This window comes from Anomaloglossus baeobatrachus, chromosome 8 (assembly GCF_048569485.1).
Source record: "Anomaloglossus baeobatrachus isolate aAnoBae1 chromosome 8, aAnoBae1.hap1, whole genome shotgun sequence".
Taxonomy (NCBI): domain Eukaryota; kingdom Metazoa; phylum Chordata; class Amphibia; order Anura; family Aromobatidae; genus Anomaloglossus; species Anomaloglossus baeobatrachus.
In genome coordinates this window covers 150912601-151899011 of record NC_134360.1, presented here as the reverse complement: position 1 = coordinate 151899011, position 986411 = coordinate 150912601, and the positions used below count along the sequence as shown (strand labels likewise).

At 47.4% G+C, this 986411-nt stretch overlaps 2 protein-coding genes across 2 annotated transcripts; both read right to left on the bottom strand.

The window, feature by feature from the left end:
* Positions 1-43218: 43218 nt before the first annotated feature.
* Positions 43219-129765, bottom strand: LOC142250052 (coagulation factor XIII B chain-like). The gene is made up of 5 exons (XM_075322114.1): positions 129753-129765; positions 129436-129618; positions 84958-85155; positions 43305-43484; positions 43219-43259 (listed from the first exon to the last, which is right to left on the bottom strand). The coding sequence occupies exons 1-5, from the start codon at positions 129763-129765 to the stop codon at positions 43219-43221; spliced, it is 615 nt and encodes a 204-aa protein (XP_075178229.1).
* A 201211-nt stretch (positions 129766-330976) lies between these two features.
* Positions 330977-936742, bottom strand: LOC142250051 (complement factor H-related protein 4-like). Its single transcript, XM_075322112.1, has 13 exons — positions 936667-936742; positions 855637-855819; positions 817472-817651; positions 701595-701783; positions 642113-642295; positions 619084-619257; positions 498567-498749; positions 444118-444315; positions 393447-393626; positions 377072-377239; positions 376781-376975; positions 332790-332978; positions 330977-331126 (listed from the first exon to the last, which is right to left on the bottom strand). Exons 1-13 carry the CDS (start codon positions 936737-936739, stop codon positions 331119-331121), a joined length of 2103 nt encoding a protein of 700 aa, XP_075178227.1. The 5' UTR covers positions 936740-936742; the 3' UTR covers positions 330977-331118.
* Between the last annotated feature and the right edge of the window lie 49669 nt (positions 936743-986411).

Below are 986411 nucleotides of genomic sequence, written 5' to 3'. Positions count from 1 at the left end.
AATCCCAAGTGGGAACCCTGAGAGGAAGCTCACTCCGTTAGACATACGGGTGAGCGGGACATGACTAGTTCCAAACTACAGGGTCCAAATAGTGAAGAAGGTGCCACGGAAAAGGTCGCAGGCTAACAAGCAACACCAAGGGGCACGGATCCACGCGTTCTCCCTCCCTGCTGCAGCGGTACTCAGAATTCTGGTTTACAAGGTGTCAGTGTCAGTATTCTTGGACTGAGTGATCTTACCACTAGAGATGAGCGAACCGGTTCCGGGTCGGCTCGAGGTCAAGTCGCCGAACGGAGGTCCCGTTCGAGTTCGGCTCGTCGAACGTTCGACGAACCGAACTCGAACTGCATAGGAAACAATGGCAGGCAATCACAAACACAGAAAAACACCTAGAAAACACCCTCAAAGGTGTCCAAAAGGTGACAAACAACTCAAACACATGGGAAAGTGACAAGGACATATACTCATGCGAAAACAAAACAGCTGGACAAGGAAAAAGAGGAGGACACACAGATATATGAGTATATGCAAGGAAACATCGATTCCATTATTGTGCAACTTGAGCCCTGCTCATTTTAGGCTTCCAATCTTGATAAATTGCCTGAGCTCGCCACGTACGCCTTGGGGATCTTGTCGTGTCCTGCAGCCAGCGTTCTCTCGGAACCTGTCTTCAGTGCTGCTGGGGGTCTGCTGGCAGATAAGCACACGTGTCTGTCCACTGACAATGTGGACATGGCTCTCAGAGGACTTTTCTTCCCCTGTGTCAGCCAGGGGACGGGAAAGGCACGCGTATTTTTGAGAGTGCTTTATGCAAAGCATCTTTTTCTTTTTCAAAAGGGGGCTCAACCGATGCCAGGCAAGTGGGGTGTGTGTGGCCCAGTTAGTGGAAACGAGGGAGACTGTGGTTGGAGTCCCCGCGCTGTGTTTCTAAAAGAACCAAGATGAACAAGTCATGGCTCTCAGAGGACTTTTCTTCCCCTGTGTCAGCCAGGGGACGGGAAAGGCACGCGTATTTTTGAGAGTGCTTCATGCAAAGCATCTTTTTCTTTTTCAAAAGGGGGCTCAACCGATGCCAGGCAAGTGGGGTGTGTGTGGCCCAGTTAGTGGAAACGAGGGAGACTGTGGTTGGAGTCCCCTCGCTGTGTTTCTAAAAGAACCAAGATGAACAAGTCATGGCTCTCAGAGGACTTTTCTTCCCCTGGGTCAGCCAGGGGACGGGAAAGGCACGCGTATTTTTGAGAGTGCTTCATGCAAAGCATCTTTTTCTTTTTCAAAAGGGGGCTCAACCGATGCCAGTCAAGTGGGGTGTGTGTGGCCCAGTTAGTGGAAACAAGGGAGACTGTGGTTGGAGTCCCCTCGCTGTGTTTCTAAAAGAACCAAGATGAACAAGTCATGGCTCTCAGAGGACTTTTCTTCCCCTGGGTCAGCCAGGGGACGAGAAAGGCACACGTATTTTTGAGAGCGCTTCATGCAAAGCATCTTTTTCTTTTTCAAAAGGGGGCTCAACCGATCCCAGGCAAGTGGGGTGTGTGTGGCCCAGTTAGTGGAAACGAGGGAGACTGTGGTTGGAGTCCCCTCGCTGTGTTTCTAAAAGAACCAAGATGAACAAGTCATGGCTCTCAGAGGACTTTTCTTCCCCTGGGTCAGCCAGGGGACGGGAAAGGCACGCGTATTTTTGAGAGTGCTTCATGCAAAGCATCTTTTTCTTTTTCAAAAGGGGGCTCAACCGATGCCAGGCAAGTGGGGTGTGTGTGGCCCAGTTAGTGGAAACGAGGGAGACTGTGGTTGGAGTCCCCGCGCTGTGTTTCTAAAAGAACCAAGATGAACAAGTCATGGCTCTCAGAGGACTTTTCTTCCCCTGTGTCAGCCAGGGGACGGGAAAGGCACGCGTATTTTTGAGAGTGCTTCATGCAAAGCATCTTTTTCTTTTTCAAAAGGGGGCTCAACCGATCCCAGGCAAGTGGGGTGTGTGTGGCCCAGTTAGTGGAAACGAGGGAGACTGTGGTTGGAGTACCCTCGCTGTGTTTCTAAAAGAACCAAGATGAACAAGTCATGGCTCTCAGAGGACTTTTCTTCCCCTGGGTCAGCCAGAGGACGGGAAAGGCACGCGTATTTTTGAGAGTGCTTCATGCAAAGCATCTTTTTCTTTTTCAAAAGGGGGCACAACCGATGCCAGGCAAGTGGGGTGTGTGTGGCCCAGTTAGTGGAAACGAGGGAGACTGTGGTTGGAGTCCCCGCGCTGTGTTTCTAAAAGAACCAAGATGAACAAGTCATGGCTCTCAGAGGACTTTTCTTCCCCTGTGTCAGCCAGGGGACGGGAAAGGCACGCGTATTTTTGAGAGTGCTTCATGCAAAGCATCTTTTTCTTTTTCAAAAGGGGGCTCAACCGATGCCAGGCAAGTGGGGTGTGTGTGGCCCAGTTAGTGGAAACGAGGGAGACTGTGGTTGGAGTCCCCTCGCTGTGTTTCTAAAAGAACCAAGATGAACAAGTCATGGCTCTCAGAGGACTTTTCTTCCCCTGGGTCAGCCAGGGGACGGGAAAGGCACGCGTATTTTTGAGAGTGCTTCATGCAAAGCATCCTTTTCTTTTTCAAAAGGGGGCTCAACCGATGCCAGGCAAGTGGGGTGTGTGTGGCCCAGTTAGTGGAAACGAGGGAGACTGTGGTTGGAGTCCCCTCGCTGTGTTTCTAAAAGAACCAAGATGAACAAGTCATGGCTCTCAGAGGACTTTTCTTCCCCTGGGTCAGCCAGGGGACGGGAAAGGCACGCGTATTTTTGAGAGTGCTTCATGCAAAGCATCTTTTTCTTTTTCAAAAGGGAAGGTCAACTGATGCCAGTCAAGTGGGGTGTGTGTGGCCCAATTAGTGGCAACGAGGGAGACTGTGGTTGGAGTCCCCTTACTGTGTTTTACATGCTTTTAGAAGGGCATGACATGGCTTAGAGGTTGACTTTCAGCATCTGGAAACTGTTGGCTACCAAAATGCTGCCTTTCCAACCTTTTTAACCGAGGATTTTCGAGACCTTATGCCCATCGCAGTGCCCCAAGAGCCGATGCCCAGGCGCCACTCCTTCTCCAACAAAGGCGTGCACGCGCTACACCAGCATGTCGCGCTAAACATCACTGATTCCTTGAGAAACTCTGTGTGACAGGGTGCATTTCACCACAGATAATTGGCCCAGTAAGCATGGACAGGGGCGTTACATGTCGCTGACTGGGCAATGGGTTACTGTGGGGAGAGATGGAGAATGGTCTGCTGTACAAGTCTTGCCGTCCCCACGAGTTGTTTCAATCCTTCTTCTGTATGTAGAAGTTAATACACTGCTTCTGCCTCTTCAACCTCGTGTGGGTCCTCCACCTTGGCGCAAACCCTGTGTGGTCAGGCCACCCTTCCTTGTAACTGCGCACAAGGACTACCACACACCTCCTTACTATGCTGGCAGCAGAGCTCAATGCCATCAGGCGGTCAAAGGTTTACTTTGAAATGTATGGGAAATGTGAGTCACACCACTGAGAAGTTGTGGACGGTTAGCTCTGGAGACCGAGTTACATCAATGGTTGTCTCCACTCAACCAGCAGCCAGGGAAGGCCGGGTGCGACAATGATGCAAACATGGGTGCGGCCCTTCGCTGTGACAATGTGACACACGTGCCTTGTGTGGTTCACGTGTTGAACCTGGTTGTCCAGCAATTTTTAAAGCACTATCCTGGTCCACATGGCCTTCTGCAGAGAGCACGGTGTAACGCCTTCCTTGATCCACACACTCAGATGGGCTGTAAATGATAGGCTAGAGGGAAGCCACTCACCAAGCAGGACCCCTAGAACCCTGAAACCCTTTAACCCCTATACAGGGATTAGGAATTACACAGGGCCCAAGGTGATTAATACCTGTGGAAGGCTGCAGTTCCAGAGAATAGTAGTCAGTCAGGGTCAAAACATTAATTGAGGAACAGGAACAGAATGGGACTGCCAGGACTTAATCAGAAAACAAGCAGAGGTGAAATGCGGATCGGCCAACAAGGTACATAAACAGCAAGCAGGAAAAGTAGTCAGGTAACAAGCACACAAAATCATAAAACTGAACTGGGGGTAAAAGCAGAGCTATGTCTGGCAGTTGTCTGCAGACAGGATGGGCATAAAAAAGGGTGTGGTGTCTTCCCATTGGTTGTAGCTGAATGATGGTATTTCATCTGTGAGATACCCACCAGCTACATTCAGCCAGAGATTCTGCATCTGTCAAGGTAATGGAGCCCAGTGGGTGAGCATAACCTGCGTCCACCTGCGCCGCTGGCATCGACTCCTCTCCCATCATCAGCACTATGCATGAAAGGAACACGTTGTCACCTGGCGACCGGAGTACAAATTGACGGAGCGTACTCCGTTGGTGACTTAACAGCCGTGTGCGGCAATGATGCAAACCTGGCTGCGGGCCATCGTCAGGGCAATGTGACACACGTGCCTTGTATGGCTCACGTGTTGAACCTAATTCTCCAGCAATTTTTAAAACACCATCACGGCCTACATGGCCTTGTGCAGCGGGCACGCTCGCTATGTGCTCACTTCCATCGTGCACACACAGCAGCTCAACAACTTTCGTTGCTACAGAAGTCTTTAGGTCTGGTGGTTAAACGCCTGAAATGCGATGTGCCCACACGCAGGAATTTGAATCTGCACATGTTGCAGCGTTTGTGGCAGCACCGCCGAACCCTGCTGCAATACATTATGACATATAGCCTGGGATAACTTGATCCAGAGGTGGTGCAGATCACGCTGCTGGAGTGGTGTCAGATCAAGGACCTATGCACCCTGCTACACAGTTTACAAATGTCGACGAAGATGTTTAGCACTGGCAATGTCATTCTCAGCGTGACAATTCTGGTCATCTACATGATGGAGCACACTGTAATTATTATTCAGAGTCAGGTGTTGGGACAAGAGGAAGGGGAGGAAGTACAGGAGGAGTCATATGCGGAAGGGATAACAAGATCTACGAGGTCCAGATGGTCAGCGGCACCTATGCGGCAGTCATGGTGAGGGAGAGGGATTAACAAGGGCGCATAGTATCAGCAAAAAGTGTTGAGGAAGGTGCAGGAGCCCATGAAGAAATGGAGGACGAACTGGCGATGGGCATGGAAGACTCAGCACATGAGTGAGAGCTTGCTCACATTTCGGTTGTGCGAGGTTGTGGGGAGAGGGCAGAGGAAGAAGGCACGATTCTCACCTCTCTGCCACCAACACACCAAGGACTTGGTCCTCCTGGATGCACAAGACACATGAGCGCCTTCTTGCTGCACTACCTACAACATGACCCTTGGATTGTACGAATTCAAAGTAATCCAGAATACTGGGTTGCCACACTGTTAGATCCCCGGTACAAGACAAAATTTGGCGAAATAATTCCTGCCATAGAAATGGACGCACGTATACAGGAGTATCTGCAGAATGTGGTACGCAATCTTAGATCTGCTTTTCCACTAAACACCAGTGCTGCACAGAGTGAATCTCAACGCTTTGTCATGGATAGGAGGAAATGGTCTTTTACTTGTCCACATCTGAGGGACCGAGGGCTGGCTGCTGTGCTGAGATGGCGTTGAGTACGGTGTCCCTGCAGAGTTGCACTTTTGGTCATATACCAAATCTCAAGAGATTGGATGTTATCTGTTTCTTTGGTGGTCCTGATGAAGGGGGCAGATGCCCCAGAAACGCGTTGACCTGGAAAACAATAAAGTAACACTGGTCTGAACATCATCTGAAGTGATCTATTGGCGCGGCATTAAAACACCACTCTCTTGTGCTCTCTAATAAGAAAAGAAAGAGAAAGGTATATATCCCCATCAGCAGTCAGTGTCCACCGTGCTCCCAGTTGGAAAAGGGGAGGTTGGCAACTGGAAGGTTTGGTGGAGGATACAGAGCTGTGTGGCTATGAAACTAATAGTAGCCTGAACCGAGTTAGACGCCATTCGGATCTGGAGACTGGGAGCCCTGTTAGCGTCACAGGGTCCACATGCCCACCCAGCCCAGGAACTCCCTGTTAACAACACAGGGGCCATTGAGTACGCTGACCGTGTGCGTAGGGGCACACCTGTGGACAGCAGGCGCATCAGCAGCAGCAGGCCTGTTAATGCCACTGGGCTGCACAAGCAGGACTGGTAGGACAGGAGCTGGTCTTAACCGTTCTGCGTTACCAACTGTGGTGGTGGCCTGCATCGACACCCTATCCCTGCCTACCTCTGGCCTAAAGCCGCAATGGGTTCAACACATGGAGGTGTGCTCTTTCAGAGCATAATAGAAGACTGCGCACCTCCTTGTTGGCTCCAGCCCCTTTTATAACCTGGGTCCGCTCCAAACCAGGGTAAACCACAATGCACCTCCTGGAGACAAAAGTAGAGTGACACGTCATGAGTGGCATAACTAGCGTCCTATTTGGAACCGCAACTTCAATGATGACCTCATGGCTGCCATGACCCAAACACCTCACCAGTCATTGTCTGACCATCAATAATGCGGTGACAAGTCATAGGGGTGGGCCTCTGCAAGCCATTTGGGAGGACACCTGATGCCCTGTGGTCTATATGGGACCCCCACATCAGGGGCAGGGCCAAAGAGTTCATTACCGGACCTAGTCTCTGATGCAGTAAGTGCCTGAGCATGCTCAGTAGCATGAAATACAGTCTCTGAAAAAAGACTATCAGCTTTAGCATGGTGTCTAGGCACAAAACAGGACTTAGACCCGGCACGGAATGCAAGTACCTGTGCAAAGAGGCTTTTCACACTTAGTGTGGGAGCATGCGCTGTATCCCGAAATTAAGACTTAGCATCAGGAATGGCACAGTCAGGCTGAGCATACTCACTAGGCGAAACACTGTAATTAGGCTGCAGCTGGGGTAAATCGGCACACGCATGCGCACTAGGTGCCTCTCCACACTTAGACGTGGAGGAGAAATTGCTCTTGGAGATGCTGTCTATGAACAGAAGGAAAAGCTAAAGGAAGCCTGACTTTCTATCCCTCCGAATTATCAAATGCAGCAATGAATTCCCTGAGTTTGCTATAACATTAGCGTAGCAAAATGTGCATGAGGGTGTCATGTAGAGGTGCTATAAATAGCTTGGCACCAGTGGGGCACTAATGGAATACAACAGCCAGTTCTATGATGCCACTAAATGGCAGTATTTTTTGCTATCATTATAGCTCATTAAAAACAGAGCAGGAGGGTGTCACGCAGAGGTGCTGCATATAGATTTGCACCAGTGGGGCACTAATGGAGTACAACAGCCACTTCTTGTATGCCACTAGGTACACTGAGTGTTTGCTAGTTTAATGGCTTAGTAACAATGAGTTTGAGTGTGCAATGCAGGCAGAGGTGCTGCAAATATCTGTGCACTAGTGGGAATATACAGAAGTCCAATAGCCACGTTTAGGATGCCACTAAGTTCACTGAGTGTTTGCTAGTATAATGGCTTAGTAACAATGAGTTTGAGTGTGCAATGCAGGCAGACGTGCTGCAAATATCTTTGCACTAGTTTGACTACACAAAAGTACAATAGCCACGTTTAGAATGCCACTAGGTACACTGACTGTTTGCTAGTATAATGGCTTAGTTAAAAAGAGTTGGAGTGTGCAATGCAGGCAGACATGCTGCAAATATCTTTCCACTAGTTTGACTACACAAAAGTACAATAGCCACGTTTAGGATGCCACTAGGTACACTGACTGTTTGCTAGTATAATGGCTTAGTTAAAAAGAGTTGGAGTGTGCAATGCAGGCAGACATGCTGCAAATATCTTTCCACTAGTTTGACTACACAAAAGTACAATAGCCACGTTTAGGATGCCACTAGGTACACTGACTGTTTGCTAGTATAATGGCTTAGTTAAAAAGAGTTGGAGTGTGCAATGCAGGCACACGTGCTGCAAATGTCTTTGCACTAGTGTGACTAGACAAAAGTACAATAGCCACGTTTAGGATGCCACTAGGTACACTGACTGCTAGTATAATGGCTTAGTTAAAAAGAGTTGGAGTGTGCAATGCAGGCAGACGTGCTGCAAATGTCTTTGCACTAGTGTGACTAGACAAAAGTCCAATAGCCACGTTTAGGATGCCACTAGGTACACTGACTGTTTGCTAGTATAATGGCTTAGTTAAAAAGAGTTGGAGTGTGCAGAGGACAGGAGGGTACAGTGCCAGGATTGTGGGGCTCTGGGTAGAGGAATGGAAGCCTGCCTTTCTATTCCCTCCTAATGGTGAAATGCAGCGACGAAATCCCTGACCTTGGCTACACAGACGCTGTCTCTGTTTTCAGGACCTGTCACCTATGGCTCTGACCCTACCGGTTTGAGCCCTTAAAAGGACTGATAGAAAGTGCTCTCCCTAAGCTGTCTAACGCTGTGTATGGAGCGCATACAGCTGTATCGGCGATAGGACAAAGGACGGAGCTGCGACAGTGATGTCTGACACCAAAGACGAAGAAGAGATAATGGCGTCCTGGAGGAAAATGTCCGGTTTTATAATGCAGGGACATGTGACATGGACATCCTATCACACATGCCGTTGCTTCTCTGGCTAAAAGTCCACTTAGCTGTGTGTGTGTCTGGGATTGGCTGACATGCTGGCCCGCCCCACTACACGCGCGCGCTTAGGGAAGGAAGACAAGGAAAAAAAAAAAAAAAATGGCGATCGCCATTATACAAACAGCAGTGATCTGAAGGCGCTGTTCCCGCACACTATACACTGAAATGTCATAATAGTGTGATTCACAGAGTGACTTACACTATTACAGCGGAAACCAAGCTAGGAATTAGCTGTTTTTTTGCTGCTAGAACCGTTCTCGAACGTTTCTAGAACTATCGAGCTTTTGCAAAAAGCTCGAGTTCTAGTTCGATCTAGAACAGGCCCCAAAATCACTCGAGCCTAGAACTGGAGAACCTCGAACCGCGAACCGCGCTCAACTCTACTTACCACGCACCGTGAGTGGCGTCACGAACTTCTAACTGCCCTATACATACCCCCCCTTTTAAATTCGAGTGTCCACACGACCCCCCATTACCCGGGTTCGGAGACCCCTCACGCCACCGTGGTTCCGCATCCGAGCGGCTCAGCCGCTGACACGGGGGCTGTATGTATGCAGTGTGAACGATAAACATGTTACAAACTAAATATCCATTTTTCACTGATCTCGGTATTTCAGACTGTGTACACCACTTTTTGTGTTTCAAAAGTCTTTAAAATATTTTTGAATAAACTTTTTGGTTTAAACATATGCAGACATTTAGTACTAGTATTTCTGCGGTTCCAGTGCAATTTAAGGCACATTGTTATGTTTGTTTTGGATCATCAATTCTAAATGTAATCTAGTACTGTCGACCTTGTCCTTTCCTGATAAAATGTACCTTGACAGCTATCTTCCAATCAGGGGTGGGTGCTGGCTTTAAAGAACCCTAGTCAGAAACTGTTTATTTTGTGATTACAAAAGAAAAATTCTATTGCAACCAAAAACAGGTCAAGTGACACCTGAACCTACATTGTGATTACTGTAGGCTTTCCACAGATTAACCAGACAATCCTGCATAACAACCCTAGTCAGACAGTGTTTGTTTTGGGAGAAAACTAAATTGACTTCACAGCAAAACAATTTATGGCACAATTTGTTTCTGAACATTTTTTTTCATTGTTTATCAAAAAATTGTTTGAGTTTAAACAATCATTACAAAAATAACCGTGATTTTTGGGTTGTTTGTGACATAAAGCAGCATATTTATTTTCACATGATGTTCATGTTTAAAGAATATTTAAATAAAGTGATTTGAAGCGATGTTGTGTCTATGCCTCCCCACCAAAAAACCTAATGGTTGACCAACCGAATTATTGAATAGAACCCTTGAAGTCACTGTCGCTACACCCATGCGGGTGACATGGGGTGTCGCCAGGATGTCATCCTTGGATATTCCAATGGCCTACTGACATCACTGCACACCACACACTGCTGGATACTTATCTGTCCCCTGCGATGCTCTCCCCGGTGCTGCTGCATCTTCCAGGTCCTTGATGCAGTGCATTTGCAATGAGCAGAATAAACGGGGGGGCAGAAGCAAGTGACATCAGCGACGAATACAGCAGCACTTGATACAGGCGAGGGGTCTCCGTGTGTATGTGTGCGCAGGGCCACATGGTGTAAAAATACGGATGTGTGAGTATCACCACAGAATAACGTATACATCTGGCATCCGGATGTCACATGTATTTTAAATACGGACATCTGAAAGGGGCCTCTTTCTTTCCCTTTGTACGCCACATAAAAATGGCTATACTCACCTGTTGTGCAGTTACAGTTCTAGCAATGTCTGAAAGTGTTACGGGGGGCTGTCTGATAATAACTGAAAGGAGTATCAGACAGTCAGGGTCCACCGTGCAAAGACTTTGCTGCAGACTATGGCAGAGTGCAATACCTCTGTTAACTCACAGAAGGATATAATAAGTAAGTAAAGTAATTCCTCCCTTACTTGGAGGGTGTGTGGAATGATCTCTGTTAATAATCACAGAGACAAAGGCAATGTGTGCGAAATGGCACCTACCTAGGTCCGCTCTTCTAGTGGTGCAAAAGAGACGAACAGCAGCGTAAGCCGCACAAAGCTCCTACCTGCGTTCGCTCCACTAGTGTGCGAGGACACGAACCACTAGATATGGCACCTGCCTAGATCCGCTCTTCTAGTGGTGCAAAAGAGACGAACAGCAGCGTAAGCCGCACAAAGCTCCTACCTCTGTTCGCTCCCCTAGTGTGCGAGGATACGAACAACTGCCAGACGCAGTATAAGGAACGTTACCCTAGCGGCAACGTCCACCTACGAGTAGAATCACAAGGCCCAGCCAGACCATGTGCCTCAGGCACCTGCCTATGTCCGCTCCCCTAAGAGGTAAGGATACGGACAGCAGCCGAAGCTGTAAGGTATAAGAACGCTACCCTGCCGGTAGCGCTCACCTAGCATAGACAGAGGAATGCCTAGAGGAACACGCACAGAGCGTCTACTCATATGCATGAACCAAGAGGACTGAGCACCATGCGGCGTGTGTCAGGGTCTTATATAGACTCTGTGCCTCATCCAAGATGGAGGACACCAGAGCCAATCTGCTGCCAGAACGACAGGAGTGACGTCATGCTGGCCTATCACCGAGCAAGACGTCACAAACACATGACCAGCGACCAATCGGCATAGAAGGTGTCAGAGACATGTGACCTCGTGTCAGCGATGATGTCACCCGCACATGTGCAATGGCTCCAAGATTGGACTTAGTCTCCGGCGCTCGCACATGTGCAGTAGCAAGAAATCTGGACTTAGTCTCCAGCGCTCGCACATGTGCAGTAGCAAGAAATCTGGACTTAGTCTCCAGCGCTCGCACATGTGCAGTAGCAAGAAATCTGGACTTAGTCTCCAGTGCTCGCACATGTGCAGTAGCAAGAAATCTGGACTTAGTCTCCAGTGCTCGCAACAACCGTAACAGTACCTCCCCCTCAAGGGCCCCCCTCCCGGCGACGCAGGTAATCGGCAACTAAGTCGGGAGCATGGACAGCCTCCTCAGGCTCCCAAGAGCGATGTTCCGGACCATAGCCCTCCCAATCTATCAAGAAGAACCTGCGCCCTCTAACCATCTTAGAACCAACTATGGCTCGTACCTCATAGCTAGAGCGAGAGGAATCAGAGGCAGGAGAGTGCACTTCACGAGCGTGAGGTAAAATAGCCGGCTTTAGCAGTGAGACATGGAATTTGTCATGAATCCTAAGATGGACAGGTAACTTCAATTGATAGACTACAGGATTTACCTGTCGAAGAACCTCATAAGGACCCAGGAAGCGAGGAGCAAATTTGACAGAGCTCACTCTAAGTCTCACGTGTTTTGCAGAGAGCCACACAAAGTCCCCTGGAGAAAAGACAGGAGCCGGGCGACGAAACCGATCGGACACCGTCTTCATACGGTCCTTAGCTGCTTGGATCGACTCTTGAGTCCGATCCCAAACCTCTCTGGCATTAGTTGCCCAGTCGGCCACAAGAGGAGGAGGTGCAGCAGCGGGAAACGGTACTGGTACCCTAGGGTGTTGCCCATTATTGAGTACGAACGGTGTCTGCCCAGTGGCCTCAGCCAGCGAATTGTTAAGGGCAAATTCTGCCCAGGGTAGGAGGGAGGACCAGTTATCGTGGTTCTCAGCAACAAAGTGTCGAAGGTATATAATCATAGATTGATTGGTACGTTCAACCAAACCATTAGTCTCCGGATGGTATGCCGAAGAGAGATTCAACTCAATTTGCAGAAGGCTACAAAGATCTCGCCAGAAACGGGAAGTAAATTGCGGGCCTCTATCACAAATGATACGATCTGGCATCCCGTGAAGCCTAAAGACATGCTTGAGGAATAGTTTGGCTAGTACCCTGGAAGATGGGATTCTCGATAACGGTACGAGATGAACCATCCGGGAGAAATGGTCCGTAATGACCCACACAAATCTATGTCCCTGTGAACATGGAAGATCACCCACAAAGTCCATGCCTACCACCTCCCATGGTCTATCTGGCACTGGTAAAGGATGCAAGAGCCCAGCCGGTCTCTGCCGTAATGGACAGTTGCGAGCACACGAGTAGCAGGAACCGACATATCTCTTGACGTGGCTGGCTAAGTGTGGCCACCAATACCACCTCTCCAGTAACTCTCGTGTCCGCCTAATACCAAAATGCCCACCCACCTTTGAGGTGTGGGCCCATGACAGTATATCATTCTGTCGATCAGGCGGAACAAAGGTCTTGCCCGGTGGGATTTGGTCTAACGTCACAGGGGAGAGCGTATGAAAAACCCTGGAGGGAAGGATAAGACGAGGTTCGTCAATCTCTTCCTGGGTAGAAAGCATAGAGCGAGACAGGGCGTCTGCCTTGTTATTCTTACTCCCAGACAGATAGTTGATGGAGAAGTGAAAGCGGGAGAAAAACAAGGACCAGCGGGCTTGGCGAGGATTCAGACGCTGAGCGGTTTGTAAGTACGTCAGATTCTTATGGTCTGTATAGACCTGGAAAGGATGTTTCGCTCCTTCCAGCAAGTGACGCCACTCCTCCAAGGCTAATCTCAAGGCGAGCAGTTCCCTATCCCCAATGGTATAGTTTCTCTCTGCCGGTGAAAAGGTTTTAGCAAAGAAGAAACACGGCCTTTTTCTACCTGCACCGTTCTTTTGATACAAGACCGCACCAGCACCCACTGAAGAGGCATCAACCTCTAAGAGGAAGGGCTTATTCTCATCGGGTCTTTGAAGAACGGGAGCAGTTGAAAAGTGTCTTTTTACTGCCTCAAAAGCCTGAGATGTCTCAGTAGACCAGGCTTTGGGATTAGCACCTTTCTTAGTCAAGGCCACCAAAGGGGCCACCAAAGTAGAAAAATGGGGTATGAACTGCCTGTAATAATTTATGAATCCTAAGAAGCGTTGCACCGCCTTCAAGGAATGAGGTTCGGACCATTGCAGGACAGCAGAGAGCTTCGCAGGATCCATAGCCAGACCCTCTTGTGAGATAATGTAACCCAAAAAAGGCAATGAGGACTGCTCGAATACACATTTCTCGAGTTTAGCAAACAATGAGTGCTCCCTTAAACGGGAAAGGACACGAACGACATCCTGACGATGAGTCTCCAGATCAGGAGTAAAAATCAGGATGTCGTCCAGATACACCACTACTGAGGATAACAGTAAATCCCTGAACACATCGTTTACGAAGTCCTGAAATACTGCGGGTGCATTACATAACCCAAAAGGCATGACGAGGTATTCATAGTGACCGTCTCGGGTGTTAAAAGCGGTCTTCCATTCGTCACCCTTTCGAATTCGTACCAAGTTATACGCACCCCGCAGATCCAACTTCGTAAAAACTTGAGCTCCTCTCAGTCTGTCAAAGAGCTCCGAAATTAAAGGTAATGGGTATTTGTTCTTTATTGTGATTGCGTTGAGACCCCTGTAATCTATGCAGGGACGCAAATCACCCTCTTTCTTCCGAACAAAGAAAAACCCAGCTCCCGCGGGAGAGACAGACTTACGAATGAACCCCTTCTCTAAACTCTCTCTTATATAGGTCGACATGGCCTCCGACTCAGGTATCGACAGGGGGTAAACCCTGCCTTTAGGTGGAACCGAACCTGGGATAAGGTCTATGGCACAGTCATACGGCCTATGGGGTGGAAGAACCTCAGCACCCTGTTTGGAGAACACGTCAGCGAAATCCAAATAGGGTGTAGGTATGGGAGAGAGATCAGTTGATGCAACCGCAACGACCTTAGGTGGTAAGGGAAGACATCGGGACTGACATTTCGAACCCCAACTAATAATTCTGTCAGACTCCCAGTCAATGTGAGGAGCATGAGTCCGAAGCCATGGAAGACCCAGAAGGACGTCGTCTATACCCTCAGGCAAAACAAGAAAAGAAATCTCCTCTATGTGACCCTGAGACAGGGAAAGGCGCAAGGGAACTGTCCTCAATGTAATGGAGTCAGACAACATAGTTCCATTAACAACACGGACAGGAATAGGCGCCTCTAACATGATAGAGGGAATATTGTGTCCCTTTACAAATCCTGAGGACACAAAAATCCCGTCAGCTCCGGAATCCACAAAAGCCATAATAGGCCATGTATTCTCAGATAACGAGAGCTGACCTGGGATACAACACTTAGAGGGTGCAGAAGACGTCTCTAGTAACCCCCCTCTAATGGTTACTAGGCCAGGGAGTTTCCCTGACGACTAGGACACTTGTTGGCATAGTGCCCAGCCTGACGACATACGTAACATATAGGAGGACCAGACTTGCGTAGTCTGGAGGACGTATGACCTAACTCCATAGGAGTGGGAGATGTTTCAGATGCTGAGGAAGATGGTAGTGGACCCTCAACAACTGGAATAGCCCGATGCTTAGGGCGTGAGGAAGAGACCTCGAGTCTACGTTCCTTATGGCGTACATCGATCCTCGTTGCTACTGTGATCAAGTCCTCCAGAGAAGCAGGGACCTCACGAGTAGCAAGGGCATCCTTGACATAGCCTGCCAACCCTCTCCAGAAGATAGGAATCAACACCTTCTCTGGCCAATCTAGTTCTGCCACCAGAGTTCTAAAAGCAATGGCATAAGAACTAGTGGATAACGAACCCTGAGATAGATCTAACAGTCTCAGGGCCGCATCATGGGTAACCTGCGGACCCATGAATACCGCCTTAAGAGCATCAAGAAAGTCTTGATGTCTCAGAGTAACCACATCAGAGCGCTCCCATAGGGGAGTCGCCCATTCTAAGGCTTTGTCCTGAAGTAAGGAGATGATAAAGCCTACTCTGGACCTCTCCGTAGAGAAGCGAGAAGAGTTGACCTCTAGGTGTATCTGACACTGACTAATGAAACCACGACATGATCTGGCATCGCCAGAATATCTGTTTGGCAGAGCAAGTCGAGGATCATGTGCAGATGTCACCATGGTCTGAGGTTTATCCTCTATACTCTTGAGCCGTGACTCAAGTACTTGTATGTAACGGTGTAACTGCTGATATTCTGCCATAACTGCCAGACCCTTGGCTCAGTCCTAATGTTACGGGGGGCTGTCTGATAATAACTGAAAGGAGTATCAGACAGTCAGGGTCCACCGTGCAAAGACTTTGCTGCAGACTATGGCAGAGTGCAATACCTCTGTTAACTCACAGAAGGATATAATAAGTAAGTAAAGTAATTCCTCCCTTACTTGGAGGGTGTGTGGAATGATCTCTGTTAATAATCACAGAGACAAAGGCAATGTGTGCGAAATGGCACCTACCTAGGTCCGCTCTTCTAGTGGTGCAAAAGAGACGAACAGCAGCGTAAGCCGCACAAAGCTCCTACCTGCGTTCGCTCCACTAGTGTGCGAGGACACGAACCACTAGATATGGCACCTGCCTAGATCCGCTCTTCTAGTGGTGCAAAAGAGACGAACAGCAGCGTAAGCCGCACAAAGCTCCTACCTCTGTTCGCTCCCCTAGTGTGCGAGGATACGAACAACTGCCAGACGCAGTATAAGGAACGTTACCCTAGCGGCAACGTCCACCTACGAGTAGAATCACAAGGCCCAGCCAGACCATGTGCCTCAGGCACCTGCCTATGTCCGCTCCCCTAAGAGGTAAGGATACGGACAGCAGCCGAAGCTGTAAGGTATAAGAACGCTACCCTGCCGGTAGCGCTCACCTAGCATAGACAGAGGAATGCCTAGAGGAACACGCACAGAGCGTCTACTCATATGCATGAACCAAGAGGACTGAGCACCATGCGGCGTGTGTCAGGGTCTTATATAGACTCTGTGCCTCATCCAAGATGGAGGACACCAGAGCCAATCTGCTGCCAGAACGACAGGAGTGACGTCATGCTGGCCTATCACCGAGCAAGACGTCACAAACACATGACCAGCGACCAATCGGCATAGAAGGTGTCAGAGACATGTGACCTCGTGTCAGCGATGATGTCACCCGCACATGTGCAATGGCTCCAAGATTGGACTTAGTCTCCGGCGCTCGCACATGTGCAGTAGCAAGAAATCTGGACTTAGTCTCCAGCGCTCGCACATGTGCAGTAGCAAGAAATCTGGACTTAGTCTCCAGCGCTCGCACATGTGCAGTAGCAAGAAATCTGGACTTAGTCTCCAGTGCTCGCACATGTGCAGTAGCAAGAAATCTGGACTTAGTCTCCAGTGCTCGCAACAACCGTAACAGAAAGCATGATGTGAGCGCTGCACCAAATTCCTGCTCAAATATCCAATTCTGGGAAGACAGACACACACCTGGCACGCAGGACATGGGTGTAATGTCATGTTGATACAAGTAACGTCAGACATTGCTACAATTGTGAATGCATCGGAGGTGAGTATAGGCGAATGAGGGGAATGAGCAAGCATTGTCCCACTAGTGGACAATCCCTTTAAATGACCATTCAGCCAAAAAATTATTTTTGTTTTTTCATTTTATTAGCTTGAACATAAAAGAATCAGAGACAAATATAGTCAAACCCACCAAATGGTATTGCAGCCCTGAAATACCTAAAGGTTTTCCAGCCATGGAATCCGACCTTGTTCACTCACAAAATACTGTGGAAATTGCTCACGAATTTGCATAATGGCAGTAGTAGCTGTTATTGATCTAGATTCTATGTTAGTCAGATGAGATTCACAGTCATTCTGATCGACAAGGAGGGGTTCATGTCGAGCCACAAAATTATGCAGTATGACACAAGCCTTTACCACACTGTCCACATTTTCAGGTTTCAGTTGTATTGCAGTTAAAAGAACACGCCATTTTGAGGTCATTAGTCCAAAGGTGCATTCTACATAACGCCTTGCTCTTCTACTCAACCGATAATTGAAGATCCTATGGCTGGAGTTAAGATTCTGACAGGAGTATGGCTTCATAAGGTTTGCCCCAAGTTGGAAACCCTCATCCCCAACTTAAACCAGTGGCAAGCTTGGACCTTCTGTTCCTGGCAGTGGTCGTGACGGAGGGATGTTGAAACTACTGCTATACAGGCATTTACCCTTGTTGCTTTCTTTAAAAATGCTTGAATCATTTGTACGCCCATATGCAAAAATATCAACAGTGATAAAATGGTATCTTGCATCTGCAATAGCTATGAGAACAATGGAGAAATTTTTTTTATAATTGTAATATAGGGATCCACTATGGACATGTTTCTGAATGATGATATGTTTCCCATTCAAAGCTTCAATACAATTGGGGAAATTAGCCACTTCATTGAACTTTTCCGCAATTTCAAGCCACTGAGCAGAAGTTGGTTGTGGTAAAACAAGTGGCTGCAACTACTTCCAAATAACCTCACACGTTTCACGAACCAATTCACAAACTGTAGAAATTCCTAAACGAAATTGATAATGTAGTGAGGTGAAGCTTTCTCCGGTAGACAGGTATCTCTGGAAAAAACATCAAAATGAATTTACAGAAGAAAATAGAAACAATAAAATGGTTGTCAAGGTAATGTACGGAACTTCATTCAATTGCTTGAATTCATATTAAATTTAAACAAAATTGAAATTAATAAAAAATATATTACCTCAATGTCACAACTAAACTTTGCTCTGGACAAATGCTTCTTCTGAACGATGTGTCCTGACGCTGAATGTCTTCTTGTATATGGGATAGGAGAATGTCAAAGCTTTCAATGGACATTCGAAGATAGTTTTAAAATTTGTCCGGAAAAGATCGAAGTTGATAGTAAAGGGTGTGGAAAGCACCATATGTTTCATGAACATAGTTAACTTCATGTACCCAAAATCTCCTTCGTCTTCTCTGCCTCTGGCGCAATAGCATTAAGCAATATTTCACAAGCAAAGACACAATCATCTTGCTGATTCTCCTTCGAAAATGTACTGTGAAGAACACACATACACTGGATACACCCAAAAAAAAAAAAATTAACCTAAGAAAACTTTAGAGTACTAAAAAAGGACAAATATGACTAAATTGCACAGTCCGTTAAATGTATATGTTTACCGTATACATCAGACGGACTGAAGAAACGCAATGTAAAAGGGGCCTTATACAAGAAAAAGCAACAGTCAATGCTATGGCTGTTTCTGATTTGCCTCGTGTTAATTCTTCTAACTCAATATCACAGTATACTGTTCAAGGAGGTATAAGAAATAAGACTCAAGCTAGTAAAGATGACAAAGGATATCCGCCAAAATACGACTTACATCGCTCTTCCTCACTCAGATCACTGAGATCCTTATCGCCTACAGAATTTTATAAGGAGAAATATCCTGAAATAAATAATACAGAAGCTGACTTCTTCAATCTTTCTCAGGTTAAAAGTGGCAAAAGAAAGGACATGGAGAACGATAATGTTTCTTCCAAGGGTGCAGCAACAACTTTTGATTCAGATTCAGAGGACATAGCTTTAGACTATTCCCCAAATATTACTCCAGGTAAACAACGTCGTAGACTTGATACAGGTTCTCCTCAACATGCTCAAATCTACAACAAACATCTTAGCCAAATCCCTCCAATGTTGAATTCACCAACTAAGAAATTAACAATATCTGAAAAACCTATCAAGGAATGGATTACGGATTCTGTAAGCAAAGTAGAAAGGAATCTCAGCAAAAAAATCGATTACCTGATTTCATCATTTGAGACAATGTTTACTAAAGTAACAGAAACAGATAAGAAAGTAGAGGAAGTGTCGCAGAAACATGACATATTGGAAAAATGTCATGATTCTCTGAAAGAAGAAGTTAAATTGCTTAAAAATAAATTGACAGACATTGAAGACCGGAACCGGCGCAATAACATCAAATTCAGAGGCATCCCAGAGAAGATAACACAAAACCAACTAACCACATTTATTCAAAACTTAATTCGGAAGACCCTTCCATCATTAAGCGATAGGGCCCACAGACTACCAAACCCCAAGTTTATTCATGAAGTCATTTCCAGAGAAGTCATAGCAAGATTCTATTTTTATCACACAAAGGGTCATCTAATTGGATATTTGAGGAAAAACTCCAACCTCCCTACTCCTTTTGAAAACATCAAAATTTTCACCGATCTTTCTAAAGAGACGCTGAGGATCAAGAAATCTCTCTCAGGGATTACAAATATTCTTCGCCCTAAGAATATACTCTACAAGTGGGGATTCCCTATTAAATTAATAATATTTTACAAAGGCAACGTTGTTATAATCCACGATGCTGAGGAAGGTCAAAGATTTCTTTCTCAAAATGGGTTGACAGCTCAAGAAGATGGTACACCTTTGAACAAGGAAAAAGATGGAAAAACTTGAATTCACAACTATATGTCATTGTATTTCACCACTTATTTCTTCTTTCAAGGCAAGTTGAATATATTCAAATTTCCACTGTATTTGTTATAGCTCATTTTTATGTCAGCCGGTGACATTTGGCAGAACTTTTTTTGCCCAAGTAAAGACTTTTAGTCTTTACCCAGGTCATCTGAGATGGCTCATGTGTATCTTTTTTCTTTTTAGGTTTTGCACTCTGTTTCTTTTTGTATTTTATACTATAATGTTTTTCTATATCAGTGATTTCAATGTATACATCTGTAATTTCATAACAATGATGTTTTTTATTACAGCAATCTATGGTTTCTGATTTAAACAAATATTCTCTTTTCTTCACGCCCTATGTCAGTCAAAATAATGTCTATGAATGTTAAGGGACTTAACAGCCCTATCAAGAGGCATCTTATTTGGAAAGACATTAAAAAGTCTAATTTATATATTCAGGAAACCAAATTTTCTAATGTCAATCCTCCTAATTTCTCCCCAAAAAAATTCCATTATATATATGTCATCTTCAGAAAAGAAAAAGGCAGATGTTTTTACAGCCATTTGAGACTCCATAGCCTTTCAATTTTTATCAGAAGATAAAGACAAGGATGGACGTGATCACATTCTCATAAGTAAAATAAATAATTGTACTTATACTATAGTCAATCTTTATTCTCTCAACCAGGGTAAGATAACCATTCTAAATAAGTTTGTTGGAAAACTTAAAAATCTTCAAGTTGGAAATTTGGTCATCTTAGGTGACTTCAACATCATCCCTGAACAAACTTTAAATACTACAGCTTCAACCAGACAGAAAAAAATTACTCTAAAGAATTGGATAGATCAAGAAAGTCTTTTTGATGTATTTAAATGTTTTAATTCCTCATCTAGGGAGTACACTTTTTACTCAAAATAAGCATCACAGGATCTAGGATCGATTATGTCCTAACAAATATTCATTCCCTATCCAAATTTAAAGAAATAAATATAGGCAATATCACGTGGTCAGACCACTCTCTAGTTTGTTTTACGATTTTAACATCCAAAACACAAAATAACACCATATTATTACGATGTAATACATTCTTTCTTAATCATCCATCTTTTAAAGAGAAAATAGAACATTCAATTCAAAATTATTTTAAAGAAAATACATCTCAAGTATTATCTCCCATAACAATTTGGAATGCACATAAAGCAGTAATTAGAGGAAGTCTCATACAAATTAATTCTCAGTATAAAAAACAAACAAAGGAGAAAATACATAAAGTCATAAATAAAATTGCAGAGGAAGAGAAACTCCAGCAAGATAACCCCTCTCATGCTCAGCATTCGAAAATTCTGAAATTAAGGGCTGAGCTTAAGTCCTATTAGTTGCAGACTACGACAAAATAGTTTAGTCAGTAAAATCTAAACATTATTTAAATTATAATAAAATGTTGACATTTATGGCAAAAAACTATAAACAACGTAAAAAGAAAACTAAAATTTCTTATATCCACAAATCTAACAAGATTATTTCCCACTCAGTAGATATTGCTGAGGCATTTGTTAATTACTACCATTCGTTATATAATCTTAAAGATGATAAAGACTAGAGTTGAGCGCGGTTCGTGGTTCGTGGTTCTCCAGTTCGCGGTTCGCGAGATTTTGGGGGCTGTTCTTGATCGAACTAGAACTTGAGCTTTTTGCTAAAGCTTGATAGTTCTAGTTACGTTCGAGAACGGTTCTAGCAGCAAAAATCCAAGCTAATTACTAGCTGTCTTTCCGCTGTAATAGTGTAAGTCACTCTGTGACTCACACTATTATGAAATTTCAGCGTATAGTGTGCGGGAACAGGGCATTCAGATCACTGCTGCTGGGATAATGGGATATTTTTTTTTTTTTCCTTGTCTTCCTTCCCTAAGCACGCGTGTAGTGTCATGCCAATCCCAGACACACACACAGTTAAGTGGACTTTTAGCCAGAGAAGCAACGGCATGTATGATAGGATGTCCATGTCACATGTCTCTGAATTATAAAAACGGGCATCTGCCCGTCAGGACGCCATTATCTGCCTTCTGCGTCTGGGTGTCAGTCACCGCTGGCGTAGCTCCTGTCTCCAATACTGCTGTTGTACTCCATTTGTGCCCCACTGGTGCCAAGCTATTTCTAGCACCTCTGCATTACACCCTCCTGCTCTGTTTTTAATAAGCTATAATAATAGCAAAAAATGCTGCCAGTTAGTGGCATCTAAAAAGTAGCTGTTGTACTCCATTTGCGCCCCACTGGTGCCAAGCTATTTCTAGCACCTCTGCATTACACCCTCCTGCTCTGTTTTTAATAAGCTATAATAATAGCAAAAAATGCTGCCACTTAGTGGCATCCAAAAAGTGGCTATTGTACTCCATTTGTGCCCCACTGGTGCCAAGCTATTTCTAGCACCTCTGCATTACACTCTCCTGTTCTGTTTTTAATAAGCTATAATAATAGCAAAAAATGCTTCCACTTAGTGGCATCCAAAAAGTGGCTGTTGCACTCCATTTGCGCCCCACTGGTGCCAAGCTATTTCTAGCACCTCTGCATTACACCCTCCTGCTCTGTTTTTAATAAGCTATAATAATAGCAAAAAATGCTGCAACTTAGTGGCATCCAAAAACTGGCTATTGTACTCCATTTGTGCCCCACTGGTGCCAAGCTATTTCTAGCACCTCTGCATTACACCCCCCTGCTCTGTTTTAATAAGCTATAATATTAGCAAAAAATGCTGCCACTTAGTGGCATCCAAAAAGTGGCTGTTGTACTCCATTTGCGCCCCACTGGTGCCAAGCTATTTCTAGCACCTCTGCATTACACCCTCCTGCTCATTTAGCTACGCTATTTTTATAGCAAACTCATGGAATTCCTTGCTGGAATTTCATCATTAGGAGGGATAGAAAGTGAGGCTTTCTTTACTGTCCTGGTACCCACAGAACACGTCCACTGTACCCACCTGCCCACTTTTTCCACGCTATTTTATTTGCCCAAAGAGCTGACTCTTTTTCTGCCATCATAAAATTGTTTGGAATACTAAGTTATTGTTCCTTTGCTGCTAAGCAAGGTGCAACAAATGTGTATTCTACACTCCTTTTTATTTGTGGAATGCAATAATTAACTGCAGGTAGTCCAGCCAATCTTTCACGAAGGTGCAGGCGTGGATATAATGTTTCCTTCATCCAATGGTGGTTCTCTCGATGTCTGACAGCTCAACAATACCATCTGTTTGCACTTAAAAAACAAGTGACGACTAGAGTTGAGCGCGGTTTGTGGTTCGAGGTTCTCCAGTTCGCTGCTCGAGTGATTTTGGGGGCTGTTCTAGATCGAACTAGAACTCAAGGTTTTTGCTAAAGCTCGATAGTTCTAGATATGTTCGAGAATGGTTCTAGCAGCAAAAAGACAAGCTAATTACTAGCTGGCTTTCCGCTGTAATAGTGTAATAGGGTAAGTCACTCTGTGACTCACACTATTATGAAATTTCAGCGTATAGTGTGCGGGAACAGCGCATTCAGATCACTGCTGTTTGGATAATTTTTTTCCTTGTCTTCCTTCCCTAAGCGCGCGCGTGTAGTGGGGCGGGCCAGCATGTCAGCCAATCCCAGACACACACACAGCTAAGTGGACTTTTAGCCAGAAAAGCAACGGCATGTGTGATAGGATGTCCATGTCACATGTCCCTGCATTATAAAAACGGACATTTTCCTCCAGCACGCCATTATCTGCCTTCTGCGTCTTGGTGTCAGTCATCGCTGGCGCAGCTCCTGTCTCCGATACTGCTGTGTACACTCTATACACAGCGCTATACAGAATAGGGATAGAAGTTTCTATTAGTCCTTGTAAGGGCTAATACCGGCAGGATCAGAGCCATAGGTGACAGTCAGGTCCGTGAAAACAGATTTTAACAGCTACACAAGATGACAGCGTCTGTGTAGCTAAGGTCAGGGATTTCCTCGCTGCATTTCCCCATTAGGAGGGATAGAAAGGGAGGCTTCCTTTCCTCTACCCAGACCCACAACCCTGCCACTGTACCCTCCTGCCCTTTGCACACTCAAACTCATTGTTACTAAGCTATTATACTAGCAAACACTGAGGCAACTTAGTGGCATCCTAAAAGTAGCTGTTGGACTTCCATTAGTGTCCCACTGGTGCAAACCTATGTGCAGCACCTCTGCATTGCACACTCAAACTCATTGTTACTAAGCCATTATACTAGCAAACACTGAGTAAACTTAGTGGCATCCTAAAAGTGGCTGTTGGACTTCCATTAGTGTCCCACTGGTGCAAACCTATGTGCAGCACCTCTGCATTGCACACTCAAACTCATTGTTACTAAGCCATTTTACTAGCAAACACTGAGTAAACTTAGTGGCATACTAAAAGTGGCTGTTAGACTTCCATTAGTGTCCCACTGGTGCAAACCTATGTGCAGCACCTCTGCATTGCACACTCAAACTCATTGTTACTAAGCCATTATACTAGCAAACTATGCTGCCAGTTTAAGGGCCGTAGTTACATTGTCAGGGATAGTTATTGTTGTTTATTCTGCTGTTAATAAAGATAGACCACCGCTGCAATCTACACCACCTCTCAATTTTTACTACCACATTTTAAGTGCACAATCTTGTCGCAATTAAAATGAGTGGCAAAATGACAGATGCTGGTGGAAAGGGGAAGAGGCGTGTTGGAAAAGGAAAAAAAGGGTTTGTCCGTGGGGAAGGTGGCAAAGCTCCATTAACAACTGCTGAAGATAGACCATCTTCCAGCAAAAGTAAAATGTCTACTACTTACCGTGGACAATCCGATGTGCTCCCTTTTTTACGGACACGAACAACTGGAACAAAGGTTGTTAGGTTGACCTAACGGTCACAGCTGTTGCCAGCGATGTCCGAATGCAGAGAAGGTACCGGTGACCCCCCCTCTGCTACTCCGTCTCAATGAAAACAAGCGAACGCCGTTATACACATAAGACTGGAGATGTGCGGCTCCGAATAGAAAGTGTATTGGTATTGTTTACATTACAAAGTTATACAAAGTTGATTAGGGCGTAACTATGCAACATACATATTCATTAAAGGCGTGAATTACATATTCCCAGCAAGAGAAATTAATATAATGACTTATACTCCAATAACAAGATGTTTTTCAGTCGTCTCTAAGTCAAAACATTCTGCGTCCTTGAAGTTGGTCTCACAGTTTATTACGCAAATAAGTCTGGTTTGGTCTTGCCAGGGAGAATGAATTTCTATTATTTTTCTAAGTCAGTGAAAAAGGTTAACTCTTTCCTCACAATCCCCCCTATTGGCGTGATTGATGGACAGGGGGCCATCGAGAAGCTTTGGACTATAGAGAAAGCAGGCTAGCCTCCAGATACTTTCTGAGCCGCGGGTGTGCTCAGGGAGTGTCGTCTCACATCCGTCACCCAGGACTGCCTGCATGCCTCTCGATAGGAGTCTCATCATGATACGCCAAGGTGATTTCTAGAGGAAAGAGTAGAGAAGAGAAAAAAGGCATATTAGTGATTTCTTACGGGTGCTGAATAATCATTGTATCTACATTGCTTCAAGCAGCGGGAAAACAAAGCCATTAGCAACTTGAACACTACATAAGCAACTAGTAAACAGAGTAACACTTGGAACACTGATAGTCTGTTGTAACAGCCTCCCCATTGAAACACTTTGTTTATTGGGACTGGTATGGCTAAGTATGGCATGGAAGAGGCTGTCACAAGTGCGTGTGTACATATCCAGCAGTCTGTGATCTCAAGTTTTTCAGCTAACACTTCATGATGGGTCTCAAATGAATTCTGCCGTGGTGTAGAAGGCCCCAAAAAGGGAGTACACATAGAAATACTTATCAGCAGTATTAGGCCTTCTTGCAGTGGCTGGCATGGACCCATGTCGATCTCCCCTCAAGTTTGACGGAGGTTGGAGTGGTCAGCTGGACAGTCAAAGGCCCATCGAATCGTGGCTCAAGGGTCTTTCTCACGTGCTTCTTTAGGTAGACCCAGTCACCAGGCTTTAGAGAGTGGGTTCCTGGAACAGCATCAGGATCAGGTAGAGAAGAGTAGACCCTTTGGTGGGTTTCAGTTAGTCTCTTCTGCAGGAAAACAACATAAGACGTTAGGCTATCACATTGCAGGTGTAACTCCTGCGGGAAGTAGCATCCTAATCTGGGTGCACTACCAAAGAGTATTTCAAATGGTGAGAGCCTGTGCTTTCCCTGCGGGGTAGTCCTTATAGAGTAAAGAGCTATGGGGAGACATTCTGTCCATGGTCTACCAGTCTCCTCCACTGCCTTGGCTAGTTTGAGCTTTAGAGTGCCATTTAACCTTTCCACTTTCCCTGATGATTGTGGGTGGTAAGGCGTGTGTAAGGCTGACTGCATGCCTAACAGGGCACAGGTGTTCTGAAAAACTTGTCCAGTGAAATGAGTACCTCGGTCTGACTCTATGACTTCAGGGAGTCCAAACCGAGGCACCAGCTCACAGGCCAATTTCTTTGCTGTAATTCGGGCTGTGGCTGAACTGACAGGGTAGGCCTCTGGCCATCCTGAGAAGAGGTCTACACAGACAAGTACAAACTCGTAGATGCCATGTTTTGGCAACTGTATATAGTCTATTTATACTCTTTGAAATGGGGCAAACGTCTTTGGCATGCGTCTTTGCAGGGATTTAGTTAGCTGGCCTGGATTGTGTTGTTGACAGATGTGACAATCCTTTATTCTCTGGGAGGCGTATTGTCTGAAGCCGGGGGCTATCCAATATGGTTGCATCTGGTTCATGATTGAGTTTGTGCTACCGTGTGTGGGATAGTGGAGTACTTGGAAAATGGCAGGGAACCAACTGCGTGGCAGGACGGGAAGTCCGTTTAAGCGCCAAATCCCCTCCACCTTTTCTGCCCCCTTGGCCCGCCATCCGGCCTTTTCTTCCTCAGAGGCGTTTTCTTGTGTCTCAAAGAGGTTCTGCATTTCTTCCTCCGTCGTTGACACTGTTTCCGTCTCCTTCAAAGGGAGTAAGGCTGCTTGTTTTGCTGTTTGGTCGGCCAAGCGATTTCCCCTTGCCTCGGGTGTTTGAGCCTTGGTGTGGGCAGCAACCTTTATGATTGCTAGCTGTTTTGGTATCAAGGCTACTTCCATTAGTTTCTTCACTGAAGCTCCATGCCTGATGGGATTTCCTGTTGCTGTCAGGAATCCTCTTGTCTGCCAGATAGTGCCAAAATCGTGCACAATGCCGTGTGCATAGGCTGAGTCCGTGTAGATGTTCGCTGTTCGTTCTTCCAGAAACTCAATTGCCCAGATGAGGGCAAGAAGTTCTGCTTCTTGAGCAGATATGCGTGGAGGTAGCGGTTGTTTGGCTAAGACTGCATATAGAGTCACTACTGCAAATCCGGTGTGGAACTTGCCTGCTTCATCAGCGTATCTGCTACCATCCACAAAAAGTTCAAAGTCTGGATTTGTAAGCGGTGTTGCCTGTATATTGTGCAGGGGCTTTGCCTCATGTTCAATGAGTTCCTGACAATCATGATCAAATGGTGCACTGGTACGTTTGTCACTCTCTTCTGTCCTCTCTTCTGTCCCCCCTTCTAAACTTGTAAAGATCAGCAGATCAGCAAGGTTTAGACTTGTAACTCGAGCAAATGAGATGTTTGGGGGTAGCAACAGCGTGCACTGGAGTCTGACTTGTCTTGCCATGGAAAGATGTTTCAACTGCACTTGATTGAGAACAGCATAGATGTCATGGCTGGTAAGGATGGTAGTCGGGAAATCGAGTGAGATTTCAGATGCTTTCTGCAGTATATTTGAAACTGCTGTAACGGCACGGACACAGGTTGGTGCTGCTTTTGTGACGTCGTCAAGTTGAGAGGAGTAGTACCCGATTATGTGATGTTTGTCCGTCTTCTGGGTGAGTACTCCTACGGCAAATCCTTGAAGCTCTGCTACGAACAGATTAAAGGTGAGATCATAGTTTGGTAGTGCCAGAGCAGATGCATCAATCACTAGTTCCTTGAGCTTTTGAAAGTTTTGTCAAGCTTCTTCTGTAAGGGAAAAAGGAACATTCTTTGTGCAATCATACAGCGGTTGCATGAGTAGTGACGCATTGGGAATCCACCGTCTGCATTTATCTCTGCTTGCTTTGCATCCTACTTCTGCCAGAAAGGTAAGCATTTCTCTTCACTAGGGAAGCACAGTAGTAAATCATCCACGTACTGGTAGATGTACTGCAAGAGGTAGCGGGAGGGGGGATTGTCTCAGCTGCGGTGGCGTAATTCCAGGCTTGACTGAAACTTTTACTGTGGGCACGGGTAGTGTGCCGAGGTCAGTTTTTTATGTGGACCAGAGTTTTGCAGGAACTTGTAGAAGTATTGGATCCGTGTTTACTTCACGTGTAACATCAGATTCTGGTTGATCTTCTATCATCTGGAGAGTGCACAGGACTTCTTCTGGGATATCTTTTGGAATTTGCAGGATAGCAGATCCATCTTCATTGTAGACAATCTGAGCTTGTAGTCTTGATAGTAGATCGGCTCCCACTAGGGCATCTCCACCCAGGGGGGACACTAAGAATTTAGACACGAACATGTGTGGTCCCAGTTTCACCTTCAGTGGATGTGTTATTGGGATTATCTGGGCTTGTCCATCAAATCCGGATACTACAGTAGCTTCAGATGAGATGGATCCTTCAGGCACTAGGTTCCTGGGGTTCAGGAGCGTGAGGCTCCTGAGTCCACCAAAGCTCTTATTTCCTTGTTGCCAATGTGAAGGGGGACATGTATAAATGGACCTCTGGCATCCCTATCCCGTGCTGCCGCAAGTCAGGCAGTCTTCTCCTCCTGACTCTCGGGTCGGTTTTGAGTGTCCCTCTTCTTCTTTCTACAGTCTCTGATCACGTCCTCTGACTCCACAATAGTAGCAGGTCGGAGCCTTCTTTCTTGTACCTTCTGGCTGGCCGTCCACTGCTGCTATGACAACTTTCTTGTTGCTCCTTTTATCCTTTGCGTCGGTTTCTAAGCCACTTGCTTTGTTGACTAGAAGATCTATGTCTTCCATGTTCCTCCATTCTGGGCAGCACGCTTTCAATCTTTCTGCCAGAGGTGCATTTATTCCATCCATGAAGGATCTTACCATCAGGCGACGTATTGCACCCGCTTGTAAGTCCAGCCCTTCATTTGCGAATGACTGCATCAATCTGTAGTAAAATAAGCTGACATTCTGCACAGGACCTTGATGCACTGGTCCCATTGTGCCCTTAGTTCTTTGCTCCTGGGCGCAGAAGAGATTGAGTCTTATCATGAAGTCTTGGCCCGATTCCACATTACGGGTATCGTCCGGAGCATGTCCTGCCAGGTGGGCAGTGAGTTTGGCATACAGTTCGGGAGACATTTTAACTCTACACAAACCTTCCATGTCCAACCAAGTGCTTCTGTAGGAGACCTGTATTTGGTTCAGGTAACGTGAAAAACTGACTGGGTTTCTAGTCGGGTCTGGAGCATTTTGCTCTTCTTTCCACTACGGGATAAAGAGGCACTGGTGCTGTGGCTTGTGGCTTGTAGCTTGTGCTGTGGGGCTGCACAGGCTAGGCATGTTTCACTCCAGTCCGGATTTTGTTGGCTACAGTTTGTGCAGGTCCATTCCGGGGATCCTGCTATTTTTGGAGCTGTTCCAGGAGTAGCTGACAGGTACGGAGGAGGCTGCTGATTCTTATTAGCCTTCTTCGCAGCTTCTTCCCATGTGTCTGATTCTTCATGGTATATCCAACCTTGATCGTGGGCTGTTTTTGCCATGTCAGAAAGAGTTCTGACTAGTTCAGTCCATGATTTATCTGCTATCACTCCTGCTCTAGTAGCTGTTATTGTATCCCATTTGTTGGGGTCCAATTGATCCTTCCCCTTCAATCCAAATGTCTTGAAAACTTCCTTGGACTGACTGGCTGTTCTTTTGCCATGATAACACGTAATGAGATGTTGCAGGGTGCATCCAGCTCTTCTGTCTTTTGATATTCGTTGCCCATTCTTCTTCTTCTATCTTCTTCAGCTTTTAGACCCTTGAACGTCCTTTGGACTAAACCTACCTATCCTGGAGATACTCAGAGACTAACTCCTTTTGTATTCCTACCTAAGGTGAGGTCTAGAACCACCTTTCCTGGAAGTACCCAAAGACTGATTCTTGATGTGTATTCCTACTGAAAGGTGGTGTCCTAACTTCAGAGGGGGCTGAGAATGTTGAATGGCGCTGGGTTACCCTTCTTGTAACAGAGATACACTCTATATCCGATAGCAATGGCAAACAGGGCTATTCCCACTAACACTAGGGCAGTGAATATCACATCCATTGGACAGAGCAGGTACACTATTCCCTTTCAACACTCACTGATGTATGGGATCTATGACAACCAACAAGGACAACAGCACAGAAGTAAAGCGCAGGAGAGCAGACACACGGAGAGGCAGAGAAACACAGAGAAACAAACAAACAAGGCACAGAAAACATCAGCTGGCAAGGCTCTCTCAGAGTTCAGTGGAAACCCGCCAATAACCCAGTTTCTACTCACAGTGTACCATTTTGCGCGTTGAGGAGAGGGGAGATCAGATGTGGGGAGCATAAAGAGAAGAATAAGGTTCAACTCTTACCTGGCCAGGTGTTTCTGGTCCCCACGTCTGGTCCACTCCTCCTCTGAATGGCAAGATAGTCCACTGCGTCCTGGGATTAGAAACACGGGTCCCTGCTTTTCGGGCGCCAGATAATGTTAGGTTGACCTAACGGTCACAGCTGTTGCCAGCGATGTCCGAATGCAGAGAAGGTACCGGTGACCCCCCCTCTGCTACTCCGTCTCAATGAAAACAAGCGAACGCCGTTATACACATAAGACTGGAGATGTGCGGCTCCGAATAGAAAGTGTATTGGTATTGTTTACATTACAAAGTTATACAAAGTTGATTAGGGCGTAACTATGCAACATACATATTCATTAAAGGCGTGAATTACATATTCCCAGCAAGAGAAATTAATATAATGACTTATACTCCAATAACAAGATGTTTTTCAGTCGTCTCTAAGTCAAAACATTCTGCGTCCTTGAAGTTGGTCTCACAGTTTATTACGCAAATAAGTCTGGTTTGGTCTTGCCAGGGAGAATGAATTTCTATTATTTTTCTAAGTCAGTGAAAAAGGTTAACTCTTTCCTCACAAGGTAGATGGTGGCCAAAATAAGAAAATGCTTTAATGGATCTCAAGTGGTCCAACAAGTGCCCTCTCCTCCAACTCAACTACCGCATCCAAAAAACACCAGTCCTTTGAGTTGTCATCCCAATCACACTTGCTTTCTCCCAGCTCTGAAGTCTCCATTCGCCCTGCACAGTATGGTGGAACTGAGATGGCTGAGTCTGCAGAGCTGTTCAGTCACACTATAGCCTGGGAATCAGAGGTCTGCTCCCAAGCTAGAGTGAGTACAGACCAGGAAATGGTCTGCAGTGATGCCCAGAACCTTTGTGACTCAGGTTCAGGCCGTGAGGACCAAGTTTCTGAGCATAATGTTGACCCTTATTCACAAACTGAAACACCTGTTGTAATAGACAATGAGGAACATACTGATGACGATGAGACGCAGATACCAGATTGGGATGAGAACTTAAATATTCGGTCAGGGCAAGAAGAGGCTCGGTCTGAGGGTGAGGGGAGTGCAAACACAACAATTGATGAGGAAGTTCTAGATCCCACCTACTGTCAACCCACAGTCAGGCCCTCGAGGAGGTCAACAGAGATGGTGGAGGAGGATGCAACTGACGACGAAGTTACCTTGCGCCTTCCTGGACAGAGTCGGAGTACTGGTAGCACGTCTACAACTGCATCCTTAGCCACCACTGTGCCTCTGAGCACTAGTCGGGGTGGTTCAGCAGGTCGCATGCCCTCTAAGCCTTGCCTAGCCTGGTCCTTTTTTGACATAGCAAAAGATCGCCCAAATTATGTGATCTGTAAAATTTTCCGTGATTCTGTTAGTAGAGGGCAAAACCTCAGCAGTTTGACAACTTCTTCCATGAATCGTCACATGAATAAATATCATATGTCCCAGTGGGAAGCTCCCCGTGCTGCAATGCGGCCTAGCGGAGCGAACCATCCACCGCGTGCCCCTTCCAGTGCATCCGCGCACTCTTCATCTTCTAGGACTGTGGGGACAGCTGTCAAACCTGGTTTTCCACGCACAACTTCCACCACTGTAACCGCAACAGGCAGTTTGCTTGGTAGGTCGTCAGTTGGTTTGGAAGGGGAAACAAGTGCGTGTGTACAGCTCTCTCAGACATCGATAGCACCAACGTTGGATGAAGGCAACATCATGTCTACGCCTGCACTTTCCTCACAAACCTGCATTTTTCCAGGGACACCCTACTCAACACCATCTACACACAGCAGCCAGATCTCTGTCCTTCAGATGTCGACAAATAAAAGGCCAATTCCTGCGACCCATGACAATGCTAAGAGGTTGACTTTATCCCTCTGTAAGCTCTTGGCTACCGAAATGCTGCCTTTCCGCCTGGTGGACACACAGGATTTTAGAGACCTTATGTCTGTCGCTGTGCCCCAGTACCAGATGCCCAGTCGCCACTACTTCTCTAAGAAAGGTGTGCCCGCGCTACACCAGCATGTCGCACACAACATCACCGCTTCCTTGAGAAACTCTGTGTGTGAACAGGTGCATTTTACCACCGATAGTTGGACCAGTAAGTATGGACAGGGATGTTACATGTCGCTGACTGGGCACTGGGTAACTATGGTGATAGATGGTGAAGGGTCTGCTGCACAAGTCTTGCAGAAAGAGGTTGGGGGGAGATGTCAGAGGAAGAAAGAACGGTTAGCACCTCTATGCCACAAACACAGCGTGGACTTGGTCCGCATGGCTGCGCAAGACACATGAGTGCCTTCTTGCTGCACTACCTCCAACATGACCCTCGTATTGTGAAAATTAGAATTGATGATGACTACTGGCTTGCCACACTATTAGATCCCCGGTACAAGTCTAAATTTTGTGACATAATTCCAGCCATTGAAAAGGGACGCACGTATGCAGGAGTATCAGCAGAAGCTGTTACTCGATCATTAGCTCGGCTTTTCCACCAAACAACCGTGCAGGTGCAGGGAGTGAATCTCCCAGTTGTAACTTGACAAACATGGGACGGTCTCGTCATCTTCAACAGTCTACCCGTACCAGTAGCACCGTATCTGGTGCTGGTAACAGCAATTTTATTGAATCTTTTCATAATTTTTTTAGACCCTCCTTTGCAAGGCCACCAGAGACAACAAGTCTGACACATAGTCAACAGCTGTAGAGGATGATACAGGAGTATCTCCAAATGAACATCGATGCCATTACTTTGCAAATGGAGCCTTGCTCATTTTGGGCTTCAAATCTTGAAAAATGGCCAGAGCTCTCCACTTACGCCTTGGAGATTTTGTCATGTCCAGCTGCCAGCGTTGTCTCTGAACGTGTGTTCAGTGCTGCTGGGTGTGTGCTGACAGATAAGCGCACGCGTCTGTCCAGTGACAATGTGGACAGACTAACGTTCATCAAAATGAACAAGTCATGGATCCACAAGGAATTTACTACCCCTGTGTCATCCTGGGGAGAGTAAATGCTTGTGTATTTTGAATGTGCTTGATGCAAATCTAGCTGTGAAGTGTACAACTAGGGCACAAGTGCTGCCACTGATGGGGTGTGTGTGTGGCCCAATTTTTGGAAAAAAGGGAGACTCCGCTTGGAGTAACCCTTGCTTACATTGTTTTTAAAAATGATCCAAGATAAACAGAGCTGGGATCAGGAAAGACTTTGCTACCTACTCGGTGTCATCCTGGGGATGGTTAAGTATGGCGTATTTTTGAATGTGCTTGATGCAAATCTAGCTGTGAAGTGTACAACTGGGGCACAAGTGCTGCCACTGAATGGGTGGGTGTGTGTGTGGCCCAATTTTTGGAAAAAAGGGAGACTCCGCTTGGAGTCACCTTGCGGTGTTTTACATGATTTTAGAAGGGCGTGCCATGCCTATATTAGTGTCTCCTTCTCTTTTTCCTTGTCCTGCTATTTTGTTTTCGCATGAGTATATGTCCTTGTCTCTTTCCTATGTGTTTGTGTTTGTGTTGTGAGTTGTTTGTCACCTTTTGGACACCTTTGAGGGTGTTTTTATGTGTTTGTGATTGCCTGCCATTGTTTCCTATGCGGTTCGAGTGGTTCGTCGAACGTTCGCCGAACCGAACTCTGACGAGACCTCCGTTCGGCGAGCCGAACCGCGACCGCTTCGCTCATCTCTAGTGACGACCTGCCAATCACACTCCTGCTTACGGGTAACGGGGTGGAAGTTCAGTGTGAAAAAGCATGTGTGACTGCTGCCCCACAGTCACAGAGGATGAAGAGCACGCAGATGCACGTGATGGGGCAGGCGGTGGTTTCACAGCCCCGCTAGGCTGCATTGTAGCACAGTGAAATTCCCTTTGCGACTTATGCTTCATTTTAAGTCTTGTATTTGGTGGGATCCACAGTATGCAGCAAAACCACGCACAGTATGCAGCAAAAGCACTGTTTGCAGTTGGGTTCATAAATGATTGTTTCACTTTCCCCAAACAAACAATAAGAACCATGCATAAAATTGAAATAATAGAACAATCTATTCAGTTGCCTACTGCTTGCTAAGCCCTCTGCATAGCAGCAGTAATTGTGTGTGTGTGTGTGTGTGTGTGTGTGTAGACAACTTACTAGTGGCGCATCACAAGAGCTTCCCAGTTATCTACCTAAACATAGACAAAACACATTACCCACCCTGAAAACCCTTGTTAGCTGAAGCCTCACAGATAAGGCAGATGATAACAGTGTGAATGCAAACCACAGTTTTGAAACACAGTCATGTAAATCTTGAAAAGCAACATTCAATGCAAACATGTGTCGCTGTCCCTCTATGATTTAAACTGTATGTGACAATTTGACAGTGCAGAGGCAGCAAGTGTGATTGTCTATATCAGTGATGGTGAACCTATGGCACGCGTGCCACCAGGGGCACGCAGAGCCCATTCTGCTGGCACGCGTGCTGTCGCCTGATCCTGCAGCTTTGATCTGCTAGTGCAGTCACGCCGGCAGATCAAAACTGTGTTGGAGCGGAGGAGACATTTCTCCTCGCTCTGACACTCCTCCCCCAGGCTGAAGGTGTGTTGCCTAGGAGACGGAGGAGCGTCAGTGAGCAGCGCTGGCGTAATGACGTCTTCTGGACGCGTGGGAACTGAGGACCCAGCGGCGCGCAGCGGGGGAGCGTGTGCAGGAAGATGAGTTGTGTGTTGTTTTTTATAACTCGTGTGTGGCTGTGCCAAGGTGGGGGTGGGGGAACGCACATGCCGGGGTGGGGGAACGCACATGCCGGGGTTGGGGAACGCACATGCCAGCGTGGGGTGAGTGAACGCACATGCCAGCGTGGGTGGGGGTGGGGGAACGCACATGCCAGCGTGGGGTGGGGGTGGGGAACGCACATGCCAGCGTGTGGTGGGGGTGGGGGATTTCACATGTGGGGGTGCGGGAACGCACATGCCAGCGTGGGGTGGGGGTGGGGGAACGCAGATATGGGGGTGGGGGAACGCACATGCCAGCGTGGGGTGGGGGAACGCACATACCGGGGTGGGGGAACGCACATGCCGGGGTGGGAGTGGGGGAACGCACATGATGGGGTGGGGGAATGTACATGCCAGTGTGGGGTGGAGGTGGGGGAACGCACATGCCAGCGTGGGGTGGGGGAGGGGGAACTAACATGCCAGCATGGGGTGGGGGAACACGCATGCCAGCATGGGGGGGATGACATGCATGCCAGGATGTGGAAACATGCATGCCAGGATGGGGAAAACATACATGGCAGGATGGGGAAACATGCATGCCAGGATGGGGAAAACATACATGGCAGGATGGGGAAAACATACATGGCAGGATGGGGAAACATGCATGCCAGGATGGGGAAAACATACATGGCAGGATGGGGAAACATGCATGCCAGGATGGGGATTCATGCATGCCAGGATATGGAAACATGCATGCCAGGATGGGGAAACATGCATGTCAGGATGGGGAAAACATACATGGCAGGATGGGGAAACATGCATGCCAGGATGGGGAAACATGCATGCCAGGATGGGGAAAACATACATGGCAGGATGGGGAAACATGCATGCCAGGATGGGGAAACATGCATGGCAGGATGGGGAAAACATGCATGCCAGGATGGGAAAAACATGCATGCCAGGATGGGGAAAGCATACATGCCAGGATGGGGGAAACATGCATGCCAGGATGGAGGAAACATGCATGCCAGGATGGAGGAAACATACATTCCAGGATGGAGGAAACATGCATGCCAGGAGGGAGGAAACAAGCATGCCAGGATGGGGAAAGCATACATGCCTGGATGGAGGAAACATGCATGCCAGGATGGAGGAAACATATGCATGCCAGGATGGAGGAAACATATGCCAGGATGGAGGAAACATGCATGCCAGGATGGGGAAAGCATACATGCCAGGATGGGGAAAGCATACATGCCAGGATGGGGGAAACATGCATGCCAGGATGGAGGAAACATGCATGCCAGAATGGAGGAAACATGCATGCCAGGATGGGGAAAGCATACATGCCAGGATGGGGAAAGCATACATGCCAGGATGGAGGAAACATGCATGCCAGGATGGGGTAAACATGCCACGATAGGGTACATTTACCAGGAAGGGGTACATGCTAGGAAGGGGGACATTTACCTGGATGGGGGTAAATTAACCAGGATTGGGAACATTTACCAGGATGGAGGACATTTACCAGGAATGGGGTACATGCCACGATGGGGGAACATTTACAAGGATGGGCAATATGTCAGGATGGGGTACATTTACCAGGATGGAGAACATTTACCAGGAATGGGGTACATTTACCAGGATGGGGCCATAATGGGGACAAATATACCAGAATGTAGGAAATATATATCTGGATGGGAGACATGTTTACCAGGAAGTGGCCCAGGAAGGGTGACATAACTACATAATAAAGGGGAGGGGAGCAACTCGTACGTCTTTATGGGATTTCAGGATGTTCAGACTTTGAAATGTAGATGTGGATTACAGGGTGACATCTGATTGCGTTCCATGCTAAAATCTCTGTCTAATATGCTGCAATTTTTTTCCAGAAAGATCAATCCAACTGCTGTGTCTGGAAAGGGCTGGGGCTCAGCTTCAATGTGTGGTAAGCAGGCATGAGCGTGATGCCCTTAGCTGAAGAGAAGACGGCAAAGGTAAGATTAAAATCAATTATTTACATAATGTCACGCTTCCCGGTTCCCGTGCCCCGCTCTCCGGTCCCTGTGGCCTGCTTCCTGGTTCCCGTGCCCCGCTCTCCGGTTCCCGACGGCGTCCCCTGCTCACCACTCCGGTCCCGGCTTCCTCTCCCTCGCCTGCACCCCCCATGTGTCCTGCTCCCCGTTCCCGGCGCTCCTCTGCGACGCAGGACTCACAGCCGGGCACTCCTGCTTCTTCTGCACCGCTTCCTGTACTGGCTTCTGGCACACGGGCCTCGCGCATGCGCATTAGGGTGCGCGCGCGGTCATTGACCCTCTCTTAAAGGGCCAGCACCTAGAAACAGGATATTGCATAGACAGGTACAGGGTATATTAGGATTCTCTTTCCTGGTGGGCGGGGCCTGTTCTACGTGTTTAGTAAGCTAGGAGTTCAGGTCCCCGTATTGCTTTGCCCAGTATTAACCCCTGTCTGTCTCGCAGAGCCTGTCCTGCCACGCCAGCCGGTCCTGACCACGTCCGTTCCAGTCCTCCTGACGGTGACTTTGGCTGATGTTCCACCACCTCTTCAGCTCCGCCAGTCTCCGGTCCCTGGCTCTGTTTGGTGACCTGTCCTCTCGCTCAGCTGGTTCCGGATTCCGCCTGACCCTACAACCCGGCCTCGGACCCTGAGCCTCGTCACCCGGACTACTGTCTAGGACTCCGTGTTCCCAGGGACATCTACTTTCCAGCTCTCATATGGACTGTCTTGCTACCAGTAGTGCTTCGGCTGCCGTGCATCAAGGCCCTCTGGCGGGGTGACCGGCCTGGCTGCCTCACCAGGGGAATCCGGTGTACGGTCCAGTGTTTCCACCACCCGGACGTAACAGCTAGAACAGGCCATGGATCCCGCCGACGCACTAGCAACCCAGCTGGCTGGATTGCAGCAGGAACTCGGACGACAACGTGAGACCCAATCCCGTATGTTGGCCTTCATGACATCCGTGAACACCCGCCTGAATACGCTGCAAGCAACTGCCACGTCTCTGGCGACTCAATCCACGTCCGCAGCTCCCGTGGCAGCCTCCTCGGATACCTCCAAACTCCGTTTGGCCTCACCACCCCGGTACGCCGGAGATCCCAAGACCTGCAGGGGATTCATAAATCAGTGCTCCCTCCATTTCAAGCTGCTGCCGCACCTTTTTGCCTCTGATCAAGCCAAGGTCGCGTTTGTGATGTCCCACCTAGAGGGAGAGGCACTGGCCTGGATGAACCCCTTGTGGGAGAAGGAGGATCCGGTAACCACCAACATCCAGGAAATCCTGCAGGCTTTTCGTATTACCTTTGACGAGCCCGGACGCGCCTCCGCGTCCGCCTTATCGCTCCTCAGGTTACGTCAGGGGATTTTGACGGTGGGCCAGTATGCCATCCGCTTCCGCACCTTGGCCTCAGAATTAGGGTGGAACAATGAGGCCCTAACCACCGCCTTCTGGGAGGAACTTTCGGGCCGTATTAAGGATGAGCTGGCTGGTCGTGACGTGCCTTCCACCCTGGATGCTCTGATCGCCCTAGCGACCCGAGTGGATCTTCGCTTTCAGGAATGCTCCAAAGAGGTGTCCCGCGAGAGGCGTCCGATACGGCACTCCTCCCCACCACTGAAGTCCACCACTCCCCAGTCGGCGTCATCTGGCGCTTCTGCCCACGAGCCCATGCAGATCGACCGCCTGAGGCAGTCTGAGCAACGCCGAGCAGAACGACTAGCAAAGGGTCTCTGCTTCTACTGCGGAGATGGCACACACCTGCTACGCTCCTGTCCCAAGAAGGCGGGAAACTCCAAAGCCTAGGCTTGGTAGGAGAGGCCACCCTAGGTTCTGGGAGTCTCTCAGACTCCGTTACATGGACTGTTCAAGTGACTACAGAAGAGACCCGGTTCACGGCAGAGGCGTATCTCGATTCCGGAGCAGCAGGCAACTTCATCCAGCAGGCTCCGGTGGATAAGTACCAGGTGCCTGTTCTCCCACTAGAAAAACCGCTGGTGATCGCCTCAGTAGATGGGAGACCCCTCTCTGACACCGTCTCGTTGATCACCAAGCCTGTGGAATTACGGATCGGTGCCCTGCACACCGAGAAAATCACCTTTTACGTCCTCCCGCGCATGTCTCATCAGATCCTGCTGGGACTCCCATGGTTACGGGCACACGAACCGTCGGTCAGCTGGAGTACAGGTGAAATTACCCGATGGGGTTCCTCGTGTCACGAGAGATGCCTGAAATCCATACAGCCCATCCGACGACCTCCGGTTCCAGAGTCTCTACCAGGACTGCCTTCTGCCTACTGGCCCTTCACGGACGTTTTTGATAAAAAGGAGTCAGAGGTACTACCGCCTCATTGTCCCGACGACTGTGCCATCGACTTACTGCCGGGAACTACACCTCCTAGAGGAAGGATATACCCCTTGTCCCCTGCTGAAACACGGGAAACAGGGGGGTGGCCATCATGAAGCATGGGACGTCCCCGGTCACTGAAGCCAGCCACCTGGGGGGCGGGTTCCACTTCGGGAAGAAGTAGGAACAACTCACACAATCTTCAGTCAGCCTACTCGGGACTTCAGTTCTGGAGACAAGACATCATCATCACCTTCTTCCTTTTCTTCTTTCAAGGGGCCTGTGGCTTGGAGCGAAACGCTGAGCCCGGGCTCCTCACTACTGGAGGGGCAACTCTTAGAAAGGACAATTTCCAAACACCGGTGGCTTCTTGAAACTTATCCGATGTCAATGGGGCCTATCACAGCGGGTGACCGGTACTACCCTGGCAAGCACCATAAACTGTGTGTAAAACAACTTGGAACCGCAGCAACCGACTCGGACTCTAATTACCGGCACCGACGCCCTGCGCCTCGATGCCAACGGCCCCAGTCACCCCTACTATGACCCTGATCATCATCTCTAGGGCCCGCTCCACCTGTGGGGAGCAGAAACACCTTAGCTGCTACTGCCATCTGCCACAGAGGACAGCGACAGCAGTAGCGGCTAATCCCCTGGCCGCATTCCACAGGTGGCATCACGACAACAACCTCCACCATCACCCTTATCCTCTATTACTCCTCCGTGTACACCTCGGGGTCATGAAACCATGCAGGGCCACCCGTAACATCCCCTCATCCTCACCTCCCAACCCCCTGGGGTGCCACATGTCCTTTATGTAAACTGTCACTAATGTATGTTTTCATAGCGGCCCGTTCTGGACCAGATAGATTGTGTTTTGGACAATGTGACATTAGGAACAAGATATATGGCACAATCATATAGACGGTGGGGAGGTAAAACCTCTGCCTCCTTCTCTGAGAATACATCCCTGAAGTCCTTAAGGTATTCCATAAGACCCTCAGGACTTGCGGAGAAAACTTGAGCAGATTTAAGACAAACCTTAAAACAATCAGGACCTCATTTAACAATATCTCAAAGACCCCAATCAATAATAGACTTGTGCAACTGTAACCACGGAATCCACAACACCAGTCCTGCAGGGAGATTATTCATAACATAACAAGAGATTATTTCCAAATAGAGGGATCCCACCTTGAGTGTGAAATCCTCCGTGACAAACAGATTTTGAGGCAACGGAGTCTTATCAATGGAAATAATTTGAATAGGTCCCTAACTCTAATTTCAGAACCATTTTAGAGTCAATAATATTCATAGTGGATACACAATCAATGAAGACAAGAGAAGACATAACCTGGTCCTTGAACAGCAGATCAACATTAAGCAAAACCTTATTGGAGGAGATAAAGGGTACCTGAAAGTCTGGGTGACTTCCTTGATTATCACCCAGACTTCGGCGTTTCCCGACGGCTTGCTAGCTGGGGGGCATGCCAAATAATCCTTCCTCCATGGTCCTGCACGACCACAGTAGAAACAAAGCATAAGGTCTCAGTGTCGTCTCCTCTCTTTTGCTCCAGAACTGGCTGCCTTGACGTCCATGGGCTCCGTAGCAGGTGGAAGATTAGTACTGAGGACAGAACGAAGTCTCTTGCTGGGTCACCCGTCTCTCCCGAAGCCTACGATCCATGTAGATGGTATGAGTCATGGCCTCCTCCAGAGAGCAAGGAAGAGTATGGCGAGCCAGAGCGCCCTTTAGGGTATCAAAGAGGTGCGTCATTCGACTGTTCTTCAGCCGTCCACTGTCTGAACTCTATACTATAGAATTCAAAAGTGCGGTTTCCCTGCGACAGATTCATGATCTTGTCAGCTACCTGGACATAATCAGGTACATTATATATCAACCCTAGTGAGTCAAACAACCTGTCCACGGAAGACCGCTCGGGGTCTGAGGGAGGCAAAGAAAAAGCCAATATCTAAGGACTCCCCTAAGCACAGACATAATGATTCCCACATGTTGAGACTCACTCCCAGATAATCGGGGTCTTAAAGTAAAAAGCAGTTTCTAACTCTCCTTAAAGGTCCTGAACTAATCCTTCTCTCCAGTGAATTTTTCAGGAAGCATAACTGCAGGTTTAGGGACTCTAACTAACACATCCATAGGGTTAATCAGTCTACCCACTGTTTGAGCTGATGGATTCTGAAAAGTCTCAAATGCAGAGGAGAGCTGACCCTTTAGCCGGTTATGAGAGGACGCCAGCTTCTAGTGCTCAACAGTCAGATCTTGCTCCATCTGAGTCAGGTATGACACCTGTTCACAGAGAGTACGATAATGTGGAGGAAAAAAAAAAGTTTAGGTCAGTGATAATGTGTCGCTAACCACCAGGGGTCGCAAGTGCACTGGATTGATTTCCAACACCTAGGTGTAGTGAGGCGCTAACAGGCTAGGGGTCGCCAGTACCCTAGTGGAGAATGTCTCCAGAGTAGTCGACTAAGCAAAGTTTCAGTAGCCAGGAGGTCACGTTAGTAAAGGGGGAGAAAGGGAAGTTGGAGTCATGTGCGAGCTGAGGGTCGGTTAACCAGGAAGTGGCGTCTGATACAGAAGGGAAGCAGGGTCGTGGTCAGAAAACTCGCCGGGGTTGGGAACTGAGAGGACTCCTCAGTACCGAGGAGAGCGGAGCCGAGGTCAATAAGCAAGCCAGAGGTCAAGGAGACTGAAAGATAAGATAAGCCAAGGGATGAGAGGGAAATGGGGAATGGGACACTAGGTAGCAGGACAAGATCAGAATAGCAATTCACAGGAACCAGAAACGTACACAGCAGGCTGTAACTATAACTGGCAGCGTTCCAGGTGAAACAGCTCCAAGATAAGGCAGAGCGATCACCTGGAATGAGGCACCCCCGAATAGGCCCCTCCCACTGGGCCTCGACCCAGAACATACAGACAGCACGAAAACACATACTGGCTCTGCAAGAGAGCAGAGCTACAAGTGAATCATGACACCATGAACTAGTGCTGGTGATATTCAATTCATTCAAGCTCTGGATGCAAGGCAAGTAAGCGCCTTGCACTCATCTGTGATATTGTTGCTGAAACTTTGCTGAACTTCTACCTGAGTCATCTGTGGATAATTAGTTCATGCACCTTTCTCCTGTGCATCCTCCTTGTGCCTTCTTTAGTGTTTAGTAGGGCGAAGAGCTCATCCCGCCTGTTCCCTATTTAGGGCCCAGCACTAGGGATACCTTGGATCAGGTATCCGGCTCTGCGCATAGGTGCGGAACCTATCTAGGATAGTGAGGGGCCCTAGGGATCAATGGTAGGTTTGGTCAGGGGTCAGCATCTCCCCCTTCCCTAGACACTTTGATTTCCTTCCCTTATCTTTCTCCGTTTACTTGATGATTCGCAGTACTGAGAGTGAGAAGTACTGGCTGCATGTATAACACCATAGAAGGCATATATGCTAGATACTGCAGCCTTTCTACTCTTCTCCAAGCATCACAATGTAATCTGAAGGGTCTCTTCTAGCGCTGCTGCATGAAAAAATTCAAGCAGGTCTGATGTCAAAGTTCAGTAATTTAATTAGGTATCAGAATTGCCAACATTTTATTAGATAGTGTATTATGCTGATGATGAGACATACCGTATTAGTTTCATAATGCACTGATAATTCTTGCATCCACAAAAGTCGGTCTGACGTCTTAAATGTGTTTGGACTTTGCTTTCGTTCTTTGTTTATGCTGTTAGTGCAAGATTATTCACAGACAGTTCGGTTTCTAAAATATTTTGGTGGATATAGAGTGCAAATATAGAAGACTTACCTGAAGCAGTGCATTTTGGGTATTCTAACTTTCCTGATGAACATGTGGCTTCCAGACCCTTTTCTGGTGTCATTTCTTCATTACATTGAAATCTGATTGTTTGTCCGTTGTCCAGTACTGTGCTTTCAACGTAATGAACATTATTGGCAAACATTGTGGATTGTTCTAACACACAATAACCTGGAAAAGAAATAATTATTAAAATGGTTAGTAATGTGTTATTGAGTACAAAGCACAGCCCAGAAAGTGTGAAAAACAGATTGTTACTATTAATCTGCCATAAATTACTTCACTTTAGGCCTGCAACACACATCCGTTTAAAACGTGCGTGTTTGGTCCGTTTCCATACATATCGGAGATACGACCAAACGTGCACATATGTTTTTTTATGTTTAAAGGCACACGTGCGTGTTATTTGATCTTCCGTGTGTTCGTGTGCGTCCCACGTTTTTTGCTCCGTTTGGCACGGAAGCATGTTCGTTTTTGGGACGGAGCACACACACACGGACATAATATTAGCCTATGGGAATCCAAATAAAACGTTCCTTGCACGGATGTGTGGTTATGTTGTCCGTGAGAAATGTCTGTGTGTGATGCAAAATGTCGTTACTACATGTCGGAAGACAGAGTAGCGGGATGAGAATGAACTCGGGTGAACTTCACCCGACTTCATTGTCATGTCGCGGCTCTGTCTGTGTGCCGTGTACTAATTAGCGGTCACCTGTGAAGGATTCACCGGTGACCGCTAATCCCCCGAGTGACTGAAGTGTCCCCCCCGCTCTCATACTCACCGATCCCCGATCACCGGTGCTGCACGGCGTTCACACTGCTCCGGCGGCTTTTTCTAATTTGAAAAAGCCGGCCGATTATTAAACAATCTCGTATACCCTGCTTTCCCCGCCCACCGGCGCCTATGATTGGTTGCAGTGAGACACGCCCCCACGCTGAGTGACAGGTGTCTCACTGCACCCAATCACAGCAGCCGGTGGGCGTGTCACTATGGAGTATAGAAATAAATAAATAAATAATTAAAAAAAACGGCGTGCGGTTCCCCCCAAATTTAATACCAGCCAGATAAAGCCATACGGCTGAAGGCTTGTATTCTCAGGATGGGGAGCCCCACGTTATGGGGAGCCCCCCAGCCTAACAATATATGTCAGCAGCCGCCCAGAATGGCTGCATACATTAGATGCGACTGTTCTGGGACAGTACCCGGCTCTTCCCGATTTGCCTTAGTGCGTTGGCAAATCGGGGGTAATAAGGATTTATTGGCAGCCCATAGCTGCCACTAAATCCTAGATTAATCATGTCAGGCGTCTCCCGGAGATACCTTCCATGCTTAATCTGTAAATTACAGTAAATAAACACACACACCTGAAAAATCCTTTATTAGAAATAAAAAACACAAACACTTTCCCTGGTTCACCAATTTAATCAGCCCCAAAAAGCCCTCCATGTCCGGCGTAATCCAGGATGGTCCAGCGTCGCTGCCAGCTATGCTGCATGAAGGTGACCGGAGCTGCAGAAGACACCGCTGCTCCTGTCACCCCCACGCAGCAAATGAAGAGAGCCGCGTGATTGGCTGAGCTGTCACTGAGGTTACCTGGATCCAGCGGTGGATGCAGCGGTGGCCGCGGGTAACCTCAGTGACAGCTCAGCTGATCGCGCTACTCACCGCCGCTCCTGTCAGCTCCACGCAGCTACTGAAGGCAAAAGCGCGATCAGCTGAGCTGTCACTGAGGTTACCCGCGGCCAACGCTGAATACAGCTGATCGCGCTATTCACTTCATGAGCTGCGTGGAGCTGACAGGAGTGGCGGTGTCTTCTGCTGCTCCGGTCACCTTCATGCAGCAGAGCTGGAAGCGATGCTGGACCATCCTGAATTACACCGGACATGGAGGGCTTTTTGGGGCTGATTAAATTGGTGAACCAGGGAATGTGTTTGTGTTTTTTATTTCTAATAAAGGATTTTTCAGGTGTGTGTGTTTATTTACTGTAACTTACAGATTAATCATGGAAGGTATCTCCGGGAGACGCCTTACATGATTAATCTAGGATTTAGTGGCAGCTATGGGCTGCCAATAACTTCTTATTACCCCGATTTGCCAACGCACCAGGGCAAATCGGGAAGAGCCGGGTACAGTCCCAGAACAGTCACATATAATGTATGCAGCCATTCTGGGCGGCTGCTGACTGATATTGTAAGGCTGGGGGGCTCCCCATAATGTGGGGCTCCCCATCCTGAGAATACCAGCCTTCAGCTGTATGGCTTTATTTGGCTGGTATAAAATTTGGGGGGGACCGCACGCCGTTTTTTTAAATTATTTATTTATTTATTTCTATACTCCATAGTGACACGCCCACCGGCTGCTGTGCTTGGGTGCAGTGAGACACCTGTCACTCAGCGTGGAGGCGTGTCTCACTGCAACCAATCATAGGCGCCGTGTGGGCGGGGAAAGCAGGGTATACGAGATTGTTTAATGAGCGGCCGGCTTTTTCAAATAAGAAAAAGCCGCCGGAGCAGTGTGAACGCCGTGCAGCGCCGGTGATCGGGGATCGGTGAGTATGAGAGAGGGGCGGACACTTCAGTCACTCTGGGGATTAGCGGTCACCGGTGAATCCTTCACAGGTGACCGCTAATCAGTACACGGCACACAGATAGAGCCGCGGCATGACAATGAAGTCGGGTGAAGTTCACCCGAGTTCATTCTCATCCCGCTACTCTGTCTTCTGACATGTAGTAACGACATTTTGCATCACACACGGACATTCCACACGGACAACACAAACACATGTCAGTTAAGTTTCACACGCACATTTCACACGCACATACGGCTAGCATACGGGATACATACGCAGGCCACACATACCATAAAAACAGACCTAAAAAACAGAAAACGGACCCGAAAAACGGCCCATTTTACACGGACGTGCTTTTTACGGATGTGTGTTTTAGGCCTTACCTTAAGGGCACTTTACACGCAGCGACATCGCTAGCGATGTCGCTCGTGAAAGCACCAGCCCCCATCGTTTGTGCGTCACGGGCAAATCGCTGCCCGTGGCGCACAACATTGCTAGCACCAGTCACACATACAGTCATATGAAAAATGTTGGCACCCCTATTAATGTTAACCTTTTTTCTTTATAACAATTTGGGTTTTTGCAACAGCTATTTCAGTTTCATATATCTAATAACTGATGGACTGAGTAATATTTCTGGATGGAAATGAGGTTTATTGTACTAACAGAAAATGTGCAATCTGCATTTAAACAAAATTTGACCGATGCAAAAGTATGGGCACCCTTCTCAATTTCTTGATTTGAACACTCCCAATTACTTTTTACTGACTTACTAAAGCACTAAATTGGTTTTGTAACCTCATTGAGCTTTGAACTTCATAGGCAGGTGTATCCAATCATGAGAAAAGGTTTTTAAGGTGGCCACTTGCAAGTTGTTCTCCTATTTGAATCTCCTATGAAGAGTGGCATCATGGGCTCCTCAAAACAACTCTCAAATGATCTGAAAACAAAGATTATTCAACATAGTTGTTCAGAGGAAGGATACAAAAAGTTGGCTCAGAAATTTAAACTGTCAGTTTCCACTGTGAGGAACATAGTAAGGAAATGGAAGAACACAGGTACAGTTCTTGTTAAGCCCAGAAGTGGCAGGCCAAGAAAAATATTAGAAAGGCAGAGAAGAAGAATGGTGAGAACAGTCAAGGACAATCCACAGACCACCTCCAAAGACCTGCAGCATCATCTTGCTGCAGATGGTGTCAATGTGCATCGGTCAACAATACAGCACACTTTGCACAAGGAGAAGCTGTATGGGAGAGTGATGCGAAAGAAGCCGTTTCTGCAAGCACGCCACAAAGAGAGTCGCCAGAGGTATGCAAAAGCACATTTGGACAAGCCAGTTACATTTTGGAAGAAGGTCCTGTGGACTGATGAAACAAAGATTGAGTTGTTTGGTCATACAAAAAGGTGTTATGCATGGAGGCAAAAAAACACGGCATTCCAAGAAAAGCAGTAAAATTTGGTGGAGGTTCCATCATGCTTTGGGGCTTTGTGGCCAATGCCGGCACTGGGAATCTTGTTAAAGTTGAGGGTTGCATGGATTCAACTCAGTATCAGCAGGTTCTTGACAATAATGTGCAAGAATCAGTGACGAAGTTGAAGTTACGCAGGGGATGGATATTTCAGCAAGACAATGGTCCAAAACACCGCTCCAAATCTACTCAGGCATTCATGCAGAGGAACAATTAGGCTATGTGCGCACGTTGCGTACTTACATGCAGTTACGCTGCGATCTGCACCGCAGCGTAACTGCATGCGTCCTGCGTCCCCAGCATAATCTATGAAGATTATGCAGGAGACGTGCGCACGTGGCCTCTTAGAGCGCAGCGTTTCGGCTGCTGCCTGAAGCGCGCGTTCTAAGAAGTGACATGTTACTTCTTTCCTGCGCTTTGCCTGCAGTCCCCGCTCTGTCTATGGGAGGGGCTGCAGTCAGAGCGCATGGAATCGGATTTTTTTTTTTCATTACGGACTGTTTCTGTGGCGATTTGAAGGGCACGTGTGCTGTTCAAATCGCTGCAGAGATTTCTGCAGTGACAGTATGCAACGTGCACACATAGCTTTACAATGTTCTGGAATGGCAATCACAGTTCCCAGACCTGAATATCATTGAACATCTGTGGGATGATTTGAAATGTGCTGTCCATGCTCGGCGACCATCAAACTTAACTGAACTGGAATTGTTTTGTAAACAGGAATGGTCAAATATACCTTCATCCAGGATCCAAGAACTCATTAAAAGCAACAGGAAGCGACTAGAGGCTGTTATTTTTGCAAAAGGAGGATCTACAAAATATTAATGTCACTTTTATGTTGAGGTGCCCATACTTTTTCACCGGTCAAATTTTGTTTAAATGCAGATTGCACATTTTCTATTAGTACAATAAACCTCATTTCAATCCAGAAATATTACTGAGTCCATCAGTTATTAGATATATGAAACTGAAATAGCTGTTGCAAAAACCCAAATTGTTATAAAGAAAAAAGGTTAACATTAATAGGGGTGCCCAAACTTTTTCATATGACTGTACTTACCTTCCTAGCGACGTCGCTGTGGCCGGCGAACAGCCTCTTTTCTAAGGGGGTGGTTCGTGTGGCGTCACAGCGACGTCACACGGCAGGCATCCAATAGAAGTGGAGGGGCGGAGAGCAGCCGCATGAAAAAAGTCACGCCCACCTTGTTGCCGCAGGACGCAGGTACGGTGTTGCTTGTCGTTCCTGGGGTGTCACAAGTAGTGATGTGTGCTGCCTCAGGAATGACGAACAACCTGCGTCCAAAAGCAGCAATGATATTTTGGAAATGGACGGCGTGTCAACAATCAACGATTTGGTAAGTATTTTGCATCGTTAGCGGTCGCTCGTACGTTTCACACGCAACGACGAATTCCGTGACTCCAACGACATCTCGTTAGCGATGTCTTTGCATGTAACGGGGCCTTTAGTTCACCAGTTTGAAAAGAAATATAGAATAAAAAGTAAAGATTAAATCAGCGGCTTACACATAACTTTAGCAGTATCAGCTTTCAATGTTCCTCTACAAGACTTGAAATTCTAAAGATTACTGAAATTTACAGTCATTGTGGTGGGAAGTGTGCAAAGCTGAGCTGTGTTATTACACACATCACACTCTTATACATACATACACACATGCATACATAAACAAACACATACTGTACATGCATATACACACACACACACACACACACACATGCACACACACTGAAAACTACTCGTAGGGCTGCAAGCAAATATAGTGACTTGAGAAGCTGGCTGGAAAGAAACAATGTAAGGCCATGTGCGCACAGTGCATTTTTCATGGCGTTTTTGCGCGTTTTCGGGTGCGTTTTGGGCTCAAAACTGCATGACTTTGCTTCCCCAGCAAAGCCTATGAGTTTTAATTTTTGCTGTCCGCACACAACTTTTTTTTTGCTAGATTTTTGATCATGTCAATTCTTTTCTGCATTTTACTGCGTTCTCCAACCTTGCAATGAATTGGAAAAATGCAGCAAAACGCAGTGATCAAAAACGCAGCAAAACGCAGTCAAAAATGCATCGAATTGCGGCAAAAACATGTATTTTTACCGATGCGTTTTTGCCGCTGGTGCGTTTTTTTGCAGCAAAAAACACACAAAAATGCAGCGTCAAAAAACGCAATGTGCGCACATAGCCTAAAGGTGGCTTTACACACTGCAACATCGCAAACGACATCGCTGTAACGTCACCGGTTTTGTGACGTTATAGCGACCTCCCCAGCGACATTGCAGTGTGTGAAACACATCTGGCCCCTGCTGTGAAGTTGTGATCGCTACAAATCGTTCAGGACCATTCTTTGGTCCTTTGTTTCCCGCTGTGCAGCAAAGTTTTAGTGTGTAAAGGGGACATTACAGCGACTTCGTTAGCGACTTCCCTTTCAAAAAGCTGCTTTACAACGTCCCCAATGACTAGCTAGGTCGTTCTGCAAGTCCGGATCGCTGTTGCGTCGTTGGCCAGGTTTGCCTGTTTGACAGCTCACCAGAGACTTTGTAGCGATCCCGGCCAGGTTGGGATCGCTGGTGGGATCGCTAGAATGTTTCAGTGTGTAAAGGGGCCTTAACAGTCAAAAAGCAACATTGCTTTATCTGACTATTTGGTTTATAAACCTATTAGGATTATGTGACGCCCTGGGCAAGCCAGGGGTCACAGGTCATAACACCACCACACCCTACACCCTAGTTAGGAACACCAAGGCTAACCTAAAATCCTTGTTGCCTTCCTCCAGGGGCTGATGTCCACACCAGGGGGTGGGCCAGGCGGTTGGCTCCGCCCACCGAGGAGTTCACAGCCCTGGAGGTGGGAGAACCAGGCAGATCAGTTTAGGAGGAGGAAGTAGAAGGAAGTGGTAAAGGAGGACAGTGAGAGTAGTGACAGAAAAAGTGACAGTTTTGAAAAGCCTGAAGCTGGTCCGGGTGTGTGCCCCGGACTGAGAGACAGCAAGGTCAGCAGACGGCGGTGACTGTCTGCAGGGGTGGCTGTTTGGAGGTTGCCGAAAGGACCGCGGACGGGTGGTGGCCCGGCGGTACCGGAGCGGTATACGAAGAACAGTCAGCACCAGTGGCAGGGGCCTTTCGGATCCCGGTAAGGCTAGGAGTCGCCGTGAATTTGCCAAATCCGTTAGTGAAGGGGACCTCTGGATCTCCCAACAAGCAAGTCCCGATTGAAGGCAACAGTCCAACCATTACAGAGAGACACCGCCACCGCCAGGGCACCAGTTTCTCAGGGCCAGCGCCTGCGGGCAAAGTAGGGCTCCTCCGGCCCATATCCAAGCCGGGGAGCGGGTTACCGGTGGGAACCCATCGAAACCATCATCATCTTAGGTGCAGGAAAAGGGACCGTCACCGTCAACTACTGGGGAAAAGCAAGTGCAGCCGTCCGTGGGAACCGTCTTTCCAGCCGTGTGTTTTACCAAGAACTGTGTCATCGTCTCAGGCTGAGTGAGTACCACAGTGCCGCAAGGCACAGCGCTGCCCCGGCGTCCCTGCACCCCACCAAGCCCTGCATCACCCACCTCATCACTGGGCCCCGGGACAACTACCCCCCTACCCACGGAGGGGAGGACTAACATCTAGCTGCTCCATACCATCACTCCCGGGATCCCCATACAGAGCAGCGGTGGTGTCAACAAATCACCACAACCGTGGGTGGTGTCATGGACAATAAACTATCCCAAAACACCAATCCCCTTTTCACTCACGGGCGAGGAGCGCCGCTCGAGTCCCCAGGACCCGGCCCATCGCTCGAGCCACCGAGCAGAAGCAGCAGGCCGCAGCAGCCGCAGCGGCAGCCGGACCCCAGCAGTGGGAGAGCGCGGCGTCCCCTCCTCCACCCGCGACAACTTGGCATCACGAACAGGATCTTACCACTCTGCCGTTGGGTAGAGGTGCGCCTTGTGACCGCCGGAGGTGTCCGGCCGGAAAATTTCAGAAGCCGCCATCTTTGGCGCGAAAAGTTCCCGCTCGAGTGTCTTCTCGTAGCGGAGGCGCGAAGGCCAAAACCCCGCCCCTATAGAGGAGGGGCCGGAAAGAGGCTAAGGGAGACGGAATGGCGGCTAGCTGCATGTGAGCGCGGCTATAAAAGCAGGGACGCCAGGACCCTGCAGACATCTTGTTCCTGGGAGAAGCCGCCAGCAACATGTGGATGCCGTCCCGCAGCACCGTAGCCCCCGCGCCTGGAACCGCGGCGTGGGTGGAGATCCGGACCGCGCAGCTCTACCAAAGGCTGCAGGTCAAGATGCAGCTCCTCATGGAGGAGTGGGAGACCAACATGGCGGACGTCATAGCAACCGTGCGGAGACGCGAGGAGGAAGCGGAGGAAGGGAGGGTGAGTGACCCACGCCCCGATGCCCTTGAAGGGCCGGTCATCGTGGCTGCGGGACCCGGTCCAAACCCTCTCCCCCTGCTGCCTCCCTCGCCACCCGTCTCGGAAGCCGTGACCCTGCCACTAGGCCCGCTACCACCGCAACCGGTAGCGATACCCAGCATGCCCGCCCAGGCGGGCCAACCTGTAGCCGGAGCCCGTAGTCGACCGGAGGTGCTGCCCTGGAAAGACCCGAAAATCGAGCCGGAGGCGTCCCCCGAGAGAGTCCCCGAGCCGGAGCCGATGACCCGCTCCATGCCGAATGCCCAACCGCAGAAAGCCCCTGTGCCCATCCCCCACACCTCGGCTGAGGTTGCGCCGGGTTGCCGATGCAAGGCAGCATCTAAGTCCAAGTCACCGCAGGACCTGTCGCCCAGAGTACCAGCAGTGGGCAACGTCCAGCAGGTCTTGCGGGGCCCGACCCGTGCGCCGGAGCTCGCAGCAGCACCGTACTGGGACAGGGAGCCGGTACCGTTGGGCCTGGAAATCGGTGAACAAGAAAGGAAGAAGGCGGAGTTGGTGGCCCGTGCAATCCGGGAAAAAGAGAACCTCCGTCAGGCAACTTTCCGTGTCCGGGGCCCGCTGTATGAAGGGCAGGTGAGGCGGTTTGATGTCCGCTGGGGCTATGGATTTATATATGAACCGGGCCTGGAGGCCGAAGTGTTTATAGCCCGGCGGGATGTGAATGCTCACCTGCCAGAGGAGCATCCCAGTCGTAACCTGATGCCGGGCGACATAGTGCAGTACACCCGGCACTGTGGGGAGAGGGGGTGGTTCGCGCTGGATGCTAAGTTAAGGGCCAGTCAGGAGTCCCGTGTGAGCGCCGCGCCCCCTCCCTCAGGTGATGCCGAGGACTCCGAGTAATGGCAGCGGAGCACTGTTGCACCGTCCCCGTTGGGACCACAAGTCTGATTGTGTTTGAAAGTTTTAAAAAGTTGTGCAAAAATGAAAAATTGATTAACGAACAGTAACCTGATTATCTACTGTGATTGGAAACCGGCCGTTGCCGGCACCGTTGTCTCCGTGGGGACCGCTTGAAAAGTTGTTTGCATAGAAACTTCTATGAACAGGCCCGAGAACTCGCAGGGCAACCACAAACGTTAAGTGGCTTGTAAATAAAATGTTGTGTTGCAGCTGATCGTTACCGCCTCCGGAGAGGCAGGTTGGAGGGAGGGCCCGCAGTGGAGCAGGCTGGGGCCCAGCCACCACAGGAACCGGTGGCTACCCTCTGGAGGGGAAGGACAGATCCCGCTCGGGTAACTTGTGCTGGACTGGGGTCAAGGGGTGCTGCCTGGGTTTTAGGGGCAGCATCAGGGCCAGGTTACTTGGGTGGGAGAGAGCGGCAGCCGCAACCGTTTTAATGTTTAGTAACGTTTAAGTACCGAACCTCCAGATGTGGGATGATGTTTTTCTACATGTTCATGTTTTATATATTTTTCAGAAAATAAAACCGGTGTTGGACGGGCAGCCCGCGGACGGTCTGCATTTTGCTAAGGGGGAATGTGACGCCCTGGGCAAGCCAGGGGTCACAGGTCATAACACCACCACACCCTACACCCCAGTTAGGAACACCAAGGCTAACCTAAAATCCTTGTTGCCTTCCTCCAGGGGCTGATGTCCACACCAGGGGGTGGGCCAGGCGGTTGGCTCCGCCCACCAAGGAGTTCACAGCCCTGGAGGCGGGAGAACCAGGCTGATCAGTTTAGGAGGAGGAAGTAGAAGGAAGTGGTAAAGGAGGACAGTGAGAGTAGTGACAGAAAAAGTGACAGTTTTGAAAAGCCTGAAGCTGGTCCGGGTGTGTGCCCCGGACTGAGAGACAGCAAGGTCAGCAGATGGCGGTGACTGTCTGCAGGGGTGGCTGTTTGGAGGTTGCCGAAAAGACCGCGGACGGGTGGTGGCCTGGCGGTACCGGAGCGGTATACGAAGAACAGTCAGCACCAGTGGCAGGGGCCTTTCGGATCCCGGCAAGGCTAGGAGTCGCCGTGAATTTGCCAAATCCATTAGTGAAAGGGACCTCTGGGTCTCCCAACAAGCAAGTCCCGATTGAAGGCAACAGTTCAACCGTTACAGAGAGACACCGCCACCGCCAGGGCACCAGTTTCTCAGGGCCAGCGCCTGCGGGCAAAGTAGGGCTCCTCCGGCCCATATCCAAGCCGGGGAGCGGGTTACCGGTGGGAACCCATCGAAACCATCATCATCTTAGGTGCAGGAAAAGGGACCGTCACCGTCAACTACTGGGGAAAAGCAAGTGCAGCCGTCCGTGGGAACCGTCTTTCCAGCCGTGTGTTTTACCGAGAACTGTGTCATTGTCTCAGGCTGAGTGAGTACCACAGTGCCGCAAGGCACAGCGCTGCCCCCATGTCCCTGCACCCCACCAAGCCCTGCATCACCCACCTCATCACTGGGCCCCGGGACAACTACCCCCCTACCCACGGAGGGGAGGACTAACATCTAGCTGCTCCATACTATCACTCCCGGGATCCCCATACAGAGCAGCGGTGGTATCAACAAATCACCACAACCGTGGGTGGCGTCACGGACAATAAACTATCCCAAAACACCAATCCCCTTTTCACTCACGGGCGAGGAGCGCCACTCGAGTCCCCAGGATCCGGCCCATCGCTCGAGCCACCGAGCAGCAGCAGCAGGCCGCAGCGGCAGCCGGACCCGAGCAGTGGGAGAGCGCGGCGTCCCCTCCTCCGCCCGCGACAATTACACTAGAACACTAATGTACTTCTCTGTCATTAGGATAAATTGGGTAATTCAAAAGAGTATTCAAAGAAGTGGGTCAGAAGATAGAAAGAACAATGTAATATAGTATACCAGGTGGTATAAAGACTCAATGGCTGACAAAGAGCTATAACTAATGGAGCATTAAACAGAGCAATCGTCTAGATAACTGGTAGCTGAACCAACTCTGATTCAATAAGAAGCTTCTTATTTGGCCATCAGTAGAGTATTTAAATTGGCTGGGTAATCAGGCCAACCAAATATCTATATGTCAGGCACTGACTAGACCATAAAGAGACCAGTGGATCCCTGGTGGGCTTCAACCCCAACCATCTCTCCTGTCTACAATACATAAAGCATACTGGAGATTGTCAGTTCCAGAAGTAAAATGACAAACAATAGTGTTGCCCTGGACTTCTTTTGGGGCTGCAAGTATTCACAAAATAGGCCATGTGTAATAGCCCATTGGCAAGACAACATCATGCTTGTAGCATGATTACTCAGGTTTTCCAGGACGCCACATGACAGCACAGCAGGAGTTGCACCTTTGACCTCTACAGGGACAGGAACGCAAGAGGTTAAAAGCCCCTCCTCTCCCCATCTCCTCAGTGTTTTTCCTGTCCCTGTACAAGACGGTCGCAATCTTACCGTCGGGATGTACGGGGTCCAGGTGGATCTGGGGGGCTCGATCTCTCCTTCCGTCCTGTCAAGCAGCCCCAGGCCGACACCTCTCAAGGAGAGGTCCCTGAGCCAGCCGGTGGAGCAGGAGTTCCCGGCACCAGCCGCTTCCCTCAGGTTAGGGCTCTCGGTTTCCCGCTGTCTGCCTCTTGCAGGAGGCACTTCAGGGTTTGCGCATAGCGTGCGTTCCAGGCTGGCACGCACGCTGACACATGCGCAGTAGGACGGACTTCCGCATTTCCGGGTAAGAAACATGGCGACTCCGCAGGAGGCGGCGTGCGCTCCAGAATGGACCTCAGGAGGTGGGAATGGGACCTGGCGTCACCCACACAGGTAAATAAAACCTCCGGGTTCTCCACATAATAATTGTATCACGAGTTTTGCTGTGGAGTTTTCATGATGGACGAGGGTGACAGGTCAGAAGCCAAATCCCCTGAGAGGTCCCAGGATCATGTGAGTGCCAGTCCATAGGGGCTCCCCAATAGTGGAAGTAGTGGGGTCAGCTCTTGTCTGTACCTTCTGGTTTTCAGGATTCTTCCACTGCACGCACTGGCAACATCCCTCTAAGAGCTGTTCGGAAATCAATCAAAATTAGAAAGTGCGCAGTTTGCAATTTAAGGCTTTCAGACTCCTGCACTAAACAACTCTGCGACTCCTGTATTGCTAAGTTGGTTTCGGATGAGGAAAAATCCCTCCTGACTGATATGAGGGTGATGATCCGGGAAGAAGTGCAGTCTGTTATTGCCGGTACTTCGTCCCAGCTGGCCTGTAGGGACGCACCCTGTAAGAGACAGAGACCTGACATGGAGGTCTCTTCGGAGGAGGAGCTTTCCTATGACTCTGACTCCCAGATGGAAGATGAGGCAATAGGCCCGGCTCCGGAGGAGGGACGGTGTTTCCTCTTTTCCTCCGGTGATACAGATGACCTCCTTAGGGCGGTCAGGAAAACTATGATGGTGGAGGAGCAGGAACAACCTCGATCAGTCCAGGACGAGATGTTTGGGGGGCTCTGGTCACAACGCCATAGGGTGTTCCCGGTAAATCAGCATATCAAGGCGATGATCATGGAGGAATGGCAGGAGTCTGAAAGGAAGTTGGTGATTCCCAGGGACTTCCGTAATCGCCTTCCCTTCTAACCGGATGATATTAAGGAACGAGAGGATGTCCTGAAAATAGATGTCCCGGTGGCTAAAGTGGCTAGGAAATCTGCTATCCCATTTGAGGACTCTTCTGGGCTTAAGGACCCAATGGACAGAAAAGCTGACGGCCTCCTAAAGAAGGCGTGGGAAGCTTCAGCAACCACGATTAAGACTAATACTGCGGCAACCTCAGTGGCCAGGTCCATGTCCAGATGGCTGGATGACCTGGACGCTCTGGTTCAGGAGAGGACACCCAGGGATACTGTCCTGGAATCCATAGCCCTCCTGAAACTGGCCACAGGATTCATGGCAGATGCCTCGGCAGTGTCTATTAGGTTTTCTGCACATAATGAGACGTTGACTAATTCTGCTCGTCGCGCCATCTGGTTAAAAACTTGGGCAGGGGATAGCACCTCTAAAAACAAATTGTGTTCCATTCCATTCTCTGGCATTAGAGTTTTTGGTCCTGCATTAGATGACATCCTTGAGAAGGCATCGAATAAGAAAGGGGGATTTCCCGACGATAGACTTCGTCGGGGGCCCCCCTCCCGTCACTTTCGGTCCTTTCGGGGATCTGACTACAAAGGCAAGGGTAAATCAGGTAGATGGAGCTATTACAAGGGAGGTAAAGATAGGAACCCCCCCTTTGACTCCAGAAAAAAACTGGATCGATCTTAATGCCAGAACAGTTGATGGCCGTCTGGTGAGGTTCCAGGAGGAGTGGAAAAACATCACGTCCAATCCTTGGGTCCTCCAGGTGGTTTCACAGGGGCTCCAGATAGAATTTGCTCGGGTCCCTCCCGACCGCTTTCTTCTCACGAAATTTCGGTCTCCCACTTTGTCCAACCATCTCTGGTCCGAGGTCGACGCCTTGTTACTCGCTCAGGCCATATGTCCTGTTCCGCTCCAGGACTAGTTTCGGGGTTACTATTCCAGTCTCTTTACGGTCCTAAAACCGTCTGGCGCGGTTCGCACTATTATCAATCTAAAGCCTCTAAAACAGCTTTTTCTGCTACAAAAGATTCCGTATGGAATCCATCAAATCGACCATTCTTCTCATAAATCACCACTCCGTTATGACCATGATAGATTTAACAAACGCTTACTATCACATAGCCATTCATCACAACTGCCAGAAATTTCTACGCTTTGCCATAGAGAGACGAGGGAAATTCTATCATTACCAGTTCCGGTGCCTTCCCTTTGGCCTTTCCTCCGCTCCCAAAGCCTTTACAAAAATAATGATGGAAGTGGTCGCCCACCTCAGGCCGCAAGACGTCAGCATTGTTCCCTACTTGGACGACCTGCTCTTGATCGCGGACACGCCGGCAGAGTTGTCTCGGAAGGTGACAATCGTTCTAGCCCAACTCCAACAAGTAGGCTGGTTGGTAAATGCTCCCAAGTCCAACTTGCTGGCAGAATCCAAAAAGGTCTTCCTTGGGATCCTTCTGGACTCAGATGCAAGGATGTCTTTCTTGCCAGCTCAGAAGGTGGAATCTCTTCAGGCCAGAATTAGGTCCTTCATCCATCAGCGGACATGCACGGTTCGGAAGGCCATGGGGATGTTAGGATTGATGACATCGTGTATTCCATGCATCCGATGGAGCCAATTTCATTCCAGGCACCTTCAGAGTCTGATACTTTCCATTCCGGTAGGACGTTGCTGTTCCATAACCAACAGGTCCACTTTAAACAGCAAAATGTCTCTGCCACTTCGCCTCCTGCGTTCTCTGACATGGTGGACGGATCTCGAACACCTCTCGCAGGGTGTTCATTGGGACTTCTTGCCCTCTGTTACGCTCATCACAGATGCCAGCCAAACCGGTTGGGGGGCGCACATGGGCTCCCATTACTTCCAGGGCACTTGGCAAGGCCAGATGGCAACACAGTCCTCCAACTTCAGAGAGTTGAACGTGGTCTGGCAGGTCCTCCGCCAACAACAGCACTTGTTCCTGCATCGTCACTTCCGCATGCTCTCGGACAACATCACAACGGTGGCCTTCCTCAGACACCAAGGGGGGCCCAGACATCCGCAGCTACAGGCGTTATCACAGACTATCTTTCACTGGGCCGAAGTCTCAGTGCTATCGGTCTCGGCGATCCATCTGAAGAGCTCGGACAACACCCTAGCGGATTATCTCAGCAGACACAGGGTAGATCTGGCGGGTTGGGTTTTGAACAACTCAGTGTTCCGGTCTCTGGTCGCCAGGTAAGGGACTCCTCGGTGGGATTTGTTCGCCTCCAGGAGGAGCAACGCAAAGGCCGAGAAGTTCTTCCCCCTCGACCCAAGAGACAGCCCGACTGCGGTGGATGCGATGTCACAAGCCTGGGACATTGATCTGGCATATGCGTTTCCTCCTCTTCCCTTGCTTCCCAGGGTTTTTTGGAAGATCCAGCAGGACGGAACCAGAGTCATCTTGATTGTCCCGTACTGGCCGAAGAGGAGCTGGTTTTCTCTCCTTCAGACTCTTGCAGTGGATGCACCCGTGTTCCTTCCACTACGGGAGGATCTCCTCAGCCAGGGCCCGGTATTCCACCATGATCTCTTCCATCTTCATCTGTCGGCTTGGATCCCGAAGGGAGGTTCCTGAAAAAGAAGGGTTTATCGATGGCGGTTATTTCTACTCTGCAAGCCAGCAGAAAACCTGTGACCCAGTCCATCTACAGGCGAATATGGACGAGGTTTTGTACTTTCCTTGGGGAAGAACCAGTGGATAGTGTTCATACTGATATCCCTCGCATCCTTGAATTTTTGCAGTCAGGGTTTTACCAGGGTCTGAAGCCCAGTACGCTGAGGGTCCAAATCTCGGCACTCAGTGTTTTTTTTGCCTCCAATCCATGGATCATACGTTTTGTCAAGGGCGTCCAGAGGCTCCGACCCACCATTCGCTCCACGGTACCTCCTTGGGATCTGGAACTGGTTCTCAATGCTCTATGTGATGCGCCCTTTGAACCGCTGGCGGCGTTGCCTATTCCGCTGTTGTCCTTCAAGACGGCCTTTCTGGTGGCCATTACTACGGCTAAGCGAATTGGCGAAATGCAAGCATAGTCCCTTCGCCCTCCGTATCTTCAGGTCCTGAATGACAGAATCATTTTGAAGCTCGATCCCACATTCCAGCCCAAGGTGGTCTCCTCAACCAATTTGCCCCAGGAGGTGGTGCACACATCGTTCTGTTCCAACCATTCCAACCAGACCGAAGAACGCCTTCACTCCTTGGATGTACGATGAGCTGTCTTGGCTTATCTGGAGGCTACTCGGAGCTGGCGGATAGAGTCTACCCTGTTTGTGCAGTTTGCGGGCCGGAACCGGGGGAAGGCGGTGTCTAAGTCAACACTGTCTCGGTAGGTTAGGTCTGCTATCACCTCTGCTTACCAGTCTGCCGGTAGCGATCCTCCGACACACATTTAGGCTCACTCCACCAGGGCGTTGTCCACTTCCTGGGCTGAAAGGGCGGGGGCTTCCCTGGAGCAGATATGCCGTACTGCGACTTGGTATGGTCCCCATACGTTTTGTAGACACTATAAGCTTGACATCCTCGCCGATCAGCAAACTTCATTTGGTCGGAGGGTTTTGCAAGCTGTTGTCCCCCCCTAATATGGATTACTTTGGCATTCTCCTGCTGTGCTGTCATGTGGAGTCCTGGAAAATAGGAATTACTACTTACCGGTAATGATGTTTCCAGGAGCCATCATGACAGCACTATTATTTCCCTCCCTTCCATGCTTGTGGTTCCAATTTTTTGAATGCCTTGCAGTCTAAATAAACATGTTGTTGTTCCCATCCTGGTGTGGTACTTGAAAAAGTCACTGAGGAGATGGAAAGAGGAGGGGCTTTTAACCTCTTGCGTTCCTGTCCCTGTAGAGGTCAAAAGGTGCAACTCCTGCTGTGCTGTCATGATGGCTCCTGGAAACATCATTACCGGTAAGTAGTAATTCCTATTTTCTCAGTGCAGCTATGACAGCTGTGGTGTTCTGCAGTGATTGAGAACTGCAGAACATTGCAGTTGCAGTCAGAATCCTATACGGTAATGTCCAATAAAAGGACTAAGTGAAAAAGTGAAAAAAAAAAAGTAAAATATAAAAAAATCAGAAAATAAAAAAAAATATCCCAATAAATAGTTATATTTGTGTAAAAAACAAAACAAAACTACTACACATATTTGGCATAGCTGCATCTGTAACAACTCGACCTATAAAACTATCACACTAGTTAACCCCTTCAGTTAATAACATAAAAAATAAATTAAAAGCATAGCAAAAACTATGTCTTTTGATCATACAGTTGACAAAAAAAGTGGAAAAAAACGCGATCAAAAATCTATATATGAATAAAAATGGAACATTGAAAATGTCATCCCACAAAAAAACAAGCTGCCATACAGCTCAATCAGCAAAAAAATCTACAGCTCTAAAGGCTGCTTTTCACGCTGCGACATTGCTAGCATTTGCTGGCGATGTCGAGCACGATAGCACCCGCCCCGTCGTACAGCCAATATGTGATGATCGCTGCCGTAGCGAACATTATCGCTACGGCAGCGCCACACGCACATACCTGCTCTGCGACGTCGCTGTGACCGGCGAACCGCCTCCTTTCGAAGGGGGAGCTTCATTCAGCGTCACAGCTATGTCATAGCAGCATCACTGAACCGCCGCCCAATAGAAGTGGAGGGGCGGAGATGAGCGGAATGTAACATCCCACCCACCTTCTTCCTTCCGCATTGCCGGTGCAGGCAGGTAAGGAGATGTTCATCGTTCCTGCGGTGTCATACATAGCAATGTGTGCTGCCGCAGGAATGACGAACAACATCGTACATGCAGCAGCAACGATAATTGAGAATAGGGGGGCATGTCAAAGATTAGCGATTTTGAACGTTTTTTGCGAAGATTCAAAATTTCTCATAGGTGTCACATGCAATGACATCGCTAACGCAGCCGGATGTGCTTCACAAATTCCTTGACCCCATCAACATCGCTTTACCGATGTCGTAGCGTGTAAAGCGGCCTTAAGAATAAGGCAATGCAAAAAATTGTTTTTTTCCTATAAAATAGTTTTCATGTTGTAAAAGCGGCAAAACAATAAACCTACATAAATGTGGTATTGCTGTAATCATAGTGACCCAAAGAATAAACTGTATAATTGCATTTACGAAACAGTGAACAGCATGAAAAAAAAAACAACTATTACTGAGTTGCTCTTTCTTTTTGATTCTGACTAACAAAATGTGAAATATAAAGCATTCCAAAAACTAATATGTGGCCCAAAATGGCACCAATAAAACTCCAACTCATCCTGCAAAAAACAAGCCTTCACATGACTGTCAGCAGAAAAATGAAAAACTATAGCCTTCAAAGTCCTGTGATGCAAAAAAACCTTCATTTTGACAAAAGCATTTTTAGTACGATAGTCGCCAAACCTAAAAAAACTATATAAATCTGATATCCCTGTAATCGTACTGAGCTAAGGAATAAAGCCGCCTAATCACTTATATGGCAAGGTGAGCAACATAATAAATAATTAAATTAAGCAAATACTTCATCTGCTAGTGATTTGTTCATTCTGCATGTTCCAGGACGCAGTTTGTGCGGATTGTGGGCACGTACACTTAATCTCTAAAAAACATGATTCAGACATAATTCCCAATGGAAAAATTCACTGCAATGAGGTAGAGGGAGCCACTTTGACCTCATGTCTGGCCTGTGGTACGGCAATGTCCATTTTTTATGCCTCTTTGATGGCATGCACAAAAGTCTGGTCATCAACAGTTTTGTTCACCTTTGAAAAGATGGACACTGCTGAAAAGAGGCCAAACAGAGTCCGGAGTAACTCTGCTGCCTCATAACCGAATGGATTCATTGTGGGTTTCATCAGAATCATGTATTTCATAGCTATGGATTGAAAACTTGATGTAAGTACTCAGCATAGAGCACAAGATAAATAGGAACTGATCCAAAATGTTCTGTACCAAAATCGCCCCCAAACAGCATTCAACTCGAACCCACAAAAAGACAAGTTCCCACTCATGTCCATGATCGGTTAATGGAAATTTAGGGGGCTTCCAAATTACTGGTAGCTGACACTGTCAAAAAAGAAATCCAGCAAAATCTGCACTCCCAAATCCAAATGCCCCCCTCTCATTTGAACTCCATAATGTGCATAAACCACAGTAAGCATCCACATGTATGATACTGTTGTAGTGAGGCGAGCCCTCTTAAATGTACAGGGTGCAGGTTTCCAGAAGCATGAGCTGAGCACACTGTGCGGGCACTACAATGTAGTGGGCACAACAAGGACTTACTTGCAATTAATAATTCTGCAACATTCACTGTGTTTGACACCATGAGTATTTTCTAGAGACTAAATCACCACTAAACCTATAGATGAATTCCTAGAGGGGTGTAATCTTAAAAATGTGGTCATTTGAGGAGGATTTCTTCTGTTCTGGCACTTATGGGCTCCGCAAATAGAATCCGCAAACTATTCTAGGAAAATCTGTGCTCCAAAAATGAAATGGCGCTCCTTCCCTCCCAAACCCTGTTATACAGCCCAACAGTACTATACAGTCACATGTGCAATATTGCCACATTCAGAAGACATTGTGTAACAAATGATGAGGCCTTTCTTACCTATTCTCCTTGTGAAAATTGGAAATCTGGGGTTAACCCCTTCACCCCCAAGCCTGTTTACATCTTAATGACCAGGCAATTTTTTACAAATCTTACCAGTGTCACTTTGACAGGTTATAACTCTAGAATGCTTCAACGGATCCCGGTAATTCTGACAAGGTTATTTCGTGACATACCATACTTCATGACAGTTGTCAGTTTAGGCTGATATTTTTTGCAAGAAAACCTACATGAAAACCCGATACAAAGAGGGGCTCTTACTCAAACACTGAGAAAAGACCTATTTGATGAAACGAGTAAATCGAGCCAGAGAATAAATTCCATATATAAAATTTAGAAATCTTTATTGAAAAAAGTTAAAATTATTTCCTAAAAAAAGAGGACACTGACAAAGGTTCACGGTTACCAAAATGCTAATGTACATACAAGTGGACATGCATAAATACAATTTATTACTTGATGAGACACACAATAATCACTACAAGTGCTGCCAGGTAGATGTAGAGAAAACAAATCTCCTCAAAGATACAAAAAATGGACCCCGCCAGACTAAGGCTATTTGCTTTAATAAATTTCCATGGGGATACCCCTAAGGAGGAGGGGAGAAAAGAGCTCCAATCACTACATATAAGAATATTATCCGATCACAATAATCGCCATACTCATATCATCAAGCATATTCACCATGTTCATATCTCAACCTTGATGGCATATAATAAAGGGAACAAATCCACAGATAAATGGGAGAAATGCGGTGAGAAAAAGATCTACTAAGAGCAAGGGGCAGGAGCGAGTGATGATAGAAACTGCGCAAGTAGCTCTATCAGAGGAGGTACAATGTAAAGGACCCCAAAGATAAGACACTTGCTGCCATACCATGAAGTTTATACATAAAGACAACAGCCGAATAATGGCAAATGGTAAGAATGGCAGACAGCTATATAGGTGGTTAAGAGATGAATAAAACCCGAAGTGGGACAACAGCAAGGAAGTATAGAAACAATCCAAGAGGCAGCGGAAAGGTTACCTAAAATAAGCGTGTGCTCAGAATATGGCAGCCGAGAACCATAAGGAATGCCCCTACGCGCGCGTTTCGCGTCTAGCTTCTTCCACCCCCTGGAAGAAGCTAGACGCGAAACGCGCGCGTAGGGGCATTCCTTATGGTTCTCGGCTGCCATATTCTGAGCACACGCTTATTTTAGGTAACCTTTCCGCTGCCTCTTGGATTGTTTCTATACTTCCTTGCTGTTGTCCCACTTCGGGTTTTATTCATCTCTTAACCACCTATATAGCTGTCTGCCATTCTTACCATTTGCCATTATTCGGCTGTTGTCTTTATGTATAAACTTCATGGTATGGCAGCAAGTGTCTTATCTTTGGGGTCCTTTACATTGTACCTCCTCTGATAGAGCTACTTGGCAAGTTTCTATCATCGCTCGCTCCTGCCCCTTGCTCTTAGTAGGAGATCTTTTTCTCACCGCATTTCTCCCATTTATCTGTGGATTTGTTCCCTTTATTATATGCCATCAAGGCTGAGATATGAACATGGTGAATATGCTTGATGATATGAGTATGGCGATTATTGTGATCGGATAATATTCTTATATGTAGTGATTGGAGCTCTTTTCTCCCCTCCTCCTTAGGGGTATCCCCATGGAAATTTATTAAAGCAAATAGCCTTAGTCTGGCGGGGTCCATTTTTTGTATCTTTGAGGAGATTTGTTTTCTCTACATCTACCTGGCAGCACTTGTAGTGATTATTGTGTGTCTCATCAAGTAATAAATTGTATTTATGCATGTCCACTTGTATGTACATTAGCATTTTGGTAACCGTGAACCTTTGTCAGTGTCCTCTTTTTTTAGGAAATAATTTTAACTTTTTTCAATAAAGATTTCTAAATTTTATATATGGAATTTATTCTCTGGCTCGATTTACTCGTTTCATCAAATAGGTCTTTTTGATATTTTTTGCATTTACTTGTAAAAATATTTAAAATTTAGAAAAAAAATTGAAAATTTTGCAATTTTCAAACTTTTAACTTTTATGCCCATAACTCTGAGAGCTACGTCACACAAAGTAATTACTAATTAACATTTACCACATGTCTACTTTACATCAATGTAAATTCTTAATTTTTGTTAGGAAGTTAGAAGGGTTCAGAATTCATCAGCAATTTCTCATTTTTCCAACAAAATTTACAAAACTATATTTTTTAAGTGACCACATCACATATGTGATAGAAATCAACTGTTTGGGTGCAAAGCAGGGCTCAGAAGGGAAATAGCGCCATTTAAACTGTAGAAAGCAAAATGAGCTGGAATCATTAGCAGAAGTCATGTTGCAATTGGAGACCGCCTGAAGTGCCTAAGTAGTGGAGCTCCCCCACAAGGGACCCCATTGTGGAAACTATTCTCCTCAATGAATTTATCTCTCTGTTTGGTGAGCACCTTGAACCCCCGGAGGGCTTCCCAGTATTTTTGTTCACAAGGGTATCATGAAAAAATACACCATAAAATGTATTGTGCAATTTCTCCTGAGAACACTAATACCTCATGTGTGGTGGAAATCAACTGTTTGGATGCAGGGCATGGTAGGGAAGGAGCGCCATATGTCTGCAAAATTAGCTGGAATCATTAGTGAATGCCATATTGGAAAGTCCATGATTTGCCCAAACATTAGAGCTCCCCCACAAGTGACCCCATTTTGGAAACTAGACCCCTCAGGGAATTTATCTAGCTGTTTGGTGAGCATCTGAAACCCCGGGGGTCTTCACAGAATTTTAGAACGTTGAGCTGTGAAAATTAAAAACATAAAATTTTAGCCTAAAAAATGTTGCATCAACACCAATTTTTTCAAATTCACTAGGGTAACAGGAGTTAATGAACCATACAATTTGATGGGCAATTTCTGAGTATGCCAGTAACCCATATGTGGTTGAAAACTATTTTTGAGACACAGTACAAAGTGAAGAAGGGAAGGAACACCATTTTGGAGTGCCTTGTCATACTGGCAGAGCCCCTGAGGAGCCAGAACAGAAGAAATCCCACACAAGTGACCCCATTTTACAAACTGAGACCCTCAATGAATTCATCCAAGGGTGCAGTAAGCATGTTGACTAGAGATGAGCGAACCGGTCCCGGTTCGGCTCGAGGTCGGTTCGCCGAACGGAGGTCCCGTTCGAGTTCGGCTCGTCGAACGTTCGACGAACCGAACTCGAACTGCATAGGAAACAATGGCAGGCAATCACAAACACAGAAAAACACCTAGAAAACACCCTCAAAGGTGTCCAGAAGGTGACAAACAACTCAAACATATGGGAAAGTGACAAGGACATATACTCATGCGAAAACAAAACAGCTGGACAAGGAAAAAGAGGAGGACACACAGATATAGGCATGGCACGCCCTTCTAAAATCATGTAAAACATCGCAAGGTGACTCCAAGCGGAGTCTCCCTTTTTTTCCAAAAATTGGGGGCCCCACACACACCCACCCATTCAGTGGCAGCAGTTGTGCCCCAGTTGTACAATTCACAGCTAGATTTGCATCAAGCACATTCAAAAAAACCAAATTAACCGTTCCCAGGATGACACCAGGGTAGGTAGCAAAGTCTTTCCTGATCCCAGCTCTGTTCATCTTGGCTTCTTTTTAAAACAATGTAAGCAAGGGTTACTCCAAGCGGAGTCTCCCTTTTTTCCAAAAAATTGGGCCACACAGACACCCACCCCATCAGTGGCAGCACTTGGGCCCTAGTTGCAAACAGGATGTTTTGATTTGCATCAAGCACATTCAAAAATACGCCATAATTAACCGTCCCCAGCATGACACCGGGGTAGGTAGATAAAGTCTTTGCTGAACCATGACTTGTTCATCTTGGCTTCTTTTAAAAACAATGTAAGCAAGGGTTACTCCAAGCGGAGTCTCCCTTTTTTTCCAAAAATTGTGCCCCACACACACCCACCCATTCAGTGGCAGCACTTGTGCCCTAGTTGGACACTTCACAGCTAGATTTGCATCAAGCACATTCAAAAATACGCCATAATTAACCGTCCCCAGGATGACACCAGGGTAGGTAGCAAAGTCTTTCCTGATCCCAGCTCTGTTCATCTTGGCTTCTTTTAAAAACAATGTAAGCAAGGGTTACTCCAAGCGGAGTCTCCCTTTTTTCCAAAAATTGGGCCACACAGACACCCACCCCATCAGTGGCAGCACTTGGGCCCTAGTTGCAAACAGGATGTTTTGATTTGCATCAAGCACATTCAAAAATACGCCATAATTAACCGTCCCCAGCATGACACCGGGGTAGGTAGATAAAGTCTTTGCTGAACCATTACTTGTTCATCTTGGCTTCTTTTAAAAACAATGTAAGCAAGGGTTACTCCAAGCGGAGTGTCCCTTTTTTCCAAAAATTGTGCCCCACACACACCCACCCATTCAGTGGCAGCACTTGTGCCCTAGTTGGACACTTCACAGCTAGATTTGCATCAAGCACATTCAAAATCCACGCCATAATTAACCGTCCCCAGCATGACACCGGGGTAGGTAGATAAAGTCTTTGCTGAACCATGATTTGTTCATCTTGGCTTCTTTTAAAAACAATGTAAGCAAGGGTCACTCCAAGCGGAGTCTCCCTTTTTTTCCAAAAATTGTGCCCCACACACACCCACCCATTCAGTGGCAGCACTTGTGCCCTAGTTGGACACTTCACAGCTAGATTTGCATCAAGCACATTCCAAATCCACAAGCATTTACTCTCCCCAGGATGACACAGGGGTTGTAAATTCCTTCTGGATCCATGACTTGTTCATTTTGATGAACGTCAGTCTGTCCACATTGTCACTGGACAGACGCGTGCGCTTATCTGTCAGCACACACCCAGCAGCACTGAAGACACGTTCAGAGACAACGCTGGCAGCTGGACACGACAAAATCTCCAAGGCGTAAGTTGCGAGCTCTGGCCATTTTTCTAGGTTTGAAGCCCAAAAGGAGCAAGGCTCCAGTTGCACAGTCATGGCATCGATGTTCATTTGGAGATACTCCTGTATCATCCTCTCCAGCCGTTGACTATGTGTCAGACTTGTTGTCTCTGGTGGCCTTGCAAAGGAGGGTCTAAAAAAATTATGAAAAGATTCCATAAAATTGCTGTTACCAGCACCAGATACGGTCCTACTGGTACGTGTAGACTGTTGAAGATGACGAGACCGTCCCATGTTTGTCAAGTTACAACTGGGAGATTCACTCCCTGCACCTGCACGGTTGTTTGGTGGAAAAGCAGATCTAAGATCGAGTAACAGCTTCTGCTGATACTCCTGCATACGTGCGTCCCTTTCTATGGCTGGAATTATGTCACAAAATTTGGACTTGTACCGGGGATCTAATAGTGTGGCAAGCCAGTAGTCATCATCACTTCTAATTTTGACAATACGAGGGTCATGTTGGAGGTAGTGCAACAAGAAGGCACTCATGTGTCTTGCGCAGCCATGCGGACCAAGTCCACGCTGTGTTTGTGGCATAGAGGTGCTAACCGTTCTTTCTTCCTCTGACATCTCCCCCCAACCTCTTTCAACTGAAATTTGACCAAGGTCTCCCTCATCTGCTGAGTCTTCCATGTCCATGGACAGTTCGTCCTCCATTTCTTCATGTACTCCTGCACCTTCCTCAACATCTCGCCTGCTACCATGCGCCCTTGTTGATCCCTGTCCCCCATGCTCTCATGCCTGGCGCCTTGGTGATGATGAACGTCTGGACCTTGGTGATGTTGTTGTGTCTTGCGCATATGAATCCTCCTGTAGTTCATCCCCTTCCTGGTGTCCCACCCCCTGACTCCGAATAGTGTTTAGCGTGTGTTCCAGCATGTAAATGACTGGAATCGTCATGCTGATAATGGCATTGTCAGCGCTAAACATATTCGTCGCCATGTCGAAACTGTGCAGAAGGGTGCATAGGTCCTTGATCTGAGACCACTCCATCAGGGTGATCTGCCCCACCTCTGCATCTCGTTGGCCCAGGCTATACGTCATGACGTATTGCACCAGGGCACGGCGGTGCTGCCACAGTCGCTGTAACATGTGGAGAGTTGAATTCCAGCGTGTCGCCACATCGCATTTCAGGCGATGAACCGGCAGGCCGAAAGACTTCTGGAGCGATGCAAGTCGCTCAGCTGCGGCGCTTGAACGGCGGAAGTGAGCAGACAGTTTCCGTGCCCTGTTCAGAAGGCCATCTAGGCCGGGATACTGTGTTAAAAATTGCTGCACGACAAGGTTCAACACGTGAGCCATACAAGGTACGTGTGTCACCTTGCCCAGGCGAAGGGCCGCACCCAGGTTTGCAGCATTGTCGCACACGGCCTTACCAGGCTGCAGGTTGAGTGGAGACAACCATTTATTAAACTCGGACCGCAGAGCTGACCACAACTCCTCAGCTGTGTGACTCTTATTCCCAAGACATGTCAAGCTAAAGACCGCCTGATGCCGTTGCGCTCTGCTGCCAGCATAGTAATGAGGGGTGCGTGATTCCTTCTGCGCAGTGAGAACGCTGGTGGCCTGACCAGGCAGGCTTGGGGCGGAGGTGGAGGACCCAGATGAGGTGGAGGATGCAGAAGCAGTGGCGGAACTTGGACAGACAGAGGATTGACACACAAGTCGTGGGGACGGCAAGACTTGTGCAGCAGACACTTCACCATCTATCACCATAGTTACCCAGTGCCCAGTCAGCGACATGTAACGTCCCTGTCCATGCTTACTGGTCCAAGTATCGGTGGTGAAGTGCACCCGTTCACACACAGAGTTTCTCAAGGAAGCGGTGATGTTGTGTGCGACATGCTGGTGTAGCGCGGGCACACCTTTCTTAGAGAAGTAGTGGCGACTAGGCATCTGGTACTGGGGCACAGCGACAGAGATAAGGTCTCTAAAATCCTGTGTGTCCACTAGGCGGAAAGGCAGCATTTCTGTAGCCAACAGCTTACAGAGGGATAGAGTCAACCTCTTAGCTTTGTCATGGGTCGCAGGAAATGGCCTTTTATTTGTCCACATCTGAGGGACAGAGATCTGGCTGCTGTGTGTAGACGGTGTTGAGTAGGGTGTCCCTGGAAAAATGCAGGTTTGTGAGGAAAGTGCAGGCGGAGACATGCCTTCATCCAAAGTTGGTGCTATCGATGTCTGAGACAGCTGTACACACTCACTTGTTTCCCCTTCCAAAACAACTGACGACCTACAAAGCAAACTGCCTGTTGCGGTTACAGTGGTGGAAGTTGTGGGTGGAAAAACAGGTGTGACAGCTGTCCCCACAGTCCTAGAAGACGACGAGCGCGCGGATGCACTGGAAGGGGCAGGCGGTGGATGGTTCGCTCCGCTAGGCCGCATTGCAGCACGGTGAGCTTCCCACCGGGCAATATGATATTTATTCATGTGACGATTCATGGAAGAAGTTGTCAAACTGCTGAGGTTTTGACCTCTACTAAGAGAACCATGACAAATTTTACAGATCACATAATTTGGGCGATCTTTTTCTATGTCAAAAAAGGACCAGGCTAGGCAAGGCTTAGAGGCCATGCGACCTGATGATCCACCCCGAATAATGCTCAGAGGCAGAGTGGTGGCTGAGGATGCAGTTGTAGACGTGCTACCAGTACTCCCACTCTGTCCAGGAAGGCGCAAGGTAACTCGTCATCAGTTGCATCCTCCTCCACCACCTCTGTTGACCTCCTCGAGTGCCTGACATTGGGTTGACAGTAGGTGGGATCTAGAACTTCATCATCAATTGTTGTGTTTGCACTCCCCTCCCCCTCAGACCGAGCCTCTTCTTGCCCTGACCGAATATTTAAGTTGTCATCCCAATCGGGTATCTGAGTCTCATCTTCATCAGTATGTTCCTCATTGTCTATAACCACAGGTGTTACAGTTTGTGACAAAGGGTCAACATTATGCTCCGAAACTTTGTCCTCACGGCCTGAATCAGAGTCACAAAGGTTCTGGGCATCACTGCAGACCATTTCCTGTTCTGTACTCACTGTAGCTTGGGAGCAGACCTCTGATTCCCAGGCTATAGTGTGACTGAACAGCTCTGCAGACTCAGCCATCTCAGTTCCACCATACTGTGCAGGGCTGATGGAGACTTCAGAGCTGGGAGAAATCAAGTTTGATTGGGATGACAACTCAGAGGACTGGTGTTTTTTGGATGCGGTACTTGAAGTGGCTGAGAGGGCACTTGTTGGACCACTTGAGATCCATTCAAGCATTTTCCTTTTTTGGCCATCATCTACCTTTGTTCCTGTTGTTCGTGTCCGTAAAAAAGGGAGCACATCGGATTGTCCACGGTAAGTAGTAGACATCTTACTTTTGCTGGTAGATGGTCTATCTTCAGCAGATGATAATGGAGCTTTGCCACCTTCCCCACGGACAAAACCTTTTTTGCCTTTTCCACCACGCCTCTTCCCCTTTCCACCAGCATCTGTCATTTTGCCACTCATGTTGATTGCGACAAGATTGTGGACTGAAAATGTGGTAGTAAAAATTGAGAGGTGGTGTAGATTGCAGTGGTGGTCTAGCTTTATTAACAGCAGAATAATAAAGAATAAATATCCCTCACAATTCAACTACGGCCCTTAAACTGGCAGCAAAAATTGCTAGTATAATGGCTTAGTTATAATGAGTTGGAGTGTGCAATGCAGGCAGACGTGCTCTGCAAATGTCTTTGCACTAGTGTGACTATAGCAAAGTCCAATAGCCACGTTTAGGATGCCACTAGGTACACTGAGTGTTTGCTAGTATAATGGCTTAGTTATAATGAGTTGGAGTGTGCAATGCAGGCAGACGTGCTCTGCAAATGTCTTTGCACTAGTGTGACTATAGCAAAGTCTAATAGCCACGTTTAGGATGCCACTAGGTACACTGAGTGTTTGCTAGTATAATGGCTTAGTTATAATGAGTTGGAGTGTGCAATGCAGGCAGACGTGCTCTGCAAATGTCTTTGCACTAGTGTGACTATAGCAAAGTCCAATAGCCACGTTTAGGATGCCACTAGGTACACTGAGTGTTTGCTAGTATAATGGCTTAGTTATAATGAGTTGGAGTGTGCAATGCAGGCAGACGTGCTCTGCAAATGTCTTTGCACTAGTGTGACTATAGCAAAGTCCAATAGCCACGTTTAGGATGCCACTAGGTACACTGAGTGTTTGCTAGTATAATGGCTTAGTTATAATGAGATGGAGTGTGCAATGCAGGCAGAGGTGCTCTGCAAATGTCTTTGCACTAGTGTGACTAGACAACAGTCCAGTAGCCACGTTTAGGATGCCACTAGGTACACTGAGTGTTTGCTAGTATAATGGCTTAGTTATAATGAGTTGGAGTGTGCAATGCAGGCAGACGTGCTCTGCAAATGTCTTTGCACTAGTGTGACTATAGCAAAGTCCAATAGCCACGTTTAGGATGCCACTAGGTACACTGAGTGTTTGCTAGTATAATGGCTTAGTTATAATGAGTTGGAGTGTGCAATGCAGGCAGACGTGCTCTGCAAATGTCTTTGCACTAGTGTGACTAGACAACAGTCCAATAGCCACGTTTAGGATGCCACTAGGTACACTGAGTGTTTGCTAGTATAATGGCTTAGTTATAATGAGATGGAGTGTGCAATGCAGGCAGAGGTGCTCTGCAAATGTCTTTGCACTAGTGTGACTAGACAACAGTCCAATAGCCACGTTTAGGATGCCACTAGGTACACTGAGTGTTTGCTAGTATAATGGCTTAGTTATAATGAGTTGGAGTGTGCAATGCAGGCAGACGTGCTCTGCAAATGTCTTTGCACTAGTGTGACTATAGCAAAGTCCAATAGCCACGTTTAGGATGCCACTAGGTACACTGAGTGTTTGCTAGTATAATGGCTTAGTTATAATGAGTTGGAGTGTGCAATGCAGGCAGACGTGCTCTGCAAATGTCTTTGCACTAGTGTGACTAGACAACAGTCCAATAGCCACGTTTAGGATGCCACTAGGTACACTGAGTGTTTGCTAGTATAATGGCTTAGTTATAATGAGATGGAGTGTGCAATGCAGGCAGACGTGCTCTGCAAATGTCTTTGCACTAGTGTGACTAGACAACAGTCCAATAGCCACGTTTAGGATGCCACTAGGTACACTGAGTGTTTGCTAGTATAATGGCTTAGTTATAATGAGATGGAGTGTGCAATGCAGGCAGACGTGCTCTGCAAATGTCTTTGCACTAGTGTGACTAGACAACAGTCCAATAGCCACGTTTAGGATGCCACTAGGTACACTGAGTGTTTGCTAGTATAATGGCTTAGTTATAATGAGATGGAGTGTGCAATGAAGGCATAGGTGCTCTGCAAATGTCTTTGCACTAGTGTGACTAGACAACAGTCCAATAGCCACGTTTAGGATGCCACTAGGTACACTGAGTGTTTGCTAGTATAATGGCTTAGTTATAATGAGTTGGAGTGTGCAATGCAGGCAGACGTGCTCTGCAAATGTCTTTGCACTAGTGTGACTATAGCAAAGTCCAATAGCCACGTTTAGGATGCCACTAGGTATACTGAGTGTTTGCTAGTATAATGGCTTAGTTATAATGAGTTGGAGTGTGCAATGCAGGCAGACGTGCTCTGCAAATGTCTTTGCACTAGTGTGACTATAGCAAAGTCCAATAGCCACGTTTAGGATGCCACTAGGTACACTGAGTGTTTGCTAGTATAATGGCTTAGTTATAATGAGTTGGAGTGTGCAATGCAGGCAGACGTGCTCTGCAAATGTCTTTGCACTAGTGTGACTAGACAACAGTCCAATAGCCACGTTTAGGATGCCACTAGGTACACTGAGTGTTTGCTAGTATAATGGCTTAGTTATAATGAGATGGAGTGTGCAATGCAGGCAGACGTGCTCTGCAAATGTCTTTGCACTAGTGTGACTAGACAACAGTCCAATAGCCACGTTTAGGATGCAACTAGGTACACTGAGTGTTTGCTAGTATAATGGCTTAGTTATAATGAGATGGAGTGTGCAATGCAGGCAGACGTGCTCTGCAAATGTCTTTGCACTAGTGTGACTAGACAACAGTCCAATAGCCACGTTTAGGATGCCACTAGGTACACTGAGTGTTTGCTAGTATAATGGCTTAGTTATAATGAGTTGGAGTGTGCAATGCAGGCAGACGTGCTCTGCAAATGTCTTTGCACTAGTGTGACTAGACAACAGTCCAATAGCCACGTTTAGGATGCCACTAGGTACACTGAGTGTTTGCTAGTATAATGGCTTAGTTATAATGAGATGGAGTGTGCAATGCAGGCAGACGTGCTCTGCAAATGTCTTTGCACTAGTGTGACTAGACAACAGTCCAATAGCCACGTTTAGGATGCCACTAGGTACACTGAGTGTTTGCTAGTATAATGGCTTAGTTATAATGAGATGGAGTGTGCAATGCAGGCAGACGTGCTCTGCAAATGTCTTTGCACTAGTGTGACTAGACAACAGTCCAATAGCCACGTTTAGGATGCCACTAGGTACACTGAGTGTTTGCTAGTATAATGGCTTAGTTATAATGAGATGGAGTGTGCAATGCAGGCAGAGGTGCTCTGCAAATGTCTTTGCACTAGTGTGACTAGACAACAGTCCAATAGCCACGTTTAGGATGCCACTAGGTACACTGAGTGTTTGCTAGTATAATGGCTTAGTTATAATGAGTTGGAGTGTGCAATGCAGGCAGACGTGCTCTGCAAATGTCTTTGCACTAGTGTGACTATAGCAAAGTCCAATAGCCACGTTTAGGATGCCACTAGGTACACTGAGTGTTTGCTAGTATAATGGCTTAGTTATAATGAGTTGGAGTGTGCAATGCAGGCAGACGTGCTCTGCAAATGTCTTTGCACTAGTGTGACTATAGCAAAGTCCAATAGCCACGTTTAGGATGCCACTAGGTACACTGAGTGTTTGCTAGTAAAATGGCTTAGTTATAATGAGTTGGAGTGTGCAGAGGACAGGAGGGTACAGTGCCAGGATTGTGGGGCTCTGGGTAGAGGAATGGAAGCCTGCCTTTCTATTCCCTCCGAATAGGGAAATGCAGGGAGGAAATCCCTGACCTTGGCTACACAGACGCTGTCGCTGTTTTCAGGACCTGTCACCTATGGCTCTGACCCTAACGGTTTGAGCCCTTAAAAGGACTGATAGAAAGTGCTCTCCCTAAGCTGTCCAGCGCTGTGTATGGAGCGCATACAGCTGTATCAGCGATAGGACTCAGGAGGACGGAGCTGCGACAGTGATGTCTGACACCAAAGACGCAGAAGAGATAATGGCGTCCTGGAGGAAAATGTCCGGTTTTATAATGCAGGGACATGTGACATGGACATCCTATCACACATGCCGTTGCTTCTCTGGCTAAAAGTCCACTTAGCTGTGTGTGTGTCTGGGATTGGCTGACATGCTGGCTCGCCCCACTACACGCGCGCGCTTAGGGAAGGAAGACAAGGAAAAAAAAAAAAAAATGGCGATCGCCATTATAGAAACAGCAGTGATCTGAAGGCGCTGTTCACGCACACTATACACTGAAATGTCATAATAGTGTGATTCTTAGAGTGACTTACACTATTACAGCGGAAACCAAGCTAGGAATTAGCTGTTTTTTTTGCTGCTAGAACCGTTCTCGAACGTTTCTAGAACTATCGAGCTTTTGCAAAAAGCTCGAGTTCTAGTTCGATCTAGAACAGGCCCCAAAATCACTCGAGCCTAGAACTGGAGAACCTCGAACCACGAACCGCGCTCAACTCTAATGTTGACACTACAGGTGTATCACAAAATTTTATATGTTTTTATATGTTTAGTTGGTGAGCAAACAATAACTACATTTTTACGACTAAAATGTTGTTTTAACCCAAGATTTCTAATTGGCACTGAGGAAATAGGTAAAAGAGGCCCCATAGTATGTTACACAATTTCTCCTCAACATGGCAATACCCCACAGATGACTATACAGTACTGTTTGGTTGCACCACAGGGCTCAGGAGGAAAGGAGTGTTATTTGATTTTTGGAACACAAATTTTCCTAGAATAGTTTGCAGACTCCATTTGCAGAGCCCCTACATGCCAGAACAGAAGAAATCCCCCTCAAGTGACCAAATTTTGAAAATTTACACCCCTCTGGGAATTCATCTGTGGGTGTAGTAACAATTTAGTCTCTGGAAAACACACATGGTTTCAAACACAGTGAATGTTGCAGAATTAAATAAGTCCTTGTTGTACCCAGTACATTGTAGTGCATGTACATTGTGCCCAGCTCGTGCTTCTGGAACCTTCACCCCGTACATTTAAGCAGGTTCTCCTCACTAAAACAGTGCCAAACATGCGGATGCTAACGGGCTAGGCACATTGTGGGGTTCAGAAGAGAGGAGTGCATTTTGAATTTGGAGCGCAGAGTTTGCTGGATTTCTTCTATTGAGAGGGAGAGCCATAGCATTTTTTGAGAGCCTTTGTGCTATGAGTAATGTTGATGTCCCCTATAGTTCTGTTAGCTGATGATGGGCCTGATTGAGGACTTGTCTTTTTGTGGGTTCAGTTGAATGCTATTTCATGGCGACTTTGGAACTGAACATTTTGGATCAGTTTCCATTGATCTTGTGTTCTATGCTGAGCAATTAAATAGGGGTTTCCATCTACATATCCAAATATATGACTCAGGTGAAACCCGCAATGAATCCTTTCACTAATGAGGCAGCGGTATTACTGTGGACTCCGCTTAACAGAGGCCAAACAGTGTCCGTCTTTTCAAAGGTGAACAAAACTGTTGATGATCTCAGTTTTGTGAACACCTAAAAAAAAGGCATAAAAAGATGGACACAGCCATACCACAGGCTGGACGTGTGATCAAAGTGACTCCCTCTGCCTCATTACAGTGAATTTTCCATTGGACATTTTGTCTTAATCACGTTTTTTAGAGATTTAGAGTATGTGCCAATAATCCGCACATGCGTCCTAGACAGAGTGTGTCTTCCCCTGCGGAGATGCAAGTGTTCTCTGCAGAATACCACAGCTTCCCGGGCCCACTATCAGAGTTTGAGGCACCGTGGACTTTCGCTCTGTTTTCCCAGCTGATCACACTCGCATCTCTGTAGCATAAATTGAACTTCTGCATCTGGGAAAGCCGCACCACAAGTCAGTTTATGCTGCAGTGAAAACAAGCACAGTGAGAATGGGATTTCTATAAATCCATCCACTGTGTTTATAATACACAATGCAGCATGTTGGATGTAGCGAAAACATGCTGTGTCCAAAACATTAGTATTACTGATTGTGTGCATGTATCCTAACATGTAATCCTGGTGCAAGCACTCAGCGTAGAGCGCAGGATAAATAAGAGCCGTGCTGTAACTCGATCTTTTAGAGGTAGAATGATCAAATCAGGAGCGCTTGAAGTATTGGCTTTATTGATTTATTTTTATGCCCTTTACTGTGTGGTATAAATGATTAGCCAGTTTTATTCCTCCGGTCAGTACAATTACAGTGATACCAGATTTTGGCTACTAGAACACTAAACACTTTTTACAAAATAAAAGTTTTTTGCATCACTAGATTTTGAAGGCTATAATTTTTTTTCTGCTGACAGTCATGTGAGGCCTTGTTTTGTGGGGCATGGGCTAGAGTTTTTATTGGTACCACGTTTGGTCACATAATATTTTTGCTCATTTAGGCAAAATAAAAAAGCAACAGCAACTGAGTAATAGGTTTTTTCTTATTACACAGTTCACCATGCTGTAAAAGTGATACGACAAAGATATCTCATTTATATATATATTTTTTTTTAAGTTTTGATGCTTTTACCCCATAAAAACTATTTTATAGGAAAAAAAATAGTTTTTACATTGCTGTATTTTGAGAACTATATGTTTTTTATTTTTCCGCTGATGGAGCTGTATGGTGGCTTGTATTTTGTGGAACAAGATAACATTGTCAGCTGTACCATTTTCATTTATATATCACTTTTTGATCGTGTTTTATTCCCCTTTTTTGTCAACTGTATGTTGAAATACAGCTTTTGCTACTTTTTTTAGTGTTCAGTAAAAGGGTTAACTAGTGTGACTGTTTAATAGGTCGGGTTGAAACGTATGTGGCGATACCAAATATGTGCAGTTTGTTTGGGTTTTTTTTACACAAATGTAACTATTTATTGGAATCATTTTTTTAATTATTTTTCTATTCTTTATTTTCTGATTTTTTAAAAAAATATTTTTACATTTTTTTTTACTTTTTTTTACTTTTTCACTTAGTCCCTTTATGGGACATCACCCCACAGTGGTCTGATCGCAGCTGAAATGTTCTGCAGTGCTCGATCACATTGCATCAGTCAGAGCTTCACAGTGAAAGCCTGTGTGATCATGCTGCAGGCATAATCATAGAGACTTTCTGTAGTCAGGTGACCCAAAGGTCTTCATGTCGACTTCGGGTAACCATGACAACGCTCTGGGCCTTGAGATTATGTCGCGGGCGGGGAGGAGGATGATAACGCTGCGCTCACCCACTGCTCGGGTCCGGCTACTGCTGCTGCTGCTGCTCGGCGGTGGCTCGAGCGGTGGGCCGGATCCTGGGGTCTCGAGCTGCGCTCCTCGCCCAACGAGTGAAAATGGGGGGTTTGATTTGGGGATATTGTCCGTGACGCCACCCACGGTTGTGGTGGGATTGGGACACCACTGCTGCTCTGGACGGGGATCCCGGGAGTGATGACAGGGAGCAGCGTAGTTGTTATTTCCCCTCCGTGGGTAGGGGGGTTGGTGATCCCGGGGCCCGGTGAGGGTTGGAGATGGATGGCGGGTTACGGGGCCTGGTGAGGTGCAGGGTCGCGGGGGCAGCACTGTGCCGCACGGCACGGTGGTACTTACTCAGCCAAAGATGATAACACAGTTCTCGGTAAAACACACGGCTGGATGGACGGGTCCCACAGACGGCTGCGGTTGTTCTATCCCCGGCAGGTTGATGGTGACTGCCTTTCCCTGCACCTTTGTAGTTTGAATGGTCCCAATGGGTTCCCACCGGTAACCCGCTCCCCAGCTTGATGGGAGCTGAAGGAGCCCCTTTTGCCTGCAGGCGCTGGCCCTGGGAGCGGTAGCCTTGGCTGTGGCTGTGCTCCCCTTCACGGTTGGACTGTTGCCTTTGTCGGGACTTGACTGCTGGCAAACCCAGGAGGTTCCCTTCGCTAACGGATTTGACCAACTGTCGGCGACTCCAAGCCTGGTCGGGGTCCGAAAAGCCCTGCCGAATGGTGCTGGCTTCTCTTTGCGTACCGGTCCGGTACCGCCGGGCCACCGCCCATCCACGGTCCTTACGGCTGGCTCCAATCGGCCTCTCCTGCAGACGGTCACCACCGTCTGCCAACCTTGCTGCTCCATCCGGGCCACACACCCGGACCAACCTCAGAGTGTTCTACTACCACTTTACTTCCTTTCCCTTTCTCCTCCAAACTCTATCTGCTTTGTTTTCCCGCCTCCAGGACTGTGAACTCCTCGGTGGGCGGAGACCAACCGCCTGGCTCCACCCCCTGGTGTGGACATCAGCCCCTGGAGGAAGGCAACAAGGGTTTGTGTCTGGCTTAGGTGTGCCTGACCGGGGTGTAGGGTGTGGTGGTGTTGTTACCTGTGGCCCCTGGCTTGTCCAGGGCGCCACAATTACATGATGGGGGTCTCAATCAGAGGAGAGAGGGAGCGTGATCCCTCTCTTAATCTTCTAAGTGCTGCGATTAGTATTAATCAATAACAAAAAATACCGTAAATAGGAAAGCAATGAAAAGGCTCTCTGTTGGCCGTAATGGCACGTCCTAAAAATCTGAGAAAAACAAAAGACGAGAATAGGACTTTGTGTGCCTAACCCAGACTGATGCATATTAAATCGGATCCCACACATATTTAATGCATATAAAATATTTTATTATAGTGAAATTTCATAAATACAAAAAACATCAGGGACATCATAGCTATTAGATAGAAAAAGGTTAAAGGATAGGATAAACATCTGGACAAGGAGAAAATGGATATAGTCACTCCCAAGATGGTAAAACAGTATGAAAGGAAATACATAAAAATCCCACCATGAGATGTTAATACTATGCATTTGTATAAAAAAGATTGTGGTAGCTTTTTTCATACATATGCATACTTTTAATATCCCATGGTGGGTTTTTTATGTATTTTTACATGTATAAAATTGATTGATTTTTGCTCCACCTTTCATACTTTTACCATCTTGGGAGTGATTCTATCCATTCTCTCCTTGTCCTCATTTTTATCCTATCCTTTAGCCCTCATAAGGTATCTTATACATTCGCACTGTCAGACTTATCCGAGTAGGCCACTCTACACAGGTTTACTGGACTAGTATATTACCTTATATGACAGCCTATGACCCCAGTGGTACTGCAGTCTCTATATAACCTCCAAGGTTTTTCTTAAACCTGTATGCTGTACCATTTCATAAATTATTTGGTTATATTTGTATTTTGTATAGCGGGCTGTACCACTTATATAGCCAGTCACACTGTCTATGCTTACTGTTGTATCCCGCATGTACACTATAACACACTAGCCCTGACAAGGGTGTGTACTCCTTGGCTCTGTCTGTATTATTGGCTCCCTTGGAGTGTCCCATACATCTGTGTTATCTGTTAGACTAATGGGCACAGGCACTGATCCTATGATATCAGTGGTATTACGGTCTCTCTTACTATTCCATGTACCATTTCATATTATATATATATATATATATATATATATATATATATATATAGTTATCTCTGTATTCTGTATGTGGACTCTACCACTTCTATAGCTAGTCATACTGTTTATACCTACTGTCACATCCCACGTGTACACTGCAACACGCTAGCCCTGACAAGTGTATGTATTTTTTGGCCTTGTCTGTATTGGTTCTCCAAGAGTTTTATACATCTATGTTTTCTGTTAGACTAATGTGTACAGGCTATTCTGAATGAGCTCACCCGATTACCCAAGTGGTACCACAGTCTCCCTTGTTGCATCATCTATCATCTAAGGTTCTGCCCAAACTTGTACACCATACTGTACTTTAATTGTATTATGAGGATATTTTTGCATGCTGTATAGCAGACCGTATTATCTCTTTATGCAGCATCTGTGAGAGGGGTATTAAGAAATAGTTCTCCTGACTTACCTTCGTATTTATTACTAACTAGAAGGTGGCCCGATTCTACGCATCGGGTATTCTAGAATTTACGTATTGTGTAGTTAATGTATTATTTTTGTTATATATATATATATATATATATATATATATATATATATAGATGTTGTTGTCTGTAGTTACCAAGTGTTTGTGTAGGGGCTGTACATGTTCTGGGTGTTGTCTGGGTGTGGCGGGGGGTGAAAGCGGTGTTGTTTGTGTGTTGCGTTGTGTGTCGTTATTTGTGGAGCGCTGTGTGTCTGTATCATTGTGTGTGTGTGTTGCGTGGTTTGTGTGGGTGTGGGGTGTGTGTGTGTGTTTTGGGGGAGGTATGTTTTGTGCCGCTGTGTGTTGGGTGTTGTTTGTGTGCAGCGTTGTCTGTGGGTGTCTGTGTAGGGCAGTGTTTGTGGTTCCCAGTGTGTGTGTGGTGTGTTGTGCAGTGCGTTTGTGGCAGTGTGTGTGTGTGTGTTTTGGGGGGAGGTGTGCACCCCCCATCGTGCTCAATCCCCCATGCTACGCACCCCCCATCATGCTCCATCCCCCATGCAGCACCAGCATCAGCCTCTCTGCCCCCAGCATCAGCCTCTCTCCTCCCAGCATCAGCCTCTCTCCTCCCAGCATCAGCCTCTCTGTCCCCAGCATCAGCCTCTCTCCTCCCAGCCTACCCCAGCCTCAGCCTCCCCCAGCATCAGCCTCTCTTCTCTCAGCCTCCCCCCTCCCAGCCTCCCCCAGCATCAGCCTCCCCCTCCCAGCCTCCCCTAGCATCAGCCTCCCCCTCCCAGCCTCCCCCAGCATCAGCCTCTCTCCTCCCAGCCTCCCCCCAGCATCAGCCTCCCCCTCCCAGCCTTCCCCAGGATGAGCCTATCTCCTCCCAGCCTCCCCCAGCATCAGCCTCTCCTTCCCAGCCTCCCCCAGCTTCAGCCTCCCCCAGCATCAGCCTCTCTCCTCCCAGCCTCCCCCAGCATCAGCCTCTCTCCTCTCAGCCTCCCCCAGCATCAGCCTACACCCTCCCAGCCTCCCCCAGCATCAGCCTCCCCCAGCATCAGCCTCTCCCAGCATCAGCCTCTCTCCTCCCAGCATCAGCCTCCCCCTCCCAGCCTTCCCCAGGATCAGCCTCTCTCCTCCCAGCCTCCCCCAGCACGCCGTGCTCCTCTGCTGACACCCACAGATCCGATCGCATACACTCACACACACACACTCACACATCAGAACACACTCACACACACCCGATCGCATACACTCACACACACCCGATCACATACACTCACACACTCACACATCAGAACACACTCAAACACACCCGATCGCATACACTCACACACACCCGATCGCATACACTCTCACACACACACTCACACATCAGAACACACTCACACAAACCTGATCGCATACACTCACACACACCCGATCGCATACACTCACACACACCCGATCGCATACACTCACACACATCCGATCGCATACACACACACACAGACACTGACGATCCGCAAGCCGGGATAAGGTAGTGTTTCCACTTTTTCCTGGCGGTGTTCGGGGGCTCTGTGTGGATTCTATCAATGCGTGCAGGGGGGCGAGTGTCTAATGCGTGAGGGTGAGGGGGCGGGTCCAGGGCGAGCGGCGGGTCCAGGGCGATTGGCTAATCCGTGGGGGGGCGGGGCAATGGCGAGCCCATCGGCCAATCTGCTGTTTGGGGAGAGTGATAGGGCGTGTCCATGCCGAGCGGCAAATCCATGTGGGGGGCGGGTCCTGGCGCAGTGGCCAATCCGTGTGGGGAGCGGGGCCAGGCCGAGCCCAGCAGCCTAACCGGCTCTGACACACGTGTGCCGCGAGCCGGGATAAGGTAGTGTTTCAACTTTGTCCTGGCGGTGTTTGGGGGCTCTGTGTGGGTTCTATGAATGTGTGCAGGGGGGCGAGCGTCTAATGCGTGAGGGTGAGGGGGCGGGTCCAGGGCAAGCGGCGGGTCCAGGGCGATCGGCTAATCCGTGTGAGGGGGTGGGTCCAGGGCGAGCGGCGGGTCCAGGGCGAGCGGCTAATCCGTATGGGGGGGCGGAGCAATGGTGATCCCATCGTCCAATCTGCTGTTTGGGGCGAGTGATGGGGCATGTCCATGGCGAGCGACCAATCCATGTGAGTTCTAAGAATGCGTGCCGAGCGGCCACTCTGTGCGGGTGGGCGGTGCCATGGCGAGCAAAGCGGCCAATCCGTGCGGGTGGGTGGGGCCATGGTGAGCCAAGCGGCCAATCCAGTGTTTGTCACCGAAATGACATGGCCAATCCGTGCGGGGGGGGCGGACCCGAGGCGAGTGGCAAATCCGTCCGGGGGGAGGAGCCGAGGCGAGGCGAGCGGCCAATCCGTGCGGGGCCATGGCAAGGCCAACGGCCAATCCGTTGTTTGTCACCGTAAGGACATGTCACAGTAAGGACACAATTTTGGAGCAAGACAGACAGACAGACAGAATAAGGCAATTATATATATAGATGGTTTTTGGCTTGGGGATACATGTATGTTTTTAAGTGTTTTTAATTGTCATTTTGTGTGCCTTGACTCCCAGTGAGGAGATCTGTGTATTCTCTCTCTTTTTTGTAATAAAGATTTCACTTTTCTATGATATAATCTCTTGGTGATCCCTTAATAGGTATACTCTCGTTTCTTTCTTGAGGTAAGGAGATGTTCCTTGCTCCTGCGGTGTCACACACAGCGATGTGTGCTGCCGCAGGAACGAGGAACAACATCGCTAATGAGAGGTAAACGATTTTTTGTTTTAGGACGACCTCTCCGCGGCAAATGATTTTTGCCGCTTTTGCGATCGTTTTAGGTCGCACATAACTGTTACACACTACGGTATCATTAATGACGCCGGATGTGCGTCACAAACAACGTGACCCCGACGATAATTCATTAACATTATCGTAGCTTGTAAAGTCCGCTTTTGGTTTACCCATTGTTGGTGTCAAAATTTCTGGACTGTGTGAGTACGTTGTACCCCTCTCCTCCTGATGGGTCCCCATCCTTCCACTAGTGAGCCCCGGGACACATTCCCCCTGCCCACGGAGGGGTTAACATCACAAGCTGCCATCCCATCGGTCCCGGGCAGTCCACGCAGCGGCGGTGGTATCCCACATTACCACAACCCGTGGGTGGTGTCAGAAACTTTATTTTTCACCCCTTGTAAATACCGACCTTTTTCATTTGAGTGGCCACGCGACCCCGCCTCGGGTCCGGAGACCCCTCAAGCCACTGCGGATCCAAGGAGCCCGTCGGCTGTCGCGAGGGCGGCACACATGCGACTGCAGCAAACAATTGACATGCTGCGGTCTGGAAACACGCTCTGCAGGTCAGTATTTGCTGCAGAAAAAACAAGCACAGTGGGCACAGGATTTCTAAAAATCCAGCCACTATGCTTGTACTGTACAACACAGTATTTTGGACACAGCAAAAACATGCTACATCCAAGATGCTGCAAACACTGATCATGTTCATGCAGCCTTAAACAATGTGAACAGCAGTGCTGAATAGGATTGTATGTGGGTGTGACAGATTGTGAAATGGTTGTGGTTAGGGACGTGGCCTAAAATTGCCGCGACATGCTACGCACGCCGCAGACTTTGTCCCTCTTTCTCATCTTTAAAAGTTGTAAGGTATGGCATTGGTGCAACTGTGAACAGTTCTTAAATAAATCTGGAAGTTGCCGATATTTAAGAAAAGTGCTCGGTTGTCCGGACATGAATCCGAATGGGCAAAGCTAATGCCAAATTTGAAATTGGCAAACCTTTTCCATGCAAGTTTGCTTATCTCCAATGAAAAATCACTATCTGCATATTCCTGTTTCAAAACTTACCTTTTCTGAAGCATTTAGGATAACCCAGCTTTCCATTGTCACAAGTAAATCTCATCTGTGTGTTAGGAGGAGCTTCAAATCCAGGTTTACAAGCAAAATCTAACGTGTCACCATGTGTACTGTATAATTTTTTATCACTCCTATGCCTTAGCTGTATATTATTGTCATCCATGTTCTTTTCCTTTGCAGTACACGGCTCTGAAACATAAAATGGACATTTCAACTGTGTTATTTTCATTTGTTTTAGATAAGGCAAATGCTCAGACTTTACACACTATAACATTTTACATGGTTATATACTGTAATTAGTATGAACTGAAAACTGAAGGTAGGCACACACGTCAGATATCTGTTTGGCCAAACAAACTGTCTCCATTAACACAAGAATGCTTGCCAACAATGAACATGTTTTTTAGCCCCTTAAGAATCGGCGTTTTTGTTTTTTTCCAATTTCATTTTTTCCTCCGCTTATTCCCAGAGCCATACCTTTTCTATTTCTCTATCTTATATAGAAGTGTGAGAGCTTGTTTTTTTGTGACATGAGTTGTACTTTTGAAGTTTACCATATGATGTAATGGTAAGTCGGAAAAAAATTCTAATTGTGGCAAAATAGCAAAAAAAAAGGGAATATTCCAACTTTTTTTTTTATTTACAGCATTCATTTTTATCATAAAACTGACTTGGCAATATGATTTTCCAGCTCAATACGATTATGTAGATTCCAAACGTACAGTTTTTGTTTTATTTAACTGGAAAAAAAAATTCATACATTTAGAAATAAAAATCTTGCTTGTGTCACGACTATCTGAGAGTTGCATCGTTTTCAATTTTTGGAAAATGGCTGATGTTTTTATTGACACTATTTTGGGGTATACACTGTGCAGACTTATTAGGCAAATGAGTATTTTGATCACATGATACTTTTTTATACATGTTGTCCTACTCCAAGATGTATAGGCTTGAGAGCCAGCTACCAATTAAGTAAATAAGGTGATGTGCATCTCTGTAATGAGGAGGGGTGTGGTGTGATGACATCAACATCCTTTATAAGGGGTGCACACGAATTAGGCAACTTCTTTTCCTTTTGCAAAATGGGTCAGAAGAGATATTTGACGAGCTCTGAAAAATCCAAAATTGTGAGATGTCTTGCAGAGGGATGCAGTAGTCTTGAAATTGCCAAACATTTGAAGCATGATCACCGAAAATCAAGAATTTCATGGAAAATAGCCAACAGGGTCACAAGAAGTGTGTTGGGCAAAAAAGGCGCCAAATAACTGCCCATGAATTGAAGAAAATCAAGCGTGAAGCTGCCAAGATGCCATTTGCCAACAGTTTGGCCATATTTCAGAGCTGCAACGTTACTGGAGTATCAAAAAGCACAAGGTGGGCCATACTCAGGGACATGGGCAAGGTAAGGAAGGCTGAAAAATGACCACCTTTGAACAAGAAACATAAGATAAAACGTCAACACTGGGCCAAGAAATATCTTAAGACTGATTTTTCAAAGGTTTTATGGACTGATGAAATGAGAGTGACTCTTGATGAGCCAGATGGATGGGCCAGAGGCTGATCAGTAAAGGGCAGAGCGCTCCACTCCGACTCAGACGCCAGCAAGGTGGAGGTGGGGTACTGGTATGGGCTGGTATCATCAAAGATGAACTTGTGGGACCTTTTCGGGTTGAGTATGGAGTGAAGCTCCACCCCCAGACCTACTGCCAGTTTCTGGAAGACAACTTCTTCAAGCAGTGGTACAGGAAGAAGTCGGTATCATAAAAAAACCCATGATTTTCATGCAGGACAATGCTCCATCACATGCATCCAACTACTCCACAGCGTGGCTGGCCAGTAAAGGTCTAAAAGATGAAAACATAATGACATGGCCCCCTTGTTCATCTGACCTGAACCCCATAGAGAACCTGTGGTCCCTCATAAAATGTAAGATCTACAGGGAGGGAAAACAGTACACCTCTTATAACAGTGTCTGGGAGGCTGTGGTGGCTGCTGCACGCAATGTTGATCGTAAACAGATCAAGCAACTGACAAAATCTATGGATGGTAGGCTATGAGTGTCATCATATAGAAAGGTGGCTATATTGGTCACTAATTTTTTGGGAGTTTGTTTTTGCATGCCAGAAATGTTTATTTCTAAATGTTGTGCGGTTATCTTGGTTTACCTGGTGAAAATAAACAAGTGAGATGGGAATATATTTTGTTTTTATAAAGTTGCCTAATAATTCTACACAGTAATAGTTACCTGCACAAACATATCCTCCTAAAATAGTGAAATCTAAAAAAAAAAAAACACTCCAACTTCCAAAAATATTAGGGCTGCTTCTCACTTGCGAGTTTCTTGCAGTAGAGCAATGCGAGAAAAACTCGCATTGGAATCGGACACATGTTAGTCAATGATTCAGCTCACATTTGCGATTTTTTTCTCAGTCCAAATCGGACTGAGAAAAAAAAAATCGCAGCATGCTGCTTTTTTGCGAGTTTCTACTGCGAGTCTCTCCAATGCAAGTCTATGGGAGCGTGGAAAAAATCGGATGTCACGGGACGGCACTCACACCATCCTAGTGACATCCGATTTTCTAAATACATTTCTCGCATGTTTCCTAAAACACTGGAAATGAGTGATGTCTCACAATGTCTGTCAATCACTGTTCTCTGTCAGTTGGTCTCTCCCTCTCGGTCTCTATTCTCTCTCTGTCGATCCGTCACTATCTCTCTCCCTCTCTCACAGTCTGTTGGTCATTTTCCCCTCCTCTCTCATACTTACCGTTCCCCGATCCCCGGCGCGGCGCTGCACGGCATTCACACTGCTTCGGCGGCTTTTACTATTTTGAAAAAGCTGGTCGCTCATTAAACAATCTCGTATTCCCTGCTTTCCCCGCCCACAGGCACCTATGATTGATTGCAGTGAGACACGCCCCCACTCTGAGTGACAGGTGTCTCACTGCACCCAATCACAGCAGCCGGTGGTCGTGTCTATACTGTGCAGTGAAATAAATAATTAAATAATTAAAAAAAACGGCTTGCGGTTCCCCCCAATTTTAATACCAGCCAGATAAAGCCATACGGCTGAAGGCTGGTATTCTCAGGATGGGGAGCTCCACGTTATGGGGAGCCCTCCAGCCTAACAATATCAGTCAGCAGCCGCCCAGAATTGCCGCATACATTAGATGCGACAGTTCTAGGACTGTACCCGGCTCTTCCCGATTTGCCCTGGTGCGTTGGTAAATCGGGGTAATAAGGAGTTAATGGCAGCCCATAGCTGCCACTAAATCCTAGATTATTCATGTCAGGCGTCTCCACGAGATACCTTCCATGATTATTCTGTAACTTACAGTAAATAAACACACACACCTGAAAAAATCATTTATTAGAAATAAAAAACACTAACAAATTCCCTTATCACCCATGTAATAAGCCCCAAAAAGCCGTCCATTTCCGGCGTAATCAAGGATGGTCCAGCGTCGCTTCCAGCTCTGCTGCATGAAGGTGACAGGAGCTGCAGCAGACACCGCCGCTCCTGTCAGCTCCATACAGCAACTGAGGTGAGTAGCGCGATCAGCTGAGCTGTCACTGAGGTTACCCGATGTCACTGTATCCAGCGGTGGCCGCGGTTAACCTCAGTGACAGCTCAGCTGATCGCGCTACTCACCTCATTTGCTGCGTGGAGTTGACAGGAGCGGCGGTGTATTCTGCTACTCCTGTCACCTTCATGCAGCAGAGCTGGATGCGATGCTGGACCATCCTGGATTACGCCGGACATGGAGGGCTTTTTGGGGCATATTAAATTGGCGATGAGGGGATTTGTTAGTGTTTTTATTTCTAATAAAGGATTTTTTCAGGTGTGTGTGTTTATTTACTGTAAGTTACAGATTAATCATGGAAGGTATCTCGTGGAGACGCCTGACATGATTAATCTAGGATTTAGTGGCAGCTATGAGCTGCCATTAACTCCTTATTACCCCGATTTGCCAAGGCACCAGGGAAAATCGGGAAGAGCCGGGTATAGTCCCAGAACTGTCGCATCTAATGTATGTGGCAATTCTGGGCGGCTGCTGACTGATATTGTTAGGCTGGGGGGCTCCCCATTACGTGGAGCTCCCCATCCTGAGAATACCAGCCTTCAGCCGTATGGCTTTATCTGGCTGGTATTAAAATTGGGGGGACCGGCCGCCGTTTTTTTATTATTTAATTGTTTATATCACTGCACAGTATAGACCCGCCCACCGGCTGCTGTGATTGGGTGCAGTGAGACACCTGTCACTCAGCGTGGGGGCATGTCTCACTGCATCCAATCATAGGTACCTGTGGGTGGGGAAAGCAGGGAATACGAGATTGTTTATTGAGCAGCCGGCTTTTTCAAAATAGTAAAAGCCGCCGCAGCAGTGTGAACGCCGTGCAGCGCCGCACCAGGGATCGGTGAGTATGAGAGAGGGCTGCTAACTTCAGTCACTCAGGGGATTAGCGGTCACCGGTGAGCCCTTCACAGGTGACCACTAATCAGGACGCGGCACAGACAGAGCCGCAGCATGACAATGATGTCGGGTGAAGTTCACCCGAGTTCATTCTGATCGTGCGGCTATGTCTGTGTCTGCTGTCATCTGCCATTCAGCTCTGCTACATGGCTGTCTGTGTCTGCTGTCAGCGGCCATGTTCCAGAGCTGAATGGCAGATGACATAGTAAAAAATATGCATTACACACGCATTACACACGCATTACACACGCTAGTAAAATCATGAATTTATTCAGAAAAAGCATCGCACTTGCGTTGCACTCGGACCTAACGTGAACTAAAATCAACCGAGTTTTTTTCAGCCCAGTCGGACCGATTTTACTCGCATAGATGTGTTTCCAGCCTTTAGCTTTAACATTTATGAGTCTTTTGGGTTGATTGAGAACATAGTTGTTGATCAATAATAAAAAAAATCCTCTAAAATACAACTTGCCTAATAAGTCTGCACGCATTGTATACAATGTTTTGATCACCTGTTATTAAATTTTTTTCTGTTGTTGCAGCGACCAAAAAACTGCAATTCTGGTGTTTTGATTTTTTTCTTGTTATGCTCTTTACCCTTCTGATTAATTTATTTTATCAATATGTGAAAACTACTGTGATCACTAGATGGGAGGGGTTTGCGGGAAAAGTCGTTATACCTCTGTAAAGATGTGTGGATGTAGAGATAAATGAAACACCTGAGAATTAAGAATGATATATACCGTATATATTTTTATTAAATAATACATTTCAATATAAATGTCACAGGTTGATACAGGTTGATCCCAATTAACCAATTTATGACTAATGACATACTATGTCCATCATTAGTCATTTTACAGCCTTTGATGTGGGCTCACACAGAGCCAGCAAATTTCCATGCAGATGAAGTCGTCTAACACCAGTGGTTGCAGCATCAATTTCTCACAGAAGCCTTTAACACATACATGGGGGGTGCGCTGCTTTGATCCTTCATTGGCACTCCCACAATCATGTTGATGAGTTGTCATGACAGCCGGGCTCTGTTAATGAACTCTGTGTCTGTTATCATCACAGTACTGTTGTGTGAAAGCCAGCTTGTAGCCGGGTGTTCATTGGAGACCGATTTTGTTCTACATACAGCAATGCGGTGGCATTGCTGTACATAAAACAAGTGATCAGACTATTGCAGGTTCAAGTCTTCTAAGGGGACTAATAAACACAGTTTTATCACATTAAAAAATAAAAATACACATATATCGTATTTCTGCATTGATAAAAGTCCAATCTATCAAAATATAAAATAAATTCATATATAAAGGATGGACACTAGCACTCAAAAATGGGGGGGAGGTTGGTAGTAGGATTACTGGATCTAAAAGGAGCTGCAGGTAGTTGGCAGGGTCTGCGTAAGCCTGTCAGGGTTAATATCAACAATATGTGAAAACTAAAGCGTTGACTAGATGGGAGTGGGGTGCAGGAAAAGTGGTTATACCTGGGTAAAGATGTGTGGATGCAGAGATAAATGGAACAACCGAGAATTAAGAATGATACACTTATATATACAGTATGTATCTTATTAAATAATACATTTGAATAAAAATGTCTCAGGGTGATAAACTGAGTCGGGTACTCCGATAGGTGATGGAAAACCAGCATGATAGGCGTAAGACCTGTCAAAATTTAAAAAATAAATAAACCAGAGTAAAGCGGGCTTTACACGCTACGATTTTGCTGCAGTGATCTCGTTGGGGTCACGGAATTTGTGACGCACATTCGGCCGCTGTAGCAATCTTGTAGTTTGTGACTCCAAGGAGCGATTTTGGATCGTTGCAAAAACGTCCAAAAATCGCTCCTCGTTGACATGGGGGTCCTCTCCCAATTATCGATACTATCGCTTTGCCGTTGTTATTCCTCGTTCCAGCGGCAGTGCACATCGCTGTGTGTGACCCCCTAGGAACGAGGAACATCTCCTTACCTGCCACCGGCCACAATGCGGAAGGAAGGAGATGGGCGGGATGTTCGTCCCGCTCATCTCCGCCCCTCCGCTTTCATTGGGCGGCCGCTTAGTGACGTCGCTGTGACGCCGAACGTACCGCCCAATTAGAAAGGAGGCGGTACGCCGGTCACAGCGACGTTGCTATGCAGGTAAGTATGTGTGACGGGGGTGCGCGATTTTGTGCGCGAAAGGCAGCGATATGCCCGTTTCGCACAAACGAAGGGGGCGGGTCGCATGCTAGCGATATCGGGACAAATATCGAAACGTGTAAAGCCACCCTTAGTATACCTGTACCTGTGCTGATAAGTGTTACAGGGTCTGCATAGAAATGGAGTTACCTGAAGGTAGCCCGGCTGTCATGACAACTCATCAACATGATCGTGGGAGTGCCAATGAAAGACCAAAGCAGCATACCCCCCATGTATGTGTTAAAGGCTGCTGTCAGAAATTGATGCTCCAGCCACTGGTGTTAGAGGACTTCATCTGCATGGAAATTTGCTGGCTCTGTGTGTGAGCCCACATCAAAGGCTGTAAAATGACTAATGATGGACATAGTATGTCATTAGTCATAAATTGGTTAATGGCGAAATTGAGTAAATTCTAGGGTGGCCTAGGAGCTTGAGATTACACACAAACCACTCAAGCTCTCTCTCCATTGACATAATCTCTTAGGTGATGGGACATAAAATTTGGGAATCCCCCATGCACAATAGATGGTCACACAGTCTCCATTTGATTTAAGGGATCACCATCGTTAATAATACCTGAAGGTAGTCTAAATAATACTTGCACTGTAGATTTTATTAAATGCATTTATATTGAAAACAAAACAACAGTTATTTTAAATGTGTAAATCAGGGGGCTTTGGTGTACTCTTTTCATGGCCAAGGACACAATGCAGCTTCCAGTCCATTCAGTTTACAATACTCGCCACTTAAGACTTGCATAAAGAGTTATTACTAGGGATGATCGAATACCCTATTATTTGCTTTGCCGAATATCTGGCGAATACCTCGCCACTATTCGAGTATTCGTGAATATTCAACGCCCAATGTAAGTCTATGGAAAACCAGAATAATTTTACGTCGGACCTAACGGTGACCTGTGGTGACTGAGGAAGAGGCTGAAATTGTTGGGAAAAAACTGAAACAGTATGGGCACAGCCTGTAGAAGGTGCCTCACTGCATTTCTGGTGTCTTTGAATAAAGTGCAGCATGCAGCGTTTACGTAGTCGCCAGAACAGCTCTCAAACCAAAGTAAAAGAGGGGAAATTGCTAAGAAACAGTTTCTAGTGCCTAACCACTGTAATAAAACGTCAAATCAATCCCCGACCTCCCAAAAAAACCACTTTAGCATATGTTCACACGTTTCGTTTTTTATATTTTTCCTTCTTTTTCGATTAGAAAGGGCTGTAATTTATACATTATATTGGTATCTGTCTTGCACATCCTTTTTTGGGACATATTTGACAGAACTTTAAAAGGTCCGCTGCAAAGTGCCTGTTGGGATGTTGACCTTGCCCTCCTCCTCCTCCACCAGCACCACTGGCTCCAGAGGCACTGCATTCAAATGTAGAAAGGGTCACTCGCTGTCCTCAAATCTCAGACTTCTGAGGGCTCTCAGGTGGGCCCTGTAACATACATTGGGGAGGGATGGCAGTCAATTGTAGTTTTCTGCGTCCCCTATATCATTAGAGTGAAAGTTGGAATACGTACTATTATATAATACAGTGCTATTGCCAATGTGGCCATTTGGGTGTTGGCATTGCCCTCCTCTTCTTCCTCCTCCACCAACACCACCAGCTAAAGTGGCCCTCTATTCAAATTCTATTAAAATGATTCAGTGATGTATGTTTTATGGACAAGTGAAAACCACGCTAGGACATTGAAGCTGATGTCGTTGATGATTGCATCTGACCAAAAGCAGTTTAAGAGCAGGAGGCATCATCGCCTGCTTCTTAGACCGCAGTTTGTGAAGCATGCAGCACTGTGGAAGTGGCAGTTGTTTCACTCTGTACCCTCAGGCTTTATTCCACTAGCTAACACCGAGGATTTAAACAAATTCAGTTTCCCCAGGAGGGAATGGTTCAAACACCATGGAGCACTGCATCAGTACGTACACCCAACAGCTTTTTTTAAAAAAAAATTGGTAGGTTTTGCAACAAGGCATAACATGCCAAGGAGTTTAATAAATTCAGTTTCCCCAGGGGCTAATGGTTTAGACACCAAGGAGCACTCCATCAGTAGGTACTCCCAACAGCTTTTTTTTATAAATATTGGTAGGATTTGCAACAGAGCATAACCTGCCAAGGAGTGTAGGGCTACATGCGCATGCTGCTTTTTTTCCTGCTTTTTTGCTGCTTTTTTGGCTGCAGTTTTGTCAGCTGAACTTTCTGACATCTGACTTCCCAGCAAAGTCTATGAGAAGTCAGATTTGTCATGCGCACATTGCAGTTTATTTGTCAGCGTTTTTTTTGTCAAAAGTTTGTGACAAAAAAAATGCAGCATGTTCATTCTTCCTGCATTTTTGTCAACATTTGTCACCCATTGAAATCAATGAGGGCATCAAAAACGCAGGAAAAATGCATGCTAATCACAAGTGGTGCATTTTACCTGCCTTTTACCTGCGTTTTTGCTAGCAAAAACGCAGGTGATTTGTCAGGAAGTGAGGTCAGGCAAGTGGTCCCGTCCCGTCCTCCACGTGTTCCCCGAAGTACCGCTGTCCCCAGGGGAGATGATGTGGAGGACGGGACTATCAGCGGCGGCAGCGAGAGGGGGATGGACATTGGCAGCTGAAAACATTGATTTTTCCCTCTCGCTGCCGCCGCTGATAGTCCCGTCCTCCACGTGTTCCCCGAAGTACCACTGTCCCCAGCGTGCACGCACAGGGGAGATGATGTGGAGGACGGGACTATCAGCAGCGGCGGCAGCGAGAGGGAAAAATCAATGTTTTCAGCTGCCAACGTCCATCCCCCTCTCGCTGCCGCCGCCGCTGATAGTCCCGTCCTCCACGTGTTCCCTGAAGTACCGCTGTCCCCAGCGTGCACGCACAGGGGAGATGATGGACCCCTCTCACTGCCACCGCCGCCGCCGCTGAAAGTCCCGTCCTCCACGCTCCTGCCGGCTCCACGCTCCTGCCGGCTCCACGCTCCTGCCGGCTCCACGCTCCTGCCGGCTCCACGCAGTAGCGCGATCAGCTGAGCTGTCACTGAGGTTACTCGCGGCCACCGCTGGATTCAGCGGTGGCCGCGGGTAACCTCGGTGACAGCTCAGCTGATCGCGCGGCTGTCTTCATTAGCTGCATGGAGGTGACCGGAGCGGCGGTGTCTGCTGCTTCTCCGGTCACCTCCATGCAGCAGCGCTGGATGCGACGCTGGAGCATGCTGGATTACGCCGGACATGGAGGGTTTGTCGGGGTTAATAAATTGGTAATGAGGGAATGTGTTTGTGTTTTTTATTTCTAATAAAGGATTTTTCGGGTGTGTGTGTTTATTTACTGTAATTTACAGATTAATCATGGAGGGTGTCTCATAGACGCCTGACATGATTAATCTAGGACTTATTGGCAGCTATGGGCTGCCATTAACTCCTTATTACCCCGATTTGCCAACGCACCAGGGCAAATCGGGAAGAGCCGGGTACAGTCCCAGAACTGTCGCATCTAATGGATGCGGCCATTCTGGGCGGCTGCTGACTGATATTGTTAGGCTGGGGGGGCTCCCCATAACGTGGAGCTCCCCATCCTGAGAATACCAGCCTTCAGTCGTATGGCTTTATCTGGCTGGCATTAAAATTGGGGGGGACCGCACGCCAGTTTTTTTTAATTATTTATTTATTTCTAATTTTTTTTTTTTCAATTCAACAAGCTTTATGGGCTTGTTTGAACTGAAAAATACATGAAACAATTGTTGACAAAACTGCAGCCAAAAATGCACCAAAAAAGCACCTACATTTTTTGTGACATTTCCAGGCTCTCTCTGACAAGGTGCAGTTTTGGCTGCAGTTTTGGCTGCAGTTTTGGCTGCAGTTTGTGAACACGAAAAAGAAGCAGCGTGCGCATGTAGCCTAATACATTCACTTCCTCCAGTGAATAATGGTTCAGACACCATGGAGCACAGCATCAAAAGGTACTTCCAAAAGCTCCCAACAGCTTTTTTTTTTTTAATATTGGTAGGATTTGCAGCAGAGCATGACATGCCAAGGAGTTTAATACATTCAGTTTCCCCAGGGAATAATGGTTCAGACACCATGGAGCACAGCATCCGAAGGTACTCCCAACAGCTCCCAACAGCTTTTTTTTTTTTTAAATATTGGTAGGATAGAATAACATGCCAAGGAGTTTAATAAATTATGATTTAGCACGGGAGCCATGTGTAACACATCGTGGAGCATAGCATCAATAAAGAACACAAATAGAGACTGTTGTTAATGTTAGTTATGTTTTGGCTGCTGGGAGGCTCCCTCTGGTGGCCAGGAATGGTTTGGACTTGGACCAGGTGTGTTGTGCAATGGGCGTTTCCTTTGCTAACTCTCTGCTTATTTAAATCCTGGTCTGATAGCAGGCTATGCCGGATGTCAGTTGTTCTTTGTATCACCAGCCTGCTTCATTCTGCTCCACACCACATGTACCCCAGATAAGTGCTTGCTCTTTATTTATTATTTGGTTCTTTTGCTCTTATCTGGGTTTGTCATTTGCTGTGGCTGTTTTCAGTTTATTTGCATGCAGAGATTTTCCCCCTCAGTCGCTTGGCTGGGGAACTCCCTGCAGTTCTGTTTGGAGTATAGCTCCTTTGGGTCCATGTATTTGTGGCTTGTTGAATTTGTTATGATTCTTGTTTTCTCTTCATTGGTATGACAGGAGCACCTGGTATGGGACGGAGTTCAGATCGTGCGATCTGAGGGCCTTTTTGTACTATCAGGAATTTGGAATTTTGCAGGGTTTTTCTCTGGCCACCATCAGCCCCTTTCCTGTCCTTTCCTATTTTAGTCAGTGGGGGCCTCACCTTTTGCTAATCCTGTCATCTATCTGTGTATTGTGTTTTTCCTATATCACCGCAGTCTTTGAATGTGGGGGGCTTGCAATTCTTGTCTATTTTCTGAGGCAGAGAGTTATTCATCTTTCCTTCCTTTAGGATAGTTAGTTCTCCGGCTGGGTTCGCGGTGCACAGGATGTTAGTTCAGCCTTCGGCTACTTCTAATATTGATGGTTAGTAAGGGGATGGCGGCCAGATTAGTTGCCAATGCTCTTGTCACCTTTTACCAATGATTTGTGGTGGTCTTCCATGGTTCCGGATCATAACAAGAGACTGCCTGACCAATTGTTCTAGTCAGTGTAGCCTCGACAGTTATTGTTCCAGTGCATAATGTACAAAGGCTTAAAAAATATTGCCCTGGGTGATTGGGCCAAACAAATACATCACAGCAGCATAGCAAGTTAGATTAGTCATGCGGTCTCATTAGACGATACAAGACAAAATAGTCTTGAATGAGAAACAATGGAACTTATTTGAACTTCAGAAATATAAAATATAGCAGATTCTCTGGGGCAATCCATCTATGGTTCATTATGATCATCGTCAAACTGTCTGCACTTTCCGTGGATAGTCGTGTGCGACTGTTATTATTGACCTCACTGAGCTGAAAACACTCTCAGAAAACACACTCCCAGCAGGGCAAGCTAGCGCTAACAAAGCGTATAAGGCGAGGTCTGGCCAAGTGTTGAGCTTGGAAACCCAATAGTTAAAGGGAATAGTAGTCTCTGAAAGCACGCTGATAAGGTCACCTACATAGTCCCTCACCATCTTATTTAACTGATCCCTCCTTGTCATCATTCCCCCAACCGTTATCTGATTCGCAGTTGACGGTTTGTGGAAAATGGACCAGTTTTGGCACATTAGTCCCCCGCCTGTGTTGCTCCTAATAAGAGTAGCCCTCTCTTGTAATCCTGTTGCATGAAATGACACGCTACCTCTGATGCCAGCATGATCTGAGGGTAATTGTTTCATTAACTGCTCCACTACAGCCCTCTTGAATGTTTCCGTAGTACAATCCTTATTTGCCTCGACAAGTAGCGAAGCGAATTTGTCTTTTTAACGTTTGTCAAGGAAGGTACAAAACCAGTAGAGATGAGCGGTGTTCGAAGCGAACCGTTTGCCAATTTCAAATTCGAGTTGTTTTTGGCGATGTTCGAGTCGTTTGACGAACTCGAATGATTTGCTTCACGTTCGACAGTTCGAGTTAACGTTCGATAACGGTTCGATCACCAAAAGCGTGGCTTTTCACAGTAAGGCTATTTGCGCACATTGCACATTTGCATGCGTCCAGTGTCCCCAGCTCAATCCCTCTCTCTTTCCTACTCACCGATCAGCTGCACGGCTGTCACAAAGCTCCGGCGGCTTTTCCTCTTTTGAAAATGGCTGCCGCTCATTATTCAATCTGGTATTCCCTGCTTTCCCCGCCCACCGGTGCCTATGATTGGTTGCAGTCAGACACGCCCACACGCTTAGTGACAGCTGTCTCACTGCAAAGAATCACAGCCGCCGGCGGACAGGTCTATATCGTGCAGTAAAATAAATAAATAAATTAAAAAAAAAAATCCTGCGGTCCCCCCAATTTTGCTACCAGTCAAGATAAAGCCACACGGCTGGAGGCTGGTTTTGTCAGGATGGGGAGCTCCAGGTTATGGAGAGCCCACCAACCTAACAATATCAGCCAGCAGCTGCCCAGAATTGCTGCATCCATTAGATGCGACAGTCCCAGGACTCTACCTGGCTCATCCCGAATTGCCCTGGTGCAGTGGCAATCGGGTGTTATGATCCGGAACCATGGAAGACCACCATAAATCATTGGTAAAGATGACAAGAGCATTGACAACTAATCTGTCCGCCATCCCCTTACTAACCATCACAACTAGAAGTAGCCGAGGAGTGAACTAACATCCTATGCACCGCAAACCCAGACGGAGAACTAGCTATCCTAAAGGAAGGAAAGATGAATAACTCTTTGCCTCAGAAAATAGATAAAGAATAGCAAGCCCCCCACATTTAAAGACTGCGGTGATATACGAAAACACAATACACAGATAGATGATAGGATTAACAAAGGTGATGCCCCCACTGACTAAAATAGGAAAGGATAGTAAAGGGGCTGATGGTGGCCAGAGAAAAACCCTACAAAATTCCAAATTCCCGATAGTACAAAAAAGCCCTCAGATCGCTAGATCTGAATTCCGTCCTATACCAGGTGCTCTTGTCATACCAATGAACAGAAAGCAGGAACCATTACAAATCCAAGAAGCCACAAACACATGGACTAATAGGAGCAATACTCCAAACATAGCTGCAGGGAGTTTCCCAATTAAGCAACTGAGAGGGAAAATCCCTGCATGCAAATAAACTGAAAACAACCACAGTAAATGATGAACTCAGATAAGAGTAAAATAACCAAACAACAAATAAAGAGCAAAGCACTTATCTGGGGTAGATGGTGTCTGGAGCAGGATTAAGCAGGCTGGTGAACAAAGAACAACTGACATCCGGCATAGCCTGCTATCAGACCAGGGTTTAAATAAGCAGAGAGTTAGCAATGGAAACCCCCATTGCTCAACACACCTGGTCTCTGTCCAAACCATTCTTGGCCACAAGAGGGAGCCTCCCAGCAGTCAAAGCATAACTGACATTCACAACAGTACCCCCCCTTGAGGAGGGGTCACCGAACCCTCACCAATGCCACCGAATCCACCCCTGGACAGTCAGACGCCTCAAGCTGCCCCGAGAGGAACCTGGGGTGATACCCAAAATTGCAGAAAAAGGGGGACACCAATGTGGTAGAGCTAGCTTTATTGTTAAGGGCAAATTCAGCCAAAGGCAAAAACGAAACCCAGTCATCCTGATCCGCAGAAACAAAACACCGTAAATAGGTCTCCAGGGTCTGGTTAGCCCTTTCAGTCTGACTGTTGGTCTGAGGATGAAATGCCGAGGAGAAAGACAGCTGAACACCCAATTTGGAACAAAAAACCCTCCAAAACCCGGATACAAACTGCACCCCTCTGTCAGAAACAATGTTTTCGGGAATACCATGCAAACGAACAACATGTTGGAAAAAAAAAGGCACCGACTCTGATGAAGACGGCAACGTAGATAGGGGAACCAAGTGGACCATCTTGGAGAATTTATCACAGATCGAAGAAGCCACAAAAACATGGACTTATAGGAGCAATACTCCAAACATAGCTGCAGGGAGTTTCTCAGCTAAGCAACTGAGAGGGAAGATCCCTGCATGCAAATAAACTGAAAACAACCACAGTAAATGATAAACTCAGATAAGAATAAAAGAACCAAACAACAAATAAAGAGCAAAGCACTTATCTGGGGTAGATGTGGTCTGGAGCAGGATGAAGCAGGCTGGTGAACAAAGAACAACTGACATCCGGCATAGCCTGCTATCAGACCAGGGTTTAAATAAGCAGAGAGTTAGCAATGGAAACACCCATTGCTCAACACACCTGGTCTCTGTCCAAACCATTCCTGGCCACAAGAAGGAGCCTCCCAGCAGCCAAAGCATAACTAACATTCACAACATTTGGGGTAATAAGGAGTTAAATATCAGCTTATAGCTGCCACAAAGTCCTATGTTAATCATGGCAGGGGTTTCCCCAAGATACCTTCCATGATTAACCTGTAAGTGAAAGTAAATAAACACACACAACGAAAAATCCTTTATATGGAATAAAAGACAACCCCTCCCTCAATTACCACTTTATTAATCCCCAAATACCCCTCCAGGTCCAAAGTAATCCACACAACGCTTTCAGCTCTGCTACATGAAGCTGACAGGGAGCGCCGTAGAACACGACCGCTCTGTGTCAGCTCCATGCAGCAACTGAAGCCGCGCTGTCACCGGAGACTTCAGGTAGTGCCTGCGTGTGTGCAGGATAGATGATGAGTGCGGTAGTGCTTGTGTGTGCGGTGATGATGATGGGGGTGTTAGTGCTTACGTTGTTATGGACAAGATTATGAATTATTATGAGTATATCGTTGTTACATGGAGATATCCATAAAGAACAGGATTTAAGATGGTGTTTGAACTGTACCCCACATATCTCTTGGCATAAGACTCAGACAGACAGTCTGGGCTATTCTTGTGACCAGTGAATCATGCTGACATTGCTTAATATAAATGAGGAACCAAGCACATTACAGTAAATTGTATATCACAGAATAAGCTGTTCTACTTTATCCAATAGGAGACGTGTTACGTATTCTTGGCACCTAGCCAATAAGCCGGTTATATATACCTGTACAAACTTCCGGAATAAAGGAGTCTTACTTTCTATTCATATCTGAGTATGTCTCTGGTGTGGGTGAAAGATAGTGGTTATGCATGCTACCACGAGTGACTCATAATTTGGACTGCAGACAGTTTAAGAGGGATGCAAGACTGAATGGCATCAACCTAAATTAAGGCCTTATCATTTGGCGCCCAACGAACCTTAGGACGGAGCTCTGGATGGCGGACGGCCGTGCTGAAACCTTCAGTCAAAAGGCAACTACGCGAGAGGTGGAGAATTGCGCACTCCAGCTGCAGGTGAGAACATTTGTATAATCTCACCTTGCAACCTCATGCGTGTACTTGCATTTCGAAGGGGGGGGGTTGGGCTGTCCCAGTCTAGACACCTAATGACCGCCATCTCGCATGAGATAAGCCGTCCTAAGAGATATCACACCAAGGTGGTCAGGTTCACCTTAAGCTGTCTGTAATGTAATTGTAATTCACATGAAATGTAATGTGGTTTGAGGTTTTTTTGTCTGCTCTAGGAGAAAAGCAGAAGTTCTATGTTTTATTTTTCTCTGATTTAACTGCAGGGGAAAATGAGGAAGTTGTTATATACGCTGGATATATGAATATATATGGTTATATCTGCAGGTGAGATCAGCCACCTGGATGGTGTATATAGTGTCCTTATTGTTATGTCACTGTGTTGACCTGTGTCTACCTGTTGAAATGTCTGTCTATTTGCAGCAGGTGGAGTACTTGCTGGTATCGCTCTAATCACTGTGTTTGCAGCAAGGCTGGCTGCAAAAAGAGGAAGTTCTATGTGCTTTGTTCGTACTTGCTGGTTTATGCAAAAAGAGGAAGTTGTGTCACGGGAACGGGTACTTTGATATATTGAAGCTGTTTCTTCTATGAGTGGAGAAAAAAAAACTCTGAAGCTGTACTTTGAAGTATGCTGTTTATGTATATAGTGTATACACTGGTGTGTAACGTGTCCGGTTGATAGTCAGTAATTGATAAGACTGAAGGCTAGGTACCGAGTTACGGTAAGCGCCATGACTGTATCCTAGTGCCTCTTCCACAGAGAGGAGACGATAGGGGGATTGGTTTTGGCCGGTACAGCGTCATGGTAAGACCCTGACTGTATCCGGTGGAATTTGATGTTCTCCGCGATCCTAGGTAGGAGTAACATTGGCAGAATCCCTTGACTTTGGTTTTAAACAGTATTATTGATGTTCTGGACGGACCGTTCAAACAAGGTGTATGTAGTGTGAACAGAGGTTACTAGTACATGAAGTCAGAGATAGTGAGGGTGAATTTAGTTTCTATCACCCACGTGACACTTCTTCCTGGTAGGACAACCCGTTTGTGTTGTGGTTTGTGGACTGAGGTAGAAATTCTGTGTATTCTGTGGATGTGTATAGTCGCTGGTCTAGGAGAGAAAGTGGCTAGCTCATTTGGTAGAGCATCAGATATCCAGGTTGACGTGTTAGTTTAGGGAGTTTACCCTTTGAATATGGGGTCTAATCAGTCCACACCTGTCAAGTTAACAGCAGAAGAATTAGTAAGCGAGCAAAAAGGTAAAAAGTATATTAAAAACATGAAGTCGCTCCTTCAGTGATCACTGCAAAGAGAGGGAGATTAGAGGAGCAAGAATGGAAAGATGTTTTGTTAAATAAGCAAGGGATTTTGAAAGATAAAATTGGCATAGTAGATATTTCTATATTGCACCAGCTCAGAAAATGGCACCTCAGGAAGTGGCCAATTCCATTAGGAAGCAACGCCCCCCCTCCTTATAAGTCGTCCCCAGAGGGTTGGACTTGTGTAGTTGTCCCCCTGCCCACCAAACACCCTCCCTAGCCTGCCCAGACATCATTTCAGGTCGGGCCGCACCTAGTTCCCTTTTCCAGCCATCTTCAGTCCCAAGGCCACTGGCCTATTTGTTGCTGGAGCAACAGAAGCCACCGAGGGGAGGCAGGAAGATGACAATGATTTAACAATGATCCACCCCACCACCAACACTGTCCCTAGTAGAGGTAAACCACAGTTGCTGTCCTTATTCGAGGACGTCAGGCCACACATGGCATCGCACCATTATTCCGATAGTCCCAGAACCAACGCCCTAAATATGTGACATGGAAGCCTCAAGAGGCTGCAGTCCTTGTGAAGGAACACTGAGATATATACACCTATGAGTGACGTGTCATCAATAATTGATGTTTGATACCTTGGACCTGATCTTCGGGGATAGAAGATTTGAAAGGGGGGGTTGTCTATGTACAGGTGCAGTGTTAAGGAAAAAGTGGGTGAAAGAGCCCTGACTGTTAGACTGTTACCTGGTACGGTTTTCCTGCTAAGCAGTGAGTTGAACATTGTATGCGTACTCACTGGTCTTGTTTTAGTGGATGTCAATGTATTCTTACCTAGAATTGAATACATTGGGGAAGACCCCTAAACTTTGGTCTTAAATCGGAATTATTGAGTAGTCGATAGACCGTTCTCATGGAGGTGTATGTATATCGTGAATTCTCTCCCTGACATAATATCTCATATATAGTTTTTCCTGGAAGATGTTTTCACCCAAATTAAAGCTGGGGATTCTTTCTGGCCAGTAATGGAGCCAGGTTTGCGGGTTTACAGTGAGGGTGCATGTACCTTATCACCCAAGTGACACTGGAAGATGTTTATGTATAATGTACGCAGTTTTTGGTGTATAACACCGTAGGGTTGAAATTGGAAGAAAGGAAAAAAAAAAAAAAAAGAAGGAAGTGTTAGTTTCTATTTCAGTCCTGTGAATGAAGTTCTGTGAAGTTTAATTGGAAATGACACACGTATGATTGAAATGGAGAATTCTCCCAAGGGGGTAGGTTAGATGAGAATTGATGAGTAATTCTGAATCTAGCAACTACACTATGTGTATTTTACCTGTCTGTGAAAATAAGAAACATAAGCTGATATATAGGGTAGACTTGTGTGCTGTCTGTGGAGCACTGTGTCCACGTAAGCCCACCCCATTATTTCCTGTTCTAAATGTAGATTTCTTTCTGTCACTCTGTGTTTTGCCCAGTGGGGTATGGTATGGGGATATTATTGCAGGGGCTGACAGGAGATAGGGATACGCTGGAGGCTCGGCCCTGACCACCATCAGGTCTACCGTCGAGATGAGGGCAAGCACAGGGTCCCTAGTTACAGGGTTAGCCCAGAGGTCCCTATATAATCCATATTCCCAGTGACAGATTGAATACCTCCTGAATGTAGATGTCACAATACATGTCACTCCCTCCCAGGACTCTTCAGACGCCATTTTTGGCCAACACCTACTTCCTCTTTTAGCGGCTGTTTCTTATCGGTAATTATTTTCAGTGGACGTTTTAACTCAGACACTACATAGTTCATCTTTTGACGCCATTTTAGTCCAGCCGACACCCAGTTCCCAATTTTTGTTTCAGCAGCTACAGCCACTGCTCTGTTTATTGCTGACATAGCAGGGACTGCAGAGGGGGGATATAGGGACCTGAAACACACACTCCGTTTTTTGGTCATATATGCAGTTGTTCCCCATTGTGTTCCCACTCATGAACCTTAGCAGAGGTTATTGCTGATAGTCCTGTGGAAACTTTTCCCTTCACTTTTGCATGTTTGTTTTTGCTGTACCTAGTATACAGTTTAGTAGACCATATAGACTGCTCACTATTAGTCCTGGTGGACAGTGAATATTTTTCTGCCTATGGCAGTTGATGGTTAGCCTGGTTTGAGATATTCTCACTTGTATGTTATCCTACCTGGTATCTTGCACAAGAGTTCCCTGATAGAGAGGGTGGAGGTTCATGTGGTCCCAAGGGGACATTGATCATCAGGAGTTGGCATATATTTGGGTTTTCGTTGGCAGCACCCAGTAATCCTTTGTGTCTTAGTTTGCAGGGTCTGACAGGAGAGAGGGATACGCTGGAGGCTCGACCCTGACCACCATCAGGTCTACCGTCGGGATGAGGGAGAGTGCAGGGCCCCCAGTTACAGGGTCAGCACAGGAGAGGTAGAGTAGATACGCTCCACTGCTTTTTCCTAGTTGTGTAGATGTAGTCAGGGGGTGCTGCTGGTAGTTTCCAAACCCTCTTGTGCTCTTTTCTCTTTCCCCGGGGTTTTAGGGAGTCTTAGTTTTTGAATTTCAGTGTTCTCCTGACCCCAAAGTTACACCCATTGCTCTTTCTTACAAACCTGGGTATAGTCCTTTGTATCAGGTCTCCGAGAGCCCATAATCAAACAACTACAGCTGGTAAGGACCAAGACACCCTCCTTCAAATGGCAAGACGTATGGAGATGAATCTAGCAGCTTACATGATCACTAGAGATGAGCGAACCGGTCCCGGTTCGGCTCGAGGTCGGTTCGCCGAACGGAGGTCCCGAACTCGAACTGCATAGGAAACAATGGCAGGCAATCACAAACACATAAAAACACCTAGAAAACACCCTCAAAGGTGTCCAAAAGGTGACAAACAACTCAAACACATGGGAAAGTGACAAGGACATATACTCATGCGAAAACAAAAGAGCTGGACAAGGAAAAAGAGGAGGACACACAGATATATGAGTATACGCAAGGAAACATCGATTCCATTATTGTGCAACTTGAGCCCTGCTCATTTTAGGCTTCCAATCTGGATAAATTGCCTGAGCTCGCCACGTACGCCTTGGGGATCTTGTCGTGTCCTGCAGCCAGCGTTCTCTCGGAACCTGTCTTCAGTGCTGCTGGGGGTCTGCTGGCAGATAAGCACACGTGTCTGTCCACTGACAATGTGGACATGGCTCTCAGAGGACTTTTCTTCCCCTGGGTCAGCCAGGGGAGGCGAAAGGCACGCGTATTTTTGAGAGTGCTTCATGCAAAGCATCTGTTTCATTTTGAAAAGGGGGATCAAGTGATGCCAGTCAAGTGGGGTGTGTGTGGCCCAATTAGTGGAAACGAGGGAGACTGTGGTTGGAGTCCCCTCGCTTTTCAAAAAAGAACCAAGATGAACAAGTCATGGCTCTCAGAGGACTTTTCTTCCCCTGGGTCATCCAGGGGAGGCGAAAGGCACGCGTATTTTTGAGAGTGCTTCATGCAAAGCATCTGTTTCATTTTGAAAAAGGGGATCAAGTGATGCCAGTCAAGTGGGGTGTGTGTGGCCCAATTAGTGGAAACGAGGGAGACTGTGGTTGGAGTCCCCTCGCTTTTGAAAAAAGAACCAAGATGAACAAGTCATGGCTCTCAGAGGACTTTTCTTCCCCTGGGTCAGCCAGGGGACGGGAAAGGCACGCGTATTTTTGAGAGTGCTTCATACAAAGCATCTTTTTCTTTTTCAAAAGGGGGGTCAACCGATGCCAGTCAAGTGGGGTGTGTGTGGCCCAGTTAGTGGCAACGAGGGAGACTGTGGTTGGAGTCCCCTCGCTGTGTTTCTAAAAGAACCAAGATGAACAAGTCATGGCTTCTCAGAGGACTTTTCTTCCCCTGGGTCAGCCAGGGGACGGGAAAGGCACGCGTATTTTTGAGAGTGCTTCATGCAAAGCATCTTTTTCTTTTTCAAAAGGGGGGTCAACCGATGCCAGTCAAGTGGGGTGTGTGTGGCCCAGTTAGTGGCAACGAGGGAGACTGTGGTTGGAGTCCCCTCGCTGTGTTTCTAAAAGAACCAAGATGAACAAGTCATGGCTCTCAGAGGACTTTTCTTCCCCTGGGTCAGCCAGGGGACGGGAAAGGCACGCGTATTTTTGAGAGTGCTTCATGCAAAGCATCTTTTTCTTTTTCAAAAAGGGGGGTCAACCGATGCCAGTCAAGTGGGGTGTGTGTGGCCCAGTTAGTGGCAACGAGGGAGACTGTGGTTGGAGTCCCCTCGCTGTGTTTCTAAAAAAACCAAGATGAACAAGTCATGGCTCTCAGAGGACTTTTCTTCCCCTGGGTCAGCCAGGGGACGGGAAAGGCACGTGTATTTTTGAGAGTGCTTCATGCAAAGCATCTTTTTCTTTTTCAAAAGGGGGGTCAACCGATGCCAGTCAAGTGGGGTGTGTGTGGCCCAGTTAGTGGCAACGAGGGAGACTGTGGTTGGAGTCCCCTCGCTGTGTTTCTAAAAGAACCAAGATGAACAAGTCATGGCTCTCAGAGGACTTTTCTTCCCCTGGGTCAGCCAGGGGACGGGAAAGGCACGCGTATTTTTGAGAGTGCTTCATGCAAAGCATCTTTTTCTTTTTCAAAAGGGGGGGTCAACCGATGCCAGTCAAGTGGGGTGTGTGTGGCCCAGTTAGTGGCAACGAGGGAGACTGTGGTTGGAGTCCCCTCGCTGTGTTTCTAAAAGAACCAAGATAAACAAGTCATGGCTCTCAGAGGACTTTTCTTCCCCTGGGTCAGCCAGGGGATGGGAAAGGCACGCGTATTTTTGAGAGTGCTTCATGCAAAGCATCTTTTTCTTTTTCAAAAGGGGGGGTCAACCGATGCCAGTCAAGTGGGGTGTGTGTGGCCCAGTTAGTGGCAACGAGGGAGACTGTGGTTGGAGTCCCCTCGCTATGTTTTACATGATTTTCGAAGGGCATGACATGCCTAAGAGGTTGAGTTTCACCATCTGCAACTTGTTGGCAACAGAAAGGCTGCCTTTACACCCTTTTGAGACCGAGGATTTTCGAGACCTTATGCCCATTGCAGTGCCCCAAGAGCCGATGGCCAGTCGTCACTCCTCCAAGAAAGGCGTGCCCGCGCCACCACAGTAGGTCGCACACAACCTCACCGATTCCTTGAGAAACTCTGTGTGTGACAGGGTGCATTTCAACACAGATACTTGGACCAGTAAGCATGGACAGGGGAGTTACATGTTGCTGACTGGGCACTGGGTAACTATGGTGAGGGATGGAGAAGGGTTTGCTGTACAAGTCTTGCCGTCCCCACGACTTGTGTGTCAATCCTTCCTCTGTATGTACAAGTTCCTCCACTGCTTCTGCCTCCTCAACCTCGTGTGGGTCCTCCACCTCGGCCCAAACCCTGTGTGGTCAGGCCACCCTTCCTTGTAACTGCGCCCAAGGAATCCCACACACCTCCTTACTATGCTGGCAGCAGAGCTCAAGGCCATCAGGCGGTCAAATGTTTACTTTGAAATGTAGGGGAAATGTGAGACACCGCTGAGGAATTGTGGACGGTTAGCTCTGGAGAGTGAGACCGAGTTTCATCAATGGTTGTCTACAGTCAACCAGCAGTCAGGGAAGGTCGGGTGCGACAATGATGCAAACCAGTCTGCGACCCTTCTTCAGGGCAATGTGACACACGTGCCTTGTATGGCTCACGTGTTGAACCTGGTTGTCCAGCAATTTTTAAAACACTATCCCTGCCTACATGGCCTTCTGCAGAGGGCACGGTGTAACGCCTGCCTGGATCGACACACTCAGATGGGCTGTAAAGGATAGGCTAGAGGCAAGCCACTCACCAAGCTGGACACCCAGAACCCTGAAACCCTTTAACCCCTATAAAGTGATTTGGAATTACACAGGGCCCAAGTTGATCAATACCTGTGGAAGGCTGCAGTTCCAGAGAATAGTAGTCATGCAGGGTCAAAAACATTAATTGAGGAAGAGGAACAGAATGGGATGGCCAGGACTTAATCAGAAAACAAGCAGAGGTGAAGTGCGGATCGGCCAACGAGGTACATAAACAGCAAGCAGGAAACGTAGTCAGGTAACAAGCACACAAACTCATAAAACTGAACTGGGGGTAACAGTAACAAGAGGTTCATAGCTTTTTCTAGCAGTGGTCTGCAGACAGGAGGGGCCTAAAAAAGGAGTACAAATTGATTGAGTGGACTACGTTGGTGACTTAACAGCCGTGTGCGGCAATGATGCAAACCTGTCTGCGGCCCTTCGTCAGGGCAATGTGACACACGGGCCTTGTATGGCTCACGTGTTGAATCTGATTCTCCAGCAATTTTTAAAATACCATCCCGGCCTACATGGCCTTGTGCAGCGGGCACGCTGCTATGTGCTCACTTTCATCCTTCGCACCCAGCAGCTCAACAACTTTCATCGCTCCGGAAGTCTTAGGGTCTGGCGGTTAAACGCCGGAAATGCGATGTTCCGACATGCAGGAATTGGAATCTGCACATGTTGCAGCGTGTGTGGCAGCACCGCAGTGCCCTGCTGAAATACGGTATGATGTATACCCTGGGCTAACTTTATCCAGAGGTGGTGCAGATCACGCTGCTGGAGTGGTGTCAGATCAAGGACCTATGCACCCTTCTACACAGTTTCCAAATGTCGACGAAGATGTTTAGCACTGGCAATGCCATTCTCAGCGTGACAATTCTGGTCATCTACATGATGGAGCACACTGTAAGCATTATTCGGAGTCAGGTATTGGTCCAAGAGGAAGGTGAGGAAGTACAGGAGGAGTCATATGCAGAAGGCATAATAAGATCTACAAGGTCCATACGGTAAGCGGCACCTAGGCAGCAGTTATGGTGGGGGATAGGGATTAACAAGGGCGCATAGTATCAGCAAAAATTGTTGAGGAAGGTGCAGGAGCCATGAAGAAATGGAGGACGAACTTGCGATGGGCATGGATGACTCAGCAGATGAGTGAGAGCTTGCTCACATTTCGGTTGTGTGAGGTTAGGGGGAGATGGCAGAGGAAGGAGGCACGATTCTCACCTCTCTGCCACCAACACACCAAGGACTTGGTCCTCCTGGATGCACAAGACACATGAGCGTCTTCTTGCTGCACTACCTACAACATGACCCTCGGATTGTACGAATTCGAAGTAATGCTAACTACTGGGTTGCCACACTGTTAGATCCCCGGTACAAGACAAAATTTGGCGAAAAAATTCATGCCATATAAAGGGACGCACGTGTACAGGAGTATCTTCAGAAGGTGTTACGCAATCTTCGATCTGCTTTTCCACTAAACACCAGTGCTGCACAGAGTGAATCTCAACGGTTTGTCATGGATAGGAGGAAATAGTCTTTTACTTGTCCACATCTGAGGGACCGTGGGCTGACTGTTGTGCTGAGATGCTATTGAGTACGGTGTCCCTGCAGAGTTGCACTTTTGGTCATATACAAAATGAGTTGAAAAAGGACAGATGCGGGTGAAAAGGGGAACAGGTGTGTTGGAAAGGGGAAAAAAGTTTTGGTCCGTGGGTTTGGTGGTTAAGCAAAAGTAACATTTGATGAAGAAACACCATCTGTTACGGTGGGACTGGCAGATTTGGATAAGGTGGTATATACTATGTTACCGCTATATAACGAAAATTAATAAGAAAAGAAAGAGAAAGGTATATATCCCCATCAGCAGTCAGTGTCCACCGTGCTCCCAGATGGAAAAGGAGAGGTTGGCAACTGGAAGGTTAGGTGGAGGATACAGAGCTGTGTGGCTATGAAACTAATAGTAGCCTGAACCAAGTTAGACGCCACTCGGATCTTGAGACTGGGAGCCCTGTTAGCGTAACAGGGTCCACACGACCACCCAGCCCAGGAACTCCCTGTTAACATCACAGGGGCCATTCAGTACGCTGACCGTGTGCATTGGGGCCACACCTGTGAACAGCAGGCGCATCAGCAGCAGCAGGCCTGTTAATGCCACTGGGCTGCACAAGCAGGACTTGTAGGACAGGAGCTGGTCTTAACTGTTCTGCGTTACCAACTGTGGTGGTGGCCTGCATCGACGCCCTATCCCTGCCTACCTCTGGCCTAAAGCCGCAATGGGTTCAACACATGGAGGTGTGCTCTTTCGGAGCATAATAGAAGACTGCGCACCTCCTTGTTGTCTCTAGCCCCTTCTATAACCTGGGTCCGCCCCAAACCAGGGTGGACCACAATGCACCTCCTGGAGACAAAAGCAGAGTGATACGTCATGAGTGGCATAACTAGCGTCCTATTTGGAACCGCAACTTAAATGATGACCTCATGGCTGTCATGACACAAACACCTCACCAGTCATCGTCTGACCATCAATAATGAGGTGACAAGTCATAGGGGCGGGCCTCTGCAAGCCATTTGGGAGTGGCCTGGCCACATCGTCAGGACACCTGATGCCCTGTGGTCTAAATGGGCCCCCCACATCAGGGGCAGGGCCAAAGAGTTCATTACCGGACCTAGTTTCTGATGCAGTAAGTGCCTGACCATGGTCAGTTGCATGAAATACAGTCTCTGAAAAAAGACTATCAGCTTTAGCATGGTGTCTATGCACAACACAGGACTTAGACCCGGCACGGAGTGCAAGTACCTGTGCAAAGAGGCTTTTCACACTAAGTGTGGGAGCATGCGCTGTAGCCCGAAATGAAGACTTAGCCTCAGGAATGGCACAGTCAGGCTGAGCATACTCACTAGGCGAAACACTGGAGTTAGGCTGCGGCTGGGGTAAATCGGCACACGCATGCGCACTAGCTGCCTCTCCACACTTAGACGTGGAGGAGAAAGCAGCCAGCTGGACAACCCGAGGCACATGCCTAAATGGCAGCTGATGCCTGGGCGCAACTGAAACCACAGCAGGCTGCTTGCGTTTAAGGCGTCACCGTTTTGTAACAACAAATAACATCAAAAAGAACAGGTGTACTTCTTCCCATGGATAATCTGATATGATCCCTTTTTTCCTGGACACGACCATCGCTAACAAATGTAGATGAGGCCAAATCAGCAGCTGCTTCAATGGATCTGAATTGCTCCATAAAGTGGCTTCTCCTCCACCCCAATTTCAAGATCCCAAATACTCCATTCCTCTGTGGTGTCAATCCAATCGCACTTGCTTCCTAACAGCTCTCAAGTTTCCACCAGCCCTGCTGAGTATGGGGTGACAGAGATGGTTGAGTTTGCATAGCTGTTCAGTCGCACTATAGCCTGGGAATCAGAGGTCTTCTCCAAAGCTGCAATGAGTACAGACAAGGAAGTTATTATTATTTTTATTATTATTGATTTATAGAGCACCATTGATTCCATGGTGCTGTACATGAGAAGGGGGTTACATACAGAATACATATACAAGTAACTATAGACAGACTGGTACAGAGGGAAGAGGGCCCTGCCCTTGCAGGATTACATTCTAAAGGATTTTTGAGAGGAGACAGTAGGAGTTGTTTAGGTTGAGCGTCAAGTACGTATGGTGGTGGTGTCATTGAAGGTTATAGTCATTTCTGAACAGATGAGTTTTAAGATTCAGTTTAAAGCTTGCGTGTGTAGCAGATAATCTAACGTGTTGAGGTAGCGAGTTCCATGAGACAGGGGAAATGATCTGCGCAGATAGCCTGAAGCTTTGTGACTGGGATCCAGGCCCTGATGAAGAAGGTGCTGAGCCTAATCTACACCCTCATTTCCAAAAAGTAAATCCTCCTGGTGGAGACAATGGGGAACATGATGAGGAGCACAGATACCTGATTGGAAGGACAACTTTACTATTCGGTCAGGGCAGGAAGAGGTTGTCTCGGAGGACTCAGGACGAGGGGAATGAAAACACACAGGGTTATTGATGAGGTTGGAGACAACACTTAGGGGCACTTTGCACACTGCGACATCGCAGCCCGATGCTGCGATGCCGAGTGTGATAGTCCCCGCCCCCGTCGCAGCAGCGATATGTGGTGATAGCTGGCGTAGCGAAAGTTATCGCTACGCCAGCTTCACACACACACTCACCTGCCGTGCGACGTCCCTGTGGCCGGCGACCCGCCTCCTTGTTAAGGGGGCGGGTCGTGCGGCGTCACTGCGACGTCACACGCCAGGCGGCCAATCAGAGCGGAGGGGCGGAGATGAGCAGGATGTCAACATCCTGCCCACCTCCTTCCTTCCGCATATCCTACGGAAGCCGCAGTGAGGCCGGTAGGAGACGTTCCTCGCTCCTGCGACTTCACACACAGCGATGTGTGCAGCCGCAGGAGCGAGGAACAACATCGGACCGTCGCGTCAGCGTAATCATGGATTACGCCGACGCTGCACCGATGATACGATTACGACGCTTTTGCGCTCGTTAATCGTATCATCCAGCCTTTACACACTGCGATGTCGCATGCAATGCCGGAAGTGCGTCATTTTCAATTTGACCCCACCGACATCGCACCTGCGATGTCGCAGTGTGCAAAGTGCCCCTTAGTGTCAAACCAAAGTCAGCCAGTCGATGAGGTCAGCAGAGGAAGTGGAGGAGGATGCTACTGACGACGAGGTTACGTTGCGTCTTCCTGGCCAGAGACAAAGTACTGGAGCACGTCAACAACTGAATCCTGGACCACAACTTTGACTCTGAGCAGATGTCGTGTTGGCTATGCAGGTCGCATGGGCTGTAAGCCTTTCCTAGCCTGTGAATTTTTGGACATCGCAAAGGATCACCAAAGTCATGGAATCTGTAAGATTTGTCAACAATCTGTAAGTAGAAGGCAAAAACTCACACTTTTGAGTACTTCCTCCATGAAGTATCACATGGATATGAATTGACAGCGTGAAGGTGTATTGCTCAGCTTTAGCAACTGTCAACACAATATGCTTATTTGCCGTTCATTGCATGCATTGTTGCAGACTACACACAAGGGGCTGCTGTTTTTTTGGATCTGCCTTTGGTCACTATAGCAATAGAAAATTGCTCTTCGGGGGTGGACTTGGAGATGCTGTCTATGAACAGAAGGAAAAGCTAAAGGTGTGTGTTACAGCAAGGAGCCACCGCGGAAACACTTCGTTCAATTGTGAGGGGAGTTGTGTTGTACTTTGATGATGAGCACTGTAACGTGAGTGAGCAGCATCCTGTGCCACAGACCAACATTCTTACGGTGCTGTCTATACTGTTCACCGTGAGAGGAGCGTAAAGTCTGTATTTCTGGCAACTGGACATCACAGTACCCGGGTACGGTAGACTATGCCCAGACAATAATGCGGGCACGCAACACTTTGTTTTATTAGCAAAACACATATCTGTTCTGGGTAGGTCGACTATATAGACAATAAGACTTGCTGCCTCTGCACTGTCAAATTGTCACGTACAGTTTAAATCATAGAGGGACAGCAACACATGTTTGCATTGAATGTTGCTTTTCAAGATTTCCATGACTGTGTTGCAGAGCTGTGTGGTTTGCATTCACACTGTTATCATCTGCATTATCTGTGAGGCTTCAGCTAACAAGGGTATTCAGGGGGGTCATGTGTTTTGTCTATGTTTAGGTAGATAACTTGGAAGCTCTTGTGATGCGCCACTGGTAGGTCGTGTTCGCACACACACACACACACACACGCACAAACACACAATTACTGCTACACAGAGGGATTAGCAGGTAGTAGGCAACAGAATAGATTGTTCAATTATTTTAATTGTATGCAGGGTTCTTATTGTTTGTTTTGGTAAAGTTAAACAATCATTTATCAACCCAACTGCCTAGAGTCCTTTTCCTTTTGCCTGGTTTTGCTGCATACTGGGGAGCCCACCCTGTACACGACTTAAAATGAAACATAAGTCGCAATGTGAATTTCACTGTGCTACAATGCGGCCTAGCGTGCCTGTGCAACCACCGCCTGCCCCATCAAGTGCATCTGCGTGCTCTTCATCCTCTGTGACTGTGGGGACAGCAGTCACACATGGTTTTTCACACTGAACTTCCACTCCTTAACCCGCAACAGGGAGTGTGATTGGCAGGTCATCACTTGTTTTGGAAGTGGAAACAGAAGGTATTGTTGAGCTGTCAGGCATCGAGAGAACCATCATTGGATGCAGGCTACATTATATCCACGCCTGCACCTTCGTCACAGATTGCCTGGACTACCTGCAGTTAATAATTGCATTCCAGAAATGGAAAGGAGTGTAGAATGCACATGTGTTGTACCTTGCTTGGCAGCAAAGGAACACTAACTTAGAATTCCAGACAATTTTAGGAAGGCAGAAAAAGAGTCAGCTCTTTGTGCAAATTAAATAGCGTGGCAAAAGTGGACAGATGGGTACAGTGGCCGTGTTCTGTGGGTACCAGGACAGTAAAAGAAGCTTCACTTTCTATCCCTCCTAATGATCAAATGCAGCAAGGAATTCCCTGAGTTTGCTATAAAATTAGCATAGCTAAATGTGCATGAGGGTAGAATGCAGAGGTGCTTGAGATTGCTTGGCACAAGTGGCACAATAAAGGAGTCCTACAGGCATTTTTTGTATACCACTAAGTTGCAGTATTTTTTGCTATCATTATAGCTTATTAAAAACAGAGCAGGAGGGTGTCATGCAGAGGTGCTAGAAATAGCTTGGCACCAGTGGGGCACTAATGGAATACAACAGCCAGTTCTATGATGCCACTAAATGGCAGTATTTTTTGCTATCATTAAAGCTTATTAAAAACAGAGCAGGAGGGTGTCATGCAGAGGTGCTGCACATAGATTTGCACCAGTGGGGCACTAATAGAGTACAACAGCCACTTCTTGTATGCCACTAGGTATACTGAGTGTTTGCTAGTATAATGGCTTAGTTAAAAAGAGTTTGAGTGTGCAATGTAGGCAGACGTGCTGCAAATATCTTTCCATTAGTGTGACTACACAAAAGTACAATAGCCACGTTTAGGATGCCACTAGGTACACTGACTGTTTGCTAGTATAATGGCTTAGTTAAAAAGAGTTTGAGTGTGCAATGCAGGCAGACGTGCTGCAAATATCTTTCCACTAGTGTGACTACACAAAAGTCCAATAGCCACGTTTAGGATGCCACACTAGGTACAATGACTATTTGCTAGTATAATGGCTTAGTTAAAAAGAGTTTGAGTGTGCAATGCAGGCAGACGTGCTGCAAATATCTTTGCAATAGTGTGACTAGACAAAAGTCCAATAGCCACTTTTAGGATGCCACTAGGTACACTGAGTGTTTGCTAGTATAATGGCTTAGTTATAATGAGTTGGAGTGTGCAATGCAGGCAGAGGTGCTGCAAATGTGTTTGCACTAGTGTGACTAGACAACAGTCCAATAGCCACGTTTAGGATGCCACTAGGTACACTGAGTGTTTGCTAGTATAATGGCTTAGTTATAATGAGTTGGAGTGTGCAATGCAGGCAGAGGTGCTGCAAATGTCTTTGCACTAGTGGGACTATAGCAAAGTCCAATGCCACGTTTAGGATGCCACTATGTACACTGAGTGTTTGCTAGTATAATGGCTTAGTTATAATGAGTTGGAGTGTGCAATGCAGGCAGAGGTGCTGCAAATGTCTTTGCACTAGTGTGACTAGACAACAGTCCAATAGCCACGTTTAGGATGCCACTAGGTACACTGAGTGTTTGCTAGTATAATGGCTTAGTTATAATGAGTTGGAGTGTGCAATGCAGGCAGAGGTGCTGCAAATGTCTTTGCACTAGTGGGACTATAGCAAAGTCCAATAGCCACGTTTAGGATGCCACTAGGTACACTGAGTGTTTGCTAGTATAATGGCTTAGTTATAATGAGTTGGAGTGTGCAGAGGACAGGAGGGTACAGTGCCAGGATTGTGGGGCTCTGGGTAGAGGAAAGGAAGCCTGCCTTTCTATTCCCTCCTAATGGGGAAATGCAGCGACGAAATCCCTGACCTTTGCTACACAGACGCTGTCGCTGTTTTCAGGACCTGTCACCTTAACTCTGACCCTGCCCGTACGAGCCCTTAAAAGGACTGATGGAAAGTGCTATCCCTATGCTGTCCAGCGCTGTGTATGGAGCGCATACAACTGTATCAGCGATAGTACTCAGGACGGAGCTGCGCCAGTGATGTCTGACACCAAGGACGCAGAAGAGATAATGGCGTCCTGGAGGAAAATGTCCGGTTTTATAATGCAGGGACATGTGACATGGACATCCTATCACACATGCCGTTGCTTCTCTGGCTAAACGTCCACTTAGCTGTGTGTGAGTCTGGGATTGTCTGACATGCTGGCCCGCCCCACAAGACGCGCGCGCTTAGGGAAGGAAGACAAGGAAAAAAAAAAAAAAAAATGGCGATCGCCATTATACAAACAGCAGTGATCTGAAGGCGCTGTTCACGCACACTATACACTGAAATGTCATAATAGTGTGAGTCACAGAGTGACTTACACTATTACAGCGGAAAGCCAGCTAGGAATTAGCTGTTTTTTTGCTGCTAGAACCGTTCTCGAACTTTTCTAGAACTATCGAGCTTTTGCAAAAAGCTCGAGTTCTAGTTCGATCTAGAACAGGCCCCAAAATCACTCGAGCCTAGAACTGGAGAACCTCGAACCGCGAACCGCGCTCAACTCTAAAGATCACCCCACATACAGATGTGCAGCAGTCACAGTCACCTGAGTTACAGTCACAGTCACCTGAAGAGTATCATCACGTCATCTCCAGCCCAGAAGTCATTCTACATGTTTGCCATGGAAGAAGATAGCAGCCCTTTGAACACTACTCAGCCAGATTGAACACCTACCGAAAGCACCAGTTGAAGATCAGTGCCCGTATGACATCACTGCTCCCTGACAAAGTCACCATCTCCCGGTGTGCAGTCCTTAATCCTGCTGAACTTCTCCCTCTTCCAAGGAGGGAGTGTCCCACCTCTGACACCTTGGTGGAAGAGGTAGTCGACTCTGGCATAGCTGAAACTCTGGATTCGATACAGTGACGGATACACCTTTGGACCCTGACTTAACTTCTTTGCGGATGGATCAAGATGTGCATCAAGAAGACGGTTCCACATGGGTATGGTTCTGGTAGCAGAAGACGCTGTGCTGATAGAGCAGTCGCTACCCGCATGCCTTTCTGTGAAGAAGCAGATGTATGTGCTCTCGCTGAAGCCTGCAAGATGGCAGCCAGCATCTACTCTGTATGGAAGACAAGAGACTTGATCACTGCCAATGGAACTGTACATCGCCATGAGGCCATAGAAGAACGGATGGAAGCTTTGCTATTGCCAGACAGAGTCGCGGTGAGCAGGGTTCAGGCCTACATTGGAGGAGTCAAGGGAAGCAGTATGAAGTGCCCTCACTGACAGAACATCCAAAGAAGCCCCAAGACCACTCACCAAAGAAACAGTCAGTCAATCTGTGCTTTTAAATGACCCCGATGTGAAGAAGAAAGGAAAGATGGAAAGTCTGGAGAAAACATTATCCTGACCCTAGAAGAGCAAGTCTCAGAAGAAGAAGAGGACTGATATAGGGTACAGCTGTGGGCTCCCGGAGACCATGGAAAGTGGCTAGTGACCTGCTTTCACTGCCAGCCAGAGATATGGCAGGCCTTAGACACAGAACTGACTTTACACACCCCATACCAGCCACAGAATAGAAGGAAGGTTGGGAAGATGGGGCAGTGTAGAAGGCAAGGGCATGAGAGTCTTCCCCTTGAATTGTTCAGTGTCAGACACACCCCAGCAGGGACCACTAGGTTGAGACCCTATGAAATCCTGTTTAGAAGTAGCGCCAAATACTTCAACTAAGCTTGTTGTTTGTTTAAACATTTGCCTAATATACATTTTTGAGTTTTCTCCTCCAGATCCAACCAGATCTAGATTTTCCTCTCTTTTCTTTTTCTCTCTCTCCTCTTTTCCCCTCTCTTTTCTCAATCTTTCTCTCTCTTCCTCTCTTCTCAATCTTTCTCTCTCTCTCTCTCTTCCTCTCTCTTCTCTCACTCTTTTTCTTTCGGACGAAGATCCATGCATTCCACTACAAAGAGATGTCGGACCTGCCTGAGACCAGGAGATGGCTGTCTTCCCTCTTCTATCCGATACTTTGTGCCAGGACGATGATATCTAAGCATGTGGACCAGAAGACGACTGTGCATCCCACCTTTGATGATGTCCCACCATTACCGCCTGAGGACTGAAAAGCTTGAGACTCTGAGAGAAACCAACCCTGATAAATATTAGCCCATTAGAGGACTACTGCCACGTTCCCCCTTCCTGAATAACGTGTGCCAGCGGAATATAGCCATGAGGACAGTCTAGAGAATACGGTCAGGATCTGGCTTCCTATGCATAGTCTGTTGGGTGGGAAGATTCATCCACAAGGGATGGGGTATCTCGTATGTGAGCGAGGTAACCATCGGCATTAGGACAGATCAATAGACTCGGGAAAAGTAAGGAAAGACTTTTTGGCTATCTCCAAAGGGGGGACTGTTATGGACAAGATTATGAATTATTATGAGTATATCATTGTTACATGGAGATATCCATAAAGAACAGGATTTAAGATGGTGTTTGAACTGTACCCCACATATCTCTTGGCATAAGACTCAGACAGACAGTCTGGGCTATTCTTGTGACCAGTGAATCATGCTGACATTGCTTAATATAAATGAGGAACCAAGCACATTACAGTAAATTGTATATCACAGAATTAGCTGTTCTACTTTATCCAATAGGAGACGTGTTACGTATTCTTGGCACCTAGCCAATAAGCCGGTTATATATACCTGTACAAACTTCCGGAATAAAGGAGTCTTACTTTCTATTCATATCTGAGTATGTCTCTGGTGTGGGTGAAAGATAGTGGTTATGCATGCTACCACGAGTGACTCATAATTTGGACTGCAGACAGTTTAAGAGGGATGCAAGACTGAATGGCATCAACCTAAATTAAGGCCTTATCAACGTGTGTGCGGTGATAATGATTGGGGCGGTAGTGACGGGGTGTGCGGAGATGATGATGGGAGCGGTAGTGCCTACGTGTGTGCGGTGATGATGATGGAGGTGATAGTGCCGAGGTGTGTGTGGGGATGATGATGAGTGCGGTAGTGCTTGCGTTTGTGCGGGGATGATGATGTGTCGGGTAGTGCCGGGGTGTGCGGGGAAGATAAGGAGTGTGGTAGTGCCTGCGTGTGTGCGGGGATGATAATGGGGGCAGTAGTGCCTGTGTGTGTGTCTCTCTCTCGCTCTCTCTCTCTTTCTCTCAGTTTCTCTCTCTCTCTTTCCCTCTCTCTCTTTCTCTCTTTTTTTTTTTTGCACTTATGCATCAGCTGATTGTATAAAAGCCGTTTATAAAATCAGCTGATGTTTCATGTGATTCAGGTCCTTGAACGCCTGACACATCATCTGATCGCTTTGCCTTTCAGCAAACCAATCAGATGATATTGGATCCGGATTGGACTGGATTGGACAACCCAGGAGTACAGCGGAGTGGGGGGGTTCTTTAGTTCAATAAAGATGGAGTCACTATTTGTGTCGTGTTTTATTTCTAATAAAAATATTTTTCTATGTGTTGTTTTTTTTTATTTTTACTAGAAATCCATGGTGGCCATGTCTATTTTGGCGTGAAACCATGAATTTCGGGCTTAGTACCATCTCAGAAAACAAAGCTGGTATTACCCCCTTTATTACCCAGTGAGCCACTGCCATCACGGCCGCTGGACGAGCCGGATATAGTGCCTGGAAATGGTGCTAAGAAACAACGCGTCATTTCCAGAGGTTGCTGTGGGCTGCCAAGAATCCCATCCACCAGCTGCCTGGCTTTACCTGACGGGCAATAAAAATACAGCGGGAGCCCATGCAATTTTTTTTTAACAATTTTTTTAAATAAAAAAAATGTAATGGGCTTACCTGTATTTTGATTGCCAGCCAAGGTAATTCCAGGCAGATGGGGGCAGCAACCCGTAGCTGTCTGCTTTATCTGCGCTGAGAATCAAAAATACCGCAGAGCGCTGCATCATTTTTTTTAATGATTTATTTTTACAGTACTGTGATGTTAGGCAATCAAAATACAAGGAAGCCCATTTTTTTTAGTTATTTAAATAATTAATTAAAAAAAAAATACGTGGGCTCCCACTGCATTTTTTGTATTGGTAGCTAAGGGTAATCCAAGCATCTATTGGCTGCTAACCCCCACTGCTTGGTGTTACCTTCACTGGCAATGGAAAATCCAGGGAAGTATTTTTTATTTATTTTTTTTATTTTTTTGCCAAAAAACTAAAAAAAAAAAAATGACATGAGCTTCGCCATATTTTTGTATGCTAGCCAGGTACAGCAGGCAAGTACGGCTGCCCCCAACCCACAGCTGCCTATTTGTACCCGGCAGTAAACTAAAAATATAGGGAAGCCCTTTTTTTAATTATTTCATGAATTTCATGAAATATTTAAAAAAAAAAAAACATTGGCTTCGCCCCATTTTTGTGTCCATCCTGGTACAACTAGGCAGCTGGGGATTGGAATCCACAGCACAGGTTGCCCCAAGCTTTCTGGGCCCCTCTGCTGTGAATTGCAGTTCACAGCCGCCCCAGAAAATGGCGCTTTCATAGAAGCGCCATCATCTGGTGCTGTATCCAACTCTTCCAGCAGCCCTGTTGCCGGGTGGCTCACTGGGTAATAAAGGGTTAATACTAGCTTTGTTTATTAGCTAGTATTAAGCCAGAGATTCTTACGGGATGATATATTGTGTGATCGCATGAGCGATCGCACCCACCCCCATCGTTTGTGCGTCATGGGCAATTTGTTACCCGTTTCGCACAAAATCATTAACCTCCGTCACACGTACTTACCTCTAGAATGACCTTGCTGTGGGAGGCAAACATCCTCTTCCTGAAGGGGGAGGGACGTTCGGTGTAACAGCGATGTCACTAAGTGGCCGCCCAATAGAAGTGGAGGGGGCGGAGATGAGCGGGACGAACATCCCACCCACCTCCTTCCTTCCGCATTGCTGGCGGGACACAGGTAAGCTGTGTTCGTCGTTCCCGGGGTGTCACACATAGCGATGTGTGCTGCCTCGGGAACGACGAACAACCAGCGCGCAAAAGGAGGAACGACTTTATGAAAATGGATGACGTGTCAACGAGCAACGATAAGGTGAGTATTTTTGCTTGTTCACAGTTGATCGTAGCTCTCACACGCTACGATATCTGAAACGATGCCGGATGTGCGTCACGGAATCCGTGACCCCGACGACATATCGCCTGATATATCGTAGCTTGTGACGCCGCCCGTAATGTCAGGCAAGTTTGACCAGGCCATTAAGAATCTCCATTAAAGGGTTAAAAAAAAGACACCACACAGACAAAAATTACTTTAATAGAAATAAATACACAGACACACTGAGAGACTCCATGTTTATTACTCCCTCTGTCACCCCTCCACGATCCTGGCTGTCTTCTTTCTCCTTCAACTCATGCAGCTCTGCTACATCAGACAGCACTGCATGGGAGAAAGAACGCTGTTTCTTCCCCGTGCAGTCTAATCACTCAGTGAGTGAGCAGAGGCTGCGGGTTGTAAGCGGTGACATCACCGCTGCCACCGTTGCAATAGTAACCTGACAGGCGGGTTACTATAGCAACGGTGATCTCCGATCGCCTGATTCCTGGCGCCGCTATTCACCGGCTGTGGCATCCAGTCCCTGCATGTGGGCTGACTCTGGAAAGAGCGCCGACATGCAGGAACGGGGAGCCAATCACGTGCCCAAGCATCTCGCTGGTACACAGAGATGCTCAAACGAGCACCTCGTACCGGAGAGATGCACTAATAGGACCTAGCATGACGTCATAGCCATGTGACCAGTCTGTAGCCAATGAGATAATACACACGTGGCTGGTCACATGCTATGATGTCACGGAAGGTCCTATCATCAGTGCTGGTTACTGGGACGGCACAGCGATGATGGGAAGGAGAAGCGGCGGAAGACAGTCTGCAGAATGCGTCACGGGACCTGTAAGTATAATGGCAATGTTTAGTAACTGTTTGTGTATATGTATAATGTGTTTGTATGCGTTTGTGTTTGCCTGCCATTGTTTTCAATGGGGTTCGAAGGTGTTCATCGAACGTTCGTCGAACGTTCGACGAACACACCCGCCGTTCGACAAACCAAACTCGAACATTAGGGGGGTGGATCATCTCTAATAACCAGTATTTGTTGTCTGCCAAAATGTGGCTAGCCAACAGTCATGAGAAAGGCAGTGTGACATGATCTATGCCATGTGTCCCAGACTCCGAACTGGAAACCTTTGTGTGTATCTGCTAAGAATACATTGTCTCCCTAAACCTCCTCTCCTCTTCAGGCTCTCTCTCCTCCTCCTGAGGCCATCCAAGCTGGACAGCCCTGAAGCTTGAGTTGTCAATACCTTGGTTACCAACTTCAAAGCATTCCTGTTCTTCATAATCCTCCTCATCCTCATGATGCTGAGCAAAGGTGGCCTGAGCTTGCTGGCCGAGGTTGTGCGGATTACTAGCAACCATTGTGAAGTCTGGATCCACAGACAACTCGGGTGCATGAACACTTTGGTCAGTCAGACCATCCAGAGAGTGTTTCAATAAACAAATTAGTGGAATGGTAATGCTGATAACAGCATCATCACTGCTCACAATGTTGGTACAGTAATCAAAGTTCTCCAAGACCTGACAAATGGCTGCAATCCACACCCACTCGGCAGTGCTTATATCTGGCAGCTGTGTCTGATTGGCATGTTCCAGCTGGAATTGGGATACTGCCCTCTGCTGCTCATGGATCCTGGGCAACATATGATAGGTTGAATTCCATCTCGTAGGGAGGTGACATATTAGGCTGTGACGAGGCAAGTGGAAGCGCTGCTGCAGCACTAGCAGGCCAGCAAAAGAGGGAGATGACTTGGGGAAATAGGGGCTAATACGTCGTACCTTGGTAAGTAGGTCTGGTATCCCAGGGTATTTCTTCAGAAAGTGCTGAACTACTAAATTTACAATGTGGGCCATACAAGGAACGTGTACAAGTTTTCCAAGCTTTAAAGCCGCCACTAGATTACGACCATTATCGCACACTACCATGCCTGGACGGAGGTCCAATGTCGCAAGCCACTTATCTGTCTGCTCAGTTAGTGCTTTTAAAAGCTCAGGTGCCGTGTGCGATTTGTCACTGATGCAGATGAGCTTCAGTAGAGTGTGTTACCGCTTAGCCGACAGTGATGCAGAGATCCCAGCTGGGGAATGAGGTAGACAATTGGACACCATTATATGTTGAGGAGGATGCACAGGAGCCAGATAAAAAGTAGGATGAGGAGGGAGTTGTTGCTGTGTTGGAGGCTACTGAAACTGTGATTGAAGTGGGCCCCGCTATTCTAGGTGTGAGAGCTATATGGGATGTTGCCGGCTCAGACTCTGTACCAGCCGCCACCAGGTTCACCCAGTGTACAGTCAGTGAGATGTCGCGTCCCTGTCCACTTTTACTTGTCCACGTGTCTGTGGTTAAGTGGACCTTCCCTGTTATGGCGTCGGTGAGAGCCCGTTTGATGTTTACGGACGCGTGATTGTGGAGCGCGGGGACGGAACAACGTGAAAAATAGTAGCGGCTAGGCACAGAGTACCGATGTTCTAACACCACCAAAAGGACGCGGAAAACCTCTGTTCCCACAAGCCGATACGGCTACATCTCAATGGCTATCAATCATGCAATGTGTGCAGTTATGGTTTCTGCCCTTGGGTGCGTAACGGGGTATGTTCGCTTCTTTTCCAATGTCTGAGGTAGGGACAACTGAACGGAACGCTGGCACAATAAAGTGGATGTGGTCATTGATGATTGAGTTTGGCCAACATCAGGTTGGGAGAAGGAGGCATCAGCGCCACTTTCTTGCACACCAGTTTGTGAAGCAGGCAACCCAGGGGAAGTGGCAGAGTTTTGAGTCTGGAAATCGTGTTTTTCACCTAGAGCTGTCAAGCACCTAGTGGTGTGCTTGGCTAACATATGGTTTCTCATGCTGGAGGTGCCCAAGCTGGAAGTATTTCTGCCTCTGCTAAGCTTAGTCTGACAGATTTGACAAATGGCAACCGTTTGGTCCGAAGGACTCTTGGAAAAAACTCCCACACAATCGCACCACGGACCCTTGGACTTTGAGATGGCTGAGGTGGTGCACGGACCCTTGGACTCAGATACCTCAGGTGGTGGTGTCATGTGCACAGTTGATTGACCTCTGGCAGTGGTCAAAACCCTATGTCATATAGCCTTTTTGCGGACTATGGGCACATGCTCCTCTGCACTGCTGCTCTTGCAATCCATGCCACCCATTCATGTTGGATCAGTCACCTCATCATCGACCAGGTCGTCTTCAAATTCCTGAAGGTCAACATCTTCGGGAATGGAGGTTTCAGGCTAACCTGAGGGCAACTGTGTTTCTTCATCCTCCAACACTTCCACCTGATTGCCCAGCATGTCACGGCCAACCACATGGCTTTCTTCAGGCCTTGGGTGCATCACTGCACACCATGGCCTCACCTGCGTTGGTGGTGTTGTGTGGTGAGAGGCAAGAAAGGTCAAAGGGTCCCGCAAACAGTTCTTCAGAGTAACCTGCTTTGGTGTCATAGGTTTCCTTAGAATACTGATGTTGTGAGGAAGGAGGCCCAGGCTGAGGATTCGATGGGCCAGTCTCTGGGCTACTCATGTCTGTCTGTATGGACCCTTGGGATTTGCTACTCGACAAGTAACTGGAGGCATTTTCTGCTAGCCAACTCGTTACCTGTTCGCACTGTTCAGGGCACAAGAGTGCTTTCCCATGTGGACAAGAAAATTGGGATATGAAGGCAGAGGTAGATAAAGCAGGAACCTTTTTCTTTGGCTTGATCACACTGCTTGGGCGACCACCACTGTCACTACCACCTCGTCCACCGCCCCTAGCCCATCTTTTTGGTTTGAATATTTGAAGGTGAATACTGTAACGTGACCTTTTGTACAGGCAGTGGAACGACACTGATGCCGGGTTGTTAAGCTTGTGTTAATAGTTTCCCACGTTTGCTGTTTCTGTAAGTCTAAAAACCGCAAGGTACCTTTATTGGACAAACTACCACTTGGAGGAGTCGACAAAGATGTTGTGAATGTCTTTGAGCCCCAAATGAAAACAGGGTTTGACAACATTTTTATTTTAGTATTGGGTTTTGGCACTTAGACTGTGTTTTAGTAGGAGCAGAACACTATGTAGGTTCTGTAAGATATGAAGTCCTCAAAATTGAGCTAGGTTGCTGATAGGAAGGTACTGGCCTTCAGGCAGAAGTAGTGCCACTGACACCAAGTATTAATAATTGTTTGTTAACACTGAGACTATGTTTTAATATGAGGAAGCCACTATCTAAGGAGAGAGAGAAAAAAAAAAGAGAGAGAGAAAAAAAAAAAAGAGAGAGAAAAAAAAAGAGAGAAAAAAGAGAGAGACTGAGAACCAGGCTGGTTTCTGGCCAATCAGGATCCTATTTATCAGCATACCACCGTTCACATGCGTTTGCGTGCTGTTTAGTCAGGATCCAGCGACTTGCAGTATTTGGTCTCAGCTCAAAAACGCTACAAGTGGTGTTTTTGAAAAAAGTAAAAAAACTGAAAGTCGCTGGATCCTGACTAAACCACACGCAAACGCATGTTGACGCGGGTCCATTGCAAATGCATTGAAATGAAAACGCATTTGCACTGGATCAGTTTTTGCGTTAAAACAACGTTTAGCACGCCTGTTAAAAAAATGTAGTGTGAAAGCAGCCTAACAGATGAGCAAATTTAGTTACATCACGTATTGTATTAAATAGATTGAAGTTTTGGCTGAGCACACAATTTTGTCCTTCGCCAAAACTTCAATCTGTGCAGAGAACAAAATCAAAGGAGTCAAAATCAAAATACTGCTAAGATGCAAATCTAATGGTAAGAAAGTCCCTTTCTCTTCCTGTAAGGCCCCCTTCACACGCACGTATCTCCGGTATGTGCTAGGTCTGTTTCCGCATGTACCGGAGACACGGGCACACGTATACCCATTAAAATCAATGGGTTTATGTGCATGCATGTGTCCAGCCATTGGCCCGTGCCTCCGTGTGGAGCAGACGTGAGCGAGTGTGCTCCTTATGGAGGCATGTCCATTTTTCTCCGGCAGCACTGGTGTCATGCGGCCCGCACACGTACCACACGGATGTAGTGTGGATGCGGTCCCACGTGACACGGTCCGGAGAAACACACGTGTCATTGTAAATATAAAAAAAGAAACATACTCACCTCCACCAGCCCTGCAGTCTCTGCTGCGGCTGTAACCTGCATCCAACCACCAGTGAATTTGAACAACGCATCTTCTTCACTGGTGGCCGGAAACAGCGTCAGCGGGGCGTGGCCTGTGCCGGACACTGTCATTCAGCACCACAGACAGCTCCGGAAGAATCAGGTAAAGCGGGGTTTTCCGTTCTCCGTGTGTTATTACGTATAACACACGGAGAATACGCATGTGCCACAAACATGGCACACGGGGATAAACCACCCCTTTAATACGTCCGTGAAAAAACGGTACGTTTTTTTCATGTGCGTGTGAAGGGGGCGAAGGAAAATGCCTTTTTCACGGTTATTTGCTATTTTTTATGTTCTATACATAAAAGGAGATTTAATGTATTTGTTTTTCATGTTATGAATAAGGGAATGTGTTGTCAGAAACACAAAAGTTTTTTAGCTATAGATTTTCTCTCTGTTTTTAAAGTGTTTTCCAATAAAAATAAATATTATATTACTACCTAGCAACCAAAGGAAAACCAACAGGAAGAAGTATGGGATCAATGGCCCGAGTGTATACAGACTTATATAAGTGCATCAAAGTTATACCAACAATAGCATAAAGTGATGGCTGCAGTAAAATTATGGGAATGACCAAAGTAAAAAAAAGTCAAAGAATGAGCGCAATGGCATTGTAGCAATGCCATTATAGCATTTAGCAATGACCCTTTGTGGCTTACCCTCCTTGAGGAATGCGTCAATGATTTCCTTCTGGACATCTGTCAAGTCAGCTGTTTTCCCCATAATTGAGTAGCTTACTGAACCAAACTAAAGGACCATTTTAAACGCTTATGGAGCCTTTGTATGTGTTTTGTGGTAATTATTCTATTTTTTTTAGATAACTTTGACTTGTCATTGGCTGTAAGCCATTATCATCAACATTAACAGAAATAAACACTTGAAAAAGATCACTCTGTTTGTAATGACTATATAATATATGTGTTTCACTTTTTGTATTGAATAACTGAAAAAAATTAACTTTTTAATGAGATTCTATTTTATTGATAAGCACTTGTATGTCACCATCCTGAGCTGCTTTATGGTAAATATGTCTACCATCCTGGTATATATGTCACCGCCTCCTGCCCCCCTTTCTGGTAAATATATCCCCAATCCTGATATTTATATCTCCCTTCCTTTGCACCATCCTGGTAGATATGTCCCCCATTCTGGTATATATGTCTCCCATCCTTGTATATATGTCTCCCATCCTGGTAAATGTGTCCCCATCCTGATAAATTTTCTTCTCACCTTCCCCAGCTTCCACATCACACAGCGTTCCACTCTGTAGCCAGCGCAGTGGCCGGCTGCTGACATGAGTGTGCCTGCTATAGCGACGCATGGCATCACTGCCATGTCCCGCAAATGCCTGACAATGACATTGGCTGCCGGACTCTGTTTAGCCAGCAGCATGTACTACACTGCAAGGACCTAACAGGTTTTTAGGCTTCAATACATTTCAACAATGCATTCCAGCAGAAATACAATGTATTAAAGCTGGAAGTGTGTCCTCGGATACACTTCAAGCTGAGGTAGGCACTAGGGTCGGCAGCCCCCCTCCACCTTTCAAACCCAGTTGCCTTAACAACCTTTGTGACAACGATTGTTATGCCCCTGATAGTAGAAGCTGTGGAAGAAGGGAGCAAAACACCCATGCTCTACTTCTATCACCACCACTGCATCTTCTAACTGTAAAACAAGTTTTTACAGGGGCAAAGGTAGAAGTGTTAAGGAGAATTCCACAGTTTTGGGAAAGATATCTCCTTCTTAACAGTGAATTTCTGCTAAATCTCAGATTGAAGGTCACTGAGTGCCAGTGGTGAAATTCAGACCACACAGATTAGCTGGTAAAAATTCCTTCTCAGTGAAAGTGCACGTGACGTGCTTTTATTATCACAAGCCTTTTTATACAGCAATAATGGGTTAATCTTTTAGTAAAATTCCTAAGTATACCATTGGTTATATTAAAAGCATATGCAAAAACCCTGTGACGTTTATCCATTTTTTGGTAGTTCCCCTCCAGCCCCTCCTGTGTCCCAACTCCATAACTTGCAGAGTTTTTATCACGTAGCACTTTAGCCATGGATCCAAACTTTGTAGCCAGTCATCATCATTATCAGTCTGTTCCTTCTGTTCCCTTGTTTCACAATATCAGCTCCTGACCTTGGTGTAGAAATGCTTACAGTCTCTTGTTACTTATATAGAAAAGAAAGCTTGGTTATAGAAAAGGCATATAGAAAAAAATATATTGGATTTTCACAGTAGAAAAGCACATAGAAAAATATATATTTTATTCTCACAGTAAAATGGCACATAGAAAAATATATTGTATTCTTACAGAAGCACGGAGTGACATTGGCACCCCAAAGCTTCTAGTATTATCACGGGATTACAAATCACCATTAGGGGGCGGCACTTGTGTCACTCACTACTTCTATCACTCTTCACTAATAACAATTGATTTGCAGACTTGTGAATCCTCACATCATTTTCACTGTGCGCTTTGGAAATTCTCTGTTGCAGGTGACAGGAGCAGGCAGTCTCCTGACAGCAAGTATGCTATTTGCATGCTTTCAACCACAGTCTGACTAGGCAGCATCGGCCTCACCAAATATACTTGCATTTATTGAGGCCGCTCCCATCTAGTTGGCACGTGACCACATCTAAGCAAATCACATATTTTCTGTCAGAAATTATATATATATATATATAGATATACACACACACATATACATACACATATATATTCTCTGTGCACATGTGCTACTAACATTATTACAACCTTAACAGTTGTATGATTTCAGTGCCTTCATGATGTTATGATGTTTCTGTACACAGTGTAATAAATGATAATCAACATACCTAGACAAGCTGGTGCTTCTCCCCAGACACCGTTCAAACACCTCACAATCTTCTCTCCTTTAAGAAGGTAAAAATTTGGGCATTTATATTCCACATATTCATTAGATTGATAGCTAGTTTTTCTAATACCAATGGTGTCTCCAAATTGTACAGCTGGTGGTGCACCACACTGCTCCCTGATTCCTGGAAAAGAAGAAAAATTAAGCAAATTAATTAAATGAATATAACAATGGTAAACCAAAGTGCAGAATGTTATTGTTTTCTCTTTAATGCCACATAATTGAACTCAGCCTAACAGAACATAACATCCCATGTACCATGATAGACCATTGTTTCTATTAAATTCTTCCAGAGTAAATGAGGGACTTACAGTAATACGGAGTGTCAAGATGGAAAGCTTGAACATGGGATTCTTGCTCAATACAAAGAACACTACTGCCAAGTCCAACACATTTGAGATGGATGGCGTTAAACTGGAAGTTGTTAAGGATCACTCAAGATGTAGAGATGACACCATAAGTAAATAAGAGACTAGCTATGGGAAAATCAACAATGAAGTCACTGGATAAGATCTTCAAATCGAGTAACATTTCACTGGTGATGAAGACAAAGCTCGCGCATACTCTGGTCTTTTCTGTGATAACATGGATACGAAACCTGGACGACAAAGGAACAAATCAAAAGAAGAACCATCGCCTTTGAAATGTGGTGCTGGAGAAAGATGTTATTAATACCATGGATGGCAAGAAGAAAAACAAATCAATTTTGGAAATAAATCAAGCCAGACATGGCACTCAAATCAATGATCACCAAGCTACAACTTGCTTACTTTGGACACATCATACAAAGAAAGCAATTACAGGAGAATGACATTATGGTAGGAAGAATATATGGAATAAGGGGTGCTTCACACACAGCGAGCTCGCTGCCGAGATCGCTGCTGAGTCACGCTTTTTGTGACGCAGCAGTGACCTCATTAGCGATCTCGCTGTGTGTGACAATGAGCAGCGATCTGGCCCCTGCTGCGAGATCGCTGCTCGTTACACACAGCCCTGGTTCGTTTTCTTCAAAGCCGCTCTCCTGCTGTGACACACAGATCGCTGTGTGTGACAGCAAGAGAGCGACAAATGAAGCGAGCAGGGAGCAGGAGCCGGCGTCTGACAGCTGAGGTAAGCTGTATCCAAGATAAACATCGGGTAACCAAGGTGGTTACCCGATATTTACCTTAGTTACCAGCCTCTGCAGCTCTCACGCTGCCAGTGCCGGCTCCGGCTCTCTGCACATGTAGCTGCTGTACACATCGGGTTAATTAACCCGATGTGTACAGCAGCTAGGAGAGCAAGGAGCCAGCGCTAAGCAGTGTGCGCGGCTCCCTGCTCTCTGCACATGTAGCTGCATTACACATCGGGTTAATTAACCCGATGTGTACTGTAGCTAGGAGAGCAAGGAGCCAGCGCTCAGTGTGCGCGGCTCCCTGCTCCCTGCTCACACTGGTAACTAATGTAAACATCGGGTAACCATACCCGATGTTTACCTTAGTTACCAGTCTCCGCAGCTTCCAGACGGCGGCTCCGTGCAAGCGCAGCGTCGCTTGCACGTCGCTGCTGGCTGGGGGCTGTTCACTGGTCGCTGGTGAGATCTGCCTGTTTGACAGCTCACCAGCGACCATGTAGCGATGCAGCAGCGATCCTGACCAGGTCAGATCGCTGGTCGGATCGCTGCTGCATCGCTAAGTGTGAAGGTACCCTTAGGCAAAAAGGAAGACTAGCAACCAAAGGCTTGATGCTATAAAAAAAAACGGCAGAGAAGACCTTAGTAGACCTATCTAAGTATGCACAAGATCGATCTTCCTACAGAACCATCCAACAAGTTAAATAAAAATAATAAAATAAGTACAGTCGAACCGTGGTTTAAGAGTAACTTGGTTTGAGAACGTCTTACAAGACAAGCAAAGCTTTTTAAAAATGTGTAACTTTGTTTAAGAGAAATGCTTTGCAATAAGAGCAAATTCCCACCATGTATATGACCCGCCCCAGGGCCGTGGGGTACTCGGTTCCGGGTGTTGGTTAATGGGATTATGTCACGGGGGCCTGTGCCCGGTTCCATGGCCCTGGTGGTCGCTGAAAGTCAATAAATAATAAAAAAAAATAAAAAAAAATAATAAAGAAAATAAATAAATAAATAAAAGTATTTCGTGACGCCACCTACGGTTCCAGTATGGTTACTGGGGCTGCAGGTCAGACCTCTGGGGTGATGTTTACGCTTCCCGAAGGTGAAGCAGGGTCCCAGGGCAGTTTTAGTAGTACACAGATATGGTGGTTTTTCCTCACAGCCTTTTCAACTGTCACTTTAGTGCAGCAGCCTATGGCTTCTCATATGAAAGAAATAAAGTGCATCACACCAATTCATTAACTCTGACCAGGTTTTTCTTGCAGGTGTTATTAAGAAAAATATCAGAAAGGCAGAGAAGAAGAATGGTGAGAACAGTAAAGGACAATCCACAGACCACCTCCAAAGACCTGCAGCATCATCTTGCTGCAGATGGTGTCAATGTGCATCGGTCAACAATACAGCGCACTTTGCACAAGGAGAAGCTGTATGGGAGAGTGATGCAAAAGAAGCCATTTCCGCAAGTACGCCACAAACAGAGTCGCCTGAGGTATGCAAAAGCACATTTGGGCAAGCCAGTTACATCTTAGAAGAAGGTCCTGTGGACTGATGAAACAAAGATTTAGTTGTTTGGTCATACAAAAAGACATTATGCATGGAGGCAAAAAAACACGGCATTCCAAGAAAAGCACTTGCTACCCACAGTAAAATTTGGTGGAGGTTCCATCATGCTTTTTGGCTGTGTGGCCAATGCCAGCACCGGGAATCTTGTTAAAGTTGAAGGTCGCATGGATTCAACTCAGTATCAGCAGATTCTTGACAATAATGTGCAAGAATCAGTGGCGAAGTTGAAGTTACGCAGGGGATGGATATTTCAGCAAAACAATGATCCAAAACACCGCTCCAAATCTACTCAGGATTTCATGCAGAGGAACAATTACAATGTTCTGGAATGGCCATCCCAGTCCCCAGACCTGAATATCATTGAACATCTGTGGGATGATTTGAAGCGGGCTGTCCATGCTCGGCGACCATCAAACTTAACTGAACTGGAATTGTTTTGTAAACAGGAATGGTCAAATATACCTTCATCCAGGATCCAGGAACTCAGTAAAAGCTACAGGAAGCGACTAGAGGCTGTGATTTTTGCAAAAGGAGGATCTACAAAATATTAATGTCACTTTTACGTTGTGCCCATACTTTTGCACCGGTCAAATTTTGTTTAAATGCGGATTGCACATTTTCTGTTAGAACAATAAACCTCATTTCAATCCAGAAATATTACTGAGTCCATCAGTTATTAGATATATGAAACTGAAATAGCTGTTGCAAAAGCCCAAATTGTTATAAAGAAAAAAGGTTAACATTAACAGGGGTGCCCAAACTTTTTCATATGACTGTATATACCTTAGGTTGAAACACAGTTATTAAATGAAACAGAAAAATCTATTAGGAGTCTTAAGTGCGCTTTGCACGCAGCGACATCGCTAGCGATGTCGCTCGTGAAAGCACCCTCCCCCGTCGTTTGTGCGTCATGGGCAAATCGCTGCCCGTGGCGCACAATATCGCTAGTACCCGTCACACATACTTACCTTCCTAGCAATGTTGCTGTGGGCGGCGAACACCTCTTTTCTAAGGGGGCGGTTCATGCGGCGTCATAGCGACGTCACACGGCAGGCGTCCAATAGAAGTGGAGGGGCAGAGAGCAGCTGCATGAAAGTCACGCCCACGTCATTGCCGGAGGATGCAGGTACGGTGTTGTTCGTCATTCCTGGGGTGTCACACGTAGAGATGTGTGCTGCCTCAGGAACAATGAACAACCTGCGTCTAGGACCAGCAACAATATTTGGGAAATGGACGACGTGTCAACAATCAACGATTTGGTAAGTATTTTGCATCGTTAGCGGTCGCTCATTCGTGTCACACGCAACGAAGTCGCTAACGAGGCCGGATGTGCGTCACGAATTCCATGACCCCAATAATATCTCGTTAGCAAGGTCGTTGCGTGTAACGGGGCCTTTAAAGTTGGGCAAGGAACAATGAAACTGCTACGTTGGTAAGGATGTGGAAGACTATTTCATGTCAAAGGTCCAAAACCATGGGAAGACTGAGCTTTCCAACAATACAAAAGGTACAGTAAATGAGAATAAATGAGGTTTTTCCCATGGAAAGATAAATTAGCAGACTGGGGTGTCAATAATAATTATTTTGTAGAAGCACCTATCAATAGAAAAACAAAAATTACTATTAAAATATAACGTTTATTGAATAGGCATTCAAATTCCACAATGCTAAAATAAAATAGGGGGGGTCTATCCCTTGGTGTGGACAAAGGTGAGTGGGTTGACTAATGTATGAAAGCAGTACAGTGGCAAGTATATATGTATATATATAATATACTAGAAGGTGGCCCGATTCTACGCATCGGGTATTCTAGAATTTACGTATTGTGTAGTTCATGTATGATTTTTGTTATATATATATATATATATATATATATATAGATGTTGTTGTGTGTAGTTACCAAGTGTTTGTGTAGGGCGCTGTACATGTTCTGGGTGTGACGGGGGGTGAGAGCGGTGTTGTATGTGTGTTGCGTGTGTTGCGTTGTTTGTGGAGCGCTGTGTGTCTGTAGCGTTGTGTGTGTGTGTGTTGCGCGGTTTGTGTGTGTGTGGTGTGTTTTGGGGGAGGTATGTTTTGTGCAATGTGTGTGTTGTGCGGTATGTGCGTATATTTGTCTGTGCCGCGGTGTTTGGGTGTTGTGTGTGTGCAGCGTTGTCTGTGTGTGTGGGTGTCTGTGTAGGGCAGATGTTTGTGGTTCCCAGTGTGTGTGTGTGGTGTGTTGTGCAGTGTGCGCGCGTGTGTGTGTGTTGGGGGTAGGTGTGCACTTCCCATCGTGCTCCATCCCCTATGCAGCGCACTCCCCATCGTGCTCCATCCCCCATGCAGCGCACTCCCCATCGTGCTCCATCCCCTATGCTGCGCACCCCCCATCGTGCTCCATCTCCCATGCTGCGTACTCCCAAACGTGCTCCATCCGCCATGCTGCACACTCCCAAACGTGCTCCATCCGCCATACTCCGCAGTCCCCATCGTGCTCCATCCGCCATGCTGCGCACTCCCAAACGTGCTCCATCCGTCATGCTGCGCACTCCCAAACGTGCTCCATCCGCCATGCTGCGCACTCCCAAACGTGCTCCATCCGCCATGCTGCGCACTCCCAAACGTGGTCCATCCGCCATGCTGCACACTCCCAGACGTGCTCCCTCCGCCATACTCCGCACTCCCAAACGTGCTCCATCCGCCATGCTGCGCACTCCCAAACGTGCTCCATCTGCCATGCTGCGCACTCCCAAACGTGCTCCATCCGCCATGCTGCGCACTCCCAAATGTGCTCCATCCGCCATGCTGCGCACTCCCAAACGTGCTCCATCGGCCATGCTGCGCACTCCCAAACGTGGTCCATCCGCCATGCTGCGCACTCCCAAACGTGCTCCATCCGCCATGCTGCGCACTCCCAAACGTGCTCCATCCGCCATGCTGCGCACTCCCAAACGTGCTCCATCCGCCATGCTGCGCACTCCCAAACATGGTCCATCCGCCATGCTGCGCACTCCCAAACGTGCTCCATCCGTCATACTCCGCACTCCCAAACGTGCTCCATCCGCCATGCTGCGCACTCCCAAACGTGCTCCATCCGCCATGCTGCGCACTCCCAAACGTGCTCCATCCGCCATGCTGCGCACTCCCAAACGTGGTCCATCCGCCATGCTGCGCACTCCCAAACGTGGTCCATCCGCCATGCTGCGCACTCCCAAACGTGCTCCATCCGCCATGCTGCGCACTCCCAAACGTGCTCCATCCGCCATGCTGCTCACTCCCAAACATGGTCCATCCGCCATGCTGCGCACTCCCAAACGTGCTCCATCCGCCATGCTGCGCACTCCCAAACGTGCTCCATCCGCCATGCTGCGCACCCCCCATCGTGCTCCATCCCCCATGCTGCATCAGCCTCTCTACCCGCAGCATCAGCCTCTCTGCCCGCAGCATCAGCCTCTCTCCTCCCAACATCAGCCTCTCTACCCGCAGCATCAGCCTCTCTCCTCCCAGCATCAGCCTCTCTGTCCCCAGAATCAGCCTCTCTGTCCCCAGCATCAGCCTCTGTCATCCCAGCATCAGCCTCTCTCATCCCAGCATCAGCCTTTTCTGTCCCCAGCATCAGCCTCTCTCCTCCCAGCATCAGCCTTTTCTGTCCCTAGCATCAGCCTCTCTCCTCCCAGCATCAGCCTCTCTCCTCCCAGCCTACCCCAGCCTCAGCCTCTCTCCTCCCAGCATCAGCCTCTCTCCTCCCAGCATCAGCCTCTCTCTTCCCAGCATCAGCCTCTCTCCTCCCAGCCTACCCCAGCCTCAGCCTCCCCCAGCATCAGCCTCTCTCCTCCCAGCATCAGCCTTTTCTGTCCCCAGCATCAGCCTCTCTCGTCCCAGCCTACCCCAGCCTCAGCCTCCCCCAGCATCCGCCTCCCCCAGCATCAGCCTCTCTCCTCCCAGCATCAGCATCTCTCTTCCCAGCATCAGCCTCTCTCCTCCCAGCCTACCCCAGCCTCAGCCTTCCCCAGGATCAGCCTCTCTCCTCCCAGCCTCCTCCAGAACGCCGTGCTCCTCTGCCGACACTCACAGATCCGATCGCATACACTCACACACACCCGATCGCATACACTCACGCACACACACATTGACGATATTGCACATACGCGCTCATACTCACAACATCCGGAGATACCACATGCTTCTGGCCATGTGATCCTCCGGCAGGTCCTGGAAGCTCACAGCACAGTATCGCCGCCGAGAAGCAAGCGATATCCCAGGATGTTGTGAGTGTGTGGATGCGATGTGATGTATGTGTGAGGTGTGTGTGAGAGTGAGTGTGATCTGATGTGTGTGTGTGTATGTGTGTGTGTGTGCTGTTATGTGTGTGCGTGTGTGTATGTTCCGCCGCTGCAGGACCTTGATGCGCTGGTAACTATGGTACCATGGTTACCAGCGTATCTCGTCCCCCGCTCGCACGGGAGCCCACACCAGCATACGCCGGCCAGCCCCAGCAATGCGAAGGTATGTGTCAGCTGGTTTGGTGGCGTACGCTGATGTGGGCTCCCGGGGGTACAGTACTCACCTGGTAGTCGTGGCTCCGTGACCGTGTCAGTTCGGGGAATGCGTAGGGGGCGGGGCCAGAGCTAGCGTGCATTGCATGAGTGGGGCGGGGCGTGGCCGAGTTGCCAATGCCTGCAGGGTGCCGGGGCGAGAGGCCAATCTGTGGGGGGGCGGAGCCTGGGTGAGCGGCCGGCCAATCCGTGTGGGGGCGCAGCCTGGGCGAGCGGCCAATCCGTGCGGGGGGGGCGGGGCCATGGCGAGCCTAGCGGCCAATCAGCTTTGTGTCACCGTAAGGACACAATTTTGGAGCAAGACAGACAGACAGACAGACAGACAGACAGACAGAATAAGGCAATTATATATATAGATAAAGCGGAATGTGTATGTATGTATGTATGTATGTATGTCCGGGATTGGCATCTGCACCGTCGCATCTACAGCAACAAAATCTTGAACACTCACACGTCTGGACCCCGAGAGCGTTATAGGCTATGTTGTGAAGCAAAATTTTAACCACGCACATTCCAATTTACCAATCAATTTTGCCCCATCTACATAATGGGGAAAAAGTGAAACGAAAAGAGTATCCACACCGTCGCATTTAAAATCACGAAATTTTGCACAGACCCCTTGTGTGACCCAGGGAACGTCGTAGACTATGTTTTGACAGGAAAATTTAACACCATGCTTTACAGTTACTCTCCAAAAAACATGCCTGCATTAAAGTAAATAGAGCCTGGAACTACAGGTTATTAGTAGGAGCTGTAATTGGTTGCTATAGGAACAAAAGACATTCATAGTATAAGAAGCTTATATGTTAGGTAATAAGATGTCGGTGGGGAGATGGATAGAGGGAGACAGAGAGAGACAGACAGAGAGACAGACAGAGAGACAGACCGAGAAAGAAAGGGAAAGAGACAGAGATAGAGACTTACAGGGAAAGAGACAGACAGAGAAAAAACAGACCTGGAAAGAGACAGATGGGGAAAGAGACAGGCAGACAGGAAAGGAGGAGACAGCCAGAGAGACAGACAAAGATAGATGGGGAAAGACACAGACCTTGATATAGACAGATGGGGAAAGAGACAGAGAAATAGAGACAGACAAGGAAAGACACAGACAGAGACAGGCAGACAGGGAAAGAGACAGACAGGAAGAAACACAGACAAGAGACGGGGAAAGAGACAGACCTGGAAAGAGACAGACCTGGAAAGAGACAGATGGGGAAAGAGACAGAGAGATAGAGAGATACAAAGAAAGAGACAGACAGACATGCAGATGGAAAAAGAGACAGACGGGGAAAGAGACAGACGGAGCACAATACTTGGCCAATTTAGTTAAATCTGTGTGGAATATCTGTGGTGTTGAAATATATGTTGTGAAATGCTTCTATTAGCTTAGTTTTTGCCTTTTAATAATTACATTTCTATGTATTTGTTTTGTGTGCACAATACATTTTTGTTAATACTAGAGATGAGCAATGTTCGAGGTTTGAGGTTCGCCAATTTTGGGGGGTGTTTGAGTGATTTGACAAACTCGATTGATTTGCTAAAAGTTCGGCAGTTCGAGTTATGTTCGAGAACGGATTAATCACCAAAAGCATGGCTTTTTACAGCTACGTGTGCAGGGAGCCATCGCTGGCAGTCTGCGGTAAGCTGGTAACCAGGGTAAATATCGGGTATCCAAGCAAAGCGCTTTGCTTAGTAACCCAATGTTTACCCTGGCTATGTGTGGAAACATCCCCGAAAGCCATACAGAAGCACTTCCGTGAGACTTCCATCGGATGCCGCTACAGTCTGTGTCCTACTCCAGCTCCAGCCTCGCAGCTGCCTGCTCAGCAGTGTCCGCAGCTGCCCACATTTTATGGTGTCCGCAGCTGCCCACACTTCAGTGACAGCAGCTGCAGGGATAACAAGAGCTGCCATCAGGAGGTTAGTGAAGTTCCTTACCTGCGCTGATGAAGTCCTGCCCTCCCGACGTCAGCGCTGTCACTGTCCTCCATGGCCGCCGCTTGTCACATTTCCTCTCGCTGCCAACCCGAGACTGTCACTAGCGGTGACGTCACAAGCACTCGCGATACTTGGTTGTGAAGGCGGCGGTCATTGAACTCTGTGACAGCTCTGCTATCAGGAGTGGAGTGATCACCGCAGGTAATGTACCTCGCTAACCTCCTGACAGCAGCGCTCGTCATGCCCTGCAGTGACCTGGGCTGAGCTATCGATGTTAGCTCAGGTCACTGCATTGCTCTCCCAGCCAATATGGAACATTCTGTTCTTCATTGACTGGGACATTGACTATGGTATGGATCGTCATGGGACCCCTTGGATTACACCAGACCTGGATTTGTTTTTCTTTCTAATAAATTGGTGAAAGAGGGAATGTTCTGGGGAGTGTTTTTTCAAATAAAAATGTGTTTGTCGTCTATTTTTTTTTTATTACTGACTGGGTTGGTGATGTCGGGTATCTGATAGACGCCTGACATCACAAACCCCAGGGCTTGATGCCAGGTGACATTAGACATCTGGTATTAACCCCATATATTACCCCGTTTGACACCGCACCAGGGCAACAGGATGAGCTGGAGCGAAGCACCAGGATTGGCGCATCTAATTAATGCGCCACTTCTGGGGCGGCTGCGGCCTGCTATTTTTAGGCTGGGGAGAGTCCAATAACCATGGACCTCCCTAGTCTGAGAATATCAGACCCAGCTGTCCGTTTTACCTTGGCTGGTGATCCAATTTTGGGGGGACCCCCACATGTTTGTTTTTTTTAATTATTTAATTTAAAATAACAGCGTGGGGTGCCCTCAGTTTTGGATTACCAGCCAAGGTGAAGCTGCCAGCTGTGGTCTGCAGGCTGTAGCCGTCTGCTTTACCCTAGCTGGTTATCAAAAATAGGGGGAAACCCACGTCATTTTTTTTTAATTTATTTATTTTTTTTGCTAAATACAAGGCTAAGCACCCCTTAGTGCCACATGCAAGGCACCAAAGGGTGCAAAATTACAAAATGCAGGAGAGTGGGACATTATGTGTCTTTCTGCCATTATAATGACAGAAAAGACTGATATGAAGTGTACAAGCACAAGAAAATCACCAGAGCGCTCTACGCTGTGAAAAGCAGTAGAAAATGGCACTGGAGTGAACTTGTGACCGCCTCATGTAGGTTGAAGCTATGGATCCTGGGTAAATTTAGTATTTTCCCTCCTTCAGTTTTTTTGCAGTACGCAAAAAAATGGAGGGCACACGGATGACAAACAGATGACATACGGACCGTATACGTAACGGAAACGGATGCCACATGGATGCATCTGTGAAAAAAGCGGACCGTTTTTTGCGAACTGCAAAAATGGATCGGTCGTGTGAATGTAGCCTTATTCTGATCTGCCGTTTATAAACAGCAGGCAGAAATAAGTGAATAGCGCCCCCCAGTGTCAGAAAATCTCCATGGTTTCAGGGGGTAGCTGAGACCATGGAGATCATGATTCAGACCGGTTTTTCCGGTCCCCACTCACGTGATCACAGGTATACACCGTATATCGATGATCACGTTACAATAAATGACAGCGCCAGTAAAAAATTATTTATCTCCCATTTGGCATGAACAAACATGTCAAATGGGAGATAAATCTCCTCCCCGGTCCCCTCCGGTACCCCGGTGTCGCCAAAGTGCCCCCTGGACCCTCTCTGGAAATCCAAGATGGCTGTGTGCACAGCAGCACGACGGCCGCATTTACCCTACTCCTTTGATTTCTGTCGCATGTGCCATGACACATGCGACAGAAAACTCCTCCCAAGGTCCTGCCAGGTCACCCCCTATAACCCCACCAGTGTTCCCCGGTGTCCCACGGTACCTGTGCAGCGTTTATTCCCTGCGGCCCCCTCCTTCACAATAGACGCTTTTGCATGCACAGAGCGGCTGTCAGCTCAGCTTCCTGTGTTCAGACTCAGTGAGTGGTGGTAACCATGCATCTGTAAGCTACTGCAATGCCCTGCTCATGAGGTAAGGAACATAGTTGATCAGGAGAGCTATACTACATTTCCAAATGGAGGTATTTGATTTTATAGTTGCCCTGCTGAACGACTACCAAACATGAGAGTCCATTATACCCCACAAGAAAACATGTCTAAATGGCGAGCTCTGTTTAGTATTCATTCAGCAGGATAACTGGACTTAAAGGGGTATTCCATCTCCAAGATCCTATCCCCAATATATAGTAGGTGGAATAGCAATAATATCAGCAAATACCAATATTTGGAAATGTAGAATAGTTCTCCTGATTAGGCATGCCCTTACCTCATGAGCAGGGCATTGCAGCTTTGGTAGCAACAGTTACGACATGGAGTCTGCTGCTGTGGACCCAGGGAGAATGGGTGCAGATTCATTGCACCCACACTCCTCACATGGAGGGTCTGCACTCCTAGAAAATGGGGGATACGTTCCCTGAGCATGTCCCCCCATATTCTAGACGGTCCAGAGTCGTCGTGGGACCCCCTTATTTTTTTTCCTTACAATAAATTGGTGAAAGAAGGAATGTTTTGGGGAGTGTTTTTTCAAATACTTTTTTTTGTTGTCTATTTTTTTTGTTAGTACTGACAGTTTGTGATGTCGGGTATCTGATAGACACCATGACATCACAAACTGCTATACTTGACCAGGTGACCCTACAGCTAGTATCAACCCCATTTATTACCCCATTTGCCACTGCACCAGGGCACGGGATGAGCTGGGGTGAAGCACCAGGATTGGCGCATCTAGTGGATGCGCCACTTCTGGGGTGCCTGCAGCCTGCTATTTTTAGGCTATGAAGGGCCAATAACTATGGACCTTCCCACCCTGGGAATACCAGAACACAGCTGTCCGCTTTACCTTGGCTGGTGATCCAATTTGGGGGGGACCCTACTTTTTTTTCTTTAATTATTATTATTTATAAAATAATTATAAAACAAGAGCCTGAGGTGACCTCCACATTGGATCAACAACCACGGTAAAGCTGCCAGCTATGGTTTTCAGGCTACAGCCGTCTGCTTTACCCTAGCTGGCTATCAAAAATGGGGGCACTCTACGTCATTTTTTTTTTTAAAGTATTTTTTTTAAATAAAAAAAAAATAATGGGCTTCCCTGTATTTTGATTGCCAGCCAATGTAATGCCAGACAGATGGGGGTGGCAACCCGTAGCTGTCTGCTTTATCTGCGCTGAGAATCAAAAATATCGCGGAGCGCTACGTCATTTTTTTTAATGATTTATTTTTACAGTAGTGTGATGTCAGGCAATCAAAATACAGGGAAGCCCATTTTTTTTTTAGTTATTTAAATAAATAATTAAAAAAAAAATATATGGGCTCCCGCTGCATTTTTTGTATTGCTAGCTAAGGGTAATCCAAGCAGCTACTGGCTGCTAACCCCCACTGCTTGGTGCTTGGTGTTACCTTCACTGGCAATAGAAAATCCAGGGAAGAATTTTTATTTTTTTTTTGCCAAAAAACTACAAAAAAAAAACCAAAAAACGTGAACTTCGCCATATTTTTGTATGCTATCCAGGTACAGCAGGCAGGTACGGGCTGCCCCCAACCCCCCGGCTGCCTATTTGTACCCGGCTGAGAACTAAAAATATAGGGAAGCCCTTTTTTAATTATTTCATGAATTTCATGAAATAATTAAAAAAAATGACGTGGGCTTCGCCCCATTTTTGTGTCCAGCCAGGTACAATTGGGCAGATGGGGATTGGAATCAGCAGCACAGGTTAGCCCAAGCTTTCTGGGCCCCTCTGCTGCGAATTGCAGTCCGCAGCCGCCCCAGAAAATGGTGCTTTCATAGAAGCGCCATCATCTGGCGCTGTATCCAACTCCTCCAGCAGCCCTGAAGCCGGGTGGCTTGCTGGGTAATAATGGGTTAGTACTAGCTTTGTTTTTCTAGCTAGTATTAAGCCAGAGATTTTTAATGTTAGGCAAGTTTGACCCGGCCATTAAGAATCTCCAATAAATGGTTAAAAAAAAAAAAAAAAAAGACACCACACAGAAAAAATACTTTAATAGAAATAAATACACAGACACACTTAGAGACTCCGTATTTATTACTCCCTGTCATCCCTCCACGATCTTGGTCTTCTGTCTTCTTTCTCCTTCAACCCATGCAGCTCTGCTACATCAGACAGCACTGCATGAGGGGAAGACGCTGCTGCTTCCCGTGCAGTCTAATCACTCAGTGAGTGAGCAGAGGCTGCGGGCTGTAAGCGGTGATGCCACCGCTGACAGGCGGGCTACCATAGCAACGGTGCTCCGATCTGGTGCCGCTATTTACCATCTGTGACAGCTAGTCCCTGCATGTGGGCTGACTCTGTCAAGAGCGCCCACATGCAGGAACGGGAAGTCGACCATGTGCCAGAGCATTTCACCGGTACACAGATATGCTTGAACGATCACCGCGTACCGGAGAGATGCACTGACAGGACCTAGCAATGACATCTAGCCATGTGACCAGTCTGTAGCCATGAGATAGCATGTGACCAGTCACATGTATACTATTTTGACGTCACGATAGGTCCTATCATCAGTGCTGGTTACCGGTAGGACGCAGCGATTATCGAAAGGAAAAGTGGCAGGAGACACAGTGCAGGACGCATCGCGGGGACCTGTAAGTGTTATGGCAATGTTTATTAACTGTATGTGTACATGTATAATGTGTTTTTATGTGTTTGTGTTTGCCTCCCATTGTTTTCAATGGGGTTCGAGTGGTTCGTCGAACGGTTCATTTAACGTTCGTCGAACAGAGCCTCCATTCGGCAAACCAAACCGAACTCGAACGCTAGGGGGGTGGCTCATCTCTAGTTAATACATTCTATTTTGTTAACAGCAGGTATTAACCCGGGCGAAGCCGGGTAGTACAGCTAGTATATAATAACTGGGAAATGTAGTTAATGTGCTGGCCCTACAGACTAGCCCTACCTTCCCACGGTGGTCAGCACCCTATAAGCACAAATGGCGCTCCCGCCCACCGTCGACTTTCCCTCCTGCTTCCTAAGAGGTCCTCACATTAACAAAGTGACTGTGCAAAAAAAGGTAAAAAATACCACAACAAGGATATGCACAATCCAACATTCAATTTCAAAAGTTAGCACAGGTATATATTTTGATATTAAATTGAAGAAATCCTTGCTCACCCGAATACCAGGATACACTGGGACACCAGACCAGACAGTTGGTTACTGACAAAATTATGTAGAGGAAAAAAGGAAAATTGTCCGTAGTCCCAACTGTGCTGCAAAATTTTTCTTGCTTTATTTCCCAAACATGGACATAGACAGATTAAAAGCAAACTGTCGACCACACAGGGTCCCGCCGAACATGATTCGAGTTCTAAAGGCCGCTTTACACGCTACGACATCGCTCAAGCGATCTCATTGGGGTCACGGAATTTGACGCACATCCGGCCGCTTTAGCGATGTGGTTGCGTGTGACACCTATGAGCGATTTTGCATCATCTCAAAATTGTGCAAAATCGCTAATCGGTGACATGCCCCCCTATTCCCAATTATTGTTGCTGCCGCAGGTACGATGTTGTTCGTCGTTTCTGCGGCAGCACACATTGCTTTGTGTGACACCGCAGGAACGAGGAACCTCATTTTACCTGCGGCCGCCGGCAATGAGGAAGGAAGGAGGTGGGCGGGATGTTACATCTCATCTCCGCCCCTCTTTTATTGGGTGCCCGCTTAGTGATGTCGCTGTGACGCCAAACGAACCGCCCCCTTTGAAAAGAGGAGGTTTGCCGGTCACAGTGACGTTGCTAGGCAGGTAAGTAGTGTGACGGGTATGAGCGATGTTGTGCACCACGGGCAGCGATTTGCCCGTGTTGCACAACTGATGGGGGCGGGTACGCACACTAGCGATATCGGTAACGATATCGCAGCGTGTAAAGTGGCCTTACCACTCTTAGTCATTGACATAAAATAGCTCACAAAACAACCTATATAAAATAGAAACACATACCCACCCAATAAAGCAATAATTACTAGTTATCCACACAGTTAACCCTTCACAATACATTGAATGCTACATTTTACAAATGCCCAGGGTATAGTCACTCAAATTTAAAGAAATTTCCCAAAACTTCCATAATTTACCCTGTCATATATTTAATAAAAGGCATATAATACATGAAAACCATACTGTATATACATAAGGCACAAATTCTCTACAAGTAGTTCTGAGATATATATATATATACGGAGGAGGAGAGGAGGAGAAAAAAAAAATACACCTCTTTTGTTTTTCTCCCCTTTCCTCTCCTCTTCCCCTATTCTCACCTCTCCTTAATAGAAATACCGTATTTTTCGGACTATAAGATGCATCGGACCATAAGACGCACCCTGGTTTTAGAGGAGGAAAATAGGAAAATAAAATTTTAATCAAAAAATATGGTCATAACCCACTTATAGGTCGAGAATCTGCTGCTGACACTGTTATGGGGGTAATGTCCCCAAATTCTCCACTAAGTTACCCCATCCTGGTAATGATCCACCTGCTTTGTATATGATCCCCATCCTTGTATATATGTCCCCCAAACTGGTATATATTCCTATCCTGCTATGTATTCCCATCCTGCTATATACCATATCATGGTATAGCCCCCATGCTGCTACATAGTGACATCCTGGTATATGCCCTTATCCTGCAATATGCCCTTATCCTGCTATATACTCCCATCATGCTATATACCCCCATCCATCCTGATATATGTGACGCCCTGAACTAGCCAGATAGTCACATACATAACATACACACACCCCTACCCTAGACAGTAACAACAGTCAACCAAAAATCCTTGTTTCCTCCCTTCAGGGTCTGATGTCCACACCAGGTGGGGCGGAGCCAGGCAGTTGGCCCCACCCACTGAGGAGTTCACAGGCCTGGAGGCGGGAAAAGTGTCAGATTAGTCTTGGAGGTGAAAGTGAGAGGAGCAAACACTTGAAGTGTCTGGGTCGGAGCCCAGGCACTGACAGCAAGGTTGGCAGACGGTGGTGGCCGTCTGCAGGAGTTGGTGGAACTCTGCAAAACCGTAAGGACCGGGGTCGGGCGACGGCCCGCCGGTACTGGACCGGGGAGCGGAGTGAAGCTAAGCACACAGGCAAGGCCATCGGACCCCGACCAGGCTTGGAGCCACCGTCAATAGTCAATTCCGAATGTGACAGGAACCCCAGGGGTTTCTCAACAACCAAGTCCCGATAGAAGGCAACAGTCCACACCGTGAGGATATACAGCTACCGCCACAGGCTAGAGATCCAAGGGCCAGCGCCTGCGGGCAAAACGGGCTCCTACGGCAGCTATACGCTGGGGAGCGGACTACCAGTGGGCAACCACAGGAGTCAAGAACTTTCTAACAGGTGCAGGGAAAGATAGCCACCATCAGCTGTCCGGGGAGAGCACAACAACAACACTGCAGCCGGCTGCGGGACCCGTCCATCCGGCCGTTTTGGTTTACCAGCGACTCTGTCAGTGATTGTCTGAGTGAGTACACCAGTGCTGTCCGGCACCGCGCCGCGCTGCCCCTGCAACTCTGCATCTCAGCCATCCAGCCTCCCCGTTACACCACCGGGCCCCAGGATCACCAACCCCCCTACCCACGGAGGGGACAACATCCTAGCTGCACCCTACCATCTCTCCCGGGATCCCCGTTATCAGCAGCGGTGGTGCCCTTATCACCACATCCCGTGGGTGGCATCACGAACAATCTTCCTAACCAAACCACCCCTTTTCACTCACGGGTGAGGAGCGCCGCTCGAGTCCCCGGGTCCGGCCCACCGCTCGAGCCACCCAGCAGTAGCAGCACCGGACCCGAGCGTGGCGAGCGCGTCCCCTCCACCCACGACAACTTGGCTTCACGAACAGGATAGAACCGATCTACTTACCAGTAGAAGTGCGCCTTGCAGTCCCCGCCGGCGGCATCCGGCCGAAAAATTTGGAGCGCCGCCATCTTTGGCGCAAAGATTTCCCGCTCGAGCGTCTTCCCCGAGCAGGGAAGGCGCGAAAGTGAAGCCCCGCCCCCAACAAGTGGGAGTGCTAGAAAGAACCAAGGGGGGACGGGAGAAAGATGTCTGCGCCCGACGGAGCCGTTGGAGGAGTGGCGGTCGCAGCCGCAGCAGCGCCCGCAGATGGAAACGGGGTAGCCCGTGCTCCAGCCGCAAGAGCGGGGGAGGCCGCGGGTCCAGCGGTCGCCCAGCTAATGCCGTTCTCCCTGTCCTATGTGCCTGGTGCTACCTGGCTGCCGCAGTACGATGGGAAGTGTGGCGCACTGGACAAGCCAGGTCGTCACAGGTACTGCAACAACACACCCCACACCCCGGCTAGGCACACCGAAGTCAGACAAAAATCCTTGTTGCCACCCTCCAGGGGCTGATGTCCACACCAGGGGGTGGAGCCAGGTGGTTGGCCCCACCCACAGAGGAGTTCACAGCCCTGGAGGCGGGAAAACAGTGCAGTTAGAGAGTTGAAGTGGAAGTGGAGGGAGAGTGAAGTAGCTGAGAAGCAGACTGACCGTGTCCGGGTGCGTGGCCCGGGCACATACAGCAAGGTTGGCAGACGGTGGTGACCGTCTGCAGGAGAGGCCGATTGACGCACAACCGTAAGGACTGGGGTCGGGCGGTGGCCCGCCGGTACCGGACCGGGGAGCGAAGAGAAGCCAGCACCATTTGGCAGGGCCTACAAACCCCGACCAGGCTTGGAGTCGCTGTAAAACCGGTTAAATCCGTTAGCAAAGGGAACCTCCGGGGTTTCCCAGCAGCCAAGACCCGATTGAAGGCAACCGCTCAAACCGTGAAGGGAAATACAGCCACCGCCAAGGCTACAGTTTCCAGGACCAGAGCCTGCGGGCAAAAGGGGCTCCCTCAGCATCCATCCAAGCTGGGGAGCGGGTTACCGGTGGGAAGCCATCAGAACCAGAAACACACTACAGGTGCAGGGAAAGGCAGTCACCGCCAACCTACCGGGAGAAAAACCACCGCAGTCGTCAGTGGGACCCGTCCATCCAGCCGTCTGTTTTACCGGAGACTTTGCATTCATCATTGGCTGAGTGAGTACCACTGTGCCGTGCGGCACCCCGCTGCCCCCGCGACCCTGCACCTCACCAGGTCCCATAACCCACTTGCCATTCCTCCCTCACCGGGCCCCGGGACAACCAACCCCCTACCCACGGAGGGGAAAAACAACAACTAAGCTGCTCCCTGTCATCGCTCCTGGGATCCCCGTCCAGAGCAGCGGTGGTGTCACAACCTCACCACAACTGTGGGTGGCGTCACGGACAATAAATCCCCAAACCCATCCCCCTTTTCACTCACGGGCGAGGAGTGCCGCTCGAGTCCCCGGATCCGGCCCACCGCTCGAGCCACCGAGCAGCAAGCGAAGCAGCAGCAGTACCGGACCCGAGCATGGTGAGCGCAGCGTCCTCCTCCCCGCCCGCGACAGAAGCCTGACGCTTTGCAGGACTTCGGAAAAAGATTAGCCCGGTCCTCGATTTATATTCCTTGACTGATAGGCAACGGGCAGCGGTAGTGCTAGGGCAGCTCACCGGCGCGGCTGAGCAGGAGACGGAGACCTGGACCGACGCGGACCGGGCCTCAGTGACTACCATTTTTGAGAAACTCCAAATCGCTTTTGAGACCTGCACGGAAGCGGAATTGCGGATGCAGTTTTATCAGTGTCGACAGCGGCCTGCGGATAATATAGGAGACTATGCCCTGCGCTTGCAAACAGCCCTCCGTACGCTGAAGCGGGTGGACACTATTAACGATGCAGACAGCAATAAGATGCTGGTGGAGCAATTCCTGCAAGGGCTGGAATCCATGGAAGACCACAAGCAGCTACGGCTGTGGGCCCTGGAACACCCCAATCTGGACTTTGCCGTATTGAAGGAGCGGGCCATCAAGGCCCTGCAGGCCCCAACGCCAGACGCTCCTGAGGCGGCCCCGTGGCCGGCTGAAACCGCTCCCATCACGGTGGCACCTCCTCTCCCGGCTCTACCGGCCCCTGCAGCGCCCGTCAGGATGATGGAGGAGCTAGCTGCCCAGGTCCGCCGTATGGATGGAGACCTAGCCAAGATCCTCGCCGCACTCCAGCTTCCAACAAGAGTCAAGCCCCCAGGGAGGATCCAGCTCGCCGACAGCCCGGAGGACGTCCCCTGGATGCAGCAGAGAAGGACCAATGACTCACGGTATGGGCCTCCTATTTGTTACAGGTGCAGCAAGCCTGGCCACTACTCTAGGCGATGCCCGTTAAACGAGCAACCCCTGGGGCCAAGGGCTAATCCTCGGGAGTAGACACCAATGGCCCCCCCGACTGGCGAGACCGGTATGTCGGAGCTCGCCCCATCATCCCTCTGGCAGTGGACGGCATCCCGCTCATGGCTCTCTTGGACACCGGATCACAGGTAACCACCTATACCATATACTTTGCACCAGCAGTATTGGGGCACTGATGAACTTGCCCCCTCCGATGATAGCTTCACCCTTATCACAGCCAATGGACTCCCTCTAACCCAAGTGGGATACAAACAAGTGACCCTGACCGTGGGACGTGCGGAGTTAAAAAATGAAGGGATGATTGTGGTGATGAATGAACCCAGTGATCATACCCCGAAAGTAATCTTAGGGACCAATGTGATGGAGCATTGTATGAGTGAGGTGCTGAGTCTGTTGCAGCAGTTGGCCACCACAGCAGGAGGAGGTCGGCAGACGGCTGTGCAGCGTGAGATCCGGACCCTTCTATATCGGCAGCAAGTGAACTCAACTGGTGGAGAGATTGGTGGAGTAAGGGTGATGGATGTGGCCCCCTTGGTAGTACCACCCCGAAATGAGATGATGATTTGGTGCAGGGCAGCAGTAGGCCCCCAGGGGCGCGACTACCCGGCGATGGTGGAACCCACGCCTTCTGAACACTGGCCCACGGTGATGACAGCCAGAGGGGTGGTTGACGTTAAAAAGGGAAGAGTGCCTGTAAGAGTGCTGAATTGTGGGGATTAGGAAGTTAGGCTTCCCCATTACGCTACCCTTGCCAAGTTGCTTACCCTAGACCCTCACACCATTCACGAAGCCGTCCCTCCTACCTCAGCATCCCCTGCCAGTAACCATATGCCCCCTGAACAGTTAGAGGAGTGGAGCCAGGAACTACATGTAGGCACTGATGCCACACCCACGCATCACAAAGAGGGGGTATACAGGGTGGTGCAAGAGTATGAACAAGTTTTCAGCAAGCACCCATTAAAAGGCATATAATACATGAAAACCATATATACATGAGGCACAAATTCTCTACAAGTAGTTCTGATAGTAGATATTATATATATATATATATATATATATATATATATATATATATATATATATATATATATATATATATAAATATAAATATCTACTATCTGTAGTACCCGGGATAGTAACTTTCTCTCTGTCTCTCTCCCAGTCTCTGTCTGTGTGTCGCTGTCTGTCTGTCTCTCTGTCTGTCTCTTTCCTTGTCTGTAAGTGTCTATGTCTCTGTCTGTCTGTTTCTATCTCTCTGTCGGTATTTGTATCAGTCTGTCTCCATCTCTGTATACGTCTGTCTCGCTCTAGCTCTGTGTCTGTCTCTATGTGTGTGTCTTTCTGTATCTCTCTTTCCCCGTCTGTCTCTTTCCCCGTCTGTCTCTTTCCAGGGCTGTCTCTTTCCAGGGCTGTCTCTTTGCCCATCTTTCTCTTTCCAGGGCTGTCTCTTTCTAGGTCTGTCTCTTTGCCCGTCTGTCTCTTTGCCCGTCTGTCTCTTTGTCCGTCTGTCTCTTTGTCCGTCTGTCTCTTTGTCCGTCTGTCTCTTTCCAGGGCTGTCTCTTTCCAGGGCTGTCTCATTGCTCATCTGTCTCTTTGCCCATCTTTTTCTTTCCAGGGCTGTCTCTTTTCTTGTCTGTCTCTTTGCCCATCTGTCTCTTTCTAGGGCTGTCTCTTTCTAGGTCTGTCTCTTTGCTTGCCTGTCTCTTTCCAGGGCTGTCTCTAGGTCTGTCTCTTTCCCAGTCTGTGTCTCTCTCTCTCTCTCTAATATTATATATATATATATATATATATATATATATATATATATATATATATATAATATTTATATATATATATATATATATATATATATATATATAATATTTATCTATATATATAATTGCCTTATTCTGTCTGTCTGTCTGTCTATCTGTCTGTCTATCTGTCTGTCTGTCTGTCTGTCTGTCATGCTCCGAAATTGTGTCCTTACGGTGACACAAAGCTGATTGGCCGCTGGGCTCGCCATGGCCCCGCCCCCCCACACGGATTGGCCTCTCGCCCCGGCTCTCTGCAGGCCCCGCCCCCTCACGCAATGCACGCTCGCTGTGGCCCAACTGACACGGGGCTCCGATTCCCAGGTGAGTACACACACATCAGATCACACACACCTCACACACACCTCACACATCACATCCACACATCACATCCACACATCACAACATGCTGGGATATCGCTTGCTTCTACACCGGCTCCGTCAGGATCCCGGCAGCGCCAGACATAACCTTGCGATGCTGGGATCTTAACGGAGGCCGTGAAAGCTGGTAACCATTATACACATCGGGTAACTAAGGTCCCTTAGTTACCCGATGTGTATCATAGTTACCAGTGTACACCGGCTCACACTCACACACACATCACATCGCATCCACACATCAAGGTCCTGCAGCTGCAGAACATACATAACATAACAGCACACACACACACACACACACACACAAATCAGATCACACTCACTCACATACACACATCACATCGCATCCACATACTCACAACATCCTGGGATATCGCTTGCTTCTCGGCGGCGATATTGTGCTGTGAGCTTCCAGGACCTGCGGGAGGATCACATGGCCAGAAGCATGTGATATCCCCGGATGTTGTGAGTATCAGCGCGTATGTGCAATATCGTCAGTGTCTGTGTGTGTGAGTGTATGCGATCGGGTGTGTGTGAGTGTATGCGATCGGGTGTGTGTGTGAGTGTATGCGATCGGGTGTGTGTGTGAGTGTATGCGATCGGGTGTGTGTGTGAGTGGATGCGATCGGTTGTGTGTGTGAGTGGATGCGATCGGTTGTGTGTGTGAGTGGATGCGATCGGTTGTGTGGGTGAGTGGATGCGATCGGTTGTGTGGGTGAGTGGATGCGATCGGGTGTGGGTGAGTGTCGGCAGAGGAGCACGGCGTGCTGGAGGAGGCTGGGAGCAGAGAGGCTGATCTTGGGGAAGGCTGGGAGGGGGGGGCTGATGCTGAGGGAGGCTGGAAGGAGAGAGGCTGAGCAAACGTGCTCCATCCGCCATACTGCGCACTCCCCATCGTGCTGCATCCCCCATGCTGCGCACTCCCAAACGTGGTCCATCCGCCATGCTGCGCACTCCCAAACGTGGTCCATCCGCCATGCTGCGCACTCCCAAACGTGGTCCATCCGCCATGCTGCGCACTCCCAAACGTGCTCCATCCGCCATGCTGCGCACTCCCAAACGTGCTCCATCCGCCATACTGCGCACTCCTAAGCGGATGGAGCATGATGGGGGGTGCGCAGCATGGCGGATGGAGCACGTTTGGGAGTGCGCAGCATGGCGGATGGAGCACGTTTGGGAGTGCGCAGCATGACGGATGGAGCACGTTTGGGAGTGCGCAGCATGACGGATGGAGCATGTTTGGGAGTGCGCAGCATGCCGGATGGTGCACGATAGGGAGTGCGCAGTATGGCGGATGGAGCACGTTTGGGAGTGCGCAGTATGGCGGATGGAGCACGTTTCGGAGTGCGCAGCATGGCGGATGGAGCACGTTTGGGAGTGCGCAGCATGGCGGATGGACCACGTTTGGGAGCGCGCAGCATGGCGGATGGAGCACGTTTGGGAGTGCGCAGCATGGCGGATGGAGCACGTTTGGGAGTGCGCAGCATGGCGGATGGAGCACGTTTGGGAGTGCGCAGCATGGCGGATGGAGCACGTTTGGGAGTGCGCAGCATGCCGGATGGTGCACGATGGGGAGTGCGCAGTATGGCGGATGGAGCACGTTTGGGAGTGCGCAGCATGGCGGATGGAGCACGTTTGGGAGTGCGCAGCATGGCGGATGGACCACGTTTGGGAGTGCGCAGCATGGCGGATGGAGCACGTTTGGGAGTGCGCAGCATGGCGGATGGAGCACGTTTGGGAGTGCGCAGCATGGCGGGTGGAGCACGTTTGGGAGTGCGCAGCATGGCGGATGGAGCATGATAGGGGGTGCGCAGCATGGCGGATGGAGCACGTTTGGGAGTGCGCAGCATGGCGGATGGAGCACGTTTGGGAGTGTGCAGCATGGCGGATAGAGCACGATGGGGAGTGCGCAGCATGGCGGATGGAGCACGTTTGGGAGTGCGCAGCATGGGGGATGCAGCACGATGGGGAGTGCGCAGTATGGCGGATGGAGCACGTTTGGGAGTGCGCAGCATGGCGGATGGACCACGTTTGGGAGTGCGCAGCATGGCGGATGGAGCACGTTTGGGAGTGCGCAGCATGGGGGATGCAGCACGATGGGGGGTGCGCAGCATGGGGGATGGAGCACGATGGGAGGTGCACACCTCCCCCCAACACACACACACACGCGCACTGCACAACACACACACACTAGGAATCACAAACAACGCCCTACACAGACACCCACACACACAGACAACGCTGCACACACAAATATACGCACATACTGCACAACACACACATTGCTCAAAACATACCTCCCCCCAAAACACACCACACCCACACAAACCGCACAACACACACACACACACAACGCTACAGACACACAGCGCTCCACAAACAACGCAACACACGCAACACACATACAACACCGCTCTCACCCCCCGCGACACTCAGAACATGTACAGCGCCCTACACAAACACTTGGTAACTACACACAACAACATCTATATATATAACAAAAATCATACATGAACTACACAATACGTAAATTCTAGAATACCCGATGCGTAGAATCGGGCCACCTTCTAGTATATATATATATATATATATATGTATATATATATATATATATATATATATATATAATCTCTGGGATTCTCTCTGGAATCAAGGCCTGAAACCTTGTCTCGCTGGTCAATTAACAAGGGGCTTGAAGCTTGCCTCTTCCTAGGGTCCAGGTACCCCGCCTGTGCACGGTGTCTCTGGATCGGATTCCCGTTGTCGGTACCGGCGGGCAACAACCCTGCCCCGGTCCACTTCAGGTCTCCCGTGACCGGATCTCCGCCGCCTGCAGCCCCACTCTGCCGTCTGCCACCTAGTCGGCTCTCCTGTGATCCAAGGGCTCAAACCCTGACCACGCTGCACTTCAGCTCCACTCAACTCCAACTGTTAGCAGTGGGTTAATCAGCGTGATGTCCACAGAGAGCAACAGAGAATTTTCATTTATTGAGAATTAAGAACATCCAGCTTACAACATGAGAATAGGATCAGTCTGGTTTCTGGGAGAGAGAGAGAGAAATCTGCTGTGACCTTCAGCTTTCAGCTCCACACTAGTATGAACACACTGGGAGAAGAAGGAGGAACATACTATCTGTGAATGAGGACCTTTTTTTTTTTAACTTTGTTAACATCTGAACAATATGCATGCAGACATAAAATCACATCATATTAAACAAACAATAGTTGTTGCAATAGATACAGATCAATATGCATTAGGCCAACACCCCCACTCAACAACTACTTATTCTGTTAGTCCCATAGTGGTTCTCAATCCTTGGAACCTAGGTCGTGGCAATGGCTTGGTCAAAATGTCAGCTATCATTTTATCAGTCTCACAATAAACAAACTGAATTATACCACGATCTATCAAATCACGTAGATGATGATATCTGACGTCGATGTGCTTAGTTCTAGCACTGATCTTTTCACTGCATGCAAGTTTAATGCATCCTTGGTAGTCCTCATATATCACCGTTGGCTGAGTTAACGGTTTACCAAGATCATCCATCAGTTGTCTTAGCCAAATGATCTCCTGACTTGCATAGGCTGCGGACACATACTCAGCTTCTGTAGATGACAAAGCAACAGATACTTGTTTTCTACTAGACCAGGAGATTTAACTTTCTCCAAGTTTAAATACGTATCCGCTTGTGGATTTACGATCATGCGAATCACCAGCCCAATCTGTGTCAGCATAGCCAGTGAGTTTTAGATTTCCTGCTGCAGATAATTTTAAATTTACACCTTGTGTCGCTTTTAAATATCGGAGAACTCTTTTAACGGCATTCCAGTCCTTTTGGCGCGGATTCTCCACATATCTGCACAATATTCCAACTGCTTTAGTAATATCTGGTCGAGCCATAGTCGATATGTATAGGAGTGCCCCCACTGCTTGTCAATATTTCTCATTGTTAGGGAACAGGTCATCTTCTTCCAGTTTCAGGTAGGATGATTCCATTGGCGTTGATACACCTTTGGTTTCTTTCATTCCAAACTGATTCAAAATTGAATTAATTTTTGCACTTTGATTTAGAAGAAAACTTCCATCTCTGGATATGGATTCCTAGATAATATGTCACATTTCCAAGGTCTTTTGTTTCAAAATGCTGGTTCAAAATTTCAGTAATTTTCCCAATTTCAGCTTCTTCTTGATGAACTACAATTACATCGTCCACATATAAGAGAATATACATCCACTTTCCATCTGTATATCTCGTATATAAGCATGGATCCGCTTGACCTCTTAAATCCTTCTTCTAACAAGACTTTGTTCATTTTAGTGTTCCATGCTCTTGCCAATTGCTTAAGACCATAAAGAGATTTTTGTAGTTTGCAAACAAGATTCTATTCACCTTCCTTTATATAACCTTCAGGTTGAGTCATGTATAAGTCCTCCTCAATGTCACCATTTAAAAATGCAGTTTTGATATCCAAATGTCTGACAAACATCTTTTGTACAGCAGCTACGGCCATCAAGGCTCTAAATGTTGTCTGCTTGGTGACTGGGGAAAAAGTAGCATCATAGTCTTCGCCATACTTTTGAGAATATCCTTTTGCGACCAACCTCGCTTTAAATCTGTGGACTTTACCTTCAGAGTCATATTTGGTTTTAAATACCCACTTGCACTTGATTGCCTTTTTACCTTGTGGTAACTCAGTGAGTTTCCAAGTTTGAAGTTGATGAAGCGAGTTCATTTCTTCATTAGCGGTATTGATCCACTTTGTTCTTTCATGGGCAGGTAGTTTTTGCATTTCATCCCATGACTGTGGCTCTGACTCAGGTAGTGTCTTGACAATGTAGGATAGACATTTAGCTGGTATTCCTTTGTTTGATCTTGACGATCGTCTGATTTCAGGTTCACTTAGGCTTTTGTTGTTCCTTCAGTGGTTGAAGAATCTAGCCAGACTTCTACATTCTCCCTTTCGTTGTCTTGTAATTGTGACTGAGATTGTTGTTGTTGCTTCATCTGGACTACTGGCATAATGTCATAAAACTTGGGTGACACGAAGTTTTCATCAATCACTACATCTTTGCTTATTGTGACCTTGTTTGTCTCTGGGTGTAGAATTCTATAACCTTTCTGGGCTTCACTGTAGCCTACCAGGATGCCTTCCTTAGCGTGAGAGTCCCACTTAGTTCATTTTTCTTTGGGAATGTGTGCAAATGCTTTACTTCCGAAAATCCTTGTGTTGTAGTTTTGGCTTTGTACTATTCCATTGCTCAAATGGAGTTTTCTCTGTTGCTTTACCTGGTAGTCTGTTCTGAAGATAGCAAGCCATCATAATAGCTTTGCCCCAATATACTGTAGGCAGATTTGCATCAAATAGCATACTCCTTCCGCTTTCACAGAGTGTTCGGTTCCTTCTTTCTGCTACACCATTTTGCTCGGGGTTATATGGTACAGTAGTCTGAAATATGATTCCATTTTTCTTTAAAATGCTCTGTGTCTCACTACTTATATATTCAGTCCCATTATCTGCACGTAGAATTTTTGGCATTCTCCCAAACTTCTTATATACTTCAGCTAGATATATTTCAAGTTTCTCTGGAACTTCATTTTTGCTGTGAAGTAGATAGACAACTGTATATCTTGAATTGTCATCAATAAATGTAAGAAAATATCTCTTCTTTCCAGGGGTCTGAGTACGCATTGGACCACAGATATCCGTGTGTATTAAATCTAGTGGTTGCTCTGTTCTTGTAGTACTTTTCTTAGGAAAGGCCTTTCTGGACATTTTCCCTTTGATACAGCTGGTACACCTCATTGCCTGGTTACATGGATCAATTGTAATATCATCAGCTAATTGTTCTTGGAATAACTTTCTTATTGCCTCTGGGTCTCTATGCGCAAGCCGCCTGTGCCATACATGAATACAGTTCTTTGTAGTTCTTGCTTAGCTGTGTATACACACTCTTTACATTTCAACTGATACAGTTCATCTCTGATTTTTCCTTTTGCTAGTGGGTAACCCTCCTTTGAGATGATGCAGCTATCGTCCTTAAATGTAACTTCATTCCCTTGTTTTGTGAGCTTTTTCACAGATAATAGATTACTTTCAAGACTAGGCACATATAGCACATCTTTTACATGGATCCTTCTGCTTTGTGTTGCAGAGATTTTACAATCAATATAACCATCTCCTATGCCTTCTGAGTTCATACACTGACCATTCGCCATTATCACTTTCTCTGACTTGCTTTGGTTAAGCTTAGTAAAGATGTCTCTGTCATTGGTCATGTGACTGGTTGCACCAGAATCTATACACCACGCATGCTTTGATTTAAATGCATTGACTGATGTGAATGCAGCCTCAGTATTTACAGGATCATTATTTTCAGATACAGCGTTTTTAACTATTTGTTGACTGCTTTGCTTCTTCAGCTGATTCATTTTAGCTTTCCAGACTCTGCATTCAGCTTTTAAATGACCTGGCTTCTTGCATACAAAACATGCACGTGTTTCTTTAGGGTGGTTTCTGCTGGTGGGCACACTCTGTGTTTGTAAAGCAGTTTCCTTGTTGCATATCTTCCGCTCACACTTTCTGCCTTTCTCATATTCATCAACAAGCTTTCCTCTGACGTACTCCAATGTAAGCTAATCATCTTGGTGTTCATCTAGCGCAGTTACAAGCGTGTCATAGCTTTCTGGGAGACCACTAAGTAGTAGTGCTGCTACATGGAAGTCCTTCATATCTTCCCCAATGCCCCGCAGGCGCTCTACGGTCTCTAGAGTGTTTCTAATGTAGTCCTGCATGTCCTGGTCATTGTGCAGCTTAGACTGATACAGCTTTTGACTCGCCCACCCCAGGGCTATGGGACACCCGGTGCCGGGCCGGACTAGTCCGGTGGTAGTCAGTGGTGGCTGGGCCCGGCTCCGTGGCCCTGGTGGGTGTCAGTTGACTATGTGGCTTAAGTTAAAGTTTGTGTTCGTGACGCCACCTGTGGTATGCGGCTAATAAGCCGCCGCTGCTGTGTGAGGCCTCCGGGATGATGTTATGGCAGCAATGGTAGTACTGCTCCCCACAGGTGGAGCAATCCCCGGGGCACAGTTGGTGCTTGTAAATGTCTATGCAGATGAAATAACTGAGGCAACTTCAGAAGTGCAGTTCAAGTTCTTTACTCACAGTTCTTGTCAGGGCAGGCAGGACCCTTGGACTGCTGGCACCGCTGTCAGGGACCTCCGTCTTCTGGGTGATTCCGAGTGTGAAATCCGGTACCCTCTCTCTTAGTGTCCCTTTCTTCTGCTGTCTTCACTAGCCTTGCCTGAGTTTGGATGACCCTGGCTTGGCCTCCACTACAGCCTCCAGGCTGGGGGGTCACCTGTCGGCTGATTACCCCTTTTCTGAAGGTCTGCTATGGGTTCTGGCCCTGGGAGTTTACAACGTTCCCTGGGCCTCGGTTTTTACTGTTTGGAGATTGTCTTTGCACTCCTCCAGTCTCTAGGGACCGTCCCCTGTCGCAGCTAATCACTCCACCGATGTCACTGTGGATCAGGCCACCGCAGCCTGCAGCTACTCGTAGCGCCTCTGGGCCCTCGGCTTCGGTACCCAACAAGGACTGCTCGTGGTACCTACAGGACTACCCGCGGCCCTGCGACTCCTTCTGTTCCTACGTGGTGTCACCTGGACCTATGGGTCCCAGGGTCTTCACCAGGAAGCGTCTCTTTCAGTTCCTCTGCTCCTGTCTGACTTGGAGCTTTCTTTCCTTCTTTCTTTCTTTCTTTCTTTCTTTTCTTTCTCCTCCTTGCCTGCCTCCAGCAGGCCTCCTCCTCCCTCCTTTCTCTCGTTCTTCTCCTCCAACTACATGCTGCTTCTCTCACTCCCTGAGGTAAACTGAAACTAACTTGACCTTCCTTTCTCTATCTGCTCTCTGGTGGCTCCTCCCACCTCCCCAGTTGCTAAGCTACCACCCTATGGGAGCAGGGATGGGTCTTACAGCCCCTCTCAGCATGCAGCATGGGAGGGTTGCCTGCCACTTTCCCTGGTCCTGTGTGTCCCTAGCAATGGGTGTAGTGTGGATTTACCAGGGGACCGGAGTTCACTCTCTTCCTCTCCCAGAATGGGGCATCACACCGCTGATGGGGTGCAATGACCTGTGGCGACGGAAGCCTCAGGGGCGCCACACTTTCTCATTAGATAGAGTTTATTACTTAGATTTATCCTCTCATGTACTTTCTGCAGCTTCTCCCACATTTCCTTTGCAGATTCATACTTACACACATGCACAATCTGATCATCCTCTATGCTGAGTGATATGGTGCTCTGTGCTTTCTGATCCATCTCTAGCCATTCCTGTGGTACTGGGTCAGGCTTAGGCTCCTGAGTATATTTCCACGTACCTTCTCTTATCAGCAGCATCTTCACCTTGAATTTCCAGGATTGGTAGTTCTGGTTATTGAGGCTTGGCAATGTAAACTTTGCTGAATTGCTGCTGGTGGCCATCTTTACTTTTTCTCAGTTCGCTGTTGTCTTTTTATCTCTGTGCTCTGGAGGTCTGGGACTTCTGTGACTCTGGGCCCATAACCTGTTAGCAGCGGGTTAATCAGCGTGATGTCCACAGAGTGCAACAGAAAATGTTCATTTATTGAGAATTAAGAACATCCAGCTTACAACATGAGAATAGGATCAGTCTGGTTTCTGGAAGAGAGAGAGATAAATCTGCTGTGACCTTCAGCTTCCAGCTCCACACTAGAATGAACACACTGGGAAAAGAAGGAGGAACATCCTGTCTGTGAATGAGGACCTTTTTTTTTTTTGTAACTTTGTTAACATCTGAACAATATGCATGCAGACATAAAATCACATCATATTAAACAAACAATAGTTGTTGCAATACATACAGATCAATATGCATTAGGCCAACACCAACTCAAAATTACACTGCACTCTGGTTCCCACCGCTTGTCATCCCAAGACCCCTAGGTGGGCATTCCCATTTGCCTGGTCCCGCCCACTGGTGTGTCCCGGCTGTCATAGAGGGGGCGACTAGGCTTTAAAGCTTTTGCTCCTGTGTGTGAAAGTGGTGTTAATTCCTAAGGAGGAGGCGATTCCTGTACCCTTGGTGGGGGGTACAGTCATCTGTGACTACCTGGTTTTGCCAGGGCATCACATTTCCAATGCAGCTTTGGAGGAATAGTTGTGCACAGAGTGCTGGACTCAGAGCGCAGCGCCGGCAAAACATTCATCTGACATAAAGCGCAGACAGAGGCTGCGGCCCCTGCAACGGCTGCGATAGTCACTGGGGGCCACGGGCTGCGTGTTTGAGACCTCTGGTGTAGACTATCAGGAGATAATCGAGATATTGCATCATAATTTGCCCATTCTACACCAGAGTAATACCCTACATAAAATTCTGAATGAGGGAGTAAGATCTGTTGCCCGGAGAGCTAAAAGTATAGGAAACATGCTATCCCCTAGTCTTTTTACTAGTAACTATAATCAACCTACTTGGTTGAAACATAGGGGAAACGTAAAATGTGGTGGAAAACACTATGGAATCTGCAAATATATGTTAAAAAGTAATTCATTTAAAAATAATATCACTGGAAAGAAGTCTGAAATAACATCATGTATAAACTGTAATTCCTATGTTATATATTTGGTGACATGTATCTGTGGAGAGGAAAGCACTGCCCAGACACAGAATAGGTCCCAGCAAACCTCCTCCCTCCCTCAGAGGTAAACAGAGCACTCTCCTGACCCCTCTCCTCTCCCAGAACTGCCTGGGAGTCAGTCACTGTCTCAGGAATTTCTGCGACACTGTGAAGCAGAGGCCTGGTGAGAGCAAGGCTGCAGCAGACAGGGCCTTGTCACCTGTGGTGACTTTATCTACCGTATGTGATTAGGTCCTGGAGAAGGTGTCTGGAAGCAGGGGAAGCATAAGATATTAGAAGAGGAGGCTCAAAGCACAGAGCTCTCCTTCAGCACCATTGTTTGAGACAGGCAGTTAGGTGCATAGGTGGTAGAGGAAGTGAGGAGAGGGCTGTGGTGTGCCTCAGGCTAGAGGGACACTGAAAATTAACAGGGTCAGACATAAGAGCCACTTTTGAGTAGAGATGAGCCACCACCCTAGGGTTCGAGTTCGATTCGGTTCGTCGAACAGCAAGTGTGTTCGCTGAATGTTGACGAATGTTCGTCGAACACCGTCAAACCCCATTGAAAACAATGGCAGGCAAACACAAACACATACAAACACATAGAAAACACCTTCTAAGGTGTCCAAAAGGTGAAAAACAACTCAGAAGACACCACAAACACATGGAAAAGTGACAAGTACATATACTCATGCTGAAAGAAAAGAGCTGGATGAGAAAAAGGAGGAGGAGACACAGATGTAGTAGTATCTCCAAATGAACATCGATGCCATTACTGTGCAACTAGAGCCTTGCTCATTTTGGGCTTCCAATCTGGAAAAATGGCCTGAGCTTGCCACTTACTCTTGGAGATCTTGTCGCATCCCGCAGCCAGCGTTCCCTTGGAACGTGTGTTCAGTGCTGCTGGGGGTGTGCTGACAGATAAGTGTGACGCCCTGGACACCCCAGGGGTCACAGGTCATTACACACACCACATACACCCCGACCCCAGTAAGGTACTATCAGTCAACCAAAAGACCTGATTGCCTCCCTCAGAGTCAGACAGGCACACCAGGTGGGCGGAGTCAGGTGGAAAGACACACCCTCCAAGGAGTCTGCTGGCATGAGGCAGGAAAAACAAAACAGAGATAGAGTTTTGAAAGGTTGGAGAGAGGAGTGAGTTCTGCTTGGGGCCTGGGTTGGAGCCTAGGACCCCAGATCAGTCAGGCAGGCAGACGGTAGTGGCCGCCTGCAGGAGACCGGGAATACGACCAGCGGAACCATAAGGGACCGGGACAGGGTAGTGGCCCGCCGGAACCGAACCAGAGAGCTAACTTGATACCAGAGCACCAGGCAGGGTACTCAGACCCCGAACTAGGCTATAAGCCACCACCATAGTCAAATCAACTGATTGCGGTCTGGACCTCAGGGGTTCATTCCCACCTAAGTCCCGATTGAAGGCAACAGCCCAACCCGTCCGGATAGTAGCCACAGCGAGAGGCCAGAGATCCAAGGGCCAGCGTCTGTAGGCAAATGGGCTCCTACGACACATACACGCCAGGGAGCGGGCTACCAGTGCCCAGGCACAGTAGTCAAGATCACATACAGGTGCAGGAGAAAGGCGGACATTACCAACCGATCTGGAGAAACTGCAGCCGGCTGCGTTCCCCGTTCGTCACCCCATTTGGTTCACCAGTGACTCTGTGTGGTTTAATCGTGAGTACACCAGTGCCATCAGGCACCGCACCGCAACACTGCCCCTGCACCTCGGCCTTCACTACCAGGCCCGGGGACCAACATCCCCTACCCACGGAGAGGTCAACACCTAGCTGCGCCCCTACACCGCTCCCGGGATTCCCCGTACCTTTACCGCAGCGGTGGTGTCCACCATCACCACAACCCGTGGGTGGCGTCACGAACTTTCCCAAAACAACCACCCCACAACCCCTGCGTGCACCACCACTACACCCTTCCAGAGCGACGTGACCCCCGGGTCCAGAGGCACTCGAGCCTCCGACACACGCGAGCTCGGACCAGAGCGGCTCGGCGGTCGCAGCCGAGGCCACGAGGTGGTACATAAGCACACGCGTCTGTCCAGTGACAATGTGGACAGGCTAATGTTCATCAAGATGAACAAATCATGGATCCGCAAGGACTTTTCTACCCCTGTGTCATCTTGGGGAGAGTAAAGGCTTGTGTATTTTTGATTGTGCTTCATGCAAATCAACATTTTAGGTTTGCAACTGTGGGACAATTGATGCCACTTAAAGGGGTTATCCAGCTTATTTTGACTTTTTTTTTATTATTAACCTATTGGGCTACATTGGGGCAGGTAAGTAGATAGTGACCTCTTATCTGCCCTGCTGTCAGCCCCTCTCCCCCGGCTCAGAGTGGTCATGTGACCGCTCCTGCCACGATTTTGCTGCTTCCGGTCATTTCATGTCAACGTGGGCAGGACCATGTTGACATGCAAATCTGGGAACAGCATGTTGCCACCCTGCTGGGCGGGTACAATGCATGAGTCCCCGCCCCCCTTCCCTGCACTCTCCCACACATTCCCCCGCACCCGTACTCTCCCCGCAACCTCCGCGGCACTGTTGTGGGGTCTGTGACCTAGGGGAGGGGCCTGGCGGCGGCTGTCCATGATGTCACCGCCAGCACCAGGTTCCCTGCTCAGGATCGCAGGAGTGCCCGTGCAGACTGTGTCCCGCTCCATCCCCACGGCTGCCCGCACTCCCTTATCAGCAGTGCAGGCAGCCGTGGGGATGACGATCGCTGCTGTCAGGAGGTTAGATGAGATCATTATCTGGTGTGATGATCTCCTGCCCTCCTGACGTCAGCGCTGTCACCGCCTTCTATGCCCGCCACGTTCTCACATCAAGTCTCGCGGGTGGCCCGAAACTGTCACTAGCGATGACGTCCTGCGCTCCCGCGTATCGCTGAGAAGTCAGTGACAGCGCTGATGTCAGGAGGGCAGGAGACCGCCACAGCAGGTAATGTACCTCGCTATCCTCCTGACAGCAGCGCTTGTCATCCCCTGCAGTGACCTGGGCTGACCCATTGATGTTAGCTCAGGTCACTGCATTGCTCTCCCAGCCAATGGGGAATGTTCTGTTCTTCATTGACTGGGACAGTGACTATGGTATGGATCATCGTGGGACACCCTTATTGGATTATGCCGCACCCGGATTTGATTGTTCTTTTCAATAAATTGGTGAAAGAGGGAATGTTTTGGGGAGTGTTTTCTCAAATAAAATTTTTTTTGTTGTATATTTTTTTTTTTAATTACTGACTGGGTTGGTGATGTCGGGTATCTGATAGACGCCTGGCATCACTAACCCCAGGGCTTGATGCCAAGTGACATTACACATCTGGCATCAACCCCATATATTACCCCGTTTGCCACCGCACCAGGGCACAGGATGAGCTGGTGCGAAGCGCCATGATTGGCGCATCTAATTGACGCGCCACTTCTGGGGCGGCTGTAGCCTCTATTTTAGGCTGGGGAGTGTCCAATAATGGTGGATCTCCCTAGTCTGAGAATACCAGACCACAGCTGTCTGCTTTACCTTGGCTGGTGATCCAATTTGGGGGGGACCCCATAATTTTTGTTTTAAATTATTTATTTAATTTAAAATAACAGCGTGGGGTGCCCTCTGTTTTGGATTACCAGCCAAGGTGAAGCTGCCAGCTGTGGTTTGCAGGCTGCAGCCGTTTGCTTTACCCTAGCTGGCTACAAAAGATAGGGGGGACCCCACATCATTTTTTTTTAATTATTTATTTATTTGTTGGCTAAATACAAGGCTAAGCATCCTTTAGTGCCACATGAAAGTCACTAAAGGGTGCCAGCTTAGAATATGCAGGGAGATGGGTCATTATATAGGTCTTTCTCATTTATCTATCTATCTATCCATCTATCTCTCTGTCTCTATATCTACTCATCTATTTATCTTTCTTGCTGCTGCTTCCGTTTTTTGCGGTCCGCAAAAAAAACGGAAGGCACACGGATGACACACGGATGCATCTGTGAAAAATATGGACCGTTTTTTGCGGAACGCAAAAACGGAATGGTCATGTGAATGTAGCCTACATGTGTTCCCTATGGGGGTAGGGTTCAGTACAGAAGGATGGTGGGAGGGGTCGGTGCAGAGCCGCTGTGTGTGGGGGGAGGGTTGCAGAGCCTTATGTGGTGCAGAGCCCGATGTGTGTGTGGTGTGCAGAGCCCGGTGTGCGTGGGGGGCGCAGAGCCCGATGTGGTGTGGGATGCAGAGCCCTATGTGTGTGTGTGGGGCGCAGAGCCCGATGTGGTGTGGGGCGCAGAGCCTGATGTGGTGTGGGGCGCAGAGCCCGATGTGGTGTGGGGCGCAGAGCTCGATGTGGTGTGGGCCACAGAGCTCGATGTGGTGTGGGCCGCAGAGCCCTATGTGGTGTGGGCCGCAGAGCCCTACGTGGTGTGGGGCACAGAGCCCTATGTGGTGTGGGGCACAGAGCCCTACGTGGTGTGGGGCACAGAGCCCTACGTGGTGTGGGGCACAGAGCCCTACGTGGTGTGGGGCACAGAGCCCTACGTGGTGTGGGGCACAGAGCCCTACATGGTGTGGGGCACAGAGCCCTACGTGGTGTGGGGCGCAGACACCGATGTGGTGTGGGGCGCAGACACCGATGTGGTGTGGGGCGCAGACACCGATGTGGTGTGGGGCGCAGACACCGTTGTGGTGTGGGGCGCAGACACCGATGTGGTGTGGGGCGCAGACACCGATGTGGTGTGGGGCGCAGAGCCTGGCGTGTGTGTGTGGGGCGCAGAGCCCAATGTGGTGTAGGGTGCAGACACCGATGTGGTGTGGGGCGCAGAGCCCGATGGGGTGTGGGGCGCAGAGCCTGATGTAGTGTGGGGCGCAGAGCCCGATGTGGTGGGGGATGCAGAGCCCTATGTGTGTGTGTGGGGCGCAGAGCCCTTTGTGTGTGGAATGCAGAGCCCTATGTGTGTGTGGGGCGCAGAACCCTATGTGTGGTTGGGGCACAGAGCCCGATGTGTGCATGTGGGGTGCAGAGTCTGATGTGGTGTGGGGCGCAGAGCCCGATGTGTGTGTGTGGGGTGCAGAGCCCGATGTGTGTGTGTGGGGTGCAGAGCCCGATGGGGTGGTGGGTGCAGAGCCCAATGTGGTGGGGGGTGCAGAGCCCGATGTGGTGGGGGGTGCAGAGCCCGATGTGGTGGGGGGTGCAGAGCCCGATGTGGTGGGGGGTGCAGAGCCCGATGTGGTGGGGGGTGCAGAGCCCGATGTGGTCGAGGGTGCAGAGCCCGATGTGGTCGAGGGTGCAGAGCCCGATGTGGTCGAGGGTGCGGAGCCCGATGTGGTGGGGGGTGCAGAGCCCGATGTGGTGGGGGGGTGCAGAGCCCGATGTGGGGCTGTTATTTCCAATGCTGTAGTGATAACAGGTCAGGTACTGAGGCAGAATACTGACAGGGAATGTGTGTGCAGGGGGCGAGCAGGGGGTGAGGCTGGACACTGAGGTGGGGCTGGACAGTGAGGCCGGGCGGTGCTAGCTCTGACTGGAAGGTTTAGCACAGGAAGTTATCATGTTTGCTGGAGCTGAATGTAAATAAAGAGCTGCAGAGAATAAAGGGATAATTCAAGAGGAACACAAGTTAGAAAACAAAAAATAACAATGTAGGGGTGTTTTACATGACAATACAGGACAGAAACTCAAAAATGTTTGGTAAGCTAATGTCGGACAACTCCTTTAAGTGGTGTCTGGCCAAATTTTTAGAAAACATGGAGACTCTTGTTGGAGTCCCCTTGCTGTGTTTTACATGATTTTAGAAGGGCATTACATGCCTAAGAGGTTGACTTTCAGCATCTGCAACCTGTTGGCTACAGAAATGCTGCCTTTCCACCTGGTGGACACAGGATTTTCGGGACCTTATGCCCGTCGCAGTGCCCCAGTACCAGATGACCAGTCGCCACTACTTCTCCAAGAAAGGTGTGCCTGCGCTGTGTTAGAGGGGAAACCGAGGGCCACTGTAGTCATGGCAGATACTGCCCTCTGGCTGTTGCACAGCCCGGTATTCTTCCTCTCCGTTCCAACTGCCACTCCAGCGCAATTCAGTATTAAGGGAATTTTCTCTTCAGGCGTCACAGACACAGACACGGTCACAGGATCCTTTAACTAAATTACTTTACTTGTCAACTTATATACATTCCTTTTTCTCGCCATAGGCGGGCACATTGCTTGAACGTTACAGGGAATATCTTTTTCTTTCCCACAAAATTTTCATTTTTCTTTACATATCTGTGGCACCCTGGCCTAGCCAGGTGGGGGGTGCAGAGCCCGATGTGGTGGAGGTGCAGAGCACGATGTGGTGGGGGGTGCAGAGCCCGATGTGGTCGAGTGGAGCCAAGTGGTTGGCTCCACCCACCGAGGAGTTCACAGGCCTGGAGGCTGGAAAAGTGACAGTTTAGAGTGAGAGTTTGAAGTGAGAGGAGCAAACACTTGGGTGTCTGGGTAGTGGCCCAGGCACTGACAGCAAGGTTGGCAGATGGTGGTGGCCGTCTGCAGGAGTGGTGAAGCAATGCGGGACCGTAGGACCAGGGTCAGGCGTTGGCCCGCCGGTACCGACCGGGGAGCGAAGTGAAGCCAGCACACACAGGCAGGGCCATCGGACCCCGACAAGGCTTGGAGCCGCCAACAATAGTCAGATCCGAATGTGACTGGAACCCCAGGGGTTTCCTAACAGCAAAGTCCCGATTGAAGGCAACTGCCCACACCGTGAGGGTATACAGATACCACCTAAGGCTAGAGACCCAAGGGCCAGCGCCTTCGGGCAAACGGGCTCCTCCGGTACCCATACACCGGGGAGCGGACTACCGTTGGGAATCCATTGTAGTCAACAAGTACATCAAGGTGCAGGGAAAGACAACTGCCATCACCTGTCCGGGGAGAGAGACACTGCAGTCGGCTGCGGGACCCGTCCATCCAGCTGTTTGGTTTACCGAGGACTTTGAAACTTTCTTGCGGAGTGAGTAAACCTGTGCCATCCGGCACCGCGCAGCGCTGTCCCTGCAACCCTGCACCTCACCAACCCAGCCTCCCCGTCTCATCATCGGGCCCCGGGACCACCGACCCCTACCCACGGAGGGGGAAAACAACATCCCAGCTGCTCCCTACCATCACTCCCGGGATCCCCGTTACCAGCAGCGGTGGTGCCTATCTTCACCACAACCCGTGGGTGGCGTCACGGATTAAATCCCCAAACCAACCATTCCTTTCAATCACAGGCAAGGAGCGCCGCTCGAGTCCCCGGATCCGGCCCACCGCTCGAGCCACCGAGCAGCCGCAGCAGCACCGGACCCGAGCGCTAGCGAGAGCGCAGCAGTGAGCGCGTCCTACCCGCCCGCGACATATCATCCGGCTGACTATTCCTCTGGTGTTCGGGCTCACATTGGGGTACCCAATTACACTTGCCACGGTAGACTCAACCGTCATTTCAGTCAGTCAGGACCACTCTTCCCTCTAGAGGCCCACTGACTCTTTTCTCACTTAAGGATTTGTAAGATCTCACCAAGAAATAGCCACCCTTTTTCCGGACCGCTTTTTGTGCCCGAAAAAAATTACCAGATTCAGCCCAGAAGGCCACACCAAATTAATTTTACAGGGCTTTTTCCTCACTACGCCTCTCACAGACGCAGTGTACTTTTCCTCAGGGACCTTCCTCACCAACTGATTTCTAACCGCTCTTTTTCAAACTAGACTCCTCCCCCTCACTGTTCAGGATCACCAGGGAAACAGCCCACACACTGTGGCCGCCTAGTGGCGATTTGAATACATTACATTACACTATAACATGGACTTTAGATATTACATTACACTATAACATAGACTTTGCATATTATTTTACACTATAACATAGACTTTATATATAACATTACACTATAACATGGACTTTACATATTACACATTTTACATATACATCATACACACAGGTTCGGGGTGACCGAGCCTTACACCCCCTTACAGTCGCACACAACATCACTACTTCCTTGAGAAACTCTGTGTGTGACATTGTGCATTTCACCACAGATACTTTGACCAGTAAGCATGGACAGGAGCATTACATGTCGCTGACTGGGCACTGGGTAACTATGGTGAGAGATTGAGAAGGGTCTGCTGTACAAATCTTGCCGTCCCCACGAGTTGTGCGTAAATCCTCTGTATGTAGAAGTTCCTCCACTGCTTGTGCCTACTCAACCTCGTCTTGGTCCTCCACCTCCGCCAAAGCCTGTCTGGTAAGGCCACCTGTGTTGTAACTGCACACAAGGAATCACGCACACCTCCTTACTATGCTGGCAGCAGAGCTCAACGGCATCAGGAGGTCGACTCTTTACTTTGAAATGTATGGGAAATGTGAGTCACACCGCAGAGGAGTTGTGGACGATCAGCTCTGGAGACAGAGTTTCATCAATGGTTGTCTCCACTAAACCTGCAGCCAGGGAAGGCTGTGTGTGACAATGCTGCAAACCTGGGTGCGGCTCTTCACCAGGGCAATGTGACACACATCCCTTGTATGGCTCACGTGTTGAACCTGGTTGTCCAGCAATTTTTAAACCACTATCCCAGCCTACATGGGCTTCTGCCGAGGGCATGTTCGCTATGTGCTCACTTCCGCCGTTTACACCTCACAGCTCAACGACTTGCATCGCTCCAGAAGTCTTTTGGCCTGCCGATTCACCAGCTTAAATGTGGTGTGCCGACATGCAGGAATTCGACTCTGCACATGTTGCAGCGACTGTGGCAGCACCGACGAGCCCTGCTACAATACGTTATGACGTATAGCCTGGGCCAACGAGATCCAGAGGTTGGGCAGCCCACGCTGCTGGAGTGGTCTCAGATCAAGGACCTATGCACCCTTCTGCACAGTTTCGAAATGGCGACGAAGATGTTTAGCCCTGATGATGCCATTATCAGCATAACAATTCCGGTCATCTACATGCTGGAGCACACTATAAACAGTATTCAGAGTCAGGTGGTGGGACAAGAGGAAGGGGAGGAAGTACAGGAGGAGTGATATGCGGAAGGGATAATAAGATCTCCAAGGTCCAGACGGTCAGCAGCTCCAAGGCGTCAGGCATGCGACGGTGGGGGAGAGGGATTAACAAGGGTGCCTGGTAACAGCCAAACTGTTGAGGCATGTGCAGGAGCCCAGGAAGAAATGGATGGCGAACTGACGATGGGCATGGAAGACTCAGCAGATGAGGGACACCTTGATCACATTTCTGTTGTGCGAGGTTGGGGGGGGAGAGGGCAGAGGAAGGAAGCATGATTCTCATCTCGCCGCTAACAACACAGCAAGGACTTGTTCCTCCTGGATGCACAAGACACATGAGCGTCTTTTTGCTGCACTAACTACAACATGACCCTCGGATTGTCAGAATTCGAAGTAATGCTGACGACTGGGTTGCCACACTCTTAGATCCCCAGTACAAGACAAAATTTGGCGACATAACCCCTGCCATAGAAAAAGACGCACATATGCAGGAGTATCAGCAGAAGCGCCTCTTACACAATCTTAGATCGGGTTTTCCAATAAACACCAGTGGTGCACAAAATTAATCTCACAGCTTTGTCATGGCTAGGAGGAAATGGTCTTTTACTTGTCCACATCTGAGGGACTAAGGGCTGGCTGCTGTGCTGAGACGGCGTTGAGTAGGGTGTCCCTGCAGAGTTGCAAATTTGGTCATCTACAAAATGAGTGGAAAAAGGCCAGATGCTGGTGGAAAGGGGAACAGGCGTGTTGGAAAGGGAAGAAAAGTTTGTGTTCGTGGGGTAGGTGGTAAAGCAATAGTAACATCTGCTTAAGAAAGACCATCTTCCAGCCAAAGTAAGATGTCTACTTCTTTCCGTGGATAATCTGATATGAGCCCTTTCTTATGGACACCACCATCACTACCAAATGTAGATGAGGCACCAAAACAGCAGGTGCTTGAATGGATCTCAAGTGTTCCATAGAGTGGCCTCTCCTCCACTGAACTTCAATATCCCAAATACTCCATTCCTCTGTGGTGTCACTCCAATCGCACTTGCTTCCTACCAGATCTCAAGTCTCCACCCACCCTGCTGAGTATGGGGTAACAGAGATGGTTGAGTCTGCAGAGCTGTTCAGTCACACTATAGCCTGAGAATCAGAGGTCTGCTCCAAAGCTGCAGTGAGTCCATACAAGGAAATTATGTGCACTGATGCCCAGAAGCTTTGTGAGTCGGATTCAGGCCCAGATGAAGACGGTTCTGAGCATAATGTAGACCCTCATTCCCAAACTGTAACTTCTCTTGGTGGAGACAAGGAACATGCTACATAGTTACATTGTTAGTTACATAGGTTGAAAAAAGACCTTGGTCCATCTAGTTCTGATGAGACTCAGATACCTGATTGGAACGACAACTTTACTATTCGGTCAGGGCAGGAAGAGTTTGGCTCTGAGGACAAGGGGAGTGAGAACACACAGGGTGATGATGAGGTTGGACATCCCACTGTCAACCCACAGTCAGCCAGTCAATGAGGTCAGCAGAGGAGGGGGAGGAGGATTCTACTGACGACGAGGTTAGGTTGCGCCTTCCTGGACTGAGACGGAGTACTGGAAGCATGTCAACAACTGCATCCTCAGCCACAACTCTGCCTCTGAGCAGAAGTCATGGTGGCTCTGCAGGTCACATGGGCTCTAAGCCTTGCCTAGCCTGGACCTTTTTTGACATCGCAAATGATCACCAAACTCCTGTGACATCAACTGTAAGATTTGTCACCAATCTCTAAGTAGAGGCCACTAGTAGTAGAGGTCACTAGTTTGAGTACTTCGTCCATGAACCGTCACATGGTTATGATGTGATAGGGTGAGGGTGCATTGATGACCTTTATCCACTGTGAATGCAAGATGCTTATTTGCCGTTCATTGTATGCATTGTTATTCACATGTAAAAGGGTAAGAGTGTATAAATGATCTTTATTCACTCTAAATGCAAAAGGCTTATTTACTGTCTATTGTATGCATTGTTGCTGACCACCCACAAGGGGCCGCTGTTTTGCATCTGCCTTTGACTGTTTGGTCACTATAGCAACAGCAAAAGGTCTTCGGTTGTGGACTGGGAGACCGGAGGAGATGCTGTATGTGAGCTGAAGGAAAAGCAAAAGGTGTGCGTAACAAAAAGGAGCCGCCGCAGAAACGCTTAGGTGGATTGTGAGGAGACTCATGTTATGGTGAGGAGGACCGTAACACGTGTGAGCAGCATCCTGTGCCAGAGACCGCCATTCTTCAGTTGCTGGCTATACTGATCACCATGAGAGGATCTTCAAGTCTCTATTTATGGCAGCTGGACACCACAGTACCCGGGTACGGTAGGCTGGGCCCAGGAGTGCGTGCACGCAACACTTTGTTTTGGTAACAAAACACATATCTGTTCTGCTTAGGCCGAAAATATAGACAATAAGACTTGCTGGCTCTGTTCTGTCAGTTTGTGAGTTACAGTTAAAATCTTAAAGGGACAGCGCCACATGTTTGCATTGAATGTTGCTGTAGAAGATTTTCCAAGACTGTGTTGCTGAGCTGTGTAGTTTTCCATCCCACTGTTATCATCTGCCTTATCTGTGAGGCTTCAGCAAATAAGGGTATTCAGGGGGGGTTAATGGGTTTTGTCTATGTTTAGGTAGATATGTTGTAAGCTCTTGTGCTGCTCCACTGGTAGGTCGTGTTCACACACACACACACACACACACACACACACACACACTTACTCCTGCTACCCAGAGTGATTAACAGGTATTAGGGGACTGTTTAGACAATCCCTTGGTAAGGCAAAGGTTGGTGAGAAGGCGGTATAAATCCCGATTACGAGTGGCCCAGCATAGGGGTATAGGCTTTTGGCCTTGTGAATAGATTGTTTTATTCTTTCTGTTTTATGCATGTATTTTTTTTGTTTTGATAAAGTAAAGCAATCATTTATCGACCCAACTGCCTAGTGTCCTTTTCCTGGTGCGTGGTTTAGCTGTATAATGGGGAGCCCACCCTGTACACGACTTTCAATGAAGCATAAGTCGCAGTGGGAAGCTCACTGTGCTACAATGCGGCCTAGCGGGGCAGGCCAACTACCGTCTGCCACATAAAGTGAATCTGCGTGCTCTTCATCCTCTGTGACTGTGGGAAGAGCAATCACACATGCTTTTGGACGCAGACCTTCCACCTCTTTACTCGCAACAGGCAGTGTGATTAGCAGGTCGTCAGTTGTTTTGGAAGTGGAAACAGCTGCTGTTTTTGTGCTCTCTCAGACATCGGGAGCACCACCTTTGGATGAAGGCAACATTATATCTCCACCTGCACCTTCCTCTCAGATTGCCTGGGCTAGCTGCAGTTAAAAATTGGCTAATAGAGATGGAGACAGGTGGTGTATCTTACTTTACAAGACTGCTACACTGCTGACTATCACACACTGATACTATGCCCAAAGGAATTGCCTGGACTTTTTGCAGTTAAAAATTGGCTACTACAGATGGAGAGGTGGAGTAGCTTTCTTGACAGCAGTGGTACGCCACTGACTATCACACACTGATACTATGCCTAAAGGAATTGCCTGGACTTTTTGCAGTTAAAAATTGGCTACTACAGATGGAGAGGTGGGGTAGCTTTCTTGACAGCAGTGCTACGCCACTATCACACACTGATACTATGCCCAAAGGAATTGCCTGAGCTGATTTGGACAGATGCTGTGAAAAACACTTGCACAGCGCTGGCATAGATCTGCCCAGCAAAAATTGCTATGAACTGCTCTAATCTAGCCCTGAAAAGGGCTGAAATTACAACTAGTCCCTACTCCCTAAACTGATGTCTCGATTGCACTTTATAGCGCCCACAGCAGCAGAAGCAGCAGTGGGAGCGGCGACTGACACACAACCGCAGCACTGAGATAATGGCAGCAATGGGGGAAATGGCCAGGTCTTATAGGGCAAGGACATGTGACATACACGGTCAATGACACATGCCCTTGCTTGTCTGCCAAAAATGCACTTTGCTGTGTGTGTGTCTGTGATTGGCTGACAGCCTGGCCTGCCCCACTGGACGCGCGGTTAGGAAAAAGAAAAATGGCGATCGCCATTCTTTCAGCATTCAGCAAGTCTGTTCTAAACCCCGTCCCACCCGCACACTATGCGCGGAATTTGGATAATATTATTAACATTAAATGACAGTATTACTGTGAAATGCCAGCTAGTAATTAGCTACGCATTTGGTGATCGAACCGTTATCGAACGTTAACTTGAACTGTTGAACGTGAAGATAATCGTTCGAGTTCGTCGAACGACTCGAACATCGCCAAAAACAGGTCGAACTTGAGATTGGCGAACAGTTCGATTAGAACACAGCTCATCTCTACTTTCGAGTCAGGGGGTGAAGACCTGCAGCAACTGCATAAAGGGAACTAGGGTTACAGACATACACCTCCCCCCTCTTCCACCTGGCAGCAGCTTAAACAAATATTAACCAGATGAGGTCCAGTACTCAGTGACTCTTAAAGGGGACACACCTGATTATATCGTGAAGGGGAAACGATCTACATCCTAGCAACTGGTCATAAAAGATATCCCCTTACATAGATCTCTTTACTGCTTGTCTCAGGAAGCCTGGTCACTGAACATACCCCCTGGGACATAAAGGTCATACATACACCAGAACCAAGCACCTAACTTAAACAGACAAGCAGGTACTGGGTCTTAGACAAATGCAATAAATCAATCTCTCTGGTACCTGGGAGAACCCCAGCTCAACCTACAGACGAACAGGATAAAACATGTTAAAGTTCGGCCAGAAATCTGCATCAACAGAGGTATACCACGCATCCAAGAAACAGATAGACAAATTTGTTAACAAGCAACAGAAAAATAAACAACATACAGAGCAGAGCAAAGGACGACAACATACACCTGACCACAATTCAGATGTCTCTGACACAGAAGTGGAACTGCTTGATAGCCCAAACAAACCAATCTCCAGGGCATTTACAGTCAGGGCCAGAAATATTTAGACAGTGACACAAGTTTTGTTATTTTAGCTGTTTACAAAAACATGTTCAGAAATACAATTATATATATAATATGGGCTGAAAGTGCACACTCCCAGCTGCAATATGAGAGTTTTCACATCCAAATCGGAGAAAGGGTTTAGGAATCATAGCTCTGTAATGCATAGCCTCCTCTTTTTCAAGGGACCAAAAGTAATTGGACAATGGACTCTAAGGGCTGCAATTAACTCTGAAGGCGTCTCCCTCATTAACCTGTAATCAATGAAGTAGTTAAAAGGGCTGGGGTTGATTACAGGTGTGTGGTTTTGCATTTGGAAGCTATTGCTGTGACCAGACAACATGCGGTCTAAGGAACTCTCAATTGAGGTGAAGCAGAACATCCTGAGGCTGAAAAAAAAGAAAAAATCCATCAGAGAGATAGCAGACATGCTTGGAGTAGCAAAATCAACAGTCGGGTACATTCTGAGAAAAAAGGAATTGACTGGTGAGCTTGGCAACTCAAAAAGGCCTGGGCGTCCACGGATGACAACAGTGGTGGATGATCGCCGCATACTTTCTTTGGTGAAGAAGAACCTGTTCACAACATCAACTGAAGTCCAGAACACTCTCAGTGAAGTAGGTGTATCTGTCTCTAAGTCAACAGTAAAGAGAAGACTCCATGAAAGTAAATACAAAGGGTTCACATCTAGATGCAAACCATTCATCAATTCCAAAAATAGACAGGCCAGAGTTAAATTTGCTGAAAAACACCTCATGAAGCCAGCTCAGTTCTGGAAAACTATTCTATGGACAGATGAGACAAAGATCAACCTGTACCAGAATGATGGGAAGAAAAAAGTTTGGAGAAGAAAGGGAACGGCACATGATCCAAGGCACACCACATCCTCTGTAAAACATGGTGGAGGCAACGTGATGGCATGAGCATGCATGGCTTTCAATGGCACTGGGTCACTTGTGTTTATTGATGACATAACAGCAGACAAGAGTAGCCGGATGAATTCTGAAGTGTACCGGGATATACTTTCAGCCCAGATTCAGCCAAATGCCGCAGAGTTGATCGGACGGCGCTTCATAGTACAGATGGACAATGACCCCAAGCATACAGCCAAAGCTACCCAGGAGTTCATGAGTGCAAAAAAGTGGAACATTCTGCAATGGCCAAGTCAATCACCAGACTTAAGACGGAAAGACCCACAAACAAGCAAGACCTGAAGGCTGCGGCTGTAAAGGCCTGGCAAAGCATTAAGAAGGAGGAAACCCAGCGTTTGGTGATGTCCATGGGTTACAGACTTAAGGCAGTGATTGCCTCCAAAGGATTCGCAACAAAATATTGAAAATAAAAATATTTTGTTTGGGTTTGGTTTATTTGTCCAATTACTTTTGACCTCCTAAAATGTGGAGTGTTTGTAAAGAAATGTGTACAATTCCTACAATTTCTATCAGATATTTTTGTTCAAACCTTCAAATTAAACGTTACAATCTGCACTTGAATTCTGTTGTAGAGGTTTCATTTCAAATCCAATGTGGTGGCATGCAGAGCCCAATTCGCGAAAATTGTGTCACTGTCCAAATATTTCTGGACCTAACTGTATTACCAGAATACTCAAAACAGCCTTAGCACCTCTGGCAAAAGATCTGACATTAAAAGAGATATTCACCAACTGGGCCTCAGTGTGGAGGACCTGGAGCAGTCTCAGATGGCCATCATATCGCATGCCCAAGAGCTGGAATCCAACCGTCAGATACATGCTGATCACATCTACAAAATATATGCCGCAATGGAGGACCTGGAAAACCGGAATAGACGCAACAATCTCCGCATACGGGGTCTTCCGGAAATGGTAATCACAGAGGACATCTCTAAAACATCAACTACCCTCTTCTCAAACTATTTGGATGCTGAAGAAAAACACTAGTTAATCATAGCGAGGGCCCACAGAGCACTACGCCCAAAACCCAATCCCAACAATCCTCCAAGAGATGTTAACTGACGAATTCTAGATTTCCACCTTAAGGACAAAATCTTCCAAAAAGCCAGATCAGACCCTAACATCCAACATGAAGGATCTAACATTGCAATCTTCCAAGACATAGCCCCTTCCACATTAGCCAAGAGGCTCCTCCTTAAACCTCTCACAGATAAATTGAGGGAACAACAATTCCAATTCCGTTGGCTGTTCCCCTTTGGTATTTTAGTCTCGGCCAAGGGGAAGAAGTTCACCGCAAGATCTCCTAAGTACTTCTCCAAGCTTTGCGTGGAACTTGACATCCCGCCAGGATCGACTCCAGATCTGAATCTTCTCCAACCTGCTCTACATCTTCCACCACTCCCCACGCAGCAGCCATGGGAAACCGTGGAATCTCCAAAAAGTCAATGCCCCTGACGAAGACCTACCAGGCCGCCTCTGTCTGAAGCCAGACATGAGGCTGTTTGATGGAAGGTGCCTGCTCCATCTGAATAAAGACTGCATATGTGATGATTATACCTCTGACAAATTTGAATATTTGACCTGTTGTCTCTTGTTCTCTCTCTCTTATCATCCTACAGATTTAAAATGTTTTTCTTTTAGGTTGAACTTTTGCATATATTGTTATGTTTAATTATAGGGATCTCCCTGGCAGACAAAAATTGTCTGATTATTTTACTGAACCCCAAGAAATCCCCCATGGTTACGGTTCAAAAGAACAAGACTGCTATACACACCATCACCTTCACATTGGCTAGGGATACAAGGTAGGAGTGGGTTGAGCTGGGCATCCACACAGTTTAACTATGGCTAAAGAACACACCCTGCTGACACTCGCCTCTTACAATGTAAGAGGTCTTCACTCTCCCGTCAAGCGCTCACAAATTGTAGCCCACCTTAAAAAATAAAAGATAGACATACTTCTGCTACAACAAACGCACTTAATGCTAGAGAAATCAGCGAACTTTGATAAAGCATTTTACAACGCATGGTTCCACTCATACTCAACTACGAAAAAAGCCAGGGGAGTAGCCATTGCCTTCTCAAAACACACACCCTTTCAATTGCTGGATACCTTTTCGGACAATATGGGCCGATTTGCATTTATCAAAGGGAAAATAGCACATACACTAGTAACAATAGGAAATATCTACACACCGAACACTAAGCAGGATGTCTGGATATCGAAGGTTTTGAAGGAAGCTAAACATTTTATTAAGGGTACACTCATCCTGGGAGGTGATATAAATGTGGTCCTCTATCCAGAACTTGATTCCTCCACAAACAGATCCTCTCTTCCTAAAAAAGCGCTGACGCATATACATAAATCCTTGCATTCGGCCCAACTGGTCGATGCCTGGAGAGTGACACCTCCACCCAACAGAAAGAGAATACTCTCATTACGCACCTGCACAAAATTCATACGGTCGAATTGACTACATATTTGTACCTTTCTTAGCTCTTTCCATGATACAACATGCCAAACTTGGTACTAGCGTCCACTTAGACCATTCTATCTTAAAACTGGGAATCACACTTGGGGAAAGGGTCCGGAACAGGACATGGAGATTGAATGAATCTCTCATCTGAATCTCAGTATAAGACACGTGTTACGAAAGCCCTGAATAATTACTTTGATATCAACACTCAAGATACAGTCCCTTTTCCTACAGTGTGGGAAGCGCACAAGGCAGTAATACGTGGACAGTTTATCTCCATATCCTCATTCTTAAATAAATCCAGAAAAGATAAGGTGGCATCATTGTATTCAGAGATACAAAAAATGGAACTGCAACATAAAACCTCTCAGTCACCAAACATCCTCAGTCCCTTAACACAATTATGCCAAAGGCTCAGAGATATCTTAAACAAACAGTCCACAAAGTTCTACATGAACTAGAGGAATCGCCTCTTTGTACATGGAGACAAAATATCTAAGCTTATGGTTTCCTTGATAAAAAAAAAGGAAAGCACGTACGTACATTTATTCTTTAAAAGATTCAAATAACAAAACTTGCAGACACTGAAGCTATTGCTGATACCTTTAGCAAATATTTCTCCTCCTTGTATCACATCTGAGAGCATAAGACACCAGAACAAGCAGATAAAAGACAGCGGGACATAATCTATTTTCTGTCAGAACTACGACATAGGCTAAGTTCACACACTGCGTTTTTTTGACGCTGCATTTTTGTGCGTTTTTGGCCGCTAAAAACACACCCGCGTCGAAATAACACGTCAAAAAACGCATGCGTTTTTACCGCGATTTGGTGCGTTTTTGGCTGCATTTTGCTGTGTTTTTTATCTCTGCGTTTTGATGCGTTTTTCCAATGCATTGCATGGGCGGAAAACGCAGAAAAACGCAGGAAAGAATTGACATGTCCATTTTTTTTTCAAGCTCAAAAACGCAGCTTAAAAAAAAAGTTGTGTGTGGACAGCAAAAATGAAAACTCATAGACTTTGCTGGGGAAGCAAAGTCATGCAGTTTTGAGGCCAAAAACGCACCCGAAAAACGTGCAAAAACGCCGCAAAAAACGCACTGTGCGCACATAGCCTTAAGACGCTCAACACAACCCATATAACAAATCTGAACAGGCCATTTTCTATTGAGGAGCTCCAGTCGATCATGTCAAAGTGCCCCACAGGAAAAAGCCCTGGTCCAGATGGCCTCCTGATCTCTTATTGCAAGACTTTTAAAGAAACTCTACTCCCTCATCTCCTTCACCTCTTTAATGCTGTGCTACAGAGCTCCCCTTTTCCAAAACAGTCATTATAAGCACATATTACCCTCATACATAAGGAGGGAAAAGATCCTGAAATCTGTAGCAACTACAGACCGATTTCACTGTTGAATAATGATTTGTAATTATTTGCGAGCCTTGTAGCACACCGTTTGAGTATCAGTCTACCTACACTTATCTCGCCCGAACAAGTGGGTTTTGTGAAGGGAAGAAAGGGAAGAGATAACTCCATACGCATACTCCATATAATGCAGCATGCTCTTATTCACCGCAGACCTTTAGTGCTATTAGGCACTGATGCGGAGAAGGCTTTTGACAGGATCGATTGGATATTCATGAGAGAAACACTACAGTGCTTCAGCTTTCCTACCTCATTCATAGGCAATTTTTCAGATGTATACACACCCGACAGCATGTATTAGGATAAATGGGGATCTTTCTAGCCCATTCAAAATTAACAATGGAAATCGGCAGGGCTTCCCGCTTTCTCCATCTCTGTTCATCTTAGTGATGGAGACCCTCATTCAACGAATCCGACAGCGCCCGGACATAAAAGGGGCTTCCACAGCTGGAACTACACATAAAGTGTAACCTCTCAAAGAATTTCTGGCTATCTTGGATATCTGTGAACATTTTGGCTCACTGTTAAATTTCAAAATTAATTTGGACAAATCGGAGGCTTTGGGTATACAGCTCCCTCAAGCAACAATGGATACCCTAAGAAATAAATACCCCTATAAGTGGCCCCCCAAGTTTATTCCCTACATGGGAATAAAGATATGCTCACATTATCCTTCTTTAGTCTCTTTAAACTTTTTCCCGTTATTAAAATCTTCGTTAAAAGTAATAGCCTCATGGTCAGCCCCATTTGTCTCATGGATGGGATGTAAAAACCTATTAAAAAGCTTTGTGTTACCAAAATTTAGTTATATATCACAGATGTTACCAATCCAGGTACCACAGACCTTTTTCCATAAAGCTAGAACCCTCTTCATCAACTATATGTGGAAAGGTGGCGCCCGAGGTTGAATTATAATACTCTAGTACTGCTTAGGTCCAGAGGCGGGATGGGGACACCAGACCCACAAAAATATCACATAGCAGCAATACTATCAATGATAATAGATTGGACTAGCAAATCTCCAAACAAACTTTGGACCTTGATCGCAGACTATCACTCCGATGAACTTCAGACCCATCCTTCACTCGGCAAAACATTTTCTCCAAGACCCGACGATGGGCAACTTAATCTTTAAGAATGCACTTCAAACTTGGACAAAACATGCAGATTATCTTATTCCCCCACCTTCCCCGATAATCCGAATAATATATTTGCCGGGGCTGTACTCAGATAGTGTGACGCCCTGGCAAAACCAAGTAGTAACACATTAGGCCCCCGCATAACACCTTCCTTCACCTAGGTTACATACAGCTGACCTGAAACCCTAGTCACCCCCTCAGGGCAAGACAGGCAAAACAGTGGGCGTGACCAGGCGGTTATGGAACGCCCACCTAGGGGTCTAGACAGCCCGAGGTGGGAAAACAGAGAGATTGAGTTGAAGTTCAAGTGGAGAGGAGTGGAGGCTGGGTGCTAGGTGTAGCTCCAGCAGAGGAGAAGCTCAAGTTGAACGGTGCCAGGGTTGGAGCCCTGGTACCTTGGCTAGGTGGAAGATGGTGGTCTCCGTCGGCAGGCGACGGGAAGATGGCAGCCAGAGATCCGAGGTGGACTGGGATAGGGTTGGAGCTCGCCGGTACCCACACCAGAGACCCAACCCAGAAACCGTGCACAGAGGGGGGTACTCGGACCCTGAAGCCAGGACCGGAACCAACGGCCTAGCTAATCAACCTGTCCTAACCAAAGTCCCAACCAAAGTCCCAAAAGCAGACAACCACCCACAGAGAGGGATAGGGTAACCGCCAGGGCCCATAAATCCCACTGGTCAGCATCAGCGGGCACAGCTCCTTAGGTACACAAAAAGCCGGGAGCGGACTCCCGTGTTCCATACCGGGAAGTCTAAACAAACAACAGAATTAGTGCAGAGGAAAAGATGGCGACCACCAGCCCGGGTGGGGGACCAGAGTACAACCAGCCATGGCAGCTGGCCACCAGCACCTTGGTTTACCAAAAGACTCGTGTGATTCATTTAATTGTGAGTAACCAAACATCCCCTGGTATGTCCCGGCGCGCAATCCCCTGTCATCGCCATACCCTGTACAGAGACACTGGGTCCCGGGGAAACCATCCCTACCCACGAAGGAGTTAATATCCAGCTGCCACTACATCTCCCCCGGGTATCCCACAACAACAGCGGTGATGTCCCACTTTACCACACACCGTGGGTGGCATCACAAACTGAATACGACCAGGCCGTATAACTACATCCCCCTTTTCATTTGGCGTGTCTGCATGACCCCCGGGTCCGGAGGATCCCTTGAGCCACACAGCAGGTCCAGATCCGAGCAGCCCGGCTGCTACAGGCGTGGGGGCGGCACAATAGCACACAATCATGCACTCCTGAACAGCTACATACACTCACTATGCCAGTGGAACTAGTGTTAGAGGATGGAACATTAACACCCCTGACTCAGCTTAATAAGATCATAGCCCCAAACTCACTCAACTTCCTTTAATATGAAAGACTAAAGTTAGCGGTACTGGATCACTTACGAAATGGGCTGCCCCGAAGGGACCTTTCCACTTTTGAATCTACTGTATGATTGCGCAAACAAAATGCCCTCAGAAAGTCCTGTCTAAGTCTACTTTTACACTTGCGTTGAACGGCATCCGTTGCATTGCGTTGTGTGACCTATGCAATGGATGCGTTGCATATAATGGCACAACGAATGCAACGGATCGTACAAAACAACGGAAAGCTTTTTTTTTTTTTTTTTTTCTTCTTTACAGTTTTACAGGCAGCAGACTATTGTGAGCGATCAGCTGATCACTCTCAATAGCCGGCTGCCGGGCGCTCAGCTGAGTGCTTTCAATAGCCGGCGGTCGGGGGCGCTCAGCTGAGAGCTCTCACATGCCGGCAGCCGGAGGCACTTAGCTGAACGTTCGGCCACCAAGAAACAAAATAAAGTTTCTGTGATTTAAAAAAAAAAAAAAATGGAGCATGCACAGTGAAACATAAAGATTTCCGCCGCTCAAGAAAACGTTACATGCTGCGTTTATTCCGCCCGACGCAGCGTCAAAATAACAACGCTGTGTCATCCAGCGGATGCAACGCTGACACTTGTGTTACAGTGCGTCGTCCATACAAGTCTATGGAGAATAGGGCAGTGCATTAATGGACTGCGTTATTCTCCATACTTACGGACTGCGCTGAACGCAATTGGGAAAATACCCTTAATTATATCAAATATTGGTCTTAAATAAACTCCCGCAGAAATGGGCATTCATATCATTATGGGAAAAAGATCTGGGCAGGAATTTTAGAGAAGGAGATTTGATCCAAATTTATAAGAGATCCTTTGGCTCATCACATTGTGTGAAGGTACAGGAAAAGTCATACAAATTAGTTACCAGATGTTATGTATCACCTTCTCAAACAAGCACATGGTTCCCTTCCTCTTCAGAGTCATGTTGGAGGTGCAATAGAGAGCGAGGTACATACTTCCACATTTGGTGGCAGTGCGATCAGTTCCAGCCCTTCTGGGAAAACGTGATTATCTAAACCAAGCGGATCTTTAAACTGTCCTTTAATCCCCAACTCAGCCTAATCTTCCTGAACTTGGCCAGCAACCCACAAAAAAACTCTCCTCCTATTCCTACCAACAGCGTCCAAACTGCTCATCCCCCCCTTTGGCGCTCGACAAATATACAGTCATATGAAAACGTTTGGGCACCCCTATTAATGTTGGTTTTGTAACCTCATTGAGCTTTGAACTTCATAGGCAGGTGTATTCAATCATGAGCAAAGGTATTTAAGATGGCCACTTGCAAGTTGTTCTCCTATTTGAATCTCCTATGAAGAGTGGCATCATGGGCTCCTCAAAACAACTCTCAAATAATCTGAAAACAAAGATTATTCAACATAGTTGTATCAGAGATTTAAACTGTCAGTTTCCACTGTGAGGAGCATAGTAAGGAAATGGAAGAACACAGGTACAGTTCTTGTTAAGCCCAGAAGTGGCAGGCCAAGAAAAATATCAGAAAGGCAGAGAAGAAGAATGGTGGGAACAGTCAAGGACAATCCACAGACCACCTGCAAAGACCTGCAACATCATCTTGCTGCAGATGGTGTCACTGTGCATCGGTCAACAATACAGCGCACTTTGCACAAGGAGAAGCTGTATGGGAGAGCGATGTGAAAGAAGCCGTTTCTGCAAGCACGCCACAAACAGAGTCGCCTGAGGTATGCAAAGCACATTTGGACAAGCCAGTTACATTTTGGAAGAAGGTCCTGTGAACTGATGAAACAAAGATTGAGTTGTTTGATCATACAAAAAGGTGTTATGCATGGAGGCAAAAAAACATGGCATTCCAAGAAAAGCACTTGCTACCCACAGTAAAATTTAGTGGAGGTTCCATCATGCTTTGGGGCTGTGTGGCCAATGCCGGCACCGGGAATCTTGTTAAAGTTGAGGGTCGCATGGATTCAACTCAGTATCAGCAGGTTCTTGACAATAATGTGCAAGAATCAGTGACGAAGTTGAAGTTACGCAGGGGATGGATATTTCAGCAAGACAATGATCCAAAACACCGCTCCAAATCTACTCAGGCATTCATGCAGAGGAACAATTACAATGTTCTGGAATGGCCATCCCAGTCCCCAGACGTAAATATCATTGAAAATCGGTGGGATGATTTGAAGCGGGCTGTCCATGCTCGGCGACCATCAAACTTAACTGAACTGGAATTGTTTTGTAAACAGGAATGGTCAAAAACACCTTCATCCAGGATCCAGGAACTCATTAAAAGCTACAGGAAGCGACTAGAGGCTGTGATTTTTGCAAAAGGAGGATCTACAAAATATTAATGTCACTTTTTTGTTGAGGTGCCCATACTTATGCACCTATCAAATTTTGTTTAAATGCAGATTGCACATTTTCTGTTGGTACAATAAACCTCATTTCAATCCATAAATATTACTGAGTCCATCAGTTATTAGATATATGAAACTGAAATAGCTGTTGCAAAAACCCAAATTGTTATAAAGAAAAAAGGTTAACATTAATAGGGGTGCCCACATTTTTTCATATGACTGTACCTACTATCCAAACTTGGATGCTCAACATCGACCAGTTATATCATATTGAAGAGCTGGCAGCTTTAGCTTATCACTCTCAAGAGAAATTTAGACTCATCTGGGCCCCCTGGTTGAAGTTCCAAGAATCCTCCAAGTATTTTGAATTGGTGGCGTCTTGACCTGCTCCCACCCCCCTCCCCTGACCCAGCCATGATATATTTCTTATCTAGATTAATCCCCACTCACACCTCTTGTTTTTCACTATCTTTTTGAAACCATACTTACCTTTCTTTACACCCCCCATCCTACGATTAACATGTTTTACATATGTTGCTTTCACTAATGTTGAATATTCACAAATGTTTATTGTTGATTTCACATGGACTGCAATGGTAAACACACCTAACTGAGGTACTTCCGACAAGGGAAGAAAGATTAGCTTTAACTATCGACAGAACTTTGGATCTAAATCCTTCCCTCCAGGATTCGAGTGCCTTTTATTTTCTCACATATATTCATTGTTTTATGTTACGTTATATCAATTTTTTGCTCTGAACAATACTTGGATGGTGTGCATTGTGTTTCATATGCTATTTTTCACTATAATGAAAAGAATATTGAAAAGAAAAAGACACGTATATGTGGAGAATATTACGTTTGATGTACAGCTAGACCATTGACAAAACAGATTGCGGAACATTTATCTCAGCAGATCCAGGAGCCTGCTCTGTAGGGAAATCACTGTCAGGTATATCTCGCCATTTGAGAGAAAAACATGGAGGTTGTATGGAAGGACTGACAGTAATGGTAATTGAAAAAAATGAGGAGACCCCATTCGTGGTGGAATGTGGGAGCGATTATTACATAATCATGAATCTTACTGGATTCTAGCTTTAAATGCTTGGTAACTGGAAGGCTTAAACTACAGAACAGATCTTATGTATTTCTGTTAAGGAGAGGTGAGAATGTGGGGAAAGAGGAGAGGAAAGTGGAGAAAAAACAAGTGTTTTTTGTTTTATTTTTTTCTCCTCCTCTCCTCTTCTCCTCCTAGAGAATTTATGCCTCATGTATGAATGGTTTTCATGTGTTATATGTTATATGCCTTTTCTTAAATATATCTGGCACACTAATAAAGAATGTTCACAAAAGAGTTCTTTTGAGGATTTTATTGACTTGTATTATTCTTGTGAGGATAACAAAATAAGCATATGTTCAAAGTCCAACGTGTCGACCATAATCTCTGGTCTTTCTCAAGGACTCAATGAGTTGTAGGATAACGTGTATCACATGAGGTGAACGTGTCGACCATAATCTCTGGTCTTTCTCAAGGACTCAATGAGTTGTAGGATAACGTGTATCACACGAGGCGAATTGTTGTGATAGCACAACAATTCGCCTCGTGTGATACACATTATCCTACAACCCATTGAGTCCTTGAGAAAGACCAGAGATTATGGTCGACACGTTGGACTTTGAACATATGCTTATTTTGATATCCTCACAAGAATAATACAAGTCAATAAAATCCTCAAAAGAACTCTTTTGTGAACATTCTTTATTAGTGTGCCGGATTCTTTTCTATTACTGGACATTATTTCTCCGAGCACCTAAACTTACATTTATAGTTGAGCCAGGCCTTACTGCTTTATTTTCTTAAATATATGTCAGAGTAAATTATGGAGGTTTTGGTAAATTTCTTTAAATTTGAGTGAATATACCCTGGACATTTGTAATATGTGTGGACAACTAGTAATTATTGCCTTATTGGGTGGGTATGTGTTTCTATTTTATATGGGTTGTTTTGTGAGCTATTCTATGTTTATGACTAGAGTTGAGCGCGGTTCGTGGTTCGAGGTTCTCCAGTTCGAGGTTCGAGTGATTTTGGGCCATGTTCTAGATCGAACTAGAACTCGAGCTTTTTTCAAAAGCTCGATAGTTCTAGAAACGTTCGAGAACGGTTCTAGCAGCAAAAAGCAGGGCTTTTTACAGCTACAGTGTGCAGGAGCCATCGCTGGCAGCCTGCCAGAAGCTGGTAACCAAGATAAACATCGGGTATCCAAGCAAAGCGCTTTGGTTAGTAACCCGATGTTTATCCTAGTTACGTGCAGGAAGCCGACACTTCCCCGCTCAGCTCGCTCCGCCCCCTCCTGCCCGCGGCATGTACACATACATACATACACACACACACACACACACACACACACACACACACACACACACACACACACACACACACACACACACACACACACACACGGTCCCACTCGGCTTACCTGCGGTCGGTCCGGAGGCAGCAGTCCTTGGCACTGGAAACTGTGGCTGCCGGCCCTTTAAGGGTGTGTTCTCCTTCATTGAGCATCATCTGTGGGCGGAGCTACCGCCCGGCGTCCTGCTCGGTCGCACAGATGAAGGAGTCACAGTGCCAGCCAGCGACCCCCAGCACATCGCTTCCCTCCGGCGCTGTGTGGGCCCCATCTGCACCGTGACCTGATCAGTATGTGGGACATCACTCCCTCCCCGCCCCTCCCTGTCCCCCCGTGCGTGTGTGGGCCCCGCAGAGCCGTGTGTGTGGGCCCCGCAGAGCCGCGTGTGTGGGCCCCGCAGAGCCGTGTGTGTGGCCCCCGGTGCCGCGTGTGTGGGCCCCACAGAGCCGTGTGTGTGGCCCCCGGAGCCGCGTGTGTGGGCCCCGCAGAGCCGTGTGTGTGACCCCCGGAGCCGCGTGTGTGGGCCCCGCAGAGCCGTGTGTGTGGCCCCCGGAGCCGCGTGTGTGGGACGCGCAGAGCCGTGTGTGTGGCCCCCGGAGCCGCGTGTGTGGGCCCCGCAGAGCCGTGTGTGTGACCCCCGGAGCCGCGTGTGTGGGCCCCGCAGAGCAAGGTGTGTGTTTGTATGTATGTATATATGCAGCAGAGCAGTATGCGTGTCTATATGTATGTATATATGCAGCAGAGCAGTATGCGTGTCTATATGTATGTATATATGCAGCAGAGCAGTATGCGTGACTATATGTATGTATATATGCAGCAGAGCAGTATGCGTGACTATATGTATGTATATATGCAGCAGAGCAGTATGCGTGTCTATATGTATGTATATATGCAGCAGAGCAGTATGCGTGTCTATATGTATGTATATATGCAGCAGAGCAGTATGCGTGACTATATGTATGTATATATGCAGCAGAGCAGTATGCGTGTCTATATGTATGTATATATGCAGCAGAGCAGTATGCGTGACTATATGTATGTATATATGCAGCAGAGCAGTATGCGTGTCTATATGTATGTATATATGCAGCAGAGCAGTATGCGTGTCTATATGTATGTATATATGCAGCAGAGCAGTATGCGTGTCTATATGTATGTATATATGCAGCAGAGCAGTATGCGTGTCTATATGTATGTATATATGCAGCAGAGCAGTATGCGTGTCTATATGTATGTATATATGCAGCAGAGCAGTATGCGTGTCTATATGTATGTATATATGCAGCAGAGCAGTATGCGTGTATGTATGTATGTATATATGCAGCAGAGCAGTATGCGTCTCTATATGTATGTATATATGCAGCAGAGCAGTATGCGTGTCTATATGTATGTATATATGCAGCAGAGCAGTATGCGTGTCTATATGTATGTATATATGCAGCAGAGCAGTATGCGTGACTATATGTATGTATATATGCAGCAGAGCAGTATGCGTGTCTATATGTATGTATATATGCAGCAGAGCAGTATGCGTGTCTATATGTATGTATATATGCAGCAGAGCAGTATGCGTGTCTGTATGTATGCATGTATATATGCAGCAGAGCAGTATGCGTGTCTGTATGTATGTATATATATATGCAGCAGAGCAATATGCGTGTCTGTCTGTATGTATGCATGTATGTATGCAGCAGAGCAGTATACGTGTCTGTATGTATGCATGTATGTATGCAGCAGAGCAGTATACGTGTCTGTATGTATGCATGTATGTATGCAGCAGAGCAGTATGCGTGTCTGTATGTATGCATGTATGTATGCAGCAGAGCAGTATGCGTGTATGTATGTATGCATGTATGTATGCAGCAGAGCAGTATGCGTGTCTGTATTTATATATATATATATATATGCAGCAGAGCAATATGCGTGTCTGTCTGTATGTATGCATGTATGTATGCAGCAGAGCAGTATACGTGTCTGTATGTATGCATGTATGTATGCAGCAGAGCAGTATGCGTGTCTGTATGTATGCATGTATGTATGCAGCAGAGCAGTATGCGTGTCTGTATGTATGTATGTATATATGTAGCAGAGTAGTATGCGTGTCTGTATGTATATATATATATGCAGCAGAGCAATATGCGTGTCTGTCTGTATGTATGCAGCAGAGCAGTATGCGTGTCTGTATGTATGTATGTATGTATGCAGCAGAGCAGTATGCGTGTCTGTATGTATGTATGTATATATGTAGCAGAGTAGTATGCGTGTCTGTATGTATGTATATATATATATGCAGCAGAGCAATATGCGTGTCTGTCTGTATGTATGCATGTATGTATGCAGCAGAGCAGTATGCGTGTCTGTATGTATGCAGCAGAGCAGTATGCGTGTATGTATGTATGCATGTATGTATGCAGCAGAGCAGTATGCGTGTCTGTCTGTATGTATGTATGCAGCAGAGCAGTGTGTGTGTGTGTCTGTCTGTATGTATGCAGCAGAGCAGTATGTGTGTGTCTGTATGTATGTATGTAGCAGAGCAGTGTGTGTGTCTGTCTATATGTATGTATGCAGCAGAGCAGTATGTGTGTGTCTGTCTGTATGTATGTATGTATGCAGCATAGCAGTGTGTGTCTCTGTATGTATGCATGTATGATGTGTATCTATGTATGTCAGTGTATATGACTGTATAGATTTGTCTGTTTATATGTATTTTTGTGAGTTTGTCTTTAAATATGTATATGTACGTGTATGTATCTGTGTATGTGTGTGTGTCTCCGTGTTTATGGGGCCCACTGGGACTCTTCCGCCCGGGGCCCACAAAAACCTGGAGCCGGCCCTGCCTGCGGTGATGAAGTCCCGCCATCCCGACCTCAGCGCTGTCACTGTCCTCCATGGCCGCCGCTTGTCACATCACCTCTCGCTTCCGACCCGAGACTGACTAGCGGTGACGTCACGGGCCTCTCGCGAGACTTGGTGTGAAGGCGGCGGTCATTGACCTCAGTGACAGGGGCTGTCAGTGTGCTGGAGATCAGCGCAGGTAATGTACCTCGCTGACAGCAGCACTTGTCATGCCCTGCAGTGACCTGGGCTGACCCATTGATGTTAGCTCAGGTCACTGCACTGCTCTCCCAGCCAATGGGGAACATCCTGCTCTTCATTGACTGGGACAGTGTGGATCGTCATGGCAACCCCTTGGATTACAGCAGACCTGGATTTGTTTTTCATTCTAATAAATTGGTTAAAGAGGGAATGTTTTGGGGAGTGTTTTTTCAAATAAAAATGTGTTTGTCGTCTATTTTTTTTTATTACTGACTGGGTTGGTGATGTCGGGTATCTGATAGACGCCTGACCTCACCAACCCCAGGGCTTGATGCCAGGTGACATTACACATCTGGTATTAACCCCATATATTACCCCGTTTGCCACCGCACCAGGGCGCGGGATGAGCTGGGGCGAAGCACCAGGATTGGCGCATCTAATGGATGCGCCACTTCTGGGGCGGCTGCGGCCTGCTATTTTTAGGCTGGGGAGAGTCCAATAACCATGGACCTCCCTAGTCTGAGAATATCAGGCCCCAGCTGTCTGCTTTACCTTGGCTGGTGATCCAATTTTGGGGGACCCCTACGTGTTTTTTTTTTTAATTATTTATTTAATTTAAAATAACAGCGTGGGGTGCCCTCAGTTTTGGATTACCAGCCAAGATGAGGTTGCCAGCTGTGGGCTGCAGGCTGCAGCCGTCTGCTTTACCCTAGCTGACTACAAAACTAGGGGGAACCCTATGTCATTTTTTTTTTTCATTTTCTGGCTAAATACAAAGCTAAGCACCCCTTAGTGCCACATGAAAGGCACCAAAGGGTGCTCCACTTTTTCTCCACTTTTTCTCCATTTTTTCTCCACTTTTTCTCCATTTTTTTCTCCACTTATTCTCCATTTTTTCTCCACTTATTCTCCACTTATTCTCCACTTATTCTCCACTTTTTCTCCACTTTTACTCCACTTATTCTCCACTTTTTCTCCACTTTTTCTCCATTTTTTTCTCCACTTTTTCTCCACTTATTCTCCACTTATTCTCCACTTTTTCTCCACTTTTTCTCCACTTTTTTCTCCACTTTTTCTCCACTTTTTCTCCACTTTTTCTCCACTTTTTCTCCACTTATTCTCCACTTATTCTCCACTTTTTCTCCAATTTTTCCTCCACTTTTTCTCCACTTTTTTCTCCACTTTTTCTCCAATTTTTCCTCCACTTATTCTCCACTTATTCTCCACTTTTTCTCCACTTTTACTCCACTTATTCTCCACTTTTTCTCCATTTTTTTCTCCACTTTTTCTCCACTTATTCTCCACTTATTCTCCACTTTTTCTCCACTTTTTCTCCACTTTTTCTCCACTTTTTCTCCACTTTTTTCTCCACTTTTTCTCCAATTTTTCCTCCACTTATTCTCCACTTATTCTCCACTTTTTCTCCACTTTTACTCCACTTTTACTCCACTTATTCTCCACTTTTTCTCCATTTTTTTCTCCACTTTTTCTCCACTTATTCTCCACTTATTCTCCACTTTTTCTCCACTTTTTCTCCACTTTTTCTCCACTTTTTCTCCACTTTTTCTCCACTTATTCTCCACTTTTTCTCCACTTTTTCTCCAATTTTTCCTCCACTTTTTCTCCACTTTTTTCTCCACTTTTCCTCCACTTTTTCTCCACTTTTTTCTCCACTTTTTCTCCACTTTTTCTCCACTTTTTCTCCACTTTTTCTCCACTTATTCTCCACTTATTCTCCACTTTTTCTCCACTTTTTCTCCACTTTTTCTCCACTTTTTCTCCACTTTTTTCTCCACTTTTTCTCCACTTTTTCTCCACTTTTTTCTCCACTTTTTCTCCACTTTTTCTCCACTTTTTCTCCACTTTTTTTCTCCACTTTTTCTCCACTTTTTCTCCACTTTTTTCTCCACTTTTCCTCCATTTTTTCTCCACTTTTTTCTCCACTTTTTCTCCACTTTTTCTCCACTTTTTCTCCACTTTTTCTCCACTTTTTCTCCACTTTTTCTCCACTTATTCTCCACTTTTTCTCCACTTTTTTCTCCACTTATTCTCCACTTATTCTCCACTTTTTCTCCAATTTTTCCTCCACTTTTTCTCCACTTTTTTCTCCACTTTTTCTCCAATTTTTCCTCCACTTTTTCTCCACTTTTTTCTCCACTTTTTCTCCACTTTTTCTCCACTTTTTCTCCACTTTTTTCTCCATTTTTCCTCCATTTTTTCTCCACTTTTTTCTCCACTTTTTCTCCACTTTTTCTCCACTTTTTCTCCACTTTTTCTCCACTTTTTCTCCACTTTTTCTCCACTTATTCTCCACTTTTTCTCCACTTTTTCTCCACTTATTCTCCACTTTTTCTCCACTTTTTCTCCAATTTTTCCTCCACTTTTTCTCCACTTTTTTCTCCACTTTTTCTCCAATTTTTCCTCCACTTTTTCTCCACTTTTTTCTCCACTTTTTCTCCACTTATTCTCCACTTTTTCTCCACTTTTTCTCCACTTTTTCTCCACTTTTTCTCCACTTTTTTCTCCACTTTTTCTCCATTTTTTCTCCACTTTTTCTCCACTTTTTCTCCACTTTTTCTCCAATTTTTCCTCCACTTTTTCTCCACTTTTTCTCCATTTTTTCTCCACTTTTTCTCCGTTCTTTTTCTATGGTCGGTCTACCCATTAGCTCTGCCATGCATACTGTAGCTCTACACCTACTGCACATGTTACTTTATGATTGACATCTCTTTCGTACCAGAGCTGTCTAAGCCTACTCTGACCCCATATTTGTCATTACTATATTGTCCTTGTACTGTATTATGACATTTGTATCATGTGTTTCATTTCTTGCTGTGTTGCAATTTTTTTGCTGCATCCCAATTGTACCTCTACATTGTTCGAGTTTATGTTATTGTTCTCTCACTCTTATGTGATACTGATTATTGTCATTTTTCATGATTACATGCAGATAAGTCCAATCTGACGAAGGCTCAGGCCGAAACGTCATTTGTAACTTGTTTTGGACAAAAACATATATGCTTATGAAAAAAAAATTTTTCTTAATACGGACCAATAAAGAGTGATTTTGCATTACTATCCGTTGTGACTTACTGACTTAGTCTGGGAGATTTAGAGTGCCGAGGTTACTCACTAATTTTATCTATTATTACCTCTGAGCATCTATATACCAGTGAGCAGAGCTTCCTCTACAGTAGTTCTCCTGATTAGGCATGCCCTTACCTCATGAGCAGGGCATTGCAGCTTTGGTAGCAACTATTACGACATGGACTCTGCTGCTGTGGACCCGGGGAGAGTGAGTGCAGATTCATTGCACCCACACTCCTCACATGAAGGGTCCGCACTCCTAGAAAATGGGGGATACGTTCCCTGAGTGTCTCCCCCCCATATTCTAGACGGTCCAGAGTCGTCGTGGGACCCCTTTATTTTTTTTCTTACAATAAATTGGTGAAAGAGGAAATGTTTTGGGGACTGTTTTTTCAAATAAATTTCTTTTGTCGATTTTTTTTTTTTTTGTTAGTACTGACAGTTTATGATGTTGGGTATCTAATAGACGCCATGACATCACAAACTGCTGGGCTTGATCTCAGGTGACTTTACAGCTAGTATCAACCCGATTTATTACCCCGTTTGCCACTGCACCAGGGCACGGGATGAGCTGGGGTGAAGCGCCAGGATTGGCGCATCTAGTGGATGCGCCACGTCTGGGGTGCCTGCGGCCTGCTATTTTTAGGCTGTGAAGGCCCAATAACTATGGACCTTCCCACCCTGAGAATACCAGACCACAGCTGTCCGCTTTACCTTGGCTGGTGATCCAATTTGGGGGAGACCCTACTTTTATTGTGTAATTATTAATATTTATAAAATAATTATAAAAAAGAGCCTGAGGGGACCTCCACATTGGATCCCCAACCACGGTAAAGCTGCCAGCTGTGGTTTTCAGGCTACAGCCGTCTGCTTTACCCTAGCTGGCTATCAAAAATGGGGGGACCCAATGTCATTTTTTTTTTAACTATTTTTTAAATAGAAAAAATTAATGGGCTTCCCTGTATTTTGATTGCCAACCAAGGTATCGGCAGGCAGACTGGGGTGGCAACCCATAGCTGTCTGCTTTATCTGCGCTGAGAATCAAAAATACCGCGGAGCGCTACGTCATTTTTTTAAAGATTTATTTTTCCAGCACTGTGATGTCCAGCAATCAAAATACAGGGAAGCCCATTTTATTTTTAGTTATTTAAATAAATAATTAAAAAAAATATATATGGGCTCCCGCTGCATTTTTTGTATTGCTAGGTAAGGGTAATCCAAGCAGCTACTGGCTGCTAACCCCCACTGCTTGATGTTACCTTCACTGGCAATGGAAAATCCAGGGAAGCATTTTTTATTTTTTTTGCCAAAAAACTACAAAAAAAAGGACGTGAGCTTCGCCATATTTTTGTATGCTAGCCAGGTATAGCAGGCAGGTGCTGGAAGAGTTGGATACAGCGCCAGAAGATGGCGCTTCTATGAAAATGCCATTTTCTGAGGCGGCTGCAGACTGCAATTCGCAGCAGTGGTGCCCAGAAATCTCAGGCCAACCTGTGCTGCGGATTCCAATCCCCAGCTGCCTAGTTGTACCTGGCTGGACACAAAAATGGGGCGAAGCCTACGTCATTTGTTTTCTAATTATTTCATGAAATTCATGAAATAATAAAAAAAGGGCTTCCCTTTATTTTTGGTTCCCAGCCGGGTACAAATAGGCAACTGGGGGTTGGGGGCAGCCGTACCTGCCTGCTGTACCTGGCTAGCATACAAAAATATGGCGAAGCCCACATAATTTTTTCAGGGGGCAAAAAACTTCTGCATACAGTCCTGGATGGAGTATGCTGAGCCTTGTAGTTCTGCAGCTGCTGTCTGTCTGTATGGAGAAGAGCAGACAGCATCTGCAGAATTACAAGGCTCAGCATACTCCATCCAGGACTGTATGCAGAATTTTTTTTCCCACCAAAAAAATGACGTGGGCTTCGCCATATTTTTGTATGCTAGCCAGGTACAGCAGGCAGCCACGGGCTGCCTCCAACCCCCAGTTGCCTATTTGTACCCGGCTGGGAACCAAAAATATAGGGAAGCCCGTTTTTTTTTAATTATTTCACTTATTTCATGAAATAATTAAAAAACAAATGACGTGGGCTTCGCCCCATTTTTGTGTCCAGCCAGGTACAACTAGGCAGCTGGGGATTGGAATCCGCAGCACAGGTTAGCCCGAGGTTTCTGGGCGCCTCTGCTGCGAATTTCAGTCCGCAGCTGTCCCAGAAAATGGCGCTCTCATAGAAGCGCCATCATCTGGCGCTGTATCCAACTCTTCCAACAGCCCTGGAGCCGGGTGGCTTGTTGGGTAATCATGAGTTAATACTGGCTTTGTTTTACTAGCCAGTATTAAGCCAGAGATTCTTAATGTCAGGCACGTTTGACTCGGCCATTAAGAATCTCCAATAAAGGGTTAAAAAAAAACACCACACAGAGAAAAAATACTTTAATAGAAATAAATACACAGACACATTAGAGACTCCATCTTTATTACCCCCTGTCAGCCCTCCACGATCCTGCTCTTCTGTCTTCTTTCTTTCTAGTGTAGTAGTAGTGACGATTGTAGTGAGGATGAGTTTACCAGCTCATCACTTGGGGCTGGGGAACCTCATCCTCACTACAATCATCACTACAAACGGGAAGCAGCGTGCAGCGTGCAGATCAGTGCTGGCTGTCAGCGGTAACAGCGGTAAAGGCCCCGTCACACTCTAAGGCTAAGTTCACATTTCCGTTGATTTGTATCAGTCACATGCGTCGCTTGACGCATGTGACTGATGCGCTGTTCAACGCTGTACAACGGATGACAAAGAACAGAATTCTTTGTCGGATTCCGTTGTGTGCGGGGGGCGGAGTTCGGGGGGGAGGGGAGGAGCCGAGCGGGGCCGTGGCACTGAGGACGTCAGTGCCGCAGTGACTGCAGGACAGGTGAGTGTGTGTGTGTGTGAGTGTGTGAGTGTGTGTGTGTATACACATGCTGAATGCGGGAGGGGGCGGAGCCGAGCGGGGGGCGGGGCCAGGCGCTGAGGATGTCAGTGGAAGTGCTGCGGTCTGCATGGCTGGGGACAGGTGAGTGTATCTGTGAGTGAGTGAGTGTGTGTATGTGCATGTATGTATGTATGTGTGTGCACATGCAAAGTGCGGGAGGGGGCGGAGCCGAGCGGGGGGCGGGGCCAGACGCTGAGGATGTCAGTAGAAGTGCTGCGGTCTGCATGGCTGGGGACAGGTGAGTGTATGTGTGAGTGAGTGTGTGTATGTGCATGTATGTATGTATGTGTGTGCACATGCAAAGTGCGGGAGGGGGCGGAGCCGAGCGGGGGGCGGGGCCAGGCGCTGAGGATGTCAGTGGAAGTGCTGCGGTCTGCATGGCTGGGGACAGGTGAGTGTATCTGTGAGTGAGTGTGTGTATGTGCATGTATGTATGTATGTGTGTGTGTGTGCACATGCAAAGTGCGGGAGGGGGCGGAGCCGAGCGGGGGGCGGGGCCAGGCGCTGAGGATGTCAGTGGAAGTGCTGCGGTCTGCATGGCTGGGGACAGGTGAGTGTATCTGTGAGTGAGTGAGTGTGTGTATGTGCATGTATGTATGTATGTGTGTGCACATGCAAAGTGCGGGAGGGGGCGGAGCCGAGCGGGGGGCGGGGCCAGACGCTGAGGATGTCAGTAGAAGTGCTGCGGTCTGCATGGCTGGGGACAGGTGAGTGTATCTGTGAATGAGTGTGTGTATGTGCATGTATGTATGTATGTATGTGTGTGTGTGCACATGCAAAGTGCGGGAGGGGGCGGAGCCGAGCGGGGGGCGGGGCCAGGCGCTGAGGATGTCAGTAGAAGTGCTGCGGTCTGCATGGCTGGGGACAGGTGAGTGTATGTGTGAGTGAGTGTGTGTATGTGCATGTATGTATGTATGTGCATGTATGTATGTATGTGTGTGCACATGCAAAGTGCGGGAGGGGGCGGAGCCGAGCAGGGGGCGGGGCCAGACGAGGGTGTCAGTGGCAGTGCTTGTCTGCATGGCTGGGGACAGGTGTGTGTGTGTGTACATACATGTGCGGAGTGCGGGAGGGGGCGGGGCCGAGCGGGGAAGTGTCGGCCTCCCTGCACACGTAACCAGCCTAAATATCGGGTAACAGCAAAGCACCCGATGTTTACCTTGGTTACCCGATATTTACCTTGGTTACGGGCCTACACCGCTTAGCGCTGGCTCCTTGCACCGTAACCAGGGTAAATATCGGGTAACCAACCAAAGCTGGTGACGTGTGCAGGGAGCCAGAGAGCATGCGCAGCGAAATCCGACGGATCTCGCTGCTCAAAAAACGTTACATGCTGCGTTCCTCCCGCCCGGCGGTCAGTCGTTCCACGACTGATCAGTCGGGCGGAGGGTGCAACGCAGCATCATCAGTCACAATCCGCTGCTCATACAAGTCTATGGGAGCAGCGGAATCCGCTGTTTACAAGAGCAGCGGATTGTGACTGATACATTTTAGCGGAAATGTGAACTTAGCAACTTACCAGCGATCCCAGCAACGATAGGGATCGCTGGTAAGTTGCTAGGAGGTTGCTGGTGAGATGTCACACTAGCGACGCTCCAGCGATCCCACCAGCAACCTGACCTGGCAGGGATCGCTGGAGCGTGGCTACACGAGTTGCTGGTGAGCTCACCAGCAACCAGTGACCAGCCCCCAGCGCCGCGTGGAAGATGCTGCGCTTGGTAACTAAGGTAAATATCGGGTAACCAACCCGATATTTACCTTGGTTACCAGCGCACGCAGCTACACGTGCAGAGAGCAGGGAGCAGCGCACACTGAGCGCTGGCTCCCTGCTCTCCTAGTTACAGCACACATCGGGTTAATTACCCGATATGTGCTGCAGCTACATGTGCACAGAGCAGGGAGCAGCGCACACCGCTTAGCGCTGGCTCCCTGCTCTCAGACGCTGACAGACGCGTTACCATAGCAACGGTGCTCTCGGAGCCGCGGTTAGCGGTGACGTCACCGCTAACTGCGTTGCTATGGCAACCTCCGTTAATGACCGGCTGTGTCAGCCGGTCCCTAACGGAACGGGGAGTCGACCGTGTGGTAGAGCATGTCGCCGGTACACGGCGATACACATATGTGCACCGTGTACCGGAGAGATGCACTCGCAGGTCCTACATGACTCGTCATAGTCATGTGACCAGTCTGTAGCCAATGAGATAATAGCCACGTGACTGGTCACATGGCTATTTTGACGTCACGATAGGTCCTGCATCACTGCTGCAGTGCCAGTCACCGGGAGGATTCAGCGATCATCGGATGGAATAGCGGCAGGAGACAGAGTGCAGAAGGGATCGCGGGGACCGGTAAGTGTTATGGCAATGTTTATTAACTGTTTGTGTACATTTATAATGCATTTTTATGTGTTTGTGATTGCCTCCCATTATAGCCTATTGGTTCGAGTTCGGTTCGTCGAACGTTCGACGAACCGAACTCGAACGGGACCCCCGTTCGGCGAACCGACCTCGAGCCGAACCGCGACCGGTTCGCTCATCTCTATTTATGACTTAGGGGCACTTTGCACACTACGACATCGCAGGTGGGATGTCGGTGGGGTCAAATTGAAAGTGACGCATATCCGGCATCGCAGGCGATATCGTAGTGTGTAAATCCTAGATGATACGATTAACGAGCGCAAAAGCGTTGTAATCGTATCATCGGTGTAGCGTCGGCGTAATCCATAATTACGCTGACGCGACAGTCCGATGTTGTTCCTCGCTCTTGCGGCAGCACACATCGCTGTGTGTGAAGTCGCAGGAGCGAGGAACATCTCCTACCGTCGTCACCGCGGCTCACGCCAGCTATGCGGAAGGAAGGAGGTGGGCGGGATGTTTACATCCCACTCATCTCCGCCCCTCCGCTCCGATTGGCCGCCTGCCGTATGACGTCGCAGTGACGCCACACGACCCGCCCCCTTAACAAGGAGGCGGGTTGCCGGCCAGAGCGACGGTCGCAGGGCAGGTGAGTGCATGTGAAGCTGGCGTAGCGATAATTTTCACTACGCCAGCTATCACAAGATATCGTACCTGCGACGGGGGCGGGGACTATCGCGTGGGACATCGCAGCATCGGCTTGTGATGTCGCAACGTGCAAAGCTCGCCTAAGGGTGGTGTCACACACAGCAACGACGACAACGACGTCGCTGCTACGTCACCATTTTCTGTGACATTGCAGCGACGTTCCGTCGCTGTCGCTGTGTGTGACATCCAGCAACGACCTAGCCTCTGCTGTGAGGTCGCCGGTCGTTGCTGAATGTCCAGCTTCATTTTTTGGTCGTCGCTCTCCCGCTGTAACGCACACATCGCTGTGTGTGACAGCGAGAGAGCGACAAAATGAAGCGAGCAGGGACCAGGAGCCGGCATCTGGCAGCTGCGGTAAGCTGTAACCAGGGTAAACATCGGGTAACCAAGGGAAGACCTTTCCCTGGTTACCCGATATTTACCTTCGTTACCAGCATCCGCCGCTCTCGCTGCCAGTGCCGGCTCCCTGCTCTCTGCACATGTAGCTGCAGTACACATCGGGTAATTAACCTGATGTGTACTGTAGCTAGGAGTGCAGGGAGCCAGCGCTAAGCAGTGTGCGCAGATCCCTGCTCTCTGCACATGTAGCTGCAGTACACATCGGGTAATTAACCCGATGTGTACTGTAGCTAAGAGTGTAAGGAGCTAGCGCTAAGAGCGGCTCCCTGCTCTCTGCACATGTAGCACAGCGACGTGTGTCGTTATGATCGCTGCTGCGTCTGCTGTGTTTGACAGCTAAGCAGCGATCATAAGAGCGACTTACGAGGATGCTGTTGCGTCACAGAAAATGGTGACGTAACAGCGACGTTGTTGTCGCTATGTGTGAACCCAGCTTTAGGGAGTTAGAACCCGAGACATGTTAGGCGGGACCCTGTGTGATCTGAAAGCTTGCTTTTAATCTGTCTATGTCCATGTTTGTGAAATAAAGCAAGAAGAATTTTGCAGCACAGTTGGGACTACGAACAATTTCCTTTTTCCCTCTACATATATTATGATATACATATTTTGATGCCCCAAAAAGGATGATCATGAGTAAGGCACAGTGTATGTAATGAATGATAATAACTATACTGGGCACTATACCAAAACACTAATTATTGGCAAAAAAAGTCACCAAATATCGTGTATATACATATAACCTTGTGCCAAATTATGATGTATGAAGATATAATGAATGGCTACTTCCCTAGATATTGAAGAGCCATTGAAAAGTCTCTATGCATTTGTTCTGGACTGCATGTTCATCAGGAGGCCATCGTTGGGATTGATGTCCCATGATGGTGTGGATGTTACACAGTGTTTGCACTGGCTTGTATATAAAGGACCTGATTATTGGATCATAGGTGAAAATGGCGCTTCACTACCCATTATGAAGATTCTCTTCAAAGGGCTCACTTCATATTTCAGAGTGAGATTGCTGCAGAAGTATACATTAGTTGAGGTTTTGTGTATATTCAAATGGAGCTATCAATGAGGTAATGCCTTAATTGTCTAGGGTTATTTCCCTTGTTTAATATGTCTGACACATAGGGTCATTGCCTTTATTTGGTCACAGGGAAAAAAAAGGAAAAAATGCACGGTTTCGCTGCGCTGCTCAGAAAGGTAGTGATGAGGTTATTTGGGATGTAGATTTATTATTTACATGCCACTACGCATTTCGGGGGTACAACCTCCCCCTTCCTCAGGTAGCAGTAAAATGCAGGAAAATCAGATCTTAAATACACAAACTGGATAAAGAGAAAAAAAAAAAAAAAGAGAATCCTTATTCCCTTAATCAGATTAAATCCCCATCAGGGTGGGATCATTCAGACAATTAGTTGATTAGGAAGGCTCTCCCCTAGAAGATACCGATCTTATGCATTCATAAAAAAACAATGGTATATATGGGTTTACAAAAAACACCAATACATAATGAATTAAAATGTGCATTAAAAACATTGATAATAGACAATAAATGTGTATTTTGCCTCCATTTGGTGCAATGCATGTGTGATGCCATATTGGCAATGTGGGGAGTGACTAAAAAACAGGAAGGTTACTGTTAGTTAAAAAGTGATGATATAAAATCAATATAGAGACCCAACTGATTTTCCATGTGAATTTTCATAAAAAAAGACTGTTTTGGATAAAAAATTCTTTCGGAAAGATTAAAAAGCTATATATGTAAAAATAAATTGGAAAGGAACTTTTGATAAAAATGTTGTTCCCCATCGGAGACTAAATTAAATTATTTGGCTGGAGCTGACATACCAATATATGTTAAAAATAGGATAAATTCATATGGAGAAAATTATATGGAGAAAATTATAATTAGTTAGTATAAGAATATGAAAGGGGTAAAATGGAGGATTGGAGAAGGGAGGAAAAATGAAACCAAAAAGGGGAAAAAAAAAAAAATGAAACCAAAAGAGAGAGAAAAAAAAAAAAGGTATAATAAATAGTTCATTCCCTATACAACAATGTGGGGATTGGGTGGTTAAATATTGAATTAATGATTTTCAAATATGAGTTTTCAAATTAAGGTTTTTTCTGTAATGGTATTCTGATCCCTCTTATTCAGACCTATTTTACTCGCTCCGTCATTATATTTAGACCTTCAGGATGTAGGGTGGCTAGTTTGAATATCCAAAAGGATTCCCGCTCCACTAGCTTCCAGTATCTGTCCATATTATCTGTCATGATTTCTTCAATGATTACTGTTTTAAAGGTGTCACTGTCCTTATTGTGTTCACACAGAAAATGTTTTGATAGGCTGTGTGTAAGTAGACCATGGTGGATGTTGTATCTGTGACCATTTAGCCTGTTGTGTAACATTTGTGTTGTACGACCTACGTATTGTAGGCCGCAGGGACATTCCAACAGATAGATCACATAGGAGGTGGTACAGGTAAGATGTTGCTTTATAGAAAATTCTTCCCCCGTGATGTTGGACTTGAATAAATCTGTACCTTGTTTCAGTGTTTTACAACATAGGCACCTTGGTTGGCCACAGCAGAAATTCCCTACTGGTTTTTTGATGTCTGACTCCTTCAGCGACACGGTAGATTTCTCATAAATATTTTACTAGGGGCAATCATGCTTTTTAAATTTCTGTTTCTACGGAACACTACCTTCGGTTTATTGGGTAGGATCCCCGAGAGAATTTTGTCATTTTTCAGGATATACCAATATCTGCCTACCAGCTCCTTTACCTTTCTGTATGAATCAGTGTAAGTGGTTACCAGGCAGCTCTTGTAACCAGTGTTTGCCCTACTCTCCTCCAGGTCCCTTTCCTCAATCTTGGACAGGCACTTGTCCTGATCCAATTTCGAACTTTTTTGAAAGGCATCAGCCAATATTTTACTAGGATAGCCTTTGCTCCTAAATCTGGTCCGTAATATTTTGGCTTCGGCTCTAAAGGATTCCACATTCGTATAGTTCTTCCTAATACGCCAGTATTGGCCGTACAGAATATTCCTGATCCAGGTGGGAAGGTGACTGCTGGAAAACTCTAGATAACTGTTGACATCCACCTTTTTAAAGAAAGTTGAAGTTTCAATGGTGGATGTTTCATTGAATTGGATATTTAGATCCAAGAATTGGATAGAGTCTCGGGAGATGGTGGCTGTAAAACTTAGTCCCCACTCATTCTGGTTTAGTGAGTTGATGAAGGTTACCGTACTCTCCTCGGACCCTGACCAAATAAAAAACAGGTCATCTATGAACCTGCGATAGAAGGTTATGTTCCCCATGGCTAGAGGGGACCGTGCGATGTGGAGGGACTCGAAACACCCCATGTATAAATTAGCATAACTCGGGGTGAATCTCGTCCCCATCGCACAGCCCCTCAACTGACGGTAAATATTGCCCTCAAAAGTAAAAATGTTATGGTTTAGTATGAACTCAATAGATTGTAGGATTATTCATTCGCGCCCTCTCTCTCTTTATTCTTTATTTGGTCACATGACTTATGAGGGCGGAACACTGAGGAGGGATGGTTAGCCTCCCCATGATGTAAGATATGAGCGGGCTGTGGCCTAATAAAACAGAACCTATGTCTTCCAGTGTATAATGTTCAATGTCCATGAGAAGAGCCACAGTAAAGGTCTCACCCAGCTGCTCCACACCTGTGTTACACCTCGTGGCTCTCCTGTGGCAAGGAATGAGACAGTCTCCTTGCCTGCCACGAGCGCTCCTGCTCCGCAGCGCCGAAGGTCTGCCAGACTGCGCAGAGTGCAGGAGAAACCTCCTCAGAGAGGCAGCACAAGGGTGACACCTAGTGGTACTCCTGTTGCAAGAAATGAGGCGGTCTCCCATTCCTTGCCTGCCACAGCTCCTCCTGCTCAGCAGCCTTGAAGGTCTGTGAGGTTGCGCAATGTGCAGAGATTTGCTGCTCAGGGAAGCAGTGAGACTCCTGTTATCTCTACACATTGTGAGACCGAGGATCCCGCCTCTATTTCCCAGAGGCAGGAGGGTGAGCATGTGCTATGCTTGGTGGATCCTGATTCGCCCACTGACGTCACACGGCTTGATGACAAGGCTGGTGACGTGGTGAATCCTGACTGGCCAGGCTGGGATGTCGTGGATCCTGATTGGGTCACGTCCGTCATCTCCGCCTCGCGCCCGCCCTTGGCTGGAGCTACACCTCCTTAAAAGCTCCTCCTGCCATCATGGCGGCGCGCGACCGTCCTTCTATGTTTGGATGTCTGGCAGCGTGCTGCCACGCCACTGCTCAGGCATTATCTTCTTCTGTGGGCTTGGCCCTTGCTGCTTAGGCAGCACCTGGTTTGCAGGCCATGTCCCTGCCTTGCTGCTCCGGCAGTAGCTCCTTCTACAGGCCGTGTTCCTGTCCCAGGTGAGCTCCTCGAGTCTCCACTGGACTCACCTGGTTATTGAAAGCACACGTGCGTGGGCACCTCTGTGCTACCCTCGTGCCATATTCTCGTGACTTCCACTGGCACACATGCGTGGGCACCTCTGTGCTTCCCCGTGCAACAGGTACACCGAGCCGTGTGATCCCTGCCATACAACCCACACGGGTTAGGGCAGACCGGTGTACATAGATCGTCTGTGACATTCCAGACGATCGCTAGCAGCAACCCGCTCACTCTTCACCCACCATAGCAGCGGTCCCTTACACCGCACAGTGGACCTTGACCGGCGGAAGCTGTCCATTCCCCATCTTGGCACGCTTCCCCGGGTCCCCCTCGTAACATTACGGTCGCGCCAAAGGTCTGGCTATGGCTGAAGAGCAGCAGCAGTTGCTGCGTTATGTGCAGCAGTTGGAATCACGTTTGGCAGCAGTGGAGCAGTCTTCCTCCGACAAGACTGCTCTGACGACAGTCGCCACCCAGGCGGCTACCCAGGCTGTGCTATTGGGCGGAAGGTCTCCTCGCCTTGCGCTTCCAGAGCACTTTAGCGGGGACAGCTCCGAGTGCCGTGGGTTTATAAACCAAGTTACCACCTACTTAGAGCTGTCCGCGACTCTTTACGCTACCGAGAAGGCGAAGGTAGCCTTCGTCCAGTCCCTGCTCACAGGGAGAGCGCTGAAGTGGTCCACGCCGTTGTGGGAGCGCGGAGATCGGGTGGTGAATAACTTAACATCTTATCTTGGGGCCATGAGAATGGTGTTCCTCGAGCCTCAAGTCACCCACGACTCCGCGCTGCGCCTCCTACGACTTCGGCAAGGGTCCGCTTCAGTCGGGGACTTTGCCGTACACTTTAGGACACTTGCCGCAGAGCTGGACTGGCCCGATAAGGTCCTTGTCCCTGTGTTCTGGGAGGGCCTGGCAGGGTTCGTCAAAGACGCACTGGCCACGCGTGAGGTGCCTGCTACTTTAGAGTCCTTGATTGTGGTTGCCTCTCGCATAGACATCCGCCAGGCGGAGCGGAGGCTCGAGGTCTCTTCAGCACCCACGTCCTCACGGCCTAAAAAGCGTCTGGCTCCCGTATTCCACCAGACAGGTCTTCCAGCCAGCTCTGTAGGCGACTCCGTGGAGTCAATGGAGGTGTCCAAAGCGGTCTCCTCTACCCCAGGTTCTCGGTCTGGTGTCATCTGCTTTTCCTGTGGGCAGAGGGGACACATAGCTACCCGATGTCCGAAACCGTCGGGAAAAGACAGCGTCTAGTTTCCATCAGAGGGGGGTTACTAGACGCTGCTTCTCCCTCTAGGTTGACTATCAGCGCCCAGTTGCAGTTTGGCACTACTCTCTTCTCTGCTCTGGCCTGCCTGGACTCAGGCACTGATGGCAATTTCATTTCGACCTCCCTGGCAACCCGATACTCAGTTCCCCTGGTTCTCTTACCCAAGCCACTCAGGGTTCGGGTAGTCAACGGGTCCCTACTAGTCGATCCCATCACCCAGATCACCATCCCTCTCAGGATGGAAGTACCACCAGGACACCATGAGCAGGTGTCCTTCCTGGTGCTTCCAGGGGGGACGGATGAGATCCTACTGGGCCTCCCCTGGTTGAGACAGCATGCTCCTATACTCAACTGGGCAACAGGGGAGATCTCATCATGGGCAGGATCCTGTAGGGAGCACCTCGTGACTACCGAACCACCCGCTACCATTAGGTCGGTTGGGTCCTCAGGGAATACAGGGGAGCCAGGTTTACCGACACCTTATGAGGCCTACAGGGACGTCTTCTCCAAGAGGGCCGCAGATACCCTTCCTCCCCACCGGCCATACGATTGCCGAATAGACCTGAAGCCAGGCTCCGAGCCCCCTAGGGGCAGAGTGTATCCCCTCTCTGCTCCAGAGACGGAGGCTATGTCCAAATATATTCAGGACAGCCTGGCAAAAGGGTTCATTCGCAAGTCTATTTCACCGGCCGGTGCGGGGTTCTTCTTCGTGCAAAAGAAGGAAGGGGATCTACGCCCCTGTATCGATTACAGGGGATTAAATGCAATCACGATCAAAAACAAATACCCTTTGCCCCTCATTACGGAGTTATTTGATCGATTCCGTGGGGCAAAGATCTTCACGAAGCTGGATCTACGCGGGGCGTATAATCTAGTGCGAGTCCGAGAGGGCGATGAGTGGAAGACCGCCTTCAACACCAGGGACGGTCACTACGAGTATCTCGTAATGCCCTTCGGACTCTGCAATGCCCCCGCCGTATTTCAAGACTTTGTGAATGATGTTTTCCGGGATTTGTATCTTTCCGTGGTTGCATACCTGGATGATATCCTTATCTTCTCCCCCGATCTTGCCACCCATCGGAGGGATGTCATCTGAGTACTTAAGAGGCTCCGCACTCATTCGTTATATGCTAAGCTAGAAAAGTGCGTTTTTGAACGTGAATCCTTGCCGTTCCTGGGGTATATCGTGTCCAGTCAGGGGTTAGCAATGGATCCGGGGAAGTTGGAGACAGTGATGAAATGGCCTGAGCCCCGCTCGCTGAAAGCGATCCAGCGATTCTTGGGGTTTATCAATTATTATCGCCAGTTCATTCCCAACTTCTCGACGGTGGCAGCACCCATCATTGCCCTTACCCGCAAGGGCGCTAATCCCAAAGCATGGACACGGGAAATGGTAGAGGCATTTCACACCCTCAAAACTTACTTCTCCAGAGCTCCCATCCTTCATCGTCCAGACATCTCCAAACCCTTTCTACTAGAGGTAGACGCCTCTTTGGTCGGTGCTGGTGCAGTCCTGTACCAGAAAGACGAACGAGGAAGGAAGCATCCTTGTTTCTTTTTCTCCAAGACCTTTTCTCCGGCCGAGAGGAACTACTCCATAGGGGATAGGGAGTTACTGGCGATGAAACTAGCATTCCAGGAATGGCGGCATCTCCTGGAGGGTGCGAAGCATCCATTTGAAGTATTTTCCGACCATAAAAATCTCACATACCTCCAGACAGCACAACGCCTGAACCCAAGGCAGGCCCGTTGGTCCTTGTTCTTCTCCCGGTTCCGCTTTATTATCCGCCACCTGGCCGGTGAGAAGAACGTACGGGCCGATGCCTTGTCACGTTGTATGGTTATGTTGGAGGAGGACGAGGAGGAGCCTCGTCTTATACTACCCCCGGACAGCTTGAGGATGGTCACTCCCACTTCTTTGGACCAGGTGCCACCTGGCAAGACCCTCGTTCCCCCTGAACTACGGAATGAGGTGCTATCGTGGGCCCATGCCTCCAAGGTCGGGGGTCACTTTGGGGTCAAAAGGACCAGAGACCTTGTGACTAGGCACTATTGGTGGCCGAGACTACCCCAGGACATACAGGAGTATGTGGGAGCCTGTATGTCGTGTGCACGGAATAAGCCGTCCCGGCAGAGACCGGCAGGTCTTCTTCACCCACTGCCAGTGCTGGATCGTCCCTGGGAAGTGGTGGGAATGGACTTCCTGGGAGATCTGCCCAAGTCAGCAGGTCACAAGGTCGTATGGGTCATCACGGATCACTTCTCTAAAATGGTCCACTTGGTGCCTCTCCCACGACTCCCGACGTCACGTGCTCTCACCACCTTATTCATTAGGCATGTATTTAGGCTGCATGGCATGCCTGACAAGGTGGTGAGCGACCGGGGTCCCCAGTTCGCGTCTCGCTTCTGGAGAGAGCTCTGTAAGCTCCTGCAGATAGAGCTGAACATCTCCTCCGCATACCATCCTGAAACCAATGGACTGGTAGAGAGGACCAATCAGACCTTGGTAACTTACCTCCGCCATTTTATCTCCGCGCACCACGACAACTGGGCTAACCTCCTTCCTTGGGCCGAATTTGCCATTAATAATTCGGTCCATGAATCCTCTGGTCAGACTCCGTTCCTGCTCAATAACGGACAACATCCCAGAATCCCGGTTCCGATGCCCATTACGTCACCCGATCCTAGAGTGGAGGATTGGGCGACCGAGGCCCGGGAGATCTGGGATAACACCCAAGAGGCCCTTAAGAGGGCTAAAGACCGGATGGTGACAACGGCTGATGAGCGCCGCCGCCCTGCACCATCCTTCGCCCCTGGTGACCTAGTGTGGCTGTCCTCTAAGAATGTTAACCTACGGGTACAGGCAGCCAAGTTCGCCCCTAGGTACCTGGGTCCGTTTAAAGTGCTAGAGCAGGTGAACCCAGTGGCATACCGACTCCAGCTCCCTCCACGCTGGGCTATAGCCAACACCTTTCACGTGTCCCTCCTGAAACCCGTACGACTTAATAAGTTCTCGGGGTCCCTGACGCCTCAAACTGACTCCCCGCCCGACGACTCTGAGGTGGCGAAGCTTGTGGAGACAAAAGTTATACGGGGCAGGAGGTACTACCTCGTGGAGTGGGTCGGCCGTGGTCCGGAGCATAGATCCTGGGAATTGGAGGATCATATCCACGCCCCGGGTTTGATAGCGGCCTTCGAGCATGGGCAGGGGGGGGGGCCTAGACGGGGGGGTAATGTTACACCTCGTGGCTCTCCTGTGGCAAGGAATGAGACAGTCTCCTTGCCTGCCACGAGCACTCCTGCTCCGCAGCGCCGAAGGTCTGCCAGACTGCGCAGAGTGCAGGAGAAACCTCCTCAGAGAGGCAGCACAAGGGTGACACCTAGTGGTACTCCTGTTGCAAGAAATGAGGCGGTCTCCCATTCCTTGCCTGCCACAGCTCCTCCTGCTCAGCAGCCTCGAAGGTCTGTGAGGTTGCGCAATGTGCAGAGATTTTCTGCTCAGGGAAGCAGTGAGACTCCTGTTATCTCTACACATTGTGAGACCGAGGATCCCGCCTCTATTTCCCAGAGGCAGGAGGGTGAGCATGTGCTATGCTTGGTGGATCCTGATTCGCCCACTGACGTCACACGGCTTGATGACAAGGCTGGTGACGTGGTGAATCCTGACTGGCCAGGCTGGGATGTCGTGGATCCTGATTGGGTCACGTCCGTCATCTCCGCCTCGCGCCCACCCTTGGCTGGAGCTACACCTCCTTAAAAGCTCCTCCTGCCATCATGGCGGCGCGCGACCGTCCTTCTATGTTTGGATGTCTGGCAGCGTGCTGCCACGCCACTGCTCAGGCATTATCTTCTTCTGTGGGCTTGGCCCTTGCTGCTTAGGCAGCACCTGGTTTGCAGGCCGTGTCCCTGCCTTGCTGCTCCGGCAGTAGCTCCTTCTACAGGCCGTGTTCCTGTCCCAGGTGAGCTCCTCGAGTCTCCACTGGACTCACCTGGTTATTGAAAGCACACGTGCGTGGGCACCTCTGTGCTACCCTCGTGCCATATTCTCGTGACTTCCACTGGCACACGTGCGTGGGCACCTCTGTGCTTCCCCGTGCAACAGGTACACCGAGCCGTGTGATCCCTGCCATACAACCCACACGGGTTAGGGCAGACCGGTGTACATAGATCGTCTGTGACATTCCAGACGATCGCTATCAGCAACCCGCTCACTCTTCACCCACCATAGCAGCGGTCCCTTACACCGCACAGTGGACCTTGACCGGCGGAAGCTGTCCATTCCCCATCTTGGCACGCTTCCCCGGGTCCCCCTCGTAACACACCTGCCCACATCCAATGCTCCTGCTTTGCACCAGATGGCCATATCCTGTGCAAGCAAAAACACCGTGCATCCAGCAACCTGGCACTGCGATCTTTATGCATGCATGTGCCTAAACAATGTGCAGGACAGCTGAGTCTAACCTGGGTACGGTTACTGTGCATGCATGTGTCGCGAGCGGAGGGGACGCGCTCGCTAATGCTCGGGTCCGGCGCTGCGGCTGCTGCTGCTCAGTGGCTCGAGCGGTGGGCCGGATCCGGCGACTCGAGCGGCGCTCCTCGACTGTGAGTGAAAGGGGAGGTGATATGGTTTGGGGATTTAGTCCGTGACACCACCCACGGGTTGTGGTGAAGATGGACATCACCGCTGCTGGTGACAGGGATCCCAGGAGTGATGGTAGGGAGCAGCTGGGATGTTGTTTTCCCCCTCCATGGGTAAGGGTTGGTGGTCCCGGGGCCCGGTGATGTGACAAGAAGGCAGGGTCGGTGAGGTGCAGGGTTGCACGGACAGTGCGGCGCAGTGCCGGATGGCACGGGTGTAATCACTCAGCAATTGAGGCACAAAGTCTCCGGTAAACCAAATGGCTGGATGGACGGGTCCCGCAGCCGGCTGCTGTATCTCTCCCTAGACAGGTGATGGTGGCTGTCTCTCCCTGCACATTTGTGTTCTGTTTTGACTACTGTGGCTTCCCAGCGGTAGTCCGCTCTCCGGTGTATGGGTGCCAGAGGAGCCCGTTGTGCCCACAGGCACTGGCCCTTGGGTCTCTAGCCGTTGGCAGTGGCTGTATACCCTCACGGTGCGGACGGTTGCCTTCAAACGGGACTTTTGCTGTTAGGAGACCCCTGGGGTTCCAGTCACATTCGGATTTGACTGTTGTCGGCGGCTTCAAGCCTGGTCGGGGTCCGATGGCCCTGCCTGTGTGTGCTGGCTTCACTTCGCTCCCCGGTCGGTACCGGCGGGCCAATGCCCGACTCCGGTCCTACGGTTCTGCGTTGCTCCACCACTACTGCAGACAGCCACCACCGTCTGCCAACCTTGCTGTCAGTGCCTGGGCCACGAACCCAGACACCCAAGTGTTTACTCTTCAACCTCCAAAACTCATCTCCCACTTTTCCCGCCTCCAGGCCTGTGAACTCCTCGGTGGGTGGGGCCAACAGCCCTGGCTCCGCCCCACCTAGTGTGGACATCAGACTCTGGAGAGAGGCAACAAGGGTTTTGTGTCTGACTAATGTTACTGTCCTAATGGTGGGGGTGTTTGCGTGTTATCTGTGACTGCCTGGCTAGTCCAGGGCGCCACACATGCACCCCGGCATAGTGATCACTTTGTATGTGTGTGCCTGGACACAGTGCACAGAGCATCACGACCACTGTGCATGCGTTGTTAAGACCCCAGACACAGAGCAGGTCCGTAATAGCTACTGGCCAGTGCAGCATGTACGTTATTCCCATATAATGCAGGAGATAGGCTTGCCAATAGCAACCAATGTAATATTCTGCATGTACAGGGCGATAATTAACAAGTAGACCAGTGATGTGCTAGCAATAAAGATGCTAGTCAGGACCTTAATAGTAAATTACATCTAGACAAGTGATGTGCTAGCCCAAAATATGCTAGCCCAGTATTAGTAATGCTCAAAGGAGTTATATATTAAAAGGGTAATAGTAATATGATATATATATATATATATATATATATATATATATATATATATATATATATATATATATATATATATATATGAAAAAAATGGGGATAGAGACAACTCCATGTTACTGTAGTAAATTTGGGTAAGCCTAATTTAAATCCCATATCTGGTCTTAGGTCACAAAAGGGACAGAGCAAAATAATTATGTTTCTATGATATTGAACAAAATAGTCCAAATGTGATATTTTCAAAATGATGGGTATCACCTGATTGATATTAAATGTAAGAATACTTGGAGGAACCATGTAATACTAATGGAACATAAGCACAGAAGGAAGAACTGATGTAGGACACTAAATATAATAGAGAAATAATGTGTGCCATCTACCTCTACAATTCACAGAAAGGGTGAGTAATTTAACTGTTCATTCAGACCATGGATCTGTTGTTAAAAACTGAGGGCATTGTTTTGTATCAAAACACCTTACTAGCATTAGTGGATGTCGAGGCACTGTACAGCAGCATCCCCCATGACAGAGAGGTTGGAATTCTATCACAATTACTCCTTTTTAAGGTAGGAGAATCTGTCTTCCCACGCCGATTATAGCCTTGCTGTGTTGATCTGTGTGCTGTTGTGTCCCAATCCTGCTGGTGATTATATTGCATGGTGCTTCGAGTTGTTGTGTAATTATCTCATCATCTTGTTGTTTCCTCCCTGCTCCCATTTCCCTCCTTACCTCTTATCGTCTTTGTGTGAGCTTGTTGTGAGATAGAGTTTTGGTTCCACTGTTTGTTTATCTCTGCTGGTTTTATCACTCACCAATCCTAGCTCTCCCCTGGGGTAGGGAGGGTGGGGGGTATAAGATCAGGGCTGGTCAGTAGCAGGGTCAAGTTGGAGGCTCAGACATTCTCACCTTCACAGTTAACTCTGAGATAAGGAATAGCTGGGGCACCCTTAGTCTGAAGGCCAAACTAGGAGCCCCAGTCCCCTGCTCTGCTCTCCATATCCATCATGACACTGACACGTCAAGCAGTGCTATTAACTTAAAAACTGGCAGTAACTATTGGGATCCAGCTACACCCATCTACTGTATGGAGAAGTCTGGCCAGAAATAGTTTTCATGGAAGACTTGCTGCCAAAAAGTGATAACTTTGATATGGAAACAAGCATCTCAACTATGCATGAAAACATAGGAAATGATGTGTAGAGAAAAGGTGTCAACTAGATAACAAGATACCACTGTACATGGAATAAAGATTCCTGACACAACAAAAGTTGGTATAACACAATAGCAAATAGGTGTATAATCCATCCTCCGCTCGGCTGTCTGCTAAACATTATAACCTTTCTTCCATCCAAAGCAGGTGATGCCTTTTCTCAATAGCAAATAAGTGTATAATACAGAAAAAAGACTTAAAATATAACTTTTAATAGATTTATGTAAAATGGCCTAGGTCCATTCTCTAAAAAGACACACTAAACGAACATGAAGCATTACACAATGGACCACCGAGCTCAAATGAGTCCAAGTGTATGCTGTAGCACAATAAAAGGGGACTGACCTGTCACATTGGGTGTGGGGAGAGACAAGCAGCAAGTGGACTCCACAGAATAAGGGAGGCTGTAACACAAAGAGGGGGGGGAAACCAAGGGCTCCTGCGCTGACCCTAAAACTGGGGGGCCCTGCGCTTACCCTCAAACCACAGGTACCTATAATGGTTAGGAAGTGTGGCCCACCAACGTGCCCCTGTCTCCTAGCCAGACCCTAGAACTAAATCCCACCACCCACCAATCCACGGGGGAAAAAACAAACACAAAAATAACCAGCAAAAGGGGAAAAAGGAAAAAAACAACAACTTATCTTAGAGAGAGAATCTTCAGAAAATACAGCTACAGTAGTCTGAAGCAACATGCACACCAGAGCAAGCAACTTCTCCAAGTGAAGAGTATAACCTAACCCACACTGGAGGAATGAGAGGCCAAACCTTATAAAGGCCGTTAATTACCAGCTGGATGAAAGGCTCCTCCAACCTGGCAAGGAACAGAAAAAAAAGCTAAATCCAACCCTCAAAGGGACAGCGTCCATTAATGTCTGAACGATAACAGGGCGCTTCTGCACCTGGTCCCAGTAGCAGTACCTGAAGGTCCAGACACATCCGTGACATGACCTCAAACTATGTACTAGACCCGCTATACAGTTGTCCTGTTAAAGGACCAACAGTTGTCTCATTCTAGGACCAAAAAACCTCAATTAATCTAAGTAAGACACTGAGGAGAGCTGCCTTCATGAAAATGTGCTGGGAACTTCCAACAGTCCTCAGTTCATCTGTGGTGTGCCACACCACAGATGAACTGAGGACTGTTGGAAGTGCCCAGCAAGTGGTGACCATGTTATATGGCTGATTGTGATGCAATTTAAGCGCATAAGGGTTTTACTCCCCTGATGAATCTGCCCAGAAGAAATGCGTCTGGAGCGTTTACACAATCCGATTCTATGAATGTGGAAAATCCTGCTGGGATTACAGCTATACACATGGGTGAGAGTGTTCCTTTATTATATAATGTAGTCAGTGATTGATAAGTATCATCTTCATGAAGGCAGCTATCCTCAGTGTGTTACTTATATGCACTGGCCCTGTATCTAGTTATGCATTCACCTGATGGGCGGCTCCTGTAGGTCTATGAAACTTTATGTCTCTTTATTGTGAGTTGGAGATTAATTGAGGTCTTTTGGTCCTAGAATAGGACAACTATTGGTCCTTTAATAGGACAACTGTACAGCGGGCCTAGTACATAGTTTGGGGTAAAGGTACCATTACACTAAGCGACGCTCCAGCGATCCCACCAGCAACCTGACCTGGCAGGGATCGCTGGAGCGTCGCTACTCAGGTTGCTGGTGAGCTGTCAAACAGGCAGATCTCACCAGCAACCAGTGACCAGGCCCCAGCCAGCAGCGACGCGTGGAAGCAATGCTGCGCTTGGTAACTAAGGTAAATATCGGGTAACCAACCCGATATTTACCTTGGTTACCAGCGCACACCGCTTAGTGCTGGCTCCCTGCACTCCTAGCCAGAGTACACATCGGGTTAATTACCCGATGTGTAGTCTGGCTATGTGTGCAGGGAGTATGCCACCTTGGCTAGCCAGGTAGTCACAGATATAACACCATACACACCCCCTTCCCTAGACAGTAACATCAGTTGAACAAAAACCCTTGTTGCCTCCCTCCAGGGTCTGATGTCCACACCAGGTGGGGTGGAGCCAGGTGGTTGGCCCCACCCACCGAGGAGTTCACAGGTCTGGAGGCGGGAAAAGAGACAGATTCGTTTTTGAGGTGAAAGTGAGAAGTCAGAAACTGTCGGTGTCTGGGTAGGGGCTCAGACACAAAGAGCAAGGTTGGCAGACGGTGGTGGCCGTCTGCAGGAGTTAGTGAATCTCTTCAGAGCTGTACGACAGGGGTCGGGCGTTGGCCCACCGTACTGAACCGGGGAGCGGAGTGAAGCTAAGCACACAGGCAGGGCCATCGGACACCGACTAGGCTTGGAGCCGCCGACAACGGTCAAATCCGATTGTGACCGGGACCCCAGGGGTTTCCTAACAACCAAGACCCGACAGAAGGCAACAGTCCACACCGTGAGGATATACAGCCACCGCCATTGGCTAGAGATCCAAGGGCCAGAGCCTGCAAGCAAAACGGGCTCCTCTGGCACCCATACGCCGGGGAGCGGACTACCGGTGGGCAACCACAGTGGTCAGAATAGTCTACAAGGTGCAGGGAAAGACAGCCACATCACCCTGTCTGGGAAGAGCACAAACACTGCAGCCGGCTGGGGGACCCGTCCATCTAGCCGTTTGGTTTACCAGAGACTTTGTCATTGATTATCTGAGTGAGTACACCAGTGCCATCCGCCACTGTGCCGTGCTGCCCCTGCAACCCTGCATCCCAGCCATCCAGCCTCCCCGCTACACCATCGGGCCCCGGGATCACCAACCCCTCCCCACGGAGGGGACAACATCCTAGCTGCACCTTACCATCTCTCCCGGGATCCCCGTCACCAGCAGCAGTGGTGCCCTTATCACCACGACCCATGGGTGGCGTCACGAACAATCTCCCTAAACAAACCACCCCCTTTTCACTCGTGGACGAGGAGCACTGCTCGAGTCCCTGGGTCCGGTCCACCGCTCGAGCCACCGAGCAGCAGCAGAAGCCCCGGACCCGAGCGTGGTGAGCGCGTCCCCTCCGCTCACGACAGGAGCAGGGAGCCGGCACTGACAGCGTGAGAGCGGCGGACGCTGGTAACGAAGGTAAATATCGGGTAACCAAGGAAAGGGCTTCTTGGTTACCCGATATTTACCTTTGTTACCAGCGTCCTCAGAAGCCGGCTCCCTGCTCACTGCACATTCAGTTGTTGCTCTTTCGCTGTCACACACAGCGATGTGTGCTTCACAGCGGGAGAGCAACAACTAAAAAATGATAAAGGACGTTCAGCAACAACCGGTGACCTCACAGCAGGGGCCAGGTTGTTGCTGGATGTCACACACAACAACATCGCTAGCAACATCGCTGTTGCGTCACAAAAGTCGTGCCTCAGCAGCGATGTTGCTAGCGATGTTGCTTAGTGAGACGTAGCCTTAAGTCCCCTTTTATTGTGCCACAGCTTACACTTGGACCCATTTGAGCTTGGTTTTCCATTGTGTAATGCTTCATGTTCATTTAGTGTGTCTTTTTAGAGAATGGACCTAGGTCATTTTACATAAATCTATTAAAAGTTATATTTTAAGTATTTTTTTCTGTATTATACACCTATTTGCTATTGAGAAAAGGCATCACCTGCTTTGGATGGAAGAAAGGTTATAATGTTTAGCAGACAGCCGAGCAGAGGATGGGTTTAATGTGACGTTGTAAGTGGTTAATGTTGAGACATGTTAGATGAGCTGCCTTTTGAAATATTTGGTTGCAATAGAAGACAGTTGGTTCACTGAAGCCCTTGAGAGGGGTACAATAATCAGGCTCTGCAGCTAATAGTGAAGCATTCAGAATTAATGGTAATTAAAATGTTACCAGGGAGTCCACCTTAGGATATCTTTAGGGTGCTCTTTCTTGTATTACTTCCATTGTCCCCCCTATGTAATTGATCATTGTGAGTCATTGTTTGTAATTAGCAATTCATGTTTGCTTTTAACTAAGCAGTGACATGGAACTGGTGTTCCTTTTAGGCCTCTTTCACACGTCAGTGAGTCTGGTACGTATGTGCTAGTTTTTATACGTACCAGAATCACTGAAATACGCAGACCCATTAAAAATAATTGGGTCGGCGCACACATCAGAGATTTGTCACTGATGTGTTTCCATGTGGTGTGTCCGCGTGCTATGCACGGAGACATGTCCGTATTTTTTAGCATCACTGATGTCCCACAGACCACACTATGGTGTGATCCATGAAACACATACCAGAAAAACATGAACATTGAAAATAAAAAGAATTTTTAATTCACCTTCTCCAGCACTGCTTGTCTCCGGCCTCTGCTGTCTGCTGCTTCAGAGCTAGCTAATTACTGGCATGCATATTCATGAATGCAGGCACAGCTGACCCAGAAGTACAGTAGCTGCAGCGTTTCCGGAAACACAGCAGAGCTGAAAAGTTCAGCACCACGGACAGCAGGAGCGGGTACAGGTGAGTATACGTCCATGTGCAATCATGTATCACGGAGTACGGATAATGGATTGCACATGGACAACCCACATATGCTGGGAATCACAGCACATGGAGGGACATATGAGTTTTTAACACATCAGTGAAAACGTCTGTGTTTTTCAATGACGTGTGAAACAGGTCTTAGGGGGAGGGCTCCACTTCCTATGGACCCATAGAAGCACTTGACAGTGCGAAGTGGCTGTTGTCCTGGGGAGCCTGCACACGGCTTTGCCGCTGCTTTTTTTAATACACACTTTTTCATAAAATAAAGTCGAGGTTTTTTATGCACACAGGAGTGGAGCCGCTCATTTTTCTCTTCTTCAAATGTGAATTTGCCTTGCGTACGAGCTACCTTCGGAGCATGCACCTCCTCAGACTTGGCGCTATACGATGAAATGGAGCAACCTTTCCATTGCCACCGGAATCCTAAAGGTAACCCTAAAGGCCACTTTACATGCAACGACATCGCTAACGAGATATCGTTGGGGTCACGGAAGTCGTGACGCACACCCGGCCTCGTTAGCGACGTTGTTGCGTGTGAAACGCACGAACGACCGTTAACGATCAAAATTACTTACCTTATCGTTGATCACTGATGCGTCGTTCTACAGTATTCCCAATTATTGTTGGTCTTGCAGGACGCAGGTTGTTCGTCATTCATGCGGCAGCACACATTGCTGTGTGACACCGCAGGAACGAGGAACATCACCGTGCCTGCGGCCGCTGGCAATGAGGGAGGAAGGAGGTGGGTGGGATGTTCCACCCGCTCATCTCCGCCCCTCCACTTCTATTAGGCAGTCGCTTAGTGACATCGCTGTGACGCCGCATGAACCGCCCCCTTAGAAAGTAGGCGGTTCGCCGGCCACAGCGCCGTCGCTAGGCAGATAAGTGCGTGTGACCGTTACTAGAGATGTTGTGCACCACGGGCAGCAATTTGCCCGTGATGCACAACCAACAGGGGCGGGTACGTTCACCAGCGACATCGCTAGAGATCGCTAGTGATGTCGCTGTGTGTAAAGTGCCCTTAAGCTGTGCGAGATCAACCTATGTTATATAGTATACTAGTTGTAGTACCCGGGCGTCGACCGGGATAGTAACTGTCTCTCTGTCTCTCTCCCAATCTCTGTATGTGTGTCGCTGTCTGTCTGTCTCTCTGTCTGTCTATTTTGTTGTCTGTTTGTGTCTATGTCTCTGTCTGTCTGTTTCTATCTCTCTGTCTGTATTTGTATCGGTCTATCTGTCTCCATCTCTGTTTGTCTGTCTCTATCTCTGTGTTTGTCTCTATTTGTGTATCTCTCTGTCTTTCTCGTTCCCCGTCTGTCTCTTTACCCATCTGTCTCTTTGCCCATCTGTCTCTTTCCAGGGCTGTCTCTTTCCAGGACTGTCTCTTTGCCTAACTGTCTCTTTGCCTGACTGTCTCTTTGCCCGGCTGTCTCTTTCTCCGGCTGTCTTTTTGCCCAGCTGTTTTTTTGCCCGGCAGTCTCTTTTGCCCGGCTGTCTCTTTCCAGAGCTGTCTCTTTCCAGGCTGTCTCTTTCCAGGTTCCAGGTCTGTCTCTTTTCAGGTCTGTTTCTTTCCAGGGCTGTAACTTTCCAGGTCTGTCAATTTTCCCATCTGTCTCTTTCCCCGTCTGTCTCTTCCCCATCTGTCTCTTCCATCATCTGTCTCTTTCCCTGTCTGTCTCTTTCCTCATCTGTCTCTTTCCTCATCTGTCTCTTTCCTCATCTGTCTCTATCCCGGTCTGTCTCTTTCCCAGTCTGTCTTTTTCCCGGTCTGTCTCTTTCCAGGTCTGTCTATTTCCAGGTCTAACTTTTTGCCCGTCTGTCTCTTTGCCCTTCTGTCTCTTTCCAGGGCTGTCTCTTTCCAGGTCTGTCTCTTTTCAGGGCTGTCTCTTTCCAGGTCTGTCTCTTTCTTTGTCTGTTTCTTTCCAAGTCTGTCTCTTTCCAGGTCTGTCTCTTTCCAGGTCTGTCTCTTTCCCCGTCTGTCTTTTTCCCTGTCTGTCTCTTTCCAGGACTATCTCTTTCCAGGTCTGTCTCTTTGCCCGTCTGTCTCTTTGCCCGTCTGTCTCTTTCCATGTCTGTCTATTTGCCCGTCTGTCTCTTTCCAGTGCTGTCTCTTTCCAGTGCTGTCTCTTTCCAGGTCTGTCTCTTTCCAGGGCTGTCTCTTTCCAGGGCTGTCTCTTTCCTTGCCTGTTTCTTTCCAGGTCTATCTCTTTCCAGGTCTGTCTCTTTCCAGGTCAGTCTCTTTCCAGGTCTGTCTCTTTCCCCGTCTATCTCTTTCCCTGTCTGTCTCTTTCCCCGTCTGTCTCTTATCAGGTCTGCCTCTTTGCCCGTCTGTCTATTTGACCATCTGTCTCTTTGCTCGTCTGTCTCTTTCCTCATCTGTCTCTTTCCCGGTCTGTCTCTTTCCCGGTCTGTCTCTTTCCAGGGCTGTCTCTTTCCAGGGCTGTCTCTTTCCTTGTCTGTTTCTATCCAGGTCTGTCTCTTTCAGGTCTGTCTGTTTCCCCATCTGTCTCTTTCCCCATTTGTCTCTTTCCTCGTCTGTCTCTTTCCAGGTCTGTCTCTTTCCAGGGCTGTCTCTTTCCTTGTCTGTTTCTTTCCAGGTCTGTCTCTTTCCCCGTCTGTCTCTTTCCACGTCTGTCTCTTTCCAGGTCTGTCTCTTTCCAGGTCTGTCTCTTTGCCCGTCTGTCTCTTTGCCCATCTGTCTCTTTGCTCGTCTGTCTCTTTCCTCGTCTGTCTCTTTCCCAGTATGTCTCTTTCCCGGTCTGTCTCTTTCCAGGTCTGTCTATTTCCAGGTCTAACTCTTTGCCCGTCTGTCTTTTTGCCCGTCTGTCCCTTTCCAGGTCTGTCTCTTTACCCATCTGTCTCTTTCCAGGGCTGTCTCTTTCCAGGGCTGTCTTTTTGCCTGGCTGTCTCTTTGCAGGGCTGTCTCTTTTCCTGGCTGTCTCTTTGCCCGGCTGTCTCTTTGCCCGGCTGTCTCTTTCTCCAGCTGTCTCTTTCCAGGTCTGTCTCTTTCCAGGGCTGTCTCTTTCCCCATCTGTCTCTTTCAAGGTTCCAGGTCTGTCTCTTTTCAGGTCTGTTTCTTTCCAGGGCTGTAACTTTCCAGGTCTGTCAATTTTCCCATCTGTCTCTTTCCCCGTCTGTCTCTTTCCCCATCTGTCTCTTTCCCCATCTGTCTCTTTCCCCATCTGTCTCTTTCCCTGTCTGTCTCTTTCCCTGTCTGTCTCTTTCCCCGTCTGTCTCTTCCCCATCTGTCTCTTTCCCCATCTGTCTCTTTCCCCATCTGTCTCTTTCCCTGTCTGTCTCTTTCCCTGTCTGTCTCTTTCCCGGTCTGTCTCTTTCCAGGTCTGTCTCTTTCCTTGTATGTTTCTTTCCAGGTCTGTCTCTTTCCAGGTCTCTCTCTTTCCAGGTCTGTCTCTTTCCAGGTCTGTCTCTTTCCTCGTCTGTCTCTTTCTCAGTATGTCTCTTTCCCGGTTTGTCTCTTTCCAGGACTGTCTCTTTCCTTGTCTGTTTCTTTCCAGGTCTGTCTCTTTCTAGGTCTGTCAATTTTCCCATCTGTCTCTTTCCCTGTCTGTCTCTTTCCCGGTCTGTCTCTTTCCCGGTCTGTCTCTTTCCAGGGCTGTCTCTTTCCAGGGCTGTCTCTTTCCTTGTCTGTTTCTATCCAGGTCTGTCTCTTTCAGGTCTGTCTGTTTCCCCATCTGTCTCTTTCCCCATTTGTCTCTTTCCTCGTCTGTCTCTTTCCAGGTTTGTCTCTTTCCAGGGCTGTCTCTTTCCAGGGCTGTCTCTTTCCTTGTCTGTTTCTTTCCAGGTCTGTCTCTTTCCAGGTCTGTCTCTTTCCCCGTCTGTCTCTTTCCACGTCTGTCTCTTTCCAGGTCTGTCTCTTTCCAGGTCTGTCTCTTTGCCCATCTGTCTCTTTGCTCGTCTGTCTCTTTCCTCGTCTGTCTCTTTCCTCGTCTGTCTCTTTCCCAGTATGTCTCTTTCCCGGTCTGTCTCTTTCCAGGTCTGTCTATTTCCAGGTCTAACTCTTTGCCCGTCTGTCTTTTTGCCCGTCTGTCCCTTTCCAGGTCTGTCTCTTTACCCATCTGTCTCTTTCCAGGGCTGTCTCTTTCCAGGGCTGTCTTTTTGCCTGGCTGTTTCTTTGCCTGGCTGTCTCTTTTCCTGGCTGTCTCTTTGCCCGGCTGTCTCTTTCTCCGGCTGCCTTTTTGCCTGCCTGTCTTTTTGCCCGACAGTCTCTTTGCCCAGCTGTCTCTTTCCAGGTCTGTCTCTTTCCAGGGCTGTCTCTTTCCCCATCTGTCTCTTTCAAGGTTCCAGGTCTGTCTCTTTTCAGGTCTGTTTCTTTCCAGGGCTGTAACTTTCCAGGTCTGTCAATTTTCCCATCTGTCTCTTTCCCCGTCTGTCTCTTCCCCATCTGTTTCTTTCCCCATCTGTCTCTTTCCCCATCTGTCTCTTTCCCCGTCTGTCTCTTTCCCCATCTGTCTCTTTCCCTGTCTGTCTCTTTCCCTGTCTGTCTCTTTCCTTGTCTGTCTCTTTCCTCATCTGTCTCTTTCCCAGTATGTCTCTTTCCCGCTTGTCTCTTATCCGGTCTGTATCTTTCCAGGTCTGTCTCTTTCATTGTCTCTTTATTTCCAGGTCTGTCTCTTTCCCTGTCTGTCTCTTTCCCTGTCTGTCTCTTTCCCGGTCTGTCTCTTTCCAGGTCTGTCTCTTTCCTTGTATGTTTCTTTCCAGGTCTGTCTCTTTCCAGGTCTGTCTCTTTCCAGGTCTGTCTCTTTCCTCGTCTGTCTCTTTCCCAGTATGTCTCTTTCCCGGTTTGTCTCTTTCCAGGACTGTCTCTTTCCTTGTCTGTTTCTTTCCAGGTCTGTCTGTTTCTAGTTATATATAGGGACTGACCAAGTCAAAAAGATATATATATATATGCATATTGAATAAAGGAGCATCCCCCAAATTTATGCAAAAATACAAAAATAGTTTATTTCAGTTAATAAGTGGCCGCAACACATGAGGACATACACAAAAGGGTGAGTTAAAATCAACACAAAAGAGCGGTGTGGTACAAGTGGGGACCCACTTAGTGTGGATATAATGTATCATATATAAATATACAGGGGCTCTTCGGAAAACAAGGTTTACATGCTCAGAACAAATTTCAGATAATAGGTTGATAATATGTAGCACAGTATATGAAAGAGCACCTGCAGTAATAACAAGATTAGCCTATAGTGGCATAACATCTACATGAAAGATCATTTGTGTAAATTATTACAGTCTGTCAAAGATAAGACATAAATATTCAACCAGCACAAAACGATCCAAGGTGGATATAGGTGTTAATATACAGGGGACAATACCCATATACACATAAAGTTATAACTTGTCAGATGAAAAAACACGTGTTATAAAGGGCACCAGCTGATCAAAGGAATAATGTAAATTACACTGCAGGTGTAAACCCATGCTGATAAAGAAAGCATTGTAGTCAAAGCAGCGACTAATCAAAAGGCAAACATGCCATGAATACTGCAGTTCTGTATACTGCTGTAATGGCAATCAATGGCCGCAGCAGAGCTGCTAATGCTATGAATGAGCAAAAAAGTGAACCGGAGAGACCCAGGGATGTTACCAGTCAAAATGGATGGCCCACAGGAACACACCGCCCCCACCTCGACGCGCGTTTCGCAACTGCTTCGTCGGGACCTCTTTCTAGGTCTGTCAATTTTCCCATCTGTCTCTTTCCCTGTCTGTCTCTTTCCCTGTCTGTCTCTTTCCTTGTCTGTCTCTTTCCTCATCTGTGTCTTTCTCGGTTTGTCTCTTTCCCGGTTTGTCTCTTTCCCGGTCTGTCTCTTTCCAGGTCTGTCTCTTTCCTTGTATGTTTCTTTCCAGGTCTGTCTCTTTCCAGGTCTGTCTCTTTCCCGGTCTGTCTCTTTCCAGGTCTGTCTATTTCCAGGTCTGTCTATTTCCAGGTCTATCTCTTTGCTCCTCTGTCTTTTTGCCTGTCTGTCTCTTTCCAGGTCTGTCTCTTTGCCCGTCTGTCTCTTTCCAGGGCTGTCTCTTTCCAGGGCGGGCTCTTTGCCTGGCTGTCTCTTTGCCTGGCTGTGTCTTTGCCTGGCTGTCTCTTTGTCCGGCTGTCTCTTTCTCCAGCTGCCTCTTTGCCTGGCTGTCTCTTTCCAGGGCTGTCTCTTTCCCCATCTGTCTCTTTCAAGGTTCCAGATCTCTCTCTTTTCAGGTCTGTTTCTTTCCAGGGCTGTAACTTTCCAGGTCTGTCAATTTTCCCATCTGTCTCTTTCCCCGTCCGTCTCTTCCCCATCTGTCTCTTTCCCCATCTGTCTCTTTTCCTGTCTGTCTCTTTCCCCATCTGTCTCTTTCCCCATCTGTCTCTTTCCCTGTCTGTCTCTTTACCTGTCTGTCTCTTTCCTTGTCTGTCTCTTTCCTCATCTGTGTCTTTCCCAGTATGTCTCTTTCCCGGTTTGTCTCTTTCCCGGTCTGTCTCTTTCCAGGTCTGTCTCTTTCCTTGTATGTTTCTTTCCAGGTCTGTCTCTTTCCAGGTCTGTCTCTTTCCAGGTCTGTCTCTTTCCTCGTCTATCTCTTTCCAGGTCTGTCTCTTTCCAGGGCTGTCTCTTTCCCCGTCTGTCTCTTTCCCAGTCTGTCTCTTTCCAGGTCTATCTCTTCCAGGTCTGTCTCATTGCTCATCTGTCTCTTTGCCCATCTGTCTATTTGCTCGTCTGTCTCTTTCCTCATCTGTCTCTTTCCTCGTCTGTCTCTTTCCCAGTATATCTCTTTCCTGGTCTGTCTCTTTCCAGGTCTGTCTATTTCCAGGTCTATCTCTTTGCTCGTCTGTCTTTTTGTCCATCTGTCTCTTTCCAGGTCAGTCTCTTTGCCCGTCTGTCTCTTTCCAGGGCGGGCTCTTTGCAGGATTGTCTCTTTGCTGGCTGTCTCTTTGCTCGGCTGTGTCTTTCTCCAGCTGCCTTTTTGCCCGGCTGTCTTTTTGCCCGGCAGTCTCTTTGCCCGGCTGTCTCTTTCCAGGGCTGTCTCTTTCCAGGGCTGTCTCTTTCCCCATCTGTCTCTGTCCAGGTTCCAGGTCTGTCTCTTTTCAGCTTTAAACCTTATCTCATGATTTTACTCAAGAGATACCCAGAGTATATTGATGCATAATAGAAAAAATCAATAAGCTTTTTTTGGAAAAAACCCAAAACTTTATTAAACAATCAAATGTATAAACATTAAAATAGACAGGAGGACACACCTTATTGAAGGACGGAAAATATGCCTCTAATTCAAACACACATCGGTATTATTGTCAGATAAGGTACTAGTATCAAAGGTCTTTAATCTCTATACATGTGTCAAACTATTGTATATCGCAAGAATATAAATATCAATGCCGAAATTATCAACAGTGAACAGCACAGGCGGCAGTGCAGCCTCTATTTAATAATATATAGGCATAATAAACCAATATTAATATGTGTGCATCGCCACCAGTATTCACCAACTGTGTGCACTTAAGGCTCTAATATGCCATTATTAATTTTGAACACACATGATTCACAACATGGATGTGGGTCGCCAGCTGTCACTACTAAAGTTGAGCGCGGTTTGAGGTTCGAGGTTCTAAAGTTCTAGGCTCGAGTGATTTTGGGGCCTGTTCTAGATCGAACTAGAACTCGAGCTTTTTGCAAAAGCTCGATAGTTCTAGAAACGTTCGAGAACGGTTCTAGAAGCAAAAAAACAGCTAATTCCTAGCTGGCTTTCCGCTGTAATAGTGTAAGTCACTCTGTGACTCACACTATTATGAAATTTCAGTGTATAGTGTGCGTGAACAGCGCCTTCAGATCACTCCTGTTTGTATAATGGCGATCGCCATTTTTTTTTTTTTTTTTCCTTTTCTTCCTTCCCTAAGCGCGCGCGTGTAGTGGGGAGGGCCAGCATGTCAGCCAATCCCAGACACACACACAGCTAAGTGGACTTTTAGCCAGAGAAGCAACGGCATGTGTGATAGGATGTCCATGTCACATGTCCCTGCATTATAAAAACGAGTATCTGGCCGTCCGGACGCCATTATCTCTTCTGCGTCCTTGGTGTCAGACATCACTGGCGCAGCTCCGTCCTTTGTCCTATCGCCGATACTGCTGTATGCGCTCCATACACAGCGCTGGACAGCATAGGGATAGCACTTTCCATCAGTCCTTTTAAGGGATCGTACCGGCAGGGTCAGAGCCATAGGTGACAGGTCCTGAAAACAGAGACAGCGTCTGTGTGGCTAAGGTCAGGGATTTCGTCGCTGCATTTCCCCATTAGGAAGGAATAGAAAGGCAGGCTTCCATTCCTCTACCCAGAGCCCCACAATCCTGGCACTGTACCTTCCTGTCCTCTGCACACTCCAACTCATTATAACTAAGCCATTATACTAGCAAACACTCAGTGTACCTAGTGGCATCCTAAACGTGGCTATTGGACTTTGCTATAGTCCCACTAGTGCAAAGATATTTGCTGCACCTCTGCCTGCATTGCACACTCCAACTCATTATAACTAAGCCATTATACTAGCAAACACTCAGTGTACCTAGTGGCATCCTAAACGTGGCTATTGGACTTTTGTCTAGTCACACTAGTGCAAAGACATTTGCAGCACCTCTACCTGCATTGCACACTCCAACTCAATATAACTAAGCCATTATACTAGCAAACACTCAGTGTACCTAGTGGCATCCTAAACGTGGCTATTGGACTTTTGTCTAGTCACACTAGTGCAAAGACATTTGCAGCACCTCTACCTGCATTGCACACTCCAACTCATTATAACTAAGCCATTATACTAGCAAACACTCAGTGTACCTAGTGGCATCCTAAACGTGGCTATTGGACCTTGCTATAGTCCCACTAGTGCAAAGATATTTGCAGCACCTCTGCCTGCATTGCACACTCCAACTCATTATAACTAAGCCATTATACTAGCAAACACTCAGTGTACCTAGTGGCATCCTAAACGTGGCTATTGGACCTTGCTATAGTCCCACTAGTGCAAAGATATTTGCAGCACCTTTGCCTGCATTGCACACTCCAACTCATTATAACTAAGCCATTATACTAGCAAATACTCAGTGTACCTAGTGGCATCCTAAACGTGGCTATTGGACTTTGCTATAGTCCCACTAGTGCAAAGATATTTGCAGCACCTCTGCCTGCATTGCACACTCCAACTCATTATAGCTAAGCCATTATACTAGCAAACACTCAGTGTACCTAGTGGCATCCTAAACGTGGCTATTGGACTTTTGTCTAGTCACACTAGTGCAAAGACATTTGCAGCACCTCTACCTGCATTGCACACTCCAACTCATTATAACTAAGCCATTATACTAGCAAACACTCAGTGTACCTAGTGGCATCCTAAACGTGGCTATTGGACTTTTGTCTAGTCACACTAGTGCAAAGACATTTGCAGCACCTCTACCTGCATTGCACACTCCAACTCATTATAACTAAGCCATTATACTAACAAACACTCAGTGTACCTAGTGGCATCCTAAACGTGGCTATTGGACTTTGCTATAGTCCCACTAGTGCAAAGATATTTGCAGCACCTCTGCCTGCATTGCACACTCCAACTCATTATAACTAAGCCATAATACTAGCAAACACTCAGTGTACCTAGTGGCATCCTAAACGTGGCTATTGAACTTTTGTCTAGTCACACTAGTGCAAAGACATTTGCAGCACCTCTACCTGCATTGCACACTCCAACTCATTATAACTAAGCCATTATACTAGCAAACACTCAGTGTACCTAGTGGCATCCTAAACGTGGCTATTGGACTTTGCTATAGTCCCACTAGTGCAAAGATATTTGCAGCACCTCTGCCTGCATTGCACACTCCAACTCATTATAACTAAGCCATTATACTAGCAAACACTCAGTGTACCTAGTGGCATCCTGAACGTGGCTATTGGACTTTGCTATAGTCCCACTAGTGCAAAGATATTTGCAGCACCTCTGCCTGCATTGCACACTCCAACTCATTATAACTAAGCCATTATACTAGCAAACACTCAGTGTACCTAGTGGCATCCTAAACGTGGCTATTGGACTTTTGTCTAGTCACACTAGTGCAAAGACATTTGCAGCACCTCTACCTGCATTGCACACTCCAACTCATTATAACTAAGCCATTATACTAGCAAACACTCAGTGTACCTAGTGGCATCCTAAACGTGGCTATTGGACTTTGCTATAGTCCCACTAGTGCAAAGATATTTGCAGCACCTCTGCCTGCATTGCACACTCCAACTCATTATAACTAAGCCATTATACTAGCAAACACTCAGTGTACCTAGTGGCATCCTAAACGTGGCTATTGGACTTTTGTCTAGTCACACTAGTGCAAAGACATTTGCAGCACCTCTGCCTGCATTGCACACTCCAACTCATTATAACTAAGCCATTATACTAGCAAACACTCAGTGTACCTAGTGGCATCTTAAACGTGGCTATTGGACTTTGCTAGAGTCCCACTAGTGCAAAGATATTTGCAGCACCTCTGCCTGCATTGCACACTCCAACTCATTATAACTAAGCCATTATACTAGCAAACACTCAATGTACCTAGTGGCATCCTAAACGTGGCTATTGGACTTTTCTATAGTCCCACTAGTGCAAAGATATTTGCAGCACCTCTGCCTGCATTGCACACTCCAACTCATTATAACTAAGCCATTATACTAGCAATTGATGCTGCCAGTTTAAGGGCCGTAGTTGCATTGTCAGGGATATTTATTCTTTATTATTCTGCTGTTAATAAAGCTAGACCACCGCTGCAATCTACACCACCTCTCAAATTTTACTACCACATTTTAAGTGCACAATCTTGTCGCAATCAACATGAGTGGCAAAATGACAGATGCTGGTGGAAAGGGGAAGAGGCGTGGTGGAAAAGGAAAAAAAAGGGTTTGTCCGTGGGGAAGGTGGCAAAGCTCCATTATCATCTGCTGAAGAGAGACCATCTACCAGCAAAAGTAAGATGTCTACTACTTACCGTGGACAATCCGATGTGCTCCCTTTTTTACGTACAGGAACAACAGGAACAAAGGTAGATGATGGCCAAAAAAGGAAAATGCTTGAATGGATCTCAAGTGGTCCAACAAGTGCCCTCTCAGCCACTTCAAGTAGCGCATCCAAAAAACACCAGTCCTCTGAGTTGTCATCCCAATCAAACTTGCTTTCTCCCAGCTCTGAAGTCCCCATCAGCCCTGCACAGTATGGTGGAACTGAGATGGCTGAGTCTGCATAGCTGTTCAATCACACTATAGCCTGGGAATCAGAGGTCTGCTCCCAAGCTACTATGAGTACAGAACAGGAAATAGTCTGCAGTGATGCCCAGAACCTTTCTGACTCTGATTCAGGCCGTGAGGACCAAGTTTCTGAGCATAATGTTGACCCTTTGTCACACACTGTAACACCTGTGGTTATAGACAATGAGGAACATACTGATGAAGATGAGACGCAGATACCCGATTGGGATGACAACTTAAATATTCGGTCAGGGCAAAAAGAGGCTCGGTCTGAGGGGGAGGGGAGTGCAAACACAACAATTGATGATGAAGTTCTAGATCCCACCTACTGTCAACCCACAGTCAGGCACTCGAGGAGGTCAACAGAGGTGGTGGAGGAGGATGCAACTGATGACGAAGTTACCTTGCGCCTTCCTGGACACAGTCGGAGTACTGGTAGCACGTCTACAACTGCATCCTCAGCCACCACTCTGCCTCTGAGCATTATTCGGGGTGGATCAACAGGTCGCATGGCCTCTAAGCCTTGCCTAGCCTGGTCCTTTTTTGACATAGAAAAAGATCGCCCAAATTATGTGATCTGTAAAATTTGTCATGGTTCTCTTAGTAGAGGTCAAAACCTCAGCAGTTTGACAACTTCTTCCATGAATCGTCACATGAATAAATATCATATGTCCCGGTGGGAAGCTCACCGTGCTGCAATGCGGCCTAGCGGAGCGAACCATCCACCGCCTGCCCCTTCCAGTGCATCCGCGCGCTCTTCATCTTCTAGGACTGTGGGGACAGCTGTCACACCTGTTTTTCCACCCACAACTTCCACCACTGTAACCGCAACAGGCAGTTTGCTTGGTAGGTCGTCAGTTGGTTTGGAAGGGGAAACAAGTGAGTGTGTACAGCTCTCTCAGACATCGATAGCACCAACGTTGGATGAAGGCAACATCATGTCTCCGCCTGCACTTTCCTCACAAACCTGCATTTTTCCAGGGACACCCTACTCAACACCGTCTACACACAGCAGCCAGATCTCTGTCCCTCAGATGTGGTCAAATAAAAGGCCACTTCCTGCGACCCATGACAAAGCTAAGAGGTTGACTCTATCCCTCTGTAAGCTGTTGGCTACCGAAATGCTGCCTTTCCGCCTAGTGGACACACAGGATTTTAGAGACCTTATGTCTGTCGCTGTGCCCCAGTACCAGATGCCTAGTCGCCACTACTTCTCTAAGAAAGGTGCTACACCAGCATTTCGCACACAACATCACCGCTTCCTTGAGAAACTCTGTGTGTCAATGGGTGCATTTCACCACCGATACTTGGACCAGTAAGCATGGACAGGGACGTTACATGTCGCTGACTGGGCACTGGGTAACTATGGTGATAGATGGTGAAGGGTCTGCTGCACAAGTCTTGCCGTCCCCACGACTTGTGTGTCAATCCTCTGTCTGTCCAAGTTCCGCCACTGCTTCTGCATCCTCCACCTCATCTGGGTCCTCCACCTCCGCCCCAAGCCTGCCTGGTCAGGCCACCAGCGTTCTCACTGCGCAGAAGGAATCACGCACCCCTCATTACTATGCTGGCAGCAGAGCGCAACGGCATCAGGCGGTCTTTAGCTTGACATGTCTTGGGAATAAGAGTCACACAGCTGAGGAGTTGTGGTCAGCTCTGCGGTCCGAGTTTAATAAATGGTTGTCTCCACTCAACCTGCAGCCTGGTAAGGCCGTGTGCGACAATGCTGCAAACCTGGGTGCGGCCCTTTGCCTGGGCAAGGTGACACACGTACCTTGTATGGCTCACGTGTTGAACCTTGTTGTCCAGCCATTTTTAACACACTATCCCGGCCTAGATGGCCTTCTGAACAGGGCACGAAAACTGTCTGCTCACTTCCGCCGTTCAAGCGCCGCAGCTGAGCGACTTGCATCGCTCCAGAAGTCTTTCGGCCTGCCGGTTCATCGCCTGAAATGCGATGTGGCGACACGCTGGAATTCAACTCTCCACATGTTACAGCGACTGTGGCAGCACCGCCGAGCCCTGGAGCAATACGTCATGACGTATTGCCTGGGCCAACGAGATGCAGAGGTGGGTCAGATCACCGTGATGGAGTGGTCTCAGATCAAGGACCTATGCACCCTTCTGCACAGTTTCGACATGGCGACGAATATGTTTAGCGCTGACAATGCCATTATCAGCATGACGATTCCAGTCATTTACATGCTGGAGCACACGCTAAACACTATTCGGAGTCAGGGGGTGGGACAACAGGAAGGGGAGGAACTACAGGAGGATTCATATGCGCAAGACACAACAACATCACCAAGGTCCAGACGTTCATCATCACCAAGGCACCAGGCATTGGACCATGGGGGACAGGGATCAACAAGGGCGCATGGTAGCAGGCGAGATGTTGAGGAAGGTGCAGGAGAACATGAAGAAATGGAGGACGAACTGTCCATGGACATGGAAGACTCAGCAGATGAGGGAGACCTTGGTCAAATTTCAGTTGAAAGAGGTTGGGGGGAGATGTCAGAGGAAGAAAGAACGGTTAGCACCTCTATGCCACAAACACAGCGTGGACTTGGTCTGCATGGCTGCGCAAGACACATGAGTGCCTTCTTGTTGCACTACCTCCAACATGACCCTCGTATTGTCAAAATTAGAAGTGATGATGACTACTGGCTTGCCACACTATTAGATCCCCGGTACAAGTCCAAATTTTGTGACATAATTCCAGCCATAGAAAGGGACGCACGTATGCAGGAGTATCAGCAGAAGCTGTTACTCGATCTTAGCTCGGCTTTTCCACCAAACAACCATGCAGGTGCAGGGAGTGAATCTCCCAGTTGTAACTTGACAAATATGGGACGGTCTCGTCATCTTCAACAGTCTACCCGTACCAGTAGGACCGTATCTGGTGCTGGTAACAGCAATTTTATGGAATCTTTTCATAATTTTTTTAGACCCTCTTTTGCAAGGCCACCAGAGACAACAAGTCTGACACATAGTCAACGGCTGGAGAGGATGATACAGGAGTATCTCCAAATGAACATCGATGCCATGACTTTGCAAATGGAGCCTTGCTCCTTTTGGGCTTCAAATCTAGAAAAATGGCCAGAGCTCTCCAGTTACGCCTTGGAGATTTTGTCGTGTCCAGCTGCCAGCGTTGTCTCTGAACGTGTCTTCAGTGCTGCTGGGTGTGTGCTGACAGATAAGCGCACGCGTCTGTCCAGTGACAATGTGGACAGACTGACGTTCATCAAAATGAACAAGTCATGGATCCAGAAGGAATTTACTACCCCTGTATCATCCTGGGGAGAGTAAATGCTTGTGGATTTGGAATGTGCTTAATGCAAATCAAAACATCCTGTTTGCAACTAGGGCACAAGTGCTGCCACTGATGGGGTGTCTGTGTGGCCCAATTTTTGGAAAAAAGGGAGACTCCGCTTGGAGTAACCCTTGCTTGCTGTGTTTTTTAAAAGGAGCCAAGATGAACAGAGCTGGGATCAGGAAAGACTTTGCTACCTACCCTGGTGTCATCCTGGGGACGGTTAATTATGGCGTATTTTTGAATGTGCTTGATGCAAACCTAGCTGTGAATTGTACAACTGGGGCACAACTGCTGCCACTGAAGGTGTGGGTGTGTGTGGGGCCCAATTTTTGGAAAAAAGGGAGACTCCGCTTGGAGTAACCCTTGCTTGCTGTGTTTTTTAAAAGGAGCCAAGATGAACAGAGCTGGGATCAGCAAAGACTTTGCTACCTATCCTGGTGTCATCCTGGGGATGGTTAATTATGGCGTATTTTTGATTGTGCTTGATGCAAATCTACCTGTGAAGTGTACAACTGGGGCACAACTGCTGCCACTGAAGGGGTGGGTGTGTGTGGGGCCCAATTTTTGGAAAAAAGGGAGACTCCGCTTGGAGTAACCCTTGCTTGCTGTGTTTTTTAAAAGGAGCCAAGATGAACAGAGCTGGGATCAGGAAAGACTTTGCTACCTACCCTGGTGTCATCCTGGGGACGGTTAATTATGGCGTATTTTTGAATGTGCTTGATGCAAACCTAGCTGTGAATTGTACAACTGGGGCACAACTGCTGCCACTGAATGGGTGGGTGTGTGTGTGGCCCAATTTTTGGAAAAAAGGAAGACTCCGCTTGGAGTCACCTTGCGGTGTTTTACATGATTTTAGAAGGGCGTGCCATGCCTATATCTGTGTCTCCTCCTCTTTTTCCTTGTCCTGCTCTTTTGTTTTCACATGAGTATATGTCCTTGTCACTTTCTCATGTGTTTGTGTTGTGTTGTGAGTTGTTTGTCACCTTTTGGACATCTTTGAGAGTGTTTTCTATGTGTTTTTATGTGTTTGTGAATGCCTGCCATTGTTTCCTATGCGGTTCGAGTTCGGTTCGTCGAACGTTCGACGAACCGAACTCGAACGGGACCTCCGTTCGGCGAAGTGACCTCGAGCCGAACCGGGACCGGTTCGCTCATCTCTAGTCACTACATGAATATACCGATGTACATGCAACAATCATGAAAATAATTATATTAGCGTTTTTACTAAGGTTTAAAGCTCTTTAAGTGGAGTGATGCTCCTTGATTTAAAGTTGGGACAATTTTGCTAACTAACTGTCTCTTTTCAGGTCTGTTTCTTTCCAGGGCTGTAACTTTCCAGGTCTGTCAATTTTCCCATCTATCTCTTTCCCTGTCTGTCTCTTCCCCATCTGTTTCTTTCCCCATCTGTCTCTTTCCTCATCTGTCTCTATCCTCGTCTGTCTCTATCCCGGTCTGTCTCTTTCCCGATCTGTCTCTTTCCACGGCTGTCTCTTAACAGGTCTGTCTCTTTCCAGGGCTGTCTCTTTCCAGGTCTGTCTCTTTCCAGGTCTGTCTCTTTCCTTGTCTGTTTCTTTACAGGTCTGTCTCTTTCTAGGTCTGTCTCTTTCCAGGTCTGTCTTTTTCCCAGTCTGTCTCTTTCCAGGTCTGTCTCTTTCCAGGTCTGTCTCTTTGCCTGTCTGTCTCTTTCCAGGTCTGTCTCTTTCCAGGTCTGTCTCTTTCCAGGTCTGTCTCTTTCCCTGTCTGTCTCTTTCCCTGTCTGTCTCTTTCCCCGTCTGTCTCTTTGCCCGTCTGTCTCTTTGCCCGTCTGTTTCTTTGCCCATCTGTCTCTTTGTTCGTCTGTCTCTTTCCTCGTCTGTCTCTTTCCTCATCTGTCTCTTTCCCAGTATGTCTCTTTCCCCGTCTGTCTCTTTCAAGGTCTGTCTCTTTGCCCGTTTGTCTCTTTGCCCATTTGTCTCTTTGCCCATCTGTCTCTTTGTTCGTCTGTCTCTTTCCTCGTCTGTCTCTTTCCTCGTCTGTCTCTTTCCCAGTATGTCCCTTTCCCGGTCTTTCTGTTTCCCCGTCTGTCTCTTTCCAGGTCTGTCTCTTTCCAGGGCTGTCTCTTTCCAGGTCTGTCTCTTTCCTGGTCTGTCTTTTTCCAGGTCTGTCTCTTTCCAGGTCTGTCTCTTTCCCCATCTGTCTCTTTCCCCGTCTGTCTCTTTCCCCATCTGTCTCTTTCCACGGCTGTCTCTTTCCAGGTCTGTCTCTTTCCAGGGCTGTCTCTTTCCCGGTCTGTCTCTTTCCAGGTCTGTATATTTCCAGGTCTATCTTTTAGCCCGTCTGTCTCTTTGCCATCTGTCTCTTTCTTCGTCTGTGTATTTGCCCGTCTGTCTCTTTCCAAGTATGTCTCTTTCCAGGGCTGTCTCTTTACACGTCTATCTCTTTCCTTGTTTGTTTCTTTCCAGGTCTGTCTCTTTCCTTGTCTGTTTCTTTCCAAGTCTGTCTCTTTCCAGGTCTGTCTCTTTCCCCGTCTGTCTCTTTCCAGGTCTGTCTCTTTGCCCATTTGTCTCTTTGCCCATCTTTCTCTTTGCTCGTCTGTCTCTTTCCTCATCTCTCTCTTTCCTCGTCTGTCTCTTTCCCAGTATGTCTCTTTCCCGGTCTGTCTCCTTCCCTGTCTGTCTCTTTCCAGGTCTATCTCTTTGCTCATCTTTCTTTTTGCCCGTCTGTCTCTTTCCAGGTCTGTCTCTTTGCCCGTCTGTCTCTTTCCAGGGCTGTCTCTTTGCCCGGCTGTCACTTGCTCCAGCTACCTTTTTGCCCAGCTGTCTTTTTGCCTGGCAGTCTCTTTGCCCAGCTATCTCTTTCCAGGGCTGTCTACTTCCAGGGCTGTCTCTTTCCCCATCTGTCTCTTTCCAGGTTCCAGTTCTATCTCTTTTCAGGTCTGTTTCTTTCCAGGGCTGTAACTTTCCAGGTCTGTCAATTTTCCCATCTGTCTCTTTCCCTGTCTGTCTCTTCTCCATCTGTCTCTTTCCCCATCTGTCTCTATCCTCATTTGTCTCTTTCCTCGTCTGTCTCTATCCTGGTCTGTCTCTTTCCTGATCTGTCTCTTTCCAGGTCTGTCTATTTCAAGGTCTATCTGTTTGCCCGTCTGTCTCTTTGCAGGTCTGTCTCTTTCCAGGTCTGTGTATTTGCCCATCTGTCTCTTTCCAGGGCTGTCTCTTTCCAGGTCTGTCTCTTTCCTTGTCTGTTTCTTTACAGGTCTGTCTCTTTCTAGGTCTGTCTCTTTCCAGGTCTGTCTCTTTCCCCATCTGTCTCTTTCCCTGTCTGTCTCTTTCCAGGTCTATCTCTTTGCAGGTCTGTCTCTTTGCCCATCTGTCTCTTCGCCCGTCTGTCTCTTTCCAGGTCTGTCTCTTTCCAGGTCTGATTCTTTTCCCGTCTGTCTTTTTCCCAGTATATCTCTTTCCTGGTCTGTCCCTTCCAGGTCTGACTCTTTCCAGGTCTGTCTCTTTCCCTATCTGTCTCTTTCCCCATCTGTCTCTTTCCTCGTCTGTCTCTTTCCAGGTCTGTCTCTTTCCAGCTCTGCCTCTTTCCCTGTCTGTCTCTTTCTCTGTCTGTCTCTTTAGCCGTCTGTCTCTTTCCCCGTCTGTCTCTTTCCAGGTCTGTCTCTTTGCCCGTTTGTCTCTTTGACCATCTGTCTCTTTGTTCGTCTGTCTCTTTCCTCGTCTGTCTCTTTCCTCATCTGTCTCTTTCCCAGTATATCTCTTTCCCAGTATATCTCTTTCCTGGTCTGTCCCTTCCAGGTCTGACTCTTTCCAGGTCTGTCTCTTTCCCTATCTGTCTCTTTCCCCATCTGTCTCTTTCCTCGTCTGTCTCTTTCCAGGTCTGTCTATTTCCAGGTCTGTTTCTTTCCAGGGCTGTCTCTTTCCAGGTCTGTCTCTTTCCAGGTCTGTCTCTTTCCCCGTCTGTCTCTTTCCTTGTCTGTCTCTTTCCAGGTCTATCTCTTTGCCCGTTTGTCTCTTTGCCCATCTGTCTCTTTGCTCGTCTGTCTCTTTCCTCGTCTGTCTCTTTTCTCGTCTGTCTCTTTTCTCGTCTGTCTCTTTCCCAGTATGTCTCTTTCCCGGTCTATCTCTTTCCAGGTCTGTCTATTTTCAGGTCTATCTCTTTGCCCGTCTGTCTTTTTGCCCGTCTGTCTCTTTCCAGGGCTGTCTCTTTCCAAGGCTGTCTCTTTCCAGGGCTGTCTCTTTGCCTGGCTGTCTCTTTTCTAGGCTGTCTCTTTGCCCGGCTGTCTCTTTCTCTGGCTGCCTTTTTTCCCGGCTGTCTTTTTGCCCGGCTGTCTCTTTGCCCAGATGTGTCTTTCCAGGGCTGTCTCTTTCCTCATTTGTCTCTTTCAAGGTTCCAGGTCTGTATCTTTTCAGGTCTGTTTCTTTCCAGGGCTGCAACTTTCCAGGTCTGTCAATGTTCCCATCTGTCTCTTTCCCCGTCTGTCTCTTCCCCATCTGTCTCTTTCCCCATCTGTCTCTTTCCCCATCTGTCTCTTTCCCCATCTGTCTCTTTCCCTGTCTGTCTCTTTCCCTGTCTGTCTCTTTCCCCATCTGTCTCTTTCCCGGTCTGTCTCTTTCCCGGTCTGTCTCTTTCCCGGTCTGTCTCTTTCCAGGTCTGTCTCTTTCTAGGTCTGTCTCTTTCCAGGTCTGTCTCTTTCCCCGTCTGTCTCTTTTCTCGTCTGTCTCTTTCCAGGTCTGTCTATTTCCAGGGCTGTCTCTTTCCAGGTCTGTCTCTTTCTTTGTCTGTTTCTTTCCAGGTCTGTCTCTTTCAAGGTCTGTCTCTTTCCCCGTCTGTCTCTTTCCCCGTCTTTCTCTTTCCAGGTCTGTCTCTTTGCCCGTCTGTCTCTTTGCCCATCTGACTCTTTGCTCGTCTGTCTCTTTCCTCATCTGTATCTTTCCTCGTCTGTCTCTTTCCCAGTATGTCTCTTTCCCGGTCTGTCTCTTTCCAGGGCTGTCTCTTTCCAGGGCTGTTTCTTTCCCCATCTGTCTCTTTCCAGGTTCCAGGTCTGTCTTTTTTTAGGTCTGTTTCTTTCCAGGGCTGTAACTTTCCAGGTCTGTCAATTTTCCCATCTGTTTCTTTCCCTGTCTGTCTCTTCCCCATCTGTCTATTTCCCTGTCTGTCTCTTTCCACATCTGTCTCTTTCTTCGTTTGTCTCTTTCCTCGTCTTTCTCTATCCCGGTCTGTCTCTTTCCCGGTCTGTCTCTTTCTAGGTCTGTCTATTTCCAGGTTTATCATTTAGCCCGTCTGTCTCTTTGCCATCTGTCTCTTTCTTCGTCTGTGTATTTGCCCGTCTGTCTCTTTCCCCGTATGTCTCTTTCCAGGGTTGTCTCTTTACAGGTCTGTCTCTTTACTTGTTTGTTTCTTTCCAGGTCTGTCTCTTTCTAGTTCTGTCTCTTTCCATGTCTGTCTCTTTCCCCGTCTGTCTCTTTCCCCGTCTGTCTCTTTCCAGGGCTATCTCTTTCCAGGTCTGTCTCTTTGCCCGTCTGTCTCTTTGCCCGTCTGTCTCTTTCCAGGTCTGTCTCTTTGCCCGTCTGTCGCTTTCCAGGGCTGTCTCTTTCCAGGTCGGGCTCTTTGCCTGGCTTTCTCTTTGCCTGGCTGTCTCTTTGCCCGGCTGTCTCTTTCTCTGGCTGCCTTTTTGCCCGGCTGTCTTTTTGCCCGGCAGTCTCTTTGCCCAGCTGTCTCTTTCCAGGGCTGTCTCTTTCCAGGGCTGTCTCTTTCCCCATCTGTCTCTTTCCAGGTTCCAGGTCTGTCTTTTTTCAGGTCTGTTTCTTTCCAGGGCTGTAAGTTTCCAGGTCTGTCAATTTTCCCATCTGTTTCTTTCCCTGTCTGTCTCTTCCCCATCTGTCTCTTTCCCCATCTGTCTCTTTCCCTGTCTGTCTCTTCCCACATCTGTCACTTTCCTCGTCTGTCTCTATCCTGGTCTGTCTCTTTCCCGGTCTGTCTCTTTCCAGGTCTGTCTCTTTCCAGGTCTCTCTTTTAGCCCGTCTGTCTCTTTGCCATCTGTCTCTTTCCAGGGCTGTCTCTTTACAGGTCTGTCTCTTTCCTTGTCTGTTTCTTTCTAGGTCTGTCTCTTTCTAGGTCTGTCTCTTTCCAGGTCTGTCTCTTTCCCCGTCTGTCTCTTTCCCCGTCTGTCTCTTTCCCCATCTGTCTCTTTCCAGGGCTATCTCTTTCCAGGTCTGTCTCTTTGCCAGTCTGTCTCTTTCCAGGTCTGTCTCTTACCAGGTCTGTCTCTTTCCAGGTCTGTCTCTTTGCCCGTCTGTCTCTTTCCAGGTCTGTCTCTTTCCAGGTCTGTCTCTTTCCAGGGCTGTCTCTTTCCAGGGCTGTCTTTTTACTTGTCTGTTTCTTTCCAGGACTGTCTGTTTCCAGGTCTGTCTCTTTCCAGGTCTATCTGTTTCCATGTCTGTCTCTTTGCCCGTCTGTCTTTTTGCCCGTCTGTCTTTTTGCCCATCTGTCTCTTTGCTTGTCTGTCTCTTTGTTCATCTGTCTCTTTGCTCGTCTGTCTCTTTGCTCGTCTGTCTCTTTCTCAGTATGTCTCTTTCCTGGTCTGTCTCTTTCCAGGTTTGTCTATTTCCAGGTCTATCTCTTTGCCCATATGTCTTTTTGCCCGTCTGTCTCTTTCCAGGTCTGTCTCTTTCCAGGTCTGTCTCTTTCCAGGTCTGTCTCTTTCCAGGGCTGTCTCTTTCCAGGGCTGTCTCTTTCCAGGTCTGTCTCTTTCCAGGTCTGTCTTTTTCCCCGTCTGTCTCTTTGCCCATCTGTCTCTTTCCCCAAGACAGTAAAAGAAATAGACAGAAAGACAGACAAAGGGAGACAGGAAAATAGAGGTAAAGAAACAGACACGGAAAGAGAGAGGCAGATAAAGGCAAACAGGGAAAGAGAATTAAACAAGCAGATATATCCATAAGAGCTGGTAAGATACACTCAAGTCACTGTACATGACAGGTGCTGAAAGCACTAAAGAATTAAAGGGAATCCTGTTACCCTTCAGGGGGGATTCCAGAGCTTCTGGTCATGCACTATTGGCAATTTAACACTTGGTGACACCTGGTACTGAGATCTTTGTTTACTGGTATGTAATCTACTGTACTTTTCACTATTTGGATAACTTTCTATGCTGCTGTGCATTTTCACTTTATAATTTGTGATCACCTTTAGACTACCAGTTCTATACCTGTATAATTGCGTGCTAAAATCTCTTTCACCTTTGTACGTAATTGTCTTTGAATCTTGTCTTTGATGTTTTTTTTTTACCTATGATTCAATAAATTCTTTATACAATTTTTTGCAACAAATCCACTATTGTTCTCCTGTTTGTAAAGACAGGGGAAGAGGCAGACAGGGAAAGAGGCAGACATGGAAAGAGACAGACAGTTAAAGAGACAGACAGAAACAGGGAAAGAGACAGATAGGGAAAGAGACAGACAGTTAAAGAGACAGACAGAAACAGGGAAAGATAGACAAACGTAGACTAGGAAAGAGACAGGCAGACAGGGAAAGAGATAGAAAGGGAAAAATACAGACAAGAAAAGAGGCAGACAGGGAAAGAGACAGAGACAGACAGGGAAAGAGACAAACAGACAGGGAAAGAGACAGACAGGTAAAGAGACAGATAGAGAAAGACACAGACAGAGAAAAAGACAGAAAGGGAAAGATACAGACAGATACAGACAGAGGCAGATAGAGAAAGAAAAGAGGCAGGCAGACAGGGAAAGAGGCAGACAAAGGAAGACAGACAAAGAGAAATACAGAGGAAGACAGACAGAGGCAAACAGGGAAAGAGACAGACAGGGAAAGATACCGACAAAGGCAGACAGGGAAAGAGACAGACAGGAAAAGATACAGACAGACAGAGGCAGAGAGGGAAAGAGGCAGACAGGCAGGGAAAGAGACAGACAGACAAAAAGACAGACAGAGGAAGACAGGAAGAGGCAAACAGGGAAAGAGAAAGACAGGGAAAGAGACAGACAGACAGACAAATAGACAGGGAAAGAGACAGACAGGGAAAGACACAGAGAGACAGATGCAGACAGACAAACTGAGACAAACAGAGAGATAGAGAAATAGATTGAAAGGGAAAAAGACAGACAGACACACAGAGACAGACACACAGAGACAGACACACAGAGACAAACAGACAAAAAGACACAGACAGACAAAGAGACAGACAGACATAGAGAGAGACAGACAGAGAGACTAATACAGAGACACAGACAGATACAGACATGGATAGAGAGAGAGACAGACACAGACAGACAGACACACAGAGAAAGACAGACACAGACAAATACACAGACAAAAACAGACAGAGAAAGAAGCAGACAGAGACAGAAAGACAGACAGAGAGAGAGAGAGAGACTGACAAAGACAGATAGACAAAGAGATACAGAAACAGACATGGAAAGAGACAGACAGACAAAGAGACAGACAAAGGCAGACAGGCCAAGACACAGACAGACAGAGAGAGAGACAGACAGACAAAGAGATACAGAGACAGACAGGGAAAGTGACAAACACACAGACAGACACGGAAGGAGACAAACACACAGATAGACAGACAGACAGAGACAGACAGGGAAAGAGACAAACAGACAGAGACAGACACACAGAGACAGATAGACAGAAAGAGACAGACAAACACAGAGATAAAGACAGACAGAGACTGGGAGAGAGGGAGAGAGACAGAGAGACAGATACTATCCCGGGCAACATTGGGCCCTACAGCTAGTTTGGAAGAGAATACAAAAAAACTCTTTTTCACCGTTTTATTAACGCAGAAAACACCCCTGCAGATCCAACGTAATCCACACAAGGTCCGAGGCCCCATGACAATTCAGCTCTGCTACATCTGAAATTACCTTCAGTGCTAGAAAGGAGAAGCAGCTTTAATGCCGCACTGTCACCAAAAAGGAGTAAAAATGTTCATTTATTCAATAAAAGTACTTTATTTCATAGGTCTATGCATTTCAGAGATTGAGTCTTCTTTGTTATGAAATGGTAACCATGGACAATCACAAAAAATCCCATTAATCAGGAAAAAACAAAAACCACAAGAGTAGTTTGAAACTAAGCTGACCGCCATCCCCTATCTATTGGACAACACTAGAAGTAGCAGTGGGATGTTCCAAACACACCTAGACACCTTGTCACTGCCGGAGAAACTTGATACACCTCAAAGATAGAAATGAAGAATCCTAACTTGCCTCGGAGCAGTCCCCAAAGGAAAAGCAAGCCCCCAACATGTAACAACGGTGATGTAAGAAAACACAATACACTGATAGAAGATATAGATTACCAAAGGTGAGACCAGACTTACTAGATACAACAGGACAGGAAAGATAACCGATTGAGGCCAGCAAAAAACCCTGCAAAAATACCAAACTCCTGATAGAATAAAGGCCCTAAGACCACACGGTCTTCCTCTGCTTTATTAGGTACTCTTGAGCTAGACACTTTGAACAGAACTGCAGATATAATGGGAAGAAACAAAATCACAGAACAAATACATTTCTAAAGTGCATATTATCCAAATCAGAACAGGGAGAAACTCCCTTTCTTGCTGAAGGAAGTGCCCTCTAAAAATAGCAGAGAGCCAGATCCTCACACACAAGAAAACAGACACAAAACAAAATGGAGAAAAAAAACCCCACAAACACCAGTAGGTGCAAAACCAGCAATTAAACAAAGAAAACCTGCAGACTTATCTGGAGTGAATTCTGGTGAGGGTAAATTGAGGAAACTGAAGGAAAAACTCCAAGCCATCTTCAGAGGCAGAAGAAAACATTTATCACCGGCAGCAGATAAGCAAAAACTGCTCTCCTACATACACCAGGCTGGTCAGCAATAGGACTTCCTGGATTCCCAATTAATACCAACACCTGTTTGAGTCACAGATTACGAATCAGCTTCATTACCATTCCTAGCCACCAGAGGGAGCTCCAAGCCAGCACCCACTCGGGTGTCATTCACAACAGTGCCCCCCCTTGAGGAGGGGTCACTGAACCCTTACCAGAGCCACGAAGTCTGTCAGGGTGGGCATGATGGAAGGTATGAACCATTCTGTCAGCGTGAATGTCAGAAACAAAAACCCAAGAATTGTCCTCCTGACCATAACCCTTCAACTTAACAAGGTACTGAAGCTTTTTTCTATTAAGATGGGAATCCAAAATTTTCTCTACTTCATACTCTAGATCCCCTTCTACCAACACAGAATCAGGAAATGTCACCGTGGGAACTGCTGGTTCCACATGTTTCTTTAACAAAGACTTATTAAAAACATTGTGAATTTTTAAAGACTCAGGAAGAGCCAAGCAAAAAGATACCGGGTGAATGATCTCCAAAATCCTATCAGGCCCAATAAATCTTGGCCTAAATTTAGGAGAGGAAACTCTCATAGGAATAATTTTGGAGGACAACCAAACCATGTCCCACACTTTAAACCAAGGAACAACAGTCCTACGCCGGTTAGCAAACCTTTGGGCATTCTCCTGGGACTGAAACAATTTATCCACTACATGTTCCTAAATTTTCTGCATTCTCTCCACCACAGAATCAACACCCAGGCAGGCCGAAACCTCAACCTGCCCTGAAGAAAACCTGTGAAGAAACCCAAAATTGCAGAAAAACGGAGACATCAAAGTAGCAGAGCTAGCCCTATTATTGAGAGCAAACTCTGCCAATGGCAAAAATGAAACCCAGTCATCCTGATCCGCAGATAAAAAACACCTCAAATAGGTTTCCAAGGTCTAGTTTGCTCTCTCAGTCTGACCATTGGTCTGAGGAAGAAACACAAGAATAAGACATCCCAATTCCTAATTTAGAGCAAAATTCTCTCCAAAATCTGGACACGAACTGAACTCCTCTGTCTGACACAATATTCTCAGGAATACCATGTAAACGAACCACCTGTTGAAAAAACAAGGGCACCAACTCTGATGAAGACGGGAACTTAGGCAATGGTACAAAATGGACCATCTTAGAAAATCTATTACAAATAACCCAAATAACAGTCATCCTCTGACAGACAGGAACATCCGAAATAAAATCCATAGCGATATGAGTCCAAGGTCTCTTAGGTACAGGCAATGGCAATCACAACCCACTAGATCGGGAACAACAAGGCTTGGATCTAGAACAAACCCCACAAAATTGCACAAAACTCCTGACATCCCGAGATAAAGAAGGCCACCAAAAAGACCTACTCACTAGATCCCTAGTACCAAAAATCCCAGGATGACCAGCCAAGACGGAACAATGAATCTTTGACATTACTCTACTCCTCCATTGATCAGGAACATACAGTTTCCCCACAGGGCATCTCTTAGGTTTGTCCCTCTAAAATCTCTCAAGTGCTAACCTCAAATCAGGAGAAATGGCAGAAAGGACCACACCTTCATTCAGCATGGTAGATGGCTGAGCAACATCAAGAGAATCAGCAAAGAAACTTCTAGAGAGGGAATCTGCTTTAATATTCTTGGTGCCTGGTAGAAAAGAGACCACAAAATCAAAACGCATAAAATATAGAGCCTATCTAGCCTGCCTAGGATTCAGTCTCTTGGCAGATTTAAGGTAGATTAGATTCTGATGATCAGTGAGCACCATAATTTGATGTCTAGCCCCCTCCAACCAATGTCTCCATTCTTCAAAAGCCCACTTCATAGCCAATAATTCCCAATAACCCAAATCACAGTTTCGTTCAGATGGAGAACATTTCTGATAGAAGAAGGCACAAGGCTTTGGTTTGGAAGTTATAGGAAACAAAACAGCTCCTGCTCCAATCTCTGAGGCATCTATCCCCACTTGAAACGGAAGAGAAACATCAGGTTGCTGCAGGAATGGGGCAGAAGTAAATGTCTTTTTAAGCTCCTGAAAGGCCATAATGGCCTCTGGGGTCCAATTCTCAACATCAGCTCCCTTTTTGGTTAAATCCATCAAAGACTTAACAATACTAGAGAAATTGCCTATAAATTTACCGTAAAAATTTGTCATACCAAAACATTTCTGAAGGGATTTCAAAGAGGTAGGCTGAATCCAGTCATGAATGGCCTGAACTTTGACCGGATCCATTTCAATTGAAGACGGAGACAAAATAAATCCCAAAAAGACATTTTTTTGTACGCCAAAGAGACATTTTGACCCCTTAACGTACAATGCATTGTTCTTAAGTACCTGAAAAACAGTCTGAACTTGCTCAACATGACAGTCCCATTCATCAGAAAAAATCAAAATATCATCCAAATAGACGATCAGAAATTTACCAATTAGTTCCTGGAAAATATCATTCATGAATGACTGGAAGATGGAGTGGGCACTAGTGAGCCCAAAGGTACTCAAAATGCCTCTCAGGGGTTATAAAAGCCATCTTCCATTCATCACCCTCCTTAATTCGAATGAGATTGTACGCCCCCTTAAGATCAAGATTAGAAAACCATTAAGCCCCCTTAACTCTGGAAAACAGATCTGACATCAGGTTCAAAGGATACTGATGTTTAACAGTGATTTTATTAAGGAGTCGATAGTCAATACAAGGTCTCAATGACCCATCTTTCTTGGACAGAAAGAAAAAAACGGCACCCAGGGGTGAAAATGACGGTCTAATGTCATATTAGACCGTCATTTTCACCCCTGGGTGCCGTTTTTTCCAATGACTCCTTAATATAAATTCACATAGCATCATGTTCGGGCACATACAAAATGAAAATACGTCCCTTAGGAAATTTGCAACCTGGCACTAATTCAATGGCACAATCACACTCCCTCTAGGGAGGCAAGGAATCAGATCCAGTCTCATTAAACACATCCAGGAAGTCCGACAAATATTCAGGTACATCATGTGTCTGAGCAGAAATAGACAACACAGAAAGATTATTATGCACACATTGAGAACCCCAACTAACCACAGACAATAAATTCCAATCTAGAACTGGATTATGGGTCTGCAGCCAAGGGAATCCCAGTATCAAAATATCATGCAAGTTGTGTAGTACCAAAAATTTACAATTCTCCTGATTAGCTGGTGCAACCCTCAAAGTCACCTGGGTCCAAAATTGGGGTTTCTCAGCTAAGGGAGAAGCATCAATGCCCCTTAAAGGAATAGGAGTTTGCAAAAGTACCATGGGAATACCACAACTTTTAGCAAACCCAAAATCCATTAAGTTCATGGTGCTCCTGAATCAAGAAAGGCCATAGCAAAAAACGAGGATAACGAGCAAATTAAAGAGACTGACGAAAGAAATTTAGGTTGCACAGTACCCACAGTAAATGAACCAGCAAATCTCTTTTCTCATTTAGGGCAGACAGAGATAGTGTGGGAAGTAGAGATGAGCGATGTTCGAGGTTCGCCAATTTCATGTTCGAGTGATTTTGGGGAGTGTTCGAGATCGAACTCAAACTCAAGCTTTTTGCTAAAAGCTCGACAGGTCGAGTTACATTTGAGAACGGTTCGATCACCATAAACATGGCTTTTCACAGTAAGGCTATGTGCACATGTTGCTATCTGCATGCGTCCTGCATTCCCAGCACAATCCCTCTCCCTTTCCTACTCACCGATCACGGGCGTCTTGCTCCACGTCTGTCACAAATCTGTGTCTTTTCCTCTTTAGAAAATGACTGCCGCTTCATTAGTCAATTAGTTATTCCGTGCTTTCCCCGCCTAACGGCGCCTATGATTGGTTGCAGTCAGACACGTCCCCAAGCTAAGTGACAGCTTTGTCATTGCAACCAATCACAGCCTCCGGCGGGTGGGTCTATATCATGCAGTAAAATAAATAAATAATAAAACAAAAAAATGCAGTTTCCCCCATATTTGATACCAGCCAGGATAAAGCCACACGGCTGGAGGCAGGTATTGTCAGGATTGAGAGCGCCACGGTATGTGGAGCCCTCCAGCCTAACAATATCACCCAGCAGCCAGCCGGAATAGCCGCATCCATTAGATGCGACTGTCCCGGGGGACTCTACCCAGCTCATCCCGAATTGCCCTGGTGCAGTGGCAATCGGGTTAATAATGAGTATATTCATGCCAGGCGTCTCCCCGAGATACCGTCCATGATTAAACTTAAAGTGAAAGTAAAGAAACACACACACCGAAAAATCCTTTATTTGGAATAAAAGACAAAAAATCACCCTCTTTCACCCCTTTATTAACCCACAAATACCCCTCCAGGTCCGACGTAATCCACACGACACTGTCAGCTCGGCTCCCTGAAGATGTAGCAGCACCATAGAACACCGTAGCAATGAAGTGAATCGCGCTGTCAAAAGAGACTTCAGCAATGCAGACGTCAAGATTACCAAATATGCCTTTCTTTATCATTAGAAGCAATAGACTAGTGGATAGAACACTTGCATAAGATTGTGAGTTCTAGTCCTGGTGAAGAATTTTTTTTTTATTTTTAAATTATAATTATTATCTATTTATAAAGTGAAAGTAAATAAACACACACTGCGAAAAATCCTTTATTTGGAATAAAAGACAAAAAAACACCCTGTTTCAGCATTTTATTAAAATCGTCAAATACCCCTCCAGGTCCGACGTAATCCACACGACACTGTCAGCTCTGCTACAGAACACGAGTGCTCTATCAGCTCCACGTAGCAATCAAGTGAATCGCGTGGTCAGCAATCCAGACTTCAAGATTACCAAATTACTGCCTGTCTTTATTATAAGAGGCAGTAGCTGAGTGGATAGAGTGCTCGCCTATGAAGCATAAGATTGTGAGTTCTAGTCCTGGGAAAGATTTTAACTATATTTATAATTATAATTTAATTATGCACAGAGGGGAGGAGCCGGACATCAGCTGTGAGCTCTCTCTCTCTCTCTCTCGCTCCCCTTTTGCTCTCTCTCTCTCTCTCCTTTCTCTCTCCTTTCTTTCTCTTGCTCTCTTTCTCTCCTTTCTCTCTCTCCTTTCCTCTTCTTTCGCTTTTTTCTCTTCTTTCTCTCTCTCTTCTTTTTCTCTTTCTCTCTCTCTCTTCTTTCTCTCTTTCTCTCTCTCTCTTCTTTCTCTCTGTCTTCTTTCTCTCTTTCTCTCTCTCTTCTTTCTCTCTTTCTCTCTCTCCTTTCTCTCTTTCTCTCTCTCTCCTTTCTCTCTCTCTCTCTCCTTTCTCTCTCCTTTCTTTCTCTCTCTCCTTTCTCTCTCTCTCCTTTATTTCTCTCCTTTCTCTCTCCTTTCTTTCTCTCCTTTCTCTCTCTCGCCTTTCTTTCTCTCTCTCTCTTTCTCTCTCTCCTTTCTTTCTCTCTCTCTCTTTCTCTCTCTCTCCTTTCTCTCTCTCCTTTTTCTCTCTCTCTCCTTTCTCTGTTTTTCTTTCTCTCTTTCTCTCTCTTCTTTCTCTCTCTCTCTTCTTTCTCTCCTTCTCTCTCATCTTTGTCTCTTTCTCTCTCTCTTCTTTCTCTCTTTCTCTCTCTTCTTTCTCTCTTTCTCTCTCTATTTTCTCTCACACTCTCTCTCTTTTTCTCTCTCGCTCTCTTTCTCAGACCTGGCGATCATCAGCTGATGCGGTCACCTGATGGAATCAGCTGACACTATAAGCCGAGCAGTGTGGCCAGCTTTTTACTGCCCGGCCGGCTAAACTATCAGCTGATGCCGTCGGACAGGAGTCTGCACTAAAGTGTGTAGTTTGTTTTTTGTTTTTTTTTTGCACTGATGCTTCAGCTGATTGTATAAAAGCCGTTTATACAATCAGCTGCTGTGTCATGTGATTCAGGCCCTTGAACCTGAGACATCATCTGATCGCTTTGCCTTCCAGCAAACCAATCAGATGATATTGGATCCGGATTGGATGGCTCGGGACCCTTGACCCAGGATTACTGAGGAGGGTGTTCTTTATTTCAATAAATATGGAGTCACTAATTGTGTTGTGTTTTATTTATAATAAAAATATTTTTCTGTGTGTTGTGTTTTTTTTTATCGGTACTAGAATTTCATGGTGGCCATGTCTAATATTGGCGTGACACCATAAATTTCGGGCTTAGGGCCAGTTGATAATATACAGCTATCCCCAACCCCATTATTACCCAGCGAGCCACCCGTCACCAGGGCAGCTGGAAGAGTTGGATACAGCGCCAGAAGATGGCACTTCTATGAAAGCGCCATTTTCTGGGGCTGCTGTGGACTTCAATTCGCAGCAGAGGGACCCAGAAAGCTCAGGCCAACCTGTGCTGTGGATTCCAACCCCCAGTTGCCTAGTTGCAGGAGCTTCGCCCCATTTTTGTGTCCAGCCAGGTACAACTAGGCAGCTGGGGATTGTAATCCGCAGCACAGGTTAGCCCGAGATTTCTGGGCCCCTCTGCTCCGAACTGCAATCCGCAGCCGCCCCAGAAAATGGCGCTTTCATAGAAGCGCCATCATCTGGCCCTGTATCCAACTCTTCCAACAGCCCTGGAGCCAGGTGGCTTGCTGGGTAATTATGAGCTAATACTAGCTTTGTTTTACTAGCTAGTATTAAGTCAGAGATTATTAATGTCAGGCAAGTTTGACCCAGCCATTAAGAATCTCCAATAAAAAGAGGAATAAAAAAGACACCACACAGAGAAAAAATACTTTAATAGAAATAAATACATAGACACACTTAGAGACTCCATGTTTATTACTCCCTCTTATCCCTCCACAATCCTGCTCTTCTGTCTTCTTTCTCCTTCAACCCATGCAGCTCTGCTACATCAGCAGTGCTGCATGGGAGGAAGACGCTGCTGTTCCCATGCAGTCTTTTCCCTCCGTGAGTGACCAGAAGCTGCTGCCTGTAAGCGGTGACGTCACCGCTGACAGGCGCGTTGTTATAGCAACGGTGATCACCGTTGTTGACCGGCTGTGGCAGCCGGTGAATAACGGAATGGGGAAGCAGAATGGGGAGTCGACCATGTGCCAGAGCATGTCGCCAGTACACGGAGATACACAAACCATCACTGTGTACTGGAGAGATGCACTGACAGGTCCTAGCATGACGTCAAAGCCATGTGACCAGTCTGTAGCCAATGAGATAATAGACACGTGACTGGTCACATAGCTATTTTGATGTCACAATAGGTCCTATGCTGGTGCTGGTTACCGTGAGGACGCAGCGTTTATCGGATTGAAAAGCGGCGGGAGACAGAGTGCAAGACGCATCGCGGGGACAGGTAAGTGTTATGGCAATGTTTATTAACTGTATGTGTACATTTATAATGTGTTTTTATGTGTTTGTGTTTGCCTCCCATTGGTTTCAATGGGGTTCGAGATGTTCGCCGAACGGCTCGCCGAACCAAACTCGAACACGACCTCCGTTCAACGAACCGAGTCGAACTCGAGCCTCTAGAGGTTCGCTCATCTCTAGTGAGAAGCGTCTCCACAATAGAAACACAACTTGTTTCTCCATCTAAAACCCTGCCGCTAAGCATTAGAGAGAACCCTATCACACTGCATAGGCTCTGAAGACTGTTCCACAAACAATACATCAGCATATATTGTTTTGCGCTCTCATAAACGTCTGAAAATCTGAATGGCTAAAGTCTTAGAGGCATCGAGACCAGAAGGGATAGTAAATCTCACCATAACATCTTTCACAGTATCCGCAAGACCTTTCCGAAAAAGTGCTGCAAGGGCATCATCATTCCATTTGGTAAGGAGCACCCACTTTCTGAATCTCTGGCAAAAAATTTCAGCGCGGAATCCTGACCCTGGATCAATGCCATCAAGGCCTTCTCAGCTTGATCCACAACATTAGGTTCGTCATACAACAATCCCAGGGCCTGAAAAAAGGAATCCACATTAGCAAGAATCGGTTCACCAGGAATCAAGGAAAAGGCCCAGTCCTGAGGATCACCGTGCAACAAGGAGATGAAAATCCCAACCTGCTGCACGGGACTCCCTGGGGACCTAAGTCTTAAGGCAAAAAATAATTTACAATTACTTTTAAAGTTAAAAAATTTAGACCTATCCCTCGAGTACAGATCAGGAACGGGAATTTTAGGTTCTACAACAGGAGTCTGTCTAAGACAAGCCTATATGTACCGCCCCTTGCTTGGCTGCAGCCGAGCTGCTCGAATCCGGGCTCGCTGGTGGGTGGCTCGAGCGTCTCCGATCTGAAAGGGGCTGGCGGTTTAGAGGACATAGGTGTATGGCCGGAGCCGTGGTTAAGTTCGTGACGCCACCCACGGGATGTGGTGAAGGTGGACACCACCGCTGCAGTTATGGGGCACCCGGAGGAGATGTTATGCAGCAAGTTGTTAACCCCTCCGTGGGCAGGGATGGTGGCCCCGAGACCCATTGGGAGTGTTTGGCGGTGGAGGGAGATGGGCGGCCAGAGGGCACTGGTGTACTCACGATTAGAAACACACACAAGGCTCTGGTAAACCAAGGTGATGGTGGTCGGCGCCCGCAGCCGGCTGCAGTCTGGTCCCCCACCCGGTTGGTGGTCTCTGCCTTTCTCCTGCACCTGTTTGTGTGATGGTGGACTACCTGCGCCTGCAGCGTCAGGAGTCCGCTCCCTGGCTTGTGGATGTCAGAAGAGCCCTTTGCCCGCAGACGCTGGTCCATGGACTCTCTCTGCCATGGCGGTGGCTTTCTATCCCCCTCGTTGGGCTGTTGTCTTCAGTCGGGACTTTGGTTGGGACAGAACCTATAGTTCTGGCTGCAATCAGTGAATTAGCTAGCCCCCAGTAGCTTCTGGACCAAGCTTCAGGGTCTGAGTACCCCCCTTTGTGCTCCGGTTTCCAGTCGGTTCCCCAGGTCGGTACCAGCGAGCCACTACCCTGTCCCGGTCCACCACAGTTCCACTGAGCTTTCTTCCCAGCTCCTGCAGGCAGAGGCCTCCGTATGCCTCCTAGCCAAAGGTGCCCAGGCTCCATCCCTGGCACCTGTCAGTTAGTTGCAGACCTGACACACAGGCCTGCTTCCACTTTATTTCACCTCCTAAACTCATCTAACTACTTTTCCCGCCGCAGGCTCTCTGAACAACTCGGTGGGCATGGCCAACCGCCTGGCTCCGCCCCCTGGTGTGTCCATCAAGCACTGACGGGGGTGACTAGGGTTTTAGTGTTTGGCTGATGACACCTTGTTAGGGGACTGGTGTAGTGCGGGGCCCCATCTGTGACTACCTGGCTCGGCCAGGGCGTCACATATATACCCTGAACCTCAGAAGCAAGATGCTCAACATGATCAGACAACTGGTTAATATCCATGCCAGCAAAACATCTTCCACGGAACCCAAAAAATAAGAGGAAAAATATACAGAGTAAAAAAAAAAATTTCCTTCGTTTGAGTAACTTTTTTTTTGTGTGACCAATGATACTGTTATGAACTGTTAACCGTGGATAATCACAAAATATCCCATTAATCAGGAAAAAACAAAAACCACAAGAGTAGTTGGAAACTAAGCTGACCGCAATATCCTATCTATCGGGCAATACTAGAAGTAGCAGTGGGATGTTCGTAACACACCTAGACACCTCGTCACTGCCGGAGAAACTTGCTACACCTCAAAGATAGAAATGAGAAATCCTAAGTTGCCTCGGAGCAGTCCCCAAAGGAATAGTAAGCCCCCAACATGTAACAATGGTGATGTAAGAAAACACAATACTCAGAAAATATAGATTAGGAAAGGTGAGGCCCGACTTACTAGATACAACAGGACAGGAAAGATAACTGATTGCGGCCAGCAAAAAACCCTGCAAAAACCACCAAACTCCTAGTAGAATAAAGGCCCTAAAATCACACGGTCTTGCTCCGCTATATAAGGTACTCTTGTGCCAGACACTTTGAACAGAACTGCAGATATAATGGGAAGAAACAAAATCACAGAACAAATACATTTCTAAAGTGCAAATAATCCAAATCAGAACAGGGAGAAACTCCCTTTCTTGCTAAAGGAAGTGCCCTCCCAAAATAGCAGAGAGCCAGATGCTCACATACAAGAAAACAGACACAGAACAAAATGGAGAAAAAAACCCACAAACACCCGCAGGTGCAAAACCAGCAATTAAGCAATGAAAACCTGCAGACTTATCTGGAGTGAATTCTGGTGCAGGATAAATTGAGGAAACTGAAGGACAAACTCCAAGCCATCTTTAGAGGCAGAAGAAAACATTTATCACGGGCAGCAGCTAAGCAAAAACTGCTCTCCTACATACATCAGGCTAGTCAGCAATAGGACTTCCTGGATTCCCAATTAATACCAACACCTGTTTGAGTCACAGATTCAGAATCAGCTTCATTACCATTCCTGGCCACCAAAGAGAGCTCCAAGCCAGCACCCAATTGGAGGACATTCACAAAACTCTGTCTTCAGGACAAAAAAAGTACAAATCAACAATATTGTAGATTTTTCCTTTTTGGTCCTGAAGAATGGACTTGATCCCTGAAATGCATAGACCTTTGAGATAAAATACCTTTATTGAATAAATCAAAATTTTTACTCCTTTTTGGCAACAGCATGGCATTAACCCTGGTTCTCCTCTCCAGCACTGACGATCTCTCCACGTGGAGCTACGGCAGCTGCCATTATCTTAATGCCCACATAGGGGTTGTTACTTTCACAACCCTAAATGGTGAGTGTAATCTTCTGCACACTGCACGTTTAATATCTGGTAAGACCCTATTTTGCTCTCTTTGTCCTCAGCTTTTACATTTGCAATTACAGCGTGCAATCATGGAACATGTCCGCACACTGTAACTGCAGGCAGAGAATGAATGAGCCGCAAACATCGGTGACGCCACTCAGATTAATTGTGGAAACAGCAGAAAATTTCCCACAGTCCATCCACCTGTAACCGCAGCTAACCTGACCTCAGGTGTGGTCACTGATTTTAATGAAGTAAATTGAGGTCATGTTACCTGGAGGGGGTTAATAAAATGGTGAAAGAGGTTTTTTTTTATATATATATATATATATATATATATATATTTTAATCCAACTAAAGGATTTTTGTCCGTGTTTATGTACTTTCACTTACAGATTAGTGATGGGAGGGTCTCATAGATGCCTCCCATTACTAATCTAGAGCTTAGTGTCAGCTGTAGGCTGCCATTAACCGCTTCTATTACCCCAATTGCCACCGCACCAGCGAAAACGGAAAGAGCCGGGTAAAACACCGGACTTGTCGCATCTAATGGATTTGACAATCCCGGGCGGCTGCAGGCTGCTACTTTTATTCTAGGTGGCAGCCCAATAAGTATGGACTTCCCCTGTCTGAGAATACCAGCCCCTGGCTGTCGAACTTTTTCTTGGATGGGTATCAAAATTGGAGGTACCGAATGCCAGATTTTAAAATTATTTATATAAATAATAAAAAAAAACCAAAAAAAAAACGCATGCTGTTTCTGTTATTTTGATACACATCCATGATAAGCGCACAACTGGGGGTTGCAGCCTGTAGCTTTATCTGTGCTGGATACCCTAATATGGGGGGCCCTATGCCAAATGTTTTATCTATTTATTTATTTGTATACCAAGATAGACACGTGCATAGCGTCTGTAAGTGGAAGCTGTCAGCTGACATGCTACCACTCAGTGTGGGGGCGTAATCAATCATAGGCGCATGTGGGCAGGGAAAGCAGTGCAAATACAATTGTGGCGTCCCTGAGTGTCAGGTGCCACAGGGTACTTGTCACGCTCCCCGGGTCCCCTGCCCTGCTTCCCGGCTCCCCTGCCTCGCTCCCCGGCTCACCTGCCACGCTCCCCGGCTCCTCTGTTAGGCGTCCCCCGCTCCACAGCCTCCAGCCCCCATCACCTGCGGTCCCCAGGCGGCCCGGTCCCCGCTCCCGGCGCCCGTCGGCAGCTCTGCTCCAGGCCGGCTCCCCTGCTTCCTATTCACCGCTCCCTGCCCTGGCTTCTGGCACCCGGGCCTCGCGCATGCGCATTAGGGCGCGCGCGCGGTCATTGACCCTCTCTTAAAGGGCCAGCGTCCACTGACAGGATATTGAACACACAGGTACAGGGTATAAAGGGGTTTAGTGTCCAAGTGGGTGGGGCCTGTTCTTCGTGTTTTCCTAAGCTAGGAGTCAGGTCTCCTTGTGTCTTCTGGTATACTTACCTATCTCTCTTCTAGAGCCGCTCCTGCCTCGCCATCCGGTCCTGACGATTCCCGAACCCCGAACGGTGACTGTCTGCCATCCCGTCAGTCCGTACCATCTCTGATCCCTGTGGTGACCCGTCCTCTCGCTCCATCGGTTCCGGAATCTGCCTGACAACATCTCGGCCTCCGAACCTGAGCTCAGTCACCCGGACTACCATCAGTGACTCCGTGGTCCCAGGGACTTCTCCACTCCACTCTTTTGAACGGACTGTCCTGCTACCTGTTGTGCTCCGGCTACCGGACCCCTTGCCTTCAGTAAGGTGTTCAGCCCAGTGGATCCACCTCCTGGGTCTGCCCGTCCACCTGGCCCTAACAGTAAGAACAGGCCATGGATCCCGCCGAAGCACTAGCGGCCTTGCAGCAGGAACTCACACGCCAGCGTGAGACCCAGACCCGCATGCTGAACTTCATGACTTCTGTGGATACCCGCCTGAATGCGCTACAAGCAGCGGCCACATCCTCGGCATCTCGGGTTTCCACTGTACAATCCACGGCCACTGCTCCCGTGGCAGCCTCTTCGGATGCTTCCAGTCTTCGTTTGGCCTCACCACCCCGGTACGCCGGAGATCCCAAGACCTGCAGGGGATTCATCAATCAATGCTCTCTCCATTTCAAGCTGCTGCCGCACTTGTTTGCCTCCGACCAAGCCAAGGTCGCGTTCATGATGTCCCATCTGGAGGGAGAGGCACTGGCCTGGATGAACCCCTTGTGGGAGAAGGAGGATCCGGTGACCACCAACATCCAGGAATTCCTGCAGGCATTTCGTGGCACCTTTGACGAGCCCGGACGCGCCTCCGCGTCTGCCTCATCTCTCCTCCGGCTACGTCAGGGGACTCTGACGGTGGGCCAATATGCCATCCGTTTTCGCACCTTGGCTTCGAAACTCGGGTGGAACAATGAGGCTCTAACCGCCGCCTTCTGGGAAGGACTCTCGGGTCGAATTAAAGATGAGCTGGCTGGTCGTGACGTGCCGTCCACCCTGGATGCCCTGATTGCCCTAGCGACTCGAGTGGATCTTCGCTTTCAGGAACAATCCAAAGAGGTGTCACGTGAGAGACGTCCGATACGGCATTCCTCTCCTTCGCAGAAGCCCACCGTACTTCAGTCAACGTCGTCTGGTGTCTCCGTCCACGAGCCCATGCAGATCGACCGTTTGCGGCAGTCCGAACAACGCCGAGCAGAACGGCTCGCCAAGGGTCTCTGCTTCTACTGCGGAGAGGGTACACACCTTCTACACTCCTGTCCAGAGAAGCCGGGAAACTCCAAAGCCTGGGGTTGGTAGGAGAGGCCACCCTAGGTGCTGGGACTCTCTCAGACCCGGTTACGTGGACTGTTCAAGTGACAACGGGAGAGACGCGGTTCACGGCCGAGGCGTACCTCGATTCTGGGGCAGCAGGCAATTTCATCCAGCAGGCCACGGTGGACAAGTACCAGGTGCCTGTTACTCCACTCGACAAACCCCTCGTGATTGCCTCAGTAGATGGGAGACCCCTCTCTGACACCATCTCGTGGATCACCAAGCCGGTGGAACTACGTATCGGTGCCCTGCACACCAAGAACATCGCTCTCTACGTCCTCCCACACATGTCCCATCAAATCCTGCTGGGACTCCCCTGGTTACGGACACACGAACCGTCAGTCAGCTGGGGTACTGGTGAAATCACCCGATGGGGCTCCTCTTGCCACGAGAACTGTCTGAAGACTATACAGCCCATCCGACGACCTCCGGTTCCAGAGTCCCTACCGGGACTGCCCTTGGCCTATTGGTCCTTCGCGGACGTCTTTGATAAAAAGGAGTCAGAGGTACTGCCGCCACATCGTCCTTACGATTGTGCCATCGACCTGCTCCCGGGAACTACACCACCTCGAGGACGGATATATCCGCTGTCTCCTGCCGAAACAAGGGCCATGTCTACCTACATCACAGGGAACCTGGCAAGGGGATTTATTCGGAGATCCTCCTCTCCTGCTGGAGCAGGCTTCTTCTTCGTTAAGAAGAAAGAGGGCGACCTACACCCATGCATTGACTACCGGGGATTGAACCAAATCACCGTGAAAAATAAATACCCTCTGCCGCTCATCCCCGAATTGTTTGATCGGCTTAGAGGAGCTCGTGTGTTCACCAAGTTGGATCTTCGGGGTGCCTACAACCTGGTCCGCATCCGCTCTGGGGATGAATGGAAGACCGCGTTCAATACTCGCGATGGGCACTATGAATACTGTGTGATGCCCTTCGGCCTGTGTAACGCACCAGCAGTCTTTCAGGAATTGGTGAACGACGTGTTCCGGGACCTTCTCTACGTCTGCGTGGTGGTGTATCTTGATGATATCCTGGTCTTTTCTCCGGACCTCCAGACCCACAGAGAGAACATGCAGCTGGTACTACAAAGACTGAGGGAGAATCGTCTGTACGCCAAGTACGAGAAGTGTGTCTTCGAGCAGTCTTCTCTTCCCTTCCTGGGTTACGTAATCTCCGATACCGGCCTGCAGATGGATCCGGAGAAGGTCTCTTCCATTCTCAACTGGCCCCCTCCTTCTGGACTGAAGGCAATCCAACGCTTTCTGGGATTCGCAAACTATTACCGTCAGTTCATCCCTCACTTCTCTGCTCTGACTGCACCTCTCTCCGCCTTGACCAAGAAGGGGGCTAATCCAAAGGACTGGTCACCTGCGGCTGACGCCGCGTTTGGCTCCCTGAAGCGGGCATTTGCTTCCTCCCCTGTGCTCCACCGTCTGGAGTTAAACCGACAGTTCACCTTGGAGGTGGATGCTTCCTCCTCGGGAGCCGGAGCAGTGCTCATGCAGAAGTCCTCCTCCGGGAAGATGATTACTTGCGGTTTCTTCTCCAAGAGCTTCTCAGCACCTGAACGCAACTACACCATCGTTGACCGAGAGCTATTGGCTGTCAAACTGGCTCTGGAGGAATGGCGCTACCTTCTGGAGGGAGCAGTGTACCCCGTGATCATTTACACGGACCACAAGAACCTGGAATACCTGCGGTCCGCTCAGCGACTGAACCCACGGCAAGCCAGGTGGTCCTTGTTCTTTGCCAGGTTCGATTTCCAGCTCCATTTCCGACCCGCGGACAAGAATGTACGCGCAGATGCTTTGTCCAGGTCATTCATGCCCATGGAGCAGGAGGAGGAGACATCCTAGCCCATCATCTGCCCTAGTAAAATCATTCCGGTGGCCCCTGTCACCCTGGCCCAGATACCGCCCGGGAAGACCTATGTCTCTGAGACTGACAGGCAAAAAGTGTTGCACTGGGGCCATGCCTCGAAAACAGCCGGCCATGCTGGTCAGAAGAGAACATGGAGTACAATTGTACGTCACTACTGGTGGCCATCCCTTCGCACGGACGTCGCTTCTTTTGTCTCAGCCTGCTCCTCTTGTGCCAGGAACAAGACGCCCAAACATCTGCCATATGGCCGTCTTCTGCCTCTGCCTATACCCTCCGTTCCGTGGCAACACATTGCAATGGACTTTATTACGGACTTGCCCCTGTCCTCCGGACACACAGTCATATGGGTCGTGGTGGATCGGTTCTCCAAAATGGCTCATTTCGTCCCTATGGCTGGACTGCCCTCAGCCCAGGAACTTGCTGACGCTTACATACAGCACATCTTCCGGTTGCATGGCTTTCCATCTCACATTGTGTCCGACAGAGGAACTCAGTTTACCTCCCGCTTCTGGAGGGCTCTCTGCAAACATCTGGGAGTGACTCTGGACTTTTCTTCAGCCTACCATCCTCAGTCGAATGGCCAAGTGGAACGAGTCAATCAGATCTTGACCTCCTTCTTACGTCACTACGTCAACGCCCATCACGACGACTGGTCCACGCTTCTTCCTTGGGCTGAATTCTCCCATAACCACCACATCAGTGAGTCCTCCTCCAGCTCTCCCTTCCATGTCGTTTACGGACTTCAGCCTTCCGTCCTGTTACCTGTATTCTCTTCCTCGGATGTCCCTGCTGCTGATGCTGTAGCCCGTGACTTTGCAACAATTTGGGACTCTGTCAAGGCGTCCCTTGGACGTGCTTCCCTGCGGATGAAGAGACACGCAGACAAGAGGCGTCTGGATCCTCCGCGTTTCTCTCCAGGAGATCTGGTCTGGCTTGCTTCCAAGTACGTCCGATTGAAGCTACCATCATACAAGCTGGGTCCTCGCTACATCGGGCCGTTTAAAGTCCTCAGCAAAATAAATGAGGTCTCCTACAAGCTGCAGCTCCCGGCCACGATGAGGATACCGAACTGCTTCCACGTCTCCCTGCTCAAGCCGGTTGTCCTTGGTCCCTTCTCCGCTGCTGCCAGTTCGGCTCCTCCTCCTATTGCTGATGATGACATCTATGCGGTAAGGGATATCGTGGCCATGAAAACAGTACGGGGCCGGCAGTTCTTCTTGGTAGACTGGGCAGGGTATGGTCCTGAGGATAGGTCCTGGGAACCCCGGGAGAATGTGGGTACTCCTCTGATACGTGCCTTCCTGTCCCGGTTGCGGGGAGGGGGGCGTGGGGGGGGGTACTGTCACGCTCCCCGGGTCCCCTGCCCTGCTTCCCGGCTCCCCTGCCTCGCTCCCCGGCTCACCTGCCACGCTCCCCGGCTCCTCTGTTAGGCGTCCCCCGCTCCACAGCCTCCAGCCCCCATCACCTGCGGTCCCCAGGCGGCCCGGTCCCCTCTCCCGGCGCCCGTCGGCAGCTCTGCTCCAGGCCGGCTCCCCTGCTTCCTATTCACCACTCCCTGCCCTGGCTTCTGGCACCCGGGCCTCGCGCATGCGCATTAGGGCGCGCGCGCGGTCATTGACCCTCTCTTAAAGGGCCAGCGTCCACTGACAGGATATTGAACACACAGGTACAGGGTATAAAGGGGTTTAGTGTCCAAGTGGGCGGGGCCTGTTCTTCGTGTTTTCCTAAGCTAGGAGTCAGGTCTCCTTGTGTCTTCTGGTATACTTACCTATCTCTCTTCTAGAGCCGCTCCTGCCTCGCCATCCGGTCCTGACGATTCCCGAACCCCGAACGGTGACTGTCTGCCATCCCGTCAGTCCGTACCATCTCTGATCCCTGTGGTGACCCGTCCTCTCGCTCCATCGGTTCCGGAATCTGCCTGACAACATCTCTGCCTCCGAACCTGAGCTCCGTCACCCGGACTACCATCAGTGACTCCGTGGTCCCATGGACTTCTCCACTCCACTCTTTTGAACGGACTGTCCTGCTACCCGTTGTGCTCCGGCTACCGGACCCCTTGCCTTCAGTAAGGTGTTCAGCCCAGTGGATCCACCTCCTGGGTCTGCCCATCCACCTGGCCCTAACAGTACTACATCTAACCCCCGGATTCCTGGAAGACCAATGTCGGTAAACACCACAACACACACAAATTCACGCCCTTTTTCCCAGACTGGGTAACAGGCTAGAGATGCAACTGATAAATGGCCACCTATTGGTTGGGATTAATTCAATCCACTAGTCAGAAACCTGGGAGGAGGAGGGGCTAGTCAGTTTAGTGATGGGAGATGGACATCTTGTTAGACAGAAGTCAGTTAGACGTTCAGTAAGTAACACGTTAAGTCAGAAGTCAGTACACAGATGGAGAGTGTGTAGTGACTGATTGAGTAAAAGGAGTACGGTTGCCAGGGAGAGTACGGTGTGAGTACTCACTGGACTGAGCACTGGTGGGGTGCAAAGCCCTAGTTCAGGAGGAGGCTACAAGCTCACCTAATAAAATCTGCCATTGAAGGAACCATCCATGACCTCACCAATGTTAATGTCTGGGGCACAGCAGCAAAGAGGGAACCTGGGAATGGGGACAGAGGTCCGACCCAAGAGAGGTTCAAGCTGCCTGCCATATGGGCAAGGATTGTGACAACAGGAGGGGACCCCAAAATGCTTCAGGCCACGGGGACCTACCAACTATAGATGGGTGCAGGAAAGTAAAGCTCACCAGGTCACTACACCGGCACTAGAACAAAGGGAATACCGGATTGGTAGAGACCAGCACCAGCCGGGTTGCAGCCACTCCAAACCAGTGAGTAAAGCACAAGTTAAACCGCAGACCCTGTGTTGTCTAACTTCTTCCTAAATGTCTGCATCACCATACTACAACCACCATCATCCTCCCCTGGGGCCTAGCTCTACTTGCAGAGAGCCATAATATCCAAGCTGCCTAATACCACCAGCCCCAGCAATGAGGGACTTTGCAGCGGCGGTGTAGCGCCCCTGAACCCATCAGGGCACTACAAGGTACTGGATCCTGTCAAAGATGCAGGGCCTACCCCCAGGGACCTGGAAGACCAGTGTCGGTAATATCAAAACACATAGACATCCCCAGCTTCCCTCTCCCAATCATTGGTGACTGACTAGTTAGGGACCCAATGGATGGCCACCCAGGGGTGGAGCCGATCCAGTCCACTAGACAACAACCAGGGTGGGTGGAATGAGACAGTACTGGTGTACTTCAGTCTGTAGTGATAGTTGTAGGAGACGGACGTGTTTTCAGATGGGGTCGTGTAGCAGTGACCTTGGTGGTGAAGGAGAGTGGTTGCCAGGAGGGTATGACGAGGTACCCCTGGAACCATAGCACCGATGGGGCACAGGGCCCTAGGTCAGGTGAACACTTCAGGTTACCTGACAAATACCTGCAGTGAGGGGACCATCCAGGACCTCACTGACCCAAGAATCCGGGGGCATCAGCAGTAAGGAGAGAGCCAGGGACCGGAACAAAACGATGACCCTACAGAGTTCACACTGCCCACCGTACAGACCAGAAACTGATGACAAACAGGAGGGGACCCCCAGATGCTCCAAGCCACGGAGTCCCTCCAACCAGTGAGAGCTGCAGGGGAAAGAAGCCACCAGGTTACCACACCGTCACAGGGACAAAAGGGACCAGGGTCGAAACGAGCCGTCCTCAGTGAACCAGCATTACCACCGCTGTGAGTAAACACCAGTTGCACTGCATTCCCATTGTGGGGTCTCCCCTCTTTCCATGCCAAACTACACCAATCACCCCCTGGGGCTCGGCCCTACTTGCGGAGGGCCCATCATCCAAGCTGCCATCACCACCAGCCCCAGTGGCAATAGACTGTGCAGCGGCAGCTCCATCTACCTTGCCGCAACCCGCAAGTTGTGTCACGACATAAACTCTCTAATCTCCCCTGTAAATAACCCCTTTTCAAGCGACCCCAGGGTCACGGAACTGGGCATCGGCCATTACACACCCGTGACACAGCATCCCCGTACATATACGGTCCGGGACCGAGTACCCCATAGCCCTGGGGCGGGTCAGTGGCTTTACCCATATAGCCACATACCGTAAGTGGTATCACGAAAAACATTTTATTTTTCTTTTTCTCTTGTACAATCCCCTTTTTAAGCGACCCCCAGGGTCATGGAACCGGGCAACGGCCACCCGTGATATGTCCCAGTGAATACAAGACCCAGGACCGAGTACCCCAAAGCCCTGGGATGCATCACAATGAGCCTAATGCGTGGCCCCAGAAGTGAATGGATGCAATGTACAGTCACACCAGAGCCTTTGTAAGTACAGCGCGCTTGCTCCTATCCCCCTATCCCTTCTCCCAACATTTTTAATCACTGGGTTCTGATCCAGATAGACTTATATGGGGACTAGAATCCAGCCCAGAATCGGATTTTAAAACCAGATAACACAATTTGTCTGCAACAAATTTCTGCATCTCCTGGCAGAAATCCGCAAGTTTGAAGACATTTCTGCAACAAATCTGCACCTCCTCCCAGAAAGACGTGTTTTGATGCAGTAATGTCTGCAACATATTTCTGCTCCATATCTGATTCTCCTAGCAGAAAAATGCACAAAAAACGCATGTGTTTATCATGCAGTTTTGGTGCGTTTTTACCAGGAGATGCAGATTTGGTGCAGAAATTTCTGCTATAAACTTGAGGTAAAAAATATCCAGCTGTTAGGTGAAAAACACTATATGATCCTTCTTTGAGAAACTTTTGGAGATTTTTATTTCCTAAAGTGGCTTTGAAGAGTCTTTGAAGGATGTTTGAAGTATTTCCCCTGAAGCATTTTTTAATGCTTTTTCAGGCTCTGCCTAATTAGGAGCAGATTCCATCACGAGATTCTTCAAAGGGCTCGGTTCCACTTGTGATTTTCACGGACGAGTGCAATCCAATAAAACATTGGATTGCACTCTCACCAGTGTTAGGCTATGTGCGCACGTGTGCGTTTTGCATGCATTTACGTTGCGTATTGCACTGCAGCATAAATGCTAGCGTCCTGCGTCCCCTGCACAATCTATGAAGATTGTGCATGATACGTGCGTACAATGCTTTTTTAAACGCAGCATTTTGAAAGTCAAAAATTTGACAAAATCTCTGCGTTTAAAAATGCAGCATGTCACTTCTTTCGTGTACTTTGGATGCTGCTCCCACTCTGTCTATGGGAGAGACAGCATCCCGAGCGCATGAAATCGGCATCTATGATGCAAACACACTGCACCCATTATGCAGGGTTTCTGCAGCGATTTGAAGTGCACATGGGCTGTCAAATCGCTGCAGAAATTTCAGCATGTACGTGCGCACATAGCTTTCATCAATCAGGCAGTGTCCATCTGCTATTTTTTTCTTCAGCTCTAATCGTGCTGAGGATCAAATTGCAGCATGCTGCATATGGTTGCGTAGATCGCACCAGACTTGCTAATGCAAGTCTATGGGTGCGAGAACAATATTGAATGGCATTACATACGCATGTCATACAGATGTTGTACGCATGTTACATGGATGCTAGGCAAGAAAAACCTACATACTCGCATACCAATCACATAAGGATGCTAGGCGAGAAAAAATGTGCATTCGCATGACATACGCAAGACCATATGCATGACACTTGTCCCACATTTCGGGACGAGTATCGAAGTGATTACTTGTACTTAAGTGGAACTGAGTCTAAGGCCTCTTTCACACGCCCATGAAAATCATGGACGTGTTTCACGGACGAGTCAAAGATGCATATTGCCCTCGGTGTGCTGTGTGTATGGCACACGTGTGTTCTCCGTGTGTTATCTGTGATAACACACGGAGAACGGGAACTTTCTGCTCACTTGTCCCTGGTGTCGCTGTCCATGGTGCTGATCGTTGGTCTCTGGTCCTGCCGACTTCCCGCTGCTGCTCCTTCCGGCCGCAGTGAAGTGAATATGCAATGAGCATAATGAGCGGCGGTCGGCAGCAAGTGACAGTAGCGGCAGAGACAGGAGGGCTGGAGAAGGTGAGTAAAGGTTTCGGTTTTTTTAATAGACACATGTTTTTTCTCCGGTGCGTGTCACACGGAACACATCCGTGTGGTCCGTGTGTGTTACGTGTGACAGGTTTGCGTTCCGTGTGACACCCGTGATGCCGGAGAAAAACGGACATGTCGGCGTGTGGAGCACACGGGCAAATGTAAGTACGGAATGGACACACGTTCCGTGCAAAAATACTTATGTGTGCCCGAAACTATAGGAAAACATAAATCAACGTGTGCCCGTGTCTCCGGTACGTGAGAAAACTGTCCATACATGTACCGGAGGTACGGAAGTGTGAAAGAGGCCTAAAGGAGGAACATTCCCTTTCCTTTTTCCCACCAGGCATGTTTTAAAATCCAGAAAGAAATCGCTTAATACACTGAACTGAACACAAGCAAAACTATTTAAAGCAAATATTTTTGATTTTTTTAAGCAGATCTGCCCCAAAAAGTGAATCAAAAGCTTCTTAAGAAATTCTGCCTTTCACGCATCCTAAAGAAAACAAAGGTATAAATAACAGTCTTAGGTGTGGTTCACATTTACATTTTGGAAACAGTGCGTCAGATTTTTAGACAATTTTTGAGTAAAGACAGAATTGTATGTAAAAGTCGTGTAGAAATGAAATAATGTGGAAATATTCTTCCCAATCCCGCTGGATCTATTTCTGAATTCAGCTAAAAAAACTGAAGTGACATTCTCCAAATAATGCTTAATTGAAAAACAACCCTTATAGCTGAATTGTACCTTGTCTTCATGAAAAACAAAAAGCTAATGTAAAGTGAGCTGATGACTTACCTCTCTCCGGCATTATAGCTGCACAACAAAATGCTGCGCACAAAAGCAGAATGAAGAATTGTAGCACAGACATCCTGAGGTTCCCAGCACAGTTGTGTCTCCAGCTTACTGCCTTTCTCTCCACGGCTCAATGAATGCAGCAGTGAGATGAGATGAAATATTCTTGTTTTTTATTGCAATTGTTGAAACTAACCATTTACTGATGCTGCAAGAGCAAACAGTACATAGGTTACCTAACATGTCTGCAGAAATTATTTGACCAATGTGAAAACATTTACTGCTTAAACAAAGGTCACATTTATTTGCACTCTGGAAGTGGACATTTGCACCAAAAAGACAAGACTAAAGGGATGGAAATTTGCTAAACCGTGACATAATTCTGAATAGATTTATTCACTAATCATTATGTGTTTTCCATTTTCAGTAAAACCCCATGTTATAGTTTATTTTAAATAGAACCTGTCAGCAGCATTTTACTAAGTACAGACAGGGCCTTATTGGTGCTTTTGTGCCGCCCTCACGCCAGCAGCCGTGCTGCTTGGATCCAGATCTGCGGTATGGCTCGAGGGACTCTACCGGACCCGGGGGTCACGCAGACACTTCAAATGAAAAGGGTACGTATTTGTACAGGTGTTGTTGGAAACTGTCTGTGACGCCACCCACAGTGTGTGGTGAGATGTAGCACTACCGGTGTTGCTGTGGGGCTGCCGGGGACGATGGGCTGGCAGCTGGATGTTAATCCCTCCGTGTATCTGGTCCCACACCCGGGCCGGTGGTCAATGACCCTTTCCTCTGCACTTTGTGTTTTCTGTGTTAGACTTCCCGGTGTGTAACGCAGGAGTCCGCTCCCGGTCCTTTGGTTGGGAGCCGTGCCCGTCAGACGCTGACCTGTGGGATCTACCGGGCCCTGGCGGATGCCCTATCCCTCTCTGTGGGTTGTTGTCTACTTGTCGGGACTTAGGTTGGGACAGGATCTGGAATCCTACCCTCAATCGGTTAATTAGCTAGGCCGTCGGTGCCGGTCCTGGATTCAGGGTCCGAGTACACCCTTGTGTGCACAGTTTCTGGGTCGGTTATCCGGTGTCGGTACCGGTGGGCTACAATCCTGCCCCGGTCCACTTCTGATCTCCAGCAGCCGTCTCTCCGTCTCCTGCTGGCACTGCCCACTGTCTGCCACCTAGCCAAAGCCTGAGGGCTCCGACCCTGGAACTTGTCAGCTTGAACTTCAGGCCTTTACTGCCTGAGCTCGACTCCTCCACTCCTCTCTTAGGCTAATTTCACACATCCGGTTTGAGCAGTGCAGCTCAATCCGGCTGTGAAACTTATGCAACGGATGCGGCGAAAACATTGCATCCTTTGCATAAGTTTTTACATGCGGCCCATCCGTTTTTTTCCAGTTGCGGCACGCTACTGAGCATGAGCAGTGGAAGTAACCGCATGCGGCGGCCGGATGCGGTTTTTGCCGCATCGCGCCGCATCCGGCATCCATGGGGATGCATTGAAAAATGCGCCGCAGCGGCCGGATGCAGCGCAATGCGTTTTTTTTTTTTTGACGGAGCAAAAAACGTGCCGGGGAACGTTCCATCCGGCCGCCGCATCGGCTAAATCTGCCGCATGCGTCAAAAAACAGACGGAACGCACAATGCAGCGCCACTGCAAGTCAATGTTGGAAAAAATGAAACCGGCGGCAAAAAAAAACGGTTTCGAATTGTGCCACACTGCTACAGCCAGATGTGTGAAAGTAGCCTTAACCTGACTCCAGACTTAACTTCTGTGATGCCCTGGCAAAACCAGGTAGTCACAAATAGGCCCCTGCATAACACCTTCACTCACTAGCAAACACACAGCCAACCAGTAAACCCTAGTCACCCCCCCTTAGGGACAGACAGACACACCAGTGGGCATGACCAGGCGGTTGGGACACGCCCACCTAGGGGTTTAGACAGTGAGTTAAGCTTCAGAGTTCAGTTTGGAGAGGAGTGTGGGCTGGAGCTAGGGGTAGCTCCAGCAGTCAAGTCCAAATTGAACGGTGCCAGGGTAGGAGCCCTGGTGCCTTGGCTAGGAGGCAGATGGTGGTCTCCGTCAGCAGGAGACGGAAAGACGGCTCAGTGTAACCGGGGTGGACCGGGCCAGGGATGGAGCCCGCCGGTACCGACACGGGGAACCGACCCAGAAAACGTAGCACAAAGGGGGGTACTCGGACCCTGAAGCCAGGAGCCAGAAACAAGTGGAACTGGTTAATTAACCGATTGAGGCCAGGACTAGAGATCCTGTCCCACCCAAAGGCCCTCATAGAAGGCAACAGCCCACTGATTAGGGATAATAGGTCACCGCCAAGGCCCATAGATTCCACGGGCCAGCATCTGCGGTCACGGCTCCTTAGGCCACATCCAGCCGAGAGCAGACTCCTACGTTTCAAACTGGGAAGTCTTTTCTACTTAAACAGTGGAGGAAAAGGCTAGAGACCACCAGCCGGGTGGGGGATCCTGAACACAACTGGCCATGGCACCGGCCGCAACCACCTTGGTTTACCAGAGACTTGTGTGGTTTACTAACAGTGAGTACACCAGCACCCCCTGCGGTCGTCATTCCCCCTGCACCAGAGCCATTTGGTCCCAAAGCCAACATCCCTGCCCATGGAGGGGTTAACAACTTGCTGCGCAACATCTCCCCCAGGTGCCCCGTAACAGCAGCGGTTGTGTCCTACCTCACCACACACTGTGGGTGGCGTCACGAACCTATTACGGCCTAGCCCATACATCTACGTCCCCCATTTTATTTGGCGTGTCCGTGAGACCCCCGGGTCCGGAGACCTTCGAGCCACCACCCCCTGAAGGTCCGGATCCGAGCAGCGTTGGCTGCTGGCATGGGGGTGGCACACCCCACTCCTCTGTTTTTCCGGCTCTCCAGACCCCTAGGTTGGCGTTTCCTTTCCACCTGGTCCCGCCCACTGGTGTGTCTGTCCTTCCCTGAGGGGGTGAATAGGATTTTGTCGGCTGGTTTAACCCTGTGTGGGAGCGGTGTTATGCGGGGGCCTAATCTCTGTGACTGCCTTGTTTTGCCAGGGCGTCACGCTATCATTCTAATTAAAATGATACCTGAAGTGAAGAAATCTCTCCATCATTTCTCGCTGCTGCCGTCTTAGTGCAGATTGATCTCTTATTAGTATTCAGGAAAATTGCGCTGGATGCTGCGCATGCGCAGATTGTTCAGAGCCACCAGCTCCACTTTACTGAAGTCCACCATGAGATAAATCTGCACAAGTGCCAGCGCAAAGGTTAAATAGGCTGGTTTAACCCTGTGTGGGAGCAGTGTTATGTGGGGGCCTAATCTGTGTGACTACCTGGTTTTGCCAGGGCGCCACATTCCCCCTTGGTTTAATACAGACAGTCCTGCCCTCCCGACCTCAGCGCTGTAACTGTCCTCCATGGCCGCCGCTTCACATTTCCTCTCGCTGTCGACCCAAGACTGTGACTAGCGGTGACGTCACAGGCTCCCGCGATACTTGGCTGTGAAGGCAGCGGTCATTAAAGTCAGTGACAGCTCTGCTATCAGCAGTGCAGGAGATCATCACCGCAGGTAATGTACCTCGCTCCTGACAGCAGCACTTGTCATGCCCTGCAGTGACCTGGGCTGACCTATTGATGTTAGCTCAGGTCACTGCATTGCTCTCCCACCCAATGGGGAACATTCTGTTCTTCATTGACTGGGACAGTGACTATGGTATGGATCGTCATGGGAACCCCTTGGATTACAGCAGACCTGGATTTGTTTTTCTTTCTAATAAATTGGTGAAAGAGGGAATGTTTTGGGCAGTGTTTTTTCAAATAAAAATGTGTTTGTCGTCTATTTTCTTTTATTACTGACTGGGTTGGTGATGTCGGGTATCTGATAGACGCCTGACCTCACGAACCCCAGGGCTTGATGCCAGGTGACATTAGACATCTGGTATTAACCCCATATATTACCCCGTTTGCCACCACACCAGGGCACGGGATGATCTGGGGCAAAGCACCAGGATTGGCACGTCTAATGTATGCGCCACTTCTGGGGTGGCTGCGGCCTGCTATTTTTAGGCTGTGAAGAGTCCAATAGCCATGGACCTCCCTAGTCTGAGCATATTTATTTCATTTAAAATAACAGCGTGCGGTGCCCTCAGTTTTAGATTACCAGCCAAGGTGAAGCTGCTGTGGTCTGCAGGCTGCAGCTGTCTGCTTTACCGTAGCTGGCTACAAAAATAGGGGGAACCCCACGTCATTTTTTTTTTTTAAATGTATTTATTTTTGGTAAATACAAGGCTAAGCACTCCTTAGTGCCACATGAAATGCACCAAAGGGTGCAAAATTACAAAATGCAGGAGTGTGGGACATTATGTGTCTTTCTTCCATTATAATGACAGAAAAGACTGATATAAAGTGTACAAGCACAAGAAAATCACCAGAGCGCTCTGCGCTGTGAAAAGCAGTAGAAAATGGCACTGGAGTGAACATATGACCGTCTCATGTAGGTTGAAGCTATGGATCCTGGGAAAATGTATGTATTTTCCCTCCTTCAGTTTTTTTGCAGTACGCAAAAAAAACGGAAGGAACACGGATGACAAACGGATGACATATGGACCGTATACAGAACGGAAACGGATGCCACACAGATGCACCCATGAAAAAAAGGACCGTTTTTTGTGGACCGCAAAAACGGATTGGTCGTGTGAAGGTAGCCTTATTCTGATCTGTCGTTTATAAACAGCAGGCAGAAGTAAGTGAATAGCGCCCCCCAGCGTCAGAAAATCTCCAGGGTTTCAGGGGTAGCTGAGACCCTGGAGATCATGATTCAGGTCGTTTTTTCCGGTCCCCGCTCACGTGATTACAGCTATACACCGTATACCGATGATCACGTTACAGTAAATGACAGCGCCGGTAAAAAATTATTTATCTCCCAACTGGCATAAACAAATATGTCAGATGAGAGATAAATCTCCTCCCCGGTCCCCTCCGGTCCCCCGCTGTCGCCAAAGTGCCCCCCCCGACCCCCTCCCGGAAATCCAAGATATCCACGCGCACAGCAGCGCGCCGGCCGCATTTACCCTACTCTTCTGATTTCTGTCGCATGTGCCATGACACATGCGACAGAAAACTCCTCTCCAAGGCCTGCCAGGTCACCCCTATAACCCCACCGGTGTTCCCTGGTGACCCCCGTACCTGTGCAGCATTTATCCCCCGTGGCCCCTCCTTCACAATAGACGATGCCGCATGCACAGATCGGCTGTCAGCTCAGCTTCCTGTGTTCAGACACAGTGAGTGGCGGTAACCATGCATCTGTAAGCAACTGCAATGCCCTGCTCATGAGGTAAGGAACATAGTTGATCAGGAGAGCTATACTATATTTCCAAATGGAGGTATTTGATTTTATAGTTGCCCTGCTGAACGACTACCAAACATGAGAGTCCGTTATACGCCACAAGAAAACATGTCTAAATAGCAAGCTCTGTTGTTTAGTATTCATTCAGCTGGATAACTGGACTTAAAGGGGTATTCCATCTCTAAGATCCTATCCCCAATATATAGTAGGTGGAATAGCAATAATATCAGCAAATACCAATATTTGGAAATGTAGAATAGTTCTCCTGATTAGGCATGCCCTTGCCTCAGGAGCAGGGCATTGCAGCTTTGGTAGCAACAGTTACGACATGGACTCTGCTGCTGTGGACCCGGGGAGAGTGGGAGCAGATTCATTTCACCTCCTCACATGGAGGGTCTGCACTCCTAGAAAATGGGGGATACGTTCCCTGAGCATGCCCCGCCATATTCTAGACGGTCCAGAGTCATCGTGGGACCCCTTATTTTTTTTCCTTACAATAAACTGGTGAAAGAGGGAATGTTTTGGGGAGTGTTTTTTCAAATACATGTTTTTTTGTCTATTTTTTTGTTAGTACAGACAGTTTGTGATGTCGGTTATGTGATAGACGCCATGACATCACAAACTGCTGGGCTTGATGTCAGGTGACCTTACAGCTAGTATCAACCCCATTTATTACCCCGTTTGCCACTATACCAGGGCACGGGATGAGCCGGGGTGAAGCGCCAGGATTGGCGCATCTAGTGGATGCGCCACTTCTGGGGCGCCTGCGGCCTGCTATTTTTAGTCAGTGAAGGGCCAATAACTATGGAACTTCCCACCCTGAGAATACCAGACCACAGCTGTCCGCTTTACCTTAGCTGGTGATCCAATTTGGGGGGGACCCTACTTTTTTTTGTAATTATTATTATTTATAAAATAATTATAAAAAAGAGCCTGGGGTGACCTTCACATTGGATCCCCAACCACGGTAAAGCTGCCAGCTGTGGTTTTCAGGCTACAGCCGTCTGCTTTACCCTAGCTGGCTATCAAAAATGGGGGGACCCCACGTCATTTTTATTTTTAACTATTTTTTTAAATAAAAAAAATTAATGGGCTTCCCTGTATTTTGATTGCCAGCCAAGGTAACGCCAGGCAGATGGGGGTGGCAACCCGTAGCTGTCTGCTTTATCTGCGCTGAGAATCAAAATACCGTGGGGCGCTACGCTATTTTTTTCAATGATTTATTTTTACAGCACTGTCATGTCAGGCAATCAAAATACAGGGAAGCCCATTTTTGTTTAGTTATTTAAATAAATAATGAAAAAAACATATATGGGCTCCCACTGCATTTTTTGTATTACTAGATAAGGGTAATCCAAGCAGCTACTGGCTGCTAACCCCCACTGCTTGGTGTTACCTTCACTGGCAATGGAACATCCAGGGAAGCATTTTTTATTTTTTTTTCCCAAAAAACTAAAAAAAAAAAAATGACGTGAGCTTCGCCATATTTTTGTATGCTAGCCAGGTACAGCAGGCAGGTACGGGCTGCCCCCAACCCCCAGCTGCCTATTTGTACCCGGCTGGGAACTAAAAATATAGGGAAGCCCTTTTTTTAATTATTTCATGAATTTCATGAAATGATTAAAAAAAAAAAAAACCACGTGGGCTTCGCCCCATTTTTGTGTCCAGCCGGGTACAGCTAGGCAGCTGGGGATTGGAATCCGCAGCACAGGTTAGCCCAAGGTTTCTTGGCCCCTCTGCTGCGAATTGCAGTCCGCAGCCACCCCAGAAAATGACGCTCTCATAGAAGCGCCATCATCTGGCGCTGTATCCAACTCTTCCAGTAGCCCTGAAGCCGGTTTGGCTTGCTGGGTAATAATGAGTTAATACTAGCTTTGTTTTACTAGCTTGTATTAAGTCAGAGATTCATAATCTCAGCCAAGTTTGACCCGGCCATTAAGAATCTCCAATAAAGGGTTAAAAAAAAGACACCACACAGAGAAAAAATACTTTAATAGAATAAATACACAGACACACTTAGAGACTCCATGTGTATTACTCCCTCTTATCCCTCCACGATCCATGGTCTTTGGTCTTCTTTCTCCTTCAACACATGCAGCTCTGCTCCATCAGCAGCACTGCATGGGAGAAAGACGCTGCTCCCCGTGCAGACTTTTCACTATGTGACTGATCAGTGATGCTGGCTGTTAACGGTACCGTCACTGCTGACAGACGGGTTGCCATAGCAACGCTGCTCCGATCACGTGATTCCCGGTGCCGCTGCTAGCGGTGACGTCACCGCTAACAGGTGCGTTGCTATGGCAACAATGATCTCTGTGTCAGCCGGTCAATAATGGAACGGGGAAGCAGAACGGGGAGTCGACCGTGTGCCAGAGCATGTCGCTGGTACACGGCGATAAACAAACGTGCACCGTGTACCAGAGAGTGCAATGACAGGACCTAGCATGATGTCAAAGCCATGTGACCAGTCTGTAGCCAATGAGATAATAGACACGTGACTGGTCACATGGCTATTTTGAAATCACGATAGGTCCTGCATCACTGCTGGTTACCGGGAGGACGCAGCGATTACCGATGAGAAAGCGGAGGGAGACAGAGTGCAGGACGGGTCGGGGGCAACGTAAGTGTTATGGCAACGTTTATTAACTGTATGTGTACATTTATAATGTGTTTTTATGTGTTTGTGATTGCTTCCCATTGTTTTCAATGGGGTTCGAGAGGTTCGTCGAACGGCTCGTCGAACGGCTTGTAGAATGGGGCACTGTTCGACGAAAAGAACCAAACTCGAACTCCAGGGGTGTGGCTCATCTCTATTTACAAAGCCCAAAAGTTTTTGGGTTGGCTTTCCAGTCCAAAGCCATGGTCCATGTAAAAACTGAAGAACTCCAACGGAGTTTAACTGGGGTGGCCGGGAACCGCTACCTTAATCATCATCTGTTAATCAGGTGCAATATTCGGTTGATTGGTATTCATTTACACACATATTTACACAACAAGCAGACACCACTCACTAGATTGCAGTTTCCCTATACCTGAGTGGTGGCTGACCTAAGTTAGGGTGTGTGGACCTTCTGAGCCCTCTGTCTTCACTTAGGACTAGTGAGGGAGAGTGAATTACGGGTTCTGCTTCCCTAATGTCAGGTATAGCCGGTAAGGACCTACGGGGGCGTGGTGTAGGTACATCCCTGGGCGCTGGTGTTGGCATGCTGCTGCTAGACCTTTCTGGCTCTGCATTTTCCATGGGTTGTGGGAACATTATAACGGGAACAATCACTGCTCCATTCTGCATAGGCCAATCAGCTGTAAAATCCCCCATAATAGTGTGGATCACCTCTTTCTTCTTCTCCTCGTCCGGCGTGGGAGCGGGAACCTTCTCCACCATCTTCAGGGGCTCTGGACACTTCTTCAGATGGTCCCTGGAAACAGTGGTCGTAGTCTTCCCTTGGTCACGACTGACAAGGTACGTCTTCTGATTTTCCCGACCAGTGGGTTGGATAATGTACGGGGTCCTCTCCCACTGGTCATCCAATTTGTGCAGTCTTCTCTTCCTCTTCAATACTACATCTCCAGGTCCAAAGGGGGCAGCCTGGCCTCGTCTATTGAAACGCTGCTCTTGTCTCTCTCTGCTCTGGCGCAAGATCTCCTTCACATATTCTTGGATCTGTCGGTACTGCCTCTGACGCTTGGCGTCCCAAGCCTGCAGTTGACGGGAGGGCCTCAGGCGCTTCTATGACCAACTCCAGATCCACTGGCAGTCTTCCGGGCGTTGCCCTCATTAGATATGCGGGTGTGCATTTAGTGGAGCTGCTGGGGATGTTATTATACAAGTCCACCAGATCAGGTAGTTTCTCAGGCCACTGGTTCCGCTCTTCGAGAGGTAATGTCTTAAGGAGATTGAGGAACAGGTGATTCATCTTCTCACACATCCCGTTGGTCTGGGCGTGATATGGGGTTGTACGGATCTTCTTGCACCCGTACAAATTGCAAAACTCCTGAAAGATTTTTGCTTCAAAGGCAGGGCCTTGGTCAGTGAGCATCCTCTCCGGGTAACCATGTGGCCGGCAGAAGTATGCTTGGAAGACCCTGGCTGCAGTGCGAGCTGTTAGATCCTTGACGGGTACACCACCATGAACCAGGAGTAGTGATCTACGATGTTGAGGGCGTAGGTGTAGCCGCCCTGGCTTGGTGTAAGCTTGACGTGGTCCAAAGCGACAAATTCCAGTGGCTGGTGGGTGATAATTGGCTGCAACGGGGCTTTTTGGCTGGTTCCATTCCTTCTTCTTAGCACACAGGGACCACAATCCCTACACCATGCCTCGATAGACTCTCTCATTCCGATCCAGTAGAAGTGTTCTCTCAGCAGCATCTCTAACTTCTTCCAGCCGAAGTGCCCTGCTCCATCATGGTAAGCTTTCAAAACCACGGACACATATGCTTGCGGCACCACAATCTGAAAGACCTTCTCATGTGTCTTAGGATTAATCAGCCCTCTGTACAATTTGCCCTGGCGCAGGTACAAACGGTCCCTTTCTCTCCACAGCCACTGTGCTTCTGCGGAGGCATTGGGCTCCATCCTGGAATGGGCCTGGGAGATTAGCGTCTTGACTAGCCGAACTGCAGGGTCTTCATCTTGGGCTCCTATGGTGGGGCAAGGGGTTGAAGGCTGCCTCTTGCTGGCCACTGTATGGCCTGGAGTCTTTCACACTGTCAGGTTGATGGAATGCAGGCCGCTCGAGTTCTTCAAACTCGTCTTCATCCAGCCCTTCATCAGGTATGTGCGGCATCCGAGACAACGCATCTGCATTGGTGTTCTTACGGCCGGCCCTGTACTTGATGGTAAAGTCATAATTTCCCAACCGAGCCATCCACCACTGTTCCAGGGCTCCAAGCTTCGCCGTTTCCAAGTGAGTTAGAGGGTTATTATCTGTGTAGGCAGTAAACTTTGCGGAAGCCAGGTCATGCTTGAACCTTTCGGTTATCGTCCAGACGAGGGCCAGGAATTCCAATTTGAAAGAGCTATAATTCTCGGTATTCCTCTCCGTTGGCCGGAGTTTCCTGCTTGCATAAGCAATCACCTTCTCTTTGCCATTCTGCTTCTGGGACAGGACAGCTCCCAGGCCTTCATTACTGGCATCTGTGTATAGAATGAACGGGAGGCCATAGCGGGGTAGGCTAGGATTTCTTCTCCAGTCAAAACAGACTTCAGCAGCTGAAAGGACTTTTCCTGTTCTTCACCCCAGGTAAACGGGGGGCCAGGAGTCTTGCCATTCCTGGTTTGCCCCACCATGAGGTCCTGCATGGGGGCGACCATCTTAGTGTAGCCCTTGATGAAACGACAGTAATAACCCACCAGTCCCAGGAACTGTCTCAGTTCCTTGGTTGTGGTGGGCCCTGGCCAGCCCTAGATGGCCGTAATTTTCTCCGGATCTGACGCCACACCTTCGGCACTCACCACATGCCCGAGGTACTGTACTTTAGGCTTCAGCAAATGGCACTTGGAGGGCTTCAGTTTCATCCCGTACTTGGAGAGAGCTTCGAACACCTCGGCATGGTGCTCTAGATGTGCCTCGTACGTCTTGGAATAGACAATGACATCATCCAAATATAGCAGGACGGTTTCGAAATTGCGGTGTCCCAAACAGCATTCCATTAGCCGCTGGAAGGTTCCCAGGGCATTACACAACTCAAAAGGCATGCTGTTCAACTCGCAGAGACCCATCGGGGTGGTAAAAGCAGTTTTCTCCCAGTCTTCTTCCGCGACCGACACCTGCCAGTAGCCACTAGTAAGGTCAAGCATAGAGAAATAGCTTGCTGTTTTCAGTGCAGCCAACGATTCTTCAATACGGGGGAGAGGATTATAGTCCTTGTGCGTTTTCTGGTTAATCTTCCGGTAATCCACACACATCCTCATGGTGCCGTCTTTCTTCTTTACCAGAACCAAATGAGCTGCCCAGGGACTACAACTATCACGGATGACCCCTGCCTCCTTCATGTTCCTCAACATGTTTTTGGCACACTGGTAATGTGCAGGTGGAATCAGCCTATACCTCTCTTTGATGGGTGGATGTGTACCGGTAGGGATGTGGTGTTGGACCCCCTTAATTCTTCCGAAATCTAACTGGTGTTTGCTGAATACCTGCTCGTACTCCTGCATTACCCTGTAAACCCCTCCCTTGTGATGTGTGGGCGTGGAGTCAGTGCCCACGTGTAACTCTTGACACCACTCCTCTAACTGCTTCTAGGGACTGTCGCTATCTGACTGATACGATGACTGTGGAGGTTGCTACCTGGATGGCATCCTTGTTTAATGTAAAGAGTTTGGCAATGGTGGCATAGAGGGGTAGCCTAACTTCTTCCTCTCCGCAATTCATCACTCTCACGGGCACTCTTCCCTTCCAGACATCAATCACCACTCTGGCTGCCATTACTGTGGGCCAGTGCTCCGAAGGCAGAGGCTCTACCACTGCCAGGTCAACCTGTCCCCTAGGACCTACTGCTGCCCTGCACCAGATCATCATTTCACTCCGCAGAAGCACCACTAGAGGGGCTACATCCATCACCCGCACACTGCCAATCTCCCCACCTGACATGTTCCCCTGTTGCCGCTGCAGGAGGGCCCGAATCTTCCGTTGCAGAGCCTTCTGCCGGCCCACTCCTGCCGTGGCAGACAGTTGTTGTAACAAATGCAGTACTTCTCCCATGCAGTTCTCAATTACATTTGTCCCTAGGACCATTTTCGTGTTGCGATCACTAGGGTCATTCTGCACCACAATAAGTCCTTGATGCTTCAGATCCACTCGCCCCACCTTTAAAGATACTTCCTTAAACCCGACTTGGGTCATAGGGAGTCCGTTAGCTGCAATGATGGTCAAGCTGGCATCACTGTCAGACCAGTAACGTTTGTATAATACATAAGGCATAGTCGTTACCTGCGAGCTGGTGTCCAGGAGGGCGAATGTAGGGATACCGTCCACACCAAGGGAGATAATAGGGCGACCTCCAACATACCGATCCCGCCAATCAGCTGGGCCTTGAGAATCTATTCCTGAGGATTGGCTCTTGGCCTCAGGGGTTGCTCGTTTAAAGGACACCGGCAGGCCTTGGCCTCAGGGGTTGCTCGTTTAAAGGACACCGGCAGGAATAATGACCAGTCTTGTTGCACTTGTAGCAAACGGGCTGTCCATACTGGTTGTTGTTGTTGCTGTTCCTTCTCCTTTGCATCCAGGGGACGTCCTTGGGGCTGTCGGTGAGCTGGATGTTCTCTGCTGGCTTGGCTTTTGGCGGAAGCTGGAGGGTTGCAAGGATCCTGGCGACATCCTGGCTCAGGCGCTGTACTTGTGATGATAGGTCCTCAGGAGTCCCGAGCGTTACTGGAGGTGCCGGTAGAGCTAATAAGGGGGGCGCCACTGAGACTGGAGCAGTGTCAGCTGGCCAGGGTGGCGGTTCGGGGTCACCAGCTTCAGATATGTGTAAGGCCTTAATCGCCCAGTCCTTTTGGACCGCAAAGTCCAAGTCCGGATGTTCCAGGGCCCACAGCCGCAGCTGTTTGCGGTCTTCAGTGGACCCCAACCCCTGCAAGAACTGCTCCACCAGCATCTTATTGCTCTCAATTTCAGTGATGGAGTCCGTCTGTCTCAGTGTATGCAAAACGGTCTGCAGCCTTAAGGCGTAGTCCCGGATGCTGTCCTGAGGACGCTGTTGGCAATGGTAAAACTGCATCTGCAACTCCGCTTCTGTGCGTGCTTCGAAAGCGACTTGCAATTTGTCAAAAATGGCAGTTACCAAGGCCCTGTCGGTGTCGGCCCAAGTCTCTACCTCCTGCTCAGCGGCGTCGGTCAGCTGCGCCAACACCACCGATGCGCGCTCTTGCCGGTCATGGCATACATATCAAGAACAGTGCATATTTTCTTCTTGAATACCTGCAGGGCATCGGGTCGTCCATCCTACTGCGGCAACCAGGCAGCGCCGGGCACGTAAGGTAAGGTGATTGGCATAACTTGGGTGACTGCCGGAACCACAGGCCCCACCGCTCCTGCGACCGGAGCGGGAGCCGCAGCTTCTTTGCCGACCGCCATCATGATTGGGCGTGGACAGCTTCCTGCTGCTCCCCCTTGGTTTCTCAGGAGCAGTCTCTTGATGTGGCTTGCTAGTCTCGTTTTCAGCCTCAGGGTCTTCCTTCCGGCCGTGTTCCCAGGGGGCAGGGCTTCAACTTCGTGCCCTTTCTCGGGGAAGAAGACGCTGGGTTGTCGTTTTTCGCACCTAAAAATGGCGGCAAAAATGGAATTGTTTTAAAATTTTGCAGCGGAGCACCGCTGACTGTCCAGAACAAGGCGCACTTTCACCAGGTAAGTGAATGGGTAAGTATCCTGTTCGTGACGCCAGATTTCGAGGTGTGCCGCCTAGAGATGAGTGAACCGGTCCCGGTTCGGCTCGAGTTCGGTTCGCCGAACGGAGGTCTCGTTCGAGTTCGGTTCGTCGAACGTTCGACGAACCGAACTCGAACCGCATAGGAAACAATGGCAGGCAATCACAAACACATAAAAACACCTAGAAAACACCCTCAAAGGTGTCCAAAAGGTGACAAACAACTCACAACACAACACAAACACATGGGAAAGTGACAAGGACATATACTCATGCGAAAACAAAAGAGCTGGACAAGGAAAAAAAGGAGGAGACACAGATATAGGCATGGCACGCCCTTCTAAAATCATGTAAAACACCGCAAGGTGACTCCAAGCGGAGTATCCTTTTTTTTCCAAAAATTGAGCCACACACACACCCACCCATTCAGTGGCAGCACTTGTGCCCCAGTTTTACACTTCACAGCTAGATTAGCATCAAGCACATTCAAAAATACGCCATACTTAACCGTCCCCAGGATGACACCGGGGTAGGTAGCAAAGTCTTTCCTGATCCCAGCTCTGTTTATCTTGGATCATTTTTAAAAACAATGTAAGCAAGGGTTACTCCAAGAGGAGTCTCCCTTTTTTTCCAAAAATTGGGCCCCACACACACCCACCCCTTCAGTGGCAGCACTTGTGCCCCAGTTGTACACTTCACAGCTAGATTTGCATCTAGCACATTCAAAAATACGCCATCCTTAACCGTCCCCAGGATGACACCGGGGTAGGTAGCAAAGTCTTTCCTGATCCCAGCTCTGTTTATCTTGGATCATTTTTAAAAACAATGTAAGCAAGGGTTACTCCAAGAGGAGTCTCCCTTTTTTTCCAAAAATTGGGCCCCACACACACCCACCCCTTCAGTGGCAGCACTTGTGCCCCAGTTGTACACTTCACAGCTAGATTTGCATCTAGCACATTCAAAAATACGCCATCCTTAACCGTCCCCAGGATGACACCGGGATAGGTAGCAAAGTCTTTCCTGATCCCAGCTCTGTTTATCTTGGATCATTTTTAAAAACAATGTAAGCAAGGGTTACTCCAAGCGGAGTCTCCCTTTTTTTCCAAAAAATTGGTTGCCCACACACACCCACCCATTCAGTGGCAGCACTTGTGCCCTAGTTGTACACTTCACAGCTAGATTTGCATCAAGCACATTCAAAAATACGCCATAGTTAACCGTCCCCAGGATGACACCGGGGTAGGTAGCAAAGTCTTTGCTGAACCATGACTTGTTCATCTTGGATCATTTTTAAAAACACTGTAAGCAAGGGTTACTCCAAGCGGAGTCTCCCTTTTTTTCCAAAAATTGGGCCACACAGACACTAACCTCTTCAGTGGCAGCACTTGTGCCCTAGTTGCAAACAGGATGTTTTGATTTGCATCAAGCACATTCCAAATCCACAAGCATTTACTCTCCCCAGGATGACACAGGGGTAGTAAATGCCATGTGGATCCATGACTTGTTCATTTTGATGAACGTTAGGGCGGCTTTGCACGTTGCGACATTGCACGTGCGATGTCGATGGGGTCAAATCGAAAGTGACGCACATCCGGCGTCGCAGTCGATATCGCAACGTGTAAAACCTTTTTGATACGATGAACGAGCGCAAAAGAGCCGTTATCGTATCATCGCTGCAGCCTCCGACATTTCCATAATGCCGATGGTGCGACAGGTACGATGTTGTTCCTCGTTCCTGCGGCAGCACATATCGCTGTGTGTAATGCCGCAGGAGCGAGGAACTTCACCTTACCTGCCGCCGGCTGCAATGAGAAGGACGGAGGTGGGCGGGATGTTTACATCCTGCTCATCTCCGCCCCTCCGCTTCAATTGGCCGCCTGCCGTGTGACGTCACTGTGACGCCGCACGAGTCGCCCCCTAAGGAAAGAGGTGGGTCGTCGGCCAGAGGGACGTCGCACGGCAGGTATGTGCGTGTAAAGCTGCCGTAGCGATAATAATCGCTACAGCAGCTTTCACTAGATATCGCACGTGCGACGGGGGCGGGACTATCGCTGCAGCATCGGTAACACATTGTTACCGATGTCGCAACGTGCAAAGCCCGACTTAGTCTGTCCACATTGTCACTGGAAAGACGCGTGCGCTTATCTGTCAGCATACACCCAGCAGCACTGAAGACACGTTCAGAGACAATGCTGGCAGCTGGACACGACAAAATCTCCAAGGCGTAACAGGAGAGCTCTGGCCATTTTTCAAGATTTGAAGCCCAAAATGAGCAAGGCTCCATTTGCAAAGTCATGGCATCGATGTTCATTTGGAGATACTCCTGTATCATCCTCTCCAGCCGTTGACTATGTGCCAGACTTGTTGTCTATGGTGGCCTTGCAAAGGAGGGTCTAAAAAAATTATGAAAAGATTCAATAAAATGGCTGTTACCAGCACCAGATACGGTGCTACTGGTATGGGTAGACTGTTGGAGATGACGAGACCGTCCCATGTTTGTCAAGTTACAACTGGGAGATTCACTCCCTGCACCTGCACGGTTGTTTGGTGGAAAAGCCGAGCTAAGATCAAGTAACAGCTTCTGCTGATACTCCTGCATATGTGCGTCCCTTTCTATGGCTGGAATTATGTCACAAAATTTGGACTTGTACCGGGGATCTAATAGTGTGGCAAGCCAGTAGTCATCATCACTTCTAATTTTGACAATACGAGGGTCATGTTGGAGGTAGTGCAGCAAGAAGGCGCTCATATGTCTTGCGCAGCCATGCGGACCAAGTCCACACTGTGTTTGTGGCATAGAGGTGCTAACCGTTCTTTCTTCCTCTGACATCTCCCCCCAACCTCTTTCAACTGAAATTTGACCAAGGTCTCCCTCATCCGCTGAGTCTTCCATGTCCATGGACAGTTCGTCCTGCACCTTCCTCAACATTTCGCCTGCTACCATGCACCCTTGTTGATCCCTGTCCCCCATGGTCCCATGCCTGCCGCGTTGGTGATAATGAACGTCTGGACTTTGGTGATGTTGTTGTGTCTTGCGCATATGAATCCTCCTGTAGTTCCTCCCCTTCCTGTTGTCCCACCCCCTGACTCCGAATAGTGTTTAGCGTGTGTTCCAGCATGTAAATGACTGGAATTGTCATGCTGATAATGGCATTGTCAGCGCTAAACATATTCGTCGCCATGTCGAAACTGTGCAGAAGGGTGCATAGGTCCTTGATCTGAGACCACTCCATCAGGGTGATCTGCCCCACCTCTGCATCTCGTTGGCCCAGGCTATACGTCATGACGTATTGCACCAGGGCTCGGCGGTGCTGCCACAGTCGCTGTAACATGTGGAGAGTCGAATTCCAGCGTGTCGCCACATCGCATTTCAGGCTATGAACCGGCAGGCCGAAAGACTTCTGGAGCGATGCAAGTCGCTCAGCTGTGGCGGTTGAACAGCGGAAGTGAGCAGACAGTTTTCGTGCCCTGGTCAGAAGGCCATCTAAAGCGGGATAGTGTGTTAAAAATTGCTGGACAACAAGGTTCAACACGTGAGCCATACAAGGCACGTGTGTCACCTTGCCCAGGTGAAGGGCCGCACCCAGGTTTGCAGCATTGTCGCACATGGCCTTACCAGGCTGCAGGTTGAGTGGAGACAACCATTTATTAAACTCAGTCTCCAGAGCTGCCCACAACTCAGTCGCTGTGTGACTCCTATTTCCAAGACATGTCAAGCTAAAGACCGCCTGATGCCGTTGCGCTCTGCTGCCAGCATAGTAATGAGGGGTGCGTGCTTCCTTCTGCGCAGTGAGAACGCTGGTGGCCTGACCAGGCAGGCTTGGGGCGGAGGTGGAGGACACAGATGAGGTGGAGGAGGCAGAAGCAGTGGCGGAACTTGGACAGACAGAGGATTGACACACAAGTCGTGGGGACGGCACGACCCTTCACCATCTATTACCATAGCTACCCAGTGCCCAGTCAGCGACATGTAACGTCCCTGTCCATGCTTACTGGTCCAAGTATCGGTGGTGAAATGCACCCGTTCACACACAGAGTTTCTCAAGGAAGCGGTGATGTTGTCTGCGACATGCTGGTGTGGCGCGGGCACACCTTTCTTAGAGAAGGAGTGGCGACTAGGCATCTAGTACTGGGGCACAGCGACAGACATAAGGTCTCTAAAATCCTGTGTGTCCACCAGGCGGAAAGGCAGCATTTCGGTAGCCAAGAGCTTACAGAGGGATAAAGTCAACCTCTTAGCTTTGTCATGGGTCGCAGGAAATGGCCTTTTATTTGTCCACATCTGAGGGACAGAGATCTGGCTGCTGTGTGTAGACAGTGTTGAGTAGGGTGTCCCTGGAAAAATGCAGGTTTGTGAGGAAAGTGCAGGCGGATGTTGATGTTGATGTTGATGTTGCCTTCATCCAACGTTGGTGCTATCGATGTCTGAGAGAGCTGTACACACGCACTTGTTTCCCCTTCCAAACCAACTGACGACCTACCAAGCAAACTGCCTGTTGCGGTTACAGTGGTGGAAGTTGTGCGTGGAAAACCAGGTGTGACAGCTGTCCCCACAGTCCTAGAAGATGAAGAGCGCGCGGATGCACTGGAAGGGGCAGGTGGTGGATGGTTCGCTCCGCTAGGCCGCATTGCAGCATGGTGAGCTTCCCACTGGGACATATGATATTTATTAATGTGGCGATTTATGGAAGAAGTTGTCAAACTGCTGAGGTTTTGCCCTCTACTAACAGAATCACGACAAATTTTACAGATCACATAATTTGGGCGATCTTTTGCTATGTCAAAAATGGACCAGGCTAGGCAAGGCTTAGAGGGCATGCGACCTGCTGAGCCCCCCCAACTAGTGCTCAGAGGCAGAGTGGTGGCTGAGGATGCAGTTGTAGACGTGCTACCAGTGCTCCGACTCTGTCCAGGAAGGCGCAAGGTAACTTCGTTGTCTGTTGCATCTTCCTCCACCGCCTCTGTTGACCTCCTCGAGTGCCTGACTGTGGGTTGACAGTAGGTGGGATCTAGAACTTCATCATCAATTGTTGTGTTTGCACTACCCTCACCCTCAGACCGAGCCTCTTCTTGCCCTAACCGAATATTTAAGTTGTCATCACAATCTGGTATCTGCGTCTCATGGTCATCAGTATGTTCCTCATTGTCTATAACAACAGGTGTTACAGTTTGTGAAAAAGGGTCAACATTATGCTCAGAAACTTGTTCCTCACGGCCTGAATCAGAGTCACAAAGGTTCTGGGCATCACTGCAGACCATTTCCTGGTCTGTACTCACTGCAGCTTGGGAGCAGACCTCTGATTCCCAGGCTAGAGTGTGACTGAACAGCTCTGCAGACTCAGCCATCTTAGTTCCATCACACTGTGCAGGGCGGATGGAGACTTCAGAGCTGGGAGAATGCAAGTGTGATTGTGCTGACAACTCAGAGGACTGGTGTTTTTTGGATGCGATAGTTGAGGTGGCGGAGAGGGCACTTGTTGGACCACTTGAGATCCATTCAAGCATTTTCCTTTTTTGGCCATCATCTACCTTTGTTCCAGTTGTTCGTGTCTGTAAAAAAGGGAGCACATCAGATTGTCCATGGTAAGTAGTAGACATCTTACTTTTGCTGGAAGATGGTCTATCTTCAGCAGATGTTAATGGAGCTTTGCCACTTTCCCACGGGCAAACCCTTTTTTTCCTTTTCCAACACGCATCTTCCCCTTTCCACCAGCATTTGTCATTTTGCCACTCATTTTGATTGCGACAAGATTGTGCACTTAAAATGTGGTAGTAAAAATTGAGAGGTGGTGTAGATTGCAGCGGTGGTCTAGCTTTATTAACAGCAGAATAAACAACAATAATTATCCCTGACAATGCAACTATGGCCCTTAAACTGGCAGCATAAATTGCTAGTATAATGGCTTTGTAACAATGAGCTTGGATGTTCATTGCAGAGGTGCTATAAATATCTTTGCACTAGTGGGACAATACAGAAGTACAACAGCCACGTTTAGGATGCCACTAAGTTTCCTCAGTGTTTGCTACTATAATGGCTTAGTAACAATGAGTTTGAGTGTGCAATGCAGGCAGACGTGCTGCAAATATCTTTGCACTAGTGGGACAATACAGAAGTCCAACAGCCACGTTTAGGATGCCACTAAGTTTCCTCAGTGTTTGATACTATAATGGCTTAGTAACAATGAGTTTGAGTGTGCAATGCAGGCAGACGTGCTGCAAATATCTTTGCACTAGTGGGACAATACAGAAATCCAACAGCCACGTTTAGGATGCCATAAAGTTACCTCAGTGTTTGCTACTATAATGGCTTAGTAACAATGAGTTTGAGTGTGCAATGCAGGCAGACGTGCTGCAAATATCTTTGCACTAGTGGGACAATACAGAAGTCCAACTGCCACGTTTAGGATGCCACTAAGTTACCTCAGTGTTTGCTACTATAATGGCTTAGTAACAATGAGTTTGAGTGTGCAATGCAGGCAGACGTGCTGCAAATATCTTTGCACTAGTGGGACAATACAGAAGTCCAACAGCCACGTTTAGGATGCCACTAAGTTCACTCAGTGTTTGCTAGTATAATGGCTTAGTAACAATGAGTTTGAGTGTGCAATGCAGGCAGACGTGCTGCAAATATCTTTGCACTAGTGGGACAATACAGAAGTCCAACAGCCACTTTTAGGATGCCACTAAGTTCACTCAGTGTTTGCTAGTATAATGGCTTAGTAACAATGAGTTTGAGTGTGCAAAGGGCAGGAGGGTACAGTGGCAGGGTTGTGGGTCTGGGTAGAGAAAAAGAAGCCTGCCTTTCTATCCCTCCTAATGGGGAAATGCAGCGAGGAAATCCCTGACCTTAGCTACACAGACGCTGTCATCTTGTGTAGCTGTTAAACTCTGTTTTCACAGCCCTGACTGTCACCTATGGCTCTGACCCTGCCGGTATTAGCCCTTAAAAGGACTAATAGAAACTTCTATCCCTATTCTGTACAGCACTGTGTATAGAGCGCACACAGCAGTATCGGAGATAGGAGCTGCGCCAGCGGTGACTGACACCAAGGACGCAGAAGGCAGATAATGGCGTGCTGGAGGAAAATGTCCGTTTTTATAATGCAGGGACATGTGACATGGACATCCTATCACACATGCCGTTGCTTCTCTGGCTAAAAGTCCACTTAGCTGTGTGTGTGTGTCTGGGATTGGCTGACATGCTGGCCCGCCCCACTACACGCGCGCTTAGGGAAGGAAGACAAGGAAAAAAAAAAAATGGCGATCGCCATTATCCATACAGCAGTGATCTGAAAGCGCTGTTTCCGCACACTATACGCTGAAATTTCATAATAGTGTGAGTGTGACTTACACTATTACAGCGGAAAGCCAGCTAGTAATTAGCTGGTCTTTTTGCTGCTAGAACCGTTCTCGAACGTATCTAGAACTATCGAGCTTTAGCAAAAAGCTCGAGTTCTAGTTCGATCTAGAACAGCCCCCAAAATCTCTCGAGCCGCGAACTGGAGAACCTTGAACCGTGAACCGCGCTCAACTCTAGTGCCACCCCCACGCCATCAGCTGTGCTGCTCGGATCTGGATCTGCGGTATGGCTCGAGGGACTCTACCGGACCCGGGGGTCACGCGGACACTTCGAATGAAAATTGGACGTATTTGTACGGGTGTTGTTGGAAACTGTCTGTGACGCCACTCACGGTGTGTGGTGAGATGTAGCACCACCGCTGCTGCTGTGGGGCTCCCGGGGACGATGTGCTGTCAGCTGGATGTTAACCCCTCTGTGGGCAGGGATGGATGCCCCGGGGCCCAATGTCTCTGTGCAGGGGATGATAACGGCAGGGGCCGGCGCACCCGATCAGGCCAGGAATGTTACTTACAATTGAATAAATCACACAAGTCCTTTGGTAAACCAAGATGATGGTGGCCGGCTGCCGCAGAGGGGTGTATCTGGTCCCACTCCCGGGCCGGTGGTCAATGCCCCTTTCCTTTGCACTTTGTGTTTTCTGTGTTAGACTTCCCAGTGTGTAACGCAGGGGTCCGTTCCTGGTCCTTTGGTTTGGAGCCGTGCCCGTCAGACGCTGACTCGTGGGATCTACCGGGCCCTGGCGGATGCCCTATCACTCTCAGTGGGTGGTTGTCTACTTTTCGGGACTTAGGTTTGGACAGGACCTGGAATCCTGCCCTCAATTGGTTAATTAACTAGGCCGTTGGTGCCGGTCCTGGCTTCAGGGCCAGAATACCCCCTTGTGTGCACGGTTTCTGGGTCGGTTCTTCGTTGTCGGTACCGGCGGGCTACAACCCTACCCCGGTCCACCTCGGATCTCCGGCAGCCATCTCACCCTCTCCTGCTGGCACTGACGACTGTCAGCCACCTAGCCAAAGTGTCAGGGCTCCGACCCTGGCACTTGTCAGCTTCAACTTCAGGCCTTGACTGCCTGAGCTTGACTCCTCCACTCCTCTCTTAACCTGACTCCAGACTTAACTTCAATCCTCTGTTTTCCCGCCCCGGGCTCTCCAGACCCCTAGGTGGGCATTTCCTTTCCACCTGGTCCTGCCCACTGGTGTGTCTGTCCTTCCTTGAGGGGGTGACTAGGATTTTGTCGGCTGGTTTAACCCTGTGTGGGAGCAGTATTATGCAGGGGCCTAATCTGTGTGACTACCTGGTTTTGCCAGGGCGTCACACTATCATTCTAATTAAAATGATACCTGATATGAAGAAATCTGTCCATCATTTCTCGCTGTTGCCGTCTTAGTGCAGACTGATCTCTATTAGTCTTCAGGAAAATTGCGCTGGACGCTGCGCATGCGCAGATTGTTCAGAGCCACCAGCTCCACTTTACTGAAGTCCACCATGAGATAAATCTGCACAAGTGCTAGTGCAAAGTTTAAATAGAGATAAAGAAAACACAATCAGGCAGTGTAGGGGCTGGAAAAAAGGTGACCCTACTCAAAGTCCCTCCCTACAAGCCCACTCCAATGCACAAAAATATGAATAAAAGAAAACGTCAAACACATTAAATAAGATACTTGAAACAGATTTGTTCACCTCAGGTATCATTTTAATCAGTATGACAGGGAAAATATGAAAACAACTTCTGTTACTGGACCACCTACTCCACTAGATTTCTTAGGAAGCTGTATATCATTTCAATTTCAAAATGAGGGTGATAAACAGCATGTGCTGGAGTGGATGGCAATCACTTCATCAAGTGGCCTCTCCTCCTCTTCCTGCGCCTCAACATCACACACAGTTCATTATTCAAAGGTGTCACCCCAATTAGATTTGTTTCCCTCCACATCACAAATCTCCAACCAGCAAACTGACGAAACCACACATAGCTGAGTCTCCATTTTATCCCATGGGCATTAGAGGTCTGCTCCAAAGATTCCCAGACTTAAGATGAGGAAAGCATCTACATAAATGTCCAAAACGTTTGCCAGCTGGATCCTGGCCCGGATGAAATAGAGTCTGAGTAGGATCCCTATTCTCGTTAACTGACGTTAACCCCTGGGAGTCGAGGTGATGATGATGAGACTCAGATACCTGAGGTGCATATGTATTGTCCTGTGATGTCAGGTCAGGAAGAGAAGGAGTACGACAACATAGTGCATGACAATAAAGTTGTAGTTCCTACTTGGTGTGAACCCAGAGGCACGCAGATGAGGAAAAGGAAGAGGAGTAAAACAAAGAGGTTACATTGGCAATTCCCACACAAACACGTTGTAATGCAACTATGAGAGGCACTGCTGTGGCCAGCACAATTCGCTGGTCTGCAGTTTGCAGGAAGGGTTGCTTTGAGACGTCAAAGGATGACCAAACTTTCGTTATCTGCCAACGTTATAACCAACGACTCAGTAGAGTCAAAAATTCAATTAATTTGACTACTACATGCCTGAACTGGCCTAATTGACAGGGCTGGTACAGTCTATTAGAGATGTAGTAATTGCTGGCTGTTACTCTATGGGCGTATACATTGCCCACTATTGTTATGCTATTGGCTGCAGTGCATATAAATGGTGGCAATCTGTGGATGTGAGATTACCCATGGAAGAAAGCAAGAATAGCCGAAACGTGTATGTAGGGATCACTCTGGGTGCCTCATCCCCAGATTGGAATGATGCAATAAACTGTTTCTTTGAGTGAAAATAAGATTAGACTCATGTATATCAAATTGCATTTTAAATATATGTAAATTCTATTACATAAAATAGGTTGGGTCTTTATTTATTTATATTAAATGTGAAGTATCATTTATATGAGAATTTTCTTGACCCGCTATATACAAACAGCATGATCTAAAAGTTATGGACACTAATTTTATTCGTTAATATGTGCAAGGTATAAATTTATATTCCTCTAACTTTTGGATGTAATCTAGTGCCTTCTGTGGCCTTTGACGCCACCTGTTGGTGGTTTACAGTTTTAGGCCTGAAACACACATCTGTGAAAAGCACGCACGTGTGTTACGGGACGTTTTTCAGGTCCGTGATCAGTTTTTATGTCCGTTTTTATGGTACGTTTCGAATCTGTGTAAACGGCGTATACTAAGCACGTGTGCGTGTGGAATGTCCGTGTGTGCGTGAGATTCGTAACTGACGTGTGTGTATGTTGTCCGTGTGAAATGGTACGTGTGTGATGTAAAATGACATTGCTACATGTCGGCTGACAGCAGACAGAATCGCGCGTAGAGAATGAACTCGGGTGAACTTCACCAGACTTCATTGTCATACCGCGGCACTGTCTGTGTCGCGTACTGATTAGCGGTCACCCGTGAAGGATTCATCGGTGACCACTAATCCCCTGAGTGACTGAATTGAGCAGCGCGATTAGTGCTGCTGTCACTGAGGCTACCCGCGGCCAGCTGGATCCTCCACCCGAGACCGCAACTCACCTGTGAATTCATCGCTGTCACTCAGGCGACTTGCTGTCACAGGTGGAGGATCCAGCGGTGGCCGCGAGTAACCTGAGGGACAGCACAGCTGATCGCGCGGCTCACCTCAGTTGCTGCGTGGAGCTGACAGGAGCGGCGGTGTTCTTCTGCTGCTCCTGTCACCTTCATGGAGCAGAGCTGGAAGTGAGGTGGGATCTCCGTGGATTACACCGGACAAGGATGGGTTTTTGGGGCATAATAAAGTGGTGAACGAGGGTATTTGATAGTGTTTTTTATTGCAAATAAAGGATTTTTTCGGGTGTTTGTGTTTACTTTAATTTACAGATTAATCAATGGGGGTGTCTCATAGACGCCTGCAATGATTAATCTAGGACTTAATGGCAGCTATGGGTTGCTGCCATTAACTCCTTATTACCCCGTTTGACAACGCACCAGGGCAAATCGGGAAGAGCCGGGTAGAGTTCCAGAACTGTCACATCTAACGGATGCGGCGATTCTGGGCGGCTGCTGGCTGATATTGTTAGGCTGGGGGGCTCCCCATAACGTGCTGCTCCCCATCCTGAGAATACCAGCCTTCAGCCGTTTGGCTTTATCTTGGCTGGTATAAAAATTGGGGGGGACTGCATGCCGTTTTTTTTAATTATTTAATTATTTATTTTACTGCACAGTATAGACCCGCCCACCGGCTGCTGTGATTGGTTGCAGTGAGACAGCTGTCACTCAGCGTGGGGGAGTGTCTCACTGCAACCAATTATAGGCGCCGGTGGGCGTGGAAAGCAGGGAATACTAGATTGATTAATGAGCGTCCGGCTTTTTCAAAATAGTAAAAGCCGCCGGAGGTTTTTTTAACAGCTGTGCAGCGCCGCGGCAGTGATCGGGGAACGGTGAATATGAGAGAGGGGGGAGACTGAATGACAGACTGGAGACAGGGACAGACAAGACAGAGAGACCGACAGACAGAGATAGAGACCGACCGACGGACTGAGGGAGATTGACCGACATAGACAGAAAACAAAAAAATGACCAACATTGCTGGAAAAAAACACAAAACGTACACGGAGCATACAGAGATGCGTCCGTGTCACTTGTGCGCACAGACCCATTGACTTTCGTGCAAAAAACGGACATGCTTCCGTGCAAAACGGAAACACATACGCATCACGGACACGGACACACGGACCTTATGGAATACCGCACGTGTGACCGATAGATTAACATTGGTGCATGTTTGTCCGTGTCTCCGGAAATGCGGAGACGGACCAAACATGCACGTGTTTAACGGATGTGTGTTTCAAGCCTCAAATGTAGTTTTACTTTTTTTGTTAATAAAAATTAGTGTTTTAAAATTTATGTTGGTCTTGCTACAGAATTTGTTGTTTGATTGTACAGTATACAGTGCCTTGGTAGAGAATTCGGCCCCCTTGAATTTTTCAACCTTTTCTCACATTTCAGGCTTCAAACATAAAGATAAAAAATTTTAATTTCATGGTGAAGAATCAATAACAAGTGGGACACAATTGTGAAGGTGAACGATATTTATTACTTATTTTAAATTTTTGTAAAAAATAAAAAACTGAAAATTGGGGCGTGCAATATTATTTGGCCCCTTTACTTTCAGTACAGCAAACTCAATCCAGGAGTTCATTGAGGATCTCTGAATGATCCAATGTTGTCCTAAATGATTGATGATAAATATAATCTACCTGTGTGTAATGAAGTCTCTGTATAAATGCACCTGCTCTGTGATAGTCTCAGTGTTCTGTTTAAAGCACAGTGAGCATCATGAAGACCAAGGAACACAACAGGCAGGTCTGTGATACTGTTGCGGAGACGTTTAAAGCCAGATTTGGTTACAAAAAGATTTCCAAAACTTTAAACATCCCAATAAGCACTGTGCAAGTGATCATATTGAAATGGAAGGAGTATCATACCATTGTAAATTTACCATGACCCGGCCGTCCTTCAAAAATTTCATGTCAAACAAGGAGAAGACTGATCAGAGATGCAGCCAAGAGGCCCATGATCACTCTGGATGAACTGCAGAGATCTATAGCTGAGTTGGGGGAGTCTGTCCATAGGACAACAATCAGTCGTACACTGCACAAATCTGGCCTTTATAGAAGAGTGGCAAGAAGAAAGCCATTTCTCAAAGATATCCATAAAAAGTGTTGTTTAAAGTTTGCCACAAGGCACCCTGGGAGACACTCTAAACATGTGGAAGAAGGTGCTTTGGTCAGATGAAACCAAAATTGAACTTTTTGGGCACAATGCCAAACAATATATTTGGCGTAAAAGTAACACAGCTCATCACCCTAAATACACCATCCCCACTGTCATACATGGTGGTGGCTGCATCATGGTTTGGATCTGCTTTTCTTAAGCAGGGACAGGGAAGATGGTTAAAATTGATGGGAAGATGGATGGAGCCAAATACAGGAGCATTCTTGAAGAAAACCTGTTGTAGTCTGCAAAAGACCTGAGACTGGGACAGAGATTTGTCTTTAAACAAGACAATGATCCAAAACATAAAGCAAAATCTACAATGGAATGGTGCACAAATAAACGTATCCAAATATTAGAATGGCGAAGTCAAAGTCCAGACCTGAATCCAATCGAGAATCTGTGGAAAGAGCTGAAAATTGCTGTTCACAAACGCTCTCCATCCAACCTCTTTGAGCTCGAGCTGTTTGCAAAGGAGGAATGGGCAAGAATTTCAGTCTCTTGATGTGCAAAACTGATAGAGACATACCCCAAGCCACTTGCAGCTGTAATCATAGCAAAATGTGGCGCTACAGAGTATTATCTTAAATATTATATATATATATATATATATATATATATATATATATATATATATATATATATATATATATATATATATAAAATATTGCACACCCCAATTTTCAGTTTTTTACTTTTTACAAAAATTTAAAATAAGCAATTAATATCGTTCAACTTCCCAATTGTGTCCCACTTGTTGATTCTTCACAATAAATTTAAAATTTTTATCTTTATGTTTGAAGCCTGAAATGTGGGAAAAGGTTGAAAAATTCAAGGGGGCTGAATACTTTCTCAAGGCACTGTGTATATCTGTATGGGACAAAAATTTTCCATGATGTTAGAATGCACATAATAGTTAACCCCTTTTCTAGCATTTGTTAAGTGAAATTTGTTTGATTCTGTTGGCTCTACATTTATTGCTGTTTATTTTCACCGTTTTCTTAGCAACAAACATGGACTATAGGACCAAGCATCTTTCCTGGCAAGCAACTTATAATATGGATTTTAATGTTGACCTCCATCAGGTTGTAAGGATGAGCATACAGGTTTAATTGAGCTACAAAATACTACCAAACGTCAAGACATGTACGAGAGTTTGGTCGAACATGGCATTTCTTGACACATACATAGAAAGCAGAAGGTTCCACGGGTCCTACATATACAGGTCTTCCCCTTCTTTCCTATTGCTGACACTACTTTCATCTCTAGGTGGGAGGAGGTATGCTCTAGTAGTTTATTAAGACTCATGGATCTTTTAGTAGGACTGACTTAGAGTACATTGAAGAGTATTGAAAAGGATCTTGATGGTAAAAACCTCCAATTTAAATCGGTGTCCACAGCAGATGAGATCGTATCATTCAAGCTCTGATGATTAAAGACTCGGAGTAATGGGAAAAACAAATCAGAGAATCCAAGTCCAAAAAAATATTATGGGACACAACCGATTACCAGCAGAGCGGGTATATAGATGGAGAAGGTATCCATCAATAAAAAGTCACGCTATATCAATATAACACGCCTGCGCCGGGGCCATGGGGCACTCATTACTGGGGCACGGTTCTGTTTCTGGGATGCCGCGGTGGCAAGGCCCAGTTCCGTGAACCCCGGTAGTGTCAATCAATGAAGGGGGAAATAATGATGGGGGTGATAGTTCGTGACGCCACCTGTGGTACTCAGCCAGAGATAGCCGACGCTGCGGGATGGAGCCTCTGGGGTAGATGGTGACGCAGCTTGGTTGGTATAGCTCTCCACAGAGCTGAGTCCCAGGGCGGATGGTGGTAGTCCGGGCTTCTGACTGGGGACCACTGAGGTACAGGACCGTGATCCGGTTAGACCTGGAGTTGGGATGGAGCTTCCTAAGCGAACCCTGTCTCGCGAAGGACATTTTTGTCTCCTGGCAAGACGTGGAAGCTCACCTGCAGAAAAGTCATCCTAAACGCGACCTGTACACCGGCAACACAGTGGTGTAGAACCGACACAAAGGTTAAAGGTGGTGTTACGGCCTGAACGTCCAACATTTGGAAGTTGAACCGGACTTTGCAGATCTGCTGCTTAGCGGCCATGTTGCGGGCCTCCATCCCTTCCCACTTGGCCTGGTGCTGCTCCTGTTCTCTATGCACTTCAATGGCACTTTCAGATAGCGAGGGCTATAGAGGGGTCGCCAGTCCTTTAGTGCCACCGGCAATGACGTCAAAAGCCAAGCATTGAGGAGCCTGACCAGGTGTATTGGCCGGGGGTGCTGCAAAGGACCCCAATAGGGTGTCCTCAACTACCGGCGCAACAGGGGTACTTACTGCTGTTACTGCTCTGGTGCTGGTACCCTCCTCCACCACGGTCAGCGTCGCCAATTCCATTAGGGTGTGCCCCTCCGTCACCATCTCTATCAGAGACTCCTGCCATCTCTGGACGGTACCTGCCTGGAGCTCTAGCAGCTGCTGTCCCAACTGCTTCACCTCCTCCTCTAAGAAGTCCAGGACCAGGGCTGGTCGTGATACCAGTGCATAACTCAGACAGCCAAAGGAGCCTAGCCCTTCCACCCCGCGCTCCAGATTGCTCCAGTTGCTGCTTGCCATGGGGCTTCCTGAGTCCTTCTGCGCAGTTATCCCATCTCCTTTTACTTCTTGGGAAGAAAGGATTTCTGAGCACTTGGGTAAGTTTCAGTTTCCCTAAGTAGCTGAGGGGTTGGGTATGGGTTTTCACGCCATCTTGCTACCCATTCCAGGAAGAGCAGATGTACCCAGCCCTTTTGATTGCTCATGGCGCCTATTCTTTTTCAATGGACGCCATTGCATAGTCTTTTTACACAGTGTTTAAGGCGCACAGTACCCGTGGCAACGTGAATGAAATCCTGTTTGTGACGCCAAAATGACACGTCCGCGCCGAGGCTGTTGGACACTCGTTACCGGGCTGCAGTTCTGTTTCTGGGACGCCATGGTGGAAAGGCCCAGTTCCGGGACCCTGGCGGCGTTAGTCAATGAAGAGGGGAATAATGATGGGGGTGATAGTTTGTGACAACACCTGTTGTACTCGGCCAGAGATAGTCGACGCTGTGGGATGGGACCTCTGGGGCAGATGGTGACATAGCTTGGTTGGTATAGCTCTCCACAGGTAGAGTGAATGGGGGTAGTAGTAGGCAATGGCGGGGGTGCCGCCGAATAGCGGAGTGACACAGGGATGCAGTCTCAAGGTGCTTACTCACTGTAGCAGGTTCCAAGGTAAAACGACTAGTCAGTGACCGCCTTTGGAGTGCTGGGTTTCACAATGATGGGCTCCAGTCGATCCCGGGTAGTTCGGAGGACAAGACCGGTGCACCTTTCTTATGTACCTTCACTGGTCGTCTTCCTGCGCTGACTTCTCTCCCGCCTGTCCTGCGCCTACTCACACAGTGCCCTGAGCCAGTGTCCATGGACCCTTTCGGGTGGCTTGAAGCTCTGTCCCTTGGCCATATGTGGTCACCTTCTAGCGGATTCATGGGCGGGTTTGGCTTTGGTATTAGATGTGTCCTTAGCCTCTGGTTTTACTAGCGTATGCATCCTATCTACCAGCACCTACACATCTGGTAGTGTGCACACTAATTATTTCCAAAATGACCAATTGTTATAGACAGTGTAGTCTTGACAGTGGTTGTGCCAGTGCATAATGTACAAAGGTTTGAAAAATATTGACCTGGTTGATTGGGCCAAACAATTAAATTGCAGCAGCATAACAAGTTAGATTAGTCATGCGGTCTCATTAGATGATAGAAAACAAAATAGTCTAGAATGAGAAACAATGGAACTTATTTGAACTTAAGAAATACAAATTTTGAGGCTACACTTATTATTGGGTCTTGTTAACAGGCGGCCTGAGATACTTTGGGGCAATCCATCTATGGTTCATTTTGATCATCGTCAAACTGTCTGCACTTTCCGTGGATAGTCGTGTGCGACTATCTGTTATTATTGACACCGCTGAGCTGAAAACACACAGACAACACACTCACAGCAGGGCAAGCTAGCACTTCCAAAGCGTATAAGGCGAGGTCTGACCAAGTGTTGAGCTTGGAAACCCAATAGTTAAACGGAACTGTAGACTCTGAAAGCACGCTGATATGGTCACATACATAGTTACTCACCATCTTACTTAAGTGATCCTTCCTTGTCATAGTTTCCCCAACCAGTATCTGATTCAAAGTTGACGGTTTGTGGAAAATGGACCAGTTTGGGCACAATAGTCCCCGTCTGTGTTGCTTCTACTATGCGTAGCCCTCTCTTGTAATCCTGTTGCGTGAAAATACATGCTACCTCTGACGCCAGCATAATCTGAGGGTAATCGTTTCATCAACTGGTCCACTACATGTTTCTACTATGTTTCCGCAGTACAATCCTTATTTGCCTTGACAAGTAGCAAAGTGAATTTGTCTTTGTAGCATGGGTCAAGGAAGGTACATAACCAGTATTTGTTGTCTGCCAAAATGTGGACTAGCCGACAGTCATGAGAAAGGCAGTATGACATAAACTGTGCCACGTATGCCACACTCTGAACTGGAAAACTTTGTGTGTCACTGCTAAGAATACATTCTGTCTCCCTAAACCTCCTCTCCTCCACAGTCTGTCTCTCCTCCTGCTCCTCCTCAGGCCATCAATGCTGAACAGCCCTGAAGCTTGGGTTGTCAATCCCTTGGGTACCAACTTCAAACATTCCTGTTCTTCACTCTCCTCCTCATGCTCATCCTCATGATGCTGACGAAAGGTGGCCTGAGCTTGTTGGCCGAGATTCTGCGGATTACTAACAACCATTGTGAAGTCTGGATCCACAGACACCTCAGGTGCATTAACACTTTGGTCACTCAGACCATCCAGAGAGCTCTTCAATAAACAAATCAGTGGAATGGTAATGCTGATAAGAGCATCATCACTGCTCACAATGTTGGTACAGTAATCAAAATTCTCTAGGACCTGACAAATGTCTGCAATCCAAACCCACTCTGCAGTACTTATGTCTGGCAATTGCATCTGATGGACATGTTCCAGCTGGAATTGGAATACTGCCCTCTGCTGCTCATGGATCCTGGCCAACATATGATAGGTTGAATTGTATCTTGTAGGGAGATCACATATTAGTTTGTGACGAGGGAAGTGAAAGCGCTTCTGCAGCCCTGCCAGGCTAGCAAAAGAGGGAGATGACTTGCGAAAATGGGCGCTAATACGTCATACCTTGGTAAGTAGGTCTGGTATCTCAGGGTATTTTTTGAGAAAGTGCTGAACTACTAAATTTACAATGTGGGCAATACAAGGAACGTGTACAGGCTTTCCAAGCTTTAAAGCCGCCACTAGATTATGACCATTATCTCACATTACCATCCCTGAACGGAGGTCCAGTGGTGCAAGCCACTCATCTGTCTGCTCAGTTATTGCTTTCTAAAGCTCAGGTGCCGTGTGCAATTTTTCACCGATACAGATGAGCTTCAGTAGAGCGTGTTGCCGCTTAGCCGAGGCAGTGTTGCCGAGATCCCAGCTGGGGAATGATGTCGACAGTTGGACATCGGCTGATGTTGAGGAGGATGCACAGGAGCCAGATGAAGAGTAGGGGGAAGAGGGAGTTGTTGCTGTGTAGGAGGCAACTGAAACTCTGATTAGAATGGGGCCTGCTATTCTGGGTGAGGGAATTGTATGGGATGTTGCCGGCTCAGCCTCTGTACCAGCCGCCACCAGGTTAACCCAGTGTGCCATCAGTGAGACGTAGCTTTCCTGTCCATTTCCGCTTGTCCACGTGTCTGTGGTTAAGTGGACCTTCCCTGTTATGGTGTTGGTGAGAGCCTGTTTGATGTTTATGGACACGTGATTGTGGAGCGTGGGGATGGCACAATGAGCAAAATAGTGGCAGCTAGGCATAGAGTATCAATGTTCTAACACCGCCAAAAGGTTACGAAAAGCCTCTGTTCCCACAAGCCGATACGGCAACATCTCAAGGGTTATCAATCATTCAATGTGTGCAGTTATGGTTTCTGCCCTTCAGTGCGTAACAAGGTATTTTTGCTTCTTTTCTAAGGTCTGTGGTATGGACAACTGAACAGAACGCTGGGACATCGAAGCGGATGTTGTCGATGATGATTGAGTGTGGCCAACATCAGGTTGGGAGAAGGAGGCATCAGCGCCACCTTCTTGCACACGAGTTTGGGAAGCAGGCAGTTCAGGGGAAGTGGCAGTGTTTTGAGTCTGGAAATCATGTTTTTCACCTAGAGCTTTCAACCCCCTAGTGGTGTGCTGGCTAACATATGGTTTCCATTGGTGGAGGTGCCCAAGCTGGAAGTATTTCTGCCTCTGCAAAGCTTGGTCTGACAGATTTGACAAATGGGCAACCTTTAGGTCTGAAGGACTCTTGGAAAAAAACTCCCACACAATCGCAGCATGGATCTTTGGACTCTGAGATGGCACAGGTGGTGGTGTCATGTGCACAGTTGGTTGACATATGGCAGTGGTCTAAACCCTATCTCTTACAGCCTTTTTGCAGACTTTGGGTACATGCTCCTCTGCGCTGCTGCTCTCGCAATCCATGCCATCCGTTCATGTTGGATCAGTCACCTCATCATCGACCAGGTCGTCTTCACATTCCTAAAGGTCAACATCTTTGGTAATGGAGGATTCAGGCTGACCTGAGGGCAGCTATGTCTCATCATCCTCAAACACTTCCACCTGTTTGCCCAGCATGTCACTGCCAACAACATGGCTTTCTTCTGGCCTTGGGTGCTCAAAGATCTGTGCATCACTGCACACCACGGCCTCACGTGCATTGGTGGTGTTGCATGGTGAGAGGCAATAAAGGTCAAAGGGTCCCGTAAACAGTTCCTCAGAGTAATCTGCTTTGGGGTGATATGTTTCCTTAGAATACTGATGCTGTGAGGAAAGAGGACCAGACTGAAGATTTGATGGCCCAGCCTCTAGGCTACTCAAGTCTGTCTGTGTCGACCCTTGGGATTTGGTACTCGATAAGTAACTGGAGGCATTTTCTGCTAGCCAACTCGTTACCTGTTCACACTGTTCAGTGTTCAAGAGGGGTTTCCCATATGGAACAGAAAATTGGGATAGGAAGCCAGCGGTAGATAAAGCAGGAACCTTTTTCTTTGGCTTGGTCACACTGCTTGGGTGACCCCCACTGTCACTACCACCTCTTCCACGGCCCTTACAGCCATGGAACAACACTGATGCCGGGTAGAAAAACTTGTGTTAATAGTTTCCCACGATAGCTGTTTCTGTAAGTCTAAAAAACTCAAGGTACCTTTATTTCACAAAGTACCACTTGGAGGAGTCGACAAAGAGTCAGCCCTAAAAGAAAAAAAGGTTTGACACCACTTTTATTTTAATATTGTTTTTTGGCATTCAGACTGTGTTTTAGTAGCAGCAGGCCACTATATAGGTTCTGTAATATATGAATGAAACACCAGGATGCTAGGTTGGTGCTATAACTGTATTTGGCTTCAGGCAGTAGTAGAGCCACTGACACCGACTATTAATTGGAATTTTGTAACACTGACACTGTGTTTTAGTAACAGCAGTAGAGATGAGTGAGCCTCTAGAGGCTCGAGTTCAGTTTGGCTCGGCTCGTCGAACGGAGGCCGCGTTCGAGTTCAGTTCGGCGAGCCGTTCGACGAACCTCTCGAACCCCATTGAAAACAATGGGAGGCAATCACAAACACACAAAAACACATTATTAATGTACACATACAGTTAATAAACATTGCCATAACACTTACCGGTCCCTGTGACGCGTCCTGCAACCTGTCTCACGCTGCTTTTCCTTCCGATAATCACTGCGTCCTCCCGTTAACCAGCACTGATGATAGGACCTATTGGGACGTCAAAATAGTATGTGACCAGTCACGTGTCTATTATCTCACTGGCTACAGACTGGTCACATGGCTAGACGTCATTGCTAGGTCCTGTCAGTGCATCTGTCCGGTACGCGGTGCTCGTTTGTGCATCCCCGTGTATCGGCGAGATGCTCTAGCACATGGTCAGCTCCCCGTTCTGCTTCCCCGTTCCATTATTCACTGGCTGCCACAGCCGGTCAATAACGGAGATCACTGTTTACAGCACGCAGCTGCTGCTCACTCACTGAGTGATATAGACTGCACGGAAAGCAGCGTCTTCCCCCATGCAGTGCTGCTGATGTAGCAGAGCTGCATGGGTTGAAGGAGAAAGAGGACAGAAGAGCAGGATTGTGGACAGACAGGGAGTAATAAACATGGAGTCTCTAATGTGTCTGTGTATTTATTTCTATTAAAGTATTTTTTCTCTGTGTGGTGTGTTTTTTTTTCTTAATGGCCGGGCCAAACTTGCCTGACATTAAGAATCTCTGACTTAATACTAGCTAGTAAAACAAAGCTAGTATTAACTCATAATTGCCCAGCAAGCCACCCGGCGTCATGGCAGCTGGAAAAGTTGGATACAGCGCTAGATGATGGCGCTTCTATGAAAGCCCCATTTTCTGAGGTGGCTGCGGACTGCAATTCGCAGCAGAGGCGCCCAGAAAGCTCTAACACCCTGAGCTGAGGATTCCAATCCCCAGCTGCCTAGTTGTATCCGGCTGGACACAAAACTGGGGCGAAGCGCACGTCGTTTTTTTTTTTTAATTATTTCATGAAATTCATGAAATAATTAAAAAAAGGGCTTCCCTATATTTTTAGTTCCCAGCCGGGTACAAATAGGCAGCTGGGAGTTGGGGGTAGCCGTACCTGCCTGCTGTACCTGTCTAACATACAAAAATATGGCAAAGCCCACGTCTTTTTTTTGGTGGGCAAAAAACTCCTGCATACAGTTCTGGATGGAATATGCTGAGCCTTGTAGTTCTGCAGCTGATGTTTGCTCTCCTGCATACAGTAGTGAATGGAGCATGCTGAGACTTGCAGCTCTGCAGCTGCTGTCTGCTCTCCTCCATACACACAGGCAGCAGCTGCAGAACCACAAGGATCAGCATACTACATCCAGGACTGTATGCAGGAGTTTTTTGCGCCCCAAAAAAATTACGAGGGCTTCGCCATGTTTTTGCATGCTAGCCAGGTACAGCAGGCAGCAACGGGCTGCCCCCAACCCCCAGCTGCCTATTTGTACCCGGCTGGGAACCAAAAATATAGGGAAGCCCTTTTATTTTTAATTATTTCATGAATTTCATGAAATAATTAAAAAAAAATGACGTGGGCTTTGCCCAATTTTTGTGTCCAGCCAGGTACAACTAGGCAGCTGGGGATTGCAATCTGCAGCTCAGGGTGACCAAGCTTTCTGGGCACCCCTGCTGCGAATTGCAGTCCGCAGCCGCCCCAAAAAATGGTGCTTTCATAGAAGCGCCATCTTCTGGCACTGTATCCAACTCTTCCAGCTGCCCTGGTGACGGGTAGCTCACTGGGTAATAATGGGGTTGGGGCTAGCTGTATATTATCAACTGGCCCTAAGCCTGAAATTCATGGTGTCACACCAATATTAGACATGGCCACCATGAATTTCTAGTACAGATAAAAAAAAAAACACAAAACACAGAAAAATATTTTTATTAGAAATAAAACACAACACAATTAGTGACTGCATCTTTGTTGAAATAAAGAACCCCCCTCCTCAGTAATCCTGGGTCAAGGGTCCCGCACGGTCCAATCCGGATCCAATATCATCTGATCGGTTTGCTGTAAGGCAAAGCGATGAGATGATGTGTGAGGTTCAAGGGCCTGAATCACATGACCCTGCAGCTGATTGTATAAACAGCTTTTATGCAATCAGCTGATGCATCAGTGCAAAAAAAAACAAACAAACTACACACTTCAGTGCAGACTCCTGTCCATCAGCATCAGCTGATAGTTTAGCCGGCCGGGCGGTAAAAAGCCGGCCTCACCGCTCAACTTAGAGTGTCAGGTGACTGCATCAGCTGATCATCGCCAGGTCTGAGAGAGAGAGAGAAGAAAGAGAGGAGAGAGAGGAGAGAGAGGAAAGAGAGAGGAGAGAGAAGAGAGAGAAGAGAGAGAGGAGAGAGAGAAGAGTGAGAGAAGAGAGAGAGGAGAGAGAGAGGAGAGAGAGAGAGGAGTGAGAGAGAAGAAAGAGAGAGGAGAAAGAGAGGGAGACAGAGAGAAAAAGAGAGAGAGAAAAGAGAGAGAGAGAAGAGAGAGAAGAGAGAGAGAGAGAAAAGAGAGAAAAGAAGAGAGAGAAGAGAGAGAGGAGAGAGAGGAGAGAGCAATGCAGCCTCATTCCGTGAACTGCTCCGATTTTAGAGGTGTGTACCGCAGCTCACAGCTGATATCCGGCTCTTTCCCTCAGTGCATAATTAAATTAAATTATAAATAAATAATAATTATATTATAATATAGTATATTTTCTCTGCCCTCTCTGAAACACTTTCTTCCCTCTCCTTGTCCATAGTATGTTTTCTCTGCCCTCCCTGAAACACTTTCTTCCCTCTCCTTGTCTGTAGTATATTTTCTCTGCCCTCCCTGAAACACTTTCTTCCCTCTCCTTGTCTGTAGTATGCTTTCTCGGCCCTCCCTGAAACACTTTCTTCCCTCTCCTTGTCCATAGTATGTTTTCTCTGCCCTCATCGAAACACTTTCTTCCCTCTCCTTGTCTGTAGTATGCTTTCTCAGCCTTCCCTGACACACTTTCTTCCCTCTCCTTGGGAGACAAAGAGAAAAAAAAAGAGAGAGAGAGAAAAAGCGAGAGAAAGAGAGAGAGAGAAAGAGAGAGAGAGAGAGAGAGAGAGAGAGAGAAAGAGAGAAGAGAGAGATAGGAGAGAGAGGAGAGAGGAGAGAGCAATGCAGCCTCATTCCGTGAACTGCTCCGATTTTAGAGGTGTGTCCCACGGCTCACAGCTGATGTCTGGCTCCTCCCCTCAGTGTATAATTAAATTAAATTATAATTATAAATATATAAGTATAATTTAAAATTAATAATAAAAAAACTTAAAAAAAATCTTTAATCGGGACCAGGACTAGAACTCCTGAAGTTACGCTTCTTAGGCGAGCGCTCTATCCACTAGTCTACTGCCTCTAATGATAAAGATAGGCAGATTTGGTAATCTTGACTTCTGCATTGCTGAAATCTCTGCTGACAGCGCGATTTACTTCATTGCTACGTGGAGCTGATACAGCGCGATCGTGTTCTACTGCAGCTGCAGCATCATGTAGTCGAGCTGACAGTGTTTTGTGGATTACGTCGGACCTGGAGGGGTATTTGGTGATTAATAAAGAGGTAAATGAGGTGGTTTTTTGTCTTTTATTCCAAATAAAAGATTTTTCGCTGTGTGTGTTTATTTACTTTCACTTTCAGGTTGATCATAGAAGGTGTCTCAGGGAGACGCCTGGCATGATTAACCACGTTATTACCTCGATTGCCACTGCACCAGGGCAATTCGGGATGAGATGGGTGGAGTCCCCCGGGACTATCGCATCTAATGGATGCGGCGATACCGGGCGGCTGCCTGCTGATATTGTTAGGGTGGTGGGCTCCCGATAACGTGGTGCTCTCCATCCTGACAATACCAGCCTCCAGCCGTGTTGTTTTATCCTGGCTTGTATCAAATATGGGGGGAACCGCATTTTTTTTTTATTTATTTATTTTACTGCACGATATAGACATGCCGGCAGCTGTGATTGGTTGCAGTGAGACAGCTGTCACTCAGCTTGGGGACGTGGTTGACTGCAACCAATCATGGGCGCAGGTGGGCGGGGAAAGCACGGAATAACTAATTGACTAATGAAGCGGCAGCCATTTTCTAAAGCGGCAAAGACACCGCAGATTTGTGACAGACGTGGAGCGAGGCGCACGTAATCGGTGATTAGGAAATGGAGAGGGATTGTGCTGGGGACGCAGGACGCATGCAGATAGCAACATGTGTACATAGCCTTACTATGAAAAGCCACGTTTATGGTTATCGAACTGTTCTCGAACCTAACTAGAACTGTCTAGCTTTTAGCAAAAAGCTCGAGTTCGATCTCGGGCACCCCCCAAAATCACTCAAACATTAAATTGGCGAACTTCGAACCTCGAACATCGCTCAACTCTAAACAGCAGGCCACTATCTAGGTTCTGTAAGATATGAATGAAACACCAGGATGCTAGATTTGTGATATAACGGTATTTGGCTTCAGGCAGAACTACAGGCCGTGACAACTATTTTTTTTTTTTTCTTACACTTAAGGCCCAGTCACACTAAACAACTTACCAGCGATCCCAACAACGATCCAACCTGATAGGGATCACTGGTAAGTTGCTAGGAGGTTGCTGGTGAGATGTCACACTGCGATGCTCCAGCGATCCCACCAGCAACCTGACCTGGCAGGGATCGCTGGAGCGTGGCTACACGAGTTGCTGGTGAGCTCACCAGTGACCAGCCCCCAGCCAGCAGCGCCGCGTGGAAGATGCTGCGCTTGGTAACTAAGGTAAATATCGGGTAACCAACCAGCGCACGCAGCTACACGTGCAGAGAGCAGGGAGCAGCGCACACCGCTTAGCGCTGGCTCCCTGCTCTCCTAGTTACAGCACACATCGGGTTAATTACCCGATGTGTGCTGCAGCTAAATATGCACAGAGCAGGGAGCAGCGCACAATGCTTAGCGCTGGCTCCCTGCTCTCCTAGTTACAGCACACATCGAGTTAATTACCCAATGTGTGCTATAGCTACATGTGCAAGGAGCAGGAGCCGGCACTGACAGTGAGAGCAGAGGAGGCTGGTAACGAAGGACAAGGGCTTCTTGGTTACCCGGTGTTTACCGTGGTTACCAGTGTCCGCAGAAGCCGGCTCCTGCTGCCTGCACATTCAGTTGTTGCTGTCTCGCTGTCACACACAGCGATCTGTGCTTCACAGCGGGACAGCAACAACTAAAAAATGGCCCAGGACATTCAGCAACAACCAACGACCTCACAGCAGGGGCCAGGTTGTTGCTGGATGTCACACTTAGCAACATCGCTGCTACGTCACAAAAGTTGTTCGTTAGCAGCGATGTTGCTTAGTGTGACGGGGCCTTTACACTAGTGTTTTTTTAGCAGTAGGATACTATGGAGTTTATATATGCTATGAAACCAACACAAGGATGCAACTGTGCTGGTATGAATTGAGATGGTTGCTGACAGGCACTACACTACACCTGAACCCGTTTTTTTTGGAAATTTTGGGACCTTTTTTAGGAATTTGCAATACCTATCCCTAGTAGAAGAGACACAAGGGATGTAGCAGTGCTTGGATTGTTGATTAATTAGTAGCAGATGTCAGGACAGCTTTAAATCTCTCCCTGCCTCTGAAAAAGCTCTCCCTATATGAGACACTGCAATAAAATACCATATGAGGCACTAATAAGAGGATTTTCTTTTTTTTTTAAAGATGGATGTGTTACCTTAACAAAGCAGTGCACTAGCACTGGCCTTATAACTGGGTCTGCATTCACTGTTTGGCAGTCTGGAGATTTATGGAGCTGCTAGCAGCTACTGACTACTGGATTCAGTCCTTAGAAGGACAATTTAGGAGTTTGCAGCATGAACGCTATCACTTACAAGGCCCTGCATTGTCACTGACCCTATAGCTGGGTCCGCATTCACAGATTTGCGGTCTGGCGATTTATTGAGCTGCTAGCATGCACCGGACACTGTCTTCAGCCCTTAGAAGGACAATTTATTAGTTGGATCTACGAATACTCTCCCGCACACAATACAGTCTATATACACCGCCAGCTCCCCAATATGGCTGCTGGCTTATATAGCCCCTATGATGCTGTGTGGCCAAGCCAATCACAGCAACACCACAACAAAGATGGCTGCAGCGTTACTGTGAGGGCAAGCAATATGAGATGTGTTCATTAGCTGGAAAACAGGTCCCAGGAACTCAGAAATGAAACTGAAAGTATCGGAGCAGATGCTGTTTTATTCGTCGGATAGCGAATGGTGCGAATAGCCTGTTAGCCGTCGGATACCAATTAGTGGCAAATACATTCGCTCATCCCTAATAGTGATCAAACCTGATGACAAAAGTGGGAAAATGGTAATATGGCCACATGTACAAGTGCATGTATGTGCCTCCCCTGTGACAGCAGCCGGTCGCTGCTGGGGCCCGGACCTTCAGAGGTGGTGGCTCGAGGGTCTCCGGACCCGGGGGTCTCGCGGACACGCCAAATAAAATGGGGGACGTAGATGTACGGGCTAGGCCGTAATAAGTTTGTGACGCCACCCACGGTGAGGGGTGAGGTGGGACACAACCGCTGCTGTTACGAGGCACCTGGGGGAGATGTTGTGCAGCAAGTTGTTAACCCCTCCGTGGGCAGAGATGGTGGCTCCGAGACCCAATGGCTCTGGTGCAGGAGGAATGACGACCGCAGGGGGTGCTGGTGTACTAATTGTTAGTAAAACACACAAGTCTCTAGTAAACCAAGGTGGTGGTGGCCGGTGCCACGGCCAGTTGCGTTCGGGATCCCCCACCCGGCTGGTGGTCTCTATCCTTTTCCTGCACTGTTTAAGTAGAAAGGACTTCCCAGTTTGAAATGGAGGAGTCCGCTCCCGGCTGGATGTGGCCTAAGGAGCCATGCCCGCAGACGCTGGCCCATGGGATCTATGGGCCTTGGCGGGGACCTCTTATCCCTAATCAGTGGGCTGTTGTCTTCTGTGAGGGACTTTGGGTGGGACAGGACCTCTAGTCCTGGCATCAATCGGTTAATTAACCAGTTCCAGTAGGTTCTGGTTCCTGGCTTCAGGGTCCGAGTACTCCCCTTTGTGCTACGGTTTCCGGGTCGGTTCCCCGTGTCGGTACCGGCGGGCTCCTACCCTGGCCCAGTCCACCTCGGTTCCACCGAGCCGTCTTCCCATCTCCTGTTGACGGAGACCACCGTCTGCCTCCTAGGCAGTGGCACCAGGGCTCCTACCCTGGTACCGTTCAACTCGGACTTCACTGCTGGAGCTACAACTAGCTCCAGCCCACACTCCTCTCCAAACTGAACTCTGAACAGATCTGACTTAATTGACTGTTTTTCCTGCCCCGGGCTGTCGGGACCCCTGGGTGGACGTGTTCCAACCGCCTGGTCACACCCACTGGTGTGTCTTTCTTTCCCTAAGGGGGGTGACTAGGGTTTAATGGTTGGCTGTGTGTTTCCTAGTGAGGAAAGGTGTTATGCGGGGGCCTATTTATGACTACCTTGTTTTGCCAGGGCGTCACACTCCCCGTTGGTTAAACACAGACCGTCCGCGGGTTGTCAGACCACCACTGGTTTATTTTTACTGCAAGAAGATAATAGAATAAAACAATTACAAGCATAATAACATATTTACATTTCAAGAATATTTTGATTTCTTCCCTTACGAGAGGTGGGTTGCTTAAACATTGCACATACATAACTTTCCACTTCACCCACCCAAAACAACCTAGCCCTGGTGCCACCACTAAAACACAGGTTGGCACCCCTTGCCCAAGTCCAGGCTAGGTCTGGGTGTTGCCCAAACTGGCCAGGTAAAAAAATCCTTACCCGGCAGTCCTTTTCAAGGGCCCCATGTCCAGGGGACACCCACCGGGTAGTCACCGGCTTTGCTGGTGACAGGACCTTGGCCTACTCTGCTGCAGGCCCATCCTCCAACCAGCCTCTCCAGAGACTGCAGTTTGGTGAAAAGGGTGGTCTGGAGCTATTTACAAGGCCCAAAATTTTATGGGTTGGCCTGCAAGTTCTCAGCCATTGTCTTTGTTTTTAACTTTTAACTGCAAATGGGAAACATCAGATGGTCCCAACGGGGAACTGGACTGTGGGTAGCTGGGAACCACTACCTAATACTCCTCATCTTCATCGGGGTTGGAGAGTGATGGAGAGGGGTGGACGTGCAGCTGGGCTCCCATGGTCACCCTTCTTCTTACATCCAGGGCAAACCACCCCCTCTGGCCGCAGTGCCGTGTGTAGGTCTCCAGCTCTCCGGGCTCCAGGTCCCGGTCAGGATGGCCGACGGACAGGTATGGGTATACATCCCTCTGGGACACAAATATTTCTGCCTCCATGCCCGGCTCATATATGAACCCCCATCCTCTCCGGGGGTCAAAGTGCCGGACCTGGACTTCATATGTCGGCCCCTCACCCGGAAGGTAGCATTTCGCAGATTGGCCTTCTCGGTGTAGGTCCAGGACAGGACCTCCACCTTCCTCTTCTCCCGTGCGGCTATTTCCCTGCTCAGCTGGCGCTGCTGCCGCTCCCAGTAAAAAGCGTCTGCAGCATGCCCCGGTTTACTCTGCGCGGGGGTTGGGCCCAGCCGGAGTCCCTCCATGCCAGCTAGAACTGGCAGCTTTGGCAACAGGGTACCCTGCTGTGTCATGGCCTGCTCGGCTGCTTTGCAGCTGCAACCCCGCGGCGCCTCAGCCGAGGCTTGAAACCTGGGAGCGGCCAGCTTTTCCCACTGAGCTGGCTTCCGGTCGGGAACCACCTCCGCTTTGGCCGGGCGGACTGCCGGGGCCGTTGTCATCTGAGGCGCGGCCTCTTCCGGGATCGGTGGCGGGTCCAAGGCGGGATGGGACACCTTCCAGACGCTGGTCTGCTGTGGAGCCGATACAGGTGCCGGGGCGGTGACTGGCTGGCTGCTTTTGGCTTTCTCAGGCGGGTCCTCGCGGGCCGATGGAACAGACACCGCTGCCGGTGCTGGTGGCAGCGGACTGAGCGGGGTGTCAGCAGCAGGTGAGGGAGGCAGCGGGGCGGGCAGGGGCAGGCCGGGCCCCTCTGCCTGGTCGGCCAGTCCCTGAGGGACATAGGGGCGTGGGTCGCTTACCCGCTCCTCCAAGGTTGCCTCCACTGGGCACAGGCTCCGGCACTCCGGGCTTGCCAGACGGGGCGGCCATGTTGTTCTGATGGTGTCCAGGAACAAGAAGGGTGGCAGGGTACTGGAGTCTCTGCCCTTTATCTGCTCGGTCAAATGCTGCAGACTTTTCACCCGTCCCCCCTTGGTCTTTTTCTGGCACTCCTCTTTTTGGCCTGTAAGTTTGGTTTTTCGACTTCCGGCCTCGCTTTCCAGCCGCGTTCCCAGGGCGCGGGGCTTCGGCTTTCGTGCCCTTTTTGCGGGGAAGAAGAGGCTGGGCTGTAGTTTTTCGCGCCAAAATGGCGACCAAAATGGCGACTTCTGAAAATTTGGCAACGGATCACCGCTGACTGTCCAATACAAGGCACACTTCCACAGGGTAAGTGGATGATAAGTATCCTGTTCAAGACGCCAAGTTTCGGGGTGTGCCGCGGTTGAGCAGTGAGGCCGGGCGGTAAAAAGCCGGCCTCACCGCTCAACTTAGAGTGTCAGCTGATTCCGTCAGGTGACTGCATCAGCTGATCATCGCCAGGTCTGAGAGAGAGAGAGAAGAAAGAGAGGAGAGAGAGGAGAGAGGAAAGAGAGAGGAGAGAGAAGAGAGAGAAGAGAGAGAGGAGAGAGAGAAAAGAGAGAAAAGAAGAGAGAGAAGAGAGAGGAGTGAGAGGAGAGAGCAATGCAGCCTCATTCCGTGAACTGCTCCGATTTTAGAGGTGTGTACCGCAGCTCACAGCTGATGTCCGGCTCTTTCCCTCAGTGCATAATTAAATTAAATTATAATTATGAATAAATAATAATTATATTATAATATAGTATATTTTCTCTGCCCTCTCTGAAACACTTTCTTTCCTCTCCTTGTCCATAGTATATTTTCTCTGCCCTCCCTGAAACACTTTCTTCCCTCTCCTTGTCTGTAGTATGCTTCCTTAGCCCTCCCTGAAACACTTTCTTCCCTCTCCTTGTCCATATTATGTTTTCTCTGCCCTCCCTGAAACACTTTCTTCCCTCTCCTTGTCTGTAGTATATTTTCTCTGCCCTCCCTGAAACACTTTCTTCCCTCTCCTTGTCTGTAGTATGCTTTCTCGGTCCTCCCTGAAACACTTTCTTCCATCTCCTTGTCCATAGTATGTTTTCTCTGCCCTCATCGAAACACTTTCTTCCCTCTCCTTGTCTTTAGTATGCTTTCTCAGCCTTCCCTGACACACTTTCTTCCCTCTCCTTGGGAGACAAAGAGAAAAAAAAAGAGAGAGAAAGAGAGAGAGAGAAAAAGCGAGAGAAAGAGAAAGAGAGAAAGAGAGAGAGAGAGAGAGAAAGAGAGAAGAGAGAGATAGGAGAGAGAGGAGAGAGGAGAGAGCAATGCAGCCTCATTCCGTGAACTGCTCCGATTTTAGAGGTGTGTCCCACGGCTCACAGCTGATGTCCGGCTCCTCCCCTCAGTGTATAATTAAATTAAATTATAATTATAAATATATAATTATAATTTAAAATTAATAATAAAAAAACTTAAAAAAATTCTTTAATCGGGACCAGGACTAGAACTCCTGAAGTTACGTTTCTTAGGCGAGCGATCTATCCACTAGTCTACTACTGGTAATCTTGACTTCTGCATTGCTGAAATCTCTGCTGACAGCGCGATTTACTTCATTGCTACGTGGAGCTGATACAGCGCGATCGTGTTCTACTGCAGCTGCAGCTTCATGTAGTCGAGCTGACAGTGTTCTGTGGATTACGTCGGACCTGGAGGGGTATTTGGTGATTAATAAAGAGGTAAATGAGGTGGTTTTTTGTCTTTTATTCCAAATAAAAGATTTTTCGCTGTGTGTGTTTATTTACTTTCACTTTCAGGTTGATCATAGAAGGTGTCTCAGGGAGACACCTGGCATGATGAACCACGTTATTACCTCGATTGCCACTGCACCAGGGCAATTCGGGATGAGATGGGTGGAGTCCCCCGGGACTATCGCTCTAATGGATGCGGTGATACCGGGCGGCTGCCTGCTGATATTGTTGGGGTGGTGGGCTCCCGATAACGTGGTGCTCTCCATCCTGACAATACCAGCCTCCAGCCGTGTGGTTTTATCCTGGCTAGTATCAAATATGGGGGGAACCGCATTTTTTTTTTTTTTATTTATTTATTTTACTGCACAATATAGACCTGCCGGCAGCTGTGATTGGTTGCAGTGAGACAGCTGTCACTCAGCTTGGGGACGTGGTTGACTGCAACCAATCATGGGTGCCGGTGGGCGGGGAAAGCACGGAATAACTAATTGACTAATGAAGCGGCAGCCATATTCTAAAGAGGCAAAGACACCACAGATTTGTGACAGACGTGGAGCGAGGCGCACGTAATCGGTGATTAGGAAATGGAGAGGGATTGTGCTGGGGACACAGGACGCATGCAGATAGCAACATGTGTACATAGCTTTACTATGAAAAGCCACGTTTATGGTTATCGAACCGTTCTCGAACCTAACTAGAACTGTCTAGCTTTTAGCAAAAAGCTCGAGTTCGATCTCGGGCACCCCCAAAATCACTCAAACATGAAATTGGCGAACCTCGAACCTCGAACATCGCTCAACTCTAAACAGCAGACCACTATCTAGGTTCTGTAAGATATGAATGAAACACCAGGATGCTAGGTTTTTGATATAACGGTATTTGGCTTCAGGCAGAACTACAGGCCGTGACAACTATTTTTTTTTTTTTTTTTTTTACACTTAAGGCCCAGTCACACTAAACAACTTACCAGCGATCCCAACAACGATCCAACCTGATAGGGATCGCTGGTAAGTTGCTAGGAGGTTGCTGGTGAGATGTCACACTGCGACGCTCCAGCGATCCCACCAGCAACCTGACCTGGCAGGGATCGCTGGAGCGTGGCTACACGAGTTGCTGGTGAGCTCACCAGCAACCAGTGACCAGCCCCCAGCCAGCAGCGCCGCGTGGAAGATGCTGCGCTTGGTAACTAAGGTAAATATCGGGTAACCAACCCGATATTTACCTTGGTTACCAGCGCACGCAGCTACACGTGCAGAGAGCAGGGAGCAGCGCACACCGCTTAGCGCTGGCTCCCTGCTCTCCTAGTTACAGCACACATCGGGTTAATTACCCGATGTGTGCTGCAGCTAAATATGCACAGAGCAGGGAGCAGCGCACAATGCTTAGCGCTGGCTCCCTGCTCTCCTAGTTACAGCACACATCGAGTTAATTACCCAATGTGTGCTATAGCTACACGTGCAAGGAGCAGGAGCCGGCACTGACAGTGAGAGGGGCGGAGGCTGGTAACGAAGGTAAATATCGGGTTACCAAGGACAGGGCTTCTTGGTTACCCGATGTTTACCGTGGTTACCAGTGTCCGCAGAAGCCGGCTCCTGCTGCCTGCACATTCAGTTGTTGCTGTCTCGCTGTCACACACAGCGATCTGTGCTTCACAGCGGGACAGCAACAACTAAAAAATGGCCCAGGACATTCAGCAACAACCAACGACCTCACAGCAGGGGCCAGGTTGTTGCTGGATTTCACACACAGCAACATCGCTGCTACGTCACAAAAGTTGTTCGTTAGCAGCGATGTTGCTAGCGATGTTGCTTAGTGTGACAGGGCCTTTACACTAGTGTTTTTTAGCAGTAGGATACTATGGAGTTTATATATGCTATGAAACCAACACAAGGATGCAACTGTGCTGGTATGAATTGAGATGGTTGCTGACAGGCACTACACTACACCTGAACCCGTTTTTTTGGAAATTTTGGGACCTTTTTTAGGAATTTGCAATACCTATCCCTAGTAGAAGAGACACAAGGGATGTAACAGTGCTTGGATTGTTGATTAATTAGTAGCAGATGTCAGGACAGCTTTAAATCACTCCCTGCCTCTGAAAAAGCTCTCCCTATATGAGACACTGCAATAAAATACCATATGAGGCACTAATAAGAGGATTTTCTTTTTTTTTTAAAGATGGATGTGTTACCTTAACAAAGCACTGCACTAGCACTGGCCTTATAACTGGGTCTGCATTCACTGTTTGGCAGTCTGGAGATTTATGGAGCTGCTAGCAGCTACTGACTACTGGATTCAGTCCTTAGAAGGACAATTTAGGAGTTTGCAGCATGAACGCTATCACTTACAAGGCCCTGCATTGTCACTGACCCTATAGCTGGGTCCGCATTCACAGATTTGCGGTCTGCCGATTTATTGAGCTGCTAGCATGCACCGGACACTGTCTTCAGCCCTTAGAAGGACAATTTATTAGTTGGATCTACGAATACTCTCCCGCACACAATACAGTCTATATACACCGCCAGCTCCCCAATATGGCTGCTGGCTTATATAGCCCCTATGATGCTGTGCGGCCAAGCCAATCACAGCAACACCACAACAAAGATGGCTGCAGCGTTACTGTGAGGGCAAGCAATATGAGATGTGTTCATTAGCTGGAAAACAGGTCCCAGGAACTCAGAAATGAAACTGAAAGTATCGGAGCAGATGCTGTTTTATTCGTCGGATAGCGAATGGTGCGAATAGCCTGTTAGCCGTCGGATACCAATCAGTGGCAAATACATTCGCTCATCCCTAATAGTGATCAAACCTGATGACAAAAGTGGGAAAATGGTAATATGGCCACATGTACAAGTGCATGTATGTGCCTCCCCTGTGACAGCAGCCGGTCGCTGCTGGGGCCCGGACCTTCAGGGGTGGTGGCTCGAGGGTCTCCGGACCCGGGGGTCTCGCGGACACGCCAAATAAAATGGGGGACGTAGATGTACGGGCTAGGCCGTAATAAGTTTGTGACGCCACCCACGGTGAGGGGTGAGGTGGGACACAACCGCTGCTGTTACGGGGCACCTGGGGGAGATGTTGTGCAGCAAGTTGCTAACCCCTCCGTGGGCAGAGATGGTGGCTCCGAGACCCAATGGCTCTGGTGCAGGAGGAATGACGACCGCAGGGGGTGCTGGTGTACTAATTGTTAGTAAAACACACAAGTCTCTAGTAAACCAAGGTGGTGGTGGCCGGTGCCACGGCCAGTTGCGTTCGGGATCCCCCACCCGGCTGGTGGTCTCTATCCTTTTCCTGCACTGTTTAAGTAGAAAAGACTTCCCAGTTTGAAATGTAGGAGTCCGCTCCCGGCTGGATGTGGCCTAAGGAGCCATGCCCGCAGACGCTGGCCCATGGGATCAGTGAGCTGTAGTCTTCTGTGAGGGACTTTGGGTGGGACAGGACCTCTAGTCCTGGCCTCAATCGGTTAATTAACCAGTTCCAGTAGGTTCTGGTTCCTGGCTTCAGGGTCCGAGTACTCCCCTTTGTGCTACGGTTTCCGGGTCGGTTCCCCGTGTTGGTACCGGCGGGCTCCTACCCTGGCCCAGTCCACCTCGGTTCCACCGAGCCGTCTTGCCATCTCCTGTTGACGGAGACCACCGTCTGCCTCCTAGGCAGTGGCACCAGGGCTCCTACCCTGGTACCGTTCAACTCGGACTTCACTGCTGGAGCTGCAACTAGCTCCAGCCCACACTCCTCTCCAATCTGAACTCTGAACAGATCTGACTTAATTGACTGTTTTTCCTGCCCCGGGCTGTCGGGACCCCTGGGTGGACGTGTTCCAACCGCCTGGTCACACCCACTGGTGTGTCTATCTTTCCCTAAGGGGGGTGACTAGGGTTTAATGGTTGGCTGTGTGTTTCCTAGTGAGGAAAGGTGTTATGCGGGGGCCTATTTATGACTACCTTGTTTTGCCAGGGCGTCACACTCCCCGTTGGTTAAACACAGACCGTCCGCGGGTTGTCAGACCACCACTGGTTTATTTTTACTGCAAGAAGATAATAGAATAAAACAATTACAAGCATAATAACATATTTACATTTCAAGAATATTTTGATTTCTTCCCTTACGAGAGGTGGGTTGCTTAAACATTGCACATACATAACTTTCCACTTCACCCACCCAAAACAACCTAGCCCTGGTGCCACCACTAAAACACAGGTTGGCACCCCTTGCCCAAGTCCAGGCTAGGTCTGGGTGTTGCCCAAACTGGCCAGGTAAAAAAATCCTTACCCGGCAGTCCTTTTCAAGGGCCCCATGTCCAGGGGACACCCACCGGGTAGTCACCGGCTTTGCTGGTGACAGGACCTTGGCCTACTCTGCTGCAGGCCCATCCTCCAACCAGCCTCTCCAGAGACTGCAGTTTGGTGAAAAGGGTGGTCTGGAGCTATTTACAAGGCCCAAAATTTTATGGGTTGGCCTGCAAGTTCTCAGCCATTGTCTTTGTTTTTAACTTTTAACTGCAAATGGGAAACATCAGATGGTCCCAACGGGGAACTGGACTGTGGGTAGCTGGGAACCACTACCTAATACTCCTCATCTTCATCGGGGTTGGAGAGTGATGGAGAGGGGTGGACGTGCAGCTGGGCTCCCATGGTCACCCTTCTTCTTACATCCAGGGCAAACCAACCCCTCTGGCCGCAGTGCCGTGTGTAGGTCTCCAGCTCTCCGGGCTCCAGGTCCCGGTCAGGATGGCCGACGGACAGGTGCGGGTATACATCCCTCTGGGACACAAATATTTCTGCCTCCATGCCTGGCTCATATATGAACCCCCATCCTCTCCGGGGGTCAAAGTGCCGGACCTGGCCTTCATATGTCGGCCCCTCACCCGGAAGGTAGCATTTCGCAGATTGGCCTTCTCGGTGTAGGTCCGGGACAGGACCTCCGCCTTCCTCTTCTCCCGTGCGGCTATTTCCCTGCTCAGCTGGCGCTGCTGCCGCTCCCAGTAAAAAGCGTCTGCAGCATGCCCCGGTTTACTCTGCGTGGGGGTTGGGCCCAGCCGGAGTCCCTCCATGCCAGCTAGAACTGGCAGCTTTGGCAACAGGGTACCCTGCTGTGTCATGGCCTGCTCGGCTGCTTTGCAGCTGCAACCCCGCGGCGCCTCAGCCGAGGCTTGAAACCTGGGAGCGGCCAGCTTTTCTCACTGAGCTGGCTTCCGGTCGGGAACCACCTCCGCTTTGGCCGGGCAGACTGCCGGGGCCGTTGTCATCTGGGGCGCGGCCTCTTCCGGGATCGGTGGCGGGTCCAAGGCGGGATGGGACACCTTCCAGACGCTGGTCTGCTGTGGAGCCGATACAGGTGCCGGGGCGGTGACTGGCTGGCTGCTTTTGGCTTTCTCAGGCGGGTCCTCGCGGGCCGATGGAACAGACACCGCTGCCGGTGCTGGTGGCAGCGGACTGAGCGGGGTGTCAGCAGCAGGTGAGGGAGGCAGCGGGGCGGGCAGGGGCAGGCCGGGCCCCTCTGCCTGGTCGGCCAGTCCCTGAGGGACATAGGGGCGTGGGTCGCTTACCCGCTCCTCCAAGGTTGCCTCCACTGGGCACAGGCTCCGGCACTCCGGGCTTGCCAGACGGGTCAGCCATGTTGTTCTGATGGTGTCCAGGAACAAGAAGCGTGGCAGGGTACTGGAGTCTCTGCCCTTTATCTGCTCGGTCAAATGCTGCAGACTTTTCACCCGTCCCCCCTTGGTCTTTTTCTGGCACTCCTCTTTTTGGCCTGTAAGTTTGGTTTTTCGACTTCCGGCCTCGCTTTCCAGCCGCGTTCCCAGGGCGCGGGTCTTCGGCTTTCGTGCCCTTTTTGAGGGGAAGAAGAGGCTGGGCTGTAGTTTTTTGCGCCAAAATGGCGACCAAAATGGCGACTTCTGAAAATTTGGCAACGGATCACCGCTGACTGTCCAATACAAGGCACACTTCCACAGGGTAAGTGGATGATAAGTATCCTGTTCAAGACGCCAAGTTTCGGGGTGTGCCGCGGTTGAGCGGTGAGGCCGGGCGGTAAAAAGCCGGCCTCACCGCTCAACTTAGAGTGTCAGCTGATTCCGTCAGGTGACTGCATCAGCTGATCATCGCCAGGTCTGAGAGAGAGAGAGAAGAAAGAGAGGAGAGAGAGGAGAGAGGAAAGAGAGAGGAGAGAGAAGAGAGAGAAGAGAGAGAGGAGAGAGAGAGAGAGAGAAGAGAGAGAGAAGAGAGAGAGGAGAGAGAGAGGAGAGAGAGGAGAAAGAGAGGGAGACAGAGAGAAAAAGAGAGAGAGAAAGAGAGAGAGAAGAGAGAGAAGAGAGAGAGAGAAAAGAGAGAAAAGAAGAGAGAGAAGAGAGAGGAGAGAGAGGAGAGAGCAATGCAGCCTCATTCCGTGAACTGCTCCGATTTTAGAGGTGTGTACCGCAGCTCACAGCTGATGTCCGGCTCTTTCCCTCAGTGCATAATTAAATTAAATTATAATTATAAATAAATAATAATTATATTATAATATAGTATATTTTCTCTGCCCTCTCTGAAACACTTTCTTTCCTCTCCTTGTCCATAGTATATTTTCTCTGCCCTCCCTGAAACACTTTCTTCCCTCTCCTTGTCTGTAGTATGCTTCCTTAGCCCTCCCTGAAACACTTTCTTCCCTCTCCTTGTCCATATTATGTTTTCTCTGCCCTCCCTGAAACACTTTCTTCCCCCTCCTTGTCTGTAGTATATTTTCTCTGCCCTCCCTGAAACACTTTCTTCCCTCTCCTTGTCTGTAGTATGCTTTCTCGGTCCTCCCTGAAACACTTTCTTCCCTCTCCTTGTCCATAGTATGTTTTCTCTGCCCTCATCGAAACACTTTCTTCCCTCTCCTTGTCTTTAGTATGCTTTCTCAGCCTTCCCTGACACACTTTCTTCCCTCTCCTTGGGAGACAAAGAGAAAAAAAAAGAGAGAGAAAGAGAGAGAGAGAAAAAGCGAGAGAAAGAGAGAGAGAGAAAGAGAGAGAGAGAGAAAGAGAGAAGAGAGAGATAGGAGAGAGAGGAGAGAGGAGAGAGCAATGCAGCCTCATTCCGTGAACTGCTCCGATTTTAGAGGTGTGTCCCACGGCTCACAGCTGATGTCCGGCTCCTCCCCTCAGTGTATAATTAAATTAAATTATAATTATAAATATATAATTATAATTTAAAATTAATAATAAAAAAAAATTAAAAAATTCTTTAATCGGGACCAGGACTAGAACTCCTGAAGTTACGTTTCTTAGGCGAGCGCTCTATCCACTAGTCTACTACTGGTAATCTTGACTTCTGCATTGCTGAAATCTCTGCTGACAGCGCGATTTACTTCATTGCTACGTGGAGCTGATACAGCGCGATCGTGTTCTACTGCAGCTGCAGCTTCATGTAGTCGAGCTGACAGTGTTCTGTGGATTACGTCGGACCTGGAGGGGTATTTGGTGATTAATAAAGAGGTAAATGAGGTGGTTTTTTGTCTTTTATGCCAAATAAAAGATTTTTCGCTGTGTGTGTTTATTTACTTTCACTTTCAGGTTGATCATAGAAGGTGTCTCAGGGAGACACATGGCATGATGAACCACGTTATTACCTCGATTGCCACTGCACCAGGGCAATTCGGGATGAGATGGGTGGAGTCCCCCGGGACTATCGCTCTAATGGATGCGGCGATACCGGGCGGCTGCCTGCTGATATTGTTGGGGTGGTGGGCTCCCGATAACGTGGTGCTCTCCATCCTGACAATACCAGCCTCCAGCCGTGTGGTTTTATCCTGGCTTGTATCAAATATGGGGGGAACCGCATTTTTTTTTTTTTATTTATTTATTTTACTGCACAATATAGACCTGCCGGCAGCTGTGATTGGTTGCAGTGAGACAGCTGTCACTCAGCTTGGGGACGTGGTTGACTGCAACCAATCATGGGTGCCGGTGAGCGGGGAAAGCACGGAATAACTAATTGACTAATGAAGTGGCAGCCATTTTCTAAAGAGGCAAAGACACCGCAGATTTGTGACAGACGTGGAGCGAGGCGCACGTAATCGGTGATTAGGAAATGGAGAGGGATTGTGCTGGGGACACAGGATGCATGCAGATAGCAACATGTGTACATAGCTTTACTATGAAAAGCCACGTTTATGGTTATCGAACCGTTCTCGAACCTAACTAGAACTGTCTAGCTTTTAGCAAAAAGCTCGAGTTCGATCTCGGGCACCCCCAAAATCACTCAAACATGAAATTGGCGAACCTCGAACATCGCTCAACTCTAAACAGCAGACCACTATCTAGGTTCTGTAAGATATGAATGAAACACCAGGATGCTAGGTTTGTGATATAACGGTATTTGGCTTCAGGCAGAACTACAGGCCGTGACAACTATTTTTTTTTTTTTTTTCTTACACTTAAGGCCCAGTCACACTAAACAACTTACCAGCGATCCCAACAACGATCCAACCTGATAGGGATCGCTGGTAAGTTGCTAGGAGGTTGCTGGTGAGATGTCACACTGCGACGCTCCAGCGATCCCACCAGCAACCTGACCTGGCAGGGATCGCTGGAGCGTGGCTACACGAGTTGCTGGTGAGCTCACCAGCAACCAGTGACCAGCCCCCAGCCAGCAGCGTCGCGTGGAAGATGCTGCGCTTGGTAACTAAGGTAAATATCGGGTAACCAACCCGATATTTACCTTGGTTACCAGCGCACGCAGCTACACGTGCAGAGAGCAGGGAGCAGCGCACACCGCTTAGCGCTGGCTCCCTGCTCTCCTAGTTACAGCACACATCGGGTTAATTACCCGATGTGTGCTGCAGCTAAATATGCACAGAGCAGGGAGCAGCGCACAATGCTTAGCGCTGGCTCCCTGCTCTCCTAGTTACAGCACACATCGAGTTAATTACCCAATGTGTGCTATAGCTACACGTGCAAGGAGCAGGAGCCGGCACTGACAGTGAGAGGGGCGGAGGCTGGTAACGAAGGTAAATATCGGGTTACCAAGGACAGGGCTTCTTGGTTACCCGATGTTTACCGTGGTTACCAGTGTCCGCAGAAGCCGGCTCCTGCTGCCTGCACATTCAGTTGTTGCTGTCTCGCTGTCACACACAGCGATCTGTGCTTCACAGCAGGACAGCAACAACTAAAAAATGGCCCAGGACATTCAGCAACAACCAATGACCTCACAGCAGGGGCCAGGTTGTTGCTGGATGTCACACACAGCAACATCGCTGCTACGTCACAAAAGTTGTTCGTTAGCAGCGATGTTGCTAGCGATGTTGCTTAGTGTGACGGGGCCTTTACACTAGTGTTTTTTAGCAGTAGGATACTATGGAGTTTATATATGCTATGAAACCAACACAAGGATGCAACTGTGCTGGTATGAATTGAGATGGTTGCTGACAGGCACTACACTACACCTGAACCCGTTTTTTTGGAAATTTTGGGACCTTTTTTAGGAATTTGCAATACCTATCCCTAGTAGAAGAGACACAAGGGATGTAGCAGTGCTTGGATTGTTGATTAATTAGTAGCAGATGTCAGGACAGCTTTAAATCAGTCCCTGCCTCTGAAAAAGCTCTCCCTATATGAGACACTGCAATAAAATACCATATGAGGCACTAATAAGAGGATTTTCTTTTTTTTTTAAACATGGATGTGTTACCTTAACAAAGCACTGCATTAGCACTGGCCTTATAACTGGGTCTGCATTCACTGTTTGGCAGTCTGGAGATTTATGGAGCTGCTAGCAGCTACTGACTACTGGATTCAGTCCTTAGAAGGACAATTTAGGAGTTTGCAGCATGAACGCTATCACTTACAAGGCCCTGCATTGTCACTGACCCTATAGCTGGGTCCGCATTCACAGATTTGCGGTCTGCCGATTTATTGAGCTGCTAGCATGCACCGGACACTGTCTTCAGCCCTTAGAAGGACAATTTATTAGTTGGATCTACGAATACTCTCCCGCACACAATACAGTCTATATACACCGCCAGCTCCCAAATATGACTGCTGGCTTATATAGCCCCTATGATGCTGTGCGGCCAAGCCAATCACAGCAACACCACAACAAAGATGGCTGCAGCGTTACTGTGAGGGCAAGCAATATGAGATGTGTTCATTAGCTGGAAAACAGGTCCCAGGAACTCAGAAATGAAACTGAAAGTATCGGAGCAGATGCTGTTTTATTCGTCGGATAGCGAATGGTGCGAATAGCCTGTTAGCCGTCGGATACCAATCAGTGGCAAATACATTCGCTCATCCCTAAAAGTGATCAAACCTGATGACAAAAGTTGGAAAATGGTAATATGGCCACATGTACAAGTGCATGTATGTGCCTCCCCTGTGACAGCAGCCGGTCGCTGCTGGGGCCCGGACCTTCAGGGGTGGTGGCTCGAGGGTCTCCGGACCCGGGGGTCTCGCGGACACGCCAAATAAAATGGGGGACGTAGATGTACGGGCTAGGCCGTAATAAGTTTGTGACGCCACCCACGGTGAGGGGTGAGGTGGGACACAACCGCTGCTGTTACGGGGCACCTGGGGGAGATGTTGTGCAGCAAGTTGCTAACCCCTCCGTGGGCAGAGATGGTGGCTCCGAGACCCAATGGCTCTGGTGCAGGAGGAATGACGACCGCAGGGGGTGCTGGTGTACTAATTGTTAGTAAAACACACAAGTCTCTAGTAAACCAAGGTGGTGGTGGCCGGTGCCACGGCCAGTTGCGTTCGGGATCCCCCACCCGGCTGGTGGTCTCTATCCTTTTCCTGCACTGTTTAAGTAGAAAAGACTTCCCAGTTTGAAATGTAGGAGTCCACTCCCGGCTGGATGTGGCCTAAGGAGCCATGCCCGCAGACGCTGGCCCATGGGATCTATGGGCCTTGGCGGGGACCTCTTATCCCTAATCAGTGAGCTGTAGTCTTCTGTGAGGGACTTTGGGTGGGACAGGACCTCTAGTCCTGGCCTCAATCGGTTAATTAACCAGTTCCAGTAGGTTCTGGTTCCTGGCTTCAGGGTCCGAGTACTCCCCTTTGTGCTACGGTTTCCGGGTCGGTTCCCCGTGTCGGTACCGGCGGGCTCCTACCCTGGCCCAGTCCACCTCGGTTCCACCGAGCCATCTTCCCATCTCCTGTTGACGGAGACCACCGTCTGCCTCCTAGGCAGTGGCACCAGGGCTCCTACCCTGGTACCGTTCAACTCGGACTTCACTGCTGGAGCTACAACTAGCTCCAGCCCACACTCCTCTCCAAACTGAACTCTAAACAGATCTGACTTAATTGACTGTTTTTCCTGCCCCGGGCTGTCGGGACCCCTGGGTGGACGTGTTCCAACCGCCTGGTCACACCCACTGGTGTGTCTATCTTTCCCTAAGGGGGGTGACTAGGGTTTAATGGTTGGCTGTGTGTTTCCTAGTGAGGAAAGGTGTTATGCGGGGGCCTATTTATGACTACCTTGTTTTGCCAGGGCGTCACACTCCCCGTTGGTTAAACACAGACCGTCCGCGGGTTGTCAGACCACCACCGGTTTATTTTTACTGCAAGAAGATAATAGAATAAAACAATTACAAGCATAATAACATATTTACATTTCAAGAATATTTTGATTTCTTCCCTTACGAGAGGTGGGTTGCTTAAACATTGCACATACATAACTTTCCACTTCACCCACCCAAAACAACCTAGCCCTGGTGCCACCACTAAAACACAGGTTGGCACCCCTTGCCCAAGTCCAGGCTAGGTCTGGGTGTTGCCCAAACTGGCCAGGTAAAAAAATCCTTACCCGGCAGTCCTTTTCAAGGGCCCCATGTCCAGGGGACCCCTGACCCGGTGGGTAGTCACCGGCTTTGCTGGTGACAGGACCTTGGCCTACTCTGCTGCAGGCCCATCCTCCAACCAGCCTCTCCAGAGACTGCAGTTTGGTGAAAAGGGTGGTCTGGAGCTATTTACAAGGCCCAAAATTTTATGGGTTGGCCTGCAAGTTCTCAGCCATTGTCTTTGTTTTTAACTTTTAACTGCAAATGGGAAACATCAGATGGTCCCAACGGGGAACTGGACTGTGGGTAGCTGGGAACCACTACCTAATACTCCTCATCTTCATCGGGGTTGGAGAGTGATGGAGAGGGGTGGACGTGCAGCTGGGCTCCCATGGTCACCCTTCTTCTTACATCCAGGGCAAACCACCCCCTCTGGCCGCAGTGCCGTGTGTAGGTCTCCAGCTCTCCGGGCTCCAGGTCCCGGTCAGGATGGCCGACGGACAGGTATGGGTATACATCCCTCTGGGACACAAATATTTCTGCCTCCATGCCCGGCTCATATATGAACCCCCATCCTCTCCGGGGGTCAAAGTGCCGGACCTGGACTTCATATGTCGGCCCCTCACCCGGAAGGTAGCATTTCGCAGATTGGCCTTCTCGGTGTAGGTCCGGGACAGGACCTCCACCTTCCTCTTCTCCCGTGCGGCTATTTCCCTGCTCAGCTGGCGCTGCTGCCGCTCCCAGTAAAAAGCGTCTGCATCATGCCCCGGTTTTCTCTGCGCGGGGGTTGGGCCCAGCCGGAGTCCCTCCATGCCAGCTAGAACTGGCAGCTTTGGCAACAGGGTACCCTGCTGTGTCATGGCCTGCTCGGCTGCTTTGCAGCTGCAACCCCGCGGCGCCTCAGCCGAGGCTTGAAACCTGGGAGCGGCCAGCTTTTCCCACTGAGCTGGCTTCCGGTCGGGAACCACCTCCGCTTTGGCCGGGCGGACTGCCGGGGCCGTTGTCATCTGAGGCGCGGCCTCTTCCGGGATTGGTGGCGGGTCCAAGGTGGGATGGGACACCTTCCAGACGCTGGTCTGCTGTGGAGCCGATACAGGTGCCGGGGCGGTGACTGGCTGGCTGCTTTTGGCTTTCTCAGGCGGGTCCTCGCGGGCCGATGGAACAGACACCGCTGCCGGTGCTGGTGGCAGCGGACTGAGCGGGGTGTCAGCAGCAGGTGAGGGAGGCAGCGGGGCGGGCAGGGGCAGGCCGGGCCCCTCTGCCTGGTCGGCCAGTCCCTGAGGGACATAGGGGCGTGGGTCGCTTACCCGCTCCTCCAAGGTTGCCTCCACTTCACGAGCCTACACAGCTGCAGCCAACTCCGCCATCTCGGCCATCCATCGCTCCAAGATATAGGGCGCCTGCGCCTGGATCCGGCAGCACATACGTTCCATCTTGGCTTCTACCCAGGCCGCTGTTCCGGGCACAGGCTCCGGCACTCCGGGCTTGCCAGACGGGTTGGCCATGTTGTTCTGATGGTGTCCAGGAACAAGAAGGGTGGCAGGGTCCTGGAGTCCCTGCCCTTTATCTGCTCGGTCAAATGCTGCAGACTTTTCACCCGCCCCCCCCTTGGTCTTTTTCTGGCACTCCTCTTTTTGGCCTGTAAGTTTGGTTTTTCGACTTCCGGCCTCGCTTTCCATCCGCGTTCCCAGGGCGCGGGGCTTCGACTTTCGTGCCCTTTTTGCGGGGAAGAAGAGGCTGGGCTGTAGTTTTTCGCGCCAAAATGGCGACCAAAATGGCGACTTCTGAAAATTTGGCAACGGATCACCGCTGACTGTCCAATACAAGGCACACTTCCACAGGGTAAGTGGATGATAAGTATCCTGTTCAAGACGTCAAGTTTCGGGGTGTGCTGCCCCTGTGCAAGCAGCCGGTCGCTGCTCGGGCCTGGACCTTCTGGGGTGGTGGCTCGAGAGTCTCCGGACCCGGGGTCTCGCGGACAAGCCGAATAAAATGGGGGACTTAGATGTACAGGCTAGGCCGTAATAAGTTCGTGACGCCACCCATGGTGTGTGGTGAGGTGGGACACCACTGCTGCTGTTACGGGGCACCCGGGGAAGATGTTATGCAGCAAGATGTTAAACCCTCCGTGGGCAGGGATGGTGGCCCCGGGACCCGATGGCTCTGGTGCAGGGGAAATGATGACCGCAGGGGTGCTGGTGTACTCACTTTTAGAAAAATACAGAAGTCTCTGGTAAACCAAGGTGGTGGTGGCCGGTGCCGCGGCTAGTTGCGTTCGGGATCCCCCACCCGGCTGGTGGTCTCTATTCTTTTGCTGCACTGTTTAAGTAGAAAAGACTTCCTAGTTTGAAACGTAGGAGTCTGCTCCCGGCTGGATGTGGCCTAAGGAGCCGTGCCCGCAGACGCTGGCTCGTGAGATCTATGGGCCTTGACCTCTTATCCCTAATTGGTGGACTGTTGTCTTCTATGAGGGACTTTAGGTGGGACAGGACCTCTAGTCCTGGCCTCAATTGGTTAATTAACCAGTTTCAGTAGGTTCTGGTTCCTGGCTTCAGGGTCCAGGTACTCCCCTTTGTGCTACGGTTTTCGGGTCGGTTCCCCGTGTCAGTACTGGCGGGCTCCTACCCTGGCCGGGTCCACCTCGGTTCCACCGAGCCGTCTTCCCATCTCCTGTTGACGGAGACCACCGTCTGCCTCCTAGGCAGTGGCACCAGGGCTCCTACCCTGGCACCGTTCAACTCGGACTTCACTGCTTGATCTACCCCTTGCTCCAGCCCACACTCCTCTCCACACTGAACTCTGAACAGATCTGACTTAACTGACTGATTTTCCTGCCCCGGGCTGTCGGGACCCCTGAGTGGACGTGTTCCAACCGCCTGGTCACACCCACTGGTGTGTCTATCTTTCCCTAAGGGGGGTGACTAGGGTTTAATGGTTGGCTGTGTGTTTCCTAGTGAGGGAAGGTGTTATGCGGGGGCCTATTTATGACTACCTTGTTTTGCCAGGGCATTACATGTACATATAAGAGAGAAGTATACCGGTAATAGCAAGATAAGAAATGCTATAAAAAATTATGCATAATCTCTTATCCTCATACATGATGGAACTTTGAAGCCTCCTTAAAACGGAGCTGGATGATGATATCAGCAAAAAACTATTTGATTCACTGTATGTAATGGAACCAACCATAGCAATCCTATACTTACTGCCTAAAATACACAAAGACAGTGGGACATTGCCTGGTAAGCCCACTGTCTCGGGGGTAGGGAATTTCTTGGAAAGAATATGTATTTGCATTGATTTTTTTTTGTTGACACCGATAATAGAGAAACTCCCATCTTACACTCGGGCTACGAGTAGTTTTTTTGCAACAGATCATGCATTATATGTGGTGAGGAGGCCCTGCTGGTCACCTGTGATGTCGAATCGCTATACACTAGCATCCGGCATCGGTATGGCCTGCAGGCTGTTTCGTACTTTCTCTCTATATCAAATATGTCCAGGAGGGAAATTAATTTCATCATGAACCTTATTATTGAGTTTGCATTGATTCACAATTTTTCTCTATTTTGGGGTCGTCATTCCACCCACAGCTCCAGGGAACAGCTATGGGAGCAGCCTTTGCGCACTCCTATTCTAACCTGTTACTGGGGCTATGGGAGAGGGACCTCCTCTTGTCGTCAATGGACAGACAGATCCTATGTTGCAGCACGCCGCTCAAGAAATCTCAAAGACATTTTGACTCATAGTCATTATGAGACCGATAAGTGGCCAAAATATGATGACTAACTCCTTAAACAGAAAAAAATAGAAAGCTAATTGGAGTTGAATAGCCAGAATTTTGAAAAAAAATATATCTTTATTAGAGACAACTTTAAAGTAAATACAAGATCAGGGGATACAATTAGAACATTTACTTCTCATAACATTCATTATGTAAACACGTATGTGTGATGCCCCTGGACTATCAGGTTGTCACATGGTATTGCACAATTTGCCCTCCCGTGCAGTATCCACCTCCTTCTTGGTTATGGGTCCCTAACTACATGGTGTGCCTACATCAGCTAATCAAATCCTAGATACACCCTGCACCACACCCACCAAACACACCAGTGGATGGCTAGAGTGGAATAGTGCCGCCCACCTGGGGAGTTGGGAGGAGAGGTCAGAAGTATCAGAAGGTGAGAGTTGAGCTTGGGAAGTGAAAGTGAGAGGAGGTCAGGAGCAGAGCTCCTGGGAAGCTATCTAGGTGGCAGATGTGGTCTGGGCCTAGAGGAGCTGGACCCCCGGTCGCAGGGGATCATGGCAAGGGGCACGGAACTGTCAAGGAGCACCATCCCTGGGACCAAGGCACGATGGGGTACGTGGACCCTAGGTCAGGGAGTAGCTTTAGGCAACCTGTCAATTTAACCGAGGAGAACGGAGTCTTCAAGATTCGTTCTCCACCCGCTTCAAAATCAGGGGTACTAGCGTAACGAGGGGGGTAGGACTTTCCAATTCCAATTCGGCAGCGCCAGTCAGCTGCTCGAGTACCACAGATGCCCGCTGACGCCCGGTCAGGGCGTACATGTTGAGGACGTTACAGATCTTTCTCTTGAAGCCCTGCAGTGCATCTGGTCGGCTATCATACTGCAGGAGCCAGGTGGCGCCAGGCACATAGGGCAAGGTGATCGGTATGATTGGCGCGACCACCTCGGCTTCCGGTGCCGCTGCCCCTGCGACCGAAGCAGCGCCCGCTGCACCCGCATTGCCCTGGTCCAGTGGGGGTAATGCTGCAACACTTCCATGGTCTGGCGTATGCGCAGTGGGCATCTGAAGCTGGCAAATGAACACCCGGAAAAGAAACCTGCCGCAATGGTAAGTATAAATGCGCGCAGGATAGAATGAGCGACGGGCACAACGATCATGTGACTGCATTGTATCACGCCCACAGGGGCGTGATACCACGGAAAGTATGCAGACACCCATAGGGCAAGGCGCCGCTCATGGGACCAGCGGCTCTGTAATCTACATAGGGAATATGAAAGTAATAAAACTTTTTTTATTACTTTCATATATACAATTTTACAGCACAGGGATGGGTAGGGAGCTGCTATTAGGGCAAATATGCGTCTGCTAATATGTCAGATCGCATTTTGGAGGTGATAGGTTCCCTTTCCTTTAACTACAGCATATCGGCGCGCTGTGCACGTTGATATAGTTAATGGTATCGCAGCTTCAGGTGGGTCCCCTCTGAGCACGGGTGGGGCAGCCGCACCCTCTGCCCCCCCCCGCTAGCTACAATACTGCCCCTGCTCCTTCCATCCTGGATCCCCCTGATCTCTCCATCCTCCATCCCCCTCGTCCCTCAATGCTCCATACCCCTGATCTCACTCTATTCCCCCTGCACAGCCTGCCGCCCTCTGCACCCCTCTACTCACATACTCTGCACTCCTCCATCTTCTCCATCCTCTTTCCCGCTGGGCAAAACTCCATGGCTCCACCCACCCGAGTCACATGTACGTGACATCATCGCAGATCCTGCAGCTCCAATAGCTGCTCTGTTTGTGCCTCCGCTCCACACATGGCTAATTTGCATATAGTAGTTTACAAATTAGCCATGTGGACAGAGCCAGAGGTGCTTTCCCTCAGCGCTCTTCGGATTTTCCGGTACACCGTACCGGCGCGTACCGCCGCAAAAAAAGTACTGCCTCTGTCACAGCCTCAGATTAGGTAAAATTATGCATTTATTCACCCTGACATTCTGGTGAGTTTTGGTGTTTGTTTTTTCATGTCTCTCACCTGTGTCTCCTAGTTATTTTTTGTGATGCCATGTCATGTGTATTTTACACACTAGGTGGCCTTTTATTAATGGACTTTTTTTCTGGAGACCCTTTTATGAGACTTGTATTGCAAACATGATCTCCCCTTGTTTGATTTAGTCTCTCTCATGAAGGCAACACTGATCTGTGGAGTGAGGCTGCCACCTGCTGGTCCTCTATCTAAGTTCATCTACATACAATCTTTTTATTCATCTTTTGTATTATTATTATTATTATTATTATTATTATATTATTATTATTTATTTATAGATCACCAATAATTCCATGGTGCTGTACATGAGAAGAGGTTACATACAGAATACATATACAAGTTACAGTAGACAGACTAATACCAAGGGAATTGGGCCCTGCCCTTGTGGGCTTACATTCTATAGGATTTTGGGGAGGAGACAATAGGTGGGGTGTAGCTTGGGCGGCAGCTCCGCACGGTGGTCAGACGGCAGCTCCGCACGGTGGTCAGGCGGCAGCTCCGCACGGTGGTGAAGTAGTGAGGTCATTGTAGATTATAGGCATTTCTGAACAGATGAGTTTTCAGGTTCCGTTTGAATCTTGCAAGGGTAGCAGATAGTCTGACGTGTTGAGGCAGCGAGTTTCAAAAGACTGGGGATGCTCAGGAGAAGTCTTTTAGTTGGTTGCATGAGGAGCGAATGAGAGAGGAGGAGAGGAGATCTTGGGAGGACCGGAGGTGACGTGTTGGAGTGTAGTGGGAGATTAGTGCAGAGATATACGGAAGAAACAGATTATGGAGGGCTTTGTAGGTCAGTGTTAGTAGTTTGAATAGGATACGGTGGAAGATTGGGAGCCAGTGGAGGGACTTGCAGAGATGGGAAGTGGGGCGGTATTGAGGCAAGAGGTGGATCAGTCGGGCAGCAGAATTAAGGATGGACTGGAGAGGGGTGTGCGTGTTAGCAGGGAGGCCACAGAGGAGGATGTTACAGTAATCGAGGGAGATTATGAGGGCATACACTAACATTTTTGTAGATTGCAAATTGAGGAAAGGATGGATTCTGGAAATATTTTTGAGTTGAAGGCGGCAGGAGGTGGTGAGGGATTGGATGTGTGGTATGAAGGACAAGGCAGAGTCAAAGGTCACTCTGAGGCACCGAACTTTGGGTACTGGCGTGAGCATGGTGTTATTTATTGTAATAGATAGATCAGGTGGAGAATGTAGGTGAGATGGAGGAAAGATGATTAGTTCAGTTTTGGCCACATTGAGCTTTAGGAAGCGAGAGGAGAAAAAGGAGGATATAGCAGATAGACACTCCAGGATTCTGGACAGCAGAGATGTGACATCTGGGCCAGAGAGGAAGATCTGAGTGTCATCGGCATGTAGGTGGTACTGGAAGCCATGGACTTTATGAGTTGTCCCAGGCAAAATGTTTAGATAGAAAAAAGTAAGGGTCCCAGGACAGAGCCTTGAGGGACGCCAACAGAGAGAGGCTGGGATGAAGAGTTTGTGTGGGAGTGGGAGACACTAAAAGTGCAGTTGGAAAGGAATGAAGAGATCCAAGAGAGGGCATGATTTCTGACACCAAGGGAAGAGAGGATCTATAATAGGAGGGAGTGGTCGACACTATCAAAGGCTGAGGACAGGTCTAGAAGTAGGAGTATGGAGAAGTGCTTGTTAGCTTTGGCAGTAAGTCATTTGTGATTTTGGTCAGGGCAGTTTCGGTAGAATGATGTGGACGGAAGCCGGACAACAGGTTGTCAAAGAGAGAGTAAGATGAGAGGTGGGAGGAAAGGTCAGCACGGACATGCTGTTCCAGGAGTTTTGAGGTGAAAGGGAGTAGTGATATGGGGCGGTAGCTGATAGTAGAGGTTGGGTCAAGGGAAGGTTTCTTTAGGATAGGTTTGACTGTTGCATGTTTAAAGGCAGAGGGGAAGGTACCAGTCGATAAAGGTAGGTTAAAAAAATTGGTTAAGGCTGGAATAAGGATAGTGGTGAGGTTGGGGAGGAGGTGGGATGGGATGGGGTCAAGTGCACAGGTAGTGAGGTGCGCTTTTGAGAGAAGATGTGAAAGCTCTCCTTCGGTGATGGTGGGGAGGAGGTTTATGGGGGAGGGGCAGTGGTCAGTTATATGAAGGGGTTGTGGTGACTGAGCAGAGAAGACTTGCCTTATTTGGTCGATTTTTTCTTTGAAATAAGTGGCAAAGTATACTGCAGAAATGAGGGAAATTGGAGGGGGTAGTGGTGGGCGAAAGAGGGAGTTGAAAGTATTGAATAACTGTTTAGGGTTGTGTGTTAAAGAGAATATGAGGTTTCTGAAGTATTCCTGTTTAGCAGAGGTGAGTGCTGAATGAAATGTGTGAATTGCATTTTTGAATGTGGTGAAGTCTTCCTGGGAGTGCGTTTTCTTCCACTGCCTCTCTGCAGCTCTAGACACTTGCCAAAGTTTTTTAGTGAGGCTGTTGTGCCAGGGTTGTCTATTGATTCGTCTCACTCTGCCATGCACAAGGGGAGCGACTGAATCAATTGCTGATGTGAGAGTGGTGCTGTAGAAATTGGTGGCACTGTTTGTGTTGTGGAGTGACGATATGGAGGACAGTGGTAGGATACAGTCAGAGAGGGTGTGCATGTTCAGGTGTGCAAGGTTTCTGCGGGGGGGTGCTAGGTGCTGGACAAGGGCATCAGGTGAGAAGGACAAGCCTGAAAAGGTCAGTAGATGGTGGTCAGATAGGAAGAGGGGGGAAGTTGTGAGGTCAGAAAGCGAACAGAGACGGGTGAAGATAAGGTCTAATGTGTGTCCATCTTTATGGGTGGCAGAGGTGGACCACTGAGTTAGACCAAAAGACGAAGCAAGCGAATTTGGAGGCTGCCGACTGGAGGTTGTCAGTGGGGATGTTGAAGTCACCCATGATGATAGTGGGAATGTCAGCAGAGAGAAAGTGTAGAAGCCAGGCAGAGAACTGGTCGATAAAGGCAGTGGTAGGGTCCGGGAGTCTGGATATGACGGCCACTTGGAGGTAGGAGGGAGAATAGATTCGGACAGAGTGCACTTCAAAGGAAGGCAGGACAAGGGAGGGTAGAAGTGGGATTGGGTTAAAGCTGCAGTTGTTAGAAAGAAGGAGACCCACTCCTCCACCCTGTCTATTGCCAGGGCAAGGAGTGTGGGTGAAATGAAGGCCACCGTAGCATAGTGCAGCAGGGGAGGCAGTGTTGGAGGGTGTCAGCCATGTTTCGGTGAGGCCCAGAAAGGATAGAATGCTAGAGGTAAAGAGATCGTGAATGACGTGCAGTTTATTACAGACAGAACGGGCATTCCACAGTGCTCCAGAGAAAGGGAGCGGTGGAGTAGGTGAGAGGGGAATGAATTTTTTATTGGAGAGATTGTGGTAGTTACTAGTATGTGGGGAGTGATAAGTGGGGGATAAAGAGGGGTGTACCATCTGTGGGGCACGAGGATTGGGGGATATGTCACCAGCAGTGAGAAGAAGTAGGGAAAGGGAGAGCAGGTGGGAAAAGGAGAGTAGATGGCATGTTCTGCGTGATAGTTGGAGCGATCTGAGGTTTAGGAGCAGGTCAGCAGATGAGGACAGATGAGAAGGCAGGAGGGAAGGGGAGATGAATATTTGTTTGGAGAGTGCTGGGGTTTGGGGATAGCGAAGGAGAGTAAGGAGGAAAGGGGCAAGGACTGTGAGGGCATAGGTGAACATGGTGGGAGTAAGGTGTTAAATATGGGAAAAACAAACAAATTGTTACAGTGGCAAACACAGTTAGAAAGAGCTAAATTTTACCTTCTGGTCACTTCTGGGACATTTGTATGTTTTAAGATGTGACTATCAATAATATTTATACATTTATATTGAATTGCCTTTGTACAGAATTTTCTTTAGTTTATTTCCTATGTTCTGTATATGGCTCTCTCCATGTACCAAATATGGCACGAATGATTTTTTTCCTCTATGTTGTGTGTTCTAAGTATGCACACTATGTCATGCCTGGGTAATCTTTTGGGAATTGATCTCGTCCTCTCTGCTGAAAACTGTTTAACGGACTTTAAAGGGAACTTTTCGTGTTTTCCATGTATTTTCCTGAAATTTAGAGGCTTTTTAATTATGCGTTTTCCTCCCATTAAATTGCTGCAAATCGAAATTTTGGAGGAATTTCAGTAAAGTAGGCAAATTGGAATATCAAACGATTGGCTCATCTGTAATTGGAAGCAGCTTTGCGCTGTTTCTGATCCCGGCTGTCGCAGCAGGGTCAGGGCTGGGTGTTATAGCTGAGCTCATGTTGATAATTGTGTGGGTACAATACCAGCACCAATGAGACGTCCTTATGAAAATACTGTCAGTCATCGCCATGATGTACAATTTCATATTGAGAAGGGTAGGGATTAATATTGGTGTTTATTTTATATTGAACCAATCAACAAAGTGCAAGTAAGTCTGTTACCATTAAAAAGTAGATATACAAGACAGTTTTATTTATTTTTTTATTTCTTACACAGGAGTCACTATAACAATACACAGTGGGTGACCATTATTTAATTCAGGTGGATACATGTAGAGAAAAGGCTGGTTCTGTATATATGTTGTCTTTTTCCATTTAATGTAACATCCTGCGTGTTGTCGCTGTAATCACACTCATTATTCTGCTGAAAATTGAGAAAAAGAACAGAGTTACTGATCTGTGTGTGATGTCACTTTAAATATAGAAGAATATAAACCATAGACATATAATAGGCTCCTTATGCACCCAAAATGGCTCTAACTCATTCAGGGACAGACTCCATAAGACCTCTGAAGCTATATTATAGTATCTGACAGCTGGATTTTAGAAGAAGATCCTTTTAAAGGGGTTGTCTACATAAAACAAGTTATTATCACCTATTATGGATTGGTCACAACTTATTGCTCAGAAGGGGCTGGCAGTTCTGCAGAGTAGGGAAGTTTAATTCTAATTATACATGGGACAGCAGTGCACTTTCTTGGCCATTGCTCCATTTCAGGGTGCTTTACACGCTGTGACATCGGTAACGATATATCGTCGGGGTCACGTCGCTAGTGACGCACATCCGGCGCCGTTACCGACATCGCAGCATGTGACACCAATGAGCGACGATCAACGAGCACAAAAACGTGAAAAATCGTTGCTCGTTGACACATCGCTCATTTCCCAAATATTGTTGCTGCTGCAGGTACGATGTTGTTCGTCGTTCCTGCAGCATCACACATCGCTATGTGTGACACCGCAGGAGCGACGAACATCTCCTTACCTACGTCCACCGGCAATGAGGAAGGAAGAAGGTGGGCGTCATGTTCCGGCCGCTCATCTCCGCCCCTCCTCTGCTATTGGACGACTGCCGTGTGACGTCGCTGTGATGCCGCACGAACCGCCCCCTTAGAAAGGAGGCGGATCGCCGGCCAGAGCAGCGTCGCAGGGCAGGTAAGTCCGTGTGATGGGTGTTAGCGATATTGTGCACCACGGGCAGCGATTTGCCCGTGTCGCACAACCGACGGGGGCAGGTACGCTCGCTAGCGATATCGGTACCGATGGGGCAGCTGATCACTGCACTTGGCAAAAATGGCATACGCCAATGTTTATATATTTTTTCATTTTTCTTGAAAACTGGTTATAGCCATTTACAAATGTCTTCTAAAAGTCAGTAGCTACAGCCTACTTTTATACCTCTTTTAGGAAATCTGTCAACAGGTTTTTGCGATCTAGTCTAAGAAAAATACAATTTAGATGCTCTAATTCCAGCGATGTTTCACTTACTGGATTGCTTGCTGTAGTTTTGATAAAATCACTTTTCTCTTATCACTAGAGGACTAGTGAATCTGCTGCCATGTAGTCCTCTATATTCATAACCACTCTTTATCCCCACTCTGAGCACTTATTGGCAGCTTTCTGCCTATGCATAGTGTACATAAAGCTTCCAGTCGGTGGTGTGGATGGTGTTATACAGATCACAAGATGACTGGAAGATCTGGCACAGATAAAACAGATTTTAATCAAAACTGCAACAACCAGTAAAGTAAGTGGAACATTGCTGGAATCAAGATCTCTGTCTCTATATCATGCTGCTTTCAGATGGGGTAGCAAAATCCAGTGAGAGATCCCTTTAAAGCTGTTATCATGATTTCTAACAACATGGCAGCCTTTGGGTGTTCAAAATTCAGTATCTAGTGGTTCAGATACCACCATGTACTCTACTATAGAGGGATTACATAATATTATCAAGTATCCATAAATCATATAGTCCCACTGATCTTTTTCTCAATTGGAAGTTACATTTTATTTTCCATTTTCGTTACCTATACATCTCGGATAGTTGAGTTCTCCTTTTGAACATGTTCCCGTTGGTTGAGGATCAGGATGAAGAAATCCTTTCTTACATTTAAATGTAATAGTTTCCCCGTCCCCATAGTAAACTTCATTATTATGAACTTCATCCAATTCTAAAGAGTTTATATCCAGACCATCTTGATCCATACGGCATGTCTCTATGAAATCAAATGGTAAATATGAGATCCACATAATCGTTGCAATATACATCAGCATAACTGTAAAATTTGATAATTAGCCTATAAAGTTCTTATGTTTTTATTATTATACAGCGGGTGAATTAAGTATTGAAAACATAGGTAAATATATTTCTAAAGGTGCTATTGACATGAATTTCTCACTAGTTGTCAGTAAGAACCCATCCAATCCACACAGATAAAGAAATCAAACCATAGATGTCCATTCATTTAGTGATGTGTAATATTGAGAAATGTTTGATTGTTCTCAGTGAGAGAAACAAAATTATAATTTTGTAGTTCTGATACCTTTTTATGGCTAACTAAAATAAAATAAATTATGTTACAAAACAAGCTTTCAAAACTTCTCAGGACTCTTCATCAGACATGGTATAACAAAGTATGAATCAATGGGAATTTCAGGCTCAACCAATTAGTATAGGTGATTAAGGGGAAAGAAAGCCATAAATTGTATATAACCCCAGCACTTAAAATGAAGGCAAGACATTTTTTTGTGATGTAAGTGGATTTATTGACACACTGCAAAAGTGAACCTTAACCAGAGCAACACCACCGACGTTTCGGCGTAGAGCCTTTCTCAAGGTAGTTGCATCAATGGTTACAGTTGGAATGCGCGGGTCACAAAGGACGACCGACATGCATAAAAGGAGGTAAGAATCTTTCACAATTGCAGAGTGTGCTCGTATGTAGAGGAGTGACAGTGCCACTATGGAGGATGGGTGAACGCCTGTGGTAACGGCCCTTGGAGGACAGCAGAGGCTGGGTGCGTGGCATCCTTCATAGTGGCACTGTCACTCCTCTACATACGAGCACACTCTGCAATTGTGAAAGAACCTTACCTCCTTTTATGCATGTCGGTCTTCCTTTGTGACCCGCGCATTCCAGCTGTAACCATTGATGCAACTACCTTGAGAAAGGCTCTACGCCGAAACGTCGGTGGTGTTGCTCTGGTTAAGGTTCACTTTTGCAGTGTGTCAATAAAACCACTTGCATCACAAAAAATGTTCTTGCCTTCATTTTGAGTGCTGGGGTTATATACTATTTATGGTATAACAAAGTATCTGAAGAATCACAAATATAAACACAAACAGAGCAGAGGCATGCTATGCTACATAATCAGTCACATCAAGAGCAGGAGGGGAGGAGAGAAGATCCAGCATCGATGTAATAAAAAAATTCTTTATTCAAAATTCATAAAAAAGGTAATTCTAACCAAGTGCAGAATATATTTACGCTTGATGCATTTCGGAGAAAGTAGACTTCTTATTCATAAGCAACATGCTCTATGCCCTCAGACACACCAAGAGTAGCTTATCCTTGCAATGTGAAGAGCTGCTAAACCTGTATTCATGTAGAAATCAAAGACCGGATACAGATCCCAAACATACTGAAGGACTATAAGATTCCTGGGACATTAACATGTTTTACTTCCAATGTGGTATACTTAATTCTGTGCACTATATGTCCTATTGGGGGTCTTTATTTTGGAAAAACAGGACAGAGACTGAAAGCAAGGATGAGGGCTCATTGTCATACAATTACAGACAAAAAAAAAAACATTTAAATGCGGACAATCATTTCTGTGCTTCAGGACACAACGTAAACCACATTTTGTAAAGAATCCGGCACACAAAGATGATTCGTTTGAAAAATGTATTGTTATTTTATTCTTGTGGGAATATTGAAGACATATGCAAATAGGTTCTATTGAAGAAATATGCAAATAAGCCCAACGTTTCGACCAAAAAACATCGGTCTTTTTCATGGACTGGAAAACATGAAACAATATAACAAAACAAGAAAAAAGTTACATAAGATACATACAGTATATATTATTCATTCACAATACGAACTGTTTTCATGCAAAGGAAAGAGAAATTTTTCAATGGTGAAAAAACAGAAAAAAAGGGGATTACAATAAGTTTTTCCCAAAGAATCAAAATGTTTCTAAACAATGAATGTATTTTTTTGATATAAAAGGTATTTTGTACATCATTTTGAGAACGTGAGAAGACAAAGCAATATTGGGGGAAGTTACTAAGTGTCAAAAACACAAACCTTAATAAAATGTAGTCTGGCGCATATCGCGTGGAAAGGTCACTTGCATATAATTATAATATTTCATCAATATAGAGCCTATGACCAAAAAGAGGAATGCACTTATACTTTTTTATAAATATGACAGAAAATCCTATAAGGTATGATGAAGGAGATGCAATCACGTGAGTTGACAGGAATCATATTGGACCAGGTAAATATAATTACCTTAGTATCCTCATATGGATGGTAAGATGGCAATCGTCCTCTTATCTAACCCGTACAGGGTGCTAAATAATCAATGACACAACTGTTATAAATACGACATATTTCATTATACGAAAAAGTAAACTTGATGAAAATATACATATATATGCACACATGTATACGTACATGGTCATCTGACTATCCAAATAGGAGAGAATAGCGTCTCCAACGTATCTCATGTAAGATATGGGAAGTTTTTTTGTAGGCAAAACCAACACTTGGTATTGAATTAGAACACCTGCTGCTTATAATCTAGAACAAGTAGTGAATGTAAAAAAGAACATAAGATGGACATAAGATGGACAGCTGTCACATCACCAAATGACATATCGGTATGATGTAAATGTCTATAATAGACAAAACAAAAAAAGGAAATCACCTGTGGGAATTCTATGCTTCAGGCAAAAAGTGCAAGTGGCAGGTATGGTAAGGCACCTGGGTGGGAATAAGGTAACATACTGAGACATAAGACTTGTCCAAAGAGGATGGGGGAAGGGGGGAAGGGGGGTTGAGGTATTATTAATTGAAAGCTGCAGCACTTACCCAAAGGGTGAGATTAATGGAAAAAATGTCCTTTATGTGATCATGGGGCCTGTATATAAAAAGGCGTTTAGGAATCAAGTGCCAAAAAGATATATAAATGTCTATGGGCCAAAGCGGATCTGTTTGCAGCCATACCTTAAGCCTGTTCATCGTGGTGACCGTGTCCGTAAGTGCCTGGAGGTAGTGGATAAACCCCCAATGTGTGGTTTATAAGGGCTACGAAGTGGATGGAACCTCCCATCCACTTCCTGTGTGTGAGCTGAGTGAGGCGTGAAACGCATGACGCACAGGCGCCTCCCGGAAGTCCGGAAGGCGCATGCGCGGCAGGCGAAAATCACGCGTCACGAGGTGATAGCAGGTGATCAGAGGTGAAACGCAAGTGGAGCGCATCTCACGCATGCGCCGTCCGATGATCGAGCAGCGCATGCGCAGCAGGCACCCCACCCAGCGTGAGTGCGAGAAATACATAAAGACAGAACTGCGGACGTGGTGCGTATCGCGCAAGCGCAGCCAGAAACGCCAGCGGCGCTTGCGCAGCAGGCAGCACAACCCCAGTGTATGTGGCAGGTATTATAATATAATGATGGTAAAAGTCTTATGCATGTATCGCCGTGGGACCGGCGACGCAAGCACAAAAGTACACCATCAGTGAGAGACATGCTGGATAGAAATAGTAACATGTGCAAATATTAACCATAAAGATGAAGGTGCCAGTGAGACATCAGGACCGTCAGAGGTTGAAGTGCCAAGTGGTATATTGTTCACAGTGTGATCAAGTAGGAGGAACCTGGATGAGAAAAACAGGGGGAAAAAAATTAGGGTGGATCACAGGTACGATATGCATTTGGCAATATATCAGCCTTACATTCTGTGAGTAAATCAATGGTTAGATATTTACTGAACATGAGAGATATCTGCACATATGAGGTCCTACACCTGTAAAAAAAGAAGGGGGGATTTTGGGAGAAGAAAGGAAGGACAACAATAATACACTGCAACATGAAAGGGAAATCTAATGGAAAATCTCATATTCCCTATTAAGACCCCTAGGTTCTAAAGTTTGTAGGGTATGTATCCAAAATGCTTCCCTTTGTTTAAGCATTTGAATTCTATTACCGCCTCGTCTTAAAGGGGGTATATGCTCTATGACTTGACATCGAAGCTGTGCTATAGAATGATGGTATGTGATAAAGTGATGAGGAATGGGGAGTAAAGTCTGCTTACAACGAATCGTAGATTTATGTTTACTAATGCGGTCTCGGATATGCTGGGTTGTTTCTCCAACATATCCGAGACCGCATGGACATTTAATCAGGTATATGACAAAGGATGAGTCGCATGTAAAGAAATCACGAATGGGGAAAACCTTTCCAGAAAGAGGATGGGTGAAAGAATCACCACGTGTCAAGTTGTTGCATTGCAAACATCGGAGACATGGAAAGTTACCCTTTTTAGGTGTTGCAAGAAAGGTTTGTCGTGGGAGAATCTTCCCTGAACCCACATCAGCCCTCACTAGGTTATCTTTAAGATTTTTAGGCCTTTTGTTACAAAAAAGAGGGGGTTTAGAAAATTCTTGGATATCTGGATAGGCCATTCCAAGTAGTGGCCAATGTTTGAGGATAGTGTTTCTAATGAGAGGTGAAAAAGGGTGATAAGTATTTACACAGGTAACCCTAGGGGTAGCATCCCGATTTTCTGAGTTTCGTGCTGTGCAACTATTGGCTATATCCCTAGGATATCCCCTGGCAGCAAATTTTTGACTTATATCATTTTGTCTCTTTATACGCTGATTGGGATCTGATACAATTCTCTGTACTCGTATGTGTTGCGAGATAGGTAGTGATTTTTTCGTATGTGGGGGATGACAACTGGAATAGTGTAGGAGATTATTCCTATTTGTGGGTTTGACATATAGGTCCGTGCTAATATGGCCATTAGGGGACACAATTACCATTGTGTCTAGAAAGTTGATATTCTCTCTACTGTGATGCATTGTAAATGTCAATCCGGGTCTGATGGTATTGAGATCATTAAAGAATTGGATGAAGGAGTCTAGGTCTTCTCCCCAAAAGATAAATACGTCGTCTATGTATCTCTTCCAAGTGATTATATGCTTGACCCATAGCGGATGGCAAAATACGTGTAATTCCTCAAAATGTGCCATGTAAGCGTTAGCGTCGGGTGGCGCTAAATTTGACCCCATAGCTGTACCTCGCAATTGCAGAAAAAACTGGTCTTGAAATAAGAAAAAATTGTTTTCTAATACCAGCTGTAATAAATCAATGCATAAAGATTTTTGTGTTGAGGAATAAGAACTATATTTGTTCAGAAGCCAATTAGTTGCCAAGAGTCCATCACGGTGTTCTATACTTGTGTATAGGCTATTAACATCAATCGTTGCCAAAAGTGTGTCAGGTGGAACTGTACCCAATTCCTGTAGATGGCTTAGGAAGTCAGAAGTATCTTTAATGAAAGCTGGAATGTGTGGGATAAGGGGAGTCAAAATTTTTTCTACAGTGATAGCCAAAGGGGATAGGATTGAGTCAGTCGACGCGACAATTGGGCGACCAGGAGGTGTATTCAAGTTTTTATGGATTTTCGGTAATATATAGAACACCGGAGTTATGGGATGGGATTTAACCAGGAATTCTGCTAACTTACTATCAATTGTATTTTGTTTTAAATGGAAATCGACCCTTTCTCTGATTAATGTCCCAATACGGGAAGAGGGATCCCTTGGAATGGGCTGGTAGGTGGATGTGTCATTCAGTTGTCTGTGGATCTCGGACATATAGTATATCTTATCCATCACTACGACTGCACCACCTTTGTCCGCTGGTTTTATGACAATATTGGAATTGTTTTTCAAATTCTGCAAGGCCCTCTTTTCCTCAATTGTCATATTGTGTTTAACTTTAAGATTACCATGTTCAATAGACTTCAATGTATTAAGAACCTCACCTGAAACAAGAGAAATATATGTCTCGATAGGGTGGTAAAACCTTGGTGGATTGAAAGAACTAGGAATTCTTAGACTAAGGTCCTGTAGTGAGAAAGAGGCACCCTGTGTAGTACTAATCTGGGAGGATGAAATATTCTCTTTATTTAAAAAGTGTGCCTTTAGTCTCAAGGTCCTAAAGAAGCGTTGTAGCTCTTGATCTACTAAGAATGTGTCAAACCTGGGCGTAGGGCAAAAAGATAAACCTTTTTGTAATACATCAATCTCTATGAGCTGGGCGAGCCGAGTACTGTTCTGTGTCTGAACCCGAAGAGGTGGAATACCTGTTCGATCTGGTACGATATCTGGATGAGTCTTCCTCTTCGGGTTCAGACACAGAACAGTACTCGGCTCGCCCAGCTCATTTTTTAGGACCCAGACAAGGCCCAAAAGGAAAACGAGGTGCAGCCAGAGGAAGCACCATGGGGCCACCAACACCCTATCAGGTTCAGACACGCTCCCAGGTACGATGAGTCTCGTTTATAATATATCATCCTATAACTTGTCACCACTAGAGATTTATGTATTACAAAAAGGTTTATCTTTTTGCCCTTCGCCCAGGTTTGACACATTCTTAGTAGATCAAGAGCTACAACGCTTCTTTAGGACCTTGAGACTAAAGGCACACTTTTTAAATAAAGAGAATATTTCATCCTCCCAGATTAGTACTACACAGGGTGCCTCTTTCTCACTACAGGACCTTAGTCTAAGAATTCCTAGTTCTTTCAATCCACCAAGGTTTTACCACCCTATCGAGACATATATTTCTCTTGTTTCAGGTGAGGTTCTTAATACATTGAAGTCTATTGAACATGGTAATCTTAAAGTTAAACACAATATGACAATTGAGGAAAAGAGGGCCTTGCAGAATTTGAAAAACAATTCCAATATTGTCATAAAACCAGCGGACAAAGGTGGTGCAGTCGTAGTGATGGATAAGATATACTATATGTCCGAGATCCACAGACAACTGAATGACACATCCACCTACCAGCCCATTCCAAGGGATCCCTCTTCCTGTATTGGGACATTAATCAGAGAAAGGGTCGATTTCCATTTAAAACAAAATACAATTGATAGTAAGTTAGCAGAATTCCTGGTTAAATCCCATCCCATAACTCCGGTGTTCTATATATTACCGAAAATCCATAAAAACTTGAATACACCTCCTGGTCGCCCAATTGTCGCGTCGACTGACTCAATCCTATCCCCTTTGGCTATCACTGTAGAAAAAATTTTGACTCCCCTTATCCCACACATTCCAGCTTTCATTAAAGATACTTCTGACTTCCTAAGCCATCTACAGGAATTGGGTACAGTTCCACCTGACACACTTTTGGCAACGATTGATGTTAATAGCCTATACACAAGTATAGAACACCGTGATGGACTCTTGGCAACTAATTGGCTTCTGAACAAATATAGTTCTTATTCCTCAACACAAAAATCTTTATGCATTGATTTATTACAGCTGGTATTAGAAAACAATTTTTTCTTATTTCAAGACCAGTTTTTTCTGCAATTGCGAGGTACAGCTATGGGGTCAAATTTAGCGCCACCCTACGCTAACGCTTACATGGCACATTTTGAGGAATTACACGTATTTTGCCATCCGCTATGGGTCAAGCATATAATCACTTGGAAGAGATACATAGACGACGTATTTATCTTTTGGGGAGGAGACCTAGACTCCTTCATCCAATTCTTTAATGATCTCAATACCATCAGACCCGGATTGACATTTACAATGCATCACAGTAGAGAGAATATCAACTTTCTAGACACAATGGTAATTGTGTCCCCTAATGGCCATATTAGCACGGACCTATATGTCAAACCCACAGATAGGAATAATCTCCTACACTATTCCAGTTGTCATCCCCCACATACGAAAAAATCACTACCTATCTCGCAACACATACGAGTACAGAGAATTGTATCAGATCCCAATCAGCGTATAAAGAGACAAAATGATATAAGTCAAAAATTTGCTGCCAGGGGATATCCTAGGGATATAGCCAATAGTTGCACAGCACGAAACTCAGAAAATCGGGATGCTACCCCTAGGGTTACCTGTGTAAATACTTATCACCCTTTTTCACCTCTCATTAGAAACACTATCCTCAAACATTGGCCACTACTTGGAATGGCCTATCCAGATATCCAAGAATTTTCTAAACCCCCTCTTTTTTGTAACAAAAGGCCTAAAAATCTTAAAGATAACCTAGTGAGGGCTGATGTGGGTTCAGGGAAGATTCTCCCACGACAAACCTTTCTTGCAACACCTAAAAAGGGTAACTTTCCATGTCTCCGATGTTTGCAATGCAACAACTTGACACGTGGTGATTCTTTCACCCATCCTCTTTCTGGAAAGATTTTCCCCATTCGTGATTTCTTTACATGCGACTCATCCTTTGTCATATACCTGATTAAATGTCCATGCGGTCTCGGATATGTTGGAGAAACAACCCAGCATATCCGAGACCGCATTAGTAAACATAAATCTACGATTCGTTGTAAGCAGACTTTACTCCCCATTCCTCATCACTTTATCACATACCATCATTCTATAGCACAGCTTCGATGTCAAGTCATAGAGCATATACCCCCTTTAAGACGAGGCGGTAATAGAATTCAAATGCTTAAACAAAGGGAAGCATTTTGGATACATACCCTACAAACTTTAGAACCTAGGGGTCTTAATAGGGAATATGAGATTTTGCATTAGATTTCCCTTTCATGTTGCAGTGTATTATTGTTGTCCTTCCTTTCTTCTCCCAAAATCCCCCCTTCTTTTTTTACAGGTGTAGGACCTCATATGTGCAGATATCTCTCATGTTCAGTAAATATCTAACCATTGATTTACTCACAGAATGTAAGGCTGATATATTGCCAAATGCATATCGTACCTGTGATCCACCCTAATTTTTTTCCCCCTGTTTTTCTCATCCAGGTTCCTCCTACTTGATCACACTGTGAACAATATACCACTTGGCACTTCAACCTCTGACGGTCCTGATGTCTCACTGGCACCTTCATCTTTATGGTTAATATTTGCACATGTTACTATTTCTATCCAGCATGTCTCTCACTGATGGTGTACTTTTGTGCTTGCGTCGCCGGTCCCACGGCGATACATGCATAAGACTTTTACCATCATTATATTATAATACCTGCCACATACACTGGGGTTGTGCTGCCTGCTGCGCAAGCGCCGCCGACATTTCTGGCTGCGCTTGCGCGATACGCACCACGTCCGCAGTTCTGTCTTTATGTATTTCTCGCACTCACGCTGGGTGGGGTGCCTGCTGCGCATGCGCTGCCCGATCATCGGACGGCGCATGCGTGAGATGCGCTCCACTTGCGTTTCACCTCTGATCACCTGCTATCACCTCGTGACGCGTGATTTTCGCCTGCCGCGCATGCGCCTTCCGGACTTCCGGGAGGCGCCTGTGCGTCATGCGTTTCACGCCTCACTCAGCTCACACACAGGAAGTGGATGGGAGGTTCCATCCACTTCGTAGCCCTTATAAACCACACATTGGGGGTTTATCCACTACCTCCAGGCACTTACGGACACGGTCACCACGATGAACAGGCTTAAGGTATGGCTGCAAACAGATCCGCTTTGGCCCATAGACATTTATATATCTTTTTGGCACTTGATTCCTAAACGCCTTTTTATATACAGGCCCCATGATCACATAAAGGACGTTTTTTCCATTAATCTCACCCTTTGGGTAAGTGCTGCAGCTTTCAATTAATAATACCTCAACCCCCCTTCCCCCCTTCCCCCATCCTCTTTGGACACGTCTTATGTCTCAGTATGTTACCTTATTCCCACCCAGGTGCCTTACCATACCTGCCACTTGCACTTTTTGCCTGAAGCATAGAATTCCCACAGGTGATTTCCTTTTTTTGTTTTGTCTATTATAGACATTTACATCATACCGATATGTCATTTGGTGATGTGACAGCTGTCCATCTTATGTCCATCTTATGTTCTTTTTTACATTCACTACTTGTTCTAGATTATAAGCAGCAGGTGTTCTAATTCAATACCAAGTGTTGGTTTTGCCTACAAAAAAACTTCCCATATCTTACATGAGATACGTTGGAGACGCTATTCTCTCCTATTTGGATAGTCAGATGACCATGTACGTATACATGTGTGCATATATATGTATATTTTCATCAAGTTTACTTTTTCGTATAATGAAATATGTCGTATTTATAACAGTTGTGTCATTGATTATTTAGCACCCTGTACGGGTTAGATAAGAGGACGATTGCCATCTTACCATCCATATGAGGATACTAAGGTAATTATATTTACCTGGTCCAATATGATTCCTGTCAACTCACGTGATTGCATCTCCTTCATCATACCTTATAGGATTTTCTGTCATATTTATAAAAAAGTATAAGTGCATTCCTCTTTTTGGTCATAGGCTCTATATTGATGAAATATTATAATTATATGCAAGTGACCTTTCCACGCGATATGCGCCAGACTACATTTTATTAAGGTTTGTGTTTTTGACACTTAGTAACTTCCCCCAATATTGCTTTGTCTTCTCACGTTCTCAAAATGATGTACAAAATACCTTTTATATCAAAAAAATACATTCATTGTTTAGAAACATTTTGATTCTTTGGGAAAAACTTATTGTAATCCCCTTTTTTTCTGTTTTTTCACCATTGAAAAATTTCTCTTTCCTTTGTATGAAAACAGTTCGTATTGTGAATTAATAATATCTACTGTATGTACCTTATGTAACTTTTTTCTTGTTTTGTTATATTGTTTCATGTTTTCCAGTCCATGAAAAAGACCGATGTTTTTTGGTCGAAACGTTGGGCTTATTTGCATATTTCTTCAATAGAACCTATTTGCATATGTCTTCAATATTCCCACAAGAATAAAATAACAATAAATTTTTCAAACGAATCATCTTTGTGTGCCGGATTCTTTACAAAATTTGGACTTATTTTCTCCGAGCACCTATTTTTCTCCTTCATTAGTTGAGCCGGGCTTTTTTACTATATACAACGTAAACCACATGAAAGTTGGCATTTTAAAACGCAACTTCAGATCACAAAATCATCAAAGGATCTCGGAAAACAAATTATTTACAATGCTTGATTCTGTCTAAAATTGTTTAAAAGAACTGAGAGTTCTCAGTGGTTGATACCTTTTAATGGCTAACTGAAAAGATGGTAATATATAGCAAGCTTTCAAGACTACTCGGGTCTCTTCATCAGGCACAGTATCAGTATGATTCTCTCCACACAGGACTGAATCTGTCAAGATGATTTATGAAACACTACTAAATCTGAGGGGTCTGTTCCAGAGACTGTGAGGGCACCAGGCCTCTGATCCTACAGGGATATTGGGACAATAAAACTTTCACACCACTAATCAAAGCTCATTAAGGATTCACTTTCTAAGCTCAGTATGTTTATTAAATGTCCATTTATTATACCATGCCGCTTCTCTTTTTGTATATATATTTGTGTTTCTTCAGTTACTTTGTTTACCATGCCTGATAAAGAGACCTGAGAAGTCTCGAAGGCTAGCTCTGTAACATAATTCATTTTATTTTTGTATCAGAACTACAAGATTTTAATTTTGTTTCTTTAACTGAAAACAATCACTTTTCAACTGCCTAACTCAGTTCCAAAACTTTTTTATACTGAGAAATGAAACAGGGAAACAGTATTGAACACATGAAGAAAGAGAGGTGCAAAACACCATGGAAAGTCATGACAGCAGCGGAAATCCATCAGTAATTAGAAAGCAATCCTGCCACTCAGTGAAAAATATTATCAGCTTGTTGAATTGATGGCCTATAACAAGGTGTGTCATTACCAAAGTGTACTCAATCAGGATGGTCCTGCTCTAGTATTAAAACCTTAAAGTACATAAGTAACATCAGTGTGAATAAGGACACAGAAGGACAAGACCTGTCCATAAGAAGCTATATAGATGCAATATATAGCTCAGAAGGAGGGACCACACTCCTAATTGTACAGAGTACAAAAAAAACCCCCAGAGAAAGCAAAAAAAAATGAGCCAGTGTACAAACGGGTATATGTGCAATAAGAGCATATTCACACGCATCTTATTCTCTTGCATTGGATGCTAAATGCCAGTGTGACCTCAGCCTTGATCAAACATTGTTAACCAAGTACACTAGGTTATTTAAGTGTACTACTTCTATTTACTTATTTATTTTATTAAAGGGTATATGCTCATTTTGTGTTTCTCTTTTGTTTTGTCTGTGAAATGTATGTACATTCTCCAATTGCTCATACACCAACTTATTCAATGGCTCATTTTTCTTCTGTGTTTTTGTTTTTGCCCGTGGCGCACAACATCGTTAGTCCCCATCACACTATACTTACCCGCCTAGTGACGTCACTTTCTAAGGGGGAGGTTCATTCAGCATCACAGCGGCGTCACTAAACGGCCGCCTAATAGAAGCGGAAGGGTGGAGATGAGCGGCCGGAACATCCCGCCCACCTCCTTCCTTCCTCATTGCCGGCGGCCGCAGGTACGATGTTGTTCCTCATTCCTGTGGTGTCACACATAGTGATGTGTGCTGCCGCAGGAACGACCAACAACCTGCGTCCTGCAACAGCAACGATATTTGAGATTAGAACGATGTGTCAACAATCAATGGTATGGGGAGTAATTTTGATCATTAGCGGTCGTTCGTGCGTTTCACATGCAACGACGTCGCTAACGAGGCCGGATGTGCGTCACGAATTCCGTGACTCCAATGACATCTCGTTAGCGATGTCGTTGTGTGTAAAGCCCCTTATACACTGCATCTATATAGCTTCCCATAGACGGATGTTTACAGTAAAGGCCGTGTCCTTGTCTGTCTTTATTATTGTCACTGACGCAAAGTAAGGTTTTAATACTGGACTAAGCCTATCTGAATTAGGTACAGCTTGTTGTGGTGAGATGGCTTTAACGCTTTTAATTAAACAGTGTTAACCAAGTACCCTAGGTTATTTAAATGTTCTACCAGCATTTTCATATTTACTTTATTATAGGGCAAATGCTCATGTTTTTCTCTTGGGTTTTGTCTGTGAAATGGCCACAGTGCTCAGGCTCATATTTTGTATTTTTTTATAGATGTCACAAGGATGCAGTAAATGGACACACAAATGATAAATGGATGAGAATACTAGGAATTATCAAAAATAAAGCAGATTCATAGAAAACATTGCAAACCAAAAAAAGGACAAATACAGTGGCAAAACACAATAAAAATAAATGTAAAAAAAAAAAAGTAAAAAATGCAAGAAACCTAATTTACCCAATGGGTGCAAAAAATCTGCAACATAAAAAAATCATCAAATAACTTATCTGCACATAAAACTCAGCGTTACTGCTAGAAATGGACATGTTACAGATTTTAAACACACAATGTAGGTCAGTTTATGTTAAAAAAAAAAAAAAAACAGCAGGCATGAGAGTTTTATAAATCCCTATCACTTTGCTGGAACTGTAAGACACTTTTTCAAAAAAAGGAGTACTCATGTCTATAATAAATCAAAAATTAATCTTTATTGAAGTAGAAAACAAATAATCAAAACAATACTCCACACAATAAAAGAGATATATGCAGAATGAATTAATATTGTACATTTATAGGACAAGCAGCATAATATATATTGCACGTAACCATGTCCTAAAAGAACATATAAAGGGACTAATGCCTGAACCTAACCTGAGCAGCGGAAACAAGGTATTCCACCAAAGTCTATTATAAATATAAAGTACTAATGTGCATGTCAATTGCACATATCCCCTATGTAGAAAAAGACTATAACGATGTAATAACAGCCACTAAAAAAGGTGCCAGAGACCTGTCACTACTGCTGTAACTTGTTAAATTATGTGCTACCACCTGGTTTAGTATAAAAGACCAAATTGACAGTGTAAGTGTCACTTGATCATGAACACTATACCCACTCCAATGTATACCGCCAGAACAATTCCCTAAGTGCTCAACCATCCACACCTCCAATGTGATATAACTGCGTGGTAACAAAAAGGAATATCAATTACCTGGATGGAAGAGTATTCACGTGCTGCCGTCCTATTCCCCGACGTACGTTTTGCTAACCCGGCTTCCACAGGGTTCCTTTTTGTTACCGCGCAGTTATATCACATTGGAGGTGTGGATGGTTGCACACTTAGGGAATTGTTCTGGCGGTATACATTGGAGTGGGTATAATGCTCATGATCAGGTTACACACTGTCATTTTGGTCTTTTATACTTACCAGTTGGTAGCACGTAATTTAACTAGTTACACCAGTAGTGACAGGTCTCTGCCGCCTTTTTTAGCGGCGGTTATTACATCGTTATAGTCTTTTTCTATATAGGGGATATGTGCAATTGACATGCACATTAGTACTTTATATTTATAATAGACTTTGGTGGAATACCTTGTTTCCGCTGCTCAGGTTAGGTTCAGGCATTAGTCACTTTATATGTTCTTTTAGGACATGGTTACGTGCAATATATATTATGCTGCTTGTCCTATAAATGTACAATATTAATTCATTCTGCATATATCTCTTTTATTGTGTGGAGAATTGTTTTGATTATTTGTTTTCTACTTCAATAAAGATTAATTTTTGATTTATTATAGACATGAGTACTCCTTTTTTTGAAAAAATGGATACAATTTTTTCTTGATGTGTTATATTTAGTTTTGGTTAACAGAAAGCGAAGGAGAAAGGTGTTGAAATGCCGCGCCAATGGATCACTTATGCAGATGTTCAGATCAATGTCACTTTATTGTCATACAGGTCGACGCGTTTCCGGAGCATCTGCCCCCATAGATTTGAACCCCGGAAACCATAGTTATGCATACAAAGGCATCATCTATGCATACCGAGGCATTATCCCAAGAATCTAAACGTGTAAAGTGATGTGGAAGAAGAAAAATGCAAAAGGACTACATTGATCTGAACATCTACATAAGTGATCCATTGGCGCGGCATTTGAACACCTTTCTCCTTCGCTTTCTGTTATCTGCTGTTTATGGTGGCTGCAGCCGAGGATCGACATTACATGCATTTATAGTGGTTGTGACTTTCACAACTGCAATTGGTAAGTATATTGACTCCCCCCTCCCTACCCCACACATATTGGGGTAAGACCCTATTTGTGCTTTTTTTCCACAGTCTTGCTCCATATTCAGTTTTGGGAGAGTCTTTTTACCTCAGTTGACCATTTTCAGTGTTGATATAAACTGTAAGACACTGCATGGTTTGCTCATTAAAAATACACAGCTTCAAAAAATTATCAAGGGAATGTAACCTTAGAGATAGCGTGTTATCACAAGTGATTGCTACAGTGGTCAGTAGCAATAGTAAAGACTGTTAGCAGCACCTAAGTCAGACAATGAAGGCATTGCTAATAGTGATGCAAAAACTCATCACATGAAACAGTCCACATCAGTAATGCAACAGTCAAAAATTAATAAAGCACCAGATATCAGCATACCAAGAGCACACTAATCTGCACAGAAAAAAATGCAAAGTCTCAACTTACAGAGAGCTCCTGTTTCTCTGTTTCAATTTAAAGATTTTGGGTTCAGTCACATCTGAGTATAATATTTATGAGTGCAATGACAGAAAAAAATTGCATTGCACTCTCACCAATTGCAACCCCTTTATAATATAGGATGTACCTATATGTCCTAGGTCGTATCTGTCTCTTTAATATAGGCTCGCAAGCTGAGCCTGCAATATTACCCGCACGTTTGTTGATCTGATTAGCAGACATCCAGCCAACAAATGCGGGTGAATTAGAGACAGCGTGATCAAACACACTTTGGCGGGGATTGCGCTGTTCCTCATAGCCATCGGCGGCCCATGACATGATGAAGGGTAAACATTGTAATGACAGCGGGGGTCAGCTGACGATCCGTGTCACTGTCATGACTCAACTGAAGTATAGCTCAGAACATCGAAGCGATTGGAGAATAAGAGCCTCAAGCTAGTAAAATCAGTAAAAAGTAAAAAAAAAGTTTTAAAAAATTTAAAAAATCTAAAAATTCAAATCACTCCCCTTTTTGCGCCATAGAAAATAAAACGATAAAAAATACACATATTTGGTATTGCCGCTTTCAGAAATGCCCGATCTATCAAAATATAAAATCAATTAATCTGATCGGTAAAGGATGTAGAGAGGAAAAAAATCAAAATGCCAAAGTTACATCTTTTTGGTCGCCACAATATTGCATTAAAATGTAATAGCAGGCGATCAAAACATTGCAACCCTGCAAAAATGGTATAATTAAAAACGTCAGCTCAAGACAAATAATAAGGCATCATTGAGCCCCAGATCCTAAAAAGTGAGAGCGCTACGGGTCTCGAAAAGTAGCGATAAAAGTGCAATTCTTTTTTTTTTCTTTACAAAATTCTGAACTATGATGATTTCCTGAGGTCGGGCCACACAGAACGTAGCATAAGAACCACCGGTGGTTCTGACGAGCGATGACATCATGAGGTCACCACAGTTCATTGCTGACGGCTCTTGTACTTCTTTCTGTGTGACCGAGCTTCTGTGATGAGCGGTGATCTCATGACATCATAGCTAGTCACAGTTGCAAGCTGTTTTCACGCTACATTCTGTATGACCCGAAGCAGCATATGAGCCAGCAGTGGCTGCTGTTCCAGCCTATGGGGTTAATTTTCTGAATGTTCTTCATAGGCTGGAACACAGAGTCGGGAATGTTGTGAGACCTCCATGGGACTGTGTCGGTCCTGCTTTGGTTTTTGATGGAGAATAAATTGGTGAATGAGGGTGTCTCTTGTCTTTATTTCTTTACTCATTCCCTCTTTTTATGTCTTTTAGGTTGCCATTATGACTACATCAGATTTGATGGACTTCGTCACTAGAACAGTGGTTTACAAAAGATCCAAAGTTTATCAACATAAAGCCTTTATTTTGCCCAAAACGTGATGATCATAAATAGAGAACAACAATGACTGTACCACAGAGAAAGATTATAACTAATTTTTCTGAAGGTAAGAACAGTGACCAATCAGTAGGACATGTACAGGCCTTTGCTTTCAATGACTTCAGCACATCTGCAGCCACAGGACATCACTAGTTTTTCACACTGCTCTGTTGTGATGTTGGGCCACTCTTCTCCCAGTCTCTTCCACAGTTCTTTGATTGCTGTAGGTTTTTTGGCCTTAACTTTGTCAACAAGGATTTTCCAGAGGTTTTCTATTGAGTTTTGATACATACTCTGGGCTGGATATTTCATTGTTTCAATATTTTCTGTTTCAAGAAACTGGTTTAGCCACTTTGCTGTGTGACAGGGAGCATTGTACTGCATGAAAATTGCTTACTGAGTGATGAACGCAAGTAAGGAACCACATATTGATGAAGAAGGTTCTGATAAACACTTACATTCACTCTGCCATGTAGCTGGATGAGAGGTCCAAATCCTGCTGAAGAAAACATTCCCCAAACCATGAAACTTCCTCCACCACCTTTCAATGACTTCTTAGCACACTTTGGGTTCAGTCTTTCCCCAGTTTGTCAATGAATATAATGTTTCCCATCAGACCCAAATAAATTATACTTGCTTTCATCACTAAGAATGAACTGTGAACCACTTCTCCACTGTTCACACAACATGCTCCTCACCAAAGGTAAGTCTAGCCTTTTGATTCTTCTGGTAATGAGAGATTAGGTCACTGCAGAGTGGGCTTTGAGTCTAAATGCTCTTAAACATCATGAGACTGTATGATCCTTACCCTGTTCAGTGCTGAACTGGTGAGCAATTCCAGCTGCAGTGTTGAAACAATTACCCATGGAGATTCTCCACATTATCCTGTCCTCTCTTACATTGTCTTTCGAGGGTGGCCAGCTTTCTTGGGGGACTTGAAAAACTTTGTAATGTTCTCTTGCTATGGCTGATAGGGTCACCCCTTTGGCCTTCATCTGGACAACCTGCTGCTGAAGGGTTTTGGTCACTTTGGAGTGGCACACCATTTTTGCAAATTTAATACAAACTGGGAAGTTAGGCTGCCAGATAAATAGGGTTTGTCAGTTAATTAAGAAAATCAGCACTAGGTGCGAGAGTAACACCAATAATTTGCAAGGATCTCAAAGTGTTCTCTAATTTTAATCAGTGTTCTTTTATAAACTATATAAATTTATTTGCATTTGGCAGAGAGAATTAAGTATTTGAACCCTCTGTCAAACAAGATTTAATACTTGGTGGTAAACCTTGTTGGCAAGCACAGCAGTCAGATGTTTTTTGTAGTTGCTGATGAGGTTTTGCGCACATATCAGGAGAAATTTTGGTCCACTCCTCTTTGCTGATCATCTCTAAAACATTAAGATTTTGAGGCTGTCATGTTGCAACTAGCGGTTTTGCTCCAACCATATGTTTTTTATGGGTTCAAGGTCTGGAGATTGGCTAGGCCACTCCATGACCTTAATGTGCTTCTTATTGAGCCACTACTTTGTTGTCTTGGCTAAAAAAGGAGGGGAGCCAGCACTGCTTATGAATGGCATGCAACAATGAAGAAATAAAAAGTGTAATATTCACAAATTCATTCCTACTGTAACAATTCAATGAGATTTTTTGCAAATGATTGATCAATGATTTGAGCCCCCCTGCCCCATCATGGCAAATCTCTATAGGGGGGTCCCTAACGCTATATTATAAATTATTATTGTACCATAAGGTTTCATATAATGAGCAGGACCATATGAAAATTTATAACATAGTGTAGGGACCCCCCTATAGAGATTTGCCGTGACGGGGCAGGGGGGCTCAAATCATTGATCAATAATTTGCAAAAAATCTCATTGAATTGTTACAGTAGGAATGAATTTGTGAATTTTACACTTTTTATTTTTTCATTGTTGCATGCCATTCATGAGCAGTGCTGGCTCCCCTCTTCTTTGCGTTTACTGGTCAGTGGTTGACCGCCACCTTGCCGTGCACGCCCATTGTGGTTTGCAAATTCCTTCTGTTGCCATCAAAATTCATGTTGGTGCCTTTTCACACACAGCCACCGCCCCCTGGTCCATAGGCATCATTATTTAAGCACCACCTGCCTGAGGCTGTTCCGCCCTTCATACATGCTTTCTGGTCTGGCACTGTGAGGGCCAGTTCTGACATAGTGCTGGTGTGTGTGGTTCTGCCACACACACTGGCACCTGGGCTGCCTTTATTCGCAGTTGTCAGTCCTTGCAGCATGGTAGCGGTTCTGACATTCCCCGGGTAAGTGGTGTTCATATATGGTCCTGTTCAAGTCATTATATGAGACCTTATGGTACGATATTAATTAATAACATAGTGTAGGGACCCCCCTATAGAGATTTGCCGTGACGGGGCAGGGGGGCTCAAATCATTGAAAAATAATTTGCAAAAATCTCATTGAATTGTTTCAGTAGGAATGAATTTGTGAATTTTACACTTTTTATTTTTTCATTGTTGCATGTCATTCATGAGCATTGCTGGCTCCCCTCTTCTTTTTGTTGTCTTGGCTGTATGTTTTGGGTCATTGTCGTGCTGGACGAGCCAGCCACAACCTATTTTTAAGGTCCTGGCGGAGTGAAGGAGCTTGTCACTCAAGATTTTATGGTACATGGCTCCATCCATAGTCCCATTTATGTGGTGAAGTAGTCCTGTCCCCTTAGCAGAGAAACACTTCCAAAACACAATGTTTCTACATCCATTCTTGGCAGTGGAGACGGTGTTCTTTGGGTCATAGGCAGAAATTCTCTTCCGCCAAAAATGGCGAGTTAAGTTAATGCCAAAGAGCTGACCACAGCACCTTCTCCCAATAACTCTCAGAATCATCAAGGTGTTCATTAGCAAACTTCAGACGGGCCTGCACATGTGCCTTCTTGAGCAGTGGGACTTTGTGGGCACTGCCAGATTTTAATCCATTATGGCATAATGTGGTACCAATGGTTTTCTTGGGGCCAGTGGTCCCAACTGCCATGAGATCATTAACAAGTTCCCCCTGTATAGTTTTAGGCTGATCTCTCACCTTCCTTATGATCCTGGATACCCCACGAGGTGAGATTTTGCATGGTGCCCCTGATCGATGTCGATTGATAGTCATTTTGTATTTCTTCCTTTTTCTAACTATTGCACCAATAGTTGTCTCCTTTTCACCCAGCGACTTACTTATGGTTTTGTAGCCCATTCCAGCCTTGTGCAGGTCTATGATCTTGTCCCTGACATCCTAAGAAAGCTCTTTGGTCTTGCCCATGTTAGAGGTTAGAGTCTGACTAATTTATTGAGTCTGTGGACAGGAGTCTTTTATACAGGTGACAATTTAACACAGCTGTCTTTAATGCAGGTAGCGAGTTGATTGTAATTGTCTGGATATTTTTCTTTTTTGATATTCCATCTCTCACTATTAAAATTAAACTACCCTTAAAATTATACACTGTACTTGTATTTGTCAGTGGACAAACTTACAAAATCAGCAAGGGATCAAATACTTATTTCCCTTACTAATATATATATATATATATATATATATATATATATATATATATATATATATATATATATATATACATATACATATACACACACACGCACACGCACACACACACACATACAGTTAGGTCCAGAAATATTTGGACAGTGACACAAGTTTTGTTATTTTAGCTGTTTACAAAAACATGTTCAGAAATACAATTATATATATAATATGGGCTGAAAGTGCACACTCCCAGCTGCAATATGAGAGTTTTCACATCCAAATCGGAGAAAGGGTTTAGGAATCATAGCTCTGTAATGCATAGCCTCCTCTTTTTCAAGGGACCAAAAGTAATTGGACAAGGGACTCTAAGGGCTGCAATTAACTCTGAAGGCGTCTCCTTCGTTAACCTGTAATCAATGAAGTAGTTAAAAGGTCTGGGGTTGATTACAGGTGTGTGGTTTTGCATTTGGAAGCTGTTGCTGTGACCAGACAACATGTGGTCTAAGGAACTCTCAATTGAGGTGAAGCAGAACATCCCGAGGCTGAAAAAAAAGAAAAAATCCATCAGAGAGATAGCAGACATGCTTGGAGTAGCAAAATCAACAGTCGGGTACATTCTGAGAAAAAAGGAATTGACTGGTGAGCTTGGGAACTCAAAAAGGCCTGGGCGTCCACGGATGACAACAGTGGTGGATGATCGCCGCATACTTTCTTTGGTGAAGAAGAACCCGTTCACAACATCAACTGAAGTCCAGAACACTCTCAGTGAAGTAGGTGTATCTGTCTCTAAGTCAACAGTAAAGAGAAGACTCCATGAAAGTAAATACAAAGGGTTCACATCTAGATGCAAACCATTCATCAATTCCAAAAATAGACAGGCCAGAGTTAAATTTGATGAAAAACACCTCATGAAGGCAGCTCAGTTCTGGAAAAGTATTCTATGGACAGATGAGACCAAGATCAACCTGTACCAGAATGATGGGAAGAAAAAAGTTTGGAGAAGAAAAGGAACGGCACATGATCCAAGGCACACCACATCCTCTGTAAAACATGGTGGAGGCAACGTGATGGCATGGGCATGCATGGCTTTCAATGGCACTGGGTCACTTGTGTTTATTGATGACATAACAGCAGACAAGAGTAGCCGGATGAATTCTGAAGTGTACCGGGATATACTTTCAGCCCAGATTCAGCCAAATGCCGCAAAGTTGATCGGACGGCGCTTCATAGTACAGATGGACAATGACCCCAAGCATACAGCCAAAGCTACCCAGGAGTTCATGAGTGCAAAAAAGTGGAACATTCTGCAATGGCCAAGTCAATCACCAGATCTTAACCCAATTGAGCATGCATTTCACTTGCTCAAATCCAGACTTAAGACGGAAAGACCCACAAACAAGCAAGACCTGAAGGCTGCGGCTGTAAAGGCCTGGAAAAGCATTAAGAAGGAGGAAACCCAGCGTTTGGTGATGTCCATGGGTTCCAGACTTAAGGCAGTGATTGCCTCCAAAGGATTCGCAACAAAATATTGAAAATAAAAATTTTTTTTTGGGTTTGGTTTATTTGTCCAATTACTTTTGACCTCCTAAAATGTGGAGTGTTTGTAATGAAATGTGTACAATTCCTACAATTTCTATCAGATATTTTTGTTCAAACCTTCAAATTAAACGTTACAATCTGCACTTGAATTCTGTTGTAGAGGTTTCATTTCAAATCCAATGTGGTGGCATGCAGAGCCCAACTCGCGAAAATTGTGTCACTGTCCAAATATTTCTGGACCTAACTGTATATATATATATATATATATATATATATATATATATATATATATACATATATATATATATATATATATATATATATATATATATATATATATATATATATATATATATATATATAGCTTAATGCATGGGTGGGGAATCTCCGGCCCACGGGCCGTATGCAGCCCGCAATGACTTTTTCTACTGCCCCCGGGCTAATTCCCAGGGAATGCAGTGCTGGGGCGGCAGCCGCATATTGCTTGCTGCTGGCTCTTTAAAACCCATGTGTTCAATGCTGATCACTGCAATTCCTAAACCTGAAGGACTACGTCCCCATGCTGGCACTGGCAACATGAGGACGTACTTTGTAGGTGGGCTAGGCGCGAGGTGCGCTACAATCCAACAGAAGAGGAGTGACTGCCTCATCATCCCCCAGGTCCTACTGTGCCCAGCGGCAGCGCTTTCTGTGCCTGGCGGCAGCTCTCTCTGTGCCCAGCGGCAGCTCTCGCTTTGCCCAGTGACAGCGCTCTTTGTGCCCGGCAACAGTGCTCTCTTTGACCGCAGCCTCACCCAGTTCTCTAACTGCCTCCAAGGTCCCCCAGGTCTGTCTGTGTCCCCAGCCTCCCCAACGTCTGTCTGTGCCCGCAGCCTCCCCCAGTTCTCTAACTGCCTCCCGCCTCCCCAGGTATGTCTAAGTCCCCAGCCTCCTCAGGTATGTCTGTGTCCCCAGCATCCACCAGGTCTGTCTGTGTTCCCAGCCTCCCCCAGGCCTGTCTGTGTTCCCAGCCTCCCCCAGATCTGTCTGTGCCGCCAGCCTCCCCCAGGGCTGTCTGTGCCCCCAGCCTACCCCAGGTCTGTCTGTGCCCCCAGCCTACCCGAGGTCTGCCTGTGCCCCCAGCCTCCCCAGGTCTGTCTGTGCCCCTAGCCTCCTTCAGGTCTGTCTGTGCCCCCCAGCCTCCCCCGGGTCTGTCTGTACCCCCAGCCTCCCCCAGGTCTGTCTGTGTCCCCAGCCTCCCCCAGGTCTGTCTGTGCCCCCAGCCTCCACCAGGCCTGTCTGTGTTCGCAGCCTCCCCCAGGTCTGTCTGTGTCCCCAGCCTCCCCCAGGTCTGTCTATGTCTCTGTACCTCCAGCTTCTCCCAGTGCCCTCTGTGAGCCCACAGCCTCCCCCATGTCAGTCTGTGCCTCCAGCCTCTCTCATCAGTCTCTGTTCCCCCAGCACTCTCTGTGCCCCCAAGGCTGTCTGTGTCCCTCCGGCATCCCCTAGGGCTGTCTTTGCCCCTCCGACATCCCCCAGGGCTGTCTGTGCCACTCCAGCATCCATTAGGTCTGTCTTTGCCCCTCCGGCATTTCCCAGGTCTGTTTGTGCCCCTCTTGCATCCCCCAGGGCTATCTGTGCCCCTCCAGCATCACCCAGGGCTGTCTGTACCCCCAGCTATGTATATACCCCAGCAATGTTTGCGCCCCCAGCTACGTCTGTGCAACCATGTGATGTATATAGCCCAATGATGTCTGTGCCGCCCAGTGATGTATATACCCCCAGTGATGTCTATGCCCTGCTGCTTCCCTAGGGAGGTATATTTCTCTCAGCCCTACCAGCAATGTTTATGCCCCCCCAGCTATGTCTGTGCTCCCCATCAATGATGAATATACCCCCAGTGATGTATGTGCCCCTCAGTGATGTCTATGCCCATAGCCACGTCTATGTCCCGCAGCTCTTCTAGTGATATATATTTCTTCCAAGTGACGTATTTGCCCTTAGCATCTCCTTTGAGGCCTATTACCTCAGCCTCCCTAGTCAAGTCTATACTCCCCAGCCTCCCAGTGATCTATATTCCTCTCAACCCTCCCCTGTGATGTATATACAGCAGTCCCAGCCAAGTCGAACCTGGAAAAGCAGTTGTGAAAAGCAGCAAGATCAATATCGCCTAATATTACAGCTGCACCAAAGAGTAGAAGCTCCAGCCGCCACAGTGAGTTGTTTGACCAAATATAGCAGGGTAATTTACAAGTTGATAGTTTTGTGCGGCCCCCGAAGGTTGGTAGAAATTTCCAAATGGCCCCCGGCAGAAAAAAGGTTCCCCACCCCTGGTTAAATGGAACCAACAAATGTAATGCTCCAGATTCTCAACTAGCTCAAAGGAAGGTTAGTTTTATGGCTTCTCTATTCAGCAAAACTGTTTTCAGCTGTGCTAATATACTTGTACAAGGGTTTTCAAGGGATTTTTAAACATCCATTAGCTTTCTAATACAGTTAACAAACACAATGTACCATAAGAACACTGGAATGGTGGTTGTTGGAAATTTGCCTCTATACGCCTATGTGGATATTGCATTAAAAACCAGACGTTTGCAGCTAGAATAGTCATTTACCACATTAACAATCCATAGAGTGTATTTCTGTTTAATTTAATGTTAGCTTCATTGAAAAAATGAAGATATATATATATATATATATATATATATATATATATATATACTATATATATATATATATATATTCATTCTTAGTCTTGAGGCATATGAGTGGCTTTCACCATGCAGTGAATCCTCTGTATTTTTGTTGATGTAGTCTTCTCTTTATGGTAGATTTGGATATTGATACGCCTACATCCTGGAGACTGTTGTTCTCTTGGTTGGATGTTGTGAAGGGGCTCTCTTCACCATGGCAATTATCCACTACTGTTGTCTTCCGTGGGCATCCAGGTCTTTTGCATTGTTGAGGTCACCAGAACTTTTTCTTTCTCAGGATGTACCAAACTATAGATTTAGCCACTCCTAAAATTGTAGCAATTTCTCAATTTTTTTTTTCTGTTTTCAAAGATGAAGGATGACTTGATTCACCTGCATGGGGAGCTACTTCGACACACATGTTTATTTGTCAGTAAAAACGTCACAATGCAAGCCCCACACCTCAAATCAACTCCAGGCCTTTTATGTGTTTAATTGAGAATGAAATAACAAAAGGAATTGCCCACACAGCCCATGAAATAGCCTTTGAGTCAATTGTCCAATTACATTAAGGCCCTTTAAAACCTGGGTGGCACATGAAAAGGAACTGAAACTCCTAAATCTTTCATCAAATTTTAATGTAGATACCCTCAAATGAAAGCTAAAAGTCAGGACTTTATCTCCATGTCCTTTATATTACTATAACTTAAATATGTTTCAGTAAAAAGATAAGAAAGCCTAAACTTCTGGCAGTGTCCAAATTTATATGGACCTAAATATATATATATATATATATATATATATATATATATATATATATATATATATATATATATATATATATGTAGACCCCGTCTGGATGTGACAGCAATGGCAAAATGTAAATGTGCCCAAAAAAAAACCAGCCAAAAAGGATGAGAGCAGAGAAATGGTCTGTGGTCACTACCTGCAGAACTACTCCTTTATAGGGGGTGTCTTTCTAATTGCCTATCATTATGTCTACCTGTTGATTCTTCCATTTGCACAACAGCAGGAGAAATTGATTCAAAATTGATTCAGTGTTGCTTCATAACTGGACAGGTTGATGTCACAGAAGTGTGATTGAATTGGAGTTACATTGTGTTGTTTAAGTGTTCCCTTGATTTTTTTGAGCAGTGTATACTGGTTTAATTAAAAATCATTACTAAAAAAAAAAAATGTGGTAGATTCACTTTAAGGCCGGTGTCCCACTTGCGATTGCCTCGCGTGTATCTCACGTGAGTCTCGCGGTGCATCACCCGTCACGGACTCACACTCTCCTTACAGAACTGGGTAGGTTGCATGCTTCTCTATGCAGCTGAGATGCTCCTGAGAGGAGAGTGTGAATCTGTGATGGGTGATGCACCACGAGACTCGCACGAGATACACGCGAGGCAATTGCAAGTGGGATACTGGGTTAAGACCCATTCAGGCCTGGTCATTAAGGGCTTAAAGGGAACCTGTCAGGTGCAATATGCACCCAGAAATACGAACAGTTCTGGGTGCATATTGCTAATATCTGTCTATCAATTCCAGCCTGTAGTTGCATAGATAAATGGATCTTTAGAAAATGTATTTTTAAAGATCATATATAATTTGCTAATGAGCGCAAGGACTAGTCGCAAGGACATTGGTTTCTGCGCTTGTTCAGCCCTCTAAGCATGGTAACGCGCTATCACATTTAAAACGCTTTTTTACAAAATAAAGGTTTTTTGCTTCACTGAATGTTGAAGGCTATTGTGTTTTTTATTTTTCTGCCAACAGAGTCATGTGAGGGCTTCTTTTTTGAGGGATGAGTTTGCATTTTTACTGGTGTAATTTTGAGCCACATAATATTTTTGATTGCTTTCTATGCTGTTTTTGTAAGGCAGAATCAAGAAGAAACAGCAATTCAGTTTACTTTTTTAAATGCAATTCACCATGTTGTAATAGTGATGACAGCTTTATTATTTGGATCAGTGTGATTACAGCGATACCACATTTATATATTTTTTTATGTTTTGCCGCTTTTAGACGATAATTACTATTTTGTAGAATAAAACTTATTTGCATTGCTGAATTCTGAGAGCTATAGCTTTTTTTATTTTTTTGCTGCTGGAGCTGTATTGCAATTTGTTTTTTTGCTGGACAAGATGCCATTTTCAGCAGTACCATTTTTATTTATATGTGAGGTTTTGATTGCATTTTATTACACTTTGTTGTCAGTTGCATGATGAAAAAACAGTTTTTGCTATGTGGTTTTTCTTTGTTTTCTCTTACAGTGTTCACTGCAGGGGCTAACCATTGTGACAGTTTAACCCCTTCAGCCCCCGGGCACTTTCCGTTTTTGCGTTTTTGTTTTTTGCTCCCCTTCTTCCGAGAGGCGTAACTTTTTTATTTTTCCATCAATCTTGCCATATGAGGGCTTGTTTTTTGCGGGACGAGTTGTACTTTTAAATGAAACCATAAGTTTTACCATATAGTGTACTGGAAAATGGCAAAAAAATTCCAAGTGCGGAAAAATTGCAAAAAAAGTGGGATTGTAGAATAGTTTTTGGGATATTTTATTCACCGTGTTCACTATATGGTAAAACTGATGTGTGGGTATAATGCCTCAGGTTGGTGCGAGTTTGTAGACACCAAACATGTATAGGTTTACTTGTATCTAAGGAGTTAAAAAAAATTCACAAGCTTGTCCGAAAAACGTGGCGCACGTTTTGCGCCATTTTCCAAAACCCGTAGCGTTCTCATTTTTCAGGATCTGAGGCTCATTGATGGCTTATTTTTTGCTTCTTGACCTGACGTTCTTAACGGTACCATTTTTGCGCAGATGCTACGTTTTTATCGCCTGTTATTGCATTTTGCGCAAAATTTGCGGCGACCAAAAAACGTAATTTTGGCGTTTGGAATTTTTTCGCCGCTACGCCGTTTACTGATCAGATTCATTGATTTTATATTTTGATAGATCGGGCATTTCTGAACGCGGCGATACCAAATATGTGTGTATTTTTTATTTTTTTAACCCTTTAATTTTCAATGGGGTGAAAGGGGGTGATTTGAACTTTTAGGTTTTTTTATTTTTTTTTAATTTTTTTTTACTTTTTTTTTTACTTTTTTTTTTATTTTACTAGTCCCCCTAGGGGGCTATTGCGATCAGCAATCCGATCGCTTTGCACAATCTGCAGATCTCAGCTACAGAGCTGAGAACTGCAGATTTGCTGCTTCACTTTCAATGCCGGCTGTATTCCGGCATTGAGAGGAAGTGACTCATGTTAGCCACAGGCGTCATCACATGACCCTGTGCTACCATGGCAACCACCGAAAGTCACGTGATCATGTCACGTGACTTCCGGCGGGGGCGGGGTAAGTCACTGTCATGGCGGCGCCCATATACATATCGCTGCCAAGACTTTGGCAGCGAAATGTAAGGGGTTAATGGCCGCGGGTGGAAGCGATTCCACCCGCGGCTAGCAGGCACACATATCAGCTGTTGATAACAGCTGATATGTGCGCGTCTCGCCGCCGCCTGCCGGCGGCAGGGGGCGGGGCTTACCGGAACACGATCCATGACGTATCTAGTACGTCATGGGTCGTTAAGGGGTTAATAGATCAGTTTGTTACCCATGCAACGATATCAAATATATATATATATATATATATATATACATATACTTTTTTGATTTATTTGTTTCTTTTTTACACAAATATCACTACTTATTGGATTTTTTTGGCTTTGTTCTTTATTTACTGATTTTTTTAAATATATTTTTATATATTTTTTTACTTAGTTCCTATAAGGGATATTACTTTTTGCTGCTGTGATTGCAGCTGCACTGTACTACACTGCAATGCTCGATCATTGCAGTAGAGTGCATCTGTCAATGCTGCACTCTGAGAAGCTTCAGTGATCATACACTGCAGGCATGATCCCTGAGGCTTTCCATAATATAATGACCTGAATGTTGTCATGACGACCTTAGATCACCATGGTGAAGGTTAGGCTCTCATGATTACTTTGCAGGGGCACCAATCAGAGGGGGAGAGGGAGTTTGCATTTAGGGGGTTAAACAGCCATGCAGTGTTGAAAACCAAAGGTGGATTTACAAAATATTCACAAAATAATAAAAAATGTAATTTAGATTTTTTGGATCAAAACAGAAACAATGCAGTGACATGACAAGAATTTGCATAACTAATAATATGCTAAATAGTTGCAATTCAAGTTTAAGTATAAGATAGGCAAAGCCATTGTCTATAAAAGGAAGGTAGTTTCAGGCTAAAAGCTGTACCAGATGATGAGACACGGAGCCTGAAAGTAAAAAGTTCAAACATTGTTACCCTTTTGCAGTGTAAGTGCAGTAATCTTCTGAGATGTTATCATCTGCCGAAATGCACTTTGAGGCTCCGGCCATTGCAGGAGAACAGGTTATACTATGGGTATATGCTAATATTGTAATTTTTTTTACTTATATTTAGATACAAATTTGTAAATTTTACTTTATGCACAACGATACACAATCACATCTCCATTAATAGCCATATAACATGTATTTTAATGTTTTTTTTACCTTTGCTATGTGACCACTTTCATTGCAGAGTCCTCTTTTGTTGAGTTATGTTTTCTGATTTAATTAGTAAAGTATTTTGCTATTAAAATATACAGTAGCAATTAAAAGTTTAGCATTTTTTAAAAGTGTGATTACTTCTGTCTTGTAGTGATGCTGTTTTCCAGGTGATTTTATTAAACTGGAAGAAAATGGATGTCAGCTCTAAGAATGAAAATTGTGTTTGACATTGTTTTGTCCCTCTAGGTGTTAGTTTTTGACATTTGCTGTGCCAAATGTTTTGCATATTTTATCATTTATAGTGATAGGTGAACCATGAACTGATATTTTGGGGTCCGTAAAGCATAGAAAGTGTCCGTGCACGTACCATGAAAAGGGACCTCTCAAGGAAATCCACGTTACTGTTTGAATTCGGCAACCAAGAGAATTAAAAAAAAAAAAGGAAAAAGAAAGAAAATAAGGAATATAGCAAGAGCATTATACAGTACTTACAGAGTCTATGTGCGGCTGTAACACTACTTCCAGGTCTGCTCATTAACCTTTATACTTATTCACTGCTTCCCCCACCCACATCAGTCCCGGCATCTGTGATGGTTGCAGTTAGACTACGCCCCCACGCTGTGTTAACAGCATCTGTGATTGGTTGGAAAAACATACGCTGTTCGCATTTTTTTTTTCTAAGAGATGCAGAATTGGTGCTGAAATTTATAGACCAAATTCATGCACCAATACTGAATCTCCTGGCAAAAAATGCATCAAAATGTGAAGAAAGCAGAAAAGTTCAAAGATGAAATCAGCTCATCACTCCTAGAAAGTCTTGTAGCAGGCAGTGCACGAAAAGCCCAGTCCGGCTAACTGGCTTGATATGAGTCAGGGAAAGGAGGTCAGAGACAAACGAGGTGCCATGTCCCTTAGTTCCCCACCATGGGTTAATAGTGAATATGCACTTATTTTAGGGTGTTGCCTGGAATTGATGTCAACACTTCCTTTTGTGTAGTTCTTTCTTATTTCTTTTTTTATTATTTGTATATATACTTGTACCTTGCAAACACAATCTGTCACGAATGAGAGCATCTGTCATGCTCGAAACACGTAGACTGTGTCTACTGTCAGGTCGTTAATTTTTCCATTTTAAAACTACCAATAAATGTGATTTTTAATCTATTTTTCAGGATTCCTATTGCCATGAGTGCTGGATACCTCCTTTGCCTGTTTCGAATTGAATCATATTAAAATGTAAAGCAGTTTTTATGCAATATTGATGCGTTTTTTTGTCAGAAGATGCAGATTTGGTGCAGAAATTTGGTTTATAAATTTCAACACCAAATCTGTGTCTCCTGGTAAAAAATTGAATCAAACACACATCGCATGTGTGATTTCAACCAAACACAGATGCTGTCAAACTGGGTAGGGGCATGATATGACTAACCAATCACAGATGATGGGACTGACGGTGGGTGGGGAAAGCAGTGAATATGTATGAGGGCTAATTAGAGGACTTGGAAGAAGTGTTACAGCTGCACACGAGACTTGGTAAGAATAACTGTCCTGTTCTAATCCCCCTTGATCTTTCTACCATGATTTTACAACACAATGTTTGGGCCCCCATAGACTTATGTTGCGTTTGCCATCGGGGCAGATGTTTGGGTTCATGTCTGGTCCCGAAACAGATTTCTTTTTAATGTCCGGCCAGAGCCGTCAGACCTGAACATCTGCAGATTCGCTCATCTCTAGTCACGAGTAATCTAATTTTGCCTAAATTTATTTATTTTTTTGTTTCTGTGTTTTTTGGATAAAAAAAGGCAAAGACAAAGAAAAATTTATCACCAGATGTCAGGAAGCTTATTATTTTGAGAGTGAAGTCAGTCAAAAGCCAAAATAAGGCAGCTATGGAAATCAACTGTTCTCAGAGTCAAATGTCACGTATAATAATGAACGAAAAGGGTTTTCGAACAGCTGACAAACCTAGAAGTGGACGACCACTGAAAATGTCTTCTAAAGTTTATCACATTATTAAGAAAATATTGTTTCTGATGTCCATAAAAGTGCTGTACAGATTTTGCACAAATTGAACAAAGAATGTGGGGTCAAAGTGTGTCTCCAAACTGTGGTGTGGCAGCTAAGAATAGTAGGCTTGAATGCACGAGTTCCAGCCTTTCATCTCTGCGAATAATTGGAAGGTTTGAATTGAGTATGTCAAAGAACACAGCCAATGGAAAGAGAGAGATTGGTCTAAAGTTATGTGGTTGGATTAATCCAAATTGGTAGTAATTGCAATCCCTATATATACCACCCAATTGGAAAATGTAATGATGTAAGGTATCAAACACCTACAGTGAAACATGATGGTGGCAATGTCATGGTTTGGGGTTGCTTTTACCCTCTGCATAGAATTGATGGCAATATGAATGCTTCCATGTAAAAGGATAAACTGGAGAATGTAATGCTTCCACATGGTAAAACCAAATTAGGCAGGGACTGGTAATTCCAACAAGACACTGAACCTAGGCACATATCCAATTTAGCCAAAAATCGGTTAGCAAAGAAAAAATTTTGCCTTTTACAATGGCTGAGCGAATCACCAGATTTACCCTACAGAGCACTTTTGGGATGAGTTAGGGCAAAGAGTTGCGGCCCGTACACATAGCAATAAAGATGAATTATTTGCAGATTTTCAATTGGAATGGAACAAAATGGCGTGGGGGATTTTCTTCCTGTTCTGTGCTTAATTGTGTTACCAAAGAAAAAAAAACTGTCCTCTCTGTTATGATTGGTACTGTAGAATAGATTTAGGACAAGAATTCATTCAGGTATTAGGATAATCTGATGTCAGACTAGATGTAAAAGACTGTGCATCTTGGAAGACTAAGGTCTCAATTGAATTATTTTTATTTTACTTCCAAATATTGTCTCCAGTTTCCTTACCCTATTTTTTGGACTATAAGACACTTTTTAACAAGAAAAATGCCAGCTAACAATTGTGTGCATCTTATAGTCCATATACAGCTTCCTGTGATAGAGGAGAGCGCTGACACAGCATCCTCACCGATCACAGAAAGAGTCGCCCTCCATTCTCCTGCCGCATACTGATCTATGTCATCAGAGCAGAGTGGAAGCTACTAGGGCCTGAACAGAGGCTGCCAGAACAGAGCAGCGGAAGGACCTTTTACACATGTAATTTCAGGATCGCTCAGGTCATGTGACTGAGCACATCATCTTAAAAGTCCTTCATTTAATCGAGTAGATAGGCCTTCAGCTACTAAACTTCTGCAGTGTCCATTTAGTTCTAGATCAGATACTACAAGTTATGGTAATGCATAGTGAATGTAGAACAGCTGTGTATGTAAGTGTAGCTGTGCATGTAGCAGAGTTGTGTGCATGTAACTGTAACTGTGTATGTAGCAGAGCTGTGTGTATGTAACTGTAACTGTGCATGTAGCAGAACTGTGTGTATGTAAGTGTCGCGGGCGGGGAGGAGGGTGTCAGCACACCGCGCTCACCCCTTCTGCTCGGGTCCGGCAGCTGCTCAGTGGTGGCTCGAGCTGTGGGCCGGATCCCAGGGTTTCTCGAGCGACACTCCTCGCCCGTGAGTGAAAGGGGATTGTTGGTTGGGTGTGGGGGATTGTTATAGTTCGTGACGCCACCCACGGTTGTGGTGATTTCACCACCGCTGCTCTGGATGGGGATCCCGGGGATGGTGATGGGGAGCAGCCAGGTGTTGTGTTGCCCCTCCGTGGGTAGGGGTGGGTGATCCCGGGGCCCGGTGATGGTTTGTGAGGTGCGGGGCCTGGTGGGCGCAGGGACGCGGGGGCAGCGCTGTGCCTTGCGGCACTGTGGTACTCACTCAGCCTGAGACACGGACACAGTTTGTACGGTAAACCAAACGGCTGGTAGGACGGTCCAACAGACGGCTGCACCTGCACTCCCGGTAGGTGACGGTGATGTCCCTCTTCCTTGCACCTATGGTTGACTTGTGGTAGCGGTGGATTCCCTCTGGTTACCCGCTCCTCGACTACAATCTGGGCCGGAGGAGCTCTACACTTTGCCCGCAGGCGCTGGCCCTGAGAAACTGGTGCCTTGGCGGTGGCGGTGTCTCTCTGCTTCAGGTTGAGCTGTTGCCTTCAATCGGGACTTGGTTGCTGGGGGATCTACGTCCCCTTCACTGACGGATTCGGCAAATTTGGCGACTCCTAGCCTTGCCGGGGTCCGAGAGGCCCCTGCCTTGGTGCTGACTGTCCTTCGGAACACTGCTCCAGGCCACCGGGCACACAGCCAACGGGGTCCTTCCAGGAACTTCCAAACGGTCCCCCTCCAGACAGTCACCGCCGTCGCTGACCTTGCTGTTCTGGCCCTCCACAAAGCTGGACCCTTCAGGCTTTGCACACTCTCTGCTCTGTCACCACTTCTTGCTTTCCTCCTTTACTACTCTTCTTTCCTCCACTTTCACTTCTCTGTTGTTTACTCAAGCCCTGCCTGGGCTACTCCTCCACTCCTTCCACTTCCTCCTCCCTGACTGTACTGCCTGGTACTTCCTGCCTCCAGAGCTGTGATCTCCTTTGTGGGCGGAGCCAACCGCCTGGCCCACCCCCCTGGTGTGAATCATTAGTCTCTGGAGGAAGGCAACAAGGATTTCTGGTTAGCTGTGATGTGCCTACCTGGAGTGTGGGGTGTGGTGGTGTTGTGACCCGTGACCCCTGGCTTGCCCAGGGCGACACATTCCCCCTTAGCAAAATGCAGACCGTCCGCGGGCTGCCGTCCTACACCGGTTTTATTTTTCTGTAAAAAGGGATAACAAGGTAAATAACACATAACACATTTTCAATAACTCTTCCCAAAACGGGAGGCACATTTCTTTAACGTTGCAACGGTTTACGGTTACGGTTTCCGCTCTCTCCCACCCAAGTAACCTGGCCCTGATGCTGCCCCTAAAACCCAGGCAGGACCCCTTGACCCACAGTCCAGCACACGGTACCCGAGCGGGATCTGTCCTTCCCTCCAGAGGGTAGCCACCGGTTCCTTTGGTGGCTGGGCCCCAGCCTGCTCTGCTAAGGGCCCTCCCTCCAACCTGCCTCTCCGGAGACGGCATCGCGGAAAACGGTAACGGTAACCAACATATTTACAAGCCACTAACGTCTGTGGTTGCCCTGCAAGTTCATGGGCTTGTCCATGGATAGTTCCCATGCATTTTTAAACGGTCCCCACGGGGACAATGGTGTCGGCTCCAGCCGGTTGCAAATCAACAAACAAATCAGGTGAACTTCGGATCATTTTCATTTTCATCATTTTTTCAAACTTTTCAAACAACCAACCACTCCTTCACATTTGCGGACCCCTTTTACTCATAGAACGGTCTCCCTGTACCTAAGTGGGGGTCTACCTAGGTTGGAACGGGTGGACCTTCGGGGCCCGGTGTCAGTGTTGCTAGACAGTGGGGTAGAGGGAACAATCGGTTCCTCCTCCCTGCTATAGTGTGGAGCAGGCGGAGGTGTAGGGGGGCTGGGTACAGGTTCATCCCTGGGCACTGGCACTGGTTCTGGCTCACGGTTAACCGCTTCCACTACTTCTTCATCCACGGGTTGTGGGAACAGTATCACTGGAAGTATCACCGCGCCGTTCTGTGTAGGCCAGTTTGTTGGGAAGTCACCCATTACAGTGTGGATTACCTCTGCTGCCTTCTCCACGGGTGGAGGAACCGGTACTTCAGCCTCTGCCTTCAACGCTGGGGGGCATTTTTTTAGATGGTCCCGGGAAACTGTGGCCAGGGTGCCCCCTTGGTCACGACTGATCTGGTAGGTCTTCCCATCTCCCCATTCTGTGGGTTGTATGACGTAAGGGACTTGCTCCCACTGATCATCCAGCTTGTGGGCTTTTCTCTTCCGTTTCAGCACCACATCTCCTGGCTGGAAAGGACCTGCGGGCGCCTTCTGATTGAACCGGTGCTCTTGCTGTTCTCGACTTCGACTGAGGTTTTTCTCCACATACTCCTGGATTTGCCGGTACTGTGCCCTCCTCCGACTTTCCCACTCTGCCGTTGAAGGGAGTGCTTCCGGGGCCTCCAACCCCATCTCCAGATCCACCGGCAGGCGGCCAGGCCGAGCCCTCATCAGATACGCTGGGGTGCACTTCGTCGAGCTGGACGGGATATTATTGTACATGTCGACCAAGTCGGGCAACTTTTCCGGCCACATGTTCCGTTCTTCCAGCGGTAGCGTCTTGAGGAGCCCCAGGACCAAGTGGTTCATTTTCTCGCACATGCCGTTGGTTTGGGCGTGGTATGGAGTGGTCCGGATCTTCTTGCAGCCGTACAACTGACAGAATTCGTGAAACACTTCTGCTTCAAAAGCCGGGCCTTGGTCAGTCAGCACCTTCTCGGGGTACCCATGGGGTCGGCAAAAATAAGCCTGGAACGCTCGAGCAGCGGTTCGGCCAGTCAGGTCCTTAACGGGGACTACCACCATAAATCTTGAGTAGTGGTCTACCATGGTCAATGCGTAGGTGTACCCACTTCGGCTAGGGGTGAGCTTGACATGGTCTAGGGCGACCAGCTCCAGCGGCTGATGGGTGACTATGGGATGTAACGGTGCCCTCTGGCTAGTCTCGTCCTTTCTCCTCAGCGTACAAGGACCGCACTCTCGGCACCAGGCTTCCACCGATTCACGCATCCCACTCCAATAGAACCGCTCCCTCAACAGCATCTCCAGCTTCTTCCACCCGAAGTGGCCAGCACCATCATGGTATGCCCGCAGGACAGTAGCGACATCAGCTTGAGGAACGACTAACTGGCATATTTTCTTATGGGTCTTCGGGTTGATCAGCTCATGGTACAGCCTCCCTTGGTGTAGGTAAAGCCGTTTCCGTTCTTTCCACAAGCGTTGGGCTTCGGCTGGAGCGGCAGGGTCTATTCCCATAGCACCTTGTTCCACCAGAGTCTTGACAAGGTGGACAGCCGGTGCTTGGTCCTGGGCGTCCTGCCACTCTTGACTGGGCCGCGGGTCCAGGTCCACCCTTTGCTGACATACTTGTACCCTCTCAGTAGGCGGCTGGTGAAACGCGGGCAACTCGATTTCCTCGAGGTCGTCATCCTCGCACCCCTCTTCTGACAAATGGGGCATCCGGGAGAGTGCATCAGCATTTATGTTGACACGACCAGCTCGGTACTTTATGGTGAAATCATAGTTGGCTAGCCGGGCTACCCACCGCTGCTCCAGCGCGCCCAACTTGGCTGTGTTCAGGTGAGTCAGCGGATTGTTGTCCGTAAACGCGGTGAATTTTGCCGCCGCCAAGTAGTGGCGGAACCGCTCCGTGATAGCCCACACCAACGCCAATAGCTCGAGCTTGAAGGAGCTATAGTTCTCAGGGTTCCTTTCGGTCGGCCGGAGTTTTCGGCTGGCGTAGGCAATCACCTTCTCCTTTCCATCCTGGACCTGGGATAGGACCGCTCCTAGCCCCACGTTACTGGCGTCCGTGTGGAGGATGAACGGGCGCCCATAGTCAGGGTACGCCAGGACCTCTTCTCCGGTCAAGGCCGCCTTCAACTGGCAAAAGGACTCCTCATGCTTGTCCTCCCACGACAGTGGGGCTCCAATGGGTCTACCACCTTTGGTCTGTCCCACGAGGAGATCCTGCATGGGGGCAGCCATCTTCGTGTACCCCTTTATAAAGCGCCGATAGTACCCCACCAGACCCAGAAACTGCCTTACTTCCCTCACTGTAGTTGGTCTCGGCCAGCTCTGGATGGCAGTGATCTTCTCAGGGTCGGGGGCGACACCATCCGCACTCACCACATGCCCTAGATACTGCACCCTGGGTTTCAGCAGATGGCATTTTGAGGGCTTCAACTTCATCCCGAACTTGGCAAGGGACGCGAACACCTCGGCCAGGTGCTCCAGATGGGCTTCATACGTCTGGGAATAAACAATCACATCATCCAAATACAGCAGGACGGTCTCGAAGTTTAAATGTCCCAGACAGCACTCCATCAACCGTTGGAAGGTCCCGGGGGCATTGCACAGCCCAAACGGCATGCTATTGAATTCGCAGAGCCCCATCTGGGTGGTGAAGGCGGTCTTCTCCCGGTCCTCGGGGGCCACGGCCACTTGCCAGTATCCGCTGGTGAGGTCAAGGGTCGAGAAGTAGTTTGCAGTTCTCAGTGCAGCCAAAGACTCTTCAATACGAGGTAATGGATAGGCATCTTTATGGGTTATCTGGTTGATCTTCCGGTAGTCCACACACATCCGCATGGTACCATCCTTCTTCTTAACCAGTACCAACGGAGCGGCCCAGGGACTACAGCTGTCCCGAATAACCCCTGCCTCCTTCATATTCCTCAACATATCTTTGGCACACTGGTAATGTGCAGGGGGAATAGGTCTATACCTCTCCTTGATAGGGGGATGTTCACCTGTGGGAATGTGGTGTTGGACCCCCTTGATCTGCCCAAAGTCTAGGGGGTGCTTACTGAAAACCTGTTCGTACTCCTGCACCACCCTGTGTACCCCTGCCCTGTGATGTGTAGGGGTATCATCAGTGCCTACGTGTAGCTGTTGATGCCACTCCTTTGTCTCCCCCTGGGGTGGGGAAGTGCTGGTGGTAGGTGGAAGTGTGGATGGACTGGCTTCATGGATAGTGTGAGGGTCCAGGGTGAGCAGCTTGGCAATGGTGGCATACCGGGGAAGCCTGACTTCTTCCTCTCCACAGTTCAGCACTCTCACAGGCACTCTCCCTTTCTTCACATCCACCACCCCTCGGGCGGCCATCACAGTGGGCCAGTGCTCAGAAGGCATGGGCTCCATCATCGCAGGGTAGTCACGCCCCTGAGGCCCTACTGCTGCCCTACACCAGATCATCATCTCACTCCTAGGGGGCACAGTCAATGGAGCAACATCCATCACTCTTACTCCACCAATCTCCCCTCCTGTTGAGCTTACATGCTGGCGGTACATCAGGGCTCGGATCTCACGCTGCACAGCCCTCTGCCGGCTCCCTGCTGCTGTGGCGGCTAGCTGTTGTAATAGGGTTAACACATCAGCCATGCAGTGCTCCATCACATTGGTTCCCAGCACTATTTTCGGGTTATGATCACTGGGCTCATTCATGATCACAATCATACCCTGGTGTTGCAGTTCAGCTTGCCCCACTGTCATAGCCACTTGTTTATAGCCCACCTGGGTCAATGGGAGTCCATTAGCGGCAATCAATGTTATACTATTGTCTGGGGGCGCCAGTTCGTCTACGGCCCAGTACCGCTGGTACAATGTGTACGGTATGGTAGTTACCTGTGATCCAGTGTCCAAGAGAGCCATCACTGGTATGCCGTCCACAGCCACAGGGATGATAGGGCGGGCCCCGATATATCGGTCCCGCCAGTCTGGGGGGCCACGATGTTCTACTCCTGAGGATTGGCCCGGGGCCCCAGGGGTTGCTCGTTTAACGGGCACTGTCGGTAGTAATGACCCGGCTTGCGGCACTTGTAGCAGATTGGGGGTCTGCTCCGCGGGTTGTCGGCACTTCTCCGCTGCATCCAGGGAACGTCCTCGGGACTGTCAGCAAGCTGTATCTGCGCCGGAGGCTGAGGTCTGGTCAGAGGTTGTAGGGCAGCCAGGATTTTGGCAAGGTCTCCGTCCATGCGACGGACCTGGGCTGCCAGTTCTTCCACTGTGCTGCTCGGGGCTGCAGGTGTTGGAGAGGTAGATTTGGCTGAGGCCGCCATAACGGGAGCCGTCTCGACGGGCCACGGGGCGGGTTCCAGAACTTCGGTTGCTGGAGGCTGTAGTGCTTTAATGGCCCGCTCCTTTAACACAGCAAAGTCCACATCAGGGTGTTCCAGGGCCCACAGCCGGAGTTGTTTACGATCCTCAGGGGACCTCATCCCCTGCGCAAATTGCTCCACTAACATCTTGTTGCTATCCGCCTCATTAATAGGGTTCACCCGCTTCAGCGTGCGGAGGGCGGTCTGGAGACGTAGAGCATAGTCCCGAATGCTATCCCCAGCTCGTTGCCGGCACTGGTAAAACTGCATCCTCAGCTCAGCTTCAGTCCGGGTCTCAAAGGCAGTCTGTAGCTTCTCAAAGATGGTGGCTACAGAGAGCCGGTCCCCCTCGGCCCAGGTCTCCGCTTCCTGCTCCGCCGCACCAGTTAACTGGCCTAGCACTATCGCTGCACGTTGCTTATCAGTCAGGGGGTACAGCTCTATCAACGGGTTAAGCTTTTTCCGGAAGGCCTGTAGGGCATCCGGTTTCCCGTCATACTGCGGTAGACAGGCAGCTCTGGGCGCATAGGGCAAGGAAAACGGCATGACCTGAGCGAGCGTGGGGGCCACGGCACCTCCCGCCGGTACGGCCGGGACCTGGGCAGGTCCATTCCCATCCGCGGGTGCCGCTGCGGCTGCGACCACCGCTCCTCCAGCGGCTCCGTCGGGCGCAGACATCTTGTTTCCGTCTCCCTTAGCTCTTTCCGGCCCCTCCTCTCTCGGGGCGGGGTTTTGGCCTTCGCGCCTCTACTGCTCGAGAAGACGCTCGAGCGGGAACTTTTCGCGCCAAAGATGGCGGCTTCTGAAATTTTCCTGCCGGATACCTCCGGCGGTAACAAGGCGCACCTCTACCAGACGGCAGAGCGGTAAGATCCTGTTCGTGACGCCAAGTTGTCGCGGGCGGGGAGGAGGGTGTCAGCACACCGCGCTCACCCCTTCTGCTCGGGTCCGGCAGCTCCTCAGTGGTGGCTCGAGCTGTGGGCCGGATCCCAGGGTTTCTCGAGCGACACTCCTCGCCCGTGAGTGAAAGGGGATTGTTGGTTGGGTGTGGGGGATTGTTATAGTTCGTGACGCCACCCACGGTTGTGGTGATTTCACCACCGCTGCTCTGGATGGGGATCCCGGGGATGGTGATGGGGAGCAGCCAGGTGTTGTGTTGCCCCTCCGTGGGTAGGGGTGGGTGATCCCGGGGCCCGGTGATGGTTTGTGAGGTGCGGGGCCTGGTGGGCGCAGGGACGCGGGGGCAGCGCTGTGCCTTGCGGCACTGTGGTACTCACTCAGCCTGAGACACGGACACAGTTTGTACGGTAAACCAAACGGCTGGTAGGACGGTCCCACAGACGGCTGCACCTGCACTCCCGGTAGGTGACGGTGATGTCCCTCTTCCTTGCACCTATGGTTGACTTGTGGTAGCGGTGGATTCCCTCCGGTTACCCGCTCCCCGACTACAATCTGGGCCGGAGGAGCTCTACACTTTGCCCGCAGGCGCTGGCCCTGAGAAACTGGTGCCTTGGCGGTGGCGGTGTCTCTCTGCTTCAGGTTGAGCTGTTGCCTTCAATCGGGACTTGGTTGCTGGGGGATCTACGTCCCCTTCACTGACGGATTCGGCAAATTTGGCGACTCCTAGCCTTGCCGGGGTCCGAGAGGCCCCTGCCTTGGTGCTGACTGTCCTTCGGAACACTGCTCCAGGCCACCGGGCACACAGCCAACGGGGTCCTTCCAGGAACTTCCAAACGGTCCCCCTCCAGACAGTCACCGCCGTCGCTGACCTTGCTGTTCTGGCCCTCCACAAAGCTGGACCCTTCAGGCTTTGCACACTCTCTGCTCTGTCACCACTTCTTGCTTTCCTCCTTTACTACTCTTCTTTCCTCCACTTTCACTTCTCTGTTGTTTACTCAAGCCCTGCCTGGGATACTCCTCCACTCCTTCCACTTCCTCCTCCCTGACTGTACTGCCTGGTACTTCCTGCCTCCAGAGCTGTGATCTCCTTGGTGGGCGGAGCCAACCGCCTGGCCCACCCTCCTGGTGTGAATCATCAGTCTCTGGAGGAAGGCAACAAGGATTTCTGGTTAGCTGTGATGTGCCTACCTGGAGTGTGGGGTGTGGTGGTGTTGTGACCCGTGACCCCTGGCTTGCCCAGGGCGACACATAAGTGTAACTCTGTATGTAGCAGAACTGTGTGTATGTAAGTGTAACTGTGTATGTAGCAGAGCTGTGTGTATGTAAAGTGTAACTGTGCATGTAGCAGAGTTGTGTGCATGTAAGTGTAACTGTGTATGTAGCAAAACTGTGTGTAAGTGTCACTGTGCATGTAGCAGAGCTATGTGTATGTAGGTGTAACTGTGCATGGAGCAGAGCTGTGTGTATGTAAGTGTAACTGTGTATGTAACAAAACTGTGTGTTTGTGTCACTGTGCATAAAGCAGAGCTGTGTATGTAACTGTAACTGAAAGTGACAAAGCTGGTTATGTAAGTACAAATGGGAATGTTTCAGAGCTGTGTATGCACACTAAAACAAAAGGGTAACAATGTTTTGATCTTTTGACTTTCAAGCTCTATATCTCACCATTCACTACAGCTTTGAGCATGAGACAATCTTCATTTTATAGAAAATCATCCTTTCTATCTCATACATAAATTTGACTTGCAACTACAGTGGAACCTCGCTTAACGAGTAACTCACTTAACGAGAATTTCGCTTAACAAGCAAAGCTTTCTGATAATTTGTAATCCGGTTTACGAGAAAGCTTTGCTGTATGAGCAAAATCCTCACAGCACACACTTCCGGTTCCGTACATCCACCGCGCTCTGACCCGCACTTGCAGTACATACAAACACACACATACACACACGCACACAAACACACACAAACACACACGCACACACACATACAGTATTATGCTCACCTTACCTTCCGTTCCACCTCATGGTTCTTTTTGTCCGCCGGCTCATTGCGACGTCCTCTCGGCGAACTACAAGACCCAGGAGGCTGGCGATGGAACAGAAGGTAAGGTGAGCATAATATGTCTACCTTCAGTTCCATCGCCGGCCTCCTGGGTCCTGTAGTTTGCCGCTCCACTCCAGGCTGTGCATCGGCAACCATAGCGAAGAAGCAGGAAGTTCCTCTGTCAGACGCTACTCAATGGCAGCGCGCTGGCCAATCAGAGGCAAGCGGCTCCTGCCTTTGACGTCAGCGCTCTGGCAGTGGAAGTTCCTCCCTCGCCATTATGGTAACCCGATACACAGCCCGTTCTGGTGAACAGCAAGTCCCAGGAGACCGGCGATGGAACGGAAGGTAAGGTGAGCATAATATGTGCGTGTGCGTTCGTGCTTGTGTGTTTGTGTGTGTTTGTGTGTGTGTGTTTGTGCCTGTTTGTACGTGCTTGTACGTGTTTGTACGTGTGTGGAATGACACTATAGGGGACCTGAATGGGACGAATTGTCTGCATTGCAATGATTTCCTATGGAAAATCTTGCTTTGCTGAACGAGTAATATGGTTAACAAGCACACTCCCAGAACGGATTGTTCTCGTTAACAAGGTTCAAGGTTCCACTGTATTTAGCATATGGTTAGCTATGCAGATTCTTGTCATGTCACTGCATTGTTACTGTTGTTAATTTCAGCATCTAAATTCTGATAGCTAAATCTCTGGTCCTGCGCCCTGCCACAAATAAATATTTCAGCGAATACTAATTGATTATTCTATGCTCTTACCACTTTATCTCAGCAGAGATAAAAAGATTCATAACTCTTTGCTTTGCAGTATAAGTATTTTGGAGCAACTCTGAGATGTGCCAAAATGTTGCAACTTTTAAAAGCTTTTTGGACACTCTTTAGGCATAAAAGTGTTGATGAATTGGAGACTATGTGTAGTTGATGCCTTTTGCAACAATAAGAACTTATCAGCTGAGATGCAAAAATTCAGACTGATAATAGGGTCATAGAGTAAACTTATTTTTGTCAAATAGGGAAAAGCATAAGAATAATAAGAAATGTGTTAAAATGTCATCAAAGGGAACCTGTCACCAGAATTTTCGCTATTAAACTAAAAGAATCCCCTTCTGCAGCTCATGGGCTGCATTCTATAAAGGTTCATCTTGCTATTGGCCCCCCTTTAAAACCTAAATAACAACTTTATAAAATATTACCTTTTGCTATCGTAATGAGGTTTGTTGGCCCCGGGGGCGGGCTGTATTTCGTCCGTTATCCCCCCTCCTGCCGCTGTTCGCCATCCCCCAGTGTTTATTTACATAGATGAGGCTGCCGCCCTCATCTTCCGCAGTGCTCCGGGAGTCTCGTGCATGCGCAGTGGCACTATCGCGGGACTAAGCACTGTTTTCAAAAAAGGTATACAAGGATGATAAAAATAAGCAATGGCCAGCGCAAGCGCATAACGGTAGAGGCAGAGGTAAAAGCGCGGGCACGAGATTATGGAAAGGTACTTGAATGACGCTGGTGATGACATTCACAGTGCTGCCCATAATCTCGCCCCTGCGCATAACATCACCGGCGCTCGTGTTTTGAAAACAGTGCTAAGTCCCGCGATTGTACCACTGCGCATGCGCAAGACACTGCGGAAGATGAGGGTGGCGGCCTAATCTATGTAAATTAACACTGGGGGACGGCGAACAGCGGCAGGAGGGGGATAACAGACGAAATACAGCCCGCCCCCCGGGGCCAACAGACCTCATTACCATAGCAAAAGGTAATATTTTATAAAGTTGTTATTTAGGTCTGAAAGAGGGGCCAGTAACAAGATGAACCTTTATAGAATGCAGCTCAGGAGCTATAGAAGGGGATTCTTTTAGTTTAATAGCGAAAATTCTGGTGACAGGTTCCCTTTAACTTTTACATTTTTTATTTTTTGTAACAAGAAGCAATAAAATATTCTTACTTCCAGAGAAGCATCGCAGATACATAAATTTCCCATTATTACATTCAATAAGGAAAGTTGGTTGATTTGGTCGTCTGTATCCTGTCTTGCAGGAAACCTCTAATTCTGTGCCGTGTGTATAACTCTTATCAATATCAGATGAAAGAAGATGAATGTTGCTGTCAGTAAGAGCCTTTGACGAAACTTTGCATGGACCTAAGAAAAAGTTCAGAAGGAGATAAGAAACAAAAAACAAATTGTTTTAATTTTTTCACCACACATCTAATGTTTCTAAAAGTCCATTGCACTTACTGTAACATACTGGCTGATCAATCCATTCACCATTTTCACATTTAGGACCTTTAAGACTATTTTTTACATAGTCGTCATTGCACTCAAATTCTGCATAATCGCCCGAGTCATAACTGTCTTTTGGAGTTTTCAGGCGTCCATTTAAGATTTCTGGAGCAGCACAGCCTCCTAAAAAGTAATAATGAAATTTAAATCAGCCAGAACTAGAAAAGTGTGTTTTTTCCTTTTGAGGCATTTGTATTGCCAGTTGTTGATTGCAGGGCTAATTTCTGGTTGGTTAAAAGTAGTGACGGGTGGAGCCGCAGATACCCAGGGACCAACTGGGTTTATAAAAAAAAACAAAACAGTTCTCGCCTGGAATTGATCCCAGATATCTGCATGGACACTGGTCCCATTTAGGCTATGTTCACACAGTGCATCTTTTATTGCATTTTGGTGCATTTTTAAGGTCACAAAGTTGCACCAAAATGCATGTATTTCCTTCCCCAGCAAAGTCTATGAGATTTGCATTTTGCTGTCCACACAGTGCATCTTTTTTTTGTCTGTATCTTGACTATGTGGCGCCCCAGGACCTGGTCGCCACAACAGCATTACCCTCCCAAAGGGTTAATGCTGAGCCTGGAGGTAATTGGGAGGTCCATTGGCCAGCAAGTTTAACATCCAACGCAGTTCTCCCTCCAGCCAGCAGGGGGAGCTCTGAACCTGGAATTCCAGGGAGCATTCCTTAAGTCTAACCTGAGGGAGGAAGTAGTGTTCAGTCTGTAGAGAGAAGTGAAAGGAAGCAGACGCAGAATGTGCTGTCCTGTGGATCTGGGGCCTGGAGCTGGAACAGCTTGGCCCAGGGAAGCAGGAGTAGCAGAGAGGCAGAGAAGAGACTCGGACATCGGAGTCTGTGGCCACCAGGGCTTAAAATACTCCCTGTAGCCGAATCCGAAGGGCAGGAGAGCTGCAAGCACCTGGCCCATAAACAGCCCGAAGGTACAGCTGCAGCATCAGGGCCCGGTGTGGACTCCAGCAGAGAAGCACCAGAGAGGGCCTGTGCAGGCTACCACAGAGGGAAAGGGACGCACCACCGGTCCCAGCAGCAAAGAGGGCCATTGCTGGATCCAGAGAAGCAGGGTCCTATCGTAGTAAAGAAAGGAACAGGAGTAGGCCTCATACTCAGCTGGCCAGAAAGATCACCCCAAGTACTTCCAGGCCGACCGGATCCCGTTCACCACCTGTGACGGTCTCCCAGGATTGGACTGTTCCTAAAGTAAAAGAGGAGAAGGTAAAGAGACTGTTGTTTGTGCCTGGTTCTTTCATTGCCTGTCGGCCTTCCACCGTGTTAGCCACACAACACCATAGACTTTCACGAGCACTAACAGTGACCCCGGGGCTTCGCTCCATCTGTGGGGAGCAGTACCACCATTGCTGCCGTATCATCACCCCGGAGGCCTCACACAGCAGCGGCGGCTTAATAGCCGCAGACCACAGGTGGCGTCACGAAACAAATACTTTAATTGCTCCCAAGTCACCAGCCATATTAAACTGACATCCACCAGGGCCACGGAGTCGGGCCCCGCCACCACTGACGTCCCCCGGACAAATCCGGCCCGGCACCGGGTGTCCCATAGCCCTGGGGTGGGCGAGTCAACTTTTGGCGTCACAAACAGGATTTCGTGCCCGGTCCCACCGGGTACTGTGCGCCTGCAGAAACTGTGCTTAAAAGACTGTGTTACTGTTTGCAAACTGCCGCCGCCATTAGCCTCGCCGAGGGCAGGAAGAAGGGGGGCATGCCTGACAAAGAGCGCGAAGGGAGCGCGCCATCAGAGCAGAGCGCCGTTAACCCCGCGCGACCCAGAAGGGAATTTGAAAAGTGAACGGAGCCTGGTAAGGTTCACTAAGGGGGAGGAAGATGTCCGACTCGGAGGGAGGGCAGGTGGCTGCCATAGCCCGAGACGCCGCAGCACCAGCCGAAGCAATCCCAGTCGCCGTCGCTCCAGCCCCCGCTGTAGCACCGGTAATGCCGATCACAATGCCGTACATCCCGGGAGCAGAATGGCTGCCGCAATACTCCGGGGAGTCCCATACCTTGAGCGACTTCAGAGAAAGGCTGCACAGCTTGTTCCGGGTGTATCCGCTGACTGAGAGCCAGAAGGTGGGCATATTAATTTGGCAGCTAGCCGGCGCGGCCCAGCGTGAAGTGAAGTCCTGGCCTGATACAGATAAAGGGACAGCAACCCAGATACTGGCCAAGCTAAAGAGTACTTTTGACACCCGCACCGCAGCAGAAATAAAGATGAGATTCTTTGGGTGCAAACAACGGGCCACAGACAGCATAAGGGACTATGCCTTAAACTTGCAGGAGGCCCTGAAAGCAGTTAAACAGGTGGACCCAGAGAGTGTACGTGAAGAAGACAAACTCCTAACTGAGCAGTTCGTAGAGGGGCTCCTGTCAGATGCCCACAGGACCCAGCTGCGTATCATGGTCCTGCAGAACCCTGCTCTGGACTTTGCAAAGTTTAAGGACCAGGCCATCCGGGTACTGAGAGAATCTACACCGAATGACCCAGTACCCCTCCGGCCTCTTGCTATCACGTACCCCGGGGTGGTGCCTGCAACACGAGCCGCTGCAGGGGCTGAGGCGCAGTCCCTGGATAAGGATCCCACTGCAGAGCTCAGACAGCAGGTCCAGGAGCTGACCAAGACTGTAGCTGCTCTTGCCAAGACCGTGCAGTCTCTACAAGTGACCCCATCGCCTGCAAGAATCGAGTTGGCCTCCAGCCCAGATGACGTCCCATGGATGCGACAGAGGAGGATTCCGCCGACCCGAGGAAAAGATACAGACCGGTATGACTCAACGGGACAACCGATCTGCCGCCGCTGCAGTCAGGCGGGCCATATTGCAAGACACTGTCCTTTAAATGGGCCGAGCCTGGGGCCAGGAGCCAACCCCCAGGTGTAAGGAAGCCCGGCTCAACCCCCAGTCGCAGCAAGTATGTGGGAGGAAGCCCGGTCCTTCCTATTGTGCTGGATGGGATCCCTTTGAATGCCCTCCTGGATACGGGGTCCCAGGTAACAACCATCCCTTATAAACTGTACAAAAGATATTGGGCTGATTCAGACATTGACCATGGCCCAGATGATGATTTAACAATTGTGGCCGGTAATGGTCAGCCCTTACCTCAAATTGGGTATAAAGAAGTAACCATTAAAGTGGGGCGGGTAGAATTGCCATGTCAGGGGATGATAATTGTAGATATTGATCGCAAAGAATCTGACCCACTGCTAACCATTGGTACAAATGTGATAGAAAATTGTATTGCCGAAGTGATAATTTTGTTGCAACAGGCGTCTGAAACTGCCAGCTCCGGGCAGCAGCGTGCCCTACAGAGGGAGATCAGAGCCCTGATGAGGAGGCAGCAGGTAGAGCTGGCCGGAGGAGAAATTGGCAGTGTGAGGGTAAGTGACCCCCTCCCCATTGCAATACCCCCAAGAAGTGAAATGTTGATATGGTGTCGGGCAGCAATAGGCCTCAAGGGTCAGGATTACCATGCCTTGGTAGAACCGGTGTATTTAGACAGTAGGCCTGGAGTCCTGATAGCCAGAGGGGTAGCAGACGTCCGCAAGGGGAGAGTGCCCGTCCGTGTCCTGAATTGTGGGGAGGAGGAAGCCAAATTGCCCCGGTACGCCACTGTAGCAAAACTGTACACTGTCAGTAACAACACCATCAAAGCAGTGGAACCCTTGATCCCGTCCGACCAGGCGGAAGACAATGGCTCCAAGGGGCAGCTGGAAGACTGGTGCCAAAAATTACATGTGGGCACCAACTCCACCCCCTCACACCAAAAGCATGGGGTTTACCGGGTGGTACAGGAGTACGAGCGGGTCTTCAGCAAACACCCCCTAGATTTTGGACAGGTAAAAGGGGTTAAACATCAAATCCTCACGGGTGATCATCATCCCATTAAAGAGAGATACCGCCCTGTACCCCCAGCACAGTATCAGCGTGCCAAAGAAATGTTATGGGAAATGAAGGAGGCTGGGGTTATCAGAGATAGCTGTAGACCTTGGGCAGCTCCACTAGTGCTCGTAAAGAAAAAAGATGGTACAATGAGAATGTGCGTAGATTACAGACAAATTAACCGCATTACACATAAAGATGCTTATCCACTACCCAGAATAGAGGAGTCACTAACAGCCTTAAAGTCAGCCAACTATTTCTCCACCTTGGATCTCACCAGTGGGTATTGGCAGGTTCCCGTGGCAGAGGCGGACAAGGAGAAGACTGCATTCACGACGCCAATGAGCCTCTGCGAGTTCAACTGTATGCCATTCGGGCTCTGCAACGCCCCAGGGACATTCCAAAGGTTGATGGAGTGCTGCTTGGGCCACCACAACTTTGAAACCGTGCTGTTGTACCTGGATGACGTCATAGTCTACTCCAAGACTTATGAAGACCACCTGAGGCACTTAGCAGAAGTGTTTGAGTCCTTGTCAGAATATGGCCTGAAGATAAAGCCGTCCAAATGTCACCTCTTGAAGCCAAAGGTACAGTACCTGGGTCATGTGGTCAGCGCAGAAGGTGTGGCACCTGATCCGGAGAAAGTCACCGTAATCAAGGACTGGCCAAGACCCACCACGGTAAAGGAGGTGCGGCAGTTCCTTGGGCTGGTGGGCTACTACCGAAGGTTCATTGATGGTTTCACAAAGATAGCAGCGCCCCTTCAAGATCTCCTGGTGGGCCAGCCAAAGCAGGCTAAGAAGCAGAGCCCTCCATTTGAATGGAGCAGCCAAATAGAAACATCCTTTGTCCGGCTGAAAGGGGCTCTCACGGGAGAAGAAATTCTGGCCTACCCTGACTACAGCCAGCCGTTTGTACTGTACACAGACGCCAGCAATGTGGGCCTGGGAGCAGTTCTGTCCCAGGTGCAGGGAGGCAGAGAGAAGGTGATAGCTTACGCCAGTAGGAAGCTTCGGCCCACAGAAAGGAACCCAGAAAACTACAGTTCCTTCAAGCTAGAGTTCGTCGCTATTGTTTGGGCAGTGACTGAACGCTTCAAGCACTATCTGGCATCGGCCAAGTTCACCATCTTCACGGACAACAATCCGTTGACACATCTGGCAGCAGCCAAGTTAGGTGCGTTGGAACAGCGATGGATGGCCCGGCTGTCTAACTTTGACTTTACCATCAAGTTCCGAGCTGGCAAGAAGAATAACAATGCTGATGCGCTGTCCAGAATGCCTCACTTACCCGAGTCTGGAGAAGACCTGGATGAACTCGAAGAGATAGAGTTACCGGCTTTCCATCACCAAGGTGTTTCCCAGTGTGAGCATGCTGTAGGAGTGAAGCGCTCGAGCCAGCACGAGGTCTCGGTCAACCCATTACTCCACCATAATTGGGAAGAGACACAGAACGGTGACCCGGCCATGCGATTGGTCAAAGAAAAGCTAGCACAAGCTGAGACCCATCTTGGTTCAGATGCTCCAGAAGAAGCCCAGCAGCTGTGGAAGGAGAGGGGACGACTGTTCACATACCAAGGCAAGCTCTGCAAGAGATATGTCAACTGGCGAACGAATGAACTCGTCTGGCAGATAGTGGTCCCACAGAGGGATGCTCCAATGGTCCTAGCAGCTTATCATGATAACGCAGGACACTTCGGGTGGAAGAATTTGGAGACCCTACTCCGTGATCGGTTCTACTGGGTGCACATGAGAAAGACAGTCGAGAAGTGGTGCCGAGACTGTGGTCCGTGTAACCTGAGGCGGAAAGATGATGCCAGCCAGAGGTCTCCCCTACAGCCAATTGTCACGAAGCAGCCCCTGGAGTTGGTGGCCCTGGACCACGTGAAGTTAACACCAAGCCAGTCAGGCTATGTGTACGCCCTCACCATTGTGGACCATTACTCTCGTTTCCTGGTAGTAGTGCCCGTGAAGGACCAGACAGCCAGAACAGCAGCTAGAGCATTTCAGGCATACTTTTGTCGACCTCACGGTTACCCTGAAAGGGTACTGACTGATCAAGGTCCTGCATTCTAGGCAGAAGTGTTCCAAGAGTTCTGTAACATGTACGGTTGTAAGAAAATCAGAACCACACCGTACCACCCCCAAACCAATGGATTGTGCGAGAAGATGAACCATGTGGTTATTGATAGGAGAGGAACTCTACCTCTGGAAGAAAGAAACCAATGGCCAGAGAAGTTACCAGATCTGGTAGACCTGTACAACCATATCCCAGTAAATTCGACCAACTGCAGCCCTGCTTATCTGATGCGAGCAAGACCTGGCAAGTTACCTGTAGACTTTGAGATGGGGACTGTGTCACCTGAAGCGGTTCAGGAGATAGAAGATTGGGATACAGAGTGACAACAGCAGTACTGCAAGGTCCAGGAATGCGTAGAAAGGAGCCTGTCCCAAGCAAGAACGAGACAAGAGCAGCATTACAATCAAACAGCTCCAGCAACTCTCTTAGCACCTGGAGAACAGGTCCTCAAGAAAAAGCGGAGGGCGCATAAATTAGATGATCAGTGGGAGAATGAACCCTACACCATTATCCCCTCCAACTTTGACAATAGTAAGGTATGCCTCATAAGCAAAGATGAAGGCAAGACCTATCAAGCAGTTTCTCGAGACCGCCTGAAAGCGTGCCCCGAACGGTGCAGAACCCAAAAAGAAGTAGAAGAAGTACAAGAAAGTCCCCAAAGTCCAGAAAAAGAGGAAGAGATGATCCAAACAATCCTTGGAAAATTCCCCAAAACTTGGACCCGAATAAACCATGCCATAGTGGTACCAGTGTTGACGTTCCCGCAGTTGGTCGAGCCAGAAACAGAAGAGGTTTCAGATCCACCTAAAGAACCGTCCGCTCCAACACGAGATGACACGCCAGCAGTGGAACAGGAGAATCAACCCCCTGTCAGTGGTGAACCTGTCATACCCTTGGCGACTCTCAGACCACGTAGGCAATCATCACGCATACCTATCAGGGTTAGGCCTACCTGTAGTGCTGAGATAGAAGACACACCAAGTAGTCAGGGGCAGAAACCAGAGCTACGCAGGTCCCAATGCAGCACTCGGGGAGAGCCCCCTCCAAGGTATAGAGAGTAAAAAGAAAGAGTACTTATTAGAATGTAAATAGTTATGTGAAATGTCTGTAATGTTGTGTATAAAATGTTTTTTTTGGTTGAGAAAATGGACAATTGGGCCACTGGACTATGGGTGGCCAACACCTAGCTGTACATAGTTAGCATCAGTGTGCTCAGCAACCCCTGAAGAAAAACCCGTCCGGCGTGCATAGAGTGGGGTCATCAATGCTCTGACGCACGCCCAGAGCCTACGTTGGGGGTTTTATCGCGGCGGTTCCCCATGGAGCAGTGTAATGGACACCTGGCAGGGAGCCACACTGGACTCTTATAGTTGTTTAAGGTTGTAACATGTATGTCTTGTTTTGTTTTCTACAGTCCGGAAGTACTGAATTTAACTAAGGGGGAGTGTGGCGCCCCAGGATCTGGTCGCCACAACAGCATTGCCCTCCCAAAGGGTTAATGCTGAGCCTGGAGGTAATTGGGAGGTCCATTGGCCAGCAAGTTTAACATCCAATGCAGTTCTCCCTCCAGCCAGCAGGGGGAGCTCTGAACCTGGAATTCCAGGGAGCATTCCTTAAGTCTGACCTGAGGGAGGAAGTAGTGTTCAGTCTGTAGAGAGAAATGAAAGGAAGCAGACGCAGAGTGTGCTGTCCTGTGGATCTGGGGCCTGGAGCTGGAACAGCTTGGCCCAGGGAAGCAGGAGTAGCAGAGAGGCAGAGAAGAGACTCGGACATCGGAGTCTGTGGCCACCAGGGCTTAAAATACTCCCTGGTAGCCGAATCCGAAGGGCAGGAGAGCTGCAAGCACCTGGCTCATAAACAGCCCGAAGGTACAGCTGCAGCATCAGGGCCCGGTGTGGACTCCAGCAGAGAAGCACCAGAGAGGGCCTGCGCAGCCTACCACAGAGGGAAAGGGACGTGCCACCGGTCCCAGCAGCAAAGAGGGCCATTGCTGGATCCAGAGAAGCAGGGTCCTATCGTAGTAAAGAAAGGAACAGGAGTATGCCTCATACTCAGCTGGCCAGAAAGATCACCCCAAGTACTTCCAGGCCGACCGGATCCCCTTCACCACCTGTGACGGTCTCCCAGGATTGGACTGTTCCTAAAGTAAAAGAGGAGAAGGTAAAGAGACTGTTGGGGAGCAGTACCACCATTGCTGCCGTATCATCACCCCGGAGGCCTCACACAGCAGCGGCGGCTTAATAGCCGCAGACCACAGGTGGCGTCACGAAACAAATACTTTAATTGCTCCCAAGTCACCAGCCTTAAAAAACTGACACCCACCAGGGCCACAGAGTCGGGCCCCGCCACCACTGACGTCCCCCAGACTAGTCCGGCCCGGCACCGGGTGTCCCATAGCCCTGGAGTGGGCGAGTCAACTCCGTTTTTGAAGATGCAGCAAAGATGCTGCAAGTCAATTCTTTTTGTATTTTCCCAGCATTTTTGAACCCATCAAGTCAATAGATTTGACTTAAAAAAAAACGCATTGGGCAAATTGTGGTAAAAATACGGCAAATACGCATGCGAATTTTGATGCATTTTTGCCGTGAGTGCGTTTTTTGGGGTCAAAAATGCTGCATCTTTGTAGTTAACACCAAATCTACCTTAATTAAATTCTAAAACAATTCCTTTATTATAGATACTTTAAAATCACAAAACCATCCCACACCGTGAGTGAATACACACAAGCAAAACAAAACCACAAAATTGGACTCTTATAAGGCCACAATGAATGACTTTTTTCTTTTTTCACAGAGTCACTGTGGATTTTTTTGGTATTATCTATCTATAACGTGGCAGATAGTCTATATGCACCCAATACCAACTCTGTACGCTACCTATCAATGGAGATATAACGTACGTTACACGCTCCCTAAGGTACTCTAAGGTGCATATAGACTATCTGCCCCGTTATAGATAGATAATACAAAAAAATCCAGTGACTCTAAAAAAAGATAAAAGAGTCATTCATTGTGGCCTGATAAGAGTCCAAGTTTGTGGTTTTGTTTTGCTTGTGTGTATTTGTGACACCCTGGACACCCAGGGGTCACAGGTCACTACACACACCACATACACCCCCACCCCAGTAAGGTACCATCAGTCAACCAAAAGACCTGATTGCCTCCCTCAGAGTCAGACAGGCACACCAGGTGGGCGGAGTCAGGCGGAAAGACACGCCCTCCAAGGAGTCTGCTGGCCTGAGGCAGGAAAACACAAGTAGAGATGAGAGAGAGAGAGAGTTTGAGGAGCAAGGAGTGAGAGGAGTCAGTTCTGCTTGGGGCCTGGGTAGGAGCCCGGGACCCCAGAAAAGTAAGGCAGGCAGATGGTAGTGGCCGCCTGCAGGAGACCGGGAATACGACCAGCGGAACCGTAAGGGACCGGGACAGGGTAGTGGCCCACCGAAACCGAACCGGGGAGCTAACTGGATACCGGAGCACCAGGCAGGGTACTCAGACCCCAACTAGGCTATAAGCCACCACCATAGTCAAATCAACTGATTGCAGTCTGGACCTCAGGGGTTCATTCCCACCTAAGTCCAGATTGAAGGCAACAGCCCAACCCGTCCGGATAGTAGCCACCGCCAGAGGCCAGAGATCCAAGGGCCAGCGTCTGCGGGCAAACGGGCTCCTACGACACATACACGCCGGGGAGCGGGCTACCAGTGCCCAGGCACGGTAGCCAAAATCACATAAAGGTGCAGGAGAAAAGCGGACATTACCAACCGATCTAAAGAAACTGCAGCCGGGCCCCGTTCGTCACCCCGTTTGATTTACCAGTGATTCTGTGTGGTTTAATCATGAGTACACCAGTGCTATCAGGCACCGCACCGCAACCCTGCCCATGCACCCCGGCCTTCACTACCAGGCCCCGGGACCAACATCCCCTACCCACAGAGGGGTCAACACCTAGCTGCGCCCCTACACCGCTCCCGGGATTCCCCGTACCTGTGGGTGGCGTCACAAACTTTCCCAAAAACAACCTCCCCACAACCCCTGCGTGCACCGCTACTACACCCTTCCAGAGCGACGTGACCCCCGGGTCTGGAGGCGCTCGAGCCACCGACACACGCGAGCCCGGTCCCGAGCGGCTCGGTGGTTGCAGCCGAGGCCGGGAGGCGGTACACATCGATTCTTCTGGTGTCACGAACAGGATAGAACCAGTCTACTTACCAGTAGAAGTGCACCTTGTGGTTCCCGTTAGCGGTGTCCTGCTGAAAAATCTGAAGATCTGCCATCTTTGGCGCGAAAGTTTCCCACTCAGGTCGTCTTCCCCGAGCAGTGAAGGTGTGAAAGTGAAGCCCCGCCCCCAAAAAGAGAAGGGCTGTAGAAAAACCAAGGGGGGGCGGGCGAGGAGCTGGCCTCATGTGATCTTGGGGATAAGAAGCACGGACACCAGGATTCTGCATCCATCTTGTCCCTGGAGCCCGAGCACTCTGCAAGATGTCTAACCCGTCCGGCAACCCTGAAACCCCGCAGCCCGCGCCGGGAACCGCGGCGTGGGTGGAAGCCCGGACAGCGCAGATGTGCTGCCGTCTACAGGCCCAAGTCCGATTCCTCCTGGAAAGGTGGGTGGCCGAGATGGAGGAAGTAACTACGGCCGTGCGGAAATGCGAGGTGGAGACAGTGCTAGAGGAGTGGGTAAGCGACCCACGTCCCTATGTCCCTGAAGGACCGGCCGCTGGGGCTGAGGGGCCCGGCCTGCTCCCGCTCACCTTGCTGCTCCCCTGCCGCCCGTACCGGCTGCCACCGCCCCTCCAACCGGTCCGCTGCCCCCGACACTGGCCGTGGAGATCATCCCATCCGCCCACGAGGATGAGCCTGCAGACGCCGCCCGTGGACGGCCCTTCGTACCACCAGCACCGATCCCATTGCCGTGGAAGATTCCCCGGGAGGTGCCCATCCGCGAGGTGAAGCCACCGGTCCCGGAAGTGACCGCGCTCAAGGTGGTCTTGGCCCCGGCAGTCTTCCCGGCCAGGGAAAAGATGGGCGCTGACCGGAAGGAGGCCCAGAAGGTAACGCTGGCCGCTCCCAAGTTCCGGGCCTCGGCTGAGGCAGCGGGAGGTTGTCGCTGTGAGGCAGCAAGACAGGCCGCGACTCAGCGGGGCTCCCCAACACCAATGGTGCCGGTCGTGGCCAGCAATGGGGAGCGCCGACTGTGCCCGACCCCCGCGCAGAAGGAGCATACAGACACTCCATACTGGGAGTGGCAGCTGAACCAGACGGGCCGGAAGATTGAGGCCCGTGAGAGGCAGAAGGCCGCAGTACTGGCCCGCCCCATCTGGGAAAATGAGAACCTCTGGAATGCCACCTACCAGGTGCGGGGCCAGACCTATGAGGGCCAGGTCCGGCAGTTTTGCCCCCAACGAGGATGGGGGTTTATTTTCGAACCGGGCCTAGAGGCCGAAATCTTCTTCTCCCGGCGGGACGTCTACCATCATCTTCCCCTGGGTCACCCGGATCGTGACCTGAAGGCCGGTGAGCTAGTCACCTATACCCGCCACTGTGGGGAGAGGGGCTGGTTTGCCTATGATGTAAGGAGGAGGGCGAGCCGCAGTGTTCCTAGGCGGCCCCAGTCCCCTCCCCCACCGTACAGCCCTGATGTGGAGCTGGAGGAAGAGTATGAGGAAGGTGACCTCAAGTAAGGCAGCGGACCCCCGTTGCAGAAAGGAAAGTCCCCATTGGGACCAACAGTTTATTTTATGGTAGCCCGTTGGCTGCTGAAGTGCCCGTCCCAGTTGGGACTGATGTTGTCCCCTTTTCCCTAAAGACAAGGCTGAGAACTCGCAAGCCACCCAATAACTATTGGACTTGTAAATATTGCCCAACTGCCCTTCCCGCCACTGCCAGTCTCCGGAGAGGCTGATTGGAGGAGGGACCCACAGCAGAGCAGGCTGGGTCCGGTCACCAACAGAACCGATGACCATCCTCCGGGTCAGGTGTCCCCTTGGATGTGGGGCCTCTGAATGACTGCCGGGTGCGAAACACCGTACCCGTTCCCGCTTGGGTAGCCTGGCCAGGTTCCTGTTTCCGGACTGGGGAAAATGGGTGCTGCCCTTTTCTTAGGGGCAGCATCAAGGTTCAGGTTGCTTGGGGGGGAAAGCGGAAGGACATGGACCCGTACCCCGTTATAAATAAAAATTTTCCCGTTTGTAACAGTTCAAGCGATGTGCCTCCCGTAAGGGAAGAAATGAAAAAAATGCTTTTGACTGTTTTTCACCTGTTTATATCTTTTCAGAAAAATAAAACCGGTGATGGACGGGCAGCCCGCGGACGGTCTGCATTAAACCAAGGGGGAATGTGATGCCCTGGACATCCAGGGGTCACAGGTCACTACACACACCACATACACCCCCACCCCAGTAAGGTACCATCAGTCAACCAAAAGACCTGATTGCCTCCCTCAGAGTCAGACAGGCACACCAGGTGGGCGGAGTCAGGTGGAAAGACACGCCCTCCAAGGAGTCTGCTGGCCTGAGGCGGGAAAACACAAGTAGAGATGAGAGAGAGAGTTTGAGGAGCAAAGAGTGAGAGGAGTCAGTTCTGCTTGGGGCCTGAGTAGGAGCCCGGGACCCCAGAAAAGTAAGGCAGGCAGACGGTAGTGGCCGCCTGCAGGAGACCGGGAATATGACCAGCGGAACCGTAAGAGACCGGGACAGGGTAGTGGCCCGCCGAAACCGAACCGGGAAGCTAACTGGATACCGGAGCACCAGGCAGGGTACTCAGACCCCGACTAGGCTATAAGCCACCACCATAGTCAAATCAACTGATTGCGGTCTGGACCTCAGGGGTTCATTCCCACCTAAGTCCAGATTGAAGACAACAGCCCAACCCGTCCGGATAGTAGCCACCGCCAGAGGCCAGAGATCCAAGATCTCTCCAGTGCCATCAGGCACCGCACTGCGCTGCACCGCAACCCTGCCCCTGCACCCCGGCCTTCACTACCAGGCCCCGGGACAAACATCCCCTACCCACGGAGGGGTCAACACCTAGCTGCGCCCCTACAACGCTCCCGGGATTCCCCGTACCTTTACCGCAGCTTTGGTGTCCACCATCACCACAACCTGTGGGTGGCGTCACGAACTTTCCCAAAAACAATCACTCCACCACCCCTGCGTGCATCGGCACTACACCCTTCCAGAGCGACGTGACCCCTGGGTCCAGAGGCGCTCGAGCCACCAACACACGCGAGCCCGGACTCGAGCGGCTCGGCGGTCGCAGCCGAGGCCGCGAGGCGGTACATATGCACTCACGGTGTGGGATAGTTTTGTGATTTTAAAGTATCTATAATAAAGGAATTGTTTTAGAATTTAATTAAGGTAGATTTAGTGTTAAGTATTGATATACTGCCTTGAAAAATATTTTTACATCTGTAATAAGCATCTTTGTAGTTAGAAAAGATGCACTGTGTGAACATTGCCTTATGCTCCCATTTATACGTACTGTACCCCATATACTCCCAATTATCCATATTGTCCCTCATATGCTCACAATTATCAATAGTGTACTGTTATGATTCAGGGACCGAGGAGGATCAAAAAATGCGGAAACCGAAAAGGTAACAGAGTGGCTGGAACCTTAACGGACTGCAGACCTAATCCTGACACGCAACTAAAAAGTAGCCATGGGATGAGCCTATGATGACCTAGTCATCTCGACACAGCCGGAGAACTAAATATTCTTACAGATAGAGATATAAGAAAGCTAATCTGCCTCGGAGCAATCCCCAAAGATATAGATAGCCTCCCACATGTAAAGACTACGGTGATATAGGAAAACACAATACAAAGCTAGAAAAAACAGATTCAGCAAAGGTGAGGCCCAAACTATATTTTTAGGAAAGGATAGGAAGGAGCGACTGTCTACAGCTGTAAAAACCCTAATAAATACCAGCACGCCTGATATGGAAAAAATCCTGAGGTCACACAACTTCTCCCCCATTATATCAGCACACTGTTACTGGAATCCAAAAACACTAATATAGATGAGGGACTGAATTAATACCAAGCATGGCAAAACATATTGCGGAATCAAAGAGCTAAGTATACAGACACTCCCTGCAGGGAATGATGCAATTCCACCAAGAATTCCACACAGACGAAATAGAAATCAAGCATTAGTATCAAAGCAGAAAAAACAACAAGAAAGTGGAAACAATAAGCAGGGGTACAAAGACCACTTATCGGAGAGGAGTTCTGGTAGTGAGCAGGGCTGGATTCAGAATGTCATTAACACACAGGATATCCATTGTGCACTGGCAAGTAACAGGAGAAAACTGCTCAGTTATATAGTCCAATCAGAAATACCTGATTGCCAGTCCACCACAGGTGTGTGGCTTTCCTTCCACACATCAACTGCACCGCCAGCACTGACCACAAGAGGGAGCCCCAAACTGGAAAATATATTCACAACAGTGTACACTATATGCTCCCACTTATCCAGACTGTCCCTCAAATGCTCCCACTTATCCATACTATTCCCTGTATACTCCCACTTATCCATACTGTCCCCCCTATGCTCCCATTTATCCATACTGGTACCCCTATGCTCCCACATATCCATACTGTTACCCCTATGCTCCCACTTATCCATACTGTTCCCCTATGCACCCGCTTATCCATACTGTTACTGATTTATGACTCACTACAGAATCTGAGGGGTCTGCTCCAGAGACTGTGAGGGCACCAGACCTCTGATATTGGGACAATAAAATTTTCACAAGCACTAATCAAAGCTAATTAATATCCTTTTATTTAAATGTCCTGTTATTATACCATGCCTCTGCTCTGTTTGCGTATATGTGTTTCTTCAAATACTTTGTTATACCATGCCTAATGAAGAGACCTAAAGAGTCTCGAAAGCTTGATCTTTAACATCATTTATTTTATTTTAATTAGCCATTAAAAGGTATCGGAACTACAAGATTCTAATTTTGTTTCTCTCACTGAGACCAATCAATCAATCAGCTGATACTCTGGGTTGCTTTTCGAATGTGTTGTGGTGCTCCAGCGCTGCTGCTGCTCTGCTATATTGCAGCAGTCTCATGGCAGGAGGGAATGCAGTTCTCAGACGTTCTTAGAACATGCTGAGCAAAGCTGCAGCAATGACATTCTCTGTGGGTGTTTGTTTTTTTTCCCTCTATGACGTTGTCAAGTAATGATTGGTCAAAATCATAGAATAGAAAAAGCAAATGTCCAGAAAGAAGTTTTGTGGTAGACACCCATATAGTTAAAAGGAAAATTTGCATACTGTAAATTATTGGTAAATATAATTTTTGCTACACACCTGTCCCAGGTATCCCAGGCTCCAATTTCCTCTTCTAAGGCTGCTGACCTTTGTTGTGGTTCTTGACATGTTTTGCAAGTTGCGCAGCGTAGACTAATGCCATCATCTCCCTAAACTTTTTTAAGGCTCAATGGAACTCAGACCTGTGTATTGGGATTGGAACTCTAGCCCTGTGTTTGCTATGCTTTTCAATCTGTTCTTTTTGTGTTTTTGCTTGGATTCATCCATCTTGATTTCACTTAATCTGTCCTGATGTTACTGAGATTCCTGTGTGTGCGCGACACGTTTTTGCTCCCCTTATGCCTTCCTGCTTGCTGAATCAAGACCTGGGGTACGTGGGCCAACCTATGCCCATTAGTGGAGCAGCCCAAATTGGAGGAGGTGCTTATTTTAAATAAAAAAAATAATCTAGTGAAAGGTCCTCATTAAAGAAGATTGTGTCATATGAAACTGAGTGATGCGGCTGAGAGCCAAACGTTCTCTGCTATGAAATAAATGTCAACATAAAGAGGTCATGGGTACAATAAAAAGTTATGTACTTTCTTCCCCTCCAGGCAAGGGTACATGCAGGCACTGAATAATCTGATATTTGTCAGAACTTCCAGATGGGCAGTCCAGTAATGGCTGGCTGTATAACACCATAGAAGACATATAATATACTAGATACTGCAGCCTTCTTACTGTTATCTAAGCATCACAATGTACGGTAATCTGAAAGGTCACGTCTAGCGCTGCTGCATGGAGAACTACCAGCAGGTCTGAAATCAAATTTCATTAATTTTATTAGGTATCAGAATTGCCAACAATTTATGAGACCAGACTGGTTATTTCATTAAGATGGTACATTCTGCTGATGGTGCACTGATAATTCTTGCATCCACTAAAGTTGGTCTGATGTCTTAAATAATTTTGGAATTTGCTTTTGTTCTTTGTTTCCATTTATGTTGTCAGTACAAAATTATTTACAGACAGTCCGGTTTCTGTAATAAATGTGTTGTGTGGATATAAAGTGCAAATATAGAAGACTTACTTGCAGCAGTGCATTTTGGATATTCTAACTTTCCTGATGTACATGTGGCTTCTAGACTCCTTTGTGGTGTCATTTCGTCATTACATTGAAATCTGATTGTTTGTCCGTTGTCCAGTACTGTGCTTTCATTGTAATGAACATTATTGGCAAGCATTGTGGATTGTTCTAACACACAATAACCTGGAAAAGAAATAATTATTAAAATGGTAAGTAATGTGTTATTGAGTACAAAGCACAGCCCAGAAAGTGTGAAAAACAGATTGTTACTATAAATCTGCCAGAAATTAGTTCAATGTGCTTTAGTTCACGAGTTTGAAAATAAATATAGATTAACCCTTTCACGACCGGCTGATTTTGCTCTTTCCGTTGTTTTTTTTCGCCATTTTTCTTCCGAGAGACGTAACTTTTTTATTTTTCAGTCAATATGGTCATGTGAGGGCTTGATTTTTGCAGAACAAGTTTTACTTTTAAATGAAACCATAAGTTTTACCATATAGTGTATTGGAAAATGGCAAAAAAAAATCCAAATGCGGAAAAATTGCAAAAAAAGTGTGATAGCACTATTGTTTTTGAGATATTTTATTCACTGTGTTCATTCTATGGTAAAACTGATGTGTGGGTGTGATGCCTGAGGTCGGTGCGTGTTCATAGACACCAAACCTGTCTAGGTTTTATCTAAGGGATTAAAAAAAATCAGAAGTTTGTCCGAAAAAAGTGGCGTACGTTTTACACCATATTCCGTGACCCATAGCGTTCTCATTTTTCCGGATCTATGGCTCAGTGTTGGCTTATTTTTTGCATCTTGAGCTGATATTTTTAACGGTATGATTTTTGTGCAGATGATTTAATCGCCTGGTATTGCATTTAGCGCAAAATTTGTGGCGACCAAAAAATGTAATTTGGGCGTTTGGATTTTTTTGCCACTATGCCGTTTACCGATCAGATTAATTGATTGTATATTTTGATTGATTGGGCGATTCTGAACGCGGCAATACCAAAGTTGCGTATATTTTTTTTAACCCTTTCATTTTCAATGAGGCGAAAGGGGGGTGATTTGAACTTTTAGGCTTGTTTTTTTTTTTTTTTAATTTTTTAAAACTTTTTTTTTTTCCTTTTTTTTATTTTACTAGGTCCCCTAGGGGAATATATGGATCAGCTGTCTGATCACTCTGCCATATCTGCTGAACACAGCTACACAGCTGTGAACAGCAGATATGCTCCCAAGCTGTCTCACCCAGCTCTCGGCTGTGTGAGGCAGGAAGTGAGTCATGTGAGCTACAGGAGTCATCACATGACTCTGTGCTACCATGACAACTAGAAGTCACGTAAGATTACATGAGTAAATGTTTACCGCCGATGACATTATAATGGCTGTGTCACATACTGACAGCGCCATTTCAGGGGGTTAAACGGCACGGGCAGATAACGATTTTGCTTGTGCTTGGCAGTCACATGTCTCAGCTGTAAAAATCAGTTGAGATGTGCGCCAATCGCTGCAAGCTGCATGCAGCAGACCGCGGGCAGTAACACTATGACCGTGAGGACGTAAGATTACTGCCCGCGGTCGTCAAGTAAATATTAGAGCAGCAGCAACTTACACATAACTTTAGCAGTATCACATTTCAATGTTCCTCTACAAGACTTTAAATTCTAAATACTATAAAACTCCTGTAAGATTTGCAGTCAGTGTGGGTACATACATACACACACATATGTGGCACCCTTGGGCTTCAGGCGCCACAGGATATTACACCACTTTTATGGGGTAATATCTATCCCGGGTCAGGAGGGGGTTAACCTGCTGGTGCCTTCACAAAACACACACACAACAGCAGGGGCTTACTCACCGGGGGTGGGGCTAGGGCAGACAGGGGAGCCAGCCATCACGAAGTATGGGACTTCCCAGTCGCTAGGACAACCACCGGGGGGCGGACACCAGATGGGGTAGAAGTAGGAGCAACCAACAAACTTAAGAGAGAACCTTCCTGGGCACAGCTTAGGATAACACCGAGTACTGACAACTGTGTTACTCTCTCTTCATGGGCCCATGGCTTGGAACAGAAGGCTCGGCCCGGGTTCTGCACAGCAACTTAGGGACACTTCACTAACAAACTTTTACAGGCACCGGAGGTGACCGCCGACTATCCGGGATCAGCTGGAGCCTATCGTGGCAGAGAACAGTACCTTGGGCTGCGCTTGAAGAACTTGTGAATAAAAATACTTAAAACTGCAGCACCTGCCTCTGCCTCTCCTTTAACCGGCACTGATGCCCAGTGCTGTGGAGCCAATGGGGAGTACCACCAAACCTCCGCCATCCTCCCCGGGGTAATCCCGTTCCACCTGTGGGAAGCGACACCATCCCGGCTGCACTTAACATATGCCTCGGTGAGAGAGACCCTGGAGCGGCGGCCCCCATCTCTGGCCATATACTACAGGTGGCGTCACGATCCTAATAGACTTTCCTAAACCCCTGACTACTACCTCCCTGCCACACTTCAATCCTCCCTCCTGTACACCTCGCAGCGACGGAACCCGGCCAGACCACCCCGTGATGACGCAGAGGATCTGCACCCCCCGGCCCAGTGACAAGTAGGTTAAAACACCTGCCCCGTGGGGCGCTACACACACACACACACACACACACACACACACACACACACAACCATACACATACACACATGCACACACTGAAAACTACACAGTAGGGCTGAGAGCATATTTGGGTGTCTAAGGATCTAGCTGGAAAAGTAACAGAATGCAACTAATAGTTAGAAAACATAAGTGTATAATCTAAATGAAGTCAGATAAGACAACTGTAATACTAATATCATTCCCTGTTGGTGGAAAAACAGGAGAAATTGGGTAATTCAAAAGATTATTCAATGAATTGGGTGAGAAAACAGAAAGAGCAATGTCGTATAGTACACCAGGAGGTATAAAGACTCAATGGCTGCCACAGAGCTATAACCAATGGAGCATTAAACAGAGCAATTGTTTAGAAATCTGTTAGCTGAACCAACACGGATTGAATGAATAGGCTTCATGATTGGCTGCTCAGTAGGACATTTCCATTGGCTGGGGATCAGGCCAACCAAATGGCTATATGCCAGGCTCAGGCTGGACCACAAAGAGACCAGTGGATCCCTGGTGGGCTTCAACCCCAACCATATCTCCCGTCTACACAATTTAAGTTCTGTACCATTCCTTGTCCTTCACTAGAGAGGAAAGCAAAGCTATACACATAAGCATACATGAGTATCAACCTCACAGCATTTTTTACAGTGCAGTCAGCTGATGCAGAGAGCTCATGATTGAATAGGTGCTGAGTAGCGATGAGTGAACCCGAGGCTAATCGGGATCACCAAACCAGCACGGGGAAAACAAAATGGGATTCAGCAAGTGAACAGAACGCCAAGTAACCCCTAACAAAAAACTCCATACAAGTCAATGGCGAAAATACATGCAGGGCTGTAAATTGGAAGCGCTAGTGGGCTGTAAATGGAAAGTAAATGGTAGCAAGAGCAGGACATATGAAGCACCCCACAGGGTCGGGGGTGTACTTATTACTGGGCCATTGTAAGTCAGGGTTGTTCATAGGTGGCCTTGCCCGGCTTCATGACCCCGAGGATGTCACAACGGAGGGAGATGGGATGAGGATGGGCGATGATGAAGCGGCACTAAAGAGCGATGGAGTGGTTGAGGATGCTTGGAGAAGACATAGGTGGTGGAGATGGTAGGGAGATAGGTGATGGTGGGAGATGATGGGAGTAGTAGTAGTAGCCTTCTCGTGACACCACCTCTGGTATGCAGCCAGGGATTCGCAACCGCTGCAGAATGTTGCTGACGTCTGGGGAAGATAGCAACGCAGCTCGGATGTTTCAGATCTCCACAGGTGGGGCTATGCCCCGTGGAGGATGATGGGGGTGGTAGTGGGCCGATGGTGCCTAAGCGCAGGACGGTGGAGCCGGCAATGTCAGGGTCGACACAGGGCTGTGGTTCAGTTCTTTTACTAACACACTTTAGGGTTGCTGACCACGGAATGCCGGTCTTCGCTATGATGGGCCTCAGCCGATCCCGGGTAGGTTAAAGATCACCACCGGTGTTCCCACTATGAGTCCTTCCTTGTTGGGGGTCCCTCCACTCAAATGTATGGTGTATGTAACGGGCCACGGGTGCTTCCTGCACACTCTGCGGACCCTGGAATCCCCAGTAGCTGTGGAGAGCTCGGGCTGAGCTTCCCGCTCCAAGCCTCGGGCCCCGTGAAGCTTACAGAAGTGTAACTGGTTGATGCCTGGACCGAAGTCCCGACTCGTCTCCCTACCCCAAGCTGTGCACGGGGTTGACTCTCTTGTCTGCTGGCTGCAGACTTTCTCCTTGTGTGAATGTTGCTCCTCCCTTTTCCCCAAGTGGTGCCCGCCCCGCAGGTGGTTGCCCTAAGGACGGGAAAGTCCCATACCTCGTGATGACCAACCCCCAATCCACCCTAGTACCATCCCAGTGGGAAAGCACCGAACTATGTGAGAAGTGTGAATGTAATGAACACCAGCAATTAACCTCTTCCCTGCCCGGGAAGAGTACTGCACCCTAAATGAGATACAATACCCTCTGGTGACTGAAACCTCAGGGGCACCACATATACATATCATATTTTCCAGAGGCTCAGACTACAGTCTGAGTCTCTTCTGGGCCCGCTAATTAAATTTCATGAATATTCTCTTATTCCCCATCATCTGTGTCAGTGTCTGTGATTAGTTGAAGATTGCTATAAACACCCCCACCCTGTGTCCGCATCTGTGATTGGCTGCAGTCAGTTTGTTGTATAGTAGTGTTAAAATAAAATAAAAAATTACACAGCCTCCCACCATATTTTGATAGCCAGCACAGGTAATACTACAATGAAATAGGATAACTTATAAACTTATATGGAGCAATTTGTGTATCTTGGCAGTATTTATTAATATTTTTTTACATTTATGTGTTTAATTATTAAGCCTTTTGTTGTACCCTGGGTCCTAAGCCACTTACCTTGGCTGTACCAAGAATAGGAATAGCATGGGCTAACTGCCGTGGAAGAGGGGCACCCCTGGGTGCTAAAAAGGGTGCAAAGATTCCGCTGGTAGGTAGGGGAGAGTATCTAGGACATTTTAGGCCTTGGAGGTGGCCCTGGATGGTTTGCTCCTTTTCTATTGTACTATGCTTTTGGATTGTGTTGTATGTCTAAAGCGGGTTTTACACGCTGCGACATCGCTAGCATCGGCTAGCGATGTCAAGCGCGATAGCACCCGCCCCCGTCATATGTGCGATATTGTGTGATCGCTGCCGTAGCGAACATTATCGCTACGGCAGCGTCTCATGCACATACCTGCTCTGCGATGCCGGTCTAGCCGGCAAACCGCCTCCTTTCTAAGGGGGCGGTTTGTGCGGCGTCACAGCGACGTCACATGGCAGGCGTCCAATAGAAGCGGAGGGGAGGAGATGAGCTGGACGTAACATCCCGCCCACCTCCTTCCTTCTGCATTCAAAAAACGATTTTTTTGATTCAGGATGACCTCTCCGCAGCAAACAATTTTGACCGCTTTTGCGATCGTTTAAGGTCGCTCATAAGTGTCACACACTGCAATATCGTTAATGACGCAGGATGTGCGTCACAAACAACGTGACCCTGACAATAATTCATTAACGATATTGTAGTGTGTAAACACCGCTTAAGGGTATATTGTTGCATATCCCTATTTTTAATATATTATTCAAGGTTATATCTTATTAAAAAAATTATACAGGGTATATTTTTGAATTTTGGTATTTATGACCCTGACAGTTATGGCACTGCGTCCTTGTAGCAGCGATCCAGCAGGGTGACAACCCAGTAATGGTAACAATCCAGGCAACTCGGCAGTCTTTGTGCAGATGTGGTGCCCCTGAGGCTTCAGTCGCCACAGGGTACTGCACCTTAATTAAGATGCGGTACTTAGCCTGGATCTGGAGTAGGTTGGTGCTGGTTTCCACAAACAACATCACATATTTTACAGTAGCTTGCCCTCTCCAATGGGGACCGGGCCAGGGTTGGGTCACAATAGGGGGTCACCACAGTTGTTGGGTCTACAGGATTCCACTGCACTTAGAGGTTCCCGATCCACTGGACCTGGGACCCAGGGTCTAGGAGGAGCAGCCACCGGGGGGGGGGGGGGGAGTGAGGAGAACATACACCGAAGAAGAAGGTTGGAGGAGCAGCCAAGGAGAGCTGACGTGTTTTTCGGCTGCTCTTGTAGGACACAGGCATTTTCGACGGTAGTCGAGGGGAGAGCAGTGTTCTGCCTCGGGAGCGGCGCTGGCAGGGTGCAGAGCCCTTGAGTAGGACACACTTCAAGTTGGAATACTAGATTCTGCAGGGTCGCGGGAAAATGAGCAGTCCCCGGGCCTGTCCCACCATTCCTGGAGCACAGTTACAAAATAGGATCTGGGGTCAGGATACAAGTCGGTCCCCACGGCGGACCTACGCCACCTGCACACATGATGGGACACTTTTACTTCACAGGGTTTCCCAAGTGTTTCAAGCCACGGGGATCCAAAACAGAGCACATAAAGAAGAAGGGCCAACAGACAGCCGCATCGGTTCTGACCTTCCAAGGACCTGGGATCAGCTGGAACCCATCGTAGGTAAAGATCGGTACTTCTGGGGCAGCGCTTAACTAATCTGCAAGTAAAGAGACCTGGAACCCCACCCGCAGCCTCAGACTCTCATTAACGGCACCGGCACGGCACCCCGCGATTCAGCGCCAACGGGATACACCACCGCTCCCATCTCCATTCCTCCCTGGGACTCGCTTCACCTTTGGGGAGTGTTACCATCCCTGCTGCGATCATCACCACCGACCCCGGAGAGTGACAGCCGCAGTGGCGGCCGCATCCCTTGTCGCGTACCACAGGTGGCGTCACGACAAAGACATTCCTCAGAATCACCCCCCATCATCCACCACCAACCACCCATCCTATCCTTCCTTCCATCATCCCTTCCATTCATGGTATGCCTTGGTGCCACGGAACCGGGCTAGGCCACCCCGTGAAGACGCAGAGGACCTGCATCACTGGCCCGGTGATGAGTAAGGTTAACCCCTTGACCCCAGGTCAAGTCAAGTCAAGTCATGTCTGTCAGGCTGCTCAGAGGCAACAACAAGCTGTCATCGGTGGGAGATGTATCATCTGCATCCTGTGTATACCCACAAGCCATGCTTCAGTAATGCACTTGAGCTGCGCCAACCTGCTGTGAACACAGTTCCTTCTCTTCCAAAATTGTCCACTGGCTGGACAGTTGTCTACCTGGCCACTATATGTACATGAACCCACCCTCCAAATCATGTGTGGATCACTGGCTTGATAATGGTGTGAATGGTCCCTATTCTTCATCCTCTTTCTCCTGTGTCACCACCTCATCCATATCACATGAAGTGGTTTCATCAATGAAATATAGAAGTGGTGCTGAAGATGGCATTTTATGCAGTACATGAAACAGCACAACATGGCACACAAGTGCCACATGAAGGCCCACTCGTTGGTCATGAAATTGTGTTGTTCCGCAGAGTGACTCATCTATGCGTGCGGCAGCTGAAACTCCACTATTGTCTGCTGCAGCTCACACAGTCTCTCCAGCATATGCAAGGTGGAGTTCTACCTTGTAGGTAGGTCAAAAGACCAAAAATGCCAATACACAAGGGGAAAAATTCAAAGGGATGAAAGAAAATCAGTAGATCCCAAACATGGTAATATAAAGGGCAAATAGCCCAGGCTATGTGAAAAACAACAATTGAAATCACCAAAAAGACAATGCAAATAGCCGATTAAAATGTTAATTTTAGTATTATAATAGATTAAAACAAGGTGTAAACAAAGTGACTAAAGGCCCAGTCACACTAAACAACTTAACTTACCAGCGATCGCAACAACGATACAACCTGATAGAGATCGCTGGTAAGTTTCTAGGAGGTCGCTGGTGAGATGTCACACTAAGCGATGCTCCAGCGATCCCACCAGCAACCTGACCTGGCAGGGATCGCTGGAGCGTCGCTACACGTGGAAGCATGCTGCGCTTGGTAACAGAGATGCCATACTAGTGCCAGGGGGGGCGCCTGTACCAGATGGCTCCTTCAGTATGAATCCAGATGGATATTTCAACTACATTCTGTGACTCCATTAGGTCTTAACGAGGAACTCCTCTTCACCGGGTTCCTTGGCTGACACGTTCTTTTGCGCTTTTTTCCTGCCTTTATCTTATGGCTAGATTGAACTCTATTGTTCATGTTACATTAATCTCTTCATCCCCTTTATTGCAGATGGATCTTTGCCTTCTGGTGTTTTCGCCTCATGTAGATGCGTCCAGTACTGGGCTCTGACCATTGGCTGCGACATGAAAACATCGCTGTATACAGCCATACACTCTTTCGCCTTCTTTCCATTAATGCGACTTACCGTTTTCGGATCCACAATGAACTCTCTGCTTTGGCCCATACTCTGGAGCAACCTTTCGGACCTCAGCACCTCCATTTGGAGATATACACCTCAATGCTTTCCCCCTTTGGAAACGCTCTCAATAACTGTCGCAAGTCTTCTTTGACAATCGCTGTACAAGTGTCGACTGTGATCGTGTGTTATTCTCATTCTCTAACATACATGGTACTGGTGCAATGTCAGATACATGTAATGGTACCTTTTCTTCCCATTTTGGGTACCTCTATTACAACTAGGTACATGACGCCCGTGTTTGGGTTCCTTACTATAACATCCTATGGATATGTATGTACGGTTATGTGGATATAGATACATACGTGCACATGTAGTGGAATCTTTCCCAGTATGGTGCACTGATGTATCTGTCTCCACCAGGAACTATGGCACTCTCCGGTATGAATACATACGGGGGCTCCATGACTCCAGGCTTGGAGAAAAAGAGATATAAGCAATGACAATGGCAAACACAAAATAAATGTTTATGCAAATAATAATAAAAAACCCTTTTTGTGATCACTCAACAAAGGTTTCATTTGACCGGGCAGCTATTGGTGTCCTTACCAGCCTTTATAGCGTTTCTATGGATGCACCTGTATGTGTATCTTTCTATCTATCTTTGTGATTTATATTTTTTAGCTGGGTAAACACATTCCATGTTTGGGGTTTATACACTACTATACGCCGACTGTCTGGATGTATTTCTGATAGAGTGCCTCCCTGTATCTGTATCCATCCATTAGTATGCTCCGGCCATGTACTTAAATATATATGCATGGCCTTGCGATGAGCGGCCTTGCTGTTTCCAACAATCTGCAAATAATCCCTCATGGGACGCCTGCGTAACGACATAACAGGGTGTTCTTATGTGAATATTCTGTGCCATTTGCTTTCCGCTGCTATTTGGCCCATTGCTCTCACCGTCCGATCCGCTCTGCGCATGCGCAGTGCAATGCCACATTGGAACTCTGGGCATTTCTGTTTGACTACACTGCGCATGCGCAAAATGGCGCCGCATCGCACAGAACATACTGACCGCTTGATTCCACAGGTGTGTGCATATGCGCTAATTTATGCATGTATATATATTCCCTCTATATTGCACTTGGGCCATCCGCCCTGATGAAGCCGCTGCTGCGGCGACACGCGTCGGCTAACTCTCATTGAGCACTATCTTTGACCACCCCCAGGCTACATCTGACTTGACTGACCTATTTGGGCTGGTGACTGGTGACTATTTACATCCTCCATATCTTGTGCTTTGCACCATGACTCTGTTACTTGGGTCATTGGTGTAGCTTTTATTCCTTGCATAGTACTCTTAATCACATGGGTACTATTCCCATGTGTTAGTATTGGATGCTGTACACACTATTCCCTTAATAATTGGTTATATATATTTTGAGGCTGTAGCAGTGATTTTCTACAAACCGTTTATTCCATCTCGGTGATTATTGTTACATGCATAATTATTTCACATTTAAGTATTGGATAATATTGCTGTTGCTCCATTATGAACATCATGTTGGGGCACAACCCCAAGGCATGTTGATTGATATGTGCAGGGTACGGTACCCTTAAACACTGATGTAATATCCGCTCACTACGGTTGACCCTCATATGTGAAAATTGGATGCTATTATTGTTCCTCCGCCACAAAATATAATACTATACCTGTGCACATTTCCAGGGTATATTTACTGCCAGCTTTTGGCCACTATGTCTCTAGCACTTGCATAGTGTCCATCTCCTTGGACTATTGTGCTATCAGTGCAGGGTTATACGTACCTTAAACGTCTGTATTACATGTGTTTTTTCCAGTTTTTTGGATAAATATGTTGCAGCTTCCTCTCTGTGTATAATATCCTTGCAAGGATATACCCCTTTGGTATACATATGTTAATACATGTTGGCACCAGTACTTGACCATCTTTCAGGTATTTGTGCGGTCTGGTTATACTCAGCGTCATATTACTTGACGCTCAATATCTGACATTGCACCATTTATGGGCCTGGTCTTTATTATCTTTCTTGATGTTGTATTGTACTCTGTATTGGAACTGATTATTATAATATTAGGGTGCTGGTCTTGCTCAATGGGTGTTCTTGTTCTTATGTATGCTTTTAACAATTTTTAAGATGTTTTTCTTGTGCAATAATAAAGGTTTTTCTATATAATACATTACTGGTGTGCCACTGTTACATTGTGCGGAATCTTTTCTCTTCCTGTTGCGCTTGGTAACTAAGGTAAATATCGAGTAACCAACCCGATATTTACCTTGGTTACCAGCGCACACCGCTTAGCGCTGGCTCCCTGCACACCTAGCCACAGTACACATGGGGTTAATTACCCGATGTGTACTGCAGCTACATGTGCACAGAGCAGGGAGCCGCGCAAACTGCTTAGTGCTGGCTCCCTGCTCTCCTAGCTACAGTACACATGGGGTTAATTACCCGATGTGTACTGCAGCTACATGTGCAGAGAGCAGGAGCCGGCACTGACAGCTGAGAGCGGCGGACGCTGGTAACGAAGGTAAATATCGGGTAACCAAGGTAAGGGCTTCTTGGTTACCCGATGTTTACTGTGGTTACCAGCGTCCGCAGAAGCCGGCTCCTGCTGCCTGCACATTTAAGGCCCAGTCACACTAAACAACATCGCTAGCAACATCGCTGCTAACGAACAACTTTTGTGATGTAACAGCGATGTTGCTAGTGATGTTGCTGTGTGTGACATCCAGCAACAACCCGGCCCCTGCTGTGAGGTCGTTGGTTGTTGCTGAATGTCCTGGGCCATTTTTTAGTTGTTGCTCTCCCGCTGTGAAGCACACATCACTGTGCGTGACAGCGACAGAGCAACAACTAAATGTGCAGGCAGCAGGAGCCGGCTTCTGCGGACTCTGGTAACCACAGTAAACATCGGGTAACCAAGAAGCCCTTTCCTTGGTTACCCGATATTTACCTTCGTTACCAGCGTCCGCCGCTCTCAGCTGTCAGTGCTGGCTCCCAGCTCTCTGCACATGTAGCTGCAGTACACATCGGGTAATTAACCCCATGTGTACTGTAGCTAGGAGAGCAGGGAGCCAGCGCTAAGCGGTGTGCGCTGGTAACCAAGGTAAATATCAGGTTGGTTACCGATCGCTTCCACGCGGCGCTGCTGGCTGGGGGCTGGTCACTGGTTGCTGGTGAGCTCACCAGCAACTCGTGTAGCCACGCTCCAGCGATCCCTGCCAGGTCAGGTTGCTGGTGGGATCGTTGGAGCGTCGCAGTGTGACATCTCACCAGCAACCTCCTAGCAACTTACCAGCGATCCCTATCAGGTTGGATCGTTGTTGGGATCGCTGGTAAGTTGTTTAGTGTGACTGGGCCTTTAGTTGTTGCTCTGTCGCTGTCACACACAGCGATGTGTGCTTCACAGCGGGGGAGCAACAACTAAAAAATGGCCCAGGACATTCAGCAACAACCAACGACCTCACAGCAGGGGCCAGGTTGTTGCTGGATGTCACACTAAGCAACATCGCTAGCAAGTTGTGCATCAGCAGCGATGTTGCTAGCGATGTTGCTTAGTGTGACGGTACCTTAAGGGGCACCAACAAAAACAGCAGGTGGGAGATGAATGAATAAGAGTAGGACTGTACAAAACTATAAATCACACTGCTCCATACTACCAGAGGTTAACAGTCATAATCATAAAGCACATGTGCACATCAAAAACTCCAATAGGATTAAAGCAGGTAGAATCATGATAAGGTACAATCAGCAAAGGGATATAAATTGGTATATAGAGGTATATCAATAAGCAAGATCAACAAGATCAAAGTGTAAATTACCAAGTGGTATCTCCTCCTGCTGGTGCTGGCGTCCATTCCTACATGTGTTTCAGCATGAAAGCCTTCGTCAGGGAGCATGGCGTCAGACCAGTAGAGGTCACATTATATACGCAAGACAGCCAATAGATTGTCAGATGACAACACTAATCGTGGGGTTGAATGGCAGCGCATGCATCCAATCAAAAGCGCCCGTGAGCACACAGCGCCGCGTCATTCAGGAAGCAAGGATGTGACGCGAGCAGCATCCAGTATTCCCATCCCATGCTTGTATCTTTGTACCCCATCCTCGTATATATTCCCGTCCTTGTATATGGCCCCATTCAATTTTTTTCTGTACATATTTGTGCTAAAAATAACATTATAGATTTATTAATTTTGCATATAAAATAGTAGGGTTTTTTTTTAATGGTATACAAGTTTTGCCATTTTTAAGCGGGTTTTTTGGTGCTTTTAGTATTATTTATGCTTTTTAATGTCTGAATTTTATCACTAAAATGTCACATGTACACAGTCACTTATTCACACAAATGCAGACATACACACTATATTTGTTATATATTTATGTTATATACTGTGGATGTCTGCATTTTTAAACACACTGTATACACAAAGAAATAAGAAAGTTGGATATCAGACAGCAAACCATGAAGATGAGGAGGCTGGGCCACCATCAAAGGACAGCAATGAGGCATCATCAGCTACAGGGCAGTGGGGGAGGGGGCAGGAGAGTGCATCTGTGAGGGAGAGGACAAGAGAGTGTAACTGTGGGGGAGGGGGAAGCAGAGTGAAATTGTGGGGGAGGGGGGAGGAGAGTGCATCTGTGAGGAGCAAATAGGAGGATACGTGAAGGAGAGAAGAGGGGAGTGGGGGAGTGGGCAAGAGAGTACATGTGAGGGGCAAATAGGAGGATAGGTGAAGGAGAGAAGAGGGGAGTGGGGGAGTGGGCAAGAGAGTACATGTGAGGGGCAAATAGGAGGATAGGTGAAGGAGAAAAGAGGGGAGTGGGGATTGGGGAAAGAGAGTGCAGCTGTGAGGGGAAAATAGGAGTATAGAAGAGGGGAGTGGGGCTACAGACATCATTCAGAGAGCTCCAGTACTCACTTCAGCTCGCATTGTGTCCTCTGGAGACTCCCCCTCCTAGTACTGCAGACTACTGAGCAATGACAGAGCAGGAGAGAGGGATACAATCTCCTCAAAAGTCTTATATTTCTGCAGAGCACACTGCACAGGCATCTCCGTGCCGGTGGGCGGGACTTACTGCCGTTGGGTGGGGCTTACTGCTGTGGCAAGGGCTGGCTGTGCTGAGGAGGAGGGAACGCTCATCTTTTGTCCCCTCTTTTGATGGACGGGAGGGGCGGAACTTATGTAACGCCCTGGCAAAACCAGGTTGTCACAGAGGCTGCACAAATCTTACAGGTGCAGGACTCCATTCTCCTTGGCACACCAGCACAAACTCACATCCTTGGTACACAACAGCCAGCAAAGCCTAGTCACCCCGCATGACAATAGGGACAAACCAGTGGGCGGGGCCAGGCAGATGGGGACGCCCACCTAGATGTTCTAAGGTCTCAGGGGAGGGAACATGAAGATAAGTCTAGACAGTGGAAGTGAGAGAAGTGAAGTGACAGGGTGGTCAGGGGTCGGAGCCTCTGGACTACGAGACGACTGACTAGGTGGCAGACGGCAGACACCACCAGGTCAAGCCCTGCAGAATACGCTCCGCAGCATCACCCCTTTCCCATGCAGTCGGGCCCCGGGACAACACCTCCCCTACCCGTGGAGGGGATACCATCTTGCTGCCCGCTCCATCAGCCCCGGGTGTCCCGTACCAAGGCAGCGGCGGTGCCACCAACCATCACTGCAACCCACAGGTGGCGTCACTGACAAACTTTTCCCCTGTAAATATTCCCCTTTTTCATAGTTGTGGGTGGCGGACTACTGCACGAGTCCTGGATCCAGCTGCCACTCGAGCCACAGCCGCGATTCCAGATCTGAGCACCTCGGGTAGCTCCCCACCGGAGCGCCCCCGCCCGACACACTTACATGGCACATACAGCGTCTGTGCTGTATACAGGAGGAGAGACTGTCAGGGCAGCGGGGATCCACTGATTTCCACATAGGCTGGAGAGCAGTCAAATCACTCTCTTTAATAGCCGCAGACAATCGCCAAGTAGATGCACAAAGCCGGGAACGGGTGATCACTGTGTTGCTATTACTGCTCTCCCTGCCCATAATCCTGCCCACCTCTCAGCACCAGCTTCAGTGAAAAGAGGTGGGCGAGATTATGGGCGGAGAGAGAAGTGAATATGCATTTTTTAAGTAGCCGGGACATGTGTTATCCCCAGAGCAGCTGCAGTGACCATGTTCTGCCGCAGTTTGCAGCACAGGGTCCAGACTGGGATCTGGGATCAGTTCTGGAATACATGTCAGCTGGATGTGGTTCACATCCAGCTGAACCAAGTGCTGAGGTCCAGGATGGGCCCTTTCAAGCCCCGGGCCCAGTCGCAGTGGCAACCTCTGCGACCGCTATCGTTACGCCCTTGATTAGAGCACTCTTCACTAAACTCAATTAAATATAGTGTGCACCAGGCTCAATTAGCGTACTGTGCACCAAGCTTAGTTAGGGAACTCTGCACCAGGCTCTGTTAGGGCACTCTGCATCAGGATCTGCTAGGACATTCTGAACTAGGCTCTATTAGGGTACAGTGCACCAAGCTCTGTTAGACCACCACTCTGCACCAAGCTCTATTTTAGTGCTGTGCAAAAGACTCTACTAGGGTACTGTGCATCGGTCTTAGGTAGGGCACTCTGCACCGGACTCAATTAAGGGTACTGTGCACCTGGCTCAATTAGGGTACTATGCACCAAGCTTGGTTAAGGCACTCTGCACCAGGCTCTGTCAGGGCAGTAGAAAAAGGAGAAAGAATTCAGCTCCATGTGCTCAGTAAAATTTCCAAGGCTTTATTACAAAAATTATTAAAATCCAAAAAGGAAGACTTACAAGGTAATATAAAAAAACCCCTCTATTTTCTATGGAGGTGAAGTATTCACCTTCTCTTACAAATTTAGTTATGTCCTTTTGGGAATTAAATTATATATATTTTCTGTTAATAATCCATACGCTATGTTTATTTTCTGGAATGGCAGATTTATCGATGACCTCCTGTTTACATGGGTGGGAGATGAATCTGCCATACCAGCATTCATTGAATAACTTAATGGAAATAATTATAATTTGAAATTCACTTATAATTCCGATTCTTCTCAGATTTCTTTTTTAGATCTTTCATTACATGGTGTGAAGGGGCAATATATTAGATCTTTCACACGTGTAACCCCGATCAGGCAACACTATTCTACACGCTAATAGCAGCCACCTGAAGCATACCATACAAGCGAAACAGGGAGGTGAGTTTTATCGTATCAAGCGTAATTGTAGTATTCCATCTTATGTTGATACTGAAATTAACAAGTCTAGAAATAAATTTGTAAATAGAGGTTATTCAGATTGGATGTTATCTAGGGCGGCAGGAATTGTGGCAAAGAGAAGTCACAGTGACATGTTTGATATGCGCAGAAGAAATAATGATAAAAAAGATCTCAAACCCATTGTTTCCTTGCAATATAGTGCTCAATTTTTTCAAATAAAATATTTGATATTTAAAGCTTTACCCATTCTCTATGAGGATGAGATACTTGAAAAAATTTACATCAGGGTTGTATGGTAGTTGCAAGGAGAGCACATACTATTGGGAACCTGGTATCACCGAGTTTTATTCGAGTGTGGTACCATACCATACATGGTTACATGAAAAAGGTTTATTTAAATGTAGTACAAATAATTGTAGAACTTGCACGGGTCACTAAAACATTTAATAATAGTGATGATTCTCAATAATTTTCTATCATCAAATATATCAATTGCATTACTAAGTATGTGATTTATCTGATGGAGTGTACACAGTGTAAACTCAAATACAGTGTATTGGTTGTACCATACGGTCATTAAAAAAGCGAATATCAGAGCATGTCACGAACATACTCTCCTTAAATTGTACTGGTAATTTGTCTCAGTTGGCTAAACATTTTATTTTGAATCATGATCGATCAAAGTCCTTTTTAAAAATTTGTGGCATCGAGAGGGTTATTTTGTCTAGATCAGTCGGAGATCACAGGAGGCTTCTCCTTACTAGAGAGGCCTTCTGGATTTTCCTTTTGGATACTTGTTTCTCCAAGGGTCTGAATTCTAGGAAGGGGAATAATGTTTCATTACTGATGAATTGAAGAGAATATACAGTATATGTGTCACGGGCAGAGGGGACGCTGCGCTCGCTAACGCTCGGGTCCGGCGCTGCTGTGGCTGCTGCTCGGTGGCTCGAACGGTGGGCCGGATCCGGGAACTCGAGCGGCGCTCCTCGCCCATGAGTGAAAAGGGTGGTTGGTTTGGGGGATTTAGTCCGTGATGCCACCCACGGGTCGTGGTGAAGATGGGCACCACCTCTGCTGGTGACGGGGATCCAGGAAGCGATGGTAGGGAGCAGCTGGGATGTTGTTAGGGGGCGGTGGTCCCGGGGCCCGGTGGTGAGACGGGGAGGCAGAGTAGGTGAGGTGCAGGGTTGCAGGGACAGCACGGCACGGTGCCGGATGGCACGGATGTACTCACTCAGCAAGAGATGCACAAAGTCTCCAGTAAACCAACCAGCTGGATGGACGGGTCCCGCAGCCGGCTGCAGTGTCTCTCCCCGGACAAGTGATGGCGGCTGTCTTTCCCTGCACCTTTGTGTACTGTTTTGACTACGATGGATCCCCAACGGTAGTCCGCTCCCCGGTGTATGGATGCCGGAGGAGCCCGTTTGCCTGCAGGCGCTGGCCCTTGGGTCTCTAGCCTTTGGCGGTAGCTGTATACCCTCACGGTGCGGACGGTTGCCTTCTAACGGGTCTTTGGCTGTTAGGAAACTCCTGGGGTTTCTGTCACACTCGGATTTGACTGTTGACGGTTACTCCAAGCCTAGTCGGGGTCCTATGGCCCTGCCTGTGTGTGCTGGCTTCACTTTGCTCCCTGGTCGGTACCGGCGGGCCACCACCCGACCCCGGTCCTGCGGTTCCGCATCGATTCACCACTCCTGCAGACGGCCACCACCATCTGCCAACCTTGTTGTCAGTGCCTGGGCCACAAACCCAGACACTCTCCTCTTTGCTCCTCTCACTTCAACCTTCTAAACTGATCTGTCACTTTTCCCGCCTCCAGGCCTGTGAACTCCTCGGTGGGTGGGGCCAACCGCTTGGCTCCGCCCCACCTGGTGTTGACATCAGACCCTGGAGGGAGGCAACAAGGATTTTGTGTTTGGCTAATGTTACTGTCTAGTGGGGGTGGGGGTGGGGGTGTGTTACCTGTGACGACCTGGCTAGTCCAGGGCGCCACATTCTCCCTTGGTGAAATGCAGACCGTCCATCACCGGTTTTATTTTTCAACTGTAAAATATAAATAACATGTAACCGTAAACATTTGAAACATAAGCATTTTTGTCAGGTCACTTGAACGTTACACATAAAAACATTTTTAATAATGACGGACGGACGGATGTCTTCTGCTCTCCCACCCAAGCAACCTAGCCCTGATGCTGCCCCTAAGAAGTGGGCAGCACCCCTTGACCCCAGTCCAGGTTCAGGCTGCTCGAGCGGGAACGGGTATGGTAACTCGCACCCGGCTGTCACTTCAGGGGACCCCATGTCCAAGGGGAACCCCTGACCCCCGGAGGATGGCCACCGGTCCTGGTGGTGGCCGGGCCTCAGCCTGCCCTGCTGCGGGCCCTTCCTCCAATCTGCCTCTCCGGAGGCGTCAACGGTTTCCATCCCACCATACTATTTACAAGCCCACAAGTTCGTGGGTGGCCTGCTAGATCTCGGCCATGTTCATGAGCAGTTTCTCATGTGGGTATGGGGGTGTTAACTAGCAAGGACTACTCCAGTCCCAACGGGGACGGTTCTTCTCTCGGACGGCAATCAGGTGATTTTTCGGTTTGATTCATTGTCATTTACTCACATATTTACACAATCAACAGGTTGCACCCCTAAATGTCGTTTTCCCTATACCTAAGCGGGGGCCTACCTAGGTTGGAGCATGTGGACCTTCGGGGCCCAATGTCAGCAGTTACAGGTGAGGGGACAGAGGGGACAACCTATTCCTCTTCCCGTATATCTTGTGGGGCAGGCGGAGACCCAAGGGGACGAGGTACAGGTGCATCCCTGGGCACTGGTTCACTGGCGGTTACTTCCATCTCCTTTTCCTCCACGGATTGTGGGAACATTATTACTGGAATAATCACCGCTCCATTCTGCGTAGGCCAGTCCGCTGGGAAGTCACCCATCACCGTGTGGATCACCTCTTTTTCTTTCTCTCCGGTTGGTCTGGGGGCCGAAATTTCAGCTGCCACCTTCAATGGAGATGGGCACTGTGACGACATGGACTCTCATGGGTTAACGTTTCTTCAAATCCAGCCAGACAGCATGATAGATTGTCTATAGATGGGGGAGAAGTCCCTCATTGTTTTTACAAGACTCTTGTTGACTCAATGTAATTGTGTTGGCCACTGAAAGCTAGACTATTGTTCTCCAGACATTTCCAGTAACCATTGTATTGTAGTTGTGTATTGATAATGTAATTACCTTAGTAGCCATTGTCTAGTCAGTGGCTCCCAGTTTACATGTACACCCTCAGCCTTTCTAAGCACATCATTTAAATGAACATTATCCATGCAGCTTGAAATTCCTCCAATGGGAGAAGCAATCTTGTCCAACCAATCGATGAGGACGCAGTGTATCCAAGGGGAAGGTTGTGGCTATAAAAAGGACTTCTTTAAGCCACCAGTGGTTGTTGATGGTTGATGGATTCAGTCTAAGCTCTTTGGAGCTGACTGGAGGATCAGGACATCTTATGGCTTCAATCTAGGGACCCCGGATCCGGTTGGAGACCATATCCACAGCCTAGGGATTTCGACTCCGGCTGCCAGGATTGTAACATCAAACCAGGACTACCTAAGGAGGACACGCAGGTTGGGACAGTTCAGTCACCTGTTACAGACTTTGCAGACCTCAGACAGCTTGGAACCTGTGAGGCATGGACATTCTAAATCCCTGGTGAGCCAGCGGAAGGGTGAGACTCTGTTGCCTGTTACATTTTGTGTGTTTTGCTCGTTATGTGTTATGTGCCATTAATTGTTTGGGGATCCAATAAAGTCTAATTATTGTGGTTCCCTCACCCTGTGTTGTCTGAGTAGTGTTACGCCCACGGTTAGGGAGGCCGGCGTTCAGTTGGGATGAGCCCTGAGCCACGCTGTCTTTCTAAAGGCGGCGGGTTTTAGTGGACGAGAGCGCCCACTGAGCCCCGTGTCTCCACAGGCACCTCTTCAGGTGGTCTCTGGAAACTGTGGCCAAAGTCTTCCCCTGGTCACGACTGATCTGGTAGGCCTTCTCCTTCTCCCATTCAGTGGGTTGTATGACATACGGGGTTTTCTCCCACTGGTCATCAAGCTTGTGGGTTCTTCTTTTCCGTTTTAGCACTACATCCCCAGGTTTAAAGGGACCAGCTGGAGCCCGCCTGTTGAAGTACTGTTCTTGCTGTTCCCGACTCCGACACAGGTTTCTTTCCACGTACTCTTGGACCTGTCGGTACTGCGCTTTCCGCCGAGTGTCCCAACCAGCAGTCGAAGGAAGGGCCTCTGGAGCTTCCAAGTCCATTTCTAGGTCCACCGGCAACCGTCCCGGCCGGGCTCTCATCAAATATGCTGGTGTACATTTGGTAGAGCTAGAGGGAATGTTATTGTACATGTCGACCAGGTCAGGCAACTTTTCTGGCCACAGGTTCCGCTCTTCTAACGGTAGCGTCTTAAGGAGACCCAGGACCATATGGTTCATCTTCTTACACATGCCATTAGTCTGGGCATGGTAAGGCGTGGTCCGAATCTTCTTGCAGCCGTATAACTGGCAGAATTCTTGAAACACTTCCGCTTCAAAAGCCGGACCCCAATCGGTAAGCACCCTCTCCGGGTACCCGTGCAGTCAGCAAAAATAGGCCTAGAATGCTCTAGCGGCGGTACAGCTGGTCAGGTCCTTAACGGGGACAACCACCATGAATCTCGAATAGTGGTCTACGATGGTCAGGGCGTAGGTGTACCCACTTTGGCTAGGGGTGAGTTTGACGTGGTCCAGGGTGACCAACTCCAGCGGCTGATGGGTGATGATTGGGCGTAGAGGGGCCTTCTGGCTGGCCTCGTCCCTTCTTCTCTGTGCACAGGGACCACACTCTCGGCACCAGGCCTCCACAGACTCCCACATCCCACTCCAATAAAACCGCTCTCTCAACAGCATCTCCAGCTTCTTCCACCCAAAGTGCCTGGCACCGTCATGGTAAGCCCGTAGAACTGTGGGCACACTAGCCTGAGGAACCACCAGCTTACGAACCTTCTCATTCCCGATACAGTTTCCCCTGGTCCAGATGCAGCCGGGCTCGTTCCTTCCACAGCCGTTGGGCCTCGGGAGGAGCAGCAGGGTCCATTCTAGCAGAACCTTGTTCAATCATGGTCTTGAACACTTGGACGGCAGGCGCTTGGTCTTGGGCTTCTTGCCATCCCTGACTGGGTAGCGGGTCCAGGTTCGCCTGTTGCTGGTTGACATGCAACTTCTCGACTGGTGGCCAGTGAAATGCAGCCAACTCGATTTCTTCGAGATCATCACCTTCCGACCCCTCATCCGGTAGGTGGGGCATCCGGAATAGCGCGTCCACGTTGGTGCTCTTGCGGTCGGCTCAGTACTTGATCGTGAAGTCATAATTAGACAGCCTGGCCACCCACCGCTCCTCCAACGCGCCCAGCTTGGCCGTGTCCAGATGGGTTAATGGATTATTGTTCGTATAGGCGGTGAACTTAGCTGCTGCGAGGTAGTGGCGGAATCGCTCGGTAATGGCCCACACCAGGGCTAGGAACTCAAGCTTGAAGGAGCTGTAATTCTCAGGGTTCCTTTCCGTGGGCCGGAGTTTTCTGCTGGCGTAGGCAATCACTTTTTCCCTTCCGTTCTGTACCTGGGACAGGACTGCTCCCAAGCATACATTACTGGCATCGGTGTAGAGGATGAATGGGAGACTGTAGTCGGGGTACGCCACGATTTCTTCCCCTGTCAAGGCTGTCTTCAGCTGGCGGAAGGACTCTTCGTGCTTCTCTTCCCACGCCAATGGGGTTCCAGGGAACCTGCCACTCCTGGTCTGTCCCACGAGGAGGTCTTGCAGGGGGGCGGCCATCTTCGTGTATCCCTTAATTAAGCGGCGATAGTAGCCCACCAGGCCCAGGAACTGTCTCACCTCTCTCACCGTGGTCTCCCTCAGCCAGTCCTGAATGGCAGTGATCTTTTCGGGATCTGGGGCGACGCCTTCCACGCCCAACACATGTCCGAGGTACTGCACCCTGGGTTTCAGTAGGTTGCACGTAGAGGGCTTCAACTTCATCCCATATTTGGCTAGGGACGCGAACACTTCAGCCAGATGTTCCAGGTGGGCCTCGTACGTCTGGGAATACACGATCACATCGTCCAGGTACAGTAGGACTGTTTCGAAATTGAGATGTCCCAGGCAGCACTCCATAAGCCGTTGGAAGGTTCCAGGGGCATTGCACAGCCCGAACAGCATGCTGTTAAACTCGCAGAGTCCCATGGGAGTGGTGAATGCCGTCTTCTCACGGTCCTCTGGTGCGACCGCTACCTGCCAGTACCCGCTAGTAAGGTCAAGGGTAGAGAAGAAGTTAGCAGTTCTCAGCGCAGCTAGCGACTCTTCAATACGGGGGAGAGGATAGGCATATTTATGCGTGATCTGGTTGATCTTCCGGTAATCCACACATATTCTCATGGTGCCGTCCTTCTTCTTTACCAGCACCAGTGGGGCTGCCCAGGGACTACAACTATCCCGAATGACCGCTTCCTCCTTCATGTTCCTCAACATGTCTTTGGCGCATTGATAGTGTGCTGGCGGAATGGGCCTATACCTCTCTTTGATGGGTGGGTGTAGGCCTGTAGGGATATGGTGTTGAACCCCCTTAATCCTCCCGAAATCTAATGGGTGCTTGCTGAAAACCTTTTCATACTCCTGCACTACCCTGTATACCCCCTCTTTGTGATGCATGGGGGTGGTTTCAGTACCTACGTGTAGTTCCTGGCACCACTCTTCTAACTGTTCAGGGGGTGCATGGTTACTGGCAGGGGATGCTGAGGTAGGAGGGGCGGCTTCATGAATTGTATGAGGGTCTAGGGTGAGCAACTTGGCGACTGTAGCGTAACGGGGAAGCCTGACTTCCTCCTCTCCACAATTCAGCACTCTTACAGGCACTCTCCCCTTTTTAACGTCAACCACCCCTCTGGCCGCTATCACCGTGGGCCAGAGTTCAGAAGGCGTGGGTTCCACCATCGCCGGGTAGTCGCGCCTCTGGGGGCCTACTGCTGCGCTGCACCAAATCATCATCTCACTTCGGGGTGGCACTACCAAGGGGGCCACATCCATCACCCTTACTCCACCAATCTCGCCACCAGTTGAGTTCACTTGTTGCCGATATAGAAGGGCCCAGATCTCACGCTGCACAGCCCTCTGTCTGCCTCCTCCTGCTGTGGCGGCCAACTGCTGCAACAAACTAAGCACCTCACTCATACAATGCTCCATTACATTGGTCCCTAGGATTACTTTAAGGTTATGGTCACTGGGTTCATTCATCACCACAATCATCCCTTGGTCCTTTAACTCCGCACGTCCCACGGTCAGGGTCACTTGTTTGTATCCAACTTGGGTTAGAAGGAGTCCATTGGCTGTGACTAGGGTCAGGCTATCATCAGAGGGGGCAAGTTCGTCAGTACCCCAATACCGCTGGTACAGTGTATATGGTATAGTGGTTACCTGTGATCCTGTGTCCAAGAGGGCCATGAGCGGGATGCCATCCACTGCCAGAGGGATGATGGGGCGAGCTCCGACGTACCAGTCTCGCCAGTCTGGGGGGCCGTTGGTGTCTGAGGATTGGCCCTTGGCCCCAGGGGTTGCTCGTTTAACGGGCATCGCCTAGAGTAGTGGCCAGGCTTGCTGCACCTGTAACAAATAGGAGGCCCATACCGTGAGTCATTGGTCCTTCTCTGCTGCATCCAGGGGACGTCCTCCGGGCTGTCGGTGAGCTGGATCAATCCTGGGGGCTTGACTCTCGTCGGAAGCTGGAGTGCGGTGAGGATCTTGGCTAGGTCTCCATCCATGTGGCGGACCTGGGCCGCTAGTTCCTCCATCATCCCGACGGGCGCTGCAGGGGCCGGTAGAGCCGGGAGAGGAGGTGCCACTGTAATGGGAGCGGTTTCAGCCGGCCATGTGGCCGCCTCAGGAGCGTCTGGCGTTGGGGCCTGCAGGGCCTTGATGGCCCGCTCTTTCAATACTGCAAAGTCCAGATTGGGGTGTTATAGGGCCCACACCGTAGCTGCTTGCAGTCTTCCGCAGACCCCAGCCCTTGCAGGAATTGTTCCACTGGCATCTTATTACTGTCCGCATCGTTAATAGTGTCCACCCGCTTCAGCGTACGTAGAGCTGTTTACAGACGCAAGGCATAGTCTCTTATATTGTCCGCAGGCCGCTGTCGACACTGATAACAATGCATCCACAGCTCCGCTTCCGTGTGGGTCTCAAAAGCGATCTGGAGTTTCTCAAAAATGGTAGTCACTGAGGCCCGGTCCACGTCGGTCCAGGTCTCCGCCTCCTGCTCAGCCGCGCCGGTTAGCTGCCCTAGCACTACCGCTGTCCGTTGCCTATCAGCCAGGGGATATAAATCGAGGACCGGGCTAATCTTTTTCCGGAACACCTGCAAATCATCAGGTTTCCCATCGTACTGCGGTAGCCAGGTAGCACCGGGCACATAGGGCAGGGAGAACGGCATCACCTGAGCGACCGCTGGGCCCACGGCCTGCACCGCTCCTGCGGCCGGAGCATGGGCTATCCCGTTTCCATCTACGGGTGCGGCGGCGGCTGCGACCGCCACTCCTCCAACAGCTCTGTCGGGCGCAGACATCTTTTTCTCGTCCCCCTCGTTTCTCTTCAGCACGTCCGCTCGGGGAAGACGCTCAAGCGGGAGATTTTCGCGCCAAAGATGGCAACGCCTCAAAATTTTCGGCCGGACGCCGCCGGCGGGAACTACAAGGCGCACTTCTACTGGTAAGTAGATGGGTTCAATCCTGTTCGTGACGCCAAGTTGTCGCGGGAGGAGGGGACGCTGCGCTCGCTAACGCTCGGGTTCCGGCGCTGCTGCAGCTGCTGCTCGGTGGCTCATGTGGTGGGCCGGATCCGGGGACTCGAGCGGCTCTCCTCGCCCGTGAGTGAAAAGGGTGGTTGGTTTGGGGGATTTAGTCCGTGACGCCACCCACGGGTCGTGGTGAAGATGGGCACCACCGCTGCTGGTGACGGGGATCCCGGGAGCAATGGTAGGGAGCAGCTGGGATATTGTTTCCCCCCCCGTGGGTAGGGGTTGGTAGTCCCGGGGCCCGGTGTTTAGACGGGGAGGCAGGGTAGGTGAGGTGCAGGGTTGCAGGGACAGCGCGGCGCGGTGCCGGATGGCACGGATGTACTCACTCAGCAAGAGATGCACAAAGTCTCCGGTAAACCAAACGGCTGGATGGAGGGGTCCCACAGCCGGCTGCAGTGTCTCTCCCCGGACAGGTGATGGCGGCTGTCTTTCCCTGCAGCTTTGTGTACTGTTTTGACTACGATGGATCCCCAACGGTAGTCCGCTCCCCGGTGTATGGATGCCGGAGGAGCCCGTTTGCCCGCAGGCACTGGCCCTTGGGTCTCTAGCCTTTGGCGGTAGCTGTATACCCTCACGGTGCGGACAGTTGCCTTCTAACGGGTCTTTGGCTGTTAGGAAACTCCTGGGGTTCCTGTCACACTCGGATCTGACTGTTGACGGCGATTCCAAGCCTAGTCGGGGTCCGATGGCCCTGCCTGTGTGTGCTGGCTTCACTTCGCTCCCCGGTCGGTACCGGCGGGCCACCGCCCGACCCCGGTCCTAGGGTTCCGCGTCGATTCACCACTCCTGCAGATGGCCACCACCGTCTGCCAACCTTGTTGTCAGTGCCTTGGCCACAAACCCAGACACTCTCCTCTTTGCTCCTCTAACTTCAACCTTCTAAACTGATCTGTCACTTTTCCCGCTTCCAGGCCTGTGAACTCCTCGGTGGGTGGGCCTATCTATCTATATATATATATATATATATATATATATATATATATATATATATATATATATATATATATGTATTTTTCCCTCCCCTCTGCAACATAGACCTGAGATTAATTTTGCGCTATTTTGCCTTCTAGATGATATGGAACTTGGGCGATAAATTTACATATACATCTTTTAATTGTTAATTGATGTTTGAGGAATTGAGAAAAAAAAGATTTTTTTTCTTCTTTTCAATTTCCTCTGCGACATAAATTGAAATTAATGTTGCATTATTTTCCCTTTTAGGTGACATGAAACTTGGGCAATAATTTACATGTACATCTTTTGATTGTGAATTGATGTTTGAGGAACTGAGAATTTTTTTTTTCTTTCCTCTGCGACATAAATTGAGATTAATTTTGCATTATTTTGCCTTCTAGGTGACATGAAACTTGGATGATGAATTTAAATTTATATGTATATTTTTTGATTGTTTGATATGTCTCCTGGGTTATTTGTAGAGTTGAGCGCGGTTCGCGGTTCGAGGTTCTCCAGTTCGCGGCTCGAGTGATTTTGGGGGCTGTTCTAGATCGAACTAGAACTCGAGCTTTTTGCTAAAGCTCGATAGTTCTAGATACGTTCGAGAACGGTTCTAGCAGCAAAAAGACAAGCTAATTACTAGCTGGCTTTCCGCTGTAATAGTGTAAGTCACTCTGTGACTCACACTATTATGAAATTTCAATGTATAGTGTGCGGGAACAGCGCACTCAGATCACTGCTGTTTGGATAATGGCGATCGCCATTTTTTTTTTTTTCCTTGTCTTCCTTCCCTAAGTGCGCGCAAGTAGTGGGGCGGGCCAGCATGTCAGCCAATCCCAGACACACACAGCTAAGTGGACTTTTAGCCAGAGAAGCAACGGCATGTGTGATAGGATGTCCATGTCACATGTCCCTGCATTATAAAAACGGACATTTTCCTCCAGCACGCCATTATCTGCCTTCTGCGTCTTGGTGTCAGTCACCGCTGGCATAGCTCCTGTCTCCGATACTGTTGTGTACGCTCTATACACAGCGCTATACAGAATAGGGATAGAAGTTTCTTTCAGCCCTTGTAAGGGCTAATACCGGCAGGGTCAGAGCCGTAGGTAACAGTCAGGTCCGTGAAAACAGATTTTAACAGCTACACAAGATGACAGCGTCTGTGTAGCTAAGGTCAGGGATTTCCTCGCTGCATTTCCCCATTAGGAGGGATAGAAAGGGAGGCTTCCTTTCCTCTACCCAGACCCACAACCCTGCCACTGTACCCTCCTGCCCTTTGCACACTCAAACTCATTGTTACTAAGCCATTATACTAGCAAACACTGAGTAAACTTAGTGGCATCCTAAAAGTGGCAGTTGGACTTCCATTAGTGTCCCAGTAGTGCAAATCTATTTGCAGAACCTCTTTATTGCACACTCAAACTCATTGTTACTAAGCCATTATACTAGTAAACTATGCTGCCAGTTTAAGGGCCGTAGTTGCATTGTCAGGGATAATTATTGTTGTTTATTCTGCTGTTAATAAAGCTAGACCACCGCTGCAATCTACAACACCTCTCAATTTTTACTACCACATTTTAAGTGCACAATCTTGTCACAATAAAAATGAGTGGCAAAATGACAGATACTGGTGGAAAGGGGAAGAGGCGTGTTGGAAAAGGAAAAAAAGGGTTTGTCCGTGGGGAAGGTGGCAAAGCTCCATTAACATCTGCTGAAGATAGACCATCTTCCAGCAAAAGTAAGATGTCTACTACTTACCGTGGACAATTCGATGTGCTCCCTTTTTTACGGACACAAACAACTGGAACAAAGGTAGATGATGGCCAAAAAAGGAAAATGCTTGAATGGATCTCAAGTGGTCCAACAAGTGCCCTGTCCGCCACCTCAACTACCGCATCCAAAAAACACCAGTCCTCTGAGTTGTCAGCCCAATCACACTTGCATTCTCCCAGCTCTGAAGTCTCCATCCGCCCTGCACAGTATGGTGGAACTGAGATGGCTGAGTCTGCAGAGCTGTTTAGTCACACTATAGCCTGGGAATCAGAAGTCTGCTCCCAAGCTACAGTGAGTACAGACCAGGAAATGGTCTGCAGTGATGCCCAGAACCTTTGTGACTCTGATTCAGGCCGTGAGGACCAAGTTTCTGAGCATAATGTTGACCCTTTTCACAAACTGTAACACCTGTTATAGACAATGAGGAACATACTGATGACGATGAGACGCAGATACCAGATTGGGATGACAACTTAAATATTCGTTCAGGGCAAGAAAAGGCTCGGTCTGATGGTGAGGGGAGTGCAAACACAACAATTGATGAGGAAGTTCTAGATCCCACCTACTGTCAACCCACAGTCAGGCACTCGAGGAGGTCAACAGAGGTGGTGGAGGAGGATGCAACCGACGATGAAGTTACCTTGCGCCTTCCTGGACAGAGTCGGAGCACTGGCAGCATGTCTACAACTGCATCCTCAGCCACCACTCTGCCTCTGAGCACTAGTCGGGGGGGCTCAGCAGGTCGCATGCCCTCTAAGCCTTGCCTAGCCTGGTTCTTTTTTGACATAGCAAAAGATCGGCCAAATTATGTGATCTGTAAAATTTGTCGTGATTGTGTTAGTAGAGGGGAAAACCTCAGCAGTTTGACAACTTCTTCCATGAATCATCACATGAATAAATATCATATGTCCCAGTGGGAAGCTCACCGTGCTGCAATGCAGCCTAGCGGAGCGAACCATCCACCACCTGCCCCTTCCAGTGCATCCGCGCGCTCTTCATCTTCTAGGACTGTGGGGACAGCTGTCACACCTGGTTTTCCACGCACAACTTCCACCACTGTAACCGCAACAGGTAGTTTGCTTGGTAGGTCGTCAGTTGCTTTGGAAGGGGAAACAAGTGCGTGTATACAGCTCTCTCAGACATCGATAGCACCAACGTTGGATGAAGGCAACATCATGTCTACGCCTGCACTTTCCTCACAAACCTGCATTTTTCCAGGGACACCCTACTCAACACCATCTATACACAGCAGCCAGATCTCTGTCCCTCAGATGTGGACAAATAAAAGGCCATTTCCTGCGACCCATGACAAAGCTAAGAGGTTGACTTTATCCCTCTGTAAGCTCTTGGCTACCGAAATGCTGCCTTTCCGCCTGGTGGACACACAGGATTTTAGAGACCTTATGTCTGTCGCTGTGCCCCAGTACCAGATGCCCAGTCACCACTCCTTCTCTAAGAAAGGTGTGCCCGCGCTACACCAGCATGTCGCACACAACATCACCGCTTCCTTGAGAAACTCTGTGTGTCAACGGGTGCATTTCACCACCGATACTTGGACCAGTAAGCATGGACAGGGACATTACATGTCGCTGACTGGGCACTGGGTAAGTATGGTGATAGATGGTGAAGGGTCTGCTGCACAAGTCTTGCCGTCCCCATGACTTGTGTGTCAATCCTCTGTCTGTCCAAGTTCCGCCACTGCTTCTGCCTCCTCCACCTCATCTGGGTCCTCCACCTCCGCCCCAAGCCTGCCTGGTCAGGCCACCAGCGTTCTCACTGCGCAGAAGGAATCACACACCCCTCATTACTATGCTGGCAGCAGAGCGCAATGGCATCAGGCGGTCTTTAGCTTGACATGTCTTGGAAATAAGAGTCACACAGCGGCTGAGTTGTGGGCAGCTCTGGAGACTGAGTTTAATAAATGGTTGTCTCCACTCAACCTGCAGCCTGGTAAGGCCGTGTGCGACAATGCTGCAAACCTGGGTGCGGCACTTTGCCTGGGCAAGGTGACACACGTGCCTTGTATGGCTCACGTGAAGAACCTTGTTGTCCAGCAATTTTTAACACACTATCCCGGCCTAGATGGCCTTCTGACCAGGGCACGAAAACTGTCTGCTCACTTCCGTCGTTCAACCGCAGCAGCTGAACGACTTGCATTGCTCCAGAAGTCTTTCGGCCTGCCGGTTCATCGCCTGAAATGCGATGTGGCGACACGCTGGAATTCAACACTCCACATGTTACAGCGACTGTGGCAGCTCCCCCGAGCCCTGGTGCAATACGTCATGACGTATAGCCTGGGCCAACGAGATGCAGAGGTGGAGCATATCACCCTGATGGAGTGGTCTCAGATCAAGGACCTATGCACCCTTCTGCACAGTTTCGACATGGCGACGAATATGTTTAGCGCTGACAATGCCATTATCAGCATGACAATTCCAGTCACTTACATGCTGGAGCACACGCTAAACACTATTCGGAGTCAGGGGGTGGGACAACAGGAAGGGGAGGAACTACAGGAGGATTCATATGCGCAAGACACAACAACATCACCAAGGTCCAGACGTTCATCATCACCAACGCGGCAGGCATGGGACCATGGGGGACAGGGATCAACAAGGGCACATGGTAGCAGGCGAAATGTTGAGGAGGGTGCAGGAGAACATGAAGAAATGGAGGACGAACTGTCCATGGACATGGAAGACTCAGCGGATGAGGGAGACCTTGGTCAAATTTCAGTTGAAAGAGGTTTGGGGGAGATGTCAGAGGAAGAAAGAACGGTTAGCACCTCTATGCCACAAACACAGCGTGGACTTGGTCCGCATGGCTGCGCAAGACACATGAGCGCCTTCTTGCTGCACTACCTCCAACATGACCCTCGTATTGTCAAAATTAGAAGTGATGATGACTACTGGCTTGCCACACTATTAGATCCCCGGTACAAGTCCAAATTTTGTGACATAATTCCAGCCATAGAAAGGGACGCACGTATGCAGGAGTATCAGCAGAAGCTGTTACTCGATCTTAGCTCAGCTTTTCCACCAAAAAACCGTGCAGTTGCAGGGAGTGAATCTCCCAGTTGTAACTTGACAAACATGGGATGGTCTTGTCATCTTCAACAGTCTACCCGTACCAGTAGCACCGTATATGGTGCTGGTAACAGCAATTTTATTGAATCTTTTCATAATTTTTTTAGACCGTCCTTTGCAAGGCCACCAGAGACAACAAGTCTGACACATAGTCAATGGCTGGAGAGGATGATACAGGAGTATCTCCAAATGAACATCGATGCCATGACATTGCAAATGGAGCCTTGCTCATTTTGGGCTTCAAATCTTGAAAAATAGCCAGAGCTCTCAACTTACGCCTCGGAGATTTTGTCGTCTCTAGCTGCCAGAGTTGTCTCTGAACGTGTCTTCAGTGCTGCTGGGTGTGTGCTGACAGATAAGCGCACGCGTCTGTCCAGTGACAATGTGGACTGAATAACGTTCATCAAAATGAACAAGTCATGGATCCACAAGGAATTTACTACCCCTGTGTCATCCTGGGGAGAGTAAATGCTTGTGGATTTTGAATGTGCTTGATGCAAATCTAGCTGTGAAGTGTACAACTAGGGCACAAGTGCTGCCACTGAAGGGGTGGGTGTCTGTGTGGCCCAATTTTTGGAAAAAAGGGAGACTCCGCTTGGAGTAACCCTTGCTTACATTGTTTTTAAAAATGATCCAAGATGAACAGATCTGGGATCAGGAAAGACTTTGCTACCTACCGCGGTGTCCTCCTGGGGACGGTTAAGTATGGCGTATTTTTGAATGTGCTTGATGCAAATCTACCTGTGAAGTGTACAACTGGGGCACAAGTGCTGCCACTGAAGGGGTGAGTGTCTGTGTGGCCCAATTTTTGGAAAAAAGTGAAACTCCGCTTGGAGTAACCCTTGCTTGCTGTGTTTTTTAAAAGGAGCCAAGATGTACAAGTCATGGCTCAGCAAAGACTTTGCTACCTACCCCGGGGTCATCCTGGGAACGGTTAAGTATGGCGTATTTTTGATTGTGCTTGATGCAAATCTACCTGTGAAGTGTACAACTAGGGCACAAGTGCTGCCACTGAAGGGGTGGGTGTCTGTGTGGCCCAATTTTTGGAAAAAAGGGAGACTCCGCTTGGAGTAACCCTTGCTTGCTGTGTTTTTTAAAAGGAGCCAAGATGAACAAGTCATGGTTCAGCAAAGACTTTGCTACCTGCCCCGGTGCAATCCTGAGGACGGAAAAGTATGGCATATTTTTGAATGTGCTTGATGCAAATCTAGCTGTGAAGTGTACAACTGGGGCACAAGTGCTGCCACTGAAGGGGTGGGTGTGTGTGTGGCCCAATTTTTGGAAAAAAGGGAGAACTCCGCTTGGAGTCACCTTGTGGTGTTTTACATGATTTTAGAAGGGCGTGCTATGCCTATATCTGTGTCTCTTCCTCTTTTTCCTTGTCCAGCTCCTTTGTTTTCGCATGAGTATATGTCCTTGTCACTTTCCCATGTGTTTGTGTTGTGTTGTGAGTTGTTTGTCACCTTTTGGACACCTTTGAGGGTTTTTTCTAGGTGTTTTTATGTGTTTGTGATTGCCTGCCATTGTTTCCTAAGCGGTTCGAGTTCGGTTCGTCGAACGTTCGCCAAACCGAACTCGAACGGGACACCCATTCGACGAACCGAACTCGAGCCGAACCACGGCCGGTTCGCTCATCTCTAGTTATTTGAATCTTTGTTCTAATATTCATTTGTAAGATATTGGCTTTATTAATATAATATTTTGCAATTGAATGTGGAATCTTTTTATATACATATTGTTGGTGCAATGTAATTATTAAATATGATTGTCTGTTTACAGCAATGTGTATTTTATGTTTTTTTGATCATATATTGTGTCTATACTTGGGTGGTACATTTATTTGTTTAATTGGGATCTCATGGGAGATTTAAATTTTTAAATTGGATTCCGTCTCCACCTGTTATCATCAAGGGATCATATATAAAAGACGCCGGACTCTACAAGTTATAAGCTGGGTTCACACATAGCGACAGCGACAACGACATCGCTGTTACGTCACCATTTTCTGTGACGTAACAGCGACCTTGTAAGTCGCTGTTATGATCGCTGCTTAGCTGTCAAACACAGCGACGCAGCAGCGATCAAAACGTCACTACATGTGCAGAGAGCAGGGAGCCGCGCACACTGCTTAGCGCTGGCTCCTTGCTCTCCTAGCTACAGTACACATCGGGTTAATTAACCCGATGTGTACTGCAGCTACATGTCACAGTGCAGAGAGCAGGGAGCCGCGCACACTGCTTAGCGCTGGCTCCTTGCTCTCCTAGCTACAGTACACATAGGGTTAATTACCCGATGCGTACTGCAGCTACATGTGCACAGAGCAGGAGCCGGCACTAGCAGCAAGAGCGGCGGAGGCTGGTAACGAAGGTAAATATCGGCTAACCAGGGAAAGGTCTTCCCTTGGTTACCCGATGTTTACAGTGGTTACAGCTTTCCGCAGCTGCCAGACGCCGGCTCCTGCTCCCTGCTCGCTTCATTTCCTAACTCTCTCGCTGTCACACACAGCAATGTGTGCGTCACAGCGGGAGAGCGACGATGAAAAAATGAAGCAGGACATACAGCAACGAGCAACGACCTCACAGCAGGGGCCAGCTCGTTGCTGGATGTCACACACAGCGACAGCGGCGGGACGTCGCTGCAACATCACAGAAAATGGTGACGTAGCAGCGACGTCGTTGTCGTCGTCGCTGTGTGTGACACCACCTATACAGCTTCGATTAAGGAAAAGAACTGTCTGAAACGTGTTGCTGGTTTCTATGATTGTTTGCCCACCTTGAGGTTTTTTTATATTAACTTTGTAAGAGTGCCTTTTGGGATTTTAATGATCTTTGTAATAAAGCCTTGGAAATTTTACTGAGCACATGGAGCTGGATGCGTTCTCCTTTTTCTACTAATCTTCACACCGGACAGGGTGTTGTTCATGCTCCAAGGAGGTGGGGGCCCAGGCACAGGTGAGCTGGCTTTTTTCTGTTACAGCTCTGTTAGGGCACTCGGCACCAGACTCAGAATACAATGGTGATGCTACCAGTGAACCGTTCTTTATACAGGCTGGGTCACATGGTGCGCCGTCCAATCACAACCATTCCAATACTTGGCATGGCTTTGTAAGTGACCACAGCCCAATTGCTTGTTGATTGGCTGTGCTGCAGCCTTTCAACAAGTTTTATTCAGCATCCAAACTCCAAACATGAACAAAGACTTCTATGAAAATTTTGTAATTGAATTTAAGCACTGGACACTAGGTGTCCAGTATGAACTCCGAACTTTATAGTTTTGGTTTGCTCATCACTACCAGGGGCTTTTTCATTTAGCAACATCTGTATGGTGCCTTCTCTTATTCTTCTGACAATAGTTGAGAGTCAAGGATTTCCCTTGCCTCATCAGACAGTTGTGGAAAGGAAACTTATTTTTCAGGGCATTCATCTGTACGAATGAGTCACTATAGTGTTCTTATAGAGTTTTTACTTTGTCCCATGGATATCCAGTGTCAAGCTGACCCCAGGGGGAGCCAGAGCTCTGCAGCAGAAGACACTACACAGAGCAACAAGAACCAGGACGTAGATACACAGTGTGTGCTCATACACTGCCTCACAGCACAGCTGGTGAGCAGACCTGTGGGGCGCATGACGAATGGTCAGGCAGGCTGGGTCAAACACAGCACGGGCAGATGGAGGACCAGAGGGAAGAGCAGAAGCGGAGTTGAGGTCAGGCTGAGGTCAGTACCAGAGGAAGCATCCGAGTGGGGAGATAGGAGAGGGGACAGAGGAATGGGCCACTTACAGGACCAGAAATCATAGGCAAAGCAGCGCTAAGCTTATAGCCGCTGCTGGTTCACTGGAGATGTCAGTTTTTAAAGCATCCAAGCTCCAGAAGTGAGGCTCGGTAGAAGGCTCTGCCCCCTAGCCATGTGGACGGAGAGGCAGAACCATGAAATTCAGGTTTGTTGAACCAGCCTAGACCAAAAAAAAAAAAATGGGTTCTGCAGCTGAACTTTACCCAAATAACGAACCCCATACAAGTCAAAGGGGAACCAAAGTTCAGAGCTGTAGTAAGGACTAGGGGGCTGCAAAAGGAACCTAAATCTGAGTAAGAGCAGGACATTTGCCTGCAAACAAATGTGGATAGGTAAATGACTTAAAGGGCTTCTGTCACCATAGCAATTATGGTTCATAGCAAGTAAATGAAGAAACTAAAAATTTTAACAGTGACCTTACAAAGATGGCTTTCAAAGATTCCTCACAGACCAACAAATTAAAAGAAGGTCCTTACAGAGCTTGTGTTCCGAGTTCACTCACACAGTCAAGATTTCCAGACTTCACCCACAGAGCAACATGTTATAACAAATTTGACCTATATAGCATGTACTCTCATACAGACTGTGTCTAGTATAGCATTGACCTCCAGGGTAGCTGAGGAAGATTGCACAGCCGGAGCAAACAGGCACAAGGTACCAACAGGCCAGGATAGACAGGAACAAGGCGCCAACAGGGCAGGACGGACAGAAACCAGGTAAAAGCAGGACAAATGAACAAGGGGTCCTGACAACTAGCTGGATAGGGCACAGAACTACTAACTAACTGAACACATTGACCGGTCACCTCCCCTAGTGGAAGAGCGCCTTAAGTACCCAGTACCAGTAATAGGCTGAAAAGCACTGCCAGGGAATGGACCCTCTGGTGATGTAAGAGAATGACAGAGGTGTATGCACACACCCTAATAGTACTCCTGGGGGACCTGTGCCGCACACACAGGCCTCAGAAGGAAGACACAGGAAGCACCCACGTGGAGGACCGTGGGGATGCTGTGTTGCGTGGTGAGAGCCATCCGCAGCAGTGAGCGCGCATCTCTGAGAGAAGGGGAGCGAGGGGTGCAGCAATGCCAGCACTACAACAGCTTCAGATCATGGGGAATTTCAACCCCAAATTACTGAGTCTCAGAAAAGTCTGCTGTTGTTTCCCTTTGGCTGTGCTGAGCTGAGGTTGGTTGTTCAGGTGTTATGCTGAATGGATGAGAAGGAGATGGACGAAGTAAAGTAGCACTAGGAGGAAACACGAACTGTAAAATGTGCACCAATTCTTGGTGGTGCAAATAGAGAAATATTTGCAGGGCCTGAGCTCAGGACTTACAGTGGATACTGATACCAATGGATAGATCCAAGGAAGTTTCAGGTACAAAGGGGAAATCCAGGCAGCTTTCAGCTCTGCAGCACATCCATAAAGCAGTGGCAATCACAGGAACAGGTCACCTGGATCAGTGATGCAGTTGGAATCGCCTCAGGAACAGATCACCTCAGAGCAGAATCAGCAATCTAGTGGAAAGGCCGAGATAACTAGGGAAACTGCTCCAATCACAGTTTTCTCTCTCCCTGGCAACAGTCTATGAACACTGGCACTTAGCTGAGTGGCCACTACTCATAGAGCAATCAGCAGGCTGTCTCCAGCAGTCTAGATCAGTCTGACCAATGCAGCGAAAGCCAGCCACCATACTTCAGGTTCCCTCTCGCGCTCTCTCTCTACCTGTCCTTTTTTCCCCCCTCTCTTGCTCCTCACAGCATCATCCTCAAAGACTGGGTAGCCATCCCTCTGGTGGACGGGAGAAGATACTGCACGGGACGGGAGAAGATACTGCACCTTCATAGAATGCAGCCCAGGAGCAGTGATAATTTTAGTTTAATAGTGAAAAAACGGGTGACAGGTTCACTTTAATTTTATAAGTAAAGGGTTTGTCCAAGTTGATGTTTTATCCTTCAGCCTTCTTCAGGTATATTTGTGAGAAAAAAGATGTATACTCACATATATTTATTAATATACACGTATATTTCTCACAATTATACCTGAAGAAGGCTGAAGGATAAAACATCCAAGCCGAAACGCGTTATATAATTAACCATATTTTAATGTACAAATAAAATATCTCTTTACTTATTAGTATATTGGTCCAGTCATATGACCAAAAATCATCCAATATGTTCCACCATTGGTAGCAGGAGCGCCGAAAGACTGGTAATTGCCTTTGGAACTTCATTTTCAGTGAGCGAGGCCACACGTGTCTAGTCGACACGTGACCACATGTATGTAATTCACATACTTTTGGTTTCGTGACCTCCCACTCTCACCGTCAGCACCAGAGAATCCTGACAGCATGCAGTGTGCGCACTGTGAAAACTCAGAAGTCTGCAGTTACAAAGAGTGACTGCAGATTTTCATCACAAACTTGGACAAGCCCTTTACTTATAAAATTAAAGTGAACCTGTCACCAGTTTTTTCACTATTAAACTAAAATGATCACTGCTCCTGGGCTGCATTCTATGAAGGTGCAGAATCTTCTCCCGTCCTGTGCAGTATCTTCTCCCGTCCACCAGAGGGATGGAACATCTTTCACTAAGTGGACCTGCTGGAGGGCTCCTCTATAGTATCCAGTGCGATTGCTGCATTCTGCACCATAATCCTATTGGAAAGTAAATCAACTCCTCTTGGATTATTCCAGGCTTTCTAACCTCTGAACCAGGTGAGAGTTCCACTATTTCAACACCTTTATATATAAAAAACTCACTACACTCAGATTGGCACTGCGTTTGTCTCTTTCTATCTTCCCCTGTCTCCAGGGTATTTTTTCACTGAAAATGAATAGAGTGAGGCTGGACAAGTCTAGTCAGAATGTGGCCAGAAATATAAAAATCTCATTCTTGTGCTCACATGACCGTCCATTCTCTCCATTGGCACTAGAAAATCCTAAAAGTGTGCAGAGCGCGCTGTGAGAATTCAGAAGCCTGCAGTAACCTAGACTGACTGCATATTTTCATTCAAGCCCGGACAACCCCTTTAATTATAAAATTAAGCAGTGTAGCCCAATTCTAAGTAAACGGGTTGTCCAATCTTACAATTTATGAATTGTTACTTGAGTACAAGATCAGAAATAATAACAGCACCAGAACCACCAGAGGTACAGAAATACATAATTAAAATCCCCATCAGTACAGAAACACAGCATCACAACCACGAGCAGTACAGAACTACATTCATATAACCCCATCAGTTCAGAAACAGCATCAAAACCCTCATCAGTAGAGAAATATATAATCAGAACCACAAGCAGTACAGGGTACATCAATTGTAATGTCAAGTCAGACCTATATACATTTATATTGCATGAACCTACAACTTCCAGTACATGTTTAAAGGGAATCTGTCACCAGGTTTTTAACACTTAATCTGAGAGCAGCATGATGTAGGGGCAGAGACCCTGATTCCAGTGATGTGTCACTTACTGGGCTGCTTGGCGTAGTTTTGATAAAATCACTGATTAATCAGCATTAGACTATCATTACATGATGGGGGACTAAAAACCTGGTGACAGATTCCCTTTAACAATGGTAAGGAGATACTTGGAAGTTATAGTTAATAGTCATAATCAGAGTGCAGACCATACACAAACCACAGAAGGGCCTGAGTTCCACTTGTGTATTGCATGGACGAGTGCAATCTGATAAAACATCTAATTGCACTAGCACCACTGTAAATCTGTAAGGCAGTGTCCATCTGTGATTGATTTCTCATGCATATTGGTATGAGAAAAGAATTGCAGCATGCTGCGAGTGTCAGCGACTCTCGGCTCACATACACCCATGCAAGTCTATTGGAGAGTGTGAAACATCGCATTGCACTTGGATGTCGTCAGAGTGCAGTGCGCTGTACGCAGAGACAGGCTGCAGAGAAGAGGGAGAAAATACTCCCTCCCTCTTGTCCGCAGGTGTGATCAGACTGCAAGATTGGATTACAGTTGGATGACGCTTAGCTCATGCTGGTGTGCCGCCCCCGTGCCAGCAGCCTGCCGCTGCTCGGATCCGGACCTTTAGGTGGGTGGCTCTAGGGTCTCCGGACCCAGGGGGTACCGCGGACACTCCGAATGAAAAGGCTGGGGGCTGGTGGATGTAGGACGTATATGTACGGGCTGAGCCGCATTAAGTTCGTGACGCCACCTACGGTGTGTGGTGAGGTTGGACACCACCGCTGCAGTTATGGGGCACCCGGGGGAAGATGTTATGCAGCAAGTTGTTAACCCCTCCGTGGGCAGGGATGGTAGCCCCGGGACCCGTTGGGGTTTTTGGTGCAGGGAGATGGGCGACCGCAGGGTGCTGGTATACTCACTATTAGGGAAACACACGAGTCTCTGGTAAACCAAGGTGATGGTGGTCGGTACCCGCAGCCGACTGCATTCTGGTTCCCCCACCGGGCTGGTGGTCTTTGTCTTTCTCCTGCACCTATTTTAGAACGGTGGACTGCCTGTGCTTGCAACTTCAGGAGTCCGCTCCCGGCTGGATGTGGCCTAAGGAACCCTTGCCTGCAGACGCTGGCCCGTGGGATCTCTGAGCCCTGGCGGTGGCCTTCTATCCCCCTCGGTGGGCTGTTGTCTTCTAATAGGGACTTTGGGTGGGACAGGACCTCTAGTCCTGGCTTCAATCGGTTAATCAACCGGTTCCTGTCGCTTCTGGTCCCAGCTTCAGGGTCCGAGTACCCCCCTGTGTGCTCCAGTTTCTGAGTCGGTTCCCCGGGTCGGTACCGGCGGGCTACAACCCTGTCCCAGTCCACCTCGGTTCCACCGAGCCATCTTCCTGGTTCCTGCAGACGGAGACCGCTGTCTTCCTCCTAGCCAGTGGCACCAGGGCTCCTACCCTGGCGTCGTTCAATTTGGGGGTATTCGCCTCTGCTTAAGCTGGGCACAGCTCCAGCCCACACTCCTCTCCAACTTGAACTCTAACACTCGACTGTTTACTTTCCCGCCCTGGGCTGTCTAGACTCCTCGGTGGGCGTCTTCCAACTGCCTGGTTCTGCCCCCTGGTGTGTCTATCTAGCCCTGAGGGGAGGTGACTAGGGTTTGAAGGTCGGCTGCTGTTACCTGTGAGGTTAGGTTTTGTGCAGGGGCTTATTTGTGACTACCTGGCCCGGCCAGGGCATCACACTGGCAACAGAGTTTGAGCCAAGGGTCATTAGCATATTGCAGTATCCATGGTATCACTGATTGGAGTCATTTCTTTCTTGTCTTCATCTTGTCCAGATGCCATGATGACTTTTCACGTTCACAGCTCGTCTCTGCAGATTTCCATCCCCTCCGGTCTTCTGCAGATCATCTTTGCACGATACCCTTAGGGCTCATTCACATGACCGTTCCGTCTGTGCTGGTCGGTTTCAGTTTTTTTGCGGACCCACGGACAGGACCATCTTTTCAATGTCTTTTGTGTAGGATCGGATGGTACACAGAGGCACTTCCGTGTGCATCCGATCCTAAAAAAAAAACACACCGGATTCCGTATGTCCGTTCTGTTATTATGGAACATGTCCTATTCTGTTCCGTAATAACGGACCGTGACTCAATACAAGTCAATGGGCCCACAAAATCCCCAGAAGCCGCACAGAAGCACTTCCGTGTGACCTCCGTCGGGTGCCCCTGCAGTCTGTGTCCTGCTCCCGCTCTAACCCTGCGGCTGCTCGCACTGCAGTGTGTCAGCATATGCCAGCACTGCAGTGTGTCAGCATATGCCCGCACTGCAGTGTATTAGCATATGCCCACACTGCAGTGTATCAGCATATGCCCGTACTGCAGTTTGTCAGCATATGCCCGCACTGCAATGTCAGCATATCAGTGCGAGCAGCCGCGGGGATGATGAGCATTGCCGTCAGGAGGTTAGTAAAGTTCATTACCTGCGGTGCTGAAGTCCTGCATTCCTGACGTCACTGACAGCTGCACGTCATCTCTCGCGGCCGGTCCTAGACTGTGACTAGCGGTGACGTGACTAGCGGTGATCTGAGAACGCGGCGGGCATAGAACTCAGTGACCAGCACTGATGTCAGGAGTGCAGCCGTTTCCAACACCGCAGGTAATGTACCTCGCTAACCTCCTGAAGTCAGCGCTGGTCATGCCCTGCAGTGACCTGGGCTGACCTCATGATGTTAACTCAGGTCACTGCACTGCTCTCTCAGTCAATGGGAAACATTCCGTTCTTCATTGACTGGGACAATGACTATGGATCGTCGTGGGACCCCCTTATTGGATTACGCCAGACTCGGATTTGTTTTTTCTTTTCAATAAATTGATGAAAGAGGGAATGTGTTGGGAAGTTTTTTTTCAAATAAAAATTTGTTTGTCGTTAATTTTTTTTAATTACTGACTGGGTTACTGATGTCGAGTATCTGATAGTTGCCGTGACATCAGTAACCCCAGGGCTTGATGCCAGGTGACATTACACATCTGGTGTCAACTCCATATAATACCCCATTTGCCACAGCACCAGGGCATCGGGATGAGCTGGGGTAAAGCACCAGGATTGGCACATCTAATGGATGCGCCACTTCTGGGGAGGCTGCGGCCTGCTATTCTTAGGCTGGGGAGGGTCAAAGAACTGCGGACCTCCCTAGTCTGAGAATACCAGACCACAGCTGTCCGCTTTACCTTGGCTGGTGATCGAATTTGGGGGGGACCCTACTGTTACAGGCGGAGATCCTGCCTTGCCTTGGCCGGATTCCTCCCCATCCGCTTCCCGATTGCGGCGTGCCACTCGTCGGTCTGCTTCTCAGTCTTTGGGCTGAATTATGTGTGGTTTTGGGACTAAGTCCAAAGAACAGGGCAATTGCGCATGCGTAAGTAAAGTAACGGCGTTTTGCACTAAGTGTGATTTTAATTTACTTACGTACGCCCCCTGACGAAGGTAACCTAGCGTTACCGAAACGGCCGTCGGGTGGTCTGTGGAGTCCCTCCTGCTGATATCCTGCATCAGGCTTTCCTTGCAACTATGTAAGTTAAGAATTTTGTCTTTAAATAATTATGCTGAACCTTCACATATGTATATATTAAATGGTTGGCAGCAAAAGTTGCTAGTTGCATATTAGGTAAAGTTAGCATGGTTATATAGTGACACCTAGTGGACTATATGTGTATTTATACTGAGTTGCCACTAAATTGATAATTCTGGGTTTTTCATATGGAGGGATCCGATAGCTTAGGGGTCTATTTTGTCCTGCACCAATTGCTTCACCCTTTGCATGTTTGTCATGACTTAAATAATAAATAAAAAATATTTGCAAATTAATTATGGGCATTTTGATTGCTTTTTTCCTCCTTTTGATGTTCAGTTAAATGTGCGATTTGTCCATAGTCCTATCCTGTATGGTTTTCAAATTATCGTGATATTTTACACATGTATTATATGTGGGTAGATAAATATACCATGTATAGGTGGTTGTTGGCTAATTATTTGATGGGTAATGGCTTAGTTGCGCTCTGTGTTCATTTCATGTGGCATACTTATGTGGGGCACATTCTTGTTTATGTGCCTGACTGCAGGTACATACATATATTTCTCTTAAACATGTGCCCCCATTAGTTTGCCACATTTGAGCTTTTCACTTTATATTCAATTCACTATTATACTGGTGTGTACACAAACAATACAAATACCATTTATTTAACCATATCAACGATCTGGCTGGTTCTGTGTGGTAATTTTGTTACCTCTCACCCCCCCTACAATTAACTCCTTCCTCTCCACACTACCGTTGACCTATTCCATACATTGTATGTTGTTTGCACTATTTTCTATTTGACTTTTAATTCATAAAATACATGATTTTTATACCAAAATGGTGCTTCATCTCTTTCTCCTTTTTTGATTTACATCTAGGTAACTAGTAAAATTAGGTGTGAAGAGTAGAGATGAGCGATGTTCGAGGTTCGCCAATTTCATGTTCGAGTGATTTTGGGGGGTGCTCGAGATCGAACTCGAACTCGAGCTTTTTGCTAAAAGCTCAATAGCTTGAATTACGTTCTAGAACGGTTCGATCAGCAAAAAGCCTAGCTATTTACTAGATGGCTTTTCACTGTAATAGTGTGACTCACTGTGATTCACACTATTATCAAATTTCAGCGTATATTGTGCGGGGGGGACACGGTTTAGATCTGTGCTGCAGCTGAGTGCTAAGATAATGCCGATCGCCATTTTTTTTTTTCCTAAGCGCGCGTGCAGTGGGACGGGCCAGGATGTCAGCCAATCACAGACACACACACAGCTATGTGTTCTTTTTTCCAGACAAGCAAGGGCATGTGTCATAGGCTCTGAATGTCACATGTCCTTGCCTTATAAATATGGCCATTTTCCCTCACGCTGCCATTATCTGCTTTCTGCGAGTGGGTGACAGTCACCGCTCACGCAGCTCCTGCCGCCACTCCTGTTGTGTACGCTATACAGATTAGGGACTGCAGTTTTTTTCAGCCTTTTTAAGGGCTGATTTCCAGGCGCTCAGAGCCATAGCTGACAGGCAGGTCCGTGGAATCGCTGTATACAGCTTCAGATAACAGCATCTGTGTACCTAAGTTCAGGGAATTCCTTACTGCATTTCATCATTAGGAGGGATAGAAAGTGAGGCTTCCTTTTCTGTCCTGGTACCCACAGAAGCCGGGCACTGTACCCACCTGCCCACTTTTGCCACGCAATTTTATTTGCCCAAACAGCTGACACCTTTGCTGCCATCCTAAAAGTGTCTGGAATACTAAGTTACTGTTCCTTTCCTGTCCACTGACCCACAGAACCTGGGCACTGTACCCAACTGCCCACTTTTGCCACGTAATTTTATTTGCCCAAAGAGCTGACACTTTTTCTGCCATCCTAAAAGTGTCTGCAATAGTAACTTAGTTCTCCTTTCCTGTCCTGGTACCCACAGAAGCCGGGCACTGTACCCACCTGCCCACTTTTGCCATGCAATTTTATTTGCCCAAAGAGCTGACACTTTTGCTCCCATCCTAAAAGTGTCTGGAATGCTAAGTTATTGTTCCTTTCCTGTCCACTGACCCACAGAACCTGGCACTGTACCCACCTGCCCACTTTTGCCACGTAATTTTATTTGCCCAAAGAGCAGACACTTTTTCTGCCATCCTAAAAGTGTCTGAAATAGTAACTTAGTTTTCCTTTCCTGTCCTGGTACCCACAGAACTCGGGCACTGTACCCACCTGCCCACTTTTGCCACACAATTTTATTTGCCCAAAGAGCTGACACTTTTGCTGCCATCCTAAAAGTGTCTGGAATACTAAGTTACTGTTCCTTTCCTGTCCACTGACACACAGAACCTGGGCACTGTACTCACCTGCCTGCTCACTTTTGCCATGCAATTTTATTTTCCCAAAGAGCTGACACTTTTTCTGCCATCCTAAAAGTGTCTGGAATAGTAAATTAGTTTTCCTTTCCTGTCCTGGTACCCACAGAACTCGGGCACTGTACCCACCTGCCCACTTTTGCCACGCAATTTTATTTGCCCAAAGAGCTGACACTTTTTCTGCCATCCTAAAAGTGTCTGGAATAGTAACTTAGTTTTCCTTTCCTGTCCTGGTACCCACAGAACCCGGGCATTGTACCCACCTGCCCACTTTTGCCACGCAATTTTATTTGCCCAAAGAGCTGACACTTTTGCTGCCATCCTAAAAGTGTCTGGAATACTAAGTTACTGTTCCTTTCCTGTCCACTGACCCACAGAACATGGGCACTGTACCCACCTGCCCACTTTTGCCACGTAATTTTATTTGCCCAAAGAGCTGACACTTTTTCTTCCATCCTAAAAGTGTCTGGAATAGTAACTTAGTTTTCCTTTCCTGTCCTGGTACCCACAGAACCCGGGCACTGTACCCACCTGCCCACTTTTGCCACGCAATTTTATTTGCCCAAAGAGCTGACACTTTTGCTGTCATCTTAAAAGTGTCTGGAATACTAATTTAGTGTTCCTTTCCTGTCCAATTACCCACAGAACCCGGCCACTGTACCCACTTGCCCACTTTTGCCACGCAATTTTATTTGCCCAAAGAGCTGACACTTTTGCTGTCATCTTAAAAGTGTCTGGAATACTAATTTAGTGTTCCTTTACTGTCCAATTACCCACAGAACCCGGCCACTGTACCCACCTGCCCACTTTTGCCACGATATTTTGATAGCAAACAGTGCTGAAACTTAGTGGCATCCACAAAGTGTCTGCTATACTAACTTAGTGTCCCACTGGTGCCAAGCAAGTTCCACCACCTCTGCATTTTACCCTCCTGCCCATTTAGCTACGCTATTTTATAGTAAACAGTGTTGAAACTTAGTGGCATCCACAAAGTGTCTGCTATACTAACTTAGTGTCCTACTGGTGCCAAGCAAGTTCCACCACCTCTGCATTCTACCCTCCTGCCCATTTTGCTACGCTATTTTTATAGCAAATAGTGCTGAAACATAGTGGCATCCACAAAGTGTCTGCTTTAGTAAATTAGTGTCCTACAGGTGCCAAGCACGTTCAACCACCTCTGCATTCTACCCTCCTGCTGATTTTTATTTTTATAGCAAACAGTGCTGCCAGTTTTAGGGCCATAGTTGCATTGTCAGGGATAGTCAGTGCTGGTTCTTCAGCTGTCAATAAAGCTAGACCACCTCTGCAATCTACACCACCTCTCAATTTTTGCTACCACATTTTAAGTGTCCAATCTTGTCGCTAACAAAATGAGTAGCAAAAGGAGAGATGCTGGTGGAAAGGGGAACATGCGTGTTGGAAAAGGAAAAAAAGTTTGTGTCCGTGGGGAAGGTGGGAAAGGTACATTAACATCTGCTGAAGATAGGCCATCTTCCAGCAAGAGTAAGATGTCTACTACTTTCCGTGGACAATCCGATGTGCTCCATTTTTTATGGAACAAAACAACTGGAACAAAGGTAGACGGTGCACAAAAAAACACATGCTTGAATGGATCTCAAGTGCTCCAACAAGTGGCCTCTCCACCTCAACTTCAAAATCCAAAAAACAACATTCCTCTGAGTTGTCATCCCAATCGCACTTGCTTTCTCCCAGCTTTCAAGTCTCCACCCGCCCTGTAGAGTATGGTGTAACAGAGATGGCTGAGTCTGCAGAGCTGTTCAGTCACACTATAGCCTAGGAATCAGAGATCTGCTCCCAAGCTACAGTGAGTAAAGACTAGGAAATGGTCTGAAGTGATGCCTAGAACCTTTGTGAGTCAGATTCAGGCCCTGATGACCAAGTTTCTTAGCATAATGTAGACCCTCATTCCCAAACTGTAACACCTGTTGGTGGAGACAATGAGGAACATACTGATGACGATGAGATGCAGATACCAGATTGGAATGACAACTTAACTATTCAGTCAGGGCAGGAAGAGGTTAGGTCTGAGGGCGAGGGGAGTGCAAGCACAATGCTTGATGATGAAGTTCTAGATCCCACATACTGTCAACCCTCAGTCGGGCACTCGAGGAGGTCACCAGAGGCGGTGGAGGAGGATGCAACTGACGACGAAGTTACCTTGCGCCTTCCTGGACAGAGTCGGAGTACTGGAAGCACGTCTACAAGTGCATCCTTAGCCACCACTCTGCCTCTGAGCACAAGTCGGGGTGGCTCTGCAGGTCGCATGTCCTCTAAGCCTTGCCTAGCCTGGTCCTTTTTTGACCTTCAAAAACCACACAAAGAGGCGATAAATAGGTCTAAATATATTTTTATTAATATTAAGTGCAGACAAGTGGAGGGGGTCAGAAACCGGTGTACATCACTGCAAGGTATATCCCAGATTGTTGATATGATTCACAAGGTGTTTCTTGACCGGTGTCTGTGCATTATATGTGGCAGCTATATTGTTGCACCATATACAGCATTCTAATCCCTATATGTGCACTGAAGGTATCTAAGCTGTCTATATCAGATGCTTTAGTTGCTTTTTGTTTATTTACCTATTAGCAACAATCTGGGATATACCTTATATTAAGGGATTTATATGTCTTCTCTGTGAGTATGCCAGTTATTTAAAAATCCTCCTTTTGAGTGTATATTGCAATGCTTGACTGTGTATATATATACTTTGACATCTTGTATTGTTCAGCATATTAATTGCAATTGTTAACTGCAGTGATGTACACCGGTTTCTGATCCCCTCCACTTGTCTGCACTTAATATTAATAAAAATATATTTGGACCTATTGATCGCCTCTTTGTGTGGTTTTGGTAGTATAAATAGCGATTTGGTCCTTATATTGTAGTCCTTATTCTGCGTATTATATTATTGTTGTGCTATTACTATGCTATCGTTATGCAGAATTTTCTTATGCCATTACTTATTTGTCTTTTTTGACCTTGCAAAGGATCTCCCAAATCATGTGATCTGTAAAATTTGTCGGCATTCTGTAAGTAGAAGCCAAAACCTCACCAGTTTGACAACTTCTTCCATGAATCGTCACATGATTAACAAGCATAAGTCCCAGTGGGAAGCTCACCGTGCTGCAATGCGGCCTAGCGGAGCGGGCCATCCACCGCCTGCCCCTTCCAATGCATGCGCACGCTCTTCATCTTCTATGACTGTGGGGACAGCTGTCAGACCTGTTCTTCCACGCAGACCTTCCACCACTTTAACCACAACAGGCAGTTTGCTTGGTAGGTCGTCAGTTGGTTTGGAAGGGGAAACAAGTGCTGGTGTACAGCTCTCTCAGACATCGAGAGCACCAACTTTGGATGAAGGCAACATCATGTCACCGCCTGCACTTTCCTCACAGACCTGCAGTTTTGCAGGGACACCCTGCTCACCACCATCTCCACACAGCAGCCAGATCTCGGTCCCTTAGATGTGGACAAATAAAAGGCCATTTCCTCTGAGCCATGACAAAGCTAAGAGGTTGACTTTATTCCTCTGTAAGCTCTTGGCTATGGAAATGCTGCCTTTCCGCCTGGTGGACACATAGGATTTTCGAGACCTTATGTCCGTCACAGTGCCCCAGTACCAGATGCCAAGTTGCCACTACTTCTCCAAGAAAGGTGTGCCTGCGCTACACCAGCATGTCGCACACAACATCATCACTTCCTTGAGAAACTCTGTGTGTGACTGGGTGCATTTCACCACCGATACTTGGACAAGTAAGTATGGACAGCCGTTACATGTTCCTGACTGGGCACTGGGTAACTATGGTGATAGATGGAGAAGGGTCTTCTGAAGAAGTCTTGCCGTCACCATGACTTGTGCGTCAATCCTCTGTATGTCGAAGTTCCTCCACTGCTTCTGCCTCCTCAACCTCATCTGGGTCCTCCACTTCCGCCCCAAGCCTGCCTGGTCAGGCAACCCGCGTTGCAACTGCGCACAAGGAATCCTGCACACCTCCTTAATATGCTGGCAGCAGACTTCAACGGCATCAGGCGGTCTTTAGCTTGAAATGTCTTGGAAATAAGAGTCACACAGCGGATGAGTTGTGGTCAGCTCTGCGGTCCGAGTTTCGTAAATTATTGTCTCCACTCAACCTGCAGTCAGGGAAGGCCGTGTGTGACAATGCTGCAAACCTGGGTGCGGCCTTTCGCCAGGGCAACGTGACACACGTGCCTTGTATGGCTCACGTGTTGAACCTTGTTGTCCAGCAATTTTTAACCAACTATCCCGGCTGTTATGATCCGGAACCATGGAAGACCACCACAAATCATTGGTAAAAGGTGACAAGAGCATTGGCAACTAATCTGGACGCCATCCCCTTACTAACCATCACAACTAGAAGTAGCCGAGGGGTGAACTAACATCCTTTGCACCATGAACCCAGCCGGAGAACTAACTATCCTAAAGGTAGGAAAGATGAATAACTCTCTGCCTCAGAAAATAGACAAGAATAGCAAGCCCCCCCACATTCAAAGACTGCGGTGATATAGGAAAAACACAATACACAGGTAGATGACAGGATTAGCAAAAGGTGAGGCCCCCGCTGACTAAAATAGGAAAGGACAGGAAAGGGACTGATGGTGGCCAGAGAAAAACCCTGCAAAATACCAACTTCCTGATAGTAGAAAAAGGCCCTCAGATCGCACGATCTGAACTCCGTCCTATACCAGGTGCCCTTGTCATACCAATGAACAGAAAACAAGAATCATAACAAATTCAACAAGCCACAAACTCATGGACCCAATGGAGCTATACTCCACACAGAACTGCAGGGAGTTCCCCAGCCAAGACTAAGGGGAAAGATCCCTGCATGCAAAAAACTAAAAACAACCACAGCAAATGACAAACCCAGATGAGCAAAAGAACCAGACAATAAATAAAGAACAAGCACTTATCTGGGAAAGATGTGGTGTGGAGCAGGATGAAGCAGGCTGGTGATACAAAGAACAAATGACATCCGGCACCGCCTGCAATCAGACCAGGATTTAAATAAGCAGAGAGCTAGCAAAGGAAGCACCCATAGCACAACACACCTGGTCCAAGTCCAAACCATTCCTGGCCACCAGAGGGAGCCTCCCAGCAGCCAAAACATAACTAACATTCACAACACCCGGCCTAGATGGGCTTCTGCACAGGGCACGGTCACTCTCTGCTCCCTTCCGCCGTTCAACCGCCGCAGCTGACCGACGTGCATCGCTCCACAAGTCTTTCGGCCTGCCGGTTCATCGTCTGAAATGCGATGTGGCGACACGCTGGAATTCCACTCTCCACATGTTACAGCGACTGTGGCAGCTCCGCTGAGCTCTGCTGCAATACGTTATGGCGTATAGCCTGGGCCAACGAGATGCAGAGGTGGGGCAGATCATGTTGATGGAGTGGTCTCAGATCAAGGACCTATGCACCCTTCTGCACAGTTTCGAGATGGCGACGAATGTTTAGCACTGACAATGCCCTTATCAGCATGACAATTCCAATCATTTACATGCTGGAGCACACGCTAAACACTATTCGGAGTTAGGGGGTGAGACAAGAGGAAGGGGAAAAAGTACAGGAGGATTCATATGCGCAAGGGTTACCAACATCTACAAGGTTCAGACGTTCATCATCACCAAGGCGGCAGGCATGGGATGGTGGGGGAGAGGGATTAACAAGGGCGCATGGTAACAGCCAAAATGTTGAGGAAGGTGCAGGAGACCAGGAAGAAAGGGAGCACGAACTCTTGATGGACATGGAAGACTCAGCAGATGAGGGAGACCTTGGTCAAATTTCGGTTGAACGAGGTTGGGGGGAGATGTCAGAGGAAGAAAGCATGGTCAGCACCTCTATGCCACAAACACAGAGAGGGCTTGGTCTGGATGGATGCGCAAGACACATGAGCACCTTCTTGCTTCACTACCTACAACATGACCCTCGGATTGTCAAAATTAGAAGTGATGATGACTACTGGGTTGCCACACTATTAGATCCCCGGTACAAGTCCAAATTTTGTGAAATAATTCCAGCCATAGAAAGGGACGCACGTATGCAGGAGTATCAGCAGAAGCTGTTACTTGATCTTAGCTCGGCTTTTCCAGCAAACACCAGTGGTGCACGGAGTGAATCTCCCAGTTGTAACTTGACAAACATGGGACTGTCTCGTCATCAACAGTCTAACCGTACCACCGTTTCTGGTGCTGGTAACAGCATTTTTATTGAATCGTTTCATAATTTTTTTACACCATCCTTTGCAAGGCTACCAGAGACAACAAGTCTGACACATAGTCAACGGCTGGAGAGGATAATACAGGAGTATCTCCAAATAAACATCGATGCCATGTCTTTGCAACTGGAGCCTTGCTCATTTTGGGCTTCAAATCTTGAAAAATGGCCTGAGCTCGCCACTTACGCCTTGGAGATCTTGTCGTGTCCTGCAGCCAGCATTGTCTCTGAACGTGTGTTCAGTGCTGTTGGGTGTGTGCTGACAGATAAGCGCACGCGTCTGTCCAGTGACAATGTGGACAGACTAACGTTCATCAAGATGAACAAGTCATGGATCCGCAAGGACTTTACTACCCCTGTGTCATCCTGGGGAGAGTAAAGGCTTCTGGATTTGGAATGTGCTTGATGCTAATGTACCTGTCAAGTTTGCAACTGGGACACAAGTGCTGCCACTTAAGTGGTGTCTGTGTGGCCCAATTTTTGGAAAAAAGGGAGACTCTGCTTGGAGTCTCCTTGCTGTGTTTTACATGATTTTAGAAGGGCATGCCATGCCTATATCTGTCTCCTCCTCTTTTTCCTCGTCCAGCTGTTTAGTTTTCGCATGGGTATTTGTACCGAACTCGAACGCGGCCTTCGTTCGATGAACCGAACCGAACTCGAGACTCTAGAGGTTCGCTCATCTCTAGTGAAGAGAATAATTATAATGGAAAAAAGAAAGAAAATACGGTAACCCCACAGAACCAAACATTTTTTTTCACCATTGGCCTCAGCATTTCTTGGTGGTAGCAGTAATGTAGAATCACTTTCTGCATATTCCCATGTTTCAAAACTTACCTTTTCTGAAGCATTTAGGATAACCCAGCTTTCCATGTTCACAAGTAAATCTCATCTGTGTGTTAGGAGGAGCTTCATATCCAGGTTTACAAGCATATTCTAATGTGTCACCATGTACAATGTATAGTTTTTTATCACTCCTATGCCTTATCTGTATATTATTTTCATCCATGTTCTTTTCCTTTGCAGTACATGGCTCTGAAACATAAAATGGATATTTCCACTGTGTTATTTTCATTTCTTTTAGAAAAGGCAAAATCCTCTACCAGTATGCAGGGGCTGGCTGGCAAATTTTGACCTTGGAGGTCAAGCACACAGCAGCGGCCCATCTTTATTATGATTACCTCTAAGTGCTTCATAAATCAAGTAGAGGTTTTACAAGACTTTAAAAAGATAAAACTGATGAAATCAGAGGTGGCCATTTCATTGGCGCAAATAAAGAATTTGACACTCAAATTTGCATGAGTGAATAGATAATTTTTTTAATGGGGCAAGAAAAATGTGATGTTTCGGTTTGAAAACCTTCCTCAAACGTACAGTGTGATAAAACAAAAGATACAATTCTAGACATGGAAGTATGTTATTTATTTTTTTTTTAACATCAATTGATCTAGGACATCAATACATGCTGATATAATGTACAATAAAGCAAAAGGACAAAAAAAATAAACACCGGCATAAACTAATCATGATTGGTGTCACAGGATATTGCATGTCAAAATATTTCATAAAATTGTATAAGGGAATAGTTTAGTATGATCTGCACAGTGGGGCTTGAAAGGTATGGCAATCCTGCCATCCTTAATAGTACTGGAGCTAATATAATAAATTGGATATATGCATAGCAGGACAAAAAAACCTACAAAAATATACCAATTTTATAATGTAATACAGAGAATAAACTGGGGGAGTACCTACAATGGAGCAGTACTTCACATCCTGCTCCTGGTCACTCGCACAGACCTGCAGTAACCATTTCCCTACATGATATTCCTGACAGGTACTCTTCCAGTTTTAAATGATAACATTAGTAACTTTTGCTGTTTTTTTGTCCTTCTATGTATATATCCAATTCATAATATTAGCTCCAGTACTATTAAGGATGGCAGGATTGCCATACTTTTCAAGCCCTACTGTACAGATCATACTCACCTATTCCCCTATACAATTTTATGAAATATTTTGTAATTGCTGTGACACCAAATACGATTAGCTTATGCCAGTGTTTCATTTTTCCGTCCCTTTGCTTTATTGTACATTATATCAGCATGTATTGGTGTTTCAGATCTATTGATGTAAAAAAAAATTGACACATCACATGTCTATAATTGTATCTTTTTATATTCTTATGTTTTATCAAAGTGTACATTTGAGGAAGGTTTTCAAACCGAAACGTCCCATGTCTGTATACTTTTTTTGCCAATTTAAAAATGATATATTCACTCATGCAAATCTGAGTGCTCTGTGCTTGAATTACCGAGTTAGATCCTATCTGGGCACCTTACTACACCAGGAGTGCTGTGTTTGGATTAGAACATATTGGTGCAACTTGTGTGGCCGCATAGGGGCCTAAGATGTAAGGAGGCCATTACCACCTTCAAAGCAGGTAGAATTGTGCATTATGATGATCGTTTGAGCTACACCGGGCCCGCATAATGTTCTTTTGACAGGGGCCTCTTCTATCTGTGTGCACCAGTGGGTGTAATGATACAGTAGTTGTCGTCAAAGGTGGAATAGTTTTTCATTCACTTCTCTCATTGTGCGACTTTGAGACATGGCTAAAGGGTGCTTTACATGCTGCGATATATCGTCGGGGTCACGTCGGTAGTGACGCACATCCAGCGCCGTTACCGACATCGCAGCGTGTGACACCAATGAGCGACGATCAACGAGCACAAAAACGTGAAAAATCGTTGCTTGTTGACACGTCGCTCATTTCCGTAATATCATTGCTGCTGTCGTTACGATGTTGTTCGTCGTTCCTGCAGCATCACACATTGCTATGTGTGACACCGCAGGAGCAACGAACATCTCCTTACCTGCCTCCACCGACAATGCGGAAGGAAGGAGCTGGGCGGGATGTTACGTCCTGCTCATCTCTGCACCTCCGTTTCTATTGGCCGGCTGCTTAGTGACGTCGCGGTGATGTCACTGTGATGCCGAACGCACCTCCCCCTTGAAGGAGGGATTGTTCGGCGGTCACAGAGACGTTGCTGCACAGGTATGTGCGTGTGACGCTGCCGTAGCGATAATGTTTGCTACAACAGCGATCACAAAATGTCGCATGTACGACGGGGTCGGGTGCTATCGCGCTTGACATCGCAAGCAATCACTAGCTGGTGACACTGTTGGGGATTTATTCAAAATTGAAGGCATACTGAACGAGCATGGCTACCACAGCATCTTGCAGTGGCGTGCTATTCCGTACGGTTTGCATTTAGTTGGACCATCATTTATTTTTCAACAGGACAATGACCCCAAACACACCTCCAGGCTGTGTAAGGGCTATTTGACTAAGAAGGAGAGTGATGGGGTGCTACGCCAGATGACCTGGCCTCCACAGTCATCAGACCTGAACACAATCGAGATGGTTTGGGGTGAGCTTGACCGCAGAGTGAAGGCAAAAGGGCCAACAAGTGCTAAGCATCTCTGGGAACTCCTTCAAAACTGTTGGAAAACCATTTCCGGTGACTACCTCTTGAAGCTCATCAAGAGAATGCCAAGAGTGTGCAAAGCAGTAATCAAGGCAAAAGGTGGCTACTTTGAAAAACCTAGAATATAAGACATATTGTCAGTTGTTTCACACTTTTTTAAGTATTACATTCCACATGTTTTAATTAATAGTTTTGATGCCTTCAATGTGAATCTAAAATTTTCAGAGTCTTGAAAATAAAGAAAACTCTTTGAATGAGAAGGTGTGTCCAAATGTTTGGTCTGTACTGTGTGTGTATATATATATATATATATATATATATATATATATATATATATATATATATATATATGTATATATGATATATAGTGACTATAGACATCAGATATTACGCCAGTCACGTTATCTGTATATAACATCTGCTGTCTGTGTACTGCCCCGTGCCAGCAGCTGCCGGGCTACCGCTGCTGCTCGGATCCGGATCCGCGGTGGCTCGAGGGGTCTCCGGACCCGGGGGTTGCGCAGCCAATTGATTAAAAGAGGGGAGGGATATGTACAGGAGATTTTTTTGAAAGTTCATGACGCCACAAACGGTGCGTGGTAATGTGAGGGACCACCGCTGCCGTTGGGGAGCCCGGTGACGATGGTGTGGCAGCCTGATGTTTAACCCCTCCGTGGGTAGGGGGTTCGTGTCCCGGAGCCTGTTGATGCTGGGATGGTTTTTGTGTGCCATTGGGGATAGGAACAGGGGATTTCAATGTACTGACTCAGACCTGGAATAACTACACCGACAGCTTGTAAACCAGAATTCTTAGCACCACTGCAGCTTTTAGGGAGCACGCTTGAGTCTGGGCCCCTCATGTTACTTTTAGCCTGTGGCCCTGTCCTTGGCACCTTCGTCTCTATTCGTCTCTACCAGGCCAAGACCAACGTCTGCCACCTAGTACTCAGGAGCCCTGCTCCGTGACCTCTCCCTCCCAGAGAGTCACTTCACCTCCTCTCCTCTCAACTCAACTGCTAAACTGTCACTTTCCTCACTCTCCCCTTACCAACCCCCAATGTGGGCGGCCCTATTCCCTTCAGGCCCCCCAATGATGTGTCTGGTAGGTTAAAGTGGGACGTGTTCCTTGGATTTTGATTGGCTAAGCTGTTAGCAACACCAAAGGACCAGGATTCGTAACCAATGAAGGTGGACACTGTACAGAAGGGCAGATTGCACAAAACCCTGTGACAATCTGATAGGCCAGGGCGTCACATTCCCCCTTGGTTAAATGTAGCTCGTCCGCGATCTACAGAACGCCAGAGGTTTATTTTTCTTTTGCTTGAACAGGAAAAGGAAAACATAAATTAACACATTTTTAATTCAACGGGTCCATACCACACAGGGGAGGTAATGCACTTAACGTTACTAAAATCTATTTTATTAAGAGTTCGTCGCCCAACGGTGGGGCGCTACCGTTTTTTTTTTGTAACGGAGGCTCAACCTTCCCTATTGCATCCCCTTCCTGCGACAGTCCAGTCCCAACGTCCCAGATCCCAATAACCTGCCACCCAAACAACCTGTTCCCCCTGAAAACCTAAAGTGAGTCCGTGACCGGATTAAGGTCCCGAGTGTTGTAACCCTGATGACTCTGGCTGGCACAGGAGGTGCAACTATTATACAAGACACAAGTTTGTGTTGGTCACGCCAGTCTTGTGACCGTGGTCCATTTTTACTTAATATATATAAAACTGAACGTAGTCCATGTACCAGGTGTACACATTTTGACAATCTACTAGCAAATCTGTTAACTTTCACTCTTTTCATTAAAACTGGTTGATTTTCTAACATTTTCTATATGAAAAATAACAAACTATAGAAAATAATAAACGAAAACACCGATACCTAACATTCTATGGCATCGCAACTGCTGATACTGTATATTTAACACTCTAGTAATAGATTGTTGGGTTCCGTAGCCATGCTTCTTTGCAACTACATGCTACTGATGCCAACACATACCCTTCTTCAAACATTACATGCTTGGTTACCTCCAGGGCATACCAGCCCCACTTTCCGCAATGCCGGGTATAGGTAACCATCTCCTTAGCCTGAAGGTTATGCTGCGGGTGGCCCCACAGAAGGTGCTGCGCTACATCTCGTCAAGACACATGCACCCCCACTGCGAGGCCTGCTTCACAGAGAAATCCCCATCCTTGCTCGGGGTAAAACCACTCCATTAGGCCACGGCACCACAGCCCTTTCACTCGGGAAGCAGAGCTCCTTATCTTCTCCTTTTCTTCTCGATCACGGGTGGCAAGCTCCCATCGTCGCCGGTCTCGGGTAGCAACTTCGGATTGTAGCTGGTATTACTGTCGTTCCCAGTAGGGGGCATCAGCATAATGTCTCAGCTCCCTATCTGGCTCTGGCTTTATCTGAACTCTGGCGACCCCAACAGCCATCGGGGTATCGCGCGGTAACGGAACAGGCAGAAATCTTGGTTCCGCTGCCGCTGGTGTAGACAGATGAACTGACTGCTCCGCAGCCGGGGTTGCAGGGCCCAGGTGCTCCGCCTTTAAGGACAGGCCCGGTGATACGGCCGGGCCTGGTCTGGCCGGTGTCTGGGTGACCGCTGCCGTGGCTGGAATGTGGGCCTTGCTCTGAATCTCTGCAGCCGGAGCTTCTTGTAGATTCACTGAAAGTTCCGCTGCCGGGGTTGGTGGGGGCAGCTCGGCGTCCGCCGAGGATGGGGTAGTCAGTAGTAGAGTGCTCACCGCGAGCGGGGACGGTCCGGATCCCTCAGCCACTTTGGCTGGATATGTGCAATCAGCAGGGACTGGGTAACAGTTTACCCTCTCTTCACGTGGAATTTCAATCTCACGGGCTCGCACCGCCACTGCCAAGCTCCTCATCTCTTCCCTCCAGTGGTTCAGAATGAAGAGGAATTGCGTCCGCATCCTCCGGCACAGCTGCTCTTTTTCCACCTCTATCCATGTCGCGGTCCCGGGGACAGCACGCTCCGAGGACCAGTCTCGCTCCACCATCTTGCTACTGAGTCTTCCAGGAACGTTATGACAGAGTCCTGGCGTCCCTGCTCCACTTCCGCTAGTAACACATTCTGGCCCGCCCCCTCGGTCTTTTCGCAGCACTCGTTCGCTGACCATGGCCCTCTGGGCACTTCTGGTTCCGGCCTCTTCAGGAAGACGAGGGGCGGGGCCTAATCTTCGCGTGTTTTCTCGGAGAAGACGGGGTTTTGGCACGAAAAAAATGGCGGAAAATGGCTGAATTGGCGGGAAACAGAATCTTGACTCGCGGTCTTCGGCTTTCAAGGCGCACGTCACCCAGGTAAGTGGGTCCTGCTTGTATCCTGTTCGTGATGCCAGGTTTTTCGAGGTGTACCGTCCCATGCCAGCAGCCGGGCTACCGCTGCTGCTCGGATCCGGATCCGCGGTGGCTCGAGGGGTCTCCGGACCCGGTGGTCGCGTGGCCATTTGATTAAAAGAGGGGAGGGATATGTACAGGTTTTTTTTGGAAAGTTCATGACACCACCCACGGTGCGTGATAATGTGAGGGACCACCACTGTTAGCCTGTGGCCCTGTCCTTGGCACCTTCGTCTCTATTGGACGCGTGGGTATAAAACTCTTCGGGTCCCACTCACTCATATGGCTAACGGAGTGAGCTTGCTCTCAGGGTTCACTGTCCCCTGCGACCGGGGTTCCAGCTCCTACCAGGCCCAGACCAACGTCTGCCACCTAGTACTCAGGAGCCCTGCTCCGTGACCTCTCCCTCCCAGAGAGTCACTTCACCTCCACTCCTCTGCTCAACTCTATCTCAACTCCACTGCTCAACTGTCACTGTCCTCACTCTCCAGTAACCAACCTCCCATGTGGGCGGCCCTATTCCCTTCAGGCCCCCCAATGGTGTGTCTGGTAGGTTAAAGTGGGAAGTGTTCCTAGGATTTTGATTGGCTAAGCTATTAGCAATACCAAAGGACCAGGATCCGTAACCAAGGAGGGTGGATACTGTGCAGAAGGGCAGATTGCACAATACACTGTGATGACCTGATAGGCCAGGGCATCACAGATACATTTTTCTCTTTTACCTGTTTAACTGCTCCACCAGACCTGACCGGACTGGAGGTTTTCCGTGCACTGTCCTTGAAGTCCTGTGGCACCCACTTCAGGTAAGCTGAAAACTTTTTTCATTTTCGCACTACAAGTACAATCCCTATTTCATGACATGTGCTGATATGTGACACACACACTCACACTTTTGTGTATACTGCATGTCACTATTGTACACTATAGCTCTCCTATCTATGTGAACAACGCAGCATTAAACCTGTACCTAAGCTTACCTACAATGCACGCCACTAGTGTACACCATCGCTCTTCTATGTATGTGAAGTACGCAGCATTAAACTTGTAGCTAAACTCACCTACACTGCATGTCCCTATTGTAAATTATCGCTCTCCTATCTATCTAAACTAGCTAGAATATTTCCCCAGCTAAGCTGACTGTCTAGCAGCCTCGGCGGCAGCAACTTCCCTATCATTTCACATTCACAAAATGGTGCTGAGGCAATATGTTCACTATTTATATACACATGGACATGGGACTTAGGCAGCCAATCACAGAAGCCTTTCTGTCTGAACCTTGTGGATGTTTGCTGTGCCGTGATTGGTTGCAGCAACATCCACAAATGAGCTGAGCCCAAATGTACAAGCTCAGGCTCATACCGATTTAGAAATTGGCAATGCTTTACCGTACAGATTCGCTCATCCCTACGGCTGTCTGCCTGAAAGGATTTTGAATATCGAGACTACTAGATAGGTTTCAAAGTTGTCTCTTGTCTGTACTGGTAAGGGTATGGGAGTACCAGCACTACACCTGTCTCTCATCCACCTTTATATTTCTTCTGTCAATAGCCTTGGAAACTAATGGCAATGCCAAAACAGTGGTGCTGCACTGTAAAACATATTTTTGCTGTTTTCAAAGCTTTAGACCCCCCTAAAGATGTTTTCTGTGTCTTATGTTTGGCCTTTCATTGAAACCAATAGAGTTCGGAAAGGTTGGATAAAGGTTCACAGTTCGGATTGATAAAGGGTCAGTGAATGTACTCCTTGTTCGGTTTAGTGAACCGCAGGAGGTTTGTTCATCTTTAGTTCTGGATATCTAATGACTTTTCCATCCCAGTGCCAGACTGTACAAAGACAGGAGGACAAAGGATTTTTTTGTGTAATCAAACAATTATTTTATTTCTCAAAATATTTTTTATATTTTATATATATATATGGTGACAGTATACTAAAACAGATGAAAACATACACATCTAAAAAACCTAAGTGACTAAAAGAATGAAAATAGGGGATACCCATGGGTATGGAAAACTATAATGAGACTCAACAGTTCAGTGTTGTATCTTTCATAAATTGTAACACAGAGAATGTGATTTATTTGATTAGCTGCAGCACATGTAGACTTCAGTATATTGGTTGTACTATGAACTCCCTGAAAACCAGGATGAGAAAACATATTTCTGATGCAAAAAATTTACCATTGGTGGGAGCTTCCGTTGTCTCACGCCATTTTTCCAAAACACATAGTGGTAACTTATCAAGTTTTTCCTTCATGGGAATTGAACAAGTAAAAAAACCTCTTAGAGGGGGTGATATGCACAAACAGGTTTTAGCTAGAGAAAGCAAGTGAATATTTGAAATGGGCACATGAACACCTCTAGGATTCAATAGTCATACAGATATTATTCTACATTATTGAGATATCAGAGGGTTTTGTTTTGTTTTTTTTCTTCTCCTCTTCATATGTACTATTGAATTGCTATCTTTGTAATATTACCATATCCATTTGTCTTTCGCAGTATGACTTGCTAAGCCATATATCCTCCATATGCTTCTTTCATGTAAAATTCTGCCATTATATGAGACGTATTTTTCCTATGTCGTTTTAGTATCTAAAATGTTGTTTACTTAGTAGCAATGTTGTTTGTAGGTCCACACTAGTAAATGGTTAATTTCCCCACTAGTAATGTTTTTTTCTGTATTCCTTTTCTTCTAACTGATCACATATGTTTGTAATTACTTGCACTAATTTTATCTAGCATTGCCCTTTATATGGCTCCATACACAAGGAGCAGATTAGGTTTGGACCGTCAGGAAGGCGGACAAGGCCGCCAAAACGCGTAGTCCCATTTGCGCTGTTTTTCTGCCATGCACATTGGTTCCTGATCCTTGTGGGTCCCTTTTTTTAACTTTTGAAGAGAAATAAAGAAATGAAAATGTTACTCCAATCCTGATTTGCTGAGTCCTTGCTGGATTTCCTCATTTTTTCCATATACTAATGGATTGACTCCTATTCCAGTCCGTGCAGGAGCTTGACTATCAGGTGGGAAGAGACCTGTGAGTTTCATTGCTGGAGCTGGACGCTGGCCTATATACTCTGATATGGTGACAGTATACTAAAACAGATGAAAGCATACACATCTAAAAAACATAACTGACTAAACGAATAGGGGAAACCCATGGGTATGGAAAACTATAATGAGACTCAACATTTTAAGGTAGCCATAATACAGAGGAATTATGACATTTTTTTCCCCGCACAGTAAAGCATATAAGCAGTAAAGTGCTATGTGCAAACGTGGATAGTAGCAGTTCCTAGTGATGAGCGAGCATGCTTGTCACTACTCGGTACTCGCACGAGTATCGCTGTACTCGGGCTGCTCGGCGGGGACCGAGTAATCTCGCGATACTCGTGCTGTACTCGTGGTCTTCATCCCTGCATGCTGGCGCTCTTTTGAGAGCCAGCCCTCATGCAGGGATTGGCTGGCAGACCACTGCAATGCCACAGCCCTGTTAGTTGTGGAATTGCAGTGATTGGCCGGCCTGCACAGCGTGACCGAGCCTTTATATCGGCCGGCACGCAGTGCTCTGCTCACAGCTATTCAGACAGTCAGTGTAGGGAGAGTGTCGCTGATTCAGGGAAAGCTTTGCGGCCCTTTATAGCTTTTTCAGTTGCAGGGCTGCAAACAGTGTGACCAAAAGTCCTTCTCAGGACTATTCTAGTTGTATACAGGCAGGCAGGGTATAGCCAGGTCGGAGTACAGTAGCAGAGTCCTTCTCAGGACTATTGTTGCTATATACAGGCAGGGTATATGTGAAGCCCCACAGGTGTGGTGTCGGTGTCGGTGCATTACCTTCAGGGACTCCACGTTGCTGGATCTCCGTCACTGGTAGGAAATCTCCTTGTTTGATCGTGACGCCACTCTCAGTATTGCGGTCAGTGGGGACCGCCACTGCAGGTTAGGGGATGCCTGGGGCTGATGGTGGGTGCAGTCGGATGTAGTAGCCTCCTGAGAGTGAGGCAAGCCCCAGAGCCCTGTGTAGGTTTGTAGTACCACAAGTCGCAGAATAACCACACAGGCAGGAATGTCTTTCAAGGGCTTTACTCACATTTGATGGCAGGGTGAGTAGCCCGGGCGTAGCTGGGATGAACCAGATGGGAACCAGGTATCCTTCAGGCTGACGTTATGAGGGTGACTACTGACTCGCCTTCCTTAGCCCTTGGTGGTTTGGGGTAACCCCGACTTTGAGTCCCTATGGGGGTCACCCAGGGAAGATGCTGCAGCCTCTCTCCCCTTCGTTTGCCGTTTGCTTGTTCCCCGGACCAGGCCACTCCAGCCTCTTGCCTCCTATGACCTATGGGCCCTAACTTGCGGTTACGTGGCTGCGGCTTTTGTAGTGTTGTGGTGTGGGCTTTAAGAGCCCCACACCGGCAGGTTTAGCAGAAGAAAGTTGAATCTATCCTTGCTTCGGGATCTGCCGCCCGGTTGGGCCTGGTGCTCTCTAGCAGTCTCCTTACTTCCCACTCCGTTGCACTCGCTAGCTGAAGCTGGCTTTCAGGCAGCACTCCTAGTTGACCGTTCTCCCCCATCAATAGCCACTGCGCGGACGCTGTTAGACAGCAACAGCCCCACAGGTCTGCTCCTCACTGAGCCCTATGGAGTTCTGCTCTAACTGACTCACTGCTCCTCCTCTCCTGTTCTTGCCTACGCCACCTAGCAACCAGACTCTCTTACCACACCCCTTGAGAGGAGATGGAGGCTCTACCCCCTCCACTATTCCAGTGAAGGTGAAGGCTTGCCCCCTCCTGGGATCCCCAGGGGTCCTCTCATGGGTACATGTGTGAGACCTGATCACTATGCGCCTGTGTTCCACACCCCTGTCAGCCTTCTGGATTACCTGTATTGTACTGTCCCCAGCATGGGTGCAGTACTCAGTGGTGCCTGACCAGGTCAGGGGCGCCACATTCCCCCTTAGTTATCACCAGCACGTCCTCGGGCTGCAAGACAACATTTTAAAATGCATAAAACATTAAAACATGTAAAACATTTTTAAAACCACCAGATATCAGACATCACCACCCTCCACCCACAAGTCCGTTAACCCACCCAAAACCCTCTCAGGAGGCAGGTCACCGGTCCTGTTGGTAACCAGGTCTGGGCCATCCGTTTCCCCAGACCTTTCCTCCAATCTTCCTCTCCCGTTGGCCGCGACTTCAGCCACTTCTGGCAGGATGTAGAGGCGGCTTACATGGGCTGGTGGTTTCAGGGTATACCTGGCCTGGTGGATCCGCGCCGTCAGCCTCTTCTGGCAGGATGCAGAGGCGGCCTCCACAGTTGGTGCTGACCAGGTACCCTCTTTGTGGTGGTGAGCCAAGGCCCCATAAACAGGCGTGCTCTCTGGTCGCAGGTGAGCCAAGGCCCTTTTCTACGGACGGGCCCCCCTGGTTGCAGACGAGCCAAGCCCCTAAACAGGCTGGCCCTGGTGGTGGTGCCACTGGTGTAACTATTTACACTGCGAGAGTTTGTGGCTATAGCAAGTTCATAGCCTTAAAGTTTATTTCTCACAATAGTTTTTGTGGGCACATACTTAAACAATAACGTTGCAAACTTTTCAACTTGTCAAACTGGTCAAACTTTCGGTACTTCTTTCTTTACTTTACTCCTCTTTTTCACCAGGGCGTGGGCATGTTGGGCACTGGCACCTGTGACTTTCTTGCTCTCCGTCGTCGTCTGTGGTTGTTTCATCTGTAGGATCTTTGTCTGTGGTTGTTCCATCTGTAGGGTCTTTATCTTTCCTTTCTTGGTCTTCGTCTGTTTCTTTTTCTGTATCTGTTTCTTTATCTCTGTCTTGTCTTTCTTGTCTTTCTTGTCTTTCTTGTCTTTCTTGTCTTTCTTGTCTTTCTTGTCTTTCTTGTAGCATGGGATGGCTGTAAGGTTTGCTGGGACATAACGCTACGTCCAGGGCATACAATCCCCTTTCGCCTTGATGCATGGTGAACTGAACTGAGTCTCCCATCTTTAGATTTCTGCCAGGGTGTCCTCTAGGCAGATGAGCGCTTACATCTCTCCTGTTAACAAATATCCCCTCCTTGATGCCAGGGGCTACAATGAATCCATAACCACTTCTCAGATTGAAATCTTCCACTACGCCATAACACAGGGGTCCTCTGGCCTGGGCTTTGGACCTTCTTAGGCACCTTTTCTCCTCCAGGTCTCTGACCGTGACTTCCCTCTGCTCTGGGGACTGTGGTGCTGGAGCAACCTGTGTTCTGCTGCGCCGTGTCTTTCGGGCTGGATTCATGCCTGTGGGCTTCCAGGTGAGGTCTTTGGGCTGATCTTCGTCTGCTGACGGTGTCAAATCTTCCTCCTCCCAGCGGGAATAGGGCAGCATCTCCGGCTCTGGGTAGGGGTCTGCTGCGGTTGGCGTCGGAGTCAGCCCTTCTGCTTCATGGTCTCCTCTCCCCCTTAGTTCTTCCTGGCACTCCTTTGGTGGCAGTGCTGGGGATGGGCTTTCTTCAGCTGGTCTGGGCAGTGGACTCTCTGGCGCGGCTGCAGGGGTTGCCTGAATCTCCTTGGGGGTATACGGAGGGAGCAGGTACCGATCCACCATCTCTTGTGGGAACTGGGCCTCTAGGTCAGCCTTCAGCTTCCAGTATTCAGGGTCCTCTCCTATCAGGGTCTTCCTAGCAGGGACCTCTCTGGACTGGGGAGCGGTGTCTGCTCTGGCCTTGCAGGCCGGGGAAAATAGTGATGCAATCTCTTGGCGGGCCGCGCCCTGTATGGCGGCGGTCTGGTCTTGGCGGGCCGCGCCTGGCATGGCGGCGGCCTGGATTGGCGTTTCTGTCGCGGCCGGTTCCTGGCGGGCCGGACTGGACACTGCAGCCGCGGTCTCACTTGGCGTCGCAGCCTCGATGGGGTCCGTGCAGGCTGAGCCGGGCGTCGCTGCAGTGATCGGAGCTTGGCGGGCCGCACCCGGCGGGGCTGCGGCCTGGTTCAGCATATCACTTGCGGCGCGGACGAGCGTCGCTGCTGCGTTGGGGTCTTGGCGGACCGGGTTTAGCAGGGTGGCAGCCTGGGTCAGCGTCACACCTGCAGCACGGATGAGCACTGCCGTGGTGGTCGGAGCCCTGCGGGACAGGCGGGGCATGGCTGCGGCTGCCTGGGCTTGGCGGGCCGCACCTAGCGTGGCTGCGGCCTCACTCAGCGTCGCCGCACCGGGCGCCTCCTCTGGGACCGCGGTCGTAGCAGCTAGGGTCGGGGCTCTTGTTCTAGCCGGGGCAACACCGGACTCACCCATCGGGGTCTGAATCGTCGTCGCCGCTCGATCCGGCAGGCTCCGCGCGGCTCTCTCCTCATAGGTCCGGACCGCTGCAGCCATCTCCAGGAGCTCCTTGCGTTCTTCCCTAAGCTGTCGCACAATCCCGGCCTCCAGCCGGTCGCAGAAGATGGCAAGCTCCCGGCACCACCAGGCAGCAGAGCCTGGCTCTGGGTATCCACGTCTGGACTCCATTTCCTCTAGCAAGCTGCTGGCTTCTTCTCTGCTCCGCCGTCTCTGGACGCTTCCGCTTTCTCCATCAGCGAGGTCAGGACTCTGCAGGGGATCTCTGGGTAGCCACGCCTCTTCGTGGGCGGTAACTTCTTCCAGCGCGGGCTGCTGTCGTTTTTCAGCGCGCTTTTCATGGTGGCAATATGGCGGCGCTTCCAATTTTTCAAGCGGACCGCCCAGGCACATGGTCACCTGTCTGAACAGGTCTAGTCCTTATCCTGTTCGTGACGCCAGATGTGAAGCCCCACAGGTGTGGTGTCGGTGTCGGTGCATTACCTTCAGGGACTCCACGTTGCTGGATCTCCGTCACTGGTAGGAAATCTCCTTGTTTGATCGTGACGCCACTCTCAGTATTGCGGTCAGTGGGGACCGCCACTGCAGGTTAGGGGATGCCTGGGGCTGATGGTGGGTGCAGTCGGATGTAGTAGCCTCCTGAGAGTGAGGCAAGCCCCAGAGCCCTGTGTAGGTTTGTAGTACCACAAGTCGCAGAATAACCACACAGGCAGGAATGTCTTTCAAGGGCTTTACTCACATTTGATGGCAGGGTGAGTAGCCCGGGCGTAGCTGGGATGAACCAGATGGGAACCAGGTATCCTTCAGGCTGACGTTATGAGGGTGACTACTGACTCGCCTTCCTTAGCCCTTGGTGGTTTGGGGTAACCCCGACTTTGAGTCCCTATGGGGGTCACCCAGGGAAGATGCTGCAGCCTCTCTCCCCTTCGTTTGCCGTTTGCTTGTTCCCCGGACCAGGCCACTCCAGCCTCTTGCCTCCTATGACCTATGGGCCCTAACTTGCGGTTACGTGGCTGCGGCTTTTGTAGTGTTGTGGTGTGGGCTTTAAGAGCCCCACACCGGCAGGTTTAGCAGAAGAAAGTTGAATCTATCCTTGCTTCGGGATCTGCCGCCCGGTTGGGCCTGGTGCTCTCTAGCAGTCTCCTTACTTCCCACTCCGTTGCACTCGCTAGCTGAAGCTGGCTTTCAGGCAGCACTCCTAGTTGACCGTTCTCCCCCGTCAATAGCCACTGCGCGGACGCTGTTAGACAGCAACAGCCCCACAGGTCTGCTCCTCACTGAGCCCTATGGAGTTCTGCTCTAACTGACTCACTGCTCCTCCTCTCCTGTTCTTGCCTACGCCACCTAGCAACCAGACTCTCTTACCACACCCCTTGAGAGGAGATGGAGGCTCTACCCCCTCCACTATTCCAGTGAAGGTGAAGGCTTGCCCCCTCCTGGGATCCCCAGGGGTCCTCTCATGGGTACATGTGTGAGACCTGATCACTATGCGCCTGTGTTCCACACCCCTGTCAGCCTTCTGGATTACCTGTATTGTACTGTCCCCAGCATGGGTGCAGTACTCAGTGGTGCCTGACCAGGTCAGGGGCGCCACATATAGCCAGGTCTGAATACAGGCTAGTGACCAAAAGAGTCCTTGTCAGGACTATTGTACCAGTATACAGGCAGGCAGGCAGGCAGGGTAGTGGTGACCGTATACCAGCCTTCATCATATCTGGGGCTGGTGCACACAGTGTAAAACAGTCCAGATAGTGTCTGACTTGTCTGTAATTGTCGCTCCCCAAAAAAACCTGTTAGGTTATTATTGCGTCCGTGCTTGGTTTTTAAAACCGCACGTGTGTGCCTGTTGGTGGCAGCGTACAGGTGCACTTGTGTGCAATTTCCACACACTTTGATATAACGCACAAGTAGTGAATATACACGTCAGCAGTGCACAGCATTGCAAAATGCGCAAGGGCATTGGCAAGGAACAAGGAAGTGGACGTGATGGTGGTGCAGGCAGAGGCCGAGGTCGTGGGCAAGCTCTAATTTCGCCACAACAAAGGGCCACATCTAGTCGCTCGCACGTCCTGTCCCAAATTCTTGGGGACCGCAGCAGTACACCGCTCTTGAACCAAGACCAGTGTCAACAGGTTGTTAGTTGGATAGCGGATAATGCTTCCAGTCAGATTGGCACCACCACTAACACTCTGTCTTCCACACGGTCAAGTGTCAGTAGCCGTGATACTGCACCGCACATTTCTGAATCTGATCCTCCTTCCTACCACCAGGCTGAGTACACGTCCTCCTCGGACATTAATGATCCCACACTTGGACACTCGGAAGAGCTGTTCACGTTTCCATTCACACATTCTGGCCTCTCGCCAGCTCATATTGAAGTGGGTCATGAGGAGATCGTCTGTACAGATGGCCAAATATTTGAGCAGCCACGTTCTCACGAAGTTGGCAACGTGTCTCAACAAGTGGTGGACGATGATGAGACACAATTGTCAGCAAGTCAGGAGGAGGAGCAGGGTGCGGAAGAGGAAGACGATGTGGTGGATGATCCAGTAACTGACCCAACCTGGCAGGAGGATATGCAGAGCGAGGACAGCAGTGCACAGGGGGAGGGAGGCGTAGCATCACAACAGGCAGTAAGAAGCAGGGTGGTGGCCCCAGGCAGAAGTCAGGCAACCGTTCCCCGGAACAACACGACGACACAAGGTGCCTGTACAAATGTTAGGTCTTCCCGAGTCTGGCAGTTTTTTAAGTTGGATCCAGATGATTCAAAAAAGGCCATTTGCAACACCTGCCGTGCCAGCATCAGCAGGGGTACCAAAACTAGCAGCCTGACCACCACCAGCATGATCAGGCACATGTCAGCCAAGCACCCGACTTTGTGGGAAGTACAACAGAGTCGAGGAGCAGTGCTTGCTGATGTCACTGCTACGTCTTCGCTGGTTGTGCATGCGAGCCAATCCTCTGTTCATGCTGCCTGCGAACAAGCCTCCTCCACTCCTGCACCTGCAGTTGCCTACGCAGAAAGAACACCATCATCAAGCACGTCCTTGTCCCAGCGCAGCGTTCAGTTATCCATTCAGCAAACCTTTGAACGCAGGCGCAAATACACTGCCAACACCCCACATGCCACAGTTCTAAATGCTAACATTTCGCGACTGCTTGCGCTGGAAATGTTGCCTTTTAGGCTGGTGGAGACAGAAGCATTCCGTGACCTGATGGCGGCAGCTGTCCCACGTTACTCGGTCCCCAGCCGCCACTATTTCTCCCGGTGTGCCGTCCCCGCCTTGCATAACCACGTGTCACAAAACATCACACGTGCCCTGAACAACGCTGTTTCACCCAAGGTCCACCTAACCACAGACACGTGGACAAGTGCTTGTGGGCAAGGCCACTACATCTCGTTGACGGCACACTGGGTTAATATTGTGGAAGCTGGGACCCAGTCTGAGCGAGGGACGGAACACGTCCTTCCCACACCAAGGTTTGCAGGCCCTACCTCAGTCAGTGTTTCACCCACACTCTACAGCTCCGGAATGTCATGCTCTTCAGCCTCCTCCTCCTCCTGCGCATCCTCATCCACTGTGCCCTCCACACCAGTCACAAGCTGGAAGCACTGCAGCACTGCCTCGGCGAAGCAGCAACAGGCTGTGCTGAAGCTAATCTGCATAGGTGACAAACCCCACAATGCAGAAGAGCTGTGGACAGCTCTGAAACAGCAGGCAGATCACTGGCTCACACCTCTGAACCTAAAGCCAGGAAAGGTCGTGTGTGACAATGGCCGGAACCTGGTGGCGGCTTTGAGGCGAGGCCAGCTGACACATGTTCCATGCGTGGCCCATGTGCTCAACCTCGTGGTTCAGCGGTTTATAAAGTCATACCCAGAGCTGTCTGATCTGCTGGTAAAAGTTCGCCGCCTGTCTGCACATTTTCGAAAGTCACCTACTGCTTCAGCCGGCCTTGCCGGCTTTCAGCGCCGTTTGCATCTTCCGGCTCACAGACTGGTGTGTGATGTCCCCACGCGTTGGAATTCAACTCTGCACATGTTGGTCAGGATATGTGAGCAGAAGAGGGCAGTTGTTGAGTACCTGCATCACCTAAGCCGTCGGGAAATGGGTCAAACTCCACACATAACACCTGAGGAGTGGAGATGGATGTCAGACCTATGTACCATCCTCCAAAACTTTGAGGACTCCACCAAGATGGTGAGTGGTGATGACGCCATTATTAGCGTCACCATACCGCTACTCTGCCTTCTAAAACGGTCTCTGCTGAAAAACAAACATGATGCATTGCAGGCGGAGCGCGATGAGTTGCAGAAAGAAACAGTAGTGGGTGTGGGTGATAACACACAGCCCAGCCTCGTCTCATCACAACGTGCAGTGGAGGACTATGACGAGGAGGAGGATGACGACATGGAGCAACTCTCCGGCCAAATTGAGGATATGACATGCACACCAGTCATATCCTCGGTTCAGCGTGGCTGGCCAGAGGACAGGGTAGATGAGGAGGAGGAGGAGGAGGAGGACAGCATGTTCAGTCATCTTGTTGGTCAGGCTACTGAAGTCCTGGCTGTTAAGAGTCTGGCGCACATGGTTGACTTTATGGTAAGCTGCCTGTCTCGTGACCCTCGCGTTAAGAACATCTTGGCCGACAATCATTACTGGTTGGTAACCCTGTTAGACCCACGCTACAAGGAGAACTTTTTGTCTCTTATTCCCGTGGAGGAGAGGTCAACCAAAATGCAGCAGTTTCGGAAGGCCATACTCACGGAAGTAGGCAAAGCATTCCCCTCACAAAACGCTAGCGGCATAGGTCAGGAATCAGTGGACAACCGAGGCGTACAGCCGAGAGAGGCACAAGTCCAATCCGCCAGAGGTAGGGGAACAGTCTTTAAGATGTGGGACAGTTTTCTCAGCCCCTCACGTACCACAGCCCCTGAGGTGCGGGGTAGTGCCACAAGAAATCCTAAGTTTGCCCAGATGCTGAAGGAGTACCTTGCAGATCGAACAACTGTACTCCGACATTCCTCTGTGCCTTACAATTATTGGGTATCCAAGCTGGACACGTGGCATGAATTGGCTTTCTACGCCTTGGAAGTCCTGGCCTGCCCTGCTGCTAGCGTTTTGTCAGAGCGTGTTTTTAGTGCCGCAGGTGGAATCATTACAGATAAACGCACCCGCCTGTCAACTGAAAATGCTGACAGGCTGACTCTGATAAAGATGAACAAGGGTTGGATTGGGCCAGACTTCACCACACCACCAGCAAATGAGAGCGGAATTTAAAGTTTGCCATGTACCTCCACTCACCCATGGGTACACACTTCTGGACTTTGGATAATCGCTGGACTGCTCCTCCTTCTCCTCATGCGCCACCATGATGATGACCGTTACAAATTGCAATACTTAGGCCTTTGTTTCAGGTATACCCCCAGTGGTAAATTTTTTCGCCCATTCTTTGCAGAATGGACATTACAACGACAGGAGACCCGCTCCTTTGCAATGGGAACAATGTTTTGAGGCCCTCATGCACGTCTCTACCCAGGGACAACGTGGAGCCTCCCAATTTTTGGCGGCCCTGCCTAAGGGCTATACTGAAATACACCCACTTCCTTAAAATGGACACTTAATGTTTTGAGGCCCTCATACACGTCTCTACCCAGGGACAACGTGGAGCCTCCCAATTTTTGGCTGCCCTGCCTAAGGGCTATACTACAATAGACCCACTTCCTTCCAATGGGCACTTCAGGTTTACAGGCCATCATGCACGTCTCTATCCAGGGACAATGTGGAGCCTCCCAATTTTTGGCTGCCCTGCCTAAGGGCTATACTGAAATACACCCACTTCCTTCCAATGGGCACTTCAGGTTTACAGACCATCATGCACGTCTCTATCCAGGGACAACGTGGAGCCTCCCAATTTTTGGCTGCCCTGGCAAAGGGCTATACTGAAATACACCCACTTCCTTACAATGGGCACTTCAGGTTTACAGGCCATCATGCACGTCTCTATCCAGGGACAACGTGGAGCCTCCCAATTTTTGGCTGCCCTGCCTAAGGGCTATACTACAATAGACCCACTTCCTTCCAATGGGCACTTCAGGTTTACAGGCCATCATGCACGTCTCTATCCAGGGACAACGTGGAGCCTCCCAATTTTTGGCTGCCCTGGCAAAGGGCTATACTGAAATACACCCACTTCCTTACAATGGGCACTTCAGGTTTACAGGCCATCATGCACGTCTCTATCCAGGGACAACGTGGAGCCTCCCAATTTTTGGCTGCCCTGCCTAAGGGCTATACTACAATAGACCCACTTCCTTCCAATGGGCACTTCAGGTTTACAGGCCATCATGCACGTCTCTATCCAGGGACAATGTGGAGCCTCCCAATTTTTGGCTGCCCTGCCTAAGGGCTATACTGAAATACACCCACTTCCTTCCAATGGGCACTTCAGGTTTACAGGCCATCATGCACGTCTCTATCCAGGGACAACGTGGAGCCTCCCAATTTTTGGCTGCCCTGCCTAAGGGCTATACTACAATAGACCCACTTCCTTCCAATGGGCACTTCAGGTTTACAGGCCATCATGCACGTCTCTATCCAGGGACAACATGGAGCCTCCCAATTTTTGGCTGCCCTGGCAAAGGGCTATACTGAAATACACCCACTTCCTTCCAATGGGCACTTCAGGTTTACAGGCCATCATGCACGTCTCTATCCAGGGACAACGTGGAGCCTCCCAATTTTTGGCTGCCCTGCCTAAGGGCTATACTACAATAGACCCACTTCCTTCCAATGGGCACTTCAGGTTTACAGGCCCTCATGCACGTCTGTATGCAGGGGCATTGGTGAACCTCACAATTTTGGACTGCCCTGGCAAAGGAAAATACTACAAAGACTCACTTCCTCAAAATGGGCACATTAGACTCAAGAGGCCTTCATGTACGTCTCTTCTCAGGGACATCGGAGTGCCACACAATGTTTTCACGTAAAATCTTTCATGTATTAATCTCAAAAAGTAACATACACCAGCTCTATCTCACTATTGGGTAAGTGCCCTTAACATTTCCGCCATGAAAAATCATTTTGGGGTCATTTTGGAAGGTTTTCTGGTGAGTCCGTAAAAATGGCGTGAAACGCGGACAAAATTGTTTACAGCTGTGACTTTTCAGTGATAAATGCTTCAAGGGGTCTTCCCCATGCTGTTGCCATGTCATTTGAGCACTCTTCTGAGACTTTTGTGACATTTTTAGGGTTTCTCCATGCTGCCGGGGGGTCATTTCACAAAAATACTCGGGTCTCCCATAGGATAACATTGGGCTCGTTGCTCGGGCCGAGTACACGAGTATCTTGGGAGGCTCGGGCCGAGCTTCGAGCACCCGAGCTTTTTAGTACTCGCTCATCACTAGCAGTTCCCCAATGTAAGGTGTCAAAGTACAAACATAGCAGCAATGTTAATAAAGTGCTATGTGCAAACAGAGGGTAACATAAGAAAGGGTAATTAATTATGCAAATCACTGGAAGAAGTTTCCATATTATATATAATGTAAACAGCAGCGGCCTCCTTATGTAAAGTGCCAGAGAGCAACCATAGCAGCGTTAAGGAGAGAAGATGTATATAATCAATATATTAAATGCATACCAAAGGGAGGTTCGGTAAAGGCAGGCTCAATCTCTGTTGATATCCTCTGAAAGGCAGAAGTTCCCCCTGCACCCACCAACGTATGGGTTTCCCCTAGGTGAGCAAAGTGTCTCCATGTATGGCTTCTTCAGGGAGGGAGAGTGGTGTCTCCCCTACTCGGACGCCAGTTTAAATCACCGCCAAGTAGAGTACTTCCGCAAACGTCATCATGAATAGGGCGCATGTGCAGACAATCAGCCATGGTGCCACAGACGGACTCATTGCCAGACACCACAGCGCATGCAAGGGAGCAGGGATGCGTCATCCAGATCCCCGCATATTGGCGGCGGACCGCACATGCACACCAGGGAAGACTTCAAAGGTAAGTGTGGCGCCCTGGACTAGCCAGGGGCCACAGGTAACAACACACACATCCCCACCCCGAGCAGGTCACAGCAGTCATCTCCAGTGAGACCTGATTTCCTCCCTCGGATTCAGACAGACACACCAGGTGGGCGGAGTCAGGCAGATGGACACGCCCACCAAGGAGTCTAGCTGGTCTGAGGCAGGAAACAACAGAGACAAGTCCAGGCAGAGGAAGGGAGAGGAGGTGTGCAGAGTGGCAGAAGCAGACAGGGGCCTAGGTTGGAGCCTAGGACCCTCTTGTAGTCAGTCAGGCAGATGGTACTGGCCGTCTGCAGGGGCCGGGTTGACAGTCCTGGTGGAACCGTAGGTAGCCGGGACAGGGTGGTGGCCCATCCGGTACCGAACCGGGGAGCCAGCTGGAAACCGGAGCACAGGAAGAGCATATAAAGAAAGTGCAGGGAAGGATGCACACTACTAGCCTGGAGTCAGGGGAGAAACTACAGCAGCCGGCTGCGGGACCCGTCCATCAAGCCATTTGTTTTAACAGAGAGTCTGTATACGTTATTGGCTGAGTGAGTACCATCGTGCCGTCTGGCACTGCACTGCCCCCGCGACCCTGCACCTCACCAAACCCTGCCATCCACTGTCCAGTCACCATCACCGGGCCCCGGGACCACCAAATCCCCCTACCCACGGAGGGGAGAGAAACATCTCGGCTGCTCCCTGTCAACGCTCCCGGGATCCCCATCCATAGCAGCGGTGGTGTCCCAACCTCACCACAAACCATGGGTGGCGTCACGGACTACATCCCCAAACCAAACCACCCCTTTCACTCACGGGCGAGGAGCGCCGCTCGAGTCCCCAGATCCAGCCCACCGCTCGAGCCACCGAGCAGCAAGCAGCAGCAGCGCCGGACCCGAGCACGAGCGAGAGCGCAAGCGGCGGCGGCGCCCTCCCCGCCCACGACATAAGTATAATGCAACAAATCATATTAAATAGAGATCTTGCTGCAGAACCAATAGTCAAATGAGTAAGACTTTGGAGATGTATGCACCAATTAATATTTTCTATATAATGTGGAAGTATTTTTAAATGCTTTTGTTAATAAAATTGATATTTTTTATATTAAGGAGTTTTTAGTCTGTGAACCAGTTTTGAGCTCTCCTTGTATTACATTTTTCGTGAGTAATTTCTTTTTTAGATCTCCACCTCTGGATCCAAGACTGACCACATCAATCCCTCGAACTTCCAACACAGATGAGTCACAGGCATGGAAAGATCTAAAGTGACGGGGTAATGTTTTGAGCAAAGTCAGATCAGTTTGTGCTGCCTCGATATCACGCACATGTTCCCTCACCCTAACGCGGAGCTCCCGTGAAGTGAACCCCACATATATTAGGCAGCATGGGCATGTGGCATAATACACCCCGTGTGTAGTATTACACCTGATGTATTTCCTTATGGTATAGCTTTTAGTACCAACAGCCGATGAGAAGTTCTTGCTGCCAATAATGCTGCAGCATGCCAAGCAGTGGCCGCATTTGTAACATCCCACTAGTGGAGCCCCAATCCCAAATGGATTATGGATTGACGGGACATAGCGGCTATCAACCAGAATGTCTCTTAGATTGCGAGAACGTCGTGCTGTTATAAGTGGGACATCTGTTAAGATATCTAACAGTACGGGATCAGATCGCAAGACTGGTCAATGTTTCTTAAAGATATTCCTCATGGTGTCCCACTAATGATTGAATGTGCCTAAGAATTCCAATTCAGGCTCTCTAGGACTCTACTTAGGAACATATGTTAACAGTTGAGGTCTAGGTGTCATTTTAGCTCTCTGGTAACCCCTCTTGATGATACGTTTACTGTAGCCGCGGTCCTGGAAGCGACGTCTGAGATCGGCCTATTGTGTCTCAAACCTTGCCTCTGATGAGCAGATCCATCTCATCCTCAAGAATTGTCCAGTCGGTATGGCTCGAAGTGTAGAGGGGGTATGGGCAGATGATCCATGCAGCAGAGCATTGACAGAAGTGTCTTTGCGATGAACATCCGTTTATATAAAACAGTCAGAACCAACCTCTATCTTGATGGCTAAAAAGTCAATGCTATTGCTGCTGCATTTGTACCGCCCCTGCAACAGTCTCACTGCTCGGATCCGGGGGTTACCGTGGGTCAAGGATCTCTGGACCCGGGGGCTCACGGCCACTTGAAATGAAAAGGGGAATATTTACAGGGGGAGAGTAGTTCGTGATGCCAACCGTGGTTCGCGGTAAGGGGCGTACCGCCGCTGATGATGAGAGTACCCGGGGGAGATGGAGTGGGGCAGCCAGATGACGTTCCCTTCATGAGTAGGGGAGGCCATGGGACTCGGGATGATGAGGTGCAGGGGGGCGTGGTGCAGGTTGGACGCAAGGGAGGACAGCATACTCACTCAGGCTGTGTTGGTATTGATGCGACCATAAAGCAGACTCTGACACAGAAGTAAACCAAGTCTCTGGGTGCCACTGCCACTTCAGGGGAACTCGTCTGGGAGTCTGCTCCCATTGGTATTGCTGATAATCTGAAACCTGCCTACATGCACTAGTATTTAGATGTTCTGAGTGACCCTTCGGCTTGAAGCTGTCGGGTCCAGCTCCCTACGGTTAAGTAGAGGAGCTGTGCGCTTGATGGCTGACACTTGGGATTTCAGTGGGCCGCATAAACTGTAAAGACCTATCCTCGTTGTTGTGTTGTTACCTTTGATCTCTGAGCTCTTGGGGAAAGTTTATAAAGAGACAATCCTCCACAGGTGAATTATCAGGTTGCGTGAAGCTACTCCCTGATCTAGGGTTCAGTACCCCACCGTGTTCGGTACCGGTTCAGTTGCTAGATACTCCGGTGCAGACCGTTCTCCAAAACTAAGTCTGGGCACCCTTCTCCAATACCCTGCGACCGGATCTCCGACTCCTCCGGTCCGAGACCACCATTTTCAACCTAGCCAAAAATCCCCAGGGAGCTTTAACTCCCAGCTCCTCACTCTTTGGGAGCTACTACTAATCTGACTCTGAGCTCTGCTCTCCACCTCCTCTCACTGACTTCCTCCCTCCCACCAGTCTCCCTGACCCCTAAGCGAGTGGCCCTGTTCCAGCTAGACCACTCACTGGTGTGCCTGACAGGGTGTGGTGTGGCTAGGATTCGAGTGCTGCTGGAAGCAATAGCAAAGGTTGGGATCCCAGAACCATGGGGGGTGAGTGCTGCACCAGATGAGAAAAAAAGTGCAGCTCCCTGTGACACCCTGATAGATTCAGGGGCATCACACATTTATACTTAAATTTAATATTGCAGTTGTTACAGTTTAACTGCCTCATGAAGTCCCCCGACTGCTCCGCTGTGCCCTGCCAAAATATCAGAATGTTATCAATGTATCTCAGCCAGCACTGCGTATGGGAGCCAGCGCCAGCACAACCGTTCACAGTAGCCCAGAAAGAGGTTGGCATACAAGGGCGCACATGATGCCCCATCGCAGTGCCGCACTTCTGGAGATAATGCTGATCTTTAAACAAAAAGAACTTGTGGGTAAGGGCAAAGCGGAGCAGTTTACCGAAACTCTTTGGCATTTAATATATTGGTTATATGCATATTCTCTCCTTAACGCTGCTATGGTTGCTCTCTGGCACTTTACATAAGGAGGCCGCTGCTGTTTACATTATTTATAATATGGAAACTACTTCCAGTGATTTGTATAATTACCCTTTCTTATGTTACCCTCTGTTTGCACATAGCACTTTATTAACATTGCTGCTATGTTTGCACTTTGACACCTCACATTGGAGAACTGCTACTATCCCCGTTTGCAAATAGCACTTTACTGATTATATGCTTTACTGTGAGGGGGGAAAAAAAATGTCATAATTCTTCTGTAAATGGCTACCTTGAAATGCTGAGTCTCATAGTTTTCCATACCCATTGGTATCCCCTATTCACATTCTTTTACTCACTTATGTTTTTTAGATGTGTATGTTGTCATCTGTTTATTATACTGTCACCATACGTATATAAAATATAAAATATGAAAATATTTTGAGAAATAAAATAATTATTTGATTACACAAAAAAAATCCTTTGTTCTCCTGTCTTTGTATTTTCTATGGAGTTTGTATTGGTAGGGTGATTTACTATCATTCTACTTCTTGATGAATTTTGACATGGTTAGATGGAGATTCGTTTTGTTAATTGTCATTCTGTCTGTGTTTTCTACAGCTGTCTCTTAAACCAATATTGATTTCAGGACTTATGATCGAGCACGGCTTAACCGATTTGATGATGTTTTAAGAGTATCAGATGACTTAGATGCTAATGGCAGTGGGGAGGATGCTACTCAGGGATCTTTGCTTTCCAAGTATAAAGAACTCCTTAAGAGAAGGTTAAGATTATCTTGGAATAGAGCCCTATTAATTAGGTATATTGAAAGGGACTTAGTCCCACGTGGTCTAAGGATTCAAATATTTCCATCCTTCGGTATTGAAGACAAAAAAATTAAGAGTAAATGGGAGAGTCTCGCTCAAACCTGCTCTAAGGGTTTTTTATGCCTCTTAAGGGATCACAATACGTATTCTATAACTACAATGGAAACTGAGTTAGAGGACATTGAAAAATCCCTTAAGAGAAATGCTCTTCAGAATGTATCTCTAAATTGAATGACGAGATAGATGTAGAATTATCTAAAATAAAGAAGGAATCCAAGGACTATACGGTCAAAAAGTTCAATAGAAACATTTCAGACTGCACCACCCAACAAGCCTACAGGTGGCACTATGGACAGGAAAGGGGACGTGGCATGAAATCAAACACCGCTGCATGTGATAGGTCGTCTTCAGTGCATTCTTGCACATGTGGTGATGATTCCTCCTCCGGGGTGTCTAGTGGCACATTGAATATCAACCTGAGTGTTGGAGTCAGGGTCAAAAGAACTTGCAGGGGCAAACAACAAAAAAAGCCTTAGAAGTACGTGGATAATAAACTTCAGGTGGTAAATTTATCCTCACATACCCTTACGAGCACCAAGCGGAGGTTTTATCAATGGGCTTGACGTTTTCACCAACTAATAATTTCAATTACTTTTCAGCCCTCAAAGACGTTAACTTATTTGCAAGAAACATATTATTGAGAAAACTACATCAGAAGAATTTCATGGAAACCGAGAATCAGCTTGAAAAGGTAAACTAATAGACTATTATTTAAAACTTATGGTTGTAACACTCCCCTCTTATATCAAAGACACGATGGATGTCCACTCCTTAATAGGGTTGGCGGCATCTTTTTGGAAGATGATATTCTCATGGTAACAGCAGATGTGGAAAGTCTGTACACTTGTATCAGACATGAGGATGGCATTGCAGAGGTCGACTTCTTCTTTGGGATGGACAGTCATTGTACAGAATGGGGGATTTAATCGTGGAACTGTTCCGCTTTGCTCTTACCCAGAATTTCTTTTTGTTTAAAGATCAGCATTATCTCTAGACGTGCGGCACTGTGATGGGGATGGCGTGTGCGCACTCGTACACCAACCTGTTTCTGGGGTACTGGGAACGGTTGGTTTTCGCGGACGGGGGTGCTGGTGCCGGCTCCTATGCACAGTGCTGGCTTAGATACATTGATGACATTCTGATATTTTGGCAGGGCACAGCGGAGCAGTTTGGGGACTTAATGAGGCAGTTAAACTGTAACAACTACAATATCAAACTGACGTACAAATGCAGCAACAGTAGCGTTGACTTCTGAGACATCAAGATAGAGGTTGGCTCGGAGTGTTTTATACAAACAGATGTTCATCGCAAAGACACCTCGGTCAACGTTCTGCTGCATGCATCATCTGCCCATACCCCCTCACAATTCGAGCCATACCAACTGGACAATTCTTGAGGATGAGGCGGATCTGCTCATCAGAGGCAAGGTTTGAGAAACAATCGGCTGATCTCAGGCGTCACTTCCAGGATCGTGGCTAAAGTAAACGTATCATCAAGAGGGATTACCAGAGAGCTAAAAGGACACCTACACCTCAACTTTTAACATACATTCCTAAGAAGAGTCTTATAGAGCCTGAATTGAGATTCATAGGCACATTCAAGCATGAGTGGGACACCATGAGGGATATCATTAAAAAACATTGGCCGGTCTTGCCATCTGATCCCGTATTGTCAGATATCTTAACAGATGTCCCACTCATGACAGCACAATGTTGTCGCAATCTAAGAGACATTCTGGTTGATAGTCACTATGTCCCGTCAATCCATAATCCATTTGGGATTGGGGCTCCACTAGTGGGATGTTAAAAATGCGGCAACTGTTTGGCATGCCGCAACATTATTGGCAGCAAGAACGTCTCATCGGCTGATGGTACTAAAAGCTATACCATAAGGAAATACATCAGGTGTAATACTACACACGGGGTGTATTATGCCACATGCCCATGCTTCCTAATCTATGTGGGGCTCACTTCACGGTAGCTAGGCGTTAGGGTAAGGGAGCATGTGCATGATATCAAGGCAGCCAAACCAGCCAAGACTCTGACTTTGCTAAAAACTATACACCGTCACTTTAGATCTTTCCATGCCTGTGACTCATCTATATTGGAAGTTCAAGGAATCGATGTGGTCAGTCTTGGATCCAGAGGTGGAGATCTAAGAAAAAAATTAGCCCAGTGTGAGGAGTAGCGATGAGCGATGTTCGATTCGAACCGTTCGCCAATTTCAAATTCGAATGATTTTGGGCGGTGTTCGAGTCGTTCGACAAACTCGAACGATTTGCTTCAAGTTCGGCTGTTCGAGTTACCATTCGATAACGGTTCGATCACCAAAAGTGTGACTTTTCACAGTACGGCTATGTGCGCACGTTGTGTATTTGCATGCATCCCCAGCACAATCCCTCTCTCTTTCCTACTCGCCATTCACGGGCGCGGCGCTGCACGGCTCTCACAAAGCTCCGGCGGCTTTTCCTCTTTTGAAAGTGGCTGCCGCTCATTATTCAATCTGGTATTCCCTGTTTTCTCCGCTCACCGGCGCCCATGATTGGTTGCAGTCAGACACACCCACACGCTGAATGACAGCTGTCTCACTGCAACCAATCACAGCCGCCGGCGGGGGGGTCTATATCGTGCTGGAAAAATAAATAAATAAAAAAATTTAAAAAAAACCTGCGGTACCTCCCAATTTTGATACCAGCCAAGATAAAGCCACACGGCTGAAGGTTGTTATTCTCAAGATGGAGAGCGTCACGTTATGGGATGCCCACCACCCTAACAATATCAGCCAGCAGCCACTACCCGGCTCATCCCGAATTGCCCTGGTGGGGTGGCAATCAGGGTAATAAGGTTAGGTTAATCATGACAGGCGTCTCCCCGAGATACCTTCCATGATTAACCTGTAAGTGAAAGTAAATAAACACACACAACGAAAAATCCTTTATTTTGAATAAAAGACAAAAAAAACCCTCATTTACCTCTTTATAAATCCCCAAACAGACATCCAGATCCAATGTAATCCACACGACGCTTTCAGCTTTGCTACATGAAGCTGACAGGGAGCGCCGTTGAACACGAGCACTCTGTGTAAGCTCCACGCCGCAACTGAAGTGAGCCACGCTGCCTGTGTGTGATCTCTCTCTCTCTTTCTCTCTCTCTTTTTCTCTCTCTCTCTCTTTTTTTCTCTTTTTCTCTCTCTTTTTCTCTCTCTTTTTCTCTTTCTCCCTCTTTTTCTCTCTGTCTCTTTTTCTCTCTTTTTCTTTCTCTTTTTCTCTCTTTTTCTCTCTCTCTTTTTCTTCTCTTTGTAGCTGAATAATCCACGTCAGCATTCTCTACTGCAATACAGAGGTCAAGATCACCAAATCTTCCCATGCTTTTCATTACAGGCAGTGGCTCAATGGGTAGAGCTGCCGCCTAAGGAGAATGAGTCCACGAGTTCGAGTTTCAGCCGTCCCTATAAAGAATTTGATTTATAATTTTAAATTATACTTATTATTTATTTATAATTATAATTTAATTTAACTATGCACTAGGTGGAGGAGCCGGACATCAACTGTGAGCCGCAGGACACACCTCTAAAATCGGAGCAGTTCACGGAATGAGGCTGCATTGCTCTCTCCTCTCTCTCTTCTCTCTCTCTTGCTCTCTTTTTTCTCTCTTTTTCTCTCTCTCTCTTTTTTTCTCTCTCTCTTTCTCTCTCTCTCTGTTTCTCTCTCTCTCTTTTTCTCCTCTTTGTAGCTGCATAATCCACTTCTGGATTCTCTATTGCAATACAGAGGTCAAGATTACCAAATGTTCCCATGCTTTTCATTACAGGCAGTGGCTCAATGGGTAGAGCTGCCGCCTAAGAAGAATTATTTCACGAGTTTGAGTCCCGGCCATCCTGATAAAGAATTTAAATTATAATTATTATTTATTTATAATTACAATTTAATTTAATTATGCACTAAGGGGAGGAGCCGGACATCAGCTGTGAGCCACGGGACACACCTCTAAAATTGGAGCAGTTCATGGAATGAGGCTGCATTGCTCTCTCCTCTCTCTCCGCTCTCTTTCTCTCTCTTTTTCTCTCTTTCTATCTCTCTCTTTCTCTCTCTCTTCTCTCTCTCTCTTCTCCCTCTCTCTTCTCTCTCTCTTTTCTCTCTCTCTTCTCTCTCTCTTCTCTCTCTCTTCTCTCAGACCTGGCTATGGTCAGCTGATGCGGTCACCTGACGGAATCAGCTGACATTATAAGATGAGCGGTGAGGCCGAATTTTTACCGCCCGGACGGCTAAACTATCAGCTGCAGCTTTCGGACAGGAGTCTGCACAGAAGTGTGTAGTTTGTTTGCTTTTTTTCCCAAAAATTGGGCAAAGCCCACGTCATTATTTTTTTTAATTATTTCATGAAATTCATGAAATAATTAAAAAAAAGGGCTTCCCTATATTTTTGGTTTCCAGCCAGGTACAAATAGGCAGCTCGGGGTTGGGGGCAGCCCGTAACCGCCTGCTGTACCTGGCTAGCATACAAAAACATGGCGAAGTCCACGTAATTTTTTTGGGGGGCAAAAAACTCCTGCATACAGTCTTGGATGGAGAATGCTGAGCCTTGTAGTTCTGCAGCTGCTGTCTGCCTGTATGGAGGAGAGCAGACAGCAGCTGCAGAACTACAAGGCTCAGCATCTTCCATCCAGGACTGTATGCTGGAGGGAGAGACAGGGGGAGCAGAACTGCAAGGCTCAGCATACTTCATCCACTAGTGTATGCAGGAGAGCAGAAAGCAGCTGCAGAACTACAAGGCTCAGCATGCTGCAGCCAGAACTGTATGCTGGAGGGAGAGACAGGGGGAGCAGAACTACAAGGCTCAGCATGCTCCATTCACTAGTGTATGCAGGAGAGCAGAAAGCAGCTGCAGAAGTACAAGGCTCAGCATGCTGCATCCAGGACTGTATGCTGAAGGGAGAGAGAGGGGGAGCAGAACTACAAGGCTCAGTATGCTCCATTCACTAGTGTATGCAGGAGAGCAGACAGCAGCTGCAGAACTACAAGGCTCAGCATCCTCCATCGACGACTGTATGCAGGAGTTTTTTTCCCACCAAAAAAATGATGTGGGCTTCGCCATATTTTTGTATGCTAGGTACAGCAGGCAGGTACGGCTGCCCCCAACCCCCAGCTGCCTATTTGTACCCGGCTGAGAACCAAAAATATAGGGAAGCCCTTTTTTTAATTATTTCATGAATTTCATGAAATAATTAAAAAAAAAAAAAAAAAGACATGGGCTTTGCCCCATTTTTGTGTCCATCCAGGTACAACTAAGCAGCTGGGGATTGGAATCCGTAGCACAGGTTGACCCGAGCTTTCTGGGTCCCTCTGCTGCGAACTGCAGTCCACAGCTGCCCCAGAAAATGGCGCTTTCATAGAAGTGCCATCATCTGGCGCTGTATCCAACTCTTCCAGCTGCCCTGGTGACGGGTGGCTCACTGGGTAATAATGGGTTAATACTAGCTTTGTGTTACTAGCTAGTATTAAGCCCGAGATTCTTAATGTCAGGCAAGTTTGACCCGGCCATTAAGAATCTCCAATAAAAGGTTAAAAAAAAAAAACACCACACAGAGAAAAAATACTTTAATAGAAATAAATACACAGACACAGTTAGAGACTCCATGTTTATTACTCCCTCTCACCCCTCCACGATCCTGGTCTTCTGTCTTCTTTCTCCTTCAACCCATGCAGCTCTGCTACATCAGACAGCACTGCATGGGAGGAAGACGCTGATGCTCCCCCGTGCAGTCTAATCACTTAGTGAGTGAGCAGAGGCTGCGGGTTGTAAGCAGTGACGTCACCGCTGCCACCGTTGAAATAGTAATCTGACAGGCGGGTTACTATAGCAACGGTGATCTCCGATCACCTGATTCCCGGTGTCGCTAATCACCGTCTGTGGCATCCAGTCCTTGCATGTGGGTTGACTCTGTAAAGAGCGCCGACATGCAGGAACGGGGAGCCAAGCATGTGCCCAAGAATCTCGTCGGCACACGGAGATGCTCAAACGAGCACTGAGTATCGGAGAGATGCACTGACAAGACCTGCATGACGTGTAGCTATGTGACCAGTCTGTAGCCAATGAGATAATAGACACATGACTGGTCACATGCTATGACGACATCACGGAAGGTCCTATCATCAGTGCTGGTTACCAGGAGGGCGCAGCGATGATCGGAAGTAAAAGTGGCAGGAGACACAGTGCAGGACGCGTCGCGGGGACCTGTAAGTATAATGGCAATGTTTATTAACTGTATGTGTATATGTATAATGTGTTTGTATGTGTTTGTGTTTGCCTGCCATTGTTTTCAATGGGGTTCGAAGGTGTTCGTCGAACGTTCGCTGAACACACCCGCCGTTCGACGAACCGAACCGAACTCGAACACTACGGGAGGTGGCTCAACACTAGTGAGGAGTCATGCATCTGCACCCTGGATACTATAGTCCCTAAGGAACTGAATGAACTGATTAACTTTGACCTTTTTTGGTAGCTTTCTACTCCCCACTCATTGGCCTCCATCGCATCTAATTTTTAAGTTTAAATATTGTTATATGTCTTTTAATGAATTTTCCTCCTCTTCTCCCCGAGACGCTTGAGCTTAATCCGTTATATTTGTTTTGTTTCATTCAGAATGTGACGCCATCCGATCAATCTATTAACAGCATGAACTTTTTGATGAATATTTTATTGATATTTGAATGTAGATACCCAAATCAGTCTGGACGAAGAATAACATCAGATACTAATCATCGTGTCAAATTTGCCCTTTAAGAAAACTTCGTAACATGTCTTGGAATAGACCTTCAGCGGGATTTATTCGACATAATGATGGGTTTAATAATAATAATTTTATGAGTACATATTGTTATCTTTTTGACATTTCCTGTTCAGAAGTATGGAATTGACCTATTATGTAAATGATTGTAACTATGTTCTACTGCCTCTTATGTAATGAATGATATTTATCTCCTGCTTTATCTTACTCATTTGACTATTGGTTCTGCAGCGAGATCTCTATTTAATATGATTTGCTGCATTATACTTATGTGTCGCCCAGGGATATGGGTACTCGGTTCCGGGCAATCTGCAATTGGGGAATGTCACTTTGGTGGCTGTTGCCCGGTTCCGTGCCCTGGGTGCTTTTTGAAAAGGGGATATATTTACAGGGGATTTAAGTTAATGTTCATACGTGACGCCACTTGCGGTGTTGTGGCTATACAGTACTGACCAAAAGTTTGGACACACCTTCTCATTCAAAGAGTTTTCTTTATTTTCATGACTCTGAAAATTGTAGATTCACATTGCAGGCATCAAAACTACGAATTAACACATGTGGAATGAAATACTTAACAAAAAAGTGTGAAACAACTGAAAATAGGTCTTATATTCTAGGTTCTTCAAAGTAGCCACCTTTTGCTTTGATAACTGCTTTGCACACTCTTGGCATTCTCTTGATGAGCTTCAAGAGGTAGTCACTGGAAATGGTTTTCACTTCACAGGTGTGCCCTGTCAGGTTTAATAAGTGGAATCTCTTGCCTTATAAATGGGCTTGGGACCATCAGTTGTGTTGCGCAGAAGTCTGGTGGATACACAGCTGATACTCCTACTGAACTGACTGTTAGAATTTGTATTATGGAAAGAAAAAAGCTGCTAAGTACAGAAAAACGAGTTGCCATGATTACTTTAAGAAATGAAGGTCAGTCAGTCCGAAAAATTGGGAAAACTTTGAAAGTGTCCCCAAGTGCAGTGGCAAAAACCATCAAACGCTACAAAGAAACTGGCTCACATGAGGACCGCCCCAGGAAAGGAAGATCAAGAGTCACCTCTGCTGCGGAGGATAAGTTTATCCGAATCACCAGCCTCAGAAATCGCAGGCTAACAGCAGCTCATATTAGTGACCTAGTCAATGCCACACAAAGTTCGAGCAGCAGACACATCTCTAGAACAACTGTTAAGAGGAGACTTTGTGCAACAGGCCTTCATGGTAAAATAGCTGATAGGAAACCACTGCTAAGGAAAGGCAACAAGCAGAAGAGACTTGTTTGGGCTAAAGAACACAAGGAATGGACATTAGACCAGTGGAAATTTGTGCTTTGGTCTGATGAGTCCAAATTTGAGATATTTGGATCCAACCACCGTGTCTTTGTGCGACACAGAAAAGGTGAACGGATGGACTCTACATGCCTGGTTCCCACCGTGAAGCATGGAAGAGGAGGTGTGATGGTGTGGGGGTGATTTTCTAGTGACATTGTTGGGGATTTATTCAAAATTGAAGGCTTACTAAACCAGCATGGCTACCACAGCATCTTGCAGCGGCATGCTATTCCATCCGGTTTGCGTTTAGTTGGACCATCATTTATTTTTCAACAGGACAATGACCCCAAACACACCTCCAGGCTGTGTAAAGGCTACTTGACTAAGAAGGAGAGTGATTGGGTGCTACACCAGATGACCTGGCCTCCACAGTCACCAGACCTGGACCCAGTCGAGATGGTTTGGGGTAAGCTGGACCGCAGAGTGAAGGCAAAAGGGCCAACAAGTGCTAAGCATCTCTGGGAACTCCTTCAAGACTGTTGGAAGAACATTTCCAGTGACTACCTCTTGAAGCTCATCAAGAGAATGCCAAGAGTGTGCAAAGCAGTAATAAAAGCAAAAGGTGATTACTTTAAAGAACCTAGAATATAAGACATATTTTCAGTTGCTTCACACTTTTTTGTTAAGTATTTAATTCCACATGTGTTAATTCATAGTTTTGATGCCTTTAATGTGAATCTACAATTTTCAGAGACATGAAAATCAAGAAAACTCTTTGAATGAGAAGGTGTGTACAAACTTTTGGTCTGTACTGTATATGTGGAGCCGCCGCTTCAGAATGTCACTACTGGGATGGTGTTAATTGCAGCTTGGATGGTAGGCCCTCTGGAAGCAGGGCCAAGCCCCAGAGGATGGGTGATATTACGGCCGTAAGAAGAAAGTAGTCCACACAGAAGTTTAGTGCAACGGGTCTTTACTCACTGCTGGTTGGTGATAGCTGTTTACCCAAGGCCGTCTGGCTTCACCTCCAGATCCCCTTCATCCCAGTGCCAGTTCAGTATACTGGTACCTTCTTCCCCTGCACCTGTTCTCCGGTAAATGGGTCCCCGTGGCGCAGAGCAACTTGGGGTCCTCGTCTGGTGGTTTGTCCACTTCTGTCCACCTGACGGTAGCGTGAACCCTGTGCGGTTGGAGTCTCTGGTCCTGTCCCCGGTTTTCCCTTTGCTACTGATGCTTTGGATTTTTAGGGTCAGCAAGGTCCTTGATGGTCCCCTCGCTGTGTAGGTGTTAACAGGTCAGCGTGGAGCTCTTTCTTGTCCTAGGGTCCTGTACCCCGTCGGTGCGTAGTTCCGAGAGCACTCCAACTGCTCAACCGGAAACTCCTTTCCTGGGTACCAAGTTAGTGTTAACCCGGGACAACTCGTGTCTTTCACGTGCACCTCCACACTTCGTCACACTGCACTCTACTCCGTCACTCTGCTGTCACTGTCCTCAGTCTGCCCCATCCCACCTGGTCAACTAGTGGACTCGAGTGGCTCCACCTCTAGGCAGCCATCAATTTGTCCCACCCTAACCTTAAACCATTGTATGGGAGACTTTTTGGGGAAAAAACTGGGATTACCTGGATTTTTGGTGTTACCGGCACTGGTATTCCGGGGCCTAGGGGGTAGGTCCTGAATACTTGTGGGGATGCGGAACCTTGTAGCACCCTGATGGCTTCAGGGATGCTACACTTACCTATGATGTCTTCCCTGGTGTGCATGTGCTGTTCATGTCATGTCGCCGTCGGCTGGCCGCCTCCAATATGGCCGCTGTGCATGCGGGGAGCTGGATGACGCATCCCTTCTCCTGTGCGTGCACTGTGGCGTCTGGCAGTGGGTCCGCCCGTGGCCCATGGCTGATGCGCCCTATTCATTATGACATTTGCCAATGTATATAAAGCGCTGTGGAATTAATAGCGCTATATAAATGAATAACTATTATTATTAAGTACTCTACTTGGCGGTGATTTAAACTGACGTCCGAGTAGGAGAGACACCACTCTCCCTCCTTGAAGAAGCCATACATGGGAACACTCCGCTCTCCTAGGGGAAACATATACGTTGGTGGGTGCAGGGGGAACTTCTGCCTTTCAGAGGATATCAAAAAAAAATTGAGCCAGCCTTTACCGAACCTCCGTTTGGTATGCATTTAATATATTGATTATATACATCTTCTCTCCTTAACGCTGCTATGGTTGCTCTCTGGCACTTTATTTAAGGAGGCCGCTGCTGTTTACATTATTTATAATATAGAAACTACTTCCAGTGATTTGCATAATTAATTACCCTTTCTTATGTTACCCTCTGTTTGCACATAGCATTTTATAAACAATGCTGCTATGTTTGCACTTTGACACCTAAAGGTACCGTCACACTAAGCAACTTACCAGCGATCCCAACAACGATAGGGATCGCTGGTAAGTTGCTAGGAGGTTGCTGGTGAGCTGTCACACTGCGACGCTCCAGCGATCCCACCAGCAACCTGACCTGGCAGGGATCGCTGGAGCGTGGCTACACGAGTTGCTGGTGAGCTCACCAGCAACCAGTGACCAGCCCCCAGCGCCGCGTGGAAGATGCTGCGCTTGGTAACTAAGGTAAATATCGGTAACCAACCCGATATTTACCTTGGTTACCACCACACGGAGCTACACGTGCAGAGAACAGGGAGCAGCGCACACTGAGCGCTGACTCCTTGCTCTCCTAGTACAGCACACATCGGGTTAATTACCCGATGTGTCCTGCAGCTAAATGTGCACAGAGCAGGGAGCAGCGCACATTGCTTAGTGCTGGCTCCCTGCTCTCCTAGTACGGCACACATCGGGTTAATTACCCGATGTGTCCTGCAGCTAAATGTGCACAGAGCAGGGAGCAACAATGCTTAGCGCTGGCTCCCTGCTCTCCTAGCTACAGCACACATGGGGTTAATTACCTGATGTGTGCTGCAGCTACATGTGCACAGAGCAGGGAGCAGCGCACAATGCTTAGCACTGGCTCCCTGCTCTCCTAGCTACAGCACACATGGGGTTAATTACCTGATGTGTGCTGCAGCTAAATGTGCACAGAGCAGGGAGCAGCGCACAATGCTTAGCGCTGGCTCCCTGCTCTCCTACTTACAGCACACATCAGGTTAATTAACCCGATGTGTCCTGCAGCTAGCTACATGTGCACAGAGCAGGAGCCGGCAGCACAGGCAGTGAGAGCGGCGGAGGCTGGTATCGAAGGTAAATATCGGGTAACCAAGGACAGGGCTTCTTGGTTACCCGATGTTTACATTGGTTACCAGCCTCCGCAGAAGCCGGCTCCTGCTGCCTGCACATTTAGTTGTTGCTGTCTCGCTGTCACACACAGCGATCTGTGCTTCACAGTGGGACAGCAACAACTAAAAAATGGCCCAGGACATTCAGCAACAACCAACGACCTCACAGCAGGGGCCAGGTTGTTGCTGGATGTCACACACAGCAACATCGCTAGCAACGTCACAAAAGTTGTTCGTTAGCAGCGATGTTGCTAGCGATGTTGCTTAGTGTGACGGGGCCTTTACATTTAGGAACTGCTACTATTCACGTTTGCACATTGCACTTTACTGATTATATGCTTTACTGTGAGGGGGAAAAAAAAATGTCATAATTCTTCTGTATATGACTACCTTAAAATGCTGAGTCTCATTAAAGTTTTCCATACCGGTTGATATCCCCTATTCACATTTTTTTACTCACTTATGTGTTTTAGATGTGTATGTTTTCATCTGTTTTAGTATACTGTCACCATACGTATATAAAATATAAAATCTAAAAAATATTTTCAAAAATAAAATAATTGCTTGATTACACAAAAAAACTCCTTTGTCCTCCTGTCTTTGCATTTTCTATGGAGTTTGTGTGGGTAGGGTGATTTACTATCATCCTACTTCTTGATACCTTTTGGCTTGGTTAGATGGAGATTCGTTTTGTTACCAGTCCCAGACTGCAGACTAGGAAATGCTGTAGTGCCAGGGTTCTAGGAGCAAGAGGCCTACGCCTGTCTGTCATCTTGCTTGTATCTGGTGACCTTAATTTTTGTAAATGTGGAGACACCAAATTGTCTTTTGTCTGTAGTGGCAGGGATCTGGGAGAAAGAGGCCTATGCTACTCATGCATCTCTTGTTTTTTTTAAATGAAAATCCGAGCCCACATCCTATGTGTTGTTTGGACCATACGTCCTTGGTGTGCAAACACTCTATAGGGAAATGGGGGGATTGATGCTGCTTTTCTGCTGTCTGCCTAAAATGTTTTTAAATATCCAGACTCTAAGATTGGTCCCTAAGTTGTGTCTTCTCTGTCCTGCTTCCTCTCAACCTCTATATTTGTTATGTCAATAGTCTAGGAAGCTAATGGCTATGCCAATACAGTGGTACAGTAAGCATACTTTTGCTGTTTTGAAAACTTTTTGACCCACCTAAAGGTGTTTTCTCTGCCTTACATTTGGCCTCCCATTGAATCCAATGGGGTTCGAAAAGGTTCGGAGTTCGATTCGTTAACGGTTTGGAAAAGGTAGCGTTTGTTCTGTTGGGCTCAGCAAACTGAGCCTTTAAAGGTTCTCTCATCTCTAATTCTACCACTTTTGTAGTTATCATATCATATTGAGCTTAGCATTATTGAACAATACATTACACTTCTCCCTGTCTAGCTAATCCCTTAATGTATTTTTTTCACTGCACTTCCTGTGATGTTTTAATTTAGAAGAGCCTCAAACATGACATCACAGGAGGCTGGGGCTGCACTCACTTCCTTGGAGTGTCTATCACCCCTCCTGAAAAAGGATGTCATCACACTGGAAGTAATGCAGTTACTCACTACAGTTTCTTGTATCACTCTAGAGATCTCTTGGATCCATGGTGGCATAAATAGAGTCTGATGGTCCCTGGAGGAGATATGGATCTGATCCCCCCTCCCCCCCACACACACACACACACACACGCCACATGTTGGTCAGATGTATGGGCCCTCATAGTGTTCTAAAATGTATCAAGACATTGATACATTGTTATGTAGTCATTTTCCCCCATCCTGGGCTCCTTCCTGGTTTACATGTCCCCCAAACCTCGTAAATATGTCCCCCATCCTGGTGTATATGTCCATTTCATTGGTAAATATGTCCCTCATTATGGCAAGTATATCTCCCATCCTAGTTAAATGTCCCCATCCTATTCTTATTCCTGGTAAATATGTCCCCATACTGGTAAATATGTCCCCACCCTAATGTTCTAAATCGTATTAAGACATACGTTTTGCCCCTATACTCCTTCACTATGTAGTAGTGCCCCCCATCTTGAGCCACTTCACGGTAAAAATGTCCCCAATCCTGGTATATATGTCCCACATCCTAGTCCCCATCCTGGTATGTCTTCCATCCTGTTAAATTTGATTCCATCTTGGGCCCTTTCCTGTTAAGTATGTTTCCATCTTGGTAAATATGGCCCCCTATCCTGGGCCCCTTCTTGGTAAATATGTCCCCATCCTGGTATATACAGTGCCTACAAGTAGTATTCAACCCCCTGTAGATTTAGCAGGTTTGATAAGATGCAAATAAGTTAGAGCCTGCAAACTTCAAACAAGAGCATGATTTATTAACAGATCCATAAATCTTACAAACCAACAAGTTATGTTGCTCAGTTAAATTTTAATAAATTTTCAACATAAAAGTGTGGGTCAATTATTATTCAACCCCTAGGTTTAATATTTTGTGGAATAACCCTTGTTTGCAATTACAGCTAATAATCGTCTTTTATAAGACCTGATCAGGCCGGCACAGGTCTCTGGAGTTATCTTGGCCCACTCCTCCATGCAGATCTTCTCCAAGTTATCTAAGTTCTTTGGGTGTCTCATGTGGACTTTAATCTTGAGCTCCTTCCACAAGTTTTCAATTGGGATAAAGTCAGGAGACTGACTAGGCCACTGCAACACCTTGATTTTTTCCCTCTTGAACCAGGCCTTGGTTTTCTTGGCTGTGTGCTTTGGGTCGTTGTCTTGTTGGAAGATGAAATAACGACCCATCTTAAGATCCTTGATGGAGGAGCGGAGGTTCTTGGCCAAAATCTCCAGGTAGGCCGTGCTATCCATCTTCCCATGGATGCGGACCAGATGGCCAGGCCCCTTGGCTGAGAAACAGCCCCACAGCATGATGCTGCCACCACCATGCTTGACTGTAGGGATGGTATTCTTGGGGTCGTATGCAGTGCCATCCAGTCTCCAAATGTTACATGTGTGGTTGGCACCAAAGATCTCGATCTTGGTCTCATCAGACCAGAGAACCTTGAACCAGTCTGTCTCAGAGTCCTCCAAGTGATCATGAGCAAACTGTAGACGAGCCTTGACATGACGCTTTGAAAGTAAAGGTACCTTACGGGCTCGTCTGGAACGGAGACCATTGCGGTGGAGTATGTTACTTATGGTATTGACTGAAACCAATGTCCCCACTGCCATGAGATCTTCCCTGAGCTCCTTCCTTGTTGTCCTTGGGTTAGCCTTGACTCTTCGGACAAGCCTGGCCTCGGATTGGGTGGAAACTTTCAAAGGCTGTCCAGGCTGTGGAAGGCTAACAGTAGTTCCATAAGCCTTCCACTTCCGGATGATGCTCCCAACAGTGGAGACAGGTAGGCCCAACTCCTTGAGTTTTGTACCCCTTGCCAGCCTTGTGACCCTCCATGATCTTGTCTCTGATGGCCTTGGAATGCTCCTTTGTCTTTCCCATGTTGACCAAGTATGAGTGCTGTTCACAAGTTTGGGGAGGGTCTTAATTCGTCAGAAAAGGCTGGAAAAAGAGATAATTAATCCAAACATGTGAAGCTCATTGTTCTTTGTGCCTGAAATACTTCTTAATACTTTAGGGGAACCAAACAGAATTCTTGTGGTTTGAGGGGTTGAATAATAAATGACCCTCTGAATAAACTTTTCACAATTTAAAAAAATAAATAAATAAAGAAATAACATTCTTTTTTGCTGCAGTGCATTTCACACTTCCAGGCTGATCTACAGTCCAAATGTCACAATGCCAAGTTAATTCCGAATGTGTAAACCTGCTAAATCTGCAGGGGGTTGAATACTACTTGTAGGCACTGTATGTCCTGTATCCTGGGCCAACCCTTGTATATATGTTCTCATCCTGATAATTATGGCCCATTCTGGTAAATATGTCCCCCAACCTGGTATATACTGTATGTTCCCATCCTGGTATATATGTGTCACGCTCAGAGTTGCTAGTGTCCGAATTCACCAACAGTTTCTCTCAGATCTACAGACGTCTGGCGCACACAACAAACAAAGGGAACACTGGGGACACAATAACAACAGAACAACAGTGTTCCCTGGCTCTAGAGAGAGGGCAGACCATCTAACCTCACCTAAGGCTGTACCCGGCACTTTTTTCAACCTGTCACCAAATAGGATACCTCGTACCCTAGCCAGCCCTGCACTCGCCATGGCAAGTAGGCAGGTCAGTGAGAGCACTAGTCCCATCACTACAAATAATACAACACAGGGGTAGATAGACAAGCAGAGAAACAATAACACAACACAAACTTGAAAGCTGCAACAACACGGTTCCAACAAATGAATATAACCAGAAAATATCCAGCAGCTCCTAGAGAGGTGCAATCACCTGGGTGATCAGGAACAGAAGGCTCTCTTTACGGCAGAAACTCAAGGATGGGGAGACTACTTAAAGGAAATGGTAAGGGTCACAAATTGGCTGCACATGAGGTGATTTAGCTTGGAGCTGCTAGCAGGAAAAAACTGACATTAACTCCTGAAGTGCCAACAGAAAGCAAATACATTTAGTATGCTGATCCACACAAGAATGAAAGAAGCTCAGATCAAAGAACTGTCACACATCTCTCAGCCGTGAGTGATACTCGTGACAGGACCCACCTTTCTAAGAGGGGCCTCAGGACCCTCAAGAGTGGACCTGTCCAGATACGACCTACGGAAAGAACACACCAAAACTCTAGTGTTCCCTTCTGCTGTCACTTGACCATCAAGATCATAACAAGTGCAAACTGTAAGTGGTGGTAATAAACTGAGCTCCAAAGATGCGTAAATCTCCTGAAAGCTGACCTGTGAAAAACTTCATGTTATTAAATACAGGGCGTAGCTCCAGTTTAACAGCCATAGGATTAATAATGTCCGCTACTCTATATGGACTGATAAACCTCGAGCCCAGAGGCCCAGAAGCACACTTTCACTTGATGTGTTGAGTGGACACCCAACGCATTTCTTCACACACAGCTCCAGACCTGCTCGTTTATTACCATGCATACGTTTTTTGCCAGAAGACAAATCCCTTGAAGGACCGACAACAGAAGTGTCCCCCCATCTCTTCAATACTTTACCCTCATACACAGGACACTTAGAGGTGATGACCACCCTCCCTGTGGCACCTCTACTGGGGGAGCACTGAGGCCTACTATAAATACTATTAACCTGGGATGAGGGTAGCATATCACCCCTTTTCTTTGGAAACACCATGGTCTCCTCAGTCAGACAAGAGGGCATGTTATTTATAAGAACGGCAGAGATGGTAGTACCCAAGCAATTATTTTTGCAAAAACTGCCCCAACTAACCACTTTTTCTGACCACCAGCCAATTGCCGGATTGTGTTTTTTTAGCCAGGGAAGGCCCAAAATGATGAGAGTAGGCAAACCGTTTAAGGCATAACAAGATAGACGCTCCCTGTGGAGAGACTATCCACAGGTTTACCCATGTACGGCTTTGTTAAGCTTCCTCAGGCTGAGAGGAGTAGAATCGATGACCAATATAGGGATGGATCTCACCAACGCACTACAGAACAGATGCCTGACCTGAGCAAAGTGAGTATCTACCAAGTTAGTTCTTGCTCCACTGTCCACAAAAACAGAAATTGTCTCAGTCAGATTCCCACCTCTGTTGTTATCGTGAACTGAGACATGTTAAAGGAGGAAATATACACACCCTGGTCGTCTCCCTTCATACGACCAGGGGGGCTTTTTAGATGGCGTAACGTTTTTGGGCACAGATAGACAAACCCTAATAAAGTGAACCTTAAGACCGCTATAGAAACATGCCCCAATCCCATGGTGAACCACAAGTGACCCAGTATGAGACGACGCTCCCCTCAACTGCATGGGTGCATCTAACTGCATCAGTGAGACCTCCTCCCTAGGGAGAAAAACGAGGGCAGTGTCTTAGTGGATCGCTCCCTGAATTGCCTATCCACCCTGATAGCAAGTGACATGGCGGCTTCCAATGACTCGGGAGCAGAACATTGCACTAGTGAGTCCCTCAGGGGTCTGACAACCCCTGGTAGAAATGACTCCTAAGTTGAGCATCATTCCAAACAGTATCAGTGGCTCATCTCCGGTACTCTAAGCAGTACTCCTGAGCCAGCTGTGCCCCCTGCAGGAGCCAATGGAGTTTAGACTCTGCTAGGGAGGTGCCATTAGGGTCACAGTATACAAGAGCTAAAGTCACGAAAAAATCATCTACCAACTGTAACAATTCAGAGTCAGTCAGCAAAAAGAAGGCCCAGGACTGAGAATCTGCCAACAACAAAGAGACAATGTTCCCCACTCAAAGTTCCTCACTTCCTGAGGAACGAGGGCAAAGCTTGAAATACAGCTTGCAAGCATCCCTAAATGAAACAAATTTGCTTCTTTCCCCGCAAAAACTAGAGCAATCTTGGCTTCCGGCTGAATTTGGATGCACGTCACAGCCAGAAAACCTGCAATATGTTACAACTGCTGCACCACCTGCGATTGCAGAGACGTAACATCCTGCAAAAGGATCTGCATAAGGTGTGCAAAAGCCATCACCTGAGCCATATTGACTTGGAGAAAATATTATAGGGCCGGAAATAATGTCACGCTTGGAGGTGTTAGAGTCCAAAATCACAGTGTGACAGTTGCGCTTAGACCTGCGGACATCTGGTCCACTACACATCATACAACAAACAAAAAAGACACAGTAACAATGGTGGGCCCTTGCTCAATGGTAAGGAGAGCAGGGATGTCTCCTAACCTCACCTGAGGCTGTACTCTGCACTTGTAATGTCAAAATACAGATTCTTTCAACCTGTTGCTGAACAGAATACCTCATACTCTAGCCAGCCCTGCACTCTCCCTGGCTAGTGAGCAGGCTGGCGAAAGTGCTAGTCTCACAACTACAAATACTATAACACATGGATAGATAGACAGGCAGGGGAACAACAACACAACACAAACTTGAAAGCTGCAACAACACGGCTTCAACAAATGAATATAACCAGCAGATATCCAGCAGCTCGTAAAGATGTGCAGTCACCTGGGTGGTCAGGAACAAAAGATTCTCTTTCCGGCAGAACTCAAGGATGGGAAGACTAATTAAAAGAGATGAGAGGGGTCATAAACCAGCTTCACATGAGGTGATTAGCTAGGAGCTGCTAGCAGGAAAAAACTGACATTAACTCCTGAAGTGCCAACAGAAAGCAATTACGTTTAATATGCTGATCCACCCAAGAATGAATGCAGCTCAGATTACAGATGTGTCACATATCTTTCACCCGTGAGAGATACACATGTCAAAAGGTCTTCCATCCTGAGCCCATCTTGATATATATTTTCCCATCATGGTATGCATGTCCCCATCATGGTATAAATGTCTCTCTGCAGATCTCTTGGATCCATGGTGGCATAATTCTGGGGCAGAATTTTGACCTACTCCGCCCCCCCTTCCCACACACACAAACACACATACACACACACACACACTCCACATGTTGGTCAGATGTATGTGCCTTCGTAGTGCCCTCCCCTTTATTATATTGTAATTTTCCCCCATCCTGGGCCCCTTCCTGGTATACATGTCCCCCAATCCTGGTAAATATATGTCCGCCATCCTGGTGAATACATCCCTTTCATTGGTAAATATGTCCCACATTCTGGCAAATATGTCTCCCATCCTGGTATAAATGTCCCCCATCCTATGCCTATTCCTGGTAAATATGTCCCCCATCCTGGTAACTATGTCCCCACCTTAATGTTCTAAATCCTACAAAGACAAGTTTTGTTGCCCCCATACCCCTTCATAATATAGTAGTGTCCCCCCATTCTGATCCACTTCATGGCAAATATATCCCATATTCTTGTATACATGTCCTCCCCCATCCTGGGCCCCTTCCTGGTAAATATGTCTCATATTCTGTTATTTACAGTCATATGAAAACGTTTGGGCACCCCCATTATTGTGAACCTTTTTTCTTTATAACAATTTGGGTTTTTGCAACAGCTATTTCAGTTTCATATATCTAATAAATGATGGACTCAGTAATATTTCTGATTTGAAATGAGGTTTATTGTACTAACAGAAAATGTGCAATCTGCATTTAAACAAAATTTGACCGGTGCATAAGTATGGGCACTTCAACATAAAAGTGACATTAATATTTTGCAGATCCTCCTTTTGCAGAAATAACAGCCTCTAGTCGCTTCCTGTAGCTTTTAATGAGTTCCTGGATCCTGGATGAAGGTGTTTTTGACCATTCCTGTTTACAAAACAATTCCAGTTCAGTTAAGTTTGATGGTCGCCGAGCATGGACAGCACGCTTCCAATCATCCCACAAATGTTCAATGATATTCAGGTCTGGGGACTGGGATGGCTATTCCAGAACATTGTAATTGTTCCTCTGCATGAATGCCTGAGTAGATTTGGAGCAGTGTTTTGGATCATTGTCTTGCTGAAATATCCATCCCCTGCGTAAATTCAACTTCGTCACTGATTCTTGCACATTATTGTCAAGAATCTGCTGATACTGAGTTGAATCCATGCGACCCTCAACTTTAACAAGATTCCCGGTGCCGGCATTGACCACACAGCCCCAAAGCATGATGGAACCTCCACCAAATTTTACTGTGGGTAGCAAGTGCTTTTCTTGGAATGCCATGTTTTTTTGCCTCCATACATCACGCCTTTTTGTATCACCAAACAACTCAATCTTTGTTTCATCAGTCCACAGGACCTTCTTCCAAAATGTAACTGGCTTATCCAAATGTGCTTTTGCATACCTCAGGCGACTCTGTTTGTGGCGTGCTTGCAGAAACGGCTTCTTTTGCTCACTCTCCCATACAGCTTCTCCTTGTGCAAAGTGCGCTGTATTGTTGATGGATGCACAGTGACACCATCTGTAGCAAGATGATGCTGCAGGTCTTTGGAGGTGGTCTGTGGATTGTCCTTGACTGTTCTCACCATTCTTCTTCTCTGCTTTTCTGATATTTTTCTTGGCCTGCCACTTCTGGGCTTAACAAGAACTGTACCTGTGTTCTTCTATTTCCTTACTATGTTCCTCACAGTGGAAACTGACAGTTTAAATCTGAGACAACTTTTTGTATCCTTCACCTGAACAACTATGTTGAATAATCTTTGTTTTCAGATAATTTGAGAGTTGTTTTGAGGAGCCCATGATGCCACTCTTCATAGGAGATTCAAATAGGAGAACTACTTGCAAGTGGCCACCTTAAATACCATTTCTCATGATTGGATACACCTGCCTATGAAGTTCAAAGCTCAATGAGGTTACAAAACCAATTTAGTCCTTCAGTAAGTCAGTAAACAGTAGTTAGAAGTATTCAAATCAAGAAATTGATAAGGGTGCCCATACTTATGCACCTGTCAAATTTTGTTTAAATGCAGATTGCACATTTTCTGTTGGTACAATAAACCTCATTTCAATCCAGAAATATTACTGAGTCCATCATTTATTAGATATATGAAACTCAAATAGCTGTTGCAAAAACCCATAGTTATAAAGAAAAAAGGTTCACATTAATAGGGGTGCCCAAACTTTTTCATATGACTGTATGTCCCCATCTTGGGCCCCTTCCTGGTAAATATGTCCCCCATCCTGGTATACATTTCCCCCATCCTGCTAAATATGTCCCGATCCTGGGCCCCTTCCTGCCAGATATATACCCCATCCTGGTATATACACTGCTCAAAAAAAGAAAGGGAACATTAAGGTACCACATCCTAGTTCTCAATGAATGAAATATTCCAGTGCAAATATCTATTCATTACATAGTGGAATCCATTGAGAACAATAAACATAAAATTGATCAATGTAAACCAAAATTAATATTAAGTGGAAAATCAAATTTCAGGCTGATCCAAATTCAGTGGAAATGCCTCAAAACAAGGAAATGAGGCACAGTCGTGTGTGTGGCCTCCATGTGCCTGTATGCTCGGCATGCCCCTGATGAGGCGGTAGATGTTCTCCTGAGGGATCTTCTCTCAGACCTGGATTAAAGCATCAATCAACTCCTGGACAGTCTGTTGTGCAATATGAAATTGGTGGACAGAGCAAGATATGTTGTCCCATATGTAACATAGTAACATAGTTACTAAGGTTGAAAAAAGACCTAGGTCCATCTAGTTCAACCTTCCTCCACCAGTTCTACATTTGGTCACTAAGTCATTTATAACCAACAATGTTGTGTGTACTGAGGAAATCATCCAGCCCTTTTTTGAAAGCTGTTATAGTATCTGCCATTACTACCTCTTGTGGTAGGGCATTCCACAGTCTGACTGCTCTAACTGTAAAGAACCCTTTCCTATTTAGCTGTCGGAATCGCTTTTCTTCCACTCGCAGTGAGTGTCCCCTGGTCCTTAGTATTGTCTTTGGAAGAAATAAGTCATGTGCCAGTCCTTTATATTGACCACACATGTATTTATACATATAAATGAGATCTCCTCTGAGACATCTTTTTTCTAAGCTAAACATATCTAACTTTTTCAACCTGTCATCATATGGGAGGCCTTCCATTCCTTGTAGTAGTCTAGTTGCCTGCCTTTGAACTGACTCTAACTTCTGAATGTCCTTTTTAAAATGTGGAGTCCAAAACTGGACCCCATATTCCAGATGTGGCCTTACAAGTGATTTATAGAGGGGTAATAATACATTGGGATTACGGGATCTAATCTCTCTTTTTATACACCCTAGAATCTTGTTTGCTTTTGCAGCTGCTGCCTGACATTGAGTGCTGCTGCTCAGCTTATTTGTAATGAGAATACCCAAGTCCTTCTCCTGTTCTGTAGTCCCGAGTTTACTTCCATTTAATGTATACGCAGTTATAGGATTACTCCGTCCTAGGTGCATTACTTTACATTTATCAACATTAAATCTCATTTGCCAAGTGTCTGCCCGTTCTGACATCTTATCTAGATCTTTTTGTAATATTATACTATCAAGGTCAGTTTTTAATATCCTACATAGTTTTGTGTCATCAGCAAAGACTGACACTTTACTATCAATCCCATCCACAAGGTCATTAATAAAGAGATTAAAAAGAATTGGTCCTAGCACAGATCCCTGCGGCACCCCACTGCTGATTATAGCCCATTTAGAGAATGTTCCATTTATGACTACTCTTTGTTTCCTATCATTTAGCCAATTCCTTACCCAGTTGCATATAGTTTCCCCCAGTCCTTGCTTCTGGAGCTTTAGTATAAGGCTATTATGTGGTACAGTATCAAATGCCTTTGCAAAGTCCAAATAAATCACATCAGCTGCATTACCCATATCCAAGTTTGCACTTACCCCCTCATAGAACCCAAACAGGTTGATTAGACATGACTTATCTTTCATGAATCCATGCTGTCTGTCAGTTATTATATTATTTTCTGCAACATATTTTTGCATGTCATCCCTTAAAATGCCCTCAAAAACTTTGCATAGTACCGATGTCAGGCTTACTGGACGGTAGTTGCCTGGATCTACCCTCTTACCTTTCTTAAATATCGGTACCACATCAGCAATCCTCCAATCCTGAGGCACCAACCCTGTTACAAGCGAGTCTAAAAAGATGAGATACAGCGGTCTGTCAATTACGGAGCTCAATTCCCTCAATATTCGTGGATGAATGCCATCTGGCCCTGGGGATTTGTCAATGTTTAATTTACTCAGACGTAGGCGTACTTCTTCTTGTGTTAAATTAATTATATCGGGTGGTGAACTTTGATTTTTCACTTGTTGAATGATGCCTGGTACAGTCAGTTCCTTGGTGAACACAGATGAGAAATGCCTATTTAATATCTCAGTCTTTTGTTTGTCCTCTATAACTAACTTGTTATTATATTTTAAGGGGCCAATACTATCCTTTGTTTTCCTTTTGGCATTAATGTATTTATAAAAGATTTTGGGATTTATTTTAATGTCATTGGTGATTTTTGTTTCAGTACCTAGTTTTGCTTGCTGATTGATGTGATTGATTGGATTCAGGCCTGGGGAATGGGCATTGGGCAACCAAGTCTATAGCATCAATGCTTTCATCATGCAGGAACTGCTAATATACTTGAGCCACATGAAGCCTAGCATTGTCATGTATCAGAAGGAACCCAGGAACCGCCTCATGCTACCTCTAGGGATGAGGGCAATGACAAAATGCAAAGGTGACCAAAACAACAGGAAAAAAAGATGGGAACAGAGAAATGGTCTGTGGTCACCACCTGCAGAAGCATTCCTTTATCCTTCTTGCTAATTGCCCATAATTTCTACCTGTTGTCTATTCCATTTGCACAACAACAGGAGAAATTGATTCACAATCAGTGATGCTTCAAAACTAGACAAGTTGATTTCACAGAAATGTGATTGACTTAAGCCCGCTTTACACGCTACAATATATCTTATGATGTGTCGGCGGGGTCACGTCGTAAGTGACGCACATCCGGCATTGTAAGGTACATTGTAGTGTGTGACAGGTACGTGCGATTGCGATTGAACGTTAAAACGTTCTTCACATGCACGTCGTTCAGTTCCTAAAAATTGAACGTCAGGTTGTTCATCGTACCTGGGGTAGCACACATTGCAGTGTGTGACACCCCGGGAACGATGAACAGATCTTACCTGCATCCTGCGGCTCCCGGCCAGCAATGCGGAAGGAAGGAGGTGGGCGGGATGTTTACGTCCCACTCATCTCCGCCGCTCCGCTTCTATTGGCCAGCTGCCGCGTGACGTCAATGTGACGCCAAACGTCCCTCCCACTCCAGGATGTGGACGTTCGCCGCCCACATCGAGGTCGTTTGGACGGGTAAGTGCGTGTGACGGGGGTTAATCGTTTGTGCGGCACATTCAACAAATTGAACGTGCCGCACATACGATGGGGGTGGTTACGATCGCATGCGATATCGTATGCGAAATCGTAAGGTGTAAAGCAGGCTTTAGAGTTACAATGTGTTGTTTAAGGCCCTTTTCTCACATCAGTCTTTTGCTGTCAGTCGCAATCAGTTGAATTCTAAAAAAAACGGATCCAGCGACTGATGACACTGGATCCGTTTTTTTTGTCATTGACTTTTATTAGTGATGGATTGAGATGAATGGCCTCACGTTTCATCCGTCTTTCGACGGATCCATAGAAAAACTGTGTCCATCGGACGGTGACAATGCACATAGTGACATTTTTTGGCTACGTCGAAAAAACAGACGGCGTCGGATCCGTCGCCGTCCGTTGTTTGGTACAATGGAAGCCTATGGGAGTAGGATTCATCATCATCCATCATATGACAGAATCCAGAGACGGATTCCATTTTTTTAAACTGAGCATGCTCAGCATCACAACGGTTGCATCGGAAAACAGAAGAAACGGATGCAAAAAACTGATGCAACTGATGCGTTTTTTCGATGGATCCATTATATCAGTTTTTCCAACGGATTGTGAATGAAGGCAAAAAACTGATGTGTGAAAGGGGCCTAAGTGTTCCCTTTATTTTTCTGAGCAGTCTATGTTCCAATCCTGACATATATTTCCCCCACCCGGGTAAATATGTCCCCATCCTGGGCCCCTTCCTGCTAGATATATCTCCCTATGCAAGTACAAACCAGATGGGAATGTCCAGCCATCATAAAGGTACTGTCACACTAAGCGACGCGCCAGCGATCCCAACAGCGATCTGACCTGGCAGTGATCGCTGGAGCGTCGCTACATGGTCGCTGGTGAGCTGTCAAACAGGCAGATCTCAACAGTGACCAGTGACCAGCCCCCAGCCACCAGCGACGCGTGGAAGCAATGCTGCGCTTGGTAACTAAGGTAAATATCGGGTAACCAAGCGCTTGGTTACCCGTTATTTACCTTTGTTACCAGCGCACACCGCTGGCTCCCTGCACTCGTAGCCAGAGTACACATCGGGATAATAAGCAAACCGCTTTGCTTATTTACCCGATCTGTACTCTGGCTACGAGTGCAGGGAGCAGGGAGCAGGCACTGGCAGCCTGAGAGCGGCGGACGCTAGTAACCAAGGTAAATATCGGGTAACCAAGCAAAGTGCTTCTCTTGGTTACCCGAATATTTACCTTGGTTGCAGCTTACCGCAGGCTGCCAGAAGCTGACTCCTGCTCCCTGCACCTTCAGATCGTTGCTCTCTCGCTGTCACACACAGCGATGTGTGCTTCACAGCGGGAGAGCAACAACTAAAAAATGGTCCCGGACATTCAGCAACAACCAGCGACCTCACAGCAGGGGCCAGGTTGTTGCTGGATGTCACACACAGCGACATCCCTAGCAAGATCGCTGATGCATCACAAAAACCGTGACTCAGCAGCGATGTTGCTAGCGATATCGCTTAGTGAGACGTGGCCTTAACGCTCAGGAAGAAGACGGGTTCTGTGTAACAGAGATAAATGTGCTTTGGTCAGACATGTGCATATCAACCCAAGAACAATCGCAAAAGACCTTGTGAAGATGTTGGGGGAAGCTGGTAAGATTGTGTCATTATCCACAATGAAACGAGTACTGTATCAACATGTGCTGAAAGGCCACTCTGCCAGGAAGAAGCAATTACTCCAAAAGAAACATTAAAAAGCCAGATTAATGTTTGCAAATGCACACAGGAACAAAGACCTCAATTATTGGAGTGGTCCTGTGGTCTGACGAAACTAAAATTGAACTGTTTGGCCATAATGACCATCATTACGTTTGGAGAAAAAAGGAAAAGCTTTGAAGCCTAAGAGCAGCATCCCAACTGTGAAACATGGGGGTGGCAGCAGGGGCGTAACTACCGCGGTCGCAGCGGTCGCCATCGTGACCGGGCCCGGGAGGTTTGGGGCCCGCGGCCACCCGGCAGATCAGCAGCCAGCTCCTGTCAGTGAGAGAGAAGCTGCGCTGATCTGTCACAGTGCACGCGCCCACTATATGACCCGCTGCCGCCCCCGACACCGGGCCCCGCTGCCCGATGTCAGCGGCGGAATCGGGGCCCCCCTCCACCATCACCGCGCACAGTAATAATGAAGCATAGAGTGGCCGGCGCTGCTCTGCATCATCATTCTCCCCCTGTGCCTGCGCGGTGACGTCACTCCTGTGCGACTGCTGTGCTGAGTGCACAGAGCGCAGGGAGGGAGGACGCCGACCGGAGCATCCGGAGAGCGGGGAGACGGGAGGATGAGCAGCAGTGGAAGGAGGAGAGCGGTGAGGACAGCAGCAGTGGAACGAGGAGACGTCGGGACAGAGCAGCTATGGAAGGAGGAGAGCGGTGAGTACTTGTTTTTTTATATATATATATATATAAGTAAGTACACGGTGGTCAGAGCCCTGGGGTGGGGAGGCTGCATGATACTGTACATGGAGGCCTATGGTGGGGAGGCTGCATGATACTGTACATGGAGGCCTGGCGTGGGGAGGCTGCATGATACTGTACATGGAGGCCTGGGGTGGGGAGGCTGCATGATTCTGTACATGGAGGCCTGGGGTGGGGAGGCTGCATGATTCTGTACATGGAGGCCTGGGGTGGGGAGGCTGCATTATACTGTACATGGAGGCCTGGGGTGGGGAGGCTGCATTATACTGTACATGGAGGCCTGGGGAGGCTGCATTATACTGTACATGGAGGCCTGGGGAGGCTGCATTATACTGTACATGGAGGCCTGGGAGGCTGCATTATACTGTACATGGTGGCCTGGGAGGCTGCATTATACTGTACATGGAGGCCTGGGGAGGCTGCATTATACTGTACATGGAGGCCTGGGAGGCTGCATTATACTATACATGGAGGCCTGGGGAGGATGCATTATACTGTACATGGAGGCCTGGGGAGGCTGCATTATACTGTACATGGAGGCCTGGGAGGCTGCATTATACTATACATGGAGGCCTGGGGAGGCTGGCAGCATTATTATACATGGAGGCCTGGAGAGGCTGGCTGCATTATTATACATGGAGGCCTGGGGAGGCTGGCTGTATTATTATACATGGAGGCCTAGAGAGGCTGGCTGCATTATTATACATGGAGGCCTGGGGAGGCTGGCTGCATTATTATACATGGAGGCCTGGGGAGGCTGGGTGCATTATTATACATGGAGGCCTGGGGAGGCTGGCTGCATTATTATACATGGAGGCCTGGGGAGGCTGGCTGTATTATTATACATGGAGGCCTGGTTAGGCTGGCTGCATTATTATACATGGAGACCTGGGGAGGCTGGCTGCATTATTATGCATGGAGGCCTGGGGAGGCTGGCTGCATTATTATACATAAAGGTCTGGGGGGACTGCATAATAAACATGAAGGACACCTTATACATGGACAAGGGCTGCATTATACATGGAGGTCTAGGGGGCTGGAAGGACACCTTATACATGGAGGAGTATGGGGCTGCAAAATGCAATATGAAGTTTTGTAGGGTCGTGTTATAATACAGATAGGACTATGGGGGCTACCTTATACATGGACTATGGTGGTGCATTATAAAACATGGAGGACTATGGTGCAGTATAATATATGGAGAACTATGGGCTGAATTATAATACATGGAGAACTATGGGAAATGCATTATAATACATGGAGGACTATGGATGTGCATGCTAATATATGAAGGGTTATGTGGGACCCTTTATACTATATGGAAGGCTATGTGGGGGCCATTATAGTATTTGGAGAACTATATACAAGGGGGGACTAAGATACAAGCATGGGATGGGAATGTTTTGTGGTGAGGGAAGAAGGCTCTTTCCCTCAGCACCCAGCTTTCCCATGCTCTGCTGTACATCTTTCAGCACCCAGCTTTCCCATGCTCTGATATGGGAAAGCTGGGTGCTGAGGGAAAGATGTATAGCAGAGCATGGGAAAGCTGGGTGCAGAGGACAAGATGGATATCAGAACATAGGAACGCTGGGTGCTGATAGAGGGATTTCATATCACGGGAAACCTGGTTGCTTATTATCCCGTACCCCGTCATTATCCCGTATCCCAAGTGTCAGTGTACGTGGAGGAAGGGGGGCCCAGCTCTGAACTTTGCACCGGGGCCCATCAAACTCTAGTTACGCCACTGGGTGGCAGCATGATGTCGTGGGTTTGTTTTGCTGCAGGAGGGACTGGTGCACTTCACAAAATAGATGGCATCATGAGGAAAGAAGATTATATGACAATACTGAAGCAAATTCTCAAGACATCAGCCAGGAACTTAAAGCTTGGGCTTTAACATTGCAACAAAATTACAACCCTAACAGTTATATGATTTAATTGCCTTAATGATGTTTCTGTACACATTGTGATAAATAATATTGAACATACCTAGACAAACTGGTGCTTCTCCCCAGACACCGTTCAAACACCTCACAATCTTCTCTCCTTTAAGAAGGTAAAAATTTGGGCATTTATACTCCACATATTCATTAGATTTATAGCTAGTTTTTCTGATACCAATGGTGTCTCCAAATTGTACAGTTGGTGGTGCACCACACTGATCCCCGATTCCTGCAAAAGAAGGACAATTAAGCAAATTAATTAAGTGAATATAACAAAGGAAAACCAAAATGATTTTTTTTTCTTATTTCTTCAGTGCCACATAATTGACAGCACAAAATATCCCAAGTACCATGATAGACTATTTTACTGTAAGTTTAAAGGTAAGGTGTCACTTTTTTTATTTTGGTATTAATAATAATAGTGATTATGGAATCAAGTATTTTTAATACAAAATTAAAATCACTGTTTATTTTGTTTTTATTTAATTCTACCTTTACTGAAACACTGGGGGCTGCCATCTTAGATTTTCTGTAATGACAGTTACTCCCCTCATTTATGGCAGCTCTCTGTGCATAAAACCCTATACTTAACACAGAGACTGCGTGTGCTGTGAGGTGGACATACCCCCTGGGCTGTCCAGATCACAGCAGAGTGAGGAGATCTCCGCCATCTTTGTGGAGCTCACAGCATATGCTGTGTGCTGCATTTTCTCCCCATCACCCGTTCAGGATGTATGACTACCGGCGCCGGGCCTCCGCTGTTACCCTCTCCCTTTGCTGCTCTCCCCGCCGCCGCCGCTCCCTCCCGCCTCTGCCGCCACTCCCCCTGCCACTGCTCCCCCCGCTCTCATGTGCTGACTTCAGGCCTCTGCTCCTAGTAGCTTAGCGGAGCACACTATACTGAGAAGTGCAGTATACAATGGACTACAGCGGGGCGCAGAATACAGCGGCGCATGGAATACCGCGGAGCACACTATACAGCGAAGCCACAAGTGTGCAATTTTACCACCTTTCTTTGCACCTGTGATGTCTCCATTTAATGGAGGTCTTGCAGCATCCTGGTAGTGCATTAGTCTTTTTGGCCTCAGCAGTTTACATCTTCTACCATTAGTCTGAGTTTTTGCTTAATTTTTGGAGGATTTTTATTCCTCTTTTTGGTGTTTTTTATGTATATACAGTGAAGCACGGCGGTATACTGAGGAGCACGGAATACACCAGAGCGTGGTATACAGTGGGGCGCGCAATACAGCGGCACACAGAATATAGCGGACCACAGTATGCAGCAAAGCGCGGAATACAGCAGACCGTGGTATACAGTGGAGCGCAGTTTACTGAGAAGCACGGTATACAGCAGATTACGGTATGTGGCGGAGCGCAGAATACAGCGGAGCACGATATACTGAGGAGCACGGAATACAGCAGAGCGTAGTATACAGCGGGGCACAGAATACAGAGGAGCACGAAATACAGCGAAGCACGGTATACAGCAAAGCGCGGAATACAGCGGAATGTGGTATACAGCAGAACGTGGTATACTGAGTAGCGCGGGATACAGCAGAGAGCTGTATACAGCGGGGCGCAAAATACAGCGGAACACAGTATACAGCGAAGCGCGGTATACAGAGGAGCGCGGAATACAGCGGAGCGCTGTATACAGTGGGGGCGCAGTATAGAGCAGAGCACAGTATACATTGTGGTGTAGTATACAGTGGTGCACTATGCCAGTGGTCCTTGATAATACTTTAGACATTAGGATCACTTTGCGGTCACCAAATAAAATGGCTCCGCACTGTGATCCTAAACTTTATCCTCCCTCATCCTTTTGGAAACACCCAGAACAGGAAGGGGAGGTGTGATATCACACACAGGAGAGCAGATTCCACCCACTTTTACTGCAGCTGTAATGTGAGCTAGTTCTACAGTAGCTCGGCAGCAGGATTTCAGCAGCTGCTCTCCCTACTGTTTAAGAGTGGAAAATATCAAACTGTTACATTTTTTTTTATATTTTGCTCAATTAAAAACAAATTATAATATTTAAACAAAACATTAAAACTTTAATACTTTACATTTTTTAAGTTATTGAATTTTTTTTTATGACACCTTCCCTTTAACCTCTGCTGTGGGCAAAGTCTTTGGTAGCTTATTCTGGACTATCTCAATAACAATAGCCTAAAAAAATAGCACCAACATGTTTATGTTGGTCCGAGCTAAATAATATTATCAGGTTTTATGAGGAAATACAGGAGTGTACAAAAGTTTTGGCAGGCATGAAAAAAAATGCTGTAAAGCAAGAAACCTTTAAAAAAATAGAAGTGTCAATACTTTATTTTGATCAATTAACAAAATTAAAAGTGTATGAACAAAAGAGAACTCTAAATCAAATAAATGTTAGTTATGAACATCCTTTACCTTCTAAACAGCATCAATTTTTCCTTGTACACGTCCACAAAATCAGAGAATTTGTAGAATTATAGTTAAGCATATGAGTAACCAGTTATATTAAACTAGTGATAATGATCATAAGTTTCATATCTACTGTAGGATGAAGTACAATCATTAACTGAACTAAAAACAACTAGGAGTCTTAAAACCGGGCAAGGAACAACTAACCTGCTATCTCACCATGGGAAGACTGCGCTGAGCACCAAGACACAAGGAAGTTAGAGTCTGTGTTTATAAGGGGCGTTTTTGCTGCGGTGTGAGTAACAAGATCCACTACACTGTAGAACAGGGTTGGGGAACCTTTTTACCGCCGGGGGCCATTTTAAATTTTCTCCGAACCTTCAGGGGCCGCACCAAATTATCAACTTGAAAACTACCCTGCTATATTTGGTCAAACAATTAATTAACTCACCCCTATTATGGTGTATGGAGCTGCTTCTCTTTGGTGCGGCTGTGATGTTCGGCGATATTGATCATGTTTCTCACAACTGCTTGTCCAGGTTTCTCTTGATCTGGAGAGGCTGGGGGCATAGACATTACAGGAGAAGCTGGGGCGCATAAATTACAGGAGACGCTGCGGCATACACATCATAGGAGATGCTGGGGTGCATAAATTACAGGAGACACTGGGGGTACACATCACAGGAGAGGCTGGGGGTACACACATCACAGGATGGGCACATACATTACAGGAGATGCTGGACATACACATCATAGGAGATGCTGGAACACATAAATTACAGGAGACGCTGGGCGTACACACCACAGGAGAGGCTGGGGATACACACATCATAGGATGGGCACATACATTACAGGAGATGCTGGGGCATACACATCATAGGATATGCTGGAGCACATAAATTACAGGAGACGCTGGGAGTACACACATCACAGGAGAGGCATATACATTACAGGAGAGGCTGGGGCATATACATCACTGTGGGGCACGGATAGCACTGGTGGTGGCACGGACATCACTGGGGAAGCATAGACATCACCAAGGGAGCAAGGACAGCAATGGGGGTGGGCACGGACAACAATGGCAAGTACACAGCTTCTGGGGGATGGCACACAGCACTGGGGGGTGGCACACAGAACTGGGGAGTACAGAGCACTGAGGTGCATGGACAGCAATAGGGGGGACAGACAAGACTGGGGTCACAGGCAGCACTGACCGTGGCATGGACAGCACTGGTGGCAGCAGACAGCATTAGGTGGTGCAGACAGCACTAGGGGGGGCACGGACAGGCCTGGGAGTTACGGACAGTACTGGGGAATCATAGACATCATTTGGGGGCATAGACAGCACTAGGTGGGCACAAACAGCACTAGGGGGCCCAGACAACAGTGGGGGTTACACAGCACTGAGGGGTACACAGTGATTGGGGCTGCCACACAGCACTGAGGGGGTCACACACACTACTAGGGGGTACATAGCACTGAGAGCTGCCACACAGCACTGGGGGATGGCACACACACTATTCGAGTTACACAGCACTGGGGGTACACAGCACTGCGGGATGGCAAACACCCAGCACTGGGGGCTGGCACACAGCACTGAGAGCTGGCACACAGCACTGGGACCTGGCACACAGCACTACTCGGGGGTACACAGCACTGGGGCCTGGCACACAGCACTTGAAGTTGGCACACAGCACTACTCGGAGATACACAGCACTGGCGGCTGGCACACAGCACTGGGAGCTGGCACACAGCATCACTCGGGGTACACAGCACTAGGGGCTGACACACAGCACTGGGAGCTGGCAGACACACACACTACTAGGGGGTACACAGAAATTGGTAGCGGCCTCACAGCACAAGGGGAAGGAGTCACTCACAGGTCCAGGAGGCATGTGCAGCAGGGAGTAAGCTGCTTCTCCTCTTATTCTTCTGTGGACGGGAGGGCAACTCGCGCTGCTTACCCCACCCACAAAATAAGCCCTGAGTAGCGCAAGGACCTCATGGTATGCGCACGCAGTAGCGTGCGCGTCCTCGCATCACAATTAGGATTTAAAGGCCCAGTAGTTGGTAAGACCGCGGTTGCCGCCCAAGCACTGCGGACCCCAGGAATAGTCATCGCGGGCTGCAAACGTCCCGCGGGCCAGAGGTTCTCCACCCCTGCTGAAGAACCAGAGCTGTCAGTAATGAAAACAACCACTAGAGGGAGCCCAGGCACACTGTGTCCTAGGCAACTGAATGGTTGTTAAGAAGAGTCATACTAAACTTGTCAGAGCCGAGAGGGAATGCAGTACAAGGGTGGAGACGGAGTCAGGGTCTGGGACAAGTCAGAAGTCAGCAACAGGAGAGCAAGCTGAAGGAGGGGGCAGAGGGACGGGACGACAAGCAGGAGTGCGGCACGGAAGCTAAAGCGGTCTTTAAACGCTACGATATATCTAACGAAATGTCGGCGGGGTCACGTCGTAAGAGTCGCACATCCGGCATCGTTAGTGATATCGTAGCGTGTGACAGCTATGAATGAGCAGAAATACTCACCTTCTCGTTCATCACTGACACGTCGCTCATTTTCTAAAAATCGCACGTCCAGTTGTTCATCGTTCCCGGGGCAGCACACATCGCTCTGTGTGACACCCTGGGAACGATGAACAAAGCTTACCTGCGTCCCGCCGGCAATGCTGAAGGAAGGAGGTGGGCGGGATGTTTACGTCCCGCTCATCTCCGTCCCTCCACTACTATTGGTCGGCCGCTGTGTGACGTCGCTGTGACGCTGAACGTCCCTCCCCCTTCAGGAAGTGCATGTTCACCGCCCACAGCGAGGTCGTTTGGAAGGTAAGTACGTGTGATGGGGGTTACAGCATTGTGCGACACGGGCAAGAAATTGCCCATACCGCACAAACGATGGGGGCGGTCGCACAATTAATTGAAGCATGTAAAGCAGCCTTAAGACAAAATGGAGGAGCTGGGAAACAGGGAGGTCAGGCAGAACAGATGTCAGGAAGGACAGGAAGGGTCGGGGGAGATAATGGACAGAATCTAGAGCAATTACAGGAACTAGCCAGTACACTGCAGAGCAAATCTACAACTGGCAGCATGATGTAGGGGGCGTCCTGATAACGTGGTGAGCTCCTGGGAATGAGGCAGGAAGGAAAAGCTCCTCTCTCTGGGAATGCAGACAACGTAATCAGGTCACTGATACAGGTCTGCCACAGCAGAGTGAAAACAGTATCGTGACACGTTGGTTTCCGGGCTTACATGCATTGGCCAATACATAAACTAAAAATCTCATTTTTCCATATAGCAGTAATGCAGTACCAGAGTTCCCTTATACATTGTTGGCTTTTTAGTGTGCAGCTGTATGCATCTTATATTTTTGTGTGAATGTTGCAACTCTCTACTCCCAGTGTAGCTCAACTCCCAGGTGCTGACTAATGAGTGGAAAGTCCCGTTCCCATGATGGCCACCTCCAGCATCTACCCTAGCCCAGTCCCATTGCTAGGCTATTAAGCTGTATGTTGTGAAATGTGGTAAACACCAGTGAGTAACCTCCTCCTTACCCAGGATGAATACTGCACCTTAAGTGAGGCGCAGTACCCTGTGACGACTGAAGCCTAAGGGACACCACAGTAACTTTGGTCAATAGTTTTGACAAGCATTGCAATCTAGAGTCATCTTTCTGACCAACCCAAAGTGTTATGATCCGGAACAATGGAAAACCACCATAAATCATTGGTAAAAGGTGACAAGAGCATTGGCAACTAATCTGCCGCCATCTTTGTACTAACCATCAACACTAGAAGTAGCCGAGGGGTGAACTAACATCCTGTGCACCGCGAACCCAGCCGGAGAACTAGCTATCCTAAAGGAAGGAAAGATGAATAACTCTCTGCCTCTGAAAATAGATAAAGACTAGCAAGCCCCCCACATTCAAAGACTGCGGTGATATAGGAAAACATAATACACAGATAGATGATAGGATTAGCAAAAGGTGAGGCCCTACTGACTAAAAAGGACAGGACAGGAAAGGGACTGATGGTGGCCAAAGAAAAATCCTGCAAAAATCCAAAAACCTAATAATAATATAAAAAGGCCCTCAGATCACTAGATCTGAACTCCGTCCTATACCAGGCGCTCTTGTCATACCAATGAACAGAAAGCAGGAATCATTACAAATTCAAAACGCAACAAACACATGGACTCACAGGAGCAATACTCCAAACATAGCTGCAGGGAGTTTCCCAGCTAAGCAACTAAGAGGTAAGATCCCTGCATGCAAAAAAACTGACAACAATCACAGCAAATGTCAAATTCAAATAAGAGCAAAAGAATCAAACAACAAATAAAGAGCAAAGCACTTATCTGGGGTAGATGTGGTCTGGAGCAGGGTGAAGCAGGCTGGAGAACAAAGAACAACTGACATCCGGCAACAGCCTGCTATCAGACCAGGGTTTAAATAAGCAGAGAGTTAGGAATGGAAACGCCCATTGCTCCACACACCTGGTCTCTGACCAAACCATTCCTGGCCACAAGAGGGATCCCCACAGCAGCAGAAACACAACTGACATTCACAACAGTACCCCCCACTTGAGGAGGGGTCACCGAACCCTCACCAACACCACCGGGTCGCTCAGGATGAGTATGATGGAAGGCGCGAACCAACCTGTCCGCATGAATGTCAGAAACCACAACCCAAGAGTTATGCTCCTGCCCATAACCTTTCCATTTCATGAGGTACTGAAGCTGTCGCCTACTGTGACGGGAATCCAGAATTTTTTCAACCTCATACTCCAGATCCCCTTGTACCAAAACAGGGTCAGGAGGCACTGCTGCAGGAACAGTTGGCTCTACATGTCTCTTCAACAAGGACTTATGGAAGACATCCTGAATCTTAAATGACACAGGCAGAGTCAAACGGAAAGATACAGGGTTAATAATCTCCGAAATGTTATAAGGTCCAATAAATCTGGGCTTAACTTTAGGAGATGGAACTCTCATAGGAATATTTTTAGAGGACAACCACATCATGTCCCCCACTTTAAACCAGGGACCAACAGTCCGACGCCGGTTGACAAATTTCTGGGCAGATTCTTGGGATTGAAACAAGTTATCCACTACCTGCCCCCAAATCTGCTGCATTCTGTTTACCACTGAATCCACCCCTGGACAATCAGACGCCTCAAGCTGCCCCGAGAGGAACCTGGGGTGAAACCCAAAATTGCAGAAAAAGGGGGACACCAATGTGGTAGAGCTAGCTCTATTGTTAAGGGCAAATTCAGCCAAAGGCAAAAACAAAACCCAGTTATCCTGATCCGTAGAAACAAAACACCGTAAATAGGTCTCCAGGGTCTGGTTAGCCCTTTCAGTCTGACCATTGGTCTGAGGATGAAATGCCGAGGAGAAAGACAGCTGAACACCCAATTTGGAACAAAAAATCCTCCAAAATCTGGATACAAACTGCACTCCTCTGTCAGAAACAATGTTTTCGGGAATACCATGCAACCGAACAACATGTTGGAAAAATAAAGGCACCAACTCTGATGAAGACGGCAACTTTGATAAGTGGACCATCTTGGAAAACCTATCACAGATCACCCAAATCACAGTCATTTTCTGAGAGACGGGAAGCTCTGAAATAAAATCCATAGAGATGTGCGTCCAAGGTCTCTTAGGTACCGGCAAAGGCAATAATATCCCACTAGAACGTGAACAACAGGGCTTTGACTTAGAACAAACTCCACATGACTGCACAAAACTACGGACATCCCGGAACAGGGAAGACCACCAAAAAGAGCGGCTCACAAGATTCCGAGTACGAAAAATGCCAGGATGACCCGCCAAAAGAGAGCAATGAACCTCAGAGACAACTCGGTCTCTCCATTGGTCTGGGAAAAATAGTTTCCCCGCAGGACATATCTCCGGTTTATCCCCCTGAAATTCCGCCAGTGCCAACCGCAGATCAGGCAAAATGGCCGAGAGAACTACATCATCATTCAGGATAGTAGTCGGCTCGACAACCTCCAAAGAGTCAGCACAGAAACTCCTGGAAAGGGTATCGGCCTTAACATTCTTGGTGCCTGGCAAAAAAGAGACCACAAAATTAAACCGGGTAAAAAACAAAGACCACCTGGCCTGCCGAGGATTCAACCTCTTGCCAGATTCCAGATAGGTAAGATTCTTGTGGTCCGTAAGCACCACAACTTGATGTCTAGCCCCCTCCAACCAATGTCTCCATTCTTCAAATGCCCACTTCATAGCCAATAATTCCCGGTTCCCCACGTCATAATTCCGTTCAGAAGGAGCAAACTTCGAGAGAAAAAGGCACAGGGCTTAAATTTACCAAAGTAGCGTCTCGTTGAGACAGAACAGCTCCTGCTCCGATCTCTGAGGCATCGATCTCAACCTGAAATGGGCGAGACACATCAGGTTGCTGCAGGACTGGGGCAGAAGTGAATCGCCTTTTAAGCTCCTGGAAGGCCACAATCGCCTCTGGGGTCCAATGCTCAGCATCAGCTCCCTTCTTGGTCAAATCCGTCAGAGGTTTGACAATGGCAGAGCAATTGGCTATAAATTTACGGTAAAAATTAGCAAACACCAAAAACTGCTGCAAGGATTTTAGAGAAGTCGGTTGCACCCAGTCGTAAATAGCCTGAACCTTAACCGGGTACATTTCGATAGCGAAGGAGGACAAGATGAAGCCCAAAAAGGAAATCCTTTGCACCCCAAAGAGGCACTTTGACCCCTTAACGTACAGTGCATTATCGTGAAGTATCTGAAAAACAGCCCATACCTGCCCAACATGAGACTCCCAATCATCAGAAAAAATCAAGATGTCATCCAAATAGACAATCAAAAATTTACCAATAAGGTCCCGAAAAATATCATTCATAAAGGCTTGGAAGACGGAGGGGGCATTAGTGAGCCCAAAAGGCATCACTAGGTACTCAAAATGCCCCTCAGGAGTATTAAACGCCGTCTTCCATTTATCACCCTCCTTAATACGGATGAGAATATACGCACTCTTAAGATCCAGTTTCATAAACCATTGAGCACGCTTCACTCTAGAGAAGAGATCAGACATCAGAGGCAAAGGGTACTGATATTTGATCGTAATTTTATTAAGAAGACGGTAATCAATACAAGGTCTCAACGACCCATCTTTCTTAGCAACAAAGAAAAAGCCAGCACCTAAAGGAGAAGAAGATGGCCGAATGTGCCCCTTCTCCAATGATTCCCTGATGTATGACCGCATGGCATCATGTTCGGGCACAGACAAGTTGAAAATCCGCCCCTTTGGAAATTTACAACCCGGCACCAGCTCAATGGCACAGTCAGAGTCCCAGTGTGGGAGCAGAGAATCAGATTCCTGGTCATTAAATACATCACGGAAATCGGACAAGAAGGCCGGAACATCAACTGCCTGAGCAGACGTGGACGACACGGAATGGTCCTGATGCACACCTTGACAACCCCAACTAGCTACCGACAAGGATCTCCAGTCAATAACCGGATTATGGGTCTGCAACCACGGGAATCCCAGTACCAAGGTATCCTGTAGATCATGCAATACTAAAAATCTACAAGTTTCCTGATGCGCTGGTGCAACTCTCATAGGCACCTGGGTCCAAAATTAGGGTTTATTTTCTGTCAAAGGGGTAGCATCAATGCCCCTTAAAGGAATAGGAGTTTGCAAAGGAATCATGGGGAAACCACAATCCCTAGCAAACCCAAAATCCATCAAATTGAGCGCTGCCCCTGAGTCCACAAAGGCCAATGCAGAAAAGGAAGACAATGAGCAAATCAATGTGACAGTCAAAAGAAACTTTGGTTGCAAAGAACCCACAATAACAGAAGTAGCCAATCTCCTTTCACGTTTAGGGCAGACAGAGATATTATGAGAAGCGTCTCCACAATAGAAGCACAGTCTATTCTTCCGTCTGAACCCCTGACGACCAGCATTAGAAAGGACCCTATCACACTCCATAGGCTGCAAAGGCTGTTCCACAGGCACAAAACCAGCAGGTATCTTCCTGCGCTCATGTAACCGCCTATCGATCGGAATGGCTAAGGTCATAGAGGCATCAAGACCAGAAGGGACGGGGAATCCCACCACTACATCCTTCACAGTATCAGCAATACCCTTCTGAAAAAGAGCCGCAAGCGCGTCATCATTTCATTTAGTAAGGACCGCCCACTGTCGAAATTTCTGACAAAAAGTTTCTGCAGAATCCAAACCCTGAGTTAAGGACAACAAGGCCTTTTCTGCTTTTTCCACAATATTGAGTTTGTCATATAATAATCCCAAGGCCTGAAAAAAGGAATCCACATCACTGAGAATCGGATCATCAGACGCTAAAGAGAAGGCCTAGTCCTAAGGGTCACCACGCAGCAGGGAGATGACAATCTTGACCTGCTGTACGGGATTCCCTGAGGACTTAGGGCGCAGGTCAAAAAATAATTTACAATTATTTTTGAAGCACAAAAATCTCGACCTATCTCCCAAAAAAATTCAGGAACGGGAATCTTAGGCTCTGCAAGGGGAGTCTGTGCAAGATAAGACTCTATACGACGAACCTTAGCATCAAGCTGAGCAACACGCTCACCCAATTCATCCATGCTAGAAAAAAGAAATCTTCCACGGAACCGAAAAAAGAAGAGGAAAAACACCAAAAAAAATTTTTCAGCAGACTTTTTTTTTTCCTTCTTAAGAGTACCTTTTAAATTTGTTGGCCGGATGTACTATTATGATCTGAAACCATGGAAGACCACCATAAATCATTGGTAAAAGGTGACAAGAGCATTGGCAACTAATCTGGCCGCCATCCCTGTACTAACCATCAACACTAGAAGTAGCTGAAGGGTGAACTAACATCCTGTGCACCGCGAACCCAGCCGGAGAACTAGCTATCCTAAAGGAAGGAAAGATGAATAACTCTCTGCCTCTGAAAATAGATAAAGACTAGCAAGCCCCCCACATTCCAAGACTGCGGTGATATAGGAAAACACAATACACAGATAGATGATAGGATTAGCAAAAGGTGAGGCCCTACTGACTAAATAGGACAGGTCGGGAAAGGGACTGATGGTGGCCAGAGAAAAACCCTGCAAAAAGCCAAGAACCTGATAGTACAAAAAGGCCCTCAGATCACTAGATCTAAACTCCGTCCTATACCAGGCGCTCTTGTCATACCAATGAACAGAAAGCAGGAATCATTACAAATTCAAGAAGCAACAAACACATGGACTCACAGAAGCAATACTCTAAACATAGCTGCAGGGAGTTTCCCAGCTAAGCAACTAAGAGGTAAGATCCCTGCATGCAAAAAAACTGACAACAACCACAGCAAATGAAAAATTCAGATACAAGCAAAAGAATCAAACAACAAATAAAGAGCAAAGCACTTATCTGGGGTAGATGTGGTCTGGAGCAGGGTGAAGCAGGCTAGAGAACAAAGAACAACTGACATCCGGCACAGCCTGCTATCAGACCAGGGTTTAAATAAGCAGAGAGTTAGCAATGGAAATGCCCATTGCTCCACACACCTGGTCTCTGACCAAACCACTCCTGGCCACAAGAGGGAGCCCCACAGCAACAGAAACACAACTGACATTCACAACACCAAAGTGCTTATGTTCTCCTGGCCTCACAGGACACTGAGACATAATGCCCTTTGCCTCCACAGTACATGTACACCATCTCTTTACCTTTGCTATCACTCTTGTGTACCGCCTCAGCAGCGGTCTAACCCCTCGGATCCGGGTGTTGCTACTCGTGGCTCACGGGTCTCCGGACCCGGAGGCTCAGGCGCACTCTAAAATGTGATGGGGGTTTATTTACAAGGGAATTAGGTAGTTTGTGACGCCACCCGTGGTGTGCGGTAATAGAAAGTACCGCCGCTGCCGTTGGGAGTACCCAGGATGATGGAGCAGGGGCAGCCAGATGACGTTACCCTCCACAGGTAGGGGAAGGCCCTGGGACTCTGGATGGATTTCAGGGGAAGCCCAGGCTTGCTGGTAGCAGAGGCTAATCAGGTACTCACTCATAAGGAAAGCAGATGCTTACAACATGGTAAACCAAGTCTCTGGGTGCCGCTGCCCTCTTGGGGGAGCTCGTCCGGGTTCCGTCCCCTGCAATACTGCAATACTGCCTGTTAGTCCAGAGCCTGCCTCCGTGCAAAGAATTTAGTAGTGTTCAAGTGGCTCGTAAGCTTGAAGCTGTCCGGGCCCCGCTCCCTACAGTCATGGCCAAAAGTTTTGAGAATGACACCAAAATTATATTTTCACATGATCTGTTGCCCTCTGGTTTTTAATTGTGTTTGTCTGATGTTTACATCACATACAGAAATACAATTGCAATCATATTATGAGTACCAAAAGGTTATATTGACAGTTAGAATGAGTTAATGCAGCAAGTCAATATTTGCAGTGTTGACCCTTCTTCTTCAGGACCTCTGCAATTCTCCCTGGCATGCTCTCAATCAACTTCTGGACCAAATCCTGACTGATAGCTGTCTATTCTTGCATAAGCAATGCTTGCATTTTGCCAGAATTTGTTGGTTTTTGTTTGTCCACCCGTCTCTTGATGATTGCCCACAAGTTCTCAATGGGATTAAGATCTGGGGAGTTTCCGGGCCATGGACCCAAAATCTCTATGTTTTGTTCCATGAGCCATTTAGTGATCACCTTTGCTTTATGGCAAGGTGCTCCATCATGCTGGAAAAGGCATTGTTGGGCTCCAAACTGCTCTTGGACAGCTGGGAGAAGTTGCTCTTGGAGAACATTCTGGTACCATTCTTTATTCATGGCTGTATTTTTAGGCAAGACTGTGAGTGAGCCAATTCCCTTGGCTGAGAAGCAATCCCACACATGAATCGTTTCAGGATGCTTAACAGTTGGCATGAGACAAGACTTCTTCTCCTAATAAGCTGTTTTCCAGATGTCCCAATCGAAAAGGGGATTCATCTGAGAAAATGACTTTACCCCAGTCCTCAGCAGTCCACTCTCTGTACCTTTTGCAGAATATCAGTCGGTCCCTAATATGTTTTCTGGAGAGAAGTGGCTTCTTTGCTGCCCTCCTTGAAACCAGGCCAGGCAGTCTCCGCCTCACAGTGCGTGCAGAATAGAGTTGAGCGCGGTTCGCGGTTCGAGATTCTTCAGTTCGCGGCTCGAGTGATTTTGGAGGCTGTTCTAGATCGAACTAGAACTCGAGCTTTTTGCTAAAACTCGATAGTTCTAGATACGTTCGAGAACGGTTCTAGCAGCAAAAAGACAAGCTAATTATTAGCTGGCTTTCCGCTGTAATAGTGTAAGTCACTCTGTGACTCACACTATTATGAAATTTCAGTGTATCACTGCTGTATGGATAATGGTGATCGCCATTTTTTTTTTTTTCCTTGTCTTCCTTCCCTAAGTGCGCTCGTGTAGTGGGGCGGGTCAGCATGTCAGCCAATCCCAGACACACACACAGCTAAGTGGACTTTTAGCCAAAGAAGCAACGGCATGTGTGATAGGATGTCCATGTCACATGTCCATGCATTATAAATACGGACATTTTTCTCCAGCACGCCATTATCTGCCTTCTGCGTCTTGGTGTCAGTCACCGCTGGCATAGCTCCTGTCTCCGATACTGCTGTGTACGCTCTATACACAGCGCTGTACAGAATAGGGATAGACGTTTCTATTAGTCCTTTTAAGGGCTAATACCGGCAGGGTCAAAGCCATAGGTGACAGTCAGGTCCGTGAAAACAGATTTTAACAGCTACACAAGATGACAGCGTCTGTGTAGCTAAGGTCAGGGATTTCCTCGCTGCATTTCCCCATTAGGAGGGATAGAAAGGGAGGCTTCCTTTCCTCTACCCAGACCCACAACCCTGACACTGTACCCTCCTGCCCTTTGCACAGTCAAGCTCATTGTTACTAAGCCATTATACTAGCAAAGTAATGGAAACTCCGGCACTCTCACTATCACCCTTGGAGACACAGAAAGTCAGAGACGTGTAACTGATGTCAAAATCCTTTTCTTTTTATTTTGTGGTGAAAAACGTGTATCAAAAAAGTGCTGTACAATAGTCCGCCAATCTCAACGTTTCGGCCTATCTGACCTTCTTCAGGTCGGACGGGCTTAAGGATGAAAGGACTGGAAGTGGATGAATATGCATAGGATACTATCGTTCGACCAATGCTGAAATGCAGTAAGGATTATGGGATACAGGGTGATCAATGTCAGGATACACTATGCGTAGACGATGTCGGGTAGTACTGTTATCAAGGCATATGAGTCTCAAACCTTGTGTTGAATCAATGGTATAATGATACCAAATCGTACGCAATGGGTCTGGATAACCTAAGAGCCATCACCTCAGTGTTCCATAATATGTAGATTGGTCTATGACGTGGTCAGACGTCTAGGGTGGCCTGTAAGATATGGTGATTTCTATTGATGACTGGAATAGTGCATAGGGACCAGGAGTGGAAAGCCACAGTGCGGTCACACTTGTCAGTATTTAATGGAAAACATTGTTAGCTTAAACGACTCATAGGACGTGCGGTTCACCCCTGACATCACACAGGCACATGCTACCTGGACTCCCACCACTGTACCTCTAGGACCTCTATCCAGACAAAATACCAGTGGAGTCTCAGCCAGGCAGTCGTTTAAGCTTACAGGCCACCCTAGACGTCTGACCACGTCATAGACCAATCTACATATTATGGAACACTGAGGTGATGGCTCTTAGGTTATCCAGACCCATTGCGTACGATTTGGTATCATTATACCATTGATTCAACACAAGGTTTGAGACTCATATGCCTTGATAACAGTACTACCCGACATCGTCTACGCATAGTGTATCCTGACATTGATCACCCTGTATCCCATAATCCTTACTGCATTTCAGCATTGGTCGAACGATAGTATCCTATGCATATTCATCCACTTCCAGTCCTTTCATCCTTAAGCCCGTCCGACCTGAAGAAGGCCAGATAGGCCGAAACGTTGAGATTGGCGGACTATTGTACAGCACTTTTTTGATACACGTTTTTCACCACAAAATAAAAAGAAAAGGATTTTGACATCAGTTACACGTCTCTGACTTTCTGTGTCTCCAAGGGTGATAGTGAAAGTGCCGGAGTTTCCATTACTTGACTTATTTTTCTCCAGAGCACCCACGAGAGGTGATGCAAGGTTTTCTTTGTAATTATACTAGCAAACACTGAGTAAACTTAGTGGCATCCTAAAAGTGGCTGTTGGACTTCCATTAGTGTCCCACTGGTGCAAATCTATGTGCAACACCTCTGCATTGCACACTCAAACTCATTGTTACTAAGCCATTATACTAGCAAACACTGAGTAAACTTAGTGGCATCCTAAAAGTGGCTGTTGGACTTCCATTAGTGTCCCACTGGTGCAAATCTATGTGCAGCACCTCTGCATTGCACACTCAAACTCATTGTTACTAAGCCATTATACTAGCAAACTGTAATGCTGCCACCAGGGGGAGCCAGAGCTCTGTAGCATAATACACTACACAGAGCAATGAGAACCAGGAAGTGAATTCACAGCGTTCTCATGCATTACCTCAAAGCACAGCTGAGAAGCAGAGCATGCAAGGAATAGTCACACAGGCTGGGTCAAACACCGTACGGGCAGAAGCAGGACCGAAGGAACGAGCAAAAGCGGAGTCAAAGTCAGGCCAAGATCAGTACCGGAGGAAGCAACCGAGAGGGGAAATAGGAGAGGGGACAGAGGACAGGAGGGACGACCAGGGGATGGAACACAGACAAGGGCACGGGGGCACAGGAACAGACAGATCAGGATATCACTCACAGGACCAGCAATCACAGGCAAAGCAGTGCTAAGCTTATAGCCAGCACTGGTTCACTGGAAATGCCAGCTTTTAAGGCATCCAGGGTCTGGAAGTGAGGCTCGAGAGAAGGCTCCGCCCCCTAGCCATGTGGACAGGGAGGTGAACCATGACAGTACCCCCTCCTCAAGGGGGGGCCACCGGACCCCCAGGCTTCCCAGGATACTTCCGGTGGAAAGCCGCAATTAACCGATCGGCCCGAACGGATCGAGCTGGCACCCATGACCTGTCCTCCGGACCGTAACCCTTCCAATGGATCAGATACTGGAGGGAACGACGAACCCAACGAGAATCGATAATACGCTGGATCTCGTACTCCTCCTCACCGTCCACCAATATCAGAGCCGGAGGGGTCTGAGAATCCACCACCGATGGAACAAATGGCTTAAGCAAGGAGGTATGAAATACGTTAGGAATACGCAAGTTCTGGGGCAGTTGCAACCAAAAGGCCACCGGGTTGATCACTTCGATGATCTCATAGGGACCTATAAACTTAGGACCCAACTTAGCAGATGGAACCCTAAGCCTAATAATACGAGTGGACAGCCACACTTTGTCCCCCACCCGAAAGGGGGGTCCCAGAGAACGGCGTTTGTCCGCTTGGCGTTTCTGGGACTGTTGAGCCGTCTCGATGCACCGTTGTACCTCCTTCCACACCTTCCCCAGATGCTGAACGACGGACTCGGCCCCTGGACACCCCGAATCCACTCTAGAGAAGTCCCGAAGTGAGGGTGAAACCCGTAATTACAGAAGAAGGGAGAAGTTCCTGTAGACTGATGGACTCTGCTATTGAATGCAAACTCCGCAAGGGGCAAAAATGTACACCAATCCTCCTGCTGAGCAGAAACCAAGCACCGCAGGATTTCCTCAAGGGTCTGATTCGTCCTTTCCGTCTGCCCATTGGACTCGGGATGATAGGCGGACGAGAAGGACAACTCAATTCCCAACCGCCTGCACAAGGCCCTCCAAAACCGAGAAATGAATTGTACTGTACAATGTATTGTGTCAGACACAATATTCAGGGGCAACCCATGTAACCGAACCACCTGGTCAATAAAGTGGTTGGCAAGGGACGCAGCATTAGGTAGACCGGAGAGGGGAACAAAATGTGGGACGACCAGGGGATGGAACACAGACAAGGGCACGGGGGCACAGGAACAGACAGATCAGGATATCACTCACAGGACCAGCAATCACAGGCAAAGCAGTGCTAAGCTTATAGCCAGCACTGGTTCACAGGAAATGCCAGCTTTTAAGGCATCCAGGGTCTGGAAGTGAGGCTCGAGAGAAGGCTCCGCCCCCTAGCCATGTGGACAGGGAGGTGAACCATGACAGTACCCCCTCCTCAAGGGGGGGCCACCGGACCCCCAGGCTTCCCAGGATACTTCCGGTGGAAAGCCGCAATTAACCGATCGGCCCGAACGGATCGAGCTGGCACCCATGACCTGTCCTCCGGACCGTAACCCTTCCAATGGATCAGATACTGGAGGGAACGACGAACCCAACGAGAATCGATAATACGCTGGATCTCGTACTCCTCCTCACCGTCCACCAATATCAGAGCCGGAGGGGTCTGAGAATCCACCACCGATGGAACAAATGGCTTAAGCAAGGAGGTATGAAATACGTTAGGAATACGCAAGTTCTGGGGCAGTTGCAACCAAAAGGCCACCGGGTTGATCACTTCGATGATCTCATAGGGACCTATAAACTTAGGACCCAACTTAGCAGATGGAACCCTAAGCCTAATAATACGAGTGGACAGCCACACTTTGTCCCCCACCCGAAAGGGGGGTCCCAGAGAACGGCGTTTGTCCGCTTGGCGTTTCTGGGACTGTTGAGCCGTCTCGATGCACCGTTGTACCTCCTTCCACACCTTCCCCAGATGCTGAACGACGGACTCGGCCCCTGGACACCCCGAATCCACTCTAGAGAAGTCCCGAAGTGAGGGTGAAACCCGTAATTACAGAAGAAGGGAGAAGTTTCTGTAGACTGATGGACTCTGCTATTGAATGCAAACTCCGCAAGGGGCAAAAATGTACACCAATCCTCCTGCTGAGCAGAAACCAAGCACCGCAGGATTTGCTCAAGGGTCTGATTCGTCCTTTCCGTCTGCCCATTGGACTCGGGATGATAGGCGGACGAGAAGGACAACTCAATTCCCAACCGCCTGCACAAGGCCCTCCAAAACCGAGAAATGAATTGTACTGTACAATGTATTGTGTCAGACACAATATTCAGGGGCAACCCATGTAACCGAACCACCTGGTCAATAAAGTGGTTGGCAAGGGACGCAGCATTAGGTAGACCGGAGAGGGGAACAAAATGTGCCTGTTTACTAAAACGATCCACCACCACCCAGATCACAGTCATACCATTTGAGACAGGGAGGTCCGTAATGAAATCCATGGACAAGTGGGTCCATGGTCTTTCAGGAACAGGTAATGGAACCAGTTCCCCCGCCGGCCGGTTACGACATACCTTAGCACGGGCACATGTAGCACAGGCAGACACAAACCGAGCAACATCTGAGTGAAGAGATGGCCACCAAAACAGTCGAGCCACAGCCCTGCGAGTGGCTGTAATTCCAGGATGGCCACTGAGTACGGACTCATGGAACTCTTGAAGTACCCGTAACTGGAGGTGCAAAGGGACAAACAGTTTATTGTCTAGAGCGGAAGATGGCGCTGAGCACTGGGCCTCCCTGACCTCAGCCTCCAACTCGGACGACAAGGCAGCGACCACCACCCCTCGCGGAAGAATGGAGGAAGGAGGCTCTGGAGGTGACACCGGGTCCAAACTACGGGACAGTGCATCTGCCCTCACGTTTTTAGACCCCGGCCGAAAAGTAATACAAAAATGGAATCTAGAAAAAAAAGAGCCCACCTCGCTTGTCGAGGCGTCAATCTCTTGGCGGACTCGATATACACGAGGTTTCTATGATCGGTGATGACAGTAATACGGTGAACAGCACCCTCCAAAAAATGCCTCCATTCTTCAAATGCCAATTTTACTGCCAATAATTCACGGTTACCCACATCATAATTCCTCTCAGCCGGAGTGAATTTCTTGGAGAAGAACGCATATGGTCGCAGATTAGTCAGAGTAGCAGGGCCCTGACAGAGAACAGCTCCCACCCCCACCTCTGAGGCGTCCACCTCCACAATAAACGGCGCCTAGAGGTCAGGCTGTACCAGGACCGGGGCGGACATGAACTGGTCCTTTAGCTCAAGAAAGGCCTGGACAGCCATTTGTGACCAGTTCTGCAGATCCGCCCCTTTCCGTGTAATGCCAGTCAATGGCTTGGCAATTTGAGAAAACCCCTTAATGAACCGTTGATAATAATTTGCGAAACCCAAAAAGAGTTGTAGCGCCTTGATATCCCTGCATTGCACCCACTCCACGATAGCCTGCACCTTTCCTGGTTCCATTTTAAACCCATCATGAGAAAGGAGTAACCCAAGAAAGGCTATTTCCTGAACAGAGAAAACACATTTTTCAAGTTTAGCAAACAGATGGTTATCACGTAATCTCTGTAATACTGAGCGAACATGCATAATATGCGTATCTCTATCTGCAGAATAAATCAAAATGTCATCGAGATAGATGACCACAAAACGACCAAGAAAATCAGAGAAGATATCATTGATGAAATTTTGAAACACCGCAGGGGCATTTGTTAGACCAAAAGGCATCACCAAATTCTCGAATAACCCCTCTGACGTCAGAAAGGCCGTTTTCCACTCATCCCCTTCTCTAATACGGATAAGATTATAGGCCCCCCTGAGATCAAGTTTAGTAAACCACCGGGCTTCAGAGAGTTGGTTGTAGAGATCAGGGATGAGTGGAAGCGGATACGTGTTTTTCACAGTAATTTTGTTCAATTCTCGGAAATCGAGACATGGCCTTAATCCTCCGTCCTTCTTCTTTACAAAAAAGAACCCAGCGGCCACAGGGGAAGAAGAAGGACGGATATGCCCTTTACATATACTCTCAGATATGTACGATTTCATAGCAGCCCTTTCTGGACCCGAGAGGTGATATAAACAGGCCTTGGGCAATTTGGTAATCGGAAGCAAATCGATGGCACAGTCATATGGGCGATGAGGCGGCAAAACCTCAGCCTCTGTTTCCGAGAATACGTCTCCGTAGTCCCTCAGGTATTCCGGAAGACCCTCAGGACTTACGGAGAACACAGGTACAGATTGTAAACACCTTTTATGACAAGCAGGACTCCATTTGACTATGGTACGACACTCCCAATCAATAACGGGATTATGTAACCATGGATACCCCAACACTAATCCAGCAGGGAGATTGGCCATTACAAAACAAGAAATCATTTCAGAATGCAGAGACCCGATCACAAGAGTAAATTTTTCAGTAGCAAACCGAATGAGGTTTTGAGGCAGCGGTGTTTTATCAATTGCCAGGAGTTGAATGGGTCCTTCTAACCTCACTGTCTCTAACTCTAATCTTTGGACCAACTCAGAGTCAATGAAGTTCATAGCGGACCCACAGTCAACAAAGGCAGTAGCAGACCAGACCGACTCTTTGACCCGGAGGTCAACATTCAGAACTATCTTATTGGAGGAGAGGAAAGGTACCTGATAGTCTGGGCAACCTCCTCAACCGTTACCCAGACTTAGAAGTTTCCAAACGACTGTTTAGCGGAGGGGCAAGCCAGGCAGTCTTTCCTCCAGTGTCCATGGTGTCCACAATAGAAGCACAGCTTGAGATCCCGGCATCTTCTCCTCTCCTTCTCATCCGGACTGATGGCTCCAACTTCCATGCGTTCCGTAGCCGGCAAAGAAGGTGCCCTAGGTAGAGGGGGCAGAATCTCACGCATGGTGCCCCTTCTTTCCCGTAATCTGCGGTCCATATGAACTGCCTCAGTCATTGCATCATCCAAGGTGCTGGGAGGTGGGTGCAGAGCCAAAGCATCTTTCAGTGAGTCTGAAAGACCTCTCCGGAATTGGCACCCAAGTGCAGAATCATTCCACCGTACCTCAGTGCACCACTGCCGAAACTCAGAACAATATAGCTCAGCAGTGTGATTTCCCTGGGTGAGACACATGATCCTGTCCTCGGCCACTCGTACACGGTCTGGTTCGTCGTATATCACCCCGAGGGAGTCAAAGAAGAGGTCAACCGAATGCCGTTCCAGGGACGAAGGGGGTAGGGAAAACGCCCAGGTCTGGGGACCCCCTCTAAGTAACGACATGATGATCCCCACCCGCTGGGTCTCATTCCCCGAGGACCGAGGACCGAGAGTGAAAAGGAGCCTGCAACTCTCCCTAAATGTCCGAAATAGGTTTTTCTCCCCCGAGAATTTATCGGGGAGCATCACCGTGGGTTCGGGGGAGGTCAGTTGGACATCCGTGGGACTATGCTGTCCTACGATTTGTGAGGTAGCAGCCACTGAGGTGGCCTTCGCAGAAGCGGAGACCTAACTCTGCAGCATATTGTGGGAAGCTACCAGGGTGCAATTCTCTGCAGCCAAATCCTGCACCAGCTGCGTAAGGTTGGCTACTTGCTCGCACAAGGTACTGAGTGGATCCATTACAGTTTTTTATGCTGTAAAGTTGGATGCCACTACCAAGAAATAAATGTCTTTTTTTTTTTTTTTCCCTATGGGAGATAAAGCCTATAGAGGCCGGCTATACTGTAATGCTGCCACCAGGGGGAGCCAGAGCTCTGTAGCATAATACACTACACAGAGCAATGAGAACCAGGAAGTGAATTCACAGCGTTCTCATGCATTACCTCAAAGCACAGCTGAGAAGCAGAGCTGCAGAGCATGCAAGGAATAGTCACACAGGCTGGGTCAAACACCGTACGGGCAGAAGCAGGACCGAAGGAACGAGCAAAAGCGGAGTCAAAGTCAGGCCAAAGTCAGTACCGGAGGAAGCAACCGAGTGGGGAAATAGGAGAGGGGACAGAGGACAGGAGGGACGACCAGGAGATGGAACACAGACAAGGGCACGGGGGCACAGGAACAGACAGATAAGGATATCCCTCACAGGACCAGCAATCACAGGCAAAGCAGTGCTAAGCTTATAGCCGGCACTGGTTCACTGGAAATGCCAGCTTTTAAGGCATCCAGGGTCTGGAAGTGAGGCTCGAGAGAAGGCTCTGCCCCCTAGCCATGTGGACAGGGAGGTGAACCATGACACAAACACTGAGTAAACTTAGTGGCATCCTAAAAGTGGCTGTTGGACTTCCATTAATGTCCCACTGGTTCAAATCTATGTGCAGCACCTCTGCATTGCACACTCAAACTCATTGTTACTAAGCCATTATACTAGCAAACACTGAGTAAACTTAGTGGCATCCTAAAAGTGGCTGTTGGACTTCCATTAGTGTCCCACTGGTGCAAATCTATGTGCAGCACCTCTGCATTGCACACTCAAACTCATTGTTGCTAAGCCATTATACTAGCAAACACTGAGTAAACTTAGTGGCATCCTAAAAGTGGCTGTTGGACTTCCATTAGTGTCCCACTGGTGCAAATCTATGTGCAGCACCTCTGCATTGCACACTCAGGCCTGAAACACACTTCCGTGAAACACGTGGGTGTTTGGTCCGTTTCCGTGTATACTGGACTGGAGACACGGCCAAACGTGCACCAATGTTATTGTATGATAAAAGCTCCACGTGCGTTTTTGATGCATGTCCGTTTGTCCGTGTCCGTGATCCGTACCTGTGTGCGTTTTGCGCGGCAGCATGTCCATTTTCTGCATTCAACACGCAGCACGGACCCAATGAAAGTCAATGGGTCTGTGCGCACATCCGAGTGACACGGACGCCTCTCTGTTTGCTCCCTGTAGGTTTTGTGCTTTTTTCATGTGATGTCGGTCTTTTTTCTTTTTCTGTTTCGTTCTCTCCCTCTGTCCGTTGGTCGGTCTCTATGTCTGTCGGTCGGTCTCTCATTCTTATCTGTCCCTCTAGCTGTCTGTTGGTCAGTTCCCTCCCCCTCTCTCATACTTACCGTTTCCCGATCTCCGGCGCGGCGCTGCACGGCTGTTATAAAAACTCCCCATCCTGAGAATACCAGCCTTCAGCCGTATGGCTTTATCTGGCTGGTATTAAAATCGGGGGGGACCGCACACCGTTTTTTTTAATTATTTATTTATTTGTTTTACTGCACAGTATAGACACACCCACCGGCTGCTGTGATTGGGTGCAGTGAGACAGCTGTCACTCAGCGTGGTGGGCGTGTGTGACTGCAACCAATCACAGGCGCCGGTGGGCGGGTAAAGCAGGGAATACGAGATTGATTAATGGGCGGCCGGCTTTTTCAAAATAGTAAAAGCCGCCGAAGTTTTTATAACAGCCGTGCAGCGCCGCGGCAGTGATCGGGGAACGGTAAGTATGAGAGAAGGCTGCTAAATTCAGTCAGGGGATTAGCGGTCACCGGTGAGTCCTTCACGGGTGACCGCTAATCATTACGCGGCACACAGACAGAGCCGCAGCATGACAATGAAGTCGGGTGAAGTTCACCTGAGTTCATTCTCATCGCGCAACTCTGTCTGCTGTCTGCCGACATGCATCAACGACATTGTGCATCACAAACACACACGGAACATTTTACACGGACAACACACACACGTCAGTTATTTCCCTCACGCACACGGACATTACACACGCACATACGGTCAGCATACGGGATACACACGCTGGCCACACATACCATAAAAACGGACATAAAAACGGAAAACGGACCCGAAAAACGGCCCATATCACACGTGTGTGGTTTTAACGGATGTGTGTCGGAGCCCTCAAACTCATTGTTACTAAGCCATTATACTAGCAAATACAAAAAAGAGACTCCGGCACACTGACTGAAGAGATGAGAGAAGTCAATTGCGTGCTCAAAAGATTTTTTTATTATTTATTTTTCATTATTTTCATGGAGAGTGTTGACATTGTCCGACGTTTCAACCCAGTGGGTTTTTTTCAAGGACTTTGTCTATCAATACAAGATACAGAAAGAGAAAAAAGTGAGGTTACATACAAAATGTATAGACATTTTACATGGGTATCATGTGTGTACAAATACACATGTCGAGTACATACGAAAACCTAAACATAGTACAACTGTACAAAAAGGAGCATACTCATGGCAGTATCAATCATACTGAGAGAAAAAAAAACATATCCCAAGTTAAAATATATAAATGGGCTATATGTGGCAAAATATACCTCTGAGTTAAGTGTATACACATACCTATTTATTATAGAGAAATATTCGCAGGGAGCACCAAAGGTAATGTTTCTCAGATAATCAAGATGCTATCTAGAACAAATGTGCAATAATTAGACGCTTATTCTCATTTAGATGAAATAGAAGGTTCTTTGTATATTTCTTTATTAATCTATAGGGAGAGTAATCTATAGTATTTAGGTAAAGAGTACCTATGGAAATATGCTTGTGAGGCCTTGAGTATGTGATCATTAGTGAAACAATGATACATTTTAAGTATAGGGGTAAACTGTATGGACACCCAAAAAGGAGAGAAGGAGCGGGGGGCCACGAAAATTGGTACAATGATGTCTTTTAGTGACCAAACGTGCAATATAAGAAATTACATATTCATACACAGGGGGGGTTGTAATACCTTGTGTCAGATAATAGCTCATATTTCCATATATGGTATATCGCTTTAAAGGCACAAAGCACCTATGTAAATGGAGTAATAGGTACAAAATCACGTCAATACACTAGGGACATAATGCATCTGTATAAGATAAATTCATATGAGAGGATTTGCATACCTGTATTTAAACTATCGTGAATAAGGTTCGAACTACTTAATGGACGGACTGGATATGGAAGGTCCCATAAATACGTGGCTAATGGAGGAACAAAATATCGGTACTATCATAATGGAGTTTATGCATAATATTATATATGTAAACACATGCTATGACGTATGCAACAGGATTATACTAGCAAACACTGAGTAAACTTAGTGGCATCCTAAAAGTGGCTGTTGGACTTCCATTAGTGTCCCACTGGTGCAAATCTATGTGCATCACCTCTGCATTGCACACTCAAACTCATTGTTACTAAGCCATTATACTAGCAAACACTGAGTAAACTTAGTAGCATCATAAAAGTGGCTGTTGGACTTCCATTAGTTTCCCACTGGTGCAAATCTATGTGCATCACCTCTGCATTGCACACTCAAACTCATTGTTACTAAGCCATTATACTAGCAAACACTGAGTAAACTTAGTAGCATCATAAAAGTGGCTGTTGGACTTCCATTAGTTTCCCACTGGTGCAAATCTATGTGCATCACCTCTGCATTGCACACTCAAACTCATTGTTACTAAGCCATTATACTAGCAAACACTGAGTAAACTTAGTGGCATCCTAAAAGTGGCTGTTGGACTTCAATTAGTGTCCCACTGGTGCAAATCTATGTGCAGCACCTCTGCATTGCACACTCAAACTCATTCTTACTAAGCCATTATACTAGCAAACTATGCTGCCAGTTTAAGGGCCGTAGTTGCATTGTCAGGGATAGTTATTGTTGTTTATTCTGCTGTTAATAAAGATAGACCATGGCTGCAATCTACACCACCTCTCAATTTTTACTACCACATTTTAAGTGCACAATCTTGTCGCAATCAAAATGAGTGGCAAAATGACAGATGCTGGTGGAAAGGGGAAAAGGCGTGTTGGAAAAGGAAAAAAAGGGTTTGTTCGTGGGGAAGGTGGCAAAGCTCCATTAACATCTGCTGAAGATAGACCATCTTCCAGCAAAAGTAAGATGTCTACTACTTACCGTGGACAATCCGATGTGCTCTCTTTTTTACGGACACGAACAACTGGAACAAAGGTAGATGATGGCCAAAAAAGGAAAATGCTTGAATGGATCTCAAGTGGTCCAACAAGTGCCCTCTCCGCCACCTCAACTACTGTATCCAATAAACACCAGTCCTCTGAGTTGTCATCCCAATCAAACTTGCTTTCTCCCAGCTCTGAAGTCTCCATCCGCCCTGCACAGTATGGTGGAACTAAGATGGCTGAGTCTGCAGAGCTGTTCAGTCACACTATAGCCTGGGAATCAGAGGTCTGCTCCCAAGCTACAGTGAGTACAGACCAGGAAATGGTCTGCAGTGATGCCCAGAACCTTTGTGACTCTGATTACGGCCATGAGGACCAAGTTTCTGAGCATAATGTTGACCCTTTTTCACAAACTGTAACACCTGTTGTTATAGACAATGAGGAACATACTGATGACGATGAGACGCATATACCAGATTGGGATGACAACTTAAATATTCGGTCAGGGCAAGAAGAGGCTCGGTCTGAGGGTGAGGGGAGTGCAAATACAACAATTGATGAGGAAGTTCTAGATCCCACCTACTGTCAACCCACAGTCAGGCCCTCGAGGAGGTCAACAGAGACGGTGGAGGAGGATGCAACTGATGACGAAGTTACCTTGCGCCTTCCTGGACAGAGTCGGAGTACTGGTAGCACGTCTACAACTGCATCCTCAGCCACCACTGTGCCTCTGAGCACTAGTCGGGGTGGATCAGCAGGTCGCATACCCTCTAAGCCTTGCCTAGCCTGGTCCTTTTTTGACATACCAAAAAATTGCCCAAAATATGTGATCTGTAAAATTTGTCGTGATTCTGTTAGTAGAGGGCAAAACCTCAGCAGTTTGACAACTTCTTCCATGAATCGTCACATGAATAAAAATCATATGTCCCAGTGGGAAGCTCACCGTGCTGCAATGCGGCCTAGCGGAGCGAAACATCCACCACCTGCCCCTTCCAGTGCATCTGCACGCTCTTCATCTTCTAGGACTGTGGGGACAGCTGTCACACCTGGTTTTCCACGCACAACTTCCACCACTGTAACCGCAACAGGAAGTTTGCTTGGTAGGTCGTCAGTTGGTTTGGAAGGGGAAACAAGTACGTGTGTACAGCTCTCTCAGACATCGATAGCACCAACGTTGGATGAAGGCAACATCATGTCTACGCCTGCACTTTCCTCACAAAGCTGCATTTTTCCAGGGACACCCTACTCAACACCGTCTACACACAGCAGCCAGATCTCTGTCCCTCAGATGTGGACAAATAAAAGGCCATTTCCTGCAACCCATGACAAAGCTAAGAGGTTGACTTTATCCCTCTGTAAGCTCTTGGCTACCGAAATGCTGCCTTTCCGCCTAGTGGACACACAGGATTTTAGAGACCTTATGTATGTCGCTGTGCTCCAGTACCAGATGCCCAGTCGCCACTACTTCTCTAAGAAAGGTGTGCCCGCGCTACACCAGCATGTCGCACACAACATCACCGCTTCCTTGAGAAACTCTGTGTGTCAACGGGTGCATTTCACCACCGATACTTGGACCAGTAAGCATGGACAGGGACGTTACATGTCGCTGACTGGGCACTGGGTAACTATGGTGATAGATGGTGAAGAGTCTGCTGCACAAGTCTTGCCGTCCCCACAACTTGTGTGTCAATCCTCTGTCTGTCCAAGTTCCGCCACTGCTTCTGCCTCCTCCACCTCATCTGGGTCCTCCACCTCCGCCCCAAGCCTGTCTGGTCAGGCCACCAGCGTTCTCACGGCGCAGAAGGAATCATGCACCCCTCATTACTATGCTGGCAGCAGAGCCGAATGGCGTCAGGCGGTCTTTAGCTTGACATGTCTTGGAAATAGGAGTCACACAGTGGCTGAATTGTGGGCAGCTCTGGAGACTGAGTTTAATAAATGGTTGTCTCCACTCAAGCTGCAGCCTGGTAAGGCCGTGTGCGACAATGCAGCAAACCTGGGTGCGGCCCTTCGCCTGGGCAAGGTGACACACGTGCCTTGTATGGCTCACGTGTTGAACCTTGTTGTCCAGCAATTTTTAACACACTATCCCGGCCTAGATGGCCTTCTGACCAGGGCACGAAAACTGTCTGCTCACTTCCGCTGTTCAACCGCCGCAGCTGAGCGACTTGCATCGCTCCAGAAGTCTTTCGGCCTGCCGGTTCATCGCCTGAAATGCGATGTGGCGTCACGCTGGAATTCGACTCTCCACATGTTACAGCGACTGTGGCAGCACCGCCGAGCCCTGGTGCAACACGTCATGACGTATAGTCTGGGCCAACGAGATGCAGAGGTGGGGCAGATCATCCTGATGGAGTGGTCTCAGATCAAGGACCTTACACCCTTCTGCACAGTTTCGACATGGCGACGAATATGTTTAGCGCTGACAATGCCATTATCAGCATGACAATTCCAGTCATTTACATGCTGGAGCACACGCTAAACACTATTCGGAGTCAGGAAGTGGGACAACAGGAAGGGGAGGAACTACAGGAGGATTCATATGCGCAAGACACAACAACATCACCAAGGTTCAGACGTTCATCATCACCAACGGGGCAGGCATGGGACCATGGGGGACAGGGATCAACAAGGGCACATGGTAGCAGGCGAAATGTTGAGGAAGGTGCAGGAGAACATGAAGAAATGGAGGACGAACTGTCCATGGACATGGAAGACTCAGCGGATGAGGGAGACCTTGGTCAAATTTCAGTTGAAAGAGGTTGGGGGGAGATGTCAGAGGAGGAAAGAACGGTTAGCACCTCTATGCCACAAACAAAGCGTGGACTTGGTCCGCATGGCTGCGCAAGACACATGAGCACCTTCTTGCTGCACTACCTCCAACATGACCCTCATATTGTGAAAATTAGAAGTGATGATGACTACTGGCTTGCCACACTATTAGATCCCCGGTACAAGTCCAAATTTTGTGACATAATTCCAGCCATAGAAAGGGACGCACATATGCAGGAGTATCAGCAGAAGCTGTTACTCGATCTTAGCTCGGCTTTTCCACCGAACAACCGTGCAGGTGCAGGGAGTGAATCTCCCAGTTGTAACTTGACAAACATGGGATGGTCTCGTCATCTTCAACAGTCTACCCGTACCAGTAGCACCGTATCTGGTGCTGGTAACAGCAATTTTATTGAATATTTTCATAGATTTTTTAGACCCTCCTTTGCAAGGCCACCAGAGACAACAAGTCTGACACATAGTCAACGGCTGGAGAGGATGATACAGGAGTATCTCCAAATGAACATCGATGCCATGACTTTGCAAATGGAGCCTTGCTCATTTTGGGCTTCAAATCTTGAAAAATGGCAAGAGCTCTCCACTTACGCCTTGGAAATTTTGTCATGTCCAGCTGCCAGCGTTGTATCTGAACGTGTCTTCAGTGCTGCTGGGTGTGTGCTGATAGATAAGCGCACGCGTTTGTCCAGTAACAATGTGGACAGACTAACGTTCATCAAAATGAACAAGTCATGGATCCACAAGGAATTTACTACCCGTGTCATCCTGGGGAGAGTAAATGCTTGTGGATTTGGAATGTGCTTGATGCAAATCAAAACATCCTGTTTGCAACTAGGGCACAAGTGCTGCCACTGAAGGGGTGAGTGTCTGTGTGGCCCAATGTTTGGAAAAAATGGAGACTCCACTTCGAGTAACCCTTGCTTACAATGTTTTTAAAAATGATCCAAGATGAACAGAGCTGGGATTAGGAAAGACTTTGCTACCTACCCCGGGGTCATCCTGCGGACGGTTAAGTATGGCGTATTTTTGAATGTGCTTGATGCAAATCTAGCTGTGAAGTGTACAACTGGGGCACAAGTGCTGCCACTGAAGGGGTGGGTGTGAGTGTGGCCCAATTTTTGGAAAAAAGGGACACTCCGCTTGGAGTAACCCTTGCTTACATTGTTTTTAAAAATGATCCAAGATGAACAGAGCTGGGATCAGGAAAGACTTTGCTACCTCCACGGGGTCATCCTGGGGACGGTTAAGTATGGCGTATATTTGAATGTGCTTGATGCAAATCTAGCTGTAAAGTGTACAACTGGGGCACAAGTGCTGCCACTGAAGGGGTTAGTGTCTGTGTGGCCCAATTTTTGGAAAACAAGGTAGACTCCGCTTGGAGTAACCCTTGCTTACATTGTTTTTAAAAATGATTCAAGATGAACAGAGCTGGAATCAGGAAAGACTTTGCTACCTACCCCGGGGTCATCCTGGGGACGGTTAAGTATGGCGTATTTTTGAATGTGCTTGATGCAAATCTAGCTGTGAAGTGTACAACTGGAGCACAAGTGCTGCCACTGAAGGGGTGGGTGTGTGTGGGGCACAATTTTTGGAAAAAAGGAAGACTCCGTTTGGAGTAACCCTTGCTTGCTGTGTTTTTTAAAAGGAGCCAAGATGAACAAGTCATGGTTCAGCAAAGACTTTGCTACCTACCCCGGTGTCATCCTGGGGACGGTTAAGTATGGCGTATTTTTGAATGTGCTTGATGCAAGTCTAGCTGTAAAGTGTACAACTGGGGCACAAGTGCTGCCACTGAAGGGGTGGGTGTGTGTGGGGCCCAATTTTTGGAAAAAAAAGGGAGACTCCGCTTGAAGTAACCCTTGCTTACATTGTTTTTAAAAATGATCCAAGATGCACAGAGCTGGGATCAGGAAAGACTTTGCTACCTACCCCAGGGTCATCCTGGGGACGGTTAAGTATGGCGTATTTTTGATTGTGCTTGATGGAAATCTACCTGTGAAGTGTACAACTAGGGCACAAGTGCTGCCACTGAAGGGGTGGGTGTCTGTGTGGCCCAATTTTTGGAAAAAAGGGAGACTCCGCTTGGAGTCACCTTGCGGTGTTTTACATGATTTTAGAAGAGCGTGCTATGCCTATATCTGTGTCTCCTCCTCTTTTTCCTTGTCCAGCGCTTTTGTTTTCGCATGAGTATATGTCCTTGTCACTTTCTTATGTGTTTGTGTTGTGTTGTGAGTTGTTTGTCACCTTTTGGACACCTTTGAGGGTGTTTTCTAGGTGTTTTTATGTGTTTGTGATTGCCTGCTGTTGTTTCCTATGCGGTTTGAGTTCGGTTCGTCGAACGTTCGACGAACCGAACTCGAACGAGGTGCCCGTTCGTCGAACCGAACTCGAGCCGAACCGCGACCGGTTCGCTCATCTCTAGTGCAGAAGCACTCACACCAGCCTGCTGCCATTGCTGAGCTAGCTTGGCACTGCTGGTAGTCCGATCCCACAGCTGAAACAGTTTTAAGATACGGTCCTGGCTTTTGCTGGTCCTTCTTGGGCGCCCTGGAGCCTTTTTGGCAACAATGGAAGCTCTCTCCTTGAAGTTCTTGATGATGCGAAAGATTGTTGACTGAGGTGCAATCTTTGTAGCTGTGATACTCTTCCCTGTTAGGCCATTTTTGTGCAGAGCATTGATGGCTGCACGTGTTTCTTTAGAGATAACCGTGGTTAACTGAAGAGAAACAATGATACCAATCACCAGCCTCCTTTTAAAGTGTCCAGTGGTGTCATTCTTACTTAATCATGACTGATTGATCGCCAGCCCTGTCCTCATCAACACCCACACCTGTGTTAATGGAACAATCACTAAAACAATGTAAGCTGCTCTTTTTAAGACAGGAATGCAATGATGTTGAAAAGTGTTTTGGGGGTTGAAGTTCATTTTCTTAGCCAATATTGACTTTACAAGTAATTGTTGTTAAGCTGATCACTCTTTATGACATTCTGGAGTATATGCAAATTGCCATTAGAAAAACTTAAGCAGTAGACATTGTAAAAATTAATATTTGTAGCATTCTCAAAACTTTTGGCCATGACTGTACTATGGTTAGTAGAGGAGCTTGCTCTCAGGAGCTCACGCTTGGGATTTCAGTGGGCTGCTTTAGTTGGAAAGCCCTATCCCCCTCGTTGCGCTAGTGCCCCCGATCTCTGAGCTTTGTGGGGACAGTCCATAAAGTCACTATATTCCACAGGTTAATTGCCGGGTTGTTTGAAGCCTCTCCCCGACCTAGGGTCCAGTACCCCGACGTGCTTTTGAATCCAGACTGGCTCTTGGACTGCAGCTGCCGACCGTCCTCCAACACTAAGCCAGGTACTCCTCAGTCCAAAACTCCCGCGACCGGGTCTCCGACTCCTCCAGGTCCAGAACACTGTCTGCAACCCAATCTTCTCCTCCCCGGGAGCCACACGATCCCCTAGCTCCTCACTGCTCGAGGGCTACTACTCAACTGACTTATCACCTCCCACCTCCCTGCCTGACCCCTAGGTGGGCGGCCCTATTTCAGCTTAGTAGCCCACTGGTGTGCCTGACAGGGTGTGGTGTGAGGTGGGATTAGGATTTTTAGATGCTGATGGAGGCAGTGCTGCAAGTTGGGAACCCCGAACCATGGGGGTTTGAATCCTGCACTGGGAGATAAAGAGCGTGCAGTACCCTGCGACAACCTGATTAGTCCAGGGCCGTCACACTTGTATAGAGAGTTGAGCCTGATTGACTTGCATTGGCTCTATATCAGAAGGTGTGGCCTGTGGTAGTAAAGGGTGCAGGAGAGTAGGAGCCTGTCTGGGTTGTTCTTGAACATGAGAAGGTTCTTGAGTCTGTTCCTGGGCTCGCTTATGGTAACAGAGATCAATCCTAGTAGCCAGATGTACAAGGTCATTCTGGGAAGATGGTATATCCCTACCTGCCAATTCATCCTTAATATGACTGGACAGGGTGTCCCAGATGGTCGCCACCAGAGGTTCTTCATTCCAAGCCAGCTGTGCAACCATTGTATGCGTAAAGTATACTGAGCAATAGTGAGTCTCAGAGTCAAAAGGGACAAAGTGGCTGAGATGGTGCAGACTGTAGCCTCAAACACTGCTGAGAACCTTTCCAGAACCCATCTGAAATTGTGGGTCTCTGAAACTCCATGCTCTAAAATAGGATTTACCCAAGTGAGGGCTTGACTGGCAAAAAAATAAACCCGAAAACACAATGTTAGTTTTGCCAAAGTAAAAAGATGAAAATGGAGAGTGAAATAAATCTGGCACTGGTTAATAAAGCCACAATTCCACTGTGGATCTCCATTATGGCAGGACGGAAATGGTAGCTGAAGCTTAGTTGCGCCACAAGGAACTGGAGCCTTGTAGGGGAGTTAGAGTTAAGCCCACTCCTGCAGAAATAGCCGACACACTGATTTTCTGTGTAATATAGTGTAAACAGTAAATACCTTGTGTATAATCGCCACCAGGTGTCAGTGTTGCAGTTCAGATGTCCTGACACCTGGGTAGGCATGAGGAGGAGAATAGAGGGATGTATAAGGGTGAGACAGTGGGAGGGGGAGAGGAGAGACCCTGAGGAGATTTACTGATAAGAACTCCCAATTTGACGATTCTCACCCTTAGGGTCACCCCTGCGGCCGTGCCATTCGGGATCCGTTCCGGATTGGCTAACTGCTTCCCCCAAGAGAGGGGTTTAGTCCTGATGGTCGGGGGTCTGGCATCCGTATTACCTGGCTTGTTACAGTTAACGAATTCCTCACTCACTGAAGGTCAATATGCCCTCATGGAGAAGGGTATGTCTGGATGGTCAGGGCACAGATGGGAGAACCCTGTCTGTTGCTGTCCTTTGTATGTGTTAGCGTCCCCTATGGGTGGGGGGGAAGTGGCTCAATGGACTTAATAAATCCGTTCATGTCAGTGTAAAGTGTAGTGAAGGAATGAGAGGCCTAGAGGTGTCAGAAAGTACCCAGGTGACAAGGATACGGACTTCTGCTAAATTATGTAAGAGAAGGAAGAACAGAAGGAACCCCTATGGGAAGTATACCGAGACCGGAGAAGCACGGAACGAGGTGATAGAGAAGCTAAAGGAAAATAAAGTTTGCTTGTTTGAGAAAAAAAACCTAGACTGGGCATTATTTCCTGAGAAAATTAATGTGGTGTCGCTTGAATGGTTGCTGAGTTATCCTGTGAGTGGTGCGGCGATTAGAGTTGAGCGAGATTCGCGGTTCGAGGTTCTCAAGTTCGCGGCTCAAGTGATTTTGGGGGCTGTTCTAGATTGAACTAGAACTCGAGCTTTTTGCTAAAGCTCGATAGTTCTAGATACGTTCGAGAACGGTTCTAGCAGCAAAAAGACCAGCTAATTCCTAGCTGGCTTTCCGCTGTAATAGTGTAAGTCACTCTGTGACTCACACTATTATGAAATTTCAGTGTATAGTGTGCGGGAACAGCGCATTCAGATCACTGCTGTATGGATAATAGCGATCGCCATTTTTTTTTTTTTCCTTGTCTTCCTTCCCAAAGCGCGCGCGTGTAGTGGGGCGGGCCAGCATGTCAGCCAATCCCAGACACACACACAGCTAAGTGGACTTTTAGCCAGAGAAGCAACGGCATGTGTGATAGGATGTCCATGTCACATGTCCCTGCATTATAAAACCGGACATTTTCCTCCAGCACGCAATTATCTGCCTTCTGCGTCCTTGGTGTCAGTCGTCACTGGCGCAGCTCCTATCTCCGATACTGCTGTGTACGCTCCATACACAGCGCTGTACAGAATAGGGATAGAAGTTTCTATCAGTCCTTTTAAGGGCTCATACCGGCAGGGTCAGAGCCATAGGTGACAGGTCCGTGAAAACAGAGTTTAACAGCTACACAAGATGACAGCGTCTGTGTAGCTAAGGTCAGGGATTTCCTCGCTGCATTTCCCCATTAGGAGGGATAGAAAGGCAGGCTTCCTTTCCTCTACCCAGAGACCCACAACCCTGCCATTGTACCCTCCTGCCAGTTGCACACTCAAACTCATTGTTACTAAGCCATTATACTAGCAAACACTGAGTGAACTTAGTGGCATCCTAAACGTGGCTGTTGGACTTCCATTAGTGTCCCACTGGTGCAAATCTATGTGCATCACCTCTGCATTGCACACTCAAACTCATTGTTACTAAGCCATTATACTAGCAAACACTGAGTGAATTTAGTGGCATCCTAAATGTGGCTGTTGGACTTCTGTATTGTCCCACTAGTGCAAAGATATTTGCAGCACGTCTGCCTGCATTGCACACTCAAACTCATTGTTACTAAGCCATTATACTAGCAAACACTGAGTGAACTTAGTGGCATCCTAAACGTGGCTGTTGGACTTCTGTATTGTCACACTAGTGCAAAGATATTTGCAGCACGTCTGCCTGCATTGCACACTCAAACTCATTGTTACTAAGCCATTATACTAGCAAACACTGAGTGACTTTAGTGGCATCCTAAACGTGGCTGTTGGACTTCCATTAGTGTCCCACTGGTGCAAATCTATGTGCATCACCTCTGCATTGCACACTCAAACTCATTGTTACTAAGCCATTATACTAGCAAACACTGAGTGAACTTAGTGGCATCCTAAATGTGGCTGTTGGACTTCTGTATTGTCCCACTAGTGCAAAGATATTTTCAGCACGTCTGCCTGCATTGCACACTCAAACTCATTGTTACTAAGCCATTATACTAGCAAACACTGAGTGAACTTAGTGGCATCCTAAACGTGGCTGTTGGACTTCTGTATTGTCCCACTAGTGCAAAGATATTTGCAGCACGTCTGCCTGCGTTGCACACTCAAACTCATTGTTACTAAGCCATTATACTAGCAAACACTGAGTGAACTTAGTGGCATCCTAAAAGTGGCTGTTGGACTTCCATTAGTGTCCCGCTGGTGCAAATCTATGTGCATCACCTCTGCATTGCACACTCAAACTCATTGTTACTAAGCCATTATACTAGCAAACACTGAGTGAACTTAGTGGCATCCTAAAAGTGGCTGTTGGACTTCCATTAGTGTCCCACTGGTGCAAATCTATGTGCATCACCTCTGCATTGCACACTCAAACTCATTGTTACTAAGCCATTATACTAGCAAACACTGAGTGAACTTAGTGGCATCCTAAACGTGGCTGTTGGACTTCTGTATTGTCCCACTAGTGCAAAGATATTTGCAGCACGTCTGCCTGCATTGCACACTCAAACTCATTGTTACTAAGCCATTATACTAGCAAACACTGAGTGAACTTAGTGGCATCCTAAACGTGGCTGTTGGACTTCTGTATTGTCCCACTAGTGCAAAGATATTTGCAGCACGTCTGCCTGCGTTGCACACTCAAACTCATTGTTACTAAGCCATTATACTAGCAAACACTGAGTGAACTTAGTGGCATCCTAAAAGTGGCTGTTGGACTTCCATTAGTGTCCCGCTGGTGCAAATCTATGTGCATCACCTCTGCATTGCACACTCAAACTCATTGTTACTAAGCCATTATACTAGCAAACACTGAGTGAACTTAGTGGCATCCTAAAAGTGGCTGTTGGACTTCCATTAGTGTCCCACTGGTGCAAATCTATGTGCATCACCTCTGCATTGCACACTCAAACTCATTGTTACTAAGCCATTATACTAGCAAACACTGAGTGAACTTAGTGGCATCCTAAACGTGGCTGTTGGACTTCTGTATTGTCCCACTAGTGCAAAGATATTTGCAGCACGTCTGCCTGCATTGCACACTCAAACTCATTGTTACTAAGCCATTATACTAGCAAACACTGAGTGAACTTAGTGGCATCCTAAACGTGGCTGTTGGACTTCTGTATTGTCCCACTAGTGCAAAGATATTTGCAGCACGTCTGCCTGCATTGCACACTCAAACTCATTGTTACTAAGCCATTATACTAGCAAACACTGAGTGAACTTAGTGGCATCCTAAACGTGGCTGTTGGACTTCTGTATTGTCCCACTAGTGCAAAGATATTTGCAGCACGTCTGCCTGCATTGCACACTCAAACTCATTGTTACTAAGCCATTATACTAGCAAACACTGAGTGAACTTAGTGGCATCCTAAACGTGGCTGTTGGACTTCTGTATTGTCCCACTAGTGCAAAGATATTTGCAGCATGTCTGCCTGCATTGCACACTCAAACTCATTGTTACTAAGCCATTATACTAGCAAACACTGAGTGAACTTAGTGGCATCCTAAACATGGCTGTTGGACTTCTGTATTGTCCCACTAGTGCAAAGATATTTGCAGCACATCTGCCTGCATTGCACACTCAAACTCATTGTTACTAAGCCATTATACTAGCAAACACTGAGTGAACTTAGTGGCATCCTAAAAGTGGCTGTTGGACTTCTGTATTGTCCCACTAGTGCAAAGATATTTGCAGCACATCTGCCTGCATTGCACACTCAAACTCATTGTTTCTAAGCCATTATACTAGCAAACACTGAGTGAACTTAGTGGCATCCTAAAAGTGGCTGTTGGACTTCTGTATTGTCCCACTAGTGCAAAGATATTTGCAGCACGTCTGCATTGAACATCCAAGCTCATTGTCACAAAGCTATTATACTAGCAATTTATGATGGCAGTTTAAGGGCTGTAGTTGCATTGTCAGGGTTAATTATTTTTCTTTATTCTGCTGTTAATAAAGCTAGACCACAGCTGCAATCTACATCACCTCTCAATTTTTACTACCACATTTTAAGTGCACAATCTTGTCGCAATCAAAATGAGTGGCAAAATGACAGATGCTGGTGGAAAGGGGAAAAGGCGTGTTGGAAAAGGAAAAAAAGGGTTTGTCCGTGGGGAAGGTGGCAAAGCTCCATTAACATCTGCTGAAGATAGACCATCTTCCAGCAAAAGTAAGATGTCTACTACTTACCATGGACAATCTGATGTGCTCCCTTTTTTACAGACATGAATAACTGGAACAAAGGTAGATGATGGCCAAGAAAGGAAAATGCTTGAATGGATCTCATGTGGTCCAACAAGTGCCCTCTCCGCCACCTCAACTACCGCATCCAAAAAACACCAGTCCTCTGAGTTGTCATCCCAATCAAACTTGCTTTCTCCCAGCTCTGAAGTCTCCATCCGCCCTGCACAGTATGGTGGAACTGAGATGGCTGAGTCTGCAGAGCTGTTCAGTCACACTATAGCCTGGGAATCAGAGGTCTGCTCCCAAGCTACAGTGAGTACAGAACAGGAAATGGTCTGCAGTGATGCCCAGAATCTTTGTGACTCTGATTCAGGCCGTGAGGACCAAGCTTCTGAGCATAACGTTGACCCTTTTTCACAAACTGTAACACCTGTTGTTATAGACAATGAGGAACATACTGATGACGATGAGATGCAGATACCAGATTGGGATGACAACTTAAATATTCGGTCAGGGCAAGAAGAGGCTCGGTCTGAGGATGAGGGGAGTGCAAACACAACAATTGATGAGGAAGTTCTAGATCCAACCTACTGTCAACCCACAGTCAGGCACTCGAGGAGGTCAACAGAGGCAGTGGAGGAGGATGCAACCGATGACGAAGTTACCTTGCGCCTTCCTGGACAGAGTCGGAGCAGTGGTAGCACGTCTACAACTGCATCCTCAGCCACCACTCTGCCTCTGAGCACTAGTCGGGGGGGCTCAGCAGGTCGAATGCCCTCTAAGCCTTGCCTAGCCTGGTCCTTTTTTGACATAGCAAAAGATCGTCCAAATTATGTGATCTGTAAAATTTGTCGTGATTCTGTTAGTAGAGGGCAAAACCTCAGCAGTTTCACAACTTCTTCCATGAATCGTCACATGAATAAATATCATATGTCCCAGTGGGAAGCTCACCGTGCTGCAATGCGGCTTAGCGGAGCGAACCATCCACGGCCTGCCCCTTCGAGTTCATCCGCGCGCTCTTCATCTTCTCGGACTGTGGGGACAGCTGTCACACCTGGTTTTCCACGCACAACTTCCACCACTGAAACCGCAAAAGGCACTTTGCTAGGTAGGTCGTCAGTTGGTTTGGAAGGGGAAACAAGTGAGTGTGTACAGCTCTCTCAGACATCGATAGCACCAACGTTGGATGAAGGCAACATCATGTCTCCGCCTGCACTTTCCTCACAAACCTGCATTTTTCCAAGGACACCCTACTCAACACCGTCTACACACAGCAGCCAGATCTCTGTCCCTCAGATGTGGACAAATAAAAGGCCATTTCCTGCGACCCATGACAAAGCTAAGAGGTTGACTTTATCCCTCTGTAAGCTCTTGGCTACCGAAATGCTGCCTTTCCGCCTGGTGGACACACAGGATTTTAGAGACCTTATGTCTGTCGCTGTGCCCCAGTACCAGATGCCCAGTCACCACTACTTCTCTAAGAAAGGTGTGCCCGCGCTACACCAGCATGTCGCACACAACATCACCGCTTCCTTAAGAAACTCTGTGTGTCAACGGGTGCATTTCACCACCGATACTTGGACCAGTAAGCATGGACAGGGACATTACATGTCGCTGATTGGGCACTGGGTAACTATGGTGATAGATGGTGAAGGGTCTGCTGCACAAGTCTTGCCGTCCCCACGACTTGTGTGTCAATCCTCTGTCTGTCCAAGTTCCGCCACTGCTTCTGCCTCCTCCACCTCATCTGGGTCCTCCACCTCCGCCCCAAGCCTGCCTGGTCAGGCCACCAGCGTTCTCACTGCGCAGAAGGAATCACGCACCCCTCATTACTATGCTGGCAGCAGAGCGCAACGGCATCAGGCGGTCTTTAGCTTGACATGTCTTGGGAATAGGAGTCACACAGCTGAGGAGTTGTGGTCAGCTCTGCGGTCCGAGTTTAATAAATGGTTGTCTCCACTCAACCTGCAAACCTGTGTGCGGCCCTTCGCCTGGGCAAGGTGACACACGTGCCTTGTATGGCTCACTTGTTGAACCTTGTTGTCCAGCAATTTTTAACACACTATCCCGGCCTAGATGGCCTTCTGACCAGGGCACGAAAACGGTCTGCTCACTTCCGCCGTTCAACCGCCGCAGCTGAGCGACTTGCATCGCTCCAGAAGTCTTTCGGCCTGCCGGTTCATCGCCTGAAATGCGATGTGGCGACACGCTGGAATTCGACTCTCCACATGTTACAGCGACTGTGGCAGCACCGCCGAGCCCTGGTGCAATACGTCATGACGTATAGCCTGGGCCAACGAGATGCAGAGGTTGGGCAGATCACCCTGATGGAGTGGTCTCAGATCAAGGACCTATGCACCCTTCTGCACAGTTTCGACATGGCGACGAATATGTTTAGTGCTGACAATGCCATTATCAGCATGACAATTCCAGTCATTTACATGCTGGAGCACACGCTAAACACTATTCAGAGTCAGGGGGTGGGACAACAGGAAGGGGAGGAACTACAGGAGGATTCATATGCACAGGACACAACAACATCACCAAGGTCCAGACGTTCATCATCACCAACGCGGCAGGCATGGGACCATGGGGGACAAGGATCAACAAGGGCGCATGGTAGCAGGCGAAATGTTGAGGAAGGTGCAGGAGAACATGAAGAAATGGAGGACGAACTGTCCATGGACATGGAAGACTCAGCGGATGAGGGAGACCTTGGTCAAATTTCAGTTGAAAGAGGTTGGGGGGAGATGTCAGAGGAAAATAGAACGGTTAGCACCTCTATGCCACAAACACAGCGTGGACTTGGTCCGCATGGCTGCGCAAGACACATGAGCGCCTTCTTGCTGCACTACCTCCAACATGACCTTCGTATTGTCAAAATTAGAAGTGATGATGACTACTGGCTTGCCACACTATTAGATCCCCGGTACAAGTCCAAATTTTGTGACATAATTCCAGCCATAGAAAGGGAAGCACGTATGCAGGAGTATCAGCAGAAGCTGTTACTCGCTCTTAGCTCGGCTTTTCCACCAAACAACCGTGCAGGTGCAGGGAGTGAATCTCCCAGTTGTAACTTGACAAACATGGGTCGGTCTCGTCATCTCCAACAGTCTACCCGTACCAGTAGCACCGTATCTGGTGCTGGTAACAGCAATTTTATTGAATCTTTTCATAATTTTTTTAGACCCTCCTTTGCAAGGCCACCAGAGACAACAAGTCTGACACATAGTCAACGGCTGGAGAGGATGATACAGGAGTATCTCCAAATGAATATCGATGCCATGACTTTGCAAATGGAGCCTTGCTCATTTTGGGCTTCAAATCTTGAAAAATGGCCAGAGCTCTCCACTTACGTCTTGGAGATTTTGTCGTGTCCAGCAGCCAGCGTTGTCTCTGAACGTGTCTTCAGTGCTGCTGGGTGTGTGTTGACAGATAAGCGAACGCGTCTGTCCAGTGACAATGTGGACAGACTAACGTTCATCAAAATGAACAAGTCATGGATCCACAAGGAATTTACTACCCCTGTGTCATCCTGGTGAGAGTAAATGCTTGTGGATTTGCAATGTGCTTGATGCAAATCAAAACATCCTGTTTGCAACTAGGGTACAAGTGCTGCCACTGAATGGGTTGGTGTGTGTGGGGCACAATTTTTGGAAAAAAGGGAGACTCCGCTTGGAGTAACTCTTGCTTGCTGTGTTTTTTAAAAAGGAGCCAAGATGAACAGAGCTGGTATCAGGAAAGACTTAGCTACCTACCCCGGGGTCATCCTGGGGACGGTTAAGTATGGCATATTTTTGAATGTGCTTGATGCAAATCTAGCTGTGAAGTGTACAATTGGGGCACAAGTGCTGCCACTGAAGGGGTGGGTGTGTGTGTGGCCCAATTTTTGGAAAAAAAGGGAGACTCTTTTTGGAGTAACCCTTGCTGTGTTTTTAAAAATGATCCAAGATGCACAGCGCTGGGATCAGGAAAGACTTTGCTACCTACCCCGGTTTCATCCTGGGGACGGTTAAGTATGGCGTATTTTTGAATGTGCTTGATGCAAATCTATCTGTGAAGTGTACAACTGGGGCACAAGTGCTGCCACTGAAGGGGTGGGTGTGTGTGTGGCCCAATTTTTGGAAAAAAGGGAGACTCCGCTTGGAGTCACCTTGCGGTGTTTTACATGATTTTAGAAGAGCGTGCTATGCCTATATCTGTGTCTCCTCCTCTTTTTCCTTGTCTAGCTCTTTTGTTTTCGCATGAGTATATGTCCTTGTCACTTTCTTATGTGTTTGTGTTGTGTTTTGAGTTGTTTGTCACCTTTTGGACACCTTTGAGGGTGTTTTCTAGGTGTTTTTATGTGTTTGTGATTGCCTGCTATTGTTTCCTATGCGGTTTGAGTTCGGTTCGTCGAACGTTCGACGAACCGAACTCGAACGAGGTGCCCGTTCGGCGAACCGAACTCGAGCCGAACCGCGACCGGTTCGCTCATCTCTAGTGCAGAAGCACTCACACCAGCCTGCTGCCATTGCTGAGCTAGCTTGGCACTGCTGGTAGTCCGATCCCACAGCTGAAACAGTTTTAAAATACGGTCCTGGCTTTTGCTGGTCCTTCTTGGGCGCCCTGGAGCCTTTTTGGCAACAATGAAAGCTCTCTCCTTGAAGTTCTTGATGATGCGAAAGATTGTTGACTGAGGTGCAATCTTTGTAGCTGTGATACTCTTCCCTGTTAGGCCATTTTTGTGCAGAGCAATGATGGCTGCACGTGTTTCTTTAGAGATAACCGTGGTTAACTGAAGAGAAACAATGATACCAATCACCAGCCTCCTTTTAAAGTGTCCAGTGGTGTCATTCTTACTTAATCATGACTGATTGATTGCCAGCCCTGTCCTCATCAACACCCACACCTGTGTTAATGGAACAATCACTAAAACAATGTAAGCTGCTCTTTTTAAGACAGGAATGCAATGATGTTGAAATGTGTTTTGGGGGTTGAAGTTCATTTTCTTAGCCAATATTGACTTTACAAGTAATTGTTGTTAAGCTGATCACTCTTTATGACATTCTGGAGTATATGCAAATTGCCATTAGAAAAACTTAAGCAGTAGACTTTGTAAAAATTAATATTGGTAGCATTCTCAAAACTGGGGCACAATTTTTTGAAAAAAAGGGAGACTCCGCTTGGAGTAACTCTTGCTTGCTGTGTTTTTTAAAAAGGAGCCAAGATGAACAGAGCTGGTATCAGGAAAGACTTAGCTACCTACCCCGGGGTCATCCTGGGGACGGTTAAGTATGGCGTATTTTTGAATGTGCTTGATGCAAATCTAGCTGTGAAGTGTACAACTAGGGCACAAGTGCTGCCACTGAAGGGGTGGGTGTGTGTGTGGCCCAATTTTTGGAAAAAAGGGAGACTCCGCTTGGAGTCACCTTGCAGTGTTTTACATGATTTTAGAAGGGTGTGCCATGCCTATATCTGTGTCTCCTCCTCTTTTTCCTTGTCCAGCTCTTTTGTTTTCTCATGATTATATGTTCTTGTCACTTTCCCATGTTTTTGTGTTGTGTTGTGAGTTGTTTGTCACCTTTTGGACACCTTTGAGGGTGTTTTTTAGGTGTTTTCATGTGTTTGTGATTGCCTGCCATTGTTTCCTATGCAGTTCGAGTTCGGTTCGTCGAACGTTCGACGAACCGAACTCAAACGAGACCTCCGTTCGGCGAACCGAACTCGAGCCGAACCGGGACCGGTTCGCTCATCTCTAGCGGCGATGGGAAGGCCAGGGGTTAATGATCGCCTGTGCTGTGGCCTGTTGTCCCCTGTATCCATGACTACAACCGCTGCCTGCCCCATGCCCTCCTACACAGCCTTAAGCAATTACTCAGGAGATGCAGCCAGCCCTGAGGGAGGATGACTAGACACAGGACAGAGTGGCAACACAGGTGGACAAATCTTTCAGCTGAGTTGCCACCAAATTAATTACCTGCATCATCAAGTCCTGGCACTCTTGTTGTGAGCAGACTTCTTCATACAAAATTTTGACATTAGACATGGGATCCTTAGGTCCTGATTGGTAAGTGAAGTCCATGGCCTGAGCTTAGTGTAATGTTGATAGGTATGGACCTACTGCACAACTGGAAGGTTTACCATAGAGGGGTGAAACTAAACAACTACCTGTTTTTCATTATAGCCTCTGATGCGGAGGATAGGCTGGGCCGCAGGAAGTCACCAGATACCACTCATCAAAAACGTCTGTGGAGCCTCTGTTAGGAGTCTCGACACAGAAACCAGCCAGATATCCCTCCGAGAAGCACCCAGCCAAGGAGTGGCTCTTTTTAGGAGACCACCATAACCACCATATTAAGTGGCCCTTTAAGTCAATATCCAACGTTTTGACAAGTTTAAAGATATGACAAGGGAAATACCAAGGCTAGGTATCCATCCACAGACAGCTGTTTTGGGGTATTGCCCCTCATCAGTGTGGAGTAGGATTGTGGCCAGGTGGGAGCAATGCCTAGTAAATCAGTGATTGTTTTGTCTTGTTGGTCTACTAGGCATTGCTCCCACCGGGCCAGAATCCTACTCTACACTGATAAGGGGCAATAACCCCGAAAAAGATCTCTGTGGATGGATACCTGGCCTTGGTATTTCCCTTGTCATATCTTTAAACTTGTCAAAAAGTTGGATATTGACTTAAAGGGCCACTTAATGTGGTTATGGTGGTCTCCTAAAAAGAGCCACCCCTTGGCTGGGTCCTTCCCGGAGGGATATCTGACTGGTTTCTGTGTCGAGACTCCTAACAGAGGCTCCACGGACTTTTTTGATTTGCATATTTCCCAGGGGGCAATGCACCTAGGATTTCATTGTGTTGTGCGCCCTCGCTGGCTTCCGGCAGTGTTTTCTCTGGCTGGTCTCCCCAAGATCAGTGATTGTTTTGTCTTTTCAGATACCACTCATGGCAGTTCCAGGACCTACAGCAGCTGACCAGGGCATGCAATCCAGATACAGAGAGCACAGGTAGAGACGCAATAATTTAGTCAGGCAAGCTGAGGTAAGAGTAGGCATCACAGGTTCAAAATACAAGCCGGAGTCAGGAGCGAAAAGATTAGTCAGAATAAACGGATAACAAGCAAAGTCAATAGCATGAGAGACAAAACAGAGGCACAAGCAGAAAGAACACTTGAGGTGAACTGACAGGACCTAAGCTCAGGCAAAGATTATAGTGAGTAGCTGCCTAATAAATCCACTACTGGAAGGGCATAGGCCAGAGCAGCAACCAGGGTCGGACTGGGGTGTGAGGGGCCTACCAGGGAAATTGCCTCTAGGGGCCCACACTATAGCTACCATAAACGTTTTTATTACTTGTACATTTCCGGCTTCTCTCAGTTTAACGTGAGCCTATTAGCAAACTCTACAGTGCGCATAGAGACCTGTCCTGTGCCTGTAGATAGCACAGGATTTCTTGTAGCCTCTTATTTATTGCAGTTAATAATGGAATCTGTTATTTACAGTCAGTCGCAGTTTTTCTTACACACGGGCATTCCTTGTCCTAGGAAAACCACCGAGTCCATCAGCCAATATATATTTAAAGAGAAGCAAAATGTTATCCAGCATCTTCGCATGGAAACATTTACTAACATTAATCCCCCTCTGCCGCCATCTATCTGGGGAATCCCCTGTAAGGGTGCGTGCCCAGCCGTCCACGATCAGTGTTTGTGTGTCGCCAGGGGTTAAGGGGATACCCAGAACCGGGCCAAGGGTCGCTTCTGGAAAGGGGATCACGGTGTCGTGACCCGGTCTGTGCTCCCTGGTTCCACAATAAAAAGGGGGGGTTGTGTTCGTGACGCCACCCGTGGAATGTGATCAGAGATGACCACCGCTGCTGCAGAACCTCCGGGGTGATGGAAGGCAGCTTGAGATGGGACGGCTCCCCACGGGTAGAGCCTTTTCCCCGGGGCAGTATGTTAGTCTATGGGGGGAGTGCAGGGCACGAGCACAATAAACAGGCAGACTCACGGTTTTGCAGTTTCTTTGTCTTTTACTGGTGATGGTATTCAGCAGAGTACTGTCCACGGAGTCTGTGAGGGGTTCAGGGCTTCTCCCACCCAGCCGGGCCGTTTTGGCTTCCTTGCCTGCACTGTGTGTCTGTGTCCCTGCTGCTGCGTGAACTATGCAGCCGGCCCTGTGCTCCTCGGTACCGACCTGACAGGCAACTCGAGTCCTTACTAGTATGTTCCTGAACTCTGCGCTTGTTGCTTGTGTCTGTGGTACAGGTGAAAGATCTGGAATCTTCACTTCTCTGGTGGTAACTGTGCAGTATGTAACCTGCAGTCTCGGATCCAGCACCCGTCCTGTGTGCTCCACTGGGGATGAGCTCTGCAATGCTCTGTCTCCCAGGAATGTTCCTCTGTGTACTCTGTCTCCTTCCCTCAGACCCTCAGCTAGGCCTGGAATTGGTCAGTGGATCCTGAGGTGAGCTAAAGCCAGCCTCCAACCTACAGATCCTTTCTCCTCAGTGCTCTGCACTGAACTTCCAAACTGAAACTACTCCTGACCATTTCCTCCCTCCCAGCAGAATATACAGGGAAGCAGCTTGGTCTCCCCCTTCTGGCCAGGAGGTCTTGGTGTTGTGTGTGGGGAGTTAACCCTTTGTGTTGTTACTGTGGCAACCCTGGGGTGCCACATTCCCCCTTAGTGAAGAACAGTACTCCGGGACTGTGAAACAAACAAGTTATCACAACAATTATATATATACAGAGTCTCAAAAGGAAAAAGTACAAAAACCTTAAAGCTCAAAAAGAGTCCAAAATGTTCAAAAATATATAAGTGTTCATACAGTATAGTCTCTGTAGGTACTGGGCTTTTGGTCTTAACGTTGCAATTATATAAACATTTCAATCAACAAACACTTCTTAAAGGTGTCTCTACTCTGGTCATAAGTGCAGTAGGCCTCACGGCCCTCGGGCCACCAACAATGTGATCAAGTTGTAACTCTCCGTGCTGCCACCTTACACCACTCTTCTCTCACCTTTTCTGTACACTAAACTGTTACGGTTTTTCATATAAACATTATAACATATGTACATTTTATATGCAATTTCACATTAGTCTTTATATCTTGCTGGTATCTGACCCTGAGTACTACGCTGTGACCTGCGTACTGCTGGTGTACTGGGTGTACTTAGCATAATGGTGTGGGTGGAAGTGTACCTATTTGGTGTTTCTGGTACTTGTGAGGATGGGGGGCTGACTGTAGGACTGGCAAGCTCACTGGGACCAGGAATCTGTTCTTCCTCTACGGTTTCAACTTCCAGTTCTTCTTGTCTTGAGACTTCTTGTGGTATGGGTTCTGATTGTGGTTCCACCACTTGAGGGAAGGCGATCATTGGGACTACTACTGCTCCATGGTAATTTGGCCATGTTTTTGGGAAATCTCCTAAGACTGTATGGAATACATCTTCTTCCTTCTTGACAGGTTGTTCCTGTATGGGTAAGGTGACTTCTGGTGTCTTCAGGGTTTCAGGACACGGTTTGAGTTGATCTCTTGACACGACAGCTGATGTCCTTCCTTCATCCTTACTGATTAGACACACTTTGGGATTATCCATACTGGATGGTAAGACTGTATATGGGGTGGTTTCCCACTGATTATCCAATTTGTTTGTGCGCCGCTTCCTCTTGAGAACTTGGTCACCAGGTTGCAATGGGGTTGCTAGAGCATGCTGGTTGAAGGTTCTCTCCTGTCTTCCCCTAGCTTGTTGGAGACTTTTCTCTACGCACTCTTGTACTTGGCGATACTGCTGCTGACGTAGGGTATCCCAATTGGATTCTTGAACTTCCGCATCTGGCTTCAGAATTCCCATATCTAAATCAATTGGCAGTTTACCGGGCCTTGCACGCATGAGGTAAGCGGGGGTGCAGTTTGTAGAACTCACCGGGACATGATTGTACAAGTCCACTAGGTCTGGCAACTTCTCTGGCCATTGATTTCTTTCTGACTCTGGTAAGGTCTTCAACAGGTCAATCACAATATGGTTCATCTTCTCACATAAGCCATTTGTTTGGGGATGGTATGCTGTTGTGCGGATCTTTTTACAGCCATACATGTTGCAGAATTCTTGGAAAATCTGTGATTCAAAAGCTGGACCTTGATCTGCAAGGACTTGTTCTGGGTAACCATGGGGTCTGCAAAAGTACGTCTGGAATGCTTTAGCTGCTGTTCTAGCTGTAAGGTCTTTCACGGGTACCACCACTAAGAAGCGTGAGTAATGGTCCACGATGGTTAAGGCATAGACATAGCCAGACCGGCTTGGTGACAACTTGACGTGGTCTAATGCGACTAGCTCGAGTGGTTGCTTGGTTACTATGGACTGGAGTGGAGCTCTCTGGTTCTGTTGATCCTTTCTTCTGAGGTTGCACGGTCCGCATTTTCTACACCAATCTTCAATTGATTTTCTCATGCCAACCCAGTAGAATCTTTCTCTTAAGAGCACTTCCAACTTTTTCCAACCAAAATGACCAGCACCGTCGTGGTAAGCTTCCAGAACCATCTTGACGTCTCTCTTGGGCACGATGATCTGCCAGACCAACTCATGTGTTTTTGGATTGGTGTGCCTTCTACAGAGCTTCCCTTGGTACAGGAACAATTTACCTCTCTCTTTCCAGAGATGTTGTGTCTCAGCTGGGGCATTCTGATTAGGGTATGCACCTTGTTGTGTAAGCAGTTCTTTCACTAGCTTCACAGCTGGATCACTGTCTTGTGTTTCAGCCCATCCGTGGTGTGCTAATGGGTTGAGAGTTGCCTGCTGTTGTTTTTGGTAGACACTCGGTTGGTACTGTCCCACCTTAGGACGGTGAAAGGCCGGCAGCTCAATTTCTTCCAGTCCCTCCGGTTCCTCTTCCACGTTCCCCGAGTGTGGCATCCGGGATAAGGCATCTGCATTCCCATTCTTGTGGCCTGCCCTGTACTTGATGACAAAGTTGTAGTTTGACAGTCGGGCTATCCATCGCTGTTCCAGCGCACCTAATTTTGCAGAGTCCAGGTGGGTCAACGGATTGTTGTCAGTAAAGATGGTAAATTCTGCAGCTGCCAGGTAGTGTTTGAAACGCTCTGTTACAGCCCAAACTACTGCCAGTAGTTCTAACTTGAAGGAGCTGTAATTCTCTGGGTTTCTTTCTGTAGGCCGGAGCTTCCTGCTTGCAAAGGCAATAACTTTCTCCTTGCCTTCCTGCTTTTGAGACAATACTGCTCCCAGTCCTACGTTGCTGGCATCCGTGTACAAAATGAAGGGTTGATGGTAATCTGGATATGCCAGAATCTCTTCTCCTGTCAGTGCCCACTTCAACTTCTTAAAGGACTCTTCTCTCTCATCACTCCACTGGAAAGGAGGATTTCGGGCTGCAGACTTCTTTGACTGTCCTACCAGGATGTCTTGTAGGGGAGCTGCTAGCTTCGTGAACCCTTTTATAAATCTTCTATAGTAGCCTACCAGTCCCAGGAATTGCCTCACCTCTTTCACGCTGGTGGGTCTCGGCCAATCTCTGATCACGGTAACTTTTTCAGGATCTGGTGCTACCCCTTCTGAGCTCACGACATGTCCCAGGTACTGTACCCTTGGCTTTAGAAGGTGACACTTGGATGGCTTGATTTTCATGCCGTATCCGGATAAGGCTTCAAACACTTCTGCCAGGTCTTGTAGATGCTGTTCATAGGTCTTGGAGTAGACTATGACATCATCCAGGTACAGGAGGACAGTTTCAAAGTTCTTATGTCCTAGGCAGCACTCCATCAGTCGCTGGAAGGTTCCAGGTGCGTTGCAGAGTCCAAACGGCATACAATTGAACTCACAGAGGCCCATCGGCGTGGTGAATGCTGTCTTCTCCTTATCAGCCTCTGCCACAGGAACTTGCCAATACCCACTAGTCAGATCTAGGGTGGAAAAGTAAGTAGCGGATTTTAATGCAGCCAATGACTCTTCTATCCTAGGTAATGGGTATGCATCCTTGTGTGTAATGCGGTTGATCCGTCTGTAGTCTACGCACATCCTCATGGTCCCATCTTTTTTCTTAACTAGCACTAGTGGGGCTGCCCAGGGACTACAACTGTCTCTTATTACGCCTGCTTCTTTCATTTCTTTGAGCATGTCTTTGGCGCATTGGTAGTGAGCCGGTGGTACTGGTCTATACCTCTCCTTTATGGGTGGATGGTGACCTGTGGGTATAGTGTGCTCTACCCCTTTGATCTGCCCAAAGTCTAATGGGTGTTTGCTGAATATTTGTTCATATTCATTCACTACCCTGTATACTCCATGCTTTTGATGGGAGGGTGTAGAATCGGTACCTACATGTAGCTTTTGGCACCAATCCTCCAGCTTTCCCTCTGAGCCGTTGTCCTCCGCCTGATTTGACGGCTTCAAGGGCTCAACGGTGGTGATGGCGTTGTTATCAACCGTATATAGCTTAGCCATGGTAGCATACTTAGGTAGGGTGACCTCATCTTCCCCACAATTTAGAAGGCGTATTGGCACTCTTCCCCGATGTACCTCAACTATTCCTCTGGCCGTCAGTACAGTTGGCCTACTGTCTGAGTACACGGGTTCTACCAGGGCCTGATAGTCTCGCCCTCTGATGCCTATTGCGGCTCTACACCAGACCAGCATTTCTGTTTTGGGAGGAATTACAATAGGTATTGGGTCACTTACCCTTGCACTGCCAATTTCACCTCCTGACATTTCTACCTGCTGCTTCAGCATCAAGGCTTTAATTTCCTTCTGCAGGAGTCTCTGTTGCCCAGGTTTGGCAGTCTCGACGATCTGCTGCAAGACAGTAATTACCTCTGCAAAACAATTTTCAATTACATTCATTCCTAGCAGCATAGTTGGTTCACGTTCTCGTCGGTCAACATCAACAATGATAATACCCTGATTCTGCAATTCTACTCTCCCAATCTTAATGGTCATTTCTCTGAAACCAACCTGTGGTACTAATTCACCATTGCTAGCCCATATATTCAATGCAACATTAGATGGACCACTGCTAACGTCTGAATCAGCCCAGTACCTCTTATAAAGGACATGCGGAATTGATGATATTTGGGAACCAGTGTCCAGCAAGGCGTTGAGCGGAATGCCATCCAGCACGATGGGGATGACTGGACGTCCCCCCACATACTTGTCGTGCCAGGGTGAAGGACCTTGAGAGTTCATTCCTGAGGAGCGGCCCGCCTCCCCAGGGGATCCCCATTTAAAGCACATTCACGGGCAAAGTGACCTGGCTCATTGCAACGGCGGCAAATGGGCTGTCCATCCGGCTGGTAGCGGTCGCTGGGTCGTCCTCTCGTCGCTTGGTATCTCCTAGGCCTCATCCATGGGACATCCTCCTTGCTGGTCGCCAGCTCAATCTTGGGTGCAGACTTGGATCCACGCAGCTCCTGGACGATTCTAGCCATGGAAGCAACAGTGTCTGTAAGGGCTTCAAGCTTTTGATGTAGAGCCTCATTAGTGATTGGCTCCAGGTGGTTAGCAGCAACCGCTGACATGGCCGATGTCACCGGCACTACTGGCTGCTGGGGTGCCACTGTAAGGTATTGAACAGAGTCTATATCCTGCGGCTCCTCCACCTGCTGGAGGCGGATGGCTCTATCCTTTAGCTGGGCAAATGTTAGTCCTGGATCCTGGATCACCATCATGCTCAGTTGTCCCCGGTGGGAAGGGGATGAGAGTCCATCCAGGAATTGGTCTATCAGCAGCTTATCTGCTCCAGGGGCTAAGGCAGGTTCTGCTAATTTAAGTGCTCTGAGCGCCTCCTGCAAGTTTAAGGCAAAGTCTCTTGCGCTCTCTCTAGGTTTTTGCTTGCATCCAAAGAACCTCATTTTAGCCCGGCTGCCAGCAGTGGATTCAAAAGCTGCTTTTAGTCCAGCTATTATATGCTCTACAGTGTCTTTTGCATCGTCCGGCCAGGATGTAACCTCCCGCTGGGCATTGCCAGTTAACTGTCCCATAAGCATACCAACACGCTGAGCTTCTGTCAGGGGGTACATGCTATAGTAGATTTTTAGCTTTCCGATAAAGTCATTAAGTGTGTTGGGCTCACCTGAGTACTGCGGCAGCCACACTGCACCCGGGGTGTACGGCATCAGGAACGGCATGATAGGTGCCGCTGCACCGCCGGGTACAACAGCGTCTCCCTGCTGCGACATCTTTGCGCCCCCTTAGTTAATTTCACCAGTCTTCTTGACAGCAAGCCTGGGACACTTTTCTGCGTTTTCGTTCGGGTCACAGCACCGAGCGCACCTCCTCTGCAAGCGGTGGGCGGAGTCTTAGTTTAGGCGCGCTGTTCTCCCGCGCGTAGCAGCTAATGGCGCGATTAAAGATGGCGCCTGGAAAATTTTACCAATGATGTTTTTGGATTTTTCCAGGTATCTTTGCAAAGTTTAAAGTCCGTTCTTTGTTGCAACAATTCACAGTGCAAGTCTTTTATGCGATGCAATAAGTCTTTACAGGCGCACGTCACCCGGGTTGCAGCCGGGTCCAGTCCGCATCCTGTTCGTGACGCCAAAGTTGTGTCGCCAGGGGTTAAGGGGATACCCAGAACCGGGCCAAGGGTCGCTTCTGGAAAGGGGATCACGGTGTCGTGACCCGGTCTGTGCTCCCTGGTTCCACAATAAAAAGGGGGGTTGTGTTCGTGACGCCACCCGTGGAATGTGATCAGAGATGACCACCGCTGCTGCAGAACCTCCGGGGTGATGGAAGGCAGCTTGAGATGGGACGGCTCCCCACGGGTAGAGCCTTTTCCCCGGGGCAGTATGTTAGTCTATGGGGGGAGTGCAGGGCACGAGCACAATAAACAGGCAGACTCACGGTTTTGCAGTTTCTTTGTCTTTTACTGGTGATGGTATTCAGCAGAGTACTGTCCACGGAGTCTGTGAGGGGTTCAGGGCTTCTCCCACCCAGCCGGGCCGTTTTGGCTTCCTTGCCTGCACTGTGTGTCTGTGTCCCTGCTGCTGCGTGAACTATGCAGCCGGCCCTGTGCTCCTCGGTACCGACCTGACAGGCAACTCGAGTCCTTACTAGTATGTTCCTGAACTCTGCGCTTGTTGCTTGTGTCTGTGGTACAGGTGAAAGATCTGGAATCTTCACTTCTCTGGTGGTAACTGTGCAGTATGTAACCTGCAGTCTCGGATCCAGCACCCGTCCTGTGTGCTCCACTGGGGATGAGCTCTGCAATGCTCTGTCTCCCAGGAATGTTCCTCTGTGTACTCTGTCTCCTTCCCTCAGACCCTCAGCTAGGCCTGGAATTGGTCAGTGGATCCTGAGGTGAGCTAAAGCCAGCCTCCAACCTACAGATCCTTTCTCCTCAGTGCTCTGCACTGAACTTCCAAACTGAAACTACTCCTGACCATTTCCTCCCTCCCAGCAGAATATACAGGGAAGCAGCTTGGTCTCCCCCTTCTGGCCAGGAGGTCTTGGTGTTGTGTGTGGGGAGTTAACCCTTTGTGTTGTTACTGTGGCAACCCTGGGGTGCCACATTTGCAGCATGTTGGCTGTAGCTTGGTTCAGCTGCATCCAAAACGCTGCGTTGTAAGTACAAGTACAGTGGATGGATTTCTAGAAATCCCGTGCCCAATGTGATTCTTGTTTCCGCAGCAAACACTGACCTGCGGATCTTCTTTCTAGACCGCAGTATGTCAATTGTTTGCTGCATAATCGCATGCTCCTCCGTATGGAGAACACAAGTGAGAGACCGCAGCGCACTGAAGCCTGATTGTGGGTACTGATGTGGCGCCCTGGCCTAGCCAGGTCATCACAAATAACACACAAACACCCCACCCCCACTAGACAGGGACACCAGCCAAACACAAAACCCTTGTTGCCTCCCTCCAGTGTCTGATGTCCACACCAGGTGGGGCGGAGCTATGCGGTTGGCTCCACCCACCGAGGAGTTCACAGGCCTGGAGGCAGGAAAAGTGACAGTTTAGTGTTGGAGTTTGAAGTGAGAGGAGCAAGCACTTGGATGTCTGGGTTTGTGGCCCAGGCACTGACAGCAAGGTTGGCAGACAGTGGTGGCCGTCTGCAGGAGTGGTGGAGCAACGCGGAACCGTAGGATCGGGGACGGGCGACGGCCCGCTGGTACCGACCGGGGAGCGAAGTGAAGCCAGCACACACAGGCAGGGCCATCGGACCCTGACCAGGCTTGGAGCCGCCGTGAATAGTCAGATCCGAATGTGACTGGAACCCCAGGGGTTTCACAACAGCAAAAGTCCCGATTGAAGGCAACAGCCCACACTGTTAGGGTATACAGCTACTGCCTAAGGTTAGAGATACAAGTGCCAGCGTCTGCGGGCAAACGGGCTCCTCCGGTACCCATACACCGGGGAGCGGACTACCGTTGGGAATCCATAGTAGTCAGAAAGAGAACATCAAGGTGCAGGGAAAGACAGCCGCCATCACCTGTCCGGGGAGAGACACTGCAGCCGGCTGCGGGACCCGTCCATCCAGCCGTTTGGTTTACCGAGGACTTTGTACCTTTCTTGCGAAGTGAGTACACCCGTGCCATCCGGCACCACGCCGCGCTGTCCCTGCAACCCTGCACCTCACCGACCCTGCCTCCCCGTCACATCATCAGGCCCCGGGACCACTGACCCCTACCCACGGAGGAGGAAAACAACATCCCAGCTGCTCCCTACCATCGCTCCCGGGATCCCCGTCACCAGCAGCGGTGGTGCCCATTTTCACCACGACCCGTGGGTGGCGTAACGGACTAAATTCCCCAAACCAACCACCCCTTTCACTCACGGGCGAGGAGCGCCACTTGAGTCCCCGGATCCGGCCCACCGCTCGAGCCACCGAGCAGCCGCAGAAGCGCCAGACCCGAGCGTTAGCGAGAGAGCAGCAGCGACGGCGTCCTCCCCGCCCGCGACACTGACAGCTGTGGTCTCCTGCGGAGGAGACTCGCAGCCCCACAGGTCAGGACCCGCTCCATGCAGAACACAGTGAGTCCTGATCGTGGGCACATACTCTAAGAGTCAGTATGTGTTGGTGTGAAGCATTACCACCCAATACACTTTTCCATTTGAAGACTGTGGTGAATATTTGTCTTCACTATAGTTTCCAAACTAGTCTTACATGTTGGTTAAACCCTTCACTAGTCCTGTGTATTCTGACAACACTGCTCTATAGACAGATCAGGCTTTTTTTTTTTTTTCTTATATACAGTATTTATACTGAAGCTCCTCCTGTACTATCATCACATATAGAGGCCCCCTGAAAAGTAATTACATATAGCCTAAGATAATGAAAATGACACTGGGGGTACAGGATAATGACACTGACACTGGGGGTACGGGATATTGACACTGACACTGAGGGTACAGGAAAATGACACTGACACTGGGGGTACAGGATAATGACACTGACAATGGGGGTACAGGATAATGACACTGACAATGGGGGTACAGGATAATGACACTGACACTGGGGTACAGGATAATGACACTGACACTGGAGGTACAGGATAATGACACTGACACTGGGGGTACAGGATAATGACACTGACACTGGAGGTACAGGATAATGACACTGACAATGGGGGTACAGGATAATGACACTGACAATGGGGGTACAGGATAATGACACTGACACTGGGGGTACAGGATAATGACACTGACACTGGGGGTGCAGGATAATGACCCTGACACTGGGGGGACAGGATAACGACACTGTGGGTACAGGATAATAACACTGACACTGGGGGTACAGGATAATGACACTGACACTGGAGGTACAGGATAATGACACTGACAATGGGGGTACAGGATAATGACACTGACAATGGGGTTACAGGATAATGACACTGACACTGGGGTACAGGATAATGACACTGGGGGTACAGGATAATGACACTGACACTGGGGGTACAGGATAATGACACTGACACTGGAGGTACAGGATAATGACACTGACAATGGAGGTACAGGATAATGACACTGACAATGGGGGTACAGGATAATGACACTGACAATGGGGGTACAGGATAATGACACTGACACTGGGGGTACAGGATAATGACACTGACACTGGGGGTACAGGATAATGACACTGACACTGGGGGTACAGGATAATGACACTGACACTGGGGGTGCAGGATAATGACCCTGACACTGGGGGGACAGGATAACGACACTGTGGGTACAGGATAATAACACTGACACTGGGGGTACAGGATAATGACACTGACACTGGAGGTACAGGATAATGACACTGACACTGGAGGTACAGGATAATGACACTGACAATGGGGGTACAGGATAATGACACTGACAATGGGCTTACAGGATAATGACACTGACACTGGGGTACAGGATAATGACACTGGGGGTACAGGATAATGACACTGACACTGGGGGTACAGGATAATGACACTGACACTGGAGGTACAGGATAATGACACTGACAATGGATGTACAGGATAATGACACTGACAATGGGGGTATAGCATAATGACACTGACACTGGGGGTACAGGATAATGACACTGACACTGGAGGTACAGGATAATGACACTGACAATGGGGGTATAGGATAATGACACTGACACTGGGGGTACAGGAAAATGACACTGACACTGGGGGTACGGGATAATGACACTGACACTGGGGGTACAGGATAATGACACTGACACTGGGGGTACAGGATAATGACACTAGGGGTACAGGATAATGACACTGGGGGTACAGGATAATGACACTGACAATGGGGGTACAGGATAATGACACTGACAATGGGGGTACAGGATAATGACACTGACACTCGAGCACAGGATAATGACACTGACACTGGGGTACAGGATAATGACACTGACAATGGGGGTACAGGATAATGACACTGACAATGGTTGTACAGGATAATGACACTGACACTGGGGGTACAGGATAATGACACTGACACTGGGGGTACAGGATAATGACACTGACACTGGGGGTACAGGATAATGACACTGACACTGGGGGTACAGGATAATGACACTGACACTGGGGGTACAGGATAATGACCCTGACACTGGGGATACAGGATAATGACCCTGACACTGGGGATACAGGATAATGACCCTGACACTGGGGGTACAGGATAACGACACTATGGGTACAGGATAATGACACTGATACTGGGGATAGCAATGGGCCCCCCAGCCTTGTGTACTGTAGCAATGGGCCTCTCTTCCTGTCCCCCATTATGCCATTGTTCACACACACACGTTCTCATCTGTCCTCCGTTCCTGCGCTGTCCTTACCTTACCAGTTCGCAGGCTCATGGACCCCTCCATGATCTCGTCCGGTGCATGGAGCCGCCGCTGCAGGATGCCATCATGGTTTTACTGCAGTTAAATGCTTTGCGGCACCCTAAAGCATTTAACTGCAGTAAAGCAATGAAGTCAGCCTGCAGTGGCGGCTCCGTGCACCGGACGGGTCACTGAGGGGGTCTGTGGCTTGCGGTCTGGAGCACCGCGGGAACAAAGGAGAACTGGTGAGAATGATTTTTTTTTTCTTCGGCTTCTTCTGAGCGCTTACCTCTCCCTCTGCAGCCCTGCGCGTCCTCTCCTCTGCTGCTCCGGCAGTGTGATGACGGCCGCTGTGTCGGAGCGGGGCTGAGCAGTTCCTCCGCCTCCTGTCACCGGCCGCACTGTTCACATGTACGCGCTTCTGAAGGATGCACGTACATTTGAATAGCGCGCGGTGCAGGACCTACGGTGAGTCACATTACTGTCTGTGATGTCACCACAGGTCCTTCTGCACCCCCAAAAACTGCAGCGATAGTACAAAACTTGTGCTATCGCTGCAGTTTGTAATTGAAAGGCTGGGGGGCCCATCAGAGCATGGGAGGGGGGCCCATCAGAGCGTGGGGGCCCTGCCCAGTCTGCCGCACATAACGCCAGCCGTGAAAAACCGGCGGCCCTGCTGCGCTGTACACAGCTCCGCACTAATTAAGGCACGTGGGGCCCACTGAGGGCCCGAGGCCTACCGGGGAATCCCCCGATACCCCGGCGAGCCAGACCGAGACAAGTCTCACAGGAGACAAGTGATTACACTCCTGCAGATTCTGGCCCTACCTTGCAAGAGCCGAGTGGCGACTTTCCACTAACAGAAGGATGTAGCAGTGCTAGATGTGTTGCCAGGAGTAAAGGCCGCTTTACACGCTATGATTTATCTGATGATCTCATTAGTGATGTGACACGCTCAAATCATAGTTACGATTTGCCGAGATCGCACATAGGTCGTTTATAAGCAGTCACACGTAACGATCTCCCAAGCGACGCAAAATCATTTATATTGTTTGCCCAAGGTGGTCGTGTGGATGTTGTTCGTCGTTTGCAGGGTGTCAAACGTACCAATATGTCTGCTGCGTTCCAAACGATGACCAATATTTTGAAACTGAATCACGTGTCAACGATCAACGATTTTCAACCTATTTGCGATCGTTCGGAGTCGCACGTAGGTGTCACACACAACGACGTCGCTAACGATGACGGAAGTGCGTCACGGAATCCGTGACCCCGACGAAATATCGTCAGATAAATTGTAGCGTGTAATGCCGCCTAACTCAAGGGACGATCTGATACTGGAAGAAGAGTGGTGCCTGCAGTGAGCGGTGCCGAAAGGGGGCTAACCAGCAGGATCTTGCTATATGAGGTAAAGGCAGTGCCAAACAGGCTCTAAGATGCTGAATGCAGGCAAAGCTGTTATAGAAAGATGTGATGTTTGGTTGATTAAATATCTTTAATCAAAGTTGCTGAAAAGCACTGCACTTTGATGTGTGCAACATGGGCGGGTCTTTGTGTACAACATCGGCACATGTGCAGACGTAGAAAAAAAACAAAAACTGCTCACGCGCTGTTGGTTTTAACAGCTTACACCACAGTTTGTTAAAAAAATAGTGCCGGTTATCGCTGTACACGCAAGTTTAATGAAGTACTAAGGCAATGCGGATGCACCACTAACAACAACAATGGCGGCGTGGCGTGATATTCGAATAAAGAAAAGGGGGCAAGTCAGAGGACGTTGGAGGATCCGACCGACAAAGGCCCGACCATGTTGCACACATCAATCAAAGTGCAATTTTTTCTGCAACTTTGATTAAAGATATTTAATCAACCAAACATGACATCTTTTTACAACAGGTATGCCTGTAATCAGCATCTTAGAGCCTGTATGACACTGCCTTTACCTCCTATAGCAAAATCCTGCTGGTTGGTCCTTTGTAACAGCTACGCGAGTCATCGCTGTGACACCCAGAATCAGAAAGCCATGGAACCCATAGGGTGTAGGCGCGACATGACAGCCCGGAGGGTAGGGAGTTGATAGGGTTAAACAGTGTTGGTTCGTTTAGGATTGAGGAAAAGAAGGTGATTGGTTAGGGGGTGGAGTGTGGTGGTAGGAAAGGAGGGAGCTTCATGGTGTATATAATAGGAGGTGGGAGTCAATTACCTCCTCTTGCACTTCCTGGATGACAGCTTGGACGGGCTGGGGAACCTTCATCATGACATCCAGCCTGATGGATCCGGACATCCCAGATCTGCAGCTTGGACGGGCTGGGGAACCTCCATCATGATGTTCTGAGGAATCCTCGGATCTGGTCAGCATGGCGGTGCAGGGCCCCCAGGCAGCGCAGTCCCACACCCAGGCTGCCTCCCCTCCCCCCCTATTTGCTGCAGTGCTGGCAGTTTCAGGACTCGCCGGGGTCTTTTGGGGGAGGTGGGGGTGAGGAGGACAACGTGAGAGCCCCCACTCCCGTGGGGAACCTCCGCAGCTGGGCGGGCGGCGGTTGCTTGCTGCGCCCGCTCTGGCTGTCGAGAGGAATCTCCTGCATGGCCGCGATGGCCGAAAAGGGGGCGTGTCCAGCCCAGGGGCCTACTTCCGGTGTGAGGCCTTGGGCTGGATTTTTGAGCGATGCGGCCGCTCCAAGCCGGGAGCGCGCCCAGCGGCGGTGGAAGGACAACATACCCCCCCCTCCCTCCGCGGGGGGGGCCGGAGGACGGCTGCCTGCAGGGTCACCTCACCTGTGTGGCTGGATCATCGGGACCGGAGGACTGGGCGCAGCAGGCGGCGACGAGGAGGAGACAGGAGGCGCCTGCAGGGTCACCTCACCTGTGTGGCTGGATCATCGGGACCGGAGGACTGGGCGCAGCAGTCAGCGGCGAGAAGGAGACAGGAGGCCTGCTGTCTATCCTGGAGCAGGCATTGGGACAAAGGTCCAGCTCTCATCAGTAGCGGCTTCCGCCAGGAGGGGAGTGCCCAGCATTGTGGAGGTGACAATCAGCCCAAACAGGGCATGTGGACACGGTGCTCCTGGCGTCAGGGAGCGAACCGGGCGGGCATTCGGTGGCTGCAGCTTGAGGGACTGTCCGGGGATCAGCGACGGACGACTGTTGAAAAGGACGGTGACGGCTGATCTGAGGGCGTCCTCTGGAGGCAGCCTGGTGCGGTAATCAATTTAAGTTTCAGCCTTTTTGTAGTGGTGGGGGGACAGTTGCTATAGTGGAGTAGTGTCTGGAGATATGGGTAGCAGCTGGGGGGTTTGGAGCATGTGGTTAGTTCATAAGTCGATGCCATGGTCCCCAGGGGGTGTGGGTTCATGTTCTGGAGGCCAGGGGCAGAGTTACGGACGGGGTGGTCTCATGGCAGCGGGGCCATGAGGGTGCAGGTGGCGTCAGGTCCTGTGGTCACAGTTTTAGGTTGGGGATGGCGAGGTTCGGCGTTTACCGCAGTTTAGGTCTTGTAAGACTTGGTTAAAGGTGCTGATGATTGCGGCACATGTGAGCGCGTGAGACGGCACAGTTATTGAAGGTTTGCTGGGGTGTTTCATTATTAATCTTCTAAAGCATGGTGGTTCTTATTGGATGAATTATGGTGGGTAAGGTAAAGGGGAGAGAGGTCCCACGGTATGGTGTGTGCGGGGAGTTTTCAGGGGTTTTTTTGGGAGTGATGTGTAGGTGCGGGGCCCCGGTATAGCGCAAGGGTTGCTGTGGATAATTGAATAAAGGAGAGCGGAAATGTAGGAGAAAGTGAGGTGTTGGTTGCTGTAATGGGTTTGTAGGTTCGCAACCGCATCAATGGTAACATGGGGTTAATTTGTGGGTAGTCAGCATGTTATCCCATTGTGGAGGTTGGTGCTGGGAGGAATGTTGAGTCCAGCGTGGCTGAATAGGTGTCAATGTAGGTGTTGGGCAGCTTTGGCCTGCTGCGGGGTGAACTCGGTTAATCAGCAATAGTGGGCTGCGGACGGAAATATGGAGTTCTTCGGACAGCCGTGATTACGAGTGGGGGCTATGCGAGTTGTTGTTTGGATTAGAGGATAGGGTACTTGTGGTGCATAGAGTGTAGGTCGGATAGCTTAGGGCCATCTGGTATTATTGGGTGTTTTGCACGGGTGGACTCCTGGCATCTGTGGGCTGGTGGAGTCTATTATATATGCATATACAATTAAAAAAAAAAAGGAATGCTTGGCCCATTGGTAGGTATGGGCATCTGGGTAAGGGTTTGCTTAGGGAGTCATGGTGCTCCGGTCTCACAGCACGAAGGTATTTGGTTTTGAAGGTGCAGTTGTGCGTTACGGGAAAATAGTGGTACGCCCCTCGGGGGTCGGCTTTGAGCGGATGCTATGGTGTGGCCAAGGTTTTTAATTTATCTTGGGGTGTAATATGAGAGCTCAAAGGGGGTTGTGTGTCACAAGGTTTTCCTTGAGATCAAAAGGCCCGGACATGGTGTTTGGTAAAGTTGTGTCTCCTGATGCCCATAGTTGCATATGGAGTCAATCGGGCCAGTGGTGTGGCTGCAATTTTCCGGTGTGCATTGTAGTACAGGGAGCTTGTCGTGGTCCGGTTTGCGGAGGGAAGTGGACTGTGCATTATGGTTTGGAGGTGTTGTTGGGGACATTGGGGATCGAAAGTAATGCTTCAATATCTTCGCCTCAGTAACGGGTACAGGGCGATGGTTGCGGTTGTTTTGTTTTTTAAGGCTGTGTTAATTTTGGGGTGGGGCATTAATTAAGTGGGCCTGATTTCGGATGAAGAAGGTCCATTAGTGTGGTAGTTGAGTATGTGGGAAGATTTTGGGATTTTCTGGGGAAGACAGCTCGAGCCTCTGTTGTTGTCAGAGGGTGTGCTGGCGGAATAGATCGGTCAGGGGAGACCGGTAGTGATATTTGGCTCTGGAGAAGCTGCAAAGTCAGCTGTAGGGGAAATTTCAAGGCTATGGATTGCAGTCGTTTTACAGCGGGGTTTCACTTTAGCAGTTTCCTGGGAGAACTAGGTTTGGGGTGCGAAGTGACCCAGTAGCATAAGCAGTGTGGGTGTCATCCTGTTGTTGTATCTCAACCCCAGATGTAGTTGAATTCAGCTGGAGACAGGAGGAGGAGCAGGGTGACTGTACAGTGGTTCTTTGGTCGGTACTGGGGAGGACGATGGTACAGTCGATATTGCATTTAATTGGTTATAATAAGGCCAGCGGGGCATGGTGTGTATTCCGGTATAGTTTGGGAGCTTGTGGCAGGGTGTGCCGGTGGGCCTGAGTGGCCATCAGAAGGACCCGGTGGCTGCTGCCACCAAGGATCAGGGGAGTGCGGTGCGGTAAGGTGGACTGGGTACGCTGGCTGGTGCATATATTGGATGCTCAGAGTTTAAGTGATGGATGGAAGGGTTTAATGGTCGGTTTGGCTTGCAAGTTGGGGGAGCAAGCGTTTGGTGTGGGGGGGGTCCAGGCCACGCAAGGTGTCACGTGGCCTGTCCTGTGGCGGGGGTAGGTCTGGTCCAGAGGCGGTTTAACGGATAATGCTATTTGATTGGAGAGTTACTTGTAGGATATAGTGGCTCCGGTTACAAGGATCTTTCAGGCATGGGTCCTGCAAGGTGGGGGGTATTGATCCGTAGGTGATTCATACCTTATCTCCGGCCCGGTGTGTGTTGCGGCCATCGATCATGTTTTGGTGGTGGAAGGTGGTTTCTGGACCGGGCCTACCCAGGGTTACGTATTGTATTACGTACTGTATTATTATTAGGCATTACCTATTGTTAAATGTTGGGGACGCCCGTTGGACGGCGCCCCCTTGTGTTTGTATGTAAACAATAGGCAATAAAGGGCTGCTGTGGCCATTTTTTACCATGTCGCAAGCAGTGTCCGTGTATTATTGATACCGGGTAAGGGTAATTGGGAATAATATAGGAATCAATGACCGGAAAATCCCTCCTGGAAATGTCAAGAAAGATATGGAACCCATAGGGTGTAGGGGCGACATGACAGCCCGGAGGGTAGGGAGTTGATAGGGTTAAACAGTGTTGGTTCATTTAGGATTGAGGAAAAGAAGGGGATTGGTTAGGGGGTGGAGTGTGGTGGTAGGAAAGGAGGGAGCTTCATGGTGTATATAATAGGAGGTGGGAGTCAATTACCTCCTCTTGCACTTCCTGGATGACAGCTTCCCACCCACACTCCCTTCTATTGTGTGTTGTTATTATTGGTGTGTTTATATGCATGTATAATTATTCAATTTTAAGAGCCATTAAGTTAAAAAAAAAAAAAAAAAAAAGAGAAAAGAAAGGATTGGAGAAAGTGTCGTGTATAAAATAATACAAAAAAAAAACAAAAAAAAAATAAAACGAAAAGAGATTATTTCTTTGTGGATTGTGATGTATATTGTCATTTGGGATTCTTGTAAGTGGGTGAATAAGATGGGTGGTAATGTGGGAGTATATGTATGTGAGGTGTATGATGTATATGTGCATGGGTAGCATAAATAATGGGGATTATGTCCTTTGTCACAGCAGCAGGGGTAGGTCTGGTCCAGAGGAGCTCTAATTGTTACTGGTGTTTGGATGGAGAGCCACTGGGGAAGGTACAGTGGCTCCGGTTACTGGTGACTTGCAGGTACAAGGTTGTCTGCAGGGAGGAGGTATTGCTCTGTTGGTGATCAATGCCTTATATATGGGTCAGAGTTGTTGCCAAGGATTATATATTAAGGAGTTGATGGTTGCCAGGGAGTCACGGGTGGCTACAGTGCCCCAGGTGATAGGTAATTGAAAGTACGGGATGTTTTGGTTTGGGTAAGGGTATTACTCCTTTGGTGACTTTTACCTCATTTAAATATGGGACCATTGTTATGGTCAGTGATCCATTTTGGTGAAATGGTAATTGCAGGAGGAGTCACTAGTTGACGTCATGGTTCTGGATCCAAGTGCAGTGCAAGCACGTGGTTCTGCAAGGCATAGGTGATTAATACCTCTTATCTCTGGGCTGGTTGCAGCCGGGGATGTTGTTGGATTAAAGTCGCTAACGGGCTTTAAGGTTTTTGAGTTCACAGTTAAGCTGGGTTTACACACTGCAACATCGCAAAGGACATCGCTGTAACGTCACCGGTTTTGTGACGCAATAGCGACCTCCCTAAGTCTCTGTTAAGTCTCTAGTGAGCGTTCAAACAGGCAAACCTGGCCAACAACGCAACAGCGATCCGGACCTGCAGAGCGACCTAGCTGGTTGTTGGGGACGTTGATAAGCAGCCTTTTGAAAGGGAAGTTGCTAACAAAGTCGCTGCAAAGTCTTCACACACTGAAACTTCATGCTGCACAGCGGGAAACAAAGGACCTAGGAATGGTCCTGAACGATTTGTAACGATTACAACTTCACAGCAGGGGCCGGGTCGCTGATAGGTTTCACACACTGCAACATCGTAAACAACATCGCTATTGCGTCACAAAACCGGTGACGTTACAGCGATGTCGTTTGAGATGTTGCAGTGTGTAAACCCAGCTTTACTGTTATGCACGTGGGGGATTGATCCGTAGGTGATTGATGCCTCATATCTCTGGGCTGGAGGTTGTGGCCGGGGATAATATTGGGTTGGAGGTAAAGAGGAATGTAAGGTTTTGAGACACGGTTGATACTTGATGCTTCTGGGGGGGTGGTTTTAATCCGTAGGTGATTAATGCCCCCTATCTCTGGGTCGGTGTGTTGCGGCCAGGGATCGTGTTCTAAAGGTTGTGTGATTGAAGGGTCACTTGTAGGATATAGTGGCTTTGGTTACAGGGATCTTGCAGGCATGGGTCCTGCAAGGTTGGGGTATTGATCCGTAGGTGATTAATGCCTCGTATCTCTGGGTCGGTGTGTTGCGGCCAGGGATCGTGTTTCTGAAGGTTTGTGTGATTGAAGGGTCACTTGCGGAATACAGTGGCTTTGGTTACAGGGATCTTGCAGGCATGGGGTCCTGCAAGGTTTGGGTATTGATCCGTAGGTGATTAATGCCTTGTATCTCTGGGTCGGTGTGTTGCGGCCAAGGATTGTGTTCTGGTGGTGGAGTATGGCTTCTGGACCGGACTTTTGGCGGGGGTAGGTCTGGTCCAGAGGCGGTTTAACGGATAATGTTATTTGATTGGAGAGGCACTTGTAGGATATAGTGGCTCCGGTTACAAGGATTTTTCAGGCATGGGTCCTGCAAGGTGGGGGTATTGATCCGTAGGTGATTCATACCTCATCTCCGGCCCGGTGTGTGTTGCGACCAGGGATCATGTTTTGGTGGTGGAAGGTGGTTTCTGGACCGGGCCTACCCAGGGTTACGTATTGTATTACGTACTGTGTTATTATTATGGTATTACCTATTGTTAAATGTTGGGGATGCCCGTTGGACGGCGCCCCCTTGTGTTAGTGTGTAAACAATAGGCAATAAAGGGCTGCTGTGGCCATTTTTTACCAAGTCGCAAGCAGTGTCCGTGTATTATTGATACCGAGTAAGGGTAATTGGGAATAATATAGGAATCAACGACCAGAAAATCCCTCCTGGAAATGTCATGTCCTTGTTTTATTATGTGCTATTTGATATGTTTGCTTGCTCTGTTATTACAGCCAATTTCAACTTGTTCTATGTAACATATTTCATTGTTATTATTATTTTTTTCACCATGCACTAATTGTACATATGTTTTTGTTATATCAGATAACTTTATCCCTGATAAAGACCTTCAATTAAATCGTCGAAAAGTTAGATGAATTATCATTTTTCCTTTGCACAAAATAAAAACATTTAAGCATCCCAAGAGTCTCTTTTGCTACTCATCTTTTTCAGTGTGCCAGAGCTGGTTCCAGGAACGTTGTGGCAGAGTCCTGGCATCCCTGCTCCACTTCCGCTAGTAACAGATTCCTTCACCCATGTCAGGTGGAGGCAGCGCTGCTGCGCTTCCATCGCCAGGCACCGACATCTTCGCGCACCCCCTCGGTCTTTTCACAGCACCTCTCGCTGACCGTGGCCCTCTGGGAACTTCCAGTTCCGGCCTCTTCAGGAAGAAGAGGGGCAGGGCTTAATCTTTGCACGCATTCTCGGAGAAGATGGGGTTTTGGGGCGAAAAAAATGGTGGAAAATGGCAGAATTGGCGGGAAACAGAATCTTGACTCTCGGTCTTCGGCTTTCAAGGTGCACGTCACCCAGGTACGTGGGTCCTGCTCGTATCCTGTTCATGATGCCAGGTTTTTCGAGGTGTACCGCCACCGCACGATACTGCCACCGCATGCTGTTGCTGCTCGGATACGGATCCGCGGTGGCTTGAGGGGTCTCCGGACCCGGGGGTCACGCGGCCACTCAATTACAAGAAGGGGAGAGATATGTACAGGGGGCTTTTGGAAAGTTTGTGACGCCACCCACTGTGCGTGGTAATGTTAGGGACCACCGCTGCCGTTGGAGAGGCCGGTGACGATGGTGTGGCAGCTTGATGTTTAACCCCTCCGCGGTTAGGGGGTTTGTGCCCGGGGACCCGTTGATGGTTAAGATGGTGTTTGGGTGCCATAAGGGATAGGAACAGGGGTCTTCAATGTACTCACTCAGTCCTGGAATAACTACACCGACAGCTTGTAAACCAGAATTCTGAGCACCACTGCAGCCTGCGGGGAGCACGCCTGGATCCGTGCCCTTGGTATTGCCATTGGTCTGTGGCCCTGTCCCTGGCATCTTCGATGTGAAAGGAAAGAGGGAACGATCCAGCACAAATCCTCCTTATGTTAAAAAATCCGAGTCTTTATTTAAACATCATTAAAAACATAGTGAAGGCCGAAAAATCGCTTAGGTGGTAAAGGTACAGTTCATGAAGGCTTTACGCGTTTCGGACTAATAATAAAACCAACAAGTCCTTAATCATAAGTGTCTCATGAAACCAAAAGAGCTACTGAAATAGACTGACTCATTAGAAGAGGAAAAGGGAGGGGTGAAAATATGTTAATTACATCAGGAAGAGGAAAACGAAAAGAAAGAAAGAGGTGAGGAGGAGGAAGCGAGTGAATATCTGGAAGTTTTAACCTCCTATGATCAAAGCTGCGATTCAAAGTTATGATAAACGTATATAAATTATACATGATAAACGATGGTATATACTGATCTAGAAATAGAAATCCCAAAACCGCCAGAATATCATACATTTTCGGTTCCTAGGGACGGAAAGTTTAATTTATTGTCCAAAAAGGGGGGGGGGGTTAATATTCACAGCTATAGATATTAAATCCAATCTCAAAAAAATTGTGTGCATAAACACATAAACATGTAGGGGGCAGGAATGAGTGGTATATGATATATTATATAACATATCTTAAATCCCTTCCCAATGAACAATCGGAGGAAGAGGAAAAACTCTAGTGTTGTCATTCTTATTACTATATGGGAAAAAAAAAAAAAAATATATATATATATATATATATGAAGGACTGGGATGGGGATGGATAAATAAAAATAAAAATAAAAAATACAAAAGGAAAAAGTGAAAAAAGGGGGGGGGGGGATATTGATATGATTATATATCCGATCATATTTCCATTATTATAATTCCCATTATTGTCATTTTTATCACCTATCTCATTCTTATTATCGCTGTTCTTATAGCTGTCACTTAGCATCTGATTGTGAATTATATATCAAAAGGTGGATGAAACGCTAGAAAATACATTATTAATCAAAAGACACATGTACAGTTAGGCGGGCTTTGCACACTACGACATCGCAGCCCGATGCTGCGATGCTGAGTGCGATAGTGCCCGCCCCCGTCGCAGCAGCGATATGTGGTGATAGCTGGCATAGCGAAAGTTATCGCTACGCCAGCTTCACACACACACTCACCTGCCGTGCGACGTCCCTGTGGCCGGCGACCCGCCTCCTTGTTAAGGGGGCGGGTCGTGCGGCGTCACTGCGACGTCACACGGCAGGCAGCCAATCAGAGCGGAGGGGCGGAGATGAGCAGGATGTAAACATCCTGCCCACCTCCTTCCTTCCGCATATCCTACGGAAGCCGCAGTGAGGCCGGTAGGAGACGTTCCTCGCTCCTGCGACTTCACACACAGCGATGTGTGATGCCGCAGGAGCGAGGAACAACATCGGACCGTCGCGTCAGCGTAATCATGGATTACGCCGACGCTGCACCGATGATACGATTACGACGCTTTTGCGCTCGTTAATCGTATCATCCAGCCTTTACACACTGCGATGTCGCATGCGATGCCGGAAGTGCGTCATTTTCAATTTGACCCCACCGACATCGCACCTGCGATGTCGCAGTGTGCAAAGTGCCCCTTAGGTCCAGAAATATTTGGACAGTGACACAAGTTTTGTTATTTTAGCTGTTTACAAAAACATGTTCAGAAATACAATTATATATATAATATGGGCTGAAAGTGCACACTCCCAGCTGCAATATGAGAGTTTTCACATCCAAATCGGAGAAAGGGTTTAGGAATCATAGCTCTGTAATGCATAGCCTCCTCTTTTTCAAGGGACCAAAAGTAATTGGACAAGGGACTCTAAGGGCTGCAATTAACTCTGAAGGTGTCTCCCTCGTTAACCTGTAATCAATGAAGTAGTTAAAAGGTCTGGGGTTGATTACAGGTGTGTGGTTTTGCATTTGGAAGTTGTTGCTGTGACCAGACAACATGCGGTCTAAGGAACTCTCAATTGAGGTGAAGCAGAACATCCTGAGGCTGAAAAAAAAGAAAAAATCCATCAGAGAGATAGCAGACATGCTTGGAGTAGCAAAATCAACAGTCGGGTACATTCTGAGAAAAAAGGAATTGACTGGTGAGCTTGGGAACTCAAAAAGGCCTGGGCGTCCACGGATGACAACAGTGGTGGATGATCGCCGCATACTTTCTTTGGTGAAGAAGAACCCGTTCACAACATCAACTGAAGTCCAGAACACTCTCAGTGAAGTAGGTGTATCTGTCTCTAAGTCAACAGTAAAGAGAAGACTCCATGAAAGTAAATACAAAGGGTTCACATCTAGATGCAAACCATTCATCAATTCCAAAAATAGACAGGCCAGAGTTAAATTTGCTGAAAAACACCTCATGAAGCCAGCTCAGTTCTGGAAAAGTATTCTATGGACAGATGAGACAAAGATCAACCTGTACCAGAATGATGGGAAGAAAAAAGTTTGGAGAAGAAAGGGAACGGCACATGATCCAAGGCACACCACATCCTCTGTAAAACATGGTGGAGGCAACGTGATGGCATGGGCATGCATGGCTTTCAATTGCACTGGGTCACTTGTGTTTATTGATGACATAACAGCAGACAAGAGTAGCCGGATGAATTCTGAAGTGTACCGGGATATACTTTCAGCCCAGATTCAGCCAAATGCCGCAAAGTTGATCGGACGGCGCTTCATAGTACAGATGGACAATGACCCCAAGCATACAGCCAAAGCTACCCAGGAGTTCATGAGTGCAAAAAAGTGGAACCTTCTGCAATGGCCAAGTCAATCACCAGATCTTAACCCAATTGAGCATGCATTTCACTTGCTCAAATCCAGACTTAAGACGGAAAGACCCACAAACAAGCAAGACCTGAAGGCTGCGGCTGTAAAGGCCTGGCAAAGCATTAAGAAGGAGGAAACCCAGCGTTTGGTGATGTCCATGGGTTCCAGACTTAAGGCAGTGATTGCCTCCAAAGGATTCGCAACAAAATATTGAAAATAAAAATATTTTGTTTGGGTTTGGTTTATTTGTCCAATTACTTTTGACCTCCTAAAATGTGGAGTGTTTGTAAAGAAATGTGTACAATTCCTACAATTTCTATTAGATATTTTTGTTCAAACCTTCAAATTAAATGTTACAATCTGCACTTGAATTCTGTTGTAGAGATTTCATTTCAAATCCAATATGGTGGCATGTAGAGCCCAACTCGCGAAAATTGTGTCACTGTCCAAATATTTCTGGACCTAACTGTAGGATGTTTGATCACGGGCTTAATGGATTGTCTAGAACTTGTACGATTGAACTGCGATGTAGGGTCAGAACGTGGAAATCAATACCAAAGCGGTTCTAAAGCACAGACTGATATCATAAGTTTATTCAGGGAGGGGGGGGGGATATTGATTTGATTATATATCCGATCATATTTCCATTATTATAATTCCCATTATTGTCATTTTTATCATCTATCTCATTCTTATTATCGCTGTTCTTATAGCTGTCACCTAGCATCTGATTGTGAATTATATATCAAAAGGTGGATGAAACGCTAGAAAAAACATTATTAATCAAAAGACACATGTAGGATGTTTGATCACGGGCTTAATGGATTGTCTAGAACTTGTACGATTGAACTGCGATGTAGGGTCAGAGCGTGGAAATCAATACCAAAGCGGTTCTAAAGCACAGACTGATATCATAAGTTTATTCAGGGAGGGGGGGGGGGGAAAGGGGGAGGAAGGAAATATAAGCTTATATATATATGTATGTAAGAAAATAAAATTAATTTGATTTAATTCCACATCTGTGCTAATTCCGATTATTATAATTCACATTATTATTATCATCCGACATTTATCCTAATTATTGTTATCTCCTAGGAGCCAGCCATTCCCAAATTATTATAGTTATTATTAATATTATACTTTCCTAACACCTAACTATGAATTTGCATGTCAAAAGGTGAATAAAGTTCATGAGAAATGTATAAAGTCAAAACATATAAACGAAATTATTCCCGGTTTAGGTATATGAACAAGGATTTGTATAATTATATTTCAATATTGGGTTATCACAAGAAGCACAAAAGCGTGATGTTTCTTTAATATAGTCTAATATCATGAATTCAGTATGGGCTGGAGTGGGATATTTTATTAACTCCAGAGGATGGAGTGTCTCCGATAGAATAAAATAAAAGAGGATGAAATTAACTTTTGTGGTCCGAAAGGGGATGGGGGAAGGGGGGTTGGAGGGGGGGAGGGCAGGGGGGGAGGGGGGGTGGGGTTATGGAGGGAGGATGTATGTATATATATATACACGAATAAGAGGTAACCAAGAGGATAAAAGGGACAAAGTGAGGTAAATGGGTGGATGAAAGGTTATAAATATCACTATTTATTCTGACACCAGAATCTATATCAAGGCTGTATAAAAATAAATAAAAATTTAAATCGCAGCTAGTGAGGAGCCTATATGATATCCAATGTATTAATAATATTATATGAAATTGACATCATATAAATCATAATGTCCAATTAGAAAATGAAGCGTAGGTCAGAACGGTAATTGAAACCGTTTGGATACCTTGAATCCAGCTTTAAAATCCATTTAGCTTCGGCTATTAATAGGGCTTTGAACCAGTCCCCTCCTCGTGGAGGTCTGGGGATAAATTCCAAGCCCGTAACTCTCAAGGTAGAGAAATCCGCAGCATGGCATTCTATATAGTGCCTGGTTAACCCTGATAGGGAGCGTCTCCTGACTAATGTGGCATAGTTTAATGAAGTACTATCTTGAGCGGCTACAGGGATACGGGTATGTTCTGAAATCCTGGTTCTTAGGGCTCGGGAGGTGCAACCTACATAATTTTTACAGCAGGAAATACACGTAGCAACGTATACTATATGCGTGGAATAACAATTAATGAAAGATTTAATTTCGAAATTCACTCCATTGTTTCCTGCAAAAGATTTATTATTCTGCATAAATTTGCAGAGACCGCATCTATTAGATCCACATTTATAGGATCCTTGCACACTGAGCCAGTTTTTATTTGATTTGTTAGATTTTTTAGGAGCATACCTACTTGGAGCCACTAAGTTCCCTACTGTACAAGCCCTCCTGGCCACTATATTGACTCCAGATTGGAGGATATGACTTAAAGTAGCATCCTGACATAACAGAGGAACAAATCGCAAAATGGCTTGTTTGATCTGAAAAAAATCCGTACTAAAAGGTGTAGAGAATGTTATACGCTTAATACATTTGGGGGATAATGGGCGATCCGCCAGCAATGCGGACCTTGTCCAGTTGTCAGCAATCGTGAAAGCCCTCTTAATAACTTGATCTGAATACCCCCTTCTACTAAGTCTCCCCTTAATGCAGGTTGCCTCCTTAAGGTAGGTCTCATCCGTGGAACATAAGCGTTTAGCTCGTAAAAATTCCCCCACTGGTAAATTTCTCAAGGTATGGGGGGTATGGCAGCTAGTGGCGTGGAGAGAGGAATTTCCACTGGTGGGTTTCCTATATAGGGCAGATCTAATAGAGCCTGATGCTACATCCCCTGATAGCATGACGTCCAAGAAGGGGGCTGCTTCTAGATATAAGTTCATTTTGAATTTCAAATTAAGAGAATTGCCGTCAAAGTAGGTGTTAATGGCTTTCATGGTTTCCTGAGGGGTGCTAGATGGATTTTTCTTACAGATTAAAATCTGATCATCTATATATCTAGCGTACCAAACTATGCTGTCCATAAAAGGATTATTGTCTATGTAGATATACCGTTCTTCCCAATAAGCCATATAAATATTTGCCAGGGCACAAGAGAAGCTCGCCCCCATCGGACATCCTGCTATCTGTAGAAAATAGTCACCATTAAACTCAAAAAAATTATGAGTTAAAAGGAAGCCCGTAGCCATGAGGATGAATTCCTTAAAGGTATCATCAAAAGGGCTATATTATTCTAGATGATAATAAAGGGCTTGAATGGCTTCCCTATGTGGAATACTAGGATATAGTGACTCAACGTCACTCATTATCCAGTAAGAATCTTCTGTCCATGGGATTTTTTCTAAATTTTGTAGAAGGCTCCTAGTGTCCCTAATATAGCCCACCGTTCGTTTTACTAAAGGTTGGATCTGGTGATCAATCCAGTCACTCAGATTGCTTAGTAAGGATTTAGTGCTAGCCACTATAGGTCTGAGTGGAGGGGGAAATAAATCCTTATGCACTTTAGGGAGGCCCTGAAAAATAGGGCATATGGGAGAATCAACATATAAGTATTCCTGAGTTTTTTTGGGGAGAATACCCCATTCAAAGCCTCGTAATAGGAGTGCTTGCAGCTGAGATGAAAATTCAACTGTGGGATCACATGTAAGTTTCCTATATGTAGATTCATCACACAAGATTTTATTTATTTCTCTCTCGTACAGGGCACTGTCCAACACCACTACCGCGCCACCTTTGTCGGCTCTGCGGATAACAATAAAATCGTTATTCCTTAAATCACCCAGAGCCTTCTTTTCTATAGGTGTAAGGTTGTCATAAACTTGCGGTTTTTTGGTTAGAATGTGCTTAATTTCAGACTCCATAAGGTCTTGGAAGGTGTCCATGATAGGAATTCTCGAGGCAATGGGGTAGAAACTGGGATTCTTGGTGGTGAAGACCGAAGGAATTGGTGTTTTAACACAGGTATTGCTCAGTTCTTGTAGATGTGTGACCGCGATTTGCTCCCTCAGGCTCAGGAATAAAGGTATATCCGTGATGCTGGTAGATGAAAAATCAGATGGATCGTCCCTAATTTCATTTTCATTATCAAAAAAATGTCGTTTAATTGTGAGATTTCTAATAAATTTGTTAATGTCCGTAATGGTTTGAAAAAGATCAGCTCTGTTAGTAGGAGCAAAATTTAACCCTTTTTGAAGGACGCTAATCTGAACAGAGTCCAAAATGGAAGCTGATAAGTTCACAACCGTGGTTTCTGAGAAATTATGGTGGCTTAATCTCTCCAATAGCGGCGTTTCCTGGATCTGAGGTGGTATCTTCTCCCTCCACCCTCTGTGTTTTCTACCCCCTCTCCTGGAATGGCGTTTCTTATTGGCAAGTTTTTTGACGCATGTGGAGGATGGATGTTTCTGCCCGATTCATATGAGCTAGTGCTATCATTAGCAGAGTCGTTCTCTGTAGAGGAAAAATAAACGGATCTTCCATTCCGCTGTCCTTGGTGTGGCTTCTTTAGAATAGGTTTGGACTTAGTGTTGAGATGCCAGGTGTATACTTGGCTAGACTCATAGTCTTTAGTATCTCTTCTATATTTGTTCTGTTTTAAGTCCATTATATCCGATTCCACTTTGTCTATTGCATTCCTGAGTCGTATATTTAGCCTGTCAAAGTCTGTAGGGTCATATGTCTCTACCAAATAAGTCTGCACTTTTTTAATTTGGTCGTCGAGACTCTGGATACGTTTCTTTTCCTCTGTAATAATCAAATCCATGAGTTTCAGCGAACAGGATGAGAGGATAGAATTCCAACTCTCTTTAAATTCCTCAGAGAAGGAGAAGGTGGGAGACTTTTTAAGTCGCAAGCCCCTAGGGATCATCTGCTTCTCCATATATTTGTGCAGGGTCATGGAGTCCCACCAGGTTTTCAAACGCTGAATGGAGAGTTTTTCTAGATCCCAGAAGGTATAAGTAGCTTCATTTGACTGATGGTTAGTCTGTGTATTATTGGAGTTCGTTTGTCCAGAAAAAACATCCTCCAATCTCTTTCTCCTTTCCTCACAGTCCAAAAAGTCCAAAGTATCCATGTTAAGAAAAATAAGTAAATAGTGGTAGCATCTATAGTAGCACAAGGATTACCATGCGTAAAATGGTCTAGATTAAATTCAACCAAAGGGTCTTCACATTAATGCAAAAAAATATATATATATGTATATATATATAGGAGGATCAGTAAAATAAACTGTATGTTGCCGCAATAAAGGCTTAGGCGTGTAAAAATAGGTACACTTGAAAATGTATATAATATTAGACTCAGTCCATGTCAAGGGCTGCAGGGAGCACGCAAGAAAGGATAGATCAAGTCAAATGGTAATATGTAAATAGCAGAATCTTCAGCTCACCTGCTGCCCGGACTGTTCAGCCCTGCGGGTGCCTGGAATCCAACGGTCTATCCCAACCGGTAACGAAGATGTGAAAGGAAAGAGGGAACGATCCAGCACAAATCCTCCTTATGTTAAAAAATCCGAGTCTTTATTTAAACATCATTAAAAACATAGTGAAGGCCGAAAAATCGCTTAGGTGGTAAAGGTACAGTTCATGAAGGCTTTACGCGTTTCGGACTAATAATAAAACCAACAAGTCCTTAATCATAAGTGTCTCATGAAACCAAAAGAGCTACTGAAATAGACTGACTCATTAGAGGAGGAAAAGGGAGGGGTGAAAAAATGTTAATTACATCAGGAAGAGGAAAACGAAAAGAAAGAAAGAGGTGAGGAGGAGGAAGCGAGTGAATATCTGGAAGTTTTAACCTCCTATGATCAAAGCTGCGATTCAAAGTTATGATAAACGTATATAAATTATACATGATAAACGATGGTATATACTGATCTAGAAATAGAAATCCCAAAACCGCCAGAATATCATACATTTTCGGTTCCTAGGGAAGGAAAGTTTAATTTATTGTCCAAAAAGGGAGGGGGGGGGTTAATATTCACAGCTATAGATATTAAATCCAATCTCAGAAAAATTGTGTGCATAAACACATAAACATGTAGGGGGTAGAAATGAGTGGTATATGATATATTATATAACATATCTTAAATCCCTTCCCAATGAACAATCGGAGGAAGAGGAAAAACTCTAGTGTTGTCATTCTTATTACTATATGGGAAAAAAAAATATATATATATATATATGAAGGACTGGGATGGGGATGGATAAATAAAAATGGCATCTTAGTCTCTATTGGACCCGTTGGTATGAAACTCTCTGGGTCCCGCTCACCCGTATAGCTAACGGAGTGAACTTGTTCTCAGGGTTCACGCGTAGGATTTCTTTGGACTGTAGTGGAAAAGTCTTATCCCATCGGTGCGCTAGTACCCCGATTTTGGAAAAACAAATCACAGAAAAAACGATCAAAGGGGAGTAACCCGAAAATATAAATCACAGAAAAAATACTCCTAAAATTTTTTTCGTTAAACTTTTATTGAATATCAATATATTGAAACATGAAGTGAGAGGGGGGGTGTTCAGAAAAATATAAAATACCCTAAGGGTCTAAAGTAAAAATACAGTCTAGTGGACCAGCCAGCGGTATATCCCAGCAAATGGTGGGAAAGGCTTATATCGCTCCACCAGTCAACTTTACAAATGATGATACATCAATTTTTTAACATTCATTGCAGAAACATTTTAATACTCAATTATTATCATCCAGATCCAATAATTAACCATGCATTGAAAAAGAGACTTATATAAAATGTAAATTTATAGATAGATTTGGCATATATCTCTCAAATACAGAAACTTGAACTATATGTATTATTGGTAGGACAGTGTAAGAAAATATAATTATAGAGTACTGTAGTAGGATAAAATAAACATACAGTATTCTTTTTATGTCAAAAAAAGCATAAACAAGTTAGCCCCAAGAAATATTACCCAACGCGTTTTGTCTCCTTGGGTGGAGGTTCATCAGGGGTATAATTATTACATATGTTCCATAGTGTATCACACGTTGTAATATATCAGATTAGATTCTCATTCTTCAAATAAAGATATTTTTACAATGTAATAGAATTCATCAGTGGGACCCCGATTTTGGAGCGGGTTGGGGATGACACTTGAAGTCTTCACCCCCGTTGGGTAAATTACCGGAACGTGTGAAGCTACTTTTCGGCCTGGGGTCCACGTACCCCGTCGTGCCCTGGCCCCTGCCCGGTGATAGCTCAAGGCCGCCGGCTGCCCTCCTCAGCAGTCCGTGCCCCTTGACACTGTCCCCTGCGACCGGGTTCCAGCTCCAACCAGGCCCAGACCAACGTCTGCCACCTAGTACTCAGGAGCCCTGCTTCGTGACCTCTCTCTCCCAGAGAGTCACTTCACCTCCTTCACTCTCCACTGTCTGAACTCGACTCCCTTGCTCAACTGTAACTTTCCTCACTTTCCCCTCACCAACCCCAATGTGAGCGGTCCTATTCCCTTCAGGCCCCCATAATGGTGTGTCAGGTAGGTTCAAGTGGGAAGTGTTCACGAGATTTTGATTGGCTAAGTTGTTAGCAACACCAAAGGACCAGGATCCGTAACCAAGGAGGGTTGACACTGTGCAGAAGGGCAGATTGCACAATACCCTGTGACGACCTGATAGGCCAGAGCATCAGAAATGCAGTGGAAAGCCGATTTCATGCGCTCTGGATGCAGCCCCCAACATAGACAAAGCGGGACCTGCATCCAATGCGCAAGGAATAAGTGACATGTTGCTTTTTAGAACGCAGCGATTTGGCAGCATGCAAATCGCTGTGTTCTAAAACGCAACGTTCACATGGATTATGCACAATCTTCATAGATTGTGCTGGGGACGCAGGATGCATGCAGTTACGCTGAAGTGCAATACGCAGTGTAACTGCATGCACTATGCACACGTGGGCACAGAGCCTTACACATAGTCTTATGCGGACGTCACACGAGACGATCTATCGTGCGATGCATCATCGGGGTCACGGTTTTCGTGATGCACATCCGGCATCGCTTGCGACATCATCTCGTGTAACACCTCCGAGTGACACTGACTCGTTCACAAATCGTGATTGGTGTACTCGTCGTTTAATTTCAAAAAATCTTTCAAATTTAATGGCGCCGGTTCATCGTACCCGGGGCAGCACACATCGCTCCATGTGACACCCCGGAACGATGAACACGGCTTACCTGCATCCCGCGGCACCCGCCGGCTATGTGGAAGGAAGGAGGTGGGCGGCATGTTTATGTCCTGCTCATCTCCACCCCTCCGCTTCTATTTGCTGGCCGCTGTCTCACGTCGCTGTGGCGCCGAACATCCCTCCCCCTTTAGGAAGTGGACGTTCGCCGCCCACAGTGACCAAATTTTCATTAATACTTGGTGTCAGGGTCACTACTTCTGCTTCAAAGCCAGTACCTTCCTAGCAACAACCTTGTATAGTTTTGGGGGCTTCATATCTTACAGAACCTAGATAGTGGCTTGCTGCAACTAACACACAGTCTTAAGGGAGCTTTACACGCTGCGACATCGCTAACGATATATCGTCGGGTCACGTCGTTAGTGACGCACATCCGGTGCCGTTAGCGACATCGCAGCTTGTGACACCAAGGAGCGACGATCAACGATCGCAAAAACATGAAAAATCGTTGCTCGTTGATACTTTGCTCCTTTTCCAAATATCGTTGCTGCTGCTGGTACGATGTTGTTCGTCGCTCCTCAATCACGTGTCCGTAAACATCAAACAGGTTCTCACCAATGCCATAACATGGAAGGTCCACTTAACCACAGACACATGGACAAGCGGAAGTGGAAAGGGATGCTACATCTCACTGACGGCATACTGGGTGAACCTGGTGGTCGGCTGGTACAGAGTCTGAGCCGGCAACATACCATATAATTACCACACCCAGAATAGCGGGGCCCACTTCAATCACAGTTTCAGTAGCCTCCTACACAGCAACAACTCCCTCCTCCTCCTACTCTTCATCTGGTTCCTGTGCATCCTCCTCAACATCCGCCGGTGTCCAACCGTCGATATCATTCCCCAGCTGGGATCTTGGCAGCACTGCCTCGGCTAAGCGGCAACATGGTCTACTGAAGCTCATCTGTATTGATGACAAATCTCACACAGCACCTGAGCTTTTGAAAGCAATAACTGAGCAGATAGATGAATGGGTTGAGCCTTTGGATCTCCATCCAGGGATAGTAGTGTGCGATAATGGTCATAATCAGGTGGCGGCTATAAAGCTTGGAAAGCTTGTACACGTTCCTTATATGGAACACGTTGTAAATTTAGTAGTTCAGCACTTTCTGAAGAAATACCCTGGGATACCAGACCTACTTACCAAGGTAAGATGTATTAGCGCACATTTCCGCAAGTCATCTCCCTCTTTTGCTGGCCTGGCAGCGCTGCAGCAGCGCTTACACTAGCCTCATCACAAACTAATATGTGACATCCCTACTAGAAGGAATTCAACCTATCATATGTTGGCCAGGATCCATGAGCAGGAGAGGGCAGTATCCCAATTCCAGCTGGAACATGCCCGTCAGACGCAGCTATCAGACATAAGTACTGCCGAGTGGGTGTGGATTGCAGACATTTGTCAGGTCTTGGAGAATTTTGATTACTGTACCAACATTGTGAGGATGCTGTTATTAGCATTACCATTCCACTGATTTGTTTATTGAAACGCTCTCTGGATGGTCTGACTGACCAAAGTGTTCTTGCACCCAAGTTGTCTGTGGATTCAGACTTCACAATTGTTGCTAGTAATCCACACAACCTCGGCCAACAAGCTCAGGCCAACTTTGCTCAGCATCATGAGGATGAGGAGGATGATGAAGAACAGGAATGTTTTAAAGTTGGTTACCAAGGGATTGACAAACCAAGCTTCAGGGCTGTCCAGCATGGATTGCCTGAGGAGGAGCAGGAGGAGAAGAGACAGACTGAGGAGGAGAGGAGGTTTAGGGAGACAGAATGTATTCTTAGCAGTGACACACAAAGGTTTCCAGTTCGGAGTCTGTGACACATGGCACAGTTCATGTCACACTGCCTTTCTCATGACTGTCGGCTAGTCCACATTTTGGCAGACAACAAATACTGGTTATGTACCTTCCTTGACCCACGCTACAAAGACAAATTTGCTTCGCTACTTGTGGAGGCAAATAAGGATTGTACTATGGAAACATTCAAGAGGGCTGTAGTGGAGCAGTTGATGAAACGATTACCCTCAGATCATGCTGGTATCAGAGGTAGCGTGCCATCTCGCGCAACAGGATTACAAGAGAGGGCTATACATAGTAGGAGCAACACAGGCGGGGGACTAATGTGCCAAAACTGGTCCATTTTCCACAAACCGTCAACTTCGAATCAGATACCGGTTGGTGGAACAATGACAAGGAGGGAACAGTTAAGTAAGATGGTGAGGGACTATGTAGGTGACCGTATCAGCGTGCTTTCTGAGTCTACTGTTACCTTTTATTATTGGGTTTCCAAGCTCAACACTTGGCCAGACCTCGCGTTATACGCTTTGGAAGTGCTAGCTTGCCCTGCTGCGAGTGTGTTGTCTGAGCGTGTTTTCAGCTCAGCGGGGTCAATAATAACAGATAGTCGCACACAACTATATACGCAAAGTGCAGACACTTTGACCATGATCAAAATGAACCATAGATGGATTTCCCCAGAGTATCTCAGTCCGCCTGTTAACAAGACCTAATAATAAGTGTAGCTCCAAAATTTGGATTTCTTAAGTTCAAATAAGTTCCATTGTTTCTCATTCAAGACTATTTTGTTTTCTATCATCTAGTGACACCACATGACAATCTAACTTGTTATGCTGCTGCCATGTAATTGTTTGGCCCAATCACCCAGGGCAATATTTTTCAAGCCTTTGTACATAATGCACTGGCACAAGCACTGTCGAGGCTACACTATCTACAATTGGTCAGGCAGTCTCTATTTGTATTCTTTATTGATGCTGTACTCTACAGTGTGTTACACATGGCTTCCTGCAAAAACAGAATTTTATTTAGCTTCTTGGCATGTTATGCCCTGTTGTTTATCCTACAAATTGTTTAAAAATAAGCTGTTGGGAGCTCTTGGGAGTACCTTGTGATGCTTAGCTACATGATGTCTGAACCACTACACCCTAGGGAAACTGAATGTATTAAACTCCTTGGCATGTTATGCCCTGTTTCAAATCCTACCAATTTTTTTAAAATAAGCTGTTGGGAGTACCTTGTGATGCTTAGCTACATGATGTCTGAACCACTACACCCTAGGGGAACTGAATGTAATTAGCTCCTTGGCATGTTATGCCCTGTTGCAAATACTACCAATTGTTTTAAATAAAAACTGGTGGGAGCTGTTGGGAATTACTTCTGATGCTGTGCTACGTGGTCTTTGAACCTTTCCTCACTGGGTAAACGGAATTTGTTGACATCCTCGGTGTTAGCTAGTGGAATAAAGCCTGAGTTCCGGAGTGAACAATTGCCACTTCCACGGTGCTGCCTGCTTCACAAACTGCGGTCTAGGAAGATGGTGATGATGCCTCCTGCTCCCAACCAGCTTTTAGTCAGATGCAATCAGCATCAACGACATACGCTTCAATGTCCCAGCATGGCGTTCGTTTGTCCATAAAACATACATTTCTGAATCATTTGAATAGAATTTGAATAGAGGGCCACTGGAGCCGGTGGTGTTGGTGGAGAAAGAGGAGGAGGAAGAGGGCAAAGCCAACATCCAAATGGCCACATTGGCAATAGCACTGTAAAGTGTTATGGAGTACGTATTCTAACTTTCACACTAATTATACATGGAACGCAGAAAACTGCAAATGACTGCCATCCCTCCCCAATGTATGATACAGGGCCCACCTGAGAGCCCTAAGGGGTACTTTGCACGCTGCGACATTGCTAGCCGATGATAGTGATGCCGAGCGCGATACTACCCGCCCCCGTCGCACATGCGATATCTTGTGATAGCTGCCGTAGCAAACATTATCGCTACGGCAGCTTCACACGCACATACATGCCCTGCCACGTCGTTCTGGCTGGTGATCCGCCTCCTTCCTAATGGGGCGGGTGATGCTACGTCACAGCGACGTCACATGGCAGGCGGCCAATAGAAGCAGAGGGGCGGAGATGAGCAGGATGTAAACATCCCGCCCACCTTCTTCCTTCCGCATAGCCGGTGGAAGCAGGTAGGAGATGTTCCTCGCTCCTGCGGCTTCACACACAGAGATGTGTGCTGCCGCAGGAACGAGGAACAACATCGTATCTCCTATTGCTTTTGCGATCGTTTATCGATGCATCTAGGGTTTACACATTGCGACGTCGTTACTGGCGACGGATGTGCGTCACTTTCGATTTGACCCCGACGATATCGCAGTAGCGATGTTGCAACGTGCAAAGTCCCCCTAAGAAGTCTGAGATTTGAGAACAGCCAGTGGTCCTAAAGAGTGCTTTACACGCAACGATCTCGCTAGCAAGATCGCTAGCGAGCGTACCCGCCTCCGTCTGTTGTGCGTCACGGGCAAATCGCTGCCCGTGGCGCACAACATTACTTACACCCATCACATGGACTTACCTTCCCTGCGACGTCGTTGTGGCCAGCAAACCGCCTCCTTTTTAAGGGGGCGGTTCATGCGGCATCACAGCAACATCACACGGCAGCCGTCCAATAGAAGCGGGGGTGGAGATGAGCGGAACGAACATCACGCCCACCTCCTTCCTTCTTCATTGCGGGCGGCCGCAGGTACGAGGTTGTTACTTGTTCCTGCAGTGTCACAAATAGCGATTTGTGCTGCCGCAGGAACGACAAGCAGCCTCGCTACTGACCAGACAACGATTTTTGGTAAATGAACGACGTATCACAGACCAACGATTTTTGCCTCTTATGCGATCGTTTAAGGTCGCTCATAGGTGTTACATGCTGCAATGTTGCTAACGACGCCGAGTATGCGTCACAAACACCGTGACCCCGATGATATATTGTTAGCGATGTTGCAGCGTGTAAATGGCCCTTTAGAGGGTCACTGGAGCCAGTTGTGCTAGTGGAGGAGGAGGAGGGCAAGGTCAACATCCCAACGGGCACATTATAACTGACCTTTTAAAGTGCTGTCAAATATGTCCCAAAAAGGAGGTGTGAGACAGACACCAATATAATGTATAAGTTACAGCCCTTTCTAATCGAAAAAGGAAAAATGTAAAAAACGAAATGTGTGAACATATGCTAAAGTGGTTTTTTTGGCAGGTTGGGGCTTGATTTGATGTTTTTTTACATTTATTAGGTACTAGAAACTGTTTCTTAGCAATTTCCCCTCTTTTACTTTGGTTTGAGAGCTGTTCTGGCGCTACGTAAACGCCGCGTGCTGCACTGAGCATGTTATTCAAAGACACCAGAAATGCAGTCAGGCACCTTCTACAGGCTGTGCCCATACTGTTTCAGCCTTTTCCCATCCATTTCAGCCTTTTCCTTAGTCACCACAGGTCACCGATAGGTTCAACGTAAAATTATTCGAGTTTCCCATAGACTTACATTGGGCGTCGAATATTCGCATAGCGGCGAGGTATTCGCCGGATATCCATCGAAGCGAATAATTGGGTATTCGAGCATCCCTAATTAGCAGCAGATGTCAGGACAGCTTTAATTCTCTCCCTGCCTGTGAGTAAGCTGTCCCTAGCTGTCCCTATATTACACACTGCAGGAACAGCCCGTATGCAGCACTAAGAAGAGGATTTTTTTTTGCAGCCGCAGTTCTATGATTTACACAGCTACTAGCACAGTGAACACTGTCTTCAGCCCTTAAAAGGACTTTTTTGGATTCTGCAGCAGGAACACTATCTAATAGAACAAACTGCACTGTCCCTATACCTGTTTCTATGATTTACACAGTCGCTAACAGGTAATGCTAAATAGCTTCAGCCCTTAGAAGGACTAGTAAGAATTTGGCTGGAAAAATGCTGTACCGCACACAGTACAGTCTCGCTACACTGGCAGCTCCGGAATTAATGCGTGCACACAAAATGGCGGCTGCCTTATATAGCGCCTATGACGATGTGCGGCCGAGCCAATCATAGTAACACCACAACAAAGCTGGCTGCGGCATTACTGTGAGGGCAAGCAACATCAGATGTGTTCACTGGCTGGAAAAAGGCGCCAGGAAGTCCAGAAACGAAAATGAAAGTACCAGAGAGAATACCATTTTAGCCGTCGGATAGTGAATACCTCGGATACCCTATTATCCGTCGGATACCAAATAGTGGCAAATACATTTGCTCATCCCTAGTTAATTCCAGCTTTGTTTTACCAGTTGGTATTAAGCCCGAGATTTTTAAAGTCAGGCCAAGTTAGACTAAGCCATTAAGAATCTCCAATAAAGGGTTAAAAAAAGACACAACACAGAGTAAAAATTATTTATTAGAAATAAATAGACAGATACCTTAAGGACTCCATCTTCACTACTCCCCCTCACAGCCGTCCACAATCCTGGTCTTCTGTATTCTTTCTTCTGTATTCTGTCTTCTTCAATCGATGTAGCTCTACTATATCAGAAAGCGTGGTGGGATGAAGAATGCTTCTGCTACCTGTGCTGTCTAATCACTCAATGAGAGAGCAGAGACTGCAGGTTGGTAACTGGTGATGTCACCGCTGCCAACGTTGCCATAGTAACCTAACGAGCGGGTTACTATAACAATGGTGATCTCCGTTCATCTGATTACCGGTGCCGCTATTCACCAGCTCCTGCAGGAGCCGCAGAAGTTAACTCTGCGTTTACCGGCGTCACCGCTTACCAGCAGCATTCTCTGCTCACTCATTGAGTGACTAGACTGCACGGGAAGCAGAAGCGTTATTCCTAACCCCGTGATTTCTCATATAGTAGAGGTGCATCGGTTGAAGAAGACAGAAGAAAGATGACAGGAGACAAGGATTGTGGAGGGGTAAGAGGGAGTAATAAAGATGGAGTCCCTAAGTGTGTCTGTGTATTTATTTCTAATAAAGTATTGTTTCTCTGTGTGGTGTCTTTTTTTAACTCTTTACTGGAGATTCCTAATGGCTGGGTCAAACTTGGACTGACCTTAAGAATCTCGTGCTGAATACCAGCTGGTAAAACAAAGCTGGTATTAACCCCATATTACCCAGTATACCACCCGGCACCAGGGCTGCTGGAAAAGTTGGATACAGCGCCAGAAGATGACGCTTCTATGAAAGCGCCATTTTCTGAGGTGGCTTCAGACTGCAATTCACAGCAGGGGAAGGTGGGGGGGCAGAAAGCTTGGGACACCCTGCGCTGTGGATTACAGTCTCCAGCTGCCTAGTTGTACCTGGCTGGACACAAAAATTGGACAGAGCCCACGTCGTTTTATTTTTAATTATTTCATGAAATTCATGAAATAATTACAAAACGGGATTCCCTATATTTTTGGTTCCCAGCAGTGTACAAATAGGCAGCTGGGAGTTGGGGCAGCCTGTACCTGCCTGCTGTACCTGGCTAGCATACAAATATATGGCGAAGCCAACGTCTTTTTTTTTTTTTTTTTTTTTAGTTTTTTTGGCAAAAAAATAAAAAAAAGGACTTCCCTGGATTTTCCATTGCCAGTGAAGGTAACACCAAGCAGTGGGGGTTAGCAGCCAGAAGCTGCTTGGGATACCCTTACCTAGCAATAGAAAATGCAGCAGGAGCCCACACTTTTTTTTTTTTTTACTCCTAACTAGTGATGAGCGAGCATGCTTGTAACTACTCGGTACTCGCACGAGTATCGCTGTACTCGGGCTGCTCGGCGGGGACCGAGTAATCTCGCGATACTCGTGCTGTACTCGTGGTCTTCATTTCTGCATGTTGGCGCTCTTTTGAGAGCCAGCCCTCATGCAGGGATTGGCTGGCAGACCACTGCAATGCCACAGCCCTGTTAGTTGTGGAATTGCAGTGATTGGCCGGCCTGCACAGCGTGACCGAGCCTTTATATCGGCCGGCGCGCTGTGCTCTCCTCACAGCTATCCAGACAGTCAGTGCAGGGAGAGTGTCGCTGATTCAGGGAAAGCTTTGCGGCACTTTATAGCTTTTTCAGTTGCAGGGCTGCAAACAGTGTGACCAAAAGTCCTTCTCAGGACTATTCTAGTTGTATACAGGCAGGCAGGGTATAGCCAGGTCGGAGTACAGTAGCAGAGTCCTTCTCAGGACTATTGTTGCTATATACAGGCAGGGTATAGCCAGGTCTGAATACAGGCTAGTGACCAAAAGAGTCCTTGTCAGGACTATTGTACCAGTATACAGGCAGGCAGGCAGGCAGGGTAGTGGTGACCGTATACCAGCCTTCATCATATCTGGGGCTGGTGTACACAGTGTAAAACAGTCCAGATAGTGTCTGACTTGTCTGTAATTGTCGCTCCCCAAAAAAACCTGTTAGGTTATTATTGCGTCCGTGCTTGGTTTTTAAAACCGCACGTGTGTGCCTGTTGGTGGCAGCGTACAGGTGCACTTGTGTGCAATTTCCAGAAACTTTGATATAACGCACAAGTAGTGAATATACACGTCAGCAGTGCACAGCATTGCAAAATGCGCAAGGGCATTGGCAAGGAACAAGGAAGTGGACGTGATGGTGGTGCAGGCAGAGGCCGAGGTCGTGGGCAAGCTCTAATTTCGCCACAACAAAGGGCCACATCTAGTCGCTCGCACGTCCTGTCCCAAATTCTTGGGGACCGCAGCAGTACACCGCTCTTGAACCAAGACCAGTGTCAACAGGTTGTTAGTTGGATAGCAGATAATGCTTCCAGTCAGATTGGCACCACCACAAACACTCTGTCTTCCACACGGTCAAGTGTCAGTAGCCGTGATACTGCACCGCACATTTCTGAACCTGATCCTCCTTCCTACCACCAGGCTGAGTACACGTCCTCCTCGGACATTAATGATCCCACACTTGGACACTCGGAAGAGCTGTTCACGTTTCCATTCACACATTCTGGCCTCTCGCCAGCTCATATTGAAGTGGGTCATGAGGAGATCGTCTGTACAGATGGCCAAATATTTGAGCAGCCACGTTCTCACGAAGTTGGCAACGTGTCTCAACAAGTGGTGGACGATGATGAGACACAATTGTCAGGAAGTCAGGAGGAGGAGCAGGGTGCGGAAGAGGAAGACGACGTGGTGGATGATCCAGTAACTGACCCAACCTGGCAGGAGGATATGCAGAGCGAGGACAGCAGTGCACAGGGGGAGGGAGGCGTAGCATCACAACAGGAAGTAAGAAGCAGGGTGGTGGCCCCAGGCAGAAGTCAGGAAACCGTTCCCCGGAACAACACGACGACACAAGGTGCCTGTACAAATGTTAGGTCTTCCCGAGTCTGGCAGTTTTTTAAGTTGGATCCAGATGATTCAAAAAAGGCCATTTGCAACACCTGCCGTGCCAGCATCAGCAGGGGTACCAAAACTAGCAGCCTGACCACCACCAGCATGATCAGGCACATGTCAGCCAAGCACCCGACTTTGTGGGAAGTACAACAGAGTCGAGGAGCAGTGCTTGCTGATGTCACTGCTACGTCTTCGCTGGTTGTGCATGCGAGCCAATCCCCTGTCCATGCTGCCTGCGAACAAGCCTCCTCCACTCCTGCACCTGCAGTTGCCTACGCAGAAAGAACACCATCATCAAGCACGTCCTTGTCCCAGCGCAGCGTTCAGTTATCCATTCAGCAAACCTTTGAACGCAGGCGCAAATACACTGCCAACACCCCACATGCCACAGTTCTAAATGCTAACATTTCGCAACTGCTTGCGCTGGAAATGTTGCCTTTTAGGCTGGTGGAGACAGAAGCATTCCGTGACCTGATGGCGACAGCTGTCCCACGTTACTCGGTCCCCAGCCGCCACTATTTCTCCCGGTGTGCCGTCCCCGCGTTGCATAACCACGTGTCACAAAACATCACACGTGCCCTGAACAACGCTGTTTCACCCAAGGTCCACCTAACCACAGACACGTGGACAAGTGCTTGTGGGCAAGGCCGCTACATCTCGTTGACGGCACACTGGGTTAATATTGTGGAAGCTGGGACCCAGTCTGAGCGAGGGACGGAACACGTCCTTCCCACACCAAGGTTTGCAGGCCCTACCTCAGTCAGTGTTTCACCCACACTCTACAGCTCCGGAATGTCATGCTCTTCAGCCTCCTCCTCCTCCTGCGCATCCTCATCCACTGTACCCTCCACACCAGTCACAAGCTGGAAGCACTGCAGCACTGCCTCGGCGAAGCGGCAACAGGCTGTGCTGAAGCTAATCTGCATAGGTGACAAACCCCACAATGCAGAAGAGCTGTGGACAGCTCTGAAACAGCAGGCAGATCACTGGCTCACACCTCTGAACCTAAAGCCAGGAAAGGTCGTGTGTGACAATGGCCGGAACCTGGTGGCGGCTTTGAGGCGAGGCCAGCTGACACATGTTCCATGCGTGGCCCATGTGCTCAACCTCGTGGTTCAGCGGTTTCTAAAGTCATACCCAGAGCTGTCTGATCTGCTGGTAAAAGTTCGCCGCCTGTCTGCACATTTTCGAAAGTCACCTACTGCTTCAGCCGGCCTTGCCGGCTTTCAGCGCCGTTTGCATCTTCCGGCTCACAGACTGGTGTGTGATGTCCCCACGCGTTGGAATTCAACTCTGCACATGTTGGTCAGGATCTGTGAGCAGAAGAGGGCAGTTGTTGAGTACCTGCATCACCTAAGCCGTCGGGAAATGGGTCAAACTCCACACATAACACCTGAGGAGTGGAGATGGATGTCAGACCTATGTACCATCCTCCAAAACTTTGAGGACTCCACCAAGATGGTGAGTGGTGATGACGCCATTATTAGCGTCACCATACCGCTACTCTGCCTTCTAAAACGGTCTCTGCTGAAAAACAAACATGATGCATTGCAGGCGGAGCGCGATGAGTTGCAGCAAGAAACAGTAGTGGGTGTGGGTGATAACACACAGCCCAGCCTCGTCTCATCACAACGTGCAGTGGAGGACTATGACGAGGAGGAGGATGAAGACATGGAGCAACTCTCCGGCCAAATTGAGGATATGACATGCACACCAGTCATATCCTCGGTTCAGCGTGGCTGGCCAGAGGACAGGGTAGATGAGGAGGAGGAGGAGGAGGACAGCATGTTCAGTCATCTTGTTGGTCAGGCTACTGAAGTCCTGGCTGTTAAGAGTCTGGCGCACATGGCTGACTTTATGGTAAGCTGCCTGTCTCGTGACCCTCGCGTTAAGAACATCTTGGCCGACAATCATTACTGGTTGGTAACACTGTTAGACCCACGCTACAAGGAGAACTTTTTGTCTCTTATTCCCGTGGAGGAGAGGTCAACCAAAATGCAGCAGTTCCGGAAGGCCATAGTCACGGAAGTAGGCAAAGCATTCCCCTCACAAAACGCTAGCGGCATAGGTCAGGAATCAGTGGACAACCGAGGCGTACAGCCGAGAGAGGCACAAGTCCAATCCGCCAGAGGTAGGGGAACAGTCTTTAAGATGTGGGACAGTTTTCTCAGCCCCTCACGTACCACAGCCCCTGAGGTGCGGGGTAGTGCCACAAGAAATCCTAAGTTTGTCCAGATGCTGAAGGAGTACCTTGCAGATCGAACAACTGTACTCCGACATTCCTCTGTGCCTTACAATTAATGTGTATCCAAGCTGGACACGTGGCATGAATTGGCTCTCTACGCCTTGGAAGTCCTGGCCTGCCCTGCTGCTAGCGTTTTGTCAGAGCGTGTTTTTAGTGCCGCAGGTGGAATCATTACAGATAAACGCACCCGCCTGTCAACTGAAAATGCTGACAGGCTGACTCTGATCAAGATGAACAAGGGTTGGATTGGGCCAGACTTCACCACACCACCAGCAAATGAGAGCGGAATTTAAAGTTTGCCATGTACCTCCACTCACCCATGGGTACACACTTCTGGACTTTGGATAATCGCTGGACTGCTCCTCCTTCTCCTCATGCGCCACCATGATGATGACCGTTACAAATTGCAATACTTAGGCCTTTGTTTCAGGTATACCCCCAGTGGTAAATTTTTTCGCCCATTCTTTGCAGAATGGACATTACAACGACAGGAGACCCGCTCCTTTGCAATGGGAACAATGTTTTGAGGCCCTCATGCACGTCTCTACCCAGGGACAACGTGGAGCCTCCCAATTTTTGGCTGCCCTGCCTAAGGGCTATACTATAATACACCCACTTCCTGACAATGGACACTTAATGTTTTGAGGCCCTCATGCACGTCTCTACCCAGGGACAATGTGGAGCCTCCCAATTTTTGGCTGCCCTGCCTAAGGGCTATACTATAATACACCCACTTCCTGACAATGGACACTTAATGTTTTGAGGCCCTCATGCACGTCTCTACCCAGGGACAATGTGGAGCCTCCCAATTTTTGGCTGCCCTGCCTAAGGGCTATACTATAATACACCCACTTCCTGACAATGGACACTTAATGTTTTGAGGCCCTCATGCACGTCTCTACCCAGGGACAACGTGGAGCCTCCCAATTTTTGGCTGCCCTGCCTAAGGGCTATACTATAATACACCCACTTCCTGACAATGGACACTTAATGTTTTGAGGCCCTCATGCACGTCTCTACCCAGGGACAATGTGGAGCCTCCCAATTTTTGGCTGCCCTGCCTAAGGGCTATACTATAATACACCCACTTCCTGACAATGGACACTTAATGTTTTGAGGCCCTCATGCACGTCTCTACCCAGGGACAACGTGGAGCCTCCCAATTTTTGGCTGCCCTGGCAAAGGGCTATACTAAAATAGACCCACTTCCTTACAATGGGCACTTCAGGTTTACAGGCCATCATGCACGTCTCTATCCAGGGACAATGTGGAGCCTCCCAATTTTTGGCTGCCCTGCCTAAGGGCTATACTATAATACACCCACTTCCTGACAATGGACACTTAATGTTTTGAGGCCCTCATGCACGTCTCTACCCAGGGACAACGTGGAGCCTCCCAATTTTTGACTGCCCTGCCTAAGGGCTATACTATAATACACCCACTTCCTGACAATGGACACTTAATGTTTTGAGGCCCTCATGCACGTCTCTACCCAGGGACAATGTGGAGCCTCCCAATTTTTGGCTGCCCTGCCTAAGGGCTATACTATAATACACCCACTTCCTGACAATGGACACTTAATGTTTTGAGGCCCTCATGCACGTCTCTACCCAGGGACAACGTGGAGCCTCCCAATTTTTGGCTGCCCTGGCAAAGGGCTATACTAAAATAGACCCACTTCCTTACAATGGGCACTTCAGGTTTACAGGCCATCATGCACGTCTCTATCCAGGGACAACGTGGAGCCTCCCAATTTTTGGCTGCCCTGCCTAAGGGCTATACTACAATAGACCCACTTCCTTACAATGGGCACTTCAGGTTTACAGGCCATCATGCACGTCTCTATCCAGGGACAATGTGGAGCCTCCCAATTTTTGGCTGCCCTGCCTAAGGGCTATACTACAATAGACCCACTTCCTTACAATGGGCACTTCAGGTTTACAGGCCATCATGCACGTCTCTATCCAGGGACAACGTGGAGCCTCCCAATTTTTGGCTGCCCTGGCAAAGGGCTATACTAAAATAGACCCACTTCCTTACAATGGGCACTTCAGGTTTACAGGCCATCATGCACGTCTCTATCCAGGGACAACGTGGAGCCTCCCAATTTTTGGCTGCCCTGGCAAAGGGCTATACTAAAATAGACCCACTTCCTTACAATGGGCACTTCAGGTTTACAGGCCATCATGCACGTCTCTATCCAGGGACAACGTGGAGCCTCCCAATTTTTGGCTGCCCTGGCAAAGGGCTATACTAAAATAGACCCACTTCCTTACAATGGGCACTTCAGGTTTACAGGCCATCATGCACGTCTCTATCCAGGGACAACGTGGAGCCTCCCAATTTTTGGCTGCCCTGGCAAAGGGCTATACTAAAATAGACCCACTTCCTTACAATGGGCACTTCAGGTTTACAGGCCCTCATGCACGTCTGTATGCAGGGGCATTGGTGAACCTCACAATTTTGGACTGCCCTGGCAAAGGAAAATACTACAAAGACTCACTTCCTCAAAATGGGCACATTAGACTCAAGAGGCCTTCATGTACGTCTCTTCTCAGGGACATCGGAGTGCCACACAATGTTTTCACGTAAAATCTTTCATGTATTAATCTCAAAAAGTAACATACACCAGCTCTATCTCACTATTGGGTATGTGCCCTTAACATTTCTGCCATGAAAAATCATTTTGGGGTCATTTTGGAAGGTTTTCTGGTGAGTCCGTAAAAATGGCGTGAAACGCGGACAAAATTGTTCACAGCTGTGACTTTTGAGTGATAAATGCTTCAAGGGGTCTTCCCCATGCTGTTGCCATGTCATTTGAGCACTCTTCTGAGACTTTTGTGACATTTTTAGGGTTTCTACATGCTGCCGGGGGGTCATTTCACAAAAATACTCGGGTCTCCCATAGGATAACATTGGGCTCGTTGCTCGGCCCGAGTACACGAGTATCTTGGGAGGCTCGGGCCGAGCTTCGAGCACCCGAGCTTTTTAGTACTCGCTCATCACTACTCCTAACCCTAGGGTTAGGGTTATGTGTTTGGGTATTTCTTTCTTTTATTTTAAATGAATTCTTACAAAAAAAAATAATCGACATGGGCTTCACCATATTTTTTATTTATGCCAGCCAGATACAGCAGGCAGGTACGGGCTGCCCCCAACCCCTAGCTGCCTATTTGTACCCAACAAAAATATAGGGAAGCCCTTTTTTTTTAATTATTTCATACATTTTATGAAATAATAAAAAAAAATGACATGGGCTTCACCTAATATTTGTGTTCAGCCAGGTAGAGCTAGGCAGCTGGGGACTGGAATCCGCAGTACAGGTTGGCCCAAGCTTTCTGGGCCCCTCCACTGCAAATTGCAGTCCACAGCCGCCCTAGAAAATGGTGTGTTCATAGAAGCACCATCTTCTAGCACTGTATCCAACTCTTCCAAAGCTCTAGTGCCGGGTGGTTTACTGGTTAATACTGGGGTTAGGGCAAGCTGTGTATTATCAGCTGGCCCTAAGCCCGAAATTCATGGTGTCACACCAATATTAGACATGGCCACCATTAATTTCTAGTAAAGATAAAAAAAAACGCAACAAAGAGGAAAATATTTTATTAGAAATACAATACAACACAATTAGTGACTCCACCTTTATACAACTAAAGTACTCCCCCCGCCGTAGTCCTGGGTTAAGGGTCCCACGATGTCCAATCCACAACCAATATCATCTGATCGGTTTGCTGGAAGACCAACCGATCAGATGATATGTCAGGTTCAAGGACCTGTATCAGATGACACATCAGCTGATTGTTTAAAAGCCGGGCGGTAAAAAGCCGGCCGGTTTTTCACCGCTGGACTTACATCAGCTGATTGTTTAAGTCGAAAAAGAAAAACTATACTCACTTCTCTGCAGACTCCCAGGACACATCAGATCGGCTCCAGGACACGCCAGTAAGTAGCTGATGCTGTCACCTGACAGCATCATCTGATCTTTTAAACTTTCTGGGCGGTAAAAAGCCATCTGCTTCTATGAATGATCAGCTGATTCATCATTTGATTGTTTAAAAGCCAGGGGGTAAAAATCCTACCGGTTTTTCACCGCTGGACTTAAATGATCAGAAGATGCTGTCAGCTGATCGCTTAAACCAGCTAGGTGGTAAAAAGCCGGCTTTTGACCGGACTTAAATGATCACATGATGCTGTCATGTGACAGCATTAGCTGATTACTGGGAGGTCCTGGAGCTGATCAGACATGTTCTGGGAGTCTGCAGAGAGGTGAGTATGCTATTTTTTTTCTAGTGTTCACTTTTGACTTAGCTTGCAGCAAATGTACAGGCAGAAAGAAGCTGCTGCACATATGATACCAAGTGAAAGTGCATGTCACACATGTCACACAGGAGGAGGAACACAGGATTCTTCCTCCCTCTAATACTCAGACAATATTGTTCACAGCAGTGACCTGGGAGTCAGAAATGTTTACAGCGGCCTTCCGCATGCTCTTCCAATGTCATTTGAGCACTGTTCATATACATATGTGTCATTTTTAGGCTTTCTGCAGACCGCCAGGGGTGGTGCTGTGACGCCCTGGCCTATCAGGTTGTCACAGGGTATTGTGCAATCTACCCTTCTGTACAATATCCATCTCCTCCTTGGTTATGGGTCCCTGACCTTTGGTGTTGCCAAGAACAAGCTAATCAAAATCCAAGGAACACTCTGCACCACACCCACCAGATACACTAGTGGCTAACCTGAAGGTAATAGGGTCGCCCACTTGGGGGGTTGGTTAAGGAGAGGTCAGGAGTGTTAGGAGAAGAACAGTGTAGTGTTGGAGGTGAAAGTGAGAGGAAGTCAGGAGCTGGGCTCCTTGAGACTACTAGGTGGCAGATGTTGGTCTGGGCCTGGTAGGAGCTGGACCCCGGTCGCAGGGGATCTTGACAAGGGGCACGGACTGTCGAGGAGGACAGCCGGCGGCCTTATGCCATCACAGGGCAGGGGCCAGGGCACGACAGGGTTCATGGAACCTAGGTCAGGAAAAAGCGTCAGGCGTCCTGGCAATTTACCCGATGAGGACAGAGCCTTCAAGATCCGTTCTCCACCCACTCCAAAATCGGGGTACTAGCGCAACGAGGGGGATAGGACTTTCCAAATACATAGTCCAGAAAATCCCAAGCATGAACCCTGAGAGCAAGCTCATCCACTTAGCCACACTGGTGAGCGGGACCCGATTGTTCTATGCTAAAGGGTCCAGTTAGAAGTAAGGTGCCACGGAAAAGGCCACAGGATAACAAGCAACACCAATGGGCACGGGATCCAGGCGGGCTCCCTCCCTACTGCAGCGATATCAAAAACTTTGGTTCACCATGGTTGCCGTATCAGCGTTATTGGACTGAGTGGGTACTTAAGTGAACCCTGATCATCCCAACGGCACCTCCCTGTCACCTACACCGAGTCCCGGGGCATCCCCCTACCCATGGAGGGGTTAAACATCTGGATGCCCACACCATCGCTACCGGGTACTCCCCATTGAGGCGGTGGTACTCCATCTTACCACGCACCACGGGTGGCGTCATGAACTGTCCACACAATCCCCTGTAGATATCCCCCCTTTATTCCGAGTGGCCGCGCGACCCCGACCCCAGGGTCCGGAGACCCCTCGAGCCACCACGGATCCAGATCTGAGCAGCAGCGGCAGGCTGCTGACGTAGGGGCGGCACACCTTGGAAACTTTGGTGTCACGATTAGGATCCGAGCAGGACCCATTTACCTGGGTGACGTGTGCCTTAGAACTGAAAACCGCGAGTCAAAATCCTTCTTCCCGCCAATTCCACCATCTTTTCGCACCAAAACGCCATCTTCCCCGCAAAAGCGCGTGAAGCAGAAACCCGTCCTTTGTCTTGAGTGTGAGGCCGGAACCGGAACTTCCCAGAGGGCCACAACGCGCGAAGGAGTGGAAAGCAAAAACCAAGGGGGCACGCTAAGATGTCAGCATTAGACAATGGAAGTGTGGCAGCGTTGCCTCCACCAGACCAGCGTGCCGGAATGTAACGACAGCAGAAGAGAAGCACGGGCGCCAGGACTCTGCCACAACGTTCCTGGACGATGCAGAGGAGAGATGGCGGAGAGAGACTGGTCACCGGAACGTGCTGTTCCCGGGACCGCGACTTGGATAGAGGAAGAGACAGAGCAGCTGTGCAGGAGAATAGGGATACAGTTCCTGTTTATCTTACACCACTGGAGGGAAGAGATGAGGAGTAGAGTTGAGCGCGGTTCGTGGTTCGTGGTTCTCCAGTTCTAGGCTCGAGTGATTTTGGGGCATGTTCTAGATCAAACTAGAACTCGAGCTTTTTGCAAAAGCTCGATAGTTCTAGAAACGTTCGAGAACGGTTCTAGCAGCAAAAAAACAGCTAAATCATAGCTTGGTTTCTGCTGTAATAGTGTAAGTCACTCTGTGAATCAAACTATTATCACATTTCAGTGTATAGTGTGCGTGAACAGCGCCTTCAGATCACTGCTGTTTCTATAATGGCGATCGCCATTTTTTTTTTTTTTTCTTGTCTTCCTTCCCTAAGCGCGCGCGTCTTGTGGGGCGGGCCAGCATGTCAGCCAATCACAGACACACACAAAGCTAAGTGGACTTTGAGCCAGAGAAGCAACGGCATGTGTGATAGGATCTGCATGTCACATGTCCCTGCATTATAAAACCGGACATTTTCTTCACGGACGCCATTCTCTGCCTTCTGCGTCTTTGGTGTCAGACATCAGTGTCGCAGCTCCGTCCTCCTGAGTCCTATAGCCGATACAGCTGTATGCGCTGCATACACAGCGTTAGACAGCATAGGGAGAGCACTTTATAGCAGTCCTTTTAAGGGCTCAAACCGGCAGGGTCAGAGCCATAAGTGACAGGTCCTGCAAACAGCAACAGCATCTGTGTAGCCAAGGTCAGGGATTTCCTCCCTGCATTTCACCATTAGGAGGGAATAGAAAGGCAGGCTTCCATTCCTCTACCCAGAGCACCACAATCCTGCCACTGTACCCTCCTGTCCTCTGCACACTCCAACTCATTATAACTAAGCCATTATACTAGCAAACACTCAGTGTACCTAGTGGCATCCTATCTGTGGCTATTGGACTTTGCTATAGTCCCACTAGTGCAAAGACATTTGCAGAGCACGTCTGCCTGCATTGCACACTCCAACTTTTTTAAACTAAGCAATTTTACTAGCAAACACTCAGTGTACCTAGTGGCATCCTATCTGTGGCTATTGGACTTTGCTATAGTCCCACTAGTGCAAAGACATTTGCAGAGCACGTCTGCCTGCATTGCACACTCCAACTTTTTTAAACTAAGCAATTTTACTAGCAAACACTCAGTGTACCTAGTGGCATCCTATACGTGGCTATTGGACTTTGCTATAGTCCCACTAGTGCCAAGACATTTGCAGAGCGCATCTGCCTGCGTTGCACACTCCAACTAATTATAACGAAGCCATTATACTAGCAAACACTCAGTGTACCTAGTGGCATCCTATACGTGGCTATTGGACTTTGCTATAGTCCCACTAGTGCCAAGACATTTGCAGAGCGCATCTGCCTGCGTTGCACACTCCAACTAATTATAACGAAGCCATTATACTAGCAAACACTCAGTGTACCTAGTGGCATCCTATACGTGGCTATTGGACTTTGCTATAGTCCCACTAGTGCAAAGACATTTGCAGAGCACGTCTGCCTGCATTGCACACTACAACTTTTTTAAACTAAGCAATTTTACTAGCAAACACTCAGTGTACCTAGTGGCATCCTATACGTGGCTATTGGACTTTGCTATAGTCCCACTAGTGCCAAGACATTTGCAGAGCGCATCTGCCTGCGTTGCACACTCCAACTAATTATAACGAAGCCATTATACTAGCAAACACTTAGTGTACCTAGTGGCATCCTATACGTGGCTATTGTACTTTTGTCAATTCACAGTATTGGAACGTTATTTGCAGCACGTCTGCCTGCATTGCACACTCAAACTTTTTTAAACTCAGCCATTATACTAGCAAACACTCACTGTACCTAGTTGTATCCTAAACGTGGCTATTGTACTTTTGTCAATTCACAGTATTGGAACGTTATTTGCAGGACATCTGCCTGCATTGCACACTCTAACTTTTTTAAACTCAGCCATTATACTAGCAAACACTCACTGTACCTAGTTGTATCCTAAACGTGGCTATTGTACTTTTGTCAATTCACAGTATTGGAACGTTATTTGCAGCACGTCTGCCTGCATTGCACACTCAAACTTTTTTAAACTCAGCCATTATACTAGCAAACACTCACTGTACCTAGTTGTATCCTAAACGTGGCTATTGTACTTTTGTCAATTCACAGTATTGGAACGTTATTTGCAGGACATCTGCCTGCATTACACACTCAAACTTTTTTAAACTCAGCCATTATACTAGCAAACACTCACTGTACCTAGTTGTATCCTAAACGTGGCTATTGTACTTTTGTCAATTCACAGTATTGGAACGTTATTTGCAGGACATCTGCCTGCATTGCACACTCTAACTTTTTTAAACTCAGCCATTATACTAGCAAACACTCACTGTACCTAGTTGTATCCTAAACGTGGCTATTGTACTTTTGTCAATTCACAGTATTGGAACGTTATTTGCAGGACATCTGCCTGCATTGCACACTCAAACTTTTTTAAACTCAGCCATTATACTAGTGTGAAGCCCCACCGGTGTTGTGTCGGTGCATTACCTTCAGGGACTCCACTCAGCTGGATCTGGTCACAGGTAGGAGATCTTCTTCTTGTCGTGACGCCACTCTCAGTATTGCGGTCATTAGGGAGCGCCACTGCAGGTTGAGGGACGCCTGGGGCTGATGGTGAGTGCAGTTAGTTGGAATAGCCTCCTGAGAGTGAGGCAAGCCCCAGGGCCCTGTGTAGGTGCGTAGAACCACAAGGCGCAGAATAACTCCACACAGGCAGAATGTCTTTCAGGGTTTTTACTCACTTCAGGTGGCAGGGTGAGTAACCCGGGCGTAGCTGGGATGAACCAGGCGGGAACCAGGTATCCTTCAGGCTGACTTCTGATGGTGACTACCAACTCGCCTTCCTTAGCCCTTGGTGGTTTGGGGTGACCCCGACTTTTAGTCCCTATGGGGGTCACCCAGGGAAGTTGCTGAAGCCTCACTCCCCTTCGTTTGCCGTTTGCTTGTGGCCTGGACCAGCTCACTCCAGCTGCTTGCCTCCTGTGAGCTATGGGCCCTAACTGTGGCTACGTGGCTGCGGCTTTTGTGGTGTTGTGGTGTGGGCTTTGAGGGCCCCACACCGGCAGGTTTAGCAAGGAAAGGTGGATCTATCCCCGCTCCGGGATCTGCCGCCCGTTTGGGCCTGGTTCTCCCTAGCAGTGTCCTTACTTCCCACTCTGTGCTCTCTCTCTAGCTGGAGATGGGTTTCGGGTAGCACTCCTAGGTGACCGTTCTCCCCCGTCGGTAGCCACTGCGCGGACGCTGTCAGACTACAGCAGCCCAGGGGAAGGGGTCAGCTCTCCTCGGAGCTCCCTGGACTCTGCTCTGAACCGGCTCACATCTGGGACCTTCACCGCTGCTCCTGTCAGAGCTTTACTTTCCTGCTCCTCACTCCTCCACACTCTGCTGCAGACTCTCTACTCCTCCTTCTCTTTTCCCTTTTGTGCCTGCCTACGCCACCTAGCAACCAGATTCTCTTACCACACCCCTTGAGAGGAGATGGAGGCTTTTGGCCCCCTCCACTATTCCAGTGGAGGCGAAGGCTTTTCCCCCTCCTGGGATCCCCAGGGGTCCTCTCATAGGTACATGTGTGAGACCTGATCACTATGCGCCTGTCTAGTCACACCTCGGTCAGCCTTTTGGATTACCTGTATTGTACTGTCCCCAGCATGGGTGCAGTACTCAGTGGTGCCTGACCAGGTCAGGGGCGCCACACTAGCAAACACTCACTGTACCTAGTTGTATCCTAAACGTGGCTATTGTACTTTTGTCAATTCACAGTATTGGAACGTTATTTGCAGGACATCTGCCTGCATTGCACACTCTAACTTTTTTAAACTCAGCCATTATACTAGCAAACACTCACTGTACCTAGTTGTATCCTAAACGTGGCTATTGTACTTTTGTCAATTCACACTACTGCAAATCTATGTGCAGCACCTCTGCATGACAACCTCGTGCTCTGTTTTTAATAAGCTATAATGATAGCACAAAATACTGCCATTTTGTGGCATCATAGAACTGGCTGTTGTATTCCATTAGTGCCCCACTGGTGACAAGCTATTTCTAGCACCTCTACATCACACCCTCATGCACATTTTGCTACGCTAATGTTATAGCAAACTCATGGAATTCATTGCTGCATTTCATAATTCGGAGGGATAGAAAGTCAGGCTTCCTTTAGCTTTTCCTTCTGTTCATAGACAGCATCTCCAAGACAAATTTCCCCTCCACGTCTAAGTGTGGAGAGGCAGCTAGTGCGCATGCGTGTGCCGATGTACCCCAGCTGCAGCATAATTACAGTGTTTCGCCTAGTGAGTATGCTCAGCCTGACTGTGCCATTCCTGACGCAAAGTTTTCATTTCGGGATACAGCGCATGCTCCCACACTAAGTGTGAAAAGCCTCTTTGCACAGGTGCTTGCATTCCGTGCCGGGTCTAAGTCCTGTTTTGTGCCTAGACACCATGCTAAAGCTGATAGTCTTTTTTCAGAGACTGTATTTCATGCTACTGAGCATGCTCAGGCACTTCCTGCATCAGAGACTAGGTCCGGTAATGAACTCTTTGGCCCTGGCCCTGATGTGGGGGTCCCATATAGACCACAGGGCATCAGGTGTCCTCCCAAATGGCTTGCAGAGGCCCACACCTATGACTTGTCACCGCATTATTGATGCTCAGACGATGACTGGTGAGGTGTTTGGGTCATGGCAGCCATGAGGTCATCATTGAAGTTGCGTTTCCAAATAGGACGCTAGTTATGCCACTCATGACGTGTCACTCTACTTTTGTCTCCAGGAGGTGCATTGTGGTTCACCCTGGTTTGGGGCGGACCCAGGTTATAAAAGGGGCTGGAGCCAACAAGGAGGTGCGCAGTCTTCTATTATGCTCCGAAAGAGCACAGCTCCATGTGTTGAACCCATTGCGGCTTTAGGCCAGAGGTAGGCAGGGATAGGGTGGTGGATGCAGGCCACCACCACAGTTGGTAACGCAGAACGGTTAAGACCAGCTCCTGTCCTAACAGTCCTGCTTGTGCAGCCCAGTGGCATTAACAGGCCTGCTGCTGCTGATGCGCCTGCTGTCCACAGGTGTGGCCCCTACGCACACGGTCAGCGTACTCAATGGCCCCTGTGTTGTTAACAGGGAGTTCCTGGGCTGGGTGGGCATGTGGACCCTGTGACGCTAACAGGGCTCACAGTCTCCAGATCCGAATGGCGTCTAACTCGGTTCAGGCTACTATTAGTTTCATAGCCACACAGCTCTGTATCCTCCACAAAACCTTCAAGTTGCCAACCTCTCCTTTTCCAACTGGGAGCACGGTGGACACTGACTGCTGATGGGGATATATACCTTTCTCTTTCTTTTCTTATTAATTTTCGTTATATAGCGGTCACAGATTATATACCACTTTATCCAAATCTGCCAGTCCCACTGTAACAGATGTTGTTTCTTCAGCAAATGTTACAGTTGCTTAACCACCAAATCCACGGACCAAAACTTTTTTCCCCTTTCCAACACACCTGTTCCCCTTTCCAACAGCATCTGTCCTTTTTCAACTCATTTTGGGATATGACCAAAAGTGCAACTGTGCAGGGACACCGTACTCAACGCCATCTCAGCACAGCAGCCATCCCTCGATCCCTCCGATGTGGACAAGTAAAAGACCATTTCCTCCTATCCATGACAAAGCGTTGAGATTCACTCTGTGCAGCACTGGTGTTTAGTGGACAAGTAGATCTAAGATTGCGTACCACATTCTGCAGATACTCCTGTATACGTGCGTCTATTTCTATGGCAGGAATTAGTTCGCCAAATTTTGTCTTGTACCGGGGATCTAACAGTGTGGCAACCCAGTATTCAGGATTAGTTCAAATTCATACAATCCGAGGGTCATGTAGGTAGTGCAGCAAGAAGGCGCTCATGTGTCTTGTGCATCCAGGAGGACCAAGTCCTTGGTGTGTTGGTGGCAGAGAGGTGAGAATCGTGCATCCTTCCTCTGCCCTCTACCCACAACCTCGCACAACCGAAATGTGAGCAAGCTCTCACTCATCTGCTGAGTCTTCCATGCCCATCGCCAGTTCGTCCTCCATTTCTTCATGGGCTCCTGCACTTTCATCAACACTTTTTGCTGATACTATGCGCCCTTGTTAATCCCTCTCCCTCACCATGACTGCCGCATAGGTGCCGCTGACCATCTGGACCTCGTAGATCTTGTTATCCCTTCCGCATATGACTCCTCCTGTACTTCCTCCCCTTCCTCTTGTCCCAACACCTGACTCCGAATAATAATTACAGTGTGCTCCATCATGTAGATGACCAGAATTGTCACGCTGAGAATGACATTGCCAGTGCTAAACATCTTCGTCGACATTTCAAAACTGTGTAGCAGGGTGCATAGGTCCTTGATCTGACACCACTCCAGCAGCGTGATCTGCACCACCTCTGGATCAAGTTATCCCAGGCTATATGTCTTACCGTATTTCAGCAGGGCTCTGCGGTGCTGCCACACACGCTGCAACATGTGCAGATTCCAATTCCTGCGTGTCTTAACATCGCATTTACGGCGTTTAACTGCCAGACCCTAAGACTTCCGGAGTGATGAAAGTTGTTGAGCTGCTGTGTGCGCACGATGGAAGTGAGCACATAGCGAGCGTGCCCACTGCACAAGGCCATGTAGGCCGTGATGGTGTTTTAAAAATTGCTGGCGAATTCGGTTCAACACGTGAGCCCTAAAAGGCACGTGTGTCACATTGCCCTGAGGATGGCCCGCAGCCAGGTTTGCATCATTGCCGCACACGGCTGTTAAGTCACCAACGGAGTCCGCTCCGTCAATTTGTACTCCGGTCGCCAGGTGACAACGTGTTCCTTTCATGAATAGTGCTGATGATGGGAGAGTAGTCGATGCCAGCGGCGCAGGTGGACGCAGGTTATGCTCACCCACTGGGCTGCATTACCTTGACAGATGCAGAATCTCTGGCTGAATGTAGCTGGTGGGTATCTCACAGATGAAATACCATCATTCAGCTACAACCAATGGGAAGACACCACACCCTTTTTTATGCCCATCCTGTCTGCAGACCACTGCCAGACATAGCTATGAACCTCTGGTTAATTTTACCCCCAGTTCAGTTTTATGATTTTGTGTGCTTGTTACCTGACTACTTTTCCTGCTTGCTGTTTATGTACCTTGTTGGCCGATACGCATTTCACCTCTGCTTGTTTTCTGATTCTTTCCTGGCCGTCCCATTCTGTTCCTGTTCCTCAATTAATGTTTTGACCCTGCCTGACTACTATTCTCTGTAATAGCGGTGTGATTCACATTTCCCATACATTTCAAAGTAAAACTTTGACCGCCTGATGGCATTGAGCTCTGCTGCCAGCATAGTAAGGAGGTGTGTGGTAGTCCTTGTGCGCAGTTGCAAGGAAGGGTGGCCTGACCACACAGGGTTTGCGCCAAGGTAGAGGACTCACACGAGGTTGAAGAGGCAGAAGCAGTGTATTAACTTCTACATACAGAACAAGGATTGAAACAACTCGTGGGGACGGCAAGACTTGTACAGCAGACCCTTCTCCATCTCTCACCATAGTTTGCCAGTGCCCAGTCAGTGACATGTAATGACCCTGTCTATGCTTACTGGTCCAAGTATCTGTGTTGAAATGCACCCTGTCGCACACAGATTTTCTCAAGGAAGTGGTGATGTTGTGTGCGACATGCTGGTGTAGCGCGGGCATGCTTTTCTTGGATAAGCAGTGGTGATTGGGCATCTGGTACTGGGGCACAGCGACAGACATAAGGTCTGTAAAATCCTGTGTGTCCACTACGCGTAAAGGCAGCATTTCGGTAGCCAACAGCTTACAGAGGGATAGAGTCAACCACTTAGCTTTGTCATGGGTCGCAGTAAGTGGCCTTTTATTTGACCACATCTAAGGGACAGAGATCTGGCTGCTGTCTGTAGACGGTGTTGAGTAGGGTGTCCCTGGAAAAATGCAGGTTTGTGAGAAAAGTGCAGGCGGAGACATGATGTTGCCTTCATCTTGCCTTCAGATCTGTTCATCTTGTATCATTTTTAAAAAACACAGCAAGCAAGGGTTACTCCAAGCGGAGTCTACCTTTTTTCCCCAAATTGGGCACACAGACACCCCATCAGTGGCAGGACTTGTGCCCTAGTTGCAAACAGGATGTTTTGATTTGCATCAAGCACATTCCAAATCCACAAGCATTTACTCTCCCCAGGATGACACAGGGGTAGTAAATTCCTTCTGGATCCATGACTTGTTCATTTTGATGAACGTCAATCTGTCCACATTGTCACTGGACAGACGCGTGCGCTTATCTGTCAGCACACACCCAGCAGCACTGAAGACACGTTCAGAGACAACGCTGGCAGCTGGACACGACAAAATCTTCAAGGCGTAACTGGAGAGCTTTTGACATTTTTCTAGATTTGAAGCACAAAAGGAGCAAGGCTCCATTTGCAAAGTCATTGCATCGATGTTCATTTGGAGATACTCCTGTATCATCCTCTCCATCCGTTGACTATGTGACACACTTGTTGTCTCTGGTGGCCTTGCAAAGGAGGGTCTAAAAAAATTATGAAAAGATTCCATAAAATTGCTGTTACCAGCACCAGATACGGTCCTACTGGTACGGTTAGACTGTTGAAGATGACGAGGCCGTCCCATGTTTGTCAAGTTACAACTGGGAGAATCACTCCCTTCACCTGCACGGTTGTTTGGTGGAAAAGCCGAGCTAAGATCGAGTAACAGCTTCTGCTGATACTCCTGCATACGTGCGTCCCTTTCTATGGGTGGAATTATGTCACAAAATTTGGACTTGTCCCGGGGATCTAATAGTGTGGCAAGCCAGTAGTCATCATCACTTCTAATTTTGACAATACGAGGGTCATGTTGGAGGTAGTGCAACAAGAAGGCACTCATGTGTCTTGCGCAGCCATGCGGACCAAGTCCACGCTGTGTTTGTGGCATAGAGGTGCTAACCGTTCTTTCTTCCTCTGTCATCTCCCCCCAACCTCTTTCAACTTAAATTTGACCAAGGTCCCCCTCATCTGCTGAGTCTTCCATGTCCATGGACAGTTCGTCCTCCATATCTTCATGTCCTCCTGCACCTTCCTCAACATCTCGCCTGCTACCATGCGCCCTTGTTGATCCCTGTCCCCCATGGTCCCATGCCTGCCGCGTTGGTGATGATGAACGTCTGGACCTTGGTGATGTTGTTGTGTCTTGCGCATATGAATCCTCCTGTAGTTCCTCCTCTTCCTGTTGTCCCACCCCCTGACTCCGAATAGTGTTTAGCGTGTGCTCCAGCATGTAAATGACTGTAATCGTCATGCTGATAATGGCATTGTCAGCGCTAAACATATTCGTCGCCATGTCGAAACTGTGCAGAAGGGTGCATAGGTCCTTGATCTGAGATCACTCCATCAGGGTGATCTGCCCCACTTCTGCATCTCGTTGACCCAGGCTATACATCATGACGTATTGCACCAGGGCTCGCCGGTGCTGCCACAGTCGCTGTAACATGTGGAGAGTTGAATTCAAGCGTGTCGCCACATCGCATTTCAGGCGATGAACCGGCAGGCCGAAAGACTTCTGGAGCGATGCAAGTCGCTCAGCTGCGGCGGTTGAACGGCGGAAGTGAGCACTGCAGACAGTTTCCGTGCCCTGGTCAGAAGGCCATCTAGGCCGGGATAGTGTGTTAAAAATTGCTGGACAACAAGGTTCAACACGTGAGCCATACAAGGCACGTGTGTCACCTTGCCCAGGCGAAGGGCCGCACCCAGGTTTGCAGCATTGTCGCACACGGCCTTACCAGGCTGCAGGTTGAGTGGAGACAACCATTTATCAAAATCAGTATCCAGAGCTGCCCACAACTCAGTCGCTGTGTGACTCCGATTTCAAAGACATGTCAAGCTAAAGACCGCCTGATGCCGTTGCGCTCTGCTACCAGCATAGTAATGAGGGGTGCGTGATTCCTTCCGCGCAGTGAGAACGCTGGTGGCCTGACCAGGCAGGCTTGGGGCGGAGGTGGATGACCCAGATGAGGTGGAGGATGCAGAAGCAGTGGCGGAACTTGGACAGACAGAGGATTGACACACAAGTCGTGGGGACGGCAAGACTTGTGCAACAGACCCTTCACCATCTATCACCATAGTTACCCAGTGGCCAGTCAGCGACATGTAACGTCCCTGTCCATGCTTACTGGTCCAAGTATCGGTGGTGAAATGCACCCGTTCACACACAGAGTTTCTCAAGGAAGCGGTGATGTTGTGTGCGACATGCTGGTGTAGCGCGGGCACACCTTTCTTAGAGAAGTAGTGGCGACTAGGCATCTGGTACTGGGGCACAGCGACAGACATAAGGTCTCTAAAATCCTGTGTGTCCACTAGGCGGAAAGGCAGCATTTCTGTAGCCAACAGCTTACAGAGGGATAGAGTCAACCTCTTCGCTTTGTCATGGGTCGCAGGAAGTGGCCTTTTATTTGACCACATCTGAGGGACAGAGATCTGGCTGCTGTGTGTAGACGGTGTTGAGTAGGGTGTCCCTGGAAAAATGCAGGTTTGTGAGGAAAGTGCAGGCGGAGACATGATGTTACCTTCATCCAACATTGGTGCTATCGATGTCTGAGAGAGCTGTACACACGCACTTGTTTCCCCTTCCAAATCAACTGACGACCTACCAAGCAAACTGCCTGTTGCGGTTACAGTGGTGGAAGTTGTGCGTGGAAAACCAGGTGTGACAGCTGTCCCCACAGTCCGAGAAGATGACGAGCGCGCGGATGCCCTGGAAGGGGCAGGCGGTGGACGGTTGGCTCCACTAGGCCGCATTGCAGCACGGTGAGCTTCCCACCAGGCCATATGATATTTATTCATGTGACGATTCATGGAAGAAGTTGTCAAACTGCTGAGGTTTTGACCTCTACTAAGAGAACCATGACAAATTTTACAGATCACATAATTTGGGCGATCTTTTGCTATGTCAAAAAAGGACCAGGCTAGGCAAGGCTTAGAGGCCATGCGACCTGATGATCCACCCCGAATAATGCTCAGAGGCAGAGTGGTGGCTGAGGATGCAGTTGTAAACGTGCTACCAGTGCTCCGACTGTGTCCAGGAAGGCGCCAGGTTACTTCGACGTCGGTTGCATCCTCCTCCACCGCCTCTGTTGACCTCCTCGAGTGTCTGACTGTGGGTTGACAGTAGGTGGGATCTAGAACTTCATCATCAATTGTTGTGTTTGCACTCCCCTCCCCCTCAGACCGAGTTTCTTCTTGCCCTGACCAAATATTTAAATTGTCATCCCAATCGGGTATCTGCGTCTCATCTTCATCAGTATGTTCCTCATTGCCTATAAGCACAGTTGTTGGAAAGGCAGCATTTTGGTAGCCAACAGTTTGCATATGATGAAAGTCAACCTCCAAGCCATGTCATGCCCTTCTAAAAGCATGTAAAACACAGCGAGGGGACTCCAACCACAGTCTCCCTCGTTTCCACTAACTGAGCCACACACACCCCACTTGACTGGCATCGGTTGAGCCCCCTTTTGAAAAAGAAAAAGATGCTTTGCATGAAGCACTCTCAAAAATACGCGTGCCTTTCCCGTCCCCTGGCTGACCCAGGGGAAGAAAAGTCCTCTGAGAGCCATGACTTGTTCATCTTGGTTCTTTTAGAGACACAGCGAGGGGACTCCAACCACAGTCTCACTCGTTTCCACTAACTGAGCCACACACACCCCACTTGACTGGCATCGGTTGAGCCCCCTTTTGAAAAAGAAAAAGGTGCTTTGCATGAAGCACTCTCAAAAATACGCGTGCCTTTCCCGTCCCCTGGCTGACCCAGGGGAAGAAAAGTCCTCTGAGAGCCATGACTTGTTCATCTTGGTTCTTTTAGAGACACAGCGAGGGGACTCCAACCACAGTCTCACTCGTTTCCACTAACTGAGCCACACACACCCCACTTGACTGGCATCGGTTGAGCCCCCTTTTGAAAAAGAAAAAGGTGCTTTGCATGAAGCACTCTCAAAAATACGCGTGCCTTTCCCGTCCCCTGGCTGACCCAGGGGAAGAAAAGTCCTCTGAGAGCCATGACTTGTTCATCTTGGTTCTTTTAGAGACACAGCGAGGAGACTCCAACCACAGTCTCCCTCGTTGCCACTAACTGGGCCACACACACCCCACTTGACTGGCATCGGTTGACCCCCCCTTTTGAAAAAGAAAAAGGTGCTTTGCATGAAGCACTCTCAAAAATACGCGTGCCTTTCCCGTCCCCTGGCTGACCCAGGGGAAGAAAAGTCCTCTGAGAGCCATGATTTGTTCATTTTGGGTCTTTTAGAAACACAGCGAGGGGACTCCAACCACAGTCTCCCTCGTTTCCACTAACTGGGCCACACACACCCCACTTGACTGGCATCGGTTGAGCCCCCTTTTGAAAAAGAAAAAGATGCTTTGCATGAAGCACTCTCAAAAATACGCGTGCCTTTCCCGTCCCCTGGCTGACCCAGGGGAAGAAAAGTCCTCTGAGAGCGATGATTTGTTCATTTTGGGTCTTTTAGAAACACAGCGAGGCGACTCCAACCACAGTCTCCCTCGTTTCCACTAACTGGGCCACACACACCCCACTTGACTGGCATCGGTTGAGCCCCCTTTTGAAAAAGAAAAAGATGCTTTGCATGAAGCACTCTCAAAAATACGCGTGCCTTCCCGTCCCCTGGCTGACCCAGGGGAAGAAAAGTCCTCTGAGAGCCATGACTTGTTCATCTTGGTTCTTTTAGAAACACAGCGAGGGGACTCCAACCACAGTCTTCCTCGTTTCCACTAACTGGGCCACACACACCCCACTTGACTGGCATCGGTTGAGCCCCCTTTTCAAAAAGAAAAAGATGCTTTGCATGAAGCACTCTCAAAAATACGCGTGCCTTTCCCGTCCCCTGGCTGACCCAGGGGAAGAAAAGTCCTCTGAGAGCCATGACTTGTTCATCTTGGTTCTTTTAGAGACACAGCGAGGGGACTCCAACCACAGTCTCCCTCGTTTCCACTAACTGGGCCACACACACCCCAGTTGACTGGCATCGGTTGAGCCCCCTTTTGAAAAAGAAAAAGATGCTTTGCATGAAGCACTCTCAAAAATACGCGTGCCTTTCCCGTCCCCTGGCTGACCCAGGGGAAGAAAAGTCCTCTGAGAGCCATGACTTGTTCATCTTGGTTCTTTTAGAGACACAGCGAGGGGACTCCAACCACAGTCTCCCTCGTTTCCACTAACTGGGCCACACACACCCCACTTGACTGGCATCGGTTGACCCCCCCTTTTGAAAAAGAAAAAGGTGCTTTGCATGAAGCACTCTCAAAAATACGCGTGCCTTTCCCGTCCCCTGGCTGACCCAGGGGAAGAAAAGTCCTCTGAGAGCCATGATTTGTTCATTTTGGGTCTTTTAGAAACACAGCGAGGGGACTCCAACCACAGTCTCCCTCGTTTCCACTAACTGGGCCACACACACCCCACTTGACTGGCATCGGTTGAGCCCCCTTTTGAAAAAGAAAAAGATGCTTTGCATGAAGCACTCTCAAAAATACGCGTGCCTTTCCCGTCCCCTGGCTGACCCAGGGGAAGAAAAGTCCTCTGAGAGCCATGATTTGTTCATTTTGGGTCTTTTAGAAACACAGCGAGGGGACTCCAACCACAGTCTCCCTCGTTTCCACTAACTGGGCCACACACACCCCACTTGACTGGCATCGGTTGAGCCCCCTTTTGAAAAAGAAAAAGATGCTTTGCATGAAGCACTCTCAAAAATACGCGTGCCTTTCCCGTCCCCTGGCTGACCCAGGGGAAGAAAAGTCCTCTGAGAGCCATGACTTGTTCATCTTGGTTCTTTTAGAGACACAGCGAGGGGACTCCAACCACAGTCTCCCTCGTTTCCACTAACTGGGCCACACACACCCCACTTGACTGGCATCGGTTGAGCCCCCTTTTGAAAAAGAAAAAGATGCTTTGCATGAAGCACTCTCAAAAATACGCGTGCCTTTCCCGTCCCCTGGCTGACCCAGGGGAAGAAAAGTCCTCTGAGAGCCATGTCCACATTGTCAGTGGACAGACGCGTGTGCTTATCTGCCAGCTGACCCCCAGCAGCACTGAAGACAGGTTCCGAGAGAACGCTAGCTGCAGGACACGACAAGATCCCCAAGGCGTACGTGGCGAGCTCAGGCAATTTATCCAGATTGGAAGCCTAAAATGAGCAGGGCTCAAGTTGCACAATAATGGAATCGATGTTTCTTTGCATATACTCATATATCTATGTGTCCTCCTCTTTTTCCTTGTCCAGCTGTTTTGTTTTCGCATGAGTATATGTCCAAGTCACTTTCCCATGTGTTTGTGTTGTGTTGTGAGTTGTTTGTCACCTTTTGGACACCTTTGAGGGTGTTTTCTAGGTGTTTTTCTGGTTTTGTGATTGCCTGCCATTGTTTAATATTGGCTCGAGTTCGGTTCGTCGAACGTTCGCCGAGCCGAACTCGAACGGGAGGTCCGTTCGGCGAACCGACCTCGAGCCGAACCGGGACCGGTTCGCTCATCTCTAATGAGGAGCCTGGCGATAGCGGTGCGAGCCCGTGAGATGGAAATCCCACGTGAAGAGAGGGTAAGCGGTTGCCCAGTCTCTACTGATTGCCCAAATCTGGCCACAGCGGCTGAGCGATCCAGACTGCCCCTGCTCGTGGCGAGCCCTTCACCGTCACCTACCCCGTCCTTGGCAGACGCTGAGCTATCCGCATCAACCCCGGCAGCGGAACCTTTGGTGTCTTTGAGTAAAGCTGCAGCTGCAGAAACCACGGTGCTGTCCCTCATCCCTGTCATGACTAGAGTTGAGCGCGGTTCTAGGTTCGTGGTTCTCCAGTTCGCGGCTCGAGTGATTTTGGGGGCTGTTCTAGATTGAACTAGAACTCGAGCTTTTTTGCAAAAGCTCGATAGTACTAGATACGTTCGAGAACGGTTCTAGCAGCAAAAGAACCAGCTAATTCCTAGCAGGCTTTCCGCTGTAATAGAGTAAGTCACTCTGTGACTCACACTATTATGAAATTTCAGTGTATAGTGTGCAGGAACAGCGCCTTCAGATCACTGCTGTATGGATAATGGCGATCGCCATTTTTTTTTTTTTTCCTTGTCTTCCTTCCCTAAGCGCGCGCGTGTAGTAGGGAGGGCCAGCATGTCAGCCAATCCCAGACACACACACAGCTAAGTGGACTTTTAGCCAGAGAAGCAACGGCATGTGTGATAGGATGTCCATGTCACTTGTCCCTGCATTATAAAACCGGACATTTTCCTCCAGCACGCCATTATCTGCCTTCTGCGTCCTTGGTGTCAGACATCACTGGCGCAGCTCCATCCTGAGTCCTATCGCCGATACTGCTGTATGCGCTCCATACACAGCGCTGGACAGCTTAGGGATAGCACTTTCTATCAGTCCTTTTAAGGGCTCGTACCGGCAGGGTCAGAGCCATAGGTGACAGGTCCTGAAAACAGAGTTTAACAGCTACACAAGATGACAGCGTCTGTGTAGCTAAGGTCAGGGATTTCCTCGCTGCATTTCCCCATTAGGAGGGAATAGAAAGGCAGGCTTCCATTCCTCTACCCAGAGCCCCACAACCCTGCCACTGTATCCTCCTGTCCTCTGCACACTCAAACTCATTATAACTAAGCCATTATACTAGCAAACACTGAGTGAACCTAGTGGCATCCTAAACGTGGCTATTGGACTTCTGTATTGTCCCACTAGTGCAAAGATATTTGCAGCACGTCTGCCTGCATTGCACACTCAAACTCATTGTTACTAGGCCATTATACTAGCAAACACTGAGTGAACCTAGTGGCATCCTAAACGTGGCTATTGGACTTCTGTATTGTCCCACTAGTGCAAAGATATTTGCAGCACGTGTGCCTGCATTGCACACTCAAACTCATTATAACTAAGCCATTATACTAGCAAACACTGAGTGAACCTAGTGGCATCCTAAACGTGGCTGTTGGACTTCTGTATAGTCCCAGTAGTGCACAGATATTTGCAGCACGTCTGCCTGCATTGCACACTCAAACTGATAGTTACTAAGCCATTATACTAGCAAACACTGAGTGTACCTAGTGTCATCCTAAACGTGGCTATTGGACTTCTGTATTGTCCCACTAGTGCAAAGATATTTGCAGCACGTCTGCCTGCATTGCACACTCCAACTCATTATAACTAAGCCATTATACTAGCAAACACTGAGTGAACCTAGTGGCATCCTAAACGTGGCTATTGGACTTCTGTATAGTCCCAGTAGTGCACAGATATTTGCAGCACGTCTGCCTGCATTGCACACTCCAACTCATTATAACTAAGCCATTATACTAGCAAACACTGAGTGAACCTAGTGGCATCTTAAAAGTGGCTATTGGACTTCTGTATAGTCCCACTAGTGCACAGATATTTGCAGCACGACTGCCTGCATTGCACACTCAAACTGATAGTTACTAAGCCATTATACTAGCAAACACTGAGTGTACCTAGTGTCATCCTAAACGTGGCTATTGGACTTCTGTATTGTCCCACTAGTGCAAAGATATTTGCAGCACGTCTGCCTGCATTGCACACTCAAACTGATTGCTACTAGGCCATTATACTAGCAAACACTGAGTGAACTTAGTGGCATCCTAAACGTGGCTGTTGGACTTCTGTATTGTCCCACTAGTGCAAAGAAATTTGCAGCACGTCTGCCTGCATTGCACACTCAAACTCATTATAACTAAGCCATTATACTAGCAAACACTGAGTGTACCTAGTGTCATCCTAAACGTGGCTATTGGACTTCTGTATTGTCCCACTAGTGCAAAGATATTTGCAGCACGTCTGCCTGCATTGCACACTCAAACTCATTGTTACTAGGCCATTATACTAGCAAACACTGAGTGAACTTAGTGGCATCCTAAACGTGGCTGTTGGACTTCTGTATAGTCCCAGTAGTGCAAAGATATTTGCAGCACGTCTGCCTGCATTGCACACTCAAACTCATTATAACTAAGCCATTATGCTAGCAAACACTGAGTGTACCTAGTGTCATCCTAAACGTGGCTATTGAACTTCTGTCTTGTCCCAGTAGTGCACAGATATTTGCAGCACGTCTGCCTGCATTGCACACTCAAACTGATAGTTACTAAGCCATTATACTAGCAATTTATGCTGCCAGTTTAAGGGCCGTAGTTGCATTGTCAGGGATATTTATTCTTTATTATTCTGCTGTTAATAAAGCTAGACCACCGCTGCAATCTACACCACCTCTCAATTTTTACTACCACATTTTCAGTGCACAATCTTGTTGCAATCAACATGAATGGCAAAATGACAGATGCTGGTGGAAAGGGGAAGAGGCGTGCTGGAACAGGAAAAAAAGGGTTTGTCCGTGGGAAAGGTGGCAAAGCTCCATTATTATCTGCTGAAGATAGACCATCTACCAGCAAAAGTAAGATGTCTACTACTTACCGTGGACAATCCGATGTGCTCCCTTTTTTACGGACACGAACAACAGGAACAAAGGTAGATGATGGCCAAAAAAGGAAAATGCTTGAATGGATCTCAAGTGGTCCAACAAGTGCCCTCTCAGCCACTTCAAGAATCGCATCCAAAAAACACCAGTCCTCTGAGTTGTCATCCCAATCAAACTTGCTTTCTCCCGGCTCTGAAGTCTCCATCAGCCCTGCACAGTATGGTGGAACTGAGATGGCTGAGTCTGCAGAGCTGTTCAGTCACACTATAGCCTGGGAATCAGAGGTCTGCTCCCAAGCTACAGTGAGTACAGACCAGTAAATGGTCTGCAGTGATGCCCAGAACCTTTGTGACTCTGATTCAGGCCGTGAGGACCAAGTTTCTGAGCATAATGTTGACCTTTTGTCACAAACTGTAACACCTGTGGTTATAGACAATGAGGAACATACTGATGAAGATGAGACGCAGATACCCGATTGGGATGACAATTTAAATATTCGGTCAGGGCAAGAAGAGGCTCGGTCTGAGGGGGAGGGGAGTGCAAACACAACAATTGATGATGAAGTTCTAGAGCCCACCTACTGTCAACCCCCAGTCAGGCACTCGAGGAGGTCAACAGAGGCGGTGGAGGAGGATGCAACCGACGACGAAGTTTCCTTGCGCCTTCCTGGACAGAGTCGGAGCACTGGTAGCACGTCTACAACTGCATCCTCAGCCACCACTCTGCCTCTGAGCACTAGTCGGGGGTGCTCAGCAGGTCGCATGCCCTCTAAGCCTTGCCTAGCCTGGTCCTTTTTTGACATAGAAAAAGATCGCCCAAATTATGTGATGTGTAAAATTTGTCGTGATTCTGTTAGTAGAGGTCAAAACCTCAGCAGTTTGACAACTTCTTCCATGAATCGTCACATGAATAAATATCATAGGTCCCGGTGGGAAGCTCACCGTGCTGCAATGCGGCCTAGCGGAGCGAACCATCCACGGCCTGCCCCTTCCAGTGCATCCGCGTGCTCTTCATCTTCTAGGACTGTGGGGACAGCTGTCACACCTGGTTTTCCACGCACAACTTCCACCACTGTAACCGCAACAGGCAATTTGCTTGGTAGGTCGTCAGTTGGTTTGGAAGGGGAAACAAGTGAGTGTGTACAGCTCTCTCAGACATCGATAGCACCAACGTTGGATGAAGGCAACATCATGTCTCCGCGTGCACTTTCCTCAAAAACCTGCATTTTTCCAGGGACACCCTACTCAACACCATCTACACACAGCAGCCAGATCTCTGTCCCTCAGATGTGGTCAAATAAAAGGCCATTTCCTGCGACCCATGACAAAGCTAAGAGGTTGACTCTATCCCTCTGTAAGCTCTTGCTAACCGAAATGCTGCCTTTCCGCCTAGTGGACACACAGGATTTTAGAGACTTTATGTCTGTCGCTGTGCCCCAGTACCAGATGCCTAGTCGCCACTACTTCTCTAAGAAAGGTGTGCCCGCGCTACACCAGCATGTCGCACACAACATCACCGCTTCCTTGAGAAACTCTGTGTGTGAACGGGTGCATTTCACCACCGATACTTGGACCAGTAAGCATGGACAGGGACGTTACATGTCGCTGACTGGGCACTGGGTAACTATGGTGATAGATGGTGAAGGGTCTGCTGCAAAAGTCTTGCCGTCCCCACGACTTGTGTGTCAATCCTCTGTCTGTCCAAGTTCCGCCACTGCTTCTGCCTCCTCCACCTCATCTGGGTCCTCCACCTCCGCCCCAAGCCTGCCTGGTCAGGCCACCAGCGTTCTCACTGCGCAGAAGGAATCACGCACCCCTCATTACTATGCTGGCAGCAGAGCGCAACGGCATCAGGCGGTCTTTAGCTTGACATGTCTTGGGAATAGGAGTCACACAGCTGAGGAGTTGTGGTCAGCTCTGCGGTCAGAGTTTAATAAATGGTTGTCTCCACTCAACCTGCAGCCTGGTAAGGCCGTGTGCGACAATGCTGCAAACCTGGGTGCGGCCCTTCGCCTGGGCAAGGTGACACACGTGCCTTGTATGGCTCACGTGTTGAACCTTGTCGTCCAGCAATTCTTAACACACTATCCCGGCCTAGATGGCCTTTTGACCAGGGCACGAAAACTGTCTGCTCACTTCCGCCGTTCAACCGCCGCAGCTGAGCGACTTGCATCTCTCCAGAAGTCTTTCGGCCTGCTGGTTCATCGCCTGAAATGCGATGTGGCGACACGCTGGAATTCGACTCTCCACATGTTACAGCGACTGTGGCAGCACCGCTGAGCCCTGGTGCAATACGTCATGATGTATAGCCTGGGCCAACGAGATACAGAGGTTGGGCAGATCACCCTGATGGAGTGGTCTCAGATCAAGGACCTATGCACCCTTCTGCACAGTTTCGACATGGCGACGAATATGTTTACCGCTGACAATGCCATTATCAGCATGACAATTCCAGTCATTTACATGCTGGAGCACACGCTAAAGACTATTCGGAGTCAGGGGGTGGGACAACAGGAAGGGGATGAACTACAGAAGGATTCATATGCGCAAGACACAACAACATCACCAAGGTCCAGACATTCATCATCACCAAGGTGCCAGGCATGGGACCATGGGGGACAGGGATCAACAAGGGCGCATGGTAGCAGGCGAGATGTTGAGGAAGGTGCAGGAGAACATGAAGAAATGGAGGACGAACTGTCCATGGACATGGAAGACTCATCAGATGAGGGAGACCTTGGTCAAATTTCAGTTGAAAGAGGTTGGGGGGAGATGTCAGAGGAAGAAAGAACGGTTAGAACCTCTATGCCACAAACACAGCGTGGACTTGGTCCGCATGGCTGCGCAAGACACATGAGTGCCTTCTTGTTGCACTACCTCCAACATGACCCTCGTATTGTCAAAATTAGAAGTGATGATGACTACTGGCTTGCCACACTATTAGATCCCCGGTACAAGTCCAAATTTTGTGACATAATTCCAGCCATAGAAAGGGACGCACGTATGCAGGAGTATCAGCAGAAGCTGTTACTCGATCTTAGCTCGGCTTTTCCACCAAACAACCGTGCAGGTGCAGGGAGTGATTCTCCCAGTTGTAACTTGACAAACATGGGACGGTCTCGTCATCTTCAACAGTCTACCCGTACCAGTAGGACTGTATCTGGTGCTGGTAACAGCAATTTTATGGAATCTTTTCATAATTTTTTTTAGACCCTCCTTTGCAAGGCCACCAGAGACAACAAGTCTGACACATAGTCAACGGCTGGAGAGGATGATACAGGAGTATCTCCAAATGAACATCGATGCCATGACTTTGCAAATGGAGCCTTTCTCCTTTTGGGCTTCAAATCTAGAAAAATGGCCAGAGCTCTCCAGTTACGCCGTGGAGATTTTGTCGTGTCCAGCTGCCAGCGTTGTCTCTGAACGTGTCTTCAGTGCTGCTGGGTGTGTGCTGACAGATAAGCGCACGCATCTGTCAAGTGACAATGTGGACAGACTAACGTTCATCAAAATGAACAAGTCATGGATCCACCAGGAATTTACTACCCCTGTGTCATCCTGGGGAGAGTAAATGCTTGTGGATTTGGAATGTGCTTGATGCAAATCAAAACATCCTGTTTGCAACTAGGGCACAAGTGCTGCCACTGATAAGGTGTCTGTGTGGCCCAATTTTTTGAATAAAGGGAGACTCCGCTTGGAGTAACCCTTGCTTGCTGTGTTTTTTTAAAAATGATCCAAGATGAACAGAGCTGGGATAAGGAAAGACTTTGCTACCTACCCCGGTGTCATCCTGGGGACGGTTAAGAATAGTGTATTTTTGAATGTGCTTGATGCAAATCAAAACATCCTGTTTGCAACTAGGGCACAAGTGCTGCCACTGATAAGGTGTCTGTGTGGCCCAATTTTTTGAAAAAAGGGAGACTCCGCTTGGAGTAACCCTTGCTTGCTGTGTTTTTTAAAAATGATGCAAGATGAACAGAGCTGGGATAAGGAAAGACTTTGCTACCTACCCCGGTGTCATCCTGGGGACGGTTAAGTATGGCGTATTTTTGAATGTGCTTGATGCAAATCTAGCTGTGAAGTGTACAACTAGGAAACGAGTGCTGACACTGAATGGGTGGGTGTGTGTGGGGCACAATATTTGGAAAAAGAGGGAGACTCCGCTTGGAGTAACCCTTGCTTGCTGTGTTTTTTAAAAATGATCCAAGATGAACAGAGCTGGGATAAGGAAAGACTTTGCTACCTACCCCGGTGTCATCCTGGGGACGGTTAAGAATAGCGTATTTTTGAATGTGCTTGATGCAAATCAAAACATCCTGTTTGCAACTAGGGCACAAGTGCTGCCACTGATAAGGTGTCTGTGTGGCCCAATTTTTTGAAAAAAGGGAGACTCCGCTTGGAGTAACCCTTGCTTGCTGTGTTTTTTAAAAATGATCCAAGATGAACAGAGCTGGGATAAGGAAAGACTTTGCTACCTACCCCGGTGTCATCCTGGGGACGGTTAAGTATGGCGTATTTTTGAATGTGCTTGATGCAAATCTAGCTGTGAAGTGTACAACTAGGGCACGAGTGCTGCCACTGAATGGGTGGGTGTGTGGGGCACAATTTTTGGAAAAAAGGGAGACTCCGCTTGGAGTAACCCTTACTTACATTGTTTTTAAAAATGATCCAAGATGAACAGAGCTGGGATCAGGAAAGACTTTGCTACCTACCCCGGAGTCATCCTGGGGACGGTTAAGTATGGCGTATTTTTGAATATGCTTGATGCAAATCTAGTTGTGAAGTGTACAACTGGGGCACAAGTGCTGCCACTGAAGGGGTGTCTGTGTGGCCCAATTTTTTGAAAAAAAGGGAGACTCCGCTTGGAGTCACCTTGCGGTGTTTTACATGATTTTAGAAGTGCATGCCATGCCTATATCTGTCTCGTCCTCTTTTTCCTCGTAACGCTGTTTTGTTTTCACATGAGAATTTGTCCTTGTCACTTTCCCATGTGTTTGTGTTGTGAGTTGTTTGTCACCTTTTGGACACCTTTGAGGGTGTTTTCTAGGTGTTTTTATGTGTTTGTGATTGCCTGCCATTGTTTCCTATGCAGTTCGAGTTCGGTTCGTCGAACGTTCGACGAACCGAACTCGAACGGGAGCTCCGTTCGGCGAACCGACCTCGAGCCGAACCGCGACCGGTTCGCTCATCTCTAGTCATGACAGCGGTCACCCGGACCCCGGCCAGACCAGACCCGGCCACATCACCGGGCCCGTCCTCAGAAGCAGAGCACACAGACCCTTCGACACTGGCTGCGGAGCAGTCGGTTCTTCAATCTGCCAAGGCAGAAGTGGAACCTGAAGATCTCCCAGTTCCACTGCCGCGCGGCATTCCGACGGCTGTTGGGGCCGCAAGAGTCCACGTGAAACCAGAGCCAGCTAGGAAGCTGAAGCTGGACGCTAACGCCCCCTACTGGGAACGACACCCCCAGCGAAAGCTGACACCAGCGAAGACAACTCCAGACCAACGGCAGCGGAAAATCGTTGCAGGTACGCAGAGGGAGAAAGAAAATGTGAGGAAAGCCACCTTTCGTGTTCGAGGGCAGCAACGAAGGGGCCTCATGCGGCGCTTCAACCCTGAGAAGGGGTGGGGTTTCCTCTGGGAAGCAAGTCTCCCTGACGAGGTGTTTGTAGCTTGAAGAGATATCGAGCAGCATCTCCCGAGGGATCACCCGAGCCGTAATCTGGAGCCAGGGGAGGTGGTCACTTACATGTGGCACTGGAGCGAGCGGGGCTGGTACGCCCTAGATGTGAAACGGCTCGCTATGGTGAATGAGCAAGTTGTGCCAGCTGCCGCAGTTGACTACCAGCCTCCCAGTGAGTCGTACAGAGAAGAGTGTTGAAAAATGCTAATAATACCAATGGTTTTACGATGCCATAGAATTATTAGGTATCGGTGCTTTCGTTTGTTGTTTTCCACAGTTTATTGTTTTTCATATAGAAATAATTAGTAGATAAGTGCATAATTAACCGGTTTTAATGAACAGAATGAAAATTACCAGATTTGCTAGAAGATTGCTAAAATGTCTACACCTGGTACATGGACTTGTTAAGTTTTTATACACAGTAAACATGGACCACAGTCACAGAACTGGCGTGACCAACACGAACTTGTGTATTGTACATAGTTGCACCTCCTGTGCCCACCAGAGTTGTCTAAAACTACGTTCAACCAAGGGGGAATGTGACGCCCTGGCCTATCAGGTCATCACAGGGTATTGTGCAATCTGCCCTTCTTTACAATATCCATCTCCTTGGTTACGGGTCCCTGACCTTTGGTGTTGCCAAGAGCAAGCTAATCAAAATCCAAGGAACACTCTGCACCACACCCACCAGACACACCAGTGGCTGACCTGAAGGGAATAGAGTCGCCCACTTGGGGAGTTGGTTAAGGGGAGGTCAGGAGTGTTAGGAGCAGAACAGTGTAGTGTTGGAGGTGAGAGTGAAGAGGAAGTCAGGAGCTGGGCTCCTTGAGACTACTAGGTGGCAGATGTTGGTCTGGGCCTGGTAGGAGCTGGACCCCGGTCGCAGGGGATCTTGACAAGAGGCACGGACTGTCGAGTAGGACAGCCAGCTGCCTTGTGCCATCACCGAGCAGGAGCCAGGGCACAACGGGGTACATGGACCCTAGGTCAGGAAGGAGCTTCAGGTGTCCTGGCAATTTACCCGATGAGGACGGAGCCTTCAAGATCCGTTCTCCACCTGCTACAAAATCGGGGTATTAGTGCAACGAGTGGGATAGGACTTTCCCAATACATAGTCCAGAAAATCCCAAGCGTGAACCCTGAGAGCAAGCTCATCCACTTAGCCACACTGGTGAGCGGAACCCAATTGTTCTATGCTAAAGGGACCAGTTAGAAGTAAGGTGCCATGGAAAAGGCCACAGGCTAACAAGCAACACTAACGGGCACGGGATCCAGGCATGCTCCCTCCCTGCTGCAGCGATATCAAGAACTTTGGTTTACCACGGTTGTCGGTGTCAGCGTTATTGGACTGAGTGAGTACTTAAGTGAACCCTGATCATCCCAACGGCACCTCCCTGTCACCTACACCGAGTCCCGGGGCATCCTCCTACCCATGGAGGGGTTAAACATCTGGATGTCCACACCATCGCCACCGGGTACTCCCCATTGCAGCGGTAGTACTCCATCTTACCATGCACCACGGGTGGCGTCATGAACTGTCCACACAATCCACTGTAGATATCCCCCCTTTATTCCGAGTGGCCGCGCAACCCCAACCCCAGGGTCCGGAGACCCCTCGAGCCACTGCGGATCCGGATCCGAGCAGCAGCGGCAGGCTGCTGATGCGGGGGGCGGCACACCGCCAGAAAAATTCTTGAGTTTCCCATAGGTTAGCTTTGGGCTTGGTGCTCAGATTGAGCACCTGAGCATTTCAATATTCTCAATCCGAGCATCGAGCACCTGAGCATTTTACTGCTCGCTCATCCCTAATTGTAAGCGAGACAGATAACTAACACAAATTTCACTCTGTAATAGATGGATAACCCTTTCTGATGAAAATATGAACATGGAATACTGTTTCTGACCTTTGCATGATTGTAATGAGTCCTATAGACCCACAGTGCTCATGTGAGTGACTCTCCTCTTGAGCTGGTAAAGAAGAGTCACAAGAAAACCTTGTATAGTTCATTTAAGTGGTTATAGGAGTAATCTTTATAAAATAACTCCATGTTTCACCAACGTTCTAAACTTACTTTGACAAGTGGGTAATGTTGGATTCCATCCTTGTTCTGTACAAGTGCTCGTTATAGATCCAAAGCTTTTGAAGCCATCAATGCATGAAAAGAAAACTCTTTCATTAGTTCTATAAGATGACAGATGAGAACTGAGTACAAGATTCAAAGTCGCTGGAATGGTACACTCAATATCTGAAAGAGAAAAATTATCAATTAAACCTCTTCCCATTAAGGCAAATTTTAATTTTTGTGATTTTATTTTCTCCATCTCTTTTTCCAAGAGCCATTACACTCATTTTTCCAGTCAGGTTGTACTTTTAATTAACAGCATTTATTTTATTATACTATATTCCATTGGAAAATAGAAAAAAATTCAAAGTACAGTGAAATGGTAAAAAAACACAATCCTACCACTGTTTTGTTTTTAAGGTGTTAGCTGTGCAGTTTGGTAAATGACGTAGCCCCATGATTCTGCAAATCAGTCCAATTACAGCAATATCAAATCAGTGTATTTTTTTAATTGCTGAACACAAAAAATTTTGAAATTTGGAAAAAATAATGATCTGACGCTAATTTCTGAGACCTATTACATTTTTAATTTTTCTAATGATTTAGCCATTTAAGGGCTTGATATACTTTGCAGTGTTTAAATTTTTATTGGCATCAATATGGGTTAGATTAGACAAACTTTTTACTACAATTTGTAAGGGGCAGTGTGGCAACAGAAAAACTGCAATTTTGATGTTTCAATTTTTTTTCGTTATAAGTTTTATTTTTGAGCTACATAAATGTATTTTTTAAAAGAATGCACTTTCATGATTGTGGTAATATCAAATATGTTTTCTTTCATTTTAACCCCACTCACTTCCATGCCTATTTTCACCTTCCTGACCAGGCCAAATTTAAAATTCTGACCAATGTCACTTTATAAGGTTATGATTAGGGATGAGCGAATGTATTTGCCACTATTCGGAATCCGGCGGATAATGGGGTATTCGAGGTATTCGGTATCCGCCGGCTAATATGGTATTCGCTCAGATACTTTAACACTAGAAGTCCCAGAAATTTCGAGCTCCCCCTGAAGTCCCGAAAGAGGGTCAAATGACATACAATAAACTGAATAGAACTAACTAAAAACTAATTGGTAAACTCAATGGAAAACAACAACCTCCTGTGGTGCGACAGTAATGGCCTTAATTACAGAACAAAAGACGGTGATTATAGGATGTTAGCTAAAATCCTTCAGGTCATTCGACCAGTCTCTGAGTTCCAAAGGCAGAAATGTTAAATGACCCCTCTCTGGGATTTCTAGTGTTAATTTTCATTTCTGGACTTCCTGGCGCCTTTTTTCTAGCCAATGAACACATCTGACGTTGCTTGCCCTCACAGTAACGCCGCAGCCATTTTTGTTATGGTGTTACTGTGATTGGCTTGGTCGCACAGCGTCATAGGGGCTATATAAAGCTGCCGCCATTTTGTGAACACGCATTCATTCCTGAGCTGCCGGTTTAGCTGGACTGTACTGTTTGCGGGACAGCGTTTCTCCACCTAACTAGTACTAGTCCTTCTAAAGACTGAAGATATTTAGCATTAGCTGCTAGCGGCTGTGTAAATCATAGAACCAGGTATAGGGACAGTGCAGTGCATTCTATGAGATAGGCCAGGGTGTCACAGAACACTATGAGGTCATCACAGGACATTGTGCAATCTGCCCTTCTGCATGGTGTCCATCTCCTCCTTGGTTACGGGTCCCTGGCCTTTGGTGTTGCTGAGAACAAGCCAATCAAAAATCCTAGAAACACTCTGCCCCACACCCACCAGACACACCAATGGGTAGCCTGAAGGGAATAGGGCCGCCCACTTGGTGGGTTGGTAAGGGAGGGTCAGGAGTGTCAGGAGCAAGTCAGTCGAGTGGTGACTCTCAAGAGGAGAGGTCACAAGTAGTTGGAGGAGGTTAGGAGCTGGGCTCCTCAGTTACTAGGTGGCAGACGTTGGTGTGGGCATGGTAGGAGCTGGAACCCTGGTCGCAGGGGATCGTGTCAAGGGGCACGGAACTGCCAAGCAGGGCAGCCGGCTGCCTTGAACCATCTCCGAGCAGGGGCCAGGGCAAGGCAGGGTACGTGGCCCCTAGGCCGAGAAGTAGCTTCCTGCATCCTGGTAATTTACCCAACGAAGGCGAAGACTTCATGATTTGTTCTCCACCCGCTCCAAAATCGGGGTCCTAGCGCAACGAGGGGGATAGGACTTTCCCAATACACAGTCCAGAAAATCCCAAGCGTGAACCCTGAGAGCAAGCTCACTCTGTTAGCCATATGGGTGAGAGGGACCCGACTAGTTTTACACTACAGGGCCAACCAGTAAAAAAGTGCCAAGGAAAAGGTCACAGGCTAACAATCAATACTATCGGGCACGGGATCCCAACGTGCACCCTCCCTGCTACAGCGGTGCTAAGAATTATGGTTTACAAATTGTCAGTGTCAGTGTAATTGGACTGAGTGAGTACATAGTGACCCATTCCTCCCCAACGGTGCTCCCCTCACACCACCACCAAGCCCTGGGGCGCTCTCCCCCTAACCACGGAGGGGTTAAACATCTAGCTGCCATACCATCGCCACCGGGCGCTCTCCACAGCAGCAATGGTATTACACCTTACCACACACCGTGGGTGGCGTCTCAAACTCTAACAACAAAATCCCTTGTAAATACTCCCCTTTCATTTCGAGTGTCCGCGCGTCCCCTTCCGGGTCCAGAGATCCCTCGAGCCACCACGGATCCGGATCCAAGCAGCAGCCCGGCTGCTGGCACTGGGGTGGTACACCTCGAAACTTCTGGCGTCACGAACAGGATACGAGCAGGACACACTTACCTTGGTGACGTGCGCCTTGAAGCCAAAAACCGCTAGTCACAATTCCTTTTCCCGCTGATTCCGCCATTTTCCGCCATCTTTTCGCGCCAAAACGCTGTCTTCCCTAAGAAAGCGTGCGAAGTCTAAGCCCCACCCTTCGTCTTGCATGTGAGACCGGAACTGGAAGTTCCCAGAGGGCCACAGTGCGCGAAAAGTGCTGAGTGATAACCGAGGGGGTGCGCGAAGATGTCGGCGTCGGATGTAACGCCTGGTACGGCGGACGCCGCTCCAGTCATAGGAGCAGCGGCACCGGGACCCGAAGCGGTTGTTCCAATAATGCCGATAACCTTGCCCTATGTACCGGGCACGGCCTGGCTTCCATAGTATGTTGGCCGACCAGACGCGCTACAGGGATTCAAGAGGAAAATCTGCAACATCCTTGACATGTATCCCTTGTTCGGGCAGCTGTTCAGGCTGGCGCTGCCGAACTGGAAGTGGAGACATGGACTGAAGCGGATCGGACATCCGTAGCCGCCATTTTCAGAAGACTGGGAGCTGCGTTTGAGACCTGCACTGAAGCGGAACTGAGAATGAGATTTTACAGCTGCAAGCAACGGCCCCAGGACAGCATCAGAATTTACACCTTAAAGCTGCAAGCAGCACTGCGAACCCTGTGGCTGACTAATGATATCGGAGAGCCGGAAGGAAACAAGATGCTCGTGGAGCAGTTCCTGCAAGGCCTGGGGTCAGTGGAGGACCGAAAGCAGCTTCAGCTGTGGGCCCTAGAACATCCTGCTTTGGACTTTGCTATCCTGAAGGAACGGGCAATCAAGGCCCTGCAGCCCCCAGAGGCCCCCGACTCTCCGCTCCCGACTTGACAAGCCGGGACGTCTCCGATGCACGTGAAGCCCCCTGCCCTGGCATCACCGGAATCCATTCCTGAAATAACGCCCGGAACCAAACAAGTGATTTGTCTACCCAAGTGCAACAATTAGGTAAAGACGTCACCACCCGGATCCTAGAGGCCATGCAGCTCAAGTCAAAGACTACTTCATGAAGGGAGATCCAACTGGCTGAATGCCCTGAAAACGTCCCCTGGATGAGAAAGCGAACTTCAGCGTACAGAGGAAGGAGCAGTGACCGGTATGGCCCAACTGTCTGTTTCAAGTGCAACAAGACCGGCCATTTTGCAAGAAGCTGTCCTTTAAATGGGCAACCCCTGGGGCCAAGGGCCAATACCCAGGAATAAATTGACAAGGCCCAGCAGACTGGAGAGAGCGGTATGTAGGGGGACGGCCCATCGTTTCCATCACCTTGGATGGGATCCCGACCTCTGCACTTCTTGATACCGGCTCCCAGGTAACGACTATTCCTTATATACTGTATAAGAAATTCTGGCTTGATGATGACTTGATCCCACCGGACGTCAGCCTGAAAATCTATGCTGTCAACGGGTTACCAGTGACTTAAATTGGGTTCAAGGAGGTGACTATTAAGATGGGCCAGGTCGAATTGCTGAGGAAAGGCCTCATAGTATTCCAAAATGACCCTAGTGATCGTAACCCGAAGATCATTTTAGGCACAAATGTCATTGAAAATTGTATGGGGGAAGTACTGTTTTGTTTCAACAGCTGTCTGAGACTGCAGGAGCAGGACGACAGAGTCCTGCAATGTGAGATCCGAGCCATCCTGCAGCAGCAACAGGTAAATCTCTCTGGAGGAGAGAGAGATGGTGTACGTGTCGCGGGTGGAGAGGGTTTTTTGGGGAACGCCGCTCGCCTGGGGGATCTCCGGCGCTCAGGTCCGGTGCTTCTGCTCCTCGGTGGCTCGAGCACGGGGCTGGACCCGGGGACTCGAGCAGCGCCTCCTCGCCCACGAGTGAAAAGGGAAGGTTTGGTGGTGGGATTTCGGTTGTGACGCCACCAACGGGGTTGTGGTGATGGTGGGCACCACCGCTGCTGGTGACGGGGGTTCCCGGGAGCGATGGCGGGGAGCAGCAAAAGTGTTGGCCCCTCCGTGGGTAGGGGCTGTTGGTCCCAGGGCCCCGGTTTGGAGAGTAGATGTCGGTGGGTAGGGGATAGGTGCAGGTGCCGATGCAGGGAGGCAGCGCGGATGCGGGGTCAGCGTTACGGTTCAGCGCTGTGCCGAATGGCACTGGTGTACTCACTCAGACAGTCAATGACAGAGTCTCTGGTAAACCAAACGGCTGGATGGATGGGGCCCACAGTCGGCTGCGGCTTCTTCACTCTCCCCGGAAGGGTTGGTGGCGGCTGTCTTTCCCTGCACCAGTGTGTAAGTGTTTGACCCCTATGGATTCCCACGGGTAGTCCGCTCCCCGGCTTGTACGTGTCGTGAGTAGAGATGAGCGAATCGGTCCCGGTTCGGCTCGAGGTCGGTTTGCCGAACGGAGGTCCCGTTCGAGTTCAACTCATCGAACGTTCGACGAACCGAACTCGAACTGCATAGGAAACAATGGCAGGCAATCACAAACACATAAAAACACCTAGAAAACACCCTCAAAGGTGTCCAAAAGGTGACAAACAACTCACAACACAACACAAACACATGGGAAAGTGACAAGGACATATACTCATGCGAAAACAAAACAGCTGGACAAGGAAAAAGAGGAGGACACACAGATATAGGCATGGCACGCCCTTCTAAAATCATGTAAAACACCGCAAGGTGACTCCAAGCGTAGTATCCCTTTTTTTCCAAAAATTGGGCCCCACACACACCCACCCCTTCAGTGGCAGCAGTTGTGCCCCAGTTGTACAATTCACAGCTAGATTTGCATCAAGCACATTCAAAAATACGCCATTCTTATCCGTCCCCAGGATGACACCGGGGTAGGTAGCAAAGTCTTTCCTGATCCCAGCTCTGTTCATCTTGGCTTCTTTTAAAAACACAGCAAGCAAGGGTTACTCCAAGCGGAGTCTCCCTTTTTTCCAAAAATTGGGCCCCACACACACCCACCCCTTCAGTGGCAGCAGTTGTGCCCCAGTTGTACAATTCACAGCTAGATTTGCATCAAGCACATTCAAAAATACGGCCTAATTAACCGTCCCCAGGATGACACCAGGGTAGGTAGCAAAGTCTTTCCTGATCCCAGCTCTGTTCATCTTGGCTTCTTTTAAAAACACAGCAAGCAAGGGTTACTCCAAGCGGAGTCTCCCTTTTTTTCCAAAAATTGGGCCCCACACACACCCACCCCTTCAGTGGCAGCAGTTGTGCCCCAGTTGTACAATTCACAGCTAGATTTGCATCAAGCACATTCAAAAATACGCCATTCTTATCCGTCCCCAGGATGACACCGGGGTAGGTAGCAAAGTCTTTCCTGATCCCAGCTCTGTTCATCTTGGCTTCTTTTAAAAACACAGCAAGCAAGGGTTACTCCAAGCGGAGTCTCCCTTTTTTCCAAAAATTGGGCCCCACACACACCCACCCCTTCAGTGGCAGCAGTTGTGCCCCAGTTGTACAATTCACAGCTAGATTTGCATCAAGCACATTCAAAAATACGCCATTCTTATCCGTCCCCAGGATGACACCGGGGTAGGTAGCAAAGTCTTTCCTGATCCCAGCTCTGTTCATCTTGGCTTCTTTTAAAAACACAGCAAGCAAGGGTTACTCCAAGCGGAGTCTCCCTTTTTTCCAAAAATTGGGCCCCACACACACCCACCCCTTCAGTGGCAGTTGTTGTGCCCCAGTTGTACAATTCACAGCTAGATTTGCATCAAGCACATTCAAAAATACGCCATTCTTATCCGTCCCCAGGATGACACCGGGGTAGGTAGCAAAGTCTTTCCTGATCTCAGCTCTGTTCATCTTGGCTTCTTTTAAAAACACAGCAAGCAAGGGTTACTCCAAGCAGAGTCTCCCTTTTTTCCAAAAAGTGGGCCACACAGACACCCCATCAGTGGCAGCACTTGTGCCCTAGTTGCAAACATGATATTTTGATTTGCATCAAGCACATTCAAAAATACGGCCTAATTAACCGTCCCCAGGATGACACCAGGGTAGGTAGCAAAGTCTTTCCTGATCCCAGCTCTGTTCATCTTGGCTTCTTTTAAAAACACAGCAAGCAAGGGTTACTCCAAGCGGAGTCTCCCTTTTTTCCAAAAATTGGGCCCCACACACCCACCCATTCAGTGGCAGCAGTTGTGCCCCAGTTGTACACTTCACAGCTAGATTTGCATCAAGCATATTCAAAAATACGCCATTCTTATCCGTCCCCAGGATGACACCGGGGTAGGTAGCAAAGTCTTTCCTGATCCCAGCTCTGTTCATCTTGGCTTCTTTTAAAAACACATCAAGCAAGGGTTTCTCCAAGCGGAGTCTCCCTTTTTTCCAAAAATTGGGCCCCACACACACCCACCCCTTCAGTGGCAGCAGTTGTGCCCCAGTTGTACAATTCACAGCTAGATTTGCATCAAGCATATTCAAAAATACGCCATTCTTATCCGTCCCCAGGATGACACCGGGGTAGGTAGCAAAGTCTTTCCTGATCCCAGCTCTGTTCATCTTGGCTTCTTTTAAAAACACAGCAAGCAAGGGATACTCCAAGCGGAGTCTCCCTTTTTTCCAAAAATTGGGCCACACACACACCCACCCCGTCAGTGGCAGCAGTTGTGCCCCAGTTGTACAATTCACAGCTAGATTTGCATCAAGCACATTCAAAAATGCGCCATTCTTATCCGTCCCCAGGATGACACCGGGGTAGGTAGCAAAGTCTTTCCTGATCCCAGCTCTGTTCATCTTGGCTTCTTTTAAAAACACAGCAAGAAAGGGTTACTCCAAGCGGAGTCTCCCTTTTTTCCAAAAATTGGGCCCCACACACACCCACCCCTTCAGTGGCAGCAGTTGTGCCCCAGTTGTACAATTCACAGCTAGATTTGCATCAAGCACATTCAAAAATACGCCATTCTTATCCGTCCCCAGGATGACACCGGGGTAGGTAGCAAAGTCTTTCCTGATCCCAGCTCTGTTCATCTTGGCTTCTTTTAAAAACACAGCAAGCAAGGGTTACTCCAAGCGGAGTCTCCCTTTTTTCCAAAAATTGGGCCCCACACACACCCACCCCTTCAGTGGCAGCAGTTGTGCTCCAGTTGTACAATTCACAGCTAGATTTGCATCAAGCACATTCAAAAATACGCCATTCTTATCCGTCCCCAGGATGACACCGGGGTAGGTAGCAAAGTCTTTTCTGATCCCAGCTCTGTTCATCTTGGCTTCTTTTAAAAACACAGCAAGCAAGGGTTACTCCAAGCGGAGTCTCCCTTTTTTCCAAAAATTGGGCCACACACACACCCACCCCTTCAGTGGCAGCAGTTGTGCCCCAGTTGTACAATTCACAGCTAGATTTGCATCAAGCACATTCAAAAATACGCCATTCTTATCCGTCCCCAGGATGACATCGGGGTAGGTAGCAAAGTCTTTCCTGATCCCAGCTCTGTTCATCTTGGCTTCTTTTAAAAACACAGCAAGCAAGGGTTACTCCAAGCGGAGTCTCCCTTTTTTCCAAAAATTGGGCCCCACACACACCCACCCCTTCAGTGGCAGCAGTTGTGCCCCAGTTGTACAATTCACAGCTAGATTTGCATCAAGCACATTCCAAATCCACAAGCATTTACTCTCCCCAGGATGACACATGGGTAGTAAATTCCTTCTGGATCCATGACTTGTTCATTTTGATGAACGTCAGTCTGTCCACATTGTCACTGGACAGACGTGTGCGCTTATCTGTCAGCACACACCCAGCAGCACTGAAGACATGTTCAGAGACAACGCTAGCAGCTGGACACGACAAAATCTCCAAGGCGTAACTGGATAGCTCTGGCCATTTTTCTAGATTTGAAGCCCAAAAGGAGCAAGGCTCCATTTGCAAAGTCATGGCATCGATGTTCATTTGGAGATACTCCTGTATCATCCTCTCCAGCCGTTGACTTTGTGTCAGACTTGTTGTCTCTGGTGGCCTTGCAAAGGAGTATCTAAAAAAATTATGAAAAGATTCCATAAAATTGCTGTTACCAGCACCAGATACGGTCCTACTGGTACGGGTAGACTGTTGAAGATAACGAGACCGTCCCATGTTTGTCAAGTTACAACTCCGAGATTCACTCCCTGCACCTGCACGGTTGTTTGGTGGAAAAGCCGATCTAAGATCGAGTAACAGCTTCTGCTGATACTCCTGCATACGTGCGTCCCTTTCTATGGCTGGAATTATGTCACAAAATTTGGACTTGTACCGGGGATCTAATAGTGTGGCAAGCCAGTAGTCATCATCACTTCTAATTTTGACAATACGAGGGTCATGTTGGAGGTAGTGCAACAAGAAGGCACTCATGTGTCTTGCGCAGCCATGCGGACCAAGTCCACGCTGTGTTTGTGGCATAGAGGTGCTAACCGTTCTTTCTTCCTCTGACATCTCCCCCCAACCTCTTTCAACTGAAATTTGACCAAGGTCTCCCTCATCTGCTGAGTCTTCCATGTCCATGGACAGTTCGTCCTCCATTTCTTCATGTTCTCCTGCACCTTCCTCAACATCTCGCCTGCTACAATGTGCCCTTGTTGATCCCTGTCCCCCATGGTCCCATGTCTGGCGCCTTGGTGATGATGAACGTCTGGACCTTGGTGATGTTGTTGTGTCTTGCGCATATGAATCCTCCTGTAGTTCATCCCCTTCCTGTTGTCCCACCCCCTGACTCCGAATAGTGTTTAGCGTGTGCTCCAGCATGTAAATGACTGGAATCGTCATGCTGATAATGGCATTGTCAGCATTAAACATATTCGTCGCCATGTCAAAACTGTGCAGAAGGGTGCATAGGTCCTTGATCTGAGACCACTCCATCAGGGTGATCTGCCCCACCTCTGCATCTCATTGGCCCAGGCTATACATCATGACGTATTGCACCAGGGCTCGGCGGTGCTGCCACAGTTGCTGTAACATGTGGAGAGTTGAATTCCAGCGTGTCGCCACATCGCATTTCAGGCGATGAACCGGCAGGCCGAAAGACTTCTGGAGCGATGCAAGTCGCTCAGCTGCGGCGCTTGAACGGCGGAAGTGAGCAGACAGTTTTCGTACCCTGTTCAGAAGGCCATCTAGGCCGGGATATTGTGTTAAAAATTGCTGGACGACAAGGTTCAACACGTGAGCCATACAAGGTACGTGTGTCACCTTGCCCAGGCGAAGGGCCGCATCCAGGTTTGCAGCATTGTCGCACACGGCCTTACCAGGCTGCAGGTTGAGTGGAGACAACCATTTATTAAACTCGGACCGCAGAGCTGACCACAACTCCTCAGCTGTGTGATTCTTATTCCCAAGACATGTCAAGCTAAAAACCGCCTGATGCCGTTGCGCTCTGCTGCCAGCATAGTAATGAGGGGTGCGTGATTCCTTCTGTGCAGTGAGAACGCTGGTGGCCTGACCAGGCAGGCTTGGGGCGGAGGTGGAGGAGCCAGATGAGGTGGAGGATGCAGAAGCAGTGGCGGAACTTGGACAGACAGAGGATTGACACACAAGTCGTGGGGACGGCAAGACTTGTGCAGCAGACCCTTCACCATCTATCACCATAGTTACCCAGTGCCCAGTCAGCGACATGTAACGTCCCTGTCCATGCTTACTGGTCCAAGTATCGGTGGTGAAATGCACCCGTTGACACACAGAGTTTCTCAAGGAAGCGGTGATGTTTTGTGCGACATGCTGGTGTAGCGCGGGCACACCTTTCTTAGAGAAGTAGTGGCGACTAGGCATCTGGTACTGGGGCACAGCGACAGACATAAGGTCTCTAAAATCCTGTGTGCCACTAGGCGGAAAGGCAGCATTTCGGTAGCCAACAGCTTACAGAGGGATAGAGTCAACCTCTTAGCTTTGTCATGGGTCGCAGGAAGTGGCCTTTTATTTGACCACATCTGAGGGACAGAGATCTGGCTGCTGTGTGTAGACGGTGTTGAGTAGGGTGTCCCTGGAAAAATGCAGGTTTGTGAGGAAAGTGCAGGCGGAGACATGATGTTGCCTTCATCCAACGTTGGTGCTATCGATGTCTGAGAGAGCTGTAGACACTCACTTGTTTCCCCTTCCAAACCAACTGACGACCTACCAAGCAAACTGCCTGTTGCGGTTACAGTGGTGGAAGTTGTGGGTGGAAAAACAGGTGTGACAGCTGTCCCCACAGTCCTAGAAGATGACGAGCGCGCGGATGCACTGGAAGGGGCAGGCGGTGGATGGTTCGCTCCGCAAGGCTGCATTGCAGCACGGTGAGCTTCCCACCGGGCCATATGATATTTATTCATGTGACGATTCATGGAAGAAGTTGTCAAACTGCTGAGGTTTTGACCTCTACTAAGAGAACCATGACAAATTTTACAGATCACATAATTTGGGCGATCTTTTTCTATGTCAAAAAAGGACAAGGCTAGGCAAGGCTTAGAGGCCATGCGACCTGTTGATCCACCCCGAATAATGCTCAGAGGCAGAGTGGTGGCTGAGGATGCAGTTGTAGACGTGCTACCAGTACTCCGACTGTGTCCAGGAAGGCGCAAGGTAACTTCGTCATCAGTTGCATCCTCCTCCACCACCTCTGTTGACCTCCTCGAGTGCCTGACTGTGGGTTGACAGTAGGTGGGATCTAGAACTTCATCATCAATTGTTGTGTTTGCACTCCCCTCCCCCTCAGACCGAGCCTCTTCTTGCCCTGACCGAATATTTAAGTTGTCATCCCAATCGGGTATCTGAGTCTCATCTTCATCAGTATGTTCCTCATTGACTATAACCACAGGTGTTACAGTTTGTGACAAAGGGTCAACATTATGCTCAGAAACTTGGTCCTCACGGCCTGAATCAGAGTCACAAAGGTTCTGGGCATCACTGCAGACCATTTCCTGTTCTGTACTCACTGTAGCTTGGGAGCAGACCTCTGATTCCCAGGCTATAGTGTGACTGAACAGCTCTGCAGACTCAGCCATCTCAGTTCCACCATACTGTGCAGGGCTGATGGAGACTTCAGAGCTGGGAGAAAGCAAGTTTGATTGGGATGACAACTCAGAGGACTGGTGTTTTTTGGATGCGGTACTTGAAGTGGCTGAGAGGGCACTTGTTGGACCACTTGAGATCCATTCAAGCATTTTCCTTTTTTGGCCATCATCTACCTTTGTTCCTGTTGTTCGTGTCCGTAAAAAAGGGAGCACATCGGATTGTCCACGGTAAGTAGTAGACATCTTACTTTTGCTGGTAGATGGTCTATCTTCAGCAGATGATAATGGAGCTTTGCCACCTTCCCCACGGACAAAACCTTTTTTGCCTTTTCCACCACGCCTCTTCCCCTTTCCACCAGCATCTGTCATTTTGCCACTCATGTTGATTGCGACAAGATTGTGCACTGAAAATGTGGTAGTAAAAATTGAGAGGTGGTGTAGATTGCAGTGGTGGTCTAGCTTTATTAACAGCAGAATAATAAAGAATAAATATCCCTGACAATGCAACTACGGCCCTTAAACTGGCAGCAAAAATTGCTAGTATAATGGCTTAGTTATAATGAGTTGGAGTGTGCAATGCAGGTAGAGGTGCTGCAAATGTCTTTGCACTAGTGGGACTATAGCAAAGTCCAATAGCCACGTTTAGGATGCCACTAGGTACACTGAGTGTTTGCTAGTATAATGGCTTAGTTATAATGAGTTGGAGTGTGCAATGCAGGCAGAGGTGCTGCAAATGTCTTTGCACTAGTGGGACTATAGCAAAGTCCAATAGCCACGTTTAGGATGCCACTAGGTACACTGAGTGTTTGCTAGTATAATGGCTTAGTTATAATGAGTTGGAGTGTGCAATGCAGGTAGAGGTGCTGCAAATGTCTTTGCACTAGTGTGACTAGACAACAGTCCAATAGCCACGTTTAGGATGCCACTAGGTACACTGAGTGTTTGCTAGTATAATGGCTTAGTTATAATGAGTTGGAGTGTGCAATGCAGGCAGAGGTGCTGCAAATGTCTTTGCACTAGTGGGACTATAGCAAAGTCCAATAGCCACGTTTAGGATGCCACTAGGTACACTGAGTGTTTGCTAGTATAATGGCTTAGTTATAATGAGTTGGAGTGTGCAATGCAGGTAGAGGTGCTGCAAATGTCTTTGCACTAGTGTGACTAGACAACAGTCCAATAGCCACGTTTAGGATGCCACTAGGTACACTGAGTGTTTGCTAGTATAATGGCTTAGTTATAATGAGTTGGAGTGTGCAATGCAGGTAGAGGTGCTGCAAATGTCTTTGCACTAGTGTGACTAGACAACAGTCCAATAGCCACGTTTAGGATGCCACTAGGTACACTGAGTGTTTGCTAGTATAATGGCTTAGTTATAATGAGTTGGAGTGTGCAATGCAGGTAGAGGTGCTGGAAATGTCTTTGCACTAGTGTGACTAGACAATAGTCCAATAGCCACGTTTAGGATGCCACTAAGTACACTGAGTGTTTGCTAGTATAATGGCTTAGTTATAATGAGTTGGAGTGTGCAATGCAGGTAGAGGTGCTGCAAATGTCTTTGCACTAGTGTGACTAGACAACAGTCCAATAGCCACGTTTAGGATGCCACTAGGTACACTGAGTGTTTGCTAGTATAATGGCTTAGTTATAATGAGTTGGAGTGTGCAATGCAGGCAGAGGTGCTGCAAATGTCTTTGCACTAGTGGGACTATAGCAAAGTCCAATAGCCACGTTTAGGATGCCACTAGGTACACTGAGTGTTTGCTAGTATAATGGCTTAGTTATAATGTGTTGGAGTGTGCAATGCAGGTAGAGGTGCTGCAAATGTCTTTGCACTAGTGTGACTAGACAACAGTCCAATAGCCACGTTTAGGATGCCACTAGGTACACTGAGTGTTTGCTAGTATAATGGCTTAGTTATAATGAGTTGGAGTGTGCAATGCAGGTAGAGGTGCTGCAAATGTCTTTGCACTAGTGTGACTAGACAACAGTCCAATAGCCACGTTTAGGATGCCACTAGGTACACTGAGTGTTTGCTAGTATAATGGCTTAGTTATAATGAGTTGGAGTGTGCAATGCAGGTAGAGGTGCTGCAAATGTCTTTGCACTAGTGTGACTAGACAACAGTCCAATAGCCACGTTTAGGATGCCACTAGGTACACTGAGTGTTTCCTAGTATAATGGCTTAGTTATAATGAGTTGGAGTGTGCAATGCAGGCAGAGGTGCTGCAAATGTCTTTGCACTAGTGGGACTATAGCAAAGTCCAATAGCCACGTTTAGGATGCCACTAGGTACACTGAGTGTTTGCTAGTATAATGGCTTAGTTATAATGAGTTGGAGTGTGCAATGCAGGTAGAGGTGCTGCAAATGTCTTTGCACTAGTGTGACTAGACAACAGTCCAATAGCCACGTTTAGGATGCCACTAGGTACACTGAGTGTTTGCTAGTATAATGGCTTAGTTATAATGAGTTGGAGTGTGCAATGCAGGCAGAGGTGCTGCAAATGTCTTTGCACTAGTGGGACTATAGCAAAGTCCAATAGCCACGTTTAGGATGCCACTAGGTACACTGACTGTTTGCTAGTATAATGGCTTAGTTATAATGAGTTGGAGTGTGCAGAGGACAGGAGGGTACAGTGCCAGGATTGTGGGGCTCTGGGTAGAGGAAAGGAAGCCTGCCTTTTTTATTCCCTCCTAATGGGGAAATGCAGCGACGAAATCCCTGACCTTAGCTACACAGACGCTGTCGCTGTTTCCAGGACCTGTCACCTATGGCTCTGACCCTGCCGGTACGAGCCCTTAAAAGGACTGATGGAAAGTGCTATCCCTATGCTGTCCAGCGCTGTGTATGGAGCGCATACAGCTGTATCAGCGATAGGACTCAGGACGGAGCTGCGCCAGTGATGTCTGACACCAAGGACGCAGAAGAGATAATGGCGTCCTGGAGGAAAATGTCCGGTTTTATAATGCAGGGACATGTGACATGGACATCCTATCACACATGCCGTTGCTTCTCTGGCTAAAAGTCCACTTAGCTGTGTGTGTGTCTGGGATTGGCTGACATGCTGGCCCGCCCCCCAAGACGCGTGCGCTTAGGGAAGGAAGACAAGGAAAAAAAAAAAAAATGGCGATCGCCATTATACAAACAGCAGTGATCTGAAGGCGCTGTTCACGCACACTATACACTGAAATGTCATAATAGTGTGAGTCACAGAGTGACTTACACTATTACAGCGGAAAGCCAGCTAGGAATTAGCTGTTTTTTTGCTGCTAGAACCGTTCTCGAACGTTTCTAGAACTATCGAGCTTTTGCAAAAAGCTCGAGTTATAGTTCGATCTAGAACAGGCCCCAAAATCACTCGAGCCTAGAACTGGAGAACCTCGAACCGCGAACCGCGCTCAACTCTAGTCGTGAGAGCCCTTGGATCTCTGGCCGTTGGCGGTGGCTCTTATCCGGACAGGTTGGGCTGTTGCCTTCTGATTCTGACTTGGTTGGGAATGAACCCCTCAGGTCCAGACCGCAATCAGAGAATTTCACCGTTATGCTATGGTGGCTTCCGAGCCTAGTCGGGGTCTGAGTACCCTGCCTTGGTGCTTAGCTTCAATCCGCTCCCCGGTTCGGTACCGGCGGGCCACCACCCAACCCCGGTCCTACGGTTCCTCAGACGTCCACTAACTCCTGCAGATGGCCACCACTCTCTGCCGACCTTGCTGTCGGTGCCTGGGCTCCGACCCAGACACACACAGTCTCTCACTTCAACCTCCAACTCCACTGCACTTGAACTCCAAACTCTAAATAACTGCTTTTCCCGCCTCCAGGCCTGTGAACTCCTCGGTGGGTGGGGCCAACCGCCTGGCTCCGCCCCACCTGGTGTGGACATCAGACCCTGGAGGAGGCAACAAGGGTTTTTGTTTGACGGGTGTTTCCTACCAGGGGAGGGGGTGTGTATGTGTGTGGTGTTATACTGTGACCCCTGGGGTCCAGGGCGTCACAGATGGGTAACGGATGTGGCCCCTTTGATTAGTGCCCCCACGAAGTGAGATGTTGATATGGTGCAGGGCTGCTGTAGGATCCCGGGGACAGGATTACTAGGCAGTGGTAGAGCCTCTACCCTCAGAGCATTGGCCCACCGTGTTCACGGCCAGGGGGGTAGATGATGTCCAGAAGGGAAGAGTGCCTGTGAGAGTACTAAACTGTGGGGAGAAGGAAGTTACACTACCCAGATATGCCACCATAGCCAAGCTGTTCATGGTAAATGCAGATGACATCCATGCAACAGGCTCATCAGACAAGCCTAGCCAGTTTCCTAGGGCTAGCCCCCAAGGCCCGGTAGAGAAGTGGTGTCAGGAGTTACACATGGGCACCGAATCTACACCTACACATCCCAAACAAGGGGTCTACAGAGTTGTCAGGGAGTACGAGCAAGTCTTTAGCAAACACCCATTGGACTTTGGGTGGATTAAAGGGGTACAACATCACATACCCATAGGTACTCACCCGCCTATCAAAGAGAGGTATAGGCCCATACCACCTGCTCATTACCAATGTGCTAAAGATATGCTCAGAAGCATGAAGGAGGCCAGAGTGATCCGTGATAGCTGCAGTCCCTGGGCCACCCCACTGGTACTTGTAAGGAAGAAGGATGGGACAATGAGGATGTGTGTAGACTACCGACAGATTAACAAAATCACACACAGACGCCTACCCTCTGCCCTGAATCGAAGAATAGTTGGCCGCTTTGAAGTCTGCTACTTACTTTGCCACCCTTGATCTCACCAGCGGGTACTGGCAGGTGGTAGTCGCCGAGGAGGACCGGGAGAAGACCACGTTCGTTACTCCGATGGGTCTTTGTGAGTTTAATAGCATGCCATTCGGGCTGTGCAACGCACCCGGGATGTTCCAGAGGTTGATGGAGTGTTGTCTGGGCCAATGCAACTTTGAGACCGTTTTATTGTATCTGGATGACGTCATTGTCTACTCCAAGACCTACGAAGCACACCTGGAGCACTTGGCTGAGGTGTTTGACGCTCTGTCCAAATACGGAATGAAGCTCAAGCCATCCATGTGCCACTTGCTGAAACTGAAGGTGCAATACTTAGGGCATGTGGTGAGTGCTGAAGGTGTGGCACCGGACACCGAAAAGATCACAGCCATACAGAATTGGCCACGGACCACTAACATCAGAGAAGTGCGGCAGTTCCTGGGCCTGATGGGGTACTACTGGAGGTTCGTCAAGGGGTACACCCATATGGCAGCCCCCTTGCAGGACCTTCTGGTGGGCCAGACCGTGCACGGCAAATTTTCAGGGCCCCCATTCAATTGTCCTGACTGGGGACAAAATTCTCGCTTATCCTGATTACGGTCTCCCATTCGTGTTGTATACGGATGCCAGTAATGTGGGATTAGGAGCCGTCCTGTCACAGGTGCAGAAGGGCAAAGAGAAGGTGATCGCCTATCCCATCCGGAAGTTAAGACCTACGGAGAGGGACCCAGAAAACTATAGCTCCTTCAAGTTGGAGTTTCTGGCACTCGTCTGGGCTGCGACAGAAAGAGTCAAGCACTACCTTGCCGCCGCTAAGTTCACGGTGTACACAGACAATAATCCATTGACTCACTTGGATATGGCGAAACTGGGAGCCCTGGAGCAACGATGGGTCGTTTGGTTAGCCAATTATGATTTTGTTATCAAATACAGGGCTGGCTGCAAGAACACTAACGCAGATGCACTGTTCAGGATGCCCCATTTGTTCGATGATGGGAGGGATAAAGATGACCTGGAAGAAGTGGAGCTACCTGTGTTCCATCAGCCCCTGCCGAAGAGCAGTCCAGATCCAGTGTTCACCAGCAGGAGATGACCTGTAACCCATTGCCTCATCATGGCTGGCAAGAAGCCCAGGATCGGGAGCCTGCAATCAAATTGGTCAAGGTGTTGCTGGCCAGAGCTGATGCCCGTCTTGGACCAGGCGCCCCAGAGGAGACCAAAAAATTGTGGCAAGACTGAAGTCGGCTTTATCTGCACCAAGGCAAGCTTGACAATGGCAATGCAGGAGCTTGACTAACCGCAAGACTCATGAGAGAATCTGCCAGATCGTGGTTCCCAAGTCATACGTCCCAGTAGTGCTGGAGACATATCATGATGGAGCCGGGCACTTTCTATGGAAGAAGCTGGAGTTGTTACTAAGGAGTCACTTCTACTGGATAGGAATGAGATACTCCATAGAGGCCTGGTGTAGGAATTGTGGCCCCTGTGCCTTGAGGAGGCAAGATGGCACTAGTCAACGAGCTCCACTTCAGCCAATCGTCACCAAGCAGCCCCTGGAGATCATGGCTCTGTACCATGTCAAGCTAACCCCCAGCCAAAGTGGGTACACGTATGCGCTCACGATGGTTGACCACTACTCACGGTTCCTGGTGGTGGTGCCTGTTAAAGATTTGACTGCCAGTACTGCGGCAAAAGCGTTCCAGGCCCACTTCTGTAGGCCCCATGGGTACCCCGACCGAGTCCTTACGGATCAGGGCCCTGCATTTGAAGCCCCCTTCTCCCAACCAGATGTTGGCCAAACTCAATCATCAACGACGACATCAGCTTCGATGTCCCAGCATTCCGTTTAGTTGTCCATACCACAGACCTTCGAAAAGAAGCAAAAATACCCCTTTACGCACCCAAGGGCAGAAACCATAACTGCTCACATTGCACGATTGATAGCCCTTGAGATTTTGCCATATCGGCTTCTGGAAACAGAAGCTTTTGGCAACCTTTTGGCTGTATTAGAAACTTAATTTATTAAACTCCTTGGCATGTTATGCCCTGTTGCTGAACCTACCAATTTTTTTTTAAAATAAGCTGTTGGGAGCTGTTCGGAGTACCTTGTGATGCTGTGCTCCATGGTGTCTGAACCATTATCTCCAGAGGGAACTGAATTTATTAAACTCCTTGGCATGTTATGTCCTGTTGCTTATCCTACCAATTTTTTTAAAAAAAGCTGTTGGGAGTACCTTCTAATGCTTTGCTACATGGTGTCTAAACCATTACACCCTAAGGGAACTGAACGTATTAAACTCCTTGGCATGTTATGCCCTGTTGCTTATCCTACCAATTTTTAAAAAATAAGCTGTTGGGAGCTGTTGGGAGTACCTTGTGATGCTGTGCTCCATGGTGTCTGAACCATTATTCCCTGAGGGAACTGAATTCCTCAAATTCCTGACGTCACAAACAGGATACGAGCAGGACCCACTTACCTGGGTGACGTGCGCCTTGAAAGTCCAAACCGCGAGTCAAGAATTCCGTTTCCCACTAATTCCGCCATCTTTGGTTCCAAAACGCCGTCTTCTCGACCAAAAGCGCACGAAGAAGAAGCCTTGCCCTTCGTCCTGAGAGTCTGCCCGGAACTGGAAATTCCCAGAGGGCCACAGCACAGCAGTGAGTGGTGAGCGAAAACCAAGGGGGAATGCGAGAATGTCCTGCTCCGGCCGCAGGAGCTGCGGCACCTAGGGCTGAGGCGGTCACGCCCATCATGCCGATCACCTTACCCTACGTGCCTGGCGCTGCCTGGCTCCCACAGTATGATGGCCAACCCGATGCACTACAGGGGTTTAAGCGGAACATCTGCAATGTCCTTGACATGTACGCCCTGACAGGTCGCCAACGAGTGTCTGTGGTACTCGGTCAGCTGACAGGCATTGCTGAGTTAGAAGTAGAGACATAGACTGAGGAGGACCGGGTCTCGGTACCCGCCATCTTTAAACTGCTGGGAGCTGCATTTGAGACCCGAATCGAAGCTGAGCTGAAGATGAGATTCTCAGTATTAGAGATTATGCCCTGAGACTGCGAGCGGCGTTATGGACTCTGAAACTGATCAACGACATCAGTGAGCCAGAGGGGAACAAGATGCTTGTGGAGCAGTTCCTGCAGGGCCTGGGATCAGTGGAAGACCGTAAGCAGCTCCGGCTGTGGGCCCTGGAACAATCCACCTTAGGCGGGCTTTGTACACTACGACATCGCAGGTGCGATGTCGGTGGGGTCAAATTGAAAGTGACGCACATCCGTCATCGCTCTCGATATCGTAGTGTGTAAATCCTTTCTGATATGATTAACGAGCGCAAAAGCACCAAAATCGTATCATCGGTGTAGCGTCGGTCATTTCCATAATTTCGGAAGGACCGATGTTATGATGTTGTTCCACGTTCCTGCGGCAGCACACATCGCTGTGTGTGAAGCCGCAGGAGCGAGGAACATCTCCTACCTGCGTCCTGCGGCTCACGCCGGCTATACGGAAGGACAGAGGTGGGTGGGATGTTTACGTCCCTCTCATCTCCGCCCCTCCACATCTATTGGCCGCCTGCCGTGTGATGTCGCTATGACGCCACACGACCCGCTCCCTTAATAAGGAGGCGGGTCGCCAGCCAGAGCGACGTCGCAGGGCAGGTGAGGGCATGTGAAGCTGCCATAGCGATAATGTTTGCTACGGCAGCTATCACAAGACATCGCAGCTGCTTCGGGGCGAGGACTATCGTGCTCGACATCGCAAGCATCGGCTTGCGATGTCGTAGTGTGCAAAGTGCCCCTTAGACTTTGCTATCCTGAAGGAGCGGGCAATCAAAGCCCTGCAGCCCCCGGAGGCTCCTGACTCTCCACTTCCGTCCTGGCAACTCGGCACCTCTCCATTGCATGTAAAGCCCCCTGCCTTAGCACTGCCGGAGCCAACCCCTCCGGTAGTGCCCATAGGCGGAACCAGCGATTTGTCTTCACAGGTACAGCAGCTGAGTAGTGACGTCACAAGGATCTTAGAGGCAATGTAACTCAAGTCAAAGGCCACCCCGTCAAGAGAGATCCAACTAGCTGACTGTCCGGAGGATGTCCATTGGATGAGGAAAAGGACCCCGGCGTATAAAGGATGGAACAGCAACCGGTATGGACAACCTGTTTGTTATAAGTGTAATAAGACCGGCCATTATGCACGGAGCTGTCGTTTAAACGGGCAACCTCAGGGGCCAAGGGCCAATCCCCAGGAATAAACTCTCAAGGCCCAGAAGACTGGCGAGAGCGGTATGTAGGGGGACAGTCCATCGTTTCCATCACCCTGGATGGGATCCCGACCTCTACACTCCGGAGTGAGATGATTATATGGTGCAGGGCAGCTGTAGGCTCCTGTGGACAAGATTACCAGGCAGTGGTAGAGCCCCTGCCCTCTGAGCATTGGCCAACGGTATTAACGGCCAGGGGGGAAGTCGATGTCCAGAAGGGGAGGGTTCCCGTGCGAGTGTTGAATTGTAGGGAAGTGGAGGTTACATTGCCTAGGTATGCCACCATTGTCAAGTTGTTTGTAGTAAACACAGATGCCATCCAGGCGGCCAGTTCCCCAAACCTGTCAGATCAGTCTCCCAGCGACAGCCCTCAGGGACCCCTAGAAAAGTGGTACCAGGAGTTACACGTGGACACCGACTGCACACCTGCACACCACAAACAAAGGGTCTACAGGGTTGTCCAAGAGTACGAGCAGGTCTTTAGTAAGCATCCACTGGATTTTGGGCGGATAAGGGGAGTACAACATCACATACCCACAGGCGCTCACCCACCTATCAAAGAGAGGTATAAGCCCATACCACTTGCCCATTATCAGTGTGCTAAGGATATGCTCAGAAGCATGAAGGAAGCTGGGGCAATCCGTGATAGTTACAGCCCCTGGGCAGCCCCTCTGGTACTGGTGAAGAAGGACGGCACTATGAGGATGTGTGTGGATTACAGACAAATCAATAAGATCAGGTATAAAGATGCCTACCCCTTACCCCGCATTGAGGAATCATTTGCTGCCCTAAAGTCTGCTACTTATTTTTCTACTCTTGATTAGAGATGAGCCACCACCCTAATGTTCGAGTTCGGTTTGTCGAACTTGGGGTGTGTTCGTCGAACATTGGTCGAACACCTTCGAATACCATTGAAAACAATGGCAGGCAAACATAAACACATACAAACATGCACAAACACGAACACACACACACACACACACATATTCTGCTCACCTTACCTTCCATTCCATCGCTGGCCTCCTGGGACTTGCAGTTCGCTGGTAAAAAATGGGTATCGGGTAACCATCGTGACCGATGCCAGAACGTCCACTGCCAGAGTGCTGACGTCAAAGGCAGGAGCTGCTTGCCTCTGATTGGCCAGCACGCTGACTTTCAGTAGCATCTGACAGAGGAAGTTCCTCCCTTGTCGTGATGGTTACCCGATACACATCCTGTAGCAGGTAACCATCGCGACGAGGGAGGAACTTCCTGTCAAATGCTACTCAAAGGCAGCACGCTGGTCAATTAGAGGCAAGCGGCTCCTGCCTTTGACGTCAGCGCCCCATTGCCCCGTCACAGTTGTCAAGAGGCCCAGGATGGTGACCCTGCAATCAAGCTGGTAAAAGCATTGCTAACCCGGGCTGGTTCCATCCTCGAGCCGGGCCCCCCATTAGAAGCAAAGAAGTTGTGGCAGGACAGGAGTCGGCTATATCTTCACCGAGGCAAATTGTGCAGAAGTCTATCCAATCCCAAGACACATGAAAGAATCTGCCAGATTGTGATACCCCAAGCATATGTCCTGGTAGTCCTGGAAGCGTACCACGATGGATCAGGGCACTTTGGATGGAAGAAGTTGGAGATGTTGCTGAGAAGTTGCTTCTACTGGATAGGGATGAGAGATTCCATAGAAGCCTGGCGTAGGAACTGCAGTCCCTGCACCTTGAGGAGGCAAGATGGCACCAGTCAGTGAGCACCACTCCAACCGATTTGACTTTGTATGTGCTGCAAAATTTATTGTGCAGTACAGAATGATTATGGACCATTCTTTTAATACCATAATCTGTCTATTCAGAGTTCCACCTCTGTACATCACTTTCTGACATTTCATTGTTGTTCTCCCTACCAAAACATGCAAAGTTAAACAGCGCTGATATCATGTACTATGCACTTAGTGATCAGTCGAAGTAGTAAACCAAGGTCTCTGATTCATGGATTCTGTATAACTGACAAACTGACGAATAGGAGGCATCGCACAATCATAAAGCAAGATCCGACTTGTATTGTTATGTGTGGCTAAAAATAAATCCTTTCAACCTGGCGTTGATACTTCTCTCACAGATTAGAGCTGGGTCCTTGAAAAATGTTTCATTTGCAGATCTTAACGACACCAGGTAACACCTCGATTTATATAACCTTATATAGCCTACAAAATAAGTAATTGTACTTACCAGAACATTTCGCTGCACTAAATTCTCCATCAGGAAGACATGTTCTAACTCCACTCCTTTGTCTATCTGGTGTATGGTAATTAGATAGGCAAGTATATTGCACGTCTTCTCCTTCCAGAATTATTGTTTTTATATTATAATTTCTAGAATTTTCAACATAAGCCTTCTCGGAGGAACATCGTCCTGTAAGATGCAAAGACTTTTTATATGAGTCACTTTTGTTTTTTAGGTATTTTTATATTATGGCAATCACACCCTGTGTTCCATCCATCATTAGCGCATGTTCAGATGGGGAATTTTTGTAGCAGAATTTTTGCAGCTGTCACATTCATTTGAGTGTTGATTGCAGAGAACTGGGGGCATAAGTATAATCAGCAGAGAGATTGCAAATAATCCTTTGAGTCTAGAGTCTAGAGGGGGGGAAAAGGTCCTGTTGACCCATAAGAAAAGACTATTATAGACCTGTGATAATTGGGGCTTCAGGTTACATACCTCCCAACCGTCCTGCTTTGAGAACTCTTCCCGCAGATCATAGCTCTTATCCCAGCTCCTCCCCTTAGTTTAGTGAATAAATTAACTAAGTACAGTGCATAAATTAAATTCTCATCTCATTTGGTTTACCAGGCTAGGACATAAAGTCATGAACTCCATGTCCGTAGGCAGCAGCACTACCATTGAGCCACTGCCTGAACTAAGAAGCATAGGAGGATTTAGTAATCTGGACCTGTATTGCAGGCAGAGAAGCCAGAAGCAGATTATTCAGTTACATAGAGAGACACATATACTGCATCTCCATGTAGCTGAAGGAAAAGTCAGATTCTTTTGTTCCATAAAACTACAATAAAGAAATGAAAAAAAATCAAAACATATATATGCTTTTTTTTCACCCCACTTGGAATCAAACCAGCAAGTTTCAACCATGCTCCAGCAGCCCTCCTAGCTCTTGAGCCACCTTGTTTGATGATGGCAGAGGGAGATTTTATATACATGAACCTGCATTGCAGCCTCTGCTTACATAGGACAGACTGGACATAGAGCTCCATTGTAAAGAGCAGCATCTCTATGTCCTGTATTCTAGAGGGAGAGGAAAAGAGATTTTTTTCCTTCTATTTAGAACAATTAAAATAATGTAATTTTAATTGTGCTCTTTTATAAAATTAATAAACATCACAAATCAGCAAACAACATGGACATATTTGGTGTCCCTGTAATTTTAACGATCTGAACAACGGAGAGATCAGATTATTTATGGGGATAGGTAAATAGCGTAAAAACATGACACAATTGATTATTTTTCTCTATTGAATCCATAAAAATGTAATAAAAATGTAATGCTGAGGCCATGTTCTCATATAGCGTAAATGCTGCGTTTTTTGTCCAAGTGTCCGCACCACACAACGCAATAACAATCCTCTCTGATTATTGTCTGTTTGCTGCATTTTTTATGTGTTTTCCCAGATATTTGATACATGTTTGGAGCAGATGTGAATCCGGGTTTCTAATGCTTTCATAATAATGAAAAGATTTGATTCTACATTTAAAATGTAAGAACATTTTTTTTTCTCTCGTGTTTTTTTTCAGGCTCCACAAAGAAGCCAATAGAGAAAAAAACCCTCAAACTGCACAGTTCAGCAGCGTCTTTAGACACCGAGGGTGGAGATTTCATGACATGTCATCCATTTTGCTTAGTTATTTAGTCCGTGTTGATATGTAGTGGAAATGCTGCATTTTTTTTGCTGGTTTTTTTTGCACATATATTCTGCTGTGTTTAACTATCCAATCAAAGTGGATGTGATTTCAGGAAAAGACTCAGCTGAAATCTGCGGTCTTTGTGGTTTCTTTATTCTGTAGAGATTTCTATGTGGAGCTTAAAAAAATGCATTGAGAAAACTGCAGTAAGGCTATGTGTCCACGTTGCTTTTTACCTGCTTTTTTGCTGCTTTTTCAACTGCATCATTTAATGCGAAAATGGATGTGTTCTGCTTTTCAAGCAAAGTCTATGGGAATTTGGGTTTCTTGTCCGCACTATGCTGTTCAAAACGCAAATGGCAAAAACAATTGACATGTTGCTTCTTTGAAAAGCAGAGTTTTTGCCCAAATTTTTGCCACAAAAAGGCACCTTTTTGAACAGCATAATGTGCACAAGAAACCCAAATTCCCATAGACTATGCTTGAGAAGCAGAACACATCCACTTTGGCATTAAACACTGCAGTTGAAAAAGCAGTAAAATAGCAGGTAAAAAGCAGGTAAAAAGCAACGTGGACACATAGCCTAAAGCGAGATTTACACACTGCGATATCGGTCCCGATATCGCTAGTGTGGGTAGCCGCCCCCATCTGTTGCGCGACACGGGCAAATCGCTGCCCATGCCGCACAACATAGCCCAGACCCGTCACACATACTTACCTGCCCGGCGACGTCGCTGTGACCGGCGAACCGCCTCCTTTCTAAGGGGGCGGTCCTTGCGGCATCACAGCGACGTCACTGAGCGGCCGCCCAATAGCAGCGGAGGGGCGGAGCTGAGCGGGACGTAACATCCCGCCCACCTCCTTCCTTCCGCATAGCGGCCGGGAGGCAGGTAAGGAGAGCTTCCTCGTTCCTGCGGCGTCACACGGAGCGATGTGTGCTGCCGCAGGAACGAGGAACAACCTCGTTACTGCTGCAGTAACGATTTTTGAGAATGGACCGCCATGTCACCGATGAGCGATTTTTGCACGTTTTTGCAACGATGCAAAATTGCTCATCGGTGTCACACGCAACGGCATCGCTAATGCGGCCAGATGTGCGTCACCAATTCCGTGACCCCAACGAGTTCGCATTAGCGATGTCGTAGCGTGTAAAGAGCCCTTTAGGCTAGGGCCCCACTTTGCTTTTTACCTGCTTTTTCAACTGCAGCATTTAGGCTATGTGCCCACGGTGCGTTTTTTCATGCGTTTCTGCAACGTTTTCAACTGCACCTTTTTAGTGCCAAAATGGCTGCGTTTTGATTTCCCAGCAAAGTCTATGGGAAATAGGGTTTTCCTGTGCCCACCATGCATTTGAAAACGCAGCGTCAAATTTGCATATTTTTTGGCAAAAACCATGCAAAGCAGCATGTCAATTGTTTTTGCCATTTGAGGTGTGTTTAGATAACATAGAAGTCAATGAGAAACAGGGAGTAACCAAGAAACATCAAAATTCCAGCGTTTTACCTGCTTTTTAGGTGCACAAAACATGCGTTTTGGACTAACAAAACGCATGCTTTTTGGCCATCAACAAAATGATTTCATATGTCCCTTTACACACACACATAATCACACAATTAAATTAATGAAAAATAAGAAGTTATTGCAATTTTTTAAATAAATTGTATATTACCGCTATAATTTAATGAAATATGTCTATTTTCATGATTAATTCATTATATTAAGATGTTTGGGGTTTTTTTCTCTTTTTTCACTGTGTTTGACAGATTAAACTTTATTTAGCAGTGTCCTGATGTTCAAAACGCATCTGTCAAAACGCAGGTGGAAAAGTATGCAAAAAGCGCTAAAAACGCACCAAAAACGCGGTAAATACGCATGCGTTTTTAGCACTATTTTGTGGCCAAAAGCAACTTTGACAAAATCAATTACTGCCAGAGGGTGCGTTTAGAAATGCAAGGACCTCAACGCAACGTGGGCACATAGCCTTAATGCCAAAATGGATGTGTTCTGCTTTTCAAGCAAAGTCTATGGGAATTTGGGTTTCTTGTCCGCACTATGCAGTTCAAAAAGGTGCCTTTTTGTGGCAGAACTTTGGTCAAAAACTCAGCTTTGCAGTTCAAAACCCAAATGGCAAAAGCAACTGACATGTCAATTGTTTTTGCCATTTGAGTTTTGAACTGCAAAGCTGAGTTTTTGCCTAACTTTCTGCCACAAAAAGGCTGCAGTTTGAACTGCATAGTGCGGTTTAGAAAACCAAATTCCCATAGACTTTGCTTGAAAAGCAGAACACATCCATTTTGGCATTAAACGCTGCAGTTGAAAAAGCAGGTAAAAAGCAGGTAAAAAGCAAAGTGGGGCCCTAGCCTTAGGCCCTGTGCACAAAGTGTAGTTTTTGCTGCATTTTTGTTGAAGTTTTGGGCGCAGTTTGTTGCCTTAAGGGTGCTTTACACGCTGCGACATCGCTACCGATATATCGTCGGGGTCACGTCGTTAGTGACGCACATCCGACACCGGTAGCGACATTGCAGCGTGTAACACTAATGAGCGACGATCAACGATCGCAAAATCATTCAAAAATGGTGATCGTTGACACGTCGTTCCTTTCCTTGATATCACTGCTGCCACAGGTATAATGTTGTACGTCGTTCCTGCGGCATCACACATCGCTATGTGTGACACCGCAGGAGCGAGGAACATCTCCTTACCTACGTCCACCAGCAATGTGGAAGGAAGGAGGTGACGGGATGTTACATCCCGCTCATCTCCGCCCCTCCGCTTCTATTGGCTAGCCGCTTAGTGACGCCACAGTGATGTCGCTATGACGCCGAACATACCTCCCCCTTGGGGGAGGGATTGTTCTGCGGTCACAGCGACGTCGTTGACAAGGTATGTGCATGTGACGCTGCCGTAGCAATAATGTTCTCTACGGCAGCGAGCACCAAATGTCGCACGAACGACGGGGGCGGGTGCTATCGCGCTCGACATCGCTAGCAATCGCTAGCGATGTCACAGCGTGTAAAGCACCCTTTAAACTCCATGTATAACCTTCACAAGCAAAATCTATGAGAATTCAGAAATGCTGTGTGCACGTTGCTTCTTTTTTTGCCTGCGGTTTTGATGTAGAAAAAAGAAGCAGCATGTCACTTTTTGCATTTTCCCTGTGTTATTCCATTGAATGTAGTGAAAATCGCAGGCAAAAATGCACCAAAACATGGCAAAAACGCATGCGTTTTTTGATTAGTTTTTCAGCCAGAGGGTACGTTTTTTGCTGAAGAAACAAAAGGGAGGTGTGAGCACATAGCCTTAATTTTATAAGTGCAGAATCAAAGATTTTTTGTACAATAAAAACACATAAAAACAGAGATTCACATCTGCACAAAACCATTAAATAATGGAGAAAGGGCATAAAAAATGCTGCAAAATGGAATAATCAGAGAAGATTGTTATTGTATCATTTCTTGCAGACACCTGCAGAAAAAAACCCATCGGATTCATGTAACATGTGAACTCAGATTTACAGACACAAAATAGCTACATGTGTAAAGAAATGCTTATATACCGTAAATATGAGAATGTTCTGGCAGCTATGACTATGAATGAACAGTCAGGGATATCTGCTGAATGACCCTTACTGCTAATTGGGTGTGGCCAGGTACGTGGTCAAATCCGCCATAGCGCGTTCAGCAGAATTTGTCCTTTCTGTTCTTCAAAATTTGAGAAGTTTGAGGTTATGCCACTGCAGATACACATGCACATGCTGCTGTATTAATCCCTGTTAGATACATGTAATGGACATTTTAGTTACAGAAATGCCAACAATGTAATTGGTTATCTGGTATTCTAGGATACCACGTGAAAATGTGTTGGGCTCACTTAGGTAATAGTGACTATAACAAGAAGTTTTTAAATAATAAGATGTTTATTTGAGGAGCTAAAGAAACTCTAAACTTTAGAAAGACTAAAGGGTACTTTACATGCTGCGACATCGCTAGCGATCTCGTTAGCGATGTGAAATTCTAGATCGCAATGTGCGATCTTTTGGGATCGCACATGCCTAAAATGACCTATGTGCGATCTCAAAAGATCGCACTTGCGATCTAGAATTTCACATCGCTAATGAGATCGCTAGCGATGTCGCAGTGTGTAAAGTACTCTTATATCTCAGATGCTTAGATAAACAAAGACAATATGTCTAAAAATGAAAGTACACAAAGCTAATCAGGTATAAAACCATGAACAGGTGTAAACATAGTGCCCTCTATAGGAATAAGCACGTTAGAAATAAGGAAAAATCCGAAAATCCACTGTCTTTATAGATCTGTAAAATGGTGCAATAACTGATAGAAAGCGCAGAAAGTAATTAATTTACCTTTAAAGGCAATTTTTAGTTTTTGTGCTTTGTTTTTTCCTAGCCATCTGTCAAAAGCCATAACCTTTTTATATTCAGTCGACATAAACGTATGAAAGCTTGTTTTTTGCCTGATTATTTGTAGTTATGATACACATTTTTCATTTGATGGTATAATGTACTGAAATATGGGAGAGAATCCAAATGTGAGGGAAAAAAATGCCATTTCAGCATTGCTTTTTGGGTTTAATTATTACAAAGTTCATTGTATGGTAAAAAAAAGATCACAAAACATGATTGTCCACGTCAGTCCAATTAGAGAGATACAAAACATGCATCAATTTTTTTCCTATTTATGTAATTTGAAAAAATCTGAATATTGCAAAAATATTCGCCCCAAAATTATTTGCTGCATGTTGCCATTTTGAAAGACCAGTAACTTTTTAATTTTTCTGCTTATGCTTATTGAGCTGATGTTTTGTGGACATACAATTCTTTGATTGCCTATTATTACATTACATAGGGAGGTGAGGTTATTTGTAATGAGAGAGCACTGCCATGCTCGCGTGCTTGGTACTAGTAATGAATAGTTGGACTTTTCGACGGGTTCGACTTGTATACCGAGTATAATGGAAGTAAATGGGGAACTTGAGCATTTTTCTTGAAAATCTTCCAGAAAAGTACCTGAGTTTTCCATTGACTTAAGGGCACTTTAGACGCTGCGATATCGCTATCGATATTGCTAGCGAGTGTATCCGCCCCCGTCGGTTGTGTGTCACGGGCAAATCGCTGGCGGTGGCGCACAACATCGCTTACACCCGTCATACGGACTTACCTTCCCTGCGACGTCGCTGTTGCCGGCGAACCGCCTCCTTTCTAAGGGGGCAGTTCATGCGGCGTCACAGCGACATCACACGGCAGCCGTCTAATAGAAGCGGAGGGGCGGATATGAGCGGGCGGAATATCCCTCCCACCTCCTTCCTTCTGTTTTGCCGGTAGACGCAGGTAAGGAGATGTTCGTCGTTCCTGCGATGTCACAAATAGTGCTGTGTGATGCCGCAGGAACGACGAACAGCAAGCGGCATGCACCACCAACGATATTATGAAAAGGAGCGATGTGTCAACGATCAACGATTTTTGACGTTTTTGCAATCGTTGATCGTCACTCCTAGCTGTCACACACTACGATGTCGCTAACGACGCCGGATGTGCGTCACAAACACCATGACCCCGACAATATATATTGTTAGCGATGTCGCAGTGTGTAAAGCCCCCTTTACATTATACTCAGTACATGAATCGAGCTATTCATTATGAGTACCGAGCACCCGAGCATGGCAGTGCTCACTGAACACTAGCATTTAGTTTTTTGGAAATTTAATTTTCTTTTTATTTACAACAATCACTTATCAGGTTAACTAATTCTATTTTTTAATAGATCAGACTTTTATTAACTCGGTCATAGCAGATATGTTTAATTTTGTTTAATAATATTTTTCTATTTTTCCTTTTTTTTAAAGATTGACAGCGGCATTGAAATGTTTAAATGGTTAACAACTGTGGCTGTAACTCTGCTTTGGTCGCGGTTGGTAGAGACAAATGATGGCTTTATAATATAGCCGGTCTCGGCCACGTATGATGCGAGCGCAGCTCCTGAGCCCTTTCTATATTTGAGGACTCTGAATTGCAGCATGCATTAGTTTCTTCAATTAATCAGATGACAATCGCACATTCAAGTCTCTGGGTGCGCAAAAAGTCACATACCATAAGGAGCCAAAATCTAGGATGCGATTTTTATGGCTGCATTGCATTTTTCTACTATAGGAAATTGTAAATTGTTTTGTAAATGATTGATAACTAGTGATGGGTGGACCCAGATCCACATGATTTCATAGGTGCCCGGGTGCCGGACCTGGATCTGGGATTCCAGATGTTTGACCCAGATTCAGCACTCGATAAATTAAAAATAATAAAGGAAAAATAAAGAAAGTAAGAATGAAGTGAGCACTTCATACTTACCGAGGCTCCATTGCGTCTGTAAACTGCTTCCCCATGGCTGTACACTGCTCCTGCGGCCTCCCTAGGCTGCTCATCATTGTTCATTCCTATGCACTGCTTTCCCTGCAAACTGGCCATCCTGGCGTCTGTGATTGGTTGAAGTGAGCATACAAGATAAGGCAGAAAAGGGGTTAATGCTGCGCATCAGCCAAATGAAGACGTATAATGTTGATGAAGATGAGTATTCTTTTATTTCATAGGTCTACGCGTTTCAAGGTGACAACCTCTTCCTCAGGACCAATGCATCTTGTTGTTGATGCATTGGTCCTGAGGAAGAGGTTGTCACCTTGAAACGCGTAGACCTATGAAATAAAAGAATACTCATCTTCATCAACATTATACGTCTTCATTTGGCTGATGCGCAGCATTAACCCCTTTTCTGCCTTATCTTGTATGCTCATCCACGTGGGGCTGCAGCAGACGCCATTATCTCATGCGCACTAGTGGTTGTGACTGTCACAACTGATCCAGGTGAGTGTATATTTTCCAGGTATACCCCACTGATCACTTTGGTGTTACACTATCAGCGCTCCTTATTTTCAGATCTATTGGTTGAAGTGAGACATGCTCCCGGCCTGTGTGACAGCGTTTGACTGTTTGTTTTTTACAGACAGTAGTGATGGGCAGTCCGGCTCTTTTTGGTGATCTGGTTCCCATGGCTCCGCTCACCAAAAAGAGCCGGATCTTTCAGATCGTTCTCGGCTCCTTATTATAAATGTGTTCACCCCAGGTGAACACATATTTAAGATTATAGTAATGCAGCAAAAACCCCGCCCACCCGCGGCTAAACCCCGCCCACTTGCAAATGTCCAATTAGATTGTTGAGTAGGTAGAGTTTAGCCGTGGGTGGGCGGGGTTTCAGAGGCAAAAAGTGCCGTTTAGAAATTTTAGGGGCTCTCACTGGTGATCCGGCTCTTGTCGGATCTTTGTGTTGGATCGTTCGCAACCGACACATCACTAACAGACAGCATTCGGACTGAAAATTCGGTAATGTGGAAGAGCTCTAATTTTGTAATAAAAGCTGGAAAATAGAGAAGCGCAAATAGGGTTTTACCCGGGTGTTGAATGAGGGTGAAAGCACTGAGAGAGGCTCACCTTGGTGTTTTGTGACAGTGACAACCACTCAGCTGGCATATAACACAGCTGCTGTATGCCCACGTTTAGGTAGATTTGGAGTTGAACAGGAAGGGTTAATGCCACACTGCTTTGAATGGAAAAAAAACTCTAGGAAAAAATAATGGTGATTTTCTTTAACTCGTTTCAGAGAGTTCTCTTTCCTTCATCAGGTCAATCAGATAAAGGAGAAACAACTCTGCAAAATACATTGCATAATAAAATCACCATTATTTTTTCCATTCATGCCAGTGTGGCATTAACCCTCCGGTTCAGAAAGTACTTCGGCACTACCTTAGCATGGTAATTCCTGTGGGCTGAGAAACTCGTGGCAGTTAAACAAGGAAAGAGTGGTACTCACTTTTAGAAGCCAAGTAGCATAATCCAACCAAAAAAACTGGAGGAAAAAAATATAAAAAGGGAACTCACAATCCTTAAAAAATAAGACTTTATTTACTCACGTTTTAAAAGTCCAGGCAAGGCAGGAGGATAAGAGACACGCAGTACGAACATACTACAGCTGGTTCGCATGGTCCACACCCAGTGGAACCCATTCATTTTACCTTATAATATACGGGTAAATGTTAAAGTAACCCAAGTATTGTGCAATGGGAAAAAAATTATATATAATCCGTATTGCTTTTTTATATTTTTTATTTTATTTTATTTTCATAATATTAATGTAGTAAAAATGACTTTGGAATATGCAAAATTTAAATCAGAGTCTTACAGAGGACATTCCACCAAATATTTCTTGGACTGCACAAATACTGCTATACTGGCTGCAAAGCAGAATAAAATGTTTTCTGTTTTTGTTTTAACTGTGCCTCTCTGTTGCAAAGATATTAGCAATCAAAATATTGCCGCTACAGATGAATGGATATTTTGAAATTCAAATTTACTGGCTGGGCTGAATTGTCCTTAAAATTTGATTTATGATGAATATCTTTGCACAATTCACATAAATAAAAAGCCTCTAATTACCTGGAAAATATGTTTGGAACGCTAAAAATTCCATTGGAGTCAACTGAACATGTTTTGACATCTGTGATGCAAACACAGGCTCTTTAATATCAAAATGACTTCCATATATCAGGCTAGGGGAAAATGTATGGTAACCAGAGGTGACTAATAGCATATTTCACAACACACTGCAATATCAGGTGTTTTAGGTTACATAAATTGTATAAATGGATCCCGTTTGGGTGGGCAGATACATGCATTGCTGTTGTTTATAGACAGGTGGTGCTAAAGCAAGAGAAGCCATGGCATGTTCACATGTTTAGGTGCAGAAATTATAATACAATATTTGAGGGGTATAAAGAGCAGCAGCACTTTAGGAGCCCCACCAGGGACCCTCCTCGCTGGAAGAATCCCCCAGCATCTGCCCGAAGGAGCCAGCGATGGAAGAATCCTACTCGGCGGTTAGTACCTGCAGCGGTGGATGATCCCTAAAGGGGTCAGGTGCTCAGCTGCCTCTACTGCTTTGGTCTCCAACAAGAAGGAAACGGTCCTTCCTGGTGATGCTCCTGTCACGGGAATGCTGGACTGCATGGATCTGTGAGTGCTGGAGGGCACCAGGTCCCTGAAGTCCGGAGGCCATCTCTTCCATGAACATCATCCGTGGTGCCAGCACAGGGTCCATCTTCCAGGAGGGCATCATGTGCCGGGTCAGAGTCTCCTGCCGGGAAGGAGTCGCCGCAGCTGAGGAGGTCATCACCAGAGAGGAGATTTCGGTCCAGGCAGGGGTCGCCTTCAAGGAGGAGGAGATGGTCGCCGTCGGGGAGGTCAGTGCCACGGAGAAAGTTGCCCACACGGCAGGGGCCTGAAACCTGGGAGGAGGTCGCCTTCACAGACAAAGTTGGCATCGGAGGCGAGTCAGTCTGCATCCCAACATCCAGCCTGCTACCTGGTCATCTGGCCAGGTTTGAGCATGATGGCTTGCCAGGGTCCCACTGGGCAAGCTGCCAAAGCGGCTTTAGTGCTGGGCCATCCAGGAGGTGAATCGCCATCTGGAGACAGGGGTTTCGGCTGGTGAGTTCCATGGCCTAACGCAGCCTGGTGAGTATACCTCTATGTTATGTACTGTACGTCCTCACCTAGTTCAGTTTCCCCATGGGCGAGCGTTAGACTTAGGGCATCACGAGGGGTTTTGGGGTTGCTGGGCCAAGCGCCGCGGGGTCCAATATCGGTAGCCTTAGCAGTGTGTTAGGGGGCATGCGGGAGTTGTTACAGTGTTTGGATAGGGCGAGTCGGGGGTTGGTGGGGTCTCACATCATGGTGTGGGTCCCGAGTCCCTTTGTGGCGGCACCAGCAGTTGTTCAGGCGGGGAGTGAGACTGTTTCTGGGGAGGGTGTGTTGGTATCAGTGCAGACGGAGAATAATATAGAGTGGGAAAAGATTATTTTAGATGATAGGGCCAGAGGGGAGGTGTAGGTTTACGTTGAGGGCCCTCTTGGGGCGGCTGTTGATGTACCAGGGGTTGAGAATTCTATTGCTGATTCTCTTTCTTGCTTGCAGTGGGATTGTTTATGGAGCCTGGTGCCGGAAGTGGAGTCCGTCGGCAGCAGCTGGCCGTCAGAGCTCTTGGAATTGGTGTTCGAGAGGCGGGCTCATTGATCAGAGCATCTCTTGCTTCGAGTATGTGGGCCGCATATGAAGCGGCATGGAAGGAATTGATGGATTGGAGACAGGAGTTTTGGGGCAGGGTATTCTGAAGAAGATTCAGAAGGGGCTTTGCTTTGCTGGTAGTGTAGGGTGGCAGCGGACCAGTGGTCTTTTTCTAGGTTTAATCGTTTCATGGCGGAGGTTGCGTTTGGATGTAAGTTTCGGGATTTTGTAGATATAACAAAGAATTTTTTTGGTTCATCAAGCGTTGAGGGGTTTGAGAAAAGGGCTCCCTAGACTGGATAGTCAGAGGCCAGTGTCATTTAAGTTGCTGGATGAGCTGGGAGTTCAGCTGGACCAAGTGTGTGTTTCACATTTTGAATTGGTCTGTTTAGGTTGACATTTTCCTGGGTGTTTTTTGGAGCTACAAAAATAGGCAAATTGGTATCCCCATCGTCTTCCAGGGAGGGTGGTGTTTTGGGACAGGACACAGCCAATTTGCGGGATTCTGTTGAATTTTGGATTTGGCGGTCTAAAGCGGATCAATTCGGCCATGGGAGAAGGGTCACTTTATGGGCTTTGAGGGGATCCTTCATGTGGCCGGTATCTTGTTTTCAATGGTATTTAGTGTTGGGGTTGACCACTCTGGCCCATTGTTTAAGCATAAGGATGGATGCTATTTGTCTAGGTAGCAGTTTGTTGCGGTTTTTTGAAAATGCCTGGAGAGGATGGGATTAGAGGTGGGTAAGTTTTCAACCCATTCATTCCGCATCAGAGCAGCGACGGAGGCTGAAAGTTGGGGTCTCCCGGCTGAGACGGTGCAGAGGATAGGCAGAGGTCTAGGCGTTTCAGCTTTATGTTCGCCCCCATTTGTTGTAGATGCTGGGGGTCGTTCGGCCTGGTGGGGCGAAGGGGGGTGGAGGATTTGGTTGTTCTGTGGGAGGGAAATGTGGCAATGTTGTTTAAGGGCTGTTGGTAGATTTATTGGTTTTGTTCATCAGTATTTTGGTTGTTACACCCCCACCCCCAATTTTTTCTGTTTCCTTCCCTAGATGGTACCCCCCTGGTATGGATTTTCGGCCTTTCGTTTGTTTATTGAAGGGTGCTTAGAGCTGATGTACGGAGCAATGGTTGGCAGTTGGGTTGGTCCAGAGGCAAGGTAATTGAGCGTTGGATCGGGGTGCGTGTCATGCGCTGGCGACAGGTTTTAGTCGATTTTCACCATTTCGCATGGTTAGATCGTCCCCCCGATATGCTGGTCTTGCATGTCAGGGGGAATGATTTGGGGATTCGCCCTTGTCAGGAGTTGATCAGGGATATCCAGCATGACCTGCTGTGCCTCTGGTCACGTTTCCCAAGACTAATGGTCGTTTGGTCCGACATTGTGCTCAGGATGATATGGAGGGGGGCTAGGTCACTAGAAAGGATTGACAAAACCAGGATAAAGGTCAACAGGGTGGTTGGGAATTTTGTGGCCAGGAACGGAGGAGTTGTGGTCCGGCACAGGGACTTGGAGTCAGGAGAGGGGAATTTTTGGCGGATGGAAGGAGTGCATTTGACGGCAGTGGATATTGATTTGTGGGTCTTGAGCATTCAGGAAGGAGTGGAGCAGGCACTAGTTTTGGTGGGGTGACTCGCATTATGAGGTGTCAGGTAATGCTCGTGGTGGCGAGGGGTGTTCTTGGAGTTGGTGGAAATATCGGAGTGGGGGGGTGGTACATCGGATTGATGGGGACCACCCCCCCTCGTTTATACTGAAATGGTAATTGCCTGGCAGACTTGAGGGCTCTCCAGGCTGGGGTCCCCTAAAAGTCGGTTAAAGACATGGTTTTCCGGCAATGGTAGTGCCCCCGAGCTTGTAGTCGCGGCTGAGGGCAAATATGCCGGATGGTTTAATAAACAATATTTGGTGTCCGTCAGGCTTTGGGGCTCCAATAACCTCCCTTGTGTTTATTTAAATGGTTATTTATATGTATTGTTTGTTAATAAAAGGGGACAATTTGGCCAATTTATCCAATAATGGTGTTAAGTGTTTATTATCGGATGGGGAAAGGGAGTTTTATGGGTTGGGGGTTTAACAAGCCGGTTGGGGAAGCCTCTGCAGTAGGGCAGTCATGTTTCACAAGATGTTCAAATATCATTCCTATAATAGGGAGACAAAACAGGTGTACTGCACACTGTTTTTAATGTGAAATAGTAATGGCCTATCAATCAGAAGAGAAAAATAATATTTTTTTTTGTGGACTGCAATTGGTTTGCAGTAATCATAAAATCACAAAATCATTTGTCCATTACAAAAGCTTTTTCTCAAACTATCCAAAATGTATCTGTCACACGGAGTTTTGCTCAAAACTCGCTAAGTGTCATGGCAGCATCAGACGCTGTTCACACTTCAGATATTGACACTCTACAATATGGTCTCTCCGGCGTCTCTCCAGTGTTTCAGGCAGTGGGTGGGCTAATTAATGGTCAGACTAGCAAGAATTACACTCTGCTAACCTGCTGGTTATCTCTGGGATCACACATGATGGTAACCTATCACATTTACACCCCTCATTTTTAAGATGTTGGAATTTGTCTTCCCACATTGACTACAGCTTGGCTATGTGGTTCTATGTGCTACTCTGTACCAATCCTGCTGGTGATTATATTGTGTGGTGCTTGGAGTTGTGGCATCCTCTCACTGACTTGTTGTTTTCTCGCTGCTCCTATTTTCCTCCTTACCTCTTATTGTCTTATTCCTCTGTGTCTTATTGACGTGAGATTGTTTTGGTTTCCCCCTGTTTGTCTATCTCTGTTGAGGCAGGAGGGGAGTATAAGATCAGGGCTTGGCAGGAGCAAGGTCAGCTTGGTGCCTCAGACATCTTCACATTCAGAGGTAACTCTGAGATGAGGGATAGCAAGGGTCCCCCCAGTCTGAGGGCCAGTCTAGGATCCCTTGTCCCCTGCTCTTCCTATTCATCATTAAAGATGAGCAAACCTGTTTGGTAAAGGACTGCCAATTTCAAATTTGGTATGAGCCTGAGCTTGTACGTTTGGGCTCGGCTAACCTGAGCCCCTCCCCCAAAAGTCGGTAATGTTCGTTTTTCGCCCCCAAACGCTGGCCGCATTTCCAAAAATGCTTTTTTAATAGACGCCATGGTTTTTTTTTTTCCATAACTTTATTTTTGGATGTTGCTGTGGCCAATCACAGCAAACATCAACAAGGTTCATAATTAAGGGCTTCTTTGATTGGCTTGCTAAGTCACCTTAGCTAGGTGAAATATTCTAGCTAGTTCAGATGGATAGGAGAGCGGTACTTTACAATAGTGACGTGCAGTGTAGGTGAACTTGGCTACGGGTTTAATGCTGCATAGTTCACATAGATAAGAGCGCGATAGTTTACAGTAGTGACGTGCAGTATACAGAAAGGTGTGTGTGCCACAAATCGACACATTTCATGATCAAACTAGGCATTTGTACTTGTAGTGTCTGCTAAAGAGTTGCCAGTGAAGCATGTAAATAAGTATTGCTATGTATTATTGGCTGCTGAAAAGTATGCAAACACAGTCATAGATCTTGTTATTTGATAGTGCGTGGTCTAAAAAAATAGCAAGTCAAGTATCTAAAAAGTGGTTCTTGCCAATTTTAATTGCCGCATGAAAAAATCTGAAACACAGTTATAGGTATTGTTGCTTCAAAGTGTGTGGCCTAAATACATTCCTAGTGAAGTATCTAAAAGGGGTACTTTTGGGCAATTTTAATTGCCTCCTGAAAATTACGCACACATATTTGTAGGTATTGCTAATTAGCCATGCGTAGCCGAAAAAGTTGCTAGCGAACCATCTAAAACGTGGTTCTTGCCAATTTTTATCACCTGGTTAAAATTCTGCTAACACAGTTATAGGTATTGTTACCTGTTAGTGCCTGGCCTAAAATAGGTGGTAAGAAAGTATCTGAAAAGTGTCTCTTTGCAACTTGAATTGCCAGCTCTGAATAACGCAGTGAAATACGTGTTTAGGTATTGTTAGTGGTGCCTGCTGAAAATTTGCTATTGAACAAGCTAAAAAGGTCTTCTTGTCACTTTACCGTGTTTGCTCCAAATGACACAGTGAACCACCTTTGTAGGTAGTGGTACTTTTTAGTGCCTTCATAATATTGCCAACTCAGGCAGGAAATAAATAATTTATCTTTTGTGTCAGGTGTCTCACAGGTGTGGACATAGGGTTGAAAACATCTTTTTCAAAGGGAAAAGGGCATTAACCATGAGTGGGGTAAATCATGATGCAGTTGTTGTGGAAGGGGGAATAGGTGGGGTGTTGGAGGTGTCCGTGTGGGAAGTTCTGTTAGTCAAAGGTCTAGTGAGCGAACGTTGGCTCATCCTATCACAAGAGAAATGAGAACAACTTCCATTTGTTGACAGCCTACTCCACTAGATTTCCTTGGTATACGCACATCACTTCAACTTCGAATTGAGACTGATAAACAGCAGGTGCTGGAGTGGATGTTAACGGCTGCATCAAGTGGCCTCTCCTCCTCTTCCTGCACATCAACATCACACACAGTTCATTCCTCAGAGGTGCCACTCCAATTATACTTGTTTGCGTCCTCATCACAAATTGCATATCGGCAAACTGACTGTGAAAAACCACTCATTCTATCCCATGGCCATCACAGGTCCCCTCCCAAGATTCCCAGTCTGTTAATGAGGAAAGCATCTCTACCGATGTTCAAAATCTTTTGAGTTGGATCCTAGTTCGGACGAAGTAAGGTCCCAGCAGGATCCCAACCCTCGTCAATTGAAATTAACTTCTTGGGGTGGAGGTGATGATCATGAATATCAGATACCTGATTTGCACGCGTACTGTCCTTTGATGTCGGGTCAGGAAGAGGAGGAGTGGGACAACATAGAGCCTGATGATGAAGTTGTAGATCCCACTTAGTGTGAATCCAGAGACATGCAGCTGTGTAGCTCAGCAGATGATGAGGAGGACAAAAGGTGGGGATGTTATGTTGGCGATTCCCGCGCAAACATGTCGTAAGAGTTGCCTAGCCTGGGCCTTTTTTGAGACAGTAAAGGATGACCCAACTTTTGTTATCTGCCAACATTATAAACTGCGACTCAGTAGAGGCAAAAATTAAAATAATTTGACTACAACATGCATGAACAGGCACATGCGCAACCAATATTCATTAATGTGGGAATCTCACTGCACTAAAATGCGGACTACCAGGCCCACCTAACCACCGGCCACCAAATCAACCATGTCTGTTGCTTTTTCCTCCTCCTGGGTCCTGATAGGTGACAGCCCTTTTTCTTCCATCTATTTATCCTCTCTTTCCACATCAACTATAGAAGTGAATGTCATTAGGAATATCCAGGTGCTCCTCTCTCGGTACTTTGGTGACCGAGTTTAATAAATGACTGGCTCTACAGAACCTGGAGCTAGGGAAGGCCATGAGTGATTAAGGTGCAAACCTAGTGGCAGCACTACAGCTGGGTGACACATCATATGGGTGACTGTTTAGGGGTCTATTTAACATAGGTTTCTGGAGAGGGAAAATCTTGAAATTTTTAATGGCAATGCACTTCCTATTGATGACAGCTTGTTGCTTCTGGACAACGTGGCTAACTTGAGTGAATCCTTGCTACAGTTACTGCCAAGTTTCTGCCGGCTTCCCCTGACTGTTACTAGTGGTGATTACTGGGTGGTCACTGTGGAGACACAGGGGTCAGTGGGTGCTTTCGTCTGTGGCCTGGCTGTCTTTAAAAGACTTACAGACCAGGGCTCATGTAACTAAAGCTCGCACTCCTTCCCCATGGGCAAAACACTACTCAGACAGCACAGGGTGAGTGAACCACGCATTAGAAAGACTTTATTGGTTCCCTAACAGATAAAAATATAAAATACATTCCTAGCAAAAACACAAGATGGTAGAAGCAACAGAGTCTCACCCATCCACTTACCCGCCAGGAATTAGAGTCTTTGTGACTTCAGGGCTTCCAGAGCCAACTATCACAGTCTAGCAGCACCCTGCTTTTTTGTGGGCACCCACTGAGAAGATCTGTGTTTCTTCAATCGGAACCTAAGTTCATTGGCTGACATAATGTAAAATCCATTCTCTTGGTGCAGTTTTGTGATTCCCCAGCTAGAAGTGAAGTTCCTCAGCTGAGGACATGTAGAATCTAACCCTGGTGACAGAAGCAAATCTTTCTTATACCACTAAATTCTCTTATAGGATTGGTGGAGATGGCTGCCCTCTCATTGGTTGTTCAATCCGACTTCATAATTTTCCTCTGAGCTATGCAGTCAGAGGCACTGAGGCAATACACATTTATAAACAATAAGGCTCTGATTAGTCTGGAAAAGACAATGGCTATCTTCACTTGATTTATCAAACAATAAATCACATACATCTGGTCTAATTAAGAACTGTTCATCTTCATACAAGTGGCCAAACACTGAATCGTCACAGTCCCCCTGCTGGATGCCCGCTACTGCAACAAGATGCTAACATTATGTCCATCACTGAAGCGTGGCCAAATCCCATCTTAATCATGGCCAAAGGACCACCAAACCATAAAAAAGGAAACAGTCTTACTCCATTATTCATAGCTGTAGTATTTAGTCACAGCTGCCTACTTGGACGACAAATTCAGGTGATGTTTCTTGGAGGTGTTTGTAAAGTCTTTAAAGAGGCTCTGGAGGGGCCTTCTTTAAGATTGGATGCAATGTGTTGAATCTGGGGAAATCTTGGCTGAGAATATCAACCAGTTTAAAATTCTGTTTAAGACTAGAGTTGAGCGCGGTTCGTGGTTCGTGGTTCTCCAGTTCGCGGCTCGAGTGATTTTGGGGCATGTTCTAGATCGAACTAGAACTCGAGCTTTTTGCAAAAGCTCGGTAGTTCTAGAAACGTTCGAGAACGGTTCTAGCAGCCAAAAAACAGCTAAATCATAGCTTGGTTTCTGCTGTAATAGTGTAAGTCACTCTGTGAATCAAACTATTATCACATTTCAGTGTATAGTGTGCGTGAACAGCGCCTTCAGATCACTGCTGTTTCTATAATGGCGATCGCCATTTTTTTTTTTTTTTTTTCTTGTCTTCCTTCCCTAAGCGCGCGCGTCTTGTGGGGCGGGCCAGCATGTCAGCCAATCCCAGACACACACACAGCTAAGTGGACTTTGAGCCAGAGAAGCAACGGCATGTGTGATAGGATCTGCATGTCACATGTCCCTGCATTATAAAACCGGACATTTTCTTCACGGACGCCATTATCTGCCTTCTGCGTCTTTGGTGTCAGACATCACTGTCGCAGCTCCGTCTTCCTGAGTCCTATAGCCGATACAGCTGTATGCGCTGCATACACAGCGTTAGACAGCTTAGGGAGAGCACTTTATAGCAGTCCTTTTAAGGGCTCCAACCGGCAGGGTCAGAGAGCCATAGGTGACAGGTCCTGCAAACAGCAACAGCGTCTGTGTAGCCCAGGTCAGGGATTTCCTACCTGCATTTCACCATTAGGAGGGAATAGAAAGGCAGGCTTCCATTCCTCTACCCAGAGCACCACAATCCTGCCACTGTACCCTCTTGTCCTCTGCACACTCCAACTGATAACTAAGCCATTATACTAGCAAACACTCAGTGTACCTAGTGGCATCCTATACGTGGCTATTGGACTTTGCTATAGTCCCACTAGTGCAAAGACATTTGCAGAGCGCGTCTGCCTGCATTGCACACTACAACTCATTCTAACCAAGCCATTATACTAGCAAACACTCAGTGTACCTAGTGGCATCCTATACGTGGCTATTGGACTTTGCTATAGTCCCACTAGTGCAAAGACATTTGCAGAGCGCGTCTGCCTGCATTGCACACTACAACTCATTCTAACCAAGCCATTATACTAGCAAACACTCAGTGTACCTAGTGGCATCCTATACGTGGCTATTGGACTTTGCTATAGTCCCACTAGTGCAAAGACATTTGCAGAGCGCGTCTGCCTGCATTGCACACTCCAACTCATTAAAACCAAGCCATTATACTAGCAAACACTCAGTGTACCTAGTGGCATCCTATACGTGGCTATTGGACTTTGCTATAGTCCCACTAGTGCAAAGACATTTGCATAGCGCGTCTGCCGGCATTGCACACTCAAACTCATTTTAACTAAGCCATTATACTAGCAAACACTCAGTGTACCTAGTGGCATCCTATACGTGGCTATTGGACTTTGCTATAGTCCCACTAGTGCAAAGACATTAGCAGAGCACATCTGCCTGCATTGCACACTACAACTCATTCTAACCAAGCCATTATACTAGCAAACACTCAGTGTACCTAGTGGCATCCTATACGTGGCTATTGGACTTTGCTATAGTCCCACTAGTGCAAAGACATTTGCATAGCGCGTCTGCCTGCATTGCACACTCAAACTCATTTTAACTAAGCCATTATACTAGCAAACACTCAGTGTACCTAGTGGCATCCTATACGTGGCTATTGGACTTTGCTATAGTCCCACTAGTGCAAAGACATTAGCAGAGCACATCTGCCTGCATTGCACACTACAACTCATTCTAACCAAGCCATTATACTAGCAAACACTCAGTGTACCTAGTGGCATCCTATACGTGGCTATTGGACTTTGCTATAGTCCCACTAGTGCAAAGACATTTGCAGAGCGCGTCTGCCTGCATTGCACACTCCAACTCATTAAAACCAAGCCATTATACTAGCAAACACTCAGTGTACCTAGTGGCATCCTATACGTGGCTATTGGACTTTGCTATAGTCCCACTAGTGCAAAGACATTTGCATAGCGCGTCTGCCGGCATTGCACACTCAAACTCATTTTAACTAAGCCATTATACTAGCAAACACTCAGTGTACCTAGTGGCATCCTATACGTGGCTATTGGACTTTGCTATAGTCCCACTAGTGCAAAGACATTAGCAGAGCACATCTGCCTGCATTGCACACTACAACTCATTCTAACCAAGCCATTATACTAGCAAACACTCAGTGTACCTAGTGGCATCCTATACGTGGCTATTGGACTTTGCTATAGTCCCACTAGTGCAAAGACATTTGCATAGCGCGTCTGCCTGCATTGCACACTCAAACTCATTTTAACTAAGCCATTATACTAGCAAACACTCAGTGTACCTAGTGGCATCCTATATGTGGCTATTGGACTTTGCTATAGTCCCACTAGTGCAAAGACATTAGCAGAGCACATCTGCCTGCATTGCACACTACAACTCATTCTAACCAAGCCATTATACTAGCAAACACTCAGTGTACCTAGTGGCATCCTATACGTGGCTATTGGACTTTGCTATAGTCCCACTAGTGCAAAGACATTTGCAGAGCGCGTCTGCCTGCATTGCACACTCCAACTCATTAAAACCAAGCCATTATACTAGCAAACACTCAGTGTACCTAGTGGCATCCTATACGTGGCTATTGGACTTTGCTATAGTCCCACTAGTGCAAAGACATTTGCATAGCGCGTCTGCCGGCATTGCACACTCAAACTCATTTTAACTAAGCCATTATACTAGCAAACACTCAGTGTACCTAGTGGCATCCTATACGTGGCTATTGGACTTTGCTATAGTCCCACTAGTGCAAAGACATTAGCAGAGCACATCTGCCTGCATTGCACACTACAACTCATTCTAACCAAGCCATTATACTAGCAAACACTCAGTGTACCTAGTGGCATCCTATACGTGGCTATTGGACTTTGCTATAGTCCCACTAGTGCAAAGACATTTGCATAGCGCGTCTGCCTGCATTGCACACTCAAACTCATTTTAACTAAGCCATTATACTAGCAAACACTCAGTGTACCTAGTGGCATCCTATACGTGGCTATTGGACTTTGCTATAGTCCCACTAGTGCAAAGACATTAGCAGAGCACATCTGCCTGCATTGCACACTACAACTCATTCTAACCAAGCCATTATACTAGCAAACACTCAGTGTACCTAGTGGCATCCTATACGTGGCTATTGGACTTTGCTATAGTCCCACTAGTGCAAAGACATTTGCAGAGCGCGTCTGCCTGCATTGCACACTCCAACTCATTAAAACCAAGCCATTATACTAGCAAACACTCAGTGTACCTAGTGGCATCCTATACGTGGCTATTGGACTTTGCTATAGTCCCACTAGTGCAAAGACATTTGCATAGCGCGTCTGCCTGCATTGCACACTCAAACTCATTTTAACTAAGCCATTATACTAGCAAACACTCAGTGTACCTAGTGGCATCCTATACGTGGCTATTGGACTTTGCTATAGTCCCACTAGTGCAAAGATATTAGCAGAGCACATCTGCCTGCATTGCACACTCCAACTTTTTTAAACTAAGCAATTTTACTAGCAAACACTCAGTGTACCTAGTGGCATCCTAAACGTGGCTATTGGACTTTGCTATAGTCCCACTAGTGCAAAGACATTTGCAGAGCACGTCTGCCTGCATTGCACACTACAACTCATTGTTACTAAGCCATTATACTAGCAAACACTCAGTGTACCTAGTTGTATCCTAAACGTGGCTATTGTCCTTTTGTCTATTCACAGTATTGGAACGATATTTGCAGCACGTCTGCCTGCATTGCACACTCTAACTTTTTTAAACTCAGCCATTTATAGTAGCAAACACTCAGTGTACCTAGTTGTATCCTAAACGTGGCTATTGTACTTTTGTCAATTCACAGTATTGGAACGTTATTTGCAGCACGTCTGCCTGCATTGCACACTCAAACTTTTTTAAACTCAGCCATTATACTAGCAAACACTCAGTGTACCTAGTTGTATCCTAAACGTGGCTATTTTACTTTTGTCTATTCACAGTATTGGAACGATATTTGCAGCACGTCTGCCTGCATTGCACACTCTAACTTTTTTAAACTCAGCCATTATACTAGCAAACACTCACTGTACCTAGTTGTATCCTAAACGTGGCTATTGTACTTTTGTCAATTCACAGTATTGGAACGTTATTTGCAGCACGTCTGCCTGCATTGCACACTCAAACTTTTTTAAACTCAGCCATTATACTAGCAAACACTCAGTGTACCTAGTTGTATCCTAAACGTGGCTATTGTACTTTTGTCTATTCACAGTATTGGAACGATATTTGCAGCACGTCTGCCTGCATTGCACACTCTAACTTTTTTAAACTCAGCCATTTATAGTAGCAAACACTCAGTGTACCTAGTTGTATCCTAAACGTGGCTATTGTACTTTTGTCTATTCACAGTATTGGAACGATATTTGCAGCACGTCTGCCTGCATTGCACACTCTAACTTTTTTAAACTCAGCCATTATACTAGCAAACACTCAGTGTACCTAGTTGTATCCTAAACGTGGCTATTGTACTTTTGTCAATTCACAGTATTGGAACGTTATTTGCAGCACGTCTGCCTGCATTGCACACTCAAACTTTTTTAAACTCAGCCATTTATAGTAGCAAACACTCAGTGTACCTAGTTGTATCCTAAACGTGGCTATTGTACTTTTGTCTATTCACAGTATTGGAACGTTATTTGCAGCACGTCTGCCTGCATTGCACACTCTAACTTTTTTAAACTCAGCCATTATACTAGCAAACACTCAGTGTACCTAGTTGTATCCTAAACGTGGCTATTTTACTTTTGTCTATTCACAGTATTGGAACGATATTTGCAGCACGTCTGCCTGCATTGCACACTCTAACTTTTTTAAACTCAGCCATTATACTAGCAAACACTCACTGTACCTAGTTGTATCCTAAACGTGGCTATTGTACTTTTGTCAATTCACAGTATTGGAACGTTATTTGCAGCACGTCTGCCTGCATTGCACACTCAAACTTTTTTAAACTCAGCCATTTATAGTAGCAAACACTCAGTGTACCTAGTTGTATCCTAAACGTGGCTATTGTACTTTTGTCTATTCACAGTATTGGAACGTTATTTGCAGCACGTCTGCCTGCATTGCACACTCAAACTTTTTTAAACTCAGCCATTATACTAGCAAACACTCACTGTACCTAGTTGTATCCTAAACGTGGCTATTGTACTTTTGTCAATTCACAGTATTGGAACGATATTTGCAGGACATCTGCCTGCATTGCACACTCAAACTTTTTTAAACTCAGCCATTATACTAGCAAACACTCAGTGTACCTAGTTGTATCCTAAACGTGGCTATTGTACTTTTGTCAATTCACAGTATTGGAACGTTATTTGCAGCACGTCTGCCTGCATTGCACACTCAAACTTTTTTAAACTCAGCCATTTATAGTAGCAAACACTCAGTGTACCTAGTTGTATCCTAAACGTGGCTATTGTACTTTTGTCTATTCACAGTATTGGAACGTTATTTGCAGCACGTCTGCCTGCATTGCACACTCAAACTTTTTTAAACTCAGCCATTATACTAGCAAACACTCACTGTACCTAGTTGTATCCTAAACGTGGCTATTGTACTTTTGTCAATTCACAGTATTGGAACGATATTTGCAGGACATCTGCCTGCATTGCACACTCAAACTTTTTTAAACTCAGCCATTATACTAGCAAACACTCACTGTACCTAGTTGTATCCTAAACGTGGCTATTGTACTTTTGTCTATTCACACTACTGCAAATCTATGTGCAGCACCTCTGCATGACAACCTCGTGCTCTGTTTTTAATAAGCTATAATGATAGCACAAAATACTGCCATTTTGTGGCATCATAGAACTGGCTGTTGTATTCCATTAGTGCCCCACTGGTGACAAGCTATTTCTAGCACCTCTACATCACACCCTCATGCACATTTAGCTACGCTAATGTTATAGCAAACTCATGGAATTCATTGCTGCATTTCATAATTCGGAGGGATAGAAAGTCAGGCTTCCTTTAGCTTTTCCTTCTGTTCATAGACAGCATCTCCAAGACAAATTTCCCCTCCACGTCTAAGTGTGGAGAGGCAGCTAGTGCGCATGCGTGTGCCGATGTACCCCAGCTGCAGCATAATTACAGTGTTTCGCCTAGTGAGTATGCTCAGCCTGACTGTGCCATTCCTGACGCTAAGTCTTCATTTCGGGATACAGCGCATGCTCCCACACTAAGTGTGAAAAGCCTCTTTGCACAGGTGCTTGCATTCTGTGCCGGGTCTAAGTCCTGTTTTGTGCCTAGACACCATGCTAAAGCTGATAGTCTTTTTTCAGAGACTGTATTTCATGCTACTGAGCATGCTCAGGCACTTCCTGCATCAGAGACTAGGTCCGGTAATGAACTCTTTGGCCCTGGCCCTGATGTGGGGGTCCCATATAGACCACAGGGCATCAGGTGTCCTCCCAAATGGCTTGCAGAGGCCCACACCTATGACTTGTCACCGCATTATTGATGGTCAGACGATGACTGGTGAGGTGTTTGGGTCATGGCAGCCATGAGGTCATCATTGAAGTTGCGTTTCCAAATAGGACGCTAGTTATGCCACTCATGACGTGTCACTCTGCTTTTGTCTCCAGGAGGTGCATTGTGGTTCACCCTGGTTTGGGGCGGACCCAGGTTATAAAAGGGGCTGGAGCCAACAAGGAGGTGCGCAGTCTTCTATTATGCTCCGAAAGAGCACACCTCCATGTGTTGAACCCATTGCGGCTTTAGGCCAGAGGTAGGCAGGGATAGGGTGGTGGATGCAGGCCACCACCACAGTTGGTAACGCAGAACGGTTAAGACCAGCTCCTGTCCTAACAGTCCTGCTTGTGCAGCCCAGTGGCATTAACAGGCCTGCTGCTGCTGATGCGCCTGCTGTCCACAGGTGTGGCCCCTACGCACACGGTCAGCGTACTCAATGGCCCCTGTGTTGTTAACAGGGAGTTCCTGGGCTGGGTGGGCATGTGGACCCTGTGACGCTAACAGGGCTCACAGTCTCCAGATCCGAATGGCGTCTAACTCGGTTCAGGCTACTATTAGTTTCATAGCCACACAGCTCTGTATCCTCCACCAAACCTTCAAGTTGCCAACCTCTCCTTTTCCAACTGGGAGCACGGTGGACACTGACTGCTGAAGGTGATATATACCTTTCTCTTTCTTTTCTTATTAATTTTTGTTATATAGCGGTCACAGATTATATACCACTTTATCCAAATCTGCCAGTCCCACTGTAACAGATGTTGTTTCTTCAGCAAATGTTACAGTTGTTTAACCACCAAATCCACGGACCAAAATTTTTTTCCCCTTTCCAACACACCTGTTCCCCTTTCCAACAGCATCTGTCCTTTTTCAACTCATTTTGGGATATGACCAAAAGTGCAACTGTGCAGGGACACCGTACTCAACGCCATCTCAGCACAGCAGCCATCCCTCGGTCCCTCCGATGTGGACAAGTAAAAGACCATTTCCTCCTATCCATGACAAAGTGTTGAGATTCACTCTGTGCAGCACTGGTGTTTAGTGGAAAAGTAGATCTAAGATTGCGTACCACATTCTGCAGATACTCCTGTATACGTGCGTCTATTTCTATGGCAGGAATTAGTTCGCCAAATTTTGTCTTGTACCGGGGATCTAACAGTGTGGCAACCCAGTATTCAGGATTACTTCAAATTCATACAATCCGAGGGTCATGTAGGTAGTGCAGCAAGAAGGCGCTCATGTGTCTTGTGCATCCAGGAGGACCAAGTCCTTGGTGTGTTGGTGGCAGAGAGGTGAGAATCGTGCATCCTTCCTCTGCCCTCTACCCACAACCTCGCACAACCGAAATGTGAGCAAGCTCTCACTCATCTGCTGAGTCTTCCATGCCCATCGCCAGTTCGTCCTCCATTTCTTCATGGGCTCCTGCACTTTCATCAACACTTTTTGCTGATACTATGCGCCCTTGTTAATCCCTCTCCCTCACCATGACTGCCGCATAGGTGCCGCTGACCATCTGGACCTCGTAGATCTTGTTATCCCTTCCGCATATGACTCCTCCTGTACTTCCTCCCCTTCCTCTTGTCCCAACACCTGACTCCGAATAATAATTACAGTGTGCTCCATCATGTAGATGACCAGAATTGTCACGCTGAGAATGACATTGCCAGTGCTAAACATCTTCGTCGACATTTCAAAACTGTGTAGCAGGGTGCATAGGTCCTTGATCTGACACCACTCCAGCAGCGTGATCTGCACCACCTCTGGATCAACTTATCCCAGGCTATATGTCTTACCGTATTTCAGCAGGGCTCTGCGGTGCTGCCACACACGCTGCAACATGTGCAGATTCCAATTCCTGCGTGTCGGAACATCGCATTTCCGGCGTTTAACTGCCAGACCCTAAGACTTCCGGAGTGATGAAAGTTGTTGAGCTGCTGTGTGCGCACGATGGAAGTGAGCACATAGCGAGCGTGCCCGCTGCACAAGGCCATGTAGGCCGTGATGGTGTTTTAAAAATTGCTGGAGAATTCGGATCAACACGTGAGCCATAAAAGGCACGTGTGTCACATTGCCCTGAGGATGGCCCGCAGCCAGGTTTGCATCATTGCCGCACACGGCTGTTAAGTCACCAACGGAGTCCGCTCCGTCAATTTGTACTCCGGTCGCCAGGTGACAACGTGTTCCTTTCATGAATAGTGCTGATGATGGGAGAGTAGTCGATGCCAGCGGCGCAGGTGGACGCAGGTTATGCTCACCCACTGGGCTGCATTACCTTGACAGATGCAGAATCTCTGGCTGAATGTAGCTGGTGGGTATCTCACAGATGAAATACCATCATTCAGCTACAACCAATGGGAAGACACCACACCCTTTTTTATGCCCATCCTGTCTGCAGACCACTGCCAGACATAGCTATGAACCTCTGGTTAATTTTACCCCCAGTTCAGTTTTATGATTTTGTGTGCTTGTTACCTGACTACTTTTCCTGCTTGCTGTTTATGTACCTTGTTGGCCGATACGCATTTCACCTCTGCTTGTTTTCTGATTAAGTCCTGGCCGTCCCATTCTGTTCCTGTTCCTCAATTAATGTTTTGACCCTGCCTGACTACTATTCTCTGTAATAGCGGTGTGACTCACATTTCCCATACATTTCAAAGTAAAACTTTGACCGCCTGATGGCATTGAGCTCTGCTGCCAGCATAGTAAGGAGGTGTGTGGTAGTCCTTGTGCGCAGTTGCAAGGAAGGGTGGCCTGACCACACAGGGTTTGCGCAAAGGTAGAGGACCCACACGAGGTTGAAGAGGCAGAAGCAGTGTATTAACTTCTACATACAGAACAAGGATTGAAACAACTCGTGGGGACGGCAAGACTTGTACAGCAGACCCTTCTCCATCTCTCACCATAGTTTGCCAGTGCCCAGTCAGTGACATGTAATGACCCTGTCTATGCTTACTGGTCCAAGTATCTGTGTTGAAATGCACCCTGTCGCACACAGATTTTCTCAAGGAAGTGGTGATGTTGTGTGCGACATGCCGGTGTAGCGCGGGCATGCTTTTCTTGGAGAAGCAGTGGTGATTGGGCATCTGGTACTGGGGCACAGCGACAGACATAAGGTCTGTAAAATCCTGTGTGTCCACTACGCGTAAAGGCAGCATTTCGGTAGCCAACAGCTTACAGAGGGATAGAGTCAACCACTTAGCTTTGTCATGGGTCGCAGTAAGTGGCCTTTTATTTGACCACATCTGAGGGACAGAGATCTGGCTGCTGTCTGTAGACGGTGTTGAGTAGGGTGTCCCTGGAAAAATGCAGGTTTGTGAGAAAAGTGCAGGCGGAGACATGATGTTGGCTTCATCTTGCCTTCAGATCTGTTCATCTTGTATCATTTTTAAAAAACACAGCAAGCAAGGGTTACTCCAAGCGGAGTCTCCCTTTTTTTCCAAAAATTGGGCCCCACACAGACACCTTATCAGTGGCAGCACTTGTGCCCTAGTTGCAAACAGGATGTTTTGATTTGCATCAAGCACATTCCAAATCCACAAGCATTTACTCTCCCCAGGATGACACAGGGGTAGTAAATTCCTTCTGGATCCATGACTTGTTCATTTTGATGAACGTCAGTCTGTCCACATTGTCACTGGACAGACGCGTGCGCTTATCTGTCAGCACACACCCAGCAGCACTGAAGACACGTTCAGAGACAACGCTGGCAGCTGGACACGACAAAATCTTCGAGGCGTAACTGGAGAGCTCTTGACATTTTTCTAGATTTGAAGCACAAAAGGAGCAAGGCTCCATTTGCAAAGTCATTGCATCGATGTTCATTTGGAGATACTCCTGTATCATCCTCTCCATCCGTTGACTATGTGTCAGACTTGTTGTCTCTGGTGGCCTTGCAAAGGAGGGTCTAAAAAAATTATGAAAAGATTCCATAAAATTGCTGTTACCAGCACCAGATACGGTCCTACTGGTACGGGTAGACTGTTGAAGATGACGAGGCCGTCCCATGTTTGTCAAGTTACAACTGGGAGAATCACTCCCTTCACCTGCACGGTTGTTTGGTTGAAAAGCCGAGCTAAGATCGAGTAACAGCTTCTGCTGATACTCCTGCATACGTGCGTCCCTTTCTATGGGTGGAATTATGTCACAAAATTTGGACTTGTCCCGGGGATCTAATAGTGTGGCAAGCCAGTAGTCATCATCACTTCTAATTTTGACAATACGAGGGTCATGTTGGAGGTAGTGCAACAAGAAGGCACTCATGTGTCTTGCGCAGCCATGCGCACCAAGTCCACGCTGTGTTTGTGGCATAGAGGTGCTAACCGTTCTTTCTTCCTCTGTCATCTCCCCCCAACCTCTTTCAACTGAAATTTGACCAAGGTCCCCCTCATCTGCTGAGTCTTCCATGTCCATGGACAGTTCGTCCTCCATATCTTCATGTCCTCCTGCACCTTCCTCAACATCTCACCTGCTACCATGCGCCCTTGTTGATCCCTGTCCCCCATGGTCCCATGCCTGCCGCGTTGGTGATGATGAACGTCTGGACCTTGGTGATGTTGTTGTGTCTTGCGCATATGAATCCTCCTGTAGTTCCTCCCCTTCCTGTTGTCCCACCCCCTGACTACGAATAGTGTTTAGCGTGTGCTCCAGCATGTAAATGACTGTAATCGTCATGCTGATAATGGCATTGTCAGCGCTAAACATATTCGTCGCCATGTCGAAACTGTGCAGAAGGGTGCATAGGTCCTTGATCTGAGATCACTCCATCAGGGTGATCTGCCCCACTTCTGCATCTCGTTGGCCCAGGCTATACATCATGACGTATTGCACCAGGGCTCGCCGGTGCTGCCACAGTCGCTGTAACATGTGGAGAGTTGAATTCCAGCGTGTCGCCACATCGCATTTCAGGCGATGAACCGGCAGGCCGAAAGACTTCTGGAGCGATGCAAGTCGCTCAGGTGCGGCGGTTGAACGGCGGAAGTGAGCACTGCAGACAGTTTCCGTGCCCTGGTCAGAAGGCCATCTAGGCCGGGATAGTGTGTTAAAAATTGCTGGACAACAAGGTTAAACACGTGAGCCATACAAGGCACGTGTGTCACCTTGCCCAGGCGAAGGGCCGCACCCAGGTTTGCAGCATTGTCGCACACGGCCTTACCAGGCTGCAGGTTGAGTGGAGACAACCATTTATCAAAATCAGTCTCCAGAGCTGCCCACAACTCAGTCGCTGTGTGACTCCTATTTCAAAGACATGTCAAGCTAAAGACCGCCTGATGCCGTTGCGCTCTGCTACCAGCATAGTAATGAGGGGTGCGTGATTCCTTCTGCGCAGTGAGAACGCTGGTGGCCTGACCAGGCAGGCTTGGGGCGGAGGTGGAGGACCCAGATGAGGTGGAGGATGCAGAAGCAGTGGCGGAACTTGGACAGACAGAGGATTGACACACAAGTCGTGGGGACGGCAAGACTTGTGCAGCAGACCCTTCACCATCTATCACCATAGTTACCCAGTGGCCAGTCAGCGACATGTAACGTCCCTGTCCATGCTTACTGGTCCAAGTATCGGTGGTGAAATGCACCCGTTCACACACAGAGTTTCTCAAGGAAGCGGTGATGTTGTGTGCGACATGCTGGTGTAGCGCGGGCACACCTTTCTTAGAGAAGTAGTGGCGACTAGGCATCTGGTACTGGGGCACAGCGACAGACATAAGGTCTCTAAAATCCTGTGTGTCCACTAGGCGGAAAGGCAGCATTTCTGTAGTCAACAGCTTACAGAGGGATAGAGTCAACCTCTTCGCTTTGTCATGGGTCGCAGGAAGTGGCCTTTTATTTGACCACATCTGAGGGACAGAGATCTGGCTGCTGTGTGTAGACGGTGTTGAGTCGGGTGTCCCTGGAAAAATGCAGCTTTGTGAGGAAAGTGCAGGCGGAGACATGATGTTGCCTTCATCCAAAGTTGGTGCTATCGATGTCTGAGAGAGCTGTACACACTCACTTGTTTCCCCTTCCAAACCAACTGACGACCTACCAAGCAAACTGCCTGTTGCGGTTACAGTGGTGGAAGTTGTGGGTGGAAAAACAGGTGTGACAGCTGTCCCCACAGTCCTAGAAGATGACGAGCGCGCGGATGCACTGGAAGGGGCAGGCGGTGGATGGTTCGCTCCGCTAGGCCGCATTGCAGCACGGTGAGCTTCCCATCGGGCCATATGATATTTATTCATGTGACGATTCATGGAAGAAGTTGTCAAACTGCTGAGGTTTTGACCTCTACTAAGAGAACCATGACAAATTTTACAGATCACATAATTTGGGCGATCTTTTTCTATGTCAAAAAAGGACCTGGCTAGGCAAGGCTTAGAGGCCATGCGACCTGTTGATCCACCCCGAATAATGCTCAGAGGCAGAGTGGTGGCTGAGGATGCAGTTGTAGACGTGCTACCAGTGCTCCGACTGTGTCCAGGAAGGCGCCAGGTTACTTCGACGTCGGTTGCATCCTCCTCCACCGCCTCTGTTGACCTCCTCGAGTGTCTGACTGTGGGTTGACAGTAGGTGTGATCTAGAACTTAATCATCAATTGTTGTGTTTGCACTCCCCTACCCCTCAGACCGAGTTTCTTCTTGCCCTGACCGAATATTTAAGTTGTCATCCCAATCGGGTATCTGCGTCTCATCTTCATCAGTATGTTCCTCATTGCCTATAACCACAGTTGTTGGAAAGGCAGCATTTTGGTAGCCAACAGTTTGCATATGATGAAAGTCAACCTCCAAGCCATTTCATGCCCTTCTAAAAGCATGTAAAACACAGCGAGGGGACTCCAACCACAGTCTCCCTCGTTGCCACTAACTGGGCCACACACACCCCACTTGACTGGCATCGGTTGAGCCCCCTTTTGAAAAAGAAAAAGATGCTTTGCATGAAGCACTCTCAAAAATACGCGTGCCTTTCCCGTCCCCTGGCTGACCCAGGGGAAGAAAAGTCCTCTGAGAGCCATGACTTGTTCATCTTGGTTCTTTTAGAGACACAGCGAGGGGACTCCAACCACAGTCTCCCTCGTTGCCACTAACTGGGCCACACACACCCCACTTGACTGGCATCGGTTGAGCCCCCTTTTGAAAAAGAAAAAGATGCTTTGCATGAAGCACTCTCAAAAATACGCGTGCCTTTCCCGTCCCCTGGCTGACCCAGGGGAAGAAAAGTCCTCTGAGAGCCATGACTTGTTCATCTTGGTTCTTTTAGAGACACAGCGAGGGGACTCCAACCACAGTCTCCCTCGTTGCCACTAACTGGGCCACACACACCCCACTTGACTGGCATCGGTTGACCCCCCCTTTTGACAAAGAAAAAGATGCTTTGCATGAAGCACTCTCAAAAATACGCGTGCCTTTCCCGTCCCCTGGCTGACCCAGGGGAAGAAAAGTCCTCTGAGAGCCATGACTTGTTCATCTTGGTTCTTTTAGAGACACAGCGAGGGGACTCCAACCACAGTCTCCCTCGTTGCCACTAACTGGGCCACACACACCCCACTTGACTGGCATCGGTTGACCCCCCCTTTTGACAAAGAAAAAGATGCTTTGCATGAAGCACTCTCAAAAATACGCGTGCCTTTCCCGTCCCCTGGCTGACCCAGGGGAAGAAAAGTCCTCTGAGAGCCATGACTTGTTCATCTTGGTTCTTTTAGAGACACAGCGAGGGGACTCCAACCACAGTCTCCCTCGTTGCCACTAACTGGGCCACACACACCCCACTTGACTGGCATCGGTTGACCCCCCCTTTTGACAAAGAAAAAGATGCTTTGCATGAAGCACTCTCAAAAATACGCGTGCCTTTCCCGTCCCCTGGCTGACCCAGGGGAAGAAAAGTCCTCTGAGAGCCATGACTTGTTCATCTTGGTTCTTTTAGAGACACAGCGAGGGGACTCCAACCACAGTCTCCCTCGTTGCCACTAACTGGGCCACACACACCCCACTTGACTGGCATCGGTTGAGCCCCCTTTTGAAAAAGAAAAAGATGCTTTGCATGAAGCACTCTCAAAAATACGCGTGCCTTTCCCGTCCCCTGGCTGACCCAGGGGAAGAAAAGTCCTCTGAGAGCCATGACTTGTTCATCTTGGTTCTTTTAGAGACACAGCGAGGGGACTCCAACCACAGTCTCCCTCGTTGCCACTAACTGGGCCACACACACCCCACTTGACTGGCATCGGTTGACCCCCCCTTTTGACAAAGAAAAAGATGCTTTGCATGAAGCACTCTCAAAAATACGCGTGCCTTTCCCGTCCCCTGGCTGACCCAGGGGAAGAAAAGTCCTCTGAGAGCCATGACTTGTTCATCTTGGTTCTTTTAGAGACACAGCGAGGGGACTCCAACCACAGTCTCCCTCGTTGCCACTAACTGGGCCACACACACCCCACTTGACTGGCATCGGTTGACCCCCCCTTTTGACAAAGAAAAAGATGCTTTGCATGAAGCACTCTCAAAAATACGCGTGCCTTTCCCGTCCCCTGGCTGACCCAGGGGAAGAAAAGTCCTCTGAGAGCCATGACTTGTTCATCTTGGTTCTTTTAGAGACACAGCGAGGGGACTCCAACCACAGTCTCCCTCGTTGCCACTAACTGGGCCACACACACCCCACTTGACTGGCATCGGTTGACCCCCCCTTTTGACAAAGAAAAAGATGCTTTGCATGAAGCACTCTCAAAAATACGCGTGCCTTTCCCGTCCCCTGGCTGACCCAGGGGAAGAAAAGTCCTCTGAGAGCCATGACTTGTTCATCTTGGTTCTTTTAGAGACACAGCGAGGGGACTCCAACCACAGTCTCCCTCGTTGCCACTAACTGGGCCACACACACCCCACTTGACTGGCATCGGTTGACCCCCCCTTTTGACAAAGAAAAAGATGCTTTGCATGAAGCACTCTCAAAAATACGCGTGCCTTTCCCGTCCCCTGGCTGACCCAGGGGAAGAAAAGTCCTCTGAGAGCCATGACTTGTTCATCTTGGTTCTTTTAGAGACACAGCGAGGGGACTCCAACCACAGTCTCCCTCGTTGCCACTAACTGGGCCACACACACCCCACTTGACTGGCATCGGTTGACCCCCCCTTTTGACAAAGAAAAAGATGCTTTGCATGAAGCACTCTCAAAAATACGCGTGCCTTTCCCGTCCCCTGGCTGACCCAGGGGAAGAAAAGTCCTCTGAGAGCCATGACTTGTTCATCTTGGTTCTTTTAGAGACACAGCGAGGGGACTCCAACCACAGTCTCCCTCGTTGCCACTAACTGGGCCACACACACCCCACTTGACTGGCATCGGTTGAGCCCCCTTTTGAAAAAGAAAAAGATGCTTTGCATGAAGCACTCTCAAAAATACGCGTGCCTTTCCCGTCCCCTGGCTGACCCAGGGGAAGAAAAGTCCTCTGAGAGCCATGACTTGTTCATCTTGGTTCTTTTAGAGACACAGCGAGGGGACTCCAACCACAGTCTCCCTCGTTGCCACTAACTGGGCCACACACACCCCACTTGACTGGCATCGGTTGACCCCCCCTTTTGACAAAGAAAAAGATGCTTTGCATGAAGCACTCTCAAAAATACGCGTGCCTTTCCCGTCCCCTGGCTGACCCAGGGGAAGAAAAGTCCTCTGAGAGCCATGACTTGTTCATCTTGGTTCTTTTAGAGACACAGCGAGGGGACTCCAACCACAGTCTCCCTCGTTGCCACTAACTGGGCCACACACACCCCACTTGACTGGCATCGGTTGACCCCCCCTTTTGACAAAGAAAAAGATGCTTTGCATGAAGCACTCTCAAAAATACGCGTGCCTTTCCCGTCCCCTGGCTGACCCAGGGGAAGAAAAGTCCTCTGAGAGCCATGACTTGTTCATCTTGGTTCTTTTAGAGACACAGCGAGGGGACTCCAACCACAGTCTCCCTCGTTGCCACTAACTGGGCCACACACACCCCACTTGACTGGCATCGGTTGAGCCCCCTTTTGAAAAAGAAAAAGATGCTTTGCATGAAGCACTCTCAAAAATACGCGTGCCTTTCCCGTCCCCTGGCTGACCCAGGGGAAGAAAAGTCCTCTGAGAGCCATGACTTGTTCATCTTGGTTCTTTTAGAGACACAGCGAGGGGACTCCAACCACAGTCTCCCTCGTTGCCACTAACTGGGCCACACACACCCCACTTGACTGGCATCGGTTGACCCCCCCTTTTGACAAAGAAAAAGATGCTTTGCATGAAGCACTCTCAAAAATACGCGTGCCTTTCCCGTCCCCTGGCTGACCCAGGGGAAGAAAAGTCCTCTGAGAGCCATGACTTGTTCATCTTGGTTCTTTTAGAGACACAGCGAGGGGACTCCAACCACAGTCTCCCTCGTTGCCACTAACTGGGCCACACACACCCCACTTGACTGGCATCGGTTGAGCCCCCTTTTGAAAAAGAAAAAGATGCTTTGCATGAAGCACTCTCAAAAATACGCGTGCCTTTCCCGTCCCCTGGCTGACCCAGGGGAAGAAAAGTCCTCTGAGAGCCATGACTTGTTCATCTTGGTTCTTTTAGAGACACAGCGAGGGGACTCCAACCACAGTCTCCCTCGTTGCCACTAACTGGGCCACACACACCCCACTTGACTGGCATCGGTTGACCCCCCCTTTTGACAAAGAAAAAGATGCTTTGCATGAAGCACTCTCAAAAATACGCGTGCCTTTCCCGTCCCCTGGCTGACCCAGGGGAAGAAAAGTCCTCTGAGAGCCATGACTTGTTCATCTTGGTTCTTTTAGAGACACAGCGAGGGGACTCCAACCACAGTCTCCCTCGTTGCCACTAACTGGGCCACACACACCCCACTTGACTGGCATCGGTTGACCCCCCCTTTTGACAAAGAAAAAGATGCTTTGCATGAAGCACTCTCAAAAATACGCGTGCCTTTCCCGTCCCCTGGCTGACCCAGGGGAAGAAAAGTCCTCTGAGAGCCATGACTTGTTCATCTTGGTTCTTTTAGAGACACAGCGAGGGGACTCCAACCACAGTCTCCCTCGTTGCCACTAACTGGGCCACACACACCCCACTTGACTGGCATCGGTTGAGCCCCCTTTTGAAAAATAAAAAGATGCTTTGCATGAAGCACTCTCAAAAATACGCGTGCCTTTCCCGTCCCCTGGCTGACCCAGGGGAAGAAAAGTCCTCTGAGAGCCATGACTTGTTCATCTTGGTTCTTTTAGAGACACAGCGAGGGGACTCCAACCACAGTCTCCCTCGTTGCCACTAACTGGGCCACACACACCCCACTTGACTGGCATCGGTTGACCCCCCCTTTTGACAAAGAAAAAGATGCTTTGCATGAAGCACTCTCAAAAATACGCGTGCCTTTCCCGTCCCCTGGCTGACCCAGGGGAAGAAAAGTCCTCTGAGAGCCATGACTTGTTCATCTTGGTTCTTTTAGAGACACAGCGAGGGGACTCCAACCACAGTCTCCCTCGTTGCCACTAACTGGGCCACACACACCCCACTTGACTGGCATTGGTTGAGCCCCCTTTTGAAAAAGAAAAAGATGCTTTGCATGAAGCACTCTCAAAAATACGCGTGCCTTTCCCGTCCCCTGGCTGACCCAGGGGAAGAAAAGTCCTCTGAGAGCCATGACTTGTTCATCTTGGTTCTTTTAGAGACACAGCGAGGGGACTCCAACCACAGTCTCCCTCGTTGCCACTAACTGGGCCACACACACCCCACTTGACTGGCATCGGTTGAGCCCCCCTTTTGACAAAGAAAAAGATGCTTTGCATGAAGCACTCTCAAAAATACACGTGCCTTTCCCGTCCCCTGGCTGACCCAGGGGAAGAAAAGTCCTCTGAGAGCCATGACTTGTTCATCTTGGTTCTTTTAGAGACACAGCGAGGGGACTCCAACCACAGTCTCCCTCGTTGCCACTAACTGGGCCACACACACCCCACTTGACTGGCATCGGTTGAGCCCCCCTTTTGACAAAGAAAAAGATGCTTTGCATGAAGCACTCTCAAAAATACGCGTGCCTTTCGCCTCCCCTGGCTGACCCAGGGGAAGAAAAGTCCTCTGAGAGCCAGGTCCACATTGTCAGTGGACAGACACGTGTGCTTATCTGCCAGCAGACCCCCAGCAGCACTGAAGACAGGTTCCGAGAGAACGCTGGCTGCAGGACACGACAAGATCCTCAAGGCGTACGTGGCGAGCTCAGGCAATTTATCCAGATTGGAAGCCTAAAATGAGCAGGGCTCAAGTTGCACAATAATGGAATCGATGTTTCTTTGCATATACTCATATATCTGTGTGTCTCCCTCTTTTTCCTTGTCCAGCTGTTTTGTTTTCACATGAGTATATGTCCTTGTCACTTTCCCATGTGTTTGTGTTATGTTGTGAGTTGTTTGTCACCTTTTGGACACCTTTCAGGGTGTTTTCTAGGTGTTTTACTGTGTTTGTGATTGCCTGCCATTGTTTCCTATGGGCTCGAGTTCGGTTCGTCGAACGTTCGACGAGCCGAACTCGAGCCAGACCCCCCGTTCGGCGAACCGCCTCGAGCCGAACCGGGACCGGTTCGCTCATCTCTATTTAAGACCCTTTTTAGTATTTTTAATATTTGGTTTTCTGTGGGGGAACTCTGTCAATCTTGGCTATGTGGGTGAACTGGGAATACAGTCTATATAGGGGCCTTTATTTGCTAAAATGGTTGCTCTGTGGGTAAACCCTGAAAATATTGTAGATATGTTTGCCTTGAACAATAATTTTATTTCAAAATAAATGTGTGGCGCCCCAGTGCTGTGTGGTACTTGGTCCAGGGAATGTGGTGCGTGGATAGTCGTGGTCGTGGCCGATGCCAGATTCTGTGACCCTGGGGGTCAGTCCGAATAAAAAGGGGTTAAGAATAAAAGAAAAGGGAGAAATAAAAATAACGTTTTTCGACTACGCCACTTGCGGTGTGCGGCCAAGTTATTGAAAGCCGCCACTGCAGGGTCTTGCTGGGGCTGATGGAGTAGCGCAGCTTAGGTCTTTTGGGCCCTCTGCAGGCATGGCTACGCTCCAGCAGTGTATGATGGGGGTTGTAGTGGGGAGCCGTTTGTGTAGGTGTACGGAGGTGATAAGGAAACAGTCCACACCAGTATTGCAGTTTTAACTTGCCTTGTTTCACTTGGTTTCAGTGCTTGGTGCCGGTTCCAGGTGTTCCTGCTCCCCTTGTTCTCTGTGCCAGTTGTGACCTGGTGTTGTTGACCTCCATGCGCTCTTGTTTGTGTTGGGCTCCCGTGGCCTAGAGCTTCTTGGGGACCCCTCTGTTTCTGTCTTGGTCCTATTGCAGGCAGCCTTGAATATTTAAAGGGTTCAATCTCCAGTCCTCTCTTTGCTGCTGATGCTTCAGACTCTGGTTGGTGATGGACCCTGAAGATCTTCTCACCTGGCAGATTTAACAGTTGATTATAAAGTGTCCTGCTGTCCTAGGGTCTGTGTGATGCCCCTGGACTAGTCAGGTTGTCACAGGGTACAACACAATCTTTATCTCCTAGTGCAGGATTCAAATCCCCATCGTTCTGGGTTCCCAACATGCAGTACTGCCTCCACCAGCATCTACAAACCCTAGTGACACCTCACACCACACCCTGTCTGACACACCAGTGGGCTGCTGAACTGGAATAGGGCAGTCTATCTAGGGGATAGACAGATTGATGGGAGGGGGGAAGTCAGCGAGGGAGGAAGTGTAGAACAGAGCAGAGCTGACAAGTGAGTTGAGTGGTTGTCCTCGAGCTGTGAAGAGCTCGAGGAAGCTAGGAGTTGGATCTCCCAGAGGAGAAGCAGATTAGGTCGCAGACGGTGGTCTGGACCCGGAGGAGTTGGAGACCCGGTCGCGGGAGATTGGGACTGGGTGCCTGGCTAGTCTTGGAGGATAGCCAGCAGCCGCAGTTCAATAGCTGGACTGGGACCAAAGGCACGGCGGGGTACATGGACCCTAGGTTGGGGAGAGGCTTCAAGCGACCCGGCAATTAACAATTAACCTGCGGAGGACAGGGTCTGTATGGACTATCCCTACAAAGCTCAGAGATTGGGGGCACTAGCGCAATGAGGGGATAGGGCTTTCCAACCAAAGCAGCCCACTGAAATCCCAAACGTGAACTCCTGAGAGCAAGCTCCTCTGCTGCTTATAGTAGGGAGTGGGGCCCGGACAGCTTCAAGCTTTTGGGCCACCTGAACATGTTCAAATTCTGTGCACGGAGGCAAGTTACAGACCACCAGGCAGTACTGCAAAGGACGGAACCTGGACGAGCTCCCCCAAGAGGGCAGCGGCACCAATGGAACGGGGAAGCAGAATGTGGAGCCGACCATGTGCCAGAGCATCTCGCCGGTACACGGGGATGCACAAACGAGCACTGCGTACCGGAGAGATGCAATGACAGGACCTAGCAATGACGTCTAGCCATGTGCCCAGTCTGTAGCCAATGAGATAATAGACACGTGACTGGTCACATGCTTTTTTCGACATCACGGAAGGTCCTATCATCAGTGCTGGTTACCGGGAGAACGCAGCGATTATCAGAAGGAAAAGCGGCGGGAGACAGAGTGCAGGAAGCATCGCAGGGGCCTGTAAGTGTTATGGCAATGTTTATTAACTGTGTGTGTGTTTTTATATGTTTGTGATTGCCTGTGATTGGTTTCAATGGGGCTCGAGAGGTTCGTCGATCAGTTCATCAAACCGAACTCGAACGCGACCTCCGTTCGACGAACCCGAACCGAACTCGAGCCTCTAGAGGCTCGCTCATCTCTACTGTGGAGTAAGGAACCAGGACTGCAGGGCCTGTGAGTTACCTGTGGAAGTTGAATACTCCGGGGACTGCGGGGCACCTGTAGAAGTCTGGAACCTAGGCTCACAGGACTCAGCACAAGGCGGGGTGCAGATGTGTCACCCCTGCAGCGGTCGAACATCTCGGATCCAGGGGTGATTACTCATGGCTTGAGGGTCTCCGGACCCGGGGGCTTGGGGCCATTCTAAAATTATTTACGGGGGGTAGATAGTTTGTGACGCCACCCGTGGTGTGTGGAAATAGGGAGTACCGCCGCTGCCATTGGGAGTACCCGGGGTGATGGAGTGGGGCACCAGATGACGTTACCCTCCACGGGTAGGGGAAGGCCCCGGGACTCTGGATAGTAGGATGGAGTGCAGGGGAAGCGCAGGCTCGCTGGTTGCAGGGGTTAATCAGGTACTCAGCAGACGCTGACAACGTGGTAAACCAAGTCCTGGGTGCCGCTGCCCTCTTGGGGGAGCTCGTCCGGGTTCCGTCCCCTGCAGCACTGCCTGGTGGTCTGTAACTTGCCTCCGTGCACAGAATTTGAAAGTGTTCAGGTGGCCCGTAAGCTTGAAGCTGTCCGGACCTTGCTCCCTACTATAAGTAGCAGAGGAGCTTGCTCTCAGGAGCTCACGCTTAGGATTTCAGTGGGCTGCTTTGATTGGAAAGCCCTATCCCCCTCATTGCGCTAGTGCCCCCGATCTCTGAGCTTCGTGGGGACAGTCCATATAGGCCCTGTCCTCTGCAGGTTAATTGCTGAGTCGCTTGAAGCCTATTCCCCGACCTAGGTTCCATGTACCCCGACGTGCCTTCGGTCTCAGCCCGGCTATTGAATTGCGGCTGCTGGCTATCCTCCAAGACTAGCCAGGCACCCAGTCCCAATCTCCCGCGACCGGGTCTCCAACTCCTCCGGGTCCAGACCACCGTCTGTGACCTAATCTGCTTCTCCTCTGGGAGTTTAAACTCCCAGCTTCCTTGAGCACCTCACAGCTTGAGGGCTACCACTCAACTCACTTGGCAGCTCTGCTCTGTTCTCCACTTCCTTTCTCGCTGACTTCCCCCCTCCCATCAATCTGTCTGACCCCTAGGTGGACTGCCCTATTCCAGCTCAGCAGCCCACTGGTGTGTCAGACAGGGTGTGGTGTGAGGTGTGATTAGGATTTTTAGATGCTGGTGGAGGCAGTACTGCATGTTGGGAACCCAGAACCATGGGATTTGAATCCTGCACTATGATATAAAGAGCGTGTTGTACCCTGTGACAACCTGACTAATCCAGGGGCATCACATTCTCCCTTGGTTAAACGTAGCTCGTACCTGAGCTACAGGATATCCAGAGGTTTATTTTTGTTAACTGGAAAAGAGAAAAATTAAAAGTTTAATCAACAATTTCACTTCCCTGACTGGGGAGGCACATTATTTAAACATTACAATATAAAACTCTTAGGGGTACTTTGCACGCTGCGACATCGCTAGCCGATGATAGCGATGCCGAGCACGATAGTACCCGCCCCCATTGCACATGCGATATCTTGTGATAGCTGCTGTAGCGAACATTATCGCTACGGCAGCTTCACACGCACTTACCTGCCCTGCGACATCGCTCTGGCCAGCGACCTGCCTCCTTCCTAAGGGGGCGGGTCATGCAGCGTCACAGCGATGTCACACGGCAGGCGGCCAATAGAAGCGGAGGGGCGGAGATGAGCGGGACGTAAACATCCCGCCCACCTCCTTCCTTACGCATAGCCGGTGGAGGCAGGTAAGAAGAAGTTCCTCGCTCCTGCGGCTTCATACACAGCGATGTGTGCTGCTGCAGGAAAGAGGAACAACATCGTACCTGTCGCTGCAGCGAAATTATGAAAATGACCGACACTACACAGATCACCAATTTATGACACTTTTGCGATCATTTATCGGTGCATCTAGGCTTTACACGTTGCGATGTCGTTACTGGCGCCGGATGTGCGTCACTTTCGATTTGACCCCGACGACATCGCAGTAGCGATGTCCTAACGTGCAAAGTACCCCTTAGAGTTCATTTTTTATTAAAGAACCACGAGAAAGCTACCGGTTGTAGCGGTAGTCAGTGGCTCAGCCTACTAGACTGCAGCACATTCCTACGACAGTCCATTCCCAATGTCCCTCTCCCTTCAACCCGCCACCCAAACAACCTAAACCCACTGCTTCCTACTTGGTTCCGTGACAGGGTTGAAGTCCTGGAGGCTTAAGACGACTTTGGTGGGCGCACTGGGCGCAACTATATACAAAAGCACAAGTCCGTGCTAGCCGCTGCCGGTCCCGCACCCGTGGCCCATGTTTAACTTTTAGATAATTCGCAGAAAATCAGGTGACTTTCCTGGATAATCAACATTTTCATTCAACATTAGCAGCATTTTTAAAACATTACCTATCATTTTTCAGAAAAATAACAAACTAAGAAAAATAAGAAAAGAAAACACAGTATTAACATTAGATAGCCGGTTACCGCTACCATTAGTGCTGGTAATCCACGGCAGAAGCTGGCATGACCTTCTCATCAATCATAACAAGCCTTTTCACATCTATGGCATACCAGCCCCTCTCTCCACAATGCCAGGTGTAGGAAACCACCTCTCTTGGTTCCAGGTTACGGCCCAGATGCTCCTTCGGGAGATGCCCCCCGGGCAACAAATGCCCCAGCCGTGAAGCCAGCTTCCATAATGAACCCCTATCCTTTATCGGGGTTGAAGTGCTCTACAAGGCCCCGATACCGCGGCCCTCTCACACGGAAGGTGGCATTTCTCAGGTGCTCCTTTTCTTGTTTGGTGCGAGCAGCAATCTCTCGTCGTCGCTGTTCTCGGGTTGTCATCTCCAGGTGCAGCTTTTTCTGTTGTCGTTCCCAGTAGGGGGCATCTGCATCTGGCCTCGCCTCCCTTACAGTTATCGGTCGTAGGTGAATTTCTGCGGCCCCAGCAGCCGCCGGGATGCCACGCGGCGGTGGAGCTGGCATCTCCACAGGCTCCGCCTCTGCTTTGGTAGGTAGAAAGACCGGCTGTTCCGCAGCCGGGGATGCAGAGTCTGGGTGCTCCGTATCGGGGTACGGGCCCGGTGATGTGGCCGGGTCTGGTCGGGCCGGTGCTGGGATTACCGCTGTCGTGGCCTGGTTGGATAGCAAGGTCAGAGGCTCTGAAGCCTGCTCATAAACGGGGACTGGAGGTTCCGCTGTCGGTGTTGGGGTTAGCAGCTCGGCGTCCGCCGAGGGTGACGGTGGCTGGATGCTTGCGACGGGTGGGGGCAGACCGGATCCAGCAGCAGAATAAGCCGGGTCGACTGGTACTGGGTAGCTGCTTACCCGCAACTCCCGTGGGACTTCGATCTCACAGGCTCGCACCGCCATTGCCAGGCTCCTCATATCTTCCCTTCAATGGTCTAGGATAAAAAGGAATTGCGTCCGTATCCTCCTGCAGAGTTGCTCTTTTTCTTGTTCTATCCAGGTTGCGGTCCCAGGAGCAGCGCGCTCTGGTGACCAGTCTTGTGCCGCCGCCATCATGCCTCTGCGGTGCCCAGGAACTTTATGGCAGAGTCCTGGCATCCCTGCTTCACTTCCGCTGCTACATTCCATCACGCCCCCTTGGTTTTTGCCAGCCACTCACTTTTGCGCTAGGGAGCCCTGGGAACGTCCGGTTCCAGCCATACTCTCAGGACGAGGGGCGGGGCTTCAGCTTTGCGCGCTTTTGGTCTTGAAGATGGAATTTTGGCGCCAAAGATGGCGGAAAATTGCCGCAACGTGATTTTGACACCGCAGCTTGGATCTTCAAGGCGCACGTCACTCAGGTTAGTGGGTCCTGTCCGAATCCTGTTCGTGACGCCAAGTTTTCTTTAGGGTGTTCTGCCCCTGCAGCGGTCGAACCACTTAGATCCGGGGGGTGATTACTTGTGGCACGAGGGTCTCTGGATACCCAGGGGCTTGGGGCCACTTTAAATGTAATGGGGGAATTATTTACATGGGGTAAATAGTTTGTGATGCCACCCGTGTCGTGCGGTAATAGGGAGTACCGCCACTGCTGTTGGGAGTACTCAGGGTGATGCAGTGGGGCACCAGATGACGATACCCTCCACGGTTAGGAGAAGGCCCCAGGACTCTGTATAGTAGGATGGAGTGCAGGGGAAGCACAGGCTCGCTGGTTGCAGGGGTTAATCAGGTACTCACTCAGAAGGAAAGCAGACGCTGACAATGTGGTAAACCAAGTCATTCAACGGCTGCCACAGACGGTCAATAACGGATATCACTGTTGCTATAGCAATGCGCCTGTCAGCGGTGACATCACCGCATACAGCCTGCAGCCTCTGCTACTCACTGAGTGGTATAGACTGCACAGGAAGCAGCAGCGTCTTCCTCCCATGCAGTGCTGTCTGATGTAGCAGAGCTGCATGGGTTGAAGGAGAAAGAAGACAGAAGACCATGGATCGTGGAGGGATGCGTGGGAGTAATAAACACAGAGTCTCTAAGTGTGTCTGTGTATTTATTTCTATTAAAGTATTTTTTCTCTGTGTGGTGTCCTTTTTTCTTAACCCTTTATTGGAGATTCTTAATGGCCGGGTCAAACTTGCCTGACATTAAGAATGTCTGACTTAATACTAGCTAGTAAAACAAAGCTAGTATTAACTCATTATTACCCAGCAAGCCACCCATCACCAGGGCAGCTGGAAGAGTTGGATACAGCGCCAGATGATGGCGCTTCTATAAAAGCGCCATTTTCTGGGGCGGCTGCGGACTACAATTTTCAGCAGAAAGGCCCAGAAAGTTCGGGCTAACCTGATTCTAATCCCCAGCTAGTTGTACCTGGCTGGACATAAAAATTGGGCGAAGCTCATATCGATTTTTTTTTTAATTATTTCATGAAATTCATGAAATAATTAAAAAAAAGGGCTTCCCTATTTTTTTTGTTCCCAGACGGGTACAAATAGGCAGCTGGGGGTTGGAGGCAGCCGTACCTGCCTGCTGTACCTGGCTAGCATACAAAAATATGGTGAAGCCCACGTCATTTTTTTGGTGGGCAAAAAACTCCTGCATACAGTCCTGGATGGACCAAACTCTTTGTCCAGCTCACCTGCTTCTCATCGGAGACCGCTTATCCAGGACCGTGCAAGGAAAAGGAAGGTAGCAGAACTCATGGCATAAGTTTAGAAAAAATTCCAGCAACAAGTCCACGGAAAAAATCTTCATTTAAAAATTCTTATTTTATTTATAAATCATTATTAAAACAGTCCATGTTATATTTCAAACTGCCCCACTAGAGGACGCGTTTCGAACGACCAAGTTCTTAATCCGTCTCTAATTCCTTTGAGAAAAAAATGGACTCATTAAAAAGGGGCTGAAACCTTGACATGAACATCATTAACCAGTGAAAGTTTAGAAAGGTGCAGCAAAAAAACTCCCACTAACCCTACATATCCAATACCCTGGAAAAGACTCAAATCAGTCTCCCAAGGCTTTAATCCATATATATATATCCCAAGGATTTGTTTCATCATTTCATCCTTTATTACAGAAAAATCAGAGAAAGTTATTCCTACTTAATAAAAAATGACTCTTCCCATGAATTTTTTATATTTTTAAGATTTTTAATGAAATCCCTCTTTTTTTTCTCAATAAGAAAAAAAGACCGAAGAACTGATCCATACAATACCAATATTCATTTATATATACACACTATGATATAAAACAACAACGGAAACATCACAAATTCAGACCACAAATCCCCAATTTAATATGCATATAATATATCATTTCTCCTATTCAGGCCCATCGGGGATCTAGTTCCCATCAAAAAAATCCACTTGATCTCTCTGTGCAACAACAGCCTCTTCAAATCACCCCCCCTTCTCGGCAGCCTTACTTTTTCTATCGCGTTCACCCTCATATCTGTCAGATCTCCTGCATGTGCATCCCGAAAATGCTGGGACACTCCAGATAAACTCCTGGTTGTCACATTATTTGCGTCATACGCATGTTCGGAAATTCTCTTCCTTAAAGTGCGCGAAGTGCTGCCAATATATTGCAATCGGCAAGCTACACAGGAGACCAAGTAGACTACGTGATCCGTACCGTCATTTATCATGGAATTTATTTCAGAATTTTTTCCTTGGCTAAAGGAAGAAAAATTCTTAGTATTCTGCATAAAAGCACATAAACCACATGATTTGCGTCCACATCTATAAGATCCCTTTGTTTTGTTGGAAACCAATTACCTGTAGCCTTCTCCACCCCATCAGCACTGGATCTGTTCGTATGATCACTGGGTGATAATAACGCATTCAAAGCCGTATTCCGTTTAGACACAAACTTAACCCCTTCTTTCAAGATTTTAAACAATGTCTCATCAGTTGACAATACCGACAAATACTTTTTGATCACATGTACAACTTCATGATTGGTCTTACTAAATTTGGTGGATAAAACTACAGGCAATTTAACATTAGACTCCCTATTTACTCCCTTTGCTTCCAAATACTGTGTTCTACTTTTCAGATTAGTTTTTTCCTTTGCTCTCTCCAAATTACCTCGACGGTAACCTCTGGCTACAAATCTTTCATCAATAATATTACATTCCAACTTATAAGCCTCCTCGCTAGTACAACACCTTTTTGCCCTTATGTTCTCAATGATATGCCTCGGGTGACAACTCCCTGCGTGAAGCAGAGAATTCCCCGCTGCAGGTTTTCGATACAACTTACATTCTATCACTCCGGTACTGGAATTACCCTTTAAATTCATATCCAAAATATTGGATATGAATTTAAACATGTGATCAAAAAGTATTTGCCGGTAAGGCTGCCGAGAAGGGGGGGTGATTTGAAGAGGCTGTTGTTGCACAGAGAGATCAAGTGGATTTTTTTGATGGGAACTAGATCCCCGATGGGCCTGAATAGGAGAAATGATATATTATATGCATATTAAATTGGGGATTTGTGGTCTGAATTTGTGATGTTTCCGTTGTTGTTTTATATCATAATGTGTATATATAAATGAATATTGGTATTGTATGGATCAGTTCTTCGGTCTTTTTTCTTATTGAGAAAAAAAAGAGGGATTTCATTAAAAATATTAAAAATATAAAAAATTCATGGGAAGTGTCATTTTTTATTAAGTAGGAATAACTTTCTCTGATTTTTCTGTAATAAAGGATGAAATGATGAAACAAATCCTTGGGATAGATATATATATGGATTAAAGCCTTGGGAGACTGATTTGAGTCTTTTCAAGGGTATTGGATATGTAGGGTTAGTGGGAGTTTTCTTGCTGCACCTTTCTAAACTTTCACTGGTTAATGATGTTCATGTCAAGGTTTCAGCCCCTTTTTAATGAGTCCATTTTTTTCTCAAAGGAATTAGACACGGATTAAGAACTTGGTCGTTCGAAACGCGTCCTCTAGTGGGGCAGTTTGAAATATAACATGGACTGTTTTAATAATGATGTATAAATAAAATAAGAATTTTTAAATGAAGATTTTTTCCGTGGACTTGTTGCTGGAATTTTTTCTAAACTTAGTCCTGGATTGAGCATGCTGAGCCTTGTAGTTCTGCAGCTGCTGTCTGCTCTCCTGCATACACTAGTGAATGGAGCATGCTGAGCCTTGTCGTTCTGCAGCTGCTGTCTGCTCCCTCCATACAGACAGACAGCAGCTGCAGAACTACAAGGCTCAGCATACTCCATCCAGGACTGTATGCAGGAGTTTTTTGCCCCCCAAAAAATTATGTGGGCTTTGCCATGTTTTTGTATGCTAGCCAGGTACAGTAGGCAGCTACGGGCTGCCCCCAACCCCCAGCTGCCTATTTGTACCCGGCTGGGAACCAAAAATATAGGGAAGCCCTTTTTTTTCCAACTCTTCCAGCTGCCCTGGTGACAGGTGGCTCACTGGGTAATAATGGGGTTAGGGCTAGCTGTATACTATCAACTGGCCCTAAGTCCGAAATTCATGGTGTCACACCAATATTAGACATGGCCACCATGAATTTCTAGTACAGATAAAAAAAAACACAACACACAGAAAAATATTTTTATTGGAAATAAAACACAACACAATTAGTGACTCCATCGTTATTGAAATAAAGAACCCCCCTCCGCAGTAATCCGGGGTCAAGGGTCCCGAGCCGTCCAATCCGGATCCAATATCATCTGATCAGTTTGCTGGAAGGCAAAGCGATCAGATGATGTGTCAGGTTCAAGGGCCTGAATCACATGACACAGCAGTTGATTATATAAACGGCTCTTATACAATCAGCTGATGCACCAGTGCAAAAAAACAAACTACACACTTCAGTGCAGACTCCTGTCTGACAGCATCAGCTGATAGTTTAGCCGGCCGGGCGGTAAAAAGCCGGCCACACCGCTCGACTTATAGTGTCAGCTGATTCCGTCAGGTGACCACATCAGCTGATTTTCACCAGGTCTGAGAAAGAGAGAGAGAGAAAGAAGAGAGAGAAGATAGAGAAAGGATAGAGAAAAGAGAGAGAAAAGAGAGAGAGGAGAGAGCGAGAGAAGAGAGAGAAGAGAGAGAGAGAGAAGGAAAAAGAGAAAAAGAGAGAGAGAGAGAAATAGTGAGAGAGAAAGAATGAGAAAGAGAAAAGAGAGAGAAAGAGAGAGGAAACAGAAGAGAGAGAGAGAAGAGAGAGAGGGAAAAAGAGAAAAAGAGAGACTGAGAAAAAGAGAGAGAGAAAAAGAGAGAGAAAGAGAGAGAGGGAAGAGAAAGAGAGAGGGAGAGAGGAGAGATGGAGAAGAGAGAGAGAGAAGAGAGAGAGAAGAGAGAGAGGGAAAAAGAGAAAAAGAGAGACTGAGAAAAAGAGAGAGAGAAAAAGAGAGAGAAAGAGAGAGAGGGAAGAGAAAGAGAGAGGGAGAGAGGAGAGATGGAGAAGAGAGAGAGAGAAGAGAGAGGGAGAAGAGAGAGAGAAGAGAGAGGTGAGAGGAGCGAGAGAGCCAGAGAGAGAAAGAGAGAGAGAGAGAAAGAGAGAGAGGAGAGAGAGGAGAGAGAGAAGAGAGAGAGAGAAAAAGAGAGAGAGAAGAGAGAGAGAGAAAAAGAGAGAGAGAGAGAGAGAGAAGAGAGAGAGGAGAGAGCAATGCAGCCTCATTCCGTGAACTGCTCCGATTTTAGAGGTGTGCCCCGCAGCTCACAGCTGATGTCCGGCTCCTCCCCTCAGTACAGAATTAAATTAAATTATAATTATAAACATATATTTATAATTTAAAATAAAAAATAAAAAAAAAAAATTAAATTCTTTACCAGGACTGGGACTAGAACTCACGAAGTTATGCTTTTTAGGCAAGCGCTTTATCCATTTTGCTACTGCCTCTAATGATAAAGATAGGCATATTTGATAATCTTGAAGTCTGCATTGCTGAAGTTTCTGCTGACCGCGCGATTCACTTCATTGCTATTTGGAGCTGATACAGAGCACTCGTGTTCTGTAGCAGAGCTAACACTGTCGTGTGGATTATGTTGGACCCGGAGGGGTATTTGGGGATTTTAATAAAATGGTGAAACAGGGTGTTTTTTTGTCTTTTATTCCAAATAAAGGATTTTTCGCTGTGTGTGTTTGTTCACTTTCACTTTCAGTTTAATCATGGAATGTATCTCGGGGAGACGCCTGGCATGATTAAACTCATTATTACCCCGATTGCCAGTGCACCAGGGCAATTCGGGATGAGCTGGGTGGAGTCCCGGGACTGTCGCATCTAATGGATGCGGCAATTCCGGGCTGCTGCTGGGTGATATTGTTAGGGTGGTGGGCTCCCCATAATTTGGCGCTACCCATCCTGACAATACCAGCCTCAAGCCGTGTGGCTTTATCCTGGCTTGTATCAAATATGGGGGGAACCGCATTTTTTTTTCTTTATTATTTATTTATTTTACTGCACAATATCATTTAAAATTAAAAATAAAAACATTAAAAAAATTAAATTCTTTACCAGGACCTGAACTAGAACTCGTAAAGTTATGCTTCCTACGCAAGCGCTCTATCCACTGAGCTACTACCTCTAATGATAAAGATAGGCAGATTTGGTAATCTTGACGTTTGCATTGCAGAGTGAAGTCTCTGGTGACAGCGCGATTCACTTCATTGCTACGTGGAGAGGACACAGCGCGATCGTGTTCTATGGTGCTGCTGCATCTTCATGTCGCAGAGCTGACAGTGTCGTGTGGATTACGTCGGACCTGGATGTGCATTTGGGGATTAATAAACTGGTAAAAGAGGGTGCTTTTTGTCTTTTATTCCAAATAAAGGATTTTTCGCTGTGTGTTTCTTTACTTTCACTTTCAGTTTAATCATGGAAGGTGTCTCAGGGAGACACCTGGCATGATTAAACTCATTATTACCCTGATTGCCACCGTACCAGGGCAATTCAGGATGAGCTGGGTGGAGTCCTGGGACTGTCGCATCTAATGGATGTGGCAATTCCGGGTGGCTGCTGGGTGATATTGTTAGGCAGGAGGGCTCCCCATACTGTGGCGCTCTCCATTCTGACAATACCAGCCTTCAGCCGTGTGGCTTTATCCTGGCTGGTATCAACTATGGGAGGAACGGCATTTTTTTTTATTATTTATTTATTTATTTTACTGCACGATATAGACCCGCCGGCGGCTGTGATTGGTTGCAGTGAGACAGCTATCACTCATCGTGGGGGCGTGTCTGACTGCAACCAATCATGGGTGCTGGTGGGTGGGGAAAGCACAGAATACCTGATTGAATAATGAAGCGGCAGCCATTTTCTAAAGAGGAAAAGGCGCCGCAGATTTCTGACAGCCATGCAGCGAGGCGCTCGTGATCGGTGAGTAGGAAAGAGAGAGGGATTGTGCTGGGGACGCAGGACGCATGCAGATAGCAATGTGTGCACATAGCCTTACTGTGAAAAGCCACATTTTTGTTGATTGAACCGTTCTCAAACCTAACTCGAACTGTCGAACTTTTAGCAAAAAGCTCGAGTTCGAGCTCAAACACCCCCCAAAATCACTCGAACATGAAATTGGCGAACCTCGAACTTCGAACATAGCTCATCTCTACTCCACAGTCGCTCACTCATGTTACAGCTTTCTGTTGTTATTGTAGATCTGTCACTTCTGTTATTTTTGTGGTGGATCTCTGGCAATGTTAGCTGTGAGGTTCAACCAGGTAATGAGCTTGATTGAGGCCTTTTTTAAACATTGTGTGCTGTGTGGTTGACCTTGCACAATCTGGACTGTGACAGTCAACTAGGTAAAGAGGCTGTTTAGGGGCCTTTTATAAAATGTGGTGGTCTGTGGGGGAATTCTGTCATTTTTTTGCTCTCTATTGGTGAACTGTAAATACAGGCTGCATGGGGCAAAGTTGTTAAACTTTTTGTTCTGTGGGAGAAGTCTGGCAAATTTTGGCTATGTGGGGCAATTGATTAAAATTTTACATTTACACTTTGTGGTTAAACTTTGCTGTGTGGGGCAACTGTTTGAAAAGGCTCTGTTGTGACCTAGATTTGATATTTAAACTCTGTAGATGAACTGGCAATCTTGACTGTGTGGATGAACTAGAAATGCAGGCAATATATTGGAAATTGGTTAAACTTATCATTCTGTGGGGGACTTCTGGCAATCTTGACTGTGTGGATGAACTAGAAATGCAGGCAATATATTGGAAATTGGTTAAACTTATCATTCTGTGGGGGACTTCTGGCAATCTTGACTGTGTGGATGAAGTGGGAATACAGGTTCTGTAAAAGCCATTTTTTAAATTGTTGGTCTATAGAAAATCTCTGAAATACATCTCTGTGGGGTCACTGATGAAATTTTTAGGTTTTACTTGCCATGTAATCACAATTGCTGTGGTGACAGAAGCCCTTTAAGTAATTTCCCTATCCACATTTGTTTGCAGAGCAATTATCCTGCCACCATTTAGCTTCATTTGTAGCCCCCTAGCCCTTACTATGACCATTAAACAGATTGTGTCTCCATTGACTTGTATAGGGTTTTTTGTCCGGGGTCAAGTTCTGGTCCCAAACTGAACTTTTCTTAGTCAGTGCAAGTTCAGCGAACCCGCTCATCACTAGAACTAATTATAAATTGCAACTTTTTAGAAGATAATTATAGATGAACAAATCTGAAGTTCGGTGTTCGTACCAAACACAGTCTTTTAATGAAAAAACAACAGAGTTCAAATTCAGATATTTGGGGCTTTATATATGCAAATTACTTGTGCAAGCATCAATGTGCTCAGGTACTTTTGGTGAAAAGCGCATGATTGGATGTAGTGTGCACCAAACAAAACAAAAAATTGAAGAACCTCACCCACTCTCACCTGGAAGTGTTCTATTTATGGCTGGCTACATGTGAGCAGAGACCCAAACTGCCCAATTAGTGAATTCCATTGGGGTTCAGATCAAGTCCAGGTCCCAAACCAAACATTATCTAAAGTTCAACTAAACCCAACGAAGCAGCCGAACCGAACTTCAAAAGGTTCCCTCATCTCTAAAGATAATGGTTTAATTAAATAAGTGTAATGGAAAACAGTACAGTTTTTCTTTCCACAATGAAGCTTTGCTGATTTAAACCAAAATATCTACTTATGTTTAGAGTTGAGCGAACCGGTCCCGGTTCGGCTCGAGGTCGGTTCGCCGAACGGAGGTCCCGTTCGAGTTCGGCTCGTCGAACGTTCGACGAACCGAACTCGAACTGCATAGGAAACAATGGCAGGCAATCACAAACACATAAAAACACCTAGAAAACACCCTCAAATGTGTCCAAAAGGTCACAAACAACTCACAACACAACACAAACACATGGGAAAGTGACAAGGACATATACTTATGCAAAAACAAAAGAGCTGGATAAGGAAAAAGAGGAGGAGACACAGATATAGGCATGGCACGCTCTTCTAAAGTCATGTAAAACACCGCAAGGTGACTCCAAGCGGAGTCTCCCTTTTTTCCAAAAATTGGGCCCCACACACACCCACCCATTCAGTGGCAGCACTTGTGCCCTAGTTGTACACTTCACAGCTAGATTTGCATCAAGCACATTCAAAAATACGCCATACTTAACCGTCCCCAGGATGACTCCGGGGTAGGTAGCAAAGTCTTTCCTGATCCCAGCTCTGTTCATCTTGGCTTCTTTTAAAAACACAGCAAGCAAGGGTTACTCCAAGCGGAGTCTCCTTTTTTTCAAAAAATTGGGCCACACAGACACCCACCCCATCAGTAGCAGCACTTGGGCCCTAGTTGCAAACAGGATGTTTTGATTTGCATCAAGCACATTCAAAAATACGCCATAATTAACCGTCCCCAGCATGACACCGGGGTAGGTAGATAAAGTCTTTGCTGAACCATGACTTGTTCATCTTGGCTTCTTTTAAAAACAATGTAAGCAAGGGTTACTCCAAGCGGTCTCCCTTTTTTCCAAAAATTGTGCCCCACATACACCCACCCATTCAGTGGCAGCACTTGTGCCCTAGTTGTACACTTCACAGCTCGATTTGCATCAAGCACATTCAAAAATACGCCATTCTTATCCATCCCCAGGATGACACCGGGGTAGGTAGCAAAGTCTTTCCTGATCCCAGCTCTGTTCATCTTGGCTTCTTTTAAAAACACAGCAAGCAAGGGTTACTCCAAGCGGAGTCTCCCTTTTTTCCAAAAATTGTGCCCCACACACACCCACCCCTTCAGTGGCAGCACTTGTGCCCTAGTTGTGCACTTCACAGCTAGATTTGCATCAAGCACATTCAAAAATACGGCCTAATTAACCGTCCCCAGGATGACACCGGGGTAGGTAGCAAAGTCTTTCCTGATCCCAGCTCTGTTCATCTTGGCTTCTTTTAAAAACACAGCAAGCAAGGGTTACACCAAGCGGAGTCTCCCTTTTTTCAAAAAATTGGGCCACACAGACACCCACCCCATCAGTGGCAGCACTTGGGCCCTAGTTGCAAACAGGATGTTTTGATTTGCATCAAGCACATTCAAAAATACGCCATAATTAACCGTCCCCAGGATGACACCAGGGTAGGTAGCAAAGTCTTTCCTGATCCCAGCTCTGTTCGTCTTGGCTTCTTTTAAAAACACAGCAAGCAAGGGTTACTCCAAGCAAAGTCTCCCTTTTTTCCAAAAATTGTGCCCCACACACACCCACCCCTTCAGTGGCAGCACTTGTGCCCTAGTTGTACACTTTACAGCTAGATTTGCATCAAGCACATTCCAAATCCACAAGCATTTACTCTCCCCAGGATGACACAGGGGTTGTAAATTCCTTCTGGATCCATGACTTGTTCATTTTGATGAACGTCAGTCTGTCCACATTGTCACTGGACAGACGCGTGCGCTTATCTGTCAGCACACACCCAGCAGCACTGAAGACACGTTCAGAGACAACGCTGGCAGCTGGACATGACAAAATCTCCAAGGCGTAACTGGATAGCTCTGGCCATTTTTCTAGATTTGAAGCCCAAAATGAGCAAGGCTCCATTTGCAAAGTCATGGCATCGATGTTCATTTGTAGATACTCCTGTATCATCCTCTCCAGCCGTTGACTATGTGTCAGACTTGTTGTCTCTGGTGGCCTTGCAAAGGAGGGTCTAAAAAAATTATGAAAAGATTCCATAAAATTGCTGTTACCAGCACCAGATACGGTCCTACTGGTACGTGTAGACTGTTGAAGATGACGAGACCGTCCCATGTTTGTCAAGTTACAACTGGGAGATTCACTCCCTGCACCTGCACGGTTGTTTGGTGGAAAAGCGGATCTAAGATCGAGTAACAGCTTCTGCTGATACTCCTGCATACGTGCGTCCCTTTCTATGGCTGGAATTATGTCACAAAATTTGGACTTGTACCGGGGATCTAATAGTGTGGCAAGCCAGTAGTCATCATCACTTCTAATTTTGACAATACGAGGGTCATGTTGGAGGTAGTGCAACAAGAAGGCACTCATGTGTCTTGCGCAGCCATGCGGACCAAGTCCACGCTGTGTTTGTGGCATAGAGGTGCTAACCGTTATTTCTTCCTCTGACATCTCCCCCCAACCTCTTTCAACTGAAAATTGACCAAGGTCTCCCTCATCTGCTGAGTCTTCCATGTCCATGGACAGTTCGTCCTCCATTTCTTCATGTCCTCCTGCACCTTCCTCAACATCTCGCCTGCTACCATGCGCCCTTGTTGATCCCTGTCCCCCATGCTCCCATGCCTGGCGCCTTGGTGATGATGAACGTCTGGACCTTGGTGATGTTGTTGTGTCTTGCGCATATGAATCCTCCTGTAGTTCATCCCCTTCCTGTTGTCCCACCCCCTGACTCCGAATAGTGTTTAGCGTGTGTTCCAGCATGTAAATGACTGGAATCGTCATGCTGATAATGGCATTGTCAGCGCTAAACATATTCGTCGCCATGTCGAAACTGTGCAGAAGGGTGCATAGGTCCTTGATCTGAGACCACTCCATCAGGGTGATCTGCCCCACCTCTGCATCTCGTTGGCCCAGGCTATATGTCATGACGTATTGCACCAGGGCACGGCGGTGCTGCCACAGTCGCTGTAACATGTGGAGAGTTGAATTCCAGCGTGTCGCCACATCGCATTTCAGGCGATGAACCGGCAGGCCGAAAGACTTCTGGAGCGATGCAAGTCGCTCAGCTGCGGCGCTTGAACGGCGGAAGTGAGCAGACAGTTTTCGTGCCCTGTTCAGAAGGCCATCTAGGCCGGGATACTGTGTTAAAAATTGCTGCACGACAAGGTTCAACACGTGAGCCATACAAGGTACGTGTGTCACCTTGCCCAGGCGAAGGGCCGCACCCAGGTTTGCAGCATTGTCGCACACGGCCTTACCAGGCTGCAGGTTGAGTGGAGACAACCATTTATTAAACTCGGACCGCAGAGCTGACCACAACTCCTCAGCTGTGTGACTCTTATTCCCAAGACATGTCAAGCTAAAGACCGCCTGATGCCGTTGCGCTCTGCTGCCAGCATAGTAATGAGGGGTGCGTGATTCCTTCTGCGCAGTGAGAACGCTGGTGGCCTGACCAGGCAGGCTTGGGGCGGAGGTGGAGGACCCAGATGAGGTGGAGGATGCAGAAGCAGTGGCGGAACTTGGACAGACAGAGGATTGACACACAAGTCGTGGGGACGGCAAGACTTGTGCAGCAGACCCTTCACCATCTATCACCATAGTTACCCAGTGCCCAGTCAGCGACATGTAACGTCCCTGTCCATGCTTACTGGTCCAAGTATCGGTGGTGAAATGCTCCCGTTGACACACAGAGTTTCTCAATGAAGCGGTGATGTTGTGTGCGACATGCTGGTGTAGCGCGGGCACACCTTTCTTAGAGAAGTAGTGGCGACTAGGCATCTGGTACTGGGGCACAGCGACAGACATAAGGTCTCTAAAATCCTGTGTGTCCACTAGGCGGAAAGGCAGCATTTCTGTAGCCAACAGCTTACAGAGGGATAGAGTCAACCTCTTAGCTTTGTCATGGGTCGCAGGAAATGGCCTTTTATTTGTCCACATCTGAGGGACAGAGATCTGGCTGCTGTGTGTAGACGGTGTTGAGTAGGGTGTCCCTGGAAAAATGCAGGTTTGTGAGGAAAGTGCAGGCGGAGACATGATGTTGCCTTCATCCAAAGTTGGTGCTATCGATGTCTGAGAGAGCTGTACACACTCACTTGTTTCCCCTTCCAAAACAACTGACGACCTACCAAGCAAACTGCCTGTTGCGGTTACAGTGGTGGAAGTTGTGGGTGGAAAAACAGGTGTGACAGCTGTCCCCACAGTCCTAGAAGATGACGAGCGCGCGGATGCACTGGAAGGGGCAGGCGGTGGATGGTTCGCTCCGCTAGGCCGCATTGCAGCACGGTGAGCTTCCCACCGGGCCATATGATATTTATTCATGTGACGATTCATGGAAGAAGTTGTCAAACTGCTGAGGTTTTGACCTCTACTAAGAGAACCATGACAAATTTTACAGATCACATAATTTGGGCGATCTTTTTCTATGTCAAAAAAGGACCAGGCTAGGCAAGGCTTAGAGGCCATGCGACCTGTTGATCCACCCCGAATAATGCTCAGAGGCAGAGTGGTGGCTGAGGATGTAGTTGTAGACGTGCTACCAGTACTCCGACTCTGTCCAGGAAGGCGCAAGGTAACTTCGTCATCAGTTGCATCCTCCTCCACCACCTCTGTTGACCTCCTCGAGTGCCTGACTGTGGGTTGACAGTAGGTGGGATCTAGAACTTCATCATCAATTGTTGTGTTTGCACTCCCCTCCCCCTCAGACTGAGCCTCTTCTTGCCCTGACCGAATATTTAAGTTGTCATCCCAATCGGGTATCTGAGTCTCATCTTCATCAGTATGTTCCTCATTGTCTATAACCACAGGTGTTACAGTTTGTGACAAAGGGTCAACATTATGCTCAGAAACTTGGTCCTCACGGCCTGAATCAGAGTCACAAAGGTTCTGGTCATCACTGCAGACCATTTCCTGTTCTGTACTCACTGTAGCTTGGGAGCAGACCTCTGATTCCCAGGCTATAGTGTGACTGAACAGCTCTGCAGACTCAGCCATCTCAGTTCCACCATACTGTGCAGGGCTGATGGAGACTTCAGAGCTGGGAGAAATCAAGTTTGATTTGGATGACAACTCAGAGGACTGGTGTTTTATGGATGCGGTACTAGAAGTGGCTGAGAGGGCACTTGTTGGACCACTTGAGATCCATTCAAGCATTTTCCTTTTTTGCCCATCATCTACCTTTGTTCCTGTTGTTCGTGTCCGTAAAAAAGGGAGCACATCGGATTGTCCACGGTAAGTAGTAGACATCTTACTTTTGCTGGTAGATGGTCTATCTTCAGCAGATGATAATGGAGCTTTGCCACCTTCCCCACGGACAAAACCTTTTTTGCCTTTTCCACCACGCCTCTTCCCCTTTCCACCAGCATCTGTCATTTTGCCACTCATGTTGATTGCGACAAGATTGTGGATTGAAAATGTGGTAGTAAAAATTGAGAGGTGGTGTAGATTGCAGTGGTGGTCTAGCTTTATTAACAGCAGAATAATAAAGAATAAATATCCCTGACAATGCAACTACGGCCCTTAAACTGGCAGCAACAATTGCTAGTATAATGGCTTAGTTATAATGAGTTGGAGTGTGCAATGCAGGCAGACGTGCTGCAAATGTCTTTGCACTAGTGTGACTATAGCAAAGTCCAATAGCCACGTTTAGGATGCCACTAGGTACACTGAGTGTTTGCTAGTATAATGGCTTAGTTATAATGAGTTGGAGTGTGCAATGCAGGCAGACGTGCTGCAAATGACTTTGCACTCGTGTGACTAGACAAATGTCCAATAGCCACGTTTAGGATGCCACTAGGTACACTGAGTGTTTGCTAGTATAATGGGTTAGTTATAATGAGTTGGAGTGTGTAATGCAGGCAGACGTGCTGCAAATGTCTTTGCACTAGTGTGACTAGACAAATGTCCAATAGCCACGTTTAGGATGCCACTAGGTACACTGAGTGTTTGCTAGTATAATGGCTTAGTTATAATGAGTTGGAGTGTGCAATGCAGGCAGACGTGCTGCAAATGTCTTTGCACTAGTGTGACTATAGCAAAGTCCAATAGCCACGTTTAGGATGCCACTAGGTACAGTGAGTGTTTGCTAGTATAATGGCTTAGTTATAATGAGTTGGAGTGTGCAGAGGACAGGAGGGTACAGTGCCAGGATTGTGGGGCTCTGGGTAGAGGAATGGAAGCCTGCCTTTCTATTCCCTCCTAATAGGGAAATGCAGGGAGGAAATCCCTGACCTTGGCTACACAGACGCTGTCGCTGTTTTCAGGACCTGTCACCTATGGCTCTGACCCTGCCGGTTTGAGCCCTTAAAAGGACTGCTAGAAAGTGCTCTCCCTAAGCTGTCTAACGCTGTGTATGGAGCGCATACAGCTGTATCAGCGATAGGACAAAGGACGGAGCTGCGACAGTGATGTCTGACACCAAAGACGCAGAAGAGATAATGGCGTCCTTGAGGAAAATGTCCGGTTTTATAATGCAGGGACATGTGACATGGACATCCTATCACACATGCCGTTGCTTCTCTGGCTAAAGGTCCACTTAGCTGTGTGTGTGTCTGGGATTGGCTGACATGCTGGCCCGCCCCACTACACGCGCGCGCTTAGGAAAGGAAGACAAGGAAAAAAAAAAATGGTGATCGCCATTATAGAAACAGCAGTGATCTGAAGGCGCTGTTCACGCACACTATACACTGAAATGTTATAATAGTGTGATTCACAGAGTGACTTACACTATTACAGCGGAAACCAAGCTAGGAATTAGCTGTTTTTTTGCTGCTAGAACCGTTCTCGAACGTTTCTAGAACTATCGAGCTTTTGCAAAAAGCTCGAGTTCTAGTTCGATCTAGAACAGGCCCCAAAATCACTCGAGCCTAGAACTGGAGAACCTCGAACCGCGAACCGCGCTCAACTCTACTTATGTTAAAAACAATCTTTACTTTTCAAGAAAAGTATCATACTGGACAAATTCTTACGTAAGCATTTTGGTTCAGAACTCCATCCATGGTTAGTACACTCTATTCTCTCCCAGTAATCTTTCTGTGGTGTGAGATAATTTTGATTACACCGATATTCTAAAAAACTTCCAGGATTCTTTGGAAACCTGTGATACCAGCCGTTGTAAATATATCCATTTTTAATATCAGGTTTGTCACATTTTTTACCTGCAGAAACAAATTATAAAAAGAGAAAATGTAGTTATAAGGATGAAAAAAGTCTGACAACAGCTGCTAAAACTAATACAATCTACCAGTAACTCAAGTTTGAAAATACAAAAGGCTGACAAAGCAAAGATTACATGATCCTGATTGACCATTGAAGCTACTTGTTTAATGGTATAAAATTAAAGAACTGAAAATTACATTTTTTTTACATTTTGGTCAAATTTCAAGGATTTTCATAAATAAATGCAAAATTTCTCAACTTAACTTTACCACTAAAATAAATTGTAATGTGTTACACAAAAAACCTTAAAACAATCTCAGAATCACTGGGCTGTGTTATATAATTTCAGAGGTATTACCAAGTACTGTAAAGTGACACGTGTCATATTTTAAACATTTGTCCAAAACCCTATTGTGTTAATATTCACATGTTAAAGAAAAAATAGGGTAAGATTTACACACAGGGATATCAATCTATCCATTTAGGAAGAATTTTGGTTGTTTTGATTGCTTTGGTATAAATGAAAATGAAAACGGGCACTGGAGGGGCAACTACAAGACAAACCCCAAAAAGAGAATGGTTTGTCAGATGGTGACCACAGATAATTACTCTCTCCTCATCCTCCAGACTCACTCTGGTCTAGTTTCCCATTTCGCCAGTGTCCATGTTCCATCTCGTAACATTATGCAATACCTGCAGCCCATTCAGGTCGCACAAGCAGTTTGTCTCCTGAGTAGGGATGAGCGAACCGGCCGTGGTTCGGCTCGAGTTCGGTTCGTCGAACGGAGGTCCCGTTTGAGTTCGGTTCGTCGAACGTTCGACGAACGAAACTCGAACCTATAGGATATAATGGGAGGCAATCACAAACACATAAAAATGCATTATAAATGTACATATACAGTTAATAAACATTGCCATAACACTTACTGGTCCCCGCGATCCCTCCTGCACTCTGTCTCCTGCCACTATTCCATCCGATGATCGCTGAATCCTCCCGGTGTCCAGCACTGCCAGCAGTGATGCAGGACCTATCGTGACGTCAAAATAGCCATGTGACCAGTCACGTGGCTATTATCTCATTGGCTACAGACTGGTCACATGACTATGACGCGTCATGTAGGACCTGCGAGTGCATCTCTCCAGTACACGGTGCACATTTGTGTATCGCCGTGTACCGGCGACATGCTCTAGCACACGGCCGACTCCCCATTCCGTTAGGGCCCGGCTGACACCGCCGGTCATTAACGGAGATCACCGTTGCCATAGCAACGCAGTTAGCGGTGACGTCACCGCTAACCGCGGCTCCGGGAGCACCGTTGCTTTGGTAACGCGTCTGTCAGCGTTACTGCTGTTACCGCTAGCAGCACTGATCTCTCACGGAGTGAAGGCTGCACGCTGCTTCCCGTGGAGCCTTCACAGAGTGAAGGCTCCACTGGAAGCAGCGTCTTCCCCCATGCAGCAGTGATGTAGCAGAGCTGCATTTGTTGAATGAGAAAGACAGAAGACCATGGATCGTGGAGGGCTGACAGGGGGTAATAAAGATGGAGTCTCTAATGTGTCTGTGTATTTATTTCTATTAAAGTATTTTTTCTCTGTGTGGTGTCTTTTTTTTAACCCTTTATTGGAGATTCTTAATGGCCGGGTCAAACGTGCCTGACATTAAGAATCTCTGGCTTAATACTGGCTAGTAAAACAAAGCCAGTATTAACTCATGATTACCCAACAAGCCACCTGGCTGCAGGGCTGGTGGAAGAGTTGGATACAGCGCCAGATGATGGCGCTTCTATGAGAGCGCCATTTTCTGGGACGGCTGCGGACTGAAATTCGCAGCAGAGGCGCCCAGAAACCTCGGGCTAACCTGTGCTGCGGATTCCAATTCCCAGCTGCCTAGTTGTACCTGGCTGGACACAAAAATGGGGCGAAGCCCACGTCATTTGTTTTTTCATTATTTCATGAAATAAGTGAAATAATTAAAAAAAACGGGCTTCCCTATATTTTTGGTTCCCAGCCGGGTACAAATAGGCAACTGGGGGTTGGAGGCAGCCCGTGGCTGCCTGCTGTACCTGGCTAGCATACAAAAATATGGCGAAGCCCACGTCATTTTTTTGGTGGACAAAAAACTTCTGCATACAGGACTGGATGGAGTATGCTGAGCCTTGTAGTTCTGCAGCTGCTGTCTGCTCTTCTCCATACAGACAGACAGCAGCTGCAGAACTACAAGGCTTAGCATACTCCATCAAGGACTTTATACAGAAGTTTTTTGCCACCTGAAAAAATTATGTGGGCTTCGCCATATTTTTGTATGCTAGCCAGGAACAGCAGGCAGGAACGGCTGCCCCCAACCCCCAGTTGCCTATTTGTACCCGGTTGGGAACCAAAAATAAAGGGAAGCCTTTTTTTTATTATTTCATGAATTTCATGAAATAATTAGAAAACAAATGACGTAGGCTTCGCCCCATTTTTGTGTCCAGTCATGTACAACTAGGCAGTTGGGGATTGGAATCCGCAGCACAGGTTGGCCTGAGCTTTCTGGGCCACACTGCTGCGAATTGCAGTCTGCAGCCGCCTCAGAAAATGGCATTTTGTTAGGGCCAGATGGACGGGCAGACCCAGGAGGTGGATCCACTGGGCTGAACTCCTTGATGAAGGTAAGGGGTTTGGTAGCCGGAGCACTACGGGTAGCAGGACAGTCCGTGCACAAGCGTAGAATGGAGAAGTCCCTGGGACCACGGAGTCACTGATGGTAGTCCAGGTGACGGAGCTCAGGTTCGGAAGCCGAGATGTTGTCAGGCGGAGTCCGGAACCGATGGAGCGAGAGGACGGGTCACCACAGGGATCAGAGATGGAACGGACTGTCAGGATGGCAGATGGTCAGCGTTCGGGGTTCGGGGTTCGGCAGGACCGGATGGCGAGGCAGGATCGGCTCTAGAAGAGAGAGAGGTGAGTATCTCACAAGAACACAAGGAGACCTGACTCCTAGCTTGGGAAAACACGAAGAACAGGCCCCGCCCACTTGGACACTAACCCCTTTATACCCTGTACCTGTGTGCTTAATTTCCTGTCAGTGGACGCTGGCCCTTTAAGAAATGGTCAATGACCGCGCGCGCGCCCTAATGCGCATGCGCGAGGCCCGGGTGCCAGAAGCCAGGGCAGGGAGCGGTGAGGAGGAAGCAGGAGAGCCGGGCTGGGGCTGAGAAGCCGCCGGGCGCCGGGAGCTGGGACCTGGACGCCTGGGAACCGCAGGCAATGGAGGCTGGAGACCGGGGAGCGGCGGACGCTGGACAGAGGAACCGGGAAGCGACGCAGGGAAGCCGGGGAGCGTGGCAGGTGAGCCGGGGAGCAGAGCAGGGGACCCGGGGAGCGTGACAGTACCCCCCCCCACGCCACCCTCCCCGCAACCGGGACAGGAAGGCACGGATCAGAGGAGTACCCACATTCTCCCGGGGCTCCCAGGACCTATCCTCAGGACCATACCCAGTCCAGTCCACCAGGAAGAACTGTCGGCCCCGTACGGTTTTCATGGCCACGATATCCCTTACCGCATAGATGTCGTCATCGGCAATAGGAGGGGGAGCCGAACTGGCAGCAGCGGAGAAGGGACCAAGGACAACCGGCTTGAGCAGGGAGACGTGGAAGGAGTTGGGTATCCTCATCGTGGCCGGGAGCTGCAGCTTGTAGGAGACCTCATTGATCTTGCCGAGGATTTTAAACGGCCCGATGTAGCGAGGTCCCAGCTTGTAGGAGGGCAGTTTCAATCGGACGTACTTGGAGGCAAGCCAGACGAGATCTCCTGGAGAGAAACACGGAGGGTCCAGACGCCTCTTGTCTGCGTGTCTCTTCATCCGCAGGGAAGCACGTCCAAGGGACGCCTTGACAGAGTCCCAAATCGTTGCAAAGTCGCGGGCTACAGTATCAGCAGCTGGGACATCCGAGGAAGAGGATACAGGCAATGGGACGGAAGGCTGAAGTCCGTAAACGACATGGAAGGGAGAGCTGGAGGAGGACTCACTGACGTGGTGGTTATGGGAGAATTCCGCCCAAGGAAGAAGCGTGGACCAGTCGTCATGATGGGCGTTGACGTAGTGACGTAAGAAGGAGGTCAAGATCTGATTGACCCGTTCCACTTGGCTGTTTGACTGAGGATGGTAGGCTGAAGAAAAGTCCAGAGTCACTCCCAGATGTTTGCAGAGAGCCCTCCAGAAGCGGGAGGTGAACTGAGTTCCTCTGTCGGACACAATGTGTGATGGAAAGCCATGCAAGCGGAAGATGTGTTGTATATAGGCGTCAGCGAGTTCCTGGGCAGAGGGCAGTTCAGCCATAGGGACGAAATGAGCCATTTTAGAGAACCGATCCACCACGACCCATATTACTGTGTGTCCGGAGGACAGTGGCAAGTCCGTAATAAAGTCCATCGCAATGTGTTGCCACGGAACTGAGGGTATAGGCAGAGGCAGGAGACGGCCATATGGCAGGTGTTTGGGCGTCTTGTTCCTGGCACAGGAGGGGCAGGCTGAGACAAAAGAAGCGACATCCGTCCGAAGGGATGGCCACCAGTAATGACGTACAATCGTACTCCATGTTCTCTTCTGACCAGCATGACCGGCTATTTTCGAGGCATGGCCCCAGTGTAATACTTTTTGCCTGTCAGTCTCAGAGACATAGGTCTTCCCGGGCGGTATCTGGGCCAGGGTGACTGGAGCCACCGGAATGATTTTACTAGGGCAAATGATGGGCTGGGATGTCTCCTCCTCCTGCTCCATGGGCATGAATGACCTGGACAAGGCATCTGCGCGTACATTTTTGTCCGTGGGTCGGAAATGGAGCTGGAAGTCGAATCTGGCAAAGAACAAGGACCACCTGGCTTGCCGTGGGTTCAGTCGTTGAGCAGACCGCAGGTATTCCAGGTTCTTGTGGTCCGTGTAAATAATAACGGGGTACACTGCTCCTTCCAGAAGGTAGCGCCATTCCTCCAGAGCCAGTTTGACTGCCAATAGCTCTCGGTCACCGATGGTGTAGTTGCGTTCAGGCGCAGAGAAGCACTTGGAGAAGAAACCGCAAGTCCCCATCTTCCCGGAGGAGGACTTCTGCATGAGTACTGCTCCGGCTCCCGAGGAGGAGGCATCCACCTCCAAGGTGAACTGTCGGTTTAACTCCGGACGGTGGAGCACAGGAGAGGAGGCAAATGCCCGCTTCAGAGAGCCAAACGCGGCGTCGGCCGCAGGTGACCAGTCCTTTGGATTAGCCCCCTTCTTGGTCAAGGCGGAGAGAGGAGCAGCCAGAGCCGAGAAGTGAGGGATGAACTGGCGGTAATAGTTGGCGAATCCCAGAAAGCGTTGGATTGCCTTTAGTCCAGAAGGAGGAGGCCAGTTGAGAATGGAAGAGACCTTCTTCGGATCCATCTGCAGTCCGGTATCGGAGATGACGTAACCCAGGAAGGGAAGGGAGGACTGCTCGAAGACGCACTTCTCGTACTTGGCATACAGACGATTCTCCCTCAGTCGTCGTAGTACCAGCTGTACGTTCTCTCTGTGGGTCTGGAGGTCCGGAGAAAAGACCAGGATGTCATCAAGATACACCACCACACAGATGTAGAGAAGGTCCCGAAACACGTCGTTCACCAATTCCTGGAAGACTGCTGGTGCGTTGCACAGGCCGAAGGGCATCACACAGTATTCATAGTGCCCATCGCGAGTATTGAACGCGGTCTTCCATTCGTCCCCAGAGCGGATGCGGACCAGGTTGTAGGCACCCCGAAGATCCAACTTGGTAAACACACGAGCTCCTCTAAGCCGATCAAACAATTCGGGGATGAGCGGCAGGGGGTACTTGTTTTTCACAGTGATTTGGTTCAATCCCCGGTAGTCTATGCATGGGCGTAGGTCCCCTTCTTTCTTCTTAACGAAAAAGAAGCCTGCTCCAGCAGGAGAGGAGTTTCTCCGAATGAATCCCTTTGCCAGGCTCTCAGTGATGTAAGTAGACATGGCCCTTGTTTCGGCAGGAGACAGCGGATATATCCGTCCTCGAGGTGGTGTAGTTCCCGGGAGCAGGTCGATGGCACAATCGTAAGGACGATGTGGCGGAAGTACCTCTGATTCCTTTTTGTCAAAGACGTCCGCGAAGGACCAATAGGCCGAGGGCAGTCCCGGTAGGGACTCTGGAATCGGAGGTCGTCGGATGGGTTGTATGGTCTTCAGACAGTTCTCATGGCAAGAAGAGCCCCATCGGGTGATTTCACCAGTGCCCCAGCTGACTGACGGTTCATGTGTCCGTAACCAGGGGAGTCCCAGCAGGATTTGATGGGACATGTGTGGGAGGACGTAGAGAGCGATGTTCTCAGTGTGCAGGGCACCGATACGCAGTTCCACCGGCCTGGTGATCCACGAGATGGTGTCAGATAGGGGTCTCCCATCCACAGAGGCAATCACGAGGGGTTTGTCGAGTGGAGTAACAGGCACCTGGTACTTGTCCACCGTGGCCTGCTGGATGAAATTGCCTGCTGCCCCAGAATCGAGGTACGCCTCGGCCGTGAACCGCGTCTCTCCCGTTGTCACTTGAACAGTCCACGTAACCGGGTCTGAGAGAGTCCCAGCACCTAGGGTGGCCTCTCCTACCAACCCTAGGCTTTGGAGTTTCCTGGCCTCTCTGGACAGGAACGTAGAAGGTGTGTGCCCTCTCCGCAGTAGAAGCAGAGGCCCTTGGCGAGCCACTCTGCTCGGCGTTGTTCAGACTGCCGCACACGGTCGATTTGCATTGGCTAAGTGGACGGAGCCACCAGATGCCGTAGACTGAAGTACAGCGGGCTTCTGCGGAGGAGAGGAATGCCGTACCGGACGTCTCTCACGGGACACCTCTTTGGATCGCTCCTGAAAGCGAATGTCCACTCGAGTCGCTAGGGTAATCAGGGCATCCAGGGTGGACGGTACGTCACGACCAGCCAGCTCATCTTTAATTCGACCCGAGAGTCCTTCCCAGAAGGCGGCGGTTAGAGCCTCGTTGTTCCACCCGAGTTCCGAAGCCAAGGTGCGAAAACGGATGGCATATTGACCCACCGTCAGAGTCCCCTGACGTAACCGGAGAAGAGATGAGGCAGACGCGGAGGCGCGTCCGGGCTCGTCAAAGGTGCCACGAAATGCCTGCAGGAACTCCTGGATGTTCGTGGTCATAGGGTCCTCCTTCTCCCACAAGGGGTTCATCCACGCCAGTGCCTCGCCGTCTAGATGAGACATTATGAAGGCAACCTTGGCTTGGTCGGAGGCAAACAAATGCGGCAGCTGCGTGAAATGGAGGGAGCATTGGTTTATGAATCCCCTGCAGGTCTTGGGATCTCCGGCGTACCGGGGTGGTGAGGCCAAACGAAGCCTGGAAGCATCCGAGGAGGCTGCCATGGGAGCTGGAGCCGTGGATTGTCTAGTGGAAGCCCGAGATGCTGAAGATGTAACCGACGCTTGTAGCGTGTTCAAGTGGGCATCCACAGAAGTCATAAAGTTCAGCATGCGGGTCTGGGTCTCACGCTGGCGTTGGAGTTCCTCATGCAAGGCCGCTAGTGCTTCGGCGGGATCCATGGCCTGTTCTCACTATTAGGGCCAGATGGACGGGCAGACCCAGGAGGTGGATCCACTGGGCCGAACTCCTTGATGAAGGTAAGGGGTTCGGTAGCCGGAGCACTACGGGTAGCAGGACAGTCCGTGCACAAGCGTAGAATGGAGAAGTCCCTGGGACCACGGAGTCACTGATGGTAGTCCAGGTGACGGAGCTCAGGTTCGGAAGCCGAGATGTTGTCAGGCGGAGTCCGGAACCGATGGAGCGAGAGGACGGGTCACCACAGGGATCAGAGATGGAACGGACTGTCAGGATGGCAGATGGTCAGCGTTCGGGGTTCGGGGTTCGGCAGGACCGGATGGCGAGGCAGGATCGGCTCTAGAAGAGAGAGAGGTGAGTATCTCACAAGAACACAAGGAGACCTGACTCCTAGCTTGGGAAAACACGAAGAACAGGCCCCGCCCACTTGGACACTAACCCCTTTATACCCTGTACCTGTGTGCTTAATTTCCTGTCAGTGGACGCTGGCCCTTTAAGAAAGGGTCAATGACCGCGCGCGCGCCCTAATGCGCATGCGCGAGGCCCGGGTGCCAGAAGCCAGGGCAGGGAGCGGTGAGGAGGAAGCAGGAGAGCCGGGCTGGGGCTGAGAAGCCGCCGGGCGCCGGGAGCTGGGACCTGGACGCCTGGGAACCGCAGGCAATGGAGGCTGAAGACCGGGGAGTGGTGGACGCCGGACAGAGGAACCGGGAAGCGACGCAGGGAAGCCGGGGAGCATGGCAGGTGAGCCGGGGAGCAGAGCAGGGGACCCGGGGAGCGTGACACATTTTCATAAAAGCGCCATCTTCTGGCGCTGTATCCAACTCTTCCAGCACCTGCCACCTGCCTGCTATACCTGGCTAGCATACAAAAATATGGCGACGCTGACGTCCTTTTTTTGTAGTTTTTTGGCAAAAAAAATAAAAAATGCTTCCCTGGATTTTCCATTGCCAGTGAAGGTAACACCAAGCAGTGGGGGTTAGCAGCCAGTAGCTGCTTGGATTACCCTTAGCTAGCAATACAAAAAATGCAGCGGGAGCCCATATATATTTTTTTTAATTATTTATTTAAATAACTAAAAACAAAATGGGCTTCCCTGGATTTTGATTGCTGGACATCACAGTGCTGTAAAAATAAATCTTTAAAAAAAATGATGTAGCGCTCCGCGGTATTTTTGATTCTCAGCGCAGATAAAGCAGACAGCTATGGGTTGCCACCCACATCTGCCTGCCGTTACCTTGGTTGGCAATCAAAATACAGGGAAGCCCATTAATTTTTTCTATTTAAAACATAGTTAAAAAAAAATGACGTTGGGTCCCCCCATTTTTGATAGCCAGCTAGGGTAAAGCAGACGGCTGTAGCCTGAAAACCACAGCTGGCAGCTTTACCGTGGTTGGGGATCCAATGTGGAGGTCCCCTCAGGCTCTTTTTTTATAATTATTTTATAAATTTTAATAATTACACAATAAAAGTAGGGTCCCCCCCAAATTGGATCACCAGCCAAGGTAAAGCGGACAGCTGTGGTCTGGTATTCTCAGGGTGGGAAGGTCCATAGTTATTGGGCCTTCACAGCCTAAAAATAGCAGGCCGCAGGCACCCCAGACGTGGCGCATCCACTAGATGCGCCAATCCTGGCGCTTCACCCCAGCTCATCCCGTGCCCTGGTGCAGTGGCAAACGGGGTAATAAATCGGGTTGATACTAGCTGTAAAGTCACCTGAGATCAAGCCCAGCAGTTTGTGATGTCATGGCGTCTATTAGATACCCAACATCATAAACTGTCAGTACTAACAAAATAAAAAAAAAAAAAATCGACAAAAGAAATTTATTTGAAAAAACAGTCTCCAAAACATTTCCTCTTTCACCAATTTATTGTAAGAAAAAAAAATAAAGGGGTCCCACGACGACTCTGGACCGTCTAGAATATGGGGGGGAGACACTCAGGGAACGTATCCCCCATTTTCTAGGAGTTCGGACCCTTCATGTGAGGAGTGTGGGTGCAATGAATCTGCACTCACTCTCCCTGGGTCCACAGCAGCAGAGTCTATGTCGTAATGGTTGCTACCAAAGCTGCAATGCCCTGCTCATGAGGTAAGGGCATGCCTAATCAGGAGAACTATTCTACATTTCCAAATATTGGTATTTGCTGATATTATTGCTATTCCACCTACTATATATTGGGGATAGGATCGTGGAGATGGAATACCCCTTTAAGTCCAGTTATCCAGCTGAATGAATACTTAACAACAGAGCTCGCTATTTAGATGTGTTTTCTTGTGGCGTATAACGGACTCTCATGTTTGGTAGTTGTTCAGCAGGGAAACTATAAAAGCAAATCCCTCCATTTGGAAATGTAGTATATAGCTCTCCTGATCAATTATGTTCCTTACCTCATGAGCAGGGCATTGCAGTAATAATAATAATTTATTCATTTATATAGCGTTATTAATTCCATAGCGCTGTATGTCTTTGGAGTGTGGGAGGAAACCGGAGTACCTGGAGGAAACCCACGCAAACACAGGGAGAACATACAAACTCCTTGCAGATGGTGTCCTTGGTGAGAATTGAATTCAGGACCTCAGCGCTGCAAGACTGCAGTGCTAACCACTGAGCCACCGTGCCGCCCATTTAGCTTACAGATGCATAACCACCACTCACTGTGTCTGAACACAGGAAGCTGAGCTGACAGCCGCTGTGTGCATGCGGCAGCGTCTATTGTGAAGGAGAGGGCCGTGGGGGGATCAACGCTACACAGGTACCGTGGGCCACCGGGGAACACCGGTGGGGTTATAGGGGGTGACCTGGCAGGGCCTGGGGAGGAGTTTTCTGTCGCATGTGTCATGGCAAATGCGACAGAAATCAGAGGAGTAGGGTGAATGCGACCGGCGCGCTGCTGCGCGCGCGGCCATCTTGGATTTCTGGGAGGGCATCAGGGGGGGCACTTTGGCGACACCGGGGGACCGGAGGGGACCGGGGAGGAGATTTATCATGTTTGTTCATGCCAGATGGGAGATAAATAATTTTTTACCGGCGCTGTCATTTACTGTAACGTGATCATCGGTGTACGGTGTATACCTGTGATCACGTGAGCGGGGACCGGAAAAACCGTCCTGAATCATGATCTCCAGGGTCTCAGCTAGCCCTGAAACCCCGGAGATTTTCTGACGCCGGGGGGCGTTATTCACTTATTTCTGCCTGCTGTTTATAAACGGCAGATCAGAATAAGGCTGCATTAACACGACCGATCCATTTTTGCGGTCTGCAAAAAACAGTCCGTTTTTTTTTCACAGGTGCATTCGTGTGGCATCCGTTTCCGTTCCGTAGACGGTCCGTATGTCATCTGTTTGTCATCCATGTGCCTTCCGTTTTTTTTGTGTACTGCAAAAAAACTGAAGGAGAGTAAATGCATACATTTACCCAGGATCCATAGCTTCATCCTACATGAGGCGGTCACATGTTCACTCCAGTGCCATTTTCTACTGCTTTTCACAGCGTAGAGCGCTCTGATTTTCTTGTGCTTGTACACTTCATATCAGTCTTTTCTGTCATTATAATGGCAGAAAGACACATAATGTCCCACTCTCCTGCATTTTGTAATTTTGCACCCTTTGGTGCCTTTCATGTGGCACTAAGGGGTGCTTAGCTTTGTATTTAGCCAAAAAAATGAAAAAAAAAAATGACGTAGGGTTCCCCCTATTTTTGTAGCCAGCTAGGGTAAAGCAGACGGCTGCAGCCTGCAGACCACAGCTGGCAACCTCACCTTGGCTGGTAATCCAAAACTGAGGGCACCCCACGCTGTTATTTTAAATTAAATAAATAATTTAAAAAAAAAAAACACGTAGGAGTCCCCCGAAAATTGGATCACCAGCCAAGGTAAAGCAGACAGCTGTGGTCTGATATTCTCAGACTAGGGAGGTCCATTGTATTGGACTCTCCCCAGCCTAAAAATAGCAGGCCGCAGCCGCCCCAGAAATGGCGCATCCATTAGATGTGCCAATCCTGGTGCTTCGCCCCAGCTCATCCCACGCCCTGGTGCGGTGGCAAACGGGGTAATATATGGGGTTAATACCAGATATGTAATGTCACCTGGCATCAAGCCCTGGGTTTGGTGAGGTCAGGCGTCTATCAGATACCCGACATCACCAACCTAGTCAGTAATAAAAAAAAATAGACGACAAACACATTTTTATTTGAAAAAACACTCCCCAATACATTCCCTCTTTAACCAATTTATTAGAAAGAAAAACAAATCCAGGTCTGGTGTTATCCAAGGGGTTGCCATGACGATCCACACTGTCCCAGTCAATGAATAGCAGGATGTTCCCCATTGGCTGGGAGAGCAGTGCAGTGATCTGAGCTAACATCAATGGGTCAGCCCAGGTCACTGCAGGGCATGACAAGTGCTGCTGTCAGCGAGGTACATTACCTGTGCTGATCTCCTGCACTGCTGACAGCACCTGTCACTGAGTTCAATGACCGCCGCCTTCACAGCCAAGAGGCCCGTGACGTCACCGCTAGTCAGTCTCGGGTCGGAAGCGAGAGAAGGTGATGTGACAAGCGGCGGCCATGGAGGACAGTGATAGCGCTGAGGTCGGGACTTCATCACTGCAGGTAAGCCGAGCGGGACCATGTGTGCTGCAGAGTGACAGGAGGACGTCAGTGTCGTGGACTGCATGGCTGGGGACGTGTGTGTGTGTGTGTGTGTGTGTATGTATGTGTACATGCCGCGTGCAGGAGGGGGCGGAGTGAGCTGAGCGGGGAAGTGTGGGCTTCCTGCACGTAACTAGGATAAACATCGGGTTACTAACCAAAGCGCTTTGCTTGGATACCCGATGTTTATCTTGGTTACCAGCTTCTGTCAGGCTGCCAGCGATGGCTCCTGCACACTGTAGCTGTAAAAAGCCCTGCTTTTTGCTGCTAGAACAATTCTCGAACGTATCTAGAACTATCGAGCTTTAGCAAAAAGCTTGAGTTCTAGTTCTATCTAGAACACCCCCAAAAATCACTCGAACCGCGAACTGGAGAACCTCGAACCGCGCTCAACTCTACTCCTGAGTTTTTCTCAGTACAGTTGTAAGAACTGGCATAATTACAAGGACTGATACAGCTCTCGGGATCGCATTGATAGTGCGGTGAAATGAACATTTGTCTATGCTTAGTTGTGCTGACAGGAGCAGTGGACATGTGTCACACTGTTTGCACTTTCCAATACAGTCATATGAAAAGTTTGGGCACCCCTATTAAAGAAGTTGTCCAGTTACCAAAACTGATTTTTTTTTTCTAAAAAATCTTGCTAATATGTGCCCCTCAACACATCTATTATGTTTTTTCAGCAAAATTACCTTTTATTGTGCACTAGCAGCACATGCTCATTGCTGGCTCCAGCTCTGATGGGGTTAATCTCTCCTCTGACTTCCTGTGTTCAGTTCCTACAAGTCCCAGAATTCTTTGTGGCTCTAGGGCGGTGTCTAGCTTATCTAACACACCCATTGTGTCTAATACACCCACCCTGCTCCCACCCAAACCCTCCTCCCTGCCTCTTCCCAGTGGATGTGCACTGAGAGCAATCACACAGAGACAGCAGCAGCTCTACACAGCCAGGGGAAGAAAGTGTGTGTGCGCGTATATACAGTGTATGTGTGCGCGTATATACAGTGTGTGTGTGTATATACAGTGTGTGTGTGTGTGTGTATACAGTGTATGTGTGCGCGTATATACAGTGTGTGTGTGTATATACAGTGTGTGTGTGTGTATATACAGTGTGTGCGTATATACAGTGTGTGTGCGTATATACAGTGTGTGTGTGAGTGTGTATGTGTGTATGTCATACTCACCTGTCTGCAGGGTCCCGGTGCCATGCCCGCTTCCAGCCCCTGTCTCGGTACCGCCGCTTCGGCTGTGTGCAGTCTCCCCGGGGCACGTACGAAGCTTGCAGGACCTGGTGTTGGATCACCTGATGCAGTCACCTGACGCATCAGCTGATCGATTCTCGTGGTCTCGCCAGCTTTTTCGTGCCCGGCCGGCTATCAGCTGATCCTGCCGTCAGGGGACTTCATCAGCTGATTACCGGCAGCTCCTGCAGTGATGGGCCAGGATCAGACTCCCCTGCAGGAGCTGCCGGTAATCAGCACAGACGTGAGTATTTATTTATTTTTTTTTTCTACTGATGCATCAGCTGATTGTATAATCGGCTTTTATACAATCATCTGATGTGTCATGTGATTCACGTAGTTTAACCTGACACATCATCTGATCGCTTTGCCTTCCAGCAAACCGATCAGATGATATTGGATCCGGATTGGACGGCGCGGGACCCTACCCAGGATTACTGCGGAGGGGGGTTTATTTAAAAAAAGATGGAGTCACTAATTGTGTTGTGTTTTATTTCTAATAAAAATATTTTTCTGGTTGTTGTGTTTTTTTTTTATCATTACTATAAATTCATGGTGGCCATGTCTAATATTGGCGTGACACCATGAATTTCGGGCTTAGGGCTAGCTGATAATATACAGCTAGCCCTAACTCCATTATTACCCAGCTAGCCACCCGGCATCAGGGCAGCTGGAAGAGTTGGATACAGCGCCAGAAGATGGCGCTTCTATGAAAGCGCCATTTTCTGGGGTGACTGCGGACTGCAATTCGCAGTGGGGGTGCCCAGAAAGCTTGGGCACCCTTCACTGTGGATTCCAATCCTCAGCTGCCTAGTTGTACCCGGCTGGACACCAAAATTAGGCGAAGCTTACGTCATTTTTTTTTTAAATTATTTCATGAAATTCATGAAATAATTAAAAAAAAAAGGGGCTTCTCTATATTTTTGGTTCCCAGCCGGGGACAAATAGGCAGCTGGGGGTTGGGGGCAGCCCGTACCTGCCTGCTGTACCCGGCTAGCATACAAAAATATGGCGAAGCCCATGTCATTTCAAAAACTGCATACAGTCCTAGATGGAGGATGCTGAGCCTTGTAGTTCTGCAGCTGCTGTCTGCTCTCCTGCATACACTAGTGAATGGAGGATGCTGAGCCTTGTAGTTCTGCAGTTAGTAACTAACTACAGTTAGTGACATGTAGCATCCGGTCACCTGCACAACAAGTACCAGAGTGGAGAAAGATAGTGACATGCAGCACACTATGTGTCAGAGCAGAGCATGTCACTGTCTCCACTCCGCTGACCTCACAGCCCGTACACGCTGCGATGGATGCAGGGGGACACAGAACGAGTAATCGGCCGACACTGGAGTCATCTGATTACTTGGGATGAATGAGAAGTAAAATGCTCTGGTGCTCGATGGGCGAAGCCCATGCTGATTTTTTTTTTAAAAAAATTCATTAAAAATAAAAAAACAAAAAAATCACATTGTTTGTGGGCTCCCGCTGTATTTTCTATTGCTAAGGGTAACCAAAGCAGCTACTGGCTGCTAGCCCCTGCTGCTTGGTGTTACTTTCACTGGCAATAGAAATGCAGGGAAGCATTTTTTTTTATAAAGGTTTTTCCCTGAAAACGTTTTTAAGAAAATGACGTGGGCTTCGCCATATTTTTGGATGCTAGCCAGGTACAGCAGGCAGCTACGGGCTGCCCCCAACCCCCAGCTGCCTAGTTGTACCCGGCTGGCAACCAAAAATATAGAGAAGCCCTTTTTTCATGAATTTCATGAAATAATTAAAAAAAAAAAAATGATGTAGGCTTCGCCAAATTTTTGAGTCCAGCCAGGTACAACTAGGCAGCTGGGGATTGGAATCCACAGTGCAGGGTGCCCAGACTTTCTGGGCCCCCCACTGCGAATTGCAGTCCACAGCTGCCCCAGAAAATGGCGCTTTCATAGAAGCGCCATCTTCAGACGCTGTATCCAACTCTTCCAGTGGCCCTGGTGGCAGGTGGCACGCTGGGTAATAAGGGGTTAATACCAGCTATGTTTTACCAGCTGGTATAAAGCCCGAGATTCTTAATGTCAGGCCAAGTTTAACCTGGCCATTAAGAATCTTCAACAAAGGGTTTAAAAAAAAACAAAAAGACATCACACAGAGAAAAATACTTTATTAGAAATAAATACACAGACACAGTAGGGACTCCATGTTTATTACTCCCTCTCACCCCTCCACGATGGAGAGATTTCTGTACTGACCATGCCAGGAGAGAGCGAGGAAAAAGAGCGAGCGGGGGGGTGGAAAAGAGAGCGAGCGGGGGGTGTGGAAAAGAGAGCGGGGGGGTGGAAAAGAGAGCGAGCGGGGGGGAGGAAAAGAGAGCCAGCGGGGGGAGGAAAAGAGAGCGAGCGGGGGGGAGGAAAAGAGAGCGAGCGGGGGGAGGAAAAGAGAGCGAGCGGGGGGGAAAGAGAGCGACCGGGGGGGAGAAGAGAGCGAGCGGGGGGGAGAAGAGAGCGAGCGGGGGGGAGAAGAGAGAGAGGGGGGAAGAAAGAGAGGGGGGAGAAGAGAGAGGGGGGAGAAGAGAGAGGGGGGCAGAAGAGAGAGGGGGGCAGAAGAGAGAGGGGGAGAGAGAGAGGGGGCAGAGAGGGGGGGAGAAGAGAGGGGGGAGAGAGGGGGGAGAGAGAGAGGGGGGGAGAAAAGAGAGGGGGGGAGAAGAGAGGGGGGGAGAGAGAGAGGGGGGGAGAAGAGAGAGAGAGGTGGGAGAAGAGAGAGAGGGGGGAATAGAGAGAGAGGGGGGGAGAAGAGAGAGAGAGGGGGGAGAAGAGAGAGAGAGGGGGGAGAAGAGAGAGAGGGGGGGAGAAGAGAGAGAGGGGGGGAGAAGAGAGAGAGGGGGGGAGAAGAGAGAGAGGGGGGGGAGAGAAGAGAGCGAGGGGGGGGAGGAAAAGAGAGCGACGGGGGGAGGAAAAGAGAGCGAGGGGGGGGGAAGAGAGCGAGGGGGGAGGAAAAGAGCGCGGGGGGAGGAAAAGAGCGCGGGGGGAGGAAAAGAGCGCGGGGGGAGGAAAAGAGAGCGAGGGGGGAAGAGAACGAGGGGGGGAAGAGAGCGAGGGAAAAGAGAGGGGAGAGGAGAGAGGGATAAGGGGGGGCAGAGAAGAGGGGGAAGAGGGGAGGGGGAGAAGAGTGGGGGGAGAGAAGAGAGTGGGGAAAGAACGGGGGGGGGGGCAGAGGTGCTCTGTCACCAACTGTCTCCACTCTGTGACTTGTGGTGCAGGTGACAGAGTGCAGACAGTTGGTCCCATGCAGCAGGACAGATGGCAGAGCACAGCGGTGACATGCCTGTCAGTGTCTTTCTGCTGGGAGGAGCAGATGATCACACTGCCCGACACCGGCCGCTCTCCTGACATCGCAGCAGAGCGGGCGGGTGGAGAGTGTGAGCACATACTTACGTGCAGGGGGGGATTCAGCTGAAGAACCCCCTCCCTCCCTGTACTGCACACTGGCGCCCCGTGCCTCACCATCTGCAGGACGCCGGCTCCACAGTGACGTCCTCCGGATCCTCACCTCGATGCTGGGCTGTGATGTGCGGTAGTTACCGCCCACAGCCCTGTCACTCAATCTGAGTGGTGCCAGCCTCCTCTGACGTACCCGTCCAGTTTGAGAGCCCGGAAATGCCGGGACGTCAGAGGATGCTGGCGGCCACAGCTCCAGGGGGTCATGTGACCGGCACTGAGCGTGCAGGATAGCGCCGCTCAGTGCCAGAACTGGAAACAGAAGCCAAAGGAGAAAACGCCTAGAAAGGTAAGTAGAACTCCTACAGAAAATAAAAAAATGGGTGAACCACCCCTTTAATGTTAACCTTTTTTCTTTATCACAATTTGGGTTTTTGTAACAGCTATTTCAGTTTCAAATATTTAATAACCGATGGACTAAGTAATATTTCTGGATTGAAATGATATTTATTGTACTAACAGAAAATGTGCAATCTGCATTTAAACAAAATTTGACCGGTGCAAAAGTATGGGCACCCTTATCAATTTCTTGATTTGAACACTCCTAACTACTTTTTACTGACTTACTAAAGCACTAAATTGGTTTTGTAACCTCATTGAGCTTTGAACTTCATAGGCAGGTGTATCCAATCATGAGAAAAGGTATTTAAGGTGACCACTTGCAAGTTATTCTCCTATTTGAATCTCCTATGAAGAGTGGCATCATGGGCTCTTCAAAACAACTCTCAAATGATCTGAAAACAAAGATTATTCAACATAGTTGTTCAGGGGAAGGATACAAAAAGTTGTCTCAGAGATTTAAACTGTCAGTTTCCACTGTGAGGAACATAGTAAGGAAATGGAAGAACAGAGGTACAGTTCTTGTTAAGCCCAGAAGTGGCAGGCCAAGAAAAATATCAGAAAGGCAGAGAAGCAGAATGGTGAGAACAGTCAAGGACAATCCACAGACCACCTCCAAAGATCTGCAGCATCATCTTCCTGCAGATGGTATCAATGTGCATCGGTCAACAATACAGCGCACGTTGCACAAGGAGAAGCTGTATGGGAGAGTGATGCGAAAGAAGCCGTTTCTGTAAGCACGCCACAAACAGTCACCTGAGGTATGCAAAAGCACGAGCCAGTTACATTTTGGAAGAAGGTCCTGTGGACTGATGAAACAAAGATTGAGTTGTTTGGTCATACAAAAAGGCGTTATGCATGGAGGCAAAAAAACACGACATTCCAAGAAAAGCACTTGCTACCTACAGTAAAATTTGGTCGAGGTACCATCATGCTTTGGGGCTGTGTGGCCAATGCCGGCACCGGGAATCTTGTTAAAGTTGAGGGTCGCATGGATTCAACTCAGTATCAGCAGATTCTTGACAATAATGTGCAAGAATCAGTAACGAAGTTGAAGTTACGCAGGGGATGGATATTTCAGCAAGAAAATTATCCAAAACACCGCTCCAAATCTACTCAGGCATTCATGCAGAGGAACAATTACAATGTTCTGGAATGGCCATCCCAGTCCCCAGACCTGAATATCATTGAACATCTGTGGGATGATTTGAAGCGTGCTGTCCATGCTCGGCGACCATCAAACTTAACTGAACTGGAATTGTTTTGTAAACAGGAATGGTCAAATATACCTTCATTCAGGATCCAGGAACTCATTAAAAGCTACAGGAAGCGACTAGAGGCTGTTATTTTTGCAAAAGGAGGATCTACAAAATATTAATGTCACTTTTATGTTGAGGTGCCCATACTTTTGCACCGGTCAAATTTTGTTTAAATGCAGATTGCACATTTTCTGTTAGTACAATAAACCTCATTTCAACATTTCAATCCAGAAATATTACTGAGTCCATCACTTATTAGATATATGAAACTGAAATAGCTGTTGCAAAAACCCAAATTGTTGTAAAGAAAAAAGGTTAACATTAATAGGGGTGCCCAAACTTTTTCATATGACTGTATATCTGGTGTATGTCATACCTCCACATTTGTGTATTGTATGTGTTGCGTCATTTGACCTCTTTCACCCCTGTGCTCTGTCTCTTCCTTGTGTGCTGTATATTGGAATCTGGTGCTGTGTTCTCTATGTGGTGTCTCTTGTGTGCTGTGTGTGTGTGTTTACACTATATGGTGTCTTGTAAGCTGTTGTGACTAATACTGGAGGTGGTACATTGTTCTCTGCAATTTGATGTGTGTGATTATCCGTTTCCAAAATGGACCAAAAAACACAAAGGAAGTGAGAGGATAAAAATTTATAAACGTCAAAAATAATGGCAAAGCTTCTTTCTTTTACATAACAGTAACAGAAAAACAGTAAATAGAACTGTTATTACATGACTGCCCTACTGCAGAGGCTTTCTTCATATTGTCAGCAGAATCCCCCACACCAACCCCCCCCCCCTTTTTTCCCAACCGCTAATAAAAACACAACACCCTTCTTTGGATAAATTGGCCAAATCGGCCCGGTTTATTAACAAACATTATAACAGATAATAAATAACCATTTTACCAATGCAAGGGCGGTTCTTGGAGCCACCAAAACCTGGCGGACACCAAATATTGTTACCAAACCACCAGGCATATTTTGCCCCCAGCCACGACCACAAGCTCGGGGGCACCACCTTTGCCGGAAAACCGTGTCCCTAACCGACTCTCAGGGGACCCCCACCCCTGGAGAGCCCCCCCCAAGGTCCGCCAGGCAATTACCATACCAGAATAAACAAAGGGGGGTGGTCCCCCATCTATCCGATGTACCACCCCCCCACCCCGAATTTCCACCGACTCCAAGAACCCCCCCTCGCCACCGCTCGCCGAAATGACTCGAACACCCAATAAAAAATTAAATGAACCTTGACTCCACCATCTTCCCCGACAAAGATTAAACATATATGTATAGGGCGGGAGGGCGGGACCTTCTCTAATGGTACCTCGCGCCGAAGTAGTGCCCCCCCCTTTCTCCCTGGACATATATACAGCCCCCACCCTGTCCCCTCCCCTGGCCCTATAGATCCACCCCCCCTAAACTCTTGACCCCCGCAAAAGCCCGCTCTTTCTATAGAAAAACATTAACCCCTTGCTTCCCTGCAATGGTGAGTCATGGGTCACTACGCCCATGGCTCTGCCCTGGCTCCGTTCAGCCTTTCTATGTCTATGTATTAGGTATATTGATGTAAATATATTATTTATGTATGTATGGGTAAACTATGTATATCTGTATCTATAATATCTCCTCGATCTATATATGTCTATATATCTATCATCTATGTTTATCATACTAAGAAATTATATATCTATGTATTTAGCTGTATGACAGCAGACGCGGAGGCCTCATGCTGGGAGGTGTAATTCCTTCCTTTAATTATATAACATGGACATGCTGGGAGGTGTAGTTCCTTCTTGTAGTTATATAAAATGGACATGCTGAGAGGTGTAGTTCCTGTCGTCTGTGTACATGTGTGTGTGTATATGGCTGCATGCTGTGTGTAGGTGGCATCTGTGTGTATTGTATATATGTAAGTATATGGCTGTATGCTGTGTGTACGTGTCGTCTGTGTACATGTGTGTGTATATGGCTGTACGCTGTGTGTACTGTCGTCTGTATACATGTGTGTGTATATGGCTGTACACTGTATGTGTCATCTGTGTACATGTGTTTGTATATGGCTGTATGCTGTGTCTACGTGTCATCTGTGTATATGTGTGTGTATATATGACTGTAGGCTGTGTGTTCATGTCGTCTGTGTATACGTGTGTGTATATGGCTGTATAACTGTGTTTACCGGTTTTCTGTGTATATGTGTGGTGTATATGGCTGTACGCTGTGCATACCTGTAGTCTGTGTATATGTATGTGCATATGGCTGTAAAGCTGTATGCGTCAACTGTGTACATGTGTATATATGGCTGTACGCTGTGTGTATGTGTCGTGTGTATATATGGCTGTACGCTGTGTGTACATGTCTGTGTACATGTGTGTATATATGGCTGTACGCTGTGTGTACATGTGTGTGTATATATGGCTGTACGCTGTGTGTACGTGTCATTTGTGTACATATGTGTATGTATAAGGCTGTACGCTGTGTACATGTCGTTTGTGTATATGTGTGTATGGCTGTGTGTATGTCTTGTCTGTATATATGTGTGTATATGGCCATATGCTGTGTGTACGTGTTGTCTGTGTATATGTGTGTGTATATGACTGTACACTGTGTGTTCGTGTCGTCTGTGTATATGTGTGGGTATATGGCTGTACGCTGTGTGTACATGTCGTCTGTGTATGTGTGTGTGTATTCTCTCTCTCTCTCTTTTTCCCCGTCCCCCCGGAGAAAACACGGATCTTTTAAATAAAAAGATTTTCTATATTTACCTCTCTCCAGCGGTGCAGTCTTCGGCTATTCTGCCTCCCGCTCCTGACCGCCACTCATGATACTCACTGAATAGTCCACTGTGGGGTTGGAAGCCGGAGCAGTGCTGGAGACTTCAGTGGTGGGGACCGCATCGCTGGGGACAGGTGAGTATCCCAGTGTGTGTAAATGGCTGTACGCTGTGTGTAGGTGGCGTCTGTGTGTGTATATGTGTGTGTATATGGCTGTATGTGGCTTTAGGCTGTGTGGATATGGCATCTGTGTGTGTATATGTTTGTGTATATAGCTGTAGATTTTGTGTAGGTGGCATCTGTGTGTGTGTATGAATGTGTGTATATGGCTGTACGCTGTGTGTAGGTGACATCTGTGTGTGCATATGTGTGTATATGATTGCACGCTGTGTGTAGGTGGTGTGAGATAGTGGGTCCATTGATATGTGACGGACGGTACATATCTCCCAGAATGCGTACAGAAACATATTAGAGCCCTAGATAGTGGTCAGTCCTGTAACCTCCAGGCCGGGTTATGCAGGTGGCTCATGTCCACAGTTCTCATTTAAAAGCTCTTTGTAAAGGCCTGGGTGGGGCAGAGTTGCTTTGTAAGCTGCAGAGCAAGAAGCTGAGAGGAGTTCAGACCCGTGTGGTGTGATAACACAGGTCTGTGGGGCTCCCTGAAAAGCAGTACGGGGTACAGTAAGACCGTCTTCTAAGGCAGCGGGTACCTGTGTGACGTGGTAACCTATGGACTGTATATAGCCTGGATGTATCCTGAAGGACGTATTTTCCTGTGCAACAGCGGTAAATAAACTTATGTTGATTGGACTTTCTGGGTCACTGCCTCTTTGTCGTCCTGGGGGACCCCCACCCCGCTACATTATGGTGGAGAATGCGGGCATTGAGACTTGAGGCATACCCCACCGCTGCATGTCAATAATCAAGCCTGCTACGCTACAGTATAAACCCGCTGACAACATGGAGGAGCTTCTGCGGCAGCTGGTAGTCACTCAGCAGAAACAACAGGAGCAACTGGGTCTGTTCCAGCAGCAACTGAGTCTGTTCCAACAGTACCACCAGGAATCCCAGCAGCAGCACCAGGAATCCCAGCGGCATCATCAGGAAACCCAGCGACAACAACAGGAGGCGAACACATTTCTACAGCAGCAGGTTGCGACCCTGCGTGAGACAGCGCCAGCAACTGCCTCCGACCAACGGGTACCCCGGGACAGGGTTCGCTCTGCCCTACGGAAGCTAAGCCCGGGGGATGACGTGGAGGTCTTCCTTACGGTATTTGAGCGCACAGCAGAGCGGGAAAAACTGCCGGCGAATCAGTGGGCGGAAGTGGTGGCTCCGTTCCTGATTGGGGACGCCCAGAAAGCCTGCTTTGACCTCAGCCGGGAGGATGCCTTGGACTACGAGAAACTGAAAGGTGAGATCCTTGCCCGTCTGGGGGTCAATACCTACGTGCGGGCTCAGCGGGTATTTGCCTGGACCTATGTGGAGACCTGTCCGGCCAGGTCTCAGGCATATGACCTACTTCAATTGGTAAAAAAGTGGCTGCAGCCGGAGATGTTGTCTCCAGCCCAGATGGTGGAACGGGTGGTGGTCGACCGGTTGGTGCGGACTCTGCCGGTCGCTATACAACGCTGGGTGGGGCAAGGGGACCCGGGTAACCTGGACCAGGTGGTGAGTCTAATTGAGCGTTATACCGCCACCCAGGACTTTATACGAGACTCTGCCCCAGGGCGTCAGGCCCGGCGGCCACAGGACCGGGGCCGAGAGACACGTACGGCGCAGGTGAACCCCAGAAACCAAACCCACATTGAGGGGGTAACCCGCACTGAGAGTGGCAAAAGACTAGTCCCCCCAAGAATTGTAACAAAAACTGGTGGGGCCACCGCTATGAAGTGCTGGAGATGTCAAGGGCCCGGCCATATCGCAGCTTATTGCCCTTTGATTACGGAGGCCATGGATTGTGACTACACCCGCCGAATGTCTATGTATGCTAATACGGTGTGTGCTGCACAACCTTTTCTTGAACCTCCTCTCTGTCCTGTGTATATAAATGGACATCGGGCAGAGGCCCTGTTGGACTCGGGCAGTATAGTGACCCTCGTACATGGGTCGCTGGTATCGGGGTTGGAGTCCACGAAGAGGGAGGTTGGGATTGTATGTATACATGGAGAGCTCCGCAAATATCCAACAGCAGAGGTAGGCCTCTCCACTCCGTGTGGAGATGTGACACATGTAGTAGGAGTGGTGAAAACTCTACCATACGGGGTAGTGCTGGGCAGGGATTTTCCGTTGTTCTGGTGCTTGTGGGAGAGAAATGGCACATCTTCCCAAGCAAGAATGGGTTCGGGTGCAGAGCCCGACGATCCCGAGGCGGGAATACCTGCTGTAGGGATCACCGACCTTGGGACAGGGGGAGAACCTGACCAGGGTCCCCTAGAAGTATTGGCGGGAGACAGCGAAGAGACCGTAGCGATCCCGGAGCTGGACACGTCCCGGGAGGCCTTCGGGACGGCACAGCTGAGGGATCCTACCCTCTCCCAAGCGTGGGGTAATGTAAAAGAGGTGAATGGGGTGGCCCAACAACCAGGGGCAGAAGCTGTCTTTCCCCGCATGGCGGTTTATAATGATTTACTCTACCGAATAGACAAAATCAGGGAAGAGATAGTAGAACAATTGGTAGTGCCCCAATCCCACCGTCGGGTAGTGCTCAACATGGCTCACACACACCCCCTGGGGGGGCACTTAGGGGTTAGCAAGACACAAGAGCGTATTTTACAGAGGTTCTTTTGGCCGGGAGTGTACGCAGAGGTACGGAAGTTCTGTGAAACCTGCCCGGACTGCCAGTTGACTTCGCCCATTGCAAGTTTCCGGAGTCCATTGGTGCCTCTCCCTATTATAGAGGAACCTTTTGAACGAATTGCAATGGATCTGGTAGGACCCCTGGTAAAATCCGCGCGCGGTCACCAACACATATTGGTGGTTGTGGATTATGCCACACGCTATCCCGAGGCCATTCCGCTGCGCCATACCTCCGCTAAGCTTATTGCTCGGGAATTATTCGCCATGTTTTGTCGTCTTGGGCTACCAAAGGAGATCCTGACTGACCAGGGAACCCCGTTTATGTCCAAGGTGACAAAATAATTATGTAAACTGTTGAAAATAAAGCACCTGCGCACATCGGTGTACCATCCACAAACCGATGGGCTGGTAGAGCGGTGTAACAAAACCCTTAAGTCCATGCTTAAAAAGGTGGTTGCCAAGGACGGGAGGGACTGGGACATGCTGTTGCCCTATCTTATGTTTGCGCTCCGAGAAGTACCGCAGGCGTCCACGGGGTTTTCACCATTCGAGTTGCTCTATGGCAGACACCCTAGGGGCTTGCTGGACGTAGCCAAGGAAACATGGGAACAGGAGCCCACCCCATATAAAAGTGTGATTGAACATGTGGCCCTAATGCAGGACCGCATTACAGCGGTTTTGCCTATCGTAAAAGAACATATGACAAGGGCACAAGGGGCACAAAGGCGCAGTTATAACACACGAGCCACCCTCAGATCTTTTAATGTAGGGGATCGGGTCTTGGTTTTGGTGCCCACTGCCGAGAGTAAACTGCTGGCCAAATGGCAGGGGCCGTATGAGGTTCGGGGAAAGGTGGGGGAGGTGAACTACCGAATATATCAGCCGGGGAGGAGGAAGCCGGAACAAGTGTATCATGTTAACTTGCTTAAAGCCTGGAAAGACCGCGACTGTATGGTGACGGGAGTAACACCGGTGGGGGCATGTGAGGGTCCTGTAGTGCCGCTCATCCTGGGACCCGAAGGGGGGGTACACCTAGGCGACACCCTCACTAAAACGCAGCGTCGTGAAGTTCGGAAGTTGGTACAGCAGAACTCGGATGTGTTTTCCGAGTTACCCGGCCGTACTTCGGTTATCCAACATGACATTGTCACCGAGCCTCGGGTAAAGGTGCGTATGAAACCGTACCGGGTGCCCGAGGCCCGGAGACAAGCCATTGCAGCAGAGGTGAAACAGATGCTTACTCTAGGGGTGATTGAGAAGTCAAAGAGTGACTGGGCTAGTCCCATTGTGCTGATTCCAAAACCCGACGGGTCGCTACGTTTCTGCAATGATTTCAGGAGATTGAATGAGGTTTCCAAGTTCGACCTTTACCCTATGCCCCGGGTGGACGAACTTATTGAACGGTTGGGAAAGGCTCAATATTTCACGACGCTTGACCTCACCAAAGGCTATTGGCAGGTGCCACTGACAGAGTCGGCCAAAGAAAAGACGGCCTTTATTACACCAGAGGGGCTCTATCACTATGTTGTCTTGCCTTTCGGTTTACATGGAGCCTCGACTACTTTCCAAAGACTGATGGACATAGTGTTGGAGCCCCATCAGAAGTACGCATCCGCCTATCTAGATGACATCATCATCTTCAGTACCGATTGGCAGACCCACTTGTCCCAGGTCCAGGCCGTCGTTAACTCCCTGCGGGCGGCAGGATTGACCGCAAACCCAAAAAAATGTGCAATCGGTCTGGAGGAAGCCCGCTATTTGGGGTACGTGATTGGCCGCAGGGTGATCAAACCTCAAGTAAATAAAATAGAGGCCATCCAAAAGTGGCCCAGACCAGTGTCCACTAAACAGGTGAGGGCGTTCCTCGGCATTGTTGGGTATTACCGGCGGTTTATACCGGACTTCGCCGGGAGAACAGCGGCTTTGACTGACCTGTTGAAGGGTAAGAAGGCGGCTATGGTACGCTGGACCCCTCAGGCTGAGGAGGCGTTTCGGTCCATGAAGACTGCCTTGTGTGGTCAACCGGTCCTCATTAGCCCCGATTTCGGTAACACCTTCTTGGTGCAAACAGATGCCTCCGAGGTGGGTCTGGGGGCCGTACTCTCGCAAGAGGTGAACGGAACTGAGCACCCGGTTACCTATCTGAGCCGGAAGCTTACCCCGGCAGAAAAGAATTATAGCGTAGTGGAGAAGGAGTGCTTGGCTATTAAATGGGCCTTGGAGTCCCTGCGCTATTATTTGCTCGGGCGACAGTTTCGGTTGGTAACGGACCACGCGCCCCTTGTCTGGATGAGAAATGCGAAGGAACGGAATGCCCGGGTCACCCGCTGGTTCCTGTCCCTTCAGAATTTCAGTTTTACGGTGGAACATCGGGCCGGTTCCTCCCAGGGCAATGCCGATGCCCTGTCACGGGCGGCCTGTTTGGGAGCGTCCGTTCATCCCCTCGGGTTTGAACGGAGGGGGGGGGTATGTGAGATAGTGGGTCCATTGATATGTGACGGACGGTACGTATCTCCCAGAATGCGTACAGAAACATATTAGAGCCCTAGATAGTGGTCAGTCCTGTAACCTCCAGGCCGGGTTATGCAGGTGGCTCATGTCCACAGTTCTCATTTAAAAGCTCTTTGTAAAGGCCTGGGTGGGGCAGAGTTGCTTTGTAAGCTGCAGAGCAAGAAGCTGAGAGGAGTTCAGACCCGTGTGGTGTGATAACACAGGTCTGTGGGACTCCCTGAAAAGCAGTACGGGGTACAGTAAGACCGTCTTCTAAGGCAGCGGGTACCTATGTGACGTGGTAACCTATGGACTGTATATAGCCTGGATGTATCCTGAAGGACGTATTTTCCTGTGCAACAGCGGTAAATAAACTTATGTTGATTGGACTTTCTGGGTCACTGCCTCTTTGTCGTCCTGGGGGACCCCCACCCCGCTACAGTGGGATCTGTGTATATATATGTGTGCATATGGCTGTACGCTGTGTGTAGGTGGCGTCTGTGTTCTGTGTGTGTATATATGTGTATATGGCTGTAAGGTGGGTGTAGGTGGCATCTGTGTGTGTACATGTGTGTATATGGCTGTACGCTGTGTTTAGGTGGCGTGTAGGTGGTGTCGGTGTGTTTATACTGTATGTGTGTGTGTATGGCTGCACGCTGTGTATAGGCTGCGTCTGTGTATATGTGTGTGTATATGGCTCTATGTTGTGTGCAGGTGGCGTCTGTGTATATGTGTGTGTAGATGGCTGTACACTGTGTGAAGGTGGCATCTGTGTGTATAGATGTGTGTGTATATGGCTGTACTCTGTGTGTAGGTAGTGTCTGTGTGTGTGTATATGGGTGTATATGGCTGTGTGTAGGTGGCGTCTATGTGTGAATATGTGTGTATATGGTTGTGCGCTGTGTGTAGATGGCGTCTTTGTGTGTATATGGCTGTACGCTGTGTGTAGGAAGCGTCTGTGTATATGTGTGTGTCGCGGGCGGAGGAAGGGACGTTGCGCTTACCCACTGCTCGGGTCCGGCTGCTGCTGCTACTGCTGCTCGGTGGTGACTCAAGCGGTGGGCCGGATCCCGGGGACTCGAGCGGCGTTCCTCGCCCGTGAGTGAAAGTGGGTGGTTTGGGTTTAGGGATATTGTCCGTGACGCCACCCACGGTTGTTGTGAGATTAGTGACACCATCGCTGCTCTGGACGGGGATCCCGGGAGCGATGCTGGGGAGCAGCTTGGATGTTGGTTCTCCCCTCCGTGGGTATGGGGTTGATTGTCCTGGGGCCCGGTAAGGGAGGTAGGGGTGAGTGACAGGCGGGTTACGGGGCCTGGTGAGGTGCAGGGTCGCGGGGGCAGCACGGTGCCTCACGGCACGGTGGTACTCACTCAGCCAATGACGAATGCAAAGTCCTTGGTAAAACACACGGCTGGATGGACGGGTCCCACAGACGGCTGCGGTGTTTTTCCCCTGACCCCAGGTTGGTAGTGTAAGTCCTTTCCTTCACCTTCGTGTAGGCTCCTCCTGCACTCCAGTTTCCAGCTGGCTCCCCGGTTCAGTACCGGTGGGCTACCGCCCAACCCCGTTCCACCAAGACTGTCTCACTATCTACACGAGGGCCCTAGGCTCCAACCTAGGCCCCAGTCTGCGTCTGCCTCCCTGCAGACCTCCTCTCTCTTCCTCTGCCTGGACTTCACTCCTCACTTCTCCAACTCCAAAACTAATCTCCTCCTTTTTCCCGCCTCCAGGACTGTGAACTCCTCGGTGGGCGGGGCCAACCGCCTGGCCCACCCCCTGGTGTGGACATCAGCCCCTGGAGGGAGGCAACAAGGGTTTTTGTGTTTGGCTTAGGTGTGCCTAACCGGGGTGTGGGGTGTGTTGGTGTAGTCCTGTGATGACCTGGCTTGTCCAGGGCGCCACATGTGTGTATATGGTTGTACGCTATGTGTAGGTGGTGTCTGTGTGTGTATATGGCTGTGTGTAGGTGGCATCTGTGTGTGTATATGTGTGTAAATGGCTGTGCGCTGTGTGCAAGTGACGTCTGTGTGTGTATATGGCTGTACGCTGTGTGTAGGTGGTGTCTGTGTGTGTATATGGCTGTGTGTAGGTGGCGCCTGTGCGTATATGTGTGTATATGGCTGTGCGCTGTGTTTAGGTGGCGTCTGTGTGTGTATATGTGTGTATGTGTGTGTGCATTTGGCTGTATGCTGTGTGCAGGTGGTGTCTGTATGTGTATATATGTGTGTAGATGGCTGTGTGCTGTGTGTAGGTGGCGTCTATGTGTGTATATGTGTGTGTATTCTCAGTTTCTCTTTCCCTCTCCCTGGAGAAAACACGTGTCTGTTCTTACCTCTCTCCAGCGGTGATGTCTCCAGCTCTGCTGCCTCTCTCTGACCCCCGCTCATAATACTCACTGAAAATTCAGTGCACTGAGGAGCTGGAAGCAGGAGCAGCGCTGGGTACTTCAGTGCCGGCGACCGCGTTGCTGGGGACAGGTGAGTGTGTGGGTCTGTGTGTGTGTTTGTGTCTGTGTGTGTGTGTCTGTGTGTGTGTGTGTCTGTGTGTGTCTGTGTGTGTATAGTGAGGACCTGGAAGCCGGAGCATTGTGGCCACAGCATCGGGGACTCACTGCGGTAACGTGCATGTCACTACGCCTGTGCAGCTGCCAGAGGCGTGGTGCATGCCAGAATAGGTGGACATCCACAACTGCTAATTATGTATGCAGATGCACCCTCCATATTCCTCCACACAGTATAATTCACCCTATAGTTATCCATATATGATTATGCATTTCCAAAGGCCTCAATATATTATAATGCACTCCCCCTAATCCTATGTATGGTATATGGCACCCCCATACTCCCCTGTTACGGGGGCTGTCGGATAATAAGGGAATGGAAGGGTATCCGACAGTCAGGGTCCGCCGTGCAGAGTTCTGCTGCAGAGTAGGGCAGAGGATAGGGGAAACCTGTACCACCAGAGTGGTACTGACACTGTTACGTCACAGTGTCACCAAGACCAATAGCGGCGTATACTGTTTAAGTCACAGCAACTACCTCTTAGCAAAACATAGGAGTGGAAATGCAAAAGAGTGAGGAATACAACATAAAAGTGCAGAGAAGTCTCACAATCTGTGAGCGTGAAAGCACCTGTCTCAGTTAACAGTCACAGAGACTAGGTGTAGTGTGTGCAATATGGCACCTACCTATGTCCGCTCCACTTGTGGTACAAGGATACGGACAGCAGCAATGCTGCTAGCTTGAAACTCCTGCCTATGACCGCTCCCCTAGTGTGCGAGGATACGGACTGCTGCAGGAGGCAGCGTAGTGGAGCGTCAGCCTAGAAGGCAACGACCACCTAACATACCTATGACCGCTCCACTAAGGTGCGAGGATACGGACCACAGCATAAGCTGCAAGGTACAAGAACGTTACCCTACCGATAACGTTCACCTAGATAGACAATAGGTGCCACAAGGGACATGCACAGAGCATCTACTCCTATGCAGGAACCAAGAGGACACACCGGGCAGCGTGCGTCAGGGTCTTATATAGACTCTGTACCTCATCCAAGATGGAGGGCACCAGCCAATCTGCTGCGAGAACGTCAGCAATGACGTCACGCTGGCCTATCACAGAGCAAAGCGTCATAAGCACATGACCAGCGGCCAATCGGCTTAGAATGTGTCAGAGACATGTGGCCTCGTGTCAGCGATGATGTCACCCGCACATGTGCAGTGGCTCCAAGATAGGACTTAGCCTCCAGCGCTCGCACATGCTCAGTAGCATGGCATCAGAACATAGTCTCCAGCGCCACACAGACCTGGGACAAAGAAATAACATAGCCAGACCACAGCAAAGGATAAGGAGACACGCAGATCCCCAGAAAAGGGAACCGTAAAAGTACCTCCCCCTCAAGGGCCCCCCTCCGGCAGCGCAGGTAGTCGGCAACTAAGTCAGGAGTTTTGACACCTCCTCAGGCTCCCAGGAGCGATGCTCCGGACCGTAGCCTTCCCAATCGATCAAAAAGAACCTGCGACCACAAACCATCTTAGAACCAGCGATGGCCCGTACCTCATAGCTGGACTGAGAAGAATCGGAGGAAGGAGATGGCTCTGCACGGGCATGGGATAGAATAGCCGGCTTCAAGAGCGAAACGTGGAATTTGTCATGAATCCTAAGATGGGCAGGTACCTTCAGTTGATATACCACAGGATTAACCTGGCGAAGTACCTCATAAGGACCCAGAAATCGAGGAGCAAACTTGGCAGATTCCACTCTAACTTTCACGTTTTTAGCAGAGAGCCATACGAAATACCCCGGGGAAAAGACAGGAGAGGGACGGCGAAAACAATCGGCTACCGTCTTCATATGATACTTTGCTACTTGGATCGCACTCTGAGTCTGATCCCAGACCTCCCTAGCATTGGTTGCCCAATCCGCCACAAGAGGCGGTGGTACGGAGGCGGGAAACGGAACAGGCACCCTGGGATGTCGCCCATTATTGAGAGTGAAAGGCGTCTGCCCAGTGGCTTCAGCCACGGAATTGTTAAGGGCAAACTCTGCCCAGGGTAGGAGAGTAGACCAATTGTCATGATTCTCTGAGACAAAGTGTCATAGGTATATGATCATAGATTGGTTGGTTCATTCAACCAAAAGAAACCACCTAAACAAACCTCTATAAAAAATATCCTTTAATATTATTCAGTAAAAACAATGTACGACACCAATGTCAAATAACATATAAAACACATAACAGTGTATTAGTGAGAGGTCTAATGAAGAGCAGGAAAGGCGTGCAGGAATAGGATGATAGTTAGATAAACTCTAGATGATCTTAGAGGAGCTAGATGATCCTCAATTTCTCCTGCCTGACTGCGGAGGGTATTATAATGTTTTGAACACCCCCCGCTCCAGGTGGCTGTCCCTTGCTATCCCTGTTCTTCACTGGCCTGAAACCCACCACCAAACCAGGTGCATTATGTAAGACCAGGACAACGTAAAAAAATACAAAGAATTATGTTGGTTCCTGAACAAGACTGGATTCTATACTTCAGTCTAGATACTGTATAAACAGCAGTTAGGAAAGAGCTACTGGGTCCACCAAGGCCGGTACCCACAGCTTCTCCCGACGCGTTCCCCCCCCCTCCTAACTGAATGGTCGGGGGTTCATAAGGGGTAAATATCCAACAACACCTGTGAATAAACAAAAAACAGACAAAAGGTGTCTTTTAAAATAGATAAATTCAATATTCATCTCCAAAAAGTCTCCTCAATATAGGGGACTTACTTGGAACAACATCCAAGATTGATACACTGGTTTCAGCAAAAAGTGCTTGCTTGATCTGTCTGAGTACAGTCTCCTAAAAGGACTAGTAGTGTCCTCCTAAAATGGAACAAGATCACATAAATCATTTGTCCCCACCTATCAGTGATCCCTCCCAAAAAGGCATACACAGGGATAGCCATTGTCAGTCTAGATTATATTTCTACCTTATGTGGTCCACTTTTCTTGTCTCAGCAGAGAGAAGATATCACTATTCAAGGTAGAAGACACCTATGTAGTTAGAAGAAAAGGCATACATGTAGGTATATTGCTACTCCTATTTCTCAGGGAGTGATGTCTTGGTCTAGAATAGGGATATCATAGCTACTCAGAACATATGTATCACTATGTTCCTCAGAAGTCTGAGTATTTAACTCGGCTTATAAGTCCCTGTAGATAGAGGGAAGCTATCTCAGTTGACAAAGGCAGAATGTCAATCATCATATGGGGGAGTCATAGGCTCTCAGAATTCATATATAACATCAGCAAAAAATACCAATAGTCTGATGCAAGGCTTATGGATGGTGCACTGTGTGCCGTTTAGGGCAGAGGATCTCAGTCAGCTCTCTAGGTTATATATTCAGCTGTCCAATTTACCTGTAAAGGAAGACATATAGTATGGCTCAAACAGAGCTGGTGCATATATGATCAAGTCATATTGTGGCCCATGGTTACCTATATACTAATGTTTCCATAAAGAGAATCCCCAGATTTCATTTCAAATCCCAGAGAGTAAACCCTGTGGAAGAAGCATATTGTATCTCTCATATCTCAGATAAGACAAAATAATATATGGACCTGAATCATCCTTATGTCCATCATTACCTCTACAGTAATGTTTCTTTGCTGGAGGCCCTGAATCTCCACTTCAAATCCCTTAAAATGTAAGTACATCCTAAGGGAATAAAAACATACAAAATGCTAGTGCTACTTTTTAGTCACCTAAATAGGCATGTACAGACCCTAAGTGTCCTGTGTGGACCTATAAGAAAGAAAAAACACCTACCAGGGATACACTCTATCTGCAAGGACAAATGTCCCGAGCGCCTAAGCACATCTAGTTACGCAGAGAGTGTGGATGATGCCATCTGGGCCGGAGATGAAGTAGCCTGTGGTGTCCCCGCTTGCTGTGTGCTTCACTGGCAAACAAGATCATTTAAAGTGCCCGCGCCCGGAAGTGGGGGCGGGACATCCTGTCTTCAAGCATTGGCACATAAATAAGCCTATCGTGGATCTATCTGCCAAAACCGGAAGTGACACATCCCGGTCAGATTGACAGGACCAGCGTCCTATGGTCGCTGCTGATCCTCCCGGAAATGACATAACGCTGGTTCTATATCCTGGGTATGTCTGCTAGAACCGGAAATGACATAGCCCAGTTTGATTGACAGGATCAGCAGCCTATAGTCGCTGCTAATACTCCCAGAAGTGACACAAGAACACTAACAATATTGACAAGTCCAGCAGCCATTCATGTCCACTAGAGCTGCTGGAAAAGACGTACCCCTGTCTGATTGATGGGACCAGCTACCTATAGTTGCTGCTGATAATCACTGCATAGTAAAAACTTATAATAGATTTTCAAAGTGCAGTTTAATATCTTGACAGCTCCACCTAACACTGAAAATTCACATGGACTACATATAGTTACATTTCACTACTATTAATCCCCATACGCTATCAAATATGCATCTTAAAGGAATCTATCTCCAGATGTCTCCACATCTGCTAAAAATAAATGGCAAAGTCGCTGCTAATACTCACAGAAGTGACATATCGCTAGTTCGATATGAACACCAGCCATAATGACAGGTCCAGCAGCCATTCTTATCCACTAGAGCAACTGGGAGAGGCGTATCCCTATCTGATTGAGGGGACCAGCTACCTGTAGTTGCCGCTGATAATCACTACATAGTAAAACCTTATATATGGATTTAAAGTTTTAAGAGGTCCACCTAACACTGAAATTCACTGGGACTAAATATGGTTTCGTTAGCATACACATTGATTAAATAACACTACTATTGATCCCCATACATGATCATATATGTGTCTTAAAAGAATCTGTCTCCAGATGTCTCCATATCTGCACAAAATACAGGGCAAATAGTGACTCTAGTAATACGCCTGTGTATGTTCTCTGTCTGAGGGGGCATCACTGTATGTATTATAAGGGGCAAGGAGATGTTTATCAAATACAAAGCAGGTATGAATGACCTTACATATGGCATGGGTGTAGATATCCTATCTTAACCTGTATCTAAAAGTGACCAAATATTCTGTATATTCATTGCTGATTTAGATGAAGCTGACGAAACTCAAGGTCTCATTAAGTCCGCCCGGGCTAACAGAATCTAGCAAGAAAGTCCACCTGGCCTCTCTTTGGAGGATTTTATTATTCCAATCGCCCCCCCGGATTGGTTTTTTCACCACCTCAATCACTTGGAATGATATGGTGCCGGTATCTCCATTGTGGCACGAGTTGACGTGTCGGGCTATGGCCGTATCCCTCTTGTGACCAATGTCTCCCAGGTGTTCCCCAATTCTAACACGTAGCTCCCTTTTGGTTTTGCCCACGTACCCCAGAGGGCAGCTGCACGTACAAAGATATACGTACCAGCTTATAAACATGCAAGATCCACCCCAAGGAGGGATCTTCTAAAGCTGAATAAAAAACGTGAAGAGGATCAGATTACACGATTAATAGGAACCTATGATGATCAAAATCCCCGAATTATGGAGGTGCTGAGGCGTTACTGGCCCATTCTTAAGTCTGATCCAGACATAGGAAAATTTGTCTCACCGCATGTAAGTGTTACCTTCAGAAGGGGGAGATCAATTAGAGACCAGCTAACACATAGCCATTTCTCTGCCCCAGAGGGACAGGGGACATGGCTGCATCGTAAGCCCCAAGGGACATTTAGATGTGGAAAGTGCATCTGCTGCCCACGAATTAACCAGAGTAAAGAGTTTAGGAACAACATGACAGGAAGAATTTTTAGGATCAAAGGTTTTGCAAACTGTAGGACCCCGGGGGTAGTATATCATTGTACGTGCAGCTGCCCTCTGGGGAAGGAATTTAAAGTGACATCCTGACATAATAGGGGAACAAAACGCAGGATAGTCTGTTTAATTTGAAAAAAATCCACACAAGATTTAAGATGAACTTATACATGGAAGCGGCTCCCTTCTTGGACGTCCTGCTATCTGGAGATTCAACCACCGGCTCCATTCACTCCACCTTGTATAGAAAGCCCATTAGTGGAAATTCTTCCCTTCATGCAACCAGCTGTCATACACCCCACACTTTAAAGAACCTACCTGTGGGGGAACTCTTGCGAGCTAAACACTTGTGTTCTTCTGATGCTTCTTATCACAATGAAGCTGCTTGCATTAAAGGGAGACTCAGCAGAAGAGGTTACTCTGATTCAGTTTTTAGAAGGGCATCTTCCATTGTTGCAAATCGGTCCAGAACTACTTTATTGGAAGATCGCTCTATACCTTCTATACTTAATGATCGAATAACTTTCTCTACACCTTTCAGTGTGGATTTTTTTCAAATTAAACAGACTATCCTGCGTTTTGTTCCCCTATTATGTCAGGATGTCACTTTAAATCTCATTCTTCAGTCAGGAGTGAATGTAGCAGCCAGAAAGGCTTGTACTATAGGGAATTTGGTAGCACCTAGTAGATATGCCTCCAAAAAATCTGGAAGATCTAATAAAAACTGGCTCAATATTCTAGGTTCCTACAAATGCGGATCCAACCGGTGTGGGCTCTGCAGATTTATGCAAAATAACAAATCCCTTCCAGGGAAAAATGGAGAAAACTTCGAAAATTCGATCCTTCATTAACTGTTCCTCCACGCACATAGTCTATGTGGCAACATGTACTTTATGCTGTAAAAACTACGTGGGTTGCACCTCTCGAGCATTAAGGATTAGAATTTCGGAACATATTCGCATTCCTTCAGCAGCTCAAGATAAAACCTCTTTGAACTATGTTGCACTAGTTAAAAAACGTTCCCTATCAGGGTTCACTAGGCATTACATTGAATGTCATGCAGCAGATTTTTCATCATTAAGAATCACAGAATCACACATGTTTAGTGCTTCAGTGCACATTTGGTGCTGCTTTTTGTTTTTTCTTCATTGAATTGGTCGGTGGTTGACCTCCACCTTGCTTTGCACCCTAATTTGGGATGTATTCCATCTGTCTAGATTTTGGCGGTTGGTGACTGTTCACATTAAGTCATCAGGCTTTGTCCACAGGCTATTTACTTCATGCAGCATTTGCTTGGACCTGTCCCGCCCACAGCCATGACTCAGTCATGGGTACGGGATTGAAATAGACCAGGTGAGTGCTGCTAAGAGCAGTTCTACTATTCATATGTGAGGCCGTATGGCACATTTTATAAAAATATTTTAGTGTAGGACTGCTTCAAATGAGATTTGCCGTGACGTGGCGAAGCAGCTCAAGAAATTGCAATTTTTTGCCAAAAATCTCAAAATTTTTAAAATAAGTACAGTTTGGAATGTTTAGTGCTTCAGTGCACATTTGGTGCTGCTTTTTGTTTTTTCAACATGTACTTTATGCTGTAAAAACTACGTGGGTTGCACCTCTCGAGCATTAAGGATTAGAATTTCGGAACATATTCGCATTCCTTCAGCAGCTCAAGATAAAACCTCTTTGAACTATGTTGCACTAGTTAAAAAACGTTCCCTATCAGGGTTCACTAGGCATTACATTGAATGTCATGCAGCAGATTTTTCATCATTAAGAATCACAGGCATAGAATATGTTCCCAGACCCCCACGTGGAGGTAACTGGTTTAAAGCCTTGCTATTAGCAGAAGCCAAGTGGATTTTAAAGTTGGATTCGAAATACCCTAATGGGTTCAACTATCGCTCTGATCTACGATTCATTTTTTGAAAATGGGTATACTTAAACAGATATGATACATACCAAAAGAGGATACTGAGAATAAGGATAATAATATGCACTTTTTAGTTGACACGATCTGCATTTATGACATATAATGAGATGCCTGACATTGAATATAACAACTGCTAAATGTCTCCTTTTGGATTATTTTCATATCTTGGAAGCTATTTAGATCTAAGAATAATATGACGATAATGTTATTTATATTTAATGAATTATATATTCACTGTAATGTATTCTCTTCCCCCTGTTCAACTATGAGATTTCATCCATTGGATATTGCAATGGGGATGGGGACTCCTATGGCCGTGGTTTTTCCATGTGTGTATATATACATGGACATAAATATTTATTTTCTCGCCCCCCCCCCTTTTTATACAATTTCTTTAATATTTTTATATTTATTTTTATTTACTCATTTTTCTTTAATATTAATTTTCCATTATTATACATATATATTTTTCATTAATTATTGTTACCTCCCAATTTTTTGAATTATTCACTCATTTGATAGGCAATTCTCGTTTTTTCTGTATATCCAGATTTATATGATAGATAAAAGGTTTTGAATTTACCTTTAATATATGAACACATTTAATTTAATCTAATATTCATAGTTTTTATGTTTGTATTTATTCTTACATGTGAATATGGGTAAGACGTCCATTATGAGCAGATTATATATATATATATATATATATATATATATATTTTTTTATGATAATTGAATTCAATATCTGAATATACCACTGCACACAAGATCAACCGGCATCTATCTTCAATCCTACCATCCATGAAAATGTCTATTTGCCAATCCTACAGCCATAAGATGATATTATATGTCCTGATACTCACCTGTTTTTTGCATGTAATTAACATACCCCTACCCCTCCCTTTTGTCCACCCAGCAGACCAGTCTATTTCAGTAGCCTTGCAGTGTTCATGAGACACTTATGATTAAGGACTCTTTTGCTTTTAATGGAAGTCCGAAACGCGTAATGTTATCATGACTCTAACTCTTACCATCTGAGTTGATACTCAGTCTTCACGATGCTTTTAAATAATATTTAAATAAAGCCTTGGATGTTTTAATATAAGAAGAACTTGTGCCGGATCCCTTCTGCCTTTCTATGCTGTTTTGCTTGTTACCGGTTGGGATTTACCGGAGGATCCCAGGCACCCGCAAGGCTGAGCAGTCCGGGCAGCAGGTGAACTGAAGATACACTTTTTCTCAAACTGATAGTCTGCTTCTGAGCCTGTTGCTCAGGCTACTGAGCATGCTCAGGCACTTAGTGCATCAGAGGCTAGGTCCGGTAAGGACTTCACGGAGCATGTCCGTGAGGTGGCAGGCCCTGATAGGGCAGAGGGTGTCAGGTGTCCTGATGACGTGGCAACTCCGGACTGGCTCGCAGAGGCCCGCCCCTATGATCTGGCACCTCACCATTGGTCGTCAGACGATGACTGGTGAGGTGTTTGGGGCGTGGCTGCCATGAGGTCATCAATGACGTGGCGGTTCAGGATAGGTCGCATATGATGTCACTGATGACATGGCACTCTGCTATTGGACCTTGGTGGTTCCACCCTGGGTTTGGGGCGGACCCAGGTTATAAAAGGGGCTGGAGACAACATGGAGGTGCGCAGTCTTCATTTAGAGTTCTTGGTGGCATAAGCCTTGTTGGAAGCGGTAGGTAGGGCTAGGCGAACGGTGCCAGTCACGCCAAGATTCGTGGCTCAGCACATGAGGGTCAGGCGCCGTGCTTCGTTGCTACCGTTCCTGTTGTGCTAGAGCAGTCCAGTGGCGTTAACTGGGCTGCGGCTGCTGCGTCACCTGTTCAGTTGTGCCTCCTACGCACACGGACAGAATACCTGTTGCGTCACCTGTCCGAGAGTGCCCTCTACGCACACGGGCAGTATACCTGCTGTGCCACCTGTCCGGTTGTGCCCTCTACGCGCACGGACAGCGCACCCTAGAACCCCTATGAAGTTAACAGGGTGTTCCTGGATTGGGTGTGTGAACCCTATTATCATCCTCGGCTTCCCAGTCAAATGCTACTGGTGTGACTACCTGGTCTGACGTGTCCTTTACACACGTGGCCAGTCGAGTGGTGGCCATAAACGCTAATCGGAGGACTGCTCGGCCTGACGTGTCTTACACACGTGGCCGACAGGGCGCTGTCGCAGCAGTCTTCTCTGTCAACGCTAACTGGTTACCATCCGGCCTGACGTGTTGTTACACACGTGGTCGGAGTAGCGTCCGCTCCACCGAAACGCTAACTGGGTTGTCGTCCAGTCTGACGTGTCCCTACACACGTGACCGGTTCCTTGAGTTATCTCAGAGCCATCCAGCTCTATAGTCTCCGCCTAACCCACAGGGTGCCAGCAGCTCCATTACCATCTGGAGCACGGTGGGCCCCGACTGGCGATTGGGATATATACCCCTGGTCCTAATCTGCCGGTCCCCCGTAACATAAGGGAGTAGCCCACTCTAAGGCTTTATCCTGAAGCAGGGATATAATAATGCCTACTTTAGACTTCTCCATAGAGAAGCGAGAGGCATTAACCTCAAGGTGAATCTGACACTGGCTTATGAACCCACGACAAGACCTGGCATCGCCAGAGTATCTGTTGGGTAGAGCAAGTCGTGGGTCATGTGGCGAAGACACCAAAGTTTGAGGTTTTTCCTCTACAGTCTTGAGCCTTGCTTCAAGAAGCTGTATATACCGATGTAATTGGTGATACTCTGCCATCTCTGCCAGACCCTTGGCTCACTCCTAATTAGAGATGAGCGAACCGGTCCCGGTTCGGCTCGAGGTCGGTTCGCCGAACGGAGGTCCCGTTCGAGTTCGGCTCGTCGAACGTTCGACGAACCGAACTCGAACTGCATAGGAAACAATGGCAGGCAATCACAAACACATAAAAACACCAAGAAAACATCCTCAAAGGTGTCCAAAAGGTGACAAATAACTCACAACACAACACAAACACATGGGAAAGTGACAAGGACATATACTCATGCGAAAACAAAGCAGCTGGACAAGGAAAAAGAAGAGGACACACAGATATATGAGTATATGCAAGGAAACATTGATTCCATTATTGTGCAACTTGAGCCCTGCTCATTTTAGGCTTCCAATCTGGATAAATTGCCTGAGCTCGCCACGTACGCCTTGGGGATCTTGTCGTGTCCTGCAGCCAGCGTTCTCTCGGAACCTGTCTTCAGTGCTGCTGGGGGTCTGCTGGCAGATAAGCACACGTGTCTGTCCACTGACAATGTGGACATGGCTTTCAGAGGACTTTTCTTCCCCTGGGTCATCCAGAGGACGTGAAAGGCACGCGTATTTTTGAGAGTGCTTCCTTCATGCAAAGCATCTTTTTCATTTTGAAAAGGGGGATCAAGTGATGCCAGTCAAGTGGGGTGTGTGTGGCCCAATTAGTGGAAACAAGGGAGACTGTGGTTGGAGTCCCCTCGCTTTTGAAAAAAGAACCAAGATGAACAAGTCATGGCTCTCAGAGGACTTTTCTTTCCCTGGGTCATCCAGGGGACGTGAAAGGCACGCGTATTTTTGAGAGTGCTTCATGCAAAGCATTTTTTTCATTTTGAAAAGGGGGATCAAGTGATGCCAGTCAAGTGGGGTGTGTGTGGCCCAATTAGTGGAAACGAGGGAGACTGTGGTTGGAGTCCCCTCGCTGTGTTTCTAAAAGAACCAAGATCAACAAATCATGGCTCTCAGAGGACTTTTCTTCCCCTGGGTCAGCCAGGGGACGGGAAAAGCACGCGTATTTTTGAGAGTGCTTCATGCAAAGCATCTTTTTCATCTTGAAAATTGGGGTCAACTGATGCCAGTCAAGTGGGGTGTGTGTGGCCCAATTAGCGGAAACGAGGGAGACTGTGGTTGGAGTCCCCTCGCTGTGTTTCTGAAAGAACCAAGATGAACAAGTCATGGCTCTCAGAGGACTTTTCTTCCCCTGGGTCAGCCAGGGGACGGGAAAAGCACGCGTATTTTTGAGAGTGCTTCATGCAAAGCATCTTTTTCATCTTGAAAATGGGGGTCAATTGATGCCAGTCAAGTGGGGTGTGTGTGGCCCAATTAGTGGAAACGAGGGAGACTGTGGTTGGAGTCCCCTCGCTGTGTTTCTAAAAGAACCAAGATGAACAAGTCATGGCTCTCAGAGGACTTTTCTTACCCTGGGTCAGCCAGGGGACGGGAAAGGCACGCGTATTTTTGAGAGTGCTTCATGCAAAGCATCTTTTTCATCTTGAAAATGGGGGTCAACTGATGCCAGTCAAGTGGGGTGTGTGTGGCCCAATTAGTGGAAACGAGGGAGACTGTGGTTGGAGTCCCCTCGCTGTGTTTCTAAAAGAACGAAGATGAACAAGTCATGGCTCTCAGAGGACTTTTCTTCCCCTGGGTCAGCCAGGGGACGGGAAAGGCACGCGTATTTTTGAGAGTGCTTCATGCAAAGCATCTTTTTCATCTTGAAAATGGGGGTCAACTGATGCCAGTCTAGTGGGGTGTGTGTGGCCCAATTAGTGGAAACGAGGGAGACTGTGGTTGGAGTCCCCTCGCTGTGTTTCTAAAAGAACCAAGATGAACAAGTCATGGCTCTCAGAGGACTTTTCTTCCCCTGGGTCAGTCAGGGGACGGGAAAGGCACGCGTATTTTTGAGAGTGCTTCATGCAAAGCATCATTTTCATCTTGAAAATGGGAGTCAATTGATGCCAGTCAAGTGGGGTGTGTGTGGCCCAATTAGTGGAAACGAGGGAGACTGTGGTTGGAGTCCCCTCGCTGTGTTTCTAAAAGAACCAAGATGAACAAGTCATGGCTCTCAGAGGACTTTTCTTCCCCTGGGTCAGCCAGGGGACGGCAAAGGCACGCGTATTTTTGAGAGTGCTTCATGCAAAGCATCTTTTTCATCTTGAAAATGGGGGTCAACTGATGCCAGTCAAGTGGAGTGTGTGTGGCCCAATTAGTGGAAACGAGGGAGACTGTGGTTGGAGTCCCCTCGCTGTGTTTCTAAAAGAACCAAGATGAACAAGTCATGGCTCTCAGAGGACTTTTCTTCCCCTGGGTCAGCCAGGGGACGGGAAAGGCACACGTATTTTTGAGAGTGCTTCATGCAAAGCATCTTTTTCATCTTGAAAATGGGGGTCAACTGATGCCAGTCAAGTGGGGTGTGTGTGGCCCAATTAGTGGAAACAAGGGAGACTGTTGTTGGAGTCCCCTCGCTGTGTTTCTAAAAGATCCAAGATGAACAAGTCATGGCTCTCAGAGGACTTTTCTTCCCCTGGGTCAGCCAGGGGACGGCAAAGGCACGCGTATTTTTGAGAGTGCTTCATGCAAAGCATCTTTTTCATCTTGAAAATGGGGGTCAACTGATGCCAGTCAAGTGGGGTGTGTGTGGCCCAATTAGTGGAAACGAGTAAGACTGTGGTTGGAGTCCCCTCGCTGTGTTTCTAAAAGAACCAAGATGAACAAGTCATGGCTCTCAGAGGACTTTTCTTCCCCTGGGTAAGCCAGGGGACGGCAAAGGCACGCGTATTTTTGAGAGTGCTTCATGCAAAGCATCTTTTTCATCTTGAAAATGGGGGTCAACTGATGCCAGTCAAGTGGGGTGTGTGTGGCCCAATTAGTGGAAATGAGGGAGACTGTGGTTGGAGTCCCCTCGCTGTGTTTCTAAAAGAACCAAGATGAACAAGTCATGGCTCTCAGAGGACTTTTCTTCCCCTGGGTCAGCCAGGGGACGGCAAAGGCACGCGTATTTTTGAGAGTGCTTCATGCAAAGCATCTTTTTCATCTTGAAAATGGGGGTCAACTGATGCCAGTCAAGTAGGGTGTGTGTGGCCCAATTAGTGGAAATGAGGGAGACTGTGGTTGGAGTCCCCTCGCTGTGTTTCTAAAAGAACCAAGATGAACAAGTCATGGCTCTCAGAGGACTTTTCTTCCCCTGGGTCAGCCAGGGGACGGGAAAGGCACGCGTATTTTTGAGAGTGCTTCATGCAAAGCATCTTTTTTATCTTGAAAATGGGGGTCAACTGATGCCAGTCAAGTGGGGTGTGTGTGGCCCAATTAGTGGAAACGAGGGAGACTGTGGTTGGAGTCCCCTCGCTGTGTTTCTAAAAGAACCAAGATGAACAAGTCATGGCTCTCAGAGGACTTTTCTTCCCCTGGGTCAGCCAGGGGACGGCAAAGGCACGCGTATTTTTGAGAGTGCTTCATGCAAAGCATCTTTTTCATCTTGAAAATGGGGGTCAACTGATGCCAGTCAAGTGGCATGTGTTTGGCCCAATTAGTGTATATGAGGGAGACTGTTGTTGGAGTCCCCTCGCTGTATTTCTAAAAGAACAAAGATGAACAAGTCATGGCTCTCAGAGGACTTTTCTTCCCCTGGGTCAGCCAGGGGACGGGAAAGGCACGCGTATTTTTGAGAGTGCTTCATGCAAAGCATCTTTTTCATCTTGAAAATGGGGGTCAACTGATGCCAGTCAAGTGGGGTGTGTGTGGCCCAATTAGTGGAAACGAGGGAGACTGTGGTTGGAGTCCCCTCGCTTTGTTTCTAAAAGAACCAAGATGAACAAGTCATGGCTCTCAGAGGACTTTTCTTCCCCTGGGTCAGCCAGGGGACGGCAAAGGCACGCGTATTTTTGAGAGTGCTTCATGCAAAGCATCTTTTTCATCTTGAAAATGGGGGTCAACTGATGCCAGACAAGTGGGGTGTGTGTGGCCCAATTAGTGGAAACGAGGGAGACTGTGGTTGGAGTCCCCTCGCTGTGTTTCTAAAAGAACCAAGATGAACAAGTCATGGCTCTCAGAGGACTTTTCTTACCCTGGGTCAGCCAGGGGACGGGAAAGGCACGCGTATTTTTGAGAGTGCTTCATGCAAAGCATATTTTTCATCTTGAAAATGGGGGTCAACTGATGCCAGTCAAGTGGGGTGTGTGTGGCCCAATTAGTGGAAACGAGGGAGACTGTGGTTGGAGTCCCCTCGCTGTGTTTCTAAAAGAACGAAGATGAACAAGTCATGGCTCTCAGAGGACTTTTCTTCCCCTGGGTCAGCCAGGGGACGGGAAAGGCACGCGTATTTTTGAGAGTGCTTCATGCAAAGCATCTTTTTCATCTTGAAAATGGGGGTCAACTGATGCCAGTCTAGTGGGGTGTGTGTGGCCCAATTAGTGGAAACGAGGGAGACTGTGGTTGGAGTCCCCTCGCTGTGTTTCTAAAAGAACCAAGATGAACAAGTCATGGCTCTCAGAGGACTTTTCTTCCCCTGGGTCAGTCAGGGGACGGGAAAGGCACGCGTATTTTTGAGAGTGCTTCATGCAAAGCATCATTTTCATCTTGAAAATGGGAGTCAATTGATGCCAGTCAAGTGGGGTGTGTGTGGCCCAATTAGTGGAAACGAGGGAGACTGTGGTTGGAGTCCCCTCGCTGTGTTTCTAAAAGAACCAAGATGAACAAGTCATGGCTCTCAGAGGACTTTTCTTCCCCTGGGTCAGCCAGGGGACGGCAAAGGCACGCGTATTTTTGAGAGTGCTTCATGCAAAGCATCTTTTTCATCTTGAAAATGGGGGTCAACTGATGCCAGTCAAGTGGGGTGTGTGTGGCCCAATTAGTGGAAACGAGGGAGACTGTGGTTGGAGTTCCCTCGCTGTGTTTCTAATAGAACCAAGATGAACAAGTCATGGCTCTCAGAGGACTTTTCTTCCCCTGGGTCAGCCAGGGGACAGGAAAGGCACGCGTATTTTTGAGAGTGCTTCATGCAAAGCATCTTTTTCATCTTGAAAATGGGGGTCAACTGATGCCAGTCAAGTGGAGTGTGTGTGGCCCAATTAGTGGAAACGAGGGAGACTGTGGTTGGAGTCCCCTCGCTGTGTTTCTAAAAGAACCAAGATGAACAAGTCATGGCTCTCAGAGGACTTTTCTTCCCCTGGGTCAGCCAGGGGACGGGAAAGGCACACGTATTTTTGAGAGTGCTTCATGCAAAGCATCTTTTTCATCTTGAAAATGGGGGTCAACTGATGCCAGTCAAGTGGAGTGTGTGTGGCCCAATTAGTGGAAATGAGGGAGACTGTGGTTGGAGTCCCCTCGCTGTGTTTCTAAAAGAACCAAGATGAACAAGTCATGGCTCTCAGAGGACTTTTCTTCCCCTGGGTCAGCCAGGGGACGGCAAAGGCACGCGTATTTTTGAGAGTGCTTCATGCAAAGCATCTTTTTCATCTTGAAAATGGGGGTCAACTGATGCCAGTCAAGTGGGGTGTGTGTGGCCCAATTAGTGGAAACGAGGGAGACTGTGGTTGGAGTCCCCTCGCTGTGTTTCTAAAAGAACCAAGATGAACAAGTCATGGCTCTCAGAGGACTTTTCTTCCCCTGGGTAAGCCAGGGGACGGCAAAGGCACGCGTATTTTTGAGAGTGCTTCATGCAAAGCATCTTTTTCATCTTGAAAATGGGGGTCAACTGATGCCAGTCAAGTGGGATGTGTTTGGCCCAATTAGTGTATATGAGGGAGACTGTGGTTGGAGTCCCCTCGCTGTGTTTCTAAAAGAACCAAGAAGAACAAGTCATGGCTCTCAGAGGACTTTTCTTCCCCTGGGTCAGCCAGGGGACGGGAAAAGCACGCGTATTTTTGAGAGTGCTTCATGCAAAGCATCTTTTTCATCTTGAAAATGGGGGTCAATTGATGCCAGTCAAGTGGGGTGTTTGTGGCCCAATTAGTGGAAACGAGGGAGACTGTGGTTGGAGTCCCCTCGCTGTGTTTCTAAAAGAACCAAGATGAACAAGTCATGGCTCTCAGAGGACTTTTCTTACCCTGGGTCAGCCAGGGGACGGGAAAGGCACGCGTATTTTTGAGAGTGCTTCATGCAAAGCATCTTTTTCATCTTGAAAATGGGGGTCAACTGATGCCAGTCAAGTGGGGTGTGTGTGGCCCAATTAGTGGAAACGAGGGAGACTGTGGTTGGAGTCCCCTCGCTGTGTTTCTAAAAGAACGAAGATGAACAAGTCATGGCTCTCAGAGGACTTTTCTTCCCCTGGGTCAGCCAGGGGACGGGAAAGGCACGCGTATTTTTGAGAGTGCTTCATGCAAAGCATCTTTTTCATCTTGAAAATGGGGGTCAACTGATGCCAGTCTAGTGGGGTGTGTGTGGCCCAATTAGTGGAAACGAGGGAGACTGTGGTTGGAGTCCCCTCGCTGTGTTTCTAAAAGAACCAAGATGAACAAGTCATGGCTCTCAGAGGACTTTTCTTTCCCTGGGTCAGTCAGGGGACGGGAAAGGCACGCGTATTTTTGAGAGTGCTTCATGCAAAGCATCTTTTTCATCTTGAAAATGGGAGTCAATTGATGCCAGTCAAGTGTGGTGTGTGTGGCCCAATTAGTGGAAACGAGGGAGACTGTGGTTGGAGTCCCCTCGCTGTGTTTCTAAAAGAACCAAGATGAACAAGTCATGGCTCTCAGAGGACTTTTCTTCCCCTGGGTCAGCCAGGGGACGGCAAAGGCACGCGTATTTTTGAGAGTGCTTCATGCAAAGCATCTTTTTCATCTTGAAAATGGGGGTCAACTGATGCCAGTCAAGTGGAGTGTGTGTGGCCCAATTAGTGGAAACGAGGGAGACTGTGGTTGGAGTCCCCTCGCTGTGTTTCTAAAAGAACCAAGATGAACAAGTCATGGCTCTCAGAGGACTTTTCTTCCCCTGGGTCAGCCAGGGGACGGGAAAGGCACACGTATTTTTGAGAGTGCTTCATGCAAAGCATCTTTTTCATCTTGAAAATGGGGGTCAACTGATGCCAGTCAAGTGGGGTGTGTGTGGCCCAATTAGTGGAAACAAGGGAGACTGTGGTTGGAGTCCCCTCGCTGTGTTTCTAAAAGAACCAAGATGAACAAGTCATGGCTCTCAGAGGACTTTTCTTCCCCTGGGTCAGCCAGGGGACGGCAAAGGCACGCGTATTTTTGAGAGTGCTTCATGCAAAGCATCTTTTTCATCTTGAAAATGGGGGTCAACTGATGCCAGTCAAGTGGGGTGTGTGTGGCCCAATTAGTGGAAACGAGTAAGACTGTGGTTGGAGTCCCCTCGCTGTGTTTCTAAAAGAACCAAGATGAACAAGTCATGGCTCTCAGAGGACTTTTCTTCCCCTGGGTAAGCCAGGGGACGGCAAAGGCACGCGTATTTTTGAGAGTGCTTCATGCAAAGCATCTTTTTCATCTTGAAAATGCGGGTCAACTGATGCCAGTCAAGTGGGGTGTGTGTGGCCCAATTAGTGGAAATGAGGGAGACTGTGGTTGGAGTCCCCTCGCTGTGTTTCTAAAAGAACCAAGATGAACAAGTCATGGCTCTCAGAGGACTTTTCTTCCCCTGGGTCAGCCAGGGGACGGCAAAGGCACGCGTATTTTTGAGAGTGCTTCATGCAAAGCATCTTTTTCATCTTGAAAATGGGGGTCAACTGATGCCAGTCAAGTGGGGTGTGTGTGGCCCAATTAGTGGAAATGAGGGAGACTGTGGTTGGAGTCCCCTCGCTGTGTTTCTAAAAGAACCAAGATGAACAAGTCATGGCTCTCAGAGGACTTTTCTTCCCCTGGGTCAGCCAGGGGACGGGAAAGGCACGCGTATTTTTGAGAGTGCTTCATGCAAAGCATCTTTTTTATCTTGAAAATGGGGGTCAACTGATGCCAGTCAAGTGGGGTGTGTGTGGCCCAATTAGTGGAAACGAGGGAGACTGTGGTTGGAGTCCCCTCGCTGTGTTTCTAAAAGAACCAAGATGAACAAGTCATGGCTCTCTGAGGACTTTTCTTTCCCTGGGTCAGTCAGGGGACGGGAAAGGCACGCGTATTTTTGAGAGTGCTTCATGCAAAGCATCTTTTTCATCTTGAAAATGGGAGTCAATTGATGCCAGTCAAGTGTGGTGTGTGTGGCCCAATTAGTGGAAACGAGGGAGACTGTGGTTGGAGTCCCCTCGCTGTGTTTCTAAAAGAACCAAGATGAACAAGTCATGGCTCTCAGAGGACTTTTCTTCCCCTGGGTCAGCCAGGGGACGGCAAAGGCACGCGTATTTTTGAGAGTGCTTCATGCAAAGCATCTTTTTCATCTTGAAAATGGGGGTCAACTGATGCCAGTCAAGTGGAGTGTGTGTGGCCCAATTAGTGGAAACGAGGGAGACTGTGGTTGGAGTCCCCTCGCTGTGTTTCTAAAAGAACCAAGATGAACAAGTCATGGCTCTCAGAGGACTTTTCTTCCCCTGGGTCAGCCAGGGGACGGGAAAGGCACACGTATTTTTGAGAGTGCTTCATGCAAAGCATCTTTTTCATCTTGAAAATGGGGGTCAACTGATGCCAGTCAAGTGGGGTGTGTGTGGCCCAATTAGTGGAAACAAGGGAGACTGTGGTTGGAGTCCCCTCGCTGTGTTTCTAAAAGAACCAAGATGAACAAGTCATGGCTCTCAGAGGACTTTTCTTCCCCTGGGTCAGCCAGGGGACGGCAAAGGCACGCGTATTTTTGAGAGTGCTTCATGCAAAGCATCTTTTTCATCTTGAAAATGGGGGTCAACTGATGCCAGTCAAGTGGAGTGTGTGTGGCCCAATTAGTGGAAACGAGGGAGACTGTGGTTGGAGTCCCCTCGCTGTGTTTCTAAAAGAACCAAGATGAACAAGTCATGGCTCTCAGAGGACTTTTCTTCCCCTGGGTCAGCCAGGGGACGGGAAAGGCACACGTATTTTTGAGAGTGCTTCATGCAAAGCATCTTTTTCATCTTGAAAATGGGGGTCAACTGATGCCAGTCAAGTGGGGTGTGTGTGGCCCAATTAGTGGAAACAAGGGAGACTGTGGTTGGAGTCCCCTCGCTGTGTTTCTAAAAGAACCAAGATGAACAAGTCATGGCACTCAGAGGACTTTTCTTCCCCTGGGTCAGCCAGGGGACGGCAAAGGCACGCGTATTTTTGAGAGTGCTTCATGCAAAGCATCTTTTTCATCTTGAAAATGGGGGTCAACTGATGCCAGTCAAGTGGGGTGTGTGTGGCCCAATTAGTGGAAACGAGTAAGACTGTGGTTGGAGTCCCCTCGCTGTGTTTCTAAAAGAACCAAGATGAACAAGTCATGGCTCTCAGAGGACTTTTCTTCCCCTGGGTAAGCCAGGGGACGGCAAAGGCACGCGTATTTTTGAGAGTGCTTCATGCAAAGCATCTTTTTCATCTTGAAAATGCGGGTCAACTGATGCCAGTCAAGTGGGGTGTGTGTGGCCCAATTAGTGGAAATGAGGGAGACTGTGGTTGGAGTCCCCTCGCTGTGTTTCTAAAAGAACCAAGATGAACAAGTCATGGCTCTCAGAGGACTTTTCTTCCCCAGGGTCAGCCAGGGGACGGCAAAGGCACGCGTATTTTTGAGAGTGCTTCATGCAAAGCATCTTTTTCATCTTGAAAATGGGGGTCAACTGATGCCAGTCAAGTGGGGTGTGTGTGGCCCAATTAGTGGAAATGAGGGAGACTGTGGTTGGAGTCCCCTCGCTGTGTTTCTAAAAGAACCAAGATGAACAAGTCATGGCTCTCAGAGGACTTTTCTTCCCCTGGGTCAGCCAGGGGACGGGAAAGGCACGCGTATTTTTGAGAGTGCTTCATGCAAAGCATCTTTTTTATCTTGAAAATGGGGGTCAACTGATGCCAGTCAAGTGGGGTGTGTGTGGCCCAATTAGTGGAAACGAGGGAGACTGTGGTTGGAGTCCCCTCGCTGTGTTTCTAAAAGAACCAAGATGAACAAGTCATGGCTCTCAGAGGACTTTTCTTCTCCTGGGTCAGCCAGGGGACGGCAAAGGCACGCGTATTTTTGAGAGTGCTTCATGCAAAGCATCTTTTTCATCTTGAAAATGGGGGTCAACTGATGCCAGTCAAGTGGGATGTGTTTGGCCCAATTAGTGTATATGAGGGAGACTGTTGTTGGAGTCCCCTCGCTGTATTTCTAAAAGAACAAAGATGAACAAGTCATGGCTCTCAGAGGACTTTTCTTCCCCTGGGTCAGCCAGGGGACGGCAAAGGCACGCGTATTTTTGAGAGTGCTTCATGCAAAGCATCTTTTTCATCTTGAAAATGGGGGTCAACTGATGCCAGACAAGTGGGGTGTGTGTGGCCCAATTAGTGGAAACGAGGGAGACTGTGGTTGGAGTCCCCTCGCTGTGTTTCTAAAAGAACCAAGATGAACAAGTCATGGCTCTCAGAGGACTTTTCTTACCCTGGGTCAGCCAGGGGACGGGAAAGGCACGCGTATTTTTGAGAGTGCTTCATGCAAAGCATCTTTTTCATCTTGAAAATGGGGGTCAACTGATGCCAGTCAAGTGGGGTGTGTGTGGCCCAATTAGTGGAAACGAGGGAGACTGTGGTTGGAGTCCCCTCGCTGTGTTTCTAAAAGAACGAAGATGAACAAGTCATGGCTCTCAGAGGACTTTTCTTCCCCTGGGTCAGCCAGGGGACGGGAAAGGCACGCGTATTTTTGAGAGTGCTTCATGCAAAGCATCTTTTTCATCTTGAAAATGGGGGTCAACTGATGCCAGTCAAGTGGGGTGTGTGTGGCCCAATTAGTGGAAACGAGGGAGACTGTGGTTGGAGTTCCCTCGCTGTGTTTCTAATAGAACCAAGATGAACAAGTCATGGCTCTCAGAGGACTTTTCTTCCCCTGGGTCAGCCAGGGGACAGGAAAGGCACGCGTATTTTTGAGAGTGCTTCATGCAAAGCATCTTTTTCATCTTGAAAATGGGGGTCAACTGATGCCAGTCAAGTGGGGTGTGTGTGGCCCAATTAGTGGAAACGAGGGAGACTGTGGTTGGAGTCCCCTCGCTGTGTTTCTAAAAGAACGAAGATGAACAAGTCATGGCTCTCAGAGGACTTTTCTTCCCCTGGGTCAGCCAGGGGACGGGAAAGGCACGCGTATTTTTGAGAGTGCTTCATGCAAAGCATCTTTTTCATCTTGAAAATGGGGGTCAACTGATGCCAGTCTAGTGGGGTGTGTGTGGCCCAATTAGTGGAAACGAGGGAGACTGTGGTTGGAGTCCCCTCGCTGTGTTTCTAAAAGAACCAAGATGAACAAGTCATGGCTCTCAGAGGACTTTTCTTCCCCTGGGTCAGTCAGGGGACGGGAAAGGCACGCGTATTTTTGAGAGTGCTTCATGCAAAGCATCATTTTCATCTTGAAAATGGGAGTCAATTGATGCCAGTCAAGTGGGGTGTGTGTGGCCCAATTAGTGGAAACGAGGGAGACTGTGGTTGGAGTCCCCTCGCTGTGTTTCTAAAAGAACCAAGATGAACAAGTCATGGCTCTCAGAGGACTTTTCTTCCCCTGGGTCAGCCAGGGGACGGGAAAGGCACACGTATTTTTGAGAGTGCTTCATGCAAAGCATCTTTTTCATCTTGAAAATGGGGGTCAACTGATGCCAGTCAAGTGGGGTGTGTGTGGCCCAATTAGTGGAAATGAGGGAGACTGTGGTTGGAGTCCCCTCGCTGTGTTTCTAAAAGAACCAAGATGAACAAGTCATGGCTCTCAGAGGACTTTTCTTCCCCTGGGTCAGCCAGGGGACGGCAAAGGCACGCGTATTTTTGAGAGTGCTTCATGCAAAGCATCTTTTTCATCTTGAAAATGGGGGTCAACTGATGCCAGTCAAGTGGGGTGTGTGTGGCCCAATTAGTGGAAACGAGGGAGACTGTGGTTGGAGTCCCCTCGCTGTGTTTCTAAAAGAACCAAGATGAACAAGTCATGGCTCTCAGAGGACTTTTCTTCCCCTGGGTAAGCCAGGGGACGGCAAAGGCACGCGTATTTTTGAGAGTGCTTCATGCAAAGCATCTTTTTCATCTTGAAAATGGGGGTCAACTGATGCCAGTCAAGTGGGATGTGTTTGGCCCAATTAGTGTATATGAGGGAGACTGTGGTTGGAGTCCCCTCGCTGTGTTTCTAAAAGAACCAAGATGAACAAGTCATGGCTCTCAGAGGACTTTTCTTCCCCTGGGTCAGCCAGGGGACGGGAAAGGCACGCGTATTTTTGAGAGTGCTTCATGCAAAGCATCTTTTTCATCTTGAAAATGGGGGTCAACTGATGCCAGTCAAGTGGGGGGGGTGTGGCCCAATTAGTGGAAACGAGGGAGACTGTGGTTGGAGTCCCCTCGCTTTGTTTCTAAAAGAACCAAGATGAACAAGTCATGGCTCTCAGAGGACTTTTCTTCCCCTGGGTCAGACAGGGGACGGCAAAGGCACGCGTATTTTTGAGAGTGCTTCATGCAAAGCATCTTTTTCATCTTGAAAATGGGGGTCAACTGATGCCAGACAAGTGGGGTGTGTGTGGCCCAATTAGTGGAAACGAGGGAGACTGTGGTTGGAGTCCCCTCGCTGTGTTTCTAAAAGAACCAAGATGAACAAGTCATGGCTCTCAGAGGACTTTTCTTCCCCTGGGTCAGCCAGGGGACGGCAAAGGCACGCGTATTTTTGAGAGTGCTTCATGCAAAGCATCTTTTTCATCTTGAAAATGGGGGTCAACTGATGGCAGTCAAGTGGGGGGGGGTGTGGCCCAATTAGTGGAAATGAGGGAGACTGTGGTTGGAGTCCCCTCGCTGTGTTTCTAAAAGAACCAAGATGAACAAGTCATGGCTCTCAGAGGACTTTTCTTCCCCTGGGTCAGCCAGGGGACGGGAAAGGCATGCGTATTTTTGAGAGTGCTTCATGCAAAGCATCTTTTTTATCTTGAAAATGGGGGTCAACTGATGACAGTCAAGTGGGGTGTGTGTGGCCCAATTAGTGGAAACGAGGGAGACTGTGGTTGGAGTCCCCTCGCTGTGTTTCTAAAAGAACCAAGATGAACAAGTCATGGCTCTCAGAGGACTTTTCTTCCCCTGGGTCAGCCAGGGGACGGCAAAGGCACGCGTATTTTTGAGAGTGCTTCATGCAAAGCATCTTTTCCATCTTGAAAATGGGGGTCAACTGATGCCAGTCAAGTGGGATGTGTTTGGCCCAATTAGTGTATATGAGGGAGACTGTTGTTGGAGTCCCCTCGCTGTATTTCTAAAAGAACAAAGATGAACAAGTCATGGCTCTCAGAGGACTTTTCTTCCCCTGGGTCAGCCAGGGGACGGGAAAGGCACGCGTATTTTTGAGAGTGCTTCATGCAAAGCATCTTTTTCATCTTGAAAATGGGGGTGAACTGATGCCAGTCAAGTGGGGTGTGTGTGGCCCAATTAGTGGAAACGAGGGAGACTGTGGTTGGAGTCCCCTCGCTTTGTTTCTAAAAGAACCAAGATGAACAAGTCATGGCTCTCAGAGGACTTTTCTTCCCCTGGGTCAGCAAGGGGACAGCAAAGGCACGCGTATTTTTGAGAGTGCTTCATGCAAAGCATCTTTTTCATCTTGAAAATGGGGGTCAACTGATGCCAGACAAGTGGGGTGTGTGTGGCCCAATTAGTGGAAACGAGGGAGACTGTGGTTGGAGTCCCCTCGCTGTGTTTCTAAAAGAACCAAGATGAACAAGTCATGGCTCTCAGAGGACTTTTCTTCCCCTGGGTCAGCCAGGGGACGGCAAAGGCACGCGCATTTTTGAGAGTGCTTCATGCAAAGCATCTTTTTCATCTTGAAAATGGGAGTCAATTGATGCCAGTCAAGTGGGGTGTGTGTGGCCCAATTAGTGGAAACGAGGGAGACTGTGGTTGGAGTCCCCTCGCTGTGTTTCTAAAAGAACCAAGATGAACAAGTCATGGCTCTCAGAGGACTTTTCTTCCCCTGGGTCAGCCAGGGGACGGGAAAGGCACACGTATTTTTGAGAGTGCTTCATGCAAAGCATCTTTTTCATCTTGAAAATGGGGGTCAACTGATGCCAGTCAAGTGGGGTGTGTGTGGCCCAATTAGTGGAAATGAGGGAGACTGTGGTTGGAGTCCCCTCGCTGTGTTTCTAAAAGAACCAAGATGAACAAGTCATGGCTCTCAGAGGACTTTTCTTCCCCTGGGTCAGCCAGGGGACGGCAAAGGCACGCGTATTTTTGAGAGTGCTTCATGCAAAGCATCTTTTTCATCTTGAAAATGGGGGTCAACTGATGCCAGTCAAGTGGGGTGTGTGTGGCCCAATTAGTGGAAACGAGGGAGACTGTGGTTGGAGTCCCCTCGCTGTGTTTCTAAAAGAACCAAGATGAACAAGTCATGGCTCTCAGAGGACTTTTCTTCCCCTGGGTAAGCCAGGGGACGGCAAAGGCACGCGTATTTTTGAGAGTGCTTCATGCAAAGCATCTTTTTCATCTTGAAAATGGGGGTCAACTGATGCCAGTCAAGTGGGATGTGTTTGGCCCAATTAGTGTATATGAGGGAGACTGTGGTTGGAGTCCCCTCGCTGTGTTTCTAAAAGAACCAAGATGAACAAGTCATGGCTCTCAGAGGACTTTTCTTCCCCTGGGTCAGCCAGGGGACGGCAAAGGCACGCGTATTTTTGAGAGTGCTTCATGCAAAGCATCTTTTTCATCTTGAAAATGGGGGTCAACTGATGCCAGTCAAGTGGGGGGGGTGTGGCCCAATTAGTGGAAACGAGGGAGACTGTGGTTGGAGTCCCCTCGCTTTGTTTCTAAAAGAACCAAGATGAACAAGTCATGGCTCTCAGAGGACTTTTCTTCCCCTGGGTCAGCCAGGGGACGGCAAAGGCACGCGTATTTTTGAGAGTGCTTCATGCAAAGCATCTTTTTCATCTTGAAAATGGGGGTCAACTGATGGCAGTCAAGTGGGGGGGTGTGGCCCAATTAGTGGAAATGAGGGAGACTGTGGTTGGAGTCCCCTCGCTGTGTTTCTAAAAGAACCAAGATGAACAAGTCATGGCTCTCAGAGGACTTTTCTTCCCCTGGGTCAGCCAGGGGACGGGAAAGGCACGCGTATTTTTGAGAGTGCTTCATGCAAAGCATCTTTTTTATCTTGAAAATGGGGGTCAACTGATGCCAGTCAAGTGGGGTGTGTGTGGCCCAATTAGTGGAAACGAGGGAGACTGTGGTTGGAGTCCCCTCGCTGTGTTTCTAAAAGAACCAAGATGAACAAGTCATGGCTCTCAGAGGACTTTTCTTCCCCTGGGTCAGCCAGGGGACGGCAAAGGCACGCGTATTTTTGAGAGTGCTTCATGCAAAGCATCTTTTCCATCTTGAAAATGGGGGTCAACTGATGCCAGTCAAGTGGGATGTGTTTGGCCCAATTAGTGTATATGAGGGAGACTGTTGTTGGAGTCCCCTCGCTGTATTTCTAAAAGAACAAAGATGAACAAGTCATGGCTCTCAGAGGACTTTTCTTCCCCTGGGTCAGCCAGGGGACGGGAAAGGCACGCGTATTTTTGAGAGTGCTTCATGCAAAGCATCTTTTTCATCTTGAAAATGGGGGTCAACTGATGCCAGTCAAGTGGGGTGTGTGTGGCCCAATTAGTGGAAACGAGGGAGACTGTGGTTGGAGTCCCCTCGCTTTGTTTCTAAAAGAACCAAGATGAACAAGTCATGGCTCTCAGAGGACTTTTCTTCCCCTGGGTCAGCAAGGGGACGGCAAAGGCACGCGTATTTTTGAGAGTGCTTCATGCAAAGCATCTTTTTCATCTTGAAAATGGGGGTCAACTGATGCCAGACAAGTGGGGTGTGTGTGGCCCAATTAGTGGAAACGAGGGAGACTGTGGTTGGAGTCCCCTCGCTGTGTTTCTAAAAGAACCAAGATGAACAAGTCATGGCTCTCAGAGGACTTTTCTTCCCCTGGGTCAGCCAGGGGACGGCAAAGGCACGCGTATTTTTGAGAGTGCTTCATGCAAAGCATCTTTTTCATCTTGAAAATGGGGGTCAACTGATGCCAGTCAAGTGGGGTGTGTGTGGCCCAATTAGTGGAAACGAGGGAGACTGTGGTTGGAGTCCTCTCGCTGTGTTTCTAAAAGAACCAAGATGAACAAGTCATGGCTCTCAGAGGACTTTTCTTCCCCTGGGTCAGCCAGGGGACGGGAAAGGCACGCGTATTTTTGAGAGTGCTTCATGCAAAGCATCTTTTTTATCTTGAAAATGGGGGTCAACTGATGCCAGTCAAGTGGGGTGTGTGTGGCCCAATTAGTGGAAATGAGGGAGACTGTGGTTGGAGTCCCCTCGCTGTGTTTCTAAAAGAACCAAGATGAACAAGTCATGGCTCTCAGAGGACTTTTCTTCCCCTGGGTCAGCCAGGGGACGGCAAAGGCACGCGTATTTTTGAGAGTGCTTCATGCAAAGCATCTTTTTCATCTTGAAAATGGGGGTCAACTGATGCCAGTCAAGTGGGATGTGTTTGGCCCAATTAGTGTAAATGAGGGAGACTGTTGTTGGAGTCCCCTCGCTGTATTTCTAAAAGAACAAAGATGAACAAGTCATGGCTCTCAGAGGACTTTTCTTCCCCTGGGTCAGCCAGGGGACGGGAAAGGCACGCGTATTTTTGAGAGTGCTTCATGCAAAGCATCTTTTTCATCTTGAAAATGGGGGTCAACTGATGCCAGTCAAGTGGGGTGTGTGTGGCCCAATTAGTGGAAACGAGGGAGACTGTGGTTGGAGTCCCCTCGCTGTGTTTCTAAAAGAACCAAGATGAACAAGTCATGGCTCTCAGAGGACTTTTCTTCCCCTGGGTCAGCCAGGGGACGGGAAAGGCACACGTATTTTTGAGAGTGCTTCATGCAAAGCATCTTTTTCATCTTGAAAATGGGGGTCAACTGATTCCAGTCAAGTGGGGTGTGTGTGGCCCAATTAGTGGAAACAAGGGAGACTGTGGTTGGAGTCCCCTCGCTGTGTTTCTAAAAGAACCAAGATGAACAAGTCATGGCTCTCAGAGGACTTTTCTTCCCCTGGGTCAGCCAGGGGACGGCAAAGGCACGCGTATTTTTGAGAGTGCTTCATGCAAAGCATCTTTTTTATCTTGAAAATGGGGGTCAACTGATGCCAGTCAAGTGGGGTGTGTGTGGCCCAATTAGTGGAAACGAGGGAGACTGTGGTTGGAGTTCCCTCGCTGTGTTTCTAATAGAACCAAGATGAACAAGTCATGGCTCTCAGAGGACTTTTCTTCCCCTGGGTCAGCCAGGGGACGGGAAAGGCACGCGTATTTTTGAGAGTGCTTCATGCAAAGCATCTTTTTCATCTTGAAAATGGGGGTCAACTGATGCCAGTCAAGTGGGGTGTGTGTGGCCCAATTAGTGGAAACGAGGGAGACTGTGGTTGGAGTCCCTCCGCTGTGTTTCTAAAAGAACCAAGATGAACAAGTCATGGCTCTCAGAGGACTTTTCTTCCCCTGGGTCAGCCAGGGGACGGCAAAGGCACGCGTATTTTTGAGAGTGCTTCATGCAAAGCATCTTTTTCATCTTGAAAATGGGGGTCAACTGATGCCAGTCAAGTGGGGTGTGTGTGGCCCAATTAGTGGAAACGAGGGAGACTGTGGTTGGAGTCCCCTCGCTGTGTTTCTAAAAGAACCAAGATGAACAAGTCATGGCTCTCAGAGGACTTTTCTTCCCCTGGGTCAGCCAGGGGACGGCAAAGGCACGCGTATTTTTGAGAGTGCTTCATGCAAAGCATCTTTTTCATCTTGAAAATGGGGGTCAACTGATGCCAGTCAAGTGGGGTGTGTGTGGCCCAATTAGTGGAAACGAGGGAGACTGTGGTTGGAGTCCCCTCGCTGTGTTTCTAAAAGAGCCAAGATGAACAAGTCATGGCTCTCAGAGGACTTTTCTTCCCCTGGGTCAGCCAGGGGACGGGAAAGGCACGCGTATTTTTGAGAGTGCTTCATGCAAAGCATCTTTTTCATCTTGAAAATGGGGGTCAACTGATGCCAGTCAAGTGGGGTGTGTGTGGCCCAATTAGTGGAAACGAGGGAGACTGTGGTTGGAGTCCCCTCGCTTTTTTTCTAAAAGAACCAAGATGAACAAGTCATGGCTCTCAGAGGACTTTTCTTCCCCTGGGTCAGCCAGGGGACGGCAAAGGCACGCGTATTTTTGAGAGTGCTTCATGCAAAGCATCTTTTTCATCTTGAAAATGGGGGTCAACTGATGCCAGTCAAGTGGGGTGTGTGTGGCCCAATTAGTGGAAACGAGGGAGACTGTGGTTGGAGTCCCCTCGCTGTGTTTCTAAAAGAACCAAGATGAACAAGTCATGGCTCTCAGAGGACTTTTCTTCCCCTGGGTCAGCCAGGGGACGACAAAGGCACGCGTATTTTTGAGAGTGCTTCATGCAAAGCATCTTTTTCATCTTGAAAATGGGGGTCAACTGATGCCAGTCAAGTGGGGTGTGTGTGGCCCAATTAGTGGAAACGAGGATGACTGTGGTTGGAGTCCCCTCGCTGTGTTTCTAAAAGAACCAAGATGAACAAGTCATGGCTCTCAGAGGACTTTTCTTCCCCTGGGTCAGCCAGGGGACGGCAAAGGCACGTGTTTTTTTGAGAGTGCTTCATGCAAAGAATCTTTTTCATCTTGAAAATGGGGGTCAACTGATGCCAGTCAAGTGGGGTGTGTGTGGCCCAATTAGTGGAAACGAGGGAGACTGTGGTTGGAGTCCCCTCGCTGTGTTTCTAAAAGAACCAAGATGAACAAGTCATGGCTCTCAGAGGACTTTTCTTCCCCTGGGTCAGCCAGGGGACGGGAAAGGCACGCGTATTTTTGAGAGTGCTTCATACAAAGCATCTTTTGCATCTTGAAAATGCGGGTCAACTGATGCCAGTCAAGTGGGGTGTGTGTGGCCCAATTAGTGGAAACGAGGGAGACTGTGGTTGTAGTCCCCTCGCTATGTTTTACATGATTTTCGAAGGGCATGACATGCCTAAGAGGTTGAGTTTCATCATCTGCAACTTGTTGGCAACAGAAAGGCTGCCTTTACACCCTTTTGAGACCGAGCATTTTCAAGACCTTATGCCCATTGCAGTGCCCCAAGAGCCGATGGCCAGTCGTCACTCCTTCTCCAAGAAAGGCGTGCCCGCGCTACCACAGTAGGTCCCACACAACCTCACCGATTCCTTGAGTAACTCTGTGTGTGACAGGGTGCATTTCAACACAGATACTTGGACCAGTAAGCATGGACAGGGGAGTTACATGTTGCTGACTGGGCACTGGGTAACTATGGTGAGAGATGGAGAAGGGTTTGCTGTACAAGTCTTGCCGTCCGCACGACTTGTGTGTCAATCCTTCCTCTTTATGTACAAGTTCCTCCACTGCTTCTGCCTCCTCAACCTCGTGTGGGTCCTCTACCTCGGCCCAAACCCTGTGTGGTCAGGCCACCCTTCCTTGTAACTGCGCCCAAGGAATCCCACACACCTCCTTACTATGCTGGCAGCAGAGCTCAAGGCCATCATGCGGTCAAATGTTTACTTTGAAATGTAGGGGAAATGTGAGACACCGCTGAGGAATTGTGGACGGTTAGCTCTGGAGAGTGAGACCGAGTTTCATCAATGGTTGTCTCCAGTCAACCAGCAGTCAGGGAAGGTCGGGTGCGACAATGATGCAAACCAGTCTGCGACCCTTCCTCAGGGCAATGTGACACACGTGCCTTGCATGGCTCACGTGTTGAACCTGGTTGTCCAGCAATTTTTAAAACACTATCCCTGCCTACATGGCCTTCTGCAGAGGGCACGGTGTAACACCTGCCTGGATCGACACACTCAGATGGGCTGTAAAGGATAGGCTAGAGGCAAGCCACTCACCAAGCTGGACACCCAGAACCCTGAAACCCTTTAACCCCTATACAGTGATTTGGAATTACACAGGGCCCACGTTGATCAATACCTGTGGAAGGCTGCAGTTCCAGAGAATAGTAGTCATGCAGGTTCAAAAACATTAATTGAGGAAGAGGAACAGAATGGGATGGCCAGGACTTAATCAGAAAACAAGCAGAGGTGAAATGCGGATCGGCCAACGAGGTACATAAACAGCAAGCAGGAAACGTAGTCAGGTAACAAGCACACAAACTCATAAAACTGAACTGGGGGTAACAGTAACAAGAGGTTCATAGCTTTGTCTGGCAGTGGTCTGCAGACAGGAGGGGCCTAAAAAAGGGTGTGGTGTCTTCCCATTGAGACCAGAGTACAAATTGATTGAGTGGACTACGTTGGTGACTTAAAAGCCGTGTGCGGCAATGATGCAAACCTGTCTGCGGCCTTTCGTCAGGGCAATGTGACACACGGGCCTTGTATCACTGAAAATAAAGATAGCGCATATGAGAAGCACCCGTGGGACAAAGTTTGTTACAGCGTATTAAAAACTGCTCACCTGATTAAGTTGTGCGCCCTCGCACAACCTCGGTGATATCATATAATTCCTCTGGAGGATGGTGGGTTGTCTCGGCTGGCGTTATCCGATGTTAGGCTGGGTAAACCTGGGGAGATGACCGCTCCTGGTTCCTAGTTCCCCGACTCTTAAGATCCTGGAACTAATTGCGGCCGTTTGTCTTCCCTCTAGGGTTATTTGGGAGGATTAAGATCTATTGCTTTCAGCAGCTCTAAGCCAGAATCCCTTAAGGGAGTGAAGGCATTTGGAAGATAGATAAAGCCGGTCCTTTGAGCGCTAATAGATCTATTATCTCAGGTTTTCTTTGTGAATAATTATGCTTTATTTGTGACAATTATATTAAAATAAAGCTCTTGTTATCACAACGCGTTTCAGCAAGATAAACTTGCCATGATGATGGCAAGTTTATCTTGCTGAAACGCGTTGTGATAACAAGAGCTTTATTTTAATATAATTGTCACAAATAAAGCATAATTATTCACAAAGAAAACCTGAGATAATAGATCTATTAGCGCTCAAAGGACCGGCTTTATCTATCTTCCATACACGGGCCTTGTACGGCTCACGTGTTGAATCTGATTCTCCAGCAATTTTTAAAATACCATCCCGGCCTACATGGCCTTGTGCAGCGGGCACGCTGCTATGTGGTCACTTTCATCCTTCGCACCCAGCAGCTCAACAACTTTCATCGCTCCGGAAGTCTTAGGGTCTGGCAGTTAAACGCCGGAAATGCGATGTTCCGACACGCAGGAATTGGAATCTGCACATGTTGCAGCGTGTGTGGCAGCACCGCAGAGCCCTGCTGAAATACGGTATGACGTATACCCTGGGCTAACTTGATCCAGAGGTGGTGCAGATCACGCTGCTGGAGTGGTGTCAGATCAAGGACCTATGCACCCTTCTACACAGTTTCCAAATGTCGACGAAGATGTTTAGCACTGGTAATGCCATTCTCAGCGTGACAATTCTGGTCACCTACATGATGGAGCACACTGTAAGCATTATTCGGAGTCAGGTATTGGTCCAAGAGGAAGGTGAGGAAGTACAGGAGGAGTCATATGCAGAAGGGATAATAAGATCTACAAGGTCCATACGGTAAGCGGCACCTAGGCAGCAGTTATGGTGGGGGATAGGGATTACCAAGGGCGCATAGTATCAGCAAAAATTGGTGAGGAAGGTGCAGGAGCCATGAAGAAATGGAGGACGAACTTGCGATGGGCATGGAAGACTCAGCAGATGAGTGAGAGCTTGCTCACATTTCGGTTGTGCGAAGTTGGGGGGAGAGGGCAGAGGAAGGAGGCACGATTCTCACCTCTCTGCCACCAACACACCAAGGACTTGGTCCTCCTGGATGCACAAGACACATGAGCGTCTTCTTGCTGCACTACCTACAACATGACCCTCGGATTGTACGAATTCTAAGTAATGCTAACTACTGGGTTGCCACACTGTTAAATCCCCGGTACAAGACAAAATTTGGCGAAATAATTCCTGCCATATAAAGGGACGCACGTGTACAGGAGTATCTTCAGAAGGTGTTACGCAATCTTCGATCTGCTTTTCCACTAAACACCAGTGCTGCACAGAGTGAATCTCAACGGTTTGTCATGGATAGGAGGAAATGGTCTTTTACTTGTCCACATCTGAGGGACCGAGGGGTGGCTGTTGTGCTGAGATGCCATTGAGTACGGTGTCCCTGCAGAGTTGCACTTTTGGTCATATACAAAATGAGTTGAAAAAGGACAGATGCGGGTGAAAAGGGGAACAGGTGTGTTGGAAAGGGGAAAAAAGTTTTGGTCCGTTAGTTTGGTGGTTAAGCAAAAGTAACATTTGATGAAGAAACACCATCTGTTACGGTGGGACTGGCAGATTTGGATAAGGTGGTATATACTATGTTACAGCTATATAACGAAAATTAATAAGAAAAGAAAGAGAAAGGTATATATCCCCATCAGCAGTCAGTGTCCACCGTGCTCCCAGATGGAAAAGGAGAGGTTGGCAACTGGAAGGTTCGGTGGAGGATACAGAGCTGTGTGGCTATGAAACTAATAGTAGCCTGAACCAAGTTAGACGCCACTCGGATCTTGAGACTTGGAGCCCTGTTAGCGTCACAGGGTCCACACGCCCACCCAGCCCAGGAACTCCCTGTTAACATCACAGGGGCCATTCAGTACGCTGAACGTGTGCATTGGGGCCACACCTGTGAACAGCAGGCGCATCAGCAGCAGCAGGCCTGTTAATGCCACTGGGCTGCACAAGCAGGACTTGTAGGACAGGAGCTGGTCTTAACCGTTCTGCGTTACCAACTGTGGTGGCGGCCTGCATCAACGCCCTATCCCTGCCTACCTCTGGCCTAAAGCCACAATGGGTTCAACACATGGAGGTGTGCTCTTTCGGAGCATAATAGAAGACTGCGCACCTCCTTGTTGTCTCCAGCACCTTCTATAACCTGGGTCCGCCCCAAACCAGGGTGGACCACAATGCACCTCCTGGAGACAAAAGCAGAGTGACACGTCATGAGTGGCATAACTAGCATCCTATTTGGAACCGCAACTTCAATGATGACCTCATGGCTGTCATGACCAAAACACCTCACCAGTCATCGTCTGACCATCAATAATGAGGTGACAAGTCATAGCGGCGGGCCTCTGCAAGCCATTTGGGAGTGGCCTGGCCACATCGTCAGGACACCTGATGCCCTGTGGTCTAAATGGGCCCCCCACATCACGGGCAGGGCCAAAGAGTTCATTACCGGACCTAGTTTTTGATGCAGTAAGTGCCTGACCATAGTCAGTTGCATGAAATACAGTCTCTGAAAAAAGACTATCAGCTTTAGCATGGTGTCTATGCACAACACAGGACTTAGACCCGTCACGAAGTGCAAGTACCTGTGCAAAGAGGCTTTTCGCACTAAGTGTGGGAGCATGCGCTGTAGCCCGAAATGAAGACTTAGCCTCAGGAATGGCACAGTCAGGCTGAGCATACTCACTAGGCGAAACACTGGAGTTAGGCTGCGGCTGGGGTAATTCGTCACACGCATGCGCACTAGCTGCCTCTCCACACTTACACGTGGAGGAGAAAGCAGCCAGCTGGACAACCCGAGGCACAGGCCTAAATGGCAGCTGATGCCTGGGCGCAACTGAAACCGCAGCAGGCTGCTTGCGTTTAAGGCGTCACCGTTTTGTAACAACAAATAACATCCAAAAGAACAGGTGTACTTCTTCCCATGGATAATCTGATATGATCCCTTTTTTCATGGACACGACCATCGCTAACAAATGTAGATGAGGCCAAATCAGCAGCTGCTTCAATGGATCTGAATTGCTCCATAAAGTGGCCTCTCCTCCACCCCAATTTCAAGATCCCAAATACTCCATTCCTCTGTGGTGTCAATCCAATCGCACTTGCTTCCTAACAGCTCTCAAGTTTCCACCAGCCCTGCTGAGTATGGGGTGACAGAGATGGTTGAGTTTGCATAGCTGTTCAGTCGCACTATAGCCTGGGAATCAGAGGTCTGCTCCAAAGCTGCAATGAGTACAGACAAGGAAGTTATTATTATTTTTATCATTATTGATTTATAGAGCACCATTGATTCCATGGTGCTGTACATGAGAAGGGGGTTACATACAGAATACATATACAAGTAACTATAGACAGACTGGTGCAGAGGGAAGAGGGCCCTGCCCTTGCGGGATTACATTCTAAAGGATTTTTGGGAGGAGACAGTAGGAGTTGTTTAGGTTGAGCGTCAAGTACGTATGGTGGTGGTGTCATTGAAGGTTATAGTCATTTCTGAACAGATGAGTTTTCAGATTCAGTTTGAAGCTTGCGTGTGTAGCAGATAATCTAATGTGTTGAGGTAGCGAGTTCCATGAGACAGGGGAAATGATCTGCGCAGATAGCCTGAAGCTTTGTGACTGGGATCCAGGCCCCGATGAAGAAGGTGCTGAGCCTAATCTACACCCTCATTTCCAAATAGTAAATCCTCCTGGTGGAGACAATGGGGAACATGATGAGGAGCACAGATACCTGATTGGAAGGACAACTTTACTATTCGGTCAGGGCAGGAAGAGGTTGTCTCGGAGGACTCAGGACGAGGGGAATGAAAACACACAGGGTTATTGTTGAGGGTGGAGACAACACTTACTGTCAAACCAAAGTCAGCCAGTCGATGAGGTCAGCAGAGAAGGTGGAGGAGGATGCTACTGACGACGAGGTTACGTTGCGTCTTCCTGGCCAGAGACAAAGTACTGGAAGCACGTCAACAACTGAATCCTGGACCACAACTTTGACTCTGAGCAGATGTCGTGTTGGCTATGCAGGTCGCATGGGCTGTAAGCCTTTCCTAGCCTGTGAATTTTTGGACATCGCAAAAGATCACCCAAGTCATGGAATCTGTAAGATTTGTCAACAATCTGTAAGTAGAAGGCAAAAACTCACACTTTTGAGTACTTCCTCCATGAAGTATCACATGGATATGAATTGACAGCGTGAAGGTGTATTGCTCAGCTTTAGCAACTGTCAACGCAATATGCTTATTTGCCGTTCATTGCATGCATTGTTGCAGACTACACACAAGGGGCTGCTGTTTTTTTGGATCTGCCTTTGGTCACTATAGCAATAGAAAATTGCTCTTCGGGGGTGGACTTGGAGATGCTGTCTATGAACAGAATGAAAAGCTAAAGGTGTGTGTTACAGCAAGGAGCCACCGCGGAAACACTTTGTTCAATTGTGAGGGGAGTTGTGTTGTACTTTGATGATGAGCACTGTAACGTCAGTGAGCAGCATCCTGTGCCACAGACCAACATTCTTAGAGTGCTGTCTATACTGTTTACCGTGAGAGGAGCGTAAAGTCTGTATTTCTGGCAACTGGACATCACAGTACCCGGTTACGGTAGGCTGTGCCCAGACAATAATGCGGGCACAAAACACTTTGTTTTATTAGCAAAACACATATCTGTTCTGGGTAGGCCGACTATATAGACAATAAGACTTGCTGCCTCTGCACTGTCAAATTGTCACGTACAGTTTAAATCATAGAGGGACAGCAACACATGTTTGCATTGACTGTTGCTTTTCAAGATTTCCATGACTGTGTTGCAGAGCTGTGTGGTTTGCATTCACACTGTTATCATCTGCAATATCTGTGAGGCTTCAGCTAACAAGGGTATTCAGGGGGGGTCATGTGTTTTATCTATGTTTAGGTAGATAACTTGGAAGCTCTTGTGATGCGCCACTGGTAAGTCGTGTTCGCACACACACACACACACACGCACAAACACACAATTACTGCTACACAGAGGGATTAGCAGGTAGTAGGCAACAGAATAGATTGTTCAATTATTTTAATTGTATGCATGGTTCTTATTGTTTGTTTTGGTAAAGTTAAACAATCATTTATCAACCCAACTGGCTAGAGTCCTTTTCCTTTTGCCTGGTTTTGCTGCATACTGGGGAGCCCACCCTGTACACGACTTAAAATGAAGCATAAGTCGCAATGTGAATTTCACTGTGCTACAATGCGGACTAGCGTGCCTGTGCAACCACCGCCTGCCCCATCAAGTGCATCTGCGTGCTCTTCATCCTCTGTGACTGTGGGGACAGCAGTCACACATGGTTTTTCACACTGAACTTCCACTCCTTAACCCGCAACAGGGAGTGTGATTGGCAGGTCATCACTTGTTTTGGAAGTGGAAACAGAAGGTATTGTTGAGCTGTCAGACATCGAGAGAACCATCATTGGATGCAGGCTACATTATATCCACCCCTGCACCTTCGTCACAGATTGCCTGGACTACCTGCAGTTAATAATTGCATTCCAGAAACGGAAAGGAGTGTAGAATGCACAGTTAGTGTTCCCTTGCTTGGCAGCAAAGGAACACTAACTTAGTATTCCAGACAATTTTAGGAAGGCAGAAAAAGAGTCAGCTCTTTGTGCAAATTAAATAGCGTGGCAAAAGTGGACAGATGGGTACAGTGGCCGTGTTCTGTGGGTACCAGGACAGTAAAAGAAGCTTCACTTTCTATCCCTCGTAATGATCAAATGCAGCAAGGAATTCCCTGAGTTTGCTATAAAATTAGCATAGCAAAATGGGCATGAGTGTAGAATGCACAGGTGCTTGAGATTGCTTGGCACCAGTGGCACAATAAAGGAGTCCTACAGGCATTTTTTGTATACCACTAAGTGGCAGTATTTTTTGCTATAATTATAGCTTATTAAAAACAGAGCAGGAGGGTGTCATGCAGAGGTGCTAGAAATAGCTTGGCACCAGTGGGGCACTAATGGAATACAACAGCCAGTTCTATGATGCCACTAAATGGCAGTATTTTGTGCTATAATTATAGATTATTAAAAACAGAGCAGGAGGGTGTCATGCAGAGGTGCTGCACATAGATTTGCACCAGTGGGGCATTAATGGAGTACAACAGCCACTTCTTGTATGCCACTAAGTTTACTCAATTTTTGGTATTATAATGTATTAGTAACAATGAGTTTGAGTGTGCAATGCAGGCAGACGTGCTGCAAATATCTTTGCACTAGTGTGACTAGACAAAAGTACAATAGCCACGTTTAGGATGCCACTAGGTACACTGAGTGTTTGCTAGTATAATGGCTTAGTTAAAAAGAGTTTGAGTGTGCAATGCAGGCAGACGTGCTGCAAATATCTTTCCACTAGTGTGACTACACAAAAGTCCAATAGCCACGTTTAGGATGCCACTAGGTACACTGACTGTTTGCTAGTATAATGGCTTAGTTAAAAAGACTTTGAGTGTGCAATGCAGGCAGACGTGCTGCAAATATCTTTGCACTAGTGTGACTAGACAAAAGTACAATAGCCACGTTTAGGATGCCACTAGGTACACTGACTGTTTGCTAGTATAATGGCTTAGTTAAAAAGAGTTTGAGTGTGCAATGCAGGCAGACGTGCTGCAAATATCTTTCCACTAGTGTGACTAGACAAAAGTCCAATAGCCACGTTTAGGATGCCACTAGGTACACTGACTGTTTGCTAGTATAATGGCTTAGTTAAAAAGACTTTGAGTGTGCAATGCAGGCAGACGTGCTGCAAATATCTTTGCACTAGTGTGACTAGACAAAAGTACAATAGCCACGTTTAGGATGCCACTAGGTACACTGACTGTTTGCTAGTATAATGGCTTAGTTAAAAAGAGTTTGAGTGTGCAATGCAGGCAGACGTGCTGCAAATATCTTTCCACTAGTGTGACTAGACAAAAGTCCAATAGCCACGTTTAGGATGCCACTAGGTACACTGACTGTTTGCTAGTATAATGGCTTAGTTAAAAAGAGTTTGAGTGTGCAATGCAGGCAGACGTGCTGCAAATATCTTTCCACTAGTGTGACTAGACAAAAGTCCAATAGCCACGTTTAGGATGCCACTAGGTACACTGACTGTTTGCTAGTATAATGGCTTAGTTATAATGAGTTGGAGTGTGCAGAGGACAGGAGGGTACAGTGTCAGGATTGTGGGGCTCTGGGTAGAGGAATGGAAGCCTGCCTTTCTATTCCCTCCTAATGGGGAAATACAGCGACGAAATCCCTGACCTTAGCTACACAGACGCTGTCTCTGTTTTCAGGACCTGTCACCTATGGCTCTGACCCTGCCGGTACGAGCCCTTAAAAGGACTGATAGATAGTGCTATCCCTATGCTGTCCAGCGTATCCAGTATCTGCGATAGGACAAAGGACGAAGCTGCGCCAGTAATGTCTGACACCAAGGACGCAGAAGAGATAATGGCGTCCGGACGGGCAGATACTCGTTTTTATAATGCAGGGACATGTGACATGGACATCCTATCACACATGCCATTGCTTCTCTGGCTAAAAGTCCACTTAGCTGTGTGTGTGTCTGGGATTGGCTGACATGCTGGCCCGCCCCACAAGACGCGCGCGCTTAGGGTAGGAAGACAAGGAAAAAAAAAATAAATGGCGATCGCCATTATACAAACAGCAGTGATCTGAAGGCGCTGTTCACGCACACTATACACTGAAATGTCATAATAGTGTGAGTCACAGAGTGACTTACACTATTACAGCGGAAAGCCAGCTAGGAATTAGCTGTTTTTTTGCTGCTAGAACCGTTCTCGAACGTTTCTAGAACTATCGAGCTTTTGCAAAAAGCTCGAGTTCTAGTTCGATCTAGAACAGGCCCCAAAATCACTCGAGCCTAGAACTGGAGAACCTCGAACCGCGAACCGCGCTCAACTCTAGTCCTAATGTTACGGGGGCTGTCGGATAATAAGGGAATGGAAGGGTATCCGACAGTCAGGGTCCGCCGTGCAGAGTTCTGCTGCAGAGTAGGGCAGAGGATAGGGGAAACCTGTACCACCAGAGCAGTACTGACACTGTTACGTCACAGTGTCACCATGACCAATAGCGGCGTATACTGTTTAAGTCACAGCAACTACCTCTTAGCAAAACATAGGAGTGGAAATGCAAAAGAGTGAGGAATACAACATAAAAGTGCAGAGAAGTCTCACAATCTGTGAGCGTGAAAGCACCTGTCTCAGTTAACAGTCACAGAGACTAGGTGTAGTGTGTGCAATATGGCACCTACCTATGTCCGCTCCACTTGTGGTGCTAGGATACGGACAGCAGCAATGCTGCTAGCTTGAAACTCCTACCTATGACCGCTCCCCTAGTGTGCGAGAATACGGACTGCTGCAGGAGGCAGCGTAGTGGAGCGTTACCCTAGAAGGCAATGACCACCTAGCCTACCTATGTATGGCACCTACCTATGTCCACTCCACTTGTGGTGCAAGGATACGGACAGCAGCAATGCTGCTAGCTTGAAACTCCTGCCTATGACCGCTCCCCTAGTGTGCGAGGATACGGACTGCTGCTGGAGGCAGCGTAGTGGAGCGTTATCCTAGAAGGCAACGACCACCTAACCTACCTATGTCCGCTCCACTAAGGTGCAAGGATACGGACCACAGCATAAGCTGCAAGGTACAAGAACGTTACCCTACCGATAACGTTCACCTAGATAGACAATAGGTGCCGCAAGGGACATGCACAGAGCGTCTACTCCTATGCAGGAACCAAGAGGACTGAGCACCGGGCAGCGTGCGTCCGGGTCTTATATAGACTCTGTACCTCATCCAAAATGGAGGGAACCAGCCAATCCCCTGCGAGAACGTCAGCAATGACGTCACGCTGGCCTATCACAGAGCAAAGCGTCATAAGCACATGCCCAGCAGCCAATCGGCTTAGAATGTGTCAGAGACATGTGACCTCGTGTCAGCGATGATGTCACCCGCACATGTACAGTGGCTCCAAGATAGGACTTAGCTTCCAGCGCTCGCACATGCTCAGTAGCATGGAATCAGAACATAGTCTCCAGCGCCACACAGACCTGGGACAAAGAAATAACATAGCCAGACCACAGCAAAGGATAAGGAGACATGCAGATCCCCAGAAACGGGAACCGTAACAGTCCCCCATATAATATAAAGCAACCCTTACAGTCCTTCATACGACCCATGACGTACTGGGTATGTCATGGATCGTGTGAGGTTAATCCCCGCCGCCTGCCGTGTGCAGGTCGCGGCGATCAATGCACATATCAGCTGTTTTCAACAGCTGACATGTGTGCCTGCTAGTGGCTTCCACCCGCGACCATTAACCCCTTACATTTCGCTGCCAAAATCTGGCAGAGAGATGTATATGCGCGCCGCCATGACAGTGACTTATCCCGCCCCCATCGGAAATCACATGACATGATCACGTGACTTTCGGTGGTTGCCATGGTAGCACTGGGTCATCTGATGATGCCTGTAGCTAACATGAGTCACTTCCTCTCAATGCCGGAATACAGCCAGTATTGAAAGTAAAGCACCAAATCTGCAGTTCTCAGCTCTGTAGCTGTGATCTGCAGATAGGGCAGAGCGATCGGATTGTTGATCGCTATAGTCCCCTATGGGGACTAGAAAAATTAAAAAAAAAAGTTTTAAAAAATTTAAAAAAAAATAAAAAAAACCTAAAAGTTCAAATCACCCCCCTTTCAACCCATTGAGAATTAAAGGGTTAAAAAAATAAACAATATACACATATTTGGTATCGCCGCGTTCAGAAATGCCCGATCTATCAAAATATAAAATCAATTCATCTGATCAGTAAACGGTATAGCGGCAAAAAATTCCAAACGCCAAAATTATGTTTTGTGGTCGCTGCAAATTTTGCGCAAAATGCAATAACAGGCGATCAAAACGTAGCATCTGTGCAAAAATGATACCATTAAAAACGTCAGCTCGAGACACAAAAAATAAGCTGTCACTAAGCCTCAGATCCCGAAAAATTAGAACGCTATGGGTTTTGGAAAATGGCGCAAAACGTGCGCCACTTTTTTAGAGAAGCTTGTGAATTTTTTTTAACCCTTTAAATACAAGTAAACCTATTCATGTTTGGTGTCTACAAACTCGCACTGACCTCTGGCATCATAATGACACATACGTTTTACCATATAGTGAACACGGTGAATAAAATATCCCAAAAACTATTGTGCAATCACACTTTTTTGCAATTTTTCCGCACTTGGAATTTTTTTCCCCTTTTCCAGTATACTATATGGTAAAACTTATGGTTTTATTTAAAAGTACAACCCGTCCCGCAAACAACAAGCCCTCAAATGGCAAGATTGACAGAAAAATAAAAAAAGTTACGGCTCTTGGAAGAAAGAGAGGAAAAAAACAAAACGGAAAAACACAAAAATGCCCGGGGGCTGAAGGGGTTAAGGGGTCCCATAATCTGCCATATAGTATAATGCACCCAATATAGTACGCCATGTTAGAATAAACACCCTATAGTCATCCATAGAATATTATGCACATCCAATAGTCCTTCATATATTATAATGCACAAATCATGGTACTCCTTATAGTATAATGCACCCCATTGTCCTCCATGTATTATAATGCACCTTCCATAATCCTCCATATAGTAAAATGCGCCCCCTAGTCCTCTATATATTATAATGCACCCCCGTTGACCTCCAAATAGTACAGTCATATGAAAAAGTTTGGGCACCCCTATTAATGTTAACCTTTTTTCTTTATAACAATTTGGGTTTTTGCAACAGCTATTTCAGTTTCATATATCTAATAACTGATGGACTCAGTAATATTTCTGGATTGAAATGAGGTTTATTGTACTAACAGAAAATGTGCAATCCACATTTAAACAAAATTTGACAGGTGCAAAAGTATGGGCACCTCAACATAAAAGTGAGATTAATATTTTGTAGATCCTCCTTTTGCAAAAATAACAGCCTCTAGTCGCTTCCTGTAGCTTTTAATGAGTTCCTGGATCCTGGATGAAGGTATTTTTGACTATTCCTGTTTACAAAACAATTCCAGTTCAGTTAAGTTTGATGGTCGCCGAGTATGGACAGCACGCTTCAAATCATCCCACAGATGTTCAATGATATTCAGGTCTGGGGACTAGGATGGCCATTCCAGAACATTGTAATTGTTCCTCTGCATGAATGCCTGAGTAGATTTGGAGCTGTGTTTTGGATCATTGTATTGCTGAAATATCCATCCCCTGCGTAACTTCAACTTCGTCACTGATCCTTGCACATTATTGTCAAGAATATGCTGATACTGAATTGAATCCATGCGACCCTCAACTTTAACAAGATTCCCGGTGCCGGCATTGGCCACACAGCCCCAAAGCATGATGGTACCTCGACCAAATTTTACTGTAGGTAGCAAGTGCTTTTCTTGGAATGTCGTGTTTTTTTGCCTCCATGCATAACGGCTTTTTGTATGACCAAACAACTCAATCTTTGTTTCATCAGTCCACAGGACCTTCTTCCAAAATGTAACGGGTGTGTCTAAATGTGCTTTTGCATACCTCAGGCGACTCTGTTTGTGGCGTGCTTGCAGAAACGGCTTCTTTTGCATCACTCTCCCATACAGCTTCTCCTTGTGCAACGTGCGCTGTATTGTTGACCGATGCACATTGACACCATCTGCAGCAAGATGATGCTGCAGGTCTTTGGATGTGGTCTGTGGATTGTCCTTGACTGTTCTCACCATTCTTCTTCTCTGCCTTTCTGTTATTTTTTTTGGCCTGCCACCTCTGGGCTTAACAAGAACTGTACCTGTGTTCTTCCATTTCCTTACTATGTTCCTCACAGTGGAAACTGACAGTTTAAATCTCTGAGACAACTTTTTGTATCCTTCCCCTGTACAACTATGTTGAATAATCTTTGTTTTCAGATCATTTTAGAGTTGTTTTGAGGAGCCCATGATGCCACTCTTCATAGGAGATTCAAATAGGAGAACAACTTGCAAGTGGCCACCTTAAATACCTTTTCCCATGATTGGATACACCTGCCTATGAAGTTCAAAGCTCAATGAGGTTACAAAACCAATTTAGTGCTTTAGTAAGTCAGTAAAAGTCAAATCAAGAAATTGATAAGGGTGCCCATACTTTTGCACCAGTCAAATTTTGTTTAAATGCGGACTGCATATTTTCTGTTAGTACAATAAACCTCATTTCAATCCAGAAATATTACTCAGTCCATCAGTTATTAGATATATGAAACCCAAATTGTTATAAAGAAAAAAGGTTAACATTAATAGGGGTGCCCAAACTTTTTCATATGACTGTATAATAGTATAATAATCCCACATAGTCGTGTATATAGTATAATGCACATCCCCAGTCCTACATATAATATTATGCACACTGCAGCGTCCTCCTTATTAGTGTTGAGCCACTCCCCTAGTGCTCGAGTTCGGTTTGGTTCGTCGAACGGCGGCTTAGTTCGGCGAACGTTTAACGAACTTTTCGACGAACACCTTCAAACCCATTTGAAAACAATGGCAGGCAAGCAAAAACACATACAAACACATTATACATGTACACGTACAGTTAATGAACATTGCCATTACACTTACAGGTCCCCGCGACGCGTCCTTCACTCTGTCTCCCGCCGCTTTTCCTTACGATCCTCGCTATGCCCTCCCGGTAACCAACACTGATGATAGGACCTTCCGTGACGTTGTCGTAGCATGAGACCAGTCACGTGTTTATTATCTCATTGGCTACAGACTGGTCACATGACTATACGTCATGCTAGGTCCTGTCAGTGCATCTCTCCAGTATGCAGTGCTCCTTTGAGCATCTCCGTGTACCGGCGATATTCTTGGGCACATGGTCGACTCCTCGTCCCTGCATGTCAGCGCTCTTTACAGAGTCATCCCACATGCAAGGACTGGATGCCACAGCCGGTTACTATAGCAACGGTGGCAGCGGTGACGTCACCGATTACAACCCGCAGCCTCTGCTCACTCACTGAGTGATTAGACTGCACGGGGGAGCAGCAGCGCCTTCCTCTCATGCAGTGCCGTCTGATATAGCAATGCTGCATGGGTTGAAGGAGAAAGAAGACAGAAGACCATGGATCGTGGAGGGTTGAGAGGGAGTAATTAACATGGAGTCTCTAAGTGTGTCTGTATATTTATTTCTATTAAAGTATTTTTCCTCTGTGTGGTGTCTTTTTTTAACCCTTTATTGGAGATTCTTTGTAAAATAGTGAGTTTATGGAGATTTGATTCATAAACTTGAATACATACATTCATATAATGTGTGTATTTTGCCCATCCCTTTAAGAGAGCCTGTGAGTTGAAATTTCTAACCAAAGTCTCTGACATGGTAGAACCAAAGCCATCTGACATTGTTCATCAAAGCTGACAGCGTAGTGCTATATTCTATCTGGAATTTGAGCAAAGATCTGAATTTAGCATTGGAAGTCTTCTTAGTGTTACACTAAGGTCAAAGGGTCAGCGAGCTTCAAAGAGGTCTATATATTTTACATTCTATGGTAAAATGGTTTAGTTTTACAAGTCTCTACTGCGCATGAAGCTTATCTTGCAAATTATGGATCACGTGATATGACATAATGCCATAACTAAAAAGGATAGTTAGTTCTTGACACCATGTAAAGAGATAAGGAGAATCAGGGGGTGGGGTTTGAATTATATAAGCAGACCACATTTCAAAGAAGAAGAAGAAGAAGAATGGGAGCATTCTCACCCTGACGATCCAGAGAGAGGACGGCTTATCACAACATCACAGCTATGTAAGACAAATGAACTCTCTTTTTCTCTATCTTATCTACTTCTCTTCACTAACTAAAGCCAAGACATTATTTTTCTGTAATGACTTTAACTTTTATTGAATAAATCCACATATGTTTTTGCACCTATTTCTCTCCAATCATTAATATACTGGCTTAGCATATGTCACGTCAACCGTATTTTTAACATATTTGGCGAGCATCAGCCTGAATGATTGAGAGGCACAGCTGTTTTCTGTGCGTGGTGATTTTTTTCACACTACCTTTTCTTGCTGCGGGACCTTTTTTTTTTTCTTACGTCATTCCCTGCCTTTTGTCCGATAAGGGGGGTCAGTGAGTAAAATCTCTGTCCAAGACTGCAGGAAAAGACGCACACTGTGTCTACATCAGTGAACCTTGGAGAGGTTTGACGTGACAAGCTGCACGAAGGTCGTATGTGTCAAGCCTTGACGGACATCTGAGGACTTCCAATCCAGGAGATCCCCAGGGTAATCCTTCTAGGACACAGAGGACCATCGACCCATAGACGATTGGAGCCATTCCAGGACGATCGACCCATAGACGATTGTAGCCATTCCAGGACAACGCATCACATATTGGTGAGATATGGATTTCATGCATGATTATTCTAGACAAAGTCATGTGGAGTATTTATTTGACCATACGCATACTGACGCACAGTTATGGTCAAATCTGTACCGGCAATGTGAAATTGAGAATGCTAAGTTAGATAAGAAGTTTTTTACTGTGAAACGGTTACAGAAAAAGATACAAAATGTATTGGGTATGGTATACACTTACAACTCCATGGTGGGTGGGGCACAGCAATCAGCACACACCATCTGCATGGAGACAGATACACCCAATACAACAGATACCCACATCACAGATGCAGAAACAACAGATTGTACAAATTGTTCAATATTAGCAGAACATATCGAACATCTGGAGGATCAGTTGGAAACAAGAGCAGATTTAATATCAAAATTACGGAAAGATATTAAATATGTATCTGTTAATACGAGACAGAACACGAAAGATGCTTCCGCATCACCTGCCTCAGGTTCCGACATCCCGGAACGGCTGGACGCAGCTGAGGACGAGAGTCTAAATGAGGAGGGCCTGCGGAAAAAGAAGTTACATGAGAAGGCAGCTCGTCTTAACATTAAAATCCATGACCAATTAATGAAAATCATTAAAGACATACCCAAATATGATGATAAAATGGACGCCTTCCATAATGCGGACATTTTTGAGTCACATTCGGATAAATATAATCTGACGAATGAACAGAGAAATAAGATATTCAGGGTATGGCTTCCCTCCCACATGGCAAAAAGGTTACAAGCAACACCTAGGCCAAACGAACACGATGACCTGATCCATGACACAAAGGAAGATAGGCTGAGACAGTTAATTCTTTTTACCACAGGAGAGTCTACCCCAACAGTCGAATTGTTAGAAAACCTTAAAACACACATACAGGAGGATCCGTATGTATTTTTAGTGAAATTCGAACAAGGGTATTGTTTGATAATGGAAATTGGATCTGATCAAGAACCGACTTCCATGGTCAAGGCCTTTGTTAACAAGTTTAAATATTTGGACCCTGCTTCATTCGAAATTGCTTCTAGGATGGACAATTTACAAGAGGCCACGTCATTTATTGATAGAATACGTAGACGAATGAAGCAAAATCAGGTAAAGTCAAAAATAGCCGATAGAGGGGACCCCTGACACATTAGTATCCCAGGAAAAACAGACCAAAAACAAAAGACCCGTGTTGAATTCTAAAAACAAGAATTCAGGTGGGGGTAACAGAAAGAGCAATATACACTGCTTTTTCTGTGGCCTACCCGGACATCTGAAGTGGGAATGCAAGAAATTCCTAAGGGCGGGAGCTGAGGAAAGGCGGGGTAAAGAAAATGGACTGATTCCAAACACATCCAGTGCACCTCCTCCATCTTCAGCACCTCCACCTTCATACACGCCCACTCATACTGACAACAGAAATAACCAATCACCATATGCACCTCTGACCAGACAAATAAGGGAAATGACCATACAGGGATTGAATGGAAGGAGCAAGACACCTGCTGTTTTTCTCCCTTCTCCATCATCCTGACTAGCAAAGCCGGTGCCCAGGCTCCATCCACTGGAATTTGTCACTCGAGTTTCAATGGATAGCTGTGGTCGACCATTTTTAAAGGTAAATCTTGAAGGTCAGGAAGTAACATTTCTCCTTGATACAGGTGCGCAATTGAGTGTCACAAATGTTGATTTACATTTAAAGCCAGATTCCCCTGTATGTACAATTGTTGGTTTCAGTGCTAAAAATGGAACAAAGGTGACATTAGCGCAGGATGTTTCTTTGGAAATACCTGTTTTTTTTAAAACGAAAATGGATATTTGGTGTTGTCAGGATACTGAGAATATAATTGGCACTGATTTTATGGAAAAGCATGGCTGGATTATTGATTTGGGTAACAAAACAGTTTGGAAAGACTCTAACGGTTGTAAGGCGGTACTTATTGATCCAATTGAATATAGTCATGTCGGGACCATTTGTTTGACCGATGTAGTGTCAGCAAATCATTTGTGGCCCGACACTGGTGGTGATAAAGTATTGACTGAGATAGTACAGTGGTTTCCTTCTCTATGGGCTCAGTACAGAAATGAGGTTGGGACTATGAAGGATGTTGTTAAAATTGAAAGCCGAGATCCGCCTCCACAGCGTCAATATAAGTTGCCTCCGGAGTCAGTTGCTCCGATGTCTAAAATTATTCAGGAATTGTTGGCTCAAGGTGTGATACGTAAGGCAAATTCTGTTTGTAACAATCCATTGTGGTGTGTTCTGAAAAGCGATGGTAGCTATCGGATGTTATTGGACTTGAGGATGTTCAATAAGTTTACTCCCAATGTTGCACCAATTGTAGCTGATACACATGACATGATGTCGAGATTGGATGCTAAGGCAAAGTATTTCTCAGTATTGGATATCAGTAATGGTTTCTTCAGTATACCGATTGAGAAAAGTTGACAGTATAGGCTTGCATTTAATCACCTGGATCAACAATTTATATGTTGTCATCTTCCTCAAGGGGCTAGTATGTCGCCAAGCATTTTTCATCAGGCGCTAGCAAATGTTTTGTCGAAATTTTCTCGTCCGGAATGTTTATTGCAGTATGTAGATGATATCTTGTTGAGTACTGAGGATGAGGAGTTGCACGTGACTCTACTTGCAGAATTGTTTGAGCTGCTGCATGATGCAGGTTTAAAACTGAATACCAAAAAGGTCAAGCTGCTGCAGACTGAGGTCAGATTTTTAGGAGTTCTGCTAAGTCCAGGTAAACGGCGACCCCTACAGGACAGAATTGAGGCAATTGCATCCCTTCCAATTCCAACATCACACAAGGCACTAAGACATTTTTTAGGACTTGTAAATTACTCAAGGGATTTCATAGAAAATTTTGCTGACAAAGCCAGACCTTTGTATGATCTTTTAAAAGGTGAAAATGATGATTATTTTGGTCCCTGGGGTGTCGAACAGGAAAAAGCCTTCACACAATTGAAACATGATCTACAACACGCACCTGCGTTAAGTATGGTGGAAAAGAACGCACCTTTTGCACTTCAAGCACACACTTCAGAGACAAGCATCTCTGTGGTTTTGCTGCAGCTGCAAGGGGGGGAATGGAGAATCTTGGGTTACTTCTCTAAGCTTCTCTCACCTGTTGAGAGGTGGTTTGAGGTGTGCGCAAGACACCTGGTGGGAGTGTATTTTGTGATAAAAATCACTCAACACATCATCGGGTTCCAAAAGGTTATTCTCCAAATGCCACATTCCACACTGAAACATCTCTTTGAGAAAAACATCCCAGGTGTGTCACATCAGAGATTTGCCCATTGGTTGCTCTCATTGTCTCCAAATCAAATTGAGGTACATTATAAGGCCAAATATGTTCTTCCTCAGTTGACGCAGTATGAAGGACAAACCAATGATTGCCTACAAACGTTCCATGAACCAAGTCCATCTCTCTTCAGACGACAGTCGGAAGACGCAGATGAACCTGTGTTTGTAGACGGTTCTAGATTTTTTCTGGAAGGACACTATCACACAGGATATGGAATTTATTATTCCAAGCGAGGACAAGTGGTAAAACACAAGTTACCGAGTCATTTCTCAGCTCAAAGGTTAGAGATAGAAGCAGTAAGAATGGTCCTACAGCTGAATGAAGCTGATGATCAAACACCAATGGTAATCTACAGTGATAGCTCCTATGTTGTCAGGTCCCTAACTGATTATCTGCCTGTCTGGGAGAGGAGAGGCTATGTAGATTCCTCCAACAAGGCCTTGGTGCACAGCGAAACTCTAAAATCAATTTTTGAGATGGCATCTAGGGCCCCAAATAGGTTTGCTATAGTAAAAGTCGCTGCACATAAAAGATCTGATGACGAGTTATCTGTAGGAAATGCAACCGCAGATGCTCTAGCCAAAGAAGCTGCCCTGACAGGAGAGGAAGTGTTTGACTCTGAACCTTCTGAGAATTCAGCGGTTCAAAGAGCAGACACGTACATACCTTCATTTGCAGAAGAACAGAGAAAAGATCCTTCTCTTGTTACTTCTCAGGATGATCCAAAGCCTCCTTTTATCTGTGAAAATGGGGTTTTGTGTCACAATTCAAATGGAGAATTGCGTCCCGTTGTACCAAAACATCTACAGGTAGAATTCACTCGATACAACCATGAGAGTTTAGGTCACTTGGGTCAACAGAAATTGTTAGTCATTCTCAAGGAGAAATTTTATTGGGAAAAAATAGATGAAACAGTTCAAAGTGTTGTACTATCATGTCTCATTTGTGCCCAAATAAATCCAAGACCTAAAGGACAGAAGCCACCACTTCTACGAATCGCACCTGCAGATGGTCCATGGTCTACACTGCAAATAGACTATATTGGTCCTTTACCCTCAGGTAAACATGGTCTCAGGTATGCATTGATTGTGGTAGATGTGTTCTCAAAATGGGTAGAAATATTACCTGTTAGGAAAGATGATGCTTTGTCCACAGCAAGGGAATTGGTACAACATGTCTTTTGCACTTGGGGGATCCCAAGGATGATTACCTCCGATCGAGGAAGCCAATTCACAGGTAAAATCATGCAAACTGCTTGTGCTACTCTAGGGGCACGACAGCAATTTCATGTCCCCTATCATCCACAATCTGCGGGAATTGTGGAAAGAATGAATAGAACTATCAAATCCAGAATTGCAAAGATGTTTTTGGACAAAGGTAACACTTGGGTTGACAAAGTACCCTTCATACTCATGAGTATAAGAGGTTCAATCTCTTCTACAACTCAATTCACTCCATTTGAGTTGATGAAGGGAAGGAAAATGCCATTGTGGTTTCCACATGAGCCATTTTTATCCACTCCACAAAAAGATGCTATCTCAAGGTCCCAATGGTTGAGATCGCTACAGGAGAACCTGAAAGCGATTCTGCCATATGCGGCATCGAGAATGCAGAAAATGGAGCCACCCTATGAGTCCAAATTCAAGAAAGGTGCTCTAGTGATGATCAAAACCTTTCGCAAGAGTGGTCCATGGGAGTGTAATTGGGAAGGTCCGTTTGAAGTCCTTGAGACTATGGGACAAGTCATGATTCTCGTGCAACGAGCATCAAATGTGGTAAAAAAGACCCAAAAAACACAAAAAGTGTTGGTTCACATTGATCAGTGCAAAATATTTGTAGCAAAATAATGATACTGCATTTCTTTCCAGGAAGAAATGGATTCCTATAAGAACTGGAATAAGGAACCTAAAGACTTTGAAGGAAAGATGACATCAAGTCTTCCGGAAAAAGAACATCTTCCCAAGCTCAAGACAAGCTTCTATGTGATGGGAACTACTTTCCTGCTGCTTTGCTTTATTTCCGTCATTGTCTACAAGTTACATCAAGGAACAATCGCCAATGATGTGAATGAGCGGACCAGAGAGATTCAACATTCACGAAGACCAAGAGTATCAGAGACACTGAACTTATTGACAGAGAACATCACGGATTATTCTGTGGAGATAACAGGAAATATCTGCATGGGATATGGAACAAAATGTTGCATTGAATTACATTTCATACACGACACAGACATAATATTACATGCTATTGCAGGACCTAAAACTAGATTCACACAATTACAAGGAGAATATGTACACAATAATAAAACGGGTACATGGGAATGTTCTCCTACAGATGTACAGTTAGGTCCAGAAATATTTGGACAGTGACACAAGTTTTGTTATTTTAGCTGTTTTCAAAAACATGTTCAGAAATACAATTATATATAATATGGGCTGAAAGTGCACACTCCCAGCTGCAATATGAGAGTTTTCACATCCAAATCGGAGAAAGGGTTTAGGAATCATAGCTCTGTAATGCATAGCCTGCTCTTTTTCAAGGGACCAAAAGTAATTGGACAAGGGACTCTAAGGGCTGCAATTAACTCTGAAGGCATCTCGCTCGTTAACCTGTAATCAATGAAATAGTTAAAAGGTTGGGGTTGATTACAGGTGTGTGGTTTTGCATTTGGAAGCTGTTGCTGTGACCAGACAACATGCGGTCTAAGGAACTCTCAATTGAGGTGAAGCAGAACATCCTGAGGCTGAAAAAAAAGAAAAAATCCATCAGAGAGATAGCAGACATGCCTGGAGTAGCAAAATCAACAGTCGGGTACATTCTGAGAAAAAAGGAATTGACTGGTGAGCTTGTGAACTCAAAAAGGCCTGGGCGTCCACGGATGACAACAGTGGTGGATGATCGCCGCATACTTTCTTTGGTGAAGAAAAACCCGTTCACAACATCAACTGAAGTCCAGAACACTCTCAGTGAAGTAGGTGTATCTGTCTCTAAGTCAACAGTAAAGAGAAGACTCCATGAAAGTAAATACAAAGGGTTCACATCTAGATGCAAACCATTCATCAATTCCAAAAATAGACAGGCCAGAGTTAAATTTGCTGAAAAACACCTCATGAAGCCAGCTCAGTTCTGGAAAAGTATTCTATGGACAGATGAGACAAAGATCAACCTGTACCAGAATGATGGGAAGAAAAAAGTTTGGAGAAGAAAGGGAATGGCACATGATCCAAGGCACACCACATCCTCTGTAAAACATGGTAGAGGCAACGTGATGGTGTTAGAGCCGTCTGCTCTATACCTTCTCAGGTAGATGATGAATCGGCCGGTTGTGAGAGGTTAGTTAAATCACCATGACAGACTTAAGTAATAGTGGTTCAATCAGCTCTGCCTCTTTATTGTAATGAAGCTTTCTTTATACCTTTCAAACTGATTACGCAATATGAGACACGTGATATGATTATACAACTTTAGATTATACCAAATATAGTCATTTGGAATATAAGCATGATATCATCACATAAGGAAAAGATTAGTGTTTCAATGCCAAAGAGATATGTAATCAAAAGCGTTTCAAGAGATGTATTCAATCAAACCTTGTCAAACAAGCTGCATGTCAAGATGACCGTATAAACAATAAAAGAATAACAATTCTTGGGCCCTAATGATAATCATAACAAATAGCAGATGTGAAATAGAACATCAATTACTCATTCCAAGATTGTGTAACTAATCAAATACCCATATGTGCAAGAATATAATGAAAGAATATAATGAACTTCACAAGTTATAATGAACTTTGGACTTATACCTAACTTATACCAAAAAGATACAAAATGGCTTCTCTAACAATGGCATGGGCATTCATGGCTTTCAATGGCACTGGGTCACTTGTGTTTATTGATGACATAACAGCAGACAAGAGTAGCCGGATGAATTCTGAAGTGTACCGGGATATACTTTCAGCCCAGATTCAGCCAAATGCCGCAAAGTTAATCGGACGGCGTTTCATAGTACAGATGGACAATGACCCCAAGCATACAGCCAAAGCTACCCAGGAGTTCATGAGTGCAAAAAAGTGGAACATTCTGCAATGGCCAAGTCAATCACCAGATCTTAACCCAATTGAGCATGCATTTCACTTGTTTAAATCCAGACTTAAGACGGAAAGACCCACAAACAAGCAAGACCTGAAGGCTGCGGCTGTAAAGGCCTGGCAAAGCATTAAGAAGGAGGAAACCCAGTGTTTGGTGATGTCCATGGGTTCCAGACTTAGAGCAGTGATTGCCTCCAAAGGATTCGCAACAAAATATTGAAAATAAAATTATTTTTTTTGGGTTTGGTTTATTTGTCCAATTACTTTTGACCTCCTAAAATGTGTAGTGTTTGTAAAGAAATGTGTACAATTCCTACAATTTCTATCAGATATTTTTGTTCAAACCTTCAAATTAAACGTTACAATCTGCACTTGAATTCTGTTGTAAAGATTTCATTTCAAATCCAATGTGGTGGCATGCAGAGCCCAACTCGCAAAAATTGTGTCACTGTCCAAATATTTCTGGACCTAACTGTACTATACTGGAGCATAGAGATCAGAGGTGATGAACCTGCTGTATGGTCCGATGATATTACAAATTACATGATTGCTAGGGGAAAGTTTGGAAGATCCAAAACAGAAATTTTGTTAAAAACTCAGGTTTTTGGGAAAATTCTGGATCCTTCTTTACTCTCCATTACAGAAGGAGATAAAGATTGGGTCAAAACATGGAATTTCCAGATAACACGGGAAGCTGTACAAGTTCAGGTATCTGTAGTGTTTACCGTTACTAACACTATAGTTCTGGAAATAAAGGTTTCACCACAGACAGTACATACAGTTAGGACCAGAAATATTTGGACAGTGACACAATTTTCGCGAGTTGGGCTCTGCATGCCACCACATTGGATTTGAAATGAAACCTCTACAACAGAATTCAAGTGCAGATTGTAACGTTTAATTTGAAGGTTTGATCAAAAATATCTGATAGAAATTGTAGGAATTGTACACATTTCTTTACAAACACTCCACATTTTAGGAGGTCAAAAGTAATTGGACAAATAAACCAAACCCAAACAAAATATTTTTATTTTCAATATTTTGTTGCGAATCCTTTGGAGGCAATCACTGCCTTAAGTCTGGAACTCATGGACATCACCAAACGCTGCGTTTCCTCCTTCTTAATGCTTTGCCAGGCCTTTACAGCCGCAGCCTTCAGGTCTTGCCTGTTTGTGGGTCTTTCCGTCTTAAGTCTGGATTTGAGCAAGTGAAATGCATGCTCAATTGGGTTAAGATCTGGTGATTGACTTGGCCATTGCAGAATGTTCCACTTTTTTTGCACTCATGAACTCCTGGGTAGCTTTGGCTGTATGCTTGGGGTCATTGTCCATCTGTACTATGAAGCGCCGTCCGATCAACTTTGCGGCATTTGGCTGAATCTGGGCTGAAAGTATATCCCGGTACACTTCAGAATTCATCCGGCTACTCTTGTCTGCTGTTATGTCATCAATAAACACAAGTGACCCAGTGCCATTGAAAGCCATGCATGCCCATGCCATCACGTTGCCTCCACCATGTTTTACAGAGGATGTGGTGTGCCTTGGATCATGTGCCGTTCCCTTTCTTCTCCAAACTTTTTTCTTCCCATCATTCTGGTACAGGTTGATCTTTGTCTCATCTGTCCATAGAATACTTTTCCAGAACTGAGCTGGCTTCATGAGGTGTTTTTCAGCAAATTTAACTCTGGCCTGTCTATTTTTGGAATTGATGAATGGTTTGCATCTAGATGTGAACCCTTTGTATTTACTTTCATGGAGTCTTCTCTTTACTGTTGACTTAGAGACAGATACACCTACTTCACTGAGAGTGTTCTGGACTTCAATTGATGTTGTGAACGGGTTCTTCTTCACCAAGAAAGTATGCGGCGATCATCCACCACTGTTGTCATCTGTGGACGCCCAGGACTTTTTGAGTTCCCAAGCTCACCAGTCAATTCCTTTTTTCTCAGAATGTACCCGACTGTTGATTTTGCTACTCCAAGCATGTCTGCTATCTCTCTGATGGATTTTTTCTTTTTTTTCAGCCTCAGGATGTTCTGCTTCACCTCAATTGAGAGTTCCTTAGACCGCATGTTGTCTGGTCACAGCAGCAGCTTCCAAATGCAAAACCACACACCTGTAATCAACCCCAGACCTTTTAACTACTTCATTGATTACAGGTTAACGAGGGAGACGCCTTCAGAGTTAATTGCAGCCCTTAAAGTCCCTTGTCCAATTACTTTTGGTCCCTTTAAAAAGAGGAGGCTATGCATTACAGAGCTATGATTCCTAAACCCTTTCTCCGATTCGGATGTGAAAACTCTCATATTGCAGCTGGGAGTGTGCACTTTCAGCCCATATTATATATATAATTGTATTTCTGAACATGTTTTTGTAAACAGCTAAAATAACAAAACTTGTGTCACTGTCCAAATATTTCTGGACCTAACTGTAACAAAGAAAATACATTTCCTATAATGTTAAAATGTAACACAAGGTTGAAATTGCCTTCTGAGTCTCTGATGACATGGACCAAAAATTCATCATTTTTGGGAAGTTTTTTAAACAGTCCAACTAATGTCATTCACAGGGGTCAGATTGGTAATATCAGATGGATGGATGATAATTTCATTTTTTCCATAGAAAATCCATCTTCCAGGGACTCTGGAATTTACCAGTGTTGCGTTGAAACAAAGACACATTACAGACATTGTAAAGACGTTAGTGTGAATATTTGGTCAGCAGCAGATAATGCATGCACAAACACAAGATTCATGCCATCTACTCCTTTTCAAATTAATCAATTTCAGTCTAAGTCTTTATTAGAGTTGAGCGCGGTTCGTGGTTCGTGGTTCTCCAGTTCTAGGCTCGAGTGATTTTGGGGCATGTTCTAGATCGAACTAGAACTCGAGCTTTTTGCAAAAGCTCGATAGTTCTAGAAACGTTCGAGAACGGTTCTAGCAGCAAAAAAACAGCTAAATCCTAGCTTGGTTTCTGCTGTAATAGTGTAAGTCACTCTGTGAATCACACTATTATGACATTTCAGTGTATAGTGTGCGTGAACAGCGCCTTCAGATCACTGCTGTTTCTATAATGGCGATCGCCATTTTTTTTTTTTTCTTGTCTTCCTTCCCTAAGCGCGCGCGTGTAGTGGGGCGGGCCAGCATGTCAGCCAATCTCAGACACACACACAGCTAAGTGGACTTTTAGCCAGAGAAGCAACGGCATGTGTGATAGGATGTCCATGTCACATGTCCCTGCATTATAAAAATGGACATTTTCCTCCAGGACGCCATTATCTGCCTTCTGCGTCTTTGGTGTCAGACATCACTGTCGCAGCTCCGTCCTCCTGAGTCCTATCGCCGATACAGCTGTATGCGCTGCATACACAGCGTTAGACAGCTTAGGGAGAGCACTTTCTAGCAGTCCTTTTAAGGGCTCAAACCGGCAGGGTCAGAGAGCCATAGGTGACAGGTCCTGCAAACAGCAACAGCGTCTGTGTAGCCAAGGTCAGGGATTTCCTCCCTGCATTTCACCATTAGGAGGGAATAGAAAGGCAGGCTTCCATTCCTCTACCCAGAGCCCCACAATCCTGCCACTGTACCCTCTTGTCCTCTGCACACTCCAACTCATTATAACTAAGCCATTATACTAGCAAACACTCAGTGTACCTAGTGGCATCCTATACGTGGCTATTGGACTTTGCTATAGTCCCACTAGTGCAAAGACATTTGCAGAGCACGTCTGCCTGCATTGAAGACTACAACTCTTTTTAACTAAGCCATTATACTAGCAAACAGTCAGTGTACCTAGTGGCATCCTAAACGTGGCTATTGGACTTTGCTATAGTCCCACTAGTGCATAGACATTTGCAAAGCACGTCTGCCTGCATTGCACACTCCAACTTTTTTAAACTAAGCCATTTTACTAGCAAACACTCAGTGTACCTAGTGGCATCCTAAACGTGGCTATTGGACTTTGCTATAGTCCCACTAGTGCAAAGACATTTGCAGAGCACCTCTGCCTGCATTGCACACTCCAACTTTTTTAAACTAAGCCATTATACTAGCAAACAGTCAGTGTACCTAGTGGCATCCTAAACGTGGCTATTGGACTTTGCTATAGTCCCACTAGTGCAAAGACATTTGCAGAGCACGTCTGCCTGCATTGCAGACTCCAACTCTTTTTAACTAAGCCATTATACTAGCAAACAGTGTACCTAGTGGCATCCTAAACGTGGCTATTGGACTTTGCTATAGTCCCACTAGTGCAAAGACATTTGCAGAGCACGTCTGCCTGCATTGCACACTCCAACTTTTTTAAACTAAGCCATTTTACTAGCAAACACTCAGTGTACCTAGTGGCATGCTAAACGTGGATAATGGACTTTGCTATAGTCCCACTAGTGCAAAGACATTTGCAGAGCACGTCTGCCTGCATTGCACACTCCAACTTTTTTAAACTAAGCCATTATACTAGCAAACAGTCAGTGTACCTAGTGGCATCCTAAACGAGGCTATTGGACTTTTGTCTATTCACACTATTGTAAAGATATATGCAGCACCTCTGCCTGCATTGCACACTCCAACTCATTATAACTAAGCCATTATACTAGCAAACAGTCAGTGTACCTAGTGGCATCCTAAACGTGGCTATTGGACTTTTGTCTATTCACACTATTGTAAAGATATTTGCAGCACGTCTGCCTGCATTGCACACTCCACCTTTTTTTAACTCAGCCATTATACTAGCAAACACTCAGTGTACCTAGTGGCATCCTAAACGTGGCTATTGTACTTTTGTCTATTCACACTATTGTAAAGATATTTGCAGCACGTCTGCCTGCATTGCACACTCCAACTTTTTTAAACTAAGCCATTATACTAGCAAACACTCAGTGTACCTAGTGGCATCCTAAACGTGGCTATTGTACTTTTGTCTATTCACACTATTGTAAACATATTTGCAGCACGTCTGCCTGCATTGCACACTCAAACTTTTTTAAACTAAGCCATTATACTAGCAAACACTCAGTGTACCTAGTGGCATCCTAAACGTGGCTATTGTACTTTTGTCTATTCACACTATTGTAAAGATATTTGCAGCACGTCTGCCTGCATTGCACACTCCAACTTTTTTAAACTAAGCCATTTTACTAGCAAACACTCAGTGTACCTAGTGGCATCCTAAACGTGGCTATTGTACTTTTGTCTATTCACACTATTGTAACGATATTTGCAGCACGTCTGCCTGCATTGCACACTCAAACTTTTTTAAACTAAGCCATTATACTAGCAAACACTCAGTGTACCTAGTGGCATCCTAAACGTGGCTATTGTACTTTTGTCTATTCACACTATTGTAACGATATTTGCAGCACGTCTGCCTGCATTGCACACTCAAACTTTTTTAAACTAAGCCATTATACTAGCAAACACTCAGTGTACCTAGTGGCATCCTAAACGTGGCTATTGTACTTTTGTCTATTCACACTATTGTAACGATATTTGCAGCACGTCTGCCTGCATTGCACACTCAAACTTTTTTAAACTAAGCCATTATACTAGCAAACAGTCAGTGTACCTAGTGGCATCCTAAACGTGGCTATTGTACTTTTGTCTATTCACACTATTGTAATGATATTTGCAGCACGTCTGCCTGCATTGCACACTCAAACTTTTTTAAACTAAGCCATTATGCTAGCAAACACTCAGTGTACCTAGTGGCATCCTAAACGTGGCTATTGTACTTTTGTCTATTCACACTGTTGTAACGATATTTGCAGCACGTCTGCCTGTATTGCACACTCCAACTTTTTTAAACTGAGCCATTATACTAGCAAACACTCAGTGTACCTAGTGGCATCTTAAACGTGGCTATTGTACTTTTGTCTATTCACACTATTGTAACGATATTTGCAGCACGTCTGCCTGCATTGCACACTCCAACTTTTTTAAACTAAGCCATTATACTAGCAAACACTCAGTGTACCTAGTGGCATCCTAAACGTGGCTATTGTACTTTTGTCTATTCACACTATTGTAACGATATTTGCAGCACGTCTGCCTGCATTGCACACTCAAACTTTTTTAAACTAAGCCATTATACTAGCAAACACTCAGTGTACCTAGTGGCATCCTAAACGTGGCTTTTGTACTTTTGTCTATTCACACTATTGTAAACATATTTGCAGCACGTCTGCCTGCATTGCACACTCAAACTTTTTTAAACTAAGCCATTATACTAGCAAACACTCAGTGTACCTAGTGGCATCCTAAACGTGGCTATTGTACTTTTGTCTATTCACACTATTGTAACGATATTTGCAGCACGTCTGCCTGCATTGCACACTCAAACTTTTTTAAACTAAGCCATTATACTAGCAAACACTCAGTGTACCTAGTGGCATCCTAAACGTGGCTATTGTACTTTTGTCTATTCACACTATTGTAACGATATTTGCAGCACGTCTGCCTGCATTGCACACTCCAACTTTTTTAAACTGAGCCATTATACTAGCAAACACTCAGTGTACCTAGTGGCATCCTAAACGTGGGTATTGTACTTTTGTCTATTCACACTATTGTAAACATATTTGCAGCACGTCTGCCTGCATTGCACACTCAAACTTTTTTAAACTAAGCCATTATACTAGCAAACACTCAGTGTACCTAGTGGCATCCTAAACGTGGCTATTGTACTTTTGTCTATTCACACTATTGTAACGATATTTGCAGCACGTCTGCCTGCATTGCACACTCAAACTTTTTTAAACTAAGCCATTATACTAGCAAACAGTCAGTGTACCTAGTGGCATCCTAAACGTGGCTATTGGACTTTTGTCTATTCACACTATTGTAACGATATTTGCAGCACGTCTGCCTGCATTGCACACTCCAACTTTTTTAAACTGAGCCATTATACTAGCAAACACTCAGTGTACCTAGTGGCATCCTAAACGTGGCTATTGTACTTTTGTCTATTCACACTATTGTAAACATATTTGCAGCACGTCTGCCTGCATTGCACACTCAAACTTTTTTAAACTAAGCCATTATACTAGCAAACACTCAGTGTACCTAGTGGCATCCTAAACGTGGCTATTGTACTTTTGTCTATTCACACTATTGTAAACATTTGCAGCACGTCTGCCTGCATTGCACACTCAAACTTTTTTAAACTAAGCCATTATACTAGCAAACACTCAGTGTACCTAGTGGCATCCTAAACGTGGCTATTGTACTTTTGTCTATTCACACTACTGCAAATCTATGTGCAGCACCTCTGCATGACACCCTCCTGCTCTGTTTTTAATAAGCTATAATGATAGCACAAAATACTGCCATTTAGTGGCATCATAGAACTGGCTGTTGTATTCCATTAGTGCCCCACTGGTGACAAGCTATTTCTAGCACCTCCACATGACACCCTCATGCACATTTTGCTACGCTAATGTTATAGCAAACTCATGGAATTCATTGCTGCATTTCATAATTCGGAGGGATAGAAAGTCAGGCTTCCTTTAGCTTTTCCTTCTGTTCATAGACAGCATCTCCAAGAGCAATTTCCCCTCCACGTCTAAGTGTGGAGAGGCAGCTAGTGCGCATGCGTGTGCCGATGTACCCCAGCTGCAGCATAATTACAGTGTTTCGCGTAGTGAGTATGCTCAGCCTGACTGTGTTATTCCTGACGCTAAGTCTTCTTTTCGGGATACAGCGCATGCTCCCACACTAAGTGTGAAAAGCCTCTTTGCACAGGTGCTTGCATTCCGTGCCGGGTCTAAGTCCTGTTTTGTGCCTAGACACCATGCTAAAGCTGATAGTCTTTTTTCAGAGACATTATTTCATGCTACTGAGCATGCTCAGGCACTTCCTGCATCAGAGACTAGGTCCGGTAATGAACTCTTTGGCCCTGGCCCTGATGTGGGGGTCCCATATAGACCACAGGGCATCAGGTGTCCTCCCAAATGGCTTGCAGAGGCCCACACCTATGACTTGTCACCGCATTATTGATGGTCAGACGAAGACTGGTGAGGTGTTTGGGTCATGGCAGCCATGAGGTCATCATTGAAGTTGCGGTTCCAAATAGGACGCTAGTTATGCCACTCATGATGTGTCACTCTACTTTTGTTTCCAGGAGGTGCATTGTGGTTCACCCTGGTTTGGGGCGGACCCAGGTTATAAAAGGGGCTGGAGCCAACAAGGAGGTGCGCAGTCTTCTATTATGCTCCGAAAGAGCACACTTCCATGTGTTGAACCCATTGCGGCTTTAGGCCAGAGGTAGGCAGGGATAGGGTGTCGATGCAGGCCACCACCACAGTTGGTAACGCAGAACGGTTAAGACCAGCTCCTGTCCTACCAGTCCTGCTTGTGCAGCACAGTGGCATTAACAGGCCTGCTGCTGCTGATGCGCCTGCTGTCCACAGGTGTGCCCCTACGCACACGGTCAGCGTACTCAATGGCCCCTGTGTTGTTAACAGGGAGTTCCTGGGCTGGGTGGGCATGTGGACCCTGTGACGCTAACAGGGCTCACAGTCTCCAGATCCGAATGGCGTCTAACTCGGTTCAGGCTACTATTAGTTTCATAGCCACACAGCTCTGTATCCTCCACCAAACCTTCCAGTTGCCAACCTCTCCTTTTCCAACTGGGAGCACGGTGGACACTGACTGCTGATGGGGATATATACCTTTCTCTTTCTTTTCTTATTAATTTTCGTTATATAGCGGTCACAGATTATATACCACTTTATCCAAATCTGCCAGTCTTACTGTAACAGATGGTGTTTCTTCAGCAAATGTTACAGTTGCTTAACCACCAAATCCACGGACCAAAACTTTTTTCCCCTTTCCAACACACCTGTTCCCCTTTCCAACAGCATCTGTCCTTTTTCAACTCATTTTGGGATATGACCAAAAGTGCAACTGTGCAGGGACACCGTACTCAACGCCATCTCAGCACAGCAGCCATCCCTCGGTCCCTCCGATGTGGACAAGTAAAAGACCATTTCCTCCTATCCATGACAAAGCGTTGAGATTCACTCTGTGCAGCACTGGTGTTTAGTGGAAAAGTAGATCTAAGATTGCGTACCACATTCTGCAGATACTCCTGTATACGTGCGTCCATTTCTATGGCAGGAATTAGTTCGCCAAATTTTGTCTTGTACCGGGGATCTAACAGTGTGGCAACCCAGTATTCAGGATTACTTCAAATTCATACAATCCGAGGGTCATGTAGGTAGTGCAGCAAGAAGGCGCTCATGTGTCTTGTGCATCCAGGAGGACCAAGTCCTTGGTGTGTTGGTGGCAGAGAGGTGAGAATCGTGCATCCTTCCTCTGCCCTCTCCCCACAACCTCGCACAACCGAAATGTGAGCAAGCTCTCACTCATCTGCTGAGTCTTCCATGCCCATCGCCAGTTCGTCCTCCATTTCTTCATGGGCTCCTGCACTTTCATCAACACTTTTTGCTGATACTATGCGCCCTTGTTAATCCCTCTCCCTCACCATGAATGCCGCATAGGTGCCGCTGACCATCTGGACCTCGTAGATCTTGTTATCCCTTCCGCATATGACTCCTCCTGTACTTCCTCCCCTTCCTCTTGTCCCAACACCTGACTCCGAATAATAATTACAGTGTGCTCCATCATGTAGATGACCAGAATTGTCACGCTGAGAATGACATTGCCAGTGCTAAACATCTTCGTCGACATTTGTGAACTGTGTAGCAGGGTGCATAGGTCCTTGATCTGACACCACTCCAGCAGCGTGATCTGCACCACCTCTTGATCAAGTTATCCCAGGCTATATGTCATACCGTATTTCAGCAGGTCTCTGCGGTGCTGCCACACACGCTGCAACATGTGCAGATTCCAATTCCTGCATGTCGGAACATCGCATTTCCGGCGTTTAACTGCCAGACCCTAAGACTTCCGGAGTGATGAAAGTTGTTGAGCTGCTGTGTGCGCACGATGGAAGTGAGCACATAGCGAGCGTGCCCGCTGCACAAGGCCATTTAGGCCGTGATGGTGTTTTAAAAATTGCTGGAGAATTCGGTTCAACACGTGAGCCATACAAGGCACGTGTGTCACATTGCCATGAGGATGGCCCGCAGCCAGGTTTGCATCATTGCCGCACACGGCTGTTAAGTCACCAACGGAGTCCGCTCCGTCAATTTGTACTCCGGTCGCCAGGTGACAACGTGTTCCTTTCATGAATAGTGCTGATGATGGGAGAGTAGTCGATGCCAGCGGCGCAGGTGGACGCAGGTTATGCTCACCCACTGGGCTGCATTACCTTGACAGATGCAGAATCTCTGGCTGAATGTAGCTGGTGGGTATCTCACAGATGAAATACCATCATTCAGCTACAACCAATGGGAAGACACCACACCCTTTTTTATGCCCATCCTGTCTGCAGACCACTGCCAGACATAGCTATGAACCTCTGGTTAATTTTACCCCCAGTTCAGTTTTATGATTTTGTGTGCTTGTTACCTGACTACTTTTCCTGCTTGCTGTTTATGTACCTTGTTGGCCGATCCGCATTTCACCTCTGCTTGTTTTCTGATTAAGTCCTGGCCGTCCCATTCTGTTCCTGTTCCTCAATTAATGTTTTGACCCTGCCTGACTACTATTCTCTGGAATAGCGGTGTGACTCACATTTCCCATACATTTCAAAGTAAAACTTTGACCGCCTGATGGCATTGAGCTCTGCTGCCAGCATAGTAAGGAGGTGTGTGGTAGTCCTTGTGCGCAGTTGCAAGGAAGGGTGGCCTGACCACACAGGGTTTGCGCCAAGGTGGAGGACCCAAACGAGGTTGAAGAGGCAGAAGCAGTGTATTAACTTCTACATACAGAAGAAGGATTGAAACAACTCGTGGGGATGGCAAGACTTGTACAGCAGACCCTTCTCCATCTCTCACCATAGTTTGCCAGTGCCCAGTCAGTGACATGTAATGACCCTGTCTATGCTTACTGGTCCAAGTATCTGTGTTGAAATGCACCCTGTCGCACACAGATTTTCTCAAGGAAGTGGTGATGTTGTGTGCGACATGCTGGTGTAGCGCGGGCATGCTTTTCTTGGAGAAGCAGTGGTGATTGGGCATCTGGTACTGGGGCACAGCGACAGACATAAGATCTCTAAAATCCTGTGTGTCCACTAGGCGGAAAGGCAGCATTTCGGTAGCCAACAGCTTACAGAGGGATAGAGTCAACCACTTAGCTTTGTCATGGGTCGCAGGAAGTGGCCTTTTATTTGACCACATCTGAGGGACAGAGATCTGGCTGCTGTCTGTAGACGGTGTTGAGTAGGGTGTCCCTGGAAAAATGCAGGTTTGTGAGGAAAGTGCAGGCGGAGACATGATGTTGCCTTCATCCAACGTTGGTGCTATCGATGTTTGAGAGAGCTGTACACAATCACTTGTTTCCCCTTCCAAACCAACTGACGACCTACCAAGCAAACTGCCTGTTGCGGTTACAGTGGTGGAAGTTGTGGGTGGAAAAACAGGTGTGACAGCTGTCCCCACAGTCCTAGAAGATGACGAGCGCGCGGATGCACTGGAAGGGGCAGGCGGTGGATGGTTGGCTCCGCTAGGCCGCATTGCAGCACGGTGAGCTTCCCACCAGGCCATATGATATTTATTCATGTGACGATTCATGGAAGAAGTTGTCAAACTGCTGAGGTTTTGACCTCTACTAAGATAACCATGCCAAATGTTACAGATCACATAATTTGGGCGATCTTTTTTTATGTCAAAAAAGGACCAGGCTAGGCAAGGCTTAGAGGCCATGCGACCTGTTAATCCACCCCGAATAATGCTCAGAGGCAGAGTGGTGGCTGAGGATGCAGTTGTAGACGTGCTACCAGTGCTCCGACTGTGTCCAGGAAGGCGCAAGGTTACTTCGTCGTCGGTTGCATCCTCCTCCACCGCCTCTGTTGACCTCCTCGAGTGTCTGACTGTGGGTTGACAGTAGGTGGAATCTAGAACTTCATCATCAATTGTTGTGTTTGCACTCCCCTCCCCCTCAGACCGAGCCTCTTCTTGCCCTGACCGAATATTTAAGTTGTCATCCCAATCGGGTATCTGCGTCTCATCTTCATCAGTATGTTCCTCATTGTCTATAACCACAGTTGTTGGAAAGGCAGCATTTTGGTAGCCAACAGTTTGCAGATGATGAAAGTCAACCTCCAAGCCATGTCATGCCCTTCTAAAAGCATGTAAAACACAGCGAGGGGACTCCAACCACAGTCTCCCTCGTTTCCACTAACTGGGCCACACACACCCCACTTGACTGGCATCGGTTGAGCCCCCTTTTGAAAAAGAAAAAGATGCTTTGCATGAAGCACTCTCAAAAATACGCGTGCCTTTCCCGTCCCCTGGCTGACCCAGGGGAAGAAAAGTCCTCTGAGAGCCATGACTTGTTCATCTTGGTTCTTTTAGAGACACAGCGAGGGGACTCCAACCACAGTCTCCCTCGTTTCCACTAACTGGGCCACACACACCCCACTTGACTGGCATCGGTTGAGCCCCCTTTTGAAAAAGAAAAAGATGCTTTGCATGAAGCACTCTCAAAAATACGCGTGCCTTTCCCATCCCCTGGCTGACCCAGGGGAAGAAAAGTCCTCTGAGAGCCATGACTTGTTCATCTTGGTTCTTTTAGAGACACAGCGAGGGGACTCCAACCACAGTCTCCCTCTTTTCCACTAACTGGGCCACACACACCCCACTTGACTGGCATCGGTTGAGCCCCCTTTTGAAAAAGAAAAAGATGCTTTGCATGAAGCACTCTCAAAAATACGCATGCCTTTCCCGTCCCCTGGCTGACCCAGGGGAAGAAAAGTCCTCTGAGAGCCATGACTTGTTCATCTTGGTTCTTTTAGAGACACAGCGAGGGGACTCCAACCACAGTCTCCCTCGTTTCAACTAACTGGGCCACACACACCCCACTTGACTGGCATCGGTTGAGCCCCCTTTTGAAAAAGAAAAAGATGCTTTGCATGAAGCACTCTCAAAAATACGCGTGCCTTTCCCGTCCCCTGGCTGACCCAGGGGAAGAAAAGTCCTCTGAGAGCCATGACTTGTTCATCTTGGTTCTTTTAGAGACACAGCGAGGGGACTCCAACCACAGTCTCCCTCGTTTCCACTAACTGGGCCACACACACCCCACTTGACTGGCATCGGTTGAGCCCCCTTTTGAAAAAGAAAAAGATGCTTTGCATGAAGCACTCTCAAAAATACGCGTGCCTTTCCCGTCCCCTGGCTGACCCAGGGGAAGAAAAGTCCTCTGAGAGCCATGTCCACATTGTCAGTGGACAGACACGTGTGCTTATCTGCCAGCAGACCCCCAGCAGCACTGAAGACAGGTTCCGAGAGAACGCTGGCTGCAGGACACGACAAGATCCCCAAGGCGAACGTGGCGAGCTCAGGCAATTTATCCAGATTGGAAGTCTAAAATGAGCAGGGCTCAAGTTGCACAATAATGGAATCGATGTTTCCTTGCATATACTCATATATCTGTGTGTCCTCCTCTTTTTCCTTGTCCAGCTGTTTTGTTTTCGCATGAGTATATGTCCTTGTCACTTTCCCATGTGTTTGAGTTGTTTGTCACCTTTTGGACACCTTTGAGGGTGTTTTCTAGGTGTTTTTCTGTGTTTGTGATTGCCTGCCATTGTTTCCTATGCAGTTCGAGTTCGGTTCGTCGAACGTTCGACGAGCCGAACTCGAACGGGACCTCCGTTCGGCGAACCGGCCTCGAGCCGAACCGGGACCGGTTCGCTCATCTCTAGTCTTTATTAAGGGATGGAGAATTTATGACAATGGTATGGACTTTCAATATGTCTCATTGGAAAATCTCTACCAGGTTTCATCAGTGTCAATCACATCTTATTAACATGGAGATGGGGATAGAACAATGGTTTGGGAGAAGAACAACTCAGACTAGGAGTAAGAGAGGAGTGTTAGAAGGAATTCTGGGAGGAATTGGGACAGTGGGAAGTCTGACTAATGCCATGGATATACAGACACTTAAGTCAGATTTGGATAATATTGGTTTTATTGGAGGAAAAGGTGTAAAGATTCAGAAAAGTTTGAATCAACTTCTTGAAAAGATGGTTATGAATACAGCTGCTGTACTAGGGTCTTCCGTGTCACATCTACAGGATGCTACATTAGCTCTCGTGGAAAGCACACACGAAACACAAGTAGCTAAAGCGTGCCTGGAGATACAGGTAGAGTATTCTTCTAATCTGAAGTTGATTGCACAGGCTTTACAGAGTGGAATTACTCCACTGGGAATACTGAGAAATTTACCTGTAGATAATGATTTTGCATTGAATCATACGGATTTGTGGGTAAATAAGTGGTTAGGATGTGAACGAAACATTTGTGTTGGCACATCGCTAATCCCAGTGATCGGAAGAGAAGGGACTATTGTTCCTGTTACAGTTTTGGGTATACCTGTGAGTAACACACAAGTGTTCTATCAACTGCAGTACACAGATTTTGCATTTGATGGCGTGAACACTGAACAAGTAGACATTTCTTCATGTTTACATTTTGTTTCTAAGGTGATGTGTCTACCTGGACAGGATAAGGTGATCTATCATTCATGTTTTCATAATCATTCCTCTTGTCATGCGAGAATAGAGACTGTACAGACAATACATGATTTGGTGACTCCAGTAATTCCAAATAAGATTTGTTTCCAGGTCATGTCGGAGACAGAAATGGTTTCTGTTTTCTATTCTACTTGTGTACATAAGGAAAATTTACCTATGGGTTTGTATTGTATATAAGGAAATGTGAGATCTCTTTCAAAGAAGGAAGGAAGTTTTAATATCACTTCTATAGGAAAGAGAAACTTAACGGCATTTCCCATACAATTCAATTTATCACAAATAAATGATTTTCCTTGGGATATGTGGACAAGTGAAATAAAGAAAGATAAGGGTTTGTTAGATTTATTAACGAAACAGTTAAAGGAAGCAGAAATTATATTCAGGCACGAACAAGGTGAATTAAGTGATATTGAACACGAATGGAATGGAATGTCAGGTAGAACTTGGTGGAAAAGTTTTGGGAAATCGGTACATTCTTAAGCCTGCTTTACACGAGTCAATCCATCGTGCGATTTATTTGGCAAAGTCTTTTTTCTTTTTTTTTTTTGTATCGCTGATAGGTATTTGTCCATGTGTCACACGTTGAGTGTTGTTAAACGACCACAAAGCGCTCATCGATATATTGATTGGCCATGGCGGACGTCCAAAAGGCTTCACACATGTTTTCCTTTGGTCAATCTGTCTTTTGTATGGGCGTAATTAGGCAAACTATACAGCCCTCCGTGACGTTTTCTGGATTGTTGCACGCCCTGAATTCTTCTGACCTGCTCAATCCAGTTCTGCTAATGTGGTTGATTGGTTACATACCATATATATAGTTTCGCTTCAGCGCCGTCTTTTATAACAGTAATAACCTATCACAACGCATCTGCTACAACCAATCAGATTAGATTAGGCGTGATTATTTAAAACCACAAATACGCCCTGAACGTTTACTGACGTCACAAACAACTACGAGGATGGCCGATTACACGGTGTCACACTTTGCAATGTGTCGTTCATTAAGACTAAACTGACCGATTTTATGGAATTAAACGATGTGTACACGATGGCCGAATTTCAAACGATTAGGCATCGGTTGGACTCGCAAGGAGCTGTCACATGAGGAGATGTCGTTACGAATGACGGAAGTGCGTCACAAAATCCGTGACCCCAACGATGCGTCGCACAATAGATCGACTCGTGTAAAGCAGCCTTTAGTCTCAGTCATCATTTCAGTCAGCGGTTGGAAATGTTTTATTTAATCCCATCATAATCATATTTTTATTAGTTTTGATGTGTATTATTTATCAAGTTTTTGTGATGTGTAGAATTCAGAAGATATATAAGAATATAAAAATAGAAATGAAAAAGGAAGATAACATTCTTAGAGGAATGTTAAATCGCAAGATGACTTTTTAACAGAAAGTTTCACATTGGTTTATCAAGTCAGATATTGGTATAGAATTTTCAACAAGAATGTATGTGATACGAATGATGATGAATGAGTTAGGGTTTCCCGGGGGTTCATCAAATCTTCAAAAGGAGGGTTTGTAAAATAGTGAGTTTATGGAGATTTGATTCATAAACTTGAATACATACATTCATATAATGTGTGTATTTTGCCCATCCCTTTAAGAGAGCCTGTGAGTTGAAATTTCTAACCAAAGTCTCTGACATGGTAGAACCAAAGCCATCTGACATTGTTCATCAAAGCTGACAGCGTAGTTCTATATTCTATCTGAAATTTCAGCAAAGATCTGAATTTAGCATTGGAAGTCTTCTTAGTGTTACACTAAGGTCAAAGGGTCAGCGAGCTTCAAAGAGGTCTATATATTTTACATTCTATGGTAAAATGGTTTCGTTTTACAAGTCTCTACTGCGCATGAAGTTTATCTTGCAAATTATGGATCACGTGATATGACATAATGCCATAACTAAAAAGGATAGTTAGTTCTTGACACCATGTAAAGAGATAAGGAGAATCAGGGGGTGGGGTTTGAATTATATAAGCAGACCACATTTCAAAGAAGAAGAAGAAGAAGAAGAATGGGAGCATTCTCACCCTGACGATCCAGAGAGAGGACGGCTTATCACAACATCACAGCTATGTAAGACAAATGAACTCTCTTTTTCTCTATCTTATCTACTTCTCTTCACTAACTAAAGCCAAGACATTATTTTTCTGTAATGACTTTAACTTTTATTGAATAAATCCACATATGTTTTTGCACCTATTTCTCTCCAATCATTAATATACTGGCTTAACATATGTCACGTCAACCGTATTTTTAACATTCTTAATGGCCAGGTCAAACTTGCCTGACATTAAGAATCTCTGGCTTAATACTAGCTAGTAAAACAAAGCTAGTATTAACCCTTATTACCCAGCAAGCCACCCGGCTTCAGGGCTGCTGGAAGAGTTGGATACAGCGCCAGACGATGGCGCTTCTATGAAAGCACCATTTTCTGGGGCGGCTGTGGACTGCAATTCTCAGCAGAGGGGCCCAGAAAGCTCGGAACAACCTGTGCTGCGGATTCCAATCCCCAGCTGCCTAGTTGTATCTGGCTAGACACAAAAATTGGGCAAAGCCCACGTCATTTTTATTATTATTATTTCGTGAAATTCGTGAAATAATTTAAAAAAAAGGGCTTCCCTATATTTTTGGTTCCCAGCCGGGTACAAATAGGCAGCTGGGAGTTGGGGGCAGCCCGTAGCTGTCTGCTATATCTGGCTAGCATACAAAAATATAGCGAAGCCCACATACTTTTTTTAGGGGGCAAAAAACTCCTGCATACAGTCCTGGATGGAGTATATTGAGCCTTGTCGTTCTGCAGCTGCTGTCTGCTCTCCTGCATACACTAGTGGATTAAGTATGCTGAGCCTTGCAGTTCTGCTTCCCCTGCCTCTCCCTCCAGCATACAGTCCTGGATGGAGGATGCTGAGCCTTGTAGTTCTGCAGTTGCTGTCTGCTCTCCTCCATACAAATATCAAAAAACTGACCCGCACATCCAACAAATGTGAACAGGTGCTAACTGAAAAAACATAGTATCTGTAAATGCATACAGTTGCACACTGAAAAAGCCAAACATATACAAGGGAAAATATGGCACTGCATTACTGCAAAAGAGAGATATTTAGTTTATGTATTGGGCAATGCATGTAAGCGCGGAAACCAACGGCAAGGTATATCTCTGTAATCCGGGTTTACAGAGATATACCTTGCCGTTGGTTTTCCGGGCTTACATGTATTGGCCAATACATAAACTAAATATCTCTCTTTTGCAGTAATGCAGTGCCATATTTTCCCTTGTACATTTTTGGCTTTTTCAGTGTGCAACTGTATGCATTTATAGATACTATGTTTTTTCAATTAGCACCTATTCACATTTGTTGGATGTGAAGGTCAGTGTTTTGATATTTCTAGTGAGTCTTTTTCTGACTGAGCACTCTGCCCTAAGACCTGGCTGTGTTCTTAACCATTGTAGCAGGAGCCTAGCTGCCCATACATGGAGCTTTGTAGTCCAAATAGTGGCAGTTTGCCCAGATACGGATGTTTTTAACCTAGATAGTGGCATTTAATTTAGGTTCCTGGATTACAAAGATATACCTTGCCGTTGGTTTCCGGGCTTACATGCATTGGCCAATACATAAACTAAATATCTCTCTTTTGCAGTAATGCAGTGCCATATTTCCCTTGTACATTTTTGGCTTTTTCAGTGCTCTCCTCCATACAGACAGACAGCAGCTGCAGAACTACAAGGCTCATCAACAGGACTGTATGCAGGAGTTTTTTTGCCCCCCCCCCCAAAAAATATGTGGGCTTCGCCATGTTTTTGTATGCTAGCCAGGTACAGCAGGCAGCTACGGGCTACCTCCAACCCCCAGCTGCCTATTTGTACCCAGCTGAGAACCAAAAATATAGGGAAACCCTTTTTTTTAAATTATTTCATGAATTTCAAAAAATAATTTAAAAAAATGACTTGGGCTTCGCCCAATTTTTTATGTCCAGCAAGGTACAATTAGGCAGCTGGGGATTGGAATCCGCAGCTAAGGGTGAACAAGCTTTCTGGGCACCCCTGCTGCGAATGCAGTCCGCAGCCGCCCCAGAAAATGGCGTTTTCATAGAAACACCATCTTCTGGTGCAGTATCCAACTCTTCCAGCTGCCCTGGTGACGGTTGGCTTGCTGGGTAATAATGGAATTAGGGCTAACTGTATATTATCAACTGGCCCTAAGCCCGAAATTCATGGTGTCACGCCAATATTAGACATGGCCACCATGAATTTCTAGTACAGATAAAAAAAACACAAAACACAAAAAAATATTTTTATTAGAAATAAAACACAACACAATTAGTGACTCCATCTTTATTGAAATAAAGAACCCCCCTCTGCAGTAATTCTGGGTCAAGGGTCCCGCGCTGTCCAATCCGGATCCAATATCATCTGATCGGTTTGCTGGAAGGCAAAGCGATCAGATTATGTGTCAGGTTCAAGGGCCTGAATCACATGACACAGAAGCGGATTGTATAAACGGCTTTTATACAATCAGCTGATGCATCAGTACAAAAAAAACAAAAAACAAACTACACAATTCTGTCTGACAGCAGCAGCTGATAGTTTAGCCGGCCACCGCTTGACTTATAGTGTCAGCTGATTCCGTGAGGTGACCGCATCAGCTGATCATCGCCAGGTCTGAGAGAGAGAGAAAAGAGAGAGAAAAGAGAGAGAAAAAAGAGAGAAAAGAGAGAGAAAAAAGAAGGGAGAGAGGGAGATATAGAGAAGAGAAAGAGGACAGAGAGAAGAGAGAGAGGAGAGAGAAGAGAGAGAGAGAGAGGAGAGAGAGAAAAGAGAGAGAGAGGAGAGAGAATAGAGAGAGGAGAGAGAAGAGAGAGGGAGAGAGAAGAGTGAGAAGAGAAAGAGAGGAGAGAGAAGAGAGAGAAAAGAGGAGAGAAGAGGAGAGAAGAAAAAGAGGAGAGAGAGAGAGAGAGGAGAGAGGAGAGAGAGAAAAAGAGAGGCTGAGAAAAAGAGAGAGAAAAAGAAAGAGAGAGAAAAAGAGAGAGAGAAAAAGAGAGAGAGAAAGAGAAAAAGAGAGAGAGAAAGAGATAGAAAGAGAGAGAAAGAGAGAGAGAGGGGGGGAGAGAGAGAGAGAAGAGAGAGGAGAGAGCAATACAGCCTCAATCCGTGAACTGCTCCGATTTTAGAGGTGTGTCCCGCTGCTCACAGCTTATGTGCGGCTCCTCTCCTCAGTGCATAATTAAATTAAATTATAAATAAATAATTATAATTTAAAATAAATTAAATTCTTTACCAGGATAGCCGGGACTGGAACTCGTGAACTAACTCTCCTTAGGCAGTAGCTCTATCCATTGAGCCTCTGCCTCTAATGAAAAGCATTGGAAGATTTGGTAATCTTGACCTCTGTATTACAGTATTGAATCTAGAAGCAGATTGTTCAGCTGCAAGGATGGATGGATGGATGGTGAAAGGAGGAAACACTGGCACCATTCAGCGAACTAACCGCTTAATCTTCCTATTTCAGGTTTATACACGCATTATATGGCTTGTAAATTTCCTTGCATTCTGGCCACTGTGCTCATTCCAATGAAAGGCCACGCCTTTCCCCCTGACCTGATTGTCGAATAAAACAGCTTTTTTACCGCATATTTGGTGAGTGCCTTCCGTCTCTTTTCACATGGACTGGATGGGCGGATGGATGGATGGATAGGCGGATGGATGGATGGGCGGATGGGTGGGCAAACACCGGCAGTACTGCACTCATCATCCTCGCACACACACAGGGACTACAACTCCCATCATCACCGCACACGCAGGCACTACAACCCCCATCATCACCGCACATGCAGGCACTACGGCACTCATCCTCGCACACACGCAGGCACTACAACCCCCATATCATCACTGCACACGCAGGCATTACCTGCGTGAAGTCTCCGGTGACAGCATGGCTCACTTCATTGCTCCGTGGATCTGACACATAGCGCTCGTGTGCTACAGTGCTCCCTGTCAGCTTCATGTAGCAGAGCTGGATGCATCGCGGGACCTCTGTAGATTACGCCGGACCTGGAGGGGTATTTGGGGATTTGAATAAAATGGTGAAAAAGGGTGGTTTTTTTGTCTTTTACTCCAAATAAAGGATTTTTCGTTGTGTGTGTTTATTTACTTTCGCTTACAGTTTAATCATGGGAGGTATCTCAGGGAGTTGCCTGCCATAATTAACCCCGTTATTACCCCGATTGCCACCGTACCAGGGCAATTCGGGATGAGCTAGGTAGAGTCCCGGGACTGTCGCATCTAATGGATGCGGCAATTCCGGGCGGCTGCCTGCTGATATTGTTAGGGTGGTGGGCTCCCCATAACGTGGCGCTCCCCATCCTGATAATACCAGCCTCCAGCCTTGTGACTTTATCCTGGCTGGTATCAAATATGGGGGAACCGCATTTTTTTTTTAATTATTTATTTATTTCTTTTACTGCACGATATAGACCCGCCCGCCGGAGGCTGTGATTGGTTGCAGTGAGACAGCTGTCACTCATCATGGGGGCGTGTCTGACTGCAACCAATCATGGGCGCCGGTGGGCGGGGATAGCAGGGAATACCTGATTGAATAATGAAGTGGCAGCCATTTTTAAAAGAACAAAAGCCGCCGGAGCTTTCTGACAGCCATGCAGCCTCACGCCCGTGATCGGTGAGTAGGAGAGAGGGATTGTGCTGAGGACGCAGGACGCATGCAGATACGCAACGTGCACACATAGCCTTAAGGGGGCTTTACACACTACTTCATCGCTAATGCGATCTCGTTGGGATCACGGAATTCGTGACGCACATCCGGCCGCATTAGCGATGCCGTTGCGTGTGACACCTATGAGCGATTTTGCATTGTCGCAAAAACGTGCAAAATCGCTCATCGATGACATGGGGGTCCATTCTCGATTATCGTTACTGCAGCAGTAACGAAGTTGTTCCTCATTCCTGCGGCAGCACACATCGCTCCGTGTGACGCCGCAGGAACGAGGAAGCTCTCCTTACCTGCCTCCCGGCCGCAATGTAGAAGGAAGGAGGTAGGCGGGATGTTATGTCCCACTCATCTCCGCCCCTCCGCTGCTATTGGGCGGCGGTTCAGTGACGCTGCTGTGACGTCGCTGTGACGCCGCACGGACCGCTCCCCTAGAAAGGAGGCGGTTCGCCGGTCACAGCGACGTCGCTAGGCAGGTAAGTATGTGTGACAGCTCTGGGCGATGTTGTGCGCCACGGGCAGCGATTTGCCCGTGTCGCACAACAGATGGGGGCGGGTACCCACACTAGCGATATCGGTACCGATATCGCAGTGTGTAAAGGGGCCTTTACTGTGAAAAGCCACGCTTTTGGTGATCGAACCATTATCGAATGGTAACTCGAACTGCCGAACTTGAAGCAAATCGTTCGAGTTCGTCGAACGACTCGAACGTCGCCCAAAGTCACTCGAATTTGAAATTGGTGAACCGTTCAACTCGAACATCGCTCAACTCTAGAAACAACCTTAGACTGGTAGGGCTCCCTGAGTTCATCCAACCAAGGGACTTTATAAAATTTACTGCGGAATCGCTACCTAAGGCCCTAAATGTGAAAACACCATCAGGGATAATAGCAATCAAAAGAGCTCATAGAATACGTCCCCATTGCAAGGATGGAGATTCCAGACCCTGTCTGGTTATATTCAGAGTTTTGGACTTTCAAGACAAACTCAAAATTCTGGCGGCTTTCCAGAGGGAGAGAGCCCTATTATACAACAACACTAAACTCCTACTTTTCCAGGACTATTCCACGGTTGTAGCAGCAAAACATAAAGCATTTAGTCCAGCAAGTCAATTGCTTTTGGAAAGTGATATCCGCTTTAGCCTACAATACCCGGCGACTCTCATCTTCACAGTGGAGGGGAAGAATTGGGTGTTTGGGGATTCAGAGAAGGCCCTGAATTATCTAAATGCAGGAGTACCACCTTCACCATCCAAAGGAGACACTTGACATGGTGACACCATTATTATGACCTGTTTGACGTAATGTTTGTGTTTTTAATGCTGTTCCTAGGCATGCCCACATTGAAGGCAGGAAGCCTTGAAGTTGTTACTGGGGTGTTTAATTGGGTTTTGCTTAGGGGGCTGGGGGAGACCTCTGTGTGTGTGTATCTCCAAGTGTGCCATTTTGGGGGAGTTTCTACTCAATTGCTGGGATGGGTGGGGACTCCGAAAGAGGCAAGGGCAGTCTTTGCTAAATTTCCTTCGTCAGGCATTGGGTAATGGCTAACCAAACAAACTTGGGGGTGTCCACGTTGCAGGAACTGTCTTGGTGTTCTTGGAACGTGAACGGCTTCAATTCACTGGTTAAATGGAAAAATGTTCTTAACTATCTGAACCACTCAAATTTTCACCATTGCATTTTTTGCGGGAAACACATTGGATGAAAGGCAACCACCCTTCTTTCCGTGTTAGGAGGCACGCCATATGCGCTGAAGCACCTTTCACTAAGAAACAGAAAGGTGTCTACATTCTCATCAATAGGATCATCAATCATGAGGTACTATATGTGATAGAGGACCCTTCGGGGAGAGTCAAAATTGGTCAAAATAAATATTGAAGGTTCGGTTTATTGCTTAGCCAACATATACTCACCCAACACTGCTGACACCAGATTTAACTCCGGACTCCTGATAAGCATAGCAGGATAGATAGATTAAACCCACACAAACCCCACTCGGCCACACATCAGGGATGTATACAGTTATTAATTGACCACCTGGGGCTAGTTGACGTCTGGCTACGTGTGCAGGGAGCCAGCGCTGGCAGTCTGAGAGCGGCGTACGCTAGTAACCAAGGTAAATATCGGGTAACCAAGCAAAGCGCTTCACTTATTTACCCGATGTGTACCTTGGTTACCAGCGTCCGCAGCTTCCAGACGCCATCTCCCTGCTCCCTGCACATTCAGATCGTTGCTCTCTCGCTGTCAAACACATAGATGTATGCATCACAGCGGGAGAGCAATGAGCAAAAAATTAACCAGCACTGTGTGTAACGATCAGCGATTTCACAGCAGGGGCCAGGTCGCTGCTTAGTGTCACACACAGCGAGATCACTGATGAGGTCACTGGTACGTCACAAAATCTGTGACTCAGCAGCGATCTCGCTAGCGATCTCACTATGTGAGAAGTACCCTTACTCTCATGTTCATAATTCCCATACAAGATTAGATTACTGGCCAGTGGGCTCATCATTGTTACCCTCACTTACCTCCTCGAGCATCCCAGATATATACTTATCAGACCCCGCACCTGTCATATTCAAATCCAGGTTAAGTTGGGTGATCACAAGATAACAAGATTCCCATTGTACATTTATCAGTCAGAGGTTTTAATGCATCTTTACAGACCTTTTGGGACACATACAAAATTGACAACCAGAAACATTGTGAGGATGCTCATCTATTTTGGGCAGCTTCTAAAGCGGTGGTGAGGGGGAAAATACTTGCATATGTTAGGTATAGGAGAATTGCAGTAGTTAAGGTGGGAGTGAATCAGGGCCATGGTGAGGGTTTTTGTAGTTTCCAGAGAAAAGGGCAGATTTTAGAGATGTTCTTGAGGTGCAAGAGAAGGGAGCGGGCAAAAGATTGTATATAGGAGGTTAAGGAGAGATCTGTTTGCACCATAACCCCTAGACAGCAAGCCTGCTGCCTAGGCATTATCTTGGTACCACACACAGAGAGGGAGATGTCAGGTTTAGGGAGGTTAGAAGATGAAGGGAACAGGAGTAGTTCAGTTTTGGAAAGGTTAAGTTTCAAATAGAGAGCAGACACGATGTTGGAAACTGCAGAGACACAGTAGGTGGGCAGAACACCAGGGTATCAAATTTATGTGTGCAGGTCAAACAACTGCCATGCCGCTTGTGCTACAATCTGCTGTCCAGGAAGCAGGCAGTCATATAGCCTGCCAACAAACAATTACACAGACACAGCAAACATCAACCACATCCATTTCCTTATCCCAGTAAAGTGTCCAGTTGTCCGTGCCTGAAAGTGTGGAAAGGAATCATAAATACCCAGCCACACACCCACAGGCACAAAACCTAAAATCGCATATTGCCAAATTGCTAGCTGTGGAGATGTTGCTATTTAGGCTTGTGGGAACACAGTGTTTCAGTGTTGGCTGTGGCTACCCTATGATACAGTGTTCCCATCCCCCACTAGTTTGCCCGTTGTGTACCAGCCCCGCGTTACGCAAGTGTTGCGCCCGGGGCCGCTGCCGCTTCTGGAGCCGCTCGGATCCGGGATCGCTGCTGCGGCCTGAGTGGTGACCGTACCCAGGCTGGCACGGCCGTCCGTCGTCACAACCGTCGGAAGGGGATATTTACAGGGGATTGATGTGTCGGTGACGCCACCCGTGGGTTGCGGTGAGGGATGGTGACACCGCCACTGCCTGGTGATGGGGCGCCCGGGGCTGATGGAGCGGGGCAGCAAGATGGGATCCCCTCCACGGGTAGGGGAGGCATAGTCCCGAGGCCCTTGGTACATGGGAGTAATGGCTGCTGGAGGTGGCGTGCCGGGTTGGAGCGGGGAGCAATGGTGTACTCACAGTTTAAGAATCACACACAAGTCTAGTGGTAAACCAAGTTGTCAGTGACCGGTCGCCTTTGGTGGGTGTATTCGGGTACCACACCCGGGTGTAGCAAACAGGGGTCCCTTCCTCCTGCACTCTGTGTCTGTGTCGTCTGTCGAACAACTCCGCATGGAACGGGGAAGTCCACTCCCAGTACTGTGCATGTTTGGGAGCTGTGGCCCGCGAAATCTGACCCTTGGGATTTCTGTGGGTTTTGACGGACACCCTAACCCCGCGTTGGGCTTCCGTATCGCTCTCTGGGCTTGGCAAGGCCTGAAACCTCATCCTCTGTTGTTTGATTAACAAGGGGCATGCAACCTGCCTCGTCCTAGGGTCCAGGCACCCCGTCTGTGCACGGCCTCCGGACTGGATTCCCGCTGTCGGCACCGGTGGACTACAACCCTGTCCAGGTCCACTTAAGGTCTCTCGCGACCGGATCTCCGTCGCCTGTGGCCCTGTTTGCTGTCTGCCACCTAGTCAGGTAGTCCAGGGGCCCCTACCCCTGACTCTACTGCTGTCAGCACTCCTCCACAGCTCTCAACTTCAACTATCAGTCCTACATTCTACTGTGTTCATGCTCCTGACACCGCAGGACCCTTAGGTCGGCGTTCTCATCCATCTGATTCCGCCTACTGGTGTGTCCCTATTGTCATGAGGGGGTAGCTAGGCTTTAATGGCTGTGTGTTGTGCCTGCATGTGGGTTTTTGGTGGTATCAAGGAGGGTGGACTATTTCTGTGACTACCTGGTTTTGCCAGGGCGTCACACAAGCAGCATGTGTTAAAAAATTTCAACCATGCTCTGACCAACGCCGTAACTGCGAAGCTCCAGCTAACAGCAGGCACATGGAAAAGTTGTTGTGTACATGGACAATACAATTCTGTCATGGCACACTGGTTGAATCTGGTGGAGGCTGGGACAAAGTTCAAACTGGAACATCACACATCCTATCCACGCCAAGAATATCAGGCACAACTTCTATCAGATTTTCTGCCTTATCATATGCCACTTCCTGTCTCCCCTCCTCCTTCTCCACACCCTCTGCTGAATTACCCTCCCTATCACTGCTAAGTCGGGAGCTGTGAAGCAGAGCATGGGCAAATCGGCAGCACACTCTGCTGAAGCTGATCTGCTTAAGTCAGAAACCACACACTGCTGCAGAGCTGTGGCAAGGTATAAAACAACAAACCGATCAGTGGCTCTCCCTGCTGCACCTCCAACTTGGTCTGGTTGTCTTTGATAATGGGCATAACCTAGTGGTAGCTTTAAAGGCCGGCAAGCTGGTACACATACCCATGCATGGCTCGTGTTGAACATAATTGTTCAGAAAATTCTCAAAACATACCCTGACTTGCCATACCTACTTGAGAAGCTGCGCCATACTAGTGCCCATTTCCGCTATTCCTCTACCGCTTTTGATGGTCTCACAGCACTACAAAAAAGCTTTAATTTCCAAAGTCACTGACTCATTTGCAACCTGCTCACATGGTGGAACTCTACATATCATATGTTTGTGAAGATTAGTGAGCAGCAGAGGACAGTAGCTGAATACCAGCTTTAACATGCCCGTTAGGCTGACAGTCAACCACCACACATAACAACTGTCCAGTGGGTGTGGATTGCTGACATTTGTGAGGTTCTTGAGAACTTTGAGTAGTGCACCAAGCTCGTGAGTGGAGATCAGGCTATTATCAGTTTAACCATCCCGCTGCTGTGCCTGTTGAAACAAATAGGAAGCTATGAGTGCCAAGCTATGAAGCCAAATTACCCAATGGGTGATACTACCCAGCCCAGCCAATATTCATAGGCAACATTGGGTGATGATAAGGAGAATGAGGAGGGAGAGGACTTGTTTTTTTGTGCCACCAAGGGAAACATGACCTGTGCGTTTAGTGTATCAGGCAGCATTAAGGCTATGTGCGCACTTTGCATTTTTTCTGCATTTTGGCTGCGTTTACACTGCACTGTGTGATTGACAAAATGCATGCGTTCTGATTCCCCAGCAAAGTCTATGAGAATCATGCAAAATCTGTGCGCACGATGCTTTTTGAAATGCAGCGTTTTGATTGTCAAAAATTTGTCAAAATCTCTTCGTTTGAAGAAGCAACATGTCAATTGTTTTTGCCATTTCTGCTGCGTTCTACACCCATTGAAATCATTGAGTTGTAGAAAATCGCTGCCAAAATGTTATGCAGTGCGTTTGCATTGCATTATTGTTGCGATCCGCATGTTTTTTTACCATAACAAAGGCAGGTCTTTCGTCTTTCTCTCTCTGTTGATCAGTCTGTCGGTCGGTCTTTCGGTCGGTCTCTCTCTATCTCTATGTCTTTATCTCTCTCTCTGACCTTGTTGGTCTCTCCCTCCCACCCCCTCTCTCATACTCACCAATCCATGATCACCGGCGCGGCACTGCAAGGCGTTCACACTGTGGTGGCTTCTCTTTTGAAAATGCCGTTCGCTCCTTAATCCATCACGTATTCCCTGCTTCCCCAGCCCACCAGCGCCTATGATTGGTTGAAGTCAGGCACGCCACCACGCTGAGTGACAGCTGTCTCACTGCAACCAATCACACCCGCTAGTGGGCGTGTCTATATCGAGCAGTAAAAAAAAAAAATAAGTAATTGAAAAAAAAAATGACTTGCGGTCACCCCCAATTTGGATACCAGCCAGGGTAAAGCTACACGGCTGAAGGCTGGAATTCTCAGGATGGGGAGCTCCACGTTATTGGGAGCCCCCCAAGCCTAACAATATCAGCCAGCACCCGCCTGGAATTGCCGCATCCAATAGATGCGACAGTCCCGAGACTTTACCTGGCTCATCCCGAATTGCCCTGGTGCGGTGGCAAACGGGGTAATAAGGAGTTAATGGCAGCAGCCCATAGCTGCCACTAGGTCCTAGGTTAATCATGGCAGGCGTCTCCCCGAGATACCTTCCATGATTAACCTGTAAACACACACAACAAAAAATCCTTTATTTGGAATGAAAGACAAAAAAACACCCTCTTTCATCACTTTATTAACCCCTCAAAAACAACTCCAGGTCCGACGTAATCCACGCAAGGTCCCACGACGCTTTCAGCTCTGCTACATCGGAAGCTGACAGGAGCGGCAGTAGAACACCGCCGCTCCTGTGAGCTCCATGCAGCAACTGAAGTGAGTCGTGTGATCAGCAGTGCTGTCGCTGAGGTTACTCACGGCCACCGCTCTCAGGTGGAGGACTGCAGCTGTGGCCGTGAGTAACCTGAGTGAAAGCACAGCTGATCGCATGGCTCATTGCAGTCACTCAGGGGATTTGCGATCACAGGTGAGTCCTTCACGTGTTACTGCAAATCAAGCCACGGAACACGCACAGAGCCGCGCAATCACAATGAAGTCGGGTGAAGTTCATCCGGGTTCATTCTGATCGTGCGGCACTGTCTCGCAGCCAGCCATGCTCTTTTTGACAGTGTGGTCCCACTCGGCTCTGCTGCAAGTCCATGGGGATGCTGCAGAGACGAGTGGGACCGCACTGTGAAAAATGTGCGTTCTGGATGCTTTTCCCACTGTGTCTATGGCAGAGAAAGCATCCAGAACGCATGAACTCTCCAGGAATGTGCGCACATTGCATTCTGCCGAATGCGTCTCAGAATGCAGCTTTTTTGGCTGCGTTCTGAGACGCACAGGCAGTGACTTACACGCTGTGGAATTGAACGCAAAGTGCGCACATGGCCTAAATGCTAGAGTACTGTCTTTTATTTGCAAAGGCCACTAGCAACGTATTATTGTGGCTGATGTGGATGCCACAAGTCACACTGTGAACCCCTAATTATTGTGGATACAGAACCAGCGCGTTTAGTGTATCAGGCAGCACTAAATGCTAGAGTACTGCTATCACGGTCACCACCAGGGATGGGGCAGCAAGATTTGGGATGGCGCATCCCAAGGGGCTGTGGCAGCTGAGCTGGGGCTAGGTGACTGCAGGACAGGGGACAGGCAAGGACAGACAGGATTGGCATGGGAACACAGTACAGTTCAGGAACGGGTCAGGATCAGGCTAGTGCCGGGACACAGGAATGGACCAAAAACTCAGTCAGGATGGATCAGGGATACTGGCTGGTCCTGGCCATGGAGATGGATAGGAACACAGGACAGCTGACTCAGGAACAGGACAGACACAGGAAGTCATCAGGAAAGGCTCCAGGCATCGGGCAGAGGTCATCACACACACCGGACATCGGATAAGGCTCCAGAAACCGGGTAGAAGTCATCAGACACCGGACATCAGGCACAGCAGGCATATACCATAGCATGGCAGCACAGGCACAATAAGCACAGACCGCAGCAGGGTAGTACTAGCACAGCAGGCTTGGACCGCAACAAGGTGGTGCTGGCAGAGTGGGCCTGGACCGCTATAGGGTAATGCAGGCACAGCGGACTTGGACCACTACAGGATGGTGCAGGCACAGCAGGAACTCCGAACTACAGGCTTAAAACACAAACAGGACTTTATTCACAGAAACAGGACACACAAGGGTTTCAAGTACAGAAAACAGCAGGAATTCAGAAAAATTACACAGACTGGTACCAGGGCTACACATAAACAGGAAAGATCCAGGGCAGACATCAGCATACCAGGACTATAGCAGTCAGGATTGGAGATGAGTACTGGCAGACCAGAGCAACATGGCAGGACCAACACAGAGCTAGGTTACTGAACCTAAAGCAGTTACTTGGCCCCACCCATAAGTGAAGGGGAACTTTTATACTAAATGCCTCCCAGCCATAGGCTGGGGACACCAAATCAAAGTGTGCACCCTAGGTATTAACCAGGAACCTAGCAGAACAAGCTCAGGCCTGGGGCCTAAGGACCGAAAAGGACAGCGGGGGACCAAACAACACATGAGTGGCAGTGCAACAAAGCAGGGAATTGTGCGAGCAGCCAAATGGAAAGTTGAATGGTATCCCAGCTGGGTAGGGAGGAGGAGAGTGCAGAGACACCGGTGCTAGGACATACCAAGGCGCTGGCATAGGAATGGAACCAGAACACCGAAGTTACAATTGCTTTTTATTTGCAAAGGCCACTAGCAGTGTATTAATGTGGCTGACATGTATGCAACAAGCCAGGCTGTGAACCCCTAAATATTGTGGAAACAGGACCGATGCATTTAGTGTATAAGGTAACACTAAGTGCTAGAGTACTGCTTTTTATTTGCAAAGGCCACTAGCAATGTATTAATGTGGCTGATGTGAACATCACAAGCCAGGCTATGAAACCCAAAATATTGTGGAAACAGGACTGGTGCGTTTAGTGTATCAGGCAACACTAAAAGCTAGATTACTGCTTTCTATTTGCAAAGGCCACTAGCAATGTATTAATGTGGCTGATGTGGCCGCCACAAGCCAGGCTTTGAAACCTAAATGTTGTGGAAACAGGTCCCGATTCCCTACCTAATCCACAATCTCTCTCTCCCTGCTTTGACTTTGTCCTGTAGTTTCAGCTCTTAAAAGAGCTGTTGTATTCTAGACCGTACTATGGAGATAGTGACACGCTGCTTTGAACTCTTTCCCTGCAGGAAAATCTGTCCCTCCCTACACAACACTGACCTACTATATACTGCAGGGAGCCCTGAAATGGGCTTATTTTTGTTATTAAGAGGCCTATCACTCTCCCTAGAAGCGGCTTATTCTGTCTCTATGCTGATATAGCGTTGGCTCCAGATAAAATATGAGTAAAATTGCGGCGGACGAGCTTTTATAGACCCTATGACGCTGTGCAGCCAGCCAATCACAATAATTCCACAACCAAAATAGCTGCGGCATTACTGTGATTGGTTAAGAATCCCAGCATGTTTACTGGCTGCAATTCAGGTGTCAAAAAGGCTGGGCAGGACATTAAAATATAGCGAAGCGAGTATACAAAAACTTGCAATATAACGAGTAACCCGAGTGCTGTACTATCCGTGCGAGTAGTGTCGTGGGCGGGGAGGGCGCCGCCGCCGCTGCGCTCGCTGCCAACCTTGCTGTATGTGCCCGGGCCACGCACCCAGACACGGTCAGTCTGTCCCTCCACTACTGCTTCCCTAAACTCATCTGAATTCCTTTTCCCGCCTCCAGGACTGTGAACTCCTCGATGGGCAGGGCCAACCGCCTGGCTCCGCCCCACCTAGTGTGGACATCAGCCCCTGGAGGGAGGCAACAAGGATTTGGTGTCTCGCTGATGTGCCTATCTCGGGGTGGGTGTGTGTGTGTTGTAGTACCTGTGACGACCTGGAGAGTCCAGGGCGCCACATTCCCCCTTGGTTAAATGCAGACCGTCCGCGAGCTGCCCGTCCATGACCGGTTTTATTTTTCAACTGAAAAAGATAAATTTAACACGTAAAACAGTCAACATAAGCATTCTTGTAAATCTTCCCTTACGGGAGGCATTTTCTTTAACGTTACTAACGGCATATATATATTTCAACATTTTTATTTACAATGTTGTAGCTGTTCTGTTTTGTCACAAGTCAGCTTATGGGATCACCAGTGAGGTCCTCTGAATTAGGCGTCTTCAGACCTAATCAAGATCGAGCGCTTGGAGAAAAAGACCTGCATCCATGTGGGCATGATCAATTTTCTGTTTATTTAACCAAAGTACAGTTTATTTATACCATTTACAGATCAATGTGATATTGCAAAAAAAAGCTTCTAGCTGGACTTCACAAGTTGCTCATATGACTTTTAAGTTTTAGCAAAACAAAAATGTAGAGTCATGCATATGAGATAAGAAGAAGATAAGAAGAACATTTAGAGACAATAATAATCCTTGATCTTGTCTCTTATTCCGAAGGCTCTATGACTATGAACTACTTACTAATGAAATAAAATATCTTTAATAAAGAAATAGAGAAACCATTTAACCCTTCTATATCAATTTCCCCCTTTTGTAAATGGTATAACCTTCACTACAGGGTCAGGGTCAAACGGCTTCCGCTCTCCCACCCAAGCAACCTGGCCATGATGCTGCTCCTAAGAAAATGGGCAGCACCCCTTGACCCCAGTCCAGATCCAGGCTGCCCGAGCGGGAACGGGTACGGTTTCTTGCACCCGACGGTCACTTCAGGGGACCCCACGTCCATGGGGGACCCCTGGCCCCCGGAGGATGGCCACCAGTCCTGGTAGTGGTCGGGCCTCAGCCTGGTCCGCTGCGGGCCCTTCCTCCAATCCGCCTCTCCGGAGACGGTAACGGTCAGCAGGCGCCAACTATTTACATCTCCACAAGTTTGTGGTTGCCTTGCAAGTTCTCAGGCATTGTTCATGAAGAGTCCCTCATGCAACGGTACAAAGGGTCCCTACGGGGACTACTTGCCGGCAACGGCCGGATCAATCACAGTCGACAATCAGGTAAAACTTCGGTTTGATTTCTCTCTTATCATTCATTCACTTGTTTAACGGTGCTGATGGTCCCAACGGGGACAACGTTGCGTTGGTGGTGGCTGCCTTTCCCTGCACCTGTGTGTATGTTCGGTTCCGATGGGTTCCCACCGGTAACCCGCTCCCCAGCGTGTATATGTGCTGTAGGAGCCCTTTTGCCCGCAGGCTCTGGCCGCTGTGGCGGTAGCTGTATTTCCTTTTGCTTGATGGACGGTTGCCTTCAATCGGGACTTGTTTGCTAGGAAACCCCTAGGGTTCCGGTGACTGACGGATTTGACCTTTACTGGCGGCTCCAAGCCTGGTCGGGGTCCGCAGGCCCTGCCGGTGTGTGCTGGCTTCTCTTCGCTACCCGGTTCGGTACCGGTGGGCCACCGCCCAACCCCGGTCCTACGGTTCCGCGTTGATCCGCCTCTCCTGCAGACGGCAACCACCATCTGCCAACCTTGCTGTATGTGCCCGGGCCACGCACCTGGACACGGTCAGTCTGTGCCTCCACTACTGCTTCCCTAAACTCATCTGACTTCCTTTTCCCGCCTCCAGGACGGTGAACTCCTCGATGGGCAGGGCCAACCGCTTGGCTCCGCCCCACCTGGTGTGGACATCAGCCCCTGGAGGGAGGCAACAAGGATTTGGTGTCTCGCTGATGTGCCTATCTCGGGGTGGGTGTGTGTGTGTTGTAGTACCTGTGACGACCTGGAGAGTCCAGGGTGCCACAGTAGCATATAATAACAAATACACTCGCCCATCAGTAATGATGATCACTATTGGCCAAGCCAATTTACTGTTCACATTATTACAACAATAAAAAGTAGTCTAAAAATCTATGGTTCAGTCTTAGTATGTTTTTAGGAAACAAATATTTACACTCTACATATTATTTTTTGCAAATGTACTTACTAACACAGGTAGAAACCGGCTCCCATCCATTTATTGTGCATTTACGTGGTTTATCGGGTTCCGTCTGAAGCACAAAGCCATCATCACAATTTACATCAATTTCTTCCCCGTCTTTGTACACGACTTTCTTTGCATCCACACTACCTTTTACCACATTAGGAGGATTGCAGGTTATTTCTGCTAAAAAAATCCATAAACAATTTAATCAAACACTGGTCTTGGTATGTTATATACAGAAATATAATATCCTGCCTCAGTACCATTGATTTTATTAGTAGAGATGAGCGGTGTTCAAATCGAACTGTTCGCCAACCTCAAATTCGACCTGTTTTATGCGATGTTCAAGTCATTCGACGAACGCGAACAATTGGATTCAAGTTCGACAGTTCGAGGTTATGTTCGATAACGGTTCGATCACCAAAAGCGTAACTGGCTTTTCACTGTAATACTGTCACTCAATGTTAATACAATGGAACCTTGGTTAACTAGTACAATCCGTTCTGGGAGTCGCGATGGTTACTTGATCCATGTAGTTCGCCGCTACAGGATGTGTATCAATAACCATCGCGACCGATGCCGGACCTTTCGCTGTCAGCCACTACTCAAAGGCAGCGCGCTGGCCAATCAAAGGCAAGCGGCTCCTGCCTTTGATGTTAGCGTCCTGGCAGCAGAAGTTCCGGCATCGGCCGCGATGGTTACCCGATACATATCTTGTAGCGGCGAACTGCAAGTCCCAGGAGGCCGGCGATGGAACGGAAGGTAAGGTGAGCATAATATGTGTGTGTGCGTTCCTGTTTGTGCATGTTTGTATGTGTTTATGTTTGCCTGCCATTGTTTTCAATGGTATTCGAAGGTGTTCGAAAGTGTTCGATGAACGTTCGAAGAACGTTCGACAAACACACCCCAAGTTCGACGAACTGAACAGAACTCGATCACTAGTGTGGTGGCTCATCTCTATTTATTAGCTAGTTAATTTTAGCCAATTGACAAACTTCATATTTATAATAATAAAGGAGGCTATATGAGGAGTGGCTTTTAATTTTTAAGCAGTTTTCCACTATGATCCAGGGAGAAAAAAAGTAGTCAGCATTGCATTCAGCCCAGCAGACCCCTACCATTCACACCTTGTGGGGGTGTCACGTGAAAACTGCAGTTAGCTGTAGCCATTCAGATGACACTGTCACATTTCGCTTTAACTGAAGAAACAGGCTGCTGTTTGGCTGCAGCGCTTCACTGATACCCTGCCAAATGTTGATTTCAGGAGACAGAAAGGGGACTACAGATAAGCACCACCAGGCTGCGCGGTGGCAAACAGATATTATTCACACAACGTATACTAACCTCTGACCTTGCCAGTCCTATGCATAGCAATTATATGTAATTGTATACTGTTCTGTTTCCAGGGCCAGCTCCATTGTCCCTATGTGTATAGGTGTAATTGTTTGCACCTGCATATGTATATTGCCAAAAACATGTCTCTCCGCATGAATATTAAAGAGTGGTGTAAAAAAGTGTTTTCCTCCTTCCTGATTTCTTATTCTTTTGCATGTTTATCACACTTAGATGTTTCAGATCACCAAACAAATTTAAATATTAGACAAAGATAACACAAGTTATTACAAAATGCAGTTTATAAATGAATGTCTTTATTATTATTAATGGAAAAGAAACCCAAATCTACAGTGTTTGAAAAAGTGATTGTCCCCTCCACACCCCTAAAAGATAAATTACCTGTGATTAAGTTTGCAAGAGTGCTAATATCCCACTACTCCCAGTAACTGCAGCAGATTATTTGCAAATACCCTCCCTTTGCTAATGGTACACTGAATAAATAAATAATTAAATCTGCGCTATTTTTAGAGTTAAAATCTCATTTTTTTTATTTTGTATATTTATGTAGCTGTATGAAATTACCGTATTTTTCGTTTTGTAAGACGCACCGGATAATAAGACGCACCACAAATTTGAAGGAGAAAAATAGGTAAACAATATTTTTTACTGTTAAAATGAGGGTTTGTCTTATATTCCTTGCGCCTCTTATATTAGCTCACCAGGGGGAGCAGCGGTGGTGGAGCGGCTCAGTAAAAGGTCACAGGAGGCAGGGCAGGCGATGCTTGGAGGAGGGGGTGTTGCGGCTTAAAAAGGTCAGTGTGCAGAGGGTGGCCGATAGTGCAGGCTCGTGGGCTATTGCGGCGGTGAGCACCATTGATCTGCCGGCGGGCTCGGAGGAGGGGGTGTCACGGCTCAAGAGGGTCAGTGTGCGGCAGCGGATGGTCGGCGATACTGCAGGCACCATTGAATTGACGGTGGTTGACGCGATGGACTTGAAGAAAATGGCCACGAAGGTGACGCATGCACAGTTTGGCTTCCATGGCCATCTTCTTGAATTCCATCATGTCAACAGCCAGCAATTCAAAGCAGCTCGCAGTCCGCCGGCATATCAATGGCACCCGCCACTATGACACCCCATGAGTCCACCGTATTGCTGACCCTCCTCTGCCGCAAAGTAACCCTCTTGAGCCACGACTCCCTCTCCTACAAGCCTGCCGGCAGATCATCGGTGCTCACCACAGCAACACCCATTCCAAGCCCTCCATGTCGCCGATACTGTGCCACCACTACCGCCGTAGTAAGCCATATGCGGGTTGTAAGATGCACTCCCTTTTTCCATGAGTTCTGGGGGAAAAAAAATGTGCCTTACAAATTGGAAAATACGGTATATTCTTTGGAAAAAAAGAGGGGTTATATACAAAAAACAAAGAGGCTATCTCGACCTATTCCTACCAAATTCCTTACCAAGGGGGCTGTTAATTGTAGTTGAAAATTTGGTTGATAAGTTTCCCAAGTCACTTTAATTTCAGAAAAACAATATTATTAATGACAATACAATTTGGAGGTTGCTCCACCCAGTAGCTGAACCCTCTGAAATAGAACACAACAATAATTAAAACAAATAGATCCAATAAAATAAGTATGACAAAATAGATTCAATAAATACAAAAGTTCAATGAGTTCTAAGAGGTCAAGAGAGATAAATAAATAAATAAATAAATAGATAAATGATCCACTGCGTTGAAGACAGCTATGTTATTTTATAAGTTCAGTTCATATAGCAGTTCATTTGTTATAATATATTAGTTTTGTATTTGGTTTTAGCTGATATTTGCATGGATAGTGGATTTGGGTGCTTACCTTTGATGTTACAAATCCTACTTGGTGCTCTTTCTATGGTTCCAGGGGGCCCTGCTTTCTACAGTGTGCCTGGTCTGCCGGGACCACACCGGAGTGCTCCTTGGGTATAGTGAGTCTGGTCCTGGGGCACAAAGGGTTACCCAATGTGTACCTTGGTTACCAGCGTCCGCAGAAGCCGGCTCCCTGCACATTCAGATCGTTGCTCTCTCGCTGTCAAACACAGCGATGTGTGCTTCACAGCGGGAAAGCAACTACCAAAAAATGGTACAGGACATTCAGCAATGACCGGTGACCTCACAGCAGGGGCCAGGTCATTGCTGGATGTCACACACACCGACATCGCTAGCAAGATCGCTGTTCCGTCACAAAAACCGGGACTCAGCAGCGATGTCGCTAGCGATGTTGCTTAGTGAGATGTGGCCTTTAGAACAGATCTGTGTCCCTGAGATCGTGGCAGCAGAGGCAGCTGTCCAGAAGCACTTTTCACGTCCACTGAGTGTCTGTCAACTCCAAGGTTTGGATTTCTCAGCATGCACCGCACATCCATGCTAGCTGGCTAGAATTTTCACTGGCATATTTGCAGATAATCCGACTAAGATAATATAGGTTAGATGAGCTTCAGGAAGGGGACCATAGGTCCTCAAAATGTACGTCAGATATTAGCCAAGTTTAATCCACTTGCGGCACCTTTGAACAACTCTAATCTGCCCATTCTCTAGCCACAGACTTCTCTATCTGGCAGATACACCCTGGAAGACAAGTGTATCTGCTTAAGCTCATCTAACTCGCTGAACCAGGCACACTGTAGATTGTGGGGCACCACAGATCGTAGGAGCAGCATTACGGAAGCCTTGTAATACCCAGGGTAAGGACTTGAATCCATTGTGTTCCAGGATCAGACCCACTGTACCCTAGTAGCAGGCGGACCAGGTATACTGTAGAGTGCGGGGTCCCCTGGAACCCTAGGAACAGCACCATGGATGATTTGTAACATCAAGGGAAAGCACCCAAATCCACTATTCTTGCAAATATCGGGTAAAACTGAATACAAAACTAATGTATAAATAACCAATGAAGTACTATATGAACTGAACTTATAAAAAAATAGTGCTGTCTTCACCGCAGTGGATCATTTATCTATTTATTTATTTATTGAACTTTCTTGACATATTTAAGCTAATTGAACGTTTGTATTTATTGAACCTATTTTATCATACTTATTTTATTGGATCTATTCATTTTAAATTATTGGTTGTTATGTTCTAACTCAGGGGGGTCAGATACTGGCCGGAGCGTCCTCCAAATTGTATTGTTATTATTAATACTGTTTTTCTGAAATGAAGCAACTTGTAAAACTTATCAATCAAATTTTCAACTAAAATTAACAGCCCCATTGGTAAGGAATTTGGTAGGAATAAGTAGAGATAGCCTCATTATTTTTTGTGTAAAATCCCCCTTTTTTTTCCTAAGTATATAATTTTCAAACAGCTATATAAAAAAAAAGACATTTTAACTTTAAAAACAGCACATATTTAATTATTTATAAATTACATATGGGTCATCACATCTTTGGGAATATGAGTTCAATTTCCCTAGCCACACCCAGACCTGATTACTGACACACCTGTTCTCAATCAAGAAATCACTTAAATAGGACCTGTCTGACAAAGTAAAGTAGACATAAAGATCCTCAAACACTATACATTATGCCGCAATCCAAATAAATTCAAAAACAAATGAGAAACAAAGTAATAGAGATCTATCTGTCTGGAAAAGTATAGAAAGCCATTTCTAAATATTTGGGACTCCAGCGAACCACAGTGAGAACTATTATCCACAAATGGCGTTAACATGAAACAGTGATGAACCTTTCCAGGAGTGGCCAGCTGACTAAAATTACTCCAAGAGCTAATGACTCATCAAAAAGGTCACAAGATAAACCACAACAACATCCAAAGAACTCCAGCCCTCACTTGCGTCAGTTAAGGTCAGTGTTCTCGACTTCAACATAAGAAGAGACTGGGCAAAAATGACCTGCACGGCAGAGTTCTAAGACAAAAACTACTGATGAGCAAAAAGAACATAAAGGCGCTTCTCAGTTTTGCCAAAAAAACATCTTGATGATCAAAACGAATTTTGGGAGAATACTCTGTGTACTGACGAGACAAAAAGTGAGCTTTTTAAAAGGTGTAAGTCCCATTACATCTGGTAAAGAATTAACAGCATTTAGAAAAATTACCATCATACCAAAAGTAAAATATGGTGGTGGTACTGTGATGGTCTGGTGCTGTTTTGCTGCTTCAGGAACTGAAAGATTTACTGTGCCATATGGAACCATGAATTGTGATTTTGTGACGCCCTGGCACACCAGGTAGTCACACATAGGCCCCCGCATAACACTTTCCCACACAGGGTTACATTCAGCCGACCTGAAATCCCAGCCCCCCCTTTAGGGAAGTACAGACACACCAGTGGGCTGGACCAGGCGGATGAGAAACGCCCACCTAGGGGTCTAGAGAACACAGGGTCGGGAAAACCAGTCAGTTTGCAGTTAAGTTGGAAGATGTCCGCGCCCAATGTTGATAATGGAGCAGCGCCTGCCGCTGGAGCGGCGGCGCTCAGAAGTGGCAGAGGTGGAGTCCTGCTTCCCGCAGAGGAGCAAGAATCGGACTGCTTACCACAGGGGACCACTGCCTGGCTGGAGCGAGAACTAGCGAGGTTCTGTGTCCGGGTGTAAGCTCAGTCACTGCAACAAGTGCTGGATTGGAAATTGGAGGTCCGGAGAATAGTGGCCGTGGTGTGGGCCCACGAGAGTCAAGCCGCCCAGACAGCGCCGCGTCGGGAGAGAGGAACACAGACCCTCCTGGCCTTGCTGACCTGCCAGGAGCCGGAGCCCGTTCCCAGCATGGCCGAGGTGCGTCGGCCAACACAGCTCCCAGAAGTGGCAGTATCGCCTGCTATACCACCTCCATTCCCGATAGAAGTCCAGAGTTCCCGGATGTACTTCGGCTGGTCCAGGGATGCTGTTCCCAGAGCGCTGAGTGAGCTGTACGGTCCTATGCAGCAGTAGTAGCGGAACCCGTAAGTCTACCAATGAAAGTTAAAAAGTTAAAAGTTACAAGTTGACTGTTTAAAGAACCCACCACCCTTGTTGAACGTCCTCATGTTCCCGGAGGAGGCCATCTGCACAGCAGGTGGAGGGTGGCAGGGCAGTTGGAAAAATCATAGTTGGAGCTCTATTCTTATTGAACGTTTTCCCCCTGCTTGTTGAAGTGAAGATGCCATCAGGGGTCGGAGCCCCTGGTGGAGGATGGAGACAGATCTGGAGCAGCAGTTGTACCTGCACCATTGGCAGAAGAAGAAGGACAGTGCAGCACCGTGAGTGAAGGTGGGGATCCGTGTTGTCCGAGCGGTGGTCTTGTGGGAAAGGTGCGGTAGGAGGCTGCATCGGCAGCAGTATTTAAATGTTTTAACTGACTACCTTCTTGTTACACACCGTCCAGTCTCTGGAGAGGCTGATTGGAGGAAGGGCCTGCGTTAGAGTAGGCCGAGGCCCAGTCACCACTGCAACCGGTGGCTAACCTCCAGGCCAGGGGTCCCCCGGACTTGGGGCCCTTGAGATGGACTGCCGGGTAAAGAACTTTTTACCCGACCCGTGTGGGTGTCACCCGGACCAGTTCCTGGACTTGGGCAAAGGGGTGTGCACCAGTGTTTAGCGGTGGCACCAGGGAACAGGTTGTTTTGGGAGGGTGCAATAAGAAGGTAGCCCGTTCCGGAAATGTTAGTATACTTGTATTCCTGTTTTCTACTTTTTTTCTAGTTCCGGTCAAAATAAACGTTGGTGGTCGGACAGCCCGCAGATGGTCTGTATTAAACCAAGGGGCTTACCTGGCACACCAGGTAGTCACACATAGGCCCCCGCATAACACCTTCTCACACAGGGATACATTCAGCCGACCTGAAATCCTAGCCACCCCCTTTAGGGAAGTACTGACACACCAGTGGGCCGGACCAGGCGTATGAGAAATGCCCATCTAGGGGTCTAGAGAACCTTGGGGCGGGAAAAGCAGTCAGTTTGCAGTTAAGTCTCAGTCTAGTCAGTTGAGGTTTGGGGTTCTAGTTGAGAGGTTGGAGTTGACAGGCGTCGGGGTTGGAGCTCTGGCGTGCTGGCTAGGTGTATAAAGGAGAGCAAGTTGTGATGTATTATTCATCTTAAGACACTAAAATAAGGTCAATCATGATAATTAGGACTTGAATGATTATGGGCAAAAATCGCAGGACATGTTACAGAAAAAAGAGAGAAAGAGGCGATCATGAAAGCCCAAAAGACCAATAGACAGGAATTACAGTACAATGTACTTTTTATTAATATTTTATTATGTATTTTTCATATAAATATAACAAGTGTGAGTGTGGGCAGAACAAACATACGCCAATGTATACATACAGCGGAAAATATCATAGTTCAGTCAATACAATTGATTACATAAGGCTGCACATTCCTGCAACTTATATGCAATATTCAAAGAGAGGACTCTAGTATCTGTACATGCAAGGCACTCCAATTGATATCATGTATATATACAAATCCAATAGCACAATCTTTATAATATATATGTTTATACCAAGGATAGATAGATAACCATATACTTCATATTGGAGAACCTAAAAGCATGTAAAAGTACGGAGTCCCCATCTCATTCATGGTTACAGCTCAAGGTTCCTAAAGTAGTCATTATACGGGACGCCACTAGGTGTCACTATAACCATGTGGGTATATATAACTCGTATCTGGTTAATAGTAGCTCCCTATCTATCACTAAACGTATTAGCATCAATAGATGCGATCAGTCAATATGAACCAGAGCTGACCGCTAGATAAAACACAGGAAAACAATCTATTTACTTGCAATAAGTGGATTCCCGCAAATGGTGATAAAGCTCCCCATTCATGGTTACAACTCAAGGTTCATAGGGAAATCATTATATGGGACGCCACTAGGTGTCACTATAACTATGTGAGTGTATATAACTCTCACCTAGTTAATGGTGGCTCCCTATCTAACACTAACGTGTTTATATCAACAAATACGATCAGTCAATAAGGACCGGAGCTAACCACTAAATAACACACAGGAGAGCAGCCATAAAAAACAATCCATTTACTTACAATGAGTGAATTCCCGCTGATGGTGATAAGGCTCCCGACACGTGTTTCAGTTCACTACCTTCGTCAGGGGGCGTATCTAATCAACCAAGAGGAGGCTTTTTATATCTCCTGCCTCCAATTACCAACAGATACTTCCGTGACGCACCCGTCGTCATGGCTACTTGCCGACGCCAGTCAGGCCGCCGCGTCACCAGCCATCCAGCCCAGGACACCACATGGCCCCTGAACAGAAGACCAGTAAAGACGCAGCGGCCGGACCAGTGCCGGCAGCCTAATGGCGGCCGTGCGTACATGTATCGGGTAATGGTATACAAAGTGCAAAAATCGTGAAGTACATAAAATATAAATGTGGACATATTACCACCATGGAGGGAATATACGGATATAGACGGCGATCGGAGAGAACATCATTTTCGCAAAGCAAACACATGTGTGCATATATACACACACATGCATGCCACTCATAATAAACGGCATGAACAAAAAAGAACAAGTATAAATATAGCAAAAAATACAAAACAGCCGATAGTGAATTGAGAAATCACAGTTAGGATATAACATCTCATACTTCTGTCTCTCATCACTACGGCTGCCACAAAAATTACTGCTTAGCATCGCTCTTTCATCCAGATAGCCAGATAATGCAGCCGTCTTCGCAATCATATGTGCGAGTATAAACACAGGTCCTGTAGATCAATATAAATACTACGTCCATCGGGTCACCACACACATGTGTAACATGTTCACATAACTAAAATAAATAAGGAAAAAAAGGGGATTGATTAGACAAAAGTTAACCAACACCATATAAAAACCAGAGGCGTGTAAAATACAATTTAAATGTATTCAATAGGAGTCAAAAAGAGGCATATATTAGACGACATAGAACTCTCGGTATCTATAGGAAAGACGCAAAACTGATATTATCGTTGAGGCCAGATGGACACACAGTACCCAATGTGTATATCCACCTGGCCTCAAGTTGGGCCAATCTTCTGCTAACCTCCCCACCACGGATCCCCAAATCTAGTTGATCAATACCTTTAACCCTAAGCAAACCACCATTACAAGAATGGAATTTAAAGAAATGTTTAGGAAGGGTCTTGAGGCTCTCAACATCAGTTGTATTTCGTGCGGCCTCAATCCCCAATACATGCTCGCGAGTACGTACCTTCAGCTGACGCGTGGTAAGTCCAATATAGATCTTAGGACATGGACATGTTGCGTAGTACACAACTGCTTTTGAATTACATGTAATACGTTTACGTATATGATAGATTTTGTGGTTGTCAGCGTCAGTGAAGGTACTCTCGCGACATATATTGGGGCATGCCACGCATTCCCCACAGGGGAAGCAACCTACTTTAATAATGGGATTAATTTTACCCAAAAAAGTTGAATCCTTCCTATCACTTGTATAGTGGCTGCGGATAAGATGATCGCGAAGATTTTTACTGCGACGCATAGTAATTGATAATTGCTCGGGGATGATTTTATTAAGGGTGGGATCGGCTTGGAGTATCGGCCATGCCCTATTGAGACATGCCCGAATAGATGGAATTTGGGCACAAAAGTTGGTAATAAATCGAATTTTATTACTGGATTCTGGTATCTTTTGGGAATACAGAAGGGAGTCCCTAGGCGTATATTTGGCCCGATGGTAGGCCTTTTTTACCATCCTCCCACTATATCTCCTCTCCCTGAACCTCCCCTTAAGGTCCAAGGCCTGTCGTTCAAAATCGGCGTCGGTCGAGCAGATCCTCCGTAACCGAAGGAACTGCCCAACCGGCACCGACCTGATCATAAATGTTGGATGTGATGAGGATGCATGGAGAAACATGTTAGTAGATGTAGGCTTACGATACAAGTCAGACTGCAGAACACCCTCTGCGTCCTTTCTCACCACAATATCCAGGAACTCAATTTGTTCTGCGGACCATTTGGATGAAATTTTGATGTTGCGCGTGTTCGAGTTCACTCCTACTAAAAATAAATTAAGTTCTTCCACCGACCCCTGCCAGATCATAAAGATGTCGTCGATGTACCGTGTCCATAGAAGGACACGGCACACCAACGGCTCCCGATCTGACAGGAGAAGGTCCCTCTCCCACAGCCCCAGGAATAAATTAGCATAAGACGGGGCGAAAGCCCCCCCCATTGCAGTACCCTGGAGCTGTAGGTAGAAGGAATTCATAAAAGTAAAAAAATTGTGGGTAAGAGAGAATTCGAGCAGGCGCAACACCAACTCACGAAAGTCCTGAGGCATATCGGCAGTATCAAGATAGAATTTTGCTGCTTCAATTCCATCACTGTGAATGATGCTGGTGTAGAGGGACTCAACGTCCCCCCGTCACCAGCAGCGTATCCTTGCCAACATGCAAGCCATCAATTCTCCTGAGGAAGTCGCCGGTATCTTTGATAAATGATGGTAAACATTCAACCATAGGTTGAAGGATAAAATCAATCCACCGGCTGACTCTCTCAAGAAAATTCCCACACCCCCGAAACAATAGGTCTTCCGGGGGGTGTGGTGGCATTCTTGTGTAATTTCGGCAGCAAGTAAAAGGTGGCAATGGTTGGCTCAGCCACAAGTAGTGCCGAAGCCAGCCCACTGTCGACAATGCCGTCATCCGTCGCCTTACCAATAATTTTTTTAAGTTGTGATACATATGCTGAGAGGGGATTAAATGTCAATTTTTTATAACATGTTTCATTCTGAAGCTGTTTAAATACCTCTCTCTCATACATATTGGTAGGCCAGATGACGACATTGCCGCCTTTATCAGCCGGCTTCAGCACCACTCCCGGTAGTTGTTTGAGCTCCTGGAGTCTGACACGCTCAGCTCTCGTAAGATTGTCACTATCCACTATGGGAGAGATTTTTTCTAACTCTTTAGTGACAACCTTCACAAATAATTCCATGTTAGGACATGTGGACAACGGAAGGAATTTTTTGGAGCGAGGCTTGATGGTGGGAGGAATCTTACCTCCGATCTCAGTGTTATGTTCTCTTGCCAAATCCTCAAGGATAGTCACCGCATTTTGTTCCTTTTCTGTAGGGAACAAATTATGCAAGGTATCATCAAAAAAATGTTTTTTGAAAATGACTGACCGTGCAAATATATGCAGGTCTTTAATGACAGAGAACAGATCGAAACTAGACGTAGGAGAGAAGGACAACCCTTTTTCCAAAAGTTGCAAATCAATATTAGATAGCTTATACGAGCTAAGGTTAATTACCTTGTTGTCCTGTCTCCTATACGCAGATCCATTTTGTTGATTAAAAAATCTATGATTAGATCGGTTCCCACCATCAAGTCTGGCTCCAGAGCGTGTAGTGATACCAGATACAGATGTATCAGAAATATCACTCATAGTATTTAGAGATGACTGTGAGGATGCTCTGCTAGGTCCGGCTGTATCGTCATTTGGTCGTCTCCATGCATAAACCAACTTCATATTGGAATCGTTTTGATCTCTATGTAGCTTAGAGGTCTGTGTGGAATGGATCTTTTTGATTATCAATTCCAGTTTTCGAGTAAGCATATCATCAAAGATCTTTAACCTTTCCTCTGAGCATAATGTTCTGAATTCTGCTTGTTTCTGATCCAAGATCTTATCCAATTTATTTAAAGAAGAAGAGTCCAATTCAATTAACAATTGCATCAAGGTAGTAGAACACAGATTACAAGCATTCTCCCATTTTTCAATAAATGATTCATCGTCAATTGTGAAGGAAGGAGTAACTCTTATGCGAAGACCTCTAGGGATTAGTTTTTTAGCTATATAACGTTCCAATAATGCCCTATTCCACCACAACCGTGTGCGTCTGGTGATCAATCTTTGTATCTCCGAGAATCTATCATCCAGGCCAGGTGACTCCTCATTAGATATACTAATAGACGGCCCACCAAACACTTGTTCAACCTGATTCTGCCATGTGTTTTCCATGGCCTTGTAGTCCATCATCACCACTAAATCTGTGCTAAACACAGTGAAAACTGAAATATAAAGGAGAGCAAGTTGTGATGTATTATTCATCTTAAGACACTAAAATAAGGTCAATCATGATAATTAGGACTTGAATGATTATGGGCAAAAATCGCAGGACATGTTACAGAAAAAAGAGAGAAAGAGGCGATCATGAAAGCCCAAAAGACCAATAGACAGGAATTACAGTACAATGTACTTTTTATTAATATTTTATTATGTATTTTTCATATAAATATAACAAGTGTGAGTGTGGGCAGAACAAACATACGCCAATGTATACATACAGCGGAAAATATCATAGTTCAGTCAATACAATTGATTACATAAGGCTGCACATTCCTGCAACTTATATGCAATATTCAAAGAGAGGACTCTAGTATCTGTACATGCAAGGCACTCCAATTGATATCATGTATATATACAAATCCAATAGCACAATCTTTATAATATATATGTTTATACCAAGGATAGATAGATAACCATATACTTCATATTGGAGAACCTAAAAGCATGTAAAAGTACGGAGTCCCCATCTCATTCATGGTTACAGCTCAAGGTTCCTAAAGTAGTCATTATACGGGACGCCACTAGGTGTCACTATAACCATGTGGGTATATATAACTCGTATCTGGTTAATAGTAGCTCCCTATCTATCACTAAACGTATTAGCATCAATAGATGCGATCAGTCAATATGAACCAGAGCTGACCGCTAGATAAAACACAGGAAAACAATCTATTTACTTGCAATAAGTGGATTCCCGCAAATGGTGATAAAGCTCCCCATTCATGGTTACAACTCAAGGTTCATAGGGAAATCATTATATGGGACGCCACTAGGTGTCACTATAACTATGTGAGTGTATATAACTCTCACCTAGTTAATGGTGGCTCCCTATCTAACACTAACGTGTTTATATCAACAAATACGATCAGTCAATAAGGACCGGAGCTAACCACTAAATAACACACAGGAGAGCAGCCATAAAAAACAATCCATTTACTTACAATGAGTGAATTCCCGCTGATGGTGATAAGGCTCCCGACACGTGTTTCAGTTCACTACCTTCGTCAGGGGGCGTATCTAATCAACCAAGAGGAGGCTTTTTATATCTCCTGCCTCCAATTACCAACAGATACTTCCGTGACGCACCCCGTCGTCATGGCTACTTGCCGACGCCAGTCAGGCCGCCGCGTCACCAGCCATCCAGCCCAGGACACCACATGGCCCCTGAACAGAAGACCAGTAAAGACGCAGCGGCCGGACCAGTGCCGGCAGCCTAATGGCGGCCGTGCGTACATGTATCGGGTAATGGTATACAAAGTGCAAAAATCGTGAAGTACATAAAATATAAATGTGGACATATTACCACCATGGAGGGAATATACGGATATAGACGGCGATCGGAGGAGAACATCATTTTCGCAAAGCAAACACATGTGTGCATATATACACACACATGCATGCCACTCATAATAAACGGCATGAACAAAAAAGAACAAGTATAAATATAGCAAAAAATACAAAACAGCCGAGATACCGAGAGTTCTATGTCGTCTAATATATGCCTCTTTTTGACTCCTATTGAATACATTTAAATTGTATTTACACGCCTCTGGTTTTTTATATGGTGTTGGTTAACTTTTGTCTAATCAATCCCCTTTTTTTCCTTATTTATTTTAGTTATGTGAACATGTTACACATGTGTGTGGTGACCCGATGGACGTAGTATTTATATTGATCTACAGGACCTGTGTTTATACTCGCACATATGATTGCGAAGACGGCTGCATTATCTGGCTATCTGGATGAAAGAGCGATGCTAAGCAGTAATTTTGTGGCAGCCGTAGTGATGAGAGACAGAAGTATGAGATGTTATATCCTAACTGTGATTTCTCAATTCACTATCGGCTGTTTTGTATTTTTTGCTATATTTATACTTGTTCTTTTTTGTTCATGCCGTTTATTATGAGTGGCAATGCATGTGTGTGTATATATGCACACATGTGTTTGCTTTGCGAAAATGATGTTCTCTCCGATCGCCGTCTATATCCGTATATTCCCTCCATGGTGGTAATATGTCCACATTTATATTTTATGTACTTCACGATTTTTGCACTTTGTATACCCATTACCCGATACATGTACGCACGGCCGTCATTAGGCTGCCGGCACTGGTCCGGCCGCTGCGTCTTTACTGGTCTTCTGTTCAGGGGCCATGTGGTGTCCTGGGCTGGATGGCTGGTGACGCGGCGGCCTGGCACTGCGGTCGGCAAGTAGCCATGACGACGGGTGCGTCACGGAAGTATCTGTTGGTAATTGGAGGCAGGAGATATAAAAAGCCTCCTCTTGGTTGATTAGATACGCCCCCTGACGAAGGTAGTGAACTGAAACACGTGTCGGGAGCCTTAATCACCATCAGCGGGAATTCACTCATTGTAAGTAAATGGATTGTTTTTTATGGCTGCTCTCCTGTGTGTTATTTAGTGGTTAGCTCCGGTCCTTATTGACTGATCGTATTTGTTGATATAAACACGTTAGTGTTAGATAGGGAGCCACCATTAACTAGGTGAGAGTTATATACACTCACATAGTTATAGTGACACCTAGTGGCGTCCCATATAATGATTTCCTATGAACCTTGAGTTGTAGACCATGAATGGGGAGCTTTATCACCATTTGCGGGAATCCACTTATTGCAAGTAAATAGATTGTTTTCCTGTGTTTTATCTAGCGGTAGCTCTGGTTCACTATTGACTGATCGCATCTATTGATGCTAATACGTTTAGTGATAAGATAGGGAGCTACTATTAACCAGATACGAGTTATATTATACCCACATGGTTATAGTGACACCTAGTGGCGTCCGTATAATGACTACTTTAGGAACCTTGAGCTGTAACCATGAATGAGATGGGGACTCCGTACTTTTACATGCTTTTAGGTTCTCGCAATATGAAGTATATGGTTATCTTATCTATCCTTGGTATAAACATATATATTATAAAGATTGTGCTATTGGATTTGTATATATACATGATATCAATTGGAAGTGCCTTGCATGTACAGATACTAGAGTCCTCTCTTTGAATATTGCATATAAGTTGCAGGAATGTGCAGCCTTATGTAATCAATTGTATTGACTGAACTATGATATTTTCCGCTGTATGTATACATTGGCGTATGTTTGTTCTGCCCACACTCTCACACTGTTTTATATTATATGACAAATACATAATAAAATATTAATAAAAAGTACATTGTACTGTAATTCCTGTCTATTGGTCTTTTGGGCTTTCATGATCGCCTCTTTTCTCTCTTTTTTCTGTAACATGTCCTGCGATTTTTTGCCCATAATCATTCAAGTCCTAATTATCATGATTGACCTTATTTAGTGTCTTAAGATGAATAATACATCACAACTTGACTCTCCTTTATATTTCAGGTCTTCACATGTGTTTTTAGCACAGATTTAGTGGTGTGATGATGGACTACAAGGCCATGGAAAACACATGGCAGAATCAGGGTTGAACAAGTGTTTGGTGGGCCGTCTATTAGTATATCTAATGAGGAGTCACCTGGCCTGGATGATAGATTCTCGGAGATACAAAGATTGATCACCAGACGCACACGGTTGTGGTGGAATAGGGCATTATTGGAACGTTATATAGCTAAAAACTAATCCCTAGAGGTCTTCGCACTAAGAGTTACTCCTTCCTTCACAATTGACGATGAATCATTTATTGAAAAATGGGAGAATGCTTGTAATCTGTGTTCTACTACCTTGATGCAATTGTTAATTGAATTGGACTCTTCTTCTTAAATAAATTGGATAAGATCTTGGATCAGAAACAGCAGAATTCAGAACATTATGCTCAGAGGAAACGGTGAAAGATCTTTGATGATATGCTTACTCGAAAACTGGAATTGATAATCAAAAAGATCCATTCCACACAGACCTCTAAGCTACATAGAGATCAAAACGATTCCAATATGAAGTTGGTCTTATGCATGAGACGACCAAAATGACGATACAGCCGGACCTAGCAGAGCATCCTCACAGTCATCTCTAAATACTATGATGATATTTCTGATACATCTGTATCTGGTATCACTACACGCTCTGGAGCCCAGACTTGATGGTGGGAACCGATCTAATCATAGATTTTTTAATCAACAAAATGGATCTGCGTATAGGAGACAGGACAACAAGGTAATTAACCTTAGCTCGTATAAGCTATCTAATATTGGATTTGCAACTTTTGGAAAAAGGGTTGTCCTTCTCTCCTACGTCTAAGTTTCGATCTGTTCTCTGTCATTAAAGACCTGCATATATTTGCACGGTCAGTCATTTTCAAAAAACATTTTTTGATGATACCTTGCATAATTTGTTCCCTACAGAAAAGGAACAAAATGCGGTGACTATCCTTGAGGATTTGGCAAGAGAACATAACACTGAGATCGGAGGTAAGATGTCCTCCCACCATCAAGCCTCGCTCCAAAAAATTCCTTCCGTTGTCCACATGTCCTAACATGGAATTATTTGTGAAGGTTGTCACTAAAGAGTTAGAAAAAATCTCTCCCATAGTGGATAGTGACAATCTTAACGAGAGCTGAGCGTGTCAGACTCCAGGAGCTCAAACAACTACCGGGAGTGGTGCTGAAGCGCGCTGATAAAGGCCTGGCAAATGTCGGTCATCTGGCCTAAACAGCTTCAGAATGAAACATGTTATAAAAAATTGACATTTAATCCCCTCTCAGCATATGTATCACAACTTAAAAAAATTATTGGTAAGGCGACGGATGACGGCATTGTCGACAGTGGGCTGGCTTCGGCACTACTTGTGGCTGAGCCAACCATTGCCACCTTTTACTTGCTGCCGAAATTACACAAGAATGCCACCACACCCCCCGGAAGACCTATTGTTTCGGGGTGTGGGAATTTTCTTGAGAGAGTCAGCCGGTGGATTGATTTTATCCTTCAACCTATGGTTGAATGTTTACCATCATTTATCAAAGATACCGGCGACTTCCTCAGGAGAATTGATGGCTTGCATGTTGGCAAGGATACGCTGCTGGTGACGGGGGACGTTGAGTCCCTCTACACCAGCATCATTCACAGTGATGGAATTGAAGCAGCAAAATTCTATCTTGATACTGCCGATATGCCTCAGGACTTTCGTGAGTTGGTGTTGCGCCTGCTCGAATTCTCTCTTACCCACAATTTTTTTACTTTTATGAATTCCTTCTACCTACAGCTCCAGGGTACTGCAATGGGGGCGGCTTTCGCCCCGTCTTATGCTAATTTATTCCTGGGGCTGTGGGAGAGGGACCTTCTCCTGTCAGATCGGGAGCCGTTGGTGTGCCGTGTCCTTCTATGGACACGGTACATCGACGACATCTTTATGATCTGGCAGGGGTCGGTGGAAGAACTTAATTTATTTTTAGTAGGAGTGAACTCGAACACGCGCAACATCAAAATTTCATCCAAATGGTCCGCAGAACAAATTGAGTTCCTGGATATTGTGGTGAGAAAGGACGCAGAGGGTGTTCTGCAGTCTGACTTGTATCGTAAGCCTACATCTACTAACATGTTTCTCCATGCATCCTCATCACATCCAACATTTATGATCAGGTCGGTGCCGGTTGGGCAGTTCCTTCGGTTACGGAGGATCTGCTCGACCGACGCCGATTTTGAACGACAGGCCTTGGACCTTAAGGGGAGGTTCAGGGAGAGGAGATATAGTGGGAGGATGGTAAAAAAGGCCTACCATCGGGCCAAATATACGCCTAGGGACTCCCTTCTGTATTCCCAAAAGATACCAGAATCCAGTAATAAAATTCGATTTATTACCAACTTTTGTGCCCAAATTCCATCTATTCGGGCATGTCTCAATAGGGCATGGCCGATACTCCAAGCCGATCCCACCCTTAATAAAATCATCCCCGAGCAATTATCAATTACTATGCGTCGCAGTAAAAATCTTCGCGATCATCTTATCCGCAGCCACTATACAAGTGATAGGAAGGATTCAACTTTTTTGGGTAAAATTAATCCCATTATTAAAGTAGGTTGCTTCCCCTGTGGGGAATGCGTGGCATGCCCCAATATATGTCGCGAGAGTACCTTCACTGACGCTGACAACCACAAAATCTATCATATACGTAAACGTATTACATGTAATTCAAAAGCAGTTGTGTACTACGCAACATGTCCATGTCCTAAGATCTATATTGGACTTACCACGCGTCAGCTGAAGGTACGTACTCGCGAGCATGTATTGGGGATTGAGGCCGCACGAAATACAACTGATGTTGAGAGCCTCAAGACCCTTCCTAAACATTTCTTTAAATTCCATTCTTGTAATGGTGGTTTGCTTAGGGTTAAAGGTATTGATCAACTAGATTTGGGGATCCGTGGTGGGGAGGTTAGCAGAAGATTGGCCCAACTTGAGGCCAGGTGGATATACACATTGGGTACTGTGTGTCCATCTGGCCTCAACGATAATATCAGTTTTGCGTCTTTCCTATAGATACCGAGAGTTCTATGTCGTCTAATATATGCCTCTTTTTGACTCCTATTGAATACATTTAAATTGTATTTTACACGCCTCTGGTTTTTATATGGTGTTGGTTAACTTTTGTCTAATCAATCCCCTTTTTTTCCTTATTTATTTTAGTTATGTGAACATGTTACACATGTGTGTGGTGACCCGATGGACGTAGTATTTATATTGATCTACAGGACCTGTGTTTATACTCGCACATCTGATTGCGAAGACGGCTGCATTATCTGGCTATCTGGATGAAAGAGCGATGCTAAGCAGTAATTTTTGTGGCAGCCGTAGTGATGAGAGACAGAAGTATGAGATGTTATATCCTAACTGTGATTTCTCAATTCACTATCGGCTGTTTTGTATTTTTTGCTATATTTATACTTGTTCTTTTTTGTTCATGCCGTTTATTATGAGTGGCATGCATGTGTGTGTATATATGCACACATGTGTTTGCTTTGCGAAAATGATGTTCTCTCCGATCGCCGTCTATATCCGTATATTCCCTCCATGGTGGTAATATGTCCACATTTATATTTTATGTACTTCACGATTTTTGCACTTTGTATACCATTACCCGATACATGTACGCACGGCCGTCATTAGGCTGCCGGCACTGGTCCGGCCGCTGCGTCTTTACTGGTCTTCTGTTCAGGGGCCATGTGGTGTCCTGGGCTGGATGGCTGGTGACGCGGCGGCCTGACTGGCGTCGGCAAGTAGCCATGACGACGGGTGCGTCACGGAAGTATCTGTTGGTAATTGGAGGCAGGAGATATAAAAAGCCTCCTCTTGGTTGATTAGATACGCCCCCTGACGAAGGTAGTGAACTGAAACACGTGTCGGGAGCCTTATCACCATCAGCGGGAATTCACTCATTGTAAGTAAATGGATTGTTTTTTATGGCTGCTCTCCTGTGTGTTATTTAGTGGTTAGCTCCGGTCCTTATTGACTGATCGTATTTGTTGATATAAACACGTTAGTGTTAGATAGGGAGCCACCATTAACTAGGTGAGAGTTATATACACTCACATAGTTATAGTGACACCTAGTGGCGTCCCATATAATGATTTCCCTATGAACCTTGAGTTGTAACCATGAATGGGGAGCTTTATCACCATTTGCGGGAATCCACTTATTGCAAGTAAATAGATTGTTTTCCTGTGTTTTATCTAGCGGTCAGCTCTGGTTCATATTGACTGATCGCATCTATTGATGCTAATACGTTTAGTGATAGATAGGGAGCTACTATTAACCAGATACGAGTTATATATACCCACATGGTTATAGTGACACCTAGTGGCGTCCCGTATAATGACTACTTTAGGAACCTTGAGCTGTAACCATGAATGAGATGGGGACTCCGTACTTTTACATGCTTTTAGGTTCTCCAATATGAAGTATATGGTTATCTATCTATCCTTGGTATAAACATATATATTATAAAGATTGTGCTATTGGATTTGTATATATACATGATATCAATTGGAGTGCCTTGCATGTACAGATACTAGAGTCCTCTCTTTGAATATTGCATATAAGTTGCAGGAATGTGCAGCCTTATGTAATCAATTGTATTGACTGAACTATGATATTTTCCGCTGTATGTATACATTGGCGTATGTTTGTTCTGCCCACACTCACACTTGTTATATTTATATGAAAAATACATAATAAAATATTAATAAAAAGTACATTGTACTGTAATTCCTGTCTATTGGTCTTTTGGGCTTTCATGATCGCCTCTTTCTCTCTTTTTTCTGTGCTGGCTAGGTGGCAGACAGTGGCCAGTGTTAGCAGGAGACGGGAAGACGGATGCCGGAGATCCGAGGTGGACCGGGGCAGGGTTGTAGCCTGCCAGTACCGACACTGGAGAACGGACCCAGAAACTGTGCACAAAGGGGGTACTTGGACCCTGAAGCCAGGACCGAAACCTACGGCCTAGCTAATTAACCAATTGAGGGCAGAATTATAGGTCCTGTACAACCTAAGTCCCGAAAAGAGACAACCACCCACCGAGAGGGATAGGGCATTCGCCAGGGCCTGGTAGATCCCACGGGTCAGCGTCAGCGGGCAAGGCTCCCAACCAAAGGACCGGGAGCGGACTCCCATGTTTCACACCGGGAGGTCCAACACACAACACAAAGCGTGCCAAGGAGAGAGACATTGACTACTAGCCCGGGTGTGGGATCAGATACACTCGTCTGCGGCCGGCCACCAACATCTTGGTTTACCAAAAGGACTTTGTGTTTATTGATTCCACACATCAGTGCAACTTCATCCAGCACAACGACAACCAATGACTACACACATCCGTGCAACCTCATGGAGCATCGGGACAACCGAACTGTAAGTCTACTGGTCCCTGCAACCAGGGGTGGGATTCAGCCGGTTCTGTCCAGTTCGGGAGAACCGGTTGTTAAAATAGCAGCCGGTTCCCCGAACTGGTAAGAAACAGCTTCAGCGATCCGGTTCCCTGTATTCATTTGTGTTAGTGTCTCTTTAAGACTCTAACACAAATGAATCCCCGTACCTCCGCGCCGCACTTCCGGGTTCAGTGAAGCCTGTCTGCTCCCTGACCTGGCGTGCAGTGACGCGCTGATGCTGCAGAGAGGTCACGGCAGTGTGAGGAGGTAGCTCCTCCTACTGCCGTCTGTCAGCATCAGTGTGCAGAGTCAGTGGAAGGAAGATACAGGAGAGGCCTCCGGTGCATGGCGCAGTTAAGCGCTCAGTGAGCCGAAGAGGCAGGGAGAGGGGCCGCATAAGATGGAAACTATATGGGAAAAGGAGCCATATGGGACAGGATCTGCAGGGAGAAAGCGGCCATAATAGGATGAGATCTGCAGGGAGAAAGAGGCCATAATGGGATGGGATCTGCAGGGGGAAAGAGGCCATAATGGGACAGGATCTTCAAGGGAAAGAGGCCATAATGGGATGGGATCTGCAGGGGGAAAGGTGCCATAATGGGACAGGATCTGCAGGGAGAAAGAGGCCATAATGGGATGGAATCTGCAGGGAGAAAGAGGCCATAATGGGATGGGATCTTCAGGGGGAAAGAGGGGGAAAGAGGACATAATGGAATGGGATCTGCAGGGGGAAAGAGGCCATAATGGGATGGGATCTGCAGGTGGGAGAGACCACATGGGATGGGATCTGTAGGGGGAAAGCAGCCACATGGGATGAGATCTGGATTGGGAAGGTTGTCCGTTAGAATGTTTGCAGGGCTCCTTTAGTAATAATTTTTAAAAATTGTAGAAAAAAACGTTTCATACATTATGACTGACAATGACTGGAGCAACTGGTGCTGGACAAGAGAGTGATCGTATAGCAGGGTAACAAGGGGAAAGAGATTATGCTTTAAATTACTTGGATTTTTTGGTTGAGGAAAGTGCGTGAAAATGAGTGTGGCTAACAAAATGGGTGTGGTTACAGAATGGGTGTGGTTTTCAAATGGGCAGGGTTTACAGAGAACCTGTTGTTAAAAATTTGAATCCCACCCTTGCCTGCAACGCTGCACAACCCTGGGCCCCGGGGCATCCATCCCTACCCACGGAGGGGTTAATATCCAGCTGCCATCCCATCGCCCCCGGGTACTCCATAACAGGAGCGGTGGTGCCACATCTCACCACACACCGTGGGTGGCGTCACAGACAGTTTACAGCACATCCCGTACAAATACATGCCCTTTTATTTGGAGTGTCCGCGCGACCCCCGGGTCCGGAAGAACCCCTCGAGCCATACCGTAGATCCGGATCCGAGCAGCCCGACGGCTGGCATGGGGGTGGCACACCTCCCACCAAAAAATCCTGAAGCAGAATGTCGGGCCATCTTTTTGTCACCTCAAGCTGAAGCGCACTTGGTTTATGCAGCAGGACAATGATCCAAAGCACACCAGCAAGTCAATCTCTGAATGGATTAAGAAAAACAAAAATAAAGACTTTGGAGTGGCCTGGTCAAAGTCCTGACCTTAATCCTTTTGAGATGTTGTAGTGTACCGCCCCGCGCTCGGCTGCAGCCGAGCCGCTCGGATGCGGGCTCTTTGGTGGGTGGCTTGAGCGCCTCCGGACCCAGGGTCACTTCGCTCTGAAAGGATGCTGGTGCTACGTAGAGGGGTGGTAGGTAGGTGTATGGCCGGAGCCGTGTTTGAGTTCGTGACGCCACCCACGGCAGGGGGTGAAGGTGAAGACACCACCGCTGCAGTTACGAGGCACCCGGGGGAGATGGTTATGCAGCAAGATGTTAACCCCTCCATGGGCAGGGATGATGGCCCCGGGACCCGTTGGGGAGAAGTATCTGGGCGGTGCAGGGCGGCGTGCGGCTGGATGGCACTGTGGTACTCACTGTTATTGACACACACAAGTCTCTGGTAAACAAAGCTAATGGTGGTCGGTGCCCGCAGCCGGCTGCGTCTGGTCCCACACCCGGTTCGGTGGTATTTGCCTTTCTTCTGCACCATGTATTGTATGTGTAGACTGCCTGCGCTTCAGCGATGGGAGTCCGCTCCCCGGCTGTATGTACTGTATGTCGGGAAAGCCCATTTGCCCGCAGACGCTGGCCCGTGGGATCTCTCTGCCTGTGCGGTGGCTTTCTATCCCCCTTGGTGGGCTGTTGTCTTCAGTTAAGACTTGGGTGGGAAAAGACTTATAGTTCAGACCTCAATCAGTGAATTAACTCAGTCCAGTGGCTTCTGGACCTCGTTTCAGGGTCTGAGTACCCCCCATGTGCTCCGGTTTCCAGTCGGTTCCCCGGGTCGGTACCAGCGGCCACTACCCTGTCCCCGCCACTGCGGTTCCACCGAGCCGTCTTCCTGGCTCCTGCAGGCTAGGTCACCATATGCCTCCTAGCCAAGGTGTGCGGGCTACGACCCTCACACCTGTCAGTCTCCTGCAGACCTGCTACACAGGCCTGCTTCCACTCACTGACTGAACTTAACTTAGACTGACTGTGTTTTCTGCCGCAGGCCCTCTGAACTCCTCGGTGGGCGTGCCAACTGCCTGGCTACGCCCCTCTGGTGTGTCCATTAAGCACTGAGGGAGGTGGCTAGGGTTTATGTGTTTGGCTGATGTTACCTAATGTGGGACTGGTGTTGTGCGGGGCGCTATCTGTGACTACCTGGCTAGTCCAGGGCGTCACAGTAGCATGACCTTAAAAAAATTTAATTCTCGTAAACCCTCCAATGTGGCTGAATTACAACAATTCTGCAAAGATGAGTGGGCCAAAATTCCTCAAAGCATTATAAAAACTCATTGCCAGCTATTGCAAACACTTGATTGCTGTTTTTGCTGTTAATGATGGTCCAACGATTTATTAGGTTTTGGGGGCAATCACTTTTTTTCAGAAAGGGCCCTGTAGATTTGAATTTCTTTTTCCCTTAATAATACCCTTTGATCATAAACTGCATTTTGTGTTACTTGTGTTATCTTTGTCTACTAGTTAAATTTGTTTGGTGATCTGAAACATAAGTATGCCAAACATGCAAAAGAATAAGAAATCAGAAAGTGGACAAACATTTTTTTCACACCACTCTATGTATAAGTGAAAGCAAATAAATAATGCGAATAAACAGGCGACAGGACCACGGTGACTAAATTCTGTCTGAGAAAAAAAAAAATCAGCAATTAAAAAAATTAAAAGTGTTAATTGTTTTGACAGCTTCACCTCCCGGTAATTTTCAGTTTTTTCTCCACTTCTTCCGAGAACTATAACTTTTTTATTTTTCCATCAATATAGCCACATGAGGGCTCCTTTTTTGTGGGTTGAGTTGTACTTTTGAATGACACCATTCATTTTACCCTATAGTGTACCAAAAACAGGAAAAAATTCCAAGTACGGTGAACTTGTAAAAATAAGTACAATTGCACAATTGTTTTTTTTTTTTGTTGGTTTTTTTTTAATTACTATGTTCTCTATACAGTAAAACTGACGTGGCAGTATGTTTCCCAGGTCAGTACAAGTTTGCAGATACCAAATATGCATAGTTTTATTTTTATCTAAGTGGTGAATAAAAAATACAGAAGTTTTTTTTTAAAAAATAATTGTGCTTTTGTCACCATTTTCTGAGACTCTGAGATAGCATTCACATTTTTTGGGATTTGGGGCTCAGTTACAGCTTACTTCTTGCATCTTGAGCTGAAGTTCTTTATTATACCATTTAGGCATAGATGCAAAGTTTTTATCATTTCTTATTGCATCTGAATGCAATGTTGCGGCGGCCGAAAAAACTTGATATTGGCGTTTGAAATTTTTTTCGGCAATGTGGCAAAAGGGGGGGGGGTGATTTGAACTTTTAGCTTTTTATAGTTTTAATTGTTCTTAAAATGATTGCTTATGCTGATCAGAGAGATGCTAAAGCATCTCACCCCGCACTGTCATGGCAACCCATTGGCACCTTGTGATCATGTCACGGGACTGCCGATGGCGGTGGGGAACAGTGTGATCCCCGCCAGAGTGTGTTGGATCGTGTTGTCAAGAGTTTGGCAGCTCAATCTATGGAGTTAACAGGAGTGGGTGGATCTCCAATCCACCCGCGTCTGTTAGCCATACATGTCGGCTGATCAGGTCAGGTCAGGAGACATATGTGGGACTGAATGCAGGTGGGAGGTCATCTAGAATGTATATACAAGTCCTAGGTGGTAAAGGGGTTAAAATAGGATTTTTTAATGTAATGATATAAAATACGAATAGCTAAAATATAGGAAAAAAGTTTTGATGTTTTCAACTTTTAAACACTAAAGCGAACAGCTTCTAAATTTTGACATGAAAACATTTGTATGCTGCAAGATATCATTATGACTGCAGTAAAAGTGGGCAGTATTTATTGTTATGTGTCTGACATTACTCTTCCCCTCCCTATCAATTGCAAATGATAAGGATGAATGAAGTTTAAAATCACAGTGCAGTGCCATCTTGTTGGTGACTTTAATGCATAGTTGCTAACTGGACTGTTCCAATTTGAGATGCTTGAGGGCTCAATTTGAGTAACAAGTTTAATGGAAGCCAATAGAAAAATTTATCATTTTTCAGGAAGACCCCACAGGAGGGCTCAGTTCAAATGGAAAGAAAGCCATGGACCCCATAGGGGGGAGGGGCGACATGACCAAAGGGAAGGGAGGGAGTGAGGGGGTTAATAAAGTGAAATAAGGGGATTATGGGACATCGTAGGGGATTGGTGGAAAAGGGTCCCTATAGGGGAGGGGGGGGGAGTATATAAGCTATAGGGGAGGGGTCTTACCTTCCCTTGTGATTCCGGACGGCGAAGGATTCAGACCCAGGACCCAGCATGGCGGACCTCCAGGAGCTCGATAGGCTCCTCAGAGCGGCAATGGCGTTGCACGGGGCTCAGGCAGTGCAGTCCCACGTCAGGGCTGCCTGGGCTTCCCCGTCGGCACCTGCCCCTTGCTCCCCCCCTAGACGCGGGCGGCGTTCCAGGCCCCCCATCCGATATTCCCCAGGCACAGGGGGGGCAAGGAGGCACAGCGAGAGCCCCCCTCGGGACCCTCTGCGGCGGGGCGGGCAGCGGCAGCTCCCTGCGTCTACCCCGGCCGCCGGGAGGAATCTCCGGCGAGGCCGCGGCGGCCGAGAAGGGGGCGTGGCCAGCCCGGGGCCTTCTTCTGGTCTCCGGCCTCGGGCTGGAGTCCGAACCCCTGCGGCGTCTCCCGGCCGGGAGCGAGCCCGGCGACGATGTGAGGCCAGCGGCGGCCTGGATGGAGGCGGGCCCGGCCTGGGACCTACTTCCGGTCCCAGGCCTCGGGCTCAATTTTCCAGGCCGGCGGCAGCCCGGGATTGGGGGCGTGCCCAGTGCGGGACGGAGGCCCGGGGAGGGGGCGTGTCCAGCCTGGGGCCCGCTCTGGACGCCAGGCCCCCGGCGGTGGGGCACGTCCCGGCGGCAGCAACCACACAGGAGTGTGCCCGGCAGAGGAATGAGGCCGGCAGTACCCCCCAAGGACCGTGGGGGAGCCGGGCGCAGGCAGCCAGCAGGGGGACCGGTGTGGGCAGGCGCCACCTGGATACCTGCGAGGCTGGGGAGAGTAGGGGGGACGGCGGGAGCCCGGCGGTGACTGCCAGGTCCCTCAGATCAGCTGCACTGCGCCCGGAGGCCGCAGTCTCCCCCGGGCGGGGGAGGACCCAGCGGGAGGTTCCGGTCGGAGGCCCTGGAGGGCGAGGAACGACGGTGGGGAGCCCCCTGAGTCCGGGGAGCGGCTCCTCCAGGAAGAGGCCTCGGTCAGCGGCGGCCCAGGGGACAGGACGGTCTCGTGGGCTGTCGCCGCACAGCAAGTGATGGATGTCGACCACCAGTGCCGACGCGGCGGCCCAGGAGGGTGGCCGTGGTGGAGGGGACGCATCGGCTGCGTCCTCTGGAGCGGGACCGGTAGGGGACGACTACAGTGAGGAAGAAGAGGGAGCCATCCGGTCGAGTGACGACTCAGAGGAGCAGCTGGCGGCTGACGTCGCGGAACCGTTTTTCATCTCTACATCACGGTCGGGTGAGCTGGCCGTGGATTCGGCATTGATTGCGGCGCAGGGCGCTGGTGTTGGGGAGGCGGCTGCGGGCACGGCAGCGCCGGAGGGGTCAGCTTTGCTTAGTCAGTTGTTGGGGCTGCTGCAGGGATTAGCGCGAGCACCGGCGGCTGCGGCGGCCTGGACGGGGTCGGTGGCGGATAGCGCGGGGGCGGTCGGCAGCGAGGCGGCGCCGGTGGGGGCAGCGGCAGTTAGCGGAGTAGTTGAGTCTGTAGGTGAGAAAGTGGTAGAGAAGGAAAAGGAGGATGAGGTGGTGCGGCTGGATGACAGGGCTAAGAGCGAGGTGTATGTGTGCTTTGAGGGGCCGCTGGGGGCGCACCTCAAAAAAGAAGTGAGGGACAAAATTTGGAAAGGGGAGTATGTGGAGATATTTTCCCTGCTACCCCTGGAAAAATTTAACCTGGACAAGGTCAGGCCGAGCGATTCCAAGAAAGAAAAGGAGGAGGAAGAAAAGCGCCGTTATAGGCTCATTCCTCGTTCCTTTTCTAATTGGTTGCAGGCATTTGCAATTTTAGCTAGCGTGATAGGGGAAAAGGAGTCGGAGTACTGCTCGGCCCTTTTCGGCTATATGGATGCTATTGGGGAGGCGTATCGCACGTACGGGGGTTTGGCGTGGCTGCGGTATGACGAGCAGTTTAGGCAGAGGAAGGCATTGCGGCCCAATATGCGGTGGGACCATAAGGATATTTCCTTGTGGATGCGTCTAATGGCGGCCCCGAGTCAGCCCTTTCGTGGCGGTGTTGGGGGAACGGGAACCGGGCCCTCGGGTACACAGAAAAAGGGATTATGCTGGCATTTTAATGAAGGCCAGTGCAAATTTGGTGCAGCGTGTAGGTTTAAGCATGAGTGCTCCAGCTGCGGGGGGGGACATAGTTTGTCCAAGTGTTTTAAAAAAGCGAGGGGCAAGGCCGGGGACGGATCTGGTAAAAGGGAGGACGCCAGTGAAAATAGAGGTGATGGCGCCGTTTTTAAATAGGTATCCGGACGGGGCAGCGGCGTCACTTTTGCGTGGTGGTTTCTTGTATGATTTTCAGATTCCGTCAGCGGTTGAGGCACTGCCTCCGGTGTGTCGTAATTTGCGGTCGGCGAGGGACCACCCTGAGGTGGTGGGTGAGAAATTGGAGAAAGAGGTTGAGCTGGGCAGGATGGGGGGCCCATTTGTGAGCCCGCCGTGCAGTAATCTGGTGGTATCTCCATTGGGGGTGGTGCCGAAGAAGGAGCCGAACAAATTTCGGCTCATTCACCATCTTTCATTTCCGGAAGGGTCGTCTGTGAATGAAGGCATTGAGCCAGCATTGTCGGCAGTGTATTACGTCTCGTTTGACAAGGCGCTAGACTTGGTGCGGGCGGCGGGGCGTGGTGCGTTGATGGCAAAGGCGGATGTGGAATCGGCGTTTCGTTTGTTGCCGGTGCATCCGGAGAGCCAGCACCTTCTGGGTTGCTGGTGGGGTGGGAAGTTTTATGTTGATCATTGTTTGCCTATGGGTTGTTCAATTTCTTGTTCGTATTTTGAGGCGTTTAGTTCCTTTGTCGAGTGGGTGGTGCGGGACGTGTCCGGCTTGTCCTCTATTATCCATTACTTGGATGACTTTCTTTGTGTTGGGCCGGCGGGTTCCATGGTTTGCGCTGGTTTGTTGTTTACCTTTCAGAAGGTGGCGGATCGTTTTGGGATACCATTGGCGCGGTAAAAAACTGAGGGGCCGGCGCCGGTTATGCGGTTCCTGGGGATTGAAATTGACTCTTTGGCGATGGAGTGTAGGTTGCCGGAAAAAAAAATTGCGGATTTGCGGAGCGCAGTAGCAGCAATGCTGGCGGCAAAGAAAGTGCGGCTTAAGGTGGTGCAGTCGTTGCTTGGGAAGCTGAATTTTGCGTGCAGGATTATGCCGATGGGGCGTGTGTTCGCCAGGAGGTTGGCTACTGCTACAGCAGGTGTACGTTCCCCGGGGAAGATTTGGATCAAGGAAGATTTGGTGGTTTGGGATGTCTTCTTGCGGCGTTTTAACGGCCGAGCTTTGTGGTTGAAGAAGGTGGTGCCCAACGGTGCGCTGGAACTGTATACGGATGCGGCCGGGTCGGCGGGTTTCGGCGCAATTTTTCAAGGGCACTGGTGTGTCGGGAGGTGGCCTGAGGAATGGCGGCAGGGTGGCCTGGTTAAAAATTTGGCTCTGCTGGAGTTGTTCCCAATCGTGGTGGCGGTGGAGTTGTGGGGGTCACAATTTTCTGGACGGAAAGTGTGTTTTCATTGCGACAATCAGGCGGTCGTGCATGCAATTAACAGCTTGTCAGCAAAGTCTGGGCCTGTGGTGGCGTATCTGCGGCATTTGGTGCTCAAATGCTTACTGTGGAACATTCATGTGGTGGCAAAACATGTACCGGGGGTTGACAATGGGGTGGCTGACGCTTTATCTCGTTTTCAGTTTCGCAGGTTTCGGGAGTTGATGCCGGGGGCGGACGAGATCGGAGCGGTGTGTCCAGAGGACTTGTGGAGCCTGGTGAGGCAGTGATTATGGGTTTGATTCGGAATTCGGTGACTGAGGTGACTTGGTGCCGTTATGCTAAAGTGTGGGTTGAGTGGCAGGTAGTGTTAGGTGAGATGTTTGGTAATGGGCGAGCGGATTATTTATTGGCACTACTGGCGTTGGTGAGTGAGGATTTTAGGGCCGGGAGATCGGCATCGGCGGTAGCCCTTAGGGTGGCGGCTGTTGCCTTTTGGTTGAAGGTCAGGGGCGAGCGAGACGTGTCGCGGGATTTTCGGGTGCGGCAGGCCTTGAAAGGTTTTCGAAAAGGGGTGAAGGAACGGGACACTAGGCGGCCCATTTCATTTGAGTTGTTACAGCGGTTGGTGGATGGTTTGAGGGTAATCTGTGTCTCGGGGTATGAGAGGGTGCTTTTTGGAACTGCTTTTGTGTTAGCCTTTTTTGGGGCTTTTAGAATCGGGGAATTGGTAAGCCCGTCCAGGGTAAAAGGGGGTGGTTTGCTGTCTGAGGACGTGGCAGTAGTGGGACGGAGAGTGGAGTGTCGGCTTCGGCGGTCAAAAACGGACCAGATTGGTCGAGGCAGGTTGGTTGTGCTGTATGCGGTGCTGGGGGAGGAGTTGTGCCCGGTGCAGGTGGTGAGCAAGTTTTGCAGTTTGCGGGGCAGTCTTCCGGGCCCGCTGTTACGACACGAGGATGGTAGGTGGTTGTCTCGTTACCAGTTTGTGGCAGTGTTGCAAAGTTGTTTGCGCTGGGCGGGGGAGTGCCCGGAGGATTTTGGGTCCCATTCCTTGAGGATCGGGGCAGCTACGGAGGCTTCGCGTTGGGGCCTGGGAGATGACATGGTGAGACGGATTGGTCGTTGGGAGTCCTCTCGTTTTAAGGGTTATGTGCGCCCACAGTTGTTGTCTCGTTGAGGGATGTGTTTGAGTCGGTTGGGTTGCCGTTGGTTGATTGTTCCTTTGCGTGTATTGGGGAGTGGTGATATTTTGTTTATTAAATTTGTTTCCTTTACTGTAGGAAGTTGCCTGATATGGATTCTAGGGCACTCTTTCGTGTTCTGGGGGGCTCGTCGGGCCGACGCTCGCCCGAATGGTCGGCAGCTGGGCCTGGACAGATCAGTGGCGTCAGTCAAGTGGATCGGCGTGCGGGGCATGGAATGGAGCCGGGTCGTGCCGGAGTTTGAGTATTATTGTAGGGTAGATAGACCTCCGAACGTGTTGGTTTTACACGTGGGGGGGGAATGACTTGGGTGCGCGGGCGTCCCGGGACTTGATCAGGGACATTAAGATTGATTTATTACGTTTATGGACTAAGTATCCGGGTTTGATAGTGGTATGGTCAGATATTGTGGCCAGATTGGTGTGGAGGGGGGCGCGGTCGGTTGAGAAGCTGAATCGCCCCCGGGCTCAAGTGAACAGGGTGATTGCTCGTTTTGTGAGAAGAAACGGCGGTGTTGTGGTACGGCATGTAGATCTGGAGTCGCCGAAGTGGCAGTTTAGGAGGGGTGATGGGGTTCACCTTAATGAGATTGGTTCAGATCTATGGGCCTTGGGTTTGCGTGAGGGTGTGGAGCAAGCCTTGGGTGTGTGGCGGGTCCAGGCCACGTAAGGTGTCACGTGTCCTGTCCTGTGGCGGGGGTAGGTCTGGTCCAGAGGCGGTTGTAAGGGATTGGTGGCTGGACCGAGAGGCACTGTCTTGGTATGGTGTCTCCGGGTTCCGGTAAATTGCAGGCACGGGGTTCTGCAAAGTTTGGGGGGTATTAATCCGTGGGGTGATTAATACCTCATCTCTGGGTCGGAGTGTTGTGGCCAGGGATTTGGTGTAGGAAAGGGTTTCTGGACCGGGCCTACATAGGGTACTTGTACAGTGTATTATTTATGTGTTACCTATTATTATTTGTTTGGGGTCGCCCGTTGGACGGCGCCCCCTGGTGTTAGAATGTTAATAATAGGTAATAAAGGCTGCTGTGGCCAATTTGTTTAACCAAAGTGGCATGCAGTCAGTGTGTTATTTATTAGGTTAAGTTGGGGGGATATGGTAAACCATCACGACCGGAGAATCCTTCCTCAGTGGTCAAGAAAGCCATGGACCCCATAGGTGGCAGGGGCGACATGACCAAAGGGAAGGGAGGAAGTGAGGGGGTTAATAAAGTGAAATAAGGGGATTATGGGACATCGTAGGGGATTGGTGGATAAGGGTCCCTATAGGGGAGGGGGGGGAGTATATAAGCTATAGGGGAGGGGTCTTACCTTCCCTTGTGATTCCGGACAGCGAAGGATTCCCGCCTACCCTCCCTTGTGTTTTGTGTGTGTTTTCCGGCTATGTCGTTTTAACAATAAAACATTAATTCAATGGATAAACTGTTTGAAGAAAGTTAAAAAAAAAAAAAAAGAAAAACAGAAAACAAAAGGAAGACTAAGTTGGTGGGGTCATATGTTCTGTCGCAGCAGCGGGGGTAGGTCTGGTCCAGAGGCGGTTGTAAGGGATTGGTGGCTGGACCGAGAGGCACTGTCTTGGTATGGTGTCTCCGGGTTCCGGTAAATTGCAGGCACGGGGTTCTGCAAAGTTTGGGGGGTATTAATCCGTGGGGTGATTAATACCTCATCTCTGGGTCGGAGTGTTGCGGCCAGGGATTTGGTGTAGGAAAGGGTTTCTGGACCGGGCCTACATAGGGTACTTGTACAGTGTATTATTTATGTGTTACCTATTATTATTTGTTTGGGGTCGCCCGTTGGACGGCGCCCCCTGGTGTTAGAATGTTAATAATAGGTAATAAAGGCTGCTGTGGCCAATTTGTTTAACCAAAGTCGCATGCAGTCGGTGTGTTATTTATTAGGTTAAGTTGGGGGGATATGGTAAACCATCACGACCGGAGAATCCTTCCTCAGTGGTCATGGGAACAGCATGGGGAAGACGCCTGGATGCATCTCTGACTCTCATGTCGCGGCTGGCAACTATGTTGTCAGAGTAATATGCCACTTTTACCGACTGACAATAAAACATACAAACCCGAAGATAAAACGGATTTCACAGAAAAAAGTTAAGAAACATTATTTTCTGTAAAATGACTAGGCTATGTTCACGTTTAGTGTTTTTGCTGAGTTTTGATGTTTTCTCATTGCTTTAAATGTTGGAAAAATGTTGCAAAAAAAGCTATAAAAACACAGCAGTTTTCCATTTCAGTAATGAAAATAAAACAATCGTGTGCATTAGATTTAAAGGGAAGGTGTCGTCCAAAAAAAAATTTCATTAACTGAAAAAATGTAAAGCATTAATGTTTTAATGTTTTGTTTAAATATTATTATTTGTTTTTAATTGAGAAAAACATAAAAAAAATTAAAAAGTTTGATATTTTCCACTGTTAAGCACTAGGGGGAGCAGCTGCTGAAATCGTATAGAAATCCTACTGTAGAAATAGCTTGGATTACAGCTGCAGTAAAAGTGGGAAGAATCTGCTCTCCTGTGTGTGATATCACCTCCCCCTCCTAACCTGAGTGTTTGCAAAAAGATAAGAGAGAATGAAGTGTAGGGACACAGTGCCTCACATGTATCACACAGGATAGGATTAGATACACGGCTCAGCAGACAATATCACACAGGAGAGGATTAGATACACGGCTCAGCAGACAGTATCACACAGAATAGGATTAGATACATGGCTCAGCAGACAGTATCACACAGGATATGATTAGATACACAGCTCTGCAGACAGTATGACACAGGCTAGGATTAGATACACAGCTCTGCAGACAGTATCACACAGGATAGGATTAGATACACAGTTCTGCAGACAATATCACACAGGACAGAATTAGATACAGCTCAGCAAACAGTATCACACAGGAGAAGATTAGATACACAGCTGTGCAGACAGTATCACACAGGATAGGATTAGATACACAGCTCTGTAGACAGTATCACAAAGGATAGGATTAGATACAGCTCAGCAGACAGTATCACACAGAAGAGGATTAGATACACAGCTGTGCAGACAGTATCACCGGTACACACATAGGCCGACAGGTGGCAGGCGGAAGGGATGGGGGGTGAGCGGGGTTTTTTTTTGGAGGCAGTAGCAGCAGCGGTGGTGGGGGGAGGGGCGCACAAACACACACACAGCAGCGGCGGCGGGGAGAAGAGCAGGGGCTGGGTAGAGCAGAGGGAGGGGGTGTCATTGGAGACGGTAATGGCGAGGGGATGGGCGGCGGTGACAGCAGTAGCGGGGGCTGGGTAAAGCAGAGGGAGGGGATGTCATTGGAGACGGTAACGGCGGGGGGAGGGGAGGGTAGGCGGCCCGTACTCACACATCCCAGCACTTGACAGGGGTAAAGTAGAGCAATCAGCATACGCTGTGAGCTCCACAATGATGGCGCCGATCTCCTCCTTCTGCTGTGATCTGGACAGCCCAGGGGGCGTGTCCAGGTCACAACAGACGCCTACTCTAACGTTAGTAAATGGGGTCGGATCCCACTGTTTTTGCTATTCTCACTATTTTTAATACAAAAATAAAAAAATGCGACACCTTCCCTTTAAGAAATCTCCTAGCTTTTGCTGGTACTGTAAAAATTAGTTTTAATTTGCATAAAACTCATAAAAGAAAGCTGAAAAAAATACATCAAAAATGTAAAGTGTGAATATAGTCTTAATGGCTGCACCATCTCTCACTGTATCTCCTTGTAGTCTATAACGGTAGTAAATTAAATATTAGAAGGGGAAATAAAACTACACCTTCTGGGGTAGACACAGGTAAATGTAATCAGGGCCGGTGTCAGCACCCAGCACACCCAGGAAAATGCCAGGGCCCTGGACAGCCAGGGGGGCCCACTTGCCATTGTCATTTCTGCAGGCCTTGGGTTGAGTTCCGGGGACTACAGTGCTCAGGCCAGCAGCTGCACTGTCTTGACTGCCAGCCCTTTAATCCACACTGGCACGCAGGCCACAGCATTCACTGCTAAACACTCCATGGACCTGCATTGATGTTGATGGAGCAGGACAGAGACAAGTGGAGGAGGTGAGTAAGGCTGTTGCTGGCTTCCCCATATTAATAATATCTCCAATGTGCCTGTGTGTGCATGTATGATGTGTGTGTCTACATATGTCACTGTATATTACTGTGTAAATATTTGTCTATTTATATGTATTGTTGTGAATTTATCTTCAAATATGTATATGTACGGATGCCTGTATGTGTATGTGCATGTCTGTGTGTGCATGGGGCCCACTGAGACACTTTCACCCGGGGCTCACAAACACCTGGAGCCAGCCCTGAATGTAATGATAATATTTCACCTCGGTTTTTGGGCCTGTGGTGTATTTCACCTCGTTTTTTGGGCCTGTGGTGTGTGTGACAGACACATTCTGTTTCATTTATGAAGGTGGGATTCTAAAACTCAGAAAGCCTATGCGGACAATGCAAGAACTGACAAAAATTAGGTGGAAGAGGAACTCCAATAGACCCTGTATTAGACATAAAGGAGAGCCTCATACACATTCTGTTAAAATTGTTAGGTAGTGAGACGCCTAGACTCATAAAGCCTGTGCACTATGTACAAGAGCTGCTAAGAATTAAAGGAGGTACTCCAATACATTCTGAAAGACATGTAAAGGAGAGCTTCAGAAAACATTTATTCCAATTATTAAGGAGTGAAACTCCTAGACTAGTAAAGCCTATGCACAGTCTGCAAGGGCTGCCAAAAAAAAAAAAAAAAAAAAAAAAAAATCGATGAATGGACTACAATACCCTGGAAGACACATAAACGAGTGTAAGGGGTGGACGGACCCCTTACAAGGAGGCGTAGGTTTCCCCCCCCCCTGAAGATACCCCCGCTGGGGTAGACAAAGACGTTATGTTTATGTTTGGGTTTTACTGTATTGCACTGGATAGATGGGGTTCCCCTAGTGGCCGGGTGGGACGGCTGTCCCCAGAGAAACAGGGCAGGAGAAAGGAGGAGCCGGCAGGAGCAGGGGGAGGGAGAGAGTGTAGTAGAGAAAGGGGAAGAGTTTTGAGGCAGTCGAGTCCGGGACAGGGGAGAAGAACAGAGGGGGCAGGGTGTGGAAGCTTGTTGGACAGCTAGCGAAGAAAAAGGGAAAGAAAGAGTGTCCTCTATGGTGAAACAGGGTTGGGTGGGTCAAGCCTGTAGTAGCCGGAGTGGGAGCCCAGGTGAAGTGGAGTAGCCGGGCACAGCCCCATGAGAGGAGACGACAAGAGGAGTTCCCCCCCCAGCAGAGGTTGTGAATCGACGCTATCAAACTGTTGCCGTGGTTGTGAAGATTCGTGCAATAAATATGCCTTCTTATTCAACTGATCTCCGTCTGCAGAGTCTTCCTACGTCTGCCAGCGTGCTTTCTACCACCACACTCTGCCCCACCAAGCAATCCCCTGTCCCAATAGTGACGGAGGGGCCGGGGGTTAGCCTGAGAGAAAAAGGGGCCACGACTACAATCCCCGAGGCACCCCCGACACCCCGTTACACGAGTGCCTCAGAATATTCTTTTTTTCCCCATTATTAAGAAGTGGGACTCCTAGACTAGTAAAGCCTATGCACTGTGTGCAAGTGTAGCGCCCCTGAATATATCAGGGTGCTACAGGGAACTGCATCCCCTCCCCGGGATGCAGGGCCTACCCCCCATGGTTCCAGTTTCCCAACCAATGGTGTCACTACCACCCGCACCACAAATCCCAATCAACACCTCACACCAGGATAGGTCAGACACACCAGTAGGTTGGTCTAGTAGGGATAGGGCCACCCACCTAGGGGTCAGGCAGACTGGTGGGAGGGAACAAGTGAGTGAGCTCCAGGAGAGCAAGGAGTGAAGTGAGAGCCCTCAAAGTGTGAGGAGCTGGAGAGTGTTAGCTCCCGGGGAGCTGGACTAGATTGGGTCACAGATGGTAGTCCAGGATCGGAGGAATCGGGGACCAGTCGCAGCGACTTGGGAGGGGTGCGACGGACATAGTCTTGGAGGACAGTCAGCACCAGCAAGCCCAATAACCGGACTGATACCGAGCACGGCGGGGTACAGGACCCTAGATCAGGAGTCAGTTCATCGTCCTGATAATTAACTTGGGAGGGAGAGTATCTTTATGAACTTCCCTAACAGTTCAGAGATTGAAGGCATCAGCACAATGTGAGGGACAGGGTTTCCAGAAGTAACAGCAGCCCACTGAAGTCCCACATGCCAGCCATCAAGAGCACAGCTATACTACATATAGTGACCGGGGCCCCAAGCTTCAAGCCAAGGGACCAACAGACCACCACGGAGGCAGGCTCCGGATTACCAAGTAGAACCATTGGGAGCGAACACCTGGATGGGCTCCCTACAGTGGCAGTGGTACACAGAGACTTTTGGTTTACCAACAGTGTGTGTGTCTACTTTATGCACATTATCCAACATCATGACTACCAACAGTGAGTACCCCTGCTCCATACCTCCTGGCCTCCCACAACAGCCAAAAACCCCAGAGTCCGATTCCTTCCCTACCTGTGGAGGGACTGACACCTTGCTTCCCCGCACCATCTGCCCCAGTACTCCCTCTGGCAGCAGCAGTACTCCCATTACCGCAACCCGCAGATGGCGTCACAAACTTCTCCCCTGTAAATAACCCCCTTTCAAGGATCAGAGTGTTTGCCGGGTCCGGACCCCTCGAGCCATGACTACCCCGGATCTGAGCACCCCAGTTTGCGCCGGGGCGGCACACCTCCAATCTTTTCTGGCATCACAAACAGGATAAGAACTGGACCCATTAAACCGACTGACGTGCGCCTTATAGAACTGTTTAAAACTGAACTGTGACTGTTTATTTGCCTTGCCGCCATTTTGCCAGCCATTTTGGCGCCTAAAAACAACAGCTGCGCCATGATCCCCACAAAAGGGCGCAAAACAAAGCCCCGCCCCTCGTCCTGAAAACTTGTCCGGAAACCGGTAGTGGCCGGACCCGGAAGTCTGAGTGAGTTCCTGTTCCGCAGGTTGGTGACGAAAACCAATTTTTGGGAGGAAAACTGCGTCTTATAATCCGAAAAATCTGGTAATATCCTTTACATATTTGCTTTACAATTCTATGCCCATCCTATAAATTGTCCTATTGTTTCTCCCCTCACCATTTTTTGTATTTTGTTTTTAAAAATATGTGTTTGTTTTTTTAATCAATAAAAATTGGTTTTTAACATCCATGCCTTATGGGATATCTTTGTTGGGTTATATTATGTTTATTCATTTACTTTCACCCTCAAGACATTAAATGATGTAGAAAGTTTAGATTTGACTTACCTGTACATTGACCTTTACCAATTTTCCACCAAAGGCCTTCAATACATGCCATTTTAATGAGTACATCCTGGGTATATCCTGGAAGGCAGGCATAATTTGCTACCGTACCATGTGGGTATGTTTTTTCATTCCATTCTCCTTGTAATTGAGCTTCTTTTATGTTGTCAGGCTTTTGGCAATGTTCTATAATATGGAAACATGAATATATTAAAAAGTGAATGCTGAATTGAATTTTTATTAGTGAGTGTATCATACTTTGTAAATTTATCTGGTGCTTAAAGTTGTAGGCAAAGAATAAACCACATTAGAAAAAAACAATTCTTCCTCACTTAGTCAATTATTTCCCCATGATGTTTCACAACTGCACAAAACCATCTCAAGTCCTCCTTCCACTGAGAGATCAGATTCCAGCTGATTTCTATAAAAGACAGTGAAAGTGGATAAATCTAGTGACGAGAACCTACATGGTGGGGAAAAAAAAGCTTAGAAATTCAAGATGCATCTTACTTTATGGTCAGAAATATTTTTTATTCCTCATTTATCCATTAGAGATGAGCAAACCTGTCAAAGTTCTGTTCGGTTCGGGTTCGCCAACCTTCCCGATGTTAGCCGAATAGTTTGATGAACAGTTTGACGAACATAGCCGAACGCCATTGAATTCAATGTTAGGCAAACTTATGCATTAGTAAGGGCTACGGGGGCTGATGTTAGTAAAAGTTAGGGGCTGCAAAAGAAAGAAAATAAGGAATAAAGGAGGACAGTAATACCTACCGAGTCTCCTGTACGGCTCTCACATTGTTTCCAGATCTGCCCATTAAACCTCATACATATTCACTGCTTCCCCCTACCATCGTTAGTCCCGCCATCTCTGATTGGTTGCTGTCAAACCGCATCCCCAACCTGCGTAACAGCTTCTATGATTGGTTGGAATCACAGATGCTATCTGGGTCCCATAATGCAGTGTAAAACTAAATAAATGAAAAAAATAGGTGTATAGTCCCACGTATATTGATTCCTAGCGCAGCTAAAGAAGATGGCTACAGGCTGCAGCTCACAGCCATGTGCTTATCTTGGTTATGTATCAAAATACGAGAACACTATGTGGCTTTTTTATAACTTATTTTAATAACTAATTTACAAAAACGACGTATGGTCCCTGCACAATGCTGATACACTTCCAGACAGCTGGGTGCTGGTATTCTCAGGCTGTGGAGGCCCATGGTTATTGGACCCCCAGCCTAAAAATGGCAGCACTCAGCTGCCCAGAATTGTTGCATGCATTAAATATGACAATCTCAGCACTTTTCCCTGCTCATCCCAATTGCCCTGGTGCGGAGGCAATTGGGGTAATATAAACAATTAATGACAGCACACAGCTGCCACTAAGCCTCAGATTAGTAATGGGATGGGTCTATGAGATCCCCTCATTACTAATCCATTAAGTGAAAAGATATAAACACAAACACTGGAAAGATTATTTTATTTGAAATAAAATACAAAACACCCCCACCCTCCTTCACCCCAACATAATCCACACAAAGTCCCACAGTGATCCCGATTCTGCTACATCCTTAAGTCACAGAACTTGACCTCGTGCTGTGACTACAGGCAGATACTCACTAGAAATATCAAAAAACTGACTTGCACATCCAACAAATGTGAACAGGTACTAACTGAAAAAACATAGTAACTATAAATGCAAACAGTTGCACACTGAAAAAGCCAAAATGTACTAGAAAAAATAAGAAAGCCACGGACCCACTTGGGGGGAGGGGCGACATGACCAAGGGGGAGGTAGGGAGTGATGGGTTAATAGGGACAGTGGTATATGCCTAATATGGCTTTGGGGGATGGTTTTAGCCGGGGAGGAAGAGGAGGAGCAGGGAAAGGGTTAGCTGGGAGAGGAAGGAGTTACCTCCTCTTCTGTTTCCGGACGCCGAACGATCTGCACGTGCACCTCCATGGCAGATCTTCAGGAGCTCCAGCGTCTGATTCAGGCAGCGGTCGCAGCGCACGGGCCCCTGGCAGTGCAGACCCACATCAGGGCTGCCGGGGTTAACCCGTCGGCGCTTGCCCCTCGTCCCCCCAGCAGCGGCGGGCGCCAGTCGCGGCCCCCCCGCAGGTATTCCCCGGGCGCGGGGGGGGCGAGGAGGAGATGTAAGAGCCCCTCCAGGGACCCTCCGCAGAGTGCAGCGCAGCAGCAGCGTCTGGCTGCTGCAGAGGCCGGCGGGAGGAATCTTCGTTCCAGCCGCGGCGGTCGGGAGGTGGGAGTGGCCAGCACGGGGCCTGCTTCCGGTCCCGGCCTCCGGGCTGGAGTTACTGAGACTGCAGCGGCTCCAGGCCGGGAGCGCGCTCGGCGCAGGAGAGAGGCCAGCAGATCCCCCTGCAGTCGGCGGGGGGACCGCGGGGCTGCACGTGGCGGTAGGTCCGGCGCCGGGGGGGGGGTCTGCGGTGCCTGACCCCGGTGCGGCTGAGAGAAGGAGTGACGGCGGGAGCCCTGCGGCAACCGCCGGGTCACTCAGTACCGCTGTGCAGCCCCCGGATGTGGCAGTCTCCCGTGGGAGCGGGAGGACTCGGCGGATGGAGGCCTGCAATAGCCCAGGAGGGCCAGAGGCGACGACGGCTGAGATCCGGAGCCGGGCGTCTGGTCGTCCGCGCCCAGAGGCCCCTTGCAGTCGGCAGGGGGGCGGGCGCAAGAGGTCGAGGCCCGGGGTGCCGGCGCGGGGGACAGGACGGTCTCCTGGGTTGTCACCCCGGGGCAAGAGATGGAGCGGGGATGACTCTGCCCACGCGGCGGCCCTGTCTGGCGGCCGTGGTGGGGGGGGTGCTGCGGCGGCGCCCCCCGGATGTCGGATGGAAGATGAGGCCAGCGGCGAGGAGGGGGAAGAGGCTTTCGGTTCGGAGGAGTCGGATGGACGACAGACGGAGGACAGCGAGGCGGCGGTCTCGGGAGACGCCGAGCGGCGGTCGGGTGAGACGGCCGCGGAGGCGGCAGGGGCTGCGCTGGCGGGGGGCTTCGGGGGGGGGGGCGGCTGCGGCTACGGCAGCGCCCGCTGGTTTCGCAGTGTGGAGTCAATTGTTGGGGCTGTTGCAGGGGCTGGCGGCGGCTTCGGGAGCGGGGGGGGGAGGGGGCCCAGGCGCCGGTGGCGGCGTGGGTGGGTGCAGCCGGTTTAGGGGCCTCGGCGGCGACGGGGGGGTGACGGAGCGGGTGCGAGTAGAGGGGGGGGGCGAAGGGGGGAGTGAGACGGGGGGGGGGAAAGGAGAAGGAAAAGGAGAAGGAAAAGGAGAAGGAAAAGGAGAAGGAGGATGAGGTGGTGCGCTTAGATGATAGGGCTAAAAGCGAAGTTTATGTTTGTTTTGAGGGCCCGCTGGGGGCCCATTTAAAGAAGGAGGTGCGGGAAAAAATTTGGAAAGGGGAATATGTGGAGATATTTTCTCTGCTTCCCCTGGAGAAATTTAATTTGGATAGGGTTAAGCCGAGTGATTCCAAAAAGGAGAAGGACGAGGAGGAAAAGCGCCGTTATAGGCTTATTCCTCGGACTTTTGCCAACTGGCTACAGGCATTTGCGATTTTGGCGAGCGTGGTCGGGGAGAAGGAGCCGGAGCATTGTTCGGCTTTGTTCGGCTACATGGATGCGATAGGGGAGGCTTATCGAGTTTATGGCGGACTGGCGTGGCTGCGCTACGACGAGCAATTTAGGCAGCGGAAGGCATTGCGGCCAGATATGCGTTGGGACCATAAGGATATTTCCTTATGGATGCGATTGATGTCGGCACCGGCTCAGCCCTTTCGGGGGGGCGCCGGGGGTTCGGGGGGGGCCGGGTCCCCGGCAAGTTTCAAGAAAGGTTTGTGTTGGCAGTACAATGAAGGGCAGTGCAGGTTTGGAGCGGCGTGCCGTTTTAAGCATGAATGCTCCGGATGTGGGGGGGGACATAGCTTGTCCAAATGTTTTAAAAAAGGAAAAGGAAAGGCTGGTGATGGGGCTGGTAAGAGGGACGACGCCGGTGAAGGTAGAAGTGATGGTTCCGTTTTTAAATAGGTATCCGGACAAGGAGGCGGCGGCGTTGTTAAGTTCTGGTTTTTCGGATGGTTTTCATATTCCGTCGGTTGTTAATGCATCGGTTCCGCCGTATCGTAATTTGCGTTCCGCTCGGGATCACCCGGAAGTGGTGGATGAGAAGCTGGAAAGGGAGGTGGCTTTGGGCAGGATGGGCGGCCCTTATGTCGCCCCGCCGTGCGGGAATTTGGTGGTGTCACCGTTGGGGGTGGTACCAAAGAAGGAGCGGAATAAATTTCGGCTGATTCATCATTTGTCTTACCCGGAAGGGTTATCGGTGAATGATGGCATTGCGCCGGAGTTGTCGGCGGTATATTATGTGTCGTTCGATAAGGCGTTGGACCTGGTTAGGGCGGCGGGGCGGGGTGCATTGATGGCAAAGGCGGATGTGGAAGCAGCGTTTCGGTTGTTACCGGTTCATCCAGATAGTCAGCATTTGTTGGGTTGCTGGTGGGATGGCAGTTATTATGTTGATCGTTGTTTGCCAATGGGCTGTTCCATTTCGTGTTCGTACTTTGAGGCATTTAGTTCGTTTGTTGAGTGGGTGGTTCGGGACGTGTCCGGGCTTACGTCCATCATTCATTACTTGGATGATTTCCTGTGTGTCGGGCCGGCGGGTTCGATGGTTTGTGCGGGTTTGCTATTTGCGTTGAAAAAAGTTGCGGCCAGTTTCGGGATTCCTTTGGCGCCGGATAAGACGGAAGGCCCGGCGCCGGTGATGTGTTTTCTGGGAATTGAAATTGACACCATTGCTATGGAATGCAGGTTGCCGGCGGAGAAGGTCCGTGATTTGAGGTCCGCAGTGTCAGGGGTAAAAGCGGCGAAGAAGGTGCGGCTTAAGGCGGTGCAGTCTTTGCTTGGAAAATTGAATTTTGCTTGCAGAATTGTGCCAATGGGGAGAGTGTTTGCGAGGCGTTTGGCGACGGCGACGGCCGGGGTACGGTTGCCGGCGCATTTTGTGCGGATCACAAAGGCGATCAGGGACGATTTGGAAGTATGGGATCAATTTTTGCAGCATTTCAACGGCCGGACGCTGGTGATGGAGAGGGTGGCGTCTAACGGGGCGTTGCAGCTGTTTACGGATGCGGCGGGGTCGGCCGGGTTTGGGGCTGTCTTCAGAGGTCATTGGTGTGTCGGGCAGTGGCCACAGGCGTGGCGGGAGAGCGGCTTGGTTAGGAATTTGGCTCTGTTAGAGCTATTCCCCATTGTAGTGGCAGTGGAGCTATGGGGGTCGCACTTTGCCGGAAGGAAAGTGTGTTTTCATTGTGATAACCAGGCGGTGGTGCACGCGATTAACAACTTGTCTGCTAAGTCGGAGCCGGTGGTGGTGTATTTGCGGCATTTAGTGTTGAGATGTCTGCAGTTGAATGTGCAGGTAGTGGCAAGGCACGTTCCGGGTGTTGACAACGAGGTGGCTGATGCTTTGTCTCGTTTTCAGTTCAGCAGGTTTCGGGCGCTGTTGCCGTGGGCGGACGAAGTTGGAGTGGAGTGCCCCGAGGATTTGTGGCATCTGGTGAGGCGGTGATCTCAGACTTGATTCGGAACTCGGTGACCGAGGTGACTTGGTGCCGGTATGCTAAGGTGTGGGCTGAATGGGAGGAGTTGTTGCGTCTGATGTTTGGTGGGGAAAGCGTGGATTACTTGGTGGCTTTGTTGTCATTGGTGAGTACGGATTTTTCAGCCGGGCGATCGGCATCGGCTGTGGCACATCGGGTGTCGGCAGTGGCATTTTGGTTAAAAATGAGAGGGGAGCGTGATGTTTCACAGGATTTTCGGGTTTGTCAGGCTTTGCGGGGCTTTCGCCGTGGCGTACGGGAGAGGGACAAGAGGCGCCCTGTATCGTTTGGTTTGTTGAGACGGATGGTGGGTGGCCTGAGCGGCATTTGTGAGTCTGTGTACGAGACGGTTCTATTTACAACGGCTTTCGGTCTCGCTTTTTATGGGGCGTTCCGGATAGGCGAGCTGGTGAGCCCGTCCAGGGTGACGGGTGGTGGTTTGATGTTTGAGGACGTGCAAGTGAGCAGTAGTCAGGTGGAGTGCCGGATTCGCCGGTCAAAAATGGATCAGCTGGGCCGTGGTAGATTGGTGGTGTTATATGCGGTTCCAGGAGAGGAATTGTGCCCTGTGCGTGTAGTCGAGAGATTTATGGCCGTGAGGGGAGGCTTACCTGGCCCGTTGTTGCGGCATTTGAATGGGTCGTTTTTGTCGAGGTTTCAGTTTGTGGCGGTGCTGCGGCTAAGTCTACGTAACGCGGGGGAGCGCCCGGAGGAATTCGGGTCGCATTCATTCCGAATTGGTGCAGCAACGGAGGCAGCCCGTTGGGGGCTTGGAGATGAGGTGGTAAAGCGTATTGGTAGATGGGAATCTTCTTGTTTTCGGCGGTATGTGAGACCGCAGTTGTTGTAGCATCATGGGACTTTGGTTACGTGCGGAAGGTTTGAGGAAAGGGGTGTTTTTTGATGTGTTGGTGGTTGTGCTGTTATTGGTTTTGATATTTTCGTTTTGTTTTATTTGTTATAGGGAAGTGCCTGATCTGGATCTTGGGGCACTCCTTCGTATTTTGGGGTGCCCGTCGGGCGGAGGTCCGCCCGAATGGTCGACAGCTGGGTTTGGATCGTGCGCAGGCGACTGTTCGATGGATCGGAGTTCGGGGCATGGAGTGGGGCAGGGTGGTCCCGGAATTTCGTTTCCATTGTAAAGTTGAGCGGCCCCCGGATGTGCTGGTATTGCATGTGGGGGGTAATGATCTTGGTGCCAGGGCGTCGCGGGATTTGATCCGAGACATAAAGATTGATTTACTGCAGTTGTGGAAGCGGTATCCTGGTTTGCTGGTCGTATGGTCTGACATAGTGACCAGGTTGGCATGGAGAGGGGCTCGGTCGGTGGAGAAGGTTAATAAGGCCAGGGCCCAGGTGAATAGGGTAGTGGCTAGGTTTGTGACCAGGAATGGTGGGATTGTGGTACGGCACAGGGATTTGGAGCCGGCTGATTGGCGATTTCGGAGGGGTGATGGTGTGCACCTCAACGAGGTCGGTCTGGATTTATGGGCGTTGGGTCTGCAGGATGGTGTGGAGCGTGCTTTTGGTGTGTGGCGGGTCCAGGCCACGTAAGGTGTCACGTGGTCTGTCCTGTGGCGGTGGGGGTAGGTCTGGTCCAGAGGTTTGGAAGTGATTGGTGGCTGGACCGGGAGTCATTGTCTTGGTATGGTGGCTCTCGGTTTCCGGGATGTGGCAGGCACGGGGTTCTGCCAAAGTGTGGGGGTCAATCCGTGGGTGATTGGCACCTCGTCTCTGGGTCGGTGTGTTGCGGCCGGGGACAGGGGGAGTAGTAGTAGTGGACTGGGCCTACCCCGGGGGGTATTGTAAATGTTATTGTCTATTGTTACCGTTATGTGGTTGTTTTGGGTCGCCCGTTGGACGGCGTCCCTAAGGTACTAGTCTGTAAAACAATAGGCAATAAAAAGGCTGCTGTGGCCATTTGAACCAAGTCGCATGCAGTCCGTGTGTTTAATTTTAGAGGATAAGGGGGTTTGGTTACACAGACATCATGACCGGAGAATCCTCCCTCAGCTGGTCAAGAAAGCCACGGACCCACTTGGGGGGAGGGGCGACATGACCAAGGGGGAGGTAGGGAGTGATGGGTTAATAGGGACAGTGGTATATGCCTAATATGGCTTTGGGGGATGGTTTTAGCCGGGGAGGAAGAGGAGGAGCAGGGAAAGGGTTAGCTGGGAGAGGAAGGAGTTACCTCCTCTTCTGTTTCCGGACGCCGAACGATCCCCGCCCACCCTCCCTTTGTGTTGTCATGTGGGAGATGTTTTTGGGTAGTTGGGATACCTTTTGTCACAGTAGCGGTGGGGGTAGGTCTGGTCCAGAGGTTTGGAAGTGATTGGTGGCTGGACCGGGAGTCATTGTCTTGGTATGGTGGCTCTCGGTTTCCGGGATGTGGCAGGCACGGGGTTCTGCCAAAGTGTGGGGGTCAATCCGTGGGTGATTGGCACCTCGTCTCTGGGTCGGTGTGTTGCGGCCGGGGACAGGGGGAGTAGTAGTAGTGGACTGGGCCTACCCCGGGGGGTATTGTAAATGTTATTGTCTATTGTTACCGTTATGTGGTTGTTTTGGGTCGCCCGTTGGACGGCGTCCCTAAGGTACTAGTCTGTAAAACAATAGGCAATAAAAAGGCTGCTGTGGCCATTTGAACCAAGTCGCATGCAGTCCGTGTGTTTAATTTTAGAGGATAAGGGGGTTTGGTTACACAGACATCATGACCGGAGAATCCTCCCTCAGCTGGTCATGGCACTGCATTACTGCAAAAGAGAGATATTTAGTTTATGTATTGGCCAATGCATGTAAGCCCGGAAACCAAACGGCAAGGTATATCTCTGTAATCCGGGAACCTAACTTAAATGCCACTATCTAGGTTAAAAACATCCATTACATTTTTAAATGCAAAATTACAGCTCTTGTGTAGAATTAAAGCATTAAAAACTACGATTCACATCTGCACCAAACATAAAATATCTGGGAAAACTCATAAAAAAATGTAGCAAATGTAGCAAACTTGCAATAATCAGAGAGGATTGTTATTACGTTGTGTGGTGCAAACACCTGCAGAAAAAAACTCAGCATTTCCCCAATGTGCAAATATGGCCTCAGCATTACATTTTTATTTCATTTTTTATGGGTGTAATAGACATAAATAATTGCGCTATGTTTTTATGTCATTTACCGATCCTCATAAATAATCTGATTCCTATGTAAATCAGGTCATTACGATTACAGGGACATCAAATATGTGTTTGATATTTGCTGATTTGTGCTGCTTATTATTTTATAATTTTAAAAAAAAGTGCAATAAGAATTACATTATTCTAATTTTTTTAATTGTTTTTAGGAATTTTATTAGAAGAAAAAAAATCTCTTTTCTTGTCCCTTTAGAATACAGGACCTAGAGATGCTGCTCTGCAGGTTTATCTATACAAAATTCGTCTTTTGACCTCATTAAAAGCTTGTAGGTCAACAGCTAGCACTGCTGGACACATGTTTAAACGTTGCAGTTTTGGTTCCAAAGGGGTAGAAATATTTTTTTTTCTATTCTAGTTTTATAGGAACAAAAGAATCTGACTTTATTTTTCAGCTACATAGAGATATAGTATCTATCTATCTTTCTATTGTGAGGTAGCAGCGTTGCTTGGGCAAAAACGTGAGGCAGTGAGGCAGCAGCGTGTTCACACCAACAGTCTATTTATTGTTGCAGCATAAATAGATCCAATTTCCCACTGTCAAAGTCTCTTCCGGATCACAGCCGGTGCATATAGACAAATTCTTTGCATCAAAAAGTCTTGTTACCTTAGGACCCCGTTAACCGCAGGGATCTGTGTAAGGTTCTCCTAGGCTCACACTCTTGGCCTGTGTTCACTCCACACAGAGCCAGCCCAGCTCACACGGCGTGTGTTAGCTTCACCAAGCCTGGCTCTCAACTAAGACACACCCTGCTGTGCTCTGCATGATTTTAAACGAAAATGCCGGACATGAGGATTGCTACAAAACCTGGACTGGGAGGAGGGATCTGTCTCCCTGTTACCCTTTGTGCTATACTCCCAGTAATAGCTCAATTAGTACATTTATCCAGATTTGCATCATGAATCAATATTATGCTAACTCCACTATAATATCTGAACAAAATAGAACACCGGAGTGATTGCGCATTATAATTTAACAAATTTTATTGCACATACATAAGACAATATAAAAACATACATGAAGATAAAAATGAGGTGTTTCACAGTGTACAAAACACACATAGATGCAAAGGACGGGATTACAGGCTGAATCTCCGTTGCCCACAATAATTAGTGTAAAATACTAGGAGGGCCTTCCATAGGTCTATTCCTCCTGTAAATACTGAGCAACAGAGATATAAATCACCCAGATGCTATGTTTGGAGTGCTGAATATAACAATTAAATGGTTTATATTATCCATAAAATGGTACAATCCATAACATCTAGTCAATAGTGAAAGACTGTATAAGAAGCACTTCACCATACATGAATATCAGTGTCTAGTTTAAACAAATTGCTGAATAGAGCATGGATCCACATTAAGTCCACAATCGCTATACATTATCAATTAGTCAGCATGTGGTCCAAGTCGCACAGTATGACACTACCATGAAGTGTTCACCATGACAAAGAAAACAACATTGAGCACATATAATCCAATTCAATTGGACATAGCATGAAAGTATTACCCATTGTAGAGTGGTGACTCAGCACTGTCAGTCCTCTACCCCAATGTACATTTCGCAGATAAGGACGCTTCCTCAGGGGGCTGCCATCAATCCATACATCCTCACCTTTTAAACTATTGTATCCAAATGAGATCACACCTGCGATCCCACGCCGCCGCATGTGCGATGCAACCGCGCGTGCGCGCCCCACGGCGGTGACGTCATGACGCACATGCGGCGGCGCCCGATCTCACCTGCAATCCCTTGTCGGCGCATGCGCGATGCCGTCCACCGCCCCCCGGGGAAGGGCCGCTCGTCAGCGACGCACGTGCGTACAGAGTGGCAGTGATGCCAGACGCACATGCATCGCCTGAGACAGCAGCGCCACCTAGGGGAGCGGCGGAGGGCAGCGCACACGCGCACAGGGATGCACCTGGGATGCAGTAAGTCTTTATACAGGGACATGGTCCACTATTCCACATGGCATCACATAATTAACAATATATACAAAAGCCGTGCATGTATAGTAAAAATGCACTACATGTTGAGGATGTCCACACTCGCGATGTCTTGTTTTCTTCACTGGACTAGATGTCCCCAGATGGTAGGTTTGACTTAATAAGGATCACATTCATAAATACTATTCTTCACAAGGTGATAGGAGAAAAAATTGACTGTGAACAAACAGAAAAATTACATATATTAAAAGATTGATTAAAAGCAGTGTAGGAGAGCTGTGGAGAGAGAGCTGCTAATGTTACTTAGAGGTCTCAAGCATGCCGCGCTAGGATCCAAAGCAGAAGATGGACACCCTATTTATGTGATCTGTCAAGTGAATCCACTCAAAGAAAACATACAAATGACTTTGTCTCATTTAGCCCTATAGGTGATTCTGTCTGTAAAAGGGTGATCCATTTACATTCCTGCTGTAGAAGTTTTTTGTGAATGTCACCTCCACGGATCCCCACTGATACTCTTTCAATACCTATAACTTTAAAGGTACTGGGGTCACAGCCGTGTTTAGATCTAAAATGGCGTGGGATAGTCTTAAGATCATCAACATTGAGGATAGTTTCCGCAGCTAGAATGTCACGGACATGTTCTCTGGTCCGAACCCGCAGTTGGCGAGATGTCAGCCCGATATAAATCAGGTTGCATCCGCAAACCGCATAGTATATCACCTGCGTGGTAGAGCAGGTTATATACTGCCGGATTTCAAACTCTTTATCTCCCCCAGAGGACTTAAACCTTTTTACTCTACTCATATTGGCACAGGCCTTACAACTGCCGCAGGGAAAAAAACCCCTAACTGGTGGGCCCGCGGCAAATGGTGTGTTAGTGGTTGTAACATAATGGCTTCTAACCAACAGATCTTTTAAGTTTTTATCTCTCTTATAAGACATCTGGGGGTAATCCATTAAATAGTTCTTCAGAGTTGGTTCTGTTTGGAGAACAGACCAATGACGCTGCAAAATCCTCTTAATTTCCTCACTCTGTGAGTTGAAGGTTGTAATAAACCTAACACAGTCCCTGCCCCCAGAAATACGTGTCGAAGGTTGGAGTAGGGTTTCCCTAGTGGAGTTCCTGGCCCTGTTATAACCTTGTTTTATGGCTCTATTACTGTACCCTCGTGACTGGAATCTCTTTTTAAGTATCTCTGCCTGATGTTCATATTTTTGTGGGGTAGAGCAGATCCGCTTCGTCCTCATGAATTGGCCAACTGGGATGGCCTTGATGGTTGAATAATGGTGGCTAGACCCAGCATGCAGCAGGGAATTGACTGCCGTGGGCTTCCTGAAGAGGTCTGTCTGTAACTGACCATGATCATCGACCTCAATCTTAATATCCAGGAAGTCCACCGCAACCCTGCTGCACACATAGGTCAGCTTAATGTTATGATTATTCCCATTGAGTCGTCCCATGAACCGCCGGAGTCCATCCTCACTCCCTTGCCAAATAAACAAAATGTCATCAATATATCTCAGCCAGAGGGGCACATGATCCTCTGCCTGCGCGCCCTCGTCCCCCCACAAACCCCTCTCCCAAAATCCGAGAAAGAGGTTTGCGAACGAAGGCGCGCAAGCCGCCCCCATGGCGGTGCCCCTCCGCTGAAGATAATACTGTTCTTTAAACGTAAAAAAATTGTGAGTGAGGATGAACTCAAGCAGCGCCATGACCAACTCACATGTGGAGCCATCCCAGTTACTGTTCACAAGAAAGCAGCGGACCGCCTCCAACCCCTGTTGATGGTCTATGCAGGTATAAAGAGATTCGATATCCGCAGTCACGAGGTACATATCTTCCTCAAGGGATATGCCATTAATTCTCTTCAACACGTCCGTGGTGTCACGGACGTATGAAGGAAGGGCCTCCGCTAATGGCTTCAAGTAGAAGTCCACAAATTTGCACACCGAATCGTTCAAACCTTCCATCCCCGACACAATAGGTCTGCCGGGGGGTTCAGTGGCATTTTTGTGGACTTTAGGAATGAAGTAGATTGTTGGTGTCCTGGGGCACTTAGTAGTTAGGCCTTCATAAATTTTCTTGGGAATGATCCCCTGAATGAGGGCATCATATAGTATGAGATCCAGTTCTGCTGAGAACGCCACTATAGGGTTAGATGGTAATTTGGTATATGTGGTCCTATCCCTAAGTTGTCTTTGTGCTTCTTTTTCATATAAAGCCTTAGGCCATAGGACCACATTACCCCCCTTGTCGGCGGGCTTGATGACTATGTCATCAAGTGCCCGCAATTCTCTCAGGGCTTTACGTTCAGCCCTGGTAAGATTGTCGACACGTCGTGCGGTGGGGACCCCCCCAGGTCACGAGTGACCAATTCGGTGAAGATCTCCACCGCAGGACATGTCGACAAAGGGGGGTAAGTTGTAGATTTAGGATACAGATACTCTGGATACTTGCCTTTAAATATTCCCTCCTGCTCGTCCAACAAGGAATTCAAATTTCTGAGGGCATCCTCTTCTATCATGGAGTCAGTCAAGGTGGTGTAGTCATCACAGTTTTTATGATGGAGCTTCTTCAAGACGAGCTTCCTTGCGAAGAGGTTGACGTCCCTAATTACTGAGAAAAGATCAAAATCGTTAGTGGGTACAAAAGTCAACCCCCTCTCAAGCAACCTCGTCTGATCGGCTGTCAATGGGTGATCAGATAAATTAATCACCTGGAGTTTATCAGGATTATTTTTCCTGAAGCCCTTCTTGTGTGCTCCTGAGGGTATGCCCCTATTAGGGTTATTTGGTCTTCTGTCTACCGATCTTAAAGTCATACCACTGTTGGATCCCGACTCCTGATTGTTTGACTCCTCATTGGACGTGCAGGATGTGAGTGATCCAGATCTGGAGCCTGTATTTCTCCATTTACCCCGTTGTTTTCTACGCCATTTGTAGACATTATTAGAATTACGATCCATGGTGTCTCTTTGGAACTTTTTTGTTTTAATTTCACAGATCTCTTTTTCACATTTAGTGGATTCCTCCTCAATCTCGGAATTTAGTTTAACTAGTGCATCACTAGACAGACCATCCTGGAGTTTCTTCTGCAGTTGTTCAATTTCAGTATCCATCTCATTGACAGTCTGTCTATTGTTTTGCACCAGTAACTCCATAAACTCTCTAGAACAGGTGGTGGCCGCCTGTTCCCACCTGCTCCTAAATGCATCATCCGGGACCTCAAAGGCAGGAAACACCTGCACTCTGAGTCCTCTTGGTATGAGATTCTTCTCCAAATATTTTTCTAAAAATGCCCTATTCCACCAAACTTTTGTTCTTTTGCGCAGCAGCTCCTTATATCTGAATATGCAGCCTTGCATCTCTCCACTGCTCTCCAGAGACACCGATGTAGTCTCGTCACTGAACACCTCGTTGACTTTAGAGAGCCACACTTTCTCTCTGGCTCTGTAGTCCATTTTCTTAATACTGGATGCTGTGTAAAACACAGTAAATATGACAATTAGTACATTTATCCAGATTTGCATCATGAATCAATATTATGCTAACTCCACTATAATATCTGAACAAAATAGAACACCGGAGTGATTGCGCATTATAATTTAACAAATTTTATTGCACATACATAAGACAATATAAAAACATACATGAAGATAAAAATGAGGTGTTTCACAGTGTACAAAACACACATAGATGCAAAGGACTCAGTAATTAGGGACGTCAACCTCTTCGCAAGGAAGCTCGTCTTGAAGAAGCTCCATCATAAAAACTGTGATGACTACACCACCTTGACTGACTCCATGATAGAAGAGGATGCCCTCAGAAATTTGAATTCCTTGTTGGACGAGCAGGAGGGAATATTTAAAGGCAAGTATCCAGAGTATCTGTATCCTAAATCTACAACTTGCCCCCCTTTGTCGACATGTCCTGCGGTGGAGATCTTCACCGAATTGGTCACTCGTGACCTGGGGGGGGTCCCCACCGCACGACGTGTCGACAATCTTACCAGGGCTGAACGTAAAGCCCTGAGAGAATTGCGGGCACTTGATGACATAGTCATCAAGCCCGCCGACAAGGGGGGTAATGTGGTCCTATGGCCTAAGGCTTTATATGAAAAAGAAGCACAAAGACAACTTAGGGATAGGACCACATATACCAAATTACCATCTAACCCTATAGTGGCGTTCTCAGCAGAACTGGATCTCATACTATATGATGCCCTCATTCAGGGGATCATTCCCAAGAAAATTTATGAAGGCCTAACTACTAAGTGCCCCAGGACACCAACAATCTACTTCATTCCTAAAGTCCACAAAAATGCCACTGAACCCCCCGGCAGACCTATTGTGTCGGGGATGGAAGGTTTGAACGATTCGGTGTGCAAATTTGTGGACTTCTACTTGAAGCCATTAGCGGAGGCCCTTCCTTCATACGTCCGTGACACCACGGACGTGTTGAAGAGAATTAATGGCATATCCCTTGAGGAAGATATGTACCTCGTGACTGCGGATATCGAATCTCTTTATACCTGCATAGACCATCAACAGGGGTTGGAGGCGGTCCGCTGCTTTCTTGTGAACAGTAACTGGGATGGCTCCACATGTGAGTTGGTCATGGCGCTGCTTGAGTTCATCCTCACTCACAATTTTTTTACGTTTAAAGAACAGTATTATCTTCAGCGGAGGGGCACCGCCATGGGGGCGGCTTGCGCGCCTTCGTTCGCAAACCTCTTTCTCGGATTTTGGGAGAGGGGTTTGTGGGGGGACGAGGGCGCGCAGGCAGAGGATCATGTGCCCCTCTGGCTGAGATATATTGATGACATTTTGTTTATTTGGCAAGGGAGTGAGGATGGACTCCGGCGGTTCATGGGACGACTCAATGGGAATAATCATAACATTAAGCTGACCTATGTGTGCAGCAGGGTTGCGGTGGACTTCCTGGATATTAAGATTGAGGTCGATGATCATGGTCAGTTACAGACAGACCTCTTCAGGAAGCCCACGGCAGTCAATTCCCTGCTGCATGCTGGGTCTAGCCACCATTATTCAACCATCAAGGCCATCCCAGTTGGCCAATTCATGAGGATGAAGCGGATCTGCTCTACCCCACAAAAATATGAACATCAGGCAGAGATACTTAAAAAGAGATTCCAGTCACGAGGGTACAGTAATAGAGCCATAAAACAAGGTTATAACAGGGCCAGGAACTCCACTAGGGAAACCCTACTCCAACCTTCGACACGTATTTCTGGGGGCAGGGACTGTGTTAGGTTTATTACAACCTTCAACTCACAGAGTGAGGAAATTAAGAGGATTTTGCAGCGTCATTGGTCTGTTCTCCAAACAGAACCAACTCTGAAGAACTATTTAATGGATTACCCCCAGATGTCTTATAAGAGAGATAAAAACTTAAAAGATCTGTTGGTTAGAAGCCATTATGTTACAACCACTAACACACCATTTGCCGCGGGCCCACCAGTTAGGGGTTTTTTTCCCTGCGGCAGTTGTAAGGCCTGTGCCAATATGAGTAGAGCAAAAAGGTTTAAGTCCTCTGGGGGAGATAAAGAGTTTGAAATCCGGCAGTATATAACCTGCTCTACCACGCAGGTGATATACTATGCGGTTTGCGGATGCAACCTGATTTATATCGGGCTGACATCTCGCCAACTGCGGGTTCGGACCAGAGAACATGTCCGTGACATTCTAGCTGCGGAAACTATCCTCAATGTTGATGATCTTAAGACTATCCCACGCCATTTTAGATCTAAACACGGCTGTGACCCCAGTACCTTTAAAGTTATAGGTATTGAAAGAGTATCAGTGGGGATCCGTGGAGGTGACATTCACAAAAAACTTCTACAGCAGGAATGTAAATGGATCACCCTTTTACAGACAGAATCACCTATAGGGCTAAATGAGACAAAGTCATTTGTATGTTTTCTTTGAGTGGATTCACTTGACAGATCACATAAATAGGGTGTCCATCTTCTGCTTTGGATCCTAGCGCGGCATGCTTGAGACCTCTAAGTAACATTAGCAGCTCTCTCTCCACAGCTCTCCTACACTGCTTTTAATCAATCTTTTAATATATGTAATTTTTCTGTTTGTTCACAGTCAATTTTTTCTCCTATCACCTTGTGAAGAATAGTATTTATGAATGTGATCCTTATTAAGTCAAACCTACCATCTGGGGACATCTAGTCCAGTGAAGAAAACAAGACATCGCGAGTGTGGACATCCTCAACATGTAGTGCATTTTTACTATACATGCACGGCTTTTGTATATATTGTTAATTATGTGATGCCATGTGGAATAGTGGACCATGTCCCTGTATAAAGACTTACTGCATCCCAGGTGCATCCCTGTGCGCGTGTGCGCTGCCCTCCGCCGCTCCCCTAGGTGGCGCTGCTGTCTCAGGCGATGCATGTGCGTCTGGCATCACTGCCACTCTGTACGCACGTGCGTCGCTGACGAGCGGCCCTTCCCCGGGGGGCGGTGGACGGCATCGCGCATGCGCCGACAAGGGATTGCAGGTGAGATCGGGCGCCGCCGCATGTGCGTCATGACGTCACCGCCGTGGGGCGCGCACGCGCGGTTGCATCGCACATGCGGCGGCGTGGGATCGCAGGTGTGATCTCATTTGGATACAATAGTTTAAAAGGTGAGGATGTATGGATTGATGGCAGCCCCCTGAGGAAGCGTCCTTATCTGCGAAATGTACATTGGGGTAGAGGACTGACAGTGCTGAGTCACCACTCTACAATGGGTAATACTTTAATGCTATGTCCGATTGAATTGGATTATATGTGCTCAATGTTGTTTTCTTTGTCATGGTGAACACTTCATGGTAGTGTCATACTGTGCGACTTGGACCACATGCTGACTAATTGATAATGTATAGCGATTGTGGACTTAATGTGGATCCATACTCTATTCAGCAATTTGTTTAAACTAGACACTGATATTCATGTATGGTGAAGTGCTTCTTATACAGTCTTTCACTATTGACTAGATGTTATGGATTGTACCATTTTATGGATAATATAAACCATTTAATTGTTATATTCAGCACTCCAAACATAGCATCTGGGTGATTTATATCTCTGTTGCTCAGTATTTACAGGAGGAATAGACCTATGGAAGGCCCTCCTAGTATTTTACACTAATTATTGTGGGCAACGGAGATTCAGCCTGTAATCCCGTCCTTTGCATCTATGTGTGTTTTGTACACTGTGAAACACCTCATTTTTATCTTCATGTATGTTTTTATATTGTCTTATGTATGTGCAATAAAATTTGTTAAATTATAATGCGCAATCACTCCGGTGTTCTATTTTGTTCAGATCCCAGTAATAGCTATAGCAAACTCAGAGGGTTTCCAGACACATTCTGGGGGACACATAGCGGTCTTCAAATATTACCCCTGTCACTGCCTCACATATCCCCCCCCTCAGTTCAATTGGGCGGGGTTGAACTTTTGCCAACATACAGGGACCTCTGGACAGGGCATCCGCATTGCCCTGCAACCTACCAGCCCGGTGTTCAACAGAAAAGTGAAAGTTCTGCAAGGAGAGAAACCACCTGGTGACTCTAGCATTTCTCTCCTTAGCATTCCTCATCCAGACCAAAGGGGAGTGGTCTGTCACCAGGCGAAAGTGTCGCCCCAGCAGGTAGTAGCGTAGGGATTCCAGAGCCCATTTTATGGCCAGGCACTCCTTCTCCACTATGCTATAGTTCTTCTCTGCCGGGGTGAGTTTTCTACTCAAATAGGTGACCGGGTGCTTTTCTCCATCTACCTCCTGGGACAGAACTGCACCCAGACCCACCTCAGAGGCATCTGCCTGTACTATAAACTCCTTTTGAAAGTCAGGGTTGACAAGGACAGGCTGACCACATAGGACTACCTTTAGCCCCTGAAAGGCTTCCTCTGCTTGTGTATTCCAGTGGACCATGACCGACTTCTTCCCTTTTAAAAGATCGGACAAAGGCGCCGACCGTCCAGCAAAATTGGGTATGAATCGTCGGTAATACCCCATTATACCCAGAAAGGCTCTTACCTGTTTTGTGGTAAGGGGACGAGGCCAGTTTTGAATGGCTTTGAATTTGTTTACTTGTGGCTTGATAACCCCTTGGCCTATCACATACCCCAAGTAATGGGCTTCTTTGAGACCCATAGCACATTTGCTTGGATTCGCCGTCAGACCAGCAGCTCTGAGCGAATCCACTACCGCTTGTACCTGAGATAAGTGGGTGCTCCAGTCACTGCTATAGATGATGATGTCATAAAAATATGCGGAGGCATATGGTTGATGGGGTTCTAACACTATGTTCATTAATCTCTGAAACGTGGCCGGAGCCCCATGTAAACCAAATGGTAAGACGACATAGTGATAGAGCCCCCCTGGCGTGACAAAAGCGGTCTTTTCTTTTGCCGCCTCTGTCAACGGCACCTGTCAGTAACCTTTAGTGAGATCGAGAGTCGTGAAGTACTGGGCCCGTCCCAGTCTCTCTATCAGCTCGTCGACCCTGGGCATGGGATACATATAAAACTTCGATACCTCATTTAACTTTTGGAAGTCATTACAGAATCTTAAAGAACCGTCTGGTTTCGGGATCAGCACAATGGGACTGGCCCATTCGCTCGTGGATTTTTCAATAACCCCTAGTTGGAGCATCTTTTTTACCTCCTCCGCAATGGCTTGCCTACGAGCCTCTGGTACCCGGTATGGCCTCAGGCGTACCCTTACTTGAGGCTCGGTGACAATATCATGGTGGATTACGGTTGTTCGGCCGGGTAGGCTTGAGAACACATCCGTATTCCGCTGCACTAATCTCCGAGACTCCCGTCTCTGCTGTTTTGAGAGAGAATCCCCTATCCTCACTCCCAATTCATCATCAGGGGACTCCTCCTTTGTTGTTGTCAAGGCACCTGAAAAGGTTAGATCCAACGTTACGTCAGCCACCATACATTCCCTGTCTTTCCACGCCTTCAGCAGGTTTACATGGTAGATTTGCTCTGGTTTTCTTCTACCTGGCTGATACACCTTATAGTTTACTTCCCCCACTTTCTCCCGGATCTCATAAGGACCTTGCCATTTGGCTAAGAACTTACTTTCTGCAGTAGGTATTAGGACTAAGACACGATCTCCCGGTTTAAAAGACCTGATGGAGGCCTTTCTATTATACTGAGTACTTTAGGCTGCCTGAGCATCCAGCAAATGCTCTTTAACAATGGGCATTATTGCCGTGATATGATCCTGCATACCCATAACGTATTCCACTGTGCTTTTGTGAGGGGTGGGCTCCTGTTCCCAAGTTTCCTTAACTATATCCAGCAGTCCCCGCGGATGTCTGCCATACAGTAACTCAAATGGCGAGAACCCGGTGGAAGATTGTGGGACCTCGCGGATAGCGAACATTAAATAGGGCAATAACATGTCCCAATCTTTCCCCTCTTTGGAGACCCCCTTTTTCAACATAGCCTTTAGAGTTTTATTAAAACATTCCACTAGACCATCAGTCTGGGGATGGTACACTGACGTGCGTAGCTGCTTGATCTGGAGGAGTTTGCACAGTTCCTTTGTAATTTTAGACATAAAGGGAGTGCCCTGATCGGTCAGGATTTCTTTGGGTAACCCCACGCGACAGAACATAGCAAACAACTCCCGAGCAATAAGCCTCGCCGAGGTGTGACGTAGTGGAATGGCCTCCGGATAACGTGTCGCGTAATCCATCACTACCAGGATGTGCTGGTGACCACGGGCTGATTTTACAATGGGTCCGATCAGATCCATAGCAATCCGCTCAAAAGGCACCTCTATAATGGGTAAAGGTATCAGAGGACTACGGAAACGGTGCGTTGGTGCGGTCAACTGACAAACTGGGCAGGACTCACAGAACCTCTTAATTTCTGCGCCGACCCCTGGCCAGTAAAACCGCTGAAACATGCGTTCCCGCGTTTTCTCTTCACCTAGGTGCCCACTCATTGGGTGGTTATGAGCCAATTCCAAGGTCTGACGGCGGTACGGCTGAGGGACCACCAACTGTTCCACTATTTCCCCCCGGATTGTATCAACCCGATAGAGAAACTCTCGCTTTAGAGCCATGTAGGGAGTTTCCAGCCTAGCACCAGGCCGCTGGGGTACCCCATCAATTACCTGTACATTTCCACGTCCAGGAGCCAATGTGGGGTCCCGGAGCTGTGCTGTTCCGAAATTATCTGGAGACACGTTCAACTCCGGGATTGCCTCGGGTGGCTCAACCTCTCCTGCCATTACCTCTAGGGGGAACCTGGCAGGGTTACACTCTGTCCCTATACTGGTGACCCCTACGGCAGGTATCCCTGAGTCGGGATCGTCCGGCTCAGGGGCTGGTTCAATCATACACCTCGGAGGGCTAGGTCGCCTCCCACATAATGTCCAGAACAGGGGCAAGTCTCTTCCCAAAATAACAGCATATGGAATTCTTTTCATCACCCCCACTTCATGTTGAACCTCTCCACACGAGGTAGCAATGGTGACCCTTTCCATAGGGTATTCACGTAGGTCTCCATGAATACAAAGTACCCCTACTTTATGTCCCGTAGGGTTTTCCCCGGAGACCAAGGAGGCATGTACAAGAGTCACTAAACTTCCTGAGTCCAACAAGCCTCTGCTGTATAGCCATTAACACGTACTTTGCAGAGATGGGGCTCCTCCCCCATAGTAACAGTGCTTACGGTACAAACAGTATGGGCATACATTGATACCCGGCGAGCGTACCGGCAGTCCATGGGTTCTGATGTGAGTGGGCACTGTGCCATCACATGCCCGAGCTGATGGCACCGCCAGCACATAACAGCAGAGGTGTCCCTGTTTCGGGTGTCTGACTTTGGGGAACCGGGACTCCTGCTGACCTTAGTCTGGGGTTTACTCTCTGCCAGGGCTGAAGACGGGGCAGCACCCGAGGAGGGACGGGAGTCTTTTACCAACTGTGAAGGGGGCGTATCCCTACGGAGTGCCCGCCGTGAAGCAGAGTCCCGGACCAACTCCTGGGTAGCTGTGTAGCGTTCCACCAAATTCACTAGCTGATCTAGGGTACCGGGGTCCCCCTGTCCCACCCACCGTTGAATGGGGGCTGGCAAAGTCCGCACAAACCGTTCAATCACCACCCGCTCAATCATCTGTCCGGGGTTCAAGGTCTCCGGCTGCAGCCATTTTTTTACAAGGTCCAGTAAGACATGGGCCTGTGAGCGTGCAGGTTTTCCCTCCTCAAAGGACCACTGATTCACTCGTTGGGCCTGGAGATAAGTGTTAACCCCCATTCGTGCAAGGATCTCACCTTTCAGTGTGCCATAGTCCTTGGCATCCTCCGTGCTGAGATCCAGGTAGGCTTTTTGGGGTTCACCTACCAAGAACGGGGCCACAACATCAGTCCAACGGTCGATAGACAATTTCTCTCGCTCAGCGGTCCTCTCAAACACGGAGAGAAAGGCTTCTGGGTCATCCTCTGCACTCATCCTCGTAAGTGCTGCCCTTACTCTGTCCTGGGCCGCAGGAAGGACTGGATGACCTGGAGTTACCGCTGGGAGCGCTTCTCGCAGAGCAGAAAGCTGCTTAGCCAACAAGCTGTTTGTCTCCTGTTGCTGAACGAACGCCTGCTGGAGCTGGACATTGGTATGTTGCTGCTGAGCATTAGCCTGGGCCAGCTGCTTTACAAGATCCTCCATAGTGGCTGCTGAGTTAAACTGTAACTTTGCAGGCTTGATCATAAACATGTGAAAACTGGGTTGTTGCCCCTAGCAACCAGGCTGCAAGGCCTGTAAGCTTCATGGACCCGCCGATCCACCGCAAACAGTCAGTAAAAAAAAAAAAATATTTTTTTTTTCCGGGTAAGTACCTCTTAGGCCATTGCCCTTAGCAACCAGGCTGCCATGCCCGCATTCTCCACCATAATGTGAGGTAGCAGCGTTGCTTGGGCAAAAACGTGAGGCAGTGAGGCAGCAGAGTGTTCACACCAACAGTCTATTTATTGTTGCAGCATAAATAGATCCAATTTCCCACTGTCAAAGTCTCTTCCGGATCACAGCCGGTGCATATAGACAAATTCTTTGCATCAAAAAGTCTTGTTACCTTAGGACCCCGTTAACTGCAGGGATCTGTGTAAGGTTCTCCTAGGCTCACACTCTTGGCCTGTGTTCACTCCACACAGAGCCAGCCCAGCTCACACGGCGTGTGTTAGCTTCACCAAGCCTGGCTCTCAACTGAGACACACCCTGCTGTGCTCTGCATGATTTTAAACGAAAATGCCGGACATGAGGATTGCTACAAAACCTGGACTGGGAGGAGGGATCTGTCTCCCTGTTACCCTTTGTGCTATACTCCCAGTAATAGCTATAGCAAACTCAGAGGGTTTCCAGACACATTCTGGGGGACACATAGCGGTCTTCAAATATTACCCCTGTCACTGCCTCACACTATGTAACTGAATAACTTACTTCTAGTGTCTCTGCTTGCAATTCAGGTGAAAATTACCAAATGCTCTTATGCCTCCCAGTACAGACAGTGCCTCAATTGTAAAGCTGCTGCCTATGGCCACAGAACTCACAAACTTATGAATTCTAGTCCCATCTGGGAAAGCATAGCAAATGAGAATTTAATTTATACACTGAACTGAGTTCATTTATTCACTGCATGGAGAGGAGAAGGGACAAGAGCTGTGAACAGCAGGACTGTGGGAAAGAGCCTTCAAATCGGGATAGTCCAACTGAATTTGGGATGGTTGGGAGGTATGCCCAAACGTATGACAGCTTATGATGAAAAATGACTTGAAACGACATGTACACTTTGATCAATAGCTATGATTGCAGCAATGGAGCATATAATTGTGGAGCACTGCAGCCACACAGTTCCGCCCCTAAAAATATTTCTATGACAGATAATTTGCAATGGCTGGAAGGTTCCTTAAGACTTTGTTTTCTCATAAAAAAAATACATAAGCTTCATTTGTAATAACATTGTGGCAGGTAGGAAACACTGGGGTAAATTTACTAAAGCAGAGCCAGATTTGAGTTTTCTAGTATTCGGGGCAAGAATTCAGTTTGGGGCCCCACCGCTGGAGCTGTTTGAGCAGTCATCATGTGACCTCTGATATGTGATTTGTGCACCTACAGTCACATGCCAACTAGCTGCTCTTCCTAATTATCTCAATATTCAGTAAAACCTACAGCCCTGCTTCACTGAGAGAGGGAGGAAGAAAAGCTAGATATCACTTGAATAAGTATGAAATTCTCACATGAATCCTGACACTGAGTATCTTATATGCTGTTAGGCCTGGGCATCCTGCAGTGCTTAATTGTATTGTTAAATGTATGTAAAGTGCTGTGGAATTAATAGCGCTATATAAAATGAATAAAATTATAAATTATTATTAATTAAATGAGTGTTTCCAGTTTGTGATGAAAGTCTGCAATCACTTTAGGGGTCTGCAGACTTCTAAATTCTCACAGTGCATGTGTAAGACCTGTTAACATTTACATATATAGGTTAGAAGACTGTGGACTTTTCCTTGTTATGCTGCCACCTGCTGTCAAAACAAAGAACAGCGGGCAGAAACCCGTGCTGCTTGATTTACTTGGTACAGTCCTGAACAGGATGTGAAGAGGAGCTAGTTTTGTTTGGTAGCTGTTTATGCTGAGAGGTGTGTGTTCGGACGTGCTGAAGAAGGCAAGGCCGCATTCTGCCCTGCTGAACAAGGTCTAAGTACCTGAGTGTTGCGTGACATCTCCCCAAGACACAGATCCAAGAAAGGCTGGATGTGGAGCGAGGTGCCAGACAGCACGGGCAAATTACAGATCCGGGACAAAGACTGAACTTTAGAGGTGTCTGCGGCGGAATACGGGCCCCAACGGTGACGAGGTACCCCACGCTAAAACCTGCAGTTAAGTGTGCACACTACTTTTAGTTAGGGACAGATAGGAAAAGACTCTGCACTGTGTTATACAAGAAAGGTAGCAAGGACCCTGCGGTTTTTTTTGCTTAATAAGGATTTTTGTGTTTTGCTTTTGGGAGTACAATCTGAGGCTTCCCACCCTTGACAAGCTATTCAAAGTGGTTGTATGTATATTGCATTATATCTACTGCTGTGCACCTTCCCGCTTTTCTCTCCCTCCTTTCCCGCACTATTCCTCCACCTGTGTTGTGCAATATGTTATTAAATTTGCATTGATTAACCCCCGTGGTTCCGTGCAGTCCTTGCGTATCCCGTTACCTGCAAGTTATTACATTTGGCGTAGTCGGCAGGATACGCAGGCTGGTACGGAACAATGGACGGACATGGGGGTGTCGCTGATGGAGGTGTTCTAATACAACCTGATGGAGGAATACCAGCAAGGCAGCTGTCCCTGGGGGCTATGCTGACCCATATACCAAAATTTACTGGCAACAATGTACCTCTATATGATTGGGCGCAGAGAGTGAGGGGCATGTTGAGAGTAGCAGGAGTGACTGCAGAAAATCAAGGGGAGATATTGTTGATTGCCCTTGAAGGCCATGCTCAAGAGACTATTTTATTGCGCCCTGAGAGTGAACGAAAGACATTAGAGCAGGTGGTGAAGATTCTTGAGAGAGTGTATGGCGGGAAACCAGAAGCAGGAGATTTACAGGCGCAACTGTTCTACAGGCTGCAGGGTGAAGAAGAAGGTCTGCCACAGTATGCAAATGCTTTCCATAGAATAATGAGACAAATGCTTACAGCAGAGCCAGAGCTAGCACAAACCCCCGGTTATGCTGACCGTACCCTACGAGATCAATTCCTCCGTGGGTTACATAACCCCAAGATCAAAGGTGCCCTCCGTGAACGGCTCAGGGTAGAAAAAAAACTAACTTTCCAGGAAATATTGGAAGAAGCAGTCTCCCGCGCACAAACTGAAAATTGCGACCCGCAGAACGCCTGGGGAGAAGTTTGTATGCATAAGATAGTCCCGGGTGAGAAAAACCAAGAACCGAGCCAACTTGAGGCTAAAGTGGATCAGTTACAAGAGACGGTTACTGCTCTACAAGAGTTGCTGAAGAATATGCAAGCCCCGGCGTCAGAAGTAAGAACGACAGCACCGCGGCCAAATACCCGCACGCATACCTATCAAGAAGAGAGGAGACCATCTGAGCTTAGAGAAAACCAACGCTCTGAAGATATAGCAGCCAGCACACCGACGATCATGGCCGAATTTGAAGGGAAAGAAGTAAGATGCTTGATGGATACTGGGTCCCAAGTGACCACCATGCCAGAACAGTTCTTCTACCAACATTTTGGACAAACTGTATCCATTGACAAAGGGGCACATATCAAACTGAGGGCTGCAAACAATCTTCCCATTCCGGTTGTAGGGGTCGTGTGGATGAACATACGTGCATGTGGCCAGAACTTAGGCAAAAAAGGGATTGTGTTAACGGAGGGCCGGTACGACAGAGAGGTGCCGGCTATCGTGGGTATGAACGTCCTGAAAGAATTAGACCAGTTGCTCTTCGACAAGGGGGGCTGTGATTACTGAAGACGAAAGTTGCTAACAGGCCCGCCCAAAAGGTCTTCCAACACCTTATCCGTGCCCGAGGACTGTGGAGGAATGGTGGGAGCTGCTACCCGGTGGGGAGGGTTCGAGTCCCAAGACAGACAACAATTACTCTACCTCCAAATGGTGAGACAGTCCTCACCTTGCCAGTCGGAGCCCACCGTACACTCGAGGGGATGGAGGTGTTGGTGGAGCCTTACCGTGGTGAAGAGAACGGAGATGAACCGTTGGTGGCTCGCACTTTAGCAACAGTAAGAAATGGAAGAGTCCCTTTCCGTTGCGTGAACACCGGTGAACAGGCCTACACCTTGACCTCGGGAGTTGTTCTGGCCCATGTCTACCTGGCGCCTGAAGAGGTGGCGACCGTAGAATCGATTGAATTGCAGCCCATGGCAGGGAAAGCCTGGACTTGGGCTGTTTCTATGGAAAGAAAAGAGAAACCCACTGATCAGTGGAACAGTCGCGTCATCTTAGGGCAGGTGGGAGTGGACCTGAGCCCCTTCGCTTCGGAGAAAGCCCAAGCCATAGAAGACTTTATTTGGGAGAATCAAGCCACGTTCTCCCGTCATGCAGAAGATTTTGGCTGTACTGACAAGATTCAGCACGAAATACCCACGGGAGATGCCCCACCGATCAGGGAAAGGTACAGACAAATACCCCCAAAGTACTACCAAGAGGTGAAAGAGCTCTTGGCGCAGATGCTGAAGAGCGGGGTGGTAAGAGAAAGTCAGAGTCCATGGGCTGCCCCAATCGTGCTGGTCAAGAAAAAGGATGCGTCTACCCGCTTCTGTGTTGACTACCGCAAGCTTAATGGATGCACGGTTCGTGATTCCTACCCTCTGCCCCGGATAGAGGAGTCCCTGTCGGCGCTGGGAAAGTTACGTTACTTCTCCTCCCTTGATCTGGCCAGTGGATATTGGCAGGTCCCTGTGGCAGAGAAAGAAAAGGCCAAGACCGCATTTATTGTACCCATGGGACTCTTCGAGTTCAATCGCATGCCGTTTGGACTAAATAATGCCCCAGGAACTTTTCAGCGCCTCATGGAAAGTTGCCTTGGAGACATGAACTTCGAGGCCACGTTGATTTACCTGGATGACATAATAGTGTATTCTGCAACCTTCGAAAAACATCTAGAAAACCTGGGTCAAGTGTTTCAGCGGTTACGGGCCCATGGGCTTAAACTGAAACCAAAAAAATGCCGGATCTTTCAGGAAGAGATTGAATATCTCGGACACAAGGTGTCGGAAGCCGGCGTACAGCCCTCCGATGGGAAAGTGAGAGCAGTGCTACAATGGCCCACACCCAGCACAGTGCGGGAGGTTTGAGCTTTCCTGGGGCTAGCCAGATATTACCGTCGTTTTATCAAAGATTTCGCGAAGGAGGCAGAACCTTTGCACGAATTGCTCCGAGGGACTGCGAAAGGACCAAAAGCACAGAAAATTTGCTGGGGACCAAGACAAGCAGAAGCCTTACACCGATTGAAAGAGGCCTTGGTTAGCGCCCCTGTGCTTGCCTATGCAGACTATAACCTCCCTTTTCGGTTGTATACAGACGCAAGCCTCTACGGCCTGGGTGCAGTACTGGCCCAGGTACAGAATGGTACTGAACGGGTGATTGCATATGGAAGTCAGACGTTACGGGAAGCCGAGCGCAACCCCGAGAATTACAGTTCCTATCGGCTGGAGTTACTGGCACTAGTATGGGCAATAACCGAAAAGGTTCTCGGAATATCTCACGGGAGCCCAAATTGAAGTCTATACGGATAATAATCCCCTGGCTCACATCTCCACCACCAAACTGGGAGCAATGGAACAGAGGTGGCTGGCACGACTCTCCAGATACAATTATCATGTGCAGTACCGCTCCAAGCATGAAAATCAGAATGCGGATGCCCTTTCTCGTGTTACCACCGAAGCCCCAGTGGGGGAGAGAGATGAACAGTTGGAGGAAGACGAAATTCCGGACTTCAGTAAATTCACCGCTCAATTGGTAGAGGTTCGTATGCTGGAAATTACATTGGGCACGACATCACGCCTGCTTGGCCAAACCAGAGAGGAATGGGTGAAAATCCAGTCATCTGACCCAGAACTGCTTCAAGTGAAAGAGTGGGTGATCCAGCAGCGCAAGCCTAGAAAGGAAATACTGGCCACGCAGACGCACGTGGCCCTCCAGATTCTCAGCCAGTGGGATAAGCTGTCGGTGCAGGAAGGGATGCTGTATCGGAAGGTGCACCTAGCTACAGAGTTGGAAGTGCGGTGGCAAGTAGTGATACCCCAGAAGATGGCAGTACCATTGGCCCGAGAGGCGCATGAGAAAGGAGCCCATTTCGGACCGGACAAGACTTACCAGTGGTTGCAAAGAATAGTATACTGTCCTCAGATGCTTCGGGCAGTAGAGAAGGCCTGTAAACTGTGCCGTTCCTGTGAGTTAAGTAAAGCTCCCCCACAGCGAGCACCAGTACAGACTATTGCAACCAAAGAGCCATTGGAAGTACTCATGATCGATTATCTGAAGATTGGTCACTCCCACCGGGGCTATCAGTTCTGCCTTGTGATGACAGATCACTTCTCCAAATTTGCGGTGGTGACGCCCACCAGAGATCAGACGGCTGAATCAGCTGCTCGAGCCATCAGTGATGACTTTATTCGGGTGTACGGCTGCCCCAAAAGAATACATTCCAACCAAGGGGCTTGCTTTCAGGGCGGTGTCATGAGAGAGCTGCAAAGGATTTACGGAATGCAGAAGTCAAGGACTACGCCTTATCATCCACAGGGCAACGGAGCCTGCGAGAGATTTAACCGAACCCTCCTACAAATGCTACGCACGTTAGAGGATGATCGTAAGAATCACTGGCCCGGCTATCTCGCAGAACTCGTGTGGGCGTACAATAATCGTGTCCACTCCACCACTGGGTACACCTCGTACGTGCTACTGTTTGGAAGAGCCGGAAGAGGCATTGAAGAGCTAAAACTGGCTCCCCCCGAGATCAGTGAAGGTCAGAGTGTGGGTTCCTGGGTTGACTGTCACCGTCGACGGCTGGAGACTATCCATCGAATTGTCACCAAGCGGCTGCAAGAAAAGACACATCCACAGCGGAAACCTGTGTGTGAAACCCCGTTCTTGCCAGGGGACCGAGTACTAGTTGCAGAGAAGCACCCGAGATACAAGTTGAGCGAGCGCTGGAAAACAGAGCCTTACATTGTGATCAGAAGAATCTCGCCCCACGGATCAGTATACGAAGTGAGAGGCGAGCAAAGAGGCAGCACCCTCATCCTGCATCGCAATATGCTGAGGCCCTGCTATTCAGAAGACAGGACCAGACAAAGTACCTTGGAGACGGTTCCCGTGCCCGTTCCTGTCACCCTCGAAGAGGGCTCTGACGATGAAGAATGGTGGCGGACCCCGGCCAACCCAGCAGACTGGGCGAGATCCACGTCCCCATCCGTTCAAGACACAGGTGCCACCCCTGCAGAGCAGGAATCACCAATCGCCAGAGATGGGGACGAGAATACTGTACTCCCTGATACGGCGCCGACGTCTGGTGACTTAGCCGTAGTACCACGCCGGACTGAGCGGGCTAATGCTGGTATTCCCCCTGATTGGTACTTGGCAGATGAATTTGTGTGTTCTGTCACGGGATCCTGTTTTAAGACATTGGCTCCCAAGCAACAGGTTGTGAAGCAGGGCAGGAGTTGCCATCGTGTGCCCCTGTGCAGAGCGCCTCAGGAGAGTATCGGCCGGGACGACCGAGGTTAAAGAGGGGGGGAAATGTAAGACCTGTTAACATTTACATATATAGGTTAGAAGACTGTGGACTTTTCCTTGTTATGCTGCCACCTGCTGTCAAAACAAAGAACAGCGGGCACAAACCCGTGCTGCTTGATTTACTTGGTACAGTCCTGAACAGGATGTGAAGAGGAGCTAGTTTTGTTTGGTAGCTGTTTATGCTGAGAGGTGTGTGTTTGGACGTGCTGAAGAAGGCAAGGCTGCATTCTGCCCTGCTGAACAAGGTCCAAGTACCTGAGTGTTGCGTGACATCTCCCCAAGACACAGATCCAAGAACGGCTGGATGTGGAGCGAGGTGCCAGACAGCACGGGCAAATTACAGATCCGGGACAAAGACTGAACTTTAGAGGTGTCTGCGGCGGAATACGGGCCCCAACGGTGACGAGGTACCCCACGCTGAAACCTGCAGTTAAGTGTGCACACTACTTTTAGTTAGGGACAGATAGGAAAAGACTCTGCACTGTGTTATACAAGTAAGGTAACAAGGACCCTGCGGTTGTTTTTGCTTAATAAGGATTTTTGTGTTTTGCTTTTGGGAGTACAATCTGAGGCTTCCCACCCTTGACAAGCTATTCAAAGTGGTTGTATGTATATTGCATTATATCTACTGCTGTGCACCTTCCTGCTTTTCTCTCCCTCCTTTCCCGCACTATTCCTCCACCTGTGTTGTGCAATATGTTATTAAATTTGCATTGATTAACCCCCGTGGTTCCGTGCAGTCCTTGCGTATCCCATTACCTGCAGGTTATTACACATGCACTGCACACTTTCCTGAGTCCCCCAGTACAGGCGGCAAGAGTGTATGGTCATGGAAATGCAAGCATGCAATTTGCATAATTCCGCTCATATTCCAACAAGACTTGTCCAGCTTCACTCGATTTACTTGTATTGAGGAAGGCCACACATGCCTAATTGGCATGTGGCTGCATATATGCAAATTATCACTTGAAGTTTCATGATCTTTCTCTTTTGATTTTGGCAACAGAGAATCCTGAGAGCGTGTAGTGCCCACGATGTAAGAATTTAGAAACCTGCAGTCACATGGTCTTACTGCAGACTTTCATCAAAAACTTGAGAAACTCCTTAACATCCACTGGACGTGTATGGCAGCGCGGGAAGTGCGTTCCCACAAACCTGACGTACATGTACAGCACCTCAAGTTCCCATCACTGCAGCAGACCTTCCCTGAACATCACCCCTGGGCGCTGTACCACCCCCCTGCATCAACGATCGCTGTGATTGGTTTGTCAATTCGGTCCAGCCAATCACAGCATTTTACAATAAAGTTGTGGAAAAAAAAATCAATGTGACTTGCTGTGATTGTTTCTGTCTAACAAAGCACCAATCACAGGAGTCAAAATGGATGGGATGATTGCAATGTCCCCTCTGTTTGGTAACCCTTTTGGTGCTGATTGACTGATCAATGGTTTCTGACCAACTGCCGGGAAAAGGGTTCATTTAAAATGCTGATCACCACTCTGCACGTCATTTTTACCTTAGAATTGATGTGCAGAGTGGGTTGTGTACCCCCTGTAAGCTGCTGAGAGAAAGAAAAATCATTGGTGGCTAGTGCGATCTTGCTGTATCTCTTGTATCCTGCAATCTGATCTTCTGTTGTGCTGTGTGCTCTCTGTGTGAACGACTTGTGATCACAGCAGCAGCAGTTCCCAAATTCTTGTTCCAGATCCCCCAACCCCAAATTCTTCAACTCCCCAATTGTATTTTTGACATACTTTTCTTTTTGCACCTTTTGTGTGTGCACATCCTGCGTACACACCCCAATTTCCTTCACTGAGCTGCATGGCTCAATTTTTGTTGGTTTTTTTTTGCCACACTTATGTGTGCATTTCCAGCAGTTGCAGTGCTCTGTTCAGTATTGCTGCTGATTAGTATCTGCGCAAAGGGACTTTTTCTTTTTCTTTCTCTTTGTACAGGCCTATTTTACTCTGCTGTCCAGTTTGCCTTCAGCGCCAGTACTCGTTGAAAACTCCATCCAACACATCTTCTACCTACACGGCCTATCGCTCCATATTGTGGCCGACAGAGGTATCCAGTTCACAGCTCAGTTCTGGAGGCCTTCCTGTAAGCTGGCAAATGTCAACATGCACTTCTTGTTGGCCTACCATCCACAGTTCTACAGCCAAGTGGCCGCATTAGCGATTCCGTTGCGTGTGACACCTATGAGCGATTTTGCATCGTCACAAAAATCTGCAAAATCGCTCATCGGTGACATGGGGGTCCATTCTCAAATATCGTTACTGCAGCAGTAACAAAGTTGTTCCTCGTTCCTGCGGCAGCACACATCGGTATGTGTGACACCGCAGGAACGAGGAACCTCTCCTTACCTGCCTCCCGGCCGCTATGCGGAAGGAATGAGGTGGGCGGGATGTGACGTCCTGCTCATCTCTGCCCCTCCGATTCTATTGGGCGGCGGTTCAGTGACACAGCTGTGACGTCGCTGTGACGCTGAATGAACCGCCCCCTTAGAAAGGAGGCGGTTCGCCGGTCACAGCGACGTCGCCGGGCAGGTAAGTACGCGTGACGGGTCTGGGCGATGTTGTGCGGCACGGGCAGCGAATTGCCCGTGTCACACAACAGATGGGGGTGGGTACCCATGCTAACGATATCGGTACCGATATCGCAGCGTGTAAAGCGGCCTTAAGACTAGAGATGAGCGAACTGGTCCCGGTTCGGCTCGAGGTCGGTTCGCCGAACGGAGGTCCCGTTCGAGTTCGGTTCGTCGAACGTTCGACGAACCGAACTCGAACCAATAGGCTATAATGGGAGGCAGTCACAAACACATAAAAATGCATGATAAATGTACACAAACAGTTAATAAACATTGCCATAACACTTACCGGTCCCCGCGATCCCTTCTGCACTCTGTCTCCTGCCGCTATTCCATCCGATGATCGCTGAATCCTCCCAGCGACCGGCACTGCCAGCAGAGATGCAGGACCTATCGTGACGTCAAAAAAGCCATGTGACCAGTCACGTGGCTATTATCTCATTGGCTACAGACTGGTCACATGACTATGACACGTCATGTAGGACCTGCAAGTGCATCTCTCCGGTACACGGTGCACATATGTGTATCGCCGTGTACCGGCGACATGCTCTACCACACGGTCGACTTCCCGTTCCGTTAGGGACCGGCTGACACAGCCGGTCATTAACGGAGATCACCGTTGCCATAGCAACGCAGTTAGCGGTGACGTCACCGCTAACCGCGGCTCCGAGAGCACCATTGCTATGGTAACGCGTCTGTCAGCGTTACCGCTGACAGCTAGCACTGATCACTCACGGAGTGAAGGCTGCACGATTGTAGTGAGCATTGTAGTGAGGATGAGGTTCCCCAGCCCCAAGTGATGAGCTGGTGAACCTCATCCTTCCTCACTACAATCGTCACTACTACTACACTAGAAAGAAGACAGAAGAGCAGGATCGTGGAGGGCTGACAGGGGGGTAATAAAGATGGAGTCTCTAATGTGTCTGTGTATTTATTTCTATTAAAGTATTTTTTCTTTGTGTGTGTTTTTTTTAACCCTTTATTGGAGATTCTTAATGGCCGGGTCAAACGTGCCTGACATTAAGCATCTCTGGCTTAATACTGGCTAGTAAAACAAAGCCAGTATTAACTCATGATTACCCAACAAGCCACCCGGCTCCAGGGCTGTTGGAAGAGTTGGATACAGCGCCAGATGATGGCGCTTCTATGAGAGCGCCATTTTCTGGGACGGCTGCGGACTGAAATCCGCAGCAGAGGCGCCCAGAAACCTCGGGTTAGCCTGTGCTGCGGATTCCAATCCCCAGCTGCCTAGTTGTACCCGGCTGGGGACACAAAAATGGGGCGAAGCCCACGTCATTTGTTTTTTAATTATTTCATGAAATAAATGAAATAATTAAAAAAAAACGGGTTTCCCTATATTTTTGGTTCCCAGCCGGGAACAAATAGGCAACTGGGGGTTGGAGGCAGCCCGTGGCTGCCTGCTGTACCTGGCTAGCATACAAAAATATGGCGAAGCCCACGTCATTTTTTTGGTGGGCAAAAAAATTCTGCATACAGTCCTGGATGGAGTATGCTGAGCCTTGTAGTTCTGCAGCTGCTGTCTGCTCTTCTCCAGACAGACAGCAGCTGCAGAACTACAAGGCTCAGCGTACTCCATCCAGGACTGTATGCAGAAGTTTTTTGCCCCCCTGAAAAAATTATGTGGGCTTCGCCACATTTTTGTATGCTAGCCAGGTACAGCAGGCAGATACGGTTGCCCCCAACCCCCAGTTGCCTATTTGTACCCGGCTGAGAACCAAAAATAAAGGGAAGCCCTTTTTTTATTATTTCATGAATTTCACAACTAGGCAGCTGGGGATTGGAATCCGCAGCAAAGGTTGGCCTGAGCTTTTTGGGCCCCACTGCTGCGAATTGCAGTCTGCAGCCGCCTCAGAAAATGGCATTTTCATATTAGCGCCATCTTCTGGCACTGTATCCAACTCTTCCAGCACCTGCCTGCTATACCTGGCTAGCATACAAAAATATGGCGAAGCTCACGTCCTTTTTTTGTAGTTTTTTGGCAAAAAAAATAAAAATGCTTCCCTGGATTTTCCATTGCCATTGAAGGTAACATCAAGCAGTGGGGGTTAGCAGCCAGTAGCTGCTTGGATTACCCTTAGCTAGCAATACAAAAATGCAGCGGGAGCCCATATATATTTTTTTTAATTATTTATTTAAATAACTAAAAACAAAATGGGGCTTCCCTGTATTTTCATTGCTGGACATCACAGTGCTGTAAAAATAAATCTTTAAAAAAATGACGTAGTGCTCCGCGGTATTTTTGATTCTCAGCGCAGATAAAGCAGACAGCTATGGGTTGCCACCCCCATCTGCCTGCCGTTACCTTGGTTGGCAATCAAAATACAGGGAAGCCCATTAATTTTTTCTATTTAAAAAATAGTTAAAAAAAAAATGACGTTGGGTCCCCCCATTTTTGATAGCCAGCTAGGGTAAAGCAGACGGCTGTAGCCTGAAAACCACAGCTGGCAGCTTTACCGTGGTTGGGGATCCAATGTGGAGGTCCCCCTCAGGCTCTTTTTATAATTATTTTATAAATATTAATAATTACACAATAAAAGTATGGTCCCCCCCAAATTGGATCACCAGCCAAGGTAAAGCGGACAGCTGTGGTCTGGTATTCTCAGGGTGGGAAAGGTCCATAGTTATTGGGCCTTCACAGCCTAAAAATAGCGGGCCGCAGGCACCCCAGACGTGGCGCATCCACTAGATGCGCCAATCCTGGCGCTTCACCCCAGCTCATCCCGTGCCCTGGTGCAGTGGCAAACGGGGTAATAAATGGGGTTGATACTAGCTGTAAAGTCACCTGAGATCAAGCCCAGCAGTTTGTGATGTCATGGCGTCTATTAGATACCCAACATCATAAACTGTCAGTACTAACAAAAAAAAAAAATCGACAAAGAAATTTATTTGAAAAAACAGTCCCCAAAACATTTACTCTTTCACCAATTTATTGTAAGAAAAAAAATAAAGGGGTCCCACGACGACTCTGGACCGTCTGGAATATGGGGGGGAGAAACCCGGTGAACGTTTCCCCCATTTTCTAGGAGTGCGGACCCTTCATGTGAGGAGTGTGGGTGCAATAAATCTGCACTCACTCTTCTCGGGTCCACAGCAGCTGAGTCCATGTCGTAATGGTTGCTACCAAAGCTGCAATGCCCTGCTCATGAGGTAAGGGCATGCCTAATCAGGAGAACTACTGTAGAGGAAGCTCTGCTCACTGGTATATAGGTGCTCAGAGGAAATAATAGATAAAATTAGTGAGTAACCTCGGCACTCTAAATCTCCCAGACTAAGTCAGTAAGTCACAACGGATAGTAATGCAAAATCACTCTTTATTGGTCGGTATTAAGAAAAAAAAATTTCATAAGCATATATGTTTTTGTCCAAAACAAGTTACAAATGACGTTTCGGCCTGAGCCTTCGTCAGATTGGACTTATCTGCATGTAATCATGAAAAATGACAATAATCAGTATCACATAAGAGTGAGAGAACAATAACATAAACTCGAACAATGTAGAGGTACAATTGGGATGCAGCAAAAAAATTGCAACACAGCAAGAAATGAAACACATGATACAAATGTCATAATACAGTACAAGGACAATATAGTAATGACAAATATGGGGTCAGAGTAGGCTTAGTCAGCTCTGGTACGAAAGAGATGTCAATCATAAAGTAACATGTGCAGTAGGTGTAGAGCTACAGTATGCATGGCAGAGCTAATGGGTAGACCAACCTGATATAGTCCTGGTATGGTGCAGAGCTTGCTCCACATGCTGGGACCTGGGCTGGTCTCTATCCACAAGTGCCTTTTTTGCAACATAGAAGCGGTTATATACAGGTTACAGGTATGTGTGCTCTATTATGGTTCTGCTTTTAACTTTATCTAGGAGGCCGCATGGCACATGAAATACAGAATGTAGAGTAGGACCCCCCTATTGAGATTTGCCGTGACGTTGGCAGGGGTGGCTCAAAAAATTGATCAATTATTTGCTAAAAATCTCATTTTTTTTATTGTAGTACAGTTGGAATAAATCTGTGAATTTTCACTTTTTATATGATGCATGCCAATTTCAGATCGTGCTGGCTCCCCTCTCTCTCTGTTTGGTCGTAGTTATGCTACAAATTCTGGTGGCCGGTCACCACCATGCCATGCACGCCTGATTTTGGTTTGCTTTGTATTCCTCCTGTTGGTAGCTGTTCAGATTCAGTTACCTCACCCCTTTCCACAGGCAATGCTAATTAAGCACCATCTTGGATCTGGTCCGCCTTTATCAATGGTTGCTGTTTGGCACTGGGAGGATCAGTTCTGATATAGTCCTGGTATGGTGCAGAGCTTGCTCCACATGCTGGGACCTGGGCTGGTCTCTATCCACAAGTGCCTTTTTTGCAACATAGAAGCGGTTATATACAGGTTACAGGTATGTGTGCTCTATTATGGTTCTGCTTTTAACTTTATCTAGGAGGCCGCATGGCACATGAAATACAGAATGTAGAGTAGGACCCCCCTATTGAGATTTGCCGTGACGTTGGCAGGGGTGGCTCAAAAAATTGATCAATTATTTGCTAAAAATCTCATTTTTTTTATTGTAGTACAGTTGGAATAAATCTGTGAATTTTCACTTTTTATATGATGCATGCCAATTTCAGATCGTGCTGGCTCCGCTCTCTCTCTGTTTGGTCGTAGTTATGCTACAAATTCTGGTGGCCGGTCACCACCATGCCATGCACGCCTGATTTTGGTTTGCTTTGTATTCCTCCTGTTGGTAGCTGTTCAGATTCAGTTACCTCACCCCTTTCCACAGGCAATGCTAATTAAGCACCATCTTGGATCTGGTCCGCCTTTATCAATGGTTGCTGTTTGGCACTGGGAGGATCAGTTCTGATATAGTCCTGGTATGGTGCAGAGCTTGCTCCACATGCTGGGACCTGGGCTGGTCTCTATCCACAAGTGCCTTTTTTGCAACATAGAAGCGGTTATATACAGGTTACAGGTATGTGTGCTCTATTATGGTTCTGCTTTTAACTTTATCTAGGAGGCCGCATGGCACATGAAATACAGAATGTAGAGTAGGACCCCCCTATTGAGATTTGCCGTGACGTTGGCAGGGGTGGCTCAAAAAATTGATCAATTATTTGCTAAAAATCTCATTTTTTTTATTGTAGTACAGTTGGAATAAATCTGTGAATTTTCACTTTTTATATGATGCATGCCAATTTCAGATCGTGCTGGCTCCCCTCTCTCTCTGTTTGGTCGTAGTTATGCTACAAATTCTGGTGGCCGGTCACCACCATGCCATGCACGCCTGATTTTGGTTTGCTTTGTATTCCTCCTGTTGGTAGCTGTTCAGATTCAGTTACCTCACCCCTTTCCACAGGCAATGCTAATTAAGCACCATCTTGGATCTGGTCCGCCTTTATCAATGGTTGCTGTTTGGCACTGGGAGGATCAGTTCTGATATAGTCCTGGTATGGTGCAGAGCTTGCTCCACATGCTGGGACCTGGGCTGGTCTCTATCCACAAGTGCCTTTTTTGCAACATAGAAGCGGTTATATACAGGTTACAGGTATGTGTGCTCTATTATGGTTCTGCTTTTAACTTTATCTAGGAGGCCGCATGGCACATGAAATACAGAATGTAGAGTAGGACCCCCCTATTGAGATTTGCCGTGACGTTGGCAGGGGTGGCTCAAAAAATTGATCAATTATTTGCTAAAAATCTCATTTTTTTTATTGTAGTACAGTTGGAATAAATCTGTGAATTTTCACTTTTTATATGATGCATGCCAATTTCAGATCGTGCTGGCTCCCCTCTCTCTCTGTTTGGTCGTAGTTATGCTACAAATTCTGGTGGCCGGTCACCACCATGCCATGCACGCCTGATTTTGGTTTGCTTTGTATTCCTCCTGTTGGTAGCTGTTCAGATTCAGTTACCTCACCCCTTTCCACAGGCAATGCTAATTAAGCACCATCTTGGATCTGGTCCGCCTTTATCAATGGTTGCTGTTTGGCACTGGGAGGATCAGTTCTGATATAGTCCTGGTATGGTGCAGAGCTTGCTCCACATGCTGGGACCTGGGCTGGTCTCTATCCACAAGTGCCTTTTTTGCAACATAGAAGCGGTTATATACAGGTTACAGGTATGTGTGCTCTATTATGGTTCTGCTTTTAACTTTATCTAGGAGGCCGCATGGCACATGAAATACAGAATGTAGAGTAGGACCCCCCTATTGAGATTTGCCGTGACGTTGGCAGGGGTGGCTCAAAAAATTGATCAATTATTTGCTAAAAATCTCATTTTTTTTATTGTAGTACAGTTGGAATAAATCTGTGAATTTTCACTTTTTATATGATGCATGCCAATTTCAGATCGTGCTGGCTCCCCTCTCTCTCTGTTTGGTCGTAGTTATGCTACAAATTCTGGTGGCCGGTCACCACCATGCCATGCACGCCTGATTTTGGTTTGCTTTGTATTCCTCCTGTTGGTAGCTGTTCAGATTCAGTTACCTCACCCCTTTCCACAGGCAATGCTAATTAAGCACCATCTTGGATCTGGTCCGCCTTTATCAATGGTTGCTGTTTGGCACTGGGAGGATCAGTTCTGATATAGTCCTGGTATGGTGCAGAGCTTGCTCCACATGCTGGGAGCTGGGACCTGGGCTGGTCTCTATCCACAAGTGCCTTTTTTGCAACATAGAAGCGGTTATATACAGGTTACAGGTATGTGTGCTCTATTATGGTTCTGCTTTTAACTTTATCTAGGAGGCCGCATGGCACATGAAATACAGAATGTAGAGTAGGACCCCCCTATTGAGATTTGCCGTGACGTTGGCAGGGGTGGCTCAAAAAATTGATCAATTATTTGCTAAAAATCTCATTTTTTTTATTGTAGTACAGTTGGAATAAATCTGTGAATTTTCACTTTTATATTTGATGCATGCCAATTTCAGATCGTGCTGGCTCCCCTCTCAACCATAGAAAAAGTAGAGAAAAAGTGGAGAAAAAGTGGAGAAAAAGTGGAGAAAAAGTGGAGAAAAAGTGGAGAAAAAGTGGAGAAAAAGTGGAGAATAAGTGGAGAAAAATGGAGAAAAACTGTAGAAAAAGTAGAGAAAAAGTGGAGAATAAGTGGAGAAAAAATGGACAAAAAAATGGAGAAAAAATGGAGAAAAAATGGAGAAAAAATGGAGAAAAAGTGGAGAAAAAGTGGAGAAAAAGTGGATAAAAAGTGGATAAAAAGTGGATAAAAAGTGGATAAAAAATGGATAAAAAATGGATAAAAAGTGGAGAAAAAATGTAGAAAAAGTGGAGAAAAAGTGGAGAATAAGTGGAGAAAAAATGGAGAAAAAGTGGAGAATAAGTGGAGAAAAAATGGAGAAAAAATGGAGAAAAAGTGGAGAAAAAGTGGAGAAAAAAATGTAGAAAAAGTGGAGAAAAAATGTAGAAAAAGTGGAGAAAAAATGTAGAAAAAGTGGAGAAAAAGTGGAGCACCCTTTGGTGCCTTTCATGTGACACTAAGGGGTGCTTAGCTTTGTATTTAGCCAAAAAAATGAAAAAAAAAAATGATGTAGGATTCCCCCTAGTTTTGTAGCCAGCTAGAGTAAAGCAGACGGCTGCAGCCCGCAGACCACAGCTGGCAACCTCACCTTGGCTGGTAATCCAAAACTGAGGGCACCCCACGCTGTTATTTTAAATTAAATAAATAATTTAAAAAAAAAAACACGTAGGGGTCCCCCCAAAATTGGATCACCAGCCAAGGTAAAGCAGACAGCTGGGGCCTGATATTCTCAGACTAGGGAGGTCCATGGTTATTGGACTCTCCCCAGCCTAAAAATAGCAGGCCGCAGCCGCCCCAGAAGTGGCGCATCCATTAGATGCGCCAATCCTGGTGCTTCGCCCCAGCTCATCCCGCGCCCTGGTGCGGTGGCAAACGGGGTAATATATGGGGTTAATACCAGATGTGTAAGTCACCTGGCATCAAGCCCTGGGGTTGGTGAGGTCAGGCGTCTATCAGATACCCGACATCACCAACCCAGTCAGTAATAAAAAAAAATAGACGACAAACACATTTTTATTTGAAAAAACACTCCCCAAAACATTCCCTCTTTAACCAATTTATTAGAAAGAAAAACCAATCCAGTTCTGGTGTAATCCAAGGGGTTGCCATGACGATCCACACTGTCCCAGTCAATGAAGAGCAGGATGTTCCCCATTGGCTGGGAGAGCAATGCAGTGACCTGAGCTAACATCAATGGGTCAGCCCAGGTCACTGCAGGGGATGACAAGTGCTGCTGTCAGCGAGGTACATTACCTGCGCTGATCTCCAGCACTGCCGACAGCCCCTGTCACTGAGTTCAATGACCGGCGCCTTCACACCAAGTCTCGCGAGAGGCCCGTGACGTCACCGCTAGTCAGTCTCGGGTCGGAAGCGAGAGGTGATGTGACAAGCGGCGGCCATGGAGGACAGTGACAGCGCTGAGGTCGGGATGGCGGGACTTCATCACCGCAGGTAAGCCGAGCGGGGACCATGTGTGTGTGTGTGTGTGTGTGTGTGTGTGTGAGTGTGTGTGTGTATGTGTGTGAGTGTGTGTGTGTATGTGTGTGAGTGTGTGTGTGTGTACAATACATGCCGCGGGCAGGAGGGGGGCGGAGCGAGCTGAGCGGGGAAGTGTGGGCTTCCTGCACGTAACTAGGATAAACATCGGGTTACTAACCAAAGCGCTTTGGTTGGATACCCGATGTTTATCTTGGTTACCAGCTTCTGGCAGGCTGCCAGCGATGGCTCCTGCACACTGTAGCTGTAAAAAGCCCTGCTTTTTGCTGCTAGAACCGTTCTCGAACGTATCTAGAACTATCGAGCTTTTGCAAAAAGCTCGAGTTCTAGTTCGATCTAGAACAGCCCCCAAAATCACTCGAACTTAGAACTGGAGAACCACGAACCGCGCTCAACTCTACTTAAGACTATTGTTTTGGCAGATTGCAAGGATTTTGGTCCTGAGGGGAGGTCATGGGATCCAAAAGAGAATATTAATGTCCCTCTTCTCCTTAAGACATTCCTAGAAAAAGGACGGCATAAGGGAGGAACTGTGATGCCCTCACTGGCATCCCCACACTGCTCTGCCTTCCTTCTCTGGCTTGGACACTGGCACACTCACCATCCCGGCTGCTCAGTGGTGGCTGCTGCCTTCCTGGTCCCTGTCACTGACTCTTTCGGCCTGAGCAAACTGCACAGGCCTCATGAAGCACACTTAGGGCGTGCACTCTTTTTATTAAAGGGCCAGCACTCACTAAACCAAAAGTGCTTCTTAGCCTATGGCTGAGAGTTATCAGGTATCTCAGGTACCCTCCCTTTTGGGAAGTGCCTGGTCATAGTGCTGCATCAATTGTTACCGGCTGTAGCTGCTGAGCTGGCTGCTGCATCCTACCATACCAGCCATACCTGCTGCATCAGCCATCCCGGCTGCAACTTCTATCAGTGACTGTTAGTATCCATACCCCTGGGGTCAGCTGTCGCAGCACCGAGTATCTTTGTTTGGCATCTTGTTTCTACCTGCAAATCAAATCCACCCTCACCATCAGAAGCTTTGGTGAATACCTGATGTGAGCCATTGTCATTCCCCTGAGGTACTCTGTGTGCTGTTGTCCAGTGGGTCACTCCCCAATCATACACGCAAACATTACACTGCACTAAGAAGATTGGATTAGAGAAAAGGTGCAAAGCAATCACATCATGAATACCTGGAAACTGACAGCCATCACTTTTGTGTACTTCTCCTGATTGTAGGTACCCTAGTATAGCATCACTTCCTGTACTAGCCTTATGATTCTGCGCAGTGGAACACATGGCCCTGTAGGTGACATGCATTTTCTACCTCTTTGTGCAGCCGTCACTTCCAGGTACTTCTCACATAGTATGTACCTCGGGATTACATCACTTCCTGGATTTGCTGCTTACAGCATGGTGTGACATATGTGCATTGCTCAGTGAGTTATTTCCATGTCCACAGCTGTTGACATTTTAATGGATACTTCCTGGGCTATTTAACATGTATTACTAACACAGGTTAGTTCAGCCTGATGAAGCTGCAAGCACAGGCTGTGATACGCGTGGTACTTCTGAGACCACCAGTCCAAGCATTTTTTACATATTTTGCTTGAGCAGTATGTTTGCATTTACTACTGCTGCCTCTGCACATTTATCTTCCTGCCAGGATTTATGAATTTCATGTTTTTATGTTACAGAACCTGGGTTGTAACTAGAGATGAGTGATCTTGATCGGAAAACATCAGAAAATTACACAATCCTTGGCGGAATTGGGTCAGTATCGAAAAACCGAACATTTGACCGAAAAGTTCAAATGTTAAATGTTCGGTTTGGATTGGTACATGTTCAGAATGCAGAAACCATCCACTTTCCGCTCTATCATAGCCATGTGAAGTATTGGCATGGCTATAATTGACTAGGGAAACACTGTAAAAAAAAAAAAAAGCAAAAGGGTAAAAGCAGGACATACTTAACAAGACTAACCATGGCTGCAGTGCTTCTTCTGGGGCCGCTAAATATCCCTCATACATATTCACTGCTGTCCTCACCCACCGGTGTCTCTGATTGGCTACAGGCAGAACGCGCCCTCACCCTCTCTGACAGCGTTATACTGCTGATGTGAAACAACTAAATAAATAAATTTAATGCCATGCTGTTCCTTCTGAGGTGAGGTCACTGAGTTCATTGAGGTCCCCTGAGGTTAGATTACCTGCGGTCACAGGTGGAGGGCAGTGGGAACCTGCAGCTGTGACCACAACTAACCTGAGTGACGTTAGAGATGACCGCTCATCGCTATGGCTCATTCTCTGACTCAACTCACAGTGGGCAGTCAAGTTCAATGGCCTCATGCTGTCAGTTCAGAAGAAGCAGAGCTGGAATCCTCATATGACCTCATGGAGATAATGTCGGATCTGGGTGTTTTAGGGATGAAAAAGGGTTGGGGGGATTTTTGTATTATATTTCAAATAAAGTATTTTTTCAGTGGTTGTGTCTATTTGTTTTCACTTACAGATTAGTAATGAAGAGGGTCTCAAAAACACCTGATATTACTAATCCAGGGCTCAGTGGCAGCTGTGAGTTGCCATTAACTCTTTATTACCCCAATTGCCACCACACCAGGGCAATTGGGAAGAGCCGAGTAAAGTTCTGGGATTGTCACATCTAATGGATGCTGCAATCTTGTGCGGCTTTTTCACAGATGGATATCAAAATTGGGGGGTAATCGCATGCTGTTTTTTTATTTTTTTTATTTTAATAATTTATTTAAATAATTAAAAAAAGAGCCTCATGTGGTTCCTCTAATTTTGATACACAGCCAAAATAAGGGGCTGCAGCCTTTAGCCGTGGGCTTTAACTGTGCTGGTATCAACATATTGGGGAATCACATGGTATTTTTTTAATTTATTTATTTAATATACCCCAGCAGTATAACACTGTCAAAGGGGGTGGAGGCGTGGTCTGACTACCGCTAATCAGAGACACTGGTGGGTGGGGAAAACAGTAAATATGTATGAGGGATAATTATAGGCCCCAGAAGTAGCAGTGCAGCTGCGGGAAGATGTATGTGCTGCTTTATTCCTTTAAGAGTCAGACGTGTGTCATTATACCGTGATCCTGTGATCTTGCAATTAGATCACAGGTGCAGAGGAGAGGAAGAGAGTTATCTCTCCATTTCATCCATTGTCAGCCTTTGCGTATTGGATGAACTTGGATGTCATCCCTGTGCAGTCCAATGTTTCACTCATACCCCTAGATTTATTTGGGTGCTAGTGATGAGAGACTGTCAGACAATTGCAGCATGTTGCGATTTTTTTCTTAGTCTGATCAGGGCTGAGGAAAAACTTGCAGATGTGATCTGCAGCATTGTCTTAAATGGAGCCGAATGCAGTGCGAGATTTTCTCACATTGCACTCGTGCGAGTTAGTGTGACTCTAGCTTAATAGGCAGGCTAGCCAATCACATCTGCTTCCCCTATTTATACTTAATGAAATCTCCTAGAGTTTTCTTGGTTTGCATTACATAATCCTATTGTTGACTGGAAAACCCAAGACATCATTAAATGGAGCACATATTGTAATTAACACTGTCTAGGAACCTGTATTTCAGTGGTAAACACTAGTCTTCTGGATTCTCTCTCAGGTTTTGGTGATGTGTTCTGTGAGAAAGATTGTGAGGAGTTGCCGCCGCATAGAACTTATGACTACACCATGAGGTTGAGTCTAGGGGCAAAGTTACCCAAGCGCAGACTGTATAATTTGTTGGGCCCAGGGAGTCTAGCTCTTATAGAGTACATAACAGAGAGTCTGGCTAAAAGGCACATTAGGCTATCATCATCTCTTGTGTCTGCTGGTTTCTTCTTTGTTAAAAAGAAGGATGGTAGATTACAATCATGTCTGGACTTATATGAGATCAACCAGATAACGGTTCGTGATCGGTATCCGATGCCACTCATTCCTGAACTATTTAATCAGATTGCCGGTGCTAAATGGTTATCTAAACGCGACCTTAGAGGGCCTATAATCTGATCCGTGCCAGACAGGGGGATGAGTGGAAAACAATGTTCAATACACCAGAGGAGCACTTGGAAAATTTGGTGATGCCGTTTGGTCTAACCAAGATGTCCGCGGTTTTCCAGCATGTTGTTAATGATGTGCTTTCTCATCTGTTAGGGAAATTTGTGATTATTTATCTTGATGACATTCTCATATATTCATGTGATTTTGGGTCTCATTTTGAACATGTAAAACAAGTATTACAAATCCTCAGAGAGAATAAAATTATATGCTAAGCTAAAAAAATATGTGTTCACCGTTCAGGAACTTAAACGCTGCAGTTGAAAAAGCAGGTAAAAAGCAACGTGGACACATAGCCTCAGAGTGTACAATTTCTGCTCCAAGTTTTTGGATGGACCCCTATAAATTAAAGGCTATTTTGTAATGGAAGGAAGAAAGTCTTACCAGCATCCTCATAAGGAATATATTAAAAATAAACCTTTATTCCAAATACATAAAAAAGGAAAATATGTTAAAACAGCAGGGTAGATAGATTCATGCTTTTCAAGTGGAAAACCGCTCTTAATTATGATCTCTGTCTACACTGTTGTTTTAACATTTTTTCTTTTTTATGGATTTTAAATAAAGGTTTGCTTTTCAATATATTCTTTATGTGGATGTTGGTAAGACTTTCTTCCTTTCACCATGATTCCTGGTGGCCGGCCCAGATTTTCCGTGCATTGCACCCACATCAAGCTTAGCACCTGGTGAACTGATCCTTTCTTTGTTATTTTGAAACTGGATTCATAGAGTATTAGTTCTAGATGTACTCTCTCCTATAATATCACAGACCAATTATTAAAAAACATTATTATTAATATACATTGTTAAAACGGGAAAACTCTGATTAAATATACACCTACTATCCCCCTATAGAACAAAACATACCTCCACACAGTGTTATCACCAATTTATGGAAAATACTACCTCAGACAGCAGGGGAGATTTTCTTCCTCTGTTCTCGAGGCAATAGATCTCAGAGAGGACCTCTCCATGCTTAGGACCTCAATGTCGTTATATAATTATCAATGTCCTGTCTACTGTAGGTCTCATATAGACCTGGTACCCACTCTTGCTTAACCCCTCAACGACCGCGGGCCGTAAAATTACGTCCTAGCGGTCATAACGTTACTGCCCGCGGTCTCCTGGCAGCAGCATGCTGCGATCGGCGCACATCTCAGCTGATTTTCACAGCTGAGATGTGTGCCTGCTAGGCACGAGCAGAATCGTTATCTGCTCGTGCCGTTTAACCCCTGTAATGGTGCTGTCAATATGTGACAGCGCCATTATAAACGCGATCGCGGTAAAGTTTTACTTACCACCCGATACCGGAAGTCACGTGACATGATCACGTGACTTCCGATGGTTGTCATGGTAGCACAGGGTCATGTGATGACTCCTGTGCTAGACATGAACTACTTTCACTTTCGCTTTCCACAGAGGCCAGGGAAGCAGAAAGTGCACGTATCTGCTGTTTACAGCTGTGTAGCTGTGATCAGCAGATAGTGCACAGCGATCGGATTGCTGATCGCAATAGCCCCCTAGGGGGACTAGTAAAATAAAAATTTTTTTTTAAAAAATTAAAAAAAAACAAAAAAACATAAAAGTTCAAAACACCCCCCTTTCGCCCCATTGAAAATTAAAGGGTTAAAAAAATAAAAAATATACACACATTTGGTATCGCCCCGTTCAGAAACGCCCGATCTATCAAACTATAAAATCAATTAATCTGATCAGTAAACGGCGTAGCGGCAAAAAAATTCCAAACGCCATAATGACGTTTTTTTGTCACCACAACTTTTGTGCAAAAAGCAATAACAGGCGATCAAAACATAGCATCTGCACAAAAATGGTACCGTTAAAAACGTCAGCTCGAGTTGCAAAAAATAAGCCATCACTGAGCCATAGATCCCGAAAAATGAGAACGCTACGGGTCACGGAATATAGCGTAAAACGTGCGCTACTTTTTTCAGACAAACTTCCGAATTATTTTTAACCCCTTATATAAAAGTAAAACTATACATGTTTGGTGTCTCCGAACTCGCACTGACCTGAGGCATCACACCCACACATCAGTTTTACCATACAGTGAACACAGTGAATAAAATATCTCAAAAACTATAGTGCAATCGCACTTTTTTGCAATTTTTCTGCATTTGGAATTTTTTTGCCATTTTCCAGTACACTATATGGTAAAACCTATGATTTTATTGAAAAGTACAGTTCGTTCCACAAAAAATGAGCCCTCACATGACCATATTGACTGAAAAATAAAAAAGTTACGTCTCTTAGAAAAATAATGGCGAAAAAAAAAACGGAAACCGAAAAATCGGCCGGTCGTGAAGGGGTTAAAGAGACCAGATATAGATATCAGTAAAGGATTCCAAGTAACCAAGTGAAAATAATCCATGTATTAGTACTTAGAAAATGATCTTAGATGCATCAATTAGAGCCATCCTTATCTGGGTAAACCAAAATTGATTTCAAATCAAAAACTAGATTACATGCAATAGTTCAAATAGTTAGGTAAAGTTAATCAGGTAAACCAAAAATTGATTAACTGTAGCACTCCCTGGGGTTATTCACCAATATAGGACATTGATACCCGACTATAGTTCATTCATATCTCAGAAATATATTCAAAAATCATTCCTGAATGGAGCTAAATAAATCTACACTCCAACTCTAATATTTAAACCCACAAATAATAATGATCCGACGTGTTTCCCCTCGACAATAGGTAAGGTTCATCAGGGGTTCAATGGATAATTTTTCGATGTAGTCACATATGTCTAGTAAAGAGATCATAGTATCATAGTTTTTAAGGTTGAAGAGAGACTCTAAGGCAGGGGTGGGCAATTAATTTTCCCATGGGGCCGCATGAGAAATTGGGATGGTTTTAGAGGGCCGGACTAATATAATTAACTCGGTTCTACATACATATATATATTATATATATATATATATATATATATTATATATTATATATATATATATATATATATATTATATATATATATATATATATATATATATATACACACACACACACACACAAACACACAAACACGCATATATACTGTGCGTGTATAATATATATACACATACACACAATGTATACATACACACACAATCCCCATATACTACATCACTACACCCGCCACATACTACACCTGTAATATACATCAGTATACACTACACCTGTAATAAACTACACCTCTATATACTATACCACTATATATTACATCACTACACCCCTATATACACCTGTAATATGCTACATCACTATATACTACACCTGTAATAAACTGCAGCACATCACTATATACTACACCTGTGACAACCTACATTACTACACCCCTATATACTACACTTGTATTATACTACATCACTACACCCCTATATACTACACTTGTATTATACTACATCACTACACCCCTATATACTACACTTGTATTATACTACATCACTACACCCCTATATACTACACTTGTATTATACTACATCACTACACCCCTATATACTACACTTGTATTATACTACACTCCTATATACTACACCTGTATTATACTACACCACTACACCCCTATAAACACCTGTATTATACTACACCACTACACCTGTAATATACTACACCCCATATACACCTGTAATATAATACACCACTACACCCTTATATACACCTGTAATATACTACACTACTACACCCCTATATACACCTGTATAATACAGGTGTATATAGTGGTGTAGTATAATACAGGTGTATATAGGGGTGTAGTATAATACAGGTGTATATAGGGGTGTAGTATAATACAGGTGTATATAGGGGTGTAGTATAATACAGGTGTATATAGGGGTGTAGTATAATACAGGTGTATATAGGGGTGTAGTATAATACAGGTGTATATAGGGGTGTAGTGGTGTAGTATAATACAGGTGTATATAGGGGTGTAGTATAATACAGGTGTATATAGGGGTGTAGTATATTACAGGTGTATATAGGGGTGTAGTGGTGTAGTATAATACAGGTGTATATAGGGGTGTAGTATTATACTACACTCCTATATACACCTGTATTATACTACACCACTACACACCTATAAAACTACACCACTACACCCCCCCCATATACCACACCTGTAAAACTACATTCCCATATACTAAACCACTACACCCCAAATATTTGTCAAAAGTTACCCCTCTCCCCCAGCCCCCCGCCTGCCCGCCCCCATTGTCCCCGCAGGTTACTAGTAACCACTCACCTCTCTTTTTATCGTTCCCGTCCTCAGACACCTCCGTACGAGCCCCCCGCTGAGCTGCTTCTCCTTCACATGGCCAGGCTGCACCAACGCTGTATTCCTAGGAGCCCCCGCCGCTGCCTCTCTCCATACGGCCCCCGCCTCTGCAGCTTCTCCTTCCGGGCAGGAACTTTTCAAATGACACACGCGCGCCGTACTGACGATATCAGGGCGCGCGTGTGTCACAGAGAAAAGTGTCGGGCAAGGAACAGAGGAGAGATTCCTGCGTTACGCTGCCTACACTGTGCGGAGCTTCAGGATCTGTCCTCTGTTTCCTGCCCGACACGCAGCGTGTGATGAGGGTCAGGGCCGGCTCCAGGTTTTTGTGGGCCCCGGGAGGAAGAGTCCCAGTGGGCCCCATCAACACGCAGACACACATACGTACACATACATATTTAAAGACAAACTCACAAAAATACATATAGAACGGACACATCTATACAGCCATATACACTGACATACATAGATACACATTATACATGCCTACAGACACACAGCTCTGCTGCATACATACAGACACACATAGCTCTGCTACAGACACACATAGCTCTGCTACAGACACACATAGCTCTGCCACAGACACACATAGCTCTGCTACAGACACACATAGCTCTGCTACATACATAGCTCTGCTACATACATACACACATAGCTCTGCTACATACATACACACATAGCTCTGCTACATACATACACACATAGCTCTGCTACATACATACACACATAGCTCTGCTACATACATACACACATAGCTCTGCTACATACATACACACATAGCACTGCTACATACACACATAGCACTGCTACATACAGACACACATAGCTCTGCTACATACATACACACATAGCTCTGCTACATACATACACACATAGCTCTGCTACATACATACACACATAGCTATGCTACATACATACACACATAGCACTGCTACATACACACATAGCACTGCTACATACACACATAGCACTGCTACATATATACATACATACACATTGCTCTGCTACATACACACATAGCTCTTCTACATACATACACACATAGCTCTGCTACATACATACACACATAGCTCTGCTACATACATACACACATAGCTCTGCTACATACATTGCTCTGCTACATACATACACACATAGCACTGCTACATACACACATAGCACTGCTACATACAGACACACATAGCTCTGCTACATACAGACACACATAGCTCTGCTACATACATACACACATAGCTCTGCTACATACATACACACATAGCTCTGCTGCATACATACACACATAGCTCTGCTACATACATACACACATAGCTCTGCTACATACATACACACATAGCTCTGCTACATACATACACACATAGCTCTGCTACATACATAGCTTTGCTACATACATACACACATAGCACTGCTACATACACACATAGCACTGCTACATACAGACACACATAGCTCTGCTACATACAGACACACATAGCTCTGCTACATACATACACACATAGCTCTGCTACATACATACACACATAGCTCTGCTACATACATACACACATAGCTCTGCTACATACATACACACATAGCTCTGCTACATACATACACACATAGCTCTGCTACATACATACACACATAGCTCTGCTACATACATACACACATAGCTCTGCTACATACATACACACATTGCACTGCTACATACACACATAGCACTGCTACATACAGACACACATAGCTCTGCTACATACAGACACACATAGCTCTGCTACATACATACACACATAGCTCTGCTACATACATACACACATAGCACTGCTACATACACACATAGCACTGCTACATACAGACACACATAGCTCTGCTACATATATACATACACATTGCTCTGCTACATACACACATAGCTCTGCTACATACACACATAGCTCTGCTACATACATACACACATAGCTCTGCTACATATATACATACATAGCTCTGCTACATATATACATACATACACACATAGCTCTGCTACATACACACATAGCTCTGCTACATATATACATACAGACAGACACACACGCGGCTCTGGGGCCCAGCACATACGGCACGGGGGGGGGAAGGGGGGGGGTTTGCAGGGAATACACCTAGGGGGGAGAAGAGCCCATACAGCTCACCAGGGCCCATAAATCGGGGGGTGGGGAGGGCACATACCGCTCAGGTCACGGTGGAGAGGGGGCCCACACAGAGCCGGAAAGAAGCACTGTGCTGGGGGTCGCTGGCTGGCACTGCAACTCTCATCTGTGGGATGAGCAGGACGCCGGCCGGTAGCTCCGCCCACAGATTAAGTTCAGCCAGGAAGTCTTTGCTCCTTAAAGGGACGGCGCTGCAGATTCCTACTCGGCCCGGGGGGCAGCAGAACTAAGGCGAGTGGGTCCTGGCCAAGGGTCACCAGAACTGACGAGGCCGAGTGGGCCCCCCCGGCTCTCCAGGGCCCCGGCATTTGCCCGGGCACTGATGAGGGCAATCTGACCACGCGCCTCCCGGAGCCTGGAGCTCCGGACAACAGGTCAGATTGCTCTCATCAGTGACCGGCCAGCAAGGATGCCCTGAGCCAGGCGGGCCGGTCACAGAGAGTAGGCGGGCCGGATGTGGCCCGCGGGCCGCCCCTTGCCCAGGTCTGCTCTAAGGGGTACTTTGCACACTACGACATCGCAGCTGCGATGTTGGTGGGGTCAAATTAAAAGTGACGCACTTCCGGCATCGCATGCAACATCGTAGTGTGTAAAGGCTCGATGATACGATTAACGAGCGCAAAAGCGTCGTAATCGTATCATCGCTGCAGCGTCGGCGTAATCCATAATTACGCCGACGCGACAGTCCGATGTTGTTCCTCGCTCCTGCGGCAGCACACATCGCTGTGTGTGAAGCCGCAGGAGCGAGGAACATCTCCTACCGGCGTCACCGCGGCTTCCGTAGAATATGCGGAAGGAAGGAGGTGGGCGGGATGTTTACATCCCACTCATCTCCGCCCCTCCGCTCCGATTGGCCGCCTGCCGTGTGACGTCGCAGTGACGCCGCACGACCCGCCCCCTTAACAAGGAGGCGGGTCGCCGGCCAGAGCGGCCGTCACAGGGCAGGTGAGTGCATGTGAAGCTGGCGTAGTGATAATTTTCACTACGCCAGCTATCACAATATATCGCCCCTGCGACGGGGGCGGGGACTATCACGTGCGACATCGCAGCATCGGCTTGCGATGTCGCAACGTGCAAAGCCCGCCTTAGTCCATCTAGTTCAACCCGTAGCCTAACATGTTGATCCAGAGGAAGGCAAAAAAAACCCCAATGTGGCAAACAAGCTCCAAAGGGGGAAAAAAATTCTTCCTGACTCCACATACGGCAATCAGACTAGTTCCCTGGATCAACACCCTGTCTTAAAATCTAATATACATAACTGTGGATAGATAAGTCCATCCTCAGCCACTTTAGATATAAATCGCTATTCACATTAAACAATAATAGACCAGAGTGATTTCCTGGTTCATATGAATCATATTTATATTTTATCTTATTATCTTATTTTTATATTATCCGATTATCTCCCTGTGGGATGATAATCTAACTGGCATCCCACGGTAGGAATATGGACCTTAATCTCTAAAGTAGTATACTCAGAAGACTCGCTACCAATACTGGGTCAGAATAGATTACCATTTAACTTTGATGTATATTACGTTGCATGAGGGGGATTCGGAGAAGCACCCCCAAGGTCACAGATGAACCATCACTGCAAAAAAAACAGCTAATCTCAGATGCCTTCATAGGTACATAAACCCAAGCTGCCATATACTAGGGCTATGATATACTCCTCCAAGTTGATCCAGAGCTGTTAACACTGGCTGTACAGTTCAGATGGACTTGCAGTCTCCTGTTTGGAGCGTTCCTGATTATTTTGAAATTGGACCATCCGAAGGACCCTAAAGCTTTGCAAAGTTTTTAAGAGTTTGCAAATTATTACATGGAACCTTATTAAGAATTTCTCAGGGCTGTCGGGCTGTATTTTCTCAAGGTACGTCTCTTGGTTAACTGCATCCATGCACTTTCTTTTCTGTGAAATTATCTTCGGCAGAATGTAATTACAATATTGGGAACAGGGAATTACAGGCAATCAAGATAGTGTTTGAGGAATGGCGACACTTTCTGGAGGGAGCTAGTCATCCGGTTACAGTGATTACTGATCTTAAAAAAAGTTCATTACCTTGAGTCTGCTAAGCATCTTATACCAAGACAAGCTTTTGGTCATTGTTTTTAAATAGGTTTAATTTTTTCGTTACTTATAACTAGAGATGAGCGAACTGGCCGTTGTTCGGCTCGAGTTCGGTTCGCCGAACGGAGGTCTCGTTCGAGTTCGGTTCGTCGAACGTTCGACGAACCAAACTCGAACCAATAGGATATAATGGAAGGCAATCACAAACACATAAAAACGCATTATAAATGTACACATACAGTTAATAAACATTGCCATAACACTTACCGGTCCCCACGATCCCTCCTGCACTCTGTCTCCTGTCGCTATTCCATCCGATGATCGCTGAATCCTCCCGGTGACTGGCACTGCCAGCAGTGATGCAGGACCTATCGTGATGTCAAAATAGCCATGTGACCAGTCACGTGGCTATTATCTCATTGGCTACAGACTGGTCACATGACTATGACGCGTCATGTAGGACCTGTCATTGCACTCTCCGGTACACGGTGCACATTTGTGTATCGCCGTGTACCGGCGACATGCTCTAGCACACGGTCGACTCCCCGTTCCGTTAGGGACCGGCTGACACAGCCAGTCATTAACGGAGATCACCGTTGCCATAGCAACGCAGTTAGCGGTGACGTCACCGCTAGCCGCGGCTCTGGGAGCACCGTTGCTATGGTAACGCGTCTGTCAGCATTACCGCTGTTACCGCTGACAGCCAGTAGCACTGATCACTCACGGAGTGAAGGCTGCACGGGAAGCAGCGTCTTCCCCCATGAAGCAGTGATGGAGCAGAGCTGCATTTGTTGAACGAGAAAGACAGAAGACCATGGATCGTGGAGGGCTGACAGGGGGTAATAAAGGTGGAGTCTCTAATGTGTCTGTGTATTCATTTCTATTAAAGTATTTTTTCTCTGTGTGGTGTCTTTTTTTTAACCCTTTATTGGAGATTCTTAATGGCCGGGTCAAACGTGACTGACATTAAGAATCTCTGGCTTAATACTAGCTAGTAAAACAAAGCTAGTATTAACTCATTATTACCCAACAAGCCACCCGGCTTCAGGGCTGTTGGAAGAGTTGTATACAGCGCCAGATGATGGTGCTTCTATGAAAGCGCCATTTTCTGGGGCGGCTGCGGACTGCAATTCGCAGCAGAGGCGCCCAGAAACCTCGGGCTAACCTGTGCTGCGGATTCCGATCCCCAGCTGCCTAGTTGTACCTGGCTGGACACAAAAATGGGGTGAAGCCCATGCCATTTGTTTTTTAATTATTTCATGAAATAAGTGAAATAATTAAAAAAAACGGGCTTCCCTATATTTTTGGTTCCCAGCCGGGTACAAATAGGCAACTGGGGGTTGGAGGCAGCCCGTGGCTGCCTGCTGTACCTGGCTAGCATACAAAAATATGGCGAAGCCGACGTAATTTTTTTGGTGGGCAAAAAACTTCTGCATACAGTCCTGGATAGAAGAAAAGAGGGTTTCACCAGCACATGAATCCAGGCAACTTGTATCTTAAAACTGAAGATTCTTTATTCGCATAATGTTAAAAAGTTCATGCTGTGGTATTCATGCCCATATTAGAGAGGACGCGTTTCAAACATCCAGTTCTTATTCAGTCTCTAAACCATCTAGTCACAGAACTGATTTAAAAAGGGCTAAACCCAAACATGTGGTCAAATGGATGGAGAGAGCATAGTGATTGCAAAAAGGTTAACCCATTAAGGTAAGACAATCCGTATACTGATACAACACATATATACATATACAATAGTGAACAGATTTAATATGCAAACATCAATTCATTCCTTTTATTTAAACCCATAGGGAATCTTGTGCCCATTAAAAAAATCCATGAGCCTGAGCTTTCTGGGCTCCACTGCTGCAAATTGCAGTCTGCAGCTGCCTCAGAAAATGGCACTTTCATAGAAGTGCCATCTTCTGGCGCTGTATCCAACTCTTCCAGCACCTGCCTGCTATACCTGGCTAGCATACAAAAATATGGCGAAGCTCACTTCCTTTTTTTGTAGTTTTTTGGCAAAAAAAATAAAAAATGCTTCCCTGGATTTTCCATTGCCAGTGAAGGTAACACCAAGCAGTGGGGGTTAGCAGCCAGTAGCTGCTTGGATTACCCTTAGCTAGCAATACAAAAAATGCAGCGGGAGCCCATATATATTTTTTTTCATTATTTATTTAAATAACTAAATACAAAATGGGCTTCCCTGTATTTTGATTGCTGGACATCACAGTGCTGTAAAAATAAATCTATAAAAAAAATTACGTAGCGCTCCGCGGTATTTTTGATTCTCAGCGCAGATAAAGCAGACAGCTATGGGTTGCCACCCCCATCTGCCTGCCGTTACCTTGGTTGGCAATCAAAACACAGGGAAGCCCATTAATTTTTTCTATTTAAAAAATAGTTAAAAAGAAAATGACGTTGGGTCCCCCCATTTTTGATTGCCAGCTAGGGTAAAGCAGACGGCTGTAGCCTGAAAACCACAGCTGGCAGCTTTACCGTGGTTGGGGATCCAATGTGGAGGTCCCCCCAGGCTCTTTTTTTATAATTATTTTATAAATATTAATAATTACACAAAAAAAGTAGGGTCCCCCCCAAATTGGATCACCAGCCAAGGTAAAGCGGACAGCTGTGGTCTGGTATTCTCAGGGTGGGAAGGTCCATAGTTATTGGGCCTTTCACAGCCTAAAAATAGCAGGCCGCAGGCACCCCAGACATGGCACATCCACTAGATGCGCCAATCCTGGCGCTTCACCCCAGCTCATCCCGTGCCCTGGTGCAGTGGCAAACGGGGTAATAAATCGGGTTGATACTAGCTGTAAGGTCACCTAACATCAAGCCCAGCAGTTTGTGATGTCATGGCGTCTATTAGATACCCAACATCATAAACTGTCAGTACTAACAAAAAAAAATCGACAAAAGAAATTTATTTGAAAAAACGGTCCCCAAAACATTTCCTCTTTCACCAATTTATTGTAAGAAAAAAAATAAAGGGGTCCCACGACGACTCTGGACCATCTAGAATATGGGGGGGAGACACTCAGGGAACGTATCCCCCATTCTCTAGGAGTGCAGACCCTTCATGTGAGGAGTGTGGGTGCAATGAATCTGCACTCACTCTCCCCGGGTCCACAGCAGCAGAGTCCATGTCGTAATGGTTGCTACCAAAGCTGCAATGCCCTGCTCATGAGGTAAGGGCATGCCTAATCAGGAGAACTATTCTACATTTCCAAATATTGGTATTTGCTGATATTATTGCTATTCCACCTACTATATATTGGGGATAGGATCTTGGAGATGGAATACCCCTTTAAGTCCAGTTATCCAGCTGAATGAATACTTAACAACAGAGCTCGCAATTTAGATGTGTTTTCTTGTGGCGTATAACGGACTCTCATGTTTGGTAGTCGTTCAGCAGGGCAACTATAAAAGCAAAGCCCTCCATTTGGAAATGTAGTATATAGCTCTCTTGATCAATTATGTTCCTTACCTCATGAGCAGGGCATTGCAGTAAGAATAATACTTTATTCATTTATATAGCGTTATTAATTCAATAGCGCTGTATGTCATTGGAGTGTGGGAGGAAACCGGAGTACCCGGAGGAAACCCACGGAGAACATACAAACTCCTTGCAGATGGTGTCCTTGGTGAGAATTGAACCCAGGACCTCAGCGCTGCAAGACTGTAGTGCTAACCACTGAGCCACCGTGCCACCCATTTAGCTTACAGATGCATAACCACCACTCACTCTGTCTGAACACAGGAAGCTGAGCTGACAGCCGCTCTGTGCATGCGGCAGTGTCTATTGTGAAGGAGAGGGCCGCGAGGGATCAACGCTGCACAAGTACCGTGGGACACCGGGGAACACCGGTGGGGTTATAGGGGGTGACCTGGCAGGGCCTGGGGAGGAGTTTTCTGTCGCATGTGTCATGGCACATGCGACAGAAATCAGAGGAGTAGGGTGAATGCGGCCGGCGCGCTGCTGTGCGCGCGGCCATCTTGGATTTCTGGGAGGGCATCAGGGGGGGCACTTTGGCGACACCGGGGGACCGGAGGGGACCGGGGAGGAGATTTATCATGTTTGTTCATGCCAGATGGGAGATAAATAATTTTTTACCGGCGCTGTTATTTACTGTAACGTGATCATCGGTGTACGGTGTATACCTGTGATCACGTGAGCGGGGACCGGAAAAACCGTCCTGAATCATGATCTCCAGGGTCTCAGCTAGCCCTGAAACCCCGGAGATTTTCTGACGCTGGGGGGCGTTATTCACTTATTTCTGCCTGCTGTTTATAAATGGCAGATCAGAATAAGGCTACATTAACACGACCAATCCATTTTTGCGTGTCTGCAAAAAACAGTCCATTTTTTTTCATGGGTGCATCCGTGTGGCATCAGTTTCTGTTCCGTAGACGGTCCGTATGTCATCTGTTTGTCATCCGTGTGCCTTCCGTTTTTTTTGTGTACTGCAAAAAAACTGAAGGAGGGTAAATGCATAAATTTACCCAGGATCCATAGCTTCAACCTACATGAGGCGGTCACATGTTCACTCCAGTGCCATTTTCTACTGCTTTTCACAGCGTAGAGTGCTCTGGTTATTTTCTTGTGCTTGTAAACGTCATATCAGTCTTTTCTGTCATTATAATGGCAGAAAGACACATAATGTCCCACTCTCCTGCATTTTGTAATTTTGCACCCTTTGGTGCCTTTCATGTGGCACTAAGGGGTGCTTAGCTTTGTATTTAGCCAAAAAAAATGAAAAACAAAATGAAGTAGGGTTCCCCCTATTTTTGTAGCCAGCTAGGGTAAAGCAGACGGCTGCAGCCTGCAGACCACAGCTGGCAACCTCACCTTGGCTGGTAATCCAAAACTGAGGGCACCCCACGCTGTTATTTTAAATTAAATAAATAATTAAAAAAAAAAAACCACGTAGGGGTCCCCCCAAAATTGGATCACCAGCCAAGGTAAAGGAGACAGCTGGGGTCTGATATTCTCAGACTAGGGAGGTCCATGGTTATTGGACTCTCCCCAGCCTAAAAATAGCAGGCCGCAGCCACCCCAGAAGTGGTGCATCCATTAGATGTGCCAATCCTGGTGCTTCGCCCCAGCTCATCCCGCGTCCTGGTGCGGTGGCAAACGGGGTAATATATGGGGTTAATACCAGATGTGTAATGTCACCTGGCACCAAGCCCCGGGGTTGGTGAGGTCAGGCGTCTATCAGATACCCGACATCACCAACCCAGTCAGTAATAAAAAAAAATAGACGACAAACACATTTTTATTTGAAAAAACACTCCCCAATACATTCCCTCTTTAACCAATTTATTAGAAAGAAAAACAAATCCAGGTCTGGTGTAATCCAAGGGGTTGCCATGATGATCCACACTGTCCCAGTCAATGAGGAGCAGAATGTTCCCCATTGGCTGGGAGAGCAGTGCAGTGACCTGAGCTAACATCAGAAGGTCAGCCCAGGTCACTGCAGGGGATGACAAGTGCTGCTGTCAGCGAGGTACATTACCTGCGCTGATCTCCTGCACTGCTGACAGCACCTGTCACTGAGTTCAATGTCCGCCGCCTTCACAGCCAAGTATCGCGAGAGGCCCGTGACGTCACCGCTAGTCAGTCTCGGGTCGGAAGCGAGAGAAGGTGATGTGACAAGCGGCGGCCATGGAGGACAGTGACAGCGCTGAGATCGGGACTTCATCACCGCAGGTAAGCCGAGCGGGACCATGTGTGCAGAATGCAGTGTGCAGAGTGTGTGTGTGTGTGTGTGTGTACATGCCGCGTGCAGGAGGGGGTGGAGCGAGCTGAGCGGGGAAGTGTGGGCTTCCTGCACGTAACTAGGATAAACATCGGGTTACTAACCAGAGCGCTTTGGTTGGATACCCGATGTTTATCTTAGTTACCAGCTTCTGGCAGGCTGCCAGCGATGGCTCCTGCACACTGTAGCTGTAAAAAGCCCTGCTTTTTGCTGCTAGAACCGTTCTCGAACGTATCTAGAACTATCGAACTTTAGCAAAAAGCTCGAGTTCTAGTTCGATTTAGAACAGCCCCCAAAATCACTCGAACCGCGAACTGGAGAACCGCGAACCGTGAACCGCGCTCAACTCTACTTATAACCCTGGTTCAAACAACATTAAAGCCAATACCTTGTCCAAGAGTTTTCTGGGAAAGGAACCCTGTGAGGAACCTTTCGCCATACTTCAGCAGGGAGTGGTAATGTTGGCACTCAGTACTAATGTAGAAATTGCTAAGGCTCAAGGTGAGATGCCATCTGGTGTTCCTGTGAACAAGTCATTTGTTCCTCTGAATCTTTGTCTTAGGGTTCTAGGTAAACATCATGATTATGTTCTGGCTGGTCACCCTGGGGTTAAAGGTGCTCTGGATTGCATATTGTGTCACTTTTGATGGCCCCAGAATCCGAAGTTATGTGGTATCCTATGTGTCTGCGTGTGCCACATTTGCACATCTCACTCTCATCCCTTAGGATGTTTGCAGCTTTTGAGTGTTCCTAGTCAACCTTGGGCAGACATTTCCATGGACTTTATTATGGATTTACCTTCCTTTGCTGGTAATATGGTTATTTTGGTGGTGGTGGTGGATAAGTTTTCTAAGAGCCTATCAAACTCTGCGCTTACCTCCGCCCTGGTCTTAGTCGATGGGTCATTGGAAATTCAGGTATCTAAGGTAATTGATTCTCATTTTGTCTGCCATTCATTACAGTACTTGGATGATTGCCAAGGTTATGTTACTGAGGAGAGGACTTGGGTACCAGCCTCATATATCTATGTGGAGCATTTGGTTAGGTCATTTCATCATCTCCATCCAGAGATACCAGGTGCGGAGGGCCCACAGGTCCCTTGTAGAGGGTGGCATACTGTTACATGGAGTTTTGCACAAACTTTGCCTACTGTCAGGGCTAGAGATGAGCGAACCGGTCCCGGTTCGGCTCGAGGTCGGTTCGCCGAACGGACCTCCCGTTCGAGTTCGGCTCGTCGAACGTTCGACGAACCGAACTCGAGCCAATAGGAAACAATGGCAGGCAATCACAAACACAGTAAAACACCTAGAAAACACCCTCAAAGGTGTCCAAAAGGTGACAAACAACTCAAACACATTGGAAAGTGACAAGGACATATACTCATGCGAAAACAAAACAGCTGGACAAGGAAAAAGAGGAGGACACACAGATATAGGCATGGCACGCCATTTTAAAATCATGTAAAACACCGCAAGGTGACTCCAAGCATAGTCTCCCTTTTTTTCCAAAAATTGGGCCCCACACCCACCCACCCATTCAGTGGCAGCAGTTGGGCCCCAGTTGTACAATTCACAGCTAGATTTGCAGCAAGCACATTCAAAAATACGCCATTCTTATCCGTCCCCAGGATGACACCGGGGTAGGTAGCAAAGTCTTTCCTGATCCCAGCTCTGTTCATCTTGGCTTCTTTTAAAAACACAGCAAGCAAGGGTTACTCCAAGCGGAGTCTCCCTTTTTTTCCAAAAATTGGGCCCCACACACACCCACCCATTCAGTGGCAGCACTTGTGCCCTAGTTGTACACTTCACAGCTAGATTTGCATCAAGCACATTCAAAAATACGCCATTCTTATCCGTCCCCAGGATGACACCGGGGTAGGTAGATAAAGTCTTTGCTGACCCATGACTTGTTCATCTTGGCTTCTTTTAAAAACAATGTAAGCAAGGGTTACTCCAAGCGGAGTCTCCCTTTTTTTCCAAAAATTGGGCCCCACACACACCCACCCATTCAGTGGCAGCACTTGTGCCCTAGTTGTACACTTCACAGCTAGATTTGCATCAAGCACATTCCAAAATACGCCATTCTTATCCGTCCCCAGGATGACACCGGGGTAGGTAGATAAAGTCTTTGCTGACCCATGACTTGTTCATCTTGGCTTCTTTTAAAAACAATGTAAGCAAGGGTTACTCCAAGCGGAGTCTCCCTTTTTTTCCAAAAATTGTGCCCCACACACACCCACCCATTCAGTGGCAGCACTTGTGCCCTAGTTGTACACTTCACAGCTACATTTGCATCAAGCACATTCCAAAATACGCCATTCTTATCCGTCCCCAGGATGACACCGGGGTAGGTAGCAAAGTCTTTCCTGATCCCAGCTCTGTTCATCTTGGCTTCTTTTAAAAACACAGCAAGCAAGGGTTACTCCAAGCGGAGTCTCCCTTTTTATCCAAAAATTGGGCCCTACACACACCCACCCATTCAGTGGCAGCACTTGTGCCCTAGTTGTACACTTCACAGCTAGATTTGCATCAAGCACATTCCAAAATACGCCATTCTTATCCGTCCCCAGGATGACACCGGGGTAGGTAGCAAAGTCTTTCCTGATCCCAGCTCTGTTCATCTTGGCTTCTTTTAAAAACACAGCAAGCAAGGGTTACTCCAAGCGGAGTCTCCCTTTTTTTCCAAAAATTGGGCCCCACACACACCCACCCATTCAGTGGCAGCACTTGTGCCCTAGTTGTACACTTCACACCTAGATTTGCATCAAGCACATTCAAAAATACGCCATTCTTATCCGTCCCCAGGATGACACCGGGGTAGGTAGCAAAGTCTTTCCTGATCCCAGCTCTGTTCATCTTGGCTTCTTTTAAAAACACAGCAAGCAAGGGTTACTCCAAGCGGAGTCTCCCTTTTTTTCCAAAAATTGGGCCCCACACACCCACCCATTCAGTGGCAGCACTTGTGCCCTAGTTGTACACTTCACAGCTAGATTTGCATCAAGCACATTCAAAAATACGCCATAATTAACCGTCCCCAGCATGACACCGGGGTAGGTAGCAAAGTCTTTCCTGATCCCAGCTCTGTTCATCTTGGCTTCTTTTAAAAACAATGTAAGCAAGGGTTACTCCAAGCGGAGTCTCCCTTTTTTTCCAAAAATTGGGCCCCACACACACCCACCCATTCAGTGGCATCACTTGTGCCCTAGTTGTACACTTCACAGCTAGATTTGCATCAAGCACATTCCAAAATACGCCATTCTTATCCGTCCCCAGGATGACACCGGGGTAGGTAGCAAAGTCTTTCCTGATCCCAGCTCTGTTCATCTTGGCTTCTTTTAAAAACAATGTAAGCAAGGGTTACTCCAAGCGGAGTCTCCCTTTTTTTCCAAAAATTGGGCCCCACACACACCCACCCATTCAGTGGCAGCACTTGTGCCCTAGTTGTACACTTCACAGCTAGATTTGCATCAAGCACATTCAAAAATACGCCATTCTTATCCGTCCCCAGGATGACACCGGGGTAGGTAGCAAAGTCTTTCCTGATCCCAGCTCTGTTCATCTTGGCTTCTTTTAAAAACACAGCAAGCAAGGGTTACTCCAAGCGGAGTCTCCCTTTTTTTCCAAAAATTGGGCCCCACACACACCCACCCATTCAGTGGCATCACTTGTGCCCTAGTTGTACACTTCACAGCTAGATTTGCATCAAGCACATTCCAAAATACGCCATTCTTATCCGTCCCCAGGATGACACCGGGGTAGGTAGATAAAGTCTTTGCTGACCCATGACTTGTTCATCTTGGCTTCTTTTAAAAACAATGTAAGCAAGGGTTACTCCAAGCGGAGTCTCCCTTTTTTTCCAAAAATTGTGCCCCACACACACCCACCCATTCAGTGGCAGCACTTGTGCCCTAGTTGTACACTTCACAGCTACATTTGCATCAAGCACATTCCAAAATACGCCATTCTTATCCGTCCCCAGGATGACACCGGGGTAGGTAGCAAAGTCTTTCCTGATCCCAGCTCTGTGCATCTTGGATCATTTATAAAAAACACAGCAATCAAGGGTTACTCCAAGCGGAGTCTCCCTTTTTTTCCAAAAATTGGGCCCCACACACACCCACCCATTCAGTGGCAGCACTTGTGCCCTAGTTGTACACTTCACAGCTAGATTTGCATCAAGCACATTCCAAAATACGCCATTCTTTTCCGTCCCCAGGATGACACCGGGGTAGGTAGATAAAGTCTTTGCTGACCCATGACTTGTTCATCTTGGCTTCTTTTAAAAACAATGTAAGCAAGGGTTACTCCAAGCGGAGTCTCCCTTTTTTTCCAAAAATTGTGCCCCACACACACCCACCCATTCAGTGGCAGCACTTGTGCCCTAGTTGTACACTTCACAGCTACATTTGCATCAAGCACATTCCAAAATACGCCATTCTTATCCGTCCCCAGGATGACACCGGGGTAGGTAGCAAAGTCTTTCCTGATCCCAGCTCTGTTCATCTTGGCTTCTTTTAAAAACACAGCAAGCAAGGGTTACTCCAAGCGGAGTCTCCCTTTTTTTCCAAAAATTGGGCCCCACACACACCCACCCATTCAGTGGCAGCACTTGTGCCCTAGTTGTACACTTCACAGCTAGATTTGCATCAAGCACATTCCAAAATACGCCATTCTTATCCGTCCCCAGGATGACACCGGGGTAGGTAGATAAAGTCTTTGCTGACCCATGACTTGTTCATCTTGGCTTCTTTTAAAAACAATGTAAGCAAGGGTTACTCCAAGCGGAGTCTCCCATTTTTTCCAAAAATTGTGCCCCACACACCCACCCATTCAGTGGCAGCACTTGTGCCCTAGTTGTACACTTCACAGCTACATTTGCATCAAGCACATTCAAAAATACGCCATAATTAACCGTCCCCAGCATGACACCGGGGTAGGTAGCAAAGTCTTTCCTGATCCCAGCTCTGTTCATCTTGGCTTCTTTTAAAAACAATGTAAGCAAGGGTTACTCCAAGCGGAGTCTCCCTTTTTTCCAAAAATTGGGCCCCACACAGACACCTTATCAGTGGCAGCACTTGTGCCCTAGTTGCAAACAGGATGTTTTGATTTGCATCAAGCACATTCCAAATCAACAAGCATTTACTCTCCCCAGGATGACACAGGGGTAGTAAATTCCTTCTGGATCCATGACTTGTTCGTTTTGATGAACGTCAGTCTGTCCACATTGTCACTGGACAGACGCGTGCGCTTATCTGTCAGCACACACCCAGCAGCACTGAATACACGTTCAGAGACAACGCTGGCAGCTGGACACGACAAAATCTCCAAGGCGTAAGTTGCGAGCTCTGGCCATTTTTCTAGGTTTGAAGCCCAAAAGGAGCAAGGCTCCAGTTGCACAGTCATGGCATTGATGTTCATTTGGAGATACTCCTGTATCATCCTCTCCAGCCGTTGACTATGTGTCAGACTTGTTGTCTCTGGTGGCCTTGCAAAAGAGGGTCTAAAAAAATTATGAAAAGATTCCATAAAATTGCTGTTACCGGCACTAGATACGGTCCTACTGGTATGGGTAGACTGTTGAAGATGACGAGACCGTCCCATGTTTGTCAAGTTACAACTGGGAGATTCCCTCCCTGCACCTGCACGGTTGTTTGGTGGAAAAGCCGAGCTAAGATCGAGTAACAGCTTCTGCTGATACTCCTGCATACGTGCGTCCCTTTCTATGGCTGGAATTATGTCACAAAATTTGGACTTGTACCGGGGATCTAATAGTGTGGCAATCCAGTAGTCATCATCACTTCTAATTTTGACAATACGACTGTCATGTTGGAGGTAGTGCAACAAAAAGGCACTCATGTGTCTTGCGCAGCCATGCGGACCAAGTCCACGCTGTGTTTGTGGCATAGAGGTGCTACCCGTTCTTTCTTCCTCTGACATCTCCCCCCAACCTCTTTCAACTGAAATTTGACCAAGGTCTCCCTCATCCGCTGAGTCTTCCATGTCCATGGACAGTTCGTCCTCCATTTCTTCATGTTCTCCTGCACCTTGCTCAACATTTCGCCTGCTACTATGCGCCCTTGTCGATCCCTGTCCCCCATGGTCCCATGCCTGCTGCGTTGGTGATGATGAACGTCTGGACCTTGGTGATGTTGTTGTCCCTTGCGCATATGAATCCTCCTGTAGTTCCTCCCCTTCATGTTGTCCCACCCCCTGACTCCGAATAGTGTTTAGCGTGTGCTCCAGCATGTAAATGACTGGAATCGTCATGCTGATAATGGCATTGTCAGAGCTAAACATATTCGTCGCCATGTCGAAACTGTGCAGAAGGGTGATCTGCCCCACCTCTGCATCTCGTTGGCCCAGGCTATACGTCATGACGTATTGCACCAGGGCTCTGCGGTGCTGCCACAGTCGCTGTAACATGTGGAGAGTTGAATTCCAGCGTGTCGCCACATCGCATTTCAGGCGATGAACCGGCAGGCCGAAAGACTTCTGGAGCGATGCAAGTCGCTCTGCTGCGGCGCTGGAACGGCGGAAGTGAGCTGACAGTTTTCGTGCCCTGTTCAGAAGGCCATCTAGGCCGGGATAGTGTGTTAAAAATTGCTGGACGACAAGGTTCAACACGTGAGCCATACAAGGTACGTGTGTCACCTTGCCCAGGCGAAGTGCCACACCCAGGTTTGCAGCATTGTCGCACACGGCCTTACCAGGCTGCAGGTTGAGTGGAGACAACCATTTATTAAACTCGGACCGCAGAGCTGACCACAACTCCTCAGCTGTGTGACTCTTATTCCCAAGACATGTCAAGCTAAAGACCGCCTGATGCCGTTGCGCTCTGCTGCCAGCATAGTAATGAGGGGTGCGTGATTCCTTCTGCGCAGTGAGAACGCTGGTGGCCTGACCAGGCAGGCTTGGGGCGGAGGTGGAGGACCCAGATGAGGTGGAGGATGCAGAAGCTGTGGCGGAACTTGGACAGACATAGGATTGACACACAAGTCGTGGGGACGGCAAGACTTGTGCAGCAGACCCTTCACCATCTATCACCATAGTTACCCAGTGCCCAGTCAGCGACATGTAACGTCCCTGTCCATGCTTACTGGTCCAAGTATCGGTGGTGAAATGCACCCGTTCACACACAGAGTTTCTCAAGGAAGCGGTGATTTTGTGTGCGACATGCTGGTGTAGCGCGGGCACACCTTTCTTAGAGAAGTAGTGGCGACTAGGCATCTGGTACTGGGGCACAGCGACAGACATAAGGTCTCTAAAATCCTGTGTGTCCACTAGGCGGAAAGGCAGCATTTTGGTAGCCAACAGCTTACAGAGGGATAGAGTCAACCTCTTAGCTTTGTCATGGGTCGGAGGAAGTGGCCTTTTATTTGACCACATCTGAGGGACAGAGATCTGGCTGCTGTGTGTAGACGGTGTTGAGTAGGGTGTCCCTGGAAAAATGCAGGTTTGTGAGGAAAGTGCAGGCGGAGACATGATGTTGCCTTGATCCAACGTTGGTGCTATCAATGTCTGAGAGAGCTGTACACACTCACTTGTTTCCCCTTCCAAACCAACTGACGACCTTACAAGCAAACTGCCTGTTGCGGTTACAGTGGTGGAAGTTTTGCGTGGAAAAACAGGTGTGACAGCTGTCCCCACAGTCCTAGAAGATGAAGAGCGCGCGGATGCACTGGAAGGGGCGGGCGGTGGATGGTTCGCTCCGCTAGGCCGCATTGCAGCACGGTGAGCTTCCCACCGGGACTTATGATATTTATTCATGTGACGATTCATGGAAGAAGTTGTCAAACTGCTGAGGTTTTGACCTCTACTAAGAGAATCATGACAAATGTTACATATCACATGATTTGGGCGATCTTTTTCGATGTCAAAAAAGGACCAGGCTAGGCAAGGCTTAGAGGCCATGCAACCTGTTGATCCACCCCGAATAATGCTCATAGGCAGAGTGGTGGCTGAGGATGCAGTTGTAGACGTGCTACCAGTGCTCCGACTCTGTCCAGGAAGGCGCAAGGTAACTTCGTCGTCGGTTGCATCCTCCTCCACCGCCTCTGTTGACCTCCTCGAGTGCCTGACTGGGGGTTGACAGTAGGTGGGATCTAGAACGTCATCATCAATTGTTGTGTTTGCACTCCCCTCCCCCTCAGACCGAGCCTCTTCTTGCCCTGACCGAATATTTAAGTTGTCATCCCAATCGGGTATCTGCGTCTCATCTTCATCAGTATGTTCCTCATTGTCTATAACCACAGGTGTTACAGTTTGTGACAAAGGGTCAACATTATGCTCAGAAACTTGGTCCTCACGGCCTGAATCAGAGTCACAAAGGTTCTGGGCATCACTGCAGACCATTTCCTGTTCTGTACTCACTGTAGCTTGGGAGCAGACCTCTGATTCCCAGGCTATAGTGTGACTGAACAGCTCTGCAGACTCAGCCATCTCAGTTCCACCATACTGTGCAGGGCTGATGGAGACTTCAGAGCTAGGAGAAATCAAGTGTGATTGGGATGACAACTCAGAGGACTGGTGTTTTTTGGATGCGGTACTTGAAGTGGCTGAGAGGGCACTTGTTGGACCACTTGAGATCCATTCAAGCATTTTCCTTTTTTGCCCATCATCTACCTTTCTTCTTGTTGTTCGTGTCCGTAAAAAAGGGAGCACATCGGATTGTCCACGGTAAGTAGTAGACATCTTACTTTTGCTGGTAGATGGTCTATCTTCAGCAGATGATAATGGAGCTTTGCCACCTTCCCCACGGACAAAACCTTTTTTGCCTTTTCCACCACGCCTCTTCCCCTTTCCACCAGCATCTGTCATTTTGCCACTCATGTTGATTGCGACAAGATTGTGGACTGAAAATGTGGTAGTAAAAATTGAGAGGTGGTGAAGATTGCAGTGGTGGTCTAGCTTTATTAACAGCAGAATAATAAAGAATAAATATCCCTGACAATGCAACTTAGTTATAATTAGTTGGAGTGTGCAACGCAGGCAGATGCGCTCTGCAAATGTCTTGGCACTAGTGGGACTATAGCAAAGTCCAATAGCCACGTATAGGATGCCACTAGGTACACTGAGTGTTTGCTAGTATAATGGCTTAGTTATAATTAGTTGGAGTGTGCAACGCAGGCAGATGCGCTCTGCAAATGTCTTGGCACTAGTGGGACTATAGCAAAGTCCAATAGCCACGTATAGGATGCCACTAGGTACACTGAGTGTTTGCTAGTATAATGGCTTAGTTATAATTAGTTGGAGTGTGCAACGCAGGCAGACGTGCTGCAAATGTCTTGGCACTAGTGGGACTATAGCAAAGTCCAATAGCCACGTATAGGATGCCACTAGGTACACTGAGTGTTTGCTAGTATAATGGCTTAGTTATAATTAGTTGGAGTGTGCAACGCAGGCAGATGCGCTCTGCAAATGTCTTGGCACTAGTGGGACTATAGCAAAGTCCAATAGCCACGTATAGGATGCCACTAGGTACACTGAGTGTTTGCTAGTATAATGGCTTAGTTATAATTAGTTGGAGTGTGCAACGCAGGCAGATGCGCTCTGCAAATGTCTTGGCAATAGTGGGACTATAGCAAAGTCCAATAGCAACGTATAGGATGCCACTAGGTACACTGAGTGTTTGCTAGTATAATGGCTTAGTTATAATTAGTTGGAGTGTGCAACGCAGGCAGATGCGCTCTGCAAATGTCTTGGCACTAGTGGGACTATAGCAAAGTCCAATAGCCACGTATAGGATGCCACTAGGTACACTGAGTGTTTGCTAGTATAATGGCTTAGTTATAATTAGTTGGAGTGTGCAACGCAGGCAGATGCGCTCTGCAAATGTCTTGGCACTAGTGGGACTATAGCAAAGTCCAATAGCCACGTATAGGATGCCACTAGGTACACTGAGTGTTTGCTAGTATAATGGCTTAGTTATAATTAGTTGGAGTGTGCAACGCAGGCAGACGTGCTGCAAATGTCTTGGCACTAGTGGGACTATAGCAAAGTCCAATAGCCACGTATAGGATGCCACTAGGTACACTGAGTGTTTGCTAGTATAATGGCTTAGTTATAATTAGTTGGAGTGTGCAACGCAGGCAGACGTGCTGCAAATGTCTTGGCACTAGTGGGACTATAGCAAAGTCCAATAGCCACGTATAGGATGCCACTAGGTACACTGAGTGTTTGCTAGTATAATGGCTTAGTTATAATTAGTTGGAGTGTGCAACGCAGGCAGATGCGCTCTGCAAATGTCTTGGCACTAGTGGGACTATAGCAAAGTCCAATAGCCACGTATAGGATGCCACTAGGTACACTGAGTGTTTGCTAGTATAATGGCTTAGTTATAATTAGTTGGAGTGTGCAACGCAGGCAGATGCGCTCTGCAAATGTCTTGGCACTAGTGGGACTATAGCAAAGTCCAATAGCCACGTATAGGATGCCACTAGGTACACTGAGTGTTTGCTAGTATAATGGCTTAGTTATAATTAGTTGGAGTGTGCAACGCAGGCAGACGTGCTGCAAATGTCTTGGCACTAGTGGGACTATAGCAAAGTCCAATAGCCACGTATAGGATGCCACTAGGTACACTGAGTGTTTGCTAGTATAATGGCTTAGTTATAATTAGTTGGAGTGTGCAACACAGGCAGACGTGCTGCAAATGTCTTGGCACTAGTGGGACTATAGCAAAGTCCAATAGCCACGTATAGGATGCCACTAGGTACACTGAGTGTTTGCTAGTATAATGGCTTAGTTATAATTAGTTGGAGTGTGCAACGCAGGCAGACGTGCTGCAAATGTCTTGGCACTAGTGGGACTATAGCAAAGTCCAATAGCCACGTATAGGATGCCACTAGGTACACTGAGTGTTTGCTAGTATAATGGCTTAGTTATAATTAGTTGGAGTGTGCAACGCAGGCAGATGCGCTCTGCAAATGTCTTGGCACTAGTGGGACTATAGCAAAGTCCAATAGCCACGTATAGGATGCCACTAGGTACACTGAGTGTTTGCTAGTATAATGGCTTAGTTATAATTAGTTGGAGTGTGCAACGCAGGCAGACGTGCTGCAAATGTCTTGGCACTAGTGGGACTATAGCAAAGTCCAATAGCCACGTATAGGATGCCACTAGGTACAGTGAGTGTTTGCTAGTATAATGGCTTAGTTATAATTAGTTGGAGTGTGCAACGCAGGCAGATGCGCTCTGCAAATGTCTTGGCACTAGTGGGACTATAGCAAAGTCCAATAGCCACGTATAGGATGCCACTAGGTACACTGAGTGTTTGCTAGTATAATGGCTTAGTTATAATTAGTTGGAGTGTGCAACGCAGGCAGACATGCTGCAAATGTCTTGGCACTAGTGGGACTATAGCAAAGTCCAATAGCCACGTATATGATGCCACTAGGTGCACTGAGTGTTTGCTAGTATAATGGCTTAGTTATAATTAGTTGGAGTGTGCAACGCAGGCAGATGCGCTCTGCAAATGTCTTGGCACTAGTGGGACTATAGCAAAGTCCAATAGCCACGTATAGGATGCCACTAGGTACACTGAGTGTTTGCTAGTATAATGGCTTAGTTATAATTAGTTGGAGTGTGCAACGCAGGCAGATGCGCTCTGCAAATGTCTTGGCACTAGTGGGACTATAGCAAAGTCCAATAGCCACGTATAGGATGCCACTAGGTACACTGAGTGTTTGCTAGTATAATGGCTTAGTTATAATTAGTTGGAGTGTGCAACGCAGGCAGACGTGCTGCAAATGTCTTGGCACTAGTGGGACTATAGCAAAGTCCAATAGCCACGTATAGGATGCCACTAGGTACACTGAGTGTTTGCTAGTATAATGGCTTAGTTATAATTAGTTGGAGTGTGCAACGCAGGCAGATGCGCTCTGCAAATGTCTTGGCACTAGTGGGACTATAGCAAAGTCCAATAGCCACGTATAGGATGCCACTAGGTACACTGAGTGTTTGCTAGTATAATGGCTTAGTTATAATTAGTTGGAGTGTGCAACGCAGGCAGATGCGCTCTGCAAATGTCTTGGCACTAGTGGGACTATAGCAAAGTCCAATAGCCACGTATAGGATGCCACTAGGTACACTGAGTGTTTGCTAGTATAATGGCTTAGTTATAATTAGTTGGAGTGTGCAACGCAGGCAGACGTGCTGCAAATGTCTTGGCACTAGTGGGACTATAGCAAAGTCCAATAGCCACGTATAGGATGCCACTAGGTACACTGAGTGTTTGCTAGTATAATGGCTTAGTTATAATTAGTTGGAGTGTGCAACGCAGGCAGACGTGCTGCAAATGTCTTGGCACTAGTGGGACTATAGCAAAGTCCAATAGCCACGTATAGGATGCCACTAGGTACACTGAGTGTTTGCTAGTATAATGGCTTAGTTATAATTAGTTGGAGTGTGCAACGCAGGCAGATGCGCTCTGCAAATGTCTTGGCACTAGTGGGACTATAGCAAAGTCCAATAGCCACGTATAGGATGCCACTAGGTACACTGAGTGTTTGCTAGTATAATGGCTTAGTTATAATTAGTTGGAGTGTGCAACGCAGGAAGATGCGCTCTGCAAATGTCTTGGCACTAGTGGGACTATAGCAAAGTCCAATAGCCACGTATAGGATGCCACTAGGTACACTGAGTGTTTGCTAGTATAATGGCTTAGTTATAATTAGTTGGAGTGTGCAACGCAGGCAGATGCGCTCTGCAAATGTCTTGGCACTAGTGGGACTATAGCAAAGTCCAATAGCCACGTATAGGATGCCACTAGGTACACTGAGTGTTTGCTAGTATAATGGCTTAGTTATAATTAGTTGGAGTGTGCAACGCAGGCAGATGCGCTCTGCAAATGTCTTGGCACTAGTGGGACTATAGCAAAGTCCAATAGCCACGTATAGGATGCCACTAGGTACACTGAGTGTTTGCTAGTATAATGGCTTCGTTATAATTAGTTGGAGTGTGCAATGCAGGCAGATGCGCTCTGCAAATGTCTTGGCACTAGTGGGACTATAGCAAAGTCCAATAGCCACGTATAGGATGCCACTAGGTACACTGAGTGTTTGCTAGTATAATGGCTTAGTTATGAGTTGGAGTGTGCAGAGGACAAGAGGGTACAGTGCCAGGATTGTGGTGCTCTGGGTAGAGGAATGGAAGCCTGCCTTTCTATTCCCTCCTAATGGTGAAATGCAGGGAGGAAATCCCTGACCTTGGCTGCACAGACGCTGGCGCTGTTTTCAGGACCTGTCACCTTAACTCTGACCCTGCCGCTTTGAGCCCTTAAAAGGACTGCTATAAAGTGCTCTCCCTATGCTGTCTAGCGCTGTGTATGCAGCGCATACAGCTGTATCAGCGATAGGACTCAGGATGACGGAGCTGCGACAGTGATGTCTGACACCAAAGACGCAGAAGGCAGATAATGGCGTCCGTGAAGAAAATGTCCGGTTTTATAATGCAGGGACATGTGACATGCAGATCCTATCACACATGCCGTTGCTTCTCTGGCTCAAAGTCCACTTAGCTGTGTGTGTGTCTGTGATTGGCTGACATGCTGGCCCGCCCCACAAGACGCGCGCGCTTAGGGAAGGAAGACAAGAAAAAAAAAAAAAAATGGCGATCGCCATTATAGAAACAGCAGTGATCTGAAGGCGCTGTTCATGCACACTATACACTGAAATGTGATAATAGTTTGATTCACAGAGTGACTTACACTATTACAGCAGAAACCAAGCTATGATTTAGCTGTTTTTTGGCTGCTAGAACCGTTCTCGAACGTTTCTAGAACTATCGAGCTTTTGCAAAAAGCTCGAGTTCTAGTTCGATCTAGAACATGCCCCAAAATCACTCGAGCCTAGAACTGGAGAACCACGAACCACGAACCGCGCTCAACTCTAGTCAGGGCAGCATCGGTCTCTGATCACATTGCAGATTATGACACTCTGTCCAATGGTTTCTTTGGTGTCTGCGATCAACACAGGCATACTCGGGTGTCAACCTGCTGTGTGCTGATTAATAGGCAGGCTAGCAACATTTATTCTCTGCTAGTCTGCTTGTAATACTCCTTGAACACATGTGGTGGAGAAGCTAATCACATATGCTCCTATCCTATGATATCTTCTACCCATGCCAGCTATAGGTTTTTCTGTGTTGGTCTGTGAGCTTTGATGTCCCAGGCTTTCTGGTGAAATTGTTATTTTTTGCTTGAAGCAGTTGTAGAGATTTCCCCTGTTGTCTTGTTGCTTCCTTCCTGCTCTTGTTTTCCTCCTAATACCTTATAGCCTTATACCTTTGTGTTTGCAAGTTATGTGCCAGAGTTTTGGTCTTTTCTGTCTGTCTACTTTTGTGGGTTTCATCTCACTCCTGTCTTATCCCTCCCTGGGGGAGGGGGTGGGAGTATCAGATCAGGACTGGTCAGGTGCCAGGCCAGAAAGGAGGTTCTGGCCTCTCCACCATTAGGAGTATCCCTGAGGGTAGTTATAGCTTAGGGTCCAGTAGCTTGAGGGTCAGCAAAGGAGTCCCAATTTCCTGCTATCCCATAGTCATTGTGAGTCTTCACACTGAGAATAATTTCATTCTCTTGGGTTTACTGGGAATGTTTCTTGTGGTGGGATGCAGATCTGAACAGTTGTCATCATCCTATTAAATGGATAAAAATTAGTGTTTGGGTATGCTTTATTCGAGATGGAGTAAATGATTAGCCTAAGGTGTGGAAGAGATGTAGCACCTCACGGGAACGTGGGGTACTCGTCACGGGCCAATGGTTTCTTGGGGTTGCTGTGACTGGCTTGACCCGGCTCTGTGGCCCCGTCGACTACAAGAAAAGACAAAAAAACAGGTGTCCAATGTAAATGGAGATGGAAGGAGGGCAACGGGTCTCTAGAAAGCATGTCGTTAGTTGCAGTGGCGACTGGGTCTCGGCCTCCTCTGCCGCAGACCCTTCCTGTGACTTTTCCTCTGCCAGGAGCGGTGTTGGATGGGAATGGGAGATGCTTCGCAGCGTCACCCATGGTGTGCGGCCATGAATTAGCCGCCACTGCAGAATCTCTCTCCAGGGCAGGTGTTGGGTGCAGCCAGGATGGTATCGCTCCCCACAGGTGGAGCGGGATTACCCCGGGAGGTTGGTGAGAATGGGGCTGCAGTCCACAGGAGTGCCGGAGCGTAGGCGGCGGCATTTACTCACAGAATCACCGGGTGCGGGTTTCAGATGCTTTTATTCTTTGGTTAGGATGGTATCGCACCCCAGGTGCTGGTCCTCACCGTCAGAGACTCCGGTCGATCCTTGGCAGGTCAGAGGTCTGGGAATGTCTGGTAATTGGTGGGCTTTCTCCTCAGTGCACAATTCTGTACTTGCTGGGTCCTCGTGGCCTGAAGCATCTTGGGATCTCCTCCTGCTCTCTCTCCCACTCTCTGTCTTGGCCCATATGGCAGGCAGCTTGAACCTCTCTATGGCCTGGACCTCAGTCCCCGTTCCCGGGTTCCCTCTTTGCTGCTGTGTCCCGGACACTAACATCGGTGAGGTCCTTGATGGTCCTCTCACCGGGCAGATTTTTATCAGGTGAGCATCTTCCTGAACCGGCCCTAGTGACACCTGGAGGATCCGGTACCAGTAATCGTAGGCTAAAGGAGTATGGTCGTCAGGGAGAATATGGTGAAGTACTCATGGGACTGAGCACAGGCGGGGTACGGAACCCGCCTGTGCTCAGTCCCGTGAGTACTTCACCATATTCTCCCTGACGACCATACTCCTTTAGCCCACGATTACTGGTACCGGATCCTCCAGGTGTCACTAGGGCCGATCTTGCTCCCCTCTGCAGAAGACTCCTGCAGAGGTTGGTGCAGTGTTAAATCCCAGATGGTTCTGTTCTGCCTCCCTGAGGGGTGCCTGGCAGCAACCCCTCAGGGAGCTGCTCCACAGCATGTCTACTCTGTCTCTGTCTGACTGGAACTCTGCCCTGACTTCCTGTCTGCTTTGTAACTTAACTCCTACTCATGCCAGCACCTTTGCAAGGATCCAGATCATTGTTATGGTGACCTGGAGTTCCCCTAGTGCCTGGGCCTGCTAGGAACTGGCTGAGTGACTTCCTGATTGTGTTTAGATGAGCTATATGAGCTGTGTAAACTTACCAGGTTAACTTCTTCTTTCCAGGAAGGATATAATGATATACCCTGTAGCGACCAGTCTCAGGGGTGCTACAGATACGTTTTATTTTATCTTTTTTATTTTGCCTTATAAACAAGTCATTATACAGTAAAAAATGTTTTCTACCATTTTTGTCCTGTATAATCCATTTTATCTTTGGCTTGGTATGTTTTATTGTCAGTTGGCAAAAGTGGCTTAATACTCTGACAACATTATTCCCAGCAGTGACGTGGGAGTCAGAGATTCATCCAGTCTGTTTCCATTCCATTTGAGTGCTTTTTCCATCCATTTCAGCGATTTTTACTGCCTCCTAGACTTCCCGTGAGACTCTTTCAACTCGAGTTTCCCATTGACTTCCAATATACTCGTTACTCAAGTCAAGCACCAAAGCGTCTGACTTGCTTGATTCCAGTAATAAGCACCAGAGCAATTAAGTGCTTGCTCATCACTAGTACACACATTAAAAATATTTACATATTGTCACATAACAAAAGCCCCATGGTCCATAAGGTCTCTGCTGATGATACACCTAATAATATCCCCCTACACAGTATACAGTATACATGATAAACAAACTTTAATAAATCAAATCAATAATAAATATTAAAGCCACAGTTAACTAAAAAGGAAAAAGATAAAAAATACTAAAAAGTACTATATAGAATAGTAGACAATATACATAAAATGTACAGTCATGGCCAAATCTACAGTCATGGCCCAAAGTTTTGAGAATGCTACAAATATTAATTTTTACAAAGTCTACTGCTTAAGTTTTTCTAATGGCAATTTGCATATACTCCAGAATGTCATAAAGAGTGATCAGCTTAACAGCAATTACTTGCAAAGTCAATATTGGCTAAGAAAATGAACTTCAACCCCCAAAACACATTTCAACATCATTGCATTCCTGCCTTAAAAGGAGCAGCTAACATTATTTTAGTGATTGTTCCATTAACACAGGTGTGGGTGTTGATGAGGACAGGGCTGGCGATCAATCAGTCATGATTAAGTAAGAATGACACCACTGGACACTTTAAAAGGAGGCTGGTGCTTGGTATCATTGTTTCTCTTCAGTTAACCATGGTTATCTCTAAAGAAACACGTGCTCTGCACAAAAATGGCCTAACAGGGAAGAGTATCGCAGCTACAAAGATTGCACCTCAGTCAACAATCTTTCGCATCATCAAGAACTTCAAGGAGAGAGCTTCAATTGTTGCCAAAAAGGCTCCAAGGTGCCCAAGAAGGACCAGCATACACCAGGACCATATATTAAAACTGTTTCAGCTGCAGGATCGGACTACTAGCAGTGCCGAGCTAGCTCAGCAATGGCAGCAGGCTGGTGTGAGTGCTTCTGCACACACTGTGAGGTGGAGACTGCTTGAGCAAGGCCTGGTTTCAAGGAGGGCAGTAAAGAAGCCACTTCTCTCCAGAAAAAACATCAGGGACCGACTGATATTCTGCAAAAGGTACAGGGAGTGGACTGCTGAGGACTGGGGTAAAATCATTTTCTCAGATGAATCCCCTTTTCAATTGTTTGGGACATCTGGAAAACAGCTTATTAGGAGAAGAAGAGGTTAGTGCTACCACCAGTCTTGTCTCATGCCAACTGTTAAGCATCCTGAAACGATTCATGTGTGGGGTTGCTTCTCAGCCAAGGGAATCAGCTCACTCACAGTCTTGCCTAAAAACACAGCCATGAATAAAGAATGGTACCAGAATGTCCTCCAAGAGCAACTTCTCCCAACTGTCCAAGAGCAGTTTGGCACCCAACAATGCCTTTTCCAGCATGATGGAGAACCTTGCCATAAAGCAAAGGTGATCACTAAATGGCTCATGGAACAAAACATAGAGATTTTGGGTCCATGGCCTGGAAACTCCACAGATCTTAATCCCATTGAGAACTTGTGGGCAATCATCAAGAGACGGGTGGACAAACAAAAACCAACAAATTCTGGCAAAATGCAAGCATTGCTTATGCAAGAATGGACAGCTATCAGTCAGGATTTGGTCCAGAAGTTGATTGAGAGCATGCCAGGGAGAATTGCAGAGGTCCTGAAGAAGAAGGGTCAACACTGCAAATATTGACTTGCTGCATTAACTCATTCTAACTGTCAATATAACATTTTGGTACTCATAATATGATTGCAATTATATTTCTGTATGTGATGTAAACATCAGACAAACACAATTAAAAACCAGAGGGCAACAGATCATGGGAAAATAGAATTTTGGTGTCATTCTCAAAACTTTTGGCCATGATTGTAGATAATAATTTAGATGCAGTCGTCAATTTCTGATAGCTGCATTTAAATGGAGATGTAGTTGGTGTATTTGTGTATATTGGCTATAATTGGCCCCTCACAATGTGTTTTTGGGGTGCTGGTGGGTTAAAATGGGAGGTAGGGGTTTGCTGAAGACCCCCATGGCTGACATCTTGGTATTTTAGTGAAGCATACATCCCAATTTTTACAAAACAGGGACAAACTATGTGGCGCATTACACAGGACCTGTCAAATTTTGACCATGCTCCTGGCCACACCGTTTTAACATTTTTCTACCCTGGCAGAAAGAGATGTCAGGGGGGACAGTGGCAGTGAGTGTCTTTCACACCTGGGACTGCAGGGCATAGACTCAAATCCAGAACTATCTCTATGTATCTGGGCTGGCTGGGACCTATGGATGGTTTTTGTTTGTTTACTCAGAGTAGCAACCCTTATGTTCCTATTTTTATGTAGGTTTCACTATAAGGGCATGTGTGCACGTGTGCGTATTGAATGCATTTATGCTGCATATTGCACTGCAGCGTAAATGCATGCGTCCTGCGTCCCCTGCACAATCTATGAAGATTGTGCATAATCCATCCGCACGATGCTTTTTTGAACACAGCGATTTGGATGCTGAAATTTTGATCCAAATCGGTGCGTTCAAAAATGCAGCATGTCACTTCTATTGTGCGCTTTGGATGCAGCTCCCAGTCTGTCTATGGAGAGGCAGCATCCAGAGGGATTTTTTCTGCTGAAACACTGCATCCATTACACAGTGTTTCTGCAGCGATTTGCAGCGCACATGTGCTGACAAATCGTTGCAGAAATTTCAGCATGTACGTGCGAACACAGCCTTAGGCCAGTAAAAACGTAGCGTTTTTTCATGCGTTTCCGCAGCTTTTTGAGCTGCAGCGTTTTAGTGCAAAATTGCATGCATTTTGATTTCCAGGCAAAGTCTATGGAAAATAGGGCTTTCTTGTGCGCACAATGTTTTTAAAAACGCAGCATTTTTGGTGTCAAAAATGTGTCAAAATCGCTGCGTTTGAACAAGCAACTTGTCAATTGTTTTTGCCATTTTGGCTGTGTTTTGATAACATTAGAGTCAATGAGAAATATCAATACGCATCCTAAAAGAAATTTCTAGCATTTTACATGCTTTTTGGATGCATGCTTTTTTGTCAAAAATAAAAGCATGCGTTTTTGGCATTATAGTGAGGTCAAGAGGTTTCCATTTGCCCTCACATCCATTCCGACGTTAAAAAAAGAATTAAACAATACTTTTACTTTATTTTGAACATAATTATTAAATCTCATTAATCATTTTCCGTAAATTATCATTACAGTGTATGATTTAAAGGTTATTATTTTATTTTTTTTGTCAATTTTTTTCCTACTGTTTGAATGGTCAAACTTTATTTATTAGTGTATTTGTATTGAAAACGCATCTCAATTTTAGCACTGAAAATGCATGTAAAACGCGGTCAAAACGCGGCAAAAACGCTTGCGTATTTCCTGCGTTTATGTGGTCAAAACCAAATTTAACAAAGACAATTTCTGCCAGAGAATACATTTTCTTCAGCAAGTTACTCAATGCAACGTGCGCACATAGCCTTAAAGGTCCTGATTTTTCGAGTCTGTAAAGCCAGGTTCACACGTTACTTAAATTCTGTTTTTCTTCTCTGGGTATTATATTTTTGCTGTACTTCTTTATTTTGGTGGCGATTTAAAGCAGCGTTATTAATGTTTTTTTGTTAAGGTGCAGTTTTGTGGTTTTGCCGTGGTTTTTGCCGTGGGTGCGGTATTCTGCCAGAGGGTGAGGATTTTTCTTAAGAAAAGTCCATTTTCTAGTGTGCACATAGCCTAAAGGCCGCTTAACACGCTGCGATATCGGGACCGATATCGCTAGCGAGGGTACCCGCCCCCATCGGTCGTGCGACATGGGCAAATCGCTGCCTGTGGTGCACAACATCGCCCAGACCCGTCACACTACTTACCTGCCTTGCAACGTTGCTGTGACCGGCAAACTGCCTCCTTTCTAAGGGAGCGGTTCGTTCAGCGTCACAGCGACGTCACAGCTGCATCACTGAACCGCCGTTCAATAGAAGCGGAGGGGCGGAGATGAGCGGGATAAACATTCCAACCACCTCCTTCCTTCCGCATTGCGGCCAGGAGGCAGGTAAGGAGAAGTTCCTCGTTCCTGCGGTGTCACACATACCGATGTGTGCTGCCGCAGGAACGAGGAACAACTTCGTTACTGCTGCAGCAACGATATTTGAGAATGGACCCCCATGTCACCGATGAGCGATTTTGCACGTTTTTGCAACGATGCAAAATCACTCAAAGGTGTCACACGCAACGGCATCGCTACAGCGACCGGATGTGCGTCACAAAATTCATGACCCCAACGAGATCGCTGTAGCGATCTCGTAGCATGTGAAGCCCGCTTTAGAAATGTTCCTTCTTTGAGTTTTTGAGATCTTAATTTCCTAAAGTGGCTTTAAAGAGTTTTTGAAGTATTTTTGATGTTTTTTCCTGAAGCATTTTTTAAAACTTTTTCAGGCTGTGCCTAATTTGGAGCAGATTCTATCAGGAGAGTCACTTTCCTTTTTCTTCAGCAGACATGTTTTTAAAAGCCAGAAAGAAAATGCTCAAAACAGTGAATTGAACACAAGCAAAATGGTTTTACAATAGAAATAAATAAGAAAACTCTTTCAAGTGTAATTGAAGCAATTTTTTTACATGTTGTTTAAGCGGATATAAAAAATAAACTCATCATTAAATAATCTCCCCTTGCACATATCCTTTGGAAAACAAAGGTATAATTAACAGTCTTGTGTTTCACGTCTAACATTTTTGGAAACAGTGCTGCACTTTTTGAGAACACGTTTGAGCCAAAAACAGAATTGTATGTAAAAGTAATGTGGAATTGAAATAATGTGGAAATATTCTTCCCAATCCCGCTGGATCTATTTCTGACCACAGCTAGAAAACTGAAGTGACATTCTCCAAATAATGCTTAATTGTAAAACAACCCTTATAGCTGAATTGTACCTTGTCTTCATGAAAAACAAAAAGCTAATGAAAAGTGAGCTGATGACTTACCTCTCTCCGGCATTATAGCTGCACAACAAAATGCTGCGCACAGAAGCAGAATGAAGAATTGTATCACAGACATCCTGAGGTTCCCAGCACAGTTGTGTCTCCAGCTTACTGCCTTTCTCTCCACGGCTCAATGAATGCAGCAGTGAGATGAAATTTAAAACGTATCACCTTGTTTCTTACTTCTTGTTTTTTACTGCAATTGTTGAAACTAACCATCTACTGATGATGCAAGAGCAAATAGTACATAGGTTACCTAACATTTCTGCAGAAATCATTTGATCCATCTGAAAACATTTACTGCTTAAACAAAGGTCACATTTATTTGCACTCTGGAATTGAACATTTACACCAAAAATACAAGACAAAAAGGATGGAAAATGTGCTAAACCGTGACATAAAATAATAAGATTTATCCCCTAATCTTTAAAGGGGTTTACCAGTTTCACAAAACTCCATGCTACTGTGAAGAAAATATATCAGTGTATTGGAAATGTATGACAGTAGCAGTAAAGTAACACTGGTTTAAAGGCCCAGTCACACATAACGAATTACCAGTAGAGATGAGCGAACCGGTCGCGGTTCGGCTCGAGTTCGGTTCGCCGAACTGAGGTCTCGTTTGAGTTCGGTTCAACGAACCGGTTCGGCGAACCACTCGAACCGCATAGGAAACAATGGGAGGCAATCACAAACACATAAAAACACCTAGAAAACACCCTCAAAGGTGTCCAAAAGGTGACAAACAACTCACAACACAACACAAACACATGGGAAAGTGACAAGGACATATACTCATGCAAAAACAAAAGATCTGGACAAGGAAAAAGAGGAGGAGACACAGATATATGAGTATATGCAAGGAAACATCGATGTCATTACTGTGCAACTTGAGCCCTGCTCATTTTAGGCTTCCAATCTGGATAAATTGCCTGAGCTCACCACGTACGCCTTGGGGATCTTGTCGTGTCCTGCAGCCAGCTTTCTTTCGGAACCTGTATTCAGTGCTGCTGGGGGTCTGCTGGCAGATAAGCACACGCATCTGTCCACTGACAATGTGGACATGGCTCTCAGAGGACTTTTCTTCCCCTGGGTCATCCAGGGGAGGTGAAAGGCACGCATACTTTTGAGAGTGCTTCATGCAAAGCATATTTTTCATTTTGAAAAGGTGGATCAACTGATGCCAGTCAAGTGGTGTGTGTGTGGCCCAATTAGTGGCAACGAGGGAGACTGTGGTTGGAGCCCCCTCCCTGTGTTTCTAAAAGAACCAAGATGAACAAGTCATGGCTCTCAGAGGACTTTTCTTCCCCTGGGTCAGCCAGGGGACGCAAAAGGCACACATATTTTTGAGAGTGCTTCATGCATAGCATCTTTTTCATTTGGAAAAGGGGGATCAACTGATGACAGTCAAGTGGGGTGTGTGTGGCCCAATTAGTGGCAACAAGGGAGACTGTGGTTGGAGTCCCCTCGCTGTGTTTCTAAAAGAACCAAGATGAACAAGTCATGGCTCTCAGAGGACTTTTCTTCCCCTGGGTCAGCCAGGGGACGCGAAAGCCACGCATATTTTTGAGAGTGCTTCATGCAAAGCATCTTTTTCATTTTGAAAAGGGGGATCAACTGATGACAGTCAAGTGCGGTGTGTGTGGCCCAATTAGTGGCAACGAGGGAGACTGTGGTTGGAGTCCCCTCGCTGTTTTTTTACATGATTTTCGAAGTGCATGACATGCCTAAGAGGTTTAGTTACGGCATCTCAAACTTGTTAGCTACAGAAAGGCTGCCTTTACACCCTTTTGTCACCGAGGATTTTCGAGACCTTATGCCCATTGCAGTGCCCCAAGAGCCGATGGCCATTTGCCACTCCTTCTCCAAGAAAGGGGTGCCCGCGCTAACACAGCAGGTCGCACACAACATCACCGCTTCCTTGAGAAACTCTGTGTGTGACAGGGTGCATTTCACCACAGATACTTGGAACAGTAAGTATGGACAGGGGCGTTACATGTCGCTGACTGGGCACTAGGTAACTATGGTGATAGATGGAGAAGTGTCTGCTGTACAAGTCATTCCGTCCCCACGAGTTGTGTGTTTAAATCCTTTCTCTGTATGTACAAGTTCCTCCACTGCTTCTGCCTCATCAACCTCGTGTTGTTCCTGCACCTCAGCCCAAACCCTGTGTGGTCAGGCCACCCATCCTTGTAACTACGCCCAAGGAATCCCACACACCTCCTTACTATGCTGGCAGCAGAGCTCAAGGCCATCAGGCGGTCAAATGTTTACTTTGAAATGTAGGGGAAATGTGAGACACCACTGAGGAATTGTGGACGGTTAGCTCTGTAGAGTGAGACCGAGTTTCATCAATGGTTGTCTCCACTCAACCAGCAGCCAGGGAATGCCGGGTGCGACAATGATGCTAAACAGTCTGCGGCCCTTCTTCAGGGCAATGTGATACACGTGCCTTGTATGGCTCATGTGTTGAATCCGAATCTCCAGCAATTTTTAAAACACTATCCCGGCCTACATGTCCTTCTGTCGAGGGCACGGTGTAACGCCTACCTGGATTGACACACTCAGACGGGCTGTAAAGGATAGGCTAGAGGGAACCCACTCACCAAGCTGGACCCCCAGAACCCTGAAACCCTTTAATCCCTATACAGTGATGTTGAATGACACAGGGCCCAAGTTGATCAATACCTGTGGAAGGCTGCAATTCCAGAGAATAGTAGTCATGCAGGGTCAAAACATTAATTGAGGAAGAGGAACAGAATGGGAGGGACAGGACTTAATCAGAAAACAAGCAGAGGTGAAATGCAAATCGGCCAATGAGGTACCTAAACAGCAAGCAGGAAAAGTAGTCAGGTAACAAGCACACAAACTCATAAAACTAAACTGGAGGTAACAGTAACCAGAGGTTCATAGCTATGTCTGGCAGTGGTCTTCAGACAGGAGGGGCAAAAAAAAGGGTGTTATGTCTTCCCATTTTTTGTAGCTGAATGATGGTACTTCATCTGTGAGATAATTACCACCTGCATTCAGCCTGTGGTTCTGCTTCTGTCAAGGTAACGCATCCCAGTGGGTGAGCATAACTTGTGTCCACCTGCGCCGCTGGCGTCGACTCCTTTCCTATCATCTGCACTATGCACGAAAGGAACACGTTGTCACTAGAGATGAGCGAACTGGCCGTGGTTCGGCTCGAGTTTGGTTCGTCAAACGTTCGACGAACCAAACTCGAACCTTTAGGATATAATGGGAGGCAATCACAAACACATAAAAATGCATGATAAATGTACACATACAGTTAATAAACATTGCCATAACACTTACCGGGCCCCGCGATCCCTCCTGCACTCTGTCTCCTGCCGCTATTCCGTCCGATGATCGCTGAATCCTCCCGGTGACCGGCACTGCCAGCAGAGATGCAGAACCTATCGTGACGTCAAAATAGCCATGTGACCAGTCACGTGGCTATTATCTCATTGGCTACAGACTGGTCACATGACTATGACGCGTCATGTAGGACCTGCGAGTGCATCTCTCCGGTACACGGTGCACATTTGTGTATCACCATGTACCGGCGACATGCTGTAGCACACGGTCGACTCCCCGTTCCGTTAGGGACCGGCTGACACAGCCGGTCATTAACGGAGATCACCGTTGCCATAGCAACGCAGTTAGCGGTGATGTCACCGCTAACCGCGGCTCCGGGAGCACCGTTGCTATGGTAACGCGTCTGTCAGCGTTACCGCTGTTACCGCTGACAGCCAGCAGCACTGATCACTCACGGAGTGAAGGCTGCACGCTGCTTCACTTCACTTCATGGGGGAAGCAGCGTCTTCCCCCATGCAGCAGTGATGTAGCAGAGCTGCATTTGTTGAGCGAGAAAGACAGAAGACAATGGATCGTGGAGGGCTGACAGGGGGTAATAAAGATGGAGTCTCTAATGTGTCTGTGTATTTATTTCTATTAAAGAATTTTTTCTCTGTGTGGTGTTTTTTTTTAACCCTTTATTGGAGATTCTTAATGGCCGGGTCAAATGTGCCTGACATTAAGAATCTCTGGCTTAATACTGGCTAGTAAAACAAGCCAGTATTAACTCATGATTACCCAACAAGCCACCCGGCTTCAGGGCTGTTGGAAGAGTTGGATACAGCGCCAGATGATGGCGCTTCTATGAAAGCGCCATTTTCTGGGGCGGCTGCGGACTGCAATTCGCAGCAGAGGCGCCCAGAAACCTCGGGCTAACCTGTGCTGCAGATTCCAATCCCCAGCTTCCTAGTTGTACCCGGCTGGACACAAAAATGGGGCGAAGCCCACGTCATTTGTTTTTTAATTATTTCATGAAATAAGTGAAATAATTAAAAAAAACGGGCTTCCCTATACTTTTGGTTCCCAGCCGGATATAAATAGGCAACTGGGGGTTGGAGGCAGCCTGTGGCTGCCTGCTGTACCTGGCTAGCATACAAAAATATGCCAAAGCCCACGTCATTTTTTTGCTGGGCAAAAAACTTCTGCATACAGTCCTGGATGGAGTATGCTGAGCCTTGTAGTTCTGCAGCTGCTGTCTGCTCTTCTCCATACAGAAAGACAGCAGCTGCAGAACTACAAGGCTCAGCATACTCCATCCAGGACTGTATGCAGAAGTTTTTTGCCCCCTGAAAAAATTATGTGGGCTTCGCCATATTTTTATATTGTATTGTATTTTTGTATGCTAGCCAGGTACAGCAGGCAGGTACGGCTGCCCCCAACCCCCAGCTGCCTATTTGTACCCGGCTGGGAACCAAAAATAAAGGGAAGCCCTTTTTTTATTATTTCATGAATTTCATGAAATAATTAGAAAACAAATGACGTAGGCTTCGCCCCATTTTTGTGTCCAGCCAGGTACAACTAGGCAGCTGGGGATTGGAATCCATAGCACAGGTTAACCTGAGCTTTCTGGGCTCCACTGCTGCGAATTGCAGTCTGCAGCCGCCTCAGAAAATGACACTTTCATAGAAGCGCCATCTTCTGGCGCTGTATCCAACTCTTCCAGCACCTGCCTGCTATACCTGGCTAGCATACAGCTTTTTGCTTTTTGGCAAAAAAAATAAAAAATGCTTCCCTGGATTTTCCATTGCCAGTGAAGGTAACACCAAGCAGTGGGGGTTAGCAGCCAGTAGCTGCTTGGATTAACCTTAACTAGCAATACAAAAAATGCAGCGGGAGCCCATATATATTTTTTTTAATTATTTATTTAAATAACTAAAAACAAAATGGGCTTCCCTGTATTTTGATTGCTGGACATCACAGTGCTGTAAAAATAAATCTTTAAAAAAAATGACGTAGCGCTCTGCGGTATTTTTGATTCTCAGCGCAGATAAAGCAGACAGCTATGGGTTGCCACCCCCATCTGCCTGGCGTTATCTTGGTTGGCAATCAAAATACAGGGAAGCCCATTAATTTTTTCTATTTAAAAAATAGTTAAAAAAAAATGACGTTGGGTCCCCCCATTTTTGATAGCCAGCTAGGGTAAAGCAGACGGCTGTAGCCTGAAAACCACAGCTGGCAGCTTTACCGTGTTTGGGGATCCAATGTGGAAGTCCCCCAGGTTCTTTTTTTATAATTATTTTATAAATATTAATAATTACACAAAAAAAGTAGGGTCCCCCCCAAATTGGATCACCAGCCAAGGTAAAGCGGAGAGCTGTGGTCTGGTATTCTCAGGGTGGGAAGGTCCATAGTTATTGGGCCTTCACAGCCTAAAAATAGCAGACCGCAGGCACCCCAGACGTGGCACATCCACTAGATGCGCCAATCCTGGCGCTTCACCCCAGCTCATCCCGTGCCCTGGTGCAGTGGCAAACGGGGTAATAAATGTAATAAATCGAGTTGATACTAGCTGTAAGGTCACCTGACATCAAGCCCAGCAGTTTGTGATGTCATGGCGTCTATTAGATACCCAACATCATAAACTGTCAGTACTAACAAAAAAAAAATCGACAAAAGAAATTTATTTGAAAAAACAGTCCCCAAAACATTCCCCCTTTCACCAATTTATTGTAAGAAAAAAAATAAAGGGGTCCCACGACGACTCTGGACCGTCTAGAATATGGGGGGGAGACACTCAGGGAACGTATCCCCCATTTTCTAGGAGTGCAGACCCTTCATGTGAGGAGTGTGGGTGCAATGAATCTGCACTCACTCTCCCCGGGTCCACAGCAGCAGAGTCCATGTCGTAATGGTTGCTACCAAAGCTGCAATGCACTGCTCATGAGGTAAGGGCATGCCTAATCAGGAGAACTATTCTACATTTCCAAATATTGGTATTTGCTGATATTATTGCTATTCCACCTACTATATATTGGGGATAGGATCTTGGAGATGGAATACCCCTTTAAGTCCAGTTATCCAGCTGAATGAATACTTAACAACAGAGCTCGCTATTTAGATGTGTTTTCTTGTGGCGTATAACTGAATCTCATGTTTAGTAGTCATTCAGCAGGGCAACTATAAAAGCAAATCCCTCTGTTTGGAAATGTAGTATAGCTCTCCTGATCAATTATGTAATAATAATTTATTAATTTATATAGCGTTATTAATTCCATAGCGCTGTATGTCTTTGGAGTGTGGGAGGAAACCAGAGTACCCGGAGGAAACCCACGCAAACATGGGGAGAACATACAAACTCCTTGCAGATGGTGTCCTTGGTGAGAATTGAACCCAGGACCTCAGCGCTGCAAGACTGCAGTGCTAACCACTGAGCCACCGTGCCGCCCATTTAGCTTACAGATGCATAACCACCACTCACTGTGTCTGAACACAGGAAGCTGAGCTGACAGCGGCTCTGTGCATGCGGCAGCATCTATTGTGAAGGAGAGCGCCGCGGGGGATCAACGCTGCACAGGTACCGTGGGACACCGGGGAACACCGGTGGACTTATAGGGGGTGACCTGGGGAGGAGTTTTCTGTCGCATGTGTCATGGCACATGCGACAGAAATCAGAGGAGTAGGGTGAATGCGACCGGCGCGCTGCTGTGCGCGCGGTCATCTTGGATTTCTGAGAGGGCATCAGGGAGGGCACTTTGGCGACACCGGGGGACCGGAGAGGACCGGGGAGGAGATTTATCATGTTTGTTCATGCCAGATGGGAGATAAATAATTTTTTACCGGCGCTGTCATTTACTGTAACGTGATCATCAGTGTACGGTGTATACCTGTGATCACGTGAGCGGGGACCGTAAAAACCGTCCTGAATCATGATCTCCAGGGTCTTAGCTAGCCCTGAAACCCCGGAGATTTTCTGATGCTGGGGGGGCATTATTCACTTATTTCTGCCTGCTGTTTATAAACGGCAGATCAGAATAAGGCTACATTAACACGACCGATCCATTTTTGCGGTCTGCAAAAAACAGTCCGTTTTTTTTCACGGGTGCATTCGTTTCCGTTCCGTAGACGGTCCGTATGTCATCTGTTTGTCATCCGTGTGCCTTCCGTTTTTTTTGTGTACTGCAAAAAATCTGAAGGAAGGTAAATGCATAAATTTACCCAGGATCCATAGCTTCAACCTACATGAGGCGGTCACATGTTCACTCCAGTGCCATTTTCTACTGCTTTTCACAGCGCAGAGCGCTCTCGTGATTTTCTTGTGCTTGTGTACTTCATATCAGTCTTTTCTGTCATTATAATGGCAGAAAGACACATAATGTCCCACTCTCCTGCATTTTGTAATTTTGCACCCTTTGGTGCCTTTCATGTGGCACTAAGGGGTGCTTAGCTTTGTATTTAGCCAAAAAAAATGAAAAAAAAAATGACGTAGGGTTCCCCCTATTTTTGTAGCCAGCTAGGGTAAAGCAGACGGCTGCAGCCTGCAGACCACAGCTGGCAACCTCACCTTGGCTGGTAATCCAAAACTGGTGGCAAACGGGGTAATATATGGGGTTACTACCAGATGTGTAATGTCACCTGGCATCAAGCCCTGGGGTTGGTGAGGTCAGGCGTCTATCAGATACCCGACATCACCAACCCAGTCAGTAATAAAAAAAAATAGACGACAAACATTTTTATTTGAAAAAACACTCCCCAAAACATTCCCTCTTTAACCAATTTATAAGAAAGAAAAACAAATCCAGGTCTGCTGTAATCCAAGGGGTTGCCATGACGATCCACACTGTCTTAGTCAATGAAGAGCAGAATGTTCCCCATTGGCTGGGAGAGCAGTGCAGTGACCTGAGCTAACATCAATGGGTCAGCCCAGGTCACTACAGGGGGATGACAAGTGCTGCTGTCAGCGAGGTACATTACCTGCGCTGATCTCCTGCACTGCTGACAGCACCTGTCACTGAGTTTAATGACCGCCGCCTTCACAGCCAAGTATCGCGAGAGGCCCGTGACGTCACCGCTAGTCAGTCTCGGGTCCGAAGCGAGAGAAGGTGATGTGACAAGCGGCGGCCATGGAGGACAGTGACAGCGCTGAGGTCGGGATGGCGGGACTTCATCACTGCAGGTAAGCCGAGCGGGACCATGTGTGCAGAGTGCAGTGTGCAGAGTGTGTGTGTGTGTGTGTGTGTGTACACGTACATGCCGCATGCAGGAGGGGGCGGAGTGAGCTGAGCGGGGAAGTGTGGGCTTCCTGCACGTAACTAGGATAAACATCGGGTTACTAACCAAAGCGCTTTGCTTGGATACCCGATGTTTATCTTGGTTACCAGCTTCTGGCAGGCTGCCAGTGATGGCTCCTGCACACTGTAGCTGTAAAAAGCCCTGCTTTTTGCTGCTAGAACCGTTCTCGAACGTATCTAGAACTATCGAACTTTAGCAAAAAGCTCGAGTTCTAGTTCAATCTAGAACAGCCCCCAAAATCACTCGAACCGCGAACTGGAGAACCTCGAACCGCGAACCGCGCTCAACTCTAGTTGTCACCTTGCGACAGGAGTACAAATTGACGTAGCGGACTACGGTGGTGACTTAACAGCTGTGTGCGGCAATGATGCAAACATGGCAGCATGCCTTCGTCAGGCCCATGTGACACACGTGACTTGTATGGCTCACGTGTTTAATCTGATTCTCCAGCAATTTTTAAAACAACATCCCAGCCTACATGGCCTTGTACAGCGGGCACGCTCACTATGTGCTCACTTCCATCGTTCGCACCCAGTAGCTCAACAACTTTCATCACTCCTGAAGTCTTAAGGTCTGGCGGTTAAACGTCAGAAATGCGATGTTCCGACATGCAGGAATTTTAATCTGCACATGTTGCAGTGTTTGTGGCAGCACCGCAGAGCCCAGCTGAAATACGTTATTATGACGTATACCCTGGGCTAACTTGATCCAGAGGTGGTGCAGATCACGCTGCTGGAGTGGTGTCAGATCAAGGACATATGCACCATTCTACACAGTTTACAAATGTCGACGCAGATGTTTAACACTGGCGATGACATTCTCAGCGTGACAATTTTGGTCATCTACATGATCGAACATACTGTAAGTATTATTCGGAGTCAGGTGTTAGTCCAAGAGGAAGGGAGGAAGTACTGGAGGAGTCATATGCGGAAGGGATAACAAGATCTACAAGGTCCAGACGGTCAGCGGCACCTTGGCGGCAGTCATGGTACTGTGGGGGAGAGGGATTATCAAGGGAGCATAGTATCAGCAAAACAGTTGAGGAAGGTGCAGGAGCCCAGGAAGAAATGGAGGACGAACTGGCGATGGGCATGGAAGACTCAGCAGTAGAGTTGAGCGCGGTTCGCGGTTCGAGGTTCTCCAGTTCGGGCCTCGAGTGATTTTTGGGGCTGTTCGAGATCGAACTAGAACTCAAGCTTTTTGCAAAAGCTCGATAGTTCTAGATACGTTCGAGAACGGTTCTAGCAGCAAAAAGCAGGGCTCTTTACAGCTACAGTGTGCAGGAGCCAGCTGGTAACCTGCCACAAGCTGGTAACCAAGATAAACATCGGGTATCCAAGCAAAGCGCTTTGGTTAGTAACCCGATGTTTATCTTAGTTACGTGCAGGAAGCCCACACTTCCCGCTCAGCTCGCTCCGCCCCCTCCTGCCCGCGGCATGTATACATACATATACACACACGCACACACACACACACTCTCACACATGCAACCCCCCCCCCCCCGCTCGGCTTACCTGCGGTGATGAAGTCCCGCCATCCCGACCTCAGCGCTGTCACTGTCCTCCATGGCCGCCGCTTGTCACATCACCTGTCGCTTCCGACCCGAGACTGACACTGGCGGTGACGTCACGGACCTCTCGCGATACTTGATGTGAAGGCGCCGGTCATTGACCTCAGTGACAGGGGCTGTCAGTGTGCTGGAGATCAGCGCAGGTAATGTACCTCGCTGACAGCAGCACTTGACATGCCCTACAGTGACCTGGGCTGACCCATTAATGTTAGCTCAGGTCACTGCATTGCTCTCCCAGCCAATGGGGAACATCCTGCTCTTCATTGACTGGGACAGTGTGGATCGTCATGGCAACCCCTTGGATTACACCAGACCTGGATTTGTTTTTCTTTCTAATAAATTGGTTAAAGAGGGAATGTTTTGGGGAGTGTTTTTTCAAATAAAAATGTGTTTGTCGTCTATTTTTTTTTATTACTGACTGGGTTGGTGATGTCGGGTATCTGATAGACGCCTGACCTCACCAACCCCAGGGCTTGATGCCAGGTGACATTACACATCTGGTATTAACCCCATATACTACCCCGTTTGCCACCGCACCAGGGCGCGGGATGAGCTGGGGCGAAGCTCCAGGATTGGCGCATCTAATGGATGCGCCACTTCTGGGGCGGCTGCGGCCTGCTATTTTTAGGCTTGGGAGAGTCCAATAACCATGGACCTCCCTAGTCTGAGAATATCAGGCCCCAGCTGTCTGCTTTACCTTGGCTGGTGATCCAATTTTGGGGGACCCCTACGTGTTTTTTTTTTTTAAATTATTTATTTAATTTAAAATAACAGCGTGGGGTGCCCTCAGTTTTGGATTACCAGCCAAGGTGAGGTTGGCAGCTGTGGTCTGCAGGCTGCAGCCGTCTGCTTTACCCTAGCTGGCTACAAAACTAGGGGAAACCCTACGTCATTTTTTTTTTAAATTTTTTTGGCTAAATACAAAGCTAAGCACCCCTTAGTGCCACATGAAAGGCACCAAAGGGTGCTCCACTTTTTCTCCACTTTTTCTCCACTTTTTCTCCACTTTTTCTCCACTTATTCTCCACTTTTTCTCCGTTTATTCTCCACTTTTTCTCCACTTTTTCTCCATTTTTTCTCCACTTTTTCTCCACTTTTTCTCCATTTTTTCTCCACTTATTCTCCACTTTTTCTCCACTTTTTCTCCACTTTTTCTCCACTTTTTCTCCACTTTTTCTCCACTTTTTCTCCACTTATTCTCCACTTATTCTCCACTTTTTCTCCATTTATTCTCCACTTTTTCTCCATTTTTTTCTCCACTTTTTCTCCACTTTTTCTCCACTTATTCTCCACTTTTTCTCCATTTATTCTCCACGTTTTCTCCACTTTTTCTCCATTTTTTTCTCCACTTTTTCTCCACTTTTTCTCCACTTATTCTCCACTTTTTCTCCACTTTTTCTCCACTTTTTCTCCACTTTTTCTCTATTTATTCTCCACTTTTTCTCCACTTTTTCTCCACTTTTTCTCCATTTTTTTCTCCACTTTTTCTCCACTTTTTCTCCACTTTTTCTCCACTTTTTCTCCACTTTTTCTCCACTTATTCTCCACTTTTTCTCCACTTATTCTCCACTTATTCTCCATTTATTCTCCACTTTTTCTCCATTTTTTCTCCACTTATTCTCCACTTTTTCTCCACTTTTTCTCCACTTTTTCTCCATTTATTCTCCACTTTTTCTCCACTTTTTCTCCATTTTTTTCTCCACTTTTTCTCCACTTTTTCTCCACATATTCTCCACTTTTTCTCCACTGTTTCTCCATTTTTTTCTCCACTTTTTCTCCACTTTTTCTCCACTTTTTCTCCACTAATTCTCCACTTTTTCTCCACTTATTCTCCACTTTTTCTCCACTTATTCTCCACTTATTCTCCACTTTTTCTCCATTTATTCTCCACTTATTCTCCCCTTTTTCTCCACTTTTTCTCCATTTTTTTCTCCACTTTTTCTCCACTTTTTCTCCATTTATTCTCCACTTTTTCTAAACTTTTTCTCCATTTTTTTCTCCACTTTTTCTCCACTTTTTCTCCACTTTTTCTTCACTTTTTCTCCACTTTTTCTCCACATATTCTCTACTTTTTCTCCACTGTTTCTCCATTTTTTTCTCCACTTTTTCTCCACTTTTTCTCCACTTTTTCTCCACTTATTCTCCACTTTTTCTCCACTTATTCTCCACTTTTTCTCCACTTTTTCTCCATTTTTTTCTCCACTTTTTCTCCACTTTTTCTCCACTTTTTCTCCACATATTCTCCACTTTTTCTCCACTGTTTCTCCATTTTTTTCTCCACTTTTTCTCCACTTTTTCTCCACTTTTTCTCCACTAATTCTCCACTTTTTCTCCACTTATTCTCCACTTTTTCTCCACTTATTCTCCACTTATTCTCCACTTTTTCTCTATTTATTCTCCACTTATTCTCCCCTTTTTCTCCACTTTTTCTCCATTTTTTTCTCCACTTTTTCTCCACTTTTTCTCCATTTATTCTCCACTTTTTTTCCACTTTTTCTCCACTTTTTCTCCACTTTTTCTTCACTTTTTCTCCACTTTTTCTCCACATATTCTCCACTTTTTCTCCACTGTTTCTCCATTTTTTTCTCCACTTTTTCTCCACTTTTTCTCCACTTTTTCTCCACTTATTCTCCACTTTTTCTCCACTTATTCTCCACTTTTTCTCCACTTATTCTCCACTTTTTCTCCACTTTTTCTCCATTTATTCTCCACTTTTTCTCCACTTTTTCTCCATTTTTTTCTCCACTTTTTCTCCACTTTTTCTCCACTTTTTCTTCACTTTTTCTCCACTTTTTCTCCACTTTTTCTCCACTTTTTCTCCACTTTTTCTCCACTTATTCTCCACTTTTTCTCCATTTATTCTCCACTTTTTCTCCACTTTTTCTCCATTTTTTTCTCCACTTTTTCTCCACTTTTTCTCCACTTATTCTCCACTTTTTCTCCACTTATTCTCCACTTTTTCTCCACTTTTTCTCCACTTTTTCTCTATTTATTCTCCACTTTTTCTCCACTTTTTCTCCATTTTTTTCTCCACTTTTTCTCCACTTTTTCTCCACTTTTTCTCCACTTTTTCTCCACTTATTCTCCATTTATTCTCCACTTTTTCTCCACTTATTCTCCACTTTTTCTCCACTTTTTCTCCATTTTTTTCTCCACTTTTTCTCCACTTTTTCTCCACTTTTTCTCCACTTTTTCTCCACTTTTTCTCCACTTATTCTCCACTTTTTCTCCACTTTTTCTCCACTTTTTCTCCACTTATTCTCCACTTTTTCTCCACTGTTTCTCCATTTTTTTCTCCACTTTTTCTCCACTTATTCTCCACTTATTCTCCACTTATTCTCCACTTTTTCTCCGTTCTTTTTCTATGGTCAGTCTACCCATTAGCTCTGCCATGCATACTGTAGCTCTACACCTACTGCACATGTTACTGTATGATTGACATCTCTTTCGTACCAGAGCTGTCTAAGTCTACTCTGACCCCATATTTGTCATTACTATATTGTCCTTGTACTGTATTATGACATTTGTATCATGTGTTTCATTTCTTGCTGTGTTGCAATTTTTTTGCTGCATGCCAATTGTACCTCTACATTGTTCGAGTTTATGTTATTGTTCTCTCTTTCTTATGTGATACTGATTATTGTCATTTTTCATGATTACATGCATATAAGTCCAATCTGACGAAGGCTCAGGCCGAAACGTCAATTGTAACTTGTTTTGGACAAAAACATATATGCTTATGAAAAAAAAAATGTTCTTAATACGGACCAATAAAGAGTGATTTTGCATTACTATCCATTGGGACTTACTGACTTAGTCTGGGAGATTTAGAGTGCCGAGGTTACTCACTAATTTTATCTATTATTACCTCTGAGCACCTATATACCAGTGAGCAGAGCTTCCTCTACAGTAGTTCTCCTAATTAGGCATGCCCTTACCTCATGAGCAGGGCATTGCAGCTTTGGTAGCAACCATTACGACATGGACTCTGCTGCTGTGGACCCGGGGAGAGTGAGTGCAGATTCATTGCACCCACACTCCTCACATGAAGGGTCCGTACTCCTAGAAAATGGGGGATACGTTCCCTGAGTGTCTCCCCCATATTCTAGACGGTCCAGAGTCGTCGTGGGACCCCTTTATTTTTTTTCTTACAATAAATTGGTGAAAGAGGAAATGTTTTGGGGACTGTTTTTTCAAATAAATTTCTTTTGTCGATTTTTTTTTTTTGTTAGTACTGACAGTTTATGATGTTGGGTATCTAATAGACGCCATGACATCACAAACTGCTGGGTTTGATCTCAGGTGACTTTACAGCTAGTATCAACCCGATTTATTACCCCGTTTGCCACTGCACCAGGGCACGGGATGAGCTGGGGTGAAGCGCCAGGATTGGCGCATCTAGTGTATGCGCCACATCTGGGGTGCCTGCGGCCTGCTATTTTTAGGCTGTGAAGGCCCAATAACTATGGACCTTCCCACCCTGAGAATACCAGACCACAGCTGTCCGCTTTACCTTGGCTGGTGATCCAATTTGGAGGGGACCCTACTTTTTTTGTGTAATTATTAATATTTATAAAATAATTATAAAAAAGAGCCTGAGGGGACCTCCACATTGGATCCCCAACCACGGTAAAGCTGCCAGCTGTGGTTTTCAGGCTACAGCCGTCTGCTTTACCCTAGCTGGCTATCAAAAATGGGGGGACCCAACGTCATTTTTTTTTTTTAACTATTTTTTAAATAGAAAAAATTAATGGGCTTCCCTGTATTTTGATTGCCAACCAAGGTAACGGCAGGCAGATGGGGGTGGCAACCCATAGCTGTCTCTGCTTTATCTGCGCTGAGAATCAAAAATACCGCGGAGCGCTACGTCATTTTTTTAAAGATTTATTTTTACAGCACTGTGATGTCCAGCAATCAAAATACAGGGAAGCCCATTTTATTTTTAGTTATTTATATAAATAATTAAAAAAAATAAATATGGGCTCCCGCTGCATTTTTTGTATTGCTAGCTAAGGGTAATCCAAGCAGCTACTGGCTGCTAACCCCCACTGCTTGGTGTTACCTTCACTGGCAATGGAAAATCCAGGGAAGCATTTTTTATTTTTTTTGCCAAAAAACTACAAAAAAAGGACGTGAGCTTCGCCATATTTTTGTATGCTAGCCAGGTATAGCAGGCAGGTGCTGGAAGAGTTGGATACAGTGCCAGAATATGGCGCTTCTATGAAAATGCCATTTTCTGAGGCGGCTGCAGACTGCAATTCGCAGCAGTGGGGCCCAGAAAGCTCAGGCCAACCTGTGCTGCGGATTCCAATCCCCAGCTGCCTAGTTGTACCTGGCTGGACACAAAAATGGGGCGAAGCCTACGTCATTTGTTTTCTAATTATTTCATGAAATTCATGAAATAATAAAAAAAGGGCTTCCCTTTATTTTTGGTTCCCAGCCGGGTACAAATAGGCAACTGGGGGTTGGGGGCAGCCGTACCTGCCTGCTGTACCTGGCTAGCATACAAAAATATGGCGAAGCCCACATAATTTTTTCAGGGGGCAAAAAACTTCTGCATACAGTCCTGGATGGAGTATGCTGAGCCTTGTAGTTCTGCAGCTGCAGTCTGTCTGTATGGAGAAGAGCAGACAGCAGCTGCAGAACTACAAGGCTCAGCATACTCCATCCAGAACTGTATGCAGAATTTTTTTGCCCACCAAAAAAATGACGTGGGCTTCGCCATATTTTTGTATGCTAGCCAGGTACAGCTGGCAGCCACGGGCTGCCTCCAACCCCCAGTTGCCTATTTGTACCCGGCTGGGAACCAAAAATATAGGGAAGCACGTTTTCTTTAATTATTTCACTTATTTCATGAAATAATTAAAAAACAAAAGACGTGGGCTTCGCCCTATTTTTGTGTCCAGCCGGGTACAACTAGGCAGCTGGGGATTGGAATCCGCAGCACAGATTAGCCCGAGGTTTGTGGGCGCCTCTGCTGCGGATTTCAGTCCGCAGCCGTCCCAGAAAATGGCGCTCTCATAGAAGCGCCATCATCTGGCGCTGTATCCAACTCTTCCAACAGCCCTGGAGCCGGGTGGCTTGTTGGGTAATCATGAGTTAATACTGGCTTTGTTTTACCAGCCAGTATTAAGCCAGAGATTCTTAATGTCAGGCACGTTTGACCCGGCCATTAAGAATCTCCAATAAAGGGTTAAAAAAAGACACCACACAGAGAAAAAATACTTTAATAGAAATAAATACACAGACACATTAGAGACTCCATCTTTATTAACCCCTGTCAGCCCGCCACGATCCTGCTCTTCTGTCTTCTTTCTTTCTAGTGTAGTAGTAGTGACGATTGTAGTGAGGATGAGATTCACCAGCTCATCACTTGGGGCTGGGGAACCTCCATCCTCACTACAATCATCACTAGTGTAGTAGTGGTGACGATTGTAGTGAGGATGAGGTTCACCAGCTCATCACTTGGGGCTGGGGAACCTCTATCCTCACTACAATCATCACTAGTGTAGTAGTAGTGACGATTGTAGTGAGGATGAGATTCACCAGCTCATCACTTGGGGCTGGGGAACCTCCATCCTCACTACAATCATCACTAGTGTAGTAGTAGTGACGACTGTAGTGAGGAAGGATGAGGTTCACCAGCTCATCACTTGGGGCTGGGGAACCTCCATCCTCACTACAATCATCACTACAATCGGGAAGCAGCGTGCAGCCTTCACTCCGTGAGTGATCAGTGCTGGCTGCTAGCGGTAACGCTGACAGACGCGTTACCATAGCAACGGTGCTCTCGGAGCCGCGATTAGCGGTGACGTCACCGCTAACTGCGTTGCTATGGCAACAGCGATCTCCGATAATGACCGGCTGTGTCAGCCGGTCCCTAACGGAACGGGGAGTCGACCGTGTGCTAGAGCATGTCGCCGGTACACGGCGATACACATATGTGCACCGTGTACCGGAGAGATGCACTCGCAGGTCCTACATGACGTGTCATAGTCATGTGACCAGTCTGTAGCCAATGAGATAATAGCCACGTGACATAGCTATTTTGACGTCACGATAGGTCCTGCATTTCTGCTGGCAGTGCAGGTCACCGGGAGGATTCAGCGATCATCGGATGGAATAGCGGCAGGAGACAGAGTGCAGAAGGGATCGCGAGGACCGGTAAGTGTTATGGCAATGTTTATTAACTCTTTGTGTACATTTATAATGCATTTTTATGTGTTTGTGATTGCCTCCCATTCTAGCCTATACGTTCGAGTTCGGTTCGTCGAACGTTCGACGAACCGAACTCGAACGGGACCCCCGTTCGGCGAACCGGCCTCGAGCCGAACCGGGACCAGTTCGCTCATCTCTACTCAGCAGATTAGTGAGAGCTTGCTCACATTTTGGTTGTGCGAGGTTGTGGGGAGAGGGCAGAGGAAGGAGGCACGATTCTCACCTCTCCGCCACCAACACACCAAGGACTTTGTCCTCCTGGATGCTCAAGACACATGAGCGCCTTCTTGCTGCACTACCTACAACATGACCCTCGGATTGTAAGAATTAAAAGTCATGCTGACTACTGGGTTGCCACACTGTTAGATCCCCGGTACAACACAAAATTTTGCGAAATAACTCGTGCCATAGAAAGGGACGCACATATCCAGGAGTATCAGCAGAAGGTGGTACGCAATCTTACATCTGCTTTTCCACTAAACACCAGTGGTGCACAGAGTGAATCTCAATGCTTTTTCATCGATAGGAGGAAATGGTCTTACTTGTCCACATCTGAGGGACCGAGGGCTGGCTGCTGTGCTGAGACGGCGTTGAGTACGGTGTCTCTGCAGAGTTGCATTTTTGGTCATATACAAACTGAGTTGAAAAAGGACAGATGCTGGTGGAAAGGGGAACAGGTGTGTTGGAAAGGGTAAAAAAGTTTGTGTCCATGGATTTGGTGGTTAAGCAACATTAACATTTTCTGACGAAACAACATCTGGTATGGTGGGACTGGCAGATTTGGAAAAGGTGGTATATACTATGTAACCGGTATATCAAAAATATTAAGAAGAAAAGAAAGAGAAAGGTAGTTTTCCCAATCACCATTCGGTGTCCACCGTGCTCACAGATGGAAAAAGAGAGGTTGGCAACTGGAAGGTTAGGTGGAGGATACAGAGCAGGTTGACTCTCAAACAAATAGTAGCCTGAACCGAGTTAGACGCAACTCGGATCTGGAGACTTGGAGCCCTGTTAGCGTGACAGGGTCCACACGACCACCCAGCCCCGGAACTCCCTGTTAACAACACAGGGGCCATTGGTTACGCAGTCCGTGTGCGTAGGGGACACACCTGTGGACAGCAGGCGCATCAGCAGCAGCAGGCCTGTTTATGCCACTAGGCTGCACTAGCAGGACTGGTAGGACAGGAGCTGTTCTTAAACGTTCTGCGTTACCAACTGTGGTGGCGGCCTGCTTCGATGACCTATCCCTGCCTACCTCTGGCCTAAAGCCGCAATGGGTTTAACACATGGAGGTGTGCTCTTTCGGAGCATAATAGAAGACTGGGCACCTTCTTCTTGGCTCCAGCCCCTTTTATAACCTGGGTCCGTCCCAAACCAGGGTGGACCACAATGCACCTCCTGGAGACAAAAGCAGAGTGACACGTCATGAGTGGCATAACTAGCGTCCTATTTTGAACCGCCACTTGAATAATGACCTCATGGCTGCCACAACCAAAACACCTCAACAGTCATCGTCTGACCAACAACAATGAGGTGACAAGTCATAGGGGCGGCCCTCTGCAAGCCTTTTGGGAGTAGCCTGGCCAAATTGTCAGGACACCTGATTCCCTGTGGTCTATATTGGCTCCCCACATCAGGGGCAGGGCCAAAGAGTTCATTACCCGACCTAGCCTCTGATGCAGTAAGTGTCTGAGCATGCTCAGTAGCATGAAATACTGTTTCTGAAAAAAAGACTATCCGCTTCAGCATGCTGTCTAGGCACAACACAGGACTTAGACCCGGCACGGAGTGCAAGTACTTGTGCAAAGAGGCTTTTCTCAGTCAGTGTGAAGCCCCACAGGTGTTGTGTTGGTGCATTACCTTCAGGGACTCCACATGGAGGAAGAGTCTGGTCACACTTAGGTTGCTTCTTTATATGTATTTTCGTGATGCCACTCTCAGTATTGCGGTCAGTGGGGACCGCCACTGCAGTGTAAGGAGACACCTGGGGCTGATGTTGGGTGCAGTTAGTTTTAGTGGCCTCCTGAGAGTGAGTCAAGCACCAGGGCCCTGTGTAAGTGTGTTGAGCCGCAGGTCGCAGAATGACTCAGGCACAGTCCAATCGAGCATGCGCTGTAGCCCAAAATTAAGACTTTGCCTCAGGAATGACACAGTCAGGCAGAGCATGCTCAGTTGGCAAAACACTGGAGTTAGGCTGCGGATGGGGTAAATCGGCACACAGGAAGGAGCAACTGCGGAAACACTTCGTTCAATTGTGAGAGTAGTCATTTTGGAGTTTGGTGAGGAGTACCGTAGCGCCAGTGAGCAGCATCCTGTGCCACAGACCAACATTCTTCCAGTGCTGTCTATACTGTTAACCATGATAGGAGCGTAAAGTCTGTATTTATGGCAACTGGACATCACATTACCTGGGTACGGTAGACTGTGCCCAGACAGTAATGCGTGCACGCAACACTTTGTTTTATTATGAAAACACATATCTGTTCTGGGTAGGACGGCTATATAGACAATCACACTTGCTGCCTCTGCACTGTCAAATTGTCACGTACAGTTTAAATCATAGAGGGACAGCGACACATGTTTGCATTGAATTTTGCTTTTCAATATTTACATGACTGTGTTGCAAAGCTGTGTGGTTTGCATTCACCCTGTTATCATCTGCCTTATCTGTGAGGCTTCAGCTAACAAGGGTATTCAGGGTGGGTGATGTGTTTTGTCTATGTTTAGGTAGATAACTGGGAAGCTCTTGTGATGCGCCACTAGTAAGTTGTCTTCGCGCACACACACACACAAACACACAATTACTGCTGCTACGCAAAGGGCTTAGCAAGCAGTAGGCAACTGAATAGATTGTTCTATTATTTCAATTTAATGCATGGTTCTTATTGTTTGTTTTGGGAAAGTTAAAGAATCATTTATGAACCCAACTGCAAACAGTGCTTTTCATGTTGCGTGGTTTTGCTGCATACTGTGGATCCCACCAAATACAAGACTTAAAATGAAGCATAAGTCGCAAAGGGAATTTCACTGTGCTACAATGCGGCCTAGCGGGGCTGTGCAACCACCGCCTGCCCCATCCCGTGCATCTGCTAGCTCTTCATCCTCTGTGACTGTGGGGACAGCAGTCACACATGCTTTTTCACACTGAACTTCCACCCCGTTACCCGTAAGCGGGAGTGTGATTGGCAGGTCGTCACTTGTTTTTTAAGTGCAAACAGATGTTATTGTTGAGCTGTCAGACATCGAGAGAACCACCATTGGATGAAGGAAACATTATATCCACGCCTGCACCTTCGTGAAAGATTGGCTGGACTACCTGCAGTTATTTATTGCGTTCCAGAAATGGAAAGGAGTGTAGAATGCACAGGTGTTGTACCTTGCTTGGCAGCAAAGGAACAATATCTTAGTATTCTAGACAATTTTAGGATGGCAGAAAAAATGTCAGCTCTTTGGGCAAATTAAATAGCATGGCAAAGGTGGGCAGGTGGGTACAGTGGCCAAGTTCTGTGTGTACCAGGACAGTAAATAAAGCCTAACTTTCTATCCCTCCTAATGATGAAATGCAGCAAGGAATTCCCTGAGTTTGCTATAAAAATAGCGTTGCAAAATGTGCATGAGGGTGTCATGCAGAGGTGCTAGAAATAGCTTGGCACCATTGGGGCACAAATGGAGTACAACAGCCACTTTTTGTATGCCACTAACTGGCAGCATTTTTTGCTATACTTATAGCTTATTAAAAACAGAGCAGGAGGGTGTAATGCAGAGGTGCTGGAAATAGCTTGGCACCAGTGGGGCACAAATGGAGTACAACAGCCACTTTTTGTATGCCACTAACTGGCAGCATTTTTTTATATTATTATAGCTTATTAAAAACAGAGCAGGAGGGTGTAATGCAGAGGTGCTGGAAATAGCTTGGCACCAGTGGGGCACAAATGGAGTACAACAGCCACTTTTTGTATGCCACTAACTGGCAGCATTTTTTGCTATTATTATAGCTTATTAAAAACAGAGCAGGAGGGTGTAATGCAGAGGTGCTGGAAATAGCTTGGCACCAGTGGGGCACAAATGGAGTACAACAGCCACTTTTTGTATGCCACTAACTGGCAGCATTTTTTGCTATTATTATAGCTTATTAAAAACAGAGCAGGAGGGTTTCATGCAGAGGTGCTAGAAATAGCTTGGCACCAGTGGGGCACAAATGGAGTACAACAGCCACTTTTTGTATGCCACTAACTGGCAGCATTTTTTGCTATTATTATAGCTTATTAAAAACAGAGCAGGAGGGTGTCATGCAAAGGTGCTGGAAATAGCTTGGCACCAGTGGGGCACAAATGGAGTACAACACCCACTTTTTGTATGCCACTAACTGGCAGCATTTTTTGCTATTATTATAGCTTATTAAAAACAGAGCAGGAGGGTGTAATGCAGAGGTGCTGGAAATAGCTTGACACCAGTGGGGCACAAATGGAGTACAACAGACACTTTTTGTATGCCACTAACTGGCAGCATTTTTTGCTATTATTATAGCTTATTAAAAACAGAGCAGGAGGGTGTCATGCAGAGGTGCTGGAAATAGCTTGGCACCAGTGGGGCACAAATGGAGTACAACACCCACTTTTTGTATGCCACTAACTGGCAGCATTTTTTGCTATTATTATAGCTTATTAAAAACAGAGCAGGAGGGTGTAATGCAGAGGTGGTAGAAATAGCTTTGCACCATTGGGGCACAAATGGAGTACAACACCCACTTTTTGTATGCCACTAACTGGCAGCATTTTTTGCTTTTATTATAGCTTATTAAAAACAGAGCAGGAGGGTGTAATGCAGAGGTGCTGGAAATAGCTTGGCACCAGTGGGGCACAAATGGAGTACAACAGCCACTTTTTGTATGCCACTAACTGGCAGCATTTTTTGCTATTATTATAGCTTATTAAAAACAGAGCAGGAGGGTGTAATGCAGAGGTGCTGGAAATAGCTTGGCACCAGTGGGGCACAAATGGAGTACAACAGCCACTTTTTGTATGCCACTAACTGGCAGCATTTTTGCTATTATTATAGCTTATTAAAAACAGAGCAGGAGGGTGTAATGCAGAGGTGGTAGAAATAGCTTGGCACCATTGGGGCACAAATGGAGTACAACAGCCACTTTTTGTATGCCACTAACTGGCAGCATTTTTTTCTTTTATTATAGCTTATTAAAAACAGAGCAGGAGGGTGTAATGCAGAGGTGCTGGAAATAGCTTGGCACCAGTGGGGCACAAATGGAAGTCCAACAGCTACTTTTAGGATGCCACTAAGTTTACTCAGTGTTTGCTAGTATAATGGCTTAGTAACAATGAGTTTGAGTGTGCAAAGGGCAGGAGGGTACAGTGGCAGGGTTGTGGGTCTGGGTAGAGGAAAGGAAGCCTCCCTTTCTATCCCTCCTAATGGGGAAATGCAACGAGGAAATCCCTGACCTTAGCTACACAGATGCTGTCATCTTGTGTAGCTGTTAAAATCTGTTTTCACGGACCTGACTGTCACCTATGGCTCTGACCCTGCCGGTATTAGCCCTTAAAAGGACTAATAGAAACTTCTATCCCTATTCTGTATAGCGCTGTGTATAGAGCGTACACAGCAGTATCGGAGACAGGAGCTACGCCAGCGGTGACTGACACCAAGACGCAGAAGGCAGATAATGGCGTGCTGGAGGAAAATGTCCGTTTTTATAATGCATGGACATGTGACATGGACATCCTATCACACATGCCGTGGCTTCTCTGGCTAAAAGTCTACTTAGCTGTGTGTGTGTCTGGGATTGGCTGACATGCTGGCCCGCCCCACTACACGCGCGCGTTTAGGGAAGGAAGACAAGGAAAAAAAAAAATGTCCATTATCCAAACAGCAGTGATCTGAATGCGCTGTTCCCGCACACTATACGCTGAAATTTCATAATAGTGTGAGTCACAGAGTGACTTACACTATTACAGCGGAAAGCCAGCTACTAATTAGCTTGTCTTTTTGCTGCTAGAACCGTTCTCGAACGTATCTAGAACTATCGAGCTTTAGCAAAAAGCTCGAGTTCTAGTTCGATCTAGAACAGCCCCCAAAATCACTCGAGCCGCGAACTGGAGAACCTCGAACCGCGAACCGCGCTCAACTCTACTTACCAGCGATCCCGACAACGATACGGCCTGATAAGGATTGCTGGTAAGTCACTGGGAGGTCGCAGGTGAGATGACACACAGTCAGACCTTACCAACGATGCAGTAAGATTCAGTGACCTGTATAACGATCTCGGCGGGCGTTGGGACCGTGTTAGGAGGTTGTTGGTAGGTGTCAAATACAGCGATGCATGCTGCCCAGCAGTACATCACCTTTAAAGAAAATCATCCGGACTATTCAGCAATGACTAGCGATCTCCCAGCAGGGGCCTGATCGCTGGTAGTTGTCACACATAACGACATCGCTGGAGAGATCGTTACTGCATCACAGAAACTGTGACTCAGCAACAATCTCGTTAGCGATCTCGTTGTGTGTGACGGGGCCTTAAATCTGCAATCTCTATATAAAGGGCATAAAATTGTTTATAGGGGGATTTTCTATGCGCATACAGAGGGTACCATTTGCGACACTTTGGCCTGGGACACAGAGCTTCAAAGCTTGAACATATCCCTTGAGGCTTGACAGTTGCAATTCACTATAGGACGGTATTTAGAAGAAACTGGACATTTAATATGCAAGATACTCACTCCTAAATTAGCCCCCGATCCAGTCACAGATGTGAGATTGGGATATTAAAATCTAGGCTGTCTTGGAAACGCGTGCCCAGGGTAAAACATACAAAAAACTCGGTGGCACAAAGGAAAGCTACTGACATGTGGGGGCCTGCCTATGCTGGAATGTGTTCAACCTTTGACTGGGAAGTTTAGTTACTTCTGTTATTTTCTCCCTTTTATTTTCCAATTAATTTGCATATTTGTGTGTTATTGTTTTTTTTATACCTTTTTATTGTATTTTTTATATTAAAGCTTAAATATTTAATACGTTTTATCCTTGTATGCGCAAAAGAATCCATAGCCTTACAGAGAGTGTGTGACTCTGTTGATCGTCAAACAGTAGTAATGTCTTGGGACTCATCACCCCATGTGCTTGATGGGGTGTGATTTATGCTTACTTGATAGTCTATAACAAAGGTTGACAACTGGATTGAGTGTGAGTGAGAGAAGATAAATTAACCCTTGCAGGTGCAGTCCACTTCACGTGCTGAGAAGTGTATAAGTGACAATTGGTGACAGAGATGGGATAGTTTACTTCTATTGGAGCATTAGTGCATGAATTAAGCAATTATTTTCTGTACTAAAGATCTGTAAATCCCACATTACACATAGCGATGTCGTTATCGAGATCGCTGAAATATCACAGGTTTTGTGATACAACAGTGACGTCGCTAGCGATCTCGCTACATGTGACACACAGCAGCGATCGGCCCCCCGCTGCGATATCGCTGATCGTACCTGAACGTCCTGGTTCATTTTTTAAACGTTGGTGTTCCACTGGGCAGCATGCATCGCTGTGTTTGACACCAAAACAACGACGAGCGACCTCATTGGCAACTCAGAACTCAGCGACGCGGGCATGTTTTTGCTTGAGTCTTCAGAATAGCTGCTGTGTGACAGGGTCCCAATGACCGCCGAGGTCGTTATACGGAGCGTCGCATTGTTGGTATGTCGCTAATTAGATCTGCCTGTTTGCCAGCTCACTAGCGACCATGTAGCGACATACCAGCGATCCTGACCAGGTCGTATCGTTGTCTGGATCACTGGAACATCGCTACGTGTAACGGGACCCTTATCCTTGCAAGACATGCATCAGCTCTACAAGGTTCAACTCTGCTTACTTGTAACTTACATACTTGTAAATAGGTTCTCCTTCCATGTTTTTCTTTTCTATACTTTATTTGGTGAAAAGCTGGTCACCGATATGTCAGCCTGGTGGAGAAGCAGAGCAAAGAGTATCTAATTATCCTTTGTGAACAATTAGGGATAGAGACAGTAGACTAATCTGAGGATCTGCTGATTGCTACCATGATGCTGTAGAACAGTGACACGTTGACAAAGAGAAAGCACAACTCAGAAAAGCAAAAGAATGAACCCTTCATAAAAGAAAATAAAGCCTGGCTCTCACAAGATTGTATATTAGATTAGTTTAAGATTTATTTCTGCAGCAAGTCGAGTAAATGGACACAGCAGTGGCGCATACCACTGATATCTCTCCAGGTCACCAATGCAAGCTATCTTCTTAGCGGCAGCATGTTAAATTGATGAAGGTCTGTCTCAAGACTGAAACGTCTTTCACCATTTTTTGGACTAAATAAATTTTCACCTGATCTAATCTACAACCTTGGAATTGCCCGGCTTTATTTTCTATTATTATGGGTTTAGACCCTACCGGTGCATCACTATCTATGACAGAACTGCTACGCATTTTGCTACAGCTTCATCTTACAACACCCCTCATGATGAAGCTGTAGCGAAACGCGTCAGGTTACTCTTTACAGTGGCTGTATTTACATGGGTAATTATACCTTTATTTGCTAAACCATATATGATTTTGTTGTATGTATTGTGTGTCTAGCCATATCTTGTGGGGGTAGTATACAGATGTAGCTTTGCTAGGATATGTTTCAGTATTTTATGGATACCATGGATTAATTTTATATACGTTTATTATTCTTAAAGAAGGAGGTTATTTGGTACACATTGAATATTTATTTTTTCATATTCGTATTATTTGATATTTGCACCTTGCACTTTATTATTTATTTTGAAGCAGTAGCTCATAAATTATACTTACTATTCTTAGTGTTATTATCTGAAATTTGATACTACATATTTTTAATTAAATGATGTACATTTGACACTTTAATAATATCCTTACCCCATTTTCTGTATATATACTGGTACAGATTAATTTGTTCATTTGACACTTTATTCATTATGTTTAGACCAGTATTTTTTCTATGCTCTCCAAATGTATTTATTTATGTATGAATTTACATCTTTATTAGTCATATGATTAATTTTTTGTAATTTTTTTATGAAAAAGATTTCCCTATATATTTCCTTCTCAGCTAGATTGTTGTATTTATTGGCGTGTTTAGTACAGAGCCCTTTATTCTCTGTATTTATTCTGACCTGCCTTACACCTTCTTTTATGGTTTTTAATGGAAAAAATCTTTTTCATCCATAAAATATTACATTTTTAATAAATCTGTGTTTTTTTGGTATTGATCTAATTTTTTGGAGATTTTATAGTTATTTCTGGCCAATTTTTGTCAAAGCTTATTCTAGAGGACTAACAAGTTGAAGAATGTCGGGCTGAAATAAAGGCTGCTGTAGCCAAATACCAGACTGAGAGAACGGTTGGCCAGGCTGAGGGAGATTTCCAGCTTTTGATGACCCAAGTAAACAGGGGTAACAGTCGTCAGCTACCGCATTCACAGGACATAAATCCAAGGAGGCCTCATTAGGAAAACTTCACTGTGATGGAGAAGGATGGAGATTTAGATACTTTTCTTCGGGGGTTAAAAAATCCTGAAGGCACTCTTTGATCAGTGGGCACAGTATTTAACTTCAGGGTTGAATGGCAAAGCTCAGGAAGTACAACCTCACCCCAAAAGTGTATGGAAGAACACTCTGGAATCTACAGAGTGTATTTACTGACATCTATCCAAATGTCATGTGCACTTTGAGTACCACATTCTATTAATGGATCCGTGGCCTTTCTGTGTCGCCCAGGAAATGGGGTACTCGGTCCTGGGCAAAATATAAAGTCAGGAATGTCACTTTGGTGGCCGTTGCCCGGTTGCATGCCCTGGGCCCCTTTTGTAAGGGGAGTATTTACAGGGGAGACAAGAGTTAATGTTCATGTGACGCCACCTGCAGGTTGCGATTATGATTGTGGAACCGCCGCTACTGAGGTGGGTACTCCCAGGGCTGGTGGTAGTGGCAGCTGTGATGGTAGACCCTCAGCAGGTAGGGCTGAACTTGGGAGATGTACGGTGCAATATTAAGGGAAACCAGTCAGTGTATTGTATTTAACAGTCTTTACTCACTGTGGACCCTGGGCGGCTGGTTACGGTGTCTGTATTGCCAGTGCCAGATAGTGACTTGGTTGATCTGTAACCGCCACTCTCAGTGTAGTTGAGACCCCGAAGCTTTAAACTTTGGGGGTCCTCCGGCTGTGATACAGTGGTCTGTCCGTTCGGCTGGCAGTGTGGACATTGTGGGGAGGTATGTGTCCGAACCCCGGTCTATGCTTTACTGATGATGCCCCCAGATCACGAGGTCAGTGAGCCCATGGAGAGCCCTCACTGTGCAGGTAATTGCCAGGCCATATGAAACTGGCGTCTGACCTAGGGCCCTGTGCCCCGTCCATGCCCAGGCTCCAGTGGTGCCCCCTCGAACCGTCCTTGAGGTCTTGACTCCAGCCCAGAGGTCCTTAGGTGCTCTTATGCTGGCAACCTGACTCCCGTGCCCCCGGGTCACTGTTACACGGACCCAGCTCCTTGCACACTTTACTCCTGCACTTCACATTGTGCTCTCTCCTCCAGCTCTCACACACTGGCTTGCCCCCTCCCACCAGGTGGTCTAGTCCATGGGTTCGCTCTGCCCACAGGGTGGCCCTCCCATTATCTGACTAACCCTTTGAGCTCTTGTGAGAGTGGCAACTGTGATTTTTAGGCGTATGTTGCTGTTGCTGACACTGGTGTTAAAGGTCCCAGGGGGTAGGTCCTGCATCGCCGAGAGGATGCAGTTCTTTGTAGTGTCCTGAGTGGCTCAGGGGCGCTACATTTCTATTGACGGCTTTGAGGAACTAGAAGATCTTATGGTCCTGGAACATTTCCTCTACATACAGTACAGACCAAAAGTTTGGACACACCTTCTCATTCAAAGAGTTTTCTTTATTTTCATGACTCTGAAAATTGTAGATTCACATTGAAGGCATCAAAACTATGAATTATTAACACGTGGAATGAAATACTTAACAAAAAAGTGTGAAACAACTGAAAATATCTTATATTCTAGGTTCTTCAAAGTATCTCACATTTGTAAGGCATGAAATCCCACTTATTAAACCTGACAGGGCACACCTGTGATCTGAAAACCAAACCATTTCCGGTGACTACCTCTTGAAGCTCATCAAGAGAATGCCAAGAGTGTGCAAAGCAGTAATCAAAGCAAAAGGTGGAAAATTCATAGTTTTGATGCCTTCAATGTGAATCTAGAATTTTCAGAGACATGAAAATAAAGAAAACTCTTTAAATGAGGTGTGTCCAAACTTTTGGTCTGTACTGAATGTACCATGAAAGTACGACAATTTGTGTACAATTTACAGCCAAAACTTGGGAACAGGATGCAAAGATTGCAAACTGTTATGCCAGAGACTTGCAAACCCTCGGGATACAGCTAGAAAGGAGGTAAGCCAATCGCAGAACCCCCTCTTTCTGTCAGCTGATCACCAGTGCTGTCTAAATCTACTTTCTCTGAGGCCCCAGGGACCAAATATTCTTTTGTTGATTGATGCCAAAGCTTTATATGTAGCAAGGTGGAATATGTTAGTGTTCTTTGCCCTGATAGGGAGTAATGCCCAACAACGACCACAAAGCCGTCTGGGCCCACACCTTCTATCTTATTTGTGGCTGGTACTGAAGTGAGAAATAATGAGAACTGTCAATATGTTACTGTGGGCAATAAAGTTACAATCGGCTTCAGAGACAATGGAGCAGAAGTAACCCCGGCTCATCCAAAAAAGAAGAACCCCACCAGATATAGTTCAAGGAATGACAATGTATGTAACTGGAGTTGGGAGGGTCAGCCCTGCCGTGCCCATGGCCTGTGTATATTTGGTCTGGGGAGTAGAGAAAAGATTCAAGGAAGTAGGGGTATCAGACACTATCGCTACCAATGTGTTGCTTGGAATGGACATGGGCTGGATGGTGTCACATTATATCTCTGCCTTTCCAGTATATGAAACAGAAACAGTGGAATCCAGTGACCCATGCAAGACCCTGTGTACTGGCAGCTGTGACCCTCAGTCAGGCTGCTGCTAAGCCTCAACTCCAGGGATTAAAAAACGAGTTTCAAAAAGAACTGCCAAAACAGGAAGACCCTACAACAGCCCTGGAGCCCCCCACATCTCATACCTACTGGAATTTCCATCAACAGAATCTGGAGACTCAGTTTCAGACCAGAGGTTGGCTTTCCCACTAGACCAGAGCCTACAGACTGATAGTCAGAACTTCCAGAAATCCTTGCTAACAGATGCCAGTTTGCAGAAGCTGACCTTGCAGACCAACCCCCTGCTGAGTCCAACAAGGAAATAATAAACTTGGAGAATAGAAATCTGTATAAAGAAACCCTCCCCCATGACACAATAGAGTATTTGGACTGTGATAAGCGTTTTGTTGTTCCCTATCCATACAGGGAACAGTTATGAAAAATTTCTCATGAAATCCCTCTTGGAGTACTAAAGACTAAAGCCTGTTTGACTCATAACTTTTATTGGCCAAATATGGCGATGGGCATAACCAGGGGTGGGATTCAGCCGGTTCTGTCCGGTTCTGGAGAACTGGTTGTTAAAATAGCAGCCGGTTCCCAGAACCGGCAAGAAACAGCTCTGGCGACCCGGTTCCCTGTATTCATTTGTGTTAGTGTCTCTTTAAGATACTAGCACAAATTAATGCCCGCCCCTCCGTGCCGCACTTCCTGGTTCAGTGGAGCCTGTCTTCTCCGTGATCCAGTGTGCAGAAACGTGCTGACGCTACAGAGAGGAGCTCCTCCTCCTCCGTCTGTCAGCGTCAGAGTGCCGCGGAGAAGGACGGGAGACACAGGAGCAGCCGCCGCTGCTTGGATCAGGTAAGCCGCTCAGTGAGCTGAAGATGCAGGGAGAGGGGCCGCATAAGATGGGAACGGTTACTATATGTGGCTACGGCGTATGGGGAGAGGAGGCCATAATAGGATGGAATCTGCAGGGGAAAGGAGGCCATAATAGGATGGAATCTGCAGGGGAAAGGAGGCCATAAAAGGATGGAATCTGCAGGGGAAAGGAGGCCATAATAGGATGGAATCTGCAGGGGAGAGGAGGCCATAATAGGATGGAATCTGCAGGGGAGAGGAGGCCATAATAGGATGGAATCTGCAGGGGAGAGGAGGCCATAATAGGATGGAATCTGCAGGAGAAAGGAGGCCATAATAGGATGGAATCTGCAGGGGAGAGGAGGCCATAATAGGATGGAATCTGCAGGGGAAAGGAGGTCATAAAAGGATGGAATCTGCAGGAGAAAGGAGGCCATAATAGGATGAAATCTGCAGGGGGAAAGAGGCCATAATGGGATGGAATCTGCAGGGGGAAAGGAGGCCATAATAGGATGGAATCTACAGGGGAAAGGAGGCCATAATAGGATGGAATCTGCAGGGGGAAAGAGGCCATAATGGGATGGAATCTGCAGGGGAGAGGAGGCCATAATAGGATAGAATTTGCAGGGGAGAGGAGGCCATAATAGGATGGATTCTCAGGGGAAAGGAGGCCATAATAGGATGGAATCTGCAGGGGGAAGGAGGCCATAATAGGATGAAATCTGCAGAGGAGAGGAGGCCATAATAGGATGGAATCTGCAGAGGAGAGGAGGCCATAATAGAATGGAATCTGCAGGGGAGAGGAGGCCATAATAGGATGGAATCTGCAGGGGAGAGGAGGCCATAATAGGATGGAATCTGCAGGGGGAAAGGGGCCATAATAGGATGGAATTTGCAGGGGGAAAGGGGCCATAATAGGATGGAATCTGCAGGGGTGCGAAGGCCATAATGGGATGGGATCTGCAGGGGGAAAGGGGCCACAATGGGATGGGATCTGCAGGGGAAAGGGGCCATAATGGGATGGGATCTGCAGGGGGAAAGGGGCCACAATGGGATGGGATCTGCAGGGGGAAAGGGGCCACAATAGGATGGTATCTGCAGGGGGAAAGAGGCCATATTGGGATGGGATCTGCAGGGGGAAAGAGGCCATATTGGGATGGGATCTGCAGGGGGAAAGAGGCCATAATGGGATGGGATCTGCAGGGGGAAAGAGGCCATAATGGAATGGGATCTGAAGGGGGAAAGGGGCCACAATGAGATGGGATCTGCAGGGGGAAAGAGGCCACAATAGGATTGTATCTGCAGGGGGAAAGGGGCCACAATGGGGATCTGCAGGGGGAAAGAGGCCACAATAGGATGGTACCTGCGGGGGGAAAGAGGTCATATTGGGACAGGATCTGCAGGGGAAAGAGGCCATAATGGGACGGGATCTGCAGGGGGAAAGGGGCCACAATGGGATGAGATCTGCAGGGGGAAAGGGGCCATAATGGGATGGGATCTGCAGGGGGAAAGAGGCCATAATGGGATGGGATCTGTAGGGGGAAAGAGGCCATAATGGGATGGGATCTGCAGGGGGAAAGAGGCCATAATAGGATGAGATATGCAGGGGGGGAAAGAGGCCATAATGGGATGGGATCTGTAGGGGGAAAGAGGCCATAATGGGATAAGATCTGCATGGGGAAAGAGGCCATAATGGGATGGGATCTGCAGGGGGAAAGAGGCCACAATAGGATGGTATTTGCAGGGGAAAGGGGCCATAATGGGATGGGATCTGCAGGGAAAAGGAGCCACATGAGATGAGATCTGTATGAGGAAGGTCGTCCGTTCCAATTTTAGCAGGGCTCCTTTAGTAATAATTTTTAAAAACTGTAGAAAAAACATTTAATACAATAAGAGTGACAGTGACGGGAACAACTGGTGCTGGATAGGGGAGTGACTGTAGAGGAGCGGAAGAAGGGGAAAGAGATTATACTTTAAATTACTTGTATTTTTGGTTGAGGAAAGTGCGTGAAAATGGTTGTGGCGAACAAAATGAGTGTGGTTACATAATGGGTGTGGTTTTCAAATGGGCGGGGTTTACAGAGAACCTGTTGTTAAAAATTTGAATCCCACCCCTGGGCATAACCAATTACTTTCGATCCTGCACAATTTGTCAAATAGTTGAAAAGGCTGGAAACATCCAAAAAGTCCCATTGATACCATTACCAGTGATTGATGAGCCTTTCCAACGAGTGGCTGTGGATATCATAGGGCCACTTGCAATACAAAGTAGTGCTGGCAAGCTCTTCATTTGCACAGTTGTTAACTATGCTACATGATAAGCAGAAGCAGTGTCACTCTTTTCCATACAGCTGATAAAATGGCTTATACACTACTCACTGTTTTCTCATGTGGAGTTCCCCTTGGAGATATTAACTGATCAAGGGACCCAATTGATGTCCAATCTGATAGAAAGTCTCTGCAAGAAAATAAAAGTACAGCATTTTGTAGCCAGTCCTTATCATACTCAGACCAACGGGTGAACATTATAATGAAACTCTAAAACAAATGCTGGTGGAGATGGAGGGGAGAGACTGTGATCGTTGCCGCCATCATCTCAGGCCTCTTCAGGATTCTCCCCCTTTGTTTATGAGAGAAGGCTCTGGGGACCTCTTGATTTGATTAAGGACTGTTGGGAGGGTGACTGCGAAGCTCCAAGAGTCTCCGTGGTGGAATGTGTACTACGATTCAGGGAGCACCAGAGGTGTGGTATTCCATCCTAGGTATGGAGAAGGTCACCACCGGTTCACGCAAAGCACTACACCCCTACTTAGAAACACCTCATCAGACATTGCAAGGTCATGATTATACCCGAAGCCAGGTGGGCGGTGGAGTCTTTGGAGTTGGAACATTCAGAAAGAGTTGAGTGTGGAGAGAGGAAGGAAAAGGAGAGGAGCAGTGGAGGAGCAAAGACCCGTGGCCTGGACCTGGTACCGCTCGGCCCGGGCACAAACAGAGGGGGTCCTAGAGACAATGGGAGTGCCATAACCTCTCATGGCCTTGTTCCACATATAATCTACAGGTGGAAGGACTTGGCCGCAACATGGGGCCTGGTCCCTAGGCTAGAGGAGAAGAAATCATGTACTCTACTAGTAAAACCAGCGGCTGAGGTGACTGCAAGCACCGAAGCCACATCCACGAATGAATTCGCTGGAAGGTGACCCCAAAAGGATCAAGAGATAGAGCTTCACAGCATCCAACAGGGTCCACAGGCATTGACACAGGGTTCAGCGTGTGAGGGCGCAAGGCAGGAGGGCAAAGCAAACGCAGGAAGACGACCGGGGAAGGTTCACTTAAAAAAGGTGCACCAGACTCGACCTCCAAACTACCTTGGATCGGCTGTAGCCCATCACAGTGAAACCCCAGCATTCCAAAGGCGGTCACTGGCATGTCATGTTTCCTTGGACCTGCTACAGTGAGTAAAAACCTTGAGACTGCATTACTGTGTCGCTCCGTTATTCACCTGCATCTCCAGCCCTGCATCCCCGCCATCATAGACTACTATCCCCATCCACCCCGGGGCCCAGCTCTACCTGTGGAGAGCTATACCAACCAAACTGCGTCCCCATCTGTCCCCGAGGAGCCCCATTCTTGCAGCGGTGGCACCTAACTTGCCGCATACCAGAGGTGGCGTCACGAATAAACTGTCATCATCCCCTTCCTATTTATTAAACGACACCGCCGGGGTCACGGAGCCGGGCCACACCACCGCGGTGCCCCAGGAGAAGAACCGCTGCCCGGCAACGAGTCTCCCAAGGCCCCGGTGAGGGCGTGTCATATGGAGTCCCTGTAGTCAGCAATGATTAACCCCAAGCTCTCCCACTGTCAGCAGTCAGAGCTACTTGGGGTGTTCAGTAAATTCATATAAAGGCCACGTCTCACTAAGCAACATCGCTAACAACATCGCTGCTGAGGCACGACTTTTGTGACACGACAGCGATGTTGCTAGCGATGTTGCTGTGTGTGACATCTGTAAGGGCCCAGATGTTCCCTGCTATCCACCCCCACACAGTATCCACAGCTGATGGACAGTCCACAGACTCAGTCTTGGGGATAACAGTTGCTTTAATACAGCAGGAACAAAGCAAATCAATACGGAATATACTGTATGTTTCACAGTCTCTCGTGGGTAGGCCACGGCAAATACAGCTTGGAGATGAATGCTGAAGTGCAATTAGGGTACTGGAGCTTTCAGAGCACGATTTGTTTCAGAATTAATACTGGTATGCTTTAGGTTCAGAGTCTCTTGAGTTTAGAGGGTAGATATGATACGATTGTACAGAGCTGGAGTCCTGGGGTTAATTTCACTGCTAGTTCAGACATGTGCAGTACTTGTAAGCAAATGAAGACAGTTGCCCAGCGTGCTACGGGGAGCGGACGGCTAGTGCGTGGACAATGGCATGAAAGCCACTAATATTGCAGTGGGGCGGGAGACCCTCAACTTCCCCAAACTGCATGCAGTAGGGTCTGGTATATAGTCAGTATGCCCTACTGTCTGAAGAGATGCACAAAGTCAGGATAGGAAGCCTTCAGCATATTGGCTGTAAAAATCAGGAAATGATGAAATTCTAGGCCTCGGTCCTAGCAGGAGTCTTGTGGTGAAGAGATTCTCCACATAATGTCTTCCCTCAGAGGAGACTCAGCAAGAACCAGCTCATTCCAGTTCTTTCCAGACAGAGGCTGGAGAATAGCTCCACCTATTGAGCCATGTGACCAAGAACTAGCCAATAGGATAACACCCAATGAACACTTTATAATATATAGGATAATATTACATATAAGTGAATGTACTTAAACAAACAGACACAATCTGGACCGGGCCACTACACATCCAGCAACAACCTGGCCCCTGCTGTGAGGTCGCTGGTTGTTGCTGAATGTCCTGGACCATTTTTTAGTTGTTGCTCTCCCGCTGTGAAGCACACATCGCTGTGTGTGAGAGCGAGAGAGCAACAACTGAATGTGCAGTGAGCAGGGAGCCGGCTTCTGCGGACGCTGGTAACCAATGTAAATATCGGGGAACCAAGAAGCCCTTTCCTTGGTTACCCGATATTTACCTTCGTTACCAGCGTCTGCCGCTCTCACGCTGTCAGTGCCTGCTCCCTGCACACATAGCCAGACTACACATCGGGTAATTAACCCGGTGTACTCCGGCTAGGAGTGCAGGGAGTCAGCGCTAAGCAGTGTGCGCTGGTAACCAAGGTAAATATCGAGTTGGTTACCCGATATTTACCTTAGTTACCAAGCGCAGCATCACTTCCACGCGTCGCTGCTGGCTGGGGGCTGGTCACTAGTTGCTGGTGAGATCTGCCTGTTTGACAGCTCACCAATAACCCGTGTAGCGACGCTCCAGCGATCCCTGCCAGGTCAGGTTGCTGGTGGGATCACTGGAGCGTCGCTTAGTGTGACAGTACCTTATGTCTTCAGTCAGGAACCTGGGAGGACTCATTTAGCAAGTCACCATGTAGACACTGGTACTTATCCCCCTGTGAGGCAATCTGCATACTGGCTGTCAACAGAGGTGAAAGTAAACATGAAGGGACAAATAGAGGAAACTCTGGGCCTGGGTATAATGCAAAAATCCCAGTGTACATATTAAAACTAAATATTTTATAGAAGACAATTAAAATAGGTATTAAACCAGCAAATGGTGTATCATGTATTTGTCGCGGGCGGAGGAGTGGACGCCGCGCTCTCCCACTGCTCGGGTCCAGCTGCCGCGGCTGCTGCGGCCTGCTGCTGCTCGGTGGCTCGAGCGATGGGCCGGATCCCGGGGACTCTAGCGGCGCTCCTCGCCCGTGAGTGAAAGGGGTTTGGTTGTGGGGATTGTTTATTGTCCGTGACGCCACCCACGGTTGTGGTGATTGAATGTACACCACCGCTGCTCTGGCTGGGCATCCCGGGAGTGATGGTGTGGAGCAGCCAGTTGTTGTGTTGCCCCTCCGTGGGTAGGGGTTGGTGATGGCTGTGGAGGTGCAGGGGCGCAGGGGCAGCGCTGTGCCGCACGGCACGGAGGTACTCACTCAGCCAGTAAACACGACACAGTTCTCGGTAAACAAACGGCTGGTTGGACGGGTCCCTCAGACGGTTACGTTGCTGATATCCCTGCAGTTGACGGTGACGGTCTCTTCCCTGCACCTATGTGTTGTTGTTTGGTAGCGATGGGTTCCCACCGGTAACCCGCTCCCCAGCTTGGATATGAGCCGGAGGAGCTCCACTCTTGCCCGCAGGCGCTGGCCCTGGGAAACTGGTGCCTTGGCAGTGGCGGTGTCTCCCCTTAACGGTCGGACTGTTGCCTTCAATCGGGACTCGGTTGTTGGGAGACAATCGTCCCCTTCACTGACGGATTTGGCAAATTATGGCGACTCCTAGCCTTGCCGGGATCCGAAAGGCCCCTGCCCTGGTGCTGACTAATCTTCGTATACCGCTCCGGTACCGCCGGGTCACCACCCGTCCACGGTCCTTTCGGCAACCTCCAATCAGTCTCGCCTGCAGATGGTCACCGCCGTCTGCCAACCTTGCTGTCTCAGTCCGGGGCACACACCCGGACTAACTTCAGGCTTCTTGCTGTCACTACTCCTACTTTCCTCCTTTACCACTTCACTTCACTTCCTTTCACTTTCAACTCTAACACTCATCTGCCTGGTTTTCCCGCCTCCAGAGCTGTGAACTCCTCGGTGGGTGGAGCCAACCGCCTGGCCCACCCCCTGGTGTGGACACCAGCCCCTGGAGGAAGGCAACAAGGATTTTTGTTTTGACTTCGGTGTACCTGCAGGGAATGTGGGGTGCGTGTGGTGTTGTGACCTGTGACCCCTGGCTTGCCCAGGGTGTCACATATTAAAAATGACTGCAGGAACACGCACCATTAGAGTTATCAAAATTATTTAATCCCTATTAATATTTGTATTTAGACAGTACAAGGTATACATGAAGGGGAATATACCATCACAGGCTGAAAGGCAGAGTCACAAATAGTGCTTGTGCAGAAAAAAATAGGGCAGACAAACAGCTCATCATAGCATGACTAAAGGGGGCTTTACACGCAACGACACCGCTAACGAGATGTCGTTGGGGTCATGGAATTCGTGACGCACATCCGGCCTCGTTAGTGACGTCATTGCGTGTAAAACGTACGAACGACCGCTAACTATCAAAAATACTCACCTAATCGTTGATCATTGACACGTTGTTCTAATCCCAAATATCGTTGCTGTTGCAGGATGCAGGTTGTTTGTCGTTCCTGAGGCAGCACACATCGCTATATGTGACACGGCAGGAACGACGAACAACACCGTACCTGCGTCCTCCGGCAACGAGGTGGGCGTCACTTTCTTTCGGCTGCTCTCCATCCCTCTGCTTCTATTGGACGGCTGCCGTATGACGTCTCTGTGACGCCGCACGAACCGCCCCTCTTAGAAAGGAGGTGGTTTGCCAACCACAGAGACGTCACTAGGAAGGTAAGTATAGTGTGACGGGTCCTAGCCTTGTTGTGTGCCACGGGCTGCGATTTGCCCGTGACGCACAACCGACAGGGCTGGGTGCGAACACTAGCGACATCGCTAGCAATGTCGCAGCGTGTAAATTGCCCTTAAGTGTCTGATGACCATAAAGTAGTTAAGATTAGAGTTGAGCGCGGTTCGTGGTTCGTGGTTCTCCAGTTCTAGGCTCGAGTGATTTTGGGGCATGTTCTAGATCGAACTAGAACTAGAGCTTTTTTGCAAAAGCTCGATAGTTCTAGAAACGTTCGAGAACGGTTCTAGCAGCAAAAAACCAGCTAAATCCTAGCTTGGTTTCTGCTGTAATAGTGTAAGTCACTCTGTGAATCACACTATTATGACATTTCAGTGTATAGTGTGCGGGAACAGCGCCTTCAGATCACTGCTGTTTCTATAATGGCGATCGCCATTTTTATTTTTTTTTTCTTGTCTTCCTTCCCTAAGCGCGCGCGTCTTGTGGGGCGGGCCAGCATGTCAGCCAATCCCAGACACACACACAGCTAAGTGGACTTTTAGCCAGAGAAGCAACGGCATGTGTGATAGGATGTCCATGTCACATGTCCCTGCATTATAAAAACGGACATTTTCCTCCAGGACGCCATTATCTCTTCTGCGTCTTTGGTGTCAGACATCACTGTCGCAGCTCCGTCTTGAGTCCTATCGCTGATACAGCTGTATGCGCTCCATACACAGCGCTGGACAGCATAGGGATAGCACTTTCTAGCAGTCCTTTTAAGGGCTCAAACTGGCAGGGTCAGAGTTAAGGTGACAGGTCCTGAAAACAGCGCCAGCGTCTGTGTAGCCAAGGTCAGGGATTTCCTCCCTGCATTTCCCTATTAGGAGGGATAGAAAGGCAGGCTTCCATTCCTCTACCCAGAGCCCCAAAATCCTGGCACTGTACCCTCCTGTCCTCTGCATACTCCAACTCATTATAACTAAGCCATTATACTAGCAAACACTCAGTGTACCTAGTGGCATCCTATACGTGGCTATTGGACTTTGCTATAGTCACACTAGTGCAAAGACATTTGCAGAGCGCGTCTGCCTGCATTGCACACTCCAACTCATTATAACTAAGCCATTATACTAGCAAACACTCAGTGTACCTAGTGGCATCCTATACGTGGCTATTGGACTTTGCTATAGTCACACTAGTGCAAAGACATTTGCAGAGCGCGTCTGCCTGCATTGCACACTCCAACTCATGATAACTAAGCCATTATACTAGCAAACACTCAGTGTACCTAGTGGCATCCTATACGTGGCTATTGGACTTTGCTATAGTCCCACTAGTGCAAAGACATTTGCAGCACCTCTGCCTGCATTGCACACTCCAACTCATTATAACTAAGCCATTATACTAGCAAACACTCAGTGTACCTAGTGGCATCCTATACGTGGCTATTGGACTTTGCTATAGTCACACTAGTGCAAAGACATTTGCAGAGCGCGTCTGCCTGCATTGCACACTCCAACTCATTATAACTAAGCCATTATACTAGCAAACACTCAGTGTACCTAGTGGCATCCTATACGTGGCTATTGGACTTTGCTATAGTCACACTAGTGCAAAGACATTTGCAGAGCGTGTCTGCCTGCATTGCACACTCCAACTCATTATAACTAAGCCATTATACTAGCAAACACTCAGTGTACCTAGTGGCATCCTATACGTGGCTATTGGACTTTGCTATAGTCACACTAGTGCAAAGATATTTGCAGCACCTCTGCCTGCATTGCACACTCCAACTCATGATAACTAAGCCATTATACTAGCAAACACTCAGTGTACCTAGTGGCATCCTATACGTGGCTATTGGACTTTGCTATAGTCACACTAGTGCAAAGACATTTGCAGAGCGTGACTGCCTGCATTGCACACTCCAACTCATGATAACTAAGCCATTATACTAGCAAACACTCAGTGTACCTAGTGGCATCCTATACGTGGCTATTGGACTTTGCTATAGTCCCACTAGTGCAAAGACATTTGCAGCACCTCTGCCTGCATTGCACACTCCAACTCATTATAACTAAGCCATTATACTAGCAAACACTCAGTGTACCTAGTGGCATCCTATACGTGGCTATTGGACTTTGCTATAGTCACACTAGTGCAAAGACATTTGCAGAGCGCGTCTGCCTGCATTGCACACTCCAACTCATTATAACTAAGCCATTATACTAGCAAACACTCAGTGTACCTAGTGGCATCCTATACGTGGCTATTGGACTTTGCTATAGTCACACTAGTGCAAAGACATTTGCAGAGCGCGTCTGCCTGCATTGCACACTCCAACTCATTATAACTAAGCCATTATACTAGCAAACACTCAGAGTACCTAGTGGCATCCTATACGTGGCTATTGGACTTTGCTATAGTCCCACTAGTGCAAAGACATTTGCAGCACCTCTGCCTGCATTGCACACTCCAACTCATTATAACTAAGCCATTATACTAGCAAACACTCAGTGTACCTAGTGGCATCCTATAAGTGGCTATTGGACTTTGCTATAGTCACACTAGTGCAAAGACATTTGCAGAGCGCGTCTGCCTGCATTGCACACTCCAACTCATTATAACTAAGCCATTATACTAGCAAACACTCAGTGTACCTAGTGGCATCCTATACGTGGCTATTGGACTTTGCTATAGTCACACTAGTGCAAAGACATTTGCAGAGCGCGTCTGCCTGCATTGCACACTCCAACTCATTATAACTAAGCCATTATACTAGCAAACACTCAGTGTACCTAGTGGCATCCTATACGTGGCTATTGGACTTTGCTATAGTCACACTAGTGCAAAGACATTTGCAGAGCGCGTCTGCCTGCATTGCACACTCCAACTCATTATAACTAAGCCATTATACTAGCAAACACTCAGTGTACCTAGTGGCGTCCTATACGTGGCTATTGGACTTTGCTATAGTCACACTAGTGCAAAGACATTTGCAGAGCGCGTCTGCCTGCATTGCACACTCCAACTCATGATAACTAAGCCATTATACTAGCAAACACTCAGTGTACCTAGTGGCAACCTATACGTGGCTATTGGACTTTGCTATAGTCCCACTAGTGCAAAGACATTTGCAGCACATCTGCCTGCATTGCACACTCCAACTCATTATAACTAAGCCATTATACTAGCAAACACTCAGTGTACCTAGTGGCATCCTATACGTGGCTATTGGACTTTGCTATAGTCACACTAGTGCAAAGACATTTGCAGAGCGCGTCTGCCTGCATTGCACACTCCAACTCATTATAACTAAGCCATTATACTAGCAAACACTCAGTGTACCTAGTGGCATCCTATACGTGGCTATTGGACTTTGCTATAGTCACACTAGTGCAAAGACATTTGCAGAGCGCGTCTGCCTGCATTGCACACTCCAACTCATTATAACTAAGCCATTATACTAGCAAACACTCAGTGTACCTAGTGGCATCCTATACGTGGCTATTGGACTTTGCTATAGTCACACTAGTGCAAAGACATTTGCAGAGCGCGTCTGCCTGCATTGCACACTCCAACTCATTATAACTAAGCCATTATACTAGCAAACACTCAGTGTACCTAGTGGCATCCTATACGTGGCTATTGGGCTTTGCTATAGTCACACTAGTGCAAAGACATTTGCAGAGCGCGTCTGCCTGCATTGCACACTCCAACTCATGATAACTAAGCCATTATACTAGCAAACACTCAGTGTACCTAGTGGCATCCTATACGTGGCTATTGGACTTTGCTATAGTCACACTAGTGCAAAGACATTTCCAGAGCGCGTCTGCCTGCATTGCACACTCCAACTCATGATAACTAAGCCATTATACTAGCAAACACTCAGTGTACCTAGTGGCATCCTATACGTGGCTATTGGACTTTGCTATAGTCCCACTAGTGCAAAGACATTTGCAGCACCTCTGCCTGCATTGCACACTCCAACTCATTATAACTAAGCCATTATACTAGCAAACACTCAGTGTACCTAGTGGCATCCTATACGTGGCTATTGGACTTTGCTATAGTCACACTAGTGCAAAGACATTTGCAGAGCGCGTCTGCCTGCATTGCACACTCCAACTCATTATAACTAAGCCATTATACTAGCAAACACTCAGTGTACCTAGTGGCATCCTATACGTGGCTATTGGACTTTGCTATAGTCACACTAGTGCAAAGACATTTGCAGAGCGCGTCTGCCTGCATTGCACACTCCAACTCATTATAACTAAGCCATTATACTAGCAAACACTCAGTGTACCTAGTGGCATCCTATACGTGGCTATTGGGCTTTGCTATAGTCACACTAGTGCAAAGACATTTGCAGAGCGCGTCTGCCTGCATTGCACACTCCAACTCATGATAACTAAGCCATTATACTAGCAAACACTCAGTGTACCTAGTGGCATCCTATACGTGGCTATTGGACTTTGCTATAGTCACACTAGTGCAAAGACATTTCCAGAGCGCGTCTGCCTGCATTGCACACTCCAACTCATGATAACTAAGCCATTATACTAGCAAACACTCAGTGTACCTAGTGGCATCCTATACGTGGCTATTGGACTTTGCTATAGTCCCACTAGTGCAAAGACATTTGCAGCACCTCTGCCTGCATTGCACACTCCAACTCATTATAACTAAGCCATTATACTAGCAAACACTCAGTGTACCTAGTGGCATCCTATACGTGGCTATTGGACTTTGCTATAGTCACACTAGTGCAAAGACATTTGCAGAGCGCGTCTGCCTGCATTGCACACTCCAACTCATTATAACTAAGCCATTATACTAGCAAACACTCAGTGTACCTAGTGGCATCCTATACGTGGCTATTGGACTTTGCTATAGTCACACTAGTGCAAAGACATTTGCAGAGCGCGTCTGCCTGCATTGCACACTCCAACTCATTATAACTAAGCCATTATACTAGCAAACACTCAGTGTACCTAGTGGCATCCTATACGTGGCTATTGGGCTTTGCTATAGTCACACTAGTGCAAAGACATTTGCAGAGCGCGTCTGCCTGCATTGCACACTCCAACTCATGATAACTAAGCCATTATACTAGCAAACACTCAGTGTACCTAGTGGCATCCTATACGTGGCTATTGGACTTTGCTATAGTCACACTAGTGCAAAGACATTTGCAGCACCTCTGCCTGCATTGCACACTCCAACTCATTATAACTAAGCCATTATACTAGCAAACACTCAGTGTACCTAGTGGCATCCTATACGTGGCTATTAGACTTTGCTATAGTCACACTAGTGCAAAGACATTTGCAGAGCGCGTCTGCCTGCATTGCACACTCCAACTCATTATAACTAAGCCATTATACTAGCAAACACTCAGTGTACCTAGTGGCATCCTATACGTGGCTATTGGACTTTGCTATAGTCACACTAGTGCAAAGACATTTGCAGAGCGCGTCTGCCTGCATTGCACACTCCAACTCATTATAACTAAGCCATTATACTAGCAAACACTCAGTGTACCTAGTGGCATCCTATACGTGGCTATCGGACTTTGCTATAGTCACACTAGTGCAAAGACATTTGCAGAGCGCGTCTGCCTGCATTGCACACTCCAACTCATGATAACTAAGCCATTATACTAGCAAACACTCAGTGTACCTAGTGGCATCCTATACGTGGCTATTGGACTTTGCTATAGTCCCACTAGTGCAAAGACATTTGCAGCACCTCTGCCTGCATTGCACACTCCAACTCATTATAACTAAGCCATTATACTAGCAAACACTCAGTGTACCTAGTGGCATCCTATACGTGGCTATTGGACTTTGCTATAGTCACACTAGTGCAAAGACATTTGCAGAGCGCGTCTGCCTGCATTGCACACTCCAACTCATTATAACTAAGCCATTATACTAGCAAACACTCAGTGTACCTAGTGGCATCCTATACGTGGCTATTGGACTTTGCTATAGTCACACTAGTGCAAAGACATTTGCAGAGCGCGTCTGCCTGCATTGCACACTCCAACTCATGATAACTAAGCCATTATACTAGCAAACACTCAGTGTACCTAGTGGCATCCTATACGTGGCTATTGGACTTTGCTATAGTCACACTAGTGCAAAGACATTTGCAGCACCTCTGCCTGCATTGCACACTCCAACTCATTATAACTAAGCCATTATACTAGCAAACACTCAGTGTACCTAGTGGCATCCTAAACGTGGCTTTTGGACTTTGCTATAGTCACACTAGTGCAAAGACATTTGCAGCACCTCTGCCTGCATTGCACACTCCAACTCATTATAACTAAGCCATTATACTAGCAATTTTTGCTGCCAGTTTAAGGGCCGTAGTTGCATTGTCAGGGATATTTATTCTTTATTATTCTGCTGTTAATAAAGCTAGACCACCACTGCAATCTACACCACCTCTCAATTTTTACTACCACATTTTCAGTCCACAATCTTGTCGCAATCAACATGAGTGGCAAAATGACAGATGCTGGTGGAAAGGGGAAGAGGCGTGGTGGAAAAGGCAAAAAAGGTTTTGTCCGTGGGGAAGGTGGCAAAGCTCCATTATCATCTGCTGAAGATAGACCATCTACCAGCAAAAGTAAGATGTCTACTACTTACCGTGGACAATCAGATGTGCTCGCTTTTTTACGGACACGAACAACAGGAACAAAGGTAGATGATGGCCAAAAAAGGAAAATGCTTGAATGGATCTCAAGTGGTCCAACAAGTGCCCTCTCAGCCACTTCAAGTACCGCATCCAAAAAACACCAGTCCTCTGAGTTGTCATCCCAATCAAACTTGCTTTCTCCCAGCTCTGAAGTCTCCATCAGCCCTGCACAGTATGGTGGAACTGAGATGGCTGAGTCTGCAGAGCTGTTCAGTCACACTATAGCCTGGGAATCAGAGGTCTGCTCCCAAGCTACAGTGAGTACAGAACAGGAAATGGTCTGCAGTGATGCCCAGAACCTTTGTGACTCTGATTCAGGCCGTGAGGACAAAGTTTATGAGCATAATGTTGACCCTTTGTCACAAACTGTAACACCTGTGGTTATAGACAATGAGGAACATACTGATGAAGATGAGACGCAGATACCCGATTGGGATGACAACTTAAATATTCGGTCAGGGCAAGAAGAGGCTCGGTCTGAGGGGGAGGGGAGTGCAAACACAACAATTGATGATGAAGTTCTAGATCCCACCTACTGTCAACCCCCAGTCAGGCACTCGAGGAGGTCAACAGAGGCGGTGGAGGAGGATGCAACCGACGACGAAGTTACCTTGCGCCTTCCTGGACAGAGTCGGAGCACTGTTAGCACGTCTACAACTGCATCCTCAGCCACCACTCTGCCTATGAGCATTATTCGGGGTGGATCAAGAGGTCGCATGGCCTCTAATCCTTGCCTAGCCTGGTCCTTTTTTGACATAGAAAAAGATCGCCCAAATTATGTGATCTGTAAACTTTGTCATGGTTCTCTTAGTAGAGGTCAAAACCTCAGCAGTTTGACAACTTCTTCCATGAATCGTCACATGAATAAATATCATAGGTCCCGGTGGGAAGCTCACCGTGCTGCAATGCGGCCTAGCGGAGCGAACCATCCACCGCCTGCCCCTTCCAGTGCATCCGCGCGCTCTTCATCTTCTAGGACTGTGGGGACAGCTGTCACACCTGTTTTTCTACGCACAACTTCCACCACTGTAACCGCAACAGGCAGTTTGCTTGGTAGGTCGTCAGTTGGTTTGGAAGGGGAAACAAGTGAGTGTGTACAGCTCTCTCAGACATCGATAGCACCAACGTTGGATGAAGGCAACATCATGTCTCCGCCTGCACTTTCCTCACAAACCTGCATTTTTCCAGGGACACCCTACTCAACACCGTCTGCACACAGCAGCCAGATCTCTGTCCCTCAGATGTGGTCAAATAAAAGGCCACTTCCTGCGACCCATGACAAAGCTAAGAGGTTGACTCTATCCCTCTGTAAGCTGTTGGCTACCGAAATGCTGCCTTTCCACCTAGTGGACACACAGGATTTTAGAGACCTTATGTCTGTCGCTGTGCCCCAGTACCAGATGCCTAGTCGCCACTACTTCTCTAAGAAAGGTGTGTCCGCGCTACACCAGCATGTCGCACACAACATCACCGCTTCCTTGAGAAACTCTGTGTGTGAACGGGTGCATTTCACCACCGATACTTGGACCAGTAAGCATGGACAGGGACGTTACATGTCGCTCACTGGGCACTGGGTAACTATGGTGATAGATGGTGAAGGGTCTGCTGCACAAGTCTTGCCGTCCCCACGACTTGTGTGTCAATCCTCTGTCTGTCCAAGTTCCGCCACTGCTTCTGCATCCTCCACCTCATCTGGGTCCTCCACCTCCGCCCCAAGCCTGCCTGGTCAGGCCACCAGCGTTCTCACTGCGCAGAAGGAATCACGCACCCCTCATTACTATGCTGGCAGCAGAGCGCAATGGCATCAGACGGTCTTTAGCTTGACATGTCTTGGGAATAAGAGTCACACAGCTGAGGAGTTGTGGTCAGCTCTGCGGTCCGAGTTTAATAAATGGTTGTCTCCACTCAACCTGCAGCCTGGTAAGGCCATGTGCGACAATGCTGCAAACCTGGGTGCGGCCCTTCGCCTGGGCAAGGTGACACACGTACCTTGTATGGCTCACGTGTTGAACCTTGTCGTTCAGCAATTTTTAACACACTATCCCGGCCTAGATGGCCTTCTGAACAGGGCACGAAAACTGTCTGCTCACTTCCGCCGTTCAAGCGCCGCAACAGAGCGACTTGCATCGCTCCAGAAGTCTTTCGGCCTGCCGGTTCATCGCCTGAAATGCGATGTGGCGACACGCTGGAATTCAACTCTCCACATGTTACAGCGACTGTGGCAGCACCGCAGAGCCCTGGTGCAATATGTCATGACGTATAGCCTGGGCCAACGAGATGCAGAGGTGGGGCAGATCACCCTGATGGAGTGGTCTCAGATCAAGGACCTATGCACCCTTCTGCACAGTTTCGACATGGCGACGAATATGTTTAGCGCTGACAATGCCATTATCAGCATGACGATTCCAGTCATTTACATGCTGGAGCACACGCTAAACACTATTCGGAGTCAGGGGGTGGGACAACATGAAGGGGAGGAACTACAGGAGGATTCATATGCGCAAGGGACAACAACATCACCAAGGTCCAGATGTTCATCATCACCAACGCAGCAGGCATGGGACCATGGGGGACAGGGATCGACAAGGGCGCATAGTAGCAGGCGAAATGTTGAGCAAGGTGCAGGAGAACATGAAGAAATGGAGGACGAACTGTCCATGGACAAGGAAGACTCAGCGGATGAGGGAGACCTTGGTCAAATTTCAGTTGAAAGAGGTTGGGGGGAGATGTCAGAGGAAGAAAGAACGGGTAGCACCTCTATGCCACAAACACAGCGTGGACTTGGTCCGCATGGCTGCGCAAGACACATGAGTGCCTTTTTGTTGCACTACCTCCAACATGACAGTCGTATTGTCAAAGTTAGAAGTGATGATGACTACTGGATTGCCACACTATTAGATCCCCGGTACAAGTCCAAATTTTGTGACATAATTCCAGCCATAGAAAGGGACGCACGTATGCAGGAGTATCAGCAGAAGCTGTTACTCGATCTTAGCTCGGCTTTTCCACCAAACAACCGTGCAGGTGCAGGGAGGGAATCTCCCAGTTGTAACTTGACAAACATGGGACGGTCTCGTCATCTTCAACAGTCTACCCGTACCAGTAGGACCGTATCTGGTGCTGGTAACAGCAATTTTATGGAATCTTTTCATAATTTTTTTAGACCCTCTTTTGCAAGGCCACCAGAGACAACAAGTCTGACACATAGTCAACGGCTGGAGAGGATGATACAGGAGTATCTCCAAATGAACATCGATGCCATGACTTTGCAAATGGAGCCTTGCTCCTTTTGGGCTTCAAATCTAGAAAAATGGCCAGAGCTCTCCAGTTACGCCTTGGAGATTTTGTCGTGTCCAGCTGCCAGCGTTGTCTCTGAACGTGTCTTCAGTGCTGCTGGGTGTGTGCTGACAGATAAGCGCACGCGTCTGTCCAGTGACAATGTGGACAGACTGACGTTCATCAAAATGAACAAGTCATGGATCCAGAAGGAATTTACTACCCCTGTGTCATCCTGGGGAGAGTAAATGCTTGTGGATTTGGAATGTGCTTGATGCAAATCAAAACATCCTGTTTGCAACTAGGGCACAAGTTCTGCCACTGATGGGGTGTCTGTGTGGCCCAATTTTTGGAAAAAAGGGAGACTCCGCTTGGAGTAACCCTTGCTTGCTGTGTTTTTAAAAGAAGCCAAGATGAACAGAGCTGGGATCAGGAAAGACTTTGCTACCTACCCCGGTGTCATCCTGGGGACGGATAAGAATGGAGTATTTTTGAATGTGCTTGATGCAAATGTAGCTGTGAAGTGTACAACTGGGGCACAACTGCTGCCACTGAAGGGGTGGGTGTGTATGGGGCCCAATTTTTGGAAAAAAGGGAGACTCCGCTTGGAGTAACCCTTGCTTGATGTGTTTTTAAAAGAAGCCAAGATGAACAGAGCTGGGATCAGGAAAGACTTTGCTACCTACCCCGGTGTCATCCTGGGGACGGATAAGAATGGCGTATTTTTGAATGTGCTTGATGCAAATGTAGCTGTGAAGTGTACAACTGGGGCACAACTGCTGCCACTGAAGGGGTGGGTGTGTGTGGGGCCCAATTTTTGGAAAAAAGGGAGACTCCGCTTGGAGTAACCCTTGCTTGATGTGTTTTTAAAAGAAGCCAAGATGAACAGAGCTGGGATCAGGAAAGACTTTGCTACCTACCCCGGTGTCATCCTGGGGACGGATAAGAATGGCGTATTTTTGAATGTGCTTGATGCAAATGTAGCTGTGAAGTGTACAACTGGGGCACAACTGCTGCCACTGAAGGGGTGGGTGTGTGTGGGGCCCAATTTTTGGAAAAAAGGGAGATTCCGCTTGGAGTAACCCTTGCTTGATGTGTTTTTAAAAGAAGGCAAGATGAACAGAGCTGGGATCAGGAAAGACTTTGCTACCTACCCCGGTGTCATCCTGGGGACGGATAAGAATGGCGTATTTTTGAATGTGCTTGATGCAAATCTAGCTGTGAAGTGTACAACTGGGGCACAACTGCTGCCACTGAAGGGGTGGGTGTGTGTGGGGCTCAATTTTTGAAAAAAAGGGAGACTCCGCTTGGAGTAACCCTTGCTTGCTGTGTTTTTAAAAGAAGCCAAGATGAACAGAGCTGGGATCAGGAAAGACTTTGCTACCTACCCCGGTGTCATCCTGGGGACGGATAAGAATGGCGTATTTTTGAATGTGCTTGATGCAAATGTAGCTGTGAAGTGTACAACTGGGGCACAACTGCTGCCACTGAAGGGGTGGGTGTGTGTGGGGCCCAATTTTTGGAAAAAAGGGAGACTCCGCTTGGAGTAACCCTTGCTTGATGTGTTTTTAAAAGAAGCCAAGATGAACAGAGCTGGGATCAGGAAAGACTTTGCTACCTACCCCGGTGTCATCCTGGGGACGGATAAGAATGGCGTATTTTTGAATGTGCTTGATGCAAATCTAGCTGTGAAGTGTACAACTGGGGCACAACTGCTGCCACTGAAGGGGTGGGTGTGTGTGGGGCCCAATTTTTGGAAAAAAGGGAGACTCCGCTTGGAGTAACCCTTGCTTGCTGTGTTTTTAAAAGAAGCCAAGATGAACAGAGCTGGGATCAGGAAAGACTTTGCTACCTACCCCGGTGTCATCCTGGGGACGGATAAGAATGGCGTATTTTTGAATGTGCTTGATGCAAATCTAGCTGTGAAGTGTACAACTGGGGCACAACTGCTGCCACTGAAGGGGTGGGTGTGTGTGGGGCCCAATTTTTGGAAA

What these genes read in the sequence shown, in the direction of transcription:
- LOC142250052 (XM_075322114.1), bottom strand. An exon ending in TCCTAAATGCTTCAGAAAAG is followed by an intron (nt 43,485 to 84,957) that starts GTAAGTTTTGAA and finishes TTTCTTTTCCAG; the next exon opens with GTTATTGTGTGTTAGAACAA. An exon ending in CCCAAAATGCACTGCTTCAG is followed by an intron (nt 43,260 to 43,304) that starts GTAAGTCTTCTA and finishes AAAATATTTTAG; the next exon opens with AAACCGAACTGTCTGTGAAT.
- LOC142250051 (XM_075322112.1), bottom strand. Translation starts at nt 936,739, where the DNA reads ATGTCTGTGATACAATTCTTCATTCTGCTTCTGTGCGCAGCATTTTGT. An exon ending in AGCTATAATGCCGGAGAGAG is followed by an intron (nt 855,820 to 936,666) that starts GTAAGTCATCAG and finishes TCCATATTATAG; the next exon opens with AACATTGCCAAAAGCCTGAC. An exon ending in AACATTACCCACTTGTCAAA is followed by an intron (nt 498,750 to 619,083) that starts GTAAGTTTAGAA and finishes CTTCTTTTGCAG; the next exon opens with GAATCGGGGATCAGTGTGGT.